The sequence below is a fragment of the Mustelus asterias genome, chromosome 8, assembly GCF_964213995.1.
Source record: "Mustelus asterias chromosome 8, sMusAst1.hap1.1, whole genome shotgun sequence".
Taxonomy (NCBI): domain Eukaryota; kingdom Metazoa; phylum Chordata; class Chondrichthyes; order Carcharhiniformes; family Triakidae; genus Mustelus; species Mustelus asterias.
In genome coordinates, this window is record NC_135808.1 from 55,446,753 (window position 1) to 56,600,185 (window position 1,153,433).

Below are 1,153,433 nucleotides of genomic sequence, written 5' to 3' on the forward strand. Positions count from 1 at the left end.
GATTACTTTTTGGGGAGGGAAGGAGGAAGAGGGGAAGTCCTTTTCGGGCAAATGTCCAGTCGCAGGGTGAGCGCTCTCAAACTCCAACACACACAAACACACTTACTTCCCACCTGAGCCAAGAGGTTTGGATATTTTACCCACTGAGGTTGAATTCAAGACTGCTGTGAGGTGGTAGGTAAGTGGGCAGAATGGATGGGGTAGTAGTTGGGTTAATTGGAAGATGGGTCAGGGGGTAATTGGGTCAAGGGGCTGTTGTGTCAAGGGGTTGGTTGAATTAGGAGGTAGTTGGGTGTTCAGGGGTGTAGTTGCGTTGTTGCTGGTTGTCAGGTCGGTTTGGGAGAGTTATCTGGAAGTAGTTGGGTGTTTTGGGGAGTATTCGTATCAGGTCAGGGGGATCGTAGGGGCCTCAGTGGTGGTGATTGGGAGTTAGTTGTGCAGTTAGCCAGATGAATTTGTCCAACATTTCCTGGTTAACTATGCAGGTAACTTGCATTGAATTGTCCTGATTCTGTGACTCAAATTCAAGAGTTGGAGGCATTCGCAGCAGGTCCCTGGGGAAGCAGCTGGGGAATTTCACACCAGAAGTTGAAACTTCCGGGCAACTTCCAAGGAGGCTCATGCATCAGGCCTTCCACAGAGTTCCAATGCACAGCTTCAACTTTACGTTTGGCCTCCCATGAATCAGAGACTGGAAGATTTGGCTCCTTGTTGTTAATTTCTTCTTTAGGGATCATTTGGTAAACTTGCTTACTTTGGTCTATGGTCCTCCCACAAAGATCATAACAGAATTTGATAGGATGCATGTGATGGAACTGTTTCCATTTGAGGGCGTGTCTAGAACAAGGAACATAAATATAAGAAAGCCATCAACAAATCAAATAAATAATTTTGGAGGAATTTATTCAGACACAGAGAAGTGAAAATGAGAAACTTATTGCCACTTGAAGCAGATAGCAGTGACTAAATGAGGCTTGATGCATATGTGAGGGTGAAGGGAATGGCGTGTTGGGGAAGAGGTGCTCTGTAGGATGAAATAGAGAGATTGGATGAGGCTTGTGATGAGAATAAACACTGGCATGGGCTATTTGGATCAAATAGTTTGTTACAGTGTTGTACATTCTATATAAATTCTCCAGATGTGTTTACATACAGGGGTGGAGCTTCGTAGAATCATAGAAACCCTACAGTGCAGAAAGAGGCCATTTGGCCCATCGAGTCTGCACCGACCACAATCCCACCCAGGACCTACCCCCATATCCTTACATATCTACCCGCTAATCCCTCTAACCTACGCATCTCAGGACACTAAGGGGTAATTTTAGCATGGTCAATCAATCTAACCCGCACACCTTTGGACTGTGGAAGGAAACCGGAGCACCCAGAGGAAACCCACGCAGACACGAGGAGAATGTGCAAACTCCACACAGACAGTGACCCAAGCCGGGAATCGAACCCGGGTCCCTGGAGCTGTGAAGCAGCAGTGCTAACCACTGTGCTACCGTGCCACTTAAATCAGTAAATCTCTGACACAGGGATGAGAGTGCTATCATTGAGACAGAAGACAATGGTTGCACTTCAACCCTCATTGTTGGTTCTAGCCTGTCCAAACTCATATGTAAACAATGCAGCCACGTGGGTGCAGTAATCAAAGGCTTCTGGTACTTGTGGTGAAACCATAGATAGAAAAATTGAACATAAAAGTAGAGAGAAAAAAGCCTTATATTTATTTTCTACATCTGGTAAAAAGGAAAATAACTACCATTTTGGTCATCTCCACTCAGGATTGGTGTGAGACACTACAGCTGGGATTCTCCTGGCTCGCTGTGCAGCTTGCGTGAGGTCCAGCCAGGCTCCCAGATGCTTTTTTTAAAAAACGCAATCAGCTCCGCACTGGAAATCGCCAATTGCCATTTAACATTTCCATATGATTAGCAGGCCTGGGACAGTATTCGCCGGGCCTGCTAGCTTCCAGCTCCCCCCCCCGCCCCATCTCTTTCCTCTCCTGGAAATGCTTCTCACCAGTGGGGTTTACAACTGCTCCCTACTAATGGGGGACAGGCATCCTCACCTTTTGGGTGCGGCGGGGGCCATTGAGGCCCCCCCTGGGAGGTTGGGGACAAGGGGGTACCCCTTGGGCTGTGCCAGCCTGGCACCTTGGCTCTGCCCAAGGAGCACCCTGGCACTGCCCGTCACGTACCTTGGCACTGCCCACTGGGAAGAGACAAGAGGTGGAGCAAGAGCAGCAAGGCATACTGGGGGCAGGGCCCATTGGGGAGTGATCGGTGGGGGGGACCCATTGCCACTCTGCAAGTGGAATTGGTGGGGGAAGAGAGTGAGGGGTTGATCGGAGCTGGCCATCAGGGAGTGGGGTGGGGAGAGGTGGGGTAGATCAGGGCTAGCCCATGGGGGAGAGGTGGGGTAGATCGGGGCTGGCCCATGGGGGAGATCGGGGCTGGCCTGGGGGCAGGGTCCAGTAGGCCAGCGATTGGGGATGGGGGAGGTCTGGAAGGCCAGTGATCAGGGGGGTTCCAAGGAAGGCCATGATTGGAGGCCAGTGAACAGGAGGCCGGCAATGGTGGGGGCCAGTGCTTATGCGTCCATCTCTGCATGACAGATCAGCACATGTGCAGTGGCCTGCTCAACACTATGCTACCCACCACTTTTCAGCGGCACTCTGTATTGTTCAGTGTCGGGGATTTGTTCAGGTAAGTACGCCCAAAAAACAGGTGGGAAATACTTCCGTTTTCCCACCTGTTGGGCACTTAGCTATGTTTTGGGAGAATTCTGGCCAACATTTAAAAAAATTATTTCATTGCTAGCTAGGCCAGCATTTATTGTCCATCCTAATTGCCCTTGAGGAGGTGGTGATATGTTGACTTTTTGACCTGCTGCAGTCTGTGTGACATAGGTACACCCAATGTGCTGTTAAGAAGGGAGTTTCAGTATTTTGAATTGTGAAGCAATGGCAATATATTTCTAAGTAAGAAGTTTAACAACACCAGGTTAAAGTCCAACAGGTTTATTTGGTAGCAAAAGCCTTAAAGCCTTCTTAAACTTCTTACTGCGTTTACCCCAGTCCAACGCCGGCATCTCCACATCAATATATTTCTAAGTCAGGATAGTATGTTGCTTGAAGGGGTACTTGCAGGTAGTGGTGTTCCCATGCTTGAGCTGTCATTGTCCTTCTAGTTGGTACAGATCATGGGTTTGGAAAGTTCTGTTGAAGGAGCCTTGGTGTATTGTGGCACTGCAACTTGTGTTTGGTACACACTGCTGCCACTGATCCACCACCTTAAGGGGCCAATCAAGCGGGCTGCTTTGTCCTGGATGGTGTCGAGCTTCTTGAGTGTTTTTGGAACTGCATTCATCCAGGCAAGTGGAGAATATTCCATTATACCCCTGACTTGTGCCTTGTAGATGATAGACAGTTTTTGGAGAGTCAGTAGGTGGGTTACTAACTGCAGAATTCCCACCCTGTGATCTGTTCTAGCAGCCACAGCATTTATATAGCTGGTCAAGTTCAGTTTCTGGTCAATGATAACCCCCAGAGTGTTGATAGTGGGGGATTCAAAAATGGTAATGCGATTGAATGTCAAAGAGAGATGGATAGATTCTCTTTGTTGGAGATGGCCATTGCCTGGAACCTGTGTGGTATGAATGTTATTTATTACTTTCCATCCCAAGCCTGGATATTGTCCAGGTCTTGCTTAATAGGAACACGGACTACTTCAGAATCTGAGTCGTCGTGAATGGTGCTGAACATTGTGTAATCATCAGCAAACACCCCCACTTCTGACCTTATGATGGAGGGCAGGTCCTTGATGAAGCAGCTGAAGTTGGGCCCACCCTGAGGAACTCTTGAAGTGATTTCCTGAATTTATAAGACACAGTTAAATTCAGTACAGATCATCATAATGATTCAAACACTAAAAGTTCATACTTATCTTGTTGACACATCAACAACAACTTACCAGCCTGCTTCAATTAACTGACATCTTCTACCACCTGAGGAAAAGAAAAAGGAGATGGGCTCATCTCATGTAAATTTCCTGTTTTAATAACTTGCATTTATATCATTTCTTCATCATAGTGCAATATTCCAAGACACTTCAAAGGAATGTTATCAAACTCCGAGTCACATAAGGAGATGTTAGGACAGGCAAATTTGATCACAGAGGTAGATTACAAGAAGTGTCTGAAAGAGGGGTGGTAAAGAGGCAGAGAGGTTTTGGGAGGGAATTCCAGAGCTTAGGCTTTAAACAGTTGACGGCAAGGTTGCCAATGGAGGGTTGATGTAAATCAGTAGTGCACAAGTGACCAAAAGTGGAGGAATGCAGAGATCTTGTAGGGCAATAGAGATGGAGGAGATTACAGTGCTTGAAATGTGTCCTAAGTGGAGAAGAGGATGCAGAGATGATTTGCTGAAATTGTACCAGAGATGAAGGAATTCAGTACCAAGAGTAGAGAAGCTAGGATTGTTCACAGAGCAAAGAAGATTAAAAAAGAAATTTCAAAGTGTTCAGAATTAAGAGTGATTTTGATAATGTAGGAAGGGAGAAAGGGCAAAGCTGATAACCAGAGTACACAGAATTAAGATAATTAGCAAAAAAAGTAATGTAAAAGATGATAATTTTTTAAACTCGAGTTATGATATGGAATATGTTGCCTGAAAGCAGATACAATAGTAACTTTCAAAAGAGAATTCGATATCTGTCCTTGAAAAGGAGACATTTGCAGTATTATGTACAAAAGGGCAGGAGGGTGGACCTCTTTCAGAGAACTAATATAGGATATGATGGGCTCCCCATCTGTGCTGTAAGATTCTAGGAACTTTCAATGAGGACTGCAGCAAAATATCAGTATGGTTTACATTTGGGAATTAGCTGACCAGCAGCAGCTATTAATATAAACTTACATTTGCAGTGTAAATGGAATGTGATAGAGCTGGAAAGGAACGAGTATGTTGGCCACGTGGAAGGTGCAAGGATGTGAATGAAGTAGAGGGGAGATGAGGAAATAAGGAAAACTCAAAGCTCTGGATGTCCGTCTGCTACGGCCATGCTTTCTTAAAATGCAAATGTTTTCTTGTCTTGATTTGAGCCAAAAGTAACACATATTGCAGGAAAGTTTTACAAAGTATTTACTGCAGTAACGGCAGATAAATATTTGGCTTCAAGAAGAAAAAAACCTAGAGAAAATAAGATACTTTGAATGAATAGAACTTTTTATTGCTCTGGTCATGATGTAATACAACGTAAATGACAAGTGGAAATTCCTTTCTCATTAGCTTCAGCAGGTTTAGTTGATTCTACAGTCAGCGACAGACCTGAAATGTAAAAATAGCACAAAGGCCTTATGATATGAAATGGTAGTTCAGCAAGTAAATGCCTTGCAAGTGAGTCATACAGGCCAGAAAAGTCCCAGCTTTAAACCCCAAATTTTGTGCTTGAACTACCTGATCTTAGTTAGAAAAACTTGCATTTATATAGCATATTTCATGATCTTGGGACATTCCAAAATGCTTCACAACTACTTAAGTACATAGTCACTTTTGCAAAATAGAAAATGTGGCAGCCAATTTGCATGTAACAAGGTTCCTCAAACAGAAATGAGGGAATTCAGTACCAAGAGTAGAGAAGCTAGGATTGTTCACAGAGCAAAGAAGATTAAAAAAGAAATTTCAAAGTGTTCAGAATTAAGAGTGATTTTGATAATGTAGGAAGGGAGAAAGGGCAAGGCTGATAACCAGAGTACACAGAATTAAGATAATTAGCAAAAAAAGTAATGTAAAAGATGAGAATTTTTAAAACTCGAGTTATGATATGGAATATGTTGCATGAAAAGAGACATTGATAGGATGCAGAGCTGGGCCGAAAAATGGCAGATGGATTTTAACACTGATAAGTGCGGGGTGATTCATTTTGGTAGGATAAATTTGAATGCAGATTACAGGGTCAACGGCAGGGTTCTGAGGAATGTGGAGGAACAGAGAGATCTTGGGGTTCATATCCACAGATCTCTGAAGGTTGCCACTGAAGTGGATAGAGCCGTGAAGAATGTGTTAGCATTTATTAACAGGGGGTTTGAGTTTAAGAGCCGTGGGGTTATGCTGCAACTGTACAGGACCTTGGTGAGACCACATTTGGAATATTGTGTGCAGTTCTGGTCACCTCACTATAAGAAGGATGTGGAAGCATTGGAGAGAGTGCAGAGGAGATTTACCAGGATGCTGCCTGGTTTGGAGGGTAGGTCTTATGAGGAAAGGTTGAGGGAGCTAGGGCTTTTCTCTTTAGAGCGGAGGAGGACGAGAGTGACTTAATAGAGGTTTATAAGATGATAAGGGGGATAGATAGAGTGGACATTCAGAGACTATTTCCTCGGGTGAATGTAGCTGTTACTCGGGGGCATAACTATAAGGTTCATGGTGGGAGATATAGGAGGGATGTCCGAGGTAGGTTCTTTACTCAGAGAGTGGTTGGGGTGTGGAATGGACTGCCTGCTGTGATAGTGGAGTCGGACACTTTAGGAATTTTCAAGCGGTTATTGGCTAGGCACATGGAGCACACCAGGTTGATAGGGAATGGGATAGCTTGACCTTGCTTTCAGACAAAGCTCGGCACAACATCAAGGGCCGAAGGGCCTGTACTGTGCTGTACTGTTCTATGTTCTAGAAATGTGGTAATAGTCAGACTGTTTTAGTGATGTTAGTTAAGAGATAAATATTGGCCACGATGATGGGAAGAACTTTGCTGGTCTTCTTTGAAATAATGTCATAGGATCCTGTACATCGGCCTGAGATGGCAGATGGGGCCTGTTTCATCTAATTGACAATAGGGTTAGCATGGCTTTGAATGGCACTGGTTTGATAGCAAGTTGGCTGCATTAATTACGTAGCCAAAGGGAAAATTGGGTAAAAAAATAAAGGGGATTGAGGGAAGAAGCGGGATTGAACCTACAGAAAATCAATTGCCCATTTTGTTTTTAAATTTTTCAGTGACGTCTATCTATTTCAAAAGTCAACACAGAAGGCAGCACATTCCTTCAATTTATTTCTCTCCTCTAGACATTGATTCAAAGTTGCAGGTGGTGAACATGTGGAATATTTGCAAGGGAGGTTGATGGCATCAGAAAATTCAGAAGAGAGAATGATAGTTTTCAGGGTATAATAGGTATAGTATAGTAATTTTGAATTTTGGAACTCCAGATGTACTGTAATAGTCTGGTTGGGTTTAGTCCCATGGGTTACAAGCCATCGATCAAAACCTTCATTTCTCAACTGAGGCACCGAGTAACAACACACCCTGCATCACGTTCAGATTTATCACATTCAAAATCTATCCTAACTTAGCCGACATCTGAAGACATGGACTTCTCATCAGGGGCCAGTGGATGGCAGTGAGAAATGTGAAGCTGGACAATTTTTGCTTCTACCCCATAGCTCAGGGACACTGAAGCTAACCAAAGCTCCCCACCACAATTCCAGTTGAGATCAACCTAGTAGTATTGTCACTGGACTATTAATCCAGAAACTCAGCTAAAGTTCTGGGGACCCGGGTTCGAATCCCACCATGGCAGGTGATGGAATTTGAATTCAATTTTTAAAATCTGGACATAAGAATCTACTGATGACCATGAATTGTCAGAAAAACCCATCTGGTTCACTAATGTCCTTTAGGAAAGGGAATCTGCCGTCCTTACCTAGTCTGGCCGACAAATGACTCCAGAGCTACAGCAACGTGGTTGACTCTCAACTGCCCTCCAAGGGCAACAAGGAATGGGCAATAAATGCTGGCCAGCCAGCAACACCCATGTCCCACGAATACCAAGAAAATAGGTTCCAAGCCTATTAAGGAGCCATGTAGATTAATAAATGCTTGCTTGTAGCCATTCACATGTTGGTTTGCAATGCCAAAACAACTCTTTATGCTACTGCAAAAACAGAGGGACATGGTCAAAAAGAGGTTTTTTTAAACACGTCTCTATTTCTGGTGTGCAGTAAACATCTCTGGACAGGAATACAGATATAAATGGTGTCATTACAGGCAGTCCCAACCCTGTACCACACATTGTGTGTCTGTGTGTGTGTCTATGTATGTGTGTCTGTCTGTGTGCATGTGTGGCAAAGACAGATATTTGATAGAAAAACACATCAGTATGAGAGCGAAGTATTGAAAGGCAGTTTATGAGCGCAGAAACAGCTTTCTCTAGATTGGTGCAGACTGAAGGCAGCCTCGGATATCAAAGGCAACTCTGTGACTGGGTGGATACTGAAATGTGGCCCCCAGTATGCAATCATGTTCACATCCCAGCATAATGGCCTGCCTTATTGCAGCAACTTTATTTTTCACCATGTTCCATTTTCACTCTCCTTCAGATTTGGACCTCCAAAGGGATAACAAGGACTGATCACTTTATATAAAAGGGAAACTCACAACAATTTTTAAACCAAATGAAATGGACTCAAAACAAGACTAAACAGGTTTTCTAGTTTCTGGAGGCCAGGCAACGCATTAAATAAACATATCCCAGCATTTCCACAAATTCACCTGAGTCTTAAAAACTACTTGGAAAAATGAACACAGAGCCAGCCACTAAAATATAATCATTAAAAACAGAAAATGTTACAAATATGTAGTAGATCTGGCAGCATTTGTGTGTAGAAAAAGAGTTATGTTTCGGGGTTGTGACCTTTCATCAGAACGAGGAAAAGTTGGAAATGTAATAGGTTTCGAGCAAGTCAAAAGGGGGTGGATGAGAAGAACAAAAGGGAAGGTCTATGATAGGGTGGAAGACAGGAATTATTAAATGGCATAACATTTAATGGTGAAGCAAAAGCTGTGTTTAAAGGGACAGTTAATGATAGGATGGCTGCCATCTTCACGCAGCGTAAAGGAAATAAGAGAAAAAAATAAACTATCGAGAAACATGAAACAAATGGGATGGAAGTTATGGTCTAAATTGGATGAACTCAATTTTGAATCCAGAAAGTTGCAGAGTGTGCAGTTGAAAGATGAGATCCTTTTTCTCAAGTTTGCATTGAACTTCATTCAAATAGTGCATAGGCCAAGAGTAGAAAGATCAGAGTTGAAGCAAGGTGGAAAATTAAAAATGACAGGTAACTGGAGTTCAGGGTCCTTCTTTCGAACTGAATAGAGTTATTTTACAAAGCATTCACACAGTCCATGTTTGGTCTCCCCACTGTAGAGGACACCACATTGTGAGTTGCAAATACAATAAACCAGATTGAAAGGAGTACAAGTAAACTTACATTTCACTTTGAATGAGAGTTTGTGACCTTGGACAGTGAGAAGGGAAGAGGTAAAAAAAGCAGGTGTTGTATCTGCTGTGCTTGAAGGGAAAATGCTGTAGGAAAGGGAGAGAGTATTGGGAATGACTGTGGAGTGGAACAAGTAACAGTCTCTCTGGAATGCTGAAAGTGGAGTGGAGGTGAAGATTTGTTCATGCTAAAGATGTGGCAGGAATGGTGATGGATGATACATTGGATATGGAGGCTAGTGGGGTAGAAGGGGAGAACAAGGGGACATTGTTGTGGTTCTGGGAAGGAGGAGGAGGGCTGAGAGCATGAATAGAACAGGCACACTTGAGAATCTTGTGAACCAAGCTGGGCAAATACCCTCAGTTGAAGGACTAAAATATCAGCAATCTGTAACAACATGCATTATATCTACAGTCATTTAAGTCAAATAAGCCAAACTCAGATGAGAGAAGAGACCTGACCTGACCCAAGAATCCTTGGAAAGGACAGGGGAGGAGGGTCTGGGTCTTCACCATTCAATCTTTGCATGCAGAACTAAGTATTCAAACTTTAAAATTTATCAGGGCACGATCTTATGACCTTGTTGTGTCTGTCGATTGGCGTGGTGGAGTCGTAAGATCGCATGAGAACATGAAACTAAAAATGCGCCCACTTTCCTGCTGATTTCCATCTATGTGTGGCTTTTGCTACCAAATAAACCTGTTGGACTTTAACCTGGTGTTGTTAAACTTCTTACTGGGATTTCCATCTAACCAGACACTTTTTCCGGGTGTGATGAGGATCGCGCCCAAAAGAGGTGAGATGTCAGTTTGCATGCATTTGCATTCATTTCGATATCATTAGCGAGTTTGGCATGCAATCATTCCTCCCTCACTCAACCACCTTGTCAGCAAGATGTCACTCCAGCGAGAAAAACACCTGCCCTATAAAAATCGGTTTCAGGCGCAGCAGTGATGAAGGTGAGCGAGGAGGTGCGTACCACTGAGCACCAACCCCCAGGGTGTAAGGAGGGGCTTTTGTTGCGGCTATGATGGGAGGGCTTGCATGGGTGTGGGGGTTCATGCCGTGCTGGGGGTCCTGAGCTCGGGGCTCAGCGTTATATGCATTCCCCCTTGGCTGCTGAGCGAACCCCAAGGGGTTGCTTATGAGGGCAGCTCCTTACCCCATTGATGTCACCATGTTCACCCTTTCATCTGTCTGTTACACAGGCTCTCTGGCTGCCTGCTGACATTACATCACAAGCCCCATTAATACAAACAAGCAGCAGGTCCGTTAGCTTCTGCTCCAAACAAGGGAGCTCTGCAGCTGTTAATACAGCTTCTCACTGCATGGATTCTGCAGTGCTGCCCTCGATGGGAACCCATCCCGTGATAATCACGAGGTGTCCCTCCCCACCTCTGTCTGAACTGCAAGCCATTCCTGGAAGATACTGCACCAGACATCCAGGTGTATGCACCCATGTCTATGCTTCTAGGGTTCCCAATGGGGACCTCCGCACAACCTGCTCTCCATGCCACCCATGGTGAAGATGCAGTGACGGTTGCTAACCCACCAACAAGAGGTTATCCACTTTGGAAGGAATAATAGTAAAATGGACTCTTATTTAAACGGTGAAAAATTACAACATGCTACTGTGCAGAGGGACCTGAGGGTCCTTGTGCATGAATCACAAAAACTCAGCTTGCAGGTTGATGCGCGATATAACTCACGAGGGTAGAGATGCTCAAGGAAATAAAGGCTTTTATTTACTATTACAATGAAGCTACCATATATAGTACACGATCCCAGACTGAGGGGTCCCAGACAGAGCAGTGACCTTTATACCTCTCCCAGGAGGCGGAGCCCGACTGGGATGTACCATAATAACTATAATACAGGTAGAACAGCCCAACCCTAACCCCAACAGTAACAAGTAGAACAACCCAACCCTAACCCCAACAGCAACATATATACAGACTCATAGTACTGGCCAGACCCTGGCTCAGTACTACCTGGTGGGGACCAACGATGGTTCACCACATTCACCCCTCCTTTGAAGACAAAGGCCGGCGGGGTACAAAAAAAAACACAGAATAATTTGTCATCAGTCTATAAGTTCAGACGGTCAGGGGGACCGCAACGTCGTTGTGACCTCCTCAACACCGGCGATGACACCGGAGTAGGCACTCGCGGTGGCGTTCTCCCCAAGGCGATGTCCAACGGTTCCTCCACTGTCTCACGGGCCGGTTGACCCCGAGGTGATGACAATCCGTTGAGTTCAGACATGCCTTGAAGTGGCGACCATCTCCTGGACTCAGGCAAGCTGTACACGGGAGTAAAAGGGTTAAGTGATGGTCCCGATGCTGCCCGCGCCGTGTCAGGAGGGGAAACAATAGTTGGGGGATCTCTAACAGGAGGTATGGGAGCGACAGGGGTCCCCTGCTGGCGCCAGGTCTCGAATCGAGACCGTGTCCTCTCACCCATCAGGGTATGCCACATAGGCATACTGAGGGTTGGCGTGGAGGAGATGGACCTGTTCAACCAAAGGGTCGGACTTGCGGGCCCTAACATGTCGCCGCAGGAGGACAGGTCCTGAGTACGTCAACCAAGACGGTAATGAGGTCCCAGAGGAAGACTTCCGAGGGAATGAAAACAGCCTCTCATGGGGAGTAGCGTTGGTTGCCGTACACAGGAGTGAGCGTATGGAGTGGAGTGCATCAGGGAGCACCTCTTGCCAACGGGAGACTGGAAGGCTTTTTGACTTCAACGCCAGTAAGACAGCCTTCCAGACTGTAGCATTCTCACGTTCCACCTGTCCGTTACCCCTAGGGTTGTAGCTCGTGGTTCTATTAGAGGCAATCCCGTATGAGAGCAGGTATTGCCTCAAGTCATCGCTCATGAACGACGAGCCCCTATCGCTGTGGATGTAGCAGGGGTACCCGAACAGGGTGAAAAGATCACGAAATGCCTTGATAACCGTGGCAGCGGTTGTATCAGAGCAGGGAATGACAAAAGGGAATCTCGAGTACTCATCAATGATGTTGAGGAAGTACACATTCCGATCTGTCGAGGGAAGGGGGCCCTTAAAGTCCACACTCAGTCTTTTGAAGGGACGAGTGGCCTTAACGAGTTGTGCCCTGTCAGGTCGGTAAAAGTGCGGTTTGCATTCCGCGCATACCCGGCAGCTTCTAGTTATGGACCTGACATCCTCCACCGAGTAGGGTAGATTCCGGGCTTTTACGAAGTGGTAGAGCCGAGTGACCCCTGGATGGCAGAGGTCATTGTGGAGAGCCTGCAAACGGTCCTCCTGCATACTGGCGCATGTTCCACGCGACAGGGCATCCGAGGGCTCGTTGAGTTTCCCTGGACGATACATGATGTCGTAATTATAGGTGGAGAGTTCGATTTTCCACCTCAAGATCTTGTCGTTCTTGATCTTGCCCCGTAACGTGTTATTGAACATGAACGCCACGGACCGCTGGTCCGTGATCAGGGTGAACCGTTTTCCCGCCAAGTAATGGCGCCAATGCCGGACGGCCTCCACAATGGCCTGGGCCTCCTTTTCCACCGCTGAATGTCGAATTTCGGGGCCTTGGAGGGTGCGAGAAAAAAAGGCGACGGGCCTGCCCGCCTGGTTAAGTGTGGCGGCCAGGGCGAAATCAGATGCATCGCTCTCCACCTGAAAGGGGATGGACTCATCGACAGCGTGCATCGTGGCTTTCGCGATGTCGGCTTTTAGTTTATCAAAGGCCAAATGAGCCTCTGGTGCTAGGGGAAAAGGGGTAGACTTGATGAGCGGACGGGCTTTGTCCGCGTAATTGGGAACCCACTGTGCGTAGTAAGAGAAGAAGCCTAAGCATCTTCTCAGTGCTTTTGTGCTAGTGGGCAGGGGAAGTTCAAGGAGGGGACGCATACGGTCTGGATCAGGGCCGATGACCCCGTTTTCCACCACGTATCCGAGGACGGCTAGGCGGCGCGTACGAAATACACACTTCTCCCTGTTGTAGGTCAGATTCAGGCAAGATGCAGTGCATAGGAATTTAAGGAGATTGGTATCGTGGTCCTGCTGGTCATGGCCGCAGATGGTGACGTTATCCAGGTACGGGAAGGTAGCCCGCAGTCTGTTATGGTCTACCATTCGGTCCATAGCATGCTGGAAGACCGAGACCCCATTGGTGACACCAAAAGGAACCCTTAGAAAATGGTACAAGCGACCATCCGCCTCAAAAGCTGTGTATTGTCGGTCCTCTGGGCGAATGGGGAGCTGGTGGTAGGCAGACTTTAGGTCGATGGTGGAGAACACCCGGTACTGCGCAATCTGATTGACCATGTCAGATATGCGCGGGAGGGGATACGCATCCAGCTGCGTGTATCTATTAATGGTCTGACTATAGTCAATGACCATCCGGGGTTTGTTCCCACTCTTGACCACCACGACCTGCGCTCTCCAAGGACTAGCGCTTGAGGAGCCGCTGAACCTCAGATCAAATGAAGATCCGATCCTCAGCGCTGTAACGCCTACTCTTAGTCGCGATGGGCTTGCAGCCTGGCACAAGATTCTGGAATAGGGAGGGTGTGGTAATCTTCAGCGTCGAGAGGCTACAGGCGGGGCGCGTTGGGCAATTTGGAGGCTGCTGTTCTCCCACTGAAAGCGGAGGGAGTGGCCCACCGTACTGTAGGGTTACACTCTTCAAGTGGACCGTGAAATTTAGTCCGAGGAGTATTGGCGCGCAAAGGTGTGGTAACACCAGGAGCTTGAAGCTCTTGTAAACCGTGCCCTGCATCGTTAAATTTACCACGCAACTCCCTAGCACGGTGACAGACCGGGACCTTGATGCCATCGAAATCGTCTGCTTGACAGGTTGGATCTGGAGGCCACACCGCTTCACAGTGTCTGGGTGAATAAAACTCTCCGTGCTCCTGCTGTCAAACAGACAATAAATCAAGAGTTTGTTTACCTGTATGTCCATCATGGACTTGTCGAGTCTGTGAGGCTTTGCCTGGTCCAGGATGATCGACGCCACCGTTGGTTCGTGAGCGCCACTGCAGGCAGCTGAGATGGATGAAGATGACCCCTGCTGGTCGTTCGTGGTCGGTGCCGACCAAAATGGCTGCTCCCATAGGTCGCACGTGGACGATGGCGCCAAAATCAGCGGCCCCTGGTGGTCACGCGTCTCTTGCGACTCCGTCGTCTGTAATGGCGACGTCCTGGCCTCGCATGTGGAAGAAACCCTCGACAATGCCGACGACGAGGAACCCGGCTCCGGGGAGTCGCACGGCGCACTGCTGTTCCTGGAAGTAAGTTTGGATCGACATACCTTCGAATAATGCCCCTTCTTGCCGCAGGCGGAGCACAACACTGCTTTAGCGGGGCATCGCTGCCGTGTGTGCTTCACTCCCCCACAGAAGTAACACCGCGGGCCGCCTGGAGCTGCTGCCGTCGTCAGGCCCGAGTGTGGGCACGCCATCACGCAGCTTTTCGGACCCGAGGGACGAGGTGGGATCTGCGACTGCTCCTGCCACGCTGTCTCCACGTGGTCTTCGGGATACAACGCTAGGCTTTTGGAGGCCGTCTCCAACGTATCCGCTAGTTCTATCGACTTAGTGAGATCGAGATTACCTTGCTCCAACAGTCGGAGTCGGATATAAGATGATCCGATTCCCGCCACAAACGCATCTCGAGCGAGGTCATTCATGTTCTGGTCTGCCGACACTGCTTTGCAGTTACAGCCCCTGGCTAGCTGTAGAAGCTCGCACGCGTACTGTTCCGTCGTTTCGCCGGGCTGCCGTCGTCGAGTGGCTAAAAGATATCGAGCATGCATCTCGTTTGGCGGTTTAATGTAGCGCTTCTTAAGAAGCTCGAGGGCCCCTTTGTAGTCGGTGGCCGCACAGATCGCTAAATATACAGCGTCGCTTACCCTCGCGTGGAGGACCCGGAGTCTGTTGTCGTCTGTGGTGACCGCTGCGGAGGCTGCGAGGTAGTCCTGAAAACATTTCAACCAGTGGTCGAAGGTGTTAGAGACGCCCGCCGCACGTGGGTCCAGTGTAAGACGTTCGGGTTTTAACATTTGCTCCACACTCTCTGTATCGTTTTCCTTTTTTTTTTAACGACGAGAGTTCAATTAATAATAAATAAAATTGATGCACGATATAACTCACGAGGCTAGAGATGCTCAAGGAAATAAAGGCTTTTATTTACTATTACAATGAAGCTACCATATACAGTACACGATCCCAGACTGAGGGGTCCCAGACAGAGCAGTGACCTTTATACCTCTCCCAGGAGGCGGAGCCCGACTGGGATGTACCATAATAACTATAATTCAGGTAGAACAGCCCAACCCTAACCCCAACAGTAACAAGTAGAACAACCCAACCCTAACCCCAACAGCAACATATATACAGACTCATAGTACTGGCCAGACCCTGGCTCAGTACTACCTGGTGGGAACCAACGATGGTTCACCACACAGGTGCAGCAGGTAATCAAGAAGGCAAATAGAATGTTGGCCTTTATCGCGAGAGGGATGGAGTATAAAAGTAGGGAGGTCATGCTGCAACTGTACAGGGTACTAGTGAGATCGCACCTGGAGTACTGTGTACAATTTTGGTCGCCTTATTTAGGAAAGGATATACTAGCTTTGGAGGGGGTACAGAGAAGGTTCGCCAGGTTGATTCCGGAGATGAAGGGGTTAGCTTATGAGGAGAGATTGAGCAGACTGGGCCTGTACTCATTGGAGTTTAGAAGGTTGAGGGGAGATCTTATAGAGACATATAAGATAATGAAGGGGCTAGACAGGGTAGAAGCAGCGAGGTTATTTCCACTTACAATGGAAACAAGAACTAGGGGGCTTAGCCTCAAAATACGGGGGAGTCAATTTAGAACAGAGCTGAGGAGGAACTTCTTCTCCCAGAGGGTAGTGAATCTTTGGAATTCTCTGCCCAATGAAGCAGTAGAGGCTACCTCGTTAAATGTGTTTAAGTCACAGATAGATTTTTAACCATTAAGGGAATTAAGGGTTATGGGGAGCAGGCGGGTAAGTGGAACTGAACCCACTATCAGATCAGCCATGATCGTATTGAATGGCGGAGCAGGCTTGAGGGGCTAGATGGCCTACTCCTGCTCCTATTTCTTATGTTCTTATTTTCTTATTGAGATGGCGCATGACACCGGGCATGGTGTCGGTTTGCCACTGTCCACATTCAATTGGGACCCGGGTTGCTGGGAAGGAGTGTGGGTCCTGGGATAAATCTCATGGAATTTCTCTCTCTCTCTCAGGACATGCATGTCCTTCGAAGAGTTGACAGACGGCGAGTGCCACCACAGGCTCCGGCTCAGCAAGGAGATGGTATGGTACCTGTGTCAGGTCCTTGCGGACAATGGTACCTCGTGGTACAGGACATCACTCGCTCCTGCTGGTGGTGAAGGTTACGATGGCCCTCTACCTTTACGCAACCGGGTCCTTCCAGGCTGCCACTGGGAAACTCTGGGATTTCCCAGTCTTCAGTCCACAAGTGTATCCGCGAGGTGACAGAAGCCCTGTTTGCCCTGGCCAGTACATCCATTTCGATGTGGGCCAGGCCCATCAGGAAGCCCAGGCTGCAGGCTTTGCCACCATTACTGGGATACTGAAGGTGCGGGGGCAATCTATTGCATGCACATCGCCCTGTGATCCCCAAAACATCAGGCAGCGCGGTTCGAGAAGAGAATTCACTCCTTGAATGTTCAAATGGTCTGAGACCAAAATATGAACTTCATGTATGTGTGTGCACACATCACACAGAGACTGTGCATGATAACTTCATTTTGAATACTTTGACATTCCCGGCCTCTTGAAATGCCAGCCCAGCTGCCGGCATGACTCCTGAGGGACAAGGGCTACCCGCTAGGGACTTGGCTGATGATGCCAGTGGGCCTGCAGGGCACCCACTGCTGGTTCAGTTTGGCGTGAGCGCTTGGAATGCCACACAAGTCAGGGGTATGGCAGTCTGCTGGGGGATGGGGATTGCATATTCGGTGGGCTGAGGGGCCTCTCCCAAGCAGAGTGATGCTCTGAGGCCCTCTGGGTCAGGTCAGGATACAGTCATCTATGTGGGAGGCGAATCACAGACCTATTAGTCACAGCTGTGGGTTGCAATAACATTTATTGGTGAAACTAACAGTGCAATAACATGAAGTGCTGATACTTAACACTGCTATAAAGCAGCTGGACATGATCACTAACAGTGCCTATTTCCCTAAACCTAACTCACGCAGCTCTTCACCCGTGCTCTCTTGATGACCCTACAACTTCTTAATCTTACCCAGCACTATGTTGACGTGTCTCCCCAGAATGTACATCAGAGGTAGAGGTGGTCAGCTGCGTTCTGTGCCCATGGCTTGTGATGCCCTTGGCAGGCATCTCCTGGAGGGCCGGGACTTGGAGAGCCCTGGCCAATTTTCTGGTGTCATGGACATACCCATGTCACCATTCATTCTGCTTCCCTTGAACTGCACCGGTGTCAGAAAAGGGGGAGTGGGGAGGCCTAGCAACCACCAAAGTCTCCCAGGTGGAAGGCACCAGCATGGGTTCCAGTCCTTCCTCCTCCCTCTGGGTGCCAATGTACCCCTGGGTCACAGTAAGAAGTCTCACAACACCAGGTTAAAGTCCAACAGGTTTATTTGGTAGCAAATACCATAAGCTTTCGGAGCGCTGCTCCTTCGTCAGATGGAGTGGAAATGTGCTCTCAAACAGTGCACAGAGACACAAAATCAAGTTACAGAATACTGATTAGAATGCGAATCCCTACAACCAGACAGGTCTTAAAGGTACAGACAATGTGGGCGGAGGGAGCATTAAACACAGGTTAAAGAGATGTGTATTGTCTCCATCTGACGAAGGAGCAGCGCTCCAAAAGCTTATGGTATTTGCTACCAAATAAACCTGTTGGACTTTAACCTGGTGTTGTGAGACTTCTTACTGGGTCACTCCATGGGATGGTGGAGCAGCTGGACTGAGCTCTAGAAGTACTGGTGTCACCTGGCTCTGCGGGCCTGGAAACCCAACTGTGTTTGCCCCATGGTGTGTGAGCCCGTGGCTAAGGCCCTCTAAGTCTGGCCCAAGGTCTCGATGCCCACAGCAAGAGGCCTCTCTGACAAGGGCCAAGCTCTGCATCCCCTCAGCCATGACCCAGAATGCTCCCAAGGCCCTTGGCCTTGGCCCGCTGAGACTTGAGAATGTTCCCAAGGCCCACAGCCGTGGCCTGCTGTGACTTGGTTGTGGCCCACATGGACTCAGCCATGGTCCACTGTGTCTCGGCCATGGCCTGCAAGGACTCGGCTATGCCTTGGAACTCTGCAGGGGTGGTGATTGGGCTGGGGGGTGAGGCGGGGGTAGCGGTGGGTGCGGGGGAGTCTCTGCAGGGTTTGTGTTAGACGGAGGTGGGGGGGACAATGTCTGTGGTGCGGGTGGGGGGGGGGGGGGGGGGGTGGTGGTGGTGGTGGGGGGCAGGATTGACCAGACCAGCACGAAGGGTGGTTGGCAGGGGGTGGGGAAGAGATCAACATGGGGCAATCAGCAGGGGTGGGAGATCTCCCAGCACACTGGGAGATTGGGGCGCCTGTGTAATGGTGCTCCAAGAGCTCAGCAGCCAACTGCCCTGGTGAGCTCAGGATCCACCCTCCATCCCCCCGCCCCCTCCACTCGCAGCTTGTTCTCTCCCGTTTTCTTACTCATTCGGCCCTTATAATTTCTTCTGGAAGATTGTGCCCTGAGTTTCTGGATTTTTTGATTTGCGCCAAAAAAATTACACTGAGGGGTGTGGTGAGGGCGAGGCTGTTTGAATCCATGCAGTCTTCAGAATATTAGCCTGGAATTAGCTGGAGTTTATTGGAGATACCCAGTCAAATGTGAGGAAGCAGCTGACACCTCAAGGGACTGGGATGGAATAGATATTGGGAGACTGAGAAAATCTAGAAAAAAATTGGATGGCACGATTGAGAAAAGACAGGAGAATGAGAATTCTACTGGCAACACAGAGAACTGATAGTAAAACAAAGCATTACAGAAGCAAGAAAATATATAACAATATTGTAACTTATCTTTTGATGCTGTGCTGGAAAGCAGATGAGCTTAAGTAACACAAGATGCAATTTGCGGGTGCAGCTTGAACATAAGAGGGGTGATTCTCTCAAAAAAATTCTAAGTGTTGAATTGGTGGGAAAACTGGTGTAATTCACAATTGATTTTTCAGTGGGGGTTCACACTCAAATCTCCCACACTCTGTGCAATGCAGAGGCCACAATTGTGACTATCATTAAAAGCTTGGGGGGCGGGCCTATTCACATCAGAGTCTGACAGTTCCAGACTGCTGCGCACGTGCAGTGGCCCCAAACTGTCAGTCTGCAGTTTGCTGGCCAGGACCGTCGCAGTGCTGACCCTCCGCCCCACCATGGCCTGATCGCAGCCCCCACAAGTATTCCCGGGCCAGCCTTGAACCCCCCATCTTGGAGCACCCTGATCTTCAGCCCCCCCCAGCAGTGATGATCCCCCTCCTCCACACCCCCAGCAGACCCCCCCCCCCCCCCGGGAGGCAGACCCCCCCCCACTCCCAGCAGACCACTGCCCCCCCAGCCCGCCCCAATCGTTGGCCTCCCTCCAGCCTCAACTGATCCCCATGTAGAGTGGCAGCGGGAACCCCCACCAATCATCCCTAAGCCCTGCCCACAATAGGCCTTGCCCCCTAGGCTCCGCCCTTTGGCACTGCCTGATGCCTAGTGGGCAGTGCCAAGGTGCCCTCTCGGCATGGGCATTTTGCCCCTTGGGCAGTGCTGGGGCCACAGGCTGGCACTGCCAGGGTGCCCATACCCAGGGGTCACCACCCCCCCCGCCCGATCCCTGGGGGGACCCCGATAGTTCCCCAATTGTGGGGAGCTACTCAAAACCCCGCCAGAGTGAAATACTCCTGACGGGGTGGGAGATGCTTTCGGGCCCAGAGAATTCAGTCCTGGGCCTGATAATGACATTTAAAATAGATTTAAAACAGATTAAAATCACTTATCTTGTCTTTCTGCCAGTTTTCAGCGTGGTCTCGACTGCACCTGCTCTCTGGCTAATCCCGCGAAATGACCAACACGTGCGTCTCCCAACCCGATGTGCCATAAAACTAGTGCATCGCGATGAGAAAATTGAGCCCAAAGTGTGTTGCAAAATCTCATGACTAAAATTAATTAGTAATAATTTTACAATATGAGGCATATGTCTTCTGTACCCAAGACTATGAGAGTGAGAGAAACAAATTTACTGGATTACAGAGGATAGCCCAAAGTGGCAGAAGCAGGAACAGCGAAGTTCAACCATTTCTGTGTCTGGGAATTTTAGGCAGTTTTCCTGTGGGACTTAGCAATCCAGATTAACACAGGTCCTGCAGTTGAATCACATTAGTTGGCATGATTCAGAATGTTTCAGAGGCATATTTAACAGAGAGGTATTTCTGTGAAGAATCTTCTGCTCTTAATTTAATCCTGATGTACAACTTTCTTCCATGTTGTAAATTATTTTTGCAGAATGCAACTTGATCTTCTTGAAAGTATCCAGGCTTTCCTTCTGAATATTCTTCTCAGGGGAAGTTAGTCTTGCCCTACAAGCTTTTGCAATGTGACCCATTTTTCCACAGTTCTTGCATTGACTATCTTTGCTCCAGCATTCACTCATTGAATAGCCCAATTTGGCACATATGTGACACGCTTGTTTGACTTCATATGGGCAGTTCCCAACTTGTGGATCTTTATTCCTGTACCAAATTGTGAACTGTCTTTAGCAGCCAGTTCCGTTGACACTGTGATTGCTACTGTTGTCTTTAAAGTCAAAGCATGTTCAGTAAGCAATCTTCTTTGGATAGCCTTATTTTGGAGATCACAAATTGGGAAAGCTCGAAGGTATCTTCTAATGACTCACTAACTCACAATGTTGTGCCAACCTTTTTAAGGTTGCCACAAACGGAGCAATTCTTTCACCTTCTATTTGATTCCTTTGGTGGAACCTGAACTGTACTGCAATGATCAATGGCTTTAGAGCACAATGCTCTTCAAGGATTTTCGTCAAGTCATCGTAAGTTTTGATTCCTGGCTTTGCTGGATGAACCAAGCACCAGAGCAAATTAAAAGTTTCACTTCATGCAGAGAAAAGCTGGTATGAGCAGTTCGTTTGCAATTTTATTTGCTTGCACGAAGTACTGAAAACAAAATCCCAACTCATTACCAATTTTCTGTAATGTCCTAGGCAGCATGGTGGCACTGGAGCACCCAGAGGAAACCCACCAGACACGGAGGCAACGTGCAGACTCCGCATAGACAGTGACCCAAGCTGTGGAGTAGCATCGTGGCACAGTGTTAGCACTGCTGCCTCACAGCACCAGGGACCTGGGTTCGATTCCCAGCTTGGGTCACTGTCTGTGTGGAGCCTGCATGTTCTCCCCGTGTCTGCGTGGGTTTCAGTCTGAACGATGTGCTGGTGAGGTGCATTGGCCATGCTAACTTCACCCTCAGTGTACCCACACAGGTGCGGAGTGTGGCGACGAGGGGATTTTCACAGTAGCTTCATTGCAGTGTTAATGTAAGCCTACTTGTGACAATAATAAATAAACTTTAAATTTTGAGGTTGTAGGTTTTACTCAGAAATAAAAAGATGTTTGCACATGTAAAACAAAAGTAACAAACAATAGGTTTATTGAAAGAGATGTCCTCTGCACAGAACAAAAATTGAAACTAAGACAGAAGCCTGTGACACACCCACATGATCTCATGATCAAGTCATGTGACCTGCTCTTAAAGCAATCATGCAACCAATTAAATAAATAACAAGAAGATGGCTGTGAGCCACCTTCATGAACTGTTGCAGTCCATCTGATGTGGGTACATATTGATTCGGTGCTGTGAAGATGGGTGGTCCAGTCCTAGTCAGGGTGGTTTGTGGCTTAGACAGGTACTTGCAAATGTGGTATTCCCCTGTGTGAGGTATCTTTATCCTTCTAGATGGTAGAGGTCGCAGGTTTGGAAGGTGCTGTTGAAGGAGATTTAGTGGGTTGTTACAGTGCATCTGTACATGGTGCATACTGATACCACTGTGCATCAGTGGTAGAGTAAATGGTTAAGATGATGCATGGGGTGCTAGTCAGGTAGACTGCTTTGCACTTGATGGTGTCAAGCTTGTTGTTGAAGACACACGCATCCAGGCAGGTGGAGAGCATTCCATCAGTCCCGACTTCTGTGGACAAACTTTGGCGAAACAGGTGAGTTACTTGCCAGAGACCTCCTGACTACATGAGCCATTCAAATGGGAAAATGCCCTGTAGGAAAAATATACTGATGTGTAAAATACTTCAGCACATCCATTGCGCTTAAACCTTGAAAATGGTTTCTGAATACTTTTCTTGGGGTATTTTCCTCCTATTTTAACAAAGTTCTAGTGACAAAAAGAATACAGGGCAGCTAACAAACCTTAGTGTTGCATTGGATCTCAGAACATCACAGAATCGTTACAGCACAGGAGGAGGCCATTTGGCCCATTATGTCTGCACTGGCTCTCCAAACAAGCATCATGACTTTCCGTGGCCATTTCCCTGCATCCCTGCACATTGTTTTGATTTAAGGAATCATCAATGCCCTCTTGAATGCCTTGATTATCACCACACTTCCTAGCAGTGAATTCCAGACCGAACCACTTCTTGTGTGGAAAAGTTTTTTCACACTACATTTACTTCTTTTGCAAATCACTTTAAATCTGTGCCTTCTTGTTGTTGATCCTTGTACGAGCAGCAACAGTTTGTCCCTATCTACTGTCGAGACCCCTCTTGATTTTGAACATCTCTATCAAATCTCCTCTTAGCCTTCTCTCCAAGGACATCAGTCCCAATCTCTCCAATCTATCCTCATAACTGAAGCTTCTCATCCCTGGAACCATTTTTGTAAACTTCTTCTGCACTTTCTCCAATGCATTCACATCCTTCCTGTGGTGTGGTGCCCTGAATTGTACACAATGGGCCTGATTTTACTGTTGCGTCGCGCCTGTTTTCGGGCACGAAAACTTGGTAAAGTTGGGCGTGAGTCCATTAATGCAATCCGCACCCGCGTCCGCGCAGATGCCCACTTTACATAGGCCCGGAAATGGCCGCGATCCAATTCGTGCCCAAAATGGATGCAATGGCGATTTAAATGCATTTGCATGCATTTAAATTGAATTAATAGGCTGCCCGCCCAACTTTACCAGCATTTCCCCCTTTACCATCGCGTTCGTGCATCCAGATTTGGCGCGAAACAGACCTGCTCGGCAACGGTCTGGAGGGGGGTGGGGAGGTGGGGGTGGGGGGGGGGGGGGGGGGGGGGGGGGGGGGGGCGGGGGGGAGGCGGGGCGGGGGGGCGGGGTGGGGGGGGGGCAGTTCATTCTCTGGTGAGTGAGTGGGGGGGGGGGGGAGCGGGAGAAGGGAGGCCTGATCATTTTCTGGTGGGGTGGGTGGGGGGGAGGAGGCGGGTCAGATGTATCTCTGGTGGGGCGGGGGTTAGGGAGGACAGATCGTTCTCTGGTGGATGGGGGGGGGGGGCGGAGGGAGGCCAGATCATTCTCTGGTGGGGGGGGGGGGGGGTGGAGGAGGGCAGAGGGAGGCCAGATTGTTGTCTGGTGGCGGGGCAGGGAAGTGGGTGACCGCTGCCACTATGCGGGCGATCAGTGGGGGCGAAGGGGGACAGAGGGTCGCAATCGGTCTGGGTAGCGGGGGAGGTGGGTGGATAAGGGGGACAGTTATGTTGTGGAGGTGGGGCGATATCTGTGAGGGTTATTGCTCCCGCTTTTTGCTCCCGGGCCGCTTTATCCGTTTTTTGTGGCCCAGGAGCGATGTGACAGCAGCGTGTTTTTCAAATTTTTTTTCTCACTGCGCATGCGCAGTTCAAAGCTCCGATCATTTCAGACACGATAAGCCCCGCCCACAGCGCGATTCAGACTCATGATTTTTGTTTCAAGCTAAGTACGTATGGGGGCGCCTGAGAACAGATTTCCAAGTCGGATCTGAATTGCGCCCAGATTCAGCACTTAGAATGAAACTAGTAAAATCGTGCCCAATATCTCAGCTGAGACCCAATGAGTGTCTTGCATAAGGTCAGCATAACCTCCTCGCTCTTGTACTCTATGCCCTTACTAATACTATATGCTTTATTAACATTAGTGAAAAATTTCAGAGAAAACCTGATTGTTGCTTCCTGAAATACCCTTAAAAGTTATGAATGAACTCAATTGGCATTCCACAACAACATACTGAATTTGGAAACTGAGTATTTTACACCAGGTCAAACCTTGAATTTAACAAAAGTAAAGGTCTGGAAATAATACAGGAACGGTTTTCGGAAAGCTGGATAATGTTGTACATATTGTAACTAATAGATAAATCACTGACACAAATCCAGTATCTCAGACACAAAAAGAATTAAGTTCAAAAGTGTATTCATAAAACATATTGAGGAAAATCAAGAGATGAGCACCAAAACTAATGCAGGCCATGAAGGTAATGCATAAAAATGTTACGGGCAGCAATAGAAGTGCAGGAAGTGATATGTAAATAATATCAACTGGTAAACGGCTGGACAGCATTGGAACCAAATAAACCTGTTGGACTTTAACCTGGTGTTGTTAAAACTCTTACAGCATTGGAACATACATGGTAACATTAAGTGTGTTGGTTGGTGGGATCATATGAAGAAAGGAGCTGCAAAGAATTAATGCAAATCAAATCAGATCATCATCCAAGGATGGAGGGCATTTATTCAGGCAATTCTCATCAGACATTATTGTGAATATGTACCCAGTACTGTGCCATCATCTATATATATCTGATATTGATAGATAATATAATTAATTTAGAAAAGCTACTCATTTTAGACCATCACCAAATACCAACAATGTCTGTGAACCTGTTTTAAGAAAACTCTCAAACAGAGTTTTCTAACCATTAGATTTACATGGACTAATGCCAGAGGTGGCCATATGCAAGGGCATCAAACTTATCTGATTTTTAAAAAACACTCACAGTAAATATCTGTATGAAAGTGATCAGTGCAATTTATATTTTCTTTTCCAATTTTTGATGGGCAGAGACTTGTGGGAAAATCGTTGATCTTGGGAAGGGATGAGTATCATCTTATTTTCGGCTTAGTCTTAGTATTAGAACTAAGACACATTCTGGCAAAGTCCAAGTCAAGTCTCTTAAGAATTTGATATATTTCAATGAGATTGTTTCTCACTCTTCCAAATTCCAGGGAATGTAGATACAGTTTATTCATAGGACAATCCCCTCATCTCAGGAATCAGTCTTGTTAACCTTTGTTGCATTTCATCCAAGGCAAGAATATCCTTCCTTTCATAAGAAAACCAAAGCTGTAAATGTTCAAAGAGTACAGAAAATGATCAACTAGTTCCTTCTTGGCTACAATATCATGCTCTAACCTGCAAAAACAATAAAGGATTTGGTTAAAAGTCCAGTTAAATGAGTAAATTCGTACAGTTTTTAGTATTGGGAAACTGGAGTTTTCCTGTAAGCTCGTGCTATCCCTGATGCCACCATTGTAGCTTGGCTCTAGTTCTTTCTGTGTCACTCACTGAATGACCTACTCACCTCTAATTGCTTACATTTTTTGTCATTCTGCCTCAGTAATTGGGGCCCCCTGACAGGCCCTCACCCTACTCCTATCTGAATCTACAGTATTGTTTGAGAAAAGGGAATCACAACATTACAATACCTCATTAACTGGGTTATGCAAATCAATGCATAACCACACACAACATGCAAACTGATGTTTTGGTTGAGGGTTTACACCCAAAACATGAATTTACATTTATCTCTTTACAGGTGTTGATAGCCTACTGCTAATCCAAAACCATTGTCTTTTGATCTTGGGAAGGGATGAGTATCATATTTTAGGATTCACCCATCAGACCTGTTCATCCATCAGCTAAGCTTGCTGACTTATAATGGTTCCTCATCCAGCAACAACTCAATTCAATGTTCTCATTCTTCTGTTCAAATCCCTCCACCTAAAATAACTATGTGCTAATTCCTTCATCTGAACTATACCAGGATGTCCTTCATATAGTTGTTCAAGAACTCGTCCGTGACTAGGAAGAATGATCACTCAGATTTCTCAGAATAGACACCCACCTTGGATAGGCAACACAGAAATCCATAAGAACATAAGAAACAGGAGCAGGAGTAGGCTATCTGGCCCTTCGAGCCTGCCCCGCCATTCAACAAGATCATGGCTGATCTGAAGCGAATCAGTTCCACTTACCCGCCTGCTCCCCATATCCCCTAATTCCCTTATCGATCAGAAAACTATCTACCCGTGATTTAAACATATTCAACGAGGAAGCCTCCACCACTTCAATGGGCAGAGAATTCCAGAGATTCACTACCCTCTGAGAGAAGAAGTTCCCCCTCAACTCTGTTCTGAACCGGCCCCCCCTTACTTTGAGGCTGTGCCCTCTAGTTCTGGTTTCCCTTCTAAGTGGAAAGAATCTCTCCACCTCTACCCTATCCAGGCCCCTTCATTATCTTATATGTCTCTATAAGATCACCCCTCATCCTTCTAAACTCCAACGAGTACAGACGCAATCTGTTTAATCTCTCCTCATAAGCTACACCCCTCATCTCCGGTATCAACCTGGTGAACCTTCTCTGCACTCCCTCCAAGGCCAATGTATCCTTTCGCAAATAAGGGGACCAAAACTGCACACAGTACTCCAGTTGCGGCCTCACCAGTGCCTTGTACAGTTGCAGCAAGACCTCCCTGCTTTTATATTCTATCCCCCTCGCGATAAAGGCCAACATTCCATTCGCCTTCTTGATCACCTGCTGCACCTGCAGACTGAGTTTTTGCGATTCGTGCACAAGGACCCCCAGGTCCCTCTGCACAGTCGCACGATGTAATTTTTCTCCATTTAAATAATATTCCAATTTACTATTATTTCTTCCAAAGTGGATAACCTCACATTTGCTAACGTTATATTCCATCTGCCAGATCCTCGCCCACTCGCTCAGCCTATCCAAATCTCTCTGCAGACTTTCCGCGTCCTCCACGCAATTCGCTTTCTCACTCACCTTCGTGTCATCAGCAAACTTGAATACCCTAGATTCAGTCCCCTCCTCCAGATCATCTATGTAAATGGTAAACAATTGAGGCCCCAGCACCGATCCCTGCGGCACGCCACTGGTCACCAACTGCCAACCAGAAAAGCACCCATTTATCCCAACTCTCTGCTTCCTGTTAGATAGCCAATCCCCAATCCACGCCAACACCTTACCCCTAACTCCGTGTACCCCAATCTTCTGCAGCAACCTTTTGTGAGGCACCTTATCGAACGCCTTCTGGAAATCTAAAAACACCACATCCACCGGTTCCCCTCTGTCAACCGCACTAGTGACATCTTCATAAAAGTCCAGTAGATTCGTCAAACACGACTTTCCCTTCATGAATCCATGCTGCGTCTGCTTGATCGAACCATTCTTATTCAGGTGCTCTGTTATTGCCGCCCATACTTAAAGGAAACTGGCAAGTACCTTTGTCAGAAAGGGCGAAGGTGGTTCTGGCTTTTGTGACTCCAGATAGTCTGTATCAATTTAATGTCATGCCAATTGGAATGAAGAATGCACCAGCAACATTCCAAAGACTAACCAACAAGGACATTTCTGGACTAAATAATTGTGCAGGCTACATAGATAATCTAGTGGTTTGTAGTCCGACTTGGAAGGAGCATTTGGAACATTTAAAGGAATTGTTCATTCGACTACAGGAGTTGGGTCGTAAACCTGGTTAGAAGTGAATTTGCAAAAACTCAAGTCATGTTCTTAGGCCATACAATTGGACGTGGACAGATGGCTCCACAGAATGTGAAAACAAAAATTGTGAAGTTCGTAATACCATCAACGAGAAGAGCTGAGATTCCTGGGCATGAGTGGATTCTATAGGAATTTCGTGCCAAATTTTAGCAGTGTGGTTATTCCACTGACTGAACTGCTGAAAAAGCACAGGAAATTTCAGTGGATGGCTGAATGTCAGGAGGCATTTGACAATCTGAAAATTGTTAACCATCACACTGGTTTTGGCAACACCGAATTATGCAAAGCAATTCAACGTGACCATTGATGAAATTGTGGGAGTTGGTGCTGTACTGTTACAAGAAGATGACGAAAGAATAGAAAGACCTGTTAGTTATTTTTTCAGAAAACTAAATATTCATCAAAATAAATATTTGACTATCAAGAAGAAGACATCGAGTTTGGTATTGGCATTACAACATCTTAACATTTATTTGTCAGCAGTTCATCAGAGATAATTGTTTACACTGACCATAACCCATTGAAGTTTCTGGAGAAGTTTAAAGATAAAAATGCAGGACTGTTTAGATGGAGCTTATAATTTACACCATTTAATTTGAAGATTAAGCACATGGCAGGACGAGAGAACATGATTGCAGATGCTCTATCGCAATTTTGTTGTGAAAAAAGGATGGATGCAATGGTGGAAAAGAAAGGCTGAATTGGACTATACGGTTGTTAAATTTACATGCTTAGATGTACAGTGTTGTGGGAAATTTACCACCGGAGTCAGACCGGAAGTTCAACAATATAGTTTTATTTCAGATACGAAGCTTCGGGAGAAAACACTAGTACTCTACAGTACTTGGTAGCGACCTTCTCAATTACACAATAGCAGTTGATCATTTTTATACCTTTTAGACAATAGGTAGTACGGATATTAGCCGTTTAACACATCGTTATAAGTTGAGTAGACTTATGGTGATCGATAGTTAACACATCGTTACAATCAGACAGATACAGACATGGGCAGTTAACATAGCATTGTTCATAGAATGGATACATTTCCTCTATCAATGACTGGTTTCGATCTATACATTCAGTGATTGGTTTTGTTGCATTTATGTATTTATGTTCCCATCTGTGGCTGATCTTATTATCAGTCTTATTGTTCTGGGTCTGCCCTTATCTGAAAGTGCCCCAAGCTCTGACTAGCTTCCTGCAGCATTTTGGTTACTGCATGTTTTAACTTTAAGTGACTGTCTGTGCTAAAAGCCAATGCCTGTTAATGTCCCTTCCCAGGTAACCACTTTGTGTGCCAGGCAACCATTTTGTGTGTCAGGTAACCATTTCTTTAATTTCCCCACAACAACAGTAAGTAGTCTCACAACACCAGGTTAAAGTCCAACAAGTTTATTTGGTAGCACAAGCTTTCAGAGCACTGCCCCTTCATCAGATGAGTGTAAGATTTGTTTCACAAACAGAGCATATATAGACACAAACTCAATTACAAGATATGTGAGTCTTAACAGGTAATCAAGTCTTTACAGGTGCAGACAATGTGAGTGGAGAGAGGGTTAAGCACAGGTTAAAGAGGTGTGAATTGTCTCCAGCCAGGACAGTTAATGAGATTTTGCAAGCCCAGGCAAGTCGTGGGGGTTACAGATAGTGTGGCATGAACCCAAGATTCTGGTTGAGGCCGTTCTCATGTGTATGGAACTTGGCTATCAGTTTCTGCTCAGCGATTCTGCATTGTCGTGTGTCGTGAAGGCCGCCTTGGAGAATGCTTACTCGAAGATCAGAGGCTGAGTGCCCTTGACTGTTGAAGTGTTCCCTGACAGGAAGGGAACACTCCTACCTGGTGATTGTCAAGCAGTGTCCATTCATCCATTGTCGTAGCGTCTGCATGGTCTCCCCAATGTACCATGCCTCGGGACATCCTTTCCTGCAGCGTATCAGGTCGACAATGTTGGCCGACTCACCAAATCCGGACCTTCAGAGCACCCTCCGTGCTCTCATGCCACGTACTCCTCGCGTTAGAGATCTCTACTGCCTCCCCAAGATACACAAGGCCAACATACCAGGCTGTCCCATCGTATCAGGCAATGGGACCCTGTGTGAGAACCTCTCTGGTTACGTCGAGGGCATCCTGAAACCCATCATATAAAGAACCCCCAGCTTCTGTTGCAACACTATGGACTTCCTACAGAAACTCAGCACCCATGGAGCAGCCGAACCAGGAACACTCCTTGTCACAATGGATGTCTCGGCACTCTACACCAGCATCCCCCACAACGACGGCATTGCTGCAACTGCCTCAGTACTCAACGTCAACAAGTGCCAATCTCCAGATGCAATTCCACAACTCATTTGCTTCATCCTGGTCCACAATATCTTCACCTTCAACAACCAGTTCTTCATCCAGACACGTGGAACAGCCATGGGGACCAAATTCGCACCTCAATATGCCAATATCTTCATGCACAGGTTCGAACAAGACTTCTTCACTGCACAGGACCTTCAACCGATGCTATACACTAGATACATTGATGACACTTTCTTCCTTTGGACTCATGGCGAACAATCACTGAAACAACTACATAATGACATCAACAAGTTCCATCCCACCATCAGACTCACCATGGACTCCTCTCCAGAATCGGTTGCATTCTTGGACACACGCATCTCCATCAAAGACGGTCACCTCATCATTTCACTGTACCGCAAGCCCACGGATAACCTCACGATGCTCCATTTCTACAGCTTCCACCCTAAACACGTTAAAGAAACCATCCCCTATGGACAAGCCCTCCGTATACACAGGATCTGCTTAGATGAGGAGGATCGCAACAGACACCTACAGATGCTGAAAGATGCCCTCATGAGAACAGGATATGGCGCTCAACTCATCGATCGACAGTTCTGACGCGCCACAGTGAAAAACTGCACAGACCTCCTCAGAAGACAAACACGGGACAGGGTGGACAGAGTACCCTTCGTTGTCCAGTACTTCCCCGGAGCAGAGAAGCTATGACATTTTCTCCGGAGCCTTCAACATCGACGAAGACAAACATCTCGCTAAGGCCATCCCCACACTCCCACTACTTGCCTTCAAACAACCGCGCAACTTCAAACAGACCATTGTACGCAGCAAACTACCCAGCCTTCAGGAGAACAGTGATCACACACCACACAACCCTGCCACAGCAACCTCTGCAAGACGTGCAGGATCATCGACATGGATGCCATCATCTCACGTGAGAACACCATCCACCAGGTACACAGTACATACTCTTGTGACCAACATTGTCCACCTGATATGCTGCAGGAAAGGATGTCCCGAGGCATAGTACATTGGCGAGACCCATGCAGGTGCTACGACAACGGATGAATGGACACCGCTCGACAATCACCAGGCAGGAGTGTTCTCTTCCTGTTGGAGAATAGTTCAGCAGTCAAGGGCATTCACACTCTGATCTTTGGGTAAGCGTTCTCCAAGGCGGACTTCACAACACACGACAACGCAGAATCGCTGAGCAGAGACTGATAGCCAAGTTCCGCACACATAAGGATGGCCTCAACCGGGATCTTGGGTTCATGTCACACTATCTGTAACCCCCATGATTTGCCTGGGCTTGCAAAATCTCATTAACTGTCCTGGCTGGAGACAATTCACACCTCTTTAACCTGTGCTAAACCCTCTCTCCACTCGCATTGTCTGCACCTGTAAAGGCTTGATTAGTTGTTCAGACTCGCATTCCAACCATTATCTTGTAATTGAGTTTGTGTCTATATATGCTCGGTTTGTGAAACAAATCCTACACTCACCTGATCATAGAAATCATAGAAACCCTACAGTGCAGAAGGAGGCCATTCGGCCCATCGAGTCTGCACCGACCACAATCCCACCCAGGCCCTACCCCCACATATTTACCCGCTAATCCCTCTAACCTACACATCTCAGGACTCTAAGGGGCAATTTTTAACCTGGCCAATCAACCTAACCCGCACATCTTTGGACTGTGGGAGGAAACCGGAGCACCCAGAGGAAACCCACGCAGACACGGGGAGAATGTGCAAACTCCACACAGACAGTGACCCGAGCCGAGAATCGAACCCAGGACCCTGGAGCTGTGAAGCAGCAGTGCTAACCACTGTGCTACCGTGCCGCCCCTGATGAAGGGGCAGTGCTCCGAAATCTCGTGCTACTAAATAAACCTGTTGGACTTTAACCTGGTGTTGTGAGACTATTTACTGTGCCTACCCCAGTCCAACGCTGGCTACTCCACATCATGCTTAAATGTAATAAGATATATACCTTGTAGAGTACTAGTAGTGTGTAAAACTAGAGGCTTTGGGAAAATGAAGCCATCTTTCCGTTGATGGTTCACTTTTTTTATGGGAGCAGGTGTGATGATCGTGTGTTATTGCTATGGATATATGTTTTGTTTTTTATGTTTATGTTTAAGGGGACTGTTTTAAAGTTCAGCTTTTTCTACAGGTAGTTGATATGTTTGGAGGGAATGCAGCTCAGATGTTGGGAAGGCAGGATAATTACTCATTTCAGCCATATAATGTTTACTTAGAAGAGAGCTAATGGACTTTAGTTTACAAAAGAAAAGGTCCCCTGGGGTTTTTGGTTAAAGGAATGAAAGGTGGGTTTAGGTATGCAAGAACATGTGATAGTGTGATTCATGGGAGGAGCAAGAGAAAACAGCTTTTGAGCTCTGGCTGGGGTTTGTTTAAAGATAGAAGTCTGCAAGATGCACTCTCCACAAAATCTCTCTGAAAGCTCCAAGACTGACTATACCCCTTAAAGCAAGTATATTTATGGTTGCTTACGGTTTTTGAGTTTGTAAGAAGAATATTGCTTATTTGGAACTGACACATGGATAAGTTAGAAATTCGAGATGCTTCTTTTCATGTTTAAATATTGGTTAAATGAGTAATAATTAAGCTGCTTCATTTATTAGTGTTATAGTTATATTGTGTTATTAAATAAAGTTTGTTTTACTATAAACGATCCCTAATTTGGCAGCAGAATTACTCCTGGAGTGAAGCATCCTATCCTCACACTTATGCCACAATAGAAAAAATGTTGGGGTCTAGACTGGCGCACTAATGTAATTTGCGATTCTGGTCCAGGGCCCTAACAATACCCTGTTATAACTGCCTCCTCTCTCCATTCCAAGGTTTTTGCTCAATTATCCTGTTGCCTGATGTCACATCTTTTTTCACCTCTAATTTAGCCCTTCCCTTATCTTGATCAGATGATCAATTGGTATAGAATTTTGGTACACTGATTAATCCGAAACTGAGTTTCTTCCTCACATCTATTACATTATGAAGATGACCATCTTCCATCCTTTTAAGAATCAGCAACCAAATCTCTTTGCTGCTTAGGCTCTAATACTAATCCATGTAATTATTCTTCCTGGGTTTGACTCAACCTCATTGATACTCTATTATTCCACTGTCCATTATTTGCATTTCACTCAAAGAATCTGAGCTATCCAAAGCCATGCACTTCTATTGATCTAGTTCTCACTAATGTTTATTGATTGATTCCCTGTATTCATCTCATAATTAATATCCAGACCTTCAAATGCCTCAACAGCCTGGCTGAACATACCTCAGCGACTTCCTTTAGCCCTATGGTTGTTTACGAACATCCATGGTAGTTACCATCAGATGGTGCAGCAGTGTGACCACTGCATTGGGTAACTCTAGCGCTCTCACCTCTGCCAAGGCCAGAATAAACCAAAACTACAAATGCCAGATTTTGGAGCCAGAACTTCCCTGGTTTGTAGGATTCACTCTCTCTTGCACCATAAGCCTGCATGCTTAATGTTTCCATGGACAGAATCATTAAAAACTAACCTACTTTTGACAAGTGATATGAGGAGTAAACAGATGAATGGGTCTCAATAAAGTTTAACTGCTCATACCCTGTTATTTGAGCAATACTGTTGTAATAATTTCTCAGTGTTTCAAACATGCGTGGGAACCTGGCACACTCTTGTTAATGTAGTTTCAACACAGCTGTAAATGATTATTACCACTAAACTAAACACACCAGTGATATTAAATCTGCCCTCAGCTTGTGCCATGCCCAGACTGATGGAAAACCTGGGACTGGGTCCCTTTTGTAATGTCCCCCCGAGGGAGTTCCAAAACAGAGGTGTTTTTCTTACTGCATTTCTTTCTAACTTTGTTCTGTTAATAATATTTAGCCACCGTATAGAGTAAATAAACAACCCAGATTTAGCCATTTTAAAAAAAACTTTGGCTATGAGCCATCTTCATTTGTTTTGTATCATTGAACTTGGAATTTGTTTTTGCTTAAATTGTCCTGAACAATATGTGATTTTACAGTCAGTTTATATATCTTGATATGAACTCTTTGATGAACCTTTTGAAACATCAATATTTTAAATTGCTTTTCTCAGAAGCATAGTTCCCTGCATCTTGCTGATTTGGACTGCAAACCTTTTCAAGATTTAGGCTAAGGATTAAGTAATGGAATTTACAGATGTTTCTTCATTTCGGCAGGTATTCTGTTTTGTACAGAGCATTAACACAATGGGCAGCAGGGTGGCAAAGTGGTTAGTTCTGCTGCCTCACAGCACCAGGGACCTGAGTTCGATTCCAGACTTGGGTCACTGTCTGTGCGCAGTTTGCACGTTCTCCCCGTGTCTGCATGTGTTTCCTCCGGATGCTCCAGTTTCCTCCCACAGTCTGAAAGATGTGCTGGTTAGGTGCATTGGTCTTGCTAAATTCTCTCTGTGCACCCGAACAGGCGCTGGAGTATGGCAACTAGGGGATTTACACAGTAACTTCATTGCAGTCTTAATGTAAGCCTACTTGTGACACTAAATAAATAAACTAAACAATGATTCCTATTTGAAGCAAAGCACCATCAATTTAAAAATGGGCAATCTCTTGGTACTGAGAAAAAATTCAATAACCATTAATTTTTAAAAATCCTTTAAAAAAGACTGGAATGTGTAAGCATTCAATTCCTGCGAGCACCCAAAGCGTGGCAATCTTCAGTGGTCAGATTCTATGGTGAACGATAGGCTTTAATCATAGACAGTTAACAAGACACCCAGCTGGGTGATCCTACAGAATGCCAATATCTTCTATTTCACATCAGTCAGAACATGCAATTCTCTCAACTGGCATTATTTGATGATGTTGCAATTAATAACTGTCTTGGCACTATCAAGATTAAATAGAAAAGAAAATCTCACATTTATTCACCTTTCACATCCTCATGATATTCCATAACGTTTTATCGCCAACGAAGTACTTTTGAAGCACAGTCACTGTCATAATAAAGGAAACATGGCAGTCAGATTGTGCACAGCAACCTTTCACAAAGAGCAATTTAATGATGTTGGAGGAGTTGGAGCTCTATCAGTAGAGGTTGAAAGTTTCTGTATAAAGGTTGCTTTTAAATCTTAATAAAGTTAATTCCTTTTATTGATTCATAAAGAAATAGGAACATGACTATCTTTCATTAATAAATCAATGAAGCATTACAATAGTGTGATTTCATACAACACAGCATTGGGATAGTGCCACTGGTAAACCATGTGCTCTATTTCAATGTATGAAAACAGAAAAAAAATCAATTCTGATGGCAGTAGTAAACATGCTTCTAGAACCCTGAAGGTTTTTAATACAACCCCATAGTGCAGACTGATTCTCTCTATTGCAGAGATGTTTCCCATAGCTGTGCAATACCATACCATCCTAAATGGGAGCAATCAATGGGTTTTAAATTATTTTATAATTAAGTATTTTTTTAAAGTTGTTTTCATCTCTAAGTGTACGATAGAAAATAAGTCAATTTTGAACGGAGGGATAAGGTCAAGTGATCTTTGCTCTAATTCATTGTCAATTATGGTCTATGTTCAAACTAACTTGTGCTGCTTTTACTGCAATTAAGTCCAATGCATCACCATCAAGGTATGCTTGAAGCAAGAATCAGTTATTACAATATATGTCCCTCCTTCCAAAATAAGGTGGAAGCTAAGCTCCATGATGTTGAAAGAGCCCTATTAATGGAAATGAAAAATTGGAAATGTGACTTATACTGATATTAAAGGGACAGCAATGGCAAAGTGTAGTAAGTCAGACTTAGGTTGACAATCTTCCAGGTTTATCCTGGAGTTGGCAGAAATTAAAGGTTAGAAATTAAAGAAATTAAAGCACCTGGGCCAAACAAAAGTTATTAAAATAATATTTTTTTAAAGAAAGAAAATCCTTATAAAATGGGTTCAACCAAATATAAAAATGATAAACATTCGGGAAAACACCAGCCAAATATCAGATATTTCATAGCAGATATCAATTTCAGTATTTTATGATTTGGCCGTTTAGGACCTTGTTGCTGTAAGGATTTGTCCCACTGCGAAGAACAAAAAAGAACACAGTGTCTGTTGCCAGCTAGTCTAAGAATCATTGGATCCTTAAACTGAAACAAGTCTGCTATTAAAGATGGATTAAGTTTTGGTTTTCATTTTAAGTAGGTCAATTAGTATGATAAAATGAAAAGGAAAGGTTTGCAACAAATATGCAGAACTGCAGATTTAATTAAGCTGCACCATTCTCAATCAAAGATTTAATTGTCCAAAAGAGGTATGGTTTAATATTTATTTTGTGCTAACTTCGTCCACAAAAAGGATTGGCTTTACATGTTCCCAACATTTTACTAAGTACTGATAATGGGTTTATTCACTCAGGAGAGTTTGGGTGCTGCAATGACGGGAGTATAGGAGACATGGGTTTGACTGCCAATCTTGATTGGCATTTTCCCTTGGACTTTCCCAGAAGGCAAATTTTATGTGGTCTTAGCCCACTTGTCTGGAGAAAAAGTGAAAACTGTCTGTGGGTCACTTCCCGCAAGGCTGAAGTGATGGCTCTCGCCAAGTTGAACAAAGAGCATCATTGACTGTTGCTGTTATATGGTAGCAGGGATGGAACGGTATCATTCCAACATCCTGACCATAAGGATAGCAAGGTGCATGAGGACAACCTGGAATGAGGGAAAAACAGAGAGAAAGAAAAACACAATTCACCAAAAGTACCCATCAACATACGGGTTTAGTCATGAAATGGACTTTAAAAAAATAGAAACAGTGAAGTTGTTTCACTGAATGTCCAGACTCTCCAATGCAACTTTCAACATCATTCATTAGCACAGATACTAAATGGGAAAGGTCACTGACTGACAAAGAGCTTGATTGTGGATTGGTATGAATGGCATTACTTTATTCAACAGGCTCTTTCCATTCATTCTGTCAGAGCTTCATTCTACGGAGGCAAGACCAACCTGACCATCTAGTTTAAACTTCCCAATCAAATAAAGTAACTGTGTGATTCTGTCAAGAGTGCCACAGAACTTAATGACACCTCTGTAGACTGAAAACACTTTCCAGCATGAAAAAACAAGTGTGGTTAGAGAGCATAATAATTTAATACAGATGTTATAATCAGCACATTTCCAGGAAACCCAGTAGAATTCTCAATGCGGCTGGCAGACTGTCGTCTGTGTGTAAAATAAAATATTAAGGCGACATCGATTCTGTCTGGAATGTAAAATGTCAGAAAAATTCAGATTATTTTTAAAACACATATATTAAATGTACCTGTGTATACTTCACTTAACTGATGCTTTTTTCTATCTGGAATTCATTTAGGATTTGGGTGGCCCGAATGGGAGAGACATTTCTCACCTCATTTACCTTAAGTCTCACTCACAAAAATGTACCATACACTTTGATATTTTTGCTGTTTGAGGAAAAGCAAGTTCTTGTAAACTGTTTTGAAACTTTAACGAAGTAAATCATCGAGTGGGAGGGAAACTAAGACAGATCGCATACTCATCATTCAGGTCACAGAGGCAATCCCTTTCTATCTGGCCGACAAAACAAGATACAATGAAATTCAACACTGACAAGGAGGGTATATCGTTGTCAGCGTTGTAATTTAAACAAATGGCTCAGTTAGAAATTTTGAAATCTGAGTAGTTACTAAAAGGTACATATTTCAAAAGCATTATTTGTAAAGTCCAGAGTTATTACAAGTTAAATAGTTAAGCTGATATTGTCAGCTGATCAGAGAGGGCTACAGTGATCACGAAATGTTCTTCTTACAGAGACCCTTGAAGATCCTCTACCAGTCATCAGATATATCTGGTGGTCTCAGTTGATGAGTTAGCAGATAATGACTTCAAAGGTTTTGATCTGTACATTAATGTAACAGGTTTCTCTTTCTTATCTCCATTGCACATAGTAGTATTCGGACAGGATCCGGATGAGCAATGCAACGGTTGAAATTTTTAACCTCTCCATGACAAATTGAGAAATTTAATTGAATGAACTGGTAATTTGTGGGCTGGCCACAAAGAAATGATCCTGAAAGTTGCTGGAATATTGCAAAAAAACGTAACTGGTTAGCTCATGTCACTGAAGGAAGTTAACATTCTACTGTGACCTAATCTTGTCTGCACATAACTCCAGTCTGACAATACTGTGTTAGTGACTTCTGAAGCACCCAACCAAGCCAGTCAATTTATCAGGTAAAATGGATGCAGGCAATCATAGCAGTCTTACTTATGTCACCCACAACCGAGGGCCACTGTTTCTTTTAAAAGTGACTCCTGACTGCAGCCAAAAGGGCAGTGAGATGGATAATCTGCAATTGGCCTCTGCCAATGCGTTCTCAAGTGAAAACTCATGAATGTGTTGTCGTGCCCAGTGGTTATTGGGGCTATTTTACTCTCTTTTTCCAAAGAAGAAAAAGTTGATTTCTACTCAATGTTTCTGAAAAAGTGACAAAACAGAAATTTAGAACTTAAAGATACGTATGATGATGGGCATAAGCCCACCCAAAGCAGCACAGTTAAGAGGAGGTAGGTGAAAGAAAATGCTGTTTATACTTTTTTTCTCACATTTTTGATTTTGCCATCAATATTTACAATCTCTGGCTAGAAAGATATCTGACATATTTCAAAAGCATTATTTGTAAAGTCCAGAGTTATTACAAGTTAAATAGTTAAGCTGATGTTGTCAGCTGAGCAGGGAGAGCTACAGTGATCATGAAATGTTCTTCTTACTGAGACCATTGAAGATCCTTTTAACAATAGTGGCCCAGAAGGATTTTACTTGCAACTTTACCTTTCTGCTGGTGTCTTATTCAGCATTTTCCTTCCAAAGAACAGCAGGGTACCCTGAGAGAAAATATCAGAGGGAAATTAGACAAAAGTACAGGAAAAAAATCAGTGCCAAAAATTAATCAGGGAAACGCAATGGAGCTCAGCAGCAAAATAAATTGAAGTTATAATATATTTGACCCCACCCTCTGAGGTATGTGTTTCAGTTTTATTTCAAATTAATTTCTTCCTGATTTCGATCTCACATTTTTCCTATTTCTGCACCTTTCTGCTTTCTTGTGAGTTCTTCAAAAACTAAATCAATTTTACAATTTCAGCCAAGCTTCAAACCTCATGTTGTGGTTTGGTTTTAAAAATCCTACTCCAGCTGAAATTTTGTTGATTGGGATGAGGGATGTTTGTGCTGGGAAATGGAACACATTATGACCTCAGGCATTGAACTCCTGAAATCATCTGTAACCAAGTCAGACATCTCATAAAATTGACCTCAGTGGCTATTGAGACTTCAAAAAAAACGTTAATTGGTTCTGGCCCATCAGAGGAAATGCCCAAAATCTTTGTGTGGGCTTTCCTATTCTCCATCTTTTGGCACATGATCATTGATGTTACAATTTAAATCCCATACACGAAGGGCAGAGTTTCCAGCAATGACAAAGTCTAGGAAAAAGCTCAACAGCTGGGAGAAGCCACATTTAAAGTTTCGGTACTGATACACAGACCAGCCTGTTTGGAACACTTTCAAGATATTGTGCACCACCAGCTGCTCTTATTTTCTTTGCACAAATGCAGTAGATTAATTTAAACACCAGCAATGTGTGTGATGTTTTTCTGGCCATCATGTTGCAGCCTGTTACAGCTCATCTTTGTGATGCCAGATTGCCTCTGAAAGGAAGTTGGCCAACTTCATTCAATGCAAAAACATTAGACTAAACTGGAGGGAGCTGGATACCTAGTGAAAAATACTTGGCACCATTCTACAATACAGACACAGTACTGACCTCATTTTTAAAAAAAATGCAGTCTTTGTCTATTTCTTTCTGTAACTATCTGCTCTTCATTCACAGTTTGGTTTCAGCTGGAGAGTTGCAGCACAATAAATATAAATTTGCTGACATTCACCAAGTCTTTAATAAAGAAGATTTAATGTTGTCATTCTTCCTCTTTCCTCACTCTTAAGGACTGCTCCCAATTTCTCTATTTCCCTATAGAGCCGCTCCCAGATCCTTCCTTTGATTACCATCTATTGCCATCTTCTGTCTATTGCTAGTGACTGACTTACCTGACTCTCTCCTTCATTGTCAACCATTCCAGCCATCCAGTTGCCCACCACTCTGATGACAAATGGAAAGAACAAGTTGCTCTCTTCTCCATTTATCACTCCCAGCACCATAAAGTTATCTAGTTGGGGATCACAGCCTCTGTATATTGTTGGATGGGCATTTCTGTTCTCACTGGAGGACCCACCTATAGAAGGTGTAAATCTTGCTGTTAGCAGTCGGAAAAATTTGAAGAGTACACATGACAGACTGAGTAAGTGCTGTATTTGGGCAATGACCATAAAACTGAGGCCTCTTCTGATGACTCAGTTAGATATAAAAGATCCTATTACCCCAAAGAAAAACAGTAACGATTTCATGGTGTCCTGGCCAACATTCCTCCTTCAATTATCACTCCACAAAACAGACTAACTGGTCATTTAAAAGTTTTTTTGTAGCATCTAGCTATGAACAGATTGCCTGATTATGTAACAATATTGACCATTCTTCAAAAGAAATTAGTTGTGAAGAATTTTGGGAATGTCCCAAGGATTTGAAAGATGCTATATAAAGTATGCTTTTTAAAACTTCCTTCACCACAGTTGGCAACAGGGACAGTGGTCTATTGTTTGGACAACTTGAAGCAAAAAGCACATTTTGCTACTTGGGAGCCTTAAAATCTGCATGAAATTGATTTCTCTTCTTTAATCAGAGGACTGCAATATAAAGGGTCACAAGGTTCCCAACTGAAATTGTTGGTGAGGTTGAATGAGAAACAAAAATATTAAATTAGTTGTCCAAGGTTAAGCCATTGCAAAGATGATAGATTAGAACAAATAGTTTTACTAGTTTGAAAACATGGTTTTGGTTAGGCAGCAAAGATAATATACTGTGTCATAAAAAGTGCCCATTAGTTTGTTTCCATGATTCCTCAGTTTCCTAGACAGATAATTTAGAGCAAGTACTTTTCTCAGTACTAAATGGATAGCTTCATGAACTAGATTTTAAAGTTCCTCTGCCAGTGGCCTTGAAAGTGGGGGGGGGCATGTAAAATCCAGTAGATGGCTTGCCAACCCCTATCTAGTCGCTGCACCTGTTTTACCAGCATTGGGCAAGGCATTTGGTCGCCTAGTCGCCAGTCTGCCAATTGAGGCTCTTTAGTGTTCAATTAATGTCCTTATCCTGCTGCTACCTGGATATTAACGGCGTCAGGAGAGGGCCAGAGTAAGCGGCCAGATTGGAAGATTTCCCCCCTGTGTGAGCTGGTGATGAGCAAGGGGGTCCCTTCTTTATGGTTCTGACTCCTACCTACCTTGCTGGAATCTGCCAACCTGGTACTGAGTGAGAAGCCCAAGCACTTACAACAGTTTGGTGCTGAACGCCTTCTCAAACCCAGAGTGCAATACTGGCAGCTCTATGAGGTAGGACCATCTGTCCATTATGAATGGACTCCTGCCTCCAGCTATTGATAGTTATTCAACTGTTAAATGACTGCAGGGCAACCATTTTTCACCCCAGTGGGTTCCCTCCCCCAGTTAATTGAAGGGGGGAGGGGTTGTGATGGAGGATGCAAGGACCATGATACCCTGTAAAATCCAGCTCCATGAATTTAACACAAGCGTTTTACCTCTGTGATCCTGGTGTTTGTACCAATTTAATCCCGTTCTCCAGTTTTTCCCCCATAAGTTTGCAAATCAGTCTACTTCAAATACATATTCAGCTGTTTGAAATTCCTAAAGAATCTGATTCCTTTCAGGTTGTGCATTTCAGATTTTAACAAACCTGTGTGTGAAAGAACATCTCTGAATTTCCCTGCAATGCTTTTGCCTGTTATTTTAAATCTATGACCTCTGTTTACTGACCCCTTGCTCCCCACATAATTTTGAATATTTCTATTGAATCTCCCCTTATTAATTGAATACTTGTATTGAATCCCCCTCACCCATTATTATCCTGGTAAAACTCATTCATTCTCTCTCAAAGGCTTTGACATTGTATCTAAATGTGGTACCCAGAATCTCACACAATACTCCAGCTTTGACCGAACCAGTGATCTACGAAGGTTTAGCATGACATTTTGTTTTTGAATTTAGCATTGATTTACAAAGCCAATTATCCCAGATGTTTCCTCAATCACTTTATCAACTTTCCTGCCACCTAAGATTTGTGAGTATGTCCCTCTGGGTCTTTCTTCTCTTGTATGACCCTCAAAATAACCATTTAGATTAACACAAAAGTGAAATACTGCAGATGCTGAAAATCTGCTGAATTGTTATTGATCTGAAATGTTAATTCTGTTTCTCTCTCCGCAGATGCCATCAGACCTGTTGAGCATTGTCAGCATTTACCATTAATTAGATTATACTGACTGTCTATTGTGTTTCTCTGAAAGTGCATCACTTCACACTTATTAGCCTTAAACAGGCTATCTGCCCATCTTTTTGGTCTGACTATATCCTCCTGAAGTCTGTTGCTTTTAGGCTCAATATTTAAATCTTGTAAGGTTTTATGATGTCTGAAAATTTCAAAATTGTGGTCCCTGTATCCAAGTCCAGGTCATTTATATTTAACAAGAAAAGCAAGAACCCCGAATAACAAGAGGGTCTTCACCAATCACTTCTTGCCAGTCGGCAAAATATTTATTCACAACTACTCTGCCTGTCGTCAGTTACATACCCAAGTTACCACTATCTCTTCAATACCTTGTACTTAAATTTTCCGAATAAGTCTGTTATGTGGTACTTCAAAACCTTTCCTTAAATAACTTAATCAGATTACCCAGGCATGCTTTGCCTTTAATAAATTCATGCTGTTTGTCCTTTAGTGACCCATGCATCCCCAAATGAGAATTTTGTTCTTGGCAACTGTCAAAGTTTTCCACCACTGATGTTAGACTAACAATATCCCTCTTTCCTATTTTGACCAGGTATGTAACATTTGCAGTCCTTTAATCCTCCGACATCATTCCCAAGAAGTACTGAATGATTGTGGTCAGAGCTTCTTTTATCTCCACCCTAACATCCCACAGCAACTCATCTGAACTTGGTGACTTTGAGAGATGCCATCCTGTTTTGCACCTCCTTTTTATTTTTAATCTTAATTAATATCCACACTGCAACATTAACTACATGCTCTTCTTTTGTGAAGGCAGATGCAAAATATTCATTCAATGCTTCAGCCTGTTCTCTGCTGCCATTGCCAGATTCCCATTTTGTCCCCAATCTATTTCACCTTTCCTTCAATTGTCTTTTTATCTTTTCCCAGTACGTACTTTAAGAACATTTCATTCACCTTGTCTTTTAAATTGTTTTTTTCATCTGTCTATATGAATGTAGTTGAAACCCTCAATTATTCCTGCTCTATTATTTTTACATATTCTGAAATTTGCCTATTTTCTCCTCCATCAACAACAACTTTACTTTATGTAGCACTTTTAATGTGGCAGAATATCCCTGGGTATTTATCTCCTCATTATTCGGGAGTCTATAGCAAGCACCCAGCAAGTAACAGCTTTCCTTTTCTCAGCTCAAAACAAAATACGTTCAGTTTCCTAATCCTTCCGGTATATCATGCCTCTGTAGAATGTGACATTATCCTGGACTAATACTGCCAACATCACCTCCCCACTCTCTTTCCTTGCCCTGTCGTTCTTGATTATATTGTATACATAAACAATAGTTCTGCCACCATTAAGATCAGAGAGAAAAAAGGAAAGAGGTTGGAGGAAATTTTGAACAGCAACAAGGTTAGTTTGGAGAAGCTGGGATTGTTGTCTTGAAACTAAGGAGATTCAATGATAGAGGTGTACAAGATTATGATGTACAAGATTAAAAGCTGTTTCCATTAGCTGATGGTACCAGAAAGAGGGAACACAGATTTAAGGTTTTGGGAAAAGATACATGTGGGGATGTGAGGACTTATTTTAACATTCAATGAGATCGTAGCTGATCTGTGGTCTAACCTTTGGCCCATAGCCCTTAATACCTTTACCTAACAAAACATTTTCTATCTTAGATTTAAAGATAGCAACTGATCTAGCATCAACTACCATTTGTGGAAGAGCTCCAAATCTAACTCTTTGTGTGTAGAATTGCTTCTCTCCTTAATGGTCTGGCCCTAATTTTAGATTATGCCCCTAGTTCTAGAATCTCCAACCAGTGGAAATAGTTTATCTTTATCTACCCTGTCTTTTCCTATTAGTATCTTGAAGACTTGGATCAGATCACTCTTTAACCTTCTAACTTCCAGAGAAAACAGGTCCAATTTGTATAATCTCTCCTCATAATTAAACACGTGAAGTCCAGGTATCATTCTTGTAAACCTATGCTGCATTTCCCCCCAAGTCCAATGCATCCTTCCTAATGTATGGTGCACAGATCTGCTCACAGTACAGAAGTGGGGTCTAACCAGAGTTTTGTATGGTTGCGGCATAACTTCTGCGTCTTTATATTCTAGTCCTCTAGATAAAAAGGCCAGCATTCCATTAGCCTTCTTGATAATTTTCTGCACTTGTTTGTGGCACCTGAACCCTCAAGTCTCTTTCGATATCTATGGTATTTAACTTCATAACATCTAGAAGGTACTCTGATCAATCCTTTTTTGGCTCAAAATGAGTAACCTCACACTTGCTAAGATTGAAATCCATCTGCCACTGTTTTGCCCATTCATCTAGGGCAGGATTTTCCGGCTGCGCTTGCCCCAAAACCGGCAAATCCCACCCGAGGTCAATGGACCTTTGTATGGTCTGCCTCCCACCTGCGACGATTCCCGTGGCGGGCAGGACGGGAATTTTTTTTCCCTAGTCTATCAATATTCCTTTGTAGTTTTATGCTATCATCTGCACTGTCCACAATGCCGTCTTTGTGTCATCAACAAATTTAGATATATGAGTTTCTATGCCACCATCCAAGTCGTTAATAAATAATGCAAATAACTGAGGCCCCAACACAGATCCTTGTGGGACACCACTAGTCAATTTGAGAACCTACACATTATCCCTATTCTGTCAACTCCCACTCACCCAATTTCCCAGCCATGTCAGTAATTTGCTCTCAATTCCATGGGCTTCTATTTTAGTTACCAGTCTCTTATGTGGGACTTCGTCAAAGCTTTCTGGAAGTCCACATAAACAACATCCTAAGACATTCCCCGGTCCACTACCTTAGTCACCTCTTCAAAAAAATCAAATGGTCATTAATGAGGTTTATCAGGCATGACCTATCTGTCACAAATCCATGCTGGCTCTCTCTGATTAACTGAAAATTTAGATTCTCTTGGCGCTGTGTGGATTGGATTAATGTCTCATTCATACTGGTTAAAGTTCTGGGTCCAGCATACCAGTTTTACCCTGAACTGACAAGGTAAATCAACTTCTCCCCCATTTATGCTAAAGTTTGCATTTTAAAAGCTGTTCATGGAGCTAAAGGAGCTCAGCACTTTGTCTGAGGAATGTCATGTGGTGGCTTCACTGTGACATTGTTCTCACTTCAGGAAAAAAAGGTTGCCTGGCAACTAACTCAGCCTGTGTTACAGCTGGGTTTAAAATGTAATGACTCCATTTTCTTGTCATCAATAATAACTTCTGGTGTTATTTTTCATCATAGCATCAGTTCAGAGCTTGCTGTTTGGCAAGATTCACATTGTCAACTTAGTGCCAAATGATCATTAATGTCCAATTTATTCCAATACTGACTTGGCGATGTGAATAGGGTTTAAGTAGCAATGGCAAACTTTCTTTTCAGAGAAAATGAACAAAACATTTTCTGGTGATTATGAAGGGATATTTAAATAGATTCCTCAACCAAAGTTTTGTTTGCTCTCCTCAAGTATTTAACATGGATTTTACTCATGTCTTCCAGAGTTACAGAGCTTGAAGTGGCACTTTTCAGCACAGTTTGGCAATCTTTTGTTTGTACTAAACAAAGTCTGATGAATGAAGCTATTGAATGATTCAAATAAAAGGAACTCCAACTAAACTTTTCAAAAGGTCTCAGCAGAATAAAGAAATAACAGAACAAAGAAAGGAGGCAAAGAGCCAGGGATCCAGGTTCAATTTCGACCTTGGGTGACTGTGTGGAGTTTGCACATTCTCCCCATATCTGCTCCAGTTTCCTCCCAAACTCCAAAGATGAACAGGTTAGGTGAATTAGTCATGACAAATGTGTGGGGTTACAGGGATAGGACAGGGGAAGAGTGCCTGGGTAAGATGCTCTGTTAGAGAGTTGGTGCAAACTCGATGGACCGAATGGCCTTCTTCTGCACTGTAGGGATTCTATGAAGACTTGCACTTATATTGCACATTTCATGATCTCAGGATATCCCAAAGTACGTTACTGCCAATGAAGAACTTTGATTTTTTGAAGTTACTATTGTAATGTAGAAATGCTTCTGCTAATTTATGTTCCCAAAAACAGTAATGTGATAAATATCAGATAATCTGTTTTTAGTGATATTAGTTGAAATATAAGTTTTAGGCAGGACTTCCACGTTCTTCTTGGATATGGTGCTGTAGGACCATTTGTATTCACCTCAGAGGTGAGCAAAGTACTTAATTGGCCCTAGTTTAACATTTCATCCAAAATGGCACCCCCTACAGTGCTGCATTCGAGTGTCAGCCTCAATTCTGACCAACACTTTTGGAATGGGACATGCCCTCATGACCTTCTGACTCAGGTAAAAATGTTAACACTGAGCCAAGGCCAATAACTCAACTGTCTGTTTCAGAATCAATATGCAGAGGAGACCAAACATCATTTGTGTATTGGCTTGCAACTCCTGAAGTAGCTCATCAGAATTAAGGTAGAAATTAAAAGGGTATCCACCAAAAACAACACAGCTGTTGCAAGTGGAGAAGCAACATATAAATGTGCATAAACTAACCTCAATATAAATTTTCATTTTAATATGCTTGGTTTCTGGCATTTCCTTGCCCCTTTGAAAGTGAAGCTCCTGATTTTTAATCCTTTCCTCAGGTTTCCTATGTTGTACATCTTCCCTTGGCTAAAAGAATGGTAAAACATGGAACTTGGTATCAATCCTCCATCAACACTGTTATAAAATTACCCACCATGCAGTCAGTAGTGAGGGCTGAGGCAACACTTACTTCAGTCTCCTCCCCCACTTTATGCAGGGAATCATCTGCTTTCAGCTTTAGTTCTCCCTAGAAAACTTGAATGAAACAACACTAAAAGCTGTCAAATGTGCTCAAGGGTACCCAGTGCACTCAACGTTATCCTTTGCATTCAAAGCTATCCAATATGCTTAATGCTATACCATGCGCTCAAAGCTACCCAATGCGTTCAAAGCTATCCAATACACTCATCAACGTGCATTGAAAAACGCAAGGAAATCAATTGCTTGAATATCAGAATTTGTTCAGTTTTTTTCATTTGGTCCAAAACGTTGTTTCACTATTCAGTACATGCTTGAGAGCACCACCAGATACCCAGCAATTCTTAATTCATTTTAGTCTCAAGGTCTATACTTTCCACCACCCACCTTCCAAGTCTCAAGTTATTAGCTCTCCCCCTGTCCCCGACCTCCCATCACCATATTCCCCCAAGTCAGGGTCTTAATAAACTACTTAATATTTAACAAACTACTTTTAAACCACCCATGCCTTGTGCTCCCATTCCAGGTAATCTATGACTCCTGAAGACAGTATTGGCAAACCACATACAAATAAGATAGGTAAATCTGAGCAAAAACTGAAGCTGAGATTTAAACCACACATCCAGTCCTTAGCCTGTGTAGATGTGTCTGCTGTTGACAGCATCTGACTTTATCTTCTCCTAAAATGATCTGCTTGGTGCCATCCCACTCTGCTCACCATGAACAGAGCAGAAGTGGGGAATTGGACCCACATCCATGCATTCCAATATGTTAGTCCTTAGGGACTCAACATGTGATGACACTTGCAAGGGACTAAGGCCTCACATTGTATATTTTTATAAAATATATACTCATTGCTATTTCTAAAAAAAATGTAAACTGAACAAAGGCCCTTAAAATGGCTGGAACTGTCCGTCTGTGACCATGGACGGCACGATGGCACAGTGGTTAGTACTGCTGCCTCATGGCTCCAGGAACCCAGGTTCAATTCTGGCCTTGGATGACTGTCTGTGTGAAGTTTGCACATTCTCCCTGTTGGTGTGGATTTTCTCCGGGTTCTCCGGTTTCCTCCCACAGTCCAAAGATGTGCAAGTTAGGTGGGTTGGATCAGATAAATTGACCCTTAGTGTCCCAAGATGTTTAGGTTAGATGGGATTAGCCATGGTAAATGTGTGGGATTACAGGGATAGGGCAGAGGAGAGGGTCTGGGTAAGAAACTTCGTCAGAGAATTGGTGCAGACTCAATGGGCTAAATGGCCTCTTCTGCACTGTAGGGATTGTATGAAACAAAGCCACAGTTTTAGGAAAACGCACACCTCCTAGATTTTGTATTGTGCAATGAGAAGGGGTTAGTTAATAACCTTGTTGATAATAATTATATTCCTTTTGGGGAATAGTGACCATAAAATGATGGAATTCTTCATTCGGATGGAAAGTGAAATAGCCCATTCCAAAGCTAAGGTCCTAAATCTAAACAATGGAAACTACAAAGGTATGAGGTGTGAGTTGGCTGGGATAGATTGGAGAACTTGATTAAAAGGCATGATAGCAGATAGGCAACAGCTAATATTTAAGGAACAAAGGCATGCATTGCAACAGTTATAGAATCATAGAATCATAGAAACCCTACAGTACAGAAAGAGGCCATTCGGCCCATCGAGTCTGCACCGACCACAATCCCACCCAGGCCCTACCCCCATATCCCTACAGATTTACCCACTAATCCCGCTAACCTACGCATCTCAGGACACTAAGGGCAATTTTTTTTAGCATGGCCAATCAACCTAACCCGCACATCTTTGGACTGTGGGAGGAAACTGGAACACCCGGAGGAAACCCATGCAGACACGAGGAGAATGTGCAAACTCCACACAGACAGTGACCCGAGCCGGGAATCGAACCCAGGTCCCTGGAGCTGTGAAGCAGCAGTGCTAACCACTGTGCTACCGTGCATTGCTTTCTGCCACAAAAATATACATTGCTTTCTGCCACAAAAATAAATCAGGAAAAGTGCCCCAACCATGGCTAAAAATTGAAATTAAGGATAGCATTAAATCTTAAGAGAACTGTATAAAGTTTCCAGAAAAACTAGCAAGCTTGAGGATTCGGAGCAGTTCAGAATTCAAGCCTGCTCCGTCATTCAATATGATCATGGCTGATCTTCTACCTTAATGTTATATTCCTGCTTTCTCCCCATATCTCTTGATGTCAATAAAATCCAGAAAGAAATCTCTCTCTTCCTTGAATACATTCAGTGACTCAGCAAAGGAAGTTCAAGAGATTGATCAAAAGGGGAAAAATAGAATACAAGAGAAAACTTGCAAAGAACATAAAACTGGCACCTGGATGGTGAGGGGGAAGATTGGGGAGCATTGAATAGGCTGTAAAACAATTAGTGAAGACAAATATAGGTCCCTTACACTCTGAAATGGGATAATGTATAATAGAGAACAAGAAAATAGTAGCGTAATGAAGCAACTACTTTGGCTCCATCTTCATGGAGAAAGACACAAATAACTTCCCAGAAATGCTAATGAACTTGGAGAAGGGAGAATTGAAGGAAATTACTATTGGTAAAAAAAAAGTGCTGGAGAAATTAATGGGATAAAAAGCTCATAGAAACATAGAAACTAGGGGCAGGAGTAGGCCATTGGCCCTTTAAGTCTGCTTCGCCATTCAATATCAAAATGGCTGATCTTCTATCTTAATGCCATATTCCCGCTTTCTCCCCATATCTCTTGATGTCAATAAAATCCAGAAAAAAATCTATCTTTTTCTTGAATACATTCTGTGACTTGGCCTCCACAGCCTTCTGTGGTAGAGAATTCCACAAGTTCACTACCCTTTGAATGAAGAAATCTTTGCTCATTCTCAGTCCTAAATGATTTACCCCGTATTCTGAGACCATGTCCCCTGGTTCCAGATCCCTCAACCAGAGAAAACATCCCCCCTGCATCTAGTCTGTTCAATCCTGTTAGAATTTATACATTTGTATCAGATCTCCTCTCATCTTTCTAACTTTTTGTGAATACTGGGACCATCGAACTAATCTTTCCTCATAGGACAGTCCTGCCAATCCGGGTTTCAGCCTAGTGAACCTCCGCTGCACTCCCTCTCTGGCAAGTATGTCCTTTTTTAGGTAGACAGACCAAAACTGCACACAATACTCCAGGTATGGTCTCACCAAGGCCTTGTATAACTGCAGTAAGACATCTCTACTTCTGAACTCAAATCCTCTTGCAATGAAGGCCCCGTACCATTTGCCTTCCTAATTGCTTGCTGCACCTGCCTCTCCACTTTCACTGACTGATGTACAGGGACTCCCAGATCCCTTTATAAATCCACATGTCCCAATATATCACCATTTAAATACCACTCTTCCTTTCTGTTTTTTACACCAAAGTGTACAACTTCACATGTAACCACATTGTGTTACACCTGCCATGTGTTTGCCCACTCACAACTTGTCTAAACCACCTTGAAGTTTCCTTTCATCCTCCTCACAACTCATAATTCCATCCAGTTTTGTGTCGTCAGCAAACTTGGAAATGTTTTATTTGGTTGCCTTATCCAGGTCATTTCGTGAATAGCTGGGACCAAACACTGATCTCTGCATATCCCACTAGTCACTGCCTGCACTTGTAAGAAGACCCATTTATTCTTATTCTCTGTTTCCTGTCTGTCAACCAACGTAGATATCTCATACCCCCCCATAATTTTGTGGACTTGTGCCAGATTCTCGAACTCAAGTGGCGCACATTCGCAAATGTTTTTTCAAGGTATGTTTAAAAGATTGTAACCATACTGCATCCATGCACCTCTATGCTCTCCATGCCCCGTTTGTGCCCCATCTGTGCCCTACATGTCCACACATCCAATATGCACCTATAGAATCAATGAGACATTTTAAAAATTATTTTAGAGGATGTGGGTATCACTGGCTAGATCAGATTTATTGTCAATCTGTAATTGCCTTGAATAATCTTCATCTTGAACTGCTGCAGACCATGTGGTGATGTGGTGTAGGTACACCCATAGTGCTGTTAGGAAAGTAGTTCCAGGATTTTGACCCAACTACAGTGAAGGAATGGCGATATAATTCCAAGTCAGGATGGTGTGTGGCTTGATGAGGAACTTGCAGTTGGTGGTGTTCCATGCATCTGCAGACCTTGCCCTTCTAGGTGGTAAATGTCTCAGGTTTGGAAAGTGCTGTTGAAGGAGCCTTGGTGAGTTGCTATAATGCATGTTGCAGATGATAAACATTGCTGCCACTGTCCGTTGGTGGTGGAGCGAGTGAATGTTGAATGTGGTGGATGGGAATTGGGCTGCTTTGCTCTGGATGGTACCAAGCTTCTTGAGTGCTGTTGGGGCTGCATTCATCTGGACAAGTGGAGGATATTCCATCATACTCTTGATTTGTACCTTGTAGATGGTGAGAAGACTTTGAGGAGTCAGAGGTGAGTTACTTGCTGCAGAAGTTATGAAGTTGGGTATATCCACTTTAATGTCTTATGTTAGGTTCCAGGTGGTGTTATCACTTTCACAGTCGCAACCTCCTACCAAAACCAAAAATGCAGAGGTGTGGGATGTGGGCAAATGGGTTGGAAATCACAATTTGAATGATGACTTCTGTTTGCATTTGGAAATTCATTGAAAATCTCAAGAACTAAGGCACAAGAGATGAAGCAAAAAATTAGAATGGTGTCAAATCAAAATGACATCTATCTTCTGGTGTCATGTTCAAATTTTAGAATTTCCTCACCACTGGCTCAAAAACTGAATTGTCCAGTCCAGAAACAGACAGGTGGTAAACATATGGTTCATGATTTAACCACACAATATAGTTTCACAGTTCATACCTTAATCACATTGATTTATTTTACGTCCATACTGAAATTACACAGTATAGTTTTATAGTTTTCACAGTCCATACATTAACCAGTAAGTATAATTTTACAGCGTACACTTTGGCAGTGGTCTAATTACCCTGACTCTTGTTGCTACAAATAATAATCGATTCACTATTCAGTTAAATATATCTGTGTAACGCCTCATTACTCAAAAACTACAGCCGTCTCACCAATGCACACGTCTTACCTGTATTAAGCTTTCCTTTATAAAAATAAAGTATAACATCCACAATCAATGCAAGTTTGTCCCACAATGTCCTTCCTGTATCAAAGTAGATAAGCAATATTAGCATAACTCATGGAATACTTTTCCAACTCAAGTACCCTCCATAACATACCACTCACCTTTTCCTTACCCCTACCCTCCATTCCTTTCCAGATCATGTACAATAAACCTGGCAGCAAACTCCCTCTGCTTGAATTCCAACTCTATAACAACACATTTAACTCCAAGCTTTAAAGATAACCATCCACTGTTGCAGCCATGTGATAACTTTCCACATGAATTATCTTCATTATTCCAGCTGAATTCCCAATGGATTTTGTATCCACCATGTGATGGTTCTGAAACAATGAAGGAAGATTTTTAAAAAAAACTTAAAGCTTAAAGCTGATTTCTACTTTAATGTTTCTACCTAAAAGAAACCCTGTGATGGTGTCTGGCAAAGATGGGCGACCACCAAGTAGATTAATGAATGATTGGTTTATTGAGGTAAATAACTATGTACAGAGAGTGATGTAAAGGTTACCGTACTCCCCGACTCCTAACTGTAAGAAAAACCTGTGTTCAGCGCCATGATTCATACGCTCCAGCCTGATTGGCTGAACAGGTCACATGAACCTCCAAGAGCTTGATCCTTAAAGGGCACGCCACCATATTTCTCTCCCTTTAAGTTCCCAATTAACACATTTCAATAACAATTAACTATTTAAAATATTATACTACAAATGGATCTAAAACACAGTCCCTTATAAGGTAAGTTGGTTCAGCGACTTCCTGATCCATTGGGAGCATTGTAATTCACTAGCAGGTGCTCCAGCAGTAGAGTTGACTTCGGTTTGAACCTCAATGGATTGATTCTCAACTTGTGGAGTTATGTCAGTGAAGTTAACTCCTCCCCGTTTCCCCCGCAACATTACTTGGTTCTTCCTCGGGGTAGCTTGCTGCCGCTTTACTTTCATTGGAGCAAAATCACTGACAGGCATACTCAGGGTGAACTGCCCTACAGGTTTTGTGTGCGATTCTCTCCTCCTCAAATGGTCCAGGTGTTTCTTAATCCTTTTCCCTTGGACAACTATTTTATTTAACACTGTGCTTGTTCTGGCCATGACTGTTCCAAGGATCCATTTTGGACCAATACCATAATTCTTTTCATATACCAAGCTATCACCTCAAACGTCTTCTCCATTTTTGTCGACTCGTGTTGCTTTTTCTCTGCGTTCAACTTGGCTTCCAACCTCCCCACCAAGTTCAGAAATATGAGATCCAACCTTGTTCTAATATGTCTCCCCAATAGTAACTCGGCAGGTTTACACTTGTGCTGACATGGGGTGTTATTCAATAGGCAATCAAGAAACAAGCAAGTTTGATTTGTAGAGAGGCTGATGACTGTTTCTTCATGGCGGTTTTGAACTTTTGGACAGCTTTCTCAGCCACGCTATTTGAAGCAAGGTGGTAGGGTGCAGTTCGAATATGTTGAATGCCATTAGTTCTCACGAAATTCTGAAACTCTTCAGTAATGAAAACAATGTACTATCTACAAGATGCAACAATTCACCAAAGATCCTTAGACATCACTTTCCAAACCTATGACCACTTCCATCTAGAAGGACAAGGGCAGCAGATTCATGGGAACACCACCACCTGCAAGTTCCCCTCCAATCCACTCACCATCCCGACTTGGAAATATATTACCATTCCTTCGCAGTCACTGGGTTAAAATCCTGGAATTTCCTAACAGCATTGTGGGTCAATCCATAGAACATGGACTGCAGCAGTTCAAGAAGGCAGCTCACCACTACCAAGGGCCACTGGGGATGGGCAATAAATGCTGGCCAGCCAGCGACGCCCATGTCCCACGAATGAATTTTTAAAAATCCCATTATCGGACACTAGCACCGTGGGCAACTGTGGGTGGTGAATGTCTGCCTCAATTTCTTGACCGTTGCTGAGGAGGTCATCTACGTCATTTCATGTCTGTCCAGCCATTTGGAGTGCGCTCCTATTATGAGCAGAAACATGGTGCCCATGAATGGGCATGCAAAATCGTTGTGTAGTCACACCCATGGTCAACCTGGCCGCTCCCAAGGGAGCATTAGGGCTGCAGATGGCAATTTTTTTCTGCATTTGACATTGAGAATCTGGTCAAACAATGTGACCAACATCAGTATGTATTCTGGGCCACCATACATAACTGCATGCTTCATCTTTGTCATCTACCCTTGTTCCCCATTTTCTTTTGCTTTTAGGCCCTGTATCTTGTCTATCTCATCTTAGTATTTTTTAAGCCATCATGGAACTTTGCATTGTTGATTTTGAAGATTTCTAGCCAATTTAGTCTAATATGGCAAACCAATCTTGGCCCATCAAATTTGGCCCTTGGCTCCCTACTTCTATTAGGGGGGTTGAGTTGCCTGCTGCCAGTAGCTTAATGGCATTGTTGATGTTCTTAGGATCCTTAAAGCTTCCTCAATATATATTGCTAGCCTGGCTATCGTGATTCTTAACGTTAGGGGTTGAACCCCTCTTTCGTAGCATCAGAGAAATCATAGAATCCCTACAATGCAGAAAGAGGCCATTCAGTCTATCAAGTCTGCACCAACTCTCTAAAAGAGCATCCCTCCCAGGCCCTCCCCTCTGCCCTATCCCCATAACCCCGTGCATTTACCATGGCTACTCCACCTAATCACATCTTTGGACACTAAGGGGCAATTTAGCATGGCCAATCAACCAAACCTGCATATCTTTGTCAATAACGATACATTTGTTCTATAACTGCAGCAGAGGCACCTGTGTCCACCTGTATTCAAAGTGACTGATCATCAACATGATTGTAATTGGGCCTGTCTTGTCCATCTTAATGTTGTTTAATCTGTATACTTCTGAACTATTTTCAGGGTTATTCTCAACGCTGTGTACAGGAATCCGATTTTGTTTATTACTGGCCCCCAGTAGGGTCTGCTTCGTCTTGCATGTGCTCCTAATGTGTCCCCTCCTATTGTAGACATAACATGTAGCTTCCCTGAATTTACATTTCTCCTGAGGGTGATCTCTCCCACACTGATGGCATTCTTCATTGTTCGTGGTCTGTGGGCCAAATTTCCTATACCTTGGCACTCTCTTTTGCTCTGAGCCGCTTTGTTCATTACTTTCTGTGCCCCTCCTTCCTGGCAGCTTGACTACCAGCAGCTTCCTGCCAAACTTGGTGGACCTCACCTGCTTGCACATTCTGTAGTTCTACTGCTCCTTTTTGGCACTTTCTATAGCCTGGGTGATCCTAGTGTCTTCTTTAAAGTAATCTTTGCCTCTGATAATTTCTTACATATAGTCGTATTGTTAATACCACAGACTAGCCTGTCTCTCAACATGTCATTGAGTGCAGACTCTAAGTTGCACTGTTCGACCATTTGTCTGAGACGAACCATGAACACCACTATCGACTCCCCTGGGGCTCCTGGCATTAAATTAAATTTGTATTGCTGTATTATCACTGAAGACTTCAGGTGATAATGTCCGTTGACACATCCACAAGCTCCTCGAATGTTTTGGAGTTGGGGGGAAGCTATCAAGCTATAGGTTGGAGATCCATAGACTGTTAATGGAATTAGCTGCTGCATCTCAACCTCCTGATTCAATTGGCCTTAAAAATATAGCATAGGCATCCAACAAATATAGCATAGGCACCCCTAACACTCACTGCTCTGTGTTAGGGTCGAATGGATCTAGCTTCCCATAAAGGGGCATTTTGACACACTCAGAGTGCTGAAAGAGTTAGGTTCAAAATGCTTTCACACGAGGTCTGCTCTCTCGATTTCTGTAGCAATAGGAAGGCACTCCAATTGATCGTTGCTGGCAAATGACGGACAACCACTAAGTAGATTAACAAATGAATGGCTTATTAAGGTAAGTAACTATGTACAGAGAATGATATAAAGGCTACTGCACTGTGTAACTCCAGATTCCTAACTGCAAGGAAAACATGCACTCAGCTCCAGGATTCGCACACTCCAGCTCAATTGGCTGAATGGGTCACATGACCCACCAAGAGCTTGCCCCTTAAAGGGGTACATTACCCCACCCTGTCTTAAAACAAAAGCATTTCGCAACTGTTTCTTTTAGGTTGATTACAAGCAGTGTAATAATGGAAATCATTATGCCATTTGTGGACATTGTCATCCTATCAAAAGTAATGAACAACTTATAGTCTCTCCTCCTTCACTGAAAACTGAAAAATAAAATAATAAATGATTGTTTTTTTTAATGGAGAGAATGGGAGTAATTTTCAAATGTGTTGGGAGGGCAGTAGCCTGGAGCAACAGATTATCTTCTTGTGTAGAACACATCTGATTTTAATTCTATTCAAACCAGTATAAGAACAATCATGCAGATTTCAGAACAAGTCAGGCTATGGATAATACTACTTATCAAACTACTCATCAATAACTTGATAATACTGCTTATTATCAATAGATCAGGTAACTTGTGGGGTGGTACCAGTAAAAAGTAAAAACCCTCCACTGGCCCACTATTGCCCTTCAGTAAAGCGTACCTGACACTCCTAACATATGTGACCCACTTGTTCTACTGCATGTGATTTAGACATTTAATGCTTTCTAAAATGGCAATTAGCCATTCAGTAGCAGAAACAATTACAATTGAAGGTGATCCACCACCACCACAGTTGCAGGGATGTGCAATAAATGAATCAACCATGCCAGCGTTTCACACATCCTGAGAACAAGTAAAAGAAAAATGGTTGAAAATTCAGTTTTAAGTATTCAGTACATTTGCTGCCAGAATCAAAGTTAAATGAAATAAAGTTAAATGTTGCTCATTATGGATTTGTGTAGGAAACTAAGTCAGCATTGGAGTGTTTCTCTGCAGATTGATTTACAATTATTAATCCCTGTAGTGAAGTCATGACTTGCACCACATTACTCATTCTGGTCTCCATTTAATGCTTGTGAGCATTTCTCTGTGGTTATTATTACTCTGGCTGAATAAATCTGTGCTCCCTGTGTTTTAAATTACCATTCATTTCTTTCTTTCACATGTTATAGGTCACCCAAATCTCTTTTCGCACTCAATTAGTGTAGCCAATGTCATGAAGGCAGGTTAGATTGGGAATGATGAATGCTGGAGTTCGTAATTTACTCAATATTTCCTAACAGGAAAGCAATGCTGTGGTAACCACAAGTGGTTCCGACAACGAAAAATTGGAACCAAGTACTTTGGTTAGAGGATTGAGAAACCTCAGGAACATTTATGCCATGTTATTGAAAGAAACTATGGTAGTTTTATAAAATTATTGGCTCCATATGGAGGTCAAAATGCCCTGAAAGAATGTCAAAAATGCCACTTGTGACTGGGACCTAAGTTAGCCTTCAAGTTCAATGTTTCATGCTTGAGCATCAGAACCATCAGGTTAGGATATATAATACTTTAAAATATATTAAGTTACAATAATGTGCTATATCTTAAACTGTCAATACTGGATTTGTGCTTAATTACCTTATGCTAGCTGGGGCAGGGTTTCCACTCCTAATTGTCACCAGCAGATTTCTGCTGGAATGGTATAGTTATTGTGTGAGATGGTTACGGCATTAAGGCTCCAGGGTTTAAGAATGGCCACCTAATTGTACTGCAGAGCTCCTAACACTTGTGAATCCATTACCCCAGTAGAAATCAGTGCCTTTGTGAAAACCAGGGAGAAAAATAATCAGTCAGTTATCTGGACTGTCCTATCATAAACCTATTGCTGAGGATTTTAATCTCAGACAAATAGATCTGTCGGGTAGGATGGAAACAACTAAATTACCAATCACAGTTTCCTGATTATTCATAGATATAGAATTTTGTATTAATCTGGCCAATTCAATTCTGTCTGATTTACCCAGATCTGCCAATCCATTGCTACATCTCTTTAAAACTTTGTATTTTCTAAAGTTGAGAGAAAATGTCAATGCCTTCACTTACACAAATTAATTTCACTTACGAATAAAAATAAATCACACATCACCATTACAAAAAAGGATCCAGAAGATCACCCAAACACATATTCCTTTTTGCTCAGGGATGACTGTTCTAAATCTGGCCCACGACATGTGAAAATCATTTTGGCAGGGATGTTATTGTTGCTAAGAGAACTGATGAACAACAGTACAAATCTGGGTCAGTGAAAAAGTGCGCAGGTCATTCAGTTAAAATCGACTTATTGTCTATTGGGTTCCTCACGCAATTATTTTAAGTGTCTTCAACTGATATCCATGTAAGTACACAATGTTTTCCAATAAATAGCATCTAGGAGCAAATCAATCCAAGTTAGAGTTCAGTTGCAATAATCAAAGATCCAGAAGCAAAAACACTGCAAATGCTGGTTGTCTGAGTGAAAAACAGAAATATTCTTTAAAAAAAGCAAGTAAATCATCATGGACGCAGTGAACAACAATTTCAATAGTTCAGCTAGGGTTCCATTTTCAGAACTGGAAATTAAGAAAGATACAAGCATAATAATTTCAGAAAACTAACGAGAGAGGGTAAAGAAACAGTATGAACACAAAGAGGATGCGCAGATGGAACAATTGCTGGAAATGTAATAAATCCTCAAACCACAGAGCGAAACATTGAAAAAATAAAATAATTAAAAATACAAGGATGTGCAAATAGCTGATTAAGTCATAGATTAAGGAAAATTAGAGAAAATGGGAAAAATAGAAAACATTGAAAATCCGAGGATAAGATGTGAAATTACAACAGGTATGAAATTTGCCTTCATTGGCACGGGAGGAGGGTAACTGGGTAACAGTGAGGAAGGAGAAAGCTCGGTTGATGGTGAGCACCCCGGTGGATGTGCCCCTTAATAATAAGTACTCCTGTCTGAGTACTACTGGGGTGGACAGCCCACCTGGGGGAAGCAGCGGTGGCAGTGTCTCTGGAGCTGAGCCTGGCCCAGTAGTGCAAAAGGGTAAGGAAAGGAGGGTAGTGCTAATTGGGGACTCTACGGTGAGGGGGTCAGATAGGCGTTTTTGCGGACACAGACGGGACTCTCGGATGGTGGTTTGCCTCCCTGGTGCAGGGGTCCGGGATGTCTCTGGTCGAGTCCCAGAAATCCTGAAGGGGGAGGGAGAGGAGCCGAAGGTCGTGATGCATATAGGTACTGCTGACATAGGTAGGAAGAGGGAAGGGGTCATGAAAAGAGAATATAGGGAGTTAGGTAGACAGCTGAGAAAGAGGAATGCAAAGGTAGTAATTTCGGGATTGCTGCCTGTGCCGCGGGAGAGTGAGAACAGGAATCGGTGGAGAATGAATGCGTGGCTGAGGGACTGGAGCAAGGGACAAGGATTTGGGTACTTGGATCATTGGGACCTCTTTAGGGGCAGGTGTGACCTGTTTAAAAAAGACGGGTGGCACTTGAATCCCAGGGGGACCAATATCCTGGCGGGAAGGTTGGCTAAGGCTACTGGAGAGACTTTAAACTAGAAAGGTTGGGGGGAGGGAATCGAAATGAGGGGACTGAGAGCGAGGAGGTTAGCTCGCAAATAGATAAGGAATGTAAACAGGGTAAGAGGGAGGTTAGACGAGTGATGGAGAAGGGAAGTGCTCAGGCTGAAGGTCTGAGATGTGTCTATTTTAATGCCAGGAGTGTAGTGAATAAAGTGGATGAGCTTAGAGCGTGGATTGCTGCTTCGAATTGTGATGTGGTGGCCATTACGGAGACTTGGATGTCTCAGGGACAGGACTGGGTGCTTCAGGTGCCGGGTTTTAGATGTTTCAGGAAGGACAGGGAGGGAGGCAAGAGAGGGGGGGGAGTGGCACTGTTGATCAGGGATAGTGTCACGGCTGTAGAGAAGGTGGACGCCGTGGAGGGATTGACTACGGAGTCTCTGTGGGTGGAGGTTAGGAACAGGAAGGGGTCGGTAACGTTGCTGGGTATTTTCTATAGGCCGCCCAATAGTAACAGAGATGTTGAGGAGCAGATGGGGAAACAGATCCTGGAGAGATGTAGGAATAACAGAGTTGTCGTGATGGGAGATTTTAATTTCCCAAATATAGATTGGAATATCCCTAGGGCTAGGGGTTTGGATGGAGAGGAGTTTGTTAGGTGTGTCCAGGAGAGTTTCCTGACACAGTATGTGGATAAGCCTACTAGAGGAGAGGCTGTACTTGATCTGGTGCTGGCTAATGAACCTGGACAGGTGGAGGATCTCTCGGTGGGTGAGCATCTTGGGGATAGCGATCATAATTCTATCTCCTTCACGATAGCATTGGAAAGAGATAGGATCAGGCAGGCTAGGAAAGTGTTTCTCTGGAGTAAAGGGAAATACAGTGTCATCAGGGAGGAAATTAGACGGGTAAATTGGAAGGAGGCATTCTTGGGGAAAAGTACCGAAGGAAAGTGGAGGATTTTCAAGGAATGTTTGTCTGGAGCTCTGCATGACAACGTTCCGATGAGACAGGGGGGTGTTGGTAGGGTACGGGAACCGTGGTGCACGAAGGTTGTGATGAACCTGGTGAATAAGAAAAGAGAGGCGTACAGAAGGTTCAGAGAGCTAGGAGGTGTTAAGGATTTAGAGGAGTATACGGGATGTAGGAAGGAGCTTAAGAAGGAAATTAGGAGAGCGAGAAGGAGTCATGAGAAGGCCTTGGCGGGTAAGATTAAGGAGAATCCCAAGGCTTTCTACAAATATGTCAAGAGTAAAAGGATGAGATGTGAAGGCATAGGACCCTTAAAAGGTGAAGGGGGAAAAGTTTGTGCGGAACCGTTAGAAATGGCGGAGCTGCTTAATGAATACTTTACCTCGGTATTCACGGTGGAAAGGGATCTGGGTGGTTGTACTGCTGGTTTGCGGTGGACAGAAAGGATCGAGCATGTGGACATAAAGAAAGAGGATGTGTTGGAACTATTGAATGGCATCAAGGTTGGTAAGTCGCCGGGACCGGATGGGATGTACCCCAGGTTACTGTGGGAGGCGAGGGAGGAGATTGCGGAGCCTTTGGCGATGATCTTTGCATCGTCGATGGAGACGGGAGAGGTTCCGGAGGATTGGAGGATTGCAGATGTGGTCCCTATATTCAAGAAAGGGAACAGGGACAGCCCGGGAAATTACCGACCGGTGAGTCTAACCTCAGTGGTTGGTAAGTTGATGGAGAGGATCCTGAGAGACAGGATTTATGATCATCTAGAGAAGTTTAGTATGATCAAAAGTAGTCAGCACGGCTTTGTCAAGGGCAGGTCGTGCCTTACGAGCCTGGTTGAGTTCTTTGAAAATGTGACCAAACACATTGACGAAGGAAGAGCGGTGGATGTGGTCTATATGGACTTCAGCAAGGCGTTCGATAAGGTCCCCCATGCAAGACTTCTTGAGAAAGTGAGAGGGCATGGGATCCAAGGGGCTGTTGCCTTGTGGATCCAGAACTGGCTTGCCTGCAGAAGGCAGAGAGTGGCTGTGGAGGGGTCTTTCTCTGCATGGAGGTCAGTGACCAGTGGAGTGCCCCAGGGATCTGTTCTGGGACCCTTGCTGTTTGTCATTTTCATAAATGACCTGGATGAGGAAGTGGAGGGATGGGTTGGTAAGTTTGCTGACGACACCAAGGTAGGTGGTGTTGTGGATAGTTTGGAGGGATGTCAGAAGTTGCAGCGAGACATAGATAGAATGCAAGACTGGGCGGAGAAGTGGCAGATGGACTTCAACCCGGATAAGTGTGTGGTGATCCATTTTGGCAGATCCAATGGGATGAAGCAGCAGTATAATATGAAGGGTACCATTCTTAGCAGTGTAGAGGATCAGAAGGACCTTGGGGTCCGGGTCCATAGGACTCTTAAATCGGCCTCGCAGGTGGAGGATGCGGTCAAGAAGGCGTACGGCGTACTGGCCTTCATTAATCGAGGGATTGAGTTTAGGAGTCGGGAGATAATGCTGCAGCTTTATAGGACCCTGGTTAGACCCCACTTGGAGTACTGCGCGCAGTTCTGGTCACCTCATTACAGGAAAGATGTTGAAGCCATTGAAAGGGTGCAGAGGAGATTTACAAGGATGTTGCCTGGATTGGGGGGCATGCCTTATGAGGATAGGTTGAGGGAGCTTGGTCTCTTCTCCCTGGAGAGACGAAGGATGAGAGGTGACCTGATAGAGGTTTACAAGATGTTGAGAGGTCTGGATAGGGTAGACTCTCAGAGGCTATTTCCAAGGGCTGAAATGGTTGCTACGAGAGGACACAGGTTTAAGGTGCTGGGGGGTAGGTACAGAGGAGATGTCAGGGGTAAGTTTTTCACTCAGAGGGTGGTGGGTGAGTGGAATCGGCTGACGTCGGTGGTGGTGGAGGCAAACTCGTTGGGGTCTTTTAAGAGACTTCTGGATGAGTACATGGGATTTAATGGGATTGAGGGCTATAGATAGGCCTAGAGGTGGGGATGTGATCGGCGCAACTTGTGGGCCGAAGGGCCTGTTTGTGCTGTGGCTTTCTATGTTCTATGTTCTAAATTTAAACTGTGCCCACCAGCTGCAAAACAGGTTAATGGGTTGGCAATGTGTTCTGACAAAGGGCTTCATCATTTCTCAGGTCACAAACAAATTATTGCTTGTAAAGATAACTAAAGCATCGGGCAGTGCCAAGAGGACGGGGCCTTTGGGAGGGGGTAATTGGTGGGGGGTCCTGCTGCCACTCCGCAGTCTGGCTGGATAACTGAGGGAGGTCAGTGGTTGGGTGGGGGAGGAGGAGGTTGGGACTATAGGGGAGGGTGGGAAGATCAGGACTGGAGGGGGTTAGGGTAGGAGTAGATCGGGACTGTGAGGGGGGTGGGGAAAAGGGCGGGGTGGGGGGGTTGAGGCAGACCTGGACACGTCCTGGGGGGCAGTCGCATGGCCAACAATGGGGGGTTGCTGTGCTGGCAGGCGATTGGGCTGGCCAGTGATCGGGAGGCCTGGCAGTGCGGGCTACTGCACATGCGCCGATCTCGGTGCTGACAGTTTGACACATGCACAGTGACCAGCTCAGTGCTATGCTGCTGGCCTCTCCAGCGGGAATAGGCCCCACCCATTGATTTTCTGTGACATTCACGCCAGTGCACTCGACAGTGCACAGAGTGTGGGAACTTCATTTTGAAAATCCCGCTTAAAAAAGTAGGATTTACTCCAGTTTTTATGTGAATTTAACACTTAGAATTTTTTGGGAGAATCCTACCCCACATATTTTTATTCTTGTGTAAAACCCACAACCCACCACAACATAGTTAGGACATTACAGAAAGAAAATTAGTGTCAAGTTGGGATTTTGTTTCATTGAGAACATAGAGCAAAAATCCTAAGTAGAAAAAAAAAATGATGGGTCTCGTACTTCAAATATTAGAAAGCTGGGGAAAATCAAAACAGGATTTAAGATTGAAGTGCCAGCGTAGGAAGAGCAAGGAAGAAAAAAAGGCAAGAAAGGAAAAAGAAAATTGCCTTTCCTATTGGAAAAACTCCTATAAACTGTGTAGCAACAGAGCGGAAGACTCACTTTTCAGTTGAAAAAAGATGGGAGTTCTCTGTGTGGTATTAAAAGAGGGTTTTTTTCTGATCAGATAAAGGTGAGGTTCCAGGCTGTATCTGGCATATTTGAAAAGAAGGGATGCTTTGCTTAACGGCTGGGGTTGTTTGAAAAAAAACATAAAGTCAGAGATCTCCAGGATAAAAATGGGAGTACTGGGAAGACAGCAAACAAAATATACTGAGCAGTCTCGAGTTGCTAGTGCCTGCAAGAGAAATAGGACAACTAGGTGCCATAGGGCCTTTCAATTAAGAAATTGAATCACAGAGTTCCTATGCAGAGAATTTTCAGTACTTTGTACAAGTTCAAACCACATCTTTTTCTTTTTGAGTAAAGACATGTTAAACAGAACAAGCTGTATTTTTAAAACAGAAAATTGACGACGAGTTGGGATTTTGTTTTCAGTACTTCTTACAAGCGAATAAAATTGCAAATGAACTGCTCATACCAGCTTTTCTCTGTACAATAGGAAGTAAAACTTACAATTTGCTCCGGAGCTTGGTTCATCCAGCAAAGCCAGGAGCCAAAACTTATGATGACTTAACAAAGATAATTGAAGTGCAATACTCTCCAAAGCCACTGATCATCACAGAATGGCTCAGGTTCCACCAAATGAATCAAGTGGAAGGCAAAAGCATTGCTCTGTTTATGGCAACCTTAAAATGATTGGCACAACATTGTGAGTTTAGTGAGTCATTAGAAGATAGTCTTTGAGATTGTCTAGTTTATGGTATCCAAAATTAGGTTATGCAAAGAAGATTGCTTACTGAACATGCTTTGACTTTAAAGACAACAATAGAAATCATAGTGTCAATGGAACTGCCTGCTAAAGAGGCTTCACAATTTGTACAGGAATGAAGATTCACAAGTTGGGAACTGCCCATAAGAATTCAAAACAGTGACAAGCATGACACAGATGTGGCAAAATGGGCCATTTAGTGAATGAATGCTGGAGCAAGGATAGTCAATGCAAGAATTGTGGCAAAATGGGTCACACTGCAAAAGCTTGTTGGGCTAGACTAGCTTCCCCCAAGAAGAATATTCAGAAGAAGAATCTGGGTAACTTCAAGGAGAAGAAAAAGTTGCATTCTACAAAAAAATATTTACAATGTGGAAGAAAAGAATTACGACTTTGCAGAAGAGAATGTCCAGAAGTATTATGAACAGCTCCATTTGAATGGTTTGTCCATACAAGGTGAATCACATAGATTCTGGGTGATTCCGAAGTTAGATTCTGGGTGATTCCGAAGTTAAGTGGACAATCTAGGATGGAGTTTGATAATGGTGCTACTTAATTCCTGAAACAACCAAAGGTAAAAAATCTTCCTTAAATCTGGCTGATGTGATTTTAAGGACATACACAGAAGAGACCGTACTATTAAAAGGTTACTTCATGATCAACATAGAATTGAGTGCACAAATAGCAGAGTTGCCTCTTCATGTTGTTTGTGGTAATTTTCCAGCTCTATTTGAGAGATTATGGTTGGAGAATATAAATCTTAACTGAAATGCTGTCAACTGATTGGTCGATGCTGAAATAGGTCAACAGCATCTAAGCAACTGCAAAGAATGCTACTTCATTTGAAAAGATATCATCTGGATGTCACATAATAGCAAAGAAAACCTATCTACTTTGCAGAAATGCTGTTGAGAGCAGTGCTCCCCATGAAGAACGTTGGGGAGGCGATGATAGAATGCAACGTCTCCCAGATTCAACGTGAAACAGCAGCTAGACATGATCTGGAAGCCATCAGTCCAGCAGAGACACTGGGGGTAATTTTCCTGTCCCGCCCACCACAGGAATTGTAGCGGGTTGGAGGCAAACCATGCAAAGATTCATTGATCTCGGGTGGGATTTTCCGGTTTAGGGGCGAGTGCGGCTTGAAAGTCCTGCCCACTGAATCTGACAGACAAGCACCTTGCTCAAGCAAGCTAATTATTCAACATGATGCAACTCTACAAGCACTATAAGAAGTAGTGATGAAAAGATAGCCTCAGGGTATCAAGGTCACACCTGTGGTCACAAGAGCATATTAGGCATACTGAGGTGTACTGGCAGCCCAAGATGGTATCTTGTACAAAGGAAATAGAGTTATCATCCCAAAGAAATGAGGGATGCTGAAGCACACCCTTGCAAGTCATCAAGGAATTGAATCAATTCTGAGAAAGGCAAGAATTGTGCTTTGCTGGCCAAACATGAGCAATGAAATTAAAAACCACATTGGCCAGCGTGGTGCGTCTAATGGGTGCCAAGCTAACCAAGCTAGAGAGCTGTTGATGATGCATGACATTCCAGACAGACCATAGATGAAGTTTTGGCAAGAACTGGCTTTCTTAGAATAAGTTATAGAAGAATTTTCATCTCCATAATTTTTGAATTAACTTCAGGTTAGACCATCAGAACCAGGAGTAAGATCTGGTATTGCATCAAGTCCATATCTGTAAGTCGATTATAAATAATCCATTAAAGACCACATTATAGGGGTGAATACATCATCTCTGTATTGATCACTTGAGTGAGCAAAACAGATCACACTGAAAGATAACATACCCTGGAAGCATCATTCATCCGTTTATGTTCCATTGTTTTCCTTTTGCGTCACCTGTCTTTTTGGGTGGTTTTGGAAACACTTTTCTCTGAAAAGAACTACTCTGTAAAAATATGGCTTTCAATACAATAGGATACTTTTTATAGATTTCTCATTAATCTATTCTTTTAACCTCAAATACGCTCTATCAATTATACATGCATTCTTTAGCAGGATGTTTACCCTTGACAACAAGCAAACAGGCTATGTAACTTTTCAGGTATAGCTTTTTATACTCATTGAATGTGGGCATTGCTGGCTGGGCCAGCCAGTTAGTGCCCATCCCTAGCTGTCCTTGAAATGAGCGGCTTGCTAGGCCATTTCAGATGGCATTTTTAGAGTCAACCAAATTGCTGTGGGTCTGGAGTCACATGCAGGCCAGACCAATTCCCTTCCCTAAAGGACATTAGTAAACCAGATGGGTTTTTACAACAATCGACAATGGTTTCATGGTCATCATTTGACTTTTAGTTCCAGATTTTTATTGAATTCAGATTTCACCATCTTCCAAGGAGAAATTCAAACCCAGGTCTCTGGATTACTAGTCCAGTAACAATACCACTACTCCACCACCTCACCCAGTTAAGCGGATACAATAATGACTGAGTAAATTGCAAATCAACTGACTTTCCAAAAATAATTGACTTATCATGATCCATCTCAAGTTTCATTTGTGTCTTTAGACCACTCTTTAACTGCCCTCAATGTGTTGTAATTGCCAAACCATAAGCAGATTGTATTTTCATAGTCCTCAATCTTGTGTCAATCATGACTACTTAGTGAATCAAAATATTTTAACCAATCTATCTCACATACTTGTGAAGTACAAGCATTATCTAGTATTGCACAGTTAAAAGAATGTGACAATACATTTATTACAGGACTAAAACTCCTTCTGACTAGTACAGTTTGTTACGATTCATCATTATCTTGATCCTTTCCTCAGAATTCTGTTTCATGTGTCATTTTGAGGAACCTGCCTCTCAGCTTTGGGCAATTCATCACATAATGATAATTCAAATCTCATATGAAACATCTATTAACTGTTGTTTGGGCATTTCTGGGATTCGTTCACCCAATACCCAACCGTTCCAAAAACCGGCAATTACTTAGACTTCCATTCTGTGTTACTGTGGAATATCTAATTTGTTCCTTGAAGGCTGAAGGAAATTACCATATCACCAGGAATTCCTTTAAGGCAATAGACATCTGATCCAACATATTGTCCTTCTCAGAGAACTGAAAACCAGTTAGAAAATGTTGCCTGAGCACAAGAAATAGCTTAGAACAATTCAGTCATTTAAAAGTTAGTGCGAATCAAAGGATCCCCAGATTAAATTTTGCCAATCTTATTGTGTACAAACTACTAAATTCCTTGAAATATTTGTCCATGGAATAACTATCTGATTTCTAAAATCTATCATATACTGACCATGCCTCATTAGCATTTAACAGATCAGCTTTCTTGCAGATTTAATCCAAGAAGTCTAATAGAAGGTCCAAACGTCTATCACTGTTCAACTGATAGACATCCATGTTACAAAATATTGTACTTTTGATTTTATTTCTTGTGGAAAGTGATGACACCAATGCAATACGTTTTCTCTTTGGTAGGGACTTGATCCTAGGCCGGAATGTTACCGCCCTGCCCACCACGGGAATCGTAGCGGGTGGGGGGCGGACCATGGAAAGATCCACTGACCTCGGCCAGGATTTTACAGTTTCGGGATGAGTGAGGCTGTAAAATCCCGCCCCTTCTCTGCATATTCACTTAATTTTTCCATTGGTCTTAGACTCTGATAATACTCAAGTGCAATCATATTGTGACAATTTACACTTACTTTCTACCATCTTCCCCAATAGCCTCTAAAATGTTAATCTTCTGTCTAAAAATGTTTTCTTAGTTTCCAATTTTCACCTTCAGGCAACCATTTTCTGCCAACAGGGCTGTAACCTCTTCAGAGTGGCATTCTGCACTGGATTGCCACTCCTTGCCCACTTACCTGCACAAAATTTCTTCCTTGCCCATCTTGTCTGACTTTCTGACTCAGGCCAAGCGGGATCCAAGCAGCGCAGCAGTCTCCGAGGCCCAGCATGGAAATGTAAGAGTCAATGCTGGGGTGCGTGGGGCCCTTAATTATGCTGGCTGCTTTGCCGAGGCAGCGGGAAGTGTAGACAGAGTCAATGGATGGGAGGCTGGTTTGCGTGATACATTGGGCTACATTCACAACTTGTTGTAGTTTCTTGTGGTCTTGGGCAGAGCAGGAGCTATACCAAGCTGTGATACAACCAGAAAGAATGCTTTCTATGGTGCATCAGAGGTTAAGGCAGGATGTGGGGGTTGAACATTGGAAGGGTAGGATGAGGGGTTGGTTTGGAGAGTGTCTGGTTGGATGGGAAGGTTGGGGTCAGGAGCTGGGGCAGTGGGTGTGAAAGTTGAGTTGGGAAGGCAGGGCTCATGTTAGGTTGTATTGGGTTGAGGTCCAGCCAGGTCAGGGGTCCAGCTGTATTGGATCGGGGGGGTCCAGAGCCCAGTTACGGGTTTGGGTGGCTGAGTTGAGGGGATGGGAGGGGAGGGTTTTGGGGGTGAGAATCGGGTCGGGCGAGGTGGAAGACAGGTCAGGTGGAAGTTGGGTCGTGGGTGGGGGTTATGTTAGGTCGCATGGGGAGATCCAGCCAGGGTGGGGAGTCCAGTTGTGTCGAATCTGCGGGTTCAGAACCCGGTCAGGGGTTCAGGTCAGGTCTGGAGAGGAGGGGTGGGGGGCAGTGGCTGGGTCAGGTAGGGGGTGGTGTGGGGTGAGGGGTCAGGTCAGAGATGAGAATCAAATCCGCAGCAGGGGGAAGAAGTGTCCTGTGTGGGTGGGTATGTGGGGCTGGGTGAAGGGGAATCCCATGGGGAAGGGCGTCAGAGGTGTGGCGGGAGTCCCTTGCAGGGACCAGTCTGGTTGCTTAAAATAATTACCCAGAAGTTAGAAGAGGTTTTAATTATTCTAACTTATTTTAGAGTAGCTATTGGTGTAACCCTGACAGAACCATCCAAAGTTAATGATTTAACTTGCATTTTCGGATGGTTCCCAGCACAGCGCAATTGTCCAGAGGAAGTTAGCGCTTCTACATAATTGCCCAACAAGTGCCGACCTGGGAAGTTTTGAGAGGAATCCCCCCGTCTTTGAGATATCCCCCAAATTTGACCCTGGGGAGCCTAGAAGTTACAGCCTGCAATATAGAATGCTGGGTGGTGAAGGATAGAGAGCCAACTTTTACAATTTCTTATGACTTATTTCCAGAGATATCCATTACAAATATGTACTTCCTAACCCAACAATCATAGTTTTAGTTTGTTATTGTTCCTATTTCTACAAGCCCAAGTGAATATCCTGTACCCTGCAATGCTCACCTCTTGCATTCAATTAATGTGCAATTAACACAGTCTACTCAATCACTCTTCATAGGACAATCCCCTCATCAATTAACTGAATCTTTGTTGTACACCGTCCAAAGCGGGTATATTTTTCCTTGCGTAAGGAAATTAGAACTGTACACCATTCTCAAGGTGAGATCACACCAAAAATCCTATAAGGAGCTCAACAATTTTGAAATACTTGGAAAGGATGAATTAGTCAGAGCTGGTCAATGTGTGTGGATTTCAATACAGCGAGATACAGGAAGGTGCAGCATGTCAGGTGGTGGCATATTCAGTACTTAGAAGGAACAAGAAAACATATTTCTGACAATGACAATAATCTTACATGAAAGAAATAGAAAGAAAGAAATGTCACGGCAGAGCATAGAACGATTCAGTACAGTAGGAGCCCATTCAGGCCATCATGCTTGTTGCAGTTCTTTGGAACAGTGTTTCAAATTAGTTCCATTCCCCTGCCCTTTCTCCACAATTCATGCATTTTCTTCCTGCCCAAGGGCTTATCCAATTTTCATTTGAAAGTTACTGTTGGATCTGCTTTCACTTCCTTTTTAAGCAGTGCATTTCAGATCATGGGAACTTCTTGCATGAAAATATCCTCATCTCACTTCTGGTTCTTTTTCTAATTTGATAAATCTGTGGCCAGTGAAAACAGATTCTCCTTATTTACTCTATTTGAAACCTTCAACTATTTTAATCATCTGTATTAAAACTCCCATAACTCTCTCTGTTCCAAGGAAAATGATTGTAATTCCTCAAGTATTTCCATATGAAATACCTCTGCATCTTCTTGAAGGCCTTGACATCCTTCCTAAAATGTTGTGCCTAGAATTGTCCGGGCTCACTTGCCTCTGTAGCCACGCCAGGTGAGGATCCGGTGAGGATCACATATGGTCCCTCATCAACGGGAACCAGATGTGATGGCCTCACCGGTAGAATTGGAGGCCATCGAGGACCCTCCCCCCCCAACGGGAGGGCGGGGACAAGCAAAGGGGTGCTCCTTGGGCACTGCCAGCCTGGCAATGCCAGCTTGGTACTGGGCAGTGTCAAGGGGGCAGGCTTTGAGGAAGTAAGGTCCGAGGAGCGGGGCCTGAGGTGGCAGGATGTTCAGTGGGTGCTATGCACTCTGCAGTAGCAATCGGTGGAGGTGAGTGGGTGGGGACCGTTGCGCATTCTGCAACAGCAATCAGTGGGAGGGAGGGGGAACCGTTGCTCACTCTGCAATAGTGATGAGTGGGTGATTGGAGGGGGGGAACTACTGTGCACTCTGTAACAGTGATCGGAGGGAAGAGGGAGGGAGATAACTGTGCGCTCTGCAACAGCGATTAGTGGGGAGGGAAGGGGGGGTCACAATCATTCCGGGTGGGGGGTGGGATTGTTGTGATTGCTCCATGTGGGGGGGAGGGGGGTCGTGATTGGCCATGAAGTCCAACGGTGGCCAGGGAGCGGGGGTGCTGGGCCACAAATGCCGACTGAGAGCAGCAGATGCAGTGACAAGCAGACCTGCACATGCGCAATCTGCTTCCAACAGCCAGCTTTTGGGTGATTTAGGCCCCGCCCACTCCCTCTACTGGCAGAAAGCAGATAGAAGTTTTTTTTATTGCACAGAATAAGTTTCAACTGGTGGCCCTGCCGAAATAATGGATCTTATTCTCCCATTTTCATGCTGGTTCTGGACTTAGAATTTTTTCGGTAAGATCGCCCCCACAGTCTGTGGATAAGCCTTGGGCATTTATAATCACAAAATCTGGTTACTCATAAAGCTGGTTCCTCAATGCAATAAAGGAGCTGCATTCTCCCAAAGCTCAAATTAATCTGATGAAATAGTCACAATAAAAATTGCTGAAATGCCGTTCAAACATAACAGAGGCAGGACACAACCAATGTTGAACAGAAGAGGTATATACAGCAGAAACAAGCCTAAAGGAGGTTATAGCTCCAGTCTATAGACCAAGGAGAACACCATATGGCCTCCATTTTATTCTTACATGCATTCCAGCAACATCACAGGAGGCAACCATTACAGACATCTATTTGCATGTACTGAGCAGGATTCTGACACTCTCAGCATTAGTTACTTGACCTAAACCTCTCCACCTTTATCTCGCTTTCTCTCTTTGTTCAAGTTGCTCCTTAAACCTACCTCTTTTACCAAGTTTTTGGCCATCCATCCATCTTTTCACATGGTTCAGTGTCATCTTGGGAGGTTTTACAGGGCAAAGGTGCTATATGAATACAATGGTTATTCACTGTCTCCTCCCACACTCTCCTTCCCTATCTCTCACGATAGAAGCAATGATAAATTTGTCACAAGGGTTTCACTCTAATTCTAAACTAATGGTTATAAACATACATAGAATTTGGGCATTAATATTCTGAGTTGTATAAATTTGTTTATACAACCACCGACTAAAAAATGCCAGTTGCAAGAAACACAAATCAATAGCATTTCACGCTGAGTCAAAAGGCTGACATTAAACTAGTCTCTTTAAAGAATACTCAGTGCTTTGTTTTATGCTTTGTCTGTGCCGTGTTTATGCTTCACACGAGCCTCCTCCCAACCCATTTCATGTCACTCTATCAGGATATTTATATATCAGCATTTCAATGTTTACCCTTAAATGAATCTACGCTATGAACCTCAACTACTCTATAGAAACATAGAAAAACTACAGCACAAACAGGCCCTTCGGTCCACAAGTTGTGCCGAACACATCCCTACCTTCTAGACCTACCGATAACCCTCCATCCTATTAAGCTCTATGTACTCATCCAGGAGTCTCTTAAAAGACCCTATTGAGTTCGCCTCCACCACCCCTGACGGCAGCTGATTCCACTCGCCCACCACCCTCTGTGAAAAACTTACCCCTAACATCTCCCCTGTACCTACCCCCCAGCACCTTAAACCCGTGTCCTCTCGTAGCAGACATTTCCACCCTGGGAAAAAGCCTCTGAGAGTCCACCCGATCTATGCCTCTCAACATCTTATACACCTCTATTAGGTCTCCTCTCATCCTTCGTCTCTCCAAGGAGAAAAGACCAAGCTCCCTCAGCCGATCCTCATAAGGCATGCCACTCAATCCAGGCAACATCCTTGTAAATCTCCTCTGCACCCTTTCAATCTTTTCCACATCCTTCCTATAGTGAGGCGACCAGAACTGAGCACAGTACTCCAAGTGGGGTCTGACGAGGGTCTTATATAGCTGCATCATTATCCCCAGACTCCTAAACTCAATCCCTCGACTGATAAAGGCCAGCACACCATACGCCTTCTTAACCACCTCCTCCACCTGCGGGGCCCCAAGGTCCTTCTGATCCTCTACAGTACTAAGAGTCTTTCCCTTTATATTGTACTCCTTCATCCCATTTGACCTACCAAAATGGACCACAACGCATTTATCTGGGTTGAAGTCCATCTGCCACTTGTCCGCCCAGTCTTGCATCCTATCTATGTCCCTCTGTAACTTCTGACATCCCTCCAGACTATCCACAACCCCACCAACCTTTGTGTCGTTGGCAAACTTACCAACCCATCCCTCCGCTTCCTCATCCAGGTCATTTATGAAAATGACAAACAGCAAGGGTCCCAGAACAGATCCCTGGGGCACACCACTGGTGACCAACCTCCATTTAGAAAAAGACCCATCTATACCCACTCTCTGCCTCCTTTGGGCAAGCCAGTTCTGGATCCACCGGGCAGCAGCCCCTTGGATCCCATGCCCTCTCACTTTTTCTAGAAGCCTTGCATGGGGAACCTTATCGAATGCCTTGCTAAAATCCATATAAACCACATCTACCGCCTTCCCTTCGTCAATATGTTTAGTCACATTTTCGAAGAACTCCACCAGGCTCGTAAGGCACGATCTGCCCTTGACAAAGCCATGCTGAGTATTCTTGAGCATACTAAACCTCTCTAAATGCTCATATATCCTGTCCCTCAGGATCTTCTCCATCAGTTTACCAACCACTGAGGTTAGACTCACCGGTCGGTAATTACCTGGGCTATCCCTATTCCCCTCTTGAAAATAGGAACCACATCCGCAATCCTCCAATCCTCCGGCACCTCTCCCGTCTCCATCGACGATACAAAGATCATCGCCAGAGGCTCTGCAATCTCCTCCTTCGCCTCCCACAGTAACCTGGGGTACATCCCATCCGGACCCGGCAACTTATCTATCTTGATGCCATTCAAAGATTCCAGCACAACCTCTTTGTTAAAGTCCACATACTCAATCCTTTCAGTCCACCGCACGCCTGCAGTACATCCACCCAGGTCCTTCTCCTCTGTGAAAACCGAGGCAAAATACTCATTGAGCACCTCTGCCATTTCTACTGGTTCCGTACAGACTTTCCCGCCTTCATCTTTTATAGGCCCTATTCCGTCACGTCTCATCCTTTTACTCTTCACATATTTATAGAACGCCTTAGGGTTCTCCTTAATCCTACCTGCCAGGGCCTTCTCGTGACCCCTTCTGGCTCTCCTAATTTCCTTCTTTAGTCCCTTCCTACAAGCCGTATACTCTTCTAAATCCCTATCTTCGCCAAGCTCTCTGAGCCTTTTGTACGCTTTCCTTTTCTTCTCGACTAGGTCCCGCACAGCTTTCGTGCACCACGGTTCCTTTAACCAACCAACACCTCCCTGTCTGCTCGGAACGTTGTCCTGTAGAACTCTAGACAGACATTCCTTGAAAAACTGCCACCTCTCTTCAGTACATTTCCCCGAGAATACCTCCTTCCAATTTACTCCTCTAATTTGCTGTCTAATGTCTTCATATTTCCCCTTACTCCATTTCCCCTTACTACCATCTGGTAGCAAATTCCACATATTACTATTTTGGTCAACCATTCACCAACTTCATCACCTCATCTAATCCTGAAGTAAGTCAAATAATGGCACTGGACAACACCAGTTAGATTATCCCTCAGCATCCAAGTAAAGGCAAAAAGACAAGGTTATTTGCAGCATAAAATCCACCTCACTCACACACATATCATGTTATCTAACTAACAGAGAATGTTAATTCTGTAAACCTCTTGAGTCTAATTTTGGCTTACAATTCCCTGACAGGATCTTTGTTCCCTCAGTGACAAGATGAAATGGGATATTAGTTCCACGTGTTTGTTTTTACCCATTCTGGAGCATTTCCACTACTTTTGTCTCACTCTGGTATAAAATGGCAAACAGCTGTGTCCCTGCAGAATGTTGAAGTTAAATTAGTTACAGTTAGAGGAAGGAATGTTGAACCCATGCAACAGGAAAGGGTTTTCTCATCTTTCAAACACCAAACTTCAGATTCAGTGCTGGGACTCCTGGTATTTCATAAATCCATTATATAACTAGACTTGGGATGGGTTCAGTCAGAATGAAAGTTCTGTTTTCAGATACTACAAAGCACATTAGCAATGAATCCTCCAAAGCCCTGCCCAATCTTGTCTTCTTTATTATAATAAATATGGAGTCAACTGTTCTCATGATCTTATAAAATATATCCAAGTACATCACTTAGACATGTTTTGAAAGAACTGCTGTTGAATATGTTCCCTCTCCACTGAGAACAATCAGTTTCTGCTTAATTCATAGCTATTTATTTGCAAATTAACAGATGTACTGAGAAGCAAGTTTGGATTTCCACAACCAATGAGAATCCTGCATGTAATAGCTGAAGCTTTTTAAAATTAAAATTTATTTCTATGTTAAAACAGTCATGGTAATTCCTTGAATGATGAATCATCTAATAGAGGAACATAAGATTTTAAATACAGAAAAGACAATACCATTCTAAACCATAGCAGTTGGACAATGGACAAATGTTCAAACCAGGATTCATGCCAGTTAGAATTCATGTCAGTAAAAATTGCTTCACAAAGCATGTGATGAGTGATAGGCTCATGGGCAGCTATGGATTGCTCAGTAGATAATTAGATGCTGTTATGAGAGAATTTACTGGACTAATGAGCTAAGCTGGGTTAAATGGCCTCCTTATCTGTATTTACGTTGCATTTATTATGTACAAATTCTGCATCCAGTTAATTCAGCACAGGAGCCTATAATACAAACAAAGAACAACATCTAAAGTGCATTTTGTGGCAAGACTCTCAGAATTAAATTCTGATCAGAAGGCATCTGTATGGCATGTATTTCAGAATTTTCATCGTTTATTGGCTTTTGTAAGAGCTGGTGGATAAAATGCAACACAAAGCTGAAACTGTCTACTGTGGTTGGATGCAATGAGGTGTGGAGATGGGAAAGAAAGATGAGACAGGAATAAAACAACAGAGGTTTATTTGAATGCCATCTTCCAACTGAGTGACAATCTTTAGAATGCAGCTCAGTGTCCAGACCCTCAAGCTTTTGGCTGTAGAGGATGCGGAAGTCAGTGGCACCATGGAAGGGTTTTGGGTGAAGAGAAGGACAAAGAAAATGTATTTTGAGTAACTCGGGAAATACTGTACTTAAGCCTTTAGGGTTCTGATTCATTTTGTGTGCATCATCTATTACAGGAAATTTATCAAATTAATTTGTTACATCGAGGAAGACACAAGCCTAGCTGGCACTTCTTATTCTTCTGGGTGTTCAATGGTCCCTCCCCGACTCCTTGAGAAAGGGAACCTGGAGGAGGTTGAGGTGTCTGTCCCTCTCTCGTCTAGCCACTGTTGGATACCACCCATGGTTTGAGTGGATAGAGTGCAGATCTGAGTGTAAATCAGGAAGGAACTGCTGAACCTGGGTCTTGTAAATCAGCAAGAAACCGCTGAACCTAGGTCTCCAAGGCAGATGCCACTCTTCCCATGGAGACTTCAATACACTTGCATGTTGGAGCTATAATATCAGAGAATGCAAACGCACTCTTCCATCCTTTTTCTTGTACATTCATAGGATGTGGATTGTACATCTGTTAATTTGCAAATGTCCATGCCAGCATTTATTACCCATCCTTAATTATATTCGAGAAGTTTGTGGTGAGATGTCTTCTTGAATTGCTGCAGTCAACATGGTGTAGGTACACCCACAATGCTATTAAGGAGGGTGTTACAGGATTTTGACCCAGCGACAGTGAAGGAATGGTGATATATTTCACTTATATATAGCCCTTGTCCTTCTAGATGGTAGGGGTCGTAGGTTTGGGTGGTGTGGTCTATGGAACTTTGGTCGGCTCCTGTAGTGAATCTTGTAGATGGCATACACTGCTGCCACTGTGTCGGTGGTGGAGGAAGTGAATGCTTGTGGATGGGGTGTTAATCAAGCGGGCTGCCTTGACCTGAATGGTGTTGAGCTTCTTGACTGTTGTTGGAGCTGCAGTCATCAGGGCAGTGGAGAATATTCATTGCATGCCTGATTTGGCTTTGTAGATTGCACACAGGCTTTGAGGAGTCAGGGGATGAGTTGCTCGCTACAGGATTACCAGCCTCCGGCCTGTTCTTCTAGCCACAATGTTTATATAGACCCATAGAAACGTTAGGGTGCAGTAAGAGGCCATTCAGCCCTTGTATTTGCACCAGCTAAAAAAAAAAGAGAAAAAAGAAACTAGCCATTCATTTTAATCCCATTATCCAGCACCTGGTCTGTGTCTCTGCAGATTACAGCACTTCAAATGCAGATCCAAGTATTTGTTTAATGAGTTAAGCATTTCACTCTCAATCACCAGCTCAGGCAGTGAATTCCAGACAACTTCCACCCTGTAGGTGAAAAAGCTTTTTGCTCATGTCCCCTCTAATCCTTCTCCCAATCATCTGAAATCTATACTCTCCTGGTACTTGACCCTCAGCTAAGGGTGACAAGTCTTTCCTGTCTACTCTGTCTAGGTCCCTCATAATTTTGTACACCTCAATTAGGTCACCCTTTAGTCTTCTCTGTTCCAAGGAAAACAATCCTATCCTATCCAATCTCTCCTCATAGCTGCAATTTTCAAGCCCAGCAAATTTCCCCTGCATTCTCTCCAGCAATTATTTCCTTCCTGTAATGTGGTGACTAGAACTGTACACAAATTTCCAGTGTTTTATACAGTTCCATCATTACATCTCTAATTTTGTACTCAATACCTCACCCAGTAAAAGCAAGCATTCCATATGCTTTCTTGAATAACTGGTTCATGTGTTCATGCACCTTCAAGGACCTATGGACATACACTCCAAGGTCTCTCACTTCCTCGACCCTTCTCAACATCTTCCCATTTACTGAATATTCCCTTGCTTTGTTTGCCCTCCCCAAGTACATTACCTCTTACTTTTTCAGATTGAATTCTGCAGTAACGTGGCCCCATTAAGGGGTGATCCTTTGTGGGCCGTGTGATCGGGCCAGACCCTTTGGAGTGGCCGTGTGGGATGCCAGGATAATTGGGAGCAAGGGAGTGCATCTTGGGATGGGGAGAACCTTCAGTTGGAGCAGGGAGGAGGAGAGTAGACCTGTGCATGTGTTCTGTCAGACTCTTATCTTATATGTAGTCATAGAATCCCTACAGTGCAGAAGGAGGCCATTTGGCCCATCGAGTCTGCACCGATCACAATTCCATCCAGGCCCTATTCATGTAACCCTCATATTTACCCTGCTAATCCCCCTGACACTAGGGTTAATTTAACCTAACCCGCACATTTTTAGGCTGTGGGGGGGAACTGGAGAACCTAGAGGAAACCCACGCAGACACGGGGAGAATGTGCAAACTCCACACAGTCACCTGAGGCCAGAATTGCACCCAGGTTCCTGGCACTGTGAGGCAGCAACACTAACCACTGTGCCACCATGCCGCCCCAAATTACTTTTACTTTACTTGAAATTAAATTACTTTAATAAACCCTTTGTTATTGGAGCCACCTCCAGTTACTACAAATGCTATTTAGCATTTCTCCATCTGCTCAACCAAAGCATCTAACCATTTGTCATTTATATCATTCTGGAGTCGACAGCTATCCTCGTCATCATCAATTGTGTGGCTAATTTTTGCGTTATCTACAAATTTCTCAATCATGCCGCCCATATTTAAGCCTAATTCATTCGTATATAAAAAAACAGCAACACTGAGCCCGTGGAACACCAGTGGAACAGTTTTCCAGTCACATAAACATCCATTGATAGTTACATTTTTTCCTGGAAGGCTAGTCCAGTTCAGTTTCTAGTCAATGGGAACCCACAGGATTCTGATCGTGGGATATTCAGTGATGGGAATGTCATCATTGGGGTGATGGTTAGATTCTCACTTGTTAAAGATGGTGATTGCCTGGAGTTTTTGTGGTGCGAATGTTACTTGTCAGTCCAAGCCAGGACATTGTCCAGGTCGTGGTAAGTTTGGACATGGAGTGCTTCAGTATTTGAGGAGCAATGATAGGTGCTGAACATTGTGCAATCACCAGTGAACATCCCCACTTATGACCTTATTATGAAAGGAAGGTCATTGATCGAGCAGCTGAAAATGGTTAGGCTGAGGACACTACACTGAAGAACTACTGCAGTGATGTCTTGAGGTCTACCAAAATGATTGACGTCAAACAACCAATACCACTTTCCTTTGTGCCAGGTATGTCTCCAACCAATGGAGTGTTTTCCCCCGATTCCCATTGACTCCAGTTTTGCTCGTGTTCCTTGCTGCCATATTTGGTCAAATGCTGTCTTAATGTCATGGACAGTCACTCTGAACCTGCTGCTGAAGTAGGACCCACTGAAGCCTGTGTATCTGTGCTGTGGTGGTACAAGTGAATGCAGTGTGCAGATGCAGTACCCTCTTCGTCCTCCTCTGAGGTGGCCAAGGAGCTGGGGCTTCCTCTGGTGGAGGATGATGACCCTCTTCTTGTTGGTACTTGGAATGGGGAGAACAGAGAAGTAATGATTGACTAGGCAGGTTCAAACTTTGCACATTACTCTTAGTCACTGTCTGCATGTCGTCACTGTATAATGGATGATTCTCATTGGGTTGTTGGGGGAGGCCGATTTTGTCTTCTGCACAGGCATGGTCAGTGTCCTTCTCAGCCATCTCTGCAACCTGCTGCTTGAATGGGGTGATTTGTCTTGGTGGGATCCCACCTCTGGTCTGGAATTTCTCCCTCTTCGTGTGAGCATATTTGAGTGTGAGCACTGAGACTTGCATGTTTAGCATGCTGCACCCTCCCCTGTAAGGGATTAAAACGGCGTCTGTATAGGACCTCACATCAGACAGATAGTTTTAAGTGGCCATGACATGTTAATTGCTGATGAGCCATCTGCTGATTGTATGTGACATCTCTGGACTCCAATGTTTGCCCTTACGAGTGTGTGCAGTGAGAAGCTTGACTTGCTCTGGCAGGGCAGATTAGATCATCCTTCCATTTTCTGCTCTGCAGTGTAGTCCTTCTTTGGATCCCATGCACATTCTCCTCTCTGGTGACCTCACTCCAGCAGGGCCCCCAGCTCCAACCTTTTGGAAAGAGGACTTCCCACGTTTCCTAGAACACCTGGAGAATCTCCAGGGAGGCATCCCTGAACCAGGGGGCCAAAGGTTGCTGTCTACTCCTGGACATTTTTTAACTTATATTATCTGGAGGTCCTGACCTGCAGTGAGTGAATGCCTGTCTGGGTGCTGTCTAAATATGGCACCTGGAAGACTATGAGGTCATATTGGGGTGGACAAATCACTGACCATTCCACTCCGATTCAATATGCTCCCCATGGATGTATAATTAATGAGCTGAAAGGCAGAGGATCAGTGATGAAAACCTGCCTCGCCACTCAATGAGAATCATGCATATTTTCCTGCCCACCACTGCACTTATGGGCCCGATCTGACCATCGCGTTGCGCCTGTTTTTGGGCATGAAAACTTGGTAAAGTTGGGCATTAGGTGAGTAGCGCGATCCATGCCCACCTCCGTGCCGGTCCCCCCTTTACCAAGGCCCGAAAATGGCCATGATCAGGACCGTGCCCAAAACGGGCGCAACGGCCATTTAAATGCATTTGCATGCATTTAAATCGACTTAATGGGTTGCATGTCCAACCTTACCGGCACTTCCCCCTTTACCACTGCATTCGCCCATCTAGAATTGGCACAAAACAGATATGCTCCATAAAAGTCCATTTCGGGCTCTCCAGTTAGTGAGGAGGTAGGAGCCTAGTGTCTGATGGCTCTCTGCCTGAGATCAGTGGGGGCAAAGAGGGGTTCGCTGCCACTTTGCCTGAGGTTAGTGAGGCGAAAGGGGGATCCACTGCCTGAGATCAGTGAGGGGGAAGGCAGGGTCCGCTGCCATTCTGCCTGAGATCAGTAGAGGCAAAGAGGGGTTCGCTGCCACTCTGCCTGAGGTAGTGAGGGGGAAGGGGGATCCACTGCCACTCTGCCTGAGATCAGTGAAGGGGAAGGCAGGGTCCGCTGCCACTCTGCCTGAGATCTGTGAGGGGGGAGGGGGGGTCCACTGCCATTCTGCCTGAGATTGGTGGGGGGGGGGAGAGGAAAGAGGCCCATAAGTAGCCCGATGGCGGGGATGTGGAGGGATAAGGGGGTCAGTAATGTTGTGGGGGGTGGGACGATGTCTGTGGAGGCCAGGGGGAGGCATTATCTGTCCCGGGAGGGATGTAGCAGAGGAGCAGCATTCTATCAGGTTTTTTTCTGCACATGCGCAGTTAGAGACATCCATCAGAGCTGCAGGTTTCACGCGTGTTAAGGCCCGCCCACAGGTTTGTGCAGCGCGATTCGGGCTCACTGATATTTTTGCAGGCAGAGTGCATATGGGGGCGCCTGAGAACAGGCTTAAAAGTCGTACCTGAAACTCTCCCAGTTTCAATTTCACCCAGCACTTAGAATCAAAATGGTAAAATAGGGTCCTATGTCTCCAAAACAGAAAATAGCACCCAATGTTTCAGCTCAATTACCCTTTCTCAGAATTGGAAGGAATTAAAGATTTAACAGTTCTGATGCAAATACTAACCCAGGGAAAAAACTGGGGTGAAGGAATGGCAAACATGAACATCTGTGAAAGAATGGAGGGCAGAACTGATTAAATGACAAAAGATGGTGGTAATGGGATAAGAAACAAAAGATGGGTCCAGAGTTGCAAGTGGGTAGGAATACTGATGCTGAGGAAGTCATGGATAGCATGTTCAGTGAGTTGGTCACACCTGTTGCAAAGTTGGGTAGAGTAATTATATTGGTGTTTGTAAAATTGTATAATTATAAAATGCGAGGGAGAAAGCATTGCATGGTCCCTTAAAAGGTGATGCTTTTTCTGTGCTTAGGGAGTTAAAAAAAAGTACATAGAAAGCCCCAAACTGAAATATATGTATTGAAAGGCCAAGCAGCACTTTTTAACAAGACAACACGCTTTTGAATTTAGCTAGTTTGAATTAGGCATTTAGATACCAAGAACCTATTATATTTAAATCTGATGGTTTTGACAACCTAGAACAAAATCCATTGTGGGAAATATTGATATGTCATCACAGGTATAAAAGAAGAGGGCAGTGGGACAAAAAGGAAAGAGCAACTGCCACCTGCCAGAGATAACAGCTCACAGCTCTGAGAGAGAGAGAATCGCAGGCTCTCATAGCTGCATCTATGTCTTAGAGAAAGCACCATCTAGATAGCAAAGGTACCAAAGAAGAAAGAAGTACCAGACAGAAGAATCAATATAGAGGGCCCAGAATATTCCGGAAGCCACAAAACCTGGTTATAATTTAGAGAGTAACTAAATTCTATTTTTTATTAATGAGTGGGAATTGTATTTATTGGAACAGCATACCATTTTATTCAGGAATAGTTAATAGTTAGAAGGGATTTATTCAGTTTAATAGTTTAGTAAATTTGTTCACTGTTAGTTAGATAAATAAATTGTTCCATGTTGATTTTAGAGTGAGTGTCAAGGATTTATTTTGTATTTAACCATTAGAAGTTGCTGAAGTGCAGGTCACACCACTTCACACACACCTTTTACAGATTATAAGGTGAGGTACTCCTCTTTGAGTGGTTTTAGTTCTCAGAGGGGGATCAACCTCCGCTTTATGACACACTGCAGATAAGAATTACTGAGGAAACTAGGAAATGGGTGACCACCAGACAGAGAAAGTGTAGGAAAGCAATGCAGGGGTCCCCTGATATAACCTTTTGGATACTGTTGGGGGAGATGGCTCACCAGGGGAAAGTGACAGCAGTCAGGATCATGGCACTATGGCTGGCTCTGCTGCACAGGAGGGCAGGAAAAAAGAGTGGCAGAGCTATCGCGATAGGGGATTCAATTGTAAGGGGAATAGTCAGGCATTTCTGTGGACTCAAACGAGATTCCAGGATGGTATGTTGTCTCCCTGCTGCAAAGGTCAAGGATGTTTCAGAGTGGCTGCAGGGCATTCTGGAGGGGGAGGGTGAACAGCCAGCTGCCGTGGTGCATACTGGCATGAACAATATAGTTAAAAAATGGGATGAGGTCCTCCAAGCTGAATTTAGGGAGTTAGGAGCTAAATTAAAAAGTAGGACCTCAAAGGTAGTAATCTCAGGATTGCTGCCAGTGCCACATGCTAGTCAGAATAGGAATGTCAGGATAGTTAAGATGAATACATGGATTGAGGGATGATGCAAGAGAGAGGGATTCAAATTCCTGGGAATTGGATCCAGTTCTAGGGGAGGTGGGACCAGTACAAATCAGATGGTCTGCACCTGGGCAGGACGGGAACCAATGTCCTAGGGGTAGTGTTGCTAGTGCTTTTGGGGAGGGTTTAAACTAATGTGGCAGGGGGGTTGGGAACCGATGCAGGAAGTCAGAGGGGAGTAAAGTGGGGACAGAAACAAAAGGCAGTAAGGGGAAAAGTGGGTGGCAGGGAAATCAAAGACAAAAATCAAAAAGGGCCACAGTACAGAGTTCAGAGACTGTGGCGAGCTCAGTGAATAGGTCCAGTAAGGGTAAGAGAAATAAAGCACAGGGAGAGCGTACAAAACATGATAGGACAGATGGTCTGAGGTGTGTTTGCTTTAACGCAAGGAGTATGACAGGTAAAGTGGATGAACTTAAAACTTGGATTACTACACGGAATTATGATGTTGTGGCAATTACGGAGACTTGGATGAAAGAAGGGCAGGACTGGCAGCTTAGCATTCCAGGATTTAACTGCTTCAGGTGAGATAGAGATGGTGACAAAAGAGATGGGGGTGTTGCTTTACTGATTAGGGAGAATGTCACAGCTATAAAGAGAGAAGACACCTTGGTGGTATCATGCAGTGAGGCCATATGGATAGAACTCATGAATAGGAGTGGTGGAATCACACTGTTGGAGTTGTACTACAGACCTCCCAACAGCCAGCGTGAAGTGGAGGAACTGATATTTTGATTTGAGTTATTGTCACATGTATTAGTGTACAGTGAAAAGTATTGTTTCTTGCGCACTATATAGACAAAGCGTACAGTACATAGAGAAGGAAAGGAGAGAGTGAAGAGTGTAGTGTTACAGTCATAGCTAGGGTGTAGAGAAAGATCAACTTAATGTGAGGTAGATCCTTTCAAAAGTCTGATGGCAGCAGGGAGGAAGCTGTTTTTGAGTCGGTTGGTACGTGATCTCAGATTTTTGTATCTTTTTCCCGATGGGAGAAGGTGGAAGAGAGTTTGTCCGAGGTACATGGGGTCCTTGATTATGCTGGCTGCTTTTCCAAGGCAGCGGGAAGTGCAGACAGTGTCAATGGATGGGAGACTGGTTTGTGTGATGGATTGGGCTTCGTTCACGACCCTTTGTAGTTTCTTACGGTCTTGGACAGAGTAGGAGCCATACCAAGCTGTGATACAATCAGAAAGAATGCTTTCTATTGTGCATTTGTCGAAGTTGGAGAGAGTTGTAGCAGACATGCCAAATTTCCTTAGTCCCCTGAGAAAGTAGAGGCATTGGTGGGCTTTCTTAACTATGGCGTCTGCATGGAGGGACCAGGACAGGTTGTTGGTGACCTGGACACCTAAAACTTGAAGCTCTCGACCATTTCTACTTCATCCCCATTGATGTAGATAGGGGTATGCCCTCCACTACGCTTCCTGAAGTCAATGACTATCTCCTTCCGTTTATATGTCAGCAGATTATGGGAAGATGTAAAAACAACAGCTTTGTTGTGATGGGTGATTTTAACTTCCCCAACATAAACTGGGATTCCTTTAGTTCCAGGGGCTTGGACAAGGCAGTTTGTTCAGTGTATCTAAGAGTGCTTCTTGAGGCAATATGTAGATAGTCCAACTCGGGAAGGGGCTACCTTCGACCTGGTTCTGGTAAACAAGTCCAGACAGGTGATTGATGTCTCAGTGGGGGACCATTTTGCGAATAGTGATCATAATTCTATAAGTTTCAAGATACTTGTAGAAAAGGATAGAGGTATTCCCAGAGTGAAAGTACTAAACTGGGAGAAGGCTAACTACGACAGTAATGGGAAGGAGCTAAGAAATGGAGATTGGGGATGGCTGTTTGAGAGTAAATCCACATCTGATATGTGGGAGTTTTACAAAAATCAGTTGTTAACAATTCAATATGTCCCTATAAAAATGAAGGATAAAGATGGCAAGATTCGGGAACCCTGGATGAAAAGAGAGATTGTGAGCTCAGTGAAAAACAAGGAAGAGGCATACATCAGGAAATTGAAAACGGATAAGATTCTTGAGGAATAAAAAGATAGCAGGAACGACCTGAAACAGAGACTTAGGAGGGCAAAAAGAGGCCATGAAATGCCCACGGCAGGCAGGATTAATGGAGGGAGAGGATAATTAAGGAAAGGGTAGGTCCACTCAAGGACAATGGAGAGAATTTGTGTGTGAAGCCAGATGAGGTGGGTGAGGTCCTTAACGAATACTTTGCATCAGTATTTACAAAGGAGAAGGATGTGGTGGATGATGAGTGTAGAAAGGAGGATGTTGACATTCTGGGACATGTTGAAATAAAAAGGGAGGAGATATTGGAGGTTTGAAAACATTGTTCCTCTGTTTAAGAAGCGCAGAAGAGAAAATCCAGGAAATTACAGGCTGTGAGCCTTACATCAGTGGTAGAGAAATTATTGGAAAAGATTCTTAGGGACAGGATGTACTTACATCTGGAAGAGACTTAGCTTATTAGCAATAGACAGCATAGTTTTGTGAAGGGGAGGTCATGTCTCATAAACTTGATTGAGTTCCTTGAGGAAGTGACAAAAAAAATTGACTTTAGTCAAACCTTCAATAAGGTTCTTCATGGCAGGCTGATACAGAAGGTGAAGTCAAATGGGATCCGAGGTGAGCTGGTAAGGTGGATACAAAACTGACTTGGGGATAGAAAGCAGGGAGTAGCAGTGGAAGGGTACTTTTCTAACTGGAGGTCTGAGACAAGCGGTGTTCTACAAGGATCAGTTCTGGGGTCTCTGTTGTTTGTAATGTATGTAAATGATCGGAAGGAAAATGTAGGCAGTCTGATTAGTAAATTTGCAAATGATATAAAAATTGGGGGACTAGACGATAGTGAGGAGGATTGTCAGAGGATACAGCAGGATATAAATCGGCTGGAGACTTGAGCTGAAAGATGACAGATGGAATTTAACCTGGACAAATGTGAGGTGATGCGATTTGGAAGGTCTACTGCAGAAGGAAAGTATACAGTAAATGGTAGAGCTGTTAGAAATATTAGCATACAGAGGGATTAGGCATGCAGATCCACAGTTCCCTGAAGATGGCAACTCAGGTGGACAAGGTGGTCAAGTATGGCATGCTGGACTTCATTGGTCGGGGCACTAAGTATAGAAATTGGAAAAACATGTTGCAGCTGTATAACACTTTGGTTAGGCTACATTTGGAGTATTGTTTACAATTCTGGTCACCATATTACTGGAAGGATGTTTATGCATTGGAAACAGTGCAGAAGAGATTTACCAGGATGTTGCCTGGTTTGGAAGATATGGACTATAAAGAAAGGTTGAACTTAGATTGTCTTAATTGGAGTATTGGAGGATGAGGGAAGACCTGATAGATGTTTACAAGATTATGAGAGGCTTGGATAGAGTGGATATTCAGAGTCTTTTTCCCAGGGTCGAAAGGTCAATTACTTGGGGGCAGAGGTTGAAAGTGTGAGGGGGAAAGTTTAAAAGAATTATAAGGGGCAAGTTTTTCACACAAAGGGTAGTGAAAGCCTGGAATGCGCTGCCGGAGGAGGTTGTGGAAGCAGATCCTATAACAACATTCAAGAGGCATCTGGATAGATACATGAATAGGCGGGGAATAGAGAGATATGGACCACGTAGAGGCAAGAACATATTAGATTAGAAACGCACCTGTGTCGGCACAGATTTGGTGGGCCGAAGGGCCTGTTCCTGTGCTGTTTTGTTCGAGCAGAACCCTTTCCATCACCTGCTCTTCAGGAAAACGTGGTTGTGATCTAAAGTTGTGGAACTCAATTTTAAGACTGAGGGCTGTAAAATGTGGTTTGAGCTGGCGTGAGCTTTATTGGAACAGACAAGGAGACCAAGAACAGAAAGTTCAGAGTTGGAGTAGGATATCTGTTTTTGGGAAACATAAAAAGCAGAGACCATGTTATAGACAGGGTGTTCACACACAAAGTTTTGCGATCACAGAGGAAGCGATAAACCATGGGAATTCAGATGAAATGTTGAATTTTTTTGAAGCCTGCAGTTAAAATCCTGACACACTACCAAGTATACCTTTGAGTCCAATGTCACAAACTCAAGATACCCAAGTCATACACCATAAATTGGTAATGGCTCGTTGTTTCCTACTGGCTTTCATCCCAGAAAGGTAGCATTTAATGTGCAAATCAAAACTGTTGGGCTTCATTGCACGGCAAAAACTAAAAGGAAACAACTTACCAAAAGATTCACTTTAAATTAAGGCATCTTATTCAAAGTGTCATCAAAAATTCAATCTTAGATAACAAGCAACATATGATTTCTGTTTCTCTCTTCTCAAACCCAATTGGACAACTGTTGTGAAACTAACTACAATTTCTCCAGTATCCTCTACATATCAGTTCACATTTGAATTAGTTCATGGATTTACATTCCTCTCTGAATGCATCAGTGTTTCAAGAAAATGTTGATTTTATTGTGGCTGAATTTCCCAACAATAGAAAAATGTTATTTGTATTCACTCAGAATCAGGGAGATGCTTGGCTCCTGAAAGTGAAACTTTCAAAATCATAGACAATGGACAAGAAGGAGAAAATCATGAAATCCTGCTGACCTCGAGTTCTAACAGACTTTTTAAGCAAATCTTTTTCTTGGAGCAATTAAAAAAAAAATCACTGTATAAATAAAGCATCTGTTATTCAAGAATGTTTGATTCTTGCCAAATAAAATCCCAAAAGTCACATCAGTTAGTCTCAGAAAGAAAAGGGATGGGGAGGAAAAGAAAAAGAAAATGATGAATGATGTGAATATGAACGGCATTCAAAAAAATCCTCTGAGGTACTTTACAGAAAAAAAGTCATGATTTTTGGAAGATTTATTGTCAGGTTTCAATGGTTCCATAACCTGTTCCATCTGGATATTTCCATCTGCTTGTACTTCGCAGTGCGAAATTCCATGGACAAGACTCCACAGAGGGGCAAAAGAAAGTTTCAGTTTGATTAAGAGTAGGTAGCTATATAGCTTTAAAATAGATTACCACATTTTTTTTCTCAAACTTTTCTGTATGGGAGACCCATGCAAAATATTGACACAGATGTGGGGAACCCTGACTTAGGTTCTGAAAGATAGCATCAGTTACCTGAACAAAAGGGTGCTCTCATTGCAGGAATTTATTTTTAAGTTAGCAGACACAACTTGTCAACTAATGTTTAAAACGGCACAAAGACATTGGCAACCCAATGTGGAGCCCCTGAGGTAGCAGTCCAGCTTGACATCTGTGATGTATAACCAAGATTCAAACACTTCACACAATCCAAAAGTTGAGTTTGGAAGTTGCAGCCAAATGTAGAGAGAGATGTTTTGAACTCATTCACAAAACATGAAGCGGATTCATAGGGAAGGATTTTCAACTTAGTGGTGGGTAATGGAAGTGAGAAAATTCAACAGTTTGGCACACCCACCTCAAGAAATTGCCTTGAATAACCCAATTTTTGTTCTGGGTTGAGGGGTAGAGGATGCATGCTGGAGTCAGGCTGTCACCCCGGACCACAGTGGCTGCTGAGTACTGAGGTGGCTTGGTTAAAAGACCTTTGGTTCTCTGGGGTTTCTCTCAGTTGTGTTTTTAAATATTAAGCCTTCTAGCCCTCACAGCACTCACCTCTCACCCACTCCCCATATCCTCACCCATGCATGACCCCACCAACCCTCAATGTCCCCTCCTATTGTCCGTCAAGCCATGCCTTCCGCCCACTCTTAATGACTCCTTAATGCCAACTCATAGCACTTCCATGCCCATTCACCCAGTGTTCAGAACCAACAAACCCTGCAGTGACAATGGCATATGTGGAAAAACTTAAAAAACCCATTCATAACTTTCTTGAAAAAACTGCTGCTTACTATGACCCTACAAAGTGTCAATCAACCAGACCTTTAAAGTATTAATAGCAGAAAGCATGAAAAATTGACACCTCTTCACCTTATGTAAATAAACATTGAGCCACTGACAAAATAGATCCAAAAATTAAAGCTGTCATTCGAGTAATATTTTCCCTTATGTGCACCTGTTTCAACAACCTAATAAAAGCGTGAGCTCCTAGCCAAGTATGCATAATGAAGCACAATTTCTGCTTCTTGATTTGGACTCATCTTCTCAAACTCTCTCAGTTGAATATCATTCCTAGTTTTACCTATGTGGACCAACACAGCTGGATCCTCCGCCCTCTAATATTGTCTCTAACCATGAGATGTCTTCAATCCAATCACCAGCTTGACCTCTAAAACTCCAGCTCTTGGCTACAGAGAACAATACCTATCTCTCTGTCCTCTCACATTATCATATTTCTTTTCATTCCCCCACTTGAATGTGTTCCTGCACATTTTTCCATCCATCCTTCAGTACTTGTTCTCATTCACACAGGTAAGAAGTGAATGTATAAAAGGCCTTAGATCTGAAATGTTAACCATATTTCCCTTCCCACAGCTGCTGCCCAGCTGCTGATTATTTCCAGCATTTCTGTTTTTATTTTTGATATCCACCATCTGCAGTATTTTGCTCATGTATATTAAAATGCATGTGTTATGTATATATAAATTGTTTAATATACAATAATCTGTACAGAGTAAATGTTTTGAGTATTTTGTATTTAGATATGGAAAATAAAAATATTTTGTTGTATATTTGTGAGAATGCTGTTTTTATGCTGGTTGTTTGCTGACTGAAAGTGGAGACTCTACAAACAGCAAGTTGGGACACAAGCATCGACGAGAACAATTCTTTGTCAATTGGTTTATTGGATTTATGTTACAGATTCTATAAATATAAAGGTGGATCTGGTGTAATGAAATGAGAGTAGCTTGGGCAAGAAGCATTGATTGGCAGGCAGGTATAAAGCATTAGAAAGGAAAGGAGTACCAATTGTGAAATCGGGAAGATATTGGTGATAGTGAATCAGGACAAAGGTGGCATGAGATATAGGAATTAGGGCAATTTTGATGAAATGAAGCGTGACAGGAAAATAATAGAAATAAATACACACATAAAAATGTGCCTTTTGGCCCAATTCTTGCTGCTGTTTATGCTTCTCTCAAGCCTGCTCTCACTTTTCCGTATCTAAACCTACCACTGTAAATATCCGTTCCATTCTCCCTTATATACTTGTTAGGTTTCTCCTTGAATAGTATGCCATTAGGTGGCAAATGGGCATAGGATAAAAGATAACATGAAGAAGGAAGGCAGAATAAGCAGAATCTCTGCCCTTGGATCTGTGGTTGGGACAACAGAAACACTTGATCCTCTCCAGCCAAAGACAAGCATCAATACCACAGCATTAACTAGTTGGGAGGTCCACCTATGATTAAATGAGTATAATTTGAGCACTATAAAAATATATAGGAACATCCAATTGTAAATGAAATGGCAGATTAAGTGTGGTCAAATTAGGTACTACTGGAAGTAACCATTAGCTTCTAAGAAATTTAATGCAAACACAAAACTGTTAAGATTTCATATATTAATCAATTGACAGATTTTCATACAACAGGCATACTATGACCACTTGTGCTACCATAACAGGAAATTATCAGACTAAAAATCTAATTAATTTTTTTTAAGATAAGAGCATAATGTCAGATTGGCAAAAGTATGAGGGTTGGCACTTTGGATGTGATTCACCTCTGTCAACATTAAGCACATTGTATTTCAAAAAAACCTCCATTCCTGTTAGGAGAGACATTTTCCTATATTCAACCCAATTACTGACACGGACCTACAAATAAATGCATGGTTTAAAGTATCAGTATTCTGATAATCTATTCCCCATTAATCATCTTAACGAATAGTATTAAGTTACACACAGATAAATGAGTCTGAGACAGGTCATGAAATGGACCATTCAGCGCAAGTGACCCATAAGTGTTCACTCCATAGAAAATATCTGATAATTTCTGAGGTTGGCATGTATTTTTCTGTACTTTTCAAATAAGTGTTTGGGAAATACTGAGGAATACTACATGGAAGGCTGGTCCAAATGGTTAGAGCCCATGGAATCCAAGGCAAGTTGACAAATTGGATCTAAAATTGGCTTGTGAATAGGAGGCAAAGGGTGGTGGTGGAAGGCTTTTTTTGTGATTAGAAACCAGTCACCAGCAGTGTATCCCACAAGGATCAGTGTTGGGATCCTTGCTGTTTGTTATATACATTAACGACTTTGATGTGAATGTAGAGCGTATAGTAGTAAGTTTGCAGGTGACATGAAAATTGGCGGTCTTGTTGATAGTGAGGAGGGTAGTTTTAGGCTAAAGACAAATTGATCAGCTGGTAAATTGGACAGAGGACTGGCAAGCGGAATTTAATTCTGATAAGTGTGAGGTGATGCATTTTGGGAGGTCTAATAAGGGTAGGATATACACAATGTACGGCAGGTCCCTTGGGAGTATTGAGGAACTAAAGGACGTTGGTGTACAAATCCATAGATCCCTGAAGGTGGCAGGACAGGTAGATAGCGTGGTGAAGAAGGCATATGGAATGCTTGCCTTCATTGGCTGGAGCATAGAATATAGGAGCAGGGTGGCTTTGGTTCAACTTTATAAAACATTGCTTAGGCCACAGATGGAGTACTGTGTGCAGTTCTGGTCACCACACTATCGGAAGGACGTGATTGTTCTGGAGAGGGGGCAGAGGAGATTCGCCAGGATGGTGCTTGGGATGGAAAGTTTCAGCTATGAGGAGAGACTGGATAGGATGGGTGTGTTTTCCCTGGAGCAGAGGAGGGATCTGATAGACGTATACAAAATTATGAGAGACATAGATGGGGTAGATCGTAAGGATCTTTTCCCATGGCAGAGGTGTCTCAGACCAGAGGGCATAGTTTAAGGTGAGGAGGGTTTAGAAGGGATCTGAGGAAACATTTTTTCATCCAGAGGGTGGTGGAAATATGGAACACACTGCCTGAGAGGGTTGTGGAGGCAGGTATTCTCACAACATTTAAGAAGCAATTGGACGATCATGTAAATCACCAAGGCATAGTAGGCGATGGTCCATGTACAGGTAAATGGGATTAGTATAGATTGGTATTTGATGGTCAGCATAGACATGGTGGGCCGAAGTGCCTGGTGCTCTGCTGTATGACTCTTTGACTACAATGCAGGTGGATTTCACAATAGAAATTCCCATTTGCAATCACAATGGAATGTTACAAAAATGAGATTTTATAAGATGATTATGTTTTGGACTGTCTCTTTAATTCAAGATAAATTGAAGTAATGAAGTGTCATGTGATCTACTTAAACTTTTGACTGACAACATACCTGTGTGGCTTGGTTACCATGGAAACTGGGAGCCCAGATCATGGGTTATTAAAATGCAAGTGTCAAACTAATACCTGAAAACATAGGCAGAAGCAGGTATTCTTGCTGTTGCAGCCTTTCTGTCTGAGACTTTGAACAGATGTGGAGATGCCGGAGTTGGACTGGGGTAAGCACAGTAAAAAGTCTCACAACACCAAGTTAAAGTCCAACAGGTTTATTTGGTAGCACAAGCCACGAGGTTTCGGAGCACTGCTCCTTCATCAGGTGAGTGGGAATCGTGTTCACAAACGGAGCATATAAAGACACAAACTCAATTTACAAGATAATGGTTGGAATGCGAGTCTTTACAGGTAATCAAGTCTCAAAGGTACAGACAATGTGAGTGGAGAGAGGGTTAAGCACAGGTTAGAGAGGTGTGTATTGTCTCCAGCCAGGACAGTTAGTGAGATTTTGCAAGCCCAGGCAAGTCATGGGAGTTACAGATAGTGTGACATGAACCCAAGATCCCAGTTGAGGCCATCCTCATGTATGCGGAACTTGGCTATCAGTTTCTGTTCAGCAATTCTGCGTTATCGTTTGTCGTGAAGGCCACCTTGGAGAACGGTTACCCGAAGATCAGTGGCTGAATGCCCATGACCGCTGAAGTGATCCCCGACAGGAAGAGAACACTCCTGCCTAGTGATTGTCGAGCGGTGTTCATTCATCCATTGTTGTAGCGTCTGCATGGTCTCCCCAATGTACCATGCCTCGGGACATCCTTTCTTGCAGCATATCAGGTAGACAATGTTGACCGAGTTGCAAGAGTATGTACTGTGTACCTGGTGGATGGTGTTCTCACGTGAGATGATGGCATCCGTGTCGATGATCCGGCATGTCTTGCAGAGGTTGCTGTGGCAGGGTTGTGTGGTGTAGTGGTCACTGTTCTCCTGAAGGTTGGATACTTTGCTGCGGACAATGGTCTGTTTGAGGTTGTGCGGTTGTTTGAAGGCAAGAAGTGGGGATGGCCTTGGCGAGATGTTTGTCTTCACCAATGACATCTTAAAGGCTCCGGAGAAGATGTCGTAGCTTTTCCGCTCCGGGGAAGTACTGGACGACGAAGGGTACTCTGTCTGCCGTGTCCCGTGTTTGTCTTCTGAGGAGGTCGGTGCGGTTTTTCGCTGTGGCGTGTCAAAACTGTCGATCAATGAGTCGAGCGCCATATCCTGTTCTTATGAGGGCATCTTTCAGCGTCTGGAGGCGTCTGTTGCGATCCTCCTCATCTGAGCAGATCCTGTGTATACGGAGGGCTTGTCCACAGGAGATGGCTTCTTTAATGTGTTTAGGGTGGAAGCTGGAGAAGTGGAGCATTGCGAGGTTATCTGTGGGCTTGCGGTACAGTGAAGTGCTGAGGTGACCGTCCTTGATGGAGATGCGTGTGTCTAAGAATGCAACCGATTCTGGAGAGTAGTCCATGGTGAGTCTGATGGTGGGATGGAACTTGTTGATGTCATCATATAGTTGTTTCAGTGATTGTTCACCACGAGTCCAAAGGAAGAGAATGTCATCGGTGTATCTAGTGTATAGCATCGGTTGAAGGTTCTGTGCGGTGAAGATGTCTTGTTCGAAGCTGTGCATGTACCGTACCGACCACCTCAGAAGACAAACACGGGACACGGCGGACAGAGTACCCTTCGTTGTCCAGTACTTCCCCAGAGCGGAGAAGCTACGACATCTTCTCCGGAGCCTTCAACAGGTCTTCGATGAAGACGAACATCTCGCCAAGGCCATCCCCACACCCCCACTTCTTGCCTTCAAACAACCGCACAACCTCAAACAGACCATTGTCCGCAGCAAACTACCCTAGCCTTTAGGAGAACGGTGACCACGACATCACACAAACCTGCCACAGCAACCTCTGCAAGACATGCCGGATCATCGACACAGATGCCATCATCTCACGTGATAACAACATCCACCAGGTACACGGCACATACTCTTGCAACTCGGCCAACGTTGTCTAACTGATACGCTGCAGGAAAGAATGTCCTGAGGCGTGGTACATTGGGGAGACCATGCAGATGCTACGACAATGGGTGAATGAACACTGCTCGACAATCACCAGGCAGGAGTGTTCTCTTCCTGTTGGGGAACACTTCAGCAGTCACGGGCATTCAGCCTCTGATCTTTGGATAAGCGTTCTCCAAGGTGGCCTTCACGACACACGACAACCCAGAATCGCTGAGCAGAAAACCTGAACAAAAAGTTCCGCACACACGAGGATGGCCTCAACCGGGATCTTGGGTTCATGTCACACTATCTGTAACCCTGACGACTTGCCTGGGCTGGCAAAATCTCACTAACTGTCCTGGCTGGAGACAATACACATCTCTTTAACCTGTGCTTAACCCTCTCTCCACTCACATTGTCTGTACCTTTAAGACTTGATTACCTGTAAAGACTCGCATTCCAACCATTATCTTGTAAATTGAGTTTGTGTCTTTATATGCCCTGTTTGTGAACACGACTCCCACTCATCTGATGAAGGAGCAGCGCTCCAAAAGCTTGTGGCTTGTGCTACCAAATAAACCTGTTGAGCTTTACCTGGTGTTGTGAGACTTCTCACTTTGATCAGAAACATCAAAGAGAGAGAAAGAGAGAATGAGAGTGAGAGGGAGAGAGAGAAAGAGAGAGAGAGAATACAACAGTATAGCAGTTATGACAATTTGCAATTGTTAGCTACCAGACAGCATGTTGGAAAAAGCTTGTCCATGATTGAACAGAAGAATCCACTATGATTTAAAGACACTGGAAGATTCACCCTGGCAAGGTCAGGAGGTAAAATCACCAGACTGGGCCTTACTGCTGAAAGCTGGTTCAGGAATTCTCAAAAGTCAGAGTGAGAAGACTGTTGATGGCTGCTGGACAGTAAAAACAGGAAGAAGTGAACCTACTGGAAGCTGTGAGTGATTTTAGACTTTTAAAAAAAACTACAATTCTTTGGCGAGAATGCCGCAATGCTCTTGGCATTGTAGTTGTTGTTGTTGTACATACAATAGTGTTTCTGTGCAATTTCTGTGGCTTATGGTTTGAAAAGGTTATATTTGGTAGTAATAAGGAGCAGGAAAGAAGGGCCCTAGAAAATTGGATACAATCTGAAACAAAGCATCTCTCAAAAGTTTAATTTAAAGGGGTAAGACATAACAGGAGAGCTCCAAGCCATGGTTTGCTCCTCTTGCTCCATGTGGCAGGCTGGGGATGGTTCCAGTCCCCTGGGTCAGCATGTGTGCAGGAAGTGTCTCCAGCTACAGCTCCTGGAAGCTCAAGTTTCAGAGCTGGAGCAGCAGCTGGAGACACTATGGAGCATCCGCGAGTCAGAGAGTATCGTGGGTAGCACGTATAGAAAGATGGTCACACTGCAGGCTCAGACTCTGCAGGCAGGAAGAGAATGGGTGACCACCAGACAGAGCAAGAGAGATAGGCAGGTAGTGCAGGAATCTCCTGTGGCCATTCCCCTGCAAAACAGATATACGGCTTTGGATACGGTTAAGGGGAATGACCTCTTTAGAGAAAGCAGCAGCAGCCAAACTCGTTGCACCACGGTTGATTCTGCTGCAGAGGGGAGGGGTAAAAAAGTGTGTCAGTGCAACAGTTATAAGGGAATTCAATTGTAAGGGGAATAGACAGGTGTTTCTGTGGCCGCAAACGAGACTCCAGGATGGTCTGTTGCCTCCCTGGTGCTAGGGTCAAGGATGTCTCAGAGCGGCTGCAGGACATTCTGAAGGGGGAGGGCAAACAGCCAGTGGTTGTAGCACACGTTGGTACAAACGACATAGGTTAAAAAAAGGGATTAGGTCCAAAAAGCAGAATACAGGGAGTGAGGAAGAAAGTTAAGAAATCGGATCTCAAAAGGTAGTGATCTCAGGATTACTACCGGTGCCAGCGCTAGTCAGAGTAGAAATGACAGGATATATCGGATAAATACGTGGCTGAAGAGATGGTGTCAGGGGGAGGGTTTCAGATTCCTAGGGCATTGAGACCGGTTCTGGGGGAAGTGGGACCTATACAAATTGGATGGGTTCCACCTAGGCAGGAGTGGGACTGATGTCCTAAGGGGAGTGTTTGCTAGAGCGGTTGGGGAGGATTTAAACTAATATGCCAGGGGGATAGGAACCAATGTAAGGAGTCCGAGAAGGAGGGGGCAGGGACAAAATGTGGGGAGAAGGTTCCAACTACATCAAAAATCAGTAAAAAAGTTAAAAGGAAGGAGAACTCAGGAGATGTTATTAATGTAAGTGTTAGAATTCAAAAAGGTACAAAAACTAGCATAAGGACACATTCGAAACAAGGTAAATGAGTTGACAGCGCAAATCATTGTGAACGAGTATGATTTGGTGGCCATTACAAAGACATGGTTGCAGGATGGTCATGACCGGGGTATCGGACTGTTCAGAGGGACTGACAGGAAGGTAAGCTGTAGCTCTGATTTTTAAAGATGACATCAAGGCGGTAGTGACAGATGATATAAATTCTATGGAAAAAAAGATTGAATCCATTTGGATGGAAATTAGAAATAGTAAGGAGAAAACGTCACTGATAGGCGTAGTCTATACGCCACCAAATAATATCATGGTGGGGTGAGAAATAAACAAAGAAATAACTGATGCATGTAAAAATGGTACAGCAATTATCATGGGGGATTTTAATCGACATATCAATTGGTCAAACCAGGTCGGTCAAGGCAGCCTTGAGGAGGTGTTCATAGAATGTATCCGCGATAGCTTCCTTGAACAGTATGTAATGGAACCTACAAGGGAGCAAGTTATCCTAGATCTGGTCCTGTGTAATGAGACAGGAAAAATTAATGATCTTACAGTTAGGGATCCTCTCAGAAGAAGCGATCACAGTATGGTTGAAATTAAAATACAGATGGAGCGTGAGAAAGTAAAATCCAATACCAGTGTCTTGTGCTTAAACAAAGGAGACTACAAAGGGATGAGGGAGGTGTTGGCTAAGGTAGACTGGGAGCAAAAACTTTATGGTGGGACAACTGAGGAACAGTGGAGGACTTTCAAAGCAATCTTTCACAGTGCTCAGCAAAAGTATATACCAGTGATAAGGAAGGACTGTGGAAAAAGAGATAATCAGCCATGGATATCTAAGAAAATAAAGGAGGTATCAATTTGAAAGAAAAGGCATATAAAGTGGCAAAGATTAGTGGGAAACTAGAGGATTGGGAAATCTTTAAAGGTCAACAGAAAGCCACGAAAAATGCTATAAAGAAAAGTAAGATGGATTATGAGAGTAAACTAGCTCAGAATATAAAAACAGATAGCAAAAGTTTCTACAAATATATAAAACAAAAAAGAGTGGCTAAAATAAACATTAGTCCTTTAGAGGATGAGAAGGGGGATGTAATAACTGGAAATGAGAAAATGGCTGAGGCATTAAACAGCCTCGGTCTTCACAGTGGAAGGCACAAATAACATGCTAAAAATTGATGACAGGAAGGCTATGGCAGGTGAGGACCTAAAAACTATTATCACGAAAGAGGTAGTGTTAGGCAAGCTAATGGGGCTAAAGGTAGACAAGTCTCCTGGCCCTGATGGAATGCATCCCAGGGTACTAAAAGAGATGGCGGGGGAAATAGCAAATGCACTAGTCATAATTTACCAAAATTCACTGGATTCTGGGGTGGTTCCCGCAGATTGGAAAACAGCAAATGTAACGCCACTGTTTAAAAAAAGGAGGTATACAAAAGGCGGTAACTATATTCTGGTTAGCTTAACTTCTGTAGTAGGGAAAATGCTTGCATCTATCATCAAAGAAAAAATAGCGAGACATCTGGATATAAATTGTCCCATTGGTAAGACACAGCATGGGTTCATGAAGAGCAGGTCATTTTTGATTAATTTGGCAGAATTCTTTGAGAACATTACATGTGCAGTGGACAATGGAGAACCTGTGGATGTGGTGTATCTGGATTTCCAGAAGGCATTTGACAAGGTGCCACACCAAAGACTGCTGCATAAGATAAAAGGTGCACGGTGTTATGGGTTATGGGCATGGACAGAGATTGGTTAACTAACAGGAAGCAAAGAGTGGGGGTAAATGGGTGTTTTTCTGGTTGGCGATCAGTGACTAGTTGTGTGCCTCCGGGATCAGTGTTGGGACCGCAATTGTTTGCAATTTACATAGATGATTTGGAGTTGGGGACCAAATGTAGTGTGTCAAAATTTGCAGATGACACTAAGATGAGTGGCAAAGTGTGCATAGGACGCTGAAGGTCTGGAAAGGGATATAGATAGTCTAAGTAAGTGGGCGAGGATCTGGCAGATGGAGTACAATGTTGGTAAATGTGAGGTCATCCATTTTGGTAGGAATAACAGCAAAATGGATGATTATTTAAATAGTAAAAAATTGCAGCATGCTGCTGTGCAAAGGGACCTGGGTGTTCTTGTGCAAGAATCACAAGGAGTTGGTTTGCAGGTGCAGCAGGTAATTAAGAAGGCAAATGGAATTTTGTCCTTCATTGCTAGAAGGATGGAGTTTAAAAACAGCAAGGTTATGTTGCAGCTGTATAGGGTGTAAAGGCTACACCTGGAGTACTGTGTACAGTTTTGGTTTCCTTACTTGAGAAAGGATATACTGATATTAGAGGGGGTGCAGAGGAGATTCACTAGGTTGATTCCGTTGTTGAGAGGGTTGGCTTATGAGGGGAGACTGAGTAGACTGGGGCTATACACATTGGAATTCAGAAGAATGAGGGGGAATCTTACAGAAACATATAACATTATGAAGGGAATAGATAAGATAGAAGCAGGGAAGTTGTTTCCACTGGCGGGTGAAACTAGAACGAGGGGGCATGGCCTCAAAAAAAGGGGGAGCAGATTTAGGACTGAGTTGAGGAGGAACTTCTTCACACAAAGGGTTGTGAATCTGTGGAATTCCCTGCCCAGTGAAGCAGTTGAGGCTATCTCATTGAATGTTTTTAAGGCAAGGGTAGATAAATTTTTAAACAGTAAAGGAATTAAGGGTTATGGTGAGCGGATGGGTAAGTGGAGCTGAGTCCACGAAAAGATCAGCCATGATCTTATTGAATGGTGGAGCAGGCTCGAGGGGCCAGATGGCCTACTCCTGCTCCTAGTTCTCATGTTCTAATGTGTGTATATGTGCATCATGCGATTATTGGTTATGTTAAGACATTAATAAGGGCTATATTTTCTGTTGAGTTTTAGCTGCCGACTAAGCAACGTTTGGTCCTTGTTGATTTTCATTTGTTTGACACAGTAAAAATATTGAAATTGTTTCATGCAATTTCTTCAAATTGGTTACTGAAAATTCAAATATCTTTTTAGAAATTATCAGTCTCTATGGAGGTTGTAACAGGAGGAGGAGGTGAACAAAAGGAAAAAGAGGTGGATAAAGCCGAATGACTGTTACCAGTCAAAAATGGTTATATGAAAATCTTAAGGGACATTGAATGGTGAAGTCGATGAAGTGATGAATACAGCAAGAGAGATGGAGCCTGTGGAACTGGCTAGCATCCTTCTAGTGCTTCAAGGAGGTATCTGGCTCTCCAGAGGCAGGAGCAGAAACATGAGGAGGAAGGGGATGGTCCATTGCCAGAGGAGGGACCCCAGAAAACAGCAGTGTGGAGGTGCCTTCTACAGCCCAGAGTCCACATGATGATGCCTGACCTTCCTGGAGATGAGCAAGAACCAGTGTTGGAGAAGATTTGCCTGTCCCAGGACACAGCAGCTCATCTGTGCCAACTTCTTCAGTATCATGGACTTGGCGAACATTCACTAACTGTGGCTTTGAAGGTCACAGCAACCCTCAACTATGACATGTCTGACTCCTTTCAGGGCTCCACTGGTGACCTTTGTGGCATCTCGCTCATAGGTGTATCAAGGAGGTGACAGATGCACTCTTTGCAAAGGCTCCCAATTCCATCAATTTTAATTGGGACCAGGATGGTCAGAATGCGAGAGCCCTGGGATTTATCCAGAGTACAGGCTTTCCACAAATGCAGGGAGCCACTGATTGCACATACACAGCTTTCTGATCCCCATGGCAGCAATCCCCTTTATCAACTGCAAGGGCTCACGCTTCTTAAATGTTCAGCTCATCTGCGCCCACACGAAGTGCATCCTCTCGATGTGTGCTAGGTTCCCGTGAAGCATTCACAACTGTTTCATCCTTAGCCACTCTCAGATTCCTGATGTCGTTGAGAGAGCACAATGGCTACAGGATCTACAGTGGAGGTGGAGGCAGCCTGCTATCAGCCACACCCTTGTTATCTGTGTTGACCTTAGCAGGCATTGTCTGGAGAGTCGAAACTGTCTCGTTTACAGGAAGAGGGGAGTTAGATGGGCTGGACACTTACAAAATCTCCTGGATAGAAGGCTCCAGACTATGTATCAGCTTCTCTTCCTCTCTATGGGTGCTCGAGAGCCCCGGGTTTCCTCCTAGACCTAGAGGGGCAGCTGAAGTGAGGTCAAGAAGCCCTACCAATCTCGGGCATCAGCACTCATGGTTGCCCACATGAGTTAAAGCCCTGCACTATGGCATTCATGACTTGTGCCATGGAGTGCATCTCCTGCTCCATGGAGTACTCCTTGATGTACCATGGAATAAATCCTGCACCAAGATCACCACTGCAGCCACAACCTTCGCAGTGTTGACCTGGCTGCCTCAGAGTGTGGCATGATTTCCTCAGACAGGAGACATTGTGATTCCTCCATTCGACTATGGAGTTTGGCTGACATCCCTTCCTGAGATTCTGGACTTTGCCTTTAGAGCTCCAGGAACTGAGGCATGACCGAGTCAAGAGGTATATCATTTTAAATGGGGTCAGCAGAGTCCTGGCTTCTAATGATCCTCTGAGTGGTTGCTCCCTGGGATGTCCCTGCCTCCACCTGGTGTAGATCAGACATAATGAGGTGCTCACTAGTTTGTGATTCTACTACTAAGTCCCACTGAGGTGTGTGTTTCTGAATGGAATGGTGCAGGGTGTGGGTGAAAGCTGTGACAACTCTTCAATCCCCACTTCAGAGAATTAATCAGTGCTTGTGTCTGGAGTGGATTTTAGTGCCTGGCTGGCAGAGGCACTGGGCTGCTCCCCCGATGTGCCTGTAAGAGAAAGGAGATGACTTTGCTGCATGGCAAGAACATAAAGATAGAAGAGACAAGATTCATGTTAGGTTGGTGTGAAGGATGATGCCATTGCGGGTACTCACTTATTTTGTTGGAGCCCACCTTGCTCTCGGTGCAGGAGCAGTCTTCTTCCTCCCCAACGAGCTGAAAGGATCTCTCCACGAACACAGAGGATTTTTAACTCCTGCCATTTGGGATCTCTCCTGCCTATTGTGAGCCAGCTTTTGCCCTGCAAGAAAAGAGATGGGATGAGTGTAAGCCAGCCACGTACCAGGGCAGATGGTAAGGAGACTTGGACTGTGTGTTGGTGAGTGGGAGCAGGAAGGTGATAAGGAGATGAGTCATAGAGGAGATGAGAAAGTCTTTGGGAGAGTGAGTGGTGGTGTCCCTTGAGCTGGCAGTGAATGAACTCCCTGTGGATGTATGATGGATATGTAAGTGGTGATATGAAAAGAGTGACTTACCCTGGCTGAATGGAGGAAATCATTCATCCTCTTCCTCCTCTGCAGGGAGCTGGTGCTTACCAAAGCTGCCGCCTCTCATGCGAGGTTAGTGACACCACTCGAGGGTCTCCTCCTCACCAGTGGTTACAAAATGTGGCACCCCTCCTCCACGGCGTCCAGCATTCTGGTGAAGGAGCCTTCTGAGAATCTTGGAGCAGACTTCCTTGCAGCCATTCTCTTGGTTGGATTTGGAAAGAGTGCTGGGGTGGGCTTTAAATAGAGCTGACTGATGGTTGGGTGGGTGAATCAGAGACCATGGAAGGCAGGCTATCCCACCCAAGTTAACATTTTGCCAAAAAAACTAAAATTTCTCTCCAATGTGTCTGAGTTCAGTCTGTCCATCTTTGGGACTTCCACATTGCTCTAAATTTGTCCTTTTTCAAGGGTGCACCCATAATTGTCAAAATCTGTCATGTAATTTTTTAAAAACACGCACGACTGTACATCATCTGGCCCTCTTCTGTGGGCTGTTCAGTACTCTCTCGAAATATATAATTAAAGGCCTTTTTGTGCATTGACCATTACCTGAAACCTGCTTATTTTAAAGCAAGGTGTCTGACGAACAAGGCAGATGAGATGAGGGCACAAATTAAAACATGGGTGTATGATGTCATTGCTATTTCTGAGACATGGTTGAGGAGCAGAATTGGTAGATCAATACTCCAAGATCTTCAGCTGAGACAGGGAAGGAGGTAAAAGAGGAGGGAGTGTCACAATTTTGATCAGGGAATCAATTACACCAGTAAGGGGGGTACAACATCTTAGAAGGCTTTCTAATGAAGCCGTATGGGTAGAACTTAAAAACCAAAAAGGAGCAATCACATTGGTGGGAGTATTATATAGGCCCCCAAACAATCGGAGGGAAATGGAAGAGCAGATATTCAGAGAAGAGTAAACATAATAGGGTAGCGCGAGCGGGGGATTTCAACTTCCCCAACATTAACTGGGGTATTCATAGTGTGAAAGGTTTAGGAGGAGTCAAATTCTTTAAAGTGCATCCAGGAGAGCTTTTTAAGCCAATACGTAGAATGTCCTACAAGAGACGGGTGGTCCTGGACTTAATTTTAGATAACAAAGCCAGGCAAATGGTTGAAGTATCAGTGGGGCGGCATTTTAGGTTCAAGATTGTTATGGAAAAGAACAAGGATGGGCCAGAAACCTAGGTTTTAAACTAGGATAAGGCTGATTTTAATAGGATTAGATATGATTTGGCCAGAATGGACTGGGAGCAGACACATTTAGGTAAATCTGTGACGGAACAGTGGAATGATTTCATGAAGGAAATAGGGTCAACATGTTCCAATAAAGAAAAAGGGTGGGGCTAACCAATCCAGCGAACCTGGATATCGAGGGATATGCAACATTGGATAAAGAAAAAAAGGGAGGCTAATGGCAGACATTGAGGACTCAAAACAGCAGAAGCCGTAGAGGAGTCTGGAATGTGCAAGGGAGAACTTAAAAAGGAAATTGGGAGAGCAAAATGGGGACATGAAAGGATACTGGCAGGTAGAATACTGGCAGGTAGAATAAAGAAAAATCTAAGTTGTTTTATAAGTACATTAAGGATAAAAGGATAACTAGGAAAAGAGTAGGGCCTATTAAGGAATTTGTGTGTGGAGCCGGAGGACGTGGGTGGGGTTCTAAATAAATAGTGTGTCAGTGTTCACTGGTGAGAGAGATGATGTGGGAATAGAAATCAGGGAGAAGGATAGTGATACAATTAAATTAACATAGAGAGGAGGTTCTTAGTGATCTTGCAGGCTTACAAGTAGATAAATTTTCAGGGCCAGATGAAATGTGTCCCAAAGTGCTGAATGAGGCAAGGGAGGAAATAACAGTGGAGCTGGCAATAATTTTCAATTTCTCTCTGGCCAGTGGAGGGATGCTGGAGGACAGTCAATGTGATACCATTATTCAAATAGGGAGAAAGGGATAAACTAGAAAACTACAGGCCGGTCATCCAACCTCAGTGGTGGGAAGCTATTGGAAACAATTCTGAGAAACAGAATTAATCTGCATTTGAAGAGGCAGGGATTAATCAAGAACAACCAGCATGGTTTTGTTTAAGGGAGGTCATGTCTGACCAACTTGATTGAATTTTTCAGAAGTGACCAGGTGTGTCGATGAGGGCAATGCATTTGACATAGTCTTCTTGGGTTTCAGCAAGGCTTTTGACAAGGTTCCACATGGGAGGCTAATAGCGAAGGTATGAGCCTGTGGGATCCAAGGAAATTTGGCAAATTGGATCCAAAATGATTTCATGAAGGAAATAGGGTCAGTACTAGAACCCTTGCTGTTTGTGGTTTATATAAATGATTTAGACAGGAATGTAGGGGGATTGATCAGTAAGTTTGCAGATGATACAAAAATTGGTAGGGTGGTAAAAAATGATGAGGATAGCCTTAAATTACAGGAGGATATAAATGAGCTGGTCAGATGGGCTGATCAGTGGCAAATGGAATTCAATCAGATAAATGTGAGGTGATGCATTTGGGCGGGACAAACACGACAAGGGAATATATGATGAACAGCAGGACGCTGGGAAGTACTGGGGATCAGAAGGACATTGATGTACATGTATACTGGTCCCTTAAAGTAGCAGGACAGGTGGATAAAGTGGTTAAGAAGGCGTATGATATACTTGTCCTTGTTAGCTGAGGCAGAGAGTTTAAGGGCAAGGAGGTTATGCTGGAACTATATAAATCGTTGGTTAGGCCACAAACTAGAATATAGTATGCAGTTCTGGATTCACATAATAAGAAGGATATGATAGGACTGGAAAGGGTGCAGAGGAGATTTACCAGGATGTTGCCTGGGCTATCTGCAATCATGTGAGACTTTCACACTGCAATTGAAGGAGCACAGGCAGTTATTGCTACGGCAAGCCTACATCCCTCCTTTTGTAAGTCTGTACATGTTTCGTAAAAGGGAGAGGGAAGAGTGGTGACGACTAGTTAAGTATCCCATTTTACTCATGGCACACAATACATTAAGTTTGAGCACCTTCAGTGACGTCCCATTCAAAACATAGACCAGTATTTTATTCCATGAGTAAAGTGCACCCTGAGATGGTTAGGATAAATTCTCTAGAGAAAAATATTGGGAAATTAATTTAAATATATTGAACCATGGCAACACCACACTGCACTGTAAACTCTTGCAATCCTACGTCAAAATTCAGAATGCAGGGAGTTTCCAATGGTATTATCAGTTCTGAGCATATCTTTCAACATGGTTCAGCTCAAGTTACTTCACGGGTTCTTTTTGCAATGACAGAAGGGGTTGGTTATCAGAATGGCGGGGTCTTGTTCGCCACCATGCAAAGAGTTCGCCGGGAACACAGCCCCAGTGACTCCAACTGGCCCACAGCTAAATTATGCGCCGATAACAGTTAGCTGTGCCCTTCACTTAAAAGGAAGCCCCAACTTAAGGAAGCTACTGGCCAATCTGGCAGCTCTCCAGTCCTTACAGCGTTAGTGCTGGAGTGGACAGAAGAGGACGTTCAAGATGACGTCGGAAACAAAGGGGGCGAATCTCCCAAAAGTGCTGAATTGGTGGGAAAACGGTCCTAGATCACGACTGTTTTCTCAGTTCAACTTCACACTCGAATCTCCCCACTCTGTGCACTGCAGAAGTCACAATTGTGAATATCATTAAAAACCGGGGGGGGGGGGAAGCATCCAGATCATTGCCATCCAACCCCTCACAGACATCGCTGCATGCCACCCCCTCCCCCCCCACACACAGACATGGCCACCAGCTCACCTCATGTCCCTGTGCACCCCCCCTGGACACAGCAGCTAATCGATTAGAAGCCCTGAGTATTGCAACCCCCCCCCCCCTCCAGTCACAGCAGCCGATTGCATGACACTCAACTGAATGCAGCCTTCAAAATCTCTCATAAGTATTTGTTGCCAACGGGCCCTTGACTGGCCACACTCACTGCACCTGCACTCCCCTAATAACAGTAAGAAGTTTAACAACACCAGGTTAAAGTCCAACAGGTTTATTTGGTAGCAAAAGCCACTTGCTTTGTGTGGCTTTTGCTACCAAATAAACCTGTTGGACTTTAACCTGGTGTTGTTAAACTTCTTACTGTGTTTACCCCAGTCCAACGCCGGCATCTCCACATCATGTCTCCCCTAATAAGCCAGAGCTGTATATAAGCTGCAGGAATGGACACAAAGCCGGTCACGCCACAAAAATGTCTGTGCGGAAACCTGCTCCCAGATTTTCAGAGGCCGACCAGGGGAGGCGTGATCATCTCTTCCTCGACCAGGGCCCTAACCCAATGCCACGGCATTGTGGGAGGAGGTGGCAGAAGCGGTGAATGCCAGGAGCCTGACACCGCGCTCCAGCAGGCAGTGTTGCAAAAAAATGTACGACCTTCTGCAAGCAGCAAGGGTGAGTGAGCATCCCACTTGGAACCCCACACATGCTTGGCACAGATCTCTAACCTTACTTAGACACCTGAAAGGCATGCAACAAGTGACCCTTCCCCCAGGAACAGAATCTAACCCCATCTCCTCTCCCAGAACCCTTCATTGGTGACCGCTTTCCCTGAAACTGTCAGCACAACGCTCGAGACACAGGCACGCATTGCGCACCATGCACTGCAATATGTTAATGCCTGCTATCCACCTTATGTTCCCACAGGAAAAGAATATCCATAATGCACGAGAAATGACACAGACTGGTGGTTGTGTGCCTGACCTGCGGCAGCTGACCAGCATGGAGGAGCGTGCCACGGAATTGGCAGGGGGTGATGGGCCTTCCCGATTGGTGACTGACAACCAGGTCGGCATACAGCATGCAAGTGAGCAGCAGTGCATTCTCAACCTTTGTCCTCCTCTGTAAGTGCGATGCTGCATGGAATGTTTTGCCTCCCTCCCCCTAATGTGTGTTCTTTTTTACAGCTCTGGATCCTTCGGGTGTCGCTACCGCCCCCGCTGCTCTGGAGCAAACTGCCCACGATCCCCTGGATGACACCTCGGAGGGAGGCACTGAGGAATCCTCTGAGGGCAGCACCACTATGGTCACAGACAATTTGGACGTTCAGGGAGTGGAACCCCATCCTGTTCACACAACCCACCAACACATAGACGATCACGATGGTGGGTTCCTTTAGTTTTGAAGCCTCTGGGTCACGAACTGGTGAGCACATCACAGACACTGATGCACAGTGGAGGCGGGCACATCTGAGGGCTCGGGAACAACAGAGATTTGCCAGAGGCCAGGATTCAGCTGTCCCCAAGCCAGCTGCTGGGCCTCTGGGTTTGTTCCTCCCAAGGCTGGTGGAGATGCATCAGGAAACCCGGGGAGTTGTGGGAAGGTTGTCAGCAACCATGCTGTGACTGCAAGGCTGTTTTGGGGAGTCCGACAGAGTGCTGTTGCAGGAAGTGGTGCCAACACAGCGTGAGACCCAGGCCAACACTGCAAGGGTGGCGATCGCAGTGGAAAGTCTCAGAGGTCTGTCCTCATGGATGACAGGGTCCAGGCCATCCTGGAGACACAACGAGCCATGGGCGAGTGTGTTTCTGACATCCAGGAGACACTGCGTTCGATAGCACGTGGAAGACACTGCTGGCCATGGCTGGGACTCTCGCTGGCATTCTGGAGACACAGCAGGCCGTGGCTGTGAACCTCGACAACTTAGCTCAGGCTCAGAGGGCTACTGCTGAGGGGCTCCAGAGCCTGACTTGCTCACAATGCCGTAGCGGAGGGGCTCCGGAGCTTGGCCCAGTCTCAGAGGGCCAGGGCTGAGGGATCACACATCATGGGGCAGACGCTTCTATGCCTCCAGGACTGGCAGAGGTAGGTGACGCCGGAGTTTCTGAAGCTCAGTCCAGCCACCCTGGCATCCCATGGAGTGCCCTCGGGGCCTCTGGAAACCCCAAGGGAGGAGGAAGGGATCTTCCACCCAGGAGATCCTGGACGTCCCGAGACCTTCTGATTCCCTCCTTCCTCACACCGGGGCATCTCCAGGGCTAGCGAGATGAACAGGGTGGCACCAAAACAGTGCCATCCGCAAGTCAGCGGGGCCCTCCAGGTCCCGGCCACCCAGGGGACATCCGCCAAGGGCATCACAGACAACGGGGCTTGCATCACAGCTGAACGCCTCCACTTCTGATGTGCATCCTGGGGTAGCATTGAGAAGAAGCAGTAGACAGCACAAAGTTAGAAAGTTGTAGTTCACTGGAGGGCACGGTTGAAGGTCAGCATTAGTCAGGGTTTGGTAATCATTTATGTTAAGAACACAATAAACTGTTAAATGCACATCACGCTGTGACTAATGTGTCTCTGATTCTCTCCCCCACAGCTCAGTGTCTGTTGAGCCTTGCAGACTCAGCCACATATTTCAGAGTGTCTTCCCCAACATCTACCAGGCCCTTGGTGCAAATGCACCCCACCACTCCCAGCCCTCTCTTGACCAAAAAACATGTGACCCAACCCTTACAGCTACGTGGGCCAGGGTGGCAGCGTGCAGAGTACAGGTAGGAGTCAGACTTGAGTTGCACCAGGGGCAGGATCCCAGTGAGCACAACAGCGAGTCATCATCATCCTCCAGCCTTCAACCAAGACTCACAACCATTGCCAGCCCAGGCACATTAACAGGTTTGGATGTTTCTGGGGGATATGGTGGTGAGATGACAGAAGCAGGGGAAGGGTGATGTGGTGGTTTGAGGGCCCAAGTCAGTTTGGAGGGGGAATAGTGGCTGCACTTGCTCCTGGGGTGCGGTGGGTGTGTGTTGGTTGCACCCCCCTCACTGCACAGCACCAACTAGGTGAAGCAGGCTGCAATCAAGGCGTCCCTCGCTGTCCTTCCCTGCCGGACACCTGCCATCGCCGCTCGCCCTCTTTCTTCGGCTCTTCATGTGGCGGGACGTCCACCTCCCCCTCTCGCCGCTCCTCCTCCTCCTTCTCCAGCTGGTCTCCCCACTGTTGGGCGATATTGTGAAGAGCGCAGCAAGTGATAATGATGCACACACAGGGTCATACTGGAGGGCCCCCCTAGAGCGGTCCAAGACGCGGAACCACATCTTGAGCAGGCCGATGCACGGCTCTACGATGGGCCAGGTGGCTGCATGGGCCTCGTTGTAGCGGGTCTCCGCCTCGGTCTTGGGCCTCCACACAGGCGTCATCAGCCATGACCTTAGCAGGTAACCCTTGTCACGCAGTAACCATCCCGGGAGCCTGGGCTGGTCTTCAAAGAGCCCAGGGATGTCTGACTGCCGGAGCACAAAGCTGTCATGGACACTCTCTGGGTGGCATGCATCAACCTGCATGATCTTCATTTGATGGTCACAGACAATTTGGACGTTCAGGGAGTGGAACCCCTTCCTGTTCAAAAAATGCTGCGGCCCAGCATGGGGGGGCCCACAAGGCGATGTGTGTCCCATCCACTGCACCCTGCACATTCGGAATCCCGGCGATGGATGCGAAGCCGAAAGCCGGGGCCTCCTGCTGCGCACGGCCCACATCGAAATTAGTGAACTGGCACATAGAGTTCATCTGTGGCCTGTCGCACATATCTGTGCATGGAGGCCTGGGTGATCCTAGCTAGGTCGCCACTGGGTGCCAGGAATGATCTGGCGGCATAGAAATTCAGGGCAGCCATCACCTTCACGTCCACAGGGAGCGTGGCCGCTCCTCTCCTGAGGTGCCAGGTGTGAGAGCACCTCACAACTATGTCGCACCGTGGTCTTGGACAGGCACAGCTGGCGACGGCACATCTCCTCCGAGACGGCCTCGAACAAATTGCAGGGCCTGTACCTCCTTGCCCTCAGCACCCTCTGCCTTCTGTGCACCCTCTTGGGAGGCTGCCCACCCATCTCCTGGCCCTCAGCAGCAGCCCCCTGCCCTCCTTCCTGAGGGTCTGGTGGTGGCTGCTCCTGCGGTGGTCTCTCCACGCCCGCCACCTCCTGAGCCGCCTTCTCCTCCTCCTCCGCCCCTGCTGCTGCCAACATGGCCAGCTCCAGATCAAGCAAACCGAGATCCATCTGCACAGTGGCGTTTGGAAAGAGCACCGAATGACGGATTATTGGCTGCATAGACTCAGCACCACCCTAATCCCTCACTTGAGGATGCTGGCACCACCACACAATCCATGGTGCCATGCGTGGCCCAATTCGGGTTGTGTGAGATTCCCATCATGACAAATGTTGGCACAGATTATGCAGGTCGGTGTGCAGCCGTGGGCAATGCGCACCCTTGAGCCATTGCTGTGTGCGCAACTGCAGCATCCGTTACAGGTATGTGTTGTTGGTCCGTGTCATAGGGCAGGGACAGACTGCAAATCAGCACCAGATGTGTGCCCAGTGACAGCAGATTCCATGCAGCCCATGTCTGAACCTGGGCACCCTGGCCTTCACCTGGTTAGGCCTCAGTCAGCACATGGTACACTCCTCCCCCACCCTGGAACACCAGCACTCAATCGAGTCCTCCAGCCCCACCCCCTCAGATATCACTGGGCCAACACCTGAAAACAGCAGGACGAAGGCCACCAGGCATCTCCAGGGCCTGTCTGGAACATCCCCTGTGTTCCGCTAGCAGCACTTACCTCCTCACGCCAGTTCAAGGCTGCCATGCTAGGTTGAGACTTTTAAATACCTACTCTGATTCGCGCCAAAGTTACATCACGCCAAAGAGGTGGGAGACGCAAACCTGGGCAGAGATTGCCATGTGGATCCCAATAATGGCATGTTAAGGTATGTAAAGTCATGCAAATCAGCGGTCCACCGGTTTTCTGCAGGTTCCCAGCGGCGCCATTTTTCTCCAGCTGGGAGATGCGAGCAGGTCGTAAAAGCTCGCGACGAACCCGCCAGAAAAGTTGCGGGTCATGATGGGAGAATCACCCCCAAAGTCCAGAAACAAGGCTCAACCAGATTCAAAGAGTTGCAGGATGGGGAAGATGGGGGCATGGGTGGGAGGGGTCATCGAGAGAGGTCGGGACAGGGAGGTCTGGAGGCCACCAAACCTTTAAGATCTCAATGGGGTGGGGCCGCCTGACTTCAGAAGGGAGTTTCTGATGGAGGTGCCACTCCCACTGTGCTAGATGTAACTGCTGTACTTTAGGCTTCTTTGTGGAGGTTCAATCTTCCTGCCAGCCAAAAAACTGATGCTGGATGGGCCATTTAGGGGTCTCAATTGGGATAAAGGTGGGCTTTCTGTCCAGGACCTTACCTATCCCAATGTAAAATTGTTGTGTGGCCAGGAACCCAGAGGGAATCCTATCCCTTCAACTTCACACCCACCTCACCTAAAATCCAGTCAGTGGGGGAAAGAGTAAAATCCTGGACTATGTTTTGAATGGTACGTCACTGAAGGTGCTCAAACTTAATCATGTATTATGTGCCATGAGTAAAATGTCCCATTAGGAATTGTGTGTGCAATGAATGGGATACTTACTTTGCTGCCACCACCCTTTCCTCCCCCTTTTTTGACATACATACAGACTTAATTTGCCACCAAATCCAAAGGCCAGGTTGATGCAATTATTTAAAAAGCAACTCAATTCATGGAACTTCTGGTTTGGATGAGAATGTCCTTCCTTCCCTACAGAGGGTAATCCTGTAATTCTTGCAAAAAAGGCCTTATTAGTAAATAGGGAACTTTGTCCCACTCTGTGTAGCATTCACCAAGTTCTCATATCAGCACCATAATCTCTTTTGCAACTGAATGGCTTTGAGTCAATAAATTTCCACTGCTTTCAGGGAGAGCAGCAGCTCTTTAAGAACTATTGCCTCAACAGACTTCATGAACTTCCACCCACACACCAGTCGGCTGCATGGTGACTAAGCCTCCTGCATTTATTTTTCATGAGGAGGGAGTTGATTAAATTTTGGCTGACTTCACCAAATCCCACATGCTCAATTCTCTCTATTGCTACGAACAATACTGGCCTCAACTTTGCATTGATCCCCAAATTGAGGCTCACAAGCCTTTACGAGTTACTTTGGACCAGCTAAAGAAAAAAATGAATAATAAATAAAATGAAAAAATTGCAAAAGCTGAAAACCTGATATAAAACAGAAAATACTAGATCCACATGAGCCAGCCAGTATGATTCTTTTTCTCCCCATAATTTATGTGTTGCTAACATAAATTAGGAATGCACAGCTTTGAAGTGTGATTTCTCAGAAAGTAATTTTATAAGTTGATAATTACAGCGAAAGGCAAGCTTTCTCCAATTTTTGTTCAAGAGGTTTTATGGGACCTAAGTGTGTGTTTTGTTTCATGCTATGGGAATACAAATGGATCCATGCCATTTGTCTAACCTCACCATGAATCCAACATGGCAGCATCAAGTTAATGGAAAATTACATGGCCGATCTCACAGTTCATAGAAGGGTTCATACATACAGAAGAAATACAGTAAGTGACAAAACACAAGTTCAGGATCATTAATCTTAAATGGCTGAAAGCAGAAGTTGAGAATCTTAGTAGAAGTACTCTGACATCCATGTCTAAGTAAATACTGAAAAATAATGATTGTACTCTAAGATTTTGAAATTTTACACATTACCATTCTCACCTTTGTTGATATAACAAATTAGTTACAAAGCAAGCAGAATGCAGAATTGTTGACTACAGCACTTTAAATTTCTGCTCCTAACCATGGTCCATAGTTTTGCTATAGTGTGCAAAACGCAGAAACACAAGGGCCGGGATTCTCCGAAAAAAATTCTAACTCCCCAATTTGTGGGAAAATGGGAGTAAATCCCACTAGTTTTTTAAAGTATTATTTTCAGAATGAATCTCCAACACTCTGCATCACGGAGTGCCTCAGCGTGATTCACTCTGGAAGTCTGTGGGCGGGGCCTATTCCTGCCCGAGAGGCTGGCAGCATAGTATTGAGCGGGCCACTGCACATGTGCCGATCTATCAGCGTGGAGATCGGCGCAGGTGCATGGCCGGACTCCAGATCGCTGGCCAGCCCCGCAACACCCCATCACTAGCTTACCGACCCTACCCAGCCCCTCCCCCTCCGATCACCAGCCTCCCAAATGTCTGCAGGCAAACTCCAGTGTCCCCTCCCACCACGTCCAGTCCCGATCTCTCGATCCTTGATCCTCCCCCACCATCGGCAGTCCTGATCTCCCCTCCACCTGGATAGCCAGCCCCGATCGCCTCCTCCCTCCCTCTCCCAGTAATCCCAAGTGCAGAGTGGCAGAGTGCCTCCCCCCACCCCCATCAATCCCCCCCCCCCCCCCCCCCCCCAATGTGGGGCGATTCTCTCAGTGGGCAGTGACAAAATGCTCCTTGGGCATTGCTAGTTTGCTCCTTGAGCAGTGCCAGGGTGCCAGGCTGGCACTGCCCAAGGGGGACCTCCCCCTTAGTTCCGACCTCCTGGGGCGGCCTCAATGGCCTCCCTTCCTTCCAACAGGGTTGGCTGCCTGTTCCCTGTTAGTGGGAAGCAGCAGTAAATGCCATTGGAGTGAATAACTCCTGACTGGGAGGCCGTGGCCCCCAAGGTGTACTGGAGGTGCACTGCTCAAGATTTTAGCAAATATTGTTTAGAATATTATCACTTTCAATCATTGCAATGGTGTCCAATTCCTCTACGTATCTGAAAAGCTCGTGGGGCGATTCTCCTGCCTGCTGTGCTGCGGAGGCCATTTTGTGGGCTTCCTACTGGGCGCCACGGCATCCGCGAGTCTCCACTCGTCAGATATCCAGCACCATCAGCTCTGTGCCAGAAACCGGCACGGAGTTGCATAATGTATGCAGATTCTAATTTAAATAAAATTTAAATCCCGTTAGCAGACCCAGAACAGAAATCTCCGGGCCCGCTAACATCGCCGCTCCCCCCCTCCCCTCCCACCAGGAGTGGTTCACTCTCGCGGGGTTTAGTATAGCTCCCCATTTGTGGGAAGTTGGTGGTCGGACCCTGCTGAAGTGAAAGGGGCACAATCGAGGCTCCCACAGAAGGTTGGGCACTAGGTATGGCCTCTGGGCATTGCCAGCCTGGGCTCCCTGGCACTGCCCACTGGACACATTGGCACTGACATTGGGCAGTACATGGGGGTGGGGCCTATGGGGCAGGGCTATGGGAAGCGATCGGTGGGGCTGGGGGTCCAGCTGCCACTCTGTATTTGGGCTGAGTGACAGCGGGAGGGAGGCCAACAATTGGGGCTGGGCATGGGTCGGTCTGCTGGAGGGGTTGGAGTAGCAGTGGGGGGGCCAGGACTGCAGGAGGGAGTTAATGGATATCGTGGTGGACCGGGGAGGAGAGGGGGGGGGGGGGGGGGGGTGGCAAGGCTGGCCCGAAGATAGAGTGTCAGCAATCGGGCTGCGAGAGGGGGGTTGGTTGCATGGCCAGCGATGCGGGAGTCGCAGGGCTCACCAACAATCGAGCTGACCAACAATCGAGCTGGCCACTGTGCATGTGCCGATTTCAGTGCCGAGAGATCGACGCATGCGCAGTGGCTTGCTCAGTACTATGCTGCCGGCCTCTTGGGGGGGGATAGGCCCTGCTCACTGAATCTTAGCGTGATTCACACTAGTGCACTCTTCAGCGTATAGGAAATACATTTTGAAACTCCCACTGAAAAAACCAATGTGATTTACTCCAGATTTGACAGGAATTCAACACTTCGAATTTTTTTGGGAGAATCGTCCCCATGATTTCCCACTGTGCTTTTTGGTCTCTCAAGGTCATCTAATTTCTGTCAGCATATCTCATGTTGAATTTTTCTGTACTTGGTGCTAGTTTTGTTCCTCACCTCATAAGGTATAAGGTTTGTTAGACACTCGGATTGTTTGTTTACTTGAAAATAAATAGCTATAACATTAAATAAGTTGTGCTGCATAAATCAGTGTTTAAGCTGCTAAAGCTTAGTTCTGGCAACAGTATCTTAACTTGATGGGGAACTGGAATTTGGATCATTCATATGCAAAGCTTTCCTTGAAGTCTACCAAGGGACGATTCATTCAAAAGTCCTATTACTTGGTAACAAATACATTACCTTCTTGTGCACAGCTTCTAATACTGTGTTGCTTTAAAGATCCTGCGTCCTTTGGCAGCATCTGTGTATTATTTAACCTATAAATATATCAGACCTAGCCGTCTTAACATTTATGCATTAGTCTGACGTGCCAATTTCTGCCTTGGAAAGTGATAGACAAAAGCAGTGGGCATTAATAATTTTCCAGTGTACATATATCAGGATTAGTGGTTAACTGACAAAGATGTTCAGCACACACAAATGTACATTACAAACAGCCTGACCAATAATAATTTGCTTACTGGCTAGTAATAATTGTTCTTGTCAGCTTCTCTATATTTTAACAAGTATGGAGTTCAATCCCAAGAGGTTTCCTCTTTATAGGATGAAACTCTACTCTAAAGGTGGAAAGTTATACAGAGAAAGTAGGTTAGAGTTTCTAATTCATACAAGTTTAAGGAAAATATACTTTCAATCATACAATACAGCAATAGTTGGAATAAAATCTTTCTTTTTCAAAATTGTGAAATAGGATATTTAAGCTTGCATATAAATTTAAATGCAGCATACATTCCATGTTAAAATCATGTTTTCTCCCAAGTGGCACCTAATCAGCACTAGATTCAAAGGTATAACTGTCTAGAGTGGAAGAGCAATTTGTTTCTGAAATATAGCCAGATAATACTAAGCTAAAAACATAGGTGCAATCTTCTGGCAAATATATTCCCCAGTGAAAACTTTTCTAACTTTCAATAGCAGTCTGTTTGGATTTGTTGACTGATTATTTTTAAAAAGTCCTGCTGGTTGCCAGTGTTAAACCACCCACATTCAGAGGTGGTTTCAGCGGGATAAATCAGGAAATCTGACTCTCCCTTTAAGAGAATTTTTATCCTGCATTGCTTGACTATTTCTATGGCTTTTATGGAGTACTCCAACATAGCCAATTCCCTGTCTTTTCTCAGGTAAGGCAGCTTTAAAATAAATGAATTTCCAGCAGGACCTCAATTAAACTCCCAACTAAAAGAGGTGTTGTGTCACTCTGGCAGAAGAGCCAGAATTTTTCATTATTTACATTTTTATGTTTGCATTTCACAATGCAAAAATGAGTTTTGGTCTTGAATTGCATCAAGTTTGAACTAAAACCTCTTTTCCATCAGAACATAGTTAACAAGTTTCTATGGCAAAGTTTCAAACAATCCTCTGTGCAGCATCTGAATCTGATCCCCGGATTTAACACTGCTGCCCTTCATCCACTCTGCAGTCTAGTCATGGCTCCTTATGGTCCAAGTTTTGTTGCATAATTTTGGCTCAAAAAAGTTAAGTTATAAAAATACAATCAACTCATACTAAATTAAAGGGCTTTTTGCTAGATTTTCTCTTTTGGGTATTCAATGCATTCCATTGCAAACACAAAATGTTAATTTGCCAAAGCCATTTGACATCTCTTGCTGTCTAGGCAATCATAAGGTCAGTAACTGGACAGTTGGCATAGTATTGTGAAATCACATATTAGTATAAATTGTCTTCTCGAAAAGAGAAATGGAAAAATAATGGAGCAATGTGAAAATAATTTGTTACCTGTTATTGAAATGCTTGCCTTTCTTTTTGAACTGACTAGTTCAATTTTTGAATTGGCCCACGTTTTAGTAGAAGTCGACCCAAAAACCCTCTCTCTTTGGACATGATTTCCCATTAATGGAAGAACGCAAATATTAAAAGCTTCTGAGACAACATAACTGGAAACGGATTCTTAAATATAAAAAATGTAGACAGTGAAAAAAGGATGGCCGTACCAAATCAAATTCCCACAAGTGGCTGAACAGAGCTGATGGGCAGTATTTGTTAGTATTTCAAAAACATCAGTGCATTCCCAGATTTTGAACAAGAGTCTTTCTGTTTCCTGGTGCTTTTCTGCCATGAAGGAGCTTGGCAAATATATTAGTCTCAACATAGGTGGCTCTCACGACTGTGTTTGAGAGGCTGCATTGTACTAATCCCTTGAGTATTGGTAGATTGAAGACATTTCTGGCTCAATCTTTTCTTTTTCCTTTGATTTGGCAAACCTGGGTTGAAAAAGAGTGCCTTCAAAATAGTGTTGGAATTGCGCAAATTGTTACCTAATGTCTAAATACTGAAATGACCATTAATGCCAAAACAATTATCTTAGGGCACAATGTTTTTGGCAGATACTTCAACTTAATGTCTAAAGCTCTGCATCTGTTTTCTTATTCTTATGTAGGGAAAATGAATAATGGGAAAACTTTGTACACTTCATGATGATGGACAAATTGAGGAATTCCCAGTTTCTGGAAATTTGGGCCTCCTCTTCTAGAATTATGGTTGAATAAGACCCTGTTGGACACCAATAGTTACAGGTCATATTTTACATGAAGGATGTTTATGAACATTATTTTAGTTATTAACTAAGTAATGCCCAACTTGTTATGGCATTGAGCTACCAGTACAGAAAGCACAGTTTGACCTGATGCACTCATCTCAGCTGATGAGACTGCGACAATAATCCAGTTCATGATAGACCAGTAAAAATAAAATCCAACAATGCAATAATGTTTGAAATGAGAAGGAAAAAACATATATTAATACCCATCTGTACAGGCATTGGGTGAAGAAGAAGATGGGGCCTGGATGGACACAGCCAACAGCTGAATAGTGCATTGACTATGTAGGCATTGGTGAAGCTTGATCACCTGAGGAAGGTACAAGAAAACAGCCTTTGAATGGTGAGCATTTTAGGAAAGATCTAAAAATGGTAACAAGTTATCAAATAAAAAGTTTGTAATTGATAGGAATTGTGAATCCAGAAATTATCATTCATGTACTTTCCGATCACTCAAGTAATTCCTGAAGATTGAAAGTTAGTTTGGTGCTAAGAGAATGAATGAATGTTCCCTCCGTCAATTTATAAAGAAACAAATGCAAAAATAATCAAGTTAAGAGTGCTATTAAAAATATATCATACAGGAATCACCTTACAACATGAGATGAACTCAAAGGAACTGGGATCTTTTATAATTTTTCCGTTGCATTCCCTATGATATTCCCTGGAAAAAAAACCAATGAGCAAGTGATTCTAAGGCTCGTACAGCAGGTACCATTGTGTAATGAGATACTCTGCAGCCAGAGAAAAAAATCACAAAAGAGAAAACTGGTTCACTGAAATATTTTTAAAAAAAACTGACATCCAACTCGTTGGCTTTTAACTTTGAGTAGCAGTAAATAAACTATATTGGCATTGACAAGAACTTCCAATATTTTTAATGGAAACAGGTTTGGCTTGATCAGAGAGGGAAGAGAAAAGCAAAAGATGGTAAAGCCAGAGAATAGCTAAATATTTTTTCTCTAGCTCTCCCCGGCATGTCATTTAACTTGCAAAATCAAAATTGCAGTAATATTTGGGGTGCTGTATCTTTTGACCATTTTCTTGGATACATAGCATGAATTAATCCGCTGCTGCAGACTATGCAATTTATAGCAGATGTACTGCAGAGTTACCTTTTGCATGCATCAAGTGAAGCTTTCACAATCAGATGGGCATCACCTTCCTTAATAAGACTGACATTTCTTACACCTTGCCACAGATTGATTTCTACTTTCTACAAGCTGAAAACAGTAATCAGAAATATACAAAAAAACATAAATGAGTGACACATACTAAAATGGTCACCAACGCTAGAGGCTGGAACTAGTCCATGAGATCTGATTTATGTCAAGATAAGGTACATTTGCAATTTTGATTATTTGTACAAATATCATCGATACACGAGACAATAATATACATTCGACTGAGGTGAGGAATGGGGCCCTGTCCCTGGTGGTGTAAAAAGAGGATACAGGCAGTGACAGTTGTAACAAGGACAGATGTTATTTATAAAAGTCAAATTGATTACTGGAAGTACAGAAACAGATGTAGAAATTGTACTGGTGTCTTTACAGTTAACTCAACTGTCAAGAGCTTACTTTAACTGAAAATAAAATCAGCATCTGTTGACTAAATGTAAACATCTGTAAAGGATAGAACTCTGATAATACAATTTGGGACAACCTACATTATTTGCGATTGTGGTGAATTAAAAAGCAAGTGGGGTTTCCATGACAGCCTGGAAAAACAGAGCTATTGTGTTCTATGACTAAGAGGATAGAGACTTCATAGAAGTTGCTGACAGTAAAAAAATGACCAAACTTGAGTATGCCAACTCTGCCATGAACTTTTCTGTAATGACCTTAACAAGGCCCATGTAGTTGGCCTCTTGGAGTATGAGCTCTCTGATTAAGGTAATGATTGCCTGTCCAATCAGGGAGTCTCACATGTGCACATTATGAGGAGTGTCAGGTCTACTGACACTTCGGATTCTGACTTTGTACCAGAAGCACTCTTACAAGTGGGGACAAGTTTGTAAATAAAGAGAATCTGGTGAAGGGACACCAGCCTTTGAGGAGTTATTTCAGTTTCCAATTGCCCAGACCACTTGTTTACATTAAGTTTAAAACAGATGTGACTTAAGCCAAGGAACCAAACACTTATAATTACAGGACGTTTGAAACCCTTACCATATAAGAGTGGTCATAGTCTATTTTTCCAGGCAGTTTTGAATTGATCTTTTCAGTGCTGAAAATAACGTGGTGTTTGTCCATCCACTGTGCAATTCTGTGTGTAACTGCTGATATTCATTACAATATAGCCATACAGGTTAATGATAATTGAAATTGGCAAGATATATCTAATTTGTATGAACCCAAAAGTGGTTTCTGCCTTGAAACACAACCCTTCTTTATCTTGTTCTTAACCATAAATATTATGTTGAATTATTTTCTTACCATTTTTAGTGTTCATAAATATCTAGCAGAGGCCGTCCTGTGTGGCTGATTGTAGTGATAAATGCTGCAATCGTCAGCTACAAGACAGACATCTTGAGTTGGGGTTTGTTGGAGTGGGGTATGTAGCAGTGTACCTTGTTAGTTAGATTTTATCCTACACCTTTGAGTTCAAACTTTGCCCTCCAAGTTGCTGGAAGTGCAAGCTGATAAGGGCATGTTTAAAAAAAAGGTTCTTTGGATCTTGCTGAACAATAGGAAAGGTAAAGTATCTCATCATTCAATGAGGTTAAACTGAGAAATAAACAGAGGCAGGACTGCGAAGTAGAGTTAATTCAATGTCAAATTGGTGGAGTAAAGGAAAAATTGGATAAAAGGCGAGAGAAAATAGACAGGAAAAGAAAAAAGAAAGTAACTTCTGACATTTTTAATATCTCCATTTCTGAAGGAATGTGAATCCACAATTGTTCAATTTTGGGCCAGATATTAACAGTCATGAATAATTATAAAGTTGTTTAAAAGGTACTTATGCTATTATAAGTTGATATGACCCTTTATGACAAGCTTAATGTGCATTTAATCTGCAAATGTAGCAACTTTATGAAACTTAGAGGAAGGTTATAAATGACCTCCTCTTTTCACAAGGTTAACTGTGTTGTGGCACAAATCGTTCATCAATTTGTGGCGATCCACAAGGGACAGTACATCTCTAAATCATTGTAAGCCGCTGGCCGATTTATACATATATACACTCCCCATTTGGCAGCAAATTCTGGGCTAATAAAAATATCTGAAATAGAAAACAAACTGTAGAAAAGAGAATGGTGAAAACTTTTTTGCCTGTAGGAAGTTCATCTGTTTCAGAACTTTTAATTTAATATGAAAAGGAAGCTGACGCATTAACACTCTTCTATAACTTAAAACAATAAAAACTGACAGTGAGGCAGCTTGCCTCTTGGCAGAACTCATGGATTTTATTTTTATTCAGAAATAGGATGTGTTCATGCTGGCAGAGTCAGCATTTGTTTCCCATCCCTAATTACCTTTAAGAAGGTGCTGGTGAGTCACCTTCTTGAACCACTGCAGAAGACCTGGTGTTTGTACACCCAGTGGTGCTAGGAAGGGAGTTCCACATTCTCCCAAAGATGGTGAAGGAATGGCAATATAGGCCGGAATTCACCAGCTGCTCATGCCAGCAGGATTCTCTGCTCCCGCTGGTGGCGCACGCCCTGCCACGTGTTTCCCAGCAGTGTGGGGTGGCTTCAACGGGAATTCCCATTGACAGTGGCGGGACCAGAGGATCTCGCCACCAGCGAAGAGTGCACCATCTCTCGCTACCGAGCAAATTGCTGAGGGGAGGTCAGAGAATCTTGGCCATCGTTTCAAATTAGGGTGGTATTTGACTTGGAAGGAAACTTGCAGGTTGTGGCACTCCCATGCATCTGTTGCTCTTGTTCTACTGTGTGATAGAGGTTGCATGTTTGGAAGGTGTGGTCAAAGAATGATTGGTGAGTTGCTGCAGTGCATCTTGTAGATGATACACATTGCTGTCAAAGCACAGGTGGTCGAAGGAATGAATGTTTAAGGTGGTGGATGAGATGCCAATCAAGCAAGCTGCAATGTCCTGGAACGTTGTTAGAACTGCACACATTCAGTCAAATCAAAAATATTCCACCATACTCTTGACTTGTACCTTGTAAATAATGTTATGAAGGGGGAGGTTGATCTCCTCACTGAGAACTAACACTCATCCACTCAAAGTACCTCGCTTCATAATCTGTAAAAGAGTGTGTGAGAAGGGGTAATATCTGCACTCCAGCAACTTTTAGTGGTTAATCAAAATAACTACCGAAGATTCTCTCTCTAAAAGCAACAAGTAACACTTTATTAATCTAACAGTGAACAGGCTAACTAAACTATTAACAAACCGAATATTCTAATAGAATGCTATTTAGATAAATACAATTCCCACTTATTAACAAAAAAAATAGAATTTCTCGTCACTCTCAAAATATAACCAGGTTTTATCTTCCGGAATCTTCTGTCTTTGCTGATTTCTTTTGTCTTCACTATCTTCTGTGTGGAGTTTGCACATTCTCCTCGTGTCTGCGTGGGTTTCCTCCGAGTGCTCCGGTTTCCTCCCACAGTCCAAAGATGTGCGGGTTAGGTTGATTGGCTATGCTAAAAATTGCCCTTAGTGTCCTGAGATGCGTAGGTTAGAGGGTTTAGTGGGTAAATATGTAGGGATATGGGGGTAGATTGGGTGGGATTGTGGTCGGTGCAGACTCGATGGGCCGAATGGCCTCTTTCTGTACTGTAGGGTTTCTATGATTTCTATGACTTCTGTTGGTACCTTTGTGATTGACATGAGGCTTTCTTTTAAGATATAAATACAGCTATGAGAGATTCAGCAAGTTTCTCTTTCTCTCTGAGAGCTGAACTAAGCTGCGACTCAGCAGGTGGCAGGTGTTCTTTTACCGTTTGTGCCACTGCTCCCATCTTTTACACCCCTGATGACATATGAAAATCCCCACAATAGGATTGGTTTACAAGTCACCAAAACATCAAATTCAAATCTGATAGGCTACTGTTATTCAAATGCCTAGTTTAAACTGATTGGTTAAAATTCAAAAACAACTTGTTGTCTTGGCAGCACTACTGCCTAGCCTCGCAATACAATGTTTCAGTCTGTGTACTTGCATTTTGCACCTGCATCTCTTAAAAACACCAGTTTGTTAACAGAACCATGAAATTTTACAACTCTTAGCATTTTACAATTTTAAAAATAATTTTACAAACATTAATTTCACAACACCTCCCCCCTTAAGAAAAAAATGAACCATTATTATGAAAAGATGGCTTTATTTTTTCTTTTCTTTTAAACTCGCGATGAAGCATCCGCAATAGCATTTTCACAACCCACAACATGTATAATCTGTAAATTAAATGCTTGCAACACAAGACTCCAATGAAACAGTCTGGCGTTCTTGTCCTTGAATCTCTCCAGCAATGTCAAAGTATTGTGATCGGTATATACAATCGTCTCTGATGCGTTGTTTGTAATGTGAACATTAAAATGTTGTGAGGCCATTACTAAATTCAATAACTTCTTTTCAATTGTGGAATATTTTGTCTGGTGGATATTGAGTTTTTTCAAAAAATAACTGATTGGCCTTTCAATTTCACAATCTTCCTCCTGTAACAACACAGCTCCAACTCCTGCATCGCTGACGTCGATGGTGACTTTGAAGGGTTTCAAAAAATTTGGTGTGGCTAAAACAAGTGCAGTGGTTAACACTGCTTTCAAATTCTCAAATGCCTCCTGGCATTGTTCTGTCCACCAAAATTTCATGTTCTTTTTTAACAAATCTGTCAATGGTGCCACTACGCTAAGAAAGTTTGGTACAAATTTTCTGTATAATCCACTCAATCCTAAAAATCGTAGCATTTTCTTCTTCAATGGTGGTCTTGGAAATTCCTCCATGGCTTTCGTCTTCATGTTTCTCGGTGTCATCCGTCAATATTCAAAGTTGTGTCCGAAGAAAGTCACGTCCGCCTTTGCAAATTCTATTTTTGCCAAGTTTATGACCAACTTTGTCTTCTGTAGTCTCTCAAAGAGCTCTGCCAAATGCACCATGTGATCTCTCCATGAATGACTAAAGATCACTAAGTCATCTATGTAGACAGCACAATTAGTCAATCCTGCAACAATTCTGTTCATAAGCCTTTGAAAAGTAGCTGGTGCGCTTTTCATCCCTAAGCGCATTACCTCAAATTGATATAGCCCATTTGGGGTGACAAGGCAGAAACTTATTTTGCTCGCTTTGACAAAGGTACTTGCCAGTAACCGCGAAGTAAGTCCAGCTTTATGATGTAAGCAACTTGTCCGACATTTTCCACACAATCCTCCAGCCTTGGAATAGGGTATGAATCAGTTTTAGTCACAGCGTTGACCTTCCGATAACCTACGCAGAATCTTTGAGTACCATCAGGTTTGGGGACCAACATGATCAGTGAACTCCACTCACTTTGACTCAGCTTTATGATGTCACCTTGTAGCATCGCTTCCACTACCTTCTGAACCTGCACTGCTTTGAGAGAATTAAGCCGATAGGGGTGTCGTTTTATCGGAACAGCATTCTCTACGTCAACCGCACGTACTATATCATTCAGTTCTCTGTTTCTGAGACAGATAGTGCACTACCCTATTCCATTCCTTAAGGCCTTCTTCATTATTCAATTTATTCTGAGGCACATCAAAATCCACATCATCTGGATTTGATTCCTCATTCTGAGTGGCAGTAATTAATATCTGTTTCTCTGGTTCCCTTTCCCTGTCATAGAACTGTTTTAGCATGTTTACATGACATACCCTATACATTTTTTTCCTATCTGGCATCTTTACCAGATAATTCACCTGACTTAACTTCTCAATCTGATAGGGATCACTAAACCTGGCTTTCAAGGGATCTCCTACCTCTGGTAATAGCACCCACGGGCAAACGTACGAATTTTAGATTTCTTATCTGCTTCTTGTTTCATTAGGTGCTGGGCCACCTTCAAGTTTGTCAAGCTAATTCACCCACTCAGTTTAATTTTTCTCTCACCTCAGATACATAATCCAACTGAGAGATCTCTGACTTTGGACCTACCAACTTTTTCCTCAATTAATTTTAAAGGTCCTCTTACTTCATGTCCAAATATAAACTCAAATGGAGTAAACTGAGTTGATTCATTTGCAGCATCTCGAATAGCAAAAAATATAAAGGGGATACCTTTATCCCAATCATTTGGGTAATCCTGGCAATAAGTCTTCAACATGGCCTTTACGGTCTGATGCCACCTTTCCAGTGCTCCCTGGGATTCAGGATGGTATGCTTTTGAGGTAAAGTGTCTGATGCCTAAATTATCCATGAACCCCTTAAATAATTTGGCAGTAAAACTGGACCCTTGGTTTGACTGAATCTCCCTGGGTCACCCATAACAGGTAAAGAAAGTTCCTTCACAATTTTTTTGCCTTGATATTCCGTAAAGGAATTGCCTCTGGAAACCTGGTGGACACATCCATTACAGTTAGCAAATATTGGTTCCCACTTTTGGTTTGAGGGAGCGGACCTACACAATCAATTATAACCCATGTAAAAGGTTCTTCAAATGTGGGAATTGGTATCAAAAGTGGTGGTTTTATCACTGCCTATGGCTTTCCTACCATCTGACATGTATGACAGGTACGGCAAAATTCAACCACATCTTTATGTAATCCAGACCAATAAAAATGCTTCTGTATCTTAGCCTGAGTCTTCCTCACTCCTAGATGACCTCTGACAGGTAATTCGTGTGCTACCCGCAATACTTGCTGTCTGTATTTTACCGGGAACACAACCTGGTGAACTTCCGCCCATTTCTCATCACACTAACCTGCCACAGTCTCCATTTCCACTTTAAGATTTTTGTCCCTAAAGGAATAGCATTTTGGAATAACACTGATTTCTTTTCCGTATAGGCTTTATGATATAAATCCTTTATCATCTCATCTTTCTGTTGTAACTCCATTAAGCTTTCAGAACTAAACACCTCTGCCTGATCCTCTACCTGCTTAAGTTTTTCCTTTACCATCTCACCAAACAGCGTGTCAGCTAACTGGACCTCAGCTCCTTCATCTTTCTCTTTTGTTCTCCCTTCCTGTTTTAACTTCTGGCTATGGGATCTGGTCACCAGACAGTCCAGAAAAATTCCAAGGTATTTTTCTTTTAACTCCTCAGTTCCCTGGTTTTCTTCTGGCTTTTCCACTATGATGAGCATCACTTCCACCTATGACCCAGCTATATAGTTTCCAAGGATAAACTGTATTCCTGAAATAGCTAGTCTTCTATCACTCCTACTACCCTAGTCTTGACTGGACTTTCCAGCCTTATTTTACACAGGGGAACACTACTCCTCTCACCATTTATTCTATACCACTCTCTTGGGCAATATTTCATAGAAATCATAGAAACCCTACAGTGCAGAAAGAGGCCATTCGGCCCATCGAAACTGCACCGACCACAATCCCACCCAGGCCCTATCCCCATATCCCCACATATTTACTCGCTAATCCCTCTAACCTATGCATCCCGGGACACTAAGGGGCAATTTAGCATGGCCAATTAACCTAACCCGCACATCTTTGGACTGTGGGAGGAAACCGGAGCACCCGGAGGAAACCCACGCAGACACAGGAAGAATGTGCAAACTCCACACAGACAGTGACCCAAGCCGGGAATCGAACCCAGATCCCTGGAGCTGTGAAGCAGCAGTGCTAACCACTGTGCTACCGTGCCGCCCCTGAAAGACCTGAGGTCTTTCACCAATTTTTCACCTTCTTGGATTTCTTTTTCCACAAGTGACAAATCAGGAGGAGTGCAAATATTTTCATCTCTATTAGAGACAGACTAGCTCCCGTATCTCTCAATATTTTAACTTCTTTACCTACTCCCCCTGCTCTACCTGAGTGAACCTTACCTACACGGTTGAAGTCTTTGAAAAGATTGAGTGCTATCTTACTATCCAGCCCATGCCTCGGATGTGCACTCTCCTTCAGCTCCTCCACTTCTTTCAAGATTTCCTTCATTGTTTTAACTAATCCCACTGGTTGAGCATCTTTCACCACATCCTTTTTCCCAGCAACTTTCTTAAGCCACAAGCACTGTGACGTTTTAGGCCCTGTTTTACCATTTTGATTCTAAGTGCTGGATGGACTTGAAACTGGGAGTGCTTCAGATCAGACTTTTAGACCCCATACGCACTCTGCCTGAAAAATTTCAACAATTTTGAATCGTGCTGTACAAGCCTGTGGGCGGGACTTAACGTGCCCAAAACCCTGCAGCTCCGGTCGGTGCCTCCAACTGTGCATGCGCAGACAGGAAAAAACGATAGAATGCTGCTCCCCTGCCACATCGATCCCGGGCCAGATAATGCCTCCCCCTGGCCCCCACAGCCCCACCCCCCCAATATTATTGACCTATTTATCCCCCCACCCCGCCACAGACCAATCGCTGGCCCCTCCTCCCCTACTTATCTCAGGCAGACTGGCAGCGCACCCCCCCTTCCCCCCCATTGATCTCAGACAGAGTGGCAGTGGACCCCCCTTTCCCCCCACTGATCTCAGGCAGAGTGGCAGCAGACCCCTCTTCCTCCCACTGATCTCAGGCAGAGTGGCAAAGGAACCCCCCCCCCACCGATCTCAAGCAGAGAGCCATCGGATGCTAGGCACTACCTCCTCACTGATGGAGCGCCCAAATCGGACTTTTGTGGAGCATGTCTGTTTCGCACCGATTCTGGATGGGCAAACGCGGTGGTAAAGGGGGAAGTGCCGGTAAAGTTGGGCGTGCGGCCCATTAAGTCAATTTAAATGCATGCAATGGACTGATCACGGCCATTTCTGGGCCTTGGTAAAGGGGGAACCGACGCGAAGGTGGGCGCGGATCGTGCTACTTGCCTCATGCCTGACTTTACCAAGTTTCCGTGCCCGAAAACGGGCGCAACACAATGGAAAAATCTGGCCCTTTGTGTCCCATCTTAGCACAGTGAAAACACCTGAGGTCTTTCACCAATTTTTCACCTTCTTGGATTTCTTTTTCCACAAGTGACAAACTGTTCCCAGTGTGATCTACTTTTTGCTTTTCATTGAAGGATCTCCCTCTTTCCCAATTTCTATCCCTCACAGAATGAAATTGCTGTTTGAAGCGAGATTTCAATGTATGCACTAATGTGTATTCATCTGCCATCTCTGCAACTCTTCTCGCTGTTTCAACTTTCTGGTCCTCAACATTGATTCTTATCACTTCTGGAAGTGAGTTTTTAAAACTCCTCCAGCAGAATATCTCTAATAACCTCATATGTCTTTTCTATCTTTAATGCTCTCACCCATCTATCGAAGTGGCTCTACTTAATTATTTCAAACAAAATATGTTGAACATAAGAACTAGGAGCAGGAATAGGCCATCTGGCCCCTCGAGCCTGCTCCGCCATTCAATAAGATCATGGCTGATCTTTTCGTGGACTCAGCTCCACTTACCCGCCCACTCACCATAATCCTTAATTCCTTTACTGTTCAATAATTTAGTTATCCTGGTTCCTTCCTTACATTTCTGAACCGCTGTCTATATGTTTCTGGTACCAATTCGTAAGCACTCAAAACAGCTTTCTTTACTTCTTCATATTTTCCTGACACCTCCTCTGACAGCGCTGCAAACACCTCAATAGCCCTGCCTACCAACTTGGTCTGAATTAACATTACTCACATCTCCAATTGTTGTGGTCCACATAGGGACCAATGACACAGGGAGGTACTGTTAATCAACAGGAAGGCGCAACTTAAAAAGCAGAGCCACAAAAGCTTATCTCTGGCTAACCTCTGAATTATTACCCAAGCCACAAGCAAATTGGAATGGGCAAATAAGATCACAGAATGCCTTGCTCAAAGATTTGTGTGTGAGAAATGGGTTTCAATTCTCTGGGGAATGGTACCAGTACTGGATTAAGAGGGAGATGTAACATTGCAACTGCCTTCACTTAAACCTCCTGGGACCAGTAATCTGATGAATCGTGTAACTAAGACTGTAGAAAGGGTTTTAAACTGTGGGCCTCATATGCAGGGAGATTTAGAGAGTTAACAGGAAAGGACAAGGCAACAAGTATGGAGTAGTGATTTGGGAAATGATAACCAGAATGTGACAGGAAGGGACTGTGGCTACAAACAAATGAGTGCACAAGCAAATAGGGTCAGATTAGAGAAAAATATTAAAAAGATATGAGTAAAGATTTGTTATTTGAATGCATGCAGCATTCATAACAAGACTGATGATTAATAGGACAAATTGAAATAAATTGTTATGATATGATGGCCAGTTCAGAGATATGGGGTGGAATTTTCCTATCCTGCCTGCCACGGGAATCACAGTGGATGGAAGAGGACCATGCAAAGGTCTGTTGACCTAGGGCGGGATCTTCTGGTCCTGTCGAAGGCGACCACCCCTCCCCCCATGTCAAGTTCCCCGGTGGCACGGGTGACAAGCAATGCAAATGACTATTGATTTTGGATGGGGAAGATCCTGCCTGCAGCCAATAGTGAGCCACCTCCCGTTGGGAAGCCTGCTGAACGTGGGGGGTGCAAATCCCCACCATGGTTGCAAGGTGACCAAGGCTGGGATGCGAGTATTCATGGGTATTTCACAGTTCAGAAGGATAAGAACAAAAGAGATAGGATAGCTCTGTTGAAGGATGAGATCAGCACAGTAGTGTGTACCATGTACAATTTTTTTTTTATTCATTCATGGGACATAGGCATCGATGGCTGGCCATCATTTTTGCCCATCCCTAGTTGCCCTTAAGAGCTGCCTTCTTGAATTGTTGGAGTCCACGTGCTGTGGGTTGACCCACAATGCCATTAGGGAGGAAATCAAGGATTTTGACCCAGCAAATGCGAAGGGATACCAATATATTTCCAAGTCAGGATGGTGAGTAGCTTGGAGGGGAACTTGCAGGTGGTGGTGTTCCCATTTATCTACTGCCCTTGTCCTTCTAGATGGCAGTGTCGTGGGTTTGGAAGGTGCTGTCTAAGGATCTTTGGTGAACTGCTGCAGTGCATCTTGTAGATAGTACACACTGCTGCTACTGAGCGTCGTTCATGGAGGGATTGAATGTTTGTAGATGTGTTGCCAATCAAGCAGGCTGCTTTGTCCCGGATGGTGTCAAACGTTTTGAGTATTGTTGGAGCTACACCCATCCAGGTAAGTGGGCTGTATTCCATCACACTCCTGACTTGTGCTTTGTAGATGGTGGATAGGCTCTGGGAGTCAGGAAGTGAGTTACTTGTCGCAGTATTCCAAGCCTCTGATCTGCTCTTGTAGCCACTGTTTATGCGGCAAGTCCAGTTGAGTTTCTGGTTAATGGTAACCCCAAGGATGTTGACAGTGGAGGATTCAGTGCTGGTAACACCATTGAATATCAAGGGACGGTGGTTAGAGTGTCTCTTATTGGTGATGGTCATTGCCTGACATTTGTGTAGCATGAATGTTACTTGCCACTTGTCAGCCCAAGTCTGGATATTATCCAGATCTTATTGCATTTGAACATGGACTGCTTCAGTATCTGAGGAGTCGTGAATGGTGCTGAATATTGTGCAATCTTCGGTGAACATCTCCACTTCTGACTTTATGACGAAGGGAAGGTCATTGATGAAGCAGCTGAAGATTGGTGGGCCTAGGATACTACCCTGAGGGACTCCTGCAGATATGTCCTGGAGCTGAGATGACTGACCCTCCACAATCACAACCACCTTCCTATGTACCAGGTATGGCTCCAACCAGCGGAGTGTTTTCCCCAATACCTATTGATTCCAGTTTTGCTAGAGCTCCTTGGCGCCACACTCAGTCGAAATGGCCTTAATGTCACTCTCACCTCACCTCTGGAATTTAGCCCTTTCATCCACGTTTGAACCAAGGCTGTAATGAGGTCAGAAGCTAAGTGACGCTGGTGAAACCCAAACTGGGCGTCACTGAGTAGATTATTGCTGAGCAGGTGCTGCTTGATAGCTCTGTCGATGACCCCTTCCAGGGTAATATGCACTGCAGGAACTCACTAAGTCTCCTTAGACAGTGCCTTCCAAACCCACAACCACTACCATCCAGAACGACAACAGCAGCAGATAAATGGGAACACAACCATCATGTGGAAGTTCCACTCCAAGCCACACACTATCGTAATTTAGAACCATATAGTCATTCCTTCAAAATCCTACAACTCCCTCCTTACAGCATTATGGGTGTACCTACACCACATGGACTGCAGTGGTTCAAGAAGGCAGCTCACCACCACCCACTCCAGTGGAATTAGGGATGGGCAAGAAATGTTGGTCTACCCAGAGACACCCACATCTCATGAATCAACGGATAAGAAAAAAAAAACATGGTTGATCTTGGGCTTCAACTCCACTTTCAGGTCTGTCCCTCATATCCCTTGATTCCCCGAGAGCCCAAAAATCTGTCTTTCTCATCCTTAACTGTTTTCAAAGATGGAACATCAAAAATCATCTGGGGTGGAGAATTCCAAGGATTCATAATCTTTCAGTAAAGTAATTTCTTCTCATCTCAATCCGACATGATCAGCCCTCATCCAGGGACTGTGCCCCTATGTTTTAAATTCCCTGTCCAGCAGAAAGAATCTCTCAGCATATATTCTATCAAGCCTTTTCAGAAGCTTGTACATTTCTTGAGATTGTCTGTCATTCTTCTAAACGTCACAGAGTAAAGGCTCAATTTATTCAGCCTCTCATCATAGAACATATCCCTCATCCTAAAGACCAATTTAGTAAACCTTCACTGTATCACTTCCAATACAAATATATCCTTCCTTAAATGTCAAGACAAAAACACAATTCTAGATATGTTCTTACCAAAGCCCTATACAATTGTGCCAAGAATTCTTCACTCCTGGACTCCATTCCCCTTGCAAGAAAAGCCAACATGCCTGACTTCCAAAGTGCTTGCTGTATCTGCATACTAACGTTTTACATTCCTTGCATGAGCACATCCAAGTCTCTCTGAACATCAACACTTGCAACTTAAACACCTTTTAAAAACGTATTCAGCTTTTCTATTCTTACTGCTGAAGTGATTAAATTCACACATCCCCAAATTACACTCCAGCTGCCATCTTGTTGCCCGCCCACTTAACCTGTTTATATCTCTTTAAAACCTCTGTGTCCCCCCACAGCATGCTTTTTCACCTTTGTATCATCAGCAAAGTTGGATACATTACTCTGTCTCTTCATCTACATCACTATCTAGATTGCAAATTACTCAGTGAATCTTGCGGCATCCCACTATGCTGTTTAGCGTGCATATAGTTCTTTGTTGATACTTCATTTTTAGATATGCCTGGTGCTATGCATGGCTAGCTCTCTTGCACGCTTCATTGAACCAGGGTTGATCCCTTAGCTAAAGTGATGGATATAGCAGGCCATGTGAATACAGATTGTGGTTGAATAGAATTTTGCTGCTGCTGACACAGCGCCTCATGGATGCCCTGTTTCGAGCCGCTAGATCTGCTCTGAAAATGTCCCATTTAGCTATGGCCAGAACAGCTGGGGATAGGTGGTGAACAGGGACAGCTGTGGGGACATACGCATGCTAGGAAGGCAGTGCATGTATATATGATTGGGAATAGGGTGCAAGTTAAGACGGTGGCCAGAATTTTATGTTGCTTGGGCAGGTGAGAGCCCAATCTGGAAGCATGTGGATTTGTGTGAGATGTGTGCTCCACCATCATTGCACACATGTGCAATATTTTGGTCAGCGCGCGTGACAGAAGGAGGCAATTTAGCCCATTAAAGGGCCAATTTAATAATAAACAAATCTAAGTGCCCAGGCAACAGGCAGAAAAACGGGAGTTTTTTTCCAGCCATTGTGTGGGTGAGCCGACTTAATTTACGGCACTCTGTGCACTACAAAGACCGTCAGGAGAATCACGCCAGTGAGTGGGGGCGGGGGGTGAGGGTCTAATACCACTGAAGAGGCTGGCAGCAGAGTGCTCAGGGGGCGACTGCACATGCGTTGATTTCCCAGTATACTGGGAGATCGGTTGACAACCCCCCCTCCCCCCCCATCCCCCTCCCTCTCACTCTCCCCATCCCCCTCCCCCCCCGATGGCTGACCCTGACCTCCGATGGCCGGCACCATCCCTGACCCCACATTAGCCTTCACCCCTCCAATGCAGAGTTCCCCCTTCCCTCCTACCTTCCCCGTCTGGCTCTGCCCCCCTGTGATGCCTTGCCTCGTCCCCTTGGTACTACCAGTGTGCCAGGCTAGCAGCGCCAATGTGCTTTGTGGGCAGTGCCAGGGTGCTGGGTGGGCAATGCCTGGGTGCCAGGCTGGTATTTCCCAAGGGGCACTGCCACCCCCACCCTGACCTCCCATGCAGCCTCAATGGCCTCCAGTCCCACCAGCTAGACCATCACGTCAGATTCCTATTGCTGGGGACCATCTGTGATTCCCAGCTGGCGTGGACCTCCACCGGTGAGGTCTGAAATACAAATGAGACCAGCCAATACAGTCCAGAGCTCGCTAAATGGATCTAAATTCAGCAATGAATATTTAAATTAGCCACGCACCGTTCCCCGGCGTGAGGTTGATCACATCATAAAAAATGGGCTGGGAAGATCGTGACCGTTCCTGTTATTGGCTGACATTTCCCACCCCACTAAACTACTCGACCAGCATAGTGGGGCGGGAAAATCGCACCTGGGGTCTTTGCTCTGTAAATCTTCCTTTCCGTTTTTTATTGTGCGAGTGCACAGGAGGCAATACGGTGACCGTCCACCTGTGATTTGACTGTATGTAAATAAACTAATCCCTTGAAATCATCCTATCTCGAGTTTACCATGGAGTTATTAATAGAAAATTGTATCATACCAAAGCTTAGGGGTTGGAAAATATACCACTACTTATAAAGGGGGGAACAAATCAAAACATCTTTCCCTTTATGAACAGGTGGGAAGAGGACAAATTGGGCTGTTTGAATTAATCCCCTTTCTGACTGTAACAAATTTATACCTGTCTAAATAAACATATATACGTATAATTTACCAAGTTCAACACTTTCCACTTCTACAACAATGGAATGTAGCATAGACCATTAAAAGATGAAGATCTCTCTTTAAGAGCAGCAGCAGATTAAATGCTGCTCTTAAAGAGGATGTAGAAGGAATTTAGGTGGTCTTCATCAATGTGTAGCAAACACTGGTCTACAGAACTAGAATGCTCACAGTAAAAAACTTCATACAGAGAGGAAAAGTAAGACTCTTGAATGACAATCGATGACTATCAATTGCATAAAATTACTGCAGCCCTTTAAGTATTTTACAAATACCCTAACAAGCCAAATATTCCTGGCACCAAGAAAATCATTAAACAGAACATTACCTTGTGTCAAACAACCAACTTGTTGTCACTTACTTAATGAATCAATGTCTACATTCTTTCAAACCAATTACTACATGCCCTTTGCCATACCAGAGTATGAAATGGTTGAGCAAGTAAGAACTGGAAATTAGATAACTTACATAAAAATCCCCCATGAAGATGACTGAACAATTTTTAAGAATTATGTACTTTAGTACTGAGTGAAAATGTGAAATAAATAACGTGCACAATTTTGATATGTGAAATAAATGCTCCATTGAAGTTCATTACGCATGGAAAATTAGAAATTTCTATTTTTTTTTTGAAAACAACTCCAGTATCAGATCTTTTACTAAGCCTTAACCTTGGAGTTGTAACAAGGAAGTATGACTGAGGGGAGTTTTTTAACTGTCATTCAGATAGTTGAACATTGTGAAGAGTGAAAGAGGGGACTACAGAAGTAGAGTTGGAAGAGCATGCAGGGCAGGAAGAAATTGCAGAAACAGGAAGAGGAGAGTCCATGAGCAGTTTGAAGATAAAGATGAGCTTCTTAAAGTATCTATGCTGGGGATACACAGCCAATGGATGTCCGCACAAGTTGTTTTGATAGGCGATGAGATAAAATTTGAGTGCAAAATTTTGGTTAAATTAGAGCAATCATTAAATGGAGCTCCAAAATGATGTTTCTGCTGTGTGGCACACGGGACAAGTGTGCTAAATGTTGAAAGATTTGAGTGGAAAATCAAACAAATTTTAAACATGCAATCAAACAATCAATACTGCTCAAGACTCAGAGGTATCCAATCACTTTAACACGCAAGATTCATTTACTTCTGACCCTGGTGCACCATCTCAAAACAATTTGTTTGCAAATCAAGCTTGATGAACTCTCAGCTCAGAAAAAAATGGCAAAATAATACAAAAAATGATAGATATCAGCGTAAGCATATTGATCATTGTCAGAACGATTTCTATAGTTCTAAAATATATCTACGTCCAGATGTTTTGTTCTTTGAAACTCAAATGTCAGCAAGTGTGTATGTGGTTTTCCAGTTTAATTGTTAGTGTCACAAGTAGGCTTACATTAACACTGCAATGAAGTTACTGTGAAAATCCCAGTGTTTTGGTAAGCAATTAAAATTAAAGAAAAACTTAATGGAAGACCATGTATGACAATAGAAAAAAATTGTTGGTAAGGTGAATGGGAAAATAAATGACACCTTTCTGTTGTTAATATGTTGTTAGGTGTTTGGTTTTGAAATTCAAGAGGCATTTTTCTTTAGTGAACAATCCAACAGGTTATCTGTTAGCACAAGGGTAGAACTAATTAAAGAACAAGACTGCAGCCAACTACTTCAAATCAGTTTAGAAGACTCATCAATAAAATGTGGGAGAGACATTGTTTTGCTATTTTTCTAATGTCTTATTCATTGGCAGAACTGTTGTTTAGGCATTTTCAATTAAACTTCCTTAAAGTAAGTGATTGCTAACCATCCAACAAATCAAAATCAACAAAACAATAAGGTGGGCATTAAAATAATCTCCAATAAATTACTGGAGAAATTAAACGAGGTAAGGAATGACACATGGGGTTTAATGTGGCTAAATCAAATTTCAAACACATTGGAAACAAAACATGCACAAACAACAGGTATATTTTGCGAAGGAATAGATGAAAATGATTGGATAGCTCGCTAAGCACATTTGTTCTCCTGCTATTGTGACCACAGAAACAATCCTTGAAATACAATAATCAGGGAATGAATAATATACATTGCAACGCTGAATTGTCATTCTGGAATTTTGCTCCTGGCACTCATCTGTTGCCTGTCTCCCATCTGCTTTGCTGTACTTTTGTTGGCCACTCTTCCAGCCAACATATCCTTACATCATGAAATACCTTCCAGTCACTTCACCTTACCTTTCTCTCTTCAAATTTGCTAAAAAAATTATATTTTCTCCTGCTCTTTCAGTGCTGTCCTCTAGTTCCATTCTATCGCCATCCAGTTAGTATACATTCGTTTCCACTCTACTGAAGTACTTTGAGAAGCCTTTAGCATACTATAGAAATGCAAAGTATTGTTTTATTTATAAAGTTTAAGGAACATATAACAGAAATTTTTACTCATCAATATTTCCTTCAGATGACTAAATAAATCAGGTTTGATGAGATTTGCTGTAGGAAATCAACTTCAAGGGCTAAAAATCTTTTAATCACATTTTTCCTTCAGTTCTAATGTGCTATTTTGAAATCAAATGCTGAGCCAATAGCAGGCCTTCAGTTTTATTGCAAGAAAAACCAGATGAGATTTTTGTAAAAGTAAATTATTTGATGTAAATCAGAACTTGAGTGAAAATTTCAGTTATATTTTACATTCTGACTTGAATTTGGTTCCTTGTAAGTAGAAACCAGAATTCTGTTAGTTGCATCATGGACATCCAGAGCACACAGACTAATCTCATCTCCTAGACTGTGAATAATGATCCATGCTTGTCTTTACATGCAGAAACTCCCCAATTCATGCTCCCCAGAGGGCCCCACCTGGCAGTGCCCCAAGGGAAGGGAGGGTGGGGAACAATGTCCCTCTCCCTCTGGGGGCTTTACTTACCTGTGCGCCCGTGGTGGGTTCCCTTCGGCTGGTTCGTGTTTTTGAAAAGCAGTTGTAAACCCTGCTGACGTGATGACATGTTGGTGAAGGGGAATTCCAATGTTGGGGGATGATATTCATGATGTGGAGATGCCGGCGTTGGACTGGGGTAAACACAGTAAGAAGTCTCACAACACCAGGTTAAATTCCAATAGGTTTATTTGGTAGCAAATACCATAAGCTTTCGGAGCACTGCTCCTTCGTCAGATGGAGTGGAAATGTGCTCTCAAACAGTGCACAGACACAGAAATCAAGCTACAGAATACTAATTAGAATGCGAATCTCTACAGCCAGCCAGGCTGCAAGACCTGTTATAGACTTTTCAGGGTTGATTGAGCAAGGTGTGCTCTTTGTTGTTTCTGGTGCATAGATAGTCCATTCATTTGAATTTTCTTGATGGAAATTGTCATCAACAGTCACATTCAATTTGGATTTCACCATTGCCACTCAACTTCTGAGTTTATTTACAGCTTTGGTTCAAACATGGAACTAAAGAGCTGAATTCCAGAGGTGAGGTGAGAGTGACTGCTGAAGGTGGGATCAAGGCGCCAGAGTAAAACTGGAGTCAATGAGTATGAGGAGGAAAATCTTCTACAGGTTGAAGTCATACCTAGCACGAAGGAAGATGTTGGAGGTAATTCATCCCAGTTCTAGGAAATCACAGCAGGAGTTTCTCAGGGTAGTGCACTGAGTACAACAATCTTCAACCGCTTCATCAAAGACCTTCCCTCCATCATAAAGTCAGAAGTGGGGATGTTTGCCGATGATTGTACAATGTTTAGTCACCATTTGTGACTCCTCAGACATTGAAGCAGTCCATGTCCATATGCAGCAAGATCTGGACTACATTCAGGCTTGAGCTGGTGTGGCAAGTAACATTTGTACAACACAAGTGTGGGCAGTGCCCATCTCCAATAAGTGCGAATTCAACCATGTGCCTTTGACGTTTGATGGCATTACTATTGCTGAATCCCCCAGTGTCAATATCCTGTATAAATGCTGTGGCTACAAGATCAGGTCAGAGACTGGGAATCCTGCAGCAGCTCCCCAAAGCATGCACTTCATCATTTACAAAGCACAAGTCAGGAGCGTGATGGAATACTCTCAAATTGACTGGATGAGTGCTTTTTCAACAACACTTAAGAAGCTTGACATCATTCAGCACAAAGCAGTCTGCTTGGCAGGCACCCCAGCCACTACCTTCAACATTCATTCCCTATACCATTGATGCACAGTTGCAGAAGTGTATACCATCTAGAAGATGAATTTCAGCAACTCACCAAAACTCCTTCGACAGCACCTTCCAAACCCGTAGTCTCTATCAGCTAGGTACAAGGGCAGCAGATGAATGGGAACATGAGCACCTGCAAGTTCCTCTCCAAGTCACACACCATCCTGATTCGGAACTATATTGTTGTCCTCTCACTGTCACTGGGTCAAAATCCTGGAACTCCCTTCTGAACAGCACTGTGGTTGTACCTGCACTATATGGCCTGCAGCTCTTCATGAAGGTAGCTTGTCACTTCCTTTTCAAGGGTAATTAGGGATGAACAATAAATACTGGATGAGCTGGCAACGTTGAAATCCCAAGAAAGAATATAAAAAATGAGATCAGAAGCCGAGTGGATTGCAAACTGAGTGCCAGTGAGCAGGTTATTGCTGTATATGCGCTGCTTGATAGCACTGTTGATGAAACATTTCATCACTTTTGCTGATGATCGAGAGCAGATTCTTGGGCTGGAAATTGGCAATTTTCCACATTGTAGGGTAGATGCCAGTGTTGTAGATGAACTGGAACAGCTTAGCTAGGGGCACAAATACAGGACAATATGCTTTAATGGAAAACATATTAGTCCAGATCTTCCAGTCAGTTGCAGATTGGGAGCACACGCTGCTGACTACATTTAAAATTCACTGCCCCCACAACCTTTTACAAGAATCTTAGGAACTAGCTGTCCTGGCCCCAGCTTGAATCCAGTGATGCTGGAAGAGTGAAGTCCTAGTAGCAGAGGGCAGTTACAGCAACCAACAACCCTTTTTTTTCTTAAGCTTAAGACACTCCTTTAAGTGTGTCTTCAGTTCATTGAATTGCAGAGTTTTTAAATGGACATGTTATTCCTGACACGGCTCATGCTCTCACTGCACTTATAGCACTGTTGATGTCTCCACACCACTGATTACTACTCACACCCCTCCTGAATCATCCTGACATGCTCACCCACCTCCTGCACACCCCGACAATGTCACTACCCCTCCTGCAGCAACTGTAATGCTCACCATCCCTGACAATGCTCATGCCACTTCCCCATCACCTCCCCTCCTGACAATGCACATACCCAACTTCACCCTCCTGACAATGCTCAGCAACGCTTGCCACTTCCCACCTGCTCCCCCAGTTCTAGCATAAATTGCTCCCTCAGGTTTGCTGCTATTGCGATTAGAAGATCTGGTTCATTGAGTGAGCAATTGTGTAACACATTCTTAATTTGCATTGTTCAGACAAACTCTGGTCCTTATGCAAAAATGCATCTTTTTGTGTTGTGAGGCTGGTCTTTTTGAGAGCTGTTAGTACACATTGATCGAAAAGAAATTAAAAGGATAAGCAAACAAAACGTGAAAAGGCAGAAAAAAAGTATTTGTATGAAGACGGACAAAGAGAAAAGAACTCACAGGGCAAGTTTGAGCCTTAGTTCAATGGTAGCACCTTAGACCAGAAATTGAGGTTTCAAAATTTTCTCTAAACACTTAATCTCCCTACCTAAGCTGACATTGTCATGCCCCCAAAAGTCCCCTTACCATGCAAGCAATCACTCCACTTCATGAAAGAAACAAAGAAATGGCACGCATTGAGATAGCTTTTATGACCTCAGGATGTCCCAAAGCACTTACTTTCAATCAATCCTTGAAAGTACTGTCACAACCCAAATCTATGTCCATCTCTCCTGCAATTACTATGTTCATCTCTCCAACTATATTTCCATTCTCAGAATTAAAATGGCCCTCAGGAAAGACCCTCCTCAACTTTTCTGTTCCTTTTGACATTATTGAAAAGCATCCTTGACAAATGGCTCTCCTCTGTTGTTCAGCTTGGGGGACTGCTCTTGTTTGATTCTACTCTTGCCTACCTGACTGTGGTCAGAGCACCTCCAGCAAAGGGTCACAGTTATTATTTTCAAATTTCCCACAATTCCTTCCTTGCCTCCTCTTCCTCCTTTGCAGAGCTGTATCAAGTAGACCACAGGGTACTATTTGGGTCAGACTGGAGAAGAAACAATGGTGTTAATGTGGCCATAGAACACAAGCAACAGGGGATAATATTGGGCAGGGGCAATGTGGGCCAATGGAGTTAGCAGGGTGGCAGGAAAGTGAAAAGATGAAGCAATATTGCACTGAGGCTTGGGCAACAGGGAAAAAAAGTTTAAAAGGCAGCATTATCTATTTGGCGTCAATGGCATTTGTGACAAACTTTTACTGGCATGAAAGAAACAAAGAAATAGCATGCATTTAGATAGAAGCTTTTATGACCTCAGAATGTCCCAAAGCACTTTACAGTCAGTTCCTAGGACTGAAATATTCTTGACATTTGGCATTTTTGTAACGTAGGAAATAAAGTTTAGATACAAGTTGTTTTTACATGTTTAACAGTAAATAAGAAATTGTAGAAAAATGTATTGATGGCAGGCCTTAATGGGGCCCACAGAGCTGGGGGTGAGAGCAAAGTGAAGTAAGTAGGCAATTTAGTTGGGGAGGCAAATTAAACATAACTAGAAACTGAAAGCAGAGGTTTATGATTAACTCATGTATTTATAGATTTTATACATGATATGAGAAAGCTACTAGTTTATTTCAGTAGAGGTTTAATTTAATTTGTGAAATAGAGTTTGGAGCTAGAGTAGGTGAAAGATTGAAGAGAGCAGCACCACAGTGCTATCTGAGTAAGCTGCCTAAGGCAAGGTGGCAAATCTTCAAATCCAAACAGATTTAGAGGGATACAAACAGATGGTCTAGTTCGGAACACATGATTGGTGCAGGCTTGGAGGGCCGAAGGGCCTGTTCCTGTGCTGTATTGTTCTTTAGAGCATTTTCCCATTATAATATTTTGAAGAGAATTTGGACTGTGTTTACAACTTTTTGATGCGAGAAATTGAAATTATTAGAAAAATAGGGGATTTCTTTTGTTGAAAAAGAACTTTGTGTGATTGATACAGAAAAGATAATACATCTCTATATGGTGATGTTATAGGGAACCATCACAGATCAGTGATCAAATTAACAATGGAAATCCTGTTAAAATATCCACGTGTGTTACAGGGTTTGTGTGGATAATTTCACATCTGAATTCTCAGCAGAAAATGCTTACATAGCAGCAACCATTTCGTTATTTGGGGATTTTTATTGAAACATTGTTAAAACAATTTCAAGTACTTCAGTGAAGGAAAGTAGTCTTGCACCTTACCACAAATAATGACACATACTGCAATGGTGGTATCATCTTTAAAAGGGCATTCTCATGACATACTCTCAACTATTTTGACTCCAGTTGATTGAAAACACAATTAGGATCTCACAAGGTTTTCTGAACTAAATCATTAACTATCTTAGAACCATATAATGATGAATTAATTTCTTATCCAATGCCATGTCATCCATAGTTTTGGGATACTAATATTTGGGTTTCAATGAACAAGGTTGGAAATATTTTGTTTTGCAACCAGCTTCCTCTTACACTAGTATCTGTACTCAGCATTCTACTTCAATAGATCCAGTGAAATATTTTCATTCAATCAAAACTCTTATCTCTTGTTTTCCACATCCTGAATGATGTCTATCATGACTACTTTTATGGGCAGCCAGAATGAAATATCAATCAAAACAAACCAGAACTAATTTCAATGTCAATGCTCCAAATTAATGGCCTAGCTTAGAACAAACATAACCTTTCTTGTAATTGTCAAACTTTGGTGTAGGAATCCTTCATGTATAAAAACAATAACAAAATAAAAATGAATGAAACCAAAGCCAATTTATTTTTGCATTACTTACCTGAGCATGGTTCTTGATGTCCATTGTTTGCTGACACATTCTGAAGAAGAAAATGGCAATTTTTGACCAGTGCCTTTAATTCTCCTGGTTAGCAGGACATTTGCTTTCCACGATCCTTTGGAGAAATGTATGTGTAATTTTCATTACCCATGTAGGGGACAATGTTCATTGAAGTTTTCCAGTTATAGGGCTGAGATCAAGAACTCCACAAGCTGAGACAGACATAAATATCTGCTGGCATTCTTTAACAAATCGTTTCCACTATACTACATTAATATAATGCCTAACTAAAGCTATATATTTGTTAGACCGTTAATAATTACCAAAATGATCATCTCAGCTGCAGAACTGTGAAATATTGATTTCAGAATATAAACTCCAGGGTTGGGAGTGCCAGAATGACAAGTTGTAAAATATCTGGGTCACACCCTACAAACATTGCTTCAATTAGTAGTTTTAATCTGCATTCAAATGATACAAACCTAATTTAAAATGACTTGCAGCAGCACAAACCTGCAACTCAGACTTCTGTAGCAGCTATGCATTTACAAAAGATTAGGGTCTCACAATTACATATAGCATAAGATGGCGCGGTGGCTTGCACCACTGCCTCACAGCGCTAGGAACCTGGGTTCAATTTTGGCTTTGGCTGATTGTCTGTGTGGAGTTTGTATATTCTCCGTGTCTGTGTGGGTTTCCTCTGGGTGCTCCAGTTTCCTCCCACACTCCAAAGATGTGCACGTTAGGTTGATCGGCCATGCTAAATTGTCCCTTAGTGTCAGGGTGATTAGCAGGGTTACTACATAGGGATAAGGGGATAGGGCCTGGGTAAGACTTGATTACCTGTAAAGACTCGCATTCCAACCATTATTTTGTAAATTGAGTTTGTGTCTTTATATGCCCTGTTTGTGAACAGAACTTCCACTTACCTGATGAAGGAGCACCGTTCCGAAAGCTAGTGGCTTGTGCTACCAAATAAACCTGTTGGACTTTAACCTGGTGTTGTGAGACTTCTTACTGGGATTGTTGTCAGTGCAGGCTCGATGGGCCGAACAGCCTCTTCTGCACTGTAGGGTTCTATGATTCTATTAGCACATCATGCAGTGTCAGGTTTTGCTACCAATCCATTGGGAATAATGGTGTGTTTTGGTTTGATTGGAGCAGAAAATAATTGGGAAATAGGGAGAAGAGATAAAATAACAAGAAGTTTTCATGCAGGACCATCACAGGTCTTCAGACATTTGAGGGCCTTGGATGTGGAAACTTAACTCAACCTTTTAGTAATTTTGGGATGCCTCTATGAAGATGATTTAAAATTATTTTTGCAATAATATTCATTTGGTGGAAACAGCATGTAACGCTGCATCAGCTGTTTGCACTTCCAAGACATGTTTGAGTAGGAAAACTTTCTTTAATATGTACCTAAAGGATTTTTAAACTTGCTTGTGCAAACACACATACACACACTACATCCAGAATCGTGGAAAACACATCAGTCACACAAAATTAGAACGTTACCATCAGGTTCAGTAGTACTTCAAGGGTTAGTTAATAGAATACAGACTGTGCGTTAGCAGGATGTGAGAGATTCAAAGCAAGCTGTATACATTAGTGTAAGAGATTGAGAAAAATATACAAGAGTCAAATGGGATGTTAAATGTTCATAGTACAAAGTTACCACAGGTAGTTTCTTTCATTCAAGATTGCAGCAGATAAAGTCCACAGAAAAAATGTTCACATTGTAAAAATTAAAAAAAAAGGAAATTACGCTGGGTACAAAACAGTTCAGTTAAAAAACACTTTTTCAAACAAAATAAAATATTTTAGGTATTAAAAACCTATGGATGTACAATTATTCTACACAATAATACTGATGACTACACAGATAGCTCATTCTGTTTTCACACCCAACATGGGTTAACTAGACTAGAGCATTTTAGCAGAACGAATGCTGAAGGAAAATGAAACACAAAAAAAAGCTAAGAAAGCTCTCCCAAAACTGTTAACTACAATAACTGTAATCTAGCTGGATTTTCTGTATCAAAAGCCCAGCATTACTGGATATAACGTGTACACTATTTGGTGTAACAAATCTCTTGCTTAAGGCAGTGGTTCCACAGGGCAGTCAGTGCAATTGGGAGTGCACAGTCCATGGAAGTGCAGATCAATTGTCCAATGCTTCTCAGCTACTCCAGGGTTGCCGCATTGTTCCCATTTAGTCCTAGCGATTAGTGCTGTGTAGTCAGTACTTGAATACGAAGACATTAAGCACATCCCTGGATTCAATTCTGGCACAGAAAGAACAAAATGCTGGAACTCTTCCACAAGGTCCTTTCACGAACAGCACATACTTATCAAGCTTGCATCCAGGTCAATTTTTGAATTATGTCAGAGTTACAGTCACTCAAAAGACATTAAGTTTGCAGGAACCTGTGGAGATAACATTGCAAATTATTAGACAAAACAATTACCTGACCGAAGGATTTAAACCCATCATTCCCCATAGCACCAGGATAATAAATCTGCTACTTCAGTAAAGTTCAAGGACATGGATATGTTCCTTTCTCCCACAAACTGACGCATATTCTAACCACCATTTAGTATGCTTCAACAACTTAGATTGACAAAACCATTTGAAATCTCAACATTTATATACATATTACACTACTTCATACTATTATGGGCACATTTTACCATTTCTTTTTCTTATTCATGCCCTTGGAAAAACACATACCATGGTTGGTGATCTTCAAATTTAGTTTCAAACAAGTTGGTGTTTTGACAATTAAAAGCAAGATATCTATACTATGAATAGTGTGCGTCAGTTAACTACTGCAATCATAAGAATTACAATGAAAATATGGTAGCTATGCCTCAAGTTTGAATTCTATCAAATGCTAATTGAAAAATTTCTGAGACATTTCAGCTGTACAAGAGATACACTATGACACCTGAGCTTTGTCATTGCAAATTCCACGTTGAGGCTTAACTTATAAAAGAACTTGTAAAAAATAAAAACTTCCATCTGATAGTGTTCTCAGGACAGCAGAAAGAAAACGTTTCTATCAATAACTTCAGCTACTGGATTGATTCTGTGATTTTAAAAGGAATTTTATTTTGTTTTCACTAAGTAGCAGAGCATTACAATCTAAAATATTGGGGGAGGGGAATTTTCAATCCCTGTATTTTGCAGGCAAGACACTAGTGGAGGGGGCTGAAAATCCAGTGCAAGTTCCAAAATGGCTTTTATGGCAGCAGAATTTCCCGTTGAGACTGCCCCTGTCCATTGCCAATGACATATTGGGGTTTCTGCCATGAAAGATCAATAACTTCATTAGCATATATTACCATACATTTGGCAGACCTCTCCACTGTATCATCCCCCACCCCTTCTATTTTCTTAGTTTAAAAATACAGCAGGAAAACCTGGGAAGTCAGCTGGCAGGCTGCCCTCTGTCTTCTCCTGCCAGAGACAACACTTGAAAATCAATCAAAAAATTCGACCCATTGTTCTTGATTTTTAACTAACTTATTGAACATAAGATAATACATGTATCGAAAGCAGGCATCTTTCTGTCTTGAGAGATTATAGACTGTGTTCGGTTGTGTCACTTCTGGATTGAACATAGTCTATTGTGACTGATGCGTGGCTTCGTGACAAAAAATGGTGCTAAGGTCGAAGATCAGCCATGATCAAATTGGGTGGCAGAGCAAACCCAAGTGGCCAAATGGCCTACATGTGCTCCTATTTCCAAAATTCATTCCACAGCTGGCATACGTGAATAGCATTGGTCCAAGGTTGACTGATTTTTTTCCCTCTGGTAGGCTCTCTTTTCCACCATCTCCTAGTTTCTCTTCTCGACTTCTTGCATGCTCTTTTTGACTGCTTGTCTCCAGGCACTCCATTCCGCAGCAAGGACTTCCCATGCATCAACTTCAATACCAGTATCACAGTATTGCTCGCAAACACCCTTGTGTTCACAGACTTGGGCAACCTGTTGATCTCATGCAGATAGCAAGCGTGTCACAAAAGCATGTCTTCTGGAATGCAGTCATTATCTTTCAATGCACATGACCTAGCCAACACAGTCGCAGAGGGCAAACAAGCTGAGGATCCCTGCACACTGGCCTACTTCCATATTTGCCATTTTGTCCTGTCTGGAGATTCCCAATATTCATCTGAGGCAGCGGAGATGCAAGTTGTTCATCCCTTTTTATTGGTTCGCTTGAGTTGTCCATGTTTTGCGACTTCCAAGGAGTGTGCTGGGCACACAAGACTGGTACATATGGTCCACACTTACCTTCTTAATTTTGACATGACAGCTGTGACCTTGACAATCCAAGTGCTGACTTTGGCATTAAGAGACAGATTGCTGTTGATGTTGATCCAAGCTGTGTGAAGCTGGTGAGGACCTCCAGGGTGAGGTTCTTGATGTTGATAGAACATGGAGTTACTATGTCCTGGCACATAACTTTGGTCTTCCTGAAACTGATTGCCAGTCCAAACTCATGCAAGACTGCTAGAACCTACCTACAAACCGCTGCAAGTGAACTTCAGTATGGGATGCCAGCACATTAGCAAACAAAAAATTACGGACCAAGGCTTATGCACTTTGGTTTTGGTGTGCAGTCTTGCCAACTTGAACAGCTTGCTGTCAACTCTGACATGCCGATAGGTACCCTCATTTGAGTTGCCAGATGCGTACATTAGCAGCGTGGAAAAGAATATGACAAAGAGAGTTGGTGCGAGGATGCAGCCTTGCTTTGTCATTTTGTGGATCTTAAAAGTGATTTTGCTCCAGTGTAACTAATGGAACTGTATATGTCCGCTGAGAAGGAAGAAATGACAGTCAACAGTCCAACAGGGAAGCCTATTTTTCGCAACAGTTTGAAGATTCTGTGGTTACTGATGAGACTGAAGGTCTTGGTGAGGTCTATGAAGGCAATGTTGTGTGGTCTGCACTGTTAACAGCATTTATGTAACTGCCAAAGTGAGCAAATATGTCAACTGTTGATCTGCCAACTTTGAAGTCACACTGAAACTCAGGATAGATATGTGATACCATCTAATGAGAGCAATGTGAGCAAAGACTTCTACCACAATACTAAGCAACAAAACATCTCTGTAATTGTTGCAGTCTCTGTGATCGGTGTACAGGATGAGCATGTCTGCATCACTTGTGTTTTGAGACACAGATCCTTCCTTCCAACAAAGACACAAAGGTTCATGGAGATACTGCAGCAGTATCAGTTTTCCAGTTCAGATGATTTTAGGTGGAATGCCATCCTTTCCTGGGGCTTTACCACTGGCAAGACAGTCAATAGCCTTGCTGAATTGTACAGTGATGGGTTCACTGTCCAACTGTTCATGACAAGAAAATCTGGAATGATGCTGTGGGATTCTTTAATGATAACATTTTTTGTTGCATGGAATTCGAGGTAATGCTTTATCCACCTTTCCATCTGCTTGTTAGTTCAGTGATGATCACCCCTGTCTCTATCTTCATGGGAGCTGATTTGGGCCTGTTGCTTTCTTAACTCCTTCATACATCCCTCTGGCATGCCCAGATTTAGCAACAGAAATATGCTGTTGCAGCATTTTAACCAAAATTGATTGGCACAATACTGAGCAGTCTGCTGAGGCTTGACTCTGGCAGCTGAGAGCATTTAGCTTTCGTTTGCTGGAGATTTGTTTGTAGTTCACGATGGCTCTCCTCTTGGTTGCAGCAACACGGTCCATTTCAGTCCAATAAGGCTCAAATGAGTCAACATTTCCATGTTGTTTCTTTCCCATGTGCAGTGAGTGCAGAATGAGAGATGGTGACAAGATGATGATCCCATTTTGGCAATGAGCTCTGGAATTGGGCATTATTGTTTGAAAATGCCCGATTAAGGATCTTAACATATGTATTGTTATGTCCAATAAAGGCATGTCATATTCATAACTATGGACTATATTATTTTAAAATGGGCATCAAAAAGCTGCTGAGATGGCTACTAAGGGTCAGGGGTAATTTATGTAATTTCTGCATCGACTCATAAGTATTTAAAGTCTCCAGAAAAATCTTAACTAAATGGGCATGGGTGGAGTGGCTCCCTAGAATTAACATACCAAGATTTTTTTAAAAATGTATGGAATTCATACCTCCCACTGTTTGTGGAATTATCCAAAACTCTATCAATGGACTCTGAAACCCACTGTTTCTGAGCCTGATACTTAAGAGGAGATAGTTGCAGAAACCAGTCATCCATATGTATATATGAATGGCCAACATCCATCTCCCAATTGCATAGGAATTGTCTTGAACTTTAAATCGTTCTGGGAGGACAACTGATCAGTTGGTCACATGACAGAAACTGGCCACAGATCACAAATCTGATTATCCTGGGACAGAGAGAAACCAGTCTGTAGAAAACACAGCACGAGACAGTAGCAAAGGCAGCAATATCCATGCTTCAAAACTTTAGACTGCAACATTGTAAGGTTTCCCGACCTGTTCCCTTTCAAGTTGACCAGTACAGAAACATGATCTCTTAGTTACTTGTGGGTTTTTTAATACTAGCTTTGTGACCTGCTAAAAATATATCTTGGAGGGAATCCTTAAATAATCCTGATCTATGATTCTGCTATTGAATCCATTGAAGTTGCTCTTCAAGAATGAAGACACCTTCTTCACTGAGTTTTGAATGGATATTTCTGTCTAAGATGAACCAAACATGTGAATTACAAACTATTCTTTTATTTATAACTTGTAAAAGTGCACCATTCTGTTTAACTATATTTTTTCTTGTGTGTGTTTTGTCGGTGTGTGAGTGTCAAGTGAGTGGCATAGGATGGAACTTTTGGGATGAATGCATTAATAAATTATCTTCTTTATTTAAATTCACAAAAGATTGCTGCTTGTTATTCAAATCGACCACATACTTGGAGTTAAAAAGCAAATACATCTTCATTTTCAAAAATATACTGATTACAGGCAGTATGCTCAAAGAAAATGGGGTTTCATTCTCTCTCATCCCTGTCAGTAACAGCATTGTGATATATTTACAGTAGATATCATACCAACTCCTCAAATGGAAAACACAATGTCATAATCTAAAAGTGAAAACGTCATTGACAACTTTTGTATAGGCTTAATTATCTTGATGTTCTATTAAGACTAACCTACCTTTTTTAAGGTTCCAAGTGACTTGACTTTAAAGTAACAACTTCATCAAATATCCCTGAGTACATGCTGTGGTTTCATGGTGTCGATTAGTTTACAAATAATTGGCCATCACATATAGATGTACAGATCACACAGTATGTGCTTGCTTGGGTCCAGCTTATCTTTTCCTACCAGTTTATTAAAACTGTGCTGTGGCCCTTCCAGGGACAATACACCTTTCTAGAGATTCTCAAATCCGAACATTATAGTTCAGATGGGATCACACGAAGGCTAGAACCAAATGAAGCATAGCTTGCTCACTTGAATGTCAACGCACTTGGGATAAACAACAACTTGCACTTATACAGCACCTTTAATGTAGTATAACATCCCAAGGTAATTTATAAGAGTGTAATCAAACAAAATTTGACATCAAACCATTTAAGATATTAAATCAGGTGACCAAAAGCTTGGTTAGAAAGGCATAGTTTAAAAGAAGAGAGGAACATTAAGGGATGTTTTAAATGAAGAGAGAGGTAAAAATGTAGTTCGGAGATAGAGGGAAGGAATTTCAGAACTTGAGCCTAGGAAGCTGAACACATTAGTCTTTTGATCATCAAGTGCAAAGAACTTTCCATCAAACTAAAATATGGCAGAAATACAGGATTTTTTTGTCACAGGAGCTTTATGTCAGCAATATTTCTTAACATTTCATGTTTAAATGAAATCTGGTTGCTACTTGTTTCCCTAATTTTTCTCCTGGCTGAGGAACTCAGGAACCAAGAGTTTGTTACAACCTTAGAATATAGGGTCAGCCATTTAGCGCTGAATTTTTGGAATTTTCCACCCGAGATCTGTAGATGCTCAGCTGTTGAGTATATCCAGGGCAGAAGTTGATAGATTTTTGGGACAGTGTGGAAAGGTGGAATGAAGGTATAAGTTCAGCTATGATCTTACTGAATGGTGCAGCAGGTCTGCAAGGCTGAAAGACTTACATCTGCTTGTATTTTTTATTTTTCTAAAGAATCTGGATAGCATATGAAATAGACCAAAAGTAGAGATTTTGCTCAACAGGAGGGCGAGGAAAAATCAATGTTGATAAACTTGAAATAAAAAAATGTTTTTTTGGTAAATAAATATTTTGTATATTATAAATGCAAGTCCACAGGGGAGAAGGATAGGAAACCTACAGCTAACTTTGCTTAAAGAATATATTTGCCAATGAGTTACATACTTTTGTAGCCATTCACCTCCTTGGAGCATTGGGGAGAAAAGTTCCAATCCACATAAAAAAACCAATATAGCTCTGCCAAATAACATGATAGGGAATCTATGTTAAATTTAAATCTGTGTTAAATTACTGGTTATTAGTTGCATTCAGATTGAGATACTAAGCAGAGATATTAAAAAGTTTAAAAATTAAAAAAAAAACAAATTCAAAACTAATTAAATAAGGATGGAGGGTCAGGTGCTGTGTTGTTCCTGCATGATGTGGGACCCCATTTGGTTCCCAGTGACCACGTCTGTAGTAAATGTTGGTTGCTTGAGGAACTCCGGCTCAGAGTTGATGAGCTGGATTCTGAGCTCCGAACACTGCAACATATCAGGGAGGGGAAGGATTACCTGGACACTGTGTTTCAGGAGGCAGTCACACTCCTTAGACTAACTAACTTGAATTTGGCCAGTGGTCAGGGATAGGAGGGTATGGCTGCGTGCGAGGCAGGTAGGAAGAACCAGGAGGTAGGATTGCAGGAGCCTCAGCCCTTGTCCTTGTTTAACAGGTTCAAGATTCTAGCTCCCTTTGTGGACGGGAAAGGGGACTACAGGAAGCATGAGCCAACTGACCGCAACACCGTGGTGCAGGGAGCCATTCAAGTGGGGGGAGAAAAAGGAAATGTAGTTGTAATTGGGGATAGTATAGTTAGGGGCATAGACACTGTTCTCTGTGACCAGGATCGAGAATCCCGAAGGTTGTGTTGCCTACCTGGTGCTCGGGTCTCATCTGGGCTGCAGAGAAGCTTGAAATGGGAGAGTGGACCAGTGGTCGTGGTCCACATAGGTACCAACGACATAGATAAAACAAGGGCAGAGGTTTTGCTAAGGGAGTATGAACAGCTAGGAGCTAAATTAAAAAGCAGAACCAAAAAGGTAATAATCTCTGGATTACTACCTGAGCCACGAGCTAATTGGCACAGGGTCAATAAGATTAAGCAGGTAAATGCATGGCTTAAAGATTGGTGTTGGAGAAATGGGTTTGAATTCATGGGACATTGGCACCAGTACTGGGGAAGAAGGGACCTGTTCTGATGGAAACGTCTTCATCTGAATTATACTAGGACCAGAGTCCTAGTGAATCGCATAACTAGGGCTGTAGATAGGGCTTTAAACTGAATGGAGGGTTCAGTTGTAGGGGAAATTAGAAAATCCAAATTAAAGGAGGAGGTAAGAGTGCAGGTTAGCGACGTGGCGGATAGTTACCAGACAATAAAACGGTGAGTGCTGTCTGACTGAGAGGAGTGCTTTTGGAGTTGGATGAACACAGGGAGTTATAAGGAGCTAAGTAGTCATTAAACTTGCTTTCAGGGTGATCTTAATTAGTTCTTATTTGGAAAGTTAAAAGCTGCACTTTAGTGCATTCCTGCAACAGGAATCAGCTGAGTCAGCTCTCAACTGAACTTGGCTGGTTGTTTGTACAACTAGTTAAAACCAGTTCCAGGGCCTTGCAAGTTGTGCCTATAAAAACAGAGGCCTCAGAATACTGCTCTGCCTGAACGGTGAGTGCTGTCTGACTGAGAGGAGCGCTTTTGGAGTTGGATGAACACGGAGTTAGGTGAAACAGGCAGCAGAGGCTACAAGCTGTGGATAGAGCTGTGAAGAAGGCCTATGGTGTGTTAGCTTTTATTAACAGGGGGTTGGAGTTTAAGAGCCGTGGGGTTATGCTGCAACTGTACAGGACCTTGGTGAGACCACATTTGGAATATTGTGTGCAGTTCTGGTCACCTCACTATAAGAAGGATGTGGAAGCGCTGGAAAGAGTGCAGAGGAGATTTACCAGGATGCTGCCTGGTTTGGAGGGTAGGTCTTATGAGGAAAGGTTGGGGGAGCTAGGGCTGTTCTCTCTGGAGCGGAGGAGGCTGAGGGGAGACTTAATAGAGGTTTATAAAATGATGAAGGGGATAGATAGAGTGAACGTTCAAAGACTTTCCTTGGGTGGATGGAGCTATTACAAGGGGGCATAACTATAGGGTTCGTGGTGGGAGATATAGGAAGGATATCAGAGGTAGGTTCTTTACGCAGAGAGTGGTTGGGGTGTGGCCTGCAGTGATAGTGGAGTCAGACACTTTAGGAACATTTAAGTGGTTATTGGATAGGCACATGGAGCACACCAGGATGATAGGGAGTGGGATAGCTTGATCTTGGTTTCAGATAAAGCTTGGCACAACATCGTGGGCCGAAGGGCCTGTTCTGTGCTGTACTGTTCTATGTTCTAAGCGAGAGTGCTGATTGGTAAGTATTTTTTCTTTTTGCTCTTGGCATTGTAACTGTTGTACACTATTATAGTATTTCTGTGGTTTATGGGTTGAAAAGGTTATACTCGGTAGTAACAAGGAGCAGGAAAGAAGGGTCCTAGAAAATTGTATTTATCTGAAACAAAACATATTTCAAGGGGTAAGACATGACAGGAGAGCTCCAAGCTGTGGTTTGCTCCTTTTGCTCCATGTGGCAGGTTGGGGACAGTTCCAGTCCCCTGGGTCAGCATGTGTGTGGGAAGTGTCTCCAGCTACAGCTCCTGGAAGCTCAAGTTTCAGAGCTGGAGCGGTGGCTGGAGACACTATGGAGCATCTGCGAGTCAGAGTTTTGTGGATAGCACACAGAGTTGGTCACAATGCAGGCTCAGACTCTGCAGGCAGGAAGAGAATGGGTGACTACCAGACAGAGGAAGAGAGTGCAGGAATCTGCTGTGACCATTCCCCTGCAAAACAGATATACCGCTTTGGATACTGTTGAGGGGAATGACCTCTCTAGGGAAAGCAGCAACAGCCACTCATTGCACCACGGTTGATTCTGCTGCAGAGGGGAGGGGTAAAAAGTGTGTCAGTGCAATAGTGATAGGGGATTCAATTGTAAGGGGACTAGACAGGTGTTTCTGTGGCCACAAACGAGACTCCAGGATGGTATGTTGCCTCCCTGGTGCTAGGGTCAAGGATGTCTCCGAGCGGCTGCAGGACATTCTGAAGGGGGAGGGTGAACAGCCAGTGGTTGTAGCACACGTTGGTACAAATGACATCGGTAAAAAAAGGGATTAGGTCCTAAAAGCAGAATACAGGGAGCTAGGAAGAAAGTTAAGAAATTGGACCTCAAAGGTAGTGATCTCACGATTACTACCAGTACCACATGCTAGTCAGAGTAGAAATGAGAGGATATATCGGATAAATATGTGGCTGAAGAGATGGTGTCAGGGGGAGGGTTTCAGATTCCTGGGGGAGATGGGACCTGTACAAATTGGACGGGTTACACCTGGGCAGGACTGGAACTGATGTCCGAGGGGGAGTGTTTGCTAGAGCAGTTGGGGAGGATTTAAGCTAATATGTCAGGGGGATGGGAACCTATGTAAGGAGTCCGAGAAGGAGGGAGCAAGGACAAAATGTGGGGAGAAGGTTCCAACTACATCTAAAATCAGAAAAAGTTAAAAGGAAGGAGAACTCTGGAGATGTTATTAATGGAAGTGTTAGAATTCAAAAAGAAGGTACAAAAACTAGCTTAAGGGCACTTTATCTGAATGCTTGTAGCATTCGAAATAAGGTAAATGAGTTGACAGCACAAATCATTGCAAACAAGTATGATTTGGTGGCCATTACAGAGACATGGTTGCAGGATGGTCATGACCGGGAGCTGAATATCCAGGGGTATCAAACTGTTTGGAGGGACCGACAGGAAGGAAAGGGAGGTGGTTTAGCTCTGATATTTAAGGATGATATCAGGGCGGTAGTGAGAGATGATATAGGTTCTATGGAAAAAAAGGTTGAATCCATTTGGGTGGAAATTAGAAATAGTCAGGAGAAAAAGTCACTGATGGGTGTAGTCTATAGGCCACCAAATAATGACATCATGGTGGGGCGAGAAATAAACAAAGAAATAACTGATGCATGTAAAAATGGTACAGCAATTATCATGGGGGATTTTAATCTACATATCAATTGGTCAAACCAGATCGGTCAAGGCAGCCTTGAGGAAGAGTTCATAGAATGTATCCACGATAGCTTCCTTGAACAGTATGTAATGGAACCGACAAGGGAGCAAGCTATCCTAGATCTGGTCCTGTGTAATGAGACGGGAATAATTAATAACCTTGCAGTTAGGGATCCTCTTGGAAGAAGTGATCACAGTATGGTTGAATTTAAAATACAGATGGAGCGTGAGATGGTAAAATCCAATACCAGTGGCTTGTGCTTAAACAAAGACTATAAAGGGATGAGGGAGGAGTTGGCTAAGGTAGACTGGGAGCAAAAACTTTATGGTGGGACAATTGAGGAACAGTGGAGGACTTCCAAAGCGATCTTTCACAGTGCTCAGCAAAAGTATATACCAGTGATAATGAAGGACTGCAGAAAAAGAGATAATCAGCCATGGATATCTAAGGAAATAAAGGAGGGTATCAAATTGAAAGAGAAGGCTTACAAAGTGGCAAAGATTAGTGGGAACCTAGAGGATTGGGAAGTCTTTAAAGGTCAGCAGAAAGCCACGAAAAAAGCTATAAAGGCAAGATGGATTATGAGAGTAAACTAGCTCAGAATATAAAAACAGATAGCAAAAGTTTCTACAAATATATAAAACGAAAGAGTGGCAAAAAAAAATATTGGTCCTTTAGAGGACGAAAAGGGGGATATAATAACTGGAAATGAGAAAATGGCTGAGGCATTGAACAGGTATTTTGTGTCAGTCTTCACAGTGGAAGACACAAATAACATGCCAAAAATTGATGACAGGAAGGCTATGGCAGGTGAGAACCGAGAAACTATTATCATGAAAGAGGTAGTGTTGGGCAAGTTAATGGGGCTAAAGGTAGACAAGTCTCCTGGTCCTGATGGAATGCATCCCAGAGTACTAAAAGAGATGGTGGGCGAAATAGCAAATGCACTAGTGGTAATTTACCAAAATTCACTGGACTCTGGGGTGGTTCCCGCAGATTGGAAAACAGCAAATGTGACGCCACTGTTTAAAAAAAGGAGGTAGACAAAAGGCAGGTAGCTATAGGCCGGTTAGCTTAACTTCTGTAGTTGGGGAAAATGCTTGAATCTATCGTCAAGGAAGAAATAGCGAGACATCTGGATATAAATTGTCCCATTGGTAAGACGCAGCGTGGGTTCATGAAGGGAAGGTCATGTTTGACTAATTTGGTGGAATTCTTTGAGAACATTACATGTGCAGTGGATGTGGTGCATCTGGATTTCCAGAAGGCATTTGACAAGGTGCCACACCAAAGACTGCTACATAAGATAAAGGTGCACCGTGTTACGGGTAATGTATTAGCATGGATAGAGGACTGGTTGACTAACAGAAAGGAAAGAGTGGAGGTAAATGGGTGTTTTTCTGGTTGGCGATCAGTGACTAATGGTGTGCCTCAGGGATCAGTGTTGGGAATGCAATTGTTTACGATTTACATAGATGATTTGGAGTTGGGGACCAAGTGTAGTGTGTCAAAATTCGAGATGACACCAAGATGGGTGGAAGAGCAAAGCATGCAGAGGACGCTGAAAGTCTGCAAAGGGATATAGATAGTCTAAGTGAGTGGGCAAGGGTCTGGCAGATGGAGTACAATGTTGGTAAATGTGAGGTCATCCATTTTGGTAGGAATAACAGCAAAATGGACTATTATTTAAATGATAAAAAATTGCAGCATGCTGCTGTGCAGAGGGACCTGGGTGTCCTTGTGCAGGAATCTCAAGGAGTTGGTTTGCAGGTGCAGCAGGTAATTAAGGTGGCAAATGGAATTTTGTCCTTCATTGCTAGAGGGATGGAGTTTAAAAACTTCGAGATTATGTTGCAGCTGTATAAGGTGCTGGTAAGGCCACATCTGGAGTACTGTGTACAGTTTTGGTCTCCTTACTTGAGAAAGGCTATACTGGCACTGGAGGGGGTGCAGAAGAGATTCACTAGGTTGATTCTGGAGTTGAGAGGGTTGGCTTATGAGGAGAGACTGAGTAGACTGGGGCTATACTCATTGGAATTCAGAAGAATGAGGGGAGATCTTTTCGAAACATATAAGATGGAGGGAATAGATAAGATAGAAGCAGGGAAGTTGTTTCCACTGGCGGGTGAAACTAGAACTAGGGGGCATGGCCTCAAAATAAGGGGAAGCAGATTTAGGACTGAGTTGAGGAGGAACTTCTTCACCCAAAGGGTTGTGAATCTGTGGAATTCCTTGTCCAGTGAAGCAGTTGAGGCTATCTCATTGAATGTTTTTAAGGCAAGGATAGATAAATTTTTAAACAGTGAAGGAATTAAGGGTTATGGTGAGCGGGCAGGTAAGTGGAGCTGAGTCCACAAAGATCAGCCATGATCTTATTGAAATGGCAGAGCAGGCTCGAGGGGCCAGATGGCCTATTCCTGCTCCTAGTTCTTATGTTCTTAATAAAGGTGAGGGACAGACTGGCTGAATGTCTTTATGCACCAAGGAATTATAAGAGTAGGGAAATTTACCAGTAGAACAAATTTAAAAGCTTTGTATCTAAATGCACGAAGCATTCGGAACAAAATTAATGAGTTAATGGCACAAATAGAACAAAAGGATATGATTTGGTGGCAATTACTGAGACAAGATTACAAGGAGACCAGGTCTGAGAATTGAATATCCAAGGGTACTCAGCATTTCGGGAAGATAGTGAAAGGAAAAGGTGGCATAGCTTTGCTGGTGAAGAAAGGGAACAGTGCTGTAATGAAAAATGATGTGGAGATACTGGCGTTGGACTGGGGTAAGCACAGTAAGAAGTCTCTCAACACCAGGTTAAAGTCCAACAGGTTTATTTGGTAGCACAAGCTTTCAGAGTTGTTCTGCAACACTCTGAAAGCTGGTGCTACCAAATAACACCAGGTTAAAGTCCAACAGGTTTGAGACTTCTTACTGTAATGAGAAATGACATAAGCATGGGGGATCAAGAAATGCAATCAGTCTGGGTAGAAAAAGGAAATAGCAAAGGGAAGAAGTACTTGGTTGGAATAATCTATAGGTCCCCAAGCAGTAGTTCTGCAGTGGGGCACAGTGCAAACCAGAAAATACTGGGGGCTTGCAAGAAAGGTATGGCAATAATCATGGGTGATTTTAATATGCACAGATTGGAAAAATCAAATTGGCAAAGGTAGCCTGGAGGCAGAGTTCATTGGATGTATTAGAGATTGTTTCTTGGAACAGTATGTTGTGGAACCAACCACGGAACAGGCTACTCTGGATCTGGTATTGTGTAATGGGGAGGGATTAATTGATGACCTCATAGTTAAGGATCCTCTAGGGAGTAGTGACCACAGTATGATAGAATTCAAAATTCAGTTTGGGGGTGATAAAGTGGAGTCCCACACTAGTGCTCTGGAATTAAACAAAGGAAATTACATAGGCATGAGGTCAGATTTGGCTCGAGTAGAGGGGGCAGGAAGGCTAAAAGGTAGGACAGTGGCAGTTGTTTAAGGGGATACTCAATTCCTCAACTGAAATATATCCCAGTGATGAAGAAAAATGGTGAGGGGGCAAAAAACATCCATGGCTAAATAAGGAGATCAAGGACAGTATAAAGACAAAAGCTAAGGTACATCGTATTGCAAAGGCCAGTGGCAGGCTAGAAGATTGGGAAACTTTCAAACATAAACAAACGGATACTAAAAAAGTAATAAAAAGAGCCAAGGTAAATTTACAAAAGAAAACTAGCGCAAAATATCAAAAAGGATAGCAAAAGATTCTATAAGCATATAAAAGTGAAGAGAGTCGCTAAGGTGAAGGTCGGTCCCTTAGAAGATGAAACCAGTGAGTTAATAATGGGGAACACCGAAATGGCAGAGATGCTAAATCAATACTGATGGCCTACATCCTCGGGTATTAAAGGAAGTGGCAGTGGAGACAGTGGATCCATTGGTTATAATATTCCAAAAATTCCCTGGACATGGGAAAGGTTCCAGTGGATTGGAGAAATGCTAATGTAAAGCCTTTATTCAAAAAGGGAGGGAGGCAAAATGCGGCAAATTACAAACGAGCTAATTTAACATCTGTTAAAGATAGGTTAGGAGAGTGGGCCAAAAGGTGGCATATAGAGTTTAATGTGGATAAGCGTGAGGTCATGCATTCTGGTCAGAAAAATGGGAAGAGAACTTATTATCTAAATGGGGAGAGACTTTGTGGTGCTCTGGTGCAGAGGGATCTGGGGTCCTCATTCATAAGTCACAGAAAACTAGCATACAGGCACAACAGATAATAAAGAAAGTGAATGGAATGTTGGCATTTGTAACTAAAGGAACAGAATACAAGGTAAGGAAGTATTGTTGCAACTATACAAGCCATTGGTGAGACCGCACCTGGAGTATTGTGCACAGTTTTGGTCCCCTTATTTGAGGAAAGATGTAGTGGCATTGGAGGCAGTTCAGAGGAGGTTCACTAGATTGATTCCAGAGATGAGGGGTTTGTCGTATGAAGAGAGATTGAACAGTTCAGGCCCATACTCTCTGGAATTTAGAAGAACGAGGAGAGATCCAAGTTGTATGTAAGATGATAAAAGTTATGGATAAAGTAGACATGGAGCGAATGCTTCCTCTTGAGGGGCACTCTAGGATGAGAGGTCATAGTCTTAGGATAAGGGGTAGCAAATTTAAAACAGAAGTTGAGGAGAAACATATTTTTCCAAAGGGTTGTGAATCTGTGGAATTCACTACTGCAAAGTGCGGTGGATGCTGGGACAGAGTAAATTTGAGGAGTTACAGATTTTTAATTGGTAATGGATCGAAGGGTTCTGGGGAGAAGGCAGGAAAATGGGGATGAGGAGTATATCAGCCATGATTGAATGGTGGAGCAGAGTCGATGGGCCGAATGGCCTAATTCTGCTCTTATGAAATTATCTTTCTTGAAGACCAATTAAAGCAAAATTGTTTAGTCAAAGAGTTATTCCGTGTAGTAGGTTTGGCAGAAATTGGTCCACATAGGAGCTCTTAGTTTTGGAGAACAGACTTGGTTTTATCAGGGTATTGCTTGTGGCCCATTAAAGACTATAGCCTACCAAAGAGAAGCCACCCAATGTATGGTGACAGGTTTACAACATTTGACACTTAGAAATCTAATGGATAACTTGATCGGTTTTGTTCTCTCTGTGCCAAATTTAAAACTATTGTTTCCACATAATATAATAATTTTTTGAAATCTACTTCAATCAGAGAAAAAACAGTGACTTCTTGAACCAGATGTACTAAAGAGTGTTCAACGCTCTTCCAACCATAAATCTAATGACATAGTGTCAAAGGACTAAGTCAACAATTAACTCATGTAGTAGTCCTGGGGTGTCCAATCTCTGATAAGAATAGTATCCCACTGAAGGAACACATCACATAAAATAAATGCAGCACCGGGAGGATATTTGGTTTGTGAAAGGTTGCAAAAAGATTGACAAATTTAAGGGTTTGATCATTAGTACTATCTTTCATATATCTCCTTTTAAAGCTTGGCATTCTGTGATCCCAAAATGAATCATGATTAAATGACAAGTATTTTCCCTTAGCTGTTTCACAGATTGTGTGTGTAGGGTTCTGGAAATAAATAATGGCAATAAATACTGCTGTCTCTTTCAGGCACCAGTAAACACTTCCTTATATTGGAGCAGATGCCAAACCACAGATGACTTCAAAAGGCAGGCAGAGCCATGTTTTCTTGGTCAATATGAAACAAGCATGCAGTTTTCATTTCCCTTACTTTTGCCAATATCCAGGAGGAAAGGAAAATTACACAAACATATCTCAAGACTTCATATCTTTCTTTTGGAGGACAATATATCTCTTTTGACTGTTCTTTTCTATAGCAATAAGATCTCTAGACATCCCATTTTTGGAGCCTAACCCTAACCCAAGTTTGCCATTTCCTGATTAAAAGCTGAATTCTAAACCTGTATAATATGCAGGTGTTTGCATTTTAGGATCATAATGATAAGCAAAAGACAGACAAGAACTAGGCTGGAATTTTATTGTCCCACCCACCACGGGAATCGGAGTGGATGAGGGGCGGACAATGGGAAGGTCCATTGAGCTTGGGTGGGATTTTACGGTTCTGGGACAAGTGAGGCTGTAAAATCACGCCCCTAATGTTTTCTAAGGTCAACCGTGGTATTAGTTTAAATTACCAAACTTACGCAAGTTGCAAGTTTCCCAAAAAGGAAAACTATTTTTACAAGTATCATCTCCAGGAACTCCAGTTCAATGGCTGATAATCCATTTTAAAGCAGAAGGAAAGTTGTACTGTGGGTCAGTGATCTGCTCCAGGAGATTTCCACTCAGATAGTGAAGGTGAAAATTACTGCCTGTACGTTTAAAGTGCTGGATCCAGAGGCATTTCATGCAATGAAATTATCTAGGAAATATTTTCTAAATTAGGTAAATTTGTTACTGTCTGTCTTCTTTTGATGCTTAATGTGGAGGTGCCTTTGCAGATTATATATTCCAATTATAAATATCAAGGTCTGCTCCAAGTTTTAACACCTCCTATGGTGTGCTGCATTTCTAATCTGATATAGTGGACTGATGGCCCAGCTATATCACTTTGCTGTTGGAGAGGATGGACTGCTACGTGAAACAGGCGTCCTTCATAAAGTGAACTGGTCTTCATCATTTTTATCACCTCCAATCTCAGAAATTGGGACTTGTTTTTCCTGTAGCCTCTCGATCAGTGCTGCAACATTCTACCATAGATTGTTACAAACATTTGGGAAAACTGAAGCTACTGATTCAACAAACTGCTATGAAGATTCCTACACTTGCATCAATTTTTCTGCATTCTTATATGAGAAGCCAAGTGTAAGTCAAATGTAATTAGATGAAAGAACTGAACTTCCAGTATGTCACAATGCAGATACATGATCTTGGCCAAGATTACAGCCCAGCTGTAAAAACTTCTGGGGCATTCCCCATAGACATAGACATAGACCAGTACAGCACAGAACAGGCCCTTTGGCCCACGATGTTGTGCCGAGCTTTATCTGAAACCAAAATCAAGCTATCCCACTCCCTATCATCCTGGTGTGCTCCATGTGCCTATCCAATAACCGCTTAAATGTTCCTAAAATGTCTGACTCCACTATCACTGCAGGCAGTCCATTCCACACCCCAACCACTCTCTGCATAAAGAACCTACCTGATATCCTTCCTATATCTCCCACCATGAACCCTATAGTTATGCCCCCTTGTAATAGCTCCATCCACCCGAGGAAATAGTCTTTGAACATTCACTCTATCTATCCCCTTCATCATTTTATAAACCTCTATTAAGTCTCCCCTCAGCCTCCTCCGTTCCAGAGAGAACAGCCCTAGCTCCCTCAACCTTTCCTCATAAGACCTACCCTCCAAACCAGGCAGCATCCTGGTAAATCTCCTCTGCACTCTTTCCAGCGCTTCCACATCCTTCTTATAGTGAGGTGACCAGAACTGCACACAATATTCCAAATGTGGTCTCACCAAGGTCCTGTACAGTTGCAGCATAACCCCACAGCTCTTAAACTCCAACCCCCTGTTAATAAAAGCTAACACACTATAGGCCTTCTTCACAGCTCTATCCACTTGAGTGGCAACCTTTAGAGATCTGTGGATATGGACCCCAAGATCTCTCTGTTCCTCCACAGTCTTCAGAACACTACCTTTGACCCTGTAATCCACATTTAAATTAGTCCTACCAAAATGAATCACCTCACATTTATCAGGGTTAAACTCCATTTGCCATTTTTCAGCCCAGCTTTGCATCCTATCTGTCTCTTTGCAGCCTACAACAGCCCTCCACCTCATCCACTGCTCCACCAATCTTGGTGTCATCAGCAAATTTACTGATCCACCCTTCAGCCCCCTCCTCTAAGTCATTAACAAAAATCACAAAGAGCAGAGGACCAAGCACTGATCCCTGTGGCACTCCGCTAGCACCCTGCCTCCAGTCCGAAAATTTTCCCATGTTGAAATCTGAAATTGTCCAAGCAGATCTAAGCACAGCCTGAATCTGCAAATCAACTGGTAACAGTCAACATTAGAGTTCTGAATCATTCTCTCTTCCCAAGCTTGCAGATGGAGAGAAACAAACTCATTGATATGGCACCTTACATGATCTCAGGAACATCACAAAATGCTTTACAACCAAAGAAGTGGAGAACCTGCTGTAATGGAGGAAATGTGGCAGTCAATTTATTCACAGTAAGGTCCCACAAACCAACAGTGTGATAACAAATAAACAATCTGTTTCAGTGAAGTTTGTTAAAGGATGAATATGGGCAAGGACACCAGGAAGATCACCCTATTTTTCTTTAATAATGCAACAAAATGTCCAAAGATGTGTGGGTTAGGTTGATTGGCCATGCTAAAAATTGCCCCTTATAGAGTCCTGAGATGCGTAGGTTAGAGGGGTTAGCGGGTAAATATGTAGGGATATGGGGGTAGGGCCTGGGTGGGATTGTGGTTGGTGCAGACTCGATGGGCCGAATGGCCTCCTTCTGCACTGTAGGGTTTCTATGATTCTATGAAAACTTTTATATGCATGCTCAATATCCCATCTTTAAGATAGATCCTCTGACAGTGAAGCACTCCCTCAGTATTTATTACACTGGACCGCCAGCCCAGATTTTGTGGTCTGAAGTGAGACTTGCACCTAAAACGTCTGACTGAGGGAAGACTGCACCCTCTGAGCCATAACTGACATCCATCTGACAATATTACAGCGACTGAGAATATGTCAGACATAAATGACCTAACCACCCAAAAGAAGCTGTTGTCAGAACCCAATTTGGACTTAAAGCCACTGAAATAGCCTTTTTACTTGAGAACACAGAAAGGGGCCCAGGAACTATGGGGGTAGCAGGCAGCAATGCCCTCCAATTAGGGGGGGAAGGACCTCCTGTAATCAATGGAGTGCTTGTGTGAATCAGGTGTTAAAGGCCCCTTTCGATATGGGAACTCTAATTGCACCACGAGACAGTCATGGAAAGGCACTAAGGACCCAAGAATATTAGAGAACATACTTCAGGAAGGTGCAGTTGCCAGAAGATGGATTATTGCAAACACTGTCAAATGACACAGCCAAGGCAAAGTTTCAGGAACAGGCAAAACGCATGCTGCCTAGTTAAAAAGCCGAGGTCAGTACCTGATTTTACCATGCAGGTGTCCCCTCTTCCAGAGACAGGGGCATTAAAACTGAATCATATCATAACAATGGCAGAATCATTGGTGAATGTCTATTCCTTGAAATTGGAGGTGGGCCAGGGAGCACAGTCTTTGTTATCGGAGAACAAACATATAAGCATCTCCAATCTGGCATTAAACTCTTGAGGTTGGAAGATTTGAAGGCCAGATGAGGCACTTTCACAAGGGAACCTTTACAAATAAAGGGCACCACAATGGCCCCAGTAACTTACAGGCAGCAATCAGCTTGTCTCCCACTCATTGTTGTACAGCAACATAGACCAAGCCTTATGGAGAGAGACTGGCTTCAGCAGATCTGGCTGAACTGGTTGGAGACCTACTGTGTTCTTAAGCCTGACAAATCAGTTCGTCTTTGTGGGGACTATAAACTAACAGTCAATTGGATCTCCAAACTCGATAGGTACCTCATTCCCCGAATCGAAGATTTGTGCGCTAAGTTAAAAGGCGATAAGACATTTTCCAATTTGGACATGAAACATGCCTATCTTCAGCTTGAATTGGAAGAGTCCTCCCGGAAATATGTGATGACCAACATGCAAAAGGGACTCTGAGTATCCTCACTTACCCTTTGTGCTCTCATCAATGTGTGCCATTTTCCGAAGAGTTATGGAGAACATCCTTCAAGGGCTATCCAAGGTAGCAGTATACTCAGATTACATCTTGGTTACGGGGGCTTCGGAACAGCAACAACTCAGAAGTCATCTTGCAGAGATTTTCTTGAGTGGAAATTTGTTTGAAGAGGGAGAAATTCATTTTCCAAGTGGCTGAAGTAACCTCTTCAGGCCATCAATTAGATGGCAAGGGGTCACTTCCAGGAGAGGATAAGGTAAAAGAAAGCACCAACCCCGAGGAACACCACGGAATTGAAATCCTTCCTGGGATTAGTAAATTATTGTGGAAAATTTATCCCGAACTTTACTTCCATGCTAGCTCCCTTGCACACCCTACCATGAAAATACCAGGGATGGTCCTGGGTAGCTCCGCGAGCAGAAGCTTTTTCTAAAGTCAAACATCAGCTAATGTCATCTAACCTACTGGCCCATTTTGACACTGATAAAGAACTCATATTAACTCGTGACATTTCCCATATGGGGTTGGGATGGTCCTGTCACATCGCTGGAAAGATGGGATGGAAAAACCCATCCCCCCCCCCCCCCCCCATTGCTTCCGCTTAGATACAGTGCTGAACGTTGTTATTGGTGGCCTATGAATATCTTCCAGAACACCACCCAGGAACCCAGATAGCCAATGCTGATGCACTGAGTTGCCTCCTGTTGTCCACAAGTCTGCTTCCTTATCAGCACTGGAAGAAGTTGTGATGACTCTGGATTTTCTGGAGATCTTGCCATTGTCAGCAAGGCAGATTAAGATCTGGACCCAAAAAGGTCCAACCTTATCTAAAATAAGGCACATGGTCCTACATGGTGGATCCTAAGGAGACCCTCCAAAGCAATGAAACACTACTTTACTAAGAAAGGTGAACTTAGTGTTGAGGATGGGATCATTCTTTGAGGTCCCGAGTAATTATTCCACCCCCCAGAATGATGTCCAATATTAACAGCACTACATAATGGTCACCGTAGGGTATCAAAAATGAAAATGCTGGCCAGAATTTACATCTGGTGGCCCAGTTTTGATGCTGACATCACAGACTTGGTGAAGCGACGTGACCTGTGCCAGGAAAATCAAAAATTCCCTCCTTCAGCCTCCTTGCACTCATGTGAGGGACCTTGCAGGCCATGGGTGTGTTAATGTGAACTTTGCAGAGGCCTTTGTGGGTTCCATGTTTTTAATCAAGGTGGATTTACATTCCAAGTGCTTGGAGGTGCACTGCATGGCTTCCACAACTACTCAGGTTACGATTGAGAAATTACGACAAAGCCTCAGTACACGTGGAATACAGGAAGTCTTGGTTTCCAATAATGGCAATAATTTCCAGAACTTTGTGCTCTCTAATGGTATTTGACATGTCCGAACAGCACCTTGTATTCGCCGTCAAATGGACTGGCAGAACAGGCAGTTCAAACATTCAAAAATGGAATGAAGAAACAACCCGCAGCATCCATGTCGACCAAACTAGCACGATTTCTGCTTGATTATAGGACCATACCGCACACAACAACAGACGTTGTCCCAGCAGAACTATTCATGGAGCGTGGAGTCCCAACAAGAAAACCAAGAAACAAATTACGATTCTGCAAGGACAGAAAAACTTTGCAACGGGTTATCTGGCCCACGTTAGAAACTTTGGGGATGGCCTTAGTTGGGTCCCTGGGATCGTTATGGAGTAAACGGGACCAATATCTTACAAGGTCAAAGTCCAGGGGAAGGCCTTAAAAGGAACCATCTTGGACCATCTCAGAGTCAGGGAGTTCATTCTTGTGCAGACCTCACTACCGGCCATGAAGATGATCGCTGCCAGTATCAGCCCTCAGTCTGAAACTGATGCCACATTAGCCCCTCCAGATAGTGAAGGCCCGGACTTGGAGATGGAGGCTGAAGAAGCAGGCCACTAGGCTAAAGCAGACCCTGAGAAGGAACCCACATCGGTAACCCTGCGACGGTCCCTCCAGAAATGAAGGTCTCCTGTTCCATTTACACTGCCTGACACAGCCTCGCCTTCAATGGACCTCAGACCGACCGCTAAGTGGCCAAAAGGACCTTTGTGCAGTGGGAATACTGGGAGAAATACAGATCCAAGGAGGGAGGGATGTTATGAAGGCCACAGGGATCATCGATAGATCTCCTTGTGGGTTTCATAGAATATGAGCTTATTGAGCAAGCGGAGGTTCACCAATGAGAAGCAAACTGCAGGGGCTTTTAAACACGCTGCTCAACCCCGACCGGTGTTGTCGGTCCCAAGGTGTAGACTGTCTAGCTGTAAGCCGCAGGCATGGCCCTTCTCTTTGGTGCACAATAAGGGGTGTTTGGTGACAGGAAACTGGCGTTTAGCTGAATTACTACAAGGGGGTAACAAATTAACATGGATAAAGCATTGGTTCACTAACAGGAAACAAAGTAGGCATAAATAAATCCTTTTCGGGTTGGCAAAATGTTGAGTGGAATGTCACGGGGATCAATGCTACGGCCTCAACTACCTAGAATCTATATTCATGATTTGGATGATGGGACTGAATGCATAGTTGATGACACAAAGATAAGTGGGGAAGTAAGCTGTGAAGTGAACATAAGGAACAAAGAACAATACAGCACAGGAACAGGCCCTTCAGCCCTCCAAGCCCGTGCCGCTCCCTGGTCCAAACTAGACCATTCTTTTGTATCCCTCCATTCCCACTCCGTTCATGTGGCTATCTAGATAAGTCTTAAAACGTTCCCAGTGTGTCCGCCTCCACCACCTAGCCCGGCAGCGCAATCCAGGCCCCCACCACCCTCTGTGTAAAATATGTCCTTCTGATATCTGTGTTAAACCTCCCCCCCTCCCCTCCACCTTGAACCTATGACCCCTCGTGAACGCCATCACCGATCTGGGGAAAAAGCTTCCCACCATTCACCCTATCTATGCCTTTCATAATTTTATACACCTCTATTAGGTCACCCCTCATCCTCCGTCTTTCCAGTGAGAACAGTTTACCCAATCTCTCCTCATAACTAAGCCCTTCCATACCAGAAAACATCCTGGTAAACCTCCTCTGCACTCTCTCTAAAGCCTCCATGTCCTTCTGGTAGTGTGGTGACCAGAACTGGGCGCAGTATTCCAAATGCGGCCGAACCAACGTTCTATACAACTGCAACATCAGACCCCAACTTTTATACTCTATGCCCCGTCCTATAAAGGCAAGCATGCCATATGCCTTATTCACTACCTTCTCCACCTGTGACGTCCCCTTCAAGGATCTGTGGACTTGCACATCCAGGTCCCTCTGCATATCTACACTCTTTATGGTTCTGCCATTTATCGTATAGCTCCCCCCTACGTTAGTTCTACCAAAATGCATCACTTCGCGTTTGCAAAGGGACAGGTCGGTTAAGTGCGCAAACATCTGGCAGATGGAGTATAATGTGGGAAAATGCGAAAGTGTCCATTTGACAGAAAGTAAAAAAACAGCATATTATTTAAATGGAGAGAGATTGCAGAACTCTGGGGTAGAGAGGGATCTGAACGTTCTGGTATCACAAAAAGTTAATATCCAGATATAGCAAGTGATTAGGAAAGCAAATGGAATGTTGCTGTTTATTGCAAGGGGATTGGAATATAAAAGGAGGGATGTTTCATTACAGTTATATAGGGTATTGGTGAGACCACATTTAGATGACTATGTACAATTTTGGTCTCTTTATTTAAGAAAGGACATATTGCATTAGAAACAGTTCAAAGATATTCCTGGGATGGAGAGGGTTATCTTTTGAGAAAAGGTTAGATGGCTGTATCGGTGCCACTTCATGCTCTTGTCTGGGCCTGGAAATTTTTTATCAATTTTACTTCCTTTTTCCATCACACTCTCATCATCACACGGTCTAACTGACACTTCCCTTCACCTCCTTGAAGTCTCCATTTCTGGCGAGAGACTGTTCACCAATATTTATTACAAACCCACGACTCCCACGGCTCCAGCTCCTCAAGCCCATTTTCCTAGTTTTTCCGCCACTGCCACATCTGTTCCACTGATGTCACCTTTGAAAACAGTGCTTTGGACATGTTTGTCCTTTTCCTCAACCGAGGATTCCACACCACTGTGGTTGGCAGTACACTCAACAATGTCCAACCGATCACCTGCACCTCTGCTCTCATCTCTTTCCTTCCTCCCAGAACAATGACAGGGACCCTCTCGATCTCACTTTTCATCCCATCAGCCTCCACATTCAAAGAATCATCCTCCTCCATTTCCATCACCTCAAACATGATGCCACCACGAAATACATTTTCACCTCACCTATCCACGCCCCCCCTCTTTCCTTCAGCATTCTGCAGGGACAATTCCTTCTGTGACACTCTGGTCTACTCCATTGCCACCAACCGTTCATACCCTGTCCATGGCATCTTCCCATGCAATTGCAGAAATTGGAACACCTGCCCCTTTACCTCCTGCCTCCTCACTGTCCAAGGGCTCAAACTCTCCTTTCAAGTGATGCAGCATTTCACTTGCGCCTCCTTCAACTACTGTATTTGTTGCTCCCAATGCAGTCTCCTCTATATTGGGAGATTAAATGCAGACTGGGTGACTGCTTTGCGGAACACCTTCACTCCATCCCAAGCATGACCTCCAACCTCCAACACTGCAACGAAGATACTGTGGAAAATCCCCTAGTCGCCACACTCTGGGCTCTTCGCCTCTTTGGGTACACTAAGGGAGAATTAAGCATAGCCAATGCACCTAACCAGCACGTCTTTCGGAAGCCCATGCAGACACTGGGAGAACGAGCAGACTCCGCACAGACAATGACGAAAGCCGGGAATTGAACCCTGATCCCTGGCACTGTGAGGCAGCAGTGCTAACCACTGTGCCACCGTGCCATCCTTCCAGTCACTTGCCATTTCAACTCAGCATCTTGCTCTCGTGCCCACATCCATCCTAGGTCTGCTGCAATGCTCCCGTGATGCCCAATGTCAACTGGAAGAACAACACCCCATCTTCCGATTAGGCGCAGTACAGCCTTCTGGACTTAACATTGAGTGCAACAGCTTTAGACTGTGTATTTTCCCCTCCGTCTTGACCCCCATCCCTCTTTTTGTTATTTGGTTCCCTTGGCATGCCCCACCCTACCCTTACCCCAAATGGCCATCTGTCCTATGTTGTTCAGATTTGGTCCCACTGTGCACTGGCCTTTGTTCTCCGATTAACAGATCCTTCTATTATACCTTTTGCCACTATTGGCTCTTTGCAGTCTTTACTGCCACCATTAACCCCTTTGTCCATGACGCCTTTGTTAATCTCTCCTTTGCTCCGACCTATCCCTGTCCTTCTATCTTGTCTCTGCTATTATATAATTCATTACATTTTTGCTCCTCTTCAGTGTTAACCCTGTTTCTTTCTCCACAGATGCTGCCAGACCTGAGTTTATCCATCATTTTCTGTTTTTATTTCATTTCTAGTATCCGAAGTACTTTGCTTTTATTTGAGTCAAAAGGTCTTTGGGTTCAAGCCCCATTCCAGGCTGACACATGTGTTGTACTGAGGGAGGGCTGCACTGTCAGACTACTGGAGGTGGTGTCTTTTGGATGAGATATTCAACTGACCCATCAGACCCCTCAGGTGGAAGCAAAAGATCCCATGGCACTATTCTGAAAAAAAGCAGGAAGCTCCCCTGGCTGAAGAAAAGCATGAGGCTCTCCCATCCTCCCACCACTGTCCAGGCCAATATTTATTCCTTAATCAACATGACAGAAGCAGATCATCCATCTGGTCATTAACACATTGTGGTTTTTAGGAGTTTGCTGTGTACAAACTGTCACATTTCCTACATTAGAACAGTGACAAGACATCAAAAGTATTTAATTGGTTGTAAAGTACTTTGAGACATCTGGCAGTTATGAAAGGCAATATATAAATGCAAATCATTTATTTTTTCACAGGCAATGAAACTTGTTCTCATCTTCTCCCACCATTTTTAACTGTCAGAGATAACACCTGATGCCAGGCAAATGAGTGGAAACTTCTACGGAGTGGGTGCCCAATGGCCCCAGATAGGGCAATCTTCTTTTCTGCACTTCTTGTACAAGCACTTCCACACCAACATTGCAAAGTGGAGATGTCCTGCATCCTTGAACTGCTTGTGGTTAGTTCCCAGCAAGCTGCAAAGGAACTATTTTAAATAACAGATATACTATTTTCTACCTCAAGTTGTTGGCAAACTTTTGTCAGCAGTCCCAGTCCAGGCTGACAGTTCTTAACATGAGGCCAAGTTTATAAAATCCTGAGAGTTTGGACCACAACAACTTCAGGAAGTACAAGCATGTCAGTCCTACTGTTTCAACACCCAAAAGTATAAAGTTACCTTTGTAAACTGTGCAAAATCATGAATAGGAAGGAGAGATTTATGAACATTAAAACTTTCAAAAGATGTCCACAGGAAACACAGAAAGCAAATCTGAATTAATTTTATATATGCCTTTCTTCCACAAAGAGTAAAATATGCTGAAGGCAAATTACAACACAGCAATTCAATCGAGTAGCAGATTCTCACAACTGCAAGATTTTGAATAATTGCAGAAACTGCAAATTGGTTGTCTCAAGCTCTCTGCAATCTTCTGCTTTTCATTGTAATAAAGGCTGAACTTTATTTTGTAAATTCTTGCCAGAATAATAATCATCTTGAGCTGTAAATTATCTATGGAATTTTGGCTATGGAAAAACACTTAAATGTTTTGGAGGTGAACGTCAAAACAGTATGTCCTAAGTCCATCATGGCAGTAGTACCAATAGAAAAACAAAAATGGTACAATGCTACATACCTACCTTAAGGTGATCCAGGATCATTCAACAGCCACTTGAATTTATACAGAACCTTTAATGTAGTAACACAATTCAAGACACTTCACATGACATTCTCAAAATTTTGACACTGAGCCACGAGATAAATTAGGGTTGCTGGCTGATGATTTGTTCAAAGAGATAGATTTTAAGGTGTGTGTTAAAAAGGGAAAGGGAGGAAGAGAAGCAGAGAGATTTGGCGAGGAAATTCCAGAGCTTCTGGCCTTAATAGCTGCTGAGGGTGGAGTGATTAAAGTTGGGGAAGTTCAACAGAATTGAATGAGTGCAGCTTACTCAGTTCATCGGCTGGAGGAGATTCATAAATCTATGCACAGATGGCCTGGGTAGAAGTGCCTTGAAAGCTGGATTACAATTTGTGGATATAGAAAATTTTAAGCTGTGTGAATGAAACTTGAACTGATCATTAGATCTTCTGAATGTCTGAACATAACATATGAAACAGAAATAGAAGTAGGCTATGTAGATCCTTGAGCCTGCCACGGCCACTTATCAAAAATTATAACTGATTCTTGACCTTTATTCCACTTTCCCGCCTTATGCCCATATCCTTTGATTCGCTGAACACCAAACCTCAGCCTTGAATATATTCTACGACTGAGCAGCTATTACTTTCTGAAGTAGAGAATTCCGATGATTCTCAAATTTGAGTTAAGATATTTCTCTTAATCGCAGTACAAATTAGTCAACCCCTTATCCTGAAACTATAAATGTGATCTTACTGCCCGTTCATGCCATGTTCCACTGCAGCGATGTTGGTGAATTTGGCACCCTGCCAAATCTGTTCACTGCAGCCAGATGGGAAAATCCCTCCTGCATGAATGATGGTAACATTCTGGCCAATATCCCTAGTTCTAGACTCTAGCCAGGGGAAGGAGCCTCTTAGCAACTACCTTGTCAAGCCTCTCAAAGGCTTATGGTTTAATGAGATCATCTCTCATTCTTTAAACTCCAGAGGGTATTGTCCATTCTACTCAATCTCACAAGACAACCCTCTCACCTCAGGAATCAATCTGGTGATGAAATGTCATTGACCTGAAATGTTAATTCTATTTCTCTTTCCATAGGTACTGCTAGATCTGTTGAATATTTTTAGCAGTTTCTATTTTTTTATTAATCTAGTGAACTTTTGCAGCACCTCTCTAAGGCAAGTACATCTACGATTATGGATGACTTAAATCTGCATATAGATTGGGTGAGTCAAATTAGTCACAGTACAATAGAGGAGGAATTTCTGGAGTGTATACAGGATGGCTATCTGGACCAAGACATTGAGGAACCAACAAGGGAACAGGCCAACAAAAACAAACAAAAACAGAAAATGCTGTAAAATCTCAGCAGGTCTGACAGCATCTGTGGAGAGAGAATAGAGCCAACATTTCGAGACTGGATGACCCTTCATCAGAGCTAAAGACAAAGAGAATAGGACAAGATTGGTACTGTGAAGGGGAGGGAGGGGTTGTAATTGATAGGAATGGCACGGACAAAGGGAATGTGAATGCTGATGATAAAGGCTGGGAATGGTACTAAGAGCGGCCATTAAAAGATTGGAATGTGTGAGTGGTAGTACAAAGGTGCAGAGTGTAAAAGGAAACCTGAGTAATGTGGCAGTTGGCCCAGGGGATGTGGAAGACAAGATGAGGAGCGAGATTTCAGAAGTGAAAAACTAAAAGAATATAAAATAACAATGGATGAATAAGGTGAAAAGAAGAAATAAAATAAAATAAATGGAAATGGGGTGAAGATGGAGGAGAGAGTCCATGCTCTGGAGTTGTTGAACTCAAAGTTCAGTCTGGAAGGCTGTGAAGTGCTGAATCGGAAGATGAGGTGCTGTTGCTCCAGTTTACATTTGGCTTCACTTGAACATTGCAAAAGGCCAAGGATGGACATGTGGAAGGACAGCAGGGTGGTTGTTGAAATGGCAAGCAACAGGAAGGTCTGGGTCCTGCTTGCAGACGGACCAAAGGTGTTCTGCAAAGCAGTCACCAAGTCTGCGTTTGGTCTCTCTGATGTTGAGTAGACTGCATTGGGAGGAGTGAATACAATAAACCAGATTAAAGGAGTACACACGAACTGCTGCTTCATTTGAAAGGGATATTTGGGCCTTGGGATGGTGGGCAGGGTGGAGGTGAAGGGGCAGGTGTTACACCTACTACGATTGCATGAGAAGGTACCATTGGCAGTGGGTGAGGTGTTGGGTGTGATGGAGGAGTGGACCAGGGTGTCCTGGAGAGAACGGTCCCTGCAGAATGCTGACAGGGAGAGTAAGGAGATGATGTGTTGAGTGGTGGCACTGTGCTGGAGTTGGCGTAAATAGCGGAGGATGATCCACTGAACACGGAGGAAAGGGAACAGGCCACCTTGAACTGGGTATAATGCAATGAGAAAGGATTAATTGGCAATGTGAGAGAACTCTTGGGAATGAGTGACCATAATATGATAGAATTATTTATCAAGGTGGATAGTAAGGTAATTGAATCTCAATAAAGATAACAATGATGGTATGAGGCAGGAGCTGGCTATGGTGGACTGGGAAACATTACTGAAAGGAAGGATATTCAACAGACAATAGTAGGAATGAAAGGTGAACTCAAAAGTTATTTATTCCTATTTGGCGCAAGCGTGGAAAGGGAACTGTGGCCAAACCATGGCTTACAAGGGAAATTAGAGATTGTATTAAGAAACATACAAGTTGGCAAAAAAAAGCAATAAACCTGAGGATTGTGAGCAGATTAAAATTCAGCAAACGCGGCCCAAGGGGTTGAATAAGAAGGGGAAAATAGAGTGCGAAAGTAAGCTAGTGGGGAACATAAAAACTGACTATAAAGAGAAAAAGATTGACCAAAACAAATGTAGGCCTCTTACGGTGAGAAACTGGGGAATTCATCATGGAGAACAAAGGCTGAGGAACTAAATTCGTTTTTTGCTTCTGTCTTCACAAAGGAAGACATGAATAATGTATTGGAAGCTCTGAGAAATACAAGTTTTGGTGAGGAGCGAAAGGAAATCAGTATTAGTATAGAAATAGTTTTGGGGAAATTAATGAGATTGAAGATGGATAAATCTCCAGGGCCTTATAATCTTCATCCCAGAGTAATTAAGGAAGTGGTCCTAGAAATAGTAGATCCATTGGTGGCAATTTTCCAAAATTTTTTGGACTCTGGAATGGTTCCTACAGATTGGAGGGTAGCTAATGTAAATCTGCTCTTCAAAAAGGGAGGTACAGAGAAAACTGGGAACTATAGACCAGTGAACCCAACGTTGGTAGTAGGGAAGTTACTAGAGTCCATTATCAAGGATTTCATAGCATAGCATTTGGACAGCAGTGGTACAATCAGATAAAGTTAGCATGAACTTATGAAAGGGAAATCATGCTTGACAAATCTACTGGAATTCTTTGAGGACGTAACTCGTAGAGTTGACCATGGAGAACCAGTGAATGTGGTTTATTTAGACTTTCAGAAGCTTTCGACAAGATCTCACAAAGCAGGTTACTATTTAAAGTTTAAGCGTATGGGATTGTGGGTAATGTCTTGAAATGGATAGAAAAATCGTTTGCAGACAGGAAGCAAAGAGTTGGAATGAACAGGTCTTTTACCGATTGGCAGGCGGTGACTAGCAGGGATCTGTGATAGGACCCCAGCTGTTTACATTATTATATTAAAAATTTTGGTGAGGGAACTAAATGTATTATTTCCAAATTTGCAGATGATACAACGTTGGATGGGAGAGTAAGCTGTGAGGAGAATGCAGAGATGTTTCAGCATGATTTGAACAGGCTGAGTGAGTGGGCATATGTATGGCAGATGCAATATAATGTTGGTCAATGTGAAGTTATCCACTTTGGTAGCAATAATAGGAAGGCAGATTATTATTTGATTGGGTGCCAATTGAGAGAGGTGGATACTCAGTGAGACCTTGATGTCCCCACGCATCAGTTGCTGCAAGTAAGCACACAGGTACAGCAGGCAGCAAAGAATGCAATTGGTCTATTGGTCTTTATAGTGAGAGGATTTGAGTATAGGAATAGAGATATTTAACTGCAATTGTATAGGGCGTTGGTGAGGCCATACCTGGAGTAACGTGTGCAGTTTTATCTGGGAAAGGATGTTCTTATTATTGAGGGAATGCAATGAAGGTTTGCCTGGCTGGTTCCCGGCGCGGCAGGATGTCATATGAGGAGAGACTAAAACGGTTAGGATTATCTTCATTGAAGTTTAGAAGAGTGAGAGGGGATCTCATAGAAACTTATAAAGTTCTAACAGGATAAGACAGGGTAGATTTAGAATAAATGTTTCAGTTGGTAGGGGAGCCCAGAACTGGGTATCATTGAGGATAAGGGGCAAATCTTTTAGGACTGAGGTGAGGAGAAATTTCTTCACCTAGAGAATGGTGAATCTGTGGAATTCAGTACCACAGAAAGTAGTTGAGGCCAAAATGTTGTGTGATTTCAAGAAGGAATTAGATATAGCTCTTGGGGCTAAGGGGAGATCAAGGGATGTTGGGATGGGGGGGCGGAGAAGGTGAGATCAGGGTATTGAATTTGATGATCGCACCTTTCCCCTCCCGCCCCAAAACCCTTGACCATAATGAATTGCAGAGGAGGTTTGAAGGTCCGAATGGCATATTCCTGCTTCTATTTTCTACATGTATCCTTCCTTAGGTAAGAAAGCCAAAACTGTACATAGTCCTACAGGCGGTCGCACCAAAGCTCTGTACAACTGCAGCAAAGCTATGAGTGGAATTCTCCCTTTTGAGACTAAATGCTGTGGCAGGGGCAAAACGTGGAGTATTTGTATATGGGAAAATACATCAAATCTTCCAGCCCTGACCTTCTAAATTCCATATCCAGGTGTTCTAAGCCGATTTCAGTGGCCTGCCATTGTGTCCGGGTGCGATAATGAAAAGGCGTCCAACATCACTGACCCACCAATGAAGAAAGCAGATGGACCACCCGAAAATGAATCTCTGGGGGCGCTCTGAGACTGGAAGGTGGATTTCATGACAATTAAGATGGATTTCCTGGAACATTCTGAAGCTGTAAGATAGATCCTTCCAAAACACCCAATCTGGAAGCTCTACCTGCGGACGTTCCCCAACCTACTGCTGTGGTGTTCCAGGGTCTGGGGTTGCAGATAGCCTCCATCACGAATTCTGAAGGCAGCCCCAGGCATTGTTCAGATGAATCCTGACAACTTCACACCACTGTTCCAAACAGGTTTCATGCCTGTGTGTTTGCCCGTTGACATTGAAGAGAATGTGGCGTGGGGGGAGGGGGAGGGGGAGGGTGTCGGGGATTGGGGGTTGGGCCATCATCTGCATTCAATTAACAGGATGTAAGTGAGGTTCGCAATGGCCTCTGGTGCCCCGCCATGGCAGGCATCAACTGAAGATTCTGCTGTAAATTCATGCTGGCATGAAACAGATTTCTGGGCCTCCTGCCATATTCTCCCCACCCGCCCCCCCATTCCTGCCATCAAATGTGCCATCAGGGGCTTGGGAGAATTTTGCCCTATATTACTTTTAAACTCTGGCCTCCTTAATTCACCTCCCTAATTGCATTCTGTACCTGCAAGTTCTCATTGTGTATTTCCAAATCACTTATAATGTATTCCATCTTTGAAAGAAAAGAGTTCTGTTTTGCCCTGTTAAGATTTTATGAGCCACCTAAAGTTTGTAATCAAGGTATTGTTCTATAGTACCTTTCAGGTCTGGTACTCTTCCAGCAGTTGCTGTGCTTCTAAATTAGAGTCTCAGAGAATACCATCATGTAATAGGAAGAAAAATTACTTATTTTGAGACCAAAATCAGGGTATTCAATTTATATATTTCATTTTAAAAATCCTCTTCAAAAGGTATTGCTACATATCAATCTTAAGATCCTGGGGATGATTCTCCCATCCCGCTGCATTACAAAAGCAGCACAGTGGGCCAGGAGGCTCGAGCAGAGGCCATTTCGCGGGCTCCTCGCTGGGCGCCACAGCCTCCATGAGTCTCTGGCAGCCGGATTCCCAGTGCTGTGAGCTCCGCACTGATTTCTGGCGTGGAGCTGCATAATTTATGCAGATGCATATCTCCATCTCCTTTGAATCTCATTAGCAGGCTCTGGGCCAGAAATCTCTGGGCCTGCTAGCCTCTTCGCCCCCCCCCCCCCCCCCCCCCCCTCCCCGTCAGCCATGGTTCACTCCGGCAGGGTTTAGTATAGCTCCTCCTTGAGGGGAGCTAGCGGCCCGACCCCATTGGAGTGAGGGGGGGGGGGGGGGGGGAGAGAGTCATTGAGGCCACCCACAGGATCGAGGGTGGGGTTTTGGCTGGGCAATGCCAGCTTGGATCCCCTGGCACTGCCCAAGGGGCAAAGTGCCAATGCCCAGGGGGCACATTGGAATGGTCCACCAGGAATCGGGCAGTGCCAAGTGGGCGGGACCGAGTGGGGCATTTGGTGGGGGGGGTTCCGCTGCCACTCTGCACTCAGGCCAGGTGACAGGGAGAGGGAGGCCAGTGATCGGGGCTCCCTGGGTGCGTCAGGTCATGGCGGACCCAGCGATATGGGGGTTGTGGGGCTTGCCAGCGATCGAAAGGCCGGCAATGTGGGGCCACACCACATGCACCAATCTCGGCCACGCGCAGTGGCCCGCTCAGCACTATGCTGCTGGCCTCTCCAGCGGGATTAGGCCCTGCCCACAGTTTTTTGGACTGATTCACGCTAGTGCACTCTGCAGTGCACAGACTGTGGGAGATTCATTTTGAAACTCACACTTAAAAAACCAATGTGATTTACTTCAGTTTTAACGCAAATTCTGCACTTTTTTGGGAGAATTACACCCCCCCCTTCTTGATACTCATATACTGCTGTAGATGGACAGTGAAATATGGTAATAATTGTACCTGTTGTCTGTTGCTTTGGCAGGCAGAACTCAAATGTTTAAACCAGAGCATCGCATTCCCTCTATTACCAGCCTGGAATTTGTAAGAATTTCCTAAAAATGAATGAGAGAGAAAATTATTATATTAATTGTCCCTGCATTAAAATCAACTTTGAAATGTTTTCTTCCGTGTTTAAAAAAATTGATTCTAATATTACAAATCAGAAATAACTTGCATAATTCAAAAATTAAAAATACAATATATTTGCCAATCTTTAGTTTATTTAGCCATTCGAAGATTGAAACAGATCCAAAATGAGTGAATTAGACCTTTTTCAATTCATTACTCACCCCGTTCAGAGTCTGTAAGCTGGAAAACATCTGGATGCTCTGGATCATCAGCCATCATCACCATCCAACCCACAACAGACACGCTCTTACTCAAACTTGATTTGAACTGCAAAATAGAAAACTTAAGACATATCAGTCGGACTTTGGATTTCTTCAGATTCGGTCAATTAAAGGGGCTGCACTGCTGTACAAAAGAGTATATTACTAAAACTTGAAATAACAAGAAAAAGACTAACTTTGGACTCATTACGCTGTATTAATGGCTTGTTGCTGCACCAGTAGAGCACAGCTCTTAACAATTTGCTTTTATATAGTGCTTTAAATATCAAAGAATAAATAAGCATGCTTATAAAAGTGGAATGGGTGCTGGAGAACTGACTGATGGTTTGGTTTAAAAGATGAGTATCAAGGAGGTTCTTAAAAGTATATGACAGAAGACTGTAAAAAAGGCTCAATAATAGTGCCGTTTAATTTGCATAAAAATTGCACACCACTTGTACTGGTCCTAATTAGGAACTTGAGCAAAATAATATTAAGTGACACATTTCAAGCATAGATTTTCAAACTATGGTCCCTGGCTCCTAGAAATTCTCTAAGATAATCCAAATTTAAATCAATCTGTAAGATTTCTTTCATCTACCTATTAGCATGTTATTTCTATTGCTGGGTAACAACAAAGATGGTTTTCCTTATAGGGGAATCTAGAACTCAGGGGAACAACTTAATAATGAGGGGTTTCCCATTTAAGACAGAGATGAGGAGACATTACTTCTCAGAGCATTGTTCGTCTTTCTGCAGTGCACTGAATGCCGGGTTATTGTCAATATTCAAGGCTGTGATTTTTGAACTACAAGGGAGTCAAGGGTTATGGGGGCAGGCAGAAAAGCGGAGCTACGGCCACAATCAGATCAGCCATAATTTTATTGAATAGTGGGATAGGTTCAAGGGCTGTATGACCTACGTGCACTCCAATTTCTTAAGACCTTATGTCAATGGTCCTACTGTTGGACATTCATATAAGCCATCATTCCTTGGAAGACTAACTCTTCCGTCATTCTATCACTCCTGTCTTGCATCTTCCTTTTATCCTTGTCCCATCTATTCATTGCTCAAAACCAATTTCATTTCTAACCTTTCCCAGTCTAATGAAAGATCACAGCCCTGAAATGTTAACTCCATCTCTCCACAGATGCTGCCTGACCTGCTGAGTATTTTAATCTGTTTTTATTTTAGATTTCCAGTAACCAGAGTATTCTGTTTTTGATGAGAAATCTCAAGACTGTTGCTCTGTGCAAATATAATATGAAATGTAGATGTTCTCCCTTAAGAGCCATCACATAAAACTTTCCAATGGGAGTGTTTACTGTCATTGACTATGACTGATTATGTTTAATATAGCAGATTGCTTTCATTGGATTCTAACTAGCCTGAGAACAAACCAGTTTTTGGGAACAGTTGTACTTACATGCTTTCTTTCTGTTGGTTTTAAAGACTTGGCTGAGTAGTAATAGAGTTTTGTTCCACAAAGTGCCACCCAGTACTTGGTCCATGATGCAACCTACACAAAAAGACCACAACTGGTAACAGATCTGATACTGAACCCAAATCTGGAGGAAAAAAATACATGGAATGGATGATGATGGGTCAACCGACTTTGTTTTCAGTATGAACACCATAAATTTTTAAAAGACACGCACTGGTGTATCACAGAAGGATTTAGATATGTGAAATCTGGAGGGCCCTCTTTATTCATTTAAACTACGGCTGGAATGTTACGACCATTCATGCCTGTGGGATTTTCCCATCTCGCTACAGTGAACGGAGATTTGGCTGGACGCCAAATTCTCTGACCTCGCTGCAAAAGGAGCATGGCGTGAATGGCTGGAAAGATAGTGCTCTATGTATATACAATTCCCAGCAATACTACATGTTTGGGCTCTTATTTTTCCATTTGAATTTCAGCACATAGATCAAGCTTCTAAAATCCACGTTTGGTCCATTTAAGATTATACTTTGGTACCTTTCATTGCACTGAATTTGTTTGAAATTACTTTCTGCATGCCTCAAGTTGATTAACCTTTGCAAATATAAAGATAGGACAGCATTTGTGTGATGCTAACAAATCAGTATTAAAGTTAAAAGCAATACATATGAAAAATAAACTCAAATGTTTTGAAAAGGCTGCACCGAAAAAAAACCCCCATTATTGGCAAATAGTCGTACCGGTATTTTTCCTTGTACCTGTTTTTATTAAGTGACATCATCCTGATGACAATCTCTTGGTTCTTCCTTCACATAGAAATGCCTCCACTTTGCATCACCTTATACCAGCATAACTTAGAGAGGAATCTTAATGGCAAAGCAAGATCAAACAATACTCCTTGCCATCACATGAAATGTGTTTTAAATATTGTGAACAGGAACAACAGTCCAAAAACAGGGTTGTTGTATTTAATGACAATGGTGTCGTCTTGGGATCAGGGCAGCTACTTTCCATTTAAGCCAGATAATTAATTCACAGACTTAACGCAAGGAAGAAAATGTAAACCAAATAAAAAATTAATTGAGGCAAACTGGAAGGCTTTTTTCTTTTACACAAATATAGAGTAGATTACTTTAAACAGGTGACCGCTCACAGGGTGACTTGGTCATGCTGTTTCTTTTTTACAAAAAGATTGATTTGCATCAGTGACTGATCGACACAATTATATTTCTCAAACATGCTCATAAAAACATGATAACATTCAACCTGGCTATCAACTGCTAAAAGATTGTTGCCCACATACCCTGAGGGAAGTATTTCATGGAGAGTTTTTGAACAATTTTCAAATCAAATCAATTATATTGGTTGATTGCAATCTACAATTGTAGCAAATTTGTTAAAACAATTTAAAATTCGGTTTTGTGTCATGGGATACGATAGTCATTGGCCAAACCAATATTTGTTGCTCATCCCTAATCGCTCTTGAATTGGTCAGCCTCTTTCTTTTACCTCTGCAGTCCATCTGGTTTAGGTACACCTACATTTCTGTTAGGAAAGGAGTTCCAGGATTTTTACTCAGTGATAGCGAAGGAATGGCAATATTGTTCTAAGTCAGGATGATAAGTGGCTTGGAGAAAAACTTGCAGGTGGTGGTACTCCATGCAACTGCTCCCAATCCTTCTAGGTGGTAAAGGTTGCGGGTTTGAAAAGTGCTGTTGAAGGGGGTCTTTGAAAGATGCTGCAGTGCATCTTGCATGAATATTGATTTTGAAAGAGTGTTTTGTTTTGAAAGGTACCTTTAACTGTAAGTAAAATTCTGGATAGACATCTCCATTCAGAGACATGCCCATGAGATCTGGTTGCCATGAGGGAAGAAACTCGAGCAGAAACTTATTTAAGGGCTGGTTGCCAGTTTTAGTACCTTTTTGTCGTATCCCAAAAGGACATGTTTGAGATGCTTTGACAAAGAAGCGACAACTGTGGGAAGCAGGGGAACTGTATTGAGCTAATACTCCAAGTAGGATGCTGGTGAGAGTTTAGTTTCCGTTACAAAGGAAGGCAACAGAGCAGGTGGGGTTTTGGAGATTTAAGGAACGGTGAGTCGCTGAGATGTGCCTTGCTGATAATTGGAGCTGGGAAACTCAGACAGCAAGTGGAATGATTTTCGAAGGATATGGAAGTTTCAATCTGGTGTGGAGAGGAGAAATGATCCTAATGGGGTGCTGGGTGTGTTTGTGGAACTGTTCCTCAATGCTACATCTCTGCCAGAAGTACAGTACAGGGTGAAAGGGTCTTATAAGACATAGTTCAGCTACGTTACTCAGTTAATTTGAAAGTAGATTTTCTTTACTTCGTGCATTAGTGACCTGTTGTAAGCAATGTTTGATTACTGTTGATTTTAGTTTGCCTGTCACAGTAAAGTCATAGGGAGTGCCGAACGATTGTGAAAACAGGAGAGTTTCAGGTCCATTTTTTTGCTGAGGTCATAAATGAAATCTTATACCACTTAGTGCAAAAAATGACACACAATCTGATTCCCACCAGTAGAGGAAGGGGCCCAAGCTCACCAGAAAGCTGGTTGCTCACACTAGAGGGCGCAATTGTGCATGCGCAGATCTCTCTGTTCAGTGCAACAGAACAGAGAATAAAAGCAAATTATTGCAATGCCGGAATCTGAAACCAAAAGAGAAAACGCTGGAAAATCTCAGCAGGTCTGGCAGCATCTGCAAGGAGAGAAAAGAGCTCACCCTTTGTGGGATCTGTCATGCACTTCCACACTACCTCTTCCCAATTGCTGCCAACCCCCATTTTTATTGCCCAGATACTGTCCCTACCCACGAACCAAACATTCCCCAATCCCCTGGCCCAGGCAATCACCCCCCCAGCCCCTCCTTCCAGCTCGGTTGATTGTACAACCGGCGATCGGCTGGGGCAATGTGTAGCTCCCGCCACCAGTCGATTGCCAGTTGCAGAATGTGCAGTTCCCCTACCTGCCTACCTCCTTTTAAGCTCCACCCCATCACGGCCCCATCCTCCCCAAAGGCCCTGCTCCATCATGGCCCTGCCCCTGGCTTTGCCCGGTGCTTGACTTGATGTCAAGTGATGCTGTATTGATGTCAAGGGCAGTCACTCTCACCTCACCTCCTAAGTTCAGCTTTTAGATCCATATTTGGACCAAGGCTGTAATGAGGTCAGAAACTGAGTGGCTCTGGCAGAACCCAAACTGAACGTCAATGAGAAGGTTATTGCTGAATAAGTGCCACTTGATAGCATAGTCAATAACCTCTCCCATCCATTTGCTGATATTCGAGTGTAGATTGATGGATGGTAATTGACAAGGTTGGATTTGTCCTGTTTTCTGTGAACAGAATATACGTGGATAGGTCCCAGTACAAGTGTAGCTTGCACTTGAACAGCTTGGCTTGGGTTGTGAGCAGAAGTCTTCAATACTTGTATGTTGTCAGGGCCTATGGCTTTTACTGTATCCAGCAGTTCAGCTATTTATTGTTGAATTGAAGAGTGAATCGAATTGGCTGAAGACTGGCATCTGAGATAGGATAGATTATCCACTTGCATATTTGGCTAAAAATGCTCGTTAATACCTTTGTATTTTGCAGTGATGTGTTGGGCACCTCACTATTGAAGATGGACCTATTTGTGGAGCCTCCTCCTCTGATTAGTTGTTTAATTGTCCACTACCATTCACAAGAGGATCTGGCAGGACTGCAGAGTTTTGACCTGATTCGTTAATTGTGGAATCGCTTAGTTATGCCTATTGTATGCGCTTTCACTGTCTGGCATACATGTAGCTTTATCAGGTTGGCACTTAATTTTTAGGTCTGCCTGGTGCTGCTTCTGGAATGTTCTCCTATACTCCTCATTGAATATGGATTGATGTTCTGGTTTGATGGCAATGTTCCTGAGCATATGTTGGCCTAAGAGAATACAGATTGTTATTGAGTACAATTCTGCCACCATTGAAGTCCATGGCATCTTAAGAATGGCCAGTTTGAGCTGCTAAATCTGTTCCGAATCTAACACAATTAGTGTAGTGGTAGTAGCACCACAATGGATGGAAGATTCAGTATGAAGATGCGATTTTGTCTTCACAAGGACTGTCCAGTGGTCATTCCCACCAACACTGTGATGGACAGATGCATCTGCAATAGGAATATAAATGAGGACGAGATCATATAGGCTTTTCCCTGGCATTGCTTCTTTCACCACCTGCCGCAGGCCCAGTCTGGTTGATATGTCCTTTAGGACTTAGCCAGCTCTGTCAGGAGTGGCGCTACGGAGTAACTAATGGTTCCAAGTACCCAGAATACATTCTATGCTCTTGCTGCCCACAATGTTTCTTTCAAGTGGTGATCAACATGGAAGGGTTTGATTAATCAGTTAATGGAGATGGGTAGGTGGTAATCAGTAGCAAGTTTCCATGCCAATGTTTGACCTGACGTCATGTGGCTTCATGAAATCTGGAGTCAATATTGGGGATTTCTAGGGAAACTCTCTCCTGACTATGTAGCACTGAGCTGCCACCTTTGGCAGTGAGACTGGACATGACCAGAGATGGTAATGGCGGTATCTAGGGCACTGGCTATAATGTATGATTCTGTACAATGACTACATTTGGTTGTTGCTCAACGAATCCATGAGACAGCTCTCATAATTTTGGCACATATCGCCAGATGCTAGTAAGAAGGATTTTGCAAGAGTTAACTGGCTAGTGTGCTGCTATCATTTCCAGTGCTTAGGCTGATGCCGGGCAGTTCATCCGGTTTCGTTCCTTTTTGATTTTTCTGCAGCAGTTTGGCACAATTGTAACAGCTTAGCCTCCTTAGTCATTTCAAGAGTTAACTGGGCGGCACGGTGGCGCAGTGGTTAGCACTGCTGCTTCACAGCTCCAGGGTCCCGGGTTCGATTCCCGGCTCAGGTCACTGTCTGTGTGGAGTTTGCACATTCTCCTCGTGTCTGCGTGGGTTTCCTCCGGGTGCTCCGGTTTCCTCCCACAGTCCAAACATGTGCGGGTTAGGTTGATTGGCCAGGTTAAAAATTGCCTCTTAGAGTCCTGGGATGCGTAGGTTAGAGGGATTAGCGGGTAAATATGTGGGGGTAGGGCCTGGGTGGGATTGTGGTCGGTGCAGACTCGATGGGCCGAATGGCCTCCTTCTGCACTGTAGGGATTCTATGATTTCTAAGAGTCAACCAATGTTCAGGACTCTTGGCCAGACCAGGGAAGAATGGCAGATATCCACTGTATGGTTTTTGCACCAATCTGGTAGTTTCATAGTCACCTTTATTCAGATTTTTTAGCAGCTTGGTACAACCGAGTGGCTTGCTAGGCCAAGCTAAGGACTTTTATGATCTGTATGGCTGGGAAATGGCATTTTGATCCAGATTTTGCAGTTCCTTTGCAACTGATAGAAATCCAGAAGCTCCAGAGTGTAGATTGTTAATGTTCCTGCAGACTGAAATCAGTTATTAGATCTTTGTGCGGCTTTCTTGGTACAGCATAGATACAGCAGGCAATAAAGGCGGCAAATGTATGTTGGCCTTCATAGCGAGAGGATTTGAGTATAAGAATAGTGATATCTCACTGCAATTGTACATGACATTGGTGAGGTCACGCCTTGAGTATCGTGTGCAGTTTTGGTGTCCTTTTCTGAGGAAGGATGTTTTTGCTATTGAGGGAGTGCAGCAAAGGTTTACCAGGCTGACTCCTGGGATGGCAGGACTGTCATATGAGGGGAAACTAAGTCTGTTAGGATTATATTCATTGGAGTTTAGAAGAATGAGAGGGGATCTCATAGAAACTTATAAAACATCAACAGGATTTGACAAGGTAGATTCAGAAAGAATATTCCCTATAGTGGGGGAGTCCAGAACTAAGGGTCATAGTTTGAGGATAAGGGGTAAAACTTTTAGGACTGGGATGTGGAGAAATTTCTTCACCCAGAGAGTGGTGAATCTGTGGAATTCAGTACCACAGAAATTGATGAGGCCAAAACATTGTGTGATTTCAAGAAGGAATTAGATATAACGCTTTGGGGCTAAAATCCCTATCAGGGATATGGGAGGGAATATGGGATCATGGTATTGAATTTGATGATCAGCCATGATCATTAAGATTGGTGGTGCAGGCTCGAAGGGTCAAATGGCCTATTCCTGCTTTCTATATATGTTTCTATGTTTCTTCAAGGGCAGCAGTGAACACCATTGTTTTGCCACTAACTACAAAATCCAGCTCATTTTTTGGAATAAACTTTGGATAACAAACAAATGTTATTTGTGATGTACCTTCTCTTCATCAACTGCAGCTCTGTGGAATCAAAGTATCTTCCAAAGGCTCTCAGTGAATGCAGTGCACACTGTATTAGTGTTCTACTCTCAGGAAGATAGTAAGCTCAATCACAGGTCCATGCAAAATAAAAAGAGTGTGCAATAATTGAGTTCAATGTGCTTGTTGGGGTGAGAAAGGAGATGAATTATTCACTTTTATTTTACTGCCCATGAACTTCTGTCGTTAAGGGTTTGTGTGTGGATGTTGGATGAGAATAGAACTGGGTTCAGCTATGATACCCGACACATTGAGTGTTGGAAGGTCATTTTGACTCAACATGCCAAGATTGACCATTGGGCTAAGTGTTGTTGCAGTACTGCCTTTAGACAAAAAGGGAAGAAAACTGGACCAAAAAAATTGAGCTCAGTTTTGCTAAATAAATTATCAAGAAAAATTGAACAAATATACAGCAAGTACAACAAGTATTGCAAAATGCCATCAAAATCAGCTGACAAGGCCATTTGTAAGGATGCAGTTTCGATCTACAGTACATCTGTTTTTTGTTCCCTGCAGACGAGGAATTCTTTTTTCCACTGCAGTTGGAAAAAAAATCAGAACAAAGGACAGAAGCCAGCACAATTGTGTGCACTTTTGCTTAACTTCACAAACTGCAAAAACAGTTTCACGTAACGTCAATATATTTCAGTTAGGGTGTGCTCAAAAGTTCCCATTATCATTTCCATATGATCTTTCCTGAATTTCTGCGGTAGAATTTTGTGCATACTATAAATCATTAAAGTATCACTTGAGAATGCATCACATAAGATCTACTGTGGTTTGAGTTGTGCATCAGAATGGATGCACTTCAACTTTTACAACCACAACACTCAGCAACAACTTGGTTTTATCTAGTGCCTTTAACATCATAAAATGTCCCAAGATGTTTCACAGGAACGTTTTCAAATAAAATTTGACACTAAGCCGCAGAAGGAAATATTAGGGTAGATGACAAAAGACTGAATCAAAGAGGTTAGTTTTAAACAGCATCATAAAGAAAGAAAGGTAGAGTGGCTGAGAAATTTAGGGAGGGAGTTTCAAAACTTAGGGCCTTGACAGCTGCAGACAGAGCTGCCAATGGAGGAGTGATTAAATTCGGCTCAAGAGGCGAGGATTGGAGGAGTGCAGGTATTTTGGAACTCTGTAGACCTGAGAGACAGGGAGGAGTGAGGCTCGGAAGGATTTGAAAACAATGATGGGGTGTTTTAAAATAGAGATGTTGATTAACTGGGAACCAATTGGTCAGTACAAAGTTGGTGAGTGAATAGAATTTTGTTGCGAGTTAGGATATGAGCAGCAGAGTTGTGGCATATTTTAGATTTACAGAGGGTAGAAAGTGACAGGTTAGTAAGGGATACATTGGGAATGAGGAAACAAAGCCATGAATGAGGGTTTCAGTCAAACAGCTAAGGCAAAAGCAAAGTTGGGTGTTGTAACAGAGGTAAGAATAGGTAGTCTTCATAATGGTATAGATGTGATTGCAAGTTTATTTCAGGGCAAATATGACACCAAGTTTGTGGATGGTCTGGTTTGGCATCAAACAGTTGTCAGAAGGATGGAGTTGGTGGCGAGGAAATGGTGTTTGTGGCAGGGACGAATGACAATGGCTTGGATCTTTCCAATTCTTGGTTGGATGAAAAATCTACTTAACTGTTACTGGATGTTGGATCAGCAGACTGACAATTTAGAGTCAGTGGAGGGGTTGGGAGAGATGGTGCTGAGGTTGAGCTGAGTATTGTCAGAATACATGTGGAAACTGTGTTTTTGGATGATGTTGTCAAGGGGCAGCATGTAGATAAAAGAGGGGGCCGCAGATTCTTGAGGGTATGAAAGGTAATGGTGCAGGGAGTGGGAAGAGAAACCATTTTAGGTAATTCCTTAGTTCAGATAGTTAAGAATGGAATCAGGCAAGTTCATTCACACCCTGTGGATAACAGACAGAATCTTTGGAAGAGAACAGGTCATCTGTGTTATAGGCTTTTGCTACCAAATAAACCTGTTGGACTTTAACCTGGTGTTGTTAAACTTCTTATAGGCTGTAAACAGGTTGAGAAGAAAGAGGAATAGTTGACCCTTTTCATAGTAATATTAGGATGTAATTTGTTACTTCTAAAAGGGCCATTTCAGGACTGTGCCAGGGAAGAGTCCTGATTGGAGGATAAAACAGTTCTGGGAAAGATCAAACTGATTTGGAAAGGAACAACATCTTCAAGGACTTTAGAGAGCCCAATATTCAGACTTTTTCCCAAAGCCCGAGGGGCAAGATGGGCCAATTTGGGTTTTAAACACTTCCCGGAAATAGAGTGAGAATTTGGAACCCCAATCGTGTGATGTAAAGAAACAATTTAATAGTGGCACTGCGTAACGTTGGTCTCCATGATGTAAAAATCAGAAATGAAGTCTACTGAAGCTGCTGAATCCAGTTGGTTAAGCTTTGCATATAACCACCACATCTTCCCCAGGGTCAAGCAGGTCGGCAGGCCATGCACTGCATTTTATGGCTTCTCTGCCATCAAATTACCCAGAGCGTAGATAAGTATTTGAAGCAATAAATAAAAATGTTCTTGAAAACTTTCTTGATTTTCATCCTCCACATAGACCTTGATTTTTCAGTTGAGAGGATGGGTATACAGTTCACATTGAGGCCCCTGGCAATGACTTTCTTTAGCCAGATTGATATAGATGTGACAAATTCAGAAATCTTAATTAACTGCCAGTCACTACCTCCCTTCTTCTCATCCCGTCTACAGCAGTGCAATGATACACGCTCACAGACTTCGTCAGAAACACAAAAGGTTTTTATTAATATGGAAAAGCTGCACAGATGCTAGCAGCTCAGCTGCCCTAGGGCAGCCCACCGGCTGTCCCTTCTCTACATGTCTTCTACACGTCTTTAGCTGAAGAGAAGACTTAACCGCAGGCGTGATTACCAACTCTTAGTCTCAATAGGTCATCTCAAGCCAGGTGACTTCTGCTGTGTTGCCCTTAAAAGGGCATTCACTCATCTCTCCCACTTCAACTCCTTTATAAAATCTTCAATAACCAAGTTACTCAAGCCCAAATTCTAACTAAACAAGTTGGACAATTATAAATCGAGTCTCAGGAATTTTTCTGTTTCTTGTAGAATGGTGTAATTCTATAGTCTGAGGAACTGCAAATAACAATTATTTCTTCCGGCACAGGCAGTTCATTACTACTTGCTTTCACAGAGACATGAGTTATATCTCTAAAACGTCGATCAGATACTTTGGTAATTACAGGTTTGAAAACATTTCTTGATGGCAACACTGACTGCTGGAGTCTCTCCCTACTCCTCAAGTGATTGATGTGTTTACGATTTTCTGTCCCTCCGTAGTCTACCGGGTAAGACAGGTATCTGCTCACAGAGACAATAATTCCAGAGATCTAACTTGATCTACTACCGAAGTTTCATGTTATGGTAGCATGTAATATTATGGACTTAATATGGGTTTTTCATTGTTGCAGTGCTGATGGCTCATTGATGAAGTCTTAAGGCTTGTGTGTCCAAACATAAACACTTTTATTGGTACACTTTTTATGGGTAGGCTTTAACTATGTACAGTTCCAAATATAGTCTTGCATGGAGCTCTTCCATTTCAGCAACCTTGTTATGGAAAGTAACCCCAGCTTCATTTGAAGTCTTTAATTTCTGCGTTTCTTCTGAGGTTAATCCATCATGTTCTTACTGTACGTATACATTTCACAAATGGAATCCTCATTTCTACTTGTCTTAACTCCAGCTAATCCCTTTTTGGCTTCAAGTCTGTCTCTGACAAAGTGTTGACTTGTTTCCATTCTGCGATTCTCTTGTTGTCCTTTATTTGGTCTGTTAATCTCTTTTGGTGGCTGCCTTCTGAGGTCTTTTGGTGCCCTTCTTCTGGGCTTTTTCAGTGCCCACCTTCTGGGTTTTTTTGGTACCCTCTTTCTGGGGTCTTTCAGTGACCTCTTTCCGGAGTCTTTCAGTGCACTCCTTACGGAGGTCTTCTGTTGCCTCCTCCGAGAAATTTGTTACTTACGGATCTTTTTTGAGCGTTGCCCTCTTTCGGGGTCTTCTCCAATTTTCCTGTGTATTGTCCATTGTTTGTTCTTGTGGTTGCTGCTTTAAATGCATTTCCACACTAAATGTATTACCAATTTAAATGCACTCTCTCTTTAAATGCATTACCGATTTAAGACAGTCGTTTTTAAAAACTTAGTTGCTGGTTCTTTCTCTGGGCTTTCCCGCGCTTCGGAAGTTTTGGCAGGAACATGCTGCTCTTCTCTTGAACCTTTTTAAAACCTTTCTTCTCTTCTTTTTACTAATGGAAAGTTCTCAGCAATCTCCAAAGCTTTTTTTTTCTTCTTCTGGCCATTTGAAGAGCCTGTTTACCCTCTACTTTTTGATATGCCCGTTTTTGTCAATTTCACTGCAGGCTTGATCCATGGGGGCTTTTTAAAAACTTTCTTCAATTCTTTTAAGCAGATGGAGCTCTTCTCCTCTTTCAAAAACTTTGTTGCCTGGAGTCCCTCATTGTAGGGAATGCTACCCAGACACCCCCCCTTGCAGGCTCCGCTCAGATCAGGAGCCTGGCAATCTCAGCCTCTTCATTTTCTCATGCTTCTGCAACAGGTCCTGCAGCTCCTTAAGGTATTTTTCCCTTTTCGCCAAAAATACTGCTGTGTTTCTTTGCTTTCTCTCTTCAACAAACACTGCAGCAACTGCCTTTTTCCTTAAGTTCCATTTTTCCTTAAAGACAAAATCACAGCACTTGCTTCCAGAACCATAGAATCACTACAGTGCAGAAGGAGGCCATTCGGGCCACTGAGTCTGCACTGACTCTCCAAAAGAATATCTTACCCAGGCCCAACTCCCGCCACCCTATCCCTGCAACCCTGCGCAGTTACCATGTTCAATCCACCTAACCTACACATCTTGAGGCATTAAGGGGCAATTTAGTATGGCCAATCCACCTAACCTACACATTTTTGGAGTGTGGGAGGAAACTGGAGCATCCGGAAGAAATCCATGCAGACATGGGGAGAATGTGCAAACTCCACTCAGTCACCCAAGGCTGGAATCAAACATGGATCCCTGGCTCTGTGAGGCAGCAGTCCTAACCACTGTGCCAGGTTACTTTCTCTTCAACTTTTTCCTATATATTCTTGACTGTACTTGCCAATCCAATCTCATTCTGCATTTGTCGCGCAGGGTCTGGCAATATCTCAATATCTGAAGTGGGTTTATTCGCCCAAAGACAGGCACCTGGGTGAGTGGGTATTTTTTTCTCTCAAGTCTACTCTTTTTTTATTGATAAGATAGGTACTCAGCAATTAACTAACTTTATGGGGAATTAGTTACAGTCCGCGTTTTGTGATTCGTTTTGACATAACACGAGATGCCACACAGAAAATGTAAACCAAAGGTTCCACAAATTTGCATATATTTCAAGCTGTGCATTGGAAAAGAGTTTGGTACCATGATTTACCATTGAGACAACAATGCTGAAATTCATAAAAATCCACTGAGGTGCCTACAATTGTCGATCTAGGTTAATTATGGCCTATGAACAACTTCTTGCAGACTCGAGCACTAGTAAGTACATGTTGAAACAAAATTATTACATGCTTATGGCTCAAAGCTTGGCTGATTGAACTGATAGTCAATCTAGCAGCATATTTGACAGGTGCCCCAAATACAAATAAAATATGATTTGTTCTCAATGTGTTTTATGCAGAGATGCATAGAAATTGCAGATAAGCACTTTCCCATAAAGACCAAGAAGTGATGACCAAAACTCTGACATTTGCAATGGTCTGGATGTACATTGCTTATACAAATTCTTGGCTGGACAATGGTGGATTGCTCTGAGACACAATTCTGCAAAATAAAAAGTTGCTCAAGTTCAGCTGTTGCAGAAATAAGTTTTGCAATCAATAGATCACATCTATACGAAATTCAGGACTGATCTTGGGAGCTCTGTGGATTGAACAATGTATTGTAAATTATTATTCTGCAAACGAAACAAGTTGGGGCAATTAAGGTTTTACACTCTCCCAAGAGATAGTTATAACTTGGGGCCTAAATCTCTTGGTGTAAAGAAACAACTTAAATAGTGATACAGCACAACCTTGATCTCCATAATGTAAAAGTCAGAAATGAAGCCTACTGAAGCTGCTGAATCTGGTTAAATTTTATAGGGCGAGAAGTACATGAGGCTGAAGTGTAAACATCATCCCGTAACTTCCTGACACTCCAGGGTTGGATTTGGGGGATGTCCCAAATTCCCAGGTAAGGGTTTATGTGGCAATTGTCCAGAAGCGCGAACTGCCTCAGAACACCAGCACTGGGAACCATCCACAAAGCAATTTAAATCGCTAACTTCAGATTGTTTGCCAGTTTTTCACCAATAGTTATTCTGAAAGAGTTTGAAGAAATAAAGACATAAAGTTCAGTTTTAATTTCCAGACCAAGCACCACATGAGACACCTCCCATCTCCACCCACCCCACCTCCCAACCCCTTCCCTCCACCCTTCACTCCGTTTGCCCCACTTGGCCTTCTAAACCTATCTGTTTTCCAGTAGCCAGTGAGTAAAAAAGGGGGTAAGGCCTCCCTGGAGTTGCGCCACATTGGGGTCTTCGGGGACTCTTTCACTGAAGGCTCCAAGTAGCTCCAGTCAAAAAAGGTTTCAACGAAGTTTTCCAGAGCAGCTAAGTGTGCTTTAAACTGTTGCAATTCTGGTGGGCGATGAATTTATGCTGCTGGCTGCAATTTATGGCTCACTGACACAAGAACTTCATGGGATTGAAGGATACAATTAATACCAATTGGCAAAGTACAACTATTTTTATAAATTAGTTTTCTGCTTGCCTTTTTTTCCAAGTCTGCCCTTAATACCATTTAGGTAACAAAGAGATAACCTGTGGTTTTCTGCATATATATTTGCCTATTTTCATTGGCCAGAACAGAACAGACAACTTTCCTTTCCATTTCACTATTCTCCTGCTCCCACATTTTGCTTTGTCATCTGGAACCAGAATATCAGCCACTTTGGGGATTCAGAGACAGGTTTCCAATAGTATGTCACAGTTGATTGATATGTTGTGCAGCTGGATTCTATAAAAGCTGCTTTCAAACAATTCATATTTGCAAGGCCTGAAACTTTTCATATTGTCAACCGATTTGGTACAATTTCATTAATCTTCTCCTGTTAAACCACTAAACAGCCATTGCATAATTCCCGAGAGAGGATGCAGACCGAATTCCTGCAGTCTCACAACTTGATTTTCTGATGTTTAAAATCAGTTGCCAAATGGTTTCAACTTGGACTACAAGGAGCAGCTTTGTTGTTAATGATTCTAATCAAGTATCTGGACTGTTTTCATTCCCTCACTATTGGCAGAATCTGGAGATCTTGATTAAACTCAATGTTGGACACTTCACTGGAATAAAAAGTCACTAAATTGGAATTGTTAGACAAAATTGCATTACAAAAGATGTTCAAAAAGATTAAATAGACAGGGCAATCCAAGAATTCAGATCACTGCTCATAGAAATGATACTGCCGACCACTTCATTAATTCCAACAGCAGCAGTATCTGAGGAAGGTCATACAGTTAGTTGTTCTGAGATTTGGAAAATTTCACATCATAATCTTTCAAGGTCTACTTTTCAAACAACTAGTGCACTACATGTACGGGAATGGTTTGGGCATTTGATGCAAACAGCAAGTGGCAGAAGTGGCAAAACATTCTATTCCCAAACAATGATCAACAACCCCACTTTGGTCAGTACAACATGAGCTTATTTTACAGTTGTGTGCGAGTGGAAATCTTTTTGATCATTAGCTTCTTAAACTTACAAATAAAAATGAGACATCCTTGTCTCAATGTGCATGAATCACAAAAACTCAGTTTGCAGGTGCAGCAGGTAATCAAGAAGGCAAATGGAATGTTGGCTTTTATCACGAGAGGGATGGAGTATAAAAGCAGGGAGGTCATGCTGCAACTGTACAGGGTACTGGTGAGGCTGCACCTAGAGTACTGTGTACAATTTTGGTGCCCTTATTTAAGAAAGGATATATTAGCTTTGGAGGGGGTACAGAGAAGGTTCACCAGGTTGATTCCGGAGATGAGGGGGTTAGCTTATGAGGAGAGATTAAGTAGACTGGGCCTGTACTCTTTGGAGTTTAGAAGGTTGAGGGGAGATCTTATAGAGACATATAAGATAATGAAGGGGCTAGACAGGGTAGAAGCAGCGAGGTTATTTCCACTTACAATGGAAACAAGAACTAGGGGGCATAGCCTCAAAATACGGGGGAGTCAATTTAGAACAGAGTTGAGGAGGAACTTCTTCTCCCAGAGGGTAGTGAATCTTTGGAATTCTCTGCCCAATGAAGCAGTAGAGGCTGCCTCTACTGCTTCATTGTGTTAAATGTGTTTAAGTCACAGATAGATTTTTAATCATTAAAGGGAATTAAGGGTTATGGGGAGCAGGCGGGTAAGTGGAACTGAACCCACTATCAAATCAGCCATCATCTTATTGAATGGCGGAGCAGGCTTGAGGGGCTAGATGGCCAACTCCTGCTCCTATTTCTTATGTTCCTGAACCCTTGTTCAGCTCAGACTATTACTTGTTTATGGGTGATTTTCAGCTGTTGCACAAAATCATCTTGAAGTCTTCAACCTCCATCCTTTCCAAGATGGGGTAAAGAAGGATAGAGTGGGCTGGCACGAAGACAGACAAACAACTTGCATCATACTCTGCGATACTCCAAAAAATTGAGAGAAAATCTTGAGACTAATGTTAAAAAAACTAAAGGGTGTCAAAAAGGTTTCCATTGTGAACACCATAATACGGTACTTAAATACCAAACAGCATTGACGAGCAAACCCTTTATTCTCCAATAAGTAGGGAAAATTCAATGAGTTTGAAGTATTTCACCATACAATGTGCTTTTTAAGTTGTTGAAAGTGACACATGAAGTCTGAGTACACACAGAAAGGATTCCTCCTGTTTTGTGTGCCATTTTTAAGTGGATTTTATCTGTAAACAGGCGAATGTGGTTCCTCTGTTTAAGAAAGGGAATAGAAATGACCCTGGTAATTATAGACCGGTTAGTCTTACTTCGGTGGTTGGTAAATTGATGGAAAAGGTCCTTAGAGATGGGATTTACGACCATTTAGAAAGATGCGGATTAATCCGGGATAGTCAGCACGGATTCGTGAAGGGCAAGTCGTGCCTCACAAATTTGAGGAGGTAACTAAGTGTGTTGATGAAGGTAGGGCAGTTGATGTCATATACATGGATTTTAGTTAGGCGTTTGATAAGGTCCCCCATGGTCGGCTTATGATGAAAGTAAGGAGGTGTGGGATAGAGGGAAAGTTGGCCAATTGGATAGGTAACTGGCTATCTGATCGAAGACAGAGGGTGGTGGTGGATGGAAAATTTTCGGACTGGAGGCAGGTTGCTAGGGGAGTGCCACAGGGATCAGTGCTTGGTCCTCTGCTCTTTGTGATTTTTATTAATGACTTAGAGGAGGGGGCTGAAGGGCGGATCAGTAAATTTGCTGATGACACCAAGATTGGTGGAGTAGTGGATGAGGTGGAGGGCTGTTGTAGGCTGCAAAGAGACATAGATAGGATGCAAAGCTGGGCTGAAAAATGGCAAATGGAGTTTAACCCTGATAAATGTGAGGCGATTCATTTTGGTAGGACTAATTTAAATGTGGATTATAGGGTCAAAGGTAGGGTTCTGAAGACTGTGGAGGAACAGAGAGATCTTGGGGTCCATATCCACAGATCTCTAAAGGTTGCCACTCAAGTGGATAGAGCTGTGAAGAAGGCCTATAGTGTGTTAGCTTTTATTAACAGGGGGTTGGAGTTTAAGAGCCGTGGGGGTTATGCTGCAACTGTGCAGGACCTTGGTGAGACCACATTTGGAATATTGTGTGCAGTTCTGGTCACCTCACTATAAGAAGGATGTGGAAGCGCTGGAAAGAGTGCAGAGGAGATTTACCAGGATGCTGCCTGGTTTGGAGGGTAGGTCTTATGAGGAAAGGTTGAGGGAGCTAGGGCTGTTCTCTCTGGAGCGGAGGAGGCTGAGGGGAGACTTAATAGAGGTTTATAAAATGATGAAGGGGATAGATAGAGTGAACGTTCAAAGACTATTTCCTTGGGTGGATGGAGCTATTACAAGGGGGCATAACTATAGGGTTCATGGTGGGAGATATAGGAAGGATATCAGAGGTAGGTTCTTTATGCAGAGAGTGGTTGGGGTGTGGAATGGACTGCCTGCAGTGATAGTGGAGTCAGACACTTTAGGAACATTTAAGCGGTTATTGGATAGGCACATGGAGCACACCAGGATGATAGGGAGTGGGATAGCTTGATCTTGGTTTCAGATAAAGTTCGGCACAACATCGTGGGCCGAAGGGCCTGTTCTGTGCTGTACTGTTCTATGTTCTATAAAATACACCGAAGTGTCATGAACCCATGACTAATTACTATTATGCAGGAGATGCTCTCAGGTCAGTAATAGAACTTGATGTATAATTAGTGTTTCCAAGTTTCACATTTTAGTACAAACAGAAAAATATCCCAAATAGGTGAGTGAATGAATAATGATATAGAACCTTTAATAAAAAAGAATAATCCTATAAGTGAATTCAGTGTCAGCAGCTAATCATGATCATCAACATTGTTAATTATTTGCAAATATTTTCTCACGAGTTGGGAGACCAAGTTGGACTCTGAGCTTTGGTTCAGATCTGCAGCAAAGGGGACACAGATTCGGGTCTGGAGACCAGAAAGAGTTGTTACGGCTGGCAGCACTCAGGTAATGCACCATTTTATTCAAGTCCCTTACCCGTGTGGTTAAAAGTGCCTGGCTACATACTTGAACAGCTAAAATGGTTTCTCCCATTAAACAATTACTGCCAATCTTCTGCTACCTGTTATGGCAGTGGTTATTCTCTGTAAGTAGTCTGTTTCTTAGAGTTATAGTTTCCCTTGAGGGTTAATACTGCTTTGATACCAGTGTAATAAACAAACCTTGTTTTATTATCTTGTCAGTCCGTGTGATTAAGTCACACATTACATCTTGCCATAATCAAGATTCCACCATACAGGCATCCAGTCAGGGCAGACGAAATGGAAAGATGTCTGACCGAGATAGAGTGGATGGTGAAAGAACTGGAACTGGCACTGTCAGCAGGGAAAACTGAAAGACCTGCAGTTCAACAGATGCGCAAGCTTCATAGAATGAAGTTGAGAGTCAAAGCAGTGACCAGAAAGTCATTTCCAGTGTGCCTTCCTTTAACGCAGCAGGGGATGGATGGAATATTCTGTCACAAGATATTTTACCTGCCATAGGATAGGAAGCTGGATGGATTTGGCTGAAGGCCGGAGACCCCAACGACCTGGTGGTTAAGGACTGGACTGAGAACGTACAGTGGCCTCAATGAGAGGGAGGCAGTGTTCATGAAGGAACATCTGTGTTGGAATGTTCACTGGGAGATACTGGACAGAAGTGCGCATGTTCAAAGAAATACACGGACGATCTTTGAAGTCCTGGCACGACGTCTTAGGAACAACAGTAACCTTTCATTGATGCAGTAAGAAGTCTCGCAACACTAGGTTAAAGTCCAACAGGTTTATTTGGTAGCACGAGCTTTCGGAGCACTGAGTCAGGTGAGTTCTGCATTACTGATGCAGCAGAGGTTTAATGAGTACAAAGGAGCCACAAGCCAAAGAGAGTCTCCATATCCCTGGAGCTGGTGAAGCTGTTCAACTCATTATCCTCCTGGATACCTTGTTTGGGTCGACCAGGGCATGCAGCTGAAAACTGCCTCGCTACAGAGGTAAAGATGTCCAGAGGGAGTGATTAAAAAGTGACAAACCCCGAATATCTTTCTTTGACACACGAGATATCATCAGGATCATGGGGGAAGACTGGACTCCTAAGATCAGTTGCCACCAGGTGACTGTTGACATGGGCAGGGATGTAGACCTAAGGCTGAAGAGGCAGGCAAATGGCTGCACAGCGAACACAAATCCAATCTTTGCTGGTCCTACCTTTACAGTAAGCCTTATGACCAAGCATATCCATGGGACACTCCAAATAAGTGTTGGAATTGTAACAGGGTTGGGCTCTTCCAACGAGACTACCCTCAACAACCACATGCACCAGAGATGTCAGGCATGGCTACTCCATTCAGCACAACTAGTCCTTCACCAGAAAAGTTACAGGTCCGGGAAAAGAAATGCCTCAGCCAGAAAACTGAACATGGAAGGCAACCCACTTTCCACTTTGTCTGTTAGGGGATGCTTACAGCTGGTGCCATGCCCAAGCCTCAGGCAAATGACAGCATTCACACCCAATCCATTGTGGAATCCAGGCAGGGTGTTGTCAAAGTATCACTGATGTGCTGATGATGGAGGTCCAAACCTGATCTAGAGGTTTAGAGCCATGTACAGTTTCACGTTTGCCATCCATTGCAAAATAGGACCTCAGGCTGCTTCAACTAGTTGAGGAAACATTGGTAGATTTTACTTTACTGGAAAAGGTTGGTGGTGTCTTGGAGCAGTTTACCTGTAACCCAAGGCACACTGTTGCCAATGTCCAAACTGTTCCAGCCAATGTTCCCTGGATCGTATCAACTCTGTGTGTATTTTTGAAATTGGAATTAAATGTAAATACCTCAAAATGTTAATGAGAAGAAACAGGTGCTGCTGCAGTAAAATGGCCCATCAACTGCACGCTGTGAGCTTGTGCTATCCACGGTGCATAGCCGACAAGAATCTCGCCAATTATTGGGGTGAAGTCATTCAGACAAATACCCTCATATATGCACTGCAAACTGTTCCAGACAATCAAGTTTTCAGATCTTATAAAAATGGTCTGCCTGCCAATACTTCTCTTAAAAAACACACCATTAGCTCAAGGCGGCATTAGGAAGTGGCACCCCTGGACAATGGCGAGGGGATTTTTCTAGACTTCAGTCAGCAGCTGGGATCCTCAAAGGGCAGCGGCAGACCTCCAAAATCATCTGGCTCACTACAGGAATGGGGATGATAGCAATGAGCTTCAGGAAGTCTGGAATGACAATCCTGTTGGCAAGATCTAGATGGCAATGAGCTTCAGGAAGTCTGGAATGACAATCCTGTTGATTGATCAACTTCCTTTTACCAAACATTTGGAGACTGCTTCTAGTGTTCTCATTAATAATAGCTGAGATACCTACTTCAGAACAGACCAAGCTTCGATTTTTGAAACTGCCTGGCTTGTAAAGCTTAGAAATCTACTGGCCAATCCACTTATCCATTTGAGGACAAGTAAATAATGTTAATTTGAAACACATTCATGTTGCGGGCTCCCCCAACTTAAGAACATTAGAATTAGGAGCAGGAATAGACAATTCAGCTCCTCGAGTCTGCTCTGCCATTCAATACCATCATGGTTGATCTCATCTAGGCCTTCCTGCCCAATCCCCAAAACCCTTCATCCCACTACTAATTAAAAAAACTATCTACCTTTTTGTTTAATATTCTGGTGTCCACTGCAATCGGGTTGCAAATTCCACAGATTCATGACCCTTTGAGTGAAGTAATTCCTCCTCATTTCTGTATTAAATCTGCTACCACTTAGCTTAAAACTATGACTTCTTGTTCTAGACTGCCTTACAAGGGAAAATATCCACTCTACGTCTACCCCATCAATCTCCTTTAGCATCTTATATATCTCAAATAGATCTCCTCTCATTCTCCAGCGAATATAGGCCTAAACTGTTCAATCTTTCTTCATAAGACAAGTCCTTCATCCCAGGAATCAATCTAGTAGACCTTATCTGAACTGCCTCTGATGCATTTATATCCTCTCTCAAGTAAGGGGAATGAAAACTGTGCACAGTACTCCAGATGCGGTCTCACCAATGTCCTATACAGTTGCTACAGCACTTCACTACTTTTATACTCTATTCACGGCACGGTAGCACAGTGGTTAGCACTGCTGCTTCACAGCTCCAGGGACCTGGGTTCGATTCCTGGCTTGGGTCACTGCCTGTGTGGAGTTTGCACATTCTCCTCGTGTCTGCGTGGGTTTCCTCCGGGTGCTCCGGTTTCCTCCCACAGTCCAAAGATGTGCGGGTTAAGTTGATTGGCCATGCTAAAAAAAAAATTGCCCTTAGTGTTCTGAGATGCGTAGGTTAGAGGGATTAGTGGGTAAATAGGTAGGGATATGGGGGTAGGGCCTGGGTGGGTTTGTGGTCAGTGCAGACTCGATGGGCCAAATGGCCTCTTTCTGTACTGTAGGGTTTCTATGTTTCTATTAGCAATAAATTCCATTTACCTTCCTTATTAACTGCTGCACCTTGTTTGGGTATGGATCAGAAATCGCAAAGTATGTTATAAAGTCTGACTAGATCCCAACAGTTTTTCTATTTGGGCATTAGTGAGAGAATAAGGTGTTTCACTCCAGGTATGATTCTGTTGACACACTAGGAAGCTTTTATCAAAACAAACTTTATTTAACAATACAGTTTAACTACAACAAATTAATTAGCTTAACTTTTACCAACTGAAATACTTAAACATGACAATTATTAACTGCAAATCTATCTCCATTAGTTCAAATTCAAGCAAACTTCCTCTTATAAACTTAAACTCCTCTTCAAAATCAGGGAAAAACAAAATAAAAATGCATTAACTTAGATTAAAACAAACACATCCCTTGCTAAAATCAATCATTAGCCTGCATTCTGAGCATGTGAATTGCCTGTTTTGTAGACAAATCGGCACAGTGTAAACAGAGCTGAATTTCAAACATACCCCTCGCAAGAAACAGGATATGAATACATTCCTTAAAGGCACAGTATTATCATAACCTATACAGTAACTTTGTGATTCATGCACGAGGGCACATACATCCCTCTGTACCAAAGTATTTTGAAGTTTCTCTCCACTTAGATAATAAGTTGCACTTTTATTCCCCCAACCAAAGTGGATAACATCACATTTATCCATGTCAAATTCCAACTGCCAAATTTTGGCCCACTCACCTAACCTATCCATTTGTAAATTTCTTATTTTCTCAATGCTATTTGCTTTCCCACCCATTGTAGTGTCATCTGCAAAGTGGCTATAATACATTCCATCCCTGCAACCAGGTCATTAACATATGCTGTAAATAGTTGGGGCCTGAGGACTGAACCCTGTGGTACACCATTAGTTACAGCTTGCCAACACAAAAAATACCCATTTATTCCCACTCTCAGCTTTTTGTTGGTTAGCCAATCCTCTATCCAAGCTAATATATTACCCCCGACCCCATGGAATCTTATCACTTGTATCAATCTTTTGTACAGCACTTTATCAAATGTGTTCTGGAAATCCAGATACACTATATCTACAGAACCCCATTATCCACTTTGTTTGTTACATCTTCGAAGAACTCTAGCAAATTAATCAAACACAATTTACCCTCCATAAAAATATGCTGACTCTGATGGCTTCGTTTTGACTTTCCAAATATCCCATTACTACGTCCATAATAATGGATTTCAACAATTTCCCAACGACAGAAGTTAAACTAACTGGTCTACAGTTTCCCACTTGCTGCCTTTCTCCCTTGTTGAACTGGGATGTTGCATTAGCCTTTTTCCAATCCACTGGGATCTTTCTGGAATCCCCCGAATTTTGGAATATTATAACCAATGCCTCTGCTATCTCTGCTGCCACTTCCTTTAAGATCTTAGGATGTAGGCCATCAGGCCCTGGGGAATTGACTGCCTTTAATCCCAATGCTCCAGTTTATTGCCCTCAAACTGAATTTGAAATTCAAATGTGCAATGATCACTCTTCCCTGGAGGATCCTTTACTACAAGATCATTAATTAATCTCTTCTCATTATATAATACAAAATCCAAAATAACCTGCTCCCTGGTTGGTTTGACAATATATTGATCCAGGAAACAAGCTCTAATATATCCTATGAACTCTCTCTTGTGGTTATCCTTGTTCAATTTGATTAATCCAATCTATATGCATATTAAAATTACTGATGATTATTATTGTACCTTTCTTACAATCCCCAGTATTTCCTGGTTTATACTGTGCCCTACTGTGAAACTACTATTAGTGGGACCTATGATTACTCCCACCAGGGACTTCTTTCCTTTGTTATTTCTTATTTCTACCTAGATTGATTCCATATCTTGATCTCCAATGCCAATATAATTTCTCACTACAGCACTGATCCCTTCCTTTGCCAACAAAGTGACACCATCTTTTCCTTTCTATCTATTCTTTGGAAACATTAAGTGCCCTTGAATAGTCAACTCCCAGATCTGGTCTCCTGGTAATGATTCTCAGTAATCACCAACAAATCATGCCATTTTGTCTCTATTTGCACTGTTAACTCACTTATTTCATTCCAAATGCTACATGAATTCAAATATTGTGGATGGAATTTTCTCATCCTACTCGCCATTGGAATCATTAACAGGTGGAAGGAGGAGGATGCAAACGTCCGTTGACTTTGGGCGGGATTTTCTGGCTTTGGAGCGAGTGCAGCCGGAAATTCCCACCCAACACCTTTAAATTTGTTGTATTATTAATTTTCCCTACTCTTATACATTTTCCTGGTGTAACCACATGCTCTTTCCCTTCCTTTTATGATCTCGTAACAATTAGCTTCATCATTAACCTGTACTCCGACCTTCTCCTTACTTTGATCTTTTAAATTTCCATGCAACTGAACCCTCCTCCCCCACATTATTTAGTTTAAAGCCCTATCGACAGTCCTAGTTATTCAATTTGCCAGGACACTGGTCCCAGCATGACTGAAGTGACGCCCATCACAACCAAACAGCTCTCTCTTACCCCCAGTTATTTGGTAGCATGTTATAAGACCATAAGATATAGGATCAGCCTTAGGCCATTCGACCCATCAAGTCTGCTCCACCATTCAATCATGGCTGATATGATTCTCATCCCCATTCTCCTGCTTTCTTCCTGTAATCCTTGATTCCCATATTGATCAAGAACCTATCTACCTCTGTCTTAAAGACACTCAATGACCTGGCCTCCACAGCACTCTGTGGCAATGAGTTCCACAGATTCACCACCCTCTGGCTGAAGAAATTCCTCCTCATCTCAGTTTTAAAGGGGGCGTCCCTTCACTCCTCACAACCACTCTGAGGTTGTGCCCTCGAGTTGTCGTCTCTCCCACTAGTGGAAACATCCTCTCCACATCCACTCTATCTAGGCCTCTCAGCATTTTGCAAGTTTCAATTAAATCCCCCCTCATCCTTCTAAACTCCATCGAATATAGACCCAGACTCTTCAACCGTTCCTCATATGACAAACCCTTCATTCCTGGGATCATTCTTGTGAACTTCCTCTGGACCCCCTCCAAGGCCTTTCTTAGGTATGGGGCCCAAAATTGCTCAAAATGTTCCAAATGGGGTCTGACCAGAGCCTTCTACAGCCTCAGCAGTACATCCCCGCTCTTGTATTCTAGCTCTCGAGAAATGAATGCTAACATTGAATTTGCCTTCCTAACTGCCAAGTGAACCTGCATGTTAACCTTAAGAGAGTCCTGAACCAGGATTCCCAAGTCCCTTTGTGCTTCAGATTTCCAAAGCCTTTCCCAATTTAGAAAATAGTCTACGTCTCTATTCTTCCTACCAAAGTGCATAACCTCACACTTTCTCACCTTGTATTTCATCTGCCATTTATTTTCCCATTCTCCTAACCTATCCAAGTCATTCTGCAGCCTCCCCACTTCCTCAACACTACCTGTCCCTCTACGTAGTTTTGTATAATCCGCAAATTTAGCAACCATGCTCTCAGTCCCATCTGCCAGATGATTAATGTATATAGTGAAAAGTTGTGGACCCAACACTGACCCCTGTGGAACACCACTAGTCACCAGTTTCCATCCTGAAAAGGACCTCCCCTATCCCCACTCTCTGCTTTCTGTCTGTCAGCCAATCTTCTATCCATGCCAGTATCTTGTCCCAAACACCATTGGCTCTTAGCTTATTTAGCAGCCTCCTGTAAGGTACCTTGTCAAAGGCTTTCTGGAAATCCAAATAAATCACGTCACTGGCTCTTTGTCTAATTTCTTCACTACCTCCTCAAAGAATTATAACAGATTTGTCAGACATGACCTCCCTTTGACGAAGCTGTGCTGACTCAGCCCTATTTTACCATGCATTTCCAAGTATTCCGCAATTTCATCCTTAATAACGGACTCCAAGATTTTACCCATGACTGAGGTCAGGCTAACTGGCCTATAATTTCTGATCTTCTGCCTCCCTTTCTTCTTAAACAGGGGTGTTACATTAGCCTTTTTCCAGTCCTCCAGGATCTTCCCCGACTCTAGGGATTCCTGAAAGATCATCACCAATACCTCCACAATCTCCTCAGCTATCTCCTTCAGAACCCTGGGGTGTAGTCCATCTGATCTGGGCGATTTATCCATCTTCAGATCTTTCAGCTTCCCTAGCACCATCTCCTTAGTGGTGGCCACTACATTTAACTCTGCCCCCTGACTCTCTTGAAGTTCTGACATGTTCCACCGTGAAGACCGATACAAAGTATCCATTCGGTTCCTCTGCCATTTCTTTGTCCCTCATTACTACTTTGTTATATTTCTAAAGATGTGCGGGTTAGGTTGATTGGCCATGCTAAATTGCCCCTGCTAAATTGCCCCTTACTGTCAGGGGGCCTAGCTAGGGTAAATGGGGTTGTGGGGATAGGGCCTGGGTGGGATTGTGGTCGGTGCAGACTCGATAGGCTGAATGGCCTCCTCCTGCATTGTAGGGATTCTATGATTATTTCATTGTAAATCTGCCCATGAAATTGGGCAAGTGCTTTTCAAAATTTAAGTACTGTAGGTTTTTCAGTCCATTTGTTTCAAATTAGTTAAAGATATTGGACCTTCCTTTTCAGATTTCATGTCGGCTGACATTTACCAGTTACTTTCACATAGATATTTCCATTATTTTACCTAATATGGACATTAAAGTGATGGCTCTGTTGTGCCACACTATTTAAAAATGTTAACCTGTCAACATAAAAAGCCCCTAACAAATACAAATTCAACATATAAATCACAACATCACTAATAATCACATCTGCAATCAGCCTCTTCCAATTAGATATACTAAACTGACTTTCTTTACCGCCTGAATTTCCATGTCAAGAATAAATTCATCCATGTCTTACAATTATTTTACGGCTTGTCCTGCATCAATGATGGCTTTACTTTAGGGATAAATCAGTCCAAGATGGAATTTCTAATCAATGATGCACTTACACCTTTGGCTTTAACAATCTCCAAAGAGAGAGAAAATAACCCAGATATAATGCAGCTCCTGTACTAGATCATAATTTTGTTGTACAAAATCAGGTATCAGTGATCAGATAACAGATATCATCTATGTCAGACTCCTATTTATCGACTACAGCTCAGCCTTCAAAGCCATTATTCCTACAAACTTATCTCCAAACTCCATGGCCTGGAGCTCAGCTCCTCCCTCTGCAACTGGATCCCGAATTTCCTAACCCACAAACCGCAATCAGTAAGGATAGGCAACAACACCTCTTCCACGATCATCCACAATACCAGTGCCCCTCAAGGTTGTGTCCTCAGTCCCTTACTTTGCTCCTTATACACCTATGTGGCCAAATTCCTCTCCAGCTCGATTTTCAAGTTTGCTGATGACACCACTGTGGTGGGTCGGATCTCAAACAATGACAAGACGGGAGTATAGGAAAGAGATAAAGAATCTTGTGAATTGGTGAGATGACAATAATCTCTTCCTCAACGTCAACAAAATGAAGGAGATAGTCATTGACTTCAGAAAGCGTAGTGGAGGACATGCCCCTGTCGACATCAATGGGGACGAAATTGAAATGGTCGAGAGCTTCAAGTTTTTAGGTGTCCAGATCACTAACAACCTGTCCTGGTCCCCCTACGCTGACACTACAGTTAAGAAAGCCCACCAATGCCTCTACTTTCTCAGAAGACTAAGGAAATTTGGTATGTCCACTACGACTCTCACCAACTTTTGAAGGTACACCATAGAAAGCATTCTATAAAAGCAAATTACTGCAGATGCTGGAATCTGAAACCAAAAGAGAAAATGCTGGAAAATCTCAGCAGGTCTGGCAGCATCTATAAGGAGAGAAAAGAGCTGACGTGTTCAGTCCAGATGACCTTTTGTCAAAGCATTCTTTTTGGTTGTATTACAGCTTGGTATGGCTCTGTTCTATCCAATACTGCAAGAAACTACAAAGGGTCCATCACTCAAACCAGCCTTCCACCCATTGACACTGTCTACACTACCCGCTGCCTCGGAAAAGCAACCAGCATAATTGAGGACCGCACACCCATGACATACTCTCTTCCACCTTCTTCAGTCGGGAAAAAGATACAGAAGTCTGAGGATATGTACCAACCAACTCAAGAACAGCTTCTTCCCTGCTGCCATGAGACTTTTGAATGGACCTACCTTGCATTAAGCTGATCTTTCTCGATATCCTAGCTATGACTGTAACACTACATTCTGCACTCTTTCCTTTCCCATGAATAGTATGCTTTGTCTTTATAGTGCGCAAGAAACAATACTTTTCACTGTGTGCTGATACATGTGACAATAATAAATCAAATCAAATCAGTATTACTCTTTTGTTGCCACCAAACAACTTTATTGAAATCATTCCCTACCGTAGGCTTTTTGCCTTCTTTCAGTAGTGTCTTTCTTCTCAGAACTCCTTGAATTGTAACAGTGCCTGGGAAGAGGTTCACTGCCAGCTCTTCGGATTCCACAGAACTAAAAATAAAGATAAAAGCAATGTGATAAACTGTACCGGGATGCAGCAAATCCTAGTGGCTTAAAGATACTCAACCGATTTGAACCTAGATGCCATATTTGCACAGCTTAATTATATGTAAAATCAAGAAAGTTTCAGTTTACTGTGTTGCTTTTCTCCACAGTTTACAGCATAAGACACTTTTAATCAGAAGAATTTGTCTTTGAATTCAACCATTGACATTGTGCATCACCTGCCCCACTAAATCAAAGAGACATTCTGGTTTGTTAAAGAATACCTACCAATTTGAAAGTCATATTTTCAGTCTTCAACGTTTAACAAGACTTTGGACAGCACTGGAATTTAAAACACTTTCCTTTGAAAGTAAATCTAACAGAACTATTAGGTCACCACTAATTAGAGGCTATTAATTCTCCAATGAAACAAACACGGTGGTAATTGTTATTATCTGTGAAATAGATATTTTAAAATTTGCTAGGACTCTTTATGGAACATTTTAGTTCAATAAAAATGAATCAAGGCCCATGTCAGAAAACAACTATGTGACTGCTTGATTGTTTGGAAGTTAGAAGAATTTTTTAGAAACAAAGTAGATGTGGTAACTTGAGTCCATAAATAAGATAGGCAAATGCATTGTTAAAAGAAGGATCTCCTTTATATAAATAAATAATGGAGTTTAACTAAACGGAAGTAAACAAAAGAAAACAGGAGCACTAACAGATCTGGACTTACAGGACTCTCTGGCAGACTGAAGTCACGCCCAAAGTCCTCACATGCTCAGAAAGGAGAAAGGCTTATAAGAATACTCTCCAACACTTCTCCCCCCTTAAATTTCAACTTTTTAACAAAATTAATGTCTTAACTACCAGAAACCTTCGGGTTGTGTTGCGACCTATGTAATACCACTGGTGAATCTTGTAATGGTAGATCTGAAATTGTAGATGAAGAGGTAGATTGAGGATCTGTACATGAACATGACTCTTCCCCTCCCACAGCAGAGTCAACTGGCAAACACAAGAATCACTTCTTGGTGAACATCCACAGCAGCCTTACCTTCTGCCATGTTATCAGTAAACGTTGTTGACTCTGAAACCTTTCCTGACTTGAAGTCATACCGCAAGCGAATATGGTCTTGGTGTCTGCGAATAACTCTATACCATTTTGAAATATCACAACCCAAGATACTGGTCCACTTTGGTTCAAAATTATTCCTGGTAAGCACCTCTGGTTACTACCAAAGTTTCTGATGTAGACCTGATTATCTGCCTGTCTTTGGAATGGAAGTCCTGCCCCTCCTTCTGCTTCTTTTGTGTCCTGCTCACTTTTGCTCTGTGATCTGGACAAAGCAGATCCAGATGAGACTTCAGCTTTCTACCCAACAACAATTCCACAGGAGAGAGGCCTGTATGTGATACTGGGATAAAAATCTTGAGAGCTTTGTTCTTAAAGTATCACCTGCTATTCTCTTCAATCCCTCCTTCAAAGTTTGCACAGCTCTCTTGGCCAAACCATTTGCATTAATTTCTGAAACACCTCACTTGTAAACATAGTGCCATTATCTGAAACAAGCAAATCCGGTAACCCATGGGTTGTGAAAATTTGATGTAGCTCAAAACTGTCTCGGAAGACCACAAGACTTTGGTGACAAATTCGGTAAAGAGAGACAACTCAACATGTCTGCGTCAGCATTGTTCTTCCCTGCCATGCAAAACATTGCTGTACTGATACACTGACAATGTAAGCACCCAGCACTATATTCTTGCTGAGGTCATTGGAAGAATACGTTTTGATTCACGGAAAAGGCTCATCAAAGGCTTGTAGTCAAGACATATATGGTGATCAAACGACCAGAGAGGTAATGATGGAATATTTCACTGCCCAAAACAATTGCTAGACCTTTTTTGTCCAACTGTGAATATCCTTCTTCAGCCTTTGTCAACGTTCTAGATGCAAAACCAATTGGTTTTTCGAAGTCACCCTCCATTACATGAGAAAGTACCGCCCCACACTGTAGGGTGAGGTATTGCACAACAGAATATGTTCCCTGTCAAGGTTAAAATGGGCTGGCAGATTAAGTCGATTGCAGCAGTGCTTTCACATCTTTGAAAGCCTTCTGCGCAGACTTCCACTGCCATTTGGTTTCTTTGTGCAGAAGTAGGTACAATGGAGCCAACATTGTAGACAGGTCTGGCAAAAACTTCCCATCAAACACAGAAAAGACTTGAACTCAGCCACATTCCTGGGCTCCAGAGCTTCCTTAATTGGTAAAATGCAGTCCTGCCTCTGAAAACCTTTTTAAAACTTGATCCAGGTTGCTGAGGAGCTCCTTCTCAGTCGTACCAATAATAAAAATGTCATCTAAGTAGATTGCAACATGAGGAATGCCTTGTAACAGGTTGGCCATCGTCCTTTTGAAGATAGTCAGACAGAATAATACATCAAAAACCAAATGCCTGTAATTGAACAACACTTCATGCATGTTGACGATCATGTACTGCTTTGAATCTTCCTCTAGCAAGAGTTGTTGATATGCCTGGCTCATGGCCAGTTCTGAAAATGTCTTGCCTCCCAGAAAAGTTGAAAACAAATCTTCCACCAGAGATAATGGATAATAAGCATCCAACTTGGAAACCTGGTTAATGGTGAGCTTATAGTCACCAAATATATGCACCATACCATCATATTTAAGGACACGAATGATTGGAGCTGCCCAACAAGAAAAGTGAATAGGCTCAATGATTTCAAACCTTTGCAGCCATTTCAACTCCTTCACTTTCCTTCTCATTTGCTGAGCCAGTTATGCCCTAGCAAACTTGGTCCCTTCCCTTTGACCACAAGGAGATATACTCTGGCTTTTTTCCTGTTAGCCACATTATCAACTTCCAACCCCCCGAGCAAAGGTGTGGACTCTCCGATGTATGCCTGAAGACTAATCTTTACCGGATTAAGAGTTGGCTCTCGGTTAGAATCCCACAGCGACTTGTTTGTTTCCTTACTAATTACAGATGCTGAGGCTCCTGTGTCCACCTCCATCTTAATCTGCTCACTATTGACGACTGTAGCAAAAATAGATTCTTCTCGTGCCTCATTAACATTAAACATGTTGTAAGTATGCTTCTCTGCCTGTTCCAAGCTTTCCATGCAGTGCACAGCTAATTGAGGCTTCTTTGAATTAAAATTTTCTTGTTCAGCTTTCGCCTTTCCTCTGCATTTCTTCACCAAATGCCCCATCTTGCTGCATCAGGTATCAGTGAAGTGCTGCAGCCTCTTCACATATTCTGCCCAGACCTCACTTCAGCCATTAAACTCTCTAGTCACTCCAAACATTGCCATGGTGTTGCCAACTTGAAATTCCATTGAATAAATTCACAAAAAACCAGCTGCTCACTGTATGCAACCTTGTGTTGCCATTCTGAACAAATAAAAACTTTGCTTTTTTTTCTTCCATTTCTTCCTCGTTGCCAAAAATGTGATAACTTGAGTCCACAAATAAGATAGTCGAATGCATTGTTAAAAGTAGAATCTTCTTTATATAAATAAATAACAAAGGTGAACAAAATAGTCGTAAACAACGGAAAACAGGAGCATGAGAGAAGAGATCTGGATTTGCAGGTCCAGGACTCTCTTGCAGGCTGAAGTGCTGCCCAAAGCTCGCACATGCTCAGAAGGGAGAAAGGCTTATAAGAATACTCTAACAGAAGAATTTGTTCTGGAACAAGGCATTTTGTTTGCCTTTCCAATTCAGTTTCATCCTTCCTTGAAGGCATAGACCCTGGCTGGGATACCGTTTTGTGGGCAATGGAGCCCTTAAGTAGCTTGCCCAAGTGACCCAAGCTGGTGGGTGCCTCCACATTATTCTACTTTCGGACCACTTTTTCAAGCCTATATTCCTGTCACCTGAACCCACATGTATGTTTTTTCCAGTTGGAATCACCGGAAAGTGACCAGGAGAAGAACCCTAGCTAGGTGTATAGAAGGTATTTGCAACACCTCCCCTGCCAAGATCAGCTGTCTCAACACAATCAAAGAACTGAAGCTGGGATCTTCTCAGTCTGTATGACCCAATTACACTCATTGGCATGGACTTTCCACAACCACCAATGATGGGCATCGTTGCGGGTTGGACAGGAAAATTTGGAGAGCAGTAAAAATGTTATATCCCGCTCGCAATGATGCTCGCTGTTGGGGCCACTGTTGAATAATGAAGTAGTTTTAGTGAATCAGTTTCTGTTCCTTATCCAGTGACCTCTACTGGAAAATGGGTGTCAAACTGGGGGAGCAAGGAGGTTCTCTCTGATGTCTCTATACAATCAAATAAAGATTTTGTTAATTCAGCACCAATGCAAAATCTGACTCAAGTAATTTTACATGAAAATGTTTCTTATATTTCAAATCATGAAATGTTTCATTATTGTAGAATCTACAATAACAATTTTCTGCATTAAATGCCTTTGAGTTATTATACTGCTGAATCAATTGCTTGTACTCTTAACAATAACATATAATTATTTTCAGCACAAGAAATAAATCAGAATGTGAGGCAAATCAAATACAATCAAAACCTTGGGATCAGATGTACTCTGAATTAAACTGTTAAAGTGAAAGAAGGCACCACAAATTTTAAAACCATCTCCGCATTAGTAAACTGATTTGAGAGAGAAAGCAATCAATGATCTGGGTTAGTGTTGTCCCCTTCACCTGATTATACACCTTGGAAGAGAGAGGCGCCATCTGACTCCTTTATAAAAGAGATTACTACCTGTTGGCCTTCATGTGACTTCGATAGCCATTCCTTCCAACCCGTGGCACTGGACAGAGAGTAAAATAGAGCCGGCTCCTGCAGAATTTTATCAATTTGAAAAAAGTGGCAATGCTCAAAACATTCCTTAGTTTTCAAAATCTCTACATTTGAATTGCAAGAAACCACTCCAATATTTGAAGTAATCTATAGATTCTTAAGGTGAGGCTCTTCTCCACTTGCCACTATTTTATTCTGGGGGGTGGGGTGAAAGGGGTGGAGGGCAGAGAGGCTTGGATGTTCCCAATACATTCTCCTCTATCTACACTGGGGAGACACTTCTGTCTCATGTCCATTACATCTTTGGCAATCTCTCCTTAGCTCCAACCTATTACTGATCTTCCATTTTGCCCCACACCCCTCTCCCAGTATTTAATACATCACATTTCCCTTTTTCAGCTCTGTGGAAGGGTCAGTGGTCTTGAAACGTTAATTTGTGTTTCTCTCTCCACAGATGTTGCCAGACCTGCTCAGTTAATCCAGCATTTTCTGTTTGTATTTCAGATTTCCAGCATCTGCAGTATGTTGCTTTTTAAAAAAATCAACCAAGTGGCTCAGTGTACTCCAATTTTCCATCAGGAGAGTCCTGCAACATGCATTTGGCATTTTTCACCAGATTTGATTGGGTAACTTTCAGGGATTCAGTTCATATTCTACTACTTTATGGTACAATTGCACACATGTGCAACCTTCCAAAGTTATTATCACAAAAAGTTGCTGATTAGTGTGCACATATACTGCCACTCAGCCCTCTTAAAAGGCCATTCTAAAAGCAGCAACCACAGGAACATCAGTCAAGTAATACTGGGAACAAGCTGGTGAGCATTGAAAAAAACACAATAACATGCAGTTTTCTCTGGAGTCACCAGACACAAATCTCTGATCTTGAAACTTACTTTGATTTTGTGATAAATATCAATTTAAGGAACACGATTGTTTCAGTGGAAGGGTGAGCACTATCCTTTCCCCTTTGATCAAATGTAACCTAGGCACATGGGTTAAAACTGTGTACAAATTCTGCTGGCGCCAAAAGTTCCATCTGATTAGCATTTAGAAGTGTCAGCCTAATTCCTGGTGCAGAGCAACAAGCAGAAACATACTCAAATTAAAAGCATTTTTTATTATTCATTCACAGGATATAACCAGTCATAGTTGTTGCATAGCCAGCTTTTGTTGACCATCCCTAATTAGCCATGAGGAGATGAAGATTTGTCGCTTTCTTGAACTGCTTTAGTTCATGTGATTCAGGCACTCCCACAGTGCTGTTAAGGAGGGAGTTCCAGGACTTTGACTGAGTAATGGTGAAGGAACAATGATATTGTTCCAAGTCAGAATGGTGTGCAGCTGGCGGTGGTGGTGTTCCCATGGGCCGACTGTCCTGGTCCTTCTAGAGATTGTGGGTTTGGCAGGTGCTGTCAAGGGAGCCTTGGAGAGCTGCTGCAGAGCACCTTATAGATGATACACAATGCAGCCACTGTGCACCAGTGGTGAAAGGAATTAGTGTTTAAGGTGATGGATAGGAGGCTGAGCATAAATGGCCTCGAGCTTCTTGAGCGTTGTGGCATCTGCAGTCATCCAGGCAAGTGGACAGAATTCCATCAGAATCCTGACTTGTGCCTTGATGGTGAACACATTTTGGGGAGTCAGGGTGAGATGCTCACCGCAGAATTCCCAACTGACCTGTAGTTACAATATTTATGTGATTGGTCTAATTAAGTTTCTCATCATGATAACCGGAAGGACATTGATACCGGCATGGTGGCACAGTGGTTGTTGCCCATACTGCCTCACAGCACCTGGAACCTGGGTTCAATTCCGTGCTTGGGTGACTGTGTGGAGTTTGCACATTCTCCCCGTGTCTACATGGGTTTCCTTCGGGTGCTCCAGTTTCCGTCCACACTCTAAAGATGTGCGGGTTAAGTTAATTGGCCATGCTAAATTGACCCTTAGTGTCAGGAGGATCAGCAGGGTAAATATGTGGGATCGCAGGGTTAGGGATTGTTGTCGGTGCAGCTTCAATGGTTTGAATGGCCTCCTTTTGCATTGTAGGTATTCTGTGATTCTATGATTGAAATCTCCTCTTAGCCTGCTTCTCTCCAAGAACAGTTCCAACTTCTCTACTCTATCCTCATAACTGAAGTTTCTCTTCTCTGGAACCATTCTTGTCAATCTTTTCTGCACTCTCTTAAAGTGTGGCACCATAACTGTACACAATACTCAAGCTGAGGTATAACTAGTGTTCTGTGCAAGTTCAGCATAACCTCCTTGCTCGTGAACTCTATGCCCCTTTTAATAACTCTCTCTACCTGTCCTGTCACCTTCAAATGATATATGCACATATACAACCAGGTCCCTCTGCTCCTGCACCCCTTAGGAATTATACCCCTTATTTTATATTGTTTCTCCATGTTCTACCTATCAAAATGCATCACATCACGCTTCCCCATATGGAACTTCATCTGCCACCTATCTGATTACTCCACCAACTTGTCTATGTTCTTTTGAAGTTCTACGCTGTCCTCCTCAAAGTTTATAATACTTCTAAGTTTCATATTATCTGCAAACTTTGAAATTGTTCGTTGCACACCAAGATCTAGATCATTAATATATATCAGGAAAAGCAAGAGTCCCAAGGCCGACACCTGGGAAATTCCATTACAAACCTTCATCCAGTCCAAAAAAATCCATTGATCATTGCTTTCTGTTCTTCACCTAATTTTGTCTCCATGTTGCTACTGTCTCTTTTATTCCATGAGCTATAATTTTTCTATTGTGTGGCACCGTATTAAATACTTTTGAAACTCCATGAACATCAGATCAATAGCATTATCCTCATCAACCTCTCTGTTACCTTTTCGAAATACTCTAGCAAGTTAGTTCAACATGAATAAGCCTTCAGAATTCCATGCTGGCTCTTACTAATCAACCCACATTTTTATTTTTTTAAAATACTTTTCCAATTCAATCAAATCAAGTCCAATTCAGAGTCTCAACAAGTTGAGACATTTCCAATCCAAGCTGACAAGACAGGGCCTCCACTCCTGTCTTGGGCCTGATCTACATGAGCCAAGCTGATTGGAGTAGGTGCAGACTCTCCTCCTCCAAGGCTTGATCTCATTTGCATCTTAGCCAAAAGGCCAAGATGCCACTTCTAAAAATTGCTTCAAATGAAGCTTAAATGTAACCTAATGACCTCAACCAAGCGCAGCATCCTATCCATACTACACTTGATCTTAGCCAAAAGGCCGAGAAGCAATTTTTCAACATGGCCACTAATTCTATCCTGTGTAACTGTTTCTGGAAACTTTCCCACCATTGAAGTTAAACTATAGTTGTTGGGTTTATCCTTACAAGCCTTTTTGAACAAGGGTGTAATGTTTTAAATTCTCCAGTCCTCTGCCGCCCTCCACAACCCCCCTTCAGTCTAGGGAAGATTGAAAGATTAGGTTATGGCTAGAGCCCCTGCAATTTTCATTCTCACTTCCTTCAATATCTTTAGATGCATCTCTCCCCAGTGCCTTGTCAATTTTAAGTACCGACATTCTATTCAACAATTCTTCGTTATCAATTTTGAACCCTAATTCGGACAGTTTCCTCACCTGTCACCAAGGCCTGGATAGCATCTACCTTCTTGGTAAAGATGGATGCAAAGCCATGTCCCCAGCCTCCTGTGTAAATTCCACTTTAGTTCCTTAATCGACCTCACTCCAGCTTTTACCAAACTTTTATTATTATTATTTATGCCTTTAAAAGTCTTTAGGATTTCCCTTTATGTTCACTGCCAGTCTTTTCTCATAATCCATCTTCATCTCTGTGCTTTTTGACCTCCCCTCTGAATCTTTTGTATTCCTCTTGGTTCTCAATTGTATTTTCTATCTGTCATAGACACACTTTTCCTTTGTTATCTTAATTTCTATCTCCTTTTTCATCTAGGGAGCTCTGGTTTTGTTTATCCTACTTTTTCCTTGTGCCCCAACCATTTTTTCTTTGAAGGTAGCCCATTGTTCAGCGACAATTTTTCCAACCAACCTTTTGTTCCAATCTATCTAGCTCAGCTTCATTCTTGCCCCACTGAAGTTGGCACTCTCAGTTAAATATCTTACTCAGAATTGCCTACTGTTCATTTCTATCATCATACTAAATTTTATGGTACAATAATCACTGTCTCCTAAATGTTACCTCATTGACACTTGACCTACTTGGCCCACCTCATTTCCAAGGATCAATTCCAAATGTGCATCCTTTCTTGTTAAACTGGACACATGCTGCTATAGAAAATTTTCCTGGCCACAATTTAAGAACTTTTGCCACTCCCATCCTTTACGCTACCACTGTCTCATTCTATATTCGGGCAAAGTCCCCCATTATAATCATTCCATAATATTTGCCTCTGCGATTTCCCTGCATGTTTGTTCTTCTGCATCCTTCTCACTATGTTAAGTTAGCAGACTGTGGAGATTGTAACATTTAAAGTACAGAATGTTCCAATGCTTGTTACATTTGTTCCTGCCCAGTAATAAGGGTGGGACTCTCTTGGAATGTTGTGACAGGTCGCCAGATCAATTCAAGGGTCAGTGAGCAGGATTTAAAAGGCAGTCAGTTTTAGTGAGACAGGCAGTTTTAACCAAAATCAAGAATCCTGGGCAGGGCACATGGAGAGGGGACAGGGAAATGTCCCTAAAAGATGAGTTCCAGGTAGAGGACAGAGACATACCCCAGTTAAGAAAAAAAAGAGCAGAGAAACAGGAAGAAAGTTGTGGATGGCAGATTTTAAGTGATGAGGGCTCAGAAGAAGGCCTGAGGTTCCACAAAGGCATCAGCAGAAGTTGATGACTCTGTGCTGCAGGCTGTTGGGAGCGTAGTTACCCCTTTAGAGCCGTAGTGTTCTGCTTGGTGTGCCCAAAAAACGAAAGTTGTGCGTGTGAGTTGGTGCTTGATTGCAGACTCAGGTATGGCATTGTTGATGCAATCTAAATTGGAGCTACTTTTGGAGACAATTCCCAGGTTAGAACTTTTGTAATTTGTTTTATCTTTCTGAACTTGTATAGAAAAGTTTAGTTTTGTTTGTTCAAAACCCCTAGAATCTTGTGGCATTATTCTATGAACAAGTGTTTTCTGCTTTTAACAAAAAAGTTTAGTTCTTATCCGAATCTTACATAGAACATAGAACAGTACAGCACAGAACAGGCCCTTCGGCCCACGATGTTGTGCCGAGCTTTATCTGAAACCAAGATCAAGCTATCCCACTCCCTATCATCCTGGTGCGCTCCATGTGCCTATCCAATAACTAATTAAATGTTCCTCAAGTGTCTGACTCCACTATCACTTCAGGCAGTCCATTCCGCACCCCAACCACTCTCTGCGTAAAGAACCTACCTCTGATATCCTTCCTATATCTCCCACCACAAACCCTATAGTTATGCCCCCTTGTAATAGCTCCATCCACCCGAGGAAATAGTCTTTGAACGTTCACTCTAACTATCCCCTTCATCATTTTATAAACCTCTATTAAGTCTCCCCTCAGCCTCCTCCGCTCCAGAGAGAACAGCCCTAGCTCCCCCAACCTTTCCTCATAAGACCTACCCTCCAAACCAGGCAGCATCCTGGTAAATCTCCTCTGCACTCTTTCCAGCGCTTCCACATCCTTCTTATAGTGAGGCGACCAGAACTGCACACAATATTCCAAATGTGGTCTCACCAAGGTCCTGTACAGTTGCAGCATAACCCCACGGCTCTTAAACTCCAACCCCCTGTTAATAAAAGCTAACACACTATAGGCCTTCTTCACAGCTCTATCCACTTGAGTGGCAACCTTTAGAGATCTGTGGATATGGACCCCAAGATCTCTCTGTTCCTCCAGTCTTCAGAACCCTACCTTTGACCCTGTAATCCACATTTAAATTAGTCCTACCAAAATGAATCACCTCACATTTATCAGGGTTAAACTCCATTTGCCATTTTTCAGCCCAGCTTTGCATCCTATCTATGTCTCTTTGCAGCCTACAACAGCCCTCCACCTCATCCACTACTCCACCAATCTTGGTGTCATCAGCAAATTTACTGATCCACCCTTCAGCCCCCTCCTCTAAGTCATTAACAAAAATCACAAAGAGCAGAGGACCAAGCACTGATCCCTGCGGCACTCCGCTAGCAACCTGCCTCCAATCTGAAAATTTTCCATCGACCACCACCCTCTGTCTTCGATCAGACAGCCAGTTACCTATCCAATCGGCCAACTTTCCCTCTATCCCACACCTCCTCACTTTCATCATAAGCCGACCATGGGGGATCGTATCAAACGCCTTACTAAAATCCATGTATATGACATCAACTGCCCTACCTTCATCAACACACTTAGTTACCTCCTCAAAAGATTCTATCAAATTTGTGAGGCACGACTTGCCCTTCACGAATCCGTGCTGACTATCCCGGATTAATCCGCATCTTTCTAAATGGTCGTAAATCCCATCTCTAAGGACCTTTTCCATCAATTTACCAACCACTGAAGTAAGACTAACCGGTCTATAATTACCAGGGTCATTTCTATTCCCTTTCTTAAACAGAGGAACAACATTCGCCATTCTCCAGTCCTCTGGCACCATCCCCGTGGACAGCGAGGACCCAAAGATCAAAGCCAAAGGCTCTGCAATCTCATCCCTTGCCTCCCAAAGAATCCTAGGATACATTTCATCAGGCCCAGGGGACTTATCGACCTTCAGTTTATTCAAAACTGCCAGGACATCCTCCCTCCGAACATCTATTTCCTCCAGCCTATTAGCCTGTAACACCTTCTCTTCCTCAAAAACATGGTCCCTCTCCTTGGTGAACACTGAAGAAAAGTATTCATTCATCACCTCGCCTATCTCTACTGACTCCATACACAAGTTCCCACTACTGTCCTTGACCGGCCCTAACCTCACCCTGGTCATTCTTTTATTCCTCACATAAGAGTAAAAAGCCTTGGGGTTTTCCTTGATCCGACCCGCCAAGGACTTCTCGTGTCCCCTCCTAGCTCTCCTAACTAAGCCCCTTTTTCAGCTCATTCCTTGCTAACTTGTAACCCTCAATCGAGCCATCTGAACCTTGTTTCCTCATCCCTACATAAGCTTCCCTCTTCCTTTTCACAAGACATTCCACCTCTTTCGTGAACCATGGTTCCCTCACTCGGCTATTTCCTCCCTGCCTGACAGGGACATACCTATCAAGGACATCCAGTATTTGTTCCTTGAAAAAGTTCCACTTTTCATTAGTTCCTTTCTCTGACAGTTTCTGTTCCCAACTTATGCCCCCTAATTCTTGCCTAATCGCATCATAATTACCTCTCCCCCAATTGTAAACCTTGCCCTGCCGTACGGCCCTATCCCTCTCCATTGCAATAACAAAAGACACCGAATTGTGGTCACTATCTCCAAAGTGCTCTCCCACAACCAAATCTAACACTTGGCCCGGTTTATTTCCCAGTACCAAATCCAATGTGGCCTCACCTCTTGTCGGCCTATCCACATATTGTGTCAGGAAACCCTCCTGCACACACTGCACAAAAACTGCCCCATCCGAACTATTTGACCTACAAAGGTTCTAATCAATATTTGGAAAGTTAAAGTCCCCCATGACAACTACCCTGTGACCCCCACACATATCCATAATCTGCTTAGCAATTCTTACTATAAACTTTAAGTTTAAGTTTATTTAATAGTGTCACAAGTGGGCTTACATTAACACTGAAATGAAGTTACTGTGAAAATCTCCTAGTCACCACACTCCAGTGCCTGTTCGGGTACACAGAGAATTTAGCAATGCCAATGCACCTAACCAGCATGTCTTTTGGACTGTGGGAGGAGACTGGAGCACCCAGAGGAAACCCACACGGATGCAGGGAGAACGTTCAAACTCCACAAACAGTCATCAAACCCTGTCCCTGGCGCAGAGGCAGCAGTGGTAATGACTGTGCCACTGTGTCGCCCTCAGTTGGGATCTTGGGGATCTAGTCTAGGATCATAACATGAATTGGACATCTGGCCAAGTATCATAACATGATTCTCTCTTGTTGGACATGATCACTGCCTGGCACTAGTGTGGCATAAATGCTCCTCCCAAGCTTATCAACCCAAGCCCGAATGTTGTCCAGGATTTTCTGCATATAGATGTGGACTGCTTCAGTATCTGAGAAGCCACAAATGATACTGAATGAACATTGTGAAATAATCAGTAAGCATCTCCACTTCTGATATTATGATGGAGGAAAGGGGATGAAGCAGCTGAAGGTGATTGTGCCACGTCACTAAACTGAGGAACTTCTGCAACATCATCCAGTGGTTGAGATGGTTGAGTCCAACAACCAAACCACCTTCCTTTTCTGCTGCCTATGATTCCAGCCAGTTGAGAACTTTCCCTCGATCTCCATTGGCTTCAATTTTGCTCAAGCTCCTTGATACCAGTCAGTCAAATTCTGCCTTGATGTCAAGGGCAGTCACTCTCACCCAGAGTTCTGCTCTTTTGTCCTTATTTGGACAATGGCTGTAATGAGGTCTGCAGCCAAGGCTCTTGGCAGAATCCAACCAAGTATCGATAAGCAGGCTATCGAAAGTACTGCCTGATAGCAATGTTAATGACATCTACCATCTCTCATCCCTATGCTGTTGGCGTCACTTTGCATCATGAACCAGCTGTGCAGGCAACTGAACTAATCCACTCCCATACTGGCTGAGGTTATTCATGAAGGTCTCGCCTTCTCAACCTTGCCCCTCACCTGAGGTGTGCTGATCCTCAAGTTAAATCATCAGTCAGCTGTTGCTCTCAAAGTGGAGAGCAGCCTATGGTCATCTGGGACTGTGGCGACTTTTCCTTTATTTATTTTAAGTCATTTGTGGGATATGGGCGTCACTGGATGGGCCAGCATTTATTGCCCATCCCGAGTTGCCCAAGGGCAGTTGAGAGTCAATCACATTGCTGTGGCTCTGGAGTCACATGTAGACCAGACCAAGTAAGGATGGCAGATTTCCTTACCTAAAGGAAATGAGTGAACCAGGTGTTTTTTTTCCCAACAATCAACAATGGTCTCATGGTCATCAGTAAATTCTTAATTCCAGATATTTTTATTTTATTGAACTCAAATTCCACCAACTGCCGGATTTGAACCCGAGTTCCCCAGAACATTAGTGGAGTTTCTGGATTAATAGTCAAACGATATCACTGGGTCATCGCCTCACCTTTACTGATGCTTAAGAATAAACTGATGGGGAAATAATGGCTCGGTTGATTTTACCCTGGTTTTGATGGGCAGGAAGTATCTATCAATTTTCCACATTGTCAGGCGGACAGATGCCGGTAGCTTTACTGGAACAGCGTGGCGAGGAGTGCAGCTCGTTCAGGAGCAACAAGTAAAAGCAAAATACTGCAGATGCTGGGAAATATGAAATAAAAAGACACAGCCAGTCGTGCAACATCTGTGGAGAAAGTAAGTGTTAACATTTTGATTCCAAGATGAAGAGTTACAAGCGTGTACTCCTCTGGTTAATTAGACTTCCTTCCCTGGAGGACATGAGTGAATCAGATAGGTTTTTACAACAACCTGGTAGCTTCATGGTCAACATTACTGAGATGCTTTTTTAAATTTCCCATTTAATTGAATTCAAATTCCACCAGCTACCATGATGGGGTTTTAAGTTGTGTCTCCACAGCTTTTATGCCTCTGGGTTATTTGTCCTGTGACATAGGTAGTACACCACTGTTCTCAAAACTGTGGGAAATGATGTACACTGGTGCTGCAGATGATTTTATTTTGACGACTGGTCAAAGCATAGTCATGGTCTGCAGCTGGCTTTGCAGTACCTCACTTTGGAGTGCGTAATGATGGGAATGTTCCCTCATGCTAATTTCCATTCCCTTGATAGACAGAAATATTCATGAGACACTCCACCACAGTAATATTAATCATATATGTTGATAAAAAGCGATTAAACTAAACACAATTACTTGATACATTAAGTTCAAATATTCCAGCATTACTATATTCTGAGGACTCTTAAAGTTATTAGAATGATTACTTAGTTAGCACATCATAGAAAAACATAGAAACACAGAAAAACTACAGCACAATACAGGCCCTTCAGCCAACAAAGTTGTGCCGAACATGTCCCTACCTTAGCGATTACTAGGCTTACCTATAACCCTCTATCTTACTAAGTTTCATGTACTTATCTAAAAGTCTCTTAAAAGACCCTATCGAATCCGCCTCCACCACTGTTGCTGGCAGCCCATTCCACGCACCCACCACCCTCTGAGTGAAAAACTTACCCCTGACATCTCCTCTGTACCTACTCCCCAGCACCTTAAACCTGTGTCCTCTTGTGGCAACCATTTCAGCCCTGGGAAAAAGCCTCTGACTATCCACTCAATCAATACCTCTCAACATCTTATACATCTCTATCAGGTCACCCCTCATCCTTCATCTCTCCAAGGAGAAAAGGCCGAGCTCACTCAACCTATCCTCATAAGGCATGCTCCCCAACCCAGGCAACATCCTTGTAAATCTCCTCTGCACCCTTTCTATGGCTTCCACATCCTTCCTGTAATGAGGCGACCAGAACTGAGCACAGTACTCCAAGTGTGGTCTGACCAGGGTCTTATATAGCTGCAACATATAACGGCATTGGTGAGGCTGCAGCTGGAATACTGTGTGCAGTATTGAAATCATAGAAATCATAGAAACCCTACAGTGCAGAAGGAGGCCATTCGGCCCATCGAGTCTGCACCGACCACAATCCCACCCAGGCCCTACCCCCACATATTTTATCCGCTAATCCCTCTAACCTACACATCCCAGGACTCTAAGGGGCAATTTTGTAACCTGGCCAATCAACCTAACCCGCACATCTTTGGACTGTGGGAGGAAACAGGAGCACCCGGAGGAAACCCACGCAGACACGAGGAGAATGTGCAAACTCCACACAGTCCCCTTATTTGCGGAAGGATATATTGGCCTTGGAGGGAGTGCAGAGAAGGTTCACCAGGTTGATACCAGAGATGAGGGGTGTTGATTATGAGGAGAGACTGAGCAGATTGGGTTTGTATTCGTTGGAATTTAGAAGGCTGAGGGGGGATCTTATAGAGACCTATAAGATAATGAAGGGGCTGGATAGGGTTGAGATGGAGAGATTCTTTCCACTTAGAAAGGAAACTAGAACTAGAGGGCACAGCCTCAAAATAAAGGGGGGTCAGTTTAGGACAGAGTTGAGGAGGAACTTCTTCTCTCAGAGGGTGGTGAATCTCTGGAATTCTCTGCCCACTGAAGTGGTGGAGGCTACCTCGTTGAATATGTTTAAATCACGGATAGATGGATTCCTGATCGGTAAGGGAATTAGGGGTTATAGGGGTCAGACGGGTAAGTGGAACTGATCCACTTCAGATCAGCCATGATCTTATTGAATGATGGGACAGGCTCGAGGGGCTAGATGGCCTACTCCTGCTCCTATTTCTTATGTTCTTATGTTCTTAACATTATCTCACGACTCCTAAACTCAATCCCTCGATTGAAGGCCAGTACACCATATGCCTTCTTAACCACAGCCTCAACCTGCACAGCTGCTTTGAGCATCCTATGAACTCGGACCCCAAGATCCTTCTGATCTTCCACTCTGCCAAGAGTCCTACCATTAATATTATATTCCGCCATCCTAATTGACCTGCCAAAATGAACCACCTCACACTTATCTGGGTTGAACTCCATCTGCCACTTCTCCGCCCAGTCTTGCATCCTATCAATGTCTCGCTGCAACTTCTGACATCCCTCCACACTATCCACAACACCTCCAACCTTTGTGTCATCAGCAAACTTACCAACCCATCCTTCCACTTCCTCATCCAGGTCATTTATAAAAATCACAAAGAGTAAGGGTCCCAGAACAGATCCCTGGGGCACTCCACTGGTGACCGACCTCCACGCAGAATATGACCCATCTATAACCACTCTTTGCCTTCGGTGGGCAAGCCAGTTCTGGATCCACAAAGCAATGTCCCCTTGGATCCCATGCCCCCTCACTTTCTCAATAATGCCTTGCTGAAGTCCATATATACTACATCTACTGCTCTTCCTTCATCAATATGTTTAGTCACATCCTCAAAAAATTCAATGAGGCTCATAAGGCATGATCTGCCTTGGACAAAGCCATGCTGACTATTCTTAATCATATTATACCTCTCCAAATGTTCATAAATCCTGCCTCTTAGGATCTTCTCCATCAACTTACCAACCACTGAGGCAAGACTCACTGGTCTATAATTTCCAGGGCTATCTCTACTCCCTTTCTTGAATAAATGAACAACATCCACAATCCTCCAATCCTCCGGAACCTCTCCCGTCTCCATTGATGATGCAAAGATCATCGCCAGAGGCTCAGCAATCTCCTCCCTCACTTCCCACAGTAGCCTGGGGTACATCTCATCCGGTCGCGGCGACTTTTCTAACTTGATGCTTTTCAAAAGTTCCAACACATCCTCTTTCTTCATAGCTACATGCTCAAGCTTTTCAGTCCACTGCAAGTCTGCACTACAACCACCAAGATCCTTTTCCATAGTGAATACTGAAGTAAAGTATTGTTTAAGTACCTCTGCTATTTCTTCTGGTTCCATACAAACTTTCCCACCGTCACACTTGATAGGTCCTATGCTTCCACGTCTTATCCTCTTGCTCTTCACATAGGGAATGATCGGTCACACCCCCTCTTCACATAGGGCGGCACGGTAGCACAGTGGTTAGCACTGCTGCTTCACAGCTCCAGGGACCTGGGTTCGATTCCCGGCTTGGGTCACTGTCTGTGTGGACCGGGTGCTCCGGTTTCCTCCCACAGTCCAAAGATGTGCGGATTAGGTTGATTGGCCATGCTAAAATTGCCCTTACTGTCCTGGGATGCGTAGGTTTGAGGGATTAGTGGGTAAATATGTAGGGATATGGGGGTAGGGCCTGGGTGGGATGGTGGTCGGTGCAGACCCGATGGGCCGAATGGCCTCTTTCTGTGCTGTAGGGTTTCTAAGATACTTGTAGAATGCCTTGGGGCTTTCCTTAATCCTGCCTGCCAAGGCCTTCTCATGACCCCTTCTGGCTCTCCTAATTTCCTTCTTAAGATCTTTCCTATGAGCCGTATACTCTTCAAGATCTCTAACATTACCTAGCTCCCTGAACCTTTTGTAAGCTTTTCTTTTCTTCTTGACTAGATTCATTACAGCCTTTGTACACCATGGTTCCTGTAACCTACCATAACTTCCCTGTCTCATTGGAACGTTGCTATGCAGAACTCCAGACAAATATTCCCTGAAAATTTGCCACATTTCTTCCGTACATTTCCCTGAGAAAACCTCTTTCCAATTTAAGCCTCCAATTTCCTGCCTGATAGTTATCACAAAGACAAATAAATTATGAGGCTATCTCTCCTGCACCTGCAGGGAAGAGTAATCTGTGGCTGGTAGTGTACCAGTGATGGTGCCAGGAGGGATCGTTCGCAGACAGGCAGCGGACCCCCCCCCCCCAGGGGATGATATGTCACGTCACACCCTCCCCCCCTCCGAGGAAATGATCGGTCACACACCCCCCCCCTCAAGGGGATGAGACGTCACATCCCCTCTCCCCCTCCCCGTCCCCCGACCAGAGGATGACCTGGGTCAGAGAGCCGTTGCAGTCTCTGACCCCACTCTTCAGAGGCTGCAGCAGCGACATCAGACTTTTATTTTGCAGGTCGGTTACAGCGCGGAAGCAGATCAGGCCAGAAGACGATAAAGTGGGATTTGGCGGTAGAGTTGGGCGCGCGGTTCATTAAGTCGATTTAAATGCATTTAAATCGTCGGGCCGCCCGATTCGGGCACGGACCGGACCCGCGTCCGAATCAGGCGTCGGTAAAGGCGCGATCTGCTCGGATTCGGGTGCCGATTGCGTTAAAGGCCCGATGCCCAACTTTACCCCGATTTCGCGCCTGAGTTTTGGTAAAATCAGGCCCATCAGGTCAGATGATCCAAAAACTTGACCAAAGAAATAGCATTTAAAGGAATGTCTTAAAGGAGAAAAGTGTGGTAGGGAGGCAGAGAGAGGTAGAGAAAAGTCCAGAGCTTCGGGCCTTGGCAACTGAAGGCATGGACATCAATGGTGGAAAATTAAAATCAAGGATGCTCAGGAGACCAGAATTAATACTATCAGAATTTACTTGGTAGAAAACCCATCACAAGCTTTCAAAGTAATTTACTCAAAGGTCTGGCAGTCCAGATCAGTCTTTGGCTAACCTGAAGTTGAAGCCACTACTAATTCCTGGGAGGTCATTTCAAAATGCATTTTGTCACTGGCCTTGTGGAGTGTAATCTGACTTTCGGGTTTAAATGTAGGTAAAGAAATTGATCTTTTACTGAATTTACTTAGTAAAATGGCTATATACATTGAACAAAGATGTGCTCGTCCCATCCCACAACCAAACTTTTTCCAGTTAAATAAAAGCTGAACCATGTTATTGCACCAAAGGTGTTTAATTTAGGTAACAGAAACTTGTGGTTTAAACTTGTAAATCTTCCAAACTGAGGATGGTTCGCAATGCTACATATTGATTTTTTAACCGCAGGGGAACATAGTACCTACCCATTAAATGATCATATTGCTGAGTATTTACTTTCCAACATCATAGGTTTTGTACTTTGATGCCATTCAGTGCTGTAAAAATATAAACAGGGCTTGATAATAGTGGCATTTCACTATTATCACAACTGTGCAAAGGTAACTCATATTTATTTTTGAAGAAAAAAAAATCCTTGAGCAGTTTTGTCACTGCCAGTAAATCTTTGAATGATCCAAGTCACAAACCATCCTGTACAGAAGAAAGATTGATCCATCCATCTTGATGGAAGCACCTGGAACTGATGGATCTTTAGAGCCATTGGGCAGGATTTTCTGGTTCCACCCTCCCCAGGATTAGAAATTCCTGCTCAAGGTCAATGGACCTTTGGCTTGTCTGTCATATTTACGGTCCCACTAGCAACCACTCCCATGGTGGGCGGAACCAGATGATTTAGGCCATTGGATCTTAATAAGACAAACCATAGTTAGGTGTCTATTGTTCTTTCTATGGAGCAGAAGGCATTCTCCATCTCCGTCCTTAAAGTCCCTTACCTTTCAAATGCTGGCCATGATACCTCTTCACTGAGTTCTGAGCCCTCACTGCTACCTGAAATAAAAAATCTTGTGGATTAAAACATTAAAACTTGTGTTTGTGACAGCTTAAAGTTAAGTATATTTTACAAAGTTGATATATCAACCATGTGCCGTTTCTACTTACCTACTCCCCAGCAAGAAAAGAAGACAATAATTTGTCAGAATACAATAATATACAAAGAAGAAAACTAAGAAAAACTTTTAATGCTATCTGTTAATTGGGGATGGCACAGTGGTTCGCACTGCTGCCTCTCAGCACCAGGGACCCGGGTTTGATTCTCGGCTTGGGTCACTGTCTGTGCAGAGTCTGCACGTTTTCCCTGTGTCTGCTTGGGTTTCCTCCGGGTGCTCCGGTTTCCTCCCACAGTCCAAAAGACGTGCTGGTTAAATGCACTGGCCATACGAAATTCTCTCTCAGTGTACCTGAACAGGCGCCCGGATTGCGGTGACTAGGGAATTTTCACAGTAACTTCATTGCAATGTAAGCCTACTTGTAACACTAATAAATATACTTTTAAATCTTTTTTAAACTTTTAATTCTTATATTAATGTCCTGTTTGATGCACCTGGTTGGCACAGTGTCCTTTCACCTCAGGGATCTAGGTTTCAAAACAATATAGGATGAATATCTCATCCTTTGGTTAGTTGCAAGCGTCTTAATTAAAAATTGGTGTTTTCAATCAATTCCCATTTGTCTTGAGTAGAATCATAGAATCCCTGCAATGCAGAAGGAGGCCATTCGGCCCATTGAGGCTGCACAGGCAACAATCCCAGGCAGGCCCTATCTCTGTAACCCTACGTATTTACCCTGCTAAACCCCTGACACTAAAGGGCAATTTTGTATGGCTGATCAACCTAACCTACACATCTTTGGACTATGGGAGGAAACCGGAGCACCCAGAGGAAACCCACGCAGATACGGGGAGAACGTGCAAACTCCAGACAGACAGTGACACAAGGCCGGGATTGAATCTGGGTCCCTGGTGCTGTGAGGCAGTAGTGCTAACCATGTGCCGCCATGTCAAAGTTACTCTAGATATAGATATTATATCTATTAAACATTAGAAAATGTGTTGTCTCAAGACTTCAAAAGGTACAGTGCCCATTGGTAGCACTGTAAATGTTATGTGATTGGTTGCAATTCAACAGCACCTAACATTACATGATGAACCTGATTCAAATCTCAGAAATATTTCTTCCATATCTAATGTAATACCAACCTATTATTTATTGATTTTTGTAAAGTTAATTCAACATGAACTTAAAGTCATTTGTCCACCATGTAATAACATCTAACATTGTTATCATTCCCATTCTAAATGTCAAAGTGGTTTTCACCCCAAGCTCTCTTGATGTAAAAGATCAGAATCCATTTACACACCTATTGATATTCCACTGGAAATAGTGGAACTTTCTGCCTGAACTCTGGAAGGGGTGTAGTTTTCCATTACACTGTCATCTAGTAGGTGCCGAGGTCTTCCATTGGGAAATGTAGCGCTCTTAAACTCTACTGTATTCATCTTGTGTATAAAGCTGTGGAAAAAGACATTAACTTGAATTCTTCTCATTCAGGCAATATCATTTAAGTGTACATGTGTGATCTGAGGATTAGTTTCAGTTACTTTTTGCCCCAAAACATGTCTCTATTAATTTCTAGAAATGTTTATTATGAGGGGTTAAAAAAGTCACTTGGGCTTCGCCTGCCTGGTTGCAGTGTTTAAAAATCTCAGGGGCTGGACCCCTCCCTGTAGGCATTGATAAGTTTGTTTTCCCACTACTGTGGAGATTACACGACCGTGACTCTCTACGCAGTGCACTGGAGCCAGAATTTTATTTTCCTCCCCGGCAGGTCCTGTTCAGCCTTGCATTTGCTTCTGAAATGCTCCTGTTTGCCGTAGGCATAAAACACAGCTTCCTAAATCTATACTTCTCCTGAGGTGGGCTCCCCCACACAGATAGCGCTCTTCACAGTTCTTGGTTTATAGACCAAATGTCCTATACATTTGCACTCTCTCTGGTTCTGTACGACTTTGTTCATTAAACTCTGTGCTCCCATCCCTGGCACTATTGCCATTAGCAGTTTCCCTCAAAACTTGCGCCAGCTTGCACACTTTGAAGTTCCATCATGCCATTTTCTGCACTTGGTGCAGCAAGGGCAATTTCTAATGTCTTCTTTAAGATTATTTCTGCTTCTGCCAACAGTTTCTTCTGTATGGCAGTATTATTCACCCCACACACTAGCTGCTCTCTCAATTTTTTATCAAGGGTAGACCCAAATTCACAATATCCAGACTTTTGCCTCAACCTCTCCACTAAAGCTGCTATCGCCTCCCCAGGAGCTCTTGCTGTTGAGTTAATTTTCTATCTCTGCCTAGTCACCGAAGGCTTCACATTTTTCCTACTTCTTCGAAACTTTTAGTGTCAGGGTAGTCCAGAGAAGTCAGGCTGTGAGCCATTAACCTTGGCTTCTACTCCCCTGCTATTTTGTTTGCTTTGAAGAAATATCACAGGTGTTCAACGTGTTGAACCCAATCCTCTGAATCAGGGTCGAATGGCTCATGCTTTCCGAATTGATGTTGAATAGATGTAAGAAAGATTGGCGACCACCAAGTGGAGTAACTAAAGAACTATCTATTAATAGGAATAACTATATACAGAGGGTGAGAAAGATGCTACCGATTATTTCGACTCCTGACTCCAGTCTGCCTGGGAGAAACCGCACTCGGCCCTAGGATTTAGGTGCTTTGGTCCTATTGGGCAAATGGGTCACATGACCCTCCAAAACCTCACCCCTTAAACGAGCTTGCTACTATTATGGATGTTAACCTTCATACTCAAATTTAACCCTGGAATCCACACTATCTTCCTTTATCCCTTTAATTCGATTCCCTACATGTGATAGCAAGGAACGGTTGGAGGCACTGGATACTGCAAAGGCAATGGGTCCTGATAACATTCTGGCAATAGTACCGAAGACTTGTGCTCCAGAACTTGCTGCTCCCCTAGCCAAGCTCTTCCAGTACAGTTACAACACTGGCATCTACCCAACAATGTGGAAAATTGCCCAAGTATGTCCTATACACAAAAAGCAGGACAAATCCAACCCAGCTAATCAGTCTACTCTTGGTCATCAGTAAAGCGATGGAAGGGGTCATCAACAGTGCTATCAAGCAGCACCTGCTCAGCAATAACCTGCTCAGTGACACCCAGTCTGGGTTTCGCCAGGGTCACTCAGCTCCTGACCTCATTACAGCCTTGGTTCAAACATGGACAAAAGAGCTGAATTCCAGAGGTGAGAGTGACAACCCTTGACATTAAGGCTGCATTCGAGGATCGCTAGCAAAACTGGAACCAATGGGTATCGGGAGGCAAACTCTCCACTGGTTGGGAGTCATACCTAGTACATAGGAAGATGGTTGTGTTTATGGAGGGTCATTCATCTCAGCAGGAGTCCCTCAAGGTAATATCCTAGGCCCAACAATCTTCAGCTGCTTCATCAATGACCTTCCCTCTTTCATAAGATCAGAAGTTGGGATGTTCGCTGATGGTTGCACAATGTTTAGCACCATTCACGACGTATCAGATACTAAAGCAGCCCATATTCAAATGCAACAAGATCTGGACAATATCCAGATTTGGGCTGACAAGTGGCAAGTAACATTTGCATCACACAAATGCCAGGCAATGACCTTCACCAATAAGAGAGAATCTAACCAGTGCCCCTTGACATTCAACGGTGTTACCATCAATGAATCCCCCACTGTCAACATCCTTGGGGTTACCATTGATCAGAAACTCAACTGGACTCATCACATTAGGCAAAGGAGAATCCAAAGAACTTCTACAAATACATAAGGCCAAAAAAGTAACTAGGTAGAGAGTAGGGCCTCTTAAGGATCAACCTGGTCATCTATGTGCGGATCCACAAGAGATGGGTGAGATCCTAAATGAATATTTCTCATCAGTATTTACTTTTGAGAAAAGCATGGATGTTAGGGAACTTGGGGAAATAATTAGTGATGTCTTGAGGAGTGTACATATTACAGAGGAAGTCTTAAAGTGCATCAAGGTAGATAAATCCCCAGGACCTGATGAAATGTATCCCAGGACATTGTGGGAGGCTAGAGAGGAAATTGCGTGTCCCCTAGCAGAGATATTTGATTCATCGATAGTCACAGGCGAGGTGCCTGAAGATTGGAGTGTGGCAAATGTTGTGCCTTTGTTTAAAAAAGGCTGCAGGGAAAAGCCTGGAAACTACAGGCCGGTGAGCCTCACATCTGTGGTGGTTAAGTTGTTGGAAGGTATTTTGAGAGACAGGATCTACAGGCATTTAGAGACGCAAAGACTGATTAGGGACAGTCAGTATGGCTTTATGGCTCACAAATTTAATTGAGTTTTTTGAAGGGGTCACCAAGAAGGTGGATGAGGGCAGTGCAGTTGATGTTGTCTACATGGACTTTAGCAAGGCCTTTGATAAGGTACCATATAGTAGGTTGTTGCATAATGTTAAATCTCACAGGATCCAGGTTGAGGTAGCTAAATGGATAAAAAAACTGGCTTGATGACAGAATAATTCTCAACTTGATGACAGAAGTCAGAGGGTGGTTGTAGAGGGTTGTTTTTCAAACTGGAGACCTGTGACCAGTGGTGTGCCTCAGGGATCAGTGCTGGGTCCACTGTTATTTGTCATTTATATTAATGATTTGGATGAGAATATAGGAGGCATGGTTAGTAACTTCACAGATGACACCACGATTGATGGCATAGTGGACAGTGAAGAAGGTTATCTCAGATTGCAACGGGATCTTGATCAGTTGGGCCAGTGGGCTGACGAATGGCAGATGGAGTTTAATTTAGATAAATGCGAGGTAATGCATTTTGGAAGACTGAACCAGGGCAGGACTTACTCAGTTAATGGTAGGGCGTTGGGGAGAGTTACAGAACAAAGAGATCTAGGGGTAACTCACCTCCTGACTCCCAAGAGCCTATCCACCATCTACAAGGCACAAGTCAAGAACGTGATGGAATACTCCCCACTTGCCTGGATGGGTGCAGCTCCAACAACACTCAAGAAGCTTGACACCATCCAGGACAAAGCAGCCCACTTGATTGGCACCACATCTACAAACATTCAATCCCTCCACCACCGACGCTCAGTAGCAGCATTGTGTACTATCTCCAAGATGCACTGCAGCAATTCATCAAAGATCCATAGACAGTACCTTCCAAACACATGACCACTTCCATCTAGAAGGACAAGGGCAGCAGATAAATGGGAACACCACCACCTGCAAGTTCCCCTCCAAGCCACTCACCATCCCGACTTGGAAATATATCACCGTTCCTTCGCAGTCGCTGGGTCAAAATCCTGGAACTCCCTCCCTAATTGCACTGTGGGTCGACCCACAGAACATGGACTGCAGCGATTCAAGAAGGTAGCTCATCACCGTCTTCTCAAGAGCAACTAGAAATGGGCAATAAATGCTGGCCAGCCAGCGATGCCCATATCCCATGAATGAATTAAAAAAATCCCACAGACACTTGCAAACAGGATAAACTCAGCAGAAGACCCACCTGAGTAAGGCTTTAAAATGTGTTGCTGGCATGCAAACAACATGACAAGTAATGCTCAAAAATAAATGAAACCCACAAGTCATCTTCACTTTTGTTTAACAAAAACAGAAAATGCTGGAAAATCTTAGCAGGTCTGACAGCAACTATGGACAGAGAATGAAGCATTTCGAGTCAGAATGACCCTTTGTCAGAGCTGAAGACAATGAATTTATACTGAGAGACTAAGGCGGCGGGGGGAAGGTTGGGGGGGGTGAAGGGGGGGTGGGGGTTGCTGTAATCAATAAGAAAGGCATGGACAAAAAGACAAAGGGACTGTAAATGATGATAAAGGTAGGAATGGTGCTAAGGGCGTCCTTAAGAGATCGGAATGTGTAATTGATCGAACAAAGGTTCAGAGTATAGGGATGCGGCAGATGACCCTAGTGGGATGGGGGCAGAGAAGGCGGGATGGCTGAAACAGGATGGAAAGCAAGATTTCAGAAGTAAAAAAACTAAAAAACAATATAAAGAAATAAAAATGGATGAATAAGATGACAAAAATGGAAAAGGAGTGGAGTTGGAGGAGAGGGTTCATGCTCTGAAGTTATTGATCAATGTTCAGTTAGGAAGGCTGTAAAGTGTCTAATTGTAAGATGAGGTGCTGTTCCTCCACTTTATGTTGAGTTTCACTGGAACATTGCAAGAGGCCAAGGATGGACATGTGGACAGGAGAGCAGGGTGGCGTGTTTGAAATAGCAAACAGCAGAAGGTCTGGATCCTGCTTGCAGATGGACCAAACGTGTACTGCAAAGCAGTCATCCAGTCTGCGTTTGGACACGTCTCCGATGTAGAGTAAACCGCATTGGGAGCAGCGAATGCAATAGACCACCTGAAAAAAGTGTTTGGGCCCTGGGATGGGGAACAGGGAGGAGGTAAAAGGGCAGGTGATGTACCTTCTACAATTGCATGGGAAGGTGCCATTGGCAGTGGGTGAGGTGTTAGATGTGATGGAGGAGTGGACCGGAGTGTCCTGGAGGGAACGGACTGGGGGAGTGAAGGGAAGATGTGTTGAGTGCTGGCGGAAATGGCAGAGGACGATCCTTTGAATGTGGAGGCTGGTGGGGTGAAAAGGGAGGACAAAGGGGACCCTATTCTGGTTCGGGGGGGGGGGGGGGGGGGGGTGTGAGAGAGTGGCCTGGGAGATAGGCTGGACCTGGTTGAGGGCCTTGTCAAACAAAGTGGCTGGAAAAGCACAATTTTGGGAAGAAGGAAGACATATCACAGCTCCATTTTCTAAAGTGGCATAATCAGAACAGATGCGGCGGAGGCAAAGGAACTGAGAGAATGGGATAGAATCCTTACAGGATGTGGAGTGTGAAGAGCTGTCGTCAGGGTAGCTGTGGGAGTCGGTGGACTTATAGTGGATTCCGGTGGACAGTCTATCAGCAGAAAATGGAGACAGAGAGGTCAAGGAGGGGAAGAGAAATGTCAGAGTTGGACCATGTGAAGGTGAAAGAAAGGTGAAGGTGGAAATTGGAAGTAAAATTAATACATTTTTCCAGGTCCAGACGGGAGCCTGAAGCTGCACCAAAATAGTTATTGATATACCAATGAAACTTTTCTCCCACTCAACAATTTCTCCTTTAATTTGTCTCATTTCCTCCAAATAAAAGGTATGGCTATGTGTACTCAGATGGTTCCCAGTTATGCCTGTCTCTTTATGGGATGCAGCATTCCCTGTTCAGTCTTACTCTGGACCCCTCCCACAACTCTTCGGTACATTGACAACTATTTTGGTGCCGCTTCATGCTCTCAGATTATTTCGTAACTCCAAAAGACGAAAGATGGTTTGATGGCAAAAGCTGTATTTTTTAATGTATCTTAAAGAAACAAAGGTGTTCTAAAACTGGGAAAATAATCAAAAGCAACTGAAATTGCTGACAGGAAATAGCCTGCCAAAAAAATAATTTCCCAACAGTTCAAACAGAGTGGTTGGTTTTTTTCAAGCTTACACACAGAAATCAGTACGTGGCGATAAAGAAATAACAGATAAACAGATAACTGACTTATATCCTAGGCTGTGGGACTTCCTATGTCCATGTGTTAGTAGGTGCCTGGAAGAAGGTGGCGTTGGTGGTATATTCATTAGGGCGGCCTCTGCTGCCATATATCGCCTGCTACTCTGTGGGGATGGCGCTGCATCGGGTCCTAAAATTTAAAAAACACACACAAATCACTCAATGGCATCACGTGGTCTCTATATTTTCAATAATTACAACTGTGATCAATAACTGCTCGGTACCCCTCACAACGCACATCAGCAGGCATCTTAGATATTATTTGGAAATTCTGAGTTCCACAAATGCCACTGTAAACAAAACAAATCTTCAATTTTTAGTACTAGCATTGTGTTCTGTTTAAAGTTTTTCACAATGGATGCAAGTAATATTAAACTCGGACAAGATATTGGTTGGCTATAGTTGGTGTACTGTGTCCAGTTATGCGTACTGCATTATAGGAAGGATGTTAAAGCAGTGTAAACAGTATGGTGAGGATATACAAAAATGAGAAACAATGAGAACGAAGGTGTGAAAAAGTAATGTTTTTTTCACTTCAGGTAGTTAAGATGGGGCGGGGTGAATCTAAGAGATTAAGAAAGGTTTTAGAATCATAGAATCTCTACAGTGCAGAAGGAGGCCATTTGGCCCATCACAATCCCACTCAGGCCCTATCCCCATAACCCTAGCTAGTCCCCCTGACATCAAGGGGCAATTTAGCATGGCCAATCCACCTAACCCGCACATTTTTGGACTGTGGGAGGAAACCGGAGCATCCGGAGGAAACCCATGCAGACACGGAGAGAACGTGTACAAACTCCACACAGACAGTGACCCAAGCCGGGAATTGAACCCAGGTCCCTGGCGCTGTGAGGCAGCAGTGCTAACCACTGTTCCACTATGCCGAGAGGGTAAGGCTTATTTACACAGGTTGGTAAATTAGCAGCAAGAGGGAATAGGTTCATATACAGGGGAATGAAGGAGGACCTTAAAAATACGTAAAACATGGAGCGTTTTACCACAACTGGCAATTAAGGCAGACTTTACAAAGTATTTTAAAATGGAATTGGGAAAATCTCTGAGAAAATTATTATTGATCGATTATAATCGATTACTCCATTTCAGGAGCTAGCACAAGTGTAAAAGGCAAATTGAGTTTCTCTGTGCTATAATTTCTGCGATTCTGTGGATGGCTGGTATGTGGGAGGGTAATGTCAAGTTGGTGCAGTCATTCACTGCCTTCCCTCCTTATTTTCAAACAAAGTGCAGACAATTTCACTTCGAAATTAACTGCACAAAATCCAATCTGGGCACTTGATATGGAAATAACAGTTGTCACTTTCAGCAGCATCTCACATACAACAAGGCCAGAAAATGCGTATTTTCAATAATACAGTATGTGGATATTTTTGGTTATAATGGAAGCATATGGCCATCTCTTTTTTGCGCTATGGAAAAATGGAAGTCCACAGCAACAGGAAGAAGCACAACACTGTGTGTTGGATTTTCCAGTCAGGCCACACCCCGGGACCAGAAAATCCCACCTTATGACAGTTCATGAAATTGTCTGTCCTGTCCGGGATGATTCCTACGGTGGGTGGAATCTCAATATTTACCCCCATATACAGGGGGAGGTGGTGAGTCAGAGGTAATTGGATGAGAATGGGGCAAGGGAGAAAGGGGAGGGCGAGCGGGCGGTGGCGAAGGCTGGTGAGAGGGGGCGAGGGGGCAGGCGGGGGCGAAGGACATGGCGGGGGTGGGCGAGGGGGAAGAGGGACATGGCGGGGGCGGGGGGTAGAGGGACATGGCGGGGGCGGGGGAAAGAGAGCGGGCGGGAGGGCGTGGAGATGAGGAGGTTGGGCGGGTGGAGGGGGGGAATCAGTGCACGCTGGCCACTCCTCTGCCACCCAGCACATCCCCGAGCCTCGTCAGCCTTGCAGCCTCAGCCTTCCTCTCTGCCAGTCACCTGAAATTATATTGGTGGAGGAGTGGATTGCTGAGCAGTGGTTCCAAACGACAGCCGATTCTTCGGAGATGTGGCACGAGGTGACCGTGTCCCAGACTTTCAGAAGACGGGCAACGCCTGCAAGGAGCCACCAAGGCCTCAGTGCTGTCAACGGGCTCTGCATTTGGCGGAAGAAATATGTCGCCAGGGCGCATCATCAATGAGGGGGCTCAATGTAAAGGTTTCGCTGCAGGGTCTAAAGGTGGAATGACGGCACCTGGGTGCGAAGGCACACCAGTGCCTGGCCGCTCTCCCTAAATGAGAGAAGCATGGGTGGAGGGCTGCACTAGTTTGCTTTAGGGAAAATAGGCACTGTTTAGAATTAGGTACACCTATTATGTTGCACTGTTAAATATCACCACATTATGTTATTGCATTGTTAGTTTCACCAATAAATGTTGTTGCACCAGCTGTGACTAATCTATCTGTGATTCACCTCCCACAGGGAAGACCTTACCCCGACTGTACCCAGAGGGGCTCAGAGCACAATTCTGTGCGGGGGAGGCCCTTTGACCCACCGATTGTGCGATTCCCATTTCACTGTGCCTTTGCCAGACCCCTGACTGGTTTGGGATTCCAAGCGATCATCCGAAGCTGTCCCAGCAGTCGGCACCTTGTAGTCCCACTATGTCACACAGGCTGACATGGCAGCCCAGCACCCTAAGAACTCTCACAACACCAAGTTAAAGTCCAACAGGTTTATTTGGTAGCAAAAGCCACTAGCTTTCGGAGCACTGCTCCTTCGTCAGGTCAGTGGGAGTTCTGTTCACAAACAGGGGATATAAAGACACAAACTCAATTTACAAGATAATGGTTGGAATGCGAGTCTTTACAGGTAATCAAGTCTTAACGGTACAGACAATGTGAGTGGAGAGAGCACTAAGCACAGGTTAAAGAGATGTGTATTGTCTCCAGCCAGGACAGTTAGCGAGATTTTGCAAGCCCAGGCAAGTCGTCGGGGTTACAGACAGTCTGACATGAACCCAAGATCCCGGTTGAGGCCATCCTCATGTGTGCGGAACTTGGCTATCAGTTTCTGCTCAGCGACTCTGCGCTGTCATGTGTTGTGAAGGCTGCCTTGGAGAACGCTTACCCGAAGATCAGAGGCCGAATGCCCGTGATCGCTGAAGTGTTCTCCAACAGGAAGAGAACACTCTTGCCTGGTGATTGTCGAGCGGTGTTCATTCATCCGTTGTCGCAGCGTCTGCATGGTCTCCCCAATGTACCATGCCTCGGGACATCCTTTCCTGCAGGACAAACACGGGACACGGAGGACAGAGTACCCTTCGTCGTCCAGTACTTCCCCGGAGCGGAGAAGCTACGACATCTTCTCCAGAGTCTTCAACATGTCATCGATGAAGACGAACATCTCGCCAAGGCCATCCCCACACCCCCACTTCGTGCCTTCAAACAACCGCACAACCTCAAACAGACCATTGTCCGCAGCAAACTACCCAGCCTTCAGGGGAACAGTGACCACGACACCACACAACCCTGCCACAGCAACCTCTGCAAGACGTGCCGGATCATCAACACGGATGCCATCATCTCACGTGAGGCATGGTACATTGGGGAGACCATGCAGACGCTACGACAACGGATGAATGAACACCGCTCGACAATCACCAGGCAAGAGTGTTCTCTTCCTGTTGGGGAACACTTCAGCGGTCACGGGCATTCGGCCTCTGATCTTGGGGTAAGCGTTCTCCAAGGCGGCCTTCACGACACACGACAACGCAGAGTCGCTGAGCAGAAAGTGATAGCCAAGTTCCACACACATAAGGACGGCCTCAACTGGGATCTTGGGTTCACGTCACACTATCTGTAACCCCCACGACTTGCCTGGGCTTGCAAAATCTCACCAACTGTCCTGGCTGGAGACAATACACGTCTCTTTAACCTGTGCTTAACACTCTCTCCACTCACATTGTCTGTACCTTTAAGACTTGATTACCTGTAAATACTTGCATTCCAATCATTATTTTGTAAATTGAGTTTGTGTCTTTATATGCCCTGTTTGTGAACAGAACTCCCACTTACTTGACGAAGGAGCAGCGCTCCGAAAGGTAGTGGCACTTGCTACCAAATAAACCTGTTGGACTTTAACCTGGTGTTGTGAGACGTCTTACTGTGTTTACCCCAGTCCAATGCCAGCATCTCCACATCAGCCCAGCACCCGCCAGACCCTGGAACTGCCCATTCCACAACCAGTATCCCACCCCCCCCCCCCCCAACCTCTGGATCATTGAACCAGATGGATGAGCCCCCAACCCTCACTCAGATTTGGCCCCAGGCACCAGCGGTCAAGAGAACAGGTAGGAGTCAGGGATGCATCACAGTGTGCCGCATAGTGAGTTGTCATCACCCTTCTGCCTGGACCAGTAACTCACTAACACGGCCAATTGAGGCCCACCACGCTGGTGTGATGTCAATGGTATCCATGGCAGGAGGTGTGGTCAAGAGTTGGGGGCTCGGGGTAGGAGCTGGTGGATTGCACCCTAGTTATAAATCTAGTGGTGATGAGGATCTCCCTCGCTGCTCAGCCCTGCCGGACCCTTGCCTGCATGTCCATCCACCACCTCCTACTTGACCTCCTCCTCCTCAGGGACGTCTGCCGGCTCGCCCTCCTCCAGGAAGTCTCACCGCTGCTGCACCAAGTTGTGGAGTGCACAGCAGACCACCACACAGGCGACTCTCGGGGGGGGCTATACTGGAAGGCCCTGTCAGAGCGGTCCAGGCAGCAGAACCGCATCTTATGCAGCGGTTAGAGTATTTGTTAAAGTATTTTTTTTACTTCTTATTTATCTATCTCTCTTAATCACATCTTTCTTTCCCCCCCTATTTTCACCTCCTGCACATGATTTTACAATGAAATACATATAATTTACACATTCTGATTAGATTCTGCATGTCTCAAGTGACCAGGTTCTTTCTCCTGCCACAGATCCCCTGAAAAGGGCATTAGGCTGGAAATAATCTCTAAATGCAGCAAGATGTCACTCAAAACGAGCGCAGTTCATTTCTTATCTGCTGACAGCAAAATCCAGTTGATCTGGTTTTTTTTGTGAGAGAATCCCCTCTAAGTATTGCCATATATCCTGGGATGCCCTCAAAATATTGCTGCAGTCCCTGTAACTCACTTGTCCTAATTTCTAAAAACATCAAGTATACACACGCTTCTTCCTGCAGCAAATCTTCTTTAAAATTAGAAGCCTGTATTTCTGGTTAGTACTGCTGCCTCACAGCGCCAGGGACCTGGGTTCAATTCCGGCTTCAGGTGACTGTGCAGAGATTGCACATTCTCTCCACGTCTGCGTGGGTTTCCAGTTTCCTCCCACACTCCAAAGATATGCGGGTTAGGTTGATTGGCCATGCTAAATTGACTCTTGGGGACAAATTTTACCATCCCGCCCACCATGGGAATCGGAGCGGGCGATTGGACTATGGAAAGGTCCATTGACCTTGGGTGGGATTTTCCAGTTTTGGGGCAAGCGAGGCTGGAAAATCCCAGCTTTAGTGTCAGGGAATTAGCTGCCTCACAGTGCCAAGGATCTGGGTTCAATTCCTGGCTTGGGCACTGTCTGTGTGGACTCTGCACATTCTCCCCGTGTCTGTGTAGATTTTGTCCGGGTGCTCCAGTTTCCTCCCACAGTCCGAAAGAGGTGCTGATTAGATGCATTGGCTGTGCTAAATTCTCCCTCAGTGCACCCGAACAGGTGCGGAGTGTGGTGACTGGGGGAGTTTTCACAGTAACAGTGTTAATGTAAGCCTACTTGTGACAACAGTAAATGAACTTAAACTTAAAATAAACTTAGGGTAAATACATGGTGTTACGGGGACAGGACCTGGGCGGGATTGTTGTCAGTGCAGGCTCGAACTCCGAGGCCTGGGGCTCGGCTCCTCCCTCTGCAACTGGATCCTCGACTTCCTAACTCACAGATCGCAATCAGTAAGGATAGGCAACAACACTCCTGCCATGATCATGATGACAGCACTGTAGTGGGTCAGATCTCAAACAATGATGAGACGGAATACAGGAAAGATAGAACTGGTGTGACAACAATAATCTCTCCCTCAATATCAACAAAATGAAGGAGATAGTCATCGACTTCAGGAAGCGTAGTGGAAGACATGCCCCTGTCTACATCAATAGTGATGAAGTGGAAATAGTCGAGAGCTTCAAGTTTCTAGGTGTCTAGATCACCAACAACCTGGTTCCTCCATGCTGGCGCTATAGCTAAGAAAGCCCACCAAAGCTTCTACTTTCTCAGGAGGGTAAGGAAATTTGGCATGTTCGCTACGATTCTCACCAACATTTACACCATAGAAAGCATTCTTTCTGGTTGTATTACAGCTTGGTATGGCTCCTGCTCTGTCCAAGACCGCAAAAAACTACAAAGGGTCATGAACGAAGCCCAGTCCATCACACAAAACCAGCCCCCCATCCATTGGCTCCATCTACAATTCCTGCTGCCTCAGAAAAGCAGCCAGCATAATCAAGGACCCCACACACCCCGGACACACTCTCTTCCACCTTCTTCCATCAGAAAAAAGATACAAAAGTCTAAGGTCACGACCAATTGACTCAAGAACAGCTTCTTCCCTGCTGCCATCAAACTTTTGGATGGACCTAGCTCATACTATGTTGATCTTTCTCTACACCCTATCTATAACTCTAACACTACATTCTTCACCCTCTCCTTTCCTTCTCAATGTACCGTATGATTTGCCTGTACAGCGCACAAGAAACAATACTTTTCACTGTATGCTAATACGTGTGACAATAAAAAATCAAATTTAAAAAATTAATGGGCCGAATGGCCTCCTTTTGAACTGTAAGGATTCTATGATCATATCTGAAGTGCTTCACATGTTAGTATGCATTGTCTTATATAGGTGAACCATGCAGTCATTTCTCACATCTGAATATCATTCAAACTATATTGACGTAAGTGACAAGTTAATCTGCTTTTGTGATGTTGTTTCAAAGAGGACCATTGATCAAGACACTGGAGTCAATCCTTGTTCTTCTTTAGGCATTACTCTGGATGCTTTCAAATTCATAATAATTCACAAAACCTAGGCTACCAGAATAGGTTGGTCGAATTTTGGTTTACTCTACCACTGATCGGCGCAGACAATGCAGAATTCTTTTGCTACTACACTTAAACGTCAGCCAAGCTGTTAGAATCATAGAATTCCTACAGTGCAGAAGGAGACTATTCCTACAGTGCAGGCCATCAAGCCTGCACTGACAATAATCTATCCCCGTAAGCCCATGTATTTACTCTGCTCATCTCCCTGAAGCCAAAGACCTGAGTCGGTGAACATATGTAATATCTACAAAACAAAATACACGTGAATTACTTGAATGGTTAATTGGCAAATGTTTAAACTACACTATTGACCTTGAAGTCATCATGGACATCCATGAAAAGTTACAATTTGGCTTGACAGACTGATGATATAGCCCTTATACAAATAGAAAGAAAAACAAATGACAAATTGAAAGAATCTACCACGAGCTATAATAAATAATATGTTGGTTAATTGATGTGACCAACTTTTTCATGGACTGCACTATGTTTATAGCACGTTGGAGTGACTGGAAGTAATTAACTTCAATATTAAACTCCATCTTCAGACTTCAATATTTGTATTTGTTGTAAATATTTGGTTCCAGGTAAAGCAAAAAGTATATCTGAGCATCTTAGAAGGTTGCACAAATAGGGAAGTTCAGACAAGTGTTAAAGCATAGAGTGAAGTTAAAACACAAAAATAAGCCACTTGTCTCAACCAGTCCACATCAGCATTTATGCAAGCAAATAGTTCCGATTCATAGTTGCCCGATTTCATAATCCTTTCCTTTATTCTCCTATTCAATCTAATCTTCACATTTTTTTCTGCTTTAAATAGTAATCTTGGAACTGATGCTCCTGAGTTTATGAATTCCATACTCACAACTCTCTGTATACATATGAACAAAGAGGAGTAGTGGGCCATTCAGCCCCTTGAGTCTTCTGCACTATTTAATAAGATCATGGCTGATCTGATAGTAATCTCAAATCTGCACTCCGCTTACCCCTGATAACCTATAACCCCTTGCTTGCCAAGAATCTATCCACCTCTGCCATAAAAATATTCAAAGACTCTGCTTTCACAACCTTTTCAGGAAGAGTTCCAAAATCTCTCAATCATTTCCATTGGCCAACCCCTTGTGGTACAAAGGAAACAAACGAATTAGTTGAAACTTGGAGTTTTTGTCCTCTAACAGATAAACAATAATCAATGGAACTAAAAACCTTTCAGCAAATAAACACCCCCATATACATATGTCAAGGACAAGTGTTCAACTCTATCCGTCCACTCATGACGTCTGAAACTGTTACTGATTTTGATGTGCAAATATATTACAACATGCAAATTAAATACCATGACACACTAAAAAGCACTTTAGGGAACTAACTAGAGAATTTCTCTGATGACACAGTACCAAACATTTTAATCAAACATCTGACCAATCAGCACGGTCACAGTTAATTTCATTTCCCCAGAACTGAATATCTTCTGGTATGAGAAATCAACAGTATGATTTAAGACTCAAAACTACCATCAGAAATGGCATGAAGACTAGTCATAATACATCATCATTCGAGCTAAAGGAACACAAGTTTAATGACAAAATTAGAGAAAATTATCCTCCATTACCAAGGCATTTTTAAAATGGATTACATAATTGTTTTAAGCCGATTACTTCAGCTGCCATGCATTAGCTGCCAAATCTGCTGATTCACAAAACCATGAACTCCTATCTCGAAAACAAACTCACCTATCAAGAGGCATTGAAGAACCAACCCAATATTAGGTTCTGCAACAGTATTTAAATGTAAAATACATTCTTACAACTAATAATTCAAGTGAGAAAATAAAATTAAAACTTCACCATGAGGGAGCTTATCGTTTTGTAAAGGCTAATAACTTAGGCTTGCTACCCAAGGTTAGAAAACACAAAATAATGGGGAGTAATAAAATGTTAACATTACTTTGAATAGCCTCAGAAAATCCAAATAGCAGATCCATGCAGAACCCAACACATCATGGTGAGTTTTCATAAATAATTATTACATGTATTTGCACATGTTTTACATCTACACAATAAAGGATAAGGCACACAGCATTGGAAACTGAAATGCATGATCTACTATTACAGTCTTTGTTAAACTAGATGAAACATGGTTAAGAAAGCCAAATTATCTGGTGCTTACTTACCTGCAAGATCCTCCCTTGAGGCAGTGGACTGAGGTGTGCTAGTACCAGGCTCAATTCTTAATGAGAGTCTGTAGGACAAAAATGGATGATATATAGGAAAAAAATAAGAGACAAGTCTTTAAATATCCAACTTCTATCAGCTATCCATCTATACTTTGATGACTATTACTTTTAGATGCCAGTGGGCAGTCTTATCATTCATCAGATTTGCAGTATGTTCAGTATATCTTGACAATTATTATGAACAATGGGACAAAAACACAGGTGATGATCTGTCCAACTGAGGACAGGACTCAAATGTCCTTTATCAATGATGATATCAATAACTCATATTACTTACAGATGCCTGATACCATGAAGCAGCAACACTTTTAACAGGCAATAAATTTATCTTAGTGCAAAGATAATGAAAGACAACCCAGAGAGTTAAAGCAAGAATTGAACATACTACTTGTAGCAAACAGATTCCAATGTAAATATTGACAGGCTGGCAGAATTGGCCCATTACCTTATCAAAGAAGTTGAGAAGCTGGCCAATTCTCCATTAACTGTCACCTGCATTAAACGAATTGCCATAGTCAATCTTGATACAAAACCGTGGCAACCCTATTAACAAGGTAGATAACTAGTACCAGCTTCTTTTCTACGAAGGTTTATAACCTGGGGAGGACTGACTAAAGAATTTAAGATGGGATTTTCCAGCCACGCTCGCCCCAAGACTGGAAATTCCCACCCGAGGTCAACGGATCTTTGCATGGTCCACCAAATTTTTTGTCCCGCCCACTACGATTCCCATGGCAAGTGGGACAAGAAAATGCTGCCCTTAATGTTTAAAATTGTAATAATTCTTTACCCTTCTCCATCTCACTCCAATACACACTTTTTTGCTTAAATGTTTTTACACAATGATAAACTATTAAAAACAAGCTGATAGAGTCACAATGCCAACAGGAAATAGACATCATACAATGAAAACAGCTCATATTCTTGCATATTAATTATATGAACTGATTAACTGCAATAATGGGCAAGATCTTTCCGGACTGTTGCACCGGTCGATAGGCGCAGCGGGCCAGGTAGATAGCGCATAAGGCTTTCACACCCGGCACAAGCCAGTCTTGCGCCGAAAGCCATCCTCCCGGCTCTGTTTTGCTGACGCGAAGCTGATTTAAATATTGTCATGCTTTACTGACTAGGTCCCGCAACTTCATTATTGACGGTGTGCGGTGCAAGGGGCCAAAGTGGTTCCGGGTCTTGAGGATTCAGTTAAAATCTCCCCTCGAGGACAATGCACTCACTTGTATTGATGGTGCTAAGTTGAGTGGACACTTGCCCTTAGAAAGTCATTTTCTGCAGCCCAGCGGATGGAATGTCGACATTCACAAAGCGAAACACCGCACCCCCTCGCAAACTGTTAAGTGTCCCCAAGATTTTCAGCTGAAAATGTGAGGCCAATAAGGTAGTCAACCCGGTAGATCTAAGTGCCTCATGTAGACTCCCCCTCAGCCATTTTCCAACATGAGGCGGACTGCCCACTCAGCCTTCAAAAGAAAATGGCTTTGGAGGCTGCAACAATGGCTGAGGGGCTGACAACCCCAGCCATTGCTTTCACACAGGCCTCGATAATCATGGTGGAGTGGGTGTAGCATTTAACCCCAAGCTTTTTAGGAAAAAATGCAAAAGGTGGCAGGGTCACAGCAGCAGCAGACGCCTGAGCGGCTGTTACTCCTGCATAGCTGGCCTTGGATGACCCTGTATTGACGAAGATAGAGTCACCATCTTAGACAGTGTTATTTATGGGTGGGGGAGGGATATAGTTGATGGGAGTGTGAAGGGAGGGAGGGAGAAGGGGAGGTGCAGGAGGTAGAAGAGGGAGGATGAGGTGTAGGGAACCAAGGTGAATGGGTGCCCTAGATCAAGAGGAGAGGGAGTGAGGGTTCGGCAAGAAGTTCCTCTGGTCGGCAGATGGGAGGACTTGGAGGTGGACGTCTTTAGCCCAGGAGGGTTCAGGTTGCAAAGTTCAAAAAATAAACACTCACAGCTTCATCTCCCACCCTGCAGTTATTAAGGGCGGCACGGTAGCACAGTGGTTAGCACTGCTGCTTCACAGCTCCAGGGACCTGGGTTCGATTCCCGGCTTGGATCACTGTCTGTGTGGAGTTTGCACATTCTCCTCGTGTCTGCGTGGGTTTCCTCCGGGTGCTCCGGTTTCCTCCCACAGTCCAAAGATGTGTGGGTTAGGTTGATTGGCCATGCTAAAATTGACCTTAGTGTCCTGAGATGCATAGGTTAGAGGGATTAGTGGGTAAATATGTAGGGATATGGGGGTAGGGCCTGGGTGGGATTGTGGTCGGTGCAGACTCGATGGGCCGAATGGCCTCTTTCTGTGCTGTAGGGTTTCTATGATTTCTATTAAACAGTTGGAGACAAGCAAGCCTTCCCCTCCTTCAATTGTCACCAACCTCTAAAAGAAAGGTCAGGGCAGCAAGCCCTGCCTCAGTCCCAGATGTTCTTTTTTTTCCCTCTTCACGCAAACTGCGAGGCCTCCGGCCCCAGTGGTCTGGGTCCCTCTCTACCTCACACCACTCAGTAGCTCTCCTGTAGACTGGGAAAACAGTATCTCCTTCCCACGGCAACTCCCAACAATAATAGCACATGGTGTGTCAGTCAGCAGCCACACAGCTCCTCCGCTTGCAACAGCTCTCAACAACAGGAACAGGGAGTGGCATCATCAAGAGCTGCTTACCCAAGCCCCAACTTTATTTTTATTTAAACAATTCAGCCAAATTCATTACGATCCAAATACATTATAAATTACAATCCAAATATATTATAATTTCACTGATAAATTATTAGAACAGCAAGCTGAAATAAACACAATGTATACAGCAGCAAGCAACCTCCCTTCCAATGAAAATGGAGGAGTCCATTCTAAGCTAAGTTATCTGTCACCTTCCGGGGTTTTGCCTTCCGAGGTTACACCGTCCAGGGTTTTGCTGTTGAGGGTTTCGCCTTCTAGGACACATGACTCTCAACCACAACAAAGGTTTTCACACAAATCCCAACTAGGGCAACTATTCTCATTAAAAAAAAGTCCCAATGGGGACAATAGTTCTGCAGACCCTTTCCAGTGTCTGCCTCATAAAAGGCTCAGGTGATGAGTTCCACCCGGGCAGGCCATTGCCTATTAGCACGGAAACTCGTATTCAATGAGCCCCGCAGGGAGAATACTGAGATTTTCCATGGATCTCATGGGGATTATCATAGATATCTTGGAACATTGATGTTGGAAAATGGACCCCTTCCGAATCTGGAATGCCCACCTGCAGATGTACACCCATTCCACTGCTGTGGTGTTCCTGAGTCCAGGATTGCAGACTGCCTCCATCCCAAACTCGGGAGGTTCAACCGGTCTTTGGTGGATTTCTGATTCACCATGGTAGGCATCAGCAAAAGATTCTGCTGTAAATTCATGCCAGCATGAAATTGCTTTCTGGGCCCCCTACCGTATTGTCTCCCCACACTCACCACCGTTGAACTAGCCGATGGTGCTTGGGAGATTTCCGTCCAAGTTATTTGCAAAACATACACTTAGAAGTTTTGTTTGTCCAATATTAATTACACATTCACCACTTGTGGAAACATATTCCACTTAGCTGTCTAGAGAACATAGGCACAGATTTGTGCAGATAAGGCCTCAGGATTTTCAAGTGGACATGGGTTATGGATGAAAGTGAAATGTTAAAATCAAGAAGCCTACAGGTATAAACCAATGGGATGCTTCCTGCTGCTTGATCATCCTTATTTCCTAGGGCATTGGTTTACAAGGTTATCTGGATCTAAGTGTGTTATCCAGACACAGATCTACCTTATTAGTCATTCACCAATAATGTTCTGGCGTACTCAATGGTACAGACATTGAACTGATAAGTCATGTACCCGTATAAGGAATGATAAACTCTTTTGCAAAAGCTGGATATTCAAACAACTTGCTTTGGGAGATGTTGATGAGGGAAAGCTTATTTGAAAGGCTGCAAAACCAGATGGTACTATCAAAAAGCAATAAGAGACATTGGGTGGAATTTTCTGTTTTTTTGCCGAAGTGTTGTCCCAGGCAGGAAAAACAGTTGCAGCTCATCAGTTGCGCTGCTGGCTTTGCCCATCAAATTTTTAAACACTTTGCAAAATAAATGCTGGGGGCAGGTCCCAGGACATCATGCTGGTGCCCGCTCAGCCAGCAACCTCAGCATAAAATATATATATGTATATTAAAAAAAATCTCCCCTGGCAGACACAGGACATCATTGCATGGTGGGAATGCCGTTACATCATTGGCGCAGAGCTGTGAGGAAAGCTCACTGGCATGAAAGCCATTTTGGGACTCCCGCTGGATTTTCTACTCCTGCCATCATTCCCACCCACTGAAAACAAGGGCAGAAAATCCCAGTCATTGTGTAGTTAAAAGGAGCTATGTGTACAAACTGAGAGTTCTGTGATGATGCATAGAATTCAATGGGCTTCATCAATAAACCAATCTTAGAAAGTATGCCAGTTGATGGCTGAGATTTGATCTGTCCGACCAAACAATTGTTAATGCAGTCCTCACATGATGAAATTTACTTTAACAAACTCTAAGAGGGGCACTGACAGGCAAATTTTAAGTTTTAAACAAAAACTGTGATCCATCATTGGTTATTATGATCTAAGGCTATCATGCACAGTTCAATGAGGCCCTAGCGATGCAACATAATGGGCTCGATTTTACCAAGTTGCACCCATTTTCGGGCGTAAAAACTTGGTAAAGTCGGGCGTGAGGCGAATAGCGCGATCACCTCCGTTCCCCCTTTACCAAGTGCCCAAAATGGCAGCGATCGGCACTCGAAACGGGCACAACATCTTAATAGGCTGGACGCCCGAACTTACCTGCAATTCCCTCTTCACCATCACGTTTGCATGTCCAGATTCGGCGCGAAGCAGACATGCTCAGACCTTTGCTGTTTCGGGCGCTCCAGCTTCTGAGGAGGTAAGTTCAGAGCTTCCAGTGGTTCTAACTCAGATCGGTGGGGGGGGATAGAGGGAGGCGGGCCAGATCGTTCTCTGGGGTGTGGGTGGTGGAGGGCGAGGAGGGTGGCGGGCCAAATGGATCTCTGGTGGGGGGAGGGCAGGGGAGGTTCGCTGCCACTCTGCATGTGATTGGGAGGGGGGGGGGGGGGGGGGGGGGAAAGAGTGGGACAGGGTAAGCGTTATATTGTGGGGGTGGGATAATGTCTGTGGGGGCCATCGCTCCTGAGCCGTTTTATGCGGCCCGGGCGCGATATGGCAGGGGAGCATTTTTCAAATTTCTTTTTACTGTGCATGCACAGTTGAAGGTTCCGATCAGAGAAGCAATGCTTCAGGTGTGATAAGCCTCGCCCGCAGGCTTCTGCAGCGCAATCCAGAGTTGCTGCTTTTTTTTCAGGCTGTGTGCGTATGGGGGTGCCTGAGAACAGGTTTACAAGTCGGATCTGGATCATGCCTAGATTCAGCACCTCGAAACAAAATGGTAAAAATCGGGCTCAATGTCTCCCATTGAAAGCAAAAAGATATAATAGAAGCTGAAAAGGTAATATTATTGCAGTCAAGGAGTCAGAGCAAGAACTGTGGTCAAGGAATCAGAGGAAAAACTGCAGTCAACAAGGATTCATTATGACTGATTATGGAAGGAGAGTTTCAGCCAAGGGAACCAATCATCTGAAGGAGAAAGATAGTCAAAGAGGGAACACAGCTCACCTTCAAATATTTGCTCTGCGCTCAGACCTAGGCCTGGGACTGAAGTCACTGTAGCTCCCCACTTGCAGGAAGCTTGTGGCCCGATCTTGCTGGAATGAAGGGGGGGGGGGGGGGGGGGGGGGCAGAGGGTTGGGCGGCAGGGGGTTCCCACTGGTCACTGCCAATTTGGCAGTGCCAGACTGGGCCTCTTGGCACTTCCCAAGGGGCAAAGTGCCAATGCCCGGTGGGCACCCATGGGGCAGTGCCAGGGGGCGGGGCCTGATGGGGATCAGGGCCTCTGGGGGGGGGGGGGGGGGGGGGGACGACAAATGGTTGTTCCGAATCAGGGCCACCATTCCATATTGGCTGAACTACATCACAGCCTCCCAGGAATGTCTAAAATTATGATGTTGGCCAGGAGCTACGTTTGGTGGCCCGGAAAAGATGCGGACATAGCGGCGCTTGTGGGTCGGTGCCAGGAACGCCAGCAAGGACAAAAGTTGCCACTGGCACCTCCCCTGCACCCATGGATATGGCTGGAGACATCATGGACTCAGCTTCACATGGATCATGCATGCCCATTCATGGGCTCGATGTTCTTGGTCATAGTGGACGCCCACTCAAAGTGGATGGACGTTCATAGGGTGCATTCAGCGTACACAAAAATAACAGCAGAGAAACTTTGCACTTCATTTGTGCCACATAAGATCCCACAGGTGCTAGTCTGTGACAATGGACTCGTTTTTGCCAGGAGTTCACTCATTTCATGAAGTCGAAGGCTGGCACGATACCATCCAGCATCGAACGGCCTTGTGGAGAGAAAGGTCCAGATTTTAAATGCTGGGTTAAAAGAACATCCAGCAACATCAATGGACACCAAACTCTCCCATTTAACTCAGGGCGGGTAGAGAGAGGAGGTGGAAAAGCAACAAGAAGCCCAATGCAGAGGCTGTGACAATGGTAGCCAGGAGAGACAACTGGAGGCTGGTGAAAAGATTTGGTAAAGAATTACGCAAATGGTTACCTGGAATGGTCGAGTCCAGGGCCCTTTATCCTACAGAATATGCGTGGGTGAGGCCACCCTGAAAAAGCATTTGCACCACATGCGGGTCTCGAAATCACAGTTCATCCCTGGGCCAACACTGCCTAGCCGGCCAAGAACCAAGAAGAGTCCACCCAATTAGCCAGCCCTGCCTGTCCGACGCCCAAAATGGACATCGCAGACAAAGCTGCGGCTATTCCTCTGCCGCCCAATGAGAACTCCGGTGTTCATGTTGTAAGAGACAGGTGCCTGTTAATATATACTCCTCCCACATCAAGTGCGGAGTTGGACCGATACCCAAACAATATACCCGGAAGTTTCTCATCAGGTTAATTTATGATACCGGCTGTTCCTCATGTGCACAAAATGAGAGAGTTTTGTCTTCCTGTATTTTTATCCTCCTGATTGCAGCACTGATTCTCAAGATTCCCAATTCATTGGAGCACAGAGTTTCATCAGAGGCACCTGCTCACCCGAAGCAATAAGCTTGAAGTATGTTTCATATCTAGCTTTGAAGCAAAGCTATTGTCTGAAGTCCCAGTCATATGCATCATGCCAGTAGTTCGACATTCTGGATATTCAAATCCAGTATCATGGAGATGTGTGCATAACAACTGGTTAATCTAGGTCTTTATGTAAAGAGATGTGACTTTGGGAGGCAGACATCTTACCCATTGAGAGATCAATGCAGGATGAAACCTTCCAACCCTGCAGCCCTTTACTCAGTCATTTCACAACTTGGCTCTGTCACTCAGATTCCAGAGAAATTTCTAACTTGCACAGGAGAGTTATGAAGCAGATCTGGTGAAAATATTTCTTTATGATTTTCTACTTGCCACTATTATCCCATAGATAAAAAGTTGGGACTAGTGAACACATGATCAATGCATTCTTTCACATTCTTAAACAGCAATTCAGTATCCACATCAAACTGAATTTATGGGAAAGAAAAAGGAGAAAAACACTTGCAATAATGTTCCTTCAACAATTTTGCAGCAGTCATCCTGAAACATATTTATTACTTTTGCTTGTTCAAAGTGCATACTGAATATCAGTAAGAAATCTGAACACAACCTTTGTGTTTCACTGAGTCAGAAAAAGAACAAGAGGATAGTCGTCAAAAAACGTCTGTACGTGAAGACTCAACTATGCTTAAGCAAAGAATAATTTACATCATACCCAAGTAATGTAACATTTCCTCTTGTTTTTAAGTACATATGTGAAACAGAAACAGCACAATGGCACAGTGGTCAGCATTGCTGTCTCACAGTGCCAGGGACTGGGGTTCAATTCCCACCTTGGCTGACAGTCTGTGTAGAATTTGCAAGTTCTCCCTGTGTCTGCGTGGGTTTCCTCCAGGTGCTCTAGTTTTCCCCCACAGCCCAAAGATGTGCATATTAGGTGGATTGGCCACTCTAAATGTCCTCTTAGTGTCCAAAGATGTGTAGGATATGTGTATTAGCCATGGTAAATGTGCAAGGTTACGGGGAAAGGGCAGAGGCTGGGTGGGATGCTCTTTCACAGAGTTGGTTCAAACTCAATGGGCTGGATGGCCTCTTTCTGTGCTGTAGAGATTCTATGGTTCTATGAATGGATGCTCTCAAGTTAGTGGCAAAGAATTCCTTGAGTTTTTAATGCCTGAAGGTGACATGGAGGGGAAAGCGGAGTACTGACTTTCAAATTAAACATTGTGCTCTCTGGTAGATGTAAAAGATCCTAAGGCACTATTTCAAAGACAGTAGGAATTATTATAGCATCGTAACGGCACAGAGAAAAGCCATTCGGCTCATTGAAACCACGCCAGCTTTCCGTACAACAATTCTGTCAGTTCCAGTCCCTTACTCTATTCATGTAACCTGCATGTTTATTTCCTTCAAGTGTTTATTCAATTTCCTTTTGAAATCGTTCATAGTCTCCGCTACCACCGCCTTCATAGGCAGTGAGTTTGAGTTCTCAATTGCTGCGAAAATTCACATCCCCTTATATATTTAGCTCAAAACCTTAAATCTTTGTCTTCTGGTCCTTGCACCATTAAGTGAACAGAAACAACTTTCCTTCGTCTATTAAAAGTTGTCATAATCTTTTACACCTCCACCAAATTTCCCCTTAATCTCCTTTGTTCCGGACAACAACCCCAGCCCAACCTTGTAGCTAAATTCCATAAATCCTCTCCACATTGGCTTAACAGCCTTCAACATTTTTCCTGGAAAAGATGACCAGAAATGGATGTAATACTCTAGTTTTGACCTGACCAGAGCATTATAAAGATTCAACATATGTTCTCTGTTCCTTTACCCAATGCCTCTATTTACTAAGCCCAAGGTCCCATATGCTTTGCTAACTACTGTCCAATATGCCCTCCCACCTTCAAAGATCTGTGCACATAAACCCTGCAGGTCGATCTGTCCCTGCACAATATTTAGATTATGCCATTAAGTCTATATTGCCTCTTCCTATCACTTCTACCAAAATATATCACCTTCTCTGCATTAAGTTCCATCATGTCTGTCCAACTTGTTAACCGATTTATGTTCTATCAAGTGGCATCATCCTCATTTATTGCCATGTCTACAGGTTTCAATCCATCGTAAATTTTAAAATTTCAATCTGTATTCCATCATTCAAGTAATTTACAAATTAAAAGAGCAGTGGTCCTAACACTGAACCTGGGGAAAAATGGCCCCAAGAAGCAGTTCAAGAAGGTGGCTCACCACCACTACTCAAGGACAATTAGGTATGGACAAAAAATGTTGGCCTTGCCAGGGATGCCCACATTCCATGAAAGAATGCAAATACTCTACTGTTTAACAGCCTGGTCTTATAAAAAGACAACCATTTATCACCACTTTGTTTTTTGTCCTTCAGTCAACTTTATATCCAAGCTGACATGGACCCTCCTAATCTATGGACCTTAATTTTGTTTACCAGCCTTTAACGTGGCATTCTGTCAAATGCTTCCAGCGTCCTAGCTAATCATTCCCTGATTAAAATTGCCCAGATTATTTAGTCAACACATTGTTGTTTCTGGGAGCGAGTGAGAGTAAATTGGTTGCTTCATTATGTTACAATAGCGGCTACATTTCAAAGGTATTTCATTGGCAGCAAGTGTTTGGAACATGCTGAAGTTGTAAAAGGTGCTAAATAAATATCAGTTCTTTCATTCTTTCTTGTGCTATAATTAGTTACTGGGCAAGGAAATGGTTTTAAGCATAAAAATTGGTTCCAACATTTACCACAGGCTTCTAAACAGCAAAGTAGATAAACTACATAACTCAATTCACTATTCGCTACACTGAGTGATTCTGTTTCCTATAGGAAGTGCCTTTTGTTTCATAAAACTTCAAAGCTTTGCGTAGTGGGTTATAATACATCTATCAGTTATGGGCAGTTCTGCACCATTATTTGATGAGCCAAATAAAATGTAGATTTAATTTTGGGAAGAAATGAGACAGGGTACAGCTACCATCAAATAATATCTGATTACTACTGTACTAGTATCTGATTGCTGTTTTGCTCGTCTCAAGTCTTAGAAGCTATTGAAGGTTAAAATGAATCTGGAATAATTTATCATCAAGTCCAGAATTCAGGTAATTATTACTTAATTGACAAATATAGATATGAACAGATTTTATCTTAAATGTTCATAGTTTGTGTCAAAATTAAACAAACCTGAATTTTCCCAAACTTATTTTCAGATTTTTAAAATTCATGCATGGGATGTGGGCGTCACTGGCTGGGCCAGCATTTATTGCTCATCTCCAGATTGGGGGGGGGGGGGGGCGAAAAGATGATCAGAATTTCAAAAAAGGTGGACACATAAATATTTGAACACAGACTAATCCAAGTCTAAGAAACAATCTCTTTGTGTCACAATTCTTAGAATATTCAATTTTAGCTGCAAGGTGAAACAGTAATAGTATCCATCAAACATTTGTACATTCATCCTCTTAAGTCTCTAAGAACTTGCCTTAGGCCTCATTTATTTTGTCCAATAAAAAATATAATCACTGCAGTAAATTATACAAATCCTTACAAATACAAAGTTAGATCCTGAAATGGAGCAGAGCTTTTCTTCAGTTAAGTTCTTAAGGGAATCTCTTCAGTCAGGTGACTGTCCCAGATGTCTACAGGAAATATGTGCATGATTAACTAACTGACTGAAGTCAACACTCCACGATCCTAAACTCCATTATGCACAACTGCAGCGGAGTTTAGTGATCTGAAAATTGTGAGGCTTAGCTGAACAATACAAATAAAACATGAGTGTTAATCACCACGAAGGATCCAACTACAATTACTGCAGATCACAAAACTGGCCAATGCTATCACCAGAACCCGAATGTGATTTGACAAATGAAAATCTTCTTAAGTGCTGTGTTTCAATGACAAATGACAACAGAAACCAATCCTGTGAGGATAAAGAAAGAAAGACTAGCATTTATGTATCACATTTTGCAAGCTCAGGATATCCCCAAGTGTTTTAGAGTCAGTAAAGTAAGTGTAGTCACTGTTTTGTAATGTAGGAAACACAACAGACAATTTGCACACAGCAAGCTCCACAAACAGCAATTAGATAAATCATAAAATCATCTGCTCTGGTTGTCGATGGGGATTAAATATTTAGCCCGACAACGGGAAAAATTTGAAGCTTTGTTTCAAATAATGCCAAAGGATCTTTCACTATCACTTGAGAGCATCTGGGGCCTCATTTTAATGTCTCATCTGGAACACTGCACCTCCAACATTGTCTTAGTATTTGCACAGATGGGCTAAAAAATGTTTTTAAAAGTTTGTTTTAAGTTGTTTTAAAAGATTTTAATTATACTGAACACAAGAAATATCACCACATCTAATTGTACTAAAGATTTATGGAAAAAGCTCAGATATCAGGGAACCTACTTGTAATTGTCATCTTCAACGAATTTCTGAAGTTCTTCAATATATCTCGCCGAGTTCAAATATTTTTGAACATGAGGAAGCAGAGGAATATCTAAAGAAAATAAAATGGATCAAAGAGGAAATATTCATCTAGTTTCATATCTAGTTGAAGGGATTAAAATTGTGGAATGTGTTTGCTTACCATAATCGCAGGACTGCTGAAGATCTGAAATGATTCTCAAAATATTGTTCATTAGATTTGATCTTTGTTCACTCTCAATGATGCTGTGTGTGGATGGGTACGCTGAGTCAATGTATGTCAAGTCAGACAAATAAATGCCTGTAAAACAGAAAAGAAAAGCATGATGAGAGAGGCAAGAGAGTCTAAAAATTGTAATAGCCTTAAAAGATTGAAATGTTGGAAAAATTATGGAATTGATTCATACACCAAGTAAAACTTTACACTTCAAAATTGACTTGTGAGAAACTGCACATTTTATGCATTGGAAGACTTCTTAATAACTATTTTGAAATATCCAAATATATGCAACCTGTAGCTGATTGCATGGTCAAATCTTCTTTACTGACCTAGCAAATCATTTTTTTTTAAGATATGGGGGATACTTGTGGGGATTTATTATCCATGATGGTAGATGATGATGGGTAGCTCTCTGGAAACAATTGCCTCCACAATACAGAGGTTGACAGCAACTTGACCAGATGGATGTGCCAAGTTCATTTCTCTGAAAGAACACTAATGAATCAGTTTGGCTGTTAAGACAATCTGACAGGTTTTACAGCAATTTTATTGAATTTATTTAATTTACTGATTTTATTTTCACAACTAGCCTTGGTGCAACTGAATACATGACTGGCTTATCAGTCTTATACCATAACCAAGTCATTGCTATACCCATGTTCGTGATCGAAATTCAGAAAAAATTCTACAGGTTACTAGAAAAATTGGAAAGTCAATTCACAATATTCTCAATTCCACTGCAGATAGATGAAGTAGAGGCAGGTTCCCCAAAAAGGCCAATAAAGCCACTCTCAGATTACTTTATTGGAAACAGAAAATAGGAGCAGGTTTGAGTCTGTTCCGTCATTCAATATGATAATGGCTGATCCTCTATCTCAAAGCCATACTCCCATTCTCTCCCCTTTCAACACCTTTTAGTCTAGAAATGTATCTATTTCATTCTTAAATATATTCAGTGACTTGGCCTTAGCAGTCTTCTGTGGTAGACAATTCCATAGGTTCACCACTCTCTTGAGTGAAGATGTTTCTCCTCATCTCAATCCTAAATGGTGTACCCTGTATCCTAAGACTGTGACTCCTTTGTTCTAGTGCCCAGCCCTGCTCCCAGCTAGAGGAAACAACATCCCTGCATCCAGTCTGTTCAGCCCTCAGAATTTTAATCATTTGAGATCTCTTCTAATTCTTCTAAATTCCAACGGATAAAGGCACAGTTGATCCAATCTCTCCTCATTCAACAAACCTGTCATCCCAGGAATCAGTCTGGTGAACCTTTGCTGCATTCCCTGTACGGCAAGTACATTCTTTCTTAGAGAAGGAGAACAAAACTGCACACAATGCTCCAGGTGTGGTCACGCCAAGGCCCTGTACAGTTGTAGTAAGGCATTCTTTTTCCTGTACTCGAGTCCTCTTGCAATGAAGGCCAACATACCACTTGCCTTCCCAACTGCTTGCTACACCTGTATGTTTGCTTTCAGTGACACGTGTTAACAAAGACACCCAGGTCCCTTTTTATGCAAACATTTCCAAATCTATCACTATTAAAATAATACTCTGTCATTCTGCTGCTCCATCCAAAATGGATAACGTATTAATTCATGATACACTGCATCTGCCATGTACTTGCCCACACACTCAACTTGTCTAAATTGCCTTGAAGCCTCTTAACTTCCTCCTCACCAGTCACATTCCCAACAAGTTTCATGTTGTCAGCAAACTTAAAAATATTACATTTGGTTCCCTCATCAAAATCACTGATGAATATTTTGAATAGATGGAGCCCAAGCACTGAGCCCTGCAGGTGCACTAGTCACCACCTGACCTATTTATTCCTACTCTGTTTCCTGTCTGCGAACCAATTCTCAATCCATCCCAATATATCACAACAATCCCATGTGCTTCAATTTTGCACACTGACCTCTACGTAGGACTTTATCAAAAGCTTCCTGAAAATCAAAACACTACACCCACTGGCTCATCCTTATCTAATCTCAAGAAACTCCAGCATATGTGTCAAACATGATTTCATAGAATCATAGAATCATAGAAACCCTACAGTGCAGAAGGAGGCCATTCGGCCCATCGAGTCTGCACCGACCACAATCCCACCCAGGCCCTACCCCCACATAAATCCATGTTGATTTTGTCGAATCCCATTGATCTTTTCTAAGTATCCTGTTGATAAATAGGCTCTAACATTTTCCCTGCTGCTGTTGTTAGGCTAATGGCTCTGTAATTCTGTTTTCTCTCTCTCTTGTTTTTAAAATAGAAGGGTTACATTTGCCACCCTCCAATCTGCCAGGAATGTTCCAGAACCTACAGAATTTTGGAGATAGCAGCGAACGCATTCACTATTTCCATGGTCACCTCCTAAAGTACCCTGGGGCATAGGTTATCAGGCCTTGGTGATCTATTGGCTTTCAGTCCCAATAATTTCTCCAGCGCTATAGGTAAAAATAATTTCCTTCAATTCCTCCTTCTCACCAAACTCCTGGTTTCCTGGCATTTATGGTAAGTTATTCCTATCTTCCCCCATAAAGATTTAACTAAAGTAGTTGCTTAATTGCTCTGCCATTTCCTTGTTCTCTATTATAAATTCTCCCTGTTTGAACTGTAAGAGGCCTAAGAGATCTTATAGAACATAAAACATAGAAAAAATACAGCACAAACAGGCCCTTCGGCCCACAAGTTGCGCCGATCATGTCCCTACCTACCTAGGCTTATATATAGGCTTAACTATAACCCTCAATCCTATTAAGTCCCATGTACTTATCCAGAAGTCTCTTAAAAGACCCTATCGAGTTTGCCTCCACCACCACTGACGGCAGCCGATTCCACTCACCCACTACCCTCTGAGTGAAAAACTTACCCCTGACATCTCCTCTGTACCTACTCCCCAGCACCTTAAACCTGTGTCCTCTCGTAGCAGCCATTTCAGCCCTGGGAAAAAGCCTCAGAGAATCCACCCGATCTATACCTCTCAACATCTTGTACACCTCGATCAGGTCACCTCTCATCCTTCGTTTCTCCAAGGAGAAAAGACCGAGCTCCCTCAATCTATCCTCATAAGGCATGCCAACCAATCCAGTCACCATCCTTGTAAATCTTCTCTGCACCCTTTCAATCATTTCCACATCCCTCCTGTAATGAGGTGACCAGAACTGAGCACAGTACTCCAAGTGTGGTCTTATATAGCTGCATCATTATCTCCCGACTCCTAAGCTCAATTCCTCGATTGATGAAGGCCAGCACACCATATGCCTTCTTAACCACCTCCTCTACCTGCGAGGCCAATTTAAGAGTCCTATGGACCCAGACCCCAAGGTCCTTCTGATCCTCTACACTGCTAAAAGTCTTACCCTTGATATTATATTCCTTCAGCCCATTTGACCTGCCAAAATGGACCACTACACATTTATCCGGGTTGAAGTCCATCTGCCACTTCTCCGCTCAGTCTTGCATCCTATCTACGTCACGCTGCAGCTTCTGACATCCCTCCAAACTATCCACAACACCACCAAACTTCGTGTCGTCGGCAAACTTACCAACCCATCCCTCCACTTCCTCATCCAGGTCATTTATGAAAATGACAAACAGCAAGGGTCCCAGAACAGATCCCTGGGGCACTCCACTGGTGACCGACCTCCATTCAGAAAAAGACCCATCTACAACCACTCTCTGCCTTCTGCAAGCAAGCCAGTTCTGGATCCACAAAGCAACAGCCCCTTGGATCCCATGCCCTCTCACTTTCTTGAGAAGTCTTGCATGGGGGACCTTATCAAACGCCTTGCTGAAGTCCATGTAAACCACATCTACCGCTTTTCCTTCGTCAATGTGTTTAGTCACATTTTCAAAGAACTCCGCCAGGCTCATAAGGCACGATTTGCCTTTGACAAAGCTGTGCTGACTACTTTTGAGCATACTAAACTTCTCTAAATGCTCATAAATCCTGTCCCTCAGGATCTTCTCCATCAACTTACCAACCACTGAGGTTAGACTCACCGGTCGGTAATTTCCTGGGCTATCCCTATTCTCTTTCTTGAATATAGGAACCACATCCGCAATCCTCCAATCCTCCGGAACCTCTCCCGTCTCCATCGACAATGCAAAGATCATCGCCAGAGGCTCTGCAATCTCTACCCTCGCCTCCCACAGTAACCTGGGGTACATCCCATCTGGTCCCAGCGACTTATCTATCTTGATGCTATTCAAAATTTCCAACATATCCTCTTTCTTAATGTCCACATACTCAATCTTTTCAGTCCGCCTCAATCCTGTAGTACAACCACCCAGGTCTTTTTTCCACCGTGAATACCGAGGTAAAATATTCATCAAGCACCTCTGCTATTTCTTCTGGTTCTGTACAGACTTTCTCACCTTCACATTTTATAGGTCCTATTCCTTCACATCTCATCCTTTTACTCTTCACATATTTATAGAATGTCTTAGGGTTCTACTTAATCTTACCTACCAAGGCCTTCTCGTGATCCCTTCTGGCTCTCCTAATTTCTTTCTTAAGTCCCTTCCTACAAGCTGTATACTCATCTAGATCCCTATCATTACCTAACTCTCTGAACCTTTTGTACGCTTTCCTTTTCTTTTTGACTAGGTTCAGCGCAGCTTTCGTGCACCACGGTTCCCCTAACCTACCAAAACCTCCCTGTCTCATCGGAACGCAGTCATGCAGAACTCCAGACAAACATTCCTTGAACATCTGCCACCTTACTTCGGTACTTTTCCTCGAGAATACCTCCTTCCAATTTACGCCTCTAATCTCCTGCCTGATGGCTTCATATTTCCCCTTATTCTAGATAAACACTTTCCTAGCTTGCCTGATCCTATCTCTTTCCAATGCGAGTGTAAAGGAGAGAGAGTTATGATCACTATCCCCAAGATGTTCCCCCACAGAGATCCGACACCTGTCCAGGCTCATTAGCCAATACCAGATCGAGTACAGCCTCTCCTCTTGTAGGCTTATCCACATGCTGTGTCAGGAAACCCTCCTGAACACACCTAACAAACTCCTCCCCATCCAAACCCTTACCCTAGGGACATTCCAATTGATGTTTGGGAAATTGAAGTCTCCCATCACGACAACCCTGTTATTACTACATCTCTCCAGGATCTGTTTCCCTAGCTGCTCCTCAACATCCCTGTTACTATTGGGCGGCCTGTAGAAAACACCCAGCAAAGTTATCGACCCCTTCCCGCTCCGAACTTCTACCCACAGAGACTCCGTAGACAATCCCTCCACGGCTTCCACCTTCTCTACAGCTGTGACACTATCCCTGATCAGCAGTGCCACTACTCCCCCTCTTTTGCCTCCCTCTCTGTCCTTTCTGAAACCCAGCACCTGAAGTATCCAGTCATGTCCCTGTCCCCAAGTCTCCGTAATGGCCACCACATCACACTTCCAAGCATCGATCCACACTCTTAAGCTCATTCACTTTATTCACTACACTCCTGGTGTTAAAATAGACACATCTCAAACCTTTGGTCTGAGCTCTCCCCTTCTCCATCACCCATCTATTCTCCCTCTTACACGGTCTACAATCCTTCTCTATTTGCGGGCTAACCTCCTCGCTCTCAGTCACCTCATCACGATTCCCTCCCCCCAACCTTTCTAGTTTAAAGCCTCCCCAGTAGCCTTAGCCAACCTTCCTGCCAGGATATTGGTCCACCTGGGATTCAAGTGCCACCCGTCTTTTTCGTACAGGTCACACCTGCCCCTAAAGAGGTCCCAATGATCCAGGAACCTGAATCCTTGCCCCCTGCTCCAGTCCCTCAGCCGCGCATTCATCCTCCATCTCACTCCATTCCTGCTCTCACTTTCCCGTGGCACAGGCAGCAATCCTGAGATTACTACCTTTGCGTTCCTTCTTCCCAACTGTCTACCTAACTCCCTATATTCTCTTTTCATGACCCCTTCCCTCTTCCTACCTATGTCAGCGGTACCAATATGTACCATGACCTCTGACTCCTCTCCCTCCCACCTCAGGATATCTGGGACGCGATCAGAGACATCCCGGATCGTGGCACCAGAGAGGCAGACCACCATCCGAGACTCCCGTCTGCCTCCGCAAAAACGCCTGTCCGACCCCCTTACTGTTGAGTCCCCGATTAATACTGCCTTCCTCCTCCTTTCCTTAGCCCTCTGAGTTACAGGGCCGGACTCTGCTCCAGAGACACGGCCACTGCTGCTTCCCCCAGGTGGGCTGTCCCCCCCAGCAGTACTCAGACAGGAGTACTTATTGTGAAGGGGCACATCCACCGGGGTGCTCTCAATCACCCGAGCTTTCCCCTTCCTAGACGTTACCCACTTGTCTGCCTCCCGTGGCCCTGGTGTGACCACCTGCTGATAGCTCCTGTCTATCACCTCCTCATTTTCCCTAACCAGACGAAAATCCTCAAGCTGCAGTTCCAGTTCTCTAACATGGTCCCTTAGGAACCGCAGCTCGACACACCCATCACAGATGTTGTTCCTCCCACATCAGGAACAACAGACTGGCCTCACACTCATAATTTCCCTTCTTATTTCAAGGAACAGAGAGAAACGTTCTTAACAATTAAACTTAACCCACCTCGCCCTTTCTGCCTAAGCCCTTAGAGCCAAAGCTCTTCAGCTCTCACTCTGCTCCCTTCTCACTCCGCTGCCTGCTCTCAACGCTGCCCGCTGGATACTGTGGCCTGCTTTTTAAACCTCCCGTGCGCTTAAAAAAAAAACTAAATGCCTTCCCAGGTCACCCCGTGGGCGGCCTACTTCCGCTTTTCAAATTTAAACTACTACAACAACAAACCCCGCGAAAAAGTAAGTAAAAAATAATCAATTTCTTACCCCTTTAGCTGAACTCACAAAGCGCTCCTCTCTCCTTTGCTCCGGTCGAACAAAACAAATCTTCACATCCTTTTCTTTTTATAGTTAGACGTTTACAGTCTACTTTTATGCAACTTGCAAGTTGACTCTCATACTTTATTTTTCCCTTCTTGGTCCCACTTTGCTAAACTCTGAACCACTCCTAATCCTCATGCTTGCTACTTTTCCTAGCAACTTTATATGACTCCTCTTTGGATCTAATGCTATCCTTAATTTTTTTTGTTAATGTAACAAAATGGAACAATGTAATGGAAAAGGCTTTCAACCAAAGATATTTCCAGAGATCACAGTATGCTTGCTGCTATCCTTCCTTGCATCAGATCTTGTCCATCGAGTCTGTGTCACTACATGTTTTCTGCCCTCAGAGGCAGAAGTCCCTTCACCAAAATCCCTTTATTTACAAGTCTGACAACAGCATAGAGTGCTTTTAGTTAGCAGTCTACACTCGGAGTCCCAGAGGAACTGACACTCCTGGTTAAGTACTAAGCAAGAGGCTCCCTGATTGGCCCACTCTTTTTATTTATCAAACAATTTACAAATACAAAAATATATTACACTTTCAAAATGTCATCTCACAATAATAAATTATAAAGATAACACCCAATATAACAGTATCAACAATAAACATGCCATTTCAAATACAATAGCACAAACAAAATAGCAGAGTAACAAACAGCTGGTATGCATTGACAGTTATCCACAATCGGCCTTCCAAGGTTGCAAACAACTCACAACAACAAACCGGCAGGTTATAATATAAACAGTACTGACAGCTAACGCCATCCTTAAACCTATAACAAACAACTCCCTTACAATAATGAAGGGTTTGTTATAAGTTACTACAACTTTTCAGGGCATTGCCCTCCATATTTTCCCCTTCCGAGGGTTCTGCTTTTGGGACTGCACTTTCCAAGGCTGACCCTCCGGAGGTTACATCATGCTACAGTAACAAGCATCTCTATCACAATAAAATGATCATTGTGAGTCATCTGCAAACGTCCAGGGTTTCACCCTCTGGATTTTCTCACTTCCCAGATTTTCCCAATTAGCTTCCTCGTCTCTAACTGGGGGTTACATAGAAATACTACAGTGCAGCAGGAGGCCATTCGGCCCATCAAGTCTACACTGACAACAATCCCACTCAGGCTCTATCCCCACTTATCCCTCTATCCAACTAATCCCTCTAACCTATCGCATCCCAGGACGCTAAGGGCTAATTTAGCATGTCTAATCAATCTAACCGGTACATCTTTGGACTGTGGGAGGAAACCAGAGCACCCGGAGGAAACCCACGCAAACACAGGGAGAATGTGCAAACTCCACACAGACAGTGACCCAAGTCAGGAATCAAACCCAGGACTCTGGAGCTGTGAGACAGCAGTGCTAACCACTGTGCCATCGTGCTGCCCCACTCCCTTACAACAATAAAGTCCATTGTAATTAACAATGGAGTCCACTGTAAGTAATATTGCAACATTCCGAGGTTTCACCTTTCAGGGCTTTCACTTTCAGGGTTATGCCTTCTGGGATCACAAATAGTTCATACAAATACTTCCAGGATTCCACCCTGCCGGGCTAGATCTTCCGAGGTTACGCCTTCCTGGGTTGAACCTTCCTGACTCGAACCTTCCTGACTCACATTTTCCTGGGTATACCCTCCTGGGTTGGGTCTTCCAGAGTTGCACCTTCCTGGGCCACGCCTTTCAGGACACACAAGTCTCAACTGGAACATCACCTTTCACACAAGCCCCAGTCGGGACAAAAGTTCTTGCACGAGTCCCAAACAAGACAGACGGAAATGCTCTTTGGCCCTCAGATAGGAATCAAAGGAAGGCCCAAGAGGAGGAATTTACAGAGGCCGAGGAGTGGCTTTGACTCTGCTTCATGAAGATTGCTGGCCTGGAAACTGTTGATTTCCCACTTTTCCCCGGTTGATTTCCCCCAACAGAACTCCCACTTACCTGACGAAGGGGCAGCGCTCCGAAAGCTAGTGGCTTTTGCTACCAAATAAACCTGTTGGGCTTTAACCTGGTCTTGTGAGACTTCTTACTGGAAACTGTTGCCAGGTATCAAAGCAACAAACAGCTCCAACTAACACCAGCACTGGGAACAAAAATCCTCACTCCTTCTGGACAGAGAGGCATTCCAGACAGAGAATGAAATGGAACCTGGGCTAGAAACATAGGCTCCAGGCCCCAGCAGCAACAGCATCCAGCTCCAGCACCCTACTCAGTTGTTGGGGAGAGACAGCAGTCCTTCCCCAAGAGATGACTCTAATATACAGAGTGCTTTCAGTTAGCAGTCTACCCTCGGAGTCCCAGAAAAACTGACACTCCTGGTTAAGTACAAAGCAAGAGGCTCTCTGATTGGCGCATCAATTTGGCCCTTAAATCAAGGACATCTTTTGTTGTGGCCCTTAATCAGGTAGCTCATTTTCTAACAGGCCCACCTCAATTGCCTGATTAAAGTCATTACAGTTAACCATGGTTTGGGCCATTTTTCTTGTTGTGTATTTGCGCCAAAAAGGAAGTTATGACTGTAACATTAGTTCCTTAAATATTAGCCACTGTCTATCCACTATTACAGCTTTCAGCAAAGTTCCCCAATCTAACTTCGCAAACTCACACCTCATACCTTTCCTTTGTTTAGATTTAGGATCCCAGTTTCAGATCTGACTCCTTAATTTTCCACCCTAATGAAGAATTCTATCGTGTTATCATTACTGTTCTCTAAAGGACCCTGCAAAACAAGCTTATTTATTAACTCCTTCTCATTGCATCATACCAAATCTAGCATAGCACATTCCCTAGTTTTTTTTTAAAAGAATCCCTACAGTGCAGAAGGAGGCCATTCAGTCCATCGAATCTGCACTGCCAGCAATCCTACCCAGGCCCTATCCTTGTGATCCTACGTAATCCTCCGGACACTAAGGAGCAATCCCACCCAGACCTGTAACCCCAAGTATTTACCCCGCTAATCCCCCTAACCTACACATCTTGGGACACTAAAGGGCAATTTAGCATGGCTAATCCACCTAACCTGCACATCAGAGTGTGGGAAGTAACTGGAGCACCCGGAGGAAACCTATGCAAACACGGGGAGAATGTGCAAACTCCATATAGACAATGACCTGAAGTTGGAATTGAACCTGGGCCTCTGGTGCTGTGAGGCAGCAGTGCTAACCACTGCACCACCATGCAGCCCAGAAAACATGTACCAACAGACTCAAGAACAGCTTCTTCCCTGATCATCAGACTTTTGAATCTTATAGAATCCCTACAGTGCAGCAGGAGGCCATTCAGCCATTGAGTCTGCACCGACCAGGCCATATTCCCGTACATTTACCCTGCTAATCCCCCTGACACTAAGAGTCAATGTAGCATGGCTAATTAACCTAACCTGCACATCTTTGGATTGTGGGAGGAAACCAGAGCACCTGGAGGAAACCCACGCAGACACAGGGAGAAAGTGCAAACTCCACACAGACAGTGTCCTGAGGCCAGAATTGAACCCAGGTCCCTGGTGTTGTGAAGTACCCGTGCTAAACATGCCGCAACATACTGGTCTAAAAGACAGGAATTTAAACGCCGCAGTATTACTGCTCATTTGGTTTGCCCATCTATATGTTTAGGTATAGCCCTTACATGCATTTCTGTTTTCCTACTTAGCACCATCCCCTATCTTACCACTCGTGTTTGGAGGCCTTTGGACAGCTCCCACTATTTTTTTCCACCTCTTGTTTCTTAGTTCCACCCAGGCTGATTATATATCTAGATTTTCTGAACCAATATCTTCTCTCACCATTGCACTGATTTCATCCTCAACTAATAATGCCACCCCATCTCTTTTTGCTTTTTGCTTGTCCTTCCTAAATATCAAGTACTCTTGAATATTCAGTTTCCAAACATGGAACCATATTCCATAATTGCAATCATTTTGTACCCATATAAACCAGTTTGTGTTAATTCATCTACCTTCCACTCACTTTCCAAAAGTTGACTACGAAATAACATTTGAGGTGGGAGTAATTTGCTGACTTAACTGTCAATTGATTGTGTGGGATTGGAAGGCCAAAAGGAAGGAGGAGAAATATCATTAAAAAGCATTAAGGGATCAAAATGGATCGTCCCCAAAAATTAATGCTGGGTTGATCTGGATGATTAACTCGTTCCACTTTCATGCTGTCAAGAAATAGAGCTGGTTTCGTGGGCAAGTTTAAGCAAGTTGAATTTTGCGTGTCTGTATTTGAAAGGGTTAATGACTTCAGGTTGGTTCAGATGCCTGCAGGGTAATGAGGGATTAATTACTACATGAAAACAAACAGGGTTTAAACAAAAATGAGGCTGTAGCTTAGCAACCACTGCGGCCCTCGGACAGGAAGAACTTTTGAGTTATTTGTAAATTAGTGCCAGAGGAAGCTGGACACAGGACAAGGAAGCTGCAGAGAGAAGACTATCCAAAAAAAAACAGGATGTAGGGTGCGAAGAGCTGTAATCCAGATAGCTGAGAGAGTCAGTGGGCTTGTAATGGATATTGGTAGATAGTCTATTGCTGGAAACGGAGACAGAAAGGTCAAGGAAGGGAAGGGAAGAGTCTGAGATGGACCGCATGAAAGTGATGGAGGGGTGAAAACTGGAAGCGAAGTTGATGACTTTTTTCAGGTCTGGACGAGAGCATGAAGCGACACCAAAATAGTCATTGATGTGCCGGTAAAGGAGTTGTGGGGGGGGGACCTGGGTAGGTCTGGAAAAAGGAATGTTCCACATACCCCATAAAAAGACAAGCATAGCTAGGACCCAATGCTACTCCTTTGATTTGGAGAAAGTGGGATGAGTTAAAGGAGAGGTTATTGAGAGTTAGAATTAGTTCAATAGTGTTGCCCATTCCACCAATTTATGTCCTTTTGAAGTTCTATACTTTCCTCCCCATAATTTAGAAAACTTCCAAGTTTTGTATAAGCTTCAAACTTTTAAACTCATCACATACTAATTTACTTCAGCTCCACATTCTCCCTAGTCCCTTGGATCTCTACATCTGGGAGATTTCCTGTATAGTCCTCAATGAAAACAGACACAAAGTAATCATTTAGTGTTTCTGCCATTTCTCTGTTCCCCATTATGAATTCTCCTGATTATGTCTTTAATGGAACCACATTTGTCTTAGCCAAACATTTATTTTTTACATTCCGCTAGAAGCTTTCTCAGCCTGTTTATATGTTTTTCCTAGATTGTCTTCAAATTCCATTCTCGTTTATCAGTTTCTTGACCTTCCTTTGCTGTATTCTAAAAACCTCCCGATCCTCAAGTTTACTATTATGTCTGGCAACTTTATATGTCTTTCTTTTAATCTTATACAATCACTAACTTCCTTTGTTAGCCATGGTTGACTGGCTTTTTTGGGTTTTTACATTGTGAAGGAATTTATAGGTGCTGTACGCTACGTAATTAGCCCTGCGAGTATATCTGTGCTAGTAACCTGTCCCCCTTGTACAAGTCTCACTTGCACCAGAACTGGTCACTATGCCTTAGAAATCCGATGCCCTGTCTCGTGCGCCATTCCTCCAGCCATGTACTTAATTGACTATTCTTATATTCACTAGCATGGGGAACTGGGGGTGATCTGAGATTACTGCACTTGAGATCCAGCTTTTCTAATTTCCTTCCTAATTCCCTGAAATCTGCTTTCAGGAACTCATCCCTCTTCCTGCCTATGTCATTGGTACCAATGTGCACCACAACTTCTGGCTGATCACCCTCCCCTGAAGGATGTCCTGCAATCACTCCGATATCCTTGACCCTGGCACTAGGGAGGCAACATACCATCTGGAGTCACGTCGACTACGGCAGAAATGTCTATTTGATCCCCTGACTATGGAATCCCTTATAACTATTGCCCTCCCATTCTTCTTCCTCCCTTGTGCAGCAAAGCCGCCTGTGCCACAGGTTTGGCTCTGGCTGCACTTCCAGAAGAACCATTGCCCGAACCAGCTTCCAAAATGCAAAACCGATTTGCAAACAAGATAGACTTGGGCCGTCTGCAATACCTTGTCTGGCTGTCTCAGACTACCTGGAGATTATCCATTCCCTTTCTGGCTACATATATCTTGCCTGACGTCAGTGGTGGGGAAGGCAGCCTGACGTCAGTGGTGGGGAAGCTTTGGGAGAAGATATTGAGGGACAGGATATATGTACATTTGGAAGAAAATAGACTTGTTAGTGACAGGCAGCACAGTTTTGTACAGGGAAGGTCATGTCTCATCAACTTGATTTGAGTTTTTGAAGAGGTGACAAAGATAATTGATGAGGAAAGGGCTGTGGGTGTAGTATATGGACTTTAGTAAGGCGTTTGACAAGGTCCCACATGGCATACTTTTACAAAAACTAAAATCACATGGGATTCGGGGTGGGCTAGCTACATAGAACATAGAACAGTACAGCACAGAACAGGCCCTTCGGCCCACGATGTTGTGCCGAGCTTTATCTGAAACCAAGATCAAGCTATCCCACTCCCTATCATCCTGGTGTGCTCCATGTGCCTATCCAATAACCGCTTAAATGTTTCTAAAGTGTCTGACTCCACTATCACTGCAGGCAGTCCATTCCACACCCCAACCACTCTCTGCGTAAAGAACCTACCTCTGATATCCGTCCTGTATCTCCCACCACGAACCCTATAGTTATGCCCCCTTGTAATAGCTCCATCCACCCGAGGAAATAGTCTTTGAACGTTCACTCTATCTATCCCCTTCATCATTTTATACACCTCTATTAAGTCTCCCCTCAGCCTCCTCCGCTCCAGAGAGAACAGCCCTAGCTCCCTCAACCTTTCCTCATATGACCTACCCTCCAAACCAGGCAGCATCCTGGTAAATCTCCTCTGCACTCTTTCCAGCGCTTCCACATCCTTCTTATAGTGAGGTGACCAGAACTGCACACAATATTCCAAATGTGGTCTCACCAAGGTCCTGTACAGTTGCAGCATAACCCCACGGCTCTTAAACTCCAACCCCCTGTTAATAAAAGCTAACACACTATAGGCCTTCTTCACAGCTCTATCCACTTGAGTGGCAACCTTTAGAGATCTGTGGATATGGACCCCAAGATCTCTCTGTTCCTCCACAGTCTTCAGAACCCTACCTTTGACCCTGTAATCCACATTTAAATTAGTCCTACCAAAATGAATCACCTCACATTTATCAGGGTTAAACTCCATTTGCCATTTTTCAGCCAAGCTTTGCATCCTATCTATGTCTCTTTGCAGCCTACAACAGCCCTCCACCTCATCCACTACTCCACCAATCTTGGTGTCATCAGCAAATTTACTGATCCACCCTTCAGCCCCCTCCTCTAAGTCATTAATAAAAATCACAAAGAGCAGAGGACCAAGCACTGATCCCTGCGGCACACCGCTAGCAACCTGCCTCCAATCCGAAAATTTTCCATCCACCACCACCCTCTGTCTTCGGTCAGACAGCCAGTTACCTATCCAATCGGCCAACTTTCCCTCTATCCCACACCTCCTCACTTTCATCATAAGCCGACCATGGGGGACCTTATCAAACGCCTTACTAAAATCCATGTATATGACATCAACTGCCCTACCTTCATCAACACACTTAGTTACCTCCTCAAAAAATTCTATCAAATTTGTGAGGCACGACTTGCCCTTCACGAATCCGTGCTGACTATCTCGGATTAATCCGCATCTTTCTAAATGGTCGTAAATCCCATCCCTAAGGATCCTTTCCATCAATTTACCAACCACCGAAGTAAGACTAACCGGTCTATAATTACCAGGGTCATTTCTATTCCCTTTCTTAAACAGAGGAACAACATTCGCCATTCTCCAGTCCTCTGGCACCATCCCCGTGGACAGCGAGGACCCAAAGATCAACGCCAAAGGCTCTGCAATCTCATCCCTTGCCTCCCACAGAATCCTAGGATACATTTAATCAGGCCCAGGGGACTTATCGACCTTCAGTTTATTCAAAACTGCCAAGACATCCTCCCTCCGAACATCTATTTCCTCCAGCCTATTAGCCTGTAACACCTTCTCTTCCTCAAAAACATGGCCCCTCTCCTTGGTGAACACTGAAGAAAAGTATTCATTCATCACCTCGCCTATCTCTACTGACTCCATACACAAGTTCCCACTACTGTCCTTGACCGGCCCTAACCTCACCCTGGTCATTCTTTTATTCCTCACATAAGAGTAAAAAGCCTTGGGGTTTTCCTTGATCCGACCCGCCAAGGACTTCTCATGTCCCCTCCTAGCTCTCCTAAGCCCCTTTTTCAGCTCATTCCTTGCTAACTTGTAACCCTCAATCGAGCCATCTGAACCTTGTTTCCTCATCCCTACATAAGCTTCCCTCTTCCTTTTCACAAGACATTCCACCTCTTTTGTGAACCAGAACATAGAAACAGAACTGGCTTGGTCATTGGAGACAGAGAGTAGTGGTGGAACGGTGTTTTTCAGAATGGAGATCTGTAGCTAGTGATGTTCCACAGGGATCAGTGCTGAGACCTCTGTTGTTTGTAGTATATATAAATGATCTGGAGGAAAATGTGGGAGATCTGATTAGTAAGTTTGCAGATGACACATAGATTGGTGGAGTTGCTGATAGAGCTGGGGATTGTCAGAGGATACGACAGGATGTAAATGGATTGGAGACTTGGGCACAGAAATGGCAGATGGAGTTTAATCCGGACAAATGCGAGGTGATGCATTTTGGAAGGTCAAATTTAGTATGAATTATACTGGTAAATAGCAGAACAGGGATCTATGCATCAATCCACAGTTCCCTAAAAGTGGTAACATAGGTGGTCAAGGTGATTAAGGAGGTGTATGGCATGCTTGCCTTCATCAGCCGGGGCATTGAGTACAAGAGTTGGGAAAACACGTTGCAGCTATATAAAACCTTGGTTAGGCCGCATTTGGAGTATTGTCTGCAGTTCTGCTTACCACACTACCAGAAGGAAGTGGAAGTTTTGGAGAGAGTGCAAAGAATGCTCACCAGGAGGGTGAGCGTGTTAGCTATAAGGAACAATTGAATAAACTAGGAATGTTTTCACTGGAAAGATGGAGGCTGAGGGGAGACCTGATAGAGTCTACAAAATTATGAGAGGCATAGACAGGGTGGATAGTCAGAGGCTTTTTCCAAGGATGGAAGTGTCAATTACAAGGAGGCATAGGTTCAAGGTGAGAGGGGAAAATTTAGGGAGGGAAAAGAGGGAAACAGACCGAGTAAGGGCAGAAGGATTTTTCTTCGGTTAGGACATCATGATAGGCACAGGCTTGGAGGGCCGAAGCTGTACTTCTCTTTGTTCTTTGTTCTAACCTGCCATGTGACCACCTCCCTAAACTATCCACGTGGCCCTCTGCCTTGCTAATGCACAACAGTGATTTCAATCACTGCTCAAGTTCCAAAACCTAAAGCTAAGCTTGTGCAGCTGGTGACACTTCCTACCGATGTGTTTGTCTAGGACATATGATAGATACATTCACAACTTCACACGTAACCATAAGATGTACACTCCACTTGGCTGAGTGTCCCACTTGTCTAGTGCCCAGTGGGCAGTGCCAGCTGGCACTGCCGGGACCAGGCTGGCAGTGCCCAAAGGGCACCCCCACCTGCCCCCACCCTCCCGGGGGGACCTCAATGGCCTCTGTCCCCACCAGCGAGGCCAACATGCCTGGTCCCCGTTGATGGGGACCAGTTTTAATCCCAGCCAGTGGGAACCTCTCCCGGCGCAGGCAGAAACATTAGTGATACTGAAATTGGAATTTCAACATGGTAATCAGCCTTGTGCTGTTTTCTGGCGCAAGGCTGATTATGCCATAAAAAAATGGCCCGGGAAAGTTGCGATCGGCGTCCAGCTACAGCCCATCTCCGCCCCCCGCTGACATATCCTGGCCCGCTGTGCTACTCAAGCAGCGCAGCAGGCCAGGAAAATCATGCCCACTATCTTGAATGTGGGCAAATTGGACGGAAAGGAAGGAATCAAGTTTATCTGATTCACGTACAGCTTTTCTAAAAGTAAGCTCCATTCCTCTTCAAAATATCAGACATAATACCTACTTGGTAAACTTGCTTACTGTCAGTCAGGTACTGACAATCAACAAAGGGACTTGAAGGTGGCCCCAAGGACTACTTTTGTTCTGGGTCCATGTTGTTCATCCTGCTTGATGTTTCAAAACTTGGGGTGTGGCCTCTGGGCCCAAAAAGATAAATATATGAATGTTCCTACACCACAGGGACTGCAGTAGTTCAAGAAGGCAGCTCACTGCCACCTCTCAAAAAATTAAGGATGGGCAACAAATGTTGGCCTAGCTAGTGACACCCACATCCTGTAAATGAATGAAAAAACTTATAGAACAAGTGTAGGAAAAGCATTTTAAAATTGGTGTTTCCTGCAGCATAGTTTCTACTTTTTCTACAGAAATATTTAGTAATTTGACTTGCAGGCTAATATGCAGAAGAAACATCTCCACATATTCATTTTTTGAAAGGGCCTAAAGCCTGATGAAGTCATGATGTGAACTTATTTATTCTTTATTCAAACATTAGATCAAAATTCAGAAGATGATGCGTGAACAAAAAATTAAACAAAATTTAAGTTTTAAATTTTGCTTTGTGCAAAAAGGAGTTAGTGATGTATACCAACAGGTCACCATATTGTACATTTTTGTAAGGTAACAAAAATCCATGTGTACCAAAGGTCACTTTTTCATTTTGAAAACAGTATTATACATACAAGAACAGCAGCAATAACAAGGACAGAAGTAGAACTTGCCAGAATAGATGACACTGCAACTCTTCATTTCCCAAATCATCATTTATCAAAACTGACAGGCATTTCTTGAATGTTTCATTTCTATTATTCATAGGAATTCTAAATTCAGAACTTTATTTTCTATCTAAAATAAAGAATTTCTTCCCTCCAATAAAAAACATACCTTTATTTTCTTATTAAAGAAAGTTTGCTAATCCTAATTCTTCCAATTAAGTATTTGAAGGAAAACAACATGTCACATTAATATATTTTCTTCTTATGCCTTTTAGAGTACGTTCTGATCATGTAATCATTTTACTCTAATTGGCGGCCAACAAATGAAACATCTATAAATTGGTTTGCCTGCATCAAATGACCAGATCCGAGATTACTAGGGACATGAATGATTTTCCATCTATCAGATTTGGTAGAGCAATATACACAAAACTAGTGTTCAGTCAGTTGCACGTTTTTAGGGTCTGAAAAGTCTATGCCACTGAATGGGTTAAAACATACTCTGCCAAACTAAAAATGAGTATTGTAGATCACTGCAGATTATGTCTGAATATAGTGGTAAATTGTTGCAGTATGTGACATTTGGCTCAGTCAATTTAAAGAATAATTAACTTGTTATAATTTGGACACAAGAAATGTTATGAAATACTTAATGCCCCTTTATCTGTGAAAGCAGTTAAAGTTGGACGCTGCATTTAGATTTAGAAACAGCATATTCCAAATAACACATCGATTTACAATTTGCAAATTTCACTGATCTCTCTAATTGGACCCAGTACAAAGCTAAAATAAATTAATCTAAAAAATGTTTTTGCGATTACTGAATGATAAAGATAATTTACAAGGATATACCGAATTCAGGCAAGAATCTTGAAATGGGTAGAAATAGAAAATAGATGAGACTACTACAATCCATGTTGTTCATATTCATTTGAAAATGAAGAAACACCACTGCATCTTTCATACTCCCTGATCACATAAGGACCAGCAGACATCATTACTGCCATTTCTCCCAATTTTAAAGTTCGTAAAGCATTCATATCAAATTTAGAAAAAGCTGTTTTTTTCTTCACTATAGTGGGTGAGAATTTGAACCGCGAACTCATAGAAAAACAAATGGGAGGGACCATTATTACTTTCATGTTAGCTTTTGTACCAGGACTGTAAGTTATGGAACTAACAAATAAATAATGCAGTTTTCAACCTCAGCAACAAATAGCAAACATTAAAACATGATTTTTACTGCAGGTAAATAAACAGGGTCAAGTTGCTTCATGCAGCTTCTCAAATTTTTCAACTCACCAACTTTTACACTGTTGATGAAAGAAATTACCGAGCTTGATAGAAAAAAATGTTTGACTGAATGTTCCTCTTGTTTTAATCAGTTAGTTAAAAACATGTTCTTCTTTTCCTCATTGTCAATTTTTTTCAATTCTCTTTTCATGAAGGGATCATTCCATGGCACTGGACATATTCTGGTACCTTCCCAAGGATGCCTAAAAGACTATGATTGGACATTGCCAGCAAGCCTAATTATGTCTTTGCACAACATTCTTAACTATGCAATTCCAACAAGTTAACAAGGCACAAAACAGCTTGCTAGCACTAACTACAATTCTTACAAAACAACAAAGCTTGAAGAGGAGAAAGTGAACAGTAGTTTCTATCTCATTAAATTCTTATATACATATACCAATGATCAGCTTGCCAGTGACATTGCAGTGACCAATGTCCTGTTGTCATCTTAGGAAAGCCAGAAAAAGAGTGCACGGTACTATACAAAAGTGGAAAAAAAGAATTACATTACAGTGAAACTGATGAAGTCAACATAGGCACAAAAACAAGCCATATGAATGTCTATGGTCCTAATATTTTGATCTCTTTAATATTGCACATACTGCCATAGAAAATATGAACCCTCCAATTCCTGCTTGTACTGCATTATTAAGGCTGGGCTAACCATTACTTTTAACAATGAGTGCATATGCGACGGGCTCTTCAAGGAAAATCATTCCAGGCACTGGGAAAAGTGCCAGTTACGTTGGTTTCTGAAATGTTATAAATATCACAGGAAATATGGTTGAGAAATTCTACCTCTTCCCACTTAACGATTTTCCAATATGGCTTCCCTGTCTGCCAGAATATAAAGTGAGCTCAGTTTAGTTCCATATCACTGCCAACATCAAATAAATAAAACTCTCCAAAATGTCTCACTTTAATAACCAGAAACAAAGCTTCACTTTACAAGGATATAAAGTTGAAACTGCTGCATAACAGGCAATAAATTAGAAAAATAAAAGCAACATGACTGCAAGTCGATAAAACTACTTTGCAAGGGTCATTTTTGGTCTTTCAAAGTTGTAAATGTTTTGTTGTGTGGCTGGGGTCTAGATGTATGGTTTTTGTGGATTATCTATTCTCCCAAAGTTGCTGTTCAAGGCTGCAGTTTTGCAAAATCATTGCTCTAAATTTACAGCAGGTATTTACACATTTGGACCTCGACACAAGGTCAGAGTTTCTCCACCTTTCAGATCACTCTTACTTCTCAGTCATGTGATCTGACATCATTATTACATCGGCATCCTGTTTATTTTTAATGTTAACCCTTCATTCTGCATTTCAGTCCCCCGCCCCAAGTCTTTATCCTATCACATTTATGTTCTCCTTCTTGTCCTCCCAATGTCTCAAGACTTCAAAGGGTGAATATCTAAGGTGCTTTTGCCATTCTCCCTGATCTCATTTTGAGGTGTAGGAGATTCTGTCAGTTTGTGTTTTCTTCTCCTGGATGGCTGTGGAGTCCTTCTCCTTCATCAGGATCTGAGTATTAAGTCCAAATTTTTATTGGTTTTCTCTGCAAGGATGCTAAGGCTCTGCAGTTTCTCCTTATGATGCTCTAATCTGTCTCAATCCAAAATGACCTTGGTTATGGACTTTTTTTCAGTGATCGCACCTTCCCTCTGTTGGTCTTGGACCCAGACTATCTCCCTCGGCTTCAGCACTGTTAACTTCTGTGACTCCAGTTCTGAGCCTGGATGCTTCTCTGCTCTTTCTTCATGCATTTTTTACCCTCCGAGGACAGTTGGTGATAATTGAGTTTGAGTTTTTTTGAGATGGAAAACGTGCTCTTCATTTCCAACCCATTAGTAACTCTGATGATGTGGAACTATTTTGGAGTGATGACGTCCAATGACTCAGAAGGGCTAAATTAAGGTTTTTGTTTTCCTTCAATAAATTTTTGAAGGTTTGTACCAGCTTCTCCATTCATATGATGATAGCAAGGTGAACTGGTTACATAAAATAAGTCATATTCATTTGAGAAATTATGTTGCGGCCCACTGTCAGACATGATGATGGCTGGATGTCATATGGTGGTTTCCCCTTTGCAATTCCCTGCCCAGATATGTCCTCATCCACAGCTATTAGGGCCCTGCACGGCCTCTTCGCTCTGTTTGGTTACCCCAGCTATATCCATAGCGACTGGGGATCCTCCTTCATGAGTGAGGAACTGCGACAGTACCTGCTCTCCAAAGGCATAGCCTCAAGTAGGACTATCAGTTACAACCCCCAGGGTAACGGACAGGTGGAGAGAGAGAATGCCACTGTCTGGAAGACTATTTTACTAGCACTACGGTCTAAAGGCCTTCCAGTCACCCGCTGGCAAGAGGTCCTACCGGAGGCACTACACTCCATTAGGTCCTTCCTTTGCACAGCAACCAATGTCACCCCCACGAACGGATGTTCGTGTTCCCCAGGAAGTCTTCCTCAGGGACTTCACTGCCATCGTGGCTGGCATACCCGGGCCCTGTCCTGCTTCGGAAGCATGCCAGGACCCGTAAGTCTGACCCCCTGGTCGAGAGGGTACAACTCCTACACGTCAACCCCCAGTACGCCTACATGCAGTACCCCGACAGGCGGGAGGACACAGTATCTATCCGTGACCTCAATCTCTTCACTGCGTCTGCTGTGATACTATGCAATCTATGTGAGGATATTTGCTAGTCTTTTGGGGAGGGTTCTATATTTCTAGATTGGCGGGGGATGTGAAGCTAAAGGGAAATTTGGAGAGAGGAAAGAAAAACTGGAAGTAAGAAGTAGAGAAGTATTAATTGATAAAGAGGATATATCAACAAGTATTATCAAGGTAAATAGAATACTTGGAGAATTTGACAGAACCACAACAGAAAATAGTAAGTCATTAGATGGGATCAGAATAATGGGGAAAAGTAAAAGAACACATGGTGAATGCAAAGATTGTGGTTAATAGGTTTGGTGAATGACAGGCACAGATTGACAAATGGAACTACAGTATTACTGCTATAATGGAGAGCTGGCTCAAAGAAGAGCAGGAATGAATGTTTAATGTTCCTGCATAGAAGATGTTTAGCAGAAAGAGGAAAAGAAAAAAAGTGGGTGTGGGAGCGGGGGTTTATTAATATAAGATGTTATTGCAGTACTAACGAGAGAGGATGTTCCAGAGGGGTCAAGGATGAAATCTTTCTGGCTAGAGGTACAGATTGAAAATGGTGCAGTAACATTGAAGAGTATAGTATAGACCCCCAGCTGGTGGAAAGGATGTAGACAATTTTGCAAAGAAATTACAGAGAGAGATGCAAGAATTATAGAGTGATTATCATGGCGGACTTCAACGATCCAAACACAGTCTGAGATAGGAATAGTGTAAAGGGACAAAAAGGACGTGAGTTCCTGGAGTGCGTTCAAGATAATGTTCTGTAGCAGTATGTTTCTGATCCAGTGAGAGGGCAGGCGCTGTTGAACTTGGTTCTGGGGAATTAATTGGGCCAGGTGGATCAAATAGCAGTGGGAGAGCATTTAATGGACAGTGACCATTGCGTCATAACGTTTAAGTTTGCCATGGAAAAGGTCAAGCAGCAATCCAGAGCAGGGATAATTAATTGGGGGAAAAGGCAGCTTCGATGGTTGAACAAAAGGCTACCTTAAAAAAAAAGTATTGCAGGCAATGTCAAGGTATATTCCCTTGAAGGGGCCAGGTAGGATAAATAAATCTAAATCACCCTGGATGACAAGTGAGGTGGAGGTGAAAATGAAAAAGAAGAAATGCACTAATGACAGGTAGAAAATACAATGGAGAATATAAAAGAACCAGCGGAGAAGTGAAAAACTAATACAAAAAGCAAGGAGGGGGCATTAAAAGAGATTGGCAGCTAACATAAAAGGGTTCTTCTACAAGCATCTAAATAATAAAAGGGTGGTAAAAGAAAGAGTAGGGCTGATTCGGGAGAAAAAAAGGAGACTTGTATTTGGAGGTAGGAGAAATAATGGTGTATTAAACGATTACTTTCCATCAGTCTTTACAAAGGAAGAAGATGATGCCCAGGCCGAGGTGAGAAAGGAGGTAACTGGTACACTCAAGGAATTTACAATTGAGAAAGAGGTGTTAGAAAAGCAGCCTTTGCTTAAAATTGATAGTGTATCAGAGACCAGATGAGATGTATCCAAGGATACTGAGGGAGTTGAGTAGAAACTGCAGAGGCACTGCTGATAATCTTCCAGCCTTCCTTAAACACAAGGGTGATGCTGGAGGACTGGAAAATTGTGGATGTTACACCCTTGTTTAAAAAGGGGTGCAAGGATAATGCCGGCAACTACAGACCAGTCAGATTGACTTCAGTGGTAGGGAAACTTATCGCAACTATTGTTTGGGACAAAATCAGTGCTCACTTAGACAGATGCAGGATAACTAAGGAAAGCCAGCAAGGATTAATTAAGGGAAAATCATGTCAAACTAACTGGCTAAATTTTTTGCTGAGGTAATAGAGAAGGTTTATAAGACTAATGCTGTGGATCTGATGTGTATGAAATTTCAAAAGGCATTGGATATTGCGTCACATAACAATCTAGTGATCAAAATTCTGGAATAAAAAGAAAAGTAAGAATTTGGATAAGAAATTGGCTGAGTGACAGAAAATAAAGAGTAGTGGTAAATGGTTGTGATTATCAGATTGGAGGAAAATTTGTGTGGAGTTTCCCTGAGGTCAATGTTAGGACCTTTGGTCTTCCTAATGTATATTCATGACCAAGGCTGTGGTGTGTAGCATGATTTCAAAATTAACGGATGGTGTGAGGATTGGAAGCATAGTCAACCGTGATGAGGATAGTCTTGAACTTCAAAATGACATAGGCATGTTGGTGGATTCGGAAGACAAGTGACAAATGAAGTTTAATGCAGAAAAATGTGAGGTGATTCATTTTGGCAGGAAGAATATGGAGATACAGTATAAAACAAAGGCAGAATTCTAAAGGAGGTGCAGTTGTACATGTACATAAGTCATTTAAGATGGCAGAGTTTGTTGAGACAGCATATATTATTCTAGGTTTCATTAATAGGGGCATTGAATACAAGAGTAAATAAGTCATTTTTAACTTGTATAAGACACTTGATAGGCTTCATCTGGAGCACTTAGTTCTATATGCCATAGAACTAAGGAAAGATGTGAAGGCATGAGAGAGATTGTGTGAAGAAAATGCACTGCATTCCAGGGACAAGCAAGTGTAGCTAAGGGAATAGACTGGAAGAGTTAGGTTTGTTCTCCAGGAAAAAAAGAAGGCTGAGAGAAGAAGTGATAGTGATATCAAAAATCTGGTATGGGCAGAGTCAGTAGGGAGAAAATGTTCCCTAGCAAGAGTACACGAAGAACTGGCGGCCACATGTTCAAAATCATGGGCAAAATAAGTAGAAGTGATGTGAGGGACAATTTTTTCATCCAGAGTGTGTTCGGTGTCTGGAACAAACTTTCTGAGAGGGTGGTGGAGACAGGGTTTGATTGATGTATTCAAAAAGGAATTGGATTGCTATCTGAAAAGAATGAACGTGCAAGGTTGTGGAGATAAGACAGGAGATTAGGATTAGATAGAATGCTCTTGCATCAGTGCAGACTTGATGGATTGAATAGCCTCCTTCTGCACTGTCAAGATTCTGTTTACTTCAATCCACCATTAAACACAATCAATGTCAAAGGTTTTCCATTTAATTCAAGAGTCCATTTCCAAGTGCTCCCACAGCCTTGATATAAAAATAGGTGATAGTGATTCATTTTGCTCTTGACTGGTTAGAACGTAAGTAAGACACGGTGGCACGGTGGTTAGCACTGTTGCCTCACAGCTCCAAGGACCCGGGTTCGATTCCTGGCTTGGGTCACGACCTGTGGGGAGTTTGCACATTCTCCCTATGTCTGCGTGGGTTTCCTCCGGGTTCTTCCCACAGTCCAAAGCTGTGCGGGTTAGGTTGATTGGCCATGCTAAATTGCCTCTTAACATCCCAGAATGTGTAGGTTAGAGGGATTAGCGGGCTAAATGTGCACGGTTATGGGGATAGGGCCTGGGTGGGATTGTTGTCAGTGTAGACTCGATGGGCTGAATGGCCTCCTTCTGCATTAGGGATTCTATGAAAGACAATTGGAAATAACTTATTCTATTGAGTGAATAATGCCTGGCCACCAGTCTGATTGCTGTGATCTTGCACGACATCTTGTTAGTCCTAGATGACCTCAGTTAAGTCTTCGAAGAATATCAGGTGGAAGTGTTCACGGTATGACTATTCTCTTGTTGAAGACTAGTAAGTCATGCGCTGTTCAAAATACTGCCAATGTATCAGATTAGTGTGGACATAGACTGGCCATCCTTCCAAATAATATTTTCTGACTTGGAGCCATTCTTCATCTCATTGCTAAGCTTGTTTTCTTTTTTGCAAACTTTCTGCAATAGCTGGTATGTGCTAGGTCATTAAGTGTATCTATGCTTCAACCTCCTCGATAGTGTAAATCCTCTTTTTCAGTTCCTTCTGATGGCATTCATGACAGCATGTCTGCTGTTGTTTGATACTTCCCTTGCATGAACACTGTAATGGAGTCATATCTCACCAAACTTGGTCTGAATTGTTGGATTCTGGGTGGCATCCTCACAATTTCTTCCATGTTCAAAAGGGTGACCAGTATCTTACGGTCTGTTTCTATTTTGAAACATAATCCCATGACACAGTCCGAAAATGTTTCCCATGCCCGTGTTGCTGCGAATGCTTTTTTTTCTATTGTCATTCATTCATAGAGTAATCCTTAGCCTTGTTAGCCCTCTCCAAGTTCATTACCTCACACTTTTCCGGGTTGAATTCTATTTATTCTGGCCACCTGCAGTCTTATGTTATCCTCCTTATTATCTACCATCCTACTAATTTCCAAGTCATCTGTGAACTTCTTGATTATACCCCGTATATTTAAGTCCAAATCATGAACGTGCACCATAAATAGCAAGGGCCCCAGCACTGAGTCCTGCAGAACCCCACTGGAAACAGACTTCCTACCAGAAACATTGCCCTATCACCCTATGCTTCTCAGTCAATTTTGGATCCAACATGCCACTTTGTCTTGGATCCCATGGGCTCTTATTTTCTTGACCAGTCTGTCATGAGAGACCTTATCAAAAGCTTTGATAAAGTCCATATAGATCACATCAAATGCAGTGCCCTCAGTAACACTCCTGGTTATCTCCTCAAAAAATTTGATTAAATTTGTCAAATACAACCTTTGCTTAACAAATCCATGCTGACTATCCCTGATTAATCTGTGCAGATTAATCCAAGTCCCTAATTAATCCAAGTGCAGATATATTCCATCCTTCAGAATTCTTTCCCCACCAATGAGAGATTGGACTGACTGGCCTATAATATCTTGTCCTATCCCTACCTTCCTTTGTTAATAATGGGACAATATTAGCAGGCCACCAGTCCTCTGGCACCTCACCTGTGGCCAGAAAGGATCTGAAGATTCCTGCCAGCGCCCCTGATATCTCCTCCTTTGACTATCTCAACAGCCTGGGATACATCTTATCCGGGCCTGCGGATTTATCCACTTTCAAGCCACTAACCCTGCTGGTACCTTCTATCCCTCGATATTAAGTTCCTTTAATATTTCACAGTCCCCCACTCTGACATCTACACTGCATCATCCTTTTCCATTGTGAAAACCAATGCAAGGTATTCATTGAGGACTGTAGCCATGTCTTCCGGGTCCAGACACAGATTACCTATATGGTCCCTAATTTTCCCTAGTTATCCTTTTCCCTAGTTATTAGAAACATAGAAAACTACAGCACAAAACAGGCCCTTCGGCCCCACAAGTTGTGCCGAACATATCCCTACCTTTTAGGCCTACCTATAACCCTCTATCCTATTAAGTCCCATGTACTCATCCAGGAGTCTCTTAAAAGACCCTATTGAGTTCGCCTCCACCACCACTGACGGCAGCCGATTCCACTCGCCCACCACCCTCTGTGTGAAAAACTTACCTCTAACATCTCCCTTGTACCTACCCCACAGCACCTTAAACCTGTGTCCTCTCGTAGCAGCCATTTCCACCCTGGGAAAAAGCCTCTGAGAGTCCACCCGATCTATGCCTCTCAACATCTTATATACTCCTATTAGGTCTCCTCTCATCCTACGTCTCTCCAAGGAGAAAAGACCGAGCTCTCTCAGCCTATCCTCATAAGGCATGCCACTCAATCCAGGCAACATCCTTGTAAATCTCCTCTGCACCCTTTCAATCTTTTCCACATCCTTCTCTTGCTTATTCTCTTGCTCTTTTAGATATTTTAAAAAGCCCTTTGGGTTGTCCTTTCTTCTACCCATTAAAGCATTCTCTGAGCTTTCCTAATTTTTAAAAAGTTTCCTCTTGCACTTTTAACACTCCTCTAGGGCCTCGACTGTATTGAGCACTCAGTATCTGGCATAACCTTCTCTTTTTTCTTAATCCTGACCTTATGTCCCTTGACATTCGGGGTTCTTTGGTCTTGGTCCCACCCTTTGTCTTTATAGGAATATATTTGTCCTGTCCTCTTGCCATCTCCTCCTCGAAGGTCTCTCACTGCTCTGACAGAGTTTTATCTGCAAGTAGCTACTCCCAGTCTTGGGATAAATCATATCTTATCTTAGTAAAATCAGACGTTCTTCAGTTAAGAATCTTTATTCCTGGCCCACCCTTACCCTTTCCCATAGCTATCCTAAACTGAACTGAATTATGGTCACTATCTCCAAAATGCTCACCTACTGATATGCCAGGCTCACCTCTGAATCTTAGGACCAAATGACTGGTGCTATAGTGGTTAGCACTGCTGCCTCACTGCGCTTGGGATCCGGGTTCAATTCCGGCTTCGGGTGACTGCCTGTATGGAGTTTGCATATTCTCCCCATGTATGCGTGGGTTTCCTTCGGGTGCTCCAGTTTCCTCCCAAATGACCTGTGGGTGTTCACCCTCCCCGTTCAGAATGCCGTGCAGCAGTTCCATGATGTCCTTGACCATGGCACCTGGCAGGCACGTCTATGGTCACAGAAGCACCTGTCTACTCCCCTCACTAATGAATTTCCTACCACTATTGACCTTCCACACTTCCTCCCTCGCTGAGCAGCTGGACTACCCACAGTGCCATGGCCTTGGCTCCGGTTGGTCCCACAGAGGAACAATCATTCACACTATATTCTAAGACTGAAAAATGGCTCGCACGCGGGATGCAATTGCGAGATTCCCTCACTACCTGCCTGTCCCCTTTGCTCTGTCTGGCGATCACTCAATCCCTCTCTGCCTGAACTTTCTTAAGGTGCAGGGTGATCAATCCTGAAACATGCGATCCACAAACCTCTCAGCCTTGCAAATGCACCATAGTGCCCTCAGCTGGGACCAGGACCATGCTGAGTCGGAGACAGATGACAAATCTCTGGAGACATCCATCAGGTGGCAGATTCTTTATGTTGAGCGTGGAGATTAATGTGGCGGAGATTAATGAGGGTGTGTGCACCATGGCTTTCGTCATTGAGGAGTCCATATGAAACATGAACACTGTATTGACCCTGAGCACCAAGTGCACAGCCTCCTCCATTGAGAGAGTGGGGATGCTGCTTCAGACCAGCAGGCCAGTACACCGGCTGTAACCTCTGGAGGTCACTACCAGTGTGAGAGACAGATGAGGTTTCTCATCTCTCTCTGCTAGGTGCCCATCCATCAATGGTGAGCAGGGAGATGCAAACACATCTCACACTGACAGACTAGCTGTCTGTAATTTTTGTGGGTTCTCTTAGGGCATCTCATGAATGCCCAGCTGGAGCCAGCTCAGGCACTGGTGGCGAAGGTTGTCACAACTGCCATGACAGCAAAGTCTGCAGGCTGCCTCCAATGCCACTGCCGGGTGGGGGGGAAAGAGACACCAAGAGGCACCGTCGGGAGTAAGTTTAAGGCAAAGTGCAACAAGGGCGTGCCATGGGCTACATTATTTGCATTCATTACCTTGAGTTTTTTGCTAGCTTTGGCACATTTATATACTGTTCTTATTGTAAGCCACATAAGCATTATTCCCAATTCAATGGGCTGAGTTGGCTGCATGCTTTGTACATTAGCCAAATGTTTCAAAGGCTTGTAGGAAGAGGGTTTTGTGTGGTGCAGAATTTGGGCTATTAAGTTTTATTGCGAGCGAGACATTGTCATTGGATTGAGTCGGCCTCCATGCCTTGGATGTTGAACTGATGGTTCGCTGGTTGAATGCATTCCTTATATCTCTGTCTCCTGAATGTTCATGTCCACTTCAAAGCCTTACCCCGTGTGATCCCATGCTTGTCTCCAGATCCATCATTGGAGTCATCCTCCTTGGCCAGTGGTCCTGCTTCACTCTCCTTAGACTTCACGGAGCTAGATTGTGTAGGGTGCAGCACACAACAATAATGAGGGAGCCACTTTCTGGAGAATGTCCCAGATCAAACATGGCATCGGAAATTAATCTTGAGCAGCCCGATTATGTTCTCCACCACCACTCTTGTGGATGCATGACTTGTGTGTTATATCTCTCCACTGCCTCAGTGACAGAGTGGGGTCATCAGCCACCTCTTGAAGGGATAGCCTTTGTCACCCAGGATCCATTCATCCAATTTTTCAGAGTCCACAAACAGCCTTGGTACCAGGGAATGCCTCAAGATATATGAATCCTATGAGCTACCTGGATAACAGGCACATACTTGCAGAATCTGAATCCTGTGGTCACAGACAATCTGCACATTCATTGAATGGTACCTCTTCCTGTTGATGAAAGCTCTCAGCTCTCCTGCTGATGCCCTAATGGCCACATACATACAGTCTATAACACCCTGGATGCAGGGAAGCCTAGCCATCGCCGCAAACCCTTGTGTTCTTTCCACTTGATGCCATCATCTGTCTGGTAGTGGATGAACGCATGTCTAAAGATGGCATCAGTCACTAACTTGACACAACTGATTCAGAAATGCTGCACAGATCCCCACTGAGCCCTGAAATAAACCAGTGGTGTAGAAGCTGAGGGCCACTGTTAACTTTCAACACCACCAATGTGGGGTGACCCACTGTGCATTTGAAGGCATTTTTGGGATCTATCATGTCTCAAATTGATTTCAATGTGTCCCCAGAGAGGCAGAGTTGCCTGCGGCATTGGACCTAGGATAAGGTAGTTGATACACTGCCTGTACACCCTAGCTGCTGCGTAGTGGCATCTTCGGTATCCCCTCCCATCATGGCCTCCCTGGTGGTCGTGCACCAACGGAGCTTTTACCTCTCCTCTTACAGATCACTGCTTGGCTGCCTGCGCTCACCTTGCTTTCTCTCCCTCCTGCCCCTCTCTCTCTTCAGAGGAGGTCCTACCAGCAGAATACACTATCCCCATGAATGGGATGCAGAGGACCAGTGCCTTGGAAATGAGGAATATTGTCCTCCAAACCCCAGGGAAGCCTTCCAGGGAAAAATGCTGAAAATCACACCCAACTGCTAAACAAGGAAACTCGAGCATAACTCTACATTCACACAGCTATGAGCTCCGGAGGGACTTATGACGCTACAGTTCCTTTAAGAAGTGTATGTTTAATCATGTTCTCTGCAATTTATAAGCAAGCTTTTTTTTTGTTATCGGCACCTTGAGGTCTGAGTGGCATATTTTACTGTTGCTAGAGTCATATAATAGGCCTTTTGTTTATTTTTAATCTGGGCCTAATGCAATGTTCTGGATTTTTATGAGTTTTACAACCCTTTTGAATTGTTGGGGGAAGAACGATTGACAGGTCAGGTGGGACAGTTTTTCTCCCAAGAGTTCTTTACTTACAGTTTTGGCTGCTGGCTAGTTAGAAGGTGTTTGGACTCCAGGCTGGATGCAGTTTTTTTGTCATTCTCCCTGGTATTCGAAATTCTGCTGGCTAATTGGAAGCAGTCTTTTTTGCGTCTCTGGAGTGAAAATTTTGCTGTTGGTGGTTTGTTAGCTAGAGGTAAGCAGTGGCTCTATCTCTATCTTGAGGGATGCTGGGAGCTCCAGGACGCGGAAGTCAGAGTTTCAATTGTCCATCCAAAGGACTAATTCACAGCAGGCATGGCAGAGCTGCAAAATCCAGCATCATGTGAGCATTCCTAATTTCTGTGCTAAATCTAGGATGGGGGTGTGTTTGCAGGAACAGTATTGTGTTGGAACAGTATTCGTAGCTGCTAAGCTTTATACAAAATTGTTTTTTTCTTGTTTATAATTGGTAAATTATTGCTAATTTTCTTATTAAATGTTAATTGTATTCTTAAATAAACTTTGATAGAAGCTCCCTAGTGGGTCATTTGAATCATACCTGGAGTGTAACATCTTATGCATAACGGCACCAAATTCAAAGTGCATAACTTCTGGTCTAGGCTGACTTCATGAAACGTCTTGGAGTTTCTGACCAGAATTATAACAGACTTTAATCCTGCCCTTGCATGAGGAAATACAAAAAGTGTAATGGGCACCCACCTGTATCCCCTTCGCAATGAGCTAAAAATAGCACAGGCGGCATAAATTACAGTCAAATAGACTTTTACAGACCTTAATTGGTCCTTTAATTGTTGGTGGGCGTGCATCCGAATAGCACACTCACCCACCAACGTGCATGCGTGATGTCATCAGGAAATGCTCCCAATGTCTTACTGTCACAGGTCTACAGCAGTTTGGCCTATTGAATTGAATCTGCACCAGCCATAGACAAACAAAACAATAATCTAATCCCATTTTTCAGCACTTGGTCCATAGCCTTGTATGCCTTGGCACTGCAAGTGCACATCTAAATACTTCTTAAAAGTTATGAGGGTCTGTGCTTCCACCACTCTTTCAGGCAGAGTGTTTCAGATTTCCCACCACCCTGTGGGTGAAAAACTTCTCCTCACATCCTGTGTTCAAGAAAAGAAAAAGGGATAATCCAGGAGATTAGACTGGTGAGTCTCACATTGGTGGCTGGGAAGCTATTGGAGAGGATTCTTAGGGATAGGATTTACTAGCATTTGGAAAAGCATGGCCTAATTAGGGAAAGTCAGCATGGCTTTGTGCGGGGCAGATCATGTCTTATTAACTTGATTGATTTTTTCGAGGAGGTGACAAAGGTGATTGATGAGGGTAGAGCAGTGGATGTTGTGTTCATGGATCTTACACAGACTTTCCACAAGGTCCCTCAAAGAACAAAGAAAATTACAGCACAGGGACAGGCCCTTTGGCCCTCCAAGCCTGCACCGACCATACTGCCCAACTTAACTAAAACCCCCAACCCTTCCGGGGACCATATCCCCCTATTCCCATCCTATTCATGTATTTGTCAAGATGCCCCTTAAAAGTCACTACCATAACCCTTTCCACTACCTGTTCTGGCAACGAGTTCCAGGCACCCACCACCCTCTGTGTAAAGAATCTGCCTCGTACATCTCCTTTAAACCTTGCCCCTCACACCTTAAACCTGTGCCCCCCTAGTAATTGACTCTTCCACCCTGAGAAAAGCTTCTGACTATCCACTTTGTCCATGCCCCTCATAATCTTGTAGACTTCTATCAGGTCGCCCTTCAACCTCATTCATTCCGGTCATAACAAACCAAGTTTCTCCAACCTCTCCTCATAGCTAATGCCCTCCATACCAGGCAACATCCTGGTAAATATTTTCTGTGCCCTCTCCAAAGCCTCCACATCCTTCTGGTACTGTGGCGACCAGAATTGAACACTATATTCCAAATGCAGCCTAACTAAGGTTCTATAAAGTTGCAACATGACTTGCCAATTTTTAACACAATGCCCCGATGAAGGCAAGCATGCCGTATGCCGCCTTGATTACCTTCTCCACCTGCATTGCCACTTGCAGTGACCTGTGTACCTGTACACCCAGATCCTTGTGCCTATCAATACTCTTGAGGGTTCTGCCATTTACTGTATATTTCCTATCAGTAATAGACCTTCCAAAATGCATTACCTCACATTTGTCCAGATTAAACTCCATCTGCCATCTCTCTGCCCAAGTCTCCAACTGATCTATATCCTGCTGTGTCCTCTGATGGTCCTCATTGCTATCTGGAAATCCACAACCTTTGTGTCGTCTGCAAACTTACTAATCATTTTCCTCCAAATCATTTATATATATTACAAGCAGCAAAGGTCCCAGCACTGATCCTTGAGGAGCGCACTTGTCACAGCTCTCCATTCAGAAACGCACCCTTCCACTCCTACCCTCTGTCTTCTTTCTGTATCCACCTTGCCAGCTCACCTCTGATCCCATGCGACTTCACCTTCTGCACCAGTCTACCATGAAGGACCTGTCAAAGGCCTTACTGAAGTCCATGTAGACAACATCCACTGCTCTACCCTCATCAATCATCTTCGTCACTTCCTCGAAAAACTCGATCAAGTTAGTGAGACAGGACCTCCCCTTCGCAAAACCATGTTGCCCCTCACTAATACGTCCACTTATTTCCAAGTGGGAATAAATCCTGTCTCGAAGAATCCTCTCCAATAATTTCCCTACCACTGATGTAAGGCTCACTGGCCTGTAATTACCTGGATTATTCTTGCTACCCTTCTTAAACAAAGGAACATTGGCTATTCTCCAATCCTCTGGGACCTCCCCTGTAGTCAGTGAGGATACAAAGATTTTTCTCAAGGCCTCAGCAATTTCCTCCCTTGCCTCTCTCAGCATTCCAGGGTATATCCCATCAGGCCCTGGGGACTTGTCTACCTTAATGTTTCTACCTCATAGTAGGCTCATCCAGAACAGTAAGATGAATGGGATCCATAGTGACTTGGCTGCTTGGATTCTCAATCTGCTTGCCAAAGAAGTCAGAGAGTAGTGGTGGGTGGTTGGTTTTCTGGCTGCAGGTCTGTGACAAGTGGTGTTCCGCAGGGATCTGTAGTGGGACCTCTGCTATTTGTGATTGATATATATATATAAATGACTTGGATGAAAATGAGATGGGTGGGTTAGTAAGTTTGCAGATGATACAAAGATAGGTCGAGTTTTGGATAGTGTAGAAGGTTATCAAAGGATACAGTGGGATATAGATCAGCTGAAGATATGGGTGGAGAAATGGCAGGAGTTTAATCCGGTCAAGTGTGAGGTGCTTCAGGAGATCAAATGTTAAGGATAAGTAGACAGTTAATGGCAGGACCCTGGACAGCATTGATGTACAGAGGGATCTTGGGGTTCAAGTCCATAGCTCCCTGAAAGTGGCCACACAAGTAGGTAGGGTGGCAAAGAAGGCATATGGCATGCTTTCCTTTATTAGTAGGGGCATTGAGTGCAAGAGTCAGGATGTCATGTTGCAGCTTTATAAAACTTTGGTTAGGCTGCACTTACGAGCATTGCATCCAATTCTAGTTGCCAGATTACAGAAAGGATGTGGAAGCTTTGGAGAGGGTGCAGAAGAGGTTTATCAGGATGCTGCCTGTATTAGAGGGTATAAGGAAAGGCTGGACAAACTAGGGTTGCTTTCTCTAGAGTGGCAGAGGCTGAGGGGAGACCTGATAGAAGGTTCTAAAATTATGAGGGGCATAGATAGGATTGACAGTCAGAATCTTTTCCCCAGAGTTGAAATGTCTAATCCTAGGGGACATGCACTTAAGGTGAGAGGGGGAAAGTTGAAAGGAAATGCGAGGGGCAAGTTTTTTTTTAAGCAGAGAGCGGTAGGTGTCTGGAACACGCTGCCAGGGGTAGTGATGCAGGCAGATACGATAGAGGCAATTAAGGGGCTTTTAACTGCTACCTTAAGCGACCAGTGTAGATGTACATGAAGGTCCCTCTAAGCTTCTGTGCTTCCCAGAGTCCTGCCATTCATCATATCTTCTTGCGAGACTTTGCATACTTCCAGGTTGGTTGTGCGTCCAACCAAGACGCATAAAATTCTAGGGCTGGAATTTTACCGCCCTCCACAGGAATCACAGCAGGTGAGAGGTGGACAATGGGAAGGTCCGTTGACCTCGGGTGGGATTTTATGGTTTTGGGATGAGCGAGGCTACAAAATACCTTCCAAAATGTCGACAAGTATACTCAAGCCACCTTCTGCATTGTGGTGGAGTGAGTTCCAAGTAGCTTGGGATTCCCAAGTTCTTATAACTGCAGATAACATGCTTTGCATGAACATTGTCTTCTGTGGTTCAAGTTTCCAATTTATCCTAACCATATTGTGTTAGCAGTATGCCATGTCACCAATCAAAATAACAACCAATTGTGATCAAGTTTTGGAGGAACTGGAGTGGGGCAAGAGGAGAAACCCAAGCAAAACAATAGTACTAATTTGTAATTTTGAAAAATGTCCATCTCAATAAAGTAATATATAATCCATCTTGTCTTTTCCCTCAAAAATAGCCCCAGTAGAAGAATTTCTGAAGGCGAAATCTAACTATGAGTTCATAAAAAAGCATGACTCTGAGTGAGATCGCAATTGCAACCTACAAAAAAATTGCATTCATAATGCTTTTAACATCCACAATAAGAAGAAAAATAAAACCATAAACTGAAGAATCAAAGACAAACAAATCAGAAAAAAATATAAAAGTTATGGCAGTTTATGCTAAATAGGGAGACCTTTTGGCCAAATTTCCCACAGATGTGAGAGCCAGGGGCTTCATTTTATGGCACACTGTCTGGGTTGTTAGAATCTGCTTACATCATTTGTCTTGAGGATAACACTGTTATAGTGCAATTGCTGAGCTGTGTAAAAAGCCATTAATTGCACATCTACATTTAAAAACTACATTCCACATGTTGGTGCTATTGGACATAAGTTCACAATTGTATTTTGGAGACTGAATACACAGAGGCAGTTCCTCATATGTCAGTTTGCAAAAGGAACCCAGGACCTAATGAGAGGAAGTTTGGTTAAAGCCTCGTAAAGTGTCTACATTTCAGTGAGACTATTTTTGTAAGGGACCCATTGTTTGACAAGGGTATGAAGTTGAAGAAATTGATATAAAATTAGAAAGATTTATTTTAAGAAAGCGAATGAGAGGACAAGTTATTGATCACAAATTGATGCGGGTAAAACGTACTGGTCAAAAATAGGGAAAGGAAATGCAACTAATTTTTGATAACTGCTATCAAAACAAAGTATTAATAGTTCGGTTAATAAACCTCGATATGGATGCTCGGAAGACTTGTATTCTTCATGTTGGGGCGGCACGGTAGCACAGTGGTTAGCACTGCTGCTTCACAGCTCCAGGGTCCCGAGTTCGATTCCCGGCTCGGGTCACTGTCTGTGTGGAGTTTGCACATTCTCCTCGTGTCTGCGTGGGTTTCCTCCGGGTGCTCCGGTTTCCTCCCACAGTCCAAAATGTGCGGGTTAGGTTGATTGGCCAAGTTAAAAATTGTCCCTTAGAGTCCTGAGATGTGTAGATTAGTGGGTAAATATGTGTGGGTAGGGCCTGGGTGGGATTGTGGTCGGTGCAGACTCGATGGGCTGAATGGCCTCCTTCTGCACTGTAGGGTTTCTATGATTTCTATGATGTTTGCACAGTCAAGAGGTTGGACTGGTGCAGAAATGGCATCCATATCCAGCATTAAAAAAAAATGCCTTCAGTAACACTGCTGAATTAGTGGGTTATAGACGATGCATCTTCCTGGTAAATTTTCATGCCAACATTTATTTCAACTTTGAAACTGAATCCCTATATTAAACCTGTTGCATGTTCTACGGCATATCTACAACATTTATCTATTTTATATGTAAAATTAAGAGCTAGATTCTCTTTCACAATCCTGATCAAAATTGGGTAGAACACCAGGGAAAACTGAAGGAAAATTTTGTGATGAGGTCACAGCTGATTCACCTTTCTTAGTTACATTTCCCTTTCCTTTTCTGCGCTTGAATCGATGGCTAGCTCTTCCTTTCTCACCCACCAAATACAAATTGTTGCCAGGGAGGGGGCGAAGCATGGCACCAACCCTAGCAGTTTGATGAACACCTGCCCCACTTTCCATGGCTTTCCAGGGCTACCAGGTTCAAGGTTGAAGCATGCCTCATGACACAGTAAGCAGCAACCCAAAGATGATCAAATAAAGCCACATCTGGATAGAGGTCTCTGCTTCCCCCGGTGCACAACCAGCTCTCAGCTCACTGAAGGTTAAGGTCTCAACTAAGGCCTGCAATGAGAGTTCTAGTCAATTATCGGGGCTCTTCTGCCATTTTACTTGACTGTTGGGTCTCTTCAGGTGGAGTGGCAATGAACCTATTGCTGTCAGGATTCTTGTCTTCACACATACTGAGGAGCATTGGAAGTCCGGGTAGGAGGCCATTGTGTATAGTAAATGACACTTAACCCAGGGTTATTGTTTGGGTCAGGTTCAGAGAGGCAGGTCAAAGTTCTGCCCAGGTTGAATCACACCCAGAAGAAGGGAATTCAGCCTCAAACATTTTGTAGAGGTGGATTGGATGGGTGCGGATTTATGTTGAAGATTACAAGAGACAACATTCAATAGTCAGAAGCAAATGTGAATAAGACACTGAGGGGATTAACTGCTTTTAAAGCACACAAAAATGCTTGAGAGAAGTTTATTTTGCATCTTGCATCTCCAATGCACAAAGATTTTGAGCGTATTGCAGAGTGCACACAACACAATCAATACATAATGATGCTTAAACTGAATATAAAACAAAAATTTGCAATTTTATGAACAAAGTCCACAACTGATTACCAGAAATAATAAGGGAAAATTATAGATGATCACATGAGAACTTTGGCCATGAAGCTACTTTACTGGTGCTCTGGTCAGTTTACGTGAGCAATTCATATTCTGAGCCATAATTACAGAGCATAAAGTATCATTTGAAAGGCATCAGATATGAACCATGTGTTCTGATTTCCCACATTTGGGTTTGCTTTTAAGAGGATGAAGTGAATTTTAATATTGTGGGAGAAAATATATGGCTTAAGCACCAACACATTCCTTTGGTTCACATCCACTGCGAGTGTCTAAACAATACAGAACTTTATCGCTAGTTCATCTAGTTTCACCATGAACCTAGGATTATATCCTGGGAGGAGTAAGGAAATGTCTGGCTTGATTAGTTCTAACTGCTATGACATCATAGGTGGGCTGATCCCACAAACTTCAGGCTTGTGTTTTTAAGGAGACTGCCAGTCTGCCTTATGTTGAGATCCTGTGTATACCAACTGCACACCCACCATCCAACAGTCTGGCCCTGAAGCAGTAAAAATAGCACAGACAGTGGCATCAGCAACAGCAAAGAGTCGCATGATCTTTTGTTAACTGAAAGCAGAACCTGGAGTTTCAAGTCTGGCACAGAGCAGCACATTCCTTCAGACTTACTACTGCAAGTTACTGTATGTAGACAGCTTTGTCAGAAAACAATGCTTATGGATCTTTAACAACATGGGACATTCATTAATCCATTTATTGCTTCAGATATTCACGTGATATTATCACAAACAGAAGTGCATTTAACTTGGAATTTTTTTACCTGACCTTGGAGCTTTACTGCAAGAGATACACAAGAAAGGAATCAGGTTTGTATAATGCATGAAAGTTAAGTGAGCTTTCTTTTTGATGTTCACATGAGACTTACTTTGTTTATCCAGTTTAAGAATTATTTTATTGCGCATGAATTGAAGTATAACATGAAACAATAATGCAATCCTCCAGTTGGCTGATAATACCAGTTAGTTTAGATTATATTCTTGCTCATCAGAAAATTCATTTAGAGTAACTTTTCAACTTAAAAAAACGAGCGAATGAAGGTATTACATTTCATTTATCTGCTGTTTTCTGAAATGGGTTCTTTGATTTAACATGAAGTAATTTAAATGAGACAAAAATCTATTACTTTCCACTTATAGACAACCTGCAAGATTCACAGGTACCAGTATTTGACTTACAGAAATGATCCGAGGCAGTTCATACTAAATCCCAGTATTACTTTTTTTTTGCCTCTTACTTAATGCTGTTAATATATTCATTCAAGTCTTCAGAAAAGCTTCATTCTTCTCATGTTCAACATACTTATGTCAGTAAAAAGAACTCCATATTGTATATGGTTGCAATTTTTAAAAATCACATTTCTCAAATTGATAAAAATTGCGAGACAGAACAGATTTAGGTAACAGAATAATAAACCTTCCTCCTGCTTGAGCACTAAAATTAGTTGTTTTAGTCCACATCAGGATCAATGTTCTACTCCTTGGTTTGGAGCCAAGGTTTTGAATATTAAATTAAATTATAGCTCAAATCACAGCCAGCTTTGTCAACTGCCATGGGAACATAAGGAGGCTAAAATTTCATCTCGGTAGCTTTAAATGTCGAAGCATTGGTTTAATTGGCTGTTTATGTTTAAATAGTGCTTACGTAATATGGTGTCTCCTTCTGCAGATAGTACAATTTTCAATTAATATCAAATTACACAGCATGGGCAGTTTCATTCAGCAGTACTTTCTAAGCATTCATAATAATTTTGTAGAATTTGGAATGTATCTCGAGTAATATCAATTTCAGTGGTTACATATGAATAATAACAACAATTATATACCCTCAGTTAATACACCTATGAAATAGAATATGTTGACAATGGTTAATCAAGGTAATCTCAATACCCACCAAAAGGAGTCATGTTTTTATGAGATAATGACTAGCCCTGCTGGCATTAGTGCTCAGGACTGTGGGGAGGTCTTTGCAGGATTTATTTTAAAAAGTAAACATTTGGAAGGTGGTACCATTCTTCCAGATTCTTTTTACACTTCTTCCTTTGCTAGTTCTAAAAAATAACTGCTAACAGCTTTCAGGAATAGGAAAAACTTAACACTGTAGCCCGTGTTACAACTTAATTGGATTGTGGTTTGAAATGTGTGCTTCAGAATAATAAGCAGCACAATATCAGTAATTCATCTGAGTTAACAGTGGGGGAGTAGTGGTCATGTATTGTGAGCATTGAATACTCGCTGTGGGTGATTATCTCCAGAATCACCAACATTTCATTTACTTATTTTCTTTAGCATTGCCTGTGAAAATACTTTAAATAATCAACTCCGGATAAAGCAAATAGCAAAACATGTACAAAGTTGAATTTATTACTTTGAAAAGGCAAAACAAAGCAAGTAATCAAAGTGATTACTAACCTTGGTCTTTTTTCACAAGCAGTGCATCGAAAGACAGAATCAATCATTCGAATTTAGAGCATGGAAGGAGCCAATATGACCCATTGTGATCCCGTGGCCATCCAGTTTAATCCCACTTTGTAGCTTTAGGTCCATAGTTTTATAGATTACCGCACTTCAAGTACATATCCAAGCAGTTTTTAGATGTTATGAAGGTTTCCATCTTACCAAAATTTCAGGCAGTGTTTCAGGCAAGTCTCTTACCCCAAATCCACGCCCCTGGTCATGGATCTCTCAACCAAGAATCCCTTCTTAACCACTACCTAAACCCCTCATAATTTAATACAACTTTATATTTCTCCAATTGAGAATTATTATTCCTGGTCTATATTTTTCCTTTCCGATACTCTAAATTTAACCAGATGATGATCACTTTCACCAAAATGGTCCTCAGCTGATTGCTTAAAACTAAGTCCAGAAGCACCCTTGTTGGCTTGCTACATACTGGCTAAAGTTCAGGTTTTCCTGAATGCATTTTAGGAATACTGCTCCCACTCTGCATTTCACACTAACTCTATCCAAGTTTATATGAGGTTTGGTGAAATCACCCCACTCTCACCGTTCTTTAGTTTTTGCATTTATCAGAAGTTTGCCTACATATTTGGTCTATCTCCCTGTGATTGGGGATTGATAATATACTGGTAACGGTTCCTTTGTACTTATTCAGTTCAACCCATCTGGCCTCATTTGATGGTTCTTCTATTACATCATCCATCCTCATAGCTATAATTCTCTCTTTAAGCAATACTATTAACCCTGTAATACTATTAACTTTTTTTTCTTTCCCCCCATTTCCATCTGAAAATCTTGTGACACAACTGCTAAGCAACCATTCCTACCCTTCATCTAGCCATGTCTCAGTAATAGCTACGATATCATACACCCACATGTCAATCTGGGCTTTCAGCTCATCTGTCTTATCCCCTAGATTTTTTGCATTGGAGTACAAGCCATTTCGCACTGCCAAACTCCTTTGTTGTCTATTTTCTAGCTTTGCTTCTTCTGTCTTCCAAAAATGTTTATGAATTTTTGTGAATGTTTATGTGTGTGCAACATCTTTCTCCGTTATGAATCTACACTCAGGTTTCCGTATCCCGCTAAGCTTACTTAACCCTTCTCTAAAAGTATCAGCAAAATTTCTTGGGAGGATATTGGTCCGTCTGTTTAAGTGCAGTCCATCTGACTTGTATTGGTCCCACCTCCCAATGGCTCAGGTATCTTAAGTCTCCCTCTTGCATCATCTCTGCAGCCATGTATTCATCAGCTCTATAATCCTAATTCTGTACTCGCTAGCACACGGCACCAATCTTAGCACTCATTAATCATCAAATGCTAACACAGGAGGTCTTTCAGCCCATTTTGCCCGTGCCAGCTCTTTGAAAGAGCTACCTAATTAGTTCCACACCCATTCTCTTTTCCCATAGCCCAGTAAATATTTCCCATTCAGGTATTTAACAATTTTCCTTTTGAAATTTATGACTGAATCTGCTTATATCATCCTTTCAGGCAGCATATTCCATACTGTTACAATCCTCTTCGGGACCGTCAACATTTAAAGAAGAAATCTAAACACCCAGCGATTGACAGACAGAATTATGCCACAACGGTTTCACATTTTTAAACTAAAATGAACTTTACTGTATATCAAAAAATAATTAAGCAATGTAATCACAATGAACTTAACACTATAGTTTACAACTACATATTATGATCTCAGTTTTACTTTTTACTTCCTCCTCAAGAGTTCCTGATCTTACAAAATCTTGAAGATTCATTCACTTTTCCTGGGACCAACCCAAAAGATGTGCCACAGTGGTCTGGAATTTACTTTAATTTTCATAGTATTTTAGCTATTCCTCGAGGTTCAAATTTCATGGGGTTCCTACAGATCCTCCAATTTTCTCAAAATACCTATGTCTGTGGACTCTTCAGTTCAAGCACGGGCTTTACTGTGTGTTTACTGAGGGATTCAAGCATCAGGAACATCTTCTGGTTCCTAATGGTCCTCTAAACCCCTACTGCTGCTAATTCCACAACGGAATCCCAGTTTCCTGCTTTCTACCTGCTTGTTGTCAGCTGACCAACTTCTGGCTGCTTTCTGCCGCAAGGTTTTAGATTTATTCTTCCAACTTAAACTAGGCAACTCTTCCAGCTTCTTTACCCCTCACGAATTCCATACTGAGCTCAAGCCCCACATGCATTCCACATGGTGAATGATAAAATTTGTGTTTTCATCTGCTTAAGTGCAGGCCTGGTTAACATTAATTTCCTTTGGCACCTCCCAGTCTACACAAGACCAAATCTGCAACTGCCTCAGTCAGGTCCCAAACTGAACTGCTTGCTGCTTTCAGCAAACACACACAGATAAATTAAACAACGGGACCTTCTACCCCAACGTATTCCTGTATCCAAGACAAGATGGCATTCTTTGGGATGAGCTCAAAAAGAAATTAATTATTTTACTCTCAGCACAACTCCTTGATTCTGTAACCCATATGAGCAATTTATATTTCTAATAGAGTTTTATGACCCTCCCTCACAGAATTGCTGGCCCTCTTCAAGAACTCTCTTGTTTACAGCTTCGGTTTACCTTATTTTGATCTGGGAACTAGATATATTACTTATAGCTTTTATTGAAGTCTAGCTTTTCCAAGAGTAAGGCGGCACGGTAGCACAGTGGTTAGCACTGCTGCTTCACAGCTCCAGGGTCCCGGGTTCGATTCCCGGCTCGGGTCACTGTCTGTGTGGAGTTTGCACATTCTCCTCGTGTCTGCGTGGGTTTCCTCCGGGTGCTCCGGTTTCCTCCCACAGTCCAAAGATGTGCGGGTTAGGTTGATTGGCCAGGTTAAAAATTGCCCCTTAGAGTCCTGGGATGCGTAGGTTAGAGGGATTAGCGGGTAAAATATGTGGGGTGGGATTATGGTCGGTGTAGACTCGATGGGCCGAATGGCCTCCTTCTGCGCTGTAGGGTTTCTATGATTTCTATGAGTACTTAAGGAAGTGGCCCTGGAAATAGTAGATCCATTGTGGTTATTCTCCAAACTTCTTTGTACTCTGGAATAATTCCTAGATTGAAGGGTAGCTAATGTAAGCCCACTATTCAAAATGGGAGGTAGAGAGAAAAAAGGGAACTATAGACCATTGAGCCTAATGTCGGTACTGGGGAAGTTGCTAGAGTCTATTATTAAGGATTTCATAACTCAGCATTTGGAAGGCAGTGCTATAATCAGACAAAGTCAGCATGGATTTACAAAAGGGAACCCATGCTTAATGAATCTATTGGAATTTTTTGAGGATGTAACTAGTAGAGTTGACCGAGGAGAACCAGTTGTTGTGGTTTATTTAGACTTTCAGAAAGCTTTTGACAAGGTATCACATAATAGACTACTATGTAAAGTTAAAGCACATGGGATTGCAGGTAATGTCTTGAGATGGACAGAAAGTTGGTTAGCAGATAGGAAACAAAGAGTTGGCATAAATGGGTCTTTTTCTGATTGGCAGTCAGTGACTAGTGGGGTTCTGCAGAGATCTGTGCTAGGACCCCAACTGTTCACATAATATATTAATGATTTGGATGAGGGAACTGAATGTATTATCTCCAAATTTGCAGATGATACAAAGTTGGGTGGGAGGGTGAGCTGTGAGGAGGATGCAGAGATGCTCCAGCGTGATTTGGACAGGCTGAGTGTGTGGGCATCTGCATGGGAGATGCAGTATAATGTGGATAAATGTGAGGTTATCCACTTTGGTAGCAATAATAGGCAGACAGATTATTACTTGAATGGGTGTAAATTGAGAGAGGCGGATACTCAACGAGACCTTGAAGGTCGCTGAAAGTAAGCACACAGGTACAGCAGGCAGTAAAGAAGGTAAATGGTATGTTGGCCTTTTTGGCGAGGGGATTTGAGTATAAGGATAGGGATGTTTTGCTGCAATTGAGTATTGTGTGCCGTTTTGGTGTCCTTATCTGCGGATGGATGTCCTTGCTATAGAGGCAGTACAGTGAAGGTTTACCAGGCTGATTCCTGGGATGGCAGGTCTGTCATCTGAGGAGAGACTAAGTCGGTTAGGATTATATTCACTGGAGTTTAGAAGAGTGAGGGGGGATCTCATAGAAACTTAAAAAATTCTAACAGGGTTAAACAGGGTAGATTCAGAAAGAATGTTCCCAATGGTCGGGGAGTCCAGAACTAAGGGTCATAGTTTGAGAATAAGGGGTAAAACTGAGGTGAGGAGAGAGCAACTATCGGGCAAGGGCGAAGGGATCTGCTACCCAGGGGCTGGGTACAACTACCCTGCAAGGGGAAAGGAGCAGTCACTGGACGAGTAGAAGAGAATGGCTGCCAGGCGGGGGCAAGTAGTTGCCGGGAAGGGGGAAAGTGGGTTGCCAGGTTCAGGGGGAAGTGGGTTGCTGGGCAGGGGGAAGCGGGGTGGGGGGGGCGGGTGGCTTGGAAGTGGGGGGGAATGGAACTGCCGGGCAGGGGGAAAAGCGGTTGCTGGGCATGGGGAGGCGGTGGCTGCCAGGCGGGGAAATGCAGCTGCTGTGCAGGGAGAGGTGGGAGTGTGTTTGTGCATGTGTGAGAGTTTGTGTGTGTGAGTGTGTTTGTGTATGTGCTTCTGTGAGTAACAAAGTACGAGTGCGTGAGCACTTGTAGTCTCAAGGGTTCACACTCATCCCAAAGTGAGAAAATATCCTGAAACTGGGAAAAAACATATTGGCTCTCTCACACACTAAGACATTCCATGGCACCTCACAGATGTGCATTAAGACAAAAAAAACCCCCCCAAAAAAATTAAGTCAATTAAGATGATATTAGTAGAGAGCAATGAAAACCTGGTCAAAGAGGCATGTTTAAACAGGGTTCTTACAAGAATGAAAGAGGTTCAGGGAGGAAATTCCAGTGTGTTGTAGCTTAAATGGCTGAAAACACAGGTATCAATGGTGAGAGACGCAAAGGAAGTAAAGACTGCATAAGAGGCAAATTTTGGAGAATTTATCAGAAATAAGGAGGCAAGACCATTGAGAGATTTAAACAAGGGGATGCGATTTTCAAGTTTTAGGCTTGATTGGAGGAATGTGAAATAATGTGGTGAATATAGGGGTAATGGGTTAATGGAGCTTGAAATGGGACAGGATATGCAGAAGAGTTTTTTGATGAGCTGAAGTTTCTCGAGGTGGAAAATGGGGATCAACCATAAGGGCGGCACGGTAGCACAGTGGGCGGCACGGTAGCACAGTGGTTAGCACTGCTGCTTCACAGCTCCAGGGTCCCGGGTTCGATTCCTGGCTCGGGTCACTGTCTGTGTGGAGTTTGCACATTCTCCTCGTGTCTGCGTGGGTTTCCTCCGGGTGCTCCGGTTTCCTCCCAGTCCAAAGATGTGCGGGTTAGGTTGATTGGCCAGGTTAAAATTGCCCCTGAGATGTGTAGGTTAGAGGGATTAGCGGGTAAATATGTGGGGGTAGGGCCTGGGTAGGATTGTGGTCAGTGCAGACTCGATGGGCCGAATGGCCTCCTTCTGCACTGTAGGGTTTCTATGATTCTATGATACTGGAATAGTCAAGCTGAGAGATGACTGAGGTTTCAATATAAGATAGGTTTCAGGATAGGCAGAGGAGGTTTTAAGGATAGGCAGAGGTAGTCAATGTAACGGGGATGGAAGTAGGTGATCTCAGCAGGTCTGACAGCATCTGTGGAGTGAGAATAGAACTAACATTTGCTGTCTGGATGACCTCTCTCCGCAGGCCTGTTGAGATTTTCCAGCATTTGCTGTTTTAGTTTCAGATTCCAGCATCCACAGTAATTTGCTTTTGTGGAAATAGGTGATGTTTATGATAGAGAGTATTTTAAGTTGTAAACTCAGTACAGGATGAACTAAGGCTCAGATTTTGAACAATCTGGTTCAATTTGTGTCAATGGGCAGCAAGGGGCATAGAATTGCAAGCAAGGCGCATTTTGTGATGGGGACTGGATGCAATAGCTTCTCTCTTCCCAATTTTCACCTATAGGAAACTATTGTTCAACCAGGATTGTATGCTAGACAGTCTGATAACATGGAGTAAGTGGAAAGATAGTGTTGGGTGAGGTCAATGTACAACAGAAGTCTGACCTCATTGTTTTTGGATAATGTTGCCAAGGGACAGCATGTGGATGATAAGAGGAATTAGTATAGACTTATTCTTTTAGACTATGCCCAAACTACTACAGAAATTGAATCACATAATCCCTACAGTGCAGAAGGAGGCCATTTAGTAATATTAATTTTCTGCCAGCTGATCAAACATACGAATACATCAAAATGGCACAACTTGCTGATTTAACAGACATTAAATATTTCACTGGTTTGTGTGGTGACATCATGCTGCCTGAAGTACTCCTTCTTCAGATTACATTTTCTAGTTAATAAAATACAGGTGTGAACTGCCTGGCCAGCAAACTCTAGTCCGTTATTAAAGTAACATAGGCCAGTCTCCTAACTTACAGGAACTGCACAACCAAAGTAATCAATTTTCCAGGTAACATGTATTTATGGTCTGTAGATGATGCTTTGACTGAAGCACCAACAGTATTTGATTTTAAATAAAATTGAAATGATCAGGAAAACATAGATATTTTATTTACAAATTGATCAAACCTTGTCATCAAACCTTTTTCCTAACAACACAAGTATTTTGATGTTTTTCTGCTGATAAAGTATCTTTTTTGACTCTTGGGATGTTTTGGCAACAACAGTTTTAGAATCTATTCCATTTACAAAGAACATTAAGGATCAACTATATAATTGTGTGAATGGAATTCTGTGTAGACCAAAAGTAGGGGGTTGTAGGTTCCCTCTCTTGAAGGACATGAATCCACCAGTTGGGTTTTGTGACAATTTGGTAGCTTTCATGTTCACCTTCTGCAAGCCCACAACTGTCCAAATAAACAAATTACAATTTCACCACTTATCATGGCGAAAATTCAAATTACAAGGTTGCTAGTCTAGTACAGTACAAAAGCTGCAGCCTCAATAAAGGTAGTGAAAGGAATGGGAAAAAGTAAAAAAAAACTAATAATCTCTGATGAATAAACATTGGAGACTAGTGGGTTTAGACATAACACGCTCACATCTTAGGTATATGAACGTTATTCAGTCACTGAGACATAGTTTATTTTTTAAAGCCTCTGATTTGCATTCTCAAAGCAAAGCTGTGTAGCACCCTGTTGGCATGACTTGCCTTAGCTATAAGCTGGTTAAAAGTTACTTGACAGAAATTCAATTAAATGTAATCATTTTTTAATACGAGCTTATTTCCCATGGCATTTCTCAGACATCATACAACCATCAACATATTTATGCATTTTAGCCGCAACCTATGTTTAATTAGATCTGTCCCTTTTAAGGTCATTGTTCTATTAAGTCCTATGAAGAAAGTATCCAATCAAGCATCCGTGATAAACGTTAAAAAGTATTGCTTTGCTCAGGGAAATATAACTACATTGGCAGCTTCCAGTAAATTTTTAGCTCTTCCCCTTGTATGATTAAGATTAGCAGAAACCCAAAGTGAGCGATCTTACCGGCTTGTCACGCTGGTCAATGGGTGTGGTGAGCCAGTAAGATCGCGGGAAAAACATCAGGTTCGTGCTCCTTTTCTCACCTCTCGCGATCTTACCGGTCCTGGAATTCTGGCATGATCAGTCTCGTACCCGGGAAGAGCGTGAGGCTGATTTAGACATTAAAATCCTCATTTGCACAGAATTAGTGAGTCCAGGACACAATTGTCTGGACTTATTTGCCTTAACAGTATCACCGGTGAAGGTCCTCACCGGTGAGGATCACGTATGGTCCCCATCAATGGGGACTTGGCATGGTGGCCTCACCAGTAGGACCGGAGGCCATTGAAGTCCCCCGGGAGGTCAGGAGTGAAGGGGGGGGGGTGATATCCAGGAGGGTGGGGGGGGGCAGGCAGGAGGAGGTGATTGACAGATCTGCGAATGCGCAATTGCGCCCTCTGGTGTGAACAGCCAGCTTTCCGGCAAGCTTAGGCCCTGCCCCTCTCCCCTCACTGGCAGGAATCAAATTGTGCCTTTTTTGTTGCACTAAGTGCTATAGGATTTCATTTGTGGCCTCGCCGAAAAAACGGACCTGAAACCCTCCCGATTTCACACTTGTTTGGCATTTAGAATTTTCTTGGTAAGATCACCCCCAGAAACATTCCTTTGGATTAGATTGTGATTTTCTGCCAAAGTACATTAGCCAATTAAGTGTATGTGTTGCAATCTGAGCTGCACAGAACATGCAAAGATAGAAGACGCAAGTATAGTGCATTATTTTCCAAAATCTTAGAAGTATGGGTTACAAAACATTTCTCGTTTTGAAAACAATAAAATCCAGCCTGCTGTGAATTCCACCTATTTCAAGGAAAGTGTTTGGTGACTGCCTACTGCCTAGCTGTGATGATGGGGCTGAGGTCTGAAACTTCTTTTTTTTTAGTATCAACATAGCAGCCAAGTGATGTCCTATATTAACATTTGTTTTGCTCATTTATGAAGGAAAAAAGTTAGCTCTCATTACAAACATTACAAGATCGCAATGTGACTGCACAGCTAATCACTATTGAATCTGTTAATCGCAAATGCATCTACTCATTATTACAGCACATTCATCTATTTCAACTGCATTTGCAACATTCGAAGCAGTTAAATAGATTCTGAGCACCAGCTGAGTTGTGGTAAAATCGGACCACTCAATTTATTACTTCAAGAATAACTTTTCAGAAATGAACATTTTTGGCATCCTAAAATTTGGAACCTCAGGACCCAATTTCATTATTGATTGTTTCATGTTCTCATTTTATTGTAAAACCAACAACAGAAATAGCTCATGGATGAATAACTGGAAGTCTTAATTCACCTTTAGAACTGGAAAATTAAAAATAACCTTTATTCCATAGATTTCATGGATCATCATGATCAATCTGCTTTTTGAAATTTCCAGAGCAGACATTTAAGTGTGAAAACCTGTACTGCTTCATAGCTTGTGCTCTCCTCAGTAATACCCCATTAAAAAACAGCAAACATTGTAGTCAAATTTGCAAAATAAAATGAGCATCATTGTAACACAGTGCAATGTGGACACTGAACAGAAATAGCGACATTTACAGAACTGACGGTTCAGTGTAGGTCATGATTGCAATATGCGACAGCAAAAATAGAAATGGTAGTGTAGTATGGGTTCTGGTCCTGTTTCCTCATTGACATCCTTTTCATTGTCTTAAGCAACTCAGGTTCTAAAAACTTTTAAAATTGTATAACCAGAATGAATTTAAATGTATTTATTTAAGAAACATAGAGGGTAAGGACAAGGACGTAACATAGGTAAGGTCACATTCTTACACAAATTGGATTTACCCCACTGCACTTAATTAAAGTTGATGGAGTAGGAATTGGCTGGAGAAGTGAATCGTTATTTTAAAAAAAAACTTCCAGAAAATGTTAATGTAAAAATATACATACATTTTTTACTTGAGACGACACTTGGATAAAATTTCCAGCTGGCTTGTCAATGGAAGCCTGTCGATCTAATGCTAAGCAGTTTGCAATTGATTCAAGAGTAGCAGAGGTTTGGTAGCATGTTAAACTTCTTGTTTAGAGAATTGCAAATGATATTTTCAGATGATTTTACAACAAAGTTTCATGTTAACTGTATTGTAAGCAAATTTAAGCAAGATATCTGCAAAAAAATCCAAGGAAATCCATTGTTTTGGTCATTTTTCTTTGGCAACTTTTAATGTTAGTCACAAAATAGCTAAATTGTCAGACCCTTAGTAACTTATTTACTGCGGCATGTTTAAACAGGAATTCTTATTAAATGATGAGTGAATGATCTAGAATCACTGCCAAACACATTGCGGGCGATCTTAACCAGCTTGCCACGTGGCAAGCTGGTAAGTTCACGAAAGAGATGAAAAATCGGGGTTCGCGCCCGGTTTCTCGCCTTTTGCGATCTTACTAGCCCTGGATTGCCAATGTGATCAGCCTCGCGCCCAAGAAAGTTTTAATATTTTAATACTTAAATTCTTATTTTAATATAATTAGTGAGTCCTGGATGCAATCGTCCAGGGTCCACTACACCCCAGGGTTCTAAAAGAGATAGCTGAGGAAATTGTGGAGGCATTGGTGGTGATCTTTCAGGAATCACTGGAGGCAGGGAGGGTCCCAGAGGACTAGAAAGTAGCTAATGTTTAAGGAAGGAGGGAGGCAGCAGACGGGAAATTATAGGCCGATTAGCCTGACTTCAGTCATTGACAAGATTTTAGAGTCCATTATTAAAAATGAGATCGCAGAGCACTTAGAAGTGCATGATAAAGCAGGACTGAGTCAACACGGCTTTGTCAAGGGGAGGTCATGTCTGACAAATCTGTCAGAGTTCTTTGAGGAGGTAACAAGAAAGTTAGATAAAGGAGAACCAGTGCACATGATCTATTTAAATTTCCGGAAGGTCTTTGACAACGTGCCGCATAGGAGACTGTTAAATAAGTTAAGTGCCCATGGTGTTAAGGGTAAGATCCTGGCATGGATAGAGGATTGGCTGACTGGCAGAAGGCAGAGAGTGAAGATAAAGGGGTCTTTTTCAGGATGGCAGCCAGTGACTAGTGATGTGCCTCAGGGGTCAGTGCTGGGACCACAACTTTTCACAATATAAATTAACGATTTGGAGGAAGGAACTAAAGGCACTGTTGCTAAGTTTGCAGATGATACAAAAGGTATGTAATGGGACAGGTAGTATTGAGGAAGGACATGGACTGGTTAGGAGAGTGGGCAAACAGGTGGCAGATGGAATACAATGTGGAAAAGAGTGAGGTTATGCACTTTGGAAGGAGGAATGGAGGCATAGACTATTTTCTAAATGGGGAAATGGTTCAGGAATCAGAAACACAAAGGGACTTAGGAGTCCTTGTTCAAGATTTTCTTAAGGTTAACGTGCAGGTTCAGTCGGCAATTAGGAAGGCAAATGCAATGTTAGCATTCATGTCGAGAGGGCTAAAATGTAAGAGCAGGGATGTACTTCTGAGGCTGTATAAGGCTCTGGTCAGACCCCATTTGGAGTATTGTGAGCAGTTTTGGGCCCCATATCTAAGGAAGGATGTGCTTGCTTTGGAAAGGGTCTAGAGGAGGTTCACAAGAATGATCCCTGGAATGAAGAGCTTGTCGTATGAGGAATGGTTGAGGGCTCTGGGTCTGTACTCGTTGTGGAGTTTAGAAGGATGTGGGGGGATCTTATTGAAACTTACAGGATACTGCGGGGGCTGGATAGAGTGGACGTGGAGAGGATGTTTCCACGAGTAGGAAAAACTAGAACCAGAGGGCACAACCTCAGGCTAAAGGGATGATCCTTTAAAACAGACATGAGGAGGAATTTCTTCAGCCATAGAGTGGTGAATCCGTGGAATTCTTTGCTGCAGAAAGCTGTGGAGGTCAGGTCATTGAGTATCTTTAAGATAGAGATAGATAGGTTCCTGATTAATAAGGGGATCAGGGGTTATGGGGAAAAGGCAGGAGAATGGGGATGAGAAAAATATCAGCCTTGATTGAATGGCAGAGAAGCTCGATGGGCCGAGTGGTCTAATTCTGCTCCTATGTCTTATGGTCTTATGGATATCCAGGCAGGTGGGGGTAATGACAGATCTGTGTATACTTGTACACAGAACATTGAGAGATCAAGGCGCATGCGCAATAGTGCCCCTCACAGTCAGCAGCTAGTTTCCCGGAGAGAATAGACTCCGTCCACTCCCACTACTGGCGTGAGTCACACTTTAAGAACATAAGAAATAGGAGCAGGAGTAGGCCATCTGGCCCTTCGAGCCTGCCCCGCCATTCAACAAGATCATGGCTGATCTGAAGCGAATCAGTTCCACTTACCCGCCTGCTCCCCATATCCCCTAATTCCCTTATCGATCAGAAAACTATCTACCCGTGATTAAAACATATTCAACGAGGAAGCCTCCACCACTTCAATGGGCAGAGAATTCCAGAGATTCACTACCCTCTGAGAGAAGTTCCCCCTCAACTCTGTTCTGAACCGGCCCCCCCTTATTTTGAGGCTGTGCCCTCGAGTTCTGGTTTCCCTTCTAAGTGGAAAGAATCTCTCCACCTCTACCCTATCCAGCCCCTTCATTATCTTATATGTCTCTATAAGATCACCCCTCATCCTTCTAAACTCCAACGAGTACAGACCCAATCTGTTTAATCTCTCCTCATAAGCTACACCCCTCATCTCCGGTATCAACCTGGTGAACCTTCTCTGCACTCCCTCCAAGGCCAATGTATCCTTTCGCAAATAAGGGGACCAAAACTGCACACAGTACTCCAGTTGCGGCCTCACCAGTGCCTTGTACAGTTGCAGCAAGACCTCCCTACTTTTATATTCTATCCCCCTCGCGATAAAGGCCAACATTCCATTCGCCTTCTTGATCACCTGCTGCACCTGCAGACTGAGTTTTTGCAATTCGTGCATAAGGACCCCCAGGTCCCTCTGCACAGTCGCACGATGTAATTTTTCTCCATTTAAATAACATGCCTCTTTTTTTGCACTAAATGCCATATAATTGCATCTGAGAGCCTGTCCAAAAATGGGTGCAATTCTCTCTTGCTTTTTGATTAGACCAGAAGAATTCTCCTGGTCTTGTGACCAAATTTCATCCCGCAACCAAGGCCACTAAAACTGATCATTTGGACATTGTTCATTGTAATTTTTCCCACAGAGTGGTTGTTTCCTATATTTTATGAATGATTAGCTGTGAAGCGCTTTGGGATGTCCCAAAGTCAAGAAATATGTTGTATAAATGCAAGTTCTTTCTTTCTCCTTTTATTAAGAATTCGGAGATCAACCAAGAATCAAACTTGGTGCCCCTGAACTGTATAGTTTAGTACTACACTCTATGTTCTTACTCACTTAGATATCAGGGGAAACTCAGGTCCATTGTTAAAAAGACTTGAGAAATGAACATTTGAAAACTGGATTAGAATTATGGTTATATGCCAAACACATTTAATGCTTCTGAGGTAATTTTGTGGTAATCTTAGACTTTATTAGGCAATGCTCAATTTTGGATTGAAGGGAGTCTTAGCAGTAAGGGAGTCACATTCAAGAAATGGGAATGAATAATATCAAAGCTATTGCGGTTACGGGCATTGAACAGCACTGGTGGTGGCAAACTTGAATTTTATCCAATTGCAAGAAAAACAAGAACTTGATGGCAGGAAAAACATCAGAAAAATAGTAGTGAGCTGCTAGATCATTATGAAAGTGAGCAAAGGAAAAACAGGGCCATTAACTTTAATTCTGATGGCAGAATATCACATACTTAACTAGGAAATATTAATTACATGGTTTTAAAATTTTCTTATCAAGGATCACAGTGCTTTCATCAGTGCCTCTTTAATATGGTGAAATCCTGAAAAAATGCATCCATTTGAGTCAATTGGTAGCACATTCACTTTTAGCGTTGAGGCATGCTTGAGCTTAAAAAATAAACTTGCATTACATTGCAGTACTACATTATCACTGGCCCTGCCTTTAGGTGAGATTCAAAAGTGAAGCTTGAACTGCCAATTCCAATAGTTTAATGCAAAAGTTAAGATCCACGGCAATATTTGTAATAAGTAGTTCTGGCCACAGCCAAGCCAATATTATTTCCTTAACTCATACTAACACGCCAAAACTGGTCAGTTATCTTATGGAGCTTTGTGGGGCATCATTGGCACACTGCATACATGTGAAAAATTTCAATACTTTTCAAAAGTTATTCGTGGTATGAGGAATGTCAAGATATGCTTCTTAGGATGTATTCCATCCTACCAATCATTTTTGCTGATCTTCCACAGACCACCGCCACCCCCTCCCCCTCCCCACAATTGGCCAGTGATGGAGTCTTCTGGTTCTGCCACTGTCAACAGCGTCTTCTTCTGGTCCTGCATTGCTAACGGGGGTCTCCCATTGTATGCACCACCACTGCTGGGAAATCCGCAGCAGGGATTTGCCGTCAGTGGGACTGGAAGATTCCGCTGGCAGGAATGACAGGAAAATTCCAGTTTCTGTCTTTCTCTTTCAATTCAATGCATTATGACATTCAAAAGCACAAAAATTGCTTTTGAAATTTCAGTTTTTAAATATCCTGACATTTCCAGGCTTTTAAAAAAAAACCTTTGCCCTCATAATTTTAAAAATTTCATTGACTGATGAGGTACTAGCTCTGTTACTAATGATTATACATACAGGATCATGTCTTTTGTGGTTTCTGCAAAAACACTGATAAATATGATTTAATTTGTATATTCCAGCAGTATATTTGGTAGTCAATAATGACTAAGCAGCAAGGAAAATTTTGATGATTTTAAACAACCTAGAACATTTCCCAAATTTATAGCAAAAAAAAATTGTCCCTTCCTCCCTCCATAAATATTCTTTAATGAGACAGACAGCTGTTCATAAAATGGCATAAGCATGAGATTGTACAGGGGAAAAAAAATCATTCCCTTCACTCGAAATACCATGACAGCTTAGGTTTATGAGAACAGGAGCAATATATTTTCACTAAAAGTAAAATCTATCTGAATTTTCCATTTCTTAAGACAACAATCTACTTGAAGACAAATGTTTAGCACTAATCTCCACCTCCATCTTGTAACTGTACTTTGAGAATTATGGATTTTGCTCATCTGATTTTAGATTGAAATGCAATGCCTAAAACACATTTCATCGGAAATTATTAGGGGTTGACATAAAGTTAAACAGTTCCAACTATGTTTTGAAAAAGAGTAATTTCAATAATTTTGCCACAGACAAATTCTTCTGCCAAAAATTCTTAATGTGATCTTGTGCTGAGAAGAAATTCTGTTTGGATCACTGCACTTAATATGTGAACAGGGGAATGAGGAAGAGAAGGGAATTGATGGTGGCTGAAACTCCCTTTCTCATTCATCCTGTGCCTTCTCAGAGGCAGACAAATATCTTGAGGGCACATTAGGAATTTTCAAATGTTGCCTGTTCTTGTTCACATTACAAACATTGCAGTTGGGAGTTCAACTTTGAAGAGAAAAACAATGCCTGCCCATTGGCTGCAGAGGGCACACTGGCATGATTTTAAAGCAGGCTTCAAACTATCCAACACTGCTCAGAGGCAACAGAGGTGGGAGTTTAATCAAAGTAATAAAATGTGAGTTTTACCCTAGTTGTAAGACTCTGATGCTATTTTCACATACCAATGAACTGAGCGTGGGCTCGACGGGTTGGTACCAAATGTTGAGCAGCTTTAACAGTGATTCCACAGGAACACTGAAACGCAACTCATAACATAGCTCCAAAAGATATGTCAAAGTGAAGCAGGGATTAAGCATGAAAGCTCCTTCTGGTCTCACGATAAACTTTAAGACCCACACCCTTCCATAAGATGCGATGAATAGCTTAGTTCCAAATCAAGTTCCCTAATATCCCGCAATGGTGAGCTGCCTGTGTGTGCTGACTGAGCGTTGGTAGCTCATTCAAAATATTTACAATACAATCACAAAACTGATCTTGGTTTCCCATTGGAGCAACAGGGTGAGTGTAGATGGCCCGTTTTTCTGTAACTGTTTGCAATTTAGTTACAAAAAATAATTTAATTAAAAATGATGAGAAATAAATGGTCACAATTGTCCATGAAAAAACAAATCTTATTTTCCCTCCAACTAAGGTCTATATAATGTCTCACTGATTCGATGTCATCTGATATCGTTTGATATAACATTAGGGTTTTTTTTAACCCAATAAGAATTTGGTATTTTCATTAGTATGAAGATAAAAAAAATCTGAAAACTGCTGTCACCAACATCATGCTTGTTCTCAGATTACAAACTATAGTGTGTTTAAAGTACAAATTAACCTAATAGTGTGAGCCTTGGTTTAGTAGTCCCACTTCTGCCTGAGTTTGAAGGCCCTGGGATCAAGTCTCATTGTAGACACTTAAATCAATAATGTAGGTTGACATTAGGGCAGTACTAAGGGAGTGTTGCATTGTCAGTGATGCCGTTTGTGACAGGGTGTTGCACTGTCAGGGGTGCCATCTGTGACAAAGTTAAAAATGCAGGTCCCTTTAACAGTAAACTCAGTCTTGCTTCAGAGTGAACTGAGAGCAGGTGATGATCATTGAAGCTTGTGCTTAACACTGGGTTTTTCAGCATTTGGGGGATGCTGAACAGGGAGAAGATCCAGAAAGAGAGGAAACCAGTATATATACTGAACTAGTATCACATAAAACAGTTGTGAATTATCGGAATGTCTTCTGCTGCTTAATTTGGTAAATGGATATTCATCCATAAAACAATCTGCCCTCTTCACTGGATGTAAAGCTTTTCATGGTACTACTCAAGGAAGATAAGCAGAGCTCCCCCACAACCATTTCAATATTTATCCCTCAAATAGCATCACTGAAAAAACAGAGTATCTAGCCATTTATCTCATTGCAGTTGATGGAGGTTTGGTGCATGCAAAATGGTTTCCATGCTTTCTTCATTACAACAGTGACTACAGTTCAAAGTACTTCAGTGGTTGTAAAGTGCTTTGGGACATACTGTGGTGGTGAAAGGCGCAGTATAAATATAAGTTCTTTACTCTTTATAGATAGATACAAATCTGTGATAGGTTACATCAAATTTGTGTCATAGAGCTTTTTGTCTGTGCTGATTAATGAATAATGGAACAGATCTGGAAAACACCATGAAATAAAAAATTGTGCAAGCATCTTTAAGAAAGGTAATTCCACCATTCTACAGTAGGTTGTCTCAAAGGCGATCCCTTTAATTTTGTGACCTATTGTTGGTCTTCAATTCGATGAATGCACAGTGGTGGTCTTTGAAGGAATCCTTTGCACTCTTTTAAAATAGTACATTTATAAATCCCTGAACACTTACCAAGAGTTACAAGTAGATAATTAAATACAGTTACTTCAGGACAAATAATCTTATTAATAGTGAAGGCATTTCCTCCTCTGAGATAAAAAGACACACTTAGCTTAATTTAAAGCACCCTTTCCCCTCTTGACCAATGCTAAATAATACTGAGCACATATTTTCCAAGTTTATTAAAAATGCTGGCATTTCATCTTAAAATATTTTATTTTAAAAACATATTATAAGCCAAGAAACACAATGGAAATTATAAAGTGAACCCATAATACACATTTTTCAGAATCTGATTCTCTCTTTTTGCCTTCTTTCCTTTCAAGGAGTCTCCTTACGCCAAGACTGAAAGGACATTTTGAAAACCTGTTCTTAACTCCCACCCATACTTCCTTGCAGCTGCTTGCCAGAGATCACAAAAAGCAGCTCTGCTCACTGCTTTCCTCAGATTGTCCTTCCCTCCTTCTATGGAAGTAGCAGATCTTGGCTTGCCAACTCCATACCATGGCAGAGTTAGGGTCAGAATACATGCCGGGAATAATAAGTAGGAAGCATTACCTAACCACCATTAGAGACATTGGACAACATTGATACTTCATCTCTAAGGTTGTTCACTTATAACTACTTTCTATTTTTGCAGAAGATTTGAGGACTTGATCATCAACTTTGGACACAAATCCAACTAATGTATTTGAAAACCCACTGTGCATAGCAGGCCTTCTGACAACATTACCTGAAACATGCAACAACAGTTAACATCAGTTCATTGTATTTCTTATCTGGCCAGGACAATTAGTCAATTCGGGAAAGGTGAACTTGTATTAAAAGTTGAAGAGTCCACGTATAAACTCATTCCGAATCATAGCAATATTAAATACCACAATTAGGTCTGGAAAGAAATATAGTTTTAAGCTGTCAGTATCATTTAAAATCAAATCCTATATATCAAACACAATATGAGGAGAGTTCACTTGATTTCTAATCATGTGTTGTGATCCTAACCAGCTCATAGATTAGGGAAAAGGAAGAAGATGACTAATATTTAAATTAGAGAAGATGTTATTCATGTCCAGCCATCAGTGCTCTCAACCAGAATACATTAAGGGGCAGACTTCACATCTCATGGTGGTCCATGTTAATTAGAATTAGTGCACACTTATTAAGTTTTTCTCTCCCTCACTAATTGCTGTGTGAGCTGATAACAGCGTACAAGGCGAACAAGACATCTACAACCTTGGTGAACAACTTGTCAAACGGTATATGCTTTTAATCAATAAGATTTCAGGTTTGAGAAATAAACAACAGGAATGACAGAAAAGGAGAGTGAATTAAAGTGGGTGAATTCAATGTCAGATTCAAAAAAGAAAGAGAAACAGAGGAAAAGCAAAATTATGGTGGGAGAGGAAAAGACAAAGGAGAAGTTTAATAAATTTGGAAATTTGAAATTTATGAAATTTCCTGAAGTGAACAAATCTGAAGGAATGAGACTGCATATAATTGCTTAGTTTGAGAGTCACAGAACTTGGTTGGGAACTATTAATAATTACCACATGGTTGGAAGGATACTTTTGTTATTTAATTACTTAGCTTTATGTTGAACTTAATGGAAAATTAATATGCAAATGCAGCAACATCATGAAAATCACAGGAGGATTGTGCAGAACATCCTATTCCCACAAAGTTGGAATGCTGCACATCAACGAGCAGCTGGCTGATTTACAGATGAATAATGGTGTGCATTGTTCATATAAAACTTTTTTTCAGCAAAGCTTAGGTCCAGATTGAGAATAAAAATCTAAAGATACCTTGAACAAATTTGAAAAGATGCAAAAAAAGCCACTGCGGTAGTGAATTCACTTCTCACCATCACATGACAGATTCAAAAAGGAAAATAGCAATTACAAAATGTATTCAAACAAATGCTTTTAATGGAAAGTCATAAATTATTTCAACAGCTAATTGTTGCATTTTATCACTTTGGCTTTATCAGTGATTTAATTTTAGTAGGCAAGGTGTTTATTCTGCAGGAAGCTCACACTTTGAAAACTCAGACTTTTGAAACGACCTTGACTTTAGTTACTTTTGTATTCCTTTTTAAAATATTTAATATTAATTGTGCCTTCATCTTAATCCCAACTCCGAAATGATAGAAATTGAGCATGACAATGAAACATGATGCTTCTGTCATTTTGGCAAAGCAAATCAGAAGATGAATGCAATACATTAGATAGTCTGCCAGTAGAAAATGCCAACCAGTCTTCAATGAGATTTCAGTGTAAACTTATTTCCTGAAGTTGAGAAATTTTCGGAGCTTGATCTGTCTTAATGCAATCAAGTTGAGTGCCATCAACTTTCTGTTACTGACGGCACTTACAGGAATAAGTTTGGCCCAAGTTGCTTAAAGGCAGAAATTTGTAAACATTTTCATTTTACAAAAAAGCCAATGTTTATACTTCACAAAAAGCAGCAAATATTTTGCAAAATTCAATCCTCCCATACTGCTGCTACTTCAGCAAATGAAAAGGGACAGTTACATGTCCACAGTAGTTCATCCAACTGCATACTATCATAACTGAAATTAAGAATGGTAATGTTAACCTGACTAATGACGGGTTAACATTATCCTACTACCAGGAGCAGATTAACATAAAAACAATCCAGCCAAAATCACAGCTCCATCCGCAGCCCCACCAACCCCACTACAGTTCAGACCAACAGAGCAATTCTGTTATTTTTCCAATCTGATAGCTGGTAAATTCCAACTCATCACTAATGCAAGTCCACCCTCCCATATTCTATGCAAGAAAGCATGAAAGACCTGCTCACTGTTATATGAATTCCTGCTGGCATTCACTGGCTCCCTTTTTTTTTATTAACCCCTGCAAGGTCTTGTTCAATCTTGCTTCTGCAACATCCTCTTCCCTGCATTCCTACTCTTCCAACTCTAATCTACTTGCATCCCCTCTTCCCCAGTAATAACTAAGGCAGAACCTTCAGCCATTATAGTCCTACATTCCAGAGTTCACTCCCCAAACATATGGACCTTACTATATCCCTCATCTTCCAAAGTCTCTTTTAAATCTACCTTTTTGAATATGCCTGATGCCACCAGTCCCCAAGTTCCCAAATGCTGATTGTGAAGTGTCTGGAGACTCTTTGCAATATTAATGAAGCTAGATAAATGAAGGTTGTTGCTTCCATGAAATCTGTGCATTAAATATTGTATCTTAAGGAAGAAAAGTACACTGAACTGATGAAGTTTTGATCAGCATACTTCTATTAGATACATACACTAAGATTTTCATTTAATGCTAGCATTAATACATTAACTTTAAACAAGTTTAAAATAATGGCAAATTGGAAAACTTGGCTTTCATGTACCAAAAGAGCATGACAAGTGAAAGCATCCTGGTTTAAGGGCAATCTACCCCAAATGATACCATTCTTCCTCCATACCAAGAGAATATGCTACACAGTTGCAAATCTTATGAATGTATTTGCATAGCTATACCACATGGGTCACCCTAAGAAAATGTCACAATAGTGATATGTAAAGCCAGCGTGTTGCAGCTTTAAACACAAGTCATGATGATACTGTGGGTGAGATTCTCCCACATACCGGTAAAGATTGATGTTATTCGAGAAAAGTGGTGTTGAAGTGGAAGATGGCAATAGCGGCTTTCTCCACCATATAGTCCGGGACTTGGGGAAAAATAAACTCCAAGGACCAGGTCCTGGGGACCTGTTGATGAGGGGACCTTTAATTTACCCGGCCCACCAGTGAAACTTGAGGAATTGGGCACCATATTTAATGGCACACAGTGAACAAACCAGTTAACCCCGAAACTGCTCCTGGCAACCTTTGACACTTTCTTGGCAGTGCTTGTGCACCTTCTGGCACTGTCCAAGCACCCCCTGACACTGCTTGGGCACTGCCCTGGCACCTATGACACTGACTGGCAATGCAGGAATGCCAGTGTATTGCACAGGCAGTGCTGGGTGGGATGCCCAAGTTGTGCCAGGGTAAGGCTCTCCCCCAAGTGCTGCACTCATCTGAACTCCCCTGGAAGGTTTGCTCGCCAGGTGCACACCTTAGGATACCACTTGGGCTTCACACTGTTATGTCATCACACTGCCATTGATGGATTTTTTGACAGGTAGAGGGTGTGTGTGAAGGGGATTCCTGTGTATGTGTCTCATAATGACATGTTAATATATTCAAATGAGATCCCAACTACGAACGTTGGGAATCAACCCTCTATCAGTGATTGGGGTGGGGGGCGGTGGGATTGAAGGAAAGAGGATAATTGCATCATGCCGACGAAAAGCACAACTTTGCACTTATTGCGATATTAACCGCTCCCATCACCGGACATGCCCGACGTAAACAGGAGTGGAAAATTCTGGCCTGTGTTTTCCCAATTCTTTAATCTTCCACAAGTATTTCTTACAAACTGTATTACAGTAAAAAATTCTGATTATGCAAAATAATTTCAAAATAATTACAAATTATTGCATAACCTGATGACTGATGCATCCATTACAATACTTAACGACTGAAAAAATTTCTGCTTTTCAAAAGAAATTCTTCCAGCTTCAACAGAGAGTTGAAGCACAGGTCAATAATTAATCATCCAATTCTCATTAAGTTTCTTTGACCTAGACATGTTAAGCTCTTGGTTAGATATGAGGTTATAACAAAAACATTAGCTTGGATTGTTGTTGCTAGCAAACTATAAATCAGAGATGTGCAGCCATTTAGTGGAAAGAACAAACACATTGGACATTGTGCTGCTGTCTAAACTGGCATTTGAAAGAACATTTGTTGCAGTACATTTACAGACATGACAAAACGCATGAAAGTGTCCAGACTATACTTTTCCAGGAAAATGAAAATGAATTGAATGCAGAAAATCATTACCATTCAATGAGCGTTCTTTTATCCATGTTAAGCACTTGTTTGCACACCTTTGAGAAGGTTCCAAAAATTATGCCAACTCTTTTAGGCACAAGGTCAAAGTAAGTAAATTTTGAAAGGTTTTCAATTTTTAAAACACTTACTAAGGAACTCATTACTGTACCACAATCTGCTTTTAAAAGTCATTTTCATTCATTTCAAATCAAGTCACTCGGAAAGGGTGTGCATTGAAATTGATTTAAAATGATTAAAACCGATGTTTAGTTGTATTAATCAAATTGTCCCAAGTTACCACAAGAAATATATCAAGGAATACCATCTAAAGCAATTAATTGAAAAAAAGTTGTGTGACTGCACTGGACATTGTGAGTAAAGTTGTGGATGATGGTCTTGGCTACTTGGCAAAGATCATTTGCGCTCACGTTGATGAATTGGAAGATATCCGAAAGAAAAGGAATTTAATGGAGGAGGGTGTAGGGCGGGTAATATTCAGTGGTCCACGGGGCCTATTGTGAGCCCAGATACTCAGGCTCCGCATTGTCAGGGTACCTCCTGTGGGATTATGTAGCTCTGTTCCTGATATCCTGCATATGTGTGTGTAGACTGTCAAACCATGTCTTGCTTCTGTGGTCTTATTCTGGTGTTCCTCTTTGAGGTTCCCTTTCATCATTTGAATAGGTGCGGTGCAGATATAGGCTCCAATTTGTTCCCATCGGGTTTCACTCATCTTGTCGGGAGCAGGAAGATTGTGTCTTTGCTTGAAATACCCTGTCTGTGAATGTGTTGACGATCCTTATTGTTCCCGTTGTTTGTCTCCTTTGTGGGAAAATGGGTAAAATCTTCTGGTTGATGGTGGGGTTTGACCTGAGCCTCTGGCGTGGTTGGAAATTAGTTTTGTTGTGAGCCCAAGCATGGTGTAAGCATCCTTGGCTTATTGAGTCTTCTTTTGTCAATGTCCCTTACATTCTTTGGCTGTGTTGGAAAGGGTAGCAGCTATTTTGATCATTCGTATTTGGAAGGTATGGAGATTTTATTATTAAAAGGGGCAAAGAATGGTCTTTCCTCCCGAGATGGCCCTCCCACCCCAATTGGGGGACATCTGGACAGCTCCTCTTCTTAAGATCATAGAATTCCTACAGTGCAGAAGGAGGCCATTCAGCCCATCAAGTCTGCAACGACAGAGCATCTTACCCAGGCCCTCTGCCCTATTCCAGTAACCCACATATTTAGCCCATTAATCCCCCTAACCTATAAGGGATACGAAGGGATAATTTAGCAAGGCCAATCCACCTAACCCGCACATCAGTGGGAGGAAACTGGAACACCTGGAGGAAACCCACACAGACACGGGGAGAACGTGCAAATTCTACACAGTCACCCAAGGCTGGAATCAAACCCAGGTCCCTAGTGCTGTGATGCAGCAGTGCTAACCACTGTGCCACCATACAAGGGGCGGCACGGTGGCACAGTGGTTAGCACTGCTGCTTCACAGCTCCAGGGTCCCGGGTTCGATTCCTGGCTCGGGTCACTGTCTGTGTGGAGTTTGCACATTCTCCTCGTGTCTGCGTGGGTTTCCTCCGAGTGCTCCGGTTTCCTCCCACAGTCCAAGGATGTGCGGGTTAGGTTGATTGGCAAGGTTAAAAATTGCCCCTTAGAGTCCTGGGATGTGTAGGTTAGAGGAATTAGCGGGTAAATATGTTGGGTTAGGGCCTGGGTGGGATTGTGGTCGGTGCAGACTCGATGGGCCGAATGGCCTCCTTCTGCACTGTAGGGTTTCTATGATTCTATGATACCACCATTTAAGTATCCCTAGTGGAAGGTATCCTGTCATCTGTAGGGCCTGAGGGTGAGTTCAGATACCTGGGCTCTGTTTTAACCCCACTCATCCTGTAAGGCTGTTATCTTGTATGCAAGAGTGCACACCGTCATGCCATGTCTTGTGTTTGTGATTGTATCTTGATGTTCCCCTTCTCTTGTGGTATCCTTTCATTGTTCACAGGTTTTGGGATGTTGTTTTATGCTCCAATTGGTTGTATTTGACTCCACTGGAGTGCCTTTATGCTGTGTAGCTCTGGCCTTGTTATCCTGTGTACATGGATGTGCTCATGACTTTATGTTGTTATCCCTCACTATTTATAATATCTTTTCATTAGCCATATGAAGAGAGGCACCGCTTACAATGATTGCAACTAATTATAATTGATAATCCAAACCAATTGTAATGACATTTGCTGGTCTTTTCTGTATGCAAATGTGAAATGATGATTATTCTGCGCTGTACTGAATTTTGGGGGTTTGTTGCATCATGTGGAAAATGAAAAATCTTCAGTAAAACATTTGAGAGAGAAAAAAAAATCACTCACTGTTCCATGAGTTAGGCTGGAGCTCAAAGCACGTAGGTTATACAGTTTCTGAATGTAAAGATTAAGGTTCCAATAAAAGCCTTTTTTTAAAAACATGCTGACTACAATGTGATTAATAGCAGTTGGCAGAGGTTTAGATCTATTTTTAATACACATTGGGAGAACGCAAACCCAAAAAAGGGGATTTTGATCAGATGACAAATTAAAACGTTAAGAATCTCAATCGTGACCCAACTCTCTTCTAACTTGCCAACTTCTGGATGTAATGGAGGTAGGAAAGGATGTGTAGTAATATAAGTTTTATAATGAGGCTGTTAATGGGGTTTCCTGACCTCAATCCTATTTCCCGATCCTTCCTCACTACCTCAATGTCCACTTGCATTTCTACTGCAATTAACATAATAAAACATCCCAAAGTGCTTTTGCAAGCTTTATCAAACAAAATTTCACAGCAGGCCATGAGGAGATATTAGACCAAATTATCTAAACTTTGCACAAAGAGGTAGGTTTGAAGAAACGTCTCAAAGGAGGAAAGAGCTTGAGAGCAGAGAAATATGGGATGGGAATTCCAAAGCAGGGTCTAGGCAGCTAAAGGCCTGTCCACTAATGTGGAGTGATTAAATCAATAATGCTCAAGGGACAGAAATGGTGAAGCACAAAAAATCTCTAAAGTCTGTAAATCTGGAGGAGATTAACGATAGGGAGGGATAAGGCCATGGAGGAGATTGAAAACAAGGATGAGAATCTTAAAATTGTGGTATAACTTATCCCAGCTGGGTTTCAACCAAAATTCAATCCTTTTCCCACTCCATTTCTTATTTTATTCATAGCCCTTAAGAATACTACAAGAATTTTAAAGGAAGTATATTATGACTGTTAAAAATATTTATCCAAGATTAACAGGGTAAAACTTATTTCTTGCAAAATTAATCATGATCAGTTATTTAAGTCATTCAACAGCCCTATTTTACTTGTATGTCAGCATGTATTTAATAGCAACTCTTGTTTTACAGAATAATTTTCTTGCAGACCAGAGATTTCCTCTCAGCTTTCTCCTAGCCAACATGAACTCACTCACCTGGACTTTGTGTCTGCTGTTAATTAGTCTCATGTCTGCAGGAGGCAAGAGACAACAACTCCAAGCCAAAAGCAACACTGCAACCCATACTGTTGTTCATAATCGATACAGACGTTCACCAGATACCAGCAACAAATGTTCTTACACCTTCTTGGTCCCACATCAAAGAATAACAGGTCCTATTTGTGTAAGTTCAAAGGGTCCAGAAACAGACAACAGTGGGATAACCAAAGTGGATGTGGAGGAGCTGAAGGAGATTATGTCCAAACAGAAGCGACAAATTGAAAACCTTCAGTTGTTAGTGGAAGTGGACGGAGGAATAGTGAATGAGGTGAAACTATTGCGAAAGGAAAGTCGGAATATGAACTCACGTGTAACACAGCTTTATATGCAACTCTTACATGAGATTATTCGCAAAAGGGACAACTCACTCGAAATCTCTCAGTTGGAGAACAAAGTTCTTAATTCCACAGCTGAGATTCTGAGAATGGCCACCAGATACAGGCAACTGGAACAGAAGTATGCAGTACTGTCTGCTCTTGTTAATAATCAGTCTGTGATCATAACCAAACTAGAGCAGGAATGCATACGTAGTCTTGCTCCAAAGGAATATGAACCACCACCACTTGTACAAGTAGTACCACAATCCATTCCTCGCAGCAGGCAATACCAGAGCAATTTATTTGGCAGTAATGAAATACAGAGGGATCAAAATCCTGCATTTGCACGGGAACGAGGGCTTCGCTCAAGAGCCCCCTCACATGAACCTTCTCCTACAACGGCTACCATTACAGAATCGCCAGTTACTGAAGAGTTTGATGGTAGGTTTGTTTAATTAAAATAATGGGGTTTATTAATGCAAGGCGACCATATACTATATTTATTTCCAGGTTACGAAGCAGTGCCTACAGGTATTGCATACCATGCTAATGGTATAAAACTTATGAAATGTTATGCCAGTTTGTTTGTAATATCTCTTTGGAAATATCGCTACACTTAATTCATGACATGCTTATCTTCACCCCTCCACACACAAGTAAGTCATAGCTACACTACTATGCATGTTGCTCTCATTCAAGATAATATTTTATTGAATATGAAATGTTCCCCATAATATCTGATCATCAATCAGGCTTTAAAATGGTATTAAATTCAATTATTCTTTAGAAGGCCACAAACAGTGGAGTTCCAATAAAAGAAACATTGACACAGAAGATCATAAGCTTTAAAGGCAGATGTTACTTCTGATAGTTAATTTTAAGACATGATTATAAATGAACAATATGTGCCTTTGGGTATGGACAAAGAATAATAATATATCTGTTGCACAGCAGGCAAATTATAAGCACAGGATAATCAGCGTTCACATGGCAGCCTTCTGCAGATACGTTTGAACAGTGGCAAGAGAAAAGACAGAATCAACTGATTTCAGGTTTCTGCAATAAAGTCTTTCAACTTTAACCTAAGTAAAAATGGGTTTCAGTTCATAGATGGATGGGAAATGCGACACAAAATCCAGATTGTTTTACAAATTACTTCAAATCAACTGTTCATCAACTAACTTTGTAGTTAATATAGCTAGGATCATTTTATTCCAAGGGTACTGTGAATTTTATTGATAACTGTCTTTGTCAAGAGAGGAAAAGTATGGTAGCTGGGAGAAATTGCAGTAAAGAACATTTTCCATCAGGTTGAGCTAATATGTAATTCATATATTTGTACTTCATTGGATAGTACTTGAAGATATCATTCATTCTACTCTTCTCTGTGCTATTTCCGGGTGGGGATATGCAGAGCTGGCAGAAGGTACAGTGACCATTGATGTGCATCACCAGAGAAAAAACACATTAATAGACATGCTTTCCCATTCTAGAGGGTAAACAGGAAATCTCCAAGATGGGAAACATAGGCATCAGGCAAGTACAGAGCAATATTTTACACGCACTGTTTCCTGTCATGGACATGTTCCAGTGATTTCCTATGGAATTTTTAATGACCTCTCAAATAACTTCTCTTACGAAGAGAGAAAAGTGAAATTTGTGAATTTTTGTAAGGGTGGGAAAATGAAGTATAAACTTTAAATGTTGTTTTGAAGGATTTAGAAGGATGAGATGGGAATAATTAATGATCTTGCAGTTAGGGATCCTCTTGGAAGAAGCGATCACAGTATGGTTGAATTTAAAATACAGATGGAGCATGAGAAGGTAAAATCCAATACCAGTGTCTTGTGCTTAAACGAAGGAGACTATAAAGGGATGAGGGAGGAGTTGGCTAAGGTAGACAGGGAGCAAAAACTTTATGGTGGGACAATTGAGGAACAGTGGAGGACCTTCAAAGCGATCTTTCACAGTGCTCAGCAAAAGTATATACCAGTGATAAGAAAGGACTGTAGAAAAAGAGATAATCCGCCATGGATATCTAAGGAAATAAAGGAGGGTATCAAATTGAAAGAAAATGCATACAAAGTGGCAAAGATTAATGGGAACCTAGAGGATTGGGAAATCTTTAAAGATCAGCAGAAAGCCACGAAAAAAGCTATAAAGAAAGGTAAGATGGATTATGAGAGTAAACTAGCTCAGAATACAAAAACAGATAGCAAAAGTTTCTACAAATATATAAAACGAAAAAGAGTGGCGAAAGTAAAGGGTCCTTTAGAGGACGAGAAGGGGGATGTAACAACTGGAAATGAGAAAATGGCTGAGGCACTGAACAAGTATTTTGTGTCGGTCTTCACAGTGGAAGACACAAATAACATGCCAAAAATTGATGACAGGAAGGCTATGGCAGGTGAGAACCTAGAAACTGCTATCACGAAAGAGGCAGTGTTGGGCAAGTTAATGGGGCTAAAGGTAGACAAGTCTCCTGGTCCTGATGGAATGCATCCCAGGGTACTAAAAGAGATGACGGGAGAAATAGCAAATGCACTAGTGGTAATTTACCAAAATTCGCTGGACTCTGGGGTGGTTCCCGCAGATTGGAAAACAGCAAATGTGACGCCACTATTTAAAAAAGGAGGTAGACAATAGGCCGGTTAGCTTAACTTCTGTAGTAAGGAAAATGCTTGAATCTATCATCAAGGAAGAAATAGCAAGACATCTGGATATAAATTGTCCTATTGGTAGGACGCAGCATGGGTTCATGAAGGGCAGGTCATGTCTGACTAATTTGGTGGAATGCTTTGAGAACATTACATGTGCAGTGGACAATGGGGAACCTGTGGATGTGGTGTATCTGGATTTCCAGAAGGCATTTGATAAGGTGCCGCACCAAAGACTGCTACATAAGATAAAGGTGCACAGTGTTACGGGTAATGTATTAGCATGGATAGAGGATTGGTTAACTAACAGAAAGCAAAGAGTGAGGGTAAATAGGTGTTTTTCTGGTTGGCGATCAGTGACTAGTGGTGTGCCTCAGGGATCAGTGTTGGGACCGCAATTGTTTGCGATTTACATAGATGATTTGGAGTTGGGGACCAAGTGTAGTGTGTCAAAATTCGCAGATGACACTAAGATGGGTGGCAGAGCAAAGCATGCAGAGGACGCTGAAAGTCTGCAAAGGGATATAGTCTGAGTGAGTGGGCAAGGGTCTGGCAGATGGAGTACAATGTTGGTAAATGTGAGGTCATCCATTTTGGTAGGAATAACAGCAAAATGGACTATTATTTAAATGGTAAAAAATTGTAGCATGCTGCTGTGCTGAGGAACTTGAGTGTCCTTCTGCAGGAATCTCAAGGAGTGCGTCTGCAGGTACAGCAGGTAATTAAGAAGGCAAGTGGAATTTTGTCCTTCATTGCTAGAGGGATGGAGTTTAAAAACAGCGAGGTTATGTTGCAGCTGTATAAGGTGCTGGTGAGGCCACACCTGCAGTACTGTGTACAGTTTTAGTCTCCTTACTTGAGAAAGGATATACTGACACTGGAGGGGGTATAGAGGAGATTCACTAGGTTGATTCCGGAGTTGAGAGGGTTGGCTTATGAGGAGAGACTGAGTAGACTGGGGCTATACTCATTGGAATTCAGAAGAATGAGGGGAGATCTTATAGAAACATATAAGATTATGATGGGAATAGATAAGTTAGAAGCAGGGAAGTTGTTTCCACTGGCAGGTGAAATTAGAACTAGGGGGCATAGCCTCAAAATAAGGGAAAGCAGATTTAGGACTGAGTTGAGGAGGAACTTCATCACATAAAGGGTTGTGAATCTGTGGAATTCCCTGCCCAGTGAAGCAGTTGAGGCTACCTCACTGGATAACGAAGGAAATAAAGGAGAGTATTAAAATAAAAACAGCTGCGTACAGAGTGGCCAAAAATAGTGGAGAAACAAGTGATTGGGAAAAATTTAAGAAACAACAAAGAGAGACTAAGAAAGCGATAAAGAAAGGAAGGATAGACTATGAAGCTAGGCTAGCAATTAATATAAAAAATGATAGTAAAAGTTTTTATAAATATATAAAAAGGAATAGAGTGGCTAGAGTGAATGTTGGACCCTTGGAGGACGAGAGGGGGGAGTTAATAGTGGGAAATGAGGATATGGCTGAGTCTTTAAATACGTTTTTTGTGTCGGTCTTCACGGTGGAGGACACAAATAGTTTGCCAAATATTAACGATAGAGGGTTGGCAGCAGGAGAAATACTTAATACAATTAATGTTACCAGAGAGGCAGTGCTGGGTAGACTAATGGGACTGAAGGTGGATAAGTCCCCGGGTCCGGATGGAATGCATCCCAGGGTATTGAAAGAAATGTCAGAGGTAATAGTGGATGCGTTAGTGATTATTTATCAAAACTCGTTGCATTCTGGGGTAGTGCCGGTTGATTGGAAAACGGCTAATGTTACGCCGCTGTTTAAAAAAGGAAGGAGACAAAAGGCGGGTAACTATAGGCCGGTCAGCTTAACGTCTGTAGTAGGGAAAATGCTGGAATCCATTATTAAAGAGGAGATAGCAGGGCATCTGGATAGAAATGGTTCGATCAATCAGACGCAGCATGGATTCATGAGGGGAAAGTCGTGCTTGACGAACATGTTGGATTTTTATGAAGATGTGACTAGGGCGGTTGATGGAGGAGAACCGGTGGATGCGGTGTTTTTGGATTTCCAAAAGGCGTTTGATAAGGTGCCCCATAAAAGGCTGCTGAAGAAGATTAGGGCACACGGAGTTGGGGGTAGTGTGTTAAAGTGGATTGGGGACTGGCTATCCGACAGGAAGCAAAGAGTCGGAATAAATGGGTGTTTTTCTGGTTGGAGGAAGGTAACTAGTGGCGTGCCGCAGGGATCGGTACTCGGGCCGCAACTATTTACCATTTATATAGATGATCTGGAGGAGGGGACGGAGTGTAGGGTAACGAAGTTTGCAGACGACACAAAGATAAGTGGAAAAGTGAATGGTGTGGAGGACGGAGAAGATCTGCAGAGAGATTTGGACAGGCTGAGTGAGTGGGCGAGGATATGGCAAATGGAGTATAACGTTGATAAATGCGAGGTTATACACTTTGGAGGAAATAATAACAAATGGGATTACTATCTCAATGGAAACAAATTAAAACATGCTACCGTGCAAAGGGACCTGGGGGTCCTTGTGCATGAGACGCAAAAGCCCAGTCTGCAGGTACAACAGGTGATCAAGAAGGCAAATGGGATGTTGGCCTATATTGCGAAGGGGATAGAATATAAAAGCAGGGATGTCTTGATGCACCTGTACAGGGCATTGGTGAGGCCGCAGCTGGAATACTGTGTGCAGTATTGGTCCCCTTATATGAGGAAGGATATATTGGCATTGGAGGGAGTGCAGAGAAGGTTCACCAGGTTGATACCGGAGATGAGGGGTTTGGATTATGAGGAGAGGCTGAGGAGATTGGGTTTGTACTCGTTGGAGTTTAGAAGGATGAGGGGGGATCTTATGGAGACTTATAAGATAATGCGGGGGCTGGATAGGGTGGAGGCGGAGAGATTCTTTCCACTTAGTAAGGAAGTTAAAACTAGAGGACACAGCCTCAAAATCAAGGGGGGTCGGTTTAAGACAGAGTTGAGGAGGAACTTCTTCTCCCAGAGGGTGGTGAATCTCTGGAATTCTCTGCCCACTGAGGTGGTGGAGGCTACCTCGCTGAATATGTTTAAAGCGCGGATGGATGGATTCCTGATCGGTAAGGGAATTAAGGGTTATGGGGATCAGGCGGGTAAGTGGTACTGATCCACGTCAGATCAGCCATGATCTTATTGAATGGTGGGGCAGGCTCGAGGGGCTAGATGGCCTACTCCTGCTCCTATTTCTTATGTTCTTATGTTCTTATGAATGTTTTTAAGGCAAGGATAGATAAATTTTTGAACAGTAAAGGAATTAAGGGTTATGGTGAGCGGGCGGGTAAGTGAAGCTGAGTCCACAAAAAGATCAGCCATGATCTTATTGAATGGCAGAGCAGGCTCGAGTGGCCAGATGGCCTACTCCTGCTCCTAGTTCTTATGTTCTTATTAATTGCATCCAAATGTGCTTAACTATTTTGCTGTAAAGTACTACAGTATGACATTTTGGGATTTTCATCTGATTAGTCCAACAAGGAAAGAATTAGGAATGAGTTATGTTCAAGTGCTGTGTTTCAATAAATTTGCACTGGTTTAAAAAGCCACTCTTGCAGCCACTGAGAAAACAGGTTGGAAAAAAGTGAATCTGATTTACATAGGATTTACAGCACATGCCGATGTTTATGCTTCACTCAAGCCTCGCTCCATCAGTGTAATTTTCTAATGCCTTCTCCCTCAAATGCTCATCTAGCATCCCCTTAAATACGTCTACACGATTTGCTTCAACCACACCCTGAGGAAGGGAATTTCACATTTTAATCACTTTTTGGGTAAAGATGTTCCTTGCGAATTGTTCATGAGCAAACTATCTTTACCATTGTCAACAATAGCTGGGGAAATTACGAAATGATCTCCCAGCAGTTATTTAACAACAGAATCATGTCAATTATGGTGAGGGTAATTTTACTCATGTAAGACCAGCATGATGTCTGCTGAGCATATACACTTGGTCATAGAAACATAAACATAGAAATTAGAAGCAGGAGTAGGCCGTTCGGCCCTTTGAACCTGCTCCGCCAATCATCTTGATCATGGCTGATCATCGAATTCAATATCCTGGATCCTTCCCCCCATATCGCTTGATTCCTTTAGCCCTAACAGCTATATCTAATTCCTTCTTGAAATCAGACAATGTTTTGGCCTCAACTACATTCTGTGGTCATGAATTCCACACATTCACCACCCTATGGGTGAAGAAATTTCTCCTCACCTCAGTTTTACCCCTTATTCTCAAACTATGACCCCTAGTTCTGGACACCCCCACCATTGGGAACATTCTTTCTGAATCTACCCTGTTTAACCCTGTTAGAATTTTATAAGTTCCTATGAGATCCTCTCTCACTCTTCCAAACTCCAGTGAATATAATCCTAACCGACTTAGTCTCTCCTTATATGACAGACCTTACTTTGCCTTCTTTACTGCCTGCTGTACCTGCACGCTTACTTTCAGCAACTGATGCACAAGGACGCGAAGGTCTCGTTGAGTATCCACCTCTCTCAATTTACATCCATTCAAGTAATAATTTGTCTTCCTATTATTGTTATCAAAGTGGATAACCTCACATATATCCACATTATACTGCATCTGCCATGCAGATGCTCACACACTCAACCTGTCCAAATCATGCTGAAGCATCTCTGCATCCTCCTCATAGCTCACCCTCCCACCCAACTTTGCACCATCTGCAAATTTGGAGATAATACATTCATTTCCCTCTTCCAAATCATTAATATATAATGTGAACAGTTGGGGTCCTAGCACAGGTCTCTGCAGAACCCCACTAGTCACTGACTGCCAATCAGAAAAAGACCCACTTATGCCAATCCTTTGCTTCCTATCTGCTAACCAGCTTTCTCTCTATCCATCTCAAGACATTACCTGCAATCTCATGTGCTTTAACCTTACATAGTAATCTGTTATGTGATACTTCTGAAAGTCTAAATAAACCACATCCACTTGTTCTCCTTGGGTCAGAAGTGCCTACCGGTGAATGTCAGAATGGAAAAGGAGTTTAAGCAATATCTTCCTATTCCCTGTGAGATGAATTTAAAACAGACATGGGCATCAGTCAGGTTTTAAACAGAAAACTGTCATGTGAGTGTACCTTTAAGAAAGATTTATTTTTTAAAAAGCTTTAGGGGTGTCACTGTGAGTAGCACTAAGCTGTGGCAGTCAGGTGATAGGGCTTTTAGTTTCATTTGTGGCAGTCAGGTGATGGGGTTTTCCTTTGGGCTTTGGTTTTGGGGAGTGTGCTGGGAGGACTTTAGCAGCAAGCTAAGAAACAGCCTCTCCCTCTCCGTGTTCTTGTTTGTCTGGTTCTGAAACTATTATCAGTTAGCTGAAGGAGAGGCTTATTGCCATCCTGTCTTAAAGGAGCTGTGTTTTGACTACACATTTGACCACAATTTCTTCTGATTTTCAGCATTCAATCCAGGAGGCTGGATTCCTGTAACAAGTGGGCATTAACCTCTGCTGTATTGTGCTTATTGGAGGGTTTTGTGCATATTAGATGTTGGGCTTTGGTTGGAACACATTAGAGATATTCCTTAAGAGTTATACATTATAGCGGTTGTTGTGTTTCTTGTTTGTAATTGTTAAAAATTCTTGCTAATTATCTTACTATACATGTCAACAATATTCTTAATTAAACTTTGTTTTTGATAAAAGCTCCTCGTAGGTCAGTTGAATCACACCTGAAGTGAAACCTCTCATACTCATCCTAGCCAAATTCAACGTAAAACATTACAGGTCAGGCGAGCTTCATAGAACACCTTGAAGTATCTGACCTGACTTGGAACAACTTCAAAGAGCCAGAGATCAAGGTGCAGGAGCCAATTTTCTGTAGATAGGTGGTGCCCAAAGGTAATACCAAAAACAAGTCAGTCATCCAATAAAAGCAGCAGTATGTGATTTATTTTTTCTCTCAAAAAAAAATAGTGGAACTGAATATAATAAGGTTTAATTGTTACAATCAATTGTTAGCGTTAATAGAAAGTTACTGATGCAGATTTGATATCATCTCACAGTATTGTTCTCCAAAGAATTTTGAAACATGTGAAAAGCGAGGGCATATGCGAAAGACATGGGCCGCGATTCATTCAAATTGACATGAAGTGCCCACCACGCCAATGGGAAAATCAGCGTTTCCGCTGGCAGCACCCATCAGATGGGATTCAGCCAGATTTATGCATCATGGGAAACACGCTGAACAATTTCTGAAGTTGGGGTGCCATTTTTAAAGGACACTCTGATCTCAGTGTTCAGACACAGGCCCCCTACCCCTCCCCCACACAATGGAAAAAGTGATACACACCCCTGCTGACCAGGGCAGCACCCACAACTCCTCAGCAGAGAGGGGACCCTCCCCCCACATCACACAGGCATGTGGGTGGCCTGATCTGCTCCCCATCAGACAAAGACTCTGATATAGAGTCCCCTCAGGTCCCATCCCCCCAGCACCCCCAGGTTCCTGTCCCCTGGCAGTGACACCTTGATCTGGCATATTGGACTCAGAGGGCAAGGAGCTAAGTGCAGTGCCCATGTGCCCCCCTGCCACTGCCAAGTTACAGAGTGAGGGTCCCCCAAGGAATCTGAGGGTTGGGGTGTTCGGGCTGAGGGCAAGGGGTTGACCTCGGGACAGCAGTGTTTATAGTAGAGAGGAAGTAAATGCACTTAGCTACTTCGAAGTTGCCTGTAACGGTCAAGCTGAACTAGAATGTTGCGGTAGGAACAACAGGGGCCTCTTCAGATGCATTCTACCGTGAAGGAAAAGATTAATAAACAAACCTTGAGTGTGCTGTGAAAAGAACCATAAAACTGTGAATCAAAGGCTAATTCAACTGGACCATGAAATTGAATGAGAACAAAAGGTGTTCAAAGGTCTCCAATGGATTTCAGAATACTTCAAACGCTAGCAATAGATTTGTTCTTTCTAGGAAGGTTTAGAAACAAATGCCATGTAACAAGAATGAGTCTGAATGAGCAACTGTGGGGAAGGGAATCCTGCGCCGCCCCGCCACCCCTGCACCCACCCCCTGCCCCCCACAGTTAAAGTGAGTTAGAGGGCTTCAAAGACTTCTGACACCTGCAGCTTCTTAGAGAGATAAAGGGGATCCCTACTGCAGAATGGAGTGCTGTTGTGATTTGGAAGCCTTCTGGGTGTCCAGGGGGCATGGAGATTAAGTTGAGCAGGTCACTTTAAAGTTTTCATATTCTGCAGAGCAAAATGAAGATTGTGATCAGAAATCACCTTGCCAAGAGTGGAATTCCGGTTTCCCACAGCTAAAGGGGCAGTCCAGGCACAAGACTTCCATCTCAGTCCGAGTCCCCTCAAAACCTCCAGGTGCCTTGGAGGACCCTCCCTCTGCAGCCAACAGCAGCACAGGGGCAAATGGGTACTGCACTTATCTCGATTCCACCTCTGGGTCCGCCGCGCCAGGTCCACAAATGTCAGGACCATCACCAAAGCCCACCCAGTGCAGTTCCCAATGAAGAGGTGGATGCGTCGTGGGAGGCTGTTGAATCAGGTTTACAGCCCACTAATGAAATTCAAAATCACTGGATGGGGGCCAATGGGGCAGGCCAGGTGAAGGCGACAGGTTCGCTGCCGAGGCCTGATTCAGCGGGATGTCGGGATTCAGGCAGCAGCTGCGGTTATGGCATTGAATAATTAGATATGGGCTGTTTGATTTGATTGGATTTATTATTGTCACATGTATTAACATACAGTGAAAAGTATTGTTTCTTGCGCGCTATAGAGACAAAAGCACACCGTTCATAGAGAAGGAAACGAGAGAGTGCAGAATGTAGTGTTACAGTCATAGCTAGGGTGTAGAGAAAGATCAACTTAATGCAAGGTATGTCCATTCAAAAGTCTGACAGCAGCAGGGAAGAAGCTGTTCTTAAGTCGGTTGGTACGTGACCTCAGACTTTTGTATCTTTTTCCCGAAGGAAGAAGGTGGAAGAGAGAATGTTCAGGGTGCGTGGGTCCTTAATTATGCTGGCTGCTTTGCCGAAGCAGCGGGAAGTGTAGACAGAATCAATGGATGGGAGGCTGGTTTGCGTGATGGACTGGGCTACATTCACAACCTTTTGTAGTTCCTTGCGGTCTTGGGCAGAGCAGGAGCTATATCAAGCTGTGATACAACCAGAAAGAATGCTTTCTATGTGCATCTGTAAAAGTTGGTGAGAGTCATAGCTGATATGCCAAATTTCCTTCGTCTTCTGAGAAAGTAGAGGCGTTGGTGGGCTTTCTTAACTATAGTGTCGGCATGGGGAGACCATAGAACATAGAACATAGAACAGTACAGCACAGAACAGGCCCTTCGGCCCACGATGTTGTGCCGAGCTTTATCTGAAACCAAGATCAAGCTATCCCACTCCCTATCATCCTGGTGTGCTCCATGTGCCTATCCAATAACCGCTTAAATGTTTCTAAAGTGTCTGACTCCACTATCACTGCAGGCAGTCCATTCCACACCCCAACCACTCTCTGCGTAAAGAACCTACCTCTGATATCCGTCCTGTATCTCCCACCACGAACCCTATAGTTATGCCCCCTTGTAATAGCTCCATCCACCCGAGGAAATAGTCTTTGAACGTTCACTCTATCTATCCCCTTCATCATTTTATACACCTCTATTAAGTCTCCCCTCAGCCTCCTCCGCTCCAGAGAGAACAGCCCTAGCTCCCTCAACCTTTCCTCATATGACCTACCCTCCAAACCAGGCAGCATCCTGGTAAATCTCCTCTGCACTCTTTCCAGCGCTTCCACATCCTTCTTATAGTGAGGTGACCAGAACTGCACACAATATTCCAAATGTGGTCTCACCAAGGTCCTGTACAGTTGCAGCATAACCCCACGGCTCTTAAACTCCAACCCCCTGTTAATAAAAGCTAACACACTATAGGCCTTCTTCACAGCTCTATCCACTTGACTGGCAACCTTTAGAGATCTGTGGATATGGACCCCAAGATCTCTCTGTTCCTCCACAGTCTTCAGAACCCTACCTTTGACCCTATAATCCACATTTAAATTAGTCCTACCAAAATGAATCGCCTCACATTTATCAGGGTTAAACTCCATTTGCCATTTTTCAGCCCAGCTTTGCATCCTATCTATGTCTCTTTGCAGCCTACAACAGCCCTCCACCTCATCCACTACTCCACCAATCTTGGTGTCATCAGCAAATTTACTGATCCACCCTTCAGCCCCCTCCTCTAAGTCATTAATAAAAATCACAAAGAGCAGAGGACCAAGCACTGATCCCTGCGGCACACCGCTAGCAACCTGCCTCCAATCCGAAAATTTTCCATCCACCACCACCCTCTGTCTTCGGTCAGACAGCCAGTTACCTATCCAATCGGCCAACTTTCCCTCTATCCCACACCTCCTCACTTTCATCATAAGCCGACCATGGGGGACCTTATCAAACGCCTTACTAAAATCCATGTATATGACATCAACTGCCCTACCTTCATCAACACACTTAGTTACCTCCTCAAAAAATTCTATCAAATTTGTGAGGCACGACTTGCCCTTCACGAATCCGTGCTGACTATCTCGGATTAATCCGCATCTTTCTAAATGGTCGTAAATCCCATCCCTAAGGACCCTTTCCATCAATTTACCAACCACCGAAGTAAGACTAACCGGTCTATAATTACCAGGGTCATTTCTATTCCCTTTCTTAAACAGAGGAACAACATTCGCCATTCTCCAGTCCTCTGGCACCATCCCCGTGGACAGCGAGGACCCAAAGATCAACGCCAAAGGCTCTGCAATCTCATCCCTTGCCTCCCACAGAATCCTAGGATACATTTCATCAGGCCCAGGGGACTTATCGACCTTCAGTTTATTCAAAACTGCCAAGACATCCTCCCTCGAACATCTATTTCCTCCAGCCTATTAGCCTGTAACACCTTCTCTTCCTCAAAAACATGGCCCCTCTCCTTGGTGAACACTGAAGAAAAGTATTCACTCATCACCTCGCCTATCTCTACTGACTCCATACACAAGTTCCCACTACTGTCCTTGACCGGCCCTAACCTCACCCTGGTCATTCTTTTATTCCTCACATAAGAGTAAAAAGCCTTGGGGTTTTCCTTGATCCGACCCGCCAAGGACTTCTCATGTCCCCTCCTAGCTCTCCTAAGCCCCTTTTTCAGCTCATTCCTTGCTAACTTGTAACCCTCAATCGAGCCATCTGAACCTTGTTTCCTCATCCCTACATAAGCTTCCCTCTTCCTTTTCACAAGACATTCCACCTCTTTTGTGAACCATGGTTCCCTCACTCGGCCATTTCCTCCCTGCCTGACAGGAACATACCTATCAAGGACATCCAGTATTTGTTCCTTGAAAAAGTTCCACTTTTCATTAGTTCCTTTCTCTGACAGTTTCTGTTCCCAACTTATGCCCCCTAATTCTTGCCTAATCGCATCATAATTACCCCTCCCCCAATTGTAAACCTTGCCCTGCCGTACGGCCCTATCCCTCTCCATTGCAATTACAAAAGACACCGAATTGTGGTCACTATCTCCAAATTGCTCTCCCACAACCAAATCCAACACTTGGCCCGGTTCATTTCCCAGTACCAAATCCAATGTGGCCTCACCTCTAGTCGGCCCATCCACATATTGTGTCAGGAAACCCTCCCGCACACACTGCACAAAAACTGCCCCATCCAAACTATTTGACCTACAAAGGTTCCAATCAATATTTGGAAAGTTAAAGTCCCCCATGACAACTACCCTGTGACCCCCACACATATCCATAATCTGCTTAGCAATTTCTTCCTCCACATCTCTATTACTATTTGGGGGCCTATAGTAAACTCCTAGCAACGTGACCGCTCCTTTCCTATTTCTAACTTCAGCCCATATTACCTCAGTGTGCAGATCCCCCACGAAGTGCCTTTCCGCAGCCGTTAAACTATCCTTGATTAACAATGCCACTCCTCCACCTCTTTTACCAGCTTCCCTACACTTAGTGAAACATCTATACCCCGGAACGTCCAACAGCCATTCCTGTCCTTGTTCTACCCACGTCTCCGTAATGGCCACAACATCGTAGTCTCAAGTACCAATCCACGCCCCAAGTTCATCTACCTTGTTCCGGATGCTCCTTGCATTGAAGTAGACACACTTCAACCCACCTTCCTGTCTACCGGTACCCACCCTTGACCCTGATACCTTCCCCAATACCTCACCACCCTCACTGACTTCTGGACTACAACTCCTTTTCCCACTCCCCTGACAAATTAGTTTAAACCCCCCTGAAGAGCCGTAACAAATTTCCCTCCGAGGATATTGGTGCCCCTCTGGTTCAGGTGCACCCCGTCCTGTCTGTAGAGGTCCCACCTTCCCCAGAACGTGTTCCAATTATCCACGTATCTGAAACCCTCCCTTCTACACCATCCCTGCAACCACATATTTAACTGCACTCTCTCCCTGTTCCTCAACTCGCTATCACGTGGTACCGGCAACGTACCAGAGATGACCACATGTTTCGTCTTGGCTCTCAGCTTCCAGCCCAGCTCCAGAAATTCCTGCTTTAAATCCCCATCCCTTCTCTTACCTATGTCATTGGTACCAATGTGCACCACGACTTGTGACTGTTTCCCCTCCCCCTTCAGAATCTGGAAAACACGGTCTGAGACATCACGGACCTTGGCATCCGGTAGGCAACATACCATCCGTGAGTCTCTTTTGCTGCCACAGAACCTCCTATCTATCCCTCTAACTAACGAGTCCCCAATAACTATCGCCCTCCCGCTCTCCCCCTTACCCTCCCGAGCCACAGAGACGGACACTGTGCTGGAGATCCTCTCACTGCGGCTCCCCACTGGTATGTCATCCCCCTCAACCGTATCCAAAGCGGAATACTTGTTGCTAAGGGGAACAACCACCGGGGATCCCTGCACGGACTGCTTCCTCCCAGCCCCTCTCACCGTCACCCATCTGTTTTCAATCCTCGGAGTACCAGGACAGGTTGTTGGTGATCTGGACACCTAAAAACTTGAAGCTCTCGACCCTTTCTACTCTTGAAAACCAGTTGGAAAGAGACAGAACTGAAATCCATCTTGACACACTCTTATATTTATTTTCAGAGTTACACGTTATAAACACACCTCTCTTAATCCATGAACCTGTTTCAGTCTATGTCTATTTATAGGGATTCAACTGAATAACTAATTAACGCTCAACATCTTCATAAAACTAAACACAATTGATATACAATTTACGTGAGCAGTACAGACATTGACTGATATCCAGGAAGCTGACTCTTTCACAGCCATAATTGAGAATCATTGAGGGAAGATAAAATAATTCTATCTTGCTGTGAAAAGTTTTCACTGAGCAAAAGTCTGATTTACTTATTATGGTACGGACTTAATACTAAAAGATTGTGCTTTTAAGCCCAATAAGTTTTCATGTTAGGATTTTTTGCAGTGTGTTCATAAGAGAAGATGAAATGAAGGAATTTGTTTTTCAAGAAATATAAAAAGTTATTGTTCTGGGTAGAGAAGCTTTGTAGCGCAGTGGTAACATCCCTACCTAAGGATTAGAAGCTCCAGATTCTAGTCCCACTTCAGATTTGCAAAGGAAGGTGTCAACCGTGGTCAAACAGGTTGATTATTAGTCTGCAAATCCTTCCAATATGCCTGATGGCAGGCAGAGTTTCCTGGTCAGCCATACTGCAGAAGGCATCAGCAAACCACTGCAGTACTTCACCAAGCATAATCATGGACCAATACAATGGAAGTCCGTGGTCGCCAATGGTCCAAAATGATGTTATGCTGAATTTGAAAAGTTACCTGTTTGTACATACTAATGGTATTTGCTACCAAATAAACCTGTTGGACTTTAACCTGGTGTTGTTAAAACTCTTACTGTGTACATACTGCAAACAGATTAATTTCGTATTACGTTCCAACTGGGTGGCCATTTGTGAAGACAGAAACTAGATATTGAGTTAAAAGGTTGAGCTAGGCATTTCTTAGAGATTATAGAATGCTGCTGTCAGGGCTAGTAAGCATTGTGTTGTTATTCATTGGGCCCTCCCTGTGAATTGCTCAACAAGACCCACGCACCTCAATGAACTATATCTAAAAGGACTTATGCTTGCAAGACTTTTGGATAAATCAAAATTAGAGATGTAAGTAACAGAGACAGGTGGTAAATAAACAGAAAGTGCTGGAAAAACTCAGAAGGTCTGGCAGCATCTAAATTTTAAAAAGTATTTACTGGTGTCACAAGTAGGCTTACATTAAAACTGCAATGATTACTGTGAAAATCTCCTCGTCGCCACACTACGGTGCCTGTCAGGTACACTGAGGGAGAATTTAGCATGGCCAATGCACCTAACCTGCACATCTTTCGGACAGTGGGAGGAAACTGGAGCACCCTGAGGAAACACATGCAGACACGGGGAAAACATGCAGACTCCGCAGAGACAGTGACCCAGGCCAGGAATCAAACCCGGGTCCCAGGCACTGTGAGGCAGCAGTGCTAACCATTGTGCCACCATGTGGAGAGAGAAACAGTGTTAATGTTTCAGGTCCAATATGTCTCTTCTTCAGAACTGACGAGTCTTCAGTTCTCTTTTCTGAAGAAGCCATATTAGAATAAGAATATTAAGCCTGTTTTTCTCACTTTAGATGCTGCCAGATCTGCTGAGTTTTTATTTCAGTTTCCCAGCATCTGCAGTATTTTACTTTTATTTTATATAAAAGGAATTATTGAATCAACAGACAGCTGAAAGTTTGAGTAGCGATCAATACAGCTGGGAATTTGTTTCATTGGATATAGACGCGCTTGGACATGCTTCTGATTGTGGGGGTGCAAGACCACCAGTTTTTGATCTCTCTCTCAATCATGGAAGCATTCCTTCTGCAAGTACCTTGCATGTCATAATCATGAAAGAGGATGAGTATAACATCAGCCCCATATTTGAAGGTGAAGTAGAATGAGCAGAATATTGGTCCTTCATTTGAAGGTTAAGGAGAATACACAGGAGTTCATTCCTGTGTTGGAGGATGGAGGAGGATGTGAGAAGATCATTTTTAAACATTAATTGATGTGATGTGGGTGTTGCTGACTCAGCCAGCATTTATTGCCCATCCCTAATTGTCCTTGAGAAGGTGGTGGCGAGTTGCCTCTTGAACTGCTGCAGTTCATATGGTGGAGGGAGTCTATTATGCTGTTCGGGAGGGAGTTCTAGGATTTTGACACAATAACTCTGAAGGAATTGCAATATATTTCCAACTCAGGATAGCGAGTGGCTTGAAGGGGAACTTCCAGGTTGTGGTATTCCCTCATCCTTCTAGATGGTAGTGATCATGGGTTTGGAAGATACTGCCTAAGGAACCTTGGCGAGTTCCTGCAGTGCATCTTGTAGATGATACACTCTGATATCATTGCATGTTGGTGGTGGAGGGAGTGAACGTTTGTGGATTGGATACCAAGAAAGCAGTCTGCTGGGTCCTGCCTGGTGTCAAGCTTCTAAGTGCTGTTGAGTTGCACTCATCATGGCAAATGGAGAATATGCCTTCATACCCTTGATTTGTGTCTTGTAAATGATGGACAGGCGCTGGGGAGTCTGGAGGTGAGTTGCTTGTAGCAGGAGTTCAAGCCTCTGACCTGCTCTTGCAGCCACAATATTTACATGAAAATAAGAAAATGATGGACACGTTAAGCGATTCCTTTGAGCCATGGTTACAGTAGAGGATAGCATGTAGGACATCCCAAAAAAACTAATACTAAATCTGAAGCAGGACCTCAGCATAATTAATGTAAGCAAATTAAAAGTGAAGGAGCATTTGATGACACTAAAGGGTAACAAATTTCTAGGATCAGATGATTTTCATCCCAAAATTTTAAAGTTAAATTGGTGAGAACATTGCAGATACCCTGGGATCACCCACCTCAAGAACTGTTCCTTTAGTTTAGAAAATTGCATGTCACCTCTACTATTCAAGAAAGGTGAGAGGAAAACCAGGGCATTATTGACCAGATAACCTAACATCTGTTGGCAGGAAATTAAGAGATTCTATAACTAAGCATTGAGTGACTGAATACCTTGAAAATGTTCAACTGATCAGAGAGATCAAGCTTGGATTTGCAAAGGGTGGGTCATCACTGAAAAACCTGACTGAACGTTTTGATGAGATACTGAAGTATTGGACAAGGGAACATTTATTGATGTCACTTCCAAATGGCATTTGATACAGTCCCTTATGAGGTACTGTTAGCTAAAGTTAAATCTCAGAATTAGAATTCAGGGTAAATTATTGAGCTGAACATGAGACTGGATGCACAGCAAGAGACAAAGAGTAGGGATAAGTCACCTGTAGTCTAATTGGCAGGATTGTGACTCGCTGGGACTCAACTCTCCAAAGTTTTTCTAAATGACTTTTAAAATATAGTTTTCAGCTGACTGATGTACTTGAAAGCAGAACTAGGTAATTAATCTTGCTTGACATCATAGTACGGTAAAAGAGAAAGAGACATCCAACTGAATTGTTGTATCCATTTAACCTATATTTTGATGAAAGGATATTAACTCAACCAATTTAGCTCTCATAATTTCCTGCCAATAGTTGTTAGGTTAACTGGTCTATAATATCCTGGTATTCCTCTCACCTTTCTTGAATAATAGTGATATGCAATTTTCCAAACTAAAGGAACTTGAGTCAAGAGAATTATGAAAGATCCCAGAGTATCTGCAATGTTCTCACCAACCTAACTTTAAAAGGATCAGATTATCTGATGTGATTCTAATCAAAGCTAGCCCTGCATCCAACCAGCACGTGTGATTAATTGCCTGCTAAAATTTGTTGGTTGCTTTCATTGGAAAACAACTATTCACTCAGGTGCACAATTACAACAGCTATTTGCTGTGTGAACCAAACACTAGTTAACCTGCACTTCAACGTAATTTGCTGATCACAGATTCCAAAATGCTAAACTATTTTCCACTCTACTGCACATAAGCAAAGACTTTTTAGTATCCATCTTTGGAGTATTTATAAATTCCACCACAGAAGTAGGTGGGAATAAAATAAATAATTTTGGCTGTGGATTACTGAAAAACAAACTGCCCTGTATTATTATAACACAACAAGCCGAAAGGGCATGGAGGTTACAACACCTCACATAGAACATCACGGTGTTAACTTGTAAAGATACAAGATTTACAAATATAAAGAAAATAATTCAGCTCACAGTTCCTGCTACATTATTTCTTCATATTAAAGCATCAAATGGCATCCTTCTACGCAGTTACAATTCTGTAATTACCCCATTGTTATGAGATTCAATAGATTAACAGTTTGTTGCACAAGCTTAATTTCGTAATATTTCTATAACCCTTTCTTCTGCCATTTTAATTCCTTTTTTAATATAATTTCCTTTATTGTAAACCAGGCACAGTAACTAAGGTGGTACTACTTCCATTAGAGGTGGTCAAAAGGTTCTAATTCTCACATTATTTTCTGACTTTATAAAAGACTTTGGGTCCAGCAAAGTCAAGACAATGATTATTCATAATCTAGCACTAATTTTAATCACTTGAGTGGAAAAAATTGCACAAACAGCTTTGGCTACAGTCTCCACTGAAAAATCAACATCTAAATTTTCATACTTCATATAGAATCATAGATTCCCTACAGCACAGAAAGAGGCCCATCGAGTCTGCACCGACCACAATCCCACCCAGGCCCTACCCCCATATATTTACCCACTAATCCCTCTAACCTACGCATCTCAAGACGCTAAGGGCAATTTTAGCATGGCCAATCAACCTAACCCGCACATTTTTGGACTGTGGGAGGAAACCTGAGCACCCGGAGGAAACCCACGCAGACACGAGAAGAATGTGCAAACGCCACACAGACAGTGACCCAAGCCGGGAATCGAACCCAGGTCCCTGGAACTGTGAAGCAGCAGTGCTAACCACTGTGCTACCGTGCCGCCACCACTGTGCTACTGTGCCGCATATACTCTAGATTTCCTCTATAGCCCAGAAAGGGTTAGTAATTAGTGGTCATCGTACTGGGACAGGATGAGGAGTGGTACATGGGATGCGAAATCTACAGCAAAACTAGAAAATGCGGACAACATTCCAAATCAATCAGCATCTGCAGGGCGAATAGAGAAGTTACGATTTCAGCATTTGCAGTATTTAGCTTTTTATTTACAGTGAATGTGGGGGTGAATTTCTGAACTCTACCAGCAGTAGAAACAGGGAGCTAGGTTTTATGTGCGTCAGGGAAGGGGAAGTAAAATAGGGTGGATGCCCAGTTCGGCACATCCCCGTCCACCTTGTAACCTCATCCCTCCAAATGGTAGGTGGGCAGACACCTGCCATCTGTAACTAAATAATTAAAAGCCAATTGGGCTTGTAAACAAGCCAATTGACCCAAATAATGTACAGCCCACACCATAATACGATTGTTGTGGGCAGTTGGACGGGAGTGGGCAGGCTACTTTTGTAAATACATCTTTAGAAGGGGGATTACTATCTTCAGGGGGGTGCCCTTTGCACATTGGAGGGAAGTCCCCCTGTCTACGCAAGTCCCCCATTTCTTTCTCCCCACCTCCCCCACTCCCAAAGCTGGCCAAACACTCCCCACTCAAAAGCCTGGATTTACTTGACTTCAAGATTCTTGGGTCTTCTGCTTGAGACTAGTTATGGTCCCAGAAGCACCCATTAATAAGTCTTTGGTGCTGCCAGGACTGATTGGGAGGCAGCTTCTCTTTCTCAGTGAGGAACGGTGGTCCCACCCTTCACCAAACTAATCTGCCCACACAGTATGTTATGACTGTGGGGCGGGCTGGCATGGAGTGAGTCAGCTTCGAGCTGACCTCCTCCCCAACCAATAAAATACAGCCCAATAATGCACAATACATGTAAGCCTTTTAAACTGAGCAGTCGCACTTAAAATGAGCTCCAACTTCTGTTGAACAATTGGAAACTAATTCTTTACTAGTCGACCTTCCAATCAACATGGAAGTCAAGACCATGAAGTGCTTTCTGGATAGTTGCAATTACAAGGCAGGAGGCAAATGGGCCAAGGAAAGCAAATTAAACTCAGTCCACACCTTCGAGTCAAAAATCTGACCTATATTTCCATGATTATTGAGGCCACTTTTATAATGAAAGCTGCCTAGATCAACATGTTACATTGGGATAAATCTTAGTTGGAAAAAAACGTCTGTGAGGCACACAATTATAATGCATAAATCAAATTTAGGGGATTAAGAGATGTCTTGAGTTGTATATCTCCAAAACTCGTTGATTTGCAAACAATGGGGATGATCTTCCCAAAAGAATTCTAAGTGTCATAAAAGTCTGAAAAAGGGAGTTTTGGGCAAGTTAGGTGCTGCAATCTTCCCACACTCTTGTCAGTTTTTCTGACAGCTGGGAGATTTGCCGGAATCGGGACCTTCCCGATGAGTCCCCGGTTGACCCCTTGCACCCCACCCCCACACAATCCCCCCACTTGCATAGCCTGCCCCTGCATAGCCACCCCCTCTTGCAGAGCCCACCCCTGCAGAGCTCCCACTCCTTGCTCAAGCACCCACCTTGCATAGCCCCCCCTTGCAGAGCGATCCCCTTGCCCGACCACCCCCTTGTATACTCCCCCCTGCCCGACCACCCCCTTGCATAGCCCCCCTTGCAGAGCTTGCCCCTTGCATAGCCCCCATCCTCCCATTTTTGTGCATACCCAGTCACAGACCCACTCCCACCCCACCCATACCCCCCATTATAGCCCCAGCCCCACAGCACTGCCCCACCACACTTTTGGTACCCAACTGGGCACTGCCAGGGTGCCTATGATCCCCCTTGGCAGTGGCGTTGGTGGAGGCCAGTACTGATTCTCGCCAGCATGATCTCACGCCGATGAGGGGGAAGATTCCAGGAGGCCAGAAGATGCTGGAGCAGGTAAGTTGTCTCACTTTTATGTCAATAGGCTTCATGCCAGGCTGATCTCGTCAGCAAAACAGGGCAAGGAGGCTGCTTATCCTTGCCCACGACCTTCCCGGCTCACCCTGCTGATCGACCAGCGCTGCGAGCTGGTAACATTGAGCCCAACATCACAACAATACACAAGTTAATACCTAAGCTGATATCAGCACCAACCGAAATCTAATGATACATTCTGTGAAGTTATTTTCCATTCTGATATCGCCATAAATCTTTGTACCAAATACAGATTGAGTCTCTAAATTCTGTCACTGAGAATACTTTGCTGTCCCTGACTAAACACCACTGACCACATCCTTAAACTTGAGTTACGTTTTTTCTACTTTCTACTTTACTCCGAAGAATTAGGGAAAAAGAACTTGCTTTTCTGTACTTCATTGTTTTAGTTATTTAATGGTATGTCCTTATAGAAAATGGGTACAAATATCAATCTGGCAATATGTCGACATAATTCAAAGCGCCATCAACTGTCTTTAAGATGTCACACCACCTTCTCAAGAGCAATTAGGGATGGGCAACAGAAATACTGCACAGCCACATCCCATGAAAGAATTACAAAAAAAGTGCTGATGGTTTATTAACAAAAAAGGAACACAAAAATCTCAGAGGAAGGTTCTGTAGATCATAGTTTGTCCACCAACTAAAACCAGTGACTATTTGTTAACCTGGTTTTATTAATGGAGTAAAAAAAAATTCAGATTCCTAAAAAGTAAATACAACATCTAGTGAGAATTTAAGAACAAATTTTGGTCAATTTTTCCTTTTGCACTTCAGCACTCAGATTATTTTTTCTCCACTGCTGTATTATTTTACAAGAGGATGTACTGTGAATAAAAGTTCATCATTACCCACACCCCCAATTGTTACATTCTACTCACTAGCAATTTAAATAAAATAAACGATTTGTATAAACAGTGATGTAATATTTTGCTTCTTGAAATCCAAATAAGGAGCAATAGATGATAAATCGTCCAGGGTCAAAGAGGACTGGGAAGCTCACTGCTGCAGAATAAATGCTCATCTATTGTAGAAACAATGCAGCCCAAACAACAGAGCATGGGGCCATTTTAACCCAGAACCAGTCTATTCCCAACAATGAGAAAATCCAACTTGGACAAAGGCATGCTGTTATACCCCATCAACCTTGCTACAGCACCAAAGCTAAGGACAGAAAAAACTGAAGGTGAAAATATCAAAACTTGATCTCACTTTTCAAACTTATATGGGGAACCAGAAGACAAAAAGACAGTGACACCCACATCCCATGAAACAATTACAAAAAAAGTGCTGCTGGTTTATTAACAAAAGAGAACACAAAAATCGGGAAATGCAAGTGCACAGAGTACATTCATGTTACTTGTGTTCACAGTTTCAAGTTTGTATTCTTGCATATTGTTGCGAAAGGCACAGCAGCGTGATGAATTTGTGCTACACTCTGTGAACTAATTTTTTCCACATGCTACTGCTGGTCTGAAGTCACAGATGCTTCCTGGCTTATATTTCATAAGCGCTGAGCTTTAAAAATACTAAAAAGCAATTTTAATCTAATTAAATAGTAAAATAAACAGAATGAGCAAAGCAGAATGCAGGAAATATTTAGTTTGGTCAATCTTTGAGGAATTTCTCACTTATGAATGCATCAGTGTACTCGCCATCTATCATCAAGTAGTTGGAACGCAGTCCAAGTCTCTTCAAAATTCTGGATATACCTTTGTGTTGAGTAAATTCCCAGCGCAGAGGGAACACTTCGTCCTCATTCAGTTGGTGGTTCTGGTATTTCCCCATGCTTCCCGTCATCGCCTACAACTATTTGATATAGATTGGACACCACTTGAACTGGTCTCTGTTAAGACTAGCCACACTGTCATTATGAATGTATGACTCTGTAAAGCTTTGTTGATATTTTTCTTGGGAATGTATGCTTTCCAACTCAACGTACTAAGAACAGCATTTAAAAACAAACAAAAAAATGAAGTCAGTGTATTTTTCCAATAAAATAATGTGAGAGCTTTTGACATGCAGTTGATGGAGCGAAAAGTTACATTTCTAAGAAACTTTTAACTAAACTTTTTTTAAAAAGTCAATTTAATTTGCTGTCCTCAAACATTTTCACAGAATCACAGAGTGCAGAAGAGGCCCTTCAGCTCAGCGACATGTGAAACACCTAATCTACCTGCCTATTCCCATTTACTAATACTTGGCCCATAGCGTTGAATGTGATGATATGCCAAGTGCTCATCCAGGTACTTTTCAAAGAATGTGAGGCAACCTGCCTCCAACACCCTCCCAGGCAGTGCATTCCAGACCGTCACCACCCGCTAGGTAAAAAGGTTTTTCCACACATCCCCCTGCCCCTCACCTTGAGCTTGTGTTTCCCTGTGACTAACCCTTCAACTAAGGTTAACAGCTGCTCCCTAACCACCCTGCCCATGCCCCTCATAATCTTATACACCTCGATCAGGTCACCCCTCATTCTTCTCCGTTTCAACAAAAACAACCCAAGTCTATCCATCCTCTCATGGAATATCCTTTTTGATCACAAGTTAATTAAAAATAAACAGGATGATATAATTAGCTGGTCATGAGAGATAACTGGTTATGCTTTGTACAAATATATAGGATTGGTGATCACTGTCCCTTTACACAGGTCCATGGAAGGATTGCTACCATGTCCGGCAGGCTGGATATTCAAACAGTGGCATGTACCTAATCAAACCAGAAGGCACCGATAAGCTAATGCAAGTTTGGTGTGACCACAGCCATGATCAGGGAGGCTGGACAGTAATTCAGCGTAGGGTTGATGGGGCAGTCAACTTCTTCAGAAACTGGGAGAACTACAAGGTAAATGTGTCAAGAACTTTGCTTATTTTGTTTAGCGAGCATTTGTGTTCATCAAGGTATAACCACACATTATGCATTGGCAACATTATGGACATCCCATGTGTCAAACTTTGTCAAGGTACTCTGTACACTTCCTTCCACCACACTGAAAACATGCCAAACTCCAGTCATAGACAACGCTAATGATCTCATGTGTTTTCAATCCTTCATGTGCATGGGACACCCTGCATATATTGACAACACTCCAGTGGAATCCTGGTCCTAAACTTCCAACGGGTACCTATAACAACCAAATGGCAAAGAGTTCCGTAGCCACAAATTAAGTATTTTATTCATTTTGGCAACAGAAATGTTGTGCTCGAAATGCCAAATTACAGATGCACAGTCAGAAATCCAGATTTTGTGTGTTTCAGGCCTCATAGGCCCCTTGGGAACCATTTGCAGACTTCAATTTGAATACCATTGCTGCGTAACATTTTTATTTTCTGACAACTTCTCACACTTTGGTCTTCTTTTGTGCCAAAGCAGGGCAATTCTGTATTGCGTGCCTGTCACATATGTTCACTGCATCACATAAAGCGACATGACTATCCAGCTAAACTAACAATAAAATACTGACTAAGGAGATGGTGGGGTTGCAGGTGATGGGGAAATAAAGCAATAACCCCAAACTGCAGTTAAAGTCAAGTGACCAAATACCGACTTTCCAAAGATTATCAATTTCTCTGTAGAAGCATCAATGGTCTCAAAATGTTAAATGTGTTTCTCTCTCCACAGCTGCTGCCAGACCTGCTGAGTTTATCCAGCATTTTGTTTTTATTTCCAATTCCTTTCAAATTCATGTCGCAATGCAAGCCATTAAGTTATACTTAGAGATTGCAAAATAAAGCTATTATGACCAAAAACGTACTACACGTTCTAGAATTCTCTGTCGTAAGTGTCTTCAACAGCAGAATAAGTTGCAAACGGCACATGAGCTGTGAACAGAATAAACAGCATTCATGCCAATTGTGAAATGTTACCAAATAACATATCTGTGTTCTCACTGATAAAGCTGCACCCAGCTTCCAAATTTAATTACATTAAAATGAGACAGCAGCCCCCACAACGGACGTTATGCAGATCTCCCCTTAAGTGAAGTGGCTCCATTCAAATCACCACAGGAGCAAAAAGGGATTTGAAAATAAGACGTGCTGGAGCTGACTGGGGTACCCGGACGAGCACTTAGATCCTGCATGGACCAGCTGGTGGGGGTATTCGCAGACATTTTTAACCTCTCTTTACACCAATCTGAGGTCCTTGTCTGCTTCAGGAAGACGACCATCATCCCTGGACCAAAGAAAAGCCAGGCAGCATGCCTTAATGACTATCACCCGGTGGCTCTGAGATCTATCATTATGAAGTGCTTCAAAAGGTTAGTCATGGCATGAATCAATTCCGCCTGCTCAGATTGCCTGGATCCACTACAATTCGTCTATGGCAGCAACAGGTCCACACCAGACGCCATCTGCCTGGCACTACACTCAACCCTGGAATACCTGGATAACAAAGACACTTATGTCAGACTCCTATTTACTGACTACAGCTCAGCCTTCAACACCATTTTTCCTACAAAACCCATCTCCAAACTCCGTGGCCTAGGGCTCAGCTCCTCCCTCTGCGACTGTATCCTAGACTTCCTAACCCACAGACCGCAATCAGTAAGGATAGACAACAACACCTCCTCCACGATCATCCTCAACACTGATGACACCTGGGATATTAGTGTACCTTTAAGAGATTTTTTTAAAAAAGCATGTTCTTTGTAGCTCTCAGCTCTCGTTGCTGCCGAGTTATCTCTATGAGTCTTTTTATTGCTCCTTAAATGGGGTTTGTTTATTTTTATTTTGGGATCTTTTATGACTCTGCATTGTTCAGAGGAAGGTCATGGGTTCTGGACAAGTTTCTTTTGCCTTCCTAGTGATTTTAAGGTTTCATTTTCAGTTCTGAGCTGCAGGTTTTAGTTTTAGAAGGGGCACCAAGTTGAAAAGAAGTCTCTCTCTCTCACACGCATACTTTCCCTGGTTTTGGAAATTCTGCTGGTTAGCTGAAAGCAATGCATCTTGCCTTCTTGAAGGAAAGAACCTGCTGTTAGAGGCTTGTCTAGAGTCTCTCTGGTGTTCTGGGAAGCTGTTCTGACTTCAAACTGTTATACGTGTATCAGGAGGACTGCTAGAACTTCAAGACTGAGAGTTTTCAATTCTCGAACCCAAAGGACTCAGTTCCAGTATCATGTGAGCATTAATCTTTGCTGTGTTAAACCTATGGAAAGGGTTTTGTCAATGGCAAGGGTTTTTTGATTGATTAAAGCAACTTACGATATATTTGTTAAGGACTATACATTATTGTGGTCGTAAGTGATAAAATGTATTGCTAATATTCTTACTATACATGTTAACTATATTCTTAATTAAACTTTGTTTGATAAAAACTCACTAGTGGTCATTTGAATCATACCTGATTCAATGCATACCACTGTAGTCGGTTGTATCTCAAACAACGATGAGACGGGGCACAGGAAAGAGGTCTGGTGAACTGGTGTGACAACAATAATATCTCCCTCAATGTCAGTAAAATGAAGGAGATAGTCATCGACTTCAGGGAGCGTAGTGGAGAATATGCCCTAATACGTTTCTTGGTGTCCAGATCACCAACAGCTTGTCCTGGTCCCTCCACATCGATGCTATAGTTAAGAAAGGCCACCAACGCCTCTACTTTCTCAGGAGGCTAAGGAAATTTTGCATGTCCACTATGACTCTCACCAACTTTTACAAATGCACCAGAGAAAGCATTCTTTCTGGTTGTATCACAACTTGGTATGACTCCTGCTCTGTCCAAGACCACAAGAAACTACAATGAGTCGTGAATGAAGCCCAGTCCATCACGCACACCAGTCTCCTATCCATTGACTCTGTCTACATTTCCCGCTCCTTTGGAAAAGCAGCCAGCATCATCAAGGACCCCACGCACCCCAGACATATTCATACAAAGTCTCTGGTTATGTACTAACCAACTCAAGAACAGCTTCTTCCCTGCTACCACCAGATTTTTGAATGGACCTACCTCACATTAAATTGATCGTTCTCTACACCCTAGCTATGACTGTCACACCACATTCTGCACTCTCTCCTTTCCTTCTCTATATACGGTATACTTTGTCGGTATAGTGCGCAAGAAGCAATACTTTTTACTGTAACAATAACAAATCAAATCTCTTCTTTTAATCTAACACTGTCCTGAACTTCCTTTGTAAGACATGGATGGATCTTTCTTGCTGCACTTTTGTTTTTCAGTTTGTTCAAATGTTTCCCACTGTTTATTTATGGCCATACCATTCATAGTATTTACTTAAATTGCTATGTTGAATTTCAAGGTTCTTGCTTATGATTTGGGCATGGTCACTTTGCCCCTTGGGCAGTGCTGGGGGCACAGGTTGGAGCTGCCAGGGTGCCCATGCCCAGGGGGCACCTCCCGCGCCCAAACCCCTGGGGGCCCCGATTGTCCACCACTTCACTCCAGCCAGATCAGGCCGCTAGCTCCACGTTAGTGGAGATCAAGTGTAATCCCCGCTGGAGTGAAACACTGTGGTGGGGTGGGAGATGCTAGCGGGACTGGAGAATTCATTCCTGGGACTGCTAATAGCTCAGTGCCTGCCTAGCTCAGTTGGTAGAGCATGAGACTCTTAATCTCAAGGTCGTGGGTTCGAGCCCTACAGTGGGCATCATTATTTATTGGAGCTGCATAATGGCACAGTGGTTAGCACAGCTGCCTCACAGCGCCAAGGACCCTGGGTTCGGTTCCCAGCTTGCGTCACTGTCTATTTTGAGTTTGCACGTCCTCCCCATGTGTGGGTTTTCTCCGGGTGCTCCAGTTTCCTCCCACAGTCCAAAAGACGTGCTGGTTAGGTGCATTGGCCATGTTAAATTCTTCTTCAGTGTACCCAAACAGACGCCAGAGTGTGGCGACCAGGGGATTTTCACAGTAACTTCATTGCAGTGTTAATGTAAGCCTACTTGTGACTAATAAATAAACTTTACTTTAACTTTCCTTTAGCATTTAAATAGTATGCTAAATACTATTTAAATACTGACCCTGCCTCCCCGCCGATTTCCAGCGTGGAGCAGACTGCGCCAAAAATCCGGCACTGGGAGATACAAGCGCAGCGTGAATGCTCGCGGGAACCCGCGTGATTCTCCTGGCCTGCTGCGCTAAAAAATTAGTGCAGTCGGAAGGGAGAATCGCGACCCTTGTCCCCCCTGTCTTTGTAATGGCAATTGGATCTACCTGTGCTACTAGTTCATCTATCTTTTGGTTGAACATTCAAATGAAGTGACTTGAATTTTATTCTTTAATGATAATTCCCTGCGGGGACATTACTCTCTGGTGCACTTCATTGTTAAACTCTCTATTCCTTCCTGTCCCAGTCAAGAACACAAGAATTAGGAGTAAGAGGAGGAGGCCGTTTTGCCCCTCCAGCCTGCTCTGCCTTTAAAAAAAAACCCTGGCTGATCTGATTATGGCCTCAATTTCACTTTCATGTTTGTCCCCCATTACATTGGATGCCCTTGCAAATCAAAATCTATCTAATTCAACTTTGAATCAATATAATGACCAGCCTCCACTGCTCTCTGGGTTAAAGAATTAGAGACTAATAACCCTCAGGAAAAAAATCTCCTCAGCGCAGTCTTAAATGGAAGACCCCTAATTTTTAAACTGTGCCCCCTAGTTCTAGAATTCCCCCATGAAGGAAAATATCCTGGGCTGATGAAACCTCCTGAAACACGATGGTCTAATTGGACTCTTTCTGCACTATAGGGCAGTCAGAAGGGAGAATCGCGACCCTTGTCCCCCTGTCTTTGTAATGGCAATTGGATCTATCTGTGCTACTAGTTCATCTATCTATCTCTGAACACCCACCTTAATCATAGAATCCCTACAGTGCAGAAGGAGGCCATTCGACCCATTGAGCCTGCACTAATAACAATCCCACCCAGGCCCTATCCCCGTAACCCCACTACCCTGCTAGTCCCTGTAACACTACGGGGCAATTGAGTATGGCCAATGAACCTAACTTGCACATCTTTGGACTGTGGGAGGAAACCGGTGCACCCGGAGGAAACCCACACAGACACAGGGAGAACGTGCAAACTCCACACAGATAGTGACCCAAGACTGGAATTGTTCCCGGGTCCCTGGCGCTGTGAGGCAGCAATGCTCACCACTGTGCCACCCCTCAGGGTCTTACATGTTACAATAATATCACCTCTGTTTCTTTCTCAGCTCCAATGGATATAGGCCCAACCTGCTCAACCTTTCCTCATAAGATAAATGGGAAAAATTGCAGCATGCTGCTGTGCAGAGGGACCTGGGTGTCCTTGTGCAGGAATCTCAAGGAGTTGGTTTGCAGGTGCAGCAGGTAATTAAGAAGGCAAATGGAATTTTGTCCTTCATTGCTAGAGGGATGGAGTTTAAAAACAGCGAGGTTATGTTGCAGCTGTATAAGGTGCTGGTGAGGCTACACCTGCAGTACTGTGTACAGTTTTGGTCTCCCTACTTGAGAAAGGATATACTGGCACTGGAGGGGGTGCAGAGGAGATTCACTAGGTTGATTCCAGAGTTGAGGGGGTTGGCTTATGAGGAGAGACTGAGTAGACTGGGGCTATACTCATTGGAATTCAGAAGAATGAGAGGAGATCTTATAGAAACATATAAGATTATGAAGGGAATAGATACGATAGAAGCAGGGAAGTTGTTTCCATTGGCGGGTGAAATTAGAACTAGGGGGCATAGCCTCAAAATAAGGGGAAGCAGATTTAGGACTGAGTTGAGGAGGAACTTCTTCACACAAAGGGTTGTGAATCTGTGGAATTCCCTGCCCAGTGAAGCAGTTGAGGCTACTTCATTGAATGTTTTAAGGCAAGGATAGATAAATTTTTGAACAGTAAAGGAATTAAGGGTTATGGTGAGCGGGCAGGTAAGTGGAGCTGAGTCCACGAAAAGATCAGCCATGATCTTATTGAATGTCGGAGCAGGCTCGAGGGGCCAGATGGCCTACTCCTGCTCCTGGTTCTTATGTTCTTATAATCCTTCATCCTAGGAATCTGTTGACTAAACCTCCTCTGAACTACTTCTAATGCAATGATATCCTTTCTTAGTTAGAAAGGCCCAAACAGTACTCTATTGCGGCCCAACTAAGGGGCTGTACAATTGCAGCAACACTTCCCTACTTTAATACTCTAGTGACCTTGCAACAAATGCTAACATTCCATTTACTTTCTTAATCATTTGCCGCATCGGCATACCAACTTTTTGTGAATCATGTTTCAGGGCACCCAGAGACCTCTGTACTTTCTCAACCATTTACATTATATGAATGACTTGGGTGAAGGAAGATATGGTAGGTAAATTTGCTAATGACACAAAGACAGATAGGAAAGTTAAGTTGTCAAGAGGACATAATGAGTCCACAGAGGAATATAGATAGGTTAAGGGAATGGGTAAAAAAAATGGCAGATGGAGTATCATATGGACATGTTGTCATTTATTGCAAAGCGAGTGCAATTTAAAAGTTTTGCTGCAGCTGTTGGTGAGACACATATCTAGAGTACTGCACAGGTTTGGTCGTCTGATTTAGGAAATGATATGGTTGCATTAGAAACAGTTTGAAGAAGGTTCACTCTACTGATTCCTGTGATGAGGGAAGGCTGAGTAGGTTGGGCCTATAACCACTGAAGTTTCGAAGAATGAGGCGCAATCTCATTGAAACATACAAGATCCTGAGGAGACTTGATGAGGTTTAGAACTGGGAAAAGTTAGGTTTCTCCCATTGAAGACTGAGGTAAGGAGAATTGTTTTCTCTCAGAGTTGTTTGTCTGTGGAATTCCCTTGGGTAAAGTGCACTGGAGGCTGGGTAATTGAATATATTTAAAGCTGAGTTAGTCAGATGTTTGATCAGCAAAAAGATCAAAGGTTATGGAGGACATGTAGGAAAGTGGAGTTGAAGTCACAATCAAACGAGTCATGATCTTATCAAATGGTGGAGTACACAAAAGGCCAACTCCTGTTCCTAATTTTTGTGTTCTTACGCCTCATTTCTCCCATAACAGTTATTCAGCAATGCATTCAGGTCTCAGATCTTATTTACCCTTTTGTCAATTTGCTCATGGCTCAGGTTGTAATCCAGTTGTTCTGTTTAGTTTTTTTTTAAAGTTTAGCTCTGAGCTGTTCATACTCTATTAGAAGAACCTCTTAGTCCTACTTATGTTGTTTGGTACCCAGGTCATTGTTGAGTCCCAGCTCTCAAACAAGCCACCAAGAAGTCAGGCAACCAAGTCCCACATAATAGGAGTACACTCAGATCATTTGCCTACACCCTCGGGTTCCAAGACTAAGCCAGTTGTCAGCTAAATCACTGAATTTTCATATGGAAACACCGCAACCCAAAGTAAAGTCCATTTTGTCCCAAGTAAGCTGTACAGAACACTCACCAAGATTACAATTCAGTGAGTGCTCACAGCTTAACTGAAAATTACAACATATTGGAAGTATTTCAGATTATATACAAAACATAAATTGTGTATAATAAATATGCAAGTGAGTGGCTATGCAAGGCAAACAATTTAAAGTGATCAGGAAATGAAAAGCTCCAATTGATCAGACATAAACATAGATATAAACAAAAATATAAATTAAACACGTCTGAAGAAACACCTGAAAGATGCTTAACATGTGCAGATCGGAAACCATTGATACTGCATGTTAAATATGTAACACTTCTGATTTCTTACATAATTACCAATCTTAAGTAGGGAGCTAATCCTGTTTCTGCAAATTTAAATTGAATGAGGCTTTCAAATTAGTCCAAACAGCAACATTTGAATGTGGACTAAATGCCCAATGTAATAGTGCAGACAATAAAAATAATTGTTTCTGAAATCATGACACTGGGCCAATTCTTGATGTTACAATTATGAGGTTTGTAAGATAACTATATTTGGGGCCTGCAGCTTTACATTTAGGGTATGTAAAGAGAATCATGTGACCCGTTATGCAGTTTGCCTGAATGTAAACCTGGGTGGTTTTATTGTGAGAGATCGAAGGAAGGTTGATACAAAACAGAAAAACAGCACCTGTGGAGAGAGATTGGAGCTCTGTTCTCTCTCCACAGGTGCTGGCAGACCTGCTGATTTTCTCCAGCATTTTCTGTCTTTGGTTCAGATTCCAGCATCCGCAGTAGTTTGCCTTTGTCTGATGGAAAGTTGATATTGCTTTACTGAGAAGACTCAAGGGGCAGAACTCTCCCAAAAAATTTCCAAATATCAAATATCAAGAATAATGGACTGATCCCTACCAGTCTTATCTGCACGCTCCACACTGCAATCCTGATACTTGGTGCACTGAAAGAGCCTCCACGCAAACACCCAGTCATGAAGTCTCCAGGCGTGTAACTCGCCCGAAGTGGCTGCAGCTGTGCACCATTAATAAGGGAGAGCTCCCCAATGCACCTAAAGCTAGTCATGCTAGGAGGGTGGCCACATGTAGACTAGCCCCACACTTCACAGAGGAAGAGTTAGTTCAGATGGTGGATGAGGAAGAGGAGAGGCAGGCCATCCTGTCAAGGTACGGTGCCCTCCCCCCCCACCCCTGGGCCTGCTAGCCATCAAGCTCTCAGTCATCCCCTTATGCTTCCGAAGGAAAAGATGGCCCATAGCCAAAGGGTGCAGGAAAAGACCAGCGGTGGAATACCCGAGTTGCGGCTCCTGAGACTCCTTTGAAGAGCGAGTGATACGAGCTCACAGGGGAGGCACCCGAGAGGGCTGTGAGCAACTGTGAGGTTGGCATGTGCCACAGAAGTGATCCACAAAACCTTTATATGACTTGTCCCAAGTAAGTTCCAAGCTTTCCAGATACTTGTCCCTCCCTTGCAGGCTGGATGAGGCCGGGCCCTCAGGAGTTGAGCCCCCCATCCCCTGCAACCCCCACAAGCACCCCCCCCCACCCTCGTGACCCCCGCAAGCACCTCTGAGGAAAGCACCAACCAGGCGTTAGAGGCATCATCCGTACCATCAACCAGTGCAGGGACACACATCTCAGTGGGCAGAATTAGCAGACAGGCTTCAGGGTCACTTTCTGATGAGCACTGCACAGCAGCTGATGCACATCAGGTGGAGGCAGGAATGTTCAAGGGATCGGGCAGGTGGAGGACACAGCTGGCCCCGAGCCAGATGTTGGACTACTGGAAAAAGTTCTTACAGAGCTGCTGGAGATGCATAAATGGAGTTGGGGACTGTAGGAGGGGGTGCAGTGACATTCCAGCAACTGTAAGGCTGTTTGGACGAATCCCACAGCCTTCAGTTGCAGGAGATGGTGCTGGCATTGCGTGCCATCCAGGTCAACACCGCAAGGGTGGTGCCCGCAGTGGAAGCCTGGTTCAGGAAATGGTAGCCATGTGTGGCAGGGTCCAACACATGACCTAGTTGCTGAGGACTATGGCTGAAGGCCTCAGGAGCATGCTCGAGATGCGGTAGGCAATTGCAGAGGGACTCCAGAGCTTTGTCCAAACTCAAAGGTCATCGCTGAGGGCTTGCATACTATGGTGCAGACAATGTTGGGCCAGGACTGGCAGCACCAAGTGACGAAAGGCTTCAGGAGCTTACTCTAGTTGTCCCGCTGTCCGATGGAGTGTCCAAGAGACCCAGGAGACCCCAGCCCTCCCAAATCCCTTCTTCCTGACACCGGTGCATCCCATGGGCAGCGGGCTTAACAGAGTGGCACGACTACATCCATGACACTCAAAATTCGGCTGGAGCCCCCAGGTTCCCGGCTCTCCAGGGAACATCCGCCAAGGGCATCACTAGCCACAGGGCATGGAACACAGCAGACCATCTCCACCTCTGATGTGCATCCTAGGGGGTCACTTAGACGTAGCGGCAGGCCACATAAGATTAAGAAGTTGTAGGGTCACCAAGAGGGTGAACGCGGACACTGTAGTTAGAGATAAGGTCGAATGCATTGTAAGATTATTGTACCCCGCAGTCGTGAGTGCAGAATGTAGAACATAGAACATAGAACAGTACAGCACAGAACAGGCCCTTCGGCCCACGATGTTGTGCCGAGCTTTATCTGAAACCAAGATCAAGCTATCCCACTCCCTATCATCCTGGTGTGCTCCATGTGCCTATCCAATAACCGCTTAAATGTTTCTAAAGTGTCTGACTCCACTATCACTGCAGGCAGTCCATTCCACACCCCAACCACTCTCTGCGTAAAGAACCTACCTCTGATATCCGTCCTGTATCTCCCACCACGAACCCTATAGTTATGCCCCCTTGTAATAGCTCCATCCACCCGAGGAAATAGTCTTTGAACGTTCACTCTATCTATCCCCTTCATCATTTTATACACCTCTATTAAGTCTCCCCTCAGCCTCCTCCGCTCCAGAGAGAATAGCCCTAGCTCCCTCAACCTTTCCTCATATGACCTACCCTCCAAACCAGGCAGCATCCTGGTAAATCTCCTCTGCACTCTTTCCAGCGCTTCCACATCCTTCTTATAGTGAGGTGACCAGAACTGCACACAATATTCCAAATGTGGTCTCACCAAGGTCCTGTACAGTTGCAGCATAACCCCACGGCTCTTAAACTCCAACCCCCTGTTAATAAAAGCTAACACACTACAGGCCTTCTTCACAGCTCTATCCACTTGAGTGGCAACCTTTAGAGATCTGTGGATATGGACCCCAAGATCTCTCTGTTCCTCCACAGTCTTCAGAACCCTACCTTTGACCCTGTAATCCACATTTAAATTTGTCCTACCAAAATGAATCACCTCACATTTATCAGGGTTAAACTCCATTTGCCATTTTTCAGCCCAGCTTTGCATCCTATCTATGTCTCTTTGCAGCCTACAACAGCCCTCCACCTCATCCACAACTCCACCAATCTTGGTGTCATCAGCAAATTTACTGATCCACCCTTCAGCCCCCTCCTCTAAGTCATTAATAAAAATCACAAAGAGCAGAGGACCAAGCACTGATCCCTGCGGCACACCGCTAGCAACCTGCCTCCAATCCGAAAATTTTCCATCGACCACCACCCTCTGTCTTCGGTCAGACAGCCAGTTGCCTATCCAATCGGCCAACTTTCCCTCTATCCCACACCTCCTCACTTTCATCATAAGCCGACCATGGGGGACCTTATCAAACGCCTTACTAAAATCCATGTATATGACATCAACTGCCCTACCTTCATCAACACACTTAGTTACCTCCTCAAAAAATTCTATCAAATTTGTGAGGCACGACTTGCCCTTCACGAATCCGTGCTGACTATCTCGGATTAATCCGCATCTTTCTAAATGGTCGTAAATCCCATCTCTAAGGACCTTTTCCATCAATTTACCAACCACCGAAGTAAGACTAACCGGTCTATAATTACCAGGGTCATTTCTATTCCCTTTCTTAAACAGAGGAACAACATTCGCCATTCTCCAGTCCTCTGGCACCATCCCCGTGGACAGCGAGGACCCAAAGATCAACGCCAAAGGCTCTGCAATCTCATCCCTTGCCTCCCAAAGAATCCTAGGATACATTTCATCAGGCCCAGGGGACTTATCGACCTTCAGTTTATTCAAAACTGCCAAGACATCCTCCCTCCGAACATCTATTTCCTCCAGCCTATTAGCCTGTAACACCTTCTCTTCCTCAAAAACATGGCCCCTCTCCTTGGTGAACACTGAAGAAAAGTATTCATTCATCACCTCGCCTATCTCTACTGACTCCATACACAAGTTCCCACTACTGTCCTTGACCGGCCCTAACCTCACCCTGGTCATTCTTTTATTCCTCACATAAGAGTAAAAAGCCTTGGGGTTTTCCTTGATCCGACCCGCCAAGGACTTCTCATGTCCCCTCCTAGCTCTCCTAAGCCCCTTTTTCAGCTCATTCCTTGCTAACTTGTAACCCTCAATCGAGCCATCTGAACCTTGTTTCCTCATCCCGACATAAGCTTCCCTCTTCCTTTTCACAAGACATTCCACCTCTTTTGTGAACCATGGTTCCCTCACTCGGCCATTTCCTCCCTGCCTGACAGGAACATACCTATCAAGTGGAATGTCTCCACACGCTGCCTCTGAGACTCCTGCCCTACCACTGTGCTCCTGTGATTAACCCTCCCAACCAAGGGGGATGGCCACTCTATGCACTCTACCCGCAGCCCTTGTGAACCCTTGCACCCCGACAAAGGCCCCCTTCTCAGCCTCCTCTGCGCTACAGAACATAATGTAATCACATCCCGTCACTCCTGATGGCACCAATGCCCCATCCCAGGCTGCAGCTTGGTGACCCTGCAGTACCCCCTCTATTGCAACCGCACCGCCCTATAGTGAAGTGACTGAACTAGACACAGTGCTCCAGCTGTAGCCTGACCAATATTCCGTACAGTGACAATATGCACCACCCCCCCCCCCCCCCGTACTCTATGCCACGACTTGCAAGCAGATGTCCCATATGCCACGCAACTATCCCATCCACACATCTAACTACTTCTCCGAAACCTGCTATCGAAATTGTCAGGCATGAACTCCCCCTGTCAAAGTCATGCTGCTCATCCTGAAGCAACACACTTCTCCAACTGGAGCCTCATGTTCCCCTTCTAAATCTTCTCCAACAATGCCCCCATCGCTGTCTTGCAACTCACCAGTCTGTCATCCTCTAGTTCATTCTCTGCCAGCCCCTCCGCCACCCTCTGAGCAGCGGACCGCACAGTGGTGCCTCTAGCCCTCACCCAGACATGGGCCCAGGTGTCTGTGTGCAGTCAGAGACAGGCAAGAATCAGTCCTTGGCATCATCAGGGCAACATCACAGCTTGCCTCAGAGTGAGTCATCAGCACCCTCCTGCCTGGATAAGCATTTGCTGGCACAGCCAACCTAGGCCCATCACCCTGATGTAAATGTCACGGAGATCCTCCGGCCGGTAGTGGGGTGATGGGGGGGCATACAGGACCCGGCTCAAGCCCTGGAATGACCCAGTGGCGTAGAAGTTCAGGGCTGCTGTCACATTCCGGATCAGCAGACCCATTTTCCTGGTGTGGCCTCCGGCCTGGGTTTGCCTTACCTTGGTGGGCAATCGCTGTTGGCTGCTACAGCAACAACAATGATCGCTACCACATCTGCTAGTTCTATATTGAAATTCATGGTTGCTCTGGGCTGGGTGTGGGAAAGACAGAGGGAGAGACAGTCCATAAGATTATCCATCCCGGGCCCCTCAATCCCTCCCAGCACTCTATGTCCCCATGCATCTGAACCCTGGAAACCCGCGCCATTCCCAGTGCCATGTGCCTTCTCAATTAGTTGTCAGCGGTTACTGCATCATCACCTCAGTGGCCACGGGCACTGCCCATGCCCCAGCATGGTCACCTCTGGTATCCCACATGTACCATCCCCTCGCAGGATACGACATGGTGCCTTCTGCACCTCCAGTGCAGTTGCGTAGTCACTGATGTGTGCTGCGATGTTGTCCTCCCGGATGGCCAGCCCCCGCGGATATGGACCCCTGATACCTCAGGCCATTGGCAGCAGTATGAGGCAGACTGGGCTCATCGCTCGAGCACTCATCTTGTGCATAAGGGTGGCTGTGAGAAGGTCCTCATTGAGGAACATTTACAGTATAAACACACGTGCACCACCTGGATTGACTTCCAGGCATGGCATGCCAATCAGACAGACGGTAGGGAAGTGCCCTCCTGACTTCCTTGCGGCAGGTGTCCATTGTAGGGAGTACTGCAGAGTTCATGCAGTGTTCAGAGCTGTGTTCACACCTACCAAGCTCCCTTGACTGGGGCGACAGCTGCCAGACCTGGTACTTGTGATGGTTATTGGGGCTTGGGATAGGATGTCCCTGGTAAACCACGGAGCAGGGTGGAGGATGCAACATTAGTGGAATTTGAACTGAACCTCATATGCAATTCCTCGGTGGGGGGGCTTTCATCAGGCAGGGAGAATGCTCGCCACAGGAGGCCCAACCCAGTGGTGATCCCTGACCTGAGGACACCTGGCCCAACCCGAGCCACCCAAGCCCCTGCACCCATGGGGGCCCCCACACCATGGCAGTGGCTGACCCACCGTTTTGCACCCTGGAGGTTGGTGCTCAGTGGTACTCACCTCCTTGCTTGTGCTCACAACTGTTGCACCTGAACCACACTTTATAGGACCAGTAGTGATTCACACCTGTGTGATATCCCGCCAGAGAGGTGGGTGCATCCTGGGAGGGGGGACGGCCACGTGCCAAACTCACTAATGAGATTGAAATGCAGTCAATCTCATGTTAATGAGCCTCATGTCCTTTCTGCATTAGAAAGGGGCTGGGAGAGTTGCAAACTGTTTCGCGCCAGGCACGAATCGAATTTTTGGTCTCGCACACTATTCTCCGGGATAGGCATGACCCAGGTTTTGGGTCAATGACAGTACTCTCTTGTGTTTACAATCAGTAGACTCTGGCCTCTCAAAGTCTCAGAAAAATGTTGAAGTAACTAAGGTGTAAACGGTTATGCTATTAACTGTTCATTTACTTCTAAGATGAAAGACAGTGGAGGTCAAAAATAGCTAATCTGCAGTTTTGTCTCGATGCATGTTTATTGCATTTCATGTTGCCATGGGGAAGCGGGCAGATAAAGCCATCTTTGAGATCAGGTTACAGGTTTCCCTGCTTCAATGAATTGCACAGACAAAATTTCTGTGTGGTCAGCAGAGAGAAGAGGCTAACTGACTTTGTGAGCTACCATGGCTGGAAGTGGGAGGGAGACTGTCTCTGTTCAAACAGAGGAATCCTGCAACCATCTAAGGATTCTGAGAGATTTGTCAAGAAAATAATTTTTGGAACAGGCTTAACTGCTGGTGGTGGATTCAAGAAACTCTCCGAAAACTGAGGAACACACCTGGAGATGGTCGGTTGAAGTTACTATTTGGCAAATGAAGGATAAAGAAACCACTGAAAGGTGGGAGCAACTGTGGACTGCTTGCTAAAAGGACTGTAATTCCATGGAGAATGTCATGGGTGATAAGTATAAAAGAGGAATGTTACTTTATGCAATTTAAAGTATAAGTTGCCTACCTAAAAAAGGGTTTGGTCAATAGTGTTTTTGTTACAGTAAAAGTTTTAAAACATGAAATCTTGTTTTATTCTTTCAGATAGTATCTGGAAGCTCAAATCTCTTCTTAAAAGTTATCGGAATCTACAGAGATCTTAACATTGAGAATTGATTTAACCTGCGTGCAGGAGATGTTTCTAACTAGCTTGCATAAAATTATGTTTGACATTTTTTTTCCTGCAGTAGACTCTTTTCATTGCAATAAGGAATGGCTTTGAGCAAGTAAAGTTAATTAGATTGACTGCAGTTCCACTTTGCAAAACAATCAACAAGCTTAGGGTTAACCACCCAAGAACTGAACCTTCCACTCTGCAATATATTTATCTTTGACATAGAAGGCACCATCACCATTTTAAAGATGAAAAATACTATCAAGGGGGTTGAACTTTATGGTCAGGTGATTACATAATTCCTACAAAGAGATTGGGCAGGCCGGATCATTCTCTCCTAAAGAAGCGCTTGATGTTACTCAAAAAGTTTTTTCTTTTACATGGAATTTAAATCACTTCATTCAGCCTATCTGGTTAATCTTCACATGAGCCTTCTCCCAATCTACTTCATTTAGTCTTGAATATTCTTCTATTCCTTTCTCTGTTATGTATTTGTCTGGCTTCCCCTTAAATGCAGTTATACTATTCACCTCAACTACTGCACGTGGAAGAAAATTCTACATCCTGAATCTATTCGTAATAAGTTATTTTCATTAGTTTCAGTTGTTCATGCAAGGCGAATGCATGTGTCGTTACCTACCTTTGTTTTGCTGTGCTTTTCAATAGATATCGTGCGAGATCTAGAGAGGGCGGCACGGTAGCACAGTGGTTAGCACTGCTGCTTCACAGCTCCAGGGTCCCGGGTTCGATTCCCGGCTCGGGTCACTGTCTGTGTGGAGTTTGCACATTCTCCTCGTGTCTGCGTGGGTTTCCTCCGGGTGCTCCGGTTTCCTCCCACAGTCCAAAGATGTGCGGGTTAGGTTGATTGGCCAGGTTAAAAAAAAAAATTGCCCCTTAGAGTCCTGGGATGTGTAGGTTAGAGGGATTAGCGGGTAAAATATGTGGGGGTAGGGCCTGGGTGGGATTGTGGTCGGTGCAGACTCGATGGGCCGAATGGCCTCCTTCTGCACTGTAGGGTTTCTATGATTCTATGATCCCGTTCGCCATAGGTGTAAATCCTGTAATGGCCACTCAATCTCGCAAGGGCTAAAATGGGATTTCCACCAGCAAGATCTCGGCTTTAGGTCTTCCCCACCGCCTCATGAGTGACATGATCAGGTTCATGCCCAGTGAGGGTGCAAACCTGATTTCCGTGAATTTTAATAAATTTAAATAAAATTTCAATATAATTAAAGAGCTTGGCGTCATAGCATCCACCCATGATGTATCCTCTCTCCCTGGTGGCGTGACATCATGCTGCCAAAAATCACGACTGGTTTTCAAAAGGGGGAATGAAAGAGCCCCAGTGACAATGTGGGAGGGGGAGATACCCCGATGTTGGTGTTGTGGGGGGTTCTCGATTTCTGTGTGGGGAAAGAGGTCCCCGATTTCCCAATCTCTGGGGGTCGGGGGGGCCTTATAAGTGATCTTCAAAGAGGGGCAGAGTGTAACATAGCAAAATTTGCCGATGATACGAAAATAGGTGGGAAAGCTGGCAATAAAGAGATAAAGATTCTACAGATGGATATAGATAGACTCGGAGAAAGGGCCAAAACTTGGCAGATGGTGTTTAATGCGGGCAAGTGTGAGGTTATCCATTTTGGCAGAAAAAATAGAAAGGCAAATTATTACCTAACTAGAAAGCAGTTTCAAAATGCATCTGGGCAAAGGGATTTGGGTGTCTATGTTCATGAATTGCAGAAAGTCGGTAGGCAGATACAGCATGTAATAAAAAAGGCAAATGAAATTTATTGCAAAGGGACTGAAGTATAAAAGTAGATAAATGCTGTTGCAATTGTATAGGGTGTTGGTGAGACCACATCTGGAGAACTGTGTCCAGTTTTGGTCTCCTTATTTGAGGAAGGATGTGGTGGCATTGGAGGAGTTCAGAGGAGGTTCACTGAATTCATTCTGGAGATGAAAGGGTTGACGTTATGAGGAGAGATTAAACAGTTTGGGCTTATACTCGCTGGAGTTTAGAAGGATGAGAGGGGATCTGATCGAGGTATATAAAGTTTGAAAATGTATTGATAAAGTAAATCTAAACCAAATGTTTCCTCTTGTGAGCCAATCTAGAACAAGAGGTCACAGGTTGAGAGGCGGTAGGTTTAAAACTGAGATGATGAGGAGGAACTACTTCTTGCAGAGCGGGGTGAATTTATGGAACTCGCTGCCCCATAGTGTGGGGAAGTCTGAATCGTTGAATGGTTTCAAGGAGGAAATATATATATTTCTAATAAAAAAGGTTCAAAGGGCTGAATTTGCCTACTTCTGCTCCTAGTTCTTACGTTCCTATTATATAATTTGGGGATTCGGGCGCCTGATCTGAGAAGCCCAGTGTTGCCGTCATTTTTAGGCATCCACCCCTCTTCCCCCGCCCCCGGCCAAAAGCTGGCTATGTGATCCTCACCAGCACTTTGCAATTGCAGAATGCTGTTTAAAAAGTCATCTGCGAAGCCAGTGAGTTTCACACAGCTGTTCTCGCCTGATCCAGCACTCTTTGCAATTTTGGGAAAACTCTGCCCACTATGTCAGCTTATCGCCAATCCAATGAACTCCTCCAAAATGACCATCAGCATTTCCAATGATTTAATTTTGCAACTCACTTAACACCCTTAGACACAGAGGCCCATACAGAGTCATAGGCCTGTGCATTCATCCTTGAAATGGGTAGCGGGAGTTAAAAAAACCAGCCCATCCGCTTCCAGAAAATGTGCCTATAAAAGCTGGATCTTCATAGCTAGGGGACTGCACAGGCTGGAGTCGGGCCATTTGACCCAGAAAAGATGGGATGTCTAAAAGGCCTGCCTTGATGCAGCGAGACTTCGTCCCAGTTAAAATAAAAACACACAGGCCATTTGGTCCTCACCCTCTAAACAATCCCCATACTCCATTATACCCGTCAACCACCCACAATAGCTCCTCATGTCTCTATGCCAATTTCTGTAATTCCACCCACTTGTATGGCCCCTCATTCTCCCTACTTCCATATTATGCCATTGCACCCATGCCATGGCCCCTCATGCCCCAACATCAAACTTTTGTCCCTCCACCCATTCACATAGCCCATTATGCACCCTACGCCAAGTTATGGCACTTCAATGCCCAATGACCCATTATACACTGTTGAAAACGAATGAACCCTACAGTGCTAGTTGGATGTATAAAAGAAAGCTACAGAAACAGGAAGGGGACTCTGACAAATTGGATTTGTCTTTGATAGAGCCGGCACAAGCATGGCCTCACTCTAAGAGACTGCTGACATTGTCAAACCAGTTTACTGCTTGGGCAGATTAGTTGACCTTTCGGAACTACAGTGAGACTGCTCAAACCCACTTCGCATAAACATTACGCAAATTAAACCTTTGCTCTACTATTCAATCCTGGGTGTTAAAAGGCCCATGCCAAACCCAATGCCCTTTCACGCACTTGTTCTTTCCATTTCTAAAATATTATCATAATAAATGGAAACATTATGACTATGAATGATAAAGGCACACAGGTAAATTCACCAATTCTATGCTTCTCACATGTAGCTGTGCTCAAAAGAGCACAGGTAAAGGCATCAGCACCTATCTCTCAATTGATTTCTGACATTTGCATAAGAATAGTTCCCTTAGGCTTCAACAAAGTGACTGTGAACAAGACCAGTGCATGTGTTTTATTACCACAATCTGACAAGAGATAGTGCACCAAGTAGACAACCAAGACAACCAAGTAGACAATGGTCTGCTAACCGTCCCAAACCATATTCTTCTAATTCTGCACCAAAACATCAGAAAATAAATGCTAAATTTGCATGAAAAAGCAAACACACACTTTGAATTAAAGTGACCAAACCAAACTGGATGTTGAAGATTGTTGACCTTGAAATTCTTTTAAAGCCAACACGAGCATTTTAATTTGGCACAACAATTCACCAAGTATTTTCAAACTTATTGTGAAGACTTCTAATATTATATCTTCTCAAGATAGTGACTATGCTGAGGTACAGTTTCACAAGTTCCAGCCCTCTAAGAAGCCTTTCTATTTTCCATTGTGGAGCCTGGAGAGTAAGCCTCACCAAAATATTCAACTATAGAAGCAACATTGTTCCTCCCTTTGATTTTGATCCAGAAATGTTTTGGTCCTCAAAAAGTTTCAGTGCTCAACTCAGGCATGAATTCCAAGTCTATGAAGGCACAAAGTCATTTCAGGCTTAAAATTAATTAGTACAGCACCATCAACAGAAATCTAAATCAACAGTTAATCAAAAATTAAGTGCAAACCGTGTAGTGCTATCTGTCCTTTTAGTCAGTCAAATAATTCACCAAACTTAGCTGTCTCTGTTTGGGATAAAGAACTGAAAGAGAATACAAGTCTGGCTGGACATCAGATCAAATGTCTTCTTTTGTGCTCATATCTTTCTGATTCTATCTAAACCAATCTTATAAAACATTGAGTGTACTAATATTAATATTTTGCAGATTAATCACTGCAGTCATGGCTCATTAGTATTTTTAGGAGGCAAGTCTTTACTCAAAAATTGATGTGAGAGGTTTCTATTTCTGGTTGAAGAAACAACGGGGGCGATCTTAGCAAAAAAAAGCTAAGTCTTGAATGAGCATGAAAATGGAGGAGGTTCAGACCTCCTGGAGGATTTGAATGGCTTCCAGTCCTACTGGCAAGGCCATCCCACAGGTCCCTGTTGAGGCTCTTCACCGGTGAGACTGCTAAGACAAGTGAGCCCGGACAATTGTGCTCCGGGCTCAATAACAATATTTAAATTGATTTAAATATTGAGATCAACCTCGCCAATCTTACGCCACTCTGTGAAGAAAATATTGCTAAATCTGTTTCCTGCCAACAGGGGAAGGGGGCGGGGCCTAAGCTTGCTGGAAAGCCAGCAGCTCACAGTAGAGTGTGCAATCACGCATGCAGATTCTCCCATCTCCCGGTTGATCACCGGTTGCACAGTATGCAGCGTCCGCCCTCTTCGATCCCAGTTGCAGGCAGCGGTGTCTCCCCGCTCGTCTCCCTTTAGGCCCTTGCCCATTCCCAGGAGGCCCTACCCCCCCTCAGGCCCCACCCTGTTGACACTGCCTGGTGGGCACTGCTAATGTGCCAGGCTGGCAGTGCCAGGATGCCCAGTGGGTAGTACCAGGGTGCCAGGCTGTCACTGACCCCTGCCCCCAACCTCCTGGTGGTTTCAATAGCTTCCAGTCTACCGGCAGGGCCATCACACAGGTCCCCGTTGAGGCCCATCATCGGCGAGACCGTTAAGACAAGTGAGCTCGGACAATTGTGTCCCGGGCTCAGTAATAACATTTAAATTGATTTAAATATTCAGATCAGCCTCGTGCCCTTTTCACCAGATATCCAGGCCCGGTAAGATCACGATAGATGAGAAATCGAGCGCAAACCCGATTTTAAGTTTAAGGTTTATTTATTAGTGTCACAAGTAGGCTTACATTAACACTGTAATGAAGTTACAGTGAAAATCTCCTAGTCGCCACAGTCGCCTACCTCACGATCTTACCAGCTCTCCCCACCCATCGGCCAAAGGAGCGAGAAGATAAGATCGCCCTCATAATGTCAGAATTATCAACTGCAAGCATAATAAATCACCTCGGATTCCAAAATCTTTCAAAACCCTCTCACAATTGATAGAGCTTAAACATGATCTACAGACTCATTTTGTTTTAAATAAGGCAGTGTGTGAGAACTTTTCAATAAGATAGCTATGAAACAGAAGAGAGGGGCAGGAAAACATAGATAGAAGCAAAGGCAAATGGTGAAGGAAAACAAAAAGAAACAGTAGGCTATTCGTTTCATTGGCGAATTGGTTTTCATCTCATCTCTTTTCGAGTCGCTGCCCTAATGCACTCCTGATTCCACAATGTTGCTTGATTGCCAGTTTGCCAGGTGCCTGGGCAACTGATCCTGTAATGTTTCTTCAAAGAGACACAGTTATGATTCAAAGCAAAGTGGAGATTTCAATTGTGAATGGGCAAGCTGCAATAGAAACGCCTACTCAGGTTACAAACTTTCCACCAACCAGAGCTCTACTGATTGATACTATTTTCAATTGTAGACATATAAAAAACTGCAAAATTAAGTGCAAACCGTGTAGTGCTGTCTGTCCTTTTAGTCAGTCAAAGAATTCACCAAACTTAGCTGTCTCTGTTTGGGATAAAGAACTGAAAGAGAATACAAGTCTGGCTGGATATGTGAAGCCACAGCATGATGTTAGTTGTGGGTTCCCAACAGTTGAGTAGGTCTGTAATATGTGAGAATAATGATAAATCTTCAGTTATCAATGATAACTGAGCCCTTACCATGGTTTCACAAGTATCAAAAATGATTCAATTGTTCAGACAATTTCTCTGTTTTATCATTGATTGTATCTTAGCCTCTCAAAATATGTAACTAGCAAAACAGTGCACATTAATTATTCAGTGCATAAATTTGCTGGAGTATATGTTGCAGAGTTAAAGTTTTCAAAGAAGTTTAAATAATGAATGTTGCAAAGATTTACCATAATGTCTTCATTTTCATTGTTGACTTAAATCCTTAACTTTGGGTGGCGAAATGAAAATAACTAAATTCCTTGCATCCTTAATCCACTGTTTAAAGCCAATGAAATACTACTATGCTGTTTATCCAAGTAGTAACGAAGGAGTCCAAGTTTTCATAAAAATAATTAGCTCACATCTGCTTTGTAAAGTTATTTCTTGACCATTTCAGTATTGTCTCAAAAACATTGTAAACCTAAGGGCAATGCAAATAGTTGGTGTGCCATAAAAAATACATTCCTAATAAAAGACTGCACTGAGCAATTTAATGAGCTACTAGGATAAAGCACATCTGTGTGAAAACAGGATATATAATTGTGATTATAATCTGATGAGATTTTGTCTGATTTCAGAGAGGGTTTGGCAACATTGATGGGGAACACTGGCTTGGACTGGAGAATATTTACAGGCTGACTGCACAGGGAAATTACAAACTATATATTAAATTGGAAGACTGGAATGATAAGGAAGTCTCTGCTGAGTACAGTGCCTTCAGAACAGAGGATGAAGATGATAACTACAGGCTACGAGTTGGCAGCTATCAAGGGAATGCAGGAGACTCATTAATATGGCACAATGGCAAGCAGTTTACAACACTTGACAGAGACAGAGATTCTTATTCAGGTACCATTTTGAAGTAGTACTGAACAACTGTGTATAGAAGACATATTTGACAATGTAAATATGAAGTATAAATATGATGGAAGTTACTCGTGATGTAAATTAGTTAAATTAGTGGTGAAAGAAACTTATTTGTTTCATTATCCCCAAGTCCTTCCTTACATTGCACAGACCTTTCTTCTCAAAATGGGTTCTGAAGCATTCGAGGCACTGTGGGACCTGACTCCATTTATATTGGATGACTGATTTCAAAGCATTGCTAACAACAGGATGGAGTGGACAGATTGCTAATTCTGGCAGTGCTGCCCCCTACAGGCACTTTAGAAAACTGCCTGGAGGTGGTTATCTGCTCCTTTAGCAGTCCCACAATCTTGTTTATATTCTGGTGCTCCTGCCTGAGTCATGGTTACCACAGTACAACTACTGCAATGTGAAATGAGCACAAAAGACATCAGCACGATGAAGTTTCAAAACTATTAGATCAAAAGATTTACACCATTAAAAAAAACTGCAAGCCCAGGCCTAATTGCAGTCTGATAGTCAAAACTTGACAATCCAAAACTTTAATGGTGAGACTCAGGACTGAAGTGAGCAACTGATTTTCCTACGTATTTTAAAAATAATGGTATTGACCGTAAATGATTTCCACCTAATTTTGGTGAAACTGAAAATATTTACTAAAATATACACTCATCAACCGATGATTCATGTGGGCATTATAAATTAATGAAGCACACAGCTCATCTTTACAGTATGGGTTGTTAAAAGGGTTAACAGATAAACCACTGGTGACTATGACAACACACATGCATTTGAAAGCCAAATATGCAATTTAGGACTCAGGATATATGGAAAAACAGCATGTTCCATCAGGGGAATTTATGGCTTCAGCATGTTTTGTGGAGGAATCAGTCTGGAAAAGAAATCAAAAGCATTTTTATTTAAGTGCTTGCAACTCTGTACAAGCATCCCACAATTTTCAAAAATACAGCTGCACATTTAGAGGGATCATGAAAACAGATTAATAAAGTATAGTTAGGTAATGTAAGGTTTATACACTTTCCTATTGAGCAACAGAACAACATTCAGATCAGCACAACATCTGGAAAGTAGTCGAGATGATCAAGTAGTTCCTTTTATCAAGACTGACGGCCAGGAGTTTGTGGATAGCCAAAGTAATGCCAAAAGTATATGCAAAATTAATTACAAAAGCAACATCATGAATTTTAATTAAATGTTAAAGCCAACATTTTGCTGCACATCCCTAAACTACTGTATCCAAGACCATAGCCTTGGGTCCCATTCTCTGTGTCTTTTGAGAGTGTCTACACTAGCCTTGATATTGAGTTAAGCTTTTGTAATGCACCCAAGCTAATGAATAGCACAATCTTTCTGTTCCGCTTTAGCTACCAAGTGTCATCTAATGCCTCAGAAAAATTCTTATCTCATTTCAAATGTGTGCTCAGCTATTCTTTTATAGATATCCTTTATGCATGTAGTTCTTGCCTTTTTTGCAATTCTTCTAACTGCAAGAGCCACTAATCTACCACACCTCGTGGTTCTATTCTAAGCAGCTCGATTCAATTTCATTTAGCCCAACTTTCCTTTCCTAATTCTATTGATGAACCTTATTCAAACACAAAGGGTGTGATCTTAGCAAAGAAATTCAAAGTTCTGCAGTGACAAGAAAATGGGAGTTATTCACACCGGTTTTTCGGTGCGCCCCGATCAACACTTAGTGCAATGAAAGAGCCTCCCCATGTGATTCTTGCTGCCATGAACCTTCCGGACTTGCGACTTGCCAAAATTGGCTGCAGCTGAGCGCTGTTAACAAGGGCAAGCTACAGTATAAGTGCTAACAATGGATCCACAGTCAGTTTTGCCAGGTAGATGGCACTGCAATGAGCAGCACCGTGCTTCACGGAGGGAGAGCTGGACTGTCTGCTGGACATCGTGAACTGAGAGGAGGGCCATATTATTCCCCTAAGATGGGTGATGATCCAGAGGTCGGGCTGCCAATGAAGTCTGGGAGGCCGTGGCAGTAGCAGTGAGTGCCTGTGCATTGGCACAGAGGACCAGCGACCAGTGCCGCAAGAAGATGAACAACCTGCTTCGGTCAGGAAGGGTGAGTGTCCATCCCGCCCTGGCGTCGGTCCCGTCCGTCGCGCCTGGAATGTCCACATCAATCCACTCCCTGACACCCCGTGGCCTTCAAACCCAAACCCCTAGCACCTGCTTCCAACACTCTAGCATCCTCCATCACAACCCCAGCCTGCCGAAGCATGTTTCCGACATACACCACCCAACTATCCCCACCCTCAACAACCCCAACATCTCCAGCCCTTCCAGGCTTACAATCCCCCTTCTGTCTCCGCATTACCGGTGGGAATGGGAGAAGACCAGAGATGGGTACCCCGAGCTGCGTCTCCTCATTCTCATTGAGGAAAGAGCACTAGAGCTGTCGGGGGTGGCAGCGGAAAGAACAGTGAATGACAGCCAGGTCGGCGTATGTCATGGAAGTCACAAAAAGATCCGCAAAGTCTTATTATAACATATCTCAAGTAAGCGGCATACTGCCTAGATATTTGTCCCTCCCTTGCACTGAGCCATGTGTCCTTTGTTGCAGGAAATGACCTCGCCTTGCCTGTCTGGAGTTGCTGCCCCTCTGCTGCTCTTGGACAACAGCAGCGACGACACCTTGAAGGAAGGCCCCAAGGGATCCTCTGAGGCCAGCACCATACAGTCGACATAGGCATCAACCACACAATCCACCTGCGCAGATACAGTCACCATTGTGGGATATGTTAGTGGTGACGCTTCTGGGTCACATACTGGTGCGCATGACACGGCTGTAGGTGCACATCAGGTGGAGGCGGGAACGCCCCAGTGTTCGGGCATGCAGAGGTCTGCCAGATGCAAGGAATTAGCTGAGCCCAAGCCAGGTGCTTGGCCACTGGGATCCATCATTCTGAAACTGCTGGAGATACATCAACATTGCTGGGGATTACAGGACGGACTATCAGCAACATTGCAGCAACTGCGAGGCTGTTTAGAGGAGTCCCACAGCCTTCAGTCGCAGCGGATGGTGCCGCCATTGTGTGGCATCCAAGCAAACACTGCAAGGGTGACCTCTGCAGTGGAAAGCCTGGGTCAGGAAATGGTCACCATAGATGGCAGGGTTCAAGGCATGCTCGAGGCACAGCAGACGATGCTGAGGGTCTCGGAGCATTCTTGAGATACAGCAGGACATGACTGAGGGCCTCACAGGGATTCTGGAGACAGTGGGCCATGGCTGCAGGCCTTGAGAGCTTGGGCCAGTCTCAGAGACCTAACGCTGAAGGGCTCCAGAGCTTGGCCCGATCTTAGAGCGCTGTCACTGAGGGGCTTCAGAGCTTAACCCAGTCTCAGAGGGCCATTGCAGAGGGTTTGCACACCATGGAGCAGACGCAGTTAGGCCTCCAGGACTGGCAGAGCCAAATGACACTGAGGCTTCTGGAGCTCATTCCAGCTGCCCGTGTCCCATGAAGTGTCCCAGGGGCCCATGGGCACCCCAAGGGAGGAGGAAGGGCTACAGCCCATGTCTGGGCCTTACACCTGGGATGCCAGCTGTCCTCAGGCCTTCCGATTCCCATTTTCTGACACTGGAGCATCTCATGGGCAGTGGGCTGAACAGGGTGGCACAGATACATCCGTGACACCCAAAGGTCGGCTAGGGCCCTTCAGGTCCCAGCCCCCTGGGGATGCCCGCCAAGAGCATCACAGGCCACGGGGCGTGGAATGCTCCGCTTCTAATGTGCATCCTGGGGGGCACCTAGACATAGCAGTAGGCCTCATAAAATTAAGCCATTTTCGGGTCACCAAGAAGGCACGGGAGAAGGACTGCACTGGTAATGGTTAGGTTAATAGGTACTGTTAAGAATCACATAAATGTTATTGCGCTGTTAAGAATCAGTAATAAATGTTGCACCCCACAGCTGTGACTAATCTGTCTGTGATACGCCTCCCACAGGGATGACTGTACCCCAACTGTACACATAGAGGCACAGAGTCGTGCTGCATGATAGAAGCCCTTCGGCCCACCAAGTCTGTAATTAAAGCTCCCAGTTGTGGTGGGTGGTGGGGGTGGGAGCTGCTGGACTCCATACCTGCTATTGGGTGAGCCTTGCTGATGAGGGCCTCCGTCATCGCTCTGCCCTGCCGGAATCTTGCTGCCACCGCCTGCCCTCCATCCTTCCAGCTCCTCCTTGGCCTCTTCCTCCACATCCTCCTGGACCCCCTCCTCATTCTCAGTGATATCCACCCGGTTGCTCTCCTCCTCCTCTCCCTCCTCCAGGATGTCTCCCTGCTGCTGTTGTCAGGTTGTGAAGTGCACAGCAGACCACAATGATGCGGGAGACCCCCCTGTACTGGAGGGCACCGCCAGAGCGGTCCAGGCAGCGGGACCACATCTTCAGGAGTCCAATGCACTGCTTGATGATGAACAGCGATGGCAGCGAGGGCCTCATTTAGCGTGTCTCCACATCGTCCATCATTCAGGACCTCAGCGGGTATCTCCTGTCCCCCATTGGACAGTCCAATGACTTACTACAACAGAAGGCCTTGAGCAGTCCAATAACACTCTGAGGTTACAATACATTCGTCAAAACAATTATACATTTCTCAAGTTTGCTTCTCCCACCTCTCCAGTAGTTATGAACCAATTATTAGTACAAGTCAATCACTGTTAACAATTGTCATATACCTTAGACAATTGTATTCTACTCTCTGACATCATGGGATTTCATTGGTCCGTAGAATCCGGAAGCTTCTTCCCCCTGTAGCTTAGCAACCCCAGACGCTTAGTTACAAAGGTCGAAGTTATTGTTCCCACCAATTCTCATTAATGTCAATGGCCGAACCAGACCGCTAAAATTCTCACGTCTGAGAACCGTCTTATCAGGACACTTGAACAGCCCTATTCAGAAAGTGGCTTTGGGAACCAAACTATGTGTTACTTTTGCTGATAAAACTATGCACATTCTGTGGTCTCATTGTTCCAAAGAACGTGGTTCTGTGTGTTATGGCTTCATCCCATCATCCCTCACAGCAGCCTGCTTTTGGCTAAAGTGTACAATTACTTTAAAAATACAGCTAATACATTTTAAAAAACCAAAATACATATTTAAATCAGAAAGTTGTTCAAATCTAATATTTATATAAATCTCTTACTGTGTTCATACCGTTTTCATGTAGACAGTTCCCCTGTTAGCCTGAGTCTAATCTGAGGTCATTTCACTTATTGCTAGTATTTTATTAGTGTCTTAAATCCCTGATTATTTGAAATTTCTCTAACTTCATATGAATTTCTCCAACAGGCGGGTCCTCAAAGAGACCAGTAATGTCCAAGCTCCTAAGGATGTTGCTATCATGCACACTTCTTGGGTGGCGTGTACACACGTGCATGATATTCATTCTGCGTCACACACAAATTGCATGTTCAGGAGTGGAACCCCTTTCTATTGAGGAAGCGCAGTGCCTGGTCATGCAGGGACTGCTGGGCGACATGCATGCCATCTACAGCCCCCTGCACATGGGGCATCCCGGCAATAACGCAAAGCCTGCAGCCGAGTTTCCTGTTGAGCCCAGCGCACATCATAGTGGATGTAATTGCCAGGGCATCCATCACCTCATGGATACACCTGTGCACAAAGGACTGCGAAATGCCACAATGGTCTCCACCGAAGGCCTGGGAGGACCTGATGGCATAGAAGTTGAGGGCCACCGTGACCTTCACTGCCACAGGGAGCAGGTGTCCCCCTGTCCCATGATGTGGCACACTGTCTCCTTACTTAGATGCAGTCTGCCGTGGGTCTTGGCATCCATCGGCCCATCGAAGGACATGCGGATCCCATACATCCTAGGTCTCGGGGGGGGGGGGGGGGGGGGGGGGGGGTCAATCCCTCTCAACAACCGGTGTCCCCATGAGTCTGGACGCCAGCACCCTGACACGAGCCCGATGTCATGTGCCACCTCAATGGGTTACCTACCGTTGACACATCTGTGGCACGGCAAGCATGGGGAGCCATATGGGTGGCTGTGTGGGGGTCTCATTGGGAACCCTGAAGCATAAACATGGGTGCACCCATCTGGATGTATGGTGTAGTGGCTTCCAGGAATGGCTTGCAGTTCAGGGAGATGGTGGAGAGGCACCCTTGTGACCATCACGAGATGAGTTCCAATCGAAGGCAGTACCACAGAGTCCATGCAGTGTGAGGACTCATGTTAAAGGTTGCAAAACTCTCTTGACTGGGGCAACAACTGCCAACCCTGGGCCTTATTACTGCTCATGGGATCTGGGATGGAATGTCTGCAATCGGCCACCTGGCAGGGCAACCTGAATGATATTCCTGGGGTTGATAGTCAACCTCATGTGAAACCCCTCAGGGGTCAGCCAGTGGCCAGGGAAAATGCGCACAATGCAAGGCCCAAACTAGTGGCAATCCCTGATCTGAGGACCCCAAGCCAACATGAACCTTCCAAACTCCTGCACCCATGCAAACCCCCCACCCCATCCCACAACACGGCAGTGGCTGAGAATCGCCCCCACACTTCAGGTGTTGGTATTCAGTGGTACTCACCTCTTCACTCCTCTTTGTTACTGCTACGCCTAATCCAGACTTTTATGGTGCATCTGTGGTTCGCGCCAGTGCGATGTCATGCTGGAGAGGTGGGAATTGTCCAAGAGGGGGGAAGCAGCCATGCTGTGATAGCCATAATCCATTCAAATGCATGCTAATAAGTTTCATGCCCATTTTGGGCGCCAAGTGGTTTGAGCTAGAAAATTGTGACTGGGAAGATACCAAACTGCTTGACGCCAGGCACAAATCTAATTTTTAGCATCACACATTATTTTGTGGCCTCACCAAACCACTCAACGGTGCAGCGCACTGGTAAGATCACACCTAAAATAACTTCCTATCACACTAATTCAAAGTTAATTGGCTATCATAGACGTAATGCAAATTAACATGTAATAAGTAAATATTTGAAATATGAAGTTTGGAACCTCTCTAAAGCCTGTGATCTTGGTAACAAACCAATATTCATCTTGAAATTTCCTTGGTAGATCTTCCATGGAATTCCATATGAAGAATGAGGATCAATTATATTATGTAGGTGTAGCAGGGTTAGAGGACAACAGATAATTGAACCAGGTCCCACAGATTTGTTCCCATTTTGAAATCATACACTCAGTTCTTAAGTTTTACATAAAACTTTAGATTTTTTATTATTTATAGTTAAATGCGTTTTTAAATGATACTTGAAAACACAGCATGTGCTCCCTCTCAAATAGGCAAGACTTTATGGAACTATTCAAAGAAGAGTTCCCCCTGGTGCTGTGCTCAATTGCTTAATGAACACTAAAACAGATTATTTGCTTATTGTCAAACGGACATTGGCAGGATTGCTTCGGCAGGAACATGTATATAAACTTTCTATTCCTTCCTTAGGTAACTGTGCTCATTTCCACAAAGGTGGCTGGTGGTACAATGCTTGTGCACACTCTAATTTAAATGGAGTGTGGTATCGTGGAGGTCATTATCGCAGCAAGTATCAAGATGGAGTTTACTGGGCTGAATTTCGAGGGGGTTCCTACTCTCTGAAAAGCACGGTAATGATGGTCAAGCCTGAATAGTACTGTCAAGAAGATGTCACATACCCCCAGCGGATACAACTATGAAAACATAGTATCAAAATGTAAGATTCTTTCAAATGCAGGCCATGTACTTTGTTAAGGAAGCATTTTGTTAAGGAAGTATTTTGTTTAACAATGTTGAAAAATCACTTGACATTGCACCTACATATATGGTTTCATTACCTTTTAAAAAGCTACAGGAAAAAGCAAGGGTCCATGTGGCATTATTATGTGCATCTGTATTCAATGCTCACTAGTACTGTTGAACAACTAGCATCCTAAAGAAAACACTGCATTTCTTATACAGGAAGCCATTAGATGTGTGCCACAAGTTTAACCAGATTACATTGTAACCCAACAAAAAACAGTTATAACTCAATAGTTGGATGTATATTAATGTTGTATTTTGTTATAACAGACAATTGTTTGTTTAATAATCTGCTGTCAGATGTATCAGCTTTATTTTTAAGAACATTTGGGGAATCCACAATACTTTATTTTAATGCTGAAAATATTGAGGTTAGATTGAAATAAATATTTTAAATTAAATCTACATGCATCAAAGTTTAATTTTAATAGAAAAGGAATGCAGAAGTTCTCAGATTAGATAGAAAGTTTTAAAATCTCAGGATCAAAACAGTCTTCTATTTAGACTAAAATGTTAAAATAGAAGTAAGTTTAAATGTACAATCCTCATCAGAAGACATTCTCATTATTCTATTTGGACATTTATTGCTACCATCAAAAACATGGAGCAGTTTTTACAATGAAAATGCATCTCCTCTTAAAGAACAATTACTCTGCATTCAGTCAATTTCTGATAGCAGCAAAAGTGTTGATTTAAATTAAAACTGCAGAACACAAACAGCATCTTGTGGTACTACACACCAGCATTCATAACTGGAGAATAATGGGGCAAGTTATAGAGAAAAGTTTGACAAAATTGGTGCTGTAGTTGCTGAATTGCTCTTTATGTATGTGACTTGACTGAGAAAGTTGGTGATTTCCTCGCCTTAATGCCAAACATGTCCCAGGAAAAACTGTCTCTGCTGTGAAAACACCATCTTTCTGACTCAGTAAAGTCTGATAGAAGAATATTGCTGCATCTCATGCCAAACTTAAATTTGGAACAAACATGACCTCTGAAAACATCTATTAAGTAATGTCTTAAGTCATAAAGTCTTAATGTCTTAAATCATAAAGTCTTAATACCTTAAGTCATCAATTAAAAAGCAATCTTCTAAGATTGTTTTTAAGTAAAATTCATTCTTAAATCTGTTTTCCTTCAAAAAGGTGGTCAAAATATGCATGTTTAAAATAATGCAGATTTATAAAAACATAAAAAGTTCACAGAAACGCAACTATCAATTGGTCATCCAAAGGATCATTGGAGCAGTGGGTTATCTTTATTTATTTAACAACACAAAATCCAGGAGTAAAAACTGACTATTTGGCCCATCAAAGCTCGTTTCTTCCACTCTCCTCAGCATACATAATTTTGAACGACCTTTGTGCTTTTTGTTTCTATGAATCTGGCAAATGAATACAAAATTGTACCATTGTTTTTGAGAGAAGTTTTCATTATCTGCATTAAATTTATTTTCCGTTGATATAATTAAGCTAGGACCAACAGGCATAAAGTTAAAATATTCCAGTTTCATTTGAGATATGGTATATCATATATACACACCCTGACAAGATTATTTTCTAATCTTCTCTCATAGTTTATCTGCTTTAAACCTGTGACTAGAGTTTTGACTTGTTTCATACCTTCATCAATGTTCATACATCTTTCTTCAGGCAGGATGGCTAGAATTGAAGATGGTAGCTCTATGAACTGCAAAGCTCCAACATAATGTACTGAGAGTGAAAACATGTGTACTATTGTCTAAGTAGTATCTTTCTATTCATATTTTAGTTGCTTTGCCCAGTCACCTGAGCATTGAAATTGGTGAATCTAACAGCAATTTAAGGTCCTTTTCCCATACCAAACTTGGGCACATTCACTGTGTTATTGCGATGCACATAGTTTCAATAAGGTCGAAATTACTGGGAAGATTAAAAACACAAATATCATGGAAGTTTACTATTTCTTTCCTTCAACAACGTTTTCAGGAGAATTCTGCATATTTAATGTTGAAAATTCAATTAGTCAGAGCAGATTTGACAAGGCATCTTTGGTCATTGCTCCATAGCCACAATGGTTCTCCACATATATATAATTACAGTTATAATCAGTATATAGACAATGGATGCCCTTGCTTGAGTAAATTTGCACAAACTGGTCTCCTTTAAATTGAAACACCCAACAGTCGAACATAGTATATTAAAAAATAAATTGGTTCTCTCAGTCAATAAAACAAATCATGATACAAAACTCAAATCTTGAACAGAGAAACTGTATAAGACAAAAATGAAAAAAAAAAGGCACAGATTCAGGTGTCTGGGAAAGATGCGAACCACTGTGAAGGGAGGCAAAAAGCTACAAAAGAGAATATGAAAAGAAACTTGCAAGAGGCAACAAAATCAACACTTTGTTATGTCAGCAAAACAATATGAATGCAGAAAATAATGACACCAAAGAGCATCAAATTCCCAGGAACAGATTATTTCTAAGCCAAGGATTTAATGGAAAGTGGTGTGACCACTGAAGACGCCCAAACCATAAACTTCCAAAGTCCTCTCAATTCAAGAACTGTTCCTTTAGGTTAGAAAATTGTGCTTGTAACTCTAATATTTAAGAAAGGTGACACAGAAAAGAGAAAATTATAGACCAGTTCACCCAACATCCACTGTTGGGAAATTGCTGGAGTCTATCAGAAAAAATAGGAGGCACGATCTTACCTGTTGTTCACACCATGCTCCTGCTGCAGCAAAGTCAGAGAATTTGGTGCTCAGCCAACCTGTGTTTACTGCAGCAGGATGGTCACGACCGTCATGAACGGCCGTAACATTCCAGCCAGAGTGACTGGGTACCTTGAAAACTTTCAACTGATCAAGGAGAGCTATCATGGACTCCTGAAGATAAGACTTGCATAGTGAAACCGATTTAATTTTTTTGAAGAGTTGACTAAAGTAGTCAACAAGGAAATGTCTATGGATGTTATTTGTATGGACTTCCAGAAAGCATTGGATCAAGTCCCTAATGAGAAAGTTAGGTAAAGTTGAATTTTTTGTAACTGAAGGCAAATTACCGAGCTGGTTGAGAAATTGAGAGGAAGAAGAGTGTAGGAATAATTGGCAGAATGTCACTACTGTATGCCGTGAGGAGCTGTGTTGGGGCTTCAACTATTCATCATATTTATGGCCAACATAGATGATGATAGAAAGTCACATGTCCAAACTTGCTGATGACACATAGGTGGGTGGCATTGTTTGCCGTGACAATGGAAGCATAGAATTACAAAGTGATACTGATAGATTAATGGGCGAAATTGTGGCATATGTATTTCAATGTAGGCAAATGTCAGGTGATCCGTTTTGGACCTGTAAGAGATTTAACAAAGTTCTTCCTAAAGCTAGAAACAGTGGAGGTCCAAAGAAATTTGAGGACCTAGATATCGAAATTATTTAAATATCATGGGAATATCAGGGAATAATCAAAAAGGCAAATGAAATGCTGGCCTTTCTATCGGGAGGAAAATAATACAAAAGGGCAGAAATCATTCCGCAGCTGCACCAAGTCCTAGTTAGGCCACACCACTACTATGAACAGTACTGGTCACAATACCTTAGAAAATATACATTGGCCTTGGAGGAAGAGCAGCATAAATTTACCAGAATGATGCCAGAACTCCAAGAGTTAAATTATGAGGAGAGATTACACAAACTAGCAACATAAAAGATTACGGGTGACTTGATTAAAGTTTTCAAGAATTTAAGGGTGACAGTTAATGTAGAGAGTTATAAACAAATTCTACTCACTGGGGGAGACTAGGACTAGCGACAATAGTTAAAATACAAGAACCGTAACTTTTGGAAGTAAAGTAAGAAAACCCATTCCACACAAATGTTTTGGTACTCTCTTATTCCTTATGTCCATTCATGGGATGTAGACATCACTGGCTGGGCCAGCATTTGTTGCTCATCCCTGAGGGCATTTAACAGTCAACCACTTTGTTGCAGATCTGGAGTGACATATAGGACAGACCAGGTAAGGTCGACAGATTTCCTTCCCTAAATGACGTTTGTGAAGGGGTCTTAACAATCGACAATTAGACTTTAATTCAATTTCTTTTATTGAATTCAAATTTCACCATCTGCCATGCTGGGATTTGAACCCAGATTCAACAGCAATACCCTGGATTACTAGTCCAGCAACAATACCACTATGCCACTGCCTCCCCACTCAAATGATAATTGATGCTATATCAATTGTTAATTTTTAAACTGAGATTGATAGGTTTTAAACAAAGGTATTAAGGGATAATGGGCAAAGACAGGTATATGGAGATAGGCTGCAGACCAGATATGATATCACTGAATGAAGAAATAGGCTTGAGGGGCTAAATGGACTACTCCTGTCCCTGTTTCCCACCTTGCTGTACAATACAATTCTGGCCAAAGATCATTTTTTAAAAGTCTCATTATGCCTTCCTTCTCTTTTCCTCACTAAAACAACATTATAGAGACAAAACATAGAATGGTGATAATGTTTCAATACAATGATTGGTAATGCAAGTGTCTAAATAAATTCCTGAACCAAGGTCAGCATCCAATGGTGGAGCACTCTTTACATTTACTGCTATTTTGCTAATCTAGATAACAATGAGCTGATACATACATTACATAAACTTCAGCTTTTTCCTTCATTTCAGTTTGCCCTCTCACCATTCAGCACCACTTCATCTCCCCTGCCATTTTTCCATTGTTATACATGCTATGAAGCGGAGATTGATCGCTTCTCCGAGTACTAACACCTAACCACTCAAAGAGGAGTACCTCACCTCATAATCTGTTAAAGTGTGTGAGTAGTAGTATGAACTGCTCTTCAGCATCTTTTAGTGGTTAAATCAAAATAACTACTCTCTGTAAACAAAGAACAATACAGCACAGGAACAGGCCCTTCGGCCCTCCAAGCCTGCGCCGCTCATGTGCCCACTAGACCATTCTTTTGTATCTCTCTATTCCCAGTCTGTTCATGTGGTTATCTAGATAAGTCTTAAACGATCCCAGCATGTCCGCCTCAATCACCTTGCTTGGCAGTGCATTCCAGGCCCCCACCACCCTCTGTGTAAAATACGTCCCCCTGACACCTGTGTTGAACCTTGCCCCCCCTCACCTTGAACCCGTGACCCCTTGTGTTCGTCACCTCCGACCTGGGAAAAAGCTTCCCACTGTTCACTCTATCTATGCCCTTCATAATTTTATACACCTCTATTAGGTCACCCCTCATCCTCCGTCTTTCCAGGGAGAACAACCCCAGTTTACCCAATCTCTCCTCATAGCTAAGACCCTCCATACCAGGCAACATCCTGGTAAACCTTCACTGTACTCTCTCCAAAGCCTTCACGTCCTTCTGGTAGTGTGGCGACCAGAACTGGACGCAGTACTCCAAATGTGGCCTAACCATCGTTCTATACAACTGCAACATCATATGCCAACTTTTATATTCTATGCCCCGTCCAATAAAGACAAGCATGCCATATGCCTTCTTCACCACCCTCTCCACCTGTGCTGCCACCTTTAAGGATCTCTGGACTTGTACACCCAGGTCCCTCTGTGTGTCTATATTCCTGATGGTTCTGCCATTTATTGTATAGCTCCCCCTTACATTAGATCTACCGAAATGCATCACTTCGCATTTATCTGGATTAAATTCCATCTGCCCAATGTTCCAGCCGATCTATATCCTGCTGTATTCTCTGACAATGTTCATCACTATCCGCAACTCCAGCAATCTTTGTGTCGTCCGCAAACTTACTGATCACACCAGCTACATCTTCCTCCAAATCATTTATATATATCACAAACAGCAGAGGTCCCAGTACAGAGCCCTGCGGAACACCACTAATCACAGACCTCCAACTGGAAAAAGACCCCTCCACTGCTGGGCGGCACGATAGCACAGTGGTTAGCACTGCTGCTTCACAGCTCCAGGGTCCCGGGTTCGATTCCCGACTCGGATCACTGTCTGTGTGGAGTTTGCACATTCTCCTCGTGTCTGCGTGGGTTTCCTCCAGGTGCTCCGGTTTCCTCCCACGGTCCAAAGATGTGCGGGTTAGGTTGATTGGCCAGGTTAAAAATTGCCCCTTAGAGTCCTGAGATGTTTAGATTAGAGGGATTAGCAGGTAAATATGTGGGGGTAGGGCCTGGGTGGGATTGTGGTCGGTGCAGACTCGATGGGCCGAATGGCCTCCTTCTGCACTGTAGGGATTCTATGATTCTATGATTCTATACCCTCTGTTTTCTATGGCTAAGCCAGTTCTCCACCCATCTAGCTAGCTCACCTTTTATCCCATTAAAATCAACAAGTAACAGTTTATTTATCCAACTAACAGTGAACAGGTTAACTAAACTATTAACAAACCAAATAAAACACTATTTTCATGGAATGTTGTTTAGATAAATACAATTCCCACTTATTAACAAAAAAAATAGAAATCTTAGTCAGTCTCTAAATTACAACAAGGTTTGTCGTCTTCCAGAATCCTCTGTCTTCTTTCTTCTGTCTGGAACCTATGTCTTCTTCTGCTTTCTTCACTATCGAGATAGTGTCTTTCTTTCAAGACATAAATGCAGCTATGAGAACCAGCCAGTCTCTCTCTCTCTGAGAACTAAACTAAGTTGTCATTTTGCAGGTGCTCTCCCATTTGTCTCACTAACCGCTCCCCCCGCCTTCTCTTATACCCCTGATGACATCTCAATATTTCCCACAATAGGATTGGTTCTCAGGTTACCAAAACATCAATTTCAAATCTGATAGGTTGCTGATATTTAAGTGCCTAATTTAATCTGATTGGCTAAAATTCAAAACAGCCTGTTGCCTTGGCAACACCACTGTTTGGCCTTTGATACAATGTTTCACTTTGGGCTCTCGGTGTACTTGCATTATTTCAAAAACTGTAAGCATGATGAACCATCATCATGAAAAGATGGCTTCATTATTTTCTTTCTTTTAAACTTGCAATAAAGCATCCGCAATAACATTTTCATGATCCGCAACATGTACAATCTGTAAATTACATGCTTGTAACATGACACTCCAACAAAATAATCTGGTGTTCTTGTCCTTAAATCTTTCCAGAAATGTCAAAGGATTGTGGTCATCTCTGATGCATTGTTTGTAACGTGAACATTACAATGTTGTATGGCCATTACTAAACTCAATAACCTCTTTTCAATTGTGGAATATTTTGTCTGGTGGATATTGAGTTTTTTCAAAAAATAACTGATTGGCCTTTCAATTTCACAACCTTCCTCCTGTAACAATACAGCTCTAACTCCTGCATCGGCTGGCGTCGATGGCAACTTTGAAGGGTTTCAAAAAATTTGGTGTGGCTAAAACAGGTGTGGTGGTTAACACTGCTTTCAAATTCTCAAATGCCTCCTGGCATTGTTCTGTCCACCAAAATTTTGTGTTCTTTTTTAACAAATCCGTCAACGGTGCCACTACGTTATAAAAGTTTGGTGCAAATTTCTTATAGAATCTGCTCAATCCCAAAAATCGTAGCACTTCCTTCTTCGAGGATGGTCTTGGAAATTCCTCGCTGGCCTTCGTCTTCACGTTTCTCGGTGTCATCCATTCGTATCCAACATTGTACCCTAAGAATGTCACTTCCACCTTCGCAAATTCAATTTTTGCCAAGTTTATAATCAACCTTGCCTTCCATAGTCTCTCAAAGAGCTCTGCCAAAGGCTCCATGTGATCTTTCCATGAATGACTAAAGATCACTAAGTCATCTATGGAGACAGCACAATTAGTCAATCCTGCAACAATTCTATTCATGACCCTTTGAAAAGTGGCTGGTGCATTTTTCATCCCAAAGGGCATTACTTTAAATTGATGTAGCCCATGTGGGGTTACAAAAGCAGAAACTTCGTTTGCTCTCTCTCACAAAGATACTTGCCAGTAACCACAAAGTAAGTCCAACTTTGTGATGTAAGTAGCTTGTCCTACTTTTTCCATACAATCATCCAACATTGGAATTGGGAATGAATCAGATTCCACTGACCTTCCGATAATCTATGCAGAATCGTTGAGTGCCATCAGGTTTGAGGACCAACACAATCGGCAAACTCCACTGGCTTTGACTCGGCTTTATGATGTCTTCTTGTAGCATCGCTTCCAATTCCTTCTGAACCTGCACTGCTTTGAGAGGATTAAGCCAAAAGGGGTGTTGTTTTATCGGAACAACATTCCCTATGTCAACCTCATGTAGTATATCATTAGTCCTCCCCATTCTATTTCTACGTAGGTCCTCATAACACTGTAACAAGTGTTTCAATTCAGTTCTCTATTCCTGGACAGATAGCTCACTACTCTATTCCATTCCTTAAGGACTTCTTCACTATTCAATTTATTCTGAGGCACATCAAAATCCAAATCGTCTGGATTTGATTCCTCAATCTGAGTAGCAGTACTAATACCTGTTTCTTCGGTTCCCTTTCCCTGTCATAGTGCTGTTTTAGCATGTTCACATGACATACCCGATACATTTTTTTTCCTAAATGGCATCTTTACCAGATAATTCACCTGAGTTAACTTCTTCTCAATCTGATCGGGACCACTAGACCTTGTTTTGAAGGGATCTCCTATCACTGGTAATAGAAACAATATTTTACCCCCACCGGCAAACATACGAATTTTAGATTTCTTATATGCTTCTTGTTTCATTAGGTGCTGGGCCATGTTCAAATGTTGTCTAGCTAATTCACCCACTCTGTTTAATCTTTCTCTCACCTCATTTGGAGCATCTCTAATAGCAAATAATAGCTAATAGCAAATAATAATAAATTATCCCAATCAGTTGGGTAATCCTGGCAATAAGCCCTCAACATGATGTCGCCTTTTCAATGCTCCCTGGGATTCAGGTTGGTACGCACTCGATATAAAGCGTCCGATGCCTAAACTATCCATTAACTCCTTAAATAATTGGGCAGTAAAATTGGACCCTTGGTCTGACTGAATCTCCCTGGGTAATCCATAAAGATTAGGGTAAAGAAAGCAAGCCACTCCTCCACAACCTTTTTCGCCTTGATACTCCATAAAGAAATTGCCTCTGGAAACCTGGTGGATACACCCATTACAATTAGCAAATACTGGTTCCCACTTTTGGTTTTAGGGAGGGGACCTACACAATCAATTATAATCCGTGTAAAAGGTTCTTTATCTGCGGGAATTGGCATCAAGGGTGCTGTTTTTATCACTGTCTATGGCTTTCCTACCATCTGAACTGTATGACAGGTACGGCAAATTTCAACCACATCTCTATGCAATCCAGGCCAATAAAAATGCTTCTGTATGCTAGCCTGAGTCTTCCTCACTCCTAGATGACCTCCGACAGGTACATGTGCTACCCGCAATACCCCTGTCTACATCAACAGGGAGGAAGTAGAAAGGGTCGAGAGCTTCAGGTTTTTAAGTGTCCAGATCACCAACAACATGTCTTGGTCCCCCCATGCTGACATTATAACTAAGAAAGCCCACCAATGCCTCTACTTTCTCAGAAGACTAAGGAAATTTAGCATGTCAGCTACGACTCTCACCAACTTTTACAGATGCACCATAGAAAGCATTCTTTCTGATTGTATCACAGCTTGGTATGGCTCCTGTCCTGCCCAAGACCGCAAGAAATGACAAAAAGTCGTGAGTGTAGCCCAATCCATCACACAAACCAGCTTCCCAACCATTGACCCTGTCTATATTTCTCGCTGCCTCGGCAAAGCAGCCAGCATAATTAAGGACCCAACGCACCCCGGACATTCTCTCTTCCACCTTCTTCCATCGGGAAAAAGATACAAAAGTCTGAGGTCAGGTACCAACCAACTTAAGAACAGCTTCTTCCCTACTGCCGTCAGACTTTTGAATGGACCTACCTTGCATTAAGTTGATCTTTCTCTACATCCTAGCTATGACTATAACATTACATTCTGCGCTCTCTCATTTCCTTCTCTATGAATGGTATGCTTTGTCTGTATGCGCACAAGAAATAATACTTTTCAGTGTATGCTAATACATGTGACAATAATAAATCAAATCAAATCTAAATCCTGTCTCTGTATTCTACCGGCAACACAATCTGGTCAACCTCTGCCCATTTCTCATCTGCCCTAACCTACCAAGGTCTCCATTTCCGTCTTAAGATTTTATCCTCAAGGTAATAGCATTCTGGAATTTCATATTCCTTTCCCACACAGGTTTTATGATATAAATCCTTTATCGTCTCATCTTTCTGTTGTAACTCCATTAATATTTCAGGACTAAACACCTCTTCCTGATCCTCTACCTGCTTAAGTTTTTCCTTTACCTCAACTCCTTCATCTTTCTCTGTTGTTCTCCCTTCCTGTTTTAACTTATGGCTGTGGGAATTTGTCAGCACACAGTCTGGAAATCTTTCAGGGTATTTTTCTTTTAACTCCTCAGTTCCCTGGTTTTCTTTTGGCTTTTCCACTCCAATAGGCATCACCCCCACCTGTGATCCAGCTATATCATTTTCAAGGATAAACTGTATTCCTGGAACAGCCAAGTTTTCCATCACTCCCACTATCACTTCCCCAGTCTTGGCTGGACTTTGTAGCCTTATTTTACATAGGGGAACACTACACATCTCTCCATTTATTCCATAGATTACCTCTCTTGGGCAATATTTCAGAAGGAGTGCAAATATTTTCATCTCTGGCTATTAGAGACAGACTAGCTCCCATATCTCTCAATATTTTAACTTTTTTACCTACTCCCCCTGCTCTACCTGAGTAAACCTTACCCACACAGGTAAAATCTTTGAAAAAAATCGGGTGCTATCTTACTATCCAGCCCATGCCTAGGCTGTGCACTCTCCTTCAGCTCCTCAACTTCTCTTGAAATTTCCTTCACGGTTTTAACTAATCCCACTGGTTGAGCATCTTTTATCACATCCTTTTACCCAGTGACTTTCTTAAGCCACCAGCACTGTGCCTTTGTATATCCCATCTTTTTACCGTGAAAATACCTGAGGTCTTTCACCTCTTTTCCACCCTCTTGGGTTTCTTTTTTCACAAGTGGTAAACTGTTCCCAGTGTGATCTACTTCTTGTTTTTCATTGAAGGATCTCTCTCTTTCCCAATTTCTATCCGTCACGGAATGAAATTGCTATTTGAAGCTAGATTTCAATTTATGCACTAATGTGTATTCATCTGCCATCTCTGCAGCTCTTCTCGCTGTTTCAACTTTCTGGTCCTCAACATGAATTCTTATCACTTCTGGAAGTGAGTTTTTAAAACTTCTCCAGCAGAATATCTCTAATAGCCTCATATGTCTTTTCTTTCTTTAATGCTTTCACCCATTTATTGAAGTTGCTCTGCTTAATTCTTTCAATTGCAATAATATGTTTGACCTGGTTCCTTCCTTACATTTCTGAACCATTGTCTATGTGTGTCTGGTACCAATTCGTAAGCATTCAAAACAGCCTTCTTTACTTCTTCATACTTTCCTGACACCTCCTCTGACAGTGCTACAAACACCTCAGGAGCCCTGCCTACCAACGTGGTCTGAATTAACATTACCCAACCTCTGCTGGCTATTTCATCTGTGTAGCCAATTTCTCAAAGGAAATGAAAAAGGCTTTGGCGTATTTTTCATCGAATTTTGGTTAGGTTTGGACATATTTGTATATATCCCTACCAGGCGGTTGGCTACGCTGAGCTTGCTCACCATCACTTCCAGCTTGTAATTTTACTTGTGTCATTTGAAGTCTTTTTGCTTCATATTCCAACTTAATCTTTTCCAATTCAAACAATCTTTCCCTTTCTCCTTTTTCCCTTTCTTCTGCTAGGGCTTTCCTCTCTCTTTCTTCTTCTAACTCCAACCTTTTAAGTTCACTTTCTACCTCCAATCATCTCATTTAAAATTTAATTTTTTCTAACTCCACTGCACTTGACTGTTTCTGATATACCTAAATGCTTGGCTATCTCCGTTACAATTTCAGCTTTCCTATTATCCCTGGTTAAACTAAATTTTACCCTGTTTGCTAATTCTACAAGTGTCATCTTTTTCTGTCTTTCTGAACTTTCTTGGCAAATTTGGGGAGCACTTTCAATCCCCAGAGCATCCTTAGTAATGTTAAGAGCATTTCCCCACTTCTGATTTAACCGGCTTGTTGTCGGTTAACAGATCTTCCACTTCTCACTTGAGGTTTATTTAAAGATCGAGGACTGTTCAATTCCGGGACCCGACCCCCCCAATCTGTTATGTGGCGGAGGTTGATCCCCACTCTGAGAACTAATACCTAACCACTCAAAGAGGAGTACCTTGCCTCATAATCTGTTAAAAGTGTGTGAGAAGTAGTACGATCTGCTCTTCAGCAACTTATCAATTTTAAATCAAAATAACTACCTGAGACTCTGTAAAATCAACAAGTAACAATTTATTTACCTAACTAAGAGTAAACAGGTTAACTAAACTATTAACAAACCAAATAAAACACTATTCTAATGGAATGCTGTTTAGATAAATACAATTCCCACTTATTAACGAAAAAAAATAGAACTTTTAATCACTCTCTAAATTACAACCAGGTTTGTCGTCTTCCAGAATCTTCTATCTCCTTTCTTCTGTCTAGAAGCTGTGTCTTCTTTTGCTATCTTCACTATTGAGATAAGGCTTTCTTTTATGTCATAAATGCAGCTATGAGAGCCAGCCATCATTATGACATCCATCGTTATGAAGTGCTTCAAAAGGTTAGTCATGGCACAAATCAATTCCAGCCTCCCAGACGACCTGGATCCACTACAGTTTGCCTACTGCTGCAACAGGTCCACAGCAGACCCCATTTCCCTGACCCTGTACTTAACCCTGGAACACCTAGATAACAAGGACACCTATGTCAGACTCCTATATATTGACTACAGCTCAGCCTTCAACACCATTATTCCCACAAAATTCATCTCCAAACTCCTTGGCCTGGGCCTTGGCACCTCCCTCTGCGACTGGATCCTGAACTTCCTAACTCTCAGACCACAATCAGTAAGGATAGGCAACAATACCTCCTCCACGATAATCCTCAACACCGGTGCCCCACAAGGTTGTGTTCTCAGCCCCCTACTATACTCCTTGTACACCTATGACTGTGTGGTTAAATTCCCCTCCAATTCGATTTTCAAGTTTGCTGACGACACCACCGTAGTGGGTCGGATCTCAAACAATGACGAGACAGGGTACAGGAATGAGATAGAGAATCTGGTGAACTGGTGTGGCAACAATAATCTCTCCCACAATGGCAACAAAACGAAGGAGATTGTCATCGACTTCAGGAACCATAAAGGAGAACATGCCCCTGTCTACATCAACGGGGATGAAGTAGAAAGGGTCGAGAGCTTCAAGTTTGTAGGTGTCCAGATCACCAACAACCTGTCCTGGTCCCCCCAAGACGACACTATAGTTATGAAAGCCCATCAATGCCTCTACTTTCACAGAAGACTAAGGAAATTTGGCATGTCAGCTATGACTCTCACCAACTTTTACAGATCACCATAGAAAACATTCTTTCTGGTTGTACCACAGCTTGGTATGGCTCCTGCTCTGCCCAAGACCACAAGAAACTACAAAAGGTCGTGAATATAACCCAATCCATCACGCAAACCAGCCTCCCATCCATTGACTCTGTCTACACTTCCCGCTGTCTCGGCAAAGCAGCCAGCATAATTAAGGACTCCATGCACCCCGGACATTCTCTCTTCCACCTTCTTCCTTTGGGAAAAAGATACAAGTCTGAGGTCACGTACCAACCGACTGAAGAACAGCTTCTTCCCTGCTGCGGTCAAACGTTTGAATGGATTAACCTTGCATTAAGTTTATCTTTCTCTACACCCCAGCTATGACTGTAACACTACATTCTGCACTCTCTCGTTTCCTTCTCAATGAACAGTATGCTTTGTCTGTGTAGCGCGCAAGAAACAATACTTTTCACTGTATGTTAATACATGTGACAATAATAAATCAAATCAAATCAAATCAGCCAGCCAGTCTCTCTCTCTGAGAGCTGAAATAAGCTGTCATTCGGCAGGTGCTCTCATATTTGTCTCACTGTCATCCCCTGGTATCTAAGTGTCTAATTTAACACTACTGTTTGGCCTTTGATACAATGTTTCACTTTGCGCTCTCTGTGTACTTGCATTTTTTTAAAACTCTAAGCACAGAGAAAATAAGATCACCTTTTTAACAGATATCTTTACAAACACCAACTTTGCAACATATATATTCAGAGACATTCAATTTTTTTCCAACTTAAAAACTGGAATTGATTTCGGTTGGGTTTGCAATGAAAATGTTGTAACAAAGTTATAACAAATATAACTGAAAGGCTAAAAAATTTGAGAAATTTGAAGAAATGGATTCATTCCCAGTTATTAAATACAAACTTGTTCATAAAACATCATCTTTGACACCACTTCTACACTACACCATCCCATTGAGAGATATGACAATAAACATCTTACATTGGTTCTTCCAAAAAGTATATAATTCATACAAATTAAATTTATATCAAGTTGAGTCATAATATTCAGAGTTTATGGTAATTTACACAAGTGTCTTCATGGGGTTAGAAACTACAATCAAAATTACACCAAATTCGAATGAAAAGTATATTGTTCGAGGAGGTGCACACTGACATTGGTGTTGCAGTTGTCTTTATTACTCAATAAAAATAAGATGCAAAGTTAAATGTTTTGAAAAAATATTAAATACAATACTGAAATGCAAGATGCGCAGGCTTTACGTTAAAGACTACAATCTTATAGCTGCTAATAGTGACAAAAGAAAACAGATTAGTATGCAGGTGCGTACCAAAATTAATCTGACATCATCAACAGAAACAGAAAGAAATCTATGGTGAAGCAGATGTAATCAATATATTCAGTTTTAAATAAATAAAACATATGCATCACTGTTCCTAAACTTGTTTTGTGTTTGTTTTTTCAATTATTGGCACTATGGCTTCCTTATGAGATGAGCAACTATCTCTTACAGATACTGCTCAACGAGCAGTTAAATGGTGCGCAAGAAACAAGACAGAATCAGAATCACAGGATACTAAAGTGCAGCCCTTTGGCCCATCAAATCTGCACCGACGCATGAAAGAACATAAGAACCAGGAGCAGGAGGAGGCCATCTGGCCCCTCGAGCCTGCTCTGCCATCCATTAAGATCATGGCTGATCTTTTTGTGGACTCAGCTCCACTTACCCGCCCGCTCACCATAATCCTTAATTCCTTCACCGTTCAAAAATTTATCTACCCTTGCCTTAAAAACATTCAATGAGGTAGCCTCAACTGCTTCACTGGGCAGAGAATTCCACAGATTCACAACCCTTTGTGTGAAGAAATTCCTCCTCAACTCAGTCCTAAATCTATGTCCCCTTATTTTGAGTCCATGCCCCCTAGTTCTAATTTCACCCGCCAGTGGAAACAACTTCCCTGCTTCTATCTTATCTATTCCCTTCAGAATCTTATATGTTTCGAAAAGATCTCCCCTCATTCTTCGGAATTCCAATGAGTATAGCCCCAGTCTACTCAGTCTCTCCTCATAAGCCAACCCTCTCAACAACGGAATCAACCTAGTGAATCTCCTCTGCATCCCCTCCAGTGCCAGTATATCCTTTCTCAAGTAGGGAGACTAAAACTGTAACTCCAGGTGTGGCCTCACCAGCACCTTATACAGCTGCAACATAACCTCGCTGTTTTTAAACTCCATCCCTCTAGCGGCACGGTAGCACAGTGGTTAGCACTGCTGCTTCACAGCTCCAGGGTCCTGGGTTCGATTCCCGGCTCGGGTCACTGTCTGTGTGGAGTTTGCACATTCTCCTCATGTCTGCGTGGGTTTCCTCCAGGTGCTCCGGTTTCCTCCCACAGTCCAAAGATGTGCGGGTTAGGTTGATTGGCCAGGTTAAAAATTGCCCCTAAGAGTCCTGAGATGCGTAGGTTAGAGGGATTAGTGGGTAAATATGTGGGGGTAGGGCCTGGGTGGGATTGTGGTCGGTGCAGACTCGATGGGTCGAATGGCCTCCTTCTGCGCTGTAGGGATCTATGATTCTATGAAATGAAGAACAAAATTCCATTTGCCTTCTTAATTACCTGCTGCACCTGCAAACCAACTCCTTGAGATTCCTGCACAAGGACACCCAGGTCCCTCTGCACAGCAGCATGCTGCAATTCTTTACCATTTAAATAATAGTCCATTTTGCTGTTATTCCTACCAAAATGGATGACCTCACATTTACCAACATTGTACTCCATCTGCCAGACCCTCACCCACCCACTTAGATTATCTATATCCCTTTGCAGACTTTCAGCATCCTCTGCACACTTTGCTCTTCCACCCATCTTAGTGTCATCTGCGAATTTTGACACCTTACACTTGGTCCCCAACTCCAAATCATCTATGTAAATCGTAAACAATTGCGGTTCCAACACTGATCCCTGAGGCACACCACTAGTCACTGATCGCCAACCAGAAAAACACCTATTTATCCCCACTCTTTGCTTTCTGTTAGTTAACCAAGCCTCTATCCATGCTAATACATTACCCGTAACACTGTGCACCTTTATCTTATGTAGCAGTCTTTGGTGCGGCACCTTGTCAAATGCCTTCTGGAAATCCAGATACACCACATCCACAGGTTCCCCGTTGTACACTGCACATGTAATGTTCTCAAAGAATTGCACCAAATTAGTCAAACATGACCTGTCCTTCATGGTCAGGCTGCTCATCATCACTACAGTCCCTGTTTTTGTCCACCCAAACTGGAAGAACATCGAACCTGTTGGACAACTGCTAGAGCTGAGGCTCCTTCAGTGCTACCTTCTGCATCCCATACCTGCCTCACTTGTAGTCGCACCCTCTTGATCCTCACCATTGACCAAACCGGAGAGGTTTGACTGCCTCCTGAAACAAAATGTTCAGGTAACTTTCCTGCTCCCTGAAACATTTCGGTGATTGAGGCTCAGAATTCCGCTTATCAAATAGCTCTTAGGTGAAGTTCCTCAAGTGGCAGATGTGGTTGCTGTGGATCAGGTGTTCCCCTGCACCCAGTTGCTACAATTTCAAGACATCACCTGCCTAGACATCGTTATTGTGCATTACTTAATGAATTTGGTTCAGAAATATCACTCAATGATTATCTGTAGTTACATCAAGTGGCTTTACGAACCAAAACATATATTTATCGCAATACTTATATCTCCCAGCACCAATATAAATTACTGTCCTTGTTTTAAGCAAACATAAACTTAAAAGTCATCAACCACTCACTGTCTGTTCACGTAATTAATGCTTCCAGATTTCAGTTCTCACTGTGTCTGCAGTGCTCTCACTCAGCCCACTCCTTTCAAATCAGAACAGTACCTCTTCCCTCACTGTAGTAAATTTCATCACTCACCAAATTCCCAAGCTTAAATACTGCCTGAAGCTGCACTCAGTGACAAGCTGCTATCTTCGTGCTTGCTTGTTTCTAATGGCTTAAGAGTCGATATCCAGAGGGCACAGATTTATAGTGATTGGCAAAAGAACTAGAGGCAACATGAGGAAAACTTGTTATGCAACCAGACTTGGAACACACTGTCTGACAAGAAAGAGTTTTAATAGCAGCATTCAAAAGAGAATTGAACAAATGTTTGAAAAAGAAAAACCTGCAGGGATATAAGGAAAAAGTGGGATGTGGGACTAACTGGATTGTTCTTCCAAAGTGCCGACACAATCTCAGTGGCTAAATGGCATCCTACTGCATTGTATTACTCCATGATTCTTTTGTAATTATATCAAATTGGTAGACATTTTTGACCTGTACAATGGGAACTTGGATGTGGCACCTGTTATTTGCCACCAATCAAACACCTATGTTGACAAAGTAGAATATTGGATACCTTTGACCTTCTCAAAGAAAAATCATGTTTGACAAATCTGTTGAGATCTTGAGATTGGAATTAATAGGTAGAAAAAGTGTTTTTGGATTTGCAAAAAATTGATATGATGTCACACAAGTGGTGATTACACAAAGTAAAAGCTTGTGGGATTCGGATAATACACTAACATGAACTGAGGATTGGTTAATGGACAGAAAACAAGGACTAGGAATAATAGATTAATTTTGTGTTGGCAGACTATAACTGGTGGGGTAATGCAAGGATTGGTGCTCGAGCCTCAGCTATTTATAATCTCTATCAATTATTCTGATGAGGGACCAAATGAAATGCATTTGAGTTTGCTGATGAAAAACAATTATTTGGGAAAGTAAGCTGTGAGGAGGATGCAAAAATACTGCAAAAGGATATAGACAGATTTAGTGAGTAGGCATAAACAGAACAGATGGAATAACATGTAGCAAAGTGTGAACTTATCTGCTTTGATAATAAAAGTAGGAAAACATTTTTTTTTAAATAGTGAGAGACAGGGAAATGTTGATATGACAGAAAGTTAGCATCAGGAATTGAAAACAATTCAGCAGTCAGTCAGCGTTACTTGTCAGTATTCTTCTGAGTTTTTGGGGAATGTATTTGCTTATGAGCAAGTAACTCATTGAACCATGGACGAGAAGGATGGACATTCACAAAGGTATGCGCACATAAATAAGATGCAATAATCATGATCTGGGTTATAAGTACACTTCCTTAATTTGTATTAAGGTCTATACAAAGTTCAAGGTTTGTTCTGTTTGGTTCTGATGAATGCTATTAAGTCCATAATTCTTTTGACCAGAGCAAGGCATTCTTTAATACAAGTTAGAGAAGTTCATCACAAATAAGTTAGCTATTTAATTTATACAAAGTAGCTTGATAACCTGCTTTTCTATATGTTGTTAGAAATTGCCTCCTCTAACCAAATGAGCCAGAAGACAATATTATAAACAAATGAATACAGGTTTATATTATCTACATTTTAAAGGGAGCTAAAGGGTATGAGAAAAAAAGTCATGCCGCAACTTGCTTGGTTATTTGAGAAAATGGTTGAGTAACATATTTTTCATGTGGAGATAGTCTCAGTATTTCAAATTTCTCCTCATAACACAGATGAACAACAATAGTTATCAGCCTGAGTGTACACTGTGGTTTTGTTGTCCTTTTCACTATCAGATGAATGAAATAGGTTGTCCCAACTGGATTGAACTATTGCTTTGTTCGAATTTCTCATAACTTTTCAAAGCCCCATTTTTAAAATTCAGAATATCTCTAGCTATTTTAAAGGCTTCATTACCTGCTTTTAAGGTGCTTTCAAGGAATAATATATTTACATCCCCAGATGGTTTTGCTCATCCATAGCCTTTTGCATATTTGCAGTGAGTGTACGCTCCCACTCTGTACCGGCTGAGGTTATTCATGAAGGCTTGCCTTCTCAACCTTGTCTCTTGCCTGAGGTGTGGTGATCCTCAGGTTAAAATCACCAGCAGTCTGCTCTCCCCCTCAAAGGGGAGAGCAGCCTATGGTCATCTGGGATTATGACGACTTTACCTTACATTCCCATTCCTCACTTTTCTTTGCAAATTGCATAGCTCATGCTACTTTGCATTAAAGCTTATCAGCTACTTGTCTGTCTATTGGACCAACCTGCCTATGTCGTCTTCCTCACTATTTACCAAACTTGCAGTTTCTGTCATATTAGCAAATCTCAATCCATTCTTGCAGTGCACAAATCCAAATGATGTTTGCCTAAAGACAAAAAAATTGACCCAGTGTTGATTTAGATACATTCTTCCAACTTTTCTCCAATCCAAGCTATCCCCATATTCATTATTGCGCTCCTAATATTTGTTTAGCTAAACGCCTTTGTGATTGTATTCTTTGCCAGGATTTACTTTCTGCTTGAGGTTGTTCTATCTTCTCCTGATTCCCAACACCTCCAGCTTATCTGTATTTCACACTTATCCTGCCCTGCTCTCTCATGCATACCTGGTTTAAATAAACCCGGAAAATGGTGTTTTGTCTCTTGGAAAAGGGAAATCAGCAAAAAATAATGGAATATTCAATCATGCAAGGCATTATAAACAGGTCACGTGATGCAAAAATAATTATCCTGATGCTGGCAAATAAGCTATGGCTAATGCATTGAGTTATGGTATATTATAGTGCTCAGACTGCTACAAAATGCAGTCTATTTCAAGTTCATTAAATTGAGATAGCAGAAGAAAATAAGCTTTACTTGTTTTTCTATTAAGGGCACAGGAGACAACCCAAGACAAGCTCTTGTGAGTTCTGTACTTTATAAATAAAAAAGATGACTTTAATAGTTTAGATATAAATTCGTAATTCAAACACTTATTTTCCATTACTGTTGCCAGACTACACTCATTGAGTAAACTTCAAGAAAATACCCTTACTTTTGTCACGTGTTGTTTTTTTGAGTTGGTCGGTGCATAGGTTTGGCCAGCATCCTAGTCTACAGAGCCCTCCAGGCTCAGAAACCAACAGATGATTAATAGCTTTCTTTATTGATTCTTGTGGGATTGCGTGTTTGTCTGGATGTTACTGGATACAGCCTAGAATACAAGTAGCTCTAAATACTATTTCTTGAAGTCATTATTCAGTTCCCACTGCATGGTAAAACAATCAGTCAAGTACTTGAAATTGAAATGACCAGAAACTGAGACAACACGGAATTTAATCAAAATCCTGAGAAAGCTGTTGAAACATAATTTCCAGAGACAGCATGAATTTGTACATTTTTCCAAGGACACAAGGGGAGGGGAAACCTCAAAGGCACAAAAAGAGAAAAACATTTGAAACAAAAAGTTTTAGCAGATTTTGTGCATCACACAATAATTGCCTAATTTTTTTGTTTCTGAAGTTTCTTCTGAATTGAGGTCAGAGTTCAATATTTCTGAGGAAAGCTCAGCAATCTGAAAAAAACTGTTTTTCTCCACATTGGTGCTGTTGAATCTACAGAGCATTTCCAGAACTTATTGTGTTTGACTTAGACTTCCAGCATCTGCAGTATTTTTCTATTTTAATTGTTTTTCACTGCAGATTGGAAGATTTCAAATTTTAAGCTGCAGATCAGAAATTACACTGAAATAGATTAATTGCACAGACAACAGGTAACTTATTTTATTTGCAGCCCCAAACTACAAAGATTACAATGTAAAATCTGGAAAAAACACTTTTACATTGTCAATAAATTGCACAATAAATATCAGAGTTGGAAAAAGAGAAGTCAAGTGATTACTGTGCCTAATAGCAAATGTGTGGTCAGTCAGTGCATCAACAAGACCTAAACTTGTATCAAGGACCAAAGTTATTCCAAACCAAATTGTAATGTGAAAACCTATTTGTAGAACCCGTCACTGCTCTTCATCCTATTGTTGTGGTCAGGCCCTCACTCTGGATTCAAACTGCATTGAGACTATGGAATTCTCCCATGCCCCTGCGTATGGGATCAATGGTGGGCGGATAGGGGGAAGGGTGTATGGTGGTGTGTGTGCTAATATTGCAGGAGGCTCAAATATCATTTTCACACTAATATGAAATTACAGTAGCATCTTCCAACATTGCCTAGCATGGTGGATTGGGAATCCCCGGAGCCCCATGTAAACCCAATTTGCATCCCATAGATGGGCTGCAGACGAAGGCCTGACCAGAATCTTCCCCACACGGCCAATTCTCCATGATTCCAGTGGGAAAACATGCCACTCCAGAACACTTCTGGACCAACATGATGTCCAAAGGTCAGAACTTAGCTGAACTGGACTGCCTCAGGAGTTCAGGATGCAAGGTGCCAGTGACCCTGGACCACCATAGCAGTGAGCTGAGGAAGCATCTATCAGATGGATTTCCAGCCTCAGAGCGTTCCTGAAGGTCCATCTTCTTTCTTCAACGATGGATCAGTGAACTTGGGTTCCTTTTAAATCTGTTCCTGGGATGTGACAACAGTATACATGCCATCCATCCCATCCTGCCACAGAAGATGGCGCAAAACCTCTGTTGCCTCATAAATTACATCAAGGACAGAAGATATGGCGTGGTTTCCCATCGGCCTCTGCAACATGAAACACTCCCTGTCCCCTTCCCTGCCCCATCATGGGACTTAGTCCTGGGTGGGAGAATTCCACCTGATGAGTGCAACATTGGTGAAAAGACAAAGGACTTGCACAGACATCAATTCTCGTCACTGAACCCAAGCTTGGTAACAATTTTCCAATAAACTTCATAAGCTAAAAGCAGCAATCTTTACTAATGTACTGAACTTATGTTGGCTGCCCAATGAACAGCAGTATCTAAATAAGAGTCCAATAATCAAAAGTCCAATACCATTATTATCAGCCTGTTTGTTAATGAGATAACTGCTTATATTTGTCAAGTTAGAATGGAATGTATAATCAAAAGGTTCAACTCAATTTTCACCCACACCACCACAATAACGTGTGCCCTTTTTCCATGCAACACAGACTGGTATAAAAATGGCAAAAAGATTAATGTCCAGAACTTCCATGGAGTAGCAATCACTGTCAGGTGAGGGGAGTGCAATTGTGTGATAGTGAGGGTAGTCAAGGGGTTCGGGGGTTGGCGGGGGGGTAAGGTGAAGAGTAGCTGGAGGATCTTGAGCATGGGAGCAGCTCAGAACCTTAAGAGTTCAAAGTTGTGGTTTTAAACCCCCCCCCCCCCCCCCCCCCGCCAAGGGTACAGAAGATCTTGGCCCATGTTCTAACACCGTATGCACCTCCTTCAGCCCAAAAACAAAGAGGAGATGCACATAACTTGGCTGACCAACTCTCAGGGAATGAATGAAGGAACAGTGGTGGGGATGAGGGGGATGTGGCCAATGATTTGTGAGCCACCTGGTCTGCTGTGCACTACAACTCAGAGGAAACACTGGTCTTGGAAATGAAAATGAACATTTTTCTATTTAGTAAATGACTGTTATTCCCAATTTAATTAAAGTGGAAAGTAGGTAAGTACATGATAGAAAAAGAAATAGGAAATGGGGATAGGGTGAGAAGAAGTAGGGTGGAAGAAAATTTGCGTAGGGTGTAAACACCAGCATATATAGAATCCATTGAACCATATGCAGAAGGCGTCCATTCGGCTCATCGAATCTGCACCAACTCTCCGAAAAATAATCTTACCCAGCCCACATCCCTGCCTTATTCCTGTGACCCTGCACATGGCAAATCCACCTAACCTGCGCATTTTTGGACTGCGGGAGGAAAACAGAGCACCCAGAGGAAACCCACACAGTCATGGGGAGGACATGTAAGCTCCACACAGTCAGCTAAGGCCAGAATCAAACCCGGGTTCCTGGCATTGTGATGCAGCAGTGCTAACCACTGTGCCACTATGCCGCTCTATATATCTGTTGAGCCAAATGGCCTTTACTGTGAATTCTCAGTAATTCTACATAATCCAATGTTCTCAAGGTTTCATGTGCAATAAATCAGCAAAAATTCAAATTAAGCATTAACTATGTACAAGACCATCTTTCGGCAAAAATCGAGATTTTCTAGTGATATAAATGGAATTTTTTTTTGATAAAACTATTATGCCTGAGGCACAGTTTTAATTGCCCAAAGTGAAATAATATGATCATTCGTAAATCCACTCTCCTTTGAAAGCAAAGCATTATCTCTCACACACAGTTACCTGGCATAACAGACTGCAGGGTGAGCAATTGCTAATTTCATTGATAAGGTACAAACCACAATAGTATGGAACATAAATACTTTAACTCTCCAACTGTTAGTCAAGCAACACTCAGACAACCAAACAAAACAAACTATCATATTTATCAAGTAAAATTAAGTAGAAGCAAATGCAACTACAGCAGATTTCACTAATTTACCACATGTAACATAACTCATTGTCTCGTCAAAAGACTTAAAACTCCAGAAATCTATACATGTTCTCTGCAGCACATGAAAGAAGCCGATGCCTTGATGAAACATTTTTCCTCCATTGTGAAACACTTTCATATGAGCAAAAAAACTGGGAATTTCTCTGGGCTTCCAATTGCACAGCAGGACAACAAAAAAGTAATTGAGGAACCCAGTTTAACTTTTGTTGTGTGCTACTCTACTCTATCAAATCTAAACTATGCCAAAAGAGGAGAAAACCATGCCTTTCACAAGGCGCCAAAGATTGTTAACAAAAGTAGGGCTAAACATCATCAAGCAGTCGGTCAGGAAACATTTTCAAATTATATGCCACCTGTTTAGCAGAAATCCAAACTGTGTCTTCTGGTTGGAGAAAAGAAAAAGGTCACTGACAGATGAAAACAATGAATAATTTGCTGATCATCTTTAATTATTCCTGAGGCCTGGGAGAAATTCACATTTAATGCTGACAATCACCTCACCTAAAAAGAGATAACATGTCGGCCATAGAAATTGTGTCTGCATGCAAGCCAGACAATTATTCCTCTACCTTCCCGAATTATAGTAAAACAAAGACAGCCAAGAGAATGACTAGCAGCATGCAATTACACTAAACATTGGAGTGATCAAATACAGGCCATTCATAAATTCTACTTTAAACTCAGAAATATAGGGTGGAATCTTCCAATATTTTATTTATTTTGTTTGTTTATTTATTAGTCACAAGTAGGGCTATCATTAACACTACAATGCAGTTACTGTGAAATTCCCCTTGTCACCACAGTCCGGTGCCTGTTCGGGTCAATGCACCTAACCCGCACATCCTTGGAGTGTGGGAGGAAACCAGAGCACCCGGAGGAAAGCCACACAGACACAGGGAGAACATGCAAACTCCACACAGACAGTGAGCTAAGTTGGGAATCGAACCCGGGTACTTAGCGCCGTGAAGCAGCAGTGCTAACCACTGTGCTATTATGCCGCCCCAAAGTCCCGGTTTCAGTAAGGAAAACGGAGAAATTTACAAATGGATATGGATAAGTTAAATGAATAGGGCAAAATTTGGCAGATGGAGTTTAACATGGATAAGTTAAGTTATCAATTTTTGTGGAAAAATACAAAGGCAAATTATTATCTAAGTGGAGAGAAACCTTCGAGTGCTTCAGTGCAGAAGGATCAGGCATGAATCTCAGAAAACTAGGATGCAAGTTCAACAGGTAAAAAGGAAGGCAAATTGAATCTTGGCATTTATTGCTAAAGGAATACAATATGAAAGTAGTGAAGTGTTGCTCCTACTGTTCCAAGCACTAGTGAAAATGTGGACAGTTTTGGTCCCCTTGAGGAGAGAAGTAGTTGCATTGCAGAGGTGGTTCGCAAGATTGATTCCAGAGGTGAGGGGTTTGTTATACGGAGAGAGATTGGGCAGTTTAGGCCTATACTCCCCGGAATTTAGAAGAATGAGAGGAGATTGAATTGAGGTGTACAAAACGACAAAGAAGATTAACAAAGTAGATTTGGAGAGGATCATTGAAATCATAGAAACCCTACAGTACAGAAAGAGGCCATTCGGCCCATCGAGTCTGCACCGACCACAATCCCATCCAGGCCCTACCCCCATATCCCTAGGATGTTTCTTCTTGTAGGGTAATCTAGAGCAAGGGGGTCATAGTTTTAGGATAGGAGGTGGCAGATTTAAAACAGTGATGAGGAGAAATTACTTCTCTCAAAAGATCGTGAGTCTGTGGAATTCATTACCCAGAGTGTGGTGGATTCCGGAAATTGAGTAAATTTAAGGAAGAGGTGGACAGATATTGTAAGGGTTTGAAGGGCTATGATGAATGGGCAGGGAAGTGGAGTTCAGGCCCAGATGACATCAGCCACGATCATATTAAATGGCAGGCCAGGCTTGAGGGGCTAAATTACTAACTCCTGCTTCTGGTTCTTATGTTTTTCTTACCACCCTCATTGTTCAGGGCATGCACTCCATGGCTGAAGGATATTGCAGGGCATCAACTGCATGGTGTAAGCACTTGTGGACATCCACAAGTACCATCACCAAAGGACGGCAGGGCTTCTGGATCTCACTCCAGCCTCTAACCAATGGGGGAGGGCAGGGGCCCCTGGGCACACACAGGCAAGAGAATCATCTGGTGCATACCCCAGGGCCTTCCACCCAAGAGATCCAACTACCACCCCCATGGAAATTCCGCCTCACTCCAATAGCAAAGGCCCACACCATGAGAGCATCCAGTCACCCCTGCCCAACACCCGAGACTCAAACCCCCCAGACCGACCTGGGATGGGCTCCCATGGCCCCTCTGGTACACCCCCTCCATTGGACTTGCTGGTGGGCAGTGGCGGCCTGCACTCTCACTCTGATATCCCCCTCGGTGAAGTTGCCAGGTTCATATTTTTATAGAGCTGCTGTAAACCACTCCAGTGTGAGGTCTGAACATTCAATGAGGCTAGAAGTGATTGTGAGAATTGACTAGCTAATGAATTGTTATTATAATGAGGTTCCCAACTACGGAACCTAATTCGACAAAAGGGTGTGGAGAATCGGAAAACAAGTTCTCGTCGGCAAGAATCTCGTTTTCCGACTCTCATCGTCATTTGCGCTCATTGCTAACGTGACTCAAAATTCACCATAGTCTTCTATCACTGAAAACAGATTTTTATTCTATCTCAAAGGAAAAGAGATACCTCTACAAATTCCTAACTACAGCATAAATTAAAGCTGAACTTATCTCTTCATTGTTCATCTGGAATACCAGTTAGTTCTGACATATCAACGTTCAGCAGTTGAAAAAATGTTACGCATGAATTGGTGGTCTCATTAATTTTCAGTAGCGTACAAGGAATTGAACATGGTGAGACAGACACTTGAGATTATTAATCTATAGAAAGGCTAATCCAAGTTCAATGTGGTACATTTTACTGTTTATTTTCCATCACACACTATTTGTAAACCCATATCTCAATTCTTAACATAGCTGTGCTGGGTTTCTATAAGTGCTTTTCTTAATTCAACCAACGGACTGTGTACCAAAACCCTCAAGTGGGTAGATGAGTCCTCTAATTTTCCAATTCTATTGAGATGCACTGTACCATAAGACCATAAGACATAGGAGCAGAATGATACCACTCGACCCATCGAGTCTGCTCCGCCATTCAATCATGGCTAATCAATAATAGATTTCAAAAGCGAATTGGATAAATACTTGAAGGAGAAATAAGAATATAGAGAAAGAGCCAGGGAGTGGGAACAACTGAAAGAGTTGTCATAGACTAGATGGACTGAATGGCCTGCTGTGTGATGTTTTCTCATCCCCTTATTAATCAACAACTTATCTATCTCTGTCTTAAAGACACTCAATGACCTGGCCTCCACAGCTTTCTGCGGCAAAGAGTTCCACAGATTCACCACTCTCTGGCTGAAGAAATTCCTCCTCATCTCCATTTTAAAGAATCGTCCCTTTAGCCTGAGGTTCTGCCCTCTGGTTCTAGTTTTTTCCTACTAGTGGAAACATCCTCTTCACGTCCACTCTATCCAGGCCTCACAGTATCCTGTAAGTTTCAATAAGATCCCCCCTCAGCTTTCTAAATTCCAATGAGTACAGACTCAGAGTCCTCAACTGTTCCTCATACGACAAGCCCTTCATTCCAGGGATCATTCTTGCGAACCTCCTCTGGACCCTTTCTAAGGCCAGCACATCCTTCCTCAGATATGGGGCCCAAAACTGCTCACAATACTCCAAATGGGGTCTGACCAGAGCCTTATACAGCCTCAGAAGTACATCCCTGCTCTTGTATTCTAGCCCTCTCGACATGAATGCTAACATTGCATTTGCCTTCCTAACTGCCGATTGAACCTACTCTTAAGAGAATCTTGAACCATGACTCTCAAGTCCCTTTGTGTTTCTGATTTCCTAAGCATTTTCCCATTTAGAAAATAGTCTATGCCTCCATTCCTCCTTCCAAAGTGCATGACCTCACACTTTTCCATACTGTATTCCATCTGCCACTTCTTTGCCCACTCTAACTTGTCCACGTCTTTCTGGACCCCCTGCTTCCTCCACATTTCTTTGTATCATCTGCAAACTTAGCAACAGTGCCTTCAGTTCCTTCCTCCAAATCGTTCATGCATATTGCGAAAGGTTGTGATCCCAGCACTGACCCCTAAGGCACACCACTAGTTACTGGCTGCCATCCCTGAAAGTTGGGAATCAAGTAGATAAGGTTGTTAAGAAGGCATATGGTGTCTTGGCGTTTATTGGTAGGGGGATTGAATTTAGGAGTCGTAGCGTTATGTTGCAACTGTACACAACTCTGGTGCGGCCGCACTTGGAGTACTGTGTGCAGTTCTGGTCCCCACATTACAGGAAGGATGTGGAGGCTTTGGAGAGGGTGCAGAGGAGGTTTACCAGGATGTTGCCTGGTATGGAGGGGAGATCCTATGAGGAGAGGCTGAGGGATTTGGGATTGTTTTCGCTGGAAAGGCGGCGGCTAAGAGGGGATCTTATTGAAACATATAAGATGATTAGAGGTTTAGATAGGGTGGATAGTGATAGCCTTTTTCCTCTGATGGAGAAATCCAGCACGAGGGGGCATGGCTTTAAATTGAGGGGGGGTAGTTATAGAACCGATGTCAGGGGTAGGTTCTTTACCCAGAGGGTGGTGAGGGATTGGAATGCCCTGCCAGCATCAGTAGTAAATGCGCCTAGTTTGGGGGCGTTTAAGAGATCCGTAGATAGGTTCATGGACGAAAAGAAATTGGTTTAGGTTGGAGGGTCACAGTTTTTTTTTTAACTGGTCGGTGCAACATCGTGGGCCGAAGGGCCTGTTCTGCGCTGTAATGTTCTATGTTCTATGTTCTATCCTGAAAAAGACCCCTTTATCCCCACTCTTTGCCCTCTGCCAATCAGCCAATCCTCTATCCATGCCAGGATCTTACCCTTAACACCTTGGGCACTTAACTTATTTAACAATCTCCCATGCAGCACATTGTCAAAGGCCTTCTGGAAATTTAAATAAATCATGTCCACTGGTTCTCCTTTATCTAACTTCCTTGTTACCTCCTCAAAGAACTCTGACAGATTTGTCAGACATGACCTCCCCTTGACAAAGCCATGCTGACTCAGTCCTACTTTATCATGCACTTCCAAGTACTCTACAATCTCATCTTTAATAATGGACTCTAAAATCTTGCCAATGACTGAAGTCAGGCTAACCGGCCTATAATTCCCGGTCTGCTGCCTCCCTCCCTTCTAAAACAGCAGTGTTCCATTAGCTACTTTCCAGTCCTCTGGTACCCTCCCTGCCTCCAGTGATTCCTGAAAGATCACCACCAATGCCTCCACAATTTCCTCAGCTATCTCTTTCAGAACCCTGGTCCAGATGATTTATCCACCTTCAGACCTTTCCATTTCCCCAGAACCTTCTCCTTAGTGATGGCCACTACACTCACCTGTGTCCCCTGACTCTCCTGGAGCTCTGGCATCCCATTGATGTCTTCCACCGTGAAGACTGATGCAAAGTAACTATTCAGTTCCTCTGCCATTGCTTTGTTTCCTATTATTACTTCTCCAGCCTCATTTTCCAGTGGTCCAATGGCTATTTTTGTCTCTCTCTTACCTTTTATATATTGAAAAAAACTCTTTCCATCTTCTTTTATATTACTAGCTAGCTTAACACTCATATTTCATCTTTTCACCCCTTATTGCTTTTTTAATTAGCCTCTGCTCACTTTTAAAGGCTTCCCAATCCTTTGGCTTCCCTGTAGTCCTTGCCAGTTTGCATGCTTTTACTTTTGCTTTTATGCTGTCCTTGACTTCCCTCGTCAGCCATGGATGCCTTGCCCTCCCCTTAGCATGTTTCCTCCTCCTTGGGATGAATTTCTGTAGTGCCTCCTGAATAACTCTCAAAAACTCCTGCCATTGCTGTTCCATTGTCTTCTCTGCTGAGCTTTCTTTCCAATCTACTCTGGCCAGCTCCTCCCTCATGTCTTTGTAGTTACTTTTATTCAATTGTAATACCGTTACATCTGATTCCAGCTTCTCCCTCTCAAACTGCAGGATAAATTCTATCATATTGTGGTCACTGCTCCCTAAGGGTTCATTCACCTTAAGTTCCCAAATCAAGTCTGCCTCAATACACATCACCAAATCCAGAATTGCCTGTTCCCTAGTAGGCTCTGTCACAAGCTGCTCCAAAAAACCATCTCTTAGACATTCCACAAATTCCTTTTCTTGGGATCCACGACTTACCTGATTTTCCCAGTCCATCTGCATGCTAAAGTCACAAATCATTAGTGCTGGCATTTTAATCATCCCACTAAAATTGGGAAATAGTGGGAATAAAAATTTAATATTCCCAAGTTTATAAAATGATTGAAATAATAGCTCTCTCATTTGCATTAACACAATTCCTGAATACGCATAAAGTTGGAAGCAAATAATGTTAAGAATTGGACTTCCGATTGAGATCAATGATGGTGCACAAACAATGTTTGAAAATTAACTTGTATAATGCATTGTTTGCATTTATCATGGCAAAATTTCCTCTCTTATAAACATGGATTTTAAAAACATTGCTGAAAAATGTAAACACATTTGAGTGCCAGACTGTAACTAACAATAACTTTCTATTTTGCTTGCCAACTAAGTTGTCCAAGCGTTTAAGAGGTATTTGAATGGAAGATTACTTCTGAAGAATTTAAAATTGCAATTCTTACCTAAATATGGAATACATGGAGTCATCTTCAAACTAGTAACATAATCCCTGAGCCTCTTGTAATTGTCTTCTTTAGACACCAGATATTCTAATTTTTCAAACATTGTTTTATCTTTTCTGCTTAAAAGCTGTGAAAACAAAATTAGGAAAAATCAAGACACTGAGTAACGGTAGTTAATGTTGAACAGTCTTTCAACAAACGAACACTAAAAATACTATGAAGACATTTTCAAGGGCTGTAGGTGAATTTAGCATACTGGGAATGCCCCTTGCAGACAAACTGTTACCACAAAGATTTTTCTGTTTCCCTAACTAAAAGTTGATGCAGATGAAAACACTCCATTCACAAATTTAATTTCTGGTTAATTTCAGGACTTCAGCACATGGTCTAGACTGTACTGAGCAGATGCTACACTGTCAGATATGCCACCTTTTGAGTGACATATTGAACTAAGGTCCCGAACTTCTGACACTAATTGAAAGAGCTGCCAGTGTTCCTGGTGTCCTGGCCAATGCCCAAGGGCAAAACAAATGAAATGGTTACTTCTCTCCATTTTCTGTTTGCAGGGCTCTGCAAATTATCTATGCCACTGTCTAAATAACAGCTATTACATTTTGAAAGTAATCAATGGTTTTGAATGATTTGAGATATCACGAGGAAATGAAAAGCACTGTGCTGTTGACAGATAATGCCAGAAGGCATTTGATAAAGTGCTACATCAGAGGTTATTGAGGAAAATAATAGCTCATGTTCTAGGGCTAACATATTGGCATGGCAGAAGGTTGACTGGCTAACAGGAAGCAGACAGTTGGCTTGAAAGTGTCTTTTGCAGGTTGGCAAGATGTAACAAGTGGTGTGTCACGGAGATCAACGCTGGGACTTCAACTGTTTACCATTTATATAAATGACTTGCATATATGGACATAAGGAGGCTACAAAGAGATATAGGTAAGTTAAGTAACCGGGCAAAGATCTGGCAAACGGAGCATTATGTGGGGAAAATGTGAAACTGTCCATTTTAGCAGGAAGAATAAAAAAGCATATTATCTAAATGAGAGATTACACAGATCCAAGGTGATGGATCAGGATGTCCTACTGCATCTATCACAAAAGGTTGGCATGCAGATACAGCAAGTAATTAGGAATGCTAATTGTGGCAACCTAACCACAAAAGGTAGTCACGACATGTTGTGAATGCTCAATTGTTTTCTAAAAATATTGAAATAACAGTACAGCATTGATTCAGAAACAAGCAGCAATTATACACAGCTCCCTTGTGGCAGTAACAGACCTGTGCAAGCTTGTGTTACCAATTATGTCACTCGCGCATGCTCACACTTGTTAAAGACTTTGGTATATATATTCAAATAGGAAGATGCTTACTATAACACTCTATAATACTTACCCCCACCCCCCCCCAACCCCCGCCCACTTACTTTCAATGTTTAAAAATTCTGCGACAGTCAGTGTGCCTGGAGGGAATGCAACCCTGATGCTGGGAGAGCAGGATAATTTACTCATTTCAGCCTCGCAAGTGGTTATGTTCAGTAGAGTTAATGGACTTTTGTTTACTCAAGTTCCCCTGGGATTTCTGATTAGAGTGATGATGTGATTTATATTCAGTCCTGCGTCTATAGCAGAGAATAAAAGCTTTTGCAGATCGTGCACTATGATTTTGTAAACCAAATATTCCATACTCTGTGCCTGGAAGATGCACTTGCGACACTTCAGTCACAGCCTGCCTCTGAAAATCACTTTCACACTTGATCCAGATTATTGAGGTGCTACTCCTAAATTTTCCCTGTGATTAAGGTGTTGTCCAAATAAACTATGACATGAGGAATCCCCAGCAACAAATTGTCCATTGACCTTTGAAAAAAAATCGCTGGACTGGAAAACACCTCAAAACCAGACGGCTGTGTTTGAACAAACCCTTATGGGTGTTGATTGTGACATACTGTTTTGAGTCCTTGTCTAACAAGAGCTATGGTAGGCTTGGCTCATGTCAAGTTTTGAAAACGTCTTGCCTCCTTGCAAGGGTGGAAAACAGATTTTCTATCCATGGCAGCTTGGGGAGCCTGATTGACGGCAAGTTTCTAATCCCCACGTACGTGCATAGTGCCATCACTTTTAAGCACAAGAACTATTATCGTTGCCCAGAGAGAAAGAACTGAATGGGTTCAATGATTCCTAGCCTCTGCAGACACTCCAACTCTTCCTCCACTTCACCTTTCATGGTGTAAGGCACTGTCCTGAGTTTGCAAAAGTAAGGATTAACCTAAGGATTGACGAATAACTTAACTGTAGCATCACGTAATGTACCCAGTTTGTCTTTGAAGACCTCAGGGTAATTTTTGGATGACATCCTCTGTCACTTTTATGTGCTTTATCTCACCTCAGTTCAACTGTATTTTAATGAGCCAGTCACACCCGAGTAGTCTGGGCCCGTGCCCTTTTATCACCAGCAGCCATGATTTTGCTTCTAGGCTGTTGGATGCAATGTCCACCTCTAAAGCTCCAAATAATGGTATAGTCTCTCTGATGTACGTCCAAAGGTTGATTCCTGCTTCAGTAAGGGCTGGTGCCTGCTTAGAGCCCAATTCCTTCTGTCGGTCTCCTCACTGTTGACAGATGCAGAGGCTCAAGCGTCTGCCTCCATCTTAATTTTCTGTCCCTCAACTTCCACTGTAGATGGGCTCCGTGTGCACCTCACATTAAACATGCTGTAGGAATGCTCCTCTTCTTGTTCTGTGCTTTCCAGATGATGTGTAACTAACTGAGGCTTCCCTGCCCAGCATTAGACTTGCTCTTAGCACCCCTGCACTTTTTAGCCAAATATCCCTTTTTGTTGCAATTGTCACAGTATCCATGAATTTGCAATAATTTGAATAGTGTGCCCCTCCACACCTGAACATCAATGTTTTGCCTTTTTGTTTCTTGGCCCTTTCTCACTTGATGCACTGCCCCCATCTTTTCTCCTTTTGAATATCTTTTGCATTGTTGACAGCCATTTCCATTCCCTGAGAAATTTCTAGAGCCTTCTTGAAAGTCACTGTGGCTTCTCCCAACAAGCGACACTGGATACCAGGGTTTCTCAAAGTCTCAACCCAGACGGGAATATTGAAAATGAGTAACCAGGTATCCTGTTTTAAAAAAGCATGGGATGTTCTGTGATCCTGTTCAAAAGAAAGCAGGATGTTCTGCTCATAGCGTACATTTTGAAGAAGGTGGTATGACAATGAAGATTTCTTGACTCAGACAGTGACATAGTCACCATGACAAGGAAAAGCCCTTAGTATTGTCTTACACAATTCAAGCTCTGTGCACTTTGTGAAAAGGTAAGAAGGTGTATTTTTAAATGTACAGTAAATCCCATTTAGATTGTGATTGTAGCAGCAATACTGCAGCTGATCTGTCTGGTTAGTCAGTCAAGAAGGGTGGCCATTTTGTAAAAGTGGATTGCTGGAAATAAACTTTGAAAACCACTGGTGTATACTGTCTTCATTAATGCCACAGGCTAGCCTGCCCCGGGGCACATCATCCAATATCACTCCAAACTCTCAATATTCAGCGAGTTGGCATAATTGAGCAACAAAGTTAGCTGCCTTACAAAAAATGACTGTGGAACTTGAACCACCGGACAATCAATGAGGGCTCAGGATTGTGGTGATTCTGAATGAGTGCAACTAAATCCACAAGTGAAATGTCCCCGGTTTCTGTGGTGTTGCTGAATTTCTCACTAGCTTGTAAGTCTTCACGCCACACACACTCAGGAGAATTGAGCACTTTTTAGCCTCATCTGCTCTCCCATCTACCAAGAAAAACCTTTCAACATATTCAGTCCAGTCCCCGTTCTCTTCCACAAACTCACTGATAATCCCAAACATAGTCATGGTACTGCTAACTTGTCTTATGTCAGAAACACACAAAACCCACTCTTGACCATCGCTCACTTTGCCAACTAGCTACTCACGGTGCCATGCTGCATCTCAAACATTTCTTTTCCTTTCCTTTTTCTTTAGGTCGCCAAAAGGATGTGGTAACGTGACCACAAAAGGTAATCGAACAGGTTGCGAACGCTCAATCTTCTCTACTTACAAAAATAGTGAACTAACAGTTCAGCACTGATTCAGAAACTAGCTTCAACTATACACTGCTATACACAGATCCCTTGTGGCAATAATAAACCCGCACTAGCCCATGCTATTGATGACATCACTTGTGCATGCTCACACTTGCTAAAGATATCCACATATATATTCAAATATGCTTATTATCATTCTCTATAACACCAATGGTATGTTATCATTTATTGCAAGGGAAATTTAATTCAGAAGTAGGGAGGACATGTTGTTGTGTCCCTGATTATCATGTTTCTACATTCTAACATTCTTCATTTTAGATTTTTTTTGCAGACAGTGACATTCACCCTCAACTCACTGAAATAAATTAACTGCAAAGGATTTATATATTACAACTTACTCAAATCTTTGGGGGGGGGGGGGGAGAAGAGCTGCCAGACTTGTTTTCCAGTACTGCTTGTGGATCAGAAGGAGCAGGAGTCCTTCTGCTAACTCCCAAGAAAATCCTAATGATGTGATCTCTCTCTCAGAACCACTTATATGCAAGGATAACACTTCCCCAGACCCAAAAGGGAGATGGCTGGCCTTTTAAGCTGCAATTATAGGTTGTGCTTGGTACTAACCATGCTCAGGAAACTTTTACGGATCACCGATATTTTTGGATGTTCTTTGACATCTCTTATCTGCCTCCAAATAACATGCATTTAAGTAATAGCACAGCTTTGAACAAGGCCTTCATCATTATTTGTAAAGAACCAACATCATTCTTCAATAACAAAATCGACAATTTATCCAAAAAGCCTTTTTTGAGTCTTCCTGTTAAGAAAGTTGACACTAAAATGGTAGACGTGGAACCAGTTGCACTAAGTGTTGCCCCGAACCACACTTGGCACTGGAGGAGGAACTCTGAATGGCCACGTCTCCAACATCCATTTCTCTGCAGTACATAATATCCAGTTCTTTGTCGTAAGAGCCTTCTATTGCAGCTGTAAAAACCTATCTCGAAAGTGCTCGAAGAATTCTCATTCCTGTATAGCTGCAAAGAAGGGTAACATCAACCACTCTTCTGGCCTATGCAGTTAGGATATTTATGGTAGATCAACAGTACAGTTGTTCCATAAAACTTCACTGCACCATTTACATGCTGTGTTTGATTATGACAAGAGGTTTGTGTTCCACCTTGAAAGGTCTGGTAGTTAAAGTACAAACTTGATATGATATTCTTTTATTAAGTATCTTGAGACTTCATTTTTTTGCTGCGATTATTCAGTTCATTTGACTTTTATTCAAGACATTTGGACACCTGATCTTGTGTTAGGATTTTTTTAGTATTTGGTCTCGATTTGAGAATCTACCAAAGATTGTATGAACAGAGGTTCATTGACCATTGCGTAAACTCTGAAAAATATATCTTTCTAAAGATGTCATTGGCAAGTTTCCCGTGGTCTTCCAAAGTTATTTTGGTGGCAGACAATATAGAGGTAAGAGACGGAATCCTGTGAAAGCCTAGCATGAGGATACCTTCCCTGATCCTAAAATGCAGCCTTTGCTGCTTCCTGGACCCTTCAGATATCCAATTTCACAAACAAACAAGCTGAATACAGCTGAATAAATTTAACAAATTTATTTATTACAAAGAAAAGACGCATTTACATAAACAGGACTATAATGATCTAAGACAGTAACATACTACACACACCCACAGTTTATGTAGAAATGGCCCCTTTTGATTCAAAGTACATTTATGAGAACTGAATTATTTCCGGACTTCCCTCTACCCAAACAACATCCAATTCAGTAGATCTAGAAGTAAAGGCCAGCTTATAGTTACCACACTGTATACAATTGAGGAGTTATTCTGGGGAACGTCTCTTCTTGGTTCAGTGAGGATATGGTTTTAATTACCTCTACAAAGGTTTCTGCACTCTTGCTTCTGGTTTGTTAGCTAGAACCGGCTTCTCGATGGAAACTACCTCCTTGCTTCCACAAAAGGTTGGCAATTAAACTGTTTTTCCTTTTGATGGTTTTCTCTGTGTATTTGCTATCTGTCCCCTCAGCTTCTGTGGTTCTGAAAGATTAACAAAAATGCCTCCCCTTGATTGCTTCAATCATCTAAGGGTGTTTCCTATTAGCAAGACAATGTATTCTTCTGGTCTGTCTAGAACGGTTAATCGTGTTCCTGGGAGACTCACATCCTGTGAAATATTTTTTGAAATGCTGGCCACTTCTAAACTGCTAGTTTTGTCACAGACTTGGTATTACTTGTTACACAGCACAGTCATGACATACTGAGTAGAGGGACTGACTAGACTTGCAGTAAGGGTCTAAGAAGGAAATTATTTTTCTAATTTAATTCCAACAGTACTGTGCAAGAAGTTTTAGTATTGAAACAGTCATGGCCCAACTATTTTGGCAATTTAGGAGTTGTACCTGAGTACAATAACATTGGCCATCTTGCTAAACAGCTACTCAAAATTTTAAATCATTGTCTAACAAGAAAGAGATTAGGCTGTCATCTTACTCTTCAAAATCTTACACACTTCCCCACATGCAACATCATTTAAGAAATATTGCACTGAATATAATTTTGTGCATTACTTCATTGTTTGAAGAGGTGTTGTTGGTTAGGATCAGAAGATGGTGACATTTATCACATGTACTTTATGGTTTATTTCTTGAGAGCAGGAGAGACTGCTATAAGTAAAATTGGGTTATTTCCAGATGATAAACTGCACCTAAAAATATTAAGTAAGTTGCAAATCTAAAAGAATATTTATCTGCTGGGTGCTGTTCAGGGTACAGTAAACAGCATTGGCATATGTTTACTGTTATTGTTAAACAGAATTGATCTTTTTAATATTGAAGGCCAAATGAACTTTATCTCAGGAAGCACTGATGCATCTGGATTTCCTCATGGCACTTATTATAATGGGGAGGGAGAACATAAAGGCACTCTTGGAAACATTGTATTGAGCGTAGTGGTAAAAAGATCCCACGAGTAATAATGGCCTTAAAGGGTAAATTTAAAAGCCCATGAGATGGCTCATGTTTTTTTTCCTAAGTAATGAGCCAGGATCTATATCTGGATAAGTTTAGATAAAGTTGTGGTGAGTTCTAATTTCTTGTTTGATTTTGATTTGATTTATTATTGTCACATGTATTAACATAGTGAAAAGTATTGTTTCTTGCGTGCTATACAGACAAAGCATATCGTTCATACAGAAGGAAACGAGAGAGTGCTGAATGTAGTGTTACAGTCATAGCTGGGGTGTAGAGAAAGGTCAACTTAATGCAAGGTAAGTCCATTCAAAAGTCTGACAGCAGCAGGGAAGATGTTCTTGAGTCAGTTGGTACGTGACTCAGACTTTTGTACCTTTTCCCAAAGAAAGAAGGTGGAAGAGAGTACATCCGGGGTGCGTGAGGTCCTTAATTATGCTGGCTGCTTTGCTGAGGCAATGGGAAGTGTAGACAAAGTCAATGGATAGGAGGCTAAGATGTCGCGACTTCTTTGTGCCCTAGATCAGATCTTCATGTTAATTTCAAGGGTCTGTCGCCTGGAACACTAAGGCAGCAAAACTTTATTCAGCAATCCAGGAACTCCTGTAGTCTGCATGGTGGGGACTTTGGAAGAGGGGAGCAGTATTTTGCCAAACAGTTATTGGAGGAACAGAGAAATAAATGGGAACGTGAAGACATATTCCTGATGGTTCAGGAACAGGAGTAGACTGATGATCTAACATTGGGGCGACTTGTTTCATTCCAATGCAAATTGTATGGTCACAGTGGGGAGATGAGAGATTCTCATTGGCAAGGAAACAGTTATAAAGTATCACAGAAGGCAAGAGGAATTTTCAGCAGTAGTTGAAGAGGCTTATGGCTGCTTTCTCTTATCTGCCTCCAAATGAGCATGCATTTAACTGACAGCACAGCAATGAACAAGGCCTTCTCATTATGTGTAAAGAACCAACATCATTCTTCAACAACAAAATCGACAACTTATCCAAAAAGCCTTTCTTGAGTCTTCCTGATAAGAAAGTTGACACAAAAATAGTAGGCGCGGAACAAGTTGCACTGAGAGTTATCCCTGGGCTACACTTGGCACTGGAGGAGGAACTGTGAATGGCCAGGTCTCCGGCATCCATTTCTCTGCAGTCTACATTATTGTGTTCTCATTCAGTGCAGTCAGGTGCAACCAACTACCCAACAAAACATGGGTCTCACTGCACTGTACAGAGGCAGTTAAGGTTAAGTGGACTCCACTGGCCAAGTGAAGCTAAGAGGATGAGGATAAGTGAATGATTGTGATGACAGACATTAGAAAGCAATAGGGTAAGCTGCAGCACAGCTGCAGACACATCATACCACAACCCATCACCTTATGGATTCATAATGTGAATGCAGCACAGAAGGCTATTTGGCTTGTCGAGTCCATGCCAGTTCTCTGCAAGAGCAACTCACCCTGTTCCACTCCCCAAACTTTTCTCTGTAGCTCTGCAAATCTTTCCATTTCAGGTAACAATCTAATTCACGTTTGAAAGCTGTGATTGAATTTGCCTCCACCACACTCTCAGGCAGTGCATTCCTAACCATTCACTGTGTAAAGAAGTTTTCCTCACATTGCCCTTGCTTCACCCCAGCTTATGATTTATATTATTATATTACTCAACCAAATAATTTCCTCCTGTTGATTCATTTGTTGTTTTCCTTGTGCCGTTGATATTTTGTCCTCTTATACAGTTGAAATGGTTGCAGAGTATAAATCTGTTCCCTTTCAAGGATCCCTTATGGTATCCTGAGGCTTGCTGCCCCAAGGTGGATTGGAGGAGAGGATATGCACTATATCTACCAACATGCAAAAAGGAACAGAAAGATTAACACTCGGGGCAAAGACTTTGACCAAGCGTCTAACGTGAATCATTAATCTGACCGTTCAGATGTTCGCTATGTCTTCTTGGCATATTCTTTTTTAAAAACAAAATTGAGATACTTACTGAAATGGAATTCCAGAATACCACCCGCCACTTCAGCCCATCTCTCCCACCATATCGATATTCCCATTGCAGCTTCCTTTCATCTTCTAAAGAACTAAATATTCCTCCAATTTTGGAATCACCCACAAAATTTCACACCTCTCTCTCAGTCTATATCTAAATCTTTGATATACAATGATCAAAAGTGGCCCAGAACTTAACACTGTGATACACTACTACCCACTTAGAAAAGATTCCATTAACCGTTACAATGTGTCCTACTTTCCAACTATCCAGTTTGCCATCTTTCCCTTAATTCTATAATACCCTAACCTTGTCTGATAATCTTCCATGTGGCTCTGCGCCAAAGATTTTCCTGAAGTGTTCATGTACACTGCTATCGACTCATGGTAATTTTCCCCATTTACCATGTTTGTCATTTCCTCCAGGAACGCTACAAGGCTGGTCGGGCAGGATAATTTCTTCTTAGATCTGCACTGGCTACTTTTACAAGTGTAATTTCAATTATATATGTGGTAATTTCACTGTTAAAAGCTCTAATATTTTCCTTACCATGGATATTAAGCCAACTGGCCTGTAAATACCTTGGTAAAATCTGTCTCCTTTATTAAAAATGGATATTACATTGGCTATTCTCCGGTGCTCTGGTACACATGCACACTCACCAGAGTTCTAGGGTCTTAGCAATTTCCTTTCTCATCTCCCGAAGGATTCTAGAATATATCTGTTGTGCCCCAGTGCCTTGTCAGACTTTCATCTAACATATCTAAATTTTCCTTTCCGCCACCACAGTTTCGCTCACTAAAACAAAAGCAAAGTTCTGTGTACTGGAAATATGAACTAAAAACAGAAAATGCTGAAAATGTGCTGGAAGATACATTCCCATTCAGGAGATTGGTAGAGCAAACAAATCCACAGCTTCCTGGATGACATAAAGAGATAAAGATTAAGAAGAAGAGGAGAAAATGTGCTTATTACAGATGTCAGGTGAATAATACAACCGAAAAACAGGCTGAATAAAGAAGATTGAGAAGGGAAGTGAAAAAGTAAATAAGAGAAGCAAAGAGAGAGTACAAAAAAAGACTGGCTGATAACATAAAAGGGAATCAAAGTTTTCTATAGGCATATAAATAGTAAAGGGGTGGTAAAAGGAGAAGTCGGGCAGATTAGGTACCAAAAAAGGCTTTTATGCATGGGGGAAAAGGGAATAACTGAGGTATTGAATCAATAACTTGTCTTTTCAAAGGACAAAGATGCTACGCAGTTCATGATGAAAAAGGAAGCAATTCAAACACTTCAAGAGTTTAAAATTGATAAGGAAGTGGTATGAAAGTTGTTAAAACGACAGGACTGGATGAGATGCCCTGAAGAACACGGAGGGAAATAAGAGTGGAAATTGTGGAGGAATTGGCCATATTTTTCAGTATACCTTAGACTAATAAAATTACTTTTTTAATCTTTCTGCTTCAAAGGATTGCTGAGGGGGTGATCTAATATAGAAGCCTTTATGAAAGGCGTTCATAGATTGGATACAGAGAAATGTTTCCTCTTGTGGGAAGAGCATAACAAGAGGCCATCAAGTTAAGATAGTCACCAAGAAATCCAATAAGGAATTTAGAAGAAACTTCTTCCCCAAAGAGTGTTGAAAATGTAATACTCGTGACCACAGGGAGTGACTGAAACGAAGATGCATTTAAGGGGCAACTAGGCAAGTTGAGGGAGAAGGAAATAGAGAGTTACGAACATAGATTAAGATGAAGGAAGATGGAAGGAGGCTTGACTGCAGCAAAACATTGGCATGGACTGATTGGGCAGAATGACCTGGTTCTGTACACCTTATCCAATGCAATCCTATCTAAACATACTGTCGGCAATCTTACCAAAAAAATTCGAAGTGATGAACGAGTGTGAAAACAGGAGAGAATCGCACCCATTTTTTGGGCTGATCACACTGACAATCCATGGCCAGTAAGATCACAAGGGGCGAAAAACCGGGCGTGAACCCGGTTTTTTGCCTCCCTCGCAGTCTTACCGGCTCGCCATGTCCATCAACCAGCGTGACGAGCCAGTAAGATCACCCAACTAACTTTCAAATATACCTCTCCTTCGTGCACAACAGCCATCTCTATAGCATTACTTCATTGTCCAGAGCAGAAAGTGCCCTTCACTGACAAAGCCACGAAACACAAGAAAAATGAATATTTGCACGTTACCTGACCACAACCTCAGGTGTGACATGCAAGACCAGCATGTATCAGGAGAAAGCAGGCCCAAACTAACTGCACACAAGACGGAAAGCAGACTCAACATGAGCGGATATATTGGGGTAATAAGGGAAAATGAGAAATTAGCCACACAGGAGGCCACAGCAAGGTGCAGCCAAGAGACCAAAAACAAACAACTTCCATTTATATAGCACTTCTAATGTTATAAAGTGCCCCATGACTTTTAACAAGAATAATACCAATAAAGCCATGTTTGACATTCAAGGACCCCATGTACCCCAAACATACTCTCTTCCACCTTCTTCCATCAGGGAGAAGATACAAAAGTCTGAGGTCACGTACCAACCAACTCAAGAACAACTTCTTCCCTGCTGCCATCAGACTTTTGAATGGACCTACCTTATATTCGTTGATCCTTCTTTGCACCCTAGCTACAACTATAACACTACATTCTGCACCCTCTTCTTTCCGTCTCAATATACGATATGCTTTCTCTGTATAGCACGCAAGAAACAATACTTTTCACTGTATACTAATACATGCAATAATAATAAATCAAATCAAAACATAGAAGGGACACATGAACAAAAACTTGTTTTCAGATGAAGATGATAATACCAAGGGACAGCATGTAGATGAGAAACAGTCAGGGGCTAAGAATAGAATCTTAGAGAGTCGAGGTAATGGCATATTCTTGCTCAATTATTTTGGCATGAGTGCTTAAACTATATAAGCACTCAGGTAAAAAGTTATAATAAAGTTTTATCGTAAATTTTAATTACTATCGGAGTAATGGCTTAACATTTCAATTTAAGAGTTCAAAATATTTGTGAGCTGAGGAAACCAAATTTAATCCCTTGTGCTAAGGAGTTAAAAAATTTATTTCGTGCTGAGAGGTAATTTTTTTTCCATTCTAGCCAGGGCAATAACACCAAAGAGCAAAGGATGCGTTAAAACAAATTTTATCTATATAGTGCTATCTATATCAACTGTCAATAAACAATATCAAGTGACAATGAGCAAGGATGAAAAGTGGATGTTATTTTGTTAGTCATTTATCTGTCCAGATTTAAAAGTTGCTTCCAATTTGCTGACAATGTGTAGATGTTCACAATATGGATGAAGCAGATGTGCACACAATATTGAAAGTAATGTTATACCATGGAATCAGGAGAGGTCAAGCCAAAATTGTGCAGTATTCTGGTTAGAGGTGCCTTGTACAACTTACCATTTGTGATGACTGAAGCACAAGGAAAATAATCAAACCTCAGAGACATCGTGAAACAAGAGCCAATGATCCTTAGAAACAGATTATTTAGTTATGAATTAAAACTAGAAAAACTCGGACTTTGAACCAAGTGTACATAATAAATGCATGGACAAGGACATTCTGAAATACTTTTTCCAAATAAAATCACTGGAATAGCAAGGGACACAATGCCAATTTAGGACCAAGAAAATCCTGAATCTGTTTTTTCAAAGAGCAATTAACATTCTGTATGAACTTCTGGATAAGGAAGTAAGAACAATTTGAAGAGCTTGTTGGACTGTGATGCAGTTTTCCTGCATGGACATGCTAAAAATCAGCCAATTACCTGGTGAAAAGAGGGCAAAGTTTTAATTGAAGGTCAAGCAAACATTTCCCTAATGGTTCAGTTAGGAAGTGACTATTATCAATAAAAATCAGGAAAATCTGAAGTTTAATCCTTGTTCTGTCAAGATTTAGCTCATCTGAGTTTAGCTGGGGCAGCAGTAAAATTGTTAGAATCAGGGAGCAGGCTTTAATGTTCCCCTTCCCACCTATATCACTGTCAAACTGCCTGCTGATGATTACTGACCAAAGTCACAAGTAAGCACTGAACAAAAGGAGAGCAGAAAAGTGCAGGAGGTGCTAAGTAGTAATTTCTTATTTCAGTATAGATCTTGATCATTGATCCCTGTGACAACAATCATTGTGACATAAATTCTGCTATCTCTTGCAATTTGAATTCTTCAGTTGCTGATTAGAGGCAATTACTACTGACTCATAAATCAGTGCAATAGATATGTTGGGACACTAGTGCAAAAATGTTTAAGCAGAAATTGGATTTTAAAAGGTCATCCAAAGGTATTTTTTTAAATTCACCCAACCAAAATAAAAGGAAATTATTGGTTTAACAAATTCAATTGCAAAAGAAAAGGTACCCATTTGTAAGATTGGTACTTGCTGTTCACAAACAGGAGCTACATCACTTACCGCCCATGTTTTTGTAAGCCTGAAGATAGGTGCACTCTGCAATCCAGACACGACAGCCATTAGTGCATGTAGGTTATTCAACTCGTACAATTTCTGCAATTAAAATAAAAGTACAGTAGCTGTAAATAAAAATTAAAATCCACACTTGATTAAGATAGCTGGAATATCAAATGTAGCATTACTCAATGAGTCACTTACTGACCTTTGCAGTTTTAACATAGTGACTTAAAACTTCGGCTCTTATTTTTAGCGTTTGCGCAGTAAGAATTTCTCGAACAACCCAAAAGCTGACCTGCGGGACAAGAAAAGAAAAACTAAGTACCATACAGTTAATGTCTCATTATTGAATCTTTCAAAAACGTTTTCTCCCAAACAAAAGAAACCCTCTAAAAGCCAGTGGAAACACTTTATCTGACCTCTGTATAGACAGGTCAAGAGGCATTATAGTCTCAAGCAATTATGCTCAAGTAGAGAATCTTGAACCTTAAGAGTACCTTCTTGAATCGCTACAATTCGTGTGGTGTAAATTCAGCCACAGTGCTGTTTGGAGGGGGAGTTCAAGGATTCTGACTCATCAACATTGAAGGAGAGGCAATATCGTTCCAAGTCAGCATGTTTAGTGACTTGGAGGGGAGTTTGCAGATGGCAAAATTCCCATGGTGGTAGAGACTGCAGGTTTGGAAGGTCTTATCGATGGATCCTTGCTGAGTTGTTGTAGTGCATTTTGCATATGGTATACAATGCTGCCACTGTCCACTGGTGATGGAGTGAATATTTTAAGGTGCTGATCAAGCGAGCTACTTTGTCTTGAAAGGTATTGAGCTTCTTGAATGTTGTTGGAGCTGCACTTGTCCAGGCACTGCACTCCTGACCTGATCCTTGTAGATAATCAAAAGACTTTGGGGAATCACAGGGTGCACACCTCGCCAAAGAATTCCCTGCTTTTATAGGCACCGTATTAATATGGCACATCCTATTAAGTTGCTGGTTATTGGTGGCCCAGGATGTTGGTTTGGGGAGATTCAGCAATGGCAACATCATTGAATGTCAATAGGAGTGTGTTAGAATTTATTTTGTTGGAGGTGGCCATCGTCTAGCACTTGTTTGGCATAAATGTCACTTGCCACTCATCAGCCAAGTCTGCATGTTGTCCAGGTCTTGCTGCATGTGGGCATGGGCTGTTTCAGAATCTTATGAGTTCCAAATAAGACTGAACACTGTGCAATCATCAGCGAACATTCCCATTTCTGACCTTATATTGGAGGGAAGATCATTGATGATTCAGCTGAAAAAGGGTTCGTCCTGGACACTACCCTGAAGAACTCCTGGGACTGAGATATGGCCTCCAACAACCACAATCACTTTACTTTGCATTTGGTATGACTCCAACCAGTGCAGGCTTCCCACTGACTTCAATTTTGCTCAGGGATCCTTGATGTCACACTCAAATGCTGTTTTTTAAATTGAGGGCAGTCACTCACATCTCACCTATGGAATTCAGCTCTTTTGTCTATGCTGAAGTCAGGTGGCCATGGTGGGACCCAAATTGAACATCAGTGAGCAAGTTGCAGGGAGTAAGGGCAGCTTGATAGCACAGACAACAACTTTGCTGATGAATGAGAGTAGACTGATGGGGTGGTAATTGGCTAGACTGGATTGGTCCTGCTTTTTGAGGACAGGAAATGGGTAGATGTCTGTGTTGTAGTTGGATTGAGACAAGTTCTGGAGTACAAGTTTTCAGGGCTACAGCTGGGATGTGTTCAGGGCTGATAGCATTTGCTGTTTCCATTGTCTTCAGATGTTTCTTGATATCGCAAGAAGCAAATTGAATTCTGTTAACTCTGATATCTATGATAGTGGGAACCTTGGGGGAAGCTGCAATGGCTCATCCCTTCAGCCCTTCTGGCTGAAGATTGTTGCAAATGCTTCAGCCTTGCCTTTTGCACTGATTGGGCTCCCTGTTCAGGCTGGGGGATTTTTTGGAGCCTCCTTCTCCAGTTAACTGTCTATCACCATTTACGACTGGATGTGGCTAAACTGCAGAGCCTTTGATTCTGATCCGTTGGTTCTGGGGTCACTTATCACATGCTACTTCTTTTGCTTCACCAGGGTGGTACCTCATTTTTAGATAGCCTGGTGCTGATCCTGACATGCTCTCTGACACACTACATTGAACCGGATTGGTCCCCAGGCTTGATAGTGACAGCAGAGTGAGGGAAATGCCAGGTCATGTGATTAAATGCAACTCTACTGCTGTTAATGTCCCACAGCAGCTCAATTATGTTCAGTTCTGAGTTGCTGGATCTGATCTGAGTCTATCTAATTTAACATGGTGGTAGTGCTACACAACACAATTGATGGTGTCCTCAGTGTGAAGATGGGACTTCACCGCCACAAGAATTGTGTGGTGGTTTCTCCTACCAGTACTGTTACGGACAGATGCATTTTTTGACAGGTAGATTGGTGAGGATGATGTATATTGAACAGGAGGGGTCTATGGGCCAAGCCTTAATCAATGAAGGAACAGGAACAGAATAAGGAGAGCTCCAGGGAAAGCCAGATCTGAAGGCCTTGGTGAAGTCACAGAGATTGCAAAGGGAGGGATCAAGGGATTCAGTTGGGGAAGAAACAAATATAGGCCAGGACCAGGTGCCAAGGCTAGAATTGGGAGACAGCTTTAAGAAGTAACATATAGGGAGCCAGACAGCAGAGTGGAGAGGCTAAGATCCAGACCAAACATCTAACACAGGATGTCTTTCTGATCCTTGCTATAAACTGGAAGAATACATGCAGCACAGAAGTGTTAACAAATTAACTATTTTCTAGCATTTTTTATCAAATAATAACAATGTTCATCTAGAATCATCATTTATTTATTAGTCACAAGTAGGCTTACATTAATGCTGCAATGAAGTTACTGTGAAAATCCCCTAGTCGCCACACTCCGACGCTTGTTCAGGTACACTGAGGGAGAATTTAGCATGGACAATGCACCTAACCAGCACGTCTTTCAGACTGTGGGAGGACACCAGAGCATCCGGAGGAAATCCACGCAGACACAGGGAGAACGTGCAGACTCCACATAGACAGTGACCCAAGCTGGGAATCGAATCCGGGTCCCTGGCGCTGTGAGGCAGCAGTGCAAACGACTATGCCACCGTGCCGCCCATATCAATTCAAGTCAGTAATTAAAGAGTTGGCTCTTTATAATTTTCCTTAGCCTTCTGACTCCAAGCATAACAATTACTACAAAATGATGAACGAGGATAAAGTTCTTCACTGAACCGCTGACATAATTAACAATCACATCCAACAAAATCTCACAGCAGCACCAGACATGATTAAACGTATCGTACTCTGACTAAATTCATGTGGCATTTTGACTTAGTAATTTTCAGAAGCAGCCATGTCTTGTAATTTGCCTGTTTTTAGGAATAGAATTTGTTAAACTATGTTTTGAATAGTGGATCCTCTGTTCCGTACATTGCTGCACAAGACATTGATTTATTATAGAACCAGCAATATGCATTGTTTTGTACTTGGAGTTACACAGATTTACATTTTACGAAACCACTCTGTGCAATCCCAAGCTTCAACTTTGAGTTCAGGTGACATGCTCCTTTTATCCTCAGCACAGAATGTAGATCCAAGCCACTGACTGAAATTTGGCATGACATTCTGACTCTCTCTGTGGACATGGAGAGCAGAGAGCCAAAGATCATGGAGTGAAAACAAATACCACCATCAAAAACGAAACGTTATCAACATATAAAGCCAATAATAAATTCAAAGCACCCAAAACAAACTAGAAAAATCCAACTGGAAGCAATTAAGTTGGAACCAGAGTTACTGAATGTGGCACAATTTTGATTTTTTTTTATGCACTGCATAATATTGACCTGGGAAATATAAGTAACTGTAGCCTATGAATCTCACAGGCAAAATACATATCAGATTTGGACCTGCATGGTGAATCCATTCACTTAAGAGATTATGCAATATCTTGAGTTTGCACTGAAGAGCTGAAATTCAAGACATTGTGGAATCTCTTAAATGAATGAAAATACTGGTCAGTATTTTACGAACTCGCTCAGAACAACTTCTTTTAAATTCAAAATTTAAACTTTACAGGTGGGATTCTCCCAAAAAAATTCAAAGCGTTGAACTTGCGTAAAAACTGGAGTAAATCTCACTGTTTTTTTCAGCGGGACTTTCAAAATGAATCAGGCCAGCAGCATAGTGCAGGGCAACTGCGCATTGGCCGATCTGTCAGAGCAGAGATTGGCACATGCGCAGTTGCCCCGCACTGCTGGCCTCCCAATCGATGGCCAGCCCGCGACCTCTGCATCACTGGCCATGCGACCCACTCAGATCGCTGGTCTTCCGGACATGTCCGGGCCAGCCTTGAACCCCCCTCCGGGCCCGGCCCACCTTGATTCCACCCCACCCCAACCTCGATGACAAGCCCCCATCGCTGGCCTCCCTCCCTCTGTCACCACCGAGTGGGGGGGGGGGGGTGGAGAAGAAGCCTAGCGGGCCCGCTAATGATACTGAACTCATCATTTAAATAATTTGCTCGGCGCCAGAAATCCGGCTACACTACCTCCGCTTGAGTCTCCCGGCTCGCTGCACGCAGCAAGCTGGAAGAATTGGCCCCCCACCACCCCCCTACATTTTTGAACAGTAGGTTCAAATTTCAGTGTGTGCAATGTAAATTTCAATAGTTAAATCCTAGGAAGAATTTGAAGGACCATAAATGTTTGGGATAGTTTGCCAAGTCAGTTAGTAGAGGGAAAAGCAAGAAACATTCAAAACAATGCTTATTACCTAGAAGAATTTGGATGCTAGAAGGCAAGTATCTATGGACTGAATGGCCTTTGTTGCACTTTGACTTTTATGCTCAATGCTGTAACTCTATTCAACGTCCCATACTTAGAAAGAGGCCTAATTTAAAAGTCAACACATTAGGTGCTTTTATAACCTATCTTCTGATATATCCCTTGCAGTTGGTCTGAACATTTTTAAACCATGTGTAAAATCAGAATGTTCTCAGATCATAAGTGAATGAGAATATTTATGAAAAGCACAGCACAACACCAGAATTGAAGGTACTGCATGAATGATTTGGGAATATTTATTTCAACATTTTCTCCTCAAAATAATTAATACCAACAGATCTTCCAGAAAATTAGCAGCATCTAAGTTTTTCTCCTCAAAACCATAACTGAATTATCCATTATCAACCATAGGGAGCCCTTGTGAAGGTTGCTGTAAACACGTTTATCTCAGTGAAGTCAAAAACATTGGGCCCAATCTTACCACCTTGCTGCACCTGTCGATCAGCATGGCGAGCCTGGAAAATAGTATGCGATGCTAAAAATCAGATTTGCGCCTGGCACCAAATCGTTCGATATCTTCCCAATCCTTTCACGGCATGTACCGTTAGCATGAATTTGACTGGATTTCTGTATCATTCACAAGTTCAAGATACATGCTTCCCCCCTCCCAGATGCTTCTCACCTCTCCAGCGAGACGTCATGCTGGCGTAAATCACTACTGCTCAATAAAAGTGTGGTTCAGGCGCAGCGGTAGCAAAGGGGAGCAAAGAGGTGAGTACCACTGAGCACCAGCCTCCAGGGTGTGGGGGGTGCGTGGTGGAGAGAGGTCTTACGCACTGCCATGCTGCGGGGTGGGATAGGGGGGATTGCATGGGTGCAGGTGTCTGGGGGGGCTCGTACCGGTCCAGGAGTCCTTGGGTAGGGGGTCGCTGCTGGCCTGGGGCTCATGTTGCACGCACATCCCCATGCCACTTAATGACCCCTGAGGGGTTGCACATGTGGTCGGATCCCAACTCCACCAATGTCGCTCTGGTTACCCTGTCATCCATCTACGGGACAGGACTCCTGGTTTCTGCTGACGTTCCACCCCATGCTCCACTAACAGTTACGAGAATTAGGTCTGGCAGCACTTCCCCCAATCAGGGGACCTTGACAGGTGTTAACACAGCTCCTCACACTATATGAACTATGCAGTGCCCCCTATGATGGCTGTCCGTCGCATGAAAGCCACGAGAATGCTTCCCCACTGTCTGTCTGAATTTCAAGCCAGTCCTGGAAACCACTGTACCAGTCATTCAGGTGGGTGCATGCATGTCCATGCTTCAGTGGTTCCCAATGGGGTCCTCGTTGCAGTCATCCTTATGCTCCCTATGGTGAGGATGTGTTAACAGTCGACAGACAACCCATTGAGGTGGCACATGGCACCAGGATGTGCCAGCGTCCAGCCTCATGGGAAGCCATTGTTCCTGGGTTCCCCAGAGTAGTAGTGGATCTCACATTGGAGCCAGTAGGGTGGACAGATATTCAGTGTACAGGACCCACATGCCCTTCGATGGGCTGCCGGGCACCATGTTCCATCGCAGACTGCGTCTTAGTCAGAAGATAGTGCAGCACCTGTGCCAGGAGGCCACCGCTCCTCTTGGCGATGAAGGTCACAACAGCCCCCAGCTTTCATGCCGGGTCCTTCCAGGCCTCCAGAAATGACCTCTGTGGCATGTCCCAGTCCTCCACACATAAGTGCATCTGTGAGGTGACCAGAAGCCCTTCATTAACAGGAAGGGGTTCCAGTCTCTGAACATTCAGATAGTGTGTGATCACCGGATGAACATCATGCAGGTGTGTGCATGGCATCTAGGGAGCATGCATGATAGCTTTACCCTGCACAGCTTTGACATTCTCATGCTCTACGAGGACCACCCCAGACTGCCGGGATGGCTCATGGAAGACAAGGGCTACCCACTGCGGTCATGGCTGACGACACCAATGCAGAGACATGCTACAATGAGGGTGATGCTGCCACCTGGTCCATCAACGCAGGATCTGAGTGCTCATCCGGGTACCCCATCTGGGCCAGTTACTTTCCATGGTTTGGCTTCGAAGACAGCTGATCTGATGTCTGCGATCCGCTGCCTGGTCTCCCACATCGTGGTGGTCTGCTCAGTGCAGGGTTGGGGGCAGGGTGCGACGGCTAGGTGGATTCCCAGGAAGGAGGAAGAGGCCTCAGCTGAACCCAAATCCGAGGTCACCATTGCAGACATCAGATCAGCTGTCTTGGAAGCCAAACCACGGAAAGTAACTGGCCCAGATGGGGTACCCGGACGAGCACTCAGATCCTGCGCAGACCAGCTGGTGGGGGTATTCGCAGACATCTTTAACCTCTCCTTACACCAATCTGAGATCCCTACTTGCTTCAAGACGATGACCATCATTCCTGTAACAAAGAAAAGCCACGCAGTATGCCTTAATGACTATCGCCTGGTGGCTGTGACATCCACCATTATGAAACGCCTTGAAAAGTTAGTCATGGCACGGATCAATTCCGGCCTCCCAGATTGCCTGGATCCACTACAGTTTCACGTATTGCCGCAACACGTCCACAGTGGACGGCATCGCCTTGGCCCTACACTCAACCCCGGAACACCTGGATAACAAGGACATTAATGTCAGACTCCTATTTATTGACTACACCTCAGCTTTCAAGACCATTATCCCACCAAAACTCACCTCAAAACACCATGGCCTAGGGCTCAGCTCTTCCCTCTGCGATTGGATCTTAGACTTCCTAACCCACAGACCTCAATCAGTAATGATAGGCAATAACACTACTTCCACGATTATCTTTAACACTGGTGCCCCGCAAGGTTGTATCCTCAGCCCCTTACTATACTCCTTATACACCAATGAGGCCAAATTCCCCTCCAAAATGATTTTCAAGTTTGCTGAACACCACCATAGTGGGTCAGATCTCAAACAATGATGAGATGGAGTGCAGGAAAGATAGAGAATCTGGTGAATTGGTGCAATGACAATAATCTCTCTCACAATGTCAGTAAAACGAAGGAGATGGTCATCTACTTCAGGAGACGTAGTGGAGGACATGTCCCTGTCTAAATCAACAGGGATGAAGTGAGAATGGTCAAGAGCTTCAAGTTTCTAGGTGTCCAGATCACCAACAACCTGTCCTGGTCCCTCTACGCTGACACTATAGTTAAGAAAGCCCACGAACACCTCTACTTTCTCAGGAGGCTAAGGAAATTTGGCAAGTCCACTAGAACACTCACCAACTTTTACTGATGCACCATAGAAAGCATCCTTTCCGGATGCATCACAGCTTGGTATGGCTCCTGCTTTGACCAAAACTGCAAGAAACTACAAAGGGTTGTGAACTAAGTCCAGTCCATCACGCAAAACCAACCTCCCATCCATTGGCTCTGTCTACATTTCCTGCTGTCTCGGAAAAGCAGATAGTATAATCAAGGACCCCAAGCATCCCAGGCATACTCTTCTCCACCTTCTTCCATCAGGAAAAAGTCTGAGGACACATACCAACCGACTCAAGTACAGCTTCTTCCCTGCTGCCATCAAGGCTTTTGAATGGACCTAGCTTATATTAAGTTAATCTTTGTCTACACCCTAGCTATGACTGCAACACTACATTCTGTACCCTTTCCTTCCCTTAGAAATCATAGAATCATAGAAACCCTACAGTGCAGAAGGAGGCCATTCGGTCCATCGAGTCTGCACCGACCACAATCCCACCCCGGCCCTACCCCCACATATTTACCCACTAATCCCTCTAACCTACGCATCCCAGGACTCTAAGGGGCAATTTTTAACCTGGCCAATCAACCTAACCCGCACATCTTTGGACATCTATGAACAGTATGCTTTGTCTCTATAGCGCACAAGAAACAATACTTTTTACTGTATAGCAAAACAGGTGACAATAATAAATCAAATAAAAAAAATCAATGATATATAAATTTATCCATTTTAGTTTTTTGCTTCATTTCCAGTTGCTGCTGAGCTTTTTACTTCTATATTTATTATAAAGATTCTCAACTGGCGAAGTGGATATGGTGTCATATTTCAAAACTAATTAATTTCTGGCCAAGTAACTAAATGGTTCTAACATCGTAATCAAAAAATGACAACACAGATATTGCACCCAGCCAGTAAATGCATCATAGTGCTTTATAGTGCTTTGGCAAAACCATAACAGAAACACAATCTTCAAAATGATCAATTCAAAATAAAAACACCTAACATTCTCTTAAAAATATATACATGAGCAAATCAAATGTTGTCCTGTGTCTTTTATGACAAGAATCTGAGAATCCAATTTCATAAATCAATCATTCAGGAAAGCAAATCTTTTGCAGTTTTGCTTACAGTTAGTTGGAGCATATATTAATAGAAAACTCTTAGTAAGCTCCTCATCTGCAATCATTAGTCCAACTTCCTTTTTAAACTAATTATGGAATTAGTTTCTTCCTTTTTGGGTAGAGCTTTGCAGTTCTCAACTGCTCTGAGCGAAAAACAGTCTACTCATCTTCCATCTAGAACTTCTGCTAATGTCTTCAAATCTATGATTCCTGATTATTGACCAACTCACCAGAGGGAATAATTCCCTCTTATCTATTCTACCAAAATTTAAAAGCTCTATTTGGTCACCTGAAACTTCTCCATTCCAAGAATAGCAGCCCTGACTTTCCAACCTCTCCTCATAACTGTCGTGCCTCATCTTTGGCAACATCCTGAAGAACTGCAGTGATTCAAGAAGCTGACTCACTAAAATCTTCTCAGGGGCAACTGGGAGTGGGCAACAAATGCTGGCCTTGCCAGGAACGATTTTTTAAAAAATCCTGGTAAACCTCCTCTGTAAACTTTCTAAGGCCTTCACATCTGTCCTGAAATGTAGTACCCAATATTTTCCACGATACTCTAGTTGAGGCTCAAACATTTTACAATACTTGAACATTACCTCTTTCCTTTTTATTTTCTATGCCTTTACCTATCAACTCAAGAATTCATATTTATTTTTAACCAGTTTATCTCATCAACCAATCCTAATAGCAAGGTCTAGGCATGGTTAGATCAGTCCTGATAGCAAGGTCATGGCACAGTCAAGGTGAGTCATGGCACACTTCAATTCCAGTCTCCCAGATTGCCTGGATCCATTACAGTTCGTCTATCGCTGCAACAGATCAACAGCAGACACCACCTTCCTGGCCCTACACTAAATCCTGAAACACCTGCATAACAAAGACACCCATGTCAGACTCCTATTTATTGACTACAGCTCAGCCTTCAACACCATTATCCCAATAAAACTCACCCTCAAACTCCGTGGCCTAGGGCTTGGCTCCTCCCTCTGCGACTGGATCCTAGACTTCCTAACCCACAGACTGCAATCAGTTAGGATAAGCAACGACACCTCCTCCACAATTATCCTCAACACCAGTGCCCGCAAGGCTGTGTTCTCAGCCCCTTACTATACTCCTTATACACCTGACCATGTGGCCAAATTCCACTCCAACTCCTTTTTCAAGTTTGCTGATGATACCACGATAGTGGGTTCGGGTCTCAAACGATGACAAGACGGAGTGCAGGAAAGAGAGTATCTGGTGAAATGGCAATAATCTCTTCCTCAATGTCAGTAAAACAAAGGAGCTAGTCATCGACTTCAGGAAGCGTAGTGGAGGATATGCCCCTGTCTACATCAACGGCGAGGAAGTGGAAATGGTTGAGAGTTTCACATTTCTAGGTGTCCAGATCACCAACAACCTGTCCCAGTCCCTACATGCTGACGCTGTAGGTAAGAAAGCCCACGAATGCCTCTACTTCTCAGGAGGCTAAGGAAATTTGGCATGTCTGCTACAACTCTCACCAATTTTTACAGATGCACCATAGAAAGCATCCTTTCCAGATGTATCTCAACTGGGTATAGCTCCTGCTCTGACCAAAACCACAAGAAACTACAAAGGATAACCTCCCATATTGACTCCATCTGCACTTCCTGCTGCCTCGGAAAAATAACCAGCATAATCAAGGACCCCACGCACCCTGGACATACTCTCTTCCACCTTCTTCCGTCGGGAAAAAGATACAAAAGTCTGAGAACACGTATCAATCAACTCAAGAACAGCTTTTTTCCTGTTACCATCAGACTTTTGAATGGACCTACCGTATATAAGCTGATCTTTCTCCACATCCTAGCTGTGACTATAATACTATATTCTGTAACACTATAGTCTGTACCTCTCCTTTCCTTCTCCCCTATGTACTCTATAAATGGTAAGTTTTGTCTATAGACAACGCAAGAAATAGTACTTTTCACTGTATCCCAATACATGCAATCAGATTTTTGAATGGACCTACCTTATATTAAGTTGATCTTTCTCTACACCTGAGCTATGACTGTAACACTACATTCTGCACCTTCTCCTTTCCTTCACCCCTATGTACTCTGAGTGGTATGCTTTGTCTGTATATCACGCAACAAACAATAGTTTTCAGTGTATACTAATACACATGACAATAATAAATCAGATCAAAAAATGTGACAATAACAAATCAAAAAAGTCTAATTTTTCATCTACATTGTGCCATTTATAGTATACCATCTTTCTGTGTTAGTTCTCCAAAAATGCAGCACTTCACACTTCTACACATTGAACTCAATGGGGGGAAGTTTTCCCGTTCTGCCCACCATGGGAATCATAGCGGGTAGGGGCGGACCATACAGTGAGCGCCGGTGGAAAATCCCACCCATCTATCAAACCTCTGTTTAGTTAACCATCATGAAGTCTACAATTACTCTCATCACTATCTACATTGACAAATTTCATATGATCTGCAAACTTAATAATGCTACTCCTTACACAAAATTCTAAGTTGGTTATATAAAATGAAGAGTAATGATAAAATTGATCTTTTGGAATAGCAATGAAAACATGTCCCAACCTGAAAGCCATGCATCTATTCACCAATGCCCTTTGCTTCTTGTTGCTGAATCAGTTCTACATCCATAGGGCCAACTTCGTATTAATTCCATGGACTGCCATCTTGTTAATATACTTCCTGTGTGGCAGTTTGCGAATGCCTTCCAAAAGTTCATATATACATCTGCTGCACTATCTTGATCACCTTCTCTGCTCTCTCTAAGAATCTCATCAAGTTATTCAAATACAGTTTGTGTTACAAATCCATGCTGGCTTTCCAGTAACTGTGAGAGAAAAACAGCTAACATTTCAGGTTTTTGGTTTTCAAATGATGAAAAGTAACAGACCTGAAAAGTTAACTCTATTTTTTTCTCTCCATAGATGCTGCCTGACCACCTGAGTGCAGGATTTCCTGTTTTTATTTCAGATTTCCAGCATCTTCAGTATTTTGCTTCTCCATACTGGCTCTCCTTAGTTTAGTCGAATCCAATATTTTATAACAGTGGAGCATAATAAGCATAGTAAATTTATGAACAAGATTTTGCAGTCAGCAATAAAATCATGTCCTTCACTGTTGGAAACTGCCCTCATGGATATAGGGGGCGATTCTCCAACCTTGCCATGCCTGGCGCAGATCACGCAGATCCCAGAGAATAGTGTGCAGGCCAAAAAATTGGCTTTGCATCCGGCACCAAACAGTTTGCGATTCTCCTGGTCCCTTTCTAATGGCGCAAACTGAATTGCGTCCTTAAATATGCATAGCCTATTCAACACCCAGTGCACAGAATTCTCTGGCCTTCGAGCGCAGAGCAAGAATGACTATTCTCCACCACTGGAGACCTGGCGTGATGGCTAGGCTGGAGGCTCAGAGGGCATTGAAGTCACCGGGTGGTCAGGGGGATGGCCGGGCGGTGCCCATTGGGCAAGTGGCCACCAGGCACCTCTGCAATGCCGTAATGCATCTTAAGTTTGCTGGTGATACAAATTCAGTGGAAAAATACACTGTTGGAAAGGCTGCAAAGCGATTATAGACAGGTTAAGTATGAAGGCAATAAGAAGGCAGATGGAGTATAAAGTGGACAAGTGAGAAGTTATACACTTCGGCCATCTGAATAGAAAGGATGAATACTTTTGAAAAGGTGTGAAATTTGTAAATGTTGATGTTCAAAGAGACTTGAGTGTGCTCGTACAACAAACATAAAGTTAGCATGCAGACAAACAAACAATTGGAAGGCAAATGCATGTTAGTCTTTATTTCAAGAGCATTGAAGTACAGGGATAACAAAGTTACCATAGAATTATCACAGAATCCTTATAGTGCAGAAGGAGGCCATTCAGCACCAAGTCGCAGACCGAAACTCTTATCCAGGCCCACCCTCCCTCGCAACCCTGTGCATTTACCATGCCTAATCCATCTAAGATCATAGAAATCATAGAAACCCTACAGTGCAGAAGGAGGCCATTCGGCCCATCGAGTCTGCACCGACCACAATCCCACCCAGGCCCTACCCCCACATATTTTACCTGCTAATCCCTCTAACCTACACATCCCAGGACTCTAAGGGGCAATTTTTTAACCTGGCCAATCAACCTAACCCGCACATCTTTGGACTGTGGGAGGAAACCGGAGCACCCGGAGGAAACCCACGCAGACACAAGGAGAATGTGCAAACTCCACACAGACAGTGACCCGAGCCGGGAATCGAACCCGGGACCCTGGAGCTGTGAATCAGCAGTGCTAACCACTGTGCTACATCTTTGCACATCTTTGGGAGGAAACTGGGACACCCGGAGGAAATCCATGCAGACATAGGAGGAACATGCAAGGTCTACACAGACAGCAATCCAAGGCCAGAATCGATCCCTTGTCCCTAGCGCTGTGAAGCAGCGGTGGTAATCACTGTGCCACCTTGCTACAATTGTACAGGGCTTGGTAAGATCATATCTGGAATACTGTTTGCATTGTTTCCCCCTTATTTAAGGAAGGATATGCTAGAATAGGAGGCAGTACAGTGAAGGTTCAATAAATTATTGTTCGCTGGGATGAAGGAGTTGTTCTGTGATCAGAGGCTGAATAAATTGGGCATATATTCTCTGGAGTTTCGAAGGATGAGAGGCGATTCCATTGAAAATGCAAGATTCCCTAAGAGCGTGACCCAGGAGATGCTGAAAGATTGTTTCCACTAGTCAACGAATCTAAATTGTGAGGCACGGTGGCAGGATAAGGAGCTAATCATTTAAGACTGAGATAGTGACAAATTATGTCACTCAATAGGTTATGAAGAGGGTTATGGGGATTCCATTTTAGAAAACATTTAAGGCTGAGATGAAAAGCTTTATGGTCTCTCAGTGAATGTAGGGATATGGGGAGCGGATAGAAAAGTGGAGTTGAAGTCCAAGAGCAGCCATGATTATACTGAATGGTGGAGCAAGCGCAACCGTCCGTATAGTTTACTACTCCTGTTTCTTGTGTTCTTTTATAATGTTAAACTTCAAAGGAACACAACCTGCTGATGGAATGTGCGGACAAGTGACAGATTAAATTGAATACAGAGAAGTGTGGAGTGATTTATATTGTTTGGAAGAACAGAAAGAGGCAATATAACAAAGGATTCAACTCAAAATGAGGTGCAGGGACTGCAGGAAAATCACTGCTCTCTCGAGCTGCCCTGCCTTCAATGAAAAAGCATATGGGATCCTTGCTTTATAAATCAGAACAAAGTGTACAAAAGCAAGGCAGTGATGATAAATTTGTATAAAACACTAGGTTAATTTCAACTAGAGGTATTGTGTCCAGTTCTGAACATCACATTTTAGGAATGTTCCAGGGCCAGGGATGAAGAACTTCAGTTACATAGATAGATTGGAGAAGCTGAGGGAGTTTTCCTTGGAGAAGAGGTTGAAAGGAGATTTGATAAAGGTATTCAAAATCATGAGGGGTCTGGCCAGAGCAAAGAGGGAGAAACTGGTACTATTGATGTAAGGATCGGGAACCAGAGAATACTCGTTTCAAGTAATTGGCAAACAAAGCAATGCCTACATGAGAAAGATGTTATTTTAAACAGCGAGTGGCTAGGATCTAGAATGCACTGCCTGAGGGTGTACGGAGACAGATTAAATTGTGGCTTCTATAAGAGAATTAGATCATTATCTGAACAGGAAATTTTTTCAATACTGTGGGAAAAAGGGCACTAGATCAAATGCTCTTGCAGAAGGCCAGCACTTATGCTATGCGCCAAATGGCCTTCTTGTGTTGTCACCATTCTATGATTCACTACTCAACCTCACCATCTGCTCAACTGACTAATTGGATAGCTCTATCAAAGAGCTGGAACAGACCTGATGGGCTGAATGGCCTCATTCTGTGCTCCATCCTTCCATGACAATCCCACAGTATTGCCGATATTTCCAATTGCACATCTGACATAGAAACCTGAGGAAGACAAAACTCTGTCCAGATTAACGACAACAAAATTGAAATTATTCTCTTGGGATTCCAAAGAGAGAATTGTACTCAAACTTCATTAACTACGACTGTCGTTTTGATTATAATATTCCACTCGTTTCCTCTTTTCCTGCTGTCCTCCTTGGTTGACATAGGGAGGTTACCAGCCTTAATGACGAGATAGCATTTTATTACTGACCTTAAGTAAACTTTCCAAAGTCATATTCCAAAGGGTAAAATTTCCAAAATCTTTCCTTTAGGAGGAGCCAGAATCAGAAACACATGAGTCAAGGGAAAGCAAGTCAGATCTGGAATCTAAACTTGGATCACCTCGTAAAACTCCCCAGTGACATTAAGCACTGTATTGTCATAGACTATTCTAACAGATGTTAAGCAATGGACAACATTTCTGCTCTCCAAACACCACAGGAAATTCAGTGCTCAAAAAGGATTTTGTTGCAAACTGTCCCATAAGCATAGATGATTTACATGTAATGACAATTTCAACAGTAGGAAGGATCTGAAAAATGCAAAAAACATATTTCTTAATTTTCCAGGCATTGAGGCAACCAAGCTCTATTATTTACTCTCGTCAATCCATTTTATGATTTTTCCCATCTAAAATAATGTATTCCAAAATTTCAAACACTATCAGACATTTTAAACTAAGGTTTCCAACTAACTGATTCAAATCTTGCAATTCTCTTTTCCTTGAATTTAATTTGTTATTTCTCATTTAGATTCTCTATCAGCAGCACTCACCAACTAAGAGATCATCAGGTGAACAGCTTCTAATTTTTCTTTTAAAGATATTCAGAAGTCTATTCAGTTGGAAATAATTTCATGCAGCCTTCTGCTAGCTCTATCAAATGTCTTTCATTCACATGACCCAGGTGACGATTCTCAGCAGGCAAAGTGGACATGATGACCTCACAGCTGAGACCAATTGTCCACTGAGCCAACATCCACACACATCATTAAACATTGAAGAAGAAGGTAACCCAGCTATTTGATTCTCACCATACATTAACACAGGGACAATTTTACTGCCCCTACCAGTATTATACTAATTACTGAATTTAGCCAACAAGCCTTTGGGATTGCCCACTTAAAAGCTTCTTCTGATGCTATTTTAACTTCAAATTGTTTTTGATTTCGCTTCCCACCTTATCAAGAACTGCAATTCCAACTTGTCAGACTGGAAACTCGCCATGAAGAGATCTTCAGACATGAAACCATGTTCTACCATTCTTTGTTAATCCACCTCCTTACATCCACCAGAAAAATCCAATTCGGTACTTTTTTTTCCATTTAAACTATGAAGCCATTTCATAGCAGAAGTCAATGTGTCTCCCATTTGGGTTTCCAAAACAAATATCCAAAGACTTGATTGACTAGGATAGCAAAAGTTACTATCATGCAAAACTCACCTTCCCACCACCTCCATTAAAAAAACAGCATTTGAATACATCACCTCTTCAGTGTGCAAAATATAACATGAATAGATTTAATACACAATATTGTTCACCCTTCACTTACAAATGGATTATGTATGGGCAGGGGAATGGAAGGCAAATTATAACATACCCACTGAGAAACTTGGCAGTATAACTTAATTTTGAAACAACTCCAAAAAAATAAGTCAGGCTACACAAAAACAGAATGCAACCAGCACCAAGTTGGTCCAAGGTAAAAAATCTCCAGTGTCCAAGCCAATCATTATCTCTCAATCAACAGCACAAGAACAGATGCATCATATTGCTGTTTTTGGGATCTTGCTGTGTAGAACTTGGCAGCCATATTTCCTACATTTCAACAGTTACTATACTTTAAAAGTGCTTCACCGGCTTTAAGATGTCCAGTGGTCATGAAAATTGCCATATATGTGCAATTTATTCTTTCTTTTCTCAAATTGTTAGAAGATAACACCACTTTGTGAAAGCGTGTAAATAATCCTAATTTAACTGCCTTACAGTAAGTCTTGAGACATACTTTCACACTGGCTCTTAACATAATCCTTGAGTATATCCCGATTCCTCCAGTTAAGGAATAACGTGATGAGATACATTCCACTTACTTTTTTTATACACTTCTTTGTGAGCATCTAAGCTTTTAAGCTCACAAAAACCCAACAAAACAAAATATTGTCTCCACTGGTACTGCTGAAATACAATTCCAAAACTCTGAAAATTATACCAGTATTCAGTGTTCACTAAATTTCTTAACAAATATGACAACTTGGATAGCAATTTCACTTCTGAAATTTTGACAACTCTAATAAAATGCTCAACTCTGCACAGTGAACCTATCAGTGCAATGGGCAATGGGGGGACGGTGTGGAAACACATCAGTTGAGAAAAATGGTGGACATGTTTGGAGCGCTCTATTCAAAGATGGCATCATTGGAACAGATGCAGCAGAGATGGAGAAACTGGGAGAATGGGATGAAGACCTCCCACTGGGCTATAACCCCACCACCGAACATCAAGCCATTGTTTCCAGGACTGTCACTGACCTCATCGCCATTGGAGATCTTCCCTCCACAACTTTCAACCTCATGCCCCCCCCCCCCCCCCCCTGCCCAAAATCCACAAACAGGACTACCCAGGTAAACTCATCGAAACAGCCCGTTCCAGCCCCACTGAAATAATTTCTTCCTAAATCAACTTCATTCTCATTTCCCTCGTCTAGTCCCATCCCATTTGGTGGCTCATCTGATGCCCTACATCACATCAACAATTTCCAGTTTCCCAGTGCCAACTGCCTCCTCACCGCCAGGAGGATCTCAGGACTCTGTGCTTCTTCCTCAAGCAGCAGCCGGAACAAAACCCATTCACCACTACTCGCCTCCACCTTGCTGAACTTGTTCTCTCACTTAACAATTTCTCTTTTAACCTGACTCACAAATCAAAGATTTTGGTATCACATGGGTCCCAGTTATGCCTGTCATTTTAAGGGATATGTGGAACATTCCTTGCTCCAACTCTCTCCCACAACTCTTTCTCTGTTACATTGATGACTATATCAGTGCCACTTCACGTTCTCACCTGGACTTGGAAAGATTTATCAATTTTGCTTCCAATTTTCACCCTCTCCCACCTTCACTTGATCTATCTCCGCTACTCTCCTTCCCTTCTTTGATCACTCTGTCTTCATTTCTGGGAATAGACTGACAAACAATTTTCATTCTAAACCTGCCAACTCCCACAGCTACCTCAAGTATAGCTCCTCAAACCCCGCTCCCTGTAAGGACTCCATCACATACGCCCAGTTTCTTCATCTCCACCGCATCTGTTCCAATGATGCCAACTTCAAAAACAGTGCATCAGATATGTCTGCCTTTTTCCTCAACCAACATTCCCCCCCCCCCCACTCTGGTTGACAGGCACTCAGCTGTGTCCGACCCATCTCCCACACCACTGCCCTCACTCCTTCCACCCTGAACCATGAGAGGATCTCATTTGTTCTCACTTTTCACCTCACCAGCCTCTGCATTCTGATCCTCTGCCATTTCCTCCAACTCCAGCATGATGCCACCACAAAACACATCTTCTCCTCACCCGTGCCCCCGTCAGCATTCTGCAGGGACTACTCCCCCTGCAACACCATGGTCCACTCCTCCATTGCCCCCTATTCTTCATCCCCTCCCCACGGCATCTTCCCATGCAATCACAGAAGGTACAAAACCTGCCTCTTTACCTCCTTCCGCCTCACTATCCAAGGGCACAAAAAAATACTTGTCCCAACACAATCTGCACTCTCATCCCCCAACATGGTCACTCTCACTTCTTGTTTATTTTTGCTTCCATTGAGCACTGACCTCTGTTTTCCTAATAACGTATTCTGCAATCCAACTTTGCTTATATTAACACTCCTCAAACCCGAATAGCACCACTAACAGCCCCTTTGGACCATGTCCATGAGATCTTTGTCAATATCTCCGTAGCTCCAACCTATCACTGACTTTCTATTCTGCTTCAGTCCCGTCTTCAAGAATATAATTCATCACACTTCTATCTCTTTGCAATTCTGTAGAAGGGTCATATGGACCCAAATGTTAACTGTGTTTCGCTCTCCACAGATGCTGCCAGACCTGCTGAGATTATCCAGCATTTCCTATTATTTCAGATTTCTGACATACACAGAATTTTGCATTTATGAAAAAAAATCACATAGTTGTACTTCTTCTTCCACCAATGAATAAAAAAAGCCTGGTAGAAAAAACAGATCTCAAGAAGGTTTTTGAAGTTGGAGAGTCACAGGGATTTAGCTAAGAAATTTTTAACAGCATAACTAGAGAATGAGGTGGGTTGAGCTTCTGGCTCAATCACCTCTTATTTTGAAGATATTACACAGATGCACTGGCTGGATTCAAACAGGTGACAGAGAGAGAAAAACAGTTCATAAGATTACCCATCCTGGGCCCCTCACTCCCTTCCAGCAACCAATGTCCCCATGATTCTGAATGCTGGCAACCTGTCATTGTCTCTGGTAACATGCACCAACTCAATGGATGGCCTACCATTGACACATCCTTGCCACAGCAGGCACAGAGAGCATACGGGTAGCTGTGCAATGGTCCCTATTGGGAACCCTTGAAGCATAGACATGATGCACCGACCGGGATGTATGTATGGTACAGCGGCTTCCAGGAATGGCTTGCATATCAGGGTGACGGTGGAGAGGCACCCTTGTGACTATCACAAGATGGGTTCCCATCGAAGGAAGCACTGTTGAGTCTATGCAGTGTGACGAGCTGTGCTAACACCTGCAGAGTTCCCTTGATTGGAGCAACAGCTGTCGGACCTAGTTCTTGTTAGTGGAGCCTGAGATGGAATGTCTGCAATCTGTGACATCATGCCAGAGAAGTGGGAAACGTCTGTGCCGAACTCTCTATTGAAATTCATTCAAATACATGCTAATAGGTTTCGCTCCCATTTTGGGTGTGATTGGTTCACGCCAGGAAAAAGTGGCTGGGAAGATATCAAACTGATTGATGCTGAGCACGAATCTGATTTTTGCATCGCATGCTTTTTTTTGGAAGATGATCATCAATGCATCCAGTATCTCTCTGCAGCACCCTCTTTCAACACCCCGGGATGCATAATATCAGGTCCCGGGGACTTATCAGATTTCTGTCCCATTAACCTTGCAAATACAACTTTCTTACTTATACTAATTTCCTTCAAATTCCCATTCTCCCTATTCCCTTGGATCTCTACTTGTGGGAAATTTCCTGTATATTCCTTAGTGAAAACAGACACAAAATAATCATTTAACATTTCTGCCATTTCTGTGGTTCCCATTATGAATTCCCCTGATTTTGCCTTAATGGACGCACATTTGGCTTAACCAAATACTTCCGTTTTGCATACCTATAGAAGCCTTTACAATCCGTTTTTATATTATTTTGCTCAATTGCATTCACATTCTGTTCAGCCATTCTTTATCGGTTTCCTGGCCTTCCTATGCTGTATTCTAAGAATCTCCCAATCCTCAGGTTTCTGGCAACTTTATAAGCCTTTTCTTTTAATCTTGTAAAATCCTTAACTTCCTTTATTAGCCATGGTTGACTTTTGGGAGGCTTTTGCATCTTTAAAAGAATAAATAAAGGTTGTAAGCTACGTAATAGTGCTTTGAAAACTATCTATTGCTTATGCAGTCATATCTTTTGAAGTATTCCCAATCCACCACAGCCAATTTGGTCCTCATGCCTTCCTGATTTCCTTTCTTCGACTTTAACACCCAAGGTCCAGATTGAACTTCCTCACTTTTTTGATTTGATTCAATTTGATTTATTATTGTCACATATATCGGGATGTAGTGAAAAGTATTGTTTCTTGCGCACTGTATACAGACAAAACATACTGTTCATAGAGTACATAGGGGAGAAGGAAAGGAGAGAGTGTAGAATATAATGTTACAGTCACAGCTAGGATGTGGAGAAAGATCAGCTTAATAAATGGCAGGTCCATTCAAAAGTCTGATGGCAGCAGGGAAGAAGCTGTTCTTGAGTCTGTTGGTATGTGACCTCAGACTTTTGTATCTTTTTTCCGATGGAAGAAAGTGGAAGAGAGTGTGTCCAGGGTGCGTGGGTCCTTGATTATGCTGGCTGCTTTTCCAAGGCAGCATGAAATGTAGACAGAGTCAATGGATGGGAAGCTGGTTTGCGTGATGGACTGGGCTACGTTCACAACCCTTTGTAGTTTCTTGCGGTCTTGGTCAGAGTAAGAGCCATGCCAAGCTGTGATACATCCAAAAAGAATGCTTTCTATTGTGTATCTGTAAAGGTTGGAGAGAGTCGTAGCGGACATGCCAAATTTCCTAAGCCTCCTGAGAAAGTAGAGGCATTGGTAGGCTTTCTTAATTATAGCATCAATGTGGAGGAACCAGGACAAGTTGTTGGTGATCTGGACATCTAGAAATGTAAAGCTCTCGACCATTTCCACTTCACCACCACTGATAGACAGGAGCATGTTCTCCACTACGCTTCCTGAAGTCGATGACTATCTCCTTCATTTTATTGACATTGTGGGAGAGATTATTGTTGTCTCACATTTCACCAGACACTCTCTCTCTTTCCTGTACTCCGTCTCGACATTGTTTGAGATCCGATCCACAATGGCAGTGTCATTAGTAAACTTGAACATGGAGTTGGAGTGGAATTTGGCCACAAACTTTCAAACATAATGTAAAATTCTATCATATTGTGGCCACTTATAAGGTTCTTTTACATGATTATCAACTAGCCCTTTTTCATTGCATAATTCTAGATCTCGAATAGTCTGTCCTCTAGTGAACTCCTCAACATACTGCTCTAGGAGCCCATCCCTAACACAAAATCCGAGTGCTCACGCAGTTTAACCAGCCGATGCGCAGATTGAAGTCTGTGATGCTACTGTGCCTTTAAGAAATGTACTTTTAATCATGTTCTCTGCAGTTATAAGCAGGCACCAAGCTTCCTGACTAGTTGTCCTTCTATTGCTACATAAATGATTGAATGGGTTTTTGTTTATTTTTAATCTGAGCCTAATGCACTCTCTCCGAGTTGACGAGCTTTTTGGAATTGTTGGGGGAAAGAATAATTGACAGATCAGGTGGGACAGTTTTTTTCCTCAGAAGAGTTCTTATTTTCAGTTTTGGTTGCTGGCTGGTTAGAAGCTGTTGGACTCCAGGTTGAGAAGTAGTATTTCTGTGTCGCTCACTGGAATTAGAAATTCTGCATTTTATCTTGCCTTCCTGGAGTGAAAATTTTGCTGTTGGTGGTTTGCTAGCTCGAGGCAAGTAATGGCACTATCCCTACCTCGAGGTGCTGAGAGTTCCACAACAGAAAAGCCAGAGTTTCGATTCTCCATCCAAAGTACTAATTCACAGCAGATGTCGCAGAGTTAAAAAATCCAGCATCACAGGAGCATTCTTATTCACTGTGCTAAATCTGAGATAGGTGTAGTTTTGTAAGAGTGTTTGTTTGTTTGGAACAGTACATTGAACTGTTAAGATATATACAAATCAAAGTTTTTTTCTTGTTTGTAATTGGTAGAAGTCACTGCTAATTGTCTTATTATATGTTAACTGTATTTTTAAATAAACTTTGTGTGATAAAAGCTCCCTAGTGGGTCATTGGCACCATACCTGGAGTGAAACATCTTATGCTTACCCATGCCAAATTCGAAGTGTAAAACTTATGATCTAGGCTGACTTCATAAAACCTTGAAATTCCTGACCTGGATTATAACAATTGGGGGTTTGTCTGGAATTAAAATCGATATTCCTTAATTGATTGGGATTATTGGACTCAAAGTTGGTGAGTGGTGAGCATATTTGTGTTTTCTTTTCAGGTGTTGTATTCAAGTTTAAAAGGGAGTGCCTTGTAGAATAATGGCACTGTCAGAGGCCAAGAGATTCCTGGGGGTAGAAAAGTCACTTAGGGTGGTTTACAAAAGGCGACTAAAACAAAGCTTTTGGAGTTGGCAAAAACGGTGCAGTTGACATTATCTGATGGCATAAGGAAGGGGGAGATAATTGAGGTGATAGCTCAGCATTTGAAATTGCCAGAAACACTGAATCATTGGAAATGGCTAGAATCCAATTACAAATGAAACAGCTTGAACGTGAAAAAGAACTAAAGCAACTTAAAGTTGAAATAAAAGAAAGAGAGTAGCAAAAGCAAAATAAAGGGATGCCATTGCAGCAGGAAAAGCCAGAGAAAGAACAAAGAACTAGGAGCAGGAGTAGGCCATCTGGCCCCTCGAGCCTGCTCCGCCATTCAATAAGATCATGGCTGATCTTTTTGTGGACTCAGCTCCACTTACCCGCCCACTCATCATAACCCTTAATTCCTTTACTGTTCAAAAATGTATCTATCCTTGCCTTAAAAACATTCAATGAGGTAGCCTCAACTGCTTCACTGGGCAGGGAATTCCACAGATTCACAACCCTTTGTGTGAAGAAGTTCCTCCTCAACTCAGTCCTAAATCTGCTTCCCCTTATTTTGAGGCTATGCCCCTAGTTCTAGTTTCACCCGCCAGTGGAAACAATTTCCCTGCTTCTATCTTATCTATTCCCTTCATAATCTTATATATTTCGAAAAGATCTCCCCTCATTCTTCGGAATTCCAATGAGTATAGTCCCAATTTACTCAGTCTCTCCTCATAAGCCAACTCTCTCAACTCCAGAATCAACCTAGTGAATCTCCTCTGCATCCCCTCCAGTGCCAGTATATCCTTTCTCAAGTAAGGAGACCAAAACTGTACACAGTACTCCAGATGTGGCCTCACCAGCACCTTATATAGCTGCAACATAATCTCGCTGTTTTTAAACTCCATCCCTCTAGCAATGAAGAACAAAATTCCATTTGCCTTCTTAATTACCTGCTGCACCTGCAAATCAACTCCTTGAGATTCCTGCACAAGGACACCCAGGTCCCTCTGCATAGCAGCATGCTGCAATTTTTCACCATTTAAACAATAGTCCATTTTGCTGTTATTCCTATCAAAATGGATGACCATTTGAAATGGATAACCAACATTGTACTCCACCTGCCAGACTCTCGCCCACTCACTGAGATTATCTATATCCCTTTGCAGACTTTCATCGTCCTCTGCACACTTTGCTCTTCCACCCATCCTAGTGTCATCTGCGAATTTTGACATACTACACTTGGTCCCCAACTCCAAATCATCTATGTAAATCGTAAACAATTGCGGTCTCAACACTGATCCCTGAGGCACACCACTAGTCACTGATCGCCAACCAGAAAGGGAGGCAATTGTAGTGGAAAAAGCAAGAGAAAGGGAGGAACAACAAGCAAATGAATTGAAACAGCTTGAATTACAAAAAGAAAAAAAATGAGACTGCTTGAATTGCAGATAAGTGAAGAAGAAAAAGAGAGAGAATTTGAACTTCAGAAACTGATAATAAAAAATGAATGTCAATTTAAAATGGCGGAGGTAAAGGGACAAGTACAGTGTGAGAGTAGTGATGAGGACGGTGAGAAAGAGCAATAGCATCATAGTCAAAGGCCTGATGGGGATCTATTTAAAAATATCCAAGCATTGTCAAGGATTAATGAGAAGCATGTGGAAGCTTTTTTCATTTCATTTAAGAAAGTGGCGAAACAAATGAACTGACCACAGACCATGTGATATTACTGATTCAAACAAAGTTGGTTGGTAGAGCTAGTGAAGTGTTTGCATCTGGGATATCTGGGAAGTATGAGGTGGTGAAAAAAATCCATCTTAGGTGCATATGAACTTGTGCCAGAAGCCGACAGACAACAGTTTAGAAATCTAAGGAAAGAACCTGGTCAAATGTACATAGAATTTGAAAGGATCAAATGAAGTAATTTGAGATGGATAAGGGCTTTGAAACTAGACCAGACAAAAGCAGCTCAGAGAAACGGTTATTTTGGAGGAGTTTAAAAGTTCACTTCCTAACGTAGTGAGAACTCACATGGAAGAACAAAGGGTTGAAACTGCAAGGTTAGCAGCAGAAATAGCAGATGATTATGAATTAGTTCATAAATTAAAGTTTGGTTTCCGAAATCAGTTTAAGGCTGTGAGGTAAAGGTAAAAGAGATTTTGTGGGAGGCAATAAAGACAGTGTACCTCAGGTTAAAAAGGAAACACAGGAGGGTGAAAGAGAAATGAAAAGCTTCAGATGCTTTCACTGTAATAAATTAGGCCATGCAAAGTTGCAGGGTTGGTGATTTAAGAAAAGCACTGGGAAGACTGATGTGGCAAAACAGGATAAGCCAGTGGGGTTTGTTAAGTGATAAAGTGTTAAGTGATAAAGGAAAATTTAGCATGGCCAATGCACCTAACCAACACGTCGGATGTTTCTATATCCTTCCCAAAATTCATGAGCAGGACAGTCCATGTGGGCCCACTGTTTCAACCTGTTCCTGCCCCAATGAACTTATTCCTTCAATTTTGAATCTATTTTTGTTCTTCCCTTGTCCAGTCTCTTCTCACCTACATTCAAGATTCTTCTGACACCTTACATCATTTCAACAATTTTCAGATTCCTGGCCGTAAACAGTACTTTTTCACTACTGACATCCAATCTCTCTGCAACTCTATCCCACCGGTATGGTTTGATGGCCCTCCATTTCTTCCTTGAACAAAGATCCAAGCAGACCCATCCGCCTGATTGAACTTGTCTTCTCGTTGAATAATTTCTCCTTCAACTTGTCTCACATCCTGCAAATAGAAGATGAAGTTATGGCTACCCGCATATCTGTCTTTTTGTGGGGTACGTGGAACATTCCTGGTTTCCACTCAGGGTCCCTCACCCAACTTCTTCCAGCACATCGATGACTGTATCAGTGCCACTTCTTGCTCTCGCCTGGAACAAGAAAAGTTCACCAATTTTGCTTCCAATTTCCACCACTCTCTCACCTTCACATGGTCCACTTTTCAGAACACCTTCACTCAGTCCGCAAGCATGACCGTGACCGCTCTTGTCATTTCAATTCATCATCTTGCTCTCATGCTCACATTTCAGTCCTTGGACTCCTACAGTTTTCCAATGAAGCCCAACACAAACTGGAGGAGCAACACCCCATCTTTCATTCAGGCACTTAACTTTCGGGACTCAAAAATGAGTTCAATAACTTCAGACCATGATTCATGTCCTCCACTTTGTATTTTCTGCCCTAGTGCCTGCATGTATCTTGTTCTCATGATTTTGACATCAGAGAGTGCTCACGTTTTCTCTGCTATTAACACCTACTCTAACCATGCTTTGTGTCTTTAATACTATAATTACCACTCCTTTGCCTGTGTTTCATGACATTTTTGTCTTATCTCATCAGCAATCTATCCCTGAACTAATATTTTGCTCCAACTGCCCCTCCCCACTTTTGCAACAGCATAAAATTCATTCCTAACTCTCTTCAGTTCAGAAGAAATCATATTGGACTCAAAATATTTAACTTGGTTTCTCTTTTTAAAGATGCAGCCAGACCTGCTGGTTTTTCCAACACTTCCTGTTTCTATTACAGAATTGTTGGTCATGAAGATCATAGAATCATAGAAACCCTACAGTACAGAAAGAGGCCATTCGGCCCATCGAGTCTGCACCGACCACAATCCCACCCAGGCCCTACCCCCATATCCCTACATATTTTACCCGCTAATCCCTCTAATCTACGCATCCCAGGACACTAAGGGGTAATTTTAGCATGGCCAATCAACCTAACCCACACATCTTTGGACTGTGGGAGGAAACCGGAGCACCCGGAGGAAATCCACGCAGACACGAGGAGAATGTGCAAACTCCACACAGACAGTGACCCAAGCCGGGAATCGAACCCAGGTCCCTGGAGCTGTGAAGCAGCAGTGCTAACCACTGTGCTACCGTGCCGCCCTATGTTACAAGTAGAAATGCCAGAAGTGATGGCAAGATCAAGAGTGTGGATAAATTTTATTTGAAGGATTGAGATCAAGTGAGAATAAGAGAGCCATTAAGCTAAAGAGGAGAGGAGACATGGGAAATTTTGGTATATGTTGAAATTACTGAGGATGAAAAGTCACTCAGTGGACAAGATAAAGTAGAAGAAAGAACATTTGTTGCACGAGTCAATGGAGAACTTTGACAGACTGCAAGAATTAAGTGAGAAGCAGGAGGGATGAAAGAAGACAAGATTTTCAAAGATGCAAAGATCCCAGAACAGCAAATGCAGTAGACCAGATGCCAAGCCGAAGTCCATGGCATATACTGCTAACTGATACAGAAATTTACATACAATGTATGCTATCAATATTAATCTGCCCTTTCGTCCTTACAAAAATTGGTGTATAATTATATCCAGTAGGTCTGATTGACAGTCATAAAAGTTTTTAAGTACCTTTTATATACTGTTTTCTTTTGTATGCAACTATTTGCTTGGATTTAGTAAGTTAATTGGGGAGAAATACCTGGTTGAGACTGGAACTTTGACCAGTATACAGCTTTTAATTGTGGGAATTTAAAATGGTCACATCAGCCATAGTCTTCACAAACACCAGTTTACTCATTATAATGGGAATTCTCAAAGCCTCAGAAATAGGTTAGAGTTTTGCTGCGAGTGGAAATAATAATTTAAATGAGAACGTATGGCCTGCACAAACGTACAGATAAGTTTTTTGAAACCTCAGCCTTATAAATCTTTAATCATCTGAAGTCTTTGAAGAAAGCAATTCAATTCCTTGTTAAATTCTGTTGAATAAAATACTGTTCTGCCAAGATTTTCAATACCTTCAATCATAGAATCATAGAATCCCTACAGAAGGAGGACATATGGCCCATCGAATCTGCACTGATTCTCTGAAAGAGCATCTTACCTATCTCCATAACCGCACACATTTACCCTGCTCATCCCCCGAACGATAACTTAGGGGCCAATCCACCTAAGCTGCACATCTTTGCGCTGTGGAAACCGGAGCACCCGGAGGAAACCCACGCAGACATGGGGAGTACGTGCAGACGCCACACAGACAGTCACCCAAGGCTGGAATCGAATGCGAGTCCTTGGCACTGTGAAGCAGCACTGCTAACCACTGTGCCGCCCTTACACAAGAGCAATAATAGATCGGCGTGGACAAATGGGCTGAAATGCCCCTTTCTGTGCTATATCATTTCTATGATTTCTAACTCACAAAGGCACCTTCTAAACCCACAAACTCTATCACTTAGAAGGACAAGGACAGCAGATACATGGGAGCACCACCACCTGGATATTTTCCTTCAAGCCACACACCATCCTGACTTGGAATTATATTGCTATTGCTTCAGTGTCACTGGCTCAAAAGCCTGGAACTCCCTTTCTAACACCACTGTGTGAACACCTACACCAGAATAAACTGCAGCAGTCAAGAAGGTGACTCACCACCACCATCCCAAGGGCAATTTGGGATGGGCAATAAATACTGGCCTAGCAACATCCCAATACATTTTTAAAATGAGGCAAATAAAAGTGAGAAAGTTCAAGTAATTAAAATCAGCAGAGGGAAAGTATTCTTGAAACTTACGGGACTAAAAGTCAACAAATCACAAAGATTTGACAGTCTATATCCTAGGGTTCCAAAGTAGGTAACTGCAATGATAATGGATGCACTGGTTATGAGTTTCCTAAATTCTCGAGATTCTCGAAGTTCCAAAAGATCAGAAGTTAGCAAATGTAATGTCACTATTTAACAAACGAGAGAGAGAGAGAGAGAGACAAGGAATTAACCTTACTTCAGCTGTCTGGAAATGTTGGAATTTATTCGTAATGCACTTGGGAAATCATAATATGATTCGGATGTCAACATGGCTTTACGGAAAGGAAATCCTGTTAGACAAATTAGTTTTTGAGTATGTAACTAGTCGAGTAGATAAAGGGGAGCCAGTGGATGTAGAACAGTTCGACTTTCAAAAGGCATTCAATAGGGGGTGCCACATAAAAGGTTGATACAGAAGATAAGGGCACATGGAGTTGGGGGTAATATATCAACAAAGATGGAGGATTGATTAAATTACAGGAAAAAGAGAGTGGGGATAAACGGCGCATTTTTAATTTTGTGGATTGTAACCAGTGGAGTGCCATAAGGAACATGACTTCAGCAATTTGCAAATTAGATTAATGGCTTACATAAAGAGGCCAAGAGTAATGTATTCAGGTTTTCTGACGGTACAAACCAAGGTGGGAATGAAAACTGAGAGGAGGACACAAAGAGGCAACAAAAAGGTACAGACAGTTTTAGTGAATGGGCAACTGTGTCAAATGACTATCATGTGGGGAAGTTTGAGGTTCTTCACTTCTGGTGATAAAAACAGAGAAGCAGAGCATTTTTAAGAAGTGTAAAACTTTTAAATGCTGATGCTCAAAGAGACTTGGGCACACTCTAAAAATGAACATAAAGTTATCATGCAGGTAACAGAAAGCAATTAGCATGTTGACCTGCAAGGTGATTGGTTTGCAAGAATAAGGAAGACTTGCTGCAATTGTATAGGGCTTTGGTGAGAGCATATCTGGAGTACAGTTTAATAAATTACTGTGGATGCTGGAATCTGAAACAAAAACAGAAAATGCTGGAAAATCTCAGCAGGTCTGACAGCATCTGTGAACAGAGTACAGAGTTAACAATTCAAGTCTGGATAACCCTTCGTCAGAGCTCAACAGCTGAGATTGTCCGAGTTCTGACAAAGAGTCATTTTGACTCGAAATGTTAACTCTTGTTCAATCTTCATACACCTACTGACATTTTCCAACATTTTCTGTTTTTGTGTCTGGAGTACTGTTTGCAGTTTTGGTATCCATATTTAAGAATGGATATATTTACTTTGCCAGTTGTAAAATGAAGGTTCACTGCATTGATTCCTGACGGGAGGCTGAGTGAATTGAGCCCAAGTTCATAGAATCCCTACAGTGCAGAAGGAGACCATTCGGCCCATCAAGCCTGCACCAACAACAATCCCACCCAGCCCCTATCCAGTAACCCCACATATTTAACCTGCTAATCCCCCCAACCTACACATCTTGGGACGCTAAGGGACAATTTAGCACAGCCAATCAAACTAACCCACACATCTTTGGATCATGAGAGGAAACCGGAGCACCCGGAGGAAACCCACGCAGACATGGGGAGAATGTGCAAATTCAACACAGACAGTCACCCGAGGCCAGAATTGAATCCGGGTCCCTGGCGCTGTGAGGCAGCAGTGCTAACCACTGTGCCACCCCTATTTGAAGTTATTTGAAGTTCATAAAAATGACAGGTGATCTCATTGAAACATACAAGATTCTGAAGGGACATGAGAGGCTAGATTCTATGAGGTTGTTTCCCCTGGCTGAGGACATAACGAGGTTTAACCTCAGGATAAGATCAGGGGTTCATCACTTAGGACTGAGATGAGGAGGAATTTCTTCAGAGGATTGTGAATCTTTTTAATTCAGTAGCCCAAGAAGATTATGGATATTCCAATGCTGAGCATATTCAAGACAGGTAGATAGATGTTTGATCTCTCAGGGAAATCAAGGGATATGAGGAACAAGTGGGAATGTGGAGCAAAATCAGACATCATCATGTTGAATGACACAGCAGGCTAGAAGAGACCATTTGGTCTACTTTTGTTCCTATCTCTTATGTCCTTGTTTTCAAGGAGAGCTGAATAAGCATCAGCTAAAGAAAATGAATGGGAAAGAAGATTGTAGACAATCGTCAAACTGTTGGGAAAGAAAAGGTTTTCAATATGTGAAAAGACAGAAAATTGGTAACGGCTATATTGAGCCATTGAAGGATATTGAAAGACAGGTTACAAAAGCCACTATGTGTGGCAGAAATGTTAAATGAGAATGCTACATTTGTCTTCACTATTAGATTTGAACGATTTTAATAATAAAATTTATTAGGTTTAATTAGGTGAACATATTGGCCAGGATTCTCCCAGCCCGCTGCGCTGCTCGAGTAGTGCAGCAGGCCAGGTGACATTAGCGGGGGAACTTTCACGAGATTCATGACCATACTCAGTGGCCCGCTCAACACTATGCTGCCAGCCTCTCAGGTATGATGAGGCCCCACCCCCCACTTTCCAGCATTAATCACTCTAAGATATTCTGCATTGCACAGAGTGTTGGAGATTTGTTCAGGTAAGTACTCACAAAACACAGGCAGGAAATTCTCCTGTTTTCCCACCCATTGGGCAATTATTTTTTCTTTGTGAGAATCCCAGCCATTGTTTGAGAAAAAATTAAGAGCTTGAAAATAGCGGTAGCTTCAAGACCTGATGACACCATCCAAGGTTCATTAGGATAATGCAGTATATGCTGTGCAAGTCACATGCTCATATTTTTAATAGCTGAATGCACTCTGGGATGTTTCCCACATACCAGAAAGAAGCTCACATAGTCTACATCTTTAAAAAAATTATAAGAAAGGCATAGGTAACAATAGACACATTACAATGACACTGATATCAGGAAGGATGCTTGAGAAAATTATTCAAGATGCAATATATGAGTGTTTGGATTGAGAGGGACATATTAGGAACACACAACATGGCTTCATGAAAAGGAAGAAATCTAACTATTTTTTGAGCTAACTAAAAGTTGCATGAAGGAAGCTCAGCAGACATTGTCAATGGAGATTTTTAAAAAGTTTTTTAATAAGATTCTCTACATGAACAGAGCTTCCAATATTTGTAGCAATATTTTATCTGGACTGAGAACTATCTGGCAAAACATAGCAAAAAATAGTTATGGGTGGATTCGTATCCGTCTGGAGATTGAATACCAGTGCAGTGCTGGGACAGTTACTCTTTGCTATGGATCTGGGTGTTCTGGACATGATCTGAAAATTTGCAGATGATATGAAGACCTGTGCAAGTATTAGAGCTTTTGATAATGCTCAACTGCTTCAGTTGGATCCTAATGTGTTGGGAGATGAGGCCGGCAAATGATGTTTAATTTGGATAAGTGCAGTGCATGCGTGTTGTCAGGGTGAATGTTCAACATTCATACAGCTTTCAGGGAAAACCATTAAAGATGATGGAGAAAGAGAAAGATCTGGGAATTCTAATGGACATTCTAAATGTACATTAGCAATGCCATACAGCAATAGCAGGATGAAATAAAATACTGGAGTGCATTCATTGGACAACTGATCAGAAAAAGAAGCAAACTATTTTGTCCTTGTTCAAGGCCTTTGTTCAGCCTAACCTGAAAGACTTTGCACAGTTGTGGTCTCCTTACATAATGGGTGAAATTGAGGCTTTTTAACAAACACAGAACTAATTTCTAGCCTATTTCCAAGATGGGTCAGTTCGTTCCAATTGAATAAGTCAGGGAGGACAAGGGGTCACATTGTAAATTGTGTAAGGCCAGATCTAGATTAGGTGTCAGGAAGTGATTCTTTTTCCAAATAGTAGACCTCTGAAACCCACAACGATCTCTTGGGATGGATTTGCTGAATTTCTTCAAATTAAACCTCTGCCTGTTTCTGGTTGGAATGAGCAGCATCCCTTACAAAAGTTAGGTATTTAGTGGATTCAGGGCCAGAGAGACCTCCCAGAGTAGTTTCAATCACTAAAATGGGTCTGAAACGACTTACCTAGATTTACTTAGCACCCTCAAATTGGCCTGGGTTTTTAACCTGGTTTTAATCTCTCGCAGATTGGGTGGGAGCATATTTATTATGATAGACATTGTATCATTTGTGTAAGGCAGGCTAGATGGATCCCAGTGCAAAGTTCCCTCTAATCTGCATAGCAACCAAAATGTCCCCACGCAGGCTGTGCACAAGTTGGCCATAAAATTGCAAAAAACAACTTTAAAGAGGCCGCACACCTAAAGAAATCAACCAAACACTCAGAAGAAAATACAGCTGACGTTGCTTGAGAATCTTTAACTATCCATCGTTGTTCATACTTATATAAATCAAGATGACAATAACACTTGCATCATGTGCTTTGTATTCCTTCTTTCCAACCCACTGGGTGGGACATTTCAAGTATGAGGAGAAGGGCATTATTAATTACTTTATGAAAGAAGCACTTTGCTTAGATCAGCAGCTGGTTCAGAGCATCAATGGTAACGTGGCCTCCAACATATTAAATGAGTACTTTTTACCTTGGTAAGTTGGCATTAAAATTGTAGCTAAAGAACAGGTTTCTTGAAATCTATCTACAACATCACTTCTGCAGTTAGCAAAAGGAATGCCTGCAATGTTTCTTGATGCTTTAGGAAAGTACTACTGGTACTTATTAAGATCTTATATCCCACGATCCCTAAAAAATATTCAACCAGTGATTATCCAATAATAAATATGCCATGGTTAGAAGTTAATTGTTAAACCTGAATAGTTAACATGCACACATAGGATGAGCGACAGCACAGATTAAAGTGTATGGGAAACTTGGTCTGAAACTTGTGGTTCAGCCAGGAACAGATCAGAAAATTATTGGGAAAAGCCTAGTATAACATCTTAAACTCATTGTTCTTCAAATTTGCAACAGAGAAAATTAACCATAAGCAATGGCTAATGTGCTATTTTTCCTTCTGACTTTTCAAAACAAGTGCCAGATATGCTTTAATGGTTTAAAGTAAGCTATCAAAAAGGATCAATGTCAACATGTCGCACAGCATTTTAGTATTATCAATATGAGCAACTGATTAGTGTATTAGGGGTGGAATAAATATTTGGACCCCAAAGAGAAGTGCCAATGTCGACTGTAAATTTGTAATACACGTTTACCATTTTTAGTCTCATTAATTTGTTTTTAACCAGATTATCCAATGCAATCTACTTTACAAACTTCACATTTTTAGTGATTTACCCAAGTCTCAACTAATACTCACATGATTAAACCTCCTTGTGAAGGCAACAACATTTGGTGATGAACTGTGCTTTTCCTTTTTGTTCCAGCCACAACTTGACAGTTCCTAGAAAACAAATTTGTTGGACTTTTAAAAAACAAAATCAGGGTGAATCAGTCTATTCCAATTCCAAATATTCCCACATTAGAAACTTTAACAGGTTCTTTCCGGCCATCACTGGCCGATCTCCAACATTCCATACTTCATTTGACTTCATCCAAACTTTGCTGCCTAGGTTCTTCATTACGCCAAGTCCCATATACCCAGCACCCCGTGCTCACTGACTTATCTACACTGGCTCTCAATCAAACAACATCTCAATTTTAAACTACACATCATTCTTCTCCAACTCCTTTCATTTCCTTCCTCCATTCTATCTCTATAATCTCCTCTAGCAGTGTAACTCAAAGCTGCAGTCACCTAACTGCCATTTAAGCATCAACACTTGCAATTGCATCACCAAAGCTAGCTGTGCCTTCAGCTGTCTAGGGCTAAAGATCTGGCATTCTCTCCCATTGTCCATCTTTCTAAAGATGCTTTCTAAATACACATTGGTGTTGTCATTTTGTAATAAATCACTCACCTCCTGACTCCCCAAATCCTTTCCACTATCTACAAGGCACAAATCAGGCTTGTGATGGAATAGTTTGTGCTTGACTGGATGACTGCGGCTCCAACAAATGCTCAAGAAGCTTGACACCACCCAGACATAGGGTAGGAGTTTTTGGCCACGCACATCTGAAGACTAAAAATTCCCACCGGAGGTCAAAAATATCCTGTAGCAGGCAGGACAGGAAAATTCTGCCATAGTTTATTTGATTGGTACTCCAACACCACCTTAAACATTCACACACCCCACCACCAACACTTCAACAAGGCTGTCCTGTGCACCGTCAGTAACTCACCAAAGCATCTCGCAAAGGCCTGATCTCTACCTTCTAGAAGGGCAAGGACATCAGACCATCAGGAACAGTACTGCCTCCAAATTCCTGACCAATCACACACTACCCTGACTTGAAAGTATATCACCATTCCTTACTAGGTCAAAATCCTGGAACTCCCTGTGCAAGCACAGGCTGTGGAGCATATTCACCATATGGACTGCAGCTGTTGAAGGTGGCACCTACTCAAGGGCAATTAGATATGAGTGAGCAATTGCCTTGCCAATGAATGATTTTAAAAGAGCCTAAATCTTACAAATGACTCCACAGGCTGCAACCAGTTATCCATTCCCTCCCACTTCCTTCAATTCACTGATATTGGTTATCTGTGTATTCTCACTTTAGTGGCACAGTATCCTTGCCTTTGCCCTATTCTTCTGAACATCCTCTCAAACCTTTCCGCCTCTAACTGCTTCACTATCATTTACAACCTGCTCAAAACAGAATCAATAACCAAATTTTCTGTTGCTACCACCCCAACAAAGTCTCAGTACCTGCTATACAGCAGAGCTTGGAATCTAAATTTTCAAAGCAAGAGTATTACCAACCAATGCAAGATGACACTTAAGCATCTGAAGTATAGTCATAGCTAACTCGGTGTGGTTTCAAGCAATAATTGATTTTTTAGCAATATGTATGTACAAGGTAAGGGTCTGACAGAACTGCAATACACGCCTACCCTCTTCTCATCCCTGGCTCCAATTGAGGCTCCTCCATATCCAAGGATGCACGCCCTCGCTCCTGAATGGCCCTCAAATGATTGTCTCCTTCAAGGGACCATGTTACAACAGTACCCATCTCCCTTTTAATCAGTTTAATTGTTTTTCCATCTATTGTCTTCTATGGTAATATGTATCTAATTCCCATGTGTAAAGAATTATTTTCTGAATTTGCTTTCAACGGACTCAAGTTTTACAGTTAACTTCTTTCAACTTCACTCTCTTTACAATAGAAAAGCTAAGTTACAGAGTCTCTCAGCACTGTTAAATCACTTCATCCCAGGCTTTAGCCTCATGAATTACCAACTGACTTGTTTTGAGACCAGGTTATTTTCATCAGGTGCGGTGTCCAAATCTGAATGCAATTTTCCAAATGGGGTCTGACCTACACTCTATGTAATAACCATATTGGTTATTACTACCTTGCACTCATTCTAAAACCCATGAAAAAGCTCAGCATTCAATTCACCTTCCTTTTTTTTTTAACCACTTATGCATTATCTTTTTTTATTTGCTTATCCTAATTCCAGTGCTTACTACCTTTAACTTAATTATAAACTCATCGTTCTCACTATTTAATTAATATACATGCGGAATAATTTTCCACTTGCTTTGCAACAATTCATCATACTGTCAAATTTAGCAGCATCTCCAAACTTGAAATAACTCTCTTGGTTCAAAAACTGAAGTCACTTATATAAAATGAGTAAATTCAAGATTCTGGGCACCCAATTGGAAGGCAGGACATAGAGAATTGAGGCTACCATGTTGAAGTTTCAGCATCAATTCACGTTCCTTTCATTTTTCTCTAGCCAGCAAAGTCACAGGGAAAGGCCTTGACCCAGTACCAGTACTGCACGGTCAGGTCAGACCCATGGGGAGGTTGGGGCAGGCCAGACCAGGCTCGTGGAGCAATGCCAGGTTAGGGGGAGGTGCGTTTACTTGAAATTCAACTCCAGAGTGGGAAAAGCGCCCTCCTTCATTTGACTCTCAAATGACACATGAACTGCGAACCTGCTTCGTTTTAATATTTGTAGGAGTGCTCTACCTTATTTATTTCCATGTTCCTTGGGTATACATTGTGATTGTCTGGCTGGAAAGTATGTGCAGGAGTGAGGGCTTTAGAATTCCGGGATACTGGGACTGGCTCTGGGGGAGATGGCACCTGGACAAGCCAGATAGGTTGTACTTGAAGACAGCCGGGACTGAGTGGGACATTTTGCTGCTGTTGTTGGCGGTGCTTTAAACTAACTTGGCAGGGGTTGGAAACCAGGATAAAATATTCGAGGATAATAACAAGGTGCACAAAATACTGGGAGACAGATATCACAAGAACAGAGAATAGTAAGATAATGGGCAAGTTGGAGTAAGGAAGAGAGTAATGAAGTTTAAATCAGGGTCATACTGCATGTATATGAATGCACAGAGTACAGTAAATAAGATTGGTGAGTTACAAGTGCAGATTGCCATAAGGAATTATAATGTTATGACGATAGCAGAGACCTGGCTCAAGGAAGGGCAGGACTGGGTGTTGATTCTGTACAACAGATTTTTCAGTTCACGAGCTAAAAGTGACAGTAGCAACATGGATACAAAATTGGCCGAGTAATAGGAAATGGCAAATAATGGCTAAAAGATATTTTTTCGGCTAGAGAAAGGTTTAGAGAAGAGTTCCCCTTGGGTCGGTATTGGGAGCCTTGTTTTTCCTGATGCGTACTAATGACCTAGATCTTGGTTTACAGGGGATAATTTAAAAGTTTGCAGGTAATACCAAACTTTGAAGTATTGCAAATTGTGAGAACAGTGTAGAACAAGTTGGTGGAGTGGGCAGATAGGTGGCAAGGTGATTAATTTTGGTAGAAAGTTCAGGGAGAGAAGTACAAAATAAAAGGCAAATGTCTGAAGGGTGTGTAGGAGCAGAGGGTGCTGGGTGTATATGTGCATAAATCATGAAAGGTGGCAGGACAGGTGGAGAGCATTTAATAAATTAGATAATATCATTGGCTTTATTAATAGTGTACAGAGTACAAAAGTAAGAAGGTTATGCTGAACTTCTATAGGACACTGGCTGGACCTCAGCTGGAGTACTGTGTACAGGGTGTCACACTATATGAAGGATGTGAACACATTGGAGAAAGGGATGGCAAGGGATGAGATTGCAGAGCCTCTGGCTTTGATCTTTGGGTCCTCGCTGTCCACGGGGATAGTGCCAGAGGACTGATGAATGGCGAATGTTGTTCCTCTGTTTAAGAAAGGGAATAGAAATGACCCTGGTAATTATAGACCGGTTAGTCTTACTTCGGTGGTTGGTAAATTGATGGAAAAGGTCCTTAGGGATGGGATTTACGACCATTTAGAAAGATGTGGATTAATCCGGGATAGTCAGCACGGATTCGTGAAGGGCAAGTCGTGCCTCACAAATTTGATAGAATTTTTTGAGGAGGTAACTAAGTGTGTTGATGAAGGTAGGGCAGTTGATGTCATATACATGGATTTTAGTAAGGCGTTTGATAAGGTCCCCCATGGTCGGCTTATGATGAAAGTGAGGAGGTGTGGGATAGAGGGAAAGTTAGCCGATTGGATAGGCAACTGGCTGTCTGATCGAAGACAGAGGGTGGTGGTGGATGGAAAATTTTCGGATTGGAGACAGGTTGCTAGTGGAGTGCCACAGGGATCAGTGCTTGGTCCTCTGCTCTTTGTGATTTTTGTTAATGACTTAGAGGAGGGGGCTGAAGGGTGGATCAGTAAATTTGCTGATGACACCAAGATTGGTGGAGTAGTGGATGAGGTGAAGGGCTGTTGTAGGCTGCAAAGAGACATAGATAGGATGCAAAGCTGGGCTGAAAAATGGCAAATGGAGTTTAACCCTGATAAATGTGAGGTGATTCATTTTGGTAGGACTAATTTAAATGTGGATTACAGGGTCAAAGGTAGGGTTCTGAAGACTGTGGAGGAACAGAGAGATCTTGGGGTCCATATCCACAGATCTCTAAAGGTTGCCACTCAAGTGGATAGAGCTGTGAAGAAGGCCTATAGTGTGTTAGCTTTTATTAACAGGGGGTTGGAGTTTAAGAGCCGTGGGGTTATGCTGCAACTGTACAGGATCTTGGTGAGACCACATTTGGAATATTGTGTGCAGTTCTGGTCACCTCACTATAAGAAGGATGTGGAAGCGCTGGAAAGAGTGCAGAGGAGATTTACCAGGATGCTGCCTGATTTGGAGGGTAGGTCTTATGAGGAAAGGTTGAGGGAGCTAGGGCTGTTCTCTCTGGAACGGAGGAGGCTGAGGGGAGACTTAATAGAGGTTTATAAAATGATGAAGGGGATAGATAGAGTGAACGTTCAAAGACTATTTCCTCGGGTGGATGGAGCTATTACAAGGGGGCATAACTATAGGGTTCATGGTGGGAGATATAGGAAGGATATCAGAGGTAGGTTCTTTACGCAGAGAGTGGTTGGGGTGTGGAATGGACTGCCTGCAGTGATAGTGGAGTCAGACTCTTTAGGAACATTTAAGCGGTTATTGGATAGGCACACGGAGCACACCAGGATGATAGGGACTGGGATAGCTTGATCTTGGTTTCAGATAAAGCTCGGCACAACATCGTGGGCCGAAGGGCCTGTTCTGTGCTGTACTGTTCTATGTTCTAAAGCACAGAAGAGATTTACAAGAATGGTTCCAGGAATGACATACTTCAGTTATGAAGACAGATTGGAGAAGTTGGGATTGTTCTCCGAAACAGTAGAAGGCTTGATAGAGGAGATTTGATAAAGGTGTTCAGGATCACAAGGGGGCTGGGAGAAACTGCTCCCGCTCAGAAAAGGATCCAGAACGAGAGAGCACAGACTTAAAGTGATTTGAAAAAGAAGCAAATGCGATGCAAGAAAAAAACTTGTTCACACAGCAAGTGGCTTGGGTCTGGAATGCATTTCCTGGAAGTGTGGTGGAAGCAGGTTTAATCAAAGCATTCAAGAGGGTACTAGTTGATTATTTGAATAGAAAAAATGTGCAGGGGAATAGGGAAAAGGCAGGGGAATAGCAAGATGTCATGATGCTCCTTTGCAGAGCCATTGTAGACATGATACCAAATGACCTTCTTCTGCACTATAACAATTCTGTGACTCTGAGTGACAGTGAGCAAGTAATAGAGTGAGTGAATGAGTGAGTTCACCCCACACATCAACACACACTTATGCCCAGTCAGAGAATGGGTGAGTGAGCACTCTGACTAGGAGGATCCATGTTTATTACTTGTTCTTTTAATTATCAATCCAATGCTTTGACTTTTTTTTGCTCAGCAAGTTGTGCCTTTTCCTCATACCAACCTTCTTTTTGAAATTCATGTTTAACGTGCCAAACCTTATATTTCTGAAATTTGCTCATCGGCTCGAGTGAAAAGAAATTAAATGTGGCCCCTCATGTGAGAAATTGGACAAGCCTGATCTATACTATTTGACTCACTCCCTGGGGCATCAAGTTCCACATTGTCATCAGTCTCTGGATGAAAAGATTTCTTCTCAATTCCAAATTTGATCTCTTAGTGACTATTACGTATTGACGAACTCTAGTTTTGCTCTTCTCTACACTTGGAAACATTCTCTTTGGGTGAGATTTTCTGGCCCTTCCCATTGGTGGGATCTTTCAGTCCTACCATATTAGAAAATGCTTTTCTGGCCCTTCTAAGCAGTGGGATGAGAAAATATTGCAAAAGCCATAGACATCGGCCAGACCAAAAGATCTTGCTGGCAGCCAATGGTGAACCATCTCACTGCCAGGAAACATGCCACAGGGAACCAATAAATCCCACCCGTTGTGTCTAATGTAGCAAATCTGTTCATAATTTTAAAGATCTCTATTACATCTTCGCTCTGTCTTCTCTTTTCAAGAAAAAGGAGACCCAAGCCTGCATTCCTTTCCTGACGTCAGCAGATGGCATCTCCCAGGCCCTGCACTCAACCATGGAAAACCTGGATAACAAGGATACTAATGTCAGACTCTTATTTATTGACTATAGCTCAGCTTTCAACACCATCATCCCAACAAAACTCATTTCTAAACTCTATGGTCTAGAGCTCAGCTCTTCCCTCTGCGACTGGATCCTGGACTTCCTAACCCGCAGATCACAATCATTTACGATAGGCAACTAAACCACCTCCATGATTATCCTCAACACCGGTGCCCCACAAGGCTATGTCCTTAGCCACTAACTATATTCTTTATATAGTGGCCAAATTCCATTCCAACTCCATTTTCAAGTTTGCTGAAGACACCACCATTGTGGGTCGGATCTCAAACAATAACGTGAGGGAGTACAGGAAAGAGAGAGAGGACGTGAGGGAGTATAGAAAAGAGATAGAAAATCTTGTGAAATGGTTCAACAACAATAATCTCTCCTTCAATGTCAGTAAAACAAAGGAGATAGTTGTCGACTTCAGAAAGCGTAGTGGAGGATATGTCCCTGTCCAAATCAACAGGGATGAAATGGAAATGTCAAGAGCTTCAAGGTTCTAGGTGCCCAGATCACCAACAATCTGTCCTGGTTCCTCCAGGCTGATGCTAGAGTTAAGACTATACCACTCACCTGATGAAGGAGCAGCACTCCGAAAGCTCATGATTTCAAATAAACCTGCTGGACTTTAACCTGGCGTTGTGAGACTTCTTAGTATAGTTAAGAGAGCCTGCCAACACCTCTACTTTCTCAGGAGGCTTAGGAAATTTGGCGTGTCCACTACGACTCTCACCTAAAAAGCATCCTTTCCGGATGTATCACAGCTTGATATGGCTCCTGCTCTGTCCAAGGCTGCAAGAAACTACAAAGGGATGTGAATGTTGCCCAGTCCATCACCCAAACCAGTCTCCAATCCATTGACTCAGTCTACACTTCCTGCTGTCTTGGAAAAGCAGCCAGCATAATCAAGGACCCCACGCACCCCAGAAATACTCTCTTCCACCTTCACCGTCAGAAAAAAGGTACAAAAGGTCACGCACCAACTGACACAAGAACAGCTTCTGCCATGCTGCCATCAGCCTTTTGACTGGACCAGTTTACATGAAATTGATCTTTCTCTGCACTCTAGCTATGACTGCAACATTACATTCTACACCCTCTCCTTTCCTTCCCCCCTATGCATTTTATGGACAGTATGCTTTGTCTCTATAGCACGCAAGAAACAATACTTTTCACTGTACACCAATACATGTAATAATAAATCAAATCAAAAAAACAGAGTTAACATTTCAGATCAATTACTTTATTTCAGATGTCCAGATTCCACAAATATCTTGCTTATCAATGAAAATTGCCTAGCTGGCCTGAACTGGTGCATTGGTAATAACTGGGAGACTAACAGCTACTGACAGTGGTAGCAGCCATTTACTTTCACAACCAGTGGCACTCTACTATCAGCAGCAGGCAAAAATAAAATCTTCAAGTGGGCCTCAATACTTCCAGAGGCACATGTTTCATCTCATCTGTACAATTCTCTCCATCTTTGACATATTTATATTATGTTGGTATCAGAGAAACACTCTCTTTTCCTTCAAAGCTGGTCTTCCGTGCTCAGAGTTGTTGGTAAGGTTCCTAATAGTGTCAAATTTGGCTCAGAGTATGACTCTCACCTAAGTCAGGTGGTGCTGAGTTCAAAGTCCATTTTAGGACTTGAACATGTATGGCCAAAGTTTTGTCACCAAGGCAGGTAGTTCCAAGTTTGAAAACCTCCCAACTCACTGGAGATGCCTCAGTAGAAAAGCCCCCAAATATTGCAATCTTACTCTGAGGATGGGAGGGGAGTGGGGGATCAAGTGCAAGATAGAACTATACTTGCATACCCTGGAAGCCAAGCATAGATGACCACAGGAGCGGCCAAGTGTCAAGGCAGGCTGATCGCAATTCTCTGGGGCTTCATTCCAGTCGCATTGAAGTCTGTTAGGCCCTCTAGTCCTTACATCTCCTCACACGCCACCCATTCCCTACGTCACCTCCATACACTCCACGCCAGTCATTGCCCCCCCCCCCACCCCCCATCCACCCCAAATGCCCCTAATACCTCCATGTAAAATAATGCCCCATCCCCCATCCCAGGACTCTCAAACCTTTGATGCCAACGCAAGGTGGCTCCATGCCCATTCATGAATGAAACATCGCTGTTCCTACAACCCTATAAAAGTGTAAATTAGGACAGAGGTTTCAAACACTTAATGCCCCTTAATATTATGCAAATAAACATGAGACATTGACAAAAGAGATCACAGAAAAATTATAACCACTTAAAGATGTCAATCAAGCAAAGTAAACGGTACTTGAGTTCATGATCTTTTTATGAACAAGAACTCTCATGCACAAGGAGGCTGTTCAGTTCTACTTAAACAATTCTAACACCTGTTCTCATAGGCACGTATTCTCAGCATAAAACTTGGTCAAACATGGTAACTTTTTGTTGCAATCTTTCACAGAATGTTGGCTTGATAGGCCATTTTTTTTATTGCCCACCCCAAATTTCTCTTGAGAAGATGGTGATGAAATGCCATCTTCAACCAATGCAGTCCATGTGGTGCAGGTATACCGACAGTGCTGTTGGGGGGGGGAAATCTAGGATTCTGACACAGCAACGGTGAAGGAACAGCAATATAGTTCCAGGTCAGAATGGTGTGTGGCTTTGGAGGGGGGCATGCAGATGGTAGTGGTGTTCCAATGTATCTGCTGCCTTTGCTTTGCTAGGTGCTGTCTAAGGATGCTTGGTGAGTTCCTGCAGTGGATTGTGTAGATGGTACACATTGCTGCCATTGGTGCGTCAGTGTTGGAGGGAGTGCATGTTGGAGGCAGTGGATGGGTTGCAGGCTGCTTTGTCATGGATAGTGCTGAGCTTCTTGAACGTTGATGGAGCTTCACTCATCCAAGCAAGTGGAGAGTATTCCATTGCACTCCTGACCCGTGCCTTGTAGATGGAGGATCGGCTTTGGGGATTGAGGAGGTGCTAGTGTTGGCACACCCACAATGCTGTTAGGAACAAAGTTCCAGGATTTTGACCCAGTGACAGTGAAGAAATGGCGATATAGTTCTATGTCAGGATGGCATACGGTTTAAAGGGGAAATTGCAGATTGTGGTGTTCCCATACATGATCTCCCTATGTCCTTCGAGGTAGCAGAGTCGAGAGTATTCCATCACACTCCTGTCTTGTGCTTTGTAGATGGTTGATATACTTTGGGAAGTCAGGAGATGAGTTACCTACTGCAGAATTCCCAGTCTCTGGCCTGCTCTTGTATCCACAGTATTCATGTGGCTCATCCAGCTCCATTTCTGGTCCACATTACCCCTCAGAATGTTGATAATGGGGGAATCAGCAACGGTAATGATATTGAATGTCTTGGTGAAATGGTTAGATTCTCTCTTATTGGAGATAGCCATTGCCTGACACTTGTGTGGCATGAATGTTGCTTGCCATTTGTCAGCCCAAGCCTGAATGTTTTCCGGGTCTTGCTGCTTCAGTATCTTAGGAGTCACGTGTGGTGCTGAACATTGTGCAATCATCAGCGAACATCTCTACTTCTGATCTTACAATGGAGGGAAATGTAATTGACAAAGAAGCTAAAGAGGTTGGGTCGTGGACACTACCCTGAAAATTCCTGCAATGATGTCCACGGACTGCGATGATTGACCTCTGACAACCACAACCTTCTTCGTTTGAGCTAGGCATGACTACAACCAGTGGGAAATTTTACCCAGAGCTTTTACCCATAGCTTTTAAAAGCAACGTTAAGGAAAATTTTGATTCTATTTCTTCAACAGCCACAAAGTTTGCTGCTGATTTAACTTGCTCAGTTCCTGTTGAAAGTACTGCCTTTATTTTCACTTGTTTCAAAAAAAAAGTTGTTTTGTTCAATGACTCAGCTATGAATTAAAATGTTTTATTTGTTATGGCCAGTTCTGCTCCTGAGATTTATATCAAAACTCTTCATTTGACCTGCTGCTTTTTCCCACTGACTCCAGTTTTGTTAAAGTTCCTTATGCCACACTCAGTCAAAAGAGACCTTGATGTCTCACCTCACTCCTTAATTCAGCTCTTGGCCCTATTCGAAGTAGAGCTGCAATCAGGTCAGGCACTGGCAGAAGCCAGACTAAGCAGCAGTGAGCCAGTTATTTCCGAGTAGGTGCCACTTCCATCACTTTGCTGATGATCAAGAGTAGACCGATGGGGCGATAATTAGCTAAGTTGGATTTATCCTGCTTTATGTGCACAGGACACACCTGGGCAGTTTTCCACAGCGCCGGATGCATGCCAATGTTGTAGCTGTACTGGAACAGTTTGACTAAGGACACAGTTACTTCTGGAACACAAGTCTCAGCACTATTGCTGGAATATTGTCAGGGCCCATAGTCTTTGCAGTATCCAATGTCTTCAGTTGTTTCTTAATATCATATGGAATGAATCAAATTGTCTGAAGACCAACATCAAAGAACAAAGAACAATACAGCACAGGAACAGGCCCTTCGGCCCTCCAAGCCCGCGCCGCTCCCTGGTCCAAACTAGACCATTCTTTTGTATCCCTCCATTCCCACTCCGTTCATATGGCTGTCTAGATAAGTCTTAAATGTTCCCAGTGTGTCTGCCTCCACCACCTTGCCTGGCAGCGCATTCCAGGCCCCCACCACCCTCTGTGTAAAATATGTCCACCTGATATCTGTGTTAAACCTCCCCCCACCTCACCTTGAACCTATGACCCCTCGTGAACGTCACCACCGACCTGGGGAAAAGCTTCCCACCGTTCACCCTATCCATGCCTTTCATAATTTTATATACCTCCATTAAGTCTCCCCTCATCCTCCGTCTTTCCAGGGAGAACAAACCCAGTTTACCCAATCTCTCCTCATAACTAAGCCCCTCCATACCAGGTAACATCCTGGTAAACCTCCTCTGTACTCTCTCCAAAGCCTCCACGTCCTTCTGGTAGTGTGGCGACCAGAACTGGACGCAGTATTCCAGATGCGGCCGAACCAACGTTCTATACATCTGCAACATCAGACCCCAACTTTTATACTCTATGCCCCGTCCTGTAAAGGCAAGCATGCCATATGCCTTCTTCACCACCTTCTCCACCTGTGACGTCACTTTCAAGGATCTGTGGACTTGCACACCCAGGTCCCTCTGCGTATCTACACCCTTTATGGTTCTGCCATTTATCATATAGCTCCTCCCTACATTATTTCTACCAAAATGCATCACTTCGCATTTATCAGTGATGCAGGGGACCTCAGGAAAAAGCACGCTGGATCATCCACTCGGCATTTCTGGCTGAGGATTGCTGCAAATGCATCAGCCTTGTCTCTGCTGGCATTAAAAGCATCAGTGAAACTACAGATGATTGGTGAAGTAAATAACCAACTGGCACACTAAGCGGTACTCTTCTCAGACCAGGGCTCAGGCACAATATGTGACTTTAAACAAAAAGGTAAAAATTAATGAAAGGTAACAAACTTTTCCTGAGCAAGATAGTTATATCATAATGAATGGGGCCATAAAGGAACATTTTGGAAATTACTTCTGCGATTAAATGGCAGAGTATTCTTTTGCACACAGAGATTCAAAGAAAATGAATAATTGTCACACTGGAATCAAGAAAGTGCAAAACGATTTGAAAACATTAAAAATAAAAGGGAAAAAGCAGCAGGTCAAATGAAGAGTTTTGATATAAATCTCAGGAGCAGAACTGGCCATAACAAATAAAACATTTTAATTCATAGCTGAGTCATTGAACAAAACAACTCTTTTTTTTGAAACAAGTGAAAATAAAGACAGTACTTTCAACAGGAACCAAGCAAGTTAAATCAGCAGCAAACTTTGTGGCTGTTGAAGAAATAGAATCAAAATTTTCCTTAACATGGCTTTTAAAAATCAACAACATCCCCCAGTATGTGCGGAAATGGTGTTGAATGGACTTATTGAGAAAGATCAACTCAGGATTTGCTAATTCCATCTCTGGAATATGATGGACCTTACTAAATGTCAATTGTAAATACCACCATCAGTCGCTACCATGCTAATACACTGAGGCAATCCTCAGTTGAAGTTTCTGGTGAAGTACAATGCAACAATCAATGACGGTTGGTTTTGGTATTTGAGCAACTGGAAGCACAGCCATGAGGGCAGCACGGTGGCAATTGGTTAGCACTGCTGCCTCACAGTGCCAGGAACCCAGGTTCGATTCCCGGCTTGGGTCATTGGCTGAGTGGAATTTGCACATTCTCCCCGTGTCTGCGTGGGTTTCCTCCAGGTTCTCCAGTTTCCTCCCAGCTCAAAGCTGCGCGTGTTAGGTGCATTGGCCATGCTAAATTGCCCCTTAGTGTCAGGGAGACTAGCTAAGGTAAATATATGGGGTATACGGATAGAGCCCGGCTGGGATTGTGGTCGGTGCAGACTCGATGGGCCAAATGGCCTCCTTCTGCAATATAGGATTCTATGATTCTGAAACTGGAAGAGATTGTGTCAGCTCCAGAGAAAATCACAAATGTCTTTTTCTCCACCTCCCAGTCTGGAATTGGAGTAATACTTGGCAATTAATATTTGGCAATTTGTTACAACACCCCTCACTGGATACTTCACTCAGGATTTGATTTGGAGCTACATCTGTGCTATAAGATGCTTAAACTTAAGAGCTAAAAGTAACCATGTGGTTTTGAAGGATTTCTTTCTCATCAACATACAGATTATGGTGAACTCTGCTACTGTACTGGCACAAGCTGTGCAACTCGGGAAGTCACAGGTCATTAAAAATTGTTCTTAGATGCCAACAAATAGATAGATACTTTGCCAACAGGAATAGATTTTGAAGTACAGAATAAACAGAAGAGAAGGACAAGTGACGAATAAGTTGGCCTCCAACTAATCAATTTACTTGAGGCAGGAAAATAGGCTGGGATCAAATGTTGGAAACTCTGTAAAGTAGGAAAACTCACTAAAAAATAAATTTCAGTTACTAAATTTATAAATAATTTGTAAAAAGAGGTAGCAATATAATAGTCAAATTGAAAGGGCCACCAAAAATACTAAGTACTTTGTTAGTTTGCTGGTCTATCTATTAATATACTCATTCCAATATAATATTTAGTATATTCTTGTAGCCCTCACCAATACTCACATGTTAAAGATGATTAAAAGCACAAAACACTGACTTTTTCTGAGAACTGGAAAATTATTTAAATCTAAACAGACACGTGGATCTTGTGCAGACTCTTGAGGGAATAAACATAAAATCTTAAAGACTCTGCAAACTAATCTCAGCTCAGCTTTTTAGCTGCAGGTCCAGATTATCGAGCAGCCAAATATCGCTTCATAATCACTGGCCATTCCATTTGTTTTCTTTCGATTTTTTGATACTAAGAAGGTATTAAGCGGCTAAAGTTCCCAATGTTTCACTTCAGTCATATTGATGTTGTTACAGGTTGGTACCAATGATACGTCAAGTAGAATCTACAGAACGTCAATAACATAGACTAAAATTGTAGTTCTGATTTATTGAGCAATATTAAACAATATGACTATGTATGCTGAACTAAGACCAAAAGTGCAATATGATGAACACCCAACTGATTTGGCTGCATGCCCTACATTTGTTTTCTACCCAGAGGCTTCAAGAAAAAAAGAATTACAGGAAACATAACATTTTTCAATGGACAGATTTCATAAGCACTATACATAAAATTCCCTGGCGAGCTGGAGGGAAAGATCTGTTCTTTACTGATCTGTTCCAGGCCCAGCAGCAATTCCAGTTTAGTCCAAGCATTCAGGTTAGCAACCAAGACTTGTTCCAAGTCAACCTTTCAAACTGTATGAGAGTCTATTCCACATATGACAATTTTCCACAAGGTTTTCCTATCAGCCACATGGCCTTCCCAGAAACCTGAGACACATGCACACAGCTTTCTCTGTGGCAAGAAACTTTAATTTTCATATTAATAAAAGAGTTCTATAGACAACTTCAATTTCATTGCTTTGTGTTTATCCATCAACAGGAATGTTGAGAAACAGGAAGCTAGCTAGTGCTTCAATTTGAAGGATGTTGAATGATAACCCAGCAAAACAACAGCAATTACTTTGTTCCTCAAAAATTTATATTTCAGACAATATGTTCATGGCGACCCATAAATATATATATAGTTGGATCAAGCGTAGTAAGAATAATACAAGTTTCGTAACGAACACAATTGATGGTGGCCTAGAGTGGCACACAGTCCTGAATATTAGTGTTACTGATAAACCTGATCTTCAGCATTTGCAAATTCTAAATAAAAACCTAAAATACCTGGTCCCAAAGTAACTGCACCTCACATTATCAGTTTCATATTTCAATCTGCAGACAAATGAAAAAATTCAGATGGAAAGTAATCTGAAGTTTCTTTGCAATTTTTATAATGGTAGAGGCTTGAAGAAGTTACTTCTGCTGATTAGGTGCTCAAAGTGGAGAAAGTAAAATGCAAAATTGTAATGTGGGATAGTGTGAAGCATATACGAATTAAAATTGTGTATCTGCCATTCTTTTTTTAAATTTTATTACTTCATATATATATATATATATAGTCCAAAGATGTGCGGGTTAGGTTGATTGGCCATGCTAAAATTGTCCCTTAGTGTCCTGAGATGCATAGTTTAGAGGGATTAGTGGGTAAAATGTGTAGGGATATGGGGATAGGGCCTGGGTGGGATTGTGGTCGGTGCAGACTCGATGGGCCGAATGGCCTCTTTCTGTACTGTATGGTTTCTATGATTTCTCCTATGATTTCTGTAACCAGTTGGGTGAATTCTTCGAAAAAGACCGAGTGACAAGCAAAACGTTTTCAAGTTCCCTACTCACCTCTTGAAATAATGAACAACAGCAGCTTTTGTGTATTAAATGGGTTCAAGAAATTTAGGGGAAAAAAATTGAATTAGTTGATGCCTGACATATCCCAACTGTATTTATTCAACAGAGAGTGTTACATTTTTGGCCTAGATTAAATGTACCTTTTCATCATCAGAAAAATGCTCCAAGAAGCATTTAACCATTTGTCAGCTAATAAGTGTCTATTTTATATTATATAGTATATATATATATATATGTATGTATGTATGAGATTTATTATCAACTAACCCTTTGTCAACAAACATTCCTGTTAATTTTCAGTAAGTCGCAGCCAATCATGCTGGCTTGCAATAGATGATATTTTACAAGATCAACTTCATCTTTTATTTTTCATAGAACACAGAATTCCTACAGTGCAGAATGAGGCCATTTGGCTCATCGAGTCTGCATCAACTCTCCGACGGAGTATCTTACCCAGGCTCTATGCCCATTACCCCACATATTTACCCTTCTAGTTCCCCGAACCTATATATCTTGGGATACTAAGGGACAATTTAGCATGGCCAATCCACCTAACCTGCACGTTTTTGGACTGTGGGAGGAAACCAGAGCACCCAGAGGAAACTCATGCAAACACGGGGAGAATTTGCAAACTCCACACAGTCACCCAAGGCTGGAATTGAACCTGGGTCCCTGGTGTTGCGAGGCAGCGCAAACTGTTAAAAGACAAACATGTAATTTTTAGGCAATTCAAAGTTTCATTGGTTATCGAGCTCTTCACAAAATGGGCAATGAAATAAAATTTGACAATAAAAATCAAAATATATATTATTCAGGATATTAGAACACCACACATTATAGATAGCTTGAATAGGAGGTTAGTCACTGATTTCTGCTTGCAATATAACAGATATTTTTCCAAATCATTCTAAAACCTCACACGTTAAATGTATAAAATGCTGCAAGCTCTAATTCTTAAATTTTCAATCATAACTTATTATTTGATTTATATTAACGTGAAATATATGTCCCACAAAAAATGAGAGAAAATCATCATTGGCAATCTTTTAAAATGCAACTTAAATGGGACCATGTCACAAACAGAAACAGAGACAAGCCTTTAGAAATATTCAAGACAGCAGTCAACACCCAAATGTGTCACACTGAATTCCATAATACACAACTGTACTGAAGTACCTCAAATTACAACATGATCTATGTAGATAACTTAAATATAACTGCACTTTGTACAACCATTGTGAAATGTCTGTAATGTTCTTCTGATTGCGTTGAAACACTTAAAAATGCAACATGATCTGTGTATAAAACCTGAATATTATTGATCTGTGATGGCAATTTGGAAATGTTTGCAATGTTCTTTCAGATATTTTATGAATAAAGTATATTTTTGCAAAACAAATTCCATAACAAATCAGCAAGGCCGCGCTTAACTTTTCCTCAGTCAACACTAAAATCATGTCAGTATATCCTTTTAATGTTGACAGTTTCACTGTAATGGTGTTTGCCACTGAGTTCCTGATCTGTGGTCAGTCTGCTCACAAATCCCTTCCTTTAGGGTTTTCACACTCACCCTAAGTGTCTCTTCCCGCTCCTGGGCCTTGCCTCCCACATACTCCGTGCTCCATTACCCCCATCTCCCCACCCCCTCTTTGCGACCAAGCCTTGCCTCCCTTCCTCTTTTCTTACCATAGACTTGCTCACTCCTAGCTTTACCAATGCTGTAATCCCACTAATTGTTGGGCTCCATCTAGTGGCAGATGTTGGTCAGTGCAAATAGTTCTGGGACATGAACTGATAACTGCACAGACCATTTAAAATTTATTTATTAATGTCACAAGTAGGCTTACATCAACACTGCAATGAAGATCCCCTAGTCGCCACACTCCAGCGCCTGATGGCCAATGCATCTAACCTGCGTGTCTTTCAGACTGAGAGAGGAAACCGAAGCACCCGGAGGAAACCCATGCAGACACAGGGTGAAGGTGCAGACTCCACAGTCAGTGACCCAAGCCAGGAATCGAAGCCAGGTCTCTGGTGCTGTGAGGCAGCAGTGCTAACCACTGTGCCACTGTGATGGAGCCTGGTCAACCTAAAAGTACTTCACTGTATTGTGTTAGGGACTAGATCAGAAACTCCAAGTTATGTTATGAAGCTAGCCCAGACCCTAACTTTTCTTTTTGGTTTTGGCATTAGGGTGAGTATAAGGTATTTCGATCCTTTTGACCCACTAGAAAGCTTTTATTAAAACAAACTTTATTTAAGAACATAGTTAGAAGATAACGAAAGGAATTTGCATAATTTTTATCACTTGGAAATACTTAACCCTGACAAGGTATAATTCTTAACAACTAGCAATCTCTATAGTTCCAATGTAAGCAACACACCTCATCACCATAAATCCCCTTTTCAAACCAGTTAGCACCAAAAACCAATATGCTCATGTGGATGCTAGATTTCCAGCCTTTTAACACCTTCGGACAGAGATCCAGATAAAGATCCACCCCCAAACAACAGAATCTCAGAGAAAGAGATTGGCAAATTCCAGTCTCTAAATCCAGACAGAGAAAGAAAGGCAGAGAAAGTGACCTTTCTCTAAAGATCCCAAACAGCAGACTAAGCTTGAGTTGTGTGTGTAAGCCTAGCTCCATCCAGTCACCTGATTTGCCTAGCATTCAACCTAATCAAGTCCTACTCTGCAAAACCCCTGGAGAAAACACTCAAAACAGCATAAGCTCAGAATAAAACAAACATTCTAGCAATTAGGAACAATTATGCTGCTGCAAGAACAATAGAAGATGCCAGTTAGACCCAGGGGCACCAAAGGCACAATATTGTCACATTAGGCACCTGCATGAAGTGTGAACATTTTTTTGACTGTATACTATCTTACATTTATTTTATATTTAGTGGTGTACTTTATTTTGTATGTTATTTCAGCAAGGAATGCACAGTGATGCACACGTATGGTACAATATTTCAACTTGTACAAATTGGGGAGCATGTGCAAACTCCACACAAACAGTGACCCGAGACCAGAATTGAACCCGGGTCCCTGGCACTGTGAGGCAGCAGCGCTAACCACTGTACCACCCTTATAAAAGACTTGAAATACTTAAATAATTCCCACCAGAGCAGAAAATACTAAGGAAGATCAAATTAAAGCTTTTAAAATCTTGGAAATTTTTAACAGAATGAATTGTGTAAAGTATGCCCAGTTGAAATGAGTATCAGCAATTTTGAACATCCAAAGTTGGATGCTAATGTTAATTTTAACATGCAGATGCAAGATTGGTGGGCAAATAGGAAGACGTTGTACCATTCACATTCTGACCAGTTGTTGCATCATTTATCCTGGTGATTAGATCTATAAAAATATGCATATGTAATTCTACTGTTGGAATAAGCAAGCCTTTTTGCAAATAATGCAAACACAATAATGCCAAACTCCCGCTACAACGAGGTCAGAGGATTTGGCGGCCAGCCAAATCTCCGTTCACTGTGGCTGGATGGGAAAATCCCACCGGCGTGAACACTGGTAAGATTCCAGCTATGGAGTTGTCACTGTATTTAGCTCCTACGTGGTTCCATATTGCAAGATTAAAAATCATGGGCTGAATTATACAGGGTGGGGTGAAGGTGCTTTTGGACAGTAAGGGATCAGAGACCCTAGGGATGGGGACAGAGGGGGCTGGAGGAGTCAGACTCTGGAGGCCGGGAGGGGAAGGGGGGGGGTTCACAAAGTGGGATGGGAGACATACTGTGATGGTGGGAGTGTGCCCCTGATAGGCACAGGGCACACCACAGAGGAGGGTCTGCACAGCCCAGAGGAGGGTCTGCACAGCCCAGAGGAGGGTCTGCCCCACCCCCCCCAATTCCACTTTTTAATCTTTTCACCTGAGATGTTGAAATGTAGGCTGGCCTTCTTCATTCTGCCTTCCTCAGGTGCAAGTATTATTGTGGAAGGTACTCGAAACAGGTCCTTAATTGGCCATCAGTTGGCCAATTATGGGCCTCGATAGCTCTAAAGATGGATGGGCACACTGATGCCTTACCTGCCCACCATAACATGGGAGGCAGCTACGGGCTAGACAGGGAGTGCACTCGTACTAATTCTAATGACGGAAGTTAGGTAATAATTCAGCAATTCAGAAAAGATTCACTCCTGGGGTGAAGAGGTTGTCATCAGAAGGGTTGAGCAGATTGGGCCTTAGGTGATGTGATTGAAATATCTAAAATTCTGAGGGAACTTGACAGGGTAGTTGCCGAGAGGATATTTCCCCTTGTGGGGCAATCTGGAACTAGAGGGCATAGATTTAAATTTAGGGGTCTCCCATTTAACATGGATATCTACTTTCTCAGAAGACTAAAGAAATTTGGCATGTCAGTTACGACTCCCATCAACTTTTACAGATGCACCATAGAAAGCATTCTTTCTGGTTGTATCACAGCTTGGTATGGCTCCTGCTCTGCCCAGGACTGCAAGAAACTACAAAAGGTAGTGAATGTAGCCCAATCCATCACGCAAACTGGCCTCCCATCCATTGACTCTGTCTACACTTCCCGCTGCCTCAGCAAAGCAGCCAGCATAATTAAGGACACCATGCACTCCAGACATATGTCTTTGCCGATGGAAGGTGGTGGAAAAGATACAAAAGTCTGAGGTCACGTACCAACCAACTCAAGAACAGCTTCTTCCCTGCTGCCATCAAACTTTTGAATGGACCTACCTCGCATTAAGTTGATCTTTCTCTACACCCTAGCTATGACTGTAACACTACATTCTGCACTCTCTTGTTTCCTTCTCTATGAATGGTATGCTTTATCTGTTTAGCACAAGAAAGAATATTTTTCACTGTACACCAGTAAATGTGACAATAATAAATCAAATCAAAATCAAGAGGAGGAATTTCTCCTCTCAGTGGATCATTGCTTTGAGAAATTCTGAGAACAGTGGAGGCCGAGTCATTCAATATATTCAAAACTGCGGTAGACAGTTTTTTGGTCTACAAAGAAATCAAGCGATATGGGGGACACGCAGGAAAATGGAGTTAAGGCTACAATCAGGTACGGTTGATCTTATTGAATGGCAGAGGAAGTTCGAGGGGCTGAATGGCTTTCTCCTGCTCCGATTTCTTATGATCTTACATTTATATACAAATATCTCTTCATGAAAAAGTGTTTATGGCATATTTGGGATGGAGAAAAGACAGACATGTCTGAAAATGTTTGAAATATATATGTCATGACAATTTTTTAAGATGTTGTCAGCTTTGTGCTAATTAACAAATGAAATTAGTTGTCAGTGGAATCAACACTATTTTAAGCAAGATCCTATTATTCTGGTCTTCATTAAAATCCAAGAGGGGAATTTTCCCATCCTGCCCGCCACGGGAATCGTAGCGGGCGGGGGCGGACCATGCACTGATCCGTTGACCTTGGGCAGGATTTTCCGGTTTTGGGACAAGCAAGGCCAGAAAATCCCACCCAATGTATTTTGACTAATTTTTTGATGATCCCTCCTCCTTTGATCCAGTGTCCACTTTTGCCAGATTATATCTCACTGAAACACCTTGGAAAATTGTTGCACGTGTAAGGTGCTGACTGGCCTTTAGTTGAAGGGTCAGTCACGTGGGGACATAGGTTCAAGATGACGGGCAGGAGGTTTAGGGGGAATGTGAGGGGAAACTTTTTTACCCAGAGGGTGATGGTTTGGAATGCGCTGTCTGAGAGGGTGGTAGAGGCAGGTTGCTTCACATCCTGTGAAGTATGTGAAGGAGTACTTGGCATGACATAACATCCAAGGCTAAGGGCCAAGTGCTGGCAGATGAGATTAGGTGATAGTTCAGGTGTTTCTAACATGTCGGTGCAGACTCGATGGGCTGAAGGCCTCTTCTGCACTGTATGATTCTATGAAATCGATATCCGAAAGTGCCTACTCTAGCTTTAACATTGATTCCGACAAGATTTACTTAAAGCCCTTTCACTTAAAGTTATGATTTTCAACTACAACTTTAAGTGAAGACTTAGTGTAGGACATTGAAAGGATTTAAAATTGCAAAGGAGACACTCTTGGATAGGTTATCTGTACTTAAGCTTGATAAGGCACCAGGTGATACTTTGAAAGTGGACATTTGCAGAGACACTGGCCATGATTTTTCAGTTTTCCTTAGACTTAGGGGTGGCGCCTGAGGACTACAGAATTACAAATGTCATATCTTTGTTCAAAAAAGTGTAAAGATAAGCTCAGAAACTGCAGGCCAGTCAGTTTAACTTTGGTGGAGGGGAACGTTTAGAAACAATAAGAACATAAGAACATAAGAAATAGGAGCAGGAGTAGGCCATCTAGCCCTTCGAGCCTGCCCCGCCATTCAATAAGATCATGGCTGATCTGACGTGGATCAGTACCACTTACCCGCCTGATCCCCATAACCCTTAATTCCCTTACCGATCAGGAATCCATCCATCCGCGCTTTAAACATATTCAGCGAGGTAGCCTCCACCACCTCAGTGGGCAGAGAATTCCAGAGATTCACCACCCTCTGGGAGAAGAAGTTCCTCCTCAACTCTGTCTTAAACCGACCCCCCTTTATTTTGAGGCTGTGTCCTCTAGTTTTAACTTCCTTACTAAGTGGAAAGAATCTCTCCGCCTCCACCCTATCCAGCCCCCGCATTATCTTATAAGTCTCCATAAGATCCCCCCTCATCCTTCTAAACTCCAACGAGTACAAACCCAATCTCCTCAGCCTCTCCTCATAATCCAAACCCCTCATCTCCGGTATCAACCTGGTGAACCTTCTCTGCACTCCCTCCAATGCCAATATATCCTTCCTCATATAAGGGGACCAATACTGCACACAGTATTCCAGCTGCGGCCTCACCAATGCCCTGTACAGGTGCATCAAGACATCCCTGCTTTTATATTCTATCCCCTTCGCAATATAGGCCAACATCCCATTTGCCTTCTTGATCACCTGTTGTACCTGCAGACTGGGCTTTTGCGTCTCATGCACAAGGACCCCCAGGTCCCTTTGCACGGTAGCATGTTTTAATTTGTTTCCATTGAGATAGTAATCCCATTTGTTATTATTTCCTCCAAAGTGTATAACCTCGCATTTCTCAACGTTATACTCCATTTGCCATATCCTCGCCCACTCACTCAGCCTGTCCAAATCTCTCTGCAGATCTTCTCCGTCCTCCACACGATTCACTTTTCCACTTATCTTTGTGTCGTCTGCAAACTTCGTTACCCTACACTCCGTCCCCTCCTCCAGATCATCTATATAAATGGTAAATAGTTGCGGCCCGAGTACCGATCCCTGCGGCACGCCACTAGTTACCTTCCTCCAACCGGAAAAACACCCATTTATTCCGACTCTTTGCTTCCTGTCGGATAGCCAGTCCCCAATCCACTTTAACACACTACCCCCAACTCCGTGTGCCCTAATCTTCTTCAGCAGCCTTTTATGGGGCACCTTATCAAACGCCTTTTGGAAATCCAAAAACACCGCATCCACCGGTTCTCCTCCATCAACCGCCCTAGTCACATCTTCATAAAAATCCAACATGTTCGTCAAGCACGACTTTCCCCTCATGAATCCATGCTGCGTCTGATTGATCGAACCATTTCTATCCAGATGCCCTGCTATCTCCTCTTTAATAATGGATTCCAGCATTTTCCCTACTACAGACGTTAAGCTGACCGGCCTATAGTTACCCGCCTTTTGTCTCCTTCCTTTTTTAAACAGCGGCGTAACATTAGCCGTTTTCCAATCAACCGGCACTACCCCAGAATGCAACGAGTTTTGATAAATAATCACTAACGCATCCACTATTACCTCTGACATTTCTTTCAATACCCTGGGATGCATTCCATCCGGACCCGGGGACTTGTCCACCTTCAGTCCCATTAGTCTACCCAGCACTGCCTCTCTGGTTACATTAATTGTATTAAGTATTTCTCCTGCTGCCAACCCTCTATCGTTAATATTTGGCAAACTATTTGTGTCCTCCACCGTGAAGACCGACACAAAAAACTTATTTAAAGACTCAGCCATATCCTCATTTCCCACTATTAACTCCCCCCTCTCGTCCTCCAAGGGTCCAACATTCACTCTAGCCACTCTATTCCTTTTTATATATTTATAAAAACTTTTACTATCATTTTTTATATTAATTGCTAGCCTAGCTTCATAGTCTATCCTTCCTTTCTTTATCGCTTTCTTAGTCTCTCTTTGTTGTTTCTTAAATTTTTCCCAATCACTTGTTTCTCCACTATTTTTGGCCACTCTGTACGCAGCTGTTTTTATTTTAATACTCTCCTTTATTTCCTTCGTTATCCACGGCTGGTTCTCCCTTTTCTTACAATCCTTGTTTTTTGCTGGAATATATTTTTGCTGAGAACTGAAAAGGATCTCCTTAAAAATCCTCCACTGTTCCTCAGCTATCCTACCTGCCAGCCTGCTCTCCCAGTCTACCTTAGCCAATTCATCCCTCATCCTATCATATTTCCCTCTGTTCAAACAGAGGACACTGGTTTGGGACCAAACTTTCTCCTCTTCCATCTGAATCAGAAATTCGACCATATTGTGGTCACTAGACCCAAGAGGGTCCTTCACAATAAGATCCTTAATTCTACCTACCTCGTTACACAATACCAGATCCAAAATAGCTCGTTCCCTCGTCGGTTCCGTAACATGCTGTTCAAGGAAACTATCCCGACAGCATTCTAAGAACTCTTCCTCCATTCCACCCTTACCGACTTGAGTCTGCCAGTCAATGTGCATGTTGAAGTCCCCCATGATTATTGCCGTTCCGTTTTTACACGCATCCCTTATCTGCTTGTTTATAGCCCTCCCCACCTCAACATTATTATTTGGGGGCCTATATACCACACCTACTAGTGTCTTTCTCCCTCTACTATTCCTCATCTCTACCCATAACGATTCCACGTTTTGTTCCTCAGAGCCTATGTCATCCCTCAGTACTACCCTGATATTATCTCTTATTAATAGCGCGACCCCACCACCTTTTCCTTCCTGTCTATTCTTCCTAAACGCCTGATACCCCTGGATATTCATCTCCCAGTCCTGGTCACCTTTCAGCCACGTTTCTGTAATGGCCACTAGATCGTACCCACTCGTGCTGATTTGCACCATCAACTCATATACCTTGTTCCGAATGCTTCGTGCATTCAGGCAAAGTGTCCTTATTCCAGCTTTTATCTGGACCCGCTTTGATGAGTCGCGAACACCCTCTCCCTCTACTCCCTTATCTAAATTACCGCCTTCATTCACTTGCACCCTCTCCTCTACCATTAATTTTGTAATTCCCCTTACCCCTGCATCCTCCACCCCATCAATTAGTTCCTTGATCCTAGTCAACTCTTCTAGCTCCCCTCCCCCCAACCTATCTAGTTTAAATTCTCCCCAGTAACTTTAGCCAACCTACCGGCCAGGATATTGGTCCCCGTGTGATTCAAGTTCCACCCGTTTTTTGTATACAGATCACCCCTGCCCCTAAAGAGGTCCCAATGGTCCAGGAACCTGAATCCCTGCCCCCTGCACCAGTCCCTCAGCCACACATTCATCTTCCACCTCACTCCATTCCTGCCCTCACCTTCCCGTGGCACAGGCAGTAATCCTGAGATTACTACCTTTGCTTTCCTCTTTCTCAGCTGTCTCCCTAATTCCCTGTACTCCCTTTTCATGACCCCTTCTCCCTTCCTACCCACATCAGCGGTACCAATATGTACCGCTACCTCAGGCTCCTCTCCCTCCCACCTCAGGATTTCCGGGACGCGACTAGCGACATCCTGGATCCCGGCCCCAGGGAGGCAGACCACCATGCGAGAATCCCGCCTACCTCCGCAGAAACGCCTGTCTGTCCCCTTCACCATCGAGTCCCCGATTAATACCGCCTTCCTCCTCTTTTCCTTAGCCCTCTGAGTTACAGGGCTGGACTCCACTGCGGAGACACGGCCACTGCTGCTTCCCCCAGGCGGGCTGTCCCCCCCAGCAGTACTCAAGCAGGAGTACTTGTTGTGCAGGGGCAAATCCACTGGGGTGCTCTCAACCACCCTAGCCTTACCCTTCCTGGCCATCACCCACTTGGCCTCCTCCCGTTGCCCTGGTGTGACCACCTGATGATAGCTCTTGTCTATCACCTCCTCATTCTCCCTCATCAGCCTAAGATCCTCGAGCTGCAGTTCCAGCTCCCTAACACGGTCCCTCAGGAACCGCAGCTCGACACACCCCTCACAGATGTGGATGTCCGGGAGGCCAGATGCCTCCAGGACCTCCCACATCCTACACTGGGAACAACACACTGGTTTCACACTCATACTGGACACTTTATGTCAAGTAAGACAGTGAAAAGTTAATAAGAGTGTAAGGAAACAAAAAAATAAATAATTAATTAAAGTCAGAAAACCCACTCTCTTACCCTCAGCCTGCTCCTGGGAACAAATCCCTGATATTAACAACTGATATTAAACCCAAACAACTGAGATTAAACCTAAACAACTGAGATTAAACCCAAACAACTGATATTAAACCCAGAACAACTGAGATTAAACCCAGAACAACTGATATTAAACCCAAACAACTGAGATTAAACCCAAAACAACTGAGATTAAACCTAAACAACTGATATTAAACCCAAACAACTGATACTAAATCCAAACAACTGATATTAAACCCAAACAACTGATACTAAATCCAAACAACTGATATTAAATCCAAACAACTGATACTAAATCCAAACAACTGATATTAAATCCAAACAACTGAGATTAAACCCAAACAACTGATACTAAATCCAAACAACTGATATTAAATCCAAACAACTGATACAATAATTTCATACAAAGTTAATAGTCATATGGACAAATGTGGGTTAATTAAGGAAAGCCAGCATGAACATCTTAAGGGAAAGTCACATTTAATTAACCTGCTGGAGTTTATTGAAAAGGTATCAGACAGAGTTTATGAGGGCAATGCTGTTGATTTGGTGTATATGGACTCCAGAAGGCATTAGATATGAACCAAGTTATAGCTCATGAAATAAAAGGGACAGTGGCAACATAGATTCGGAATTGGCTGAGTGGCAGAAAAGAGTAGTGGTTAGTGGAGGTTTTTTTTGGGTTGGAGGAAGATTTATAGTAGAGTTCCCAGGACACTGTGATGGGAACTTTGCAATGACATAGACCTTGGTGTATAGGGCACAATTTCAAAGTTTGCAGATGATACAAATCTCAGGAGCAGTGTGAACTGCAAGAACTGTGTAGAACTTCAACAGGACATAGACAAGTTGGTGGAATGGACGAACTGGTAATAGATGAAGTTCAATGCAGAGAAATGTGAGGTGAATCACTGTGGTAGGAAGAACATGATGAGACAGTATAACTCTAAAGAGGGTACAGGAGCAGATGGACCCGGGTGTATATGTGCATAAATCATTGAAGGTGACAGGGCAGAAAGAAAGAGCATTAATAAAGCATACAGTACTCTGGGATTTATTAAAAGGATATAGAGTACAAGAGCAAAGGAATTACACTGAACTTGTTTCGCTCACTAGTTCGGCCTCAGCTGGAGTATTGCATCCAGTTCTGGGTGCCACACTTTAGGAAGGATGTAAAGATATTAGAGAGAATGCAAAAGATACACGAGAATCCCAGAGAGGAAGATAGATTGGAGAATTAAGGCTGTTTTCCTTGGAGAAAAAGGCACTGAGAGGAGATTTGATAGAGGTATTCAAAAGCATGAGGGTTCTGGACAGAATAGGGAAAAACAGTTCCCACAAGGGAAAGGATCATGAACAAGTGGGCATGGATTTAAATTAATTGATAAAATAAGCAAAAGTGATATTAGGAAAAAGCTTTTCATGCAGCAAGTGGTTAGGTTAAGGACTTGAAGCCATCAAAAGATTAAACTGTTATTTGAAGAGAATTTGCAGGATTATGGGAGAAGGTGGGAGAATGGAACTAGGTGAGCTGCTCAAGAGAGTTAATGCAAACAAGATGAGCTCAATTGCCTCCTTCTGAACCATAACATTTCTGCGATTCAATGTCAACAAATAAGCAGACCGATAACCTCAAACATGAGATTGATTGAAGAAATCATTCCATGCATGTACAGAAAATATAGACATATCCAAAGGTGTATGCAGTTATTCAGAACACAGCCGTATAACTCAATCTGGCATACTCTGTCCCAAAGCTGTTCAGATGGTGTCATTTGCTTCTTTAACCGGGTTCGATTCCCGGCTTGGGTCACTGTCTGTGTGGAGTTTGCACGTTCTCCCTGTGTCTGCATGGGTTTCCTCCGGGTGCTCCGGTTTCCTCCCACAGTCCAAAGATGTGCGGGATAGGTGGATTGGCCGTGCTAAATTGCCCATTAGTGTTAGGGGGACTAACTAGGGTAAATGCATGAGGTTATAGGGATAGGGCTTGGGTGGGATTGTGGTCGGTGCAGACTCGATGGGCCGAATGGTCTTCTTCTGCACTGTAGGATTCTATGATTCTAGCCATGTACTACCAGTTAACCAATATCCTCCTGTTAACAGATTTTGTCTTTGGTGATTTTGATAATTTATTTATAAATTCATGTGAAAATGTAACAAAGTCTCAACTTTAATTTCACATTCCACAATAGTAAAGTGAAGAATTTCACAGAATTCCAGTAGGTTTAGGGAGCAATAAACCAAACAACAGAATGCCTCAAATTCAATTCCCTAACTGAAAGGGTTAAAAGAAATCACACAAACTGCTAACTGCAAAATTCTCAGGCATTGCAAAGTCAGAGAAGCTCTGAGAGACCAGCTGCCTTAGCACCAGGCTGCTTACAGATAACAGCCAAGGATCATCACGATCCTTAGTTACAAGGGAAGCTTTAGGTTACACAGTCCGTGCATAAAAATCCTATTGATCACTATGCAGCTGCAACTTGAGCGTGTCTGCTAAAAAAGGAATAAAGGGCAAGGGAGTTTTGATACAACATTGGTCAGACATATTTCTATCATACTCATGTCTGGGAGCTAGTAGATAAGTAGAGAAAACTAGGTGCTTGATGATATTACAATTAAGAGACATGCACAAATAGTAATTGGATAACTATACTCATTATGAAATCCACGTGCTTCCAAACTGGAAACCATAGATGAACAGGGATAGCACAGCAAGTCGTCCCACAACACCAGGTTAAAGTCCAACAGGTTTATTTAGTAGCACAAGCTTTCAGAGTGTCGCTCTTTCTTCAGGTGAATGAAGAGTTGTGTTCACAAACAGGGCATATATAGACACAAACTCAATTTACAAGGTAATGGTTGGAATGCAAGTCTTTGAAGGTAATCAAGTCTTAAAGGTACAGACAATGTGAATGGAGGAAGGGTTAAGCACAGGTTAAAGAGATGTGTATTGTCTCCAGGCAGGACAGTTAGTGAGATTTTGCAAGCCCAGGCAAGTCATGGGAGTTACAGACAGTATGACATGAACCCAAGATCCCGGTTGAGGCCATCCTCATGTGTGCGGAACTTGGCTATCAGTTTCTGCTCAGCGACTCTGCGCCGTCGTGTGTCGTGAAGGCCGCCTTGGAGAAAGCTTACCCGAAGATCAGAGGCTGAATGCCCGTGACTGCTGAAGTGTTCCCCGACAGGAAGAGAACAGTCCTGCTTGATGATTGTCGAGCGGAGTTCATTCATCCGTTGTCGTAGCGTCTGCATGGTCTCGCCAATGTACTATGCCTCGGGACATCCTTTCCTGCAGCGTATCAGGTAGACAATGTTGGCTGAGTCGCAAGAGTGTGTACCATGTACCTGATGGATGGAGTTCTCACATGAGATGATGGCATCCGTGTCGATGATCCAGCATGTCTTGCAGAGGTTGTTGTGGCAGGGTTGTGTGGTGTCGTGGTCACTGTTCTCCTGAAGGTTGGGTAGTTTGCTGCAGACAATGGACTGTTTGAGGTTGTGCGGTTGTTTGAAGGCAAGAAGTGGAGGTGTGGGGATGGCCTTGGCGAGATGTTCATCTTCATCGATGACATGTTGAAGGCTCCAGAGAAGATGTCGTAGCTTCTCTGCTCCGGGGAAGTACTGGACCACGAAGGGTACTCTGTCCGCTGTGTTTGTCTTCTGAGGAGGTCAGTGTGGTTTTTCACTGTGACCCGTCGGAACTGTAGATCAATGAGTCGAGCGCCACATCCTGTTCTTATGAGGACAGCTTTCAGCATCTGTAGGTGTCTGTTGCGATCCTCCCTATCTGAGCAGATCCTGTGTATATGGAGGGCTTGTCCATAGGGGATGGCTTCTTTAACATGCTTAGGGTGGAAGCTGGAGAAGTGGAGCATCGTGAGGTTATCCGTGGGCTTGCGGTACAGTGAAGTGCTGAGGTGACCATCCTTGATGGAGATGCGTGTGTCCAAGAATGCAACCGTTTCCGAAGAGTAGTCCATGGTGAGTCTGATGGTGGGATGGAACTTGTTGATGTCATCATATAGTTGTTTCAGTGATTGTTCGCCATAAGTCCAAAGGAAGAAAATGTCATCGATGTACCTAGTGTATAGCATCAGTTGAAGGTCCTGTGCGGTGAAGAGGTCTTGTTCGAATCTGTGCATGAAGATGTTGGCATATTGAGGTGCGAATTTGTTCTCCATGGCTGTTCCATGTGTCTGGATGAAGAACTGGTTGTTGAAGGTGAAGACGTTGTGGTCCAGGGTGAAGCGGATGAGTTGTAGAATTACATCTGGAGATTGACAGTTGTCGGCGTTGAGTACTGAGGCAGTTGCAGCAATGCCGTCGTCGTGGGTGATGCTGGTGTAGAGTGCCGAGACATCCATTGTGACAAGGAGTGCTCCTGGTTCAACCCATGTATGCTGAGTTTCTGTAGGAAGTCCATAGTGTCACGACAGAAGCTGGGGTACAATGGGTTTCAGGATGCCTCGACATAGCCGGAGAGGTTCTCACACAGGGTCCCAATGCCTGATACGATGAGACGGCCGGGTGTTTTGGCCTTGTGTATCCTCGGGAGACAGTAGAAATCTCCAACATGGGGAGTACGTGGAATGAGAGCATGGAGGGTGCTCTGAAGGTCCGGACCAAAGGTCTGTTGAGTTGACGGGTGTGTTCTTTGGTCGGATCTGCGGGTAACTGTCTGTAGTATTCTTGTTGTTCGGTTGTCGGTACACTTCTTTGCAGTAATCCATTCTGTTCAGTATGACAGTGGCCCCTCCTTTTTCTGCTGGTTTGATGACAATGTGGTGGTTGGTCTTGAGAGCGCGGATGGCGTTGTGTTGTGCTTGGGTGACGTTCGGGGCTGTCTTGTGAGTGCAGCTGATGAATCTGGCATTGATGCACCTCCTGACGGCTTGGGCATACATGTCGAGTCGAGGGCAGTGGCCTTCCGGAGGAGTCCAATTCACCTCTTTCCTCTTCAGTTGCTGCACCGCGGATCATTCTGTCGGCTGTTCCAGTTCATTGGCTGTCTCGTTGTGTTTGCTGTTGGCCTCTTGGGGTTTGTGGAAGAACTCCCGCAGCCTCATTTGCCTGGTGAGTTCCTCTGTGTCCGCTACGAGATTGATGGGGTCCATTTTGGTGATGGGGCAGAAATTGAGCCCCCAGCTGAGAACTTCGATTTCGTCTGGTTGAAGTGTGTAGTCCGACAAGTTGACTTTGGACTTCCCTGCAGTGGTACTATTTTGTATTGTGGTACCGGGGGAGGCCTGGTTGCTACTGGTGATGATGCCGAGTTTCTCAAGTTTCCTGTTCTTCCTATTCTTGATGTGGAGATGCCGGCGTTGGACTGGGGTGAACACAGTAAGAGTTTTAACAACACCAGGTTAAAGTCCAACAGGTTTATTTGGTAGCAAATACCATTAGCTTTCGGAGCGCTGCTCCTTCGTCAGATGGAGTGGAAATGGAGTGGAAATGACATTTCCACTCCATCTGACGAAGGAGCAGCGCTCCGAAAGCTAATGGTATTTGCTACCAAGTAAACCTGTTGGACTTTAACCTGGTGTTGTTAAAACTCTTACTGTCTTCCTATTCTTGCCAGTCCAACGCCGGCATCTCCACATCATGAACAGGGATATCCAATGCTTGCTGATGTCTAGGTTTGAGGCTTTCAAGTCAGACAATTCTGACCTATACAAGAAAGCCAGATATGATCTTAGGAGATCCATCAAAGATGCCAAAAGACAATACCAGGCCAAGTTAGAGTCCCAGGCTAGCCACACGGACCCCTGCCGACTATGGCAAGGTTGCAAGATGTAACAGGCTACAGGATGAAGGCATGCAAAATCACCGGCTCCAACACACCCTCCCTGAGGAGCTCAATGCATTCTACGCCCGTTTTGAGCAAGAGGTCAATGAGAACTCACCCTCCACTTCTGAGGTCACCGTTGCAAATGCCAGAGCAGCTTTCTCGAAGGTCAAACCACAGAAAGCGACTGGCCCGGATGAGGTACCCGGAAGAGCACTCAGATCCTGTGCGGATCAGCTCACAGGGGTATGCGCAGACATCTTCAACCTCTCTTTACAACATTCTGAGGTCCCTATCTGCTTCAAGAAGATGACCATCATCCCAGTACCAAAGAAAAGCCAAGCTGTGTGCCTTAATGATTGCCATCCGGTGGCTCTGACATCCATTGTGCTTCGAAAGGTTAGTCATGGCATGAATCAATTCCAGCCTGCCTGGATCCACTACAGTTCGTCTACCGCCGCAACAGGTCCACAGCAGACCATCTCTTTGGCCCTGCACTCAACCCTGGAACACTGAGATAACAAAGACACCTATGCCAGACTCCTATTTATAGACTACAGCTCAGCCTTCAACACCATTATTCCTACGAAACTCATCTCCAAACTCTGTGGTCTGGGCCTCGGCTCCTTCCACTGCAACTGGATCCTGAACTTCCTATCTCACAGACCACAATCAGTAAGGATAAGCAACAACACCTCCTCCACAATCATAGTGAACACCAGTGCCCCCAAGGCTGTATCCTCAGCCCCCTACTATACTCCTTATTCTCTTATGACTGTGTGGCCAAATTCCCCGCCAACTCGATTTTCATGTTTGCTGACGACACCACCATAGTGGGTCGGATCTCAAACAATGACGAGACAGAGTACAGGAATGAGATAGAGAATCTGGTGAACTGGTGCAGCCATACATTTTTTTTAACACATCAAAAATCTATATCTGGTCAAATTAAATTGTTCCTTTTCTTACATCTCAGGTACAAATTTTTAAAAACGATTACGATTGTATCTGTGGGGTAGTATCCATATTGGAACTGGTGCAGCAACAATAATCTCTCCCTCAATGTCAACAAAACAAAGGAAATCGTCATCGACTTCAGGAAGCGTAGTGGAGAACATGCCTCTATCTACATTAACGGGGACGAAGTAGAAATGGTCGACAGATTCAGGTTTTTAGATGGCCAGAGCACTAACAACCTGTCCTGGTACCCCCATGCTGACACGATAGTTAAGAAAGCCCACCAACGCTTCTACTTTCTCAAAGACTAAGGAAATTTGGCATGTCAGCTATGACTCTCACCAACTTTCACAGATGCACCAAAGAAAGCATTCTTTCCGGTTGTATCACGTCTTGGCATGGCTTCTGCTCTGCCCAAGACCGCAAGAAACTACAAAAGGTTGTGAATGTAGCCCAATCCATCACGCAAACCAGCCTCCCATCCATTGACTCTGTCTACACTTCTTGCTGTCCCGGCAAAGCAGCCAGCATAATTAAGGACCCCACGCACCCTGGACATTCTCTCTTCCACCTTCTTCAGTTGGGGAAAGATACAAATGTCTGAGGTCATGTACCAACCGACTCAAGAAAGCTTCTTCCCTGCTGCCAGCAGACTTTTGAATGGACCTACCTTGCATTAAGTTAATCTTTCTCTACACCCTAGCTATAACTGTAACACTACATTCTGCACTCTCTCATTTCCTTCTCTATGAATGGTATGCTTTGTCTGTATAGCACACAAGAAACAATACTTTTCACTGTATACTAATACATGTGACAATAAAACAAATCAAATACCAATTCTGAAATGGATGTAGATAATTTCCAAACAAATATACACTTTTGATTGGTATATGTTAATTTCTTATAATTGAGCTTGAAGGTATAATTGCCACTATAATCCTTTGTTCGGGGAGCTGGAAGCCACATGATGGTTGACTCGTTCCCTTGCTATAGCTTGAAATAAAGGCTGTTTTTAAAATTAAATTCTGAGTGTTGCCTGAGTGGAGGAGTGAGGTACATTGTGGTTGAATAACTGTGAAACTTGCTGCAACGCTCACAAAGCTACTTTAGCTCTTCTCAGCTTGGAAAGCAGTTCAAGCATAGCAGGTGGACTCAGACATGGCTGGGACAAGTTGAAAAAAGGGGGACTATTAGACCAGCTCTTTGTAGTTGATACCCATTCAGTGACCATTGCTGAAAATTGTATTTGTGAATATGTCACCCAGGATTAAATTCAGCTGTGACATGCTCAACAGTTTAAGTGCCTATTGTTCAATGTCCAGACACACACACCAAGAATGACCAGGTAGAAGCCACCAGAGACTTTCTGCCATCTCCTGAAGCACACTCCAGTAAGAGTTTGGAATAGGTAAGCCAAATGAGAAAAAGGAACAGGGCAAAAATTTGGGTTCTAACAGAGAATTGTTTACATTCAAAGAATGGTCTGATGGGAGATATAATGGTGATTTTGCAACATCGCCTGATGTGACCATAACTAAATGGTAAATTGAATCTTAATTCATTCAAAAATATCTCGGACTTGATATCTCAAATATACTTGTGTCTTTAACACAAGATGTGAAAAGTTTGGGCTGTTTTGTCAGATGAGATTATGGGATCTAATGTAGATGTTTAAAATTATGAATACAGTGGATAGAAATAGATAGCTTAGTAAATATCAGCATAAACTGTTCATTAGGGTCAAATGGCCAGTTCCTATTGGCAATTTCTAAGTAATTTTATGCCATTTCAATTTCAAGCCATTAACTTGTGAGGCTGTAGAATTACTATGATTTCAACAACTTCAAATCCAACCACAACTCTGCTCCCACTCCAGTCTTAATTGCTATTGCAGGTAGTCCTCGGACTTGCAACATAATTGATTCCTGAAAACTGCATCTGAAGTCAAAACGCTGTAACTCGAACCGATTTTCCTATGGGAAACAATATTCCTGAACCAAGATCGGATGCCCTATTTTCAACCAAATAACCCAGAATTTTGTACTCAATTACAGACGAGTAATATATCAACATTAGCATATTCATTAACATAAATAAATCGTAAAAATTTACAGATACATAATGCATTGTAAAGTACAGTAATGACCACTGTACAGTACCTACAAGTTATCTAAAAAGCAGAGGCAAATTTTTAAAGCCTTGCAGTTATTTGTCTTCATTAATCCTGGGCTCATGGGTGGGTCTGGCTAGGCAAGGTTTTCAGGAGGAGTACTTTGCTTAGGTGACTTTGTTAGACTTTCGTTAGAGATTTTGAATGTTGTTGCCTGGAGTCTTCTTCAGATTTTTGGCTTCAGGTTTTTCTGGATTCTTCTTTGCTTTTTTAAATAAAGTTCCCAAGGAGGTTTGGACAGATTTTTGCTCTTTGCAAATTTCTCTGTCGCAGCTGTACAGTTTGCATGTGCCTCTATGCACTGATGCACTGCGTCCAATGTTGAGGTCATGTTCTGTAAACAGGAACATGGCAGCTTCCAAATGCTGAAGTACTTCAGCCAACACATTTACTGTGGCGGCACGGTGGCACAGTGGTTAGTACTGCTGCCTCACAGCGTCTAGGATCCAAGTTCAATTCTAGCCTTGAGTCACTGTCTGTGTGGAGTTTGCACATTCTCCCCGTGTTTGCGTGGGTTTCCTCCCTCACGCCAAAGGTGTGCGGGTTAGGTTGATTGGCCATGCTAAATTGTCTCCTAGTGTCAGGGAATTAGCAGAGTAAATACGTTGGGTTACAGGAATAGAGCCTGTGTGGGATTATTGTTGGGGCAGGCTTGATGGGCTAAATGGCCTCCCTCTGCACTGTAGGGATTCTATAACTTTATGAGGAAGAATCTCTTCAATAGTAGGTGCATCTTCTCCTTCCTCTGCCATTGTTTGCTGTTCAAATTCAATAAGATCCTTATTAGTTAATTCTTCAGAATATGCTGCCAACAATTCATCAACATCCTCTGTGTAATGTGTAAGTTGAGTTCTTCGCCTATTTTGAAAACATTTTGGGTCACCTCTTCAACGGTGTCTGTAAAACTTTGGCATACACAAACTCAGGACACAATTTTCTCCAAACACCATGCAAATTTGATTGTGTGACTTCACTCTATAAGAACATAAGAAATAGGAGCAGGAGTAGGCCATCTGGCCCTTCGAGCCTGCCCCGCCATTCAACAAGATCATGGCTGATCTGAAACGAATCAGTTCCACTTACCCGCCTGCTCCCCATAACCCCTAATTCCCTTATCGATCAGAAAACTATCTACCCGTGATTTAAACATATTCAACGAGGAAGCCTCCACCACTTCAATGGGCAGAGAATTCCAGAGATTCACTACCCTCTGAGAGAAGAAGTTCCCCCTCAACTCTGTTCTGAACCGGCCCCCCCTTATTTTGAGGCTGTGCCCTCTAGTTCTGGTTTCCCTTCTAAGTGGAAAGAATCTCTCCACCTCTACCCTATCCAGCCCCTTCATTATCTTATATGTCTCTATAAGATCACCCCTCATCCTTCTAAACTCCAACGAGTACAGACCCAATCTGTTTAATCTCTCCTCATAAGCCACACCCCTATGCTTCACCTATATTCTTAACTTCATGGTAAATGTTAAAAACCTTACAGAATTCCTTGAGAGTTGGTCTACTCTCTTTCTCAGTTGCCCTGATGACCTGAGTAAACAAGCGCCTAAGATAGTAAGCTTGATAGGACACAATTACCCCCTGGTCCATGGGTTGCAACAGTGAGGTGGCGTTGGGGGCAGAAACACTACTTTGATATCAGGATGTATGTCAGCAAGGATGGTTGGATGACCAGAAACATTTTCAAGCCGTAACAATGCTTTAAATCAGAGAGAAATCAGAGAAGATTATTTCTGCTGCAATAATCTTTGACATGACACTTGGCATAAAATCATGATTAAACAAAGCCTCAAAGATGTTCCTATTGACGAACAAGTAACAATTGGATTTCCATATCTCTGAGAGAAATGCCCTGACATATCCCTTGAAAGCCCTGGGGTTTTCCAAATGGTACACAAGCAAAAGTTTCCGTTCAAAGTCACCCACAGCATTGGCACCAAGTAGAAGAGTGAGCCTAGCCTTAGCAGCATTGTAACCTGGCATGGATTTTTTCTCTTTGGCAATGTAGGTTCTCAACTGCATTTTTTTCTGTACCAGCCCAATTTCATCAACATTAAAAATTTGCCGAGCACAATAGCCACCCTGTTCAATTATTTCAGCCAATCTCTCAGTAAAAGGACATACTGCCTCCTCATCAACCCTCATAGATTTTAGCTGCACCTGAAGCTTGATGTTATGCAAATTGGCCCTGGTTTTAAAATGCATAAACCACCCCTACTTGCATTAAAAGGCTCAGCATTAGAACTTTCCCCATTGCTTCTTTAGATCATCATAAAGACTCCTAGCCTTTTCTTCAATTATGCCTAAACTCACAAGAGGACAGCAATGATGTTGGTACTCCAGCCAAACTATTAACAGTTTCTCAACCTGAGCAATGAACAAGTTCAACATGCTGATTCATTATAACAGTTGATTGCATACGAGCCAATCCCTCAACATGTTCCTGAATTCTTAGCTTGTCTTTCAGGATGGTTATGATAGTCATTTGGAGGATCAAAGTTCTACCAATTTCAGTGCTCGTCTCACCTTTTTCAGACCTCAATTATTTCAATATTTTATTCCATCATAATTTCTCTACATTTCTGAGAAGAAGAAGCATCCCTTGCACCAGATTTACGATTTTCTGCCATAATTATAGACAAAGAAGATCTACATTTTAAAAAAGAGTTTGGAAAATCAAAAGGCACCAAGTACTGCAAAAATGCATCAAACAGAAACTGAACATTGATGTGCATGCATGAAAGTCACTCATGTTGTTTTGTGAGGTCACCACTGATGTAACATTGTAAAGTCAAAACTGACATGGGAAATTGAAACACGGTGTCAATTTATAAATGTTGTAAATGTCATTTGTCATAATTTGAACTTTGTAAAATGTCTGTAACTCAGCACCAAATAGAAAATATAAATTTTCCTCAAGACAGTATTTGCAGTCTTAGTATAGAAGACAATCCATGGTGTCTGCTCACTGTTAAATTCTGTCTGTAACTCTCCACATCAAATTGCTTCAGAAGGTGAGTTAACAACTGAGCAGGGAGGTGAACAGCAAAGAAAATACCCGTTGTATAATATTCAAAAAGGAGGAAAGGAAGAAACAAGTCCAAAAGATGCAAACATACTATTTGACTTCTGCTTATTAGACTGGACCCGCAGTTACCTGGTTAAAGCAGCAAGTAAGGTGTTTAACAATATATAAGGTGTTTAACAATATTACTTCATTTTACCCATTCTGGAAATTGCACAAAACCTTATCCAGTATTAAGCACTGAATCACTACAAAGAAATACAATTCAATTCCACTGGAACTCGGAGGCTAAGAGGAGATCTATGCATCTTTTGAATTATGGAACATTTGAAAGGGTGAATGAGGGAAAATCACTGTTATGCTAAAAGAATTACTAAGAGAGAAAAAGAAAGGTTGCTCGAAATTTCTCAAGCAGATAGTTGGTGGAACTGCAGAAGGTAGTTGAGGGAGGGCTCTGGAATTTTTGAAGAAAAATGTGGAAATATATTTGATGCAGTGGAAGATACATGGGAGGAAGCATTGTTTGAATGATATTCAATCCCATTGGCTGTTCTAGAGCAATTATATAGTCCTGTGACTAATCTCAGCAACCCTGGGGTGAAGAGGACAATTAAAAACAAACACAAATCAACGTGTACCCACTCCTGATTGCAATGCAATGACCCCAGCTATAAGCGTTATTGCGTGAATGTCACATTGCACAGAATAAGCTTCAGCCCCAGCTAGATAACCTGCTGACACCATCATGGTTCACACAAGCTAAAAAAGGTGAAGAATTTATAACCAACAGTACTAATTGCTAAAAATAATAGATTTTGAGAATGTTTTTAGGAGAGGTTGAAGAATGATTGTGGTCTGCACAGTGACTGTAGGATCTTCCACTGTCAGTGGATTAAAATGGTGAGAGCATACAGCACGGTAGAGAATTAGTAAGAGCAGAAGGATACTCCAGGAGAGGGTTTCCCAAACTTTACCAGCCATGGAACCCTTTTGACCTCCCAAGAGTACTAAGGAACCCCTGGGAAACACTTGTGTGTTGAAGAGCCAAACCACAAAAAAAATGACTTCGCAGCATGGATACAAACATACAAAACCCTAATTTATAGAAGTCTTTCCATGTCTTATGTGTATATGTTCATTATAATCAAAGATCTCTCTGATCACAAAATGTCCGTAGGTCTCAATATGTTGTCAGTTTTAATGAGAGGAGTGTATACACACACTCTCATCTCTCTCCAAGACTCGACCGCTCTGCTCCTGGTCCAAGACCTGGCTGCTCCCCTCCTGGTCCAAGACCCACCTGCTCCCCTCCTAGCCCAAGGCTCCCCCAGGTCCCACACTTGTTCTGCCTTGCAGGCCACACTCCCTCCACTCCCTCTCACTGAGCATGTTCTCCACCCCTCGCAAGCCATGCTCCCTCCACTCACTCTGGATTCTGGAGAAGCCAGCCAATGATTGGATTAGCTGGAAACAGCATGAAACTCAAATTGTACTGATCAGCCTTGCCTGCCGCAGAACCCCTGGGAGGCTCCTGTAGGACTCTGGGCTTCCACAGAACCCAGTTTGGGAACCCCTCTCGGATATTAGGTTAGAAACATTGCAGAGAAAACATGTAGCATGGCTATGGAAAGGTCTGAAAATAAGAACCAACAATGTCAGCATCAGTAACTGATAAATGGGTTCGGCATGCAATGTTACAATTTTGTATTTACATAGGATGGAGCTTGACAGTCCTCTGAGGAAAGCATGAAGAAATCAAGCCTGGAGGTGATAAATAGCAACTTATTTTTTTCTGAATGCCCTTCATAAGCAAACACTTTCCCAGAGGCATAATTAAGATAATTATGCAAAATATAGCATTTTTGAGAGAAATAGGTGACTTTGGAAGCATGATTTCTAAAGTTTTCCATCACTGTGCTTGCTTTGCCTCATATTTGATTACCATGTTAGTAAACAATCTCATTATTGTGGTATCATCTGAATCCTCAGTTGGTAGAAGGTGAACTAGATGGACCTTGGCCTTTTGACATCCATGATTTTTTCTGTATTTCTTTAAAAATGCATAAAATTGTTATGGAACTTAGAATGAAAGTGTTGCAAATGAGTAACGTTAAGCAAGTAGATAAAGTTATTCCTGGTAACCAAATTCAGAACTTGGTTGAGGGATTGCAGACTATCAGGTTTAGCTGATTGAATCCATTGTTCAATTAACGGAGACATTAGGTTTCAGGACAAAACTAGAATGGCTTCTATCTAACCAGCGTTCATCTTGAAAAAAGATCTAGCTTAACAGCTGCAGAGTAGTGGCAGAGAGGTAACATTAACCATCAATGGCACACATTTGGAAGTTAAACTGTTTGGACAATCAGAATGGAACTAAGATGAAGTAGAAGGAAATGGAGGAGAGGTGCTGGATCACATTAGAGTGGTCCATCATCAACCGTAAACATGGCTGTGAATATCAAATCTTCAGTATACATACTGATGCCATAAGATATTACAATGTGTGTTGCCAGAACCTAGGAAGTAATGTGAAGGAACTTACCTCGGGCTGAATAGCTTTAAAAACTGGTGCATCCATTAGTGTTATCTGACTCTGAAAGAAACCAAACAGATCAGACATTGCAAGTTAACTGTGTAATGAACAAACCTTCACAACGGTTTTGAACATTGTAAACTGAAAATAAGTTTTCTGATTGCGTTCTATTTTGTGAAAATATGAAACATTACAAAATAGACTAGTATATTAGAATTAATGTCAAGAACATAAATAGCAGGAGGCCATTCAGCTCTATTAACCTGCTCTGCCATTCAATGAAATTATGGCTGATCTTCTACATAAATGCCATTTCCTGCACTAGCCCTGCATTCACTGTAAAATCTATCAATCTCAGTCTTGAACATGTTCAACCATTCAGCCTCCTCAGTCCCTCGGCTGGAGAATTCCAAAGATCCAGCACCTTCTGAATGAAGAAATTCTTCCTCCTCTTAGTCTTAAATGGCCTGCCCCTTATTCTGAGACTGCGCCCCCTGCTTCTAGACCCCCCCCCCCCCCCCCCCCCCCGCCCCCCCCGGCCAGGGGAGTCAATCTTCCTGCATCTTCCTGTCGAGCCCTGGAAGAATTATGTATTTTTGAATGAAATCACATCTCATTCTCCTAAACTCCAGAGAGTAAAGGCCCAGTCTATTTGATCTTTCATCCTAGGACAATCCCTCCATCCCAGGAACAAATTTTGTGAATCTTTGTTGCACTCCTCTATGACAGGTATTTTCCTTTGAGTAAGTAAACCAAAACTGCACACAATACTCCAGGTACAGTCTCACCAAGGCTCTATATAATTTCAAGAAGACATCTTTATGCCGATATTCAAATCCTCTTATAATAAAGGCCAACATACCATTTGATGAATTGCTTGTTGTACTTGTACTGTTGTTCCTTTGAAGTTCAACACTTTCCAGCTTCTCACCATTTAAGAAATACTCAGTATGTCTGATCTTCCTACTAAAATGGATAACCTCACATCTCTCCACATTATATTCCATCTGCCAAATATCTTCCCACTCACTTAGTACCTCCAAATTCGTCTAAAGCACATTTGCATCCTCCTCACAACTCACACTTCCACTGAGCTTTGTGTCATCTGCAAACTTGAAAAATTATATTTAATCATAGAATTTCTGCAGTGCAGAAGGAAGCCATTCAACCCATCAAACCTGCACCAACAACAACAATCCACCCAGGCCCTAACACCATAACCCCCACATATTGACCCTGCTAGTCTCCCCTGACACTAATGGGCAATTTTGCATGGCCAATCAACCTAACCCGCATATCTTCGGAGGTGGAAGGAAACTGGAGCACCCAGCAGAAACCTACGAAGACAAGGCGAGAACAGGCAAATTCCACACAATGACCCAAGTCTGGTATTGAACCCAGGTCCCTGGCACTGTGAAGCAGCAGTGCTAACCAATGATCCAAATCATTGATATAGATTGTGAATAGCTGGCGCCCAAACACTGACTCTTGCAGTAGCCCATAAGTCACAGCCTGCCAACCTGAAAATGACCCATTTATTTCTCCTCTCTGTTTTCTGTCATGAACCAGATCCCAATCCAGATTCCCTCCAATCCCATGTGCTCTAATTTTGTTTACTAACCTCTTGTGTGGGACTATATCAAAAGTTTTCTGAAACTATAAATATAGCACATCCACTGGTTTCCCCCTTATCTATTCTTCTAGTTACATCTTCAAAAAAACCTTCAATTCTATGTTTGTTAAACATGATTTTCCTTTCATAAATCAATGTTGTACAACGAGATTCATGACATAGTCATAAACAAGTAACATCTTAACCAGCTATGTAAAACAAATGTGAAAATATTAGATGATATAAGTTTACATATTTAGTACAATTAGATATCATTTCTGAAGATACTCTTTAAGCAGTGGATTTTTAATATCAAAATTCATTAATTACTCCAAATTACCGTATGATTTTTGTCTCCAACAGAATGAGCTTCAGAAGAAGCTCAGCTCGCCCAGAAGCTGGGCGGCACGGTAGCACAATGGTTAGCACTGCTGCTTCACAGCTCCAGGGACCTGGGTTCAATTCCCGGCTTGGGTCACTGTCTGTGTGGAGTTTGCACATTCTCCTCGTGTCTGCGTGGGTTTCCTCCGGGTGCTCCGGTTTCCTCCACAATCCAAAGATGTGCGGGTTAGGTTGATTGGCCATGCTAAAAAATTGCCCTTAGTGTCCTGGGATGCATAGGTTAGAGGGATTAGTGGGTAAATATCTAGGGATATGGGGGTAGGGCCTGGGTGGGATTGTGGTCGGTGCAGACCCGATGGGCCGAATGGACTCTTTCTGTGCTGTAGAGTTTCTAAGATTTCTAAGACCTGAGCTATGTCAAAAAACATTAATTTCTAAATGTAATAGTAGGCATATCATTCAGTTGGGAATAAACATCAAACAATTATTCAGATTTTCAATCAAAAACCTCAGCATGCTCAATGCACAAATCAAAAACTGTATCCACAGGCATATGCATTGTAAGGTAGATCTTAAGGAAAAAGTGAATGTAAGAGGTGACTGAACTGGAAATTTTTTTGTGATTTAATAAGTGTTGTCTCTGAAGAAAACAGCTGCTGCAACAACAGCCAAAATGGAACATGTTAATAATGTATAAGGAATATGGGAGTAGGGAGGGTAATTAAGCTGCATTATTTGAAACCTAGAAGGTATTGGCCGAGTTTGAGTCCTTTCACAACCAATGGCAGAACTAAAGAATTTCATCAGAATTTTTAATGCCTGACAAGGCAGCTTATATTTGGGTGACAGTGTGTGCTGCATTTCAACTTGCAACATAAAATTTGCGTTGTTTTCCAATGAGACAATTTTTTAAAACTTGAAGTTTAATCAAAATTTCATCAGGATAACAAACCAAACATTTAATGCTCTGTATTGACAATAAGTTCACAAGTGCAACAAAATATTAATCAACCTTACATTGGTGTCTATTGTGTGTAACGTCTTCGAGGAATTGCTGTCTAGTTCTGGGTACTGGGGTTAGTTTAACCATACATCATATCAACAGAGACATCGGGCTGGATTATATGCTGACAGCTGGCTTCCCGCATCCTAGTGTGAATGGCAAGGGTGTGCCCCACTTTCGTTAATTAGCTGACAGGCCTTTAATTACTAAGAGGCAAGGCTTCTGCCACTCTCCAGAAGAAAGTCCTGCCTCATGAAGCTGTTGGTAGCCAATGTCATTGCTATCCAGGCCCAGAAGAGGAACCGTGGATGCTCCGAAACCCAGGCCAGGTTAATGGTCCCCAGAAAGTTGGATTAGGTGGGGCATCCACTTCACACTGGGGACTCAGAAAGGAGGCATTCTCCCCTCACTGGCCAGCAGCCCACATGGGTCACCTCCATGACCTGTTAAATTGTCATGGGCGGTTTGATGAGATCCAAATGGGCCTGCTTAGGGGCCTGAAATGAGCCGCAGGCTGTCTCCCCACCGCTCATAAAATTGTGGAACAGCTGGGCCAATGACACGGTGCCCTATTGTACAGGTCCACCCACTTGCTTTCCTGCCTGCAGGAATAGTTTGTTATAAAATCCAGCCCATGAAATTTCAAGATTGACCAATGTCTAGTCAAGCAGAACACTTAGTTAGTTAGAATTTTAAAAGTAAATCTAGAAATAAAAACCCAAGTGGTAAATTAGGAGGTATCAATTGGGGGAGTTCATGTCCAAGCATGCTTCAGCAGTTCATGTGGGTGGGCACCAAGTCAAAACAGATCAGATTCAGCTGCAATACATCTAAGGTTAAGCAGCTGCTCACAGCTCTCAAATACAGGATCACCACAGGGCAAGATAACAAAGGATTCAAATTTTGGGAAAATGATGTTCCTGTACACCACACAAAAAATCAGAAACTTCAGCAGATGAAACTTGCAATCTGAGTTTGAACTTGGGAATCAAAGATTAGGAAAATAAGATGCTGATGCCAATCCTTAAATGAGAAGATGGGAACAGAGTGGAAAGCCATTGTCACTTCGCATTAAACCAGATTTTGAGTTTGATTCAATTCCAAAAGTTTTGCCTCCAAATAGAGCAAAAGCCTTAACAGGTGTTCAACCTTTCTGAAAAGGAAGAAGTGGCAATCACGACAAAATTCTCTTTCTGTTTTAAAAAAAATGCAATTCATGTTGTTCAACATGCTCAATAAAAATAAACAGCGAGCTATCGAAAAATTCTGTACTGACTACAGTTCATTATTTTCCGAATCAGCAGTTGTAATTTTATTTTAATGATGTAAAAGATTAATAAATGCTCGGAACAAAAAAAACAAGGATTTACTGTAAATTTCTCTTAGAAGGGGAAAAAAAGGAACGGAGAATAAAATCTCTGTAGCTCAAAGTATCACAGACTATGAATCTCATGCACACAGAAAGAAGCGTATTTACACACATTTGTCAAAATATTCAAAACTTCAAATAATCCCATTTTATAACTTTAATTTAAAATATTCTTTCTCCCAGGTGATTTCGATTTTGTTAGTGACAGGGAGTAATCATTTGGATTCCAGATCATCTCCATTTAAGGAAGAGTGCATCTCAAAATTTTCTTAGAAACTGATGCTCGAGAAAACACATTACTGGCATGATATTTTTCAGTTTAACAGTGTTTTCCTGCTCCTCACCCCCTCCCCGTCACCTTCCCCTGATCACCTGCACACTGCCCCAAGAAGTGAAGCATCTCTCAGATCAGAAGCCCCCACGCCCACCAAACTGCCTTATTACTGAAATGAATGAGGATGTCAAAATTAGCAACCTCTCTAAGAAAATGATACTACTGGAAAAAATGATCCAAAATGGCAGGCTGGGATAGCTTTAAGAATTTACTTTGTGTAAAAAATGTATAGTTTTAGAGTACGATCAATAAAAGGCAGTGTTCTACCCCACACACCCCTTGCATTTTCCATCCTGTTAGGTTAACATACCCCAATATATGTGACTCTAAAATAACACTAGTAATTGACAACAATGTTACACGAGTTGCATTTCTCTTGTTCAATTCAGTTTTATACACAATCCAGGCCTAGTGTTAACAGAATATAATCACCATGTATACTCACAGCAAACTCTTCTGGTGTCACCTTCAGGACATCAAACACTACTGCATCAAAACTTTTCTTGGGGTCATTTGAAGCTTTCTCACTCAGAGACTCGGAGCTGCTACTTCTCTGCAGGAATAAGATACATTCATGAGCTAAGGAAATTGGATCTTCTTCAGGTAACAGTTAGGAATCAGGTGTTAGAATGTGTAAAGCGTAAAAACAAAACCAGAGGGAACAAAAGTGAAAAGGGGGGGGGGGGTTGGTGGGTGCTGCTGTATAGGCTATCAGAGAGATCATGGGACAGCTGGACTTCAGTATCAAAGTTTTGGAGGTTTATAAAATATAATTGTTCTCCAGATGAGGGCAATGCTTGCAAAGCTGCAGTGTTATTGTCCATTCCATCTAACCCTTCTACTTAAACCACTGCAGTGCTTCTGGTGATGATATTCCCAGAATAATGATAGGCAGGGAATTTCAAGATTCTGACCAACCAATGATAAAAAAATAGCAGATGTTCAAATCTGAATAGCTTGCTACTTAAGAGGGTAACTTGCAGTTAACAACATTCTTGTGACTATTGCTCATCCTTGACGGTGGATAGTACAAGGCTGGGAGATGTTGTCAAAGAGACCTTGATAAGTTGCTGTAAAGTATTCTGTAAATAATACGTAATTCCCGCACAAAGCATTGGTGTTGGAGGAGTTGGATACGGAGGTAAATTAGAGAGGCACCAATCAAATGGACTCTAGGTGGTGCAGCATTTTCTAATGTTGTTGCAGCTTCAACTATCCAGGAAAATATATTATCATGCTCCAGGTATCGCTGTTTAATAGACCTTATAAAATCTCGACAGTTATATTAATTATAGAAATAGCTCACCCTCTTATAAAGAAAACTTTCACAGCAGGATAGCTTAGACATGTTACCTCTGGCAGGACATGACTCCAGCACTGCTCTGAAATAAGACATTCCTAAAGCCTGATAAAGTGCGATTAAACGACTCAACTATCTGAGTAAAGTTTAAACAGGATGAAAAAGATGTATAAACTGGCTTTCAAGAGGGAAAAAACTATTTTGGACAAGAAAGACTGTTTCCTACTGACCCATGCCAGCTTCAGCCTATCACTTCAGCAAAGTGATGGAAAGTGCTATCAAGCAGCACTTATTCAGCAACAACCTGCTCACTGATGCTTAGTTTCAGTTCCAACAGGGCCACCCACCTCCTGACCTCATTACAGCTTTGAACAGAAGAGCTGAACTCCAGAAGCAAGATGCTCTTGACATCAAAACAGAACTTGACCAAATATGGCATCAAGGCGCCCTAGTAAAACTGGAGTCAGTGGGAATAAGGGGGAAAACATTTCCCCTAGTTGGAGTTATACCTGGCACAAAGGAAAATAGTTGTGGTTATTGGAGGTCAATTATCTCAGTCCTAGGAAAGAGTTCTTCTGGATAGTGTCCGAGGCACAACCATCTTCAGCTGCTTCATCAATGACTCCCTTCCATCATAACATCAGGATGGGGAGGTTTGCTGATGATTGCATAATATTCATTTGCATCTTCTCTGATACCAGAGAATGGACAGATAGCTCATGTAATTCCTATATTTAAGAAAGAAGCCAGAACATGTTCGGGGAATTATATATCTGTCAGGTTCACATCTGTGGTAGGAAAATTAATGGAATTCTTACTAAGGGGTGGCACAGTGGTTAGCACTGCTTCCCCATAGCGCCAGGGACCTGGATTCAATTCTGGCCTCAGGTGACTGTGTGGAGTTTGCACATTTTCCCCGTGTCTACATGGGTTTCCTCCGGGTGCTCCGGTTTCCTCCCACATTCCAAAGACGTGTCTTCTAGGTTGATGCTAAATTGCCTTAGTGTCAAAGTGATTAGCAGAGTAAATATGTGGGTGGGATTGTTGCCAGTGCAGGTCTGATGGGCTGAATGGCCTCCTTCTGAACTGTAGGGATTCTATGTTTCTATGGTAAAAGGAGAGAGAAGAACATCCAGAAATGAGAATTATAATAACACATGATCAACATTGAATCCAAAAGCGAAAATTATGCTTGACCAACCTCTGACTTTTTTGACAAGGGAAAAGAGAGAATCAACAATGACAATGCAACAGATATAATTTATCTGCATCTTCAGATACAATTGGTAAAGTATTCCATGAATCAGGTCAGAAAATGTGCAAACAAGAAACAAGTGACCAAATGGATTGGGACCTGGCTTCAAGACAGAAAGCAGACAGCGGTGTGAGAAGCCAACTTTTTTTATTGTTTCTTTATAATTTTTATAACATTTTCTACAGTGTATTTGAACTAACATTTTCTCATAGGATAAATCCTGCTGAGGTCTCAGGTTTTACTTGTGCTGGGGCATGTTAGTGTTACAATATGCTGAAACGTGCTGCACACATTCACAGCTCGTGATCAGCTAACCTTGGCAAAGACCACCAATTCGTGTCCACTGCATTATCAGAGGTCAGAACCAATTAGTGCCAGCCACCTCTGCAAATGTGTTTAATTAACCAATGAATGTGAATGGGCGCTCTCTGAAATAATGTAGAATAATGACTGTAAGAGAGAGAACAAAAGGAGAACTGGTAACATCATGCAATGGAGATGCCGGCGTTGGACTGGGGTAAACACGGTAAGAAGTCTCACAACACCAGGTTAAAGTCCAACAGGTTTATTTGGAAGCAAAATCCACTAGCTTTCGGAGCGCTTGCGGCTCCTTCGTCAGGTGAGTGGGAGTTCTATTCACAATCAGGGCATATAAAGACACAAACTCAATTTACAAAATAACGGTTGGAACGTGAGTCTTTACAGGGTAATCAAGTCTCAAAGGTACAGACAATGTGAGTGGAGAGAGCGTTAAGTACAGGTTAAAGAGATGTGTATTGTCTCCAGGCAGGACAGTTAGTGAGATTTTGCAAGCCCAGGCAAGTCATGGGAGTTACAGACAGTATGACATGAACCCAAGATCCCGGTTGAGGCCATCCTCATGTGTGCGGAACTTGGCTATCAGTTTCTGCTCAGCGACTCTGCGCCGTCGTGTGTCGTGAAGGCCGCCTTGGAGAATGCTTACCCGAAGATCAGAGGCTGAATGCCCGTGACCGCTTAAGTGTTCCCCAACAGGAAGAGAACACTCTTGCCTGGTGATTGTCAAGCGGTGTTCATTCATCCGCTGTCGTAGCGCCTGCATGGTCTCCCCAATGTACCATGCCTCGGGACATCCTTTTCCTGCAGTGTATCATGTAGACAACGTTGGCCGAGTTGCAAGAGTTTGTACCGTGTACCTGGTGGATGGTGTTCTCACGTGAGATGATGGCATCCGTGTCGATGATCCGGCACATCTTGCAGAGGTTGCTGTGGCAGGGTTGTGTGGTGTCGTGGTCACTGTTCTCCTGAAGGCTGGGTAGTTTGCTGCGGACAATAGTCTATTTGAGGTTGTGCGGTTGTTTGAAGGCAAGAAGTGGGGGTGTGGGGATGGCCTTGGCGAGATGTTCATCTTCATCAATGACATGTTGAAGGCTCTGGAGAAGATGTCGTAGCTTCTCCGCTCCGGGGAAGTACTGGACGACAAAGGGTACTCTATCCAACGTCTCCCGTGTTTGTCTTCTGAGGAGGTCGGTGCGGTTTTTCACTGTGGCGTGTCAGAACTGTCGATCGATGAGTCGAGCGCCATATCCTGTTCTTATGAGGGCATCTTTCAGCGTCTGGAGGTGTCTGTTGCGATCCTCCTCATCTGAGCAGATCCTATGTACACAGAGGGCTTGTCCGTAGGGGATGGCTTCTTTAACGTGTTTAGGGTGGAAGCTGGAGAAGTGGAGCATCGTGAAAAGTGAGCATCTTGCCAACATCTTCATGTACAGGTTCAAACAAGGCCTCTTCACCGCACAAGACCTTCAACCGATGCTATACACTAGATACATCGATGACATTTTCTTCCTTTGGACTCGTGGTGAACAATCACTGAAACAACTATATGATGACATCAACAAGTTCCATCCCACCATCAGACTCACCATGGACTACTCTCCGGAATCGGTTGCATTCTTGGACACACGCATCTCCATCAAGGACGGTCACCTCAGCACTTCACTGTACCGCAAACCCACGGATAACCTCGCGATGCTCCACTTCTCCAGCTTCCACCCTAAACACGTTAAAGAAGCCATCCCCTATGGACAAGCCCTCCATATACACAGGATCTGATCAGATGAGGAGGATCGCAACAGACACCTCCAGATGCTGAAAGATGCCCCCACGTAGAGAAGTAATACTGACCCTTGGTTAGGCCACCTTTACTATCTCGGTAAAGCCCAATAATTTTTTTAAACAAATAGCAGGAATTAGAAATCCCAGTTAGTTGCTGAAAGAATGAACCCATGCAATTCCCCAGTTTAAAACAAGTTATTTTACTATACAAGAGTCAAACAAAGTAAACACTAAATGCTATCTGAGTTAATCACCTACACAAGAAAAGCCAAAGTGATCATTCATTATACATGATTTAGCAGGAAAATTGTGGTTGATTATCAACTGCAAATTACACAATAAATGACATACAACTAAGACAGATCTTATGAATTTGCTTGGCAGTCTATTCAGCATGCAAGACACCAAAATCAGTCAACAACGTCTTTTAAAACTCTCTCTTCCTCACAAAGAATTTCAGCTCCTCTTCTTCTCAGCGGTAGCCTGACCCCCAGTCAACAACAGCTCACAACTAACACGAATTCAACGGCTACAGACTTTGCTAAAAATGGCACATATCTACAGAATCTCCTCAATTCAGATTACTTTGCATAGATTCACAAATGCTACCTTCAAGTCATAGAAATAGCTGCAGCAACTGTGTATTTGTTTATTCTCAGCTCTTTTTATTCTTTTAAGGGATACAGGCGTAGCTGGCATGGCCAGCATATATTGCCCATCTGTAGCTGCCCTTTAACTGAGTAGGCCGTTTCAAATGGCAGTTAAGAGTCAACCACATTGCTGTGGATATCGGTCACATATCGGTCAGACCAAGTGAGGACAGCAGATTTCCTTCTCAGAAGGATTTAAGTAGACCAGATAGGTTTTTACAAAAATCAACAATGGCTTCATAGTCATTATTAGATTTTTACGTCCAGATTTTTAATGAATTTAAATTCCATCAGCTTCCATGGTGAGATCTGAACCTGGGCTCCCAAAGCATTACCCTGGGTCTATGGATTACTAGTCCAGTAACAATACCACAGCGCTGGATCTAGACTGTCTTCTTCAGCTTGCCTGTACTGCATCGCTGGACTCATTAACTTATACTGAGACCTGATAGCTCTGTCTCCTTTTATATGGTTTTAACCAGAAGTTTTGGTTTCTAATTCTCCATTTCAGTCTAACCCTGGAAAGGTTAGTTTACTTTCTCAATCTTCCTTAGGGTCTATCTCAAAAAATACAAGTTTATCTAAAAATGTCATCACATCACATTTAGAGTCCTGCAAGCAGTTCAGGTCTCCACAGTGTAAAAATAGGCACTGAAGAGGATGCTGTTATGATTGTGAGGTTTTATCCAAGCATTGTGTTTTAAACTATTCAAAGTAAAATGGAGCACATGATTTTCCACTAGTTTTGCCTAACAATAAGCCAATGTATGCCAAGATGATAGCAAGTGTTGCTGAAAAAGAGAGACTTTTTTCCAAAGCTTTTCAACTTGCACTCAACAGGATAATTTGCAAAAATACCAATAAAAGGGATAACAACAAATTTGTATTGTATGAGAAAGAGTGCTGATTGTTTGGCAAGTGGACTATGATTGGTAGAGGCATCCCCATGGAGAATACACTAGTTAATAGTGATTGACAGTTAACTTAATCAAAAGATGATACCAGAAATGCATGGGTATACATATCAGGAAAAGGCTGACAGGCTCGGAATCTTACCTCATAAGGCTGAGAGTGAGGTGACCTAAATAGAGGTCTTTAAAATTATACAAGATTTTGACAGAGGAGATATTCAGAACAGCATAACAATAGGCCATTAGTATAAGACAATCACCAAGAAATCCAACAGGGAATTCAGAAGAAACTTCTTCACCCCAAGAATGGGAAGAATGTGGAGTGCACTACCACTGGGAATTGCTGGAGTGAACTGTATGGATGCATTGAAGGGGAAACCAGACAAGCATATGAGGGAAAATGGGATAGTTGCAATAGTAGACTTAGCCGAGAAAAGATGGGAGGAGGATGGAGTGGAAAATAAATACTGGCAATGGACTGGTTGAGCCGAATGACCCATTTCCGTGCCTTTTATCCTTTGTAATCCATTCAGCCTTGCTCCCCACTACTATCAACTGCTGAGCCTGTGACTGGTTTTACTTGTTTTTCAGCTTCAATTATACTCCATGGTTCACTTCATGGGCCAGAGTATATTTCTCCAATGTTTCTGGATTTTATGATGACCATTTCTTTGGCCGCCTTGCAACCGATTCAGAATATCTTATAGTGACGGACCCCAGAGGAAGAAAAAAAATCAAGTTTGGGCCTTCGGAGACTGGGAACTACAGCTCAGTCAGTCTCAGCAGTTTCTGCACATGCGCTAGCCCCTTGAAACTGCTGCACATATGTAGATCATTCCCTTTTTAAGCTTCAGTGGTTCTGCTCATGTGTCAACCAGAGCTTCGTCAGGATCCTTGTAAAGCATGTGCACAGTTGGTTCTTTTCTGTTTCTTCTCACTTGAAGGGGACCCTGCATTTGTGCAGAAGAGAAAAAGGAAGAGCCCTGAAACAGAAAGTGAAACAGCACAAAAGCGAGGGTCAGGTGACCTAGAAGAAACTGCCATTGCACAGAGAGGCACAAAAGGTCAGGAGCTTCGGAGACTACATTTCCCAGAAGAAAGGAAGGAAGCCCCAAAAACCAGGGATAGCTAAGTTAAGGAACAAGAACAGGAATTAAACACAGATCCTGTGCATTTCAGTTAGAGAGCAGAGAAGTTTCCAAAATAAAGAGAGAAAGTGGCAGGAAATAGAGCACAAAGGGCTTGCAAGAAGCCAGAAGATCTGAGGTGATAGCCAAAAGTTGGTGACTCCTTACTATGGGCCTGAGATGCAGTGGTGTTCTGTTAGTACGGATGAGTATCTGAGAGGGTGCACAGAAGGCCAAGCTTGAATAATCATGGTGAACCAGGGAATAGGTACATTGGAAGGAGAGTTCAAAACCCTGGAAGTAGATACTTTTTGAAGATGCTTGAGAGAAAATGTCTTCAGGGAGGAGATTCCAAGGCAGGGTCTTCATGAGTGGATATTGGAAACATTTACATGAAAGACAGAGTTTCTGGAGACCAACTGGCTCACAGTGTGACAAGCATCTGTGCGGCAGTGGGTGGAGTTGATGAGAGATCCATTGAAGTTGCTATGGTTGCACCTATCACTTGGTTTCGGGACGTGGTAACCAACCACATTTCGCCTTTTAGTTCATGGACTGTATAACATAGGAGTACAAAATAGAATTTATAACTTGTAATAACCTTAGAAATCGGGATATATTTATAAAATATATGTGGGACAAATGATATTGCAATATAATTAATCATTTCTGGTTCAATAAATGTTTTATCCTTTTTTAAAAGGCCATTAGCAGACTTTTTTGACTCTGTTTAGTAGCCACACTCTACGTTTCTAAACAAGAACAAAAAATTAGGATCTATCAGGCCGGGTTCCATCCTGGGATCTGATTTGTCCAGCGGTAACGTCAGTTTGGATCATAACATCATGATTTTTTATTTTTGTGGAAGTATCAGTGCGCCCATTTGATATCACACACTTAAAATAACTCCTGGACTTGAACTGCCCACCATACCTATTTCTGAACATGGACATGAGTTTATTGTTGCTTAGTGCCAACTTCATCCTACCCATATCAATTTCATCCCACTCCAGAATCTCTGGATTGCTTCCTATTGTTTCCTCTCTATTCCCACCCCCCGACCATTTAGGAGGATAAACGCATCCTAATAATTGCTATGTAACTAGGCCTACAACTCTAAATTTTCCCTGTGTCCATTCACAGTGCTTGTTGGCTGCTGCCCCTGTCCTGAGTCCATCATTTCCATTTGGACATTTTAAAAATTTATTTTCTAAAACCTGTTTAACCAAATCCACCCAAACCTCTCCTCATCTGGCCCAAATGTCACGTTTCTTTTGATAACACTCCTGTAAAATGCTTCAGGATGCTTGACTATGTTATGGGTGCAAATACAAGTTGCTATTAGGGCTTGTTCACCAATACTAATAGGCACCATTATGAAAAGCCTATTTGAAACTTCCAAGGACTGAAAATTAGAGAATAAGAAAAACATAAACACAGATGGTTGTGTGAGATTTCAAAGAATAAATGGAAGCCTTACCTCCGAAGCAGTGGCTGTAAAATATATGGTGCTCGACTGTCCGTTGGTCAGGTCCATACTTCCTATGCCAACCACCACAGCAGCACTATGGAAAGCTCATGGTCAGGATGGGACCTTCATCACTCCTTCAACACAAAGAAATAGCACAGTTACAAGATTTCTATCAGGGTAGCTCAAACTCCTTATTTATTAAGCACCTTACTTTAAAAAGAGGTGCATAATGTAATCAGACAAATCCAAGTACTTAATTTTTTCTTCTGTGACCAGCTGAATGACTAAAAAGCAAATTAGCACCTCAAATTTATGCCGACAAAACAGCTGCCATAAATTGCCAAAGAAGCTGATGATTTTAAATGATTCAATTGAGAGGAAAGTTGACTCCCAATTATTGTACACAAAAAGCTTACACAATGGCAAACTATTAATTGCATGCGCCTGAATATGTTTCCTCAAGAAGAGTTTTATATTTAAACTGTAACATTACCACAGAGTATAATATCTATGCACTTAAATTCCCAACATACTTACTAAATCCATTCTAATTTAATTCCATTCTCAAAGATACAACAGTTTAGAAGTGGCCAGTGAACCCAGTTTATCTGGAAGTATTCACTTCCCAATACTTTACCACATGAAACATACAACTTGAATGATCTCAAATTCAATTTCTCTCAATGATTTTGGCTATATCTTCCTTCCTCAAAACATTAAATATCGCTGGAATATCGTTTCTCAAATGGATTTTATAAATTTCCAATAATTTGAGTTTTTAATGGCATGTTTTGATTTTCTACCAAAAAATGCCTATCTCAGAGTTAAGTTTCCATTTTTGATGATGTTCGGATAATATTCGAGTTTTTTGTGAAAATGTAGTGTTCCAGTGATGCGGTGTTCAGTACAAAGCATGGCAGATGCAGATACCGAATGCACAAATCGAAAATTAATATCTCTCGTGTGCAACTGTGGTCACCCAGAACAGACCATGGAACACAATGACTCAATCCCAACTCATCAATATGAAGGCAGTAACAGTGATACACACAGCCGCACCTGACATAATATGTAAAATTATAGTTGTTGCTCTCTATTTAGCCATACAAAAGAAAATGTCACAGTTGCATACATACTTGAAGTGGAGTTTGCATGTCTATTGGTTGTGTGGCTCTGGCTACCACACCATACGGAAAATCCGAAGGTATCGAACTGCATTCTATCCTGTGAACCTACCTGAACCAGCAAAATCACCTCTGCTTGATGAGTGCCAACATACTTGGGAGATTTGCCTTTGAGAGGACTGCTGTACTCATGATTCTCTCTTTCCATTCCAGAATGCATGACGGTGAATTTGTTGAGCTTCTTTCTTCATGACCAAAGTCGTCCATCTTTCACAGGCGTACAAGGTGCTAAGAACACAGGCCTCATAAACTCAGATCTCAGTCCTAAGAGCACTCCCTGCACATTTTATGAGTCGGCCAAAGGCAACAGCTGCTTTCCCAATGCATGTATACTGATTACGGTAATCAACAAACGATCCAAATTTGTGGGCCCAGGTTGCAGAATTTGCTAACCATTCCAGTGGTGTGTTATTTTGTGCAATCTGGAGTGGAGATGTTATACCTTGGAACATGACCACATCTTTTCTTGACATTTATAATCAGGGAGAACAAGTTACAGGCATGAGAGAGACAATCCATGAGTCTTTGTAGCCGAGTTTCTGAATGAGCGAACAGCGTGGCATGATCAGTGTGTTAGGGCTTTCTGGCCAAGACATGCTCTATTTTTGTCCTTATTTTCAGTCTGGATAGATTGACGAGCTTGCCATCTGACCTAACGTTATAGCAAGAACACATCCCTATTTCACTCTATTCCCCACCCTGAAACTGTCAGAAATGTTACCGTAAAACTATACAGTATGTGCATGCTGACAAGCAAGAAATGGATGAGACTGAGGAGCTTTGGGGTCGGCCAACTTCCCCAAAACCTTGTAAAGTCCTGCCCCGTTGATGATGTTGAATGTTTTAGTGAGATCTACAAAAGTAAGGCAAAGAGGTATATTCTGTTCCCTGCACTTCTCTTACTGTGTCATATGGAGATGGTCATGTCCACTGTGGACATGCTAGTGCAAAAAAATGTACTGTGGTTTTGAATACACTGCATCTGGAACAAGATAGAATATGTTATGCATGACCTTACTGATGGCCTTCCCAGTAACGTTAGTGATGAAGATGCTCCTGTAGCTTTGGAATTTTCTCCGTTGTGTTTGTTTCTGTAATAATGTGGTGATTTTTGTGTCCCGCATCTCCTGTGGAATGGAACCTACCTCCTGATAGCGAAGCTCATGAAGGTCTGACAATGTTTGAGCAGTCTGGCTGAAATTCCAACCTCACTGGGTCCCTTTCTGCTTGCTCTGCATTTAGTGGCTTTTTCAAGCTCAAGTGTTGTATGTCTAACTAATTCATAACAGGAAACTGCAAAAGAGCATCAAACACAGATGGAAAGATGTTCATCTCATGGAGCGGCACGATGGCACAGTGGTTAGCACTGCTGCCTCACAGTGCCAGGGATCCGGATTCGATTCTTGGCTTGGGTCACTGTCTGTGCGGAGTCTGCACGTTTTCCCCATATCTGCGTGGGTTTCCTCCGGGTGCTCCAGTTTCGGCACACAGTCCAAAAGATGTGCTGGTTAAGTGCATTAGCCATGCTAAATTCTCCCTCAGTGTATCTGAACAGGCGCCGGAGTGTAATTTCATTGCAGTGTTAATGTAAGCCTACTTGTGACACTGATGTATAAACTTTAAACTTTATAGCTCACATCAGTGCTCAATCCAGTGGGACATTTGCTTACTTCTGAAATGCCCTTTCAACCTATTATATGAACCATGTAAGATTTCTCTTGTCACAGTTTATAGACCAAAACATCGTGATTTTTTTAAATATGCCATTTATATATTTAATGGTACTTTTACGGTGTTAGTTTGCCTGAGATTAAAGGGATTAAACCAACTATATCTAAGAAATTACTGCCACCTAGTGAAAATAGTGTATAAATTTACTGCTTTAACAAGTACGAAGTGAAAACCTATACGAAACATTAAAGAAAATGATCACCTGGTAAACATGTGAACAATTATCAAACAAGAACTATAACTGATCTGCACAAATTTGTTTTAATTGTAATTTCTCATTAACTTCAATAAACGAATTTTGCATTAAAATAATAAAATATATTTGGCCTTGTATAAAGTCCTTTGCTTTCCAGAACTGCATATAGAGCCTATATGTAATTTCAAATATATCTTTGTCACAATTCATCCATCCAAGGATTTAGTCCACATGTTGCAGAGAACCCACAGTTAAGTTTATTTTAGATTTTCCATCAATTGTTCAACAGATGAATAATTGGTAGCACCGAATTACTTTTTTAAAAATTAATTCACAGACTGTGGGCGTCATCGACCAGGCCAGCGTTTATTGCCCATCCCTCGTTGCCCTTCAGAAGGAGGTGGTGAGCTGTCTTCTTGAGCCATTGCAGTCCGAGGTGTACATACAGTGCTGTTAGGGAGAGAATTCCAGGATTTTGACCCAGCGACAGTAAAGGAAAGGCAATATATTTCCAAATCAGGATGGTGAGTGACTTGGAGGGGAACTCCAGGTGGTGGTGTTCCAGGTATCTGCTGCTTTTGTTCTTCTAGATGTGGAGATGCCGGCGTTGGACTGGGGTAAACACAGTAAGAAGTTTAACAACACCAGGTTAAAGTCCAACAAGTTTATTTGGTAGCCAAATAAACCTGTTGGACTTTAACCTGGTGTTGTTAAACTTCTTACTTTGTTCTTCTAGATCAGAGATTCCCAATTGAGGTGCCACAGCACACTGGTGTGCCATGAAGGCCCCACAAGTATGCCACAAAATAAGATAAAAATTATTAAACATTAATGTAAATAAACTAAAGATATTCTTCACTTTCAGCTCCATGGTGGGCATTTCCGTGTTCCAATGAACCTCGGGCCTCTCACGCATGCACTGGCTGGGAATGGGCCGCACATGCGCAGTTCAAATTGTTTATATTGGTAATCCAAACTGTGCATGCGCCAGCTGGGGATGGGCCGTTCATGTGGGGTTCCGATTTGTTAATATTGGTCAGGAGCATGCCCTTTCTCGGGCATTGCACGCATGGTTCGGATTACCAACATAAAACATTCTAAACCGCGCATGATGCATGCAGAATAGATACCAAGTTTTTTTGAATTGGAAATGCCAACTACAGAGTTGAAGACAAAGGCCTGTGCAAAAACACAAAACGTGTGCAAAATCCTGGGAGAAGTGAGGGAGACAGGGAAAGGTTGGGGAAAAAAAGGAGAGAAGATGGGAAGAAGATTTTTTAAAAACTCCCAGTGAGGGAAGAAGAGTTAAGAAACAGGGACAAATAAAGTTAAGAAAAGGAGAAACAGGCTCCAATATTGTATTTGGCATGCAAATAGTGATATGGCTTTCACAGTAACCTTCTTAAACAAATGAAAATTGGATTAAATTGTGGCTTGACATGTTTTTAAAAGGCTTTAATGATAAAAAGTATTTTGCAAGCGGGCAGTTCAGTTGGAGAAAATAGGAGATATGCCTCAAAAGGTTTATAGTATAAAGGTTGGGAACCACTGTTCTAGATGGTAGTCACCGTGGGTATGGAAGGTACTGTCTAATGAACGTTGATGAGTTCCTGAAGTGCACCTTGCAGATGGTACACACTGCTGCCACGTTTCATCAGTGGTGGAGGGAATGAATGTTTGTGCTAGGGTAGCAATCAAACGGGCTGCTTTATCGAATTGTGTTGAGCTTCTTGAGTATTGTTGGAACTGCATTCATCCAGGCAAGTGGAAAGTATTCCAGTGCACTCCTGACGTGTACCTCGTAGATGGTGGATAGGCTTTGGAGAGTCAGGGGGTGAGTCACTTGCTGCAGGATTCCCTTTGACCTTCTCTGGTAGCCACAGTATTTATATGGCTATTCCAGTTCAGTTTCTGGTCAGTGGTTACTCCCAAGATATTGATAGAGGAGGATTCAGCCATGCTAATGCTACTGAACGTCAAGGGGTGATCCTCTCTTTTTGGAGATGGTCATTGCCTGACACTTGGATGAATGCCAATTGTCACCTCAACCCTGCATTTGTCCAGGTCTTGCAGCATTTGGACATGGACTGCTTCAGTCGCTGAGCAGTCGCGAATGTACTGAACATGATGCAGTTATCAGTGAACATCTCCACTTCTGACCTTATGATGGAAGGAAGGTCATTGATGAAGCAGATGGTTGGGCCTATGACATTACCCTGAAGAACTGCTACTGTGATGTCCTCGAGCTGAGGTGATTGACCCCCCAACCATCTTCCTTTGTGTCAGGTATGACTCCAACCAGCAAAGGGTTTTCCCCAATTCCCATTGACTCCAATTTTGCCAGGGCTCCTTGATGCTACACTCAGTCAAATGCTGCCTTGATGACAAGGGCAGTCACAATCACCTCACATCTGGCATTCAGCTCTTTTGTCCATGGTTGAACCAAAGCTGCCATGAGGTCAGGTGCTGAGTGACCTTAACTGTACGTTTGTGAGCAGGTTATTATTGAGTAAGTGCTGCTTTCATTGCACTGTTAATTGGCTGGATTGGATTGGTCCAATTTCTTGTGTACAGGCCATATCTAAGCAATTTTCCACATTGCTGGGGAGATGCCAGTGTTGTAGTTGTACTGGAACAGCATGGCTAGTGACGTGGCAAGTTCTGGATCACACATCTTTAGTATTATTGCTGAAATACTGACAGAACCCATAACTCTGGGGATAGGCCATAGGCCTGGGGATTTATTGGCCTTCAATACCATCAATTTCCCCAACACCATTTCTCCACTGGTATTGATTTCATTCAGTTCCTCCCTCTCACTGAACCCTGTGTTCCGCAACATTTCTGGTATGTTATTTGTCTCCTCCTTTGTGAAGACAGAACCAAAATATGTATTCAGTTGGTCAGCCATTTCTTTGTCCCCCTGGCTACCTCTTTCACTCTTGTAAGATGATTTGGAATGCATTGCCTGAAAGGGTGGTAGGCGTACATTCAATTCTGGCTTTCAAAAGTGAAATGGATTAGCACCCAAAGGAGAAAAAAATGGCAGGTCTGTGCGAAAATGCTGGGGGAGTGGGACAAGCTAAGCTGCTCTTCTTTCATCCTGGTATATTTGGATGTAGTTACAGAAAGTTGCAATTCTATTTGGCATTCCTGTGCCCCAGTTGGACTGGTACATTTTTTGTCACCACTGGTAAATGTTGCTGATCTTGTTGGACAGTATATCCAATATCTCTCATCATTGTCTATTCATCACCCAACTGCTGCTCAAAGTCTCATTATGGCTTTAACCACCTCCAGTTCACTTGCCCCATGCCCTTCTTTCAAGTTCTATCCTACATAAATGTCTATGTCCTCAGTCCATTCCTTGTTGTAGCCTACTCACCTATCAATCCAGTCTTTGGCAGCCCTGAACTTCAGCGCTTCAACCTTGAAATCCCCAACTTCATCTACAAATCACCTTCAGCCATCTTGTACCTCCTTGAGTTGTTGGGCTATCCTTCAATTTCAGGATGACATCTACCAAGAATTTCACAGTAACTTCATTGCAGTGTTAATGTAAGCCTTACTTGTGACTAATAAATAAACTTTAAACTTTATAAATAAGGGTTGCAAGTTTCTGCCATGGGTCTTCAAAAAGACTGAGCAGACCGATTCTCAACCCGCAGATGTTTGGACACATGGGGCAGGACACCCCACAAAGTTGTGGGATCTAGGATGCAGGATTTGCTTCCTTTTTATTCTCTCTCTACATCCACTCTGCCTTTAAAATATTGTCACACATAACACGATGCAACTTGAATAAGTTGTTGGCATTCTAAACAATTGGTAGCAAGCTTCCTCAGTCATTAAGTCAATGGCGCCATGCTTCATAGAGAGCTCCAAAGTGCCTTTGAAAGATTTTCTTTGTCCTCCCCTGGAACATTAGCCATTTGAGAGTTGAGAAAACAGGAAGATAGGGAAGATGGTTTTAGCCATCCAGGCACAGTGCTCAGTCCATCAAAAGAGAAAATGGTGGAAAATCTCAGCAGGTCTGGCAGCATCTGTAAGGAGAGAAAAGAGTTGACATTTCGAGTCCAGATGACCCTTTGTCAAAGCTAAAAGGCAGAGAAAGTGGGAAATATTTATACTGGGGGGGGTGAGGGAATGAAAGATGAGTCATAGCCACAAAAACAAAGGGAAAGGCTGCTATCATAGAAATCATAGAAACCCTACAGTGCAGAAACAGGCCATTCGGCCCATCGAGTCTGCACCGACCACAATTCCACCCAGGCCCGACCCCCATATCCCTACACATTTACCCGCTAATCCCTCTAACCTACGCATCCCAGGACACTAAGGGGCAATTTTAACCTGGCCAATCAAGCTAACCCGCACATCTTTGGACTGCTCCATATGCCCCATGCCCAATGGGTAATGCCAAGGTGCCCCCAAGGGGCAAATGGAGCAGTCCAAAGATGCTAATGGCAATCCATAGAGACAATAGAAGGTGTGAATGGCCAAACGACAGAGAAGCTGAAATCAGAGGGTTAACTGTGACAGTTTAAACTGTAAACTACTGCAGATGCTGGACACCTGAAATAAAAACAGAACATGCTGGAAAAACTCAACAATTCTGGTAGCATCTGTAGAAACAGAGAGAAAACAGAGTTAACGGGGGTGATTCTCCCATCCCGCTACGCTAATTCTTTAGCTCAGTGGGTCAGGGGACTCTCGCGGCTGGCAATGCACAGGATTCGAGCATGCGTTCCCACCGCAATAGCATCTCCGGCAGCATCTGCTCTGCGCCGGAATTTGGCAGGGAGGCCGGTAAATATTTAAATGCTCATTTTAATCTAATTCAAATGCTATTAGCAGGCCCGAGACTCCTGGCCCGCTAGCATCTCCCCCCGCCAGAGCATTTCACTCCAGAGGGGTTTAGGGTAGCTCTCTACTTTCGGGGAACTAGCGGCCCGACCCGCTGGAGTGAAGGGGGGCAATTGGGGGCCCCCCACGGCAGGGTCGGGTGGCGAGTGGGGTAGCCTAAAGTGCCACGGTGCCCTCTGGGCATTGGCACTTTGCCCCTTGGGGGCACCTTGGCATTACCCATTGGGCATGGGGCATATGGAGCAGAGCCCCACCGATTGCCGCCTCCTGATTTCTTCCCCCACCCCAATAGCTAGCTTTCCAACCCTGCCCCCAATCGGCAGCCTACCCGACCCCCCTGCCAGCCCCCCAAGGCCAGCTCCGATCTCCACGCCCCATATGCAGCCCCAATCTCAATCCCCATTCCATGTCCAACCCTGATCGCACACTCCTTCTCTCCTTCTCTCCCATTGCAGAATGCACAGCGTGCTTCCCCTGATTGATCGGCCCTCAATAGGCCCCGCTCCCAGTTGGCCCCATCCCCTTGGCACTGCCTGGTGGGCAGTCCCAGAATGCAAGGCTGGCACTGCCCAAGGAGCACCCCCTTGCCCCCAACCTCCCAGGGGAAGCCTCACCAGGGGGTGGTTACGCCTGGTCCTCCATGATGGGGACGAGCTTTAATCCCCATTGGTGGGAAATTCTCCCGGCAGGGGGAGACACTAGTGAGCCCAGAGAATACCATCCTGGGCTCGCTAATCATATTGAAATTGCAATTTCAACATGGCAATCAGCCTCATGCTAAGGGACTGGCGATCAGCCGGACGCCGCTCGCAATGTCCCGCTACAGGCCCCCCGCTGATGTCTCCCAGCCTGCTGCAGTACTTGAGCAGCGCAGCGGGCCAGGACAATCGCCCCAAGATTCTTCTTCCGAAAGGGAGAGGCAGAACTATGATGGATTTTAAAATGTAATAGGTTAGAGGGCAGAGGCAGAATAAATACCAATGATGTCATGGAACAATAAGCAAAGAGGAATGGTGATGGTAGTAGTAAAGAAACATAGCACTGGTCCTCTGGTCCATTGTACCTACCATGGACCAATGCTTTTTTTAACCTTTCCTGAAATGCAGTAAATCAGAATTTGTTACCAAAATTTGCCCCAAACCAATTCTTAGCTGTCATCAAAACTCTCCTTTATTTAACATGTTGCTTTCCCTCCTTTCTCATCTACCCAAATCATGGCTAAGCAGTCAGGTGAAAGTGTAACCCGTGGACAGCTTCCAGGACTCCACAGATGCAGTTACATCTCTGGTTTATCTGCTGCTGAAACCTTCACCCATGCCTTTGTATCTCTGCATTTGAATTTTCCAACTCACCCTGATCAGACTCCCACTTTCCACCTACCACAAACGCTCATCCAAAATTCTTCTGTGAATATCAAAGCTCACACCAAGTCCCATTCACACATCATCCCTGGTGTCCAGTCAAGCAATACCTTAATTTTAAAATTTTCATCCTTGTTTCTAAATTCCTTCAAGGCCAATTCCTCTCACATCCTCCTGCCTTTTAACCTTATCAGATACCTGTTCTCCATCAATTCTGGCCTCTTCCACATCCCCAATTTTAACCAATCCATCAGTGTTAGCTGTGCCTTTAGCTGCCGGGGCCCAATGTTCTAGAATTCCCTCCTTAAACCGCCCTGTCTCCCTTTTCACTGTGACGGTATTGTGCCTTTAAGAAATGTATTTTAATCATGTTTCTCTACAGGATGTTTTAGTAGTCCCTGGAATTTTGTCGAACCCGTGTTGTCTGTAGCCAGTGTCCTTTATTGTTACTGAAGCAGTATAATTGGCATCATGATGGCTTTAATCTGAACTAATGCAGTGTTCTGTTGTTTCAGTGTTCCGCTGGATGGCAAAGAAGAGTAGAGCTTGATTGGGGATGATTGACAAGTCAGGTCATATGGCTAGGGATAGCTGTGTTTTCACAGAGAAGTCAGTTTTTAGTTTCATTTTTCAGAAGCTGCTTGGAACTGAGAAGGATAGCAGTGTCTTCCCCCTCTCTGGAGTTGGTGTTTTTGCTGTCTAAGTGTTGCTATGTTAGATGCTGCTTTTGAGTTGAGAGAAAGCAGTCTCTCTTTTCCCCTCTCTGAAGTCGGGAGACTGGAAGCAGCCAGAGACTGGGTTTACCTATCTGAGGTTTGGCTGTTTTGAGGATATATCCTTCTCTGAAAACTGCTGGCTTGGATTTCTGTCCATAGATGTTACAAAGCTGGAAATTCAGCATCACATGAGCATACTGATGTTTGTGCGAACTAATTCTAAAGGGTGTATGCCTGTGAGATATTGTTTTAAGTGGGAACAACAAGAGTTATACTGTGTCATGTTTAAGTCTTGTACTTGGTAAAAGTTATGCTAATTCTTTTTATTATATTCTGTGTTCTTAAATAAACTTTGATAAAAGCTTCCTAGTGGGTCACTTGAATGATACCTGGAGTGAAACACATTATGCTCGCCCATGCCAAAAACAAATGTAAAATTTAGGGTCTAGGTTAATTTCACAAAACACTTTGGCCGGTATTTTACAACCTTGCTTGGGCGAGGCTTGTAAAATCCCGCCTGAGGCCAACGGAAAATTCCATTCTGCAAGCCGCACCCGCCCCTATTCCAAGGCAGGCTTGGCGGTAAAATTCTAGCTTTTGGAGTCTCTAGCCTGGGTCTTAAAATCACCTTTAAGATGCTCCTTAAAAATCGCCACTTTGACCAAGCTTTTGGCCACTTGTCCTAACATCTAATGTGGTTCAGTGTCAAACTTTGTTTGATCATCGTTCCTATGCAACACTGAGACATTTTACCATAATAAAGGCACTATAAAAAGGCAAGTTGTTGTTGTTGGTTGCAAGATGTAGGACAGCAACCCAAGTCATCTTTCCTAATAACTTCCAGCCACACCTCCTCTACCTTTCAACAAGTTTCTTTCTTTTGCTCCCACACTATCTTTCAGCCCTGTCCATTAACTAGCATAGCTAAGATTAGAATCAGCTTGTGAATAAAAGTAAACCATTACAGTGTAGTACAAAGCCACATGGACCAGAAGGGCCACATTCAGTTTAAAACATGTGCTAATTTTGCTCTTAGCTAAGTAAAAGTTGAAGGGCAACAAATGGTCTCAGCAACCCTAGCCTAAAGAATAAACATTTGACAGAGTTCCTAATCTTGACCACTGTCCAGTGGATCAAATTTGGCTTTTGTTTTGGTATTATGCCCCGTGCAGTGGAATTGCCAACCAACATTCATGCATGCAGAATAGCCACGCAAGGTTAGTTCACAAAGAATCAAAGATGGCGCTGGTGTGAGAGGAAAGCATGATCCACAGGTGGCAAGATCCTTCTTGAAGTCTGTCTGGAGAGACGTTAATGCACATCAAGCAAGCTTTAAACATACCTGGAGTGCAGTTGCAAACAGACAACTTCGAAAGTCTGGCTGGAAAGGGTTATTTTTAAGATTGCTTCCTGCCAGTTGGAATTTACTGTGTGCGCTCAGCGGGAGAGGGGCTGTGGATTGCAGCTCTGTCTGCAAACTCTCTGCCCTTTCTTCACCCAAGAAAGGGTGAATTAAAATGGAAAGCAGGAGCCACTGAGGTCCTGCTGCAAATTGCAAGCTGCTATTTCTACTTTTGGATTGCTTTTTTTGCAGCTGGAGTTCAAAGAGGGGCATGTTGGGACTTGTAGTTCAGCCTGGAACCATCTTGTAGTTTTTTCACTCAGTCAAGTGTGAATTGGTTTAGGGTAGGGGGGCAGCCCAGGGAAGAATTCCTGTGTCATAAAAACTGCAACTGTCAGATCACCTAGGGACACTGCTGTTTCTTTTTTCAGCCAACCAACGATGAATTAAAGTGAGGGAGAAGAGTTGCAACTCGGCTGGGAACCCTTTGCCGCTTCTGTTCGCCCAGTTAACGGTGAAGTAAGGTGAAAAGCAATCCATGTAAGATTTCTGATAGATCGAACAGCGAGACAGCTTGATACGTGGACCAAGAAATAGCACCCCAGGCTGGAGGAAATGGGTAAGCCCACAGGCCCTGGCAAAATGGCAGGAACAGTAAGAAGTCTCACAACACCAGGTTAAAGTCCAACAGGTTTATTTGGTAGCACAAGCCACAAGCTTTCAGAGCGCTGTCCCTTGGCAGGAGGCAAACCAAAATCGAAGAGTGGGACCACAGGGGCAGAGGGGGGTGGGGGTCCCTACCACGCTTTCCTGGAGGGATCCCTGAAGTGGAGATGCCGGCGTTGGACTGGGGTAAACACAGTAAGAAGTTTAACAACACCAGGTTAAAGTCCAACAGGTTTATTTGGTAGCAAAAGCCACACAAAGCTTGTGTGGCTTTTGCTACCAAATAAACCTGTTGGACTTTAACCTGGTGTTGTTAAACTTCTTACGGGGATCCCTGAACCCAGCATGCTGAGCAAAAGGACAGGGGAAGCTATTGTGGAGGCCATGCAAAGATTGGACAGCGAATTGGGATGGTGGGCCACTGAGTTGCAGGCCAAGATAGATGAGCCGAGAGAGGACCTCGGATCATCTATTAAATCACTCTAAGGTGTCACCGTCGCCCACGAGAACCGTTTGAAGGAGCTTGAGGATTCGGAGGCATTTAGGGGAAACACTATCACCGAGCTGAAGAGCCAAGTTACTCATTTGACATCGGAGATTAAGTCCCTAAGGGAGAAATGTGATGAGATGGAAGGACGCCAAAGACAAAATAACATCCGTCTGATAGGCCTTCTGGAGGGAATCGAGGGCTCAAATATCACAGGCGTTGTCGCCCAGCTAGTGAAGAATGTGCTGGAACTTGAGGACGAGCCGCTTCTGGATTGCGCACAGAGTGTTACGGGCAATGCCCAGACCAGGAGAAGCTCCTCGACCCATTATTGCACGAGTACATTACATCTCAGCACGAGAGAGAATCCTGCGGCAAGCAGCACAGTCTACCACTCTGAGGTACCACGAAAATAAGCTGTTGATATTTCCAGATTTTACCTCGGTGGTGACAAGGAGAAGGGCGACCTTTGTTGATGTCAAACGACTTCTGCGTGACTGTCCTGGGGTCAGGTTTGGGCTTCGCTTTCCGGCCTGCTTGAGGATTACTCTCAACAATGGAACTGAGCACAAGTCCACAGATCCAGTGGCGGCGATGAAATTTGTGGAGCAGACTTTTGAATCGGGTGACCGCACGGTGGATATAACCTGATATGTTTTTTATGAACCTGCATGCTATACCCGGATCGAATTGTCGGCCAGGAAAGGGTAATGGGTTTTGCGACTGTTAGGTTAAGTGTTAAGCATTTGGTATTTCTACAGATCTTTTCAGGTTATAGCACCTGTGACCGCGATGGGAATGGTGGTGGAGAGCGTGTCCCATGCAGAGTGCTCTGAAGGCGCCGCGATAAGGAGGGGTTGGAGGTACAGGCACCCTGTTTGGGAGGGTGCGTGTTGGAGGGGGTGGGGGGGATGCTGTGTTTGCAGGTTTGGTCTGTGTGGGTGTTTTTGTGTCTTTCCTATATCTTTTTTTTCTGTGGGTGTGTTTTGATCTCTTTCAAGCCCAGTTTCTCTTTCTCGTGGTCGGTTCCCTGTGGCCGGTAGGGAGGGTGGGGGTGGGGCCCTGGGGTGTGGCATCTGCCGATGTCAGTGGTTGGGGGGAGACTCCTCAGTGAGGAGGGATACCAGGCTACCGTTAGGAATGTGGGATGCTGGCTTGGAGGCCCTTACACTCCGACCTCGGAGCGATCAAGTTCACCAGCTGGAATGTCAGGGGATTGAATCATCCAGTTAAGCGCGGTAAGATATTTCAACATCTTCGACTACTGGGTACCCAAATTACATTCCTCCAAGAGACCCACCTCAGGCGAGTGGACTATTTTAGGCTCCGTAGAGGATGGGTGGCGGGGGGGGCAGCAATCCTCATCCACAAGTCCTTACCCGTGCTAGTAGCCAAAAATGACTCAAATGGTCAATACGTCATTGTCACGGGTAAATTATATGGGACACCCCTGGTGTTAGCCAATGTGTAAGCCCCAAACTGGGACTGTGAAAACATTTGCCCAGCCGTTTTTCGCAGTACTTCCAGATTTGAATTCACATCGGTTGATATTGGGTGGAGATTTCAAATGTTGGTTGAATCTTGCCCTGGACCACTCCTCCCCCAGGAACATAATAAGAACATAAGAACTAGGAGCAGGAGTAGGCCATTTCGCCCCTCGAGCCAGATCCGCCATTCAATAAGATCATGGCTGATCATTTTGTGGACTCAGCTCCACTTACATGTCCGCTCACCATAACCCTTAATTCCTTTACTGTTCAAAAATGTATCTACCCTTGCCTTAAAAACATTCAATGAGGTAGCCTCAACTGCTTCACTGGGCAAGGAATTCCACAGATTCACAACCCTTGTGTGAAGAAGTTCCTCCTCAACTCAGTCCTAAATCTATGTCCCCTTATTTTGAGGCTATGTCCCCTAGTTCTAGTTTCACCCGCCAGTGGAAACAACTTCCCTGCTTCTATCTTATCTATTCCCTTCATAATCTTATATGTTTCTATAAGATCTCCCCTCATTCTTCTGAATTCCAATGAGTATAGCCCCAGTCTACTCAGTCTCTCCTCGTAAGCCATCCCTCTCAACTCCAGAATCAACCTAGCGAATCTCCTCTGCACCCCCTCCTGTGCCAGTATATCCTTTCTCAAGTAAGGAGACTAAAACTGTACACAGTACTCCAGGTGTGGCCTCACCAGTACCTTATACAGCTGCAACATAACCTCACTGTTTTTAAACTCCATCCCACTAGCAATGAAGGACAAAATTCCATTTGCCTTCTTAATTACCTGCTGCACCTGCAAACCAACTCCTTGAGATTCCTGCACAAGGACACCCAGGTCCCTCTGCACAGCAGCATGCTGCAATTCTTTACCATTTAAATAATAGTCCATTTTGCTGTTATTCCTACCAAAATGGATGACCTCACATTTATCAACATTGTACTCCATCTGCCAGACCCTCGCCCACTCACTTAGGACTATCTATATCCCTTTGCAGACTTTCAGCGTTCTCTGCACGCTTTGCTCTTCCACCCATCTTAGTGTCATCTGCGAATTTTGACACACTACACTTGACCCCCAACTCCAAATCATCTATGTAAATCGTAAACAATTGCGGTCCCAACACTGATCCCTGAGGCACACCACTAGTCACTGATCGCCAACCAGAAAAACACCCATTTACCCCCACTCTTTGCTTTCTGTTAGTTAACCAATCCTCTATCCATGCTAATACATTACCCATAACACCATGCACCTTTATCTTATGTAGGAGTCTTTGGTGCGGCACCTTGTCAAATGCCTTCTGGAAATCCAGATACACCACATCCACAGGTTCCCCATTGTCCACTGCACATGTAATGTTCTCAAAGAATTCCACCAAATTAGTCAAACATGACCTTCCCTTCATGAACCCTGTCAAATTGTCATTTGCCTTAAAGTCTGCGGGAGAGCGCAGTTCTTATATGATTCATTGATCATGCGCAATAGCAGGAAAGCCAACCTATCCATAAATATTTTGTAGAATTCGACGGGGTACCCATCTGGTCCCAGACATTTCCCACTCGGCATAGTTCTGGCCGCCCCAACAATTTCTTCAATGCCACGGCCTCTCCCCTGTTCACCACGGGGGCTACCGCCTCATTGGCAATAGTCTCTGAACTATAGAGGGTTGAGTAAAAATCCCAGTTGTCGAAGATGTTGAAAAGGAACGCTGTATCTTCCAAGTTGGCAGAAATTATTAAATCATTTCTCACTGAATACATAGTGTCGGACCCATGGAGGTTTCTTAATCCCACTAGTAGGGAATATTTTATTGATTAAATTTTATTAAATTGATCTCTAATTTTATTAAATTGATCTCTAAGATTGTGGCCATTCGCTTGGAGGACATTCTGCCCTCTTTTGTCTTGCGTGACGAGACTGGGTTCATTAAAAATAGACATATGTACTCGGAAGATTCGGCAGCTGTTTAACATCATGTAGGTGCCTGCCACCTCCAAGCTACGATGTGGAGTTGCTGGCGTTGGACTACCTCCAAGATACCAGAGATATTAATCTTGCTGGACGCTGAAAAATTGTTTGATCGGGTGGAATGGGATTATTTATTTTAAGCTCTTGGGAGATTCGGGTTCGACCCAAAGCTCATCTCCTGGATCAAAATACTGTTCTCCGTCCCTCTAGCCTCGGTCCGGACAAACGACATGCATTCAGCTTTTTTCTCTTTGTCCCGGGGCACTGGGCAAGGATGCCCCCTCTCCCCCCTGTCATTTGCCATTGCTATTGAGCCTCTTGCTGAGACTTTTCGCAACAGCAAACGAGTGGTGGGGATTGGTTGGGAGGGAATCGAGCACAGAATATTGCTGTGTGCGGGCGACCTACTATTGTATGTCAGCGACCCATCCAACGATTCTCAAAGTCTTATCTATACTAGAGAGGTTTGGTCATATTTCAAGGTACAAGCTTGACTTGAATAAGAATGAGCTTCTTCCTTTGAATGCAGCGGCTCGTAGCCTCCCACTCCACATCCTGCCTTTCAAGATTGTCACTGGCACTTTATTTATTTGGGAGAACAAGTGACTAGCAAATTTAGTGGGCTCTTTGGAGCTAACCTTGCTCCACTCATGGGGCGGAGGGAACAGGACCTCAAACGGTGGTCCATCCTCCTGTTATCGTTAGCAGGCTGTATCAACACGGTGAAGATGAACATACTACCTAAGTTTTTATATCTCTTTCAGTGCATCCCGGTTTCATTCCCAAATGCTTTTTTCACAGACTTGATCGGCTCATTTCAAACTTTGTCTGGAATAGGAAAAACCCAAGAATACAGAGGACAGTCTTGCAAAGCCCTAAACTGGAGGGGGATACGGGATTGCCCAATTTTCTATTTTATTATTGGGCAGCCAATATGAAGGTGGTAGTGTGTTGGATGCAGACAGAGAGGCAACAGGAGGGTCCTTGTTGGCTGCAGTTAGAATCCTCCTCCTGTGCTCGGTCTTCCCTGACTGCCTTGATGTGTTCCCCGGTAAATTTTCCCTCCTCCCAGTATACTAGGAGTGCACTTGTCAAGTCAACTCTTAGAATTTGGATGCAATTTAGCCACCACTTTGGCTTGGTCGCTGGCCTCCCCAGTGTATCGGCTAACCATTTTTTTCCTCCGTGTGTTTTGGATGGTGCCTTCAACATATGGGTCAAGCACGGAATCAGAGCATTCCGGGACTTGTATGCGGACGGCATGCTTGCATCATTCCAGCAGGTGGTGGATAAGTTTGCTTTACCTGCAACGCACTTGTTCAGATATTTGCAAATTCGAGACTTTGTGCGTAGGGGCGACCCCCAATTTCCAACGCTCCCACCTCATGCCTCCATTGACATCTTCTTAGTGCCTTCTATTACTGTGCGTGGTATCATTTCAGTTCTTTATTCTCAAATTCTGTCCCAACAAAACTCTCTATCAGTGGTTAAATCTTTATGGGAATGAGGTCTGGGGGAGGAGTTCTCGGAGGAGAATTGGGACCTGGTGCTGTGTTGAGTACACTCCTCCTCAATATGTGCCAAGCTGGATGTGATACAATGTAAACTCCTTCACAGAGCATATCTAACCAGGGTTAGACTCTCTACAATGTACCCAGGCACAAGCCCCATTTGAGAATGGTGCCGGCAAGCTCCCGCCACCCTCTTACATATGTTCTAGACTTGCCCATCACCGAATAACTACTGGACATCGATATTTGAGATGATTTAGGAAACGTTAAATCCGGATATAAGTGCACCCCCACAGGCTACCCTGTTTGGGGTCGTGCCTTTAAATCCGCCGCTGCTGAAATTCCAAGTGGATTTTGTAGCTTTCAGTACACTACTGACAAGACGACTAATCCTGTTTAGGTGGAAATCACGTGCACCCCCGACATACTCACAGTGGGTGAAGGAGGTGGTAGATACCATTAAGCTGGAGAAGATGAAGTGCATGCTACATGGGTCCACAGCTAGGTTCTATAAAACCTGGCAACCATTTGTAGCTCATGTTGGGGCGCTGCAGTTGGAGCCAGTTGAGTAGATACCTAATGGCCCCAGGACCCCGTGTGCTTCCACAGACCCCCCCTCCCCCAATTGGTGGACACACCCTGGCCCTTTACTTGAGTATACCCGCCCACCCTGCCGAGGTGTGGGGACCAACTCGAGACCTTTTCTCTTTTCCCTCTTATTCTCTTTCTTCTCTCTCCTTCACTGTCTCTCTTTCTTTTCTCTGCTCGCTAGTTTATAGCCTGGGCTGTTTAGGTGTCAGTTGGTTCTCCAGCGGCGTTCCTCTGTCTTTTTGGCTTTATATTATTACTGTCATTACTGGTGCAATTAGATGGGGCTTGGGAGGAGTGGGAGCCGGGAGTACCAGGGCTTGTCCCTTGGCCTCGGGGAGCCCTGTGCCCAGTCGTGTTGGAATGTACACGCGAGCACTGTGTGGATCTCTATCTATGTTTGTTTGCTATGTAAAATATAAGAACATTTTCAATAAACATGTCAAAAAAAAAGATTAGTTCACAATGGGTGACCATGATCAATTTCCTGGCAACGGTGCCTTCAGGATAGAAAGGGTGAAATTTCCACAAAAAAAAGCACTATTAAAAGCAAAATGTGATGCTGATACTTTTGAGATACAAAATCTTTAGGTCAATGAATTAATCAATCTTTTTATTATTAATCACTAGATGCCATAGCTTGTTTTCTGAAGAGCTTAAGGTGTCAGTGAATTTGCATGATGTACATTAGCTGTTTCAGATTTTCCTACGTCTAAAAACGAAACAAGCTTTGAATCAAACATGTTCGATGAACATACCTACAGAGATCCACTAGATGGCAGCAGTTACACATCGTTATGGTTGCTTTAATAACACAAACAAATGACCATATGGTAGTAGCAAGTAGACAGTTTTACCGAACAGTGCATAATTAAGCTAATTTGAATGTACAATACAAAAGACAAACGCAACTGAGAATAGTTTAGGAAAAATGAATGCTGACCATATTTTCAGTCCAATAAAGTTCGGGCTGCTACTCAGGCAGGTTTTTAAAATCGTCTTCTAAGCCAATGCAAATAAGTGCAAACAATGCATCACTGACTGGAATTGATCAGTCTGGCTGACTGATTTACAAAAGGTCACATCCTTCAACTAATCAACCTTGTACTCAATTCACTATTGCAGGGCTACTTGAATTTCACTGTTTTCAATTACAACTTTCAAATTGTCAGAGCAAAACACATTTCACAAGGGAATATCAAAATAGCCTACTTTATTATTTTAAAAGTACCAGCTGCCCGGTCTCCATCTTCCACAGACATCAAGACAGCACTGCATTCAGGGAAACAGATCCAATTCATCCTTTCTGATTCTCACTGAATCAGCTGTTTTAAATGGTGGGACAGGGGTTAGCACTGCTGCCTCACAGCACCAGAGACTCGAGTTCAATTCCAACCTCGGGTGACAGTTTGTGTCAAGTTTGCATGTTCTCCCAGTGTCGGTGTGGGTTTCCTCCAGGTGCTCTGGTTTCCTCCCACAGTCCAAAGATGTGCACAAAGTTTATTGGTCTTGCTAAATTGCCCCTTAGTGTCAGGGTGATTAGTAGGGTAAATACACGGGGTTTTGGGGATGGGACTTGGGTGGCATTGTTGTCGGAGCAGGTTCGATGGGCCGAATGGCCTCCTTCTGCACTGTAGAGATTCTACGATTCTAAACTATCCCTAACAGCAATGCAGCAAATTCATGTTACCTCTCAGGCTGAGAAATTTGTTTTATTCTTGTTCAGTAATACAGCTAAGTTTGTCTTCATCTATTTCAAAGAGATTTTTCAAACCTTTATCAGTTGCACACAACAAGGTGACAAATAACAGTAAGTAATTAAAAACCATAAAAGGAAAACAAAATACTTCCATGCATCAGACAGCAAGTAACATCAAACATAATGTTTGAAAAATCCTCCAAACAACTCTGCATAAGGAAGTGTTATACATTGGAGTAGAAGTAAATAAAATTTAACTGAGTCAAGTCAAAGTGATTTCACTCAAACTGATATCAAAATGTGTTCACTGAATACAAACAGACATAGATCAATCATCATACATCTTTAATAGTCAGGCACATTACCTCTATTAGCACCACACGTACAGAATGTGATTGACGTATTTTTTCTGTATAATAGCTGACAATAAATTTGAGAGCAAATACTAGTTGTCCTCTTGAAATATGAATGCTCAATCCATGATTCAGAAAGGGTGCCTGTGACAAAATTCCCACATACGTAATATTTTACCCCAGCAAATATATTTCAAGGGACAATGGATAATTTATATAAAATTATGCAATACAATTCTATTGCAGGTCAAGAATTCGTTAAATAACAGCTGTGCCAGGAAGAGGTACTCAAAATCTTTGTCATACTTCATCACTTTGTCAAAAAGAGAAGACAACATTAGAAGAGCAAGTCAGCCAAATTCAATTGCAAGCCAGCATTATGAAAAGCTTGAGCATGGGTATCCCGCACCTCTGTGTGAGGAATGTGTTGCACACAGGTGGAGAGCAATGTCATGCTTCTAGCTTATTTGATCTAATCTCTCAGTCTATCAAATGTATAAAACAGAATGTAAATGACAAGTTTGTAAGATGACGATTCTTGCTCAAAAAAATACATTTTCAATATGAAGAATACAAAATGCAAGTGATCAAAAGAGTGAAGTTTCAGACAGCTCTAAGAAAGAGAGCATTATTACAGGTGGACTGGATTGCGTTAAAAAAATTTCCAAGGCAATTACCTGAGAAAGTGCAGATTTTCCCATTATCCGAGTTAAGAAGTCTCTGCTTTCAAAACAGAGCAGAAATGGAAAACACAGGTGAGAATATTTCAAATTCAAAATTCTAAAAAAAAGTGTCCCTTTGAAACTAGTTCCTCTCCTCATAACTTCAGCTGTGTATCGATCGAGGTATATGAAATAATAAACAGAAAATGCTTGAAATACTCAGCAGATCAGGCAGCATCTATGTCGAGAAACCAAGTCAACATTTCAGGCCGATGACATTGCTTCAAAACTCAAGGAAGATCGAAATGTTTAAACCAGTGAAAGGTGAGGGGGTGGGGAGGAGGGATGGGAAAAACAAAGGGAAGGTTTGTGATAGAGTGGAGGGCTAGAGAGATTAAATATTTCACAGCGCAAAACCAATGCGAGTGGGTACAGTGAAGAAACAAAATGTTTCCAAAAGAGACGTGAATGGCTACAATTCAGCCATCTTGTATGCAACATTTAGGGACAAAAGAAAAAAATGGACTAAGACTGAACCAGTAAAAAAACACATTGAACAAGATGGAGCAGAGGTTTTGCAACCTGCCGCATATTTTGTGGTGCAGGAGGCGACCTGGGGCCACCGTTGTCAACAGTGTTTCCTGTTTTTCCACTGGAAATCAGCAGCGGTGGTGCACCGTCAGCGGGACCGGAAGATCACTTCACACTTATCTGCATTAAATCCAAAGATGTGCAGGTTCAGTGAATTGGCCATGCTAAATTGCCCCATAGTATCCAAAGATGTGTAGGTTAGGGGCATTAGCAAGGTAAATACGTGGGGTTATGGGGATGGGGTGGGCCTGGGTAAGATGCTCCAGTGGAGAGTCGGTGCAGACTCAATGGGCCTAAAGGCCTCCTTCTGCATGTAGGGATTCTATGAATTTCTTCTGCCACTTGTCCACGCATTCCACAAACCTGTCTATGTCCTTCATAAGTTCTACACTATCCTCCTCACAATGCTTCCAAGTTTCATATCAGCTATAAATTTTGAAATTCTGCCATGTACACCAAAATCTACATCATTAATATACATCAGGAAGAGCAAGGTTCCTAATAGCGACCCTGGGGAAATCACTGCAGTCAAAAAAAATTTCACCACTACTCTCCACTTTGTCACTCAGCCAATTTCATATTCATGTTGCTCCTGCCCCCTTTATTTCATGAGTTATGACTTTTCTGACAAGTCTGCTGTGTGACACTTTATCAAATGCCTTTAGAAGTCCAGGTACACCACATCAATAGTAGTACTCTCATCAATGCTACCTGTTACCTTATCAAAAAACTCCAGCAAGTTAGTTAAACACGGTTTTATTCCAAGTTATTGTTAACGGATACTTTCTTCCCTGTTGTATCCAATCCAAGATGGTTACTCCCAAATTCAGTGCACTCAGTGTTAACTTGGCAAGCTCAACCCAAATTCTGCTGACCCACTTAAGTACATCAAGTACCAAGCCAACATGTGATTCATCAGGATTACTGATGCAAAAGAAGGTCTGGCAAGATACCTCCCAGGACACTTTAATGCTTAACAGTATTTCACTGGATGTGAAGCACTTTGAAATACTTGCAAGATGTAATCAGGCCCAACATAAATGTTTGTTTGAATAACAATACAACCATACAGGAACAAAGTAAACAATGATAAGATTACATGCTAAGGACACTACATTATCGAAAGGAAGCATTACATTGGCCAGCAAAATATGTGTTTATTTAAAAAGCCATGCTTATCTCATCCTGCAGAGTGAATCTACATTCATCACAAAGATCTGAATGACAACTGCAAGTCATTTTTACCACTAATATTATGCTGTAACTTAGAAGTTGGCTTGTCACTTTTGGCAATAAAATGTATTATCTAGTGCATTAAATTGTAATCACATGGAACCGGAGCAATACTGTTTAAGGTCTTATCTCATGAAATTTCACAGTGAATGGTCAAAAGTGCATGGAGGCAATAGTGAAGTATAAATAATTTGAACATTTACAATTTGATATGAATTCCGGAACAGTCATCAGTATAATGATTCCATTTTCCAAAGGATGGAATTAACCTATGTTTTAATGGCTGTTGTCATCATAATTAAATCTTTTCAAAGCACTTCACTACCTCTGTGTGTAGATGCAACACAATGGTTTTTCAAGGTTTTCCACATTAAGGCAGCAAATCAAATTTGTGGACATTTTACACATCATCAAATAGTAACTCAGTTTCAAATAATGTTGAAAATTCACAGTATGCAGTCCATACCTTCTGTGGTTTCTTTCCTCAACTCCCAAAATACCATCATTAATTGTGGTGTAAATATCCACAAGTGTGTATGGTGGTTAAAAGACTGAGTTGCAGAGGCTCAAGATATCGGTACCTTAAAAGATCTAATGCCTTCTTTATATGGAATTTAAGCATTTGCACCCTGAACTTGATAGGAATTTGGGAACTACTGTTTTGAAGTTTTGGACAAAGCAATATCAACTCTGTAATTGTGCCCAGAATTTCATGATAAAATCTCAACAACTACTTTGGTGGCGAGTTCTACATTCTTACCACCCTCTGTGTAAAGAGGTTTCACCCGAATTCCGTATTGGATTTATTTTGATTTGATATATTGTCACATGTATTGGTATACAGTGAAAAGTATTGTTTCTTGCGCACGATACAAATAAAACATACCATTCATAGAGAAGGAAAGGGGAGAGTGCAGAATGTAGTGTTACAGTCATAGCTACGGTGTAGAGAAAGATCAACTTAATGCGAGGCAGGTCCATTCAAAAGTCTGATGGGCAGCAGGGAAGAAGCTGTTCTTGGGATGGTTGGTATGTGACCTCAGACTTTTGTATCTTTTTCCTGAAGGAAGAAGGTGGAAGAGAGTATGTCTGGAGTGTGTGGGGTCCTTAATTATGCTGGCTGCTTTTCTGAGGCAGCAGGAAGTGTAGAGAGTGTCAATGGGTGGGAGGCTGGTTTGTGTGATGGACTGGGTTTTGTTCACGACCTTTTGTAGTTTCTTGCAGTCTTGGATAGAGCAGGAGCCATACCAAGCTGTGAGACATCAGAAAGAATGCTTTCTATGGTGCATCTGTAAAAGTTGGCGAGAGTTGTAGTGGACATGCCAAATTTCCTGAGTCTTGTGAGAGAGTAGAGGTGTTGGTGGGTTTTCTTAACAATCGTGTCGGCATGGGAGGGACCAGCACAGGTTGTTAGTGATCTGGACAACTAAAAACTTGAAGCTCTCAACTATTTCTACTTTGTCCCCATTGATGTAGACAGGGGCATGTCCTCCATTACGCTTCCTGAAGTCGATGAATATATCCTTTGTTTCCTTGACATTGAGGGAGAGATTATTGTCGTCGCACCAGTTCACCAGGTTCTCCATCTCTTTCCTGTACTCCATTTTGTCATTGTTTGAGATTAGACCCACTACGGTGGTGTCAGCAGCAAACTTGAAAATTGGAGGGGAATTTGGCCACACAATCATATGTATATAAGGAGCATAGTAAGGGTCTGAGAACACAGCCTTGTGGGGCACCGATGCTGAGGATAATCGTGGATGAGGTGTTGTTGCCTATCCTTAATGATTGCGTTCTGTGGGTTAGGAAGTTCAGGATCCAGTCACAGAGACTAATTTATATTCATGACCTGGGGTTTCGATTGTCTCCACAAGTAGAAATATGTTCTCTACCCAATCAAAAACTTTTATTATCTTACGAACCTCTCACAGCTCATTCCTCAGATTTCTCTCTTCTGGAGAATAGAAGCCTTTCATGATAATTTTTTTTGCACATTTTCCAAAGCCTCTGTTATTCTTTTTATAATATGAGGACCAGTGCTGTTCACAGTATTCCAAATGTGATCTAACCAAAGTTCAAACTTCTCCACTTTGCCGTTCTATCACGCCAAAAATGAACCCCCAATATTTGAATTTGCAGTGTTTCTGCCACATTCTGTTTGTTCAAACTGATCAAAAATTGCTGAATGGAGTCCAATTTTTTAACTTAATTGCACTGCTCTAATGGGATTGGAAGGTGTCAAAAGAACCTTGCTGCAATGCTTCTTGTAGATGATACACACTGCTGACACTGCGTCAGTGATGGGGTAAGTGAATATTTGTGGTGTGGTGCCAATCAACTGGCTGATTTGTCCTGGATAATGTCAAACTTCTTGCATGTTATTGTAGTTGCACTCGTCCAGGCAAGTATTCCATCACACTCTTGACTTGTGCCTTGGAGATAGAACATAGAACATAGAACAGTACAGCACAGAACAGGCCCTTCGGCCCACGATGTTGTGCCGAGCTTTATCTGAAACCAAGATCAAGCTATCCCACTCCCTATCATCCTGGTGTGCTCCATGTGCCTATCCAATAACCGCTTAAATGTTTCTAAAGTGTCTGACTCCACTATCACTGCAGGCAGTCCATTCCACACCCCAACCACTCTCTGCGTAAAGAACCTACATCTGATATCCGTCCTGTATCTCCCACCACGAACCCTATAGTTATGCCCCCTTGTAATAGCTCCATCCACCCGAGGAAATAGTCTTTGAACGTTCACTCTATCTATCCCCTTCATCATTTTATACACCTCTATTAAGTCTCCCCTCAGCCTCCTCCGCTCCAGAGAGAACAGCCCTAGCTCCCTCAACCTTTCCTCATATGACCTACCCTCCAAACCAGGCAGCATCCTGGTAAATCTCCTCTGCACTCCTTCCAGCGCTTCCACATCCTTCCTATAGTGAGGTGACCAGAACTGCACACAATATTCCAAATGTGGTCTCACCAAGGTCCTGTACAGTTGCAGCATAACCCCACGGCTCTTAAACTCCAACCCCCTGTTAATAAAAGCTAACACACTATAGGCCTTCTTCACAGCTCTATCCACTTGACTGGCAACCTTTAGAGATCTGTGGATATGGACCCCAAGATCTCTCTGTTCCTCCACAGTCTTCAGAACCCTACCTTTGACCCTGTAATCCACATTTAAATTTGTCCTACCAAAATGAATCACCTCACATTTATCAGGGTTAAACTCCATTTGCCATTTTTCAGCCCAGCTTTGCATCCTATCTATGTCTCTTTGCAGCCTACAACAGCCCTCCACCTCATCCACTACTCCACCAATCTTGGTGTCATCAGCAAATTTACTGATCCACCCTTCAGCCCCCTCCTCTAAGTCATTAATAAAAATCACAAAGAGCAGAGGACCAAGCACTGATCCCTGCGGCACACCGCTAGCAACCTGCCTCCAATCCGAAAATTTTCCATCCACCACCACCCTCTGTCTTCGGTCAGACAGCCAGTTACCTATCCAATCGGCCAACTTTCCCTCTATCCCACACCTCCTCACTTTCATCATAAGCCGACCATGGGGGACCTTATCAAACGCCTTACTAAAATCCATGTATATGACATCAACTGCCCTACCTTCATCAACACACTTAGTTACCTCCTCAAAAAATTCTATCAAATTTGTGAGGCACGACTTGCCCTTCACGAATCCGTGCTGACTATCTCGGATTAATCCGCATCTTTCTAAATGGTCGTAAATCCCATCCCTAAGGACCCTTTCCATCAATTTACCAACCACCGAAGTAAGACTAACCGGTCTATAATTACCAGGGTCATTTCTATTCCCTTTCTTAAACAGAGGAACAACATTCGCCATTCTCCAGTCCTCTGGCACCATCCCCGTGGACAGCGAGGACCCAAAGATCAACGCCAAAGGCTCTGCAATCTCATCCCTTGCCTCCCACAGAATCCTAGGATACATTTCATCAGGCCCAGGGGACTTATCGGCCTTCAGTTTATTCAAAACTGCCAAGACATCCTCCCTCCGAACATCTATTTCCTCCAGCCTATTAGCCTGTAACACCTTCTCTTCCTCAAAAACATGGCCCCTCTCCTTGGTGAACACTGAAGAAAAGTATTCATTCATCACCTCGCCTATCTCTACTGACTCCATACACAAGTTCCCACTACTGTCCTTGACCGGCCCTAACCTCACCCTGGTCATTCTTTTATTCCTCACATAAGAGTAAAAAGCCTTGGGGTTTTCCTTGATCCGACCCGCCAAGGACTTCTCATGTCCCCTCCTAGCTCTCCTAAGCCCCTTTTTCAGCTCATTCCTTGCTAACTTGTAACCCTCAATCAAGCCATCTGAACCTTGTTTCCTCATCCCTACATAAGCTTCCCTCTTCCTTTTCACAAGACATTCCACCTCTTTTGTGAACCATGGTTCCCTCACTCGGCCATTTCCTCCCTGCCTGACAGGAACATACCTATCAAGGACATCCAGTATTTGTTCCTTGAAAAAATTCCACTTTTCATTAGTTCCTTTCTCTGACAGTTTCTGTTCCCAACTTATGCCCCCTAATTCTTGCCTAATCGCATCATAATTACCCCTCCCCCAATTGTAAACCTTGCCCTGCCGTACGGCCCTATCCCTCTCCATTGCAATAACAAAAGACACCGAATTGTGGTCACTATCTCCAAATTGCTCTCCCACAACCAAATCTAACACTTGGCCCGGTTCATTTCCCAGTACCAAATCCAATGTGGCCTCACCTCTAGTCGGCCCATCCACATATTGTGTCAGGAAACCCTCCCGCACACACTGCACAAAAACTGCCCCATCCAAACTATTTGACCTACAAAGGTTCCAATCAATATTTGGAAAGTTAAAGTCCCCCATGACAACTACCCTGTGACCCCCACACATATCCATAATCTGCTTAGCAATTTCTTCCTCCACATCTCTATTACTATTTGGGGGCCTATAGTAAACTCCTAGCAACGTGACCGCTCCTTTCCTATTTCTAACTTCAGCCCATATTACCTCAGTGTGCAGATCCCCCACGAAGTGCCTTTCCGCAGCCGTTAAACTATCCTTGATTAACAATGCCACTCCTCCACCTCTTTTACCAGCTTCCCTACACTTAGTGAAACATCTATACCCCGGAACGTCCAACAACCATTCCTGTCCTTGTTCTACCCACGTCTCCGTAATGGCCACAACATCGTAGTCCCAAGTACCAATCCACGCCCCAAGTTCATCTACCTTGTTCCGGATGCTCCTTGCATTGAAGTAGACACACTTCAACCCACCTTCCTGTCTACCAGTACCCACCCTTGACCCTGATACCTTCCCCAATACCTCACCACCCTCACTGACTTCTGGACTACAACTCCCTTTCCCACTCCCCTGACAAATTAGTTTAAACCCCCCTGAAGAGCCGTAACAAATTTCCCTCCGAGGATATTGGTGCCCCTCTGGTTCAGGTGCACCCCGTCCTGTTTGTACAGGTCCCACCTTCCCCAGAACGTGTTCCAATTATCCACGTATCTGAAACCCTCCCTCCTACACCATCCCTGCAACCACATATTTAACTGCACTCTCTCCCTGTTCCTCAACTCGCTATCACGTGGTACCGGCAACGTACCAGAGATGACCACATGTTTCGTCTTGGCTCTCAGCTTCCAGCCCAGCTCCAGAAATTCCTGCTTTAAATCCCCGTCCCTTCTCTTACCTATGTCATTGGTACCAATGTGCACCACGACTTGTGACTGTTTCCCCTCCCCCTTCAGAATCTGGAAAACACGGTCTGAGACATCACGGACCTTGGCATCCGGTAGGCAGCATACCATCCATGAGTCTCTTTTGCTGCCACAGAACCTCCTATCTATCCCTCTAACTAACGAGTCCCCAATAACTATCGCCCTCCTGCTCTCCCCCTTTCCCTCCCGAGCCACAGAGACGGACACAGTGCTGGAGATCCTCTCACTGCGGCTCCCCACTGGTATGTCATCCCCCTCAACCGTATCCAAAGCGGAATACTTGTTGCTAAGGGGAACGACCACCGGGGATCCCTGCACGGACTGCTTCCTCCCAGCCCCTCTCACCGTCACCCATGATGGACAAGCTCTGGGAAGTCAGGAGATGAATTACTTACCACAAAACACCAGCTTCTGACCTGCTCTTGCAGTCACAGTAATTAGTAGCTGGTCCAGTTTAGTTTCTGGTCATTGGTAATGCCCCAAGATATTGATAGTGCGGGATTCAGCAATGGTAAAGCCACTGAATATCAAGGGGAGAAAGTTAGATTCTCTCTTATTGGAAATAGTCACTGATGGGCACTTGTGTGGCACAAATGTTACTTGCCATTCATCAGCCTTAACCTGAATATTGTCTAGTCTTGCTGCATATGGACACGGATTGCTTCAGTCTCCAAGGAGTTGTTAATGAAGCTGAATATTGTGCAATTATCAGTGAATTGAATTGATTTGATTTATTATTGTCACATGTATTAACATACAGTGAAAAGTATTGTTTCTTGCGCGCTATACAGACTAAACATACCGTTCATAGAGAAGGAAACTAGAGAGTGCAGAATGTAGTGTTACAGTCATAACTAGGGTGCAGAGAAAGGTCAACTTAATGCAAGGTAAGTCCATTCAAAAGTCTGACAGCAGCAGGGAAGAAGTTGTTCTTGAGTGGGTTGGTACGTGACCTCAGACTTTTGTATCTTTTTCCCAACGGAAGAAGGTGAAAGAGAGAATGTCCATGGGTGCGTGGGGTTTTTATTAATGGTGGGCTTTCTTAACTACAGTTACGACATGGGGGGACCAGGACAGGTTGTTGGTGATCTGGACACCTAAAAACTTGAAGCTCTCGACCCTCTCTACTTCGCCCCCATTGATGTAGACAGGAGCATGTTCTCCTTTATGCTTCCTGAAGTCGATGACAAACTCCTTCGTTTTGTTGACATTGAGGGAGAGATTATTGTTGCTGCACCAGTTCACCAGATTCTCTATCTCATTCCTGTACTCTGTCTCGTCATTGTTTGAGATCCGACCCACTACGGTGGTGTCGTCAGCAAACATAAAAGTCGAATTGGAGGGGAATTTGGCCGCACAGTCATAGGTGTATAAGGAGTATAGTAGGGGCCGAGAACACAGCCTTGTGGAGCACCGGTGTTGAGGATGATCGTGGAGAAGGTCTTGTTGCCGATCCTTACTGATTGTGGTCTGTGAGTTAGGAAGTTCAGGATCCAGTCGCAGAGGGAGGTGCTGAGGCCCAGACCACAGAGTTTGGAGATGAGTTTCATGGGAATAATAGTGTTGAAGGCTCAGCTGTAGTCAATAAATAGGAGTCTGACATAGGTGTCCTTGTTCTAGGTGTTCCAGGGTCGAGTGCAGGGCCAGAGAAATGGCATCTGCTGTGGACCTGTTGCGGCGGTAGGCAAACTGTAGTGGATCCAGGTAGTCCGGGAGGCTGGAATTGATTTGTGCCATCACTAACCTTTCGAAGCACTTTATAATGATGGATGCCAGAGTCACCAGCCGAAAGTCATTAAGGCACGTTGCTTGGTTTTTCTTAGGTACCGGGATGATGGTCGTCTTCTTGAAGCAGATAGGGACCTCAGATTGTTATAAAGAGAGGTTGAAGATGTCTGTGAATATGTCCGTCAGCTGATCCACGCAGAATCTGAGTGCACATCCGGGTACCCCATCCGGGCCAGTCGCTTTCTGTGGGTTGACCTTCAAGAAAGCTGCTCTGATATCTACAATGGTGATCCCAGGTACAGGTTCATCCAGGGCTTTCAGGGTGGAGGGCATCTCGCTGACCTCTTACTCAAAACGGGCGTAGAATGCATTGAGCTCATCAGGAAGGGGTGTGTTGGAGCCGGCGATTTTACATGCCTTCATCTTGTTCCTGTTATGTCTTGCAGACGTTGCCATAGTCGGCGGGGGTCAGTGTGGCTAGCCTGGGACTCTAGCTTGGTCCGGTATTGTCTTTTGGCATTTTTGATGGATCTCTTTAGTCGTATCTAGTTTTTTCTAAATTATCTGAGAGTATCCCATTTATGACCTTATGATAGGAGGAAGGTCATTGATAATGCAGCTGAAGATGGTTGGGCCGAGGACACGACCTTGAGGAACTCCTGCAGTGATTTCCTGCAACTGAGTTGATCGACTGCTAACAAACACCACAATCTTCCTTTGTGCTAAGCATGATATCTACCAGTGGAGAGTTTATCTCCTAATTCCCAGACTCCAATTATGCTCAGGTTCATTGATGCCATACACGGTCAAATTATGTCTCCATGTCCAGGGCTGTCACTTTCACCTCATCTCTGGCATTCAGCTCTTTTGTCCATGTTTGAACAAAGATTGTAATGAGGTCAGGAGCTGAGTGACTCTGATAAAATCCAACTGAGCATCCATGAGCGAGTTATTATTTATTACGTATTGGTTTGAGTGTCAGTAGGCGTGCTTTTTGTGCACAGGACATACCTGGGCAGTTTTCCACATTGCCGGATAGATGCCAGCATTGTAGCTGTAATAGAACGGCTTGGCAAGGAGCATGGCTAGTTCTGTAGCAAAAGGCATCAGTACTATTGCTGAACTGTTGTCAGGGCCCAGAGCCTTTGACGTGTCCTGTGCCTTCAGAGATTCCTTGATATCTCACGGAGCGAATCAAATTTGAGAGGCTGGAAATGACAGGAGGAGGCAGAGATGAATCATCCATTTGGCACTTTTGATTGCTGATATTTGCAAATGCTTCAGCCTTGTCTTTTACATTGATGTGCTGGTCCCTCATCCAAGCTTTCCCCATGGGGCAACTGCCCAACCAATTGTATCAGGCAAAATTAAAGATTTGAATTTAGAATTAGAGAATCCCTAGAATGCAGAAAGAGGGCATCCGGCCCCTCGAGTCTGCACCAACTCTCCAAAAAAGCATCCCACTATGACCCTCCCCTCTGCCCTATCCCCTCTGCACATTTACCATGGCTAATCCACCTAACCTACACTTCTTTGGACTGTGGGAGGAACTTGGAGTGCCCCAAGGAAACACACATAGACACGTGAAGAACATGCACACTACACACAAACATTCACTCAAGGCTGGAACCAAACCTGGGTCACTGGCACTATGAGACAGCAGTGCTAACAACTGTGCCACCCCAGAACAGCCCATTCAGTCTGCACCAACCCTTCGAAAGATCACCCCACCTTGGGCTGGCCGGCCCTACATTGTGTGCCCTTGCCAGCCTCAGTGCTTCTTACAGTTGGTTTTGACATGAAAGAGTACTGATTCATCAGCTGAGGTGGGGAAACAGTAGGTGGTAATCAGCAGGAGGTTTCCTTGCCCATATCTGACATGATGTCATGAAATTTCATGGGGTCAAGAGTCAATGTTGAGGACTCCCAGGGCAACACTCTCTCATCTGTATATACTAGTGTGCCACCACCATTGCTGGGTATGTTTGGAAGTGGGAGAGAACATACCAGAGAAGGTGATGGTGGTGTTGGGGACATTGCCTTTAATGTATGATTCATTGAGTATGACTACAATATGGACAATTTCACATTTTCCCACACTATACTCAATTTGCCAGAACTTTACCCACTCACTTAACCTATATCTTTTTGTTGCCTCCATTTGGAACAGGAGGAGGCCATTCAGCCCGTTGAACCTCCTTTACCATTCAATATAATCATAGCTGATTGGATACTTCAATGTCTTCCGCCCACATTATATCTATAACCCTTCACTTGATTGTTAACGTCAGAAATCCATCCTGAAGCATTCTCAATGACCGAGTTTTCAGGGCCCTCCGGGGTACATAATTTCAAAGATTCTTTGTGTAAAAAAAATTCTCCTCATCTCGGTGCTAAGGAGCTTCCTCCTTATATTGAAATTGTGCTCCTTGGTTCTAGATTGCACAACCAAGGGAAAATCTAAGCCACATTTACCCTATCTATTCTTTTAAGTATATTGTAGGTTTCAATTAGATCACCTCTCATCCTTTGAAACTCTGGAGATTACAGGCCCAATTTGCCCAATCTCTCTTCATAAAACAGTCCCACTATCCCAGAAAAAGTCTGGTGAACCTTTGCAGAATTGCAGGTATGGCAATAATTTATTTTAAGATATAGGGACCAAAACTGCACACAGCACTCCAGGTGCATTCCAACCAAACTTCTATACAACTGAAGCAAGACTTCACTATTCCTGTACTCAAATCCAATTGTGATTAAGGCGAACATTCCATTAGCCTTCTTCATAGCTTGCTGCACCTGCATGTTAGGCTTCAATGACTTATGAACAAGGACACCAAGGTCCCTTTATACGTCTACACTGTCTAATTTTTTACCATTTAGGGAACACTCGGCACATCTGTTCCTTCTACCAAAGTGAATTACCTCACATTTTTCCACATTACATTCCATCTGTCATGACCTCACTAAGTCTATCCAATCGTACTGTAGCCGTTTTACATCTTCCTCACAATGCACATTCCCGTCTAGCTTTGTATCATCCATGAATTTGGGAATATTACATTTGGTCCCCACATCCAAATCACCGATATATATTTTGTCCAGCTGGAGCGCAAGCATTGAACCTTACAATATACCACTGGCCATGGCCTTCCAACACGAGAGTGACCCGTTTATTCCTACTCTCTGTTTTCTGTCTGTTAGCTAATCCTTCAGTAGATTACTTCCTATCCCAGATGCTTTTATTTTGCTGATCAATCTTCTGTGGGGGACTTTATCAAAAGCCTTCTGAAAATCCAAATATATTACGTCTATCGACTCTCCTTTATCAATTTTGTTAGCAACATAACTCACAAAACCCCAACAAACTCATCAAACGTCATTCCCCATTCATAACCCCATGCTGACTATGCCTAATTAGGTTATGATTATCCAAGTGTCCATTTACCATATCATTTACAATAGATTTGAGCAGTTTCTCTACTACTAATGTACAGCTAACAGGTCTTTAATTTCTTTTTTTCTCTCTCCCTCCCTTTTCAGTAATGGGGTGACATTTACTATCTTCCAATCTTCAAGAATCTTTCCATGATCTATAGAATTTTGGAAGATGATCACCAATGCATCCATTATCTCTCTAATGATCTTTTTCAACACTCGGGGATACATATTATCATAATTATGTCCTCGTCACAACTTATTTGCCTACCTATCTTTGTGTCAGCAGCGCATTCCTCCCACCCCTCCCCCACTATCCATAGTCTTTGAATACTTTTCTGAATTTTGAATTTGAATACTTGGAATATTGTGTACAGTTCTGGTCACCCTATTATAGAAAGGATATTATTAAACTAGAAAGAGTGCAGAAAAGATTTACTAGGATGCTACAGGGACTTTATGATTTGAGTTATATGGAGAGGCTGGATAGACTGGGACTTTTTTCCCTGGAGCACAGGAGACTTAGGGGTGATCTTATAGAGGTCTGTAAAATAATGAGAGGCATAAATAGGTAGATGGTCAACATCTTTTCCCAACAATGGAGGAGTCTAAAACTAGAGGGCATAGGTTTACGGAAAGAGGGGAGAAATGCAAAAGGGTCTAGAGAGGCAATTTTTTCACACAGATGGTGATGAGTGTCTGGAACGAGTCGCCAGAGTCAGTAGCAGAGGCGGGTACAATTTTGTCTTTTAAAAAACATTCGGATAGTTACATGGGTATCGAGGGATATGGGCCAAACGCGGGAAATTGGGACTAGCTTAATGGTAAAAACTGGGCCACATGCGACAAGTTGGCCGAAAGGCTTGTTTCCATGCTGTAAACCTCTATCACACCATGACTCTACAAGTCCATAAGTAGTTGAAAAACACAATTTCCCTTTTGCAAAACTATGTCGACTCTGCCTAATCACCTTGAGTTTGTCCAAGCGCCCTGCTATAAATTATTTAGTAATAGCTTCTAACATTTTCCCTATTACAGATGTTAAGCTAACTCGCCTGTAGTCTCTCACTTTCTGGCTCCCTCAGGTTTTGAATGATAGTTATATATTTGCGAGCTTCCAAACTAATAGGACAATCTCTGAATCTAGAGAGTTTTGGAAAATTAAAACCAATGCATCAAGAATCTCGCTAGACACTTCTTTAAGACCTTGGATGAAGTTCATCAGGACCCGACTCTTATCAGGCCCCAGTGCATCTTCTCTGCTGACTGTTCAAGTTTCATAAGCACCCCTCCCTTCAATTTCCTAATTTGTAGCTGCTCCTGGGATGTTACATCCATCCTCTACAGTGAAGACTATTGCAAAATACCTGTTCAATTCATCTGTCACCTCCTTTATTTCCATCACCAATTCTCCAGACTCACTTTCTATAAAACCAACAATCACTTTGTTAACTTTTCTTTTTTTAGTATTTATAAAAACTCTTGCTATTAGTTTTTATATTTCTGGCTACATTTTGTACTCCAATCTGTCCTCCTTATTAATTTTTTAGTCATCCTTTGTTTGCTGTTCAGTATATATTCTGTCCAATTTTCTGACCTGCCACGTGTCTTTGTACAATTATATACTTTTTCTTTACTTTTATCTTTAACCTTTCTAGTCAACCATGAATGGTAACCTTGAAACTTATTTGTTGGAATCCGCATTCTGAAATATTCTCTTAAATGTTTGCGAATGCTTCTCTATTGACCTATCCCTTAACCCAATTTGCCAATTCATATTAGTGAATCACCCTATAGAAGGGTTAAAATTTCATTGCCTTCAGTTGTGATCTTAACAGGAGATAACCGTCAGGTTTAGCTGCATCACTGTCTCCCTACCAACAGAACTGCTCACAGGCCTCAACTGATACAAGTGGAGAAGGGAGGCAAAGGAAGAAAGTAAGAGCAAGATAATGCAGTCTTAAATATAATTCATGGTTCAGTTTGATGTCTTTCATCAGAAGGGAAACATTAATCCATGTATCATTCGCACTCCACAAATGCCATAGGATGTGCTGAGTTTTTCCAAAATTTGTTTTCTTTTCCTGCCAGCTACATTTGCAGCATTTTGCATTTTCAAGTTAAGGATTTGTCTGGTTCCTTTTTCCAGATGCCAAAACCCCATGTTCTTACAATATAACAAAAATAGGGTTGTGTGATGATACTGTGTCTTTAAGAAATGTATTTGTCATGTTCCTTGTGCAGGATCTGTTTTAGTAGTTTTTTTCCTTATTACAAATACCATTTTGTCTATATCGAGCAGCCCTGTATTGTTACTGCAGTAGCATAATTGCTTCTAATTGCTAGAATGTTTGTTTCAATCTTGACTAATGCTATGCTGTTATTTTTACTGGTTCCCCTGGGGTTTTGCAGCGTAGGACTTGATTAGGTTGATTGACAGGTGAGAACATGTGACTGGGTGAAGTTAGGCTTACACAGAGAATTTAAAATTAGTTGCTGTTTGGAAGCTGCAGAGAGGGGTATCCCTTTCTGGCTCCGAAATCTGGACACTGGAAGCTGCCAGAGACTAGGTTTACTTCTCTGAAGTTCTGCTGTTTGAGGATATATCCTTCTTTGGAAACTGCTATCTGGATCTCTGTCCAGAAGTGTTAAAAGGCTGGAAATCTAGTACCCGTGTAAGCACCTTTGCTTTGCTGTCTATGGGGGATATTGCTAAATTGGAACAATAGAAATAGCTAGCTATTAAGAATTATATTTTGTCATGTTTACATATTTTAATTGGTAAAAGTAATGCTAATTATTTTTGTTATATTCTAACCATGTTCTTAAATAATGTTTGTTTTGATAAAAGCTTCCTGGTGCGTCACTTGAATCATACCTGAGTGAAACACCTTATGCTCACCCTAATGCCAAAAATCAAAATTAAAATGGTCTAGGCTAACTTCATAATATACCTTGGGGTTTCTCAACTGGCCCCTAACGTTGATAATTTTCTAATAGCTGCAAATTATTCAACTATAAACTTGCAGCGATAATGCTTTAAACCTGCTGTATGAACATCATGTATCAATAATACAGGTTCAAATGGGAGATCCTACCACAAACGGACTAGCCCAAATCATATGACATTGCACACAATTAATCAGAGAACACAGTCATCTCAAATGTCTTTGTATTGTTGATGCTCTCGGTCACTCCTGAAGTCATAAGACCACAGAAAGAATTAATGTAGCTCATTAAGTTAAAGTAGTTCTCTGTCCAGCAATTTAGTCAGAATCACATCCCACCAGCCGCCGCCGCCACCCCCCCCCCCCCCCCCCCCCCCCCGGTGACCTGCAAATTTATTTCCTTTCTTCCATCCAATTTTCTTTGAAATCATTACTCATCTCCATTTCCGCCACCTTATAGGGAGAGAGTTCTATTTTCCTTCTCTGTTGCTTCTCTCCCTGTAATTCTTCTATATTGGTCTCTCTTTCCTGTTGTGCGCTTCTCATTATTATTGCCTCTCAGGTAGGAAGTGGTGGGTTGCATGGCAGAAAAGGATCCACCCATAGAATGAGGATTTTGGATAAACAAAACAAGTGGGGGGGGGGGGGGGTGCTGGATGGATGGTCAAGGATGCCATGAGTGATTGCCTGACCACTGATCCTCAATCTGCTTTTTCTTTTTCTCATACTTCTGGTTTGATTCCAAAAAAAAGTTCAATGATTTCAAAATTAGATTTCACCATTTTAAAAAGATAATCAAGGTACAGTGAGAAAAAAATCTACATGTCGGACTATCCCAAATTTCCATTTGTCTCACCAATCATATTAATTATAGTATCCACCTCAGAGATCAGGACGGACCCAGCAGAGGTGGCAGCTCAGTGGTTATACAATCGAGAGGGACTTGCCCGAGGAGTATCATGGCATCAGGTCAAACATGGGCAAGGAAATCTCCTGCCAATTATTACATACCCTCAGCTGATGAGTCAGTACTACTCCATATTGAACACCATCTTTTGAAAGCACTGAGGGAATGGCACAGTATGTACTCTGGAATGAGGGACTTCAATGTCCATCACCACTACAGACGTAGCTGGCCGAGTCCTAAAGGACATAGCTGCTAGATTGGGTCCGCAGTAGGTGATGATGGAACCAACAGTAGGAAAAACAAACTTGATCTTATCCTCACCAATCTGCTTGCTACAGATGCACCTGTCCATAACGGTATTGATAACAGTGACCACCGCACAGTGCTTGTGTAAGCAGAGTACATTTTGACATTGAGGATACCCTCCAACATAGAACATAGATGTTGTGTGGCACTACCACCATGCTAATGGGATACATTTCTGTATGTAACTGGTCTGGTAACTCAAAGCTGGGCATTCATGTGGCACACTGTGCCATATGCTGTAGCAGAATTGTACTCAATCACCATTACCACCAAGTCAGGGAATTAACCCTGGTGCAATGAGGAGAGCAGGAGGGCATGCCAGCAGGTGTCAACCTCAAAGCTACAGCACAGGACTACTTGCGTGCCAAATGGCTTAAGGAGCATGTGACAGACAAAGCTAAGCGATTCCACAGCCAATGGATCAGATCTAAACTCTGCATCCTGCCACATCGAATCATGAATGGTGATGGACAATCAAACAACTCACTGGAAGAGGAGGCTCCACATATATCCCTATCCTCCTCCATCCTCGATAATGGGGGAGCCCCGCAAATCAGTACAAAAGATCAGGCTGAAGCATCAGCAACAATGTTCAGCCAGAAGTGCCAATTGGATGATCCATCTTGGCCTCCAATGGAAGTCCCCAGAATCACATATGCCAGTGTTCAGCCAAGTCAATTCACACCACATGTTATCAAGAAACAGGTGAAGGCACTGGATATTGCAAAAACCATGCTCCCTGGCAATATTCCGCGAATAGCATTGAAGACTTGCAATCCAGAACTTGCCATGCCCTTAGCGAAGCTGTTGCAGTACAGCTACAACACTGGTATCTACCCTTCAAGTGTAAAACTGCCCAAGTATGTCTTGTACACAAAAAGCAAGACAAATCCAATCCAGCCAATTATTGCCCCATGAGTCTACTTTTGATCATCAGTGAAGTGATGGAAGGGAGTCACAAACAGTGTTATCAAGTGACACTTGTTTAGCAAGAACCTGCTGTTCAGGTTGCGTTCCACCAGGGTCATTCCGCTCCGGTTCAAACATGGACAAAAGAGCTAAACTCCAGTGGTGAGGTGAGAGTGACTGCCCTTGACACCAGGGAAGCATCTAATAGAGTGTGGTATCAAAGAGCTCAAGCATAACTGGAGTCAATGAGAATCTGGGGGGAAAATGACTGAAGAAACGTATGTATAAATGCAACAAACCTGGACAATATGCAGGCTAGGGCTGAAAAGTGGCAAGTAACATTTGTGCCACACAAGTGCCAGGTAACGACCATCTCCAACAACAGAGAATCTAACCATCACCTCTTGACATTCAATGGCATTACCATTGCTGAATTCCACACTATCAACATCCTGGGCGATAGCACTATCAAACTGGACAACCCATTTCAATACTGTGGCTGCATGAAAAAGTCAGAGGCTAGCAATCCTGCAGTAAATAATTATCTTCCTGACTCCCAAAGCCTGTCCACTATCTACAAGACACAAGTCAGAAGTGTCATGGATTACTCTCCATGTGTTAAAGTAAGTGTAGCTCCAACAATAGTCAAGAAGCTTGAAACCATCCAGGACAAAGCAGCTGCTTCACTGGCACCCATCCACAAATGTTCCCTCTCTTCACTAATGGCAGTAGCAGCAGTAGGTACCATCTATCTAGCACCTTCCAAACCCTTGATGACCACAACTATTTGAAAGGACAAGAACAACAGATAGATGGGAACATCACTATCTGGAAGTTCCCTCCCAATCCACTCACCATCCCAACTTGGAAACGTATCGCTGTTCCTTCACTGTCATTTGGTAAAACACAAGAATACCATCCCTAACAGCAGTGTGGATGTACCTATGCCATATTGCAACAGCTCAAGAAGGCAGGTCGCCACCCTCTTCTCAAGGGCAATCAAAAATGGCAACAAATGCTGGCCTAGCTAGCGATGCCTACATGCCAGAAGTGATTTTTTTTAAATCACCAAATCTCAGGTGAATAATTCGTTAGCTTCAAAAATTTTTTTTTTTTGAAAACTGAACATTTACACTCTCTCTCCTTCTTTCGCTGGCCTCTCTCACTCTTTCAGCTACTGAAGTAACTGGAGACAAGAACAAATGAACAACACACAAAAAGGAACATTTCTTTAAAATATATATTTCTACTTTAATATTATTATATTTTCCCCACATCAATTAAGGATGAGTTATTAGGTAAAATATGGAAGAAAACCTTTCCATCTGATTGAATATTACTGATGAATCCAGTAAATTTAAGCCTGCTGCATGCCTTCCAAACTCAACTCATGCAATCATAGCTCTGGGAAAAAATAATCAAATTCCAAGTCCCTGCTTTTGTAAAGACTGAAGCCTTCAACTTAAACAAAATAATTAAAAGACAACACAGAATGTTGAAGGAAGGTTACATTAAATCATGCCGTTCTGGAGAGGGGATCACTATAAAACTTCATTAGAAACTTCATAAATTCCAAATACCAGGGAAACATTGGATAGAAAACTTTTTTTTTTGCTGATTTGCAACAACCTGGTGACCAGGCTGTATAATCACATGGGTGATCTCAATATAAAACACTTCTGACAATGGCAGGAGCAATCACAGTGCCAGCTACAAAAGTAACAGAAACATGAGAGTTTTTGTTGTCCCAAGTATACTAATGGGCTCAATTTTGTTCTCTGTTGAGGCTGTCTATCACACTTCCATCCACACAAAGACTTTTTACATGCTTTGACAATAGCAAGCTTCAGTGAAAATGTACGATTAATCAGAATGTGGAAGTTATCTTGAGTGAATTACCTGTAAAACCTGCAACATTGATTGTGCGATAAATGTCATAAGAGTTCAGAGCCTGAACCATAAAATGTCTGTTCGAATCGTTAATTTAATGTCAGATTGGTACAAAACGCAAAAGTGACAGAAAGAAAACCATTTTAAAATCTCCAAAAAGAAATAAATGTAAAAGAATGTGATCAACACTTGTAAAAGTTATTTTTCAGTGCTAAGGACGTTATTTAGCCATTAAAAATGCATTTGCAGTGGAATTAACAAGTTCCAACTTTTTCAGGCAAGTTATCACGTTACTACATCAACTTTGCATTTTCCACATATTTCAATGCCAAGTTTCTCAGTTATAGCAAAGTTTGGAGGAGGAGCAGGACAACTCAGGTAGCAACTTCCTGATTTCCATGTTATACTACACATGCGATACTGCTGCACACTATTGTCCGATTAGCACTGATGACCTCACCATTATCAGCAAAATCCAATCCACTAAATGCGCAAACACACAGAACATTTACAATTTTAAAATCCACATTCCTGAAACAGCTACAAGTTCCCAACGCCAGCAATGAATCTCACCAAACATAACCTCTAATTGTAATGGGAAATTCAAATTAATTCAGCATGTTGAGCATAAACAATGCATTTCTGTTCAATGTATAAGATCTATAATCTTATGAAACAGAAAGTAATGAATATTTTTATTGCTGGTCTAATATTTCACTGCATAGTTTTCCTTTTCTGAAGGCTTAAATGATTTTGTCCTTTTCTCAATCTGGACATGATGCCAAATCTAATATTCCTAAAGTCAAACTGGTTGGAATCAGCTAATTCCAAACATATTAAGGATTAACCTTGGGACTTTACTGGTCTGTGCTCTGCTCATTTACTCATTGAACAATTTAAGAGAGAAAGGTTGGCTTGCAATAGGATTTTTTTTGTCAATTTAAATTGCCCTCGAGCCTCAACATCATGCTCTCAAAGAATACGGATTCATATTGGAGTACTTCACTCACATAGCCATTATTCAGCTATGAACCCAAGTAAGTATTGGCAGACATACATCACTGTCAAGCACAACAATGTCCTCATGAAACAGGTGTTTGAACTGGAGTCAGTACATACTGATGTGAACATGAGCTATGCCTTATTCTTTGCCCAAAGACGGGGAGGTTAAATACAATACCTTTTTTTTGTGTATTTTTTAGTGTCACAAATAGGCTTACATTAACACTGTAATGGACGTTCTGTGAAAATCCCCCAGACGCCACACTTGAGCGCCTGTTCAAGTACACTGAGGGAGAATTTAGCATGGCCAATGCATCTAACCAGCATGTCTTTCGGACTGTGGGAGGAAACTGGAGCACCCGGAGGAAACCCACGCAGACAGTGACCCAAGTCAGGAATCAAACCTGCGGTCCTAGCGCTGTGAAGTAGCAGTGCTAACCACCGTGCAACTGTGCAAGATCAACATGTGCAGCAGATACTGAGAACCAAACCTAGTTTAGTGTTAGTCATCAATCTTAGACATGAGGCTGTCATGGAAGCAGTCAGCTAAAGATTTCACCGATGGAACAGTCATTTAAACATCAAAGCATGGCAGTTCTCAAGCCTTTTTAATTATTGCTCTCGCACTTTGTTCTTTAGAATACCACTTTAAATCTTATTCAAAGAGAAACCTATATTTTACTTACATATTGCCAGTAAGCAATTTATCACCAATTCATTTTGTGATAGAAAGAATGCCCATCAGCAAGAGTGCCTCAGCAGCACGACTATAACTCAGCTGGCTGAGTCCTAAAGCAAATAAACCTGTTGGACTTTAACCTGGTGTTGTGAGACTTTTTACTGAGTCCTAAAGGACATAGCTGCTCGACAATGTCAGCAGTAGGTGGTGAGAGAACCCAACAAGACAGAATTGTTGTGCATGTTGGGGATTTGCCCTTTTCAGAGAATGGGTCAGGTGACCCGGGTCACAAGCTCCACCATGGGCAGAGCTTGCTAGGCCAGTCTTGTGCTGACTGTGCTAGAGATACGGCATGTTAATAAAACTTCCAGTTAGGATACTCCCACTTACCTCTTGGTCTTAATTAGACCTCATACATAATAAGAACAACCTACTTGACCTTGTCCTCACCAATCTACCTGTTGCAGATCATCACTGGATGACAGTATTGGTCTCAATGCTCACTGCACAGTTCTTGAAGAGATGAAGTCACATATTGTGTGACATTACCACCATACTAACTGAGGTAGATTTCGATGAAATCTAGCAACTCAAAACTGAGCATCCGTGAGGTGCTCTGGGCCAACAGCAGCAGCAGAATTGTATATAACCACAATCTGCAACCTCATGGCCCAGCATACCAGTTTTACCTTTACCACCAAGCCAAGGGATCAATCCTAGGTTCAATGAAGAGTGCAGGAGGGCATGCCAGGAGCAACACTAAACATACCTAAAAATGAAGTGTCAACCTGGTGAACCTACAATACAGGAATATTTGCGTGCCAAAACAGCAAAAGCAGAATACAATAGACTGAGCTCAGCGATCCCACAACCCACAGATCAGAACTAAGCTCTGCAGTCCTGCCACATCCAGTCGTGAATGGTTGTGGATAATTAAACAACTCACTAGAGGAGGAGATTCTATAAGTATCCCCATCCATCCTCAATGATGGCAAGCTCAGCCGATCAGTGCAAAATATCAAGCTGAAGCATTAGCAACTATCTTCAGCCAGAAGTGCCAAGTGGATGATTCATCTCGGCCTTCTCCAGAGGTCCCAGGAACAGTGGATCAAGGTGCCAATGTTCAGCCAATTCGATTCATTCCATGCGACAATAAGAGATGCTTAAGACACTGCATACTGCAAAGGCTATGGGCCCTTACAACATTTCAACAATAGAACTATTGCGCTCCCAAGGTAGCTGCACCCTCAGCTGGCTGTTTCAGTACAGAAACAAACTGGCATCATTCCAGCAATGCAAAAAATGCCCACGCAGGACAAATCCAACCGGCCAATTACCACACGATCAGTCTATTCTTGATCATCATAAAAGTGATGGAAGAGGTCATCAACCGTGCTATCAAGTGACAGTTACACAAACAATCCGCTCACTGATGCTCAGTTTGGATTCTGCCAGGGCCACTCAGCTCCTCACCTCATTACAGCCCAAGTTCAAACATGGCTGAATTTAAGAGGGTTTTTTTCATACATAAGATGTGGGTGGGCATCACTGGTTTGGTTAGCATTTTTTGCCCATCACTAACTGCCCTTGAACTGAGTGGCTTGCTACACCATTTCAGAGGGCATTTAAAAGTCAACCACAGGGCTTTGGGTTTGGAGTCACATATAGGCCATCCTAGGTAAATATGGTAGATTTCCCTCCCTAATGAGCCTTAGTGAACTTGATGAGTTTTTATGACAATCAATAATGATTTTATGGTGATTACTGGACATTTAATTTTAGATTTTCTTTTGTGGAATTCACATCTCACCATCTGCTCTGGTGGGCTTTGAATCACAGTCCCCAAAGCATTTCCCTGGCTTTTTGCGTTGCAGGACTGCAGAGCTTAGTTCTGATCTGATGGTTGTGGGATCGCTGAGCTCAGTCTATTGTATTCTGCTTTTGCTGTTTTGGCACACGCAAATAGTCCGTATAGTCTAGTAACAATACCACAAAACCACCACACCCCCAAATGGCAACATTTGACAGAGTGTGGCATCAAGGAGCCCAAGCAAACCTGAAATCAATGTGAATCAAGAGGTACGGCATGGTGGCACAGTGATTAGCACTGCTGCCTCACAGTGCCAGGGACCTGGATTCAACTCCTGGCTTGGGTCATTGTCTGTACAGAATCTGCACGTCCTCCCTGTGTCTGCGTGGGTTTCCTCCGGGTGCTCCAGTTTCCTCCCATGGTCCGAAAGATGTGCTGGTTAGGTGCATTAGCAATGCTAAATTTTCCCTCCGTGTACCCAAACAGGCGCTCGAATGTGGCGACGAGGGGATTTTCATACTGACTTCATTGCAGTGTTAATGTAAGCCTACTTGTGACACTAATAAATAAACTTTAAACCTCTTCACTGGCTGGAGTCATATCCTAAGTAGAGGAAGATGGTTGTGGCTTTTGAGGTCAATCATCTCAGTCCAAGGACAACACTACAGAGTTCTTCTTGGTGGTATTCTTAGCTGTTTCATCAATGACCTTCCCTCCATCACAAGGTCAATAAAGCAGATGGCGTGAGGTGATACACTTTGGTAGGAGTAATTTGACAAGGAAGTATTCGACAAACAGCATGAAACTAGGAAGTTCTATAGAACAAAGGGACCTTTGGTGTGTTTGTCCATAGATCTCTGAAAATGGAAGGGCATGTTAGCAGGGTGATGAAAAAAGCATATGTGACACTTGCCTTTATCAACCGAGGCATAGATTACAAAAGCAGGGTAGTCATGTTGGAAGTTATATAGAGCTCTGATCAGTACATTAAGGGAAGGATGTGGAGGGGGCGCAGAGGAGATTCACCAGGATGCTGCCTGGGATGGAACATTTAAGTTATGAAGAGAGGTTAGATAGGCTTGTGTTGCTTTCATTAGAACAGAGAAGATTGAGGGGCTCCTATACCTTATGGACCTGATTAGGGTATACAAGATTATAAGGGGGCATAGGCAGAGTGGATAAGGAGCAGCTGTTCTCTTAGTTGAAGGGTCAGCCACGAGGAGACTCAAGTTCAAGGTGAGGGGCAGGAGATTTTGAGGGGGGGGGAGAATGTAAGGAAAAACCTTTTTTATCCAGAGGGTGGTGACAATCTGGAATGCACTGCCTGGAAGGGTGGTAGAGACAGGTGGTGTCACATCCTTTTTAAAGTACCTGGATAAGCACTTGGCATACCATAACATTCAAGGCTATGGCCAAGTGGTGGTAATGGGATTAGGTGGGGGGGTCAGGTGTTTCACACGTGTCAGTGCAGACTTGATGGACTGAAGGGCCCTCTACCACCACCACAATGGAGGCAGCATGTACCACGTACAAGGTGCACTAGGGGGGGGACTCATCAATGCTCCTTCGACAGCACCTTCCAAACTCGCATCCTCTACTTCCTAGATGAATAATATGTGTGACATGGAGGGAAACTTGCAGGAGGTGGTGCATGGGAACACCACTCCTGCAAGTTCCCCTCCATGTCATACATCATCCTGACTTGGAACTTCCTTTAGTGAATGAATGATCCTTCACTGTTGCTGAGTCAAAATCCTGGAATTCCCACTCAAACAGCAGTCTGGATACATCTACACCATATGTACTGTGGTGGTTCAAGAAGTTGGCTCGCTACCACGTTCTTAAGGGCAATTACATTCTATCTTTGATACTTTAAAAAAAACATGAAAGGTAAATCTGGTCTACAAAGTGGCAAAGCCAATCTTCCCAGTTTTGATGCTGAACCCACTGATAACTAGATTTCCCACAAGCCATGTGTTACAAAACCGTTCTCAATTCCAAAGTACTCCCCATGTATAACCAATAGAGCCATAACCAGCAAAGGCAAAAGAGAATTATTACAGGGCCAGAACAGACCAGCTACTGGAGGTAAACAAATGGCAAAGTAATGGAGATCTCCATGCATTGAACACGATGCAAAGCAAAGCCAGAGAGTATATCCCTGTCCTCAAAGATGAGTTATGGCAGAACAGTGGAAAACGTTGGTCTTTAAAGCTTGCAAAGAAGTTGTCTCTTCCTAAAGTCATATTTTAGGTGGGTAAGAATTGATTTGGGCCAGATAAATTGGAATTAAAGTTTGGCAGGTAAAACAGTAACTCAATAATTTAAAACATACTTTGGGCACTGTCATGGTATATTTCCACAAAGGAGAAAAGTAGGGCAAACAAATCCACAGCTCCCTGAATGATGAAAGAGATAGAGATTAAGATAAAGACGAAAAAGTGTGCTTATGACAGATCTCAGGTGTAATGGAAAACCAGGCTGAATAGAGAAGGCTCAGAGGGGAAGTGAAAAAGCAATTAAGAAAAGCATAGAGAGTATGAGAAGAGACTGGAAGCTAACATACAAGTGAATCCAAAAGTCTTCCAGAAGTATATAAATAGAAAATGGGTTATAAAAGGAGTAGAGACAATTAGGGGTCAAAAAGGGGATATGCACGAGGGGAGGGCATAAAACAGAGATATTAAATGAATACTTTGCATCTATCTTTTACCAAGGAAGAAGATGTGCAGGTCATGGTGGGAGAGGAGGTTGTTCAGACACTTGGAAGCATTTAAAATTGATAAGGAGATGGTAATGGACAGGCTGTATGCACTTAATGTTGATAAGGTACAAGGACCGGGTGAGATATATGAGATTATGGAGGGAAATATGAGATTATGGAGGGAAATATATGAGATTATGGAGGGAAATAATAGTGGAAATTGTGGAGACACTGGCCATCATTTTCCTGACTTCCTTAGATTCAGGGGTGGTGCCAGTGGATTACAATGTTATGCCTTTGCTTTTTGGAGAACAGAAATCCATGTACTAACGGCCTCCTGAGAGAAAAAGTTGCCATCTCATCTCTATTTTAAATGGTAGACCTTTTATTCTTAAAATGTGTTCGCTGGTTCTATTGTCTCCCATTAGTTGAAATATCCTCCTGACATCCACCCTAACACCATAACAAATAGGAACAGGAGAAGGCCACTTGGCCCTGTCCCGCCATTCAATAGGATAATGACTGATCCAACATTCCTCGTGTCTACTTTCCTGCTCTTTCCCCATAATGCTTGATTCCCTTATTGATCTATCTCAGCCTTAAATATACAGAAGAATTCTGCCCCCACAGCTCTCTGGCAAGGAGTTCCAAAGACTCTCAACCCCCTGAGAGAAGAACTTCCTCCTCATCTCAGTCTTAAATTGGCGCCCTTTTATTTTGAAACTATGCCCTCTGATCCTAGACTCTCTCATGAAGGGACACATCCTCTCAACATTTACCCTGTCAAGCCTCGTAAGAATCCTATGGGAGCGATCTCACCATCACGCCCTGCGGCCGATGGGCAGGACGAGATGATAAGATCAAGCAAGAGCCGAGAAATCAGGTTCGTGCCCGATTTCCCGCCTCTCGTGATCTTACCAAAAATCCGGCAAGGTCAGCCTCAGGCCCAAATCCAGCGCGAGGCTGAATAAACTATTTATATCAAATATCAATATAATTTAAGTGAAATTAGCGAGCCCAGGACTCAAATGTCCAGGCTCACTTGCCTCTGTTTTCCCTGCCGAGAGAGGTTCTCTCCGGCGAAGTAAACAGCTGGTCCCCATGGTGATGGCCTCACCGCTAGAACTGGAGGCCATTGAGGCCCCCGAGGGAGGTCGGGGAAAGGCGGGGTTGCCTAGGGCAGTGCCAGCCTGACACCCTGGCACTGCTCAAGGGACACCTTGGCATTGCCCACTAGGCAGTGCCAAGGGGGCAGGCCCACTGTGCACTCTACAGTTGTAATTGGTGGGGAATGGACAGTGGGCCTGCTGCCACTCTGTAGGCGATCCATCTGGACATTGTGGGGGACCGGGGGTGATATTTCCGAGTGGTGTGGGGCTCATGATCAACCACGGGCCCACGTGATAGCTTGGGGCGGGTGGGGAGCATGTTAGGTCAAGGCTGGCTGCAGCAGCAGAGGCCTGTCAGGTCTCTCTCTCTCAGACATGTCAGGCCTCTGCTGGTTGCCATTGCACATGTGCAATGGTGCCCTCCGCTGCAACAGCAGGTTTGCTGACAATTTGTGCCCTGCCCCCTACCGCTACAGGCGAGGAATGGTTTCGCCTATTTTTTCATGCACTAAGTGCTTAAGATTCTGGATTTGAACTCACTCAAAAAACGGGTGAGAAACATTCCCGTTTTCCTGCCCGCCCTGGACTTAGATTTTTTTTGGTAATATTACCCTCTTATCTGTTTCAATGAGATCACATCTCATTCTTCTAAATTCCAATGAGTAGAGTCCCAACCTGTTTAACTTTTCCTCATCAGACAATCCCTCCATACTGGGGATCATCCTCGTGAATCTTCTCTCACCTGCTTCCAATTAAATAATATCTTCCCTTACATACTCCAGGGCCGGAACTTTACCACCCGCCAGCCATGGAATCGGAACGGACGAACGGTGGACAATGGAAATGTCCGTTGACCTCAGGCGGAATTTTACGGTTTTGGGATGACTGAGGATATAAAATCCCGCCCTAGATGTACAGTTGCAACAAGACTTCCCCACTCTTATATTCCAACCCATTTGAAATAAGGGCCAATGTTTCATGAACCTTCCAGATTACCTGCTACACCTGTGCACTAGCTGTGCTTTGTGCACTAGCTGTGCTTTGTGCACAAGTTCCCCCAAGTTAATTTGTGTTCCAGCTTTCTGCAGTTTTTCTCCATTCTAATAATAGTTCTGTTCTTTCGTTCTCCCTTTCAAAATGAACAAGTTCATATTTTCCGACATTATAATCCATTTGACAGCTTTTTGCTCACTTACTTAACCTATCAATATCACTTTGTAAACTGTTTGCATTCCTCTCGTAACTTGCCTTTCCACCTATTTTTGTGTCATCTGCAAATTTGGCTACAGTACATTCACTTCCTTCTTCCAAGTCATTCATATATATTGTAAACAGTCGCGGTCCCAACACTGATTCCGTGTGGAACCCCACTGGTTACAGGTCGCCAACTTGAAAAAGAACCCCTTATCCTCACTCACTGTTTCCTGCCCATTAGCCAATTCTCTATCCATGCCAATATACTACCTCCAACTATGGGCTCTTATCTAATAACTTTTGTGAGGTACCTTGGAAGTCCAAATATAGCAGATCTATTGGTACCCCTCTATCCACTCTGGTTGAGACTTCCTCAAAAAACTCTAATAAATTAGTCAGACACAATTTCCCTTCCATGAGGCATGTTGACTCTGCTTGATTAGGTTATGATTTTCCAAATGTGCTGCTATTACTTCCTTAATAATTGATTTGAACATTTTTCCGACAATAGCTGTTAGGCTAATCGGCCGATTGTTGCCCACTTTTTCTCTCCCAATTTCCTTCATATCAACATTGGCAGCAGTGCCTTCAATCATTAAGGTCCTAACTGCTAGAATTTCTTCCCTAAACCACTTGTTTCTCTACTTTCTTTAAGGCGCATCTTGAAATCTCCTCTGAAGAAAGTACTGGTCACCTTTCAAAATATCTCATGTGGCTCAATGTTAAATGTTGTCTGATTATGTTCCTGTGAAATGCTGTGCGAGGTTTTTCCATGTCAAAGGTGATAGTTAATCTCATTTTAGATTTTAAGCCCATTCATTTTAGTATATCATATAATCATAGAATCCCTACAGTGCAGAAGAGGCCATTTGGCCCATCGAGTCCGCACCGATTTCCTGATGAGACAGAGTACAGGAAAGAGATAGAGGGGGTGATTCTCCCAAAATAATTCTAAGTGCTGAATTCGCAGGAAAAATGGTTAAATCATGATTGCTTTTTCAGTGCAACTTCATACTTGAATCTTCCACACTTTGTGCACTGCAGAGGTCACAATCATGAATATCATTAAGAGCTCGGGGAGTGGAGCCTATTCACGCAACAGCCTGACAGTTCTGGCCCTCTGCGCACGCACAGTGGCCCCGAACTGTCAGCCTTCCATTTGCTGGCCAGCCCACTACCCCCGCAGAGCTGCTCTCCTAAACCCCCCATGGCCCGATCGCGGCCCCCACAACCATTCCCAGGCCAGCCCTGACCTCCCCCCGCCTCGTCCATGAGCACTCCAATCTCTAGGACCCCCCCCCCCCACACCAGCAGTGACGATCCCCCCCTCCCACCTCCCCCCCACCCCTCCCCAACCCCCCTACCACCCCTCTCCTCCCCCCCCACCAACCCACACCCCGTCACACCCCACACTCCCACACTCTGCTGGCCTCCCTCCAGTCCCGACCTGATCCAAATGGCAGAGTGGCAGTGGGACCCCCCAGCCCCACCTATCACCACTAGGTCCAGCCCCAATATGCCCCACCCCCTTTGCATCGATGCACAGTGGGGAGTGTCAAGGTGCCTCCGGGATGGGCACTTTGCTCCATGGGTAGTGCCAGGAGACACAGGCTGGCATTGCCAGGGTGCCCATGTCCAGGGGGCACCACCCCCGGAGGGGCCCAATTGCCCCCCCTTCACTCCAGTGGGGTCATCCCGCTAGTTCCCCGAAAGTGGGGAGCTACTCTTAAACCCCGCCAGAATGAAATTGTACTGGCGGGGTGGGAGGTGCTATCGGGCCCAATAATTACATGCAAGTAATGTTAAGAATAGCTTGAGAGTACTTACCTGGTCTTCCCACCAGTCTCCTGTGTGGTCCCGATCATGCCTGATTTCCGAGAATCGGTGCACGCAAGTATCTCCAGACCGAACCCGCCAAAAAATTAGCGGGTCGGAATGGGAGAATCGCCCCCAGAGAATCTGGTGAACTGGTGTGCCGACAATAATCTCTACCTCAGTGGCAACAAAACAAAGGAGATGGTCATCGACTTCGGGATGGGCAGTGGAGGACATGCCCCTGTCTACAACAATGGGAAACACAGTAAGAGTTTTAACAACACCAGGTTAAAGTCCAACAGGTTTATTTGTTAGCAAATGCCATTTGCTACCAATGGCATTTGCTACCAAATAAACCTGTTGGACTTTAACCTGGTGTTGTTAAAACTCTTACTGTGTTTACCGCAGTCCAACGCCGGCATCTCCACATTACAACAATGGGGACAAGAGTTTGAAGTTTTTAGGTGTCCAGATCACCAACAACCTGTCCTGGTCCCCCCATGCCGACGCTATAATTAAGAAAGCCCACTAAACTCCTCTACTTTCTCAGAAGACTAAGGAAATTTGGTATGTCCACTACGACTTTCACCAACTTTTACAGATGCTTCACAGAAAGCATTCTTTCTGGTTGTATCACAGCTTGGTATGGCTCCTGCTCTATCCAAGATCACAAGAAACTACAAAAGGATCATGAATGAAGCCCAGTCCATCACTCAAACCAGCCTCCCACCCACTGACTGTCTACACTTCCCGCTGTCTCGGAAAAGCAGCCAGCATAATTAAGGACCCCACACACTCCAGACATACTCTCTTCTACCTCATTCCGTCGGGAAAAAGATACAAAAGTCTGAGGACACGTACCAACCGGCTCAAGAACAGCTTCTTCCCTGCTGCCATCAGACTTTTGAATGGACCTACCTCGCATTAAGTTGATCTTTCTCTACACCCTAGCTATGACTGTAACACTACATTCTGCACTCTCCCCTTTCCTTCTCTATGAATGGTATGTTTTGTCTGTATAGTGCGCAAGAAACAATACTTTTCACTATGTTAATATATGTGACAATAATAAATCAAATCAAAATTACTCAGGCCTTTTCTCCCGCCCTATCCCTGTAACCCCACACATTTCCCATGACAAATCCATTTAATCTACACAGTTTAGGACACTAAGGGGCAATTTAGCATGGCCAATCCACCTAACCTGCACATCTTTGAACTGTGGGAAGAAACTGGAGCACCCGGAGGAAACCCATGCAGACACAGGGAAAATGTGCAAACTCCACACAGTCACTCAAGGCCGGAATTGAACCGGAGTCACTGGCACTGTGTGCCACGGTGCTGACCCGTGTTATTTTGAAAACATGGACAAACTAAGCTTCTCACACTTGCAGATCAGGTTTAAAAGATACACTGAGAGGATACAAGTTTGTGATTCAACTCCATCAATGTGGGAACATACCAAACAAAAATCAACAGTTTATTTTTGTAACAGGACAGTTTGACATTGGAGGTTTAATTGGTGACCAGCAAAATTAAACCATTGACAAGTTGCATTGTAAATAGAATTTTATGATCATAAATATGGTAGACTATTCTTTGGTTTAAGAATGTTTGATAACTTGGCAAATTCAGGGTCTGACCTCGTACAGTCATTTGCAACCCTCATGCTCAGTAAGCATTCAACAAAGAAACAGATGTTCAAACTTAACGTGTATTATATCTGAACTAATTAAAATTGTATTAACTAATGAACAAATACAACAAAGCAGGAACCTTAATACATTTACACAGACATTGGAATGTTGACAGAAAAGTAGCAATGTCAGGTAAAGAAACTAACATCATTAACATTTAACGTGCCAACAGTGATTCACCTGAACCAAACAGTTGTATAGTGGATCAAGTATATAATCACAATGGAAGTTTTTGTGTGTTTTATATTAAAGTTCATCGTGAATTGTTAACTGAATAAAACAAACAAGATAAAATGATAATGCATTAACTATCAAAAGTCACAGTTATCTTGAGATCTGGTTTAAAACAAAAATCCTAATGAACAATTAAATTAAATTATCAAAATTAAACAAGAATTCAGTCCAACCATGTTAAGCCAACATCAACTCTTTCTACATGTTATAATTTATTAATCACTATAAACCAACAGTGTTTGGAAGTTCTACTTGATGTCTCACTTACAAGTGAAGCCCTAGATCTCCCAATCAATATGAATGCTTGAAAATTTTCTCTGACCCAACAATACTCCCCATTTTCAGCCTTATCTTCCAATTCTGGCTGAAGGAGAAATGGGCAGAGCAAGCGCTCAAAGGTAAGCAAGCTGAGGATAGTGGGGAGAATAGAGGATACGTCTCTTCTTTACAACAGTACTGCCATTTTCAGGTAGGTTTTACTAAGTCCAAAACTTTTAATAAGTATGGGTTAGTGAATGGGTGACTATCTTGGGTAGTTAGGTCAGGTAGTCAGGCTTGCTTGGAGGAGTAATCAAGTCTGGACAGGGATAGTAGTCAGGGTAATAATCGGGTCTGGTCTGGCCAGGGGAGTGAGTCATTGGGCGTTGGCTGTGGTGCACACAGTCACAGAGCTGTTAATATTGAAACTTCTTAACATATCCTGGCTAAGTATGCAGGTAAGTCCCATATGTCTGGCCAAGTCTCCACCCTGAGCTCAAGGTTGGAGATATTCAAGGAGGCACCTGGGCAGAAGGGAATCAGCCCACAGAAGTTTAAACTTCCTGTGCAATTCCCCACCTATGTCTGTATGTCAGGACTATCATAGGACACTGTCCAAGGACTCATCTCCCAATATATATCCCACCTCCAATGATCTGGGGACCAGAAGATTTGAGTGGATATTCAAAGTTATCTGCAGAATGAAGTGGAAATCTGGGACATATTTCAGAAATCCTCGATGCACCAATGCAATTTATTTACAGCTCACAGTAAATATTTCTTGCTGAATTACAGTCAGCTTCATGCTGTAGGCATTAAGAACTGGGAATGTGATGAGACTATTCAAACTCACTTTAAAATATACATTGGCAATCAACAAATAGAGAAAGCTTTTAGTTTAGTCACACTTGTGCTGGATTCAAAGACTAGCTCTGGGAGGAAAGGACAGTGAACTAAATCAATGTACTAAACCAATGAACCACCAGGTTTCTCAGACTTAAGGACCTAAGGGTTCCTCAAATGTTATCGTAGGTCATGGTCCGTTATTTTTCCAAACAGATATCAAACATTACAAGCGAAGGAACTCAAACATGTGTCAATGACGATGGTGCAGTTGATGTCGTTTATATGGATTTCAGCAAAGCCTTTTTCCAACGTCCCACATGGGAGACTTGTTATGAAGGTAAACGTACATGAAATACAGGGTAATTTGATTAAGTGAATTCAAAACTGGCTCAGTTGTAGGACACAGTAAGAAGTCTCACAACACCAGGTTAAAGTCCAACAGGTTTATTTGGTAGCAAATACCATAAGCTTTCGGAGTAGGAGACTTTGGTTTGTAGGAGACAGAGGGTGATGACAGAAGGCTGCTTTAGTGCCTGGAAGCCAGTGTCCAGTGGCATATCACAGAGATCTGTGTTGGGTCCCCTATTATTCATCATTTATATAAACAACATAGATGACTATGTGGGGGGTAGGATTAGCAAGTTTGCGGATGACACAAAGACTGGCCGGGTGGTTAACAGTGCGGCCGAGTGTCTTGGGCTACAAGAAGATAGAGACGGGATGGTCAATTGGGCATATAAATGGCAGATGGAATTTAACCCTGAAAAGTGTGATACACTTTGGAAGGAGTAATTTAACAAGGAAGTACTCAATGAATGGCAGGACACTAGGATGTTCTGTGGACCTTGGCATGTTTGTCCACAGATCTCTGAACGTGTAAGGACATGTTAGTAGGGTGGTGAAAAAGGCAAATGGGACACTTGCCTTTATCAATCGAGGCATAGATTACAAAAGCAGGGAGGTTATGTTGGAGTTGTATAAAGCTTTGGTGAGGCCACAGCCAGAGCACTGTGTGCAGTTCTGGTCACCACAGTATGGGAAGGATGTGATTGCACTGGGGGGATGCAGAGGAGATTCACCAGGATGTTGCCTGGGATGGAACATTTAAGTTATGAAGAGAGGTTGGGTAGGCCTGGGTTGTTTTTGTTGGAGCAGAGAAGACTGAGGGACGACCTGATCGAGGTATACAAGATTCTGAGAGACATGGACAGAGTGGATAAAGAACAGCAGTTCCCCTTAGTTGATAGGTCAGTCACAAAGGGACATAGGTTCAAGGTGAAGGGCAGGAGCTTTAGCGGCAATGTGAGGAAAAGCCGTTTTACCCTGAGGATGGTGATGGTCTGGAATGCACTGCCTGGGAGGGTGGTAGAGGAGCATTTTCTCACCTCCTTTAAAAAGCACCTGGATGTGCACTTGACACGCCATAACATTCAAGGCTATGGACCAAGTGTTCGGAGGTGGGATTAGGTGGGAGTTCAGGTGTTTCTCGCATGTCGGTGCAGACTCAATGGGCCGTAGGGCATCTTCTGCACTGTATGATTCTATGAGCAATTGAGGAGTTTAAAATCTGCTATATTAGTCACATTATCAAAAGAGTTACAAACATAAAAAATTGACAGGACAAGACCAAAAAACGTGCTCCACAATCATGGTGGCCTCATTAATCCGGACAAACACTTTCTCTTCCCCCTCCCCTGCTTCTCCATAGCCATGTGATTTCCCAAGAGAGAAAAAAAAAGAGAAATAAGATGAGTTAATCTTTTAAAAGTGATAAAATAATACCCCTACCAAATATTCAATCCTGTTATTCTTTCATCATTTATCTTTCTGATGTAGTGTGAACCAGGCTGTACTTGGAGCAAATATGAACAAACATATCATTTATCATAGAATCATAGAAACCCTACAGTGCAGAAAGAGGCCATTCAGCCCATCGAGTCTGCACTGACCACAATCCTACCCAGGCCCTAGCCCCATATCCCTACATATTTACCCACTAATCCCTCTAATTTACGCATCTCAGGACACTAAGGGTCAATTCAGCATGGCCAATCGACCTAACCCACATATCTTTGGACTGTGGAAGTTGACCGATTGGAAGTTACCTCAAAGCCAAATTGTAGTGAAAAATGTTATCACATGCAATGTAATTTTGCTTCTTGTCTTTGTTACATCGAACCTGTTTCAGTGGACCCTTGCAAATTTGTATCTCCAGTCTGTATGACTTAAGAATCTGGAAACTTCTGCAATTACTATAATTTTCTTTTATATTTGGTCCTCCTCCTTCAAATGTAGTTTCAGTTTAATTTACTGACCATGCATCCTCACCTAGTTATTCAACAAGAGAATGGACAGTGAGGCTATTGTCAGATTTTCTTGTATTGGTTTTATGCTTTGCCACATTCCATTGCTCTTATAACTTGGGCCTTGCAATATGGTGCAACACCAAAGTAAACTTCCCAGATTCACAAAAAATGGCCAGCTGGAAAGGTCTATTCCACACTTAAACAAAAAGAGCAAGACAATGTTGGATTAGATGAGGCTAAAACAATTGCATCATTTAAAGGCTAATTGGATAAGTAATTGAAGCACAGAATTAAATGAGCCATTCAATTAGTTTTGGATGGTTCCAGTGAAGAGTGCACACTGTCAAGTGACTGAATGGTGGAGATAAGGATAACAGATAAATGCTGAACCCATAAAAACTGCCAAGTGTTTGCATCAAGTGTTAACACCTCCAAAATGAATTAATATACAATTATAGTTTTTAAAGCAAAGTTAAAAATAATTCACATATTTCAATGATAGGAATAATGTAAATTGGGCAGACAGATTTATGTATTTGCTAATTTCTCTCAGTATACTAGTTTTCTCAAGAATCAGCAACAATTAACCTATCAAATCTGGGAAAATCTTAATCCAGTGGTAACTTACTTTGCAGTGTTTACAAATGCACAAATCAATGCACTAAGCATTCCCAGTATCACAAAGCAGAAAAGGTTAACAAGCTAGTCTGGGAAAAATTTCTAGCAGTCACTTGCTGAGCAGATTATAGTTCAATGTTTACTAACACAAAGTTGATTGCACGATTGTTCCCACCATGTGCATTTTCCAAAATAGGATCAGAAGTCTGAGAAAAATTATCAAGCTGGACTTCGTTATTTTCCTTATTCTCTCTCAATTCAGATTCTTACTGAGGTATAATTCCTTCATTAACTCCTGTTCTCCAATATTACTTTATATACAAGTTTAAATGTTAAATATTGTGGACTGATTACAGGGAAGCATGATTACAAGATCAGTGCTGATGAGAAGGCAATTCATGCCATCCCAGAAAGAAAATTATGATTAGAGCTGTCCCCACTGCCCCCATAAACCACAGTATCAAATTATATCTTCCATTAATCTAATGTATTTTGCCTCAGCTAAATTACACAGATGTCCATTCCCAAGCAGTGATCACTGTACTAAGAATGTTTTGATGTGGGTCCCAAATTTGAACCTTATATGAATATAGCCTGTCTTCAACAGATCTTTCCTCACATAAGTTAGCACATAGTGACCACAAGCTGGAATCTTGACTGACTTTGTTTTCTCCTAATCCAAGGCTACGTTCAAACGTATATTCCTACCATTAATCCCTGGCAATGTTCAGCCAGCTCTCCAGATACCAGAGGTCAAACCAGGGACTTTCTGAGCAATAGAGCTACACACTGTATCTATCTACGGGATAAGCAAGTTGCTGTTTTTAAAAAGTGATGTCAAGGTCAAGACTGTGCAAATAAATGCAAAATAAGCAGTCTCCATTGTGATGAGAGATGTATTCAGTACTCTGACACCAGAAAGACTAACACTTCACCTTCATCCATTAAATATATCTTCTAGTTCCAAGCAGAAATAGCACTGCAAGTTAAAGGTTATGTACCATAAAAGCCCTGAACGCAATATACAAACAATAAAATGGATTGGTCTTTTACCACAAAAAAAAATCTCAAATCCAATGGAACTAGTTCTGAAGCATGTTAAACTAGATTCACATAAATAATTGAGACTGCCAATATATTAAACCATTACATCAATTTCTATCTAACTGATAGACAATAATTTAATGTAAAGCAAGTGGTTGAAAGGGAAATAAAATTTCTCAATGACCAGAAATTTCTATTAGTAATGATGGTAAAACTGTGAGTATTTGTTGCTATTAGTCCACTGAAACTGAAAAATTTCAGGAGTCCACACATAAACAATTAAATATGGAAATCCAAAAATTGTAGTCAATGATGTTACACTTCCCATGAGATGCACTGTTGAGTTTACCCCAAACTGCAATCATTGCAGCACGGTGGCACATTGGCTCACACTGTTGCCTCACAGCCAAGGACCCAGGTTCAATTCCAGCTTTGGGTGGCTGTGTGACGTTTGTACATTCTCCCTCTGTCTATGGGTTTCCTCCAGGTGCTCTGGTTTTCTTACACAGTCCAAAGATGTGCAGATTAGGTGGATTGGCTATGCTAAATTGCCCTTTGGTATCCAAAGATACGGGTTAAAGGGATTAGCACAGCAGATATGTGGGGTACGGGAATAGGATGGGACATGGGCCTGAATAAGATACTCTGTCGGAGAGTCAGAGCACACTCGATGGGCCAAATGGCCTCCTTCTGCACTGCAGGGATTCTACGAAATACAAGTTACTGAACTGACAAAACCTGCCCTTTACAGTATGGCTTTCTGTAAAAGCCATTGAAAAAGTTACACTTTATGAACTTTACTAAGTTTCATAATACTTGCTTAAGGTTTTGGTGAATTCCTGAAAAGTGTAACTTTTAAAGTGAAACATTAAGTAAATCAGATTTTCCCATTTCAATCCAGGTAGTTAGTTCTTTAGGACCTTTCTCTTCAGAGAGAAAAATTAAAACATAAGTTAAAATACTGTACACTGTTAAATTCCAATGTTCATAAATGAAATCACTTATAGTAAAGTGAATCAAATGAAAAATAGAAAAGGAATATGCTAACTCTTTCTATATACTGACCAGTCTTTCCCGCTTTACTCACTGGCCTCTCCCCTCCTCACCCTCTCTCCCACTTACTGACCCTCACACCACCCCCTCCCCTCCACCTCTCTCACACCCTCCGCTTCCCTCTTCTAAATCCTCACCACGTGCAAGGGCTGGGAGGACATGCAATGAGAGGGGGGGAAGCGGCGAGGGAACAAGAGGGGCCACAAGCGGGAGGGTGAGCAAGAAAATGCAAATGGGACAGCGTCACTGGGGGGGAAGCAGTGAGCAGGGGTATGGGGGGTGTGGGGGCAGGGGCAAGCAGAAGAGCTGAGAATGGAAGCAGCAGGTTGAAGAAAGTGGAGAAGGGAATGGTGAGTGGGAGAAAATCAGACAGCATGAGAGGCTGCTCCAAAATGTTGTTGATCAGGTTCATGCGAAACAACACTGAGGTGTGCATACCAGCCACGAGATATCCAATGCTAAAGCAAACAATGATGAATGAGGCAACTTAAAACAGGCAAATTAAGTATTCTTACTGCTCTACAGACTCATTGTTTCTGAAATGTTATTTGTGGAATGTTAAATTTCTCCTTCATTGTGGCAGAAGTCACATGTTTTTTAAAAAATTAATTAAAATTTATGCTATTTCAGCTTTTACCTTAATCTCACCTCTGTGTCCCAATCATTTATTACATTATTAAGTCAAAGTTCAGTGCATTTTACTTACTGCTTTGTCGGCTGTAAGAATATCTTATTTTATTATTTCATATAGATGTGGGTGTTGCTGGTTGGGCCAGCATTTATTGCCTATCCACAATTGCCCTTGAACTGAGTGGCTTGCTAGGCCATTTCAAAAGCATTTATAAGTAAACCACATTGCTGGAGTCACAAAACAGATTTCCTTCCCTAAAGGACATTAGTGAACCAGATGGGGTTTTATGACAATCGACAATGGTCATTATTAGATTTTCAATTCCAGATTGTTACTGGATTCAAATTTCACCACCTGCTGTGCGATTTGAACCTTGGTCTCCAGGGTATTTTTCAGGTCTCTGGATTACTAGTCCAGTGACAATACCACATCCAAGAACAAACAAAGAACAAAGAACAATACAGCACAGGAACAGACCCTTCGGCCCTCCAAGCCCACGCCGCTCCCTGGTCCAAACGAGACTATTCTTTTGTATCCCTCCATTCCCACTCCGTTCACGTGGCTATCTAGATAAGTCTTAAACGTTCCCAGTGTGTCTGCCTCCACCACCTTGCCCGGCAGCGCATTCCAGGCCCCCACCACCCTCTGTGTAAAATACGTCCTTCTGATATCCATGTTAAACTTCCCACCCCTCACCTTGAACCTATGACCCCTCGTGAACGTCACCACCGATCTGGAAAAAAGCTTCCCACCCTTCACCCTATCTATGCCTTTCATAATTTTATATGACATCACTGTTGCTCCATGCCTGGAGATTGCCTTGACGAAGCATCAGAATCAAACTACGATCAGCAATGAGAAATTCACACCATAGAGCTCACTAGATCTTTATCAGCTCCTGTCTTCAAGATCAGTAGCAAGAGCACCACCAACAGCAAAATCTGTGCCATTAAGGTACAGAAAACAGAGAGGAGGCTATCAAGATTTAGGATCTTTGATGGTAATATGTTATCTCACAAACTTATTTTTTTAAAAACAGTTGAAGGATGGTTAATATGCACAATGAAATTTGCTTTCCCTGGAGACTAAAACATTGAATTTGGCAAATTTATAAAATATCTCTCACCCATGGTGTTATCGACCGACAGGAGGCTGCATCCTGGATGGTGTGTGGGAGACAATAAATGGATAATTCTGTTCAAGTAAATGACGCACTAAAATGGGGTTACAAAATATGGTCTTATCAACTCGCGGCACTGGTAGATCAGTGTGGCGAGCCATGATGATAGTGTGGGAGCGTAAAAAACAGATTCACACCCGAATCGGTTTTGTATCCTCCCGGCTCTGTTTTGCCAGGGAGAATGGCTGCGCACCTGAAAAAGGGAAAAGCCATTCAAAGGACTTATCTGCTCCCGCACGGCTGCTTCATCCCTCGCTGGGGAGACGTCATGCCAGCGAGAATCACTACTGCTCTGCAGTAGCAGGGACCAGGCACCATGGCCATGTCAGGTGGAAGAAACCCAGGTTTAGAGTTATTCCATCCTGAGGCTGAAATCTTCAGTTGATAGGCCCCTGCCTTCATTTGGATCAGGGATATTCTCCAGCCTTCCAATGATCCTTTTAGAATTTTGTTGTACACAGGCAGTTTTAACAATGCACTGTAATGCTGAATTTTTAAAAGGCCCCGCCCTACCTGCAAACTTTGACAGAATTCTGCACACAAGTGTTAACTTGCACCCGATTGCAAAATTCTACATTCAAAAGTGACTTTAAAATCATAATTTGATCATATGAAGGAAATGACCTAAAACTACATCAGTTATGAACATTTATTTGCTTGCAACTGTAGAAACTACATTGACTGTGAACTGCAACCATTCACCTGACATCATTGGTGGATTCATGGATCAACGGTTAGCGAATTCCAAAGTGTGCTCATAGCGAGTGCTTGGCCTATTTAACCACTTACCGATGAGCCATGCAGTATCTGTCACAAAACAAAGGCCAGTGAGGTATCTTCCAGGCTACTGCACATGCACACACAGCTTGTCAGAAGCACTGATGCCCTCCCCTCAGGTATTCTCCCACATAGTTCTCTCCAACTGCACAGCCACAACTCAAAGTCTCCATACAGGCCATGCAAAAGTCAGGTCATACAAAAGGCAGACCCTTAAATGATTGCAAGTGTGCGAATATACAAAAAACATTCAAAGAGCCATGAACTTGAAAGAATCACTCGTGCTATTAAAATAAATGACAGAGAACATTGTTCTCCAGTAATATCAGATGGTCAGTAAGAAACGATATATGTGAAATGTGATACCTATGTTTTACAATTACCCCAAAATGCACTGGGCATTGCTGAATACCAGCAGGCAAAATTGGCAATGGCTTAATGTGCATAACACAGCAATTAAATCTGTCTTTGCCTCAGTCTACCATAAGTGATGTACGGTTTACTGCCTAATATAATGATTCCATTGCTCCAAAATCCAACTCTTATTGTTCCTGTAATTTACCTCAGCAACAGCAGACAGCCTCCAGACTTCTGAATATTCTTCTGGGTTCTCTACATGTGTACACTTTGCAGCCTTAAGGTATATTCAAATTAAACAGGGCATCATTTTAGTAACAAAGAGTCGTGCTCAATTCATGCTAATTCATCACGCCAGATAGTCTCATTATGTAATAATATATTGCACATATGATATCCCTGCTATTATAAGAGTGTAGCCTCTAACTAAGCATGAGTATTGTCACAAGAAAAGCGCGCGTGTGTGTCTGTCCAACAGGACCCAGAATAAAGGAAATGATAGAATGTAACCCAGCAACAAGAGATAATATGCCTAGCGACAGTAGTAGTCAACATTTCTCGGGGATGATGAGTTGCAGCCTTTTTCCCAGTAACAAGATTAGAAGACATCTAGAAAGATCATACTTAAATAGCCCTATCATCAGGAAACAGTTAACCTCGATGACTGAGAGATCAGTGGAAGAACACATGCTAATTTTCAAGAGTCAAGGATTGTGAGAAAGACAGACTGCTCAATATACAGCAGGCAGAATCAAAGAGAGAGTCACGGTATAACTGCCAACTCCTGCAAAAGCAGACAGGCCAGTTTAATATCTAACAGGAAGGCTAGTTTAACATCTAACAGCAAGCCAGTGAACAGCAGAGGCCACTTTTGAAGTCTTACAGCCAAGCTGGTGTACAACCTTCTTAAAGGCAGTTTAAATATCTTCGCTGGACCAGGCAAAGATGCTTCCTAGACTGGGTCATCCTCCACGTATTGTGTGGTAACTATAAGATGGATCTGACTTATAGATTTACGGTAGACATTGTTTTGGGAACAGAGAAGGATTACAGAATAAGGGTATCATAGATATAGTTTAGAACAAGGGGTAATTTCTAGATAAAACTGTATGTTTATTACTTCTGGTGTTTACTTGTCTTTACAGTCCTGTTCATTTGTCTTTTCTTCAATTTAATAAATAGTCTTGAGTAATTGTTACACTACAACTGGGCTGCTTTATTCTCATGGGTGTTTTCACGTGACTCCTCACACCATTCCAAAACAAAACTACATACCACCACGAACACTGAGGTGCTCGCGCAATTAACATCAGCGTGGTTGTGACAGTACATTATGTACCATGGATTGATACATTCGATCCTGCTTCAGGACAGGGGCAGAACCCCGTTGGGAGATATTAACAAGACAGTTCAATGAGCCGGGAGCAGACAAAGAGGAAGGTCAACTCCATATAGCTGAAGTTTTGCCATTAGCTCTACACTGCTGAAGGGGCTGGGGCTTAGCAAAGCACAGTAAGAAGTCTCACAACGCCAGGTTAAAGTCCAACAAGTTTATTTGGCAGCACTAGCTTTCAGAGTCTCAGACTCCTTCTTCAGGTGAGTGAACATCGCATTTCACTGGATTATATAGTCATAGAGTCATAGTCATAGAGGTTTACAGCACGGAAACAGGTCCTTCGGCCCAACTTGTCTATGTCGGCCCTTTTTTTTAAACCACTAAGCTAGAATAAATTAACATTTTTAATGGTGTGATAAGTTTAATTACTTTCAGACAATGTCTCCTGGCACTGAAAATTAACAATTCACAAAATTAATATATAATCATTTGGTAGTACGTTTTGGATGCATTCACATCCTTCCTATAGGGTGGCGCCCACAAATGTACACAATATTCCAGCTGAGGTTTAACTAGTATCTTGTTTAAGTTTAACATAACCTCCTTGCTCTCGTACTTGATGCCCCTGTTAATAAAGCCCAGAATATGACATGCTTTATTAACTGTTCTCTCCACCTGTCCTGCCACCTTCATTGAGCTATGTACATATACAACCAGGTCCCTCTGCTCCTGTAACCCCTTAAGAATTTTACCTCTTATTTTATATTGTCTCTCCCTATCATCACTATGATCTTTTGTATTTAAGGCTGAATGGTAACTTGTGTAACTTCACATAATTTCAGGATGGTGAAATCAGGTAACTGATTTGAGAGAGAAAACTTTGTAAAATATAGTTGAGTAAAAGCACACCAAAAAAAGACTGGGACTTTTTTCTCTGGAGCGTAGGAGGCTCTTATAGAGGTCTATAAAATAATGAGGGGCACAGATCAGCTAGATAGTCAATATCTTTTCCCAAAGGTAGCGGAGTCTAAAACTAGAGGGCGTAGGTTTAAGGTGAGAGGGGAAAGATACAAAAGTGTCCAGAGGGGCATTTTTTCACACAGAGGGTGGTGAGTGTCTGGAACAAGCTGCCAGAGGTAGTAGTAGAGGCGGGTACAAGTTTGTCTTTTAAAAAGCATTTAGCTAGTTACATGGGTAAGATGGGTATAGAGGGATATGGACCAAATGCAAGCAATTGGGATTAGCTTATGGGTTTATAAAAAAGGGTGGTATGGACAAGTTGGGCCAAAGGGCCTGTTTCCATGCTGTAAACCTCTATGACTCTATAACAGTTGTGTTCACAAACAGGGCATATACAGACACAAACTCAATTTACAAGATAATGGTTGGAATGCGAATCTTTACAGGTAATCAAGTCTTAAAGGTACAGATAATGTGAGTGGAGAGAGGGCCAAGCACAGGTTAAAGAGGTGTGTATTGGCTCCAGCCAGGACAGTTCCCCGGGCTGCACTTACCATCATGCTCTCAGCATGGTTTATCTGATTCATGTTGTTCCACACCTGTTGTAACCCTTGCCAACATGAGGTAAGAAATCCTAACATACATTCATAAAAAGCCTGCCTGCATATTAAGTGGGCATATTCACCCATTTATTATTATTAGATGCCATAGAAAGATAACATAAATTCACATTTTACAATCAATCAATTTTAGAACTTTCCATTAGTGATTCCACTGAACGAGGATTTCCATCTAGCATTTTTTAAACATTTTTAAAAATGTACTGTAGTTTCCTGCTGAAATTATTCGGATGAATTCACACTGTAACCATCAGTCTGAGACCAGGAGCTGCAGTTCAAGCTCCAGCCAAGCAGAACTCAAAGCAGGTTCAAAACTATCCAGAGATTCCAACAAGAGTTGCGAATTTTATTAACCATGTATGATATCCCATTGGATTTTCAATAAACAATATAATATCCAATTGTGGTTCTTAGATGCTGGGCATTTCAAAAGTAAAATTACTAGACTGGACCAGCTGAAAACTGGACTGCCTGGTATAAAACTAGATTAATGGCCACTCTTATTACTCCCTGCATTTGATGGTAGTCTTGTTAAAAAGTGCCAAGTGATGTTACTACAAGACTCTAGAAGCCACAGACACAGCCTAAGTAATGAACAAGTGTTTGGATCAAAAGGGACCATTATTTCATTCTGGCCACAACACTAATGCAATAGACACACTGCATTCATTAAGTTACTAAACTACGAATTAAGTTACAAGGGTTTTGTGAAGGTGAGGTCATAGTTTTGATTGGATTCAAAGAATGTACTTCTTTTCCTTTCCTTCACTTTGTCAAGCACCATCACCATTCCTTCTATCATGCATTGATGTCATTTAACAAAGGGAGACTCAATTTTGCCACAATGCAAGACATCTAGCAATGTTTCCCCTCATACCTAATTCCCTGAAGTACAATGCAGAGAGGTCTTGAGCTTGAACAATGACACTCCTCAATTTAATTTATAGTAAATTTGCAATGCTGATGCCAAGAGTAACACTGTAAACAGGGTGCTTAGGACTAAATAATCTCTGAAGCCTACTGAAATGAGACTTCCTTGTCCACAGAGTCTCAATTTTCTTCATTTTGTTACCAGGCCATGCTGTGACAACAGATTCATATAATATTTAAATGATAAATTAGGCAGTGAGAATTTCATATCTATTCTACTGCGGAAAGTTGAAGAAATAATCCTAACTGGTTGTTTTTTTTGGAAAAAAAAACTCTGCAAATCATGTGGCTTTGTTTGCCCAATTAATCAGATAAAGACAGTCACTGGGATAAGGAAGCTGTATCAGGTCCTGGGTCATATATGAGTGTAAATAGCCAAACAACTCTCACTTTTCCCCAAAAGTAACAACACTAACACAACAGATGAATGCTGAAGGAAAGCCTAGTTGACCCTCTGACCTGCAGCCTCTGTTGCTCCCTGATTTTCAAACACATATCCAGGATGGGATTCACAGCGCCTCTACCAGTTGCAGTGATTAGTCCTGATAATTATAATTATCATTTGACTTAAGGGATATTACCATTATTATAGTTTCATAAGTGGTGTTTAATTTAAGTACGCAGTTATACTGTATACATACATAGGTTGTCCCTGTCTTGTGGATCATGAATGCAACTCTAGGATTCTGAAAGTTTAGCCACTCTTGCTATATTGAAAATGCAGCAAGCCAATATGTGTACAGCAAAGTCCCAAAAAAACAGCAATGTGATAATAGTCAAATAATTTTTTTTGTGATGTTGACTGAAGGAACTTTTGACCAAAACACTGGAATAAATATTGCCATGGGGTTCTTTTAAATCTACCCAAGCAAGCAGATGTGGCCTTCCCTAGTTTAACATCTCATCCAAAAGACAAATGTACAAGAACATCCTGATAAGCATTCAAAGCACAAGAAAAATTAGGTGCATTCCAGAAGATTCCACACAGAAGTATACAGGCCTTTTGAAAACATAGACATATATACACACTTATAGACAGTAATTGGTTTTTGAAAATCTTACTGAACCATACTAACAATTAAAACAAACACAAGTGATTCTTTTCCCTGCATGCACCACCAGAAAAAATATTTTTCCAATGAAAGGTCATTTTCCAGAGGTTTAACTAATAGGAATGCACCAAATTAAGCAGAAGGCACCAGGTCTCTCAATTTTTAGCCGAGCCTTACCTTTGGCTCTGGGTTCAGAGCCTGCCATGTTGAACCAATTGATCAGAAGCTGTTAAGCCGAGATATTCCATAGTTGAGGTAAAGACAAAGTTTTCCTGACTCCAACATGCTGTTGAGATCCAGAGAATAATTCCATACATAGGTGGTATAGCTGTGGAGTCTCAATAAATGAGTGAACCCTATCACGTTTATTTTTTCTTGTTATCCAACTACATCGATAACATGACTAATGATAAGCATTTTGTACTTTGCAGCTACTCATTCGAAAATAAACTGTGCACCTGAAAATAAAGTTAAATCATTTTTTTTCCCCGTTTTATAAGGCATTTAAACTTATTGAAAAGTGAAACAAATGGTATTTGTGTGTGAATACATAGTACACCTATATTCATACACAGTATTAAAAGGTATGATCGTTGAGATAGTAGATCAGCAAACTAGAGATCATGGGTTCAAAAAAACGCCATGACAAGTTTTGAAGCTGAAATCTATAACTCTGCTACAAAACAAACATGGAAGCTTCCATCTTGTCATAGGGAGTTTCTGAAGTGGCCTAACTACGGGACCTGCCAGCAACAAGCCTGAAATATCAGAGATAACAAACAGTCATAGCCGCATCAACTAAGTCCTCAGCTAAGACCTCTTCACTTTCTGATGCCCAATTTGGAACAGCTGTTTCATCAATTAGTTACAGCCTGACACCATCATAATCAGAGATTTGTATCAACTGGCCAACATCCCAGACTCTTTCATCACCATCAGAGACATAATGGACCCACCAGAGTTAGTAGTACAGTCGAGTGGAAATGGAAATGGAGTATTCGGCACAATGAATTCTCAGAGCTTGTAGTCGAACAAGATCAACATCCTGTACCACCACTGATAGAGTTGACTGTATGCTGAAGCACAGAGCAGCCAAACTAAGCTTGCAGGTATTGCAATTTTTTCTTCTCAGGATTTAAAAGTCAACATGTAATTAAGACACTTGGCACAATATTTATACAGTACTACAAATTTCAAATGGGTACAGCACTGCATTTAGAACATTTGTTATGTAAACCAACTAAATACACAAAAGTCCCCTTTTTAGGTTGCCCCAATTTTCATCATTTTGATTTAACATCCATGTAGTAAATGGGGCCTGTATTCATGTTTAGCATCTAGAGTTTCGTTTTAATGTAATTTTGCGCTGGGTGTGACGTAGGTCGCATGAACCAATCAGTGCCAAATTGAAGTGGCCCCTTCCTCTCACCAACCCTCACTCTTCGAACCCTCTCATTTACTATCTAACCAGCTTCTCTTCCTGCCTTGTGCTGCTCATCACCCAAACCTTCACTCACAACAAGGATTCAGGAGACAGAGAATCAGTGGGATGGTCAGCCAGCAGAAGGGTTGGCCAGTGGGAGAGTCAGGGAGCAACAGGTAAGTTACTTCATTTATGGACACAGGAATTTAGCAATGTAAAGTATTTCAAATTGCACGGCATAATGTTTCAATGATATTTCTGACAAGAAAACTTGTCAGAACCCTAACTACAGCTTTTTCATTGGTTGTAAAACACTTAGCACTTGCAGTACAGAAAATAAACATGACAGCTCATACAAATAATACTTGATAAAGCTTCAAAAACAGATATCAGAAAGGTCAAGAGTGAGTATTAGTAGGTCAAGCTCTGAAGAGGCTTTCATAAGGAGATTATGAAACTGTGGGTAATCTGGGCATGCTTTAGTGTTCTAGGAACATTATCGGCATTCACATTTGAGTTCTGGAAAACATGACAACACGAAGGACTGATATGACTATGCCTGAAAATTGTACTATCTAAAGGATGCGAATTACAAATGCTTCTTTGGCAGTGTCTCCCAAAACTGCCATCTCCACCTCTTAAAGCTTGACAAACTGCACTGTAATTATACAAAAGTAAAATGATGTGGATGCTGCAAATTTAAAACAGAGGCAGAAAATGCTGGAAAAACTAGCAGGTTTAACAGTATCTGTGGAACGAGAAACAGAGTTTGTGTTTCAGCTCTATGACTTTTCATCAACACTGGTAAATATCAGAAACAGAATAGGTTTTAAGCAAGTGAAAGGGGAAGGATGGGAAGGAGAACATGGGATAGGGTGGAGAGCAGAAGAGATCAAAGGGCAAAATGTTTCATACGCAAGGGCAAAGGAAGTGGTAATGGGACAAGAAACAAAATACGTACCCAGAGGATGGCAGGATCTTGAATAGTTGTTTTATGAAAGCAAAAAGAATGAGAAGTAACAGAACAAAGACAAACCAACAAAGAAGAACAAAACAGGTGCAAAAGTTATGATTGAAAATTAATGAACCCAATGTTAAGTTCAGAAGGCTGCAAAGTGCCCAGTACAACATTTAATTTGCCCTCAAGCTTGCACTGAACTTGCTTGGGGGAACAGAAAAGTCAGAGTGAGTGCATGGTGGAGAATTAAAATGACAGGTAGCTCAGGGTCACACCTGCAGACTGAACAGAAGTGTCTCACAAAATGGTCATCCAGTCTGTTGTATATTTTATATATCTCAGAGCAATGCATAAAGGGAGGGTTGGGGTAGATGTTTGGTGGTGGCATACTGCTGAAGGTGGCAGAAATGGCAGAGGATCATCTCTGACAGACCCGCCTACCTCCCCAGACCACAAACCCCACCCTGAACATCAAGCCATTGTTTCCAAGACTGTCACTGACCTTTCTCCTCTGGAGATCTTTCTTTCATACCTCCAACCATAGTCCCTTAACCTCAATCCATTTCTATCTACTTCCCAAAATTCACAAACAAGACTATCCTGCTGGACCCATCATTGCAGCCTGGTTTCTGTTCCACTGAACAAATTTCTTCCTATTTCAATTCAACTTTTCCCCTTGTTCAGTCTCTTCCCAATTGCATTTATGACTCCTCCGAAGCACTCTGTCACTTCAACAGTTTCCAGTTTTCTGGTCTAACCATCTCCTTTTCACCATAGACATTCAATACTTCTACACCTGCATCATCTCCCCCACCCCAGGACAGTCCAAAAGCCTTGTGTTTCTTCCTTTTAATTTGATTTGATTTATTTGTCACATGTATTAATATACAGTGAAAAGTATTGTTTCTTGTGCACTATATAGACAAAACATACCTTTCATAGAGAAGGAAACTAGAGTGCAGAATGTAGTGTTACAGTCACAGCTAGGGTGTAGAGAAAGATCAACTTAACGCAAGGCAAGTCCATTCAAAAGTCTGAGAGCAACGGGGAAGAAGCTGTTCTTGAGTCAGTTGGTACTTGACCTCAGACTTTTGTATCTTTTTCCCGAAGGAAGAAGGTGGAAGAGAGAATGTCCGGGGTCCTTAATTATGCTGGCCGAGGCAGCGGGAAGTATAGACAGAGTCAATGAATGGGAGGCTGGTTTGCATGATGGATGGGCTACATTCACAACCTTTTGTAGTTCCTTGCAGTCTTGGGCAGAGCAGGAGCCATACCAAGCTGTGGTACAACCAGAAAGAATGCTTTCAATGGTGCATCTGAAGAAGTTGGAGAAAGTCGTAGCTGACATGCCAAATTTCCTTAGTCTTCTGAGAAAGCAGAGGCGTTGGTGGGCTTTCTTAATATAGTGTCGGCATGGGGGACCAGGACAGGTTGTTGGTGATCTGGACACCTAAAAACTTGAAGCTCTCGACCCTTTCTACTTCATCCCCGTTGATGTAGACAGGGGCATGTTCTCTTTTACGCTTCCTGAAGTCGATGACAATCTCCTTCATTTTGTTGACATTGAGGGAGAGATTATTGTTGCCATGCCAGTTCACCAGATTCTCTGTCTCATTCCTTGAATGGGGTCCAACTATAAGACTATTATTACTATATTATTATACAGTATTACTATCGCAGTCCATTTAGGATGGTTAAAGTTCTCCATTATTGCTATTCTATAGTTTCTGAAACTTTATAATTTCCTTGTATATCTCTGTTCCTCCATCTCTCTCACAGTTAGTGGCCGATAGAATACACGTGATCGTGTAATGTAATATTCTTATTCTCACATTTAACAGCTCCTCCTTCAACTATACCCATTTTCTCCAAAGAAAAGATGTTGTTGTGGGTACCAAAATGGATCCTAGTTATGCCTGCCTTTTGGTGGGATATGTGGAACATTCATTATTGCAGTTCTACTCAGGCCCCCTCCCTCACCCCTTTCTTCCAGTTATTTAATGATTTTCAGTGACAATTCATCCTGAACTTTAATATTTTATCAACTCCTCCAATTTCTATACCCTTCTCAAACCTTCCTTTCTTCTTTCCTTCCCTTCCTTGACTTCTGTCTCAATTTCTGGGGATAGGCGATCCTCCAATAATCACTGGAAGTCCACTGACCTCTCTCCCCCACCCCACCCCCCCCCCCCCCCCCCCACACACACACACACACACACACAGCTTAATTAACTACTCGTCTTCACACCCTGCTCCCTGTTATGACTCGACTCTATTCTCCCAGTTTCTCTTTCTCTGTTATATCTCTTTAAATGATCCAATGTTCTATATCACAATTTTCAATACGTCTTCTTTTTATCTCAAATGAGGATTACTCCTACTGTGTTTGACAGGGCCCTGGACTAGGTTTGTTCTAACTTGTGCACTTCTGCTCTCATCCCCTTCCCCACCATCCCAGAAGTTTCACCCTGCCAACCTCCATATTTAATAATCATCTTCCAGCATTTCCAATCCTCCTAGTGTGATGCCACCATCAATCACATGTTCCCCTCCCTCCCTTTTCAGTATTCCAAAGAGACAGTTTCCTCCGCAACACCTTGGTGCGTTCTTCAATGGCCTTCAGCGCCCACTCCCTTTCCTAAGGCGCCTTTCCATGCAGACGATGAATCACCTGCCCTTTCACCTCCTCACTTCTCAACATCTGAGGCTGCAAATACTCCTTCCTGCTGAAACAACTATTCATTTATACTTCTTTCAATTTAGTATACTGTATTCACTACTTACAAAATGCAGTGATCACTTTATGGAACACTTCCATTCAGCCTGCAACTGTGATTCTGTGACTGAAGGAAGGTCGCAGTCCTGAAAAGTTAACTTTGTTTCTATCTCCACAGATTCCATCAAACCTGCTGGATATCGTGCAAAAGGTCAATTATATGGACAATAGTTTTCATGGTAGAAATGCATTGTTACTTTGGTTCAGTGACAGCACTTCCAACAATTGATAAGCTTAGTGTTGTATATTAAACCATATCCATGGTGTAATCTTAGAGACACTGCTAACATATTTACTACTTGTTTAAATATGGCCTCGAGTGTTAACTCCTTTCAAATTTATTCTATATTCTACCATAAGCACACTTTCTTCTCTTCCATTGTTAGTGGTCCTATTGAAATGTTACTAGAAATTATTTGTGTCACGATTAGTCTAAATTAAGTCAGTGACTCGGTGGTAGTGTTGTGATTCCATAATAAGGGAGTCACTATTTCCAAGAACCCACAACTCAGGGCAAATCTCTTTATGATTGTGCACGAGTTGAAAAAAGGTTTATTGTTGCAACAATATATAGTTTTTTGTTTTGCAAAATGCTCATTTACCTAATTTATTTAAATAAGACATCTGATGGTTTATAGTTATAGATAATAGAATCTTAATCTGCCGAGTGAAAAAGCTGCATATGGTGGCACCTGCTACATTCTCATAAGCAATGTAGTGCTGAAGGTTTTCTTCTTAACTCCTGGCTTTGTGTATCTAGATATTCATAGGAAAAGGAATACCTCCAATCATAGGGAATGTAAGGTCCAGCTACAGGAGTGGGCGGTGAAGCTGAATCCAGCAAAATATCCAATAAAAATCCGAAAGTCATGTATTGGAAGGACCGTGCACTATCTGACATTGGGCATGATTTCAGCATTCCTTTATCTGACATATTCTATAGACATATTAGAACAAAGAATATAGACAAGTAGCAATACAACCACTAACAAGTAAGGAAGGTGTTCTTGTGATAGAACTCGAGGACACAACATAATTATCTTGGCTTACAGTTCTGAAAAGTGCAAGCAGATAAAAAATACCTCAAAATGGTTTCATGAATTTAAAATTTACTTTCAAAAGTCAAAAAGAGTTACCAATCAAACCCAAATTTGAACAAATCACTGGAGGTTTAAATTAAATTAAACGGTTTTGACCCTCCTTTCTGACATGATATTCAAACAAATCTATACATTATTTCAGTAAACTCCAACAAACTAAAGGGAGAAATGCTTCTGTGAATGAAGCTTGTTTTAATCCCTAATCTGTTATGATAAAAATGACCAAGGTCAATTCAAAGCTAAGTATTAGACAAATTGCTTAATTTTGTCACAGAAATCGGTTAAATTTAAGGTAGACAAATCAAAAGCCTGCTGGTTTACATCAGAAGGTTTTAAGGGAAGCAAGGACAGATAGAGAGGGGCTAACTATAACGTTCCAAAATTCTGTGTAAAGGAAAATGGTGTTAAAGAACTCGAGGATAACAAATATGACAAACGCCTTTCACAAAGAGAATCAGTAATGAACCAAGAAATAATAGTTCCGTTTGTTTTATTAAGAATTTGTAACATGGGGAGAATTGACTGAGTGCTAAAGGAACAGAAGAAGTTACTCAGGACCAGGCAGCATGGAATTCTCAAGAGCAAAACAAAATATTATTTGAAGCAATAATAGAAAATAGATTAGGAAATGTCATGTATATAATCTGATGGATTTTGCCAAAATCTCACTAAATGTCCTGCCTGGAGACAATACACATCTCTTTAACCTGTGCTTAACGCTCTCTCCACTCACATTGTCTGTACCTTTAAGACTTGATTACCTGTAAAGACTCGCATTCCAACCATTATTTTGTAAATTGAGTTTGTGTCTTTATATGCCCTGTTTGTGAACAGAACTCCCACTTACCTGACGAAGGAGCAGCGCTCCGAAAGCTAGTGGCTTTTGCTACCAAATAAACCTGTTGGACTTTAACCTGGTGTTGTGAGACTTCTTACTGTGTTTACCCCAGTCCAACGTCGGCATCTCCACATCTTGGAAATATATTGCCATTCCTTCACTGCCGATGAGTCAAAACCCTGGTCCCTAACAGCACTGTCGGCATACCTGCACCTCAGGAACTACAACAGTTTAAGGCGGCAGCGCACCACCACCTTCTTAAGAGCAACTCGGGATGGGCAATAAACGCTAGCCTAACCAGTGACGCTCACATCCCATAAATGAAAACAAATAACCAGTTTGCATTTGTCTGGCTATGTTAATTTATGAACCACTAAATCCTATTGTGCCATTACCCAATTAAGACTCTTACTTTACAAACAGTAGGTGGCCTCCTTATACATCCTACTAAAATGCATAACCTCAAATGTCAACATTGAAACATAATATTGAAATAAATTTGCCACTTATATGCCCATTCTACAAGATTTCTAACATCTTTTGTCACTTTGTCACTGTCCTGCACAAGATCAACTTTATTCCTTCCTCCAATAAAATTAGGGCCATCCAAAAATTTTTATATTGTACTGATGGTTCTGGTGTCCAGAATACCCTTTACGTAAACAATGAACAACAGTAGTTCCACTGTGTGCAACAACAGTAGTTCCACAGTGTGGAGCACCACTTCCCATTTTCTGCCAGCATGACAAACTAACTAACTACCTTTACCCAACTCACTGCTTCCTGTTTTGTAGCCAATTTGCTATCCATTCAACTGCCTGTCCCCTGACTTCACATCTTCTGACCTTAGCAATGAGTTGACCATACGGTAGGTTATCGAGGAGCCTTGGAAGGCCTAAGTATACTGCATCCATTCCATCATTATCTACTCTTTCTGCAATTTCTTCATATAATTTCATGTTGTTAATCAAGCACAATCCTCTCCTTTTGAAATATGTACTACTTTTTATTATATTTATATATTCTAGTTGTTTTGCTATTACATCATTGAGTATAGATGTCAATACTTTTTCTACCAAGATCAATATCTTATTTTTTTGGAATCATATAATCCTTGCCGTGCGGAAGGAGGCCATTTGGCCCAGTGAGTCTGCACCGACTCTCTGCACCAACCATGTTACTCAGACCCTCTCCCCCACGCTATCCCCGTAATCCAACTGTGGCTAACCCATCTAACCTACACATCTTTGGACAGTAAGGAACAATTTACGATGGCTAATCCACCTAACCTGCAGATCTTTGGACTGAGAGGGGGAACCCATGCAGACACAGGGAGAACATGCAAACTCCACGTAGACAGTCGCCTAAGGCTAGAATTGAACCCAGGTACCTAGCACGGTGAGGCAGCGGTGCTAACCACCATGCTGCTCACAACCATCAGGAGTAAGCAGGTCTATGCTTTATCTCCTTTTTTTGATTATTGCACTATTCCCTTATCATATGAACGTTTATGTTTACAAACAAGTCCATTTGAGATCTCTTCCCTAACTTCTCTGGACATGTGGGAGTGTAATGCATCCAGGCCCAGAGTTTGAATTTGCCACGGTTAGAAAAATAATCTCAGCACTGAAGAGTTCGCTGCTGCAAAAGCATAGTTTGTAAGTACTACTAAAAAATAATTGCAATTGCTTTAAAAAGCAGGTTATTAAAGATTGCTCGTCAACATTACACACAAGGAAACAGAATGAAGTGTAAGTTTCAAGTGAATTAAATTTAGAGAGGGAAGAAAGTAAACGGCAAGCCAAAGAGGCATAATTTAGAGCCCATTTTAAAGACAAATTCTGATCACAATTTGCAAAACATTTTGATTTTACCTGATTGTGATAACCCCCAGGACTTGCATGGGGAAATCACTGATTGACCTCCCTGTAGAACTCGTAAAATACAAACTCCCTGGTGATTGGTAATTACCTTACCAGGTGCAGCTCGTACACCCAGCCCTTTATAAAGCAGGCCCCCGAGTGGTTCAGTTATTGTACTGTCCCAGTTGGGACATATTTATGTTCATCACAGGCTTGTGGTTTTGCTTTACTTTACCTTGTGCATTAAGCACGGTTCCTTTACAGCTGGCTCCTGGAATTATTATACTGATAATTATAGTTGAAGAGAGAATCTTAAGGTAATTTAAGAAGCAACAAAGAAACATTGATGATATGTTGCCGCTGTGCAGTTTAGGAACTGGGAAGACACAAAATTGAGGTGTGAAAACGGTATGAATGTGCAGTACAACAATGACAGCACTTCAAAGAGTATTCAGTTGGCTGTAAAGAGAACAGAGGTTTCCTCAGGTCTTAAACAAAGCTGTATGGATGCAAGTCTTTCTTTCTTTGCTTCAGAGGTATAAATATATTCTGGCAGGTTTTCACAAATTGTTATATAAACTTGGACTTTACAAGATGGTTACATTTTAAAATGTCGCCTTTCACTTGAGGCAAAAGTGGGAATTCCAGAGGGACCCCAATTTGAAGACCAGTTCATATGATCTGGTTGCCATGGAGAAAGAAATGCAAACAGCAGCCTGACAAAATAAAGTTCTGGATTTTACAATGTGGATCGTCCTTCTCTCTGTCTCCCCCCCCCCCCCCCACCATAAAAAAGCCAGCCCCCCCCCCCATAAAAAAGCCAGCCACCCTGCATACCAATGTATACCATTCAACTGATAAAGTTTAACCACCAATAGCCTAAGAACACAATGCGGCACGGTGCCGGGTGGCATGGTAGCACAGCGGCTAGCACTGCTGCTTCATAGCGCCAGGGAACCTGGTTTGATTCCCGGCCTGGGTCACTGTCTGTGCGGAGTCTGCACGTTCTCCCCATGTCTGCGTGGGTTTCCTCTGGGTGCTCTGGTTTCCTCACATTCTGAAAGACATGCTGGTTAGGTGAATTGGCCATGCTAAATTCTCCTTCAGTGTACCCAAACAGGCGCCAGTTTGTGGCGATTAGGGGATTTTCACAGTAACTTCATTACAGTGTTAATATAAGCCTATTTGTGACTAATAAATAAACTTTAACTTCAGTAGCTTTTGCGTAGTGAGAATATTTTCTCAGTGATAGACAAGCTGCTCATCTCTTTTATCCTTGAATCATAAAGTTGTGATCACTGATTCTATCTAGCCTAGGAATTTGACGTTTCATCCAATTCTTGGTTAAACTCTGTCAGTTGAATGGTATTGGTATGCAGAGCAGCTGGCTTTTTTGTGGGGTGGGGAGGCAAGGATGATGCATATCATAAAATCCAGCACTTTATTTCATCAGGCTTCTGTTTGTGTTTCTTTCTCCACGGCACCAGATCATATGAACTGGTCTTCAAACTGGGGTGCCTCTGGAATTCCCACTTGGGTTTCGTTTCACTAGTTTTTTATCCCTTGAATCCCAGAGCTCATCATGCATTTCATTTAAACTATCGGAATCTATTGCTCATTCCACAATTCCAAAAAGTACCATAAGCAGCAAATCATAGTCACAATTTTAAGGAATTAAGATATAGAACACATTGTGGGTCAACAAAAATTAACTAAGAGTCAAGTTGATTTAAACAAATGGCAACCTTCAGTTTAAATTTTCCTTGCTTTAAAACTTCTGCTGGAATGGGAAAAATACAGCATCTGTAGTGAAAGCTTCAAATAGCCAGCTTCAAATAGCCATTTATTTTTAAATAATGGGAATCAGCAACAAAAATGAAAAAATATCAACAGTGTAAATGAAATCCACGTGGATTTAAAAAATTTTAGATCTGAACATTTTCAGTTGAACATTACCTTTAAACATCAAGAAGCATCATCACCACAAACATGTCAATTTGATTTTGATGCCATGTTTAAAACCATCAACATCCTGGTTGAAAAGTCACAATACACTTCAAGTAACGTTTGTAGCTTGGTTACTACATAGAGTACACCTTTATTGCAAGAACGGGTGGAGTATAAAATTCCAGAAGTCTTGTCACAACTGTAAAGAGCTTTGGTGAGACCTCACCGAGTGTGCTGTGGACAATCTTGGTCACCTTACTTGAGGAGGGGCATACTTGAACTGGAAGCACTTCAGAGAAGGTTCATTAAATAAACCCGTCATCCCCAGGGATCAGCCTAATGAAGAAAGTTGAGCAGGTTGGACCTATACTCATTGGAGTTTAGAAGAATGAGAGGTGATGTTTTTGAAACATTGAAGATTCTGTTAGTCATACAGAACTTTAATATTGCTGAAAAACAAGAGACATGCTACCAAAGCTTTTTGTCTTGCACTTAATCAGAATAGCTACGCAGGGTAAACCAACAATTCCAACCTCATGAGAAGAGAGTACTGATTGGTTGGCAAGTGGACTCTGATTGGTGGTGGCATTGCCTTGGAGAGTGTAGTGTGGAACAGTAAACTGTCCGGCTTTGTTCAAATTCAAATCAGGCAGGTCGACTCTGATTTGTTAAGATGTTTCTCTGGGGAATGAATCAGGGAATGACTGTTCCCCAAGTTTTTGTTTTGTGAAAATGTGTGGACGTGTTCCTTCTGTTTACAAAAGACAGAGCAATGTGTGTGAACATATGTGGCTTCCAGCATGCATAAGTGAGCCACTCTGCGAATCCAACTGACAATCTTAAATTGGTTTTCACTGTAATTCTTGGAACAATCAGGATTGCTTAGCAGGTATCATCCAATCATGGGATCACATCTAATGTTGGACACTATGTTTTGAATTTTGCAAGCACAAGCTGGTTGGACCAAGTTAGAACTTTGCCTGTTGTAAAGAGCTGAAGGGACATACTGTTTTATATCATCTGCCAGTCATCGAGACATATGGTCTGCATGCAAAGATTAGATTACAAAGAACAGCACAGCACAGGAACAGGCTCTTCGGCCCACCAAGTCTGTGTCGACACAAATGTCTCTCTAATCTAATATTTTCTTGCCTCTACGTGGTCCACATCCCTCTATTCCCTGCCTATTCATGTATCTATCCAGATGGCTCTTGAATGTTATAGAATCTGCTTCCCCCATCTCCTGTGGTTGGGCATTCCAGGCATTTACCACCCTATGTGTGAAAACTTGCCCCTTACATTTCTTTTAAACTTTCCCCCTCTCACTCTCAACCTATGCCCCCGAGTAATTGACCCTTCGACCCTGGGAAAAAGACTCTCACTGTCCACTCTTTCCAAGCCTGTCATAATCTTGTCAACCTCTATCAGGTTTCCCCCTCATCCTCTGACACTCCAATGAAAACAATCCAAGTTTGTTCAAGCTTTCTTAATAGTCCGTATCCTCTAAATCAGGCACCATCCTGGTAAATCTCTTCTGCACCCTTTGCAATACATTAACATCCCTCCAGTAGTGTGGCGACCAGAATTGTGCACAATACCTGGCATCACACTGGAAACTGAAATTCATATGCTATATTACTCATTCATGCAATAGACAGGGCAGCACAGTGGCACAATAGTTAGCACTGCTGCCTCACAGCATCAGGGACCTGGGTTCAATTCCCACCTTAGGTGACTGTGTGGAGTTTGCACATTCACCCAATGTCTGTGTGGGATGGGGCAGTGAATGATTCGGGTTTGGGGATGATGAACTTGTGATAACCCTCGGGACTTGCGTGGAGAATCTTTAACTGATCTCCCTGCGGAATATGAGTTCCCGTGGTAATGGGCGATTGCCTACCCAGGTGGAACTCGTCACCCGAGCCCTTGATGAGGCAGACCCCTGCGTGGGTCTAGAAATCTATCCTCCCAGCCGGGACTCATGTATGCACACCATGGGGTTGTGGTTTAACTTTTGATTTAAGAATAAAATATCGTTCCTTTATAGTCGGCTTCCTAAGTTATTACAGAACTATTTAGGAGCAGCATAGTGGCACAGTGGTTAGCAGTGCTGCCTCTCAGCACCAGGTGACTTGGATTCCATTCCGGCCTTGGGTGTCTGTGTGGAGATTGCAAGTTCTTCCATGTCTGCATGGGTTCCCTCTGGGTGCTCCAGTTTCCTCCCACAGACCAAAGATGTGCAGGTTAGGAGGACTGGCCATGCTAAATTGCTGCTTAGTGTCCCAAGATGTGTAGGTTAGGGGGATTAGCAGGGTAAATATGTGGGGTTATGGGGATAGGGCCTGGGTAAGATGCTCTGTCGGAGAGTCAGTGCAGACTCAATGGGCCAAATGGTCTCCTCCTGCACTGTAGGGATTCTCTGAACAGCTAGTGCCACCTGTTGCACAGTATTACTATCATTTTTTAATTTCATCTTTTCTATCATCATCAGATTTCAAATTTATGAGAAAATCCTCTATATCATTAAATTACCACAACCTTATAAATAATTTCAATATTGTTGTTGACAACACTCCAGACAGATAAAAGTTGCAGCAAGAAATTTTAACTTGATCATGGAAGACAATTTTCCCCATGTTAAACTGGACAGAGGGGACAAGTGAGGGACTAGTTTTGGAATGGCTCAGGGCTATGGACAGAAAGTGGGTAGCTGGATTAGTTCAGGATTGATACAGGTCTGAGTGGAGAGTTGTACCAGTTTTGGAGTGACATAGGGACTTGGGATGAACAGTTCCAGCCTGTAGAGACAGTGTTGCTCTCACTATAAAATACAAAATAATTGCTATTGTGTGCGTTTCACATGCAATAACAGGGAAGCACAATTACATGTGTAGTGAAATTTTTTAATCAGAGTGCCATCTACAAATGCAAACAGTGTTGTAAATATTTTTCAAGGAAACACCCTACTCACCAAATCTAATACAAGTAGATTATTTGGTGTTCACATATTATTCAGGAAATTGATTTGGCAATTAAAACCTATAATAGATCAATGTTGTTGGTACTACTTTGTCAGTTCAAAGTCAAACTGCAGAAACATGAGATCAATGCAAGTTGCAACGCTAATCAAATGAATTTGTTGAATCATGTATTTTTACCTCATCCATGACTTTTTATGTTCTGGGTGAGGCAGACACCAGAGTTCTAGTGGTAATTCAATTTGATACTGTGATTCAGGCACAGCCAAAAATAACAAATGTGTCCATTTGTAAAGCTCAGACAAAAGCTCCCAGCAGAATCAAGTTGAAAATCAAACCAGAAAATGTAACAGTACGTTTTCAAGATCATTTTAGGTAATATGAATGAAAGTATAAATGAGAGAAACATGCAAGACAAAAATGATTAAGGTGGCGAAGCAGATTAAAAAAAAAATACAATAAACAATAGTGAGAATCTGAACTCAAAATGAGGTCAGTTGAGGATACATGAAAAGATTGTGAAAAGTCAGATGCTAGAATTTCAATATTTGAAACAAGAGAGTTCAAATGCAAGTAACAAATAGAAGATTCAAAATTAGTTAAAAAAGCAAAAAACTACAGGTTCTGGAACTTTGAAATAAAAACAAAAACTGCTGGATATACTCAGCAGGCCAGGCATCTTCGGTGAAGTTAACATGAGATCAATGACTTCACATTGGTACTAACATCGAGCTGAAACGTAAATGGTACTAACATCGAGCTGAAACGGTTTAACTAATGCTGAGTTACATCATGTCAAAAGAAATATCAGGAAATGGTACAGGTACGTTTACGTGACAAAGCATTTTCCAGATTCAGTCATTTTAATTAATGTCAATAACATTTGGGGACACACGAGGTAAGTGCGGGAGCAACTATGTTTTGGCGAGCACTGGCTCTACTTGGCCTTTATGCTTCTGCACAACCCATAATTATTTGAGCCTATAATCTGCACAATGTTCCTGGAAGATCCTGGCTAAAATTTGGTGACTGGGAGCTGAGTTAAGTCAAAAAAATCCTTATTTGATTGAGGTACTCAGAGACAGCCAGATACACATCATGTATCTTGGGAAAGACCAGTTCGCAGTGACAGTTTCGCTGGTGAGTGGGTCTACGCTTGGCAATGCCATAGGTATCGAGATGATGGCTGCCATTGTGAGTGAAGCTGTGGACAATGATCTCAGCTCCCCATTGGTGCCTATATTGATGAACAGCAAGATATCCTAAAGAGAATAGATGAAGCAGAAAAGAGAATCCTGTCAGTCAAGGCGGCAGTTTCCTCAAGGGGGAATACTGCATGGCATATCGAACATCCTGGTTGATTCAGGGAGATGGGGCTGGAGAAAGCATATCCGTGTGCCCGGTCTCCTAAAGGAAACTGAGGATGAATTCCCAGCCGAATCAGAACTGGTTGTCATGCTTTCACAACCTCAATTTGAAGGCTGGGCGTTTCGACCTCAATGGAGCACGTTGTATCCAGTCTTCAAGGCTGGGGTCGTTCGGAGACACCAACCACTATGTTGTGTAGTCCATCGAGAAGGGTTGGAAGTGGCTGGACACAACGGGTTTTTACCAACTGCCAGTCCTAGATTTTGCTTTACCGGGGCTTCGGGACAAAGACATGGCACAGTTGCAAAGGTTTTGGTGAAACACTGGATGGATCCTGTATGTTGCTCGATGAGCCTGTCATGGCTTTGGCCTTTTCAAGCTCAGTGGATGGTTATATTATCCTGCAGTTCACCAATTATCCTGAACTTCGTTTCTTTGCAATTATATTCTTGATGTTATCTTTTAACCTGACATGGGTATATGATCTATGAGCATAGAGATTTTTATCGCCTGCCATCCCACGAAAATCAGGATTGTCCATTTTTTCTCTTCAGTGGAACGAGAGAGAGGCCTTGGTTTAACATGCATCACCATTTGCATTCAATTTTGGTTTTAATGTGTGATAGCGGGGGAGCAGGGTGGGTAAGGGGTCTGCCCACTCTGCTTCTGGCCCTGTATCAAATTCTGATTCTTAGATCTCAGAGTTTACAATACTTGTTTGGGAATTGCTTGTAGGTCTCTCTCTTTCTATTGGGAGGCATGCTGAGTTGGTTGTATGAAATGAGGGTTGAGCAGTATTTACCTGTTTTTTTGTATGCTGTAATCCTTGCATTTACATTGAAGAAATATATTTTTTGATACCCTTCACCTAATTTATCAATGAGTTGTGCCAGATCAGGGTGGCAGGTAGATGGTTTGGTATGGAGGTGGTTGGTAATGACCTTATAAGTCCTCATTGCGGGTGAGGAAAACCCTCATTAGAACTACTGGTGTCACATTTTTCTTTTGTACTTTTGTTATTTTGGGATTAAGGAATCTTCGCTTTTCTCCTACGAAGCTACAGACACATCATGTATCTTGGAAAAGACTGGGTTCTTTCTTTTTCTGTCGTAGACAACTCTGGTACTGTTGGAATAGGGGGAAATATGTACTGGTGCATGCCTAGGCGTGATTGTCTAATTCTTGGATATCTGGTCTTTCTTGGGTTGGGCTTCTACATTTACTGGTCTGTGTAGGTCGTGACAGTGATTACATGGCTCATGGCTTGTACAGTGGGCATATCATCCTAATGTTAAGGCTTTTTTTATGAGGGAGAATGGTTGGAATCTCATTCATGGTAGGGCCTAAGTGGCAACTGTAGAGTGTCCAGAGATAGGGGTAATTTGCTTTGTTCAATATATAAGAGTAATGTGAGTATCCTTGGCTGTCGACCCTTATTCTAATGTGTCATGGATCATAGTTTAACTCGATTGAGTACATTACGGCAGTGATGACCATATTTACCCAGGTCAGGTGGAGGGTATGTTGGACGGGGGAGTAGGTCGCACTCCACCAAGATTTCCCCTTTTGGGGGCTTCTAGACTCCTCTCCTTCGAGACTTGGTTCCCCTGGGAGGTAGTATCTGTTGGCTGTGGGGCCGGAGTGCGACTCTAAGTGCTTTGGTTCAGCATTGTTAAGAGTCTTTCTTCAATTGGAGATTAAGGTAGATGGAGCAGTAGGCCACCCTCCTCCAAGTGGTCTTATAGAGCATACAACAGTACAGCCCAAAAACAGGCCCTTCGGCCCACAATGTTGTGCCGAACATGAAACCAAATTAAACTAATCCCTTCTGCCTGCCCTTGGCCCATATTCCTCTATTCCTTGCATATTCATGTGCTTATCTAAAAGCTCCTTAAAAGCCCCTATCGTATCTGCCTACACCACCACCCCTGGCAGCGCACTCCAAGCACCTACCACTCTCTGTGTAAAAATCTTGCCCCTCACATCTCCTTTGAATCTTCCTTCTCTTACCCTAAGTGCATACTCCCTAGTATTAAACATTTCAACTCAGGGAAAAAGATTCTGACTGTCAACCGTATCTATGCCTTTCATAATTTTGTAGATTTCTATCATGTCTCCCCTCAGCCTCTGCCACTCCAGAGAAAATAACCCTTATTTTGTCCAGCCTCTGCTTATAGCTTATACCTTCTAATCCAGACAAAACCCTGATAAACCTCTTCTGCACCCTCTCCAAAGCCTCTACATCCTTCTTTTAATGTGGCGACCAGAATTGAATGCAATACTTATATAGGGACTTCCAGACTGTCTTCCTTCTTGAGGCATGGGCTCCACTGTGGGGCAGTATCCTGTTTCTTTTGAGGTTATGCTGTTCTGTTCCTGGATCTTTTTTGTGAAAGAGTATGCTGCTAGACTACTTCTGGCGTAATCCTGGTATTCCTCTTTATCTGGGTGGGTGAGGTGCTGATATAGGCTCTGATTTGTTATATTTAACTCCAGAGAGGGTTTCCCGCATTTTGTCAAGAGGAGGAGAATTGTATCTTTCCCCAAAATTTCCCACTGATGACTGACTTGATTTTTCTTCTCCTTGTCAGTTGGGTTTCCATTTCCTTAAAAATGGTTTAAGTTTTCTGGTGATATGGAGGCCTGAACGCTATCTCTGATATGGTTGGAGAGGAATGAGGTCTGTTGTGTTGCATGTCTTGGCATGGCGTAAGAATCCTTGGCTTACTGGCTCCTGTATATAAGGGTGAACACTGCCATGCCACGGCTTATACCAATGGCAGTATCCTGATAGTCCCCTATTTGTTTAAAATTTAAAGTTTTAAATTTGGGGTATCCTTTCACTGTTTGAAGGTCTTGGGATGCTGAGTTTGGTCCCGACTGGTTGTATTTTACCCCACAAGGGATCCCATATATTGTGTAGCTTTGTCATCTTGTGGAGGAGGGCATGCACCAAGGTACCAAGTGCTCATGGTTTTAATCTTATTATCCTGAGACTCCTCACTCTTTCTGATATCCTTTCATTATCCATACGAAAGGAGACACCAACTACAACAATTGATAATCTGAAACATGTGTATGAGTATTTGCTGATTTATTCTGTATGTATGTGGAATAATGATCACTCGTACTGGATTAGATTTTGGGCATGAGTTGTGCCTTGTGGTAAAATGTAAAACCCTCAATAAAAACATTTTTTAAAACATGCAGACATGAGTAAATTAATCCAGTAGTTAAACCATTGTAGGTCACCTTGTCAAGATGGCATATACGTTGAGATCTTCAAGAAAACATGAGTAAGAAAATGGATGAATTTGTTTAGGACTTTCATGCACACATACTTGCAGCGGTGCTTTAAAGACTGAACATAAGCAACAGTAAAAACTAAATCATGAATTTAGTGATTATAAATCAAAAATCAGAAGATGGAAGATTAGTCAGCAGCACCTGTTCATATAATTATTCATGTCCCCTCAGAACTCTGGCTGAGAAAGGAATGCATCTCAATCAAAATCTGATCAAGTCAAAATTCTCCAGCTGGAGTACTTCAGCCATGGCCTTTTGTGGGTCACTGGCCTGTTGGAGAAAGAGGATCGTGTGGCAAGCCAGCTAATTTTGTGCTTAAGAAACATTTTCTCCATACCAGAGACAGAAGCAGAAAAGATCCTGTGGTGGCACAACTCTGTGTGGACCTTTGTTCTGTCTATCTCTGCTCTTCTGCTGTTTGGCTATCCATGTGCCACAGACAGAGATTTTAAAAAGAACTCCAACAAGCAGCTGTCTCCAGAGGAACAAATAAGTTGTCCACCTACATCTTTAAACCGGCTCAATGTAGAAACCAGCAGGACCGCTGAGTCCAGCCTGGATCCACTAAAGTCAGCAACAAATGAGAACCTGTCACTTTATTTTTTTTTATTTTAATGTATCACTTAAACTATTCTCCCATTCTGGGATTTATTAATGTGTCTGTGTGCATGTCTATATGTCTGTGTGTGCCTGTCCTGTTTGTGGTTGTGTCCCTTGCAGTCACAGCATATAAGCATATCCTTTTTGAAAAAATTGTTTGCACTCCAACGAAGGAGCTGGGAAAGAGGGGCGCCATTGAACCTTTCCTCACCTGATTGTAACAATGTTGACTATTATGATCTTTGTGCTGGTGAGAGGGGCATGAATAATTATATGAACAAGTGCTGCTGACTAATCTTCTATCTTCTGATTTTTGATTTATAATCACTAAATTCATGATTTAGTTTTTACTGCTGTTTATGTTCAGTCTTTAAAGGCACCACTGCAAGTATGTGTGCATGAAAGTCCTAAACAAATTCACCCATTTTCTTACTCATTTTTTTTTTAGTTGTCCGAGGTGATTGCATCTCATGCGCAGTCCCCACTCAGGTGGTTGTTGGGATATTCTGTGATTCAGTTAGGAGATGATCCCACTCACATTCCTTCAATAGTCTTTGCTGAGGTTTTCTAGACAGATTAGCTCCACTAAATGGCTTTGAAATTTATTAATTTTACAGCAATACAAATTTTCTGCCATCTTAGAAGCTGTGTTTTCAAATAACTGCAATGTGGCTACAGTCTTTTCAAAATCCAGTCAGTGGGTTTCCAGCCAAAGTCATTTTTTATTAAGCATACTTTGTAGCAACATGGAAGTTGTAACAATATATGACATTCAAAAAATGTGCTTGAATCTTGACAAGTCATTAATTGGCTAAGAAAATAGTGTTTATAATTAGTTTGGGTTTTCTGAAGGCTTTTGATAAAGTTAAACAACATGAAAGCCTTGATAAGATGATTAATAATCATAGAATTCGTGCCAAATCAGGTGACATTATTAAGACCCGATTTGACGAGTTACGTTGTATACACCAAAATCCACAACTGAAAGGAAGTCACAGGTGGAGTTCCACAATGTTACATTTTGGTTCTTGCTGTCTATTAAATAAGTAGAATGGTACTTACACAAATTGGCTGACAACATCAAGGACTATTCAGATGATCAGTCCAAAAGAGAAGAACAGCATTCACAAAAATCTGAAACAATTAAACAGATTGTCTAAGAAGTAGTTGATGGACTTTAACATATACAGTACATAACCTAAAATGAGAGAGAAGTTAAGCATGCTGGAACAGGAAACAGAAATTAGCTTAACAACTTAATGTTCTTTAGCAAAGGTGGATTCAGAAAAAAAACTTGAATCAAATTCTTGGCCTTTCATAAAGTGATTGTTCAATGTGAAGTTGCTGCTGAAACATAGAGCAATAGGATACATCGCAAAAATACAATTCTACTCACATAAACTTGTGAAATTGTGTAATTTATCAGTGTGGTCACATATATGGAATTCTCTATGGTATGAGGCAACCCATCTTCAGAACAATGCTAGTATATGAGACAAAGCTAAACAGAATGCTTCCCCGGTGAAAGGCTTTGAGAGTTTATGAAGAAAAGGTCACAGCAGAGTTTTCTTCCTGCTCTCAGAGAAGGCAAAGACTTGATATGATCTGAAGTTAAAATTCAGCCTAGATAACAACTGGTTATAAACATAGACTAGAGGTGCTGAATTATGGTCAAATGAAAATGGAAAATGGCTTACTTAAGCAAGCCAAGATAGAGATTTCCCCCCCACCCCCCTTCCCATTTGAAAGAAACAAGTATTTGCATTTACAACTTGGATGTCTCTCAGAAACAAATATTCAAAGGCATTTCAGATACAATGCACTACTTTGAAACACATTGACAGCCATTAGAAAGCTGTATTGACTCCACTGTGGCTGGCCAGAATGGAGATGATTTGGGTAATTCTCTCATCAACCAGTGCTTTGAAGGCCTGGGATTTCTTCCTGAATTTTGATGGAGAAATCAAAGAAATTACTGTCATCTGATCATGCACGGATTATGTTGTCATAGTTTGTGGAGACCTTTTTTTTAAAATGAAGATTCTGTGAACAAACTTTGTTTGCTGCAAATCTTGCTGTAAGAACACCCTACCTCCAATTCAACGGCACCAATTCACACTGCACTATTGGTATTGAAACACATTGGCCTTTGTTCAGAACAAGATCCCACATACAATGAGATGAATCATAGAATGGTTATAGCACAGGAGGAGGCCATATGGCCCTTCATGTCATAGAATCATAGAACCCTACAGTGCAGAAAGAGGCCATCTGGCCCATCGAGTCTGCACCGACCACAATCCTACCCAGGCCCTACCCCCATATTCCTACACATTTACCCGCCATTCCCTCTAACCTACACATCTCAGGGCACTAAGGGGCAATTTTAGCATGGCCAATCAACCTAACCCGCACATCTTTGGACTGTGGGAGTGTGGTGAACCATCGTTGGTTCCCACCAGGTAGTACTGAGCCAGGGTCTGGCCAGTACTATGAGTCTGTATATATGTTACTGTTGGGGTTAGGGTTGGGCTGTTCTACCTGTAATATAGTTAATATGGTACTTCCCAGTCGGGCTCCGCCTCCTGGGAGAGGTATAAAGGTCACTGCTCTGTCTGGGACCCTTCAGTCTGGGATCGTGTATTATATATGGTAGCTCTATTGTAGTAGTCAATAAAAGCCTTTATTTCCTCGAGCATCTCTAGCCTCATGAGTTATATCGCACATCAATTTTATTGACTACTAGTTGAACTCTCGTCGTTAAAAAAAAACAAGAAAACGATACAGAGAGCATGGAGCAAATGCTTAAACCCGAACGCCTTACGCTGGACCCACGTGCGGCGGGCGCCTCTAACACCTTCGACCACTGGTTGAAATGTTTTCAGGATTACCTCGAAGCCTCCGCAGCGGTCACCACAGACGACAACAGACTCCGGGTCCTCCACGCGAGGGTAAGCGACGCTGTATATTTAGCGATCCGTGCGGCCACCGACTACAAAGGGGCCCTCGAGCTTCTTCAGAAGCGCTACATTAAACCGCCAAACGAGATGCATGCTCGATATCTCTTAGCCACTCGACGACGGCAGCCCGGCGAAACGACGGAACAGTATGCGTGCGAGCTCCTACAGCTAGCCAGGGGCTGTAACTGCAAAGCAGTGTCGGCAGACCAGAATATGAACGAGCTCGCTCGAGATGCGTTTGTGGCGGGAATCGGATTGTCTTATATCCGACTTCGGCTGTTGGAGCAAGGTAATCTCGATCTCACTAAGCGGATACGCTAGAAACGGCCTCCAAAAGTCTGGCGATGTACCCTCGGGCCTGACGACGGCAGCAGCTCCAGGTGGCCCGCGGTGTTACTTCTGTGGGGGAGTGAAGCACACTCGGCAGCGATGTCCCGCTAAAGCGGTGTTGTGCTCTGCCTGCGGCAAGAAGGGGCATTATTCGAAGGTATGTCGATCCAAACTTACATCCAGGAACAGCAGTGCGGCGTGTGACTCCCCGGAGCCGGTTTCCTCGTCGTCGGCATCGTCAAGGGTTTCTTCCACGTGCGAGGCCAGGACATCGCCATTCCAGACGATGGAGTCGCAAGAGACGCGCGACCATCAGGGGTCGCTGATTTTGGCGCCTTCGCCCACGTGCGACCTATGGGAGCAGCCATTTTGGTCAGCACCGACCGCGAATGACCAGCAGGGGTCGTCATCATCCATCTCAGCTGCCTGCAGTGGCGCTCACGAACCAACGGTGGCGTCGATCATCCTGGACCAGGCAAAGCCTCACAGACTCGACAAGTCCATGATGGACATACAGGTAAACAAACGCACGATTTATTGTCTGTTTGACAGCGGGAGCACGGAGAGCTTTATTCACCCAGACGCCGTGAAGCGGTGTGGCCTCCAGATCCAGCCTGTCAAGCAGACAATTTCGATGGCGTCAAGGTCCCGGTCTGTCACCGTGCTAGGGAGTTGCGTGGTAAATCTAACGGCGCAGGGCACGGTTTACGAGAGCTTCAAGCTCCTGGTGTTACCGCACCTTTGCGCGCCAATACTCCCCGGACTAAATTTCATGGTCCACTTGAAGAGTGTAACCCTACAGTACGGTGGGCCACTCCCTCCGCTTTCAGTGGGAGAACAGCAGCCTCCAAATTGCCCAACGGGCCCCGCCTGTAGCCTCTCGACGCTGAAGATTACCACACCCTCCTTATTCCAGAATCTCGGGCCAGGCTGCAAGCCCATCGCGACTAAGAGTAGGCGTTACAGCGCTGAGGATCGGATCTTCATTCGATCTGAGGTTCAACGGCTCCTCAAGGAAGGGATCATACAACCTAGCGCTAGTCCTTGGAGAGCGCAGGTCGTGGTGGTCAAGAGTGGGAACAAACCCCGGATGGTCATAGACTATAGTCAGACCATTAACAGATACATGCAGCTGGATGCGTATCCCCTCCCGGGCATTTCTGACATGGTCAACCAGATTGCGCAGTACCGGGTGTTCTCCACCATCGACCTAAAGTCTCCCTACCACCAGCTCCCCATTCACCCAGAGGACCGAAAATACACGGCTTTTGAGGCGGATGGTCGCTTGTACCATTTTCTAAGGGTTCCTTTTGGTGTCACCAATGGGGTCTCGGTCTTCCAACGTGCTATGGACCGAATGGTGGACCATAACGGACTGCGGGCTACCTTCCCGTACCTGGATAACGTCACCATCTGCGGCCATGACCAGCAGGACCATGATACCAACCTTCTTAGATTCCTACGCACTCCATCTCGCCTGAATCTGACCTACAACAGGGAGAAGTGTGTATTTTGCACGCGCCGCCTAGCTATCCTCGGATACGTGGTGGAAAACGGGGTCATTGGCCCTGATCCAGACCGTATGCGTCCCCTCCTCGAACTTCCCCTGCCCACTAGCGTAAAAGCACTGAGAAGATGCTTAGGCTTCTTCTCTTACTACGCACAGTGGGTTCCCAATTAGGCGGATAAAGCCCGTCCGCTCATCAAGTCTACCTCTTTTCCCCTAGCACCAGAGGCCCGTTTGGCCTTTGAAAAACTAAAAGCCGACATCGCGAAAGCCACGATGCACGCTATCGATGAGTCCATCCCCTTCCAGGTGGAGAGCGATGCATCTGATTTCGCCCTGGCCGCCACACTTAACCAGGCGGGCAGGCCCGTCGCCTTTTTCTCTCGCACCCTTCAAGGCCCCGAAATTCGACATTCAGTGGTGGAAAAGGAGGCCCAGGCCATTGTGGAGGCCGTCCGGCATTGGCGCCATTACTTGGCGGGAAAATGGTTCTCCCTGCTCATGGACCAACGGTCCGTGGCGTTCATGTTCAATAACACGTTACGGGGCAAGATCAAGAACGATAAGATCTTGAGGTGGAGAATCGAACTCTCCACCTATAATTACATCATGTATCGTCCAGGGAAACTCAACGAGCCCTCGGATGCCCTGTCGCGTGGAACATGTGCCAGTATGCAGGAGAATCGATTGCAGGCTCTCCACAATGACCTCTGCCATCCAGGGGTCACTCGGCTCTACCACTTCATAAAAGCCCGGAATCTACCCTACTTGGTGGAGGATGTCAGGTCCGTAACCAGAAGCTGCCAGGTATGCGCGGAATGCAAACCGCACTTTTACCGACCTGACAGGGCACAACTCGTTAAGGCCACTCGTCCCTTCGAAAGACTGAGTGTGGATTTTAAGGGCCCCCTTCCCTCGACAGATCGGAATGTGTACTTCCTCAATGTGGTTGATGAGTACTCACGATTCCCTTTTGTCATTCCCTGTTCTGATATGACCGCTGCCACGGTTATCAAGGCATTTCGTGATCTTTTCACCCTGTTCGGTTACCCCTGTTACATCCACAGCGATAGGGGCTTGTCGTTCATGAGCGATAACTTGAGGCAATACCTGCTCTCATACGGGATTGCCTCTAGTAGAACCACGAGCTACAACCCATGGGGTAACGGACAGGTGGAACGTGAGAATGCTACAGTCTGGAAGGCTGTCTTACTGGCGTTGAAGTCAAACGACCTTCCAGTCTCCCGTTGGCAAGAGGTGCTCCCTGATGCGCTCCACTCCATACGCTCACTCCTGTGTACGGCAACCAACGCTACTCCCCATGAGAGACTGTTTTCATTCCCTCGGAAGTCTTCCTCTGGGACCTCATTACCGTCTTGGTTGACGTACTCAGGACCTGTCCTCCTGCGGCGACATGTTAGGACCCGCAATCCGACCCTTTGGTTGAACAGGTCCATCTCCTCCACGCCAACCCTCAGTATGCCTATGTGGCATAACCTGACGGGCGAGAGGACACGGTCTCGATTCGAGACCTGGCGCCAGCAGGAGGCTTGGAAACCCCTGTCGCTCCCATACCTCCTGTTAGAGACCCCCCAACTATTGTTTCCCCTCCTGACACGGCGCGGGCAGCATTGGGACCATCACTTAACCCTTTTACTCCCGTGTACAGCTTGCCTGAGTCCAGGAGATGGTCGCCACTTCAAGGCGTGTCCGAGTTCAGCGGATTGTCACCACCTCGGGGTCAACCGGCCCGTGAGACATTGGAGGAGCCGTTGGACACTGCCTTGGGGAGAACGCCACCGCGAGTGCCTACACCGGTGTCATCGCCGGTGTTGAGGAGGTCACAACGACGATGCGGTCCCCCTGACCATCTGAACTTATAAACTGATGACCAATTGTTCTGTGTTTTTTTTGTACCCCGCTGGCCTTTGTCTTCAAAGGAGGGGTGAATGTGGTGAACCATCGTTGGTTCCCACCAGGTAGTACTGAGCCAGGGTCTGGCCAGTACTATGAGTCTGTATATATGTTACTGTTGGGGTTAGGGTTGGGCTGTTCTACATGTTACTGTTGGGGTTAGGGTTGGGCTGTTCTACCTGTAATATAGTTATTATGGTAGATCCCAGTCGGGCTCCGCCTCCCGGGAGAGGTATAAAGGTCACTGCTCTGTCTGGGACCCTTCAGTCTGGGATCGTGTATTATATATGGTAGCTCTATTGTAGTAGTCAATAAAAGCCTTTATTTCCTCGGCTCATCACGAGCATCTCTAGCCTCGTAAGTTATATCGCGCATCAGGAAGGAAACCGGAGCACCCGGAGGAAACCCACGCAGACACGAGGAGAATGTGCAAACTCCACACAGACAGTGACCCAAGCCGGGAATCGAACCTAGGTCCCTGGAGCTGTGAAGCAGCAGTGCTAACCACTGTGCTACCGTGCCCCCGTCTGTGATGAGCCTCTGTAAGAGCTATTAATATTTCTAACAAGGTAATGATCTTATTTCCTATTGAAAGCCATGATTGAATCTATCTCCAACACATTATCAGACTGTGCATTCCAGTCCTAATCACAGGCTGCACAAAAAAGGTTTTTCCTCATATCACTTCTGGTTCTTTTGCCAATATTCTTAAGTTACTGTCCCCTGGTTGTCAACCTTTATGCCAATAGGGCCATGTTCTCCTTATCTTCTCTGTCTAGACCCCATATGATTTTGAACACCTCTATCAAATCTCCTCTCACCCTTCTGTTCTCTAAGGAGAACAGTCCCAACTCATAAGTGGCTAAACATTTTTTAATATATATATATATATTATATATATATATATTATATATATATATCGGTGTTGTTGCAGGGCAGAATATTGAGCAGGTTATTAAGAAAATACATTTTCTGATATTCATTTAGTTCCAGAGATCTTCAATAACTACCTGAACAACTGGAGCATGCAGATGCATTTCAGTTTAATGTGTCAGTAAAAGACAAAATCTTTGTAAATGCAATACCCCCTAGTATTGCACACAATTATCAGTCTACCTAGTGTATGGTTTAAGTCTATAACTCTTTGACAAGGTTTCCAACTAACACAAATGTCATGAAGGTAACAGGTCAAGGATAATTACTGAAGTTAGGGTTTAATATAAATATTTAAATTCATTGCACAATTCTATAACATTATCATTTTTAACCTCAAGGGTGTTGGGATAATCTAAGAGAATATTTCTTCAGGAGATCAAATGATTTAGGTCACAAAGCAGTCAATTTTTACAATGTCTGTGAAAGGATTGACTTTGATGGCCCCAAAATGGCATTTTCTCAAATCCAAATAGACAAGGCAGCAGGTCAGTGTACTAAGTAATGTCTGAAGTTAAATTCAGATTCACTGTGTTAAAACTTCCTCCGCAGACTGCCAGGGACCGAAAGGAAGGATTTGAATTTGGTACCAGCCAAAAAAATACATATTATTTACAATGGAACTTTTCTTAAGAGACCATGCTGCAATATCAACACAGCATCAAAAGTGTCCCAAAACGTTTTTATCCCATTGTCATGCAAGGTATTCATTTGCATGTGGAGCCTGAATTAATAATTCAACATTTTTAACGTCTTACACAATCCAATGCTTTAACTGTTTAAATTAGACAAGTCAACTCCTGCTTCTACATCAAACAATTTTGACCTGAATACCACATCAGGCAAACATAAACCACTGTGTTAATATTTGTACTGCTTTTTGTATATTATAGAACATAGAACATTACAGCGCAGTACAGGCCCTTCGGCCCTCGATGTTGTGCCGACCTGTGAAACCAATATAAAGCCCATCTAACCTACACTATTCAAACATCATCCATATGTTTATCCAATGACCATTTAAATGCCCTTAATGTTGGCGAGTCATATCATAGTTTATCATATCATAGAAACCCTACAGTACAGAAAGAGGCCATCTGGCCCATCGAGTCTGCACCGACCACAATCCCACCCAGGCCCTATCCCCATATCCCAACACATTTACCCGCTAATCCCTCTAACCTACGCATCTCAGGACACTAAGGGGCAATTTTAGCATGGCCAATCAACCTAACCCGCACATCTTTGGACTGTGGGAGGAAACCGGAGCACCCGGAGGAAACCCACACAGACACGAGGAGAATGTGCAAACTCCACACAAACAGTGATCCAAGCTGGGAATCGAATCCAGGTCCCTGAAGCTGTGAAGCAGCAGTGCTAACCACTGTGCTGCCGTGCCGCCCTAGATTATTACCCAAATATATTACCCAAATTCTAAAGAAAAAGGTTGGACAATTCACCTTTGTCTTAACTAAACTTCTAAACACTAATTTTACAAATGTTGAAAAGTATAAACACTGTTGTTAAAAATAGCAACTGCAGAACTTTGCAGTTATTATTCCCATGAAAGCATGTCTTCAGCTCTAGAACATGCATGTGAGTGTTCCAGACAGCACATCAGATCATTTTGGATAATTGATATGTGAATTTCGAGCAACAAAGTTTTAAGAACTGACAGGGCATTGAAAATATACTTTTTTGATCTAATGTTAAACTATTCAGGTATGGATCTATGGAATTACTGAATGATACACAATGTCTTGCTTGACTGTAATTCATAAATTTTGACAACTCAAAAATTCTCTCTCCAAATTTCTAAGTATGATAAATTTTTACTCTTCTACTTGTAACAATCCTGTCTCCAATCATATATAGCGGGAAGCAAAGAAAATTACACTGCTTAGATGTTTACATTTTTCAAACAACTCAAATTCTTTTTTGAAAATAACACAGGTTAATCTTGTCAATGTCAAGGAGAATAAGTGAGACAAAAGAATATATCATGAGTGCTATGGTAAAGTGAAAGAGGTTCTTGAAAATGACAAAATGATCACACATGTCCAAGGGCTGAAAGAATAATGTATATTACGAAACACATGCATGTCATAAAAATGCAAGAAAGTTAATATATACAGAATTTAAAATTCAAAATAATTGGTCCTAATTTCTTCAAGACAAACTCCAGTTGATTTATTTAATAAATGTAGGTATCTAACAATTAATGCTAAAGGTTATTTTAGATTTGAATTAATTTAAGACAAGAAAAATTTCCTGCCTAGTGAAAACTGAGGTCGGACTGATTCAACATGATGGTGAAGGGGGATGAAATTTGACTAACCTGTAGCCAGCAGTTGAATTATAACAATTCCATGTTACCAAATTTTGGCAGAAGAAATTGGTGGCACTGTTGAAGAATAACTCAAAGGCTGCATCTGGGAGCAGGCAATAAGCAAATAAATGGTTGCTGCCACTGTTTCTCATACTTCAAAGTAATTGAATGACCAGAATCAACCATACAGTGCACAAAATCATCACTAATGATTCAGATAAAAGTGATTCTGGTGGATCCATGAAATCAAGACCAACAGGAGCAGAGCTGAGAAAGTTGTCAAGAAGTGCACCATTTTACTAAAAATTGAGGCCATGAAACCTGAGTTAATTGGGAGTTCCTCTCTGATGAAAATTGGTGGCTAAATCCTTGAAGGAGAGGAAATGGATGAGAATCTTGGATGAGAATCTTGAAGGACTTAGTGCCTGAAATTTGTGTCAAAAATGTTGTGCAGGTTGCCCGATGACTCTGAGAGACCAGCTTTGTCGTTTTTGCTTTTTAATGTGCAATTTGTAATTTATATTGACCATGATTTGCCTATTAATTCATGTTCAATTTATGTTGATTTTGATTGTTAAAGTAAAAGCTTTAAAAGTAGGCCACTGGTTTTTCAATAGGTTGTTCAGTAAATTCAGTTCTTTCGGTTTGTTGATCTTCATGGGATCATAACAAGTTCCCCTTTTTATGAAGGACATTTTGTGCATTGCTGAATAGGTAGTTTAGCCCATTGTTAAAACAGTTCCTCTTATATTATTTTAACCATCTTATTACCCTCCTGTTCTATAACTCTACTTATTCTCTGGCCATTGATGTCCCTTAATTTAGTCTGTACTATGCTCTCTCTTGTTTCCCAGTCTGGTTATATTTAGACTTGTTTGATTTCTTATAGAAAAATGTCACAGATTGATGTGAGGAATTCATTCTTCAACAATCATGCTTGGAATAGACTTCTGGATGAGGCACTGTAGATAAGGGTAGATGGACAAATGGTCTTTCACGTCTCATGCAGTTTTATCTCAGGAATTGGCAAATAAGTGATGTGTCCCCCCCCCCGTCTAACAATGCAACAATGCAGTTTGTAGGGTTTGTAGCAGCTGATGTAGGGCATAAGAGAAAAGAACTCTATTGATGTAAAATTACCACAAGAACTTTTCATGCTGGTTTTAACCAATCATTTAGAAGGTATATTTGGGCACATCGAGGATTCAAAACATTAACACTGAACCACAAGAGGCATAATAATTTTACAATCATGCAAGATAGTAAGGTCACAAAGACTGGGCAAAGCATTGCTGCATCACTGTGCAACAGAACAATCAGTAACCTTGCCTGGTACAATACTCCATTCTTGCTTCTGATTGAGTTCAAATTCCACAACTGCAGCATAATCTAAATGATACTTTAGTTCAGATTTAAATGCTGCATTGTCAGAAGTGGTATCCTTCAGTTGATACTGAAATACTGTTTTTAACAAAAGCTCTATACACTGATTAAGTTCTAAAAATTCCACTATCATGATTTATAGGGCAGTGAGTTCTCTGCCTTGCTCAACATTCATGCCTCAACCAACATCAATAAAGTAGACAAACTGGTTATCTCATTGTTGTTTATGGGATTTGGCTGCCTTTGTCTAAACAACTGAAGTAATTGCAATTCAAACATGACTTGTGTGAAGCAACTTTAGACATTGCCCCCAAAAATATTAATTCACTATGTAAATTTAACTCTTTATGACAACAGAGGATACAGGATGATTATGTGGAGAACAGGAAAGGCAGCAGGCTGAAACAACCACACAATTCTTGACTCCATCTACAAGTTACCATCCACATTTTTGTTACTCTGGATTAAAATCAACGTATTCAACTAATTCATGGCAAGATATCAGGCACCGACAGGAACAGATCCAAACTAATATTTTATTAAGAAATCACTTCAGGTGAGAAAAATAAATCACATCATTTGCTAGCCAGTTCATGCTGAGGGGAAAGTCAACGCAAGTAGGTTAGCAGTATCACACTTTTCCATATACCACCATCCCCCACATCACTTCTTGTTTGTTAGTTTGAACTTTTATAAACAAACAAAAATTTCCTCACATCTTCTGATTGTAACCACGCTTATTAATGTCAGCCCAAAACCAAATAGGCAGTCAAACAGGTGCAAGGGAAATTGCCAACAGGGAACACATTGATCAACACGGATTTAGTCTCTTCAATTCAATAACAAAGCCATTGTCCTAATACTATCAAAACTAACTTTTCAGTGATTAGGTTGCTGCTTTACTTTCAAATACGTAATTAATCAGTTTGTGGATCCTGACATCTTAGATGTGACAGAAAACTGTATTTTTCTCAAGGCGAGAACTTCACACAGAAGTGTCTTAAGGTTACTGATAAATGAAACTACTGTGAACTTCAGTGTTATTTCCATACAATTTGACAGGGACAGCTCTTGCAAATCTTGATTTTCCAATTCCACCCCTTGACATTGCTGGGGAGCTGTGGAGCAATGCCTAGTTACATTATTTGTCAAAAGGCACAATAATAGATTCAAAACTACCAAATTCAAACAGCAGACAAGACAAGCAGCCAGAAGAAGGGCACTGCCATCCATGAAACCGGAACTTGGTTTGCTTGTGCCAAAAGGTTGAATTTAAGAACAGATTATATGGTCAATTATCATCTTGCCTCAGCAGCTAAATTCATAAAACACCACACAACCAGGCTGAAACTCCTGTCGCAACCATCAAGTGCCATTAACAGAAGAGATCTCTTCAAATCTATTGCTTAAGTTTCCTTTGAGACACTCTGTTTATCTTGGTTTCTGGTGCTTTACAAACCACCCACTTACACAGAAGAGGTAATTCCCGAGCTCCAATGGCAATAGTTGTAGATTATCATTGAGCTTAATGATTGGGAAATGCAACTTTTATTCCTGGCTGGGGAATTTGTAAAATAGACCAGAGCACAAAATCAGAGCCAAGCTTGATTTTCTATTTTACAGTTAACTTTCTTCAAGGTTCATGGTACAATTTGTTTTTCATTTCTGATTATTCATTTACAAGATATTTTTGATGGACAAGCAATGTACTGGTGGTGAATTGCCAAATGGACAATAAAATTCGAATTGAACATTGAATTAAATTGAATACAAAATTTTACACAGCGAGTTACTTGCATTTACTGACATTAGAGAAGGACAAGGACTTAAAAAAACAAATTCAGAAAGCTCTTGAAGAAGAATGACTTTATGGCAGTCAAAGTCTTTCTTCCCATTATTTTTCACTGTGCTTTTCATAGTCAATGCACTCTCACTTCTAAGTCATATGTCTGCAGTACAAGGTGTTAAGGACTAGATTAGAAATCCCCAAGATATTTTGTGAAGTTAGCCTAGACCCAAACCCTTACATTTGATTTTGGCATTGGGGTGAGCATAAGATGTTTCACTCCAGGTACAATTCAAGTGACCCACTATGAAGTTTTTTATCAAAAATAATTTAAGAACACAGAATATAACAAAAAGAATTAGCATAGCTTTTACCAATTAAAATACTTTAATATGACAAAGTATAATTCTTAACAGCTAGCTATCTCTATTTTTCCAATTCAGCAGTATCCCCCGTAGATATAAGTCCCTTCTGGAGAACAAGTTAACACAGAAACCAAAGATGCTTATGCGATGCTAGATTTCCAGCTTTTTAACAATTCTGGACAGAGATCCAAACAGCAGTTTCCAGAGAAGGATATATCCTCAAAACAGCAAAACGTCTGAGGAGTGAATGTAGTCTCTGGCAGCTCCCGGTCATCAGACTTCAGAGACAGAAAGGAATACCTTTCTCGGTACAGCTTCCAAAACAGCAACTCTCAGAGACAAATTCACTCCAAGAGAGGCACATTTCTCTCTCTCAACTCAAAAGCAGCATCCAAGCTTGAATATTTTGTGTAAGCCTAGCTTCACCCTGTCACATGACAAGACCTGTGAGTCATCCAAATCAAGCCCGACTTTGCAGGATCCCAGGGGAAAACGCTCAAAACAGCATGAGTTCACATTAATACAAACATTCTACCAATTAGAAGCAATTATGCTGCTGCAGTAACGATACAGACTGCCGATTGGAGTTTCGGACCTGGATTATAACAAAGTGTTTTATGAAGTCAGCCTAGATCATTGTTTTGCACTTTGAATTTTGGCACAGGTAAGAATATGATCTTTCACTCCAGGTATGATTCAAAAGACCTACCAGGGAGCTTTTATCAAAAAGTTTATTTGAGAATACAGTTAACACATAGAAAGAAAATTAGCAATAACTTTAACCAATTACAAACAAGGAAAAAAAGGATAATGTATAAACCTTAACAGCTTAATGTACTGTTTCAACACAACATTCTTACCAATGTATACCCCGATTTCGGTTTAGCACAGAAAATACGTATGCTCACGTGCTTTTTCAGCGCTGCAACACCTATGAATTAGTCCTTTGGATATGGAATTGAAACTCTGACTTCCCAGCCCTGGAGCTTCCAGCACACTTGAGGTAGAGATTTAGCCACTGCTTGCCTCGAGCTAACAAATCACCAACAGCAAAGTTTTCACTCCAGAAAGGCAAGAAAGACTGCTTCCAACTAGCCAGCAGAATTTCTAATACCAGGGAGAGAGACAAACACACTGCATCCAGCCTGGAGTCCAAACTCCTTGCAACTAGCCAGCAGCCAAAACCGAAAGTAAGAACTGCTTTGAAAAAAACCAGTCCCACCTGACCTGTCAATCGTTCTTCTCCCCAACAATTCAAAAGTATCATAAAATTCGAGAGATTTTGCAAAGTACAATACAAAGTCAAAGCTTGCCTGCTTTATTTTATATCTTCAAATATTGTAGATTGCTGTATAAATCTCACCAAAAGAGATTAAACTGTTCACTACCTTTCATACTCATGCTTTGTGGTCACAGAGGTTATAACCAGTAGTCACAAAGTGAATACTGTGATTTTGAAATACAAAGTGTTACCCAGAATTAAACTGCAAGCAAATGAATAGGTTATTCCAAATGTCTCCTTCAGGCAATATTGAATCATATGCTCCTAATTTTTATGTTTCTACTTTTTTATGTTTCTAGTCCAGATATCTTGTGAAAGAATCACCATAATTTCAACAAAACAGTGAAGAAATTAAGCAAAAATGACTAAATCACTGGATGCAACTTTGTATTAAAATACAACACTATTTAAGAACGAGTTAGTGAAGGACTTTAGGTTTTATCTTGAATGAATTTCAGAACCAAATAAAAAAGCTAAAAAAGTGTAATATTTTCTTCAAAGAAAACTTCAGAAATGTTGTTATTAATTCATAACTTTCAAAATCTTACAATAAGGTAATGGTTTCATACTGAAAGTTATAAATTAGCTTATACAAGGAACAAAAAGGTGCACTTGGTTCCATACCCATTCTTTCCTTTAAGCTACAGGCTAATACCCTTTCTCACATTCTATTCTCATGCCTTCAGTGTCCTCCCACCCCACCCCCTCCCGCTGTGCTAAAATCAGCCATGAATGCAGCAACTCTCAACACTTGCAAAAAGGAAAGCAACTTAATCATTTTCATTGCATTTATTTATCTTGAGCATCCTGCTTCATCTTTTCCTGTTCTAGGAATTTTTCTTCCAATGCATGAGATTGACACTGAGCCAGGCAGTCAGCAGCACTGAGAGAAGAGTGCAAGAGGACAACCATGGGACAGGCAGTCAAAAGTGTCAAGAACAGACAGTGGGGAGGACCCTGGACAGACTGTCAGCAGCACTGGGGGGGGGGGGGGGTGCTAGAACATTGTCTCCCTGGTCCCAGGATTAAGAGGATGTCACTGAACAGCTGCAGAATATTCTGAAGGAGAAGAGTGAACAGCCAGAGGTTGTGGTCCATATTAGTACCAATTATAGGTAAAAAAAGAGAGACAAAAGCAAATTCACTTGATAAAAACATGGGCCAGAATTTTACACAACCCCCCAGTGGGTTCTGAGGCAGGGCATGTAAAATGGCATGAAAGGATTCCTTCCAGGATCCCATCTGCCCCGACCAATGAGGCCCTCAGATGAGAAGTCCACACACAGGGAACCTGGTCCTCGAGCGACCTCCTAAAGGCCTTTTCCCACCTAGTCTCAATTTTTAGGCTGGCAGGCACCCAATGACTTAGGGTGGGAAAATGGACAAGCATTTACCCCTGATGTCAGGCGCAAAGTGAGGGGGTGCCTCAATCAGAATGGCACCCTCCCATCAGGGGCCTGGGACTTAGGTTCAGACATGATGCTGAAGTACCTCTTCAATCTGATTGGCCAACAGCTCTCCAAGACAGGATTTTCATCCAAGCTCAGATAGTCCCACCTGCTGCCAATCAGTGCTCAATTGAGTGTAAAATGGCAGCAGGCCTGTTTGAGTCAGCAGGAAGCGTTTCTCACCAAATCTTAGAACGATGGGCACTGAAAGATCGCCATTCTAAAAATTCAGATCATGATACAACATTTGATTCCTAAATATGCTCGCTTCTAGAAATGTTCGCATTTTTTAAATCAAAATTATATGACTAAGATCTTTGATAAATGTATAACACAATTAATGACCAGCGCTAATAAAACTATCAAGACTAAATAGTGTCAAAATGCAGCTGCCTAGAGTCCCTGAAGATCACTTTCAGTACATTTGTTCTGAGATATCTGAGAAATGCGAAACATCAGTCTTAGAAACAACTAGTCTGCTGACGTCCTTTGACGAGGGAGTGATGATGTAAACAAAATTACTGAGTAGAAAAGTGGTGCCTGGGAATGCAGAATTAATTATATATACCACTCACATACAATTAGTAAGCACAGGTCATAATGTTCTGCTTGCTGCGTCTTTTGCAGATCAAACTCACAGAATGAAGAACAAATGTACTTGACCCTGCACTGTCAAAAGTGTTGGGTGGGATTCTCCCAGAAAAATTCTAAGTGCCAAATTCGCATAAAAACTGGGGTAAATACCACTGTTTTTTTCAGCGGGATTTTCAAAATGAACCTCCCACACTCTGTGATGCACAGAATGCCCTAGCGTGAATCACATAAAGTTAGTGGGCAATTAACGCTGGAGAGACCGGCAGCATAGCACTGAGTGGGCCACTATGCATGCACCGATCTGTCAGCACTGAGATTGGCACATGCGCAGTAGCCACGCACTGCTGGCCTCCCGATTGCTGGCCAGCCTCATGAACCCCCCCCCCCCCCCACCCCCACACACCACCACCACCCAATCGCTGACCTCCCAGGCCAGCCCCAACCTCCCTCCCTCTGTCACTGATCCCAGTGCAGAGTGACAGTGGGGAGCAACCCCCCCCCCCCCCCACCGATCCCCCCCCCCCCCCCCCCCCCCCACCCAGAGGCCCCACCTCCTTGACATTGCCTGATGCCTGGTGGGCAGTGCTAAGGTGCCCCTGGGCATTGCCTTGGGCAGTGCCAGGGAGCCATTCTGGAATTGCCAAGCTGGCAATGGCCAGGGGACAACCCCCTTACCCCTGACCTCCAGGGGGTCCTCCTTCACTCTAGTGGGGTTAACAACAGCTCTCCACTTGGTGGGAGGAGGGGGAGAGGCTACCAGGCCCAAAGACTTCAATCCCTGACCCGCTAATGAGATTTAAATCACCATTAACATAATTTATTTGGCTTAGCGCCAATTTCTGGCGTGGAGCTGACGAGGCCGGAAATCCGGCAGCCAGAGACACTTGGTGGCTGCGACATCCAGCAGGAAGCCCGCTACATGGCCTCTACTTATGTCTCCCAGCCCGCTACGCCAGTCCAGCAGTTCAGCGGGCTGGGAGAATCGTCCCCATTATCTTTAGAATTAGACACAAGACCGATTAGGTTGGCCTGGGTAGGATGCCCTTTTGGAGAGTAGGTGCAGATTTGATCAGCCGAAAGGCCTCCTTCTGCTCTGTAAGGGATTCTATGGAAGTCTCTAAATGCAAGACTTTATTTTTCTTAAATTGTGAAATTCATATGAAGGCAAAAGTAAACATACATTTGGCCAACAAAATACCTGATGGGAGTAATACATCCAAGAAAACAAACATCTGTTTAACCTGTCAATTCCAATACTTGGTGTTTGGTATTACTCTAATACTTAGTCAATTTTAACATTCCTTACTGGTTGTGCTTATGTCTGTATTTATTTTTCAAATTAGTTATTTTCTACCTTCACATCATTTTTCTTATTGACCAGTACTTTTTTTTGTTTACATCCAATTCAATCCAATCAAAGTCCAATTCAAAGTCTCAACAAGTGAGACATTCCAGATCCAAGCTGACAAGACAGGCTGGTCGCTTCCTGTCTTGGGCTTGATCTACATGATCCAAGCTGACTGGAGCAGGCATTGCACCTCCTCCAAGGCTTGATCTCATTTGCATCTTAGCCAAAAGGCCTAGACGCCGCTTTAAAAAACTGCTTCAAATGAAGCCTCAGTGTAACCTCATGACTACGACCAAGTACAGGATGCCAATACTACACTTGATCTTAGCCAAAAGGCCTCTTATTTACCAGTATTACTGTGAAAAATCCGTCTTTCAAAGAGTTGTCTTCTGTCAGCAATACACTGCAATTTCAAGTGATATTACCTTAAGTTCCTGCAGTAAGAATCAAACCTACAATCTTCTGACCCAGAAATGTTGCCAAAGCAGTGAAGCTGACACCCAGAAATGGCAGAAACATAAAAGCACAATAAGAGATCTTTCTCTACACCCTAGCTATGACTGTAATGCTTCCTTCTCTATGAACGGTATGCTTTGTCTGTATAGCATGAAAGAAATAATACAGTGGAGCCCCGATTTAAAGCGCCCCGATTTAGTGTGGATTCGCATATAACGCGATGGTGTCATTGGACCCTTTTTTCCTGCTAATAATTGGCAAATTTAGCATGACCCCGATTTAGCGCGACCCCACTTTTATGGACCCCAACCATCGTGTTATAACGGGGCTCCACTGTACTTTTCACTATATACTAATACATGTGACATAATAAATCAAACCAAATAACAAATCAAATCAGAAATTAATAAGAAGGCAGAGACAATGGTTTCGAAATCTGACAATCTCTGAAGGAGACAGAAGATATAAAACAAACTTATCCAGTTTGTGATCACTGGCATAATTCACCAAACATCCGGTGATACGCAAACCTTCTGTCAGGTTTGCTTTATTTATAAGCCATAGAATAGGTGGTATCCTCCACATCATGAATAGACACAAAAGACTGATTCCATGCAACGATTTCCTGAACAGTTCAATCAGCATTAACCAGGATAGACTGAGTACCCAAATTTGACAGTAAACCTGACACGTAAAGCCTAAAACTATAGCAGCGAAGCATAAATGGCAAAGTTACATTTGCACAACAAAAATTACAATGAAAAAATTCAGAATATGTAATAATTTTTCAAATAAAGTAGAACAAGAGGTCAGTCAGCACACAACTGATACAATGAGCCTAACCAGTCAGCAGCAGCTTTATTTATTAGTGTCACAAGTAGGTTTACATTAAGATTGCAATGAAGTTACTGTGAAAATCCCCTAGTTGTCACACTCCAGTGCCTGTTCGATTACACTGAGGGAAGAGAATTTAACATGACCAGTGCACCTAACCAGCATGTCTTTTAGACTGTGTGAGGAAACTGAAGCACCCAGAGGAAGTCCACATAGACACGGGGAGAACGTGCAGACTCTGCACAGACAGTGAACCAAGCCAGGAATTGAACCCGGGTTCCTGGCACTGAGGCAAAAGTGCTAACCACAGTGCCAACCCATACAACACGTATCCTCCAATTCAAAGTCATTATAAACACTGTAACTTCCATTAGCACAAAAAAACTGTGCTGCCAAGAGCTAAAAATCAAGTTGCTTTAATAATAAAATAATCAAAATGCTTCATTTTAATCTAGCTTACTTGGTAAAATTTTATTAATTAGGATAGGCTGACAACACACATTCAACAGTTTTTTTTGCAAATTTATTTATTTCAACATTTTAACCTAGAATATTTCCTTTCAACTGTAAATTATGCTTCATGATGCACACCCATGACTAGCAATCCCAAGTGGTACAACCCTACAAAAATTACCTTCAAACATCAAGCTATTTAGAGCCCTTTATTTGTCTCACAGAAATCTAGTTTGGCAGAATTGTTCTCTCACATCTGACTTTGTATTTCTTTTTCTTCAAGCCATGAATGTGTCATCAACACCAGTTTCAAACTTTTCAAATATTTGTGGAACATTAATAAGACAAAAAACCCAAGACATGAAGTTACGAATCCAAAAAGACACTACACAAATTTGGCCCTTAAGGGTTTTGAATCCTAGTACTAATCAGCATGGCAAATCCCCCGCTCAGGACCTCATCAATTTTCCACACTTGTCTGCCTCTCCCTGTGTTTCTAGTCAGTAAACCACAACTGGCAACACTAGTGGGAAAAAAAGAAACTTTGGACAAAATATTCATGAAATGCACATGAATAAATGATTTCAAAAAAGATTAAAAGAAAATCAACACTGACAGGCTGGTCACCTAATCATTAGTTACAAAATTATCTTTTTAAAGAGCCCCGCAAACTGCATGAATGCACCACTAAATGTGATCCATGCCTCCACAGCAATATTAAAATGGAGGTCAATAGTTGCCAAAACCATCACAGGGCATGGTTCCTGAAGCGAGAGAGAAAGTGGGAGAGAGAGAGACTGTGTGTTGGACAAAATATTGCCCTCCCTGGCATATTAATAGCCATTTTGCAAATGTTGAACTGATGTGTGAGTTACATAATAAACCTGAAGTGGAATGAAAAAAATGTACCATTTAGGTGAAAACAGTAACGGTTAGGTATTATGTTATGTTTGATTCATTTTCCACATATCAATTCTTCTATGGTCAGCTTCAATGAACCAATCTAGATCATGCTGAAAATCTTGCATGGAAAATTGGGCCGTGAACAATGCAACAGAAAACTTGGAGATGCAGCCAAACATCCACTGACTTGGGCAGGAAATCCTGATTTCATTTCCTGCTATAAGTCATGGCAAAAATCTTGTTTTTGAATCATGATTTGAGGATTTCAACTGGAGAGATTTGAGCACAATATCTAGACTGATACTTTAGTGCAATACTGAGGTAGTTCTGCACCGTCTGAGATGCTGTCTTTTGAACAAGATGTTAAACAGAGCCCTATTTGCCCTCTCCTTTGGGCAGAACAATGGCAACATTTGAAGCAGAGTACAGTTTCTCCCTGGTGTCTTGGACAACATTTTTCCCAATAACCAAGACCACTGAAACAGCTGTCTGAGCATTTATCTTATTGCTGTTTGTGGGACTTTGCTCTGTGAGGAACTGTGTGAGGATTCACTGAGACAAGGAGAAATTACTTCACTCAAAAGGTTGGAATTCTCCATCACTTCATTGAACCAATCATTTCAGACTGTGATAATCAGATTTTGGTGTCTCAGGGAATTAAGGGATTTGGGGAGTGGGTTGGAAAATGGAGTTGAACCTAAGATCAGCAGTAATCATAATAAATGGCACAACAGGTTCAATGGGCCATATAATGTATGCCTGCTCATACTTGTTGAGTTCTCATGTGTGCAATCAGTCTACCACATTTTCTACATTAAAATAATCACTCAAGTTCAAGAAGTACTTCACTTGCTAGAAAACATGTTAGGATGCATGGAGGTCATGAAAGGCGTGATATAAATGCAAGTATTTCATTTTCCTGATGTCGCAATTCTGATTTTTTTTTCCTTCTGCATTGCTGTATCAACACTTTTCATTCAACTCTGCTATTTAATATCAAATGCAGTTTCATTCTCTCACAAAAAATAACGGAATAGGATCTGTTTCTTAGTTCCATAATCTGTACTCATCACTGATTTGAACACTGAGCTGCAGCCATGCTGGAATTTTAATGCTTATCATGAAAATTTTGCTGTACTTCTGTTGATTAGCTTCAAGCCACTGACTGAACAAAAAGAAAAACTCATCCCAAACTTGCCCACTCTCAGATCTGGCTGTAATCTCCAGCTTGCTCCTTCCTGTCACCTGTTAGGCATGGCTCTTTATTCATACCCATTTTCAGATTCAGTTAAATAACATCTAAAAAATAATCCTTCAGCTTCAAACCAGACCATCCTATTCAGAATCATTTAATTCTGCCTTCCACACATTTCTTCTCCTGCACCAGACTGTGACTGTGTGCTGGAATCCAAACACCATGAATTGTTCACCATTGGCCAAATCCTTGAAGCGTTGTAAAGCTGCAAACTCTCTCAATTCAGATTTGGGGGAGGGGAATTCTCCAGCCCCGCTTGCACAGGCACAATGGCCAAATGTGGGTAGATTGCAATCTGGATTGCGTCAACCCACTCAGCAGGAATTTCAACACTTTTTCCACCGGGAACAGTACTTATGTGATGATTTTAACAAGGTCCACAAGATAGACCTGTTAAAATATGAGCTTCCTGATTGAGGCACTTAATGCTGTTCAATCTGGAGCCCTGCAGAGGTATATAATGCGGAGTGTCCAGGTTACCGGCACTTAGGGTGTATACTGTGAACTATCTGTCTGAATATTATGGACTTGACAACACGTTGACTATGCCAGTCTGTTCATGGGTTCAATGTTCCTTGTAGTGGAAGATGCCCACTCAAAACGGATGGACGTACACGGGGTGAATTCATCAAACACAAGAACGTCAGTGGAGAAACTTTGTGCCTCTTTCACAACACACGGGATCTTGGAAGTGCTGGTTTCCAACAATGGACTGTCCTTTACCAGCCAGGAATTCACTTATTTTGTGAATTCAAAACATTAGGATGGCACCAAATCACCATTCATCTAACGGCCAGGTGGAAAGAACAGTCCAAATGTTAAAAGCAGGTTTAAAGACACAATCCGCAGTTGCCTTGGACACCAGACTGTCCAGATTCCTCTTTGATCACAGGACAACTCCCCGTGCAGCTACCAGAAAAGCCGCAGCCGAGTTGCGCATGGGCCGATGACTCCACATCAGGTTGAGCCTGATCTTCGTGAACCTGGCCCGGGGTGGATGGGGGTCTTGTACCTTCCAGAGCAGGAGGCCAAGTATACTGATAAACGCAGCAGATCAAGCCTTGGTGGGGTACAGATCACAGAAAGTGCAACAATACAAAGAAAGTAGCATCCAAATAGCCTGTCCTAATGTTGAACAAGTATGGCAGATTACAAGTAAAACAGAAATACTCATTTAATTTTACAAAGTGCAGAGATAATTCTTCACTTGCTGACCTACGTTGGTTCCATTGGTTGAGCATTGGCTCAAATTTTACATTTTCATGCTTGGGTTAAATCCCTCCATGGTGAATTTTAGCCCCATGTCTATAATCTTCTCCAATATAATAATACTTCAAGAATTCTTAAAGTTTTAATGTTTATTTATTGTCACAAGTAGGCTTACATTAACACTGCAATGAAGTTACTGTGAAAATCCCCCAGTCCTCAGTCAAAAAAGAGGGAAATACGTCACACAGAACTCAAATAACAATGCATTGAGCCATTATTTTCAACAAAACAATGATGTGCACACTCATGACTGTCCACTACCCCACCCTGTTTGCCTTTATGTACAAGATACTTTCCCACTCTACTTTTTGTTAATGGTGGATGACGTAAGCTTCATAGCTTGTGCAAGCTTCTACATGTCGCTGTAGTTTACAAATTCCAGCATGATTTCAGCACACACTTGACACTCAGGAAATACTGCCAAATTATGGAATATAGGACCATAACTTCCGGGTTTCCCAGCGTCGCATTTGGGGGTACCCAAATGATGTGCAGGGCAATCCCTCCAGGAATTGCCCACCAATTGCCCAGAAGTGCTAACTTCCTCTGGACAATTCTGCTGGGCTTGGAACCATCCGACAGAAAGCAATTTAAATCGCTAATTTTGGATGGTTCTGCCAGTTTTACCCTGGAAGGTACTCTGGAAGAGTTAGAAGGAAAAAACCTATTCTGGCTCCAAACCCCCTGCTGCCGCCAAACAACCCCCCCCCCCCGCGTGCTCTGACTACCCCACCCCACTCCACTCTCTCCAGCTCTAACATACCCCACCTGCCTCTTTTTCTGGCTCCAAACCCCCCTTCCCTCTGGCTCTGAGGAAAATGTTCAAAGACTTCCCCTCCAGCTCTGTTTCAACTCAAACCTCACCCCCACTCCCAGCCATAAAACTGATGCTGCTGGAGGCACACTTCCAGCCTGAGTGTGGAAGGCTGGGTGAAGAGCTGCGCAATTACAGTGAAGCCAAGAGTAGTAATCCGATGAAGATTGCCACTTTGTGCAAATTACGGGCCATACTCTATTGGATGGAATGAATATTAGTCCTAAATTCTAACAGTCAGATGTTGTTTTTCTTCTAAAAAGAAATGGACTCTTTTTCTTTAATACTGAATTTTGTAGTGAGTGACCATGAAAACAAATTATCTATTAACTATCAAATTCTGAACATCCAAGTCTAGATTTTCAGATCAATCAACTTAATTTTCAGCCTGATGGTATAAGTTCCACACTAAGATGTTTTGAGATGTTTAAATGAAGCGGTAACAACATGGTAACATCTTATGTCTCATTTTCTCTCACAACTGCCTCATTTACACACAACCCTAATATAATGGGTGTCCAGTATCGTTAAGACAATACAAAAAAGACTAAAGTGGATTTAAGCAACTCAGCAGATGTTGTACAAAAAGTTACATTAAAAAAAAGCTGAGAAGTAGACTTTATCTTATATTGTTGATCAAAGGGGCTCCAAACGTAAAATAATGTTAATGCTAGAAATCACACAGAAAAAGTTTGTGTCTTTGTGCCCTGTTTGTGATCGGGGCTCCCGCCCACCTGGCGAGGAAACGGCCTGTTCCGAAGGCTGGTGTCTTTTGCTGCCGGGTGGACCTGTTGGACTTTAAACCTGGTGTTGTTAGACTTCTTACTGTGTTTACCCCAGTCCAACGCCGGCATCGCCACATCATGAAAAAATTGCCCCTCTGGACACTTTTGTATCTCTCCCCTCTCACCTTAAACCTATGCACTCTAGTTTTAGACTCCTCTACCTTTGGGAAAATATATTGACTATCTACCTTGTCTATGCCCCTCATTATTTTGTAGACCTCTAAGGTCACCCATCAGCCTCCTACGCTCCAGAGAAAAAAGTCCCAGTCTATTCAGCCTCTCCTTATAACTCAATCCATCAAGTCCCGGTAGCATCCTAGTAAATCTCTTCTGCACTCTTTCTAGTTTAATAATATCCTTTCTATAATAGGGTGACCAGAAGTGCACACAGTATTCCAAGTGTGGCCTTACCAATGTCTTGTACAACTTTAACAAGACGTCCCAACTCCTGTATTCAATGTTCTGACCAATGAAACCAAGCATGCCGAATGCCTCCTTCACCACTCTGTCTACCTGTGACTCCACTTTCAAGGAGCTATGAACACGTACCCCTAGATCTCTTTGTTCTGTAACTCTCCCCACGCCCTACCATTAACTGAGTAAGTCCTGCCCTGGTTCAGTCTACCAAAATGCATTACCTCGCATTTGTCTAAATTAAACTCCATCTGCCATTCCTCAGCCCACTGGCCCAATTGATCAAGATCCCGCTGCAATTGGAGATAATCTTCCTCACTGTCCACCATGCCACCAATTTTGGTGTCACCTGCAAACTTACTAACCATGCCCCCTATATTCTCATCCATGTGTTCAATGCTTTCCCAGATGAACCTTCTTCATTTTGGTCAGCCACAAGGCAGGGATACTCGTGAGTCGGCAGGGATGTTTAACCTCTTCAGCAATGCTTTGAGAACATCCCTAAAGCATTTCCATCTTGCACCCCTCCTCTCTTCCACCTCCCGTTGGGAAAAAGATACAAAAGTCTGAGATCACATACCAACCGACTTAAGAACAGCTTCTTCCCTACTGCCATCAGACTTTTGAATGAACCACTATATGTTAAATGATCTTTCTCTACACCCTAGCTGTGACTGTAACATTATATTCTGCACCCTCTCCTTTCCTTCTCCCCTATGTATTCCATGAATGGTATGTTTTGTCTGTATAGTGCGCAAGAAACAATACTTTTCACTGTATCCCAATACATGTGACAGTAATGTACAATTTACATGTGTAAATTTGCTGATGACACCAAGATTGGTGGAGTAGTGGATGAGGTGGAGGGCTGTTGTAGGCTGCAAAGAGACATAGATAGGATGCAAAGCTGGGCTGAAAAATGGCAAATGGAGTTTAACCCTGATAAATGTGAGGTGATTCATTTTGGTAGGACTAATTTAAATGTGGATTACAGGGTCAAAGGTAGGGTTCTGAAAACTGTGGAGGAACAGAGAGATCTTGGGGTCCATATCCACAGATCTCTAAAGGTTGCCACTCAAGTGGATAGAGCTGTGAAGAAGGCCTATAGTGTGTTAGCTTTTATTAACAGGGGGTTGGAGTTTAAGAGCCGTGGGGTTATGCTGCAACTGTACAGGATCTTGGTGAGACCACATTTGGAATATTGTGTGCAGTTCTGGTCACCTCACTATAAGAAGGATGTGGAAGCGCTGGAAAGAGTGCAGAGGAGATTTACCAGGATGCTGCCTGATTTGGAGGGTAGGTCTTATGAGGAAAGGTTGAGGGAGCTAGGGCTGTTCTCTCTGGAGCGGAGGAGGCTGAGGGGAGACTTAATAGAGGTTTATAAAATGATGAAGGGGATAGATAGAGTGAACGTTCAAAGACTATTTCCTCGGGTGGATGGAGCTATTACAAGGGGGCATAACTATAGGGTTCATGGTGGGAGGTATAGGAAGGATATCAGAGGTAGGTTCTTTACGCAGAGAGTGGTTGGGGTGTGGAATGGACTGCCTGCAGTGATAGTGGAGTCAGACTCTTTAGGAACATTTAAGCGGTTATTGGATAGGCACACGGAGCACACCAGGATGATAGGGACTGGGATAGCTTGATCTTGGTTTCAGATAAAGCTCGGCACAACATCGTGGGCCGAAGGGCCTGTTCTGTGCTGTACTGTTCTAAGATAACAGATCCTCACCCAAGGCATTGACTTATCTGTTCTCGGCACAGCTGCTGCCTGATTTGGACCATTTCCAGTATGTTTTGTTTTTATTTCTAAAAAGGGTGTATTAGGTTTCCCATTGCATTTTCCATATTTCTTGGCCTTTTGGAAAAACTGCAGTAAAGACAGGATGCAAGGCTAGTCAGGCACTGCACAAAGCACCCACCATCCAATACACTCACACCAGAGTGTGCACTGCAAGATGCTCAGTTATCAACCATGCTTGTGAATTCTGCCCTTCATAAACAAACCTATCAAATACTTAAGATGCACGTTTCAACTTAATCTACACCCACTACCAACACGGATCTCAGTGACTGTAGAAGGTCACAACCCATCCTCCCCTCACCCCCTTCCTACCTAATATTTATAAAACAAAACAATTCCAGGCTGTTATGGAAAACATGAGGAACATTAACCAAACAGCGGTGTATGAATACATAAAGCAATTCAATTAAAGGTAGACTAAAATCACTTGGCCAGTAATCCAGAGGCCCTGGGGATATGGGTTCAAATCCTATCATGGCAGCTGGTTGAATTTAAATTCAATTAATAAATCTGGAATATAAAGCTAGTCTCAGTAATGGTGTCTGTGAAGCCACTATCAATTGTTGCAAAAACCCACCTGGTGTCCTTCAGGAAAGGAAATCTGCCATCCTTACCTGATCAGACCTACATGTGACTCCAGACCCACAGCAACAACGCTGAATCTTAACTGCCCTATAAAATGGTCCAGCAAGCTACTCAATTGAGGGTCAATTAGGAATGGGCAACAAATGCTATCCTTGGCAGTGATGCCAACATCCCATGGAAGAAAACAAAAAAAATGCAGTATTTTTTTAGAATCAGCCAGATCCACACAGACAAACAGTGGGAAGAATGCCAGGCACTGCAATTTCAGAGTGGTTAGATACCAATGTAAAATGAGTCATGAATTGCACTCGTATGGCCATAATTACACATTTCATCAGAGTCATTATTTAGATTAACAGGAAAGAATTCCACCCTTGATACACAACTCCTTTGCAACCAGATGCATCTAACAATGCAAGTCAGTGCTCACTTTTCGGCAACTGCAGCAATATCTTTAAAAGTCGATCACTCCAAGCCTTGACTCAAAAAATCAAGTTTCTGGGTGCCCCCCACCTCTGCATTTTCATAGTACAGTAAGAAGTTTAACAACACCAGGTTAAAGTCCAACAGGTTTATTTGGTAGCAAAAGCCACACAAGTTTTCGGAGCTCCAAGCCCCTTCTTCAGGTGAGTGGGAATTCTGTTCACAAACAGGGCATATAAAGACAGACTCAATTTACATGAATAATGGTTGGAATGCGAATACTTACAGCTAATCAAGTCTTTAAGAAACAAAACAATGTGAGTGGAGAGAGCATCAAGACAGGCTAAAAAGATGTGTATTGTCTCCAGACAAGACAGCCAGTGAAACTCGGCAGGTCCAGGCAACTGTGGGGGTTACAGATAGTGTGACATGAACCCAATATCCCGGTTGAGGCCGTCCTCATGTGTGCGGAACTTGGCTATCAGTTTCTGCTCAGCGACTCTGCGCCGTCGTGTGTCGCGAAGGCCGCCTTGGAGGACGCTTACCCGAATATCAGAGGCTGAATGCCCGTGACCGCTGAAGTGCTCCCCAACAGGAAGAGAACAGTCTTGCCTGGTGATTGTCGAGCAGTGTTCATTCATCCGTTGTCGCAGCATCTGCATAGTTTCCCCAATGTACCATGCCTCGGGACATCCTTTCCTGCAGCGTATCAGATAGACAACGTGGGCCGAGTTGCAAGAGTATGTACCGTGTACCTGGTGGATGGTGTTCTCACGCGAGATGATGGCATCTGTGTCAATGATCTGGCACGTCTTGCAGAGGTTGCTGTGGCAGGGTTGTGTGGTGTCGTGGTCACTGTTCTCCTGAAGGCTGGGTAGTTTGCTGCGGACAATGGTCTGTTTGAGGTTGTGCGGTTGTTTGAAGGCTAGAAGCGGGGGTGTGGGGATGGCCTTGGTGAGATGTTCGTCTTCATCAATGACATGTTGAAGGCTCCGGAGGAGATGCCGTAGCTTCTCTGCTCCTCTCGCGTGAGAACACCATCCACCAGGTACACGGTACATACTCTTGCAACTCGGCCAACGTTGTCTACCTGATAGAGCTTGCACAAGCTATGAAGCTTACATCATCCACCATTAACAAAAAGTAGAGTGGGAAAGTATCTTGTACATAAAGGCAAACAGGGTGGGGTAGTGGACAGTCATGAGTGTGCACATCATTTTTTTGTTGAAAATAATGGCTCAATGCATTGTTATTTGAGTTCTGTGTGACGTATTTCCCTCTTTTTTGACTGAGGACTAGGGGATTTTCACAGTAACTTCATTGCAGTATTAACGCAAGCCTAAGCCTACTTGTGACGAATAAAAATAAAAACTTTTTTAAAAATTTGAAGACAAACATGCAAAAATAAAAAGGAGATGCAAAGGCATTGTTAGTAAAGGATGTATTTGTTGCTAGCCATTGTTTTGTCATCCTTCCACTTTTTTCTCTACTTTTCTGTCTTTCATTCCTATCTTGGTTTCCTTCTCATCTCCCCGCTCAGGTTCCCATCCCCCGTCACTTGAGTTTAAACCCTTCCCAACAGCACTAACAAATAGCCCTGCGAGAGTATTGGTCCCAGCCCTGCTGGGGCGCAACCTGTTCAGCTTGTACAGGTCCCATCTTCCCCAGAATCGATCCCAATGCCTCCCTCCTACACCATCGCCCAGCCACATATCATCCGATCTGTTTTCCTATTCCAACTCTCACTAGCACGTAGTACTGGGAGTAATCCTGAGATTACTACCTTCAAGGTCCTGCTTTTTATTTCCTAGCTCCACATATTCTGCTTTCAGGACTTCATCCCTCATCTTACCTACATCGTCAATACTAATGTGGACCAAAGTGGCTGTGCATCCTCCCCCTTCAGAATGCCCTGTAGCCATTCAGTGACATTCTTGACCCTGGCACCAGGGAAGCCCCCCTGCCGAGCAGCTGGCTCTTGCTGTCTCCCCCAGCAATATCCAAAACAAAAAACCTGTTGGAGAGGAAGATGGACCCAGGGGACGACTCGTCTAGTACTTTTACTATGTTTGACATTCACCAATTCCTTTCTGCCTGAGCACTCTTTACCCGCACTGTGACCACCGCACTGTATGTTATCCACGAACATTTTATCCTTGCAGATGCACCACACTGACTCCAATCGCAGATCCAACTCCAAAACATGGATGAAGTAGCTGCACACATAATCACCTGGACACTGGAATTGTCCCTGACTTCCCACATTGCACAAGAGATGCATTCTATAAGGCCAACCTGCCCTGCCATGACTTACCCTTAAATTTCTCCCTTTACTTTTACTTCTTCAAGTTTAGGGTACATTTAGGATAGTAGAAATAGTTACCAGGTCCTACTCACCAAGGTCGCCCTGCTCTTTCTGAGTAAAGATGGAAAACGAAAGGAACACCTCGCTCCTTCTTCACTGAACTTCTTCCATCACCAAATTTCAACTTTAACACTCTATTGCAGTCCAAAGCTGCACTCGCTCAGTCACCAAACTCCAATTTAAGCAGTCTATTGCAGTCCAAAGCAGCATTCCAGTAAAGATAAAGTCAGCACTTTTTAAGATGGCTTGCTTATATACTCCGAATCTAAACTCTGAAAGCCTGTTTAAAAAGACAGTTATCTAACTAACCAGTTGCAGCTGCAAACAGACCCTATATAAGCAAAACCCTGTTCATTAACAAGAGAAAATCTAATAATCTCTTTTTAACATGCAGGGGGATACCATCACTGAATCCTCCATAATTAACATCCTGGGGTTACCAATGACCAGAAACTGAAATGGACCAGATACAAGAGCAACTCACTTCCTGACTCCCCATGTAGCCATCCAACATATACAAGGCTCAAGTCAGGAATGTGATGGAATACTCTGCACTTGCCTGGATTACGCAGCTTCATCAACACTCAAACAGCTTAACATCATTCAGGATATTCTGGTCCACCTGATCAGAACCCCATCCACCAACTTAAATATTCACTCCCTCCACCACCAGCACACAATGGCCACAGTGTGTAGCATATACAAGATGCACTGCAACAATTCACCAAGGCTCCTTTAAGAACACTTTCTCAACCCGCGACCTCTACGACCTAGAAGGACAACAGCAGCAGATACATGGGAACACCATGACCTGCAAGTTCTCTGCCAAACTGCAAACCAACTTGACTTGAAACTATGTCATTCCTCCTTCACTGTTGCTAAATCAAAATCCTGGAACTCTTCTCAATAGCACTGCGATGTACCTGCACCAGAAGGACTGCAGCGGTTCAAGAAAGCAGCTCACCACAACCTTCTCAACAACAGTAAGAGATGCCTAAAAAAATGCTGGTCTTTCCAGCAACAACCACATCAACTAAAGAACCAAAACCACTTAATCCAGTGCTCCTCTCAACTGGCAACAAAGCTAGAGCTCAGATGGGCATATCTTGAGACAGAGGTGGGTATTATCGATCAGCCAAGAAGTATTTTTGGCCAACTTCACTCTTCCTCCTTTCTGCCACATGATGTCATCCTAGGCAGCTCGATTGGCAGCAGATGACACATCTGTGCTCTGATCATGACAAGCGTCATCCCTTACATGATAGGCACACTTCCAGATTTGTCTCACCACTGGTCCCAGAGAATTCAAATCTTATGGTAGCTACAAGAGCTAAAGATTCAGTAGGATTATAGCTTGTTACTGGACTAGTAATCTAAAGGCCTCTATTAATGAGCCAGAGACATAGGCCAGGACTTTATCAGCACCAGCTGGCAGATTGGAACTGATAAAATCGTGGAGAGCTGGGTCAGACAGGCTCCCAGACCATTTAATCAATGGTAGGACCAGATGCAGAGAGGCTGCCTTGCCATTCAGGTGGGCAGCCAATTTATATACTACTAATTAAAGGCCCAAATAGGGATCATTTTACAGTGCTTCCAGCATTTTGCTGATGGTGGAGAAAATCCCCACCATGAGGGAAGAGCACCAGCTAAATGGAGGCCAACTCCCTGCTGCAGTCCAGGAGGGTAAGACTCCATGGGTCAAAGGCAGCACCCATGGCCCCAACAACCTACCTCGAGCAGTTTGCCTTCCAACCAATGGCAGGTGAGTTTTTCTTTTGTTGGCTCTTGGAGCTTTCAGGTCTCCTACGTACCTCAGCAATGATCAACTCTCACTGTGACTCTGCTGAAGCTTTTGAACTGCTAGCCCTATGAATTGGCCAGCAGCATCAGGAGCCTGTCCAGCACCCTTAATTGGATGGCTAGTCACAAATGGCAAAACTGAAGGCCACCTGTGGCCACATTAATGAGCCTATCCCACTACAAGGAAGTGAGGGCTCAGGACGGCACGGTGGCACAGTCATTAGCACTGCTGCCTCACAGCTCCAGGGATCTGGCTTCAATTCCCAGCTTGGGTCACTGTCTGCGAGGAGTTTGCACGTTCTTCCCATGTCTGTGTGGGTTTCCTCCGGGTGCTCCAGTTTCCCCTCTCAGTCCAAAGATGTGCAGACTAGGTGAATTGGCCATGCTAAATTGCCCCTTAGTATCCTGGGATACGTAAATTAGAGGGATTAGTGGGGTAAATATGTGGGGTTACATGAATAAGGCCTAGGTGGGATTGTTGTCAATGGGCTGAATGGTCTTCTTCTGCACTGTAGGGTTTCTATGATTTTATGACCTACTTTTTACCCTGACATCAGGGTTCTGATGTCGTAAAATTCAGTACAGAAGTTTAATTCTCAAGACTGGAATGTGATTAGGTCAAAGGAAAAAGAAACTTAAAATGGATGAGCTCGGGAAGGGAGCAAGTGGAGGAGTGTGTAGAGTGAGAAGCAACTGCCACCCACAGCGTGGAGACTTTTAAAATATTTGATTGGCAATAGGACTATCTGGTGTATTATTTCAGCAGCATTTGAAGTAATAATCTCTTCCCTAATCCCTTCCTCCTCGTTCATATGCCCTCCCACCCACTGAGCACCATAGATTCATATCCTCCCTTGCCACTCCTACCTTCCCTCCCACTCACCCAAACTCACACAGTCCTTCTCTCCCTCCCCACTCAAACCCACTCATTCAATGCTTCTATCATCTCCACCCAAATCAACTCACCCTTTCCCTATTTCTCCACCCTCCCCCCCCCCCTCTCTACCACTGAATTTCTTCACATTGTCCAAACTCAGCTCTTCGTCACTACCACTACTCTGTTGCCAGCAGATAGGCATGGCTCCTCTTCAACCAGTGTCACTTGGATCCACACTACAAGGGAAAGCTTCTCCAGGAAATAACAGCTCAGGCCATGGGCTCCTAGAAGGCTAGGGAGCACAGCCTCTTCCATTAACAGGTGTTTGAGTAGCGCCGGGGTTGTGTCCAGCCCAACGTAGGTGGATAGCCAGGTTTGGGATTTTGGGAGAGGGTATGGAGCAGCAGTGCAAACTAACACCCACTGCTCCAGCCTCATCACTGGCAGAAATTCTTTCTTCTTTCATTTTCAGATTCTTCTCCTCAGCCTCCTGGAAAATGATGAATGATTGCTGACAGCGCAGCCAAACGTTTCCTGCAACCATGGGACTAGCCAGAATAACTGCTCCAGTTACTCCAATCAGAAGCTCTCTCCCTCTTGCCATTGCTGTACTTCTTATCATAGATTCTGACTCTGGAGGAGCAGAAAGATCAGGAGAGGAAGAATCTGCAATTGGGGGAGCTGGAGCAGCCAACATGGGAGAGACATAATTTGTGACTGGAAGGACAGTTCCGTTTCTTCCGTGCTGTCTACTCCTCCAACCACAGACAGCAGAGTTGCAGCCCTACCAGCCCCAGTGGCCAGAACATATCTTTAAAATGGCGTATTTCCAAAATGCCGCCCCCCCCGCCCCCCCCCCCCCCCCCCCCTCCCTCCCATCACCCAATTTTGTGGCTTAAAGGTGCCAAACTACAGACAGTTCTGTACTTAAAGTCCAAACCCAAGAGAAACTATCAAAATTCACTCTACACTGGATCCCTGCAGTCAGCCAAGAAGACTTTCTTCCTGTCCAAGCTCAAGGTCAGCGTCTTAAAGATATGCACTACCCACTTTTTCCATTCAAAAACAATCTCAAACATGTCCACTTGTCCACCATTAACACACTGTTTTTTCTGTAGGTTTACATTAATAAGGTGAAAAGAAGGCAACCTGAATTGCATTTTGGTGCGATAAATCATCAGCTTAGTATTCCATTCATCTGAAGAATAAAACTATGTTGATCACAGCTTCACCTGAGGGTTCCTCTGCTCTCTGAAGACAGAGCAACTCAAAATGCAACTCATTACTTCGGTACTAATAGTTCTATTGAGGCTAAGCTGGGTTTTGGCAAGTTATTTGGATGCAAACCTATCTTTATTATTGAGCAGTACACATTATTGTTCCAACAGTCACTACACAATAGAAAGCTATGCTGACTTTCCCCTATCTCTGGGCTGTGGATTTTATTTTCAGTGCATCAGAAGCTGTCCAGGTTGGAGTCAGTTAATTCACTACAGAAAAGGAACTGAACCAAGACTTGCTTGTTTGTTGCAACTGCATGATTTGGGGGCTCCTGGATGCTACTGTACTCCAGGGCAAATATGTCTGCAGTGTGCCTGCGGCTCGAGAAACTTTGGCTCAGAGTTTATGAGCTGGAAGCCAAGCTTCAGACATGGTGACACATCAGGAAGGGAGAAAGTTACCTGGATAATTGTACGAGGAGGCAGTCTGGATACCCTTAAGATGGAGTCTTCTAATTTGGTAAGCGTTCAGGGACAGGAGGGTTTGACTGTGAGTGTGGCAGGTATGGGGACCCACAACATTGAAGGGGAGGAGCCTCAGCCTTTGCAATTATCTGACAGGTTCAAGGTTTTTGCAATCTGGATACAGGAAATCTGAGGCTGCAAGGTGGTTAGCAAACTAACCATAGCACCATTGTAAAGGAAGCCATTCAAGCAGGAGGAGCTAATCAGAACACAACAGTAATAGGCGACAGCATAGTCAGAGGAACAGGCACAGTTCTCTGCAGCCAAGAGCAAGAGTCCAGAATATTGATTTTAACCTAAATATAGGTTGAACAAATCAGATTGACAAAGGTGGCCTGGATTATGAATGGTGCTATTGGGACAGTTGTTGACAGCAGCACGCACGAGAGCCAACTGGTGAGCCGGCTTTTCTTTTTCTGGTACTGTGCAATGAAATAGAATTAATTAATGATCTCAGTGAAGGCGCCTCAAGGTAGCAGTGATCATATTGCTAATATAGCTGGGCATCATGAAAAGTAATCCAGACATTTGAGATGGCATCCAGGAAGACAGAGAGGTGCTGAGAAGAAAAGCACTAAACGATTACCAAGCTGACAAACTTGATCAGTGCAAGAGTATACCCAGGAATTGGAATTTAAAGGGGCAAAAATTAGGTACAAACTGTCTGTGATCCCAAACCCCACAAAGTCATCAAGCATCTTGACACCGGTGATTATACTTATCAATATTAATCGGGGCTCTTCCCCAAGAGTGGTGGAGTGTTAAGGACCAGATCAGAAACTCCAAGGTATTTTATGAAGTTAGCCTTGATCCTAACTTTTACTTTTGATTTTGACATTAGGATGTTTCACTCCAGGTATGATTCAAGTGACGCACTAGGAAGCTTTTATCAAAACAAACTTTATTTAAGAACACAGTTAGAATATAACGAAAAGAACATAACTTTACCAATTAAGATACTCAAACATGATAAAGTATAATTCTTAACAGCCAGATATCTCTATTTTCCAATTTAGCAGTATCCCCTATAAGCATAAATTCCTTCTTTCGAACCAGTTAGCATAGAAACCAAAGATGCTTACATAGGTATTAGACTTCCAGCCTTTTGATACTTCTGAAGAGTGATCCAGTCAGACACGTCTTCTAATTCTCATGCAGCAACTTCCTGAGAAACCTCCACCCTCAAAGAGTAGAATCGCAAAGGAAAAGGCTTATTTCTTGACAGATTGCAGTCTCCAGACCTCCAGACAAAGCAAGAGATAAAGAGAAAGCAACCTCTCTCTAAAGATTTCAAAAGCAGACTGCCTTGAGTTGTGTGTGTAAGCCTAGCGGTATTCAGTCATATGACCTTACCTGTCAACCTAATCAAGCCCCACTCTGAAATATCCCAGGGGAAAACACAAAATAACAGAAGCCTGCATGAGTTCAGATCAAAACAAACACTGCATCAACTAAGATCAATTATGTTACTGCAATAACAATACAGTGCTACTGGATCCAGACAAAATGGCTCCAATAAAATGGAAGGGGCTAGTAAACACATTCCGCACAGAAACATGACTAAAGTACATTTCTTAAAGGCACAGTATCGTCACAGGAGCAGGGCCATTTAATACTTTTACGACACAGGTGACAGATTCCTGACTAACAAGGGAATCAATGATCATCAGGATAGATGGAATGTGGAAGGGAAGATCCCAGAATAGAACTCTGGCTCACCAATAATTCTTACTGTTTTTCAGAAAGCATGGAGAAACAAAGTTACAGGAATGGTCATTAGCTTTTAAGAAAAGAAACTGATGAAATCTGGCTACAATACAATACTCCATCATCCTCCCCTTATCTTCACAGATGCATACAAATTTTAAGGATAACACAGGATAACATAAGAATATGCCTTATGCTATAATGATCTCAATAAACATACAGTCCCTTTAAGACCACAGGCTGACTGATCAGACACACTGCACTCTGAAACCAAATGGAAGATGCCACTCAATCTTCTGCAGATCAAGTTTCCCCAGATGATCATCACACGAGTGTTTCCAAACGACATGCTTTAAAATCTTATATCAACAATGCTTTTCTCAACTGTTTTCATCAAGGATCCACCACTATGTTTTCCAACTCTCCTTTCAAGCAAGGCTCCCTCTCCACTGTTTTAGCAAGGATCCACCGTCACACCTCATTGTGTAATTTCACAAAGAAATTAGATATAGCTGTTGGGGCTAGAAGGAATAAGGGATTTGGGGGGGGGGGGGGGGGAAGATGGGATCAGGATATTGATTTTGATGATCATCCATAATCAAAATGAATGGCGGAGAAAGCTTGAAGGGTCGTATGACCTACTCTGGCCTCTATTTTCTATGTTTCTCAGATTTCCAACCCCTCGATCCTTTCAGTATTCCTTTGCATAACTCAAAGATCCAACCACCAATTGCTCCACAATTACTTTTAACATTCACTTCACCAGTTGTAATAAGATATCACAAACCTTAACATTATTTCAAATATCTCTCTGGCTTTTTACTAGCCATCTCCCTCTCAGCTCTATTGTGAATTTAATAAGAACATAAAAACTGGGAGCAGGCCATCTGGCCCATCAAGCCTACTCCGCCATTCAATAAGATCATGGTTGATCTTTTTGTGGACTCAGCTCCACTTACCCGCCCGCTCACCATAACCCTTAATTCCTTTACCGTTCAAAAATGTATCTATCCTTGCCTTAAAAACATTCAATGAGGTAGCCTCAACTGCTTCACTGGGCAGGGAATTCCACAGATTCACAACCCTGTGTATGAAGAAGTTCCTCCTCAACTCAGTTCTAAATCTGCTTCCCCTTATTTTGAGGCTGTGCCCCCTAGTTCTAGTTTCACCCGCCAGTGGAAACAACTTCCCTGCTTCTATCTTATCTATTCCCTTCATAATCTTACATGTTTCGAAAAGATCTCCCCTCATTCTTCGGAATTCCAATGAGTATAGCCCCAGTCTACTCAGTCTCTCCTCATAAGCCAACCCTCTCAACTCCGGAATCAACTTAGTGAATCTCCTCTGCACCCCCTCCAGTGCCAGTATAGCCTTTCTTAAGTAAGGAGACCAAAACTGTACACAGTACTCCAGGTGTGGCCTCACCAGCACCTTATACAGCTGCAACATAATCTCGCTGTTTTTAAACTCCATCCCTCTAGCAATGAAGGACAAAATTCCATTTGCCTTCTTAATTACCTGCTGCACCTGCAAACCAAAATGGATGACCTCACATTTACCAACATTGTACTCCATCTGCCAGACCCTCGCCCACTCACTTAGATTATCTATATCCCTTTGCAGACTTTCAGTGTCCTCTGCACACATCGCTCTTCCACCCATCTTAGTGTCATCTCGAATTTTGACACACTACACTTGGTCCCCAACTCCAAATCATCTATGTAAATCGTAAACAATTGCGATCCCAACACTGATCCCCAACCAGAAAAACACCTATTTACCCCCACTCTTTGCTTTCTGTTAATGAACAGAATCCTGTTCTAGTTCCCTCTTTTCTTTTACCACAAGACTTCTGGGAAACATATCTTAATTTTTTTAGTTTCCTTCACCAGCTGTGTTTTAGATTTCTGGCACTTGCTTTCATGCCCTTTACTCCCTTTATGGCTTTTCTTCTAACAAAGCTGTAAGGAATGTTCTCTCTCTCCTGGCAAAGCTCCTTCTAATGGGGCTTCCAGTTTAAAGAAAATCAAAAAGGGCTTTTCCCTAAAAGTGGGCCCTGGTTGCTAAGCAACAGCTCATTATTTCTCCAATCTCATATTAACTTCACACATCGTAAATGTTCTCAACACAATAGAAATGCAGTTTAAACAGTAATGGCAGATACAGCAAGTGATTAGGAATGCAAATGGAATCTTACCGTTTATTGCAAGGGGAATGGAATATAAAAGCATGGTGTTTTGCTACAGTTGTACAGGGCATTGTTGAGATCACATCTGGAGTACAGTGTACAGTTTGCTCTCATTTAAGAAAGGATATAAATATATCAGAGGCAGTTCAGAGAAGGCTCACTCAATTAATAGCCGGGATTTGGGGGAGCGGGGGTGGGGGAGCACAGTTATCCTATAAAGAAAGGTTGGACAGGCTGAACCTGTATCCTTTTGGAGTTTAGTAGAATAAGAGGTGATCTTATTTAAGCATGCAAGATCCTGAGGGGACTTGATAGGTCCGATGCTGAAAGAATGTTTCCCCTTGGGGGGAAGACTAGAACTAAAGAACAGTTTAAAAATAAGAGGTCGCCCATTTAAGATGGAGATGAGGATAAATTATTTTCTCTCAGAGTTATGTGCCTTTGGAACTCAGAGAGCCATGAAGGCAGAGTCACTGACTATCTTTCCAGCAGAGGTAGATAAATTATTGAAAACAAGGGAGTTCAAGGTTATCATGGGTAGGTGGCAACGTAGAGTTGAGGCCACAATCAGATCAGCCATGATCTTAATAAATGGCTGAGGAGCCTCTAAGGGGCCAAATTGCCTAATCCTGTTCCGAATTTGTATTTTCGGCTCAGCTGTACCTTTGGTAATACTTTTACGTATTAGTCATCAAAGGAAGTTTTTGATGAAAAATATCACCATGTTGTTTTCAACTGCTGTCAGTCTAAAGAAAAGAACTAAGATAAACATTGATACAAAAAAATTACATCATTCAACATGAAGCACACTTTTGTATAATAGAAAGTGTTATAAAAATAAATTGGCAATATTATTTGAAGAATCAATATCATCACCCACTGCTTCATAATACAATCCTTGTATTATGGATAGAGCATAAACCCTTCAAATCATCAAGATGTACAAGTCAAACAAAACAATTCCAAACTCTTCAAAGTTAACAAAGACTTCCACATTTTTAAATCAGAATTAAGTAATTAAGGGACAGGTCTTAAAAATCTTAGAATTAACAACTGTTTTTGAACCACTGTCAACAGCATTGTTTTCAGTAGGTTATTGATTTCAGGATTCAAGAATATGAAAACCCAAAAGTATTTTTAAAAATGATAAAAGATAATTAATATGATTGCTCCCATGTTTGAAACAGACTTGTCGTGAAATCCAGAAATTTGCTTATAGTGTACAGTAGTTACTTAGTTTTTCTCATTTCACACAACATATATGAAATAGAAACAGGAGTAGGCCACCAGGGCCTTCAAGCCTGTCCCGCCATTCAATACGATCATGGCTAATCTATGCTGGCCTCAACTCCTTTTCTGTGCCATTTTCCCATAGCCCTCTATTCCTCGATCTATCAAATATTTATCAAATAGATTATTTATAAATTATAAGTCATCAATTATCAATAATTGTGTCAAATAAATATTTATTTTCAGTTGTCACAAAATCCATTGTTTTCTTATAACTAAGAAAAACACAAGGCAGAATGAGAAAACCAGAACTTACACATGATACTATGGATTGGGTGCTGAGTTCAATGAACAAAGAACAGTACAGCACAGGAAACAGGCCCTTCGGCCCTCCAAGCCTGTGCTGCTCCTTGGTCCAACTAGACCAATCGTTTGTATCCCTCCATTCCCAGGCTGCTCATGTGACTATCCAGGTAAGTCTTAAACGATGTCAGCGTGCCTGCCTCCACCACCCTACTTGGCAGCGCATTCCAGGTCCCCACCACCCTCTGTGTGAAAAACATCCCTCTAATATCTGAGTTATACTTCGCCCCTCTCACCTTGAGCCCGTGACCCCTCATGATCGTCACCTCCGACCTGGGAAAAAGCTTCCCACTGTTCACCCTATCTATCCCCTTCATAATCTTGTACACTCCAGTATTTGACACTCAAGTGTCAAATTTATATTACATCACCTACCCTCTTGCTGGAATCTATTTACCAACATACGTTGGCCAACTTCAGGAAGATCAGATATGCATCAGTAAATCAATGGACCAGCTTCTAGATAATTAATGACATTCTGATTTTACAATATCTTTTCACCTTTGAGGCACTAATGCAGTTCCAGTTCTCCTAGCATATACATCCAATGGCACACCATTTTCCACATGGTCTCGCAGCTGTTTCTTAGATGATGCTAAACTTCTAATTTGGCACTTCATGTTTCCTATTAATGTCACAGTATGTACTATTATGGCATAACGTTTTATTCTCCATTGTTTAAAGTGCAAAGTGAGTGTGCTGCAAAAATTACAAATGAAAATTCATTTACAATAGCAGGGCAAGCTACTTTCTAACAAGTCAAATCTATGGAGTGTTTTGAAGATTTCAACACAAATAATAAAGGGACGCGACACAGAAACTGTATTTTTACATTTTTGTTAACTTTAATTTTACTTTCAAGCCAACATCTAGATAATCCATATATCTATTATCAACTTAACAGAACTTTTAACAGCCAACTTAATTGCAACTCCTCATGACAGTTTGGGCTAACAGCTTACTTTGGTTACAACCAAGCTTTACAACTGTAAAAGATAACAATGAGCTACATTTCAAAATACAAAGCTTTGTCAATTTCTTCATCAATTTACCACAATAGCCTGTACCCAGATTAACAGAGTGCAAAACTGGCTTGGGTTCCCAGTCTCTATGTGAGACTTTCTATTTTAACCTCTAAAATTTCCCAACTCTAATTCTGACTCAGTTCATCTACTGCAGAAACCTCTATCCATGCATTGTACCTCGAGACTTGTCTATTTCAATACACCCCTGGCCAACCGCCCATTTTCCACCCTCCACAAACTTAAACTCATCCAAAGTTCTGCAATCCATATCAGACTTGCACTGAGTCCCATTCACCTACCACTCTTGTGTTCATTGATCAACAATGGTTCATGCTCCAGCCCTGTCTCAACTTTAAAACTGCCATTTTTGTTTACAAACCACTCCATGGTTTCACCCCTCCCTGCAGCTGTAAACTCTTCTAGCCCTACAACCCTTCAAGACACACACATCCCTCCTATTCTGGCCCTTTGCACATCCAGAATTTAATTGTTTCACACAGGGAGGCATGCTTTCAACTGAAAAGGTTCCAAGCTCTTCGCTACAGGGGCTGTAAAAAAGGAAGTTATAGTTTTAACTTTGCATCAGTAAGTCAGAGGCAATACTGGCATTGCCTTGCTGACACTCAAGTATGACAATACTGTTACTTTAAGGAATATATTTGAGTCATGTATCTTGTGCAGGATTGTTTTTTAAGTCTGTTCTAACACTGGTGCCACCTGGATTGTAACAGGCTGCCTTTGTTGTTACTGCAGCAGCATAATTGGTGCTACTTGCCATATTTGTTTTAATCTGAACTAATGCTATTCTGTTATTTTAGTGTTCCTGGAGATTTGCACAGTAGGATTTGATTAGGTTGATTGACAGAAAATCAGGCGACTTGGTGGAGCTAGGCTTAATGTGGAGATGCCGGCGTTGGACTGGGGTGAACACAGTAAGAGTTTTAACAACACCAGGTTAAAGTCCAACAGGTTTATTTGGTATTTGCTACCAAATAAACCTGTTGGACTTTAACCTGGTGTTGTTAAAACTCTTACGGAGCTAGGCTTATACAGAGATATCAAACTCAGTCTGCTGCTTGGGATCTTTAGAAAGAGGTTGCTTCCTCTCCCTGGAGTTAGAGACTGAAATCTGCCAGGAAATAAGTCACTTTCTCAGAGATTCTGCTGTTTGGGAGTGGATCTTTCTCTGGAAGTGGTTATATGAGAGTCAGAAGACAGGTGTCTGTCTGGATCTCTATCCAGAGGTATAAAAAGGCTAGAAATCTAGCTTCCACATGAACATATCTGTTTTTTGCGCTAACTGGTTCTGAAGAAGGGATCTATGCGGTACTGCTTACATTGGAACAATAAGGATAACTAGCTGTTAAGAATTATAACTCGTCATGTTTAAGTATTTAAATTGATAACATTATGCTAATTATTTTTGTTTTATTCTGTGTTCTTAAAGAAAGTTTGTTTTGAGAAAAGCTTCCTAGTGGGTCAATCGAATCAGATCTGGAGCGAAACACCTTATGCTCACTCTAATGCCAAAATCAAAAAAGGTTGGGGTCCAGCTTAACTCCACAACATACCTTGGAGTTTCTAACACAAGAGAGCTTGTGAAGGGCTACTGGCCAGACAACAGTACCTTACCCATAATTATTTAATTAAATACAAAGTGCCTGTGCCGACTTTTCAAGTCCCATTCAACATTATATTTTGCACCCATTCATAATTTTCATAAAATCAAACATTAAGATGTCGCTAGACCATAAACAATTTTCAGAAAAGGAACTCATAATATCAGATGTAAATGTGGGGCTCAATTTGTTTACAGCATTGGAGGATGGGTGGACTAAAATATGGCAAATGCCAACTCTAATATTTTCCCACAGCCCACCATATCACAATAAATAATCAAAGGTCAATCAAGCTTGTTGATAATGTAATTGACCCTGATAATATGCAGCCTACACCATAACACAGTTGGCATGGGCAGTTGGGTGGGAGTGGGCAGATCACCTTTTAAAAAAAAATAGGGCCGGAAGGAAGGGGAGAATGCCACCTTCTAGGGCACCCTCTGCACATCAGCAGGCAGTGCCAGAACAATCCTATCCTTCCGCCCTATAAAACACAGTACCCCCACCTCCCTAAACTGGCAAAACCTTCCATTCCAAGTCCTCAGACTTAACTTGCTCTGGGATCCATGGGCTTTGATCTTCAGTCTGTGTGCAGTTCCAGCAGGTTCATTAGCTTTCTTGGTGCTTCCAGGATTGCTGGAGCTGCCAGCCGATCCATCCGTCCCACACCTCCCAAGTGTGGAACTTCCTCCTCAGTGAGGGGCAGAAACAATATGAATTTGGGCTTTTCCTTGCATTGTCAGAACTTTTTTTGCACTTAAATTTCTGGAAAGCTTCATTCAGCGCTGTGGCTCAACATGAAACAGGACTGAAACCAGACTGGTTGCCAGCATAAGGTGGACGTTCATCACTAAACAAAAGGGCCTAATCAGAAGTGTGAAGGAACAGACCCTTGTACTGTATATTTTCAGAAAAATATATCCTCATTCCTATTTCTTAATTTAAAACTGGACCTTGGCTGACTCTCTGTGAGCTTTCGTCTGTGACCCCAAAACAAAAGAAGCCACTGGCAGTTTTGGAAATCTCACACCTCGCTATCTCTGAAGAGGCACTAATAATCACCTGATGACTGCAGAGCTCAACTCCAAAAGAAGCTACATTGATAATTCAGGCTTGCCAGTGAAGTGGGGAAAATCATAAAGATGGGTACCTGACACACAAAGTGGTTGCCTGGCACACAAAATGGTTACCTGGGAAAGAGACATTAAGCAGGTACTGGCTTTTAGCACAGACAGCTACTTAAAATTAAAACATGCAGCACAGACAATTATTTAAAGTTAAACATGCAGGAACCAAAAGCTGCAGGAAGCCAGTCAGAGCTTGAGGCACTTTAAAGATAAGGACAGACCCAGGACAATAAGGTCTGATAACAAAATCAGCTATAGATGGGAACATAAATACATAAATGCAGCAAAACCAATCACTGTATGTATAGACCGAAACCAGTCATTGATAGAAGAAATGTATCCATTCTTTGAAACAATGCGATGTTAAATGCCCATGTCTGTACCTGTCTGATTGTAACGATGTGTTAACTATCGATCACCATGATCTGTCTACTCAACTATAATGATGTGTTAAATAGCTAATGTCCGGACTATCCATTGTCTGAAAAGTATAAAAATGATCAACTGCTATTGTATTATTGAGAAGGTAGCTGCCAATTACTGCGGAGTACCAGTGCTTTCTCCCCGAAGCTTCGTGTCCGAAATAAAGCTGTATTATTGAACCTCCAGTCTGACTCCGGTGGTAATTTCCCACAACACCAGTGGAGACAGAAAGTCTACAAAGATGTCTTAAACAATCCTTTTAACCCTTAGTGGCAAATATACTTAGCAGTCCTGCCGACCCAGCCAAATTACAGACAATGATAAGCATCCTTTATTGAAGATCTTGCCAAGAACCAAGGTCACATGAACTAAGCCTCTAGCTTATTGAACAAGTGAGCCATGTCTTGCTGAGCTGCAGAGCCCAGTCTGACTCCTGGCCCCATTTACCGTGCTTCTGCTGGTTGTACCATCACCTAGAACTAATTCATCCCTGTGTATCTTTCTCAACTTGTGAAGAACATCACCAAAAAAGTGAATTTTACAACATTGGTTTTCAGCTCACCAACCTCAGTGAAGGAATACTTCAACTGACTTTGATTCTGAACTCTCGGACTCACGTGAACCAATATTTCATTCTGTGGTCTCTGTACTGTAAAACCTTTTCTCTATCCATCTCTTTATTGTATGAATGCAGAGAGAAAGTTGCAAACCCTCCTTTTCACATTTTGAATGTGTACAATAAACTAATCCTTTAAGTTCATGCTACCTTGAGTTGCTGTGGGATATTAGAAGAAATTGGATCACACAAAAAACCAAGGAGTTGGGAAATTTGTCACCACTTGTGGAAAACAAATAATTCAAAACACCTTTCTGTTTATGGACAGGTGGAGAAAGGAAAAATTAATACTGTTTGAACAGTATTCTTTTCTACCTGTAACATAAGCATTTCACATTACTGTTCCTTTGCATCAACCAAGTGACCAGACATCATCTTACATCATTGCAAAATAGGACTTAGTTCAGGCAGTGTCCCTATATTAAAAAGGGAAGGTAATTCAATTGAAATTGGGACTTGAACTGATGGTTTGGTGGCCTAAACAATTAACTTACAGACTTCTGGCTCTTCTGCAAGCAAAAAGTGTGAACACCTGAGAAGGGACAAAACACAAAGTCTTCACCAACAAGCTCTGAAACAGCATAACTTGACATAGTCCCATACCAGTCTTGAGCAAATTATGGCCCACAGGAACTTCTAATCCAACCTGCGGATGTAGCAGAGAAACAACACTAGGTCCATCTTAGACTCTTCCGTTCCCTTCCTCAACTTCACTGCCTCCATCCATTTCTGGAGGTAGGTTATCAACTCATATCCACTTCAAATCCATGGATTTCCCACAGCTACTTTGACTACACGTTCTCACACCCTACTACCTGTGAGAATTCTATTCCATTTTCCCAATTTCTCCATTTCTCTTGCATCAGTTCTGATGATGCAATCTTCAACACCAGTGTTTCCAATATATCTTCCTTTTCCCTTAACTGAGGATTTCCACCCAAAATAGCTGGCAGGACCCTCCACTATGTCCAATCAATTTCATGCACTTCACTCTCTTGCCTTCCCTCTCTTCCAGAACAATGATATGGTTCCCCTCGTCCTAACATTCAATTATATCAGTCTCCATATTCAATAAATCATCCTCTGCCAGTTCCACCAACTCCAGCATGATGCCACTCCAAAACACATCTTCCCTTTCTGCAATTCCAAAGGGACATTCCCTCTGCGACACTCTGGTTCACGACTCAAGTCACCCAGGGTACCCCTTCCTTTCCATGCAAGCACAGGAGATACAACCCCTGTACTTTCATCTCCTCTTTTCTCACCATCCAAGGCACCAATACTTCTTGCAAGTGAAACAGTGATTTACTTGTACTTCTTTCAATTTAGTATACCATATTCGCTATTCATGATGTGGTACCTTTCTTTTTTTTAGGGCATGTTGGCAATAGCAACATTTATTGCCCATCCCTAACTGCCCTTGAACCAAGTGGCTTGCTAAGCCATTTCAAATGGCAGTTAAGGGTCAACCACATTGCTTTTGATCTGCAATCGTATGTAGGCTAGAGCAGGAAAGGGTTGAACATCTCTTTCCCTAAAGGACATTACTGAAGTGAATCAAATGGGTTTTTACAACAATCAATGATAGTTCCATTACTAAGACTGGTTTTCAATTCTGAATTTTTTAAATCAATTGAATTTAAATTCCACCAGCTTCCTTGTCCCCATGAGCATGAGTCTGGGCCTCTGGATTACTATTCCAGTGGCATTATCACTATGCCACCATCGCAACCCGGGCTTTCTGTCATTGCTCATTTTATTTCTCTGTCTTGCTCCCACTCTGAAATTTCTATCCATTGTCTGCTACGGTGTTCCAACAAAACTCAACACAAGCTCAAGGAATAGCACCCCATCTTCCATCTTGGCACACTATAATCTTCGGACTCAATACTGAATCCAACAACTTTAGAACATAACCTCTGCCTCCATCTTGACCAGTATGTTTTTTCGCTGGTTTGTTTATTTCTTTACCCGAAAGCTTTCATCAAAGTCAGCAGCAAAGGCAGTCATTTCATCACAAACCACGCAATCCAGGCCATTTTCTTCACTATGGTGCTTCATGTAGCATGCAACTTCCATTCAAAACAGTAAGCAAGCAACCTGCACCCAAGTATGTCAATAGTACCTTTAAACTGAATGCTACTATTAAATTGATGTGCAAAAGAAAACATGGTTCCTCTGTCAACATGGTTCCTCTGTCTCGCCGATGAACTGCTTGCCTGCCCTCCTAGAATGAAGCATAAATATTGCTAAACGCACAAAGTAAGCAAGCACAAAGACAGCAGCTAATCACTGAGTGCTGCTGGACACAGAGTGAGCTTGGAAATTTGGAGAGCAAGGGAACATAGTACACAGAGGAAGGAGGTGCTTAGCAATATTTACTGTATTAACTGTATTAATAAACATGATCCATCTGTGTACTTTAGAAAGTATTTGTGTTTTCAGTGTTTTAATAGGGCATTTGGAAGTTTAATTTAAATGAGTAAATTGTTTGATCAACACAGCATTTTGATGTGCCATTGTGCAAAGCCATTAAGGTGAATTTGTGACAGTGTGTTTTTGGGGGAAAGTACTGAATGGATGCTATCTCCCAGGAGGGAAATTTAACCACAAAGCAATCTCCATATAAAGAGCCTTCAAAAAAAGAGTATGACAGCAGCGGGCCAGGAGACTTTGCAAAGGGCAAGCTCTGTCTGTGGCTCCTGAGGGAACCAGCTGAGTTCTACACAGCTCGCCCAAAAGATGGCAGGAAAAACTCCCATATTCCCACCCATTGGGCACGTAGTTATGGGAGAATTTTGGCACCATAATTTCAAATTGTTCAGAAGTGCAGTGAACGATTCAGAAATAAATTGATCCTCCAATCACAGACAGTTCCTCTCCTGCAGTGGCTGCTGATATCAGTATTTAAGTATTGGAGGGAGGAGACAGGGGGAGGTAGATCATAGAATCATAGAAACCCTACAGCACAGAAAGAGGCCATTCGGCCCATTGAGTCTGCACCGACCACAATCCCACCCAGGCCCTACCCCCATAACCCTACATATTTACCCACTAATCCCTCTAACCTACGCATCTCAGGACACGAAGGGCAATTTTTAGCATGGCCAATCAATCTAACCTGCACATCTTTGGACTGTGGGAGGAAACCGGAGCACCCGGAGGAAACCCACGCAGACATGAGGAGAATGTGCAAACTCCGCACAGACAGTGGCCCAAGACGGGAATCGAACCCAGGTCCCTGGAGCTGTGAAGCAGCAGTGCTAACCACTGTGCTACCGTGCCGCCCATCAGGCAGAAGGATATGGGGGGGTGGGAGTGGCCGGGCCCCGGGCCGGGGGGTTGGCCGGGCCCCGGGCGGGGGGGGGAGGGAGAGTGGCCGGGCCCCGGGTGGGCGGGGTGGGGGCAGCGAGAGGCCGGCCCCGGGGTGATGGAGAGGGAGGGGGGGGGGGGGGTCGTTGACCACCAGGAAGGGCTGGGGAGCTAGAGTCTGGGCATCGTTCCTTGTCAGAAGAGTGAGAGGTTGCCTTCTGTGTCGGGCGGGAAGGTAGAGAGATATGGTAAGGCCAGAAGAGGCTAGATGGAGTAGTGCGGTGAAACATCTGGGTGCCTGTGGATATGGGGGAGAGAGAGAGTGAGTGAGCAAGTGTGGGAGAGCGAGATAGTGAGAAAGACTGTGAGGATATGAGAGAGAGAGTGAGTCTGGGGTAGATTTGCATGAGTGTGGGGGAGAGAGAGAGAGAGAATGTGTTTGGAGTTGGAGTGCAAGTGACAGAGACAGCGACAGAGTTGGAGTGCCTCCCTCACAGTCTCAGGATTCTCAATCACCCATACCCCACACACTAGCATACCCACTCACATAATGCTGAGGGAAAGTCACTGAGCATCAAGAGATTTGGGGCAAGCCAGGCAAACAGACTCTGTCCCTCTTAATAAAGATCATGATTTTAATTAATTATTTTTAAATAACCTATTTATTGCTTTGACACTGCTTTAATTTTGCTCAGCAAGTTGATTATTTTCTTAATGTTTTACATTGTCCCAAACCTTCTTTTCAAAATTTGCTCATCAGCTCAACTGAGAAAAATAGAATTGTGCCCCCACTCCTTGCCCCAAGTGAAAAGATTGGACAAGCTTGATCTAATTGAATGGTGGAGAAGGCTCCAGGGGCCAAGGGCCTACTCCTATGTTTCTTTGTCATGTTTCCTACATAGCACACCAAGGTGCAGCTGCTTAAACAAGAGATCATAATATAGCTTACGAGCACAGATCTGGAAACTTAATACACTGTGAGAAAACATTTTTAAAACCGACTTCTAGTCATCAACTATCACATGCAATGCTTTGAGCCGATAGCAATTTTCTTCATTGCATATATCCACTTAATAACAGCAGCCACACTTAATTACTTGATTTTCAAGTTTTCAATCACACATTGCTACATGGAGGTTCCATAAAGAACTTACCCAGATGGTATTATCATCGCATAAAAATTCTTATTTATTCACTGCAAGCATCAACAGGAAACATTTTTAAATTGATTTCTTGTTACTGACAACAAGATTAAACTTCATATCAATGACAGAGATTTTTATTTATAGATAAACAATCAATTTTGAGCACAGGAACAAACATAATCAACAAGCAGAATTCCTTTGATGGCTCACTCGCTGAAAGCAACTCACAAACTAAAAATTCCTAAATTCAATTCCAACTCTGTGCTGAAGTCACTGATCCAGCCGTAGGATCACAATTGACTTCCTGCTCATTGCCAGGCTTAGACACACACGTCCTTCAAATATCCAGGTGAGACTACATTAGTATGACTCCCCCTGGAAATCTGCTCCTTCCTGTGTCATTTGTGAACCTGATTTTTTTTAAAAGAAAACAGACTTAATGTTTATCACCACCTTGAACAATGTTTTAAACTGTAAGGAAAATCCAATTCTGTAGACAGGCCTCGGTCACAGTCTCTGACATCAATCAGAAACCAAAGTCTTGCCATTTGAAAAGACTAATGTAGTCTATAAAGACTACAATTTCAACAGAAACGGAACAATTTACAATGGTTTCATGATCATCATTAGACTTTTACTGCCCATCAGGGATTCGAACTCAGGTCCCCAGAGCATTACCCTGCCACCGCCTCCTGTAAGTTTTAAGGAGTATCTTAAGTGAGAAGTGAAAAGACGAAGAAGTTTTGGGAGTGATTTCCACAGGTAGCTTCTGAACAGCTGAAGGCAACATGGTACAAAGAAAGTTGAGGATCAATTCAATTCAAAATCCAAAGTTACACAAAGTCCAGTGCATCAACTAAGTTTCAGAAGCGTGGCTGGGGGAACTGTATCTGATCAGTTTTATAAATGAATAAATACTAATGTTACGAAGCAGAGGTGGATCCCCCCCTCTGAGAATTAATACCTAACCCCTCAAAGAGGAGTACCTCGCCTCATAATCTGTTAAAGTGAGTGGGAAGTGGTACAATCTGCGCTTCAGTAACTTTTAGTGGTTAAATTAATATAACTCTAAAGTCAACAAGTAGTAACAATTTATTTATCTAACAGTGAACAAGTTAACTAAACTATTAACAACCACTGTGCCACCGAACTACCAATATTGGGAGAATCCATTCACCAATCATAATTTCTTTAGGAAAAGTTTTCCACACCCACTAACAAGAGCTGTGAACCATAAAGTCCTCAAATGTGGTGGGGAAATGTGGTCACCTAGAATGCTGACAGGACTTAAGCTATCATAAAGCAGCATAAGATCATTCAACATTTAACATTCGTCTTAATGCAAGTGAGGTCAACATTTGACCTGGCTGGCACTGGAACCTTAAGATGCACAACTTGAGCTGAAGTAAAAAACCACAGGTTGACACCTACAAACAAGGTTCCCCTAACACCTTTCGGTAGAATACAACAAACAACTGGCGAGAACATATTTAAGTGTTTTAAATGGTATTTTCAATAAAGCTCAAATATACAGTTTAGACTAAATTATAATACTGGTAGTTGGCCAATTGACAGGGACAATAAGGAAATATCAGTTTTCAATGCAGATTATTTTCATATGCTCAGCAATTTGAATTTCCCTCTTCAAACATATACAAAAAGTTTTAGATTCCCTAATTTTCATTCACTTAGCTTCTCTGGTCTCTTCATCATTATCCCAACCAACAGAACACTCTAGGGAAAAGTGATCATATAATTATAATGTCCTATCACTGAAAACTTCCCCTCTTTGCTAACTTTTTTGATTGTAGTTTTCTGAAGTCATATGTGGGAGCAGTAATTGAAACTGGAGTCCCACACTAGCATTCTGGATTTAAACAAAGGAAATCGCATGGGCATGAGGACACATTTGGCCCTTGTGGTCTGGGCAGGAAGACTACAGAGTAGGGCAGTTGATGAACAGTGGCATATACTGAAGGGGGGGGGGGGGTCCATGGCTAAGTAAGGATGTTAAGGATAACAAAGACAAAAACAAAGGCATACCATATTGCATGGGCCGAAGGCACACTTTAAGATTGAGAAGCTTTCAAAGATCAACAAAGGGTCACTCAAAAATCTAATAAAAAGAGCAAAGATAAATTATGAAAGAACACTAGTGCAAAATATAAAAAGGACAGCAAACACTCCTCTAGGTATATAAAGAGGAAGAGAGTAGCTAAAGTGAATGTTGGTCCCTTGGAAGATGAGGCTGGGAAGTGTAGTGGAAAACGCAGAAATGGCTGAGACGCTAAATCAATATTTTGCCTCAGTTTTCACAGCGGAGGACACAACAGTAACAGAAAATGCAGTTGCTTTTGAAAGGGAGGAGCTTTAAACCATCATCGTCACTGGGGAAAAAGTACTGAGCAAACTATTGGGACTGAAGACAGGCAAGTCCCCAGGCCCCGAGAGCCTACATCCTCGGGCCTTAAAGGAAATGGCTTTGGAGATAGTGGATCCATTGGTTACAATATTCCAAAATTCTCTGGATGTGGGAATAGTTCCAGTGGATTGGAAAATGCTGATAGAATGTCCTTATCAAAAAGGAAAGGAGGGTGGCAAAATGTAGGAAACTATAGGCCAATTAATTTAACATCTGTTGTTTGGAAATTGTTAGAATCCATCATGCAGGAAGTAGTGACAGGACATTTAGAAACTCAAAATGCAATCTATCAGACTCAGCATGCTTTCATGAAGGGTAAATCATGTTTGACTATTTTGCTCCAGTCCTTCGAAGATGTAGCAAGCAAGGCGGATAATGGGGATTCTGCAGGTGTAGTATGTCTGGACTTCCAGAAGACGTTGGATAAAGTGCCATACAAAAGGTTAATACAAAAGATTAGTTCACATGGGATATGGGGCAATTTATTAGCTTGGCTAGAGGATTGGCTAACCAACAGAAAGCTGAGAGTCGGGATAAATGGGTCGTTCTTGGGTTGGCAAGATTTAACAGTGTTCGGTCCTCAGGCCCCAACTATTTACAATCTACATTAATGACTTGGAAAGAGGGATAGTAGGTACCACAGCCAAATTTGCAGATGGCACTAAAATTGGTTGGATAGTAAGTTGTAAAAATGAAATAAGAAATTTACAAATGGATATGAATAGGTTAAGTGAATGGGTCAAAATGCGGCAGATGGAGTTTAATGTGGATAAGTGCGAGGTTATCCATTTTGGTAGGACAAATGCAAAGGCAAATTGTTATCTAAATTGAGAGAAACTTCATAGTGCAGAGGGATCTGGGTGTCCTCGTGCATGAGTCGCAGAAAACTAGAATGCGAGTACTGCAGGTAATAAGGAAAGCAATTGGAATCTTGGCATTTATTGCTAAAGGAATAGAATATAAAAGTAGTGAAGTGTTGCTGCTGCCGTATAAAGCATTAGTGAGACCACTCTTAGAATATTGTGTACAGTTTTGGTCCCCGTAATTGAGGAGGGATGAAGTTGCATTAGAGGCCGTTCAGAGGAGATTCACTAGATTGATTCCAGAGATGAGGTGTTTGATTTATGAAGAGAGATTGGGCAGTTTACAGCTATACTCCCAGGGATTTTGAAGATTGAGAGGAGATCTAATTGAGGCGTACAGGTTGATGAGGGGGATTGACAAAGTAGACTTGGAGAGGATGTTTTCTCCTGTCAGATAATCGAGAGGTCATAGTTTTAGGATAAGGGGAAGCAGATTTAAAACAGAGATGAGGAGAAATTACTTCTCTAAAAGGATCGTGAGTCTGTGGAATTCACTACCCCAGAGCATGGTGGATGCCAGGACTTTGAGCAAATTTAAGGAAGTGGTGGACAGATTTTTCATCAGTAAGGATATGAAGGGCTATGGTGAACGAGCAGGTAAGTGGAGTTGAGGCCAAGATGAGATCAGCCTTGATGCTATTAAATGGCAGAGCTTGAACGGCTAAATTGCCTACTTCAGCTCCTAGTTCTTAAGATTTTTATGAGTCCTTAAAAATACAACCACTTTCTTTGCTCCCAAAAACATTGAATCTATCATTCAAAATTGCATTTTTGAATATTTAGACAAGCAAAAGGTAATCAAGGGAACAAAACATAAAGATTTAAAAGGCAACTGGAGGTCAACAAATTTTGTGGCACTTTTTAAGTGAATAATTTGATAAAAAGGTATAGCATATATAGATTCTAAGAATGTGCTCAAAGTGTCTTGTTACAAAAATTCAGGTGCTTTTTAAGAGAGGAATATATCAACATGAATTGAATGTTGATTGACTAACAGGAAAAAGGTGGATAGAGATGACTAACAGGTATTCATAAGTGTGACTAATAGATGCTACAGGGCCTGGAGAAATGTTGGAAGTGGTGTAAGCCAAGACTCAATATTAAAGCCATTTCTGTTCTTTACATAGACATGTGTGTGAACAAAAGAAGTACAACACTGCAAATGTGAGAGAGTGAATTAGAAAAATATGAATAATAACCAAAGAAAAATGCAAGTTAACACATCAGCTGACGCATTTTGGGAAGACACAGCAGGAATGGAAAGATGCTGAAGAGTGTGGAGGAAAAGAAGCACCAAGAAACACAATAGAATCAAAGAATCCATGCAGTTCAGAAGGAGGCCATTCGGCCCATCGAGCCTGCACCAACAACAATCCCATCCAGGCCCTACCATTGCAACCCCACGTATTTACCCTGCTAGTCCCCTGACACTAAGGAGCAATTTTGCCTGTAGATAATGCCCAAATTTAAAATTCTCACCTCTGTGTTTAAATCTCTTCATGGCCATACCCCTCCAGGTCTCTGTGATCTTAAACAGCCCTGCAAACTCCCTTTCCCCACAAAGTCTCTGTCCTCTGGTCTCTTGTGCATCCTTTGCCCACCATTGGCAGAAATTATTCCCTAAAAGGCTCCTTAAAACTGGTCTCTTGAACAAAATTTTTCATCAGTCCTCTCCGGCATACTTATTTCCTTTATGAAACACCTTGGGATATTTTTCCATGTCAAAGATACTGTCTGAAGTGCAGGTTGTTGCTGTTGTTGTACATAACCAATTATCTTCAGTTTATATTTACATGTTACGAGAATGTGATGTGAAACTCAAATTCAACTACAGACAAAATATAGACACACCTGACTTGATTAAGTAAACTTCAATATTATGGCAAAAAGTTTAGTGCAGGAGACTACCAATATTCAGTGAACACTATAAATTGAAGCAAAGCCAAATACAGGCTTGACAATTTTCTGTACTGTTTACAAGATAGTATGAACTTGGTTTATGTCTGAACTCTTTTTCCAGTTGCTTCACTATGCGACTCAGAACTAAAATTGGTGGTGAAAATGGTATGTGGTATCTGATGTATTTTCACTCAATTAAAAGCTACTTCTCTCAGTGAATTAACTTCCACAGATTCTGCCGAACTACATTGTATCTTCAGCACTAAACACTGTCAAAATATTAAAGAGATCTGTGCTAAGGATGTACCCTTATCCATGCTTTTGTGTCACATCCAGTAAAGATATTTAATGGGGAAGCAGTGGCATAGTGGTATTCCCACTGTACTAGTAATCCAGAGACCCAGGGTAATGCTCTGGGGACCCAGGTTCGATAACTATGAAACCACTGTTGATTGTCATCAAAACCCGTCTGGTTTGCTAATGTCCTTATCTGGTCTGGCCTACATGCGACTCCAGACCCACAGCAATGTGGCTGACTCTTAAATCACTCTCAAATGGCCAGCAAACCACTGAGTTGTATTCAACCGCTGCAAATGGAACAAAAATGGAACAAAAGGCATGTAAAATCGCCAGCTCCAACGCACCCCTCCCTGATGAGCTCAATGCATTCTACGCCCGTTTTGAGCAAGAGGTCAGCGAGAGCATGCCCTCCACCCTGGATGAACCTGTATCTGGGGTCACCATTGCAGATGTCAGAGCTGCTTTCTTGGAGGTCAACCCATGGAAAGCAACTGGCCCGGATGGGGTACCCGGATGTGCACTCAGATCCTACGTGGATCAGCTGGCGGAGGTATTCACAGACATCTTCAACCTCTCTTTACAACAATCTGAGGCTTCAAGAAGACGACCATCATCCCGGTACCTAAGATAAACCAAGCAGCGTGCCTTAATGACAATCGGCCGGTGGCTCTGACATCCATCATTATGAAATGCTTCGAAAGGTTAGTCATGGCACAAATCAATTCCAGCCTCCCGGACTACCTGGATCCACTTCAGTTTGCCTACCGCCGCAACAGGTCCACAGCAGACGCCATTTCCCTGGCCCTGCACTCGACCCTGGAACACCTAGATAACAAGGACACCTATGTCAGACTCCTATTTATTGACTATAGCTCATCCTTCAACACTACAATTCCCACAAAACTCATCTCCAAACTCAGTGGCCTGGGACTCAGCACCTCCCTCTGCGACTGGATCGTGAACTTCCTAACTCACAGACCACAATCAGTAAGGATAGGCAACAGCACCTCCTCCACGATCATCCTCAACACCGGTGTCCCACAAGGCTGTGTTCTCAGCCCCCTACTATACTCCTTATACACCTATGACTGTGCGGCCAAATGCCCCTCCAATTAAATTTTCAAGTTTGCTGACGACACCATCATAGTGGGTCAGATCTCAAACAATGACGAGACAGAGTACAGGAATGAGATAGAGAATCTGGTGAACTGGTGCGGCAACAATAATCTCTCCCTCAATACCAACAAAATGAAGGAGATTGTCATCAACTTCAGGAAGCGTAAAGAAGAACATGCCCCTGTCTACATCAATGGGGAAGAAGTAGAAAGGGTCGAGAGCTTCAAGTTTTTAGGTGTCCAGATCACCAACAACCTGTCCTGGTCCCCCCATGCCGACACTATAGTTAAGAAAGCTCACCAATGCTTCTGCTTTCTCAAAAGCCAAAGGAAATTTGTCAGCATGTAAGCTACGACTCTCACCAACCTTTACATATGCACCATTGAAAGCATTCTTTTTGGTTGTATCAAAGCTTCGTATGGCTCCTGCCCAAGACCACAAGGAACTATAAAAGGTCATGACTGTAGCCCAATCCATCACGCAAGCCAGCCTCCCATCCATTGACTCTGTCTACACTTCCAGCTGCCTCGGCAAAGCAGCCAGCATAATTAAGGACCCCACGTATCCTGGACATTCTCTCTCCCACCTTCTTCCTTCGGGAAAAAGATACAAAAGTCTGAGGTCACGTACCAACCGACTCAAGAACAGCTTCTTCCCTGCTGCTGTCAGACTTTTGAATGGACTTACCTTGCATTAAGTTGAGCTTTCTCTACACCCTAGCTATGATTGTAACACTACATTCTGCACTCTCTCGTTTCCTTCTCTATGAACGGTATATTTTGTCTGTATAGCTCGCAAGAAACAATACTTTTCACTGTAAGTTAATACATGTGACAACAATAAATCAAATCAAAAAATGGAACCAAAAATGACAATGGCAAACCCAGCCCTGATAACCCTGCAAAGTTCTACTAACATCGGGGGCTTGAACCACATCTTGGGAGAGCTGTCCCACAGATTAATCAAGCAACAGTCTGACTTAGTCATAATCACAGAGTAATACCTTACAGATAATGTCCCAGACACCACCGTCATCATTCTTGAGTATGTATGGTGTCACTGGCAGGACAATGGTATACAATCAAGATGGAGTTGCCCTGGGAGACCAGAATATAGGCTTTGGAGCCCATGAGATCTCATGGCATCTGGTTAAACATGGGAAGGAAACCTCCTGCTGATTACTACATACCATTCCCCTTTGGCTGATGAATCAGTACTCCTCCATGTTGAACACAACTTGGAGGAAGCAAGAGTGCAAAATGTACTCTGGGTGGAGGAATTCGATATCCATCACCAAGAGTGGCTCGGTAGCACAACCACAGACTGAGCTAGCCAGATCCTAAAGGACAAAACTGCTAGACTGAGACTGTGACAGGTGGTGAGGGAACCAACAAGAAACAAAAACATACTTGACCTCATTCTTACCAACTTGCTTGTCGCAGATGCACCCATGACAGCATCAGTAGCAGTGACTACTTTGTGGAGACAAAGAAAGGTCTTCACATTGAGGATACCCGCCATCATGTTGTGTGGCACTACCACTGCTCTAGAAGGGATAGGCATCGAGCAGCTCAAAACTGGTCATTCATGAGGCGCTGTGGGCCATCAGCAGCAGCAGAATTGTACGCAACCATAATCTGTAGCCTCATGGCCCGGCATATCCCCAACACTACTATTATCACTAAGTTAGGAGATCAACCCTGGTTCAATGCAGACTGCAGGAGGACATGCCAGGAGCAACAGCAGGCATATCTAAAAATGTGTCAACCTGGTAAAGCTACAAAACATGACTACTTACGTGCCAAACAGCATATGCAACAAGTAATGAACAGAGTTAAGCAATTCCACAACCAACAGATCAGATCTCAGCTCTGCAGTCCTGCCAAATCCAGCCATGACTGGTTGTGGACAATTAAACAACTGACTGGAGGAGGAGGCTTCACAAATATCCCCATCCTCAATGATGGAGGAATCCAGTACATCAGTGCAAAAGATAAAGCTGAAGCATTCGCAACGATCTTCAGCCAGAAGTGCCGAGTGGATGATCCATCTCGGCCTCCTCAGGAGGTCACCAGCATCACAGATGTCAGTCATCAGCCAATTCAATTCACTCCACATGATGTCAAAAAACAGCTGAAGGCATTGGGTACTGCAAAGATGATGGGTCCTGACAATATGGGCGGCACGGTAGCACAGTGGTTAGCACTGCTGCTTCACAGCTCCAGCGACCTGGGTTCGATTCCCGGCTTGGGTCACTGTCTGTGTGGAGTTTGCACATTCTCCTCGTGTCTGCGTGAGTTTCCTCCGGGTGCTCCGGTTTCCTCCCACAGTCCAAAGTTGTACGGGTTAGGTTGATTGGCCATGCTAAAATTGCCCCTTAGTGTTCTGAAATGTGTAGGTTAGAGGGATTAGCGGGTAAATGTGTAGGGATATGGGGATAGGGCCTGGGTGGGATTGTGGTCGGTGCAGACTCGATGGGCCAGATGGCCTCCTTCTGCACTGTAGGGTTTCTATGATTCTATGATTCAATATTCAACAATAATATTGAAGACTTGCGCTCCAGAACATCCGCAGCTCCAGCCAAGCTGTTACAGTACAGATCCAACACTGATACATACCTGGCAATGTGGAAAATTGCCCAGGTATATTCTATACACAAGAAACAGGACAAATCTAACACAGCCAATTACTACCCCATCATTCTACTCTTGATCATCAGTAAAGTGGTGGAAGGGGTCAACAACAGCTCCATCAAGCGATACTTACACAGCAATAACCTGCTCACAGATGCTCAGTTTGGGTTCCGCCAGGGTCACTCAGCTCTTAACCTCATTACAGCCTTGGTTCAAACATGGCAAAAGAGCTGAACTCCAGAGGTGAAATGCAAGTAACTGCCCTTGACATCATGGCAACATTTAACTGGCATCAAGAAGCCATCAAGGAAGATGGTTGTGGTTATTGGAGGTCAATCATCTCAGCTTCAGGACATCACTGCAGGAGTTCCTCAGGGGAGTGTCCTAGGCCCAACCATCTTCACGTACTTCATCAATGACCTTCCTTTCATCATAAGGTCAGAAGTGGAGATGTTCACTGATGACTGCAATGTTGACTGTTATTCACAACTCCTTCAATACTGAAGCAGTCCATATCCAAATGCAACAAGATGTGAGCAATTTCCAGGCTTGGGGTGACAATGGCAAATAGCATTCACACCACACAAGTGACAGGCAATGACCATCTCCAACAGGAGAGGATCTTACCATCACCATCATTGAAACCCCCACTATCAACATCCTGGGAGTTACCATTGACCAGAAACTGAACTGGACTCGCCATATAAATACTGTAACCACATGAGCAGGTCAAAGGCTAGGAATCCTGCAGCATGTGACTCACCTCCTAACTCTCCAAAGCCTGTCCACCATCTACAAGACACAAGTCAGAAGTGTAAGGAAATACTCTCCACTTGCCTGGATGAGTGCAGCTCCAACAACACTCAAGAAGCTCAACACCGCCTAGGACAAAGCAGCCCATTTGATTGCTACCCGTCCCACAAACATTAAATTCCTCCACCACCGATGTATAATGACAGCCATGTGTCCAATAAGCAAGATGCACTGCAGGAACTCAGTAAGGTCCCTTCGACAACACCTTCCAAACCCAAGACCACTACCATCTAGGACAAGAGCAGCAGATACCTGGGAACACTGCCACCTGGAGGTTCTCCTTCAAGTCATTCCCCACCCTGACTTGGAAATACATCGCTTTAGTGTCACTGGGTCAAAATCCTGGAATTCCCTCCCTAAGCACTGTGGGTGTACCTACTTCTCAGGGACTGCAGCGATTCAAGAAGGCAGCTCACCACCAACTTCTCATGGACAACTAGGTCTGAGCAATAAATAGTGGTCTAGCCAGCAATCTCAGAAATTATTATTTTTTTAATATTCCTAATTTTTAAGATAAAAACATTATTCAATGTGGACTCTTTGAAACTAACTTTTGCTTTTAAAATTAACAATTATGCTACTGCAAATTTTTGAAATACCTTACCCTTTCACAGTAATCTGAGGCAGACTGGGCACTTTTCAGAGCCAGAAGTGAAAGCCTTAGGCCAGCTAGGTGAAGCTACCTGTTTCACACTGCTACTATATAGTAGCAACATGAGTGGTATTTACCACAACCTGGATGCTGCCTATCACAAAAATGGGAAATGTGGTGTATGAATTTCAGTGCCAATATGATGCTAAGTTTGTAGGCCATGTGTCTCAAAGGATGGCAGATCGTATTGAACAGCATGTCCCTTCCACTTTTTTCAATGGACAAGGTAGAGACCATACCAAACTAATTCATGTTTGCAAAACTCAAAACAACATGAGATGTGATTCCACAATTGGACAACATTCAATTTGCTCAGAACTACGCTGACAACTAATTTAAAATCATCAGTCAGGCTCACAGTGTGGCAGATCTGCATGTACTGAAAGCTACATATATTACACAGGGTCCTATTTTTTATAGACAGAAAGACATGTACACGTTCTGTCTGTTTCAGCTAAACAAAATAAGTGACAACCATTTGTTGGTTCATTCCTCAGGGCAATGCCTTAACCAATCAGGGTCAGCTGTCTGGTTTAAATTTCAAACAACATTTAGCAGTTAACTGTCAGTTACCATTAACTGATGCATTCTACAATCAGAGTCCATTGCGAACAAATCAGCACTCTCTTCTCATACAGTATAAATTTATTGGTTTCCCTTGCATCGTATTCTTGCAAATTGTCCTGACGAGTGCAAGGCAAAAAAGTTGACAAAAAAGTCTCTTTTTTTCAGCAATACTCAAGTTCTGTACTACCAATGACTATTCGAAAACTAACATTTGTGTTTTAACTTTACAACAAGCAACCTATCAACAATGTACAGTGGGTGTCTTGTACTCAGGAGGCAAAAGATAGTACAAATATCCAATATGAAATTACCTTAATACAAGGTTATTTTACTTTTGATATCCTTCAGTGCTGAAAATTTTAAAGTAGCTGCCCAGATTTTTAGATTTTTAAGTTTTGAAAAATTTGCACTCTCAAAACATTCTTGGCTCTCAATCAGCATGCTTAATCTTCTAATCAAAACACTCTCCTTCTGACGTGAATAATTTCCATTACTTTCAGAAGAACTGGAATAACCAGCTTTTATACTCATCTCCACAAGAGACCCAGCTACAGCCATACAGAGATGGACATAAAATGCAATGGTGCTTCAAAGGAGCAGCCTACAGTCTACGGTGATAATTGTGGAGGAAGACTACTTTACAATATATGCAGATATTATTGTTCTCCAACAATGTCAATACATCATAAACAGCAATAGAGATCCATTGTCAATTTCAGTAACAAGGATTAAAAATATTTACAATACATTTGTGTAATGTGGCTTATTTCACTTAAGCAATAAATCCATCAATGACATTTATAGTTAAAATTGTGAGTCAGAACTACAGTCAAACATCTTAAGAGCCAACTGCAACCAAAATCCAATATCATTAACCAATGTTTTTCCCATCTTAAATCCAACTGTTGGTGCAGCTAGATTGGATCAGAAGAATTGGGATGTTACATTACCTGAGAGCTCAACCTGAAAGAACTCTAAATTTCAGAACTGAAGCCAGAAATTGAACTTGCTAAAATGGCTAAAATCCCCCTATGTTGATGAGGCTGAGAGGAAATAAGGATCATATCTCGGCAAGTAAAAAATAATGATGTGCGTGTGCGGAACTGGAGTTCATTGATCACTATGTCCACGCATCACACACCAATGGAGACACAAACCTACTCAACTTTAACAGTGATCAAATCTATCTCCCATAATTCTGGCTGAGTAATTGCATGCATGTAAGCGGCACAAACAGCCAAACTTTTTTTTATATTTTAAAAACCCATTAACTGTGAAGTTGGAGAGAAATAATTTCGATCCACAGCCACAGCGATTAATGTGATTGCAAGACAAACTCATAAACAACGGGGGGGGGGGGGGGGGGCTCTTCCTGAAGGCGACAGGAGTGGACAAGGCACTAGACTGCAACTGTCAAGCTGCCCGAACTCGGGCTTTCCTCACAAACCGGCTCCGCAACCTCCTCCACCGCAGAGGAAGCGTTGCCTCCTCACACACACTCCGGCCCGGGCTTCTTCTGCGATCCTCTCTCAGGAACTTGACCCACATCCGCATCCCCCCCTTCCTGAAAGACGGGCTTTTTTTTTAAACCGCCACCCGGCAGCTCGACGGAACACCGGGAAGCCTGGGCCCGTAGGCCGACGGTGTGTGTGAGAGAGAGAGAGAGATGTTTCTGGAACAGAGCGGACTGACCTGCGCCGTGTCCGGGTTGATGCTACGCTGAGAAGCCAGGCTCTGCTAACACTGACCCTCGCGTACATCCCGATGCCCGATCCCCGGTGCCGACGCCCGGTGTCCAAGTGTCAGTTGCTGCCGGTAGCAGCCGCGAGATCGCCGCTCAGATGAGGGACGGCCGATTGGAAAACACAACCGCGTTGAGGTGGCTCGTGCGCGCGCGCGGTAGAACAACAACTCTCGCGCCTGTCCCTCGCTCTCTCGCGCGCGCGCTGCCTGGCACGTCACAAAGCTCGCGCGCGCTGCCTGGCGCGTCACAAAGCTCGCGCGCGCTGCCTGGCACGTCACAAAGCTGGCGCGCGCAGTCTCTGATCTTGCAGCTGCATTTTCCCTCCCTCACCTGGGGCTCCACTTCAGGGAGTGAGTCTCACTTGTTGGTTGCAATTCCAATACATACAAACCAATCTTCACCTGGCTGGTGTATGAGGAATTCAGTCCGTGCATCGCCCCTTTTGCCAAGCGACACTCTAGCAGCAGCAGGTGTAATGCAACTAACTGTGAAGTCACATCAGTCTCGAACAACGGGTTTAAAGTTTATTTATTAGTGTCCACAGGTAGGCTTACATTAACACTGCAATGAAGTTACTGTGAAAATCCCCTCGTTGCCACACTCGGGCACCTATTCAGGTAAACCGAGGGAGATTTTTTTTGCATAGCCAATGCACCTAACTAGCATAACTTTCGGACTGTGGGAGGAAACCAGAGCACCCAGAGGAAACCCACGCAGACACGGGGAGAACGTGCAGACTCCTCAGAGACAGTGACCCAAGCCGGGAACGGAATCTGGGTCCCTGGCACTGTGAGGCAGCAGTGCTTGCCACAGTGTAAAAGGAACATTTGTGATTATAGGTGACTTTAATCTCCATATAGATTGGGACAGTCAAATTAGTCACAGTATAATAGAGGAGGAATATCTGAAGTGTATACGAGATAGTTTTCTGGACCACTACATTGAGTAACCAAAAAGGGAACTTGGTCTGGGTATTGTGCAATGAGAAAGGATTAGTTGGCAATCTAGTTGTGAGCGAACCCTTGGGGGGAAAAGTGAACATAATATGATAGAATTCTTCGTCAAGCTGGAGAGTGAGGTAGTTGATTCTGAGACCAGGGCCCTGAATCTCATTAAAAGGTAACTGATGATATAAGACATGAATTGGCTGTGATGGACTGGGAAACATTACTGAAAGGAAAGACTGTGGACAGGCAATGGTAGGCATTCCAGGAACAAATAGATGAACTCCAAAAGTTGTCTTTTCCTATTTGGTGCAAGAGTGGAAAGGGAACTGTGGCCAAACCATGGCTTACAAGGGAAATTAGAGATAGTATTAGATTCAAAGGAAGAAGCATATAAATTGGTAAGAAAAAGCAATTGGACTGAGGATTGGGAGCAGTTTAAAATTCAGCAAAGGAGGACAAAGGGATTGATTAACAAGGAGAAAATAAAGTATTAAAGTAAGCTAGCAGTGAACATAAAAACTGATTGTAAACATTTTTATAGGTATGTAAAGAGACAAAGATTGACAGAAACAAATGTAGGCCCCTTACAGTCAGAAACAGGAGAATTCATAACGGGGAACAAAGAAATGGCTGAGGAACTAAATTTGTACTATGCTTCTGTCTTCACAAAGGAAGTAAGAAGTTTAACAACACCAGGTTAAAGTCCAACAGGTTTATTTGGTAGCAAAAGCCACACAAGCTTTCGGAAAGCTTGTGTGGCTTTTGCTACCAAATAAACCTGTTGGACTTTAACCTGGTATTGTTAAACTTCTTACTGTGTTTACCCCAGTCCAACGCTGGCATCTCCACATCTTCACAAAGGAAGACATGAATAATATACCAGAGGTTCTGAGAGAAACACGTTTTAATGAGAAGCCGAAGGAAGTCAGTATTTGTAGAGAAATGGTTTTGGGGAATTTGATGGGATTGAAGGTCGATAAATTTCCAGGGCCTGATCATCTTCATTCCAGAATACTTAAGGAAGTAGCCCTAGAAATAATAGATCCATGGGTGGTCATTTTCCAAAATTCTGAACTGGTTCCTACAGACTGGAGGATAGCTAATGTAAGCCTGCTATTCAAAAAGGGAGGTAGAGAGAAAACATGGAACTATGGACCAGTGAGTCTAACATCAGTGCCGGGGAAGTTGCTAGAGTGCATTACCAAGTATTTAACAGCTCAACATTTGGAAAGCAGTGGTATAATCAAACAAAGTCAGCATGGATTTACAAAGGGGACATCATGCTTGACAAATCTATTGGAATTCCTTGAGGATGTAAGTAGTAGAGTTGACCAAGGAGAACCAGTGGATGTGGTTTATTTAGACTTTCAGAAGGCTTTTGACAAGATCTCACATAGCAGACTGCTATGTAAAGTTAAATCACATGGGATTATGGGTAGTATCTTGAGATGGATAGAAAGCTGGTTAGTAGATAGGATGTGGAAATGCCGGTATTGGACTGGGGTAAACACAGTAAGGAGTCTAACAACACCAGGTTAAAGTCCAACAGGTTTATTTGGTAGCAAACGCCACTAGCTTTCAGAGCGCTGCTCCTTCGCTCCGAAAGCTAGTGGCGTTTGCTACCAAATAAACCTGTTGGACTTTAACCTGGTGTTGTTAGACTCCTTACTGTGTAGCAGATAGGAAGCAGAGTTGGTATAAAGTCTTTTTTCGATTGACAAACAGTGACGAGTGGGGTACCACAGGAATCTGCATTGGAACGCAACTATTCACATTATATATTAATGATTTGGAAGAGGGAAATAAATGTATTATCTCCAAATTTGCAGATGATACAAAGTTGGGTGAGAGGGTGAGCTGTGAGGAGGATGCTGCAGCATAACTAATTTACAGGCTGAGTGAGTGGACATATGCATGACTGATGCAGTATAATGTGGATAAATGTGAGGTTATCCACTTCAGTAGCAATAATAGGAAGGCAGATTATTATTTGAATGGGTGTAAATTGAGAGAGAGGTGGATCTCAGCGAGACCTTGGTGTCCTCGTGCATCAGTTGCTGAAAGTAAGCATGCAGGTACAGCAGGCAGTAAAGAAGACAAATAGTACATTGGCCTTCTCAAGAGCATTTGAGTATAGGAATAGGGATGTTTCACTGCAATTGTATACAGCATTGGTGAAGTCACACCTGGAGTATTGTGTGCAATTTGGTGTCCTTATCTGAGGAAATATGTCCTTACTCTCGAGGAAGTGCAAAGAAGGTTTACCAGGCTGATTCTTGGGATGGCAGGTTTGTCATATAAGGAGACTAAGTCAGTTAGAATTATATTCACTGGAATTGAGAACAGTGAGAAGGGATCTCACAGAAACATCTAAAATTCTAACAGGATTAGACAGGGTAGATTCAAAAAGTATGTTGCCAATGGTAGAGGAGTCCAGAACTAGGGGTCATGGTTTGAGGATATGGGGTAAACCTTTTAGGACTGAGGTGAGGAGAAATTTCTCCACCCAGAGAGTGGTGAATCTGTGGAATTCAGCACCACAGAAGGTATTTGAAGCTAAACGTTGTATAATTTCAAGAAGAAATTAGATATAGCTTTTGGACTAAATGGATCAAGGGATATGGGGGGGAAGGTGGGATCAGGATATTGAATTTGATCTTAATGAATGGCAGAGCAGGCTCAAAGGGTTGAATGGCCTACTCCTATTTTCTATGTTTCTATGACTCCATAAGCAACCAAAGATCTGTCTATCTCAGCCTTCAATATATTCAACAATGGCACATCTGCAATCCTCTGTGGTATTCTCCAATCCATTCATGTAGCTAAAGTTCATTGTCCCTGGAACCATTCTCGTGAATCTTTACTGTATTCTCTCTAATGCCTCCTCATCCTTCCTAATGTGTGATATTCAGAACTGGACACAATCATAGAAATGATCATAGAAACCCTACAGTGCAGAAGGAGGCCATTCGGCCCATCGAGTCTGCACCGACCACAATCCCACCCAGGCCCTACCCCCATATCCCTACATATTCACCCGCTAATCCTTCTAACCTACATATCTCAGGACACTAAGGGGCAATTTTAGCATGGCCAATCAACCTAACCCGACATCTTTGGACTGTGGGAGGAAACTGGAGCACCCGGAGGAAACCCACCCATACTCTATCTAGTTGAACCTAAGGCATTGTTCACAGAATCACAAATTTGTTACCGCACAGAAATAGACCATTTGAATGATCATTTCTGCGTCTGCTTTCCAAGCAAGCAATTCACAGAGTTCCTGATTTTTTTTCTCCCCAGAACCCTGCACAGGTAACAGTCTAATTCCCTTCTAAATTCTTCAATTGAACCTGCCTCCACCACAGTCTCAACAGTGCATTACAGACCTTAACCACTCGTTCCATGAAAAAATTATTTCTCATATTGCTTTTGCTTCTTTTGCCAATTATTTTAAATCTATGCCTATCATTTTCTTTCCATTTACAAATGGGAATTTTCTTATCTGCCCTGACGAGATCCCTCATTATTTTGAATACCTCTATCAAATCTCCTCTCAGTATTTTCTTCAAGGAAAATGTCTCAACTTCTCCAATCTACATTCACGAGTGAAGTTCCTCTTCTCTGGAAGCATTCTTGTGAAGCTTTTCTGCACTCTCAAGTACCTTCACATCCTTCCTAAAGTGCAGTTCCCAGAACTTAACACAGTACTCTGGCTGAAACCAAACTAGTGCCTTACGTAAAGTGAACATAACCTCCTTGCTTTTGTAAGCTATGAACCATAGAATCCCGACAGTTTAGAAGGAGGCCATTCGGTCCATCGCTGATGGACTGATTCTCCAACAGAAAATCTTATCCAAGCCCACCCCATCCCCATAACCCCGTGCATTTACCATGGTTAATTTACCTAACCCCTACACATCTTGGAACATTAAGGGGCAATTTAGCATGGCCAATCCACCTAATCTCCGCATCTTTGGACTGTGGGAGGGAACCAGAGCACCTGGAGGAAACCCTATTAATAAAGCCTCGGATACTTTATGCTTAATTAACTGGTCTCTCAAGCTATCCTGCCACCTTCAATGGCTTATGAATATATACACCCAGGTCCCTCTGCCCCTGCACCCACTAAAATTTTATGTTTCCATTCCATGTTCTTCCACCAAAATGAATCACTTCACATTTCTCCACATTGAACTTCATCTGTCACCTGTCCACCCATTCCACCAATTTGTCTATGTCCTTCTGATGTTCTGCATTACTCTCCTCAAAGTTCACAATGTTTCCAAGTTTCATATCACCCACAAACTTCAAATTTGTGCCCTGTCCACCAATGTCTATGTCATTCTAAAAATCATAAAAAGGAAAGGTTCCAGTAATGATTGCTGAGGAACTGCACACCTTCCTCCAGCCAGAAAAACATACATTTAACCACTATTCTCTGTTTCCTGGCACACACATCAGCTAAATTCATATGCATATTGCTTTTATTTTTGTTTGTACAAGTTTAGCATAACTCCCTTGTTTTTATACTCTATGCCCTATTTATAAGGACATGGTCCTGTATGCTTCGTTAACTGCTTTCTCAACCTACTATGTCAGCTTCAACCGCAAATCCCTCTGCTCCTGCAATACTTAGAATTGTATCCTTTATTTTACATTGGGCTGTAATTTCCTTGGAGTGGCAATCTGCGTCGCATTGCCACTCTATACTGTCTTACCTGCGCCAAATTTCCTCCGTGCCTGTAGATCATTCCCCAGAACTAGAATGAGAAATGCCTACTTCATTAGACTGGAAATATACTGATATAGGAATTCTCCTGAACATAATCCAGATCACTTTCCCCTCTCTGTATTTTACAGTATTACTATCCCAGTTTATATTGGGAGAATAAAATTCCCCATTATGACTACTCTATAATTCTTGCACCTCTCTGTAATTCTCTTGCAACTTTTTCCTTTATATTTTTCCCAGTTGATGGCCTCTAGAATATACCAAGTAATGTAATGATGCTGCTATAGTTTCTCAGCTTTCATAAGAAAGGTTTTGTTCTTGACATTTCTAGGAAATACTCTCTCCATGTTCTACGTAATCAACACTGCCATCCCTGCTCCTTTCTGTCCTTCCTTCCTTCCCTATCTTTCATGAACACCTTTTATCTTGGAATATTTGGCACCAAGTGTCAATTGTAAAGAGATTAATTGTAATTTTCTTGGATCATAATAAATTGATCCATGTGACCTAGTTAACCTGGAAGCAGTACTAACAGGAAAAATATTAAGAAAGAAGTCGTGTGCCTGGCAGATTGAAAGGAGAATTGCAGACACAAAGAAAAAGCAAACAGAGTCAGAAAGAGAAATACATAGAATTTGCTTGAGGAAAAGAATTGCTCTCAGGAAGAGGTAATTTTTTCTGTTTGGCAGAAAGGAGATAGGAACTGTGTCGCTGTGCAGTGTCACATTTGTGCGGGGAATGATCTGAATGCTTCTGGATACATGAGACATTGAGTGGAATCGTACGGTCATTCATGCCGGCGGGGTTTTTCTGGTCCCGCTGCAGCGAATGGAAATTTTGCCGAGCACCATATTCTCCATCCTCGTTTGCAGCGGCAGCAGGGCATAAACGGTCGGTAAGATCAAGACCATTTGTTGTGAAATTTATCTCTTTATTTGCAGAATAATTTCCCTGTTAATTCATCTTTAATTTCCATTCGACCTGATTCATGTCAAAGTAAAAGCAACAAAAAGTGCAATCTTGTTAGTAATTTCTTAATTTGGGGGTCATTCAGTAAATTTGCTTATTTTGCTTTAAAGGTTTTCCCACGGGGTTTGTAACACAAGTCCTGCCCTTCCTTAAACCACATCTACGTTATCACAACATCATATTTCCACATGGGTATCTGCGCACGCAGTATTTACCACACTCCACGCATTCACATAAATGCACAGTAACCCTAATTTGAGACCTTGGGGGAAATTTTCCTGTCCTGCCTGCCATGGGAATCATAGGGTGGAGGGGAGCAGACCGTACAATTGACCTCAGGCGAGTTTTTCCGGTTTTGGGTCAAACGTGGCTGGAAAATCTCTTCCCATATGACATTCCTTCTTAATCTGACCCCATCTGATACGTTGCTATATCCTTCTCTAGTGCTATCTGTCTCCCTATTCAGTGTATTTCATGGTTTTCCTCACTAATATTATCTCCTGGTTCTCACACTGCTTCTAAGAAAGTTTAAATCCTCGTCAATAGTATGACCAAAGCACTCCACAAGAAAATTGATTGATGCTCTGTTCAGGTGCAAGTTTTGCAGCTTGTACTGGTCGTATCTTCTCCAGCACAGGTCCCAATGTCCACTCAATCTAAAGCCCTCCCTCCTGCACCATTTCTCCATCCATTCATTTGTTCTATCCTCCAGTTTCTATACTTACCTGCACCTAGTATTGGTAGTAATCTTGATATTACCATCTCTGAGGTCCAGATAGCTAATTTACTTCCTGACACCCTAAACTGCAGGATCATATCCCTCTTTCTACCAATGTCATTGGTACCAGTGTGGACCACAAACTGCTGATTTTTCATCCTCCTCCCTCAGAGCGCTCTGCAGCCATTCAATGACATCCTTGACCATGGAATCAGGGAAGCAACGCAATCCATTCTGGATTCGCATCTGCTGCCATAAAAACACCTGCCTGTTTCCCAAGCAATCAAATACCCTATCACCATTGCTTTTCCAGTATTCCTCCTGCCCTCCTTTATAGCTGAACTAGCTATGGTGCTGTGGACTTGGCTCCAGCTACATTCCCCAAAGGGTAAACAGTCTCAGAGATAAACACTTGCTGGAGAATGATATGCACAGGGAGGACTATTGCACAACCTGCCAATTCCTTCTTGACTGCCTGGCAGTAACTTATTTCCTCTCTGCCTCATTCCTTTAAGCTGTGCTGTTCACAGAGTTCTCAACCTCACACCTCTTTGAGTTGCCAGCAGGTGCAGTGCAATTCCATCCGAGTTAGAAACCACATTTTAAGAGTGCCCAGGCATTTAGAATGCAAACAACTTATCGCCCACATATTGTAGCTGCTTCCAAATGTGCAGGTGAAAAATACCTTTGTTGTTGACCACAGTGCATCACATTCCAAGGCTTCTCATCTGAGACCAATAGCTGCAATGTTATTTTAGACAAAGGTTCCTGAACCCCTTATTGGGAATGTGACTTTCTTTGTGCAAACCTTTTAATTGAGTTGAACAATGATAACCTTGCAAATTGGAGAGCACGTGGCTGGCAAGTGGAATTGTGGGATCAAAAAATGTTGGCCAGCTTTCAAGCCAAGGTATGGGGTTGAATGCAGGAAGAATTATTTTACTGAAGAGAGGTGAGTGAAAAAATGTTCAGATGTTTCACTTCACTCGGCAAGTATTAGACAGAATCTTAGGTTTTTATCAAAATGACCTTTTTTGGTGAAGGTAACCAAGAGAAGATAATCATGGGATAAGCAGTTAAAACTTAGATAAATTGCTGAAGATAATGTTTGAGCTGCTGTTGGCACTTTACAAGGAATGAGACACTGGAATTTACGGGTACCCACTGTAATTGCAGAGGAGAATGCATTCCACATGAAGAATTCTTGGAGGTTTTTGAAAGGTGTCATGAGACATAGGCCAGGATTTTCCAGCCCTGCCTGCACAGAGACCAGAAATTCCTGCTCAAAGTCAATTTGGTTGCTTCTTTGAATTTTTCATCCCGCTCACGCTAGATACCGCCGTAGCTGAGACTGGAAAGTCCCAGCCACAATATCAGTATAAGTTCTTTCTTTAATAAAAATTGTTCAAGTAATTTCAAGATGCTTTAATTCTGCATCTATATTTTTGGGAGGTAAAAGTATTTTGATCCAAGGCAGTTTTCTTTTCAGACCAACAAATATTGAAGTCAAAGTTGATTTTCCCGATCCAACTAAAATAAGAAAAGAAAAACTTGGAAGTGCATATTGGAACCTAATGCCGTTATGAAGTTGTTCAATCATTGTTGTTGATTGAACAAAAATCATAGCCGGATTCTTTGAGATAAACTGCTGAGGAATTGGAAATGAGGTTGAAAGTTTTTCTTCATATAAAACACAAAATGAAAAAAGACTTGCATTTATATCATAATTGTCATGGCCACCGGATGTCTCAAAGCACTTTGTAGCCAATGAAGTTCTTTTGAAGTGTAGTCACTGTTGTAATTTAGGAAATGAGGCAGTTAATCTGCACTCAGCAAAGCTGCATAAACAACAATATAATAATAATGTTGTGATAAGTGAGAAACATTAAATATCGTTGCAGTGTTAGGCTTTTCACAAGGTCAGATGATTATCATGGATAAGGAAAGCTATTTGATCAATTGCAACGAATCTATCCAGGAAAGGCTCTTTATTGCAGACCCCCACCCCCTCCACACCCCCATGCCTGCATTGCTACATTCAATTGTTCCTTTAACAATTCCAGAGTTGCGCCTCCTTACTCTGTCTGGAACTCCAGTCAACTAGCTAACCATTCTTTCTGTCAGGAGGAATGTCTTGATACTGGTGCTAAATTTAATATTAATTCCAATGAGCTCATGTTTCTTTGTCACATTCTCATAATTTAATTGAAATAATATGTAATAATTACCTTTTCTAATGCCTTAACTATTTTCTCTATCTCTGGCAGATCAACTCTCAAGCTGAAAAGCCCATGTTTCTCCATTCTTTTCTTATAACCCCAGTAGGTAATGCTCTCGCCTTTGAGTCACAAGGTCTGGGTGTGAGTTCCACTCTAAGGTTAGAATACAAAATGCAAGAGTGATACTTCGAATGCAGTACTGAGGGAGTACTGTACTATCGGAGGTGTCATCTGTTGTTTGAGATTTTAAACATATGCCTATGTGGATGGATGCAAAAAATTCCATGGGACTATTTCAAAGGATAGCAATGGAGTTATTCTTGATGTCCTAGCTTATATTTATCCCTCAAGCAACATCACAATAAACAGCTTATCTGGTCATTTTCAACTTGCTGCCTGTAGGAGTTTGCTAGTGACTGCATTTCAAAGGTACTTCATTGGCTGTAAAGCACATTGAGATGTCCGGTGGTCGTGAAAAGCTCCATATAAATGCAACTCTTTCTTTCCTTTCTCTCTCTGTACAACTCCGATCCCTGACACAGGGGATCAGCCTACTGCCTCTTCTCTGCACTACCCTAGTACCTGAGTTCACCCAGTACTCGAGATGTAGTCCTGCCATAACACCGTACAGCAAGATCATAACTTATTCTGACTGTAGCGGGACTCGCAACTGGCATGCAGCCGATTGTGAATCTCCTCGGCCCTTTTTTTTGACGTAATCAGCCTCGTGCCGGAAATCAGCGCGAGGCTGATTACAATATGGAAATATGGACCTGTTTGTAATTGAATACTGGAATGGCGTTCTCCGGGCTCACTAGTGTCCCCCCGCCCGCCAGGAGAGGTTCCCACCAATGGAGAGTAAAGCTGGTCCCCATCAATGGGGACACGCCTGGTCCCCATCAATGGGGACCTCGCTGATGGGCCATTGAGGCTCCTCCGGGAGGTTGGGGGGGCAACTTACCAATGTGAATCACCCTGAGGCACTCTGTGGAGCACGGAGTGCCGGAGATTCATTCAACTGAATGGCTGGACTTGCAGATAGTGAGGAACATTGTCAGAGGCTACAGAAGGATATAGACAGGCTGGAAATTTGGTCAAAGAAATGGCAGATGGAGTTCAATCCAGATAAATGCGAAGTGATGCATTTTGGTAGAACTAACTAAGGGGGGAGCTATACGATAAATGGCAGAACCATAAAGGGTGTAGATACGCAGAGGGACCTGGGTGTGCAAGTCCACAGATCCTTGAAGGTGACGTCACAGGTGGAGAAGGTAGTGAATAAGGCATATGGCATGCTTGCCTTTAAAGGACGGGGCATAGAGTATAAAAGTTGGGGTCTGATGTTGCAGTTGTATAGAACGTTGGTTCGGCCGCATTTGGAATACTGCGCCCAGTTCTGGTCGCCACACTATCAGAAGGATGTGGAGGCTTTGGAGAGAGTGCAGAGGAGGTTTACCAGGATGTTGCCTGGTATGGAAGGGCTTAGTTATGAGGAGAGATTGGATAAACTGGAGTTGTTCTCACTGGAAAGACGGAGGATGAGGGGTGACCTAATAGAGGTGTATAAAATTATGAAAGGCATAGATAGGGTGAACGGTGGGAAGCTTTTTCCCAGATCGGTGGTGACGTTCACGAGGGATCATAGGTTCAAGGTGAGGGGGGGGAGGTTTAACACGGATATCAGAAGGATGTATTTTACACAGAGGGTGGTGGGGGCGCTGCTGGAATGCGCTGCCGGGCAAGGTGGTGGAGGCGGACACACTGGGAACGTTGAAGACTTATCTAGATAGCCACATGAACGGAGTGGGAATGGAGGGATACAAAAGAATGGTCTAGTTTGGAGCAGGGAGCGGCGCGGGCTTGACGGCCGAAGGGCCTGTTCCTGTGCTGTATTATTCTTTGTTCTTTGAGTGCGGCCAAAAAAGGGGCAAGAAATTCTCCCGTTTTCCTACCCGTCGAGCTCTTAGTTTTTTGTTGGGAGAATCCCCCCCCCCCCGCCCCCACCATATAACAAGAGATGTACTGAAGAGAGACGTTTTTCAACCTAGGGTATGCTGTGAATTAAAAATGAAAAATTATAATGATAAAAAAGACTTTTTTTTGGAACATGCGATGGAAATTCTCATATCAAATAATGGTTCAACTGTGTTTTGATTGATCAGAATTTAGGTTTGGATTGTGTTTTCAAGATGTCAATGACACTGGCAAGGGTGCGTGTATTGTCCACATGAAGGTACTCCCAAAATATGAAGGTACTCCCAAAATTGATCCAGTGAGGGTATTGTTTTGTATCTGGCACTGTGTTAGCTATTAAATAAACAAGTGGAATCAATAATGTGGGTGCAGTTTTAAAGAGCGTATGAAGTCATATTTCAAAGGAAGACAAAGAACATTGAAACATTTTCTTAACAAAGACCAAAATAATTAATGTAATATATTCATTGGGGAAAGATAAAACATTGTGGCAAGAAGACTTTAGGCAATTTTTCTCAATATCATTGTGAGACAATAAAGAAGAGAGTTTTAAGATGTTCAAAAACAGGCGTTAGCAAAACCAAGGTAGTTTTAAGGGATTTATATATGTATCGATAAACATTAGAAATAAGGTCTAGTTTTAAATGGCATTAATTTAATGTTTCTGTGCCTAGAAGGGTAAAACCTATATTTAGATTCATGCTCGACAAAGGTGTTTGTCTGTGTGGGTGTTATTTATGTTCCAACTGTGTTTCCACTGTGCTTAGAGAAGGCTATGGCATGAAGACTTTGGATGGGATTTTCGGGCTGCGCTCATCCCAAGGCCAGAAAATCCCACCTGAGGTCAACAGACCTTTGCATGGTCCATGTCCTGCCCGCTACAATTCCCATGGCAGCCGGGATGGGAAAATTCCGCCCTTTGTGTTGATGAGACCATTGTAGATTAAGATGTATTTTGTAATTTATGTTAATCTAAAAACCTATTTATAAAAGGGGGGGTACAGGTGTATTGTATCATAATCCAATTTTTTCCCATTTAATACATGTTTTTCTTGTTGTTAAAACTAATTAGTGGTCCTATGACTCTGTTCCTACATGTTTTATACAAAAAGGAAAAGTTACGGTCTTTTGAACCAGGATTTCATTCAGGGATCTTCCTATCCATTTATAACATCAACTGGGATTGTAACATGTATGTTTCCTTCTTTTAGAGGTGTTTAATATGTAAATTTAAGGGTATTAAAGAACACCAGGAATTCAAGGTTGATCGTTTAAATGATTTTAAAAATTTATTTATGGCATGTGGGCATTGATGACAAGGCCAGCATTTATTGTCCTTTCCTAATTGTCCTTGAGAAGTTGATGGTGAGCCACTTTCTTGAAATGCTGCAGTTGATGTGAAATTATTTCCACAGTGCTATTATGTCAGAAGATCCAGGAATTTTAACCAATGACCATGAAGAACAACTTTTTTCCAAGTCAGCATGCTATGAGACTGCAGGGGAGCATCTCCCAGCGCCGGATTTCTGGTGTGGTCTGCTCCACGCCAAATATCAGTGACGAGGTGGGGCTAGCATTTAAATAATATTTTAAATATCATTTAAATACTATTAGTGGGCCCGGGACTGAATTCTCCAGGCCTGCTAGCCTCTCCCACCCCGTCAGAATGTTTCACTCCAATGGGGTTTAGAGTAGCTCTCCACTTTCGGGGAGCCAGCGGCCTGACCTCACTGGAGTGAAGGGGGGCAATTGGGGGCCCCCAGGGGGTTGAGCGACAGGGAGTGGCAGTGCCAGCCTGTGCCCCCAGCACTGCCTAGAGGACAAAGTGATCATGCCCAGGGGGCACTTTGGCATTGCCCTCCAGGGGCAGTGTCAAGGGTGTGGCAATGCGTTGGACTGGGGTAAACACAGTAAGGAGTCTAACAACACCAGGTTAAAGTCCAACAGGTTTATTTGGTAGCAAACGCCACTAGCTTTCGGAGCGCTGCTCCTTCGTCAGGTGAGTGGGAGATCCGCTTTGTTAGCAGATCTCCCACTCACCTGACGAAGGGGCAGCGCTCCGAAAGCTAGTGGCGTTTGCTACCAAATAAACCTGTTGAACTTTAACCTGGTGTTGTTAGACTCCTTACAGTGTCAAGGGGGCAGGGTCTGATGGGGGCGGGCCTTGGTGGCGATCTGTGGGGGTGGGGGGTCCCACTGCCACTCTGCGTTGAGATCGATGGGAGCAGGAGGGAGACCAGCAGTTGGGGCGGGCAGGGGGTGTCTGCCAGGGAGTCTGCATGTGGGGGTGTCTGCACTGCAGGGAGGGGCGTGGGGGGGCTGGCACTGCAGGGGGTGCCAGGAATGGTTGGGGTGCCGCGATTGGGCCATGGGGGGGTTGTACGGGGGGTAGCACTGCAGGTTCCCGGGCTGGCCAGCGATCGAGCTGGCCAGGAACCGGGAGGCATGCACAGAGGTGCACTGGTTCCAGGCTCCTGGGCTGAATAGGCAGGAATAGGCCCCACCCCCTGAAATCTATTGATATTCACACTGGTGGCCTCTGCATTGCACAGAGTGTGGGAGATTCTAATGTGAACTCCCACTGAAAAAAAGTGTGAATTACTCTAGTTTTCCTGCAGATTCAATGCTTAGAATTTTTTTGTGAGAATTCCGCCCCAGATGTATATTGCTCTCAGGGAAGCAGTTATTTTAGAGTTGTTTCAAAATTCACTTCCAGACGTAATGAGAGCTCATGTGGAAAAGCAGAGGGTTAAAAGTGCGAGGTGAGTAGAAGAATGGTGGATGGATTATGAATTAGTTCATAAATCAAAGTTTGGTTTCTGACTTCATTTTCTGCCTGTGAGGGATAGAAACTGGGGAAAAGAAAAATCCTTAGGTGGCAAAGAAGATCTCGTGGGATGTAGTAAAGATAGTTTCCCACAGGTTAAAAGGGAAACATATGAGGATGAAGAGAAATAAAAAGACACAGATGCTTTCACTGTAATAAAGTAGCTCGCAGAAAGTCATAGTATTGGTGGTTTATGGAGACCACTAAGAATGATGTGGAGATACCGGCGTTGGACTGGGGTGAACACAGTAAGAAGTCTCACAACACCAGGTTAAAGTCCACCAAAAAAATTTTTTACTAGAATGAACACCACTCGACAATCACCAGGCAAGACTGTTCTCTTCCTGTGGGGGAGCACTTCAGCAGTCACGGGCATTCAGCCTCAGATCTTCAGGTAAGCGTTCTCCAAGGCGGCCTTCACGACACACGACAGCGCAGAGTCGCTGAGCAGAAACTGATAGCCAAGTTCCGCACACATGAGGACGGCCTAAACCGGGATGTTGGATTTATGTCACATTATCAGTAACCCCCACAGCTTGCCTCCTGGACTTGCAGGCTGTCCTGTCTGGAGACAATACACATCTCTTTAACCTGTGCTTAATGCTCCCTCCACCCACATTGTCTGTATCTTTAAGACCTGGCTGGCTGTAGGGATTCGCATTCTAATCAGTATTCTGTAACTTGATTTTGTGTCTCTGTGCACTATTTGAGAGCACATTTCCACTCCATCTGACGAAGGAGCAGCGCTCCGAAAGCTTATGGTATTTGCTACCAAATAAACCTGTTGGACTTTAACCTGGTGTTGTGAGACTTCTTACTGTGACCACTAAGAAGACAGACGTGGTAAAACAGGATAAGACAGTGGGGTTTGTGAAAGTGGTAAAGGAAACCCCAGTTGAATCGAAAGAGGTGCAAAAGAATGGTGATGGTGGAGGCAAACTCAATAGGGACTTTTAAGAGACTCCTGGATGAGTACATGGGACTTAATAGGATGGAGGGGTATAGACAGAAAACGAATCTGAGTGTTCACCGGAATGTTGTTACCTTAAAATGATGTCTTAATAAGGAATTAGTGACCTTTACATAGTCAGGCAGATGAAAAATGGGTCATATTAGTGGTGGGTTATAGAAAGGAGGTGTTGCGGGCAGCACATGAGGTACCAGTAGAAGGTCATTTGGAATAAGGAAAACTCAAATTAAAATACGAAAACATTATTATTGGCCTGGACTGCATAAAGATATAGTTGAATTTTGCCAGACATGTCACACATGTCAGGTATAGGAAAACCTCAAGCAGTGATAAAACAGTATCCTTAATACTCATTCCAGCATTTGAGGAATATTTCACAAGGGTCATAATCAATTGCATAGGACCCCTCCCTAAAACGAAAAGTGGGAATCAATATTTATTGACTATAATGGATGTTTCTACTAGACTTCCAGAGGCCATTCCATTCTGCAATTTAACAGCGAAAAGGATTATAGAGGAGTTACTTAAATTTTTTACTAGATATGAACTATCCACAGAAATACAATCAGATCAAGGATCAAATTTTACATCAAAGTTATATAAGAAGGTTATGGATAGCTTAGGAGTAAAACAATTTAAATCAACTGCCCACTATCCAGAATCACAAGGAGTGGTTTTGATCTGTTTAATATCAAATATCACCATCCCATTTTAGTTCATATTCAGAGTGTGAATTCATATTCTGACCCCTGATTCAATAGGTTGTTTCTGGTGGTGCATGTCTCTAAAGGTCCACAACCAAACGTGAGAGGCAATAAAGAATTCAAGGTGGTAAGGGGAAGGAACAGAAATTAAATATAAATAACCTGGATCCATTTCAGTAAGGATTGTCCATCAGCCAAGGATGGTGACACATTTTATGGGGTTTTTTCAGATCTCTAGCAGCTGCAGTTTTCTACCACAATCATCTTCTTCTTGGCACTACATCACCACCTTGTGGAGATGTGACTGAAGTAAATAATGGGCAACAATGGACTGCGCAGCTAATTCTGAATAGTTGATCCTGCCTTGATCCATTTTTATAACAAACCTGTTTCCCATAAAATCTGCACAAAGAACACTGATGAAAGTGTCAAGACCCTCTGATAATATAAAGCTGAGTCAAACAAGGATGATCCTAACTTTGATTTCCCCATCCATACTGAATCGTGTGTTTGCAGTTCAACGTTTTGCAACACAGAAAGAGGCCCTTCAGCCCATCATTGTTACAGCAATGGGGTCTGCTTCTTGGTCGCTGTCCAGTGACACAGACTAGAAAGTGTAAATTCGCAATGTTAGTCTCTGTGTACAAATCACCACCTGGTCATAGTGCAAAGAGGGAATCATTGTGGGAGGATTGTACACAGGTAACTGTCTGATTTTCCTCCCGTCAATTTAATTATACTTTAGCAGCATGACACATAAATTGTTCCAAAATTAAGGCCAAGGATTGTTGTGGTTCAACTCATTAAGTTTCACAATGATGGATGTTCCATGGGAGATTGCTATCACATCAAGTCATGGTTCACCACCTCTCCTGATTGAGGGCAGTGCAAAGCAGGGAACTAGGCTGTTCTTTAACTATTTAGCTGTCTATATTTGATGTTATAAGAAGATCATCTGTTGATCATTCTGACCCCTGATTCAATAGATTGTTTCTCGTGGTGCATTCCTCTAAAGGTCCACAACCAAACCTGAGAGGCAGTAACAAATTCAAACAGAATATTAGGACATAATGGGAGGCTGATCCAAAATAAAACAGGGCATCACAATGTCCTAGTAGAAGATTTTGATTAGGCTCCATCAAGGACACTGTGTCTGGTTCTGGCCCCTCATGTAGGAGATTTAGAGGCCATGGAAAAGAGGGAGGTTGCAAGATTTATACTTATTTTAAAATTCTTTGCTTACCTCACTAGGTTAGGGCAGGCAGACTTTGAGGAGACTGAATAAAATGAGTTACAATGATGAAGAGAGTAGACTGTCTCCCTGTGGAGAGATCATTTGAATTTAGATAAGATAAGGAGCACAAGAAAACAGGCAGGTTATTCAAGCAGAGAACTGGGTCAGGTGTCAGTGGTTCCCCTTCTCCTGGATGGTGAACAACCTTGGAACAGATTGCTAATACATGCAGCTGGCAGGATGTTGAATAATGCCTCTTGTGGTTACCAATATTACCTGGTACCTGTTCTTCAAGTTTGGGGGTGGGGAGGGTTTTGGAGAGGCATTCCCCACATTTTTGTGTCCCTTAATTAGCTAAAGGCATTTAAACTCTGTTTATTTTACCTTTCCCAGCAGATTACATGGCTGTGGGTAAGTAAGAAGCAACAGAGTGTTAAATGGATGGGACAGGGTCAGTGCACCAGGTGATCTTTATCTATTTCTCTTTTTCATATGTTTATAAATCATTAGTTTTCTCTCTTTTTAACTGGATTTTGAAAGACATTTCTTGTTATTTGTCTTCCCTAAGAGGATCAGAGGAAGAGGTTTCAGGGTGAGTGAGGGATGGGTGTTTGAAGGCATATGGAGAAGGAATTTGAGAACAGAGGGCAAGAGAAAGAGATTCAGGGTCTGAGGAGGTTGGGGACAGAGTGAGATTTGGTGGTCAGATTCAGAGAGGAGATTGGGGAAGCAGACAGAAACCACAAGGACATAAGTTCATTAGGGGACACAGGAAGAGAGAAAGTGAGAATGGGGAAACAATTGACGGATTGAGGAACTGTCTGGCAGTGTCCAGTAGGCACCATGGCACTGCCCACCAAGTACCATAACTGTGCTGGAGTAGTGTCAAGGGGGCGGGGCTATGACAGGGGAGGCGAGGGAGTGGGAGCTCTGCAGGGGTGGATGGAGTTCTTCAAAGGTGGGGGAGCTCTGCAAGGGTGGAGGGGAGAGGCAATTGGGGAGCTTTGAAGGGGGAGCTTTGCGGGGAGGCGATCAGCAAAATAGGTATGCAAGGGGGGGGCTGGATGGTATCAAGGTATGCAGGGGGGTATGCAAATGAGGGGTTGATCAGCCTGGGGAAGATTGGCACAGGGAGTGATGGGGGGGACCGGCATGGGGAGTTATTGGCAAGGGCAGGGAGGGAAACTGGCACAGGAAACAATTGACAAGGGTGGTGGGGGGGGGACCGGCACAGAGAGGGCATGTAGGGTGGGCCATGGAGGGGTTGTGATGGGGGAACCCATTGGAAGGATCCTGATGCCGGTGACCCAGAGAGGGGGTGATGCCTGGGACAGGGTGGTTGAATTTTTTAATTCGCCCAAAAAACAGGTCGGAAACTCTCCCATTTTCCTGCTCGTTTGGCTCGTTTTTTTTGTAAGATTGTGCCTAAAAGGTCTGAACTGCCTTGGAGTGGTAAACAGCGACAAATTGTCACTCTGTGCCCAGTTACTTACATGAGTTATTTTCCAGCCTGTTCCACCCTTCTGACTCAGTCCTAACGATATCCAGGCAGTCAATCATATCCTTGAATCCCAGCATCGAAGTGCAGGTGAGTGGGAGTAAAGAGGCCACACGCCTTTTCTTTACAGCACTAGCTGCTGTAAGAGAGTCGGACCTGGGAAGGAGTGTGGTCCGGTCAAGTTTAGTTGGGTCGGCGGGACGTGTCGGGCCTCGAGGGATTCAGTCGGGCCTGGGGGAGGGGGAGGAGTCCCATGTGAGTGGGGAGATTCTCATACTGGGTGGAAATGTTAGGAGGTGGGGTGGACTCCTATAGGATTGTGGGTGAGGACTTTCCTTGGGTGGGGATAGTCAGGGGATGGGGATTTCCCCTGGGTGGTGGTGAGGGGTGGTGGTGGGGGTAATGAGGTCAGAGTGGGAGGATCCCATGGGGATTTGGTCAGGGTTCATGCAATAGTTACCTATTAGTTAGAAGAGGTTTTAATTCTTCTATCCTTTTCTGATAACTATTGGTATACCCCAGTCAGAACCATCCAAAAATGCAACTTAAATCACAAACATCTGGGCACTTGCTGTGCAAACCCTACCTGTGAAATTCTGAGAGGTATTCATTTCCTAGTGCACCCCCCCTCCTCCCACCTCCACTCCCCGGGGAGCTCAGAGATCAGGGTGTTGGAGCAAGAAATCACTGCACAAGGAGAGGGGAATGTGGGAAAGTTGAGAGGAAGATTGGGTGATGACGAGAGACATCAGGATGAAACATTGTAGACACTGAGATTCAAGACAGAAAGTAAGTGAATGGGTTTTGACTGAAGAGTCTGCAAATTGAGCTCAGTGTAACGCGGGTGAAATCCAAAGTCTGGAGCAAACTTTCAGTTAACCTGAGCAAAGGAGGAGGTCCAGACACTTCCATTAAGAAGCCTCCCCTTTCTACAGACTTTCACCAGTCTTATCCTGAACCAGGAAAGGATGGAAACTGAGCTATCATGGTTAAAGAATTAATATGGTTATCATCTTAAATCAATCATTTGGAATGTACAGACCCATTCCTCCAACACCTGAGTGGGGTCTTGTTGAAACAAGAGGTGGGATGACCATCAGATAATTTTGCCTTAACATTAAAGAAGGGCACATAGTTGAAGAACAGCCCTCTGGTCTTCAGTTCCCAGATTTGCATTGCTGTCAATTAGCAGAGAGGGTGTGTAGGGGCTTTGTGTGATGCCCATGACAGCTGAAAGCAACTGAAAAGAACACAAGGTGGTGCTGTGATACAAAGGAGATGGTAATATATATTTAAAAATGAAGGAAATCTAAATCAAATACAGAAAATATTGGTAACACCCCATCGATAGAGAGCACAGACCAGTTAACAGGTCAGGCAAAGAGTGCTTGTCAGAAGATTAAATGGAGGGTTCCTTGCCAGGGTAATTCATTTTTGGATGAATCTTCTTCCTCCAAACTATTTGGCACATCTAAAAACTAAAATTGTTGCAGTCATCATTGCTAAAGCTCTTCATAGGAGGTTTAGTGGCATGAATGTGTGACCCCGCGGTTGAGAGGAGCATCACGTTACTCTCTCTGCTGCTGAACGTCCACTGTTGTCTTGCACTTATGAACAGTTATGGGGGTGGCACAGTGGTTAGCGCTGCTGCCTCACAGCACCAGGGACCCAGGTTCGATTCCCAGCTTCGGTCACTCTCTGTGTGGAGTTTGCACGTTCTCCCTGTGTCTGCATGGGTTTCCACCAACAGTTGAAAGACGTGCTGGCTAGGTGCATTGGCCATGCTAAATTCTCCCTCAGTGTACCTGAACAGGCGCTGGAGTGTGGTGACTAGGGGATTTTCACAGTAACTTCATTGCAGTGCCTACTTGTGATACTAATAAATAAACTTTAAAAAGTATGCTTTGTCTGTAAAGCGCTCAAAAAACAATACTTTTCACTGTATATCAATACATGTGACTATAATAAATCTAATCAAATCAACATCAAATTAACTTCACAACGAAGATGTTGAATATGTGGGGAAGAGTTTAGTGGTTGATCTTCTGGTGCTAGGAGTTTTAAATGAGGACATCCCTTACGCTACTTGTGTGGGGATTTAGCCAGGTCCGATTGACAACAGTGTCATATCAAAGCTTGGCCATGATAAATTACGTACTAGAAATGTAAGAGGCGGGCTATAGACTTTAAGACGTTGAAAGGGATGAAAAGAGCTACAGTTATCCAGACATGCTGCCCAGCCATGTGTGAGGTATGATTTTGTCCTGGACATTCATGCTGCTATTGGATCAATGTTGATAGCCAGGATAGTATGATCAGAACTGACACATCTGTGCCTTTTCCACAATACAGAGAAGAAGACAGCTGGGCCAGCAGGGCACCTTGGAAAATTTAAATGATCAAGGACAAACTCTGTTGCTTCCACTCCCTGCTTCTTTATTCTAAGGTACACCAAGAATTATTGCTGGGGTGTCAGTGTGCTGTATTTTGATTGCAAACTTGATTCAGAATTGGGAGCAAGCATTGCACCTGTCGGAAATAGAGTAGGCTCCAGACTCCACGCTGAAATATAATTGTATTTTCTACTGTACCAAGACAATTTGCAAAGGTCACTGATAAAAGAATAAAATATTTTAAAAGAATGAAATCACCATGCATAAATTCTCTTGTTTCTTTTCCAATGATGACTGCTTAGAACAAAGGGCAAACAAATTGGCAGATGAAAAAGATTTTCAATTGCTATGGGAACCTAGAGGCAGGATTGTGCAAACACAGCACGTTAAGTTTAAAACAGCAAAACCTATTATAAATTCAGAGTTTATAATAGGAATATATTGACCTAAAAATGTGACTCAAGAAAATCAAATAGTGCAAACAGGAAATGTGTACAGACATCAGATTTCAAATATGGTCTAGAATTGTGTCCATATATCTTATAGAAGAATAGATGGAGAGATATAAAATATAGAAGCCGATTCTACTCTCAAGTTACAGGTTACAGTTCCAAATGCTGACATGCCATTCACTGACCCAAAAGTAAAGAAGAAATTGGTGCTCCCGTTTTCCAACCTCACAAGACTGGCTAAAAGTCAATAAAATAAATTGGAAAGAGATTCAGGTCTTCATCCAACCTCAAAGCACACCAGCGAGTTCACACCGTGGAAAGACCATTCAGCTGCTCCGAGCGTGGGAAGGGATTCACTCGATCCTCCCATCTGCTGGAACACTAGCAAACCCACAGCGAGGAGAGGCCGTTCAGCTGCACCAATTGTGGAAAGTGGTTCAGTTCTTCACCCAATCTCATTTAAAAAAAGTATAACACCTCAAAATAAAATGGCTCGGAGGCCATTGAAGCCCCAGGGGGTGGGGGAGGTGGGGGGTAGTGGTCAGGGGCATAGCTGGGCAGTGCCCACCTGGCGGGGCCCACCTGGCATACTGTCAGTGCCTGGTTGTGGCCACGGGACAGCCCAGCCCAGACGGAAGTGAGGCCACTTGGTTGCAAACAGTCATCTTGCAACTGTTCCACCTCCATGGCCTTCCCAGGAGCCCCCTATTCTAAAAGGCAAGGCAGCAGCATTCTCCAACATGGCTGCCACCTGTCTTTCCTGTTGCCCCAGTCAGTTCCCAATTCCTGGAGCTGCTCAGCACATCTAATTGAGTGCAAAGCTCACTTCCATTTAAAGGCCAATGATGCCATTTAAATTTAAAAATTGTGTTGTGAGACTGATGCAGCCTGGACGAAGGGTCAGGGGCCAGAATCCATCCTGGTGTCAGGTTCCTGATCCCCCTTTGAAAATCTGGCTCACGGTTTTTGCAATAAGCTGCTGGAGGGATGTTGGGGGTCTTATAATTCTCCTTTGAACTATTAAAACCTTTGCTCCAAACCAAAAGCAATTATTTAATCCAAGTTACATGATGCCTTCAGTGTTGCAACATTCTCTAATTCTAGGACATAATTTATCTGTGACACTGATTTCCATTTCACCAGGAACAAATATCACCAGAGGGCACTGTGTGTAAAGTTATTCTGATTTAAATCCAAATCACACTGAATTTGTGTGGTGAATTTTCAAATACATCTGTCATTTCAAAACAGATAATATTAGCCAAACCAATAAAAACTGGTAATTTTCCACTCCCCAGATAGAAAATTATGGGTCAGAGATGAGGCAGTAACACCCTCGCATGGACTCTGTGGTTGTGGTCCTGTCTCATGAGATGCCACATCAAGAGCTTCACCATACCATCACTTCATCTACTTATGCAAATATTTTATATTGTTTATTTCCTGCCAACTTTATCCATTATGAATTACCTTCTCCCCCTTTGTAATGGAAGCTACCTCTGCAAATTTTTAATGTTATAATTACTTATTGACATTGGTGGTGCTGCATGGCCATCTCTGGCAGGAAGGTATCAATGTACCCCAAAAAGTTTACATAGGCACTTTCCTTTACGAAAATGGATAAAAGATTTTATAATGGAAATATAAAAATAAGGACAGTATGACTTTAAAACATGATGTGGAGATGCCACGTTGGATTGGGGTGGGCACAGTAAGAAGTCTTGCAACACCAGGGTTAAAGTCCAATCGGTTTATTTGGAATCACAAGTTTTCAGAACGCTGCTCCTTCATCTCCTTCCCCTTCAATTCGATTTTCAAGTTTGCTGATGATACCACCGTAGTGGGTCGGATCTCAAACATGATGAGGCAGAGTACAGGAATGAGATAGAGAATCTGGTGAACCGGTGCAACAACAATAATCTCTCCCTCAATGTCAACAAAACGAAGGAGATTGTCATCGACTTCAGGATGCCCCTGTCTACATCAACGGGGACAAAGCAGAAAGTGTCGAGAGCTTCAAGTTTTTAGGTGTCCAGATCTCCAACAACCTGTCCTGGTCCCCCCATGCCAACACTATAGTTAAGAAAGCCGACCAACACCTCTACTTTCTCAGAAGACAAAGGAAATTTGGCATGACAGTTATGACTCTCTCCAACTTTTTCAGATGCACCATAGAAAGCATTCTTTCTGGTTGTATCACAGCTTGGGATGGCTCCTGCTCTGCCCAAGACTGCAAGGAGCTACAAAAAGTCGTGAATGTAGCCCAATCCTTCACGCAAACCAGCTTCCCATCCATTGACTCTGTCTACACTTCCCACTGCCTCGGCAAAGCAGCCAGCATAAATAAGGACCCCATGCACCCGGACATTCTCTCTTTCTCTTTCTCCCTTTGGGAAAAAGATACAGAAGTCTGAGGTCACGTACCAACCGACTCAAGAACAGCTTCTTCCCTGCTGCTGTCAGACTTTTGAATGGACTTACCTTGCATTAAGTTGATTTTTCTCTACACCCTAGCTACATTCTGCACTCTCTCATTTCCTTCTCTATGAACGGTATGTTTTGTCTGTATAGCGTGCAAGAAGCAATACTTTTCACTGTATGTTAATACATGTGACAATAATAAATCAAATCAAATCAAATCAAAAAAGGTGAGTCTCACCTGATGAAGGAGCAGCGCTCCAAAAGCTCGTGATTCCAAATAAACCTGTTAAACTATTTGGGTACTCCAATGAAGTACTGGGGGTGTTATACACTGTCAGAGATGTTGGATGGAATTTTCCTGACAGGACCATGCAAAGATCTGTTGATCCTGAGCAGGATTTTCCAGTGTTGGGGTGAGTGCAGCCGGGAAAAATCCCACCTGTTGTCTTTCAGGTCAGAATTTAAACCAAGACCCTGTCTGCTCTCTCCGGTGAACATAAAATATCTCAAAGCAGTAGGGGCGGCACAGTGTATAGCACTGCTGCCTCACAGCGCCAGGGGCCCGGGTTCAATTCTGGCCTCGGTTCGCTGTCTGTGTGGAATAATAGAATCCCTACAGTACAGAAGGAGACCACAATCTCACCCAGGCCCTATTTCCGTAACCCTCATTTACCCTGCTAATCCTCCTGACACTAGGGTCAATTTAGCATAGCCAATCAACCTAACCCGCACATCTTTGGAGTGTAGGAGGAAACCGGAGCACCCAGAGGAAACCCACGCAGACACGGGGAGAAAGTGTAAACTCCACACAGACCGTTACCCAAGGCTGGAATTGAATCCAGGTCCCTGGCGCTGTGAGGCAGCAGTACTAACCACTGTGTCACTGTGCATGTTCTCCCCATGTCTGCATGAGCTTTCTCCGGATGCTCCAGTTTCCTCCCGTAGTCCAAAGATGTGATTGATTGGCCATGTTAAATTGCCCTTAGTGTCAGGGGGCTAACAGGGTAAATATGTGGGGTTATGGGGATAAGGCCTGGGTGGGATTGTTATTGATGCAGGCTCAATGGGCCGAATGGCCTCCTTCTGCATTGTAGGGATTCTATAAGTATTTTGAAGTACAGCAGGGGAGTTCTGAACAACATTTTATCCCTCAGGAAACATCACTAAACCAGATGGCGGCACGTTAGCACAGTGGTTAGCACTGCTGCTTCACAGCTCCAGGGTCCCGGGTTCGATTCCCGGCTCGGGTCACTGTCTGTGTGGAGTTTGCACATTCTTCTCGTGTCTGCGTGGGTTTCCTCCGGGTGCTCCGGTTTCCTCCCACAGTCCAAAGATGTGCGGGTTAGGTTGATTGGCCAGGTTAAAAATTGCCCCTTAGAGTCCTGGGATGCGTAGGTTAGAGGGATTAGTGGGTAAATATGTGGGGGTAGGGCCTGAGTGGGATTGTGGTCGGTGCAGACTCGATGGGCCGAATGGCCTCCTTCTGCACTGTAGGGTTTCTATGATTTCTATGATCCAGTAACATTGCTGCTTGTGTGATTTGCTGTGGGCGCAAAATTCTTACTGTATTTACTCAAATAACAATGACTACAATTCATGACCTAATTGACTCTGAATTCCTTTGGGGATATCTGAGATGATATGAATGTACAAATAGTTTATTTTGCTATTAGATTGGAGTGTTGTGATCTGTATACATATATGCTGAAGCAACATGAGCCAATTCCTCTTTCCAATCTTTGAGATGTATGACATCACCTCATGGCACCCACTCTTCTCCAGCTGAGGGGCAATCTGGCATCACATGTCAGACGATCTTGCCTCCCTCCATCTTTGTAAACATCTGGCCTCCAAGCAAAAACTTCTACCTCATGGCATTACTGAGATCACGAATTGAGTGCAATTTTCCAGCTTACCAGTGGTCAGAGCATCTTCAGATCCCCTCTCAAACCTAAGTGGCTAGAAAGAATTATAATTTGGATTTTTGTCTATTTCTGTCATTTAAAAAAGAATATTTTGTTTCCAAGTTAAATAATGACAGGAAAACCCACTGGACCAATATATGTGAAGGATTCAATATACATGTAACAATGAGCAGCAGCTCTGGGTCAGTATTTCTGCACAGATATTAATTCAATTCCATTGCACTCAGCCTCAGTAACTCACGGCCAGCTCCCACATTATCAGCAACACCTTTCATCACTGAGCTACACAGAAATATTTTATAAGAAAAAAAATCACCATCCAAGAGACTGAAGGAAAAACAAAAGGATCCTCAAGATAATGGTGCTCCATGATGGCACTGAGTGATTGTACAGGTACCCACCAAGTAACCGCTGACAGGTGAAGTCGGGACTTCAGCTATCATCCATCACATGAACCAAATAGTTTTAACCTGAATCTAATACTGATGAGAGACAGACAGATTTTTTTTATATTCCAGGAGAACATCTCACAACAGACGCATACTTCATCCTTCACTGCCTGCATTCCTGAATGTAAAATGGTCCAGTGATCAGGCAGTCCTGAGCCCAGGAAGATACGGGGCTGAGAATCTGCTGTCAAATTGAAGCCAGATGTTCCTGCTTGAGCAGACCCAGAGGGCCCCTGCCTCAGGCTTAGTTTGCATTGAACAGCACTGAGGTTTCAGTGTCATGATGTGGAGATGCCAGCATTGGACTGGGGTAAATACAGTAAGAAGTCTCACAGCACCAGGTGAAAATCCAACAGGTTTATTTGGTAGCACAAGCCACTAGCTTTCGGAGCGCCGCTCCTTCATCAGGTGAGTGGGATTTCAGTTCACAAATAGGGCATATAAAGACACAAACTCAATTTACAAAATAATGATTGGAATGCGAGTCTTTACAGGTAATCAAGTCTTAAAGGTACAGACTATGTGAGTGGAGAGAGGGTTAAGCACAGGTTAAAGAGATGTGTATTGGCGCTCCGAAAGCTAGTGGCTTGTGCTACCAAATAAACTGGTGTTGTGAAACTTCTTACTATGTTTCAGCGTCACCCAGCAGTCTCCAAGACCAACATGTGAGAAAGACACTGTAAAAGGGAAACAAGACACAGAGGTCACATACTACAGAAAGAAGAGATAGGAAATTCACAGAAAGAAGATAGATTTGTATTTATGGAGCGCTTTTGATGATCCCCGTATGTCGTAAAGTGCTTTAACAGCCAATTAAGTGTTTTTATAAAGTGTTCCAATGTAGGAAACATGGCAGACAATTAGCATAAGGTAGGGTCTCAAAAACAACAATGTGATAGCTTAAGAAAGAAATATTGGTCAGGGCACTGGGGATAACTCTCCTGCTCTGCTTTGAAATAGTGCCATGTGATCTTTTACATTCACCTGAGAAGGCAGAGGGGCCTTGGTTTAATGTCTCAGTGCAAAAACCGGCACCCCATCAGTGCAGCTCTGTCAGTATTGCACCATTTGTCAGTGTGGATTTTGTGCACAAGTCTCTGGAGTGGAACATGAACCTACAATCTTCTGATTTGGAGGTCACAATGTTTCCAATTGAGTTAAAGCTAACACTTAACATAAGTAAATGATTTTATACTGACCACCACTCCTACGACCAGAGTGCTGCAAGGCCCCCTTGAATAAACATAGGATGATCATATGAGATGGTTAATCAATTTTCTCTAGACAGAATACAACCATGGCAACAGCTTCAAGGTTACCTGTTGTGATGTCGCTGCCAATATTTTTGGCTGGTTCTGGGCCGAGTGCTCAGCTTGCTCTTGCAGGCCATTGTAGGAATTTTCCATTTGCTGTCCACAGCTCAGTATGGCCCTGCCTTGACATCCACCCCCTCCATCTATCATTAAGTTCCCAATAATCTCTGCACATTTTAAAGAAAAGAGATTTCACCACTTGCTGGGGTCTGCCAATCATCTCTCAATACTGCACTGTAAATGTTGATTATGGGTGGCCTATGTTTGGGGACAAGCATTTTGTAGAGATTTATCTTATTTTGTTACATAAAAGGTTCTGCCCCAATCACTGGATAACCAGGGAACCGTGGCCTCAGCTCACACTTCCAGCTTGTTATGTCCTGAGGTCTGGAATGAAAGCTGTGATTTGCAACATGTGTGGGCACTCTGTTGTTTGGTTGCTGTCCCTGCTGAACTAATGTACAATGTAAATTGGATGGATTGTGCATCACTCGCAGCTCAAGCAAGAACTATTTTAAATATGACTGTGAACCCAAATGGTGCCTTATGGAACTCAAGTGTGAAGTGTTAAAACATAAGAGAAAAGTGCTGGGATTTACAGGTGCATAGACCCTGAATAAACCAGCTTACTTGAACATCTTTTCAACTTCATTTACCAGTCAAAACGTCCTTCACCATTGGTAGATAAAGGCTGCTGTTCTTATTGGAGCAAATCACCAAGGTTTTCTGGGCAGCTCATGACAAGTCAAAGAACAAAAAAAAGTACAGCACAGGAACCTTTGGCCCTCCAAAGCCTGTGCCGATCATGATGCCCTAATTAAACTAAAAAAAAAACTTCTGCCATTACTCGGTCCGTATCCCTCTATTCTCTCCCTATTCATGTACCCATCCAGATGCCTCTTAAATGTTGTTAATGTGTCAGCTTCCACTACCTCCTTTGGCAGCACGTTCCAAGCACCCACCACTTTCTGCATGAAAAACCTCCCCCGCACATCTCCCTTAAACTTTTCCCTCTCACCTTGAACATGTGTCCCCTTATAATTGACACTTCCACACTGGGAAAAGGCCTCTGATTATCCACCCTGTCTATGCCTCTCATAATTTTGTAGATCTCTATCAGATCTCCCCTCAGCCTCCATCTTTCCAGTGAAAACAGTTCTAGTTTATTCAACCTTTCCTCACAGCCAACACCCTCAAGACCAGGCAACATCCCAGTGAACCTTCTTTGCATTCTCTCCAAAGCTCCCACATTCTTCTGGTAGTGTGGTGACCAGATCTGCACACAATACTTTAAACGTGGCCTAACCAAGGTTTCATATAGCTGCAACATGATTTCCCAGCTCTTGTACTCAATTCCCTGGCTGATGAAAGCAAGCATGCCATATGCCTCCTTAATCACCTTGGCCCCCTATGTTGCCACTTTTAGTGAACTGTGGGCCTGCATGTCCAGACCCCGCCATATGTTAATGTTCCGAAGGGTTCTGCCATTTACAGTATAATTCACACCTAAATTTGGTCCTTCAAAGTGCATCACCTCGCATTTGTCCGGATTAAACTCCATCCTCCATTTCTGTATCCAAGTCTCCAATCTATATCCTGTTGTATCCTCTGACAATCCTGGCACTATCAGCAACTCCACCGATCTTCATATCATCTGCAAACTTACCAATCAGACCGCCCACATTTTCCTCCAGATCATTTATATAATACTACAAACAACAGAGGTCCAACACTGATCCCTGCAGAACACCACTAGCTTCAGATCTCCATTCTGAAAAACACTCTTCCACCGCTACTCTGACTTCTATAACCAAGATGTGGAGATGCCGGCGTTGGACTGGGGTAAACACAGTAAGAAGTTTAACAACACCAGGTTAAAGTCCAACAGGTTTATTTGGTAGCAAAAGCCACACAAGCTTTCGGAGCTCCAAGCCCCTTCTTCAGGTGAGTGGGAATTCTGTTCACAAACAGAGCATATAAAGACACAAACTCAATTTACATGAATAATGGTTGGAATGCGAATACTTACAACTAATCAAGTCTTTAAGAAACAAAACAACGTGAGTGGAGAGAGCATCAAGACAGGCTAAAAAGATGTGTATTGTCTCCAGACAAGACAGCCAGTGAAACTCTGTGGGGGATACAAATAGTGTGACATGAACCCAATATCCCGGTTGAGGCCGTCCTCGTGTGTGCGGAACTTGGCTATCAGTTTCTGCTCAGCGACTCCCAACTTGATTCGACTTGATGCGAATCAGAGGTCACGGGCATTCGGCCTCTGATATTCGGGTAAGCGTTCTCCAAGGCGGCCTTCGCGACACACGACGGTGCAGAGTCGCTGAGCAGAAACTGATAGCCAAGTTCCGCACACACGAGGACGGCCTCAACCGGGATATTGGGTTCATGTCACACTATTTGTAACCCCCACAGAGTTTCACTGGCTGTCTTGTCTGGAGACAATACACATCTTTTTAGCCTGTCTTGATGCTCTCTCCACTCACGTTGTTTTGTTTCTTAAAGACTTGATTAGTTGTAAGTATTCGCATTCCAACCATTATTCATGTAAGTTGAGTTTGTGTCTTTATATGCTCTGTTTGTGAACAGAATTCCCACTCATCTGAAGAAGGGGCTTGGAGCTCCAAAAGCTTGTGTGGCTTTTGCTACCAAATAAACCTGTTGGACTTTAACCTGGTGTTGTTAAACTTCTTTCTATAACCAAGCCAGTTCTGTATCCATCTAGCCTTCCCACCCCGAATTTCATGTGATTTTAGCTTTAGCCAGTCTGCCATGTGGGACCTTGTCAAAAACCTTACTAAAGTCCATATAGACTACATCCACAGCCCTTCTCTCATCAGTCATCTTTGTCACCTCTTCAAAAAACTGGGTTGCTGGGTGAAAATCTTAGAACTCCCTTCCTCATAGCATGTAGGAGTATCTCCATCACACAGACTGCAGCATTTCAATAAGACTTTCCACAACTTTCTCAAGGACAACCAGCAATAATGCTGACCCAGATGGCTCACATCTGAAGAATGGATAAAGAGAAAATCAATTAATAATCACAGAACCCAAGCTGCAAATTCTATCCTTATTAAACTGACCACAAGCAATAAGCTCTCTATATTTGAGAAAGACATTTATACACTTCTATCTGCTCGTCATTTCATGAGTGCATTGACAGCTGTTTACAAACAGTCCTGTCTGGGGACAAACATTTTGTACAGAACTTCCAAAAAATAACATCATGAGGTTCTGCTCCAATAACCTGTTACTTGGGGAATGATGGCCTCAATCCACTCTTCCAGCTCAAGATGTCATTCGGCAATGAATTCCGCATCAACTGTTGGCTCACAGACTGACTGTCTCCAGCCCTGAGCACTGTAACTGCAACATGGGACATTAAAGAGATACCAGCAATGGGATGGGCAGTATTTTATGTACATGTAACATTTGAGATCATGGGTTAACCTTTTCTTTGGTTAAATCATATCAATTTCTCTTCAATATTCAGGCTAAATATTTGCATTGTCATATCGGACCTGTTAGCATGCAAACAGCTGCTTTCTCTGTTTGGCCAGATAAGCAATCCATCTGCTCTCCTTAACACTGGGCCATGGTGATAAATCATATCTTAAGTAACATATATCACACTACTGTGGAAACACTACAAAGGTGACAAGCCACTGAACATGTAGCCAGTAATTCATATTAAGTCAGGAACCCAGGTTCAATTCCATCCTTGGGTGACTGTCCATGTGGTGTTTGCACGTTCTACCCGTGTCTGCATGGGTTTCATCTAGGTGTTCCCGTTGCTTACCACTTTTGAAAGATGTACAGGTTAGGTGGATTGGATACGCTAAATTGCCCTTTAGTATCCAATTATATGTGAGCTAGATGGATTGGCCATGGTAAATGTGCAGCATTATGGGGAAAGGATGGGCCAAAATGAGATTCTGCACTGTAGGGATTCTACGGATCTAAGTCAATTCGGAATTATAGTTACTAGCCTTTGTATTTTTAACCTGAATGCATTATTTTTGCTTATTGGATGCAAAGTTTTCTGATTGTTGGTAGATGAGGTAGGTGCTGACTCTCCATTGGATCAGTTCTTGACTGGGGCTGAGATTGCCTTTTACAGAAGGTAAGTGCCTTTATCAATAACACTTGATCTATTTGATTTCCTGACCTAGTTTTAATCCCTGATGAGGGTTTTGGAGGAATTTTCAGACTTTATTATTCCTTTATTGGTCTTGGGCTTTTCCCCTGGCATTTTGTCTCTTGGGTTGATCAGATGAGCTGTCGATCCTGTGGTGGAGATAGTATGGAGAGGTTGTAGTTCAGAGGGGATTGGAATACTCATGGTGGTGGTGGTGTGGGGAGGTTCAGGGGCCTACTGGTTGGGAATGGTGGTGGTCAGAAATCTTATGATTGGATTGGGTGCCTTGAGGGGGAAGTTGTTTGGCGGTGCCGATTGCTGAGGCTTTTCAGGCAGGCACATGGATTCAGGAGAAAGGTGTGAAGGCCATCACCTTTTGTATCCACCAAGACCTCACCTTGCTAAAGCTGCCAGCTTTCCTGACTCTTGAGAGTTAAATGGTCAAACCTGAATGAGAATGAAAATTGCAGATGCATTATCATAATTAATGTACCAACTTGCTGCCTTGGAGTGGGTTGGTCATAACTCCACCGTCCAGCCTCAATTTAATGGGAGTATTGAAGATGGACATAAGTCACTAAACAGATTTTTCAGACCCCAAATCTGACCCAAGCACACCCTTTTTTAAGTTTAAAATTAACCCCATCAACTCTGTTTTTCTTACCACAGTTTTTGCCTGAGTTCCTATTTATAGTTAAACCACATAGTCAGCACAACTTCTGATGTCCACTAATTGTAACATTTTTTGCAGTATTCCTGTTAATTGGAGATTCCTGTAACAGAATTCAGCCATTTCCTGCTACCACAAATATTTGTAAAAATAAACCACAATGGAGATAATGGCAGAAAAAACATCAGGACAACACCTCGCTGACAAAGGATCCTGGCAGGCATGCCACTTTGTTGGGGGTAGGGGAAGTGTGTCCTCGGTTTTAAATCTATAAATCCTTCTATTTTGATACATGTTTTGTGATTATGAAAGTCACAATGTCTGCCCTTAAATTTTAGATACAGAACAAATAGATAGAAATATAACATTTCAAAAATGTGGTTTTTTTTAGCTGTAGTAAAAAGTTTGATTGTACTGAGATCACTGGACATTCAAGTCCTAATATGTCAACTTGGGCAGTCAGCACCTGTCACCAATTTAAGTTTGGCTGGCATTGCAACCCAGTCTTAACTTGTCTTAATTCAATGTCCACACACACTTTGAGGATCTTCATTTATTTCGTCTTTTCAACCTTTCGTTGTGTTTTGTGTTAATGCCCTGGGGCCTTTTTAATAAAATCAAAGCTACAGTAGAAACAGACCAAAAGTCTGAATGAGCAATAGAGGGAGAGATACAAAGAGATAAACTGGCAGTCAGGAACAGGAAGCAGTGTAAGAGATACTGAGGCAAATTGTAGTGTTTCGATTGTCATACTTTGTGAGATGAACTACCTCAACACAAGCCCATAAACTGACATAGTTATCCTTGTATTTTGATTGTTATTTGAGGGATTTATTGCCATTTTTGGATGCACTTTCTGGTTAAGGTATATACATGGGTGAACTTTTCCAGAAACATTTCATGTTCACTTATTGCCTGTATGAGTTCATGTATGATGCTATTGCATTATGAATAGAAGTTTCAATTATACAAAGCATGAATCATTGCATGTAAAGTGTATCATTCACACTGTGAAAGTGCACAGTTAATCAATGGAATGAAAGAAACATGGTGGAAAAAATGAGCTCTGAAATGTATTTGTTTACAAAAACCATTGGGGATCATTTAGGCAGTGGTATAAATGGATAATATTGAATTAGCTGCCAATTACAGACCCCACCACATTCGCCCAATTGACTTCAATAGGAAGGAAAATAAGGCGAGGTTGAAGAAAGATGAGATAAATTATAGTGATTAACTGACACCATGCATATGTTATGAAAGCCAGGGGATTGTAGGAGTGATGAAAAGCAGCCTTTGCTACACACACCCATGCCATTTTCCACTTCACACCCCATCCATTGCATGACCTCTCTGACTGAGATTGTTGGTACATGCTAAATTAGGATCTGGAGTGATACTTGGCGATAACTATGTCAGCCTCTCCCATGCAGAGGAAACTTTTCTACCCACCCACTGGCCCACCAAATCAGCACATTGCCGCAAGTCAGCACAATTTGTTCAATGTGATGAACAGAAAATGCAAAGCCTAGTAAAGCTCACGTAATTAAATAGCACTGACTGCATTAGCAAGTTGACACTTGAGTGAAGACATATTAATTGAGTACTTTGCATTGATCTTCGCCCTTGAAGATTATCCTCAATCATTAGAGTTGAGTGAGGGTAATAAAATGAGTATCAAATTAGATTAACATATTGTTTTGGAAAGAATTAAGAATTTGAAATAAGAATTTGGAAATGTATGGAAAAGTTGGGCCAAATGACATCCACACAAGAATCATCCAGGGCTTGGGACAAATGCTATGTGACACTCATGCCCTTTTTCTAATAGCTCACGGCACTCTGGGATGATTCTTTGAAGGAGGCTAATGTTCTTCCCATTTTTAAAGGTGATGATAATGGAGACCCAGATAATTATAGGCTTAGTAGTTGGACATCAGTAATAGGAAAGATACTTGAAAGAATATTGAAGGATGTAATATTTAAATGCTTTGTCAAGAGAGGGAAACATAAAAGACACCCAACTTGGCTTCATGGAAAGGAAGTCATTTTTTACAAATCACTGTATTTTTTGGACAACTTACAAAGTTGGTGGCGGGGGGAAACTTAATAGACATTGGCCAGAATTCTCCGATGTCATATGCCCCGCCCCCGCTGCCTGTGAGAATGGAGAATTTGGTACTCAGCCAAATCTCCATTCACAGCAGCAGGATCAGAGAATCCGAGCTGCAAGAGAGGTCATAGAATCCAGCCCATCGTATACTTTAGACTTCTTTTGATAAGGTACTGCACAAGATATTTCTCCTTAAGATTTAAGCCTCTTGGTTTTAGTGGTAATAAATAGGAACTGGCTGGCAGGATGCCGGCAAAAGGTAGCTACAGTCGGATTTGGATCTGTTTGGAGAATGGTCCCCGGTGGCGTCCCACAGGTATTAGTGTTGAGACCTTTGCCCTTCACTACTTTTATTAATGATCTGGATGGTAGGTTTAGGGGCATGATCTGCAAAACTACTTATGATACATAGATCTGTATAAGTGTAAATGATGCTTCAGGCAGATTTTAAAGTGTTGAGTCACTAGACTCAAGTGTTATGCAGGTGGACAGGGTGAATGCTCAACTTTATACACCCTTCAGAGAAAAGCATTAAAGATGGAGAAAGAAAGGGATGAGGACATTTTGGCATGTACATCTCTAAAATTCCATGAAGAACTCTATTAAGTGATAGCTGGAGCAAATTGGGTGTAGGGTGCATTCATAGGACAATAGATTACAAGACAAGGCATATAATTTTGTTGTTAAAAAAAAATCATGTTGGAAATATTCAACAGGTGAAGCAGAATTGCGGAGACAGAAACAGGAATAAAGGTTCATGTCAATTACTTTTCATTAGAAAAGTTAGAAACAGGTGCAAACAAGTGAAAGGTCGGGAAGGTTTAAAAAGAAAGAGTCTATGATAGGATGGAATACAGGGGAGATAAAATGACAAAATATAAAAGCAAAATATTGCAGATGCTGGAATCTGAAACAAAAATAGAAAATGCTGGAAAATCTCAGTAGGTCTGACAGCATCTGTGGAGAGAGAATAGAGCTAATGTTTTGAGTCTGGATGACCCTTTGTCAGAGCTAAGAGCAAAGAAAATCAGAAGAGATTTATATCATGGGGGGGGGGGGGGGGGCGGGGGAGCTGTAAATGGACAAAGAGAATGTAAATGAGGATGATGAAGCCTGAGAAAGGTGCTAAAAGTGTCCTGTAAGTCATCAGTATGTGTGAATGGCAGAGCAGAGATACAGATGGTTAAGGGACTGCCTGAGGAATGTGGCAGTTGTCCTGAAGAGTTTGCGGAGGGGGGGGAGCAAGATGGAGAGCGGGAATGGAGAAGGGGAAAATGGAAGTGAAAAGAAAGATGATGAAAATGAATGAATGAGATGAAAAGCAGAAACAAAATGAAATAAAATAAATGGAAATGGGGTGACGATGGAGAAGATAGTTCATGCTCCGAAGTTGTTGAACTCAATGTTCAGTTCAATGCAGGGCCAAAGAGAATGGTTACAGGTATTCTTTTGTTTTTCTACAGGATCTTAATCAGGCTTCATGTGGACTATTGTTTTAGTCTCCTCATATGGTGGCTGATGTGAAGGTTTTGGAAAGGATGCAAAGGAGGGCCATTAATTTCCGGGTTAATACACCTTGGCTATCAGGATAAGCTCGAAGAGTAATCACTCTAAACTTGAGAGAAACATAGACTTAGCGGGTATTCTGATTGAGATGTATAACACAATTAAAGGAATAGATTATATTCCGGTTGATAGTATATTTCTGCCAGGTCAATGCTGGGGGTTGGGGGGGTTGGGGGAGGTGGTGCATGGGGGAGGTTCATGGGGATTTCTGTCCATTGGGGCAGCAGGGAGATGAGGTCTGTGTTCATGGGGAGGAGGGGTGGGGGGGTAGATTCCATGGTGATATTGGCAGGGGTAGGGTTCCATTTTGGGGGTGGGGGTTTCTTTCTTCTATTTTTATCTTTGTTTACATCGGTGCGCCCTTTAAAACACTCCCCAATCATTCAGGAGACAAAATTGCTGGAGGGGTAAGTTAATTCAGAGCCCTCCCTGCCAGCGTTACATTGTAGGATCTGCTGCTTTGATTTTTTTGGACTGTGTCAGCCAGCCTGAATTGACACTGTCAAAAACTGGAAAAATTCCACCTTATGTGTTGTTTGGTAATTATCTCAATTTTTTTCTCTTTGCTACCGGATGACACACAGCTAAAACCTGGAAAACAACCTGTTCCCCCGCCTTCACCAAGACTATTTAAACTGGTAATTATGGGGAACTGGCAGCAGTCTGAGGAGTCCACTGCTCCTCATTTTCTCTGTTCAAAACAGCAAATTAAACTGAAACTTGGCAGCATGGAAGTATTAAACATGGATATCCAATAAACCTTGCACCGTACACTGACCATTGAGTTTTCCCTCTGACATCTCACTACTCATATTCACATACAACTGCTTGAAGTCAAGAGCTTGGGCAATGTTAGAAAAGGTCTCATGGGTTAGGGCCATAGACCTTAAGTGGAGCCAATTAGGGATCAAAAAAGGGATTTATACATAGAAGCACAGGGTATAGCTGAGGTATTAAATAAATATTCTGCACCTGTCTTTACCAAGGAAGAAGATGCTACCCAAGCCTTGGTGAAAGAAAAGACAATTCAGAAACTAGAAGTTTCAAAATTGATAAGGAGGAGGAATTGGATAGGCTGCCTGTACTTAATGTTACAGTGGCACAGTGGTTAGCGCTGCTGCCTCACAGCGCCAGGGACCCGGGTTCGATTCCTGGTTTGGGTCACTGTGTGTGTGGAGTTTGCACATTCTCCCCGTGTCTGCGTGGGTTTCCTCCGGGAGCTCCGGTTTCCTCCCACAGTTCAAAGATGTGCGCGTTAGGTGGATTGGTCATGCTAAATTGACCCCAGTGTCAGGGGGACTAGTTAGGGTTAATGCATGGGTTATGGGGATAGGGCCTGGGTGGGATTGTGTTTGGTGCAGACTCAATGGGCTGAATGGCCTCCTTCTGCACTGTATGATTCTATTCTATGTTGATTAGACACCAGGACCAGATGGATGCATCCAAGGATGCAGAAGGAAATGAAAGTGGAAACTGCAGAGACACTCACCATCATTTCTCAGTCTTCCTTAGACTGAGAGGTGGTCCCAGAAAACTGCAAAAATTACACATTCGTGTTCAAAAAAGATAAGCCTAGCAACTAAAGGTCAGTCAGTTTAACTTTGGTGGTGGGGAAACTTTTAGAAACAATAATTCAGGACGAAATAGTCACTTGGACAAATGTAAGTTAGTTAAAGAAACATCTATTTCATAGAAAAATAGAAACCCTACAGTGCAGAAGGAGGCCATTCGGCCCATCGAGTCTGCACCGACCACAATCCCACCCAAGCCCTACCCCCACATATTTACCCGCTAATCCCTCTAACTACACATCTCAGGGACAATTTTTAACCTGGCCAATCAACCTAACCCACACATCTTTGGACTGTGGGAGGAAACCGGAGCACCCGGAGGAAACCCACGCAGACACAAGGAGAATGTGCAAACTCCACACAGACAGTGACCCGAGCTGGAAATCGAACCCGGGACCCTGGAGCTGTGAAGCAGCAGTGCTAACCACTGTGCTACCGTGCCGCCCATTTCTAAAGAGAAAATCATATTTAACCAACTTATTGGAGTTTCTTTTTGAAGAGAGAACATAGAGTGTTGATGAGGGTAATACTGTTGATGTTTGGAACTCCCAAAAGGCATTTGGTACGGTGTTGCACAACAGCATTGTGAGTAAAGTTATAGTTCATGCAGTAAAAGGGGCGGTAGCAACATGGATACAATATTGGTTGAGTTTCAGGGGACAGAGTGGAAGTTAATGGACGTTTTCTGGACTGGAGGAAGGTGTGTGATGGAGTTACCAGTTGTCAATGTTAGGACCCTTGCTTTTCCTTATATATGTTTTAATGACCCACGCCTTGGTGCACAGGACACAATTTCAAAATTAGTGGCTGATACAAAATTTGGAAGTATTATGAACTGTGAAAAGGGTTGTGTAGAACTTCAAGAGAACATAGACAAGTTGGGGGAATGGGTAGATAGGTGGCAGATGAAGTTCAATGTGGAGAAAGATGAAGTGATTAATTTTAATAGGAAAAACATTGAGAAATAATATATAAGAAAGGCTACAATTCTAAAGGTGGTGCAGGACCAGAGGGACTTGGTATATATGTGCATAAGTCATTGAAGGTGGCAGGATAGGTTGAGAGAGCAGTTAATTAAGCATACAGTACCCTAGGTTTTATTAATAGGGCATAGAATACAATGACAAGGAGCTTATATTCCAGTTGTGTCAGACATGAGTTCAGTTTCAGCTGGAATATTGCATCTATTTCTAGGTGTCGCACTTTAAGAATAATGTGAAGGCATTGGAGAGATTGCAGAAAAGATTCACAAGAATGGTTCCAGGGATGAGGAACTTCCTCATGGGCAGCATAGTGGCACAGTGGTTGTGGGTGGCATGGTGGCAAGCACTGCTGCGTCACAGCGCCAGAAGCCCAGGTTCAATTCCTGCCTTGGGTGACTGTGTGGAATTTGCACGTTCTCCCCACATCTGCGTGGGTTTCCTCTAGGTGCTCCAGTTTCCTCCCATAGTCCAAAGATGTGTGGGTAAGATAAATTGGACATGTTAAATTACCCCTTAGTGTCAGGATTAGCAGTGTAAATACGTGAGGTTAAGAGGTTAGGGCCTGGGTGGGATTGTTATCGTTGCAGGCTCAGTGGGCCGAACGTCCTCCTTCTGCAGTGTAGGGATTCTATAATTCTATGATTTATGATGATAAGATTGGAGAAATTAGGGCTATTTTCCTTAGAGAAAAGAAGACTGAGAGGGGATTTGACAGAGGCATTCATAATCATGAGGAATCTGGATAGAGCAGATGGGGAGGAACTGTTCCCATTCATGAAAGGATTGAGAGCAAAAGGGCACAGAATTATAGTAATTGGCAAAAGAAGCAAAAGCAATATGAGAAAAAAACCTTTTCATGCAATGTGTATGGAATGCACAGTCTAAAAGTGTGGTGGAGGCAGGTTCAATGAAAGCAATCAAAAAGGAAGTAGAATGTTCTCTGAAAAGGAAGAATGTGCAAAGTTATGTGGAGGAGGGATAATAGCACTAAGTAACTTGCCCATTCGGCAAGTCAGTGCAAACATGATTGGCTGAATGTCTTCCTTCTGCGTTGTAACAACCAAGATATTCAAATGGCAGTGTAACACTTTATAATGTCCTCAGTCTTTTGCTTCCTTTGTTATTAAAAGTTTTTATAAGGCAATCATTTTATATATATATATATATATAATATATATATTTAATTTGCATAATGACCTCTACCTCTTAATTAAAAAAGAATCTGTAATTGGGCAATTTGTTCCAAAGGAGCAATCATGGAACTGGCCACTGGGATGAGACAAGACTAAATGTACACCTGAATTTTCCCTCCCATATTGTGGAAAAGAATCTAGCCTTCACTCCATTGGGGCCCCAATAGTACAGCTGAGAACCCACAAGAAGCTTGACTGGAACTGTGATTGTCATCTAATATGAAGTATTTTTATTCTCTAATTTGCTACTAAAAGGTATTGAGGTTCTCACACTTTCATAAGCAGATGTATACTGGATTCCAACTTGCTTCTTCATCACTCGGAATTTAACCCATAAGACCATAAGACATCAATACACAACCCAATACACATCATGTTTTTCTCCTCATATCTGGGATATAGGTACACCCACAATGCTATCAGAAAGGGAGTTCTAGGTGTTTGAACCAGCAATGGTGAAAGAACAATGACATTTTAGCAGGTGAGGATGGTCTGACTCTTGGAAGGGAACTTGCAGGTGACGGTGTTTTTATGTGCTAGCTGCCCTTGCTCTTTTAGGTGGTTGCAATCCCGGGTTGAGAAAGGATCAAAAGAGGCTTGGTGAGTTGCTGCAGTGCAATATATAGATATATATATAGGTGGTACACTCTGTTATCACTGTGTGCTGGGATGGAGGTAGTGAATGTTTAAGGTGATGGATGGGGTGCCAATCAAAGTATTTATTTTGTCCTAGATGACGCTGAACTTCTTGAGTATTGGTCATCCAGGCAAATGGGGAGTATTTCATCACATCCCTGACTTGTACCTGATAGATGGTGAACAGGGAGAGTGAGGATGTAACTTGCCACATATCAACTCAATCCTGAATGGTGGTCAGGTGTTTGTGCATGCAGCATTGGACTGCTTCATTTTCTGAGGAATTGTGAATGGAACTAAACATAATGTAATCACCAGCAAACATCCACACATCTGACTTTGTGGTGGAGGGAACACCATGAAGAAGCAGTTGAAATAAGTTGGGTCTAGTACAGTGCCCTTAAGAACTTCTGTCGCAAAGTCCTGAGGCTGAAGTGTTTTTCCTTCAACAACCAGAACAATCTTCTTTTGTGCGAGGTATGATTTGCAGTCTGTGGAGAATTTTCTCCCTAATTTCTAATGATTACAATTTTACCAGGTCTCCTTGACACCACAGTCGGTCAAATGCTTCCTTGATGTCAAAGCATTCACTCCCAACACACCTTGGAAGTCAGCTCCTTTGTCCCATGTTTGGAATAATAAGGTCTGGAGCTGAGTGGTCTTGACGTAACCCAAACCAAACATTGGTGAGCAGGTTATTCTTGTCTATGTGCCACTTGATAACACTGTCAGTGACACTTCCCATCACTTTTCTGATGGTTGCATGCAAACTGGTGGAGTTATAATTGGCTGGATTGGATTTGTCTTGCTTTTGGTGGATAGGGCATGCACTTTGTAAGGCTGATACCAGACATGTAGCTGTACTGGAACAGCTTCGCTAGGTGTGTGATTGGTTCTAGGGCACTGGTATTCAGCACTGCTGCTGGGATGTCGTCAGGGCCCACAACCAATCAAACTGGCTGAAGACTGCACCTGATGCTGGGTACCTCAAGAGGAGGCTAAGATGGATCATCAATGCAACACTTCTGCCTAAAGATGGTTGCAAATGCATCAGTCTTATCTTTTGCACTGATTTGTTGGATTATTTCGTCATGGAGAATGGTATATTGTGGAGTCTCTTCCTCTCCTTAGTTGTTTCATTGTTCACCACAATTCATGACTAGATGTGGCAGAGCTTTGATCTGATCAGTTGGCTGTGGAATCTATAATAACTAAGATGTACATTCATTAAATTGAAACCTAATTTTTATGCACGCTTGGTGCTGTCCCTGGCATGCTTTTCTACATTGCTTGTTGAACCAGGATTGGTCCCCTGGTTTGGTGACTGTGAGGGATATGTCAGGTAATTAAATTCCAGATTGTGGTGGAATGTAATTTTGCTACTGCTGGTGGCCCATTGTACCTCATGAATGTCCAGCTTTAAACTGCTGGATCTGTTTTGAATATACCCCTTTAGAATGGTGGTTATGCCACACAACACAAAGGCCAGTACTTCAGTGTGAAGGCAGGACTTTGTCACTATAAAGAATGTGATTATTTGGCCATTTCAGAGTTAACCACCTTACTGTGGATCTGGAGTGACATATCGGCAAGACCAGTCAATTTTCAATGTGGTGGTATTGGAGGTAGTTCAGAGGCGGTTCACCAGATTGATTCCAGGGATGAAAGGGTTGACATATGAAGAGAGATTAAACAGTTTGGGCTTATGCTCACTGGAGTTTAGAAGGATTAGAGGGGATCTCATCAAGGTATATAAAATTTTAAAAGGGATTGATAAAGTAAATGTAGACAAAATGTTTCCTCTTATGGGGCAATCTAGAACAAGAAGTCACAGGTATGGGTTGAGAGGCAGTCAATTTAAACTGAGAAGAGGAGGAACCACTTCTCACTGAGGGTGGTGAATTTGTGGAACTCCCTGCCTCATAGCATGGTGGAGTCTGAATTATTGAATGGTTTCAAGAAGGAGATAGATATATTTCTAATAAAAAATGTGATAAAGGGATATGGGAAACATGGGGGAAGGTGGATTTGAGACCAGGGAGAGATCAGCCAGAATTTGATTGAATGGTGGAGCAGGCTCCAAGTGCTGAATTTGCCTACTTCTGCTCCTAATTCCTATGTTCCTTCCCTCAAGAAACCAGATGGATTTATACAACAATTGGGTAGTTTTGAAGTCACAATTTCTGATACTAGTTTGTTTTTAGTTCCAAATGTATTTAATCACATTTAAATTACACAGCTGTTATGGTGGGATTTGAACTCATGTCTTCAGAGCGTCAGTCCAGGTCTTTAAATTACTAGTCTAGTAATTTTACCACCCTGTTGGTATTCCTTTACTGTCTGTCTATTTTAACCTCCTGGACAAAAAGATTACACAGGTTTTGACTGCATATTGTTGACCTTAGTCTGACAACAATTCACGGTGACAGTGCGATGCAGAGAAGTGGCTAAGATCAAGTGTAGTATCGGATCTGCACTTGGTTGAGGTCATGAGGTTATGCTGAGGCTTCATATGTTTCATGTGAAGCAATTTTTAAAAGCGGCATCTCGGCCTTTTGGCTAAGAGCTCAAGCCTTGGCGGAGGATCCTCCCCCTTCTCCAATCAGCTTGACTCATGTAGATCAGGCCCAGGACAGGGTGGTTTAGTCGCCCGCCCTGTCTTGTCAGCCTGGATCGGAAATGTCTCAACTTGTTGAGACTCTGAATTGGATTTGATTTGATTGAATTGGAAAAGTATAAAAAAAAAGTGACTGTGGATGCGACCACCTGTTTGTAAACAAAAATCCAATGAGAGAAAACAATTCTTATAAACAATGTTTTCCCACTTTTATTTTGTCCGGTGAGGCCCCTAACGAACACAATAGGCCTATTCTTTCTGTCTGTGTTTGTGTCTGAAACTATTCGATGTTTTCAATAACTTCCACATTATTAACACATTGATGTGAATCTACACCCCTAATGCACGAATATAAAACCAACAAATGGCTTTTAATTTGGCAGGTCTCCATTTCTTATGTTGGAATAAAGACAAACTGTGCCTTGTGTAATATAATGATGCAATTGTGAAACCAAGAAAAGGTCCAGGGAGAGCTGTGGGAACCACAGATCCATTATTAGGTGTTCTTTTTCCCTCTTAATTTTCTTTCCTCCTGACCTAAGACGTTGATTCTCATTGAGTTGTGGTTCCAGGGCACCTGCAGACAACAGCTACCCTGAGCATAAGCAAGGGGTTGCTGAATAGCAATTCAGAGTGGTATCCCTGACTGATTACACCCCTATTCTAGCCCAGACCCATGGTAGTTCCCCAATGACTGCGTGAATTGAGATCAGATAACATAGCACAGACCGACAATCTTCAGAATCTGTGTAGGTCAGAAGATGATGTGGAGATGCCGGCGTTGGACTGGGATAAACACAGTAAGAGTTTTAACAACACCAGGTTAAAGTCCAACAGGTTTATTTGGTAGCAAATGCCATTAGCTTTCGGAGCCCTGCTCCTTCGTCAGATGGAGTGGATATCTGCAAATGGAGTGGATATCTGCAGATATCCAATCCATCTGATGAAGGAGCAGGGCTCCGAAAGCTAATGGCATTTGCTACCAAATAAACCTGTTGGACTTTAACCTGTTGTTGTTAAAACTCTTACTAGGTCATAAGAAGCAGCCTCATTTATGGGTGGATCCTTTATCTTCCTTTTGATTCTTTGGGGAGTTATTTTCATTTCCTCACCTTCTAGACCTTAATAAATAATTCATCATTCTCCAGGTAAGTCGGCGATCTGCAGTGCCGATTTGTCTTCTGTGGGTGTCGCTCAATAATTAACCTGGAAGAGGTGCTTAAGCGCAGCCTCGGAGCAATCTTCTTTCCACCTCAGTAAGGAAGTCCCTAAATTATGTTCAATGCCAACTCCCGACAGTATGACTTAGAACAAGAGACTCAATAAAATCTCTGGCCTCAACACATTTTACCATCTGAATGAAGAACGAATAGGACATATAGATTTCATTTGATACGATTCTTTTGAAAATATTTTCAGCGCTGACCTGCTTTATATGAGATGATTCAACTATGTATAATTCTTTATATTTGCTTTCAGGAACTGGTTTTAATTACAATGCACTTCCTTGTTAATAGCACCACTAAGAGTTTTGATTGATAAGACACTGAAGCAAATACTCCAGTTCACGTTGTTTTGATCTATTCAGATAGAAGACATTTATTCAACATATATCTGAATGATTTAAAGTATCATTTTCGCCAAAACCACTAGAAGCCTTAATTAGTAGCAACGGGAATAGACCACAGAACTCCTCGAACCTTCTGCACCTTTCAATTAGATTATGGTTTCGTGCCTTTGCTCCATCGCCCTCCAATTAATTATTTCAGCATCATTGACCGTTGGAAGAAATAATTCCAAATTTTGACGACTCTTATATGAAAAGTTGTCTCATGATTTCCCTTCTGAATAGCTTAACTCTACTGTGAAGATTATGCCCCCTCATTCTTGACATCCTTAACAGAGGAAATCGTTTCTTTGTATCTATCAGGTTGATATTTTTCATTTTAAACTCGAAAACCTAAAACAATAGAACTAAAAGCCATTACATCACAAAAATGTTCATCCATCTTTGAGAATATGGAAATATGTCCAAATTTATTTTTCCTCATCTCACTTTGCTTGAATCTTTGCTAGATTTGGACTATGGTTGGAATTCTTTAGATGCAAGTTCCACATTTCTGTTTCGGTGTTTTGTTCTCCAGGCTGTCACACTTCAACCAACATTCTGCTAACTATTGGGAGTAGGACTCCTCCTAGCTTCCATCAGTCCATTCAGTCAGTCAGCTGTGAGCTACAAGATACCCAGCTCAGCTGCACACTGGGAGTGTGTGCTCTCTTCACATAGGGGGTTGTTGTGTATGGAAATACAAAATTATCTGTGCAACTGGTGATTATCCTACCCATCACCGCCCCCCCCCCCCCCCGCCCGCCGCCCACTACTCAACTCTCCGTGAGGAAACCAAAGCACTCTCTAGAGTATTTTAATTTTGTGTCTGCTGCCTTTTTTTGAGGGGGGGGGGGGTAGAGTTTGGCGTTCGTTTCCCCGCAGCTTCTTGGCAGCTGCCACTACACTCGGGAATCCTGCCATCGACTGGACCAGACTTCGGTGAGGACTTAGTGCCGAAAGCTCCCCTCCGCTGACGGCTAAGATGCTTTGGGGAGCTGTCTTCATCTTGAGCTTTGCTCTGTGCAGAGGGTTGCCGGTCACCAACATCACCGGGGAAAATCCCAGGCCGGTGTCAGTCGTTTGGGAGGAAATGAAACGTGAAACTGAAGCCAGGGCATCGCCAACTGAAACCGAGAGACAGGACAGCATCCTGACAGAGGTAAAACCAGCACTTTTAGTGGCGGTTTGTTTGGCGGACAAAACTAAAACAATTGCAGCTATGTTTTAATAAGCGCTTGCATCTTCGACAAAGCAGCAGAGAAAGGAGCTGCTCGCTCTGTGCTGCTGGATTTCATTAGGAATTACATGATCTGTATTCGTTACATATTATTATTTCAGTCTAACAATAAACCTGCTCTTTGTGTGCAAACACATTTCTTAACTTTTAGTTTCCATTCGGCACCATTGCCATTTGCACCGGTTTTACTTGTAAATCTAATTCTAATGAGTGAAATTGAGACGGATCTGTGTTCAGGAGAAAGGCGAGCACCTCTTGCCCCTTGGAACCCTGACACCTCTTTTATTTGAATTCAAAGCTGCAAGATATTAATTTGCAAATTTCTGAGTTATCTGATTGTTGTGCAGGAACTTATAACTGCGGTTTTCCTATAAAGTTAACTCGATTTAGGATAGAGACTTGTATCTAAATGTTTTAGTGCCACAATGTAACATTACCAAAACACCGGGCACTCACTATTTAGACAGAGCCCTCTCTGCACGTTAACACACCCTGTCATGACCGCAGGTTTGCTGCTCTATAGTTAACATGTTTGGTATTCTCTTTCTCGCACACATTCTGACTTGCTCTTTGCTTGCCTCCAGTTGCTAGGGGATCATGACAAAGTGAAAGCCGTGTCCGAGGGCTCGGATTGCCGCTGTAAATGTGTGCTGACGCCCCTGGGCCGGGACGCCTGTCACCGGATTCAAGAAGGCACCGTCAGGCCGGACGATTCGTACACGGTGGAGACCATCAGCTCGGGACCCCACTGTAAGTGTACCTGCCTCGCCCCACCCTCGGCTCTCAACCCCTGCGATGGGCAAATCACACTGCAGAAGCTCCAGGAAGCGGGAAGCAACAGTTTCAAGGTTGGTTGCAAGGCTGAATATGTTGCATTGATGAGCAGCAGCCAATACAACTTGGGGTCCTGAGGGGTGTTTTCATGGAAAAGTATTTGGAAAACTTCGGGAGGGGGCGGGGCCAGAAAAAATACATTCATCATAGGCAAGCAAAGATCCATGTGAACATGCATACTTCATGGAAATGCAAGATTGGCAACTCTGATTGAATAAATTCATAGAGTCATAGAGAGATCTCAAAATGAGATCCTTCAGCCTATTGTGTTTGTGCAGCCCATCAAGCACCAATCTATTCTAATCCCACTTTCCAGCACTTGGTCTGTAGCCTTGTATGGTATGGCATTTCAAGTGCTCTTCATGGAGCCATCATCACCTCTAATCCCCCCACCATTACACCCAATGCACTCACATTCAGAGACCTCACACCGACAGTAAAGCAGATAGAATAGTTGAGGGGAAAACTGACCCAGGTAAGGGGAGGTGGGTATGCATGCATACAGAGTGTTTAATCTCCTAAAAGTGAGGTAGGGTCAGGATCTCCACATCCCCGCCTGCTTCCAGGTTTCACCGGGATGAAACTTAAATAGGAACCCCATTCAATCTGTCCAGAAATCAATTAAGACACTTAAAAAGATAATTAAAATAAATTTTCGATGACAGCTCTGGATTTCACAGTTGGGCATCTATTTTCCAACTGGTCAGCAACTTGCCGAGTGCCACTGAGGCCAGTGCATAGCAGGAAGAGCTTCTTCAGTGAAACTAATAGGCAAGGAAGGCTTTAGTTAGTGAAACCAAGATCTCCAGCTATTGCCAGGTGAGAGGCTGCTTTTCCATGCATTATTTTATCTCAGGGAGTACTACCATTGCTTGACAGCTGGTTGCCAACTTCTTGGCAGACACTTCAGCTATCTAGCATTTCACTCACTTTCAGCTGCATTTCCCTGCCACCCGCCCTCACCACAGCATGGGAGCAGCTTATGCAGCTCCATCTTCTAACTCTGCAGAGGGTCAGGAGGAGAAACAACACCATCACCAACAGCACACAAGGAGCAAGGCCAGACCTCCTTCTCCAGTGGTTTGATAAGGTGTCTGTCACTCTTGGGCCAAAACTTGCCCCTCTCCCCGAGATGTCCATCTCTCCCCAAGTTGTGTGTTCTCTTCATCTGCTAGGAGTGAAAACAGGTGTGAGTGCTTCTAAAGGCTTCTGAGGAGAGGATGGAACAACAATATTTATGAATCGTGACAGGCATGTGAGTGAGAGCAATAGGATGAGGTGAGAATGTTGGCTGCTGAGATGGAAATGTGAGGTGCCTGCATTGTGTGGAATGAGTGGAGCTGCAAGGTGTGTTGTCCTGAGGTGTGTTGTGCAGAAGAATGCTGTGCGTGGGTCTTGGCACCTCAAAGCCTTTCACATCTCTCGTCCTCCTGCGGTTCAGGATTCTCTTGTTATATGGTCTCAAAGTTGGATGACAATACTTCTGCGGCTAACTTCCTCAGCTATTTTTATCCATGCCTGCTTGGTTCGAGAAGTTTTCCTTTTCCCCCTGTCTTTGGACAGCTTACCTCACTGCAGCCCCCCTGATCCAGCAGCAGCAGCACCAGATAAGAGTGAGACCAGGTGGGGGCAGATTTCCTTGGTCTCCTCTCCATTCCTACTGCAGCCTCAAAAATACAAGTGCTGGTGAGCTATTAGAAACCATGTGTGGTCCATTTATCCTTCGTTGGACAGAATAAATACATTACCTCAACCACCCTCCCTGACAGGTTGGGAAAACCATATGTGAGATTATAATGCCGTGGCTCAGTGAAAGAGCCTGACTAAATTAGTCAAACAAGCTCCAGACCCGTAAATGGTCCCTCCGTTCTGGGAGGTGCTGAATCCAGAAAACTCCACTCTTTGTTTCTGATTGGATGATTCTTCATTGTCAATCAAATCACCTTTGCTTCCATAGTTGAGATTTCTATAACTAATAAACAAAAGTTCAAAGAAATCTTAGAATCATAGAAATGATAGAAGCCCTATAGTGCAAAAGGAGGCCATTCAGCCCATTGAATCTGCACCAACCACAATCCCACCCAAGCTCTATTCCCATAAACCCACGTATTTACCCTGCTAGTCCCCCTGACACTAAGGGGCAATTTAGCATGGCCAATCTACCTACCCACACATTTTTGGACCATGGGAGGAAACCGGAGCACCTTGAGGAAACCCACGCAGCCACGGGGAGAATGTGCAAACTCCTCACAGACAGTGACCCAAGCCGGGAATCGAACCCAAGTCCCTGCCGCCGTGAGGCAGCAGTGCTAACCACTGTGCCACCCGTAGAATCTCTACAGTGCAGATGGAGGCCATTCAGCCCATCAAGCCTGCACCGACAACGATCCCATCCAGGCCTTATTCCTGTAACCCCCTATATTTACCTTGCTAATCCCCCTGACACTAACGGATGATTTATCCTGGCCAATCTACCTAACTCGTACATCCTTGGATTGTGGGAGGAAACTGGAGCACCTGGAGGAAACTTAGGCAGACAGGGGGAGACCATGCAAACTCCACACAGTGACCCAAGGTGGGAATTGGACCCGGGTCGCTGGCGCTGTGAGGCAGTAGTGCTAACCATTGTGCCACCATGCCATCTTGTTAAAAAATCCCAGTTTTTAACATCCCTGAATGATTTTTTTCCTCAGGTTACTGCTTGCAGCACGGTCCTGGAAATTATTTGAACTCCAGGAGGCCCAGGTCAATCCTGAAAGGTTGGCATTCCTTGTAAACAACAAATGAAGTTTTGCCAATGCTTATTCACACATGGTGCCTGTTGAAGGTTTATTTACCCAGCCGCTTGCGCAGCTCAGTGCAATGAAGTTGGGTGCTCGAGATTAACTAGTACCTGTGTTATAGATAGAATATATGACCAAGGAGAAATAGCACACAACCAAGTTCCACTTGTGGCATTGAGCTCACAGATCACTATTACTCAGTTATTAGTTGCTGGTTCCTTTTGCCCAACTTGTTTGCTATTCTGCGGAATCTGATTTTAGAGTCTAGGTACCAGCTGTGGCTCAGTTGGTAGCACTTTTGGCTCTGAGTTCAAGTCCCACTCCACCATTTGAGTACAAAAGTCAAAGCCGACACTCCCATGCAGAACTGAGGGCGTGATGTGCTATCGGAGATCCAGTCCTTCAGATGAGACTTTAAACTGAGGCCCTTTCTTCCCTCTGAAGCGGATATAAAAGATCCCATGCCACTATTATTTCCAGTATCCTGGCCAAGATTTATCCCTCAATCATCAATTGAACAGACTACCTGGTCATTATCACATTGCTGTTTACAGGAGTTTGCAATGCACAAACAGATGCCATGTTTACTACATTATTACAGTGACTACTCTTCAAAAGTACTGAATTGGCTGTAAAGTGCTGTGCCAAGTCCCGTTGTCATGAAAGGCACTATATAAATACAAATTATTCTTTTATTATTTACTAGGTGCAAAAGCACTGATCTGATTCCATGTGACATCCCATTAATTTTACCCCTTACTGCATACAGTGAAGTTGTTTATGGAGGCTTGCAATTTCACATTAATATACCCTTGGTATTGACAATGTTGGCATTGGTATGGAGCTGATTAAAAATAATGAATTTGTTTGTTGCACTCTATAGTTATTCCATAGCACTGTATAATGTTACAAATAACCATGGTTGTCAGAACAACATGTTTTTATTCTACACAGCCTTAGGCTAGCGGAGACCAAGCTCAAGTTGTAGAAGTGACATTGTTGCCAATAGGGGACAAGTCCAGCTCCCAAAAACCATATAAATGTGGGTCTAGAACAGGGTTTAGCTGTGTGAATGGGGAAAATGTTTGTTTTTATACAGCAAAGTTCAACATACCTAAAGAAACATGAGAGGGGGGGAGGGGGGGGGGGGGAAGCTTCCACCCCCATTTTCTGTGGGCGAGAACAGCATTGGGTTCCCACCATGCAAGGACAGGATCCCCATCATAATACATTTAAATATAACCAACAGGTCTCCTCACTGTAACCTCCCCCACGCAGAAACCGCCCCCCCCCCGCACCCCCCCCCCCTTGCCCCCGCACCATCACTACCAACCTGTGTGTGATGTCACGCAGTGCAGTTTACAACAGGTTTTAAAAAATGGGTAACTGGCAAGCAGAACCCACCAGGGCCATACAGGTAGGCACAGCCTTTGCAGGGAAAGGGTCATGTCCGGGCAGTACTCTGGCATTGCCTCCTGTGTTTGGGGGGGGGGGCTTCCATGGTTACCTTTTATCGGAAAAAGTAGCAAATATAAAGGGGTGGTGATGCAACCTAGCAAAGTTGCCCTATTAAAGGAAAAGTGCATAGTATTGGGAAATTACCAAATTCAGGGAACAGCTATCTTTCATAAGGAAGCGTATTTTTAAATTCATTTACGGGATGTGGGCGTCACTGGCAAAACCAACATTTGTTGCCCATACCAGCTGCCCTTCAGAAGGTGTCAGTGAGCTGCCTATTTGAACCGCTGCAGTCTCTGAGGCGTTGGTACACCCAGTAAGAAGTCTAACAACACCAGATTAAAGTCCAACAGGTGTATTTGGTAGCAAAAGCCACTAGCTTTCGGAACAGGCTGTTCCTTCGTCAGGTGGGTGGAAGTTCTGATCACAAACAGGGCACAAAGACACAAACTCAATTTACATGGATAATGATTGGAATGTGAGTCTTTACAGGTAATCAAGTCTTAAAGGTACAGACAGTGTGAGTGGAGAGAGGGTTAAGCACAGGTTAAAGTGATGTGTATTGTCTCCAGACAGGACGGCTAGTGAGAATTTGCACATGCAGGCAAGTTGTGGGGGTTACAGATAGTATGACATGAACCCAATATCCCGTTTGAGGCCGTCCTCATGTGTGCGGAACCTGGCTATCAGTCTCTGCGTTGGTACACCCACAGTGCTGTTAGGGAGGGAGCTGCAGGATTTTGACCCTGCAACAGTGAAGGATTGGCGATATATTTTCAAGTCAGGATGGTGAGTGACTTGAAGGGGAACCTCCAGGTAGTGGTGTACCCAGGCACCTGCTACTCTCGTTCTTCCAGATGGTAGTGGTCATGGATTTGGAAGGTGCTGCCTAAGGAACCTTGATGAGTTCCTGCAATGCATCTTGTAGATGGTACACATGCTGCCACTGTTTGTCGGTTGGGGAAGGAGTGAATGTTTGTGGAAGGGGTTGCAATCAAGTGGGCTGCTTTGTCTTGGATGGTGTTGAGCATCTTGAGTATTTTTGGAACTGCACTCATCCAGGCAAGTGGAGTGTTTTCCTGACTTGTGTCTTGTAAATGGTAAACAGGCTTTGGGGAGTCAGGAAGTGAGTTATTCGCTGCAGGATTCCTAGCCTTTGACCTGCTCTAGTAGCCACAACATTGAAATGGCTAGTGAATTAACAGGGGGAGAATAACCTTATATAGAGGAAGTTACGAATGCAGAGGAAGTGAACACAAAGGGAAATTACCTAATAAAAGAGAAGTATATCTAACATAGGGGGTTACTGAACATGAGGGACAAGTGACTTTGCACAGGCAGAAAAGGTCATAACACATAAGGGCAAAGAAAAATTAAGGTTAGGAAAGGCTAGTTGATTCATTTAAGTCTGGCCCATCTGGATTTCAAGCAATTTACATAAACCATGAATCACATTCACCCTACCCTAACCCTTATTCCTGACCCAAACTCCACCTCAGAGAGGCACAGAAATGGAAAAGGAAACTCAAGGTCAGTTTAAAAGGGATAAAACTCTGAGGTGACCCCAATGACATGTCTCCTGATACCCATTTACCTTCAATATACGTTAATGGGCCACTCACAGGAATCTGTACACATGGAAACATAGACAATAGGAGCAGGAGTAGGCCATTCGAGCATTTATTATGATCATGGCTGATCATCCAACTCAGTACTCTGCATCTGCTTTCCCATCTCCCCCCACCCCCATATCCATTAATTCGTTTGGCCCCGAGAGTTAAATCTAACTCCTTCTTGAAAACATACAGGGGGTGATCTTACCAGAATGTGGCAGAATGCTGGTTCCAGCAAGAAAAAAGGTCTGAGGGGCTCACCCCACTGCCGCACCCCCGGAGTTGGAGCCGGCGCTTCTCCCACATCCCCTACCCCCTCTGCAACCGGCCATTGCTGGCATCCCTAGCTCCCACGTCTGCTCCCAGCCACCACCACATACAAATGAATCCCCCACCCCCAATGAGGATCCGTACTGGCACTGCCTGGTTGGCATGGTGCCAATCTGTGCCAGTGACATTGCAAGACCACTGCCTGGCCATGTCCCTCTCTCCTGGGGGCTACATTCACCTTTATGTCTGCAGAGGGATTCCCACAACAGGTTAGTGTGTTTGTGAACTTGTAAACCGCGCTGACATGACGACACATTAAAATGTATTTAAATTAGGTCCACGCCAATTGCGGAAATGAACCTGATTACATCGCCAGCAAGGGGCGGCAAATATCTGAAGTTGTGATCTCCCCAGCAAGATTCACAACTTCCGGCTTTCGCCAGATATTGAGCACCTGCCATTGATTCCACGGACGGCAAACACGGGCTCAAGATCCCACCCACAATATTTTGTCCTCAATTGCTTTCTGTGTAGAGAATTCCACAGGCTCACCAATCTCTGGGTGTAGAAATTTCTCCTAAACTCAGTCCGAAATGGTTTATCACATATACTCTGTGACCCCGTAGTTCTGGACTCCCCCACCATCGGGAACATCCTTCCTGCAAATACGCTGCCTAGTCCTGGTAGAATTTTATAGGTTTCTATGAGATCCCTCCCCTCTCATCCTTCTAAATTCGAGCGATTATAATCCCAACTGACTCAATCTCACCTCCTATGTCAGTTCTGCCATCCTAAGAATCAGTCTGGTAAACCTTTGCTGCACTCTCTCCATAGCAAGAACATCCTTCCTCAGACAAGGAGATCAAAATGGCACACAATATTGCAGATGTAGTCTCACTAAGACCTTGTATAACTACAGCAAGACATCCCTGCTCCTTTACTTGAATCCTCTCGCTATGAAGGCCAACATACCATTTGCCTTCTTCACTGCCTGCTGTACCTGAATCCTTACTTTCTGCAACTGGTGTACAAAGGCAGTCAGGTCTCGTTGCACACTCGCCTCTCTCTATAACCATTCAGGTAATAATCTGCCTCCTTGTTTTTGCTACCAAAGTGGATAACCTCACAATTATCCAAATTATACTGCATCTGCCATGCATTTCCCCACTCACTCAAATTGTCCAAATCACAATGAAGCATCTCTGCATCCTCCTCACAGCTCACCCTCCCACCCAGCTTTGTGTCATCTGCAAATATGGAGATATTACTTTTAGTTCCCTCATCTAATTAATATATATTGTAAATAGCACTGAGCCCCACTAGTCACTGCCTGCCACTTGGAAAAAGTCCTATTTATTCCTATTCTTTGTTCCCTGTTTACCAACCAATTTTCTATTCCTCTCAATACACTACCCCAATTTCATGTGCTTTAATTTTACACAGGGACCTTGTTGAAAGCCTTTTGAAAGTCCAAATAAATGACATCTACTGGCTCCCCCACATCAACTCTATTAGTTACCTCCTCGACGAATTCCAGTAGATTTGTCAAGCATGATTTTCATTTCGTAAATCCGTGCTGACTCTGTCCGATCCTGCTACTGTTTTCCAAGTGCTCTGCTATTAAATCTTTTATAACAGACTCTAGCATTTTCCCCAATACTGACGTTTGGCTGACTGGTTTATAATTCCCTGTTTCGTCTCTACCTCCCTTTTTAAATAATGGGGTTACATTAGCCAATCCATAGGAACTGTTCCAGAGTCTACAGAACCTTGGAGATGATAACCAATGCACCCTGCATAAGATATGTCTAGGCTGAAGTTGATATCCAACAGGATTGCAGGAACAGTCAAATATGACAGATCCACCATACAATATCTTACAGATACCTCACTGAGCATTAACATTAGGTGCAAGTGACATCATATCCCACATGTAAACACATTTGTTGAAGCTGGACAGTAGAATGCAGTGAGCCTGACACAACAACACTATCAGCTCTGAAAAATCAGCATTCAGAACAAAACTACGAGTTAGCATAATCATGCCACCATTGATTCACAAATCAAGAAAGGTTGGCAATGGTGAACAATCTTGCCAATTACTTCATTTGAGAGTTCAGTAAATCTCTCGCATCAATCTTAGAGCTGGAATATACATCATTTAAAATCCAAGATTTGGGTACATACTTGCATAGTTACCAGCTTCTTATTGAGACACAAGGTGAAAGTGCTCAAGGAAACAATGTCAGTTGATGTCCCCAGAGGCTCCTCATACTCCACAAGCTCGTCTGAAGCCATAATTTGTCCTACATGGTGGGTTGCAAGAATTGGGTTGCAAGAGCAGTTTCCCCAGAACTCTCAGTTTGCTTATTAAAGAAAGGACTGTGCAGTTTTAAACAGGATTGTATCCCCATGACAACATGTCATTCAAAATACTTTACTATTTATAAAGAGTAGCGGGTGCAATTATACATAATCTATGATGGTTGCCTCTGCTAAGTACAGCATCTTTGAAACCTTACGGTGTTAATAAACCCAAGTTTCATGTCCCACGACAGGAACAATGTATTGGCTAAAATGAGAAATTGCCTTTAATTTTTACATGATGAGTCTGGTAAAGTTTGCAAGATGAAGTGTTTAAGGGTCATAATCTGCTCCACAATGCTGTCCTAAAACAACTCTTCAAAATCTTTCTGAAAGAATGTCTATCAATTTCTTGGAGGAATAAAACATTGAGAAACAGGTTGATTGGAAAATGCTTGCTCCTGGTGTGTAATCCACATTCAAATCACATTCTTTTGTGCAATTCATTCCCAGAATTGTGATCTCAGGAATCACAATAGATTGATAATTTTTTTAAATATTAGGAGCTAAATATAACACTCTCCCTGGGGCTGATGAAAATCCAACTACTTTAACGGTCTAGTTTGTAAATATGCTGTCCTGTGTGGAACTGAAGTCCAAAGAATAAAGGTTGCAGGTAGGTGCTGAGTCAGCTGATCAACATAGGGACAATGAATATGAGCGCTTGTTGTCAGAGCACTCCTCAGCTGGGAAAGGAAACAAACTTGGTTGGGATGCCTGCTCCTTTTCACCACGTGATGATTTCTTATGGAGTGTACTGTGATGCCCATGTGGTCAAATAGCCCATTAACACTCAGTGTAACACAAGTCGCGTTACAAGTGGACTATATTTTCTATGACAATGTTTTTCATCAGAAGAGGAATGCCTGGAGGAAAAGGATATTTTAAAAGGTAAAAAAGAGCAAGTACAGTTTGTCAGCATATCATCAAGGAAGTGAGGAACTGGCCTTCAGAAATCATGGCCGAGTTGCATTTCATGTGTCGACTCCAATAAAAAAATCTGGAGTCCAGAAACAAGAACAAAGTTCAGCCAGCAAGATACATTATTGGAACTGTTAAAAGGCTGCTTCATTCTTTGGCATTGTTATATTTACTTGTGCTGTGACAGCAACATGAGCATTTCTTTTTTGTTGGAAACTTTTCAGTTGGACTCCAGACATTTTCCTTCGACTAGGGAATTTCCTTTTTGAGTTTGTTTCAGATGAAGGACGTCAACGATAGGAGAACCGGGTGTTTTCTTGTATTGGGAACCCAATTCTCTTCAGAAATGTAGAGGGCAGGTTGTGATTTTCTTCAAGATTATGGAGTGTTGTAAACCCTCGAGACAAACCTACTTGCATTGATTTTCAGAAGGCATTCGACCTCGAATGTGCTTCAATGCAAGGCTTCTTGAAGACTGGATCTTGAACTTTATTCAGCATGGTATCTCAGTCCGTGATAGGTAACGGGCTTTGGGAAATTACCTTTCTCAAAAAAAAAGGACTAGGCTGTGGTTGTCTGAAGTTATTTAACCTGGAAGACCAACTGGTGTTAACTGGCAACAAATTTGGGATTGACTTTTTCTTGTCCTTCATTTTGTTTGGCTCATGGGGATGGAGAGGAGAATAGAATGTGGCATTGGACATTGGAGTGAGTTAGCACACTGTTCTTACCATTCTGAGACCTAGCCTTCGATCCAATCCAGCTTTGATTGACTGAATGAACATCACATTTTCCTCTGCAAGTTTTCTGGGTCTTTGATCTGAAAATTAGTTTGGGGAAGTTTCAACCTGCAGCTTGCTCACAGCAGAAGTATCTGTTCAAAGCACCTGGAAAGGTGTTTGGTGTGACTGATGGAAAATGAAACACTCATGCAAAGGAAGATGCTCGTGATTGACAATTGACAAACTGCATTGATCACCACAAGACCTGGGAGTGGATGCTGATTCTCACTACTTAAAATGCAAAATTTCCTCATTTTCCTCTTATTTCCAACCTTGCTCCCACCACCACCACCGCCACCACCATCATAAGGGAAACTTGCTCTTTCAAACCTTTTTTAAAAACTGCAGCAATAATGATAGAAGACCATGCAGTGGTCTGCAGTGTCAGGACATATTAATGTGTGTGCTGAACATGCAGTTTCTTCAGAGCCAATCAAGCCAAGCTTAACTCCAAAGAGTAGACACAGGATGCTCAATGAAGAAGCAATCACCATTGAATTCAAGGACATTTAGGCCAGAACACCGTAAGAAAGATCCTGTGGACAATAAAATATTGTTCCAGTAGCCATTTGGAGTGAAACAGTAATTTCTGTCTGTAAGAGCCAAGAACAATAGTTTTATCAAGATTTCAGTAGAATAAAAAAGAGGCAACTGTAGCTATCATTTACCTGCTGGTAACTGTTGAAAGATTCATCCAGTAAATACACAGGTTCCAGCTGGGGTACAGAAAAGAAAGAAATTGGATTTATATACTATCTCAACTTGCTTCTCAGAAACAGTCCAAAGTGCTTCATATTCACTGAGTTACATTGTACACTTATTGTTAGGTTGGCAAAGAGGCCTGCCATTTTATTCATAGCAAAATCCCACAAACAGCAATGGGATGAACAACTGGCAGTTCTAATCTTGACAATGACACTTGAACCATAAACATTGGCCCAAGAACCAGAAGAATTCTCTTGTTCTTCTTCAAACAGGGCAATGGCGCCTTTATTTCCACCTGAATAGATAGATGGGGAGTGCCTTAAGATGATTGATGAATTTGAAATGCAATTATGATAGAAAATAAACAATTATATGACCCCATAATCTCCAATATTTTTATATGTCATTAAAGTCACAGAACCAAATTCTAGAACACTGAGGAGGAGGAGGGAAAGAGGGAAGGCAAACTGAACAAAATTGTCAATTTTACTCATCAAGATTCTGCGCCAAACAAAATGTTCCTGGAATTTAAACAACTGTTTTTAAACAGTGTTTCCATTATAGATAGAGATTACAGAATTTGAAATGGCCAATTCATTCATCAGTCCCTTCATGGACAAGACATAATTCATTCCATCACAGACCCCTCCCATCCCCATTTATCCCAGGAAAGGCCCTGAAAACGTTTACCTATTCCTCCTCCTTCTCCCACCCAAGTTAATCAAGCTTAGCTCGTAACATTGAGGCTTTATAGTTTCTCATTGACTAGTTCCCATTTTTGTTGTAATATTTGCATTATTTTAACAGCTCAAGATTTCCCTTATAACCCTCCACCCTATTCCTAATCCAATATTCACACAGTAATTTTTTAAAGATACCTTTGGTGACAGAGTATTAATAATCTCCTCAAGGAGCAGAGTCCACCTATCCCTTACCTTGTAAGGAAAAGTAATTCCTTCTATTTTGTCTTAATTGACTCTCTTTAATACTGGGCTTGTGTTCCCTAGATCTTTGCTCATGGTCCAAGTTTTAAAAAAAATGTCAGCCACTAAATTATCCATTTCTGGCAGCATTTTAAAATCTCAAATCACATCTCCTCACAATCCTTTTCAATGGAAACAAGTTTGGTTCTTTGAGTGTGTCCGCATCAGAATTCCAAATGCCGACTGACCCATCATTGGGATACTGCAGATCGAGGTGAGACCTGTGAACTGGCACGTATTATATGAGAGGATTGCAGTTGATGGCAAGTTGTTTCACATGTTAAACATAAGCTAATTGGCCTCCTCCATTTCATGAACAGCAGAGACCCAGTTCTTCATGGGTTTTGTGAGCTGCCACTGGATAAATCAACCTTGCTTAAAGCTGACTAAATGTGGGAAGCTGGTCTTGCATCATGAGCTTGATAACTTCAGGATATCAGTTACTTCAAAAGCTTTCCAATGAACACTCAGATGGCAACTCATAATGGGGTTATTAACAGTGTGTACAAGCACAGGTAATTGAATCTGGATATTCCTAAATGGAGGCCCAGAAACATACATAAAGTAAGGCTGTTTGAGAAATGAAACTGGATTAACATGGTACACAGAAACCAATGCAACATCGTTTTCCTGAAAGCTAATGTTCCTATCAAGCTTCTCATTGCAACAGTCTTGTCAGAGAGTTATGAGAAGGACCTAATATAGATGTCAGACGCAACCAATATCCTTTAATCCAGTTTTCCTGTAATGACATATGGGCTTGGTTTAGCTCAGTTGGCTGGACCAGCTGCTTAATGATGCAGAGTGATGCCAACAGCACAGGTTCAACTCTCGTACCGGCTGAGGTTATTCATGAAGGCACGTCTTCTCAACCTTGCCGCTTGCCTGAGTTGTGGTGATCCTCAGTTTGAATCACCACCAGTCAGCTCTCCCCCCACCCGCCATCTGGGCCTATGGTGACTTTAGTGACGTATAAGTATTGAAGATTACTGGGTGATGTAATTGAGTTCTTCATTTAGAATGGTGCAGGAGTCCAGAACAAGAGGATGTAACCTTAAAATTAGAGTGATCTCAGGATATATTTCTTCACAAAAAGTGGAAATTTGCAACTCTCTCCTCCAAAAAGCTGTTGAAGCTGAGGTTCAGTGGAAAATATTGAAGTTGATTGATTTTTGGTAGGCAAGGTCAGGGAACCAACAAGGGTTGTGGGACCAACAAAGGTAGATGGAGTTAAGGTGCAGATCAGCCATGATCCATCTGAATGGCAGAAAAAGCTCAAGGGTTAAATGGCCTGTTCTTATGTAACAAGCTCATTGACAAGGAAGTTGTCTGATTTCTTCAACTGAATAAAGTAAAGTAAAGTTTATTTATTAGTCACAAGTAAGGCTTACATTAACACTGCAATGAAGTTACTGTGAAATTCCCCTAGTCGCCACAGTCTGGCGCCTGTTCGGGTCAATGCATCTAACCAGCGCGTCTTTCAGACTGTGGGAGGAAATCGGAGGACCTGGAGGAAATCCACGCAGACACGGGGAGAATGTGCAAACTCCATAAAAGACAGTGACCCAAGCCGGGAATCGAACCCAGGTCCTTTAGCGCTGTGAAGCAGCAATGCCAACCACTGTGCTACCGTGCCAAAATAGGAATAGGAAAGTGCAATTAAGATCATAAGGTATAGGAGCAGAATTAGGCCATTCGACCTGTCAAGTCTGCTCTGCCATTCAATCATGGCTGATAAGTTTCTCAACCCCATTCTCCCGCTTTTCCCCCATGACCCTTGAACCCTCTATCAATCAAGAACCTGTCAATCTCGGTCTTAAATGCACTCAATGACCTGGTTTCCAATTCTAAAGTACAGTTCAACATCGTGGACACTGTTATAGAACACCGAGGTTTAATGGAGGTCATTGCTTTTCATGACCAGCATGTACAAACAGCTGGTGCCACATACCCTTGTTTCAAATTATATTTAAGGTACTGTTTTGATAATGAGTTGGATCATAAAACGGGGACTTAAAACAGGAATTCAGGGAGCTTGGGTGGAAGCTGAGAGCCAGGACAAAACAGGTTGTCATCTCTGGTATGTTGCCGGGGACACGGGATAGCGAGTTGAGGAACAGGGAGAGAGTGCAGTTAAACACATGGAGGCAGGGATGGTGTAGGAGGGAGGGTTTCAGCTATGTGGATAATTGGAAAACTTTCTGGGGAAGGTGGGACCTGTACCAACAGGACGGGGTGCACCTGAACCAGAGGAGCACCAATATCCTGGGAGGGAAATTTGCTACGGCTATTCGGGGGGATTTAAACTAATTTGTCAGGGGGATGGGAAAAGGAGTTGTAGTCCGGAGGTCAGTGAGTGTAGTGAGGTACTGGGAAGGGTATCATGGTCAAAGGTGGGTACCAGCAGACAAGAAGGTGGGTTGAAGTGTGTCTACTTCAATGCAAGGAGCATCCGAAATAAGGTAGGTGAACTTGGGGCGTGGATTGGCACTTGGGACTACGATGTTGTGGCCATTACGGAGACATGGGTAGAACAAGGACAGGAATGGTTGTTGGAAGTTCCGGGGTATAGATGTTTCAGTAAGTGTAGGGTAGCTGGTAAAAGAGGTGGAGGAGTGGCACTGTTAATCAAGGAGAGTGTAACGGCTGCAGAAAGGCATTTCAAAGGGGATCTGCCTACAGAGGTAATATGGGCTGAGGTTAGGAATAGGAAAGGAGCGGTCACGTTGTTAGGAGTTTACTATAGGCCCCCAAATAGTAATCGAGATGTGGAGCAAGAAATTGCTAAGCAGATTATGGATAGGTGTGGAGGTCACAGGGTAGTTGTCATGGGGGACTTTAACCTTCCAAATATTGATTGGAACTTTATAGGTCGAATAGTTCGGATGGGGCAGTTTTTGTGCAGTGTGTGCAGGAGGGGTTCCTGACACAATATGTGGATAAGCCGACAAGAGGTGGGGCCACATTGGATTTGGTAATGGGAAATGAGCCGGGCCAAGTGTTGGATTTGGTTGTGGGAGAGCACTTTGGAGATAGTGACCACAATTCAGTGTCTTTTGTAATTGCAATGGAGAGGGAGAGGGCCATATGGCAGGGCATAGTTTACAATTGGGGGAGAGGTAATTATGATGAAATCAGGCAGGAATTAGGAAGCATAGGATGGGAACAAAGATTGTCAGGCAAAGGCACTAATGATAAGTGGAACTTTTTCAAGGAACAAATACTGCGTGTCCTTGATAGGTATGTCTCTGCCAGGCAGAGAGGAAATGGCCGAGTGAGGGAACCATGGTTCACAAAAGAGGTGGAATGTCTTGTCAAGAGGAAGAAGGAAGCGTATGTTAAGTTGAGAAAACAAGGTTCAGTTGGCTCGATGGAGGGTTACAAGTTAGCAAGAAATGAGCTGAAAAAGGGGCTTAGGAGAGCTAGGAGGGGGCATGAGAAGTCCTTGGCGGGTCGGATCAAGGAAAACCCCAAGGCTTTTTACTCTTATGTGAGGAATAAAAGAATGACCAGGGTGAGGCTGGGGCTGGTCAAGGATGGCAGTGGGAATTTGTGCATGGAGTCAGAAGAGATAGGAGAGGTGATGAATGAATACTTTTCTTCGGTGTTCACCAAGGAGAGGGGCCATGTTTTTGAGGAAGAGATGGTGTCACAGGCTGATAGGCTGGAGGAAGTAGATGTTCGGAGGGAAGATGTACTAGCAATTTTGAATAAACTGAAAGTCGATAAGTCCCCTGGGCCTGATGAAATATATCCAAGGATTCTTTGGGAGGCAAGGGATGAGATAGCAGAGTCTTTGGCATTGATCTTTGCATCCTCACTGTCCACGGGGGTGGTGCCAGAGGACTGGAGAGTGGCGAATGTGGTTCCTCTGTTTAAGAAAGGGAATAGAAATGACCCTGGTAATTATAGACCAGTGAGTCTTACTTCGGTGGTCGGTAAGTTGATGGAAAAGGTCCTTAGGGATAGGATTTACGACCATTTAGAAAGATGCAGCTTAATCCGGGATAGTCAGCACAGATTTGTGAAGGGCAAGTCTTGCCTCACAAATTTGATAGAATTTTTTGAGGAGGTAACTAAGTGTGTAGATGAAGGTAGTGCAGTTGATGTCATATACATGGATTTTAGTAAGGCGTTTGATAAAGTCCCCCACGGTCGGCTTATGAAGAAAGTAAGGATGTGTGGGATAGAGGGAAGTTTGGCCGATTGGATAGGTAACTGGTTATCTAACAGAAGACAGAGGGTGGTGGTGGATGGAAAATTTTCGGACTGGAAACCGGTTACCAGCGGAGTGCCACAGGGATCAGTGCTTGGTCCTCTGCTATTTGTAATTTTTATAAATGACTTGGAGGAGGGGGGTGAAGGGTGGATCAGTAAATTTGCTGATGACACCAAGATTGGTGGAGTAGTGGATGAGGTGGAGGGCTGTTGTAGGCTGCAAAGAGATATAGATAGGATGCAGAGCTGGGCTGAAAAATGGCAAATGGAGTTTAACCCTGACAAATGCGAGGTGATTCATTTTGGTAGGACAAATTTAAATGTGGATTACAGGGTCAAAGGTAGGGTTCTGAAGAATGTGGAGGAACAGAGAGATCTTGGGGTTCATATCCATAGATCTCTGAAGGTTGCCACTCAAGTGGATAGAGCTGTGAAGAAGGCCTATAGTGTGTTGGCGTTCATTAACAGGGGGTTTGAGTTTAAGAGCCGTGGGGTTATGCTGCAACTGTACAGGACCTTGGTGAGACCGCATTTGGAATATTGTGTGCAGTTCTGGTCACCTCACTACAAGAAGGATGTGGAGACACTGGAAAGAGTGCAAAGGAGATTTACCAGGATGCTGCCTGGTTTGGAGGGTAGGTCTTATGAGGAAAGGTTGAGGGAACTTGGGCTTTTCTCTTTGGAGCGGAGGAGGTTGAGAGGAGACTTGATAGAGGTTTATAAGATGATGAGGGGGATAGATAGAGTGAACGTTCAAAGACTATTTCCTCGGTTGAATGGAGCGGTAACTAGGGGGCATAACTATAGGGTTCATGGTGGGAGATATAGGAAGGATGTCCGAGGTAGGTTTTTTACTCAGAGAGTGGTTGGGGTGTGGAATGGACTGCCTGCAGGGATAGTGGAGTCAGACACTTTAGGAACATTTAAGAAGCTATTGGATAGTCACATGGAGTACTTCGGGATGATAGAGAGGAAATAGCTTGATCTGGGTTTCAGACAAAGCTCGGCACAACATTGTGGGCCGAAGGGCCTGTTCTGTGCTGTACTGTTCTATGTCTTCTTCTAGTGCTGCATGGCAGTGAAATCTGCCCATTAATACCACAATAGAATTGCAAGGGAGCCTCCCTGCAACTGTGTGCCAGTATTTACAGAGGCTGAGCAGAATGGCTCAGTATTTGCAGGGATTCTTCAGGAACCCCAAGTGACATGACATGCTTTAGGGATGAGGTTACCATTCAGTACCCACAAGTGGGTTGTTAAATGGACAAAGGAAAATCTAGTCTGATGGATCTTTTCTGCACAAGTGTGTTTCTTAACAGGACAACTAAGGAGTGGCACTGACAGCTGGGAATTAGCCATTTGATGCTTGGATTGTGCTGTTGAAATAATGTAAGATGAAGGGGTTAAGCAGAAAACTGAGAATTATTACAAACAGTATTTAACAAATTATTATTTTTGTTCTCCATTGTAATATCTCAGGACATGAATCCTGTCATTCACTGTGCACCATGCAGGAAACTGGAGGATTATCTATTCTCCCCTGCATCATACAACAAACACACCTGTCGTGTGAGACAGCCACTTGGAGATGAACTCATCATGTACAGCTGTCTGTGAAACCTTAACAGCTGTCCTTGATAAGTATTACTCAACAAAATTATGAGTAATGTGGTTAATATATTAACTCTGAATACTGTCATCATTTTAAGATGAATAGTGGGGCGAGGACGATCACTGACAGTTGAAATGAGTTTGCCTCCAGGGTGCATGGCGTGCAGTTTGGTGAAGATGACCTGTGATTTGTTTAAAAAGAAAATAATTACATTTACATTATGCTTTCACAAACCCTGGATGTCTCAAAGCGCTTTACAACCAATGAAGTATTTTTGAAGCATAGTCACAGTTGTAATGTAGGATATATGGCAGCCAATTTGTGCACAGCAAGCTCCCACAAACAGCAATGTGATCATGATCAATATTCCATTTTGTAATGTTGATTGAAGGATAAATACTTTTCAGGAGACCAAGGACAAAACCCTTGGTCGAAATAGTGCTATGGGATCTCATACATCTACCCAAGAAGGTGGACAAGGCCTTGGTTTAACATTTTATACAATAAAGGAACCTCTAAGTGCAGCCCTCCCTCTGTACTGCACTGCAGTGTCAGTTTGTGTTTATTACAACGTTCCAAGATGTTTCTAATTTGTTTTCAGCTCTCCTCTGTGTTGGAACTGTTGGATGGTGCCCTCTTTGGAATAGACCTCTTAAAGTTACATTCCGTCACAACCAAACTTATCAAGCATATTGAAAAATTGGAAGAGGTAAGACACATCTTGGTTGGCCGCTCAGTTGGCTACTTTCCAGTGCCTTGTCCACGTCGATTCTCTTCATGTGTGAAAATAGGATACTGAATGCCAGAAGCATTTTTAATTACGAGGGATATTGTAGTAAGCTCTGATCCTGGAGTTTCCACATGCTAATGCCACAGAACATTTATCAAGAGAGGGAAATCACGAGGGAGAGTCACTCAGGCCACACCCTAGACCTCGTAATGTTAGAATTACATTGACTATGATGAAAAGGCCATTTAGCCCAACTGGTCTGTGTTTATGCTGCACACAATCCTCCATTCACCTTATATCATCTCACCATATCCTTTGCTCTCTCATGTAATTATCGAACTTCTCCAAAAACATAGATATGCTATTTGCTTCGAACACTCTGGCTGGGATTCTCCCCAAAAAATTCAAAGTTCTCAATGTGTGGAAAAATGGGAGTAAATCCCACTAGGTTCTTTAGTGCGATTTCCAGAATGAATCTCCGACACTGTGAATCACAGAGTGCCCTAGCAGGATTCACTCTGAAAATCAGGGGGCAGGGCCTATTCACACCCAAGAGGCCGGCAGCATAGCGCTGAGCGGCCCACTGCGCATACACCGATCTGTCAGCGTGGAGATCGACGCATACGTAGTGGCCCCGCATTGCCAGCCTCCAGATCACTGGCCAGCCTTGCAATCCCTATCGCTGGCCTCCTGGACCTCTCCGGGCTACCCACCCCCCCACCACCCACAACATGGCCAACCCCGATTTACCCCCAGACAACCTTCCCTCAGCCCGATGGCCAGCCCCGATTGCCTTCCTCCCTCCCTCTACCAGTGATCCCAATGCAGAGTGGCTGCGTGACCACCCCATCCCCACTGATTGCCCCCTCAATAGGCCCTGCCCTCTCTGGCCCCACCCCCTTAGCACTACCCTATACCTGGTGGGCAGTGCCGGGTGTCTCTTGGGCAGTGTCAGGGGGCCAGGCTGGCACTGCCCAAAGGACAATCCCCCTTACTCCTGACCTCCTGGGAGACCTCAGTGGCCCCTCTTCCCTCCAGTGCGGTCGCACCGCCTGTTCCCTGTTAGTAGGGAGCAGGAGTAAATATCACTGGAGTGAACAACTCCTGGCTGGGGGGAGAGATGCTAGTGGGCCCGGAGACTTCAGCCCGGATCCACTAATCAGATGTAAATATCGATTTCAATATTGAAATCAGCTCTGCACTGATTTCTGGCGCAGAGCTGATTACGCTGAAAATCTTGGGCGCGGAGACTCACGGAGGCCGTTGCACCCAGCAGGAAGTCCGTGAAATGGCCCACACTTATGTCTCCCGGCCCACTGTGCCCCTAGAGCAGTGTAGCGGGCAGGGAGAATCCCACCCCCCTTCCACCCAAATGTGATAGTGAGATCCACATTCTCACTTCACTGGAGAATAATAGTGGAGTTGATTTGGGGCAGGGCACTTAATGAGGGGAGGAAAGGACAAGGGTGACAGAGCTGCACAGAAACTACAGCTATCATTTGTTGGAACCATTGACAGCAGTCATCTGAACTTTCAGTCGTTCACTGACCTCACCTCAGAGTACAAGCTTCACTGACAAAGCAAAGCTGTGCAAGTGTCGACCATTGTTTCATTCCTGACTCAGAAGCATACATAGAACATAGAACAGTACAGCACAGAACAGGCCCTTTGGCCCATGATGTTGTGCCGAGCTTTATCTGAAACCAAGATCAAGCTATCCCACTCCCGAACATCCTGGTGTGCTCCATGTGCCTATCCAATAACCGCTTAAATGTTCCTAAAGTGTCTGACTCCACTATCACTGCAGGCAGTCCATTCCACACCCCAACCACTCTCTGCGTAAAGAACCTACCTCTGATATCCTTCCTGTATCTCCCACCATGAACCCTATAGTTATGCCCCCTTGTAATAGCTCCATCCACCCGAGGAAATAGTCTTTGAACGTTCACTCTATCTATCCCCTTCATCATTTTATAAACCTCTATTAAGTCTCCCCTCAGCCTCCTCCGCTCCAGAGAGAACAGCCCTAGCTCCCTCAACCTTTCCTCATAAGAGCTACCCCCCAAACCAGGCAGCATCCTGGTAAATCTCCTCTGCACTCTTTCCAGCGCTTCCACATCCTTCTTATAGTGAGGTGACCAGAACTGCACACAATATTCCAAATGTGGTCTCACCAAGGTCCTGTACAGTTGCAGCATAACCCCACAGCTCTTAAATTCCAACCCCCTGTTAATAAAAGCTAACACACTATAGGCCTTCTTCACAGCTCTATCCACTTGAGTGGCAACCTTTAGAGATCTGTGGATATGGACCCCAAGATCTCTCTGTTCCTCCACAGTCTTCAGAACCCTGTAATCCACATTTAAATTAGTCCTACCAAAATGAATCACCTCACATTTATCAGGGTTAAACTCCATTTGCCATTTTTCAGCCCAGCTTTGCATCCTATCTATGTCTCTTTGCAGCCTACAATAGCCCTCCACCTCATCCACTACTCCACCAATCTTGGTGTCATCAGCAAATTTACTGATCCACCCTTCAGCCCCCTCCTCTAAGTCATTAATAAAAATCACAAAGAGCAGAGGACCAAGCACTGATCCCTGTGGCACTCCGCTAGCAACCTGCCTCCAGTCCGAAAATTTTCCATCCACCACCACCCTCTGTCTTCGATCAGACAGCCAGTTACCTATCCAATTGGCCAACTTTCCCTCTATCCCACACCTGCTTTCCCTGGTGATGCACACACACTAAAAGACTGTTTGATACTTTGCCAGACCACATCTTGTATTCATTCCCCTTCCGTTGTGTGACCGACCACTGGCACAAAGTAATGGAAAATCCTGGGCAACCTCCCCACTCTGTTTGGAACACGCAGTGGCCCAAGAGTTCAGCAGCAGCCTTGAATGATTTCTTCAACAATTGAAACCCACAATTCCACACCACATTCCTGAATGACAATTTGAACCCTGGTTCAACATTCTCCTCTACTCTATCAAACACAGTTTTTGTAAAGGGAGCTGGTTGAGTTGCAGATAATAAAGAACAAAGAACAGTACAGCACAGGAACAGACCTTTCGGCCCATCAAGCCTGCACTTAATATAATATTGCACTTTGCACTGTTGCATACATTCTTACCTATCTAATCATGGCCAGAGATTTACATCTAATAATTTCTTTTCCAGTTCCTACCTCATTATCTTTGATGTCCCCCAGAGACTTATCCTTGGCCCTCTTCTACTTCTTGTCCACATTCTGCAACATCGTTCAAAAACACAATGGGTGCAATCTTCCCGGGCTGCTGTGCTGGTCGGCGCAGCAGGCCGGGAAGATAGTGTGCCAGGTTTTCGCGCCAGGCAGGAAAGCACTGTTTTGTTGGCACGATTGGCTTCGCGCCCTAAAAGGGCACGAAGCCGATTTAAATATTAATGGAATGACTTAATGACATTAACCCATCTGGCACGGCTGTTTCCGGCCTCCCAGATGTGTCAGACGAGAATCACTCATGGTCCCCATCCAACGGGGAATAGACGTGACGGCCACGCCGGAGGAGTGGGATTGGAGGCCATTAAAGGCCTTGGGTGGTTGGGGGCATGATCAGGCAGTGCCCATTGAGCACCATAACAGGGACAGTGCCAAGGGGAGTGCGGCCTGAGTGGGGGTGGGGCTATGACAGGGGGCAGGGGGGAGTTACTGGTTTCTGAACATATTTCAACTCCCATTGAAGAACTCGCCCATTTATACTGATCTGGCTTCAGGAGTTCAGGGTCACAGTTCTATAATGGTGCACATGGGCAGTTACAGTCAAGTAGGGATTTTTACTTACCTGTTTGGTCGCAATGATATCAAGAGAATGAAATAACAGGTGGTCACACTGAGCAGAGAAAGTTGAGGAAAAACGTAAAAGCAATGTTTGTTTTGAGAGGATTTAAAAGGTTAAAGTATTTTGGTGCTTGATCTAATCTAGGATCCATGTTAAATGGGCACTGCCATTTGAATCTATTTTAAAGGGGCATTCATCGTGAAATTAAAGCGAAATCAGAGAACAATATAAGATAGTTGCCAAGAAATCAAATAGGAACCTTTACCAAGAGAGTGGTGGGAATGTGGAACTCTCTACCACAAGGAGTGAGCAGCTGAGAAGCATTTAGGAGGAAGCCAGATAAACATGTAAGGGAAGAAAGGAATAGAGGGTTTTGTTGATAGTTAGATGAGGAAGGACGGGAGGAGGGTTGTTTCTTTTAAAGGCAGACACGGACTGGCCCCCTGTCATAACCCCACCCCCACTCAGGCCCCACTCCCCTTGGCACTGTCCCTGTTATGGTGCTCAATGGGCACTGCCTGACCATGCCCCCAACCACCCAAGGCCTTTAATGGCCTCCAATCCCACTCCTCCGGTGTGGTTGTCACGTCTATTCCCCATTGGATGGGGACCATGAGTGATTCTCGTCTGACACATCTGGGAGGCCGGAAACAGCCGTGCCAGATGGGTTAATGTCATTAAGTCATTACATTAATGGCCTTTTTCTGTGATGTATGTTCAATGGAAATTAATACTATAAGCTTAAATAGGGAAATTAGATCAATTTTTTTCTTGCAAAAGATTAAAATGGGGACCATATTATTGAAAGTGGCTGAGAATATGAGAGAGAGAGAGAGACTTGATGAGGAACAGTATTCAGGGATATGGTGAAAGAGCGAGGAAATGGGATTAAGAAGGTTCTGATGAGGAGCTAGCAGAAGCATGAAAGGCTGAATAGCTTCTTTGGTGTTGATATTTCCATCATTCTGTGAAATATTTAATCTTGAGCCGACACAGATTGGTTCAAAGCTCAGGTAGCATCCACAGGCATTTTTTAAGTGACTATATAGGAAAAAAAATTGAGGTGCATCTTCATGCCATCCAAGGATTAGTCCTTTACTGAGACTAAGCTATAAAGTTGCATCAGACAAAGCTCTTCTTCCCCACTGTGCCAGTACAAAGTTTCCCTTTCCCACAATAGTTGACTGTTTGTCCTCTCTGATTGAGACTGGCAGTTTGATCCCAATAATATATTGGCTTCTGTTGTGCTGTGCACTCAGATGAGCTTGAGCATAGGTTGGACCGGACCAACAACTGCTACTTTTAAGTTTTCAGTGTCGGGCTCATGAACTTTTAACACAGTATATATTTATATCATACCCTTACTGTAAAACAAATCCCAAGATACTTCACAAGATGTCATTGCAGGAGTTCCTCAGGGTAGTGTCCCAGACCCAACCATCTTCAGTTGCTTCATCAATGATCTTCCCTCCCTCATAAGGTCAGAAGTGGGGATGTTCGCTGATGACTGCACAATGTTCAGCACCATTTTCAACTCCTCAGACACAGAAGCATGGACAATATACAGGTTTGGGCTGACAAGTGGCAAGGAACGTCCGTACAAGTGCCAGCAATGAGCATCCCCAACAAGAGAGGATCGAACCATCACCCCTTGACATTCAATGGCATTTACCATCGTTGAATCCTCCCCTATCAACATCCTGGGTGGTTACCAGAAACGGAATTAGACTAGCCATATAAATACTGTGGCGACAAGACGCAAGCGGCTAAGAACCATGCAGCTCCAACAACATTGAAGAAGCTTGACACCATCCATGTCAAAGCAGTCCACTTAATTGATACTCTTTCCACAAACATTCAATCCCTCCACAACTGACGAACAGGTGGCAGCAGTGTGTACCATCAAAAGATCCACCAAGACTCCTCAAACAGCATCTTCCAACCCACGTCCATTGTCATCTAGAAGAACAAGGGCAGTGGATAGCCGGGAACACCACCACCTGGAGGTTCCCCTCCAAGTCGTTCATCATCCTGACTTGGAAATATATCACTATCCCTTCACTGGGTCAAATTACTGGAGCTTTCTTCCTGACAGCAGTGTGGGCATACCTACACCTCAATGATTGGAGCAGTTCAAGGCGGCAGCTCACCACCACCTGCTCAAGGGCAACTAGGGTTGGGCAATAAATGCTGGCCTAGGTAGCGATGCCCACATCCTACAAATGAATTTTAAAACAAAATTTTATCCAGTGTCATGTAATGAGAAATTAGGATAGAAAAGATGGGTTTTAAGAAACATCTTAAAAGGAGGAAAGTGAGGTGGAGGGTTTGAGACTTTGTAATCACCTCACAATTAGATTTGCACCTTATTTTCACTCCTTCATTCTGCACATACTGCTGACTCGCTCTGTACAAATCCTTGTAACCTTTACTGTCTTGATTTAGTCCATGGAGTCTCCAAACTACACCCCAAAAACCAAATGTGTTCCCTGATCCCAGGCAATTTGGTGGTGTTATTTCTCTACTCAATCAACTTTTATCTTATTTGAATTCTGTGAACTGAAAGATTTAGAAAAGTCTGTTTATGATGTTGCTGCTTCATTGGTGAATAAATCCAAAATCAGGAAAAAAAGTGACAAACTTGCCTTTCATGATCTCAGGTAGTTGCAAGTGTGTTTTATAGCTAATTGATCAGGTTAGAATTCTAATCACTGTTGTAATGCAGGAAACATAGCAAATAATTTATGCACAGCAAGCTCCCACAAATAGTAATGAGATAAAGGACCAGATAATCTTAAGTGAGGTTAATTGAGAGATAATTATTAGCCAGGATACTGGAAGAACTTCCTGCTCTTCAAATTATGTTTTGAGATTGGTTATGTCCACGTGTATATTCGCACATGAAAATTTTCTGGGGAAAGCGTACAAAATGAATATATCTCACCCAAAAATATCATCAGTAACTGGGTGCTTAAACAGATGGTTCTCATCATACACAGCAACAGAACAGATGCTGCAAAAGGGGGATGAAAAGATGATGTCAGTTGTCTTTATATGGTGTGACAAGAGCATGAAGATGACACATTGAACATAACAGGCTCAAGAAAACTGCAGGACGCAAGTTCTCCAACTTAATATGCTAGTTACATTATACAGAGGAGTACAATATCATGAGCACTTTTAACAACTGTTCAGGGTTGATGGCTATTTTCATAACATTCCTTCAGACTATCAAGCCAGAAACCTCCATGCAAGTGCGCTCTCTAAGCTCAATGAACCAAATGCCAATGAAATTCTTGATGAAACAGTAAATTCTTTCCGATAGCACTGCAGTTAAAAAGGAGGTGTAGGAGGGGGCCCACAAAACTACTTTTAAATCTTAAGATTTAATGAATCAGCTACCCTTCACCTTTGAATACTGTATTGACATAGGCGTTTGTGTAATTAAGAGTGTTTGTGGTCCAAGAATAAATGTGCAGCAACTGAGGTACCGTTGTTCATGGTTATAGTGCAAGACTGAAAACCCAGTGATCAGGAGCAGAAGTCACACCCTGGCAAGTTGTAAAGCTGTATTCAACCGTATTCTTTAAGAGACAAACAGTAGGGAAGGAAAATGACAAAAGCTATTAGATTTGTGTAAAAACCCAAGTGTTTCAAGTATGCCTGTAAATCATTGTTGTAAATGCACCTATTTTAGTTTTGGTAAGGGTGCTTTAAAACCACAATAGTTGTTGCTGTGTTGCAGAAAGAGTCAACCAAAAAGGAAAAAGAGAAATGAGGGAAGACAGAGCAGGGTGACTAACTGATCTCCCTTTCTCCCCAGGCATATACCATAAGTACCTCCACAGAGGACAGACCCATCACTGGCAATTCCAACAAGGTTCAGAGTAAGATGGAGAAGAAGGAAAACTGCACAAATCCTCACAGAAGCATAAAGGAAGAAATGATTGATATGAGCACAAACTTCCTGCAGAGAGATGCTGCAGCCACCTACACCCAAACCGAGGTAGGAGACCAAGCCAAGTTGGTAAACCATAGCACTGAGACATCTGGGTCCCATTTATATTTCTTCCATTAGTTTGAAAAGCAGCTGTAGCAGAAAGTGATGCAAAAAGACTATGAAACAGAAAAGCAATAATTTGATCTGTTCCAAGATCTAGAAGTGGGTCTTGTTGACAAGCACTCTCCCTTCCCCTCCACTCCAGCATGATAGATCTGGCCAAGAGTCGTGAACGTATTGGTGATAGCTCCAAGCTTGAAAGAAATGACATTTTTATTGTGAGTTTTTGTGCTAATCTCGGTCAGGGATAGTTAACACCCGAAAGCATTGAACATCCCAAAGGTGGGTTTATATTCGGATTTTCTTTCGCTCAGATAACAATGCCTGTGTGCTGCTTTGCCATGTTTTCAATGGCTTAATGCAGCTTCACCACCTTGGGGACAAAATGTTTCACAGGTCATTGATTCTGCTGCAAGAATTTACTGTTGTAAATATAGGGAGCTGAGCTTAGTGGCTCTAAATTCAAATCTAACCTGGGCAAGGTGAAAAACCTGATTATTTGCAATAGCAAAAATGAAGCTGCTGTTTTATTATAAAGCCCAAATAATCCCCTAATGTCTTTCAGGAAGTGGAAATTGCCACTCCGACTTGATCTCACATGAACATTACGCTCGCCTTTGGATTTGCTTCCTGCTAATCCAAATCAAACTTCCTTAGTCAAAGGAGCTCCAATCACCTAAAGTCCATGCAAGAATAAAGCTTCCCCAATGCTGTCCCAATAATGAGCCTCAGCCTCTGGAAAAGCACCTCCTGCTGCTTCAGCGACTCAGTAAGAAGTCTCACAACACCAGGTTAAAGTCCAACAGGTTTATTTGGTAGCAAAAGCCACTAGCTTTCGGAGCTCTGCTCCTTCGTCAGGGAAGTGGGAGTTGCAGCGCTCCGAAAGCTAGTGGCTTTTGCTACCAAATACACCCTGTTGGACTTTAACCTGGTGTTGTGAGATTTCTTACTGTGTTTACCCCAGTCCAACGCTGGCATCTCCGCTTCAGCGACTGCCAGTTTTCCATTTCCTGAATTCATCTGAGCATGATGGCTCATTGGTGCCAAATTAGGCAGAGTTTTGTGCTGTGGGTTCAATGCCCACTCAGAACAAAACTGCTCAAATTCATTTCGGCTTAGGAAAGGTCTTTAATGATCAGCAACAGATCTAATCAACCTGAGCTGGATCCTAGAGAGAAAACAGCAGAGTCTTTAATTCTTACATTGACAGGTCGAATATTAAGGGCAGAAGTTTTGGGCTTCACCAATGTCAGAAGTGGAGGTGGACAGGACCTGAAAATATCTTGCTGGCCGGCATGTTTCACAACCCTGTGCTCGGCACTGGCCAATTTGGCTGAAACTGTTGCTGGGACCTGACAGGACTACCTGCCCCATGAGATGAGCAACCAATTAGGTTCATTACAAGCCTTGTTAATTAAGGGCACTGAACTGAGGCTGACTGGGATTTTCCATTTGGCCTCCAGTTTCTTCTGCAACTGGGACAACCCACCAGAAATGGGCATTTTACAGCAGGCTGGGGTGTCAGCACATCAGGCAGACTGAGGAGCTTGGTCTGTCTCCCTGGGTGCAAATGTAGCCAAGGGCTGCTCTGGAGAGGAAATTCCCCTACCCACATTGGTAACCTGGCTGCTTTTTTTGTTTTCTACTTTTTTTTAAAGTGACTGAGAGGACACCTTTTTGTTGAAGCATTCTCTCAGTTACTTACTCTTTATTGCAGTCTGCTGCTGCTGTATCAAGCCTTTGGTTCGTCAGCTTCAAAAGCCTGGCCACTGCTTTTCATTGGACAGGGAGACTACCTCCGTGCCAATTAATGGGATGTCCAGATCAGACCCAAAGAGTGGCTTGTTTCCCTCCTGGGCATGAGCTTCGGATGCAGAAACAGACTCAATTCCCGTTTCCTGCCCTCAAAATTCAGCACTAAGTCTCTGTTCTGTTAAAATGTAATGATGCATGCCACAGACCTCGTCAAGAACACAAAAGGTATTTATTAACAAAGAAAAACTGTACAGAGAATGGCAGCCCCCAGCTGCTCTGGACCAGACCACCAGCGACCCTAGAGCAGCCCGCCCGCCAACTGCCACAGTCCCGACATGGTTTCAGACTGTCTTCTGCCTAAGATAGGACTCCATCCCCTGCGGCGATTATACACACCCAGTCCAAATTGGTCCCTCTTCTGCTGTGTTGCTTTTAATAGGACAATCACCACAGTATGGTTCCAATGTCAGGGACATACTTGGAGGTGAGAAGGGTTCATTTGAAAAATAGCAAGAAAGAGGAGTGAACGAGGTCTGGAAATTCCTTGGAATATTGGAAGGGGCAAGAAATACTGCAGCTTAAACTCACTCTTGAAGCGCAAAAGAAGAATATGTAGGTGGTTGTCTGTCATGATAACTGAACAGAAGTAAAGCCCCAATTCTAGCTTGCATGCACCTTTAAAGAAAGTTGCTGAACAGCTTGAATATGCTTCTATTTGCTTTTTACATTTCAAGGCAAAAACGACAAGCTATTCTCCTTTTTATCGTTCCTCTCAATAACTGAGAGTTATTAACTTCCAATTTCCAATGTCGTCACAGTGAACTGACTTTAAAGCAAACTTTGTGGGCTTTATGTCTCAACCACAAAGTGCGGGACAAGAGTCCTGTTCATGTGAGATCAAGTCGAAGTGGCAATTTCCACTTCCTGAAAGACATTAGGGGACTATTTGAGCTTTATAATAAAACAGCAGCTTCATTTTTGCTATTGCAAATAACCAGGTTTATGAAATTCAATTTCTCATCTTGCTCTGGTGAGATTTGGACTTAGAAGATTTCAGCATCTCCCATTTTACCCAAGGTCATCAAAATGCTGGTTAATCACCCTTCTCCACCTCCTCCTGTCAGTCATCCATTTTTCTTCCAATCCTGCTGTGTTCAAGTCCCCCAGTGCAGCCTCCTTCCATCTAGTCTAATGCCATCCTCTCCTCCTCCTTCCTGGCAGTCCCATCCCCACCCCGTCATGACATGTCCTCTTTCCCTCTGCTTCATCTGACCCCACCTTTTCAATCTCTTCTCGGTTACTTTCTTTGATGCTCCCACAATCTTCATTGACCTCCTGATGTCATGGTTCCTGATTCTGCCCTTTCTTGACTCTCCACAAATATATTTCAGCATCTGTATCTCATTAGTATCGCATCATTGTTCCTCTCTTCTTGATGTCATCCAAGTTTCTGCACTATGCAGTAAGATTGGTCTCCCCACGTTCTTGTAGATTCTACCTTTCAGTTATAGAGGTACTTCTCGACCACAGAAAACGCCCCTGTACTGTCCCAATTACTCCAACCAGAGCTAATCCATTGCTTAATTTCCATTCCGATACTACCATACTTAATTATGACTCAAAATCTGGATAGATTCAATTTAAGCAACATTTAGATCCCTTTGTTTTGTAAGTGACACTGAGGTAGAAGTCATTTCACTTTGGCAGAAAGAACCTAAAAGCAGGCTTGCTGGCCAGCGTCCATTTCTGAAAAGGAGCTTTCAGCTTTAGCATCACACTGCACAATTTTCCCATGAGGTCACTGGGAGAATTTAGAATTTCCTTTGAATAGCACAAGATTTCCTGATGGATCCTTGCACTACACGGGGTGTTACTGTACCAAACCATCGGAGGTCTGATCTCCTGTTTGTAGAGCTAATTGGCCTTGAATGGGACAATTCAAGTTGGTCAGGCTGTCCCTGGGAATAATCAGCTGAGGGGAAAATCAGTAAGAGTTCTCATTCACAATGGGCCCAATTTTACCATTTTGATTCTAAGTGCTGAATCTGGGTGCAATTCAGATCCAGTTTGGAAATCTGTTCTCAGGCACTTAGCCTAGAAAAAAAAAATCGGGAATCTGAATCATGCTGTGGGCGGGGCTTATCGCGTCTGAAACACTGCTGCTCCGATTGGAGTTCTGAACTGCGCATGCGCAGTGAGAAAAAAAAATTGAGAAAGCGCGCCCCTGTCACATCGCTCCTCGATCGCAAAAAGCGGATAAAGCGGCTCGGGAGCAAAAAGCGGGAATGATGGCCCGCCCAGACATTGCCGCACCCCCACAACATAACAGTCCCCCTTATTCATCCACCCCTCCGCAACCCAGATCGATCGCAACCCTCTGCCCCCCTTCTCCCCACCGATTGCCCGCAGAGTGGCAGTAGACCCTCCTGCCCCCTCCCCACCCTACCAGAGAACGATCGTGCCTCCCTCCCCCCTCCCCACCAGAAATCCATCTGGCCTCCCTCCACCCCCCACCAGTGAGCGATCTGTCCTCTCCCCTCACCAGAGATACATCTAACCTGCCTCCCTCCCTACCCCCCACCAGAGAACGATCTGGCCTCCCTCCCCGCCCACCCCCCACACCGACCAATCTGAATCAGAGAGCCGTTGGAAGTTTTGAACTTACCTCTTCAGAAGCTGAAGCGCCTGAAACAGACCTTTGCCGAGCAGGTCTGTTTTGCGCCGAATCTGGACGCACAAACACGATGGTAAAGGGGGAAATACTGGTAAAGTTGGGTGGGCAGCCCATTAATTCAATTTAAATGCATGCAAATGCATTTAAATCACTGTTGCACCCGTTTCGGCCATTTTCGGGCCTTGGTAAAGTGGGCATCTGCGCGGACGCAGATCGCGTTAATGGCCTCACGCCTGACTTTACCAAGTTTTCACGCCTGAAAACGGGTGCGACGCAATGGTAAAATCGGGCCCAATGGATACCTTTTGCTTTTAACCTCTCATTAAATGATCCATGGATCAGTTATTCCGATCCATTAGTTCCTGAAGTGGAACTTGAACCTGGAGCTTCTGGGTCAAAAGTAGAGATGCTACCCACTGTACTGCAGGATTTCCTCGCAATACGGGCTCTTCAGGTTAAAATAACAAAAGCGTAAATGAAATATATTTTCTGTGCTTCACTTAGCCAACCGATTAAGAATCTGAACAAAGTCTGTATTGTGGTTTGAAAGCTGGAATCGGATTTGTTAACACCTGGGATCCTCTGTGAGCTCTTGAATATTTCTTCAAAATAATGGTCTCCAAATCTGGTTTGTTTAAAGGAGAGACACATCCGTATGTTTGCTGAAATGTTTGACAAAGAGCTCAGCCAGAAAAGAAGTGACAATAAAGGTACCAAACCACTTGTACTGTTGCACACGAAGGGGAAGCAGTTTCAGAGGCACCAAAAGCATAAACATTCCCAAGGGCCGACCATTTTACGAGCAACATACTACAAGGCAAAGGCTTCGGAGGAAGCAGAGGTAGCAGGAGATGAAGATGTGGCAGCGGACGAGCGTAAGTGCACAATAACATTTTTGATTGGGTCAGGGTATTGGGAGATCCTGATTTCTGGAAAGGTACAAGTTTTTTCTTTGTTACATAATAATGGAGTCAATAGAGGTAGAAAACTTTCTCATGGGCACTTGCATATATATTGTTTTCTTTCACTTATTCACTTCCTCCACTTTTACACATCGACTTGCACACCTCCACTCCATCCATGTATTCCAACATTTGCACTTACTCCCTCCATAGTATTTCCCACATTCTGCCTGCATACCGCCTTTGCATCTTTGTTTGCTTTATCTTGCAGGCACATTGCAAGTGATTACTTTGGTCACAGCACCAGTTTGGCAACCCAACAAGTCAGTTTTTGGATTTGTCATTCGAGGCCTTTTGAAGCTGGTGACTGCTACTCAAATGTTTTGTTTGCAGAAATATGCCGTGATTGTTCGGGCAATATCATCCATGGTTCAGGAAAATCAGCTGAGTTTTCATTTTGTGCTCATCAAAGTGCTGGAATGTAATATTTTTCCCTTATTTGTGGAAGGCATGTTAAGCATGGGGTAAAATGTGCTGTAATCTGCCCAACTGTGTCTATTGCACCAGCGCAACCTCTCAATTTCCAATTGCAGTAATGCTGCTAACTCTGGTTGGATGTATTCCAGTTGGCTACATTTGGTGATGCTGCAACTGCAGAGGGCGCACTTTACACACGTAGTCGCAGTGCCTGAGAGGTCAAAGTCACTGATGTCCAATGCAGCTCTGTATTAAAGATGGTTTTATAAATTTCATTTATGGGATGTGGGCATCGCTGGCTAGACTGGTAATATTGTCCATTCCTAATTTCCCTTGAGGCGGTGATGGTGAGCTGCCTTTTTGAACCGCTGCAGTCCATGTGCTGTAGGTACATCCACAGTGCTGTTGGGCTGGGAATTCCAGGAATTTGATCTAGCGACAGTGAAGTAACAGCAATATATTTCCAAGTCAGGATGGTGAGTGGCTTGGAGGGTAATGTATAATTGGTGGTGTTTTCATGTGCCTGATGCCCTTATTCTTCTAGATGGTAGAGGTCACGGATTTGGAAGGTGCTGTCAAAGGAGCCTAGGTGAGTTGCTTCAGTGTATCTTGCAGATGATACACAAGGCTGCCACTGTGCATCAGTGGTGGAGGAACTGAATGTTTATGGAAGGGATGTCAACCAAGAGAGCTGCTTTGTCATTGATGGTGCCAAGCATCTTAATGTTATTGAAGCTACAGTCATCCAGGCAAAGGGAGAGTATTCCATCACACTCCTGAGATGCATTAGAAAGTAAGGAGGTAACTTACTCACTGTAGAATTCCTAGCTTCTGACCTGCTCTTGTAGCTACAGTATTTATATGGCTAGTCCAGTTCAGTTTATGGTCAATGTTAACCTCCAGGGTGTTGATAGTGAAGGATTTAGCAATGGTAATGCCATTGAATGTCAAGGAGCAATGGTTAGATTCTCTCTTGTTGGAGATGGTCATTGCTTGGCGCTTCAGTGGCATGAATGAATTATTATTTGTCAGCTCAAGCCTGGATATTGTCCAGGTCTTGATGTATCTGGACATAGACTTCTTCAGTATCTGAGGAGTTGCAAATGGTGCTGAACTTTGTGCAATCATCATGAATATCCCCATTTCTGACCTTATTGATGAAGCAGCTGAAGATGGTCGGATCTTGGACACTACCCTGAGGAACTTTTGCTGTGACGTCCTGGAACTGAGATGATTGGCCTCCAACAAACCATCTTCCTTTATGCCAGGTATGATTCCGAGCATGGAGAAATTTCCCCCGATTCCCATTAACTCCAGTTTTGTAAGGGCTCCTTGATTCTGCACTTGGTCAAATGCCTTCTTGATGTCAAGGGCAATCACTCTCACCTCACCTCTGGATTTTAACTCTTTTGTCCATGTTTGAAGCAAGACTGCGATGAAGTCAGGAGATGAGTTCCCCTACTTGAACTCAAATTGAGCGTCAGTGAGCAGCTTGTTACTAAACAAGTGCAGCTTAATTGCACTGTTGATGATTCCATCCATCACTTGACTGATGATCGACTGATGGGGTGGTAATTGATCAGATTGGATTTGTCCTGTTTCTTGTGTACAGGACATACCTGGGCAATTTTCCACATTGCTGGGTAGATGCCAGTGTTGTAGCTGTACTGAAACAGCATGGCCAGAGATACGGCAATGTCTGGAGCACATGTCTTCAGTACTATTGCCAGAATATTGTCAGGGCCCATAGCTCTTGCAGTATCCAGCGTCTTCAGCTGTTTCGTGATATCACTTGGAGTGAATTGAATTGACTGAATACAGACAGTTGTGATCTCTGGAGGAGGCCAAAATGGATCAAGCACACAGCACTTCTGGCTGAAGATTGTTGCAAATGCTTTACCCTTATCATTTGCTCTGATGCACTGGGCTCGTCATTGAGGATGGGGATATTTGTGGAGCCTCCTCCAGTGACCTGTTCAATTACCCACCATCATTCATGCTGTATCTGCGAGGGTTGAAATCTGATCCCATTGGTTGTGGAATCGCTTAGCACTGTCAATCACTTGCGACTCATGCTATTATGCTACTGATTTGAGGAAAGGTTGAGCAAGTTGGCCTATACTCACTGGAGAATAAGAGGTGACCTTATTGAAATGTATAAGATTTTAAAGAGGCTTGACAGGGTGGATGCTGAGAGGATGTTTCCCCTCATGGGGAAATCTAGAACAGGCAGGCAGAGTTCAAAGATAAGGCGGATCCCATTTCAGACTGAGATAAATAGAAATTTCTTCTGAGGATGGACAGTCTTTGGAATTCTCTTACCAGAGAGCATTGGAGGCTGAGTCATTGGGTATATACAAGGCCAAGTTAGTCAGATTTTTGATCAATGAAGGAATCAAAGGTTATGACGGTCAAGCAGGAAACTGCAATTAAGGCCACAGTCAAATTGACCATAATCTTATTGAACAGCAGGGTACATTCAAAGCGCTGACTGGCCTAATCCTGCACCCTATTGTTTATAATCTTATGTTAGAACATATGCCATTAGAATTGTTAAGAAATACAGTGTGGTTTAATTATGAAGCATTTTGAAGAGCTTTTAGATGTAAACTGATACAAGGGTTTGCTTTATTTTGACTGTTTCTAACTAACACTTGTTTTTGGGAAATAGGATGTTAGATTTTGAAATGACCCCAAGCTGTGAAAATCCTCACTCCAACAGTGGTTCAAACTGTTACTTAGTTCAATGTTATAACTTGTGGGAAATGTTGACAATTGAGGAGGGGTGTTCTCAATTCCAACAGTGATGTCATCATTCAAACAACTTTGAGCCGGAGCCAATAAAATATCCCATGTTGCAAGTATCTTGATGTGACCAAATTAACTATGATTCTTAAAATATTGTAAATCAGCAAGCTCTTAATGAACATTGAGTTGAACTTAAAAACAGGAAATACGCAGCAGGTCTGCCACCCAAAAAAAGAGAATAAAGATAGAGACGCATTATGGGTGGGACCTTACATCAGAATTTCAGTTAAACTTAACTCGTTTTTTCTTGCTGTTATCAGAAACCAGCTCAGCCAGTGGTGAAGATGCAACTCTACTATTTTTGGATGATCAACTCATTAAGCACATGGAGCCAGCGGTAAATGTTTCTCAGGTACCATATCCCATACTGGAACCGCTCACAACTATCAAACCAGAGACAGAGACAAAAGCAAGACGACAGCTAAATCTCACTGTCCTCACAGAGGTTCTTACTGCTACCAGTCCAATTCCTATTGCAGTCCCAAAAGGTCCTGGTGTGACTGTTACCTCCAGCGGTACTAATGTGACTACCTCTTCTGCAGCAATCCCAGATATACACACTGCAGCACCCAAACAATCCAATACCACTGCCCCCAGTGCTCCCAGCACTATTTCTTCCATCACATTTGTGAACAAAACTCTTGCTTCCACTCTTTCTATACCCACCACAAAAATCACAACTTCCAGCACCATTGCAATTCCTATCATGACTGGTGAAAGGCACAACTCAACCTTTCTGGCTTCTGCCAACACCACAGTGTCCCTTCCACCACCCACCTCTGCTCCTGTAACACATGCAGCCACCACCACAGCCCCCAGCAAAGTTCCTATCACCAGCTCCGTTACCTCCACTGCTGACCTCAGCAGCAGTGCAGCCCCCACCAGTACTGCAACCACCACCATGAGCTCCTCACCTCCCTCAACTGTCGCCCTCACGACCACAGCAGTTACTATGAGCACTACACCTCCGACAACAGCAACAGCGACAAGCACCACAGTGCCCACCACAAAAAGCACGACAGTAATCACCACTGAAGTTCCCGTCACTGATGCTGTGACCATTGCAGCCACCAGCACAACCATGGCAGCTGCCACAACCACCGTACCCACCACCACAACCACCGTACCCACCACCACAACCACCGTACCCACCACCACAACAGTCCCCATCACAACCATGGTCCCCACCACAACCGTAGTCCCCACCACAACCACGGTCCCCACCACAACCACGATCCCCACCACAACCACGGTCCCCACCACAACCGTGGTTCCCACCACAACCGTGGTTCCCACCACAACTGTGGTCCCCACCACAACCACTGTACCCACCACAACCATGGTACCCACCACAACCATGGTACCCACCACTACAATTCCAATTACCACAGATGTCACCACTGCTGTCACCACCACCACTCAAAGGACAACTGTTACAACTACTACGCGTTCTCCAAAAACCAGAACGACTTCTTTCACTCCTATTGCCAGAAGGAGATCACTGGTGGACGTCACACGGAGACAGCGTGTGAGCCATAAACCAAATAACAGTTACAAAACGTTTGGTAAGTGAGAAACCTGTCAAAATTGAACTTTTTTAAAAAATTGAGCATTTACGCAAGGTTCATCCTATTTATTGAGAAATGTGCTGCACTTTGACAACAGTGAGCTAGTTTAAGTTGTCCTTCTGTTTTTATAATTTTTTAGGTGGCCTTTCAGACAGATTTACAGATGGTAAATAAATTAGAACATAAGAAATAGGAGCAGGAGTAGGCCATCTAGCCCCTCAAGCCTGCCCCGCCATTCAATAAGATCATGGCTGATCTGATAGTGGTTTAGTTCCACTTACCCGCCCGCTCCCCATAACCCTTAATTCCCTTATTGATCAGAAATCTATCTACCTGTGACTCAAACATATTTAACGAGGTAGCCTCCACTGCTTCAATGGGCAGAGAATTCCAGAGATTCACTACCCTCTGAGAGAAGAAGCTCCTCAACTCTGTCCTAAACTGACTCCTGCTTATTTTGAGGCTGTGCCCCTCTAGTTCTTGTTTCCTTTCTAAGTGGAAAGAATCTCTCTGCCTCTACCCTGTCTAGCCCCTTCATTATCTTATAAGTCTCTATAAGATCTCCCCTCAGCCTTCTAAACTCCAATGAGTACAGGCCCAATCTACTCAATCTCTCCTCATAAGCTAACCCCCTCATCTCCAGCATCAACCTGGTGAACCTTCTCTGTACTCCCTCCAAGGCCAATACATCCTTCCGCAAATAAGGGGACCAAAATTGCGCACAGTACTCCAGTTGCGGCCTCACCAGTACCTTGTACAATTGCACAAGATACTGTGCACAATTGCACAATTAAATTAAATTAATAAACACAGAGACAGACACTGGGCAGAAAAAATACAGATGGACAGATATTCACAGTTTGATTTAGTGGGCAGCACAGTGGCACAGTGGTTATCAGTGCTGCTTTAGAACTCCAAGGACCTAGGTTCAGTTCTGGTCTTGGGTGACTGTAAAGTTTGCACATTCTCCCCACGTATGTGTGTGATTCCTCCAGGTGCTCAGATTTCATTTCACAGTCCAATAATGTGCAGGTTAGGTGGATTGACCATGCTAAATTGCCTCATAGTGTCTCAAGATCTGTAGGTTAGATGGATTAGCCATGGGAAATGTGTGGGGTTACAGGGATAGGGTGGGGAGAGGGCCTGGGTAAGATACTTTGTCAGAGAGTAGGTGCAGACTTGACGGGCCGAATGGCCTCTTCTGCACTGTACAGATTCAATGATTCCCAATTGCTTTTCTCGATTGCAGACTCTCTTTGGAAACCTCTTGCCCCTCCACCCCCCACTTCCATCCAACATGGGCGAGGAGCTCACAAAAATGGTTTTCCTGTTTTTCAGAGGTCATCTCATTTTGAAATTGATCCAACAACAAAATATTTTTATGTACACAGGGGAAAAATAATAATAATGAACTGGATTATGAGATAATGACTATTCTTGTCAAAGTCTGGAGCTATAGTCCGCCTTCGTGGTGGGAAACTCGAGATCAGTCAGCCTCCACTGGCCAGGCAAGCTGCAGTATTGCCGCCAGTCACAATCTAAACAGGATTTACTGTACATTTAAAAATACACCTCTTTCCTAATCTTTCCATTTTCTATTCATAAAGTGTACGTAACTTGAATTGTATCAGGCATTACTAAGCCTTTCCTCCATATCAGAAGTCCTCATGCTGGCTATGTCATTGTCTGAGAGGTCCTCATTGTCATTAGATCATAAGATGATAAGACATAGGAGCAGAATTAGGCCACTTGGCCCATCGAGTCTGCTCTGCCATACAATCATGGTTGATATTTTTCTCATCCCCATTCTCCTGCCTTTTCCCCATAACCCCTGATCCCCTTATTAATCAAGAACCTATCTATCTCTGTCTTAAAGACACTCAATGACCTGGCCTCCACAGCCTTCTGCGGCGAAGAGTTCCATAGATACACCACTCTCCGGCTGAAAAAATTCCTTCTCATCTCTGTTTTAAAGGATCGTTCCTTTAGCCTGAGGTTGTGCCCTCTGGTTCTAGTTTTTCCTACTCATGGAAACATCCTCTCCACGTCCGCTCTATCCAGGCCTCACAGTATCCTGTAAGTTTCAATAATATCCCCTCCCCATCCTTCTAAACTCCGAGTACAGACCCAGAGTCCTCAACCGTTCCTCAACTGTCATACCACCTTCTACAAAATGTACGCTACAAAAGAACATCCCACTTTTTTAAAAAACAGAATCACAGAAAATCCTGCGTTTTTTTTTAAACAGGACCACAGAACATCCTGTGTTTTTTTTAACATAATCAGTTTGTAAGGCAGCGAAAATTTACCCAGCGACCCATTTTCAACATCTCGTGACCCACCTGCAGGTTGTGACTCCCACTTTGAAAAAGCCTGACCTAAGTCTTGGCCAAAGAAGAATCTTGAGAGGAGGTAAAGAACTAGAGGTAAATCTGGAGCAACCTGAGAGCATGGGGCTTGACAGGCTAGAGGCATAGCTACTAAACAGTGGACTGGAGAGAATTGGGGATATGCAAGAGGTCATAGTCAGAAGAATAGCAACTTCTGGGTGGATTTTGGGGTGGCTAATGTAAAGCTGGTGAGGTTACAAGGATAGAGAAGATAGAGTCCATAAATCAAATTAAAACATAATGATGAGAATGTAAAATTTATGGAGTTTTGTTTTGTGAAATGCCTTGGGCCACTTGCCCTGTTAAACGCTGGGTGTTTGAGGTGTCTTATTGAAGATAATTTATGCTTGGTTGTAGTTTCACCAGTGCTGGGAGCTGTCTATTGCATAGGAACAGGAGTAATTAGCCCCTCAAATGTGTTCTGCCACTCAAATGAGATTTGTGACTAAACTCCATAGATGCACCATTCCCTCATATTCCTTAATACCATTAATAATTTTAAATCTGCGATTGAAATGAATTAACAACTGGCTCAGCATCAACTCTTGTTTGTGGAACAGCATTCCAAGCCACCCTTTTTTTGAAGCAATTTTCATTCCTAAAAAGCTGGATTCTAATTTTTACCCTGTGTCCCCAGTCCTAGATTCTCCAACCATCGGGAATACTTTGTCCCAGTCTACCTATCTGTTTCCTTAATATCTTGAAAACTTCAATCACATTACCTTTTTGTTTTTGAAATTCCACAGTATGCAAACTCAGTTTGTGTATTCTCTCTCTGTAATTTAACCCCTTGAGTCCAGTCATCATTAAATTAATAACACCATGCTGTATTCTTTCCAAGACCAATATATCATTTCTGAGCTGTGTTGCACAGCACTGAACAAAATATTCCAGGTGTGGTCTAACGTTTGTATAACCATAGCATGAGTTCTATTCCTTCGTCCTCTAATTTTTAGATAGAAAGGCCAGCATTCCATTAACATTTCTGATGAATTTCTGTACCTGCGAAGACATGTGAATGCTCATGGACCTCCAAGTCTCTTTGAACCTCCAGTGGCTCCCAGATTTTCATTTTTGGAAAATGCTCTGATCTATCCTTTTTAGGACCAGTTGCCTACAAAGAAATCCATCTGCCACAATTTTGCCCATTCACTTAATCTATTGATATCTATTCGTATAGATTTAATTTACATTATTTACAATGCTTATTTTTGTGCCATTGGCAAACTTGGATGTTCAGCTCTCTTTCCATTATCTAAGTCATTAATAAAGACAGTGAATAGTTTAGGCCCCAGCCATGAGTCACAACCTGCCAATTAGAGTACCTGCTCATTATTCTTAATGTGCCTCTTGTCGTTCAGCCAATCTCCTGCCCTGAATGCCATGAACTTCAACTTTAACTTTAGTTAACATCATTTATGAGGGTTATGCTGCATAAAAGACTGATCCAGAAGGTGAGATTGCAGGGGATTGGGGGTGGAGTATTAGATTGGATTGAGGATTGGCTGACTGAAGAAAGCAGAGGGTTGGGATAAATGGGTCCTTCTCTGGCTGGCGACCTGTAACTAGCAGGGTGTGCAGGGTTCAGTCCTCGGACTTCAACTGTTTACAATCTATATAAATGATCTGCAAGCAGGGACAGAGTGTAACATAGCAAAATTTGCAGATGATACCAAAATAGGTGGGAAAGCAGGCAGTGAAGAGGAGATAAAGATTCTACAGACGGATATAGAGAAGCAAGGAGAATGGGCCAAAATTTGGTAGATGGAGTTTAATGTGGATAAGTGTGAGGTTATCCATTTTGGCTGAAAAATAGAAAGGCAAATTATCTAAATGGAAAGCAGATTCAAAATGCATCTGGGCAGAAGGATCTGGGTGGCTTTGTTCATGAATCACAGAAAGTCAGTATGCAGGTACAGCATGTAACAAAAAAGGCAAATGGAATGTTAGCAAGTATTGCAAAAGGACTGGAGTATAAAAGTAGAGAAGTGTTGTTGCAATTGTAGAAGGTGTTGGTGAGACCACATCTGGAGGATTGTGTCCAATTTTGGTCTCCTTATTTGAGGAAGGGTGTGGTGACATTGGAGGCAGTTCAGAGGAGATTCACCAGATTGATTCTGGAGATGAAAGGGTTGACGTATGAGAAGAGATTAAACAATTTGGGCTTATACTCGCTGGAGTTTAGAGGGGTGAGAGGGGATCTTATCAGGGTATATAAAATTCTAAAAGGAATTGATAAGATAAATGTAGACCAAACGTTTCTCCTTGTGGGGCAACCTAGACAAGAGTCACAGGTATAGGTTGAGAGGCAGTAGATTTAAAACTGAGGTGAGGAGGAACCACTTCATGCAGAGAGTGGCGAATTTGTGGAACTCGCTGCCCCATCGTGCAGTGAAGTCTGAGTCATTAAATGATTTCAAGGAGATAGATATATTTCTGATAAAAAATGGGTTAAAGGGATATGGGGAACAGATAGAGAGGTGGATTTGAGACCAGGAAGAGATCAACCATGATCTGATTGAATGGCGGAGCAGGCTCGTAGAGCTGAATTGCCGACTTCTGCTCCTAATTCATATGTTCCTATGTACCTAATGAAAGTCCATATAAATAACATGCAGTGACATTTGCCCTGTCCAGTAATTCAGTCACTTATTCAAAAAATACAGTCAGTTTGTTGGGCATGGCCTACTATTTACTTATTCATTTTGGGATTTCTTTGATAATCTGAAATCTTTCAAGGTATTCAGTCACTCAATCCTTAATTATAGTAATTTCCGAACAAACAAATGTTTTGGCTAACTGGTCTATAATTTCCTGGAGAGGGATTTTCTGGTCCTATTGCAGTGAATGGAGATTTGGCTGAGTGCCAAATTCTCCGTCCTCGCTGGCAGCAGCACCGGGTGTGAACGGCTGGAGAATTCCAGCCTTTGTTTCCCCGTCTCACCTTACTTAAAACAGCAGAAATGTGCAATTTATCAAACTCAAAGGATAGTTCCTGAATTGAGTGAACTTCAGAAGATTCTACTACGGTATCTGCAATGTTCTCACTGAATGACATTAAAAATCTGGGGAAAAAACATGTGGTCCTGGGGATTTGTCACTCTTTAGTGCCATTATTTTCTTCATTACTATTAATTTCCTTACGTTAATTTTGATAAGTTCCCATCCTTGATTGAACGTTCGTTCCCTGGGTGTCTGGAATACTGAACTTTTCCTCTACTGTAAAGACTGATGCAAAGTTAATTGGTTAACATGTCCACAATTTCTTTTATTTTCATTTATAATATCACTTGTCCCTCTTTACCACATTATTTTACTTGATAGAATTCTCAAATTTTCGTGTTGATATCCTTTTCATACTCCCTCTTTGTTGCTTTTACGATGCTTTGTCATGTTTTGCTATTCTTTGTATCCCTCCCATTTGTCATGACCTGTGCTTTATTTTTGCATTCTTGTATGCTTTTCCTTTTAGTTTTGAATTGTCCCTTATCCTTTTTGTTGTCCATGGTTACTTTATTGGCAGGTAGAACTCACACTCCTTTGGTATATATACATATACAAAATATATATATATTTACATCACCCACTGATGCTCTGTTGTTTCAACTATTAACTGATTTGCCCAGATTTATAACTCACCCAAGTGATGACTGTTCACAGCTGAGCCTGGATATGAGTGTTGATGAGCTATCCCATGGTTGAACTAAGCTTTCCTCAACTGACATCCTCATAATCCCACACTTTTCAATAAGGGGTCATTGGATAGCAAATGTGAATGTGAGCCTTGGCTGTGAACCACCACGAGTGGTGTAACCTGGGCTTTTCCTGATATATACAGACTGGTGACACATTAATGGGTTGACCAGGGGGCGCTTCATGGCCTGGTATCATACTAGATATATTGATAATTGGGCTGAGTGACCTGTTTATGTGCTCTTTGTTCCATCCTGTATATCTAATGTAATCCTGGGTCCTTCTTGCCTTGTCTGGCTTGTTCTGCATTTACCCGTTGAACCCTTGAAGCAGTTTGTTGCTTCACATTAAGCACTGGGACAGATGCTGACTACAGAGCCACTTCATGCCGCATTTATTAAACTAACATCCTGGGGTCCAACTGCTCTCGCACTGCGGGACATTCTGGAGTAATTTTCAGTCTGGGTGGAACCTTGGTTGAGTGGTTGTGGTGTTACTGAGCCTGTTTCAAATTTCATACATTGGCCAGACTCTCAGGAAAAACATTTTAAATCCTTGTCACAGTTAGAAAATGTAATATCACCACATTAACATTGTCAAAGCCCAATCACAGCTTAGAAAGATCTGGCATTTATTCAATTTGGTCATGTACAGACATCACTTTCAGCATAAATACAGCACATTATGTTTAATTGGGAATAATGACAACAAAACAATCCTAAGGGTGCAAACTGTTGCTATCTGAACGTTCTAAGTTACAGTTTTCAATGTAATTACCATGGTTGAACCACTGAATAATTCAGGTGAAATGTTAAACTGAGCACCCCCTTCAACACTCTCAAAAGGATTTAAAAGGTCTCGAGAAACTATTTTGAAGTAGAACAGGGGAGTTATCCCCAGGGACCTGGCCAATATTCATCCCTCAATTAATATTGCTAAAACATATGATCTGGCCATAATCACATTGCTGTTTGGAAGAGGCTGCTATGCACAAATTGGCTTTCATGTTTTTCTACATTACAAGAGTGACTACACTTCAAAAGTAATTCATTGGTTAAGCACATTTGGACATCCAGAGGTTGTGAAAGGTGCTATATAAATGCAAGACTACCTGTTATTAACTTAAACTGTTGGATTCTAGCCTATCAGTTTCCTGTATGGGAATCATAGTGAATACCACAGCCAGGACATATTACTTGGTTGCTGCATGTTTATATTCATAAGTTCATAAGATATGGGAGCAGAATTAAGCCATTTGGCCCATCGAGTCTGCTCTGCCATTCGATCATGGCTGATATGCTCCTCATTCCCATTTTCCTGCCTTCTTCCCAGAACTCTTCAACCCATTACAAATTAAAAATCTGTCTAACTCCTCAAATTTACTCACTGTCCCAGCATCCACTGCACTTTGGGGTAGCGAATTCCACAGATTCACAACTCTTTGAGAGAAGTAGTTTCTCCTCAACTCTGTTTTAAATTTGCCACCCCTTATCCTAAGACCATGACCTCTCATCCTAGAATGCCCCACAAGAGGAAGCATCCTCTCCATGTCTACTTTATCCATATCTTTTATCCTCCTGTATACCTCAATTTGATCTCCCCTCGTCCTTCTAAGTTCCAGAGAGTATAGGCCTAAACTGTTCAATTCCTCTTCATACGCCAAACTCCTCATCTCTGGAATCAATCTAGTGATCCTCCTCTGAACTGCCTCCAATGCCACTACATCTTCCCTAAATAAGGGAACCAAAACTGCACAATACTCCAGGTGCGGCTTCACCAATGCCTTGTATAATTGCAACAATCCTTCCTTAGCTTTACGTTCTATTGCTTTAGCTATAAATACCAACATTCCATTTGCTTTATTATCTGCTGTACCTGCATGCTAGTATTCTGTGACTCATGAATGAAGACACCCAGATCCCTCTGCACCGAACCACCCCAAAGGTCTCACCCCATTTAGATAATAAGTCACCTTCCCATTTTTTGGATGCTAGGACAGTGAGTAAATTTGAGGAGTGAGATCAAAATGCATGATCCCACACTTATTCACGTTAAACTCCATCTGCCACATTTTGGCTCACTCTCCTAACCTTTCTATATCCATTTGTAAGGTTCTTATTTCCTCATTGCAACTTACTGTCCCGCCTATTTTTGTGTCATCTGCAAATTTGGCTATAGAGCTTTCTTATCCCTGTATCTAAGTCATTAATATAGATTGTAAATTGCTGGGGCCCAAGGACCGATCCCTGTGACACCCCACTAGTTACTTCTTGCCTTCCAAAAAAAAACATTTATCCTGACTCTCTGTCTTCTGTCCATCAGCCAGTCACCAATCCAAGCTAATTAATTACCCCATATCCCATGTGATCTAACCTTGTGAATTAACCTTTTGTGCGGCACCTTATCAAACGCCTTCTAGAAGTCCACATATACTACATCTACAGGATCCCCATTATCCACTTTGCTTGTTACATCTTCGAAGAACTCTAGTAAATTAGTCAAACATGATTTGCCCTTCATAAAAGCATGCTGACTCTGATGGATAGCGTTTTGACTTTCCAAATGTCCTGATGTTGCTTCCTCGATAATTGATTCTAACACTTTCCCGACAACAGATGTTAAACTAATTGGTCTGTAATTTCCCACATTTTGCCTCCCTCCCTTTTTGAATAAGAGCGTTACATTAGCATTTTTTCAATCCACTGGAACCTTCCCTGTGTCCAAGGAAGTTTGGAATATTATAACCAATGGATCCACTATCTCCGCTGCCACTTCCTTTAATTCCCTAGGATGTTCTCAAGTAAAGGTTACTGCACTAAATCAGTAAGATTATTGATATTTAAGGCTCAGCAGATTAATAGGCAGCAACCCAAATCAATATAGTGCATGCATTTCTGAATGTTTTGGTACATTCCCCTTAGATGTTTTAATCTTTCCCCAGTTTGCAGTAAGTCTGGTTGTGAACCCTTACCCAGATTGAATTGTCTTTCTGATGCTGGACTAGTGAGAGATGTGATTCCATCCTTTGATCAGAGTACCTTTGTGTTATACTCTGGTTGAAGCTTTCTCCTTCAACAGGTAAGTTTGAGTCATGGCACAGTGCTACCTCACTGTGCCAGGGACCCCGGATTCAATTCCACCCTTGGGTGACTGTCTGTGTGGGGTTTGCATGTTCTCCCAGTGTCTGTGTGGGTTTCCTCCCACAATCCAAAGATGTACAGGCGAGATTGATTGGCTATGCAAAATTGCCCCTCAGTGTCAGGGGGACTAGCAGGGTAAATACGTGGGTTTAGGGGATGGGGCTTGGGTGGGATTGTTATTGGTGCAGGTTCAATGGACTGAATGGTCTCCTTCTGCACTGTAGGGAGTCCATGACTTAGCCAATGATTCATGCTCCCAACATGGTGGTTGTGAGTCGAATCTGCATCCCTTCAAATGATTTTTGCAAAGAGATATTACTGTGTAATGGACAGTAAAACTGGAATACCACTTGATTATTACAGGGGAGTGCAAGGAGACTTTATCTACCATATCTGAGCCCAAGACCAAACACATTTATGGGAGAAAAGAAGGTGCTTGGATGAAAGATCCATTGTCAAAAGGCGATAAAATCTACATCACCAACTACTATTACGGCAATACCCTGGTGGAGTTTCGCAACATGGAAAACTTCAAACAAGGTGAGAGCATAAAATATCAAATACTAAAAGTTTGACCAGCCTTCCATATTCAGTCCTTCCATAAACGAGACCCAACCAATTTCAGCCTGAAAACAAATTCTGCTAAGTCCTTCACTACTCCAGATATTTGCTTAAGATGTTCCACTGAAATTACAATGAGCTTTGCTATACGGTTTTCAGCTGCCTTCAGCTCTGCTTATAAAAACATTATGAACTACGCACTTGAGTTCTATACAATCCTGACTCACAAAAATACCTTTGGTCATTCTGGCTGACACTACTTGATGTTGAATTGGAGAGATTTGTGGCAAGCTGATTCATCACTTTAATTTCTTCCCAATTTTGGCTTCTTAATTTTGACTACACATCTGAATGGAAGTTGGCAGCGGAGTCACCTCACTTAGTTGCGTAATATTTGACATTTTCCCTGGTGAAGGAATGGTGAGTGGTGTTGGGGAAATGGAATTTAAGAGTTTGGGGAGTTTATAAAAAATTCCCAACAGCAAATAAAAGATGAAAACAAATGGAAACGCTAGAGGTCCACATAGTTAGAATTGTAACTAGGCCCTTTTTTTAAAAAACTTGCCTCAGTTGATCTTGCATTATTCAACAAGGCTTTTTGGGGAGAGGGAACATATGCTGTATAGATAAGAGCATGCAAATTAATGGCTACTGTTAATTAGCTGAGGAAAATGGAAAATCTACGATGATTTGATTAGATGTGTCAGCTTTTGTCAAGCCAAGAATCAATCAAGCAGCAAAAAATTGGGGTGATGGTAGGGTTCGTGTCTGATGCTTGCTTTGGTGGCAATGCAAATTCATGGAATACAAAACGTGAAGAAAGGACCTGGCTCAGCTGTGATATCCTCCATTATGGAATGGTTGCCACTTACTGTTTATATGCATGAGTATTGACTACACAGGTATGTAACGAGAAGAACTGCCAGAAGCCAGGCAAAACAATCCAAACATGAGGAACTGCCTTCAGGGAAGAAAACTGAAGGAAAAACCCCAAAAGACTATTGATTTCATGTTTTTGATGGATTTATAAAATACGTTAGTCTTGCTGTTGTGCATAATCCAACATAACAGTAATAAGCTCTAACCTCAAATGTGTAATTCAGTACTGAGCTTTCAAAGATCTTATTTACCACAGAATCATTGTGCCCAGCTCTTCAATTCCTCATCCCACAACATCTGTGAGGTCACATAACACTGAGCAGGAAGGGAGACAAGAAAATACAGAGGGTGAATCACTTCCTGGAGAGGACTTGCATTCCCCGTGGAAACCACTTCAAAAGAATCATTGTCCATTCCTTGGAATGGACTGCAGGCACAGCTCTTTAAAGCAATGACTGGGAGGGGGATTAATGCTGGAGAGAGGATGGGAAAATAAGAGGTAGATTAAAAGCTCAACTAAACAGAGGTGCACATCAATTTCCTTTTCAATTTCCTGTTTAAGCACCAACATTTTTGAAAGATTACCTTCATTGTGAAATTCAGATTAGTTCAATCATGGTGAACTCCCACTCAAGCAAGTCGAGGCTAATCAACAGATTTGATTTAATGCCTGTGAATGATGGTTAAACAAATACTTTGTTAAACACCTGCTTGGGGATGCTGGTCAAGCAATGAAGTCATGATGTGGAGATGCCGGCGTTGGACTGGGGTAAGCACAGTAAGAAGTCTCACAACACCAGGTTAAAGTCCAACAGGTTTATTTGGTAGCAAATACCATAAGCTTTCGGAGCAATGCTCCTTCGTCAGATGGAGTGGTCTCTGTTCTCAAACAGGGCACAGACACAGAAATCAAATTTGATTTCTGTGTCTGTGCCCTGTTTGAGAACAGAGACCACTCCATCTGACGAAGAAGCAATGAAGGCCAGATTGTGATATTCTCGCAATTGGTTATCAATGCCTGTATCACCAAACTTCATCATAAAGACTTGAGCATAAAGAGAGAGCATTAAACACAGATTAAGCCATTTTCCCAGCTCCTGTAGGTTCTTACAGACTCTGCAACTGAAAACTGAGGGCTCTAGAAAATACTGCAATGTTACCTGCTCCAGTACTTTCAGTTCAAACACTTTCGGTAAGGATAAGTTGGTAAGCTGCAAACTCAACACAAGATGACTTTTCCACAGCCCAAAAATGCAGTTGAACCTGAAATTACAGTAACCTTAGTGTGGAAAGTTGTTCTTCAATCTTCCATATTCATAACTTTGAGACTTGATTTTCTGTTCAACTTTGAAGTTAATAATGGAAATTATCTTATATACATTCTGAGTTAACTTTCTTTCTGAGCTCTTATGGACCTATTTGCAGGCCCATCAAGCCATGGAATGCTTTCAGCACGGGATTATTTGTTGATCAGTTACCCTTGAGAAAGTCAAATTAACACATCAAGAAGCGGCACTGTTTCAGCTTCTGGAACACAAAAGCAAGAAGGGTCCATGAAAATTGTATGACCTACAAATAGATGTTGCCTAATATACATGCCAAAAATGATAAAATAATTTCTCCCAGATTGTGGAAATAATTTTAAATGTGAAAATGCTCTGACATTTTTAAAAATAAGGAATGAAGCAGAGTTCACATCTGTTAGCCTGTCCTGTGTCCCAACATGAAATGGTACATTGGCCACAGTTTCCACACTATTATTGTTTTTGAAGGGAAGTTCAGCTGTAATTAATGTCTCAATAAATACACAGTCTCCAAGGGCAGCAGAACAAGCATATAACTCAGTCAAGATTACGTTTCCCTTGGGGATCAAACAATCCTTTATTATTAGAGAAGTTATGAAAGAGGTGATTCCATTGAAAATTTCTTAATTGACTCGCAGTACTCAAGTGAGTGACATGGTTTCCCAGTCACAACTTGCCAGATTGTACTGATGGGGGGAATGGCTGAATATAAAAAATGTGTTTGCCTAGGCTGTGGTTCAGCAACAATGGTGAAAGGGGCTGAAGCATGCCATCTGTGTACAGGTGACTTAGTTGAAATGCAGTCTTACGGCAGCTCTTGGCTGATATCTGATTTCTCTTAAACTTTGTCAAGTTATTTTGAGTGTATGCAACTGATGCACTGAAATTACGACATGACAGACTGGTTTGGTGTTCAGACAGGAGTTGCAGATCATTATAGCTTCAGTATCAAATATTCAGTTACTCAACATCAAAATCCCTTGATTAAAATTTAGCCTCTCTCTTTCAGTCAGTTATTCATGTTTCATTCATAAATCATCTAAGCTCCTCAATTAGATCTAAACCAGAAACTGGGTACACATACAGATCATTCCAATCCCTTAGATTCCAGTCTTTAACTCACTTCAAGCTATTGATCAGTATTCCAAGTCTAAGCCATTCAAATTGTTCGATAGGATTACTGTCTGCAACTTGTTCCTGGGCATCCATACCCTCACATCTGTGACAAAGATATGTAAATGATTAAATGCAGATTTCAGATATTCCAAACCAAAATGAACAAGCAGCCTGTTATCTATATGAATAAGTTTTCATTTGGTAAGTACATTGCTTAATGTTGAGTCACACAGAAGAAGAGCAGTCAGCTGATTTCAGCTGGAGCTGCTGCAGCTGGCTTTGACATGACTATGACTCTATGACTTTGACATGACTATGACTCTATGACATTGCGGGAAGGTGGGGTATGACACTGAACACAATTTAATTTCCATTGAAACCTCTGCACATTGGGCAGGGCAAGGCAAGATCAGGTTGTACTGTTATGGGGCTCAGACATAGACAAGCCTCTATCAGATTGAATGACAGAAAAGGCTGGATGGCCTTCCTACTTCACTCACGTGTGGGGAGCTTGATAATATTCATTGTTCAGGATCACACATGGAGAATGGCTACTTGGACAAGTGCTGGGTCAGTAGCTGGTGCTCATGGAACCTGAGCAACAGCCAATGTCCTCAAGCGAGGTAAGGAAAAGGATTGGGAGCATTTGAAATGTAATCTTCAATGTACCTGTTTATATCTCCTTCCAGGTCGCTGGAGTAACTCTTACAAACTTCCCTACAATTGGATTGGGACAGGCCACGTGGTATACGGTGGGGCTTTCTACTACAACAGAGCTTTCACACGCAATATCATCAAGTATGATCTGAAGCAAAGGTATGTGGCTGCCTGGACCCTGCTTCACGATGCAGTGTATAATGAAGCCACACCCTGGAGATGGAGGGGCCACTCCGAAATAGACTTTGCTGTTGATGAGAATGGTTTGTGGGTGATTTATCCTGCCATTGATGAAGTGGGCTCCTTGCAAGAGGTCATAATCATTAGCAGACTCAACACTGTCGACCTGTCAATCCAGAAAGAGACCACTTGGAGGACCGGCCTAAGGAAAAATTATTATGGCAACTGCTTCATAGTCTGTGGTGTGCTGTATGCAGTGGACAGCTACAATAGCAAGCATGCCAATATTTCATATGCTTATGACACCCACACAAATACTCAAATCAATCCAAGGTTGCCATTTACCAATGAGTATTCTTATACCACTCAGATTGACTACAACCCCAAAGAACGTATCCTGTATGCATGGGACAATGGCCATCAAGTCACATACGGTATCACATTCGCCTATTAGGATGGAAAACACAGACACTATGAAGTGCTTCCAGCTCTTGTCTTTGTAAAATAAAGTGTAAGAAGGGGAAATGATGTTCTTATATTCATTCACAGATTGTAGATCAATCTGTCTTTGTTAACATAACCATGGTAACCTGCTTCAAAAGAGAGACAGAAACACATGCACAGTAAGGGCCCCCTTTGACCTGCGCTTTGTACAATAGTTGCATACCTTGCATGTCAAGACGCAGAGGAGTAAGATGTCTGCCAGACTTCCCTGCTGAATTTTAAATGGATCGTTGTTCTTGCTCAAACTTAGCATGCTTGCCGACCAACAAAATCTGCATGCTCCTTTCGCATTTGTTGATTTGCAGAGAAGAATCCAGACTCTCTACCCCTGTCTCTGTGCTATGAACTGGCCTTCACTGCTACTGTTGGAAATACTCAGAGATGATACAATTCAAGAGGCTTAATTCATAAGTTCTAAATAATGAACAGTTGATTTAAGCATAACATAATACCATGAAAGATGGCATTACAACCAACAATTCAATATTTCATCATCTTCCAAAGCACAAATAGTTGACTTCTATTTCCAATGTTCTGTAATGTAGATTATCTCCTCAGTGACTGAAAGGTATGAACTATTGAATGATGTATTGCACCTTATGTTTATTGATTAGAGATGGCTGCTTCCTGTGGTGTGTTTTATTAATAATAGATATTAGTGATCATGTGCTTGAGAATTTACAGATATTTGCCCAACATTCCATTTTTGCTAATAAATTGGATCAAAATCTTAGGTTCCTGGGATGGTTAGATCACAGCTTTGGAGTAGAAAGCAGAAACTGTTATTTGTTAAAGAGTCTAAAACCGACAGCATATAATGTAACATCATGTGCACTGTAAGTGGTGCCCTATATTCACAGTCAGTGGATGGAGAGTTTTAACCAGGCACCTGTTAAAAAGGAAGTGATCCCGTTATATCCAAGTGTTTCTTTATCAAACCCTGCACCAGTTTAGATATTTTTGTTGAATAATTGATGCAGTGAAAATGTTTGCTTCATGCAGAACATCTGCACACATAAAGTTGACTGGAATTCCATGGTGATGCATTTGTCATCTAACACACAGCCCATTCCATTTTCGAGTGAATCAGTATCGTCACTAAGGTGATGGACCTCAGTGTTTCTCCCCCTTCCCTCCATCTCTGCAAGGGTCTGGAGTGTGCCCTCCCAAGCCAAACATCAACTGGGCAGGGAGTAAAATTTGCTCAGTTGACAGTTCCATTAGGTTACCATGCGGTCTCTCATTCAGTGCAATTATTTGGAAATTGTTCGAGACTTTACCAAACTCATTACACACAGGACTCTTAGATCCGACAGAAACCTGCATCCTATTTTGGGCGGGGGTGGGTGTTGGTGGGCCAGTCGTTGATTTTAGATCCCAAGAGAGCCAAGAAAACAATGCAGCAGACAGTTTTCCAACCTCCCCACTCACATCATTGCCACTGTAATGAGAGACCTAATGATAGCCACATCTAGCATTGGGAATTCTAACTGCTTTTGGCAAGGAAAGTGTTAATATAAATTCAACAAATACCCCTGAACAAGGCCATGTAGGCAACCTAAACCTCTGACACAAGGGTTGAACAGACAATGCACAAATCCTAAAATCTTCAAGATAATCTAAGTCAGATAATTCAAATTGTGTTTTGTCCCTGTACCATCTGACAAATCAAGAATGTATTGAGCAGCTGGGCACAAGTAGGGTGGGGAGATGGCAAATTGAGCTGATTCTCTCAATTTCAGAATTATACACTATGTCACAGGGAACATATTTTTGTGGAAACATTGTCATTGGCCCATAACTTTCAGGCTCCTCAGTGTAAGATTTGGGAGTATCCCAAAGATGGGCTGGTGAATCTTTCTGGGAAGTTCCCAGGGAAGGGTTAAAGTGGCAACTGTCCAGAAGTGTTAACTTCCCCTGGACAATTGTCGCATAAACCCTTGCCTGGGAACTTCCAACCTTTGGAAACCAGCTGACAAAGCAATTTTAATTGCTAACTTTGGATGGTTCTGCCAGTGTTACGCTAATAGTTACTCAGAAGAGATTAGAAGAAATTAAACCACTTCTAACTTTAATGCAATTATTGAAAATACCCAGACTGATATGCGCACGGAACACCACCCCATCCCCCCCACACTCTTGATTCCCTGGGGACTCCCCTATCATGACCAACACCCCCCCCCACTTCCGGTATTCCCCATCCAAAGCGGAACAGGATTCCCCACCCATTGCTCAATGTCTGATTGCACCCCTGCCCCCACCCCACTGCCAAATCCTATACACTTACATTAGACACTTATCTTCTCCCTGGCCTGTTATTTTCAATGGGATCTTTAAAATCACCTGCTTTATGGCAGTTAGTGCGACCTCCTTCGCTGTGATTTTATTAAACCCAGACGCTGGACCCCGGGGCCCACTGTGCTGTCTGAGTTAGGAAGGTCAGGAGAGACAGACACTAAAGAAACCTAGCGCAGGTAAGTGGGTATGGAATGGCAATCCGACGCTCATTGTCACTCCAAAGATGTTATGGCCCGATTATGTTGTTACTGGATTAATAATCCAGAAGCCCTGGACTAATGATCCAGGGACACATGTTCAAATCTCAACATGGCAGCTAGAGTATTTAAATTAAATTAAATCTGTCATAAAAAACTGATGTCAGTAATGACAATCATGAAACTACTGGATTGTTTACAGAACCATTTAATTCACTGATGTTTTTCAGGGAAAGAGATCTACTTTCATGATCCATTCTGCTTTATATGTGACTCGAGACCCTCGGTTCACTCTTTCTCTGAAATGGCCCCCAGCAAGCCACTCAGTTGCACTCAAGAACCATTACCTTTTCAAGTACAATTAGGGATCAGCAATAAATGCTGGCCTTACTGGCGCCACCCATAATCACATGAATTAATAAAATATCATAAGTGAACATACACATCTCAGAGAAGATGGACACTGTGATCACTCACACACAAGCAGTGTAACTGCAGATAAACAAAGACTGTTATACTGGTTTCCAAGACCTACTATAAAGCTTGATGTACATCAGCATTCAACAGTTTATGCAATAAGCTGTGAGCAAATTTGAATAGGCTAAGGTATTTACTGCTCATTGTTAGGTAATCTTATCCAAAATGATTCTACAATGCTTCTCCTTGATGTGTGGAATATACTGATAATTACTGAAAGGTATAATACATGATAAGCTAAACCTGAAACTATACTGTAATAACTGTAAATGGATTGAATCCATTATCAAAATTGCACAGGAATTCCACGAGAGGTGTTAAGTGTTCTGTACTAGTATTGCTCAGTGTAATTTTCAGAACAGTACAGAAAACACTAAAAATCATTTTGGTTAAGATTCAGCTGCTGAGAACTTCTTCAATTCTATCAGGGCACAAAATTGGTTAAAAACAGATGCGCACACGGTAGAATGTTGCTGCTCCTTTTGGTAAAACTGATGCCAAATCAGTGCTTGTTATTAGGCAGCTGCTAAAGGGAGAACCCAATCCGTTCAATTCACCTACAATTTTGAATGATTTGATTCAAGTGTTATTTTGATTGGCAACTCATTTTGAATTTGGGAAGTTATTGAAAATCAACGGGTTCCAGTCACCTTGATATTTATCAATCTTTCTTAAGTTGGAGTATGTCTGCAGTCCTCCAATAGACAGTCATCTAGATAGCCTCTGTATACAAAGGAAAGAATAATTGTTCCATAAGAATGTTTCTTATATCATAGTTGGGCAATAGCAGCTGCAAATGATTTATTTACTTTCTCTTACCCGAGGAGCTAAGCTAAGTAACAACTGTAAGCATATATTTGTGTTATTGGACCAATTTGCTTGTTCTATTACTCTTCAATAAATTTGTTTGACAATTGAAGCCAAAGTCTAGTTGTGCTGCTCTACTGCCATCTGAAAGAAAGGACTTTTATTTATTTTACGCATTCACGTCCACGGGTATTAGTCATCTCTGTGGATTGCTCCAAGAACTGCAAACTCTTGTTTGAAATCTCCTTCCAAGTACACTCCTGCTTAACAACTCTAACCTTTAAGAAATAAACCCTTTAAGCTTTTACAATCCTCAAGAAATTCAGCATTTCTCTAACTCTGGCCTTTTGCCCTTCCCGTGCCCCAACATTAGTGGCTGTGCTTTCAATTGTCTCAGCTCTGCAATTCCCTCCTTATACCTCTCCATCTTTCTTCCTGCCATTAAGACTCTCCTTAAAAGTCACTACAATTTGGCAAGTTTTGTCACCCTTCCTAGTATCTCCTCATTGGGCTCTCTGTCAGTTTTTGACTGATTACTCCGGTAAAGCCATCAGGGACATTATACTGCTTCAAAGATGCTGTATAAATGTAAGTTGTTATGAACTGGACAGGTTCAGACTCTCCATGCAGGGCTACAGTTTATGGCAAGCGTCTGAACTATCATAAATGTACAATTTGCTGAGACTAGTAAGACTGTGTTTCAACTAATTCACCTAAAAGACTCAACTCTGAACTCCTGAAGCTGCACAGATCTCAATCAGATCACTTATACGTGCATCTTATTTCAGTTTAAATATTTTCACATACTGCTTTTCATCATTATTTGCCTTGGGTTCAACTAGAAAAAAAGGTTTAATTAAACCAAAAGCTTAAGTTAGAAACTAAGTAGCGAAAGGGAATCAAATATTAATTTGTGTAGAAAGGTAAACCCATAACTATTTAAAATTCAATGAGGGTCACAGGATATTGACTAACATTAATTAAAAGGCAATGGTAGAGACACTAACAATTCTTGATTAACATGGGGAAGAAAGGTTATCAGGGGCAGGCAGGAATGTGGGGTTGAGATTACAATCAGCCATGATGTTAATGAATGGCAGAGCAGGCTGAAAGGGGCAAGTAGCCAATCCTGCTACAGTGGGCAAGTTAGGACAACGGAGGGATGAAGTTTAATTCTATAAAATAAATCTTGGCATCTTTGACTTCCTTAGCTAAGGTGAATCATAGAATCCCTACAGTGCAGAAGATGGCCATTCGGCCCATCGAGCCTGCACCGACAACAATCTCACCCAGGCCCTATCCCCATAACTCCACATATTGATCCCCCTGACACTAAGGGGCAATTTAGCATGTCTAATCAACCTAACCCGCACATCTTTGGAGTGTGGGAGGACACCGAAGCACCCGGAGGAAACCCACGCAGACATGGGGAGAACATGCAAACTCCACACAGTCACCTAAGCCTGGAATCGAATCTGGTCCCTGGCGCTGTGAGGCAGCAGTGCTAACCACTGTGCCACCGTGCCGGTGGTAAACCTTTTCAAGGTTACTTGCTTTTAGGGCACTGATTTGCCACTGAGGCAATTTGCAGTTACTGATTCACATTCCATTCTGATGACATGGGTTCTTTCCATTATGTTGCAAGGATTTATTGCTTTCATACATTTTCCCTGTGATAAAGGAAATCCACTGGCCTTATTTATTATCTGTGTGGTTACAATTTTTAAAGGACCACCTGGGAATGTTGTGAAGATAATGATCTAATTGAAAGACTTCACGTCACCTCAAACTTTGAGGGGCCTTCCGAATTACATCTGAACCCTGGAATAAGATTGTAGTTTTTGAACCTCCTCCCCTACCCCACGCACTCCCCCTCCCATTTAAAAAACAGTCTGTCAGTCCTTCAACAATGAGAAAATGTTGGTAAAACACAGTAAACTTTTCTGCATCTGTGGAAAAAAAAAGCTGGATTAACATTCCGAATGTGGACCCTCTGTCATCTGCATTCCATTTGTTCCTCCAGATTTCCAGCATTTTCAAATTTAAAATATCAGTTTAATTATTCAACACCTTCTTTAAATTCCTGGTGGGTTTTAATTGTTCTGGCTTAATTACTTCTCTGATTTTCTTACTGCAAATTTACAGTAGTACCATCTGCAATCAATTCTCTCTGGTACGTACTGGAGAGAACATACCACGCTTTTGAACATATAAGGCTGTAACATGTTTTGATGAATCATAATACAAATAAATAGCCATCTGGAATATATTATCGCATCAAAGGCATAGCCACCCGTTAGTTAAAAATATATTTTACAGTCAACATCCCATATAAAACAATACTGGATTTTTCTATTTGAGCTTTTACATTGAAATTCATATCTTGAGTAACTGCTGGTATTAGAATCATAGAAACCCCACGGTGCAGAAGGAGGCTATTTGGGCCCATCGAGCCTGCACCAACAACAATCCCACCCAGACGCCAACCCCCACATATTTATCTTGCTAATCCCCCTGATGCGAAGAGGCAATTTAGCATGGCCAATCAACCTAACTCTCAAACTGGGTTTCTGCCATCTCCCACATCATGACAGAAGGACATTTTACAGTATTTCACAGAGGTAATAGATTTCCATATATGACGTAAATCCAGTGTGCTTATTCAATTTATGGCAAATGAGTTACTGAGAGAAAACAATCATATCTGTTCATTATCTAACATTGTGTCAGAATAACCCCATTTATCACCGTGGTATAATATTTTTGTAATTACAAGAGTTTACAGTAGATTTCACTGTGTTAGTGATGCTGCACTCCTGATGTATTTCAAATGCAAGCTTTACTGGACCACATCTAATATAATTCTATTTCTGTAGGTTACTGAGATTAGTACATGAGTAAGGAAATTCCATCATCTGTTACTGACAATCATTTTCATAAGAAGGATCATATTATATGAATGCTGATGACTCATGTATTCCATCTCATTGCCTCCTCCATCGTGACAAAACTCTTCAACTGCCTAACTTGTGTCTGGGTGAGCCAAAACTTAATGCTGTCATGTCCAGACCCACTGGACAAAATCTTGAGCCCGCGTTTGCCATCTGCGAGGTTGCCAACGGGGCCTCAAGGTCTGGAAAGTCGCAGTTCTCTCCAACGAGTTTACGACTTTGGATCTTCCCCCTACCTCGCCAGCGATGTCATCAGGTTCATGCCCGTGCTTTGCATGCATTTTAATACTATTAACCCACAGCCAGGCAGTGCCCTGACAATGCCTCTTGGTACTGCCTCTTGACACAGGTCGGCACCATACCACCATGGGGGTGGAGAAGGGGCAGATGATTGTGTGTGGGGGGGGCGGAAAGAGAGAGAAGGGGCTGATGATCGTACGTGTAGGGGGCAGAGGCAGAGTGAATGCTTGTTCCGATCGGGGGTTTGGAGGGAGAGCCCCTTTGGTCTCAGTGGTGGGGAGAAGGGGAAAGGTCCATTGGAGTTTTTAGTTTTTCTTTAAAGTTGGCACCCTGATTTCTGAGTAGCAAATTTTGCCTATATGTTTAAGCCTGGCCCACCTCTAGGATAGCATGCATGAATCACATCACCTTGATTTTCTTTGCAGAGTGTGATAGAATCTGGAAAGAAAGCCAACTGGTTTACTGGAGAGAAATGCACCAGTTTTCTTGCCAGAAACAACACTCTGCAATCTTTTGGTAAGATTTCCCCCATTATTGTTTTTCAGAATGGAGCGAAGAGCACAGTAGTGTCCCCCAGGGGTTGGTTTTAGGATTATGGCTCCTTCCGTTGTATATCAGTAACCTGGATTTGTATGTAAAGAGCATAATTCCAATATTTGTCAAAGATGCAAAACTCAAGAAATCTAATAAACGGTGAGGAACATACTCGGATAGAGACAGACTGGTGAAGTGAGCAGACACATGTTAGATGACAATCAGTGCAAAGAACTATTATATTTTGGTGGGAAGAATGAGAAGGCAACAACAATTTTTAACGGCAATTCAGCAACAGAGACTTGCGGGATTTTCTGTTTTATGAACAGATATAGGGTGGGATTTTATGGCCTTGCTCGCCCTGAAACCGTAAAATCCTGCCTGAGGTCAATGGACCTTCCCATTGTCCGCCCCTCGCCCGCTCCGATTCCTGAGGTGGGCAGGGCAGTAAGATTCTGGCGTTAGTGCAAAAAAGCAAGGAGCTGATGCCAAACCTCCATACATCACTTGTCAGGCCTCAGCGGGAGGATTGTGTCTAAACTTGGCCAGCATAACTTAGGAAGAATTTCAAGGTCAAGCAGAGGATACAGAATCATGAACTTTTGATACCAGGGATGACAGACTTCATTCATATGCAGAAACTGAGATGCTGGGATTGTTGTCCCAAGAGCAGAGGAGGTTAAGCAGAGCTTTAAAGTAGATGTTCAAAGTTAAGGGTATGATAGAGGAGATGAGGATAAACTATTCCCACTGACAGGAATATCAGTAATCACAGGATATAGATTTATGATAATTGGTAAGAAGCAGAAGGGGAGATGAGGAATATAAAGAAAATACAGGGAGCTACAATAATATGGAATACACAGCCTGAAAGGGTGGTGGTAGCAGATTCGGCAGCGGCGGGCGGGGGTGCGGGGAGCCATTGCAAAACTTACCTGAGGACAGGCGGTACTGTACCATTGCCTGATGTTTCGTTTTTGTTGGGAAACGTAGTCTGTAAATCCCCGCCACAGCATTATGAAGATATTTCCTCAATATTTATTTCAGGCAATGCATTTCATATTATCATAACTCACTGCTGTTTTAAAAAAAAATAATTTCCATCCCTGATTCTTTTGCCAATTACCTTAGATCTGAAAAAGAAAACTTTGCAGGGCTATGAGGAAAGAGGGGAAGAAGACTAAATGGATAACTCTTTCGAAGAGCTGACACAGGCAAGATGGACTGAATGGCCCCCTTCAGTAATGCATGCTTCTTTGACGACCATGGTCCAGCAATCTTCCTTATTGCCACATCGTGCTAAGTCAGGAAGTGCAGAACCTTGATGCACTCTTCAACCTCTTCTCTGTACTCAATCTACTCTGTTAGCAAATTGCTATCTTAAACTTTTGTAATATCGCATGACTTTGCCCCTCACTCTCATTTTGCACTGAATCAAGCTTTTATCATATTGACTTCATCATTGTCAAAATTCTCTCCCGGATCAATTCTCCAATGTGCCCTCCTCTCCAACATTGATTCTCCTTGCTCCCAATTCCTTCTGTTCCATCACAGTCGGTTTCTCTTTTAGCCACTACCTTTCTGCTCTCCACCTTGTTTCCTCTGTCTTGCCATCTCACAATCTGTTTTACCTTAAAATCTTTACCAAAAATGATTTCAACTTCCATGCTATTTCTCAATTTTCTTCCCATTCTCCTCCTGTTCAATATTATGTTTCAAGTGATGTTATTCATGTGAAAGAAATATCTACATCCAAGAAGAATGTTCTTTTACCAACATATGAGAATGATGGCACGGAAAAGACGTTCTATCGAGACTCTCCCATGCACTTTAGCTCCACTGAGCATTATGATTTTCAATGTTTCCCTTCCAAAGGAAGAGGCGTTAAAAGGAAAATCAAGGGAATTCCTTGCCCAATCAAGGGAAAAGCAAACCTCTGGGAAAATCATATCTGACTCCCAAAGGGTCATCAGAATAAGTTACAGGAGAACACTGAAGAAGGGAACTTGGTGCACTGGCAAGGTGTACCTACGTTTCAGACTTTAAAGTCCTGATCTCAAATGAATCACTGTAAACGAACAACAAGGTAGATTTATTAAAACTCAAGGCTAACCGAGTTGCTAACTGACTGGTTTACAGAGGAGACTGAGTCAACTTGAAAGCAGTCACCTGGTTGCTCTTTCAGGATTATTGCATGGATCAGGGAGGAGTGAAACCGAAATGGGGGGGGGGGGGCTTAAACAAGGCACAGCACCATCATGACTAACAATAATGGGCGGCACGGTAGCAGAGTGGTTAGCACTGCTGCTTCACAGCTCCAGGGACCTGGGTTCGATTCCCAGCTTGGGTCACTGTGTGGAGTTTGCACATTCTCCTCGTGTCTGCATGGGTTTCCTCCGGGTGCTCCGGTTTCCTCCCACAGTCCAAAGATGTGCGGGTTAGGTTGATTGGCCAGCTTAAAAATTGCCCCTTAGAGTCCTGATATGTGTAGGTTCGAGGGATTAGTGGGTAAATATGGGGGTAGGGCCTGGGTGGGATTGTGGTCGGTGCAGACTTGATGGGCTGAATGGCCTCTTTCTGTACTGTAGGGTTTCTATGATTCTATGATAGCATTCAAACTTCAATTTTAGGTTCTCATCTTGCATAAATCACTTTGTCTTTTACCCATTTAAAATGATTGTGACAGAATAAAGTCTTAGAGCAGTGATTTTATTGTGGTATCAGTAAATTACATACATTCCTTAGACAACCTTCAGGAACTTGTGGGAAGACCAGTGCATGTGGGTGTATTGCTTTTAACGTAAAAATGCCTCAAGAAGTCTTTTTGATTTACCCTTTGTGATCAACTTGCGTTAGATCTCTCTGCAGCTCCCTTTAATTGGTCTTCTCCAAATTTAAATTCTGCCAGCACAATATCCGGATCTGAGTCTGTGAAAATCAGATTTAATAACAAACCTCCAGAATCCAAATGCAAGGAAGACCAATGTAAAAGAAGCTCTTTGTTTCTTTAGCAACGGGCAGTTACCTGATTGGTGTTGGAGCAATGAAGACAATTCACTGATATTTTTATAAGGAATTCTCCAAAAGATTGAGCAATGTCTTCACAGACTCAGTTGGTGGGGTTAATTCCAAAAAATGCTTATAAAAGCAAACCATGCTTAACTTAAAGAATTACTGAATTTATGGAGCAGTTAGCACATGCAACAAAAATCTGATCACAATAAAAGGGGAGAAATGGGAGAAGGAAATGAAAGAACAATGAAGGGAAGAGATTACATCAAAAGGCCTCTGAACACCAAGAAGAAGGTGGAGAAGGAGAAAAAAAGCAGAAAGCTTTTGTCAAAAATAAATGTCAAGTAGATGTTTGAAGGCAGGAAGGGAGATAGTGAGCTTTGAAATTTGAGAGAGGATTTTGGAGACTCAACGATTGTCTCCTGATGGTAGAGTATGCACAGCATAAAGCGATGCAACCAAAGGAGCAAAAGGTGTGGGCTGGGATGATGTGAGCAGCCTCTTGGAGTGGCAGAGGGATAAGTGAGATTAAAACAACTCCAGGCATCTCAGAGTAATTAATTGCACCCAGGTATTAATCATAAGCAGGGAACCCTCTCACACACAGTTGGCATCCAGAAATATGCACAAAAAGGTCACACCCTTGAATATGATCAAAAATTACTCTGTCAAAAAAAACTTGCATTTATTCAGCTATCATATACAAAAGATTTCTCAGGCATTTCACTGCCAAAAGATTACTTCTGAAGTGCAGTTACAAATGTAAGCAAATACAACCATTAATTTGCATCGAGCAAGATCTCATAAACAGCAAGTTAAATAGATAACCAGATAACTTGGTTACAAGGACACCCCCCATCATTTTTACCACCTTGGAAGAGTAGAACTTGGATAGTGAAGACCAAGTATTTGGGGCACATGTATACAAATGTACTAGTATGCCTGCTGGGTTAACAGGATATTGAACAAAGCCACACTCCAAGCAAAAGAGAAAATTTTTTTTCTGGAGGTGTGGTGGTGGTGACAAGGAAATTAATGGTTCGGATTGGGAATTATACAGAGCCAATAACTGAAGCCTTTAATAAACTGATGTTATAATTATTCATCTTATTTATGCTCCCTTACTTAAAGCTGGAGCTGGGTCCCAAAAAAAGTACAAATCCATAAGTTCTTCTGAAGATCTCCTGCTGTGCATAATTTGGAGGCTTGTTGTATGTTAATTGTATCAAACCTGTTCTGTGCAGAAAATACATTCTAGCCCCTTTTTGGCCTCAATTGATCATGTCGGTGACAGTTGTACTCCGACATATAGTCTTTTTGTGTTGCATTTGGCAAAAACAAATGTAAACTTAAATTCAGTGACAAGTTACAAGAATGTCACAAGGTTTACCACAGAACATTGATCTAAAGGTGTATGTCATAAATGTGCATATATTACTTGAGCAGATGATCAACAATGAACTTTAATAAAGCACAGAATCATTTTTAATTTCACAGTCTCTCCAGAAGGAGCTGAAAAAATTGAATCTCAAAATAAATTATATAATTGAAGAAAGCATGAACATAGAACTTCCAAGTGCAACTTTGAAAAAAAGTTGCTAGTCTGAGCTATAGGAAAGAAAAAAATGAGGCCTAAACTGAATACAACACAATCAGCTTTCTCAGGCTGCACTTTATAATTATTTTAGAATTACAGAATCCCTACAATGCAGAAGGAGGCCATTTGGCCCATCGAGTCTGTGCTGACTTTCCAACTGAGCACCTTACCCAGGCCCTACTCCTGTAATCGCACGTATTTACCCCACTAATCCCCCTAACCTACACATCTTGGGACACTAAGGGGCAATTTAGCATGGCCAATATACCTAACTGCTCATCTTTGGACTATGGGAGGAAACCGGAGCACCCGTAGGAAACCCACACAGACACAGGGAGAGCGTGCAAACCCCACACAGACAGTCACTCAAGGCTGGAATTGAACCCAGGTCCCTGGCACTGTGAGGCAGCAGCGTTAAGCACTGTGCCATTGTCCTGGGTACTCTGAACACTCCTGGTTAGCATTAGTGAACAAGAAAGGAAAAGGTGTTCTTTACCATTAGAATAAGCAGCTTCAAAGTTACTGATAGGGTTGGTGTCACTGGAAGAGACTGATTAGGTTGCTGGGTGGAGCTCTTGGTGATAGCAGGGGATGCTATTGCGCAAAAAATGAGCCTCTTTCAAGCAACCCTGCTGTCTAATCACAATGTAAATGATAAACTCCAGTGAACTGCCCAAGGCAATTAAATACCGGGTATCTCAATTTGCATCTGATTGCAGAAGAACAGGAACTGAATTGCTGAGTCTTGAGAAGAACAATCATGGAAATGGTTAATCCAAACTCAAATTTAAATGATCACAAGCTGCATTAAAATATGCTTTGATACTGAGCCAAGAGACACAAGTCTGATTCTTGACCAGTGATGGAAAGTTGTTCATAGCAGCCTGACCAATGATGGAAAATTACAACATTGCTGCAGCATTGCTAGGCTCAATGTGCAAAAGCAAAGTAAATCAGGATTCCTGCTCCTGATCATAAATTCAGGAGTTCCTGCATATCATGCTGCTGTGGGTCAAAATGGACAACTAGCCTGGACTCACTGCGCACAGGTTTGCACTTAAACAACAATTAAAACAACTGGGACAAGGTATCTGAGGTCTTTAGGAGCCTGGGGCTGTGCTCTAGAGAGAGAATAGGAGGCACTAAAAGGATAAAATATGTCCAGTGTTTTTTCCCCACAACAATTTTTCCAAGAATTTGGTCACATCATTGCTGACACAAAATGTACTCCACTGAACTGTTCACTGCTGTAGTTGGGCTCGTTCAGACGATTAAGCATATTGCCCAGTTGCTGCAATCACAGGTTTGACCTCCATGGAATAGACACACAGCCCAAAAGGATTATAAACAAACTTTTTAGAAAAAGGCACAAGGAACAAAAATCAACAGGACAGAACTCAGCTGTGGTTTGGTGTTTTTCCAATTAATAAAAGCAACCGGTTTCATCGATTGGACATTGATGTTTCTCTTTCATTTATGGCTATTGGATTAGCGAAATTCAAGCAAAACAAGTTCTCTAGTGGTTTTTGAATATTGCAACTTATTTAGAGATTACATGAATGCTCATTTGATGTAGCCATATTTTGATTACAAGGCACACTGATGCATCAAGGTTTCACTGTGCAGATGTGCTTGCTCTGGGAACAGCAATTTTGCAGAGGAAGATTAAGAATGCTGTTTGTGCTGAACAGCCTATGGTTGATTTTCTCTCCAAATACTTCATCTCCCAAAGCCATTGCCTGCAGTATTTCACAAGCAGGATCTGTTCAAAGCAAGATTATTTTTTGTTTTCAACAGGCCAAAGTGAAAATGCTATAAATTTTACAAAGGATAATCAGATAAGATCAGAACAAATCGGGCTGGGTGATCTTAGATTATATCAAATTGTTTAAAAATTCTCTCTCCAATCAAATTGTTTTTCAAGTTGGACAAAAGCTGGATCACATGCCCATCTTGGATTCAAACTTGGTCCTGTGACTCTGTGGCAACAATGCAGTGACTCAAAGTTGTGTGGATTTAGCGAAGCGCTACTGATAAAGTTTGAACCCATTTACTTGGGCAGACTCTGTGATGATGGGAGATGCAGTGTGGGTAGGTGCTGGTGATGGTCGCTGGTTTGAATCTGTGTAGTTTTCCTGGTGCTCTCGTAGAAAGGAAGGGATAGATGATGACTTTATGCGAATGATTCTGGTGGCCATCACCTCACAATCAATCTGCATCATCACCTCATGATCCTTTGGTTCATTGATTAAGTTTTCTGAAATACAAAAACAGTGGGAAAATTAGCAATCTTAGAGAGTCGAATGTTCTGTTACAAATTAAAGCACTACGAATCACTTGATCCAGTCTTTGAATCCTAATATTAAATTTACTATTATCTTTCCCTGCAATGTTGCCAATCTGAGCTCAGTGAGTTTACAGCAACTCCACTTTTAAGCTGAAAACATGGATTTTTATTTCCCCATGCGCCAACCAGTGAAACCAATTTAAAAAATAGTGCTAAATTCCAATTCTTTTTGCTCAACTACTTTTCCCTCTCTCAGTTAACTGCTCCCCGAGTCTATACTGAAATAATGGTCAGTTTGACAACAAATAGTGAATGGACATAAATAAAAAGGAAAAAAAACACCGCAATTGAAATAAAATCAGAAAACAACAAACATACATAAAACATAAACTCCATCCGTGCATAGATTTGTTTGCTGTCATTCAAGGTGTCAACTTCCTCCCCACTTGGTGCTGTGAAGTACAAGCTTCCAGTTCTGATATAGGACCCAGGTCAAAGCATAAATTTGCCTTTACAAGTGCTGACAGGCTTACAGTGCATGTTCAGAAGTACCCGGTGTTTGTTTGTTCAGACAACAGAACTGAAAGTTGCAGCGATTGTATAGAGAAAACATACATCTCAACATAACTTCTTGCTTGAAGTCAAATTTGTTTCAAAATGTGTTTTTCTGCTGTGCCACTTTTTCCTTCTTTATAGTAATTGCTTTTATAGCTATTAACTTGCGAGGGCAGTCAGGAACTGGAAGCTTTTCGGGTCAGGCGGGTGAAGCAAATTAGATTTTTTTCTGTGAAGTACATAAGTTTTAAAATATTTTTTTCATGGGATTTGGGCTTCAATGCTGCCTATCCTGAAGTTCCCATGGGTTGAGTGGCTTACTTCGCTATTTCGGAGGGCAGTTAAGAGTCAACCGCATTCCTGTGGGTCTGGAATCACATCTCGGCCAGATCAGGCCAGGTGGCAGATATCCTTCCCTAAAGCACATTCGTGAGCCAGATGGGTTTTGACAACAATCAATGATAATTGTCATGGTCACCATTACTGAGACTAGCTTTATAGTCCAGATTTATCAAAATCAAATTCCACAAGCTGCCTCGGTGATATTTAAACACATGTCCCCAGATTATCAACCTGCGCCTCTGGATTACAAGTCCTGTGACATTACCATCACGCCACTCCCTGACGAATAAACTGGTTGGGTTTATAGGACAAGCAAGTGACTTTCAATGGCCATTATTTTCTGCTGCCAGCTCATCAATTGTCAGACTTGTTGAATTTGTGCCCTCGAACTCATCACACCAGTTCTGAGGCTTGGCCAGCAACTACATCCAGGGTGTCCGCATTAGCTTTACAAATAGTAAACAGACAGACAAACATACACATATTGTGTGTGGAAAGTATTCAAATATTTGTTTGTTCCAGTTAAAAATTCTAAATATATCAGATGTAGTTATTAAGTTTGACTGTGAACTGCCAGTTGGCTCCTTTGACTGCTACTTTGAATGGCAAAATAAACCAAAATTAAGGAGGTGCATATAAAAGATGGGACTGAGATTGGTGGAAAAATGGTGAAATATATCATTAAAAAGCTCTATTCTACAAAGCTTCGGGGACTGTGTGGAGGAAGTGGTGTTTGAGTATACACAAAGAAGCAAGAATCAACTCACTTCGTCTTTCTTGTATTAAAAGGGATCATGATGTATGCTTACAAAAGAAGTCACTCTGTCTCCTTAACATCCTAAATTATTGGAAAGAAAATCAGTGCCATTTATAAACCCCACTGATGTTCGACGTTAGGGCATCCCCAATCCTAGAAGGGAAATTTGGAATGCTGGGTCTTAAATATTTATGTTTGTGATTTGGAAAAAATGGGAGAAAAAAGATGAAACCTGATGAGGAAAGGGTCAGTCTTGTTGTAAATTATTTAAAAGGTTTATTAAACTTCAAAACACACAATGAAAAAAAAAAGTAAAGGACAACATTTACAGTTAATTACCATAATGGTTACTGAATCAGTATGCTTAAATTACCCCCCAATCTAAATTGATCTACTTTGCTAAACTCCAAGATTACACCTTCCCCAAAACAATATTCCATAGGTTTTAAAACTAAAGCCAAGAGAAACCAGGCTCACCTTTCTCTGAATCTCACAGATGGCTGAGGTGACAGACAGAAAATGGAGATTATAGCATGCCTGAGGAATAGTGATTATACAATGAGGTTCAGTACGATCTTGGATTCAGAAAAGTTTATAACTTCAAAAGTAAATAAGAATGCAGGAGAAGATTCACCAAGACCGCAATGGAACACAAGTGTAACATCTTAAAAAGGAAAAATGCTGTGTATGCAAGACAAATGCACACTGAAGACCAACACAAGGTCAGATTAAGCAAGTATGACTTTTAATGGGGTAGCATGCAAATTAAAAGTGAGGAAAAATTCTTTCTTCAATTTTGGAGGGAGAAAATGGAAGAGCAACTAGGCCAAATTTAAGAAAGTGAAGCAACAGATCAAATGGGTGATCAGAAAAGAGAATGAGAGAGGCAAAAGCTAAATTCTTTCAGTCCTGCAAGAGAGTTGTCAGAGAAGAATTGACAACATGAAAATGACGATGGCAAATTTGAAACTGGGGGCAAATGACATTAAATACTCTCATTTACTACTTCCTCAGTGTTCACATTGGAAGACACAAATCAGAAAGGCAGATTTATGACTTCAATATACATTTATATCTACTTCTAGACAAGTCGAAAGTGATTTTTTTTTAAACCCTCAAGATCAGATGATATTCATTGCAGAATTTTGAGAGGGAGAGAGAGCGAGATATCAGGGAGAATTGAGCATCATTGGGAATTATTACACGGGTGTCAATGGACACGATAAAGTTCTTCACATAAAAGCCAAATCTAAACTTTGATCAGGCTTTCAGATGGAGCAACTGGGGTGAAAATTCCAAGAATCTCTGAAGAAACAATTAAATGGGGCAATTGGTTTGGGTGGGGGAGGAGGCAAGGACTGCTGGGTTGATAAAAAGAGATGGGCTGAATGATCTTTGTCATGTGTTAGTAATTTGTCATGGTGGAATTCAAACCCAGAACCTCTGGGTTATTAGTACAATATTATAACCACAAAGATAGAAAACACATTTCTCATACCGTACCCAATTTTAGGATATCTTTAAGCGTTTCACAGCCAGAAAATATTTCTGAAGTGCAGTCACTATTGTAATGTGTTGAAACATGCCAATTATATGCACACAATAAGGTCCCCCAAGCAGTCGAGTTAAAAGGTCTGATTAATCTGTGTCAGTGATGTTGGCTGACAACCAAACGCCTAACTGATCTCCAGTCACTGCTCCTTGACTAAGAGTGACTAACCTGATCTCTGATTTCTCTAAATACTTCAATGGTTTGGCTGCTCAAGGAGCTCATTTATTAACCAAATTGGATTTAATAATGCTTTCCCTTGCAAGGAGAGAAAATGCTCAGAAATAAATAGATGTTAGGGTATTAGATTTGTATCTCATCAATCTGTGGCATTGATACTGCTTTAAGACACAATGTTAGCCACACACCAGCCATTTACATTTAGTATTCGGCACTTTCAGTGAAGCATTTTCACAGTCTGGTACCCATCTGTTCATTCTAGACGCACTTCCTGCTTTAAGGGGGATTTAATTTACAGCTCATGTGACAAACATGAAGAGTAAAACACTATATCTAAACCTGAACTGTACTCTGACTGGACCATTGTGCGATCGTAGACATTTGCAGCTGAAAAAATGACTACACATGTAAAAAAAACCACATTGCCCACCAAAATGAAGGATGATCCACTGGAGCAAGCTGAGAGGGGTGATTGAAAAGCAGCAGTGCTGGTAAGAGATTAATTGGATTAATTGAATTGTTTATTTATTTAATTAGTCAGCTAGTGTGTGTATTTTTTTTTGGCCTTTACTTTAACAGCAGTTTTTCAAGTTTAAAGTGAAAACTAGAAGTGGGCAGCAAAGGAGTCTGGGAAGGGTTTTTATTTTTATTTTAACTTTAAAAGTCAGTTACCTGGGTGGTTCCCCCTCATTGATCCACTGGAGCAAGCTGAGAGGGGTGATTGAAAAGCAGCAGTGCTGGTAAGAGATTAATTGGATTAATTGAATTGTTTATTTATTTAATTAGTCAGCTAGTGTGTGTATTTTTTTTTGGCCTTTACTTTAACAGCAGTTTTTCAAGTTTAAAGTGAAAACTAGAAGTGGGCAGCAAAGGAGTCTGGGAAGGGTTTTTATTTTTATTTTAACTTTAAAAGTCAGTTACCTGGGTGGTTCCCCCTCATTGATCCACTGGAGCAAGCTGAGAGGGGTGATTGAAAAGCAGCAGTGCTGGTAAGAGATTAATTGGATTAATTGAATTGTTTATTTATTTAATTAGTCAGCTAGTGTGTGTATTTTTTTTTGGCCTTTACTTTAACAGCAGTTTTTCAAGTTTAAAGTGAAAACTAGAAGTGGGCAGCAAAGGAGTCTGGGAAGGGTTTTTATTTTAACTTTAAAAGTCAGTTACCTGGGTGGTTCCCCCTCATTGATCCACTGGAGCAAGCTGAGAGGGGTGATTGAAAAGCAGCAGTGCTGGTAAGAGATTAATTGGATTAATTGAATTGTTTATTTATTTAATTAGTCAGCTAGTGTGTGTATTTTTTTTTGGCCTTTACTTTAACAGCAGTTTTTCAAGTTTAAAGTGAAAACTAGAAGTGGGCAGCAAAGGAGTCTGGGAAGGGTTTTTATTTTTATTTTAACTTTAAAAGTCAGTTACCTGGGTGGTTCCCCCTCATTGATCCACTGGAGCAAGCTGAGAGGGGTGATTGAAAAGCAGCAGTGCTGGTAAGAGATTAATTGGATTAATTGAATTGTTTATTTATTTAATTAGTCAGCTAGTGTGTGTATTTTTTTTTGGCCTTTACTTTAACAGCAGTTTTTCAAGTTTAAAGTGAAAACTAGAAGTGGGCAGCAAAGGAGTCTGGGAAGGGTTTTTATTTTAACTTTAAAAGTCAGTTACCTGGGTGGTTCCCCCTCATTGATCCACTGGAGCAAGCTGAGAGGGGTGATTGAAAAGCAGCAGTGCTGGTAAGAGATTAATTGGATTAATTGAATTGTTTATTTATTTAATTAGTCAGCTAGTGTGTGTATTTTTTTTTGGCCTTTACTTTAACAGCAGTTTTTCAAGTTTAAAGTGAAAACTAGAAGTGGGCAGCAAAGGAGTCTGGGAAGGGTTTTTATTTTAACTTTAAAAGTCAGTTACCTGGGTGGTTCCCCCTCATTGATCCACTGGAGCAAGCTGAGAGGGGTGATTGAAAAGCAGCAGTGCTGGTAAGAGATTAATTGGATTAATTGAATTGTTTATTTATTTAATTAGTCAGCTAGTGTGTGTATTTTTTTTTGGCCTTTACTTTAACAGCAGTTTTTCAAGTTTAAAGTGAAAACTAGAAGTGGGCAGCAAAGGAGTCTGGGAAGGGTTTTTATTTTTATTTTAACTTTAAAAGTCAGTTACCTGGGTGGTTCCCCCTCATTGATCCACTGGAGCAAGCTGAGAGGGGTGATTGAAAAGCAGCAGTGCTGGTAAGAGATTAATTGGATTAATTGAATTGTTTATTTATTTAATTAGTCAGCTAGTGTGTGTATTTTTTTTTGGCCTTTACTTTAACAGCAGTTTTTCAAGTTTAAAGTGAAAACTAGAAGTGGGCAGCAAAGGAGTCTGGGAAGGGTTTTTATTTTAACTTTAAAAGTCAGTTACCTGGGTGGTTCCCCCTCATTGATCCACTGGAGCAAGCTGAGAGGGGTGATTGAAAAGCAGCAGTGCTGGTAAGAGATTAATTGGATTAATTGAATTGTTTATTTATTTAATTAGTCAGCTAGTGTGTGTATTTTTTTTTGGCCTTTACTTTAACAGCAGTTTTTCAAGTTTAAAGTGAAAACTAGAAGTGGGCAGCAAAGGAGTCTGGGAAGGGTTTTTATTTTTATTTTAACTTTAAAAGTCAGTTACCTGGGTGGTTCCCCCTCATTGATCCACTGGAGCAAGCTGAGAGGGGTGATTGAAAAGCAGCAGTGCTGGTAAGAGATTAATTGGATTAATTGAATTGTTTATTTATTTAATTAGTCAGCTAGTGTGTGTATTTTTTTTTGGCCTTTACTTTAACAGCAGTTTTTCAAGTTTAAAGTGAAAACTAGAAGTGGGCAGCAAAGGAGTCTGGGAAGGGTTTTTATTTTTATTTTAACTTTAAAAGTCAGTTACCTGGGTGGTTCCCCCTCATTGATCCACTGGAGCAAGCTGAGAGGGGTGATTGAAAAGCAGCAGTGCTGGTAAGAGATTAATTGGATTAATTGAATTGTTTATTTATTTAATTAGTCAGCTAGTGTGTGTATTTTTTTTTGGCCTTTACTTTAACAGCAGTTTTTCAAGTTTAAAGTGAAAACTAGAAGTGGGCAGCAAAGGAGTCTGGGAAGGGTTTTTATTTTAACTTTAAAAGTCAGTTACCTGGGTGGTTCCCCCTCATTGATCCACTGGAGCAAGCTGAGAGGGGTGATTGAAAAGCAGCAGTGCTGGTAAGAGATTAATTGGATTAATTGAATTGTTTATTTATTTAATTAGTCAGCTAGTGTGTGTATTTTTTTTTGGCCTTTACTTTAACAGCAGTTTTTCAAGTTTAAAGTGAAAACTAGAAGTGGGCAGCAAAGGAGTCTGGGAAGGGTTTTTATTTTAACTTTAAAAGTCAGTTACCTGGGTGGTTCCCCCTCATTGATCCACTGGAGCAAGCTGAGAGGGGTGATTGAAAAGCAGCAGTGCTGGTAAGAGATTAATTGGATTAATTGAATTGTTTATTTATTTAATTAGTCAGCTAGTGTGTGTATTTTTTTTTGGCCTTTACTTTAACAGCAGTTTTTCAAGTTTAAAGTGAAAACTAGAAGTGGGCAGCAAAGGAGTCTGGGAAGGGTTTTTATTTTTATTTTAACTTTAAAAGTCAGTTACCTGGGTGGTTCCCCCTCATTGATCCACTGGAGCAAGCTGAGAGGGGTGATTGAAAAGCAGCAGTGCTGGTAAGAGATTAATTGGATTAATTGAATTGTTTATTTATTTAATTAGTCAGCTAGTGTGTGTATTTTTTTTTGGCCTTTACTTTAACAGCAGTTTTTCAAGTTTAAAGTGAAAACTAGAAGTGGGCAGCAAAGGAGTCTGGGAAGGGTTTTTATTTTTATTTTAACTTTAAAAGTCAGTTACCTGGGTGGTTCCCCCTCATTGATCCACTGGAGCAAGCTGAGAGGGGTGATTGAAAAGCAGCAGTGCTGGTAAGAGATTAATTGGATTAATTGAATTGTTTATTTATTTAATTAGTCAGCTAGTGTGTGTATTTTTTTTTGGCCTTTACTTTAACAGCAGTTTTTCAAGTTTAAAGTGAAAACTAGAAGTGGGCAGCAAAGGAGTCTGGGAAGGGTTTTTATTTTTATTTTAACTTTAAAAGTCAGTTACCTGGGTGGTTCCCCCTCATTGATCCACTGGAGCAAGCTGAGAGGGGTGATTGAAAAGCAGCAGTGCTGGTAAGAGATTAATTGGATTAATTGAATTGTTTATTTATTTAATTAGTCAGCTAGTGTGTGTATTTTTTTTTGGCCTTTACTTTAACAGCAGTTTTTCAAGTTTAAAGTGAAAACTAGAAGTGGGCAGCAAAGGAGTCTGGGAAGGGTTTTTATTTTAACTTTAAAAGTCAGTTACCTGGGTGGTTCCCCCTCATTGATCCACTGGAGCAAGCTGAGAGGGGTGATTGAAAAGCAGCAGTGCTGGTAAGAGATTAATTGGATTAATTGAATTGTTTATTTATTTAATTAGTCAGCTAGTGTGTGTATTTTTTTTTGGCCTTTACTTTAACAGCAGTTTTTCAAGTTTAAAGTGAAAACTAGAAGTGGGCAGCAAAGGAGTCTGGGAAGGGTTTTTATTTTTATTTTAACTTTAAAAGTCAGTTACCTGGGTGGTTCCCCCTCATTGATCCACTGGAGCAAGCTGAGAGGGGTGATTGAAAAGCAGCAGTGCTGGTAAGAGATTAATTGGATTAATTGAATTGTTTATTTATTTAATTAGTCAGCTAGTGTGTGTATTTTTTTTTGGCCTTTACTTTAACAGCAGTTTTTCAAGTTTAAAGTGAAAACTAGAAGTGGGCAGCAAAGGAGTCTGGGAAGGGTTTTTATTTTTATTTTAACTTTAAAAGTCAGTTACCTGGGTGGTTCCCCCTCATTGATCCACTGGAGCAAGCTGAGAGGGGTGATTGAAAAGCAGCAGTGCTGGTAAGAGATTAATTGGATTAATTGAATTGTTTATTTATTTAATTAGTCAGCTAGTGTGTGTATTTTTTTTTGGCCTTTACTTTAACAGCAGTTTTTCAAGTTTAAAGTGAAAACTAGAAGTGGGCAGCAAAGGAGTCTGGGAAGGGTTTTTATTTTTATTTTAACTTTAAAAGTCAGTTACCTGGGTGGTTCCCCCTCATTGATCCACTGGAGCAAGCTGAGAGGGGTGATTGAAAAGCAGCAGTGCTGGTAAGAGATTAATTGGATTAATTGAATTGTTTATTTATTTAATTAGTCAGCTAGTGTGTGTATTTTTTTTTGGCCTTTACTTTAACAGCAGTTTTTCAAGTTTAAAGTGAAAACTAGAAGTGGGCAGCAAAGGAGTCTGGGAAGGGTTTTTATTTTAACTTTAAAAGTCAGTTACCTGGGTGGTTCCCCCTCATTGATCCACTGGAGCAAGCTGAGAGGGGTGATTGAAAAGCAGCAGTGCTGGTAAGAGATTAATTGGATTAATTGAATTGTTTATTTATTTAATTAGTCAGCTAGTGTGTGTATTTTTTTTTGGCCTTTACTTTAACAGCAGTTTTTCAAGTTTAAAGTGAAAACTAGAAGTGGGCAGCAAAGGAGTCTGGGAAGGGTTTTTATTTTTATTTTAACTTTAAAAGTCAGTTACCTGGGTGGTTCCCCCTCATTGATCCACTGGAGCAAGCTGAGAGGGGTGATTGAAAAGCAGCAGTGCTGGTAAGAGATTAATTGGATTAATTGAATTGTTTATTTATTTAATTAGTCAGCTAGTGTGTGTATTTTTTTTTGGCCTTTACTTTAACAGCAGTTTTTCAAGTTTAAAGTGAAAACTAGAAGTGGGCAGCAAAGGAGTCTGGGAAGGGTTTTTATTTTAACTTTAAAAGTCAGTTACCTGGGTGGTTCCCCCTCATTGATCCACTGGAGCAAGCTGAGAGGGGTGATTGAAAAGCAGCAGTGCTGGTAAGAGATTAATTGGATTAATTGAATTGTTTATTTATTTAATTAGTCAGCTAGTGTGTGTATTTTTTTTTGGCCTTTACTTTAACAGCAGTTTTTCAAGTTTAAAGTGAAAACTAGAAGTGGGCAGCAAAGGAGTCTGGGAAGGGTTTTTATTTTAACTTTAAAAGTCAGTTACCTGGGTGGTTCCCCCTCATTGATCCACTGGAGCAAGCTGAGAGGGGTGATTGAAAAGCAGCAGTGCTGGTAAGAGATTAATTGGATTAATTGAATTGTTTATTTATTTAATTAGTCAGCTAGTGTGTGTATTTTTTTTTGGCCTTTACTTTAACAGCAGTTTTTCAAGTTTAAAGTGAAAACTAGAAGTGGGCAGCAAAGGAGTCTGGGAAGGGTTTTTATTTTTATTTTAACTTTAAAAGTCAGTTACCTGGGTGGTTCCCCCTCATTGATCCACTGGAGCAAGCTGAGAGGGGTGATTGAAAAGCAGCAGTGCTGGTAAGAGATTAATTGGATTAATTGAATTGTTTATTTATTTAATTAGTCAGCTAGTGTGTGTATTTTTTTTTGGCCTTTACTTTAACAGCAGTTTTTCAAGTTTAAAGTGAAAACTAGAAGTGGGCAGCAAAGGAGTCTGGGAAGGGTTTTTATTTTAACTTTAAAAGTCAGTTACCTGGGTGGTTCCCCCTCATTGATCCACTGGAGCAAGCTGAGAGGGGTGATTGAAAAGCAGCAGTGCTGGTAAGAGATTAATTGGATTAATTGAATTGTTTATTTATTTAATTAGTCAGCTAGTGTGTGTATTTTTTTTTGGCCTTTACTTTAACAGCAGTTTTTCAAGTTTAAAGTGAAAACTAGAAGTGGGCAGCAAAGGAGTCTGGGAAGGGTTTTTATTTTTATTTTAACTTTAAAAGTCAGTTACCTGGGTGGTTCCCCCTCATTGATCCACTGGAGCAAGCTGAGAGGGGTGATTGAAAAGCAGCAGTGCTGGTAAGAGATTAATTGGATTAATTGAATTGTTTATTTATTTAATTAGTCAGCTAGTGTGTGTATTTTTTTTTGGCCTTTACTTTAACAGCAGTTTTTCAAGTTTAAAGTGAAAACTAGAAGTGGGCAGCAAAGGAGTCTGGGAAGGGTTTTTATTTTTATTTTAACTTTAAAAGTCAGTTACCTGGGTGGTTCCCCCTCATTGATCCACTGGAGCAAGCTGAGAGGGGTGATTGAAAAGCAGCAGTGCTGGTAAGAGATTAATTGGATTAATTGAATTGTTTATTTATTTAATTAGTCAGCTAGTGTGTGTATTTTTTTTTGGCCTTTACTTTAACAGCAGTTTTTCAAGTTTAAAGTGAAAACTAGAAGTGGGCAGCAAAGGAGTCTGGGAAGGGTTTTTATTTTAACTTTAAAAGTCAGTTACCTGGGTGGTTCCCCCTCATTGATCCACTGGAGCAAGCTGAGAGGGGTGATTGAAAAGCAGCAGTGCTGGTAAGAGATTAATTGGATTAATTGAATTGTTTATTTATTTAATTAGTCAGCTAGTGTGTGTATTTTTTTTTGGCCTTTACTTTAACAGCAGTTTTTCAAGTTTAAAGTGAAAACTAGAAGTGGGCAGCAAAGGAGTCTGGGAAGGGTTTTTATTTTAACTTTAAAAGTCAGTTACCTGGGTGGTTCCCCCTCATTGATCCACTGGAGCAAGCTGAGAGGGGTGATTGAAAAGCAGCAGTGCTGGTAAGAGATTAATTGGATTAATTGAATTGTTTATTTATTTAATTAGTCAGCTAGTGTGTGTATTTTTTTTTGGCCTTTACTTTAACAGCAGTTTTTCAAGTTTAAAGTGAAAACTAGAAGTGGGCAGCAAAGGAGTCTGGGAAGGGTTTTTATTTTTATTTTAACTTTAAAAGTCAGTTACCTGGGTGGTTCCCCCTCATTGATCCACTGGAGCAAGCTGAGAGGGGTGATTGAAAAGCAGCAGTGCTGGTAAGAGATTAATTGGATTAATTGAATTGTTTATTTATTTAATTAGTCAGCTAGTGTGTGTATTTTTTTTTGGCCTTTACTTTAACAGCAGTTTTTCAAGTTTAAAGTGAAAACTAGAAGTGGGCAGCAAAGGAGTCTGGGAAGGGTTTTTATTTTTATTTTAACTTTAAAAGTCAGTTACCTGGGTGGTTCCCCCTCATTGATCCACTGGAGCAAGCTGAGAGGGGTGATTGAAAAGCAGCAGTGCTGGTAAGAGATTAATTGGATTAATTGAATTGTTTATTTATTTAATTAGTCAGCTAGTGTGTGTATTTTTTTTTGGCCTTTACTTTAACAGCAGTTTTTCAAGTTTAAAGTGAAAACTAGAAGTGGGCAGCAAAGGAGTCTGGGAAGGGTTTTTATTTTTATTTTAACTTTAAAAGTCAGTTACCTGGGTGGTTCCCCCTCATTGATCCACTGGAGCAAGCTGAGAGGGGTGATTGAAAAGCAGCAGTGCTGGTAAGAGATTAATTGGATTAATTGAATTGTTTATTTATTTAATTAGTCAGCTAGTGTGTGTATTTTTTTTTGGCCTTTACTTTAACAGCAGTTTTTCAAGTTTAAAGTGAAAACTAGAAGTGGGCAGCAAAGGAGTCTGGGAAGGGTTTTTATTTTAACTTTAAAAGTCAGTTACCTGGGTGGTTCCCCCTCATTGATCCACTGGAGCAAGCTGAGAGGGGTGATTGAAAAGCAGCAGTGCTGGTAAGAGATTAATTGGATTAATTGAATTGTTTATTTATTTAATTAGTCAGCTAGTGTGTGTATTTTTTTTTGGCCTTTACTTTAACAGCAGTTTTTCAAGTTTAAAGTGAAAACTAGAAGTGGGCAGCAAAGGAGTCTGGGAAGGGTTTTTATTTTTATTTTAACTTTAAAAGTCAGTTACCTGGGTGGTTCCCCCTCATTGATCCACTGGAGCAAGCTGAGAGGGGTGATTGAAAAGCAGCAGTGCTGGTAAGAGATTAATTGGATTAATTGAATTGTTTATTTATTTAATTAGTCAGCTAGTGTGTGTATTTTTTTTTGGCCTTTACTTTAACAGCAGTTTTTCAAGTTTAAAGTGAAAACTAGAAGTGGGCAGCAAAGGAGTCTGGGAAGGGTTTTTATTTTAACTTTAAAAGTCAGTTACCTGGGTGGTTCCCCCTCATTGATCCACTGGAGCAAGCTGAGAGGGGTGATTGAAAAGCAGCAGTGCTGGTAAGAGATTAATTGGATTAATTGAATTGTTTATTTATTTAATTAGTCAGCTAGTGTGTGTATTTTTTTTTGGCCTTTACTTTAACAGCAGTTTTTCAAGTTTAAAGTGAAAACTAGAAGTGGGCAGCAAAGGAGTCTGGGAAGGGTTTTTATTTTTATTTTAACTTTAAAAGTCAGTTACCTGGGTGGTTCCCCCTCATTGATCCACTGGAGCAAGCTGAGAGGGGTGATTGAAAAGCAGCAGTGCTGGTAAGAGATTAATTGGATTAATTGAATTGTTTATTTATTTAATTAGTCAGCTAGTGTGTGTATTTTTTTTTGGCCTTTACTTTAACAGCAGTTTTTCAAGTTTAAAGTGAAAACTAGAAGTGGGCAGCAAAGGAGTCTGGGAAGGGTTTTTATTTTTATTTTAACTTTAAAAGTCAGTTACCTGGGTGGTTCCCCCTCATTGATCCACTGGAGCAAGCTGAGAGGGGTGATTGAAAAGCAGCAGTGCTGGTAAGAGATTAATTGGATTAATTGAATTGTTTATTTATTTAATTAGTCAGCTAGTGTGTGTATTTTTTTTTGGCCTTTACTTTAACAGCAGTTTTTCAAGTTTAAAGTGAAAACTAGAAGTGGGCAGCAAAGGAGTCTGGGAAGGGTTTTTATTTTAACTTTAAAAGTCAGTTACCTGGGTGGTTCCCCCTCAGTAGTAGTTTTTTTTTTCTCTCGGGCCCCTAGCCCTATAAATTGGTGCAGAGGAGATACCCGATCCTCTACACTGGTAGAGGATCCCACCCTTCCATCCTCCTCTAACCTAATTATAAGTGTGGGGAAGTTTTTTGTTTTCTTTTTTTCTTGCTGGTAATGGCTTCAGGGATGGCAGTTCAGGCAGTATGCTGCATCTCCTGTGGGATGTATGTGGTGAGGAAATCCAGTAGTGTTTCAGGAGATTTTAGTTGTAAGAAGTGCATTAGATTGCAGCTTCTGGAGGAGCGTGTAAAGGAGATGGAGGGGGAGGTAGAGGAACTCCGCATAATTCGGGAGGCGGAGGTGGAAGTTGATAGGAGTTATAGAGAAATAGTAACTCCTAGAAATGAGGCTTGGGTCAATGCCAGGAGGAGGGGTAAGAAGCAATCGGGAAGACAATCCCCTGGGGCGGTTCCCCTCCATAATAGGTTTTCGGTGCTGGAGGCTACAGTTGAGGAGGAATCAACTGAGCATAGAGAGCAGATCTCTGGGGGTGAGCCGAGTGAGAAAGCTCAGGTGGTTAGGGGCTGTAAAAGACTGGGCCTTGTGATTGGGGACTCCACAATTAAGGGGACAGATAGGAGGGTCGGAACTAAAGGTAGGGACTCAGGGTTGGTGTGTTGCCTACCAGGGGCTGGGGTCCGGGATGTGTCTGACAGGGTATTCAGGACTCTTAGGGGGGAGGGAGATAAACCACAAGTTATTGTACATGTGGGGACACATGACATAGGGAGGATAGGGGAAGGGGATATTAGGCAGGGATTTATGGAGTTGGGGTGGAAACTAAAGGCCAAGACTGACAGAGTGGTTATCTCTGGACTCTTGCCTGTACCACGGGATAGTTTAGAGAGGAATAGGGAGAGGGAAGGTTTGAATTCATGGCTGAGGGGATGGTGCAGGAGGGAGGGGTTCAGGTACTTAAGCAATTGGGGCTCGTACTGGGGAAGGTGTGACCTCTATGAGAAGGATGGTCTACACCTTAATCAGAAGGGGACCAATATCCTGGGGGGTAAATTTGCTAAGGCCATGCAGGGAGGTTTAAACTGATTCGGGGGGGGGGAGGGATCCTGAGTAGTGGGGCTGAAAGTGAGGGATGCATGGATGGGGACTGCAATGCACGGCATTGCAGAGGTGGGGTGGAGCAGGGTTTGAAATGTGTATACTTCAATGCCAGGAGTATTCGCAATAAAGTGGGTGAACTTGCAGCGTGGATCAGTACCTGGGACTTCGATGTTGTGGCTATTTCAGAGACATGGATAGAGCAGGGGCAGGAATGGATGCTGCAGGTCCCGGGGTTCAAATGTTTTAGTCGAAGTAGGGAAGGAGGTAGAAGAGGGGGAGGGGTAGCATTATTGGTCAGAGATTGTATCACAGTGTCAGAGAGGAGGTTTGATGAGGACTTATCTGTTGAGGTAGTATGGGCGGAGATTAGAAATAGGAGAGGAGAGGTCACCCTGTTGGGAGTCTTTTATAGACCTCCTAAAAGTTCTAGAGAGGTTGAGGAAAGGATTGCGGAGTCAATCCTGCTTAGGAGTGAAAGTAATAGGGCAATTGTTATGGGGGATTTTAACTTGACTAATATTGACTGGAATTGTTATAGCTCTAGCTCGTTAGAGGGGTCAGTTTTTGTTCAAAGCGTGCAGGAAGGTTTTTTGACTCAGTATGTAGACAGGCCAACTAGAGGTGAGGCTATATTGGATCTGGTGCTGGGAAATGAGCCAGACCAGGTGCTAGACTTGGAAGTTGGTGTGCATTTTGGTGATAGTGACCACAATTCGGTTACGTTCACCTTAGTGATGGAAAGGGATAGGCATGAACCTCGGGCCAGTGGTTTTAGCTGGGGGAAGGGTAATTATGAGGCTATTAGGAGAGAATTAGGAAACATAGGTTGGACTAGGAGATTACAGGGACTGGGAACGTCCGACATGTGGAGTTTTTTCAAGGAGCAGCTACTGCGAGTCTGTGATAGGTATGTCCCTGTCAGGCAAGGAGGAATTGGTAGGGCTAGGGAACCGTGGTGCACCAAAAAAGTTTCTTTGTTGGTTAAAAAGAAAAAGGAGGCTTATGTTCGGATGAGACGTGAGCACTCGGGTAGTGCACTAGAAAGCTTTAGATTGGCTAAGAGGGAGTTGAAGAGCGAGCTTAGAAGGGCTAAAAGGGGACATGAGAAGACTTTGGCGGATAGGGTTAAAGAGAATCCTAAGGCGTTCTATAGGTATGTCAAGAACAGAAGGTTGGTTAGGGCAAGTTTAGGGCCAGTTATAGATGGCAGAGGGAAGTTATGTGTGGAACCGGAGGAGATTGGTGAAGCATTGAACCAATATTTCTCTTCGGTGTTCACGCAAGGGGACATGAATATAGCTGAGGAGGACACTGGGTTGCAAGGGAGTAGAATAGACAGTATTACAGTTGATAAGGAGGATGTGCAGGATATTCTGGAGGGTCTGAAAATAGATAAATCCCCTGGTCCGGATGGGATTTATCCAAGGATTCTCTGGGAGGCAAGAGAAGTGATTGCAGAGCCTCTGGCTCTGATCTTCAGGTCGTCGTTGGCCTCTGGTATAGTACCAGAAGATTGGAGGTTAGCGAATGTTGTCCCATTGTTTAAGAAGGGGAACAGAGACTTCCCCGGGAATTATAGACCGGTGAGTCTCACTTCTGTTGTCGGCAAGATGTTGGAAAAAATTATAAGGGATAGGATTTATAGTTATTTGGAGAGTAATGAATTGATAGGTGATAGTCAGCATGGTTTTGTGGCAGGTAGGTCGTGCCTTACTAACCTTATTGAGTTTTTTGAGAAAGTGACCAAGGAGGTGGATGGGGGCAAGGCAGTGGACGTGGTATATATGGATTTTAGTAAGGCGTTTGATAAGGTTCACCATGGTAGGCTTCTGCAGAAAATGCAGATGTATGGGATTGGGGGTGATCTAGGAAATTGGATCAGGAATTGGCTAGCGGATAGGAAACAGAGGGTGGTGGTTGATAGTAAATATTCATCATGGAGTGCGGTTACAAGTGGTGTACCTCAGGGATCTGTTTTGGGGCCACTGCTGTTTGTAATATTTATTAATGATCTGGATGAGGGTATAGTTGGGTGGATTAGCAAATTTGCTGATGACACCAAAGTCGGTGGTGTGGTAGACAGTGAGGAAGGGTGTCGTAGTTTGCAGGAAGACTTAGACAGGTTGCAAAGTTGGGCCGAGAGGTGGCGGATGGAGTTTAATGCGGAGAAGTGTGAGGTAATTCACTTTGGTAGGAATAACAGATGTGTTGAGTATAGGGCTAACGGGAGGACTTTGAATAGTGTGGAGGAGCAGAGGGATCTAGGTGTATGTGTGCATAGATCCCTGAAAGTTGGGAATCAAGTAGATAAGGTTGTTAAGAAGGCATATGGTGTCTTGGCGTTTATTGGTAGGGGGATTGAATTTAGGAGTCGTAGCGTTATGTTGCAACTGTACACAACTCTGGTGCGGCCGCACTTGGAGTACTGTGTGCAGTTCTGGTCCCCACATTACAGGAAGGATGTGGAGGCTTTGGAGAGGGTGCAGAGGAGGTTTACCAGGATGTTGCCTGGTATGGAGGGGAGATCCTATGAGGAGAGGCTGAGGGATTTGGGATTGTTTTCGCTGGAAAGGCGGCGGCTAAGAGGGGATCTTATTGAAACATATAAGATGATTAGAGGTTTAGATAGGGTGGATAGTGATAGCCTTTTTCCTCTGATGGAGAAATCCAGCACGAGGGGGCATGGCTTTAAATTGAGGGGGGGTAGTTATAGAACCGATGTCAGGGGTAGGTTCTTTACCCAGAGGGTGGTGAGGGATTGGAATGCCCTGCCAGCATCAGTAGTAAATGCGCCTAGTTTGGGGGCGTTTAAGAGATCCGTAGATAGGTTCATGGACGAAAAGAAATTGGTTTAGGTTGGAGGGTCACAGTTTTTTTTTAACTGGTCGGTGCAACATCGTGGGCCGAAGGGCCTGTTCTGCGCTGTAATGTTCTATGTTCTATGAATTTGGATTGCACATTTAGAAAGCAGAAATTCGAACCAAACAACATTTGAAGGCAATTTACAAATAGCAACAGTTTTGTGCTAATATGAAACTAAGGCTGTTTCTGACATTTTCTTCTCATGCAAATTTCAGTCATTAAATGCAGTACACTTTGAACTAAATTCCAGTCTTCCTCAGACCCAGGGGTGGTGTTGGAGGACTGGAGAACTCCGAATGTTACACCCTTGTTCAAAAAGGGGTGCAAGGCTAAAGCTGGCAACATCAGACCAGTCAGTTTGACTTCAGTACGGAAACTTCTGGAAACTATAGTTCGGAGCAAAATCAGTCATTACTTCGACAGGTTCAGGATGAATAAGGAAAGCCTGCTTGGATTCATCGAGGGAAATCATGCTGATAGAGCAGATAATAAAGCATATAGTATCCTAGGTTTTATTAATAGGGGTATTGAGTACAAGAGTAGGGAGGTCATGTTGAACTTATATATGACATGAGTTAGGCCTCATCTGGAGGTCTGCAAACAGTTCTGGGCACTATACTTGAGGAAGGATGTGAAGGCATTGGAGAGAGTACAGAGGAGATGCAAAGGAATGATTCCAGGGATAAATAACTGGAGCCATGAGGATGGATTGGAGAGATTGGATCTTTTTTCCTTGGAGAAAAGAAGGCTGAGAGGAGTCTTGATCGAGGTTTTCAAGATTCTGAGATAGTAAATAGTGAGAAACTGTTCCCTCTTGAGAGTACATCAAGAAATAGAGGGCACAGAATCAAAATAATGGGTAAAAGGAGTAGAAGTGATGTGAGGATAAAAGTTTTCACCCAGAGGGCAGTTGGAGTCTAGAACCAACTTCCTGAAAGGATGGTGAAGGCAGGTTTAATCAAGGCATTCAAAAGGGAATTGGACTGCTATCTGAAAATAAATAACGTGCAAAGTAATGGGGACAAGGTGGGGGGGGGGGGGGGGGGGGGGGAGAGAGCGGTGGTGAGATTTGGTAGGATGCTCTCTCAATGAGCCAGTGCTGAATTGATGGGACAAATGGCTCCTTCTGCACTGTAAGGCCCAGGGGTGACAGGTGAACAGGATTTGTTTTGAGCTAGAATATGGGTAGCATAGTTTTGGATGACCTCAAGTTTATGGAGGATAGAATGTGGGAGACCAGTCAGGACTGCATTGGAATTGTCCAGTCTAAAGATAACAAAGGCATGGATGAGGGTTTCAGGAGCAAACGAGCTGTGATAATAGCGAAATTGGGTGATATTATGGAAGAGGAAATAGCTCTCTCTGTATCCTTTGAAGAGCTGCAATATCCTACTTTCACTATGGGGGATCAAAATAGTATACTGTGTTCTAACTGTGGTCATATCAATGATTTACATCACTACACCAATATCTACCTTTTACTGCACCTTAACATGTGTATTTCTTTATGCACTGCTGCCAATCATTGTTTCAATAGTTTCCATTTGCTATCAATCAGGATCCCCAGGTCAATTAAATTTTCAAAACATTTTTTCCCTATTAGTCTCTTCCTGGATATTTTGCCTCTGCATAAAGAACTTTGTATTTCTCTATGTTGAATTCCATTGGCCATCTACCTGCCTGCACAATATCCAAATTTAATCAGTTCTGGCTTAGGCTTACCTTCTTCAGTTTTGTATTAAATTCTAAATCAATTACAGTTTTTGTGAATCCTAATTCCAGCCTATTTAAGTGAAATACAAGCAAAAGGTTTAAGAGGAAATTTAATGAAGATATTCAAAATTCTGAGGACTCCACTGAAAACAATTATCATGCTGATGGCAATTCTAGCACCACCAACTTCCATGTGCTGTTGATCAACTTAATCACTTCTCTGTTATAAAATATTTCTGCTGATTTTTGTTCTCTTCATTTCTAGTATCAGCTTTTCTGGAGAAAACAGACCAAAGGCCTGACTGAAATTCAAGGATACCACATCCACCATCTTATCCCTGATCAAATTTCTTCACACCTTCACAGCATTCTTTCTGGTTGTATCACAGCTTGGTATGGCTCCTGCTCTGCCCAAGACCGCAAGGAACTACGAAAGGTCATGAATGTAGCGCAATCCATCACACAAGCCAGCCTCCAATCCATTGACTCTGTCTACACTTCCCGCTGCCTCGGCAAAGCAGCCAGCAGAATTAAGGACCCCACGCACCCTGGACATCCTCTCTTCCACCTTCTTCCTTCGGGAAAAAGATACAAAAGTCTGAGGTCACGTACCAACCGACTCAAGAACAGCTTCTTCCCTGCTGCTATCAGACTTACCTTGCGTTAAGTTGATCTTTCTCTACACCCTAGCTATGACTCTAATACTACATTCTGCACACTCTCGTTTCCTTCTCTATGAACGGTATGTTTTGTCTGTATAGTGCACAAGAAACAATACTTTTCACTGTATGTTAGTACATGTGACAATAATAAATCAAATAAATTAGGAAATTAGATTGGTAAAACATCATGTTCATGAACCCCGATTAGCCATCCTTAATGATTTTAGTTTTATTCAGGTGCTCTATAATCTTATGAAATGATTAACATCTGTAATGGGTGTCAAACTCTCAGAACTGTTATTTCCAGAGTCAGCATTGCTACCTTACTTAAAAAATAGGATTAACATCTGCCTTTCTCAAGTCCCCAGGCACCTCCCCAGTATTCAGTCATTTCTGCAGATTTTGTGAGGTCTTATAACCGCTTCCCTTATTTCCTTAAGAATCCTTACATCTATCTTTTCCAGTCCCTGAGATTTATTTACCTAAAGTTTACACAGCTGGTCATCAAGCATGGTGGCAGTAGTGTGAATTCTATTTGCAATCGCCTCTCGTTCATTTTTAGATTAACTAAATGATTTGTCATCTCCTTTGCAAAAACCTATTTTGATTCAAGTCTGATTTACAAGTGAATGACACCGTACTTTATCAACAGACTTCCCCTTTAACAGCTGAGGCCTGTTTCATCAGAATATATGATATATAATATAGTGACATAATCACTCAAGTTAATGTTATGCAATACCAGAAAGATAAAAGGGTTTGATATTAGCTGAGTCAGAGAGGTTCCAAACAGGCACATTCCTCTCCTATCCATTGTTACTTCTGAATTTTGTTTGTCAGCAATGCAATAAAAATGAGGTAAATGCAATTGTTTGTGCGAGATGTTCTGTTCCTTCTATCCCCTTCCCATACCCCTGCATTGCCCCCTTCTAGTACATCTAATGACCCTTTTAAAGTTATTATTCAACCTTGGATCACCACTCTTATAAGTCTCCTTATCTTACCCTCAGCACTTTTGTCAATTATTTTAATTCTGTGTCCCCTCATTACCAACTCTCCTGCGAGTGGAAACAATTCTTCCCCATCTATTTCATGAAAATGCCTCAGAATTTTGAATATCTTGATTAAATTTCTTGAACCTTTTTTGTTCTCAGGATAACAATCCCTGCTTTTCCAATCTCACCGGATAACTGAAACCTCTCATTCCTGGTACCACCCAAGGTGCTTTCTAAGGGCATTTAAATTGTTCACATTCTAAACTGTGAGAACAGTCACCTGTTACCTTTAAGCCCTTGCCCCAAATCTAATATATGCCTCCATATGCAGCTGGAAAGGGAGAGACATTCAGAATATATATATATATATATATATATAGGTCAATTGTAGCCAGCCTAACTGGAACATCGGACAAATAATCTGCTTTATGACACTGTAAATGAAAAAGTCAGAATGCAGTGTACAACTTAGATGAGACTTTTTGCTGACAGAAACAACTGGATAACGAAGCCAGATTTGCCACTGGAATGGGTGACAGTGCACCTGCTTCATTAGGAGCCATGGATGTCCATTAAAGGTGGCAATTTCATCCCAGACAATACAATTTGGGTGCAACTAATGGGATTGATCATTTGAAAGAAATTTCAGCTTGAGATGTGGAGGACTGAATTTACCTAACTTACCATTCAAACTTAACTTGCTTGAATTCTTAAAAACAACTTCAGGTAATGTGAACTTAAAATGTCCGAAGTATGGGACAGAGCATTTGCTTTAAGAATGCTAACTTATCTCGAAAGGATTGAAGGAAATGGTGACAATCCATTCATTGCCTCCTGAAGGGTCCATAAACTCTTTAGGGGATAAAAGTGTGGGGCAAGAAATAGATTTCTACAGGAATCACTTTGCTGCATGTATCTGTACTCACAAATACTTGAAGAAAGAGGTTATATTTTTCAATTAAGTAATCACAATAAAGTCCACTGTTTGTTGTGCAAGAAGCACCAAGATTAAAAACGTTAATGATATGAATCAAGATGAGGACAATCAATAAAGATGCCAATCTTGAATTATAAACATCTACAGATTGCAAGCAAATCAAAGATCTTAAAAGAAACAACAGTTCTGGGGTGACTGACAATTACTATTGCAGAAACAACTTCAAATCAATGAGGATGCAGGGAGGACAAAAGTATGTTGGATGGGGCATATTTCAGTTCACCAGGAATGAGAGAGAAAAATTCAGAGACTCAATTCCCAAACAAATAGCAATTAAAATAGAGGGCATGTTGTTTCTCATATCCTTTCCAAAACTGTGACTAAGTGTCAAGATGTGGAGATGCCAGCGTTGGACTGGGGTAAGTACAGTAAGAAGTCTCACAACACCAGGTTAAAGTCCAACAGGTTTATTTGGTAGCACAAGCCACAAGCTTTCGGAGCACTGCCCCTTCATCTGTTGAGAGGCAGCTGTGTTCACAAACATGGCACATATAGACTCAAACTCAATTTACAAGATAATGGTTGGAATGCGAGTCTTTACAGGTAATCAAGTCTTAAAGGTACAGACAATGAGAGTGGAGAGAGGGTTAAGCACAGGTTAAAGAGATGTGTATTGTCTCCAGCCAGGACAGTTAGTGAGATTTTGCAAGCCCAAGCAAGTCGTGGGGGGTTACAGATAGTGTGACATGAACCCAAGATCTCGGTTGAGGCCGTCCTCATGTGTGCGGAACTTAGCTATCAGTTTCTGCTCAGCGATTCTGCGTTGCCGTGTGTCGTGAAGGCCGCCTTGGAGAACGCTTACCCGAAGATCAGAGGCTGAATGCTGAAGTGTTCCCGAACAAGAAGAGGACACTCCTGCCTGGTGATTGTCGAGCGGTGTTCATTCATCCATTGTCGTAGCGTCTGCATGGTCTCCCCAATGTACCATGCCTTGGGACATCCTTTCCTGCAGCGTATCAGGTAGACAACGTTGACCGAGTTGCAAGAGTATGTACCGTGTACCTGGTGGATGGTGTTCTCACGTGAGATGATGGCATCTGTGTCGATGATCCGGCACGTCTTGGGGAGGTTGCTGTGGCAGGGTTGTCTGGTGTCATGGTTACTGTTCTCCTGAAGGCTGGGAAGGCCATCCCCACACCCCCACTTCTTGGCTTCAAACAACCGCACAACCGCAGCAAACTACCCAGCCTTCAGGAGATCAGTGACCACGACACCACACAATCCTGCGACAGCAACCTCTGCAAGACGTGCCAGATCATCGACATGGATGCCATCATCTCACGTGAGAACACCATCCACCAGGTACACGGTACATACTCTTGCAACTCGGCCAACGTTGTCTACCTGATACGCTGCAGGAAAGGATGTCCCAAGGCATGGTACATTGGGGAGACCATGCAGACACTACGACAACGGATGAATGAATACCGCTCGACAATGATCAGGCAGGAGTGCTCTCTTCCTGTTGGGGAACACTTCAGCGGTCACGGGCATTCAGCCTCTGATCTTCGGGTAAGCGTTCCCCAAGGCGGCCTTCACGACACACGACAACGCAGAATCACTGAGCAGAAACTGATATCCAAGTTCCGCACACATGAGGACGGCCTCAACTGGGATCTTGGGTTCATGTCACACTATCTGTAACCCCCACGACTTGCCTGGGCTTGCAAAATCACACTAACTGTCCTGGCTGGAGACAAGACAAGACATCTCTTTAACCTGTGCTTAACTCTCTCTCCACTCACATTGTCTGTACCTTTAAGACTTGATTATCTGTAAAGACTTGCATTCCAACCATTATCTTGTAAATTGAGTTTGTGTCTATATGTGCCGTGTTTGTGAACACAACTCCCACTCACCTGATGAAGGGGCAGTGCTCCGAAAGCTTGTGACTTGTGCTACCATATAAACCTGTTGGACTTTAACCTGGTGTTGTGAGACTTCTTACTAAGTGTCAAAACAGACTCCTGGATATGGAAAACACATTCAGGTCTTTATTGGGCTTTTTCAACACAGGATAGTTACTTATATGTAGGAGTTCCACTTAAGATTAGAAAGGCAATTAAGATTAGGGATGATGACAATTGTTGGTTGAACTTGCAAGAGATTTATGAAAAATCCTTGAACAGTACTGAAAAAAGCTTTTACTGTCCAACATAAAGGTATATAAAGGCACGCTACGCTGAAATTAAATGATTCTACTCACTGAACTACAAGAGAAACAAAGATTGTACATTGAGAGCACGTTAACTGAAGTTGCTGAACATACAAATAAGGAAGACAAAGCTCCTTTGCCCAGCGAGCCTGCTCCACCACTCAATAAGATCATGGCTGATCCAATTGTTACCGCACACCTACTCCCAATAACCTTTTACCCCCTTGCTTATCAATAATCTATCTACCTCTGCCTGAAAAATATTCAAAGACTCTGCTTCTACTACTTTTCGAGAAAGAGATTTCCAAAGACACAAGACCCTCAGAAAAAGAATTCTCCTAATCTCGGTCTTAAATGAGCAACCCCTCATTTTTAAACAGTGACCCTTAGTTTCAGATACTTTCACAAGAGGAAACATTCCCTCCACATCCATCCTGTCAAGACCTCTCAGGATCTTGTATGTTTCAATCAACACACCTCTTACACTCCTATACAAGCGAATACAACCCAGCCTGCCCTACCTTTTCTCAGAAGACAACCCACCATTCCTGATATTAATCGAGTAGACCCTTCACTGAACCACATCCTTCCTTAAATAACAAGACCAATACTGTGCACAGTACTCCAGATGTGGTCTCACCAGTGTATAATTGAAGCATAACCTCCCTACTCTTGTATTCAATTCCCACCACAAGAAGTGATACCATTTTATTAACTCTGCTAATTATTTGTAGTCCCTGCAAACTAGCCTTTTGTGATTCATGCACTAGGACAACCAGGTCCTTCTGCACCTCAGAGCTCTGCAATCTTCCATCATTTTCATAATTTGCTTCCTTTTTATTCTTTCTGCCAAAATGGACAATATCACATTTTCCCACATGACATTTCATTTGTCAGATCTTTGCCCACCCACATCATTACTATTTTACTGTTATTCCTGTCAAGGCAGACCAGTGTTAGTGATGCATAATTGATTTGGTTCGTATTACAACTGGAAGTTATTTCTTAAAAATGTAATTGTGCAAATATGAAAAAGTCAGTAAGTCGATAAAAAAAAAATTGATTGCATCTGTTATCTGGATTAAGATGCTAAATGTATGCTTTCGTCCAAAACAAATTTGAGTACAGAAGCTTATAAAGGCATCTCATCTCAAATGGTTGATCTTTCAGAGAACATCTAATTCAAAGCATGTGGATGGAATGCATCTCTTACAGATCACATGTTTTATGGCGTTATAGTGCAAGTCTATCAAGAATTCATGGATATGCTGTGTAATACTGGAGGTTTCCTTATAAGCACCCAATTAAGTACCCATTTATTGTGGTTACTTAATTGAAAAATATAACCTCTTTCTTCAAGTATTTGAGAGTTCATATATATACAACAAAGTGGTTCCTGTAGAAAACAATTGGTGCTAGTGGATGGGACAGATGGCAATGCTTTGTCACAACAAAGAAACCAATTGGACAACTCACAACAGCAAATGAGGTATCTGAAACAGTTAATTAGCTGCTCTTGAAATCAATGCTTGTGATATTTTTCTTCTGATTACATATCTTGGATTGTTGAATAAATCGATTTCATAGGACGTGACAGAATAATTGTTCAAGCATTTTAAATGCAGATTTAAAATAAAGTTGCCATTTTTCAGTTGTCTTAGCAAAATGGCAATAACATCTATAAGATTTGATTACAGATTCATCTTCTTGTTGGATTAATCTCTTAACAGATGGAACCACAATGAAGCCTGGGAGATTCATGGTTTATGAAATTCCCCGAGAACCATATAATTTCGCTGCTGAGCTACAATCAGTTCAGAATGCTCATCAAAGGTTACATGAATAAGATGCTCTTTCAACAAGGTTAAGTTAGATATGAAACAAAACTAAGGAAATGAGTTGCAAAGTGATGTTGAATCCTTTTGAATTTGGATGGACCATCTAATATTGCAACCATCAGTTGCTAAGCCAGTAGAAGTTTCTATTCACTTTTTAACTCAAGTTTCAAAATGGAAGGAAAAAAATTATGAAGGGAATCAGCAGTACATAATAAAGAAAAAACATAAACTTGTGTTTATATAATATCATTCAGAAACTCAGGCTACCCCAATATTTAAAGCATATTAATTACTAGACAATGATACACGTATTTAATCTACCATCAAATCCACAAATATATGATGAAAAGGCACGTACATAATAACTAGCGGAGTGGAGTTATTACCATTCAGGAAATGCTCTGGGATCCATGCAATTGTACAGGTTAAAGAACACTTATTTATTTAGGACCTTTCACAACCTCAGGTTGCCCATTGCAAGAGGTGAAGTATGTTTCATGTATATTCACTGTTGCAAATGGAAAAATGTGGCAGCTGATTTTTTTAAAAAGTCCAACAGGTTTATTTGGTAGCACAAGCCACTAGCTTTAGCCACCAGCACAAGCCACAAGCACAGTTTAAAGCCCAAATGGATAATGGTCAAATAATATAATTTTAATTATGTGAGTTGAGGGGTAAATATTGGTCAGGGAACTAGACCTTGGTTTAACATTTCATCTCAAAAACAACACAACCATTTGCAGGGGACTCCCTAATATTGCACTATTGGCAGCCTAGACAAATCTCTAGAGTGAAGGCTTGACCCATGGGCTTTGCATTTCAAACTCAGAGTTTTAGCACTGAGCTTTGTAAAAGCGTTTCAAGTGCCAATGTGAAGTTTTAAGATTTCAGTGGATTACTTTCCTGTTATCCAACTCGAGATCTCACATCCATAAAAGAGCAAACATTTTATCTTACAAAGTTGTAGACTTAGACATAATCATAGATTAACAGTCAGCTCAGCAGAAGCGTGGCTAGTTCCTGCTGGATATTGGATGCAAGGAAAGAACACTGGAAAGAAGAACAGCAAACAAATTAATCTCAAACTATACCAGTTTCAGGTAACTGAAAGGCCAAAGGGAAACAACTTTCTCAAATCCTTCCAATTTATTTATTTTTCTGTACTTCCATTACATCAGATGTTTTGTGTTATTCCCTGTATCACCAAAAATCATGTGGTTCATACAAAAGAGAGATTCCCTATACTTTACTCAGTTTCATTATTACAGTTCAATTAAACTAACGTTCACACAAAATAACTGACACTGGTCAAATCCCAGTAGCGCAAAAGGCATCACTTGCAGCTGATAACAAGGGCCTGTGGATTATTAAATCAGATTAATGAACTATAATAGCTTAGCTCTTTTCAGACTGATTAATTAGCTCAGAGAAGTTTCTACATATCTCAAACATGTTGCAGCAATTGGGTACTGTGTAAGCGATAATACTAATGGTGCATATTGGCACCACCAAGTACTCCAAAAACAGAGCTCACATGACCCATCTCAGTGTTTAAATAATGAACCCACACTGTTAGTCTTAAATGAAACATTAATTTCAGATGTCTAATAAGTCACTTGTGGTGAAATGAAAGTATGTCTGGGAATCATTTTTCATTATACTTGATTCCACACACTACCTCAGTCTTGCTGAACTCTCAACCAACTATTTCTTTTCAATTCTGCTTACCAGCAGCCTATTATTGCTTGCTGTGGAAGGAACAGTACTTGATCTTCAATGAACCCACAAGGCCAAAGTGGTTTTGTCAATCATGGCATTACATTACAAATGGCAGTTTGCACTGACAGAGTAAACCTAGTAACTATCAGCTGGGTGGCTATCAATTGTGAACTGTCAAGTTTCCTTGACTGAACTTTGCGCGCAACAAATGCTACAATTTGACATAAACTTCGAGTGGCTGAGAGCGAACGGAAGGGTTCTGTAGACTTGTAGTCTCCTTCCCAAATTTGTGGCTTTTTAAATTTCAGTCAAAATTACAGGCTTCACTTAAACAGAAAGAGAAGCAACGAGAGACATTTCATTCTCAGTTGAATTTTTCAATGCTATCACATTGGAGATGTTATGAAAAAACATGGATTTTTTGATGCTGCTTTTTTAGTAATGCCACTGCTGTTGCATGTAAAAACAACACAGCTTGTACAAGATAATTATGGATCAATTCATCAGCTGTCCAAGGGATCAACTAAACAATGAAATCAGATAAATGAATGGCCAGAGTCAGATAGAGACCGATTAAAAAATAGTAGGAAAGGGAAAAGAATTGTTAAAAGTGCCCAACTTAAGGTTTTGTACCTGAATGCTTGGAGCATTTGAAACAAAATGGATGAATTAGTTGCATAGATAGGTGTAAAGGGGTATGATATAGTTGGCATTACGGAGACGTGGCTCCAAAGTGAGCAAGGATGAGAACTAAACATTGAGGGCTATTCAGTGTTTAGGAAGGACAGATGGAAAGGAAAAGGTAGTGGAGTTGCATTGTTGATTAAAGAAGATATTGATACAATATTGGGGAACAATATTAACATAGATGATGTGGAATCTGTATGGGTTGAGTTAAGTAACAACAAGGGGCAAAAAATATTGGTGTGGGTGGTATACAGGCCACCAAACTGTAATGGTAATGTCAGGAAAAGCATTAAACAGGAAGTCAGAAATGCATGTGTTAAAGAAACATCTGTCATTATGGGTGACTTTAACCTGCATATAGATTGGGAGAATCAAATTAGTCACAGTACAATCGAGGAAGAATTTCTGAAGTGCATACGGGATGGTTTTCTGGAGCAATATGTTGAGGAACCAACAAAGGAGCAAGCCATCTTGGACTGGGTGTTGTGCAATGAGAAAGGATTAGTTGGCAATCTAGTTGTGAGAGAACCCTTGGGGACAAGTGACCATAATATAGTAGAATTCGTTGTCAAGGTGGATAATGATGTAACTGATTCTGAGACCAGGGTCCTGAATCTCAATAAAGGTAACTATGATGGCATGAGGCATGAATTGGCCATGATGGACTTGGAAACATTACTGAAAGGGAAGACAGTGGACAGGCATTTAAAGAATGAATAGGTGAACTCCAGAAGTTGTTTATTCCTGTTTGGCGCAAGAGTGATAAGGGAATTGTGGTCAAACCATGGCTTACAGGGGAAATTAGAGATAGTATCAGATTCAAGGAAGAAGCATACAAATTGGCAAGAAAAAGCAACAGATCTGAGGTTTGGGAGCAGTTTAAAATTCAGCAAAGGAGGACCAAGGGATTGATCAAGAAGGGAAAAATAGAGTATGAAAGTAAGTTAGTGGGGAACATAAAACTGACTGCAGAAGTTTCTATAGATATGTAAAGAAAAAAAGTTTGACAAAAACAAATGTAGGCCCCTTACAATCAGAAATGGGAGAATTCATAACGGAGAATAAAGAAATAGCTGAGGAATGAAATTTGTACTTTGCTTCAGTCCTCACATAGGAAGACATGAATAATTTACCAGAAGTGCTGAGAGAAACAAGTTTTAGTGAGGAGCTGAAGGAAATCAGCATTAGTAGAGAAATGGTTTTTGGGAAATTGATAGGATTGAAGATGGATAATTTTCCAGGTCCTGATAATCTTCATCCCAGAGTACTTAAGGAAGTGGCCCTGGAAATAGTAGATCCAATGGTGGTTACTTTCCAACATTCTTTTGACTTTGGAATAGTTCCTACAGGGCGGCACGGTAGCACAGTGGTTAGCACTGCTGCTTCACAGCTCCTTGGACCTGGGTTCGATTCCCGGCTTGGGTCACTGTCTGTGTGGAGTTTGCACATTCTCCTTGTGTCTGCGTGGGTTTCCTCCGGGTGCTCCAGTTTCCTCCCACAGTCCAAAGATGTGTGGGTTAGGTGCATTGGCCACACTAAATTGACCTTAGTGTCAGGGAGATTAGCAGGGCATATGTGTGGGGTTACGGGAATAGAGGCTGGGTGGGATTGTGGTCGGTACAGATTCGATAGGCCGAATGGCTACCTTCTGTGCTGTAGTGATTCTATGATTGAAGGGTAGCTAATGTAAGCCCACTATTCAAAAAGGGAGGTGGAGAGAAAACAAGGAATCATAGACCAGTGAGCCTAACATCAGTTTTGGGAAAGTTGCTAGAGTCTATTGTCAAGGATTTCATAACTCGGCAGTTGGAAGGCAATGGTATAATCAGACAAAGCATGAATTTTCAAAAGGGAAAATCATGCTTAACGAATCTATTGGAATTTTCTGAAGATGTAATTAGTAGAGTTGATCAAGGAGAACCAGTGGATGTGGTTTATTTAGACTTTCAGAAGGCTTTCAACAGGGTATCACATAACAGACTACTACATAAAGTTAAAGCACATGGGATTGCAGGTAATGTATTCAGATGGATTGAAGGCTGGTTAACAGATAGGAAGCAAAGAGTTGGCATTGAGAGTTGGTCTTTTTCTGATTGGCAGTCAGTGACTAGTGGGGTTCCACAGGGATCTGTGCTGGGACCCTCACATTATATATTAATGATTTGGAAGAGGGAACTGAATGTATTATCTCCAAATTTGCAGATGATACAATGTTAGGTGGGAGGGTGAGCTGTGAGGAGGATGCAGAGATGCTTCAGCGTGATTTGGACAGGCTGAGTGTGTGGGCATCTGTATGGCAGATGCAGTATAATATGGAAAATGTGAGGTTATCCACTTTGGTCGCAAAAATAGGAAGACAGATTATTACTTGAATGGGTGTAAATTGAGATAGATGGATACTCAGCGAGACCTTGGAGTTCTCGTGCATCAGTCGCTGAAAGTAAGCGTGCGGGTACATCAGGCAGTAAAAGCGGCAAATCGTATGTTGGTCTTCATAGTGAGAGAATTTGAGTATAGAGATAGGGATGTTTTGCTGCAATGGGAAGGGCATTGATGAGGCCACATCTGGAATATTGTGTGCAATTTTGGTGTCCATATCTGAGGAAGGATGTCCTTGCTATAGAGGGAGTACAGCAAGGGTTTACCAGGCTGATTCCTGGGATGGTAGGTCTTATGAGGAGACACTAAGTCGGTTAGGATTATATTCACCGAGTTTGAAAGCGTGAGAGAGGATCTCATAGAAACTTATAAAATTCTAACAGGGTTAGACAGGGTAGCTTCAGAAAGAATGTTCCCAAGAGTGGGGGAGTCCAGAACTGGGGGTCATAGTTTGAGGATAGTAGGTAAACCTTTTAGAACTGAGGTGAGGAGAAATGTCTTCACCCAGAGGGTGGTGAATGTGTGGAATTCACTACTATAGAATGTAGTTGAGGCCAAAACGTTGCCCGATTTCAAGAAGAAATTAGATATAGCTCTTGGGGCTAAAGGGACCAAGGGGTATTGGGGAAGGGGGATCAAGATATTGAATTCAATGATCAGCCATGATCAAAATGAATGGCGGAGCAGGCTCAAGGAGCTGAATGGCTTACTCCTGCTTCTAGTTCCTATGTTTTTCTTTACAAATATCATCAGCCAATCTTATGCATTGGTTTAATATGGTTCAAGTATGGAACCATCCCAGGCCAGACTTGAACGTAACATTCTCAACTATATGACAACTGACAAATCGAAAAGATGAATGGATGCCCATCAATACCTACACTCTAATTTAAAAAAAACGACATTGCATAAGGATGACCTTTTTCGATTGACATTCCCGTGAACCTGCTGCCAATCACTACATTACCTTTAATTAACACTATTCTGACATCATGAACAGTTTTTAGTTGCGCAGCCACCAACTCCCCTCCTTCTCTATTCTCTTTTTTGATTGTGCCATTTCTAACCTCGCCTTCTACTTTAAGGTGTTAAGAAGTCTCACTGTTTAAATTCTTAAAGCCTAGTTTTCATTCAATCACAGCAGCAAGACTCAATCACTCCCTGTATGATTGTGACTTTTCTGCAGCCTTCTGGTATAATTTACAACCACATTCTTATTCATCTCCGTTATCCAACTCCCACACTTCCATGGATCCATCTCTAGCATGATTGCTGGAACATCTCTTTTCTGTGCCTGCATGGTCATACATGGCCTGCCTCTCACTCATCATTGCTTTCCTCCGAGTCCTCATTTGCAAGCTACTTTTTGGAACGTAACCAGCTTCCATAAAGTCAAAGATAACTACCTTTGCTTACCACCACAACCGATATCAATGCAACTGTTACATATCAAAAATATTATATCATATCAACATTACCAACCTGTAACCTGTCTGGTTGTGGATAAGTCAAACTTTTAAAAATTCAGGAACAAAAACCAAATTTGTGCTTTTCAGTCCCCAGAAAGAGACAATCCCCCAACAATTCCAATCTTCTACCAAATTGACTCTGAGGTTTCTTGGGCTCAGGATGAATCATATCCAAACTACGTCTTGATCTAATGTCGGAAATTTGAGTGGGTGATGCACAATTTCAAAGTTTTCAGATGACACAAAACTTGCAAAAATTGTAAACTGTGAGGAGGATGATGATCGACTGGTGAAATGGACGAACAGATGGCAGGTGAAAGGTAAATGCAGATAATTGTGAAGTGATATATTTTGATAGGAAGAACAAGGAGAGACAATATAAAGTAACAGATACAATTCTGAGAAGAGTGTCGGAACCACAGGACCTGGGAGTACATGTGCATCAACTGGTGAAAGTGGCAGGGTAGGTTGAGAAAGTTGTTGAAGCGTGCGGGATCCTGGCTTTAGCAGCAGAGGCACAGAACACAAAGCCAGGAGGTTATGGCAAATCTGGTTATAAAACATTGGACTGATCTCAACTTTGTTTCGTTTCCAATTCTGGGAATCACAAGCAAGGTTCCAGAGGTAAGAGACTTCAGTTACATGGAAAGATTAGTGAAAGTGAGGCTCTTTTTAGACCATAGCTTAAGGGAGGGGAAATCATGCCTGACAAATTTATTAGAATTCCTTGAGGTGGTAATGAGCAGGATAGATAAAGGGAAATATACTTGGATTTTCAAAAAGCATTCAGTAAGGTACTACACTAAAGGCTACTAAATAAGATAAGAGCCCATGATGTTGGGGTCATATATTAACATGGTGAGAGAATTGGCTGACTAATAAAAGCTGGAGAGTTAGGATAAGAGGGGGATTTTCATGGTGGCAACCTGTAACTAGTGGAATACCACAGGGATCAGTGCTGGGGCTACAACTATTTCCAGTGCACATTAATGACTTGGACAAAGAAAGTGAGTGTACTATTGCCAAGTTTGCAGATGACACAAAAATAGGTGGGAAGAGAAGTGGTGATGGTGACACAAAGAGTCAATGGAGAGATATAGACAGGTTAAGTAAATGGATAAAAACTTGGCAGATGGAATATGATGTAGGAAAATGTGAAGTTATGCACCTTGGTAGGAATAATAAAGAATCTGGATATTATTTAAATGAAGAAATACTGCACAAAACTGCAGCTCAGAGGAATTTGGGGGGTCCTTGTGCATAAATCACGAAATGCAAGTTCAGCAGATAATAGGGAAGGCAAATGAAATGTTGGCCTTAATTCCAAAGGGAATGGAGTATAAAAATAGGCAAGTCTTTCTAAAACTGTACAAGGCACTAGTTAGACCACACCTGTAATACTGTGAACAGTTTTGGTCCCCTTATCTAAGGCAAGATATGCTGGCATTGGAGGCAGCTCACAGAAGGCTCACCAAATTTATCTTGGATATGGAGGGATTTTCTTATCAGGAGAGGTTGACTAGATTGGGCCTGTCTCAATGGAGGTTACAAGAATGAGGCAATCTTATTGAGGCATATAGGATTCTCAGGGGATTCAACAGGATAGCTGCTGAGAAGTTGTTTACACTTGTGGGGGAGTCTAAGACTAGAGGGCATAACCTCAGAATAAGGAGACAACCATTTAAGACAGAGATGAGGAGAAATTTCTTCTCTTAGAGGGTAGCGAATCTGTGGAACTCTTTACCGCAGAGGGCCATAGAGGCTGAGTCATTAAAGATGTTCACGGCTGAGACAGGCAGATTTTTAATTAGTAAGGGAATCAAGGGTTATGGGGATAAGATAGGAAAATGGAGTTGAAGACTATCAACAATCATCATCCCATTGAATGATGGAGTCGACTCGACGGGCCTTATCTAAGGAATGACATACAAGCATATATACTAGCCCATTCGCCCCTTCGAGTCTGCTCCGCCATTCAATGAGATCATGACTGATCTGATAGGATAATCCTGAACTCCATTTTCCTACCTTATCTTCATGACCCTTGATTCCCTTACTGATTAAAAATCTGTCTATCTCAGCCTTGAACATACTTAACAACCCAGCCTCGACAGCTCTCTGTGGTAAACAATTCCAACCTCTCTGAAAGAAGAAATTTATCCTCATTTCTGTCTTAAATGGGCGACCCTTTACTCTGAGATCATGCCTTTTGGTCCTAGACTCTTCCACAAGGGGAAACAATCTCTCAGCACCTTACCCTGTCAGGTGAGACAGTCCAGAAAAGCTTCACTCGGTCGATCCTGGGTATAGAAGGGTTTTCTTATGTGGAGAGGTTGACTAGGTTGGGCCTGTATCCATTGGAGTTTAAAAGAATGAGTTGCGACCTTACTGAAACACACAGGATTCTTAGGGGGCTTGACATAAAGTTGCCATAGTGAGGCTGGAAAAATTAGAAAAAGGGTATCGGGCACTACATGGGCAACTTGGATGGAATGTTCAGACAATCAATGATTACGGTAACATTCATAAAACAGGGAGACTCCAGAAGGATTGTGTCCAAAATTCACAATCAACAAGCTACACGTCATTTACATTATTAAACAGATGGTAGATTGCAAAGCAAAGTTTATTTTATTGGTCATAAGTAGGCTTACATTAACACTGCAATGAAGTTACTGTGAAAATCCCCTAGTTGCCACACTCCGGCGCCTGTTCGGGTACACTGAGGGAGAATTTAGCGTGGCCAACGCACCTAACCAGCACATCTTTCAGACTGTGGGAGGAAACTGGAGCACCCGTAGGAAACCCACGCAGACAAGGGGAGAACGTGCAGATTCTGCAAAGACACTGACCCAGGCCAGGAATCGAACCTGAGTCCCTGGCACTGTGCTAAGCACTGTGTCACCATGCCACCCTATAATACCCATGGAATTCACTGAAAAGTCAGTGCTATCCAACTTCAAAATATAAGGGATGGGATGTTTGCTGAAGTTCATTTGCCTTGGATGTAGAAAAGAACTGGAATTCCTTGCAACTGTTTTGTAAAGACACTTGGCCACAAAAATATTCCAGCAAGCATCAATACTAATGTTATCATTTAAATTTTTTTTAAAAAAAGTAACCAAATTTCACAAACAAATGGCCAGGTGCTGAAACTCAACTCAGTGTTTATCATGGATTGAAGAGGAAATGCAGGCCATTGAAAGGTGTGCTGAACTAAAAGTAAAAATGCTACCAGCAGTGACATTTTGTTTAATTGCATTTTACAAGGTGCTGAAGCCACTAGTGAATGACAACACATTAGTGACATCCTGCATAGATGTGAAGGCACTAATCATGAAAGCAACCAAAGCTGACAGCAATTCTTTTACATTAGCATGGGTCAGATGGATCTAACTGGACTGTGGCATGACATGCAAGTCATAGAAATCATAGAAACCCTACAGTGCAGAAGGAGGCCATTCGGCCCATTGAGTCTGCACCGACCACAATCCCACCCAGGCCCTACCCCCACATATTTTACCCGCTAATCCCTCTAACCTACGCATCCCAGGACTCTAAGGGGCAATTTTTTTTTTAACCTGGCCAATCAACCTAACCCGCACATCTTTGGACTGTGGGAGGAAACCGGAGCACCCGGAGGAAACCCACGCAGACACGAGGAGAATGTGCAAACTCCACACAGACAGTGACCCGAGCCAGGAATCGAACCCGGGACCCTGGAGCTGTGAAGCAGCAGTGCTAACCACTGTGCTACTGAACAGACTCCACTAGGTTTGAATTTCAATCAACATAAAAGTATAACCAGAAGGATCAGCATGCCAAGAAAAGCACAGGGAATGGCTTTGTTGGTTCCATTCTTTTCGATGTGCTTGATGTGTATAGAAAAAGCATCTGGAAAATGGAGGGAAACATCTGGGAAAATGGAGGGAAAACATGAGAAAATGAAGTGTGGTCTGTGGAAACCATCAGATAGCGAGAGCAATGCTGACATCAAAAAAAAAATCTTGACTGCTCAGTGTGTCAATTCAGCATTAAAAAACTGCATGCCGTTAAATGCTATGAAGTGGCGGTGCAGGGTACCCCATGGAAAGCAGAAGAGACGCCTGTCTGTGAGATTGCTTGCAATCTTTACTACATCTGGAGGCCCTTTTGAAAGGGTAAAAATGAGATTCTCACCATCAAGTAGCAGATTTATAATAAATATTCAAATTAGTCAATGTGTAAAATGGTAACAATTCCATTACACAAAGATAGCTAAATAATTTGAGAGATTCATTTTATGAGCACACCATACAAAGAGGACCAATGATCGAGTCCCCAAGAGTTCCCTGCAGTCTGTTTTAGGAGGTACCAAATAATCCTGCTTGCCCATCACTCCTGTCCTCACTCTGATGCCGGGTCCCTCATAAACAAAGAGCCAAGTGTACCCCCTGACAAAGAAAGAGTTATATTCTTGCATTTTGGAGAAAGGCTCACAAGGAAACTGTTTGAGATCTATAAACAGGTCACTCCCAATTTTCTTTAACATGCAGCGAGATATATTCCCAGGGGTGCTTGCAGCTCCAGGCCGAGAATTACTGAAGTTGGGGTTGTTCACCTTTGTCTCTTGACCTGACTCCCACACACACATGCCATTAATTTTTGATCGATGAATAGGAATCCTCGTTTATTTTTTTCCTCTTCATCCATCCAGACAAATTGCAACATGCTCATCATTGACCTGGTGAGGTGATGACAGAAGGAAAAGCTATGGTTCTTCCTGATCCTTACTATCTTTTACCATAGCACAAGGTGCTTTTTACCTCACCTGACCAACTGTGGAATGGACATAAATCAAAATCAAAATATCAGAAATGTTGCTTCTGTGCTTAAGAGTTAATGTCTTGCACCAATATTAATTTGTTTGTACCACTGCCTCGTTTCAGTCAACAGTGTCTTGAAAATGCACTGCACTACATTTTGAAACAAGCCAACCCCCAAATCAGTCAATCTAAACTCACGGATCACTTTTTGTGTCGATCCCCATATAGTTCATGAATAAATGGTTAATGGCACAGACGTTCTTTGAGCTACTTAGTGTGATGCAGAAATTTTTAAGTTGACACAAGTGTGAAGGATGTATCTCAAATCTGTGTAATATGATTTATCTGAATAGGCAAACATGCTCGAAAAAAATGTTTAATGTGCTCTCTACATAAACTGAAAGTTCATGAATAGTTTCTGAACTAATAGAAAGTGACATACTCAGATTAGCTGGCCTCTACTCTTACCCCCCACTAGCTGAAAGAAACATTTCAAACTATGGCACAGGACTCCTGGATAAACTGGGCCTGTGTTATCTTGTTCATGGGACAGCCTTAATAGTCAGAGGTATGAGATAATGGCGGAGGATGATGGGGTATCTACTCAAATTGATGCTATCCACTTGTGCACTTTAAGCAGAAAACTTCAAACTATTTTCCCTCAGGTGAGGTAAGCGGAGGTTAACTACCCTGCCCCATTGTTTCTCAACTAGGAAATTATTAGGGATGAAAAGTAGAGTTTTCTGTAGAATGTATAGCTCAGCACAGGAAATGATTGATGTTTTGTGGCAGTTTTCAGAAGAAACACTTGAGCTATAAACATCACGGCAAAACAAATCATCCAAAATTTATGTCTAGAGACAGAGACAGTTGAAAATAAAAACAAAGAAGGAGAACCAAGAGAGAGAGAGAGGAATTGAGATAGGGAGAGACAGAGTTTGAAATATTGAGAGAGGGGGGCAGAGAGAGAGAGATATGTACTGAGTTCCCATATTTTTAAATGCTGACAAACTGCATTCCTTCTTGATCAAATTTATGTTGCATTTGAAACTCTGCCTAGCTCAAAATATTACCATACTTCAATACTTACATTTGAACATTTGACTTCAATCAGTGTCTCACGTGATTTCAAAACACGAGTGCAACTTTTAAAAATACTTTTGAGCAATTTTATTTACTCTTTCCTCTCTGTCTCTCTTAAAGGGACTGATTTCTACCAGCTACAATTTCATGAGCACCAGGAGCCTTTTTGGCATCTCACCTAAATGTCCATGATTGATCTGTAAGTTGAACCAGCTGATACTGTGGACAGCATCACAGTGTGGCACTGTTCTCAATTGGTGCAGAAATAAGTGCAAGACATTCAGCCCCCCAAGAGCATGTTCCCCCATCCAATTAGAATCCATAGAAGCCTAGAATCACTATGCAGTGCAGAAGGAGGCCATTTGGCCCATCAATCCTTTGAAAGAGCACCCTACCAAGGCTCACATCATCCTTTAATCCTCAATCTGTTATACATCTTCATTGCCTTCAGCTATTATCATGCTAAGTTTTGGAATTCCTTTTCTAAAACTATTTTTCACTTGTCCTTGAACTTTCTCCTTAAAGCTCTTCTCTGTTGAACCTTTTGGACATTTTACCTAATGTTTCTTTGCGGGGTTTGTCATGAAATATTGTTTGCTGTTGCTCCTGTGAAACACTGTGGTACATTTTGCCACTTAAAGGCATTATCTAGATGCAAGGAGTTATTGTTACATTCAAGGGAATATAAGTCTGGGTATCACAGGCAGCATGGTGGCAAAGTGGTTAGCACTGCTGCCTCACAGCTCCAAGGACCCGGGTTCAACTCTGGCCTTGGGTGACTGTGTGGAGTTTGCATATTCTCCCTGTGTCTGCGTGGGTTTCCCCTGGTTTCCTCCCACAGTCCAAAGATGTTCAGGTTAAGTGGATTGGCCATGCTAAGTTGCCTCTTGGTGTCCCAATATGTGTACGTTAGATGGGGGGGTTACAGGGATAGTGCGGGGGAGAGGGCCTGGGTAAGAAACCGTCAGAGAGTCGGTGTATATGGTCTCTTCTGCATTGCAGGGATTCTATGATCAGCCCATGTTCACTTGCAACCAAATGCGACAGTTGATACTTTTCTCTCCCTACCTTTGGGCATCGTAGTTAATTGTTATTTTTAGTTTTTAAAGTTTATTTACTAGTGTCACAAGTAAACTTAAATTAACACTGCAATCACGTTACTGTGAAGATAGGCTAACTCAGAATACAAGGATAAATTTAACAGTGGTAACCTCTCAGGAAATTATGGGACATGAGAAGCAGGCAGGAAAACAGGATTGAAGCCCAAGATCGGCCACGATCGTACTGAATGGCAGAGCAGACTCAACGGACACACGGGCTGCCTTTGCTCTGATTTCTTTTGGTTTTAATTGTAATTGAGCTGATAGCTTATCTTTGTTTTCCAATAGATGGGACAGCAATTTTACTGTCTATAATTTTCACCATGCAGAGACTATTACCAGAGAGGGCTGGAGTTGACAGAGTTCAGCAAAACAGCAAGAAAATAATACAGGATGGAAAACTTCTGAAATGTTGTCACAGCGCCAAGTGGTCTACCAGACAGATCAACATAGCATATGAATAGTCACAATTCAATCTGAATGAAGGGATGAATTTTGAGATACTCAAATCTCACGACTGTATACTGAAAACATAATTAATTTTTCTCACATTTATGGAATTTATAGTTTAATGATGTCCATATGATGCTCCCTTTGATGATAAATATAAAATTTACTCTCGGCATTAATACAATTTATTGATGTCAATAGTTTAAGATGTCCCATTAACCCAAGTAGTCAATTCAGAATCTCTGAAGAAGATTTCACTGTTGCCATATAGCTGGCAGAGTAGAAAAAATGTCACGTAATAGTGGCACCATTTGCTGTGAAGCAATGACATTTGAACAGAAATGAAACTAAGCATTGTTTTTAAGGTAGAATGAGGAAACGGAGGCACCACAGAAGCAGAGTCAGAAAGGGAGAGAAACACACACAAACATGACTGATGAAACAGAGCAAGAGAGAAAGAGCAAATAAGCAAAAAAAAGGGAGCAATATTGAGGAATGGGAGGGAGGCAACGCCAGGGAGAGAAAGCAAAAGTTGATTTAAGGAGAAAATGAGGCAAAGGAAGCAGCATAGGAAAAAGTCATCTATTTTTCTACTGAAAACAGCAGTAAAAGGGAGGGGAATAAAGAGAGACAAGCAAAACAAGCAGGAGAGATAGAAAATTAGACAATACAAGAGAAAGGAGAGAATCAGAAAGTAAACAGATGAAGGAAAAGTGAGAAAGACAGAAATATATAAAGCCCAAAAGCAAAGTAGGATATTTGAAAGAGGGAGGAAAAAGAGCCAGAGAGGGAGAAATGGAGAAACAGAGAAGTTGAGTGAACAGAGGCAATGTGAGAAAATAATGTCAAAATAATTCTCCACGACTTGCATTGGCTTTACTGTGATTGAGACAAGGGAAGGTAACCAATGACAGAGCCTCCTTTCTTCGTGCAGGGTCCTCTCATTTCCTGTTGTACACTCAAAGGCAAATGGGTTTGAATGACAGTTTGTAATGATGCAAGCTCATAGACTTTGTCAGGAAGACAAAAGGTATTTATTAACATTCACCCAATCTGGTGACCACTCAATCGTAACCTCTGCCTCACTGTTTACTTTCCCAACTAACTTTGTATTAGCAACAAACAACAATATATTACACTCAGCCCCTCATCTAAGTCATTAATACTGATTACAAATAGCTGAGACCAAAGGACTGATTCTTGGGCAGTAGCCCACCAGCAGCAACTGCCACCCTAAAATGTCACGTTTATTCCTACTGTTTTTTTGTCCATTGACCAATTCTCAATTCAGATGAATACATGACTCTTATAAAGGAGTGATAATTAAATTTAAACTCAATGAACTGAAGGCAAGTTATTGACCTGGTTAGGAAATTGGCCAAGTGGTGGCAAACAGACACGAGGGATAATTGGCAGGATGTGTTTCATGATGTCCCACAAAGAACTGTATTGGGTCCTCAACTATTCACTGTACTTATTAATAATTTAGATACTAGTGCAAATAGCTACATTTTGAAGTTTGCTGATGATACAATCAAAGGCGACATAGTGAACAGTAAGGATGGAATTATAAAACTACAAAGTTATTAAGTGACTTTTAAAATTATGCAGATACTAAGTGACATATCGACCATACCTGCAGAACTGTATACATTTTTGCACAGTTCACCTTCTGTGTCGGGGGAAGAGGTTACTGTGATGGATGTGCACGTATGTGGGTGTGTGAATAGAAAGGAACTCCAGAAAATTTGCTTTTCCCCGCAAATAATTTTCTCAACAATCAAAAGCCCAGAGCTTTTCCAAGAGGTGAGTGAAAACTGAAAACACAAACTTGAGGGCCAACTGGCCTCCTTCTGAACATTAACCAATGGTATTAAAAGTCAAGAAATCCCTTTAAATTATATCCATTCCCCATGAAATGGTGTGTTTCTTTTCCCTTGCCCTCATTATTTTTTCATTAAAAATTTCACCTTGTCCAGCAGTATCTCTAGAATGTAACTATACTGCAATGGTGACCTTGGCTTTGCATGCTGCTTTTAACGTTATGATGAATGGTCTCTAACCTCTAAACAGCCTTCTCTGCTGAATCCAAAGGACAGAAGACTTGCATTTATGCAGCATCTTTCAGGACCACAGGACATCACAAAGAACTTTACAGCCAATGAAGTGCAGGAGGTATAGCAGCCACCCTCCACAAATAGTAATGTGATCATGGTCAGATCATCTGTTTTTGTGATGTTGAATGGAAGATAAATATGTCAGGGAACCAGGATCTTAGGTTTAATGCCTCACTCACAAGATAGCACCCCTCAGTAAAACAGTATATCTACAATAACATGACAACTACTGTATTGATACTGAGAAATCCAGCTAATAATTATATCAACTCTTAAGTTCTGCCAAATTCTAGCCTTGCACTGCTGCATGTTTGCATAGTTTATATCATTCAGTTAAATTTTTCAATTCATGGCAATTACCATGCATGATCAGAGGACACTTCTTCGTAAACAATGAACTACAAAACATTTCATGCCTGGGTTTTTAAATCTCTCATTTCCTCTCCTTCTGAAGTCACTCATGTCAGAGGGTGAGCAGGAAAAAATAATCAGATGTTGGAATGGTGTTTGCCTTATGGGGTTCCCAAGCCAAGGTTCATTTGAGGACCGACATTTCACAAGACAATGATACCTACTGACAAGGTTAATGCTTGGGAGACTCAAGTTCAAATCCCACCATGACAACTCGGTAATTTAAATGGAATTAATTCATTAATACAGAGAATAAAAAGCTAGTCTCAATAATGATAACCAGAAAATTACTGGATTGTCATAAAAATCTGTCATAAAATTGGCTGGCAGTCAACTCCAGATCCACAGAAATGTGGTTGGCTCTTAATTGCCTCTTGTTGTTATTCCCAAGGAGATATATAATGTGAAAGAACCAAACTTCCCAAACAACCCCAGTGGAGCAAAGATGGACAAGATTTAACTTGTTAAAACTTTACTCTACCATTCAAACCGAAATCAACATAAATTAAACAACTGGAAATCTGCATTCAATAGAAGTCATACACTACACTCTACATAGGGTCAGACTCCTATTTATCATCTACAGCTCAGCCTTCAACACCATTATTCCAACGAAATTCATCTCCAAAACTTCGTGGCCTGGGGCTTGGCTGCTCCCTCTGCGACTGGATCCTGAACTTCCTAACCCACAGACCGCAATCAATAAGGATAGGCAACAACACCAGTGCCCCACAAGGCTGTGTCCTCAGCCCCTTACTATACTCCTTATATACCTATGACTGTTTGGCCAAATTCCCCTCCAACTCGATTTTCAAATTTGCGGCTGACACCACCGTAGTGATGAAGGAGCTCCGAAAGCTCGTGATTCCAAATAAACCTGTTGGATTTTAACCTGGTGTTGAGAGACTTCTTACTGTACCCACCCCAGTCCAATGCCAGCATCTCCACAGCATGATCACCCTTCTTAGTCATGATCATCACCATTTACGTCCCCTTGGCCTTTTTATCCCTGACATCTTTGTCAATCTCACCCTAGCCTCCACTGATCGCTGGCCCTCCACCCCCTGCCCCTTCCTTAGAACAGTACATATTTCATCCTATTTCCAGTTCTTTTTTTTGGCACGGAGTTACATTGAGCAATGTCACAATAGTTGGTCAAAAGCTTGATCAGAGAAACAAAATTTAAGGGAAGTCTTAAAGGAGGATAAAGAAGTTAGGGCGGCATGGTGGCATAGTGGTTAGCACTGCTGCCTCACAGCGCCAGGGAACCAGGCTTAATTCCGGCCTTGGGTCACTATCTGTGGAATTTGCACTTTCTCCCCGTGTCTGTGTGGGTTTCCTCCGGATGCTCCGGTTTCCTCCCACACTCCAAAGATGTACGAGTTAGGTTGATTGGCCATGCTAAATTGATCCTAGTGTCAGGAGTAAATGTGTGGAGCTATGGGAATAGGGCCTGGGTGGGATGTGGTCAGTACAGACTCGATGGGCTGAATGACCTCCTTCTGTACTGTAGTGATTTTATGAAAGGTTCAGGGAGGGAATTCGAGCCTAAGATGAAATTAGCCGCAGGTACAGTCACCAGTGGTAGAGCAATTAACCTCAATAATGCTTAAGTTGTCAGAATTAGATGAATGCAAGTATCTCAAAGGGCTGTGGGGTTGGAGATTATTGACATGGGGGGGGGGGGGGGGGGGGGGGCAAGGCCAGAGTGGGGTTTTAAAACAAGGATGAGAATTTTAAAATCAAGACATTGCTTAACTGGGGGTCAGCGAGCACAAGGGTGATGGGTAAAAAGGATTTGGTGAAAGGGCACAGACAGCAGAAGTTTGGTTGATTTCAAATTTACAAAGAAGAAGGATACAACAACTTAACACCATTATGTATGTCACAGGAAAAGTTTGCTTGAGAACTCTGTTCAGATCATCAATAACATGTCCTGCAATATTTCAGTTTGAACGCACCAGGGCAGGGTGGTTTTCAAAGAGCATGTTACATCATTGATACATGCAGCCAAATTCCTCAACAGGTCAAAACAATCCACTGCAGCACTGACACCCTTGAGGGATTTCCTTTTAAACATTCAAATTACTCTGGTGTCATCTTTGGGCCAAGCTGCCCAACCTGAAGGCCACTTACCATGGTTCTAGCATCACAGTATGTTTGTGTGTGCCTCTGATTAGGCTTTTCCTCAAGCTGATAACCCGCACAATAAAAAAGAATACACCAAGACAAGGCTCTTCGGACTTATGATAACCACATTTCCTTAGCAACAATAATGCTAAGTGTGGAGAAGTGGAAAAGGGGAGACAGAAAGTGGTGGATGGGAAAGACATTTAAAAACAGTAGCAAATTAAAAGTAAAGCTGATTTTTAAGCAAGGGATATGGGGTAGCAGTTTAAAATTTGTTAGCACATGATGTTTGTAAAATCAATTTATTTGCCAAGGGTGCAACACAATCCAATTACCCACTAACAGGGTAGAGCTTTACAATGAGATTAGTTGTGTCTGCTGAAATGAAATGTTCCGGGGCAGTGGTTGATGTGGAAAACAGGCAAATCCCCACTTTGCCACAGAAGGTGGTTTTGTTTTTCACTTTACGGCTGAACTTGAAAATGTCATGAGACTTCTTGTTGACAGAGGTGTATTGACTTCCCCTTCCAGACATGTTTAATACATTACCTGCGGTAACTTTAACAGATACAGTATTAGTTTCACAAAGAATCTTTCAGCCACCATCTGCAACAGCTTTTGAATAGCGAGTCACATTGTGCAAATGCATCCTGGTTCATCAGGATTTATGGGAGTGTACAAAATAAAGGAACTAATGATGGCTGAGACTGCAGTGATGATCTCACAGATAGCAAATAGTCAATGATTTGAACCACGTATATCAACCATGGCTCAGCTGGAAGCACTCACTTCGGAATCAGAAGATTGCGAAATCATGTCCCATTCCAGAACTTCAGCATAAAAATCAAGGTTTATATTCCAATGTAGTACTATGGGAATGCTGCACTGGTACAGTACGGAGGTACGGTCCTTTGGATAAGACCCTAAGCTGAGGCCCCATCTGCCCTCTCAGGTGGACGTAAGGATCCCATGGCAATATTTGAAACGGACCATGGAAGTTGGCGAATATTTATTTCTCAATTAACAGGTTATCTGGTCATTATGATATTGTTGTTAGTGGGAGCTTGCTATGCACAAATTAACTGTCATGTTTGCTACATAACAACTACACTTCAAAAGTACTTATATGATTATAAAGGACTATGGGACATACTGAGGTTGTCAAAGTGCTACATCAATGCAAGTCTTTGTTTTTACATTCACAAATGCTGCAGAAAAGGCCCAAGGGACAAAATTGCCCTTGACATTTTTTTACGAGGAATATAACGGTAACTTAATCCCAAAGTGGGGCCCCGATCCACAGGCAGCACAAAATCCTAGTAGCTCTGACGTGAGTTGGATCAGACTGTGAATGTAGTGGTGTGAAAATTGAGTGACCTACTGTTTAGTTATGATACAAACTGCTGCTTCAACACACCCATCACCTTGCAGTCCGTTAGAGCAATTATTGTTTAGCCTCAAAACCCCCACACCTGGGCAATCCCTTGATTAAGAAAGCTGCTCTATTGACAGAATACATTATTGCTGAGGTGCTGTTACAGAGATGCCCAGTGGTGGTTGTTAAATATGAGCATTTTGCTGCAATCCCTTCGAATGGTAGGAAAGCACACTTGCTTAAGGCTTGTTTCTGTACAGCCAAATAAGTGATACTAATATGAAATGGAAGTTTGAGTCCTGCTGGTGGGAAAGAAAAATCATCCATCTTGACTATAAGTATAAGTTAACATGAGGATGTTAATCATGAAACCCAGCATCATGAAACCCAATGAAGTACAAGCAATCAATGTCTAACTTACATTGTAAAAAATACCTGTCACCCAGCTATCCATTCCTGAGTAAGTGCACAGGGCCTATTCAAAAAATGATTTTATCGCGGGCGAGTCAGATTTGGTGCACAGTGATGCAAGATTTGGGCAGTAACTCTTTCACAAATTGGACAATTATCTTAGAATGGTCTAAGCGAAGTTACAAAATTGAGAGTGCAGCAGCGCTATCTTCTACAGTTGTGCAGCAAATATTTTTGGGCAATTTCACCATTTCAACACAGTTTGTGATTAAGTTCCCAGATACAATGAGGCAACTGACACAGTGCAGCTTCGAGATCATATCCTGAAGTGGATGGGTTTTGGCTCGCTTTTTGCATTGCTGTTCCCATTCGTATTTACAAGCATTATCTTTCCCTACATCACGAGGTTTAAGTGAAGCAGTTGTCAAAGTGGATAACAGCTCTTCTCCATCGCCTAGAACTTAGAGCAAAACCACGACAGCACAAAAAGCGACTGATCCCAATTCCCAAATAGAAATATGCGTCACTTTCATCCATAGTCTGCAAAGATAACATCTGGTGGCTCAATAAAATTACAACTGCAGACAGTACACATTGCATTTCCATTTCTTTAAGTGCAGGGAAATTGTTTCTGCTGTGTATATGCTGCTTGTTCACTTTATAACTGGAGATGTGATGATGATACATCAGCCTGCTTTTCCTGCCATTTCAAATATCTAACAACAACCGTATCCAGGAAAAATTGGATTCATATAGTATGGTAAATCCCATGGTGCAGATTGTTCCCTTCACATACATTTCTCTGTTTTATGAGCACAGATTTGTAATGAAAATGGTAACCATAAAACTGGAATGCATCTTTTAAATTGGGTTTAATAGCACATAGTTTGAAATCAATGTGCTGTTCAGATGGATAAATTATTACATAATCTGCCCTTTGTGCAGATTGCAGTAAACCATTCCTTTTTATTCTGTAATTAAGGAAACCTGCATTTTGCAATGTTTTTTAATTATTTGTAAATGGAAATGCTCATAACTGTCCAAACCTTTTATTGTTATATACTTTTTTCTTATAATGATTGTCTACAACCATCACACAATTTGGCACCTGCCGCTATGGTGATTTTTCAATAAACCAATTATCTATTACAAGTTCCACATTTTTTTCTAGAACTCAGGAATTTATTTTGGGATATGGGAGTGGTCTTTTATACAAATCATGTAAGATTGATCTGGGAAGATGGTGCCGATGGGCCTTTTTCCTTAAACTGCTGTAGTCCTTGTGTTAATTAATGAGACAATGGTGTTAGTCAGAGATTCAATTGTGTGCATTTGACTCCTACTGTACACATTTTCTTTGCAATGACCCAATTTTCCTCTTTCTCCCCATGTGGCACAAACAAGTTGAATTAATTCTGCTCTAAACTCTCCTATACCAACCGGCCGTCCCAATTCAAGCTGCACTGACGCCAACCTGATCACTATGAACAGAAAACTGATTGGTGACATTAGCAGTTTGGGCACAGTTTTCTGATAATTTGTTAATAATTTCTTCAACACAGTAAATATATTTGTTTTCAACTTCTGATAATACAATGTTATGTGTGTACAATGACAATTTATCTTTTTACATTCCACTGCATTGAAATGAGATTACGAGATCCTTGCTGACAGCTTGGGAGAAGCAGCACAAAATAATTAACTATTAACTGGTCCCGGCATGGCAGAACAAATTATGATTGAGGTAAGCAGATGCAAATTCACGAAAATTTATTTTTTAAAAACCCAAGACATTCACAGGTACCTGAAATAATATGCATTCAGCGCTGGAACATGTCCAAACTACATCCTTTGGGGAGGCAATTTTTTGTGAATATGGAAAGATAAAGTAGATGAGCTCCAGGTTTTAAAAGGTTACATCTTGTGTCTGTTTTTGTATAGATATGGAATACAAGATAGAGCTTTGCTCTGTATTAACCACCAGGAGAAAGAGACAACCTAGTGATTGACAGGGCATGTTTAAATCATATTCTTCTGAATCAATAAAACACCATAAGACATTTCAAAGACAAGCTAAAGAAACCATATGAATGCAGATTGTTGTTGTAAATGATGACGGGATTTTTAAATGAAAATGGAAACCATAAAATTGAATTATAGCTTATAAAACAGGTTTGCTTTGCGATGAATGTGATGTTCAAATAGATTCTTGATAACATAATCAAGAAGATTTGTAACATTAGGGAGAAGGCTCTTCAATAAGTATGTTCATGTACTTTGACTTTACTGCAGTGACCTAATTTCCTTGCTTTTCCTTGTTTTCATTCAGCATAACACTTACAATTTCAAATGAGATCAAGTCTGATTTGAGCCCTCAGTTCGACCAATGGCACTTTGCACAGAGAGCCAGATATTTTCAAGTGCTCAGTGCATTTGACATGCTGTCATCACCAGTAGGTTAGATACAGGGCATATAACTTAACAAGGTCACTCTGTGCAGAAAATGTTGTTGATGCAGAACTGTTCTCACAGATGTCTATACCACCATCACCACACTTGAAACATAATGCTATGCGCAAATTGCTTTTACTTGTTTCAAAGTGATGAAGTACAACACAATTCCAAAGATTATTTCAGGTCTGTGTGTTATTTGTTTTGGAAATTAAATTTGCATTGAAATCAAGTTTTGGCCAAATCATTATCAACTTGCTCTAGAATTTTATTTGAGAAACATAAAAGATATTGGACCAGTGGGGCATGCAAACAATTGTAACCAACGGATAATGAACCTCCCTGCTAATGACCATTTCATTGCCAGTACCAAGCAGTGGGCCAATCTGCAGGATACCCCCCCTGCTCATGCTCTTAAATTAACAGAATGAGTTCTTGGCTAGACTTTACTGGAAGCTCTTCATGGGTCAACAAGTGATGGTAAAATGAGCAGTCTCTGTTGCATTTGAATGCTACAAAACTGCCTCAGCTCAATATTTTCTTCTCCTGTTACAATACTTAAACTGATGTGATTTGATTGAGATAGCAATGATGAGTGGGGCAGAGTTATTAGAAGTACGCAATATGCTTTTTCTCATTACTATGCTCTAAAACCAGGCAACAACATGCTGTAAACCTTCTAACATCTGCTACTGCAGCTCACTTGACATTTCTTCATGATGCCACGTAGATTGCATCAGCGCACAGCCAGAGTAATTAAGATCCAGATGTGCAAAAGGGAGCCGCCATTAACTGTCAGTTTCGGAGCTTTGGCCCTGCTGTTCTATCAACTGAAATACCACCCTGGTGTGACCTGAGCCCTCAAACATAGAAGGCAATGCAAGGGTAATTCTTACATTATTGTTTTAAATCTCACTACCTAAAGGTCAAACCTTTCTCCCAAGGGTTCTTGATGCAGGTTATGTAAAGATGTTAGTTGGCAAAGTCATCGGAAATTACAACACTGTACTTTGACTGCAGCTGTGCCGAATAGCTGAAAAGTAAATAACTTCACTAAGTGTGTAGTGGGCAAACTAATTAAAGCCTAAAACTCCTGTACACCAAGTGATGATGGAAAAGGATTTTGAATATATCAAGAAGCTGTTTCAAATAGACTATAATTAACTTCCCGCTCACAAAAATTGAAATTCAACCCAATAAGACTAGTTCTGGAAACCAGATATCTCAGCAGTACAAATGTGATGTAATCACAGGAAGTGCCCAAAATTCACAGCAGACCGATTGGTATGTTGAAGTGAAAGACTGCCTAACATTAATTGTTGTGATGGAAGGATCAGTGAAGGTTTACTCTTTCAGATGTTGACTAAGCTGCTGTATATTTCCAACGTGATCCATCTTCATATCACTCCGAATATTTTTAAGGATCTTTACTGTGGAACTCAGAAACATTGTAGGTCAGAAAAGATCAGCCAGAATAACATTGATTTAAATGAATGAAGAAGGACAGATAACCAAGAATTGGGGACTTGCAGACAAACAACAGTGGAGAGTGAAGAATAAAACTGCTACGGACTTCAACAGCAGATAATTGAGGTGAACCCTTTTTCAGTTCAACTGATGTTTGCATGTGCACTTTATATAGACAATATTCTGACATATTCTGACAATTGACAGGTGAAACTTACCAAATGTGGGAGTACTAAAAGGCAAAGTATTGAAATGACCTCTTCAGCCTTTCGAGGTTGCTGCTTCAAGAAGTTGGTAGCTTTTCTGTTCAGCAAGGGTATTAAGATATATAAAACCAAGGCTGGTGAGTTGAGTAAAGATACAAATCGGCCTTGATCTAATTGAATGATAAATCTGGCTCAAAGAACTGAATGGCCTCCTCCTTTGCAAGTTTCAAGGTAATAAGAGGGTGGTGAATCTCTGGAATTCTCTGCCCACTGAAGTGGTGGAGGCTACCGCGTTGAATATGTTTAAATCACGGATAGATGGATTCCTGATCGGTAAGGGAATTAGGGGTTATAGGGATCAGGCGGGTAAGTGGAACTGATCCACTTCAGATCAGCCATGATCTTATTGAATGGCGGGGCAGGCTCGAGGGGCTAGATGGCCTACTCCTGCTCCTATTTCTTATGTTCTTATGTTTCTTAAATTCACCTATTGAATAACAATCGTGACATTTGTCCTAATTTCATGGAGACCAAGTTTATTCAATCTGGAGAAGCTTGATCTTACCATTAGACCGTAGACTCTAGCTGAGAGGACAGGAAGGAAACAAAATAGGGTATTAACCACAATCAGCTCCAAAGTTTCAGCTAAATTGCTGAGAGCTTGATTTGGCTGGGATAAACAACGGCCTTCCAGTGGACAGTGCATTGCCAGACCACCTGTCAGTAAGATACCACAAGCAGTTTATGGCATGTTACCTAACTGTTCTCCAGTCACACTCATTGTAATTTATCGATGACTGGATTGAGTATGTCTGCAATTAATATTTGGTTCCATTTCAGATTCTAACTCAAGGGGCACATACAAAAGTTATCATACTAATGATGAACCCGAGTTCAAAATATAGCAAAAAATTATATTTTATAAAGTTCCTTCAACATAATAACACACCCCATGGTTCCTTATGGGAATGTAATAAAAACAACATTTGACACTGAACTAGATGAGAAGTAAAAAGTAAATGATTGGTCAAAGAAGTAGGTTTTAATGACTGGCTTAAAAGGAGGAAAGAGGAATAGAGTTCGAGAGGTTTCATGAGGGAATTACAGAGCTTCTATCTCAGACGTTTGTTAGGCTAGACGAGGTTACACAGTTAGGGAGGAGTGAGGACATGGAGGGATTTGAAAACAAGAATTACAATTTTAAAATTGAGGCATTGCTTAATCAGGAGCCAATGTAAGTCAATAAGCACAGGGGTGATGGGCGAACAGAACGGTGTGAGTGGGACACAGGCAGAGAGAAGGATGGAGTTATTGTAGCTGGGATCGAAGACAATGACTCCAATCTTCCCAACACTTAAATAGGCTGAACTTCTGCTCATTTAGTACTGAATGTCGTACAAGCCGAATGATCATTTATGGTGGAGAAGTCAAGAGAGGTGGTTGTGAGGTAGAGTTGGATGTCCTCAGCGCACAGGTAAACATTGACACCATGTTTTTGGATGATGTTGCTGAGGGGTAGCATGGAGATGAGAAATGGAAAGGGGCCAATGATCTACCCTTGTAGAACAACAAAGCTCAACAATTTGGGAGTGGGAAGAGAAGTTGTTGCAAGTGAGCCTCTGACTACAATTAGTTAGGAATAGAACTGGGCAAGTGCAGTTCCAACCAGCTGAATGATGGTGGAAGGATATTGTAGGAAATTGGTGTGGCCAACCATGTCAAATACTGCAGACAGATTGAGAAGGATGGTATGATAATATCAGATCTGATCTTGATAAAAGCTATTTTGTTATTGTGTTGGGGCTGAAACATAGGCGAAGAGATTCAAACATGAGGTTCCACAAAGATGTGTATGGATTTGTAAGGTGATAACATATTCAAAGACTATGGATGGAATGGGAAGCTGAGGTCAATCTTTATTTTAAATGAGGTGAGGGATAACCACTGCAGATTTGAAGGAACAGTACCTGAAGAGAGAACAGCTCCAAAGTTCACAGGAACAGCATGTTAAAATATGCACAGTTGAATTTGTTAGCAACATCTCAGAATTAAGCCCTCTTCTTTTCTGAAATGTTCACATTTGACTGCAGAATGAACTCTCCACAAGCATGGGTGGGCTTGCAAAAATCAGAACGTAACATGACAAGACAACACTTGCTGAACAATCCTGAGTGGATATAATTTACAATCAATTTAAGATCATCAGACAAGGTCGCATACAGCTAACTTATGCTTGTTTGAAGTTACATATTCATCTGCAGGGACTGTTCTCTGCAGGCAAATGGAATATGTCCAGGCATTGCACCTTTTTAAACTAAAAAGAAGAATAGGGAAAAACAGTTTGCTGGACATTCTTTATTGTAATGCCTTGATCAGAGTTGACTTGACAAGTCAGCAACTTTTTCTCATGCAGTATGATTTGTTGCTCTCTTTGAGATTTGGCATTCTTGTATCGGTCCTGATGATTGCAAAGGGAGACGATGGCCTAGTGGTACTATCACTCGATATTAATCCAGAAACTCAGCTAATGTTCTAGGGACTTGGGTTCGAATCCCACCAATCCCGAATTCAATAAAAAATATCTGAAATTAAGAATCTACTGATGACCATGAAACCATTGTCGATTGTCAGAAAAACACATCTGGTTCACTAATGTCTTTTAGGGAAGGAAATCTGCTGTTCTTACCTGGTCTGGCCCACATGTGACTCCAGAGCCACAGCAATTTGGTTGACTCTCAACTGCTCTCGGGCAACTAGGAATGGCCAGCCAGCGACGCCCATGTCCCATGAATAAGTAAACAAAAAGTTCAAAAGCTTTGACAGCATGTCTTTTTCAGCAATACTCAAGATAGGAAAGCCCTACAATACCAACACATGGGAAACTCAAGCCGATAATTGATACAAATGGCGAAAACTTAATGTGTGCCATTTATCGCAGACTTTGCCTTTCCAGAATCATAGAACTGTTATGGCACAGGAGAAGGCCACTTGGCCCATTGTGTATCCACCAGCTCTCCAAATGAGCATCGTAACACAATGCCATTTCTCTGCCTTTCCCTGTGCCCTTGCACATTGTTTCTATTCAAGTAATCATACAATGCCTTCTTGAATGCCTCTATTGAGCCTGCCTTCACCACACTTCCAGGCAGGGCATTCCAGGCCCGAGGTTTTTTCTCACATCACTTTAAACGTATGCCCTCTTGTTCTTGATTCTTTTATGAGCGTCCTCTTGACTGTCCACTGTCCTCTTCACAGTTGACAATACTTCTGAGTTTTGTGTCATTCGCAAACTTTTTGAAATTGCCCCCTGCACACCAAGATCTAGATCATTAATATGTATATCAGGAAAAGCAAGGGTCCCAATATTGACCACAGGGGAACGCCACTGAAAACCTTCCTTCAGTCTGAAAAATATTCATTGACCATTACTCTCTGTTTCCTATTATTCAGCCAATTTTATATTAGTGTTGCTGCTGTCCCTTTTATTCCATTAGCTATAACTTTTCTCACAAGTCTGTTGTGTGGCACTGTGTCGAATACATTCTAAAAGTCCATGTACACCACATCAACAGCATTACCCCTCATCGACTCTTTCTATTACCTCCTCAAAAAATTCCAGTTAGTTAAACATGACTTTCCCTTTGAAATCCATGCTGGCTCTTCCTAATTTTGCCGTGTGACTAGTAATTCTATCCTGAATAATTGTTTCTGGAAGTTTGCCCACCACTGATGCTGCCCTGTATTGGTGGGGTTATCCTTACAATGTTATTTGAACAAGGGTGTAACATTTGCAATTCTCCAGTCCACTGGCACCTCCCCGAGTCGAAAGAAGACTGGAAGATTATGGCCAGTGTCCTTGCAAATTCCATTCTCACTTCCTTGGATGCACCTTTTACGATCCTGATGCCATGTCAACTTTCAATACAGACAGCCTATCAACACTTGCTCCTCGTCAATTTTGAACTCTTCAATGGACAGAGTTTTCTGATCTGTCACCATGTCCTGGGTAGCATCCTTGGTAAAGATGGATGCAAAGTATTCATTTCCTACCTCAGTCATGTCCCCATGGGGCATGTTCAGTCATTTAAACAAGTGCAGCTGATGATTTCATCTGACCTCACCAGAGTTCTGAGGCTGCATTCACATGGAAGGATGATAATCATCTTATCATGATCTTAAACTTACATCATTCACCCATAACTGCTTATCTTGCCTTGCATCGTAATAACCTGTGTCTAATCAACAAATAGCAATCACCTGAAGTAAAGAATATTACAACCTTTTGTACTTATTCAGATTTAGGGATGTGTGCCACAGCACAATGAAGAAAACTTCTACTATTTCACAAGTTCATCTGTTGACGAGATGTGTGGCAACTACAAACACAATCTAAATTGCTTCTCTGACCATACTTTAATCTGAGTTTTCATCATCCAAAAATACAATAGTAAGATTCTATTACAATTGTGCTGGTTCACCATTAGGCTTCTGCTGTGTTTGCAACATATTACAATGGAAGGTAACAGGTAGAAATGAAGCAGTGCTGTGGAGATATCGCAGCTGTTTACTTCAAAACTGGAACATTGGCCTTGGTTCCTTTGACTATCATTAAGACACTTGGACGCAGAGCCAAAAATAAATGTAAACTGGAAGACTAAACTTCAAGTCACAGAAGTTACACGCCCCACCTCCAAATGCAGCACTGCTTCCCAATAGTTTGAGCTGAAATACAGTGCAAATGTTAATCTGTGACCATTCCTTGACCCAGGAACAATTGGACTCATAACATATCCATGGAAAATAGAACAATTTCCTCCCTAGTGTCCAGATGTAATTCCAGCTAGAGAACAGCAGAGTTGATTTCATGGAGAAACTCATCTAAAAGGGTTCAATTGCATTCATTCTGCAGGAGTAAAACAGTACTTCTTGGTGCAAAACAATCTAAAAGCCCTCCATCAAATGGCAATGTAAAACATTAGCACTAACAGCTTTCTCTTATAGCTAACATTTAAAATTGAAGCTCATGAGATTTAAAAATGAATCCCCTACACCAAGCAAGTGCCGTGAACTGTCACGGCAAAAGCAGTTAATTTTATACATGCAAATTAATATACCAAAATAAAGGAAAAGCAAAATGCTGCAGATGCTGAAAAACAGAAAATGCTGGCAATACTTGTCATGTCACGCAGCAGAACAGGCATCAGTTTAAAACATTAACTCTGTTTCTCTCTCCACAGGTGCTGCCTGATCTGCTGTGCTTACAACATTTTCTGCTTTTACATTAGAAATAAACCTAATGTACAACCACAAAAGATGACATTTAAATATTGCGCAGTTTTATGAGCACTGTAGTTCCAAACAAAGCCGTCATAAAATAGACCATGAATCGACAATGATGGCAAATTAACTTGATGGATATGGAAGATATGTGACCAATAATTTCAATTTCAGAGAGAGAAAACTGCAATAGTTTAACCTGCGGTGAAAAAAACAACATTTAGAGAAATCCTGCTATGTTTTATCATTACATTTTTCAACTGCACCGCAGGAGAATTTTCAAGCAAACTGGCATTAGAGGTTAGAGCATTGAGGTTAGAGCGGAGTCTTGGCATGAAGCTTCTTCATGATGTTTTGCGAGAGACCTCCATCACAGAAAGCATTTTACTGCAGTTTTAATACTAGCGCAATTCAAATTTAGATCTCAACATTATCTGCATTTTGCCATCAATCCAGGTTTCTGTTTACACTTTCAGCCTTTTCCTATTTAGAAACCAACATTTTAAAACTGACAAAGGTATTAATAAAGAGTAAAGAACTTCATTTGTGCCTTTCACAATATGCCAACATTACAAAAAGTGTTCTCCCTGATATAGTCCAATTGTGTTACTTTCATGCCCAGTGAGACGAAGAGAACATAAAGGAATTCAAACTGTACAAGACATGGCAAGATTTTGCTCTCTTCTTAAAATTCAAATTTTGGGACTCAAAATGCTGCAGATCTCTGGCGTGGCTTATCAGTTTCTCACATCCATCTTGAATCACTGCTTGGCCACATCGTTAGAATTCCTTTGTTTGGCTTGTTGGGGGAACTGGAACTAAAATTTGATTCTGCTTACTTTTTGATTGATCATTTGTTGCGAATGATCTTTATTAAACCATTGTAGTTGTTCGCTTTAAAGAGGCTCATTCCATCCACATCTGTGATTTGTTCCTAATCGTGCAGAATGCAAACTGCACACAAAGCCAACATTTCTGAGCTCATCTGGCTTTAAGTAGACTTACATTTATATAATACACTTCACTGCTCAGGACGTCTTCAAATTGCTTAACAGCCGATGGAAGTATGTTTAAAGTGTAATCACAGTTGTAACGTAGACAAACATGGCAAGCCAATTTGCACACAGCTAGGTGCACAGTTAGCAGTTAAATGACTGGACTAAACTGCATTGAGATTTTGAAATATTATTAGTTGAGGAATAAACGTTAGCCATGACACCAGGAGAACTCTTCCTGAAATAGTGACATGAAATCTTTTACAATGACCTGAAAGGTCATGTTTAACATCTCATCTGACAGACAACCTTCCTATAGAGCAGCAGTCCCTCAGAACTGCATTGACTTGCCAGGATGGATTATGTGCAAAAGATCACACGAAACAAGCTTTGAAAAATTTAATTATTCTTCACAAGTTTCACTGAACACTTTCAGATGAACGAATCTGTTCCATTGTCCTACTTCTTGCAGTGTTTTCATACCTGCTCTCTTGTCTGCTGTCACTAAACACTTCAGCAGAGCACATATTTTTCCACTTGAAATCCTTTTTAGGCTCTTAATCATTGTCGGCTCCAACATGCGAGCTTGACTGTGTTGCAGTTCAGCCCTTGAGTTGGCACTTAAATGTCATGGCAAATGCTCTCCGACTATTAATGGAAACATTTTAACTCAATCAGAATGCCAGGTGGTTTTTCCTCCTCACATCCCAAGAAAAACTCACACTTGCTGGCATGTCTGTGCAAACTGAAGAGATTCACTCTCACTGAGCAATGCGATAATAAAACATTACTGCAGCTGTCTCTTTGGTTGAGATCATGGCATTGAAGAATCCCAAGCCTCAGCTGTAATGGGCTCACTATAAATAATCAGACTTATCAAGGAAGAAAAAAATTGATGTACCAATGTTGCTTCAAAGAAGCTTGTGAATCAAAGTTCTTGTGCTTTGCACTAATGGAAGACGTTGCAAACTGCAAACAGTAGGAGAAACATCAAATTCAAAAATCTGCCATCGTTTCTTTACATAATTTGAATTCAAATGGCAATCTTCAATCTTTTTTTATATCTCAAAATGAATTTGAACATCTGTCCTAACTTCAATACAAAACAGTACTTTGCAATCAGGCGATTCTGAGCTACCTGAAGTTGGGTGGCTGCAGGGGTCCAGAAATAACCATTCCTATGCAGAAATAATGTGCCAAAATTCCTTGGACTACAAAATATTCCACATGCAACATTTTAAACTTGCAATTTCTCGTCCCCCCAAATGTCCTACCCCTCACATTTACTTTATCTTTTAAATGGTCTAATTTCATCATTCCTGGTTTTCCAGTTGTTTGGCTTTAGATAGGGAGCATATCGATAGGTCAGAATGAACAGCACAATCCGACTACTGCTTTTCACATTGGGCACCCTGTCACGTACGACATGCTTAGCACTTCTGCTGGTGTGTGTGAATCTGAGCCAGTGGAATTTCTTCAGAAAATATGAAAAGTTGACTTGGCAAGTTCAGAACCTGAATACTGTTAGAAAGAGAGACATATTGCTGAAGCTTTCTGTTTTGCACTCATTAGGAGAAACATAAGAATGCTACATTTCAAATGATCACAACAATTCATATTACAGGAGAAAAGGGTGTTGATTGGTTAGTCAGACCTGAAAAGTTTCCAGTCTACTTCAAATTACCTTGGAAAGGCGAAGTATCTTAAAAATTCGAGCAACATGTATTGAACTGTTTCACTTGTTGTTCTGCAAGTGATATTTCCACCAACAGGACTGCTGTCAGTCCAAAAAAGATATTTCATGACCACACAGTTGAGCAACTTCCGATGATTTTTAGTGCCGGTGCAATGCCAGGTATGAAGGTCGTAAATCTCAGTGATTGGCTGATCGAATCAAACAGTATGTTCCTTCAGTTGTTCGCAGAGTACAGACAGTGCTCAACAAGCCCAGTTGCAAACCCAAAACAAAATGTCTACTGTTAAGATATGATTCTGTGATTGAGCAGCACTTTGTGAACAATGCTGAGAATGCTAGTAGCTACATAACAACCAATTCAAGACAAAAACAGAAAATGCTGGAAAATCTCAGCTGGTCTGACAGCATCCGTGCAGAGAGAATAGAGCCGACAACCCAAAGTGTTGTTGCGAAGTTGGGTGGAGTAATTGTAGATTGGTGTTTGTAAAATTGTCTGTTAAAAGGTCGAGAAAAAAAAACTGCAAGTACATAGAGGACCCAAAAATGAAACATTTGTATCAAAAGGCCAAGCAGCAGGGTTACCAAGACAACAGGTTTTTGAAATTTTTTGAACTTAGCCGATCAAATTTGAATCAAGCACTTAGATACCAAGAACCTATTAAATTTATATTTGATGGTTTTGGCAACCTAGGACCAATCAAATTGTGGGGGATATTGATATGTCATCACAGGTATAAAAGGAAGGGGGCAGTGTGACAGAGGAGGAGAGCAACTGCCATCTTCCACAGCTCACAGCTATTAGCTCAAAGCCTCATTTTGATAGAAAAGGTACCAAAGAAGAGAGAAGTTCCATACAGAAGAATCAACAGAAAAGGCCCAGAATATTCCGGAAGATGCAAAACCCAGGTGTAATTTAGAGAGTGACCCTTGCCTATAAAATTGATTCATCTCTGCGCGCCTATCTCATTGTGTGAAGTCAACACCACCGGAAAAGTGAATTATACCGCTGCAATTTTCAGCCTCCCGAACTCTCTAAAGGAATACCTCACTGGACTTCGATTCTGGACTCTGAACCTGTGTGAAACAATATTTATTTTCTCTGTGGTCTCTTTATTTTTCTCTTTTACTGTATGAATGCACAGGAGGCAATGTTGCTACCCCCTCCTGCATTCTTAGTGTGTGCAAATAAACTAACCCTTTGCAATCATCCAGTCTCGAATTTGCCGTGGGGTTATGAATACAAATGAGATCCTACTGAAATTGAGGGGTCGGGAAATACACCAAATCAAAAACACCTTTCTGTTTATGTCTGGGTGGTGAGAGGAGAAATTAGTGCTTCTTAAATGAATCCCTCCCCCTTCCTGTTCATAACACTCCCTGGAGGCCTCAATGCTATGATGAAACTGTTTTTGAGGTTGGAATATAATTTGCTGACATAATAAAGGGTAGTAATGTAAATTAATATTTAGTGGTTATGTGGTTTCATGATGTTCTGCAGCATTGGAACAGATACTGTGTTTACAGATTTTTTTCTGGAAGGGGAAATAGGAAGCAATGACAAAAAAGTAGTTGTCGGAAAATGTGCAGCTAGAGTTCCAAATTTCCACATTTATATTTAAAGTGCATTTTAGGAATGAAACTTGCAAAAATAGTAATTCCTTATTAAATATTAGTATTGATAAGGAAATGTCTGCTTAAAGCAGATCAAACACATCAATCAATAGTTAGGAAATCTCAAGATATGTCCTCAAGTGAATTGATATTAAGCTTTTCCTTACATTGATAGTTCATAAACAAGTGCTTGGCAGGGAGTTCAAGGCAGCAAGTCCATTCCATATGTCTACTGACATGAATGAATCGGGTGAACACTGCGTTTATGTTCTCAGATTGAATTACTTCCCCGTAGTTTACTGCAGCATCCATCATTAAATACTTTTGATGGAAGCATGATTCAGAAATTTCCTAAGTTTGTGAGGTGATGTAGCACAGACTATTCAAAGGTTATATGAAATAGGAGCAGTGGACCATTTTGCCTCTCGAGCCTGTTTTGTCATTTGATAAGATCATGATTGCCTGATCTGATCGTGGCTTCTATTTTCAGAACTGGCCAGTGGGTTGCAGAACCTCACTTCCAAAATACCTCAATAAAAGTTAACCACTGACAATTAAAAGACTTGACCTGAGTCTTTGTACTAAGAAAATATTTTTGAAGGACCAATTTTTCTGTCCTTGTGGTATTCACCCAGCCATAATCACAGTTGCAGTGATCCATAAAGACTGGTTTGTCAGGACTGAGTAGAACATAGAACAGTACAGCACAGAACAGGCCCTTCGGCCCACGATGTTGTGCCGAGCTTTATCTGAAACCAAGATCAAGCTATCCCACTCCCGAACATCCTGGTGTGCTCCATGTGCCTATCCAATAACCGCTTAAATGTTCCTAAAGTGTCTGACTCCACTATCACTGCAGGCAGTCCATTCCACATCCCAACCACTCTCTGCGTAAAGAACCTACCTCTGATATCCTTCCTGTATCTCCCACCATGAACCCTATAGTTATGCCCCCTTGTAATAGCTCCATCCACTCGAGGAAATAGTCTTTGAACGTTCACTCTATCTATCCCCTTCATCATTTTATAAACCTCTATTAAGTCTCCCCTCAGCCTCCTCCGCTCCAGAGAGAGCAGCCCTAGCTCCCTCAACCTTTCCTCACAAGACCTACCCTCCAAACCAGGCAGCATCCTGATAAATCTCCTCTGCAGTCTTTCCAGCGCTTCCACATCCTTCTTGTAGTGAGGTGACCAGAACTGCACACAATAGGGGCCAAGAGTTCCCATAGATTCTTGAAAGGCACTTTGATCCTTGGGACCAACATTGTATTGGCTCCATGAAACGTCTTCTTCCATTTCAGCTGGAGTCCTTTTCAGGCTCAAACCAACAAAGAAAGCCTGGATCGTGGTACAAGTTGTTTAAAGACCTCATGAACGGTTCATAGAAGTTCACAGAATCTCTTATAGTACTGAAGGAGGCCATTCAGTCCATCGAGTCTGCACCGGCAACAATCCCACCCAGGCCTATCCTGTAACTCTACGTATTTACCCTCCTAATCCCCCTGACACCAAGGGGCAATTTACCATGGCCCATCAACCTAACCTCCACATCTTTGGACTGTGGGAGAAAACCAGAGCACCCGGAGGAAATCCATGCAGACATGGGGAGAACATGCAAACTCCATACAGACAGTCACCCAAAGCCAGAATTGAACCCGGATCCCTGATGCTGTGGGGCAGCAGTGCTAGCCACAGTGCTGCTCTTACAAAGGAAGTAAAGGGAAGTTGCTTCCAGTTTTCTGGGTTAAGATTAGGGTTAAATGCCCATAGAACTGACTCCAAACACCACAATGCGCAGCATCTCATGGCCAGTTTATGACACCCTAGGGTTGAGGTACTGCAGAGCAATATTTGAAAAATATGACCTCTTACTAATTCCATATACTCCAAAGCGGAAGGAGGGAGTCAATGACATCGCGACCATAAACCCCAAAGATTTTTGAATGTAATATTCTTATTTTAAAATGCAATTTTGAGTGAAGTGTAAAAAAGGCCCTTGGTATTCTCCCTGGTCTATTTAGGCCACAGAATTGACGAGATGGAAGATGCAGAAAATTGAGGATGGGTGACAAAGAGTTATTTTGTTGTCAATCAAATGTAGCTGCATTTCATATTTTATTTTGAATACCACAAACGATTGTACAGGCAGACGAGAAATAATTTTATTAAACCTATTTACTGCAGTCTGTCCTTCTACACTTTGAAAATAATTTGCTTTTGAACAGCAACTGTTGGAAACTTTCATTACAGACTGGTCTTGTGTCTGTGTGTCGGGGAGGGTGGAGCATAATACAGGCACAGAACCCAATAATTGCACATGAAACTTTAAAACTTTTCTACGAACTAACTCTCCACAAATGGGCACAAAAGGAAAACTGTAAAACGTAAACTTGAACTTAACTCCACTTGGAAAACGGAAGGCACATGTGTGTTTTTATCATGCAGAATGCGTTGCAATTACCAGAAACAGAACATCAAATGAAAACAATCATGACTTTCACCTTTTCAGGCACTTAACTTCTCTTAACTGCTGCGACCTCACCCAGAAAGATAACGACTTATTAAAGTTAGCAAAAAAGCTGATTTTCATGGAATCATAGAATCCTTCACTGCAGGAAGCAGCCATTTGGCACATCGAGACTGCACCAGCAACAATTCCACCCAGGCCCTATCCCAGTAACCCCATGCATCTCCCCTGACAATCCCCCTGACATTAAGGGGCAATATATCATGGCCAATCAACCTAACCTGCACATCTTTGGACTGTGGAGATGAAACTGGAGCATCCAGGGGAAACCCACGCAGACATGGGGAGAATGTACAAACTCCATACAGTCACCCAAGGCGGAATCGAACCCGAGTCCCTGGTGCTGTGAGGCAGCAGTGTTAACCACTGTGCCAACGTGCCGCCCACTTTTTAGGTTAATTTAATCTGATTGTAAACTAGGCTAAATCATAGAAGGATCGCAAAAAGGGCAGTCAGCAGATTGAACTTTCAGCGTGGACTGCTTTCACATCATAAAAACACTAAAATACACCAAAAATACACCAGACTTCTCATCTGTTCTCGAGTGACTCATACCAACTCTACATTTTCTTGAAGTGAGCTGCATTTGAATGACGAAGGTTGAATGTTTCTTATTACAAATAGACCCTTGTACTGGACAACAACTTCATTAAGTCCAAGTCTGCGTGAGACTAGTTTTTCTTGGTAGGAGGGCAAATTTGGGAATATCATGCTGAAACTGCACAGCACTGTGCTCAAATTGCACCTTATACTGTATCCAGGTTGTCATTGAGAGACAAAGGCCGGAATTTACTGCCTTGCCTGTCCTAGAATCGGAGTGGGCGAGGCTCACAGAACAGAAATCTCCATTGGTCTCAGGCAGGATTTTACAACCTCGCCTGAGTGAGGTCATAAAATCCTGCCCAAGAGGACTGATGAGGGCCACAATTAAGACATGAAATAAATTAGATGCACAGAAATTCAGTGAATTTAAAAGGGCAAGGGATACAAATTTAGAATATAGATCAGAAGGGTCATTTTGAAACAGAGTGGGCAACATAGAGTTCTGGGTAGGTAAGATCATGGATTAAAAAAAACTTAATATTCAGTTGACTGGCATGGGTGGGCTTATGGTCAGGTTTTTCCAGATTGTTAAATTGAAACAGTCCCCAACTATCTTTAGAATGTCATCACATGAGCCCCCTTACAATCTGAACAAATTCTCTCAGTTCTGGCCTCCAAGCTCTCTTCCATTACAACTGGCCCTGCACACTACTATTTAGAATTCATCCCAAAAGACTAGTGCACTTCTCCTTCCTACATCTTTCTGGTGTGGAAACCAAGACCCATTTTGCTTCATCTCCCTCTTACCCAAAAATCCAAAACTGTGGAACTTATCAGCTCTTGAAGATTTCTTTTTTTGTTTCTAGAACCTACAAGATAAAGTGGATATAAAAGGTCCCACAGCACTATTTCGAACAAGTAGAGCTGGGAAATTATCGCTGTTGCCCTGGCCAATGTTCAATCCTCAAACAAGACCAAACAGATTATATGGTCATTATCATTTTTCTGTTTGCACAAGTCTGTTGTGCGTGAATTGGTTGCACTTCTTAAAATTGCAACTTTACATTTAATCTGTAAAGCGTTGCTACATTCTAAAGTTGTGAAAGGTGCTATATAAATGCAAGTCTTTCTTCAAAACTCAAGTTTGTAGTATCTACCCAAAGGGTGCTTGTCTTGTGTTCTATTCTTTTCAACTTTGAAGTCCAAAACTCCAAACTACCGTTGGGCGGCACGGTAGCACAGTGGTTAGCACTGCTGCTTCACAGCTCCAGGGACCCGGGTTCGATTCCTGGCTTGGGTCACTGTCTGTGTGGCTTTTGCACATTCTCTTCGTGTCTGCGTGGGTTTCCTCCGGGTGCTCCGGTTTCCTCCCACAGTCCAAAGATGTGCAGGTTAGGTTGATTGGCCATGCTAAAATTGCCTTTAGTGTCCTGGGATGCGTAGGTTAGAGGGATTAGTGGGTAAATATGTAGGGATATGGGGGTAGGGCCTGGGTGGGATTGTGGTCGGTGCAGACTCGATGGGCCGAATGGCCTCTTTCTGTGCTGCAGGGTTTCTAAGATTTCTACGGCCACTGACCTGAGTTTCTCAATTTTAAAAATGCCAATTGTTTAAATGTAACTCATTATTTTGGGGAGCATGAAAAGTGAGAAGAAGAAAATAAAGTCAAACTGGTGAAACATTCATTATTTCTAGTGAGTGTGGGTAATTCAACAATAATTTACTTCTGATTATCAGCTTATGGACTAAGAGTATATTGCAGGAAGGGTTAAGGAATATAAGTAGCTCTTTACAAACGTGGAAAAATAGGAAATGATAAATAGCTTGACTCAACATCCTTAGAGAAAGCAGCTGCCCAAATCCAACCAGAAGGGAATACTTGTCAGCATGTATGGGCCAACATCACACTAGCAAGCATCACATCAAAATAACAATGAGCATAGGAGGTCTCTTTCCCAGGGCTTGTGCAATGTGACTGGGAAAGAAACTCCAGTCTTGGCTGTCTCTCAAAACTTGTTTTCATTGCAACGTGAGAAACTGCAGTAGTTGGTTGTGATACTGGGGCGAAATACAGTATTTCCCTTTGACTAAGTGGAAGTGAATAGTACAACCATAGATGCAAATACTAAATTAAGTAGTAAGGAAAGAAAGTTCACCTTGCCAATAACAATCTAAACTGAGAAATTATTTTACTGCCCTGAAATTACATTGTTTCACCTTAAATTCTTCCATACATTATTTTAAGGCAAGCACGAACCCATTTCCTGTATTTGCTAACGTAGCCAGTAGATACATTTCAGACAAATGCATTTAGCGCCTATATGCTATTGACAGTCCAATTTCAGGGCCATTACTTTTATTGGAACATTCATTTTGATCTGTTTCTTCTAACAAACTGCTTTTCATTGGAAAAAATGCTGATACAAATTTGCTCCTGTGTGCTCAGCATTACCACAAATGGTCTAAACATTGCTTGCAGCGAAGTACAAAATGCCTCACTACTAATTAAAGGACTTAAAGGTTAGAGATCCATAGATTTATTGTACTTGCCTGACTCTACACAAATCTATAAATGACTCGGTCTCTACATAATTTGACTCTGTGCTTATAGAATCTTAATATCGTAAAGCAGTGCAGAAGGGAGTCATTCATCCCATCAATTTATGCCAGTTATTTGAAGAGTAATCCAGTTAGTACTGCACCGAAGCTCTTACCCTTTTCTTGGCAATTTTTTCTCCTTCAATTATTTATCCAACTTCCTTCTGAAAGCTTCCAGTGAATATATTTCCACCATCCTGTCAGTCAGTGCAATCTAAATCTTAACCACAAATTCAATAAAAAAGCTTTTCCAAATGTTGCCATTGGATCTTTTACCAATCACCTAACATCTGTGCTCTTCAGTTATATTTTTCCTATTTATTAAATTTCAGGGTATAAGCATCGATGGCAAGGTCAGCATTCATTGTCCATCCCTAATTGCCTTTCAGGAGGTGATGGTGAGCTGCCTTCTTGAACCACTGCAGTCCATGTGGCATAAGTACACACAAGGTGATGTTAAGGAAGGAGTTCCAGGATTTTGGCCCAGCGACTGTAAAGGAATGGCTGTATATTGGGCAGACTTTGGGAAATCAGGAGGTACGTTACACACTGCAGAATTACCAGCCCCTGACATGTTCTTGTGGATGCAGTTTTTATATGGCTGGACTCCTTCCGTTCCTCGTCCAAGTTTCTGATGGATTCAGCAATGATAAAGCTGGTTAATAGCAAGGGAGATGATTAGGTTATCTCTTCTTAGGGATGTCCATTGTCTGGAAATTCTTTGGTGTGAATGTCACTTGCCACTTGATCACCCAAGCTTGTATGCTGTCCATGTTTTATGCCATGTGGGAACAGGCTGTTTCAGTATCTGTGGAAATGCGAATGGTCCTGAATATTGTGCAATCATCAGCGAATATCCCCACTTCTGACACAACGTTGCATGGAATGTTAGCGACAAAGCAACTAAAGTTGTTTGGGCCAAGGACATTACCTTAAAGGACTTTTACAGCTGGGGCTGAGATAAATGGCCTCCAACAATCACAATCTTTTCACATCTTCCTTTGTGCTTGGGAGAACTCCCAAGAGTTTTTCCAATTCCCACAATTTAAAACTTGATGCCCCAGCTAAATGCTGCTTTGATGTCAAGGGTAATCACTCTCATTTCTGGAGTTCAGCTCTTCTGTCCACACTTGGACAAAGGTTGTAATGAGGTCCAAAGATGTGCAGGTTAGGTGGCTTGGCAAAATTAAACCTGAATGTTCCAAGATATGTAGGCTAGTTGGATTAGCCATGGTAAATGTGTGGGGCTATGAGGGATAATGCAGAGGGGAGGGCCTGGGTGGGATACTCTTTTGGAGAGTCGGTGCCGGATGGCCTCTTTCTGCACTGTAGGGATTCTATTATTCTATTCTGTGTACTTTGCTGTGGATTTGGAGTCACATATAGGCCAGACCAGGACAACAGATTTTCTTTCCTAACGTACATTTGTGAACCAAGTGGATAAGATGGGCGGGTCAAAGATGATGTTTTAAATTTAAAGAAATGCAATAACAAGGATATGAAGACAGGGCTGGCTGAAGAACTTAGAAATTAGATTAGATCAGATGCAGTGGCAGATTTTTAATAAAGTATCTCATAACCTTCAGAAAAGATAAATTCCAGTGAGAAAGAAATATTCTGGGAGAGGGATGTACCATCCATTGCCAAGCCACCTAACCTGCACATCTTTGGACCTCATTACAACCTTTGACCAAGTGTGGACAGAAGAGCTGAACTCCAGAAATGAGTGTGATAGCATCAAATTGAAATGGAAAGCTTCCAATGCTGCAAAAAATCGTGGCAGCTCAGAAGTTTGCACAGACTTCAAAAACCAGCAAAGAATGATTAAAAAATGAGGGAGAAGTTAGAGTACGAGGGTAAGAAGGCTGGAAATATATCTTAAAAGCAAGTCTTTCTACAAGAAAGAAAAATAATAAGCACAGTCCTCTGGTGAGTGGAGACAGAGTGTGGTGAATTAGTAATGGGAAATAAGGAAATGGCAGAAGCATTGAGCAGATATTTTGTATCTGCCTTCACTAAAGACACAAATAACTTCCCAGAAATAGTTGAAAATTAAGAGGTGAAAGGAAGGTAGGAACTTTGAATGATTACAATCACCAGGGAAAGGATATCGGGAAAACATTTAGAGCTAAAAGCTGATAAATTCCCAGGATCTGATGGGCTTCATCCTAGGGTCTTAAAAGTGGCTGTGCAGATTGTGGTTGTAATTTTCCAAAGTTCTCCAGTTTTTGGAAAGGTTCCAACATTTTGGAAAATAGCGAATGTAACTCCTCAACTCAAGAAAGGGCGAGATGGAAAGCAGGAAACTACAGGCCAGTTCCACCAAACATCAGTCACAGAGAAATTACTGGAATCCATTAAGAAGATTATTGCAGGAGACTTAGAATGATATTGGGATCAGATAGAGTCAACGTAGTTTGTGAAAAGAAAATCAAGTTTGACTACTTGATTATATTACTTGGAGGAAGCAGCAAGCAAAGTAGATAAAGGGGAATCTGCAGATGTGGTGTACTTGGATTTCCAAAAAGCATTTGATAAGGTGACACATCAAAGGTTACAACACAAGATAAGAGCACATGGTGTAGGGATAACATATTCGCACAATAAAGGTTTGATTTGCCAACAGGAAACAGGGACTAGTGATAACTAGGTTATTTTAAGGTTGGCAAGTTGTAGTCAGGGTCTCAATCATTTATAATCTATTAAATTACTTAGAAGGGACCAAATGTATCATCGCAAAATTTGCTGATGACACAAAGATAGATAACACAGCAAGCTACGAGGTGAACATAGGTATCAGCAAAGGAATATAGATAGATTATATTAGTGAGCAAAAACATGTCAAATGGATTTTAATGTGGGAAAATGTGAACTTGTCCACATTGGCAGGAAGGATAAAAAAGTAGCTTCCTACTTAAATGGAGAGAGATTTCCCTGGTGATTGTAATCATTCAAAGTTCCTACCTTCCTTTCACCTCTCAATTTTCAACTATTTCTGGGAAGTTATTTAATAGATTGTAAAGGTGTTTGACTGTTTCATCTCAAACATGCTCAAACTCGACTGTCTGAAAATTTTGTTTTCTACAATCTATCCTGTGCCTCTCATCTTCAATTCTTATCCTGAACAATTCCATTTTTAATACCATCAGACTCGCTTTGTTAAAAGGGTAGAGTTTAAAATTTGGAAGCTTTAAGTCCAATTATTTTCACAACAAAAGAAAATGTTTTGTAGTTGCCAACACATTTTCATTAGACAACTGCTCACTCTCCAATCGAGTAGGATAACTTTTCTCCTTGAATTCTGATATCTACGATCTTGGTAAAGTAATTCTTGCCATTACGTCATTCCGTTCAACCATTATGCCTGAAGTCAAGTTTTATCTGAAGGACATGAGAAATTAGTTCTGCCAGTTCTTAAACCCTCTGTCAAGCCCCTGGGGCAGTAAACTTGTCTCTCTTAACTGACGCCCATCTCGAGTTACCAATTCTGGTTGGGTGTATTTCAAGAGTTTCATCACGCACTCTGTAGAATTGAGGCAGTGCTGCACTGTCAGAGGTGTGATATGTTGAATGAAATGTTCAACTGCAACCCCTTCTATCTTTTCAGCTGACCACGATGATACTATAGCACTATTTGCAGAAATGCAGTGGATTTCTCATGTGTTCTTATGAATTTTTATTCCTCAGCTAGAAATATAAGTGAACAGTTATTGCTATTTGTGGGATATTGCTTTATAAAAATCACTGCCATATTTCCTGACATGACAACAGTGGCTACAATATATAAGTGCTAGTCGACTGCTTTGGCTCACTTTGAGGATGTGAAAAGCACCATATATATGTAATTCCTTGACTTTTTGCTGTGTAGTGCATAAAGTATAAATCCAATGCACACAAAACTTGCTTTAAATGTGTTCAGGAGATAATTTGAACCTTCTGGGGGATTAGTTAAACCTGGCTGAAGTAAATGTAAGAGAAAATGGATTTGCCCTATCCTGCTCTCTAAGGATTTATATTTTAAATTATTGGGGGAGAGCTATGTGCACGCACATAGGGCTCACCTTCAAGAACCGCTATCAGACTTCCAATCAGGTGGCATTCATGTTGTATAAATAGGGTTCTGTATGGCTGAAACCTGGAGTTACCAGTCTTTAATAAACCACAAGATCAACTTAGCATTTTACCTAACTTCCTAAGACATCTGTCCTGCAATGAAGCCATGGTCAGTTTGGTCCCTCCATTTGGGTGACACTGTAGTAGTGACAGTCATGAGCCTCGAATACAAATTGAAAATTTAAAACCATTGAAGGGAATGCAACATCAGGACTGTATGTTTTTATTTGCTTATTTGTTCCAAAGGATATTGCATCTGCTCGCTTCAACTCTCTTTTTCACCAATTCCTTCTCATATGTGCCTGGTTTATTTAGAATTAAACCCCTCTCACTTTCAGTGAAGGTATACCCAGTCCAAATATTGCCAGCAATCAATAATGGGCGTGAACATTGTGGAAATATTAATATCCATAATATACACATCACTAGTCTAAGGAGTTATTGAGCCACTTCAGCAGAGAAAAACAGCAAAATTAACTTTGCGGCAAGTGCAGAGGTTTCATCGAGAATAGTTGATATTTTAGACATCGGAACTGCCTAGAATATGTTAACTGAACATTGAAATATTGATTTGTAAACAAAATATCTCATTTTGTCTCCTTGGTAATGAAGAGTTCTTAAACTTTTCAATGAATTTTTAACCACGACAGACTGAATGCAAAACAATAGCTGACAATTCATGAAGCATGAAAACAGGTATCAGCTTGGTTCAGTAGTAGCTGGATAATTTCCAAGTAAAAAAGCAAAGGGTCAAGCCAGGAATACAGTCCATAGTCTAGCCTGCCACTTCAGAGCAGCATTGAAGTCATGCTGCATTGTCTGAGGTTTGATCATAAACTAAGGCCCAGTGTGCTCACTGATATACGCATTTTAAAAAATGGGTTTGACACATGTTTGAGTACAGACACCTCGACTCCCTATGGTACCCCATCATCAGGTATAATAAATGGAAAATGTTACATTCTCCAGCAGTGACATGCTTAATGGAGGACAGAAACTTCAGTAAACATTTTAACTCTTGGAATTCTGCCAGTATGGGTGGCACGGTGGCACAGTGATTAGCACTGTTGCCTCTCAGCGCCAGGGACCTGGGTTCAATGCCCAGCTTGTGTCACTGTGCGGAGTCTGCACGTTCTCCCCGTGTCTCTGTGGGTTTCCTCCAGGTGCTCCAGTTTCCTCCCATAGTCTGAAAGATGTACTGGATAGGTGAATTGGCCACTCTAAATTCTCCCCCAATGTACCTGAACTGGCACCGGAGTGTGGTGACTAGGGGATTTTCACAGTAACTTCATTTAAGTGTTAATGTAAGCCTACTTGTGATACTAACAAAAATAAAGTTAAAATCTTGCATGGTGTGATTAAACTGCAAGGACAGACAATGAGGTAACACGAGTGGTAATTCTCCCACTTCAACATGAAGAAAAAGAGCCCAGGTCCTGTACTTTCTAAACTTTGGCCAATTGAAAACCAGCTATTTCTCACAATACGGCTTCAACCGCCGAAGTACATAATGAAATCTTGGAAACAGAAAAAAATTGGCTTGTGTAATATTGCCAGTAATTTAAGGGAGGTTTCAGAAAAGTTAAAATAGGCTTGGTTGGATAGAAATGTTTAGAATAAGTTAAAATTATAGAGTGAATGAGTCAGGCAAAGGAAGACAATGCAAACAAAGTGTCTAAAACATTTCCCATTTTAATTTACAACTCAAAGTGTAAAACCAATGTTGTAAATATTTAGGCTTTGAAAAATGTTTTATTCATGGAGTGTATACAATGCTCGGCTGGTATAAAAACAAAAAAAAGTGCATGGACTTGTTTCTTCAAGAGCGTATTGTTGATATTTGTTTGTCATGAATTTGCCTGCCCTCCCTGCTTGTTCATAGTTTCAAATCCATGCTGAACTCAAAGTTGCTTAATTAAAATGATCTTTCAATTTTTCTGAACACTGAATTCCTGTTCTGCTGTGTTTTTATGTCATTTAATTCTTACCAGTAGACTTTTTTGAAAACTGCAAAAACTTGATTTATCAAAAAAAGTCAATAAATTTTTGTGTTCGTGGGACATGGACATACTGACAAGGTCAGCTTTAATTGCCCATCTCTAATTACCCTGTAGAACCCTGGTGAGCTGCCACTTTGAAAACAACTGAGTGATTTCGTAAGCCGTTTCAGACGGCAGTTAGGAGTCAATAAGATTGCTGTGGATCTGGTGTCACACTTAGCCAGACCCGGTGGGTTTCATACCCGGAAAGGGCCTCACTGAACCAGATAGGTTCTTACAACAATCCTGTAGTTTCACGGTCACCATCACTGATACCAGCTTTTTACTTGAGACTTTTAGATAACTGAAATTTCCCAGCAGCCAGAGTGGGATTTGAATTCATGTTTCCAGATCATCAAAGCATCTGGATTATAGATCTGGTGAAATAACTGTGATGCTATTATGTCCCTTTTTGGTCAATGTTGCGAGAAAAGCTGATGTGACAGCAGAGTAATTACCACAGAAACCCTAGCTGAACAAAATAAACCGTTGTCTGTTCATTTCAACATCACAATATCAGCTGCAAATTTTTAGAAGAATGGTCAACAAGGGGCTCCCCTGATAACTCATGGCTTATTTCGTGGACAACTCACCACATGCTCATAGAAATCAGTGCTCAAAAAATGAGGCTTGTGTTCACTTAAATAAGTTCAGCAAGGGCTCCAGTGGTAATCCAACAATTGGTCTCAAATGCCAGTAGGAGGGAAAGTGCTTCTGATCCCAATGACTCCTACTATGAACCCTGCCTGGACAAGAGCCGAATTTGCTGTGATGTCTGCGGATCTATTTGGGCAAGGTCTCAAGCATACCCAGCAATGATGAATCCGTATCGTCTTCAGATGAAAAGGGATGCAAGAAACAGTAAGATCATCCAGGGTATTTTTCGAAGCTAAAAAAAGACATTTTCAATCGCAAAAACAGAGTTCAAGAAATATACCGATGGTTGTCAGCTTCTGAAAAAAGACTTGCATGTTCCGGGTGCATTTCCTTCAGTAAAATGGAAAACCACAAGATCAACACGCAGGCACCTTAGGAAAAAGAGGAGCAGCTATTGCTGGTTCAAGATCTGTAAATTTCAAGACCTCCAAACGTTTTCAAAATCTCAAAATATCTTTATCGAAAACTGCTAGATCAGATAAACGATTATAAATAAGACAATGGAGTTAGTTAAGAGGGTTAAAGACTTCCAAGAAGCCTTGACAAACAAAAAGGACAGGAAGTGATCTAAATTGTCCTTTCGGCAGGGAGGGCAGGCAAATTCATGACAAACAAATATCAACAATACGCTCTTGAAGAAACAAGTCAATGCACTTTTTTTTGTTTTTATACCAGCCGAGCATTGTATACACTCCATGAATAAAACATTTTTCAAAGCCTAAATATTTACAACATTGGTTTTCTTTATTTTAAGTTGATTTCATTCTTTTGTGCATCCAACACACAATTGCAACCACAAAAATTCACTTTCCTCCATCATCTTAATGCCAGATGTTGCAAAATCCTCATCACCCTTTGACTTCACTTCAGCAAAAAATGTAATTTCAACAATGATCTTCTGGCTTGTTCAGCTGAGGGATTGCTGGCAATGACAAATGCAACATGACCATTTCAGACACTCAATGTCAGCATTCCAAGTCAGGCCACAGCAAAGCTCCCTTCACTCTGGTCAGATCATGTACCTCAGCCAGAACCGAAGAACACTTCCTACTGCAATTTTATGACTTTATTCAATGTTGTTAATTCATAGTTTATTTCAGTGAGACTTGGGTTCTCGTGCTATCTATGTCTTAAAATTAGGACTCTCCACTCACCACCCTCTCTCCACTCAAATTGTCTGTACCTTTAAGACTTGATTATCTGTAAAGACTCGCATTCCAATCATTATTTTGTAAATTGAGTTTGTGTCTTTATATGCCCTGTTTGTGAACAGAACTCCCACTAACCTGATGAAGGAGCAGCGCTCCGAAAACTAATGGCTTGTGCTACCAAATAAACCTGTTGGACTTTAACCTGGTGTCGTGAGACTTGTTACCATTAAAATTAGAAACCAGGGTACCCACCACATATTTTTGATGACATTTTCTGCATTTCGGATTTGAGTTATAAGTATTCTTCTGTGATGTAAGGTGATTTTGACATGTAATAAAGGCATGTTTCTTTATCATTCTCATTGAACCAGTTGGTACAAAGAACAAAGAACAGTACAGCACAGGAAACAGGCCCTTCGGCCCTCCAAGCCTGTGCTGCTTCTTGGTCCAACGAGACCAATCGTTTGTATCCCTCCATTCCCAGGCTGCTCATGTGACTATCCAGGTAAGTCTTAAACGATGTCAGCGTGTCTGCCTCCACCACCCTACTTGGCAGCGCATTCCAGGCCCCCACCACCCTCTGTGTAAAAACATCCCTCTAATATCGGAGTTATACTTCGCCCCTCTCACCTTGAGCCCGTGACCCCTCGTGATCGTCACTTCTGATCTGGGAAAAAGCTTCCCACTGTTCACCCTATCTATCCCCTTCATAATCTTGTACACCTCTATTAGATCTCCCCCCCATTCTCCATCTTTCCAGGGAGAACAACCCAAGTTTACCCAATCTCTCCTTATAGCTAAGACCCTCCATACCAGGCAACATCCTGGTAAACCTTCTCTGCACTCTCTCTAACGCCTCCACGTCCTTCTGGTAGTGCGGCGACCAGAACTGGACCCAGTACTCCAAATGTGGCCTAACCAGCGTTCTATACAGCTGCATCATCAGACTCCAGCTTTTATACTATATACCCCGTCCTATAAAGGCAAGCATACCATATGCCTTCCTCACCACCTTCTCCACCTGTGTTGCCACCTTCAAGGATTTGTGGACTTGCACACCTAGGTCCCTCTGTGTTTCTATATTCTTGATGGCTCTGCCATTTATTGTATAACTCCTCCCTACATTATTTCTTCCAAAATGCATCACTTCGCATTTATCGGGATTAAATTCCATCTGCCACCTCTCCGCCCAATTTTCCAGCCTATCTATATCCTGCTGTATTGCCCGACAATGCTCATTGCTATCCGCAAGTCCAGCCATCTTCGTGTCGCCTGCAAACTTGCTGATAACACCAGTTACACCTTCTTCCAAATCATTTATATATATCACAAATAGCAGAGGTCCTGCTATCTGGTACCTGCCAGATTCAAACCCAATGATCTGAGTGCATGTCTCCTGGATCACAAATTTGATCCTGTCTCAGAACCCTCCCACACTGACAGCATTGGAGCCTGCAAGGACAGGACAGAACTAAAGTTGCAACTGGAATTGTTCCTTTTTGATATCCTGGAGAACATTGATGCTAAATCTTTGAGTATCTTCTGTGTTTTGGTACTAAGTGTGTGTTCATCGTATCCCACGTTTGGACAATTAAGTATTGGTGCAATGTTCGGATTGGGGTGTTTCCACATTGTCTGGTATTTCTATTTCTAATGGAAGGATTTTTTTTATTCGTTCCTGGGACATGGGCGTTGTTGGCTGGCTAGTATTTATTGGCCACCCCTAGTTGCCCGAGAGCAGTTGAGAGTCAACCACATTGCTGTGGCTCTGGAGTCACATGTAGGCCAGACTATGTAAGGACAGCAGATTTCCTTCCCAAAAGAGAATTAGTGAATCAGATGGGTTTTTCCGACAATCTACAATGGTTTCATGGTCATCAGTCGATTCTTCATTCCAGATATTTTTTTCTTGAATTCAAATTCCTTCATCTGTCATGGTGTGATTTGAACCCAGGTCCCCAGAAAATTAGCTGAGTTTCTGGATTAATAGTCTAGCGATAATATCACTAAGTCATCGCCTCCCCGCAAGTGTGTGTTTGTGATCATAACTGCATATTCAGTGCACTTGGTGAAAAGGTCGGTACACATATGCTAATCTTTTAGAACTACAAAAGCTGAGGGGACAGACAGCAGATGCACAGAGAAAACCATCAAAGGGAAACAATAGTATAACTAACAACCTTCTCGTAGGAGCAGGAGGCAGATTCCATCCAGCAGCATTAGAGACAGTATCCTTCAAGCAGTCTGAGGGGCAGATTCCACTAGCAGCCTGTAAGTCGGTTCTAGCTAGATCAGTTGCAAGAGTGTAGAAACCTTTGCGGAAGCAGTAAAAGCTACATCTTCACTGAAACAAGAAGATACGTTCCCCAGAATATCTACTCAATTGTATACAGTGTGTTAACTATAAATTGGCCTTTACGTATAGATCTACTGAATTAGCTGCTGTTTGAGAAGAGAGAAGTCCTGAAGGAGTTCAGATCTCGTACATGCACTTTGAAACAAAATAGGCCATTTCTACTAAAACTGTGCGAGTGTGCTTAGTAGTTTCTTGTACATAACTGTTTTAGATCATTATAGTCCTGTTCGTGTTTTTATGTATTTTTCTGGCAATAACTTGACTTTAGTAAGTGTAATAGTGTAAGTGTAATTGGGCTGGTTATTATTCTCACTGCATCTCACACGTAATACCTCACATATTCCTGTAAACACAACTTGAACCGGTGTCCCATGTTGGGACACCCTAGCAGATACCATCAGCTGGGTTCATGACATTTTGGGTTTGGTTTGGTTGTTTAGCCTTTTAGTTCCTTCATTGATTGGTGGGCCAGTGTTTAAACACATTGAATCATAGAATCTACAGTGCAGAAGGAGGCCATTTGGCCCATCAAACCTGCACCGCCAACAATCCCATCCAGGTCCTATCCTATCCCTGTAACCCACATATTTGCCCTCCTAATCCCCCTGACATTAAGGGGCAATTTATCATGGCCAATCAACCTAACCCGCACACCTTTGGACTATGGGAGGAAACCGGAGCACCCGGAGGAAACCCACGCAGGCATGGGGAGAATGTGCAAACTCCACATAGATTGTCACCCAAGGCCGGAATTGAACCAGGGTCTCTGACGCTGTGAGGCAGCAGTGCTAACCACTGTGCCACCGTGCCACCCATTGAGTGTCAAAGGCACAGAATACCCAGAACAGTGATGCATTTTATCCCAAGCATTTCAGCATCATCAACAGTTACTGCCCTTCTGTTATTCCCATGTCCAGTACTGTAAAACTTTCCACTTGCATATCTTGCCAAACTAATTCTTCAATTCTTGAGCAGGCTCCTCATAACTGACTGTCTAGCCCACCTCGGCATTACAAGCAACCACATTGATGATGCTGGGCGGATGTGGATGGCACAGTGGTTAGCAGTGCCAGGGACCAGAGTTCAATTCCGGCCTCGGATGACTGTCTGTGAGGAGCTTGCACTTTCTTCCCGTGCCCGCGTGGGTTTCCTTTGGATGTTCTGGTTTCCTCCGAAAGATGAGCAGTTAGGTGGATTAGCCATATTAAATTGCCACTCAGTGTCCAAATATGTGTAGGTTAGGTGGAGTAGCCATGGTAAACGTACAAGGTTACGATGATATGGTGGGCCTGGGTAAGATGCTCTCTTGGAGAGTTGGTGCAGACTCGATGAAAGCTCTCCTACTGCGCTGTTGGGATTCTATGCTAAGTTTCTAACAGCAACGATCCTAATCACAATTCCTAGGGCACTACACTCAGCACCTTGCTCTACCAAGGTACCCTGTATTTTTTTTGTTTTGCACAGCCAATTCATTTAAGTGTGTGGACCCTTGACATTTTTTGTGCAGCTACACACATGCAGTCACTTGAAGGGAACTTGTGGGTTGTTGTGCGGCTACTCAGCTTAGTGTCCTCCACATGAACATAATTGCTCTAACTGCCCCCACAAAACTGCACTTTTCAACTATGTCTAACCCTGAATCCCCACAGCTTTGAGTTTAGCTCATGACCTTTCTTGCAAAGCTTTGTCAATTATCTTACAAGACGCAAGTACACCGTGGTGTCCGGCTTTTCACAGTCCATCTGGGGTGGAACTTCGAAAAAATTAAGGATGCTGGTCACATGCATCCTTGTTGGCTTAATCCTTAAGTTTACTCTGAGTTCCAGTAATTCACACAGCGCTGCATTAAGATTTAATAGCTTCTTTGTTACACATTTCTAATCCATTTTCCAAAGTTCATTGACCATCAACATATCTCACCAGTTGACACTCTTAAGTGCTCTGGAAAAATTGCAATCCTTCTGGAGATTTGTTTTTGAGCTCTTTTTACCTGCCTTAGATTTCCATTTTACTGCTTTTTAAAACAATAGAAACAAGACTTGGGTGAAGTCAACAGCAACCAAATACTCAAACATTTTTATGGGGCGGCATGCGCCATGCCCAAATACTCAAGAATCGGCATGGGGCGGCTAACTGCAGTTAGCACTGCTGCCTCACAGTGTCAGGGACCGGGGTTCGATTTCCAGCTTGTGTCACTATCTGTGTGGAGTCTGCACGTTCTCTCCGTGACTTCCTCCGAGTTCTCCGGTTTTCTCCCACTGTCCGAAAGATGCGCTAGTTAGGAGCACTGGCGATGCTAAATTCTCCCTCAGTGTTCCCGAATAGGCGCCGGAGTGTGGCGACTAGGAGATTTTCACAGTGTTAATATAAACCTACTTATGACACTAATAAATAAAGTAAACTAATGCATGGTTCTGTTTTTCAACACTCTTCCTTTTTTATCCTAGTTGTCCAAACCAGCCTGCAACTGAAGGCCAACAATCCCTCAACAACTTAGTGATAACGATCCCAAGACAGCCTGGAATAGTGAACACAGAATGTACAAGAGCAGAGTAATGATAGCAAATAAAATCAGAAAATGTTCGTAAACATTCAGCAGATCAGGCAACATTGGCAGAGAGGGAACCAGAGTTAACGTTTCACTTCAAAGACTTCATCAGAACAAAATGTCATTGGTCTGAAAAGTTAACTTCTGTATTTTTCTCCACAGATGCTGCCTAACATGAACATTTTCCACTTTTATTTCAAATTCCCAACATCTGTAATTTGTGCATTTTTGTTTGCAGTAATGGTGACTTTTCCTTCAAATAGGATGGCGTCCGATCTCTGCAACCTTTCTATAAAAATGGGCTGAGTTCGAGAAATCAGCAGAGCAGGGAAACTGAAACACACCCAGGACTCAGCAGCACTCCATGTTAGGACTCCAATGTGATGCATTGTCACCAAGCCCACTTGTGCTTGCAATCACTCAAACTGAACAATTTTGGTCTATTCATGTTTAATGAGTTATACTGTGCCAGATTCTACACAGCATTAGGTCCTCACTCTGAACTAAGAACTATTTGTAACATCGCATTCTTTTTGCACCTCTCAAAATACAGATATTTAACATTAATAATCTGAAACAGGTGCCCTTTTGGAAAACATTCCACTATTGTTCAAAGACTAAAGATTATCAAAAGAAAATTTCAATGACGTTCAAATCTTGCGGGAAATTAGACGGTTACGGCTGCAACATCTTGAAAAATAAGATCAAATTTAAGATTCCTTCCTAATGACTGAAACTCATGCCAACTCATGCACCGATTGAAAATTATACTTATCTTTGAACTAGATCTATCTATACGTCAGCTTCCAATAACAAGAGCTTATTCCAGAAATTGTAGCAAATGCTCTGCTAAGAATTCACCAAAAAAGAACCATTCAGCCTGCTCATGTCACTGCTGCATCCTGCTTTGGAACTTGATCTTAGCACATTTCTTAATTCTATATGTCCATCCACCGTTGATAACACTGCTTCCACAACTGCAATTCACACAATTTAAAGCTTAATACAGAAACTGAGTATTGTGCTCACTCCTGGGAAAGCTGTTCAAGCACCCCTCTTGCAATCCAGGAAAACATATCAGAAAAGGCAGTTTGTAAAAACTACCCTTCCTCCTCATCTCACCTCCAACCTCTCTCATTCCAGTGCAACCATTACTGTACATTTCTATGGACTCGTGACTGCGACTTTGAACTTTTCCCTTTTACGTATCTAATGCTCCACCCAAAATATTTCCTCCTATTTACAGTCTTACTGACGAGATGCAAGGACTCATCATGCTAGCTCTTGCTCTAATTCATTCTTTAAGATCTCAAGACAGTTCAATTTCTTACATTCTTAATCTTTCCTTCCTGCTACAAACTACAGACATTTTAAAACTTAAACTTAGTGCCACCTCATGACTATTTTGAGATGCTGCCAATGTTTTCTTAAAGGCTTCATGATGTTTGATTTTCACCATAACTTTCCATTTAAAAAAAATTATGGCAACAAATTTGTCTCTCCTTCCCAAGAAATAAGCTTGTTTAAGAGCCTGCCCTGTGGCTGTGTCCTCAGACTGGCCTATTTGTCTTCGCTTCCAGTTAAATACATTTTTTAAGAAAAACAACTTCTTCAGTGTGTCAAATTTTAAACAGGAGAGAGGGGATAACGGACATATTGATGCAGCAGAATACAACAAAGCAGAATTGACATGCATTCCAATACACGTCAAAGATCTTAACCAAAATTCAACTTGTGGTGTGTGCATGATTTACATCCAGCTCATGCGTTTATATTTAATACTTGCATAATTATTTACAGTTGCACCAAATGAAAAGGCTGAAGGAAAATACATTCCTCGGGACAGAATTCTCCAACCCTTTCTGCCACAGGGATCTTCCAGTCCTGCTGAAGTTGACCCCCGCTGTGGGTTCCCTAAAGGTGGCATGAGCAAGAAATGTAAATCACCATCAACTTCAGCAGGACCAGAGGATCCTGCCAGCAGACAATTGTAAACCGCCTCCGCTGGGGGAGACAGAATAATTCCTCCCTTAATCTTCCCACCTCATTTAGAAATTTGTGAAGCAACAGATAGAGTGGAGTGTACAATGATAAAAAGTATTTTTAAAAAAATATATCTAAGGTTCTATGAAGTTATTGAGACCTGTGGTCCTTGCGTTGGGTTGACGAATGGGATATTTTATACATCACCACATGTTGGTCTCCATTTCTGCTTTATAAAATATCTGGATACATTGTAAGTACATAACACTACAGGCACAATGAGCAATCCGTTCAGGAAATATGACAATTAAGCGAAGACAATTTATTCCTTTGTTTATTTGATGTGAAGAAAAGGTAGCGAAATAGACTCATGGCTTAAAATTTCAACCATTCATTTAAGAAACCAGTATGAATAGCATATATTTCCCATAAAGTGATGGTGTCAGTATCAACTTTGGTTCAGCAATCGGTGATTAATTCAACATTTGAATGGCCTATACAAGAATAGTATTTCAGGCAACGGCAGTGCTAAGGAAAGTGCTCTAACACTAGGTAAGATAAGTGGTCAGGAGCTCACATTCCTTGCAGTCCTTCTAGCATTCATGTATTGGGGGGCATTGACAACAGTTCTTACGCTCTTGTCAAAATAGGTGGTTACAATACAGCTGGCATAATGGGTAGTTACAATGCAGCTGTATTGCAAATTCACAGTGCTTATTTAAAATCCAAAGGATTAATCCAAGTTAAGATGGAATCAGGTTACGAACCTGTGACATGATTGAAATGAAAATGGTTGAACGTCCGCCATAACTTGAAGTGGGAATTACAAGCAATTCTGGATCACAAGAGGAAGGGTAAATTCAGAGGTGATGAAATATATAGAGACAAGGTAAATGAAGTCCAGAATGAAGCCACCAGAATTGGGTCAGCTGCATTGCATTTTGATTAACATCCACTTCAACACAGAAGAAGCTGCACTTGCTTCCCTTCGATACAGGTGACTAGGCTAGTTGTGCAGCAGAAAACTACTGAAAATGTAGTCCGAAAAACAGCTCGGATAGAGATTGATTAAAATGATGGGGAACAGATGGACAATAAACCATCTAAAGCTGGAATCTAGTTCGGAGTACGATGACCACAGTTCATCCTTCATGAATGTCTGTGAAAAATTGCAGGTGAAATTATGCAAGTTCAAGCAGCCTCATTCAAATCATCACTCTTCATCGATAGTACTAAATTACTGTTCAATTGCGAGTGGAAGGAGATGTAGATTGCCAGGAAAATCTAGGTTAACCACAACAGAGAGCATTTCAGATGGAATATAATCTGCATTGGCAGAGCAGTGATGAATCAGTCACAACTTGTGCAAATGGTCACCCTCCATCCCATCTAAAGGTACTCAACGGCTCTCAGTTGGACGTTGTCTAAATGAATGAAGTGTGAAATGCTATGACAAATAAGCACTTGGAAATGACCGGCACTGCCCTGGTTTTGAATTAATTTTTCTGCATAAAGACCTGAAATTCTTCTGCACTGGGGGCATCAGTGAGCAAATACATAGAGTTAAACATCAACTAAACCGAACATTCAAACAAATCAATTCAGGTGATTATCTGTTATCAGTTAAATGGCATTGAAACCTTACAGAAGATTGCAGGTTGCAATATCGGAGAGATCTAGTCTACAGCTCACAAACATATTACGTCAGAGTCAGGGATGTCAGCTAACATTTACCAGGCATTTGAAGGCTGCACAGGGGAAATAAATTTTCTACCAGATACAACGGATGTCAAAATTATCTGTACACATATTGCCTAGAAAGGGTTTTTTTTAATTGTCACACTGTACTGAATGAGAATGACAAATTTTTGATGGAAATGTGATTAGCGAAATATGAAGGAGAAAAATTCATGACTTAATTTCATTGAATGAGAGCAGTTTTAATCACTTGCTTTATTCATTTTGCATTGCATTTCAAAGCACCATATATCACACTGATGATAAATAATAAGGGCACTTCTGAGTAAGCAACTTCATGAATTACTGATATCCCTTCTTACTTCCAAGTAGATTATGCCTTCAAGGTGACAAGATATCTGACATATGGTGACTTGACACAGCCAAGAATATAGGAAAGGCCAAGAAAAATGAGCGAAAAGAATTGGTTTATCATGAGTTTATCTCATCAAATATCTGTTCCCACTTTTTCTTCCTGGAAAAATCAAGGTGCAAAATGGCAAGCTACGTCCAACTAAACTTAAACTTATTTTTAAAAAAACTATGTATAGGATTTCTGCTTGTAGACCAGTCTAAGTGAGCACACTTGCCCAAATCAGAAATTTATTTTTCTCATAGTATGGGCACAAAGTATAGATTAAGGGAACACAGCTATTTTCATGATGCATGTTCATTTAGGTCTATTGTGACAATCTGAGAAGTACCCACAATTTCTTACTAATGCAATTAAGTACCTATTGTGATTCAGCACTATTCTGAAATCAACCTGAAGATAGTTTTTACTCAGGACAACTCTGTGAATATCATCTATCCTCTATATTTTGTCACCTTCTCACCAGTCTGTGTCACTTGAGTAGTTGGCTGTCACTTTGTCATCCTACCAGACTAACAATATCTCTGATCAGTTTCGCTGAGCTTAGGCCAAGTTGTGGGTGGTTGATCGAGATACTTCCAACATGCATTAGTCTGCCAGTTACTGCTAAACATCAAGGTGAAGGATAACAGAACTTGAGAAAGAAATAGTTGAATGATCAAATTTGTCAGTATCCTTCAAAAGTACTTGGAATCTATCCAAGGCTGCTCAGGGAGACGAGAGATGAAATCACTGGGCCTCTGACACAAATCTTTGTCTCGTCACTGGACACAGGTGAGGTCCCAGAGGATTGGAGGATAGCTAATGTGGTCCCGTTATTTAAGAAGGGTAGGAAGGATAACCCAGGTAATTATAGGCCGGTGAGCTTGACGTCCGTGGTAGGGAAGTTGTTGGAGAGGATTCTTAGAGATAGGATGTATGCGCATTTAGAAAGGAATAAACTCATTAACAATAGTCAGCATGGTTTTGTGAGAGGGAGGTCATGCCTCACTAACCTGGTGGAGTTTTTTGAAGAAGTGACTAGAATGGTTGACGAGGGAAGGGCCGTGGATGTCGTCTATATGGACTTTAGTAAAGCGTTTGACAAAGTCCCTCATGGTAGGTTGGTGCACAAGGTTGGATTTCATGGGGTAAAGGGGGAGGTGGCTAGATGGGTGGAGAACTAGCTTGGTCACAGAAGACAGAGGGTGGTAGTGGAAGGGTCTTTTTCCGGCTGGAGGCCTGTGACTAGTGGTGTTCCACAGGGCTCTGTATTGGGACCTCTGTTGTTTGTGATTTATATAAACGATCTGGAAGAAGGTGTAACTGGGGTGATCAGTAAGTTTGCGGACGACACAAAATTGGCTGGACTTGCAGATAGTGAGGAACATTGTCAGAGGCTACAGATGGATATAGATAGGCTGGAAATTTGGGCAAAGAAATGGCAGATGGAGTTCAATCCAGATAAATGCGAAGTGATGCAGTTTGATAGAGCTAATGTAGGGGGGGAGCTATACGATAAATGGCAGAACCATAACGGGTGTAGATAGGCAGAGGGACCTGGGTGTGCAAGTCCACAGATCCTTGAAGGTGACGTCTCAGGTGGAGAAGGTAGTGAAGAAGGCATATGGCATGCTTGCCTTTATAGGATGGGGCACAGAGTATAAAAGTTGGGGTCTGATGTTGCAGATGTATAGAACGTTGGTTCGGCCACATTTGGAATACTGCGTCCAGTTCTGGTCGCCACACTACCAGAAGGACGTGGAGGCTTTAGAGAGAGTGCAGAGGAGGTTTACCAGGATGTTGCCTGGTATGGAGGGGCTTAGTTATGAGGAGAGATTGGGTAAACTGGGGTTGTTCTCACTGGAAAGACGGAGGATGAGGGGAGACCTAATAGAGGTGTATAAAATTATGAAAGGCATAGATAGGGTGAACGGTGGGAAGCTTTTTCCCAGGTCGGTGGTGACGTTCACGAGGGGTCATAGGTTCAAGATGGGGGGGGTGGGGGGACATGTACTAAATTACACTTCATCCACACATAGTGGGCTAATTGGCAACTAATGCACTAGAAATAAGAAAAACTGTTGAAATTCCTGGGCTGTCGCAAGTTTTGACCTATTGGGGTCAGGGTCATTTCCATACACTAAAGGCAATTGAATGCCTATTTAGTCTTAGGAGCAACAGAAAGAGAATTGATAGAATTTTTGACAGATGATATCTCACCACTAGCTCCAAGACTTCTGGTGACATTGCACTGAGATTCTTTTTTAAAACTCATTCATGGGATGTGGGCACCACTGGCTGGGCCGGCAGTTACTGCCCATCTCCAATTTCCCTTGAATTGAGTGACATGCTAGGCCATTTCAGAGAGCATTTAAGAGTCACATTGCTGTGAATCTGGAGTCACATGTAAGCAAGACCAGCAGATTTCCTTTCCTAAAGGATATTAGTGAACCAGATGGGTTTTTCTGACAGTGGCTTCTCTGTCATCATTAGACTTTACATTTCAGGTTTTATTGCATTCAAATTTCACTATCTGCCATGGCAGAATTCAAACCTGGGTCTTCAGAGCATTAACTTGGGTATCTGGATTACTAGTCCAGTGACAATACCATTACACACACCCCCTGAATGTACCCCTCCCTCGAATGAAATCTGTTGATAAAAGAGAGTGGATTCTTTATTAATGATGTGGAGATGCCAGCGTTGGACTGGGGTAATCACAGTAAGAAGTCTCACAACACCAGGTTAAAGTCCAACAGGTTCATTTGGTAGCACAAGCCACAAGCTTTCAGAGCACTGCCCCTTCATCAGGCGAGTGGGAGTTGTGTTCACAAACAGGGCATATATAGACATAAACTCAATTTACAAGATAATGGTTGCAGTGCAAGTCTTTACAGGTAATCAAGTCTTAAAGGTACAGACAATGTGAGTGGAGAGAGGGTTAAGCACAGGTTCAAGAGATGTGTATTGTCTCCAGCCAGGACAGTTAGTGAGATTTTGCAAGCCCAGGCAAGGGTTACAGATAGTGTGACATGAACCCAAGATCCCGGTTGAGGCCATCCTCATGTGTGCGGAACTTGGCAATCAGTTTCTGCTTAGCGACTCTGCGTTGTCGTGTGTCGTGAAGGCCACCTTGGAGAATGCTTACCTGAAGATCAGAGGCTGAATGCCCGTGACGGCTGAAGTGTTCCCCAACAGGAAGAGAACACTCCTGCCTGATGACTGTCGATTGATTACAGCTAATCAAGTCTACCTGATTTTCCTGATTAGACCTGATTAGCTGTAAAGATTCGCATTCTAATAGTATTCTGTAACTTGATTTTTTGTCTCTGTATGCCCTGTTTGAGAGCAGATATCCACTCCATCTGACGAAGGAGCAGCGCTCCGAAAGATAATGGCATTTGCTACCAAATAAACCTGTTGGACTTCAACCTGGTGTTGTTAAAACTCTTACTGTGAATACCCCAGTCCAACGCCGGCATCTCCACATCATGATCACATTTAGAACCATAGATTCCCTACAGTGCAAAAAGAGGCCATTTGGCCCATTGAGTCTGCACCGACTCTCCAAAGAGCATTTTACCCAGACCTCTATTCCCACGCATTTACCATAGCTAATCCACCTAACCTATGCATCTTTGGACATTAAGGGGCAATGTTGCATGGCCAATCCACGTAACCTGCACAGCTTTGGACTTTGGGAGGAAACTGGAGCACCTGGAAAACCCACGCAGACATAGGGAGAACGTACACCCCAAGGCCGGAATTGAACCTGGGTCTCCAGCACTGTGATCAGCAGTGTTAGCTGATTACTCACAATGTATTGGTAGTTAATTGTTCATGTTGCTGTTTTGCTTTTGTGAGGATTATGGGAAAGGCTGGATCCACATTCACTGGAGACCCAGTGAAGCTCATGTGCTGGTCTGCTTCTATGGGATCAACCTCAAACTCTGACATCGACAAACCTTGAACTTGAGTTCCAGTGTATCTTCAGAAGTTTCAGTAATTATGTGCTCAGACTGGGATAAAAGGGAATGCTTTTTAAATTGACTTCACAACTCAACATTTATTAGTTCAGAAAAACATACCCTGACATAAAGTTGGGCAACCAGATGCTACAGTTTTCAAAATTATGTGAACCTACCTGATCTCATAACATTTGTACAAACAGCAAACAGGAGAAACTACTATTTTGACATTACATTATGGATACAATGCCAAGCACAATGAAGATCTGAACAAAAAAAGAAAGCAATTAGTTTGAAGGAGGAAATTTTCCAGAAAACCATATTTGTATCATCAAATATATTTTTATTGGACTAATTGGCACCACTCATAACGGGCCAACAATGCAGAGGGGCACCCCCGGATGGATATTCGATCGGGTCTCCCCCTGCACAGCTGAGAGACTCACGAATTTCAGAAACTACGGAAGATCCCTAATCTGCCTAGCAACAGCGCATAGCTGCATTTTAAACTGGCCAAGGAAGATCAAGATCCCTATGAAACGAGACAGAGAGTGGGTTATCAAAACCAAGCTATCACTGAAATATTACCAATTCGGCCAAGGCAGACATAAAAATCTGATAAACTAAGAGATAAGGATAAAAGGTTAAGAATGAAATACCCCAGACACCCAACAGGACAGGATGACATTAACACTCAATCTCACAAGCAGGAAACACAGACACGGAACAATAGGACCAATTTAAATAAGAGGACACATAGAGATAGTAATGGGAAACGCATTTAGACACCGGGGCAGGTCCAAGTAATCCCATTAACACGAACACACACCATACAAATGCTAATCCATGAAACTTCCTAGGGACTTTTGAAACTGACAGACCACTTTATACATTGTGTAAAAAAAGGCATAATCAAATGTTCCCGCGCGAATTTTGGATCCCTATAAAGATCCAGAGCTGATGTGATTTAATTGAGATCAACGTGGCCAAGCCACTGTTTCTGAGCTGGCTACGGGGGTCTCCCTGGGATCACAGTAATTGTACAATAAAGACACGCTTTGAACCTTGATTTGTGACTCAACTTCTATTCTGCACTGGTAAGGGATATTTCCCTACAACAAAATGGCGTAGTCACGGCAGGATTTGATATCTGACTTCTGACTGATGGCCACAGTTTGAAAGTCGGGATCAAATTTAAACGAATCTGATACAAATCCAGAGCAGTCAAAGGCGAGTGCAGGTCTCCGTTCAAAGTGAGGTACCTTTAAGGGTTAGGGTTTGTCTGTTTTAAGTATTGTTGTCTTGTAGAACTGTATAATCTTGCCTAAGTTTTTAAATTGAAACAGAAGTCCGCACTAAAGAGGTACAGGTCAGAACGACCGCGTGGAAGAAGGTAAGTAACTTTTAACTTTAATAGGAGTAAAGGACCAGAGGTAAAGATAACAGGTTTTGGGCTATTTGATAACAGGAATTAAGACTAATATAAAGATAAGTACCGCATGCAGAACTAATTGGTGTAACTAACCCAGGATTGTAAATGAAACCACTGTCTGTGCCAAGGCAATAGGACAAGGGAGTGCTTGACTCAAGGTGCCCTACCCTAAACTGGACGTTAAGAGGAGAAATCTCCCACGCTAAGGTTGGGTTTTGAAGCGGGCGCTAAGAGGCACAGGCACTCAGGGTGCAAGGCACGGACAGTGTAAATCGGGTGACAACACTGACTCTGAAGGGACGAACAACCTCAGAGTCGATACAGTTACTAACTATAACAGGGGCTTTGATAACAGAATACATGTGTGTAAGTGTTGAGGAAAAGGGGACCCGATCCATCCTGACCAAGAGACACGACGACGGAGGATCCATTAGGGACCCGGGCGGAGTTTGATAACCTTGTTCGTCTGTAGGGAACACCACAGCCCATAGCAGGATACCCGGTTTTGGGGTAACGGATCAACCCTGCTAGTGGGGGTGGTGGCCGAGCGGGAGGCGTTGTACTTAGAGGGGCTGGGAACAGGGGCGGACAAACCCACTAAACAACCAGCACACATCCCAATAAGACAACACAAAATAGTCCAAGCGTGAGGTGTCAGGAATAGTTGGGGGAGCCCAGGGGAAAGAGACCCACTGGAACCTCACTACGAGAACCTACAGCAATACAGACGGTGCTGGGGCAGTATCAGTGACAGGAGATAAGGGAGAGAGTTGAGGCACTTTTACTGTAGCAGCCAGCATACGGGGGTTGCAGGACTGCTAGACAGAAAAATGGCAGACCACGTTGTTAAGGGAGAAACTGCAGTAGCTCTCATTTTGAAGTATCTGTTAGCCAGAGAAGCGATTGTTGCAAAGATGAAACGGAATGGGTGGAACGCATCACAAACTTTAGAAGATCAAAGAAAGTGGGTAGACGGAGTTAAACGGGACAAAACAAAAGTAATGGGAGTAATATTAGTGACCCAGTTAGCTGGACTAATTGAGGAAGTAAATGCCTCTATGGAGGAGAGACACAAAGAGACAGAGCAAATTAAAGTATTACAGGAGAGAGTGAGGGAATTAGAATACAGAAACCACACTGCGGAGATAACGCAGAGATCAGAGGAAACGGACCCTCGGCGCCCATACGAGTCAGTGCAGAAACATACAGCCACTCCAGCATCAAAAGAAAACATAGACAATTATAATCTAGCGCCAGTCACGAGAGGAGGGACGTTAGCACAACCAAAGGCAACCTATAAGCCTTTTACGCCAGGGGAAAGGCAGCAGATGGATAGGAGAGATCTTAGTTTTTGTATTTCAGTGTGTTTGTGAGATCTGGTAGCTTGTCGAATGTAGGTGGTTGTTGTTGTAATTAGATTGAGAGCAGGGAGCTCTTTGTTCCTGTGGAATGTTTGCTACAGGCAGTGGGTGCAGTACATTGCACCTTGGTTTAGCCTCAGGGGGGCTGGGAGAGTGTTAAAACTGTAAAGATTCAAGTGATAGGATTTCTTGAATTTACTTCTGCTTTGAGTCAATTACAGTTTGGAAGAAAGAAGAATAAAAGCGATTGTCTTAATCAATGTTCAGTATTCTCTTTGAATGTTTTACACTCATCCCAGTCTGAAATGATAAGTTTGAATGAAAAAGGATGTACTGTGGAATGACTTTTGGAAGCTTCCATGTGTGTGTCTGTGTGTGTTTAAACAAAGTGGTTGCGTGGATGCTTTGTTGTTGTTTGTTTTAATGTTAAGAAAGGATTTAAACCTTGGAAGGAAGCATGTGCTCTTTCCTTTGTCTTGAAGTAGAAATTATAAGAGTTAGTTGAGGAGTTAAGAGAAGAAAATAAGTTATTTTGTGGAAAGGTAGAAAAGCAGGAACAAAAGACTGAGGTCTATGAATCAGTTTAAAGTGTATCAAGTCAGTGAAATACAGTATTAATCGCAGAATATCGCGATTTGCGAACGTCAGATAGTTTAGTATTCTGAACTAGTTAAAATTATGTACTGCCGTCAGAATTTCATGAGCCATCAAGGTTCAAGGTTTGCCAAATATAAAAGCACTGCAAAGCTTAAAACCTAGCCAGTTAAGAAACCAAAATGTTCCTAATCAAATAACTGGTATGTATTGTACCTGCTTTGATTTTGATTCGGCGCCTGTTACTTTTCCTAGAGTGCGGGGGTTTCGATCTGGAGCTCAGTTTAAAAAAAGAAACGGCTTAAATTAAAAGGGTTTGGATATCACGGGTACGATGTGTAAAGTGGTATGATACAACTGCCGCTTGATTATTTTTATTATACAGTATAGCACTGCCATATAGACACAAGAATAACATCAAATCCTGAAAAGCCTTAACCAACTTTGTATGATATATTCATATACTATATTGGGCATTGATAAAGACATAATTATTTTGTGAAGTACTGTGGTGTAGCGCTTGCACGCAAACAAATGATCAAATTAGAGATAGTGTAAGAGTACTCATATAAAGATCGGAACTGTATGGCATGTGATTTTAATGGGGAAAGCGATGTCTTTTGATAAGATTACATACAAATGAATGGATGTCCAATTGCAGCCAAAAAAGGCCAGTACAAAGTGTTATTTAATTCACACTAAGCTTGCTATGGATGGGGGATGCCAATTCAAGTTGATTCGGACCAGGGAACACATTTCACAGGAAAGGTTCTGAAAAACATTTGCCAACTATTAGGAATAAAACAAAAATTTCACATCCCCTATCACCCACAAAGTTCCGGGATGGTGGAGAGGATGAATCGGACTCTAAAAATAACAATGGCAAAAGCAATGCAATCCTCAGGTAGAAATTGGACAGAAGTCCTACCTGCAGTTCTGATGAGGCTTAGGGCGACCACAAATCGAACTACCGGCTTGACTCCATACGAGCTGATGACCGGGCGAGCAATGCACTTACCCGAAAACATTATTACAGGCTGGACAGATGTGGGTCCGATAAAAGATAGGATCCGACAATACATCCGAGACCTTAGCACCCAATTGAAGGGGATGCGCCGGTCCGTAATTTCTAATCAGGCACAGGTCGACGCAGAGGGGGACTCAGAAATATTACCAGAAGTCCCAAAAGCCGGGAGCCGGGTATTAACAAAAGTGCTTCCTGCAAAACCAGGATTTGCCCCAAGATGGCACGGACCTTACGAGGTCATTATTAGCGGAGATACCTGTGCCTGTATAGATATAAGGGGACAGGGGGTCTGGAAACACTGGACCCAATTAAAACTATATGAGAACAAATGAACTAAAAGATACCGTTTTGCTCATTCAACTTCAACAGGAACCAGGACCAGATCTACTATCAAGACGTCGGAACCAACTACTTTTAATTTGATTGCCTGTTTATTTTCTGTATATACTGTAATTGTAAAATACTGTTGAAAAAAAAAGAGCGATATGGGAACAGGGACATATCTGATAATAACCCTGACCATTGTAAATACACTCCAACATATGGGGGTTAGGGGAGCAGAACCACCAATCATGGAAGGAAACCTATTCCTGAAAACACACATCCAGATCTATGGGAATAGGACCGCTTGTTACCCCTCAGCGCGATCAGTAAACTCCCTATTCATCGCAACACCAGGGTGGCTCCCACAAGAGTTATTCACTATTGACACATCGGGGGCACCCTGCAAAGAACATATTGGGTACTTTAAGCAAGGGATACAAGGAAGGTGTGTAGAGCTCACTGAGCCGGGAATTCTAAGGGGGACGGGACCCCAACTGGAGGAGACACATGGGAACTACCCACAATGTTTTAAGGGAGAGGGATGGGGGTGCGTGCATGCCTTTGTCCCTAAAAATGATTCATGCGCTGAGGCACATTGTGCTCTCCAGGAGTGCCGGGTCCGGGAAGGACACTTCACTTGTGACTGCAAGCAACAAAAATGCATTGCAGTCACCGCGGGTAGGCAGCTTATGTGTGGTAAGTGCAACAGCACCCACGTAAGCTCAGCCTCAGGGACATATCCATTTGATTCTCACCAAGAGGTACAATCAAGTGGACAGTCCAGGGGGAGGGAAGGTTCCACAAGATGGGGCCATGCGGTCAAACGACCCCGGGGTAATGCATGTTATCGGGTTAAAGACGGGTACGTGTTTTTATTTAAAAATGTATATATGACGGCCACAGACAGGCCTCCAAGGTTCTTTTCCGTAGGGACAATCAGACCTCTCACGGTTCCATGCCCAAGTGAAGGGCATGTCCAGAAACGCATAGTGACCAGGGCCATCAGCGCAGAATTTTGCTCCGACTGGCAGGCCCCTGTCACACTAGGGTCTTCTTTAGGATATGGATTTCTGGGGACACTATCCCTGGGAGGCGCCGCAGGGGTGATCAGTGCCAGTAATAGGAACTTCTTCATATGTGGACTGACCATTTTAGGAAACAACACCCTACAAGCATTAGGCGCAATTGACCAAGAACTCGCAGAACTCAGACTATACACACAACAAACGAGATATGCGGTGGACTATCAGCTAGCCAGACAAGGGGGGGTATGCACCATCATCAAGGAAAAATGCATCACATACGTACACGACAAGACACTAAACATAACAGCAGCCATGTCCGGGATACAAAAGCAATTGGATAACTTTAAACAGGGGTTAACAGGGACTGATGGGTGGTTAGGATGGCTGTTTAACACAGTTTGGGGAGCATATATTATGAAGGGATTAATCCTAGTGGTAGCCATCCTGTTCACACTCTGCCTTGGCCTAACCTAAGTGATATGTGCAAATATTACATCAAGAATGCTACCCACTGCCAGTATCCAGATGCAAGAACTTAACAACGACCCAGAAGAGGAGGAACAACGGCAAGGACAACAGCTGTACAAATCACAGTTCCTCTGAAGGTCGTCCATGGGGGGTCAGCCATGAATGGCACCCCCTGGACGAGAGGAGGGACTGAAGGAGGAAATTTTCCAGAAAACCATATTTGTATCATCAAATATATTTTTATTGGACTAATTGGCACCACTCATAACGGGCCAACAATGCAGAGGGGCACCCCCGGATGGATATTCGATCGGGTCTCCCCCTGCACAGCTGAGAGACTCACGAATTTCAGAAACTACGGAAGATCCCTAATCTGCCTAGCAACAGCGCATAGCTGCATTTTAAACTGGCCAAGGAAGATCAAGATCCCTATGAAACGAGACAGAGAGTGGGTTATCAAAACCAAGCTATCACTGAAATATTACCAATTCGGCCAAGGCAGACATAAAAATCTGATAAACTAAGAGATAAGGATAAAAGGTTAAGAATGAAATACCCCAGACACCCAACAGGACAGGATGACATTAACACTCAATCTCACAAGCAGGAAACACAGACACGGAACAATAGGACCAATTTAAATAAGAGGACACATAGAGATAGTAATGGGAAACGCATTTAGACACCGGGGCAGGACCAAGTAATCCCATTAACACGAACACACACCATACAAATGCTAATCCATGAAACTTCCTAGGGACTTTTGAAACTGACAGACCACTTTATACATTGTGTAAAAAAAGGCATAATCAAATGTTCCCGCGCGAATTTTGGATCCCTATAAAGATCCAGAGCTGATGTGATTTAATTGAGATCAACGTGGCCAAGCCACTGTTTCTGAGCTGGCTACGGGGGTCTCCCTGGGATCACAGTAATTGTACAATAAAGACACGCTTTGAACCTTGATTTGTGACTCAACTTCTATTCTGCACTGGTAAGGGATATTTCCCTACAACAAGTTAAATCCCACCAAAAGGTCTGCAATTTTCCTCCATTATATAACGTATAAGTATGGAAGAACTCAAGTTAGGCATATAATTATAAAGGGTGGAAACCTCATCCTTTATTTTTCTAAATTAGCTTCGTATCTGAGCTAAATTTCAATGAAAAAAGCATGACACAGCCAGCAAAAAAGCCAGGAACGGTCTCATATTACAATGAAAATTAAAAAGAACAAACATACTCAATTTAACTGAGCACTCATGCCTTGAATAACATGCATCATCAAACACAATTTGTACACCCTTTGTTCCATTATTAAAATAAAACAATTAAAATCAATTTGAAATGATTCGTTTTACAGATTTTACATAAATTAGTTCTGACACTATGCTTAATTGGTGAACATACAATTAACCACGCAATTAGCTTCAAAAATTACTTCTCAAAATTATGCTACATATTCCTGTCATTCACAAAGCATTTCTCAGCACAGAAATGGGCCATTCCAACTGGTCTATGGCAGAGCTTGTGCTTGACAGGTGCCTCCACGCACCTTATTCCCTCTCACCTTATCATATCTTTCGACTTCTTTTCCTCATTCAATTATCTAACTTCCATTTAAGTTTGTTATTTTCTTCAATTACTTGATGTGGCATTGGAGTTCAACACACACAACACCCTAGAAACAAAGATGCTTCTCTCAAGTTGCTTGTTAGCTTTATTAGTGACTATCCTGTGTTGTGCTGATCCGAAGTATTGGATTCCCCAAGTGGTGCAAATAAGCTTTATTATGTTTAAAGTTTATTTATTAGTGTCACAAGTAGGCTTACATTGACACTGCAATGAAGTTACTGTAAAAATTTCCTAGTTGTCACACTCTGGCATCTGTTTGGGTACACCGAGGAAGAGTTTAGCATAGTGAATGCACCTAACCAGCACATCTTTCGGAATGTGGGAGGAAACCGGAGCACCTGGAAACCCACGCAGACATGGGGCGGGGGGGGAAGGTGCAGACTCCACATAGACAGTCACCCAAGATGGGAATCGAATCCGGGTCCCTGGCGCTGTGAGGCAGCAGTGCTAATCACTGTGCTGCCCCAAGGCATGTCTGCCCTATTAAATCCCTTCATAATTTTGAATTTCTCCATGAGGTCACCTCCTTTTTGGGAGGAAAGAACTCCAGTCTATTTCGTCCTTCCTGATGCCCCAAGCATCAAATATTACACTTGACAGCACCAGTCTTCATAAGTCCCCAAGCCGATCCTATTTTCATTGATTGCAGTTGACGCAGCAGCTGGGGTGTGACAATTGGCTTCAAGTTTCCTGAGTGGTCAAGGTTTTTCTTCCTATCCAACAGCCTCTGCTGGAAAATGTGCACGCTCATTATTAAACAATCAGCTGATCCTTGAAGTGAACTGCTAACCCCGGGCATGTTGAAAAGATAGATCAATCCTTGTGTGGATAGCATGAGCCACAGCTCAATTCTTTGAGACCTCTGCACCATTAATAATGCCTGGAAAGCGTGCATCCTCCACATCCGGACCAGCTGTAAAATTCCAGAGGTGAAGGATATGCATCATCTGGTGACACTGACCATCTGTCAAGATGTTCATACATAAAATTGATCCCTAGCCACAATGTTGAGTGCCATGAGTTACCAAAAAAAGCTGACACAAATTTTGTCATCTTCCTTTAATAGCTTCAAATTGATTTAATTGAGAACATTCAAGAGGTCAATGATAATAATAGATAACTGTCCCCTTGAAGTTTGTACATTCAGTGTCTTAACTCTGTTGCATTTCCAATGTGCCAAAGGTTTTTGGCTTTGCTACTCTCTCAGCAAACAATTCCAAATATTAGTCAATCTTGGACTTCTTTTGCATTATGTCTGCTTTAAATTTATTTTCGCTCATTAAAATTCAAGTCTTCTGCTCCCACTTTCCCTGGCTTAATTTGAAGCCTAACAACACCAGGTTAAAGTCCAACAGATTTATTTGGTAGCAAGTGCCACTAGCTTTTGGAACAGGCTGTCTTTGCTACCAAATAAACCTGTTGGACTTTAACCTGGTGTTGTTAGACTCCTTACCAAATAAATCTGCTGGACTTTAACGTGGTGTTGTTAGACTCCTTACCGTGTTTACCCCAGTCCAACGCCGGCATCTCCACATCATTAATTTGAAGCAACATTCTTGGTCTGACTATGGACTGTAAAATTATTATTTTTTTTTAAAAAAGATATGCTTTCCAATGTCTAGACACAAAGTGATGAATCTACCAGCACTGCCAAGTCACATTCTAAATATCTCTCTGCCAATTACATCCATTGGACACTTTGGAAGTGCATTTTTGTCAATGATAAATATGTTGAATTTACTTTTCGTCTTTCCAATAGATAACTGATACAAATCCATTTATATATCTTGCAATACATCCGCCATCTTGATTGCTTTCCCTATTTATGCAAATGAAAACTTCATATTTCATTTGAATATCTAGGTCATTAATATAGAATTGAAACAACACAGGTCCAAGCAGTGGCCCGTGCAGCATTTCAATTCACACCTCAACCCTGTCTTACCTTACTGACATCTAGAACATAGAACAGTACAGCACAGAACAGGCCCTTCGGCCCACGATGTTGTGCCGAGCTTTATCTGAAACCAAGATCAAGCTATCCCACTCCCTATCATCCTGGTATGCTCCATGTGCCTATTCAATAACCTCTTAAATGTTCCTAAAGTGTCTGACTCCACTATCACTGCAGGCAGTCCATTCCACACCCCAACCACTCTCTGCGTAAAGAACCTACCTCTGATATCCTTCCTGTATCTCCCACCACGAACCCTATAGTTATGCCCCCTTGTAATAGCTCCATCCACCCGAGGAAATAGTCTTTGAACGTTCACTCTACCTATCCCCTTCATCATTTTATAAACCTCTATTAAGTCTCCCCTCAGCCTCCTCCACTCCAGAGAGAACAGCCCTAGCTCCCCAACCTTTCCTCATAAGACCTACCCTCCAAACCAGGCAGCATCCTGGTAAATCTCCTCTGCACTCTTTCCAGCGCTTCCACATCCTTCTTATAGTGAGGTGACCAGAACTGCACACAATATTCCAAATGTGGTCTCACCAAGGTCCTGTACAGTTGCAGCATAACCCCACGGCTCTTAAACTCCAACCCCCTGTTAATAAAAGCTAACACACTATTGGCCTTCTTCACAGCTCTATCCACTTGAGTGGCAACCTTTAGAGATCTGTGGATATGAACCCCAAGATCTCTCTGTTCCTCCACAGTCTTCAGAACCCTACCTTTGACCCTGTAATCCACATTTAAATTTGTCCTACCAAAATGAATCACCTCACATTTATCAGGGTTAAACTCCATTTGCCATTTTTCAGCCCAGCTTTGCATCCTATCTATGTCTCTTTGCAGCCTACAACAGCCCTCCACCTCATCCACTACTCCACCAATCTTGGTGTCATCAGCAAATTTACTGATCCACCCTTCAGCCCCCTCCTCTAAGTCATTAATAAAAATCACAAAGAGCAGAGGACCAAGCACTGATCCCTGCGGCACTCCGCTAGCAACCTGCCTCCAATCCGAAAATTTTCCATCCACCACCACCCTCTGTCTTCGATCAGACAGCCAATGACCTATCCAATCGGCCAACTTTCCCTCTATCCCACACCTCCTCACTTTCATCATAAGCCGACCATGGGGACCTTATCAAACGCCTTACTAAAATCCATGTATATGACATCAACTGCCCTACCTTCATCAACACACTTAGTTACCTCCTCAAAAAATTCTATCAAATTTGTGAGGCACGACTTGCCCTTCACGCATCCGTGCTGACTATCCTGGATTAATCCGCATCTTTCTAAATGGTCGTAAATCCCATCTCCAAGGACCTTTTCCATCAATTTACCAACCACCGAAGTAAGACTAACCGGTCTATAATTATCAGGGTCATTTCTATTCCCTTTCTTAAACAGAGGAACAACATTCGCCATTCTCCCGTCCTCTGGCACCATCCCCGTGGACAGCCAAAAGCCAAAGGCTCTGCAATCTCATCCCTTGCCTCCCAAAGAATCCTAGGATACATTTCATCAGGCCCAGGGCACTTATCGACCTTCAGTTTATTCAAAACTGCCAGGACATCCTCCCTCCGAACATCTATTTCCTCCAGCCTATTAGCCTGTAACACCTTCTCTTCCTCAAAAACATGGCCCCTCTCCTTGGTGAACACTGAAGAAAAGTATTCACTCATCACCTCGCCTATCTCTACTGACTCCATACACAAGTTCCCACTACTGTCCTTGACCGGCCCTAACCTCACACTGGTCATTCTTTTATTCCTCACATAAGAGTAAAAAGCCTTGGGGTTTTCCTTGGTCCGACCCGCCAAGGACTTCTCGTGTTCCCTCCTAGCTCTCCTAAGCCCCTTTTTCAGCTCATTCCTTGCTAACTTGTAACCCTCAATCGAGCCATCTGAACCTTGTTTCCTCATCCCTACATAAGCTTCCCTCTTCCTTTTCACAAGACATTCCACCTCTTTCGTGAACCATGGTTCCCTCACTCGGCCATTTCCTCCCTGCCTGACAAGGACATACCTATCAAGGACACCCAGTACTTGTTCCTTGAAAAAGTTCCACTTTTGATTAGTTCCTTTCTCTGACAGTTTCTGTTCCCAACTTATGCCCCCTAATTCTTGCCTAATCACATCATAATTACCTCTCCCCCAATTGTAAACCTTGCCCTGCCGTACGGCCCTATCCCTCTCCATTGCAATAACAAAAGACACCGAATTGTGGTCACTATCTCCAAAGTGCTCTCCCACAACCAAATCTAACACTTGGCCCGGTTCATTTCCCACTACCAAATCCAATGTGGCCTCACCTCTTGTCAGCCTATCCACATATTGTGTCAGGAAACCCTCCTGCACACACTGCACAAAAACTGCCCCATCTGAACTATTTGACCTACAAAGGTTCCAATCAATATTTGGAAAGTTAAAGTCCACCATGACAACTACCCTGTGACCCCCACACCTATCCATAATCTACTTAGCAATTTCTTCCTCCACATCTCTATTACTATTTGGGGGCCTATAGTAAACTCCTAACAACGTGACCGCTCCTTTCCTATTTCTAACCTCAGCCCGTATTACCTCAGTGTGCAGATCCCCCTCGAAGTGCCTTTCCGCAGCCGTTAAACTATCCTTGATTAACAATGCCACTCCTCCACCTCTTTTACCAGCTTCCCTACACTTAGTGAAACATCTATACCCCGGAACGTCCAACAACCATTCCTGTCCTTGTTCTACCCACTCTTGGAAGTGCAGGGTCGGATTAGGACAAGTCAGCATGGATTTAGTAAGGGGAGGTCGTGCCTGACAAACCTGTTAGAGTTCTTTGAAGAGATAACAAATAGGTTAGACCAAGGAGAGCCAATGGATGTTATCTATCTTGACTTCCAAAAGGCCTTTGACAAGGTGCCTCACGGGAGACTGCTGAGTAAAATAAGGGCCCATGGTATTCGAGGCAAGGTACTAACATGGATTGACGATTGGCTGTCAGACAGAAGGCAGAGAGTAGGGATAAAAGGTTCTTTCTCAGAATGGCAACCGGTGACAAGTGGTGTCCCGCAGGGTTCAGTGTTGGGGCCACAGCTGTTCTCTTTATATATTAACAATCTAGATGACGGGACTGGGGGCATTCTGGCCAAGTTTGCCGATGATACAAAGATAGGTGGAGGGGCAGGTAGTATTGAGGAGGTGGGGAGGCTGCAGAAAGATTTAGACAGTTTAGGAGAGTGGTCCAAGAAGTGGCTGATGAAATTCAACGTGGGCAAGTGCGAGATCTTGCACTTTGGAAAAAAGAATAGAGGCATGGACTATTTTCTAAACGGTGACAAAATTCATAATGCTAAAGTGCAAAGGGACTTGGGAGTCCTAGTCCAGGATTCTCTAAAGGTAAACTTGCAGGTTGAGTCCGTAATTAAGAAAGCAAATGTAATGTTGTCATTTATCTCAAGAGGCTTGGAATACAAAAGCAGGGATGTACTTCTGAGGCTTTATAAAGCATTGGTTAGGCCCCATTTGGAGTACTGTGAGCAATTTTGGGCTCCACACCTCAGGAAGGACATACTGGCACTGGAGCGGGTCCAGCGGAGATTCACACGGATGATCCCAGGAATGGTAGACCTGACATACGATGAACGTCTGAGGATCGTGGGATTATATTCATTGGAGTTTAGGAGGTTGAGGGGAGATCTAATAGAAACTTACAAGATAATGAACGGCTTAGATAGGATGGACGTAGGGAAGTTGTTTCCATTAGCAGGGGAGACTAGGACGTGGGGGCACAGCCTTAGAATAAAAGGGAGTCACTTTAGAACAGAGATGAGGAGAAATTTCTTCAGCCAGAGAGTGGTAGGTCTGTGGAATTCATTGCCATAGAGGGCTGTGGAGGCCGAGACGTTGAGCGTCTTCAAGACAGAAATTGATAAATTCTTGATTTCTCGAGGAATTAAGGGCTATGGGGAGAGAGCGGGTAAATGGAGTTGAAATCATCCATGATTGAATGGTGGAGTGGACTCGATGGGCCGAATGGCCTTACTTCCGCTCCTATGTCTTATGGTCTCCGTAATGGCCACAACATCGTAGTCCCAAGTACCAATCCACGTCCCAAGTTCATCTACCTTGTTCCGGATGCTCCTTGCATTGAAGTAGACACACTTCAACCCACCTTCCTGTCTACCGGTACCCACCCTTGACCCTGATGCCTTCCCCAATACCTCACCACCCTCACTGACTTCTGGACTACAACTCCTTTTCCCACTCCCCTGACAAATTAGTTTAAACCCCCCTGAAGAGCCGTAGCAAATTTCCCTCCTAGGATATTGGTGCCCCTCTGGTTCAGGTGCACCCCGTCCTGTTTGTACAGGTCCCACCTTCCCCAGAATGTGTTCCAATTATCCACGTATCTGAAACCCTCCCTCCTACACCATCCCTGCAACCACATGTTTAAGTGCACTCTCTCCCTGTTCCTCAATCTCTTCCAATTACTCTGTTTTTTATATTTTACCAATTTATTGTTCAGTTACATCTCAGCTGAGACTCGAGGCTTTTGCTTTCCATCGTAATCTTTCATGTTTGTCTTCATCAAAACCATCATCCAAGTCCAAACAAACAGGATTTTAGGGAGACAGAATATTTACATCAGTTGTAAAGTTCTAACATCTGGAATTTCATCAGGCAGCATCTTCCTTTCCTAAATCCACACTCACTGCTTCTTATTAAGCTATTGAGCACACAAGTGCAGGCCCAGCATAATTCTGGGAAAACTTCTAATTATTTTAACCATTATTATGGGCCTTTTACTGCCTGGGTCAGATTTATTGCTGTTCTAAAATATAGGCACTAAGTTTGTTTGGTATCAAGACTGGGGACAATAACCGTTGACAATGATTCTTTGACAACATCTAAAGCCAGTTAAATTTCCTCCCTTGCCTCCTTCATAATCCATAGGTTATTTGTCAGGACATATGTCCATGTTAAATTTTTTAAAAATACTTTTCCAATTCAATCAAATCAAGTCCAATTCAGAGTCTCAACAAGTTGAGACATTTCCGATCCAAGCCGACAAGACAGGGCCTTCACACTTGTCTTGGGCCTGATCAACATGAGCCAAGCTGATTGGAGGAGGGGGAGGTTTCCTCCTCCAAGGCTTGATCTCATTTGCATTTGTTCATGTTAAATTAATTGAGCTGATCAAATGCCTCAGCTCTCATCATGTCAAAACTCCCATTGGGAAACTCAACATTAGGACTGCAAGCTACACTTCTTGGGAATACGAGTAAATGCATTTCTTAGTCGCAATACATAGTTCCTCTGCAGTCTTATGCCATTTTTATCCTTTCTCTTCGACTGCTCTTTTTCTATGACATTGTATTTCTCTTTCACATACCTTCCTTATCTCATGGACTTTCTCAATCTCCTCCAAGATCCCTCTGAACATGTTGCAGCAAATACTGACAGTTCTTGCATGGTCAGTTTGAAAAATGTTCAATTTTTCCTTGTTTGTAAATTCAATCAGCAACTTTGCCAGAACATTTTGAGCTTCATTCCTCATTATTTTAAGCGTTTTGTTTTTTTGCTATGGTTTTTTTGTCTCTATACCACCATATCATACTGATCTCCATCAGCTCGAGCACTTCTCCATTCTGGAACTTATCCTGGTCACTCACAAGAATGAGTTTGAGATGTGAATTATCCCTCATGGGGAAATTACAAAATAATTCATATCAAGTATTGCAGCTGGAGTTGGCTAAAGATCTGGCAGAGGATGCAAAAATAAATAATTGTCTGGCTCGGATATTAGCCATTAGTTTTCCAACAATTTGATGCACAATATCTTACATTATTGCTGAATCCTTCAGGTAGCAGGAATCTTACAAAATCTGCATTGAAGATGGCGAGTGAAAAACACAGCAAAGGAATTGGATTTCTTTTTGGAACAGTCATAAGTCTTCTACCAAATTAATCCTACCTACATTTTCTTTTACATTTTGATTTAGAGGAAACTTAAGACGAAAAAATTCTGACATGCATATTTCCAGAAAAATCCCAGAAAAATTTGTATGCTGGGAGAGGGAACAGGGGAAAAAAAATGAAGTTTTAAAAAATTCATTCATGGGATGTGGGCATTGTTGGCAAGGACAGCATTTATTGCCTTTACCTAATTGCTCTTGAACTGAGTGACTTCCTAGGGCATTTCAGAGGGCACATAAGAGTTCACAGTGAACCTTAGCTCTCTCTGGATTGCTCGTCCAGTGATAATACCATTACACCATCGTCTCTCCTGTGCATTGACTTGCAGCTGCTTAATATATCAATTTCGAAATAAGACCAGAAGAAAAAGGAATAGGAGTAGGCCATTCAGCCCTTCAAGCTTACTCTGCCATTTATTAAGATCATGGCTGACCTAACACTCACTCAGTCCACTTTCCTGCCTTCTTTTTGTAACTCTTAATTCCCCTACTGATTAAACACCAATCAATCAATCTCAGCCTTGAAAAGAAGTCAAGGACTTGACCTCTGCAGCTTCTAGGTTGAAATGAGTTAATTAATCCGCACTCAGACATAAACAAAAATATTTAGAAAGAAAATTATTTAGGAAGTTAATATTGGTCATTAGTTTGGTACACTGCATTTAGTATTCAGGCACAATTCACTGAATGTTCTTTGAATCTCATAAATTCTTAGCATTCATGAATGATCGGCAACCTGGACCTCAGCAAACAAAGCTGGCTTAATTCTATAACTGATGTGTGAATTAATATCCAAGTAGCCTTGTGGTTCTGTGAAAACCACTTTTTTGTGATGCTTTGCTACAAGAGGAGTCAAGTAGTGTGGTTGACCAGTGAGTGAATGCCAACCCACAACATCTGAAGATATTTTAAGAAGGCAAGTTCAGAGTGGAAGGATGCTTCAAAATATTTATTCATTCTTCCCATATAAAATGCCAACGTGAAGCCGTTCACCCAAAGAATGAAGTCAGCAGTGATTACTCAGTTCCAAATTGCCCATCATGCATGTGTTTAGAATTGATCAAATTCAATTAAAACAATCATGCATTTTAGTGTTCCATGTTTCAATGCACAAAGGAAAGCCATTAGTTGCTTGAGGCCAATATTTTAAAAATACCATAATTATATATTTTTGATTTTGTGTGTTAAGTTACATATTCTAAGATGCAGAATTCACTGACTTCTTGGGCATGGAGAATTTTTTCCCTTTACTTTTTCATTGGATGTGAGCTTCACTGGCAAGGCCAGCATTTGTTATCCATTCCTAATTTCCCATGAGCTGAGTGGTTAACAATCAACCACCACATTGCTGTGGATCTAAAGTCATATGTAGACCAGACCAGGTAAGGGGGGCAGATTTCCTTCCCAAAAATGACATGAGTGAACCAGATGGGTTTTTACAACAATCGATGATAGTGAAAGGTAACCATGAAGTTGAGACCAGATTTCAACTTAATTTTATTAATTTGAACTTAACGGTCACCAGCTGCCATGGTGAGATTTGAACCCATGCCACCAGAGCAATAGCCTGGGCTTCTGGATCACTAGTCAAGTGACATTACCACTCTATCACCATTTCAACAGAATAGCAGCAGGAATGCTGCATTTTCTCCCCCTATTCTCCACAAATAAATAGAAAAGGTTCACTAACAGAGCAAGATAAACTCTGATGATGACAAATCATACCTTGGGGAAGGGGACTTTGTGCACAATTGCAGTATTAAAAACACTGCCCTCTAAAGCCACAAAAGCAAGCTCAGTCAGATGTCGTGCATTTTATTTCCATCTTTGTTAATCACAGCTGTCCACTGAACAACATGGGCATAAAATGAATGCAACGTTGAGGATGCCTCAACTTGTATGTGCCAAATGACAGTCTGCGCTCAATTGTTAAAACATCGATATACTTTAAGGGGAGGCAACAGCCCAGTGGTATTATCGCTAGATGATTGATGCAGAAACTCAACTAATGTTCTGGGGACCCGGGTTCGAATCCCACACGGCAGATGGTGAATTTAAATTCAATAAAAAATACCTGGAACTAAAACTCTACTGATGACCATGAAACCATTGTCAATTGTCGGAAAAAGCTATCTGGCTCACTGATGTCCTATAGGGAAGGAAATCTGCCATCCTTACCTGATCTGGCCTGCATGTGACTCCAGAGCCACAGCAATGTGTTTGACTCTCAATTGCCTTCTGAAATGGCCGAGCAAGCCACTATGTTCACTACCACCTTCTCAAGGGCAACTAGGGATGGGCAATATATGCTGGCTAGCCAGTGACGCCCACATTCAACAAATAAAAAAAAGGCTGGAAAATGAACCTGCTTTAAATCCTGTCTACAGATGCAGCAGACAAGGCCAATTTGAAGCATAACACTGACTGTGCCTGTACCACACCTTAGTAAATGAAACAGCAACTCAGGGCACAAGGTGTAACATTGTCAATATCCAACAGCAGCAGCAATGCGTTAGCTCTTGTTGTCTCACACACCCACTTCCCAAACTACACAAGGAAATAATCATAATGTTCTGCTGTTGAATTTTAAACATAACTTATTTATTGATCAACGGCAATGAGCGTATACCACGGCATATACTTGCTTGGGGTCCAGATTTATCATTAGCTTTTGAAAACATTTTAATCATAGCACCATTCATCGAGTTACAAGTAAAATAAATTACAATAAGAATATAATGGAGAAGAATTTAATGAAGACTGATGTGAATTTGGAAAATAAAATAAAACAGGTCAACTGTTCAAAGTCATATAACTCGATTTAATTCAATTATCTGCCTAACCTTGTATCCAAACTCATCTCTGCCAACAAATGAATGAATATAAATGCTGATATATCCCACCGAAGGGACAAGCAATTAATTTAAACATATTCTCTTGAAGTGGTAGTGAGATGTTGGGAAACTATGGGCCAATATTAAACTTCCTGCAGGTTAGTTTAACATCCTGCCTGATTCTTCCATATTGTCCTCCTGACAGAACAGGATGAAAGAGCTACACTGGACTTCTCATAGGCATCACCCATGATTCTGTCAGAGAAGTGCAAAAGATGATTCAATGCTAAAGATAAAAAAAGCTGTATTTGTTTATTCATTCATGGGACATGCATGTTGCTGGCTGGCCAGCATTTATTGCCCATTCCTAGTTGCCCTTGAGGTGGTGGTGGTGAGCTGCCTTCTTGAATCATAGAATCATAGAAACCCTACAGTGCAGAAGGGGGCCATTCGACCCATCGAGTCTGCACCGACAACAATCCCACCTAGGCCTTATCCCCATAACCCCACATGTTTACCCCGCTAATCCCTCGAACCAAGCATCCCGGGACACTAAGGGGCAATTTAGCACGTCCAATGCAGCTAACCTGCACATCTTTGGACTGTGGGAGGAAACCAGAAACTGGAACACCCAGGGGAAACTCACGCAGACACGGGGAGAACATGCAAACTCCACACAGACAGTGACCCAAGCTGGGAATCGAACCCAGGAGCTGTGAGGCAGAAGTGCTAACCACTGTGCTACCGTGCCACCCCACTACAGTCCATGTGCTGTGGGTTGACCCACAATGCCGTTCGGGAGGGAATTTCAGGATTTTGACTGTGAAGGAACAGCAATATATTTCCAAGTCAGGACGGTGAGTGGCTTGGAGGGGAACATGCAGGTAGTGGTGTTCCATCTGCTGCCCTTGTCCTTGTTTAGGAACACTGCTTCTGTAAATATGCTCCAGTGTGAGAAAATATTAGAACACAAATACCTTCTCATTTAGAGAACAGGATTCATAATCCAATGCTGATATACAAATTTCCCCGAAAGTCATTTAATCTCTAATTTAACTCAGTACAAAGTTTACTGCACTATTTTAGCTCGGCATTCAACGGACAGAGCAGATTAATCCATCATTAACAGGAGAAATATAAATAGTGTATTACAATGTATCACATTTCTCCTGGTAAGAAACAATTCGCTCAATTTATGAGAAACGCCTCAGGAGAAGAACTTGAAGGTGATAAAAGGCTTATTCCTCCTGACTATTGGGTTCCTTGACATGAAATATTAAGGGACAAGGATCTTAACAATAAAGAATATTGTATAAAAAAACTTTGGTACTTCAAAATGTAGCCTCAATTTACCAATGTAGAGTGAAACTCGGCAAGGTCACAATCCTTTGTCTTCACAGGTGTATTTGTTTGCTCTGCTGTTTTAATATTCCTCCTCCCTGATGTGTTATTTAAATGTCTCTTTTCAACTTGAGTATTCGAGATTATAAGTCTTGGCAAAATTGCTTCAGCATGGGGCAATAGATGCAGATGAAATATCTTCAGTTTCTGCATTAAGTTAATTCATTTTTTTGGTGAAATTAATTGAAAATTACCATGCATATCTTTGCAAAGGTAGAGTTTCTTCAATAAAATTTTGAGTCAAAAAGTAGGAGGTTTACTTTTATATAGATAATAGATTAGTGGGTTTGAAATCCACCCTCTCTATCATACAGTTAGAGACTGTTGCCATCAATCCCCACTCCCAAAAGTAGCACGAATGGAGCCAAAATGTATTTTTATTATGTGTTGAGATGCGCAGACACAAGGAATTGAACAGCAGCTTTCAATCGTGTGCAAGTAGGTTTGCACAGGGTGAGGTCAGCTTCAGCAGTGTGCAGGTGGCAAGTACAAAGAGTATGGACTTTTTGACCAAATGTTGGGGTCGATTTTTATACAAATGCAACCATTACTTGAATATATACAGTGCAAGTCAGAATTCCACTCGGCTTGAATATTTACAAATGAACTTGCAGCAAGGTCTTCCAATGGATCTGTGGAATTCTTTAGTGCAGATGGCTGCAGAGGCTGGGTCATTAACTATGTTCAAGGTGGAGATATGATGTGAAGCTGCCAGCGTTGGACTGGGGTAAACACAGTAAGAAGTCTCACAACACCAGGTTAAAATCCAACAGGTTTATTTGGTAGCACAAGCCACTAGCTTTCGGAGTGCTGCTCCTTCACCAGGTAAGTAGACTTACCTGAAGGAGCAGCGCTCCGAAAGCTAGTGGCTTGTGCTACCAAATAAACCTGTTGGACTTTAACCTGGTGTTGTGAGATTTCTTACAAGGTGGAGATAGACAGATTTTTAATTAGTAAAGGAATCAAGGGTTACGGGGATAAGGTGGGAAAGTGGATCTGAGCATTATATCACATTCGTCATGATCCCATTGAAGGGCAGAGTAGCCTTGATGGACCAAATGGCCTATTTCTGTCCCCATGTCTTATGGTCTTTCAGTACAGCACAAAATACAAATGTAAGTCATTCTGGATGGTCGGCAATAATAATTTTAACCACCCCTCCATCTGTCCATATGTCTAATGCATAGTTAATGTTCAACTGGAAAGAACTGAACACATCTGCACTGTCAACAATCCAAAAGCCTGTCAACAAAGCAAAAGGCTTTGCACAGAATTACTGTTGTGCTATTCCATGTCATTGGCACGCCATGCCTTGAAATGGCGTTGAATTATAATAGTGTGCAAATATTTCACACATTCAAATTAAATTGTTTAGCAGAGGTGTTAGCCTGTTTATCCAATCACATGGAAATTACAGCACAGAAACATTCAGCCAAACTGGTCTATGCTTGCATTTATGCTCCAATTAAGCCTTCAACCCAAGCTCATCTTCCCTATCACCATCTCCCCTGACTACTTTTGACCTCCAGTATGAACTCCCGCATGGATGCAAACATATTCTCAATGCATAAACTATCAAACCTTTTCGCAAATCTGAAAAGCCTCTATTATATCACCTCAATCTCTTTTCTGGAGAAAAGTCCCAGCCGACCCTGCTCAATCTTTCCTGGGGGTGTTTAGAATCTTTCATTTCTGCTATCAGCCTTCTAAACATCTCTCAAGACGATGGCGAAAGCAATGTCACGTGAACATAGAACCATAGAATCTCTACAGTGCAGAAGGAGGCCATTTGGCCCATCGAGTCTGCACCAACTCTCTGACAGAGTGCTTTACCCAGGCCCTCTCCCCCACTCTATCCCCATAATCCTACACATTCACCATGGCCAATCCACCTCACCTGCACATCTTTGGAGTGTGGGAGGAAACTGGAGTACCCGGAGGAAACCCACGCAGACATGGGGAATACGTGCAATCTCCACACAGACAGTCACCCAAGCTGGAATCGAACCCGGGTCCCGAGCGCTGTGAGGCAGCAGTGCTAACCACTGTACCATCCATGTGTGTTTGCAAATTACAAATCAGGTCTGAGCAACCGTTATACAATGTTTAACACAATTCTCTGGGCAGATCCTATCACTACAAGATGGTCTTGGCCCAAATTCCAAAATTCAACATCTGAATAAACTGACTATGGTATCACTGATCAGACATTTAAACCACTTAACATACAATTCTACTAGAAATAGTACTGTGAACTGAACTTACAGCCCAAAGAATGTAACATTCTGCAGGGAGGAATAAAATATTTGAGAGCAATAAGGCCAATAAGTGAATAATAAGAGACAAGAACTGTTCTGAGTTCATTCTTGTAGGTTTATAGCATGAAAATCTTCTGATTACAGCCAGGCAATTTCCAGACATGTATTACTCCAGCAATCTGAGTATTCAAGTGATAACATTCAGCAAGTTTCATATTTGTATTTAGTAGCCACAGAGACACTTATAATTATGAGGTTTATAAGATTATTGTACTTTGGGATTGTAGCTTTAAATTTAGGTAAATGAAGGGGATCATGTGACCTATTTGTTCTGTGGTCTCCCTAATTAGCCAAGCTGGTTTGATTTTTCGGGATCAAAGAACAATTAGTTTCTTTTAATGAGAAGGTGCAACATTTTTCCACTCAGAGACAATGGCATCAGACTCAAGTTTACAATGAGAAGAGTCAGAGTCTCCAAAGTCCCATTAAGTTGCTGAAGACCACATTATAAGCAGTTGCATATTGTCGATTTACTTATCAGATGAAAGAAAGTTGGGATCAAAAATGGCGAATTACCTGAATGTAAGGTTAATATGGGGAAGAGGAGGAGAGATCATAGAATCCTGACAGTGCAGAATGAGGCCATTCGGCCCATTGAGCCTGCACCCACCGACAACAATCCCATCCATGCCCTATCCTCATAACCCCACATATTTACCCTGCTAATCACCCGAATACCAAGGGGCAATTTAGCATGGTCAATCAACCTAACTTGCACATCTTTGGACAATGGGAGGAAACTGGACCAGCCGGAGGAAACTCATGCAGACACGGAGAGAACATGCAAACTTTGCACAGACAGTCACCTGAGGCTGGAATTGAACCCAGGTCCCTGGCGTTGTGAGACAGCAGTGCTAACCACTGTGCCACCCATTTTTAAGAACGGGTTACAGGCTTTTCTGAGAGTCGATGAATATCCCAGACAGACAGCAAAGATTCTGTGGTCAGCAGAGAAAAATGGCTGAATGAGTTACCACAACTGGATGTGTGAGGAAGAGCATCTCTGGTCAATGAGGTACAACCTGCAGCCTTCTATGGATTCTGGGAGATTTTGTTCTGGCAAGGCAGGGAATAATCATGATCGGAGCAGGCTTTATTGCTGCTGATGGATTTAAGGAACTCTCCAAAATCTGAGAAAAGCACCTGGAGACAGTCAGTTGAAGTTACTCTGAGGATATGGAAATCCCTGAAAACTGGGAGAAATAGTAGTCTGTTTGCAAAAAAGGATTGTAATTCCAAGGAGGGTGCGATGGATGCTAAATATACAAGGGGAATGTCACTGTGCAATTTGAAGTATAAGTTGGCTACAAGAAGGGTTTAGTCAGTATTTTTTGTCATTTGTTACACTCATCTGTTGCTTCAGACCATTTTGGGCCAGGAATTCCCAGGTGTCGGTGGCGATGTTGCACTTTTTTAGGAGGCTTTAAAGGTGTCCTTGAAACGTTCCCTCTGCCCTCCAAGACAGCGCTTGCCTTGTCAAAACTCTGAGGACAGCACTTGTTTTGGGAGTCTTGAGTCAAGCATGCAGACAGTGTGGGCCACCCAGCAGAGTTCAATGAACATGGTCAATGCTTTGCTGGTAGGCCTGAGCACGAACACGGACACTGGTGTGTCTATCCTGCCAATAGATTTGAAGGATCTTGAGGAGGCCACACTGGTGGTACATCTCCAAGGTTTTGTTTTATTGCTCAGGTTCCATTTCATTCACTTCGAAGACATTCTTCACTGTGCCAGGAACCACTTTAAAAAGCGGGAACAAGGGGCAGTGGCAGGGACACAGAGCGGAAAACCCAGTAAAAGGCAGCATTCTGGTTGCTGCAAACTGAACAGAATCAAACTTTTCCAAACAGACCGTGCCAGTCTCATGAGGCCACCACTCATGAGAATCCTATGGTAATCAGCAGGCGTGAGCACCAAGAAAAAAGTAATGTCTTTGGCTTATAGGCAGAGAAGACCAGCAAAGACTTGAAGAGGGAATGTAGCCTTATATCAAATTTAATAAACTTGGCTAGAACTTGCAGGAGAAGTGAATCCAAAACCAACAAACACTGTTGGATGATTTCATTTGATCAGAAGCTGTTAACATCTAGATTGTTGTAAATATTGAGACTCTCAAGAATACAGTAAATATCGACTGTTGCTGCGTCCAGTGTGTCGAAACAGTCACAGTCAAGTGTTGCAAGTCAAGGATCAGGAAATGAATGACTCATGGTTCCTTCCTTGAACTGATTCTTTTTCTGTGAAACTGAACTATGGTATTCTTCACTGTTTTGTCTTGCCTGCTCATTGCTCACAGAATCACAAAATCAGTGTTGGCTCACTACAAATTTATCTCCTCCTCTCCAATTTTCTTTCATTCTGTTGCAGCTTATAACCAGAAACAATGGCCTCTCTACTTGGTTTAAGGGTGGGTGGAGAGGAACTGGTGGTTGGAAATTACAAATGAAATGCTTCCCACTTCATAGAGAAGGTGTGGTAATAGCTAACAGATGGTAGGCCCAAGAAGGAAAATGGAACACTATGCCCTAACTGGACTAAGTCTTTAATCCATACATCTCTGTGGTTGACAATTAAAATTAATACCATCCACTTTGTACCCAACATGTGGCATTAACAAGGGAGAATGAAAAAGACATGTGGCAGATCCATCTTATTTCATTTGTGGAACAGAATTTAATGCACTCCAGAATCCATGACTTCAAAGTAATCCCACCAAAATACATGGGCTATAGATTGTAATCCACTGCTCTCAGTTGCCTCAGACCATCAAGTCTAGGATACCATAAAATTTTGAATGAAACAAATGTCATAAAATCTTCATTCCAAATGTGATCTCACAAGTTAACAAAAAGATCAATTCAACTTCTTCAGCTTTTCTGTAAATTGCCTTGAAGTGCATCCCAACACTTGCTCAGCTTAGCTATTAACAGCTTCTTACTCATGAGATACTTTCAACAATTTAATTCTGAATAGAAAGATACACACAGGTGAACAGTAGGTCTAGAATTCATCCTTGCAGAACTCCACTCCTTACCATGTCTAGTAAAAGCCTCATTATTACTTTCAGTTTTCTATTGTTAAGTTAATTAATTTGCTCCTTGGATCAAAATCTTGTTACACCATTATTTTATATCCTCTGGACTGTTCCCATTCATCAGTTTAGATAGAATGATACAACTCATGCACGAGAATGATTTATGCTATTTATGGTCCCTGCTCTTCAGATGAAAAGTGACAGCATCAAATCTGACTCTTCGTAGCATGTCTCCATCTGTGTTTCATTAGCAACAGCAATATCATCCCTGTACCCCTGACTTAATCTTTTCTTTGAATGTCAGGAGAAATATCATCCCAAAACAGTAATTGACATATCTCCCTGCACATTTCTTTGAAAATTCTCCTGTTGTGATATCTTATCCAATTGCCTGACACACATTTACTTCCTTCTGCTTTTCACTAAGACATGAATGATTACTGTCCACTTGCATATTATGAGATCATACTATAATAACTGCACAACTCTGTGCCATATTAATCTTTCTTTCAGATGAACACCCTGATTCAAGGAGTACTTACCATCCATTTTCATTGCTGGTAATACAAGAGACATTTTTGGTCTGGTTGTCTTATTATGGCTGATAGCTGGCAGCAAAAGATGATCCTGGAATGGAAAGAGACAAATGTTGTTACAACACATTCTAGCAATCATGAAAGAGCAAAGCTTGGTCTTCTTTAAGATCAAGTACTTTGAATTTTAAGTAAACTTTACTTTCTGAAATCAAATAGATCACAAGTTTTAAAGTTCAAATAAATGGAAAAAAGTTAATCCTCTGTGCATCCATTTAATGCAATTTGAAAGCTTACATTCAGCTTTTTCATGTTTCTCTCCAATTTTCTCCCCTCTTGATCTTAAAACTCTAGTTGGGTTTCCATTTCATTGGGAACAGATGCACTCCAGTAATCAGGAAGTCACCATTTGCAATAGATGGGTTAGCAATAAAAACTCCAATAAAGGCTCGAATGACTGGCATCTATGTACGTGCACTTGGTAGCTGGGCTGGGATCAGCAGGCTAAATCCTGATGGATTTTGTGCTCTCTACCCTGGAATACTGAGCTCTATTACTGCTCCAGTTGGGCTCAGCTAAGTCAGTGGAAACTCGGAATTTTCTCCTGTGAATAGTTAATTCCTTTATTGAGCAGGGAAATAACCTACTGATCCAGAGAGGGAGGGTTGGTAATTTTCTAACTAAAAATGTACATGGAGTATCTGACAGTCTTTGATTCAGCAGTTAAGACTGTTTAACTGATTGTGGGAGAGGTTGAAGAAAAGATTTTTTCCCAAGAAATGAAATTAATGCCATCTTCATTTTGTGCTAAAAGCTGCTAGCTGAAAGTGATCTGATCATGAATCATAATTTGCAGTCCAAGTTAATGGGCACTCGTCATCATTTTGTTTGCACAAATGGCATAACAACTTTGGAAAAGTTCAAGTTTGAATTGGGCCACTCTGCAAAAATGGCATCTCAATGACTTTCACCATTGAAATGCGTAGAATGGCTTTATGTTGTTGTACGCCTTGGATCACGCTAGCATCAGGTAAGTGGGAGTTCTATTCACAAGCAGGGCATATAAAGACACAAACTCAATTTACAAAATAATGGCTGGAATGCGAGTCTTTACAGGTAATCAAGTCTTAACGGTACAGACAATGTGAGTGGAGAGAGCGTAAAGCACAGGTTAAAGAGATGTGTATTGTCTCCAGCCAGGACAGTTAGTGAGATTTTGCAAGCCCAGGCAAGTCGTGGGGATTACAGATAGCGTGACATGAACCCAAGATTCCGGTTGAGGCCGTCCTCGTGTGTGCGGAACTTGGCTATCAGTCTCTGCTCAGCGACTCTGCGTTGTCGTGTGTCGTGAAAGTTGCCTTGGAGAACGCTTACCCGAAGATCAGAGGCCGAATGCCCGTGACCGCTGAAGTGTTCCCCAACAGGAAGAGAACACTCTTGCCTGGTGATTGTCGAGCGGTGTTCATTCATCTGTTGTCGTAGCGTCTGCATGGTCGCTGAGCAGAGACTGATAGCTAAGTTCCGCACACATGAGGACGGCCTCAACCGGGATCTTGGGTTCATGTCCACTATCTGTAACCCCCACGACTTGCCTGGGCTTGCAAAATCTCACGAACTGTCCTGGCTGGAGACAATACACATCTCTTTAACCTGTGCTTAACGCTCTCTCCACTCACATTGTCTGTACCTTTAAGACTTGATTACCTGTAAAGACTCGCATTCCAACCATTATTTTGTAAATTGAGTTTGTGTCTTTATATGCCCTGCTTGTGAATAGAACTCCCACTCACCTGATGAAGGGGTAGCGCTCCGAAAGCTAGTGGCTTTTGCTACCAAATAAACCTGTTGGACTTTAACCTGGTGTTGTGAGACTTCTTACTGTGTTTACCCCAGTCCAACGCCGGCATCTCCACTTCTTTTTCTAGACAGTTGTGGGCTAGGAAGGTACTGCTTAAGGAACCTTGATGAGTTCCTGCAGTGTATCTTGTAGATGGTACACATGACTTCAACCCTGTTTGTCGTTGGTGGAGATAGCAATCAAGCAGGCTGCTTTGTCGTGGATGGAATCAAGCTTCAGGTGTTGTTGGAGCTGCATTCATCCAGGCATGTGGAGAGTATTCCATTACATTCCTGACTTGTGCCTTGAAGATGGTGTACCGGCTTTGTGGGGGGTCAGGAGGCGACTTACTTGCTGCATGATTCCTAGGTTTTGACCTGCTCTGTAGTTACAATATGAATGTGGTTAGTCTGGTTCAGTTTCTGGCCAATGGTAACCCCCAGGATGTTGATTGTGGGTGATTCAGAAATGGCAATGTCATTGAATGCCAAGGAGCAACAGTTAGATTCTCTCTTGTTGGAGATGGTCATTGCTTGGCATTTGACTGACACAAATGTTACTTGCACTTGACAGTCTAAGCCTGGTTTTGCTGCATTTGGGCATGAACTGCTTCATTTTCAGAGGAGTCACGAATGGTGCTGAACATTTTGTGCAGCCATCTGCGAACATCCCCACTTGTGACTTTATGATGGAAGGAAGGCCATTGATGAAGCAGGAGAGACGGTTGGGCCTGGGACACTACCATGAAGAACTTGTGCTGTAATGTCCTGGAGCTGAGATGATTTGACATCCAACCATAACCATCTTCTTTTGTGGCAAGATTCTGGTTGAGGCCGTCCAAAGAGCAGAGAGATTTCCCCCAATTCCCACTGACTCCAGTTTTGTTATGGCTCCTTGATGTCATACTCAGTCAAATGCCGCCTTGATGTCAAGAACAGACACTCCAATCTCTCCTCTGGCATTCAGCTCTTTAGTCCATGTTTGAACCAAGGCTGTAATGTCAAAAGCCAAATGACCCAAGATAGAAACCAAACTGAGTTTGTGAGCAGGTTATTGCTGAGTAAGTGCTGCTCGATAGCACTGTTGATGACCCCTTCCATCAGATTACTGATGATCAAGAGTGGACTGATTGGCAGTAATTGACTGGGTTGGATTTCTCCTGGATCATGTGTACATACCTGGGCAATTTTCCACATTGTCAGTTCGATGCCGAAGTTGTCGCTGTATTGGAATAGCTTGGAGAGGGGCACAGCAAGTTCTGGAGCACAACTGTTCAGGACTATTGCTGGAATATTGTCAGGGCCCATAGCCTTTGCGGTATCCAATGCCTTCAGCCATTTCTTGATACCACGTGGGGCTATTGACTGAAGACTGACATCTGTGATGCTGGGGGTGAATCATCCACTTGGCACCTCTGAAGATTGTTGCGAATGATGTGCACTCTTGCACTGATGTGCTGGGTTCCTCCATCACGGTGGATGGGGATATTTGTGGAGCCTCCTCACCCAGCGAGTTGTTAAATTGTCCACCACCATTCACGGTTGGATGTGGCAGTACTGCAGAGTTTAGATCTGATCTGATGGTTGTGGGATCACTCAGCTCTGTGTTTTACTTGCTGCTTAGGCTGTTTGGCGAACAACTGGCCCTGTTCTGTAGTTTCACCTGGTGACACCTCATTTTTAGGTATGCCTAATGTTGCTCCTGTCATGCTCTCCTGCACTCTTCATTAAACCAGGGCTGATCCCCTGGCTTGGTGGTAATGGTAGAGTGGGGGATATGCCAGGCCATGAGGTTGCAGCTTGTCACCCAAGGATAATTCTGTTGCCGCTGATGGCCCACAGCACCTCATGGATGCACAGTCTTGAGTTGCTGGATCTGTTTGAAGTCTATCCCATTTAGCATAGTGGAGGTGCCACACAACACGATGGAGGGTATCTCAATGTGAAGACAGGACTTGGTTTATAAAAGGACTGTGCGGTGGGCACTCCTACCGATATTGTCATGGGCAGATGCACCTGCAGCAGGTTGGTGAGGATGAGGTCAAATATGATTTCCCTTACCACTTGTCGCAGTCCCAGTCTCCCAGCTATGTCCTTTAGGGCCCAACCAGCTCGGTCTCTTGAGGTACTACCAAGCCACTCTTGGTGATAGACAGTGAGGTCCCCCACCCAGAGTATCTTCTGTACTCTTGCCACAATGAGTGCTTCCTCCAGGTGGTGCTCAACATGGAGGAATACTGATTGGTAAGTTTGTGATAATCAGCTGGAGCTTTCCTTGTCCTTGTTTGACCTGGTGCCATGAGACTTCATGGAATCCAGAGTTGATGTTCAAGACTCCTCGGGCAACTCCTTCCCAATTGTATACCACTGTGCCACCACCTCTGTGTCTGTCCTGGTGGTGAGACAGGATATACCCAGGAATAGTTATGGCGGAGTACGGGACATTATCTGTGAGGTCTGATTCTGAGAGTATGACTAAGCCAAGAGGTTGCTTGACTAATCTCCCAATTTTGGCGCATGCCCCAGATGTTTTTAAGGAGGACTTCGCAGGGTCGACAAGGCTGAGTTTGCAATTGTTGTTTTTGGTGCCTAGGTTGATGTCTGGTGGTCCATCCGGTTTCATTCCTTTGTGTTTTCTTTGTAGCATTTGAATACAACGGAGTGACTTTCAAAAGACACATTGTTGTGGGTGTAGAGTCACATGCAGGCCAAACCAGTTACAAATGGCAGTGCTCCTTCCTAAAGGATAAGTTGGGTCTTTACCACAATCAACAGTGATTTCATGGTCATAATTAGAAATTTAATTCCAGGTGTTTTATTTAGTTGAAATTTCACCATCTGCTGGGGTGGGGAATTCGAACCCAGGTCTTCAGAGGATTACCACAATTTCTGGATTTCTAGTCCAGTGACAATACCACTGTGCCACCGCCACTACAGTGGAAGTTGTAACGTTGAAATAGTCTTTCACCTGAACCGTGCTGGACCAGAGTGCTCATGTGGTGGTGGTGGTTTTGCGTAACAAAATGAACTGATATCATACTCATTTATTTCTATTTTTGTTATGATAACTGCTAGAGAGACATGGTTGCAAGGTGACCAAGGTAGGGACTTAACGACTGAAGGGTATCTGACATTTCAGAAGGACAAGAGGAAAGGAAAACAGTGAGGGGTAGTTCTGTTAATTATATGAGACCAGTACAGTAATGCAAATTATCTTGGTTCAATAGATCAAGATGTAGAATAAGCCTGGGTGAAGCAAAGGAATAGCAATGGAAATAATTTGCTGGTAGGAGTAGTTTATAGGCTCCCTCGCAGTAGCTATATAGTAGGACAGAGTGTACGTCAAGAAATAATGGGGACGTACAAGAAAGGTACTGCAATAATTATCGGTCATTTTCATCTTGATGTCGATTGGGCAAATCAAATTGGCAAAGGTGGCCAGGTGAATGATTTCAGAGACATAGAAACATAGAAAATAGGTGCAGAAGTAGGTCATTTGGCCCTTCAAGCCTGCACCACTATTCAATATAATCATGGTTGATCACTTACTTTCAGTATCCCACTCGCACTCTCTCTCCAAACTCTTTGATCCCTTTAGCCACTAGGGCCACGTGCAGCTCCCTCTTCAACATGAACTGGCCATAACAGCTCTCTATGGTCGAGAATTCCACAGGTTCACAACTCTGAGTGAAGAAATTCTTCCTCGTCTCAGTCCCAAATGGCTTACCCCTTACTCTTAGACCATGACCTCGAGTTCTGCACTTCCCTAACATCGGGAACATTCTTCCCGCATCTAGCCTGTCCAGTCCCATCAGTATTTTATATATATCCCCTCTCATTCTCTATCCATGTCAATACATTACCCTCAATACCATGAGCTTTAATTTTGCTCACTAATCTCATGTGTGGGACCTTGTCAAAAGCCTTTTGAAAGTCCAGATACACAACATCCACTGGTTCACCCTTGTCCACTCTACTGGAGACAAATTGTGAAGATGCCTAAATGTGCGTTTGAAGACGTTGGTTTCATGGAAGTATTTTAAGAGTGGAGAAAAGAAAACATTTTTTGAAAATCTTTCCCTTTATAGCTGCCAACACCTTGGCATGCAATTCAAAGGCTTGATCCTGTCTATGGACAAGGTCATGATGTGGAGATGCCGGCGTTGGACTGGGGTAAACAGATTTCCACTCCATCTGACGAAGGAGCAGCGCTCCGAAAGCTAATGGCATTTGCTACCAAATAAACCTGTTGGATTTTAACCTGGTGTTGTTAAAACTCTTACTATGGACAAGGTCACAGTGGTTGAAGGCTCTGAGATAGGACAAGATGAAAGAGTTACCGGAGTCACATGAGCTGACAATGCATTATCAATAGGGCTGGAAAAGGCTGCCCTATTTTCTAACACCTATGCATCACACACAAGTAACATGTGTAAGTCTTGTCCTATCTGGCTTCAAAACAAAAAATCATTTAAAACAAACGCCATCTTTCTCCCACCATGTTATCTTTAACATTACTGCATATTTCCCAAATAAATTGGAAGGCTGTTTCAGATGCTGGCCATTCCCAGTTTTCATTCCCAAAAGGAATGAAAAATATTATTTGTTACTAAGCAACATATTTGCAACTTTCCACACATTTTGTTATAATTTTCTCATTTTTAACAATCTTTCTGCCCCACTCCCAGACTGTCTACATTCTTACAATGTCCCTTCAAGTTGTGTCATGATGAAATGTCATGTAACTGCACAGATACTGACATTCTAAAACAAACTGTAACCATGCAAATGTCTCAGTAAAGCTTTTGCAATATTAGTAGAAAGCTGGGATCTCACTGCTTTTTGACACTGCTTAAAACACCTTTATTGTTGACGCTGACTGTTTTCTTTGGTATTTTTTGGGTAGGTGAAGAAGCTCTAATAGTAACACACGAGAGAAAACTCAAGTCAAAGTAATAAAGCACAGAATCGGTGAAAACCATAGAATAGAATCATAGAACCACAGAATCCTGACAGTGCAGAAGGAGGCCATTCAGCCCACTGAATCTGCACTGACTCTGAAAGAGCAGGCTCACCTCCTCGCTCTATCTCCATAACCCTGTGCATCTTACCATGGCTAATTCACCTAGCCTACAGATCTTTGGACATGAAGGAACAATTTAGCATGGCCAATCCACCTAACTTGCATTTTTTTGGACTGTAGGAGGAGACCAGAGCACCGGAAAAAACCCATGCAGACACGAGGACAATGCGCAAAGTCCACAGACAGTCACCCAAAGCCAGAATCAAACCCAAGTCTCTGGCACTTTGAGGCAGCAGTGCTAACCACCATGCCGCCCCTAGGATATAGCATTGTCACTCCTTATCAGGACACAGATTAGTTCATTCGGAAAAACAATACTTGACCTGAACTGCAACTTCCATGCAACTTCCAACTGCTCAAACTGACAGGCAGCAGAAGTCGTAACACACCTGCCAAATCAAAATAGTTTCACACAGCCAAGTCAATCAATGGAAGCACTGCAAATACATCACTGTTTGCCAATCTGCAGACTGTTGAGTATCCCTGTGCACTGTGATGTGGAAATTACAATGGCTGCAGACTCTGCCATCAAGAACAATTTTAAGAGGCAATCTTGCACAGCAGCTGAAAAGCATCAAACTGCAAAATGTATTTGGAGTTTCCTTCTGAAATGGCTAGAGCTAAAGTACAACTTATGAAAACATATTAGAAATCTGCAGAAATGCAAATCGCACTGTCAACTGAAAGTATATTGTTTCATCATGCCACAATCCACTTTGTGCAGTGAATCTATATCATTCTAAAATTTATTCTGCACAAGTCTCAATTCCCGTTCAATCACTAATGGAATCGGGCTTCTATTTTTCCAAAAGCTATACCTTGCACTGAGATCCGAGGTGCATCACCCTCATTCCCCTACAAAACAATTTCAAGAAATGAATCAATCCTTGTTCACTATCAAAGCACTAAGCAGATTTAACCTTTTTGTTATTACTTCAGTTTCACACCAGAAAGCAGAATCTGCCTGTGAATGCCACTTTTCACACTTTATTCAGCTATGACTTATGAAAGGCATAATGGCATCTGGGATGAAAGAGGGAGGCAAATAAAGAAAATTTAACGTACACACCTCTTGCACACATCCTGGCTGACTCCAATATAGCATTAATTAAAGTAACCCAGCACCTTCTAATCCTGAGTTTGCTTGTTTGCATTTTGCTACTTTTGGATGAGAAGCATGAAACTGATTTGGGTAAAGGAACAAAGCAGCGAGTCCCACAGCTGGTTCAAGCTAATTTTTTGTTGACAAAAAATTTTGCTGGTTCTTGTTTGGAATTGGGTGTAATGGAAGAGTATTGATTTTGGTTTTCTGCTTGTTGGAAGAGCAATAATAGTCTCAGGCACATATTCAACAAGTACCTGGAACAGCTCCTGTCCAAGAGCGCAACACTCAACAACCTTGAAAACCACTCTTTATTCAAAGCTTCTACAGGTATATAAGAGGGAAGAGAGTCGCTAAAGTGAATGTTGGTCTATTGGAAGATGAAACCGGAGAGTTAATAGTGGGGATCACTGAAATGGTAGAGATGCTAAATCAATACTTTTGCCTCAGTTTTCATGGAGGAGGATACTGGTACCAGTCCTATAGAAACGGGCAAGTCAGAGGTAATATAAAGGGTAGAACTTAGAACAATCAACATCGATAGGGAAAAGGTACTCAACAAACTATTGGGATTGAGGGCAGATAAGTCCCCCAGGCCTGATGGCCTACATCCTAGGGTATTAAAAGAAGTGGCGGTGGAGATAGTGGATCCATTGGTTATAATATTCCAAAATTCCCTGGACGCAGGAAAGGTTCCAATGGATTAGAAAAATGCTAATGTAACGCCCTTATTCAAAAAGGGAGGGAGACAAAATGTGGGAAATTACAGACCTGTTAGTTCAACATCTGTTGTTGGAAAAGTGTTAGAATCAATCAAGGAAGAAATATCAGGACATTTAGAAAATCAAAATACTACCCATCAGAATCAGCATGGTTTTATGAAAGGCAAATCATGTTTGACTAATTTGCGAGAGTTCTTTGAGGATGTAACAAGCAAAGTGGATAATGGGGATCCTGTAGATATAGTATGTCTGGAAGGCATTTGATAAGGTTAATTCACAAGGTTAGATCACATGAGATATGGGGTAATTTATTAGCTTGGATAGGTGACTGCCTGATGGACAGAAAACAGAGAGCCGGGATAAATGGTTTTTTTCTGGATGGCAAGAAGTAACTAGTGAGGTGCCACAGGATTCAGTCCTTGGGCCCCAGCTATTTACAATCTATATTAATGACTTGGATACAGGGGTAGAAGACTCCAGAGCAAAATTTGCATATGACACAAAAATAGGTGGAACAATGAGGAAATAGGAACCTTACAAATGGATATAGATGGGTTAGGGGAGCAGGCCAAAATATGGCAGATGGAGTTCAACGTGGATAAGTGTGAGGTCATGAATTTTGGTCACAAAAATGGGAAATGATCTGAATGGGGGAGAGACTTCGGGGTGCTCCGGTCCAGAAAGCGAATGGAATGTTGGCATTTATAGCTAAAGGAATAGAATATAAAAGGTAAGGAAGGATTGTTGCAACTATACAAGGCATTGGTGAGGCTGCACCTGGAGTATTGCGCACAGTTTTGGTCCCCGTATTTGAGGAAAGATGTAGTGGCATTGGAGGCAGTTCAGAGGAGGTTCACTAGATTGGTTCCAGAGAGGAGGGGTTTGTCGTATGAAGAAAGATTGAACAGATTAGGCCTATACTCTCTGGAATTCAGAAGAATGAAGCGAGTTCAAGATGATAAAAGGTATGGATAAAGTAGACGTGGAGCGGATGCTTCCTCTTGTGGAGCATTCTAGGACCAGAGGTCATAGTCTTAGGATAAGAGGTAGCAAATTTAAAACAGAGTTGAGAAGAAACTACTTCCCCCAAAGATTGGGTTGTGAATCTGTGGAATTCGCTACCCCAAAGTGCAGTGGATGCTGGGACAGTGAGTAAATTTGAGAAGTTCGACAGATTTTTAATTGTTAATGGGTTGAAAGGTTATGGGGAGAAGGCAGGAAAGTGGGGATGAGGAGCATATCAGCCATGATCGAATGGTGGAGCAGACTCGATGGGCCGAATGGCCTAATTCTGCTCCCACCTCTTATGAACTTACGAACTGTACATCCAAAGGAGAAGCAACATTGCTTCTTTGGTAGCATGTGCACCTGAACATAGCATGGATCACGATGTGTGTAATTTACATTTCAGGATGGAAGGCAAGTCCTTTCGACTTAATTGACTCGTACTCAATTTTTGACCAATATACCTAAATTAGAGATAATACTGGATAAAAGCAAATTACTGTGGATGTTGGAATCTGAAACCAAAAGAAAAAATGCTGGAAAATCTCAGCAGGTCTGGCAGCATCTGGAAGAACATGGTCCATTAAAAGCCCACTGATTCCCACAGCTATCTGGACTACAGCTCTTCATACTCTACATCCTGTAAGGACTCCTTTCTCTCAACTCCTTCGTCTCCATCACATTTGTTCTGATGATACCACTTTCCAAAGTGGTGCTTCTAATAAGTGCTCCTTCTTCTTCAACCATGGTTTCCCATCTACAGTTGTCGACAGGGCCCTCAACAGCGTGTGGTCCATCTCCCTCGCCACGACCCTCACCCCATCACCTCCCTCTCAGAACAAGGATAGAGTCCCCCTTGTTCTCAGATTTCACCCCACCAGCCTCCGCATGCAAAGCATAATCCTCTGCCATTTTCACCAACTCCAGCGTGATGCCACCACCAAACACATCGTCCTTTCACTCCCTGTCAGCATTCCACAGAGACCGTTCCCTCCAGGATAACCGAGTCCACTCCTCCACTATACCCAAGACCTCTCCCATCACCTATGGCACCTTCCCATGCAATCGCAGAAGGTGTAACACCTGCCCCTTTACCTCTTCCATTTTTACCATCCAAGATCCAAAACATTCATTCCAGGTTAAGCAGCGTTTCACTTGCACCTCTTTCAATTCGGTCTATTGCATTCACTGTTCCCAATGTGGTCTCTGCTACATTGGAGAAACCAAGCTTAGACTGGATGATCGCTTTGCTGAGCACCTTCGGTCTGTGCGCAATCAGGACCATGGCCTTCCAGTTGCTTGCCATTTTAACACACGATCCTGCTCTCATGCCACATGTCTGTTCTTGTCTTGCTGCAATGTTCCAGTGAAGCTCAATGCAAACTCGAGGAACAGCAGCTCATCTTCCGGCTCGGCACTTTACAGCCTTCCGGTCTCAACATCGAATTCAACAACTTCAGATGATTAGCTCTATCCCACCTCGACCCCTTTGCTTTCATTTCATTTTTATTTTTAACTGTTCTCTACCTTTTATTTCTTTATTGTCTTTCATTATTTTTCTTTTCCCCCCCACTCTTTTCCCCCTATTTTATCCCCCTTTCCTTGCCTTTTTTCCACCTTTGCTTTCCCTTTCCCCCCCTTTTCTCATTTTACTTCTCTCCTACCCATCCCTCCCTCCTCCCACATCTTCATCTGTCACAGCTTACCCTCTGATTTCAGCTTCTCCTCCGTTTAATGATTCACACCTATTCTTTCTATGGACTGCCATTAGCAGCCTTTCCCATTGTTTTTGTGGCCATGACTCATCTTTCATTCCCTCACCCTGCAGTATAAATATCTCCCACTTTCTATGCCTTTTAGCTTTGACAAAGGATCATCTGGACTCGAAACACCAGCTCTTTTCTCTCCTTGCAGACGCTGCCAGGCCTGCTGAGATTGTCCAACATTTTCTCTTTTGGGTTAGAGATAATACTGCTTGAATTATGTAATTATCTGCATCTAATTATCTTGCATCCTATTAGTTATTGTATTTGAAAACATAATGTCCAAAAGCTACATTTTCATCTCTCAGTTCAGCAATCTGTGAAATAACGGCAATTTATTTTCTCTGACAATAGTATGTTTGCAAATACAGATACGTGGGCTGTCCAGGTTTAATTATAGGATAATTTAAACATCAACTGCCAAAATAACCAGCTTCACTAATGTCTGAACTACTCATCTGTAACTTTTCATTCCCTGTTACTGGTTGATTTAAAAGCTTAACCCAAGAGTTTGACAGTGCCTTTTATTCATGTATGTAGAAGAGCTGAGTCCTTTCAAATTTCCAACTGTTTTGTTAGGACTTGTTGAATTAGCACAGTCTCAATCAGAAGCAAGGAGGCAATATTTTATTGTTCCGTAATCATGTGACATAATGTCTAAGGTGCAGTTATTTAAAAAGTTGTCGTGTGGCAAAATAAGAAACTGTTCTCTGTCATAACATTACTGATATTCACCACTACTGTAAATGATAGTCCAATGTCTTTAACCTAAATCAACTATTTGTATTTCTTGCAATCAAATCAAATTTAATACAAGTTACCCTGTGTCACAGAAAAGAGTGCATCGAAGCAACATTAGTAATGCAACACTTCTTCATCACTTCTTTTACATTCAACAATTCTTGTTAAACAAATCATATGCAGACTTCCAAAACGTAAAACTTAACGAAAATAGTTTGTGTTTAGGGTGCAAGATCACCAATGGTTCTTTGCACTTGGAACAGCAAGTCACACAGCAGAGATCTGCCCAAAGTTGATGCTCATCAACTCAGCCACGTCAGCAGAGACAGTTATGTGTCACAGCTGTTTCACATAAGTACTGCCAAGCTGCTTCCATCTGTGCATATATTGCAACCATTCCGTTTTTTATTTTTGTCATTCAAAACTGTTGGCCATTAAGGTTACAGTAGCAATCAGTTCAAACGAGGTTAACCCACTATATGAAGGCTGAGTGTTATAAACTTGCAAAGTCAAGAGCTACCTCCTTGCTGGTTCTCGTCATAGCTTTTGCCATGAGGGAATTATTATACTTATTAGGTTATTGGAATTGTGTAATAAGTGTTTAACATTGTGATAACTACGGCAGGAACATTCCATTCGCCTGCCCATAAGATGATGCAAGAGTTTTAACAACACCAGGTTAAAGTCCAACAGGTTTATTTGGTAGCAAATGCCATCAGCTTTCGGAGCGCTGCTCCTTCGTCAGATGGAGTGGATATCTGCTCATAACCAAGGCATACAGAGACACAAACTCAAGTTACAGAATACTGATTAGAATGCAAATCTTTACAGCTAATCAAGTCTTAAAGATACAGACAATGTGAGTGGAGAGAGTATGAGGCACAGGTTAAAGAAATGTGTATTGTCTCCAGACAGGACAGTCAGTGAGATTCTGCAGGTCCAGGCAAGCTGTGGGGGTTACCGATAGTGTGACATGAACCCAAGATCCCGGTTGAGGCCGTCTTCATGTGTGCAGAACTTGGCTATCAGTTTCTGCTCAGCGACTCTGCGCTGTCGTGTGTCGTGAAGGCTGCCTTGGAGAACGCTTACCCGAAGATCAGAGGCCGAATGCCCGTGACTGCTGAAGTGCTCCCCCACAGGAAGAGAACAGTCTTGCCTGGTGATTGTCGAGCGGTGTTCATTCATCCGTTGTCGTAGCGTCTGCATGGTTTCCCCAATATGCCATGCCTCGGGACATCCTTTCCTGCAGCGTATCAGGTCGACAATGTTGACCGAGTTGCAAGAGTAGGTACCGTGTACCTGGTAGATGGTGAAAACATGATGGGAAACCATGCAGACGCTACGACAACAGATGAATGAACACCGCTTGAAAATCACCAGGCAAGACTGTTCTCTTCCTGTGGGGGACCACTTCAGCGGTCACAGGCATTCGGCCTCTGATCTTCGGGCAAGCGTTCTCCAAGGCGGCCTTCACAACACACGACAGCGCAGAGTCGCTGAGCAGAAACTGACAGCCAAGTTCCGCACACATGAGGACGGCCTCAACCGGGATCTTGGGTTCATGTCACACTATCGGTAACCCCCACAGCTTGCCTGGACCTGCAGAATCTCACTGGCTGTCCTGTCTGGAGACAATACACATTTCTTTAACCTGTGCCTAATACTCTCTCCACTCACATTGTCTGTATCTTTAAGACTTGATTAGCTGTAAAGCTTCGCATTCTAATCAGTATTCTGTAACTTGTGTTTGTGTCTCTGTATGCCTTGGTTATGAGCAGATATCCACTCCATCTGACGAAGGAGCAGCGCTCCAAAAGCTAATGGCATTTGCTACCAAATAAACCTGTTGGACTTTAATCTGGTGTTGTTAAAACTCTTACTGTGTTTACCCCAGTCCAATGCCAGCATCTCCACATCATAAGATGATCAACATGAATAACTAAAACAGCAACTTTTGTGCAGCTCCAAATACCACTACTTCGTTTCATGCTATATCAAGGCCCTGTCTGTCCACTCAGAAGACCATAAATTTTACGCACAATTTGAAGAAGAACTCAGGAAGTCAACAATTATTCCTCAGCCAGCACAAAAAAAAAATTATGTGATCATTAATTTCTTTTTGCTTGAATTTTGCTGTAAAGAACTGACTGATGCATTTCCCCAAATTACAACAATGACTATCCTTGGAAAGTACTTAATTGATTGTGAAGCACTTTGGGATGTCCCCTTTAATATTGCAGCAAATGATTGTCTCCAGTTTCAATATGGAGATCTATTCCTGTGGACCCATGTTGGTAGTGGTTCCCTAGTTCCTCTTCTTATGTCACTACACCTTCGCTTGCCATTGCTCCGACTTAAGAGTTGAAGATCTTCAGATCTCCCGGGCGCATGTTTCTCGTCACAGAGAATATTAGATATGGTTTATTATTTGGGGTGCCCTCCGCAGTCAGAGTTGACAGAATTCATTTGGCTGTACTCCCCACTCCAGCTTAAGGACTTTGCAGCAACTGACACTGCTGAGGCAATGTAGGCCCTGCTTTGCTGGTTCCTGACAGAAGGCATTCTTCTACTTTATTAGACAACTCTGTTGTTTGTAGTTGTGTTGATCAATCAATGAGGTGGCTGCTGTGGGGGTTATATTCTAGGAGCTGGACACCATGCAAGGAGCTACCCCTCTTGAATCTCTTTGTTGCTAGTTTTTTTCCATGAAAATGGATGGGAGGGTCACTGATCTGTATTGTTCACTGTACTCTTAATGCAACTTGCCTCCTTATGATGGGTAAAGTAATACTGGTAAGCACGTACAGATCATCCATTTCAGTAAGCTTCAGGCAACCACAAATAACTCTGCAAACGGTGTACAGGACAGGATCCAACATCTTGCATGAGTGTTTCTGGGCTAGACCTACTGTTTAAACTTGAACGTGCAAACAAGTTGGCGAGGTTGGTATCTCTAAAGTCAGCAATGCACGCATAAATATATTTAATGTGAAACCATTAAAATGATCAGATAAGCATGCAATGTGAAGTGAATGAACCACTACTGAGGCCACTTCACTTGCTTTGGTCACCACAGATGCCAAGTACTGTCAGCACTCGGAGAAGAGAAAATCTTCATGCTTTTCAGTCCTCGGAAGTCAATCTACACAAGAAAATGTCCAAAACATAAATATACCAGAAAACAGCAACTTAGGAGCAATCAATCCTGGAAGAACTATCATTATCACGAAAGAGGTAGTGTTGGGCAAGTTAATGGGGCTAAAGGTAAACAAGTCTCCTGGTCCTGATGGAATGCATCCCAGGGTACTAAAAGAGATGGCAGGGGAAATAGCAAATGCACTAGTGGTAATTTACCAAAATTCGCTGGACTCTGGGGTGGTTCCCACAGATTGGAAAACAGCAAATGTGACGCCACTGTTTAAAAAAGGAGGTAGACAAAAGGCAGGTAAATATAGGCCGGTTAGCGTAACTTCTGTAGTCGGGAAAATGCTTGAATCTATCATCAAGGAAGAAATAGCGAGACATCTGGATATAAATTGTCCCATTGGTAAGATGCAGCATGGGTTCATAAAGGGCAGGCCAAGTTTGACTAATTTGGTGGAATTCTTTGAGAACATTACATGTGCAGTGGACAATGGGGAACCTGTGGATGTGATGTATCTGGATTTCCTGAAGGCATTTGATAAGGTGCCACACCAAAGACTGCTACATAAGATAAAGGTGCACAGTGTTCCGGGTAATGTATTAGCATGGATAGAGGATTGGTTAACTAACAGAAAGCAAAGAGTGGGGGTAAATGGGTGTTTTTCTGGTTGGTGATCAGTGACTAGTGGTGTGCCTCAGGAATCAGTGTTGGGACTGCAATTGTTTACGATTTACATAGATGATTTGGAGTTGGGGACCAAGTGTAGTGTGTCAAAATTCACAGATGACACTAAGATGGGTGGAAGAGCAAAGTGTGCAGAGGACACAAAATCTGCAAAGGGATATGGATAATCTAAGTGAGTGAGCGAGGGTCTGGCAGATGGAGTACAATGTTGATAAATTTGAGGTCATCCATTTTGGTAGGAATAACAGCAAAATGAACTATTATTTAAATGGTAAAAAATTGCAACATGTGCAGGAATCTCAAGGAGTTGGTTTGCGGGTGCAGCAGGTAATTAAGGCAAATGGAATTTTGTCCTACGTTGCTAGAGGGATGGAGTTTAAAAACAGCGAGATTATGTTGCAGCTGTATAAGGTGCTGGTGAGGCCATACCTGGAGTACTGTGTACAGTTTTGGTCTCCTTACTGGCACTGGAGGGGGTACAGAGGAGATTCACTAGGTTGATTCCGGAGTTGAGAGGGTTGGCTTATGAGGAGAGACTGAGTAGACTGGGGCTGAGAGAGAGAGAGAGTAAGTGTGTCTGTGAGAGAGTGTCTGTGTGAGAGAGAATGAGTGTGTCTGTGAGAGAGAGAGTGAGTGTGTCTGTGAGAGAGAGAGAGTGAATGTGTCTGTGAGAGAGAGTGAATGTGTCTGTGAGAGAGAGTGAGTGTGTCTGTTGGAATTCAGAAGAATGAGGGGAGATCTTATAGAAACATATAAGATTATGAAGGGAATAGATAAGATAGAAGCAGGGAAGTTGTTTCCACTGGTGGGTGAAACTAGAACTAGGGGGCATAGCCTTAAAATAAGGGGGCATAGATTTAGGACTGAGTTGAGGAGGAACTTCTTCACACAAAGGGTTGTGAATCTGTGGAATTCCCTGCCCAGTGAAGCAGTTGAGGCTACCTCATTAAATGTTTTTGAGGCAAGGATAGATAAATTTTTGAACGGTAAAGGAATTAAGGGTTATGGTGAGCGGGCGAGTAAGTGAAGCTGAGTCCGCAAGAAGATCAGCCATGATCTTATTGAATGGCGGAGCAGGCTCGAGAGGCCAGGTGGCCTACTCCTGCTCCTGGTTCTTATGTTTATTATGTTTTATGAACTGAACTTTCTGGTGAAATCCTTTTGCATGATGATTGATAGCAGTTTCAAATAATGTGCATTTTCAACTTAGCTTCTCCAAGTTAACACAAGTGTAAGATTTCCATTGTCTTGTTAACATAGGGCATGCTGAATAAACTATGACAGGATGTATGCATTCCCGACTATCTTTAAGAGGGTGGTACGAGTTGCCTTTATGAACTGCTGCAATGTGTGGCGAACGTACACCGGCAGTGCTTTAGTGAGTTCCAGGATTTTGACCCAGCGACTATGAAGCACCAGTAATATATTTCCAAGTCAGGACGATGTGTGACTTGGAAGGGAACCTGGAAGTGGTGATGTTCAAATGGGCCTTCTGCCCTCAGTGTTCTTGATGGTAAGGGTTATGGAAATCAACATGACACAAAGAAGGAGTAGAAAAGCACTGACCATCTTTTTTTCCACTCTAATGAGGTACAGAACTGCAGGAAAAAAAACCTCTCTTCCTTCTGCTATTCTATATAAAGACGCAGTAATTAAAAGCAGGGCTCCAACTGTACAAACACTGAAAACTCTTTATGGATGTCATCAGTGAGATTTGTCAAATGAGGAATGAATCTGTTTAGATTTTGGAATCAGTGCCAAATATTCTGTTAGCCCTCTGGCAAATAAATGGCAAAGTCTGATTCATTCTAGGTCAAGCTAATCTCAGATCCAAATCAGTGGTCTGGCACCGGTTTTCAAGCAAAGACTTCAGGAATCAATGTGCAAATACTGAAATCATCTTACCCCCTCCCGACCCTACTGCCTCCTGCAGACTGATAACCTCCTGCAACTTGACAACATGACAAGTTGAGCTTCTGGCAAAATTATGAGATTGTAATAGCAAATCAAGCAGGTGACGTAAAAAGGAACAGGAGAAGTTGATTCAGTGGCTCGAGCTATTCCGACATTCAAATAAACCATGGCTAACCCGCACCTGAATTTAATTTATTTGCCTTTGATTCATCAACTTCAAAATCCTTACCCTCATAAAATCTGTCAATTTCAGTCTTAAAATGTTTTAAATGATCCAGCATCCATCTCCTTTTGGGAACCAGGATTTTATATTTTCACTACAGTGTGCGAGAGCAAACACATTCTGATTTTTCTCCTGAATGCCAAACTCTAATTTTAAATCTTTTCCCCCACTGTTCTGGATTCCCCTGTCAAAACTAGCAGTTTACCAAAGCTAAGGATCTACATGTTCTTTTTGTATTCGGTTTAACTTCTGTTCGTGGATGATTAATTTTGGAACTATACAATCCTTTTGACTTTAAGTACTGTGATTGTACCAACCATAATTGAACGTGGAAGAATATTTTACCTAGCCCATCTTGTAAATGCTGATGAACGTAATCCACTTATGTTACACGCACTTTGTATAGATTTTTTGAAGTGATTGTCCATTGTGTAGTTCTCTATATTAGATTGGTCATGCTTTATTTAAAATTATAAATAACTTCACAATCTGTCTTTAAAGTGCAATAACCATTCTAAACACAACAGTTACAGTGAAATATATCACCCAGCAGGAGACTTTCCAAAAAGCAGAGCGACATTTAAAAACTGATCTAATTAACAACACTTACAAACACTAAGGTAAGTGTCTGATTTAATTAGGAATTCACACTAAATATGCAAAATCTGAGACAACAAGCTAATTATGCTTCCCATCCTTGAAAATGATCAAGTGATGACCATACATGCCTCACCTAGCCAACCAGAATCTGATCATGTACTACATGGACCATTATTCAGGGCTATCACTGGTCAGGCTGCAGATGTGATTTCAAAAGTGCTAACGAGGCCTGTTATTCAGCGAGATACTCACACTGGGAAAGAAGACAGAAGTTAGAAGAAGGAAGAATTTTGGACACAGATTCAATATTCCAACGTGGAGCGGCTGCACCTACTATCTGGTTAAGTGACATTTCTGCTGTAATTTTGATAACTTAATAAATTGGTGAATCTTGTCTGAACAAACTTGTACCCAGAGTGATCTCGTATGTCGAGCAAGCAAAAATATGCAGCATTAAGGATAGAACAATAGTTGTGTGAACCATAGACAGACACAAATCTAAAACTCCCTCTGAGCAAGAACACATGGTTTTCATAAAACCAATGTAAATCAAACAAAGCTGACAAGAGCAATTAATTACATTCCTTCATTTCAGTACAGGTCGCGTGCTCATCCTGCACCATCACACCAGCAAGGAGCTTCGGAGTGTAGCAATATGAAAGGCAATAGATGCTTTTTCTGCTTGATCAATGCAAAAAATTCCAAACATTTGTCAACAGTCACATAAAATATTTGCTGCACTAAGATTCAAAATCGACCATTTTCAAAACTAAGTGTTATTTTAGAATTTTGGGAATGAGGAAATGTTTGTGCAATTTGAAATTTTTTAAAAAATGTCATGATTGTGACCATGGAAACTGTGAATAAGCATGTCATACTTGCAAAATGTGGAGATGCCGGCGTTGGACTGGGGTAAACACAGTAAGAAGTTTAACAACACCAGGTTAAAGTCCAACAGGTTTATTTGGTAGCAAAAGCCACACAAGCTTTCGAGGCTCTAAGCCCCTTCTTCAGGTGAGTGGGAATTCTGTTCACAAACAGAACTTATAAAGACACAGACTCAATTTACATGAATAATGGTTGGAATGCGAATACTTACAACTAATCCAGTCTTTAAGAAACAAAACAATGGGAGTGGAGAGAGCATCAAGACAGGCTAACATCTTTTTAGCCTGTCTTGATGCTCTCTCCACTCCCATTGTTTTGTTTCTTAAAGACTGGATTAGTTGTAAGTATTCGCATTCCAACCATTATTCATGTAAATTGAGTCTGTGTCTTTATAAGTTCTGTTTGTGAACAGAATTCCCACTCACCTGAAGAAGGGGCTTAGAGCCTCGAAAGCTTGTGTGGCTTTTGCTACCAAATAAACCTGTTGGACTTTAACCTGGTGTTGTTAAACTTCTTACTATACTTGCAAAATACAGTAAGAGTTTTAACAACACCAGGTTAAAGTCCAACAGGTTTATTTGGTAGCAAATGCCATTTGCTTTCGGAGCGCTGCTCCTTCGTCAGATGGAGTGGAAATCTGTGGATTTAGACATTTAACTGTAGACATTTAACTGTAAGCCAGAGGCACAGCCCTTCTATTTGGTGCTCAATGCATTGATGTTTGGTTGATGTTGGAAACTGATGTTTGGTTGAAATACTGCACTAAGGATGGCAGATTTCATTCTCCAAAAAAATTAGTTAACCAGATGGGTTTTTACAACAATCGACTGTGGTTTCATGGTCATCAACAGACATTTAATTACGGATTTTTCTGAATTCAAGTTTTGCCATCTGCTGTGGTGAGATTCAGACTCGGGTTCCCAGAGCATTACCCTGGTTCCTTGGATTACTATTCCAGTGACACTAACAAGGGAGGTGGTATTCGCAAACCAATATTGTGAAAGCCAAACAAACTCCACTCCTTTCCTGTGTCAGTAGCTTGATCATTTACACAGGCCATCACAACTTCCCCATAACCATGCTCTATGCCAACACGAGCTCCTGGATTGTGTTGCCTGGATTATGAGCAGGTACAGTAATCCAGGTTGCATTAACCCCATCTGATCTGGGTTTCCACTGGCATTTTCCTACAATGGTAATTTCACTTATCTATTGAGCCTCACAGAAACCTTTTTAAAAAAGCAGTCATAGAATCACAGAATACCTACAGTGTAGAAGGAGGCCATTCGGCCCATCAGGCCTGCACCGACAACAATCCTACCCAATCCCTATCCCGTGACCCCACATATTTACCCTGCCAGTCTCCCTGACACGAAGGGGAAATTCTGCATGGCCAATCAACCTAATCTTTGGAGTGTGGGAGGAAACCAGAGCACTTGGAGGAAACTCACACGGACACAGGGAATATGTACAAACTCCACACAGATAGTCACCCAAGGTCTGAATTGAACCCGGGTCTCTGGCGCTGTGAGGCATCAGTGCTAACCACTGTGCCACCCCATATATAAGCAAAGTTAAAGCACATAACTCTGAGAGAGACAGTGAAGGAGCATAGCAAATTGGGCCACGAAGAAAGGCTGATTGCAGAAGCAGCTTCAGGTGGTCAATCCTGACCTTCCCGTGACATTGTTTTGCAATTGAGCATGAGTAGAACATTTTCACTGTTCCATAGCATCCCTGGAAAGGGAAACTGATTTACAGGAAGATTACAATCATTTACAGGAAGATAGGGGAGGAAGAGCAATTGAGCCAAGGCATCATCAATAAATTGTACCACAGGCACAAAGGAATCGCACTAGTCAAATCTTTGGCGACGGGAAACTAGTGTTTGGTTGAAATACTGCACTAAGGATGGCAGATTTCATTCTCTAAAAACATTAGTTAACCAGATGGATTTTTACAACAATCGACTGTCATCAACAGAAGGAGGCCATTTGGTCCATTTGTGTTTGTGCTAATTTTTTGACGAGGTTATAATTCAGTACAAAATTGAAGTTATTAAGTTTGTTTGAAAAATACAAGATGGTTCTTGAGTTTGCAAATTGATGTTGTTGGCTGGGCAAAAGGTTAATCAATTTGTTTTGTTCTGTAAAATTGAAGGGCATCTATTAGAATTTCTAAGGATGATTAATAACCGTCTGTCAGTTTTGCATTCCTTATAATTGGGAAAAAATAATCATCCTTTCTACATTCAGCCTAAAAACTTTTTTTTGGAACTCGAGTCGTTCTTTTGATGCTATACTCACATGTTAGTTGCAGGCTTCTCATAAATTTCAGCTAAACTTGGAATACTGACATGGAAAATTAATTACCTAAGATTAATTGGTCACTCATCCAGTGGTGTGACTGCTTCTCTCTGGAGAATTATAGTCTTAGAAATTCAAGCAAGCGTCATACAATCCTCACCAATCTCTCACTATATCTGCCTCTAACTCGTTAAATAATTTATCAGTAATAACAACCATACATCAATCAACCAGAATTAAGTGTGGGTTGCCGAACCAACTTCAGGAAACTTCAAACATTAAATTCTTTTAATGTTTGAAGTTTCGAGGCCGATTTAAGGGTCCATAGGACTCTTAAATCGGCCTCGCAGGTGGAGGATGCGGTCAAGAAGGCGTACGGCGTACTGGCCTTCATTAATCGAGGGATTGAGTTTAGGAGTCGGGAGATAATGCTGCAGCTTTATAGGACCCTGGTTAGACCCCACTTGGAGTACTGCGCGCAGTTCTGGTCACCTCATTACAGGAAAGATGTTGAAGCCATTGAAAGGGTGCAGAGGAGATTTACAAGGATGTTGCCTGGATTGGGGGGCATGCCTTATGAGGATAGGTTGAGGGAGCTTGGTCTCTTCTCCCTGGAGAGACGAAGGATGAGAGGTGACCTGATAGAGGTTTACAAGATGTTGAAAGGTCTGGATAGGGTAGACTCTCAGAGGCTATTTCCAAGGACTGAAATGGTTGCTACGAGAGGACACAGGTTTAAGGTGCTGGGGGGTAGGTACAGAGGAGATGTCAGGGGTAAGTTTTTCACTCAGAGGGTGGTGGGTGAGTGGAATCGGCTGACGTCGGTGGTGGTGGAGGCAAACTCGATGGGGTCTTTTAAGAGACTTCTGGATGAGTACATGGGATTTAATGGGATTGAGAGCTATAGATAGGCCTAGAGGTGGGGATGTGATCGGCGCAACTTGTGGGCCGAAGGGCCTGTTTGTGCTGTGGCTTTCTATGTTCTATGTTCTATGTTCTTCAGCATTTTATAAGGATCACAACAATATACACAAGTGCATAAGGCAATTGAAGGGATTCTTTTGTCCTGCAGGCCATTTCTTTACTGCAATTCAAAGGGAAAGATTTACAATTTATTCACGTCTCAATCTGATGCAAAATTGAACAAGTGGCCAACGGTCAAACCATGTTTAAACCATGAACCATCAACTGACCGCATACAAACAACTTCTGAATTTGTTTTTTAAAAATGTTTGCCACTGACCAGGAACTGACTGGACCAGCCATATAATGTGGTGACAAGAAACAGTCAAAGGCCTGGAGTTCTGCAGCAAGTAACTCACCTCCTGACTTTCCAAAGCATGTCACAAGTGTGATGGAATACTCTGCACTTCCCTCGATAGGTGCAGCTCCAACGATTATCTAGAAGCTACACCTTCCAAAACCACAATCTGTACTATCTACAAGGACAAAGACAGGAGATGCATGGGAACACTACCACCTGCAACTCCCCATCCAAGCTACACACCATCTTGATTCGAAAATGATGATTGCTCCTTCACTGTCACCAGGACAAAATCCTGGAACACTTTTCCTAACAGCTCTTCCTATAACACATGGATAGCAGCAGTTCAAACAGACAGCTCACCACCATCTTCTCAAGGGCAATTAGGGATGGGCAATAAATGCTGGTCCAGCCAGAGACACCCACATCCCATGAAGTAATAAAACAAAACCATCCAGGAAAAATCCAGTGCACTTGATTTGCACCCCATCCAATACCCTAAGCATTCAATCCCTCCATCACCAGTGCACAGTAGCAGCTGTACGTATCATGCGTGTAGGGCGGCACAGTGGTTCGCACTGCTGCCTCACAGCTCCAGGGACTTGGGTCCGATTCCAGCCTTGGGTGACTGTGTGTGGCGTTTGCACGTTCTCCCAGTGTCTGTGTGGGTTTCCTCCGGGTGCTCTGGTTTCCTCCCACATTCCAAAGATGCGCAAGCTCGGTGAATTGGCCACAGTAAAAAAAAGTCCTTTAATGTCCCAAGATGTGTAGGTTAGATGTATTATCCAGGCTAAACGTGTGTGGTTACAGGGATAGGGCTAGGGATAAAGCAAGATACTTTGGGTAAGATACTCTGTCAGAGAGATGGCATGGACTCAATGGGCCAAATAGCGTCCTTCTGCACTGTAGGGATTCTATGAAATCTGCATGATGCACTGCAGCGATTCACTAAGACCTCTTTCAACAGCATCTTACAAACCCACAACCTCCATCACCTAGATGAACAAGGACAGTAGATGCATGGGAACACGTCATTCTTTCACTGTCACTGGGTCAAAATCCTGGAACTCTCCTCCTAACAGTACTGTGGGTTCTTACAGGCAGGAGAGAGGTAAACTGAATTTCTTTATCCCATCTGTCACATATAACCTGTGGGCATTTGCGGGGAGGTTGCTGGTGGGGCGGTGGGAGAAATGGTTCACAATCTCACATGCACACACATATACAGTAAGAGGGAATAGAAAAGAGGGCGCTTTAACAACTATAGATAACAACAGTAAAAGAATCACAGAAATCAATGTTAATTCACGTGATTTCAAAAGTCTGGAAAAATCAAAATTAAAAGTGGGTTTCTTTTGTGGTGGAGTTCAATCCAGCCGAGTTCCTGGTTGAGACAGAAACACGATAACCCTTGATATGAATGGCAATGCAGTATGATGGGATTTCTCTGCGAAGACCAACTGGTTGGCAATGATCAGGGTTTTGTAAGATTAAACAGGAATTGAGGCATTGAGACATGATGACCAGCTGCTTGGTCCGAGTCCTGCTGCAGTTTGGCTGATTATTGGTAATTCAGCAAACTGAGGGTTACTTAGTTCTCAAATTGACACAGATTTCAAATTGGTCACTCAAGTTAAGTGACCTTCTTTCTCCACAATGATGTTGAAAGGATGTTATCCAGTGTTTGCGTTTGGCTTTGGTTTCAGGACTTAATGTCCCAACCATTAGCTTTTGAAAGTGTTATGAACCCTGCTGATGTTATAGGCGGAGTGCTCCAACTTGAAACACTGGTTCATAGTGGGGTATGTTTGTTTGTATTAATGCGAGGAGCCACGTACAACCAGTAAGAAAACAGTCCAGTCTTTATGCAAACAATTAAGAAAGAGTATTTATTGAAGTAAAAAAAAATACATGAGAAGAAAGCCTAGAATGCACTATGAAACTTAAGTATAGGAATGATTAAACACACACCATTTCTCTGAGATTACCTCGCGGTCTCAAACTATATCCAGGTTTCCTGAACTCACTGAGAAACCCCTTTTCCCAAAATAACACCTAACTTTCTATAAGTCAAGTCCAGCTCACAGTTACCATACAATGCAGCTTCAATGGCCAGGTCTGGAAAACCGTCTGTTGTTGGTTTAGCGAAGGCACGAACCTGCATCTGCAATACGCTTTGGCCCTGAATCCGAGATGAAAACTGGCCTCCCTCTAACCTCCCTGGCTATTAGATAGAATTAGCTTTTCAGGCTGTAGATAGAAAACTAGCCTCTTGGGCTGTTGATGTAAAACTAACTTGGTCCCCTCGGAGAGTGCTGGCAATTATACCCTTTAGCCTCTTATATTTTTCATTCTGTGGGTTGGCTGTCTACATCTCTCAAATTTCTTGACTTTAGAGATTAGCATCTGTATACTTCCACTGATTTCTGTCATCGAGGTAAGTTTTTCGATGGTAATGTGCACCTGATCTTGTCTAGATGCCTGCTAATCTTTTTCCTGGGTAAATCACATCTCAGCTTACTTTTTTAAATTCTTGTTACAGAATAAAGGCTCCCTTCACCTGCCAACTCTTTTGAAGTTTCTTAATCTAGTGACTGGGGCCTCGGGCCAGTAGCACATGATTGCTCCAAGTTAGCAGTACGTTAGTCAGAGGCACCACAAGAACTAGGATGAATGATGCAAGAAGCTAATACCAGTGCAATAGTGAGTGCCTCTCACTGAAGTATCTTCTTCAGCATCCTAAATGCTACTATTGGAAGGATTTTCTTTTGCGGCATGTTTTGTAGCAGCGGGTGGAGGTGCACTGCTTGCTGGTGGCAGGATCTTATGGGAAACCTGCGGCGGGGGTGCACCATCGGTAGGAATGCAAGATCCCTCTGGTATAAACAGCAGCAAGATTTTGGCATATGTCCGACCCGTGTTCATTTATTGCTGCCACTGAATATCTGAAGGAAAATTTGCCTTCAAATTGTCCAATTAAAAAATCCTCTGATCTTGATGACTGCAAAGTATAACCAGTATCAAGAGAATGATGCATGGGATGATAATTATATTTACTATGTACTGAATTAATTTTAGTAATAAGTGGAAATAGCTGCTTGCTAAATTTGAAGTGATGAGATGACGTCTTCACAGACAAAGGAAGAGCAAGTGCAAAAATGGTGATGAAGCTATAACGTTACTCGACTAATAATCCAGAGGTTTGGACAAAACCTCTGGAGAAACAAGTTCAAAACCCACCACAGCTGCTGGTGGATTCAAATAATAAATAAATCTGGAATCAAAAGTTAGTCTCAATAATGATGATCATGAAACTACCTGATTGTTGTAAAAACCCATATGATTCATATCCTTCTGGGAAGGAAATCTGTTGTTCCTGGCCGACATGTGACTCCAGACTCTCAGCAAAGTAGTTTACTGTCAACTGTCCTCAGAAATCATAGAATCATCATAGAATCCCTACAGTGCAGAAGGAGGCCATTCGGCCCATCGAGTCTGCACCGACCACAATCCCACCCAGGCCCTACCCCCACATATTTTACCCGCTAATCCCTCTAACCTACGCATCCCAGGACTCGAAGGGGCAATTTTTTTTAACCTGGCCAATCAACCTAACCCGCACATCTTTGGACTGTGGGAGGAAACCGGAGCACCTGGAGGAAACCCACGCAGACACGAGGTGAATGTGCAAACTCCACACAGACAGTGACCCGAGCTGGGAATCGAACCCGGGACCCTGGAGCTGTGAAGCAGCAGTGCTAACCACTGTGCTACCGTGCCGCCCCTAGCCATTCAGCAAGATTAGGGATGGACAACAAATGCTGCCCTCACCTGCAACATTCACGTCCAATCAACGAACAAAAATAAAACACTCGTTATTACACTCAATTCCGAACATATTTTGGATAACTAACAGGGACAGAGCTATCCAAAGGCAAAGGTTTCAAGTTTCCTTGCAATGACACATTAACACTCATAATTCAAGTGAAAAATATAAAAAGGAAGTATTTATTTTAACCAGATGCAGAAGAAATTTATGGCTGAATGGAGGAAATGGGAAGTGATAAATCCACCAATTTCTGAATATCTTCAAAATTGAGAAGATGAAAAAGGAAACAAATCCAAAACACTTGTGAAAATCATTATTCTTCATCTATCCCATTCAAAATACAGCACCACCATTAAAGACTGAGAATGAGAACAGTTTCCATGCACAAATGTGGCTGCTAACAACAACCAGAAGCATCTGCTGCTGTACATCACAGCTTCACACGTGTGCTGTCATAAGTCTCCTGGAGTTGTAAATTTCATCCATCAGTCATCAAACCCCTGCACAACTTTTGCCTTTACAAGTTAACAATATCTGCTGCTCCATTCCCACACAGTCCTTTTCGCAACATGTGCTGACACAGCGATGATATGAAATTAGCAGCTTGTCACCCAATCTGATATAAATGGAATAAAAACGCTTCTTCCACAGAACAGCTTCCGATTACTGACAGCATCTGTTTATTTCTGGTTTCACCATCTCTGATGAGACGGTTTCCAAGGTTTAAAGGGGCAAGGTATAGGCAGAAGCACAAGATAAAACTGAAGAGAATTAAGATTGCAGGAAAAATCTATTTTATAGAAGCTTGTGAGGCTTGAAAGGGAAAACCAGAGTCAGTATTGATTTTAATCATCATTGGATCCCGTATAGCACAGGAGGCCATTCAGCCTGTTGAGTCTGTACTGGCCACAATCCCACCCAGGTCCTATTCTCATAACCCCACACATTTACCCTGCTGATTCCCCTGACAGGGCGGCACGGTAGCACAGTGGTTAGCACTGCTGCTTCACAGCTCCAGGGTCCCGGGTTCGATTCCCGGCTCGGGTCACTGTCTGTGTGGAGTTTGCAAATTCTCCTCGTGTCTGCGTGGGTTTCCTCCGGGTGCTCCGGTTTCCTCCCACAGTCCAAAGATGTGCGGGTTAGGTTGATTGGCCATGCTAAAATTGCCCCTTAGTGTCCTGAGATGTGTAGGTTAGAGGGATTAGCGGGTTAATGTGTTGGGATATGGGGGTAGGGCCTGGGTGGGATTGTGGTCGGTGCAGACTCGATGGGCCGAATGGCCTCCTTCTGCACTGTAGGGTTTCTATGATTTCTAGAGTCAATTTAGCATTGCCAATCAACCTAACCCACACATCTTTGGACTGTGGGAGGAAACCCACGCAGACAGGGGGAGAAAGTGCAAAAGCCACACAGACAATGACCCAAAACCGGAATTGAACCTGGGTCCCCGGCACTGTGAGGCACCAGTGCTAACCACTGTGCCACCGTGTTGAATGAGAAATAACCTGTTGCACAGTACCAGGCTATTCAGCACAACTGGTCAATGCTAATGTCCATGCTTCACCCCCTCCTCCCATCCTCCCTTCATCTAACCCCATCATATTCTCCATTCTTTTCTCCCTTCAGCTGATCTTGCTTCCTCTTGGCCATCCTAACTGATTATCTCAACCCAACTTTATGGTCACAGGTCTCACATTCTCAACACTTTCTGAATAAAGAAGTTTCTCTCAAGTTCCCTCTTGTACTTACGAGTTACCACCTTACATTTATGATCTCTTGATTTAGTCTTACTCACAGGTGAAACCATTTCCTCACTGCCTGGTCTATCAAACACCTCGATTTTTTTTTTTAAAGTCCACCAGGTCACTCATCAACTTTCTCTTTTCAAGAGAAAACAGCACCACTCTTGTTTAGCCTTTCCTGAGAAAAGTAGCCTTGAAATTGCAAATGTGTTTTGCACCTTCTCTTGTGCCTCGAGGGGTACAGTAGGAAAGTGGTCACATTACTTGACAAGTAATCTAGAGGCCTGGACAAAGGATCTGGAGACATGAGCAATGTTCCTTCTAACTTCTTTTGTGATGCCAACTAGTTCATTGCAGTGTGAGCGCCCTTTAAAGTTCCTTTTGCAGTCACGTACACACAAAACGTTCAGTATGAGGCTTCGGAGTGGCCTATAAAGCAACTTCCATGTTGCTGTGAATGTGCACAGCTTAGATGTAATGATGACTTAAGTTCAAATCCCACCATGTCAGCAGGGAATTTAAAATTCAGTTAATTAAATTTAAAAATCTGGAATAAAAAGCTGGTAACAATAATGGTGTCCACATAACCAGTGCATTGTTGTAAATCACATTGGATTCACGAAAGTCTTGACGGAAAGAAATCCGGCCAAATGGAATTCCAGACCCACAGGAATACTGGTAATTCTTAACTATCCTCAAAATAGCCGAGGAAGCCATTCCGTTGTACTCAAGAAGGCCTGCCTGCTTAAAAACAATCAGTGCAAAAATGCTGGCCTTGCCAATGATGCCTACATCCTGTGAAAGAAAGAAATTCATTTTTACAATATGGAAACTAAAATTGTTTACAGTACATCAAATGTGACCTAACCAAGGTTCCATACAAGTTTAACATCACTGCTTTTCAATTCCATCCCTCTAAAAATGAACTCCAGTGCTTGGTTTTTCTTTTTAGGGGCTTCTGTGCTGCTACTTTAGGTAATTTGTTATAGTGTAGCCCAATAAATTAGCTGGAATAGGTTGGAGAGGTATTGGAACAAAAACAGGAGTGAAAGGGAAATAGCGGTACAATGTATGCAAGTTTAGAACAAATGCAGGCTCCAGCATGGACTCATTCCCATGTTTTGATTCCACTCCAATCAAATAAGGGTGATGAACTGATTTTCAAGTCAACTTAATATCTCATTGATCTTGGCAAACTTCGACCCACAACAGCCACACAAACATATTTTGGCTGCCTTCTCTTCCTGTCACTCTACATGGTGGTTATACTGAAAATAGTTCTTCAGACCACAGCACAAAAATGGTCCAAGTCAGGAGCCAGGGCCAGCCCACACTCATTCTGCTGATTTTGTTTACATCACCAGCAAGTTACCTCTCCAGCACTGTGTCCGTCTCTGTGGCTCGGGAGGGTAAGGGGCAGAGCGGGAAGGCAATAGTTATTGGGGATTCGTTAGTTAGAGGGATAGATAGGAGGTTCTGTGGCAGCAAAAGAGACTCACGGATGGTATGTTGCCTACCGGATGCCAAGGTCCGTGACGTCTCAGACCGTGTTTTCCGGATTCTGAAGGGGGAGGGGAAACAGTCACAAGTCGTGGTATACATTGGTACCAATGACATAGGTAAGAGAAGGGACGGGGATTTAAAGCAGGAATTTCTGGAGCTGGGCTGGAAGCTGAGAGCCAAGACGAAACATGTGGTCATCTCTGGTAAGTTGCCGATGCCACGTGATAGCGAGTTGAGGAACAGGGAGAGAGTGCAGTTAAACATGTGGTTGCAGGGATGGTGTAGGAGGGAGGGTTTCAGATCCGTGGATAATTGGAACACATTCTGGGGAAGGTGGAACCTGTACAAACAGGACGGGGTGCACCTGAACCAGAGGGGCACCAATATCCGAGGAGGGAAATTTGTTACGGCTCTTCAGGGGGGTTTAAACTAATTTGTCAGGGGAGTGGGAAAAGGAGTTGTAGTCCAGATGTCAGTCAGGGTGGTGAGGTATTGGGGAAGGTATCAGGGTCAAGGGTGGGTACCGGTAGACAGGAAGGTGGGTTGAAGTGTGTCTACTTCAATGCAAGGAGCATCCGGAACAAGGTAGATGAACTTGGGGCGTGGATTGGTACTTGGGACTACGATGTTGTGGCCATTACGGAGATATGGGTAGAACAAGGACAGGAATGGTTGTTGGACGTTCCGGGGTATAGATGTTTCACTAAGTGTAGGGAAGCTGGTAAAAGAGGTGGAGGAGTGGCATTGTTAATCAAGGATAGTTTAACGGCTGCGGAAAGGCACTTCGAGGGGGATCTGCACACTGAGGTAATACGGGCTGAGGTTAGAAATAGGAAAGGAGCGGTCACGTTGTTAGGAGTTTACTATAGGCCCCCAAATAGTAATAGAGATGTGGAGGAAGAAATTGCTAAGCAGATTATGGATAGGTGTGGGGGTCACAGGGTAGTTGTCATGGTGGACTTTAACTTTCCAAATATTGATTGGAACCTTTGTAGGTCAAATAGTTCAGATGGGGCAGTTTTTGTGCAGTGTGTGCAGGAGGGTTTCCTGACACAATATGTGGATAGGCTGACAAGAGGTGAGGCCACATTGGATTTGGTACTGGGAAATGAACCGGGCCAAGTGTTAGGTTTGGTTGTGGGAGAGCACTTTGGAGATAGTGACCACAATTCGGTGTCTTTTGTTATTGCAATGGAGAGGGATAGGGCCGTACGGCAGGGCAAGGTTTACAATTGGGGGAGAGGTAATTATGATGCGATTAGGCAAGAATTAGGGGGCATAAGTTGGGAACAGAAACTGTCAGAGAAAGGAACTAATCAAAAGTGGAACTTTTTCAAGGAACAAGTACTGGGTGTCCTTGATAGGTATGTCCCTGTCAGGCAGGCAGGAAATGGCCGAGTGAGGGAACCATGGTTCACGAAAGAGGTGGAATGTCTTGTGAAAAGGAAGAGGGAAACTTATGTAGGGATGAGGAAACAAGGTTCAGATGGCTCGATTGAGGGTTACAAGTTAGCAAGGAACGAGCTGAAAAAGGGGCTTAGGAGAGCTAGGAGGGAACACGAGAAGTCCTTGGCGGGTCGGACCAAGGAAAACCCCAAGGCTTTTTACTCTTATGTGAGGAATAAAAGAATGACCAGTGTGAGGTTAGGGCCGGTCAAGGACAGTAGTGGGAACTTGTGTATGGAGTCAGTAGAGATAGGCGAGGTGATGAATGAATACTTTTCTTCAGTGTTCACCAAGGAGAGGGGCCATGTTTTTGAGGAAGAGAAGGTGTTACAGGCTAATAGGCTGGAGGAAATAGATGTTCGGAGGGAGGATGTCCTGGCAGTTTTGAATAAACTGAAGGTCGATAAGTGCCCTGGGCCTGATGAAATGTATCCTAGGATTCTTTGGGAGGCAAGGGATGAGATTGCAGAGCCTTTGGCTTTGATCTTTGGGTCCTCGCTGTCCACGGGGATGGTGCCAGAGGACTGGAGAATGGCGAATGTTGTTCCTCTGTTTAAGAAAGGGAATAGAAATGACCCTGGTAATTATAGACCGGTTAGTCTTACTTCGGTGGTTGGTAAATTGATGGAAAAGGTCCTTAGAGATGGGATTTACGACCATTTAGAAAGATGCGGATTAATCCAGGATAGTCAGCACGGATTCGTGAAGGGCAAGTCGTGCCTCACAAATTTGATAGAATTTTTTGAGGAGGCAACTAAGTGTGTTGATGAAGGTAGAGCAGTTGATGTCATATACATGGATTTTAGTAAGGCGTTTGATAAGGTCCCCCATGGTCGGCTTATGATGAAAGTGAGGGGGTGTGGGATAGAGGGAAAGTTGGCCGATTGGATAGGTAACTGACTGTCTGATCGAAGACAGAGGGTGGTGGTGGATGGAAAATTTTCGGATTGGAGGCAGGTTGCTAGTGGAGTGCCACAGGGATCAGTGCTTGGTCCTCTGCTCTTTGTGATTTTTATTAATGACTTAGAGGAGGGGGCTGAAGGGTGGATCAGTAAATTTGCTGATGACACCAAGATTGGTGGAGTAGTGGATGAGGTGGAGGGCTGTTGTAGGCTGCAAAGAGACATAGATAGGATGCAAAGCTGGGCTGAAAAATGGCAAATGGAGTTTAACCCTGATAAATGTGAAGTGATTCATTTTAGTAGGACAAATTTAAATGTGGATTACAGGGTCAAAGGTAGGGTTCTGAAGACTGTGGAGGAACAGAGAGATCTTGGGGTCCATATCCACAGATCTCTAAAGGTTGCCACTCAAGTGGATAGAGCTGTGAAGAAGGCCTATAGTGTGTTAGCTTTTATTAACAGGGGGTTGGAGTTTAAGAGCCGTGGGGTTATGCTGCAACTGTACAGGACCTTGGTGAGACCACATTTGGAATATTGTGTGCAGTTCTGGTCACCTCACTATAAGAAGGATGTGGAAGCGCTGGAAAGAGTGCAGAGGAGATTTATCAGGATGCTGCCTGGTTTGGAGGGTAGGTCTTATGAGGAAAGGTTGAGGGAGCTAGGGCTGTTCTCTCTGGAGCGGAGGAGGCTGAGGGGAGACTTAATAGGGGTTTATAAAATGATGAAGGGAATAGATAGAGTGAACGTTCAAAGACTATTTCCTCAGGTGGATGGAGCTATTACAAGGGGGCATAACTATAGGGTTCGTGCTGGGAGATACAGGAAGGATATCAGAGGTAGGTTCTTTACGCAGCGAGTGGTTGGGGTGTGGAATGGACTGCCTGCAGTGATAGTGGAGTCAGACACTTTAGGAACATTTAAGCGGTTATTGGATAGGCACATGGAGCACACCAGGATGATAGGGAGTGGGATAGCTTGATCTTGGTTTCAGATAAAGCTCGGCACAACATCGTGGGCCGAAGGGCCTGTTCTGTGCTGTACTGTTCTATGTTCCAGCACTTGAGAGGTCTGAGAATCGAATTGTTGAAGAAAAATGTTTTTGTTCTTGGCCAGTTTTTTGAAAAATTTAGTCTGCTACTTTTACCAGCCTCTCACAATTCTGTGCTATCATGCTGAATGATACAAAACTGAAAAGTTGAGGGGTGTATACCAAGCACAATGCCGCAACGTCAGGTTTGCCACAGCCACAGCCAACTCATCCTTTTCTCTTTTGGGATTGTGGTGATACCAACAAAGAAAAACAAAATTTCTTCTTCCCCCCCCCACCCCACAGGCCTGCTCTATTGTTTCTGTCCCAATCAATTTGAGAAGGATTTGTTTTGCATTGTGTGATGGCTTGCATTACTTTGGAGAAACGTGTACCTCAACTAATATTGCAAAAGTAGATTATTTGGCCATTTATCACATTGCTTTTTGTTGGACCTTGCTATGTATAAATTGGCTGTCACATGTCCCCACAATACCTGAAGTACATTTCAAAAATACTTCACTAGATGTGAAGCACTTCAAAATATCTTGAGCTCATGAAAACAGCAATGAAGATGCAAATTCATCCTTTCTTTAAGAAGTGGTTGTCAGATGACAGGTCAGTGCGAATCATCAAAGAGCAAGGGCTACATGATAATCATACTGAAGATAGGTTTGACTCCTGTACTTCAAAGCAATTTTATTGATGTTCAAGGAAAGGGATAAATAACACCCTCTGAAAAGATCCTAACAACTAACACTTTCTTTTCAACAGTTTTAGGATCTTTATTTAACATGGGTCGGATTGTGCTTGGTGCAGACTCTATGGGTCGAATAGCCTCTTTCTGCACTGTAGGGATTCTTTGGGGGCGGCACGGTGGCACAGTGGTTAGCACTGCTGCCTCACAGCACTGGAGACCTGAGCTCGATTCCTGGCTTGGGTCACTGTGTGAAGTTTGTACATTCGCCCTGTGTATGTATGGGTTGCCTCCAGGTGCTCCTGTTTCCTCCCACAATCCAAAGATGTGCAGGTTGGGTAGATTGGCCATGCTAAATTGCCCCTTACTGTTAGGGGGACTAGCTAGGGTGAATGCACAGGTTTATGGGGATAGGGCCTGGGTGGGATTGTGGTTGGTGCAGACTCGATGGGCCAAATGGCCTCATTCTGCACTGCAGGATTCGATGATTGTATGAATTATGAATGGCGTCAACAGATCACCCATTTCGACAGGTAGAGTTACTAGAATGCATTTAACCTACTATTCAAGATGGTGAAAAGCAAAGAGGATGAAAAAATTCTGCAGGGATTTTAAACAGGATAAAATATGAATATTTATGACCACATTTCATTGCATAATATTTTTAACCAGGGAAATAATATTTATTGAAAAAGATGATTGGGTAATTCAATCAACTGGAAAAGAAACTGACACCATGGAGCCCAGTGGAGACAAAGGCATGGTTGGAGGTCAGGCCAGAACAATAAATAGTAGCACTGATATCTTGATCTGCAATGTTATCTTGCAAAGCTCCAGACTTGAGAGCAGCCTTGCAATTTAATATAAACTTCCCATCAAAATGGTGCTCATTTGAAGGGACAATTGTTCGGAATTTCCTTATTGTACTATTATTTCCCAAAGACCATTTAAAATTAAATTTAAGCTGCAAAACTGAAAGTGTGTCTTGGGCGATTTGCACACTGCCACCATCATTGCCATTCTGAACAGAAAGAGTGTTGCAAGCAAGATAGTGACTCAGGTCACTCAAATATGCTTATCACCACTGTAAATGGACTTCTTCCCCTTGTATTATTTTCCTGTTCAAAAATATTTTTGAAAAGCTGTTAAAGTCATAAATATGTACAGATGTACAAAATAGATCAAATAGCGCAAATTGTTTTCTCACATTATTTAACTGTTTTTCACCATGTTGAACAATAAGGGAGTTGATACCTTTTGGATACAAAACTGGTTCGGTCAAAGAAGACAGAGGGTAGCAATGGAAGAGTGCGTTTCTGAATGGAGGGCTGTGACAAGTGGTGTTCATGATGTGGAGATCCTCAGGGATCAGTGCTGGGACCTTTGCTGTTTGTAATATATATAAATGATTTGGAGGAAAATGTAACTGGATTGATTAGTAAGTTTACGGACAACACAAAGGTTGGTGGATTTGTGGATAGCGATGAGGACCATCAGAGGATACAGCAGGATATAGATCAGTTGGAGACTTGGGCGGAGAGATGACAGATGAAGTTTAATCCGGACAAATGTGAGGTTATGCATTTTGGAAGGTCTAATACAGATAATAAATATACAGTAAATGGCAGAACCCTTAAGAGTATTGATAGGCAAAGGGATCTGGGTGTGCAGGTACACAGGTCACTGAAAGTGGCAACGCAGGTGGAGAAGGTAGTCAGGAAGGCATACGGCATGCTTGCCCTCATCGGCCGGGGTATTGAGTTTAAAAATTGGCAAGTCATGTTGACGCTTTATAGAACCTTAGTGAGGCCGCACTTGGAATATAGTGTTCAATTCTGGTCGCCACACTACCAGAAGGATGCGGAGGCTTTGGAGGGGGTACAGAAAAAATTTACCAGGATGTTGCCTGGTATGGAGGGCATTAGCTATGAGGAGAGGTTAGAGAAACTTGGTTTGTTCTCACTGGAATGATGGAGGTTGAGGGGAGACCTGATAGAAGTCTACAAGATTATGAGAGGCATGGACAGAGTGGATAGTCAGAAGCTTTTTCCCAGGGTGGAAGAGTCAATTACTAGGGGGCATAGGTTTAAGGTGCGAGGGGCAAGTTTTAAAAGAGATGTACGAGGCAGATTTTTTACACAGAGAGTGGTGGGTGCCTGGAACACATTGCCGGGGGAGGTAGTGGAAGCGGATACAGTAGTGACTTTTAAGAGGCGCCTTGACAAGTACATGAATGAGATGGGAATAGAGGGATATGGTCCCCGGAAGCATAAGCAAGAGTCAGGCAGCATGGTCGGTGCAGGCTTGGAGGGCCGAAGGGCCTGTTCCTGTGCTGTAATTTTCTTTGTTCTTTGACCAGACAACCCCAAGCACCCAAGACGTGGAAGCCTTGCAACACAGTGACTATGACTTGTACATCAGTTCTTCAGACAAACTAATTAATGGTGTATTGCTTACTGCTCAGCAGAAACAGTTCTAAGCCAATCATGTTAAATTGTAACCTTTTTCTTTTTCACACGAATTTGTGAGATTGCAATTTGTTTTAAAACCCAACCTTAAACTGGAACACTTGTCCTTTGTGGGAAAATGGCCAAAACCATCAATAAACGTAACAAGGAGCAATACACCTTTTAGGGAAAGACTAGTCAAGGCAGGAGGAATGATTTTTGTCCAAATTATTTCCCCTTCCTCACTGTCTTAAAAAATATATATATATATATTATCGAAAAAAGTCAATTTTTTCAGCTCAAAAATCAATCAGACCTCCTTGCTTCTAGGTTTCTCTCGTAATGACCTTTTTCCCAACAGTCACAACACCTCCTAACCAACCAAACTCACACCCACTTCCCCAATGAATCTGGTAGACTCGTCTGTTCCTTTCAAGTGTGCAATCGTAGCTGTTGTATATGAATTATTTGATGAAGAGCTGATTCATGTTGCCATCTGCAGACCTTGTGTGAAAGGCTAAATTTTCAACAATATGTGCAAAGTAAAAATAATCATACTGTGTCAGGGTCTGTCAATAATTCATTGAGGTCACTGTCCGGGTGCCAACAAAAGATGAAGTGATTAAGCTACAGAATAGAACGTGCTCACGACCAAAGTCATTCTTTTCAACAAAGTGGCTCTCTCTCTTTGCTCATCACAAACAGCAACAAAAAAATCACAAACACATTTTACAGTTGATAGAAAACAGCCAGATGTCCACACACGAACAGCTAGACTATTCTGCCTTTGTGTCAGCCTCATGTCATTCAGCTGGTAGGACATCAAAGATGCTTTTACAGATGCATGCTCCACTCAATCAATAAATTCACTGTTTTTGAGGGCTGTTGTGCCACACAGGTTTTAACTAGATTAAAACAAACAGCATTCCTAAAAATAGCGATACATTAAGGAAGGCACAGTGGTTAGCACTGCTGCCTCACAGTGTCGGGGACCCGGTTTGATTCTGGTCTTGGGTGACTGTGTGTGTGTGTGGAGTTTGCACATTCTTCCTGTGTCTGTATGGGTTTCCTCTGGGTGCTCTGGCTCAGGTTAGGTGGATTCGGTATGCTAAATTGCCCCTCAGTGTCCCAAGATGTGTAAGTTAGGTGGATTAGCAGTGGTAATTGTGTGGGGTCTCAGGGATAGAGGGGGCCTGAGTAGGATGCCCTTTGGAGAGTCGGTGCAGACCCGATAGACCAAATGGCCTTCTTCTGGACTGCTGGGACTCTGTGATTACAGCAGGCAAAAGTGATCTCAAGTTTGAATCTTATTTCACATTTGTAAGTCAATGCTTTTTTCTAAGAAATGTTCCACCGCCCTAATTCCTTATCCAGCTCTAAATATAATGGTGGGTTGGCTTTGAATATACAATGTTGTTCAGCAATGTTGGATACGAGTTTGTATCTGCAAGACCGCAGTTGCGAGTTTTCAATGTCTGTTGAGTGAGCTGAAGGTGTAGCGTTAATACCAACAGAAAACGCACAACACTTTCAACATACAAGCTCCATTGCCATGCAGGAGGCTCCCTGAACCAGTCTTGTATGTTTCCGCAGAGCATAGTGAAATGTCTGGAAACATCACTGGAAAATGTCTGTCCACATTCTCCAGTTTGGTTTTAGCACCTCTCTTTTGGTTCAGTGGAGGGTGGCTGAGTCTGAGGCTTAAATCCTGCTTCCGACACTAACATCAGCAATTAAATAGAATTAACACATCTCAGTATTGAGGGAGCCCTGCGCTGTCAAAGGATCAAGAATGGGGTAGAGCTGCACTGTCAAAGGGTCAGCTGTCAGTTGGCGCTTCACTGTTGGAAGTTCAGTACGGAGGGCGCACTGTCAGAGGGCCAGTAATGAGAGAGCTACACATAATCAGAGGGGTCAGTGGTGAGTGAGTGCTGAACTGTTGGAGAGTCAGATGAATAAAATAATTAACATGGACACAAGAACACAGTAGAGAACATAACTTTTGAATGCTGAAAGGATATTTCCCCTTGTGGGTGGAACTAGAACTAAGAGACACATTTTAAAAATAAAGGGTATCCAATTTAAGAGGGGCAGGAGAAGAAACTTCTTCTCAGAGGGGCACGAGCCTGGAACTGTCATTGATTATTTTTAAGGTGCCTGTAGATAGATTCTTAACTAACATGGGTGTCACAGGTTATTGGGGCTCTGAAATGTTGCGTTGAGGCCACAATAAGACCAACCAAGATCTTCTTGACTGTGGCCACTTCTGCTTCTAGTTCACACACTCACATGCATATTCGTAACAACTCTTCAGAGATAGATCTCAAGTAATTGCAATAGGTGTGGGGGAAGAGCAGTGTTCTGGGGGTAAGGAAGTCTGCTTATAGAAAGAGAAAAGAATTTTGACAGGAACAAAGGTGAATCAAGGAGAAAATCATTTTTATAGACCTGAGAATCGAGATACAAAATTTGCTCATATTCATTGGATTCTTTATACAGTTAGTAAACAACCTAAACATAATCCAATCAATCAGTGAAAAAGGTGCAGTCGTGCATTGGGAAAGAAAAATCTAATCTTATTGCCAGTGGCAATTACTTGACACTTTACATGGGGATCATTACCAATTATCATGCAGCTAATTAGAATGAGACACAAGTAGCAAACACACACTGCACACTGTGAAAAAAGCTTCACTTTAAAACATAACGATAGCAATGTGACAACACAAGAACTCACAACGGATCATCAAAACAAGTACTAATCAGTTTTTTGGCTGTGACTCAAATCATTGCACAGCATGCAGCAGTTTTCACTGTCATGGGAGGCTAACTAGCTCATGTTTATTGCTTGATAATTCCATCTATTATACCCAAGGCTATTAAAGATCACCATGCCAGCCACAAAGATAACTTTATTTTTTTCTTCCTACCCCTCTTATGTCAAACATTCTCCTCTGGTCAATATGCACTGTTCCTCAGTTACTTCTTAGGAATGACACCAACAATGTTGCACACTGCTCCCATAACTGTCACACTCGAGGCTGAAATCAATTCTTGGCTCCAGCACCTTACGCTGCCGTTACCATCATAAAATTCCTATACACAGGTAGATGAGACCGTGTATTGCAGTATCCTTTACTCCAAGCGCACGGTTACATTTTCTCACTTCACACTTAAAAAATCTGGCACATAATCCAAGACAGAGGCCACAGAAATTTCTTGTGCCATCTTACAAATTTATGAAAGCACACTAACACTCAAATTAATGATTGTTTATTCAGGCATCCGAGTCTCCCTTAAAATGCTAAAAACTACTGGGCAAAAGTAGTACATCTACCTCATCTTCTACTGTCAGGGTCGTCATTCAATGAACAAAATTATGGAATTGTTGACTAATTGTAGCAATCGATCCCGATGAAAGCCACAAGAGACTCAGACATGACAGAAAAACAATGATGAAAAAGAGCTTTAACAACTAAAGATGCAAAGATCTTCTCAAGCAAGCTGCACATCATATTTTGTCTAAGATTATTTATATACTGCTTTCCATTAATCTTATAAGCCCGAATAGAGCCACATTCATTCTGTCATCCATTCATTTATTCATTTAATGCCAAAGTGGTCTTGAGAACTCCATCTTTTTGTGACTTGTGCAATTCTCATGATTTATGACTCATGTGCTTAATCAAGAGTTAATTATGTGTAATTACAAAACATTACAGACATTGTATTGCAGGTTATATTATATCTATTGATCATTTGCTTATTCATTTCACAATTAAGGCTCTCCAATGAACTGACCTGGGTGGTTTCTAATAATGCAGTAATTTTTTTAACTTTTAACATGACTTCTTATCTCAGTCCTCGCGTAAAATGGCTTTTTAACCTTTCATGACGATGAATATAACATAAATTAACTTGAAAATGTTTGGTATGCACGGAAAGTATTCATTTTAGAACTACCAACAAGGCCATCAGGATGAATGAAAAACCAAACTGCTTTCTGAATAATACTACTGAGACTGATGTGATGTTACTGTTGGAAATGGTTCCCCTCAGTTCAATACGTACATAAAACCAGCATTTATATTCCTTTTTCAAAACCCCAGGACGTCCGAAAGTGCTCTTCCTGCCAGCTAAGTACTTCAGTGTGATCACTGTTATAACGTTGCTCTTATGTTTTTACTTTTCTCCTGCTTTGAGTTGTCTGAGAAGCATAACATTATAAAACTAGAAGAGCAATAAAACGTCTGAGTACATGTGGAAAAAAGGTTGCATTTCTGATGTGCTTCATTGAATCCTGCATCCCCCCCCTGAACACTTGGCATACGGTGAATTATTTTGAAATTCAGTCGTTCTTATGTAGGCAAGTACTCCAATCACCTAACAATTTCCTACAAAGACCACTGAAGTGGTTCACCAGTTAATCACTTTTGGCATGTCTCTTGAAAGATCAGCAGCAAACACATGGCTCCAGCCATTCGCCACACTTACATTTGCTCAAAGAGTTTCTGTAGACTTTTGTGCAACATTCTGGTGATTAGAAAGCCACAACAGCACAGTGACATGTGCAGGAATTTGGATCCTTTGTGAACGAGGCAAACAACTCTATCTCCTGAACCAATCAGGTTGAAGAATTGGCAGGAGAATAGGCACCAACATATAGAAGTAGAAAAGAGGAGCAAGGTGCATGAAGTGAGTGTGTTGGACAGTACTGGAGAAATTGGGAGTACTATATGAGGCAGGAGTGGACTTAGAAGTAATATGAGGGATACAAATACATATTTTCAACACATGTAAGTGAACACACAAGGCATGGTGGATAAGGATGGAGAGCTACAAGCATCAATAGCCATGTGGAAATAAGAGGTATAAACAAGATTGAAAAGTGCTCCCCCATTGACACTTGGTAAAGTTAGCTCACCTGATTTCATAGTGCCAGATCCAGCAGTGTCACTTTTATATTTGGACTGAGGAGACACTGGTAAAGAAATTCCTGAAGAAGTGTTTCAGAAATATTTCCTCCTGCTTTCCCTTTATTTGGGTAATTAAGTTCCCCCAATATCACTATTCGAAAGATCTCCTTGCAAATTTGCTCTATTTTTTGGAGGCCAATAGAATATAAATAGTAAAATCATAGATTTTTTGCTTCTCAACTCTAACAAATGTCCTTGTCCCCTCGAGGACATCCTCACAGATATAAATTTCCAAAGATAGGAAAGGGAAAAGGGAGGCGGGGTGATTAAGGAAGACGTTATAGTGTTGGAACGAGAGGATGCCCTTGAGGGGACAAGGACAGAATCCATTTGTTAGAGTTGAGAAGCAAAAAATCTATGATTTTACTATTTGTATTCTATTGGCCTCCAAAAAATAGAACAAATTTGCAAGGAGATCTTTCGAATAGTGATATTGGGGGAACTTAATTACCCAATTAAAGGGAAAGCAGGAGGAAATATTTCTGAAACACTTCTTCAGGAATTTCTTTACCAGTGTCTTCTCAGTCCAAATATAAAAGTGACACTGCTGGATCTGGCACCGTGAAATCAGGGGGGCTAAGTTTACCAAATGTCAATGGGGGAACACTTTTCAATCTTGTTATATATATATAGTGATGTGATTTGTCAAAAGGGATAGTGCAAGGCAATATAGACTTAATGACTAAGTTATACAGTGTGCCCAGGGTTAGAGGAACCTGGGGCTATACGTGCACAGATCTTTGAAGGTGGCAGGGCACATCGAGAGAGGGACTCATAAAGCAAATGGGATCTCTGGCTTCAAAAAGGAAGGTTTTGAATGTAAAAGCAGGTGTAATTCATCATGACCCTTCATAAAGCCCTTCAGGGCACAATTATTGTTTTGCATCCAGTTCTGGTCACCATACTTTCCAGGAGATGAAGTTCTTGAAAGGCGTATGTGTTGGACAGTACTGGAGAAATTGGGAGTACCATATGAGGCAGGAGTGGACTTAGAAGTAATATGAGGAATACACAAATACATATTTTCAACACATGTAAGTGAACACACAAGGTATGGTGGATAAGGATGGAGAGCTACAAACATCAATAGCCGTGGGGAAATAAGAGAAGTGCATTTAATTTTTACAGATGTGGAGAAGATTCACCAGAATAGTTCCAGGGATTACCAGGCTGAAGGATTTTAGCTATGAGGTTAGCTTGGAGAAACTGGGGTTGTTCTCCTTGGAGCAGAGAAGGTTGAGGGAAAATCTGCTCGGTGAATACAATATTATGGACAGACTTAAGGTAGACTAAAAAACTGTTCCAATTTGTAGATAGTTCAAAGACTAGGTGACACAAACGTAAGGTTTTGAGCATGAGATGCAGTGAGGTGTGAGGAAGAATATTTTTACTCATCAAATGATAATGAATCCCAGGATTGTTTCAGCACATTTAGAGTTCTGGGCTGATTCTTGGACCTTTGGCAATTCCATTTGGCAGGACAAGTGCTTGAATTCTAATGTCTGTTTTAGTGATCCCATTTGAGGAAAAAGATTAAACTAATATTCTCGAGACATTTTTCAAAGTTGTGAAATGATAGTTAATGGGCTCATGGAACTTAGCCTGGAGTCAGAGTTTCAACAATAATTGCCTTTACATATAGTAGCCCCAGAGATACATTGTAATTGAAGGAATTGGTTAAATTCATTGTAGTCCCCCAGGTGCAACAATTATACTTGATAGATTAACAGGTTCTTCTCAACAATAATCTGCAGTGATTTCTTTTTCCTCTGAAGTGGAACTTAGTTGCTGTTTGATTCTTGGTGGTATGTTTGTTGGTATGGGATTGAAATAAAAATTAAAGATAAATTCAGTAATTCAGTCTGCAAAGGATTTCAAGTTGAAATTCAAGCAAGATATAAAAGTATACCATTTGCAGTAAAAACAATTTCAGACTTATTCACCGCTCCCTGGACTGGTATTCAAAAAATGTTGATTTTGGCAGGTCTTAGTTTTCAGGATATAGATTATGAGTGAGAAAAGGTTCACACTAAGCCCAGATATGCTCAAGTGTCTGAATTTTTCTTCCTCCTATATATCCTACACCTGAATAGTGTACCGACTTTAAATGCTTGTAAAAACAAACTGAACTATGTTAACGGAAATTGGGTAAGACTCATGCCAAGCTAGCACACTTGATTGCCACTGCCATTGATTGCTGGAAACAATTACCATTGTTTTCAGAACTTGTGCTGTAAGTTGATTGGGAGCAACTGGGCCAATAACCAAAGCCGACATATAAATAAAGTGTCTGAATAATTTTGATGTCTAATTACCTTGTTAGTTTAGGAATATGCACACTGATGATTATTTTTAACAACAGAATTGAACTTAAACACGAGGATGTTGAAACATGTGATTCAACAGCTAGGTTTTGGCTGTGATTTCCCAAGAGTTTTCTCTCCCAATTACCTTGTGAAAACCCCCAAATCTTGATGCAGCAGTCATCATTTTATCTTCCAGAAATATGAGAGAAGACTTGTATGAAGTATCTAATTAGGCTACAATTTTTATTAACTTTCCTCTTTTCAGTTGTCCGTCCTAGAATGATGAGACCTAACCATCTTTAACTGCCTCATCATTGACCTTTCTTCCAGCAGGAAGTCAGAAGTGGGGATATTGGCTGATGATTTCACAATTTATAATTGCTCAGAAACTGAAGCAGTCCATGCTCATATCAACCAAATCCTGTCCAGTATATACAAGGCACAAGTCAGGAGTGTAATGGGATACTGTTCCCTTGCCTGGATGACTGCAGCTCCAAGGACAATCAAGAAGCTTAACACCATCCAAGGTAAAGCTGGCTACTTAATTGGTACCTCATCCACCACTTTAAACATTCACCACCATAAATATACAGTGGCAATGTGTACCATCTACAAGATGCACTGCAGCAACTCCCCAAGGCTCCTTCGACAGTACCATCCAAACCGATGACCTCTACTATCTAGAAGTTCGAGGGTATTGAATGCATGGGAACAGCATCCACCTGCATTCCCCTCTAAACCATTTGCTACCAAATGGTAGCAAAAGGTATTTGCTACCAAATAAACTTGTTGGACTTTAACCTGGTGTTGTGAGACTTCTTACTTGGAACTATGTCGCCATTCCTTCACTGTCACTGGGTCAAAATCCTGAAACTCACTTTCTAACAGTGCTGTCAGTGTATCTACACCACACGGACTATAGTGGTTCAGGCAGCAGCTGCCAATTAGAGCTTCTCCATGGCAAGTGGACGTGGACAATAAATGCTGGCCGAGCCAGCACATCCCATGAAGGAATAATTAAAAACACTCCTATCAATAATGGACTTCACACTTAAGTTGCCAGTGTCTTTTCCAAATCCTGTCTCTGAGCAGAATGTTGTTCTACAAATCTCAGACTATTGTTTGACTACTTATTAGTGAGGAAGTGTTAAATAAAAATAAGAATATTTCAACTGATTGCCTGTGATGGAAGTGGAAAAAGTATAACAGAAAGAAATTTTATACAACCTGGCAGTGCAATTGCCAGATTTCACAATAAATTCTCTGAACACGTATGTTGGAGTATTTGGGTAAATTGGAGAAATGTACAGCATAAAATGATGCAAAGTGCTATAACTGATGTGCTTTATTTTACACTTGACAGACACCTTGATGTTGATACTTGATTATATGTAACTTAGAAAGTTCAGGGTTAAGGTAATCAGTTTTTAAATTTCAGCCCAAAAGTAACACGAAAGAAGCAGATTTGTTTTTGATGTACAGCAGGTTGTAGATGGAGACTGTAAAATGTCATGTGGTTCTTGCCAAGTCCTACATATCTGATGCACAATTTTCAAGCTCAACCATGTTGATGTGTCAAAAGCAGCAGACAAACCAAATAATGTTTCAGCGGAGTCTCAAGAACTCTGAAAGATTTATGACATTTTAAATCTTTACTGTAGGTCTGTTTGATGAGGTATTCAAATGCCAGGTAAATTACTCATGTTCATGAAATAAGGATTAAACTTGCTGAAACAATTGGGAGGAAATTTGCTTTTTCAGAACCCCTTTAAGAAGGACAATGAGAAGTTGAGATAACATGCCAAGAAATTTGAAACTTAATTTTGCCATTTAATACCAGATGGACTTTGGAGGAGGAGGAAGAGTGTTAAACACAGACACAAACTGGGACTTGAGTGATAACAATGATGAATTAGGTCAACTAACATGATTTAGTCTTCACATTGATTGGATATTATTACAAGCAGGCGTGTAATGATTGTGATTGCTTTCAATATCTGTACCTTATGAATGATGTAACCTTAATCAATAGCTATGAATGGACAGAGATAACTTCTATACCTTGATTGGTATATGCTAATTACTTAATCAAACTTGAAACTATAACTGCTTGTGTATTCCTGAATCCTGGACTCTGGCTAGTTATCGGTTCTGACCAGTGTCCTCGCTATATAGCTTGAATTAAAACATCTGTATAAGAACACTCCTGAACTTGGTCTGGTGACTTGAGGGTAAAGTTGCAATAAATTTAAAGGCTGAACATCAAAGCCTGCAACATGCAAGAATAATTATGGTGGTATCTGGGATATTATATGTATGGTATGATTCTGTGAGTTTGACCATGTCAGGTTGTTGATTCACTCGTCAGTGAGATAGTTATCTCAATTTTGACACAAGATCCAAAAGTTAGCAAGGATGAATTTGCAGTGTTGACAGGGCTGGGTTTGACTGTTGTCATTTCCAGTGCCTAGGTCAATGCAGGGTGCTCTGTCCCAGTTTCATTCCTTTCTGTTCCGTTTATAGTGGCTAAATAGAACTGTGTGGCTTGCTAGGCCATTTCAGAGGGCATTTAAGAGTCAACATATTGCTGTCAGTCTGGTTTCCTTCCCTAAAGGACATTAGCAAACAGATGGGTTTTTACTACAATCGACAATTGTTTCAGAGTCATCATTAGACTTTTAATTCCAGATATTTTATTGAGATTGCCATTGTGGAATTTGAACTCCGATTCCCGGAAGGTAACGTCAGCGACTTTATGAGAGATTACAAATCTGAAATGTTGCATTTCATTTAAACTCTCATATGAGCATTACCAAAACACTATTTCTGCTCAAACTGTTAAGAAGATTTATGGGGTTCAGGTTGACTGCAGTAACTCCCCAGGTCTCTAGATTACTAGTCAAGTGACAGAAGTGGTCAGAAGTGGGGATGTTTGCCGATGATTGCACAATGTTCAGCACTGTTCACGACTCCTCAAATATGTTCAAATGCAACAAGACCTGGACAATATCCAAGCTTGGGCTGACAAGTGGCAAGTCACATTCACACCACACAAATGCCAGGCAATGACCACCACCAATATGAGACAATCTAACCATTGCCCCTTGACACTCAATGGTTTTAGCATCACTGAATCCCCTACTGTCAACATCCTTGGGGTTACCATTGACCAGAAATTCAATTGGATTCACCACATAAACAAGGTAGCTACAAGAGCAGGTCAGAGGCTAGGAATACTGCGGCAAGTAACTCATCTCCTGATTCCCCAAAGTCTATCCACCATCTACAAGGCACAAGTCAGGAGTGTGACGGAATATCCCCACTTGCCTGGATGGGTGCAGCTCCAACAATATTCACCATCCTGACTTGGAAATATATCACCGTTCCTTCGTTGTCGCTGGGTCAAAATCCTGGAAGTCCCTCCCTAATGGCATTGTGGGTCAACCCACAGCATGAGGACTGCAGAATTTCAAGAAGGCAGCTCACCACCACCTTCTCAAGGGCAACTAGGGATGGGCAATAAATGCTGGCTGGCCAGTCAGCGACACCCATGTCCCACAAATTAATAAAAAAAAGTGTGCCACCATCTCCCCTTGTAAGCCAATTATTGTTTGACATTTAGGTCAACTTAAGATAAGAGACATAGCTTAAAAGAAGGCATTACTTAAGGTTAAGACAATTTGTATAATTAACTAAAACCAATGGTGTTAGCGCTTATTTCATTATTACCAAACTCTTAACCAATTGGTGATTTCCAGCAACCCAGCACAATATCTTTTACATATAAAATAAAGGTTTTGAGAAGCTATGTCCGTTAACATGTTACCCATTTTTAGATTTATCACTTCACATCTTGGCTGATCATCCAAGGAGAGCTGTGAGAAGCCTGTTTAAATGTTGAAGTTAAGCTTTCTTCTCTTACAGTTAATTATTGCTACTTACTGTTAATTGACATTTTGCTTTTTATCTTTATGATTTGTTATCTTTTCATGGTTAATAAACCTTTTGAAATCACCATTGAAAGAGTTCATTCTTGCCCGATGGTCAAGTCTTGTAGGACATGATTTGATTTATAATTGGGGAGTTACTGCAGACAACCCAAACGCAATAAGTCTTAACCATTTGAGCAGAAATAGTATTTTGGTAAAGTTCATATGCGAGTTTAAATGAAACGCAGCATTTCAAAGATGCCCAGGTTATGTGGATTGGCCATGGGAAATGTGTGGGATTACGGGGATAGGGCCTGGGTACATTACTGTCAGAAAGTCGGTGCAGACTTGATGGGCCAAATGCCCTCTTCCATGATTTCAGATTTATAACCTTAACTGAAGTGGCTGTCATCATCTTCAAGACAGAACCCTCAGGCAATGTATAGAACTGTCTTGAACAAGACACTTGTAAAAGACTGGAAATAAACTGCCTCTAATTAGAATTAAATTTGAATGGTGAGGAATCCAAATTCCTCCTGGGTACTTAAATATTGCTAGCACCTTTGCAGTATACTGACAGCAAGTTCAGGTGACCAAATTGACACAAACACTGAGAATGGACATGGACGCAATGGGGAAAAATGGCCACCTTCTAAATCCTTAATGATTCCATGACCTTTGACCTCTCATTATTCATCAAGACCCACTCCTTTGATGTAGTCAAGGTCAAATGTATCCAGTCCATTCACAAACAACTGCTATTGAACTCCAGACCAATGCAGCATCAGTAGGCAGCTGTGCAGGACCGGTAGCACCTCAAAGCATATGCACAAAAGCAATGTAGCAATAGTACCAAGGAGACAGTAGGAAATTGCATTACACAAAGGGATGTCTGTCAAACTGTTGCACATTTTTGTGCTCATCCATGAAAGAAAAGCACACTAACTTACAGCTCGCTCTTTCATTACACCTTTTGCATATGTATAATTCTTTCAATTGAAAGCTTTGGTACACTGACAATTTGCAAGGATTTTACATGTTTTGTTATTGTAATACAACCAAAGTGCATAATATGGAAACTCGAGATCAATAATGGGCATGTGCTGAACATGGGAACATGCAGTGTACAAATCAGCAGCTACCTTTCCTACATTCCACAAGTGGCATGCCTCTCGTGTCTCTAAAGCACTTAGGGGCATTCCGAGGTTGTGAAATGCAATCACTTTTTTTTCCTTTAAATCAGAATCATAGCTTATTGAAGTTGAAGTGTTATAATTCACATCTGACAGTTTGCACTGTTTTTAGCTATGGAACAGTTGTTACTGATAAAGAATTTCAATGGGTTAAAGAGATGCAGGCTGCGACAAGCAGTAGCCTCGCCTGCAGAACAGCACAAGCTGTTCAAATCTCTTTGATTTGGTTTTGTGAAACCTCCAACCAAACTAAAAATGAAGCATCCTGCAAACTTGAACCAATTACTTTTCCTCGCCAAATTCTGCTTTGCTTTATTTAAAAAGCGGTTAATAAATCACTGGAGTAATCTGTCTTACTGTACTTCGTGCAGTTCTAATCAATATAAACCAGGCAGCAGAGAGATAAGAGATTTACAAACTGCAGTAGAAATAATACAAACATAAAATCAAGTTTTAAGTTTTTACAGTTTAGCTGCAGTCCCCAATAAATGCCACACTCCTGATAAATTGGGCCTATTAAAGTTGCACGCTTTACATTACAAAATTAGGAAACAATCTTTTAGGATGGGAATAGAGGGATATGATCCCCGGAAGGGTAGGGGGTTTTAGTTAAGTCGGGCAGCATGGTCGGTGCAGGCTTGGAGGGCCGAAGGGCCTGTTCCTGTGCTGTAATTTTCTTTGTTCTTAAGAGCCAGACAGTGAGTGAACTGAACATTTAAGTTGAAAACAGGCTTGCTAAGAGACTTTATTCAGGACTTTTTAAAGGTCTTTCTAGGCAAAGTAGAGGGATGGAAAAAAAGTTGCAGATTTATTCCTCTCACACTGGGCTCAAGAAGATGCACTACGATCAGCTCTCTGGCTGAAGTGTATTTCTGGATGAATGTAAGCTTCAGACATTGGTGCAAGTCTCCTGGCTTTCACTGAGAAATGGGAAATGAACAGAACTCCTTCAACGAAATTACCCAAATAAATCTATCAAGCCTGAAATATCCTGGTCAGATAGTAACTTGATGTCATTCAAAATATAGTCAAATCAGGACTAAAATTACAGAGAAGCCATGGTAAAATTTGAATTCAGATATTTGTGACGTGCCTAAATTCTCTGGATTTATCCTCACACCTGATCGTTTGTGCTCAGCTCTTTAGTTTCTGATCAATTACCAATAGTTCTCTCTCTCTTGTCTTGCTCCCTCCCTTAGTGCACTCTCTCTCTTTCCTCCCACACATTGTGCTTCATGTTTGCTTCCTCACTTGCGCTACTGTTCTCGGATTTTGTTTTGTCTAAATTCTCTCTTTCTTGTACATTTTTGCAACTGTAGGCAGGCAGGGCATCAGAGTCAGGCACATAGCTGTGACAGCATCAATATTTGATGTCAGAGAAATGGAGGCGAGTAGCAGCAAACTCGAGGGAAAACAAGTTTTCACAATTTAACTGCTTCAGCCCTGGAATCATTCCAGTCAATCTGTGATGTATCCCTTCCAAATCTTCTGTTCTGCTGTTCATTGTACAAAACTGAATGCAGCATTCAAAATGTAGTTTGAACAAAGTTCTGTATAACTAACATCACTTTCGCCTTATTTCCAGCCCCTTTGAAATAAGGGCCAATATTCCATTCGTCTTTTTGAATCCACTTTGTATCTGTCCACGAACGTTTGTAGATTTGTTTCCATGTACATACTCTTTCCTCTTCCACAGCTGCTTGCCCCTCACCATTGAGAGCTCATGGTGAAGGGGGTAACATATTGGCATGGGTAGAAGGTTGGCTGGCTAACAGGAAACAGAGAGTAGGCATAAAATAAAAGCAAATTACTGCGGCTGCTATAATCTGAATCAAAAACAAAAATGCTGGAAAATCGAAGCAGGTTGGACAGCATCTGTGGAGAGAGAACAGAACTGACATTTGAAGTCTGGATGACTCTTCAGAGTTTTTGTTAGAACAGGCATAAATGGATGATTTTCTGTTCGCAAGATGGAACGGGTGGTGCGCCACAGTTATCAGTGCTAGGGCCTCAGCTGTTTACAATTTATTTTTAATGATTTGGATGAAGGGACCGAAGGAATGTGTGCCAAACTTGCTGAAGACGCAAAGATAAAATCCCTACAGTGTAGAAGAAGCCATTCAGTCCATCGAATCTACACTGACTCTCTGACAGAGAGAATCAGAGACCCAGGCCCTCTCCCCCCATCCTATCCCTGTAACCTCACACATTTACCATTCATCAAGCCTCCACATCTTGGGACACTAACGAGCAATTTAGCACAGCCAATCCACCTAAACTGCACATCTTTGGACTGTGCGAGGAAACCAGAGCACCTGGAGAAAACACACAGAACATGCAAACTCCGCATAGATAATCACCCAGGCTGGAATTGAACCGGGTCCCTGGGACTGTGAGGCTGCAGTGTTAACCGCTGTGCCACCATGCTGCCCTAAGGAAAGTAAGTCGTAAAGGGGACATAAGGAGACTACAAAAGGATATAGATAGGTTCAATCAGTGGACAAAGATCTGGCAAAAGGAGTACTCAGTGGGAAATTGTGAAATTGTCCATTTTATTATCTAAATGCTGAGAGGGTGCAGAACCAAGATGCAGATGGATCTAGGTTAATAAGCAGCTACAGCAGATAATTAGGAAAGCAAATACAACTAAATTGTTCATTGAGGGGGCAAATAAATGCAAGAATAGGGAGATTTTGCTTCAGTTTTCCAGAGCATTGTGAGACCAGATATAGAATATTTTGTGCAGTTTTGGTGCTGACACCCAGATTCCTGAGATGACCTTCGCTCATACTTCAACTTTTCCTTCCTTATTAATTTTTTTGGTCATCCTTTGCTGTTCTGTATATTCTGTCCAATCTTCTTACCTTCCAGTTTTTGCACAATTATATGTTTTTTTCTTTAAGTTTGATACTATCTTTAATCTTTTGAGTTAATCATGGATGGTGCATCTGTCCCTTAGACTTTTTCTTACTCATTGGATCTATCTATTCTGTGTATTCTGAAATGTCCCTTAAATGTTTTCCAGTGCATCTCGATTAACGTATCCCTTAACCTAATTTGGCAATTCACTTTAGCCAGCTGCTTTCATGCCTTCATAATTGCCCTTATTTAAGTTTAAAAGCACACTCAGACCCACTCTTCTCACCCTCAAACTGAAAATAAAATTCAATCATATTATGGTTGCTGCTACCTTGGGGGTACCTTTATTATGAAATCATTAATTTATCCCATCTCATTGCACAATACCATGCTTAGTAGATCCTGCTCTCTGGTTTGTGCCAGAACATGCTATTCTAAGAAACTATTGCGAAAACATTCTATGAGGCACCTTTGCCATCTTTGACTAAAATCTCCCGTGACTATCACTGTGCCTTTCTGACAAGTTCCCAATATTTCTTCTTTTATGCTCCACCCTATCATGTGGTTACTCTTAGGAGGCCTGCACATGACTCCCGCAAGTGACTTCTTGCCTTTACCATTTCTCATCTCTATCCAAACCATTTGCACATCCTGGTTTCTTAAAAACTTAGATCATCCCCCTCTATTGTTCTTACACCAGAATTAATTAACAGAGCCACCTATCTTTGCCTCGCTTTCTGTCCTTCCCAAATGTCCTATACCCTTCGATACTCAGGTCTCGGTCCTACAGTCATGCCTCTGCAATGGCTATCAAATTGTTCATATTTATTTCTATGTTCTCTGTGCTCTGTGAATTCAGATACAGAGAATTAAGTTTGACCTTTTATTCTTTTTATAACCTCGAGTCTCATCTGTTGATTCATTGTTAGATTCACACACTCCATCCCTTCCTGTCACAGTCAGTTTTTCATTTCCTGTAATAATACCTTTCTCTTTTGCCTTTTCTCTATTCTTTGACTTATCATATCTTCCAAAATGTGATCCCTTGCTTCCTGTACTTAGGTTAAAACCCTCTTTACTGGCCTAATTATGCAAACTCGCTCGAACACTGATCCAGGCACAGTTCAGGCATTAACGGTCCCAACAATCACTATTTTTCAACTCACTTAAAACCCTTGTCCTTTTGTAACCTCTTTTTCCCATCTGCAACATTACTGTGCCTCCTAGTTTAAATTAAAATGCAAGCTTGGATATCCAACTTTGCATTCCTCCATTTATATCATTAACATATACAATGAAAAGCTCAAGCTTCAGAACAGATCCCTGGAGTCTGCCACTTGGAACATCTCTCCAGAGTGCATCATCTTAATCACTACTAGACCTGTCTTACAACCAATGTCATCTATAAATAAATTTCCTCCATTCAAAAAAAGTGTTAAAATTTTCAAAGCTACATCTCCTTGTTTCCTCACGGCAGAGCATATACTATTTAACAAGATATATTTTTGTCCTGTGTGTTGATAATTGGGTGAAGCAAAAGACAGAGAAAGGATGATGATGATGCAGGGGGTAAATCTATTTATAACTAAAATGGTTCCAGAGAAATTATCGAGAGAGAAAACACTTCTTTTTCGTAGTATTACTCATACCATAGATAATTGTCTAGAAATTGATGAATGCAAAGTTTATGAAGCACATGTACTCTCCTGCAGCAATACACTGACTATAAACTCAGTGGGATTGCTGCTTTTGCAAGCTGCTTCTGAATTTTTAAACTTGTTAAAGAGAGAGAGATTTGCATTTATGGTACTTTTCACAAGAACAGCACATTCCAAAGCACTTTACGGCCAACCAAGTACATTTTTTCAAGTGAAGTCACCTTTGTAACAACAAACATTGCAGATCATGCACTTGTTTCCATTACAATTCTACAACCTAATGTCTCTGCCTGGCCTCCTTCATATCTGACTGCAGACCCTACAGTGTTATAGTTGGCTCTTAACTGTCCTTTGACTAACTCAACCCGGTCGAGTGAGTCACTTAGTTCTGTCAAATGGAGATAAAAAATTATAAAAATAAAAACGGATGGACCACTCAATAGTGACCTAGGCCCTAGCTTGACGAAGACTCACCAAATTCAGTTAACTTTGCAAAGTCCTCATTGTAAGCATCTCAGGACATGTGACAAATTTAAGACAGCTGACAGATTAGCGAAGTAATAACCCAACGAAAATGTCAGCCATGGTTAGGAGCACTCTTGCCTTTGGGTACGAGGATTGTGAGTTCAACTTCCACTTCAGGACATGAGCATAAAGATCGAGGATATACAATTGCCATATCTCTAACGAGCTGTTCTTGAACATTTACAACAAGCGTAGCATCAAGGAGCCCGAGTTAAATTGAAGTCAATGGGAATCACAGTGGGGGAAAACACTCCACTGGCTGGTTTTATATCTGACATGAAAATCGCTGCAGTTGATCGAAGCCAATTATCTCAGCCCAAGGACATTGCTGCAAGAGTTCCTGAGAGCAGTGTACTCAGCCCAACCATCATAACAAACTGTAGAATGAATAAAGCAAGGAAGGAGGTTGCTTGGTTTGTTGTGTCCATATCTTCTCCCTGCAAGAGCAATTCAGCAATTCCTGACCCTCTCCCCTGAAAATTTTTCCCTGTGGGTGCTTGTCCAGTTTCCTTCTGCCTCTACCACTCGTTCAAGCAGTGCATTCCAGGATATCATCATTCACTGGGTAAAAAAGCTTCAAATCTGTGGAATTAAAAGCTAGTCTTAATAATGACTACCCCGAAACTATAATTGGTTTTTGGAAAAACCGATCTGGTTCACTTAGGTCCTTTAGAGAAGGTAATCAGTCACTCTTGGCTGGTCTGGCCTACCTGTGACTCCAACTTCATTGCCATGTGGTTGACTGTTAACTGTCCTCTGATATGACTGAACAAGCCACTTAGTTCAAGGGAAATTAGGGATGCATAACAAATGCTGGCCTTGCCAGCGATGCGCAAATCCCATGAAAGAAAACAAAATCACATAATTCTATCTTGGCTTAATTCAAATTTTTCCAGCGTCTGCTTGTATTTCAGATTTCCAACATTCACAGTATTTTTCCTTTTTATTGATCTCATTGTGTGTGCAAAAAGCCGTTTGCCAACCTAAAAAATAAAAATGCATTTCAAATGAAGTGTGGAATGCTTTGAGTTACTTGACTAATGGAGCTAGGTGTGATTTAAAATCAAATTAAAAATGTTTAAGGTACAATTTCTGAATTTCAGTCTGTCATAAATACTTTCTATGGTTCAGTGTTGACAGTGGTTCCCTGAAGCAACCTGAAGGCCAACTTTTACAAACTTAAATTCACCATCACTGCCGTGTATCTATTAGGGAGCAGAACCGTCCATTGTCCTTGTGTTTTGAGACAATCTGCTGTGACTTGCACCTGTGTCCTGCAGGAATCTCCGTAACGGTGGACTCCAAAGTTTCCATCAGGAGAGATGAAATCTGATTCAAAACACAACTTGCTTGATTCCCAATAGGAAAACAAAGAAAATGCAATTAATGGGAATTCCTCAGTACAAATCAGTAGATATGTGTTCATGCACATCTCGATAAAATAATGAACGTTGAAACAAAAGCCCACTCCCTTTGAGTTATTTTACTCAAATTAAACCACACATCTATCCACACCCTGTCTTACTACCTCGGTCTTCTCTCTTGTACAGCTTTCAGATACTTTTTGTCTCTAGGCTTACTATTTTCTAAAAAAAAATCAGTCCCTTGGACCCCACATATTGAAAAAAAGATTTCAATACCCAACTACAACTCACCTTTCCTAGAATGAGGCATAATCGTGAATTGTCAATTGCTTCGTCATGGTGAGGAAAAAAACCTGTTATTTTGTACATTTTTAAAATCACCTCTCCTCTCCTCTGGTCCCACAACAATAGCACAGGAACACAGGAGCAAGAGTACACACTCTGCCTGTTGAGCCTGCTCCACCAGTCAAGTAGATCATGACTGATCATTAACCTCAATGCCACTTTCCCACACTTCCCCATATCCCTTGACGTCATAAATATCCAGAAATCTATCAATTTTGGTCTTGAACATGCTCAATGATTGACCTTCCACAGCCTTCTGGGATAGAGAATTCAAAAGGTTCACCACACTCTGAGTGAAGGAATTGCTTCTCAGCTCAGTCCAAAATGGTCTGGCCCTTATCTGGTTCTGGACTCATCAGCCAGGTGAACAATCCTATCTACTTCTACACTGTCATGTGCTCTAAAAATTTAATAAGTTTCAATGATCACCTCTCATCCTTTAAAATTCTTGAGAATACAGGCCCTGTTTCCTCACTCTCTCCTAATCAGACAATCCCGGCATCCCAGGGGTTAGTCTGGCGAGCATATCCTTCTTTGATAAGGAGAACAAAACTGTATACAAAACTCCAAGTATAGTCTTACTAAGGCGCCATACAATTGTACTCAACTGCCCTTGTGATGAAGACAAACTATCATTTGCCTTCCTTAATGTTTCCTGCATGTCCCTCATGAACAAGAACACCCGGACCCTTTGGACATCCTCTCAACATTATACAAATGCTCTGCCTTTCTGTTTTTTTTTTAACCCAAGTGGATAACTTCACTCTTATTCACACGAGATTCCATCTGCCATATTTTTGCTCATTCACTTAGCCTGTCCATGTCCCCTGGAAGCCTCCCTGCATCGTCCTCAGTTTGCATTCCTACTAGTTTTGTGTCATCAGCAAATTTGGAAATCTTACATTTGGTCTCCACATCCAAATAATTTATGTAGCTTGTGAACAGTTGTTTCCCAGCACTGATCTTTGTGGCATCCCATACCATCTCAAGAATGACCTATTTATTCCTAGTTGCTATTGCCTGTCTGTTAAACAAATCTCAATCCACATCAGTATATTATCCCCAATCTGACTTCCTCACCTCCTGCATGGAACCTTATCAAAATCCTTCTGAACATCGAAATACAACACATGCACGGATTCTCCTTTGTCACTACTTATAGGAGAGTGACGTAGTAATATTGTAACTGGACTAGTACTTTAGACACCCAGGGTAATTATCTGGGGACCTGGGTTTGAATTCCACCATGGCAGATAGTGGAATTTGAATTCAATTAAAGTCTGGAATTAAAAGTCTAATGATGACCAAGAAACCATGGTTGACTGTCATAAAAACCCATCTGGTTCACTAATATCCTTTAGGGAAGGAAATCTGCTACCTTTACCCGGTCTGGCAGGTAGTATTGAGGAGGTGGGGAGGCTGCAGAAAGATTTAGACAGTTTAGGAGAGTGGTCCAAGAAGTGGCTGATGAAATTCAACGTGGGCAAGTGCGAGGTCTTGCACTTTGGAAAAAAGAATAGAGGCATGGACTATTTTCTAAACGGTGACAAAATTCATAATGCTAAAGTGCAAAGGGACTTGGGAGTCCTAGTCCAGGATTCTCTAAAGGTAAACTTGCAGGTTGAGTCCGTAATTAAGAAAGCAAATGTAATGTTGTCATTTATCTCAAGAGGCTTGGAATACAAAAGCAGGGATGTACTTCTGAGGCTTTATAAAGCACTGGTTAGGCCCCATTTGGAGTACTGTGAGCAATTTTGGGCCCCACACCTCAGGAAGGACATACTGGCACTGGAGCGGGTCCAGCGGAGATTCACACGGATGATCCCAGGAATGGTAGGCCTGACATACGATGAACGTCTGAGGATCGTGGGATTATATTCATTGGAGTTTAGGAGGTTGAGGGGAGATCTAATAGAAACTTACAAGATAATGAACGGCTTAGATAGGATGGACGTAGGGAAGTTGTTTCCATTAGCAGGGGAGACTAGGACGCGGGGGCACAGCCTTAGAATAAAAGGGAGCCACTTTAGAACAGAGATGAGGAGAAATTTCTTCAGCCAGAGAGTGGTAGGTCTGTGGAATTCATTGCCACAGAGGGCTGTGGAGGCCGAGACGTTGAGCGTCTTCAAGACAGAAATTGATAAATTCTTGATTTCTCGAGGAATTAAGGGCTATGGGGAGAGAGCGGGTAAATGGAGTTGAAATCAACCATGATTGAATGGTGGAGTGGACTCGATGGGCCGAATGGCCTTACTTCCGCTCCTATGTCTTATGGCCTCCATGTGACTCCAGGCCCACAGCAAAGTGGTTGACTCTTAAATGCCCTCTGAAGTGGCCGAGCAAACCATTCAGTTCAAGGCCAATAAGGGATGGGCAATAAATACATGCTGGCCCAGCTCACGTTGCCCAAATCCCCTGAACGAATGAAAAAAGTAACACCCTCAAAACAACTTCAAGATGTTTGTCAAACATGAATTCCCTTTCATAAATCCATCTTCAATGCAAAATATCATTATTTTTCCAGGTGTCCACACCCTTTATCCTAAAGCTTTTCCATAAGACCATAAGACATAGGAGCGGAAGTAAGGCCATTCGGCCCATCGAGTCCACTCCACCATTCAATCATGGTTGATTTCAACTCCATTTACCCGCTCTCTCCCCATAGCCCTTAATTCCTCGAGAAATCAAGAATTTATCAATTTCTGTCTTGAAGACGCTCAACGTCTCGGCCTCCACAGCCCTCTGTGGCAATGAATTCCACAGACCTACCACTCTCTGGCTGAAATGGCTTTCCCATTACAAACATCAAAGTAATGGGCCTGTAGTTTCCCCCCCCCCCCCCCCTTCTTAAATAGTGGGGTTATATTTGCTACTTTCCAGTTTGCAGGAACCTTGACAGAATCTACAGAATTTTGAAAGGTGCACCAATGCATCCACTATCTGTACAGAAACCTCCTCCAGCACTCTGCAATGTAGATCAAGTCCAGGGGATTGATCACCCTCGAGTCCAATTAACTTTGAGCATTACTTCCTTATGCATGCTAAATTGTTTGTTCCTCATTTTCACAAACCCTTTGATTTCCTAGTATTTCTGGAAGATTTTCTGTATCTTCCTTCTTGAAGTAACTTTAGTTTCTCGGCCAATCCCCTATTCTCCAGTATAAATTCTCCTGTCTGCCTATAATAGACCCACATTCATCCTTCATAGAATCATTTGCTAATTTATTCCTTTTCACATACCTAAAGAAACTTTACAGTCCGTCTTTATGTTTCTTGCTAGCTTGTATTTGTGTTCTCTTTTCCCTTTCTTCATCAGTTTCTTAGTCATCCTTTGTTTGATACTAAATTGCTCCCAATCCTTAGGGTTACCACTTTTTCTGGCAACTTTATAAGCCATTACATTTGATCATTGGAGCTGTCTTGATATGGTAATGAATGTCTTCTTGCTCACAACCCATTTTAGAAGAGCTGATGTCCATTACTTTACACAAAAAGCCAAAGGATCCTGAATTATGACAGTGGACACTGCAATATTGTTCTGCCAGTCTTCTAAAAGGTGGTTCCTCCATAGTTCCCATTTCCTCCAAAATAATGACAAATTAAATGATCAGAGAGGAAAGCAACATGCCAACTCATCCAACCCACCTTGAAGTTGACAATCACATACAAAGTTGAGCTTTCTGATAATTTATTTCGAGTACAATACCAAATCCCAGGTAATTGAATACATCTCAATGTAGTGTACACTTTCAAGCAAATAAAATTCACTCCCCTGGCAAATCTGTTAATCTCCCAAACTTGTTTGGACAATATCCAATCTTGAAAAGCACATTTTAATTTCTCATTTGACTCGTATTTCTCAATAAGTTTCAACTATCTCAGTGAGAGATCATTTTACACTTCAAGTGTTTTGTTTCCAATTTCAAATTAATCACAAAAGCTATTGATCTTCAGCAGGTTTTATGAATTGCATTTTGGAAACTGCTTTTTAAATGTTTATTGCTTCAGGATTGAGAATAAAGTCAACATGTCCACACAGTAACAATATTTATCATATAAAGAACTCACTCAACTTAAATATTAACTTCACTTGAGAGCCGTCTTGAGAGTCAGAAATTTGGAATGCGAGTATATTTTTGGTATTACCGATTGCATTATTGCTTGGACCTGACCAGCCACTGTTCAATGTAGTGCAAATATACCACCTGAACACAATAAATTATCTACGAGTTATTTACAAACACTACAGTTCAATGCACTGTAGCTGCCAGATGATGCACGTGCGTCCATTCAAATACCATCAGTCATCTCAAGTGAAAAACGTTTCTCATACTGACTTGCACTGACCATTCAATAACTTTGTACAGTATGACATCATCTTGATTAGATGCTGTTCCAAAAAGTTGCATTTATATCCCACCTTTAATGATTTAAAAAATCCCAAGCAACTTAGCGACAAAATCAAACAAAAACTAAAACTGAGTCAAAGGAGGAGATATTCGGGAGGTGACTAAAATCTTGGTTAAACAGATAGGTTTTAAAGTGGGTCTTAGAAGCCAATAGTTCGAGATGATCATCATTTAATATACAATTCAAATGGTAAAGGATAAAGAGGAATTCTATAGTGAATGGATGTGGTAATGTACCTGTCGGGGATAGCAGCACGCCATCACTTAAAGGAAAGTGTGTCATATGATCCAGCCTCAGTTTCACTTCAGTTTGGAGCAGAACACAAGCACACAGCTTTGATGCCTTCAAGCTTTCTATCCAATCATATATGTTTTCATGCCCAGAACTAATAAATGAACCCACACGGTAGCACAGTGGTTAGCACTGCTGCTTCACAGCACCAGGGATCTGGGTGCGATTCCTGGCTTGCGTCACTGTCTGTGTGGAGTTTGCACATTCTCCCCGTGTCTGTGTGGGTTTCCTCCGGGTACTCCGGTTTCCTCCCACATTCTGAAACACATTCTGCATTGACCCGAACAGGCGCCGGATTGTGGCAACTAGGGGAATTTCACAGTAACTTCATTGCAGTGTTAATGTAAGCCTTACTGGTGACTAATAAATAAATTAAAGTTCTTCCTCCCTTTCCTTCCTCTCCCTCCCTTCCTCTCTTTACATGATGTGTTTTATCTAGGATTGCTGGAAAACATTATTATGATCTAAGTGGAAAATCTTGTCCATTTTCCAGCATTATCAAATCTCAGTCAAGGTAAGCAGCACAGCTCAATTAAATAAAATAAATAAACAACGTGTTTGCACAATCCCTCATCGGTGACTGCTGCTTTTATATCATTGTTAACGCGCATGACATGTTTAATTACGCACGTGCAGATTCCCAACGTTCTTCTGCCATCATTACCATCAAAATCCAGGCCATTACTTATACAACAATATACATGAGGTGAAGGAAAATCAACTTCAAAAAGGGCTGGTTAAGGCGGGTGGGCTGAGGCGGTGATTGGCAGAGAATGTGTCAACTAATATTGGACATAAAAAGTAACTTTGCTGACTGGACAGTATGAAGTACAGTTTTTCACCAGGATCTTTGATGGAGATTTGTTTCGCAAAGGAAAAAGTGAAAAAGAGTGCCAGTTCACCCCAATGCATCAGTTCACAAAATGCTGTTAACATAAAGTTGTCCAATGCTCTGGTCTGCCTGAAATTCTTCGTCTGATAAAAATCTTGAAGAAATATTTTACAACACCATCACAAATGCTTGTCAAGTGGGTCATTATTTCCAGGATTTAATTGAGCTGTGCTGCTTGCCTTGACTGAGATTTGATAATGCTGGCAAATGGACAAGATTTTCCACTTAGATCATAATAATGTTATCCAGCAATCCTAGATAAAACACATCATGTAAAGAGAGGAAGGGAGGGAGAGGAAGGAAAGGGAGGAACAACTTTAATTCATGCAGCACCCTTCACAACCTCAGAATGTCTTGAAGTACTTTACGGCCAATTAAATGCTTTTGAATTCATTATTATTGTAACGTAGGCAATACAGCAGCCAATTTTACACACATCAAGCTCCCACAAACAGCAATAAAATAAATCGCAACATCTGTCACAATGATCTGCAATATGGGATAAACCTTGTCCAGTACACTGGAGGAAACTCCCCAACTTTTCTTTGAATTGTGCCATGGGGTCTTTCATGTCGATTTGAGAAAGCTGACAACATATAGCTGAATGGGTAGCACTCCTTATGCACTGCGTTAGTAGCCTTGATTTTATGATTAGTTCCTGCACTAGAAGAGACTAGGTGATTCAGAGTTAATCTCAAATATTCCCAATGATCCCCTCAACCATTTTATCTTAATTGATAGTTAATTACCAGAAAAGTTCAGTTCATAACATTTATCAATAGATAGAGCAGGTTCATAATTTCCACCTCTCCAGAAAATGAGGCACCTCAGTTTCTGAGCAGCTGGGGAATGTTTCAGTCTTACTTTCTGGTCGTAACAGATCTCCATCACATGTTCCATTGAAACAGGAGAGTTTTACTGCTCATGAGTTTAACAGTCCTCATAAAAAATATAACAAAAGCAAGGAGGAATGGGTTCCCCAGATGGCACACAATTTGGAAAATAAAATCCGATTCAATAATTTATCCATTAATGGCAAGAAAAGACAGGCTTGCACGTACAGCTTTGCATGTTCATTTGCCTGATGAGGGAATGGCAATCTGGCTCTTCAAACTTTGAAAGGATTCGACCAAGAGTGGACTTTATATAGATGCATGCCAAACATTAGCAGACAAAGGATAACGAAAACACTACCTCCGGGAAATCTGAAACATTTGACCACAAAGGGCATGGGCTGAAACTGGTGAAAAGCTCACATTAGGACTCTAGTTAAAGGCGAAGAGTAACGATCACTTCCAATAATCTCCAAAACAGGATAGTCGATGTGAAAAACATTCACTCCAAACATAATCAGCCAACATGTCTGGCGGGAGAAAAGGGTGCTCTGGACATCTTTCAAGTTGGACAAGCAACATTGCTTAAACGGTTTCATTCATCTGTACTTATGTCACGGTATTGAAAATTGAATTCACTTGCCCATGAGGCAGCTCAGAAATGTCGTGCAAGTCTTGATCATGCCCTACATTATTTCCAGTAAAAAAGAATCAGACCAGTCATTTGGAAGGCAAGTTATGTGAGCCAGCTTTGCCAACATTTACAATGAGTCAAATGCATTGGTGGTGTCATCTCTCACTTAGTCGGCAACATCCGTACTGCAATTACTCACATGGTCTTTCAGGTTCTCACTCAGACTCAAGGGTATCCCAGTCATGTTGAATATCATAGAAATCATAGAAACCCTACAGTGCAGAAGGAGGCCATTCGGCCCATCGAGTCTGCACCGACCACAATCCCACCCAGGCCTTACCCCCACATATTTACCCACTAATCCCTCTAACCTACACATCTCAGGACTCTAAGGGGCAATTTTTTTTTTAACCTGGCCAATCAACCTAACCCGCACATCTTTGGACTGTGGGAGGAAACCGGAGCACCCGGAGGAAACCCATGCAGACACGAGGAGAATGTGCAAACTCCACACAGACAGTGACCCGAGCCGGGAATCGAACCCGGGACCCTGGAGCTGTGAAGCAGCAGTGCTAACCACTGTGCTACCGTGCCGCCCCTAATAGCATGGTCGACCTGAATGCATCCAAATCAGTGACACATACTGGATATAATAGGAAGGGTTCAGTTAAACCATGCAGCATCTTAAGAGCTCTGAAGTTCTGGCCTCTTCAGAACCGTGCCCCCTATCCCTCAAAATAAATCTACACCACAGTTTTTCCATTGCATTGCTAACCTTTCAAAAAAAATGGGTCTCCAAGAAACACTTTGGAACTCTTTGCCTCAGAGGTAGTGGAGGCAGAGTCACTGAATACTTTTGAGGTGGAAGAGATTGATTCTTGTTTGGCAAGGAAATCCAAGATTATCGAGGTAGATGGGAATGGGGAATTCGGAACACAAACAGATCAATCGGCATTTCCGCCATATTTATACACACGTGGAAATTAACACTTACCCTTCGAAATGATATCAAATAGAACGTGTCCCCTCTCCTACGAATGGCTTCAAAAAAATCTGGATAACGTTTGTCTGGAGCATAATACACCTGTAATTCACTTCCTGAGTTTCTGTGAAAGAGAAGAAAGAATTGAACAGGATGTAGCAATGTTGGTCAAGGCCAGATCTGAGGGAATATGTAGTGCAAAGGATTTCAATGTATTAGCTTACAAATATTTTCAATAATAAAATAACTTCAAAAATGTAATCATGGAATGTAACTATCACTGGCAAGACCAGCATTTATTGTCCATTCCCAATTGCCCTTGCAAAGGTAGTGCTAAGCCTCTTGAACTACAGTGATGTGTGTGGTATAGATACACCCACAGTGCAATTAGGAGAGAAGTCCAAGATTTTGACCTGGCAACAAGCAAGGAATGGCGATATAGCTCCACGTTTGTATGGTGTGTGATTTGGGAAAGGATCTTGCAAGAGGTGATATTCTTATGCGTCTGCCATTCTTGTTCCACTGGGTGGTAGAGGTCGTGGGTTTGAAATATCCTGTCAAACAATCTTGGCAAATTATTGCAGTGCATCTTGTAGATGGTTTGCTGCACACTGTGCACCGGTGGTGGATGGGATGCCAATCAATTGGGCTGTTTTGTATTGGATGGCATCAGGCTTCAAGAGTGCTGCATTAATCCCGGTCAATTAAGATTATGAGAGGAAGCTAGCTAGAAATATAAAATGAATAGCAAGAGTTTCTACAGGTATTTAAAAAGGAAAATATATAGTAAATGAGTGTGGGTCCTCTAGAGAGTGTCAATGGGGAGCCAATAGTAAATAATGATTAAAATGTGGATGAAATACACAAATAGTTTTCCTCTGTCTTCACCATGTAGAATACAAAATATATTCCAGTAATAGCTGTGAATCAAAGGGTAAAAGGGAGAGAGGAACTTGGTGAAAATACAATCAGACCCTGTACTGAGCATACTGACAAGAGTTGCGAGCCGACAAGTCTCCAGGTCCTGATGGACCTCATCCTAGAGTCATAAAAGAGATGGCTAATGAGGTAGTCGATTATCTGTTGTTGTTAATTTTCCAAAGTTCACGCGATTCTAGAAAGGTTCCATCAGACTGAAAAGTAGAAAATATAAATATAATCACAAAGTGAGGGAGGCAGAAAACAAGAAACTACAGGTTAGTTAGCTTGACAACTGTCATGGTGAAGGCATTAGAATCAATCATTGAGGTCGTCATAGCTGGACACTTAGACAAACTCACGGTAACTGAGAAGAGTCAGCATGATTTTATGAAAGGGGAATCAGGGAGGTGGAGGAGCAGATAAGGAAACAGATCCTGGAGAGTTGCAATAATAGCAGAGTTGTTGTGATGGGAGACTTTAATTTCCCAAACATAGATTGGAATATCCCTCGGGTAAGGGGATTGGATGGGGAGGAGTTCGTTAGGTGTGTTCAGGAGGGTTTCCTGACACAGCATGTGGACAAGCCTACAAGAGGAGAGGCTGTACTTGATCTGATACTGACCAATGAGCCTGGACAGGTGTCAGATCTCTCAGTGGGAGAGCATCTTGGGGATAGCGATCATAACTCTATCTCCTTTATGCTTGCATTGGAAAAAGAGAGGATCAGGCAAGCTAGGAAAGCGTTTATATGGAGTAAGGGGAAATATGAAGACATAAGGCAGCAAATTAGAGGAGTAAATTGGAAGGAGGTATTCTCGGGGAAATGTACTGAAGAGAGGTGGCAGTTTTTCAAGGAATATCTGTCTAGGATTCTACAGGACAATGTTCCGAGCAGAAAGGGAGGAGTTGGTAGGTTAAAGGAACCGTGGTGCACGAAAGCTGTGCGGGACCTAGTCGAGAAGAAAAGGAAAGCGTACAAAAGGTTCAGAGAGCTTGGCGAAGATAGGGATCTAGATGAGTATACGGCTTGTAGGAAGGGACTAAAGAAGGAAATTAGGAGAGCCAGAAGGGGTCACGAGAAGGCCTTGGCAAGTAGAATTAGGGAAAACCCTAAGGCGTTCTATAAATATGTGAAGAGTAAAAGGATGAGACGTGAAGGAATAGGGCCTATAAAAGGTGAAGGCGGGAAAATCTGTACGGAACCAATAGAAATGGCAGAGGTGCTCAATGAGTATTTTGCCTTGGTTTTCACAGAGGAGAAGGACATGGGTGGATGTGGGCTTGCGGTGGACTGAAAAGATTGAGTATGTGGACTTTAACAAAGAGGTTGTGCTGGAATCTTTGAATGGCATCAAGATAGATAAGTCGCCGGGTCCGGATGGGATGTACCCCAGGTTACTGTGGGAGACGAAGGAGGAGATTGCAGAGCCTCTGGCGATGATCTTTGCGTCGTCGATGGAGACGGGAGAGGTGCCGGAGGATTGCGGATGTGGTTCCTATTTTCAAGAAGGGGAATAGGGATAGCCCAGGAAATTACCGACCGGTGAGTCTAACCTCAGTGGTTGGTAAGCTGATGGAGAAGATCCTGAGGGACAAGATTTATGAGCATTTAGAGAGGTTTAGTATGCTCAAGAATACTCAGCATGGCTTTGTCAAGGGCAGATCGTGCCTTACGAGCCTGGTGGAGTTCTTCGAAAATGTGACTAAACACACTGGCGAAGGGAAAGTGGTAGATGTGGTTTATATGGATTTTAGCAAGGCGTTCAATAAGGTCCCCCATGCAAGGTTTCTCGAAAAAGTGAGAGGGCATGGGATCCAAGGGGCTGCTGCCCTGTGGATTCAGAACTGGCTTGCCCAAAGGAGGCAGAGAGTGTGTATAGATGGGTCTTTTTATAATTGGAAGTCGGTCACCAGTGGTGTGCCCCAGGGATCTGTTCTGGGACCCTTGCTGTTTGTCATTTTCATAAATGACCTGGATGAGGAAGTGGAGGGATGGGTTGGTAAGTTTGCCGACGACATGAAGGTTGGTGGGGCTGTGGATAGTCTGGAGGGATGTCAGAAGTTACAGAGGGACATAGATAGGATAAAAAACTGGGCGGAGAAGTGGCAGATGGACTTCAACCCAGATAAATGCGTAGTGGTCCATTTTGGCAGGTCAAATGGGATGAAGGAGTACAATATAAAGGGAAAGACCCTTAGTACAGTAGAGGATCAGAAGGACCTTGGGGTCCGGGTCCTTAGGACTCTAAAATCGGCCCCGTGGAGGAGGTGGTTAAGAAGGCGTATGGTGTGCTGGCCTTTATCAATCGAGGGATTGAGTTTAGGAGTCCGGGGATAATGATGCAGCTATACAAGACCCTCGTCAGACCCCACTTGGAGTACTGTGCTCAGTTCTGGTCGCCTCATTACAGGAAGGATGTGGAAAAGATTGAAAGGGTGCAGAGGAGATTTACAAGGATGTTGCCTGGATTGAGTGGCATGCCTTATGAGGATAGGCTGAGGGAGCTCGGTCTTTTCTCCTTGGAGAGACGAAGGATGAGAGGAGACCTAATAGAGATATTTAAGATGTTGAGAGGCATAGATCGGATGGACTCTCAGAGGCTTTTTCCCAGGGTGGAAATGGCTGCTACGAGAGGACACAGGTTTAAGGTGCTGGGGGGTAGGTACAGGGGAAATGTTAGGGGGAAGTTTTTCACACAGAGGGTGGTGGGCGAGTGGAATCGGCTGCCGTCAGTGGTGGTGGAGGCAAACTCAATAGGGTCTTTTAAGAGACTCCTGGATGAGTACATGGGACTTAATAGGATGGAGGGTTATAGGTAGGCCTAAAAGGTAGGGATATGTTCGGCACAACTTGTGGGGCCGAAGGGCCTGTTTTGTGCTGTAGTTTTCTATGTTTCTATGTTTAACCTATTGGAATTCTCTGAAGGAATAACATGTGCTATGCATAGATTATATATGGGTTTCCAGAAAACATGACACATCAGAAATTGTTGCAAAAAATAAAAGCTCATGGTGTAGGGGGTAACATATTAGCCTGCATTGAAGACTGGCTGGCTGGCAGGCAGGATGTGACAAGTGAACTCCCCTGCAGGGTTTGTGTTGAGGCTTCAACTTCTTACAATTTATATCAATGGCATAGATGAGGGGAGTGAAGGCAGGGCAGCTGGACTTGCAAATGACACAAAGATAGGTAGGAGAGTATATTGTGAAGAGGACTAAAGGAGGTTGCAGACAATATTACTAGACAATATTACTAGATTGACACCTGGAATGAGGAAAGACAAGACAGACAGGGCTTGTTTCCACCAGAGTTTAGAACAGTGAGTGGTGATTCAACTGAAGTATAAAAGATCGTGCGAGTGAGCCCAGAACAAGGAGGCACTCTTAAAATTAAGAGTCGACCTTTTAGCACAGAGATAAGAAGGATTTTTTTCTCTCAGAATGCCTCCACCACCACTGACGGCAGCCGATTCCACTCGCCCACCACCCTCTGTGTGAAAAACTTCCCAACATTTCCCCTGTACCTACCCCCCAGCACCTTAAACATGTGTCCTCTCATAGCAGCCATTTCCACCCTGGGAAAAAGCCTCTGAGAGTCCACCCGATCTATGCCTCTCAACATCTTATACACCTCTATTAGGTCTCCTCTCATCCTACGTCTCTCCAAGGAGAAAAGACCGAGCTCCCTCAGCCTATCCTCATAAGGCATGACTTGAACACCACCTTTTGAGGTTGAGTTTTAAGGTTAGTAACAATTAACGTGGGACCGGGGAAATAATACTGCCCTGATGGTGTAGAGTGTCACATGATGGTAGACCGTGTGCAGAGTGTCTGACAGAAGTCAGCATGAAGATAAGAGAGATAGGGCTATACTTTAGAGAAATGTATAAAGTTGTAGCTGTTTGTTCATAATAAGCAGTTAATGCGCAACCACACAAGCCTCCAGACCTCTTAGTGAAATACTAAACAACCTTACAACAAACTGGTTCAGGCTTCTTCTAACCAAGCATTTGATGATACCTTGTTTAAACAGACTGCAGAGTTAACTGTCTGAAACCACTGTTTTCTATTCAACATCATGCACTCCTTAGCATATGTAACAACCACCCACAGTCACAGTAAATTGCTTCCTGAAAATCCTGTAGGAGGCCCACTGCATCTCCTGTCAATGCAAGGCAGAGATTCACAACACTAAATCATGTTGTGCAGATAAGCTGCTTACCCAATTTAAATGATTGACGGAGTACTGACAAAACAATAAACAACCCAATTCCATAACTAAACAACCAGAAATAGGTCACAAGGGGATTCATTCACTCTCTGCAAGAATTAGTCTTTCTGTGGCAGTTCTCCGAATACCACCTTCAGCTTTTCTTTCTTGCTTCGGAATGCATCAAAAAGGCTTCAGTTTTCCTCATCAAACATTTTCTGGTGTCAAAGAAGATCTTTCAGGAAGTTTAATTGGGACAGAGTCCGAAATGTCTCAAGAATAAGACACAATGCTAACATGCTTTTGCCCTGCCCACCATAACATCTAATATATAGACAGAATTGTTAATCAACTTCTGTTACAAGGATGAACAGAGATGAAGTACGGTCAGTTATTTCCCTGAAGTCATCTTCCAACATCCATGAGTTCCCGAGAACAGTACCTTCATTGATTCTTGAGTTTTCTTTCCATTGCTTTACAACAGAAATACATTTCAATATTATTCACCAACCAGAACAATGTTTAATGACATCATTCTGAAACTTGTCTTCAATCAGTTTGCACATACAGAATTTTTGAAATTTACTTCCTGGAAGGAGATCATTTGGCCCACCATGTAGTTTTTGGCCCACCATGTAATTTTTCTATGTTTCTTGTAGTTTTTCTATGTTTCTATTTATAGGTAGGCCTAAAAAGGTAGGGATATGTTCGGCACAACTTGTGGGGCCGAAGGGCCTGTTTTGTGCTGTAGTTTTTCTATGTTTCTATGTCGGCACCAACCAACAAGGCGCTATCAAACCTAATCTCATTAGAATGTGGAACGTACCCCACGGCTCCATTTTGGGAGTTTCCTACTTCACGTAAATTACCTGGATTCAGAAGCTCAAAACGAGGAAATAAAAGCTAATTGAATGGCACTGAAATTGTTTAGCATGAAACTCAGAAAACTAAACGAGTCTTAAACTCAACACTGATTATGTCTTTAAATGCAGAGCAGCAACCAAGAAAGCCAATACAATGTTGAATTGCACAGCCAAGAGCAGCAGAAGACATGCTGGAGAAAGCATGTCAGACCACACTTGGAATGCTGCATACAAGTCTAGTTTCCAAGATATCAGGGAGATGTTCAAACACGAAACGCAGTACAAACGAAAGTCTCATGGTCGATTCATAGTGACAAAGCTGACTTTTCAGCCTGTGAAGGAGGGAGGTATCATCAAGATGACCTTAAGAGATACTGAAGCGAATAGAAAAGTTAACTGAAGATGGATGAAGGGAAAAAGGATTGAAATACAATTTAATTTCGGACTTCTCAGGGAATTTCACTTCACACAATAGCTCACATGGAACGGACATTCTGCCTGAATTGGCAAGTGAAATCCCAAGAATCATTTAAAATATCTGGCAGGCTCATCAATAAAAAAGGACAGCCTTCATGAGAATAGGATCACAAAGGGGGAGAAGATAAATGCTACATGTGACAATAGAGGGATGGCAGAAATAGTAAAATAATTATCTTGCTTTGTGAATGTAACGGATGTTGGTTGATGACATGAGTAATGAGATAAGCACATTTAAAAATTTTAAAATGTAGTGAGCAAACTGAACAAGCTCAAGGAGCACAAAACCCCAGGTCCAGATGGATTGCATCATTCTTCGATTCTTCAAAAATACAAGCAGAAGATAGAAGAGGCATTACTACTTCTATTTGATCATTCCTAAGAAACAAGTGCAGAGCCAGCAGATTGGTTAATAGCTAACATAATTCCTGCATTTCATAAGGGAAACTGAATAGTTTATCAGTGGTTGGAGTAGTAATGGAATTCTTGCTGAAAGAGAGAAGAACATCTAAAAATTAACAAAATAATGAGGTCAGCATGAATTTCAAAAGAGAAAATCTTGCTTGATTATCCCTTTTGAATCTTTTGAAGAGGTAACAGAGGGAACCAACAACAGTAATGCAGTAGATGTGATTTATCTGGATTTTCGCTAATGTGTTGCATAATGTGTTGCAAGTTACAAGTAAAGTCAGAGAATGCAGAGTCAGGGAATAAGTAACAGAATAGACTGCCAGCTGCCTTCAAGACAGAAAGCAGAAAGTGGGAATAAAGAGTAGTTATTCAGAGTCACAGACGTTGGATGATAGTGTTCCGCAAGGATGAGTGCTTGGATCACGAATGTTCACAATTTACAAGAAACACCATTTCTAAATTTGCAGATGATACCAAACTGGGTTAGAGTAGACGGGGTTCAGTCAATATCGAGGAGACTGCAACAAATCAGACATTAGTAAAGTTGCAAAATAGGCAAATAATTGGCAAATGAAGTACAACACCGATAAAAGCGAGGGAGTACATTTAGTTTGGAAGAATTGGGAAGTATTACTGCTTTAAAGTTGCAGGTCCACGTAGGTAGAAGAACAATGGGATCTCAGAGTACAATTAAGGCAGAGGTGGATAAATTATTGGTAAGCAAGAGGGTGAGAGGTTTAGGGGATAGGTGGGATGCAGGTTTGATATTACTATCAAAGCAGCCATGATCTTTATTAAATGGCAGAGCAGGATCGAGGGGCTGAAAGGCCCACTCGTGCTCCCTGATCATATGTTCGTAATACATCAATCGCTAATAGTTGCTCCAGTAGTTGGCACAGCCATGATCAAGCAAACTATGCACAAAACTGAGCATAAACACTGACATGGACTGGTCAGGTCAAATAGTTTAATTCTGAGTCGTACACACTACATAATTTACAATTGGTGTGAAGGACAGGGTCAGATATTCCTGGAAGGATGAAATTAGGAGGTTTGAATAGTTTCCCTCCTATGGAGCTACTTGGGATTGGGCTTTCCAGCATTCACTTCTTCAAAAAAGCCAAGGAGAAGAGTCAGATTGACTCTGCCATTGCTGAAACTATTTAGCTTGCCAATTAAGAGCTCATATTCATACAAAGAATCATCTTTATTTCCAATAATTAATTTCTATTGTTTAAGTTACTGACAGAAATTTTGTTGTTACCTGGATTTGCTTGCTACTTTTTCAGAAAAGTTGCTCTGCTAACTAGTTCACTAGTTCTGATATTCATCATTAAGGAATAGGTGAATATAACTAAAACCTCCTTTGTATCCATCATGATAAATGTCCTCACTTCTTCGATTTATGCCAAGTCTCAATTCTACTTTTCTTTGGCAACATAATTGTTTTGAGACTATCTCTGAAAATTATGTTAAGTCGTTATGCTTAATTTTATATCGCCCCTGATTGATGACCACAAGTTTACTTTCCAATGAATACTTTCTGAAGTACATTCGTAATAGGTTATCTATTTTAATTGATCTTCAGTTTCAATTCTGAGCAGTGATAAAGGAGTTCAATTGTTCTTCAAAAATTGCTTCTTGCTATCAGGCCAAATGAATCTCTTATTCTGATATTTGGCTTCAAAACAGTGCTTATTTCTAATGCTCTCACGACTCCCTAACACATTTTAGCCTCTGTTATTCCCAGGGATCTCCCTCACCTTTCTCCCTACAGACTTAGTTGAGTTTGGTGTTTTGGGAAAAAAACTTATTTCACTTGTTGTTGTAAAATCCATTTAAGGTCACATCTGATTGGTTTGCACTCACTGGACTGCTTTCTAAGACATGCGATTTGCCCTTAACTCAGTTTCTCTGAAGTACGACATCATAGTAAGATCTTGCCTCATTTCCTTTAAATTGTCCCTTTTAAAGTTCTGTATCGAGTTATCTCAGTTCAAGCAACTGATTACCTCAGTTCAAGCAAAATATAAACATGCTGTGTTTGTTTTCACCAAGCAGCAGGGAATTGCATTCCCTGTGCCATTTGCCTTACGGGCCATTAATTCCTCTGCATTGCATGCAACACTAACTTATCACGACTCTTTCCCTTTTCAATTTGGTTTGTCACAGGTTAAAAAAAGCTTTCTAAACCCTTCATTGTTGAACTCATTAAGGATAATCATTCTGGTGACCTATTGGATCATAATTTCCAATTTTCCTCAAGCTCAACCATTTTGAGCATTGACATGTTTTTGTTTTGTTGGCCTCAGTCCATCTTCCAATTCTTTTCTGAATTGACCCTTCTCCTATTGCCATCATTAATTGCTTTTTCTGCTTATCCCTTTGACTCTCCTCTTCCAGCACACATCTTTAAATAATTAGCTTTACTACGCTCTTTGCAATAATATGGATGTCAATATGGCTTGGGTGAATTCCATCCCACCTGAACAGCTTCACCATCTCAAGTTCTGAAGTTCGTTAATGCTCATCTTTGTGTTTAAATCCCTTCATGGTCTTGCCTGCTCCTATCTTTGTAACCTCTTATACGACAACTCTGCTAGGACTCTGTTACTTGACTCCAGTCATTTGTGCACCCCCACCCACTTTCTTCATCCTCCCTACTGGTGACTGTGCCATCAGGTCCCACATTATGAAATTCCTCCCAAAATCATCCTGCCTTCGCAACTTTTCTCTTCAGTTTAGATGCTCCATAAAACTCATTCACGGAGTTCAGTTTCCATTTGTTTCTGATTACATTGCTGTAAAACAGCTTGCATTTTCTACGTGACAGTTACGTAAATTTGTATTTTTATTTGTTCATGGGGTTTGGTCATGGCTCGCAAGACTAGCATTAAGTTTTTATTTATTAGTGTCACAAGTAGACATACATTAACACTGCAATGAAGTTACTGTGAAAATCCCCTAGTCGCTACATTCCGCCGCCTGTTCGGGTACACAGAGGGAGAATTTAGCATGGCCAATGAACCTAACCAGCATTATGGCCCATCCCTAATTACCCTTCAGTGCAAATTGTTTATATTGTTTTTACACCATCCCTCCAAACAAACACTACTATTTCCAATTTACCACCACCAATGGTGAGACAAAAGTACTTGGGGCTTCACAAGAGGCAAAATTGAAAGAGAGAAGAGTACTTGAAGAGTTATAGGGATGGAGGAAGTACTACAATGCCTACTGAAGCTTTCACATTCCATGCCAGAATTATGATCGAGCTATAATGCTACTTTCAAAGTGCTACAGTGTACATTACAAAAGGGGCAGGAGACAGAGATGCTGGTAAATCCCGACATCCCAACCCCTAATAACCCAATTAGTACCAAAAGATTTGGTCCCACTCTTTGAAAATTCATCATGCTTTTTCTCATGTCATAGAATTCCTATTGTCATAGAATCCCTACAGTGCAGAAAGAGGCCAGTCGGCCCATCGAGTCTGCACCGACAACAATCCTACCCAGGCCCTATCCCCATAACCCCAATCATCATAGAATCATAGAAATCCTACAGTACAGAAAGAGGCCATTCGGCCCATCGAGTCTGCACCGACCACAATCCCACCCAGGCCCTACCCCCATATCCCTACATATTTTAGCCACTAATCCCCTAAATCTACGCATCCCAGGACACGAAGGGGCAATTTTAGCATGGCCAATCAACCTAACCTGCACATCTTTGGACTGTGGGAGGAAACCGGAGCACCCGGAGGAAACCCACGCAGACACGGGGAGAACACAGACAGTGACCCAAGCCGGGAATCGAACCCAGGTCCCTGGAGCTGTGAAGCAGCAGTGCTGACCACTGTGCTACCATGCCGCCCACATATTTACCCGCTAATTTCTCTAACCTACACATCCTGGGACACTAAGGAGCACCCGGAGGAAACCGACGCAGACACGGGGAGAACGTGCAAACTCCACACAGACAGTGACCCAAGCCGGGAATCAAATCTGGGTCCCTGGCGCTGTGAGGCAACAGTGCTAACCACTGTGCCACCATGCCGCCCAACACATAATTTGATAGTCGATTGACCTCCAATACTTCATTTAAGCGTGAATCATGCCAGACTGCTGATATCTATGATATAAAGGACATTATGGCTGAATGCTGCCTTTACCTGGCATGCAATCAAACAGGATAATTTTAAGATGATCTACTCATGTAGAAACTGGCAGGCTGGGATGTCATGTTCATTTTTCACCTCCATCTGATTTTATTCTCCATAAAGAGTAATTTTGGACTGAGGGTAAGACTGCTGTTCCACCTGACCGAGTCTTTTGCCCAGAGAGTTAGGTTAAAATTCCTCCACAAACACACTTCTAGAGAAGGTCAGTGAATGGTGTTCAATAGCAGATTCCACATTTTATACTTCTGTTAATCCTGAAACCAATCTTAAGTGCCCTTACCACCTATCTTACCACCTATGGAACTTGCCACTGCAAGACCAGATACTGCATTTGTGATCTTCCTGCTCTCTTCTACTCACTGGTTCAAGCAGCAGGGGAATGTAAGACTGTTTTTGTGACGCAGGAGCATTAATTATTGAGACATTTAAGCTGTTTGGTGCTTTTATCATCAGCAAATTATGTGTGAAGAACTGAAGATCAATTCCTTCTCTGACCTTATCTTGCCCCATTTTGCTTTTGGTGCTGTCAGAAGGAGGCAGCACAAAACAAGCAATATGAATGGTAAGAATATGACAATTGAAGAGAATTATTATTGTGATTATTTGAATAGAAACAATGTTCAGGGGTATGTGGAAAAAGGAAGCAGAATGGCACTAAGTCATAATGCTTATTTGGAGAGCTGGTGCAGAGATAATGGACCTAATGGCCACCTTCTGAGCCACAACAATTGTGTGATGCACCCAAAAGAGCATGTACTGTCATAGTGATGATAATGAACTAGCAAATCAAAGATCTAAACTAATAATCTAGAGAACATCAGATCAAATTCAGCCATACGTTTTTGAAAATTTGGATTCAATATTTTTTACATGTGGAAAAATGATATTGATCCTCCGGCCATCGGATTGTTTAAAAAATCCAACCAGTTCACTAATATCATCTCCATGCAGACGCTACGACAACGAATGAATGGACACCACTCAACAATCACCCGTTGGGGAACACTTCAGCAGTCACGGGCATTCAGCCTCTGATCTTCGGGTAAACGGTCTCCAAGGCGGCCTTCACGACACACGACAACGCAGAATCGTTGAGCAGAAACTGTTAGCCAAGTCCCGCACACATGAGGACGGCCTCAACCAGGATCTTGGGTTCATGTCACACTATCTGTAACCCCCACGACTTGCCTGAGCTTGCAAAATCTTACTAACTGTCCTGGCTGGAGACAGTACACATCTCTTTAACCTGTGCTTAACCCTCTCTCCACTCACATTGTCTGTACCTTTAAGACTTGATTACCTATAAAGACTCGCATTCCAACCATTATCTTGTAAATTGACTTTGTGTCTTTATATGCCCTGTTTGTGAACAAAAGTCCTCACTCACCTGAAGGAGGAGCTTGAGGCTCTGAAAGCTAGTGCTGCCAAATAAACCTGTTGGACTTTAACCTAGTGTTGTGAGACTTCTTACTGTGCTTACCCCAGTCCAACGTCGGCATCTCCACATCTTTGCCCAGCAAGCCAGTCAGTTATATCAAAATCAAGGAAATTAGTGATGAGCAGTTAGTGCCAACCTTGTTAGCAATGCATCGAGCTCAAATTGAAAATCTTTTCAAAATTTGCTCACTTTATGTTCAAATCTTTATACTTCAATCCAGAATCCAAAGTTCTACAAGTTGCGCGAGTCATTGATTCTCAAGCAAACAATTTATGGGCATTTTCTCTCATTTTTCCGCCCACTGGGTGACCACTTACAAGTCTGGATCCGTAACAGCAGCTCTCTTCAAGATCTTGGAAAGCTAAATTACGTCATCCCAAAGTCTCATTTTCCACCCAAAAAAACAAAGCCATTGTCTTCAACCTTGGCTCTGAACATAATCTCTGGATACCTGGGATCATGTCTGTAGCTTGCTGCCGTGGCCTATTAAGTTGCGAAGCTAACACAAACTTGCATATTTGAAAATGTACGGTGAAAAGACAAGATTCCCCACCTATTACGGGAATGGCAATCTTGTGTTGTGCTGACAAAGTTATGGATCTTAATTTCAAACACATTCAGCCCTTTTTTATTAAAAATAGCAGGCATCATATCCAAATCATCAAAATTGATTCTGTCTCGATAGCTTGTACTGAGCCAGAGGTCCAAATGAAAACCTGACAGGCCTCAAGTCACAGCCAGAATTTGAATTTGAATTGTTTAACACACAAACATCATTCATTGATAGCATTTTTAAAAAAGTGACTTCAATTGGATGATTTCAAAGAAACATTGTGAACAGATTTCAAAATAGCCTCAAATAGGTGACTTACAACTGTGTTCAACATCATTTCTTTCATATCTGAAAATTGGATGTATTCTTTTCTGATGAAAGAAGAGTTTGGGGAGATGAAAGTCAAGTTATCCCACTTTATTTCTGTTGGGCACCAAATGGTCTTTGTTCTGACCAAGTGATAAGGGCTCATGGAGTTGGGCACAATGATTGCTTAATGGATATAACCAAGTGTGGGCATAAACAGCATTTTTCAAGATGGTAGGCAGTAAATAATGGAGTGCCACAAGAATACGTGCTGCGACCTCAGCTATATCTACATTAATGACGTGAAGACAGAGAGTAATGTATCTCAGTTTACTTATGATATCAAGCTGGATGGAAAGGAAAGCTGTAGGGAGGCCACAAGGGAGGACACAAAGAATATAGACAGGTTAGGTTGGTATGCAACAAGATGGCAGGTGGAGTATAACATCAGGAAGTTAGAAATTATTCACTCCGGTTTTAAGTAACACATACACGCGCACACTAACACTCACTTAAGTGTCCTTTGATTGTCCTTGAGGCGTAGATTTAGCCTTGTGTCTGATTTAGGTTAGCTGGTTTCTTGGATGGAGAAGATGTTGCAATTATTATGAGACCTCAATTCACTGGTAGAGCTGGATGACACACCTATTCCAAAAGTAAAAGGAGGGAGGGAGAGCAGCCCTCAGCTTGTTTCTTCTGCTGAAAACTTCCTCGACACCACTGTGTGTTGCTTGCGAAATCTGTCTAGTGGCTGCAGCTTTGCCTTGAAATACTCCACCCCATGTGCACTTCTAAGAGATTTTGGGTGTGTTTGCCTATGGCAACCATTTTATCAACATCCAGTACTTGGCATTCTTATTTCTCTTCCTTGGACAGTTAAGGGTTTTGATGGGTGTCTGGAATCCAGAAAAGGTCTCTTTATTCACACTCCTGAGGGTTATTTTTGGCTTCTCACCTTCAACTCGGAATGCGGTCTTGCATTTCAAAATAGTTTGCTCTGTCTCAGTTCAAGTCGCAAAATTTTCAGTCAGTTGAAAGTTGAGAAATCATACATTCAATATTAAAGGAGCATTGCCTCTTAACATTTTTGGCATTGAGTTATAAAGATAATCTCTTACCGCACAGGGATTTAAAGTTCATCTGTGGATTGAGTAGGGTAGCGAAATAGTATATAGCCTGATTTACCCTCAGTGAGCAACCAAGAGGAATAATGGAATGAGTGAGAAGGATGCAAAGTTCTTACCAGAGTTTGAAAATAATTACTTAAAATTCTGGCTGATGAATGAATTGGTGTCAGTTTACCAGCCAAGTGGTGGTGATAACGGTGAGTGATAATGACCCAGAACTTGATGCCTACAAGGGTGAAGGTAGCGGATCAATGATTACAAAAGGAAACTGAATGGGCATTTGATGGAAATAAATCTACAGGGAATGAAGTGGGAGAATGGGATTGATTGAATTGCTCTACATAGGGCCAGCACCTACTTGATGGGCCAAATAGTCTCCTTTGTGCCATAATTACTCCATGACTAGTTGGAGCTGGGTACTGTTCGTGAAGATATGCAAGTTGACCACAATGCTTACTCAGGGATACCCACATTGAGGGTAGTACATGGAAAAGCCATCCATGGAGATGTACTAGCATTACCAAGACAGACAGTAGTAAAAAACCAAATTTGAGCAGTACCATACAGACCAATGGTGGGCCTCGAGGGATATCACACCATGGTTTGTCCCCAAAGATATCATTGCCAACTTCCACCAATACTGTCAAGGTGCTGTGAACTCATCCAGATTGAAGAGATTCCATCATGTGTATGAACACAGAGCTACAAGATAATCAGTCATTTGTAGATGGTAAATGAGGTTAAATGAGGCAACAGTTTGGACAGAACCCAAACATTGGTGAGCACTATAGCCATGCAAGATGGTTCCTTGGTTGCATACAACAGGAATGGAGAACAAAATTTATATCCCAACGATAGCATCAGAGTACAAATTCAGGGCTTACAATGGATCAAATTTTTTGGTCATCAATTGCGTAACTGGGGACACCTTTTTATTCATGATCAAGAATCATCAAGTCAGACCAAAGGTGGAGGTCAATCCTTGAAGAATAACAGGCTCCAAAAAAAGACAATTACTAACTTTCCATTGATCGGATTTCATTCAAATTTGGAGCAAGAAGAAATTCAGCTCAGCAAATCTCTGCTGACTCTTGACAAAAGCAAAATTCAACCCTTTGACCAACTCTCCATTTAGCCATTTATCATGCCCTGCTTAAAGCATTTACCAAATTTCCCCTTTAAAAAATCTGCTGGTCCATGCCTTCACCTATAGTGAAGCTTGCTATTGCTGTAATAACACCTCCTTCTCCTATACTCACTGAGAATTTTAAGTTAATGACTCATCATTCGCTTCTCAGCCACAGAAAAGAGTCATGCCTTCTTAGCAGCACAAAGAGTTATGGGGCAAAAGAGATCAAGGTCCACTGAGTTTGTCTTCTACCATCCTCATATGACAATAGATGAAAACATTGAAGTGATTCATTCAACCACAATTATCCATAATTTTCAAAACCATCCTTAAATCTCCTCTTAGCTCCAGTGGAAAAAGCCCCAGTTTCTCAATATTGTCTTCCAACAATAATTTCCCATTGCTGCATTTTGATGAATCAACTCAGTGCAGACTCTCAGACCTGGGACAGTCAAGAATGAGGAACCAAACAGCAAACATGACTCTAGCCTTAACAACAGTCTTTCTACTTTTAATTCATTTTTTATAGAATCTCTACAGTGCAGAAGGTGGTCATTCTGCCCATCGAGCCTGCACCAACTCTCCGACAAAACATCTTACCCAGGCCCATCTCCTACCCTATCCCCATAACTCCACACATATAATCTCCCTAACCTACCCATTTCTGGACACTCGGGGGCATTTTGGAACGGCCAATCCACCTAATCTGCACATCTTTGGACAATGGGAGAAAACCGGAGCATAGTCTGGACTGGAATCATATGCAGAGCCGACTAGGGTTTCTTCACATACAACAATCAACCAACCTGTTGGACTTGAACAACAATTGTCTTTTCCCCCACTGTGATATCAGACCAGAAAGTAGTGAAGCTATTGCATATTAAATTCAAGAAATGCTGCTTCACAATTTGAATATATGACCACCAACAAATAATGAAACCCCATGGAGGTCACAACAAAACTATGGATGAACAAAGGTCATGTAGCCCATCTGATTTATCCATCCACAGAGATTCTTTCTCATGTGGTTTATTAGTCCAAGATACAACGGTACACAATAGAGTGAAAAAGAAGCCCTGCAGCTATGTTCCTCAGGATTTCTCCCAATGGTGACCTAACGTTGGAGAAAAATTGTCAGGAACTTCAGATAGACCTGTAAACGGGCTGTCCACCAAAAATTATGATTGATAAAGAGAAATCACCAAGGAATTGGTACAGGACGAGAACAATTGGGCCAATATGGTTTTCTTGACCGCTGCTAATGCAATCACATTGAGCTGTTTCCCACCTTCTCTTTTATGTCACTCTGCTTCAAACACTTGTCCAAATATTCTCTAAAATTGGAGAGGAAGGATAGAGAAAAGGATAGCAAATTTAACCATCTATATGCATTGAAACATCTATAACTCAACAAAGCCCATAAGCAGCAACTCAACAGAGAATTCCAGTCTCAAATCAATAACTTACTTCTCAATGTCTGTGTACTTCCTTGTAATATACTGGGCTACATCAGTCTTCTCACCTGGAGGTTTCTGCAAAGAAATGGAAGTAGCTACATTAAAAAAACTATTTGCAAAGTGGAAGTGACGTTGTGTAAGTAATGAGACACCCAACTGAAAATTATTCAAGCAGTAGGTCAGAATTTGGAATTTCATACAACAAGACACACAAGCCACATAACCTATGAGTCAGATGCCACTCATCCAACCACTTTATTCAGTTTAAAGATTTCAGTTATGGGCGTGGTGAAAGGGAAAGAAATCAAAAATCTTTAAGCTTAAATCTCTAACACATCAACAGAATTACTCACTAACCAAAATAATAACACTGAAACTTTGATCGTTAACCATGTGTTCTGAGTTCAGATCGTGCCACAATGAGTAGTGGTAAATAGACACAGGACGGAATGTATGGAGTTGCTCTAATAGCATACTCTATTAAATGCATGTTGCAGTCTGGAACTATAGATAGTGAGGGTAGAGGTTACAACTTTCTTCCTGTTATGGGCAGGACTAATTTCACATCTCACCACCCAGCCTAAACAGAAAGGTGTTTTGATTTTGATTTCCCTTTATAAGCAGTGGCATTATTTCCCAACCCCTCAGTTTTGGTGTGATTCTACTAATAATCCCACAGCAAACTAAAGATAGGGTGAACTCAGAGGGTTAGTTTATTTGCATACACATAAACACACGAAGAGGGTAGCAATATAGTCTACTTTTAAGTTACACCCACACAGAGCAGACTGCACATGGCAAATGACAAACAGAAATGGGTCCTCTGGCAGAAGAAATACGAAGTTGGCTTCCAGCTAAAAGTGGTAACATTTGCTAACTCGTTCTTCCACCAGCCTTTCACTAACACTGAATTTCCTTGCTGCTTGTTTAAAGCTGATCCCACTTCATGGTGCCATTAGATACACTTCTTTACACCTCTTTGGGAAGGGAAGTTTTTGAAGACAGAATGATTATGTCACAGAACTTCATCATGGTAACACAATTTGAAAACAGTTCAGGACTTCAACAAAAAGATTAAAAATAATTCAGAGAGTTGAACATAAAGAGCCTGATTTCATGATAATATTGACATTAATTGGTATCCGTCAATGACAAAGGTTTCATTTAACATTGATTACTTTGGCTCAATGCATAGACATGAGTGACTAGGCATGGTGTAATCACCAGAAGTAGCTTTCCCATTAGGTAATCTTTTGATATTCACAAAACAGACTCAATAAAGTCTGGACCACAGTTGAAATCTTGGCACTAAACTGTTCTTTCAATTTGGAAATAAAAGTATCTCGCTCATGATTTTTGGAAACCTTAGAAATGTATTTGAAACATGCACAAACAAAAAGGTAACAGACATCACACTTAGAAGGTTCCCAAAAACATATTTTTAAATAAATAAATTACCTCTGGTTGATAAGCAGCAACAAGGTCCAATGAAAACAATGTCACTTTAGAAAATAAAAGCATGTGTGACTGCACAGAGAGGAATATGGTGAGTTTATACAGACTTCTTTCAGTCCTGTCTTTTATCTCCAGTCTCGGGCTATGTTAACTGGAAAAAAAACTCATTCTTTTTTGGAACAGCTTCACGCAAAGTTTTCTCCATGGACAGATTTATTTTTTTTCTTTCATGCATTGTGACTTTTAAGTTTTGTTCTTCTTACCACAGAAACACCTCATCACACAGCGTGCACATTCATCACACCCAATGAAGTGATATGTTGAATGAATGTATTTTGTAAAGTGGTTCTATTCTTCAATTTATATTCGGATTCAGTTTCCCTATCCATTAAATTGCGCAATGTGCACATCATGTGCCCTCTTTAGCTCAAACAGTGGGTTCAAATCCAATTCAAGAGACTCAAGCACAAGGTCTGGGTTGCTACTCCAGTGCAGCACTCAGGATGTACTAGGCTGTCCGAGCTGATATTTTTCAGATGAGATATTAAATTGAAGCCCCATCCGTCCCCTCAGGTGAACATAAAGAGATCTTGAGCCTACTGCAGAGAATAGCAAGGGTACTCTTCCACATCATCCTGGGCAATATTTATCCCCAGCTAATACAACTAAAAACAGGTTATCAAATTGACGTTTATGAGATTTTGCCATATGCAAATTGGCCACTGGTTCTATAACAGTGACAAAACATTACTGGCTTAGGGATATTCTATGATTGTGAAAGGCACTCTATAAATGCAAGTTATTTATTTTTTTAATGATTCATCACCAGTAAACAAGAGGTGCAGTTCCCATCAAGTAAATCACATTCTGATTGTGCATTATCTTCCTTTTCCAGATGAATTATCCCATCATAGTACTGCCTCAAAAAAATCCCATATACCTGAATCCAGCCAGGATGAGCAAACACCTTGCTTGTCATGCTTTTTAGATAAGCTGACAAGAAGAAATAATATTTAGAGACATTAAAGGAAGCTCAATCGATGGTTAGCCTTAGAGTTAAAAAATGCACTTTTCTAACCCATAGACCTGCAGGTACAAGATCATGGCAGTTAGATTTGTTATATTCTCAGATCTGTAACCCAGCCATCATTATAAAACAAATATATTTGTCCTACACAAGTCTACAGCATAATGGTACATAAAACATGTAGAAATGACTTCGAAATTTAAGAGAAACAGATAATGTTAAACAAAATAATTGGATGGGCACTGAAAATCAGTTGACAATGTTGTCTTGGAGAAAATTGCTGACCCTGCCCAGTTTTTAAATAGTTTGGCCTCTCTGAGTTATGCGGCTAAGACAAGAAAAAAACCATATCAAGTTGCACTTTCATATTCTTCAATGCCTTCGATCTGATAAAACATCACAAGGCTCTTGACAACAACTAACAAAATTTGGTACAACACAAATCATGCAAGGAGATAATAGACAAGATGACTAATTATTTGGCCAAAGAACTAGATTTTAAGGAGCATTTTCACAGTAACTGAATTGCAGTATTAATGTTAGCCTACTTGTGACACTAACAAACAAACTTTAAAAGGAGGAAAGAGAATTAGGGAGGGAATTCCAGAGCTCAGGGCTTGGGTAGCAATGGAGCAATTCAAATCAGAAAAGCTGAAGAAGTCAGAATTGGTGGAACACAGATGTCTCAAGGTAAGGCTGGGAGTGGTCACTAAGATAGAGAAGTTAGAGGCCCTGGAAGGAATTGAAAACATTTACAATTTTGAAAATTGAGGCATTGCTTAACTGGAAGTCAATGTAAGTCAAAGAGCAGAAAGGGGATGAGTAAGCAGCTCTTGGTAAAAGTTAGGACACGGGCAGCAGTATTTTGAACGATCTCCAAATTTGCAGACGGTAGAACTAGAGAGACTGGCCACGAGTCCATTAGACAAGCCATGTCTGGAGATATCAAAGATAATCATTAGGGTTTCAGCAGCAGATAAGCAGAGGCAAGGACAAAATCAGATGATGTTACAGTGGTGGAGATAGCTGGGCTTAGTGATCGTGTGGATATGCAGTCAGAATTAATTAGTAATAAGTGATTAATCATCTAGTCTTATTAAAGGCACTATAAAAATGCAACTTGATGTGGTTTCTTCTCGTCTCAGCCACAGAGCTGAGAGAGAGGCCAAATCTGGCATCAAGCAAGAGGGATGATGTCAGTGATGAAGGAATAGAGTTCATGATGGTTACAAAGAGAATGGGTGTTGCCTTCACAGTACTTAAATGCATTAAATTTCAGCTCATCCAGCACTAGATGTCAGAAACAGTTTGACAGTTTAGAGACAGTGGAGCGATCAAGAGGTAGTGGTGGAAATTGACAGTTTACATTTGGAAACTGCTGCTGCAGCAATTAAGAAATAGGAGGCAGACACCAGAAGTAATGGTAATGGGAGCAGGAAGAGAAGCTATTGCACGTGATTCCCTGGCTCCATCTTGAAAACTGGAAATGAAACTGGGCATGTGTAGTTCTAGCCAGCTGGAGAACTGTGGCGAAGCTCTCGAGCAGAAACTCATGGCCAACCACGTCAGAGACTGATGAAGTCAAGGGTTGATGAAAGCAGATTTGAAAAGAGAGGATAGTACCTGAAGAGGGAGAACTGTTGAGGAGGGGGAAAAAAACTAGAAAATGCTGAAAATACTCCGCAGGACAAGGCACCACCTCTGGAGAGAAACAGAGCTAATGCTTTGGGCTGATGAAAGGTCAAAACTCACCGCAGTTCTCCCAAATGAAGATGAAGTGCTGCCGCCACTGGGAAAACCAGAGTGTTTCATGCTGGCGCTGGCAGCACCTGACAGGTGGAATTCAGCCATCTTTACAATGTAAATATATGCAAAACATAAAACGTGCTGGCCAATCCGGCTTGATGCCCTGATCACAGAGTGCAGTGCTCAGCCACCCCATCTGCCCACGGAAATAGCAAGCCCCCCCCACCCCACCTTCACAGGGAGTACCTCCACCCTTCCCAACAGAGGGGCAATCTCCCCCGTATCATGTAGGCATGAAGGTGACTTGAGCCTCCCCCTTCCCATCACCTGCCAAAGTCAGAAGCTTTTTAAAACACAGGGGAGAAAAATTGAATGTAAACAAAGATTTTCAAAGCACTTGCACCTTCTAGGAAGACTCAGAGACTGGAAAAAAAAATGCAGTGTTAAAAGAATGGGGCTTAGTAAGCAGCTGTGGTGAAAGCAGGAAAAGCATACTGGGAAGCCGGAGAATCTAGCCTCAAACCCAATAGTAAGGGCCTGAATTCTCCAGCCATTCATGACCTGCCGCCACTGCCAGCGAGAACAGAGAATTTGGCACTCAGCCAAATCTCCATTCACTGCAGCGGGATAGAAGAATCCTGACTGCGGATGAGGTCAGAAAATCCAGCCCAAGATGTTAATTTGATTTTAAGTGTGTTCATAAGGCTCCCGTCTGCTCTGGGAATGTGGACAGGAAACGAGGGGTGAAAGGAGAAAAATGAGAGGAAGCCAAGGCAACTGTCATACATGTGCATTTCACAATGAGTCACCATGAGTGATGGGGCACACTCATATGCTGTTGCATCGGAAATATTGTTCAATGCATTATGCCCATGTAATTATGGTATTACAGATTTTAACTGTTGTAAATTATGTTCAAAAAGCCATTTATAAAATGGAACTATGGACAGGCAACTTGACACCTTCCTGTGTCTGGTCAAACCTTGTCAGATTTTTATAAGATGAAGAGTTATTAAGACTCCTCCAAGGATGCCCATGGGATCTTCTAAAAGGTGCAAGAGCTCTTTGGCTTTGAAGGAAACAGGAAGCAGGAACAGCTTCAAAGGACCTCAATGTATTTAACCTCCTTGGTTTATTAGAAACAATGACTTACTAAAAAATTAACATAGTTTTTTTTGTGTTTTGAAACTGTAGAAAAGAGGTTGTGAGAAGCCATTTTGTGTGGTAGTGTGACAGATAATAGCAGCACACAGCTCTCAGCTGAAGCAGTGATGAACCACATGAGAGAGCTGGGGTTTCCTGCCATCAGGAGTTACAGAGTGAGGCATCTGGAAAAATCATTATTGGTCTGCTGGAAAGAAACCAGGCGGTCTTCAAATGTTGGTACTTGCTGTTTCCAGTAAGGAAAGGAGCACTTACAAAGGAAATTTCCAATTGTTTCAACCTTGCAACTCAACACAGCTATTAAACCCAACCTCAACTCTGAAAGAGAGTCATATTTGACTAAAAACATAACATTATTTTTCTCTCTCTACAGATGCGACCAGACCTGCTGAGCTTTTCCAGCATTTTCTTTTCTTACTTCAGATTTCCAGTATCCACAGTATTTGGCTTTTGTTTTACTCAACTTTCAACCCCTTCAACTCAGACAGAAGGAATTAAAGCTATGGGCCTGCTTAATACCTCTCAGAGACTGATGTGGAATTTTATTTTTAGGTACGTTTTTCTTTATTTGCATTTTAATCTTTGTATCTGTATATTAGTTAATAACTTTATCACTTGTACTTAAGTTACTTTCAGCAATAAACTAAACTTAATCATGTTTAACAATAAAACTTGACTACTGGGTTGTTTTTAAACTAAATTAAGAGGGAACTAAATATATACACACACAAATGCACGCAAGTTATTTGCTCACAGATCACTTCTACATGGTTGTGACAATTGTCTCTCTAAGACTCTTTTCCGTACCAGTACAAAAAAAGCACACGAGCTTCATAATGTGCTTCTAATGCTTAATAAAAGTTGCAACCAAATGCAATATTGCAAGTAATTTATCAGGCTGTGCTCACATCTTTAAGGCAAACTGTCTTCAACTGAAGGAGGCAATGCTGGTTGGATAATTCAGCAGAATGCCTGCTAATAGGGTAGTTGCTTTTCAACCGGATTGTGGTTGCAAGTGCCAAAAGGCAGATTTCCTTAATCTAGCAAGGTTCCATTACGTCCACAACTGGTTGGCCAGGTGAAAGGCATTGCTGGATAGCAAAAAAAACAGTATACAGAGCAATGGGCAAACAATATAGTAAACTCCAGCACTTGGAGTGCAAAGCAATGAGCAATCAACACAACTGCAGCAGCACTATACACAACTAACGCCCATCGTATCAACACAAAAGGACTTTTATTTTCTCCCTTTCATGCTGAGTAATGATTTTTTTTTAGGTCCAGCTATACTCTGGACTGTAGACCACTGCTGTACAAAAGAAATGTCATGTTTGCTGCTGTTGGTGCGTTAGAATGATTTACCAGTGAAGGTGATTCAATAGGTATGACAGCACAGCAGTTAGAACATTCAGTGCTTAATTTCCAAGCTTGGCTCACAGGAGAAACAAACTGTGGCTCTAACCACAAAACCATGCACTCATCAGAAAGGACTTTGATCTGTGGCATTGGCTGCAAACAGGTGTTCTCTATTTTCTTAAGGTCTGTTATATTAAACAATTTCTGCTTGTGGGCAAACCATTTCCAAGTGTTTCAATTCCAGCAATGTTATTTGCTTGCTGAGATGGAATGAAAGAAACAGAACTGCAAAACAGGCACGGGATTGCAGAATGAGCTAACTTGTTCAGAGCCAAAATTAAATAGCATTTTTTAAAAATTAGAATTTTACCCCGCACAATTCAGCTCTTTATTGTTGCTAACGCCCTTCTACCATCTGCCCACCTACACTTACAGGATTACTGCAACACAACAGCATGAGCGCTGTCAAACATAACAGTTCTAATTACGTCAAAGCATCATTAACGGTAATGAGAACTGCGTTGCCATGGTTATCTGCTGTTGTCAAGTTATCATATTGTCAGTTGCTGGAAATGTAGGCTGTAATGGGCTTATAAAAAAGCAACTTCGGTCAATTATAGCAAATTAACATTTTAGGACCATCTCTTTAATGCAATTTAAAAAGCTTGATATGCTATTCGTGGCTTATGAGCTACCTTGTATGAGAACTGACTTGTCACGGGAACAGAACGTGATAATAACTGGAGCAAGATGGACTGTGAGAAGTGAGGGTGGTGAAACTATAAAAGATTCAGCGAGAGTGACTGCCCTGGATATTAATTCCACATTTGACAGAATGTGGCATCTGGAAGCCTGAGCAAAACTGGAGTTAATAGGAATCAGGGGAAAGGTCTCCCACTCAATGGAGACATACCTCGGCACAAAGGAAGATGTGTTCACGGTCAATCATGTCAGTCCCTGAACATCACTGCAGGAGTGCCTCAGGGTAATGCCCCAGGTGCAGCCACCGTCAGCTGCTTCAACAAAGACCTGCCCTCATCATGTCAGAAATGGGGATGTTCACTGATGATTGCACAATATTCAACACCATTCGTAACTCCTCAAATACTGAGGCAGTCCATGTCCATATGCAGCAAGACCTGGACAACACTTAGGGTTGGGTTTTTTTATACATTAGTGGGATGTGGGCATTGCTGGCTAGACCAGCATTCATTGCCCATCCCTAGTTAACCTTCAGAAGCGTTAATAAGTGGAAAGTAACATTCAAGGCACACGAGTGCCAGGCAATGACCTTCTCCAACGAGAGAGAATTTAACCATCTCCGCTTGACATTAAATGGTACTGCCATCACTGAATCCCCCACTATCAAAGCCTGGGGATAGCACTGACCAGAAATTGAACTGGACTAGCCATATAAATGATGTGTTTACATGAGGAGGTCAAAGGCTGGGGATTCTGCGGTGAGCAATTCACATCCTGACTCCCCAAAGCCTGTCCACCATCGACAAGGCACAAGTCAGGACTGTGATGTCTGGAGGAGTGCAGCTCCAACAACACTCAAAAAGCTTGACACCATCAAGAATAAAGCAGCTTGCTTCATTGGCACCCATCTCCAACATCCACTCCCTCAACCACCAAAGCAGAAGATTTATTTTCTTTGTGGTCTCTGGACCGTAAACCTTTCTTTTTCAATCTCTCTCTTTACTATCTGAAGGCGAGGGGATGTTGCAAACTCTCCATGAATTTTGAATGTGTGCAAATAAACTAATCCTTCGCGTTAATCCTATCTCAGGATTGATGTGGGGTTATTAATACAAATTGGATCATACCAAAATGATTGTGGAGAAATACGCCTCCAATTATAAAGAGGAAAACACCTTTCGGGTGTTATGGGAGGTAAGTGGAACAATGAGTGCTATTTAAATTAACCCCCCACCTGTTTAAAACAATAACATGAAATACAGCATTGCTACTAGATTGCAAAATTTGTTCAGGACACCTAGCTAAGTGGCCTGGTAACAAGTTTAAGCAACAGCTTGCATCACAGAAATCTGGATCTAATACATGGATGGCATAAGGAATGACTGACTTTAAAAAAAACCCACAGGATTAGAAATAACACATTTGAAGGAAAATATCTGCCACTCAAATTAGTTACCAGTGATAAATTTAATTAACAGTTCAAAAGACAATTAAAACCGACTAATTGATAGTCAATCCCAATGCTATAATAATGCACTATACTAACGTACGTATTACCTACTCAATACTCAACAGTAGACTGATCAACTGCTCAGTATTTCTTCTCAAATGCCAGCATTTCATTTATTTATTCCCCAAATCAGCACTCACCAGTGTGACTCTAACAGCACATGACAAGGCACTAATGCATACCGGGTCTGAGATTGCCCCCAAAATAGTTTTGCTGAGTATCTCACTTAATGAAAATATCGCAACCATTGACTGGATACAAATTTGTTCATTATGCAATGGTAAACCACTAAGGTTCTGTCTGAATCAACTTAGTTATCAATTGGCATGAACACATGAAATATGCTGAATGCTGTACACACTATGACTAAACTAAGAGACAGTTAGGAGTCTCAGAAAAGCAAAATTTTTCTCTTTTGATTTTTATTCAAATTACTCGTAGCCCCTTGGATCCAATTACAATAATTTAAAAGGACTAAAAACAGGAAATTTTCTGAAAGCTCCATTTAGTTCCCAATTGGAAAGTTTAAGAAAATAACGGCATACAGACAAGAATAATACCTCGATCTACTTTTTCCCCGAAAATTGGTTAGAATATCAGCTGGTCTATTATAAGGTCCAACATTGTGACACAATGTGGCTTTTCCAAGATGGAATGAAGTTCCTGTGTAGGCACAAGATAGATGCAGCAGCTGGAGGAATTTACATTGAAGTTTTCTGATCGTGATCCTGGACTTATTAAAAATTTAGCTCGATATCATAGCCATTAAAAATAGAAGACCAAGAGGATCAGAGACAGATGTTACCCAAAATGCAGAAGCCAAATTAGCTTGAGTGAAAGGTTTGGAAAAAAAGGCCCAAAACTGAAATAAAAATATTGCACAGCAACACAAGATTCGAAACATCTTAACATTTCATAGAGGGGAGGATGCGTGAAATATCTAGAATTGCTCTCAATTCTTGGTTCTCGCGAATTGCGATGCTTATTTGGTGGGCATGGAACCTTCTTCCATGTCCACCGACCCCAACCACTCCCACCCTATCCTACAAATGAATGGCATTGACTTCAGCAGTAAATTTGACATTTGCTTTACTCCTCGGGTCTGTGCTCATTTCTCCAATTGTAACTATCCACAAACAGAAGTTTTCATTTTTTTAAAAATAAGTACATAAGTACCTACCGACACAGTTCTTATTTTATGAAGCATTTTGGATCCTTTTCTCATTTTGACTCTGACGACTTCATGTCGATGGATCCATCCACGGAGTTCATCTGCTAGCCTACACCAAGATAACAGAAAACATTGCATGAGTAATTGGCTACTGCAGCACGAGGATGATTTTCACAAGTTTAGACTGGACATTCAATCTGGGAGCTGCTGAAGCAAGGTTAAAATGGACAATCTTTATTTCATTTATTCATTCGTGGGATATTGACATCACTGGCTGGCTCATCTCTAGTCGCCCTTGGAGGGCAGTTGAGAGTCAACCACATTGCTGTGGCTCTGGAGTCACATGTAGGCCAGACCAGGGAAGGAGGCAGATTTCCTTCTCTAAAGGACATTAGTGAACCAGATGGGTTTTTCTGACAATCAACAATGGTTTCATGGTCATCATTCTTATGAGATTCTTAATTCCAGATATTTTTTATTGAATTCAAATTCCATCATCTGCTGTGACAGGATTCGAACCCAGGTCCCCAGAACATTAGCAGAGTTTCTCGATTAATAGTCTAGCCATAATATCACAAGGCCATCGCCTCCCTTTTGATTGGATCATTAACTGGATAATTCACTCAATTATGTAACACAATGCATTGGGATCTTTACAAAGGTTATTTTTTGAAATAGGCTATTTTCGATAAATTCCAAGTATCCTTAGTAGGTAACGTCAGCAAAGCACCATTAATAATACAACAGCATCAAGACATCTTACCTTGTAGGTAAATAGGTTAGTTCTGTAATGCATTGTTTACCATTAAAAACATCAGTTGAAATATTCAGCAGGCTGCTAAAATATGTATTAACTGTTAAATCCAATAACTAAATCTTGATTCACAGGGAGCAAGCTCCACAGGGATAATGCTCTCTTGGGACTGTGTTATGGCCAACAAGTAGCCACTTAATTACCCCTCAAACCCCTAGAAGAACACAATGCATTCCTAGTTACATAAATTATTTTTTTGAGTTGAGTGAAAACAATACAGTAATCAAAATAAGTAGTTAAAAGGAGCTATGGGCCACATTATATTAGAATTCAACTGAAAGCCAGGAGAGCTCTGCAGTGAAATGAGTCACGGTTGCTGAAGGGAGGGAAGAAAAAGACGGAAATATACAAAGAAAAATAAGACACATGCCAATGTAACAGCATCTGTACAGGCATGCAAAGCCAGCCAAATGGCCACCTTCTGTGCTTTAAGTTCCATCACATTCGAAATATGAAGTTCTCAATGAAAACATATTTTTATTCAAACACAGTACTTGCAAACTTTCATTGTGGGTGGCCGAAAAGCTGACTTCACTCATGCAATCCTGCTCACTTGAAACGTTTATTACAGCTTACTCAAACACCAGGGAGAAAGGGTGATTTGTTATTTTCTTGGTTGTTCTGCAGCAAGGAATGGACTTTCTTTACTGACCTTACACCCGGCATCAAGCAGTCCCAATAATGGTACAATAGCCAGCTGCAAAACCTTTGTGACCCTGCTCCAAACTTAATATAACAATATTCCATCCCCAATCCAAACAACAGCTGGTTAATTTTCTATTACATACATCCAAACAACTTGGATTTTTAATAGCAAATAATGGGTTGACAAGGAACTGGGGAGGGGATTTGCAAAAATGTTCTTCCATTTATACATTTGAAAGAAGAATTTAATCTTTATCCAGTCTGGATTCAAATCCAGGTATTAGCAATGAAAACCAAGTCCTTTAGTCCACTTGTTACGATTTCCAGACCCCAACTCCATTCTAGCTTAGAATTAAATAGACAATTTAAAGTGTAACCATTTATAACATTGCTCACACCTTCCTGTGAGCCTTGGAGACCAACAATCTATCCACAGTCAACACAAGTATTCTTGCCCTTGTCTACAGGTGTGAATATCTTGCATCTTCTCACCAACTCTCTTGACTTGGACACCTCTTGTCCCAATCACAACCAAGCCACCCAGGTTTGCTTTTGGGCAGAATACAGAGCAGTTCACAGAGCACCATCTTACTTTAAAGAGAGTGTTTCAAAACACAACAATAAATGTTATATTTGTTACACACTGCAATTCGAAGTATTCCTCCCTGCCACCAACATAAAAGGACAATCTACACAAACCTACCTCTCTATCAGGTCTACAAAATTCACTTGTGGTGCAGTTAAACAGGAAGAACGCAGCCTTATTTTAAAAGATGCACTTTGGAGGAATGAACCATCCAGTGTGCTCGATGCCAGATACCTCTATCTGCACAGCTCCCTCTTACACAAAGCACATAAAATGCTGCAGACTGGGCTGTTAAATTTAAATACTGATGATAAACATTTACTCATTAAGTATGCTCAGTAGGTATGAGAATATATCAAGCACTGCATCTTTTTTTCCAAATAAATGAAAATGAAAGAAAAACAGAGAACTTTTGGTGGTTTCCTTACAATACTCTCTACTCACCTAATTGATTCAGTCCTGTTAACTTGTGGTTGACATGCTCGTTGGACAAAAAGAAGAGGCTCCTTCTTCACCACCATCAGATCTTTTTTTTCTGAGATTGAAATCCCATTTCTGAAAGAAGCAGATTGCGAAATTTAGAAGGGCCTTGGGTCAAGGCAAAAAAGCCTAATGTCTCCACATCTACATTCATAACAATTGGTTGAAAGAAACAACAGATGATAAACACACTTTTGGGTGAACACAGAGGTCATGACTGACACATCTCGATGGCAAAAGTTACTGATTGAAATGCCGCATTTTCTTATTCCTCTACCATTGAAGTCAAATCCAAACTATGTCTAGATTTTAAACATCTTGACATGTCAAGTTAAGACAATAGCCTTTGTCTCCAAAGAGACCTGTCCTCCCCACCATCCCTGCTCAGGTTGTTTCCCTTGCATACACAATATTTGGAACTAAAATCCAAAGTTCAACAAATTCTGCACCAAAATTCAGATTTCTACCATGGCCAAGGCAAAGACCAACATCTCATGACTTATTCTTGCAGTTGCAAGTGCCAACTTGCAAAGCTTTCTCTGGATGCAATATGAAGCTTGATATAATAAAAGTTATTTTGTTAATAAAACCAACAATATGCTGCCATTTAAATAAACCCTATAAAATCAATGCATTAAGCCAAAATGAGGCTACACACTTGGCAAGTTGCTTCATGTTGCCGTAGTTTAAAAGCAAGATTTGTGGAGTTGCAGGAGTTGAGAGTAATCTGTTCTAGCAGGTACAATAGGTGTTTGATGATATTACCTCAAAGGCTATCATAACATTATTATTTATGCCTGGCTACTTTCCAAAACCTACAAGTATCCAACCATCAAATTTTGATTGACAGTTCAAATAGGTTATTGAAGGATTTGCTGTGGGGCTATGAATATAAGCCCCCATGTTTCTTAAGGGATTAAATACCTGAAGAGCTTCTAAAGTTTTGAGTGGGCTTTCATGAATGTTTTTTTATGACAACAAAGGTTGCAACAGATACTTGGATCTCTGCTTTATTTCAACACAACAATAAACCTCATATTTGTTACACACTGAAATTTGAAGTATTCCTCCCTGCCATCAACATAAAAGGACAATCTACACAAACCTACCTCTCTATCCCGTCTACAAAATTCCCTTGTGGTGCAATTAAACCTGAAGTTTGCCCTTGCCAGATACTGAGCGAGCATTAAGATTGCATTGGGCTGGAAGGAGCCATGGGGTGATGGGATCAGGGTTAGAGGGCCTAATACTTTACGAAGCACCTGGGTCCAAGGTGGATCTTGCAAACTCAGTACCTCCTACAATCACCTCCGATGTGTATCTGGGGGCAATGGGGCCAATTCCACCCTGCACTTGCATGCCTGTGCCCTCACACTGCCTGCTTATCCCCCCCCCCCTCCACCTTATCCCATTGACCAGAGTGAAAATAGGATAAGATGAGGCATGTTTTCCACAAGATAGATCCATGAACCAGGAAATTTCCTGATTCGCACTACCCACCTTGGGCGTGATTATCAGGCCCCAAGTGTCAAAAACAAATTTCTAACGAAATCATACAATACCTCCATTAAGATGTCCTCAAATTCAAGCAGAAGCCAAAATGTACACATCTCTTTACTCCTATTAACACTGATTTTGAACAAGAGAGAATTCCATCACCAGCAGTCAACAGAATGTGCATGTCCTTCAACTGGAGTTTTAAGATCACTTTTTTATACACCATGTAGTCTGATGTGAGGAAATGAAAATAAAGGGTTCGGTCTGTATGCACTGATGCGCGATTAAATCACTCGGGAGGCTGGATCGTACCCGGGAAATAAAGGCTTTTATTACTAACAAGAATGGAGCGTACTATATACAATACAATCCCAGACTAAAGGGTCACCAGGCAGTGCAGTGACCTTTATACTCCTCCAGGTAGGCGGAGCCAACTGGAGTGTATCACAGAACAATATCAACAGGTAGAACACCCCCAACCCTAACCCCAACAGTGACAACAGTAACATATGTACAAGTACCCATAGTGCTGACCATCTATGGTTCAGTACTCATAGTGGTAACCAACTATGGTTCACCACATGCACATAACTGCATCAAAATGTCCAGTCCTAACATTATGCTAACACTAAAACATTATTCTGGAATAATCATGTTTCAGCATTTGAATTGCACAAATTATGCCAACTAAACTTTTTTTTTGCATTTGCTGTGCCTCGGTAACAAATGCATCAGTTGGCTGTGCTGCAACAGCCAATGAAACCCTAGCTAATGTATCGTGACTGAATTAATCAACTTATCCAGAACTGATTCCACTGCATTCGCCAAAAGTCTGGAGGCAATAGAAGAAAAGAAAATTTAAGGTCAAGAGTCAAAGGTCAGACAGCAGTTGAGCAACACATATCACTACTGTACAGGTACCATTTAATTTGCCACTTAGTGACAATGGATTAGTCAGTGGTGCAGCACATTATCCTCACAATGCAAAGCAGCTTCATATCTTTGTGCACTATCATCCTGCAATATAGATTTGACTGCAAAGAAAAGCCGTCTGCAAACCATTAACCTATTTTGGGATAAACCTGACTGAAAGACTCTGAGCCAAAGCCGTATCCAAAAGGATAAATTTGTTGAAATGTGAAACAATTTAACTATTTTCTCATGGCTTCAACAATCACTTCATTAGAAGGGACACAATAACCTCAAATCACGTCAACAATGATTGGCTTTAGCCAACAGTCTGAAATTCCACTGATGGGTTAAATGAACATCACCAACTCACTCAAATCTTTCTGATCCTCCCCAAATAAGAAAGTTCTCATTAAGTTTTCATTAAGAAAGCACAATGTAACTGTGCTCACAAAGTTTTCATTCTCTGAACTGCCACTCAGCAAATAGACACAATGCCAAAATAATTCCAAAGTAATTCCAGTTACTGGACTGTTGGAACGTCAAGATTTTTAAAATGATTTAAAGCTGAGAAAACGAATGCAAAATACATATGACCAAGATGTGGCCAAGGTTTGAGGATGGGATAATTAATATATTATCCAATACCGAGACAATTTAATTACCAATTAAAAATGCCCTGAGCAAACAGTATGAACTACTCTTGTAATTAGAATCCTCAACATGTTGAGTTATTTGCTGAACAGTCGACTATTTGTCGAACTAGTTGAAAGGAACCAGCATCTTCTTCAACAGGTGAACATCATCAATCTCTACAACTGAACCTTGCCTCCTCCAATCCAGAAGCCACATTTTTTGTGCACCCAAGGAGCTAGTGATTTGTACTAATTTGCAACTGGATTACATTGTCAATATGTCTTTTCTCAATCGTGAAAGCCATCACAAAGCTAGAAATTTCACAGACTAGAGCAACTAATCTTGATTTATAAATAAATACCAAGATGAACAATAACGACTGGCATTGTCAGCAGTTCACAATACGTCATCAAATTAAAAGGAATAACTGTATTCTCCCTCCCTTCGGCTATTTAAATTAATGTTTCCACTTAATGACATGTCTAGCATTTTTCCCGTAAACAACAATCCAGTCTTTTTTTTAAAAAGTGTATCTTCACACACACACTTTTTCCCTTTGGGGACCAGTGGGGGAAGTGGTGAAAGGATTCCCAAGCTCATTAACAGCCTGTTGAACCAGATTCTGAATGCTTCTTCTGTGACCGACAAGTCCTGGCGTTGGACTTGAACCCAAAGCTTCTGGCCCACCATTGCAGTGCACAGGATCTTGTTCTCTACATTAATGACTGCAAGTTTCAAAACTTAGGAACTTCAATCTTTGAAGTCATTTCTTGCAGCTCATCCCTCCAACCACGTGCATGAGCCCGATTTGTCTACTGGGTCTGGGTAGACCATTTCTCTCATGGCTATCAGAATGTCACAAAACACTCAGGCGCAACCTAGCCAATCATCTGTTCACATTCAGAAAGAACTCTGTTTCAACCGTGACCACTTTTGCAGTCATATCACTTCCCTATCAATTTGGCATGTCACCTCCACATAAACCTATGAGGTTGTTCATGTTAAATAAACCCTCTCAAAAGCTGTTTTAATGCTCACTCAAAAGGTTCTCTCCAATTTTATTTTTGATAGTCATGTGCCAAAGTCTGCTGTTACAGGACAAACTGGCAATGCAGAGGTCGCAAATTCAAACCCACCATAGCAAACTATGAAACGGAATTCAATGAATCTGGTATATTATGGGCTAGCACCATGGAAACTGCAAGGCTGATGTAAAAACCCAAGTTGGTTTGGCTTTGTACCCAGCATAGCCCATATGACTCCAGTTTAGTTACTCATTTGATTCATTAAGTCCTCTTGGTAACTTGGATGCACAATAGCTACTTACATGGGATTGCCCAAATCTGGATATTGAGTTTGTTTGTTGAAGTTCATGGAGTTTGTTAATTAAAATCATAATTAGAAACTTATTACTTTTGTCATCACTTGCATATGTCAATTACATCCACCTATTCATCCCCCATGTCCCTCAAAATTCCCTCAATTCTCAAGTACCCCTGGATTTGATTCATCTGGAGATGGGCTGAAAACCAATTTCAGTTTAATTATCTAAGGCCCAGCGCACACTCTCCCACAGTGCACTGTCAATATCTTCCTGGTCAAAATAAAACTTTTTAATACTCGTCATTCAAGACGCTAATCTATTACTAGATTAAACTTCATATTTGTGCTTTTACCTCACTTCACTGTCTATTCTCCCCCCACCTTGTTGGGTCTTCAAGTGGATAATTCATATCTACAGCAGTGCGAGTTACATCGGCAAATGGTATGAGTGTCTGGCATTTTAAAAAATGCCCATCTGCTCAATAATTAACTGTGTGAGTGTTTCAGTAGTGTTCCCTTGCAATCTGCATTTTATATTTCTGTCTTATCATCTTTTGTAGTTCCCTTCTCTGTTCTAGTAAAAAAAAACAGACCTTCTGAACACTTGCCAAGACAAGTCCAGACAGTAAATTACCAGCCTGCTTTATTTTACAGCATGTGAAATAAACATTATGCTAAAATTAAACTTAATTCAATCATTATTTTCTTTGTGGATTAATACAACATCATGGCAACACTAAGCTTCTTCATAATGATAGGTCATAAAATCATAGAATAGTTAACCCACAGGAGGCCATCACTTGGCCTGCAGTAGAAATGCAAGCAGGGAGACCCTCCTTGTTTCAACCTCCAGTGGTTGCAGAGTGCAACTTTCTATCACTTAATCTGTGTAAATTATTCACTAGTTGACTAATTAACTAAATATGGTAAGACAAAAATGGCAGGGTTGGTGGTGTGGTGTGACAGCAGTGCACAGGAATCTGTGGAATGCAGTACAATCTCGGGTAACCATTTCTGCAGAAAGTGCAGCTTAGGCAACTTCAGTTCCAAGAGGATCTTTGAACCAGCAGGTAATTATGCCCCTTAGGTCAGGCAGAACTAGTCGCTGGTCGGGAACAGGAGGATGTGACTGCAGGTCAAGCAGGTAAAGGAACCAGTATGAAGTGATGGAGCAGCTTCAGCCCCTGAATTTGCCCAATAGCTTTGGAGTTATTGCTACGTGTGGGGATCAGGAGAAGGACTCCAGGTGGATGAGCAGACTGACCATAGCACCATGGTGAAGGATGCCATTCTAGTTGGGGGAGTGAAGAGGAACGTGGTAGTGTTAGGAAACAGCACAGTCGCATACTGTTATTTGCAATCGAGAGCAGAGTCCAGGCGGCTGTATTGCATGCCTAGTGCCAGGGTTCGGGATATCTGTGCAGGGATGAAGAGGAACTTGCAGTGGGAAGGGGAGCATCCAATGATCATGGTTCATTCATGTACCAATGACAAAGGTAAGGCTAGGAAAGAAATTCTACATAAACAGCAAGAGGAGCTCGGCACTAAATTAAAACACAGAACTTCAAGGCAATAATCTCTGGACTATTAGCTGGCATAAGGTAAATAAGATTAGCAAGATAAATGCATGGCTCAAAGCCTGGTGTTCTGGCTCATAGGTCACTTATACCTGTCCCAGGGAAAATGGAGACCATACTGCTGGGACGGTCTATATGTGAACCAGGCTTGGATCAGTGTTCCAGTGAGCTGTATATCTAGGACAGTAGATTGGGTTTTAAACTAAATAGTGGAGAAAGGGATCAAATGTGGGAAGATGTGACAAATCAAAAAGAGTAGAGACAAGACAGGAGAGCAAGGAATTAGTAGGAGAAGTGAGAAACAGACCATGAGAGGAAGAGATAGAGAGTAGAAAACCAAGAGTAAATCAGCAGATAAGACTAGAGGTTACAAAAATAACAAGGAGGGCAAAATGTAAGTCTCAGTTTCTGAATGCAGGTAGCATTTGAAACAAAAGCAGAGGAATTGAGAACACAAATAAATAAATAACTATGATCTGACAGCCATAACAGAGACATGGCTGTAGGATGACATAGATTGGGACCTGAATATTGAGCAGTACAGGGCATTTAGGAAGGACTGGAAGTGAGGAAAAAGTGGAGGGGTGGCGGCTGTCTTAATTATTGATGGTACAAGCAGAATAGAGAGGAATAACTGAAGCTCAGGAAATTAGGATGTAGAATCAGTTTGGGTTGAGCTGAGAAATTATAAAGACAATAAGTCACTTATGGGAGTGGTGCACAGGCCACCCGCCAAATTGTAACTACATAGCAAGTCAGAGTATAAAAGAGCTTTTTAGTAAGATACAGCAATGATCATGGAAGATTTTAATCTAAATATAGATTTGAAAAATCAGATGGGCAAAGATAGCTGAGATGAGGAATTCACAATGTTTTTGCAACAGTTTCTTAGAACAACATGTTCTGGCACCAAGCAAAGAGCAAGCTACCCTCGATCTGGTATTATGCAATGAGATAGAATTAATTAATTACCTCAGTGAAGGTGTTCCTTAGTAGCACAATCATAACATGATTGAAAGTTACATTCAATTTGAGGAAGAGAAGAGTGGGTCCATGATTAGTATTTCAAGTTTAAGTAAGGGTAATTATGAGGGTATGAAAGTCAAGCTAGCTAAAGTGAACTGGCAAATTAGGTTACGGGATAGGTCGATAGAGATACAGTGGCAGACAGTTAAGGGAATATTTCAGACAATACACAATAGACACATTCCAGTGAGAAAGAACAATTCCAAGGTGTGAACCCCACATCCGTGGTGATCTAAAAAAGTTGAAGAATATATCAAACTTGAAGAAAAAGCATATAATTACACAAATATGCCTGGCAGGTCAGAAGACTGGGCAGAATATAAAAAAAACAAAGAATGACTAAAAAATTAATAAGAATGGAAATATTAGAGCACAAGAGAAAGCTAGCGGGAAGTAGAAAGTCAGATTGTAACAGTTTCTATAGATATTTTAGAAAGGAAATTTAACGAAGTGAGCGTTGATCCTAAAGAAAGTGAGAATTGAGAGTTAGTAATGCAAAGTAAGGAGATGAACAGATATTTTGTATCAGTCTTCATTATACAGATCACAAGTAACATCTCAGAAATTGTTTTAAATCAGGAAACAGAAGCGGGGGAAGGTACTCAGGAAAATCATCAGGGAAGTGGTACTTCGCAAATTGTTGGAACAGGTGGCAGGCAAATCCCCACGTCCTGACAGACTTCATCCTTGGGTCTTAAAAGCAGAGGGAAGTGAGACAGTTGATGCATTGGTTTAATTCAATATATTGCAGGATTCCTTGATTCAAAAAGGTAAGTAGGAAACTAAGTTATGGGTAGGATATAAGGAGGCTATAAAGGGATATAAATGGGTTAAGTGAATGGTAAAGATCTGGTAAATGTAGTATATTGTGGGTAAAAGTGAAATTGCCCATTTTGGCAGGAAAATAAAAATGAAGCAGATTACCTGAACGATAGATACTGCAGAGCTCCGAGGTGGAGAGAGATCTGGCTGTCCTAATGCGTGAATCACAAAACGTTAGTATGTAGGTCATAAAGTCAGAGGTTTAGAGCATGGAAACAGGCCCTTCGGCCTAACTTGTCCATGCTGCCCCTTTTTTTAAAAAGCCCCTAAGCTAGTCCCAATTGCCCACATTTGGCCCATATCCCTCTAATACCCATCTTACCCATGTAACTGTCTAAATGCTTTTTAAAAGACAAAATTGTACCCACCTCTACTACTAACTCTGGCAGCTTGTTCCAGACACTCACCATCCTGTGTGTGAAAAAATTGCCCCTCTGGACCCTTTGGTATCTCTTCCCTCTCACCTTAAACCTATGTCCTCTAGTTTTAGACTCCCCTACCTTGGGAAAAGATATTGACGATCGAGCTGATCTATGCCCCTCATTATTTTATAGACGTCTATAAGATCATCCCTCAGCCTTTTATGCTCCAGAGAAAAAAATCCCAGTCTATCCAGCCTCTCCTTATAACTCAAATCAGCAAGTCCCGGTAGCATCCTAGTGAATCTTGACTGCACTCTTTCTAGTTTAATAATATCCTATAATAGGTACAGCAAGTAATTAGTAAAGGTAATAGAATGCTATTGTTTCATCAACGATTTTTCATTCATTGTAAAGCCAGAAGTGAGGGTCTTTGCAGCTGATTGCACAATGTTCAGCACCATTCATACTGAGTCAAATACTGAAGCAGTCCAAATGCAGTAAGATCTGGACAACATCTAGTCTTGGGCTGACAAGTGTGACACAAGTGCCAAGCAATGACCATCTCCAACAAGAGAGATCTAACCATCGTCCCTTGACATTCAATAGTATTACCATCGCTGAATCCCCCACTATTAACATCCTGGGGGTTATTAATGACTAGAAACTGAACTGGATCAGCCGTATAAATATTGTGGCTACAAGAGGTCAGAGGCTGGGAATTCAGCAGCAAGTAACTCACTTCCAGACTTCCCAAAACTTGTCCACCATCTACAAGGAACAATTCAGCAATGTGATGGAACATTCTCCACTTGCCTGGATGAGTGTAGCTCCAATAATACTCAAGAAGCTGGACACCGTCCAAGACAAAGCAGCCTTGACACCCTTTCCACAAACATTTGCTCCCTCCACCACCGATGAACAGTGACAGCAGTATGTACCATCAGCAAGACACATTTCATCAAGGCTCCTTCAGCAACACCTTCTGTTATCATCTAGATGGGCATGGGCAGGTGACACATGGGAACACCACCACCTGGAATTTCCCGTCCAAAACACTCACCATTCTGATCTGGAAATATTTCACCATTCCTTCACGGTTGTTGGGTCAAAATCCTGGAACTGCCTCACTAACAGAACTGTGGATCTAGCTGCACCACAGGGATGGCAATGGCTCAAGAAGGCAGCTCACCACCAACTTCTCAAGCACAATCAGGAATGGGCAATAAATGCTGGTCTCGGCAAGATACATATATCCTGCAAATTATTTTTTCAAAAATACTTTTAAATGATTGACGGATAACTGCCACGATCAGGCAGTTTCTGTTAAACTAAGTTTTTTAATACCTTGTAGTTTTGAAGTTCAAAGTCATCGGTCTGACTGTTAACCTAAATTATAGCTGAAGAAAAACTTACCAGAGATATCCCATCTGCACTAAGTTCCCATGTCAGCAATCAATCCCCGTAGCACGTCGTCTTCATCATGCCACTCTGTGCTCCCTTCTCTTGTTCGATTCAAAATAACTTGCAATGATTTTCCTGAATTTTTATTCTCCACATGGAGTGCTAATCTGCCCACACACCTCTCTTTAAAACAATAGATTTGTTTCTGCCTATTTTCTGAATTGTAACAATGTTCACAAATTGAGGGGAGATTCTGTGTCAGCCTCTTCCTGCCAAAGGCTCAGGAGCAAAGATCTCCCCATGCAATGATGGGAAATGTGTACTTCACTACGGAGACAGGTTGAAGAACTGTTGATTTGTTCAAAGTTTTTTGTGAAAACAACTTAAAATCTTCAATCATTTGCATTTCAACCAGCTTCACCTTGGTGACTTCATTTGTTAGACCCCTCTGCATGCATTTGCCTTGCACATCAACACTGTCCCAAATTTATTTTTGGAAAACAGTTAAAATCCACCACGGGGCACCCGAGCAGTTGATTAGTGTCTCGTTCGCTCTCAAGAATCAAACATTTAAAAAGCCAGCTCTCATGGTCTTCTTGATCAAGAAGCAATAATGAAACAACACTAACAAACTCAGACCTTTTCACACTTCAGCAAGGATGTAAAATTTTTAAACAAACCAACATGCCTTGGCCTTAAACTCAACCCTGGAACACCTGGATAATAAGGACATTTGTGTCAGACTCCTATTTATTGACTACAGCTCAGCCTTCAACAATCTAATTCAAACAAAAAGTAATTTCCAAACTCCATGGTCGTGGGCTCTGTTCCTCCCTCTGCAACTGAATCCTCGACTTCCTAACTTATAGATAGCAATCAGTAAGGATAGGCCTCCCCCGTGATTATCCTCAACACTGGTGACCCACAAGGCTGTGTACTCAACCCCTTGATATACTCCTTATACACTTATGACTGTGCGGCCAAATTGTGTTCCAACTCCATTTTCAAGTTTGCTGACAACACCACTGTAGTGGGTCAAATCTCAAACAATGATGAGACGGAGTACAGGAAAGAGAAAAATAATGTGGTGAAATGGTGCAACGTCAATAATCTGTCCCTCAATGTCAGTAAAATGAAGAAGCTAGTCATCAACTTCAGGAAACATAGGGGAGGTCACGCCTCTGTCTACATCAACAGTCCTGAACTGGAGATGGTCGAGAGCTACAAGTTTCTAAGTGTTCAGATCACCAACAATCTGTCCTGGACCTGCCATACTAATGGCTCTACTTTGTCAGAAGGCTAAGGAAATTTGGCATGTCCACTATGACTCTTAACAATTTTTACAGATACACCACAGAAAAATCCGGATAGGATGCTACCACAGGTTGGTATGGCTCCTGCTCTGACCAAGTCCGCAGGAAACTACAAAGGTTGACAATGTACCCTGGCCAAACCAGCCTCTCATCCATTGATTCCATCTATACTTCCTGCTGACTTGGGAAAGCTGTCAGCATAATCCAGGACCCCATGCACCCTCGATATACTCTGTTCCACATTCTTTGTGGGAAAAATATACAAAAGTCTGGAAACCTGTATCAACAGATTCAGGAACAGCTTCTTTCCCTGCTGTCATTAGACTTTTAAATGGTCCTATCATATATTAAGCTGATCTTTTTCTTCACCCTGCCTGTAAATGCAACACCATATTCTGTACCCTATCTTTTTCCCCGATGTTCTTTATGTTTTGCCTGTACAGCGCACAAGAAACAATACTTTTCACTCTCAGTATGACAATAATAAATAAGATCACATACTAAACTTCATACATATATCGAATTATCAGTATAAAACATATGCCACAAATCCATGGTGATTCTCCAATATGACAGGAACACAAAACATCAAAAATGGAACAAAGCATTTATTTGCCAACCAATGGAATTATTGAAACAAACAAAGTCCATTTGCTGATTAAAAATCACAATCTAACCATAATACAAATGAAACAAGCAAACATCGTGTAAATTTGTATTTACAAAACTGCAGTGAAGGAATGATCTTGCAGTAGGAATTCAACTAGCATAAACGTCAGATGATTGAATGAGGACATGATTCATAGGAAACTGGAAGTGCAAACGAATTCTATTCACTTGTGCAGCTATTTTGAATTCTGAACACACACAAACATCTATAAATTAAAGATCATAATCCTTTTGTTTCAGAGGTCGTTTTCAAAAAGGTCAAATTGCTCCAAAAAATAAAATCAGCAGATCTGTGAAGGTTTGGCAGAACTGTAAAACAGAATAAACAGCTCAAGTTTGCAGTTTGTGGGAAAAATGGCTTAGATAATGGAGAAATAAAGTGAGTGAAGCTTTAAAAAGATTCACCCTCGGAAGAACTGAAAACCAATAATGTTGCCTTCTGTTACCATAACTTTAATTTAGATTCAACACATCCCGACTCCGCAGAGTAAAATAATCCACAAAAGGTTAAAATTGTTCAGATCTCTTGAAACTAAAAGCCTTAAGGCTACATTTTATTTTGAAACTCTTAATATAAAAACAAAAAATATATATATAAAGAGACCTCAATATAGTATGTAATTCCATGTTTCTCAAGGCTTGGCTATTTGGCCTGACAGAAGAAATGTGTTTCCCAAGAGTTTTCAAATATCATGCCTCTAGGGTATCTGAACTTGGAAAAAATTGGAACTGGTTTCGCACCACATTCATGGGAAACATACTTTGGAGTTTCTGTCACCAGGTTTAATAAAGGAAAAGAGAAAAAAACATCCACTGGTTTTCACATAGATGCCAACCATAACTCAATGAAAAACATTCATTATGCCTGGACGGCTTATTGTTCAATGCCACCTGTTTTCCTGATTTGATTCACTTCAGTTACATGGATAAAGCGGATAAATGGGGACCGTTTTTCTAGAGAATAGAAGGTTGAGAGCAAGAGGACAAGAAAGTAAAATTCCATGGGGATGATCCACCATCGGTAATGAACTAAAAAAAATCAAAGATAATATCAAACTTGAAGCAAAAGGATATCATTTTGCAAGAGTGGGTGACAGATCAGAAGATTGGGCAGAATGTGGAAAACAGCAAAGAATTACTAAAGATTAATAAGGAGGTGAGAGAAAGTTAATTAGAAATACATTGGGCCAGCAAGGTGGCACAGTGGTTAACACTGCTGCCTCACCGCACCAGGGGCCCATGAGGCCCCTTATCAAATGCCTTCTGAAAATCTAAGTACAGTACGTCCACCTGCTCCCCTTTATCCCCAGCACCTGTTACTGTTTCAAAGAACACCAATAAATTGGTTAAACATGATTTAGCATGGCCAATCCACCTAAAGTTCCGGCCTTGGGTGACTGTCTATGTGGAGTTTGCACATTCTCCGTGTGCCTGCGTGGGTTTCCTCCGGGTGCTCCAGTTTCCTCCCACACTCCAAAGGTATGCAAGTTAGGTGGATTGGACATGCTAAATTTGCCTTTAGTGTCCCAAGATGTGTTGGTTAGATGGGATTAGCCATGGCAGATGTGCGGGATTACTGGGATAAGGTGGGGGAGAAGGCCTGGGTAAGATGCTCTGTCAGAGAGTTGGTGCAGACTTGATGGGCTGAATGGCCTCTTCTATGGGATTCTATGATTTTATGATAAAGACAAACAGAGTTTTGATAGATTGTTTAAAAGTTAACAAAGTAAGCGTTGACCTATAGAAAGTGAACCTTGGGAGTTAATAATGGAAAATAAGGATTTAACAGATGGATTGAATACATATTTTGCAACAGTCTTCATTAGAGAAGAAACAAGTAACCTCTCAGAAATAGCTGTAAAACAGGAATTGGAAGGGAGGGAGGAATTCAAGAAAATTACAATCACCAGCGAAGTGGTACTGAGCTAACTGGTGGAACTGAGGGCCCTAATGGATTTCATTCTTGGCTCTTAAAAGAAGAAAGAGTTGATGCATCGGATTTTATCTTCCAAAATCCCTAGATTGGGAAAAGGTTCCTTTAGATTAAGGGTGACACATTGGTTAGCACTGCTGCTTTCCAACTCCAGGGACCCAGGCTCAACTGTGGCCTTGGGTGACTGTGTGGTGTTTGCACGTTCTTCCCATGTCTACGTGGGTTTCCTCCGGGTGCTCCGGTTTTCTCCCACAGTCCAAAGGTTTGCAGGTTAGGTGGATTGGCCATGCTGAATCATGTTTAACCAATTTATTGGCGTTCTTTGAAACAGTAAGTAACAGGTGCTGGGGATAAAGGGAAACCGGTGGATGTACTGTACTTAGATTTTCAGAAGACATTTGGTAAGGGGCCTCATCAAAGGTTTTGTGGACAATAAAACTCATGGTGTAGGTGGTAACATATTGGCATGGATAGAAGATTGGCTCGCTAACGGGAAACAGAGTAGGCATAAAAGGCTCATTATCTGGTTGGCAGGATGTGACAATGAGTGTGACAGGCATCAGTATTGGAACCTCAACTCTTTATAAATTAGATTAATGATTTGCATCAAGAGACCAATGATATGGTTGCGAAATTTGCTGATGACACAAAGATAGGTAGAAAATCAAGTTGTAAAGAGGGCAGAAGGAGACTACAGGAGAATATAGACAGGTTACGTGAATGAGCACACATCTTATTAATGGATTAAAATGTGGGAATATGTGAGGTCGTCCATTTTGGCAGGATGAATAAAAAAGCAACATCATCGAATGGTGAGAGATTGCAGAGCTCTGAGGTGCAAAGATTAGTATGCAGGTGCATCAATTAGCAAAGCTAGTAGAATGTTACAGAGTATTGGTGAAAGCACATCTAGAGTACTGTGTACAGTATTGGTCTCCTTATTTAAGGAAAGATGTAAATGCATTAGAAGCAATTCAGAGAAGGTTTACTATATTAATACCTGGAATGGGCAGGTTGTCCTATGAGGAAAGGCTCAACACACTAGACTGGTGTTTACAAGAGCGTGAGAGGAGATTTGATTGAAACACACAAGACCCTGAGGGGACTCGACAGGGTGGATGTAGAAAGGACTTTTCCTCTTGTGGGAAAATCTAGAAGTAGGATTCACTGTTTCAAAGTAAGGGGTCACCTATTTAGGACAGAGATGAGGGAAAAACCTCTCCTGAGTGACTCTGGAATTCTCTTCCTCAAAGGGTGATTGAGGCAGAGTCCTTAAATATATTGAAGGCAGAGGTAGGAAGATTTTTGATAAGCAAGGGGCTAAAAGATTATCAAGGGTAGAGAAGAATGTGAAGTTGAGGTTAAAATCAGATCAGCCATGATCATATTGAATGGCGGAGCAGGTTCGAAGGGTCAAGTGGCCTACTCCTGCTCCTAAATCACATGTTCCTATGTATTCTGCTCCTAAATCATATGTTCCTATGTATTTTGAATGAGGTATTTAAAATCATGACAGATCTGGACAGTGTAGATTGGGAGCGGTTCCCACTGGTAGAAAGATTGTTAATCAGAGGGCTTAGATTTAAGGTAACTGGCAAAATAAATGAGCAATGGCAACATGATTCTGCAAGTTGTTAAGGTCTGGAATGCCCTGTCTGGGAGTATGGTGGAAGTAGCCTCAATCAAGGCATTCAAGAGGGAATGGGATTGTTATCTGAAAAGGAAGAATATGCAGGTCTGCAAGGGAATGGTAATCCATGAATAGGTCTTTCAAAGAACCAGCACACACATGATGAGCCAAATGACTTCTTCTGTGCTGTAACCATTCTGCGAATCTGTGATCTGTAAAAGTTTAAAACAAGTGGCTTTTCTCAAAGATCTATCACTTCAAAATCATACGCAAACCCAACAACCAGACCGAAGTTCCTTCTGACTACAGGACTGAAGAAGTTCAGCAGCTTCTAACAGAAGAGTTTATTTTTTTCCTCTGAATTGTCATCTTTAACTCAGCCTCTGCACTAATCAGTTCTACAATAGGCTCACCTTTCACCTGCACACAATCATCATTCACCCAATCTCATATTTTTAATTCATTCCGAAGAGGCACATTTTTCTCTGATGAGACACAGCACAGGAAGAGTGAAAGTGGCTTATTTTTGGGCTATTTACTGAAGGAAGAAAGCTATTCAATAGCAGATGGGAACTAATGGGGGAAAAACTGGACTTTTCATTAAAGGAAACCCAAACGAAAAGGGAAAGCAATAAATGGAATTGTGATCATAGGAATGAAAAACAAATCGAGTCAGGATAGGTTTAACTTTTAAATCACAAGATCTGGTGCAACGGTGCGATCTTGAAGAATAAACCGACTGCTGGCAGTCAGTGTGCAGGCTAAGCCCAATGCAAAATGCCCATTTAAGTAAACCGTGGTAAGGCATCTGAATCCCAGTTTAACTGTACCCCAGGGCTTTGCCACAAACAAGTTCAATGCGTGGGAATCATTGCTAAATTCATTTCTTTTAGTGACTCACAAGTTATTCCAGTCATGAAGTGGAAAAGATTTACAGCAACCAAGTTCTAAACCAAGGTCTGCTCCTGACATATTGGATAAATCATACGATTGGGTGCAAGTTGAAGGCAACAACCAACTCCCAAAGCTCACAACGCATTTCTGCACCATCTGTTATTTTCTATGTTACTGAAATTTTCCCACCTCATTCAACACTTCCGTCATTAGCACCTCGGTGCTGTCAAGCTTTGTGTCTATATTATGAATCTTCCGAAAATGTCAAATTTAATTAAAGATATAGAATCATGTGACGTAAATAGTGAAGACCAGAATGCTGTTGATACGAAATGAAAATAGAAAAATCTTTAAATACCCAATGGATTAGTCTGTATCTGGAGAGCGGAAACCAGGCAAGTATTTCAGGGAGGACCTATAACTGGGTTTGTCACAAGTCATGTTGATAAGAGTGTCAGGGGGGTGTTTGAGGGTCAGGAATTGCTTTTCATGTCAAGGTCAGTGGGGGGCCTATGCCATCAGGTCCCAACATAGGTTACACACAGCCAACAGCAGTACTCAGTTGTGAGCCTGTTGTCAACACTGAGGCTGGTGTGCCAGAAGATCCAATTGCTGGAGGAAGCACAGCACAAAAACTCCACAAACACCTTTTTGTGTTTTCCAGGAGGGGAAGGGACACAGTCAAAAAAACAAACTTCTAAGCACTTTCCATGACCACCAGGCATCTCAAACTATATAGGTTTGTTTCATAGCCAATGAGGTCCTTTTAAAGTACAGTCACTGCTGCAAGGTAGGAAGGCCAAGAGCATAGACAATGACAAGGAAGCAAGTTGTGGGCTTCATGCCTCTAACTGGACATCCAAAGAAAATGGTAGGAAGGGTTAAAATCAGGGAAGGCGAAAGGCCCATCAGTATTAAAAGTCAAAGACTGCAAACGTAAAACATAAGATGTTATTAGTATTTATAGAGAGAACAGACATGTAACATTTCAGGTGCTGCCCTTTATCAGAGCTAGTTGAAGGCTTACATTCAACGTATTTAAGAAATGGTACTTTACAGGATATTATATAATTCTTATGGCATAAGCAGGCAGAGCTCAGCTACTTCTCTTCTTTCCATTTATGAAAGCACATAAAGTCTGCAGAAATGTCACAAGCTCTGGATTCACGTTTCCACATTATCCCCAAGTCAATCAGAAGCCATCTTGTACCCTCTTACCTACACAACTGTCTAGTAAAGGCTAACAAATACTCATAGCTTTCGAAACAAGGTAAATGAGTTAATGGCACAAATTATCGCCATTGAGTATGATTTAGTGGTCATTACAGAGACATGGTTGCAGGATGGTCACGACTGGGAGTTAAATATCCAGAGATATCAGACTATTCAGAAGGACAGACAGGAAGGTCAGGGAGGTGGTGTAGCTCTGATATTTAAGGATGACGCAGGACGGTACTGAAAGATGATAAGATGATATAGGTTCTATGAAAAAAAGGTTGAATGCATTTGGGTGTTAATTAGATATAGTAAGTCGAAAATGTCACTGATAGGCGTAGTCTATAGGCCACCAAATAATAGCTTCACAGTGGGGTGGGCTATAAACAAAGAAATAACTGATGCATGTAAAAATGGTACAGCAATTATCATGGGGGATTTTAATCTACATGTCAGTTGGTCAAATCAGGTTGGTCAAGGCAGCCCTGAGGGGGAATTCACAGAATGAATCCGCAATAGTTTCCTCAAATAGTACGTAATAGGACCTACGAGGGAGCAAGCTATCCTAGACCTCATCCTTTGTAATGAGACAGGAATAATTATTGATCTTGCAGTTAGGGATCCTCTCGGAAAAAGCGATCACAGTATGGCTGAATTTAAAATATAGATGGAGCGTGAGAAGGTAAAATCCAATACTCGTGTCTTGTGCTTAAACAGAGGAGACTACAATGGGATGAGGGAGGAGTTGGCTAAGGTAGACTGGGAGCAAAAACTTTATGGTGGGATAATTGAGGAACAGTGGAGGACTTTCAAAGCAATCTTTCACAGTGCTCAGCAAAAGTATATACCAGTGATAAGGAAGGACTGTAGAAAAAGGGATGATCAGCCATGGATATCTAAGGAAATAAAGGAGGGTATCAAACTGAAAGAAAATGCAAACAAAGTGGCAAAGATTAGTGGGAAATTAGAGGATTAGCAAATCCTTAAAGGTCAACAGGAAGCCACAAAGGGAAAAAAGATAGATGAGAGTAAACTAGCTCAGAATATAAAAACAGTTCGCAAAAGTTTCTATAAATATATAAAACCAAAAGGGGTAGCTACAGTAAACATTGGTCCTTTAGAGGATGAGAAGGGGGATTTAATAATGGGAAATGAGGAAATGGCCGAGGCATTGAACAGGTATTTTGTGTCTGTCTTCACAATGGAAGACACAAATAACATGCCAAAAATTGATGGCAAGGAGGCTATGGCAGGTGAGGACCTAGAAACGATTATCACTAAAGAGGTAGTGTTGGGCAAGCTATTGGGGCTAAAGGTAGTCAAGTCTCCTGGCCCTGATGGAATGTATCCCAGGGTACTAAAGGAGATGGCGGGGGAAATAGCAAATGCGCTCGCAGCAATTTACCAAAATTCGCTGAATTCTGGGGGGGTTCCAGCAGATTGAAAAACAGCAAATGTGATGGCACTGTTTGAAAAAGGAGGTAAACAAAAGACTGGTAACTATAGGCCGATTAGCTTAAATTCTATAGTGGGGAAAATGCTTGAATCTATCATGAAGAAAGAAACAGAGACACATCTGGATAGAAATTGTCCCATTAGACAGATGCAGCATGGGTTCATGAAAGGCAGGTCATGTTTAACTAATTTACTGGAATTCTTTGAGGACATTATGAGCGCAGTGGACAACGGGGAACTGATGGACGTGGTGTATTTGGATTTCCAGAAGGCATTTGACAAGGTGCCACACAAAAGGCTGCTGCATAATATCAAGGTGCACTGCATTATGGGTAATATATTAGCATGGATAAAGGATTGGTTAAACAACAGAAAGCAGAGAGTGGGGATAAATGGGTGTTTTTTTGGTTGGCGATCAGTGGCTAATGGTGTGCCTCAGGGATCAGTGTTGCGACTGCAATTGCTTACAATTTACAGGATGATTTGGGATTGGGGACCAAGTGTAGTGTGTCAAAGTTCACAGGCGACACGAAGGTGAGTGGTAGACCAAAATCTGCAGAGGGAGTGAGTGGGCAAGAGTCTGGCAAATGGAGTACAATGTTGGTAAATGTGAGGTCATCCATTTTAGTAGGAATAAAAGCAAAATAGACTATTATTTAAATGGTAAAAAATTGCAGTATGCTGCTGTGCAGAGGGACCTGGGTATCCTTGTGCATGAATCGCAAAAAGTTGGTCTGCAGGTACAGCAGGTAATTAAGAGGGCAAATGGAATTTGGTCCTTTACTGCTAGAGGGAGGTGGTGTTGCAGCTGTATAAAGTGCTGGTGAGGCCACACCTGGAGTTTTGGTCTCCTTACTTGAGAAAGGATGTACTGGCACTGGAGGGGGTGCAGAGGAGATTCACTAGGTTAATTCGGTGTTGAGAGGATTGGTTTATGAGGTGAAACTGAGTAGACAGGGACTATACTCAATGGAATTTAAAAGAATGAGGGGGGATCTTATAGAAACATATAAAATTATGAAGGGAATAGATCAGGTAGAAGCGGGGAGGTTGTTTCCACTGGTGGGTGAAACTAGAACTAGGGGGCACAGCCTCAAAATAAGAGGGAGCAGATTTAGGACTGAGTTGAGGAGGAACTTCTTCACCCAAAGGTTTGTGAATCTGTGGAATTCCCTGTCCAGTGAAGCAGTTGAGGCTACCTTGTTCAATGTTTTTAAGGAGAAGATAGATCAATTTTGAACAGTAAAGGAATTAAGGGTTATGGTGGGCAGACAGGCAAGTGGAGCTGGGTCCACAAAAAGATCAGCCAGGATCTTATTGAATAGTGGAGCAAGCTCGAGGGGCCAGATGACCTATTCCTGCTCCTAGTTCTCATGTTCTTAAATGGCTAGCAGCACAAGATAAACTTTAAAAAACTTCTAATTGAAGTGCTGGACAAAGAGATGGTCCCTGGCCCCCCACAATACCTTGGGTACCTTTCCTGCAATCATGAGCCAGAGTTATTCAGACAAGTGATTGACACAGGGTAAATAACCAGCCCCCAAAAGTAAATTATATTACCAAGTGCAGACAGTTGCCTTCTTCAGGTGGAGGAAGCTTAAGGGAAGAGTTTCCTAATACCACATATTTTGGGTCATCTGTGACTCCCAAACCTGAGTGATCTTCACAAATGCTGATGAATCTACTGAGTGCATCAGTTTCTACTTCTGTCACAGGATGTTTTTGCTCTAGCCTCCTATACTTGTCTCCTTCCAAGTCTTTGCTTCCTTCATTGATTGTATAATAACACAGTCAAAGTGAATAATATTTTTATTTTCTATAATCATACATCTCTACATTGCTTGCAAATGTTCATTCAAATTTCTGTAACATTGATAGCCCTGATGAAGACTACCAATTATTTTCCAATGCGACTCCAAAGTGGTCAACCTTCTTGGCCTTTATGTGGCAATTGACTGCACCACACTCCACTATCTCCTTTCATTCACTTCCAATGGACTTCCATTGCATTGCGCCACTCCTACCTGTCTCTCAAACCATGTCCCAATATGGTTACCCCCAGTCTGTCCCATTGTTCTATCTATCACCCCCTCCTTGACTCATTAAGTTATCCTATAGTGATATCAACCCACAAGATGGGGTTGGTTTCCATAATACGTACATACAATAGTGATAAAAACCAGTTCCACCTGTAAATTAGTAATGACAATTGCCTAAGCACTATTAGGACCTGTTCAATAAATACGCAGAATTTCCTCCAGTTAACAGTGGAAGACTAAAGTTCGATGAGAAATCTGTACCCTTGCAATATTATATCTGTTCCCCACTCCTTGATCAGATAGCACAATTTGACAACCTCAATTTTCTGCTTGAGCTGAAGATAAACCAAAATGACTTACTTCCACTTCTAAGAAACTGCCCACTACTACATACTTTAACTGCAGCTAACACTGTACTTCTTTCACTTCCTAGCCAGTCTCCCAACTCCAACTTCTAGTTCTTCTCCTGCCATCATCGTCTCTCACAGTTAATCCATTCTCTCCCACCCACAGCCACTATCAATCCAAGCCTGACTGATGGACATGAGTACCACATCACCCAGTGCATCAATTTCAAAATCCTGAACCTCATGCACAAATACCTGCATGATGTTGTTCCCTCTTCCACTCTGAGGCCAGGGTTAGAGTAGTGAAAGGCTTGGAATACAACAAAGCATCCCACCTTCTTCAACTATTGTCTATATCCTTATCTCTGGAAGACAATCCCCAAACCTCCTATCTGGCTTCTGCTTGCTCCATTCTTAGTTGTCTTCTCTTCAGCTATCTCCTGAGCCACACTTCAAATCACTTCTTTTAACTCTCCTACTTATTCTTGGTGCCCTACTTTCACTTCTTGAAGCATCCTGAGATTTTTTTTCCACATTAAACTATGATGTAGAACTAAAACTAAATGCACGATTGTTTGCCACCACAGACAAAATGGTTGCCTTAATATGTGAATAAATTAAAATAAAGATGAAAAACTTTAAGGCAGCCATTTGCTTTTCGTAGTCGAGATCAACGAACTAGTTTTCATAATACATTATAGGAAACAGATTGAGAACAGCCAAGCTTCAAAAAAACACCAACTCCAACAATAATAACATGCATACATGCTGTCATGAGATAAAATTACCTGTAGTTGTCTGTAGTAAATTTTTCAGTTGTTTCCTGAAAGCCTCCAGCTCCATTTTCTTCAGAAAATCCCAAAAGATGTCTACTGTGGGTGGCAGAACCAGCACTGGACTGCAGTGCACTAGAATTTCTCTCCCAAATACTAAATAAAAACACAGAAAAAGTTACTTTTGAAATGGATTATCACATTTATGTATATTGTGCCTGATATGTTTGAAGACATTTTGTTCTGCAAATTTGTTTTCAATTAATTTCACACTCAAATGATGAGAGATGGTGGCTTCATTGAATGAAACATCCGATTTATCATCAGGATCAAACACTCCCCACATACAGCCCATGACTATTGCAGGTTCAGTCCCACTACACCCACATTCGCACAATAACTTAAAAGGGATGCTTAAACCTCACCTTCAGATCTCCATCAGCGACTGCACCAACATAGATCTGCCACCCTGCACGCTTAGCTGAATTAGATCATCAAATGCTGACTATTACTGTTGATTTTGTGTGGCAAAGTTGTGTGCACAGGGAATTCAGTTCAAGCTGCTGAAATCCATTTCACTTCACACCCATAAAATCAGAGATTATTGAATCTGAGCTGGAATTAAATGTAGGTCTAATCACTGTCCAATGACAATGATCATGATGGGTCAGTTACACAGCACCAATTTTTCCATGCTGTAACAAATTTGAGTCTGCAGTAACGAGTTCCTCTCCTTCATAAACCAATTTCAAAGCAAGGGAGAAGCGTTGCCAAAGTCCAAGTGCCAGCAAAATGCCAATGTAAAAATGATTGGCCTGTCAGGATAGGCCTTCACAAAGATTAAAAGTAGAAGGAAGATGGAACAGCACTGCTGACACAAGGAGCTGCATTTTGGAAGCTAAATGGCTTTACACACTGCAGCCAACATGGTGTCAATGGTGTGGGAAGATTTTCTGTTCACAAACTCTTACCTGACACCAAATCCGAACTACATTTGCAATGCAGCACAGTGACATAACATGTGCAGTATAATTTTCCAAAAAGACACTGCACCACTCCACTTGATTTTTTTTTGTTGCAACATCCAACTAAAAAAACAACTTAATATTCAAGAGGCATCATGCATGGAACATGACTGGGAGAGATTCATTGTCAACAATAAAGGGCAATCACCATTGAACATATGTTATGCAAGAAAGGCTGAGTAGAGACAGAGAACTGGACACTAGTATTGAAAATTTCAGTGCAATATCATAAATATTCTACCATTTGTGATGTAGATATGATGTATAGAAACTAGCTTTGTTCATATTGCTGAATATTTCTTCAAGCTTGTGATTCCATTGCTAAAAACAAAGGTTTTATTCCACATAAATGCTAATTTTGAAGATTTACATTCAATGTCATGATTATAACATTGGAAATGTCACAGTCACGTGTGATTTGAGATGCCAGGTTAATTATGACATCACATGTGCTAGTTAACAAGAGGATGTAAAAATAATTCATCGTCATATCAGGGGCTTGAGTTGTGGAGAGGCCAGAAAGCTGGGATTGTTCTCCTGAGGAGGAAGTATTTAATATAATTATTCAAAATTATCCAAGCTTGTTTTGGGTGAACAAACTGTCATTGGCAGGAATGATGGCATCCAGAAGACAGATTTAAGATAAATGGCAGAAGAACCAGAGGAGAGATGAGGAGATGTTTTAGACATACAGCAAACACATCAAAAAGGATACTGGAAGTAGATTCAATGGTAATTTGCAAAAAGAAACCTTTGGGAAAAAAGATGAGAAACAACTTTGATAACTATTTCAAAGAGCCAGCACATGCACAAGAGGCTGAATAGACATGATCCATTGATCACAAAGCCCCCACAACAAGGGATGGATGGGGCTGTTTTCATTCATGCCAGAACCATGAGGAGGCTAGTCAAAGAAGATGGGGACAAACTGCTCTCAGCGATGCAAGGGTTGAGAACCAGATGACACCAACTGAAGAGTAAAAGAACCAACGGCGACATGCAGAAAACCATTTTTACACAACTATTGGTTGGGATCTGGAATGCATTGCCTGATTGTGATCAAGGCAGATTCAATCATGGGGAAAAGGCAGAGAAGAGGGACTAGCAAGTTACTCTTGAAGAGAGCTGCCATGAACATGATAAGACGAATGGTCTCCCTCTGTGCGGTAAGCATTTTATGATTTGTTTGCTCACATTATCCATAACACTTAATAATTTTATGGAAATTAAGTCCTCTCTCAATGCCCTGAGATTCATTGAACAAATCAAATTTTGCAGCCCCATATAATTTATCAGTTTGCATCGTTCTCTCTGTTCAAAATATTCTCCAGTACAACAATATTATTGTATGATTGTTGCCAAAAAATCCAATTTCCAATTTCTCCATTACTCAAAAATGAAAACCAGCTAAAATTACATGCTTTAATTTCCTGAAGATGCATTTCAATCTTGCTGGCACAACTTCAGATTGATTTGGTATTTGCACTCCATAGTTCATTCAGTAAAGTGATATACTGCAGTGCAACATCCCGTGACCTTAACTCTACAACACAATGACATGTCCATTTTCTTTAAAATCATTGTAATATTTAGTATTTTCTGCTTTTTTCAATACTTGCAAATATTTTCAATTGATAATTCGAAGTTGTTTCCACAATGAACATGCACCTTTCTACAGTCAGTGGCACTGCGTATTTAAACACAGATTTGAAACAGTGCCCTTACTGTAACATGAATTAACAGTTTTACGAATTCAAATTATCTGCCTTGTTGGCCATCGTACACAAATAAGATAACTTAAAATCATGGAACCATTACGACACGAGGCCATTCAGCCCATCATTTCTGTGTCGGTTGTTTCAGAGCAATTCTGTTCTTCCCATTGCTTTGCCCTTTCTAAAAGCCCAGCAATTTTGACCTGTTCAGATGCTGATCCAATTCCCTTTTGAAGATCACAATTGAATCAGTGCCTACCACACCACCAGAGTGAGGCAGTGCATTCCAAATCATAACCACTCACTGCATAAGCAAGCTTTCCCTCGGGCCTTTATTGGTTCTTTTGCCATTCAGCTTAAATTAGTATCATAGAATCATAGAAAGTTTATGGCACTGAAAGAAGCCACTTGGCCTATTGTGTCTGCACCAGATGAGAAATGTGCCATCCAGCTTAATCCCACATTCCAGCATTTGATCTGTAGCCCTGCATGTTACGGCACTCGAAGTGCATATCCAGACATCTTTTCCATGTGTTTTGGATTTCTGCATCTATTACCCTTTCAGGCAGAGAGTTCGAGACTGCCCCAAAACCATCAGGATAAAAAATGCTTTTCCTCATCTCTCTACCAATCACTTGAAATCTATGCCCCCAAGACGCTGCACTTTCTTCCCATCTACTCCAGCCAGGCCCCTCACAATTTTGTACATCTCAATCAAATCTCCCCTCAGCCTCCTCTGTCAAGGATAACAGCCCCAACCTGTCCAACTTTCCTCATAGCTGCAATTTTCCAATCCTGGCAACATTCCCATATTTCTCCACTGTCCCTCTTTAATGCAATTACATCCTTTATGCAACCAGCTCACCAGAACTGCACACAGTACTCAAGTTGCAGCCTAACTAATATTCATATAGTTCCAATACAACCTCGCTGCGCTTATATTCTATGCCTCAGCTAAGAAATCAAAGGATTCCATATTATTCTTGACCAGCTTATCAACCTGCCCTACTACCTCAGGAATCGGTGGACATTCACTCTCAAGTCCCTCACTTCCTCTACACCCCTCAGTATCCTTACATTTATTGTATAATCCTTTGCCTTGTTTGACCTCTCCAAATGCATCACCTCACACTTCTCTGGGTTGAATTTTATATGCCACTTCTCTGCCCACCCAACCAGCCTACTGATATCTTCCTGAAGTCTTCAGCAATCTACGTCAATATTAATCGCACAGCCAATTTTTGTGTTATCTGGTGTACTCTCTCGTTCTCAACCCTTCCACCAATGGGCGCAGGTTTTCTCACCCTGTTCATGCCCCTCATGATTTTCAATACCTCAATTAAATCTCTGCTCAACCTCCCCTTCTCCAAGGAGAACAACACAAGCTTCACCAATCTATCCAGTAACAGAAGCCTCTCATCCCTTGAAGCATTCGCATAATTCTTCTCTGCATTCTTTCTACATCTTTCACATCCTTCCTAAAGTGAAGTGCCCAGACTTGAATACAATACTCCAGTTGAAGCCAAACCAGCATTTTATAAAGGTTCATCATAATTTGTTAGCTTCTGTATTCTGCGCTTCGAATTATAAAGGCCAGGATCTTGAATGCATGTTTAGCCAACTTTCTCAACTTGCCTTACCACCTTCAATAATTTTCACACGTATTCCAGATGTCTCTGTTGTTGCACCCTTCAGTTTATATTGCCTCTCCTCATTCATAAAAAAATTCATCCTACACACTTCACTGTATTACATTTTGTCTGCCTTGTCACCCTTTTTCCACCAGCCTATGACCATAGGATGTAGCAGCAGAAGTAGGCCATTCAGCCTATTGAGTCTACTCCACCATTGAATGAGATCTTGACTAATCTGATATGATAGTCCTCAACTCCACTTTCCCACCTTCTCCCCATAACCCTCGATTTCCTTACTGACTGAAAATCTGTTTACCTCAGCCTCCACAGCCCTCTACAGTAAAGAATTTCAAAGATTCAGTACCCTCTGAGAGAAGCAATTCCTCCTCATCTCTATCTTAAGGGGCAACCCCTTACTCTGAGATTATGCCCTCTGGTTCTGGTCTCTCCCACAAGGGGAAACACCCTTCTTCCCTGCCGCCACCTTACTTTTGAATGGACCCACCTCACATTAAGTTGATCTCTGCACCCTAGCTATGACTGTAACACTGCACTCTCTCCGTTCCTTCCCTATGTACAGTATGCTTTGTCTGTTTAGCATGCAAAACACAATACTTTTCACTGTATACTAATACATGTGACAATAATAAATCAAATCAAAACACCCTCTCAGCACCCTGTCAAGCCTCCTGAGAATCCTATACGTTTCAATGAGGTCACCCCTCATTCTTCTAAACTCCAAAGAGTAGAGGCCCAACTTGCACAACATCTCCTCCCAAGAAAATCCCTCCGTACCGAGGATCAACCAAGTGAACCTTCTCTGGACTGCCTCCATCGTCAGTATACCTTTCCTTAGATGAGGGGACCAAAACTGTTCATAATATTCCAGATGTGGTCTAACTGCCTTGTATAGTTTCAGGAAGAACATAGAACAGTACAGCACAGAACAGGCCCTTCGGCCCACGATGTTGTGCCGAGCTTTTTCTGAAACCAAGATCAAGCTATCCCACTCCCTATCATCCTGGTGTGCTCCATGTGCCTATCCAATAACTGCTTAAATGTTCCTAAAGTGTCTGACTCCACTATCACTGCAGGCAGTCCATTCCACACCCCAACCACTCTCTGCGTAAAGAACCTACCTCTGATATCCTTCCTATATCTCCCACCACGAACCCTATAGTTATGCCCCCTTGTAATAGCTCCATCCACCCGACGAAATAGTCTTTGAACATTCACTCTATATCATTCTCTATATCACTTCATCATTTTATAAACCTCTGTTAAGTCTCCCCTCAACCTCCTCCGCTCCAGAGAGAACAGCCCTAGCTCCCTCAACCTTTCCTCATGAGACCTACCCTCCAAACCAGGCAGCATCCTGGTAAATCTCCTCTGCACTCTTTCCAGCGCTTCCACATCCTTCTTATAGTGAGGTGACCAGAACTGCACACAATATTCCAAATGTGGTCTCACCAAGGTCCTGTACAGTTGCAGCATAACCCCACGGCTCTTAAACTCCAACCCCCTGTTAATAAAAGCTAACACACTATAGGCCTTCTTCACAGCTCTACCCACTTGAGTGGCAACCTTTAGAGATCTGTGGATATGGACCCCAAGATCTCTCTGTTCCTCCACAGTCTTCAGAACCCTACCTTTGACCCTGTAATCCACATTTAAATTAGTCCTACCAAAATGAATCACCTCGCATTTATCAGGGTTAAACTCCATTTGCCATTTTTCAGCCCAGCTTTGCATCCTATCTATGTCTCTTTGCAGCCTACAACAGCCCTCCACCTCATCCACTACTCCACCAATCTTGGTGTCATCAGCAAATTTACTGATCCACCCTTCAGCCCCCTCCTCTAAGTCATTCATAAAAATCACAAAGAGCAGAGGACCAAGCACTGATCCCTGTGGCACTCCACTAGCAACCTGCCTCCAATCCGAAAATTTTCCATCCACCACCACCCTCTGTCTTTGATCAGATAGCCAGTTACCTATCCAATCGGCCAACTTTCCCTCTATCCCACACCTCCTTACTTTCATCATAAGCCGACCATGGGGGACCTTATCAAACGCCTTACTAAAATCCATGTATATGACATCAACTGCCCTACCTTCATCAACACACTTAGTTACCTCCTCAAAAAATTCAATCAAATTTGTGAGGCACGACTTGCCCTTCACGAATCCGTGCTGACTATCCCGGATTAATCCGCATCTTTCTAAATGGTCGTAAATCCCATCTCTAAGGACCTTTTCCATCAATTTACCAACCACCGAAGTAAGACTAACCGGTCTATAATTACCAGGGTCATTTCTATTCCCTTTCTTAAACAGAGGAACAACATTCGCCACTCTCCAGTCCTCTGGCACCATCCACGTGGACAGTGAGGACCCAAAGATCAAAGCCAAAGGCTCTGCAATCTCATTCCAGATTTTTATACTCCACTGCCTTTGAACTAAAGGCCATTCTTTGCCTTCCCTATTGCATGCTAGCTTTTTGTGATTTATGCACGGTGACTCCCAAATCCCACTTTGCTGAACTTTCTGTAGTCTTTCTCTATTTAAGTAACATTCAGCACCTTTATTCCTTCTACCAAAGTGCACAACTTCATATTTTCCTGCATCATATTCCATCTGCCAAATTTTTGCCCACTCACTTAATCTGTCTATATCCCTCTGTGGACTCCTTGCATCACCCTCACCACTATTTCCATCTATTTTTGTGTCATCTGCAAACTTGACAATAGTACATTCACTTCCCTCGTCCAAGTCATTAATATGTTGTAACTAAGTGTGGCCCCAGCACGGATCCCTGTGACACTCCACTAATTACAGGTTGCCATCCTGAAAATGCTCCTCTTAAACCAACTCTCGATCTTCTATTCGATAGCCAATTCTCTATCTATTCTAATGTACTACCTCCAACACAATAGGCTCTTATTAAGCAACCTTGCTGTGCTAACTTTTGAAAGACATTTTGAAATCCAAGTATCTTACATACACTGGTTTCCCTTTGTCAATCTTGCTCATTCGTTACCATCTCAAAGAATTATAATAAGTTTGCCAGGCATGATTTCCCCTTCATGAAGCCATGCTGACTCTGCTATGCTCTACTCGTGTCCATCACTATGCTCCTCAATGTTCACAGTACTGCCAAGTTTTCCTTCATCTGCAAATTTTAAAATTTATAAAGTGTGAGGAAGAGAATAACAGGACCGCTAATTAGTATTAACAACAAGAAAAAAACAACATTAAACACAAAAAAATTGGATGATGATACAATACTCCTTCACTCTCCCCTTAGGTTAACAATTACACACAAATTTTAAGATTAACATGGATCACAAAGTACATCTTAAGTTATGATGGTCTCATTAACACACAAAGTCCTTTTTAAGCACGCAAGATGACTGTGGTAAGACACACTCCTCTCTAAATCCAAATAACGTCTGTGGACTTCTCCTCAAAATTCCCCCAAATGGTTCTCATACCGTGAGCCACCATGTTTCCCTGAACTCCGTCCGGCTTTCGTAAGACCATAAGACATAGGAGCAGAATTAGGCCACTCAGCCCATCGAGTCTGCTCCGCCACACAATCATGGCTGATACTTTTCTCATCCCCATTCTCCTGCCTTTTCCCCAAACCCCTGATCCCCTTATTAATCAGCAACCTACGTAACTCGGTCTTAAAGACACTCAGTGACCTGGCCTCCACAGCCGTGGCAAAGAGTTCCACAGATTCACCACTCTCTGGCTGAAGAAATTCCTCCTCATCTGTTTTAAACGATCGTTCCTTTAGCCTGAGGTTGCGCCCTCTGGTTCTAGTTTTTCTCTCTAATCCTCTCCATGTCCACTCAGTCCAGGCCTCGCAGTATCCTTTAAGTCTCAATAAGATTCCCCTCCTAACCCTTTAACTCCAATGAGTACAGACCCAGAGTCCTCAACTGTTCCTCATATGACAAGCTCTTCAATTCCAGGGATCATTCTTGTGAACCTCCTCTGGACCCTTTCCAAGGCCAGCACATCCTTCCTTAGATACGGGGCCCAAAATTGCTCACAATATTCCAAATGGGGTCTGACCAGGGCCTTACACAGCGTAAGTACATCCCTGCTCTTGTTCGCGACATGAATGCTAACATTGCATTTGCCTTCCTAACTGCCAACTGAAACTGCACATTAACCTTAAGAGAATCTTGAACAATGACTCCCAAGTCCCTTTGTGTTTCTGATTTCCTAAGCATTTCCCCATTTAGAAAATAGTCTATGCCTCCAGTCCTTCTTCCCATGTGCATAACCTCATACTTTTCCACATTGTATTCCATCTGCCACTTCTTTGCCCACTCTCCTAATCTGTCCAAGTCCTTCTGCCCTGCTTCCTCAATACTACCTGTCCCTCTACATATCTTTGTATCATCTGTAAACTTAGCAACAGTGCCTTCAGTTCCTTCCTCCAAATCGTTAATTTATATTGTGAAAAGTTGTGGTCCCAGCACTGACCCCTGAGGCACACCACTACTCACTGGCTGCTATCCTGAGAAAGACCCCTTTATCCCACTCTCTGCCTTCTGCCAGTCAGCCAATCCTCTATCCATGTCAGGATCTTACCCTTAACACCATGGGCTCTTAACTTATTTAACTATCTCTTATGCGACACCTTGTCAAAGGCCTTCTGGAAATCTAAATAAATCACGCCCACTGGCTCTCCTTTATCCAACTTCCTTGTTACCTCCTCAAAGAACTTCCACATGAGTGGTTTCAAATTCCGCTTTCCAAAGTCACACTTTCAAATCTTCTTTCACATTATGCTTTCCCTCCACTGCTTCCTTCGAGGTTTTGCTTTCAGGTTTTACCTTTTCCTTCAGGTTTGCTTTGTCTTAAATGCTTTTACACAAACTCCAGATGTCCAGCCACTGATTTCCACAATTACTTCAAATAACGTCTCCCAAACTGTGGTAATTTCTCACAAACCTGAGCACTACTTTCTGGCCTCTCATGATCCAGTGCCTTTTCAACTCTCTGACATTACTGACATTGGTTCCACCTGCTCTCCAAAGCCTTCACTGAAAATATAATTTCTAGTTTACTAATTAAGACTAAAGGAGAACTTCAGCATCTCCTCAATGAAGGGAGGCAGAGGCATAGTGGTATTGTCAGTGGACTGGTAATCCAAAGACCCTGAGTAACGCTCTGGGACCCTTGTCTGAGTAAAACAGTGAGAATAGTGAAGCCAAAGGCAAGTAGCAATAAACTAACTTGTTGCAATTCTTGTAGGATTCAAGTGTGGACAAATTGCACCTCAACTTGAAAGTAACAACACAACCACAAAGTCAGACGTGCATCTAGTTCTGGATCAGAGCAGCGAAAGACATTTGCAGAAAGTAGCCCTACACAACGAGGGTTTTACACCTGAGGAAGGGTAACTTCAACATCTCATGCTGTCTGCTGGATTTTCTTCAGAATATGGCCTTTTACAAAACAAGTCAAGAAAAGGGGAAAAAAACTATCCCAATGTCAAAAATTCCCACAAGTGTTTACATGTACGTACAGAGAGCCAAATCCTGCCTGCAGAATACAATTCACAACCAGGCAATATTAACAATGGTCTTAACTGTACTTCAAAGTCATCATTCACTATTCTGCATGCATCAGGCTGGTACTGCAATCCAAGAGAGGAGTGGATCATGACATGAGATTTTCAGAAAACATTTCGTTAACCTTTGAGAGATTTACGTGCGAAACACAGAATTTTAGAATCAAGGAGAGAATTGCAGATAACCAACTGGAATACCAACTAAGGAATACAATGCAGCCAGGGCGCTTGTTGTAACTGAATCATCTTCACTGAGATGTCAGCCATCAATTCTAGGATTATTATGTGCACTGTGATGAGCAGCTAATCGCCTCAATGCTGTTCCAAGAACAGCCATATAATACAAAATACAAGAAAGAGCCAATTATAAAACATTACTGATATCAAACATGAAGTACTGTTTACAGTTTGGGTCATGCTATTTAGTGAATACATAAACAATGGAAAGGATCCAAATCAAGTTTTTAAATGGTTGGCCGCTTTTTGGGAAATTACACAGAATAGTACGAGGTCAAGGAAAGACAAGCAAATTTAAAAAAAATCTTACTAATGTGAATATTAGAGATGCAAGAAGATGGACGTGCAAAGTCAGAGAAAAAAATAACTGAGAAAGCGATAAACCAAAAGCAATTTAACCTGCAACTTAACTCTCAATAGATGCTGCTTTTTGTAAAAATGAATACTCACCCAAAAGATCAAAAATGAACAAGTTGCTTATTTAAAGAGAGCTTTTGGTTTTCATGTATTTGCAAAGACTGGTAGCAATTTTCCAGTTTTGTTTACTCTTGATTTTTTTGCTTGTGTTTCCGATGTCTCCAAGGTGAACTTGACTTATCTACTTATTTTAAAATTTTATCTGTGTCCTGATAGCTACATAAAAGATAGCATGGACTCATCAAATTTTAACATTTCTGCAATTGGTTCAACCCCAATGCCGCTGCAAGGATCCCCTGTGATGCAATGTGGCAAAACATTATTCTTGTTTCAGGCTCAACTGCAAATAAATCTGATAAACATTTACAGGAAAAGCAAACTTCTTTGCCAGTTAATAATTCTAAGTCACTTCCATGGTCTTCTGTCCTGACCAACTGCATAATTGTCTAACATTGTGAACATGCTGAGAAAATTTCAGATAGATTCAAGCCAAAGATTCAATGATTGCACGGGAAAGCAGGCAGATAAAGACTCAAGGAGAAGAAAGAGACCAGAAACAAGTAAGACTTCAACAACTAGCTATTAAATTTGCTGGGCTGCCAATAGATACATATACAGACTAACCAACAATTATCTGTAATTAGTGTGGGGTTCCAACCTCAAAGCAGCTGTCCAACAATCAGCCAACTAATTGTTATAACATATCAAGCTGGGACACAATTTCTGTGCAGAAATTCTGTCCAGGTTTTTTTTAACCTTTTAAGTACCAGAACAGAATGCAAGGAGCTAATACTGTGGTATAATTTGGGCAAATTTTTCACAGTGTTTTGTGTAATACTGTACAACGTTGCAAGAGCAATGACAACTTAGCAAGAGCAATGATAATCTCAGTACTTTAGATCACGAAATGGAACTTAAATCTACACTTGTTGGTTTGTCAGCTGTGGCCCAGTCTCACCTGAGTCACAGAGTTTAAGCCCCACTCCAGGACTTCATTGCAAAATTCAAAGCTGACATTGCAGTGCAGTACTGTCATTTTGCAGATTAGAACTTGAACCAAGACCTCACCCACCCCCTCAGTTGGATGCAAAGGATCCCCTCGCACTATCCTGAAGAGGAGCAGGGGAGCTATCCCCAGTGTCTGGACCAATCATTATCCCTCAATCAACATTACAAGAACAGATTGTTTGGACTTTTGTTCATGAGAGCTCACTGCATATAAACATAACAATAGCTGCACTTGGAAAATATTTTATTGGCTTTGGTACATCTAGTGGTTGTGAAATGCAAATTCTTTCTTTCGGGGCAGGGAGGGAGATCAGGGTTGCAATGTGGAGAAATTACAACAAATGAAAACTCAAGCTATTGGAATTTATTCATACTTCCAACACCCATCCCTCGAATTGAGGTGAAGAGGGGAATGGAACAGAAATGATGTACATTTATAATTAGGAACTAATAATTTGGATGTGGCAAGGTCATCTTTTGTTGCACTACCAGACAACCAAATTAGCAAGTTTGATTGCAAACCTAAACCTGGATCAACCTCTTCAAACTTGCCATAAATACCTTCTCAGTCAGCACTTGGATAAGTCACTGGTTCGATTCCTATCACATTAAAGAATTGAGGAACATGAGTTTAGATTTGGAGTACGAAAGTAACATGAAACATCAATAGGTACTGCAACAGTCCGGAGTCAGCAGCCTTCTCAACTTTCCATCAAAACCTAATGATTGGTAAAGTCTGACTCAGGTTCTGAGAAATGGATGAAAATTGGAATTTAACAATCCTCTGTTGCCTTTATGGAAACAAAAATAAATGCATACATTGGGATACTCAACAGCATCATTTATACAGTATTTGACTCAGATCTGGAGGAACTGTAATAAACATGCCAATATAAGCACAATTTTCCGCATCAAGGGCAGCATGCCTGACTGAAGTCCCAATTGCTGGAAAAACAGTGAAGAAAAACTGCAGTGCCACAACTCCGACAATTCAGTTTTCAAAATGGCTCCAACTGGTGGCAACTGTTTTGTACCATTGAGCCCAATTTTTTCATCCTGAATGGCACTAAATTCTCCAATGCACTGTCAATGCTACCTCCTTTTATGAGCATTCACTGGTCACGCATTCAAAAAAACATACTCTTCCACCATCCAAACACCAGCTCTCTGTTTAAATATTGGTCTCACAATCCAATTATGAGCTTTCATTCAATTTGTCAATTCAAGTGTGACCTAAACATATTGACAAGCTCATGCAAAGGTCTCAGAACTCCTGGGAATTAAACAGCAGGATAACAACTAAAGAAGCTTATCTTTAAGTGGTGATGCTAACTTTTGTACAGTTGCTCCTTTTAACTAAGCTGCAGCTCTTAAAAATCTGGACTCTTGGCTGCTTGTCGCAACGAAATGTCAACGCTATCAACGACTCATGCATCCATGTAATTTTCTTCAACAAAATATAATTCTCAAACATCTCGGCAGTTAGTTACTTGGTCTCATAACAGTGCCAGTTCCTGCATCAACATGTGGAACTAAAGCAGTAAACTTTAAGTGCTGCAACTTACCTTGCAGGAGAATAACTGAGTGCTATAAAGGCCAGCAATACCATGACGCACACAGCTCTGCGCTTTGGAGCGGTAACTTTTAGTTGCTGATTCTGAAAGAGAAATGGTTACATTTATCAAAAACGCAAGAGATTCCAAGTGCATTGAACTATCAAATTTTTTGAAAGCGTGAAACTCTCTTTTTCATCTGGCTTTAGGCCCCTTTTATCTCAACACCCTCTCCTCACATCAGCTGCACACACACTGTCTAATATCACTTTGTGCACCACCAAACCGATGTGCTACCATTTTATAGTCAAACAAAAAATACTTTTGCATGACATGAACTCAGGTTAATTTTTAATGTTTTGTGTTTTCGCTTTGCTGCTCATTAGATTTTTACAAGAAACCCAGAGAAACATGCATTTCTTTCAAAGCTTCTTCACTTTGGATCATTTTACATTAAACCATTTGTTCAACATTCCCAGCCAAATTGGCTATAAAATAAAGAGAGCCAGGCAACTCATTTTTTCCTCCCAAATATAACCCTGTCATATATCACAACCCTCCCAACACAGCTCAGCTTTTATGCAATTTTCTCAAAGCATGCAGTGCGCAATCCTGCAGTGCACAATCTTTAGCAAAACAATTAAAGGACCATCTGCCTGCAAGAAAGATGTTCTAAATTTCAAACATTTAGGTCCCAACAGAGCAATGGATCTAAGAACCAACATGGTAATATTTGCTGTCATTTTCATTTTTCATACTTGTTATTTTCAGGTGCACAACAATCCTGAAGTCAAGTGACTTACACATATATAATTATACAGTACCCAGCTCTACCTCACTACCATCTCCCCTGAACCCTCCACCATTTTAACTCATCTGGCTGCTTAGCCAACATCCAATCTTGAGTAAGCAGAAATTTCCTCAAATAGAATACTGAGAAGACCAAAGTCATTACCTTCAGTCCTCACAAGAAACTCTTGTTGACAAGCCACTGGCTGCATCCCTCTCACTGGCAACTCACTGAGCCGAACCAGGCTGCACCCAACCCTGGCACTGTATTTGACATAGCTTCTGACCATAGATCTGCACCATCATTAAGACTGCTTCTTTCCAACTCTGTCACATCCATTTTTGCCCCTGCTTCAACAACAACCTTGGCTACCTCCAAACTTGCCAGACAGGGACCCAATGTGAGACTTGCCATTAGAGTTCGGCAACAGGCAGCGATTTTGGATGAACTCAAGCTGAGAGAGAATGGAAAATGAGAGACTGGCCATGACAGCATTCGAATAGTCAAGTCTTAGAAATAACAAAGGAATAGTTGAGAGTATCAACAGCAGATGAGTTGAGGTGCATCCTGGTTCAGCTCAGTGAGTTGCCAGTTTGCCCTAACTGGTTGGGAAGCTGCACTTTGAACAGCACAATAGTCCAAATTGCAATGCAACAGCCCCAGAACATTTTCACATTTATGCGCTGAACAAACTCTTTGGCTGTTCCTGAAGCTGCAACGTGATGATTTTTTTGAAGCCAGAGCAGAAAACCATTGGACCAAACAAATCACTGTGAAACCAGCTACATCAGGAGCAAGTTCCAGCTATATTTTGTGCTCCACATAAAGCACAGCTTGTGGCTGAACATGGGTCAATAACAAATAATTTCGCTTGCAGATTTATATTGCCCTGTGTGTATCAGTTAGTCAGTTTTATCCCAAAAGACAGCAGTGGAAATCCTTCAGAAAAATCACTTATAAAACTTTACGTGGAATTTTACTAGCAATCTATCTAGCTAATTCATTCATGTCATCATAAAACACACTGTGCACTGGTTTTTATTTAGTGAGACAAGCTACTCCATGAACACTTGGATGACACCCAAATAGTATAATATTATGTAAATGACTGCAACTCAACTAATGGTGCGAAGTCTTTTCTCCAGCAACGTGGAGAACAATCTTAGCTGACACTGCAGTGAACTATTGCTGCATTGTGAAATGAGCTGCCCTTTATTGGACATGTTAAACTGAAACCCTGCCTGCCCTCAACCATAGGTACCAGCAAGCCAATGGCACGAGTCACAAAAGAGTGCGATTCTGTGCCAGTATTATAGCAAAGATTTGTGCCTTGATCAAATATTGCTCGAGTGTCCCTTGATCTCAGATGCTTATGGAATCTTACTGTTTGCAAAATCATTGCCACATTTATACATTTAACAGGCACCACATTTCAAAGTAATTAATTGCATGTGTTGTGCTTTGTGACATTTGAGACAAGTTATAACTTAAAAAAATGTTTTTAGCACTTATTGAAGTTAAGCTGGGTCTTCTCAATGACACTATCTTGACCTCCATGACCCAAAATCAGCTCTTCAACCTACAGTAAACTCAATGTTCAGACTCAAAATTATTCTGCACTGAAGTCAGTTGGAACATGACTTACCTCTGACATCAGCTCTTGGAGCTGTTTTTGAAGAGAACCATTTTCATTCTTCAGCTTTGCATTTTCAACGAGTGCAGATTTCAGCCTGTGCTCAAGATTCAGCAAATATTCCTTCTTCTTCCTCCGGGACAGGCATGCTGATTCACGGTTCTTAATCATTCTTTCCTGTCGTCTTAGTGCATTTACCTATTCGAAAGCAACACAAAAGGAGATGCAATCACTCAAAACCTGACAATGCTGAGTGTAATTTGTAAACAATCAAATCTTTGATTTCAAACTCAACCATTATTTTCAGGCAATCGTTGTGTTACTTTATTGTGGTCATTTAACAAGCATGGCAACTTTTTTGAATGCAATGTCATAATCTGTAGATCCATTTATAACATAAGGACTAGAAGCTAATGTAGGTCATTGAGCCTGCTCTGCCATTGGTTATCACTCACCTTCTCCATGGTTCCTCAATATCCCCACATGCTTCAATTCCGAGGACCCAAAAATCTATTCACTTCTGTTTTGATATCTGCTTTCAGTTGCAACAACGAGATTTTGGAAAGGGCACTTGAGGATCAAAAATAGTGTCGTGCAGGTTGAGTATCCATTGTTCAAAATCCTTGGGGGCTATTATATTTCAGAGAATTTTGGTTTCTGAATACCCTATCTAGGACTAGGCCCACTTGCATTACAATAGACTAGCTATAGTCTAATGTCAATAAAATGGCTAGAAAACTACATCACCGAATAGTAAATATGGTGTAGCTGCAGCTGAAGCCATCTACAATTCTGTTTGTAGGAGAAGGAGCAGAATGTTGATGTGCTTTGCCGGGAGGCATTCTTGAATACTTCTCCCAGCTTCATATGCCTCGGCAATGTTGGTGTTCGTTTCATAAGTTTTGTCTTTTAATTTATAGATTGACATACTTCTTGCTCACTTATAAATGCATGTGGTTCATGTCGATCTATCAACCTATCACACATTTTAAGATTGTGACCTATGGGCACTTTCTCTACCACATTCACTACTTTATTTACAAGTTGTTCTCAATGTAACACCATTTCCGCCATCTGTTCATCAGTCAAAGAATGCATAACAAGAGCATTGTTATTAACATTAAACACTTCCTCCATATCTGGAGCCTCCAGCATATTCACACATCCAATTGATATTCATTTGGAAAATTAACATGGTTGGTCAATCAGATTGTTTCCATTATTCACAGGAAAACCTACAAAGTCTTCCTTAATATTAGCATCTTCAATGAACATTGTTGCAGGCCAAAGTTTGAGCCAGTCATTGGTCAAGCTGTCTTCGTCAACAAAGTACTGGCAATAATAGATGCACACATGGTATCCTTAACTCCCAGGCCTTTATTCCCAGCATTAAGACTAACATTCAAGAAGCAGTCTTTATATTTACGTTTCATGGACTGAAGAATGCCTTGGTCAGTCAGTTAAATTCACGCTGGGTGGGGCAAAATAAGCAACAAAAGTTCTTCAACAGTTCAGCAGGGCGACTTGCTGAACAACTGCTCAGGAACCACATGATTTTACTGTTTTCTTCAAGTCCAGCTATCCAACAATACCCACATGCCTCAGATACAAACCAATCAGAAAACATGTCCCTGGTTACCCAAACACTGATTAGCATAGTAGAGAACAGGTAATATCTGAATACCTTTGAAGCACCTGGGATATCGACTCTTCTTGATGACAATCAATTTACATTTGTGCTCGCCAGCCTCATTGGCACAACCAAGAGCAGTCAACCTATCCTTCACATCCTAAACACCCATTGGTGCACTGGCCTCAGCCATTGCTAGGGTTTTCCAAGGGACTATCGCCAGAACAGACTAATTTCATCAGCATTGAAAATTTGTTCGGGCCATAGGTTTTCATAGAACATAGAACATAGAACATTACAGCACAGAACAGGCCCTTCGGCCCACGATGTTGTGCCGACCTTCATCTGAAACCAAGATCAAGCTATCCCACTCCCTACCATCCTGGTGTGCTCCATGTGCCTATCCAATAACCGCTTAAATGTTCCTAAAGTGTCTGACTCCACTATCACTGCAGGCAGTCCATTCCACACCCCAACCACTCTCTGCGTGAAGAACCTACCTCTGATATCCTTCCTATATCTCCCACCATAAACCCTATAGTTATGCCCCCTTGTAATAGCTCCATCCACCCGAGGAAATAGTCTTTGAACGTTCACTCGATCTATCCCCTTCATCATTTTATAAACCTCTATTAAGTCTCCCCTCAATCTCCTCCGCTCCAGAGAGAACAGCCCCAGCTCCCTCAACCTTTCCTCATAAGACCGACACTCCAAACCAGGCAGCATCCTGGTAAGTCTCCTCTGCACTCTTTCCAGCGCTTCCACATCCTTCTTATAGTGAGGTGACCAGAACTGCACGCAATATTCCAAATGCGGTCTCACCAAGGTCCTGTACAGTTGCAGCATAACCCCACGGCTCTTAAACTCCAACCCCGTTAATAAAAGCTAACACACTATATGCCTTCTTCACAGCTCTATCCACTTGAGTGGCAACCTTTAGAGATCTGTGGATATGGACCCCAAGATCTCTCTGTTCCTCCACAGTCTTCAGAACCCTACCTTTGACCCTGTAATCCACATTTAAATTAGTCCTACCAAAATGAATCACCTCACATTTATCAGGGTTAAACTCCATTTGCCATTTTTCAGCCCAGCTTTGCATCCTATCTATGTCTCTTTGCAGCCTACAACAGCCCTTTTCGCCTGAAATTAGCATAGCACACTCATCAATAAATTATTCACCTGCATCACAGTCCACAGATGCTTTATCACCACTGTTAGGGTGCCAGATAAGAAACCCCAAGGTGCATTATGAAGCCAGACTAGACCCCAATAATATTTCTATTTTGGCGTAAATGTGAGAAAAAGGTGCTTCGCCTCAGGAGTGATTGCACTGATAAATTAGGGATCTTGTTATCATAGCAACCTTTATTCATAACACGGTCCAAGTGTAACTCTAACAAAATATAATGGTATGTATATTTCTAACAGCGTGTAACTTTATTGAAGCACCGCAGAGTGGAACATGACCAATGTATGTAATTTATAAATAATTTTGGACTTCGTCATGAAAATATTAAAACATAAGTAATGTTCTCAATCTGATCTCAGCGTGAATTTTGACCTCAGGAGAAAATATAAATATTGTCGAACTTCACTGTAGTGATCATTGAAAATGTTTCGTAATGTCTTTCAGATATGGATAAAGCATATTTCTGCAAAACAAAACCTCCCCTGGCGGCACGGTAGCACAGTGGTTAGCACTGCTGCTTCACAGCTCCAGGGTCCCGGGTTCGATTCCCGGCTCGGGTCACTGTCTGTGTGGAGTTTGCACATTCTCCTCGTGTCTGCGTGGGTTTCCTCCAGGTGCTCCGGTTTCCTCCCACAGTCCAAAGATATGCAGGTTAGGTTGATTGGCCAGGTTAAAAATTGTCCCTTAGAGTCCTGAGATGCGTAGGTTAGAGAGATTAGTGGGTAAAATATGTGGGGGTAGGGCCTGGGTGGGATTGTGGTCGGTGCAGACTCGATGGGCCGAATGGCCTCCTTCTGCACTGTAGGGTTTCTATGTTTCTAACAAAATAGAACCATAGTATCCTTACAGTGCAGAAAGAGGCTATTCAACCTATTGAGTTTGCACCAACTCTCCAAAAGGGAATCCCACCCAGAGCCTCCCCTCTGCCCTATCCCCATCCATTTAGCATGGCCAATCCGCCTAACCTGCACTTCTTGGGGCAGTGGGAGGAAACCCATGCAGACACGGGGAGAACATGTTAACTCCACATTGACAGTTACCCGAGCCAGAATCGAACCTGGATCCCTGGCGCTGTGAGGCAGCAGTGCTCGGTGAGGCAACTGTGCCACCTCAGTTTTCAAAAGTCACGCTTTCAAATCTTCTTTAAAATTCTGCTTTCCCTCACTATTCCCATCAAGGTTTCACTTTCAGGTTTTCTTGGTCTTAAAGACTTTGACACAAACTCTGCGGTCCAGCCACCAATTTCCACAATTATTTCAAATAACGTCTCCCAAATTTTAGAAATTTCTCAAACCTTGGTACTGCTGCAGATATCTTTCTGGCCTCGCATAATCCACTGCCTTTTCTACTCTGTGGCTTTACTGAACAGTAATATATTCTGGTTCCCAGTTTCCTCTCTTCCATTAACTCAAGACATCTTAGAAACTTCTCTTCATTTCTCTCATCTCCTTAACTTTAGGTTCTGGCATTTGTTTTCTCAACCATTACTCCATGGCATGGCTTTTCTTTAAGCAAGGCTGAAAGAGATGTTCCCTCTCGCCTTCTAAAGCCAACTGCTTCCAGCAGAAAGGTGAAAGCCGTCATCTCTCTCACTACCCATCTCCAACTGCAACCAAATTAGCTAAATTAAAACTTAAAAGCTTTGCTAAGCAACCACTGCTGGTTTATTTCCTCTTCACGCCGTAGCCCTCTCGATGCACAATAGAATCACAGTGGGAGTTGAAACCAACCCCCACGTGTCCAGCATGAATCTAACCTTCCAAGCACAGGAACATTAAATTAAACCTCCTTAAAACTATACCCAGTTTCCAGCGTTTACCAATATAAATATAACTCCCTTAAAACTACCTGCATTTTCTGAACACTTACATCAACTGCCCTCTGCACCTGTCCTGCTACCTTCAATGACTAATGCACATATACACTCTGTTCCTGCACCCTTTTAAGAATGTTACCAAAAATGCATCATCTTATACTTCTCCCCATTGAACTTCATCTGTCACCTAACTGCCCACTTCACCAACTTGTCTGTGTCCTTTTTAAGTCCTAAACTGTCATCACAGATAATGAGTTTTGGGTGGGAGAGGATCAAGGCATCCACCATAATGATGATGGATTCCAGGATTATTAGGGAAGGCTGGAGAATAACAGGAGGCAGTTCTACCTCCACATTGTGAGGCTCAAGATAAATCAGACGCAGATGGACAGTGAGGGAGGGAGCATCAAACTTGTTCCTTGTAATAACTCCACGGAAGCAAAAGTCCCGTCACCAAGTTACTTTATTTACACCATACACCTATACACAGCCAGCCCTCCAGTTGCTCCCTGATGAATGCAGCCTGAGAGTCTGACACACCTGCTTTAAATAGGGAGCATGAGGCTCCCGGATTTAACCATCAATTAAGACTCATCAGGTAGTTCATACTCGAGCAAGCCAACCTCATTAGCCTGGCTGAAATCATCACACTCTTCCCCCCCCAAAGTCCGAGGAATCCCCTCGATTTGCTTCCCTCAGGGGTCTTTTCCTCCGCTTGAGCGCAGTCAGGATCCTCCAACTCTGATGTTGGCGGTGTGTAACAGTTGGAAGCCCGTCTCTTTGGCCCTGAACACCAGAGTCTGGTTCCTCATCCACTTCAGGTGGCAGGGAAATCGCTGCAGCTTCGTCCTGTGTCCATTTCGGACGCTGAGGTCCCCATCAAGGGTGCAGGGGAGGCGGTACTGGCTTGTTGAGGGGGATTCTGCTCGTCCTGAGGGCTGCAGGGCGGACTCGGCTCTGGAACGGGAGGAGAGCTTGAGGCTCGCACCTGGTCCAGGTGTTTTCCTTACCACTGCCTCGCCTATACGTACTCGGTAGGGTACCGACCCAGTCCTGGACTCGACTGTTCCGGTTACCCAGGCGGGTCCATTTGCATAATTTCTGACCCAAACTCTCTCCCCCGCTTCAAAGTGCCTCTCTCGGCGAGTGTTGTTATGGCCCCTGCATTCAGCTTCCTGGTGTCTTTCCACCTTTTCTCCCAGGTTTGGCAGCCATAGGCTCAGTCTGGTGTGAAGCCGTCTGCCCATCAGTAACTCTGCTGGCACCGTTCGCGTGGTGACATGTGGAGTGGTCCAATAGTCAAATAACCACCTTGAGAGTTTCGTCTCTAATGAGGCCGCTGGCTGATTTTTCAGCCTGACCTTTAACGTCTGGACTGCTCTCTCCGCTAGCCCATTTGATGCCGGGTGATGAGGTGCCGTCTTGATGTGCCGGATCCCATTTGATTTCATAAATTGTGTGAACTCTAGGCTGGTGAACACTCAGCCATTATCGGAAACTAATACCTCTGGGATCCGTGCGTTGTGAACGAGGTGCACAGTTTCTCAACGATTGCCGTCGTGTTTACCGAATTTAGTTTATAGACGTCTAACCACTTGGAATGGGCATCTATTATCACCAGAAACATGGACCCCATAAATGGGCCTGCAAAATCGACATGGAGTCGCGACCATGGTCTGTCTGGCCATTCCCATGGGTGCAGCGGGGCTGTCGGTGGTGCCTTCTGCCCCTGCTGGCACTGTCCTACCAGTTTCGCTATGTCTGCGTCCAGACTTGGCCATCAGATATAGCATCATTTTTGATACGTCAGGGTGCCCATGGTGTAGATCGGCCAGTATGTCCCGACGGCCCTGCCTTGGGACAATAACCCGTGCTCCCCACAGCAGTATCCCGTCTTCCACCGTGATCTGCTCCCTCCTGCTCCAGTATGGGTGGAACTGTGGATGGACCGGTCTTTCCAGCTGCCCTGTTAATACCAGGTGCTTTACCTTCGCCAATACAGGGTCTTTCTGCGTCCACTGGCGTATATTGTGTGCATCCACCGGGAGGGTATCCATAAAGTTTGTCATCATCATGGTCTCCTCCATTCTGGGTACCAATGATGGGGTGTCCGGTAATGGTAGCCTGCTTAAGGCATCTGCATTTGCCACTCTAGTCCCTGGTCGATGCTCCAGTCGATACTGATATGCCGCCAGCAATAATGCCCAAACGCTGGATCCGGGCTGACGCTATCAGCGGCACTGTTGTGTCTTCCTTCAGTAGGCTCAGCAAGGGTTTATGATCTGTTACGATCGTAAATTTTCGCCCATATAAATATTGGTCACATTTTTTGACTGCGAAGATTACCGCCAGTCCTTCCTTTTCAATCTGGGCATATCTTCGCTCTGCCATTGCCAGGGTCCTGGAGGCATATGCTATTGGCCGCTCTTGTCCATTCTGTCACCTGTGTGCCAGGACTGCACCCACTCCGTATGGGGACGCGTCACAGGTGAGTACCAATTCCTTCTTGGACTCATAATGTACCAATATATTTTCGGATGAGAGTTGCTGTTTAATTTTCTCAAAGGCCCTGTCTTGGTGGGCCGACCATTCCCAAGTTTGTCCCTTCTTCAGCAACCAGTGGAGGGGGTCCAGAATGGAGGCCCTATTCTGTATGAATTTCTATTAGTATTTTACCAGTCCCAAAAACGACCGTAGCTCCTGGATGGTTGTGGGAGCCGGGGCATCTTTTATTGCTCGCACCCGATCCTCCAGAGGATGTAAGCCCGACTTATCCACTTTGTACCCGAGGTAGGTTACTTGTGGTGCTAAAAAGATGCATTTCTGGAGAGTAGTCCATGGTGGGATGGAACTTGTTGATGTCATCATATAGCTGTTTCAGTAACTCTCCGGAATCGGTTGCATTCTTGGACACATGCATCTCCATCAAGGACGGTCACCTCAACACTTGTATCACAAGCCCACGGATAACCTCACGATGCTCCACTTCTCCAGCTTCCACCCTAAACACATTAAAGAAGTCATCCCCTATGGACAAGCCCTCTGTATCCACAGGATCTGCTCAGATGAGTAGGATCGCAACAGACACCTCCAGACGCTGAAAGATGCCCTCATAAGAACAGGATATGGCGCTCGACTCATCGAACGACAGTTCCGAAGCGCCACAGCGAAAAACCGCACAGACCTCCTCAGAAGACAAACACGGGACACAGCGGACAGAGTACCCTTCGTCGTCCAGTACTTCCCCAGAGCGGAGAAGCTACAACATCTTCTCCGGAGCCTTCAACATGTCATTGATGAAGACAAACATCTCACCAAGGCCATCCCCACACCCCCACGTCTTGTCTTCAAACAACCGCACAACCTCAAACAGACCATTGTCCACAACAAACTACCCAGCCTTCAGGAGAACAGTGACCACGACACCACACAACCCTGCCACAGCAACCTCTGCAAGACGTGCCGGATCATCGACACGGATGACATCATCTCACGTGAGAACACCATCTACCAGGTACACGGTACATACACTTGCAACTCGGCCAATGTCGTCTACCTGAAACGCTGCAGGAAAGGATGTCCCGAGGCATGGTACACTGGGGAGACCATGCAGACACTATGACAACGGATGCTCGACAATCACCAGGCAAGAGTGTTCTCTTCCTGTTTGGGAATACTTCAGCGGTCACGTGTATTCGGCCTCTGATCTTGGTAAACGTTCTCCAAGGCGGCCTTCATGACACACGACAACGCAGAGTCGCTGAGCAGAGACTGATAGCCAAGTTCCGCACACATGAGGACGGCCTCAACCGGGATCTTGGGTTCATGTCACAATATCTGTAACCCCCATGACTTGCCTGGGCTTGCAAAATCTCACTAACTGTCCTGGCTGGAGACAATACACATCTCTTTAACCTGTGCTTAACCCCCTCTCCACTCACATTGTCTGTACCTTTAAGACTTGATTACCTATAAAGACTCGCATTCCAACCATTATTTTGTAAATTGAGTTTGTGTCTTTATATGCCCTGTTTGTTAACTGAAATCCCACTCACCTGATGAAGGGGCAGCGCTTCAAAAGCTAGTGGCTTGTACTACCAAATAAACCTGTTGGATTTTAACCTGGTGTTGTGAGACTTCTTACTGTGTTTACCCCAGTCCAACGCCGGCATCTCCACATCATGGACAAGAGTTACACAGAGTTCAGAAAGGTGTGTGGCAGTTCTCCTCCACTCAAAGATCCGGTGCATTTTGTAACCTGTCAATCCATCAGATTTATCAGAACAATCTGCAGCTTTCGCACCTATTTTTTCTGGTGGCAACCTAAGTTAGAACATTTATTTAATTCAGTTGCACAATCTGACACATTAGGATTAAACTCGCAACTTTGGATTGGAATTCAGTTGCATTGAAATTCGGCAATGACACCTAATGACTTGTAACCATTATAGAACTTTGCAATAGAATATGACAGTGACATCACACAGCATTTAAGCATCTTGATATAAAGGGGTTAGTATTCATTGGCTGCCAGCAATTGTAATTAATGCGCAAATTATTCAGCTGGAGTGGAAATGTGTTTGACACATATCTCATCAACACAAGGGAAGCTATCTTTGGAACATCTGCATCTTGAGAATTTCATGTCTCATTTGACAAGGAGAAAATGAATGAAGAAACCTCGGGTTGGAACTGAACCCAGGTTCCCACAGGTGAAGGAGGGGGTTAATCTACTGCATTCTTGTCAGCTTGTTTTCTCATACACCCCGACAGAATATAACTACAATTTGCACTGTACTAGTTATAACTTCAGCAAATTCAGCTGCCTCATCAACAGCCAATGATAAAACAACAACTGGTGCAAGTGATCACAAGCCCCACCTAAGATCTTCATGCATCTGTTATTTACAGAATATTGTGAAGTTACTGCAACACTCTTGATAAAGGAAAGAGCACATCTTTTTCTTCCCGGCCCCATCTTCAGGTGCTGACGACAGTTCTCGGAATCAAACTCAAGGGCTTTGTACACCTGCTTTAGTGACAGGAGACCAGCAATATTAATTTCCACAGCTTTTGGATAACTGCATTCGTTGTTCAATCAATCAGCAGTTTGTCAGTCACAGCTATCCTGTCCCCAACACCAAATACAAACTAAGTGATTGAAACAGAAAGAAGTGGCGATGCACAGGTCAGTCAGCAGCGACAGCCTGAACTAAGACTCAAATGTTTGAGGCCAAGAATCTTTGTTGCAACAACCTTCACATAGGTTATTTGTTAAGGCTCAAGCAGAGACACTCGGCTGAAATTATACACAGCAAACCTCAGTCACTCTGCTGCCATCAGGCATATTGACCCTCAGCAGTTGACAGGACACTATATTTATGTTTATTGATGCAAACAAGATTTTTAAAAATTACTCAAAACATTCAAAGTAGCCAGCCAAGAGATGCAGTTGGTGAGTCAGCATCTTGCGCTCATTCAATAGTCCATTACTGAGCACACTTAATTCCTGCAACACCCAGGGCCCTATTAAGCCATTGTGCCAGATACAGTCATAAAAAGGGTGTAAACCAGAAAAGCAAATCAATATGCACTGCTCTTCCATGTGTCCCTGCATTGAGCTATGAAACAGTATAAGCAGATGGCCATGGAAAACATGTGCAGTATTTAAGAAATGGGCTGGAAAGTTAGGAAGGGAGGGTAGTGGGAGGAAGAAATAACTTCAAGTGGTAGGGGAATACTCAGTGATTTATGAGTGTGAAATAACATCCAAACATCAATATGTGTAACTGCATTATGTAACAATAACCTTCACAAGCGGGCGGCACGGTAGCACAGTGGTTAGCACTGCTGCTTCACAGCTCCAGGGACCTGGGTTCGATTCCCGGCTTGGATCACTGTCTGTGTGGAGTTTGCACATTCTCCTCGTGTCTGCATGGGTTTCCTCCGGGTGCTCCGGTTTCCTCCCACAGTCCAAAGATGTGTGGGTTAGGTTGATTGGCTATGCTAAAATTGCCCCTTAGTGTCCTGAGATGCGTAGGTTAGAGGGATTAATGGGTAAAATATGTAGGGATACGGGGGTAGGGCCTGGGTGGGATTGTGGTCGGTGCAGACTCGATGGGCCGAATGGCCTCTTTCTGTACTGTAGGGTTTCTATGATTACAAGCGTGCAGTCTCTCTCTTTTACAACATTTGGTAACTTTATCATTTTTCACACTTGGAAAGAATATTTCAGGCTTCCTCAGAATATAATTCTTAAACTTGGTCTAGCAAGATTAACCTGCAGTGTTTTGAAAGGCACACAAGCATTATAGTAGTTCCAGAGGTGGAGTCCCTTGCAACTATGGCAATGAGAATGGAGGAGCTCATTCTGTGCAAAAGCAACAAAACATTTGAGGCTGAAAAGCCTCAATATGATGATCAGTGACTCAATTACTAATAAAGAGTCAGTAACTGGGAAACATCATATGGTGGGAACTGACACGTAGCATGCAAAAATGTATCAACATGATTTACATTATTATTGTATGATGTGAAGAGTAGGGATGGAAACTGCATCATTGTACATCTGTAGTGGTCTTTATGATTGTGTTCTTTTCACATTACCCAATCTGGCTGCAGGAGGTCGATAAATACCAGCTGGCTTTGACTCTGAGTTTCTGCAACCACAGCAACAGGTGCTGGAGTTATCTTGTTCCAGGGCCCGACTGTCTCGTCTTCTTCTCTACACATGGTATGCTCCACCATCTTCACCTTGATCTTCTTTATTTTTTCTTATCATCTTGGAAGAAGATTCTCAAGCCATCGTAATCAACTTCCGGTGGCTCTCGCTGGCTCCTGGTCTCTCCTGCGCCACTTTATGCCCCTGAGCCACCGAGTCAGGACGGCTGAGAGTATCCGACTTCAGCCGAGCCCCGACTGCCTGTTCGATGAGCCGCCCCAGGTCAACCTCCTTTTGCTCAAGTCAAATTCCATCCATTCTTCATCCTCCCTAACCTACTCGGCAATCCTGAGACACTCTTCACCACTCTCCTGTTCACACCAATCAATAAATGCTGAGAAGAATACAGGGAGCCTCCCAATCATGCCAATACTTAACGATAATAGGTAGAGTACATTTCACACAGTGAAATTTGCCAAAGGCATAAAATCAGATTGCAAATGATTAATTATGCAATTGATGGCACTTAAAGCACATTTAAGTGGCTGGGTAAGTAAATGACAAATAATTCTTCTCTGGTAAGGGCAAGATATTGAAGATTGAACTCTTGTCTGCAAAGTTTAGGAAATGATTCAGCAAATATTCATGATATGCCTTCAGGTTAACACTTAATAACTAATCCCAGGCACTTTCTTTTGATCCTCATTTAAGCTCTCTCCTTCTGAAGCTCCTTCTGTATGATACAAACATACACATGAATTAGGGACAGGTGTAGGTCATTTGGCCCTTCAAGCTTGCTCCGTCATTTGATCAAATCATAACTAATCCAATTGTAGCCTCAACTCTACTTTCCTGTTTACCCTCTACAACCTGAGCACAGGCAGACTTAATATGAAACATGTACAGGGCCCCTGTGCTGGTCAGTGGCTGTGAACTTCACCGAGCTGAGTGTATGGTTTCAGCCCAGCCTCGACTCTCAGCCCAGCAAGGCCAAGCAAGATGACAAGGAGCCTTGACAATTTCTTAGCCAAAAGAGACAAAAGGAAGAAGAAACATAAAATCAAAGTGCCAAGGCGCCATCTCTCACTAGGCTGGCCAAAGCCTCACTGTCAACTGATGCCCCACCCCAGCCCTTGCCCTGGCTCTGGGTCCACCCCTGCCGTCTCCTCCCTCACACGGGTAGCGACGGCTCCCAACCAAAGCAGAATCGGCATTGGTCCCCGGAATGGCCAAGGAAGTGAAGAAGGAAAACATTTGGTGGTGAAGAGTGTCTCAGAATTGCCAAGTGGGTTAGGGAGGATGAAGAATGGATGGAATTTGACTTGAGCAAAAGGAGGCTGACCTGTGGCAGCTCATCGAACAGGCAGTCGGGGCTAGGCTGAAGTCGGATACTCTCAGCCGTCCTGACTCGGTGGCTCAGGGGCATAATGTGGCACAGGAGAGACCAGGGGCCAGCTAGAGCCACCAGAAGTTGATTACGATGGCTTGAGAATCTTCTTCCAAGATGATAAGAAAAAATAAAGAAGAAGATCAAGGTGTAGATGGTGGAGAATATCTTGTGTAGAGGAGACGAGACAAATCGGGACCTGGAACAAGATAACTCCAGCACCTATTGCTGTGGTTGCAGAAACTCAGAATCAAAGCCAGCTGGTATTTATCAACCTCCTGCAGCCAGATTGGGTAATGTGAAAAGAACACGACACAAAGACTACCACAGGTGTACAATGATGCAGTTTTCATCTCTACAAGTTTCTGCAAAGCATGCAGAAACCAGAAAAGATAAAGAAATGGAAAATACCTTTGAGATGCTGAAATCCAAAAACAGAGCCAGAGAGGAGGATTCCAAAATTCAGTCCACTCAGCTAGAATTTGGCAAGTTTTTCCTTGGGGAGCAGTAAATGTTGGTGCTCATTTTACAGACTGGTTTTTGATCTGTCTTCACCCCACAATGCTAGAAAGATTTTTAATTGATCTGGTATAGATTCTGCGGACAAATGAGGCATCTACAAGACATCACGGGAATTTTGAAGCTTGAAACACAATAACTGTTGTCATCTGCTCTGGACTGGAACTGATAGAGCTTGAATCAAGCTTCAGTCTCTCTTGGAGAACATTTTTGGATAAAGATTAAAAACGCAGCCATTAAGTTGTCCATTTGTTTATAGTCCTGCTCCCTATTTGAACAAGCTTTGAGAACTGGGATTGTAACACACTTTCAATAGCACTATACTCTTTTAAAATGCTTCCTACCTGTCATCTAAATGTGCAAAGTTTTAGACATGTTTATAGAACCTGTGTAATGTGCAACTCTCCATGCTCCCAACATTGAAAGGCAACAGGGCCAAGACTAACAAGCTATCAGAACAGATGACTTGCCAGTTCCACAGATCCATCCAAGAACAGCTGAGCCAAGTTCCCACCAGTTGAGAGATATGGTGCAGTACATTTAAAACACACATGATAATTATCAACTGATTAATTTATCATATCCAAGCCCATATATGTAATGCCATTTATACAAACACTCTTCAATGACCAACAAGCATGTACTTCCAAAGGATATTAGACATTTTACAGTTCCTGCAAGTGGTTCAAACTGACCAAGACTGGCACCAAATCTAAGTATTTTTCACCTTACTGCTACCACACAGTGATTTGCTGACAAAACATCTTGATCCCCAGAATTACACAAGATATAGGTTTTCAAACACTGTGCTCTTCATCCAATTCCAGCAAATTATAACAAAATCGATCAAGACATGCAAGATTTCATCAAGAAGTGATTTTTCTTAGTACTGGTTGAATTACTTCACTGCCTTGTTGCATATTTTCCACTTACACGGCCAATACCACTTACTGTTATTTACCTAGCCACATCAGTGTGCCTTCTACATGTGCAGAATTAATGACATTCACTGGCAGAGTTTGCTTCCAATTTAAAATAGGATTTTGGCTTCTTAAGGCACTAACCATTTTTACTGACAGGATAAGTTACTCCTACCCTCACGTGAATAAGGACTTGGATTTAAAGCACACTTGACTGCTTTGGCCAAACTTTATTTTCAGTTTGTGAATTCAAAGGAATACTCATTTGATGCACAGGCCACAAAACCACTTTTCTCACAATAAAAATGCCAACTGCTCAGTCAATTTCCTCCATAAAAATTGTAAACATGAATCTCTTCACCTCCAACAGAGGTATCCTTGATTCTATGAACCAGCGGCCATATACAGACAATCAATGGTGAAGATGGTTAAGGGCAGCATGGTGGTACAGTGGCTAGCATTGCTGCCTCTCAGCGCCAGGGACCCAGATTCAATTCCGGCCTTGGGTGACGGCGTAGAGTTTGCACATTCTCCCCATGTCTGTGTGGGTTTCCTCTGGGTGCTCCAGTTTCCTTCCACAGTCCAAAGATGGGCAGGTTAAGTGGATTGGCCATGCTAAATTGCCCCCTGGTGTCCCAAGATGTCTAGGTTAGATGGTTTAGCCATGAGAAATGTATGGGGGTATGGGAATAGGGCAGGGGAAAGGGCCTGGGTAAGACACACAGTCAGAGAGTCAGTGCAGACTTGATGGGCCGAATGGCCTCTTCTACACTGTAGGGACTCTATGGTTGTAAGATGACCAGCATAGCCAAACAATGATGAAGGAAATCAAATGCCTGAATATCCCTGCCTTAATTCGATAGTCTGGGCAAGAATTTTCACCATGTCATGTAATCGGGCAGTTCATTTACTGTAAATGTTTAATTTGTTTTCTCCCATTTTATTACATATTACCCTGTACTTAAAGCACAGAAGTTTGCAATTCTGCTCAACTTGTCTGTGCAACATTTGACCCCACTCCATCTAACCCGATCAGCAAATCCTTCCATTCCTTTTTCCTCATGTATTTATCCAGCTTTCCTTTAAATACATCAATGCTATTTGCCTTAAGTACTCCTTGTGACACCAAGCTCCTCATTCTAACCAGTGAGTACCACATGCAAATCCCATATTCCCAAATCATTAACAGCCATGAATACCAGCTGCAAACAAATCTAGTTGCAATTACAAGTATATTTCTGTGAGTTTTAAAAGTTCATCCAACGTCAAAAGCATGTGAAGTTTTTTCTGTCTGTTACCTGATTCCTAGCTGATCAATATTAATCAGCTATGATGTACAGAGAATGCAACTTCACCGCAAAAAGATCTGTCTTCCTCCCTCGAAGTCATTAGGTCTGGGATCAGTGCCACTGGCACAACTTAAGGAACATTAAACAATCTTATAGTTGTTCCAACTTCACTTTGCGAACATACACTTGAAGTCCATCCACCTGGTTACAGATTTGCAAACAGCAGCCTTGGATTATTGCCTCACTTTTGATTGATCCTCAAGTCTGCAGCCTGGTCTGCTTCCACCAGAAGCAGCTATATTCCGTTCAGACAGTGACACTTCAACACGACCACAGACAATTACATACAATCTCATAGTGAAAGGCTGAATTGCTTGCTGCATTGCACATTTCCAAGTTCAGCTGAAGACCACTGTATACGTCACATTATCACACATCAAATGTGAGAGTGTAGAGGTTCCATGGCACTGTAACTGCATATGGGTGGAAGGATGGAACTTATAAATCCCACAGTATTCTAACTGTGCAAAGATGGATAAAAGTAGCAGTCTTGTATGTCAATATTAACCGAGTAAGAAGTTTCATAACACCAGGTTAAAGTCCAACAGGTTTATTTGGTAGCAAAAGCCACTAGCTTTCGGAGCGCTGCCCCTTCGTCAGGTGAGTGGGAGTTCTATTAACAAACAGGGCATATAAAGACACAAACTCAATTTACAAAATAATGGTTGGAATGCGAGTCTTTATAGGTAATCAAGTCTTAAAGGTACACACAATGTGAGTGGAGAGAGCGTTAAGCACAGGTTAAAGAGATGTGTATTGTCTCCAGACAGGACAGTTAGTGAGATTTTGCAAGTCCAGGCAAGTCGTGGGGGTTACAGATAGTGTGACATGAACCCAAGATCCGGGTTCACTCATGGTGAACAATCACTGAAACAACTATATGATGACATCAACAAGTTCCATCCCACCATCAGACTCACCATGGACTACTCTCCGGAATCGGTTGCATTCTTGGACACACGCATCTCCATCAAGGACGGTCACCTCAACACTTCACTGTACCACAAGCCCACGGATAACCTCACGATGCTCCACTTCTCCAGCTTCCACCCGAAACACGTTAAAGAAGTCATCCCCTACGGACAAGCCCTCCGTATACACAGGATCTGCTCAGATGAGGAGGATCGCAACAGACACCTCCAGACGCTGAAAGATGCCCTCGTAAGAAAAGGATATGGCGCTTGACTCATCGATCAACAGTTCCGACGCGCCACAGCGAAAAACTGCACCAACATCCTCAGAAGACAAACACAGGACACGGTGGACAGAGTACCCTTCGTCGTCCAGTACTTCCACGGAGTGGAGAAGCTACGACATCTTCTCCGGAGCCTTCAACATGTCATTGATGAAGACGAACATCTCGCCAAGGCCCATCCCCACACCCCCAGTTCTTGTCTTCAAACAGTCGCACAACCTCAAACAGACCATTGTCCACAGCAAACTACCCAGCCTTCAGGGGAACAGTGACCACGACACCACACAACCCTGCCACAGCAACCTCTGCAAGACGAGCTGGATCATCGACACGGATGCCATCATCTCACATGAGAACACCATCCACCAGGTATACGGTACATATTCTTGCAACTCGGCCAACGTTGTCTATCTGATACGCTGCAGAAAAGGATGTCCCGAGGCATGGTACATTGGGGAAACCATGCAGACCCTACGACTACGGATGAATGAACACCGCTCGACAATCACCAGGCAGGAGTGTTCTCTTCCTGTTGGGGAACACTTCAGCGGTCACGGGCATTCGGCCTCTGATCTTGGTAAGCGTTCTCCAAGGCGGCCTTCACGACACACGACAGCGCAGAGTCGCTGAGCAGAGACTGATAGCCAAGTTCCGCACACGAGGACGGCCTCAACCGGGATCTTGGGTTCATGTCACACGACCTGTAACCCCCACGACTTGCCTGGGCTTGCAAAATCTCACTAACTGTCCTGTCTGGAGACAATACACATCTCTTTAACCTGTGCTTAACGCTCTCTCCACTCTCATCTTCTGTACCTTTAAAGACTTGATTACCTGTAAAGACTCGCATTCCAACCATTATTTTGTCAATTGAGTTTGTGTCTTTATATGCCCTGTTTGTGAACAGAACTCCACTTACCTGACGAAGGGGCAGCGCTCCGAAAGCTAGTGGCTTTTGCTACCAAATAAACCTGTTGGACTTTAACCTGGTGTTGTGAGACTTCTTACTGTGTTTACCGCAGTCCAATGGTGGCATCTCCACATCAATATTAACTGAGACAGTGCTTCATTTTGTAATATAAAAGCAGAGGGAAGCAAATGTCTGAATTGATCATCCAGGTCCACCTAGTGGTCCAAAATGCAGTGTTTGTTGGACTGGAAAACCTATTTTGGAAGCCATAAAAAACACCCTCTTTGAATTAGGACTAGTAAATAACAATTATACGTTTAGGTCTAATATCCATATTTTTGAATTTATCAACCATTAATATACCGACTATTTCAAAGTCAAAAAAGATATTACTTCTTTAGGCACTGGGATGGTGGGCTCGGGGGGGGTGGAATTACAAAAGAAATGGAGTAGTAGACCATCTGACTCCTCGAGTCTGCTTTGCCACTCACAATGATCATGCCTGTCTACTCACTATATTCCTTGACTCCCCTTAGAGACCAAACATGCCAATCTCAACCTTAAATATATTCAACAATGGAGCACCCACAACCCTCTTATCACAGTTCTAACCAGAGGTTGTGGCCATGTTCTGGAATACCCAGACAGGGAAAACAAAACCTTGTCAAGCCCCCTCAGAATCTTCTGTTTTTGTGAGATCACCTCTCAATCTTCTAAACTATAAAGAGAACAGGCCCAATTTACTCAAGTCCCTGATCATAGGATTCTTCCCCTCCTCATGTTTGTCCTTACTTACCTCTCAAAACTCATTTGAATTGCTTATTTTTTTCCTCCTTTATCTCTTGGTCATGTGTTTTAGTCAAGTGTAAGCAGGAAGAGAGGGCAATCTAGACTGCAGCAACCTCCAGGCAGCAGCACTTCCTGCTGCCTCAGCAAAGCAGCCAGCATAATTAAGGACCCCACGCACCCCGGACATTCTCTCTTCCACTTTCTTCCGTCGGGAAAAAGGTACAAAAGTCTGAGGTCATGTACCAACCGACTCAAGAACAGCTTCTTCCCTGCTGCTGTCAGACTTTTGAATGGACCTACCTTGCATTAAGTTGATCTTTCTCGCACGCAAGAAACAATACTTTTCACTGTATGCTAATACACGTGACAATAATAAATCAAATCAAATCAAAAGGTGTCAAAAACTTCACAAAATATCCAAACACGACTGGCATTAGAGATACTACCCGTGGCGAGGGAAACTGATCACATTGCCTCCTGATGGGCTTTGTTCCAATATCTCCAAGTCCCAGGCTTGAGGTCTTGCTGCTTCTTCTGCAGTGGTTAATCCCGGGTTATTGCTGTCAATGTGTCTTTGTCTTTCCTTCTTAAACAGGTATTATTGGCATGGATCATGCTTCCAGTCAGGTACTCAGGACAAGCACTAGTTAATCACTGTCTTTTGGTCATGAATGCTGAAGAGTCGTGCCTGTCAGGGATCATAATTCTCTCAAGAACATGACACACAGGGGTCTGGGTTCAATCACTCTCTGTTCAAGGCATAGCAACAACACCTGTTCAATCAACTCCTGTGCTTGATCCTTGGCTGCATATCCTGTTCTTTGCTGCTCCCACAGTCCCCAGCCTGTTACAGAGTTTGCCCTTTCAACCATCAAGCTTTGCTAGTGCCTTTATGAATTCTCATTAAGCATAGCTGCCCTATATCTTCAATTGCCTATAATTCTCTATTTTGTCAGCATCTCTTTCCTCAAGAAGCATCTTATCTATCGCATTTCCTACATTTGGCCACTGCAGAACTTCGGAAACGGAATGTGACATTAAAACAACAAAGTACATGAACAAGCCAAACGTCGAAATTTCCATCAACTGCAGTATATGGTCACACAGTTGAGCAAGACACAAGGCAACACCAAAACAGTAACAAACTGATGGGGCACAGTGGAATCCCTTGTCCTCCCAATCTACCGAAATTTGAATAAAACAAATAATTGCAGAAGCCAAGAATAGCAGAAAATGCATTGTATGCTAGTAGATGGGCGAAGCTGAATGGTGAAGGCCTGCCAAATCACTTGCACCGAGGTGCCCAAAAGCAGCATTGGCAGTTGCCAAAAAGAATACAGCTCAACTGACCTACTGACAGTTAAGTTAATGGGGAATTTGGTGAAGGCAGAAAACATGGGAGTATGAAAAAAAATGCACAGACTATTTCCAATTCTGTCCCCAAAATCTCAGTGACATGTAAGCTTTCCAGAGTGTTGTCAACAGCCTCATGACATCAAATGAAACACAGCTGTTTTCTCAGCTTTATCTGGTTAAAAATGTGGAAACTCTCACATAAAAGAAAATAGTATGACTATGGCACAGACTGATTGGAAATGTTCAATTATTTTTAACAGTTGGACTTCAACTTCATCACAGTTGTGCATTGATTTCTTCTTTGGATATTGAAGGGGCAGAAGAGCACCAAGCATGAACACCATGACACATAATGAAAGTACAAATTAAGTGGCATAGAATCACAAGACTTTACAGTGCAGGCCATTCAACTTAACTAGCCCATCCAAGCCTAATGCCACCTTACTTCATCTCAACCTTCAGGAAGATGGTGGCATGGGCATAAAGTCATGAGACCTAGAGACCCAAGCTAATGCTTTGGCCAAATGGGTTCAAATTCCACTATGGCAGCTGAGGAAATTTGAATTCAGTTAATAAATCCGGAATATAAAGTTAATCCGACATTGATTGTCATCATTGATTGTTTTCCTTCTCTCTTTATCCAGTCTACATGTGACTGCATTCACATTGATTCTTACCTGTCAACCAAAGTGACTTTGCAAGACACTCGGTTCAAGGGCAATTTGGAGTTGGCAAGAAATACTGGCCTTGCCAGTGTCACCCATATTCCACAAAAAAAGTGAAAAGAAACACTTTCACCCATACTCTCCTTTTCCTCCCTCATGTGATCCAACTTCCCCAGAAACTTACCCAAACAATTTGCCCCACCTGTTCACATTCTCACCACTCTTGAGTAATTCCTTATTGGATACATTATATATTAGTGACTATCTTGCATAAGATACTTAGTTTTGGACAGTTACAAGTGGAAACATTTTTTCTGCATCAACCCTGCCAAATCCTTTCCTGATCTGAAAGATCTCCATCACGTCACGTGGTTGGACCTTGGCTTTTCTACCAAACTGCATGAGCCTGTTCAGATTTCCGAGTGGACCTCTCAGTCCCGATATCACCCTTGAAAGTCTACCTTCGTACCTTCTCCAATGCCTCTACCTGCCAAGTGTACAATACACAACACCCAAATGTGAGCAAACCAATAAGCAATAGAAGTTTAACATAATTTCAATGCTTTTCAATTCTATTCTTCTCCAAATGCTTTGTTTCCATTTTAATGGTTGTATGAATCTGCAGTATTACTTTCAATGATTTGTAAATCTGGACATCAAAATCTTTGCTCTTATCGCTACAACATCTTGCAACAATAAGACTTTGGCAAACCTTTCTTATTTCTCCCACCAAAATGTACCACCTTACAGATGGGTTGAAGTCCAATTTTAAATTAAGGTGGACCCCTCGCAGTGCAGAGAGCTTTCAATCAATTATCTCAAAGGGAGCTAACTAAAATTGCTCTCAGGCCATTTCCTCCCATGGGAAATAAACAGCTTTATCTATGTTGCTTACTTTTCCTCAGTGATATTGAAGAGCACATACCAGCAAATGCAGAAATTCAGGTTTCTGTGACCACTTGACAGGATTTTGAAAAATGTGCATCCATGATTCTATAAAATTTTTAATTCAATCTCAGATTTCAAACTATGCCTACAGTTACTGTGCCATCTAGGGGCAACATTGCATTTATTTGAATGAACACTTCAATACTGCTGCTTAACCCGTTGACTGCAGCCGGGGAAGGGAGATCTTTGCAATGGACTGCCTGCAGTTTCCAGTTTGTTCACCATGATGCTGTCTTTTTTATCATAATAGAAAGGTTCGAAAATATTGGAAAGGAATTTCTTTCTCAATTAACATGCATGAAGTTCATGGATGCCGAAATGCTCACAACAGTTTATCTCTGTGTCTGATTGCTTCTGATACCCTCCCATTTCCCGAGCCTCGACCTTAACCACCTAATTATAATTATTGAATCACAGAATGGTTCCAGCACAGGAAGCCATTCAGTCCTTCATTTCCACGTTTGATATTTACTCATGTAGGGTATCTGGCCGTACACTCATGAGTTTTTGAGAAATCCATGCTGTTAATTGTATATCGATTGTGTTTGATGAAATGCAGATGGAGGGCATGAATTGAGGTTTCACTTGAGCATTTTACGAAGTCAGAATTTTACAGCACAGAATGAAGCCCTTTGGCTCACTGTGTCTGCCCTGGCCTTCAAGCATCAATCTATTCAAATCCCAATTTTCCAGCACTTGGTCCATAGCTTTGTATGCTATGGCTTTTCATCTAATGTTTCTTAAATATTCTGAGGGTTCCCACCTCTACAACCCTTTCAGGCAGAGTTGCAGGTTATAGAATCTGGAGTGCCGAAGGAAGCCATTTGGCCCATCGAGCCTGCACTGACAACAATCACACCAGGTCCTGTCCTATCCCTGTAATCCCACATATTTACCCTCCTAATCCCCCTGACATCAACCTAACCCGCACAGCTTTGGACTGTGGGAGGAAACCGGAGCACCCGGAGGAAATCCACATAGGCATGGGGAGAATGTGCAAACTGCACACAGACAGTTACCCGAGGTCAGAATTGAACCCAGGTCCCTGGCGCTGAGGTAGCAGTGCTCACCACTGTGCCACCACTCTGGGTGAAAAATCTTTTCCTCAAATCCCCTCACCTTATTGACCCCATTGCGAAGGAGAAAAGTTTCTTCCTATATACCCTGTGTTATAAGAGACACTTGGTTAATTTGTTTTAAAGAAGTATAAAAGAGACACTTGTTGAAACTGTGGTGTGCCTGAACTTGGAGGTGTCTGATTGTAATGTGTCACTCTGTAAATAAATCTACAACTGATGAAAGATTGTCTCCAATGTCATCCTTTACCAGCTGACACCCTAAAATAGAACACATACAATCTACACTTAAAGAAGAATCATTTTCTGATTGCTTTGACTGAAAGCTTAACTATTTTTCTTCATTGAAGACTGCAAATTACTTTGTGACAGGGAGATCGATACTGGTACTGCTTGCACTAAGAGAATCTGTTCCAATAGCATATACAATGTGACACACAAATAAATATCACAAGCAGATTTTTTTGTTGCTATTGTACTTTGCTAATTTATAAATTGGCAATGTAACGTATAAGGAGATCAATGAACAGGTTCTTGCCAATCACATACTCATGCCTGTTCAAATACTGCCTGTGGAGAATAGGTCTAAATAGGCTCAAAAAGTAAGTAGCCAATTTATGATTGAAAGTAAAACTGGAACGCACATGAGCAAAACATCAACACACTTAGCAAATGTACTAGCGTTGACTTAAAGAAAAAAGTCTGGTATTTGTATAGCATCTTCCATGGCCTCATGTTGTCCCAAAGCACCATACAGCTAATAAGACCACAAGACAAAGGAGCAGAATTATGCCACTCGGCCCATCGAGTCTGCTGTGCCATTCAATCATGGCTGATTTTTTTTTTTTTTAATCCCCATTCTCCTGCTTTTTCCCCATAACCCCTGATTCCCTTATTAATCAACAACCTATCTATCTCTGTCTTAAAGACACTCAATGATCTGACCTCTACAGCCTTCTGCGGCAAAGAGTTCCACAGATTCCCACTCTCTGGCTGTAGAAATTCCTCCTCGTCTCTGTTTTAAAGGATCGTCCCTTTAGCCTGAGGTTATGCCCCCTGGTTCTAGTTTTTCCTCCTAGTGGAACCATCTTCTTCACGCCACGCTGTCCAGGCCTCGTAGTATCCCGTAAGTTTCAATCAGATCCCCCCTCATCCTTCTAAACTCCAACAAGTACAGACCCAGAGTCCTCAGCCATTCAGCATACGACAAGTTCTTCATTCCGGGGTCATTCTTGTGAACCTCCTCTAGACCCTTTCCAATACCAGCACATCCTTCCTTAGGTACAGGGCCCAAAACTGCTCACAATACTCCAAATGGGGTCTGATCAGAGCCTTATACAGCCTCAGAAGTACATCCCTGTTCTTGTATTCTAGCCCTCTCGACATGAATGCTAACATTGCATTTGCCTTTCTAACTGCCAACTGAACCTGCAAGTTAACCTGAAGAGAATCTTGAACAAGGACTCCCAAATCCCTTTGTGTTTCTGATTTCCTAAGCATTTCCCCATTTAGAAAATAGTCTATGCCTCCATTCCTCCTTCCAAAGAGCATAACCTCACACTTCTCCACATTGTATTCCATCTGCCACTTCTTTGCCCACTTTCCTAGCCTGTCCAAGTCTTTCTGCAGCCCCTCTGCTTCCTCAATACTACCTGTCCCTCTACATATTTTTGTATCATCTGCAAACTGAGCAACAGTGCTTTCAATTCCTTCTTCCAAATCGTTAATGTATATTATGAAAAGTTGTGGTCCCAGAACCACCCAAGGCACACCACTTGTCACCGGCTGCCATCCTGAAAAAGACACCATTATCCCCATTCTCTGCCTTCTGAACTGTAGTTCCTATTGTTATGGAGAAAATATGGAAACCAATTTAAAACTCCCACAAACAGCAGTTGTTTTTAAAAAATTTTACTTCATTCGTAAAGTTACAAAGCCAATGTGCAGACTGGACAGAGCAATTCATTAATCCATCTCCTTGCTTGCTCCAAAAACCAATGGAAAATGAATGTGATTCATGGTCCCCACAAGAGAGACATACAAAATCTAAGCTGACAAGAACAGGCATTGCACCTGATCTTGGGCTTCTTCTGACACTTGATCTCAGTCAAAACGCCAGCCTCCTCCAAACAGCATTCAGGCACTGACCTGACAACATTTTTTGTGCTGTTGACTGAGGGGTACATAATAACCGGGACACTGGCAATAATGTCCCTTCTCTTCTTCAGGATAGATGCAAGAGATCTTTTATGACCATCTAAGTTTAAGTTTATTGATTAGTGTCACAAGTTGGCTACATTAACACTGCAATGAAGTTACTGTGAAAATCCCCTCATCGGCATACTCCAGCGCCTGTTCGGGTGCATCAAGGGAGAATTTAGCATGGTCAAATGCACCTAACTAGCACGTCTTTCAGACTGCGGGAGGAAACCCACGCAGACATGAAGAGAACACAGACAGTGACCCAAGCCGGGAATCAAACCCGGATCGCTGGCACTGTGAGGCAGCAGTGTTAACCACTGTACTGCCCCAGGGCCAGAGTTCCACTTCTCATCAGGACTGCGCCTCTAGCAACACAGCATTTTTTCCTCAGTATTGGACTCGAGTGGCAGACTAGATATTTGTGCTCAAATTTCTGGACTGGACTTTAACCCACAAATTTTAACACTGCATGAATAGCATTTTTGCATGACTCAGCTGATCATGGGTTCAAGCCCCACTCCAAAGACCACAGCATAATCTAGATTGACATTCTACTGCACTTCAAGGGAGCAGTCATTCAAATGAGTGGTTAAAGTAAGGACCCATCTGCCCCAGAGAAGGATGTTAAAGATTCTTTTAATCATCAAGTTGAACTTGGGTATAATGGTGCTTTATTTCATTGCAAGGCAAAATAGCAAATTACAACAGGTTAAAGTTCTATCCGCAAAGCTGAGATGTCTTCAATGTTTTATCATTTTTAATATCCTGCAAGTGGGTTTTTTACCTCAATACTTAAATGTTCAGTCATAATATTTGAAAATGTTGTTCCAATACTTGAAAACTGAGTTCAAAAAGCAACTAAGTAGGGATAGATGCTCCATTACCAAAAGTAATGTCTATTTCTTTATTCGTATATGGTGTGAGAGTATCATTGGTAAGGCCAGCATTTAATGCCTTTTCCCAATTACCTTTAATGATGGTAAGCCATCTTCTTGAATCACTGCAGTCCATCTAGTTGCAGTTAAACCCACTGTGCTGTTGGGCAGGGTTCCAAAATTTTGACCCAGCAACAGTGAAGGAAAAGCGATTTGCTTTTAAATCAGGATATTGCGTGGCTTGTAGGCAATTTGCAGGTGTTGGCATTCACATGCATTTGCTGCCCTTGTCTTTCCAGGTGGTAAGAGGCCATGGGTTTCAAAGAAATCTTTGGCGAGTTGCGGCAGTGCATCTTGTAGATGGTACAAGCTGCTGCCACTGTGCATCGGTGATGGTGGGAGTGAACGTTTAAGGTGATAAGATGGGGTGGCGACCAAACAAGCTTTGTCCTGGATGGCGTCAAGCTACTTCAGCATAATTGCAGCTGCGCTCATCCAGAAAAGTATTCTATCACATGCCTGACTTGTGTATAGTTTATGGCATTCGATAGTCTTTGGAAATGTTTATGTTCTGAATGGAATTTCGTAAAGTTGTAATCAAGAGTTATGTCATCACGTGTGTCCAGTATATTTTTTTTTAACTCTTAGGCCAAGCAAACAAAATGTGGGTTAAAACTAGAATTAAAATCCTCCAGTGAAAGACAACACTTCCCCTAAAACACACAGAGGGCATCAGAGAAGCTTTCATGTTTAAATACCATGAAAACCATGTAATCAAGATGACAACAACAACAGAGAATTGATTGAACCTGGCATAAAAATGTGCTTTATGCCAAATAATGATTTTCAATCCACTGGCTGAAAATATCAATTGAACTTTTATAAAGAGGCCTTAAAAAAACCCTCAGAAACTAAAGTGACTTGAACTCACAGTTAAAGTGGCTAACCCCAATCTGCATTTCTATACATTCCACATTCCAATTCATTGGAGTGGAGTCAGTCTGTCTGACTCAAAACTCATTAAAGACAATGACTTCAGGAAAATGTGAAGTTACGTGTTTTATCAACAGGGCATCTATGGCAACCACCCGAGGTGTTCACCTGCAGGTGATGGATGATCAAGGCTAATCACTTGGACAGCGGGACCTTGGCTAAATTAGCTTCCTGGCATGAGCTAATTGAGTCACCTTTGGAATACACAAACAACTAAATTCGTCTGGCAGTTGGAGAATGAAGATCACATGACAAGTCCACCCAGTTTTCAGCACGTTTTCTCAGCAGAACTCAACAGTTGAGGGACAAGAGCAAGGAGGGATCCTTCCTGCGTCTTTTTTTCTCCAACCCACCTGGTAAGCTTGACCCGTGTGTACGGATTGGTGATCATCCAGGGGCACCCTGCTGCAGACACAGATTTCTTAAAAGAATAGGCTGAGTATTACCACCTCCAAAAGATCAACTCGGTTGTCTACAACTTCAAGTCAGAGGGATTGAGACCATCAAGTTCAGCCTCAGACCAGCCGAGCCAAATACAGTTTGTTTACTTTTTTTAAATGGACTCTAATTTGGCCAACCTATCCTTCCCCATTCTGTAATTTGTGTATATGTGCACTTGTGTGTACATGCATGCAAACTTTAAATGTGTGTGTGCATATTTTGTTACTTAGATTGATTTATTAGGAAGCTCACCTCTTCCCCTGTTAAACTTATGTCAATCTGTCCTCTTGGTTCTTTGACGATCACGGCACACAAACAGTTAAGTACCCAGTGAATTGGCAAGCATGTCCTTTTCAAATGAAGAAGACTGTTGTGGTCAAATGGGGAGAGGGTAGTCATTCAAGCTCCCTTCACCTTGTAGTAACAAGAAAAGAAAACCATTTGGGCCATTTTGTCAGCCTCAGCGCTCCACAATCAAATAAACCAATTCCTATCTAGCTGCCACTTAAAATGACGTTCGTAGACTTCCATCTTGCAATCGCTTCCTTTTCAATCATTACAGTTACCCTTAGGGTGTCCTGGCACACTGGTGGCGAGACTATCCAGTGACCATTGCCAGGCACCACCAGCATGGCAGTTGGGCACCGCTTGATGAGCACCGCCTAGCCATGCCCCAGACCACCCAGGGGCGTCAGTGGCCTCCAAGACCTGTAGCATGACTATCATGCCAGGTCTCCGCTAGTGGAGACCAGTAGTAATTTTTGCCATTATCACGCCACGCCCAAAGGTTGGTGAATTCCGTACGCTGGGATTTCAATGGGCTATGTAAATTAAAATACTATTTTAAATATGCAAATCAGCCTCGTCCCCTTTTCGGAGTGTGAACCAGCTCAGACTATTAGAAAAAGACCAGGAGAATCACAAACTGTGTGGTGCGGGTTCAAAACGGACTTTTAGGCCCACATGTTATTCTCCAGATGTATTAACGGCGCAGCGAGGTCAGAGAATCACCTTCCCATCCCATGTTTCCCTGGTCAGATTTCATATATTGCAACACAACAAAATGGCTGAACAAAGCACAGAGAAGAGTGATTTATAGTGTCAAAGAAATGAGTTCTAAGAAAAGTTTGCAGAAACTGTGATTTTCCAAGCTGCTGTTTATGTACTTGAGATGGTGACTGAAATCAAAGTCCAAGCTTAATCTTCAAAGAGAACAAGTGGCACAAGTTCAGAATTAGTGAAAAACAAAATTAGGATTGATGTGAAAAATTCCCAGCTGAACAAAAAGCTAATCGGTATGTTGTATAGACTTTCATTTATATTATTTGTGATGATACTATGCCATTAAGAAATATATTTATATCATGTTTCCTGTAAGGGGTATGTCTAGAATTTAGATCTGTTTTGCAGGGTGCTGATTTGTTGAGGAAACCCTTTAAATTAGTGGCTGGGAGAACAAGATAAGTACTCATTTTAGATATGGAGTGTTTGTTTAAGCAGAGCCAATACATTTGTGTTCACTTACTTAAACCCTGGAGTATCAGAGTAGAATTTTGATTCGGTTGATTGACAGAGATAGAGTATTGTCATTAATGGGAGGAGCTAAGCCTGCAGGAAAGAAAGGGTTTCCATTTCATTTCAAAAATACAAGCAGTTGCTGCATCGGCTGCCAGAAGAAAGCAGTGTCTCTCTCTGCCTCCCTTGCTCCGGAGGTGTTCTGAAAGCTCCAGGACTGTTAAGCTAAATCACAAGCAAGTATACATGTGTTTTGCTAACTAATTATAAAGAGGATTTTAGTCTATAACAGCAATATTGCTTGAATTGGAACTCAGTGATAGGTTAGCAGTTAAGAATTGTATTTTGTCATGTTTATGTATTGTTCAATTATTAAAAGTTAAGCTAGTTCATTTGCCACAGTTAAACTGTGTTCTGCAATAAAGTGTGTTTTGATAAGAGCTTTCTAGTTTGTCAGTAGAATCGTGCCTGGGGTGAAACATCATATTCTGACACTAATGTCAAAATAGAAAATTGTTGGGTCAGATCTGGCTTCTCAATATATCTTGGGGTTTCTGTGTCTGGTACCCTAACATATTGGAGGCAAAAACCTTCAATTCATTTCAGAAAATGCTGCACGATGACAGAAAGACTAAACATTCTTAGTGGACAGATAAGCCAAGATGCCCAAAAGCTTGTCCTCATCCATATCTTATTAAGGGTGAAGTTGAATATGACCTTCTCTCTTTCATAACACGTTTACATAACACAAGTTTAACAGCATCAAAAGTGAGTTTGACTTCATTTAAATGTGTGTGGTACAAATTGGGAAATCAAAGCGCCATCCAGCTCAATACAGCAAAATACCATGCATGCTGGAAATCTGAAACAAAATCAGAAAATGCTGGAAAAACTCAAGCAAATTTGGCAGTTTGTGGAGAGAGAAACAGAGTTAACATTTCTTACTTAAATATGACTTTTTAAAAATTCTTTGCTCAATGTGGTTACATGAGCCTTTGATTGTAGCCTCAGATAACTGCAAAGGAAAATTGCTTCACATCAACACCACAGATGTTGGATAAGTTCACAACATTTTTTGTTTCAGATTGCATACTTGTTTGTTATTTCAATCAGTTTCAATTAAAATAACTCAGCACCTAAGGTTGCCAAACGAAAAGGTTGAACTGCAATGTCTTGAACACAAATATAACAAAACTGCATTAAAAACAGGAGTATATTACCATAGGAACATCATGCATCACAGCTCATTAAATCATTAGAGTCAGGCAGAGTTCATGTTAAAAGTTACCATTGGACATGTCATTTATATCCTTCAATTTCATTCTTAAGAAATCATAGAAATCATAGAAACCCTACAGTACAGAAAGAGGCCGTTCGGCCCATCGAGTCTGCACCGACCACAATCCCACCCAGGCCCTATCCCCATATCCCTACATATTTTACCCACTAATCCCTCTAACCTACGCATCTCAGGACACTAAGGGGCAATTTTTTTTAGCATGGCCAATCAACCTAACCCTCACATCTTTGGACTGTGGGAGGAAACCGGAGCACCCGGAGGAAACCCACGCAGACACGAGGAGAATGTGCAAACTCCACACAGACAGTGACCCAAGCCGGGAATCGAACCCAGGTCCCTGGAGCTGTGAAGCAGCAGTGCTAATCACTGTGCTACCGTGCCGCCCATTCTTGTGCCTCTTAACTTCATTTTCACATCAGTTTCTCCTCACATTCCACTTTCCTCCTTAAGTGACTCTTCCCCTCCTCATGTTTGTCCTTACTTACCTCTCAAAACTCATTTGAATTGCTTATTTTTTTGCTCCTTTACCTCTTGGTCATGTGTTTTAGTCAAGTGTAAGCAGGAAGAGAGGGCAATCTAGACTGCAGCAACCTCCAGGCAGCAGCACCTCCTGCTGCCTCAGCAAAGCAGCCAGCATAATTAAGGACCCCACGCACCCCGGACATTCTCTCTTCCACTTTCTTCCGTCGGGAAAAAGGTACAAAAGTCTGAGGTCACTTACCAACCGACTCAAGAACAGCTCCTTCCCTGCTCCTGTCAGACTTCTGAATGGAGCTACCTTGCATTAAGTTGATCTTTCTCACCCTAGCTATGACTGTAACACTACATTCTGCACTCTCCCATTTCCTTCTCTATGAATGGTATGCTTTGTCTGTATAGCGCGCAAGAACCAATAATACATGTGACAATAATAAATCAAATCAAATCAGCACAACTTCTCTGTGTTGAAAGCAGTAAGCCAGATGGAGAGTTATCAGTAACTCATGATTGAATTCGTAGGACCCATGGCTACATTATTTTTTTTTTAAAAGCTTCAGTTTTGTCAACAATTAACCAGCCACATGCAATTTCAGAAGGATCAAATCAACATTACATTAACTTGCCGTTATTCTCAAGTTAAAGATCATAACATATCTTCATGTTCTTAAACAGGATTCATTCAGTGAGGCAATAGTACCAAGAACAATCCTCTGCAAATGTCCAGGTTCATTCAATTCAAATAGTACAAACCTCGGTGAATAAAAAATATTAATGACAAGCTACCTTCAACCATCTGGCCAGACTTTGATGGTTCACAGGTCCTCAGGCCACAGTTTGGGCACTGGAGTGATCAAGTCTCTTCCATATTCGAGCAGAGACTTGTGGGAAAGGCCATAACTAGAGATCATAAATATAAGATAATTGCTAATAAATCCAATTGGGAATTCAAAAGAATTCACCCAAAGCATGGTCAGAATGTGGAACAAGTGACAAATGTGAAGCAAATATAGTGTGGATGGATTTAAGGGATAGCTATATGCTTAGACCATATATACCAAACTAGTAAATGACAACACCAACAGAAGCTTGGCTGACAGTTTGCTTTCTTTGCTCATGGGTGTGCCACTTATAAATATACTTAAAAAACCCAGAAAAAGTAAAACTTACATCTTGCTTCTTGTTACTGACTCCAGCCGGTGGAAGTGTCGGGATGCTAGTTTTCGTAATTGGAGTTTTTCCGTTCATCATGCTTCTGTTGGCAGGTGCAAGCACTCTCACTGGAACTGTGCCGATGTGGCTGGTTCCACCAGCGATGTTTATAACTGGTTGTGAAGCAGAAAGACCTTGGGGCTGAAGCTGTACCACGGCGGGCTGAGGAATTACAATAGGCTGACCTAGGACAGGGTACAAAGTAGGCAAGCGTCACTGAACAAGCGCAATTTTGTGACACAGAAAAGGGTTTCAATGGACAGTCCAATTAACCTGGACCATTACATATTCACATCAATATAAATTAAGTCATGAGCCAAATACATCAAACTTTTATTGAAAAAAACCTGACCTAATATGTGACTGATAGGTATTTATCAGGTCAAGTCTCTGCATCTATGAGTGTAGGAAATGGCTGCGCTTATGTATCCCAGAAACCCAAGGTGAACTTGCACTCTAAAAAAACAGAAACTGCAAACCAAAATATCAAGACTTAATAACTTCAAAGGCACTTTTTAAAAAAAAACGATAGAGCATTTTGTTGCATGTTTTGTGTATGTAACCTCTGTATTTTTGTCCCCTCAGGACACATTACCCTAATCTTCAATTTCCAGTGGTCATAAAGCCTGGCATTTACATTTATTGAACAAAACACAAAAGAATACATACTTAATCTCGAGCAACCTTTAAAACAAACCCCTTGATTCCCGAATAAAAATTTGCTAAAAACATGATGAATAAAGCTGAGAACGATGGTTCTCGATTACTTTACTGGAAAAAAAATCTGGATCAGTCACAACACAGAAAGCTTCAAATTTCCCAGCAAGCAAGGTGCACATTTTCTGTGACAGCAGTATTTGTGCTGTGCAATAATGTTTACAAGAGAATCAAGTATTCAATTCATCCACAGTACATTAATTCTAGGGTGGGAATTATACATTGGGTTTGAAAGAAAAAAAAGCTCTGTTTCATCAATTCGATAAATTCACTCTGCTGCATTCTAATTCTGTCCTTCAATACAGCTGCAGGCACAGGATTTACAGATTTGGTGCAGTATCTCCAGTGTAAGAAAAGTAAGCGTTGAAAACTTTATATTCCTGACAAATCCTTTCCCAACTAGGAAAGGCTGATTAGTGGCCAATTTGCTTTCAGTATTAATGAACTACTTCTTCAGTAGATAGTACTTTTAAAGGTGACTATTCCATTGCTTTTGAGCTCAATAAATTTAGATTTAGGTTCAAGGTCCCATACTGATGCGATGCTTCTTATTCAAGAGATTTGCATCAGATCTCACGCACATAATGTGGTCATATTTTCCTGTTGTTTCTTCCTTTCAATGTTTGTGCAATGACAACTCAATTGCCTGTAGAGGAAACCAAGATGAGATGATTCTTCCTTGCTGTTCGTGCACACTTCCTCGTCATGAGAGTTGCAGTGTTGGAGCCATGAGGGCAGACTCCATACTCAGAGATAGTTAACTTAGTGTAGCCAAGGGTGGGTTGAGCAGCTGAACTTCATAAAATATGCAGAATTGTCCAACTCAGGATTTTCATCTACACAAACCCCGAGTTGGACAATTCTGAATCATCTCATCTTGGTTTCCTCTACAGGCAATTGACAGGACAGTGAAGGACCTAACTTAAAGGGAAGTGTGGACTTCTATTGCTTCAGCATTTGCGTATGACAGTTTATGGATACAAACTCAAAAATTAACCTCAGCGCAGAGCAGTGATCCTTCCACTTCAAAACGCACCAAGATGCTTTGCTTTGTTTGCATTTGCAAGTAGTCATGAGCCTTTTGTAGCCAAGTAATTGATTTGGCCATGGGGACACAGATTTCAGCAATAGTCAAACCTCTCGGTAAATCAGTACAGCATACTGCATCTGGCTGATCTGAAGATCATTTGCAAGCTAATGTCACATTTGATTTCTTCTCTCCATCCCCTCTCCAACTCGAACATTTATGGGTGGTCTTCTTCAGTCAATACAAATTCATGCATTGGACTGACAATTGAAAACCCAAATATAAGTCAATATAATTAATGAATTGAATGTTACAGAAATGTTGGAAAGTATTTCAGATGTATAAAATAACTGTACCATCCTTGAAAAGGAGTTTTTATTCCCAACTGATGTATTGATAACTCCACATCTAATTTCTTAAAATTGCTGGGATGTGCTTCTAGCCTGTGTAAAATTTAAATCCTTAGGATTTAATGTTTATAATGCAGAGATGTTTCCTTTGCTTGTGGGCTGATGATGGGGTCTCCATTGTTTTAATGGGAGAGCGTGCTGGGATGGTTGTGTGGCATTAGTATTGTGCGATATTAACCCTTTTTAATGCTGTAATCCTGGCATTTATAATAGGGTATTACATTATATGATATCCTTAATTGTGGATAATATGAGTAGCACCACAGCATGGTGGTGGGCAAGTGATACCCATGCAGAGGTGATGGGTATGGCCTTTTAAGTCCCCATAGTGGGCAAGGAAAACTCCCTTTAGAACTAGTGTCGCATTTTTCTTTTTTGTATTTTTGTTATTTTGGTGTTAAAGAATCCTTGTTGGTCTCCTGTTAATGTACAGGCAGATCGTGTTTCCTGGAAAAGACTGGGTTTTATTGTCGTAACTGGAGTTGGGGAAAATATTTACTGGTGCATGCCTGAACATGGTTGGGGAATCCTTGGTTATCTTGCTTTTATTGGGTTGGTTTCCTATATTTTCCTTGGCTATGTGGGTTGTGACGGTGGCTACTTGGTAGTTTGCTTTCATTACCAGGGTAAGTGGGGAGCTGATATGGACGCCAACTTAGTCTTACAGAGTATCCCTCATCTTGTTGGGAGAAGGATTGTATCCCCCAGCGATATCCCGATTGTGGATGTCTTGATGATTCTCCTTGTTCGTTAGTGGGGTCTCCTTAGTGGTAAATGAGTGAAATTTCTGGCTGATGGTGGGACTTAGGCAGCACCTCCTGTGTGGCTGGAGATGAGCTCAGTGATGGGGTGAAAACTCTTGGCTTAGTGCCTCTTTTATCTATCTCAGTGTCTCTTACTTTCTTAGGCTGTGTAGGCAAGGGTAGCAGGTATTTTGAAAATTTGTAATTGGAAGGTGTGGAGATTAGACGCCGAGGGGAAAGTATCCTGTTAGCTGTGGGGCCTGAGGATAAGTTTAGATACCTCGGCTGCGTTTTATCCGCATTTTCCCATGAGGTTGTGTAGCTCTTGTTCGTTATCCTGTATGCGAGAGTGTACACTGTCATGCCACGTCTTGGGTTTGGGGTTGTATCCTGATGTTCCCCTCTTTGAGGTACCCTTTCATTGTTCAGAGGTTTTGGGATGCTGTTTAAGGCTCCAATTGGTTATATTTGACACCACAGGGCTCCTTTGTGCCGTGTAGCTCATTCCTGGTTATCCATGCGCGAGAATGTGCACCACTGTACCATGTTCTCATGGCTTTATCCTGTTATCCCAATATCCCCCACTCTTTGCAATATCCTTTCATCATTCGTGCCAAGGGAGGCACCGATGACAACAAATTGTAATTGATAATCTGAAACCATTGTAATGATATTTGCCGTTTTTTTCTGTACATATATGTGGAATGATCGTTGTGCTGTGCTGTACTTAATTTTGGGGGAATAGTTGTGTTATTTGGTAAAATGGAAAATCTTCAATAAAAACACTTCTTAAGAAATGGTTGGGATTGACAACCAGCAAACATTTGCAATTCAACTTTGAGGACACTTGGTCCACAGATTGAAAACAGCTCCTTTATCCACAACTCTCAAACACTTGGAATAATCAGAGCAATTTCTTCTTTATTGTGCCAGGCCATTCCTTTGGACAGTTAGAAACTCCCCAAAGCCATGGAGGTCCCTTAGTTCCCAAGTTTTGACAAGCAAAATTTTATTTTCCAGCTCACTTACAAGGATGAGTAATTTGCATTCCTGGAGACTGATGTATCACGAGAGACACCCTTCTTCTACAATCCTGAATGTATTCTTATCCCAGAGCAGAATATAGGCCCTCAAGTGTCTCCAATTTTACGACATGATTAAAAGTCAATTTTAATAGGTTAAAGGAACAGTCTGGCTCGTACTCAACAGGCTCCCTGAATCCAGAGTAATTGAGCACCAGAATGAAAGCTGCTCCAGAAATTATTCTGAGCAGACACGCAGAGCATATACTCTCAATTACATTGCCAAAATGCATTAATCAAATCATTTTCCAATTGATGCATGATCTTGTGATACTGGCCAGCAAGAATCACAGGGAATCATGAGGCTCCAAACCCTTTCCAACATTCAGAATCGTCAACCAGAGATACCAATGTTAATTGTCACAACCCTGCAGGTGAGATTTGTAACACGCCATGAACTGGGGGCTGACTTTAGAACCCTAATCAGCCGAGTTATTTTTCTTGTTTTATCTCTGGAATAAGATTCAGTGCACCTGGAGGAAGCAATTTATTTTGTAGGTTCTGATCCAAACTTAATCAGAAAATTTATCTGAGGAGTCAGCCACTTAACCACCTCCAGTCTGTTCACACATTCAATCAGATCATGACTCATCTGCAACTTGACTCCATATCCACATTTGCTTACGTATTCCTAATATCTTGGGAGAAGAAAAATCTATCACTCTTAGATTTAAAACAATTGATTTGGCATCACTTGTCATTTGCGGTAGACATTTCCAAACTTCCATACTGTGTAACTTCAGACCCGAAAAGTCGAGTTCAAACTTTTAGACAATGTCCTAATCTTGGACTCTCCCATCAATGAAAGTCATTTCTAATGATCCGATCTGTTCACTTCACATCAATATCTTGGAATCAAAGCAGCCCATAATTTCAAAAAATACAACCCTAGTTTGTGTCATGTCTCCTTCTAATTTAGCTCTTGAAGTCCATGTGTCATTCAGGTAAATTTACACTGCACTTCTGCATCGGTCAAAATAATCATTTCCAAGGTGTGATGGCCAATATTGCTTAAATACTCTTGGGTGTGGTCCAAGTAAGGTTTTGCAGAACTGCTGCACAACTTCAACCATCCTGTATCATCATCCTCTTTATATAATGGTCATGCAAGTAGGCCTCTCTGTTATACATTTAAGTGGCTGCAGGTTGCTTTAAGAGCTGATCGCATGATTTGATGGTGATGTCGTCAGGGCGTTGCAGAGGCTGCTGCTTGACTTTCAGTTTGTACTCTGTACAGGAAAAAGCTCCCAGAATAAATCTGTTGTTAGTTTGAATCTACGGTGCAAGCCACATGTTTTCTTTTTGATAAAACCCACAAACCGTAACACAGTTCGGATCTTACAAAAGGAAAATTGGTGACGAGGATAGGATTTGTTTCATCGAGAAAAGGTTCCAAGGAGAAGAAAAAATATTGTGCATTCTTGAATATCAGAAGGCTGGGGAGAAGCAACAACAGGATTAAAGACAGAAGTGCCTGTGCAGGAAGACAAAGAAGAAAAAGCTCTGTGTGTTTTAAAAAGAGGGATTTTTAAAAAAAAAATCAGAGAGTGATATTCCAGGCAGTATCTGGCATATTTGAAGAGTGGATGCTTGGCTGAATGGCTGCGCTCACTTAAAAAAAATACATAAAGTCACGAGGTAAAAAGGGGAATACTAGGAAGACAGCAAAATATATCTACTGCGCAGTCACGAATTGCTAGTGCCTGTAAAGGTAATGGTGGGTCAATTCAGATCCATGGGCCTTTCAATGAAGAAAATGAATCACAGCGTTTCTATGCTGCGAGTTTTCAGTACTTTGTACAAGCAAATAAAATTGCAAAGGATTGCAAAGAATCCACAAGGGTCTGTGCTGGATCCTCAGCTAAAGAGTTGCCCATAGTCATTTTTCTCAGTACAATTGCAAGTAAAACCAATTTGCTCCAGAACTTGGCTCATTCAGCAAAGCCAGGAACCAAAAGTTATGATAATTTGACAAAAGATCCTTGAAGAGCATTACACTCCAAAGCCATTGATCATTGCAGAACAGTTCAGGTTCTACTGAAGGAATCAAGTGGAAGGCAAAAGCATTGCTCAGTTTGTGGAAACCTTATAAAGGTTTGCACAACATTCCGAGTTTGTGAGTTATTCGTAAATACTCTTCAAGATAGTCTAGTTTGTGGTCTCCAAAATGAGGCTAGGCAAAGAAGATTGCTCACTGAACATCCTTTGACAGCAGTAGAAATTGCAGTGTCAATAGAACTAGCTGCTAAAGGGGCTTCACAATTTGGTCAGTAAAAAGCCCCACAGTTTGGGAAATGCCCACAAGAGGGAAGTCAAAACAGCAAGAAGCATAATAATCAAGAATAATCAATGCAAGTATTGTGGAAAAATGGGTCAGATTGCAAGAACTTGTTGGGCTCGATTAGCTTGCCAAAAAGAATATTCTGGGTACCTTCAAGAAGAACAAGTTGCATTCTACAAAATACATTTTTAACATGTAAGAAAAGAATTACACCTGTGAAGAAGAGAATGTCCAGAAATATGGTGAAGAGCTGCAACTGAACATCTTATCCGTTCAGAGTGGATCACAAAGTTTATTCGGAAGTTAAGTGGACAAACTATTAGGATGGAGGTTGACACTGGTGCTGCTGTATCCTAAATTCCTGAGCAACGCAAGAACAAAAGCTGAAGCATCTTCCTTTAACTTTATTACTGTCACAAGTAGGCTTACATTAACACTGCAATGAAGTTATCAGATTTACAACATCCGAACAAACCATTAAAAAACTTGACAAAGTTGTTGCAAGGTTCAGTAAACTGGAACAGATTCTTATCGATAATGATTCACAATTTACTTCACAAGTATTAGAGGATTATCTCAAAGTAAGTGTTATTCAGCATATAAACTCTGCACCTGATCATCTATCAACCATAAGACCATAAGACATAGGAGCAGAATGAGGCCACTCCGCCCATCGAGTCTGCTCCGTCATTCAATCATGGGTAATATTTTTCTCATCCCCATTCTCCTGCCTTTTCCCCATAACCCCTGATCCCCTTCTTAATTAAGAACCTACCTATCTCTGTCTTAAAGACACTCAATGACCCGGCCTCCACAGCCTTCTGCAGCAAAGAGTTGCACAAAATCACCACTCACTGGCTGAAGAAATTCCTCCTCATCTCTGTTTTAAAGGATCGTCCCTTTTGCCTGAGGTTGTGCCCCCTGGTTCTAATTTTCCCACTCATGGAAACATCCTCTCCACGTCCACTCTATCCAGGCCTCGCAGTATCCTGTGAGTTTCAATAAGATGGCCCCTCATCCTTCTAAACCCCAACAAATACAGACCCAGAGTCCTCAACCGTTCCTCATACGATAAGCTAGTCATTCCAGGTTCTTGTGAACCTCCTCTGGACCCTTTCCAAGGCCAGCACATCCTTCCTTAGATGCGGGGCCCAAAACTGCTCACAATACTCCAAATGGGGTCGGACCAGAGCCTTATACAGCCTCAAAAGTACATCCCTGCTCTTGTATTTTAGCTCTCTCAACATGAATGCTAACATTGCGCCTTCCTAACTAATTTGAATTGTCACATGTATTAACATACAGTGAAAAGTATAGTTTCTTGCGTGCTATACAGACAAAATATACTGTTCATAGAGAAGGAAACGAGAGAGTGCAGAATGTAGTGTTACAGTCATGGCTAGGGTGTAGAGAAAGATCAACTTAATGCAAGGTAAGTCCATTCAAAAGTATGACAGCAGAACGGAAGAAGCTGTTCTCGAGTCGGTTGGTACGTGACCTCAGACTTTTGTATCTTTTTCCCGAAGGAAGAAGGTGGAAGAGAGAATGTCCGGGGTGCGTGGGGTCCTTAATTATGCTGGCTGCTTTGCCGAGGTCGCGGGAAGTGTAGACAGAGTCAATGGATGGGAGGCTGGTTTGCGTGATGGATTGGGCTACATTCATGACCTTTTGTAGTTCCTTGCGGTCTTGGGCAGAGCAGGAGCATACCAAGTTGTGATACAATCAGAAAGAATGCTTTCTATGGTGCATCTGTAAAAGTTGGAGTGTGTCATAGCTGGCATGCCAAATTTCCTTAGTCCTCTGAGAAAGTAGAGGCGTTGGTGGGCTTTCTTAACTATAATGTCAGCATTGGGGGACCAGGACAGATTGTTGGTGATCTGAACACCTATAAACTTGAAGCTCTCAACCTTTTCTACTTCGTCCCCATTGATGTAGACAGGGGCATGTTCTCCACTATGGTTCCTGAAGTCGATGACAATCTCCTTCGTTTTGTTGACATTGGAGGGAGAGATTATTGTTGCTTCACCAGTTTCTCTATCTCATTCCTGTCTCGTCATTGTTTGAGATCCGACCCACTACGGTGGTGTCGTCAGCAAACTTGAAAATCGAATTGGAGGGGAATTTGGCCGCAGTCATAGGTGTACAAGGAGTATAGTAGGGGGCTGAGAACACAGCCTTGTGGGGCACTGCTGTTGAGGATTATCGTGGAGGAGGTATTGTTGCCTATCCTTACTAATTGTGGTCTGTGAGTTAGGAAGTTCGGGATCCAGTCGCAGAGGGAGGTGCTGAGGCCCAGGCCACTGAGTTTGGAGATGAGTTTCGTGGGAATAATGGTGTTGAAGGCTGAGCTGTAGTCAATAAATAGGAGTCTGACATAGGTGTCCTTGTTATCTAGGTGTTCCAGGGTTAAGTGCAGGACCTGGGAAATGGCATCTGCTGTGGACCTGTTGCAGCAGCAGGCAAACTGTAGTGGATCCAGGTAGTCCAGGAGGCTGGAATTGATTCGTGCCATGACGAACCTTTCGAAGCACTTCATAACGATGAATGTCAGAGCCACCGGCCATTAGTCATTAAGGCACATTGCTTGGTTTTTCTTAGGTACGGGGATGATGGTCGTCTTCTTGAAGCAGATAGGGACCTCAGATTGTTGTAAAGAGAGGTTGAAGATGTCTGTGAATATCTCCGCCAGCTGATCCGCGCAGGATCTGAGTGCACATCCAGGTACCCCATCTGGGCCAGTTGCTTTCCTGGAGTTGACCTTCAAGAAAGGTGCTCTGACATCTACAATGGTGACCCCAGGTACAGGTTCATCCAGGGCTTTCAGGTTGGAGGGCATGCTCTCGCTGACCTCTTACTCAAAATGGGCATAGAATGCATTGAGCTCATCAGGGAGGGGAGCGTTGGAGCCGGCGATTTTACATGACTTCATCTTGTAGCCTGTTATGTCTTGCAGACCTTGCCATAGTCAGCGGCTGAACCTGCCAACTGAACTTGCAATGGAGGAGCTGAAAGATTTGTACAATCCTCGAAACATTCTTTAAAATGTTTCAAAAGAGCAAGATTTGTTATCACGGTCGTGTGAATAGCTTTTTGGATCTTATAGAAACACGATTCATGCGACTACCCAAAGTTCACCTGCATTACCACTCTTAAAGAGAAAGCGAGAACCACAATTGATTTATCACTTCCAGAAACTTCAGAGATAGTCAAGCATCAACAGCGATCTCAAGTTGCAAGGCGAGACATGAGGGGAAAACAATACTCACTTCAACAAGGTGATTGAATCTTAGAGTGTAATTAGGCCACAAGAAAGAAATGGGTACCAGCCGTAATTTTAGCAAAAACAGGTCCAATTTCTTACACAGCTCAAACCGAAGATGAACTAGTTTGGCGATGCCATGCTGACCAATTGTTCCCATTTAGAAATGGTTTCTCAGAATCATCTCCAGAAGTACCAACTTCTTTAGTTCCTAGTGTTGTGGATACGATTATAGAAGGTTTATCCAAATCGGAGTGGCCTGATGATTGTGTCTCTGCTGCTATATCTAGTGAGAATGATACAGAATTCGTTCCAAGAGAAGAAGCATCTACTGAATTTCTAAAATCACACTTCTAGGGTCAAGGTCAGCCAAATTCAAAAAAGTCATATACAACCAAGGAGGAGTAGACATCCTCCTGATTGACTTTCTTATTGACTATGTATAATTATTAATGATGCACAGTACTGTGTCTAGACTACTGTTGATATTATAGCATTACAGTAATTTTTACCATGACCATAGAAGGGGGAGAAAGGTTATAGATTTAAGAACTGATCACATGATTTGATGATGTCATAAGGGTGTTGCAGAGGTTGCAGTTTTATTTTCAGTTTGTACTCTGCACAGTAAAATTTCTGGAATAAATCTGCTGTTGTTAGTTTGAATCTGTGTGTGCATACCACATATTTTCTTTTAGTGTAAAACCCACAACCCCTCACATAGTTAGGGCATGACAGCCTCGGCAATGAATTTTAATAGAACCTGGCCATTTTTAGACCAGTTTCATTTTAGATTCTCTGCAGTGAGCTCACCAGGTCAAGGGAACTATTTTGAGACTAACATTTAACAGAAGAAGCAATTTTGTAATCTGTAATTAATCAAATTAACCAAAGAGGTGATATATTTCGGTAGATCCAATTCAGGTGGGAGCTATGAAATAAATGGCAGAACCATCAGCAGCATAGGCACAGAGAGATTAGGGAGTACAGGTCCACAGATCATTAAAAGTGGCAGCAATGGTGGAAACGGTGGTGAAGAAAGCATGTGACATGCTTGCTTTCATTGGCTGGGGCATAGAGTATAAAAGTTGGCAATTTATGCTACAGTTATACAAAACGTTGGTGAGGCCACATTTGGAACACTACCACATTTGGTGTCCAATTCTGGTCACCACACTACCAGAAAGACGTTGAGGCTTTGGAGGGAGTACAGAAAAGGTTTACCAGGACGTTGCCTGGTATGGAGAGTATTAGCTAGGAGAAGAGATTGAATAAACTGGGATTGTTCTCCCTGGAAAGATGAAAGCAGAAGGGTGACCTGATAGAAGTTTATAAAATTATGAGGGGCATAGAAAAGGTGAACAGTTGGAAGCTTTTGCCCCCAAGGCAGAAATGATCATTATAAGGGGGCACAAGTTCAAGGTAAGGGAGGGGGGGGTTCAGTAGAGATGTGCGGGGTTTTTTTTTTTACACGCAGTGGTGGGGGCCTGGAATGGTGGTTGAGGCAGACATGTTAGTGACATTTAAGACCTATCTGGATAGACACATGAACAGGCGGGGAATAGACGGATACAGGCAGTTGGCCTAGATAGAACAAAGTGATCAGCGCATGCTTGGTGGGCCAAAGGGTCTGTTCCTGTGCTGAACTGTTCATTATTTGTTCTTTTTTCATTTGTCACCAATGAGAAACAGATAAATTATAATCAATTGAGGCCCACTATTTATTTAATTAAGGTTCAATAATTCATTAGTACTGAGTTTTAAAAAACTGGGCGATCCAATCCAAGTCTGTTTTAATTCTCAGACTGCAGTTTCTTTAAGAAGGGTGAATGATTTGATGAGATGGTTAGCAGCAAATCCACCATGGCCTTAGTTATCTTATGTGAAGCTGACAGATTTATACGATGAATAGAAGGCCTGTACACAAGCAGATCAGAGGGATGCATTAAACGGTCCCATTGTATCCCACCAGAGACCAATCTGTGCAAATGGCCAAAATCCAATCTGATCAATTCAATAATAAAATTGACTAATCACTGAATCACAACCAGCTCCTTCAAGCTGAAGTGATGGCTATGGAACAGTTAAAACACAAAGCACCAGAAGGCTTACTGCTAGCCATGTATTGGAAACCCCTGATGTAAAATTGTCGTCAAGGGCTGGGTACAAGAGGAATTGTGTGTCTTTCGCCTGATCAACCGTTAGTCATAAACGTCTGTTCTATATGGAGTTATTTACAATTAAAATTGTGTCTGCTTCAGAACAGGAGGTAGTGAAGTGATTGATACATCAGATATGCATCCTGTTCATGTAATTAAGAGGGCCTAGCCATGCGAAAGCTCCCCCCATTTACCCCCCGGCCAACACTCCGATTAAGTAATTCTATATTTTAATTCTGCATTGCTAAGTATCATTCTTAAAAATAAACTTCTCTTCATTCACCATCTAAGAATCCTGTCTTATCCTATGCTCAAGTCTTTTGTTCAAACTAAAGCTACAAAACACAGGTGACTTGGATTGATAGGAATTCTATATTTTAATAAACGCAGCAGAATTGACAGAAGTAAGCGATACCAGCATTTAATGTTCACACTAAATGCTCTTAGCACAGTCGTAGTCAGTTATTTTCTGGATTCACTGCAGTCCATGCCGTATTGATACACCCACAATGCCTTCAGGAAGGGAATTCCAGGATTTTGAAGGAACAGTGACATAGTTCAAAATCAGGGTAGTGAGAGACTTCAAAGGACTTTTGCAGGTGGTAGTGCTCCCATGTGTCTGCCACCCATTTCCTTCTAGATGATAGAGGTCGTAGGTGCTGTCAAGGGAGTCTTTGAGTTTCTGCAGTCCGTTTCATAGGTGGTACAAGTTGCTATCGCTGCACCAGTAGTGAAAAGTGTGAAAGTTTAAGGTGGTGAATGGGGTGCCAATCAAGCAAGCTTGATCTTAAATAATATTGAGCTGCTTGTTGGAGTTGAACCCACCAGGCTAGTGAAAAGTATTCCATCACACTTCTGATTTGTGCTTTGTTGAGAGCTTCTCCCAAGTTTTGCAATTTTTATCATTCCTTCGTTCTACCAATACCATTTAACTATTCTCCATGGCAGTCAAGGCCATTTACAACCCAATCACCCATAGAACCCCCACAACCCACAGCATGTTCCTGACCTCCACCTCAACACAACCTGAACCCGATTTGAGATTGAAAAGGCCATCCGACAGCTCCGAACCAATAAGGACACCAGTGCAGTCAGAGTTCCTACTGAAATACTAAATTGCAGCAGCCAAGTACTCTTGGCACAAATACATGATCTCACCACGAAGGATGAGAGTTGCCAGGCAATCATCAAGATGCCATTATTGTGAACGTCTTCAAAAAAAGGAGACAAGACTGACTGTGGTAACTATAGAGGGGCATCTGTACTGTACACCACAGGGATGGTTTTGCAAGAGTCCTTCTCAATTGCCTTCTCCCCATGGCTGAAGAGCTTCTTCTAGAGTCACAATATTGATTCTATCCATCAAGAGATTGGAGGAGACATGATCTGCACGACACAAGCCCAAGAAAGATGCAAAGAGCAGCAGCAATCCCCCCCTCAAATTTGGCTACCTGCAGAAATTTGTCACCATCTTCCAGCTGCATGATGGTGTGCAAACCATGAGCCTCAACATCCGATCTGCCAGCCCCAATATGAGTGCAAAGTGAAGTCAAGCAAGGCTCTGTCAACGCACTTTCCTATCTTCTTTGCTGAAACACTCCTCCTCATGAAGCCCCCTACCGTACTGGAGCATCTCTAGAGGAGGAGCAGGAAACGATTCAACCTACGCCACATCCAATCCAGAATTAACACCACCTGAATGCACACAGAGGCTGAGCTCCAAACGATCGTTGATGCATTCACAGAGGCAGAAGAAAGAATTAGCCTTCAGCGAAACAGAAGACCAAGGCCTTGCACCAGCCTGCTCCCACTACGCAACACTGTCCCCTGACAATCACGATCCACAGCAAAGCACAGAATCCCGACTGGCCTCTTTCTGCACTTTCAGCCCATCAAGCCTGCGCCTACAATAATCCCTCCCAGGCCCTATCCCCGTAACCCCACGTATTTACCCTGCTAGTGCCCCTGTCACAAAGGGGCAATTTAACATGGCCAATCCACCTAACCTGCACATCTTTAGACTGAGAGGGGAAACCGGAGCACCCGGAGGAAATGCACACAGACACGGGGAGACTGTGCAAACTCCACACTGGCAGACAGTCACCCAAGGGTGGAATTGAACTCAGGTCCCTGACGCTGAGAGGCAGCAGTACTTCATGGATCATTGCTCATACTGCGACTGTTTCCTCTGAGTGAGGGCAGATATAGACAATGAAACTCAACATCACTGCCACTGTGCCAGTACAGCCTTCAGCCATCTGAGGGAAAACTGTTGAAGATCAAATCTTCAAACCCGCCAACAAGTCCTGGCCAGAGGGCTGCCCCCTCTCCTGCATGCATCAAAGACATGAGCAAGGTTTGGCATTGAACTTAAATACCTGGAGATATATCACCAGTGATGCCTCCCTAAAATCAGGCAAATTCAATGGCAGAGGAGAGAGAATATCCTCTCTCAAGTCAACATCCCCATTGTAAAAGTACTGGTATTGTTCAGCAGCTAAGTTGGGTGAACCTCATCGTCCACTTGCCTGAAAAAAATCCCAAACCAAGTATTCTACTCAGAGCTTCATCATGGTAGGCAGTTACAAGGAGGGCAGAGGAAATGTTTTAGACACATCCTCAAGGCCTCCCTGAAAAATTGCAACATCCCTCTTGCTTGACCCAAACTTCCCACCCACCTGCCTCATCAACACTGCCTGCCCCACTTAAGTGTGCAGATCCAGCATAAGACGTTTTAGTCACCTCAGGACCCAGAACACTGGAGTGGAAAAAAGTCATCCTTGGTCCTGAGGGACTACCTAAGAAGAGTATTTTAGAACATAGAACATAGAACAGTACAGCACAGAACAGGCCCTTTGGCCCACGATGTTGTGCCGAGCTTTATCTGAAACCAAGATCAAGCTATCCCACTCCCCATCATCCTGGTGTGCTCCATGTGCCTATCCAATAACCGCTTAAATGTTCCTAAAGTGTCTGACTCCACTATCACTGCAGGCAGTCCATTCCACACCCCAACCACTCTCTGCGTAAAGAACCTACCTCTGATATCCTTCCTATATCTCCCACCACGAACCCTATAGTTATGCCCCCTTGTAATAGCTCCATCCACCCGACGAAATAGTCTTTGAACGTTCACTCTATCTATCCCCTTCATCATTTTATAAACCTCTATTAAGTCTCCCCTCAGCCTCCTCCGCTCCAGAGAGAACAGCCCTAGCTCCCTCAACCTTTCCTCATAAGACCTACCCTCCAAACCAGGCAGCATCATGGTAAATCTCCTCTGCACTCTTTCCAGCGCTTCCACATCCTTCTTATAGTGAGGTGACCAGAACTGCACACAATATTCCAAATGTGGTCTCACCAAGGTCCTGTACAGTTGCAGCATAACCCCACGGCTCTTAAACTCCAACCCCGTTAATAAAAGCTAACACACAGCTCTACCCACTTGAGTGGCAACCTTTAGAGATCTGTGGATATGAACCCCAAGATCTCTCTGTTCCTCCACAGTCTTCAGAACCCTACCTTTGACCCTGTAATCCACATTTAAATTAGTCCTACCAAAATGAATCACCTCACATTTATCAGGGTTAAACTCCATTTGCCATTTTTCAGCCCAGCTTTGCATCCTATCTATGTCTCTTTGCAGCCTACAACAGCCCTCCACCTCATCCACTACTCCACCAATCTTGGTGTCATCAGCAAATTTACTGATCCACCCTTCAGCCCCCTCCTCTAAGTCATTAATAAAAATCACAAAGAGCAGAGGACCAAGCACTGATCCCTGCGGCACTCCGCTAGCAACCTGCCTCCAATCCGAAAATTTGCCATCCACCACCACCCTCTGTCTTCGATCAGACAGCCAGTTACCTATCCAATCGGCCAACTTTCCCTCTATCCCACACCTCCTCACTTTCATCATAAGCCGACCATGGGGGACCTTATCAAACGCCTTACTAAAATCCATGTATATGACATCAACTGCCCTACCTTCATCAACACACTTAGTTACCTCCTCAAAAAATTCTATCAAATTTGTGAGGCACGACTTGCCCTTCACGAATCCGTGCTGACTATCCCGGATTAATCCGCATCTTTCTAAATGGTCGTAAATCCCATCTCTAAGGACCTTTTCCATCAATTTACCAACCACCGAAGTAAGACTAACAGGTCTATAATTACCAGGGTCATTTCTATTCCCTTTCTTAAACAGAGGAACAACATTCGCCATTCTCCAGTCCTCTGGCACCATCCCCGTGGACAGCGAGGACACAATGATCAAAGCCAAAGGCTCTGCAATCTCATCCCTTGCCTCCCAAAGAATCCTAGGATACATTTCATCAGGCCCAGGGGACTTATCGACCTTCAGTTTATTCAAAACTGCCAGGACATCCTCCCTCCGAACATCTATTTCCTCCAGCCTATTAGCCTGTAACACCTTCTCTTCCTCAAAAACATTTTTTTGACATTTGGTAACATTTTGACTGCTTGATCACCCCTGCTGAATTTCCTTCCTTCTGCTGCTGGACTGTCTTTTATCAATTTTGTTACTCCTTCTTTCCCAATTCTCAGGGCCTTTCTACTAATCCTACACTCAGTTCCCAATCATACTCAGGTTGTCTCTGTAATGGATAATACATAAACACCCTTAAAACTGAATTTGTGCTCCCAACAACTATTTTCTTTCGCGATACTCATTTGAGGAAAGACATTTTTTCTGGGCAACTATTGCCAACCTTGCCCTTGATTTCTTTCTAAATCAATTGCACATCACACAGCTCCATTTGCCAGTTAAACTTGATTTTGCACACCTTAAGAGTTCCACTTGACTTGCAGAAACGTGTGGTGGACATCAGGCCGGACAAACCAGTGCCAAGTGCTGCAAGCAGAAGGGCTGGTGGGGGTGGTGGTATCCCTCTACTCAGCATTACACAACATCCTCAAACCTGCCACTTGAGTATCATCCAGCCTCCTTCATGAATCAATAAAAAGTGAACCCGGGGTTTTTTTTGCACTTCCTGGCAAGTTCAAATTATGCCAAGAAAGAATGAGGCGTAAAACTACATTCTAAAGATTAGACTTTCAAAATATGTGTTTCCTTAACAAAATCCATTCTTCCTCAAAATACCCCCACAATCAATAACACATTTGTTTTAATGTAATTCCTACTGTACATAGTTTAAGACAATCTGTATACCCTTGATTTTTCTTTTTGTGCTTTCTAAACTGAACACAAATGCAACTGAATGCAAACATGTTTATAATATCTACCATATTGAGTGTCAATTAGTACAAGTGCTCTTTTAGATGTTGTGTATGGAAATTTAATCTCAGACTGGTCACAATTTCCAAAGACTAGACTGAGATCAATTAAGAGAGATGAAGGAAATTAAAGTTCTTCAATTCAATGAATAATTTTAGCAGTTTAACTCAGAAGGCTGTATTAAAGCTATGATGTGGAGATGCCTGCAATGTCCACTCACATTGTCTGTACCTTTAAGACTTGATTACCTGTAAAGACTCGCATTCCAACCATTATTTTGTAAATCAAGTTTGTGTCTTTATATGCCCTGTTTGTGAACGCAACTCCCACTCACCTGATGAAGGAGCCGCGCTCTGAAAGCTTGTGGCTTGTGCTACCAAATAAACCTGCTGGACTTTAACCTGGTGTTGAGAGACTTCTTAAAGCTATCACATCATTTTGCAAATTACTGCATCACGCCTTACAGAAATCATAGATAGGACAAGAGGCAGCTCTTTAGCAAGTCATGGCCACGCCAGTTCTCCGTAACATATTCATCCCAGTCCCTGCCTTTTCCTCCTCCAATAATGAACATTTACCCAGACTAAAAGTTAGAACTTGAATGCTGAACAACTGGCATTCCAAATACATCTGCATTTGGAAGAAATGAGGAGCTCAGTGGACAGAGAAGGTAAAGACACAAAAATGTACTGGTGGTTCATCATGATGATCACTCTTCAGAGTGTGTGCTTATATCATCAGGGCATATGGGCCCTCACTGTTTTTAGCTTTTCATTCACATGCGGATTTTGGCTGCCACTCTGGAGTTCACATTTCCATTTCTTGCTTCTCTACTTTTTAACCTCTCACAGAACTTTCACTCTTGCTGTTATGCTGTTTCTCATTTCTCCCCTCTCAGATACTCTTTCCTCCCTACCCAAATTCTTCAGCACTCCTCAACCTTCTTACTCTCCTGCCATTGTCCCAGGCTTGATTCCCTCTCAGATAAGCTTACAGATTCCCACTATGCCTCTCTTGGCATCCTCCAGAAGGTCCAGTGAGGCATTCAATGTTACTTTTTACCAGCAGCAACATCATAGCCATGTTCAACTCTCTTGCCAAGTTTCCTGTCTCGCACGCTTGTAGGGAGCTAATCTTTCCTGCCCCACTCAATTCTACTAGTGCTGTGAACTTCGCGGATCAACTATCACTGTCCTGCTCTGCATCACCCCTCCAGAATGTCTTGAATGACTATTTCTGCTGGTTGGGAAAATCCAGAATGAGCGAGTACAATTAGCAATCTAGCAACAATTCACATTGTCGTATCTTTCCTCCAGAACAATTTGCAGCAGAAATTTCAAGACAGATAAGTTTTCCAATGTTAGTTCTGGCTGGAATTCTGATGTCTGGGTGCAATGAAGTTAAGAGTAAGGAGTCTCACAACACCAGGTTAAAGTCCAACAGGTTTATTTGGTAGCACGAGCTTTCGGAGTGTTGCCCCTTCATCAGGTAAGCGATGAAGGGGCAACGCTCCGAAAGCTCGTGCTACCAAATAGACGTGTTGTGAGGCTACTTGCCATGCCTACCCCAGTCCAACGCCAGCAACTCCACATCAAAGTTAAGAGTGAATTCCATTGGAGTTATAGCAAAGAAACAGGCCTTTTGACTCTCCTGGTCTCAAACAGTGCTTATTCATCACATGAGCCGCCTCCCATCCTATCTGCTTCTTCCTGATATGCTTATCTAACTTCCCTTTCCACTGGTTGGAATCATACCCCGCACAAAGAAAAATGGTTATTATTGTTAGAAGTCACCATCTCAGTCCCAGGACCACATTATAGGAATTGCTCAGGCAAAGCCCTTGGTCCAAGTTCTTCAGCTGCTTCATCAATGGCTTTATTCCGTCATAAAGTTGCAAGTGGGAATGTTTGCTGAGATTGCATCATGTTCAGAACCATTCATTACTCTTTAAATGCTGAAGTAGTCAGTGTCTTTTTGCAGCAAGACCTGGACAACATTCAGGCTTGGGCTGATAAGTAGCAAGTAACATTTGTTCGGATCACACAAGTGGCAGGCAACAAAACGAAAGAATCTAACTATCTCCTCTTCACATTCAATGGCATTACAATTACTGAAACACCACTATCAGCAGGTCTGGGTTACCATTGACCAGAAACTGAACTGGACCAGCATATAAATACTATGGCTACAAGGGCAGGTCAGAGGTTGGGAATTCTGCAGGAAGTAATTCACTTCCTGTCTTCCCAAAGCCTATCCACCATCTACAAGGAACAAATCAGGAGTGATTTGCCTGGATGAATGCAGCTCCAACAAGAGTCAAGGAGCTCATCATACAGGACAATGCAGCCCAGCAATTGGCATCTCATCCACAAACACTCACTCCTTCCATGACCAATGCACAGTGCCGGCAGCACTATGTGCCATTCACAATATGCACTGCAGCAACTCACCAAGATTCCTTCGACCTTCCAAACCCACAACCAACTTCATGGACAAAGACAACAGATATACGGGAACATAATCACCTGTAAATTACCTTACCCACATGCATTTTACCAAACCCCTACATAATTTTAAAGCTCTCTGTCAGGTCACCTTCTCTTTTCTGGACAGAAGAGCCTAGCCTGTTCGATCATTGCTCCAGTGCCCCCGCACCCTTCTTTTGATATAGAAGTCCAGATTTGCATTAAACTGCTTTATACAATTGCCCTGTTGTTTGCTGACTGGTGCAGGGAATGATTTCTACAAAAAAAAGTACTTGAAACAGATTCAGATTGATTACATTTACAAATCAAATATATTACTTTTTTGCTTTAATACCTTTTGAGTAGCCTGTTCATGTTCAGTTTAATATTTTGAAATCACCTTGTTAACCTTTGAAATACTACTCTATGTTGGTGAACGAGCCATTTCGTAGAGGTTTTTTCAGAAATCATAGCTTTGCTGTATTGTCAATCATCTTGCATTTATGTCCACCTGTTACTGAATCATCTACTGGAGGAATAGAAGCAAAATACTGCGCATGATGGAAAACTGAAACAAAAGCATGAAATGCTGGGAAAATTCAGCAGATTTGGCAGTATCTGTGGAGAGAGAAATCGAGTTAACATTTCAAGTCGGGTGGCATGGTGGTTAGCACTGCTGCCTCAGTGCCAGGGACCCCGGTTCAATTCCCGGCCTCGGGTCACTGTCTGTGTGGAGTTTGCACGTTCTCCCCATGTCAAGACTGGATTGCCTGTAAAGACTCGCATTCCAACCATTATCTTGTAAATTGAGTGTGCGTCTATATATGCCCTGTTTGTGAACACAACTCCTACTCACCTGATGAAGGGGCAGTGCTCCGAAAGCTTCGCTGCCAAATAAACCTGTTGGACTTTAACCTGGTGTTGTGAGACTTGTTACTGTGCTTACCCCAGTCCAACGCTGGCATCTCCACATCATCTATCCCCATAACCCCACATATTTAGCCCACTAATCCCCCTAACCCACACATCCTGGGACACTAAGGGACAATTTAGCACCGCCAATCCACCTAACCTGCACATCTTTGTACTGTGGGAGGAAACCGGAGCACCCAGAAGAAACACACGAGGACACTGGGAGAATGTGCAAACTCCACAGTCAGACAGTCACTCAAGGCCGAAATTGAACCTGGGTCCCTCGCGCTGTGACGCAGCAGTGCGAACCACTGTGCCACCCTCAGATCTGCGAAACTTTCCAAACATTTTCTGTTTTTGTTGCACCTCCTGTTGGAAACAGATTCTTGGGAATCACTATCAGAATATGATTTTGGAAACGACTACTGGATCTCATCTTAGTTTTTCTGTTCCAGTCTTGCCACACCACATTACTCTTTTATGTCTGTTGAGATGAACTTGTTCTGTTAGCTCTCAAGGGCTGCACTCCCAATCTGCCTCTCGGCATAGGACTGCCATCAGCTAGATTCTAACCAGTTCAAGATTCTTCAGCTCGTCGATCCTATAGTTGGTGAACTATTAACACACACAAATTTGCCATTGTTACGCAAGTTGCTGTCTGTCACTGTCAAATCCAATAAAACAACTGGCTGAGTTAGCAGCTCTCCAGGAATCAAAGTAGCCTATTAGTCTTTCAATAGAAATAATTCAAATATGTACCATAAACCCGAGAAAGAATTACAAGCTTCTTGAAAGTCATTTGTCAATTGCAAAATAACTCTTCTGATCCGAGGGATGGTAAAAATCTGTATTGGTTTTCCCTGTTGTGCCGCTTCTGTGCTTAAATTGTTTGTTTTCATGTAATTGTTAAATTAGGAATTTGATCAGACCAAATACAATCTTTGGAGTCTCTCCCAGAATCTGACACTTACCTTTCAAACAGTTTAACTTAACATGCACACTGATCAGTGTACATACTTTACTTCCATGTAAATATTGTGACTGTTGGTATGCAAGTTGCTATTCTTTACTAAGAAACTTGATTGACTTATCAGTCTCACAGTTCTCTCCTCACCCATCCAGTGTCCCAGCTGTCCCCTTTTTATATACTTGACTGAAATCAGTTCACAAATGGGGAAATTAATAAAGCAACTGATCAAAGTGATAGCCCATTCAGGGGCACCATCACAAAAGACAACTAATATTAAAGAAAACTGAGTAAATCAAATTAAAATGTAATTTTGAGGCAGACTTATCTGTGCTTCAAGTACTGAATTTAACAGTGCCTCTCACCTATCAATCTTAATATAATTAACATATCATGAACAATGCCTCTGAAAATTGTATTTTGATGTAAAATTGAATGTAGTTGGAGATGGAAGAATCTGAACTATAACAAAGGGTGAGGCAGAAAACTTAATATTCAGTTTTGCTTAAATCATAGCGAAATAGGTGTATTTATTCCGTTAAAATGGAAGGGGGAAAAATGTGGCTGGTAGCAAAACAGGTTCAAACCCCACCAGGACTGATGGGAGAGAAGCCTCCTCTGACTGTTGGCCCTATAAAAACTTTGTTTGGTCAATTCCAATTCCATTTCTAATGGACAAGAACATTAGAAGATACATCTGCCACACGTTTGTTGACTCTCCCACACTGCAACACAGGCTTTTTACAGTTCTGCCGGTAACCACACTGACTGGCTGATCTTCATTTTTCCACACTTAAGGAATGTGTTTGAAAAGTCGCAGTCTGGTAGCATACAGAATCCTCGGATTTTTTGAACATCAACAATACCTAGAGTGTCTCTGAACTGCAGAGTGAAATCTGAGCATCCAATATGAATAACACAACCATCTGAGCAAATAGAGCTGACATCCTAGTCGGTTAAAGGTCCAATGAGTACACGCAGAAGTGTTCAGTCATCTCAAACAACCACAAACAACTCGAACATTTTGCACAAACTTCTGCAGGAGAGTCCTTGAACCAAACTATAGCCAAATTGAAGCTGAGCAAATGTCTGGCGGCAACCTGGAGATAGCTCAAGGGGCCCCTTATATCTAATCTGTTCGAGGGTTTTGGAAACCTGGAGGCATCATGAAATGATTGCCGTGGCAATCTGGCATGACCTCTTAGTTATGAAGTGGGATCTTGAAATAAAAGTTTTGCTTCACCGAGCTAGACAGAATATTGCTGACAAGTAGCCTTGTAATTCTAAAAAACTTTTAGTTATCACTCAATTTATCTGGGAAATAAAGAGCTTTCCTGTCAAAAGGGTAGCATCAATCTTTGCAACTGATAGCAACAACTGTTACAACCTGTAGAGAACAAAATATCAAATGTTGCACATACCATGACCCTCTGTTCATGGTATGTTATGTATATTGTTAAGATAGACAGGTGAGGGGCATCGTTTACTTCAGTACTTGAAGCACATATAAATTGGCCTCAAAATTCCATTTTAATTTGATTTAATCAGTTTTCTTTAATATTTGTTGTCTTTTGCGACAATGCACTATAACGGGCTATCACTTTGATTTGATGAGTTGCTTTGTTAATTTCCCCATTTGTTAACTGTTTTCAGCCAACTGTATGTGCCTTCCTTCACCAGTGGGAAGCAGTAATTGCTTTATAGTCCCTTATGCATTTACTGTAAATAACTGCCCATTTCGGATTAACAAGATCACCTGAATTGATTAGCATGTTGCAGCCCATGCCCTCTCAGTATCATAATTGAGGGGCAAGACAAGCACAATCAAAATAGGGAAAAACTTCAAATCACAGAATCCCTACAGTACAGGAGGCCGCCATTCGGCCCATTGAGTCTGTACTGATCACAATCCCACCCAGGCCCCATTTCCGTAACCTCATACATTTACCCTGCTAATACCCCTGCCACTAGGGTCAATTTAGCATGGCCAACCAACCTAACCCACACATAACGAACAAAGAACAATACAGCACAGGAACAGGCCCTTCGGCCCTCCAAGCCCGCGCCGCTCCCTGGTCCAAACTAGACCATTCTTTTGTATCCCTCCATTCCCACTCTGTTCATGTGGCTATCTAGATAAGTCTTAAACGTTCCCAGTGTGCCCGCCTCCACCGCCTTGCCCGGCAGCGCATTTCAGGCCCCCACCATCCTCTGTGTAAAATATGTCCTTCTGATATCCGTGTTAAACCTCCCCCCCTTCACCTTGAACCCATGACCCCTCGTGAACATCACCACCGACCTGGGAAAAAGCTTCCCACTGTTCACCCTATCTATGCCTTTCATAATTTTATACACCTCTATTAGGTCACCCCTCATCCTCCGTCTTTCCAGTGAGAACAACCCCAGTTTACCCAATCTCTCCTCATAACTAAGCCCTTCCATACCAGACAACATCCTGGTAAACCTCCTCTGCACTCTCTCCAAAGCCTCCACGTCCTTCTGGTAGTGTGGCGACCAGAACTGGGCGCAGTATTCCAAATGCGGCCGAACCAATGTTCTATACAACCGCAACATCAGACCCCAACTTTTATACTCTATGCCCCATCCTATAAAGGCAAGCATGCCATATGCCCTCTTCACTACCCTCTCCACCTGTGCCATCACCTTCAAGGATCTGTGGACTTGCACACCCAGGTCCCTCTGCGTATCTACACCCTTTATGGTTCTGCCATTTATCGTATAGCTCCCCCTACGTTAGTTCTACCAAAATGCATCACTTCGCATTTATCTGGATTGAACTCCATCTGCCATTTCTTTGCCCAAATTTCCAGCCTATCTATATCCTTCTGTAGCCGCTGACAATGTTCCTCACTATCTGCAAGTCCTGCCAATTTTGTGTCATCCGCAAACTTACTGATCACCCCAGTTACACCTTCTTCCAGATCGTTTATATAAATCACAAACAGCAGAGGTCCCAATACAGAGCCCTGCGGAACACCACTAGTCACAGACATCCAGCCGGAAAAAGACCCTTCCACTACCACCCTCTGTCTTCTGTGACCAAGCTAGTTCTCCACCCATCTAGCCACCTCCCCCTTTATCCCATGAGATCCAACCTTTTGCACCAACCTACCATGAGGGACTTTGTCAAACGCTTTACTAAAATCCATATGGACAACATCCACGGCCCTTCCCTCGTCAACCATTCTAGTCACTTCTTCAAAAAACTCCACCAGGTTAGTGAGGCATGACCTCCCTCTTACAAAACCATGCTGACTATCGTTAATGAGTTTATTCCTTTCTAAATGCGCATACATCCTATCTCTAAGAATCCTCTCCAACAACTTCCCGACATCTTCAGACTGTGGGAGGAAACCCACGCAGACACGGGGAGAAAGTGCAAACTCCACACAGATAGTGACCCAAGGCCGGAATTGAACCTGGATCCCTGGCGCTGTGAGGCACAGTGATAACCACTATGCTACCGTGCTGCCCCAAAACTGCACTCAGTGAGACTTGAACTCACAACTATAGCATTTCACGTGCCTTTATACTGCCATACAAGTACCACTCGCCAACCGATCTGGATACTAGAGCCACACTTGAAGATGTTCTTCAACTAGTGTACCGGATAGGAAACACATTCATTGCCAGTGAATCTCAAGTTTGTTTTGTTTCAGGAACACTTTAGAAAATGGCAAAGGCATATAGTTCAATCTATTTAGAGACATTTCTCTAGCAATCTTTGTAGCCCCTTAGTGGTTTTCCCAAAGGGACATGGCGTTATTTTACACTGTGTTTTTAAGTTGTTGCATTTCAACCATCCCTCCGCCTCTGTAGGCTGGACAGAGTTGTGCAAAGAAACCTCAGAAATAGCCTTGAAGGCATTATTGTGACCAGCTCGTATAGAAAAAGCTGGTGCATCAGGAAGATGCGATATTGCTGTTGTGTACACCAAAGGATACAATAAAGATAGATGCACAGCCACAGGGATGTTATATTTTAAATCATAAAAGGTACTCACCAGCAGGGGCTGGACATATTTTAACTGGTTGCTGTTTTAAGACAGACACCACATTTTGAACTGGTTGGATTATAATGGTTTTCCCAGATAGTGTTGGACTCGGCTGTGACACAGGTATAGCAGGAATGAGGATGGGCTTCGGTTGAATCGGCTTCTGTTTCATTACATTTGAAGTTACATTCACTGTAACAGAAGAAATGTGTTTCTAATTATTGTACAAATAAATATTGGTGGTTATCAAAACTACAGGAAGATTTTACAAGTTAAACATGAAAGCAGAATTCTAGCAAGTTAACTACAAAACATCAGAACCCATGCTACTCCATGGGCAAATACAATGCTAAAAGGCAAGTTCAAGCTCAATACTTCTCCACAGGCTAGCAAATTCACCTTAATTAACACATAGAAAACAGAATTAACATTTAGAAAATATTTTGCACCATGCTTTCATACATAAATAGAAATTTTATTGAAAGAGAAGTCAAACAATCACCAAGAACTAAAATTGTGTCCAGGCATTCACAGAGGCAATTTTGTGAAATCTTGCACATCTTCTAGCAATTGAAGAAATCAAGTCCATGTGTGGGTACTTTGGTGCCAAGTGCAAGAAGTGCCGAACATATTCCTCAGCTTAAAACTTCTTTGCTCGATATACAGCCAATGTCCTTTCGCTCCAAACCACAAAACACATATTGCCAATTACTTAAAAGCTGCATAATCATTGCTATTCTATTGGTTAGCATATTGGGAGTGGAACATTTAAGAAAATGTTAGTCACATCTGCCAAATCATACAGTATCATGTTAGCTGTGGCCAGGCAGCAGAAAAAAACTATTGGCATTTCAACAAGCGACCATTCTAGTCTAGACTGCAGAAATATTTTGTACAACCATAACAGTTGGAGCAAGATTATTTCCAATATGTTATTGCTAAAATAGCAGCAGTGTAAAGATATACTCACAAAATAAAAATCTGAATGATAATCTTTTCCAAATAAACTGTTGCACTTGCCATTGGTTGGTTGAATATTGCGCCTACGACCTCTTTCATTGCAATTACTCTCAGCCAAAACAAACCGGAAAAGGAAACAACTATGATTCCATATTTCCCAGAATAAACCTTTTACAACTGCAGTTAATATTTATTATAAAATGCATGCCTTATCCTTTCTCTTCTCTGCATGATCTTGAAGTGAAGTGGAGATCATCATTTCTAAAGCTTTCTTCAACCAGTTACACAATACATTAATGAAGCAGAACCTTGACTGTCCAAAAATGATCAGACAGAAGTTGCACATTTGGCCCAGTTTTTACCCCAAGCTAATTTCAACAGTCAAGGTAATTCTGTTGCGCTTAGCAAGTTTGACACCCTGGCCATAGCTTTCCAGGATTGAAAAAGTTCTCAAAAATAGTTTTAAAAAATGAAAAATACACAAGGAAATTATCTTAATCATCAGCTTCTTTTCAAACAATACTCCTCTGCAAATAATGTAATCTATCACATCATCAACAACTATCTCAGATCTGTTATAAGTTATAATCTGGGACCTATGCATTGAACACTTTATTTGATGGGTAAAAGTAAACCAAGATAAGCATTATTTTGCAGCCGCTGTTTCCAATTCACATTTAGTCTCGAAATGCACGACTGACTTCCAATGGAGAATGAATTATGCTGATAGCTGGGATCATTTGTCAGCGGTAATCTTAAATGAGAATTCATACCTGGTACTGAATCATCAGATTTTACTTCAGGAGGGCTCTTGACATTTAATTGCTGCACTGGAGAAGAACAGTTACTGGTCTTACTGCATGGTGAAACTGGTGAAGATTGACATGAGGTGTAGATCAGCTCTTCCTGTTTTAATAAATCGAAAAAAGCTACAGTTAGGATTTTAGACAATTACAAAAAAGAGCAACCGATATGCATTTTGAAAACAAAATCTTGGCAATTCATTGTATGTGGAGAATACTGGGATGTCTAAGGGATAGTAAAGTAAAATGTTACTTTTATACTGAAGATTTTGCATACTTTAATAGAGTGGCAAAGATTTCCACGACAATGAGAGATTACAAACAAAACACAAACTTGTTTTCTTTTCACAAATGCTTACGGGTAAAAATAAAAATTAAAAGGTTTCGTGAAATGTTGACCATTATCTCAAAGGGCTGGAACACAATGGAGAAAAAGTAATGGTATAGTTAGATAAAGCTCTGGTGGGACCTAATTTGTCTATGTTCAATTCTGGGCATCTCAAATCAAGAAGGATATACTGGCCTTGGATGGTGGAGGGTGGTTCCCCAGAATGATATGAAAGCTAAACACACAAGTTAAAGTTTCAGCATTGGTTATGTAAATACGATTTATATTCACTTGAACATGGAAGGTTTTGGGATAATTTAATTGAAATGTTAAAAATGATTAAAAAGGGATTAATCTGGCCTGGTAGTCCAGAATAAAGGGGCAAGATCTTAAAATTGGAATAGACCGTGCAACGGTGGTGTCAGGAAGCACTTTTTCACAAAGGATAGTGGCATCTGGAACTTTCTCCTGCCCCCCAAAAAACTGTGGTGGCTATGTCAATTGAAAATTTTGGAACAGATTGCTGGATATTTGTTAGCCAAGTGCAGGGCTTCCCAAACAGGGTTCCGTGGAACCCCAGGTTTTGCTGGGACTCATTCAGCAGTCGATCCAGCCATTTTAAATTTTGAAAAAGGTGTCCTTCCAGTTTCACCAAAGGGCAGAGCAGGGGCATGGGTGAGGCGCACCTGTGCCCTTGGGGGAGTGTCACGGGAGAGGTATATGTGAGATAGAGAGCCACAAGAGAGTGAGAGGTGTGTGTGTGTGCATGTGTGCGTGTGAGAGAGAGAGAGGGGTGTGTGTGCGCGCGTGCGCGAGAGAGTTACGTGTGTGAGTTGTGCGTGCATGAGAGAGAGGTGAAGAGTGTGCCTATGAGAGAGAGATGAAAAGCGAGTGTGTACGTGTGCATGTGCCTACTGCTTGTCCTTCTTTTGGTGTGTGCGTGTCCGAAATAAGAATCCGACAGTCTAACAACTCTCCCAGTATTATTGAACAGGATTTGTTTATTTTAATTCTTCAATATGATAAGAATGTATCCTTCAGTACTTTTGGGAGGTCAAAAGGTTCTGTAGCTGGACAAGTTTGGGAAACCCTGGGCAAGGGTATAAGCAGAGTAAGAAGTTTAACAACACCAGGTTAAAGTCCAACAGGTTTATTTGGTAGCAAAAGCCACACAAGCTTTCGAGGCTCTGAGCCCCTTCTTCAGGTGAGTGGGAATTCTGTTCACAAACAGAACTTATAAGACACAGACTCAATTTACATGAATAATGGTTGGAATGCGAATACTTACAACTAATCCAGTCTTTAAGAAACAAAACAATGGGAGTGGAGAGAGCATCAAGACAGGCTAAAAAGATGCGTATTGTCTCCAGACAAGACAGCCAGTGAAACTCTGCAGGTCCACGCAACTGTGGGAGTTACAAATAGTGTGACATAAATTCTGATTCTAGGATCGCATGATAAAGACTCAGGAGGAAAAAAGCAGAAATATTTATGTGAAATAGTGTGACATAAACCCAATATCCCAGTTGAGGCCGTCCTTGTGTGTGCGGAACCTGGCTATCAGTTTCTGCTCCGCGACTCTGCGCTGTCGTGTGTCGCGAAGGCCGCCTTGGAGAACGCTTACCCGAATATCAGAGGCCGAATGCCCGTGACCGCTGAAGTGCTCCCCAACAGGAAGAGAACAGTCTTGCCTGGTGATTGTCGAGCGGTGTTCATTCATCCGTTGTCGCAGCGTCTGCATAGTTTCCCCAATGTACCATGCCTCGGGACATCCTTTCTTGCAGCGTATCTTTATCATGCGATCCTAGAATCAGAATTTATGTCACACTATTTGTAACTCCCACAGTTGCGTGGACCTGCAGAGTTTCACTGGCTGTCTTGTCTGGAGACAATACACATCTTTTTAGCCTGTCTTGATGCTCTCTCCACTCCCATTGTTTTGTTTCTTAAAGACTGGATTAGTTGTAAGTATTCGCATTCCAACCATTATTCATGTAAATTGAGTCTGTGTCTTATAAGTTCTGTTTGTGAACAGAATTCCCACTCACCTGAAGAAGGGGCTCAGAGCCTCGAAAGCTTGTGTGGCTTTTGCTACCAAATAAACCTGTTGGACTTTAACCTGGTGTTGTTAAACTTCTTACTGTGTTTACCCCAGTCCAACGCCGGCATCTCCACATCAAGGGTATAAGGACAATGAAACCAATATAGGTAGATGGAATAAAATATCAACCACTATCTAATGAAATGACAGAACAGGCCTGATGGGATAAATGACCTACTCTTGTCCAATATTCCTGCTGATTTGCCACAGTTTTCTTTCACACAACTGGAAGTCAGTGAACGAACAATAGCACATAGTTTGACAGTTCAGTGGCAAACCACCCTCTATAACTCATTATTCCTGAGGAAAATACTGAAGACGCAAAGGAAGCTTTGAAATGTTGTGGTTTTGTGACTGTTCTCAGCAGCCAAAATTAATAAAGGATAGGACCAATTGCAAGAGAAATTGCTTACATGTTGCAACTTTAAATCTGCAGAAGATACTGAACAGCTCGACGCTGGAGATGGAGGCTCGGACACGATCTGTGCATCTGCAGAGAAACACATCATCATTCGTATGAACAGGTTCACAAATTTGCAAGTCAGTCATCCAACAAAAGTTTTCTGCTCATGCCTGACAAAACAGTGAAGGAACTGAATTAATAAGCAAGAACTGCACCTGAAAAAAAACATTATCCTGCCAATCGAGCTCTTTTAATTGACTAATATTAACAGGACCAACATTCCATCGCAGACAAAAACTAGCACTTTCTCTCACCAAGCTGAATACAGATAATTCCATCTACAATTAGCAGCTTTTAGGTACAGTTATGTATAGACTGTTATCAGCCTAAGCTCCGTGATAGCACCATCGTCAGAAGGTTCTGGACCCAACTCCCGAGAGGAGAGCCCATAATATAGGTGGACACTTCAATGCAGTACTTGGGGGGGGGGGGAGAGAGAGACGGGACTTTATCTTTCATGCAAGCTTCAGAAATTGATTTTATGAATCAAATCATATTATTTACAGTGTTAGGGTCTTCGGCCTGAACCCCAAAGTATATTATGAAGCCAAGACCCCAACAAATGTTCTATCTTAGCATAAATGTTAGGATAGGGTGTTTCACTCTAGCAACAATCCTACTGACAAATTAGGGGTTTTATATCAAAACAAGCTTTATTCATAACAGTTCAAATATAACTAACAAAATGAAGCAGCTTAACTTTCAACAGTTGAACAATAATTTTTAAAAATGAAAGGGACTAACTCTAATTTTTAAACTTACCACTGTTTCAGTTCCAAATAAACAAGATTCCTCTTTGACTCAAATGCTGCTCTAAATTCAGTTACCAAACCCAGGCATACTTTTTGTAAGCTTTCAATGGTTTGGATTTTCAGAGTAGCTTTCAGACTTCTGTCTTTAAACAACCCCAGGCAGAAACTAAAAACTGTTTCCCTGCTACAAATCAAGCTCCTCCCATTAGCCACATTATCAGATGAACCTGCATACCTAAATCCACCTTCCATTCCTTCAATTAAAACCGAGGGGATTTTTTCATTTATAAACAAAAATCCATTAGCCCTCTCCTAAATAAACATTACATGGCTGAAATAAGTAATTATCCTGCTTTCCCATCATCTGAGCTATATTCCCTCCAGACATACCAACTGCCTGTAGAAAAAAAAACTGAAAGATAAAACAGTTCCCTTAAACACAAAAGATCTCAATAGCACAATAGCATCACAACAATGATTTACAATTTTGCCTATAACATACCCGGAGACAAGTTGCATGTTAGTCCCCAAGGATCAACATCCCAAGGTGTAAATTCCAAACTGAAGTCAATTTCCATGTCCATATCCTATTGAAGGAAAAACAGAATATACAGATATTGAAGATATTTAAGTATTCAAGATTTTACGGGAATAGATAAATAGAATTCTGATTGTTTTGAGATATTAGTGAATTCTAAAATCAGGGCATATGTGCTCAAGCTTAGAAGAAAGGATTTATACAGTTCAGATGGAACTACTTTGAACACGGTGGTGAGTGTGTGGACTGTCTGGGGAAGCAGAAAGCATGGAAAATGAAAGGGAGAATTGGCCAGTTATTTGAGAGGATGGATAACTTCGAGGTATTGATTTTTCAACTGGCTTGCAGATTCCTATACTTGCTCTATAATTAATTAAATTGCTGGTCTCTGTTTCTTCACACTGAACAGAGTATTTTTGTCTGGGTACCAGTTTTTGATTTGATTTACTTTGTCACATGTATTAACATACAGTGAAAAGTTTTGTTTCTTGCACATTACAATTCTCCAATTTGTTGGTATTTATGAAGACACAAGGTTCAATTAACTCTGCATTCACCATCTGGAAAATGGTCTTCAAAGTGCAGTACGATATTATATACCATGCTAAATCCACTTTACTCGTGTAAGATCTCAACCTTCAAGTAAACCTGGCTTATTTGACTTCATTGTTATTGATTCTTTGTTGCCAGAAAGTTAGCTAATCAATGCAAAAGTATACCTCTCCAGAACTTCTGCCACTGTGACAATAGTAACAATCAAATTACGATTCTGAGGGAGCAAATTATACAAGAAAAGATGTTTCAAAATACCTGCTTCATCAGAACCAAGTTCTAGCAGGTTCTGGTATAACAAGCTGTGCTCCGATTTGCCCGACAATTTTAGGTTTAGCTTATTCTTGCACTTAAATCCATGAAACAGTAAAACTGTGTCGAGGCATATACCCATGCAAAAGACAGCAGGGTTTCCAGGGTAATGTTAAGAGTTGATGGTGGTGGATTGGATTCGGAAACATTAGGAATTTAGTAAAATTCATTGATGAAATCCAACGTTCAAAGATAGTTGAAACTTTGGGGCTAACTCCAGGACCGCTGAATTAGGTCAACAAAATAAGCGGATGCAACTTCAGCAGATTATCTTGCTCTGGACATATCACACAAGTGGGAAGAAAGGGAGCCCAAATTTTCCACACTTAAAAGTGTAGAAGATGAAATTGATAATCATTAAAGAGCATCAAAATTCAAAATGTCCAGTCACGGGGGAACTGCGAACAAAGTTGTCGAAGGACACTACCAAAGTCATCAAATCCAAGTCAGTTCACATGCTGAAACTGCATCATGCCCTGGTCAGACCAGGTTTAGAGTAGTAATGGGGAAGAAGGAGGGAAAACCACATTTGAAAATAATCAAATAAAGGAAGGCTAGCTTGGAGCTAAAAAAGGTGAGAATGAAAGACTGCCAGGTAAAATATTCAATGAGCAATTACAGTTCTTCAATAGAGGATACAGATTGGGTACAGACAGGCACATGGCAACAAGCGAGAAAAGGGCAGGCAAAGCCCTTGGATAACTAAAGAGAGATGAAAATTAAACAGAGAAGTTTATCACTGAATGGATGCAAGAGACTGAGAGTGCATGCAACAGGATTCAATTAATCAGAAAAAAGCTCAAGGTCCTTAAAGCAGAGTGTCATGGCTGAGGGAAAAATAATTCGATCAGGACCCCAAAACGTGGCAATTTCACAATTATTTTCAATGTCACTCTGTATCGACAGTAAGAAGTTTAACAACACCAGGTTAAAGTCCAACAGGTTTATTTGGTAGCAAAAGCCACACAAGCTTTCGGAGCTCTGGTGCTCCGAAAGCTTGTGTGGCTTTTGCTACCAAATAAACCTGTTGGACTTTAACCTGGTGTTGTTAAACTTCTTACTGTGTTTACCCCAGTCCAACGCCGGCATCTCCACATCATGACTCTGTATAGAAACATGAAGAATGCAGGCTGGAGGAGTGGTGTAGGAGGGACAGCTTCTGATCCTTGGGGAATTGGAAGCAGTCCCAAGGTAGGAGGGACCTGTAAAAGTTAAGTTGCACCTGAACAGGGCTGGGACCAATATCCTGTGCGCAGATTAACTCATGCTACGGGGGAGGAGAACCAGGACATAGCAGCAGAGACCAGAGACAAGGTGCCAGAAAGCTCAAAGAGGAAGGGCAACAGAGTAAAGAATGGTGTCAAAGGGTAGGAATTTGATGGAGGGGAAAAAAATAAAGCACATTAACAAGCTGTTCGAATGTGTGTGTGTAATGTGAGTAGTGTTACAAATAAAATTGATTAACTGCAGGCATAGATTGCCATGAGTTTTGATATAATGGGCTGGATTTTGTGAGGTGCCCTGTTCTCAGCCACGTAGCGAAAAGGTCAGTGGGAGTTCGGGTAGCCAGCCGACAATCCTGATGGCTGCCCCACAGCAATAATGGGAGCAATGTTAATTGTTTTGAAGCAAGACTTCCAAGTTTGCCTTAGAGAACTGCAGCCAATTAAATGGCAAACTGCAGGAAGCAGTGGCCATGGCTGGGACCACAGGCAGTCTGAACTTATCCGGGTTTCTCAACCTGGTGGGACTGTCTGTAGTCCCAGCCACTGTAAGAAGTCTCACAACACCAGGTTAAAGTCCAACAGGTTTATTTGGTAGCACAAACTTTCGGAGTGTCACTCCTTCTTCAGGTGAGTGAGGAGTTGTGTTCACAAACAGGGAATATATAAACACAAACTCAATTTACAAGATAATAGTTGGAATGCGAGTCTTTACAGGTAATCAAGTCCCAGCTACTGCCACTGCTTGTTGCTGGTGCTGCCAGAACTACAGCGCGTTTTGCCATTTGATTGGCAATTTGTGCCTGCAGCAAATCGGTGAGGGGCCAGATTTAATAAGGGTGGGTGGTGCCATGGGAGGTCCTCCACCACTTTGCCAACATCAGACCATGCATCTAAAGCTGCCATGCTTCCTGCATGTTTTGGGTATGCCCACCCCTGTCATGGGTAAAAATACTGTCAGGGGTAAGATGATGCTCTTAACTGGTCATGAACTGACCATTTAAGCCACCTAAGGGTTTTCCCAGGCCCAATGGAACGCAAGTGGACAATCCACGTGCACCCATTCGGTAAAATTTGCTCTCTTTGCATTCCAACTGGTTTTCAATTATTTTGAATCCCCACTGAGCCCACATCGACAACAACCCCACCCACCCCTGCAACCCCACGCATCCACCCCGCCAATCCTCACAACACCAAGGGGCAACTCAGCATTGCCAATCCACCAAATCTGTACATCTTTGGGCACGAAGGGGCAATTTAGCATGGCCAATCCGCCCAACCTACACAGCCCGGGCCATATTGTGCACTTGATATTTGTCATGAACCTCCTGTTTTTTAAAAATGTCTCCTTCCTGTGTCATTCAGGGAGCTCCAAATTACCTCTTTTAGCTTGGTTTGTACACATACTACTTCAATTATGCACATAGGAGAACTTTCTCATTCAATATATTTCTAGCTCCATGAGGAAGAAAGCAATACTGAATCTAGTTCCGAAGAAGTAGGTAGGTTTTAATGGGAGAACATGTGGTTAATAATGCTCATTAGCTGTTTAAAATAGTTATAGAAAGGGACAAAGAAAAAGATGGAGATATCCAAATGGAAGAGAGCCAGTTTCAAGTACAGGTGGACTGGACGCAAAAAATTGTCAAGAAACCACGAAGTGAGCAAAGGCAAACCTTTAAGGTTGAAATAGCTGGAGCAAAAATCAAGCCAATAGAGGAAATATCAAGCCTTCCGAACGGCAAAGCAAGTAGAAGTTAGAAACAACAGGAGGTTAATGACAAATATCAGATGCAGAACATAGTGGACAACCAGGCAGAGTGCAAAGAAAGCAAGAAGCAATTAGAAAAGGATACAAGAAGGGCAAAGAAAAAGATGAGAAAAGATTGGCAGCTAACATCAAAGGAAACCAAAATCTGCTTTGTGAACATAAGAATGGTGGGGTTGTTTAGCCAAAAAAGGAGTCTTTTTGTGGACAAAAAGGCTTGGATTACGCACTGAATAAGTATTTTGCATCTCCGTACATCTCTATTAACAGACAACCAATTAATGTCACAATGGAGGAAGAGGGAGTAGATTACAAAAAATAGAAAGGAGGTGCTTAATAGGTTGACATCACTCAAAGATTAAAAGTCACCTAATCAGGATGGGAAGCATCTTGGTTGCGGAGGTACCCTTGGGTGGAGACAATAGAAGGTCTGACCATAAATCGATAGAAAGGGAATGGAGGATTACAAACATTAAACTTCTGTTCAAAAAGGGGAGAAGAGTAAACTGATAATTGCAGGCCAGTCAGCCGGTCTTCAACAGCTGGTAAATTCATTGGGATATTGGTCAAGATTAATCTCACTTGGAGAAGCATGAGTTTGGGGGAAGCCAGCAGGAATTTAAGAAAGAGAGGACTGTTGAAGGTTGTTCAGTAGACGTTGTATATACAGACCAACAAAAAGCATTCTATAAAGTTCCACATAAATTGCTTTTGCTGATTTTATCTGTTAAACTCTTAAAGCGACAGTGCTAACTTGGGTACATAACTGGCTACGGGATCGGACTCAGGTCGTACTAGTGAATGGATCTTTTACTCATTGGAGAGAAATGTTCAATGAGGTCCCCCAGGAGTCACTCTTTGGGCTTTTTATAAACATAAATGATCTTGACGTGGAAACAGGGAACACAATTTTGAAGTTAATATATGATACAAATTCTGGCAATATCTTAAATACGGAGCAGGAAATCAGCAGAGTTCATGAGGATCTAGGTGGACTCATGAAATAATCAGACATGTGGCAAATAAGTGTGAAGTGATGTACTTTCAGAGAAACTCAATGGAGTTACAGCAGAATCTAAATACTATGAAATGGTGAGGGAGGTTTTAAGAGTTAATGTTTAGCAAGTAAACGGAAACTGGCCTGGCAAATTGATAATGTGGTCAAGAAAGCACAACAGATTTGTAAACAAAAACAAGTGTTATGATCCCAGTCAATGCTATAACTTGACAAAAAGATTCCGGAATGGAACCCTGGCTCAAAAGTCCATAACTTTTACATATTTATTAATCAAATGTTGAGGAACTGAGTCACAGGATTGCTAATTAGTTTTAACAAGAAAAATATGTTAAACATGGAAGATTGGATCAAGATTTCCCCTCATCCTCGCTCAACAAATACACACAGATTACAAAGTATATCTTAAACTATGACGATTTTGGTAACACAACATCCCTTTCCGCACAAAGTGACTGTAATCAAACACACTCACCACTCTGAACCTCACATGAATGTCTGTGGATTTCTCCTTAGAATCTCCCCAGATGATTGTCACATGAGAGTATCTAAACACCACTCCCAAAAAACATGCTTCAAAATCTTATTTCACAATTATGTTTTCCATTAATGGTTTGCATTCTGAAATACAGTCCAGGTTTTCCAAATGACTCTTGTAAACAAAGCTTCTGCTCCACTTTTAACAACAAAACCAGTAGTCAGGTTTTACCACTTCCCCTTTAGAATTTCTTCATCTTGACTGTTGTACAGACTTTTCAAATTGTTCCCAGACTCTATTAAAATGGCATCAAACTTCTGATTAATCTCTGAAGTCTGCTTTCCCACTTCAAATCTAGTTACTGCAACTGTCCCTTTAACTCAGAACACTGTTTACTTTGCCCCTTGAATTTTCCTGAACAAGACCTAGGTCTCTGTCTCTTAACTTCAGTCTTCCTTTAATGTTCCTTTTGGGACATTCTTTATGCCCCAATTTCCTGGTTATCTACTTTATTCAAAAGTCAAAGAGTCTATGTCCAGACTTTGTTCTGGCAGATTTTAGAGATGTTCACTCCCCAGTGTCCCATCTCCAACTGCAAACAAATTCAACTAAAAAATAAAACTTAAAAACCTTCCTATCTTAAAAGGTCCCAGATGTTCAGCAACCACTGCTACTGTTAGTTTCGCTTCAAGCCATAACCCTCTCTGAGCACAATAGAAATGTTGCTGGAATTTAAACTGACCCTTGCACGTCAAACATTTTTGACAAACACGAATCTAACTGGAGGTTTTACCCTTCCAGAAACAGAAACATTAAATTAAACCCATTTAAAACTGGGATACAAACATAAATCCCTTAAAACTACCTTTGTTTTCCGAACACAAGGAAGTCATGCTGAATGTTATAAATCACTACTTCAGCCTCAGTTAAAAATCAGGTGTACGTTTCTGAACACCACACCTTCAGAAGGATATCAACACCTTTGACAAAAAAAGTTTGGAAAACCTGAAACTGTTCACATTCGAACAGAGACATTTAAGACATGCTTTGATGGTGGTGTTCAAAGTCATGAATTGCCTTTGATAGCTTAAGCAAAGAAAATTTGTTTCCAGTGACAGAAGGGACAGTACCCAGAAGACACAGCTTCAATGTGATTGCCAAAGAAGCAACATGAGGAAATTCAATTTTACAGCTGAGTTATGATCTGAGTGCATTTTATAATTTAGAAGCAGACTCAATAGAAACCTTCAAAAGGGAATTGGACAAATACATTTTTTTTTTAAATTGCAGGGCCGTAGAACTAATTGAATAGCTCTTTCAAAGACCTGATCAAGGCATAGTGACCCAAAAAGCCATCTTCATAGAATTCATAGAAACCCTACAGTACAGAAAGAGGCCATTCGGCCCATCGAGTCTGCACCGACCACAAACCCACCCAGGCCCTACCCCCATATCCCTACATATTTACCCACTAATCCCTCTAACCTGCGCATCTCAGGACACTAAGGGCAATTTTTTTTAGCATGGCCAATCAACCTAACCCGCACATCTTTGGACTGTGGGAGGAAACCGGCGCACCTGGAGGAAACCCACGCAGACACGAGGAGAATGTGCAAACTCCGCACAGACAGTGACCTAAGCCGGGAATCGAACCCAGGTCCCTGGAGCTGTGAAGCAGCAGTGCTAACCACTGTGCTACCGTGCCGCCTTTACGCTCTACTGTTCGATGATTGCATCTGCAGTACCATACCCAATTCTGCCCACCTATTTACGAGGTATACAGGCTGTCAAGCTCTGGAGTACTCGGAGCAGAACCAAAAACCTGATTCCAGTTTGAAATGAATGATCTGTGAACGAAAGTGGGGGAAATCTGTACAAGCACACATCTGGCAGAGTGGAATGATATTCTTTGTTGCCCTACCCAACCCTGAAATCTAACTCAGGATTTTCCAAAAGTGAACCCCCGCCCCACTAACTGACTGGTCCATTGAACCTGATCCACAAACTTGTGTAGGATTGTGCATCCTGATTTATGTGTTCAGCACCTCATCTGGAAGCCAAGAAATCTGCAGCAGCAAATGAAAACTAAGGCCAATTAAAGAATTAAAAATCTGGTAAATTCCTCTCTGATTAGTTGACATGTGGACTATGATTGGTAGAGGCAACATTGTTTGAAATTTAAACCAAGCAGATTCTGGATTAAATTTCAAACAATGCTTAGTAGTTAACTGTCAGTCACCATCAGTTAGTGCAATCGCCATGGCAATCAGACTACACTCCAATGTCAGAGGAAACAAACACTTTATACCATATGAAAAGAGGGTGCCGAATAGTTGGCAAGCGGACTCTGATCAGCGCCCTCCTCTTATAAGATGTTCCTTCCCCGACATTGATATTTTTGCAATGGTCCTAATGAGTGCAAGACAAAAAGCTTCAACATAATGTTACTTTTCAGGAATGCTCAAGTTTTGTACTGCTGAATAATTATTGTCTCTTCCTTTCTTCAACTCCTTTGCTTTTGTTTCTTCAAGTTTATCAACCAATATCCACGATAAGCCCTTTGACTCCCACATCTACCTTGACTGCATTTCCTCCCTGCCAGCTGTCTGAAAGGACTCTCCCACTTTTGGAGTCTGTCGCATCTGACAATCCCACTTTCCATCCAAGGAAGTGTTGCCAACATCCACTTTCTTCACCTGAATGGAGAATTTCCCACCACTGTGGTTGACACCCCTTGACCCTGTTCATCCAATTTCCCAGTTTTGCTCTCACCTTTTCCCTTCCCTCCAAGAATCATGGTTCTCATCTTCCATTCCACCAGACCCTACATTGAGCCTTGGCTATTTCCATCAATTCCAGCACCAGACCACCAAACATATCTTGCCATCCCCACAATTCAAAGGGATCTTCCACAATCACCCTGGTCCATTTCTTAATCATCCTGAACACCCAGCCCCTTAGCATGATACCTTCCTGTGCAAACACACAAGATACAAAAATCTTGCCATTTCCCAATATCCAGGGCCCAATATTCATTCCAGGTGATGATGCAATTTATTTATACTGGTGTTGTTTTAGTCTACTGTATTGTGAAGACCCCTTTTTGAAAAAAATGAAGGATAATGAATTTTTGGGTACTCTCCCTCCTGAGTTTTTTTTGTCAGTCTGCCAAGATTAATTCAGTGCTGCGAATGTCATTTTTCAAGAAACCACAGGTCTACAGATAGCTGTCCAGCAGGGATCAACTGGAGAAGACTCTTTATAATCTAAATTAACAAAGACCTCCTGTTAGCAGGCTGGCTGAAGACTTGCTGATTCTTTCAAAACACTTGGCCTGAAGGAACTATTCTCTAAACATTTTATTATTTAAAAACCCTCAGTGGGTGCCCCAGAAGCAAACTATAAGAAGTTGTTCACTTTGTCCCTCCCTTCCCCAACTTTGTGACACTTGCGGTCTAAATGCAGTTAAAGCTATCAGAAACATCTTGTCAGAAGAACTCATCGCTTTTCTTTTGAAAGTCTGCAAAGTTGTGATAAGACCATTTCACCACAAACCCATCTGAAAGAACTTCTAAATCTTTTGTGATCAGAATTCTGTCAGGTCAACAGCATCCCACTTTCGAATTTTATCTTTTTTAAAATAAATATATCCAAACTACACCTCTGCAGGGGACTGTGTTTTGTGTTTGTGTATTAGAGTATGGGGGCTCAAATTTTTTTTTCAGAAAATGGGGAAGTTGTTACACTCGAGCTATAACTTGGATGTTAATCAATTTTATAACCTGTTTTTGAGAATATGCTTGTTTTATAATAAATAAATTTGTTTTCATGTTTACTGAAAGAAATCAGATTGGAGTCTTTTTATACTGGGAATAACAGGATCAAAGGTGGATAATTGGCCAATTTTGTGGGTGAGGGGAACATTTAAACTTTTCTTATGGCCTGTGGAGACGCGGGGCTAGAGTTGACTGCACACTATCCCATCATGGTCTGTAACGTTATTCTGCTCTATTCTGGAGAGGCCAAATGCAGATTGAGTGACTACTTTGCAAAAAAAAAAGTGTCCTTGATCCATAAATCCAAAAACCAAAACCATCCAAAAACACAACTTTTTAAAAAAATTTCATCGACCAGTGAGAGATGTCTAATTGTTTGTCTGCAAAGTTTAGTTTGTGATTTTCGTGGTGAACATGTCAAAAAGAAACAGTTTACGGGTCTTCAATAAATGGCCCTGTATTTATAAAATACTCTATTTATTATTCAGTGATACATCTTACGTTTTTATCCATTTCATTTTCTTTCGACTATAGCTAGCATAGGCTTAGGCTATTGTAATGTATGTTTATATGTAGTATCCGAAAATTGAAACTTTCCAAAATGAAATCAACCTGCATCTCTGTTCAAGCGTGAGATCGAGCTTCTAATCCACTTGTCATTTTAATTCTTCATTGCACTCTGACTTTCATTTTTGGCCTCCCACATAGTTTCAATGAAACTCAACTCAAGCTTCGAAGGCGAGGTGCAGATCCTCAACAAGGCAATTGGAACAATTTCAAGTCACAATCTCGACATCCATTCTTTTGGACAACAGCTGCTGGTAACGATTCTGCTATTGCCATTTACACCTCTTCTCAAAGAACAAAGAACAAAAAACAATACAGCACAGGAAACAGGCCCTTCAAGCCTGTGCCGCTCCTTGGTCCAACTAGACCAATCGTTTGTATCCCTCCATTCCCAGGCTGCTCATGTGACTATCCAGGTAAGTCTTAAACGATGTCAGCGTACCTGCCTCCACCACCCTACTTGGCAGCACATTCCAGGCCCCCACCACCCTGTGTAAAAAACATCCCTCTAATATCGGAGTTATACTTCACCCCTCTCACCTTGAGCCCATGACCCCGTGTGATCGTCACTTCTGATCTGGGAAAAAGCTTCCCACCGTTCACCCTATCTATCCCCTTCATAATTTTGTACACGTCTATTAGATCTCCCCTCATTCTCCGTCTTTCCAGGGAGAACAAGCCCAGTTTACCCAAACTCTCCTCATAGCTAAGACCCTCCATACCAGGCAACATCCTGGTAAACCTTCTCTGCACTCTAACGCCTCCACATCCTTCTAGTAGTGCGGTGACCAGAACTGGACGCAGTACTCCAAATGTGGCCGAACCAGCATTCTATACAGCTGCATCATCAGACTCCAGCTTTTATACTCTATACCCCGTCCTATAAAGGCAAGCATACCATATGCCTTCTTCACCACCTTCTCAACCTGTGTTGCCACTTTCAAGGATTTGTGGAGTTGCACACCTAGGTCCCTCTGTGTTTCTATACTCTTGATGACTCTGCCATTTATTGTATAGCTCCTCCCTACATTATTTCTTCCAAAATGCATCACTTCGCATTTATCCGGATTAAACTGCATCTGCCACCTCTCCGCCCAATTTTCCAGCCTATCTATATCCGGCTGTATTGCCCGACGCTATCCGCAAGTCCAGCCATCTTCGTGTCGTCCACAAACTTGCTGATAACACCAGTTGCACCTTCTTCCAAATCATTTATATATATCACAAATAGCAGAGGTCCCAGTACAGAGCCCTGCAGAACACCATTGGTCACAGACCTCCAGCCGGAAAAAGAGCCTTCGACCACTACCCTCTGTCTCCTATGGCCAAGCCAGTTCTCCACCCATCTAGCCACTTCTCCTTGTATCCCATGAGCCTTAATCTTCTTAACCAACCTGCCATGAGGGACTTTGTCAAATGCCTTACTGAAATCCATATAGATGACATCCACGGCCCTTCCTTCATCAACCGTTTTGGTCACTTCCTCAAAACACTCCACCAAATTTGTAAGGCACGACCTCCCTCTTACAAAACCATGCTGTCTGTCACTAATGAGATTGTTCCGTTCTAAATGCACGTACACCCTGTCTCTAAGAATCCTCTCCAACAACTTCCCTACCACGGACGTCAAGCTCACCGGCCTATAATTTCCTGGGTTATCCCTGCTACCCTTCTTAAACGACGGGACCACATTCGCTATCCTCCAATCCTCAGGGACCTCACCTGTGTCCAAAGAAGCGACAAAGATTTCCGTCAGAGGCCCAGCAATTTCATCTCTCGTCTCCCTGAGCAGTCTAGGATAGATGCCATCAGGCCCTGGGGCTTTGTCAGTTTTAATGTTCCCTAAAGAAACCTAACACTTCCTCCCTTGTAATGGAGATTTTCTCTAACTGGTCATCACCTCCCTCCGAGACTCTCCCGGTTAACACGTCCCTCTCCTTCGTGAATACCGATGCAAAGTATTCATTTAGGATCTCCCCTATTCCCTCGGGTTCTAAGCATAATTCCCCTCCTTTGTCCCGGAGAGGTCCGATTTTCTCCCTGACAACTCTTGTTCCTAACGTATGAATTGAATGCCTTCAGATTCTACTTAATCCTGCCTGCCAAGAACATCTCGTGACCTCTTTTTGCCCTTCTAAAACTCCCCGTTTGAGTTCTTTCCTACTCTCGCTGTATTCCTCCAGAGCTCCATCTGTTTTCAGTTGCCTGGACTTAACGTACGCCTCCCTTTTCATTTTAATCAAATCCTCAATTTCCCTGGTTATCCATGGCTCTTGAATCCTACCTTTCCTTTTTACAGGCATATGCCTATCCTGCAGCCTTATCAATTGTTCCTTAAAAGACTCCCACATGCCAGACATGGACTTACCCTCGAAAATCCTCTCCCAATCAACGTCCACCAATTCCTGCCTAATCCGGCTCTAGTTAGCCTTCCCCCAATTTAGCACCCTGCCCGTAGGACAGCACTCATCCTTGTCCATTACTATCCTAAAGTTAACAGTTGTGGTCACTATTTGCCACATGTTCCCCGACCGAAACTTTGACGACCTGACCGGGCTCATTTCCCAGAACTAGGTCCAGTATAGCCCCCTCTCTAGTCGGGCTATCTACATACTGTTCCAAAGAACCTTCCAGTATACATTTTACAAATTCCTCCCCATCCGGAACCCCTGCTCTAAGCACTTTCCAGTCTATACCAGGGAAATTAAAGTCCCCCACTACAACTCTATTTTTTTTCTGGACCTATCCAGAATCTCCTGACATATCCTATCCTTCACTTCCCGTGGGCTGTTGGGTGGTCTGTAGTACACCCCCAGCATAGTGACTGAACCCTTCCTGTTTCTGAGTTCCACCCAGAAACACTCAGTACATGACCCTCTAAGTTGTCTACCCTCTGCACCGCGGTAATATGCTCCCGAACTAATATCACTACTCCCCCACCTTTTTTAGCCCCTCCTCTGTCTCGCCTCAAACACTTATACCCCGGAATATTCAGCTGCCAGTCCTGTCCTTCTTTTAACCAAGTCTCCGTCACCGCAACCACATCCAAATTCCGTGTAAGCATTAAGGCCCTAAGTTAGTCTGTCTTACCCGTTACGCTCCTCGCATTGAAGCAGATGCACTCCAGACCTCCAGGCTCACTCAGGTCATCTTCCTCCAGAGTGCTCCTCTTCTTTGCTAGCCTTGCCCTGGCCCCCAGCTCAACCCCAGCCTCAGTACTTACTGACCTACTGTTTTGTTCCCCACCCCCCTCCCACACTAGTTTAAATCCTGCCGAAACACTCTAGCAAAACTCCCAGCCAGGATATTTGCTCCCTTCCAGTTAAAGTGTAACCCATCCTTTCTGTGCAGTTGCCATCCTGACTTGAAGACTTCCCAGTTATCTATGAATTTGAAACCCTCCCTCTTGCACCAGACCTTTAGCCATGCGTTCAACTGTAGAATCAACCTGTTCCGAGCCTCACTTGCACTAGACACCGGGAGCAGTCCAGAGATTGCTACCCTAGAGGCCTTACTTTTTAGCCGAGCACCCATCTCCCTGAATTTCTCTCGTACAACCCCCCTGCTCTTCCTACCTACATCATTTTCACCAATGTGTATAATTACATCCGTTTGACTACCTTCTTTTTTAATATGCTTCCTACCCTCTTGGAGACATCCAGTACCCCGGCACCAGGGAGGCAGACTACCATCCTGGATTCTCATTCGCTCCCACAGAACCGCCTGTCCGTGCCTCTAACCATTGCGTCCCCCACCACTATCGCTCTCCTAAACCCCTTCTTTCCCTTCCAGACCCGAGCCGGTCTCCGTGCAGGCGGTCTGGTCCTCGTGGCTTACCCCTGGAGGGTCATCTCCCTCCACAGAATCCAAAACAATATACTTATTTTGGAGGGGGACAACCAGAGGGGATCCCTCCACAGATTGCTCACTCCCATCTGTTGCACATCCCTTTCTTTTATGGGAGACTGCCACTGGGGTACTTTCTGGCACATCACCCTTCTGACTATTACCCCTCCTAACTGTGACCCACGTGTCTTTCTTCCGAGACCCTGGTGCCACTACCTGACTATAACTTCTATCTATTAATCTCTCATGTTCCCTAACTAAACTGAGGTCACCGAGCCGGAGCTCCAGCTCCCTTACACAATCCCTCAGGAGTTGCAGTTCCATGCATCTGGCACAGATATGGATTTCTGGGAGGCAAGTCCAGGAACTCCCACATCTCACACCGACTGCAGTATACTGGCCTCCCACTCATACCTGCCATTTCCTTTTTAGTTTTCTCGCGACATATCTTTTGTTCTTTTCCTTATCTCAACACTCCATTTGTCTTGTACCAACATCCCTTTTATCACAATCCCACTTGCCTTCTCTCCTATTGCAGACTTTACCTTTTGTTACTTTTCTCCACCACCACCCACAGTTTCCCAGCTTCTGTATTTATTAAGAACATAAGAAATAGGAGCAGGAGTAGGCCATCTAGCCCCTCGAGCCTGCCCTGCCATTCAATAAGATCATGGCTGATCTGAAGTGGATCAGTTCCACTTACCCGCCCGATCCCCATAACCCCTAATTCCCTTACCGATCAGGAATCCATCTATCCGTGATTTAAACATATTCAACGAGGTAGCCTCCACCACTTCAGTGGGCAGAGAATTCCAGAGATTCATCACCCTCTGAGAGAAGAAGTTCCTCCTCAACTCTGTCCTAAACTGACCCCCCTTTATTTTGAGGCTGTGCCCTCTAGTTCTGGTTTCCTTTCTAAGTGGAAAGAATCTCTCCACCTCTACCCTATCCAGCCCCTTCATTATCTTATAGGTCTCTATAAGATCCCCCCTCAGCCTTCTAAATTTCAACGAGTACAAACCCAATCTGCTCAGTCTCTCCTCATAATCAACACCCCTCATCTCTGGTATCAACCTGGTGAACCTTCTCTGCACTCCCTCCAAGGCCAATATATCCTTCCGCAAATAAGGGGACCAATACTGCACACAGTATTCCAGCTGCGGTTACATCTCTAACTTGTTCCAGTTTTGACAAAGGGTTATCAGTCTGCAATTTTAATTACTTTTCTCTCAAGGCTCGCTGCTCATTGACAAAATTTTCACACAAGTCTTCTAGGAAAGGAAATCTGCCGTCCTTACCTGGTCTGCCCTACATGCAACTCCAGGTCCACAGCAATGTGGCTGACTCTTGACTATCCTCTGAAATGGCCTAGCAAGCCACTCAGTTCAAGGGACATTAGGAATGTACAACAACTAGGCCTTACCAGTAACATGCACATTCCCAATCTCTCCCCAATGCTATGGATCCTTAAAAGCTTTAGAATTTGCATTAAAAGACACATCATTCTTCATCTTAAAAATTAGGTCCAACAATGTGCACTGAGCACACACATGATTCAGAATGCAACACAAATGTATTAGCCTTAATGGAACTAGAAGTCCATGAGTCAGTAGCATTTAATGCAATTACTCAATACACTTGAAGCCATAAACTAAAGGCTACTGGTACACTAGCTCGGAAGTATTCCTGATGGATTCTAACCTGCACAATACTTGAAATTAGCTATGCACTGAATGAAAGCCAACAACTTCCACCAATCTCTGAATGAAAGCATTTACAGTAATTACCAAACAATATGGAGACATACTTCTTGATGGCTACATGTTCCCAAATCAACCTTACTTACAAAGAGCTGCATTTCGTGCAAACCAACTGGAACAATCCTCACACTGTCACCATATTAAGCTATTCCTCAGTCTCTAACAACAGCATGACCCTGGTGTTGGTGGCAGGGCAGAATTATGGGATAACAACAACAACAACTTTCACACAGGCTAACAACTGGAAATATAAAAGGCTAAATTTCATTTGTGGTGCAGGTTTACTTGGCTTTGGGGATTTGCATTCAATAAATTATAATGGTTGAGGCCACATGCTGACCCTCCCTATTTACCTATATTTTATGTACTGGGGAGTACTTCATTAGTGCTCCAGGTCATATGCAGGTGCTGCTCACTTTATGCCTGCACGAATGATAAGGTCATGAACAAACAAGTTTAAATCAGGTTGCAAAATTATGGTTTAACAGCTAGAGAATGATAATTAAGTTATGCCTCATTTCTTTTCAGAACCGATTTCAACTCATGGCAGATTTGAAATCCCTTTCACCAACTTCTCTGCAAGCTTTACAATTGGCTCCATCTACTGTACATAATTTGAATTACTTGTGATAAATGATCACCAGCAATTATCATAGAATCCTACAGTGCTGAAGGAGGCCATTTGGCCCATGGAGTCTGCACCGAACACAATCCCACCCAGGCCCTATCCCCATAACCCCATGCACTTACCCTAGCTATTCCCCCGACACTATGGGACAATTTAGCATGGCCAATCCACCTAACCTGCACATCTTTGGGAGGAAACCCATGTAGACACAGGGAGAATGTGCAAATTCCACACAGACAGTAACCCAAGCCGGGAATCGAACCCAGGTCCCTGGTGCTGTGATGCTGCAGTGCTAACCACTGTGCTGCCCACTGTATAATTGTAAATATAAAATTTATAAATAATTGTATACACTAACCTGTTTTTTTGGGAAATCATGAAATAACCTGTTTGAACTATAAACCAAAACTACTCAACTATCCACTCTGCCAATCAAAATGCAGATCAGTGCAAACAGAAATGTCAGGAGCGCAGATTTTTACAGGAGAGATCATGTTAAATGAACTTGTTTGTGTTTTGTGATGTGGTAAAATAGTATTGATGAGGGCAATGTGGTGTTTACGGACTTCTGACAAGTGTTTATCAAAGTGCCAAATAATAGATTTGTCAGCAAAATAGGGACAGTGGCAGCATTGATACGTGAGTGACAGGAAACAGAGTAGTGACGTACGACTGTTTTTCAGACTGGAAAGAAGAATACAATTTGTTTTCCCCAGGGGTTGGTACAGCGACAATCGCTTTTCTTGATATACATTTATAACCCAAACTTGTGGGTACAAGGCACAATTTCAAAATGACAAAGAAAACTTAACAAGTATTACAAATGCAAAGAAGTTAGTGATAGACTTCAAAAGAACAAACAGGTTGGTGGAATTTAAGGCGGATGAAATTTAATGTAGAGAAGTGTGAACTGATACATTTTGGAAGGAAGAACAAAGACAGGCAATATAAAAAGGTACAACTCTAAAGAACAGGAAATCCTGAGGATATCGGAGCACAAATCATTGAAGATGACAAAGTAGGTTGAGAAGTTGGGATTTTGGGCTTTATAAATAAATACAATGCACAAAAACAATTTATGATGAACCTTTATTAAGTGCTGGTTCAGTCTCCATTGTGGACAATACTGGGCGTTGCATTTTAGGAAGGATGCGAAGGCATCAGATTGAGTGCAAAAAGGATTTTATGGGAATAGTTCCAAGGATGAGGAGATTGAGTTATACAATTTAAATCACTCACTTAACAAAAGTTAAGTTTTTGCCCACGGATAAGTCATTGGTCAATTGGGCCTCCCATAAAGTAATAGTACAGAGTTACTTCCAGGTAATTCCGATTATTCTTGGAAAACATGTTTTTACTTCACCTTCAGAATTTTGTGCTGCTTTCATATCTTCACAGGAAACAGGATTCGGATGAAAGCTCATTTCACGGGGACTCTGATTAGCAGGAGAAAACTGAGAATCTATTCACCTGTATTTTAACCCAAGTGTATAGGTGAAAAGTGTGCAAACCTTTACACTCCAAGTCTCAAGACATATTTAAATACTCATCTGATTGAAACTCATCACACACAAGTAGCCGGCTACGTTCCCAAGACATCCACAAATGAATACAAGTTCTAAAAGACATTTCAACAGATTGCGCAAATAGTTGTAAAAATGCTGTTTGATCACATTTGTGTTTGAATAATGAATTGCCTAACTTGACTGAATACCCTTTGCATCCAAACACAAAATGCAATGAGCTGAAAACCCCTTCAGGTGAAACAGCAAAGAACACCATTCTCTTGCTTTAACCTCAGCAGCAAAAAACGAAACTTGTCCAGAGCCAGAAAATGTCAACAATCCTTCAACGGCAGCAGAATCTTTGCAGTCACTGCATTAAAGCATTTTGATGGCAGACAACAAAACCTGAATCAATCATCAAATCAGACAGCACAGATGATGAAAGAGACCATCCATCTATCATGCCTTTGCTGGTTCTTTCAAAGATTTATCCAGTTGATCCCATTTGTCTGCTCTTTCCCTGTCACCATGCAAATTTTCCCTTTCCAAGTGCATGGCCAATTCTCTTTTCAAAGTTACAATTAAATCCATTTCAGATCGTAATTCACTGCTTCTTCTGCCCTATATTTCAAACTGTCTCTTCTGGTTACTGACCTCCCACCAGCCAAAACAAATTCTCCCAAACTTCTCGAGCAAAGGAAGAAAAGCTTCAACACAGTCTGAACACCCTAATAATCAACACAACTGACATGCTTCTGAAAAAGGGATAACTCATGAAATACTTACAAAAGGGTTTTTCAAAGCCTCAAGCACATCACTGGAATCATTCAGTTCTTCAAACAGCAACGATTCTACAAAAAACAAAAAAAGTCATATCATAGACCTGGATGTGGAATGGATTTTTTCTACAAAAGAAAACATTCTGGATAGCTTACCAGCAAATCTAACACTGTATAGCAGAGGATGGCTCAGTTGAAAAACTATAAGAGTTCAGCTTAAGCTATACAATGACCTGAAGATTGCAATCCTGCCTTAAATTCACAAATGTATCTAACATTGCTACGATTCCTCCTCTCGCTGCAAACCCCACCCCTTAACAGTGATGACCCTCCTCAATATTTATCCATTAAACATTACGAAAACCGATTATTTGATCATGCACGTAGTGCTGTGTGGGGACCAAGCCATGCTGTTCGTGGGAGACCAGGCCATGCTGTTCGTGGGGGGACCAGGCCGTGAGCAAAAAACGGGCTCTTATTTTTACAATTTAAGTGACGACACTTCAAAAAATACTTCATTGACTGTATAATGATTTGAGATCTCCAGAGGTTGTGAAATGGACTCTGTTAATGCAAGTCTTTCTTGCTTTGAGAGTAGCCCAGTTTTACCTTTGAAAATCAGAATGAAAATCATATCCACCTCTTGTAATGCTCAAGACCAATTAAGCCAAGTCAATCCAGGCTTTTACACGATCACTGATGCCATGAATATCTTACTGCTTCAATGTTTCTCATTCTCCAAATTAATTCACTTTGAAGCCAGTGCAGTGGCAAAGGATGAATTCTGGACGGCATGACCAATTTCCCTTCCAGAACGAATAATTAAATGGCCAACTCGGGGGATGACAGGAAGGTAATAATTACTAACTGGAGCGCCATGGCTCAGATGGAACTTGTTTTTTGTTTTATTCACTCAGAGTGAGTGTCACTGGCAAGTCCATGATTTATTATGTTGGGTGGTGTTGAGCTTCTTCAGCACTGTCGCACACATCCAGACAAGTGGAGAATATTCCATCACAGTCCTAACTTGTGCTTTGTTGATAATGGAGAGGCTTTGGGGAGTCAAAAAGGTGAGTGATACACCATGCAATTTACAACCTCAGTCTTCATGCGCCTGACTCAGTTAGGTTTTGGGGTAATCCCCTAGATTACGATGGTGTGAGATTCAGCAATGGTAATTGTGTGGGGGGGGGGGGGGGGGGGGGGGGGGGGAATATCCCCCCTTCTGAGTTTATGATGGAGGGATGATCATTGATTAAGCAGCTGAAGATGGTTCCTGCAGCAATGTTCTGGGGCTCTGATGATCAACCTCCAACAACCACAACAATCTTCCCTTTTAATAGGTACTCTAACCAATGGAGATTTCACCTCCTTATTCTCATTAGAGTCTCCTCTTCCTCAATTCAGTTAAATATTTCATCACCATTCACAATTGGATGTCGCAGGATCGCAGAGCTTGGATCTGAACCATGATTATGGGATCCCTTAGCTTTGTCCATAGCATGCAGCTTTTGCTGTTTAGCATGCATTTAGTCCTGTGTTATAGCTTCATCAGGTGAACAACTCATTTTTAAGTATGGTGATGTACTAGCATGGTCTTGTGCACAATCATTGAACCAACTTGGTCTCCTGGCTTGATGGTAATGGTCGAGTGAGTGATATGCCAGGCCATGAGGTTATAGATTGTGGTTGAATGCAATTGTCTTGCTGCAAAGAACCTAAGAAATAGGAGCAGGAATAGGTCATTCAGCCCATTGAATCTGCACCACCATTCAATAAGATCATGGCTGATTTTATTACGGTATTAGTGGTACTTTCCTGCCTGTCCTCCATCATCCTCAACTCCTTTGTAGATCAAAACCAATCCAATTTAGCCTTGAACAATTCAAAGTTCCAGTGTGCTCTCTCGAGTAGGGAATCCCCGAGCTTAATGGCCCTTTAAGAGAAGAAATTCCCCCTAATATTCTTAAATTGGACCCCTTCTTCTGAAATTGTGCCCTCTTAGTCTTAATCCCCCAAGAGGGAAACATATTCTCAGCATCTATCCATCAACGCCCCTAAAATCTTATATGCTTCTATAAGATCACATCTCATTCTTCTGAACTCCAGTCAGTATTGATCCAACCTGCTCAACCTTTCCTCAGAGGGCAACTTCTTCATCCCAGGAATCAACCCAGTGAACCTTCTATGAATAAAAGTATATCCCTCAAAAAGGAGGCCAAAATTATTTGCAGTTCTCTGGGTATGGTCTCACCAAAAATCCATACAGTTGTAAGAAGACCTGACGTTTATACACTACCCCTCTTGCATTAAAGACAAACATTCGATTTACCTTGCTAATTATTTGCTGTACCTGAATGCTAAATTTTTATGATTCATGTGCAAGGGCACTCAGATCCCTCAATAATCTCTCTCCATGTATTTTTTTATTTTGTGGAAGAGCATTTCTAGCTAGCTAATAAGATTTATAGGCAGAATGCGGCCTTTCAGGAGGACAAGGAATCAGTAAAGAGTTAAATGATTGTTGGACAAGCCAAAACAAACAGCTTACAAATGTGTGAATACAGTAAGTGAAACATATATATGCTGATATTTTAAATGTTTTTCAATGTAAATGAACGCTTTGGTCAAGCAAGGATACCGAAAAGGTATGACGGTCAGAGTCAATAGTTTATTATAAGCCCTCATAAGAACAGGATATGGTGCTCGACTCATCGATCGACAGTTCTGACGTGCCACAGCGAAAAACTGCACCGACCTCCTCAGAAGACAAACACAGGATACGGGAGACAGAGTACCCTTCGTCGTCCGGGACTTCCCCGGAGCGGAGAAGCTACGACATCTCCTCCAGAGCCTTCAACATGTCATTGATGAAGTCGAACATCTCACCAAGGCCATCCCCACACCCCCACTTGCCTTCAAACAACTGCACAACCTCAAACAGACCATTGTCCGCAGCAAACTACCCAGCCTTCAGGAGAACAGTGACCACGACACCACACAACCCTGCCACAGCAACCTCTGCAAGACGTGTTGGATCATCGACACAGGTGCCATAATCTCATGTGAGAACACCATCCACCAGGTACATGGTACATACTCTTGCAACTCAGCCAACGTTGTCTACCTGATATGCTGCAGGAAACGATGTCCCAAGGCATGGTACATTGGGGAGACCATGCAGACGCTACAACGGATGAATGAACACCGCTCGACAATCACCAGGCAGGAGTGTTCTCTTCCGGTCAGGGAACACTTCAGCATTCACGGGCATTCAGCCTCTGATCTTCGGGTAAGCATTCTCCAAGGCGGCCTTCACGACACACGACAATGCAGAATCGCTGAGCAGAAACTGATAGCCAAGTTCCGCACACATGAGAACGGCCTCAACCGGGATCTTGGGTTCATGTCATACTATCTGTAACCCCCACGACTTGCCTGGGCTTGCAAAATCTCACTAACTGTCCTGGCTGGAGACAATTCACATCTCTTTAACCTGTGCTTAACCGTCTCTCCACTCATTGTCTGTACCTTTAAGACTTGATTACCTGTAAAGTCCTGTTTGCGAACACAACTCCTCACTCACCTGAAGGAGCGACACTCCGAAAGCTTGTGCTACCAAATAAACCTATTGGACTTTAACCTGGTGTTGAGAGACTTCTTATGGGAGGAAATTCCAGAGATATAAAGTAGAGAAAGAGCACCCTCTGCTGGCAGGGTGGGCAAAATTGACAGCAATGATATTCCCAGACAATTTGAAATAATTTGCATTTATGCAACAGCACCTTGACCATAGAAAAACGTCACAAGGTGTTTCGCAGTAGTTTGATTGTACAAGAATTGACAACAAGCAAAAAAAATGATATTCAGAGGGGTGACCAAAAGCTTATTCAAAGGTACGTTTTAAGGATGGTCTTAAAGGGAAACAGAGGTTGAGCTTTGGCCAGAGAATTTCAGAGTGCCAGTCCTGGATGGCTGAAGGTCAAGACTGCAGTGAAGCAAGTGGAAGATGCACAAGTGGCCAGAGTTGGAATGACACACAGTTCTTGGGAAGTTCTAGGAGATTTACAGAGATAAAGATCAAAGTCACTTGAAGCACTCATGAAGTGCTTTGAACACAAGGATGAGAAATTTCAACACAAGGCACTGAGGTACGAGAAATTAATGCATATGAATGAGCAAATGTTGATGGGAAAACAGAAGCTGAAGTTTATGGAGTGTGGAAAATGGGAAATCAGTCAAGAGTGCACTGGAATAAATGAGTCTGGAAGTAACAAAAACATGGTTAAGGGATTCAGTAGCAGTTGGGATGGACATAGGAGAGTGATGACACACTCAACTGAAAGTCGGTGGGTGATCTTTATAATGAAGAGAATTTGAAATTAGAAGCTCAGTTTTTGGGTTGACAAACCACTGAGATTGCAAACAATTGATTTCAATGCAAGACAATGGCTATATGTAATTGATGATGGCATGGTGGCACAGTGATTAGCACTGGTGCCTCACAGTTCCAGCATTGGGCGACTGTGTGGAGTTTGCATGTTCTCCCCATGTCCATGTGGGTTTCCTCTGGGTGGTCTGGTTTCTTCCCACAGTCCAAAGATGTGCAGGTTAGGTGGACTGGCCAAAGTAAATGCGCAGGGTTAGGTAAGGTGATCTTTATGAGAGTCGGTGCAGACACGATGGACCAACAGGTCTGCTTCTGCACTGTAGGGATTTTATGGTTCTATGACAAACATACTGAGTTTGTGGCACAGCACAAATGCAATGGCTTTTATCCTCCCTGTGCTTAAATATTTCACTGTTCCAGAATCCAAATATTAACCAAGTCCCATCCTGCTGAGTTTCTGACTGATTCTGGCACAAAAGTTTTTTAAAAGTTTATTTGTTACAAGTAGGCTTACATTCACACTGTAATGAAGTTACTGTGAAAATCCCCTCGCTGCCACACTCCGGCGCCTGTTCGGGCACATTGAGGGAGAATTTAGCATGGTCAATTCACCTCTTTGGACTGTGGGAGGAAACCGGAGCACCCGGGAGGAAACCCATGCAGACATGGGGAGAATGTGCAAACTCCACACAGACAGTGACCCAAGCCGGGAATCGAACCTGGGTCCCTGGCGCTGAGAGTGCTAATCACTGTGCCACCCTTAAAGGAAGACGGTTGTGGTTGTTGGAGGTCAATCATGTCAGTTACAGGACATCACTGCAGGAGTTCCTCAGGATAGTGCCCTAGGTCCAACCATCTTCATTCAACAGCTTCATCAATGACCTCCCCGCCATCAGAATGTCAGAAACTGTGATGATTGCACAATGTTCAGCAGCATTCGTGACTCCTCAGATGCTGGAGCAGTCCATGCCCAAATGCAGTAAGACCTGGACAATATCCAGGCTTGGGCTGACAACTGGCAGTTGACATCTGCAAGTGCCAGACAATACCACCTTTGACAAGACAAAATCCCAACATCACTGAATTCCCCACTAACATCCTGAGGGTTATCACCGACATAAAAGTGGCCCAGTTTGGCCAGCTCCTGTCTTATCATCTTTGGCCTTCTCCGAATTCAGAACCTTTATCATTTTCCATAACTACCTTACATCTTACCAAGTTATGATCACTATCACCAAAATGGTCCCCCACTGACACTTCTACACCTACCCAGCTTCATTTCCTAAAATTAGGTCCTGTAATGCCCACTCTCTTATCAGACTTTCTACATACTGGCTCAAACAGTTCTCCTGGTTGAACTTTAAGAATGCCACCTCTAGTAAGCCTTGCAGACCTGTGGCGAGTAACTCACCTCCTGACTCCCTGTCACCATCTACAATGCACAAGTCAGGAGTGTGATAGAATACTCCACTTGCCTGGTTGAGTGCAGCTCCAACAACACACAAGAAGCTAGACACCAGCTATGACAAAGCAGCCCACTTGATTTGATATGATTTATTCTTGTCACATGTATTGGTGTATATGAGAAGTTTTGTTTCTTGCACGCTGGACAGACAAAGCATACCATTCATAGAGTACATAGGGGAAAAGGAAAGGAGAGGGTGCATAATGGTGTTACAGTCATAGTTAGGGTGTAGAGAAAAGTCAACTAAATAAAAAGTAGGTCCATTCAAAAGTCTGATGGAAGGAGCTGTTGAGTTGGTTGGTAAGTGATCTCAGACTTTTGTATCTTTATCCCGATGGAAGAGAGTACATCCAGGGTGAGGATCTTGATTATGCCAACTGTTTTTCCGAAGCAGCGGGAAGTGTAGAAAGTGTCAATGGTAGGGAGGTTGGTTTGCATGATGGACAACCCTTTGTAGTTTCTTGTGGTCTTGGTCACAGCAGGAGCCATACCAAGCAGTGATACATCCGGAAAGGGTGCTTTCTATGGTGCATCTATTAAATTATTAAGAGCAGTAGCCGACATGCCTAATTTCCTCAGCCTCCTGAAAAAGTAGAAGCATTGATGGGCTTTCTTAACTATAACGTCAGCATAGAGGGACCAAGGCAGGTTGTTAGTGATCTGGAAACCGAGAAACTTGAAGCTCTCGACCATTTCCACTTAATCCCCGTTGGTGTTGACAGGAGCGTGTCCTACACAAACATTCATTCCCTGCACCACCAATGAACGTTGGCAGTGGTTTGTACCATTTAGAAGATGCACTGCAGGAACTCATCAAGGTTCCTTAAGCAGCGCCTTACAAACTCACGACTGCTACTATCTACAAGGACAAGGGCAACAGGTACCTGGGAACAGCACCAACTGCAAATTCCACTCCTAACCACTCACCATACTGACCTGGAAATATATCGCCATTGCTTCACTGTTGCTGGGTCAAAATCATGGAATTCCCTCCCAAACTGCACTGTGGGAGTACTTACACCACATGGACCGCAGTGGTTCAGGAAGGTGGCTCACCACCACCCTCGAGGGTATTAAGGGATGTTGGCAAAGCCAGTGACGCCCACAGGAACTTTGAAAAATAAACTATGGAGAATGGGATGCTATTACTTAAATGTAAACAACCACTGTAGCAGGGCTGCAATTCAGTGATCAAAGTTTTTTCCTTCCAGAGCAAGCTGACATTCTTACCTACCAGATGAATGAGATATGTCACAGAACACACATCGCTCATTACATTTCCAAAAGCACTTCAATGATACATCTGCAAGCAACAGCAAACCCACAGTTCTCTCACCAGTTCAAAATAAAAGACCAAGCACTGCAACAGCAACCCATTTTCCTCATAGGCCTCCATCCCTCAAATCCAAATCTCATTGCCCATTCCTAAAAGGAATCTAGCTACAGTGAAAATTAATTTGATTTAATTTGTCATATGTGTTAGCATACAGTGAAAAGTATTCTTTATGTGCTATACAAAGTATACCGCACATAGAAGGAAAGGAGGGTGCAGAATGTAGTGTTACAGTCGAAGAGTCATAGAGGTTTACATCATGGAAACAGGCCCTTCTGCCCAATTCGTCCATGCTGCCCCTTTTATTTTTAAACTACTAAACTAGTCCCAATTACCCGCATTTGGCCCATATCCCTCGATACCCATCTTACCCATGTAACTGTCTAAATGCTTTTTAAAAGATAAAATAGTACCCGCCTCTACTGCTACCTCTGGCAGCTTGTTCCAGACGTTCACAACCCTGTGAGAGAAAAAATTTGCCCCTCTGGACCCTTGGGCATTTCTCCCCTCTCACCTTAAACCTATGCCCTCTAGTTTTAGACTCCCCTACCTCTGGGAAAAGATGTTGACTATCTAGCTGATCTATGCCCCGCATTATTTTATAGACCTCAAGAAGATCACCCTCAGCCTCCTATGCTCCAGAGAAAAAAGTCCCAGTCTATCCAGCTTCTCCTTATAACTCAAACCGTCATGTCCTGGTAGCATCCTAGTAAATCTTTTCTGCACTCTTTCTAGTTTAATAATATCCTTTTTATAATAGGGTGACCAGAACTGTACACAGTATTCCAAGTGTAGCCTTACCAATGTCTTGTATAATTTCAACAGGACTCCCAACTCCTGTATTCAATGTTCTGACCAATGAAACAAAGCATACCGAATGCCTTCTTCACCACTCTGTCCACCTGTGACTCCACTTTCAAGGAGCTATGAACCTTTTTCCCCAGATCTCTGTTCTATAACTCTCCCCAATGCCCTACCATTAACTGAGTAAGTCCAGCCCTGGTTTGATCGACCAAAATGCATCACTTCGCCTTTATCTAAATTAAACTCCACCTGCAATTCATCAGCCCACTGACCCAATTGATCAAGATCCTGTTGCAATCCTAGATAACCTTCTTCACTGTCCACTATGCCACCAATCTTGGTGTCATCTGCAAACTTACTAATCAAGCCTACTATATTCTCATCCAAATCATTAATATAAATGACAGTGGACCCAGCACTGATCCCTGAGGCACACTGCTGGTCACAGGTCTCCAGTTTGAAAAACAACCCCCCACTGGCTTCTATCAAGCCGATTTTGAATCCATTTGGCTATCTCACCATGGATCCCGTGAGATTTAATCTTATGCAACAACCTACCATGTGGTACCTTGGCAAAGGCCTTGCTAAAGTCCATATAGAAAACATCAACTGCACTGCCCTCATCTACCTTCTTGGTTACCCCTTCAAAAAAAACTCAGTTAAATTTGCGAGACATGATTTTCCACTCACAAAGCCATGCTGACTGTCCTTAATCAGTCCTTGCATCTCTAAATGCCTGTAGATCCTGTCTCTCAAAATACCTTCCAACAATGTGAGGCTCATCGGCCTGTAGTTCCCAGGCTTTTCCCTGCAGCCCTTTTTAAACAAAGGCACAACATTTGCCACCCTCCAATCTTCAGGCACCTCACCCGTGACTATCGATGATTCAAATATCTCGGCAAGGGGACCCGCAATTTCCTCCCACAATGTCCTGGGATACACTTCATCAGGTCCCAGGGATTCATCTACCTTGATGCGCCTCAAGACTTCCAGCACCTCCTCCTCTGTAATATGCACACTCCTCAAGACATCACTATTTATTTCCCCAAGTTCCCTCACATCCATGCTTTTCTCAACAGTGAATTCTGATGAGAAATATTCATTTAAGATCTCACCCAAATCTTGTGGATCCGCACATGGAAGACCTTGTTGATCCTCAAGAGGCCCTACCCTCTCCCTCGTTACTCTTTTGGCCTTTATGTATGAAGCTCTTTGGATTTGCCTTATCTGCCTAAACAATCTCGTGTCCCCTTTCTGTCCTCCTGAGTCATAGCTAGGATGTTGAGAAAGATCAACTTAATACAAGATAGGTCCATTCAAAAGTCTGATGGCAGTAGCGAAGAAGTTGTTTGAGTCGGCTGGTACTCGATCTCAGACTTTTCTATCTTTTTCCCGACGGAAGAAGGTGGAAGAGAGTATGCCTGGGGTCCTTGGTTACGCTGACTGCTTTTCTGAGGCAGCGGGAAGTGTAGACTGGGTCAATGGATGGGAGGCTGTTTTGCAAGATGGATTGGGCTTCGTTCACAACCCTTTGTCATTTCTTGTGGTCTTGGACAGAGCAGGAGCCATACCAAGCTGTGATACAACCAGAAAGAATGCTTTCTATGGTGCATCTGTAAAAGTTAGAGAGAGTCATAGCAAACTCACATTATCCAGAACTGTTCCTGTAATTGGCATCTTTCCAATCTCCACACAAGATTAACTGTATATTTATAGTTCCATATTTGCAATTCTTCCATTTTGGGAATCAAAGTGAAGTTTATTTAGAGATTTGTTTTGGAACAATATTAAAACCTTAAATTGGATAATAGTCCTTTTGGGAAAAAAACTTCCATTCTTTTTGTTAGTACTGCCCTGTTCTACTCATGAATGATGGACACAATTGCCCTAGCCATTTGAAAATACTACTGTCTGGGAACTCTGAAGCTGGAGTATACTCTAACTTGCATTTAATAACAACTAATATTTATACAGCACATTTTAAGATAAATGTCCCAGGGCATTATAAAGCAAAATTAGGCAGCCACCCACTTAAATATTAGATGGCCAAAAGCTTTGTCAAAAAAGAAAGGTTTTAAGAGTTAACTTCATGAAGAAATAGAGGTTGGGGGAAGGAATCCCAGAGCTAGAGTTGTGGAAACTTAAAGCCACAAGTGGAGCAGGGGATTAACATCGGGAATATTCAAGGGAGCAGAATTAAATGTGTACATATCTCAGAAGGGTGAACCGGAAGAGGTTACAGAGATAGGGACGGCTAAAACTATGGAAAATGTTTAAAACAAGGATGAGAATTTTAAAATCAAGGAGCTAAATCAGTCAGCACGGGATGATAAGTGAATGGAACTTTGTATAATTAAGAACAAAGGCAGCGAAGCTTTGGATGATCTCAAGTGTATGAGATGTAGCCAGGAGTGCATTGGAATGGTCAGATCTCAAGGTAACAAAGGCATGAATGAGATTTTCAACAGCAGATGAGCTGACACAAGGGTGAGGTCGGGTGATGGGCGGAGGTGAAAATAAGACATTCCTATCGGTGGTGTCACGAATGAGGTCGGAAGCTCATTGAGATCAAATATGACACCAAGGTTGTGAAGAGACTGGTTTGTCTCAGACTGTTTCCAGGAAGAGGGCCAGAGTTAGTGGCTAGATAACGTGATTTGGTTCAATAATTAACTGGAGGAAACTTTTGCTCATCCAGTATTGGACTCTGGATAAACAGCCTGACAGTTTTACGACAGTGGAGGAATTGGGAGGTGGTGGTGGTGAGATACGCTGATGACACAAAGATCTGCAGTGGGTTATGCCACCAAAGGGCAGCAATAGGTAAGAAATAGGAAGGTGTGAATGATGGATCCCTGGGAAACACCAGGGCTCACCGTGTGAGAACAAAGAAGAAAAGGTGCGAGAGATACTCTGGTACGATAACATCCTACACACCACCACCTCACCAGCAGGATGGACGCAGCAGAAGTGGCTGCACAGTGGTATAGTCAGGAGGGAATTGCCTTGGGAACCCTGGACCCCATTAAGTTTCATGATACCTGGTCAAACGTGGGCAAGGAAACTTCCTGGTGATTATCACATAATGTCCCCCCTCAGCTGATAAATCAGTGCCATGTTGAACACCACTTGGAGGAAATGCGGAGGATGGAAAAGGTGCCAAATATACTCTGGGTGGGGGACTTCAATGTCCCTCACCAAGAGTGGCTGCAGTATCACCGCAGACCGGACTGGCCGGGTCCTGAAGGACATAGCTGCTAGAGTCAGAGACGTGTCTGTGCACTGTTGGAGAACAGGTATCCACTCCATCTGACGAAGGAGCAGCGCTCCGAAAGCTTATGGTATTTGCTACCAAATAAACCTGTTGGACTTTAACCTGGTGTTGTGAGACTTCTTACAGAGTCAGAGATATACAGCACAGTAAAAGACTCTTCTGGCCATCACATCTGCACCGGTCAAAGACAAACCACCCACCTATTCTAATCCCATTTTCCAGCACTTGGCCCATAGTCTCGTATGTCTTGGCATTGCAAGTGTGCATCTAAATACTTCTTAAATATTACAAGTGTCGCTGCCTCCACCATCCCTTCAGGCAGTGAATTCTAGACTCCAACCACCCTTTGGGTGAAAAAGGTTTTCCGCAAATCTTCTGTAAACCTCCTGCCCCTTACCTTAAATCTATGCCATCCGAGTCATTGATTCCTCCACCAAGGGGAAAGGTTTCTTCCTGTTATTCAACCTATACCCCTCATAATTTTTGTAAATCTCAATCACGTTCCCCCCTCAATCTCCTCTGCTCCAAGAAAAACAACCCCAGTCTATCCAATCTCTCTTCATAACTAAAACTCTCCAGCCCAGGAAACATCCTAGTAAAACTCCTCTACATTCTTTCCAATTGCTATCACATCCCTTTTATAATGTGGATTCCAGAACTGTACACAAAACTCAGGCTGTGGCCTAACCAACGTTTTATATAGTTCCAGCATAACCTCCCTGCTTTTAAACGCGATGCCTTGGCTAATAAAGGCAAGTATACTATATATCTCCTTAACCACTTTATCCACCTGTCCTGTTACCTTCAGGGATGGATGTGCATGTACACCAAGGTCTCACTGCTCCTCAGTGCTTCCCAGGTTCCTGTCGTTTATCATGTATTCCCTTGCCTTGCTTGTCCTGCTCAAATGCATCATCTCACACTGAACTGGATTGAATTCCATTTGTCACTGATCAGACAATCTGACCAGCCCATCTATATCATCTTGTAATCTAAGGCTACCCTCCTCAATATTTACCACAGCACCAATGAACTGGGACTGCAACAGGTAGTGTGGGAACCAACAAGAGGCAAAAACATACTTGACCTCATCTTCATCAACCTGCCTGCCGCAGATGCATCTTCCATGACAGTATCTGTAGGGGTGACCACTGCACAGTCCGCATGGAGACAAAGTCCCATCTTCACAATGAGGATATCCTCCATTGTGTTGTGTGGCACTACCACCATGCTAAATGAGACAGACTTTGAGCAGATTTAGCATCGCCAGACCGGGCACCCATGGAGGTGCTGTGGGCCATCAGCAGCAGCAGAATTGAACTCAACCACAATAAGTAACCTCATGGCCCAGGATACCCCCACCTCTACCATTACCACCAGGCCAAGGGATCAATCCTGGTTCAAAGAAGAGTGCAAGAGGGCATGCCAGGAGCAATACTAGGCACATCTAAAAGATTAGGTATCGACCTGGTGAAACTACAGCATAGGATTAGGTCTGTGTCAAACATCATAAGCAGCAAGTTACAGACAGAGTTAAGTGATTCCACAACCAATGAATCAGATCTAAGCTCTGCAGTTGTGTCACATCCAGCCGTGAATGGTGGTGGACAATTAAACAACTCACTGGAGGAAGAGACTCCACAAATATCCCCATCCTCAATGATGGAGGAGCCCAGAACATCAGCGCAAAAAAAATGACTTAAGCATTGGCAACAATCTTCAGCTAGAAGTGCCGAGTAGATGATTGATCTCGGCCTCCTCCAGAGGTCCCCAGCATCATAGATGTCAGTCTTCAGCCAATTTGTTCTACTCCACTTCTTGGGAAGAAGCAGCTGAAGGCACTGGAGACTGAAAGGTTATGGGCTCTGACAATATTCCTGAAGACTTGTGCTCCACACTTGCAGCAACCCTAGTTAAGCTGTTCCAGTACAGCGACAACACCAGCATCCACCCAACAATGTGGAACATTGTATGTCCTGTACACAAAAAACAGGACATATCCAACCCATCAGTCTACTCGTGATAATCAGTAAAATTATGGAAGGGGTCATTCACAGTGCCATCATTCAGCATCTGCTCAGCAATAACCTGCTCATAGACACTCAGTTTGGGTTACACTCGGGTCATTCAGCTCCTGACCCCATTAAAGCCTTGGTTCAAACATGGACAAAAGAGGCGAGTGCCAGGAGTAAGAAGAGAGTGATTGTCCTTGACACAAGACCATAAGACATAGGAGCAGAATTAGGCCACTCGGCACATGGAGTCTGCTCCGCCATTCAATCATGGGTGACATTTTTCTCATCCCCATAACCCCTGATCCTCTTATTAATCAAGAACCTATCTATCTCTGTCTTAAAGACACTCAATGACCTGGCCTCCACAGCCTTCTGCGGCAAAGAGTTCCACAGATTCACCACTCTCTGGCTGAGGAAATTCCTCCTCATCTCGGTTTTAAAGGATCGTCTCTTTAGCCTGAGGTTGTGCCCTCTGGTTCTAGTTTTTCCTACTCGTGGAAACATCCTCTCCACGCCCACTCTATCCAGGCCTCGCAGTATCCTGCAAGTTTCACTAAAATCCCCCCTCATCCTTCTAAACTCCAACGAGTACAGACCCAGAGTCCTCTACCGTTCCTCATACGACAAGCTCTTCATTCCAGGAATCAGTCTTGTAAACCTCCTCTGGACCCTTCCCAAAGCCAGCACATCCTCCCTTAGATATGGGGCCCAAAACTGTTCACAATACTTCAACATCAAGGCAGCATTTGATGAAGTATGGCATCGAGGCGTCGTAGCAAATCTGCAATCGGGGGGGGGGGCTATAAAGAAGCACTTGATGTCCAATATAACCATCACCCCAGACTATCAGCATCCTGGGGGTTACCATTGACCAGAAACTGAACTGGACTGATCATATAAATACTGCGGCTGCCAGAGAAGGTCTGAGGCTAGGAATCCTGTGGCGAGTAACTCACCTCCAAGTCACAAGTCAGGAGCATAATGGAACATTTTCCACTTGCTCGGATGAATGCAGTTCCAACAACATTCAAGATGCTTAATGTATCCAGGACAAAGTAGCCTACTTGATTACTACCCCTTCCACAAACATTCACTTCCTCCTTGTACCATCTACAAGATGCACTAAAGGAACTCACCATGGTTCCTTAGACAGCAACTTCCATGACCAACACCATCGAGAAGGACAAGAGTAGCAGATACCTGGAAACCCCTCCAAATCACTAACCACCTTGACTTGAAAATATATCACTGTTCCTTCACTGCCACTAAATTAAATTTTGGAATTCCCTCCCAAACTGCACTGTGGGTGTACCTGCACCTCAGAGACTGCAGCAGTTCATAAAGGCAGCTCACCTCCACCTTGTCAAGGGCAACTCGAGATGGGCAATAAATGCTGGCCTAGCCCATATCCCATAAATGAATTTAAAAAATGAGGATATCATTAAACTTGCAGAATAGACAAATAACCGGCATATGAAGTTCAAAACAGAGAAATGTGAGTTATTACATTTGGTAGGAAGAATAAGCAGTTTACTCATTGGAAGGTGCAAGTCTCAATGTGGAACTGGATCAAAGGAAGCCTGGATTACAAATACATTGATCACCAAAAACCATGCCACAGGTTAGAAAGGTCATAAAATAATTGAAAAAGGAAGTAAGTTATGCTGAACATTTATCAAACCTTGGTTAAACTACACTGGACTACTGCATGCAGTGTGATTCCCCATGTGAGAAAAAATATATAGAAATACTGGAGAGGATGTAAGTAAGATTTTCAAGTGTTGGGATACCAGATCAGAAACCCCAAGGTATACTATGAAGTCAGACTAGACCCCAACAATTTGTTATTTGGGCATTAGTGCAAGGAAACAAAGAAATTAAGAAAAGTACAGCACAGGAACAGGCCCTTCAGCCCTCCAAGCCTGTGTGAAACATGGTGCCCTAACTAAACTAAAACCTTCTGCCCTTACTCAGTACGTAACACTCTATTCATGTACCCATCCAGATGCCAGATATGATGTGTCACTCCATCCACAATTCTACTGCCACACTGGGAAGCTTTTATCAAAACAAGCTTTATTTAGCAACACAGTCTGACTATAACAAATGAATTAGCTTAACTTTTAACAACTGAACAACATTTAAACTAGGCAAGATATGATTCTGAACTGCTAACCTCTTTCTCCGAGTTCCAATTCAAGCAATATTCCTCTTATTGACTTAAGCCCACTCTTTAAAATTAGTCAGCAAAACACAGGCTAACTCACTTGTCTCAGGTTAACAGTCCTAGAGTTCTCAGAGACGCCTTTTCAGAGCGAGAGAGAAACACTGCTTCCTTCTGGCAGTCCAGACAGCAAATTGCATGTTTTTAAAAATTAAACGCAAACTGTGTTTTTCCCTATAAGCTTAGCTGCTCCCATTAAGCACATGACTATGCTCCATCAATCAACCTCATCAAAACTCTACTCTTAAATCCCAGGGGAAACCGAAGTGAACACAAGTGTATCAACTCAGCTTAAAACAAACACCCCAGGTACTTACCCTATTTTTCAGCTACCAATTTAAAAGATGTCGGAGACAAATCAGCACCTTGCAAGTCAGATCTGAATTCTAAACATACCCCTTAGAAGAACATGATGTACATATATTATTTAAAGGCACAGCATCATCACACAAGGATGATACAAAAAACGTGCGAGTATGTGTCTCAGGAAAGCATTCACAGGCTGGGTCGCTTCTCTCTTGAAAAATGAAGACTGAGTGGTGACTTAATTGAGATCTTTATAATGATGAAATGTTTTGACAGAGTGGATATTGGGAGAATGTTTCCTCTTGTAAGCAAGTGCGTAACTCAGAGCCACCAATACAAACTAGTCACCAAGAAATCCAATCAGGAATTCAGAAGGAACTTCCTTCCCCAAAAAGTGGTAAAAATGGGGAACTTGCGACTATGGAGTGATTGAAGTGAACATTATAGATGCTTTTAGGGTTAAGTAGAACAAGCATATGAGGGAGAAGGGAATAGATAGTAACAGTGAGATGAGGAAAGATGGAGGATCCAAGGGAGCACAAACACCAACATGGGCTGGCTGGGTCGACTGGTCTGTTTCTGTGCCATACATCTCATGTAATCCTATGTAAGATTTGCATGTGGGCAGTTCAACCCCCCAAGACACTTCATGCAAGCATTCACATAAAGCACTGTCACCATGTCACATCAGGAGATTTTAGGACAGGTGGGTAAAACCTTGGTCAAAGATGCAGGTGTTAAAGAAGAGAGACTTAGAAAAGGAATCGCACAGCTTAAAGCCTGGGCAACTGAAGGCACAGCTGTCCAATCAGAGAGGATAACATTCATACATTGTATGAGGTTAGACCTCAGCACCAGCATCCCAGTGAGAGTTGCCACTTTAAAAAACTATGTAGTCTTGTGTTATTGCAAGTCCCACATCCTTGAACAAGCAGCAAGTGTGAAGTCACTCTGCATGGAATAAGACTGCATAAAGAGTGAGCAGTGACAAAATATAGATCACTTACAGACTAAAATTCCAAACTTGACTCACATGCATGAGACTGATGTGTATTTACACTTTAAAAAGGTGGTTAATAAATGAGACTCATTCGCAAAATGTAAGCCCCCACAGGGTTAAAGGGACAGTGGCAACACAGATACAAAATCACCTCAGAGTCAGAAAGCTACACAAGGTCCTGGTGAACAGCTGCGAGTTAAAAACGCAGTACCGTTACCTGGTGCTCTTGATGAGGACCAAAACTTTTTTTTGATGTATATTATGATTTTGACTTGAGAACATGGGCTAAAATTTGAAGTTTGCAGATGATATAAGACTCAAAGATGAAGGAGAAACTGTTTCCAGTGACAGCAGAGTCAGTAACCAATGGACACAGACTTAAGGCAATATGCAAAAAAACCTGATGAAATGGGAGAAAAAAATGATGCAGCATTGGGATGATCTGGAGTGCACTGCCTGAAAAGGTAATGGAAGAAAATTCAATAGAAACTTCCAAAAGAGAATTGTATAACTGCTTGAAGGCAGAAAATTTACGATGGACTTTGGGAAAAGATGATGTGGAGATGCCGGGGTTGGACTGGGGTAAGTACAGTAAGAAGTCTCACAGCACCAGGTTAAAGTCCAACAGATGTATTTGGTAGCACAAGCCACAAGCTTTCAGAGCACTGCTCCTTCATCAGGTGATTGAGAGTTCTGTTTATGAACAGGACATACAAAGACACAAATAAAGACACAAAATAATGGTTGGAATGCGAGTCTTTACAAGTAATACAGGAGTCATGGTGAACAATCACAAACAACTATATGATATCATCAACAAGTTCCATCCCACCATCAGACTCACCATGGACTACTCTCCGGAATCAGTTGCATCCTTGGACACACATCTCCATCAAGGACGGTCACCTCAGCACTTCACCGTACCGCAAGCCCATGGATAACCTCACGATGCTCCAATTCTCCAGCTTCCACCCTAAACATGTTAAAGAAGCCATCCCCTACGGACAAGCCCTCCGTATTCACAGGGTCTGTTGCGATGAGGAGGATCGCAACACACACCTCCAGACGCTAAAAGATGCCCTCATAAGAGCAGGATATGGCGCTCGATTCATCAATCGACAGTTCCGACATGCCACAGTGAAAAACCGCACCGGCCTCCTCAGAAGACAAACACGGGACAAGGCAGACAGAGTACCCTTTGTCGTCCAGTACTTCCCCGGAGCGGAGAAGCTACGACATCTTCTCCGGAGCCTTCAACATGTCATTGATGAAGACGAACATCTCACCAAGGCCATTCCCACACCCCCACTTCTTGCCTTCAAACAACCACACAACCTCAAACAGACCATTGTCCGCAGCAAACTACCCAGCCTTCAGGAGAACAGTGACCACGACACCACACAACCCTGCCACAGCAACCTCTGCAAGGCGTGCAGGATCATCGACACAGGTGCCATCATCTCACGTGAGAACACCATCCACCAGGTACACAGTACATACTCTTGCAACTCGGCCAACGTTGTCTACCTGATACGCTGCAGGAAAGGATGTCCCGAGACATGGTACATTGGGGAGACCATGCAGACACTACGACAACGGATGAATGAACACCGCTGAACAATCACCAGGCAGGAGTGTTCTCTTCCTGTCGGGGAACACTTCAGCAGTCACGGGCATTCAGCCGCTGATCTTCGGAAAAGCATTCTCCAAGGCGAGCTTCACGACAACGCAGAATCGCTGAGCAGAAACTGATAGCCAAGTTCCGCACACATGAGGACGGCCTCATGTCACACTATCTGTAACCCCCCACGACTTGCCTGGGCTTGCAAAATCTCACCAACTGTCCTGGCTGGAGACAATACACATCTCTTTAACCTGTGCTTAACCCTCTCTTCAATCACATTGTCTGTACCTTTAAGACTTGATTACCTGTAAAGACTCAGGGATCAGTGCTGGGATTTTGCTGTTTATATAGATTTGGAGGAAAGTGTAACTGGATTGATTAGTAAGTTTGCGGACGACACAAAGGTTGGTGGATTTGCGGATAGCGATGAGGACCATCAGAGGATACAGCAGGATATAGATCGGTTGGAGACTTGGGCGGAGAGATGGCAGATAGAGTTTAATCCGGACAAATGTGAGGTTATGCATTTTGGAGTATTGATAGGCAAAGGGATCTGGGTGTACAGGTACACAAGTCACCGAAAGTGGCAATGCAGGTGGAGAAGGTAGTCAAGAGGCATACGGCATGCTTGCCTTCAATCGGCCGGGGCATTGAGTTTAAAAATTGGCAAGTCATGTTGCAGCTTTATAGAACCTTAGTTAGGCCACACTTGGAATATACTGTTCAATTCTGGTCGCCACACTACCAGAAGGATGTGGAGGTTTTGGAGAGGGTACAGAAAAGATTTACCAGGATGTTGCCTGGTATGGAGGGCATTAGCCATGAGGAGAGGTTGGAGAAACTTGGTTTGTTCTCACTGGAGCGACAGAGGTTGAGGGGAGACCTGATAGAAGTCTACAAGATTATGAGAGGCATGGACAGAGTGGATAGTCAGAAGCTTTTTCCCCAGGGTGGAAGAGTCAATTACTAGGGGGCATAGGTTTAAGGTACGAGGGGCAAGGTTTAAAGGAGATGTACGAGGCAGATTTTTTACAGAGTAGTGGGTGCCTGGAACTCATTGCCAGGGGAGGTAGTGGAAGAGAATACAGTAGTGACTTTTAAGGGATGTCTTGACAAGTACATGAATAGGATGGGAATAGAGGGATATGGTCCCCGGAAGGGTAGGGGGTTTTAGTTAAGTCGGGCAGCATGGTCGGTGCAGGCTTGGAGGGCCGATGGGCCTGTTCCTGTGCTGTAATTTTCTTTGTTCTTCGACTCGCATTCCAACCATTATTTTGTAAATTGAGTTTGTGTCTTTATATGCCCTGTTTATGAACAGAACTCTCAATCACCTGATGAAGGAGTAGCACTCTGAAAGCTTGTGGCTTGTGCTATCAAATAAACCTGTTGGACTTCAACCTGGTGTTGTGAGACTTCTTACTTTGAGAAAAGAGCAGGGGAGGGGGGATGAATTGATTAACTCTTCCAAAGAGCCACCACAAATATGATGGGGAAAATTACCTCCTTCTGTACTGTACCATTCTATGATTCTAAGATTGAACATGGGTCCTATATGTGTCATGCTGGAGGGAACATACATTACACCCAATACACAAAAAATTAAAGGGAATCAGAATTGGATCCAGTTCAACACCAATGTCTGTTCAGGGCAGACTGTCATTCTAACCAGAGCTGCCCACAATAACTAGTTGAAAAAAGTAAATTTCCAGTAATCATGGATTGTTCTAAATGGTTCGGGCAAGCACCTATTTAATTAACAACTTCAACAAAACAACACACAAAAAAATTGCATTTCCATAGTACCACTCAAAACATTAGAATGGCACAAATACTGAACATTTGAAATGCCGCCACTGTTGAAACAGTGCATTGCAAGCTCCACAAACAGCAATGAAATAATTAGCAAATAACATGTTCTCTGGATGTTGGCTGGGGGATAAATATTCATGATGTGGAGATGCCGGCGTTGGACTGGGGTAAACACAGTAAGAAGTTTAACAACACCAGGTTAAAGTCCAACAGGTTTATTTGGTAGCAAAAGCCACACAAGCTTTCGAAGCTCTAAGCCCCTTCTTCAGGTGAGTGGGAATTCTGTTCACAAACAGAGTTTATAAAGACACAGACTCAATTTACATGAATAATGGTTGGAATGCGAATACTTACAACTAATCAAGTCTTTAAGAAACAAAACAATGGGAGTGGGGAGAGCATCAAGACAGGCTAAAAAGATGTGTATTGTCTCCAGACAAGACAGCCAGTGAGACTCTGCAGGTCCACGCAACTGTGGGCATTACAAATAGTGTGACATGAACCCAATATCCCGGTTGAGGCCGTCCGCGTGTGTGCGGAACTTGGCTATGTTCTCTTCCTGTTGGGGAGCACTTCAGCGGTCACGGGCATTCGGCCTCTGATATTCGGGTAAGCGTTCTCCAAGGCGGCCTTCGCGACACACGACAGCGCAGAGTCGCTGAGCAGAAACTGATAGCCAAGTTCCGCACACACAAGGACGGCCTCAACCGGGATATTGGGTTCATGTCACACTATTTGTAACGCCCACAGTTGCGTGGACCTGCAGAGTCTCACTGGCTGTCTTGTCTGGAGACAATACACATCTTTTTAGCCTGTCTTGATGCTCTCTCCACTCCCATTGTTTTGTTTCTTAAAGACTTGATTAGTTGTAAGTATTCGCATTCCAACCATTATTCATGTAAATTGAGTTTGTGTCTTTATAAACTCTGTTTGTGAACAGAATTCCCACTCACCTGAAGAAGGGGCTTCGAAAGCTTGTGTGGCTTTTGCTACCAAATAAACCTGTTGGACTTTAACCTGGTGTTGTTAAACTTCTTACTGGATAAATATTCACCAGAACTTCCCAACTCTTCAAATAGTGCAACATGAAATTTCTTCACTGCTTTTTTTCTGGAACTGACCACTGTTTATCAGGTTCTATCTGAAAAAAAGTGGATTGATTCAGATGCAGTAGCTTGGGCACAGTATATGATGTAATCAGCACTCGTGTATGTGAAGGAGGCTGTGGCCTGGATTCCTAACACCCTCGCTACTTCTCAACAACTGACAACAGAAACTTCTCACAATCAGCAACTCCTTGGAAGCACAGATTGCAAGTAATGTAGGCATGGGTCTCTGAGCAGTCAAGATCAATAAACTTCGACAAAACACGATCTAACTCTAATCTGGGCTGGCTGCTCCACATTTCCCGTAGTTCCTGTTCATCAGACACAGCCCAACATCCTTCCTCGACAGCAACTCTCCCGTCCCTGCCCGAGGAACAGGGCCTTGATTCCTGTATCTCGTCTCAGCTCAGCTCATCTCACTGACTCTAGCCCCAGGCTTCAGCCGGTGTCCTCATTCCCCAATCAGCCAGATCACCCATCCCTCTCCACACAGAACCCCCGAAACTTACCCCAGTCCCGCTCCAGGTCCCAGGACACGCTGCCAATGTCGCTCCTGGGCAGGTTGGACCACTCGCTCAGCTCGGTGGCCATGTCCCTGTCCCGGCCTCGGCTCTCTCCCGGGTTACTGCGGGCTCTCTCTCTATCCAGGTTTCTCTATCTCTCTCCCGGTGTTATTCTCCCTGTCTCTCTCTTTCCGGGTGTTTTTCTCCCTCACTCTATCCTGTTTCCCTCTCCCGGTGTCTCTCTCACTCTCTCTATCCTGTTTCTCTCTCTCTCACTCTCTATCCTCTTTCTCTCTATCCAGTGTCTCTCTCTCCTCTCTCACTCTATCCCGTTTCTCTCTATCCAGTGTCTCTCTCTCCTCTCTCACTCTATCCTGTTTCTCTCACTCTATCCCGTTTCTCTCTTCCAGTGTCTCTCACTGCCGGGGTTTTATTGAGGTTTTTCCCGTTGCGATCAACACGTCTCCTTGGGCAATGACGGCGCGCCCGGAGGATCAGAAAGCTCGAAACCGCGCAATCGCACTGACAGAGGCAAATACTTCAGTGGTGATTCCTTGATGAGCAGAATGTGGAGCTGTTGACTTACTTGCCAAATCATGCTTTACTCTGCTTGCACACACTGGACTCCTGATGTCTGCAAGAAAAACATCCTCCCCCTGGGAGGCATGGTGGCACAGTGGTTAGCACTGCTGCCTCACAGCGCCAGGGACCCAGGTTCAATTCCGGCCTCGGGTCACTGTCTGTGTGGAGTTTGTGCATCCTCCCCATATCTGTGTGGGTTTTCTCCGGGTGCTCCAGTTTCCTTCCACAGTCCAAAGATGTGCGGGTTAGATTGATTGGCCATGCTAAATTGACCTAGTGTTGGAGGGATTGGCAGGGTAAATATGTGGGGTTACGGGAATAGGGTCTGGGTGGGATTGTGGTCGGTGCAGACTCGATGTGCCAAATGGCCTCCTTCTGCACCTGTAGGATTCTATGATTGAAAGCACATCAGTAGTTTGACAGCGAAGTGGTCCCGGTGAAGCAGATCCAGAAGGTGATTGAGGATAGAGTACTGGATTGGATTGAGGATTGGTTGACTGACAGAAAGCAGAGGTCGGGATAAATGGGTCCTTCTCTGGCTGGCAAAATGTAACTAACGGGGTGCCGCAGTAATCAGTCTTCGAACCTCAACTGTTTACAATCTATATAAATGACTTGCAAGGAGAAACAGAGTGTAACATAGCAAAATTTGAGAATTATACTGAAATTGGTGGGAAAGCAGGCATGAAGAGGAGATAAAAAATTTTACAGACAGATATTGATAGGCTAGGAGAATGGGCCAAAATTTGGCAGATAGCATTTAATGTGGATAAGTGTGAGGTTATCCATTTTGGCCAAAAAAATAGAAAGGCAAATTATTATCTCAGTGGAAAGCAGATTCAAAATGCATCTGGGTGGAGGGATGTGGGTGTCTTTGTTGATGAATCACAGGAAGTCGGAATGCAGGTGCAGCATGTAATAAAAAAGGCAAATGGAATGTTAGCATTTATTGCAAAAGGACTGGAGTATAAAAATAGAGAAATATTGTTGCAATTGTATAGGGTGTTGGTGAGACCACATCTGGAGAACTGTGTCCAGTTTTGGTCTCCTTATTTGAGGAAGGATGTGGTGGCATTGGAGGCAGTTCAGAGAAGGTTCACCGGATTGATTCCAGGGATGAAAGGGTTGACGTATGAGGAGAGATTAAACAGTTTGGGTTTCTACTCACTGCAAGGATGAGAGGAGATCTGATTGAAGTTTATAAAATTTTAAAAGGGATTGATAAAGTAAATGTAGACCAAATGTTTCCTCTTATGGGGCAACCTAGAACAAGAGATCGCAGTATAGATTGAAAGGTGGTAAATTTAAAACTGAGATGAGGAGAAACGACTTCTCGCAGAGGGTGGTGAATTTGTGGAACTCACTGCCCCATAGTACAGTGGAGCCTGAATCATAAATGGTTTCAAGAAGGAGATATATATTTTTCTGATAAAATATGGATCAAAGAGAAAAGGGGAACAGGTAGGGAGGTGGATTTGAGACCTGTGGGAGACCAGCCATGATCTGACTGAATGGTGGAGCAGGCTCAAAGAGCTGAATTGTCTACATTTGCTCCTAATTCCTATGTTCCTGTGTTCTTGTTGGCATTCCCATGAAAACAAATCATGAACCCGTCTGAAATCCTGTAAACCCCACCAAAAAACACTCCACATCCTACAACCTGATCACAGCCCCGCATCTCAATGACACACCTTTTGGCTGACTACAACCATCTCCAAACACAAATGCATGGTGGCACAGTGGTTAACACTGCTGCCTCACAGCACCAGGGATCCGGGTTCAATCCTGGCCTTTGGTGACCGTCTGGGTGGAGAGTTTGCACATTCTCCCCGTGCCTGCGTGTGTTTCCTCCAGCTGCTCTGATTTCCTCCAACAGATTTATGAAGATAGAGCAGGGAAGTGGGCCAAGGTAGATTGTTGTTTCAGAGAGTGGGTGCAGGCTTGATGGGTCAAATGGCCTCCTTCTGCACTATCGGGATTCTATAGATTCGACAACTGAGTCACTGACCCAGGTTCCAGGTGTCAACTTGCCATGGAAAATATGGGCGACTCTCAACTATTTGAGGACAGGTAAGATGTGGCTACCTGCTCGACCAGTGGAATGTGAGGAAAAGCTCAAATTCTGACTATGGCTGTCTAAAATCAAGTCCTGCCTTCACTGAGGGTACCATCTCCCATGTTGTATGGCTATGCTACTGAGCTAAATGGGATAGATTTGAAAAGAGTTCTAGCAAATCCATGAGGCACCTGGGTCATCAGCAGATTGTATTCAACCACAATCTGTAACCTTATGGCCTTACATATCCCCCCACTCAACCATTACCATGAAGCATATTGGTCCCCACGCATACTAGGAGCAGCACCAGGCACACTTAAAAATGAGGTGTCAACCTGGTGAAGCTACAACCCAGGACTACTTGAATGCCAAACAACAGAAGCAGCATGCAATAGACAGAGCTAAGCGATCCCACAACCAACAGATCACATCAAAGTTCTGCAATCCTGATATTTCTAATCATGAATGGTGCTAGACAATTAAATACCTCACTGAAGGAGGAGATTCCACAACTGTCCCCATCGTCAATGATGAGAGAGCTCAGCCCATCAATGCAAAAGACAAGGCTGGAGCATTTGCAATTATCTTCAACCAGAACTGTCAGGTTGATGATCCATTTTGGCTTCCTCCGAAGGTTTGCAGCTTCACAAATACCAGTCTTCAGTCAATTTAATTCACTCCACATGATATCAAGAATCGGCTGAAGGCATTGGATACTGGAAAGGCTATTGGACCTGACAACACTCTGGCAATAATCCTGAAGATTTGTGCTCCAGAACTAGCCATGCCCCTCGCCAAGCTTTTCCAGTATAGCTACAACACCAGCATCGACACAACAGTGTTGTAAATTGCCCAGGTATGGCCTGTCCACAAAAAAACAGGACAAATCCAACCCCATCAATCTACACTCAATTATCAGCAAAGTGACAGTGGGTGTCATCAATAGTACTATCCAGCAGCACTTACTCAGCAATAATCTGCTCACTGATACTCAGTTTGTGTTCAATTAGGGCCACTAAGATCCTGACCTCATTATAACCTTGAGCCAAACATAGATAAAAGAGCTGAACTCAATAGGTGAAGTGAGAGTGACCACCCTTAGCATCAAGGAGCCCAAGCGCAACTAAATTCATTGGGAATCAGGGGAAAGACTCTCTGCTGGTTGGAGTCACGCCTTACACAAAGAAAGAGAATTGTGGTGGTTGGAGGTCAGTCATCTTAGCTCCAGGACATCGCTACTGGGGTTCCTCAGGGTAGCGTCAGTCAATAGAAATTAACTGAAATAGGAGGAGAGAAGCTAGACTTCAGTTACACGGAGAGAAGAGAAAAGCTGAGGGTGTTCTCCTTGGAGCCAAAAGGTTAACTTGAGATTTTGCTGAGGTGTTCAAATCATGAAGGTTTTTCATTGTTTCTCGTGGCAGTCACCAGAGGACACAAGTTTATCATTGTCAGCAAAAGAACCAGAGACAAGACCAGGAGAATATTTTTAATGTCGTGAATTATTAATGTCTGGAATGCATTGCCTGAAAGGTTGGGAAAGCAGACTTAATCATTTTCAAAATCAGATTGGACACCTATTTGAATGGAAAAAAAGTGGAGTGCTGTGGGGAAAAGGCAGGGGAAAGGGGTTTACTATATGGCTCTTTCAAAGAAGCAGCAGAGACTAACATAGCCTGCTTCTGTAATGTTTCATTTTATAATTTATGATTCTACAAAGGAAATCAGAGTTAGCTCTTAGTTGAATAGCAAATCATTAATGGATAGAATTATCCAATAAAACAATGAATAAAGGTTGCTTGGATAATATATCATTGCAAATGAATTATAATGGATGTTGAGTAGAATCCAAGGTTATAACGTGGTGAGATTACTTTTAGAATAATTCCTTTGAATAGCCAGTCCAGCAAATAGCTCAAGACTACGTGTGACTAACAATGTTCAGAACTTACACAACCGCATCATCATGTGTGATGTAGTTGCATCATTCTCCTTCCTTTCCTAGTCAACAGGCATTGGCTTCTGGAGAAATGAGTTGGCGAATCCCTTCATGCCAAGTTTATCTACTTCGGTCAGATCTTCAGTTCTGAGTGAGCCAATCTTACAGACGTGTGACAACGTCTGAGCGAGCTTCATTTTCCCCTTTCTGAACCAGGGATGATTCACAATTAACTGACTTAATGAGCTCTGCATGTAACAATTTGGTGCAGCTACAATTTAGCTTCCAACCTCTTTACAGTCTGCTTTTATAAGTACCTTGCATTCCTAAGAATAATTCTTACACTTGAAACATAAAAGTTATTACAGAACAAGAATCAAGATTTAATACAGAGGGAGGTTAAATAGCTTCTGAGTTTTCTTATTCTTTGATGGGATGTGGACGTCAGTGACAAAGCCAGTATTTGTTACCCATCCCTCATTATCCTTAAACTAAGTGGCTTGCTGGGCTATTTCAGAGAGCAGTTAAGAGTCAAAAACATTGTTGTGGATCTGCATACATGGTCAGACATGGTCACACATTAGGATGGCAGATTTCCTTCCCGAAAGGGTATGAGTGAACCAGATAGGTTTTTACAACAATTGATGATAATTTCACGATCACCATCACTAAAAGCAGCATTATTCTAGATTTTTTAATTGAATTCAAATTCCATTAGCTGCTGTGGTGGGATTTGGATCCATGTTTCCAGAGCATCAGCCTGGACCTCTGGATTTCTAGTACAGTGAGATTACCGCTATGCCACCATCTTCCCCTAAAATGTGAAGCTAGGAGGAGCCTCTCACAACCACAAATTTAAGGGAAGCCACTGCTCCTGACACCACCATCCCCTCAGATTTCCAATCCTTCCTCCCACCAGGTGTCCTACCCTTTCACCGTAAAGCCTCTGTTCCCTCCCCTCAAAGGGTTCCAATCCTTCATCGTCCCCAACACCCCTGCCACCCCTGAGGCCTCTTTTTCTTCTGCACCTTATAGGCCTCCGACCCTTCTCTCTTCAGAGCTTTGATCCTGCAGCACACCCCCTGTTGCCTGATGCATCCTATCCTGATCAATTGGCCGCCAGTCTTGATTCCTGGCATCCTCTTCTGAGCCTGGGGTGTTGCTCCTTCTGGCTTCACAGAAGGGGAAGTAAAAATAACTGTCCCAAACTTTCCTTCTCTAGCTTTCCACAGCCTCTAAGGTCCTGGATGACAGGACATGAAACGGTTCTTGGACACTGGTTTCTTTACATGCTGATCATAGAATCATAGAAACCCTACAGTGCAGAAGGAGGCCATTCGGCCCATCGAGTCTGCACCGACCACAATCCCACCCAGGCCCTACCCCCACATATTTACCTGCTAATCCCTCTAACCTACGCATCCCAGGACTCTAAGGGGCAATTTTTAACCTGGCCAATCAACCTAACCCGCACATCTTTGGACTGTGGGAGGAAACCGGAGCACCCGGAGGAAACCCACGCAGACACGAGGAGAATGTGCAAACTCCACACAGACAGTGACCCGAGCCGGGAATCGAACCCGGGACCCTGGAGCTGTGAAGCAGCAGTGCTAACCACTGTGCTACCGTGCCGCCCTGATTGCTGACAGCTGCTGGGTATGCTGTAAAGGCAATTATGACCAATAAATTGGCAGCCCCTCCATTGACACAGGTCAAGTCCAGGATCCTGTGCCTAGAAATTGGGATAGTTTGCAGTTGCTTTATGTGCAAAAAATGAGCAAAAGACATACCAATTTTCATCCCAATAAGTTTTAGCCATGATCAGGCCAACACATAGATCAATGTTGACATCCCTGCTATAGATAGTATACACTGCAGCCACAGTGGATGATTAATCAGGCTGCCAATCCTTCAGATTTGTTCTGCAGTATCCAGAATTAAAGATTCATCTCTGGAACACTGCTTTGAGCAAAACTTCGGAGGTGAATTATTTGGTTCATTTAAAACATCAGACAGCATTTTCCCATTATTTGGCAAAGTGTCATCTCGGGTGGGAAAAACAGAGTTTAGCCCAATGGCCGGGTTTTCCCGTAGTATTTTTAGCCACCCCGCCATCAACTCAGCACCTCAATCAGTGGAGCGCTCCATTTAAAGGCTGCCCCAATGCTCCCCAGCCACTCATTCATAGTTCAACCCACAGAATGGTTGCTAAGAAGTCTGCTCTGAGGTTCTCAGAGGTCTTCTTCACCAGGATGCTAGGTGCTATGGAGGACAGATGACACATCCTGTACCTGCAGATGGTGAAGAGATCCTTGAGCAAGGTCACCAACATCGCAAGAGAGGCAGTGGCTACACTGGTAATACTAGCTCACTGAAGGAGAGGACGGGCATGCAGTGCTGCAAGACGATCAATGATCTCCGTTCTGTCAGGGTAAGTTACTCTTCTCATCTGTCACCATTCACCCACTCATGCCCATCACACATCCACAAAGAACTCACTTATTGTCTGTCACCTAAAGGTACACGATCACTCGCTCTCCCAAACACATCTTCATCTTCCCTGAGGTTCATTTGCTCATCACCTCCCTGTTCCCACTCACTAAAGAGACAGGGATTGATTGGGTTGCTGTCTCAAAGAAGTACAGTAGCGATGGATCGAATGAGATTCTCAGAAGTGCAGTGGCAGCAGGTTGTGCATGGCATGGATGGGTGTGAGAACTTCCAACAACAGCAACAGAACTGTTGGTGTTAGCCATATGAATCTTGATCGACTTTTAGCAATACTCAGGAGATTCAGGTTCACCACATCTACAGATTCCCCTTTGTTCCAAATGTCCTTATATTCAAAGGGCAGGCAGCAAGTTGGAATTGAGAGCACAACCAGACCAGCCATGATTTAACAGAATGGGGGAGCAGTCTCAAAGTGCTGAACAGCAGACTGCTGCTATAAAGTCCTATGTTGCTCATGTTCCCAGTTCCATGCCCAAGACATGCTGGTTAGGTACATTGGCCATGCTAAATTCTCCCTCACTGTATATGAACAGGTGCCAGAATGTGGTGACAAGGGGATATTCACAGTAACTTCATTGCAGAGCTCATGTAAGCCTACTTGTGACACTAATAAAGCTTTCACCCAGAACCTCCACCACCGCAGATACACACACCTTGCGGGGACTTGGTATTAGGGAAGCCTCAGGGACACAAACTGGTGAGTACCTCTCTTTCGCTGATTCACAGCAGGCAGAGACAAGGAGGTCCCAGGGTGCTGGCACTCGACGGTTTGCTGAAGGCCAAGACTCTGTTGAGCTCCAGTCAGATGACATGCCTCTGAACCCAGAGATGCCTCACTTGCTGAAGATCCAAAGACAAATTTGGGAACACCAGAAAAGGATGTCAACTATACTCCTCAGAATGAAAGGTCAAATGGAGGAATCCTTCTGTCCGAGGAGATCGTGCAAGGCAGCCAGATCACCACCTCGAGAGTGGCAGTTACAGTGTAGACCTTGGTGCAGGACTTATGCCCTGCACTGATGCTGCCACTTGTGAACATCCACGAGCACCAATGCCAAGGTTGATGGGGCTTCTCACCCTCACTCCAGCTGCTCTTCAGCCCCAAGGAAGCAGTCAGGGGCCCTCAAATGCCCATCAGGAGAAGGAGAAGCTGATGTACACCCTGAGGCTTTCCACCCACGAGACACTGAAAGTGTCCAGCATATCTGATTTCCTTCTAGCCCCCAGGCAGAGGAGCGTGGCATCACCACACAGCACACCCTGAAATCTGGCTAGGCCCTTCCAGGTCTCAGCCCCCCAGAGGACACCTGTCAAGGTCATCACAGATATGGCAGACAGCAGGCTGCCTCCAACTCTGCTATGGATCCTGGGGGTACACCAAGGCATAATGGCACGATTAGAAAGATTTAGAAAGTCTAGTTGCACAGTGTGGGTATGTAGGTTATGCATTTGTAGATAGTGACCACCAATGCAAGTCATCAAACACCTCTGTCAATTAAATAAATTTCTTTCCCCCACTGTTCAGCCACCGTGCCTGAACACCCCCCGCCCTTGTACAGCTATGGTGCCCCAGTGCCTCACCACTCCGCCCCCTCCAACCCTCAACCCTGTACAGCCATGCTGCCCCAGTGCTTCCTGCCCTCCCTCCATCCCCTCCCACCCCTATTCAAACTTAGTGTCCTGGTGCCTCCCGCATTGTACAGCCATGGTGCCCTGGTGCCTCTACCTTCCCGCCTAGTGCTTCCACCTGAAGCACAAGCCCTATAACGGACTCCACACACACACACATACACACTATTCCCCCCACCCCACCCCCACAACACCCCCGGTGCCCCTTGTAGCTGCAGCCTTACAAGGCCTCCAAACCATTTGACTCTAATGCTGTCCACCCAGTGGTTCACCCCCCAAATCATAGAATTATAGAATCCTTACAATGAAGAAGGAGGCCATTAGGCCCATTGAGTCTGCACCGACAACCCAGGCTCCATCCCCGTAACCCCACATTTTTACCCTGCTAATCCCCTGACACTAAGGGGCAATTTAGCCTGGCCGATCAATCTAACCCGCATATCTTTCGAGTGTGGGAGGAAACTGAGCACCCAGAGGAAACCTTCACAGACAAACCTTCACAGACACGGGGGAGAACATGCAAAACCCACACAGACAGTCACCAAAGGCTGGAATTGAACCCAGGTCCGTGGCGCTGTGAGGCAGTAGTGCCAACCACTGTGCCACACTGAAGCACGAGCTCTGTATCCAACTCCCCCCCGCTGACCTCTCTGGGTACCCTCTCTACCCTGGTAGTCATTGATGGCCCACGGTGAACTGCGCTCTCATCCTTGAACTCCCCCCAGGAATTAGTTCACCAGTTCTCCATTTTTAACAAGCTGTCATTAAGTGCACCAAAATGACATCACTCCACCAGGGTGAAGCTTTCAATTTTGTTGAAGGATTTGTTCAGAGAAGCCCACTAATATATGCTGATGTATGCAAATAGAGTTCCTGACATTGCATGGCAGGAATATGGCAGGAATCCCATTATGTCACTGAGGACAATTGCTCTTGGAAATCTTGTTGGCGGAAATTATGTTTTGCACCCTTCTCGCCAATATGGTGGATAGGGTGCCCATCAAATGAGTTGCTTTGTCCTGGATCTTCTGGAACCGCTGTTATCCAGACTAATGGAGAGTATTCCATCACAATCCTAATTAGTACCTTGCAGAAGGTGGGCAGGCTTTGGGAAGTCAGGTTGTGTGTTACTTGCCATTGAATTCCCAGAGATGGTAATTATTATGTACGTTCCCTGCAGACTAAGGCTGCATAAAGAATCATGAGGTTAACTTGAACACTGAGCTCTTTATGAAGTGTGCATTGATTCACAGTCAGGTCTAAGACTACCCAACAGCGTCCCACACTGGGTAGAGCGAATTGCCCAGGGGTCGCCTGACCAGCACTTTTAAAGGGGCAGTCCACACCCCAAACCCCAATAGTGACGCTAGTGTACCTTTAAGAAATGAATTTTTAAAAAAATAATAATCTCTGCAGCTCTCATAGCTTCAGTTTTCTTTTCATTATGGCACTGGCTGGCTGCTAGAAATCCTTTCATTGCTACTTCAATGGCTTAAATGGGGTTTTGTTTATTTTTACTCTGGGATCTTTTATGACCTTGCATTGTGAGGGGGAAGATTGATTGACAAGTCAAAGTCAGGTGGTTATTCCCCAGGAAAAAATCTAAGTATTCATTTTCAGTTTTAGTTTAGAAAAGAGTGGACATCAGACTGAAAGCAGTGTTTCTCTCTCCCTCTGCCTGGTATTGGAAATTCTGCTGGTTAACTTGAACGCAACGCTTCTTGTCTTCTTGGAATGGAAAATCTGCTGTTGGTGGTTAGCTTGCTGAGAATCTCTCTCTCTCCCTGATGTTCTGGAAAGCTGTTCTGACTTCAAACTATTCTGGGTGTATCCAGAGGGCTGCTAGAAGTTACAAGGCTGAGAGGTCAGGGTTTCAATTCTCCAACCAAAGGACTGAATCTGTTCTGACGCCAAGCTTGTCTGTGTGTGCCTCAAGAGAATTGCAGCATTCAACCAAAGGACTACATTCCAGTATCACGTGAACATTAGTCTTTGCTGTGTTAAACCTGTGGCAAACGTTTTGTTTATGCGATTTGTTTTGTTGGAACGATGTTTAGCTATTAAGGATACCATATCATGATTGTTTTTTTCTTGTTTGTAATTGGTACAAGGTATTGCTAATTTTTGTTCCATACATGTTAACTTTATTCTTAAATAACATTGGTTTGATAAAAGCTCCCGAGTGGGTCATTTGAATCATACCTGAAGTGAAATATTTCTTGCTCACCCTAGCCAAATTCAAAGTGCAAAACTTATGATCCAGGCATATTTAATAAACTTTGGAGTTTCTGACCTGAATTATAACATGACATACAATATATACACAAATATTACAGTAATGCCATTGAATGTCAAAGGGAGATGGATTGATGGATCATCTAATCGGCACGTCTGGCTAAGGAAATTTCAAGATGCTTCAGCCTCGTCTTTTGCAGTGGTGTTCTGGGCTCCCCATCATTGAGGATGAGGATGTCCGTGGCCCCTCCTCTTCTTGTTCTTTGTTTATTGTCCACCACGATTTTACATCTGGATTTTGCAGGAGTGTAGTGCTTTGATCTGAGCCATTGGTTGCTGGACTGCTTAGTTCTGCTGATTCTCCTGTTTATTCTGCATATAGTCCTGTTTTGTATCTTCACCAGGATGATATCTGATTTGCAGGTATGCCTGGCACTGCTTCTGGCATGCTGTCCTATACTTCTCATTGAACCGGCATTGGTCACCTGCCTTGCTGCTAATAATAGCGTCTGGAATGTTTTTTTGTCTAAATTAAGGCAACATAAATACAGGTAGAAGGCATTGATTGGATGATTGATTGAGCACATGTAAAGAGACATTAATTGACATTGGTGAAGGAATAAAGTCAAAAACAATATACACTTATAATGTTTTACTCTGTGAATAAATCTAAAACTGAGTAAAGATTAGCTTCTGGTCTTCTACTTCACCAGCTGACAGTCCGAAGTTTAATGTGGTAGCAGAGAATGGTGGCCTCAAGGTGAAGGTTAGAAGCAGTGAACATTTTTTTTCAGACAGAAGATTACACTCCAACTAGCTTTTGTGAAGAATGGCTGAAAGCAAGTATAAATTGTTAGGGTATGAGTCTGAACCGTTTGGCCAGTGGAAGAATTAAGTGAATATATGGGTACGGGTTCTGTCCCGACCAAGGAGGAAGAAAAGGTATGGACCTGTCATTGCTACTTCCAGACAAAAATAACAATCAGAAGAAAGTATTCTGTGATTTAAATGTCAATTAGTGGGATACTGATGAAGTAAAAACAGAAAATGCTGGAAATACTCAGCACGTCTGGCAGCATCTATGGAGAGAGAATCAGAGTTACGGTTTTGAGTCATATATGACTATTCTTCTGAACTTAAGAATATTTTTACACAAAATGTTGTTATTGTTTGGAGCACACTGCTTAAAAGGGTTACAGAAGGCAGATTCAGAAATAACTTTCAAAGGGTTATGGATGTATACTTGAGAACTGGTTGGAGCCTCAGCTGGAGAATTATAGACAAGTCTGACCACATTCAGAAAAGAAAGTCTACAAAGGAGGTTCACCAGGATGTTACCAGGGATCAGGACTTAAATAGAGAAATTGGAAAACTTAGCATTGTTTTGCCTGGAACAAAAAATGTGAAGAAGTTATCAGGGTGATAATAAGAGTGGAGAAAAACTTTTCCCTCTGCCAAGTAGGACAAGAATCATAATTATTGATTTAAAATTATTGGCAAATGATCTGGAGGGAAGATAAAAGAGACTTTTTTCCCTGAAAAAGTCCATAAATCATTTTAAAGGAAGTTGTACTTGGGGATGAGGAACTTACAGGGTTACAGGCAAAAGGTGGATATATGGAACTAAGCATGATGACTCTTTCAAAGAACCAGCAGAAGCACAATGTGCTAACTAGGTTCCTTTGTGCTGTATATGACTCTTTCTATTGCAATGGAAAAATTGAGAAAGTGTGGTGGGAGTGACACTAATTGGACAATTCTTAACCACAGGCACGATGGGTTAAACAACTTGTGCAACGTTTTATTACTGGGGACAGGAAACACACAGGGACACAAGAAATAGAAGCAGGAATGGACCATCAGGCCATTCAAGTCTGCCCTGCCATTCAGTACGATCATGGCTGACCTTTGCCAGTCTCAGCTCCTTTTCCATGCCATTTCCCCACAGCCCTCTACTCCTAGATCTATCGAATATTTATCCACCTCCACTTTAAATATTTCTAATCATCCAGCCTCCATCACCGCTTTGGGCAGAGAATTCCAGAAATTCATTACTCTCTGCAGGAAGAAATTTCTATGTGCCTCAGTTTTAAATGACTAGCCCGTTATCTTGTAGCTATGTCTCCTTGTTCAAGACTCTCCCACTAGTGAAAACATCTAATCAGTTACCCTGTCAAGCCCCCTCAGGATCTTATATGTTTGAGTAAGGTCACTCCCTCTCTTTTAAACTCTAAGGAATATTTACTCAGACTACTCTTTTGATAAGGTAACCCTCTCATCCCAGGAATTAACCTGATGGATCTTCTTTGAACTGCTTCCAAAGTTATTATATCCTTTTTGGGGAAGGAGACCAAAACTGTAAGCAGTATTCCAGGTGAGGCCTCATCAACACCCTGCCCAATTGCAATAAAACATCCCTATTTTTAAACTCCAATCCCTTTGCAATAAAGGCCAAAATGCAGTTTGCCTTCTTAGATACTTGTTGAACCGGCCTGTCAGTTTTTTATGATTCGTGCATTAGAACACCGAGATCTCTCTGTACTTTGCTCACCTGCAGTCTCTTGTCACTTGGATAATTATCTGCCTTTTGTCTAGCAAAGTGACCTCACACTTCCCCACATTAAACTCCATTTGCCAGGTTTTTGCCCAGTCACACAATCTATCTGTATCCCGTTGCAGAATCATAATATCCTCATCACAACCTGCCCTTCCACTTATCTTTGTATAATCGGCATATTTGAAAACCTTCCATTCTGTTTCTTGCTCCAAGTCATTAAGGAATATAGTGAACAATTGCCGGCCAAGAACTGATCTCTGCGGCACTCCACTAGTTACATCTTTCCATTCTGAAAAGGACCCATTTATTCCAACTCTCTGTTTTCTCTGTGACAGCCAGTTTTCAATGCATGCTCACACATTTCCTCCAATTCCATGGGCTTTACTTTATGCACCAGCCTCTTCTGTGACACCTTGTCAAATGCCTTTTGGAAATCTAAATACATTACATCTACAGGTTCCCCTCTATCTACTCTCCCTGTTACATCCTCAAAGAATCGAGCAAATTTGTCAAACATGATTTACCTTTCATAAAACCACGTTGACTAGGTTTGATTATATTCACCTTTCCTAAATGATTCCACCTCAGTAAAAATGTCCTGAAGGTGGGATGGAGCTGGCAAGTTGGCATGCCAGATGATGGAGTTATTTTTAGCTTCACCTGGCCTCCAATCTTGGCCTAGGAGGCTCATTGAATACATTCAAAACAGGTGTTTGGACTCTAAGGGAAACAGGGGATAAGGGGATAGTATGGGAAGGTGGATTTGAGGTGGGAGATCATATTGAATGGCAGAGCAGGTCTGAAGGGCCGATTGGTCGACTCCTGCTTCCTATTTCTTCTGTTCTTGTGTCACTAAAAGGTTCTTTGTCAATATGTATAAGTGATAAACAACCTACATGAATGAGTGGGACGAATGAGTGGCCATTCTTCACCTCAATGGACCACAGGATTGAAATCGGGCTTCTTCACTAATCATGAACCCATGAATAAAATCAAATTCATTTAATACACACCAGGTATTTCATAATGTGTTACAGAAAACCTTTAATCATTTATATATTAATAGAACTTCAAACAGTAAAAACAAAATAAATATTTACGCTTTGGACACAGAGGGAGTGCATAGTTTTTACAGTCAATGCTGTGTGCAATCAGCATGCACCTCACTTCATGTGCCCTCGCTTTATGTGCTTATTACTTCAGTCACACCAGTAGGAAAAAAACTAAGGAGATGGAAATCAGTGGAATGTGGCAACTCTGCACGTGGGCAACGGTCAACAAAATGTCGTGTGGACTGCACTCAGAACCCAGATATGCTGCACGTGGCCCCCAGGCCGCAGATTGCCCACCACTGATGTATATTCTTGTATGAAGATCAGGTATTGCTGAAGCCGCCTCACTTCCAAAAATGAAACTTTTATTCCACCAGATGGTGATATTGCCCTTTTTATTATCACCATCTTTGAACAGATGCTGAATCACTATGGGTGGAACCAAAAAGTAACAGGGATCTGTGACGAGGTCCACTGTCGTAAAGGAAATTGCACAATGTGCAGGGTACTTTTTCTCTCTGCACATAATGGATATGATTCCAGTCACAGTTTTCTTTCCAAGAGAAAATATATCCACCAGCTTCAGCATAAGGAGCAGAATCTGGAGTCCCCTAACAAATGACCTTTACCAACCAGGTGCCCTGTGCATCTCTTTAATGCATGTCCAGTCCTGCAGTCCTGATAAATATCAATACTTTTCAGGTTAATTTTAACTGCTTGTGGGTTCAAGTCCTCTCTCTATTTCCGTCATCTCCTCCAGCCATACAATTTTCCGAGATCACTGTCTTCCTCCAATTCTGGCCTCCCGGGCATTGCCAGTTTTAATCATGCCACCATGAGAGGCCACAATTTTAGCTGCTGCAACCCTAAACTCTGAAATTTCCTCTCTAAACGTCTCCACCTCTTTACCTCTCAAAGCTTCATCTGTCCCAGTATTTGCTCTCGTGTCAATTTTTGCTTGATAACACTTCTGCAAAGTACCTTGGGATCTTTTACCGCATTAAAGGCACTTTATAACTGCCCATAAGACAATAAGACATAGGAGCAGAATTAGTCCACTTGGCCCATTGCGTCTGCTCTGCCATTCAATCATGGTTGATATTTTTCTCATCCCCATTCTCCTGCCTTTTCCCCATAACCCTTGATCCCCTTATTAATCAAGAACCTATCTATCTCTGTCTTAAAGACACTCAATGACCTGGCCTCCATAGCAAAGAGTTCCACAGATTCACCACTCTCTGGCTGAGGAAATTCCTCCTCATCTCTGTTTTAAAGGATCGTCCCTTTAGCCTGAGATTGCGTCCTGTGGTTCCAGTTTTTGTCTCTAATGGAAACATCCTCTCTATGCCCACTTTATCCAGGCCTCGCCATATCCTGTAAGTTTCAATAAGATCCCCCCTCATCCTTCTAAACTCTAATGAGTACAGATCCAGAGTCCTCAACCATTCCTCATATGACCTTCATTCCAGGGATCATTCTTGTGAATCTCCTCTGGACCCTTTCCAAGGCCAACACATCCTTCCTTAGATACGGGGCCCAAAACTGCTCACAATACTCCAAATGGGGCTTGACCAGAGCCTTATACAGCCTCACAAGTACATTCCTGCTCTTGTATTCTAGCCCTTTCCACATGAATGCTAACATTGCATTTGCCTTCTAACAGCCGACTGAACCTGCACATTAACCTTAAGAGAATCTTGAACAATGACTCCCAAGTCCCTTTGTGTTTCTGATTTCCTAAGCATTTTCCCATTTAGAAAATAGTCTATGCCTCCATTCCTCCTTCCAAAATACATAACCTCACACTTTTCCACACTGTATTCCGTCTGCCACTTCTTTGCCCACTCTCCAAACTTGCCCGAGTCCTTCTGCGGCCCCCGTGCTTCCTCAATATTACCTGTCCCTCTACATATCTTTGTATCATCTGCAAACTTAGCAACAATACCTTCAGTTCCTTCCTCCAAATCGTTAATGTAGATTGTGAAAAGCTGTGGTTCCAGCACTGACCCCTGAGGCACACCACTAGTCACTGGCTGCCATCCAGAAAAAGACCCCTTTATCCCCACTCTCTGCCTCCTGCCAGTCAGCCAATCCTCTATCCATGCCAGGATCTTACCCTTAACACCATGGGCTCTTAATTTATTGAACAGTCTCCTATGCGGCACCTTGTCAAAGGCCTTCTGGAAATCTGAAGAAATCACGTCCACTGGTTCTCCTTTATCTAACTTACTTGTTACCTCCTCAAAGAACTCTAACAGATTTGTCAGACATGACCTCCCCTTGGCAAAGCCGTGCTGACTCAGTTCTACTTTATCATGCACTTCCAAGTACTCTGCGATCTATCTTTAATAAAATCTAAAATCGTGCCAATGATTGAAGTCAGGCTAACCAGCCTATAATATCCCATCTGCTGCCTACCTCCTTTCTTAAACAGTGGTGTTATATTAGCTACTTTCCAGTCCTCTGGTACCCTCCCTGCCTCCAGTGATTCCTGAAAGATCACTACCAATGCCTCCACAATTTCCTCAGCTATCTCTTTTAGAACCCTGGGGTATAGTCCATCCGGTCCAGGTGATTTATCCACCTTCAGACTTTTCAGTTTCCCCAGAATCTTCTCCTTAGCCACTACACTCAACTGTGCTCCCTGACTCTCCTAGAGCTCTGGCATTCCACTGGTGTCTTCCACCGTGAAGACTGATGCAAAGTAACTATTCAGTTCCTCTGCACTGCTTTGTTTCCTATTATTACTTCTCCAGCCTCATTTTCTAGTGGTCCAATGGCTATTTTTGCCTCTCTTACTATTTTATATATTGAAAAAGACTCTTCCTATCTTCTTTTATATTACTAGATAGCTTATACTCATATTTCATCTTCTCCCCCCCTATTCCTGTTTTGGTTTCCTCTGCTCGCTCTTAAAGGCTTCCTAATCCTCTGGCTTCCCACTAATCCTTGCCACTTTGTATGCTTTTTCTTTTGCTTTTATGCTCTCCTTGACTTCCTTCTTCAGCCATGGATGCCTCGTCCTCGCCTTAGCATTTTTCCTCCTTCTTGGGATGAATTTCTGTTTTACCTCCCGAATAACTCTCAAAACTTCCTACCATTGCTGTTCCACTGTCTTCCCTGCTAGGCTCCCTTTCCAATCAACTCTGGCCAGCTCCTCCCTCATGTCTTTGTAGTCACCTTTATTTAATTGTAGTACTGTTACATCTGATTCCAGCTTCTCCCTCTCAAACTGCAGGGTAAATTCTATCATATTGTGGTCTCTGCTCCCTCAGGGTTCCTTCACCTTAAGTTCCCTCATCAAGTCTGCCTCATTACACATCACCAAATCCAGAATTGCCTGTTCCCTCGTAGGCTCTGTTACGAGTTGCTCCAAAAAACATCCCTTAGACATTCCACAAATTTCTTTTCTTAGGATCCACTACCTACCTGATTTTCCCAGTCCATCTGCATATTGAAGTCCCACATGATTGTTGTAATATTGTCTTTTTTATATGCCTTTTCTATCTCCTGATTTATTTTCAATCCCACATCCTGACGACTACTAGGGGGTCTGTACATAACTCCCATCAGGGTCTTTTTACCTTTGCGATTCCTCAATTCTGCCCACAGAGATTCTGTGTCTTCTGATCCTATATCACTTCTTGCTATTGATTTAACTTCATTCCTTACTAACAATGCAACCCCGCCGCCTTTGCCCATCTGCCTGTCCTTCCAGTGGTTCAAAAAGGTGAGCCACCTTCTTGAATCACTGCAGACTGTGCAGTACAGGTACTCCCACAATGTTGTTATGTTGGTAGTTCCAGAGTTTTGACCCAGTATCAATGAAGGAATGGCAATATATTTCCAAGTCAGAATACGTGCAATTTGGAGTAGAATTTGGAGATGGTGCTGCATCTTCTCGTTGGTGGAGGTCCTAAGTTTAGAAGGTGTTGTCGAAGGAGTCTTACAGTGTTCCTGCAGTGCATCTTCTGAGTGGTGAACACTGCTACCACTATGCCCCGATGGTGTAGGGAGAACATGTGTAAGTGGTGGAAGGGGTGCCGATCAAGCAGGCTGCTTTGTCCTTGATGGTGTCAGTGGCAGTTATCCAGGTAACTGGAGAGGATTCCATAACATTCCTGACTTGTATCCTGTAGGTGGTGGACAGGTTTTGCGGAGTCAAGAGTTGAGTTACTCATCACAAATGTCCCAGCATCTGATTTGTTCTTATAACTACTGTGCTTACATAGTTCATTGAGTTAAGTTTCTTGTTAATGGTAAATCCCAAGGATGTTGATAATGGGAGATTCAATGATGGTAATACCATTGAATCTGATTGAGAGGTAGTTAGATTGTCTCTTGCTGGAAATGGAAATTGCCTAGCACTTATATAACACCAATGTTACTTACCACTTGTGACACAAACCTCAATGTTGTCCAGGTCTTGCTTCTTGCTATGGGCTGCTTCGATACCTGATATGTAAATAGCGTGGTTGCAAGAACAGGTCAGAGACTCAGAATCCTGCATTGAGTAACTCACCTCCTGACTCTCCAAAACCTGTTCATAATCTACAAGATACAAATCAGGAGTGTGAGGGAATACTCCCCACTTGTCTGGATGGGTGTAGCTCTAACAACACTCAAGAAGCTTGACATCATCCAAGACAAAGCAGCCTGCTTGATTCGCAATCATCCATAAACATCCACTCCCTCCACCAGCGATGTACAATGACAGCAGTGTGCACCATCTGTAAGATACACTGCAGGAAGTCATCATGGATCATTAGGTATCACATTCCACTCTATGACTGCTAGCATCTAGAAGGACAAGGGCAGTAGGCACATGGGAACACCACCACCTGGAAGTTCTGCTCCAAGCCACTCACCATCCTGACTGGGAAATATATCACCATTCCTTCACTGTTGCTGGATTAAAATCCTGAAATTCCCTCCCTAACAAAACTGTGAATGCACCTACACCACATGGACTGAATTATTCAGGAAGGCAGATCACCACCACCTTCTCAACGGCAATTAGGGATGGGCAATAAATGATAACTTCTTAAGTGACGTCCACATCCCGTGAAACAATTTTGAAAATCTGAGGAGTTGTGAATGGTGTCGAACATTAAGCAATCATCAGTGAACATCTCACATCTGAATTTATGACGAAGTGAAGGTCATTATGAAGCAGCTGAATAGGTTTGGGCTAGGACACTACCCAGAGGAACAGTTGTAATAATATCCTGAGGCTGACATGATTGGTGTCCAACAACCACAACTCCATTCCTTTGTGTTAGTTGTAACTCCAACCAATGGAGTGTTTTGATCCAAGTTCCCACAGATTTCACTTTTTTATTTATTACGTTGTGTATACATGTGGGTATCTGAGTGCTTGTACCTGTGCGTGTCGGTGTGGAAAGTCTGTGAGTGTATATTTAGGTATATTTAAAAATTCACAGGATGTAAGCATTGCTGGCAAAACGAGCATTCTTTTGTCCATCCTTAATTACCTTTGAGAAGGTGGTGGTGGTGAGCCATCTTCTTCTTGAACTGTCTTCTTGAACTGCTCAAGTCCACATGGTGTAGGTCCATCAACAGTGCTGTCAGGGAAGGAGTTCCATGATTTTGATCCAGTGACAGTGAAGGTGAGTCACATAGTTCCATGTCGATGGTGTGTAGCTTGGAGGGGAACCTGCAGATGTTGGTGTTCTCAAGCATCTAATGCCCTTGTCCTTTGAGGTGGTAGAGGTCATCTGTTTGGAAGGTATGTCAATGGACGATTGGCGAGTTGCTGTAGTGCATCTTGTAAATGGTACACACTCTGAATGGTGGTGTGAATGAATGTTTAATGTGGTGAATGAAATGTCAATCAAGTGGGCTACTGTTGTGTCCCATGTGTTTCTTTCTCTCCATGTCTGTGTGCGTGTCTGTGTGTCTGTCTGTGAGTCTCCCTGTGAATGTGTCAGTCTGTGTGAGTGCATCTATCTGTTAGTATGTGTCTGTGTTTGTGTAAATGGGACTCAGTTGATCTTTGTTCTGACGCAACCGAAGAGCAAACAATGGGAGCTTTATTATTCAAGCGATGACATGTAAGATTGTCATATATAAAATGAGATAAAAAGCTACTGATCATTCGATTGTGAAAACTTGATACACCCAACAATGTATTATTTGTATTGCACTGAGTCTGTGTTTATTCTAATTACTCTCAGCAGTTTAGAAGATAAGAAAGGTACAGAGACAAAATAAAGATATTGTGCAAAAAATCTGTACAATCTACATTATATTCATGACAATAACAGTGACCACAAGATACGCCAACCAACATCCTATTTTCTTTTTGTATCTCGCAACATCAGCCCCCTTGAGGAACCTGCTCAGTCCCACCTACTTAACCCTCCTGAACAACTGCAGTAAATCCACACCCAGTACACAAAATAAAACCTATTTCAATGGTCAAGGTCAGTAAACACCACCTAATCATCCAGAAATAGAAAAAACTCATAACATCCCATCCAGCTGCACATCCACACAATTTGCATGGCTGTACTGGTTGTCAGTGAGTTGACTCTAAAATCTTACAACAGAGGAAAATTGAATGCAAGAGAGGTTCATCAAGTTGACTCCATGCCTCATAATTGCTGGAGCATCTCAGCTGGACATTTAACTACTTTTCTGATTCCGCATGCGTAGAATCGCTTCAGATGCTTTTGCCAGAATTTTACATCCCATCAGGATTGAGTTGGCAGATGAGAGGACATAAAATTGGCCACAATGATAGCAGTACTGTGCCCACTGCACTCACCTACGTTGGGGTTTTACCCATGATGGGAGAGGCATCAGGCAACCTGTTCATCCGTGTGCCCACTGATTACCTTAAATGACCAATTAATGGCCCCTTAAGGGCTTCCTCCCATTGCTGCTGGGATTTTACCCACAGTGGAAAGTGCTCATGCTATGTGGAAGGCTGCCTTTTTGTTGGCTGTGGGGTTTTCCCTCCTCTTCAGGTACCTTGTGATCAATGGACATGTCCCCCAAGGTTGTAACACCCCCATCAATCCTGATTAATGTGGCCCCCACCTTCCTCTCCAGGACCTGCCCGTCTGGTCTCAATGAAAGCCCAGACTTACCTTTAGGTCGAATACCATGGCATTTCATTTTCAGGCGCAGGCAGTGGCCTCCACTCCCAGTGGCACTGCTGGGACTAGAGAGAGAGCTGCTGGCCGTATGGTGGAGGCGTTGGGGGTGGTAGCGAAAGGCCACTGCCTCCGTGTAAAATTCCAGCCTTTTTTCTGTAATTGTACCTCTTGGTCTGCTTTGTTAGTATGCTGGCTTGCACTTAATATAAATTCTTAAATAAAATGTCATTGTGGATATCTGGGTCTGACAACATTTGCTTCATGGTCACAACAAGACGCTCAACCAATTTGTCAAGCATGATTTTCCTTTTCTAAGTCCATGCTGACAAACTTAAATGGCACCTTTCACAACCTTACGGCATTGCAAAGCACAGCCAATTATGTACTTCTGAAGTGTAGTCAATGTTGTCATGTGGGAGACATAGGAGCCAAGTTGTGCACAGCAAGCTCACATCAACAATAATACAATCATGACCCGACAATCTGTTATTTGGTGACATTGATTGAGGGATAGATTTTGGTGGGAAACCAACTAGAACTCCTATGTTCTGCTTTGAAACAGTAAATCTGCCTTATGTAAGACCTTGGTTTGACATTTCATCTGAAAGACAGCGCTCCAACAGGGGAGCACTTGCTCAATACTGCATTGGAGTATCAAACTAGATTTATGTGCTCAAGCTTCTGAAGTGAAATTTGAATTCACAACCTTCTAACTCAGAGGTGGAAGTGATACTAACACACAACTAGACCACTACCAACCTTGGGCAGATTTATCCCAACAGTTGGCAGAGTGCCCAGTTCACTACATGGTCCATTGTCCTGATCCATGTGGAGGTCCAATTCACTAAAAGCTGCCTTCTTGAGGAATAAGGGTTTGCATCTCTCTAAATTGTTACTCAAAATGAAAAAAAGGGGGAAACCAGTTTCATTGCACAATATCAAGATCTAATCAGGACCATGCATTCCACAAACATCCCTCCTTGCCAAGGTCCAAGGATTCTCTGTTGTGTGTACTAAACAAGCTGCCTGAGATAGTATCAGACCCTGATTATCTCAGTTTGGCCTATTGTTGGTTCATCGATTCAGTAGCATGTAACAGCAAAAGCCCACCAACACCTCGACTTTCTCAGGAATTAAGGAAATTTTTTATGTCTGCTACAGCTCTCACCAACTGCACCACAGAAAGCATTCTTTCCAGTTGTATCACAGCTTGGTATGGTTCCTGCTCTGTCCAAGTCTTCAATAAACTACAAAGGTTCATGAATGAAGCCCAGTCCATCACTCAAAACAGCCTTCCATCCATTGAAACTGTCTACATTTCCCACTGCCTCGGAAAAGCAGCCAGCACAATCAATGACCCCATGCACCCCGGGTATACTCTATTCCACCTTCTTCCAATGGGAAAAAGATACAAAAGTCTGAGGACACACACCAACCAACTCAAGAACAGCTTCTTCCCTGCTGCCATCAGACTTTTGAATGGACCTACCTCGCATTAGGTCGATTCTTTCTCTACACCGTAGGTATGACTGTAACACTACATTCTGCATTTTCTCTTTGCCTTCCCTATGTACAGCATGTTTTGTCTGTATAGCACTCAAGAAATAATACTTTTCACTGTATACTCATACATATGACAATAATGCATCAAACCAAATCAAATCAAAACAGTTTTCTCATCATGGCATCAAATTATTTCTTAAATGCACACAGGGCTTTATCCTCCACCATCTTACCAGAAGGTCCATTTCAAAAGTTGATCACTCTCTGTATGTAAAGAATATCCTTGTGATATCAGTCCTAAAATTACTGTTTGCTAATTTGAAGCCACCTCACCTTGTCCAAATTTTAATTTACAGTAAAATTCAGATTTATCACTTCTATATGATTTACTGTTATTATCTCTGTGAAATCATCTTACAGTGTCTGCTTTCCAGGACAAAGAACTCAAGTGTCTTCAGGCTTTCTCATAACTCAGAGCCCCTGATTCTGGGATCAGGTTATTGTTTTCTCTGTGCACTGCCTCTGGCAGTTGGATGGCTCCCTTGTGTCTCAGTGCTCTAGGTGTGGTCTGACTGAATCACTGTATAATTTGATCATGACTTCCTCTGGCTTATTCATGCTTAGAGTTGTTCAACATCCCCTTGATCACAGCACTGACCTTTGTTCTGCTATTTACTTTGGACCAATCCTTTGGACTTTCAGCATTATCATGATCACTCGCTTTGCCTTTGGTTCCATGAAAACTTTGTCATCTCATCTCTCCTGCCTTCTAATCTATTTCTGATCTTCCCTTTTTCCTCCACATGACCCTCTCCATATTTCAACAGCAGACAACACAAAACATTCTTGCCTCTCTTCATTTCTGAAGAACAAAGAACAAAGAAAAGTATAGCACAGGAACATGCCCTGAGGCCCTCCTGTGCCTACCTTCTGCCCTTACTCAGTCCGTATTCCTCTATTCCCTCCCTATTCATGTACCAATCCAGATGCCTCTTAAATGTTGCTCATGTGCCTGCTTCTACCACCTCCTCTGGCAACGCATTCCAGGCACCCACCATTATGTGTGAAAAACTTCCCCCGCCCATCTCCCTTAAACTTTCCCCCTCTCACGTTGAACCTGTGCCCCCTTGTAATTGACGCTTCCACCCGAGGATAAAGCCTCTGGCTATCCACCCTGTATATGCCTCTCATAATTTTGGAGACCTTTATCAGGTCTCCCCTCAGCCTCCATCTTTCTAGTGAAAACAATCGGAGTTTATTCAACCTCTCCACATAGTCAACATCCTTGAGACCAGGCAACTTCCTGGTGAAAGGTCATTTTGGACTCTAACTGTTAACTATGTTTCTCTCTCTGCAGATGCTGCCAGATCTGCTGAGTTTTCCCAGCACTTTCTGTCTTTATCCCATTGATTTTGTTGACTTTTACCAGTCGAGCATTTAAGTGTCAGGTTTCAAATACTTTTTTTCTCAAGTTTATCCTCAGCTATTTTAGTACTATTTATGGATTACAGATGATATTTATTTTTCCTTCCTATGTGCAATGCAAGAGCTTGGTCTCCATTAAATTCCATCTGTCATTGATCAGCACAGGTCCTAATTTTGTACAACTCACTGTGTAATTTCACAGCTGCTTCCTCCAAGTTTGATATATTCAGCAGTTCTGGCCACTTTGCTCTGAATCCAGGTCACCAATGTCAATGAGAAACAAATGTTCCTAATTCAGGTGGCTCTGCCACTCAGTACTTCCCTGCCCCGCATCCCTGTCACAGCTCATGTCACCGAATCATTGTTTCCAACCCAGTCACTTTCTCTTTCATTCTCAGATTGGAGTATGGCTCGGGGCTTGCCATGCAATCTGACGGTGAATTCAGACTCCCTCACCTGCTGCTGATGCTCTTTATTCTCATCATCCTCATGGAGCTCCTCACCAAAGGTTAACCTGATTCACCCACAAAGACATGCAGTTTCTTTATCTCAGCTTCCCTTGGGCTTCTCCTGGTCTCCTCTCTGCCTTGAAGCCCCATGTAAGGTGTGGGCATTAAACTTATGCCTTAACTTTTAATGAATGCACAACAAGTTATTAAGGCCAAGATTGCCTGTTGAACTAGATTACACAGTAAGAAATCTCACAACACCAGGTTAAAGTCCAACAGGTTTATTTGGTAGCAAAAGCCACTAGCTTTTGGAGCGCTGCTCCTTCGTCAGGTAAGTGGGAGTTCTGTTCACAAACAGGGCATATAAAGACACAAATTCAATTTACAAAATAATGGTTGGAATTCGAGTCTTTACAGGTAATCAAGTCTTAAAGGTACAGACAATGTGAGTGGAGAGAGGGTTAAGCACAGGTTAAAGAGATGTGCATTGTCTCCAGCCAGGACAGTTAGTGAGATTTTGCAAGCCCAGGCAAATCGTGGGGGTTACAGATACTGTGACATGAACCCAAGATCCCAGTTGAGGCCGTCCTCATGTGTGCGGAACGTGGCTATCAGTCTCTGCTGAGCGACTCTGCGTTGTCGTGTGCCGTGAAGGTCGCCTTGGAGAACGCTTACCCGAAGATCAGAGGCCGAATGTCCGTGACCGCTGAACTGTCCCCCAACAGGAAGAGAACACTCTTGCCTGGTGATTGTCGAGCGGTATTCATTCATCTGTTGTCGTAGCGCCTGCATGGTCTCCCCAATGTACCATGCTTCGGGACATCCTTTCCTGCAGCGAATCAGGTAGACAACGTTAGCCAAGTTGCAAGAATATGCAGCGTGTACCTGGTGGATGGTGTTCTCACGTGAGATGATGGCATCCGTGTCGATGATCCGGCACGTCTTGCAGAGGTTGCTGTGGCAGGATTGTGTGGTCACTGTTCTCCTCAAGACTGGGTAGTTTGCTGTGGACAATGGTCTGTTTGAGGTTGTGCGGTTGTTTGAAGGCAAGAAGTGGGGGTGTGGGGATGGCCTTGGCGAGATGTTCGTCTTCATCAATGACATGTTGAAGGCTCCGGAGAAGATGTCGTAGCTTCTCCGCTCCGGGGAAGTATTGGACGACGAAGGGTACACTGTCTGCCGTGTCCTGTGTTTGTCTTCTGAGGAGGTCTGTGCGGTTTTTCACTGCGGCGCGTCAGAACTGTCGATCGATGAGTCGAGCGCCATATGCTGTTCTTATGAGGGCATCTTTCAGCATCTGGAGGTGTCTGTTGTGATCCTACTCATCTGAGCACATCCTGTGTATACGGATGGCTTGTCCGTCGGGGATGGCTTCTTTAACGTGTTTAGGGTGGAAGCTGGAGAAGTGGAGCATCGTGAGGTTATCCGTGGGCTTGCGGCACAGTGAAGTGCTGAGGTGACTTTCCTTGATGGAGATGCGTGTGTCCAAGAATTTAATCGATTCCGGAGAGTAGTCCATGGTGAGTCTGATGGTGGGATGGAACTTGTTGATGTCATCATATAGTTGTTTCAGTGATTGCTCACCATGAGTCCAAAGGAAAAAAATGTCATCGATATATCTAGTGTATAGCATCGGTTGAAGGTCCTGTGCGGTGAAGAGGTCTTGTTCAAAACTGTGCATGAAGATGTTGGCATATTGAGGTATGAATTTGGTCCCCATGGCAGTTCCGTGTGTCTGGATGAAGAGCTGGTTGTTGAAGCTGAAGACATTGTGGTCCAGGATGAAGTGGATGAGTTGTAAAACTGCATCTGGAGACTGGCAGTTGTCGGCGTTGAGTACTGAGGCAGTTGCAGCAATGCCATCGTCATGGGGGATGCTGGTGTAGAGTACCCAGACATCCATTGTGATGAGGACGGTCACCTCAGCACTTCATTGTACCGCAAGCCCATGGATAACCTCACGATGCTCCACTTCTCCAGCTTCCACCCTAAACACGTTAAAGAAGCCATCCCCTACGGACAAGCCCTCCGTATACACAGGATCTGCTCAGATGAGGAGGATCGCAACACACACCTCCAGACGCTGAAAGATGCCCTCATAACAACAGGATATGATGCTCGACTCATCGATCGACTGTCCCGACGCGCCACAGTGAAAAACCGCACCGACTTCCTCAGAAGACAAACACAGGACACAGTGGACAGAGTACCCTTCGCCGTCCAGTACTTCCCCGGAGCGGAGAAGCTACAACATCTTCTCCAGAGCCTTCAACATGTCCTTGATGAAGACGAACATCTCGCCAAGGCCATCCCCACACCCCCACTTCTTGCCTTCAAACAACCGCACAACCTCAAACAGACCATTGTCCACAGCAAACTACCCAGCCTTCAGGAGAACAGTGACCACGACACCACACAACCCTGCCATAGCAACCTCTGCAAGACGTGCCGGATCATCGATACAGATGCCATCATCTCACGTGAGAACACCATCCACCACGTATACGGTACATACTCTTGCAACCCGGCCAACAGTGTTTACCTGATACGCTGCAGGAAAGGATGTCCCGAGGCATGGTACATTGGGGAGACCATGCAGACGCTACGACAACGGATGAATGAACACCACTCGACAATCACCAGGCAAGAGTGTTCTCTTCCTGTTGGGGAATACTTCAGGGGTCACGGGCATTCGGCCTCTGATCTTCGGGTAAGTGTTCTCCAAGGCGGCCTTCACGACACACGACAACGCAGAGTCGCAGAGCAGAGACTGATAGCCAAGTTCTGCACACATGAGGACGGCCTCAACTGGGATCTTGGGTTCATGTCACACTATCTGTAACCCCCACGACTTGCCTGGGCTTGCAAAATCTCACTAACTGTCCTGGCTGGAGACAATACACATCTCTTTAACCTGTGCTTAACCCTCTCTCCACTCACATTGTCTGTACCTTTAAGACTTGATTACCTGTAAAGACTCGCATTCCAACCATTATTTTGAAAATTGCGTTTGTGCCTTTATGTGCCTTGTTTGTGAACAGAACTCCCACTTACCTGATGAAGGAGCAGCGCTCCGAAAGCTAGTGGCTTTTGCTACCAAATAAACCTGTTGGACTTTAACCTGGTGTTGTGAGATTTCTTCCTGTGTTTACCCCAGTCCAACGCTGGCATCTCCACATCAGAACTAGAATACACTCAGTGGAATTTCAGAAGAGTAAAACTGTGTGTGTGTGTATGTGTTTTCTCGATGATTACCGACCCATCAAAGCCATAACTTCACCTGCAATCGTCTGTCCACATCTCCACCCACCTGCAGGGGTCCTGGAAGGATCTACCCTTGTCCCCCTCCTATTTCTCATCAACCTGCTGCCCATCAGTGATAGCAACAGCAGGTTCGACATGTGTGCTAATGACACCCAGTTCCACCTCACAATCACCTCTTGTAGGATGGCATAGTGGCACAGTGATTAGCACTACTGCCTCACAGCGCCAGGGACCCGGGTTCAATTCCAGCCTCGGGTGACTGTCCGTGTGGAGTTTGTACATTCTCCCTGTGTCTGCATGGATTTCCTCCGGGTGCTCTGGTTTCCACCCACAGTCAAAAGATGTGTGGGTTAAGTTGTTTGTCTGTGCTAAATTGCCGCTTATTGTCAGGGGGATGAGCAGGGTAAATAACTGGGGTTATGGGGATAGGGCTCGGGTGGGATTGTTGCCAGTGCAGGCTCAATGGGCTGAATGGCCTCCTTCTGTACTGTAGGGATTCTATGATTCTATGCTATAATTCTATGAAATTCTCTACTGCCATTGAATTATCATATTGCTTGTTCAACATCAAAATCTGGATGCGCATAAATTTCCTCCAATTAAATCATGGGAATACCAAAGTCATTGTCTTTGGCTCCCATGACTAACTTAGTTCCCTAGTCCGCTTTTCCATCCCTTCATCTCCTTAGCCCAGACATGAGGCTGAACTAGAATGTTCACAAATTTAGCATCCAATTAAACCCAACTTGAGTTTCTGACCACATAATCCTATCCATCATTCAGACCACTGATACCATCATGACCCAGCTCCATCCCTACCTCAGTTCATCTGCAGCTGAAACCCTTACTTACGTCTGGACTCGACTATTCCAATATACTCCTCTCCAGCCTCCCAACTTCCATCCTCTGTAAACTTGAGCTCAGCCAAAAGTCTATTGCCTGTGTCCATCCTTCAACCAAGCCTCTTTCGCCAATCACCCTGTGTTTGCTGGCTTATATTAGCTCCCTGTCTGACAATGCTTATGATTTCAAATTCTCATAATTGTTTACAAATCCCTCCACGACTTTGCCTTTCCCTGCTCTATAATCTCTTCCAGCTGCAAAACCCTCCAAGATATCTGTACTACTCCAATCCTCACCTCTCGAGCATCCCCAATTTTTAGTGCTCCACCATTGGTGGCTGTGCCTTCGGTTGCCTTGGTTTGAATCTCTTGAATTCCCTCCCGAGCCCTTTCCACCTTTGTTGCCTCCTTTCAGACACTCATTAAAAACTACTATTTTGCACAAGATTTTGGTCCCTTTCCCTATGTTAAGCTATGGAGTCCAACATCAAATTTGTTCGATAAAACTTCTGTGAAGCAGCTTTGAGTGTTTCAATGTGTTAAAGCTGCTATACAAGTTGTTATTCTTTGTGTGTGCTGTGTGTTGTGGTTGGGGATGTGCAATATGTGTGTGTGTGTGTCTGTGTGTGTTTGCTGTCTGTCAGTCATTTCATGTGCATTCCAGTTCCTCCCTCTCCCTTTTGTTGCTGCACACCCTAATGGGACAGGGTCCAACTCCACAGAACAATGTGTTGCATTGTTAGCTTTAAAATAAAAGTTTTCATTTTGCACGTTTCACTGCGGATGCCATGGCCCACTCGAGAATTAAGAGGCAGGGACGGTATCAACACGCACGCCAACTCGGAAACTCGTTTATGGGTTGTTTACTGATTCTACATTGTAAGGAATGTACTGTTTCTCTTGTTAGTGAGCACTATTTATTTCCCGAAATATACAGGTGCAGGTAGTCCATGGGCTTACCAGAATGCTGTTGCATAGCTGATCAAAAGGAGCAGGGGAAGGACTATAGGCCAAATATCAGATAAGAGCCCTGAAAAAACTCACCATAATGCAGAAAACATCCCTCGAGTGCTAACTAGATGCAATGGAAGCCCCTTGCGATGTCTTCTATCCCCGCTCTGAGGGAAGACCACAAGCAAGCTGATCACAGACAATGACGAGACAGAGTACAGGATAGAGATAGAGAAGCTGGTGAACTGGTGCGACGACAATAATCTTTCCCTTAATGTCAACAAAACAAAGGAGATAGTCATTGACTTCAGGAAGCGTAGTGGAGGACATGTCCCTGTCTACATCAATGGGGACAAAGTAGAAAGGGTCGAGAACTTCAAGCTTTTAGGTGTCCAGATCACGAATAACCTGTTCTGGTCCCCCCATACCGACACTATAGTTAAGAAAGCCCACCAATGCCTCTACTTTCTCAGAAGACTAAGGAAACTTGGCATGTCTGCTGCAACTCTCACCAACATTACGGATGCACCATAGAAAGCATTCTTTCTGGTTGTATCACAGTTTGGAATGGCTCCTGCTCTGCCCAAGACCACAAGAAACTACAAAAGGTCACAAATGTAGCCCAATCCATCAAGTAAACCAGCCTCCCATCCATTGACACCGTCTACACTTCCCACTGCCTCGGCAAAACAACTAGCATAATTAAGGAACCCACGCACTCTGAACATACTCTCTTCCACCTACTTCTTTCGGGAAAAAGATACAAAAGTCTGACGACTCGTTCCAACCGACTCAAGAACAGCTTCTTCCCTGCTGCCACCAGACTTTTGAATGGACCTATCTTGCATTCAGTTGATCTTTTTCTACATGCCAGCTATGACTGTAACACTACATTCTGCACTCTCTTGTTTCCTTCTCTATGAACAGTATGCTTTGTCTGTATAGCGCACAGGAAACAATACTTTTCACTGTCTACTAATACATGTGACAATAATAAATCAAATCAAATCAAATCATCAGGAAGCGTGTCTGGACCCTTCTTTTCAAAACTGGCCACCAGACACACCAATCATATTTGGTTGTGGAAAATCCCAGCCATGGCGTCTCCACCTTAGCTACAATTCAAAACATAGGGCATAATTTTACAGCCCCGATGCGACAAAGAGGGGGTCAAAAAATGCAGCGAGCCATTGAAAACTCGATCGACTCGGTAAGGCCAAAAGATCCCAGTGGTGAGAGGTGTTGTAAATTTTAGCCAGTAATGCCCAACATTAGATTCCACACACGAATGGACAACATTTGCTAAACAATCTTGATAGCACTAAGAATTACAATGAAAACTAATTTAAGATTAATAGTCAGGCTCACAGTGTGACTCACTCATGCATGCGAGAAGCTACACATATTCACACGCAGGGTCCTGTCCTTTGCAGACAGAAGGAGCATGTCCACGCATTGCACATTTTTCAACTAATTGAAAGCTTAAGTAGCGCATAGCCATCCTTAATTCTTTCTCCATGGCAATGCCTTAACCAGTCCGAATCAACTTGCCTGGTTTGAACTTGATCAAAAAGCTTGGCTATTAACTGTTTCCTGCTGCCTTCCCATTCCAATGCTTGTTCAATCAGAGTCCACTGACCAATTGGTGCAGTATAAATTGTTTAGTGTTGGTAAATGTACTTTACATATGTATATTTGCTATCACATCCACCACCATTCACTAACCAAGGAAGTAAAGCACACAAGAATGATCAAAAATATTCTCTGACTCTGCTTTTTGTCTTACCATTTTGCCAACAAGTGCACAAGAATGTGTGAAGTTCTATATTTTGTGGCAGGGTGGGTGCAAGTGGGCTCTGATTATTCTTGGTGTCAAGAGCCCTGGGGACTCTCAATCTCACTCTGACAAGGAGTCTCACAAGACTCGCTCAGTATGGTGATCCCTCCCATTCCAAGGTAAAGCCCTGGGCTCCAGGTGGCACCTCGTCACACCTATGACTGAATCTGTGAGCACTCTCAGGGGAATTGTGGACACAAGTCCTGCCACCCACTCTGTCCCTTCGTGTGTTGGAGAATCAATTGCATCATCACTGAGTTTTCTTTCAATGAAAGGAAGCCAACTGAACAATACACTCAGCAGTTGCCAATGTTCTATAAAGTTGTATGGCAGTACAGTTCATAAATAGTACATTCCTTTGCTACTATGGATTGCACTCTCCTCCCATTTAATCTCCAAAGGGAATGTTTTAAGATAATTCTCTGACGCCCAAATTTAATTAACTGACATTCCAGGATACCTACTGACCTTTTCATATTTCATTCCTGGCCAAGTGCTTTCTGCAGATGACCCTCTTGTGTTCTTGGCAGCGCAAGGACCATTGTGTTCCATGGATTATTAAATCCCACAAAACATTCCTTGCTTTATTCCTTGGATCAACACTGAAATTTTCTCTTGTTTACCTGCCAGTCTGCACTGGATTATTGATGAGTACTTCACAGGTGGCATGAAGGCAAGAAAATGTCTGCCAAGATCCAAATGGAGCAGAGCAGAAAAATTTCTTGCGAATGACTCGAGTACAACCTTGATAAAATTAAACATTGGAAAATTTATCAGTTCAATAAAAGAACCCACTCGGAAGTCAGAACTGGTGCTTTTCACAGGTGAACTTAAGAAAAGAATAGTGAGTAAAAGACCAACTCTTCCACAGAGTGTAAATCTGGGAAACATTGTGATTAGGTAACCAATACTCTCATGAAAGAAATAAAATAGATAGTTCAAATGAAGGGAAAATAAACTGGAAAATTCTTCTCTAATTCTTTATCAGGCAATATGAATTAGAAGCAACAGCAGGGGATTCAACACCTTGAGCTTCAATTCTACTCTCCGATCTACTTTCATACCCTTTGACTCACTTCTCAGAATGTGTCTAACTCAGCCTTAAAATTATTTGATGATCCAGCCTCCACTGCTCTTTGGGGAAGAAAGTTCCACAGACTAACAACCCTCTGAAAGAAAAAAACTCTCCTCATCTCCCTATTAAAAGGTTCTGGTCTCCCCCACCCTATCAAATTCCCTCAGGATCCTTTTTGTTTCTGTAACAACTTGAGGGCAACTCATTATGACTTCAAGTTAAGAAGGGTTTATTAGCAACAATATAAATATGCACATACACACAATCGTCAGACAGAACTCAAGACACTACTGCACTCTCAGCTCCCCGGCTCCAAGGGTGATCTTGCTCCCAATTGGCTAAGCTCCTCATGCTGACTCTCCATCGGGTCCGGCCCGATCCTGTGGCCCTCAGGGATTGCTCCCTTAAAGGGGGCAAACTACCACAGTTTCCATAACATCACCTCTCATTCCTCTAAACTCCAGTGGGTATACGCCCGACTGTTCAACCTTTCTTTGTAAGTGTGGTGAACCATCGTTGGTTCCCACTGGATAGTACTGAGCCAGGGTCTGGCCAGTACTACAAGTATGTACATATGTTGCTGTTGGGTTAGGGATGGGTTGTGCTACTTGTTGCTGTTGGGGTTAGGGTGGGGTTGTTACACCTTTGTATTGTAGTGTTGTGGTACATCCCAGTCGGGCTCCGCCTCCTGGGAGAGGTATAAAGGTCCCTGCTCTGGCTGGGACCCCTCAGTCTGGGATCGTGTATATAATTGTTAGCTGCTTTGTTACAGCAAATAAAAGCCTTTATTTCCTGAGCATCAAGCCTCGTGTATGATAATGCGCATCAATTTTATTTGCTGTAAATAAACTCCCGTCGAAGAAAAAAAAGAGAGTATGGAGCAGATACTGAAGCCGGAACGCCTTACACTAGATCCACGTGCGGTGGGCGCCTCTAACACCTTTGGCCACTGGCTGAAGTGTTTCGAAGACGACCTGGCAGCCTCCGCAGCGGTCACCACAGATGATGACAGACTCCGGGTCCTCCATGCGAGGGTAAGCGACACTGTCTACCTCGCGATCCGTGCGGCTACCGATTACACAAAGGCCCTCAAGCTTCTGAAGAAGCGTTATATCAAACCGCCCAACGAAATACACGCTCGTTACCTCTTAGCCACTCAACGACGGCAGTCTGGCGAAACGATGGAGGAATACGCAAACGAGCTCCTACAGCTGGCCAGGGGCTGTAACTGCAAAGCTGTGTCGGCTGAGCAGAGTATGAATGACCTCGCCCGAGATGCGTTTGTGGCGGGAGTCGGATTGTCGTACATTTGACTTAAACTACTGGAGAAAGGTAACCTTGACCTTACCCAGGCAATAGAGCTAGCGGCGATGCTGGAGACGGCCTCCAAAAGCCTAGTATTGTATCCTGAAGACCACATGGAGACAACGTGGCAGGAGCAGTCGCCAATCCCTCCTCGTCCCTCGGGTTCGAAATGCTGCATAATGGCGTGCTCACGCTCGGGCCAGATGACGGCAGCAGCTCCGGGCGGCCCGCGGTGTTACTTCTGTGGGGGAGCGAAGCATACTTGGCAACGGTGTCCCGCTAAGGCTGTGTTGTGCTCCGCCTGCGGTAAGAAGGGGCACTATTCGAAAGTGTGCCGATCTAAATCTAGGAACGGCAGTGCGGCCTGCGATTCCTCAGAGCCCGGTTCTTCGTCATCGAAATCATCGAGGGTTTCGTCCACGTGCGAGGCCAAGATGACGCCATTACGGTCGACGGAGTCGGAGATGTGTGACCACAGGGGTCGCTGAGTTTGGCGCCATCACCCACGTGCGACCTATGGGAGCGGCCATGTTGGTCGGCACCGACCGCGAAAGACCAGCAGGGGTCATCCTCGTCGATTTCAGCTGCCTGCAGTGGCGCTCATGAACCAACGGTGGCGTCGATCATCCTGGACCAGGCCAAGCCTCATAGACTCGACAAATCTATGATGAACATCCAGGTAAATGACCACTTGATTTATTGTCTGTTTGACAGCGGGAGCACTGAGAGCTTTATCCACCCAGACACTGTGAAGCGGTGTGGACTCCGGATTCAACCTGTCAAACAGACAATTTCTATGGCATCGAGGTCCCGGTCTGTCACCGTGCTAGGGAGTTGCGTGGTAACTTTAATGGTGCAAGGCACAGTTTATGAGCGTTTCAAGCTCCTAGTGTTGCCGTACCTTTGCGCGCCAATACTTCTCAGACTTAACTTCATGGTCCACTTGAGGAGTATAATCCTACAGTACGGTGGGCCACTCCCTTCACTTTCAGTGGGAGAACAGCAGCCTCCAAATTGCCCAACGCGCCCCACCTGTAGCCTCTCGAAGATCACCACACCCTCCCTGTTCCAGAATCTTGTGCCAGGCTGCAAGCCCATTGCGACTAAGAGTAGGCGTTACAGCGCTGAGGATCGGATCTTCATTCGATCTGAGGTTCAGCGGTTCCTCAAAGAAAGGATCATACAACCCAGCGCTAGTCCGTGGAGAGCGCAGGTTGTGGTGGTCAAGAGCGGGAACAAACCCCGGATGGTCATTGACTATAGTCAGACCATTAATCGATACACGCAGCTGGATGCGTATCCCCTCCCGCGCATATCTGACATGGTCAATCAGATTGCGCAGTACCGGGTGTTCTCCACCATAGACCTCAAGTCTGCCTACCACCAACTCCCCATTCGCCCAGAGGACCGACAATACACGGCTTTTGAGGCGGATGGTCGCTTGTATCATTTTCTCAGGGTTCCCTTTGGTGTCACCAATGGGGTCTCGGTCTTCCAACGTGCTATGGACCGAATGGTGGACCAGAACGGGCTGCGGGCTACCTTCCCGTACCTGGATAATGTCACCATCTGCGGCCATGACCAGCAGGACCACGACACAAATCTCCTGAATTTCCTACGCACTGCATCTCGCCTGAACCTGACCTACTACAGGGAGGTGTGTGTTTCGTATGCGCCGTTTAGCCATCCTAGGATACGTGGTGGAAAATGGGGTCATTGGCCCTGATCCAGACCGTATGCGCCCCCTTTCTGAACTTCCCTTGCCCACTAGTGCAAAAGCACTGAGAAGATGCTTAGGCTTCTTCTCTTATTATGCGCAGTGGGTTCCCAATTACGCGGACAAAGCCCGTCCGCTCATTAAGTCCACTACTTTTCCCCTAACGCCAGAGACCCGATTGGCCTTCGATAAATTAAAAGCCGACATCGCGAAAGCTACGATGCACGCGGTTGATGAGTCCATCCCCTTTCAGGTGGAGAGCGATGCATCTGATTTCGCCCTGGCCGCCACACTTAACCAGGCGGGTAGGCCCGTCGCGTTTTTTTCCCGCACCCTCCAAGGCCCCGAAATCCGGCATTCAGCGGTAGAAAAGGAGGCCCAGGCCATTGTGGAGGCCGTCAGGCACTGGCGCCATTACTTGGCGGGAAAACGGTTCACCCTGATCACGGACCAGCGGTCCGTGGCGTTCATGTTCAATAACACGCAGAGGGGCAAGATCAAGAATGACAAGATCTTGCGGTGGAGAATTGAACTCTCCACCTATAACTATGACATCATGTATCGTCCAGGGAAACTCAATGAGCCCTCGGATGCCCTCTCACGTGGAACATGCGCCAGTATACAGGAGGACCGTTTGCAGGCTCTCCATAATGACCTATGCCATCCTGGGGTCACTCAGCTCTACCACTTTATAAAAGCCCGCAATCTGCCCTACTCGGTGGAGGACGTCAGGTCCATAACAAGAAGTTGTCGGGTATGCGCGGAATTCAAACCGCACTTTTACCGACCTGACCGGGCACATTTAGTCAAGGCCACTCGTCCCTTCGAGAGACTGAGTGTCGATTTTAAGGGCCCCCTTCCCTCAACAGATCAGAATGTGTACTTCCTCAACATCATTGACGAGTACTTTAGATTCCCTTTTGTTGTTCCCTGCTCTGATACATCCGCTGCCACGGTTATCAAGGCATTCCGTGATCTTTTTACCCTGTTCGGGTACCCCGGCTACATTCACAGCGACAGGGGCTCGTCGTTCATGAGCGATGACTTGAGGCAATACCTGCTCTCATACGGGATTGCCTCTAGTAGGACCACGAGCTACAACCCTAGGGGTAACGGACAGGTGGAACGTGAGAATGTTACAGTCTGGAAGGCTGTCTTACTGGCGTTGAAGTCAAAAAGCCTTCCAGCCTCCCATTGGCAAGAGGTGCTCCCTGATGCGCTCCATTCTATTCGCTCACTCCTGTGTACGGCAACCAATGCTACTCCCCATGAGAGGATGTTTTCATTCCCTCGGAAGTCTTCCTCGGGGACCTCATTACCGTCTTGGTTGACGTCCTCAGGACCTGTCCTCCTGCGGCGACATGTAAGGGCCCGCAAGTCCGACCCGTTGGTCGAACAGGTCCATCTCCTCCACGCCAACCCTCAGTATGCCAATGTGGCATACCCTGACGGGCGAGAGGACACGGTCTCGATCCGAGACCTGGCGCCAGCAGGGGATGTAGCAACCCCTATCGCTCCCATACCCCCTGTTACAAACCCCTTAACTCTTGTTTCCCCCCCGGACACGGCGCGGGCAGCATCGGGACCATTGCTTAACCCTTTTACTCCCGTGTACAGCTTGCCTGAGTCCAGAGGATGGTCGCCACTTCAGGGCGTGTCGGGACTCCATGGATTACCGTCACCTCAGGGTCAACCGGCCTGTGAGTCTGTGGAGGAACAGCTGGACATTGCCTTGGGGAGAACGCCACCACAAGTGCCTACTCCGGTGTCACCGCCGGTATTGAGTAGGTCACAACGACGGTGCAGTCCCCCTGACCGTCTGAACTTATAGACTGATGACAAATTATTCTGTTTTTGTACCCCACCGGCCTTTGTTCTCAAAGGAGGGGTGAATGTGGTGAACCATTGTTGGTTCCCACTGGATAGTACTGAGCCAGGGTCTGGCCAGTACTACAAGTATGTACATATGTTGCTGTTGGGTTAGGGATGGGTTATGTTACTTGTTGCTGTTGGGGTTAGGGTGGGGTTGTTACACCTTTGTATTGTAGTATTGTGGTACATCCCAGTCGGGCTCCGCCTCCTGGGAGAGGTATAAAGGTCCCTGCTCTGGCTGGGACCC

General features: G+C 42.6%; 4 protein-coding genes, 1 long non-coding RNA gene, 1 other non-coding gene and 1 pseudogene across 10 annotated transcripts; 3 read left to right on the forward strand and 4 right to left on the reverse strand.

The window, feature by feature from the left end:
- Positions 1 to 22,531: 22,531 nt before the first annotated feature.
- Positions 22,532 to 40,648, reverse strand: LOC144497878 (uncharacterized). Its single transcript, XR_013498572.1, has 4 exons — positions 40,558 to 40,648; positions 39,283 to 39,335; positions 35,360 to 35,424; positions 22,532 to 22,585 (listed from the first exon to the last, which is right to left on the reverse strand). It is a non-coding gene; the product is annotated as an uncharacterized LOC144497878 (long non-coding RNA).
- A 100,862-nt stretch (positions 40,649 to 141,510) lies between these two features.
- On the reverse strand, positions 141,511 to 657,408 carry ralgps2 (Ral GEF with PH domain and SH3 binding motif 2). 5 transcript variants are annotated; one of them, XM_078218004.1, is made up of 21 exons: positions 657,162 to 657,406; positions 595,548 to 595,619; positions 508,589 to 508,713; positions 500,214 to 500,321; positions 495,118 to 495,168; positions 454,630 to 454,713; positions 420,788 to 420,877; positions 420,586 to 420,678; positions 407,052 to 407,178; positions 255,799 to 255,936; positions 255,618 to 255,708; positions 243,929 to 243,996; positions 234,664 to 234,805; positions 228,426 to 228,577; positions 227,003 to 227,057; positions 211,822 to 211,899; positions 206,956 to 207,061; positions 179,865 to 179,957; positions 178,400 to 178,505; positions 178,071 to 178,162; positions 142,618 to 144,607 (listed from the first exon to the last, which is right to left on the reverse strand). In XM_078218004.1, the coding sequence occupies exons 3-21, from the start codon at positions 508,643 to 508,645 to the stop codon at positions 144,578 to 144,580; spliced, it is 1,761 nt and encodes a 586-aa protein (XP_078074130.1). In that variant the 5' UTR covers positions 508,646 to 508,713; positions 595,548 to 595,619; positions 657,162 to 657,406; the 3' UTR covers positions 142,618 to 144,577. The 5 variants fall into 5 exon arrangements, with proteins under 5 accessions (XP_078074132.1, XP_078074134.1, XP_078074130.1 ...); XM_078218005.1 differs by lacking the exon at positions 657,162 to 657,406 and adding an exon at positions 656,913 to 656,933; XM_078218006.1 differs by lacking the exon at positions 211,822 to 211,899 and having other exon boundaries at positions 141,511 to 144,607.
- On the reverse strand, positions 214,915 to 215,117 carry LOC144498046 (U2 spliceosomal RNA; annotated as a pseudogene).
- On the forward strand, positions 293,958 to 378,741 carry angptl1a (angiopoietin-like 1a). Its single transcript, XM_078218009.1, has 5 exons — positions 293,958 to 294,333; positions 321,185 to 322,070; positions 345,957 to 346,150; positions 368,390 to 368,660; positions 376,148 to 378,741. Exons 2-5 carry the CDS (start codon positions 321,236 to 321,238, stop codon positions 376,330 to 376,332), a joined length of 1,485 nt encoding a protein of 494 aa, XP_078074135.1. The 5' UTR covers positions 293,958 to 294,333; positions 321,185 to 321,235; the 3' UTR covers positions 376,333 to 378,741.
- On the forward strand, positions 349,838 to 349,910 carry trnak-cuu (transfer RNA lysine (anticodon CUU)). The gene has a single exon. It is a non-coding gene; the product is annotated as a tRNA-Lys (tRNA).
- Positions 657,409 to 702,936: 45,528 nt separating the features above from the next.
- Positions 702,937 to 758,957, forward strand: LOC144497177 (olfactomedin-like protein 2B). Its single transcript, XM_078218010.1, has 8 exons — positions 702,937 to 703,234; positions 703,897 to 704,160; positions 722,457 to 722,564; positions 730,230 to 730,412; positions 735,536 to 735,770; positions 739,343 to 740,647; positions 750,237 to 750,413; positions 754,423 to 758,957. Exons 1-8 carry the CDS (start codon positions 703,058 to 703,060, stop codon positions 755,022 to 755,024), a joined length of 3,051 nt encoding a protein of 1,016 aa, XP_078074136.1. The 5' UTR covers positions 702,937 to 703,057; the 3' UTR covers positions 755,025 to 758,957.
- Positions 758,958 to 766,252: 7,295 nt separating this feature from the next.
- On the reverse strand, positions 766,253 to 1,115,737 carry atf6 (activating transcription factor 6). Its single transcript, XM_078218025.1, has 16 exons — positions 1,115,271 to 1,115,737; positions 1,093,419 to 1,093,483; positions 1,075,167 to 1,075,251; positions 1,073,863 to 1,073,939; positions 1,070,991 to 1,071,123; positions 1,069,267 to 1,069,449; positions 1,043,919 to 1,044,145; positions 1,012,545 to 1,012,730; positions 1,010,122 to 1,010,213; positions 996,943 to 997,083; positions 975,071 to 975,181; positions 972,591 to 972,690; positions 962,461 to 962,525; positions 945,388 to 945,499; positions 881,319 to 881,403; positions 766,253 to 769,444 (listed from the first exon to the last, which is right to left on the reverse strand). Exons 1-16 carry the CDS (start codon positions 1,115,350 to 1,115,352, stop codon positions 769,215 to 769,217), a joined length of 1,974 nt encoding a protein of 657 aa, XP_078074151.1. The 5' UTR covers positions 1,115,353 to 1,115,737; the 3' UTR covers positions 766,253 to 769,214.
- Between the last annotated feature and the right edge of the window lie 37,696 nt (positions 1,115,738 to 1,153,433).

Coding starts and splice junctions, on each gene's coding strand:
- ralgps2 (XM_078218004.1), bottom strand. CDS start 508,645: ATGGACCTGACCAACGGACAGTCGAGCACCATATATTTTACAGCCACT. Junction 454,714..495,117: donor TTAAAGCTATTCAGCCCGAG/GTAAGTTCCTTC, acceptor TTTGTTTTCTAG/GAACTGTCAAGTTGTGGCTG. Junction 420,878..454,629: donor TCACAAGGAGGTTTAATCAT/GTGAGTATTAGT, acceptor CTTGTCCCGCAG/GTCAGCTTTTGGGTTGTTCG.
- LOC144497177 (XM_078218010.1), top strand. CDS start 703,058: ATGCTTTGGGGAGCTGTCTTCATCTTGAGCTTTGCTCTGTGCAGAGGG. Junction 730,413..735,535: donor CCACCTACACCCAAACCGAG/GTAGGAGACCAA, acceptor GTTTGTTTAAAG/GAGAGACACATCCGTATGTT. Junction 750,414..754,422: donor CATGGAAAACTTCAAACAAG/GTGAGAGCATAA, acceptor ATCTCCTTCCAG/GTCGCTGGAGTAACTCTTAC.
- angptl1a (XM_078218009.1), top strand. CDS start 321,236: ATGAACTCACTCACCTGGACTTTGTGTCTGCTGTTAATTAGTCTCATG. Junction 346,151..368,389: donor GAAACTGGGAGAACTACAAG/GTAAATGTGTCA, acceptor GTCTGATTTCAG/AGAGGGTTTGGCAACATTGA. Junction 368,661..376,147: donor AGACAGAGATTCTTATTCAG/GTACCATTTTGA, acceptor TTCCTTCCTTAG/GTAACTGTGCTCATTTCCAC.
- atf6 (XM_078218025.1), bottom strand. CDS start 1,115,352: ATGGCCACCGAGCTGAGCGAGTGGTCCAACCTGCCCAGGAGCGACATT. Junction 1,073,940..1,075,166: donor AACATGCAACTTGTCTCCGG/GTATGTTATAGG, acceptor GTTTCTCTGCAG/ATGCACAGATCGTGTCCGAG. Junction 1,071,124..1,073,862: donor CAGATTTAAAGTTGCAACAT/GTAAGCAATTTC, acceptor TTATTAAAACAG/GAAGAGCTGATCTACACCTC.